The sequence below is a fragment of the Rhipicephalus microplus genome, unplaced genomic scaffold (assembly GCF_043290135.1).
Source record: "Rhipicephalus microplus isolate Deutch F79 unplaced genomic scaffold, USDA_Rmic scaffold_21, whole genome shotgun sequence".
NCBI lineage: Eukaryota > Metazoa > Arthropoda > Arachnida > Ixodida > Ixodidae > Rhipicephalus > Rhipicephalus microplus.
The window spans coordinates 6,126,424-7,179,951 of record NW_027464594.1 but is presented as its reverse complement, the minus strand read 5'-3'; the positions used below and the strand labels follow the sequence as shown (position 1 = coordinate 7,179,951).

Below are 1,053,528 nucleotides of genomic sequence, written 5' to 3'. Positions count from 1 at the left end.
GCTAGAAAAGCTGCCTTTTCAGAGATTTTTATAAACACTCATTGCGTAACTGCTGCACGCACACTTGTTGTGTACCCACTAGGCATTATTAGACCGTCATTCGCAATGCTATCCTTCGTCATCCTTCTGAGAAGTGTAGTATCCGCTTAACAATTTCAAGAAATTCGAGTTCGATCAAGAACCAGCTTTTGTAATTGGTTGGAGCATTGGACGACCCACTCGTTACGCTAATCGCATTGTGTGACGCCTGATTGTTAGTTCAGCGAACTGGGAGTGCAGGATTAAACGCAGACACAAAGCAAAGTAGAGGCACACAGCACGAGCGCTCAACTAACTAAACAGCTGAGCACAGTTGAGCACGATCGCTCAACTGTTAGTTGAGCGCTTGTGCTGTGTGCTGTTATGCCTGCAAGTCCACAGCGAACGTCCTTGCCTCTGTAAAGGACAATCTGTATCAAGGCCAGCACGCGAGCCCGCCTGACGCGGACAACTCAACGGCGTCATCACGCGGTGGTGCCTTGCTGCCGCGCACGCACAGTGAGTCACCTCAGCTAGCGAGCCCGTCGAAGCAATCGGCGCCTTCCTGACTGGCGAGTCTGACGCAATGCGTGGCGACGTCACTCATCCTTGGGTGCAGCCACCTGCAGCACAGCGGCTCCAGATTCGATGAGAATGACGCGGCGCAGCGGCGACCCCATTGGAGGATTCTGACCTCACGACCAGCGGCGCTTCTGGTTGGACATTTGATTACTCAAAGAATCTACCCGGTGCATATAAAAGAAGCCCTGCGGCGCGTCGCGAGCAGTAGACCTATGTGTGAGAGGAGAGAGCTCGGCTGTCCGAGTCTCTAAGCTGTCGGCCCCAGTGCCGAATTGGTAATGCCTCTGTATATATGCTGTACATAAAGCTTGTTTAACTCACCGTCGTCTCGTCCGCTCGTCTATCAGCTCTGCGCAGAAGCAGTCGCGAGCTGAGAAACCTACGCTACCAAACGGCTGGTGACCTTCCCGGCGGAGTTCGAAGCAGGGGCGCCTTCGGGACCGTGTTGGCGTCGCCGTCTTTCGTAACAGTGCCTCTTCTTTGCTTTGTGTCTGTGTGTAACCCCGCGCTCCCAGTTCGCTGAACCATCATGAATTACCAACTAGCCCACCTTTCAATTTTTGTGCCTGGTTGTTACTTTGCTGTTCTAAAATGCTTTACTACTAATAATAACGTGGTTCTTTTCCCGACATCAAGCCTGCCTAAGACAAGTTTGAGAACACGTCGCAAGCACCGGTGTAGCTCAGTGATAGAATACTGACCTGGTACGCAGCAAACCCAGGTTCGAGCCCCACTGTGGCCTTGGCACTCGGTTTTTTTTCTTATGAGTGCGGCGAGTTGGGCAGGTTGGTAACGATGCATGACTAAGAAATCTTAGCGCCACAGAACGGAAACAAAAGAAAGAAACGTAGACACCACGAGCGCTAACTTCAAACCAAGTTTATTAGGAAACACACATGAATATATACGAACTCAAATCACAGAAATCTCACGCCTACTTTTTTACACATATATTGTTATACAACGTCATACAAAAACAAAAAATGTAATATCAGGAAATAAACAGGTAAACGCGCATGTGTAAATGGAACCAAGAAAACTTAGAAAAACTTAACAGCCCCCCGAAAAACCCTACAAACGAAAAATGTAACACCAACTGCGCATGCTTACCTCGGTGAAACTATGAAAACGTGCTCATTAGGAATGAAAATTCTTTATCGTGAAGGAGTACAGACGGATGACTCACGCACTTCTCGCCACGTTTTCGGATGAAGCAGGCCTCAACTAATTCTCGGGTTAACTGCTCTCTGTGACGGAATAGCACAGCTGTTTGATCGAACATTGGAGTACAGCCACACTGACGGCAATGTAATGCCAAGTGGGATGTCGGTGTGCCTTTCAAAGAGCTGTGGTGCTCGCGTAGACGGATATTGAGACACCGCCCAGATTGGCCCACGTAAACGTGTCCGCACGAAAAGGGCGTCTCGTATACCACCCCTTTTACACAAGACACGAAACGAATGCCATGTCTCATTGTGCACTTACCTTTTTTACCACTTTTTTTATTTTCACGGTGCTGCAGTCTCGGGCAAATATCCTTCAGTTTACTTTTGGCTGAAAACACCACGTTGACGCCAAAGCGTGCCGCCACTCTCTTAAACCGGTGGGACACTCCGTGAATATAAGGGATTACCGAGAAAGGTCTGCTCCCTTTGCATCTTTCCGTCGCCGCCAGCTTACCACCTGCTCTTATGGTTTTAAGCAACCTTTCACTAACAGCGGCTATAACAGCATCAGGGTACCCTGCCTGCCGCAACTTAACTGCTTGTTCACACATGCTTTGTCGAATCAGGTGCGGGCATGACTTTGAGATGGCAGACCGGATACAGGAGCTGGCTATTCCATTCTTTACAAGTCTGGAGTGACCAGACTGGTAGTCAAGCAAGCCCTTTTGAGACCTTGGTTTATATCGCCAGCATAAACCATCAGGGCTAAATGCTAACTGGAGGTCTAAATACTGCAATGCATCGTTCCGGGGTACCTCACATGTGAACGTCAAACCGTGCCCTTGCTCCCTGAACACCTTCATTACATCAATCATTTTTCTGATAAAAACACACCTGTCCACGAAAACCAAGTAATCATCAACATAACGAAACACTTTGATTGCCAGATCAACAAGACTACCCTGTATAGCCCTGTCCACCTTTGCCAAAAATATTGTGCTCAGAATAGGCGCGACACACGAACCGATACATACGCCAGATTTCTGAGCAAATACTTTCCCATTCCAAGTGACGAGTGTCGCTTCCAGGTAACACCTCAGTACCTCGAGGAACCCCTCAACTGACACACCTGAACGAGAGGTGAACTCAAATTCGTCCTCTTGATTCCCAATACACTCCTTTACACTCTGCAGAAGAGGGGCTTGCGGTAAGGAGTAGTAAAGATCCTCGATGTCGAGGCTAAATGCCCTTAAGCCTCCCGAGTCGTTGTTCCTAAGAAAATCTACGAGTATATCCGAACTAGCCACTTGAAAAGGGTCAGCCACAACCAGAGATTCAAGGTTCTTTTGAAGATATCGGGACACTATTTGAAGCCAAGTGTTCCTTTCAGAAACTATTGTACGGAAGGGAATGTCAGGCTTATGAGTCTTAGCGGTAAAGAAAACATCTAGAGTATCACCCATTTCTTTCTTTACCTTATTGACCAGTTTATCTAAACTTAGGCTCCTGAGCAGTTCCACTGCTTGCTTTTTTATCTTGGAAGGGTTGTGCGACACTTCGCGAAAATTCTTAGCAATAGCCACGCTTCCTTTCTCGGAAAACAAACCACGAGTCAGAACCACGAAGAACCCTTCCTTGTCGGACACTACACAAGTGAGGCCAGAGGAATGCAAGAAATCAACAACCGAAGACATGACAATATCATGCACTCGCCTTGGTCTATGCTTAAGCAGAACATCGGTGCACTCCGCCACACAAGTAGTCCTGCTGTCCTCGGGCACTCTTCGAGCCACAGACCTTGAAACCGAAACCAGCTCTGCCGGGCGAAGGGCCGGTTCCACACAAAACTTGGGACCTTTACTCAACACATCCAAGTGCTTGACTGGCACATCACATTCACTCAAGTTAAGCACCTTGGCCTCCGAAGTTGCCTTAGTTCTTGTTCTTGCAGGAAGCGTGGGTCTGACCTGGTTCCATAGCCACTCAGTAACTTGGTTGCAAAGCTTCAGCCACAGATTATATTTGTAGTTCACTTGGGGCGGGCTTAAATCCTGTTGACACGTCACCCGCAAGCAATCCTTGAGGAAACGAACTTGATGCCACCATTCCGAGCACAGCAAACGGCACATCCTTCTGGAGTGTCCAGCCGACGGACGCAACACGCCAACGAGCACCTGAAGATCGGGGGGACACGTAGACGTCTTAGCATACCAAGACGCCGTCCGGGCTCGACATATATACACTGCGATCAGTGACGTGAGAAGGCTGGGATTAGAGAGCAAAACGTTAGAACAAATAACAGAGCCCTTCGTACTAGAAATAAGACTGATGAGTGCGGCGAGTTGGGCAGGTTGGTAACGATGCATGACTAAGAAATCTTAGCGCCACAGAACGGAAACAAAAGAAAGAAACGTAGACACCACGAGCGCTAACTTCAAACCAAGTTTATTAGGAAACACACATGAATATATACGAACTCAAATCACAGAAATCTCACGCCTACTTTTTTACACATATATTGTTATACAACGTCATACAAAAACAAAAAATGTAATATCAGGAAATAAACAGGTAAACGCGCATGTGTAAATGGAACCAAGAAAACTTAGAAAAACTTAACAGCCCCCCGAAAAACCCTACAAACGAAAAATGTAACACCAACTGCGCATGCTTACCTCGGTGAAACTATGAAAACGTGCTCATTAGGAATGAAAATTCTTTATCGTGAAGGAGTACAGACGGATGACTCACGCACTTCTCGCCACGTTTTCGGATGAAGCAGGCCTCAACTAATTCTCGGGTTAACTGCTCTCTGTGACGGAATAGCACAGCTGTTTGATCGAACATTGGAGTACAGCCACACTGACGGCAATGTAATGCCAAGTGGGATGTCGGTGTGCCTTTCAAAGAGCTGTGGTGCTCGCGTAGACGGATATTGAGACACCGCCCAGATTGGCCCACGTAAACGTGTCCGCACGAAAAGGGCGTCTCGTATACCACCCCTTTTACACAAGACACGAAACGAATGCCATGTCTCATTGTGCACTTACCTTTTTTACCACTTTTTTTATTTTCACGGTGCTGCAGTCTCGGGCAAATATCCTTCAGTTTACTTTTGGCTGAAAACACCACGTTGACGCCAAAGCGTGCCGCCACTCTCTTAAACCGGTGGGACACTCCGTGAATATAAGGGATTACCGAGAAAGGTCTGCTCCCTTTGCATCTTTCCGTCGCCGCCAGCTTACCACCTGCTCTTATGGTTTTAAGCAACCTTTCACTAACAGCGGCTATAACAGCATCAGGGTACCCTGCCTGCCGCAACGTAACTGCTTGTTCACACATGCTTTGTCGAATCAGGTGCGGGCATGACTTTGAGATGGCAGACCGGATACAGGAGCTGGCTATTCCATTCTTTACAAGTCTGGAGTGACCAGACTGGTAGTCAAGCAAGCCCTTTTGAGACCTTGGTTTATATCGCCAGCATAAACCATCAGGGCTAAATGCTAACTGGAGGTCTAAATACTGCAATGCATCGTTCCGGGGTACCTCACATGTGAACGTCAAACCGTGCCCTTGCTCCCTGAACACCTTCATTACATCAATCATTTTTCTGATAAAAACACACCTGTCCACGAAAACCAAGTAATCATCAACATAACGAAACACTTTGATTGCCAGATCAACAAGACTACCCTGTATAGCCCTGTCCACCTTTGCCAAAAATATTGTGCTCAGAATAGGCGCGACACACGAACCGATACATACGCCAGATTTCTGAGCAAATACTTTCCCATTCCAAGTGACGAGTGTCGCTTCCAGGTAACACCTCAGTACCTCGAGGAACCCCTCAACTGACACACCTGAACGAGAGGTGAACTCAAATTCGTCCTCTTGATTCCCAATACACTCCTTTACACTCTGCAGAAGAGGGGCTTGCGGTAAGGAGTAGTAAAGATCCTCGATGTCGAGGCTAAATGCCCTTAAGCCTCCCGAGTCGTTGTTCCTAAGAAAATCTACGAGTATATCCGAACTAGCCACTTGAAAAGGGTCAGCCACAACCAGAGATTCAAGGTTCTTTTGAAGATATCGGGACACTATTTGAAGCCAAGTGTTCCTTTCAGAAACTATTGTACGGAAGGGAATGTCAGGCTTATGAGTCTTAGCGGTAAAGAAAACATCTAGAGTATCACCCATTTCTTTCTTTACCTTATTGACCAGTTTATCTAAACTTAGGCTCCTGAGCAGTTCCACTGCTTGCTTTTTTATCTTGGAAGGGTTGTGCGACACTTCGCGAAAATTCTTAGCAATAGCCACGCTTCCTTTCTCGGAAAACAAACCACGAGTCAGAACCACGAAGAACCCTTCCTTGTCGGACACTACACAAGTGAGGCCAGAGGAATGCAAGAAATCAACAACCGAAGACATGACAATATCATGCACTCGCCTTGGTCTATGCTTAAGCAGAACATCGGTGCACTCCGCCACACAAGTAGTCCTGCTGTCCTCGGGCACTCTTCGAGCCACAGACCTTGAAACCGAAACCAGCTCTGCCGGGCGAAGGGCCGGTTCCACACAAAACTTGGGACCTTTACTCAACACATCCAAGTGCTTGACTGGCACATCACATTCACTCAAGTTAAGCACCTTGGCCTCCGAAGTTGCCTTAGTTCTTGTTCTTGCAGGAAGCGTGGGTCTGACCTGGTTCCATAGCCACTCAGTAACTTGGTTGCAAAGCTTCAGCCACAGATTATATTTGTAGTTCACTTGGGGCGGGCTTAAATCCTGTTGACACGTCACCCGCAAGCAATCCTTGAGGAAACGAACTTGATGCCACCATTCCGAGCACAGCAAACGGCACATCCTTCTGGAGTGTCCAGCCGACGGACGCAACACGCCAACGAGCACCTGAAGATCGGGGGGACACGTAGACGTCTTAGCATACCAAGACGCCGTCCGGGCTCGACATATATACACTGCGATCAGTGACGTGAGAAGGCTGGGATTAGAGAGCAAAACGTTAGAACAAATAACAGAGCCCTTCGTACTAGAAATAAGACTGATGAGTGCGGCGAGTTGGGCAGGTTGGTAACGATGCATGACTAAGAAATCTTAGCGCCACAGAACGGAAACAAAAGAAAGAAACGTAGACACCACGAGCGCTAACTTCAAACCAAGTTTATTAGGAAACACACATGAATATATACGAACTCAAATCACAGAAATCTCACGCCTACTTTTTTACACATATATTGTTATACAACGTCATACAAAAACAAAAAATGTAATATCAGGAAATAAACAGGTAAACGCGCATGTGTAAATGGAACCAAGAAAACTTAGAAAAACTTAACAGCCCCCCGAAAAACCCTACAAACGAAAAATGTAACACCAACTGCGCATGCTTACCTCGGTGAAACTATGAAAACGTGCTCATTAGGAATGAAAATTCTTTATCGTGAAGGAGTACAGACGGATGACTCACGCACTTCTCGCCACGTTTTCGGATGAAGCAGGCCTCAACTAATTCTCGGGTTAACTGCTCTCTGTGACGGAATAGCACAGCTGTTTGATCGAACATTGGAGTACAGCCACACTGACGGCAATGTAATGCCAAGTGGGATGTCGGTGTGCCTTTCAAAGAGCTGTGGTGCTCGCGTAGACGGATATTGAGACACCGCCCAGATTGGCCCACGTAAACGTGTCCGCACGAAAAGGGCGTCTCGTATACCACCCCTTTTACACAAGACACGAAACGAATGCCATGTCTCATTGTGCACTTACCTTTTTTACCACTTTTTTTATTTTCACGGTGCTGCAGTCTCGGGCAAATATCCTTCAGTTTACTTTTGGCTGAAAACACCACGTTGACGCCAAAGCGTGCCGCCACTCTCTTAAACCGGTGGGACACTCCGTGAATATAAGGGATTACCGAGAAAGGTCTGCTCCCTTTGCATCTTTCCGTCGCCGCCAGCTTACCACCTGCTCTTATGGTTTTAAGCAACCTTTCACTAACAGCGGCTATAACAGCATCAGGGTACCCTGCCTGCCGCAACTTAACTGCTTGTTCACACATGCTTTGTCGAATCAGGTGCGGGCATGACTTTGAGATGGCAGACCGGATACAGGAGCTGGCTATTCCATTCTTTACAAGTCTGGAGTGACCAGACTGGTAGTCAAGCAAGCCCTTTTGAGACCTTGGTTTATATCGCCAGCATAAACCATCAGGGCTAAATGCTAACTGGAGGTCTAACCAACCAACCTGCCCAACTCGCCGCACTCATCAGTCTTATTTCTAGTACGAAGGGCTCTGTTATTTGTTCTAACGTTTTGCTCTCTAATCCCAGCCTTCTCACGTCACTGATCGCAGTGTATATATGTCGAGCCCGGACGGCGTCTTGGTATGCTAAGACGTCTACGTGTCCCCCCGATCTTCAGGTGCTCGTTGGCGTGTTGCGTCCGTCGGCTGGACACTCCAGAAGGATGTGCCGTTTGCTGTGCTCGGAATGGTGGCATCAAGTTCGTTTCCTCAAGGATTGCTTGCGGGTGACGTGTCAACAGGATTTAAGCCCGCCCCAAGTGAACTACAAATATAATCTGTGGCTGAAGCTTTGCAACCAAGTTACTGAGTGGCTATGGAACCAGGTCAGACCCACGCTTCCTGCAAGAACAAGAACTAAGGCAACTTCGGAGGCCAAGGTGCTTAACTTGAGTGAATGTGATGTGCCAGTCAAGCACTTGGATGTGTTGAGTAAAGGTCCCAAGTTTTGTGTGGAACCGGCCCTTCGCCCGGCAGAGCTGGTTTCGGTTTCAAGGTCTGTGGCTCGAAGAGTGCCCGAGGACAGCAGGACTACTTGTGTGGCGGAGTGCACCGATGTTCTGCTTAAGCATAGACCAAGGCGAGTGCATGATATTGTCATGTCTTCGGTTGTTGATTTCTTGCATTCCTCTGGCCTCACTTGTGTAGTGTCCGACAAGGAAGGGTTCTTCGTGGTTCTGACTCGTGGTTTGTTTTCCGAGAAAGGAAGCGTGGCTATTGCTAAGAATTTTCGCGAAGTGTCGCACAACCCTTCCAAGATAAAAAAGCAAGCAGTGGAACTGCTCAGGAGCCTAAGTTTAGATAAACTGGTCAATAAGGTAAAGAAAGAAATGGGTGATACTCTAGATGTTTTCTTTACCGCTAAGACTCATAAGCCTGACATTCCCTTCCGTACAATAGTTTCTGAAAGGAACACTTGGCTTCAAATAGTGTCCCGATATCTTCAAAAGAACCTTGAATCTCTGGTTGTGGCTGACCCTTTTCAAGTGGCTAGTTCGGATATACTCGTAGATTTTCTTAGGAACAACGACTCGGGAGGCTTAAGGGCATTTAGCCTCGACATCGAGGATCTTTACTACTCCTTACCGCAAGCCCCTCTTCTGCAGAGTGTAAAGGAGTGTATTGGGAATCAAGAGGACGAATTTGAGTTCACCTCTCGTTCAGGTGTGTCAGTTGAGGGGTTCCTCGAGGTACTGAGGTGTTACCTGGAAGCGACACTCGTCACTTGGAATGGGAAAGTATTTGCTCAGAAATCTGGCGTATGTATCGGTTCGTGTGTCGCGCCTATTCTGAGCACAATATTTTTGGCAAAGGTGGACAGGGCTATACAGGGTAGTCTTGTTGATCTGGCAATCAAAGTGTTTCGTTATGTTGATGATTACTTGGTTTTCGTGGACAGGTGTGTTTTTATCAGAAAAATGATTGATGTAATGAAGGTGTTCAGGGAGCAAGGGCACGGTTTGACGTTCACATGTGAGGTACCCCGGAACGATGCATTGCAGTATTTAGACCTCCAGTTAGCATTTAGCCCTGATGGTTTATGCTGGCGATATAAACCAAGGTCTCAAAAGGGCTTGCTTGACTACCAGTCTGGTCACTCCAGACTTGTAAAGAATGGAATAGCCAGCTCCTGTATCCGGTCTGCCATCTCAAAGTCATGCCCGCACCTGATTCGACAAAGCATGTGTGAACAAGCAGTTAAGTTGCGGCAGGCAGGGTACCCTGATGCTGTTATAGCCGCTGTTAGTGAAAGGTTGCTTAAAACCATAAGAGCAGGTGGTAAGCTGGCGGCGACGGAAAGATGCAAAGGGAGCAGACCTTTCTCGGTAATCCCTTATATTCACGGAGTGTCCCACCGGTTTAAGAGAGTGGCGGCACGCTTTGGCGTCAACGTGGTGTTTTCAGCCAAAAGTAAACTGAAGGATATTTGCCCGAGACTGCAGCACCGTGAAAATAAAAAAAGTGGTAAAAAAGGTAAGTGCACAATGAGACATGGCATTCGTTTCGTGTCTTGTGTAAAAGGGGTGGTATACGAGACGCCCTTTTCGTGCGGACACGTTTACGTGGGCCAATCTGGGCGGTGTCTCAATATCCGTCTACGCGAGCACCACAGCTCTTTGAAAGGCACACCGACATCCCACTTGGCATTACATTGCCGTCAGTGTGGCTGTACTCCAATGTTCGATCAAACAGCTGTGCTATTCCGTCACAGAGAGCAGTTAACCCGAGAATTAGTTGAGGCCTGCTTCATCCGAAAACGTGGCGAGAAGTGCGTGAGTCATCCGTCTGTACTCCTTCACGATAAAGAATTTTCATTCCTAATGAGCACGTTTTCATAGTTTCACCGAGGTAAGCATGCGCAGTTGGTGTTACATTTTTCGTTTGTAGGGTTTTTCGGGGGGCTGTTAAGTTTTTCTAAGTTTTCTTGGTTCCATTTACACATGCGCGTTTACCTGTTTATTTCCTGATATTACATTTTTTGTTTTTGTATGACGTTGTATAACAATATATGTGTAAAAAAGTAGGCGTGAGATTTCTGTGATTTGAGTTCGTATATATTCATGTGTGTTTCCTAATAAACTTGGTTTGAAGTTAGCGCTCGTGGTGTCTACGTTTCTTTCTTTTGTTTCCGTTCTGTGGCGCTAAGATTTTTTTCTTATTTCGTGCGAAGTGGTTACGTACACCATCGGTGGAGGCGGATAAGTATGGTATCGTGAGTGACCCGACTTTTGATCTTGTAACATCTTTAGCTGTAAAAAAAAACCGCCAGGCCTGAGCGGAACGTGCAGCTCATTCGCAGGTGGGAAAAACGTCATTTCAGAGCCTTTTCTTAACACTATTTGGGTAACTGCTAGAAACGCACTTGCTGGTACCCCCTCCATAAATAATCATAATTTTCGGGTACCAAGCTTCCTTGCTATCCTTCGTCATTTTCCGTAGAAGCGTGGTATTCGCTACTCAGTCGCTAGAAATTTTGCGCAACTTTTCGCGCAGTGTATGACGACGATGAAGAATTATGACTGAAATGGGCATGCGCCACAGTTAATAGGGGTCCTTCGTATGCGAAATGTTAGGAAGCACTAAAATCATCGAACGCGTTGGCGCGCGAGCGGGCTTGTCACGTAGTATATGTGCATTTCGCGGGCATTTGCAGTTAGTAGGGAAACACTAAAACTTTGCAGATATAAAGCTCGAAATTTTCTAATCAGTCGCGTTGCAAACCGATGAACAACTTTTTCATAGGAATGTCTTGCCCATTTCGCTGCTTAAAAGTTAGTCAATAAAAGTGAGTTTATTAGGAAGATAATAAAACACAAAAATGGTCTTACCCAGTCTGGGCAACAGTCATAACAGGCGTTTGATCTCGTCGTCACTGCGTGTGTCGGTACATTTCTACGCTCTAGCTAAATACAACTGGGCACCCGGTATACCTTGCTCTTGAGGGTTAGTGGCAGAATACCATTCATGATTTGGGAAATGCTTGCCGAATGTGATCCACTCTTATGTAAATGCGATCCATCCACCCTTATGTGAATGTGATCCATCCTTATTCTTCTAGTTTTCTACCTCTCGTGGTTTGGCTCCACGGCTACTACCCAGCCTAAAAAAACATACTTTTTTCCACTTCTAACAGCTCTCCACTTAGAACAAAGCGCTGTATTCAGTCGAGGTGGTCGCACGTTACCTTTATTTTATGCATATTAACTTTGAGGCCTACTTTTCTGCATCGCGTGTCTAGTTCTGTAATCATCAGCTGTGATTCGTCAACGAAGCAAAAAAAAACAGTGTGTAACACAGGACAGGAACAGAAACGGACGAAACGCTGACACACAATGGGGGAGCGAAGAACGGGGTAAGATATAACAGAGCCCGATGTATTATCAATGAACTGTGCTTAGAAGTGCTTATTTGGGCGGGTTTTTACATGATCAACGAAGCGAAAAAAATGTCCTGTGTTACTAGCTGTTTTTTTTTTGCTTCGTTGATCATGTAACAAGCTGCCCAAATAAGCACATTAGTACTGTAATTCGTCCCCTGAGTTACTCATCAAAACAGTGACATCCGCGAATCGCAGGTTAATAATTTGCTCTCTATTAATTAACTCTTATCCCTAATTCTTTTCAGTTTTCTATAAACAAGCGGTGAACAGCTTTGGAGAGATCGTGTTTCCCTGCCTTACGCCCTTCTTTATTGCAATTCTGTCGCCTTCATTATGAAGGATTATGGTGGCTGTCAATCCACTGTAGACTTTTTCCAATATATTTATGTAAGGTTCGTCGATGTCCTGATTCCGTAATGCCTGCATCACTGCTCATGTCTTGACTAAGTCAAACGCTTTCTCGAAATATATGAAGGACATGTATAAGGGTTGGCTGTATTCTGTGCATTTTTCTACCTCCTGATTGATTGTATGAATATTGTTCATTGTGATGTAGCATGTACAAAATCATGCTTGGTGTTTTGGTTGATTGAATTCTAATCTCGTCCTAATACTGGGCTAGCATAAAAAGGTCCCATGTTTGATTGTGTACAAAAAGACGCATAATGCTGAATGGTCAGATGGGCATGTATTCGGTTCTTGCTTTTTACCTGAGAGAAGCTTGGTGACCCGTGTGTGCAAGAAAATCGAGAAGCCGAGACGAAATGTAGTAAGAATCGATGTAATGTTTGTTCATTGTTTTGTTGGCGTTGTGGTAAACATTCCCGTTTTTTGTGCGGCTTAATATATTGGCCAAAGAAGTGGTGTGATAATGACCACATTCGCGTGCGAACAAGCTCCACAAACAAGCTAAACATAGTCAGCGTCCTCAACATTTCAATCATTGAAATTACCAGCCATCTCTTCAAGGTTTCAGTTTTCTGTCAAAATACCATAATACCATGAGATAATGTTAACATCGCTAGGCCTCTGCTAATATTCTAACATTTCGAATAATCTAACAAATACTACTTTATTACAGATTTCTGCGATTCAAATTTAAATCATTCACTACTTCAGAGTATTCAAAACGAACGAATGGGTGTATATTAGTTCCAAACACCACCATGGTCCAAATAAAACCGTAGCCAACTGTAAAGGTAGTTTCACTACAGTAGAGGAGTGCTGAACCCTGAAAGCACTTATCGCAGAGAGAACCACCCTGCCACGAAGCCCATGTTTAAGTTTAAACGAACAACTTGGCTGCTGACCCGCAGGTCGCGTGATCGAATGCCGACTGCGGTGGTTGCATTTCTCATGGAGGTGAAAATGCTGCAGGCCCATGTGCTCAGATTAGGGTGCACGTCAAAAAACCCCAGGTGGTCGAAATTTCCGGACCTTTCCACTACAGCGTCTCTCATAATCATATAGTTGTTTTGGGACGCTAAACGCCACATATCGATCAAGGTTAAATGAACGTATTATCCTCATACAGATTAACCATTTTTTAAGTTTAAAAGCTTGTCATACAGGCTCATACGCCCCGAGTGCAGTTCATTTTAAAACGTAACATATTTAATGGGCCATTCATGGCTTCTATCGAAACTCATATCCGGCTAATTTTCAAAGATGTTTCCATTTTGAACAACAACAAAAAAAGGGCGTTTGCACAAGCCTTGTTTGAATTAAAAGTTATAGTGCAGCTTGATTGGGTCCTGACAAATGTGTCAATTTTCTTTACGTACATTACGCGATATATAATATTTTGGTGAGATTCAGAGTTATTAAACCAAAATCATTATTCACTTCAAAACTAAAATTTATAATTCGCACAACTCTAAACGTTCCTATTCTGTTGAGTGTTTTAATTGCCTCTACGTAGGCTCATCGTTTTTTTTTCTTTTCTGTTTCCTCGAGATTGTGGTTGAGCATATATACGTGTACTGGAGAGTAAAACAGATTTGATTGTTAGTCAGCACCGTGGTCTGTGTGTTTTCTTTGTGCTGCCTTTTCAGCGCAGTTTTTTTATATACTGGAAGCCATGAACGAACCAACCCAGGTGCGTACTTTGCTGACGTCATATTGTGACGTTTATGCGGAATTTTTAATATCACATGGTGCTGCACTGTCGGTCGTTTTTGCGTTTGGTGAGACATACAAAAAATAAATATTTCCGTTCAGTTACTGCTTTTGAAAACCAATTTATTTCACCACCACCACCTGCAGAGTGCAGTCGACGATATCATTGCACACGTGGTCGTTTGAAGCAGCGCTGCAGTAAAATCATCTTCTGCTTCAAAATCGAGCAGCAGTTACGCAAGGCTGCGTTGCAACCACGCGTAACTTTTTGTAAGGCTGGCACCTATTTCCTCAATTGCGACACGGAGCAAATATTGTTCACACAAGCGACAGATACACGGGCTACGGCGTCATCGTTGTAACGAACAGTGCGTTGAGCTTCCTCAGACGACGCTCCGGCGAGCTGGCCTGCCGGTGCAGCTGAACTGTCTGCGAATAAGCGTTAAGAGAAGTGTTTGGAGATGAGGATATGGTCGCGGCTTGACAACTCTGTCAACTAGCTGTAGTAAACAATACTACGACATGAGGGTGACACAAAAAAGCATATGTGGAAAGAATAATGGAGTATAAATTACAGCATGAATGTAAAAGCAGTCGGCGTTAACATCACAATGGGGCAAATGAAGTGTTAACCATTAACTGTACAATAGCAGTTTTGTCAGTTAGATACGTATCAACGTAGTACGTTACATAAAGGGGAAGTGGTTCTTTATATTAAGTACGTCAATAGGAAGCTGATTGCATTCCTCGGGTGTTTGAAAATAATTATGTTTGGACGGGTAGGAGTTTAAAATCTTTACAACATACGTCATGTGCGTCATAACGAAACTTGAAATAAATGTTCCAGGAAATACAAAGAGATAATAGTTTAATTGTGGTAATATATCAGAGTCCTTCAATACTTTTGCTGGTGATGAAGCTTCGGCGAAAGCTTGATATAGAGACAGGAGCAACCGCTAGGGGCGCCTTCGCCCACGGCGGGTCATAAAGGCGGCTGTGGCACTGCAATTGTACGGCACGCGCCGGAGCTGAGAAACGTTTCCAAATGAAGCCGTGGAGTTTTAATGCGTCATCAGAGTGATGTTTACCTAAAAGAAATTCGGGAAAGCTATAATACAGTGAAAATTAGCGTCGAATGAGGCCTTGAAGCTAGAAATTTGATGGCCTGCTAATTCCACTGTAAGATATGTTTCCGCTAGAGAAGCATGTTTATTCCTTTTTCCTGAAGCATCTAGTAAATATTTGTGTACAATACAGACTTTTTCAACAGCTCTGGTGGTTCCTAACACGTCACGTAAATGCAGTGCTTGCAACTTTTGACCGTGCATATACAACCGTCCAGGCTATATGTATGAAGATATATATCCTAAAATTCCCTTCCGCTTATCAAAGCAACGTCCACTTTGAATGAATCACTGCTTTCGATTTAGCAAGTGATGAGGATAAAGAAATACTTCATATGATGTTTTCATAGTTTTCATGCTTTGTTTTGCGTTAATTTATCACAACGATTCCGTAGCGCGTTTGAAGTTTGGTTGGCCATGCAATGTAGTTTCTCGGTTCTTCACTCGGCTGTGTAGCCTACTCATGCTGTGTCTTCCCTGTCATTATTTATTGTTTCTACTGTAAATGCGAAAACCTTACATGCCCCCTTAAAACTAAGAACTCACCGACTGCGTCTCGTGCCGTAGACATCAACATGTGCAGCAAAAAGTTATTTTCTCGTGCTCACGACGCATTGATATCGAAAATTATCTTTGCACGCTTTTACAGCTTGCGCAAGTTTTGTAAAGTATTGTGGTGCAACCACTCTTGCACCGTCACCCTAGCAAACATCTATGGGTAGCGCTGAGGTCTCTGTTGCTTGCCACGGATGTGTGCTTTAAGTCTTTCAGCCTGTGGCTCGAAAGCAATCACTGTCATTGATGCATTGCAAAACACATTTAACCGCTCATAACGCTGGTCCATGACCGTGCATGTGCAAGGCACAAAACGTCATTACTAAGCAAGGACTAGTAACCAATAATTGTGAAAGGCTTCAGTGCAGTGTCGAGTTGAACCCACTGCTAAATTTTGGAGCCACACGTTTCAGCTTTCGCTAGTTAACAATTGGCATGTAGTGCTTGGGTCGTAATTTTGTTTTTGGCTTGGCATAAGCAAAAATGGCACTCGACCCCATTGGCCTACCCAGCCTCCACTTCAGATCAAGGTGGTGCTTCCCCACCCCACCTTGGAAAAACTTTCTGCCTATGCCCCTGCCCCATCGTTTAGGGTGCTCCGAGGCAAAGAACACGAATATTAGGACTGACAAAGCGAGACACACATACTCATGTTTGCCGAATCCTAGAGCGCCAGTTTTACTTAATGAAGAGTCTACTGATACAGAGTGCTACTTCAATAGATAGCTGTGGAGTCGCTCCTGGTAAATAAATCTACCTTTACAGTGAAAGCTGTTATGAGATCACTTTTCGGGTCACGCGCAGTCATTGTTGTCGGCTACCGTCGATGTCCGTAACCACATCGCGCAAAAATAAAAAAAATCTTGCACCAATGACACTGTGGAGCTCGAACCCGGGTTCGCTGGGTGCCAGCCAAATATTCTACCACTGAGCTACACTGAACCTTGTGTCTTGCAGTCAAACGTGCCATAAGTAGGCTTGACGTAGGGGTTAATATGACTTCTAATGTATTTTGAAACAGCGAAAGAACAACCAGTCGTGGCACTATGTGAATATCATAACGGGCAGGCCGTCCAATGCTCCAAACCATCACAAAAGCTTGTTCGTGTTCCCCTATTAACTGTTGCGCATACCCACTGCAGCCATAATTCCTCATCGTCTTTACTCACTGCATGGACAATTGGCACAAAATTCCTTGGAAGTGTTGAGTGGATGCCAGGCTTCTCAGAAGAACGACGAAAAATAGCATAGCAAATGCCGGCCTGTTGTGTCAGTGGGCGGCGTCCACACGACGGCAAGGGGCCCGACGACTGGACGGGGAACTCGGCGCGCGCCGGCAAACTGGCCCACCGACACGAGTGAGTTAAGCAAACTCCACGCAAGCCCAACAACGACTCGGCTGACCAGCAGCCGTTTATTAAAACTACACCACGAAGCGACGCGTACACACGCAATTTGCTACTCACAACCACGTGTGCCTGTCTGCAATGACAACTATATATAAAGACCACAACAACACTACAAAGAATGCGCATCCTTCTCAAGGATGGCGCCACAACCCCACACGGTCTACTACCCAAAAGATTATTATTAATGCCCTAGTGGGTACCAAGCAAGTGTGCTTGCGTTAGCTATCCAATGAGTGTTTTGAAAAAACTCAGAAAGGCCGCTCTTCTAGCTTTCGCTGTGACTGTGCTGCACCTACCGCGTAGGCCTGGCGTTTATTTTTAAACGCGGAGCTGTTAAACTCGGCCGACAACCGTCCAACGTGAACGCGAATCTCTGCCCCGTGATCACGTCACCATGCTTTGGGTAGCAAGTAGTTGCACATTCTTCGTCTGCATCGCAAGGACATACACTGCTCTACCACAGCCCATTACAGCTCGGTCGAGTAAGAGATGACTCGATGGCGAACTGCACCTGCGCTCCTTCGTTCTGTAAAAAGCCGACATGTAGCGGTGGTGCCCTATGTAGACATGGTGAGAGGGATCAAGGTTCGCACCGCTGGTGAGGAAGCCACCTACCGGGAATGGCGGCGTGCTTGCAAGCGAGACTGCTGGACTGAACTTGTTTATATTTGCTCTAGACGTAGTACAGCTGAAGCGTCCAAAACATGCTGTACTGGAGTCGAGCGGCACTTGAAATCACTTGGAACTAGTTCGTATGACGTAGTATCGCTCACCATTGCTTCGGATGGCTTAGACCAGCTAGGCACCGATCAGCAACGCTGAGACTTTAGCCTTGCTCCACTAGCGCAAGATATACCGGGATTGTCAAAAAAATATGAATCGATCCCATACTCGCGCTATAATCGCGAGGTGGCTCTTTGCCCAAATGAAAGATGCGCGAGTTTTACAGTGAATGCTATTATGAGAGCACAACACGGTCAAGTGAGCCATAGTTGTCAAACGCCGCCGGTGTCCGTAACCTCTATCACATAAAAGAAGAAAAAACTCAGTGAAAAAGAAACACTTTCCCCCCTTTGTCCGTTCTGCGAAGAATCAGAAACTATTGAACATTATTTTGGCTCATGTCGTAACTATGCTATAATTAGGAAACGACTTTTAGATATTCCATTTGCGAAGCTAGGTTTAGATTTAACCACAGAAAATGTTCTAAGTTTTAGTGCCTCTGTTTTGGGAAATTGCCACAGAGATGCATTCGATGCGGTGTGTAATTTTATTCAAGACTCTAAACGTTTTTCAACATAAAGCCCACGTTAACAGATACTCAAAAAAAAACGGGTCGAGAAGTAATTTTCCATTCTGGATAAATCCGTCACATACTAAATTAATCGGGTTTGGCAAAACCATCTGTCTGGTCGGCTCCCAAAATCAAGTTGTAGCTATTAGTGTCTACTTTGTTGTTGATTCTTTTTTCCCACTATTTAAATCTTTGGTTTCTTTCTTTTTTTTAACATACTGTCTTCACTATACAACCCCCCCCCCTTTTGTTTTCGTTGTAAGCAACAATGCAGTTATCGTCCATAGACTATATGTTCTCTTGGCCAATCCCCCAGAGTGGGTACGAGCCATGGATTAGAGGGTACAAAGAAACAAACAAACAAACAAACAAAGAAACACCAAGAATACAATGCAATTCAAATCCGGGGCCCCTGCGTGCCAGCCCGGTATTCTACCACTGAGCCACGCCGGTGCTTCGAACTTCTTTACAAACTGGCATCAGTCAGGCTTGATGTCGGGAAAGGAATTGCGTTATATATTATGAGTATTCAAGCGTTTTGATGCAGCAAAAGAACAACCACGTGTCAACCAATAAGAATGGCGCAATGAGTGGGCCGTAGAATGCTCCAGCCCTTTGAAAAGCTTGGTCTTGTTCACTGATTAACTGTAGTGCGCATACCCCCTGGGGGGGGGGGGGGATTATGAGGCATTACAAACACTTCTGGCAAAATAGTTGATCGCCGTCAACCACCGCACATAAAATTGCAGAAATTGATAAAATATTTATTGACAACAGCTTTTTTAAAATTTTTTGGGGGTACTTCAGGCGAAGAGCTGTTCCAAACAGCTTGAGAGTGCCTGAAAGCCCTTTGTGGCAGCGCTATACGCAGCGTACAAGACAGTAACGTAAATAAGTGTACGTGAGTTGTAACAATAACAACACATTAATTAAAAAATTCGGCAGCTAGATCCCACGTAGATGGGAATCGACGTTATGCGAAGCATGTGGAGGGAAGGTGATGGTGTTGCATTTTTTTATTGAGCAACACGTCATCAAATGACGTTAAATATATCTATAAATGTTGCGCGCACAGACATATGTTGAAGAGTTGCAGATGGTTATATAACCAGTTGTTTGCCCTTGGGCAACGATGCCAGCTGCAACACTCGTATTAGAAACACCAGAAGCTGATATGAAGCACTGATGCTCGCGAGCATGCTGGCCCTGTACACTGCTACGAATATCAACTTCAGCGCATGGCAAATAACCACAATCGACGTGAACCCGACGTGACGGCTTTATCAATGGAGTACATACGTATTGTTTATGAAATTGGGTAGGCAGTACAGCAACCATCATTGACGTTTCACCAAGATTAGTGTCTATTTGAAAAGTAGTTCCGAAACCTGCCATAGTTCTGTGGTTAAATGCTTTATTGCCACGCAGAATGCTTGGGTTCGACTCCAGCTGGAACCCTGACATTTGTTATTTGCATTTGTCGAGTCGACACTACAGGTGTCGAGTATTTCTTAGCGCTCACACGTTGAAACTGCCTATGTGTGCTCTCGTCGTTTCTGGGTAGATACTGAGTGTATATCACGGGTGGCACAAACACACATACCAGTGGCACATAACCCTCCCGTGGGTATGTGCCACTGTCTGGCGAAAAGTTTTTGACGATGTACGCGGCGGCATTTTGAAATTTTTCATGTCTTGACCAGCGCGTCATATTCGTCAAAGCATCTTACCTTCCCATGCTAATTTTGGTTCTCGCCAAGGTAAGGGGGTGGCCACGAGAGTACCCAAACGTAAGCTGGTAGAAAGATAGATAGATACGCTCAAATTCGCCGAAGTTCACTAAGAAATGCTTCGCATTTAAAACATATAAAATTGAGTTTGTGTAGAACAGTGGTCACTTAAAGTTTTCGAAAAGCAAAAAGCAGCAAAACAATGCAACGTCATGCGTCCACATATTAAAGTTCCTTTCAAGTGTGCGGCGCGCACCACGCTTCTCGGAAGAATGACGAAGGATGGCGCAGTACATGGCTGCCTACTACATAATGATTCACAGCACAGTGGGTACCCTGCAAGTGGGCTTCCAGCAGGTACCGAAAGGCTGTTAAGAAATAAAAAAAACGCCAGAACAGCGCGGAATGCATAGGACTGTCACACCGAAAGCTGTAAGCGCGGCCTTTAAGGGCTTTTTATAATCATTCATTGGGTAACTGCTGCAAGTACACTTGCTGGGTACTCACTACGCCATATATAAGGAAGGAAGAAAAATAACCTTATTTTGGTCCTGCGTAAGACGAATCATAAATTTTGTGTGGTTGGCCAGCATTCACTGTATGTGCTGTCCTTCGACTTTCTTGGGATCGAGAAGCACAATATCCACTACGCCTGAAGTGGGTATGCGCCACCGTTATCAAGTGATCAAGAAGAAGCTTTTGTGATGGCTTGGAGTATTGGATGACCCACTGATTACGCAATCCGCAAGGTGTGATGCCTGGTTATTTGTTATTTTCATGTTATACAACGCTTTATTGCCCATATTAACGCGATTACTTTCCCGACATCAAGCCTGCCTAACGCCTGTTTGGAAACGAGTTGCAAGCTCTGGTATGGCTCAGGGGTAGAACACTGGGCTGACACGTAAGATACCATAGTTCAGGTTTCATTGACAGATTGGTGTTTTTTTATTTACTGAGTTGTTTTTTTTATTTCGTGCTATAGTGGTGACGGACCCCGGCGGCAAGCACGGCGGCAGCGGTGGACAACTATGGCACCGCACGTAAACCGTGTTGTGATCTCGTAACAGTTTTCGCTGTAAAAAGTCTGAGAAAGGCCATTCTCTCAGCTTTCGCTGTTACGTGCTGCGCATACTGCGCGCAGTCCTGGTGTTTTTTTCAAGAACATCGGTTTTTATATAGTGCGACCGGTATTGAAATGAAATGAATATACAAACAGGTGATTGTCATGGGAAGGTGGCGTAAATTTCGTCATCACCGAAAGTGCTGCTTCATCTGAATCACCCGCATTCAAATGTGTACTGAGGACGTGTAACAGCGCGCTGAAGGGAAATGAAGTATTTTCCCCAATTCAATTAGCAATACGGGATGTGACCACCTCTTTGTGTATTACTCCATTGTCTATCATCCTCTTCGCGCCTCTTAACTCTTACCATAAGTGTATAGCAGTTGGCTGAAAATGATAATAACATCGATGGTGATAATGATGCAATTGATATACTTCTTGTGGAACACCTACCATGAAGAATTATGCCAACAATGGCGAAAGCCATCAGGGTCACCGTCAGCTTCATTGTCCGGCTGCTGCAAAAGAAATACAATGCTGCGATTATAGCGAACAGTGGAAACTTGAACAGTAGCAGCCAGTTTTGTTTGCTTTTTTCTTGTAGCGAACTCATAAATAATGGAGTGTAAGATGGAGGAAGAACTACATGGCTGTGTGGGAGACGCATCAAAGGCATATCCTCAGCTTATAAACTGAAAAAAGCCGGCTTCTCAAAAGCCACAGCAGACTCTTGTGGGGCGTCTATCACAAATATTTAGCATTAAATTTCACTAGCGGTGATGATGCTTCCTAATGGGAGTTTTTCAATCAAGCTTGGTGTTTGGGCAGCGCCAACTGTGTTTGAAGTTATGGTTATCCGGAGTTACAGCAACGCAACATTGCTTACATTTTGCCATATAACCGCCCACGCTCAAATGTTATAGTTGTAAAAATTAGTTTTTAGGGGCGAAGCTCCTTATGGCGTGGGTCTGTCGCTCTTCCATATGTATGTATGTATGTATGTATGTATGTATACATACATACATACATACATACATACATACATACATACATACATACATACCTCTGTGGCACATACCCGCTCCAGAGCGGGTATGTGCCACAAGGGTTGCAAGATGGGAGATGGTGGTACTTGGAGTTTTCACTAGATGGACGCACGAAGGGACGGACGCATGGATGCACGGACTCACGGGCGAACGCACGGACAGACGGACGGATGCATGGATTGACGCATGGATGGTCACGCGGACGGACAGGAGCAAGAACGAACAGAAGGACGCTTCGCCCCACTCAACATCATTTACTCCGTAGATATGCAGCGATGTTTGCAAAAAAAAGTCTGTGGCAGTTCTCATGCCACAAAATTTCGAAATGTGGCCACTGAGCTGAGCCTCAAACCCACATCCTCGTGCGTAGTAGCGCCATACTAGACCTGCTCAACTACCACAGCGGGTAAGCTAGTTGTAAAGGACACGTAGCTCATTCTTTGCACAGGTACCAAATCGAGATAGGACAAATGCACGATAGTGACAATCAAGGTTTAAGGCCCCATTCGCTGTTTAGAGGCTGAGAGGGGGCCGACGCTAGCCAGGCTATAGAGAACGTTTATAAAGTGTGGCACTGCCCTTTTGAGCTGGTAAGCCAGCGTTGAAGCGTCCACATATTAAGCCCTTCCTATGACATCGTACGGGGAGTTATACCACGCAAGTGTAAATCAACGGCGTTGCGGCGCTCGCATTTTGATAGGGCTTGATCCCGACTGCGCCGGTTGCGTTTCGAAGGAGACCAAGTGTGAAGGGCCCAAAAACGTACACCTATAGGTGCACGTTGAAGACATTCATGGGTTCGAAATTGCCGGAGCACTTCAATAAGACGTGTCTCACCATCACGACGTAAGTTCGGCGCCTGAAGCCCCAGAAATTACTTGTTGGATTGTGTAATTGCCACGGCGCAAGACTTAATGCAATGCTGTGCCCGTTGGATGTCAGGTTAGCAGCTACGCAGCTGTACACGCGTCCCACGCGGCAATGAAAAATGGATTTCGAGGCTGCTGCTTTTGATAATTATAACGTTATAGCTGTTTGAAATTGATAGGTAGCGTGAATGCGCCTGCGTGTGTTGATCTGCTGTGTGTGATGTCTGGTTGAAATCCATGCATCTGCCATGCGTACGGATTCTTTGCGGCTCGAATGAAAGACTCCTACCCCCATGACTATTCATGATACTGTTGATGGTGTGATGTTTCGGAGGATGAGAGAGTCTGACAACTTGCCCACTGTTATTGGAAACGTTTAGAGTTTGTGCCGTGTTTAGGCCTTTTTAAAGCTCCAACCCGCCCCAAGCAAAACCACTTGTGTGACTGGCCGCAGTGTGGCCATGTGTGCCCTGGCGTAGCTGCACACCTACGTGCTGTGGCTAATGATGATGGAAATGACTTATTGATGAGCCGTTTTTAACGACCGGTCGACTGTAAAGTAGCACTTAGTTACGAAATTCACGTGGCCTTACGCCTGAGGTAATAAAACGTGTCTTCCCCGTAAATTTTGTCAGCTAACGTGACCCGACATGCAACAGTTTTTTTCTAAAGTTCTCTAAATGATATCTGTAGCTGCGTTGGGATTTGATAAATATGTGGGGTTTAACGTCACAAAACCACCATATGATTATGAGAGACGCCGTAGTCGAGAGCTACGGAAATCTCGACCACCTGGGGTTCATTACCGTGCACCCAAATCTGAGCACACGGGCTTACATTTCCACCTCCATCGGAAATGCAGCTGCCGCAGCCGGGATTCAAGTCCGCGACCTGCGGGTCAGCAGCCGAGTACCTTACCCACTAGACCACCGTGGCGGGGCGTGAATGCGTTGTAGATTGTACGAGTAAGTGCCACTCATAATACCTCGTTTTCTTATGCTAATCCTGCATTCAACAGTATATATATACTACACTGGCCATCTGTTCCCACTTCGGTAATGATACGTATAAGAAGTACTAGCAGAATACGCACCAGAACGGAGATTCCGTGCTAATAGGTAGATCGTCCGGAGTCGAGCGCTTTTTACGAGCAGCAGGTGTTCACGCCGGCAAGTCACCCCGTACGCAGACGTAGACGTGGTTGCACTTCGAATTTCCCTCTCCCTCGTACTCCTACATATTGACGCGCGTATGTGCCAGTGGTGAGGACAACGAAGGAGCGCGAGTGTCTTTCGCCGAGGGCAAAAGACGAAGAAGTCGTTGCAGTCTGTTTCCTGCGATCGATATATCGTATTTATTTGAGGCGCTTTGTGTGCTCGTCAATCTCGCGTCGTCACACTGGTGGAAGTGCTGGGTACGTCTTCATGCTTGGCACCCCTTCGCGGACCCGACATTCAAGCCCGGAATCACTACCACCCGTCGACACACCAGTCCACCGTTCCAGCCGCCGTCTGCGAGGCCTAGCTCCCGAGCTCAATCCCTTTCCAGAAACTGCCAGCGATCGCTTGCCTCCTTCAACCACCATGGTCACTGCAGCTACATCGCACATGACACTTCAGAATCCCATGATTCCTGACTGCTTTCATGGTGAGACCTATGAAGATGCACAAGACTGCCTGGACCAGTTCGAACGCTGCGCGAAGTACAACCAGTGGGCCACCCCAGAAGACAAGCTCGCGAATGTGTACTTCTACCTGAAAGACAACGCCCAGACGTGGTACATCAACAGGGTAAGAAGCATGGCTACGTGGGATGACTTCCGCAACCAGCTGATTGACACCTTTAGTAGTCTTGACAGAAAGGAAAATGCGCAACGTCTCTTGGAAGCTCGAATTCAAAAACCAAACTAAAGCGTCGCTATGTTCGCCGAGGACATGACCCGTGTTTTCGGCAGGGCGGATCCCGAGATGCCGGAAGACAGGAAGCTGCGGTATCTAATGCGAGGCGTGAAGGAGCAACTGTTTGCTGGGCTTGTGAGAAATCCGCCAACAGCAGTAGCTGAGTTCACGAAAGAAGCCACAGCTATTGAACGGGCCCTACAGCAACGGTACCGCCAGCAGAACCCGGTCAACGTTCGAGCGAGTAGCCCTGTTACGACTGCGGCGAGCCTCTGCGACAACGACAGGCCTCTGCGGGAAGTCATCCGGGAGATTTTGAGGGAGGAGCTTCGGCAGCTTGGTTTGATTCCAGCAACTGAACCGACGCCGGCATTGTCTTTTGTCGCTGATGTTGTCCGGGATAAGGTCCGCCATGCTCTCTCTTCATCCGGCTATAATGGTGTGCGACGACATTTTACTTATGCTGATGCAGTCCGACGCCCCGTCGTCGCTCCTTCAGCACAGCAGACCCCAATTACTGGACCACCACCAACCCCGCAAACACAGCCACTGTCAGCACCGACCACTTTCGCAACCTCACCGATTCCTCCGACAAGACGAATGCCGTATAACCAACATGCCCCACAACGTAGCCCCACAACGTGGCCCAATAGCGAGTCTCCACTTACCTGCCAGCGTCGGAAAACCGATTTGTGGCGTACCGCTGACCGTCGACCGGTATGCTTTCATTGTGGCGAAGCTGGGCACGTCTACCGAGTTTGCCGTTATCGCGACGCTCAGTACTCGAGATTTCGTCGCTACCCTGATTACATAGCGTACGACGATCAACGCATGTACAACTACGCCCATGTGAACACACCGCCGCAGAATCCAGTAATGCCCAGATCACGTTCTTCATCTCCTGCGTGGCCCAGTTAACCAAATCGTCGCAGTTTTGCCGACGTCACCAGGGGCAGGTCCCCTAGCCCACGACGGGGAAACTAGACACAGCGACCTCGGGGGGTGGGGTTGCCAATATTCGAAATTCCGAACAGCCCCCATTGCAGACAAGTGACAGCTCGAAGCCATCGATACCGAAGAAGACGACAGCAACGACTAATTTGACGAATGAGACAACTGCCGACGTAACCGACGTTATCAGCGCTGACCTCGTCGTTCAAATTGACGGCCACCAAGTGACGGCACTTGTGGACACTGGCTCCCACTTTTCTATAATGAGCCTACAGCTAGCCGAAAGACTAAGGAAGGATAAAATGCCATGGCAGGGACCCAATATAAGAACTGCAGGAGGTCAGTTGATGACACCGGTTGGAAAGTGCACGGCCCGACTCTTCATTGCTGATTCCACCTTTGTCGCCACCCTCGTCATTCTCTACGAATGCTGTAAACAGCTCATATTGGGAATGGATTTCTTGCGCGAATACGGGGCGGTGATTGACATCCGTGACAGAAGCGTAACGTTCACTGTAAGCTCGGAGACTGCTACAGATGAGGAACACCAGCCACCTCGCTTCCGTATTGCCGATGACGACGTCATACTGCCGCCACGAAGTTGTTCTCTCGTATCCGTGCACTGTGACAAATTACAAAATGGTACTGGCATCGCTGAACACATCAAGGAGCTCGCATTCACTAGCGGCATTTTTGTTGCCAGGGCTGTCATCACTGTTATTGACGGATGCGCTGAACTGCTATTGACAAATTTCAGTAGAGAACGCCGACACATAGTTAAAGGCACGGCTATTGCCTATTTTGACGAACTCTCGCAAACAGAAGATTGTCATTTAGTGGAGGAAGCAGCAGCATATATTATCGCTACACCGACACCTGTAGACGTTGGTCCAATGTTATTTCCCATTGAGCGAGACCGCCTTCTCACGCTGATCAACAAGTTCCACGGCTGCTTCTCATCCACATCAAGAGTTGGTCAAACGGCACTGACGAAACACCGCATCATCACGGATTCCGATGCCAGACCCATCCGGCAAAATCCTTATCGAGTCGCCCCAAAGGAGCGTGAGGTAATTAAAAAACAGGTGAAAACGATGCTAGAAGATGGTGTTATTCGGCCATCTAACAGTCCTTGGGCATCACCTGTAGTACTCGTCAAAAAGGACGGTAGCTTGCGTTTCTGCGTCGACTACCGTAAGCTTAATTAGATCACAAAGAAGGACGTCTACCCTCTGCCGCGTATTGATGATTCATTGGATAGACTACGAAACGCACGCTACTTTTCGTCTATGGACTTAAAAAGCGGCTACTGGCAAATTGAAGTGGATGAGAGAGATCGTGAGAAGACCGCCTTTGTTACGCCCGACGGACTTTATGAATTTCAGGTTCTTCCTTTCGGTTTATGTTCGGCGCCAGCAATATTCCAGCGTCTCATGGACACGGTTCTGTCGGGACTTAAGTGGCAAACCTGCTTGGTGTACCTCGATGACGTGATTGTCTTTTCGGCTACTTTCGAGGAACACTTACGAAGGCTCGAAGCAGTTTTGAAGCAATACGCTTGGCCGGTCTTACTCTAAAACCAGAAAAGTGCCACTTCGGCTTCCATGAACTTCGATTCCTCGGTCACGTCGTGAGCAGCCAAGGAATCCGACCCGACCCGGATAAAAATGCCGCCGTGGCAAACTTCCCGACGCCACTAGACAAAAAATCAGTGTGACGTTTTTTAGGACTCTGTGCCTATTACCGGCGGTTTATTGCTAATTTTTTGCGCATCGCATGGCCATTGACACAGCTCACTCGGGAAGATACCCCCTTCAGATGGGGCGAAGACCAACAGCAGGCATTTCACGAGCTTCGTCAGCGAATGCAAACACCCCCCGTGCTGGCCCACTTCGATGAAGACGCGCCGACAATACTTCATACAGACGCTAGTAATGTGGGTCTTGGAGCAGTGCTCGTACAGTCGAAGAACAACAACAAAAACGTGATCGCCTATGCCAGCAGGACGCTGTCCCGAGCTGAAGCTAATTACACTACGACGGAAAAAGAATGTCTTGTAATGGTATGGGCAGTCCTGAAGTTTCGTCCTTATTTGTACGACCGCCCATTCACCGTTATCAGCGATCACCCCTCTCTCTGTTGGTTAGTCAACTTGAAAGATCCGTCTGGCCGCCTTGCACGATGGAAACTTCGGCTCCAAGAATTTGACTTCACCGTTGCCTACAAGTCGGGAAAACGAAACACCGATGCCGACTGTCTTTCTCGGTCTCCTGTTGAGACGGCATCCCCGGACAACAACGATGACGACACGGCCTTTCTCGGAATTGTGGACACTGCCACCTTTTCTCAACAGCAGCGTGGCGATGCTGAGCTGCTACCACTTATAGATTACCTACAAGGACGAGCGAATAGCGTTCCGAAGTTATTTGCGAGAGGGCTGCCGTCGTACTGCTTGCGAAATGACGTTCTCTTTAGAAGGAACTTTTCACCCACCGGCAGCAGCTACTTGCTTGTCGTTCCTTCTTCGCTTCGCCGTGAGGTACTGCAAGCCTGTCACGACGAACCTACCGCTGGTCACTTGGGTTACGCAAGAACATTGGCGAGGATAAGGCAGAACTATTAATGGCCAAGACTTGCCGAAGTTGTCAAAACTTACGTGCAGGCATGTCTAGATTGCCAGCGCCGCAAGCCACCATCCATCAAACTAGCTGGCCTGCTGCAGCCTGTTCGAGTGCCGGCGACACCGTTTGCACAAATTGGCATGGATTTTCTGGGCCCCTTCCCAAAGTCTGCCACTGGAAACAGGTGGATAATCGTCGCCACGGATTACCTGACCCGATACGTGGAGACAGGTGCTCTGCCACGGGCAATGGCAGCTGAAGCGGCGCGATTTTTTATCGAAGCCATCGTCTTAAGACACGGTGCCCCCGCAATAGTCATCACCGACAGAAGTACTGCGTTCACGGCCGAGCTTTTGGACACCATTTTCTGACTAAGTGGTACAGCTCACAGGAAGACAACGGCGTATCATCCCCAGACCAACGGGCTCACCGAACGCCTCAACAAGACCCTGGCTGACATGATAAGCATGTACGTAGATGTAGAGCACAAGAACTGGGACATCATTTTGCCCTACGTCACGTTCGCGTACAACACGGCTCGTCAAGAGACCACTCGGAAGACACCCTTTAGTCTCCTTTACGGACGCGAGGTTACAACAACGTTAGACGCATTGCTCCCTCATGAAAATGATGGCAATGAGACAGACGCCGAAGAGTTCACCCAGCTAGCAGAAGAAGCCAGACAACTTGCCAGGTTGCGAATCACCAAACAGCAAGACGACGATGCCGAGTATTACAACCTCCAGCACAGACCCGTCATATACAACGTGGACGACAAAGTATGGGTCTGGACACCTGTTCGTCAGCGTGGGCTTTCCGAAAAGCTGTTGCGAAGATACTTCGGACCCTACAAGGTTCTGCGACGCATTAGTGACGTCAACTACGAGGTTGTTCCTGACGGCGTGCAGTGTTCAAAGCGGCGCAGACATTCACCAGAAATTGTCCACGTGCTTCGAATGAAGCCTTACTTTCAGTGACTAACTGTGCAGTTTTGGTTTCGCCTTGCTTCTCAAACGTTTAACATCGGGACGATGTTTTTTAAAGGGGGAATAATGACGCGCGTATGTGCCAGTGGTGAGGACAACGAAGCAGCGCGAGTGTCTTTGGCCGAGGGCAAAAGACGAAGAAGTCGTTGCAGTCTGTTTCCTGTGATCGATAAATCGTATTTGTTTGAGGCGCTTTGTGTGCTCTTCAATCTCGCGTCGTCACAATATTCCGTGAGCAGTCAGAAAACGTAGCGCAGTACGTTGCCCGTCTTCATTTAATAGCTTTACATGAGTCTCGACCAATGAGTGACATGCAGTGACATGTCTACGAAACATGAAGGTGAATTCTGACTACTCGCCCCTGTCACAACACCATAGTTATTGAGGATGTCCGTTGTTCGAACTGAAGAGCAGCTTTGTCTGGAGCGTTTCCGGCAGATGTGTAATGTCGCTACGGGCAGCCTAGCTGAAAGTTCATTATTAAAGTTCCATATGCATGCACGCTATATATATATATATATATATATATATATCACCACATGGTGGAATTGTAGTAATTGACCTATTTATTATTTTTTGGTAGGAACAGGCAGCAAGCCAAATTGACAAAGGTAAAATTCTTCCTGCGAAAAACAGACTGCTGCATTATATTTCGAAATAGTGGCCCCTTGGAGATATAGGAGTAATTAAAGTCAACCTCGTTCACCAGCGAAAGCCAAACACAAATGATTGCAGTTAGCAGAGGACCAAAATGTCATTCTTCGCTAAGGCGATTTCAGCAATTTTAATTTTACGCTGCTAATTGTAAGTGTGCTATGCCTTCTTTAATGCCAAGCGCAGCCCGCACACGAAAGAAGAAATGTCGTGTTATGTCAAGACGATTGCTTTGTATTCAGTATATAAAGCAGGAAAAAGGGCGAAAAGTTCATTTTCACGACCGCTTCATTGAGGATTAGTCTATACGCAAAACAAAGCCAACCCTCCATTGCGCCTCAGCTTGCACATGTAGTGATGAACCAGTACGGGCAGGTCAAATATTATGCAGGTCCTGAAGATCAACCTTCAGGTTGACGCAGGCGGCTCTGATCACTTGGTTACGCAATTCGCAGGGTCTTACGCCTGAGGAACAGTAAGGTTTAACCTTACCGCTCTATCTCGGGCTTCCTGTATAGTCTGTGGTTCATCTGAAGCAGCTCCACTGTGAAAGACTCTTTGCCACAAGTATTTTCTCTTTTTTCTTTCCTTGTCACAGTCTGTGGAAGCTAGAGTACAGCACATGGCTCAGAGTAATGATGCCATTATACTTGTCGCAATGGATTTGTAGCTCTCCCTTTTCATATAAGTGCTAATATATCTGGGTCTGCGTGCCACACAATAAAACGAACCTTTATGCTGAATCTTTTCCTTAATAGTTTAAGGAGTGAAATAAATTGGCCAGACCAACTGTGCACTTACAATGAAGACTTGCTTTCTTTTCCAAGCTGTGGCCCCCTGAATAAAGAATAAGTAAAGAAACAACAGAGTGGTAACACAAACTGAGCTTCAGCTGTACGAATTGCAGCTTTAATTAATGTGGCTGCCAAAAACTCTTCATCTAATAAAATGTCACAACAAGAGTAAATCATGAAGAATCCACTGTGCTTTTACTAGCGTCTCAAAAAAAAAAGAAGCTACGCCTGCAGCCGATGAAGTCAGTATATGTCGCAGCAGCGGCGCACTAATGCCATATTGGGAGAGTGACGGGAAGGCTTCTGGATGTTCTACTACGTCTGTTTTAAATGAGTTTTTTTAAATATTGAGAACGTTTCTTTCGGTAGCACATGTTACAAATAGGCATAGGATTAAGCGTCAAGAGCGACGTCACAGGCTGCCGTGCCAGGCCTACGCGCACTTGCACAAACGCATGACGTGAACGCACCTTGACTGATCACCCTATCAATGCGATTATGTCAAAATTTCGGCACCAGTCACCACTTCGGTGCAGCACTAATGGTGCTCAGCTGCTCAAACGAAAAACGTGGGTTCAATCTCAGTCACGGCGACTTCATTTCGATAAAGTAAAGTGCAGTCGGCCTGCGTACACGCGTAGTAGAAGCACGTTTTCAAGTATTCTATGAGGTCGAGATTATCTTAGACCCCTCCAGTATGTTGACCCTCACAATATAAACAATAGTCGTGGGGCTTAAAAGCCTGCAACGTACCAATAATTCTATGACGCCACTATACTTCTGAGCACCTAGTCTTGAAAGCGTGGCGCTCGAAACACTGCTTACCATGAGGGCACAGAGGTCTGTTTTTGGCTATTTCTGCGTTGAATATTTCAATTCTAAGATTGTGAAAATCCACAGATATGAAAAAAACACACTTACCAAATTCGGTATTATGGAACGTGAATGAATGACGAAGGTATGTGACTGGTGCAAACATGATAATCATGATATGCGTGTCATATAAAGCATGACTACCTGCTACGCTCATAGCGTGCTCGCGGTCGTTTCAGTAGTTTCATATATACGAAATTTGGTATTACGAGATGTGCATAGACGATGAAGGTAAATGACACGTTCAAACATGATAATCACGGAATGCGTGTCGTGTAAATTTTGACTACATGCTGCATTCATAGCACGCTCGTGGCCATTTCGCTATCTCTACATATACCAATTTTAATATCAGATTCGTTCATTCGTTTGCCAACGCTTCCGTCGTCTCTACATATACCGAATTTGATATCTGGAGACGCGAGTCGATGACGAAGGTAAACGACACGTCCAAACATGATAATCCTGACATGAAAGTCACGAAGTAATTTATTTCCGGCTCGTAACGTAGTGCTGATAGTAAAGTGACATATCAACGTTCGTCATTCATGATTCGCATATTATCAATTCCCACTGTATATATGATCTGCCATTTTTTTCTTCAATTGCCACAGGTTTTACAATCAACCTTTTTTTTTTTTTTAGCGGCGAAGCTCCCTAAGGCGTGAGTTGAGCGTCCCGTCATAATCGTATGTAGGCACCTCTCGTTAGTTCTCGAACCGGACGTAGAGGGCGGTACTTGTACATTTATTTAAATGCACATACGCTGAAAAATGCAAATGGCTCTATACTAGAGGACGCTACTTGTAGTGTGATAAAAAATAAAAATTATGGCATATCTATGCAGTGAATAATGATGACTGGCGCGAAGGTCCCGTCAGTCCATCCACGCTTCCGTCCATGCGTGCATTCGTTCATGCGTCCATTCATCCGTACTCTCGTGCATGCATTCGTACGTTCATCTCTGCATCCGTCCGTGCATCCGTGGGAGGTGTGGATAGAGGGACAGCGTTACACAGGCTAGCCAAGAGCTGCTTCACATCTAACAAATGGTTACAGTACAAATTCTTGTCTCGTCATTGATATGCGACGCTATGTAATCTCGGCTCAAGAAATGCATTCACATTTCCTCACCATTCTGTTCGGGGAGGTGGGGGCAATTTTTTCGCACAAACCACGGTATAAAAAATAAAGTTTAGGTGTGGATATTCTCTGCTGGCGACAACAGATCGCGCGTGCAGATATTGTTTGCCTTTCGTACATGATCCTGCCGTAGGTTTGTGTGAGGCGCTGTGACATGGGGCTTAAAACCCTAGCGCGATGAAGCGAACGTGTGTTTCGCTCATTGTTTTGTTCACTTTATACTGTTTTTTAATCGTGTACGCAAGCTACTACACCTGGAAACGCATACCGCATTTCTCGCGACCGAAAAACGCTCCTTGCGGTGAACTCCGCTATCGACTGCATGTGTCAGAAAAAAAAAGCATTAAACTTCTAACGCTGTTTTCTGGCGTGCGCAATGCCGTTACGAATGCTATGCACGCAGCTCGTCTTCTATAGTCACATGCGCTGGCCGCAGTTCCGTGGGGGCGCAGCAATATGGGGGCCTGGAGGAGGAAAGAGGCGAACATTATATGGATGCGCCGTCGGGCGTAGTGTTCACACCTAAATAATTAGATGTGAAGCAGCTCTTTGACAACCCGTGTAACGCTGCTCCTCCGTTCGAACTGCGCACACTTGACCGCAGGTGTTGGGACAGTGCCAAGTAGGTCACGCCTTCGCTCGCTGTGCACGCGCATTGAAGTTACTCGCTCCCTAACCTGTCGGCGCTCCCAACGTTCGAGTGCGCATATAGTGAACAGTCTTTCTGTGATGAAACTTGCTGGAAACCCAACCCGTCTTCAGTGTTTTCGCGTTTCAAACAAATGTTCACTCGAGTAAACGCTACACCCAGTTTCGTTTCAAACAGTTCTTGCAGCACACGGGTCAGCGCTGTGCGCACCGCTGATGCCTCGCCTTCCATCAGGGTTCCTTTTGGGGAGATGTTCCATAATTCTTTTTCTCACACCATTCTACGAGTCCAGGAACCTTAACCTATTATAAGGTTCACGTATTACCGCACAGGAGACACAGAAGGTTACTCCTAAACTCTCGAATGATCGTCAGGCAAGTTGTGCAAGAGTTTAGATGTCTGCTCTTTCCGAATTGTATATCGAATTAGGATTCATTTATTGAAACATGAGTGCGCAGCCGGCTTACCTGACGAAGGCCGGAGCGAAATGGTTCTTGTAGACTAGGCGCACGTATGGAAGAAAAGGCTACGCATTGAAATCAGAAAGTGGGCACGTCTTTCTATCGTTCAACAAAGCACAAATACGTGCGAAAAATAGCGCGTCATGGTGGCTATTGCCCATGGTTGGTATAATGGAGGTCACGGAATTACCATTTCTTGGGTCGCAACGTTTTACAAGACCACTAAACAAGCGCTAAGAGGAGGCTTGCAGAAGAGAAATGCAGGCATATAGAAACCCTATATTTGTTTGACGGAAAAGAAGTACTATTTAGGAGGTTCCTCACCAGATCTGCCAATTTTGAGCTGACAAGCAAAGTGCTTGCATTGCGTGCTCACTAACCTGTCTACCAAGAGTTCCGTCGCTAAGCACAGGGAAAAAAAAATCAGAAATTTCAAACTGAACGTCATCACCTTGTCCCCTTATAGTCGCCATTCTCCAAAATGAGAAAGTTACCTGTGACACTGAGTGCGTTGCGTCGTGTAGGGTGCCGCGCTGCGCACCAAAAGTATACGCATAAATTGCCGAGAAAGAAGGGCATGTATTGCCCACGCATCGTGAGTTTTGCGTGGCGTAGAAATGAGTGTGACTCACGTGATCCCCCTCACCGGTAAGGAAAAATAAAGCAAAAAAGGTTTGAGAAGGGCGTGCAGCACGCCTCCTCACATCATATTGATGCGCTGCAGTAAAATATTTCTTAAGCAAGTTTGAAAAAAATGCTTTGTCAGTCGCTCAACAATCTACAGTCATTAATAAAATTTGATTTGTTGTCTGGTGAGGAGCCCTTTAGCCCTGAAATATAGTTATATTTCAACAGTACTTACAGCAAACTGTTCCTACGACAACAGACTCAAACGAGAGATGTAAAGGCGCACCACGCTCGCCCTCCCATGTGCCTTGGCCCATTTCCTGTTGTCGCTTGTGAAAATAACTCTTACAAAGGCAAAAAAAAAGATATTCCTTCTTCTTAATAGATGCATAATATACATCGAACAGAAAGAAATGGTTTTACAACACAGCGCATGAGCTTCGTTTCCACAAAATGTAGACATGTAGATATTTCCTATGTGCATATTGGCATGTGCTATCGCCATCTTGCTTTATACCCCTTATGTTTCTCGCAGGCACTTTAAATGTGAGGTCACTGGCGGGCATCCAGTTCATCAATAAGATCAGGGGCTCCAGACTGGAGAAAGACGTTGCCTCTCAACTGGCTCGCATCGCCACCTCCTACAATTTTGACGGATGGCTCGTCAGCATTGCCTGCAAACTGGTGAGTGCGCATTCGGATTTAACGCCACACATTTTTTTTCGGGGAGGGGGGGTTGCATGTTTGTTAATTTCACACTACTAAGCGAGTAATACTAATAAAATCATCATCATCATCACCATCATCATCAGTCTCACTACATTTACTGCAGGACAAATGTTTCTTCCTTGTTCCGCCAGCTAACTCGGTCCTGTGCTTGCTGCTGTCATTATATACGCGCAAACTTCTTACTCATCTGTCCACCTAACCTTCTGTTTCCCCCTAACGCGCTTGCCTTCTCTGGGAATCCAGTTAGTTACACTTAATGACCAGCGGTTATCCTGTCTACGCGCTACATGCCCGGCCCATGTCCATTTCTTTTTCTTGATTTGAACTATCATATCCTAACCCCCGTTTGCTCCCTAATTCACTGTGCTCTCTTCTTATCTCTTAATGTTACACCTACCATTTTTCTTTCCATTGCTCGTTGTGTCGTCCCAAATTTAAGCTGAACCCTCTTTGCAAGTCTCCAGGTTTCTGCTTCGTAGCTAAGTAACGGCAAGATGCAACTGTTATATACCTTATTCTTGAGGGATTGTGGCAATCTACCTGTCATAATTTGAGAGTGCTTGCCAAATGTACTCCACCCCATTCTTAATCTTCTAGTTACTTCAATCTCGTGGTTCGGCTCCACGGTTATTACCTGCCCTAAGTATACATAGTCTTTTACAACTTGAAGTGTACTATTACCTATCTCGAAGTGCTGCTTTCTTCCGAGGTTGTTGTACGTTACTTCCGTTTTCTGTAGATTAATTTTAGGACCCACCTTTCTGCTCCCCTTGTCTAACTCCATAATCATGAGTTGCAATTCGTCCTCTGAGTTACTAAGCAATGCAATGTCATCGGCAAAGCACAGCTTACTAAGGTACTCTCCATTAACTCTTATCTCTAACTGTTCCCATTCTAGGCCTGTGAAAAGCTTATGTAAGCACGCGGTAAATAGCATTGGGGATATTGTGTCCTCCTACCTTACATCCTTCTTGATTTATATTCTGTTGCTTTCTTTGTGAAGCACTATGGTAGCAGTTGATCCCCTGTATGTTTCTTCCAGGATGTTTACATATGCTTCATCAACGCAATGATTCCGCAGTGTCTGCATGACTGCTGATATTTCGACTGAATCGAAAGCCTTCTCGTAATCAATGAAGGCTATGTATAGTGGTTGGCTTTATTTTGAGCATTTATCTATTATCTGATTGATAGTATGAATATGGTCGATTCTTGAGTAGCCTGTTCGAAGTCCTGCTTGTTCCTTTGGTTGATTCTGAAGTTTTCTTTACTCTGTTAGCAATTACCTTTGTAAGTAGCTTGTACACTACAGAGAGCAAGCTGATCGGCCTGTAATTCTTTTTTTTTCAAGTCCTTGTCATCTCCTTTCTTATGTATTAAGATTATGTTAACATTTTTTCAAGAATCTTGTACTCTTCCTGTCAGGAGACACCTAGTAAACAGGGTGGCTAGTTCTTCTAACACAATCTGTCCTCCATCTTTCAGCAGATCTGATGTCGCCTGATCCTCACAAGCAGCTTTGCCTCTTTGCATGCTCTCCAAAGCTTTTCTGACTTCTTCGCTCATTACTGGTGACGTGTCATCTGGGTTACTGCTAGTTCTTATAATATTGAGGTCGTGGTTGTCCCGGCTACTGTACAGATCTCTGTAAAACTCCTCCGCTATTTTAACTATCCTATCCATATTGGTAGTTATTTTGCCTTCTTTGTCCCTTAATGCATACATCTGATTTTAGCCTATCCGAAGTTTCCTCTTCACTGCTTTGGCGCTTCCTCCGTTTTTCAGAGCGTGTTCAATTCTCTCCATGTTATACCTTCTTACATCACATACCTTACGCCTATAAATCAACTTCGAAATCAATTACGTGTTAGCAATTACCTTTGTAAATAATGAATTACCTTTGTAGATATATAAATAAGTATGGTTTAATGTTCCATTTACGCGATAGGATTATGAAAGACGCCGTTGTGGAGGCCTCTAAAAACTTGCACCATCTGGTGTTCTTGAACGTACACTGACAGCGCTCTGTACACGGGTCTCTGCCATTTCGCTTTCATCCAAATGCGACTGACAGACGAATCTCCTTAGGTTAAGGGTTACGGCGAGCTGGTACCTAATGCAAAGAAGAGAAAAACAGTGCACAAATTGTTTACAAAGACACAGCAAGACGGAAGACAGCGCTTGCCACCCGTCTTCTTGTGTGTTTGTCGAGATATTTTAGCGCTGTTTTTTTTTTTGCTTTCTTACACATATTAAGCCGATTCCCCTACCTTTTTTGAACTTTTTAGAACTGTGACGTGAGTATATTGTCCAGAGCTTTAAATATGGTTGCCAAGGCACAAACATTCATTCTTTTAAAATGTTCTAAAATTTCAAATTTTCAGAAAAGAGGAATGTATTTTTTTCATTCGGTGGTGAAAAATAGCTTATTCAATTTCTTTAAACAGTTCGTAAACAGACCCTTAGAAAGCTGGAAAAAGATGATAAAGTGCATAACGCATTATTTTCTTTTCAACGACAATGCTGGCGTTCTGAGTGAAAGCTTTGCGAAGATATCGTTTTAGTTGGTTGATGTCAGAGCTATACAAAGATACAATTTTAGGTACCAATTTATAACTCCAGATTTCACGTTATCTTGTCAACAGAAAAAGCAACGAATCTGTCCATCGTGACGTAATCTTTGTGTCTCAGTAGTTGTAGCGATTCTTTCAGCTACTGGAAGTATCGGCTCTCAGCACATGACAGAGAAGCTACCTAGGCTTGTCAAAACACCGCTGTCATTCCGCATTGATTGGTTGAACGAGGAGGAGTCACATTGAGAAAGGGGAGCCCAGCCAAGCTAAGCCATGGCATGCAATGCCCAAAATGAGCATAGTGTACTGTTCGTAGCAAGCAGGTGCGAAAGGTGAGCGAGAGTGAGGATGATGGTTGTGAGGGTGAGGAGGAGAGAAAAGAAAAGAGCATAGCACAGCACAACCTTGTATAGCATAGTGTAGCAAAGCAAAAGAAAGCGAAGTAAGGATGACAGAAAGATCACCACTGATGTTTGTTTCACTGTCTTTCTTGGTCCGAATTCTCGCGTCTCTTTTCTGGAACTTGTATTTTTCAGCACACCCATAAATATTAAGCGTAGTATTTTGCAATGCATCTTGCATACATGTTACACCGATTAACGCAACCCTCTGTCTGGCATGACTGTATAGGATCGTTTTTGACTTCACTACATCACACTTCAATACGCTAAAGACCCCTTATTGGGGTACTACATAAAGGGTGGGAATGCATTACACCATAATTTTCATAGTACATAATTCATCAGCCACACTTCAAGCATGCCCGACTGTACTCGCTTGACCCTACGCTAAGTCTTCAAGTCCCGTCGAGGCTTTGCCGAGCAGACCAGACCCTGTTTTGTAGGCTGTAGTTGGGCGTTGCGTTTACAAACGCCTACGCTTTCTGCATTGGGATGGCCGACACCGCAGCCTGTGGCCACTGTGGCAAAGAGGAAACAATCAAACATATTCTTTGTGACTGCCTAGCGTATAGTAAACAACGACTATGCCTTCGCAAGGAACTCAACAAATTAGATGATAAACCTCTGTCGGAGCAGGGAATTCTGCAGTATCGTCAGAATGCGACTTCACAGAAGAAGGCCCTGAAAGCGCTACTACACTTTTTGCGATCGACCGGCCTTACTGAACGGTTGTAGCTAAGACGCCCTTCCTGTGCGTGTTTTCGTTTTTTTTTATGAGTGCGCGTATGTTTTTTTTCTCTTTCTACCCCCTCTTTCTTGCCCCTACTTCCCCGCCCCCAGCGCTGGGTAGCAAGCCAGATGCCAATATCTGGTTAACCTCCCGGCCTTTCCTTTCTTACTTTCTCTCTCTCTCTCTCTCTTAACATGAAAACAATAGAAAGAAAAAATTGTGAGCTGGAGCACCTAATTTTGCATATTGTGTAGGTTAACATGAAAAATAAAAATAAAAGTACATCAGCTGAGCGTTGCACATGCGTTTTCGAAGATTTTTCATACCTTGTCGTGGTGCACTAGCAGAATTCTGCACTGTCAAGTCAAGTGCTTTCTTCACATTTCTTCTCACAATAATGCTTATACACATATGTGGACCGATAGCCAGGGAAGGCTAGTATCCGGTCTAGTATTGATAATAAACATACAGGTCAGAGCAGTATTTTACAGCTAGGTATGAAGTTACCTATCTTAACAGACAATAAAAAAAACTATGGTTTTCACAATGTGCACTTGATTAGTTATTGCAGATATGTTAAAGGTCCTGGTTTGCAAGAAACAATTATTTTACTTCGCTGCTTAAAGTTATGCGCAGTTTTAAACTCTAAGGATAGAATACTGCAGGTCGTTCCACTGAATTTAATCACTTTTTCACCGTATGCATTATAACATTTTGGTATATTCAGATAGCCTTTTAGAACATGTCTGGTATTGCGCTTAAGAAAACAAAACACGTTACGAGGAACGGGAAAGTTAGAGCACTTAATGCTATTCACTGAAATATAAATCTGATGATTTGAAACGGGTTGTTGAACAAGCAGGGATTGACTCGGCGAAGGAGAGCTTTATTTAGCGCAAGGGCTAACTGAACGCAAGCCTGCGATCACAGCAAGTCTTCTTCCTTTTCTATACTCGAGCTCCATGCCCACTGCCCTCGTTACAATCACCCCCGGCAGATGAGGGAGCCATCCTGGCGACCTAAGGACAGGTGTACACAGAAGAGTCATGGTATGGCTTGAGCCGAGAGATGTGTACGATTTCTTTTCCCCGACGGCGCTTGTCTGGAGATGCATCCAGCGGCTCGACAAGGTAGTTGACAGGGGATGTTTGGCGTACAACTCGATAAGGGCCATGGTACCTGGACAAAAGCTTGTGGGAGAGTCCTGGAGGAGTAGAAGGAATCTATAACCACACCAGTGAGTTCGGAGCAAAGCTCATATGCGTGGTTGACGCGTCGTGGCGATGTTTATGGCGCGTCTGGTCATGTGACGTGAACGCACGAGCAAGCTTCCGACACTCTTCGGCGTGTGCTGCTGCTCGAGAAACGGTAGTCATCTCTGAAGGGTCTGGCCGATAAGGAAGAATAGTATCCATTGTTGATGATGGCTAGTGTCCATAAAGAAGGAAGAAAGGCGAAAATCCAGTGGTGCTTTGCGTTGCAGTGTTGTAAGCATATGTCACAAAAGGGAGTATGCTATCCCAATTTGACTGGTCGGATGAAGCGTACTTGGCCAGCATATCCCCAAGTGTACGATTAAAACGCTCTGTCATCCCATTAGTTTGCGGGTGATAGGCTGTGGTAGTGCGGTGTATGATGCGACACTCGCTCAACAACGCTTTGATGGCATCGGAGAGAAAAACGTGGCCACGGTCGCTTAGTAACTCCTGAGGTGCTCCATGCCTTAAAACCAGGCTTTGCAGTATAAAACACGCCACGTCTTTTGCGGTAGCAGAAGGTAACGCAGCTGTTTAAGCGTACCGCGTTAGGTGGTCGATAGCGACAATGACCCAGCGGCTGCTACTCGAAGTATAGGGAAGCGGACCGTAAAGGTCGATTTTGTCACGACCTAAAGCTCGTGCTGGACATGGCAACGGCTGCAAGGGACCTGTGGCATGTTGAGTGGGCATTTTGCGTCGCTGGCGCGTAAGACAAGACCTTACGTAACGGCGAACGAAACGGTACATACCGCGCCAGTAGCACCGCAGCTGCAAGCGAGTGTATGTTTTTAACACACCAGCGTGGCCACATTGCGGATCATCGTGGAACGTGGCACAGATGTCAGAGCGCAGATGTCGGGGGATGACGAGCAACCACTTACGGCCGATCGAGCTGTAGTTTCGGCGGTAAAGCAGGTTATCCCGAATAGAAAAGTGTCCTGCTTGACGGCAAAGCGTCCTGGAAACTGGAGCGGGCGTCCGGTTTGAAAGTCCAAAAGAGAAGAAATCCAAGCATCTTTGCGTTGCTCGGAAGGCATGTCCGAAATGCTGATGGCCAAGGCAGCACTAGTGGAGATAGGCGAGCCGACAGGCTCTGAAGCCAATGGCGAACGTGACAGGGCATCGGCATCGGAATGCTTCTGGCCAGAATGGTAGATAACACGGATATCGAACTCCTGTAACCACAATGCCCAACGAGCGAGCCGACCATTAGGATCTTTTAGTGAAGATAACTAGCAAAGCGCATGGTGGTCTGTTACAATATCAAACGGACGTCCATATAAATAAGGCCGAAATTTTCTCATTGCCCAAATAATGGTGAGGCACTCCTTTTCAGTTACACTGTAATTCTTCTCGGCTTTACTGAGGGTGCGGCTGGCATAGGCAACGACGTAATCGTCAAAGCCCTCCTTGCGTTGGGCCAGTATGGCCCCTAACCCGACACCACTAGCATCCGTATGAAGCTCCGTTGGAGCAGACGGATCGAAATGTCGGAGTATGGGAGGCGTGGTGAGGAGCTGTCGGAGTTCCTGAAATGCATCATCACACGCCTGCGACCACGCTGACAAATCAGAACTTCCAGCAAGAAGATTGGGCAAGGGGGCGATAATGGAGGCGAAATTGCGGACGTAGCGCCGGAAGTAAGAACATAGGTCGATGAAGCTTCGAAGCTCTTTGATGGTGGTTGGCTTTGGGAACGCCGCGACTGCATTAAGTTTCGTAGGGTCCGGGTGAATGCCGTCCTTAAAAACCACATGGCCGAGAATTACAAGCTTGCGAGCGCCAAAGTGGCATTTCTTCAAGTTAAGTTGAAGTCTCGCCGTGGAAAGGCACGTAAGAACTTGCTCGAAGCGGCTGAGGTGGGTCGCAAAGTCGCTTGAAAATACCACAATGTCATCCAAATAACAGAGGCACGTTTTTCATTTCAGACCTCGCAAGACGGTATCCATCATCCTTTCGAAAGTGGCAGGCGCATTGCAGAGGCCAAAGGGCATAACGACGAATTCATATAGTCCATCCGGTGTTACAAAGGCTGTCTTCGGGCGGTCACCCTCTGCCATGGGCACCTGCCAGTAGCCGGAGCGTAAATCTAACGAAGAAAAGAACTCTGCTCCTTGTAGGCAGTCCAAAGCATCATCGATGCGCGGCAGAGGGCATACGTCTTTGCACGTTATCTTGTTGAGTCGGCGGTAGTCAACGCAGAACCAGATGGATCCGTCTTTTTGCTTGACGAGAACAACCGGTGAAGCCCAGGGACTGTTGGAGGGCTCGATGATGCCACGTTTCAACATGTCGTCCACTTGTTCGTCGATGACACGGCGTTCAGCAGATGACACACGGTACGGACGCTGCCTTAGTGGGGCTTGTTGACCGGTGTCAATACGGTGAACGACCGCAGAGGTTAGGCTTAAGCCTGACTGGTCACGATCGAATGAAGAACGAAAGCGGAGAAGAAGATTTAGAATCTCTTCGCGCTGAGTTGCTGCGAGCTCAGAGTCGATGGCATCCGAGAATACGTCCAGAGCATCATTAGGCGCGTTGGTAGGAGTGACAGCACAAACTGGGAGCGAAACCATTGAATCGGGTATAGTAGCCGGAAGAATGCACTCGTAGGGTTCGTAGCTTCCCAGGCATTCTCCACGTAGTAGGGATGACGGGCTGTCCGAGGGATTGCACACATAAATGGCAGCGTGACCATTGCGAAAAATGACGACGGCAAACGGAAGCATGATATTTCGACGGCATATTTCGACGGCACGGCACAGATAACGCGAGTTCAGAACGAGCACAGTCGACCAAAGCAGAATTTGACGAAAGAAAGTCCCACCCAAGGATAACGTCATGCGAAGAACGGAATAAAACTACAAATGTGACGACGTACATCGCACCTTGAATGACGACTCGTGCAGTGCACAAAGCTGAAGGCTGAATATGATGGGACGTAGCTGTCTGCAAAGATAGGTCGGTAAGTTGTGTGCTCACTTTCTTCAAGTTTCGGCACAGTTTCTCGCTAATTACAGATACGGCAGCTCCAGTGTCAACAAGTCCGTGCGCCTTAATGCCATCAACATAGAGTTCGATTTCGTTCGGGGGACCGCAGTTAGGTCTTGAAATTTTCGCTGCCAACGCAGTTCTTGCCTCCGGAACTGTGCCCGTCAGTTTTCCCCTCGCGGTGGGCTGTTGCGACGTAGCATCGGAGAAATAGATCGACGACGAGGAGGAGGTGAACGGCTTGCGCCGGATGGTCGGTGACCGGGACGTACGTCTAGAGGTGGATCGGCAGGAACGGGATATCGCGGCTGAGTGGGCATGGTGGGCATGGAATGTGAGGCCCCTGCAATGCCGTGAGAAGGTATTCTGCGACGACGGCAGTGACGAGCTACGTGGCCTGGGATGCCACATGAAAAACATATCGGCCGATTATCCGGAGTGCACCACTGGCTGACGATAGGGGCACTGTTCGCTGATTAATGTACCGTAAATGGTCGTGCAGGCGGCGGCGTCATATAAACGTTCTGACCTGTTTTATACACAGCCGGAGACGGGATGGTCAGCGAGCGGGAAGGTGGCGTCGACGAATAAAAGTGGCGAGTAGCTTCGTAGATGGCCGGAGACGCTGGCGCACGTGGCCGAACAACTGCGGCTGCATACGTTAGTGGTGCGGTCACAGTTGATGGAGCCTGAACTGGCGGCAATGCTTCGGCAACTTGCAATTGAATGACCTGGCGAAGCGAAGGCAACAAGGGTGCCATCGGCTCGGTAGTTCTTGTGATTATAGATAGCTGCCGGGCGACCTCCTCGCGTATGAATTGCTTTATGACTGGCATCAACGCAGAGTGGTCGGCGGTGTCATGGCGATAGTCGAGGGATGAGATGTCCGTGGTGTCTTGAGCAGCGCAACGTGTAGAAGCGCGCTGCCTACGCAGCTAATCATAGCTTTGGCAGAGCTGAATCACCTCGGCGACCGTCTGGGGACTCTTCGCAGCCAGCATTTGAAATGAACCGTCGTCGATTCCTTTCATGATGTTCTTGATCTTGCCTGCCTCGTCCAGAGCCGAATCGACGAGCTTGCAGAGAAATAGCACATCTTCGATGTACCTCGTGAAAGTTTCATCTGCTCTCTGTACTCTGCCCCGCAAGCGCTATTCAGCACGAAGGCGGCGGACAGCAGAATGGCCAAAGACTTCCGCGAGGGTTTTCGCCAATTCCGACCAGGTACTGAAATCACTTTGATGATTTCTGTACCATAGTTTTGCCACGTCGGTCAGGTAAAAACTCACATTTGTGAGCTTATCGGCTGCGTTCCACTTATTGACGGCGCTCACCAGTTCATACTCGGCAATCCAGTTGTCCACTTCTTGGTCCTCTGTGCCACCAAATGGGGGGGGGGGGGGTCGCGCTGCCGGAGAGCGCCAGCGCAGAAGACAGGTACAGGTGCGAGATCTGGAGTAGCAGCATGAGATGGCCCCGGAGCAGTCATTGTAGGAGGTCGTTGGAGTGTGCGGGTGCGAAGTTCCAGGGTGAGGACCAGATGGACCCAGCACTTCCACCACTTGAAACGGGTTGTTGAACAAGCAGGAGTTGACTCGGCGAAGGAGAGCTTTATTTAGTGCAAGGGCTAACTGAACGCAAGCCTGCGATCACAGCAAGTCTTCTTCCTTTTCTAAACTCGAGCTCCATGCCCACTGCTCTCGTTACAGATTATACAGAGCCCTAAGCGATAACACTTGCTGTGTCCAGAAAATGTGAATTATATCACTGCTACTGTTAGGATTGGTGTCAGTGCCTTTTTCCATAATTTCAGTAAGAGTTGTAGGCATGTCTTCTAAGTCACGCCCCGTCATTCAAAACAAAAAAGTGATATGGTTATGGCAAGACGCATAATATGGTGATTTCAGCATTTCACGGGGAAATATTGCCTTGCTTTATTTAGGTGAGAACATCCGCACGTGATATCCTTGCACACGCTCTAAATATACGCACTTCTTAATGTATATGTAGGTCAAGAATGATGCCTAGATGTTCAAATGTGACAACTTCCTGTATAGGGCAATAGTTTGATCTAATACTCGTGGAACTAATGTCACTGTTATTTCTCCTGGAGCGAGCGACCACATATTTTGTTTTAGTTCGTTTTGAGCAAACCACGAAAAAATTCTTGCTAAATGATCTATCACATCTATTGTCAGTGCATAGAGTGTGTCACTAGTAAATAATAAAGCAGTGTCATCAGCGTACGTTAGAGCACGATAGAGATGTGAAGAGTATCAGGGCTGTTATTGATGTGTAATAAAAATAACACTGAACCTAGCACGAATCCTTGATAACCTGCAATAGTGACTGTTTTGAATGTTAATTAATAGTCGCCCATTACTACCATTTGTTTTTATGAGAATAAATAGCTCAAAAAAAGTTCAGGGATGCCGTTGGGGACACCTAAATTTGTAGTATTTGCAGTGATAAGGAAAGAGAAACTACGCTTTCTCAATATCTAAAAATATCCATACAACTAATTTTTTCATGAAGTGCTCAATTTATTATTTGGGTCAGTCTTAATAATGCAGTAGATGTCAATCTATTTGGTACAAAGCTGTGCTGCTGAACCCATACGACATTTTGTTTGTTTAAATATCATTTCTATCTCTGGAAAATCCATTTTTCAAAAACTGTCTTTATGACACTCAGAACCGACAGTGGCCTGAGATTCGTTGGCTGATTCGAATACCCATAGTTGTACACAGGAATGAGTTTGACTGTTTTTAGTATGTCAGGATATGAGCTCTTAACAGACTCTGGATTAAGTACTTGGCAAATTGAACTGCAGAAAGTTTCACCATTTCCTTTTAAAACTTTAGTGTGTATACTATCGTGACCAGCAGCTTTCCTAAAAGCCATTTTTTAACGTTGATATATATTCGTCATGGCTTATTTCTTCCAAATGAAAGCCGTTGTCAGCTATCCTAGGCAGGGCAGGGGTGAGCTTAAAGGATGAAAATTTGTTTTTCCAGGTCACTTCTTAGTCACTTGTAGCTAGGCCAGTTCCTAGCTAAGGTCACTTCTTAGCTAGGTCACTTCTATATACTTAAAATAGCGATGGAATTCCTTAACTACTTGCGTCAATGGTTCATCAGGTTGAATTCTCTGTATTTAGCCTTTGCCTATAATTTATTTTACCATTTCCCATATATTTTTTGTGCGTGTTTCCACTGTCGTTTATAATGAAGTTGGTGTATCACTGCCTTTTTTTAATTCTTATCATACTGACCGAGCTATCTCTGGAGTAGTTAAAGCTATCCTTATAATAAGAATTTCATTCATTGCACTTTTCTTTATGGTAAAAATAGTCTCTTTTCAATTAATGGACGACTGATATGTAGAGTTTAACGTTCACAACCACCCCATGATTATGAGAGACGCCGTAGTGGAGGGCTCCGGAAATTTCGACCACCTGTTTTTTTTTAACGTGCGCCAAAATTGGACCACATACCTTCCAGCATTTTCTGCTCCATCTAAAAGGCAGCCACCAAAGCGGGGATTCAATACCGTGACCTGTGGGCCAGCAGCCCAGTACTTTAGCCACTAGACCACTGCGGCAGGGCTTTCTGTTTATGCTTCCAGTATAGTGTCAGTTATCCAAGGACACATGAGATGTTTGTAATTGCGGCTGTTATACATTCTTGTAAAATCCTTAATGACATTGCTAATGCACTGGAGAACTGCTTCACATGGAGCATGCACATTAAGCGTGCACATTGAGCACGTTCAGAACATTACAAAGATTTGATTGTGCCCCGAACCCTGATTTTCAGTATTTGCACCAATTTTTTTCCTCTAAAAACCAACGTTGCCGACGCCACCACCGACGCCGACACCACGTCAACACCAAAACCGAAACCCCAATGTTGTAAACATCAAACCATTATTGCTATCACGTCAGGAGTCAGAGCAATGCGTAGTTTACGCTTTACCCGTGTATCAGAGAATGTTTCCCAGCAGGGTCGTAACCACTATATGATCATGAGAGACGCCGTAGCGGAGGGCTCCAGAAATTTCAACCACCCGGGTTTTTTTAACGTGCACTCAAATCTGAGCACACAAGCCTACTGCATTTTTGCCTCCATCAATAATGCAGCCATCGCAGCTGGGATTCGACCCCGCAACCTGTGGGTCAACAGCCGAGTACCTTAGCCACAAGAACACCGTGGTGGAGCGCATATTGTTTAATCTTTAAAATATGGAAACATCTATGTACGTGATCAGAAAAGCTGATTATCAATTTTCATGCGCATTGCACATTGCCAAATAACTATATTGCTGGGGTTCTCCAACTATTTTTGAGCATCGTTGGAGGAGGCTGCCGGCAGGTTGTCGAGGCTTCCGAGAACAGGCTAGCTAAACATTACAGCGCAGTACATGGTCTACTATTTCTAAATATTTCTTCAAATCAGATATATATCGCTCTGTTTTCTTGCGAAATGGTTCCGTATACCCCCAGCCACTTTGTCATAAAGCAAAAGCCATTGGCTACTGGCTGCTTTGAGAATCGTGAGTTGTATAACTACCGCAGCCACTGAGACGATCCGCGGGTGTGATCGTAATCACAGTTAAAGCACGCTGCGCGTTCAAAAAAAAAAAGGAAGTGCTCAAGGCTATGAGTAGCTCTTTGTAATTCACCTCTCGTCTCCCCCAAGATAGCTTGAAGCTAATTTGCTCGCGCGTAAGAGAAAAAGCGCCGAAAGTGCGCAACAAACTTATATCATTTAGCTCTTACCGCGGTGTTAGAATAGTTTAGGTGGAGCGACGGCGCATTGGAGTGAGGAGAAATCGGGGAGATCTTTCCCTTTCTTGCCGGAAGGAGGCGCGCGCGGGACGGAGGCCGCCTGGCTATACCCAGCGCATACCTGACGCTTCTAACATTCGGTGTTTTAGCGCGTTTAGCAATATCGCAAGGCCCTGTGAGGATTATGTGGCAGTGTAATATCATATGCTAAATATAAAGACTTCGTCGTGTTTTACGCCTGACGGTTCGGCATGCAGCGTGAAGCTCATAAACACCACATTCGGCCTCGGCAACACCGTGGGCTAGGCGATCGTTCCCGCATTTTCTCTACAAAAGTAAATATGCAGTTGTGTGGCGCGTGTTGAATTAACCCTTCATTTGCCCTCGGAGGAATAGCTGGTGTATTTGCGGTCAGATCATATAAAGAGCAGGTATCATGCGTAAGTTGCATTTCGCATATGAGATCAAATGACCCTACGAAATCTTTTACTACGAACCAATTATTGGCAAATTCCGTAAACATCTGCGAGAAAACGAATGCTTTAATGCAATGGAATAGAATAACTCTATTTAGGTCTTTCAAGGTGTGCAGTAGCACGTGACGCGCCACTCCCAGGTCGAAAATGCAGGATCAAAAGCGAATGCAATAAAGTGGGCGACAGCTTGTGACCGATGGCCGCTCTTTGATATATTCAAAATAAACAGACTGCAAGATATATGAGTTACGGTGCGCCAAGAGTTTTATCACAGTATTGGCACGATCTACGAATTTAACATATTTTTGCCTGAAAAAGCGGCTTTAGCTCGAGTACTGTGTGGTGCGGCTAAATGATACGAAACAATGTAGGATAGTACTCAAGGTGGTAGTAAAAAAAAAACACTTTATTCATTCGACAGTGTATCATCTGTACCAGCACAACATGCACTGACAGGATAAAAGTCACAACACACTACACAAGCTTCGAAAGCTTTCGTAGCTTCTGCGTCTTGTCTGCTTCAACCTTCCGCAGTTGCTTACAGTATTGCTTCACCTTGACTCCAACATAACGATGAAGCACTTTCGACATAATATCCACTTTTTGCTCATGACAGGGAAATGATAACATGGAATTTTCTACTACATAGTCTATTGTCATGTCATATGCGTGCTTTTTTCCAGCATGTTTGCAAAATATTGCTTCAACTTCCCTTAAGAACATAAGCAGGCAAGTGTTCGGGTGTACCAGTCCCCCTCGCGTGTTGCAGGCTACTAATGCAGCTTCAGGCTTCGACGCTGCATTACTTGTAGCTGCCAAGCCATTGCGGCATTGTTGACAAGTGGTGTTCTTCAATATCTTCCTGCACAAAAATCCTACCACATAATAAATTATAAAGTTGGTCACATTATCTGACGAGGATATATCAGAAAAGACATTCTCACACTCAGCTTCTTCTTCCACTAAGCCTACTAGTTTCTGTTTCAGTCCCTCCAGACGCGACTCTAGAGGAGCAGATTTCTGAAATGCTGACATAAGGTCAGAGAGGCTCGAAAGGCGTGGCTCTTCACTAATCTGTACTTGGCAGTTGTTAAATTTTGGCGGCTTCGCAAGGCTATATATTGAAAGCATATTATATAACTGCAAAAACGTAGGTAAGCAAGGGTGGTCATTCTGACCGTTTGCTTGGCGTATGACGCCACAGAATTTTTCAAGGACGTTTTGGTTGAATTTAGCTGTTAGCACATATTTAAAGCCACACTGTTCTAACAAATAATTTGAAAGCCGAATTGTAGAAAGTATTGTTACTCGGATACCTTCAGCAGTTGATTGAGACAGGAAGTTGTGAGGATATACTTTACCTAGCTTGGCATCTTTCTCCCAGTTGTTCAGCCATTGCAATGTTGATTCTAGGATGCTGAAATCTTTGCTTCCCTCTCTGAGACCTTCCTTCGGGTGCTTGCGGTTGAAGGCATCGAACAGGTTATTCGTCTTTACCGTAAAATCAACTGTCCCTTTTACATTGCATAAGCCAAGCGATCCCTTCTGTGAGTAAAATTCTAAACCGTTTGCCACACTGAGGCTGAACAGCTGCGTTGCAAGCTTCACGCGCATTTTTTCGGTGTTTCTTGGGTTTACATGTGAGAAAGAAAGTTTGGGGCAAACCTTCAACATGCCTTCGGCCTTGGTGTCAACTACGTAAAGTTTGTCCTATAGTGTGACCACATCACGCGGCTGCCGTTTAGAGAGAATGGCTTTTGCTTCAGAAGCCGGTTTCGCACGCACTTGATTAGATGTGGCGCATCTGAAAAAAACATAAACATTTCGTTCCTCACACACAGCATTACCAAAATAGTTCTTTGCAACATTTAAAGCACCAGTTACACCAAAGCGCTTTCACATGGATCGATTGGTCGTAGCACCGTCACACACAATCGCATCGACAAATGCGCCTGCATCTTCAAGAAGGAGTATTACCTTTAATACGAGCTGGGACAACACAGTTCCTTTTGTAGGGCAGTGGCTTGCAAAAATAGCCACGGGTTGGGAGTAGCTCTCACCAAAAGAACGGAATGCAAACACAAGTCCATGATCGGCTAGCTGCTTCGGCGCTTGAGCTTCATTTCCGAAGTCTGCATGTCCAGAATAAGTCATTGTTTTGGAGTTCACCCGCAATTCTTTGCGAACGTAAAATTTCAACAAACACCAGAATTCCATGTCTTCGAAAAGCGTCTTTTGTTGAGAGCTTTTTTTGAACGCACTAAAAAAACGAGTGTCAAAAGCACATTTCACACGCACCATGGAGAGGTATTTCCGCACTGTCGACACACACGGAAGGGGCAATACGTTGTTATCACGGAGAAAGGAATAGCCTGACGGGCTACGAATCTGCAAGAGCAGGCAAAGTAGGAGCCACTCTTCGCTGTAGCGCCGATTCTTCTTGCTGGTGCACTTCGCAGCTGCTAAACATTTTTTAATAACAGTCGCTTCACCTTCAGGAATGTTTAAACCTCTGAGTTTGTCATCAAGGGACTCTTCCGACATTGTCGACAGCTTTTCTTGGCAGGACTTCAGTTGGGATGTCAAAGAACCCACTTTCTTCTTAAGACGATCAACAGATTTCTTTAATGAATACTGCGCGCTTCTGAATGTCACCACATCAGTCTTTCGAATATTCGGCAATCGGAAATATCGCATAGGCCGCCTATGGTTCTCCTTGTCTAGTCTGCGCTTCTCGCGAAGACGAAGTGTGGTTTGAAGACTCTGACTTCTTTGGCATGAAGCTGCGTCCGACTGCAGCAGAAGGGCACATCGGTTGTGTCTCCAGCGGGTTGTTACATCAACATAAGCGCTGGAAGGCTGTGCGTTCGGATATTATTTAGAGTAAGGCCCTCCACTGCATAAACGAACGTTGTACACAACGAAAATCAGCGTCTCAATATCGGCTATGTTGCGGATATCTCCATGAAATCCGAGTTGTTCTTTTGCTATTCGCCTGCCCAAAAAAGCGATGTTGATATTCAGTGCCTCATCGAAGCTCACGACTTTTCTTGGATATATGTGATTAACAGGAGTGGCATAGTACTTGTATCCTTCGACTAGATGGATTGGTTGTTAAACGTACGTCAACCTTCATTACCACGCACCAGCCAGCGCGTGTAAACGTACGTTTACACGTGCCAAGCATAATCCGATATGGGGCATGCACAACGACAGCCCACGAGAGCAATTTCTAACCTACTAATGTCAAGAGTGTTCCTTCCTTCTAACAACCATCATTTAATGAAACGTCAGCCCCCCCTCCCCCGTTCTCCACACACACACACACACACAACAGCGCTTTCTTTTTCAGTGAATATCCTTTTCTATTTGACTAACCCAGTTCGGGTCCGCCACGGTGGATCAGTTGCTAAGGTGCTCGGCTGCTAACCCAGTGATTACTAAGCCAGTTCGTCATGGCGGCCTCACCCAATTTGCCACGGTAGAATTATTTGTGCATGAGCTAAAATATTTTTGAAATTCGTGTTCATCTGCACACTCATTATCACTGTTCGCAAAATCTATATTTTCTATGTGTTTCCATCTGTTGGCTACCGCCACTGAACTTTCTTGATGTTGTACATTTACTTTCAAATCAGAGTGATATGTGTGGTTACCCTGATAAAAAACGAACGGCCAGCAGTTGAAGAATTGTCGCAAATGCAGCTTTGTAAGCGACGCGGCCCCCGTTAAAGCGGCTGACCTGAAGATTCGATACACTCAGCGCTGCCTGTCGGAAAAAATGCGAAACGTATCTCCGTGTTCGGCGGGGAGGCTCCGCGGCGGAGGCCGAGCGTCGCTCCACCTAACCTATTTTAACACCGTGGCTCATACTTCACGATCTGAAGATTATTATAGCGAAAGCTGTTGTGACATCACAACAAGGCTCATGTGCGGCGCCACAGTTGTCCGTCGCCGGTGCAGCTGGTGTCTGTAACCACTATGACGCGAAATGAAAAAAAAGTTATAACAAATAAAAGCACCAAGGACGCAGAGAGATTCGAACCCGGGGCCCCTGCGGGCCAGCCAAGTATTCTACCGCAGAGAATCGCCGGCGCTTGAAAGTTCGCTGCAAACTTACCTTAGGCAGGATTGATGTTGGAGACGAATCACGTTAGTATGAATAATAAAGCTTTTTAGACCAGCAAAGGAACAACCAAACATCATGAACTGCAAATTGTCGAACGAGTGAGTCATCGAATACTCCAGACCAATACAAAAGCTTGTTCGTGATCACCTATTAACTGTGGCGCATACCCACTTGAGGCATTATTCTTTATCCTCTTCTGCCACTGCATGAAAAAGTTCGCACAAAATTCCTTGCAAATGTGAAGCGGATACCACACTTCTCCGAAGAATGACGAAGAATAGAATAGTTGATGCCGGCCTATAGCACAAAAATTATCATTATTTATGGCGTAGAGGGTACCCATCAAGTGTGCTTGCCGCAGTTACCCAGTGTTTAGAAATATCTCTGAAAGGCCGCTCTTCGAGTTTTCACTGTGACAATGCTGCGTGCTCCACGCAGGCCAGGCAGTTTTTCCGGCATTTGATTCGTGGGCAAGGAGCCTATATAGTGAAGTCAGTCGATGAGTACTCGGAAAATTGTAGCAGTACCCTATCTATCTATCTATCTATCTATCTATCTATCTATCTATCTATCTATCTATCTATCTATCTATCTATCTATCTATCTATCTATCTATCTATCTATCTATCTATCTATCTATCTATCTATCTATCTATCTATCTATCTATCTAATCTATGTGTGGGTGATCCCGTCATTGTATTCCCACCTCGGGCGTATACCCGCATACCACGGCCCGTGGTAAACGGGCATGCGCAAATAATTGAAACGAAGAGCGCAAATATAGGCATCTAAAGTGTTGTAAGATCATTCACATGGCCAAAACGGGAGAAGGAGTTTTTGGTAGCAGCCACGTGGTACATATTTCACATAAATGCACATCATGGTCACTAGAGGTGACGTTTCCGTGACTGTGGTGGTGGCGCTTGGAACGTTAGTATAATTGCAGCACTGACTATCCGTCGTTATAGCATTGTAATAAGTTTTACATATTGTGACGACGCGGCATCGATGATGAAACGGAGGATGACCGTCAAAGGGGCTTTATCAGACTCTGCAAAAAGGCAGCCACGACTTCCCCGCACTTGGTCTGACCAAGTGTTCTCGCTCTGCTTCTTCATCCTTGCCACTAGCACATACGCGCGGCAATATGGACTCCTATATGTCTCAGTTGGTGACAGCCGCGTGGTGTTCGTGCACGGACAAACAACCCAACTATATTTATATTGCGCACACCAGCAAACTGTGGCATTTTTAGTTTTAATGAAACTGACGTGCGAGTTGTAATGTGAGAGTTTAGATTCCGCCATACAATAAGCTTCTCTTTATACGCCAGTTTAGTCGAGGTGCGTGGTAAACCTACTATACACAAGGCCATCAACTGGCCTCTCACAAAGTTTGGCTGAAATCAAAACAATGCGGCATCGGCCTATGCTGCATTGTTTTAATTTAGGCGAAGTTTTGCCTGCACATGCAGCACACGGTGCCGGCGCGCTCATGGCTTCGCATGGAACCGATTCCCACAATGCGTTTGATTTGCCGAAACCATCCAACACGTTAGGTCCTTCGGCTTCTGTGTGTGGGCGCTGTTCTAGAAATAGAAAAAGCGTGAAATGAAGCTTCCAAGAAGGACAGGCTCTTGCTGATCGACACTTTATTTTCATTTCCTCTTTAACCCTACTCGCGTGTGCGGCTGCCGGCTTCTTGCGTGCTGTGTTGTGGAAGCACAGCATTTTGAGCTTGCGTTATGAGATATACGCTCACGATACAGAGAAAGCTGAGGAGTCGGTCGCACGAAATATAAAAGAGCGAAAGATGACGAGTTCTTTTTGGTGATTGCCATTTTTACCACGTCAATGTTTCGAGAAAGGGTATCCGTGGTTATTTAAGGATATGTTCTCATTTATCGGAGCATGGAGTTATCCGGATTTTTTTACTGTAACGTTGCCATGTTTGGTGTAACCTATAAGGCTTTATAGACGCTGAATGTGTATTTTGTATACATGAGTAGTAACTCACTGTCCCAGTTCAGCATCCCAGGTCCAAGCTAAAGTGCAGTTTTCCTTCTTTCATGTTTAACCAGTGCTTTTCATTTTATAACTGTTGGTGCTGCGGGAATCTTTTTTGCAACTGATAAGCATTAAGACACCGTCTGTTTACCACACATTACAGGAATAAATGAAGATAAATATATCCACACTAGCATTTCAATTCTAATGAATCTATCCCGACTTTCACAAGGAAACGTTCCAATTCATTACGACGAACTCCTTATCAACAAAACTGGCACTGTTGAATGTTAAAAAGACGGGTAAAAAGGAGAACAAATACGGCGGCCTTCTTATGAAATGTCTGCAGAAGCATAACAATAAGTCATTATTAGAATTCTTGATTGAGGCTGTTTATAAGGCTTTATTACTCACAATATTTGAACAACAAAGACCTGAATATACTTCATAAGTAACGCCGCCGCATTCGGCAAAAAAGCAACAACACCTCGCAGGATGCATTCACAGAAAGGGCATTGGACATATAATCACTGGCAAAGTGTCGACGACACATCTTCTAGAATTTAAGTCAGAGTTCAATGGCACATACTAATTGCGGGTAGTTAGCGGTAAAACATTGTGAGTGCAAAAGTCAACGCAAAAGAGCTTAAGTTGCTTAGCAAAACGCTGCTTTCTACATCACGTGAGCTTGGCTATAAGCAGATATATATTTATTATCTCCCGTGCGAGGTGCTATAAATGAGGCACACGATTGTAACGTGAAAAGTTTTGCTCGCATACGATTATGCGCCACACAAAATTGACAAACAACCCGTAAGCGCACACACTAGTGAAAAAGTGAAAATTGCCGGCTCTCCCATTTTCCGCAGCAAGTCTGAGCACTGAGCCTGAATGAAACAGTCATCCAGCGTGGCGCCATCTCTCGAATAAAGTGGCGCTAGGCCCACACCATGAAACTCGCAGACTGCCAACGTAGAACAATGGCTGCAATGCTTTACTAGAGCCTTGGAGTTATCTTTTATCTGCAGAGGGAGCACAGCACTTTTTTCACAACTCAGGTTGGTACACACAACCTTTTAGGTAACACTGAGGTCCAACAAGTCAATAATGTTTTCTGCATGATCATGAATCTCTTGATAATGATAGAGAATCAGGGCACATTCACTTCGGCGACACTGCAGCTTAAAGGAAAAATCTTTCATGCTTCACAAACACACGCGTCGTGTATACATGCTTCACAAAGCAACGCGAAATATAGCAACAAAAATTGGTGGTGCAAGCATACATTGCTACCGGGCGTCAGAACATCACAATGACTTCAATGTTTAAAGCCGGTCACCCACTACAAAAATGCACAGGTTACTGCGCCTGTTTCCTTAAAGTCACGTATAATGGTTGCATAGCAAACTCGAAGAGATTTCATGCACTAAGTGTTTAAAATACGCACTAAGAACAAAATGTCCCTATCACGTTCAATTCCTTAAGGTAAAGCTTGAGGGTCCCCTAATTTTTGGATAACTATTCAAAAATGTCCAGTAGTTCGAGTATGTGCTGTTCGATTCGAGTGCACTATCTATTTAAATGTTATTTGACTCATTATCAGACATTTTTCGAATTGTTATGCACCCCTACTCATAATAATGTTGGCCTGTCGAGAATACATACAATCCAGCTCAAAACCATGGTTTAGCGCCGCATTATTGACGAAACAAATGAGAACTTCCACATTCTTGGTACCCGCTTCCTGTTGTGATGCATTCTTTTAATTTAAATGCGCGAGCATAGACCGGCCATTCGATAAGCGCTCCATAACGGAACACAGCGTCTAAATGGAAGAAAATACTCACATTCCAGCAATGAATAGTCCTACGCAGCAGTCATAGTTCAGAGAACCGGACACTGGGACGGCATGAGGAACAAGCACTTAGAGACACGGGGTTTGATGCTTGCGCAATCAGGTTTTTTTTTATGAAATCAGAGACTCTATGCTTTCTGTTCTATGCAATTCGCGTTACCGCTTGATGTAGAAAATTTGTAACATGCATGCCATATTCCGTTATTCTCATCTGTATGTTATTAAATGTATTCAAGACAGGCGTGTTTACCAGGTATCGGTTACTCGTATTATCCAGCTGGCCTAGATGTAAATACTTCATAAGTTAGTGAACACAGGCCTTTAACCACATCATGAACACTCTCTCAAAGTGGCATGTCAGCTTTCAAGATTCTTTATGTCATATTTCTAATAAACTATATTGAATCTGTGCTTGGCAATGTATGATTTGTCAAACTTTGTTATACATTTCTAAGCATGATGGAGCAATCGCCTTCAAATTAGTGTTATAGGCTACAAGTCCAACTTCTTCGCGCCTTACGAAGTATGAAGGAAGAAAATTTGTGCGTATTTTCTTTTATTAAAGGCACCACTTGAGAACGGAAGCTTTGTACTGTAAGCAAACACTATCGGAGTTTGGGGTTTTTGCGGCTCATGACCTCTGAAAAATCTCTTGCGTTAAAAATTACTACCTCATGTAGGAGTAAAAGATGGTACATGACACAGTTTTACCACCACCTCTCAGGCAAGTAGTAAAAGGATGTCAAACTCCAGTTTTACCACGTAGGGAGTTTTTTATCACATGATTTTTAACCTGGGTTTCAGAGTTTATTACCACGTGACTGCAAGGTGCAGCTGCTTCGGTGGCTTTTGCCCCATACCCCCATCGTGACGCTCTCAGTGAATCCTAAAGGTACGCGAGGACCACAGATCTTTTTTTTTTTTTTGGCATCGACGCGCCTCAGGACTGACCTCGAGTCAACGCACTTTCACTGGAACTGGGGGCAGCATAAGCACAACAAGCGAGAACAGCATTCTTTAAACGAAAAAGAAAAAAAAGACAAGGGGATTTCAAAAGAAGAAAAAAAGAAAGAAAGAAAACCTGCTGTGGAAAGTTGTCCTGCATATTTTCGCAAATTGTTGGCTTTTGCTCGGCGGTAGTGCCTTGGAGACAGACGGTGCAAGAAGCTCGGTATCTGTGTGTCTGGTTGGGCTGGTGGATCTCACGGGTTTCCTACATCGTCAAACGACAGTGCGCTTCTGAGCGCCTCCGAACCTGCACGTCGCGAATATCTCGCTTCCGAGCCGAATCGCGAATATCTGCCAGTGGTAACAAAATCAATCTGGTGTCATCGTCCGTGCTTGCCTACTGGAGAAGCAATAAGCGAAACGCTTCACTCTGTCGTCGGCACCGAGCCGCGGCCGCCAGTGACCAGTGGGAGTGTGTCACCGGGGCAGGTGAAAGAAGCATCGCATATATTTTGTTCTACAGTAGGCGATGTCTGCGTGAGTAAAGTGCTGCCCGAATTGCCCACGTCATGCACCAACTGTTCTCAAACATGTAGCGCGAAGCCGATACGAGGCAGACGAAACCAGCAAGCGGCTGCCGGTGAGCACGAAGAAAACCCGGACGGTGGTCTTGCGTTGGAAGTATGCATACACCGCCCCATCCCCGTAAGATAGCGGTCACGTGTTCATTTGTGTCTGAAATGACGACGAAATTTGCACAAGATATGTGTTCTGTGATCGCCAGCTGTGTTTCATCGGATAGCCGTGCTCCTCGAAAAGGCCAAGTACGCCGTCGGTAAGAAGCTTGTGTGCAGGCGTGCACTGCTCCTCTATGCCTGTTGTGATGAGTACGTGCTGCTACGGTGTTTGTGCACCGCCACTCAATGAAAATCATTGAGCCACCATGTTTTGAGCGTACTTATGTATATCTTATGAACTTGTGGTTCAGCAGTGCTAACACGCGTGGGGCCATGAGCCCGGTGTGCTAAGTAATTATTGGATACTCAAAAAGGTGAGATTGGGTAAATTTATAATAAAAGGTCGGTGTGACATTTAGTTCCCTGCAGGCCACCTTAAGTTCACGCTTGCACCTTCAACCGTTGTTGTTAATCAATGCAAAAAAAGAGCTCTCCTACCGGTCCTACAGGGCCGGTCAAAAAGTCATGCCTATATATACCGAATCGTCAAAGTGTAGTTGAGCAACGCGTGCAGTCTGTTCGAGTGGTGTATTATTCTGCATTTGTTGTGTGTGCGTGTTTGTCTGTATGTAAATTTATGTGTCACCAATTCTGCCGTTTAATAAATTGAATCAATTCTGCTATTTAATAAATTAGTCGACTCTGGGCGAATGCACCCGTCAATTTTTATTTTATTTTTACCACCAGAAATAACTCCCAGAAATCACCTCAAAAACCTTGCGAAGGCAGTAAAAGTTTACTCTCTCTATACTTGTTCAAAACCTCACTGGGGTAAATAATTACTACTCTCCCTACGTTCAAAAACTCAGTTAGCACGAGAGTAAATTTGTACCTCGATAGTAGGTGGTAAAAAAAAAAACAGGAGAGGTAGTGCGCTAGAGGACAAATGGTTTACCCAGTTTTTGAGGTTATTTCAGGTCATTTTCGTTTAGTGTGATAGGAATGCTGTGAGTGGATGAACGAACGTCTTTGAGTATGGTAACGTAATCTTTACCTTTGGCGTCTCTGGCCATTCTTTCGCTAATTCAATTAGGAGAGCTTAGTTTCCTAAACACTTTTTTTCAGTGGATCTTTCTTGTTGCCTCTTTTTCGGGACGATTCTTCACAACATTCATTGTTAAGCATCAGTATATCTATTAGGACCTAAGCCTGAATGCGCAAACAGCAAACAAAGTATCGCAATAACTACGGCACTATTTGTGAAACTGTAAGGTTTATTGTTCTTTTTGTGTTGGAGTAGGCTCATTCATTCCCGTATACAGAATTAACGCACCCGAAGTGCAGACTTCCCTCTGTACGAAGGAAAAAGTGAACAACCAAATTCGTGGCAGTGTGCGGAGAACCCTCAATGTCAAGTCATGCTTGCACATGTACTTCAACCAGGCAATCAGACTTGTCGTAATCAGACATGGCTGGCGATATGGACACTCACAAATAGAACAAAATTCTTGCAGTTACTCTTCGACACCTATCTTCCCGTATGGTCATATATGTCATCTTCTTCATCGAAGTTCTCCATTGCAGTCAATGCGTAATTTCAAATTTTTTCATCCTTAAAACAAAAACTGTAATGAGCACATTTGCCTTACGGGAACATATATTTCTTTTCTTCAACTGATGTATACAGTGGATATTTATTCAGCGCACCATGTCGAATAACAACGCACACAAAAATGATCATTTTCTGAGGGTGTTTTTAGGAAAATGAAGAAACACAAGTGATTCGGAAGTATTATAAACGTGAACTATGCCTCCTGTTGGGTAACTTTTCATTTCTCAAATAATCACAAATAAAGAAACATTTGCGATAAAAATTCAATTATCTGGAGGCATGTATGACAGTGAAATTGCAGTAATATTGTGTGAATTCAACAAGACGGAAGAGGTCAAAGTGAGCTAAATTCTCAAAAGAATTGCGAAAGACGTCGACCACTTTCTTATTGGCAAGGAGGGTCTTGATTCTGTTGCCGATGCGATCTGGCACGGCCGAACGTTTAAGGCCCTCAAGTCTCGCTGCATCACTTTGTAGTTCGGACGCCTGTCCAAAGTCATGACGGTCGCCAATATCGATGTGTGCCAACACTCCTGGCCTGCCAACCTTTCTTGAACGATTCGCCTCATTGTACGCGAGGGACTTCGTTGCCACGTTTCTGTACCCGTGAACGCCTGAGAACCACCGTGCGATACACCGTCCACAGGCATTAATGCTGCGACTTTTGACGAGCGCAGCTATTCCAACGGCGGGCCTCAGTTGAGAGCCCCACTACTGACGTCATCTTATGTAAAGCTGCCTTATGGCCCCCGCAACTATAACGAACAGAACAGCCATCCACCTCCCGTTGTTTCTCGGTGGGAACAGAGCGCCACGTACCCTCAACATTCAGCAACGTTCGCTATGCCTCGTGAACTACATGTGCGTTGTTCGGGGACATATCGTCCGACTTTGTCCAATGCGACGTCGTCCACGTTCGTCATTTTCTCAGCGATTTGTTACATTTGCACGTCAAAGTCAACGGCCTTAGAATAGCTTATTTATTTTAGAGCACCTTAGACAGACACCTCTTCTAATATCTAAGCCGAATTTTCTATTCAAACAAAAAACGACAAGCAACGCTCAGACGATAATCTGCTAATTCGGGAGATTTCTATTGGGACAAAAAAGTTTCCATCCGGTATACTGCAGCAGTTTAGTGCTTTAAATTTATAACATCAGTATGTTTTTTTTTCAAGCCCGTTTGATGTGGTCACAGAAGTGACTGTGACGTTCCACGTGGAATCACCCACAAGGGAGCAGTTCATGGCGGCCTCATAAGTGAAAACATAGTCTGGGACCTAAATATGTGTGACCAAAAACACAGCACCACAAAATAGGCGATGCTCACGCAGGTCCTCTTCACAGCTCTGTGCAGTAGAGATAACGGCGTAGTCCGAAAATACGTGTGACAACGTCATTGCAGGTTTCCCTAGCAAAAGATAATAGTTGTCAAAAATAATCGAAACTTTGGCCTTGGTACCGATGAAAACGTAGCAACGCCATCTTTATGTAACGTAGGGCATGGTAAGATTTGACACGGGGTAAAACATGACATTTCTACTTTGCTGGTCTCTGTAGCTAATATGAAAACTACTTTTCTGTGTTTCTTTTTTCCAGTCATAGGTGCTGATCCTTGTCTACTTTGCATATGTCAGTTGATTGTTCGCAGCGTTGTCACTGGGAAAAATTACGCAACTTGTGTCAATTTTTTCGTGCCCCCGTAAGGGGCAAACTTTGACCGACCATATTTTCAGATTCGTGCACTAAGCTACTCTTGCATCAGTAAAGCAACGTCTTCATTTTGTTGCTTTAGACGACGAGCTGCACAACACCAGAAGTTCGCTTCATTTCGTGTCCGGGGACAAAGCAGATTTTTTAAAAATTTCGGCATGTGGCATGTGAGAGTGGCAAAACGTGACAACAACGGCATCCAACTTTTTTGGCGAGTGTCTTATTATTTGAACCGTCAACTTCACTCAATAGGTATTGTATTTCTGTTTTTAGTAAGGTTTCTACTTAAAAGAGAATACCATATAGAGTTCCCTCGGAGGAAAACGACAAGAAAATGCACTGATTGCCGTTAGTATGACTCCCTCCTTTCGCGCAGCAACAACGTTTTTGTATGTTCCCAAAGATGCCTCAACAGACGTATAAAAATAGCGGAATCTCCTATCCAAGTCCCTCGAAAACATATTTCGGGATTGAATTTTAACAACATTTCTGCAATACGCTCAGTGAAAAAAATGCAAGTGCTCAAAATTCTCAATCTAGCACAATATTAAATTCCTTGCCTCACAGAGCACGGTAGATGAAGTTGAAAGCCGTAAAACGCCACAGCACTTCGGCATATAAACAAAAAAAAAAGCAGATACGTTAAAACATATCTAGTCTCCAATTGTTGAATAGGCCAATAAGGTGCAAGTGTCAAGAAAAGACAGCACAAAAAAAAAAGACTGGTGGCGTTTTCTGTATACAGCAGCGCTTTCTGTATACATTCAATGCGTGTAGTCCAAGGACTAGGCTTCTTAAGACTGCGTAAGAGCCCACAGAGTGAGCTTCAAGTATTTCTACTGCAAAAGCGGAAGGAATGAACTTTTTTCGCACTGTCTTGCTTTGTCCCCCGCAGCGTGTCGTTTCGCCCCGCAGGTTGCGGCAAATTGAAATATCTGGAGCAGTTTTTATTAGTTTTAAAATGCTTTGAACGGTGGCAACTGGGCAACATTTTTGTAGCATATAACTTTCACCCAAGGCAAATTTTCTGTATTGATTTTTACTCGTGATAGGTGAAATAAAAATAAATATTTTCTATTTTAAAATTTTTCTCGCATTTTACCTTAACCTACCATATACATAAGATTTTTTGTAAAGAAACAGTGCTGTTGGAACAGCATCAGCCAGATGCAGCGTTTCCCTTCGAACCGCTTGTGCCGAGTTTTCGCATTAGTTGAAACGACAATGCATCGCCAAAGCAAACCGTACCGGGGCTATGCAGAACAATGGTGAAAGGTGGTCAGTCATGTGAGGGTAGTGGATGTCTCTCCATCATTCTGAGACGCAGACGACGTCGGCTACAGCAGGACTTACGCATATTATGTGAAAATTTGTCAGTAAGATGGGGCGTGAAAAAGGGGGATGTCGTGTTTCGGGCTCGTAGGTTTGCATGTAAAACACATCGGGGTTCGGTGGCAATTTCTCAATTGTCAGCTCCTGTGTGACTACCCCCGCTGAACAAATTAAGCTTAACTAAGCGTAGCAGTAACGCTGACAATTGTTAAGATACTACATAAAATTGGGATATTTCAGGGAAATCTTCCCTTCACGCGTTTCACAGTCTGCAGCTGAGTGACATTTAGTCGTTGTCGTAGCCCTATCAGCGACTCGAACACTAGGACAATACTAGACACACCCAATAGAGCACAAACGGTGAAATAAAAAAGAGGCGAACTCGCTAAATTTGAGGGGGCGTGTTTCCGAAATACCATTATCATCATACGCACGCAGATGTTCCATTTTGGCGAAGTCTTCGCGTAGGCGCAGTAGTGATGTTTCAAGTACTCTTCTGATGAACTTGTGCAAAGCATTTTTGCGAGCATAACTTTTGCAAACCAGTACAGACATAGGTAGTCTGCTCAACGTTTCTGAACATTCCACGAGCCCACGCTTATAGTACATCAGATACCAATGTGGCAGGGTATACGAAAAGCATATTCGGTTTGTGAGATGAGCACAGAGAAGGCAATCGGGAAAGTCACGAACCGTTAAACCCATAGCGTCGTTGTTCCGCACAAACGCGAGGTGCAGTTTTCGGTGAACGCTGTCCGCGGAGAAGCTGTCTAACAGGCGTTCGTGCAAGAACGTCTTTCCCACGACACATGGCGACACTCTCTCTTCGTCAAGCGCTCGTTCAAGTTTTTCAATGTTGTCAAGCTGCTCCGGAATCGTACGCGTGTTACCCTGGATGTCAGCTGTTCTCGAAAGTAGCTGGAAAACGGCTGAATTCCCATGAGCCACAGGCCACACTCGAAACCACACATAGAGGCGAAACGGCCTATTCTGGGAACGGTCGAGGACGTCGCGTAGAATGCGGCTAGGAGAAAAGAAAACGATACAGCGAGGGAATCGAACGACCACTCTCTAATACGATCCATGTCCGCTGCGACCAGTACGAAGAGTGTGAGCAACAGGGTCACCGCTACAAGTAGCAAGGCCACCTTTGATTCCTTTAGAACGACATAGAAAGACAACGGTAAGGGAGGCAGGCGTTTTGCATAAAAGCTTTCGTACCATGTTGCTATAATCGGCGGGATTGCAAAATTACGGTAACTTTCCGAGTTCACTGCGATAATGCTTCCGAACACGTCGACGTTGCCTTCGAACATTTGTTGGGTGATATCGATTCGACGTCGGTAGTACGTTTTCCTTACGGTCACGTTGAGCATTGCGAGATCTTCGAAAATGCTGTCGGCCTGCCAGGAATGACAGTCTGGCTTCGAGTCAACGTTTAGCGCCACATGATTGACGCACGCTACGTGAATCGCCGTGTTTCTCAGTGCTGTCGATTCCCTAGTGTGGTGCGCCCTTCCGAATTTCTGTACTTCATATGTATTGATGTGAGCGATTGGCAGACTGTATGTCTTCCGATATCCTTGGCCTGTGCACTGAATGGTTTTACGAAGAACTAGACCACCCAACGTCCGCTGAATTTCACCTTCGGCCTTGTGATTTATAGCCATCCAGTTTATCAAGTCGTAATATTTCCCAAAACGAAGTAGTGGGCAAATACATCTTGATGCATCTTGACCAAGCTTTGGTATCATGATGTTAGTTTTGATGTTGTCGTTCGTGTGTATTCTGAGGAATGATGCTAAATCTATGCTTCTGAAAGTCCACGTTGTCACGGCTCGCGAGAAGTTCTTTAACCATGCATAGTCCGTGGGCAGCCAGTATTCGCTACACGTTGCAAGCAAAACTTCTTCGTATATTTTTTCCTGTGAAACGAGAATATTTGCATTTCCATTTTCTTTTTTAACGACTGCTTGTTCCGCAGCGCAGTTTTCAAGCATTGCGTGCAGTAAAATGGTTAGTAGATTCCTGCAATAGGTCATGCTTCTTTTCTTCAGTGCCTCTACGACATGTGGGAGTTATAAGAAATTGTACACACAAATACGGTTTTGATTTTGTTTCTTGGGGTGTTCTTGCCAGACCGCACTATTGTAAAACAATTTATAGCCCAGGAGCGCTAGAACCAAGAGTCGGGGCACAGCAAGGAGTCAGAACACGGATGCTTTTCTTCCAGCAAACCGCAAGAGAGGCTGGCCTACTAGACACCGCTAGCGAGGAATCCTCTCCCGTTGCGCTCCCGTTTTTTGCTGCAGTACTCAGCCCTCGCATAGTCAATTGAGAGCCCACACGCGGCGATTTTCAGTGCAATCACAACGCTACTAATTTCACAGGGAACGCAGACCTGCGTTATGAATGGCCATAATTAGTTCAAATGAATCCGCCGGAGTCAGCTGCAGTAGGTATGGGGCTTAGCTTTTTGGTGTTTTGCGTAGATTCGATGCACTATAGGGTGACATCAGGTAATCAAGTAACATTACATTCAAAAATCAAAGAAAAATGAAGTTTGCAGCCCTCTCAATTTCGCACATAATATAAATTTACATACCAACTAAGTTAATGAACTGTACAGACCACGTTTCGTACAAGTTACGATTAGAGATAATGCACTTTGCAATATCAGCACACTCTTAACAAGGAAGGTACGAAAAACCCTTGTGCGGAATACAAAGCACTGATTTTACCACAATGCAACAGGAAGGCTGTGGCAGTTCTTCAAAATTGTGTAAAGTTTTCGCTCATTGGCTATGGTGTCACTCTAGGCAGTTCAAAGTGAAGATGCGTGCTTGAAGGAAAACTTTGAGAAAACGTTGAACAACGTCCACGCTACACACTTCCCCAAAAAGCAAGCTGATTTGTCGCCGCTGCACTTACGATGCATTAGACAATACCTCCCCAACTTCGAATATGAAATGGTTCGATGCGAGTATCACGACCTGTATTTCATCCGACGGTGCTTCAACTGATATTGAAGTCCCACTGCCCACTGAAGCAGAATTTCCAGAAGGTTGTTACAAGCCAAGGGAATTACAACATACCAAAAACGCGTCTACATTCTAAAGCTCGAAATTTCGTCGACTTATTAACTAAAGATCAATAAGCTCATTTAGAATCACCGTGCATAATTGTGCCCACGTAAGGAACAATATGCATCCCGAAAAACTTAAGTACTAATTGTCGCCGCAGCTTCGAAACAGGAACAATAGCAGCGCTTTCATTTTTTTGGTACTCAAAAGGGCATTTTCCAATGTGAAGCAGATGAATATTCCGTCCCGCTTTGTCAAACTTCTATCAAATTCTGTTAATAAAGAACTCTTAGCAGAGGCGCCGTACCGTTCGCCTATTTAACAGATTTATCTCCTGGCACCGCGACCAACGGGCTTCAGCAAAATTGATTATATTGCGAAGTAGCAATTATGCGACACTTTGCATCAGCCTCGATTGTCTAATTGTGTTTTACGAAAACACAGTATGACGTAAAACTGCGTGACATGTTCTCTGCTCAGCTAGTCCGGATGGTAGCTGTTGGGCCCTTTATACAAAACGTCTGACTGTCTTAGGAACGAAAAGCCAAAAAGACAACTCCCCCCTCCCCACCATTATACTGTCTAGCGCTCATTGAACACTGTTTTCTATAATGCACCGTAGTGTGTGATGGTTTGTGCCTGGCACCGGGGAAGATCCCTACATCGTCGATGACCTGAATAATCGCTTTATTGACAACCGGGCAGTGTGCGTTGTACTTAGGATGCTAATATCATTTTCTGGGGTTTACAAGCAATCATTAACATATGAATATAAAACAGGCCAATGTGAAGGGTTTCCGATATTTAGACCGCCTAGAGATCTTTGACGAGCACCGTTATCTAAGTATAAGGGCATCTTGCATTTGCGGTTTTATCGAAATTGCGACCGCCGCAACCGGGATCGATCCCGCCGTCTTTAGGTATAAGCAGCCAACCACCGTCACAACCGTGCCACTGTAGCATTTTTGAAGTGGCATAAAAAAAGCGTGCAGGAAGGTAATAAATATTTGGTTCGACTACGAATATTACCAGGTTATAAAATAAAATCACTCAGTGAAAAGCTGTGCAAGATATGTATGAAATTAATTGAAATCTTTCTTGCCGTTTCCGACTTGCCTGTTTTATCAGTTTCTATATCAGTTTCATAATAAGTAAACGTCCGTGCAAGAAAAAGAGTGCATCTGTGTTCCAATCAACAAGCCTGGCGCTCCCATGGCTTGGTTTGTGCGAACCGATAACTTTAGAACTGTTGCCAACATGAATCAACTAGGTATGTGAACGGAGCAGTCACGAATACTGCCACAGTTCGAGATTAGAAGAATACGCGTGCAACAGTTTGCGTTCGTAAATAGCCGCCACACAAGTGGCAACACAGCCGCGCCATGGAACGCCATTCTGCACGCGCCGCGATGGTATATAAACGCCACGGGACCGGCACGAGACTCGAGGGGTGAAGAAGAAAGCACCGACGAGGTTAATTAAGCCATCGATTTTTGGCCGATCCCCCTGAGTGGGTACGAGCCATGGCTGTGGAATCATCATCAACATCATCCTCATCATCATCATCATCATCATCATCATCATAAGTTCGAGATGGCGAGCAAAGAACATTTTGGCCGACCATTTAGTTTAGAGCTTACGGGCACAGGTTCGTCCCAAATAAATACTTTTTATAGTAGCAGGTGCTATATTTATTTGTAAAAATCGATTGGAATATTATTCGAATGTCTTTCAACTATTCGAGCAACAAATTTCAAGTCACGCCTGGAATGCTTTTTGTCGTAGTGAATATAGCATCGACGTTCTCTTAGAAGCTATAGGCTACATGCGCATAGATATTTTGGTGACTAAAAAAATGAAAATGGCCATCAGTTGTTACGAAGTTTTCTTGTTTTGTGGTGCTCCCATCGGTGCTGATTATTCGAAAGCTATTCAAAAAATATTAGGAATTTCTAATATGCACTACTCAATTCAGCAAATCTAATATAGTGATGTTCGATTCGTCATTTTCTAATATCCGCATTGCCCTAGGTTGTGGCTATACAAATCGACCATCGCAAACATTTATGAGGATCTGTCATGTCCGAACGGAATTAGATTCATCACGCGCCCCGATTTCTTTTTCTTTTCTCTGCTCCAGACTATTGCACTGGAGGCTAAGCAGAGAGGAATTGGCAGCGAAATTGAGCAGAGTCGCCACCTGGCGGCAAGTGGCCGAAACGGTGAAGTGTGGATTGCTCTTTGCGTCGTCTGCTAGCCACGTCGCGTTTCTATGTGTGCGTACGTCATGCACACTCTTAAAGTATGGTTTGTTGGTTATGTCAGTGCGAGCGTAATTTTTCTACGCATACCTGAAATGACTTACGAAAGCATTTGGTCTTGCTCGGCTACTAATGCACTGCAATAAGATCGGCAACTGCCGCTTTCCAGAGTGCTGCTCATTGTCTTGTATCCTTCATTCACCAGAATAATTTCAGAGTGGGTGCCGCTTTCTAGTTCAACCACATCACATAATGCTCTTGGCATGTGCCCAAACATGAAGACTATTAAATGCTGTGGGAATGCACCATTTTATAGCGACTCAGTTCTAAAGAAAAAATGCAGACTCTAGGTTGTGCACTAGCGCACTGTTGGTAAATGTGCAACTACAGCACTGTAGTTTATCGATTATGGGAGTAGCCTAAGTTGTGTTTATCTAGCCATGGCACCACTACATAGAAATAGTACTGTCAGATAAACTGATACACTTCGGTACTTGCACTGTACTTATAACAGAGTTACCATGCGGCGCAACCATGTGCTTAGATTTAAGAACGCTTTAATGAGCCCCGACGCTAATAATTCAGGCGGCATGCCTTATATATAATGTCGTATAATTTCACTGAAAATTTCACCTTTTTTACAATCTTTGCAGCCGCCGCAGCCAGAATTTGATCCCGCGACCCACAGGTGTCACAGAACGAGCGCTCAAAAAAGGGCGCGCCGCCAAAGTCTCGCGATGAAGCGCCAGAGTGACGCCGCGAGCTCAACGATAAAAAAAAAGAAAATGAAAACAAGCATCCAAAGACTCCCCGGGCACGCGTCCCTCTCCCCTCGGAAGCGTGGCTTCGCCGACGAACCTCCTCACCCCACATCGGCGGCCGAGCACGCACTCGAAATTTCTCGATGGAAAGAGGCGTGGCGATGCCGGGTTGAGTCATCCGTCGCGGACGGCCCTCGTATCGTCTCGACCTTTCCCCCAGCATTCTCTGCGCATCGCGCCGACGAAATGATGAGAACTTTCTGGAATCTCGCGCGGAAGGTATTTAATCGAGCAGCCGAGACGAAAGATCGGGAGAAGACGGAAGCTAGCGCCAGGGCGCGTAGGGATTCCGCCATGTAGTCGGCGAAGGTTTTGTCCGTAGAGACAAAGCAGGAGAAGAAGATGATTTCCACCTGAGGGGTGACGACTCGAGCTACAGGCAAGAGTGTGTGTTTACCGCTATCGAGCGAAGACGCGTAGCAACAGCTGCGTGTGTGAAGCCGACGTGTTTCCGGCGAAGTTTGAAGCTTGGAGAGTGGCCAATTGAAGACGCGAGGTTTCCTGGAAGAGAAACTTCGGGGGCAGCGGAACGACAACAACGCTGGACTTTGAGTGAGTGATTCTCGGAAGAGTATCATCCAGACTTTTCTTCCAAGAACTTTGGACTGAATAGTTTTTTAATCTCTTTAGTCTTTAAGTGTCTTGGTTGTTCAATGCATGCGACTGCATTGTAGTGCGTATTGTTGTCTGTGTCCGTTGTTTCGAGTGTGGCTGATTGCACTGTGTAGTACGTTGTTGATTGGTGTCATATTGTAGTGAACTATTGTGGAGTGTGAACTTGTGTATTGTTTTGATCTGCCATTATTGAGAATATAATTTTGTTTTGGTTATCAACTCTTGGCTCTGACTTGTTCTTTGGGCCACAGCCGGCGTCCGCTGGCGCGCCAGAAAGGACCACTTCTAAATTGTCCACGCTTTCGTGGTGCGGTTCGGGGGGCCGATACTTCGGCCCTTGGAATTAGCCCGCCGATCGCCTCTCTAATTAACGGGACCTGTGACAACAGGTCACGGGATTTAAATCGCGGCTGCATTTCTCATGGAGGTGGAAATGTTGTAGGCCCGTGTGCTCAGATTTGGGTGCGCGTTAAAGAACCCCAGGTGGTTAAAATTTCAGGAGCCCTCCACTACGCGTCTCTCATAATCATATGGTGGTTTTGGGAAATTAAGCCCCACATATCAACCAATCAAACAATTCTTTGCAGCGTTTTTGTAGAATCGTTAGTAACCTACGAAAGTCAGTCAAAATATTTTTGGTCTGAAAAAAAACACGCTTGCCCCATTAATCAGGCCCTTGTAGTAGCACCGTTATGCACGTAATCCATCAATGAAAACCTTCTGCTGTACTCTTATATAAGATTTTCACTGGTGAACATGTGCGTACATGTGCGTACACGTGGTAAACATGTGCGTACACGTGGTAAACGTAGCAGCCCAGAGTGCCGTCAGCCACCAAGCTTTCCTGACTAGGCTTATCAACTGTACCATATTTCATAGTGAATAGAGTGAGAGGAAAAAAAATCACATGCTTCTAAGGTGCGAACAGGGGTACTGAACGAAGCGTACAGATATGCGGGCTTTCTACGATCTTTATTTCTTTCATTTTTTGTGGTATACAGATGACAAAAATGTGAATCAGTAGTTAAGTCACGCTACAGCAGTGCGTAGCAGGTGGAACACAAGCTAACGCCGTACAAACAAGACAGCAAAGGCGCGGTTTAGTGCGAAAGTGTGAAGAGAGTCACCCAGGGCTAGTAAAGAGCATCCCTATGAAATGCAGGATGCTCTTTACTAGCGGGTAATATTAACGTTCAAAGGCGTCGTGTACCGATTCAGTAGAGAGGATGAATATTGTCGCGACGTCAAGACAGAAGTCATACTTGAAAACGCTGAGAAAACAGCAGTGGGTCGGTCTTTTTATTAACCGCGCGCGAGAGACAGTTCCTCGTCTTTCTCGTTGTTGCGTTCTGCATAAAAGCATGCAGAGTCGCGTATGTGCTGTCGCCTTCGTCTTTTTCGCGGGACGCACGTCACAGTATGTAGGGTTTAATGACCCAAAACGACAATATGAATAGTGCGAGAGACGCCGTAGTGTAGGGCTCCTGAAATTTCGACCACCTGGGGTTCTTCAGTAGAGAAGAGCAAGGATATTTACAGTGAACTGTCGTCAACGCATTTTATCCGCTGAAAATCAGCTCAGACCACACGCAACGAAGCACTGCTGCATGTATTTGTATACGCGCCGCCGACCACCTGTCCACACTGGCGAGGGACGGTGCCACCACCTATAGCCCGATCTCGCTGCGAATAGCATCTAGGGAAAAAATTGGCCCTGTAGCTGCATGTAATTTGTAAAGGTCATCGAAAGACGACAGTCTTGCGTGTGGAGAGTGTCAACAAAACATTTATATGATGTTCTGTGCAAGAAAATAGGTGAAAGGTTTTGTGAAGGCGCTGCGTTAGAGTGCCTCGAGCGTACAGCGGAGGCGAACGAGCGCATCAAGTCATGTCACACGTGAGACATGAGCGCCATCTGGCAGTTTTCTCGGAAAACGACGTGCGTGGCTCTGAGACGAGTGTGCGCGCCGGTCTCAGGGGCGATAAGGTGTAGAACGCAAGGCGATGAGTAGGTGCCACCACCGTCTTATCTTATCAAAGCGTTGGAAACACTCGCTTTTTCGTGGAAGCGTTGCATGGTCAGCGCACCCTGATAAGCGGTATGGTCGTTAAAATTACTTATGTATGTCTTTTCTAGTAAAAGATGCACATGCAGAATATATACGTGTTGTTATGGTGCCCAAGACATGCGCAATAATTGCTGGTTAATTGACAATTACACAAGTATGAACGCTAAACCTTGAGCAACATAGGTGGATGCTGCGAATGGGGTCGGCGGTTTCAAGTACCCGGTGCCAATAAGAGTGTACAAACAGACAAATGTACAGACATACAGACAAACAGACAAACATACAGACCAAAATTTTTGCGCTTAAGGTCCCTAAAAAGGCTATAATCTATAAAAATTGCGCCACGCACACGTCATGACCTTGAGAGCTTTGCTGTTGTTTTTTTTTCAACGCGGGGTAACCTCAAGTGAGATGGCAAGCGTGAACAGTGCACGTGGCGACCTCCCGCAGAAAACGCAGCAACGAGACGACCCACGATGCTTAAATCGGCCAGTGGCCGTGTATTCGGGTACATGGCGTGGTCATTCATTAATATGGCATCATTTTCAGATAAAAGAGGGATGTATATTTAGCTTAATTTCAGAGTTACTTCAGAATTTCTGCTCGAATGTTGCTGCTGTAATGTTTGGCTCGCATGTTAACGAGAGCCTTGACTGCCGATTGGGAGTGTTTCCTGGCAATGCTTAAACAGTTGTCCCTGAAAATACTGCTTAACATGGAGGCTTCATTACTCGGTAATTCTGTTCTATTGCGCTTTTTCAGCGTTAAATATATTTACTTTTGATAAATGCTGTATAAACTGTTGTCTTCTTTACTTGGCCTAAACATAAACGAGCCACAAGGATGTCTGTCACTCGGAAATGTCGCGCTTTCCCAAAGGTTTTTAGCGATGTAGTCCTAAACAATAGTCCTTACTTAGAAATATAAGGTATCGATTTAAGCGAACCTGAAATGCATGCAGGACATTTCCTGCATACCCTTCGTGAAAGACTTACTCCGCCTGTTGAAGAAAGAGATGCACAGCGCCGTTCCGGAGTCCATGGTGATCTGGTACGACGCCGTCACGCGAACGGGCAAGTGCGCCAGGCAGAGCGAGCTCAACCGCAAGAACATACCGTTCTTCGATTTGTGCGATGGTATCTTCCTCCACTTCAAGTGGACCGAAGAAATGCTGGAGGACTCAGCGAGGTTCACGGGGGACCGCAAAAAAAACGTCTACGTCGGCATCGATGTGTTCGCCCGAAAAACGCAGTACGCCGGAGGCTTTCAGACGTACAAGGTATGGTGCTCTAGGGCGAGCACCCTAGAGACATTCAACGCATGCACGCTTCTTGGCCATTATACGCGTACAAGCTGGGCAGTTTCTCATCGAGAGAGGAAAAGTGTGCTTACGCATGCGCGCGTTAGTTGTGGAGGGCTCTTTTGTTATTTTGTAAAGTTACATCATGTGGATAGTCCCGCTTTCTTTTTCAAACAGATGTCGGTTTAATTTAGAAACAGGGTTGCCCATAAAGCTCTTACATGCACGAGTAAGACGTACCGGCCACTATGTCATTGGTACTTTCTGTCAACCCCCAGATGCACCCCATGTATTACAATCAAGTTTTATTTACACTGCTCTAGTGGTGTCTATTTTCTGCTAGTGCAACGCCTCGTATTAATATCACACAATTAAAAATATTAGTAACATAGAATAAACCTATGTTTAATGAGAACGTAAAGGTGCGATCAAAAGTGCGCTGATATAAGATTGTGTGGCAGAATGCATCGCCGCGCCAGCTAGCGACGAGACACGACAAAACACCTGCTGCAGGGCGCATGGGCGTCCCGTCTATCACTTGTCTTCTCATGTCGCTCTGTGGGACGCGGTTACTGCGCTCATAGCGAAAACGACAAGTGGGTGTCGCCTTCTTTGCTTCATCGAATCTGTACTGTTCTTTTACGTAGCGGCTGCGATGGGGGTGATCAAGCGCCGGCTCACGTTGCTATCGACATCGGTTGATTAGGATAAGCAAGCAGAGCAAAGTGGATTAGGGAAAAAACGGAGGTTAAGGATATCTTAGTTAAAATTAAGAAGAGGAAGTGGACATGGGCCGGGCATGTAGCGCGTAGACAGGATAACCGCTGGTCATTAAGAGTTACTATCTGGATTTTCAGAGAAATCAAGTTGACTAGGGGCAGACAGAAGGTTAGGTGGGCAGATGAGATTAAGAAGTTTGCGGGTTTAAATTGGCAGCAGCAAGCACAGGACCGGGTTAACTGGCAGAACATGGGAGAGGCATTTGTCCTGCAGTGGACGTAGTTAGGATGATGATTATTATTATTATTATTATTATTATTATGATGAAGCATAGTGAGCATCACACAAACTGACGAAGCCAAATGCACAAAATTCAATTTTCACAGGTTAGCTGGCCTCTGACTGCCTAATCCAAATTGCACCTAATTGAGCTTTGTTAAGTCAAAGTTGGTGCAGCCGGAATTATTCAAATGTAGTTGAGCACTTCATGACCTAAATAAGTCAGGCGTAAGTAGAATTAGTTAAGCCCAGTCTAGCTTGCTGTTTTCACTAAGTTAGGCTTTGATGAGCCGCGATCAATCGCAATAAGTATAGCCAAATCTAATTAGACATAGTTGATCATGCTCATTCTTAACCTGGCTGTTCAAAATTAGCTTACATAAGGCAAGCCTTATCTCGGCCAATTAATATATGTCGACTTCCCCGTGAGCCCACAAGGGTCAAGGCCAGGAATATGTTGCAGGTCATAAGTGCAGGTCATAAAGTGCTCGACTACATTTGATTAATTTTGGCTACATTACCTTTCAACAACAGCAAACATCAGTAATTTCGAACTCAGTTAATTCTAGCTTACAGTTAATTCGAACTAGCACCCTGGTCCCGGCACAGCCATGTTTATTTTCATGGTGGAAAACTCCACATAATCTATTCACACTAGTTAATTCAAGCTCTGAGCCTCGTAGCTTTTTTAATATTATGACATATCATAAATTAGATTATAACAAAGCAAACTTTATGGAAACTAACAATCAGCTGGAATCTTTGAAGACTTCCAGCGGTCAGACTCTGTCCGTACAGCTGAGAAAAACTGGATACTTTACAAGGGCAATCTTTCGCCTCTTATGGATACCGATGTTTTTCTCGTGCGCATTCTTGGTGATGCTGGAAGGCCCTGGTAAGGCCCTTATACCAATAACTCTAGAATCTTATTTAGGAAAAAAAACGCATTTTCCGGGAACTCAAGCGAAGTAACGATCCGCTAAAATGGGTCAAATACTTTACGGTGCTGTGTGAATACACCGGCTTACTGAGGCACTTTAAGCGTAAATAATATCACGTGGACTTTATGCGCACTCTGCGAGACAACTCTCGCAAATTCTGGAATTCATTGTCACCAAAACGCACCTCACGTCATAGCATAGCGCTTATTAACTATGACAGGTCATCTGTTTCAGGGTATGAGTGTCCTGATGTCATGAACTCCTATTTTTGCTCAGTTTTCACTAATGAACCACATGACAATTATCATTCGTTGTCATATTGTAATTTTTCGTCAATTGGGCGGTCATTAATACTAATCAAGGAATCGCAAACTTAATCGACAACCTCAAACTTTTCATTGCACCAGGCACGGATGGCATAACTGCTAAAGCCCTAAAGGGCACTAAATTGCAACCTATCGCCCCTTCTTGCGATTGTTTTTCACTCAGTTCGTTGCGTCTTCTACTATTCCAAATGACTGGAAAATCAGCCATGTTGTGACCATACAGAAATCAGGCAGCCACTCCAATCCATGTAATCACCGCCTAATTTCTCTAACCTGCATTTCTTGTAAACTCCTAAAACATGTTCTGTATTCCAACATCGCGTCGCATCTAGACAAGCACTCTTTTTTCTTTACCAAGCAGCATATATTTCGACAGGGCTACACACGTGAACCACAACTCCGAGTTTACCACAGACCTTCAGGCTTAACCTTGATTCCTGTTTTTAGACTATTGCTATTAGCTTGACTTCTCTAATCGCCCATCGTCGTCTAATTTCAAAACTTGCTTGCCTCAGTCTTGATACCCATGTACTATCCTGGATTGAGTGTTTTCTCACGAACCGCTCACAACACACTGTCATTGATAACGTTCTGTCGTCAAGTGGCTCTGTCTTGTCAGGTGTACCACAAGGCTCAGTGCTTGGACCTCTCCTGTTCCTTGTCTTATACCAACATTTCTTCAACCATTCGACTACTCGCTGATGACTGCGTCTTCTATCGGCAGATATCCTACACCAATGCAAGCTTATCCTCCAGGAAGGCCTAAATAAAACTGTAAATTGGTGTTCCGTCTGGCTTATGTCCCTAACGTTTCCAAATGTAAGTTCATGTATGTTGCCCGCAAGCACACAATCCTGAATCACTGGGACTTTCTCAAATCTTCGGCCCTCACCCAAGTCGACTGTTACCGTTACCTTTGAATTAAAATCACCGATCAACTCACATAGACTGCACGCATAACTAACTTTATAAAAGACTGCTCCAAATCACTTGGCCTCCTCAAGCGATCACTCTTTCTATCCCCACTCCCTGTCCTCAAACTCGCTTACGAAACGTTCATTCGGACAAAACTTGAGAATGCCTCAGCGATTTGGAACCCTCACCAGACTTATCTTTATGACTCACTTAAAGCAGTACAAAATCTAGAGGTACGTTTTATTGCTTCAAACTATGACTGGCACACCGGTATCACATTCATCAAATCTTTCCTTAGCATACCTTGTCTATCTATTCGCCGTAAGATTTTACAGCGTTTCCTTTTCCACAAACTGTGTTAGAATTTCCCCAACCACAGAGACACTTCTGCTCTTCAACCCAACCGCGATTCTCACCGTATGTTTAATAACCTCAGTGTTCAACTCTTACATTGTACCACTCGAGCATTGAACGAATCCTACCTACCAACAGCTATTGAGCTATAGAACGCATTGCCTGAACAAATAACACATGAGCAAGACTCCAATAAATTTAGACACGCACTTTTATGTTTTATCGACCCTTAATCTGCCATTATCACTGCGTTATTTAATGTACTATTATTTTTGTAACGGAATGAATGCCATTTCTTCTGATATTGCACTGTCTTTGCCTCGTTTTTGAGAGGAAAATTATGTATTCTGTATTTGCGCAAACAATTATTTCTTCATTTTTTTCTAGTATTGCGTAATAATGATTATGATGTTATTGATGCTTTTGTTTTCCCTGATATAGTAACCATGCTGTTTTTGTTGCTTCCCCACCCCTCCTCACATGGATTACCCAGAAAAGGGCCTTTAAGTGTAAAACAAATGATGATGAAGGGGATGTTGGCACACAAGAAAGGCGCCGGCAATTCCTTAGTGCTTTAATGAATTTTTAGCATAAATTTTAAAGAAGGAAAAACAAGAAGCAGTACATTGATAATAAAACACACCCGGTTTTCATCGCTCCTCCCAGAAGTCGGCCCAAATGATCATAATGTGTTGTAAAACCAAACCCAATCGACTAATGATGCAAAACAACAAAGCAGCAGCATATAAGAATTCTGACTCTGTGCAGGAGCTTTTCGGCAGGTTGCAAATGAAGCGTACGATGTCGCGAGAAAAAGCACAAGCAAATGCAAACTACTGATCACTTTTAATCTTGATTGGTTTAACTCTTTCGTGTAAATGAACGTATTTTGGAGCGTATATTGTGACATGTATTTCAAAATTAAAGCTCACTGCTCTCATGAATGAATGTCCTTGCTCATTTCTGGCGTATCATTTGCTGATCGATTGGTTCTTTTCGCTGTAACAGCTCCATAAACTTAACTTACGATGTCACTTGCCGCGAACATGTATATCGCCTAATTGGCGATGGTGAGTTCAAGTGTGGCTTGTTCGGATTACTTACGCTAAGTTCGGCGCAATGCTCGTTCATTCTAGCGCGCATCCGCTACATTGAAGTCTCCTTATATGGAACAATGTTACAGTCGCATTCGAGTTATTAGCGACCTTTTACCTCATTTATTAACGAAAACAAATCAGGAGGTCATCTTCACTCTTGCTGCGGACTCCAAATGTCAGAACAAAAGCCCTGAATTTGTCTAATCGGGTGTGTTTTAAAGCTAACGTATACGAAAGCAGAGTCGAGCACCTGTGAAGGCAGCGATGCTGTATGTACGACAGTTACGATAGCTAGTAGAAACTACGATATCACCACAGTGCGATAGCTTGTTCGTTTGTCTGTTAAACACACAAGTACTTTAGAGGCCTCCGAAACAAGGTAGTGTGCTATTCAGCCCAGTTCGTGTGTCCAGACATCTCGGATGTCGTTCTTCATACCCTCGATGAACAGGCCGCGGCACACGAGCTAGTTTTTTCGCATGCGGGGTCGGATCCGCATGGCCAGGTAGCATAAAGCCACTTGTAGTATTATTGTGCGTCGTCATGCGGCAGTTATGCTTACAGCAGTCTCGCCTGTACATCACGACACGGTAAATTACGTCTTTTCAGGCTGTCGCTAAAGCTCTGAAGTATGGCCTGTCGGTGGGCATCTTCGCTGCAGGCTGGGTATATCAAACTCAAAACCGGGACAAGTTCGTGAAAAACCAGTGCCGGTAAGCTTTAGCTACGCTTTGCACAACGCAGCAGACTAATGACATAAATGTGCAATCTAGGTCGTAGAAATGACAATGACACACTTGCTACTCTATCCGAGGTCGTTTTATTACCTGAAATAAGGAAAAAAGGGAGGACACTTGTGCATCCAAGCACTTCTGTTAAGCTTCCCTATGATTCTCCTTTAATCGTCCCCTCGAGGCCGCTGTTTGAAGTTGGGAATAAATAATCTCATCGCATTCCCGCGCAAGGAACTGAAAGCAAAACAAAGTAGCCAGACAACTTGTTCACTCTCACAAGCAGAATGTCATGTTGGCCAATGAATACTTCAGAACGGATAATAAATTCATGTAGCCAAATCACTCGGTCAAAAGAAAAGTCCATCTTGGGTGCTTGTGGGTTGGCATTACAAATGGCACGCTCAAAGCATCCATAAAATCTTTTATTACTCGATTTCAGGGAAGTACTCCAAAAAAACAAAAGTTTCATACAAACTGCACGTTTTTGTGTTAAAACACAGAGCTATTGAAATCTTCCAGGTTTAGTCTTGCGTAAGAGCACGTATAGGGCCCTACGGCACAAATCACGTTCTCCAGGTAGTTATAGCGTCATGTGGAATAAATACATAAACATTTACGTCTTCTTCGTTTGTGCACTGCTTGTCAGGCCAGCACTGACATACTCGCCGAATCAACTATCATGGCCAAGAAACGGAAATGGAAGCATGGAAAGTAAACAGAAACATAAAAATGCACAAGCACTTGGGGCAACAGTCGCAATAAGTCAAATTACTGTTGGTAATGTGTAAGCATGTCGTGTGTGCAAAAAATCACCATGTATCTTGTTGTGGACGGTACCATAAGAGACAACATTGTTGAACTGTACTGTTCCATTGTTCTCCAGTGAAACTGTGTTTAAAAAGTTGTGTGGCGTGAATAGTTTGCGCACGTATTTAATTTTATCGCTTCACGTAATTGAATATATATAATGAGGAAGTTTTTGCAATGGGTCAAGCGTACTTGGGAAAAGAAGAAACACGACGTAGCGGTTGTCTTAATTTTATTAACAACAGTTTCTACCGGTAGACGGATCTTCGTAAAGGTTTGCGAAGAAGTATATATATATATATATATATATATATATATATATATATATATATATATATATCTTTGCTATAACAGTGCATGCGTCGATGCGTCGGAGGCGTTCATGAGAAAACTTATCATTCCTGGTGGAAATAATATGCTGGTGCTCGCACTCTAAGCTGATGTTTGCAAGTGTTGCGCTAATGCTAGAGCTTCATTTCGCAGTAACGGATGAAATATTAAGATATTTGAAATCTACCAAAGAAGCTTAGCAAGTCATAAGGCGTCTTTCCCTTTTCTCTCTTTGCTCGTAACCAATCGAACTGGCAGAGTACGTCCGAATACAGGGTATAATCGCATGACTGGAGAGACAAACAAAAGGTCAATGCCTACAAATGAATGTAAAAAAATTGGCCGCGTATCTACGTCCTTCGCTGCAAATGTCGTACGATGAATAGTGTTCGGCCAGTCAAACGGCCACTAGTGTAGCGCCTTGCATCATACAACGCCTCCTCTGTTTTAAATTGGCCGCATCTGGCTGGCATCAATAAAATAAAGGAGGTGCTCCGTGCGATCTTAGCGCCATCTCGCAACGCCTTCGAGAAACAGTGCTTTTTCGTATATAGCGTCGCATTTTCAGCGCAGCGTACGAAGCACTATGGGCTTAAGAATTAAGTATCGATGTATTTTCTAGTAAAGAAGCACATCCCCTTATACCTTTGTATGAATACCGTGCCTGATATATGCATAATATTTGCTTTTTCATCGACAAAGATCAGAAGTATGAACGAGACCATCAGTTCAAGGTTGCTTGGCATTCAGGAAGTGCCTAAACATTGAGCGGTGGCCGAATCGTGTGACAGACAGACAGACAAACAGACAGACAGACAGACAGACAGACAGACAGACAGACAGACAGACAGACAGACAGACAGTTTTCTGCATTCAAGTATCCAAAGAAAGACTATATTTTTTGATAAATCATTGTCTGGCCACATGCGGGACTCTGGATGAGCTGCGGTAGTTTGCAGCAAGAAAAAGTAGATAAGCAAAGAAAGCTGCCTTGGTATGTTTCGTTATTTAAAAGGGTGCTGCAAAATTTTTTGAGCATGCTCATGAAACGATGCCGATCGGTAGTAGAGGTTCCCGACAACACGCGAGCCAAATATTATAGTGCAGCACGCCACTTGGAATTCATATTAAATTATCAAAGTAGGCTAAACATTGCTTTTTTCTTCTCTCGGCAAATCCCGAAATATGCCCAAAGATCCCACGTCGCAAGCCTATCTACCAGCCATTGGCTGATTTGAACTTGGCGTGCTCCCTTGTTACAAAGATCACCACAGGAGGCCGCTACTTGTAAACACATGCACGTAGATCACACTCAGAAAGTCGCGCATTCGAAGAAAAAAAGTGCTCAAGGTCACAAGGCAGCCGTGATGTTTTTGTGTGGCCCTGTCATTCCTCCCTGCTTAGCTTCCAGCACTTTCGTCCGGACGAGAGGAGAGAGAATGCAATTGCAGCATGTGACAAACAGTGAATTCACTCCATGGTTACTTTAAAAAGTGTTTCAGGGCCCCTTAAAGCGGCATGCGTTTACACCTCATCCGGCGGATTTACGTGTCTGCACTCTTGCCTCGATGTTTTTCCTGTGCAGATTCTGGAAATTTCCCGACAAACTGTGCAACGACTGGCGTATAGTCACCCTGCCACTCACAACTAGTTTCTGTCAGGGATTCGGCGAAAGACTGTACAAGGATGGCAAGGTCAGTACATTGAGACTGATGCACATTTTCTGTGAAATATGCTCATTGGTATATGAAGCAGTATATTTATAACATCAGTAATATATTCGATTTAACGTCCCAAGAGCACAAGATGATTACGGCGAATGCCTAGTGGAGGGTTCCGAATATTTCACCCATCTGATGTTCTTTAACTTGCACCGACATCGCACTAGCCTTTACCAATTTGTCACTACCTAAAACTTGACCGCCGCGGCTGAAATCGAACTCGCGACGTTAAGCTCAGCAGCTGAGCACCCTCACCGCTACAGCACCAGGGCGGAAATATGAAGCATTCTTGAGAAGATGTTATTAAAATGTTCATCAACACTATTCTCATTTGTGCTGGGTAGGTTGCATCAAGACCACTCCATTGTAAAACAACACTGAATGACGTAGCAGCACCTATTTTCCTCAGCCCATCCACTTCGGTGTTGATGTACGTGTATATGTGGAGCGTGAAAGTGATGAAGGCGTAAAAATCGGGGGCGATATCCATGCGTGATACCATGCATGTTTGCGACCAGTCGTATCATGTCGTGCGTAAGGTTAGTACAGATTTGGTTCATATCCTTGCTGTGTTGCCGGGAGTCGTCGTCGGGAGATTCACACACACCACTAGGATTTGTCATGTGAACCAGTCGGGAACAAAACAGGTCCTTGCAAGAGCGCCACGTCCCCTAGCTAGTGGTCATTATTTCTTCATGCACTATCTCTGCTATTAGCCCTCAATTTTGAGACCGAGATGCTTATGTCCGTAAATGGGTGGTCTCTTTTTTGCTCTTACGTTCTCGTCCCTACTGCATAACGTAGTTGCACAGTTCCATATGCTCCTCACGAGTTATTCTTACACCGTGATGCAATAAAGACACCTCGTGTATGAAAGAAATTCCTATTAACACCTATTGCACACAAAATTAACAGTATCTGTGTGTCTTATTCCTTTCGCGTGTTATTGATAATAATATGGCCAGGCTGACGTCTTTTCAAACGAAGTCCAGTGGATACTCAGGGCTTTTTTGGGTTTTATATATTTTCCCTAATAGCGTCCTAGTCGAACTGCTTGAAATTCTCCACGACGACTGGTTGTGCAGGTGGTGTCACAAAGGCCATGGTACAATCTTGCCAAGCAGCAGCTGCAGCCTCGCGACCAAGGCACGGCACTGTGCAAAGGATGCGGCTCAGCAACTGTGGACTCAACCATTGCGTACAACGGAGGTGGATGCTCGCGTCTGCAATTCGATCCCAAGAAGGACGATGTCGAGCCTTACTTCAGGTCAGAAAGATATGACTTCTCTTAATACGGCAATTCTCACATGCGTAAGCCGTACCAGCAAAAATTTTAAATTGGGTTAGAACCAGGAAGACCACCTGCTCAGAAGGGTTGGAAGTTGTTCACATAAAAGCGTGGGGTTTGTTATGCAATTATGACACATCAATGTCCTTTTTGTAAACAGAGAGCACGTTCTTGCATTACAGGTTGTGATTAAGATGTTATCTGATTGTTGTGGGCCTGTCCTTTTGAGCATGTCTACACCTGTGTATTCATTGCACTAAATGTTATCTTTTTGGTGTGTATACCGTGCTTGCTGCGCATTCCTTTGTGTATAAATAGCGCTGTAGTACTTTTCGAATGAGCTGTTAAAGTTTGGCGCTCCCTGCTATTTCTTTGCGAAATAGCCACAACTTCGGCTTCTAATTGAGTTCTCTTCCACAGCTTGTGAAAAACAGGAAGAAAAAGCTGGCTCGTGATTATTCGTTATGTCGTTTCCGAGCTGTTAATTAGCGTGTGCCTTAACAACAAATTCAGGTGGTCACGCATTAGATATAAACAATAGTCGGCAAGGCATTACGCGGAAGAAAGCGTAATGTTCTTATGAAGTACATCGTCGTGGTGAGCATCACATTATTTTCTCACCCTAGAATTCCTTGACCTGCACCGGCACCATACGTGCAGTAAGTGAATGTCGAAGATTTCGCCCCCATAAAAATGCAACCACCGCGGCCAGGGTGAAAGATTCGACATTCTGATCAGCTGCCGAGCACCGTAACCAATAGGCCATCGGGCCGGTTGGGAACACGTGGAAACATATGCGGTGTCATAAGCAGAAAATGGAAAATAAAAAGTAGAACCCGGCAGGTGGACAGCAGCCCAAAGAATGTTCGACATCTTAGTTTGACAATTAAAGGGGGTTGAGCATCTACCCCTGAGTTTTTCAAAGTTTGTGTGTTAATGTATATATATGCCCGAACATGCATCAAAAGTTTTTCAACCCCCTCTCCTCTAGAACATTTCGCATAACACTCCCAGATAACTAGCCTATACATAGTCAGAAATGGTTTGAAATTACTATTAGAAAATAGAGCAATGTCTCAGCTTTCAAAGATCGTGAAAGAAAAAGATGTCAGGTTCAAAAGAACAATTTCTTTTATAGATGCCCTGGCCTTCCCATTTGGAAGACCAGAGTGTCTGCAAAAAAAACAGATCTTTTTCATGGAAGCGAGCTATGGATTCTGTGAAAATATGAAAGAAATGAGACAGATGTTTTTGAGCTATGGTGTTGGCGTTGTTGTTTTAGAGTGCCATGAACCATGAAATAGCTTGCTCATGCAAGATATCATTTATGAATGCTGTTTTGCACAAAATGTAATAAACCAGAACACCCTTATTTTGGTCATTCCATGCAAACCACGTGTTGAATGGAGCGGAATATAGTATCAGTGGAAGCCCAATGTAGGCAAAATGACGCCACCAATACCAAATGCCAGTTTTTTTTTCTCATTCTGAAGGGTGCAGTGAGAGGTTTAGAAGAGCGGAAGTTACTTGTGGTCAATGGCTGCCATATAGTTGTGCTTTTGCCATAATTAAGCAACGACTTGGCAGCAAGGTTGCCATGTGGAAAACCAAAGAAATGCCAGAAAGATGAAAAATTTACAGCATATTCACGGAGTGAATGATGATGTATGGGGCAATGCTTTGCTGGGCTCTCCACTCGGGATCGCTTGCCTTTGTGCACGTTTCGCAGCCGTTGCGAGAGCGCTTGACGGCGAGATCGCACTGCAGCGGCATTCTAAACCCTCCACTCCACCGCCTTGCGTTCGTAGCTCATTGTGAGGCGCAGAAGACCAGTGATAGTCGGCGGAAGAGGAAGCGCGCCAAGCACGCGTCTTCAATGCATCGGAGTAAAGCGAGCGCCCCCAATGCCATCTAATGAGCAATTCGAGTACCAGCTGAGTAAGCGCCGCTGTGCCATCTAGTGAGCCCTCAGCGTACTAGGGATGACTACAACGGCGAGGGTCTAGCATATGCCCTAAGAAGCTTCGGTCCTAAAAAAAACTTGCGAAAATCCAACTTGAGCCATTGGGTGTAAAAGTAGCCGAAAGAAGCCAAGTGTATGACGGCATAAACACTTGAGCATCAGAGTTGCTCAGATCTAAACAATGTTCATTCAACGATCATTTCTTGCAGGATGGCGAAGTTCTTGCGTTGTTGCAAAATGTGGCAGTCTCATCGCGTGTTTTGCGAAGGACTACAAGTAACGACAATAAAAATGAGCATACTGTACGGTTGCCATGCCTAGCAATTTATGCCCTTTGAGTTTCAAGGGTTGAAGCATAAACTCTAGTCATATTGCCAAATAATTTTCGCTTGTTTACAAAGGCCAATCAGTGAGTATTCTAGAGAGCGAATTCACACCTTTTAAAAAATCACGTAAACAGTTCTTGGGATGCTGCACTTCTGATGTAGACGAGTCCAGTGCATTTGTGATGCGCAGCCCCTACGGGTGATTTTCACTTTCCTTTGGAGGCTAAAGCCGCAATGAGCAATAGGTGGTGTTACGACCGTCATCAGTATTGAATTTCCTTCCATGGCTGTGAACCCGACGAAAAGTTTTGAACGCATTCCAAGCAAGGATGCGCCATAGAGACAGGCTGATTTCCTCTCTAGCAAGCGTGAACGAGGGTGTCCCAGGACCGTTTGAGCGCTAAGAAAGCGCACGAGCAAGAAAAGGTCATTGTGAACTAGATTCTATACGAGGCGTTTCAGGCAAAGAAGGAGGCTACTGCGCCATTTTTGGAACCACCATGGATTTGGAGAGACTTGAAGTAGCGTGGTACTTGCTGATTGGGCTGGAAGCTTGAACAAAACCGGTTGCAGCTGCACCTTTCGAGGAGAAGTGAAGTCCCAAGGTTTGCTCTTCCAGCAAACGACGAGGGCTTAGTCAACCTCTGCTCATTCCTACTCTCTCCACAGCATCGGCTAAATGGAATGAATGTTTGACAATAATCTGTCAGGTCACGACATTGTCCTACCCAAACACCGACAGGCAAGTTTTGTACGTGTGCCGAGAGCTGGGCTTTCCGAACATCACCCTATTTGCCGAGAAAATTCTTGGAACTTCGATCATCTAAGATCATCGAACGTGCGCAAAATTGTGGTGTCGGTTGCAAAACGTGGGTGTTGTGCGTTCGTGACCATGCTTGGACATTGTTTAGACTGTGCCATCTCCGTGCACGTGCATTTTGTCGTGTATTTGTCCGTCTTCGTGGTTAGACCACCTAGACCATCGAGCGCTGTGTTGGCTAAAGCGGTGGAAATGCGCCCAGGGTTGGCAAGGCAGCGCTATATAATTAGGCGGGAGACCTTTTGTTTCAGTTCTATTCAGTTCAGCAGTTTACTGTTTTCCAGTGACAATTTCGTCACTTGATCTCCGTCTTTCGATTTCTCAGTTACTGACCGTGTAAGTAAATCTTTGTTGTTCTTACGAGTGCTTCGTCTGACCTATTGGACGATGGGCCCTACGACAGGGGCCCACTACCAGAACCCACGGGACCCACGTGCTTTTCATAATGAGGCCCCATACAACAATTTTTCTCGTGTACCCGCCACGTACCCAAAGACCATTCCTTTTTTCGTGTAAAGCTAACTTGACTGGACGATTGTGAACACGCAGCCATTGTAGTATTTATGACGTGATTTCTACCACCGTCTTGTCCTTCCAGTTAGGCCATAAACTCATCATTTTGAGTTTAGATTCATTTTCTGGCTAATCAAAAAAAAAAGCCAAATTCATTTATAAGAACTATAGAAGTGCGAGTTGGTGACTACGTTTTACCCCATATAATCAAATTCTAGCAGCTGCAATGTCACAAATATTGTTGATTTCGCTCAAACGAATAATACAACAATGTCACCAAAGATTAGCCAAGTAGCCTACCCGTTTTTTTACCTGCATCGGCCTTAAAAAGCAACCTAACTGGCACAAGGTAGATAAACCTAGCAACGCTGCTTGACAGTAGCTAACAACATACGCACTCTCGCTCTCCTTCCACAGGCTTTTTGGATGCGACCTGCTTCTGGGTGCCCTTCGTGTTACGTATGCGATGCAGCAGCGCGGTGCTGATCACGTTGGGTGTGACGTCGCGATTGTGCTTATGGTGTGCCCTGCAGACGACGAAACCGAGAAAATCCGGCTCGGTCTCAACGTCACCGTGCCCGACGAGCAATGGTACGCAGTGGCGCGAGACCGTGCGTACAGTCTCGCGCAGCACACGTCCGAATCGGGGTGGGTCATCAGGTACGCATGAGCATCGTTATTTACTCAAACTTATAGTTCCAGTGAGTGCTCCACAGAAATGTCTGTTTACTGCATAGGCAAGCATCAATCAAGAAACGAGAAACGGTAAATTTATGTTTTCATTTTTAAGCTTTGTGGCCACATCAGTGAAGGCATCGCTGGCTATTCCGAGTTCATATTACCTGGCGAGGTGCGTCTGTATGTCTCCGGTACACGAGAATCATAGCCTTTACTGCTTCTTGTTTGTTGTATCAAGGGACACGTACACAGTTACACATGTAATTGAAGGTATAGACCTGAGACGCGTAGGAAGTTCAATAAAGTGAAAGTAAGGATCATGCAGCATGTAATGACTCTTATAATTACAGGCATAATACTAAAACATAACAAGAGGGCATGCAGAGTGAAATAGAGAATCATAAGGCGTAGGCGATACTGCACTTGACATTTATTTAAAGTGAATCGACCCTAATGAGTGAGGCCCAGGGCAGACATACTGGAGTGAAAGCATCACTTTCTAGAAAACGAGATGGGTGATGCAGAGTCGGAGGGTAGCGTGCTAGACAGGATGACATAATCAAGAATGTCGCACGATTAGAATGCAAATAGCTTGCACCGGTGTGGTTGAGTTTTAGTCCACTATAAAACCCTTTTGGCCGACACTGGGCACGCAGTAGGCTGAGAATAATCATCACAAAGACAGGAGTGCACCATAATACTATTATGTCTGCAAGCAGCACGTGCTAAGGAGGTTTGTGGACATTGAAGGCGAATGACGAGAAGCTTCAAAACACTCGTATATTTAGCGCCAACAGACCGCGCTCGGATTTTCGAACTAAGGAAGCGTCACACTGCGGCACACCAATTTTTTTTCTTCTCTACATTGTCATGTGTCTACAAGCAATATATTGAAACAAACGAAGGCATGGATGAGAGCTTGTTCATTCAGGTCGTCATGAAAGGCATCTTATTATTACGTACCTCTTTAGCACGACTTGTTGAGAAGCGTTTGTGGTAGCTGAAGTACATAATCCACTACTTTCTGTAAAAAACTGAAAAAAAGATAAAATTGGCGTGCCTTACAGGAGGTACACCATACGGGACCTCTTCGGTGAAGCGAAGCTGCAAGAGATCGGCGCCGAACTGGGGTCCAGCGCTGCCATCTGTTGCCTACTGGGTCAAATCGAGGTGAAGAGGCCGTCCGATGTCAAAGAAAACGTTGAAAAAGACATTGACGATGGCTCCGATATTGCGAGCGATTACGATGATTGGGAACCGAGTGCGAAGATGATGCGCTTGTGGAAACCTGCTTGCGTAGGCCGTTAAGCAGTGCAAGCTACCGACGAACAAAGCTCGCCTCGTCCTGATGTGTTAGATTCACCGCTGAAATTGACAATGTGCAGTCACTTCAAGACAAGCGGCATATACGCGTGAGCCGTTGTAATGAGCGAAATTGAATTAAACAAGGAAGTGCGACGATTGCATCGGCTGTCATCTTCCTTGAATTCTTTCATGTATGACCCATGACGTGCAGTAGAACGAAATTTCAGCCACCTACTAGAGAAAAAATTTGTTGTTTGTCTATACTTGCCATTGTAGGGATCGCCACTGCCTAGTGGTCACAGATGAAACTTGTCAGCTAATAATTATCAAAATGAAAAATCCACACAAGAACGAAGATCAAAAATATTAAGTGCTGCTGACGTATTCCACCTAACAGTGTGTTCATATGGCTGAATTTCAAGTAGTTTATAAAAGCTACGGGAGGCATATGTGGAGCCGCGGATGGCGTTAAACATAGCTTATTCACCGATTGTGGCGGTAAAGTATGCACAACAGCCAGCGACATGGACGGTGATTAGCAAATTGCACTATGTCGTAAACTAATGAATTTGTTAAACAAACAGTTACTAGAGGAGTGCTGGTAAATAGCCTTTAATTGAGACCACGTTTTCATTTAAAATGTATTCCAAACTGATTGTTGCTTGAACAAAATTATTTTGCGACACTTTACTGTAACGCTCAAGTTTAGCTTTTATTCCTGCTTGAATCAAGTAAAACGATCTTGCGGCTGGTCTGTATCAGTATTCTTGCTCTTGGTTCCGTTTCATTGTTGCACAGCGTAGCCATATTGAAGGGATATCTACTATCTGTTCAGTATGGACACCAATGTGTGCAGCTATCACATTCCCTTTAACAGTATCGACTGCATTTGTGTACGCAATATGTTCATGCTTTTCCCGGAAAATGCACTGAAAACGTGTACAAAGAGATAGCTTCAGTTTCTTCTTCCATGTTTATGCTTGTTGGGCCGACTTGTGAGCAAACGATAGCAAGAGTTTTCAGTGATTTGAACACTGTGCATAGTCAGCATGGCTTTACTTCACCTCAATGTGCTGCAGATGACTGTAATGAATCAATTTGTTGAAAACACCTTGATGTTGGACGAGGCATTCGACTTGCCGCGATACATCACCAACACCAAAAGATGTTATTTTTGTTTCCTTGAAATTATGCAACCAAAGAAAAACTAAGCACACATTTCAAGCCTTACAATTTTTTTTTGCGTAAAATGAAATATGACCTAATTCAGAATAACTCAGGGTGTAGTTGCCTGCGAATTACGATTATTTATTGATACTCACAGAAAATTAGGCATTTTAGCTTTTTTTTCTTGTAATATATTATTCAGTGCCTTGCTACGAGAATTCGACGGACTTGTAGGCTGTGCATCATAACTGACGCCTAGTGGAATGTTTCACTGAATACATTAGGCGAGCAGTAATGTCGAAAGCAAGGTGAGTTGGTGAAAGTTAATGATTACTTATGAAGTAGCGCAAGACGACAAGCACAAAATGAACGATAGGGATGCCGCTGCAATCTCAACTAGTTTATTACTCAGAAGAACATGGTTAATATTTTTATTACTCAGAAGAACATGGTTAATATACAACAAGACAGTATACCACGTGTTGCAATAACGTTCAGGATACAGTATATTGTTTGCCCTTGTCATGTGAAAATATGTACATCGCCCAAGCTGGCAGGTGCATAAATACAAGGCTGAAGGAGCACAAGAGTGCATTAGCTAATAATGCTTACCCACACATAAGGCAGCATTGCTTAGAGTGTGGCTGCTCTCCGCTGTTCTCTGAGACTGAAATAGTTCCCAGTCACAGGAATCAGGTGACCAGGGAAGTTATCGAAGCTTTCCACATCAATAAAAAAAGAGAAATGCATTATCCAAGTATTGATTAGTTAAAACAATTGCGAAGTGTACTTTTTCGTAAACATGCTGTAGCCTGAATGCCATTGTAACACGTGGCACACCATCTTGTCGTATAATAATCATGTTCTTCTGCGAAATAAACTAGTTGACAGTGCAGTGGTGTCTCTATCGTTCCTTTTGTGCTTGTCGTCGTGCGCTGTTTCATAAGTAACCATGAACATTGGGAGCGTTTTGACGTCTGGGTGGTATACGCGTATGACGCATTCTGCCTTTCGGCTTGATCCCGGCGCAGAAAACAAGACGGGAGCAATGTATGTACACCGCTGTTAGATGAGTGCGCTTGGGCTGATGAGAGCTTCATCGGTATCTCATAAGTGCTAGCGTAGCCTGCACTTGCGGGCAACTTAGGGTTAGTCGCTTTATCGAGCTAAATGACTTATATAATATAACTGGTTACGCGCAACAGTTTTTCCCGTAAAGACTAGAACAGTTTGTTCCGTTTTCTTTTAGGCTGCTTCATCTAGCCTTAGCCAAAATTTTCAATATGCTTCATGTTCAGCGTGCTTTTATAAAAAAGTGCTAATACTATCGCGAGTGATGTTCGGATTGAGGCGAGATGTATATTTATTCACATATGTGATCATCAGTCAAGCATTATAGCTGTTGAGCTGCACGCGCAAATGCTTCATGTTTACTCGTCATCTGCATCTTCGGCGAGCACTGAACTGGCTCATAACGACGTCGCACCGTAATGACATATTCACAATATGTGTTTATATGTTCTTTATTTAAATTACTAAAACACTTCAGGAGAGAATCAAGCTCCAATATTGCCAGAATTTTGCGACAAACCAAGGAAAATAGCATCTGGACTCATATTGCAGATCCTTTTCCCGTTGTCGTGGTCCAAGTAAAAACATAGCTTATATATGGTTGCATAGTATGCTTTGTTAGTAAGACATGCAGACAAAGTGTAGCTTTTCTTTTCTTTTCAAGGAAGAAAAATTTCCCATCTGAACAAGCACAAGATAACTGTCAGCTTGTGTTTGCCTCACTTTCACTGCGTAGCACGTCAGCACAAAATTTCAGCGTGGCTTTTCGGCAGTGAATAATGCATTCCATTCAAGTGCTTGTCGCTTGTTTAGGTAATACAGTATGTATAGAACGTCGAAAAAGCTTATAGTGCTAAAATTATAGAAGGATATTCTCCCCCTTACAACATCAAAGAGCAGGTTCTAAACAACCGCTTTGTAATACCAAGTGGCAAGATTATAATGTAGTCGATGGCCCGCAAGATAGTATGGCTTCTGATAAGTAATGCACATGACTGCACATGAGTAACGACGTATTTAAGACATTGTTTGCATATGGAGTTTGTCTTTGTTTTTCTTTTTACCTTTCACACATAGACTGATGCGTAATCACTTGCCACTGCTTTACATGATGCGATTTTTTATTCTATATGAACGCAATTTAGACATAGGGCCAATAAATGACACCTGATTTGTCAATTCTGGCTGCGATTTAAAAGCTTCGGTTGCGATGTAAAATATGAATGTATAATGAACGACCAGTCATGCTGGAATGACTCTTCGTTAAGTAGGGAACCGATAAGAAGCAACACATAATTGCAAGCAATACGCACAGATAAGATAATTGTTCTCGTGCAAGCTTACATTTATGCACTATACTGATACACAATGAAGTGCGTCCCTGCAGTCGTTTACAACTTTCGTCAAGTAGACAATGACGAATACTTTTGCTCGCACATATGACACTTATGAAGACATCTGTGCCTCCTAAGCACCTTCTACCACTTCGGCACCTACGCAAAGTAAAGAGTTGGCCAACATCGAGCACACAGCAATGCGTCCGCAAACAATTAAGTCTGCAGTACGAAACTGTGTGACCGTCAGCGAAAGCGTAATGTGCTATTTTACCACGAGAACTCCTTCACGGGAAGCCGCCGTGCATTGTAGACCCATCAGAGTTGACGTTATGCTTGCAATGTATGGAGTAATTCATTCCTTTATTAGGCACTGTTCTGGGTCAGACTTCCCGGTGAACATGCTTGGTCTTTCCTCCACGACATTGCTGAGACGGCACACGAACGCGAAGGCTGCAGAAACCTTTTTATTATATTATTATATTGTCACGAGAAATGGCTCTCGTGTTCCCAGTAGAAAGAAGATGCTTTCGTGCGTGCCAGCCGCTTGTTGTCTTGGCGCAACTGAGCAGTACGAGCTAAGGCCTTAGTACGAGCATGTGCTACGTCACGGCTCTGACTAGGCGAAACATTTTGCGAATTGTTTTATACTCTGCTTGCTTCGGGTGCAGTTTCACATGCGTTTGAAGCTTAGTGGGACTGTGGCCGGCTTCAAGACCTTAGCGTTGCATAAAGCAAATCAGTTATTTTCCACGGCATGTTACGTTAGTTGGGCAGGTGGTGAAAAAATCGCCATCGTTTATGAAAGTATAGTGTGACGTGCACTACATAGTTGGCAGCAATCAATCGTAGAAAGAGCAAATCTGCCTCTACACCGAGTTCAAAGATATTGGTAAGAACAAGAAGCTTTTATAGATTTTGTAGAAGAGAATCGGCCAGAAATAGTGAACACCATTTTTTTACATGTTTTCACCGTCATACGAAAAGTGGACCTGAAAAGGATGTGGCAAAAAGCACACGAATTCTCGCATTGTCCGTAAAGCTCGAGCATGAGATCGCGGTAACCCACTCTGCACATAAATTGACGCAGCCTCCACTTTGTCATCTTATAGCCCAACGGGACACGAGTACACGCTGAAGTATGTCACCGATAAGACGCACCGCCACCGCAACGTCACCCGAGGTGTGATCGCCGGTGGTGGCTGAAAGAACAGTGCCCGGCTTAGATGAATATGATAAGAAGATATTTAGGCTGAAGTTATCGCTGAAGCATGCCAATTTACACTAATTACTCTAAGTATCTCCCAAGATATGTTTGCTCTTTGTGTTTTCCTGAATATATTGACTTGCAAAAGCAAGACAACATAGCTGTTAGTCAGCGCTGTGTGTGTCTTCTCGTCTCCATCCTTTTCAAGCGCTGTTTATTTATTAAAGTCAGTATGTACCAACCAGCCCAAAAGACTCTAATGAGGTTTTCATGGCTTGTTTTTAGATGTCCTCCTTGATACTTCCATCGTCAAGTTTGCCGCTGTGGCTCAAGTAACGGTACCCATCGCGGTTCCACTTTCATATTTAGAGGATTCACCCCCCGAAAGAGAAATACGTTGCGTTCATAAGTTGGAGCAGTTCATTCATGCTGAAACTCTTCCGCTCGTTGTGGTTCTCAACTTTCACCGAGGCGGTTCGGGCAGCAGAGACCGCGAAGGATACACGCACATGTCTGAACAGAGAAATAACATCGAATGACAAGAGCCTCTCGTCACTGCCGATTGTCACCTTCGACGAACACTGAACAAAATGGGTGACGTTTCTTACATGTGTGGCCGTCTTCCTCAATAGTGGTCACATGGTCTTGTGTAGATGCTCAGACAGCATGCGAAGTGGAAACGTTCGATGAGGCGTAGCGGTAACATTGTTTTGTGGATCTTTGGAGCCTTCTCGAGATTCACAAACCAGAGATGCTGCTACGCCTGAAACAATTTATGTTTTACAGCATACGTAATTATGCCAGAAACATGAATCCGCACCCTATATTTAATCTTGGTATCGATTTACTGATTATTACCCCAATATCATTCATGCTACACATCAGCCCTTATCGGAAAACACTCAGATACTTTTGTCGGACGAGTATCTTTCAGATTACTGATTGGTGTCCTGTGGTAGGCAGGAAAACGTGTCACGCCATGGCTGATGCCGCAACAGCGACATTTTTTTTCGTTTCTTGCGTTATGCGGGGTCTGTTCAACAAGCGTGCGCCTAAGGTGAAGTTTGAAAGCACGGGATCATACGAGAGATCAGGTGAATGGCATACCATTGGTGTTCCGGTTTCTTATAATCTTGAGCAGGCTCATAGAAGATCGTGCAGCAGAGCGATGAAATGCGACAAGCCGACAGTCGTTCATGATTTCTTGTGGGGGTTCATATTACGAGACAAGTACAAAACACGGACCACAGGATAGTTGGCGCTCAAACGAACAACTGGTTCACATCTTGCGTAGTGTCAAGTATAAGATAACAATGACATATGATTGATAAAGAGAAAGCTGTAGCATATCAAAAGGGCTCGTAGAAAATCAAAGATAATGGAAGAACATTGCTTATGCAGGTCAGCCTATATCACTTCTAGATGGTTTGTTTCTGCCAACGTCAAGTCTGACGAGGGTGTTCCGAGATATTCCTCTGTTGCAGATGTTATGAAAATGGCATCATTTTATCTCTCCGGTGGCTTTGTCACCATCCCGCGATAGGTACCTGGTGTCCCGAAACTTCGGCGTGCATGTGCATTGTTTGCAATGTGCCACGAGGAGACCAATCATTCGCAAGCCTATCTCTGTTCCTGGACACGTTAAGTAATTTTTGTCGCCGCCCCACGAGCTTAAGAGGTCGTTTAAATCAGTGAACGATATCCGAGCGAAGAAAAAGTTGCCAACCAAGACTCCTTTGTACGATAGGTATTGGCCTTGAGGACGTACGTGGCGCCACCTACGTGATGACGTCACCCATTGGATGCCGGGTTGTGTTGTTTGCTAGAACACCACATTTCCTGCGCTTTTGCTGTGAGCCCAGTGCGTGTTTCCTTTTGTTTTGAAGCTCACTGTCTAAAGCAGCGGTAAGACCTGATAACACGGGCAAGCAAACTACGAATCTTTGCCCCAGTGGAACTCTCGTGTCTATTTGGTATGGTAACATCGTGACTAATAAACGGTGCAGTCATGGGGGATGATGCAAGTGGTATCGCAAAAGCAAAGATGTCCTATATTCCACAGCCACAATCTCATCTGTAACGTCAAAACGATCGCAAGGCTGGCCTCTCTAGTGGAGGCCCTCGCGGACAATAGAGAAGGCCTATCGAGGCTCCTGAAAGCCAGAAGTTGGCTACACAAAACGCCAGGGCCGTTGGCAAGGTCCTCAGAAGATTTTTCTCGAACAGCAGATCTCTGGCGGCCTAGCCCTTGACACAACCATTGGGCAAATAAAGTTTATTCAAGTCAACTTCCCCTACCTAGCAGTAAAATACATATGCAGACAGGACACTGTCATGAAAGCGTAACAAATGCGAAGAATTCCACAATTCCAAGCAACGTACAAAGTGGTGAAAGCTAGAAAATTGTTACTCAGTAAAAGAAAAATCCGCCTTTCAATAACGGATAAGCACATTTTTAGATTACAGCGTTTCACGGTCACTTTAGCGCGCTCTACAATGAATGAGAAACTTCTGTTCCGCTATAGAATGGTACCTTAGAATTTTAATACCTTGCCTGGCGATTTTAGCGCGGCTTTTTATTTATTCGTCCGTTTTAAGAGGACACCATACAATAAAATTTGCTGCTACAATTTTAATGAATGCTTCGGGTCACTGCAAAATGTCCCCCGTCAAACACTTGCCAAACGAAAACGGATTTCATGGAACGTGTGCAATTAGAAAGATACAGCCCTCTCATTTCTACCGCACCTGTCACCGAATCCAAGAACTCCCAACATAATCAAGTGCAAAGTAAAGAGTTGTGTTGCTGGCTTGTGCTTCGTACGTATGCGAGAACTTGGGCTCGGGCCATCTATGTCTGCATGACCTTGTCTCAAGTTCCGTAGTACATACTAAAGCAGTCAACGAATATGTGGACCTTCGGCCAAGGTCCTTACTGGCCAAGAGCCATTTCGCGGAACCTAGTGGGGAGGCGTAGCCTGGAAGATAAGTCCTCATTGAAAGACGTAAAAGGACCTTTATTCTCAAAAGTAGGGGCCTACATCAATTCGACAGACCTGAGTACGTAAGGAAGATCGGCGGTGCACTCTCGGAAGGCCTGCGCACAGCCTGCGATTCCCTCCGATCGGCCAGTCCTGGCTGCAGCAACGAACGCCGAGACGGCTCCGGTTGTGACACCCGCGTTGGTGTCGAAGAAATCCTTGGTCACGTTACCCAGCATGCCGAAGCGTGTTGTGCCGGCGGTGCTCTCGCAAACAATACGGGAGACACATCCCCGGTCGTTGAGCTCCTTCAAGAAGGCAAACAGCACGGCTATCTGCTCATTCCGATGGTCGTCGAAGCTGCAAGTGTAGAGTTCAAAGTAAATACCCTGACGCGCACGTGGAATTGCTCCATGTTAACCATAAATGCCACAACCGCTGATCGAAGGCCGATAGGTTAAAGCAATGTTTTGGTATTGCTGAGGTGCTCTGCAGGGAACCCTGGAGTAACTATCACTGCTTTGGTTTCCTTGGTGCGAGCGTGTGCAAGCACATTGCTGTCTCTGCATCTCACCCTCAGCTAAATGCCTCCACCATTAGCCTCTGTCAGACTAACGTCTTGAAAGCACATGCATAGTCGAGCCATCATGGTAACACAACGTGTCGAAAAGGGAGTTTACTGCCTTCTAAAATCAAACCTTTGGTGGATTTTCACTGTTTTTTTCAACAGCTACCGACTGAAATTACGCACAGTGACGCTGAAGTACGCTAACTGGCCCTTGGGCTACCAAAGTTATGACACAGGATGCGAATGACGCGCGGTGGGGAGCACTCTTAAGGTGAACACGCGAACGTGTGGCGGACGGCACTGTCAGTGCCCCGTTACGATCATCGCTGGAAACAATGCGCATGCGCATCATGCGTTCCACGAAACGGTCTTTCTTCCGCACGCACCTGCAAGTCGCATTTTGGTCGGCTTAGCCCCTTCAGCCTGCATTTTAATATTTCATCTTTAAACAGCCGCGCTTGAAGAGAACAGCTGCAAAAAAAACGCGTGTAACTATGGGGGCGTGTCCATTTGTTTCTTTCAGAATTGTTCCGAATGCAACGCCTCATATACAGCAATCAAGCATATTTCTCAGCCGTTCATTCCGTCACCGGATTATCTCATTGCAAAGGTTCCCCGACGATCAAAGGTGCTGTATTGTTGATCTTTACCTGATAGATTATTCCCAATAATATATTGGCGCCCTAGTTGATGGGCCTATGCAGACGTAGTAGAATAATTCAAGCATACAAGTCTTAAGGTCGCATTCATGGGGCTCCCCGGACGCCGCGTCCTAAAGCTACCACATATGATGAAGACACAACCTTATACTTGCAGCTGCTGTGAAAAATAATTTGACTGATGCAGCGGTTCAGGAAGACCGAGTTCGTGACGTTTGTGAGTGCAGGCCTTCGCCACGTTGCAACGTCGAAACCGGCTAGGGACACGCGACGGTGGTTTGCGGAGCTGTACGAATCGGGAACACCAGAAGAATAGGACAAGTTCGTGTTTCCACCGTGACAAGACCACATATTGCGTGTTTGGAGACTGCCAGGCACATGGTAAGGTAAACTTCTTGCTTTGAAAAGGTAGTGTTTTCTCTCATGTAACAATGCCAAGTAAGAACAGCCCGAACAACGTGCATCGCGTCACTGCTAGCAGGAAATCAAGTGTGAGCGTGTGGGGTGCTGATTCAAGATATGGTGTAAAGCCCCTGCAAAGTACACGGGGTTACTTGCCGTCGGTACAATGCTGCAATATGTTTTGCACACGCAAGCAGTACATTCTCCGACGGCAATTATCTGCCCTAACACGACCAGTCACCAATCCACACGGAACGAGTTATGAAGGTCTTGCAGAAGGAGTAGTACATATATACACCTTCCAGCGAAAGGGGGCGGACATGAGTTTGATCGCGAACATGTAGTGCCACCCTAAAGCTGCCTCAACAAGGAAGACGCACGATCCCGCTACTTCGGACTACTTGTGGGCGCAAGTCATCAACGAGTGCAAAGTCCGAGTTGATCGATAATATGTTCGATCACATTATGACCAGTCTCGGGCAGTAACTTTTTACTAGTAACGCGTTACCGGTAATACTGTTACTTTTTTGACTGAGTAACTGTCACGAAAATGCAGTTGCAGTTACTTATCTTTTTGTAAAAATTATCCATTAGCCACACGCGTGAAAGGCTGACGTTACAGGCTTTCCATTTTTTCGAACTTTATTCTTTACAATATCCTCTCCACATTTCGACTTTCCATGGCTTCCACCACAGAGGAAAACAGGTCGCGAAGAGGAATATCTTCCCTGCAGAAGACCGAGTACTTGTATGATACATGTCTAAAGGTAAACATATTTGACAAAGACCTGTCTGGCTGGTTTGAAGTAAAGTGTGCGTGGAGGGTATGTTTATTCGTAAAACTACATGTCGTAAATCAAGAATATGGCCACTGAACACCTTGCCAAGTTACCGTGCCCTGGCCCACCCCCTACCCCGGCTTTTTTTGTTCTTGTGGGGCGGAGGAATGGAAAGGAGGATATATATATATATATATACATATATTCTTTGTCACTTGCGCTTCTATTCTTTTTCTTGGTATGCCGGTTGAGCATTCCTCCGTCTGAGGCTGCCAGCAAATCGCGTTTTACAGGTGGCTAGAAAACAGCAGCATGAAACTGCTGAAATCCTGAAGCATTTAAAACGGGTGTGTAACTGATTGTGAAAGCTCTACTTCGAGTTAACACAACAATTACTAACAAAGTCCTCATGCCCTCCGATAAGCAGCGAGGCCAATGCCGACCCTGAATTCCATCTACAAGGAGGATGAATAAGACTCTCAATAAGTAAACAGACTCTCGATAAGTTGTTTGGCGATCAGAGTATAGTGAATGTGAGCGGCCCAAGCAGACACATCACTCGACTGTTTGAAAAACCGGAAAAACAAATCTGTTTTTGCTGCAACCCAGCAGCATAATTCTGGCCGTAGCGCAAAGAATCACCCGGACAATGAAAGATCAAGGCGGGAGTGCCAGAGCAAATAACGCTCGCCGAAGACACGCCTACATACATGGTTAGAAGAAGCCTCAATTAGATGTGGCTTGTCAGGTAATTGTATTTCCTGTAACTCTCATCCTATAGCATGCATGCTCAAAGTCGCTAGCGGCATCGCTGATGCTACTGCAAGGCTTAGCGCTTACTTGATTACGTGGTGCAGTGGTGACATAGGCGCATCGATGCCAGTCTTCTCGGTAGTTTTCATCATGTCAAAAAAGAGCCTACCACTCCGTTCGCCGAGATGTTCGAACGCAGAATCCACGAAGGCAGTACCGGCCTGAACGTTTGAAGTGCCGGTTACACTTTGGGTGAGCATGAACAACAAGGAAGTGGCCATGGAGATCTTGAACCCAACAATCCCATTCGTCGCAGACGCCAAGCCGCCAACAGGCAAGAACGAGCCGCCCATGGACGCGCTCTGCACGGCAAGAAGCGCGGCAATGAACTGGAGGTACATACCGGGTGACCTCATGACTACACGCTTAGAGAGGCAGCCTGCGACTAATCGGCGTTCGTACGCGTCTCAGTTCCTATATAGCTTCGGAATTTGCGCATGCCTTTCAGCTCCAGTGTCGTTGCGATTAGGCTGTCGGGAATCGCTTGCGCATGTAGATTAAGGAAATCACCACCTGAGAATATATAAGAAATTATAAGAGGATGGAATATCTATTTTTTTGCCTTTGTGTGAGTTATATTCACAAGCGACAACACGAAATCGGCCAAGGCACGTGGGAGGGCGAGCGTGGTGTGCATTTTCATCTCTCATTTCGGTATGTTGTCGTGGGAACAGTTTGCTGTAAGTACTGTTAAAGTATAACTATATTTCAGGCCGAACGGGCTCCTCACCAGACCACAAATCAAGTTTTATTAATTCACTGTACGCTGTTAAGCGTTTGATAAAGCATTTTTTTTAATTTGCTTAAGAAATATTTTACAGCGGCACACCACTATGATGTGAGGAGGCGTGCTTCACGCCCTTCTCAAGGCTTTTTTGCCTTCATTTTCCTTTACCGGCGAAGGGGGATCACGTGAGCCACACTCATTTCTACGCCACGAAAAAGTCACGTTGCGTGGGCAATACATGCCCTTCTTTCTCGGGAATTTATGCGTATACCTTTGGGGCGCAGCGTGGTGCCCTACACGACGCAACGCGCTCAGTGTCACATGTAATTGCCTCATTTTGGAGCATGGCGACTCTAAGGAGACAAGTTGATGACGTTAAGTTTAAAATTTCGGTTTTTTTCACTGTGCTTAGCGACGGAACTCTTGGCAGACAGGTTAGTGAGCACGCAATGCAAGCACTTTGCTTGTCAGCTCGAAATTCGCAGATCTGGTGAGGAACCTCCTAAATAGTACTTCTTTTCCGTCAAACGAATACAGGGTTTCCATATGCCTGCATTTCTCTTCTGCAAGCCTCCGCTGAGCGCTTGTTTAGTGGTCTTGTAAAACGTTGCGATCCAAGGAATGGTAATTCCGTGACCTCCATTATACCAACCATGGGCAATAGCCACCATGACGCGCTATTTTTCGCACGTATTTGTGCTTTGTTGAACGATAGAAAGACGTGCCCACTTTCTGATTTCAATGCGTAGCCTTTTCTTCCATGCGTTCGCCTAGTCTCCAAGAACCATTTTGCTCCGGCCTTCGTCAGGTAAGCCCGCTGCGCACTCAAGTTTCAATAAATGAATCCTAATTATATATACAATTAGGAAAGAGCTGACATCTAAACTCTTGCACAACCTGTCTGACGACCATTCGAGAGTTTAGGAATAACCTTCTGTGTCACCTGTGTGGAAATACCTGAACCTTATAATAGGTAAAGGTTCCTGGACTCGTAGAATGGTGCGAGAAAAATTAGTATAAAACATCTCCCCGAAAGAAACCCTGATGGAAGGTGAGGCATCAGCGGTGCGCACAGCGTTGACCCATGTGCTTCAAGAACGGTTTGAAACGAAACTGAGTGTAGCGTTTACTCGAGTGTAAGTTTGGTTGAAACGCGAAAACACTGAAGACGGGTTGGGTTTCCAGCAAGTTTCATCACAGAAAGACTGTTCACTATATGCGCACTCGAACGTTGCGAGCACCGACAGGTTAGGGAGAGAGTAACGTCAATGCGCGTGAACAGCGAGCGAAGGCGTGACCTACTTGGCAATGTCCCAACACCTGCGGTCAAGTGAGCGCAGTGCGAACGGAGGAACAGTGTTACACGGGTAGTCAAAGAGCTGCTTCACATCTAATATTTAGGTGCGGACACTACGCCCGACGGCGCATCCATATAATGTTCGCCTCTTTTCTCCTCCAGGCCCCCATATCGCAGCGCCCCCACGAAACTGCGGCCGGCGCATGTACTATAGAAGACGAGCTGCGTGCATAGCATTCGTAACGGCATTGCGCACGCCAGAAAGCAGCGTTAGAAGTTTAATGTTTTCTTTTTTTCTGACACCGTGCAGTCGATAGCGGAGTTCACCGCAAGGAGCGTTTTTCGGTCGCGAGAAATGCGGTATGCGTTTCCAGCTGTAGTAGCTTGCGTACACGGTTAAAAACACTATAAATTGAACAAAACAATGAGCGAAACACACGTTCGCTTCATCGCGCTAGGGTTTTACGCCCCATGTCGCAGCGCCCACACGAACCTGCGGCAGGATCATGTACGAAAGGCGAACAATATCTGCACGCGTGCTCCGTTGTGGCCAGCAGAGAATGTCCACACCTAAATTACATTTTTTATGTCGTGGTTCGTGCAAAAAATTGCCCCCACCTCCCCGAATAGAATGGCGAGGAAATGCGAATGCATTTCTTGAGGCGAGAGTACCTAGCGTCGTATATCAATGACGAGGCGAGAATTTGTACTGTAACCATTTGTTAGATGTGCAGCAGCTCTTGGCTAGCCTGTGTAACGCTGTCCCTCTATCCACACCTCCCACGGACGCACGGACGAACGCAGAGATGGACGCATGAATGAATGCACGAGAGGACGAATGAATGAACGCATGAACGAATGCACGCATGGACGGAAGCGTGGATGGACTCACGGGAGCTTCGCTCCACTCATCATTATTCACTGCATGGATATGCCGTAATTTTTATTATTTATCATACTACAAGTAACGACCTCTAGTATAGAACCATTTGCATTTTTTAGCGTATGTGCATTTAAATATATCTACAAGTACCGCCCTCTACGTCCAGTTCAAGAACTAACGAGAGGTGCCTACATACGATTATGACGGGACGCTCAACTCACGCCTTAGGGAGCTTCGCCGCTAAAAAAAAGGTTGATTGTCAAACCTGTGGCAATTGAAGAAAATTATGGCAGATCATATATACAGTGGGAATTGATAACATGCGAATCATGAATGACGAATGTTGATATGTCACTTTACTATCAGCACTACGTTACGAGCCGGAAGTAAATTACTTCGTGACTTTCATGTCAGGATTATCATGTTTGGACGTGTCGTTTACCTTCGTCATCGACTCGCGTCTACAGATATCAAATTCGGTATATGTAGAGACGACGGAAGCGTTGGCAAACGAATGAACGAATCTGATATTAAATTTGGTATATGTAGAGATAGCGAAATGGCCACGAGCGTGCTATGAATGCAGCATGTAGTCAAAATTTACACGACACGCATGCCGTGATTATCATGTTTGAACGTGTCATTTACCTTCATCGTCTATGCACATATCGTAATACCAAATTTCGTATATATGAAACTATTGAAACGACCGCGAGCACGCTATGAGCGTAGCAGGTAGTCATGCTTTATATGGCACGCATATCATGATTATCATGTTTGCACCAGTCACATACCTTCGTTATTCATTCACGTTTCATAATACTGAATTCGGTAAATGTGTTTTTTTCATATCTGTGGATTTTCACAATCTTAGAATTGAAATATTCAACGCAGAAATGCCCAAAAACAGACCTCTGTGCCCTCAAGGTAAGCAGTGTTTCGAGCGCCACGCTTTCAAGACTAGGTGCTCAGAAGTAAAGTGGCGTCATCGAATTATTGGTACGTTGCTGGGTTTTAAGCCTCACGTCCGTTGTTTATATTGTGAGGGTCAACATACTGGAGGGGTCTAAGATAATCTCGACCTCATAGAATTCTTGAAAGCGTGCTTGTATTAGGCGTATACGGAGGCCACTGCACTTTACTCTATCGAAATGCAGTCGCCCCCCACTGCGGGGGTCTAGTGGCTAAGGTACTCGGCTGCTGACCCGCAGGTCGCGGGTTCAAATCCCGGCTTCGGCGGCTGCATTTCCGATGGAGGCGGAAACGTTGTAGGCCCGTGTGCACGTTTGTCACAAAACGAGTGCTCAAAAAAGGGCGTGCCGCCAAATTCTCGCGACGAAACGCCGGAGTGGCGCCACGAGGTCAACAATAAAAAAAAGAAAACAAGCATCCAAAGACTCCCCGGGCGCGCGTCCTTCTCCCCTCGGAAGCGTAGGTTCGCCGATGAACCTCCTCACCCCACATCGGCGGCTGAGCAAGCCCTGGAATTTTCTCGATTGAAAGGGGCGTGGTGATGCCGGGTTGAGTCATCCGTCGCGGATGGCCCCCGTATCGTCTCGCCCTTTCCCCCTGCCTTCGCTGCGTATCGCGCCGACGAAATGATAACTTTCTGGAATCTCGCGTGGAAGGTATTTAATCGAGCAGCCGAGATGGGAGATCAGGATCAGACAAACGTTAGCGCCAAAGCGCGTAGGGTATTCCGCTGTGTAGTAAGCGAAGGTTTTGTCCGTAGTGACAAAGCAGGAGAAGAAAAGGATTTCCACCTGAGGGGTGAAGGCTTGAGCTACAGGCAAGAGTGTGTGTCTACCACTATCGAGCGAAGACGCGTGGCAACAGCTGCGAGTGTGAAGCCGACGTGTTTCCGGCGAAGAAGTTTGAAGCTTGGGGAGCGGCCAAGTGAAGATGCGAGGTTTCCTGGAAGAGAAACTTCGGGGGCAGCGGAACGACAACAACGCTTTACTTTGAGTGAGTGATTCTCGGAAGAGTATCATCCAGACTTTTGTTCCAAGAACTTTGGACTGAATAGGTTTTCTATCTCTTTAGTCTTAAAGTGTCTTGGTTGTTCAATGCATGCGACTGCATTGTAGTGCGTATTGTTGTCTGTGTCCATTGTTTCGAGTGTGGCTGATTGTACTGGGTAGTACGTTGTTTGATTGGTGACGTATTTTATGCAACTATTGTGGAGTGTGCATACTTGTGTATTGTTTTTTGATCTGCCTATATTGAGAATATAATTTTGTTTTGTTTATCAGCTCTTGGCTTTGACTTGTTCTTTGGGCCACAGCCGGCGTCCGCTGGCGCGCCAAAAAGGACCACTTCTAAATTGTCACGCTTTCGTGGTGCGGTTCGGGGGGCCGATACTTCGGCCCTTGGAATCATCCCGGCGATCGCCTCCCAAACTAACGGGACCTGTGACAATTATTCTGGCGTCCGCGACAGGTCCCTTTTGGTGCACAGTGTGTCCAAAGTAGTGAGAAAGAGCCTCGAGTTGTTGATAGTGCTATCGGAACAATTTTGTGTGTTGTTCAGTGTTCTCGTTAACGAGTGCAGGAGAATGTTTCGATAAACTGATTTAGGCAGATATTTTTTGCACGCGGCAAGGTTTTATTTGCGAGACTCAATGGATCTCGAAAAGTTAGTCGCTCTTGGTGAGAAGATGGTTCTTTCTGGCGCCGAACTACGGAAGCGGGTCACCCAGAAGGAAAAAGAAGAAAAAGAGAGGGCCAAAAAAGAAAAGGCAGCTGAGCTGGAAAAAGAAAGGTTGGCGGTCGAAAGAGCCCAAGCGGAAAAAGAAGCTGAGTTGGAGTGAGAAAAGCTGGCTGCTGAGAGGGCGAGAGAAGAAATAGAGGCAAAGGAGCGACAGCTGAAAGAAGAAAGAGAGGAAAGGGAACGGCAGCGACAGCACGAGATGGAACTCTAGCGGCTCCGTTTGCAACAGCGAAGTGAAACTGCGGTCCAAGCTAGAGTTGAAAGCAGCGAACGGGAGGACCACGGCTTCCGCTTGAACCCAGGCAAGCTGCTCGTAGCGTTTGATCAGAGGAAGGACGACCTTGACGCGTACCTTCACAGATTTGAGACGATTGCAAGAAGTCAGAATTGGCAGGAACATCAATGGGCACCTGCTTTGAGTATTTGCTTGAGTGGTGAAGCGCTCAGTGTGTACGGTATGCTGACGCCGACCGATGCAGCCAACTATGCAAAGGTGAAAGCTGCTTTGCTGAAGCGATTTAGATTTGCTGTTGAAGGATTCCGGGACCGATTTCGGATAGGAAAGCCAGCTGATGGTGAGACGGCTACGCAGTATGATACCAGCCGACTTTGCCATTATTTCGACAGATGGATTGATTTTTCAGGGACAGCGCAGGACTACGATGAACTTAGAGAGCTCCTAATTAGAGAACAATTTCTTACTAGTTGCCACCCAAGCCTGTCGCTGTACTTGAAAGAGAGGAGAGCTAAGTAACTTGAAGACATGCTTTAATTAGCTGATCAATTCTTGGAAGCGCAAGGTGGCACTAATTTGGCCAAGGTCAAGAAGGAGTGTCCTGAAGATTCGGAGAAATCGGGCACCGAAGAAAAGAAGCGTGCACCAGAGAGCATTCCGCGATGTTTTCTGTGTAACCGAGTGGGTCACCATGCTAACAACTGCCGAACTAACTTCACGAGCCCCACGGTTGTAAAATGTTTCAAATGTGGTCAGACTGGGCACAAGGCAGACGCATGTCGTAACGGAGTGAGCCAAACTCCCCAGGTATCCTGTGCACAAGTGGCACCAAAAACCGTTGATGACGTCACCGATGGATTCGTAGAGTTGAAAATGGGGAGAAAATCCCTATTGTGGGTGCTGTAATGACAAAACAGCCAACCGGTGTTATGAAGGGAATGCCAACGCTGCCTGGAAAAGTTGCGGGCAAGAAGCTTACGGTATTAAGAGACACCGGTAGCTCCACTGTTATCCTGCATAGAAATTTGGTATGAGAAAGTGAGTTAACAGGTAAAACTAAACCAGTTTGCCTTATTGACAGTACGGTTCGGATGCTTCCCGAAGCAGAGATTGAGGTTGAAACCCCGTACTTCAGTGAAAAGGTTACCGCTCTATGCATGACGACTCCCCTGTACGACCTCGTCATCGGAAACATCGGCGGGGCTCGAGGGCCGAATGATCCAGAATGTTTGGGCGAAGACCCTAAGATAAAGCCCTCGCCAACCCAGTGACCGCGAGATACAGTGGAGGAGCATCCCGTGACGGATCTCACTAGAGCCCAAGGTGAAGCCGCGGCGCAAGAGACAGCGAATGAGAAGACGATCGTGTTCATTGAGTTCACGTGCTGGGCAGCTGGACTTACATTCGCACGACCTCAACCGACCGACAGTGTAAAGGTGACGGAGTCCGCCAGCCAGGCCAAATGTCGTGACATGAACAAGCGGGTGAATAACCAGGCAGGATCGGTTGAGCGTCATGACCTGTTAACAGTGTCGGAAGTGACAACGATGGCATAGACGCCGCCTCAGATACCGTCGTTGGAAAGGGATCGCCGAAAGAGAACGAGGAAAAACAAGAAGAGATCGAGCGAGCACCGAAAAAAGGGCTCAAGCGCAGCTCGAAATACTCAGGATAGGTGCTGAGGTCAAATGGGAATGCGTTTGGCTGTGTTGTTAGTGTGTTATCCTGGGTCACAAGGGTCGAAGTGTTTGTGCTGTGACGTGATGTATAGTATTGTACAATTGTTGTAATCAGAGAACTTTGTACATTTGTATTATTTCGAATATGTGATGGAGTGTTGTACTCATGTACCTGCGGTTATATTTCACGTGTTGTGAGATTGAATTACAATGTACAATTGCATTGAGTGATCTATTTTGAATGTGACGTGTCATGAGTGACGGACTATGTTACAGTCTTTGAGAGTGTGGGGACTGTTCGCGCTCGTTTGTGTGGTTTTGAATATTATGAGATAATATTCTTAAATTGGGGGGCAGTGTCACAAAACGAGCACTCAAAAAAGGGCGTGCGGCCAAATTCTCGCGACGAAACGCCGAAGTGACGCCGCGAGGTAAACGATAAAAAAAAGAAAACAAGCATCCAAAGACTCCCCGGGCACGAGTCCTTCTCCCCTCGGAAGCGTAGGTTTGCCGACGAACCTCCATACCCAACATCGGCGGCCGAGCAAGCCTTGGAATTTTCTCGATGGAATTGGGCGTGGTGATGCCGGGTTGAGTCATCCGTCGCGGACGGCCCCCGTATCGTCTCACCCCTTCCACCAGCCTTCGCTGCGTATCGCACCGACGAAATGATGAGAACTTTCTGGAATCTCACATGGAAGGTATTTATTCGAGCAGCCGAGATGGAATATCAGGAGAAGACGGAAGTTAGCGCCAGAGCGCGTAGGTTATTCCGCCGTGTAGTCGGCGAAGGTTTTGTCCGTAGTGACAAAGCAGGAGAAGAAGAGGATTTCCACCTGAGGGGTGAAGGCTCGAGCTACAGGCAAGAGTGTGTGTCTACCGCTATCGAGCGAAAACGCGTGGCAACAACTGCGAGTGTGAAGCCGACGTGTTTCCGGCGAAGAAGTTTGAAGTTTGGAGAGCGGCCAAGTGAAGACGCAAGGTTTCCTGGAAGAGAAACTTCGGGGGCAGCGGAACGACAACAACGCTTTACTTTGAGTGAGTGATTCTTGGAAGAGTATCATCCAGACTTTTGTTCCAAGAACTGTGGACTGAATAGGTTTTCTATTTCTTTAGTCGTTAAGTGTCTTGGTTGTTCAATGCATGCGACTTCATTGTAGTGCGTATTGTTGTCTGTGTTCGTTGTTTCGAGTGTGGCTGATTGTACTGTGTAGTACGTTGTTTGATTGATGATGTATTGTATACAACTATTGTGGAGTGTGCATACTTGTGTATTGTTTTTTGATATGCCACTATTGAGAATATAATTTTGTTTTGTTTATCAACTCTCGGCTGTGACTTGTTCTTTGGGCCACAGCCGGCGTCCGCTGGTGCGCCAAAAAGGACCACTTCTAAATTGTCCACGCTTTCGTGGTGCGGTTCGGGGGGCCGATACTTCGGCCCTTGGAATTAGCCCGGCGATCGCCTCCCCAATTAACGGGACCTGTGACAACGTTAAAGAACCACAGGTCGTCAAAATTTCCGGAGTCCTCTACTACGGCGTCTCTCATAATCATATGTTGGTTTCGGGACGTTAAACCCCACAAATCATAATCATCATCAAATGCAGTCGCCGTGACTGGGATTGAACCCACGTTTTTCGTTTCAGCAGCTGAGCACCATTAGTGCTGCACCGAAGTGGTGACTGGTGCAGAAATTTTGACATAATCGCTTTGAAAGGGTGATCAGTCAAGGTGCGTTGACGTCACGCGTTTGTGGAAGTGCGCCTAGGCGTGGCACGGCAGCCTGTGACGTCGCGCTTGAAGCAAAATCCTCTGCCAATTTGGAACATGTGCTACTGAAAGAAACGTTCTCAACATTAAAAAAAACTGATTTGAAACAGACGTAGTAGAACATCAAGAAGCCTTCCTGTCACTCTCACAATATGGCATTAGTGCGCCACTGCTGCGACATATACTGACTTCATCGGCTGCAGGAGTAGCTTCTTTTTTTTAGAGACGCTAGTAAAAGCACAGTGGATGCTTCATGATTTACTTTTGTCGTGACATTTTATTAGATGAAGGGTTTTTGGCAGCCCCTATAATGAAAGCTGTAATTCGTACAGCTGAAGCTCAGTTCGTGTTACCACTCTGTTCATTCTTTACTTATTCTTTATTCAGGGGGGGGGGGGGCTACAGCTTGAAGAAGAAAGAAAGTCTTTATTGCAATGGCACCCTGGGTCACAAGACAATTGATTTCACTCCATACAGTATCAAGAAAAAGATTCAGCATAAAGGTTCGTTCATGTGTGGCACGGAGATCCATATATTATTAGCACGTATATTGAAAGGAAGAGCCACAAATCCATTGCGATAAGTGTAATGGCATCATTACTCTGAACCATGTCCTGTACTCTAGCTTCCACAGAGTGTGACAAGGAAAGAAAAAAGAGAAAATAATTGTGGCAAGGAGTCCTTCACAGTGGAGCTGCTTCTGATGAAGCACAGGCTAAATATACAGAAGGCCTGCGATAAAGCGGCAAGGTTAAACCTCACTGTTCCTCAGGCATAAGGCCAGGCGAATTGCGTAACTAAGTGGTCGGAGCCGCCTGCGTCAACCTGAAGGTCCATTTTCAGGACCTGCATAATATTTAAACTGTCCATACTGGTTCATTACTACATGTGCAAGCTGAGGCGCAGTGGAAGGTTGCCTTTGTTTTGCGTACAGACGAATCCTGAATGAAGCGGGCGTAAAAATAAACGTTTCGCCCTTTTTCCTGCTTTATATGCTCAATACAGAGCAATCGGCTTGACATAACACGACAGCTCTTCTTTCGTGTGCGGGCTGCGCTTAGCATTAAATAAGGCGTAGCACACGTACGCTTAGCAGTGTAAAATTAACCCTGCTGAAATCGCCCTTGTGAAGATCGTCGTTTTGGTCGTGTGGTAACTGCGCTAATTTGTGTTTCGCTTTCGCTGGTGAACCAAGTCGAATTTAATTACTTCTGAAGTACCAAGGGGCCGCTATTTCGGAATATATAGCGGCAGTTTGTTTTTCGCAGGAAGAATTTACTTTTCTAGTTGTGCCTTGCCGCCTGTTCCTACAAATAAATATCAAAAAGGTCAATTACTACGATTCCACCATGTGCTGCCAGGATAGATGTTTCTTTACAATTATATATATATCCCCTGATGAAGGGAGGACCCCTCCCAAAACTGTTGGGAAATAAATATATTTATCCTTGTTGACTACGCTCCCATTGTGTCATATCCCATACCTTCACGAGGACTAACTGGCCAATGGCCAATTGAATTATTACTCCCACTATATATATAAATATATATATATATATATATATATATATATATATATATATATATATATATATATATATATATATATAGGATTTTCTAATTCTGTGTGCGTGCATATGAAACTTGAATAGGCTGCCCGTAGCGGCATTACACATCTGCCGTAAATGCTTCAGACAATGCTGCTCTTCAGTTCAAACATAGGACATCCTCTGTAATTATGGTGTTGTGACAGGGACGAGTAGTCAATTCACCTTCACGTTTCGCTTTTCGTAGACAAGTCACTGCATATCACTCATTGGTCGAGACCCGTGCAAAAGCTGTTAAATGAGGGCGGGCAACGTACTGCACTACGTTTTCTGACTGCTCACGGAATATTAGGAGGACGAGGAAGAGGGAAATTCGAAGCACCACCACGTCGACGTCTGCGCGCGGATTGACTTGCCGACGTAAACACCTGCTGCCCTTGAAAAGCGCTCGACTCCGGACGATCTAGCTATTAGCACCGAATCTCCGTTCTGGTGCGTATTCTGTTAGTACTTCTTATACGTATCATTACCGAAGTGGGAACAGATGGCCAGTGTAGTATATACTGTTGAATGCAGAATTGCATTAAAAAAACGAGATATCATGAGTGGTACGTGCTCGTATAATCTACAACGCATCCACGCCCCGCCATGATGGTCTAGTGGCTAAGGTACTCAGCTGCTGACCCGCAGGTCGCGGGATCGTATCCCGGCTGCGGCAGCTGCATTTCCGATGGAGGCGGAAATGTAGGCCCGTGGTGCTCAGATTTAGGCGGACGTTAAAGAACCCCAGGTGGTCAAAATTTCGGGAGCCCTTCACTACGGCGTCTGTCATAACCATATGGTGGTTTTGGAACGTTAAACTCCACATATCATCAAATCCCAACTCAGCTACAGATATCATTCAAAGAACTTTAGAAAAATAACTGTCGCATGTCGGGTCACGTTAGCTGACGAAATTGGCGGGAAAGACACGTTTTATTGCCTCAGGCGGAAGGCTGCGTGAATTGCGTAACTGAGTGGTACTTTACAGTTGACCGGCCGTTCACCAATAAGTCATCTCCATCATCATTAGCTACACCACGTAGGTGTGCAGCTACGCAAGGGCACACATGGCCATACTGCAGCCAGTCACACCAGTGGCTTTGCTGGGGGCGGGTTGGAGCTTTAAAAGGGCGTAACCACGTCACAAACTTTAACAGAATGCGACAAAAGCTCTGTTCAAATTTCTACGTGACACGGTCTTGAACAAGCTGCTGTAACAGCAATGCCACACACCGCGAAAGACTAGACAGTACTATGACTGAGTGTGCGCGCGTGCGCTGCCAAATGTGCTGCGTTTATCGCTCTTCCCTCTCTGCTCTCTATCTTTCGTCTCCCACAATCTCCTCCCATGCTCAGGGTAGCAAACCGGCTGCCTATAGGCTGGTTAACCTCCGGGCCGCTCTTTTCTTCCTATTTTCCTTCCTTCCTTAAAAGTCTCCAACCACAATGGACCAGTTGTCAGACTCTCTCATCGTCCGAAACATCACACCATCAAAAGTATCATCAATAGTCATGAGGGTAGGAGTCATTCGAGCAGCAAAGAATCCGTACGCATGACAGACGCATGAGTTTCAACCAGGTGTCACACCAGGGCTCACGCCAGATTAACACGCGCAGGCGCATTCACGCTGCCCATCAATTGCAAACAGCTACGCTAGATTACGTTGTAATTATCAAAAGCAGCAGCCTCAAAAGCATTTTTTCATTGCCGCGTGGGACGCGTGTACAGCTGCGTAGCTGCTAACCTGACATCCAACGGGCACAGCATTGCATTAAGTCTTGCACCGTGGAAATTACACAATGCAACAAATAATTTCTGGGGCTTCACGCCACTAACTTACGTCGTGATGGTGAGGCACGTCTCATTGAAGTGCTCCGGCAATTTCGAACAAATGAAATGTCTTCAACGTGCACCTAAGTGTAAGTGTTCGGACCCCTCACACTTGGTCTACATCGAAACGCAACCGGTGCTGTCGGGATCAAGCCCTATCGGAATCCGAGTGCCGCAGCAGCGTTGACTTACATTTGCGTGGTATAACTCCCCGTATGATGTCATAGGAAGTGCTTAATATGTGGACGCTTCAACGCAGGTCTACCAGTACAAAAGGCAGTGCCACAGTTTATAATCGTTCTCTGATGCCCAGCAGGCGGCGGCCCTCTCTTAGCCTCTAAACAGCGAATAGGACCTTTAACCTTGTTTGTCACTGTCGTGTTTTTGTCTTATCTGAATTTGGTATTTATGCAAAGAAGAGCTACGCGTTCTTCACAACTAACTTACCCGCTTTGGTAGCTGAGTAGGTCAAGTATCGCGCTGCTACGCACGAAGACGTGGCTTTGATCCCCATCTCAGTGACCACATATCAAAATTTTGCGGCATTAGAGCTGCCACATACTTTTTATTCAGAAATCGCAGCATATCCACGGAGTGAATGATGATGAGTGGGGCGAAGCGTCCGTCAGCCCGTCCGTGCTTGCGTCCATCCGTTTGTTCTTGCTTCCGTCCGTCCACGCGACCATCCGTGCGTCTTTCCATGCGTCCATCCGTCTGTCCGCGCGTCCGTCCTTGCGTCCGCGCAACCGTCTGTCTGTCCCTTCGTGCGTCCATCCGTCCGTACGTCCGCACGTCCATCCATCTGTCCGTCCATCTGCTAGTATGTCTGTTCGTCCGCCCATACGTCCGTCCATGTGTCCATCCAGCTAACACTGCAAGTACCGCATTCTCCCATCTCGCATCCCCTGGGGCACATACACGCTCTAGAGCGGGTTTGGGCCACCTTTGGCTACATACATACATACATCAGGAGCTTGGAGCCTATCGACTAGCGGCACACACAAGATGAGAAAGAGCCCCACTGGCGCCACCTTGCAGTGCAGTGGTCATGACTCAATATTGGACGTTCACGTGGACCATGCATGCTCGTCCCCCTCACCTGTTGTGTGCATGTGATTGGCGTTCCTCTCAAAGAGGAGGAGCCCAACAGGGCTTAAAACGACGCCGAAGAGTGCTGGACGTTGCTCTGAACCATGGAACGGTTCAACCCCAACGCTCGTGGTTTGTGAAACCACTAACCTTTCTTTGCTCTAAATAAGTGTAAATAGTGTCATAAACCTGTTTGTTTTCGTATCCTCTTCTTGTCAGCATTCGTTTCCTCCACCGGGTTACACCACGCTACCACAAGAGACCGGTTAGACCCCCATTCGCAACAACTGGTGGCAGCGGTGGCACCACCGCTGCCACCAGTCCTTCGGTCACTGCCAAGCCAAACGCGCCATGGAACGCTGGCTGGAGGTGTCTCCACATCACGCGCTGGACAAGGAACGCTGGTCGTTTTTCGAGGAGCAGCTCGAGGCGAGACGCAGCAGAAGTTGACAAGGTTTTGACCAGTGAGCTCTCAACCTTTGTGTATTTAGTTGACGGGCACAAGTTCGCCATTAATAAATAGCTGTTTTAGCTTCCGGCACTGTATTTGTTCGTTACAAACTGGTGGAGGTGCGGGGTATGATTCCAAGCCCATCTCAGCATAGGGAACATAGCCCAGAACCCCGAAGGTTGGAGCCAGCGCTGTTGACTCCCGTACACCAACGAACGAGTCGTCGCCTACGAGGTGAGCAGCCCGAGTTTGGTGCCCTCTTCGATTCTTCGAGACCAGTGGAGAACGTAAGTTCCGGAGCCCCTGCAATGGCCACTCAAGCGAGTTCATTTTCATCGCATATCGTCATGGACCCACCCCACATACCAGAGGTATTTCATGGTGATATTTTCGAGGATTCCGAGGACTGGCTCGACGGTTTCGAACGCGTTGCCAGACTGAATGGTTGGAACGAAGACAGGAAACTTCGCTACGTCTACGTGGCACTGCAAGATTCTGCACGTACGTGGTTCGAAAACCACGAAGCGTCCTTATTATCGTGGGACGACTTTCGAAGAGAGTTTCTTGCTACGTACCCAAACACGGACCGCAAAGAAAAAGCAGAGGCCGCTCTTCAGACGCGAAACCAACGGAACAACGAGAGCTTCGCCATGTACATTGAAGACATGTCTCGACTGTTCCGCCGGGCCGACCCGAACATGGCTGAGGAAAAGAAGTTGCGGCACCTGATGCGTGGAGTGAAGGAGGAGCTTTTTGCAGGCCTGGTGCGTAATCCACCGCGCTCTCTTGCTGAGTTCAGATCAGAGGCGACCATATTAGAAAAGACCCTGCAGCAGCGCGCGCGCCAATACAACCGGGACGTAAGCGTCTCATCTGTTAGCGCGGCGTCGACGACCCTCACAAGTAACATTGATCTCTTGCGTGAAATGGTGAGGGCTGTCGTAAGGGAAGAACTCCAGAAAATACAAATGACTCAAGCTCATCCAGCGATGTCCTCACTTGCCGACGTTGTGCGCGAAGAAGTGCGGCAAGCGGTTCTACAACCACAACCTCAGGTTCTACAGCGCGCACAACCAGAGCCTCCGCCTCAGTTGTCGTACGCGCAAGCTTTACGACCGGACCTCGGACGCATGAATCGGACGGCTGCGACTGCTGTGGTGCCTCCGACGTTTTCTCCGAGTACGCCGCTACCAATGCCGGAAGCAAGACCACGTAAGAGCGATGTATGGCGCACTGTAGACCGGCGGCCCCTTTGCTATCACCGCGGAGAAGCAAGTCACCTTTACCGGGCGTGCCAGTATCGTCGAGCGGGACTGCGTGGTTTTCCAGTCAATGCACCATGCCCACGGAACGGTGAACGGCCCTACGAAATCGAAGAATACTTGTCTTCACGCTATTCCCCTCAAGACACGCAACAACGGGAGTCACGTTTGACAGCACCGATGCGCTATCGGTCGCCGAGTCCTCGTCCGTCATCAAATCTCCGAAGATCACGTTCACCTAGCCCGCGGTGGGAAAACTAAAGCCAGCGACCTCTGGAGGTGAGACCGCTGATATACTGACAACTGAAGACCCTCCATTGTTAGCCCGACAGGACGGTGGCAGTTACGCAACGACGGTCAAGTGCAGTAGTAGTGACGTTACCTCCGAGATATTAGTCACGATTGACGACGTCGAGGCCGTTGCGCTAATAGACATTGGTGCAGACTATTCCGTTGTCAGTAATGCTCTCGCAAAGAAGCTTAAGAAGGTGATGACTGAGTGGACCGGACCTCAGATACATACCGCTGGAGGGCACTTAGATAGCCCCAAGGGGTTATGCACCGCAAGGATAGAAATAAGAGGATTTGTGTATGTCGGCAGCTTTATTGTGCTTCCTGAGTGCTCCCGGAAACTGATTATAGGCATGGACTTTTTGCAAACAAACAATGCAGTCATTGACTTGCAAGAGTCCCAGGTTTCCTTTTCTACGGAGAATGTCATCGCCTTCTGTCATGCGGAGAAACCAATCGTTCTACCTCTCCGCATTGTGGACGAAGATGTAACCGTGCCGCCACGTTCCAGTGTGACCGTTCTTGTGAGAAGTGAAGTTCTTCGTGACTGTGACGGATTAGCTGACGGAAACATCGGACTGCTACTAGAAAAAGGACTATGCGTGGCAAGAGGCCTGGTGAGCCTTCGTGATGGGTGTGCGTATGTCCTATTAACTAACTTTCGAAATGAGCTGCAGCATGTTGCGAAGGGAACATCCGTAGCATCGCTGCATGAGTACGTGCAAGTCTCAGATGTGTACACTCTTGATAAAGCTTCAGAGACAGTAGATAACGTACTCCGGTCGGTAGACATTGACAGAGAGCTCTCGTCATCTCAGAAGCAACAGATTGCTGACCTCATCACAGAGTTCGCCGAGTGCTTCTCCACCTCGTCGAAAGTCGGACGTACTCCCGTCGCAAAGCACCGTATCGCGGTCGAAGAACACGTGAGACCTGTGCATCAGCGCCCATACCGAGTAGCGCCAAAAGAAAGGGAAGCCATCAAGAACCAAGTGCAGGAAATGCTCAACGATGATGTAATCCAGCCATCCAACAGTCCGTGGGCATCACCGGTAGTGCTAGTCAAAAAGAAGGACAACACTCTGCGGTTTTGCGTTGACTACAGAAAGCTGAACCAAATCACAAAGCGCGATGTTTACCCCCTTCCACGGATCGATGATGCCTTGGATAAGTTACGCAATGCTGATTTCTTTTCACTATTGGACTTAAAACGTGGATATTGGCAGATCGAGGTGGACGAACGAGATCGCAAGAAGACGGCGTTTGTGACCCCAGACGGACTATACGAGTTCAAAGTGCTCCCTTTCGGTTTGTGCTCTGCTCCCGCTACCTTCCAGAGGATGATGGACACTGTGCTCTCCGGACTCAAGTGGCAATCGTGTCTCGTCTACCTCGACGATGTAGTGGTTTTTTCTTCTACCTTCAAGCAGCACATCCACCGACTGAGAATGGTACTGGATGCCATTCGCGTGGCAGCACTGACCAACAAACCGCAAAAGTGTCACTTTGGATTTCGTCAGCTTCGGTTCTTCGGGCACATAGTTAGTGCGGAAGGCATACGCCCAGACCCGGAAAAGATTGCAGCAGTTGAAAAATTTCCGAAACCGCAAGACAAAAAGGCCGTCAGACGATTCCTTGGACTATGTGCCTACTACAGACGCTTTGTTGAAAACTTTGCTAAAATCGCTGAGCCTTTGACACGGCTAACGAAAGAAAGTGTACCATTCTCTTGGCGGGAGGAACAAGAAGCGGCTTTCTCAGAGTTGCGACGCCGTTTGGAGTCTCCTCCAATACTTGCACATTTTGACGAAGAGGCCGATACAGACATACGTACCGTTGCGAGTAACGTTGGCCTCGGTGCCATCCTCGTTCAGTGGCAGAATGGAGAAGAAAAGGTCATTGCTTACGCGAGCCGCTCTCTATCGAATGCCGAGTCTAATTACTCAGCGACAGAGAAAGAGTGTCTCGCAGTTATATGGGCCATCAGCAAGTTTCGCCCATACCACTACGGCAGACCGTTTCGAGCTATCAGTGATCATCATTCATTGTGTTGGCTGGCAAACATCAAGGACCCTTCAGGAAGACTTGCTAGATGGAGCCTGCGTCTGCAGGAACACGACATCACTGTGGTCTACAAGTCCGGCCTCAAGCACAATGACGCGGATTGCCTGTCTCGCGCACCTGTTAAGTCCCCATCATCTGACCAAGAACAAGACATCCCATTTCTTGGAGTTCTGAATGTGTCGGAAATCGCTCGTCTTCAGCGAGAGGACCCGGAACTACGCCCGCTTATCCTGTACTTGGAGGGTCACCAAATTGAGGTACCACGAGTTTTCGTCCGTGGTTGGACATTCTATGTCCTCCGGAACGACGTCCTATACAAGCGCAACTTCGTAAATACCGGTGAGACTGCTTCTTGTACCATCTTCACTGCGAGCAGAAATCTTAGAAGCGTGTCATGACGACCCATCGGCTAGCCATATGGGTAGTAGTCGCACTTTGGCCAGAATTCGCCGCAAGTATTATTGGCCGAAATTAAGGGATTCGGTGCACCATTATGTAAAGTCATGCCGCGATTGCCAGAGACGTAAAATACCACCATCAAAACCAGCGGGTCTGTTGCAACCAATATAGCCACCAAAAGGGCCATTTCAGCAAGTGGGAATGGATTTGCTTGGTCCATTTCCTCTCTCTTCATCGGGAAAGCGCTGGATTGTGGTAGCAACAGACTACATGACTCGATATGCTGAGACATCGCCTCTCGCGAAAGGAACGGCGAACGAAGTAGCCCAGTTTTTCGTCACTCAGATTGTACTTCGACATGGCGCACCACAGGTTGTCATTACAGACAAAGGAACAGCATTTACTGCCCGTTTGATGCAGTCTGTTATGAAGCTCACCCACACCGATCATAGAAGGACTACAGCATACCATCCGCAAACAAACGAATTAACCAAAAGGCTCAATAGAACTCTCGCCGACATGATCTCGATGTATGTGGACGTTGAGCACCTGACATGGGACAGTATTTTGCCTTATGCAACATTTGCGTATAATACCGCATTACAAGAAACGACACACTTCACGCCATTTCAACTTGTTTATGGTCGGACGGTCACAACAACCTTAGACGCGATGTTACCTGTCAACGATTCGAATGAGAGTGACCCACACATCAGTGACTACATAGAAAGGGCAGAAGAGGCACGGCAATTGGCAAGACATCGTATCATTCTGCAACAAGGCTCCCATGCAAGTCGCTATAATCTGAAGCGGAAAGACGTACAGTACAACCCCGGAAACAAAGTGTGGGTGTGGACGCCTATACGCGCACCTGGCCTATCGGAAAAACTGATGCGGCGCTATTTCGGCCCTTACAAAGTACTTCGCCAGTTAGGCACGCTAAACTACGAAGTAATTCCTGAAGGGCAAGTGTGCTCAACCCGACGCAGGAATCGCCCAGAAGTCGTACATGTAGTATGAATGAAACCGTACTACGAAAGGCACTGAACGAGGCAACTGATATATGTGCTCAAACATCAGATAAATACTCCTTTACAAAACTGTTCGACGTCAGCGTACGCATCGGGACGATGCGTTTCGGGAGAGGGACTAATGCCGCATGTTGTTAGGCACCTACCGAAGTCTTGCCCCGCTTCCTGCTCTTATGAATTCTGCCACACCAACTGACAAGCCGAACGCGCCAAGCTAAACGCGCCAAGCCAAACGCGCCATGCAACGCTGGCTGGAGGTGTCTCCAAATCACGCGCTGGACAAGGAACGCTGGTGGTTTTTCGAGGAGCAGCTCGAGGCGAGACGCAGCAGAAGTTGACGAGGTTTTGACCAGTGAGCTCTCAACCTTTGTGTATTTAGTTGACGGGCACAAGTTCGCCATTAATAAATAGCTGTTTTAGCTTCCGGCACTGTATTTGTTCGTTACAGTACATACATACATACATACATACGGAGGAGGAGGAGGAGCGACAGGCCCACGTCATAAGGAGCGTCGTCCCTAAAAACTATAGTGTTTGCAACTACAGCATTTAAGCGCGGGTGGTTACTGGGGCAAAATGTAACCAATGTTGCGTCGTTGTAACTGCGGATAACCACGATTTCAAAGGCAGTTGGCGCTGCCCAAACACGAAGCTCGAAAAAAAAAACTTCTATTAGGGAGTATCATCGCCACCAGTGAAATTTTGTACTAAATATTTGTGATAGACGTCACACAAGAGTCTGCTGCGGCCTTTGAGCAGCCTGCTTTTTCAGTTCACTAGCTTGCGATATGTCTTTGATGCGTCTCCCACACAGCCATGTGGTTCATCCTTCATACCCCACCGTGGTGATCTAGTGGCGAAGGTACTCGGCTGCTGACCCGCAGATTGCGTGATCGAATGCCGGCTGTGGTGGCTGCATTTCCGATGGAGGTGGAAATGCTGTAGGCACATGTGCCCAAATTTCAGCGCACGTTAATGAACCCCAGGTGGTCGAAATTTCCGGAGCCGTCCACTACTGCGTCTCTCATGAGCATATAGTGGTTTTGGGACGTTAAACCCCACATATAAGTAAAATTCTTCCTTCATCTTACGCTCTATTATTTATGTGTTTGCTACAAGGAAAGAGCAAACAAACCTGGCTGCTACCGTTGAAGTTTCCACAGTTCACTATAATCGCGGCATTGTCTTTTTTTGCAGCGCTGGACAATGAAGCTGATGGTGACCTTGATTGCTTTTGCCATTGTTGGCGTATTGCTTCATGGTAAGTGTTCCACAAGAAGTGTATAAATCGCATCACTATCATCATTATCACCATCGATGTTAATATAATTTTCAGCCAACCGCTACGCACATATGATAAGAGTTGAGAGGCGCGAAGAGGATGATAGACAATAGAGTTATACACTCAGAGGCAGTCACAACCCGCAATGCTAATTGATCTAGGGAAAATACTTAATTTCCTTTGAGCGTGCTGTTGCGCGTTCTCGGTACTCATTTGAATGCGGGTGATTCAGGTAAAGCAGCACTTTCGGTGATAACAAACTTCACACAATATTCCCTTGGCAATCGCCTGTCTGTATATTCATTTTGTTGCAACATCGGCTGCACTATATAAAAAGCAACGTTCTTGAAAAGAAAACATCAATACTGCGCGCAATATGCGCAGTATACTGTCACAGTGAAAGCTGGGAGACTTTTTCAGATAATTTTACAGCGAAAACTGTTACGAGATCACAACACGGCTTACGTGTGGTGCCAGTTCACCACTGCCACCACACCTACCGCCGGGGTCCGTCACAACTATTGCGCGAAATAAGAAAAACAACTCAGTAAATAAAAGCACCAATCACATAATGAAACCTGAACCCGGGTCTCTTACGTGCCAGCCCAGTGTTCTGCCTATGTGCCACACCAGAGCTTGCAACTCGTTTCCAAACTGGCCTTAGGCAGGCTTGATGTCGGGAAAGGAATCGCGTTATAATGGCTAATAAAGCGTTTTAGAACATGAAAGGAACAAATAACCAGGCGTCAAACTTTGCGGATTGCGTAATCATTGGGTCGTCCGATGTTGCAAGCTATTACAAAAGCTTACTCTTGATCACCTATTAACTGCGGCACATGCCCACTTCCAGCATGATAAGTGTGAAGCGGATACCATGCTTCTCGACCCAAAGAATGACGAAGGACAGCATATATAGAGAATGCTGGCCAACTACACAAAAATTATGATTCGCGTTCCGCAGGACCAAAATAAGGTTATATAATTTTCTTCTTTCCTTATATATGGCGTAGTGAGTGCCCAGCTAGTGTACTTGTAGCAGTTACCCAAATAATGATTATAAAAATCCCTGAAAGGCCACTCTGACAGCTTTCGCTATCACTGTGCTGTGCGTTCCATGCTGTTCCGGCGTTTTGTTTAACACTCTTTGGGTAGTTACTGCAAGCACACTTGTAGGGTACCCACTGTGCCATAAATTATTGTGTAGTAGGCAGTTATTCACTGTGCCATCCTTGGTCATTCTTCCGAGAAGCGTGGTACGCACTGCACACTTGCAAGTGACTTTATTATATGGACGCATGAAGTTGCATTGTTTTGCTACTTTTTGCTTTTTAAAAACTTTTGAGAAACCACTGTTCTACGCATACTCAATTCTTATATGTTTTTATTATCATGTAGGTATTATTACAACGCACGTACGTTTATTTACTTTGCTTTGTTGTACGCTGTGTATAGTGCCGCCATAAAGGGCTCTCAGGCACTCTCAAGCTGTTTGGAACAGCTTTTCGGCTGATGAACCCCCAACAAGTTTTGTAAAGCTGTTGTAAATAAATATTTTATGGGTTTGTGCAATTTTTGGGGGCTGTGGCTGACGACAATGAACTATTTTGCCAGAAGTGTTTGTAATTACTTATAAATCTCCCCCAGGAGATATGCGCGCCACAGTTAATCGGTGAACAAGATCAAGCTTTTCAAAAGGGCTGGGGCATTCCGCTTTTCACTCATTGCGCAATTGTTATTGCGTGACACGTGGTTGTTTTTTTTTGTTGTACCAAAACGCTTTATTACTCATAATATATAACTCGATTCCTTTCCCGACATCAAGCCTGACTAATGCCAGTTTGCAAAGCAGTTCAAAGCACCACCGTTGCTCAGTGGTATAGTACCGAGCTGGCACTCAGGAGACCCTGACTCCAATTGCATTGCGTTTTTTGGTGTTTCTTTTTCACTGAGTTTTTTCTTGTTTTATGTGATATTGGTTACAGACACCAGCGGTGGCGGACAACTAGTGCGCACGTGACCTTCCTTGTGCTCTCATATTAACATTCACTGTAAAACTGGCGCATCTGTCATTTGGACAAAGAGCTACCTCGTGACTGTAGCACGAGTATAAGATCAATTATTATTTTTAAAAAATCCTAGTATATCTTGCGCTAGTGGAGCAAGGCTAAAGTCTCAGCATGGCTGACCGGTGCCTATAGCTGGTCCAAGCCATTCGAAGCAGTGATGAGCGATACTACGTCATACGAAGTAGTGCCAAGTGATTTCAAGTGCCGCTTTACTCAAGTACAGCCGGTTTTCGACGCTTCAGCTGTAGTATGTCTAGGGCTACAATAAACAAGTCCAGTACAGCAGTCTCGCTTGGTAGCGTACCGCTATTCCCGGTAGGTGGCTTCCTCGTCAACGGTGCGAACCTTTATCCCTCTTCCCATGTCTGCATAGGGTGCCACCACTACATGACGGCTTTTTACAGAACGAAGGAGCGCAGGCGCAGTTCGCCGTCGCGTCACGTCTGGCTCGGCCGAGCTGTAGTGCGCTGTGGTAGAGCAGTGTATGTGCTAGCGATGCAGGCGAAGAATGTGCAACTGGTTGCTAGCCAAAGCATGGTGACGTGATAGCGGCGCTTGTTGGCCGAGTTCGACAGCTCCGCGTTTAAAAAGAAACGCCAGGCCTGCGTGGTAGGCGCAGCACAACCACAGCGAAAGCTTGAAGAGCGGTCTTTCTGAGCCTTTTCAAAACACTCATTGGGTAACTGCTGCACGCACACTTGCTTGGTACCCACAAAGGCATTAATAATAAACTTTTGGGCATTAGACCTGCATTCGCTATGCCATTTTTCTTCGTTCTTCTCAAAGTCTGGCATCCGTTCCACACTTCCAAGGAATTTTGTGCCAATCGTCCATGCGGTGGCTGACGACGATGAGGAATTATGGCTGCAGTGGGTATGCGCCAAAGTTAAAATGAGAACAAGAACAAGCTTTTGTGATGGTTGGGAGCATTGGACGGCCCGTTACGCCATTCGTTACGCTATTCGCATTTTGCGAAGACTGTTTGTTCTTTCACTGTTTTAAAACGTTTTATAAGTCGTGTTAACGCGATTGCTTTTCCGACATCAAGCTTGCCTAAGGCAAGTTTGACAACAAGTCACAAGCACCGGTGTAGCTCAGTAGTAGAATACTGGGCTGGCACCCAGCGGACCCGGGTTTGAGCCCCACAGTACCATTGGTGCTAGGTCGTGCATGCCTAAGGCAAGTTTAACAGCCTTGATCTGAAGTGGGGGCTGGGTAGGCCAACGTTTCCGAATGTCATTATTACTTATTCCACGTCAAAAACAATATCACCGCCCAAGCATACGTAAAAATGATTAACTAGCGAAAGCTGAAACGTGTGGCCCCGATATTTAGCCGCAGGTTCAACTCGACGCTGCACTGAAGCCTTTCACAATTATTGGTTACAAGTCCTTGCTTAGCAATGAGGTTTTACACACGTTTGACTTGGGTTTATTTTACATGCCGCATATTGTGCCTTGAATGATCATATGCATGGTCACGGACAAGCGCAATTAGCGGTAAAATGTGTTTCGCAATGCGTTAATCACAGTGATTGCTTGTGAACCACAGGTTGAATAAACTAAAGCACACATCCGTTGCTTGCAACAAAGACCTCAGCGCTACCAATAGATGTTTGCTATGATGACGGCGCAAGAATGGTTGCACCACAAAGCTTTACAAAAGTTGCGCAAGCTGTAAAAGCGTTCAAAGTTACTTTTCAATATCAATGCGTCCTAAGCACGAAAAAGTAACTTTTTGCTTCACATGTCGATGTCTCCGTCGTGGGACGCAGTCGGTCAGTTTTCACGTTTGAGGAGGCATGTAAGGTTTTCGCACTTACAGTAAAAACAATACAAAAGGAGAGGGAAAACACAGCATAAGTAAGCTACACAGCAGAGTTAAGAACCGAGAAACTACATTGCATGGCCAACCAAATTTCAAACGCGCTGCGGAACCGTTGTGATAAATAGACGCAAAACAAAACATTAGAACTAGGCAAACGTCATATAAAGTATTGCTTGATCCTCATTTCTTGCTAAATTGAAAGCAGTGATTCATTAAAAGTGGACGTTCGTTTGATAAGCGGGACACAATTGTAAGGTGTATACCTTCGTTCATATAGCCTGGATGGTTGTATACATGCGCTGTCAAAAGTTGCAACCACTGCATTTACGCGACGTGTTAAGAACCACCAGAGCCATTGAAGAACTCTAGATTAAACACAAATGTTCACGAGATGCTCCAGGAAAAAGAAATAAGCATGCTTTTCTAGCGGAAACAGATCTTATAGCGGAATCAGCATTACGTCGAATTTCTAGCTTCAATGCCTCATTCGACGCTAGTTTTCACTGTATTAGCGCTCTCCCGAATTTTCTTGAAGCATACATTACTCTGATGACGTATTCAACCTCCACGGCTGCATTTAGTAACGTTTCACAGCTCCGGCACGTGCCGTACAATTGCAGCGCCGCAGCCGCTCCGATGCCCCACCATTGGCGAAGGCGCCCCTAGCGGTTGCTCCTGTCTCTATATCAAACTTTCGCCGAAGCTTTATGACCAGTAAAAGTATTGAAGGACTATATTATTACTACCACAATCAAACTATTCGCTCTCTATTTTCACTCCAACATTTATTTCAAGTTTCTTTATGATGCACATGAAATATGTTGTAAAATGTTTAAACTGCTACTTGTCCAAACATAATTCATTTTGAAACTTGCGGAGAATGCAATCAGCTTCTTAATACTATACTTTGACAGATCACTACAACTTTAAGCAACCCATAACTTACCACGTTGCTAAGTATCTAAGTAATAAAACTGCTGTGCTTCACTTCATTAGGCTCATATTTATGTTATTGCCACCGGCATTACTTTACTGCTATAATTTGCTTGCGTTGTTCTTTCCACGTATGATTTTTGTCACGTTCATGTCATTGTATTGTTTACTACAGCTAGTTGACCAAGTTCTCAAGCCACGACCACATCCTCATCTCCAAACACTTCTCTTAACGCTTCTTCGCAGACAGTTCAGCTGCACCGGCAGGCCAGCTCGCCGGAGCGTCGTCTGAGGAAGCTGAACGCACCGTTCGTTACAACAATGACGCTGTAGCCCGTGTATCTGTCGCTTGTGCGAACAACATTTGCACCGTGTCGCAATTGAAGAAATAGGTGCCAGCCTTAAAAAAGTTACGCTTGGTTGCAACGCAGCCTTGCGTAACTGCTGCTCAATTTTTGAAGCGGAAGATGATTTTACTGCAGCGCTGCCTCAAACGACCATGTGTGCAATGAAATTGTCGACTGCACTCTGGTGGTGATAAAATAAATTGGTTTTCAAAAACTGTAAACAAACGGGAATATTTAGTTTTTGTATGTCTCACCAAACGCGAAAACGACCGACAGCGCAGCACCAGTGACGCTAAAAATAACATATACACGTTACATTATGATGTCAGCAGGGTACGCATCTGGGTTGGTTGGTTCATGGCTTCTAGCATATATAAAACAGCGCTACAAAGACAGCCCAAAGAAACGACACAGACCACAGTGCTGTCTAACAATCGAAAGTGTTTTACTCTTCCAGTACGTGTACATATGCTCTACCACAATGTCAAGTAACAGAAAAGAACAAAGAACCAATGAGCCTGCGTAGAGGCAATAAAAATACTCAAGAGACTAGGGACGTTTAGATTGTGCGAATAGTACATTTTAGGTTCCAAGCGAATAATGATTTTGAATGAATAATTCTGAATCAAATTAAAATATTATTTAGCGCATAATATGAAGAAAATTGACATACTTGTCAGGACGCGATCAACCTGCACTATAACTTTTATTTCAAACAGGACCTGCGCAAACGCCCTCCTTTTTGTTGTTGTTCAAAATGAAAACACCTTTGAAAATTAGCCGGATATGAGTTTCGATAGAAGCCATGAATGGCCCATTAAATATGTTACATTTTAAAACGAACTGCACTCGGGGCGTATGAGCCTGTATGACAAGCTTTTAAACTTTAAAAATGGTTAATCTGTGTGAGGATAATATGTTCATTTAACCTTGATTGATATGTGGGGTTTAACGTCCCAAAGCCACCATATGATGAGAGATACTGTAGTGGGAAACTCCGGAAATTTTGACCACCTGGGGTTCTTTGACGTGCGCCCTAATCAGAGCACATGGGCCTGCAGCATTTTCGCCCCCATGAGAAATGCAACCGCCGCAGTCAGCGTTAGATCACGCGACCGGCGGGTCAGCAGCCGAGTTGTTCGTTTAAGCTTAAACATCGGCTCAGTGGCAGTGTGGTTTTCTCTGCGACAAGTGCTTTCAGGGTTTTGCACTCCTCTACTTTAGTGAAACCACCTTTACAGTTGGCTACGGTTTTATTTGGAGCACGGTGGTAATTCGGACTAATATGCACCCATTCGTTCGTTTTGAATACTCTGAAGTAGTGAATAACTTAAATTTAAATCCCAGCGATCTGTAGTAGAGTAGTATTTGTTATAATATTCAAAACGTTAGAAAATTAGCAGAAGCCTAGTGATGTTAACACCATCAGAAGACAGAAATTCGAAAGGAGGCGCACACGTGTCTAGCAGCTCTTATATATGTAATACGCTTCAGAAATTATGGTATTTTGACAGAAAACTCAAATCTTGAAAAACTGGCTGGGGACTTCAATGACTACAATGATGAGGAAGCCCACTATCTTTAGCTTTTTTGTGGAGCTAGTTCCCACGCGAATGTGGTCAATATCACACCGCTTCTTTGGCTAATATATTAAGCCCCGCAAAAAGAGGAATTTTAACACAACACCAACACAACACTGAACAAACATCTCACTGATGTTTACAAAATTTCAGCTTGGCTTTCTCAATTTTCTTGCAAACACTGGCTACCAAGCTTCTCTCAAGTAAAAAAAAAACAAGAACCGAATGTCTGCCCATCAGAACATTTAGGATTATGTGTCACCTTGTACACAATCGAACCCGCATCCCTCTCATGCTAGCCCAGTATTAGGACGACATTAGAATTCAATCAACCAAAAGACCAAGCAGGATTTTGTACATGCTACTTCACAATGAACCATATTCATACAATCAATCAGGTGGTAGAGAAATGCGCAGAATACAACCAACCCCTATACATGGCCTTCGTAGATTACGAGAAAGCGTTTGACTTAATCGAGACATGAGCATTGAAGCAGGCATTACGGAGCCAGGGCATCGACAAACCCTACATAAATATATTGGAAGAAATCTACAGTGGATTGACAGCCCCCATAATTCTTCATAAAGAAGGCGACAAAATATCTATAAAGAAGGGTGTAAGAAAGGGAGATGCGACCTCCCATTGCTATTCACTGTGTGTTTATAGGACACTGGGAAGAGTTAGGGATGAGAGTTAACTAATAAAGAGCATCTCATTAACCTGCAAATTGCGGACGTCACTGCTTTGATGAGTAACTCACAGGACGAATTACAGTACTAAAGAGCTTACTTGGGCAGGTTGGTGCATGATCAACGAAGCGAAAAAAGCGGCGAGTAACACAGGACAGTGTTTTTCGCTTCGTTCGTAATGTACAAACCGGCCCAAATAAGCGCTTTAGTACAGTTCATTTCTAATACATCGGGCTCTGTTATATCAAACCCCGTTCTTCGCTCCCCCATTGTGTGTCAGCGCTTGGTCCGTCTCTGTTCCTGTCCTGTGTTACGCATTGTTTTTTCGCTTCGTTGACGAATTACAGCTCAGGATTACAGAACTAGACACGCGAAGCAGAAAAGTAGGCCTCAAAGGTAATATGCATAAAATAAAGGTAACGTGCGACCACCTCGCCTGAATACAGCGCTTTCTTATAAGTGGAGAGCTGTTAGAAGTGGAAAAGATGTCTTTTTAGGCTGGGTAGTAGCCGCGGAGCCGAACCATGAGAGTGAAAAAACTAGAAGAATAAGGATAGGGTGGATCACACTCTGCCAGAATTTCCAAATCATGAATGGTAATCTGCCTTTAACCCTTAAGAGGAAGGTATACCGGGTGCCCAGCTATATTTAGCTAGAGTTTAAAAATGTGCCGACACACGCAGTGACGACACGCGATCAAACCAAGGAGGATTAAAAAAATTGCTGGAGTGTAAATGATTTCGCAGAAGTGAAACCGTTCCTCTGGCAAGATGGCGGCTGTGACAGCTTGCTTACTAGGGGCATGATAAAGCATCCCCGTTCAGCGATTGAAAACGAAGCGTTTCTCTCGCACGCCCAACAAGTTTAATGTGGGAACTTTTTCGGGTCATACAGTGCTCGAAGTGCGTCTTACAGTTACTAGTTTTTCTTAGTGAGCCTCTAAATGGAGGCAAAGTTTTTTGAAGATTCAGTCATTCATACTCGTTTCTGCGTGTTATTTCGTCGGTAACAACTATCTTTTAATATATAACTAACGTAGCATTAACATAACATATCAAAGCCACTTCATCTTTAAGTGGGCATCATCAGAAAAGAGCATGTTTCTGCCATCTTGGCAGTGGCGAAAGGTGGCTTCATATCTGCTGGCAAGGCATTGCGGGAGCTTCCACTCAAGCAATTTTTCTCTAATCCACCTTGGATCAAACGTCTGTTGTTGACTGTTGCCCACACTGGGTAAGACAATTTTCTGTGTTTTTATTGTCTGCCTAATAGGCTCACTTTTATTGACTAACACTTTAAGCAGCGGAATGGGCAGGACATTCTCATGAAAAAGTTGTTCATCGGTTTGCAACGTGTCTGATTAGACAGTTTTGAGCTTGATATCAGCTAATTTTAGTGTCTTTCTACTAACTGCAAATGCCCGCGAAGTGCAAATATACCACGTGACAAGCCCGCTTGCGCGCCAGTGCGCACGATGATTTTAGTGCTTCCTAACGTTTCGCATACGAACAATCCCTAATAGCTGTGGCGCATGCCCACATCAGTCATAATTCTTCATCGTCGTCATACACTGCGCGAAAAGTTGCGCAAAATTTCTGGCGACTGAGTAGCGGATACCACAATTCTACGAAGAATGACGAAGGATAGCAAGGAAGCTTGGTACCCGAAAATTATGAGTATTTATGGAGTGGGTACCCAGCAAGTGCGTTTCTAGCAGTTACCCAAAGAGTGTTAAGAAAAGGCTCTGAAATGACGTTCTCCCCACATTTTGCAGCGAATGAGCTGCGCGTTCAGCTCAGGCCTCGCGGTTTTTTTTTTACAGCTAAAGATGTTACGAGATCAAAAGTCGGGTCACTCACGACACCGTACTTATCCAGCTCCACCGATGGTGTTCGTAACCACTTCGCACGAAATAAAGAAAAAAAACCGAATGATAAGGCCACAGTTGGGCTCGAACCCGGGTTTTCTGCGTACCAGGTCAGTATTCTACCACTCAGCTACACCGGTGCTTGTGACGTGTTCTCAATCTTGTCTTAGGCAGGCTTGATGTCGGGAAAAGAACCACGTTATTTTAGTAGTAAAGCAATTTAGAACAGCAAAGTAACAACCAGGAAATAAAATGGAAAGGTGGTCTAGTTGGTAATTCACGATGGTTCAGTGAACTGGGAGCGCGGGGGTAAACACAGACACAAAGCAAAGAAGACGCACTGTTGCGAAAGACGGCGACGCCAACACGGTCCCGAAGGCGCCACTGCTTCGAACTCCACCGGGAAGGTCACCAGCAGTTTGGTAGCGTAGGTTTCTCAGCTCGCGACTGCTTCTGCGCAGAGCTGATAGACGAGCGGACGAGACGACGGTGAGTTAAACAAGCTTTGTGCACAGCATATATACAGAGGCATTACCAATTCAGAACTGGGGCCGACAGCTTAGAGACTCGGACAGCCGAGCTCTCTCCTCTCACACATAGGTCTACTGCTCGTGACGCGCCGCAGGGCTTCTTTTATTTGCACCGGGTGGATTCTTTTAGTAACCAAATGTCCAACCAGAAGCGCCAGTGGTCGTGAGGTCAGAATCCTCCAATGGGGTCGCCGCTGGGCCGCGTCATTCTCATCGAATCTGGAGCCGCTGTGCGGCAGGTGGCTGCAGCCAAGGATGAGTGACGTCGCCACGCATTGCGTCAGACTCGCCAGACAGGAAGGCGCCGATTGCTTCGACGAGCTCGCTAGCTGAGGTGACTGACTGTGCGTGCGCGTGATGACGCCGTTGAGTTGTCCGCCTCAGGCGGGCTCGCGTGCTGGCCTTGACACAGATTGTCCTTTTCAGAGGCATGGACGTTTGCTGTGGACTCGCAGGCATAACAGCACCACCGCCGCCAGACAATGCGCCGGAAAGACGAGCTGCTTCCACGTGGCTCGGATGTCAGGCGTGCTCGTACGCCAGGTCCCACCAGGTCCACCTCCAGGGCCATGGGGAGAATGCAGCTCCAGACTCTGTTCCGGGAACACATCCCATTCTTGAGGACGGATCCCAGCTCGACTAGCTTGTCGCCACAATTTGTCGACCAGCTTAGCTCGGCTCACGATCTTTGGTTTCAGCACTTGTCGATTGTTCTGCACCTTGTCAAGAATGGTTCGACAGCAGACAACACACGACACAAGCAAGTGCCCTCGGTCACCCGACAGAACACCACACAAAGCATAGTACATCATATACCTAGCTACATGTCTATCGGAATTTCGTTCCCTCTACATCAAGAGGCACATGTGTGACACAAGACTCTTGAAATGACAACTCAAATTTTTACACGTACAATAACGTAACTAAATAGAATGGAACATAAAGTTGGCTCCTTGAGCTCACTCTGGACGAGAGCACTCAGCTAAGGCCATGATAAGGACAAAATTTTGCCCCGAATTGCCAGCGAGAAACCGAAAGGTGGAGAAGGTACTAACTAAACGCACGGCTCAATGCGTCTGCATTAGTGTTCAGCTTTCCTTTTTTTGTAGCGAACGTCAAAGTTGAGCTGTTGGAGTATCATGCTCCACCTCAGTAACCAGCCACTTTTAGGCGACGATACCTATACGGTACCAACAGCTGCTCATATTTCCGACGTTGCACAGGGTAACAACGATACGGCTCGCTAGGAATTGGCTCCTCACAAGTAAGCTCGATATCGTGTTCGATCACTGTCGTGTTTCCTGGACGGTCCGAAAACACGTCTTCAAACTCGGAAACAATCCTTCTCAGGTCCTCTTTCTGGACTTCACTTAACCTAGGCTCTAGGTTCAACTGCTCCAAGATTACCTCCGATCCTCTTTCGATTACATCACCAGAACTCAAAATGTCTGCACCCTCTTTCTCTGAAGCATTCAAAAGCAGATTTACGATTGCTTGACGTTGAACATATGGTTTCATCAAGTTACTGTGGTAAATTTTGTTCGGCCGCCTTCATAATTTCACTTCATAATTGGTATCAGAAAGCCTCGATATTACTTTGGCGGGCCCTTCCCAATGAACCTCAAGCTTGTTCTTTTTGGACAGCCGCAGCAGCATTACCTGACTACCAACTTCAAAAGCGCGCTTCTTCGCCGATTTGCCGTAGTACTCCTTCGACAACACTTGTGCAGCCTTCATGTGGCTTTCCACTAGATCTTTCGTTTTCCCAAGCCTCTGAAGAAGGTCTAGAATATATGCAACTACATTAGGGTCCTCATCAAATCCCTCCGAGGACTCGCGCAGCATCCGCAATGATGTTCTCAAACTCCTGCTATAGACAAGCTCTGCAGGGCTAAAACCAGTGCTCTCATGAGGAGCTGATCTCAAAGTGAACATAGCGGGAGGAATACACGCATTTGTGCCCAGTCGCATTTGTGCTCGTAGCGAAGAGCTCTCAGTATCCGTTTCAGAAGGGAATTCATATTCTCTACCGGATTAGATTGCGGGTGATGGATCGAGCTGTGCACTACTTTTATTCCGCATTTATTCATAAAGTAGAGGTAAAGCAGCTGGTAAAGACACTACCATTGTCGCATTGGTTTCAGAAGGAAATCCGACGCGGGCAAATATAGATAGCAGTGCATCCACGACATGAGGGGAATTGAGCTCCTTAAGGGGTATTGCTTCCGGAAATTTTGTGGCTACACAGAGAGCCGTCAGGATGTACCGACAACCTTGCCTTGACTCTGGCAGTGGCCTGACAATATAAACTACTAGGCGCCAAAAAGGTTCTGTGATAATTGGCACAAGCTTCATGGGTGCCTTCTATTTGTCCGTGGATTTCCCCGCTCTCCGACAAGTGTCGCATGAGCCTCAAAGTCTTCCGTACCCTTCCAGCATTTCGCCAATAAAACTCAAGGTAAACTCTATCCTTGGTCTTTTTTATGCCGAGATTCCCTGCCCATGCGTTTTCATGCGCCAGTTCCAATAGTTGGCGACAATATTTTTGTGGCACCAAGAGCTGCTCATACTTGCGACCTTGCGCATTTGTGTAGCTCCGATACAAAAGCCCTGCTTTCTCAAAAAAGAAACATTCTTTTTCTTTCTTCACAAGTTTACGCTTTCCATTAGAGCTTTTATCGAGAGGTCCTCACGCTACTCTCGATCGAGCGTTTCTCGATCAACCCTCGACAGCTCACTCCAACTTTGCGCTACAGGCGAGAGCGTTGCGCCCCTCTCGCTCTGACTTAATGGCGCAATGTCGTCTCCCCCTGCTACGGAAACCGCGCCGGTCACTTCGGCGACGGGCCGCTCGAGTGACTGCTCACATGACTCACACGAATAATTTCCTCTCTGAGGTTCCGTCAACTCGCCGCCAATGTCACTTGAAGTTTCACAGCATTGAACAAGATCAAGCACCTGCGAAAGCTTCCGCGCTTGCGATCGCATAAGGGCCATGTACGCTATGTTGGGGAAGAACGATTTACCCTGCTCTTTGAGAAGCTGCACTGAGTTGTTAGAGAAAAGATAAGAAAAACTATCGGGAAGCGTGACAGACACAGCCGCTTTGGTGCGAAGCTTACCAAACGGGCCTTCAATTACAACCGTAGCGATTGGTAAGCAAGCACTCTGCCCCTCGGTGACTTGCCTAATGCACGCGCATTCTCCTGTAAAGTCATCCGGAGACACCAATGAAGGATGGACAACGTCCATGGTAACCGCTCAGTCTCTAAGTGCTCGACACGTTTTCCCATTCACCCTAATTTGTTGGAGATACGGCTCTAACACCCGCATGATCTTTTCTGATTCTCGGAATGTTGCAAAAGCAAACTTTTGCTTACAGTTTATCGCGATGTGCCCTTCCTTTTTGCAGTTGTAGCAGATTTGTGGCTTCCGTGATTCAAACGCCCATGTCAGCGGCACTCGAGTTCGCACAGCTGAATTCTCCGGCAGCGTTTCACTCTCCGGCAGCGCCTCCTTCTCCGGCAGTTCTCCGTGCTTGCTCGGGAAACGCTGCACTGCGTTAACGTGGGCTCCGACTCTGAGAGCGTCCACTCGACGCGGTCGCCCATTGGTTCAACGAACATTCAAAAAACAAAAAAAGTGAGCCTTCGAGCCGAGACCGCATAGCGACGCATCGCCAGAGAGAGGCGAACGAGCCGACATTCGAGCCGGGACCGCAGAGCAACGCACCGCAGAGCGAGCCGAGACGCGAGTGGCGTCGGACGTAGCCGATCGAGCTCCTGCACCGAGTCCAGTTTCCTTATTCGTGTAACCTCTGCCGATTCACCTGTAACTTAGCACAATACAGTTTTTCTTAAAATTTGAACCTTGCCTTGACTACATTCATTCGGACATCGCTGACATGGCGCAGTCGACAGGATGTAAATCGACCGAGCTGCATGCGGAGGAGGAAACGACGCCACGAGAAGGAGCGACGCCATGCCGTACATCGTCTCGGGACTCCGAAACGACCATCGTCGAAAGCGTGTTCACGACCCTCGACCACAGCACGATGGCCAATGCAACGAAAAAGCAACTTGTCGACGAGCTGAGAGCACGAGGTCTACGGTGCTCCGGACGAAAGGACGAGCTCATCGCAAGAATCATCCGCGACAACATCACTTGCCAAGCCCTAGAGCCGACGGACTCGTCAACGAAGGACCAGGCTGCCTACGACGACGACAGGCAGGCGCACCTGGAGACACTGTCCGCCGACAACGCAAGGCTTTGCGCTGAACTGAGCAGCCTGCGAGCCCAGCTTAACCGTGCGACCACGAGCGAACGTGAGACATTGCACGAAGCTCATCAGAACGCTTCACTGCCAACGGAACGTGTGACGACTCCAACCCTCGGGCTGCACCATTCCGTCCCTGCTGACATAACGATGTCCTCGCGTTCGACGCGGCCACCATCACTGAACGACGGCACCAACCAAGACGCGGCACGCCCCGCCGCGCCGACCGTTTCAACGCACGAGGGAGAACCTTCCATGGCCCAGATCCTCGCCGCGCTCGTGAACACACAAGCCCTGCTCGCCAACACGCTGTCGAGAGGTCCACCGACGACGAGCCCGATCCAGATTCATTCCACAAGCGACACGTCATCCTCAATCCCCTTGTTCGATGGGACGCCGCAACAAAGTACTCACGAATGGATTACGCAAGTGGAGAGAATCGCAGTGCTCGCCCACTGGACGCCATTGCTGACGTTGGTGACAGCAGCAAGCCGCTTGACGGGATCTGCCAAGGATTGGCACAGCGCCTACGGCTCACAGTATGACACCTGGGAGCAATGGAAAGAAGCGCTCATTCTCCGATTCAAACGAAAGCTGACAATGCAGGAGTTCCTCGAACTGCAGACGAAGCGACGCCTTCAGAGCCACGAGACCATCTTCGAGTACATGTACTCGAAGAACGCCATTCTGAACAAGGCGCCGTTCCGTTTTGCAGAGGAAGAACGTATTTCCCTCATTCTCAGCGGCATCGAGGACGACACATGGGTCAACCTACTCGCAGCGCAGCTGTGTGGCACAGTAACCGAACTCATTGACAGAGCGGCTTTGCTCAACGCGAGGCGTCGCACGACCGTGTGTGCCGAGAACGACAAGAAACCGTCATCGTCTACAGCAAGCCGTGGTCAGGGTTCGAACCAGCGGGTGCCAGCCAGCAGCTCTGCCAACTTGCCGAAGGCCAACCCGCGCAGCGATTTCTCGGGAGCTCCATACCCGCGGCCCATCTGTGCTCGTTCGTGCTTCAACTGCGGCGACATCGGTCACCTGTCCCGTGATTGTAGGAAGCCGAAAACGCCAGCAACGATCAGAGCGGATGAGAAAAGAGCGAAGAGGGACAATAGCAGCCACGAAACAGAGACTACGTCACCTAGGCAAGCGAACTGTTTTCTGCATTCAACGGGCGGCACATTACCAATAGTGTCCAGTACTGCTAACAACCGACCCGTCCGCGTGTGCATTGACAGTGGCGCCAACTTATCCATCATGAGTGCCAATGCCTTGACGGACGACATTCCCACGCACGCATGGGTATCGCGCGAGAACATTGAAGTTCTCAACCGCAGCATATGCCCAACTCTCGCTGCAACGCTTGAGGTGACATTGGGCACCACGAATGTGCGACTCGAAGACGTCGTGGTAACGGAACTGCCTAGCGGCATCGACCTGATTCTGGGATTAGAGTGGCGACGAGTCGCAAACCTCGACGTAACGTTTCACACGTCAAACGATGTGACTATCGTTCCAGTCGAGCCCTCCGGAAAATTTTCATCGTCCGAAGTGCCAACCCCGAAACAAGGCACACCACACCGCACCGGGGAAACGCTTATTGCGACGTTCTGCCGGCAATCGGACGAGAGTGTTTCCGAAGACGAAGGGTACGTACGCCTCAACACGAAATGTCCCGCACCCGACGAAGACTTCACGAGTTTAGTCGAAGACGCCACACGGAAGATAACGAAGGATGCCACCGAGGCAGAGAGGGAACAACTTCGCGCAATTCTGTTAAGGCATCACCAAGCGTTCACTTCCAAAGGCGACACTTTGGGAGTGTGTCCTCACACCGAGCACAGCATCGAACTCAGAGACAATATACCAGTGTCATCGAGGCCGTACAGGTGCTCACCGGCTGATCGCAAGTTCATCCAAGAACAGGTGAATGACTACCTCTCCAAGGGCATCATAAGGCCGAGCGAAAGCGAGTACGGTGCTCCAACGAATGTCGTCGATCAACCGCACCACCCGACGACTCCACGAAGAATGGTACACGACTATCGCAAGCTCAACGAGAAAACTATCAACGCCCGCACGACACGGAATGAAGGTTGCCTCATCCCACGCGATATTTCTACTGAGCCAAATGCGGTGATATCCCTGGATCACATGGGTCCGCTAAACCAGAAGGGAGACCACATCCTCGTGTGTATCGACCACGCCACGAGATACATGGACGCCGTGACCGTACCAAGCACTTCGTCGACGCACTACCTTGACTTCATGACAAACCGGTGGATTCCGCGATTTGGAGTTCCCAGCGTCATTATTACGGACCAAGCCAAGGGATTCGTGAACAAGAAAACCAACCAATTCCATCGCAGACTGGGAATCGCTCATCAGAACTCCCCACCGTACTGGCCACAATCAAACGGACTGATCGAGCGAATGGTAGGAACATTGAAACAGGTGCTACGCAAAATGCTAAGCAACAAGGACAAATGGCAGAAGGAACTACCCCGAGCAACGCAAGCAATCAACGCCACTAAGCATCGTCACAGTGGCCACAGCCCATTTCGACTCATGCACGACTACGACCCAAAACTGCCAGGAGAGCTCAACCTCGCCTCAGTCGAGGGGGACATTGACGAGTCTCATAGACTACACGACTTGGCAAGGGGACGTGCGGAGACAAGAGAGAGGCTACTGCAGAGTCAGCGCAAAACAACGGTCCGATACGACAAGAAGCGGCGAACTCCGAGGTTCATAACGGGGGACCTCGTCCTGCTTGAGTTGAGCGCTCGAGGCACATTAGACCCTCGCTATGAAGGTACGTTCGAGATAACGGCCCTCGTCGGAGGAAACAGGGCCCAGATACAAAGAGTACCCCACACACCGGGCATGATCAACCAAAAAATCTTCAACGTGGAGCAGCTTCGTAGATATAAGGAGCCACTCCTAGAAGTTACGGAACCATCGCCATCTAACGACACGCACGCCTGAGGACAGGCGCAAATTTCGGGAGGGCCGTGTCAGCGGCACTCGAGTTTGCACAGCTGAATTCTCCGGCAGCGTTTCATTCTCCGGCAGCGCCTCCTTCTCCGGCAGTTCTCCGTGCTTGCTCGGGAAACGCTGCACTGCGTTAACGTGGACTCCGACTCTGAGAGCGTCCACTCGACGCGGTAGCCCATTGGTTCAACGAACATTCAAAAAACAAAAAAGTGAGCCTTCGAGCCGAGACCGCATAGCGACGCATCGCCAGAGAGAGGGAAACGAGCCAATATTCGAGCCAGGACCGCAGAGCAACGCACCGCAGAGCGAGCCGAGACGCGAGTGGCGTCGGACGTAGCCGATCGAGCTCCTGCACCGAGTCCAGTTTCCTTATTCGTGTAACCTCTGCCGATTCACCTGTAACTTAGCACAATACAGTTTTTCTTAAAATTTGAACCTTGCCTTGACTACATTCATTCGGACATCGCTGACAGCCCATGTGGTATGAGTGCGTTGTTTAGGAACCTCACTCGATTTCTCCGCTTCCGTTTGCCCTTCCCCTACAGTGTCCTTCGTAAGAGGAGGGTCCTTCTTGAATTTACGGTGCGGAGCGGGTTTCTGTTGATCAGGTTTCTTTAAAAAGCCTCTTTCCTTTCATCTTTTTCAACGCGCAGTGCCCTGCTATGCAACTTTCGGCGAGTATAATACTCCTCAGCTATCTCTGCTGCCCTGTTTAGCTGTACTTCACCAAGTTTGTCCTGCAGCCAAAGCTTGACATGCTCCTCAATGCAGCGGTAGAATTGCTCCAATGCAATGCATTCCACCATTTTATGGCGATCGTCATAAATACCTTCGCCCTTGAGCCATTCAATGAAATCGGCTTTAAGACGAAACACGAAGTCAACGTGTGACTCATTCCCCTTTTTAGCATACCGGAACCTTTGCTTGAAAGCCTTGGGTGTCAACTTATAACGCCTCAAGAGCACTTCCTTAACCTCGTCATAGCTCTCAAACGCTTCCCTCGACAAGCAAGTTATCGCGTCGGACAGTTCGCCGGGAAGAAGTGCTAACAGGTTCTGTGCCCAAAGAGACCGCTCTAAAGCATTTCGCTCACAGACGTGTTAAAACTTGACGAGATACTTCGTCATGTCCTCGCCTACTACGAACGGTGGTAGTTGGTCCAGAATTCTATAACCGCTGACCTGAATAGTCGGAGAAGCTACGCTAGGCGCCTGCGAACACTGTAGGATTGCCTATTCTATTCGTTTCAACTCGAGGCGCTCCTGTCTCTCGGCCTCCTCACGGCATTCTCGCCTTTCAGCTTCTTCACGTTCGCAAACTTCTACTTCTCGCCTTTCAGCCTCCTCGCGGCGTGCTTTGATATCCTCCCAGGCCTCATCGACTTCCTCAGCCGACACTTCTTCATCCCTCATGATCTCAAGGATCGCTTGTTTTCGTTTCGCACAGCCAAAAGTAATGCCGAGTTCCTCACAAATTTCGATGAGTTCCTTCACTTTAAGGTTCTCCATCATTCACACTAGCCTCTTGCTGTTTGCCCCTGTTAAGAATTTATTTGCCGTACCCACTATAAGTCAACTAGCAAGACGCGCAAGCAATTTTTAACACTCCCGTGTTTACCCCCTCCGTATTAACTTTCGTTTGAAGCTCACTCTAAGGCCGCGTTAACACTGAGCATTCCGGCCGCCGAAAGTGCTCCGAATCCGCGGTTCGGCGGCGGCGAGATCCGCCGAAAGGGCCCTCTCCGCGCCGATCGCTCTCGGACCGATTTTTGCGGCGTCTGCCGCCGAATCGGTCACCGCGGACCAATAGGAGCGCTAGTCAAGGAATTTTGAAAAATGGCGGCCAAGTCCTACTCACTTGTAATGCCGCAGTGCACGTAACTGAATGTTGAAACCAACGGGAGTTTAACCTACTCTGTGCCTACATCGCCTCCGTATTTCGTGAAAGAGGTGACCGAGCTTGCTGTTGGCGTGACCGAGCTTGTTGCAGTCTTGCAAAGCAAAACGAACCCACCAACGCCGCTGGCGTCGGTGGTTTTTCTGCTCTTCGTGCATTAGAAGATAGCCACTTGCCAGCAAAGTAAGCAGTACTGTCTTTTCTTGCTTCTTGCGTACAAAAATCGTCGAAGTGTACACCACCGGATATCGTAGTAGCGTTTGCGAGCTGCGACAACAACCGGGTGACAGCGCATCCATCCCGCGTTCGCCCCGAAGTAGATGGCATATTCGGCGGCGCGGAGCGCGTCCAGTGCGAACGACGCTGTGTTTCGGCGGCAGGGGAATTTCGGTCGCTGTAGAAAGCGGATGTTCCAGTGTGAAGTCCGCATAATGCTTCACACAGCCCTTCTCTAAACTACTATAACCTGTGCTAGAGTTATAGTAGGCGAAAACATCACTGAGCAAAACATCACTGAGGCGAAAACATCAGGCACTCACCGCATTGATGTCGCTGACGCCGGCCGATCCCGCCGCTGCCAACCACTGTTACGAAGCGCGCCTCCGACGACGTTACGAAGGGCGCCACGAATCCCACCGCTGCCACCACTGTTACGAAAGACGGCGACGCCAACACGGTCCCGAAGGCGCCACTGCTTCGAACTCCGCCGGGAAGGTCACCAGCCGTTTGGTAGCGTAGGTTTCTCAGCTCGCGACTGCTTGTGCGCCTGGCTGATAGACGAGCGGGTGAGACGACGGTGAGTTAAACAAGCTTTATGTACAGCATATATACAGAGGCATTACAAATTCGGCACTGGGGCCGACAGCTTATAGACTCGGACAGCCGAGTTCTCTCCTCTCACACATAGGTCTACTGCTCGTGACGCGCCGCAGGGCTTCTTTTATATGAACCAGGTGGATTCTTTGAGTAACCAAATGTCCAACCAGAAGCGCCGCTGGTCGTCAGGTCAGAATCCTCCAATGGGGTCGCCGCTTCGCCGCGTCATTCTCATCGAATCTGGAGCCGCTGCGCTGCAGGTGGCTGCAACCAAGGACGAGTGACGTCGCCACGCATTGCGTCAGACTCGCCAGACAGGAAGGCGCCGATTGCTTCGACGGGCTCGCTAGCTGAGGTGACTCACTGTGCGTGCGCGGCAGAAAGGCACCACCACGTGATGACGCCGTTGAGTTGTCTTCGTCAGGCGGGCTCGCGTGCTGGCCTTGACACACATTGCCTTTTTCAGAGGCATGGACGTTCGCTGTGGACTTGCAGGCATAACAGCACACAGCACGAGCGCTCAACTAACAGTTGAGCACTCGTGCTGTGTGCCTCTTCTTTGCTTTGTGTTCGTGTTTAACCCTGCACTCCCAGTTCGCTGAACTAAGAATTAGGCGTCACACAATGCGGTTAGCTTAACGGGTGGGTCGTCCAATGCTCCAACCCGTTACAAAAGCTGGTTCTTGATCGACCCCAAATGCCTTGCAATTGTTAAGTGGATGCCACACTTCTCAGAAGAATGACGAAGGATAGCATTGCGAATGACGGTCTAATAATGCCTAGTGGGTACAGTACAAGTGTGCGTGCAGCAGTTATGCAATGAGTGTTTATAAAAATCTCTGAAAAGGCAGCTTTTCTAGCTTTCGCTGTGACAGTGTTGCGCCTTCCGCGCAGGCCTGGCCTTTTTTTATTTGCCGAGTGTTTTTAATATTTCTTGGGACACTATAGTTGCAGAAACCGGCGGCAGCGGACAACTACGGCGCAGCATGTGACCCTTGTAATTGCAGCTCTCACTGTGAAACAGCATATGCGCGACTTTATTCATAACAAATACTGAAATCAGGGTCTCTGAGCTTTGGGTATACCATTTGTTGCGTAAAGTTGTTATGTAGCGAATAAATAACTAATTATAACTAACAAATATTTACAAAACAAGAATTTGAAGTGCGCAAGGCGGCTGTCAGCAACATGAAACTGATTTCACTCGGCTACTTCTAACATTGTATTTTTGACTCTTGGCTAAAGATAGTTGGGGAACCCGGTATCTGTGACACATGTGAAAGATAAGAAAATGGTATGCTTTTTTAAAGAGCTAAAGCTTATGTTGATTGCTAATAATTGTCCTCTCGTGATGACTCTTGCCACTGGTCACCGACAACCATGCCCAGATGCACACGAGTAGACAGTATCGTGACTAAAGATACTTTGAAAAACAATAAGATAACGTTCAGAAGCTAAAAGTTTTATCAAGCTTCGCTAAAAAAATGAAGGAAAAAATTAGGCTATTTCTGGATAAAGTAGCTTGCATTAGGATCTCTCATGACAACACAGGATTAAGAGCAACATGCCAAGGACTGCGCAATGTACAACATGCGGTAAAACGATGTCGTACAGAGAGAACAAGAGAAGTTGTCAACTGTAAGAATTATTTACAAGCGGGTAGATCTCTGAGAGAACGCCTAACTACTACCGTCCCATTGAAAACACCTTTAGGCCTGTCTTTAGAGTAAAGCTTCTCTGTCTTATAACTTTTTCCACGCTAATTTACATATTTCTGGAACGTCAGACAGCGTGCATAAACACAAATAATATTCTGTCGACTACTGTAAGGACACATCAACCGAAGAATGCGCATTTCTGTCTCGGGTTCATCTGCGACCCCACGGGACAGTGGAACGCCCGGGTGAAGGCCTCGAAATTGCGCATCGCCTTGTTGCAGTCTGCTGTGTAAGAACCCATTTCATCCGGGAGTGTGCACATCATATAGCACAGTGTCATGAAAAACACCTTGTCGCCCGAGAAGGCTCCAGGAATGCCTTGCGGACTACTGTCGCTGCCGTCGCTGACCGCACGCTGGTACGCTATGTAGGCCAGCTCTAGTGCGGGAATCTCGCGAAAGACGCTCTTACGTCTTCCCAATGCAGTCAGGTTGGTCTGTGCGCTTCCGTTGGAGCCATTTTGAGCGGCGCTCCGGCATGTGTCTCGCATTTCAAAGGCCCGTGCTGAAGTGCTGCAACATGAGCGAGAAGTTATGTCACATTACGGTGTATACAAATTCTCGCCTGTACTTAAGTTATTGTGAGTTGACATTGTAACGTACGGAAACATGATCCTACACCACAGTAAAGGATTTAGGTTTCAGCTGATTAGTCCACTAGGTTAAACGCTCTCTAGAACTATACGTAGCGAATTATGGACGCACTTGAAGATGACGAGCGTAAATCGCCCGACGACGAAGGCATGTTATGGCAGTCGTGCCATGACAGCCCCATCGGTACAACTTGGGACATGCCCGCACCATAGCCGTAGCTTGGGAATTCTTAGACTGAAACAGACGAAGCTCAGACGACAAAAGTGTCCTCTGAGCGTGCGCTTCCTGTGAAGCTTTTGTCCCGTCTTCTCGTAATTCACCTCGAAATGTACCTGCCTGTCCAGTTTGTCTTCATTTTGCCATCTCACGCACCTTTGTAAGTGTAGTTACTCCAATAGTTTTAACACACTACTCGCCCCTCCGAATTATTGTAGAAAACAGCGCATTACCTACAAATAAAATAGGACCATTATGACTAGTGTTATGCTGTTTAGAAGAGAAATGAGCAGTTTTTAAAAATCTGTAGTTAACCAACCTTCAACTGCTACATGGGATAGCAAGACCTATTTTTTCTCAAGTCATTCTCAAGTACCCTTGCTTCTATCATATATACTAAGTCAACATCAGTGCAAGCTATAGTGCTTGTGTCCCATAGCTGTTTTGTTAGTATTGTAAACAAACTGTTGGGCTTGATCCACAGCAACATCTCATACTTAACTGAAAATATGCAAATTATTTTTGATCGCGTACAACAACGCGCTTTGTGCCGTTCATATAATAAGCGCTACGACACGTACAAAAACACCCTCAAAATTTCTTTGTCACAAATATATAGGATACTTTAACAACGTTGCACAGGAAAATGCACATCACCGGGTAATGATGAAAATTCTGGTTACCCTCACTCACTTTGATAGAAAAGAACCGCCGAACGTGCCATCAGGATGCCATCTCAGTCCCTGGCTGCCCAGCGACGATACCAGTTGGAGCGCTATAGAGAATCCTAGTCCACCATAGAACATGGCCTTGGTGCCGCTGAGATAGTAGAGAGGCGCAGTTACTGCACCCACAGCCACCTTGACGGTGTTGCTTGAGGCGTCGTATAAGAAGTACGGCAGTGCATAATTAAGCATGTAGCTTTGAAGGTCCATGTTGGAACGCGGCTGATATGCTTCCGCGGCGCTGTGCATCGACTTGGCCCAGTAACCAGCAAATGAATCTTCAAAACTAGGGAAGGCTGCGTACATATTTCCGAGTATAAAGCTATCAATGTACTTCTCCGGAGGCCACAATTGAAGGCGCGCCGAAGACAACTTCGCGGAGGCGAGTTTTCTGCTCTCGACATCGAGCCATTCCGACGCGTTCAACCTGTCGACGGCGGCTGAGACGAGGCTGTCAAACCCATTGATTACAAATGCGCGCTCTTGCGGCGAAAACCGTGATGCCGAGTGGAGCGCGACCACCAGAAACTGGTAGGTAGTTTCAACGAGCCGTTCGCAGAAATAGGGCCGGTAGATTGTGATGCCTTGCTCGTACCGATTCTCTACGAGCCGGTAGTCCACCGCCGGTGACATGAGCTGCACGAATGACCAGGCGATCAAGGAGAGCAGCTCGGCGTCTTGGTACGAATTCATCACAACCGCCAACTCAAGAAAGAATCCCGCGTCGCCAAAAAAGACCTCATCTTTCAGTTCTACCTCAGGACCAAGCTTTGTCTCTTTGAATGCACGTAACCACTGCTCGGAGCTCAGCGACGTAGTGAAGAGTCCAGTCTCTGAGATGGGCATGAGCACCGGGTTGATTACCGGGGAACGCATGGCCGCCAGGAGCCGTTTGAAGACGTCGCCTTCTATCGCTTTTGTTTTGGCGATGATTGTTTTGTTCACTGCTGACTCGTTGTACCTGCCGCTCAAGATGTAGTAGAACGTTGCCCAGTACTTCTCGTATCCTCCCGAATTCTTGACTGTTACGTGGTGTTGATACATCAGATGTATAAGGGATCCAGGATTCATGTTGAAGCGCCAGTTTGGCGCTGACTTCAAGCGCAGAGCTCTCACATGAAAGAAGAGTGGAAACTGCCACTTGAACGCCAGCGTCTTTAGTACGCCTAATGCAGTGTTGTTGAGTGACTCTGGTTCCTCTGGCCAAGTGAGCCTGCATTCCTTGAGCATTTCCCAAAATATCTTCACGTTGGAGCCGTATACTGAGTGGTCAGCCATGCAAGATGAGTACATGGCTAGGGGTTTCAGGCCGACCCTGATTGTTTTCGAGCCAAGTGACAACATGTCGCTGAACGCGGGAAACCACAATTTTCGCACGTCGTTCATAGCCGAGTTGGAGTGCTCCAGGTAACCCTGCGGCGGCGACCAGGCGGAGCACACGTAGGCGCTGAAGTCCCCGCACGGGTCGAGGCTGTGGTTCAGTTGGCGAGAAGACGATATCTGTGCTGGAAACAGTCTTCAGTCTCGCAATATGGTTCTGTCGGCACTGTTTCTTTCCGTTGCGGCATAAGTACCACGATGACAACTGCCATTACTATCACAGCCATGACACTCACAGTCAGGATGGCGCGGAATTGCGTGAGCCGCATTCCGGCGACGTTGTATACGACCTCAGAACTGCGTCGCCCCTGAAAATAGAAATGAAATAAAAATGGTACTTCATCATCTATTGAATGTTTTGAAGTGCTATAACTTCGTCACCTACATAATGTGAGACAGGTAACGACTTGCATTTTCCGAATTTAGCGTTCTACCTTTGCCACCTGTCTCATCTGTGGTCTGTCTACGGACTGTTTGTTGATTTTGTACGCTTAGCATGATTTGTGCGTGTATGCAGATTCTCGACAATTCAGCTCACAACTGTGTCTTTGTGTGTACGCCGAAGTGCTTCCGCTGTAAGGTGAAATCACTATTTATTCATGTCAAACAAGCGGTGTTCAGAGACGTTCAATTTAATAAAGGGACCGAAGACTAATATTTTTCCACCCAGTTTTTTGTGGCATGACATGAAGCTTAGCCTTCGTAGCGTTTGTATATGCAGTAATTAATCGCAAAAGCACGCCTTTATTTTTAAGCAGTATTTTTCGATCTAAAGGACTCCAAACAAGGTTGTCGTTATTAATCCAACAACCCTGAGAATAGATATAGATGCCAGTAGTTCTTCTAGCTAGTTGTGCATGCTGTCGTTCTGCATGTGCAGGATTTCCTGTGGCTATACTTAACCACGTTTATTTTGAGCTTTACAACATTTTCTGAAAGTAAGCCGTTACAATGAGTTGATGTGGCTTAGTACAGCTTCCTTCTATTGGAACCACGGTGCGAGCGCCTGCGTCTAAGGTTGACGCGCCTGTGTCGTGGTTGGCTTGTCCCGTCATCGTTACTGTTTCGAAACACCGGCCAAGCCATGTTACCGAAAAAAAATAATGCACATATGCGCAACCATGCCGAGTAGTCATACACGTCATTTCTATGATAAAATTGAGGTAAAAAAACCACCATGTTCCACAATCTTAGACACCTCAGAACTATGTGCATGGGATCATCACGTCATGCTAAGGCAGTGCCACTTTATTGCATGCTACTAACTCAGGCCTGTATGTACATTTTTATATAGTAATATTGTTTACTATAAAGAAGCAAACACTATTTCAATACTAACAAGAAAAATCTTGCCCGCGCACACTATTTTACGGTCATGTGACAGGGTACATCGATTTATTAAAGTTTCTGCCATCAGATGTCGCCACAGTTTATTATTGCAATTTAATTTTCAATGAAGAAATGTAAATATAACTCCACTTCTCACGAGAAAAGCAGGTTGAGTTGAGTCACTATGAGGGACCATCTTTAATTATGTAGAACCATCTGATTTCATGTTCTGGTCAATTGTCGGTTCCTCTAAGGTCCCTTTTATCGTACCAGGACACTAGAAGATCACCAGGCGAAGGCACATCTGTACCTATAATGGAAACAAATCAATGAGTTCCGAGGGCACTAGCGCTTGCAAAATGTCGTGTGCAGTCGCAGCATGTTTGTAAATGTGTCATTATATTCTTGATTTCTACCCATATGTTGCACCGCAATACGTACGAAAGCAGCACCATCACCTTTTCATCTCCATTGGAAAGAGAACCCAATAGTGTCGTCCTCTTGCAAGCATACGAAAATATTTTACTAGGATGAAACCTAATCTAAATGCCCACTTTCATATTACTGTCCTGATGCTCACTAAGCTCAAGAATGATTCATCGGTATACTTTAAAAAATGGTCCACTGAATCAAATTGTTAAATTAAGAAAGACAAAGACCTGAAAGCTCTTCTAGTGGCCAGTTTTGAAAGCAATGCTTAAAAACAAGGAATAATTTAATGTGGACCACACATTTCTAAAGAGCTTCTTAGAAAAACTGGTTCATTGATTTACTTGTCCCAGGTGTTCGTAATAACGCGCCACAGATCGACTCTTTGCTGCCTCGAGGCAGAAGCTTTCCATTGCTAGCATCTGGTACTCTCTTTACGCGGCTGATATAGTTGGGCGCTTCTCGGCGAATCGCCTATTTGACACCTTTTTGCACTCTAACTTCTCGCCAAAAAAAGTATTCACGGTAAGTGTACCCAGGCGGACGCAAGCTCTGTGTCGGCGGATACCTCGTATAAGCAGCTTGGAAACTCAAAATAAACAAGAACAGTAAAGAACACAGATAGACAAGAGGGCGCTAAAACTCGCAACTAAGCTTTAACTTAGCGTGTAAGTGCCAAAGAACCAAACTAGGCTACTTGCCGAAGTGTTGAAGACGACGGGCGAGGACCTCTTTGTTCGATGATCGCTGCGCTCGTTGCTTATGACGTTCAGTCCTTGGAGGAAGGATGAAATAGTAGGTCGACGCTCAGAACTCCTCGAGTCTTCGCGCACGGACGACTTCCGCGAGGCGCTGCGTTTCGGTGACTGGTCAGTCGATTCGGGAACTGACGTCCTCACGGTTGAGCTTTTCCTCGAAGGTGTAGCGCTGCTCCTTGCGATCCCAACCTCAGATGATTTCACACCCAACTGCGAACCTTGGATCTTCGTTGCGTCGTTCCCCGTCATCGCCTGTGCAGAGGAGGGCTGCGGGATGGCTTCCGTTTTTCCCCTGATCGGCGTCAGCTGGGGCAATCCTTCGTAATCGCTTCGCGGGACGAGCATACGAGACGCATACCCGTTTGTCACCGCGCCGTCCTTCTCGTTTGATGATGGCGGTGCCGAAGTGTGTGCAGCCGGCTTATGCGAATCGTGACTTGTCGGGGCATCTACTTTCTTCGAAGGACCAGCGAAGGCGCTAGAATCGTCACGAAAATACCGCCTCCTCTTTCCTTTGGCATTTTTGCTGATGCCGGCGCTCGTACCACTGTCTTCGTCCTCGGTTTTTCGCTCCCTTGTGAGCAGTGACCCTTGAGTAACAGTCAAAGTCATTTCTTGAGCATTATCGATCGTACCCCTGCTGCGCCTACGCTTTTGTATTCCCGAGGTGATTCGAGGCAGCTCACCGGTGGCGGATTCCACGGACTTCCTTCGCGGTCACTCTCGCTTTTTGGTCTTCGACGCGCCTTTCGGAGGATCCATATTTCCTGGTTTCTTGCTGGGGCCAGCAGTCGTCGTTGTTGCTGGTCTTTGAGCAGTCTTAAAAGACGGCGCGCTCTTGAAAGCTTTCTTCTTCTCCTAGCTCGCGTGCAATCCGTCGCGCGCTCGAGCGAAGGTCCATTCAAGGTGGCCAATTGGAGGCGTTTCGACGCTCTGGCTCACCCATCTGTAAAAGAAGGTCCATGATTTTTGCCGAAATAAGCAAGAGAAACAAGAAAACTGAACCCAAATTTTTAGATAGTTAATAAAAAGTCACATGTTTAACGTCCCGATGCTCACAGGTCAGGTTAACAACTGTATAGTGTGCACATGAATATGGAATTCTTGCAGAATTTTGGTGCTATGCTAACTGCTTTTTCCTTTCCTTTCTAAATTATTTATTTTTACTTTGGCTGTTGTCGCTGTTGTGTCGTGGATTCGGCTCCAGTTTCATGTTTTCGCTGAACAAGACGCCGTCACATATTAACGAAGTTGCAATCAAAGGAAAAGGCTTGAGTGGGTAGAATTGGTTGATGCACTCCATGTTTTTTGTTTAGTTTTTCTCTGAACATCAGTAGTTCAGGTAGTCGCACAGATGCATGTCAATATATTGTTGCAATTGTATTTATAAGATACTTATTGAGCAAAATAGCCCGAGCACTGTGCCACTGCTACCACTGGGTTGTAGTGAGGGAAGAAGAGGAGGACAACGTGAGCTGGGGATACGCAACCACGATATAGACTGTCGGGCTATTTTACCCAGTAAATTTCATGTAAATACAATCGCAGCAATGTGAACATGAGCAACGATAAAACTTTATTTCTGCAGCCAGTCCCAATGCAGGAAGCAATTCGAACGATCGCATGTTTAAAGAAAAGCAGCGGTATAGATATAGACGAAATGCTAATAAAACGCGTGAAATTGGGTGCATACGTAATCGTACCAGTCATTGCTAACATGTTTGATATGTGTTTAACTATACATCAATATTTCTCTTGAAAATTCACACAGCCAAGATAGCGTTGCTTTTTAAATGACGGAATAGGAATGGGTTGGGTATTTACCGCCCAGTATATGTATTACCCTTTTTTATCAAAGCCTCACAAAAAATTCATTGTATGCTCTGTAATTTTGTTGGAAGCTCTGATATAGTACGTTATCAATTTAAGTTGTCGCGACGGGAAGACAGAGGTCGTTATGTTGTTTGTTTGTTTCCTCTATATTATGGCACATCCCCACTCAGAGCGTTCGGCCTAGAAATCATAACCTAACCTTTCAATTAATACTGTAATACTCCTTGTTAAAAACTAAAAAACCATAACACACAAAAATGCTAAAAAACCTAAAGAAAGAGAGAAAAGGAAAAGATCAGCCCAAAGTGAAATTCTGAAAATTTTAGCTGACCAGACAGGTGCGTTTGCTAAGAATTCGTGTATCAAAACAACTAATGATGCTACTTCAACAGCATTTATTATATTAGAGTTGATATTTAAAGTGGTATAACAGAACAAAATCGTAAACTTCATCGAATGAGTCCTCGTGACAATCTCGAAAAACAGAGGCAGCGAATTTCAGCACAGTATATGCCGTTCAACGTATATGCCGTTCAAGCTTCAAAAATGGAATAACTGAAAGCCTTTTTTTAAGTAAAAAGTATCGACGGCATGATAAAAAATATTGTTTGATAGTCCTAATCTGCGTAAATATAAGTTCAGTTGGTGCACACGGCATCGAAATCTAGTAAGCAGTAGTAATCTAGTAATCTAGTAACAGTAGGAGTATCCTACATACATCAGCATAGATATCGATTCCAGGAAGTGGGCAAGAAGTGCGGTATTGATGTGCTCTGCACTGCACAGGGTGAAATGATGCGGCTGTGTCCTGCTGTTCAAGAGACAAGAAGGCACGGATGCTCCAATAGACACATTAGCAGGTTCACTTTCTGTCTTGAAGGCATCGTCTACAGCATTATGCTGTACTGCGAAAAATGGTACCTCAGACAAACGGGGCGCTGTTCAAATGACCGCCTAAGAAAGCAGCGAATAGTGGTACCATCGCTTTCCGTGGGGGACCACTTGGCCGGTCATTGTAAGCAGTGTGGGTGTGCCCCGGCATTTGGTGCAACTCGGGTGCTGGGAAAGGGTCATGTCTAGATCTGGCTCGATATCTATGATGCCATGTATTCTGTCAGGCAGATAGATGTGTAAGTGTGTCCTGAATTTTCCTAATAAAGAAAAAGAAGTTGGCTTCTCGTAAGAATGCATGCGCGGTGCGTAGCTCGGCAATTTCAGCTTGCATTTACGGCAGAATGGTGAGGCTCATACCATTATAGATTTTTTTATTGATGTTCATCTTACATATCACCTGTCCAGATTGAGATTTTTTGTTAAAATCCTGAGTCCGCCCAGCACGCTTCTTTCTCTCTCCTTGTTTTGTTAGCGCTACATAATACATATTGTAGGTCAAAACCAAATGGCCCGAATTTCAGCTCTTACTATAACCCTACACTAGCCACGTTACACGTTCCCATGAAAACCATGTCGTTAAAGCGAGGCATGGACGCGGCTTTGGAGGGCAGCGTCTTCAGGAGTCCTAGCCGTGGCTCTGTTATCGCTTCTAGCTTTGAGCCCATGCAGCAAGCAAACTTGGCTGCATGATGGCTGTCTTCGCATAACTAGTGCGAAACTTTTCCTTATTTTTTCTGCGATCTCCGAAGCTTTTTTTACATGCGGTGTTGTTCGGCTTTTCAGCAAGATCCCAGCTCCTACTGAAAAGAGCAAATATTCGGCGCTTCGGGACAAGCCTAGGATCATCGACGAAGCTGCGGAAAGCAGGCATCTCACGTGGCTCTCTGTCTACAAGTCCACCATTGTAGACAGCCCACTGTATCTTAAAATACCAAGCTCGAGCCGTCTAACTGGTTCGAAGCAACATAAGAGAGAGCTAGAAGTTCTTCTTCTTTGAATAAGGAATGGTTATGTGAGGCAATTGGGGCGCGTATTTTCATATTTTTGAAACAACGAAATTCTCACAAGAACGAGCAAACATTTGTTCACCAGAGATTTCGTTATTCCGGGCTTTGAATGTGTTGGCGGTCAACTGTAGCTCGGCCGCCAAGAGCCAAACACGGAGCTGATGTAATAAATTATTAGCTGTACTTTCGGACACGCGTAGTGGCTACCTGAAAAAAAAACTTGTTTCTTCAGCCTGCAAACCTACTGTGTGGGGTAAGTGGTATGTTAACAATATCTTTTGCATATAAAATGAAGAACATAAGCTTACAATTGATCTTTCGAACACTCCATGTTACTTTCATTGGCGAATGAAACCCGTTTTAATATGTGCATTGTAACCTCGAGATGAAGTAAACTTGATTCATTTTGACAGCAACCATTCGAAGTAGTATGCTAGTTGAATGAGGATGATAATATGCTTGATCAAGTCAAGAGCATTTCTGATGATGATGATGATTCCGGGAATCATGGCACAACCCACCACTGGGGATCATCCACGAGGCTTGCGGCAGTGTAGAATTTGTGAAACAAATTCAAATAAAATACAGTATAATAATAAACAGGGGAAAAAGAAGAAAAAAGTAGAGGTGGAGAACATGCGAAAAAAGATCATCTAAATAGGGACACAAATATTCGTGATAATTTTGGTATCTTTCAAAGCAATGCTGCATAAAGAACAATGAATAACTTGTTTCTCAAATTACTCAGAATCTTTTTCTTCGACAACAAAGGCCACTTCAGCAAGTGAAAGACAAGCTGCTGATTTTTAGCGGCATTATTGTCGTCTAGGCATTCTTTCATGGGCACCAGCACGCTTGAGAAAAAAAAAACCAGGCCTGCGCGGAAGGTGCAGCAAAGCCACAGCGAAAGATAGAAGACAGGTCTTTCAGAGCCTCTTCTAAACACTCATTGGGTAACTGCTGCAAGCACACTTGTTTGATGTCCACTACGGCCCTGAAAATAAATGTTTAAGGGTAGTAGGCTGGCATTTGCTATGTTTTTTTTTCGTAATTCTTCTGAGAAGCGTGATATCCGCTAAACTATTGCGAGGAATTTTGTGCCAACTGTTCATGCAGTGGCTCGCCACAATGAGGAATTATGCCTGAAGTGTGTATGCGCCACAGTTATTAGCTGAACAAAACAACCTTTCGTAATGGGTTTGAGCATTGGATGACCTACTTATTACGCTATTCACAATGTGCGACGACTGCTTGTTCTTTCGATGTTTTAAAACGCTTTATAAGTCGTATTAACGCGATTGCCTTCCCGACATCAAGCCTGCCTAAGGCAAGTTTGCCAACAAGTACCAAACACTGGCGTGGCTCAGTAGTAGAATACTATGCTGTATTCTACTACTGGTTACGAGCCCCACAGTATCATGGGTACTAGATTTTCTTTTTCAACTTTAACGCGATGTTGTTATGGACACCGGCGGCGGCGGCGGACAACTACGGCGCTGCGCGAGACCAGAGTTTTGATCTCACTACAGCTTTTGTTTTAAAAAAAATGAAGTACCGCTATCTGCGTACAGTTATTTAGATGATTGAAGGGGACTCCTTTATACAATACAAGCATTTCAGCAATTTTCACACGAGGAGAAAATATCACTTTAGCTAAGGCAGTCTTGTAAAACTGGCAGTGCAGACGTTTGCGACAATGTTCGATCTGCAAGTATCATATTCGAAAGAAAGTGAAGAGCTACTTATTTGAACCGCCTCTCTTTGCATGTTGCCATGCACGCTTCGCGCGTGTGAAATTTTTTCGCTCTAATCAGGCACCGCCGGTATTGCAGCACGTCGGGGGATGAGCGGAGGCACCGCATGCGACCATCACTCATGGACCGGTCGGCAAAGAAGGCATACTTGATGCGGCTGATATCGCAAGCTACCACTCGGGGAGGAAGGCATTGTGAGTCCCGCTGTCTTCCACTTAAACTGCGGGACCTGCATTCGTGTGCCGTGCGGAAGAGGGCGCTGTCGTTGGCGGGACATCCACCCGACGGGAAGTTCCAAGAGACGCATTCCTGGTCCTCGAAGAACCACCAGCTGAACAAAACGTTCTGCCTGAAACGTAATACGCACATTGTTCATACTTCAGGTCAAACACGCATTGCATGTTAGCGGTGCCTTCAAGCCAAATTACACCGTTAGCGAGTAGCGCCGTGTATTAGATCGCGGAGGTTTACAGCTTGTTTTATCCGAGATAACGACCAGTGTACTCCGGCATTGTGACCCTCAGTAACATCCAGGTTGTGTGTCGGGAGGTTGCTTTCCAATAAAGGTTTCTACTCAGAGTGTGCTTAGAGCAAGAACTCGCTCTCGTATAAGGTACCTGGTACAGCTTGTCAGCAATGGCTTGCCGAAGCATTTTTTCGCCGCACCACTCCCCACACGATTACAGCTTTGACGGCAGTGGGCAAGCGAGGCGAACTTGTTGGTTCCTCGGTTGCACGAGAGCATACCGCCAGCGGCCGTCTCGACGCAGACATTCACCGAACACCTGTAGTGGAACTCGCGTTTGGTGCTCGAGCGGTAGACGGTGTAGTATACGTCGCCGCACCTGGGACGTACCTGGAAATGTTAGGGAGATATAAATAATGATAATGCTGACGCATTCACGCATGTACTCTAAGCAAGTTCCTTTCACTAACTGCATCATATGCCTGCAATTGGTTGTTGAAAAGTGCTAAGGCACATGACCATGATTTGGGGACATCTGTACGTAGCGCAATCTCTCGTCAACCAAAGGGGCAGCTGGCTGTAACTAAATGGCAAATAATCGAAAAAAACATATCTGACCAAATGAGCTAGTTGTCGAAAACGACTCCCGGTTCTATACATCAGGAACTTATATGAACAGTCTGACGAAGGTACAGTGTTGTGCAAACCCCGTGGCTTCCCAGAGTGCTTGGGATCCCATGTGCATCTACGGGCGCTGTTCAATTTGATTTGGGAAGCCATGTTGTTGGTAGTGTGATGCTGCAATTTTACCAAAATGTCGCACGCAAACGTTTGCGGTATCTGCATCGCCTGGAGGAGCGACGACAAACTGAATTGCTGAACCAGCTATACCGTCACACACCATGGTGTTTAGGCTATTAGACCATGGCCTCCACTTTTGGTTCCGGCAGTGGTGCGTCAGTGCAGCTAACCGTGGAAGACATCGCCGATAACCTCAATGTCATGCCGTTTGATAGCTATAGGCGGTGGAGCAAGGCAGTTTTCTAAAATTCACTTAGTGTGTTTCCATGTTCTCGTGTTTACATATACCTTCATCTAAGTTGTTTGCCGTATTGCAAGTAATGATATTATTCAGTCATTACCTTTTCATCAAGCACATAAAAGAGGACAAGCAGCTTGCCAGCTAATTTCCCCAAAAGTACACTTTGGAGAGTTTACAGCGATGCAGTGGGGGGTTAGTCAGTGCAGAGTTACATCAACATAGTGCAGCTTTCATAACAGGGTAAGTGAATAGCCTGAGAAGTGTAAAAGAAGTGACTCGATCAAAAAATAGCATCATCAGCCGCAATCCAACGTATATTCGTTGGAAATAAATTTAATACGATCAAATTGGGCAAATTTTTTATGCAAACTACGGCGCCGAATTTTAGAGCAATCGGTATTTATGACTTCATTTCACTTCACTTTATCATGAGACATACACTACGATATATATTCATCGAATTTACCCCCGAAACGTAAACTTCAAGAAACACCATCTGATTCCAATAAAAATAAAATCTGAAACCACGGAGCCCTCACTAAAACCTGTCAAAGTGGTCGTAATAACACATAAATCAGTGTGCGAAAATCTCTTTCTGTGAAATTGAGTGATGAATTATCTGTACGAAACGCCCACTTCAACCATGCACAGCGTAAATAGGTCCCATCGAACTCACGGGACGCCGGAAGGAAAAGGACTCCATGACCATGACATCTTCCCTGGCCTCTATGTTCTCGTTATCAACCGCAGCTAACTTACGTTCAGTCCATTTCGTAAATGTGGCATGAGCGTGTGCTTTCCCAAGGTCACCTCGGACACCTTATCTGTCGTTCGCTCAATTCTTTTTTCGATGTTTCGAGAACTCGTTGTCACGCTGAGCGATTTTGCGGGGCTACCGCTCACCAATGATGCTAGTGATGACCTAACGGGCAATGCCGAAGCTTGTGTGACTGCCCTGGGAGCAAAAAACGACATCACGACTTGCAGCTTCTGGCTTTTGACATTCGGGTGACCAGATGAAGAAATGGCGTCCATCGTAACATTCGAGCGAACCATAGCGGCGAGGGAGAGGAGCAGTAGGAGTGCCATCGTCAGTGTCAATATGACGACAAGCGCACACGGAGCCCAGGACACCCGTCGTTCGTGGCTCTTGTACGGCGGGGAGCACACGCTCTGGCGGGTGAGGAAGGTGCGGTGCTTGGGACGCCGACAGGTCCCCGATACACCACCAGTGGTCGCGTTGCGAGCGTACCGCGGCTTGCTGTGACCGGTACTGTTGTAATTACCGTTGCTGGTTGTTTCGGAGCTCGTCGTCGCACTGCTCGTCGATGGGTTGTTGCTGCCGCCTCGGTTCGCGCTGGTGCCAGCCCTCGCACCAGGCCGGACAGCGTTATGTGGTCCAACTTGCGCCTGATGATTAAGGTGCTTGCCAGGGGCTGGGGCTGGACGACGCACTCCGGACCATACTTGGCCACCAAGCGGACTACCCTGTTTCCGTGCAATCCACAAAGGCTTCCCGTTGCAAAGATCTGCATTAGGATGACAGTAACCCAGCGGCCGATTTCTTCCGTCGAAGGGTCTAGGCAAGTCACCGCCGTAGCTTCGTCCATACACGGGGTCACTGTAGTTTCGCGGTTCGGCGGCCAGCTGCTCTCCCGATATCACGTACGTGGCGTTGTCGAACGCCCGCTGCGGTGGCCGCTCTGCACCCCTCCGTGGCATGTGGTGCTTTCGTGGTAGTTGAGGAAGATAGGTGCCAAATGAAGAGCGCCGCCCTAAGCCAGAAAAGGCTAGCTCCACCGTTATATTAAGGGTTGACTTCGACACAAGCGCCACCAGCAGCGTTCCTATCTCGTGGTGATGATTATGAAGGCTCATTCAATAGTATAAAATCACTTCAAGTGGTACATTCCAAAAATAAGGTGGCGCCAACTATTAGTGAGGTTCGTTTTGTTGTGTTTGCAGTCTTTTTGCATTTATGAGGCTTCAGATATTCTGTGTGTGTTATTTATTCAACTTGCGAAGTCAAGTGTTAGTCTTGAATATCATAGCACATACTAGCTAGTTATTTTATAGCCATGCCTCGGGGTTAGTAAGGGATTGCGATAAAAGAAACAATGTCTCATGAATAGCGGCCGTGACTCGCCATTTCTGGTTTGTTCCAGAGCACCCACAGTCACCTGTACGCCCCTCCACCGTCATAGAATTATGAAAACAATGGTATTAGGCACTGTTACGAAGCGCGCCTCCGACGACGTTACGAAGGGTGCCACGAATCTCACCGCTGCAATTACTGTTTACGAAAGACGGCGACACCAACACGGTCCCGAAGGCTCCACTGCTTCGAACTCCACCGGGAAGGTCACCAGCCGTTTGCTAGCGTAGGTTTCTCAGCTGGTGACTGCTTCTGCGCAGAGCTGATAGACCTGCGTACGAGACGACGGTGAGTTAAACAAGGTTTAGGTACAGCATATTTACAGAGGCGTTACAAATTCGGCACTGGGGCCGACAGCTTAGAGACCCGAAGAGCCAAGCTCTTCTCTCTAAATCCTGACCGATTTTTGGGTCGCGCAACTGCAGTCGCAAAACAGTTTAACCAATCAGCGAAGACCAGAGGTGACGTCAGTCTTTGTTTACATCCGGGCTCCTCGTATGTTATTTTTTTTTCTCGTTGCGCTTGCCTACTGCCGCGAGGTATGTACGATACGTACGTTCCTCCATAGATTTTTCCTCGCATCAGGTGAATGCCACCACGGCCAGCTTTGAGTACTCGGCCGAGCTCCTCATCGACACAAATAAAATGTACCCATATCTGTATGACAAGCGGCACCCTTCTTTTAAAGATCGGACAAAGAAGGACCGGGCTTGCACAGAGATCGGAAGCATGTTCGGCATGTCGAGTATGTACCGAGATTTTTTGTTTGAGTAGCTCTATATCAAGAACAGGTGTGTACTGCATGGCTGGCGTTGCCAATGAATGAACAACGAAAAGATTAGTATTTGTACTGCAAGGTTACATGGTTGGTTTGCATTAGATGTATTGACTGTGATGTATGCGAGCGCAGTTGTGTGCACGTTTGTTCTCGCGACTTTCCGAGTTTAACATTAAAACCGACGTGACAGAACATTGTATAGCTGATAATAAAGCTCAGACGTTCGAAATACTGCTCGCAGTTGCCAACACACCTAGCGCATGCTCCTTGCTGTGCTTGTACGTCATCGTCTGGCCAAGGGAATGTGTGATTTTGTGAACGTGCGGCCTTTGCAATGCATAATATCTAGTGCGTGGTGAAGAAGGGAGGGGGGGTGTTACGCTTTAATTCTGCCTATGTATTGCAGTTGTGCTGTTTTAAAAAAGAATGCAAAGTAGCTTCTGCTTTAAGCGCATTTGGTGCGCTCTATAGAGGAGCGTGTAATTAAGACATACAAAACATGTTTAGCAGCACTCTCAAATGTCCGGATTTGGGAGTCAGACATGCTGTTGATGCCAAATGACATGCAATCGTAAAAAAAAAGATATGGTAGTGTTCTAGTAGCTGGGTGAACACTGAAGGAAAGCACAGATGGGGGAATTTATTCCTTTGTAATGTGGCCCATATCTAATCCTCATTTCTTCACAACTGTTCCTTTCCTCTCCTGTGTTTGTCTATTTATTGATGCCTATCTATTTCGATTACTCCTTTCTTCCCAGAGGTTATATCTCTCCGCTTCCAACTGCGCCTCGTTTTTGTTTGTTTTCTTTGTTCCTATATTTTAAAGTCAAGTTTTCATGTCTGCTACTACGTGTTGGTATGTATTGATGTTTTGGTCCCTTTATTTTCTTCTTATATTTTCCTTACTCTCGCTCTTCCTATGTTAAACATTGAGTCATATACTATGTTTGTTGCAATTCTTTCTCTCAAAAATTGTCATCTTGCTCTAGTTAGCTTCATCCTTCTTTTCAAGTTATTTAACATGATTGCTTTTGTTTGACAACAATCGCTCCCGCTGCACACGACAGTTGCGCTTGGCCGATACCAATGGTAAATACTCACCGTGGAGTTTTGCACAATGCAGTAATGCTTAGAAAGCTTCACTGTGAAGGTGATAAAGACATCATGTTCTGGTTCATGAAATAGACATTTTGCTAGTGAACTTCAATTTCGTACAGTATAAACAGCCTCTTTGTTACAATAGCTTGGCAGACATACTTACCTTCAAGAAACAGCGTACATAACTCTTTGCGCAACTAATCATTGCGTCAGCTGTGATGTCGTGCACAAGTAGGTGGACGGTCCAAAACCCTAGGTGGGTGGCATTTCTGGAACCCTCGGCTGCAGGTTCCCTCAATCATGTCGTGGTTTCGCAATGTTTAAGTCCCTACCAATACTTAAGTTTAGATAACATGCGATTCATTTTGATGCCCAATATTCAGATTTCTAGGGTGCTGCAACCGAAACGATCTGGGCAAAAAAAAAAAATAAAGACCGCTCCCAATTGTGCTGAAATAAAGTAAAAAAATTATCAGCGATACAGTATGCACAAGACATTCTTACAGCAAGGGCTTTGTTTTTAGGTGTCCTTGTTAAGAAACAATTTAAGAACCTGCCTGATATCTTCAAAAGGAAACAAGAAGACATACGTGAAAAACAAAGAAGTGGAGCCGGAGAGCCGACATTCCAACAATAAAATGGCCCCATTTTGAGGCCATGCTTGAAATAATGGAAGGAGAGTCTGAGCCTGTGGCGTAAGTTCAATATTAGCCGACTATTGAGTACTAAACAAAAAAGTTGATTTAAATCACATGACTGTTATACATACATATAAATACACACATATCAATACACATAAGCACACTGAACATAAACATAGAAGTCGCAAGAGGTAATTCACAGTGGGCATGCATGTGATCATGAACATGATGGCAATGGGCAGTTTTGATGTCGAATAATTGTGGCTACAGCTACGGAGAATAACTCTGTGCATCATTCTTTCAGGGTACTGTGCGACTTGAGTGTCATTGACCAATGGTAATGAATAATGCTTACCCTCAATTGAACAGAAAATGAAATGTTTTGGTTAGCATAGCACAATGCATCAGCACAACGCAAAAAATATAGCATACCGTACAAGTGATACGTGGACAGCTTCACAAAACAGAATATTGAATACAGAACAATAAGAATGAGATTGAGTGTACTTCTGTGTCATTCTCGGCTCTCAGTTACCTAAAGAAGGAAGGCTCAATACAAAATCTAAAGAGATCGCTTATTGCATGTGTCATGAGGCTATTAATAGGCAAGCATTGCACATATTCATTACAAGAATGCAGCATAAGTACTTATATTGTAGCAAAACAGTGAAAATGCTCTAAAGATGCACACAATAGCACTGACAGAATCACATATTGCATGTTCTCTTGCAGCAGCCACATCACAACAGAAGAGGCTAACGAGATGTGAGCATGCACAAAAATGTTTGGTACCATGTGCATGCACTTGAAGCTGTACATGCAAGGACTTGAACCTAGAAACATTATTTTTTATTACTAGGTGATTGTACTTTGCAAAGTTATGAAAAATACAAGCGTGCTTGAAAGGCGGTGTTCAGGTCGTTAGCTTGCCCAAACCACTGCATTTTTTAAAATACATTCAGCACTCAACACTGAACAGAAACACACAGGAATATATGAGGGCACAGGCATTGTTTCTGTGTGAATTTGGTTATTGTACAACGTCAAATATTTCTGAAAAAGCAAAGTATTCATCAGCGACAGACCACAATTAAGCCAACTAATGCATTATCTGCACACACTGGCAACACATTCATGTCAATTCGTTATGAACTAGTGCCCAGCGCTGATTGCAATACAAGTGAACTGAATAATGTGAAGCATTCACTCATTCGTAGCAGTAAAAGTATGCTGCAAAAGTCGTATGCAGCATGTGTTCAAGAAACATAATGACAGCAGGCACAGTTTCATCAGGTACATCGTTTGCACAGCCATTTAGGATTGACTGTATAAATTTCATTCACATAGCCAGTGAAATATTGTTACGGGGTTAGAGACTTTTGTACAAAATGCGTTTACAGGGGAAAACCCACAGGCAAGATTCACAATGGCTGATTAACACCTTCGCGTGCCTATCAGCTGCTTGAGTTCTTCCTCATCCTTTACTTCATCTCCGTGGCAATATCTCTTGTTCTCATTTAGATGCGCAGCCTACATAGCATTTTATTAACATAATAGGCACATTAAACTTCTGTATGCACACCTTCCATACAGCAGTGCTCAATCAAGAGGTAACGCAAGTGACTTCTTATGATAAATAAACCTCGTGTTGAGTGCAATCATAATGGCATTTTAACTCCCAAAGATTGCCTAAAACTGTTCATGTACTAGTGGCATCATCAAATAAAAAGAGACAAGTTTTCATCACTGGAGATCACCGCCTCTGCCAAGCCATTCAGCGGAACCGGAACGTACCCCTGATACGGCTCAGGAGACTGGTGTCGACACCTGCAGCAATGAGTAAAACCTTTATGAATCCACCTAAGTAATGACAAATGAAGGGCATGCATAGATAGCCAATCTATTAAATCTTAAAAAGATATTTTGTAACCTTCTTCATGTTCAAGCACATTTGGAGAATGTGCCTATTGTTTTCACACCAGATTCTGCTGCATGCAATTGTAACACTTTATAAAATGTATAATAATACTGCCAATTTCTGCAGTGATGCTTCAGCCACCACCTCAAGAGAGCAGCTACCATCAAAACGGTGTGTAAACGAAAAAATTATTTTAGGTACTCCTGGTAAGAGATCACAACCACAACTTTTCGAAAAGTATCTCTTTCTGTACATTTTAACATTTTGTATAGTTCATTGCAGGTCACTCTTGTCAAGAAGACAACGGTCCTGCGAGGGCGCTAGGTGAGATATACCGAAAGAGTTAGAGGATAAACTTGCAGATTTTTGCTAACAATCCTGCGCATGCTACAAAATACAAAACTTTATAAGGTTAACATTCAGTCAAGTTCGTACACAGACATAGTAACAAAAAAGAGTGTGAGAACGACAAGGTAGAAACATAAGAAACAGGACAGAGCACTGACTTTGAACTGATGTTTTTATTGTGGACAGATTTATACTAAGGCAGACAGAACCCATGTAACTACCGCAATATTTAGACGTTAATATTAGAACATCAGCACCCTGTCCCAAAGCACGATTGTCCGTTTCAAACATCAAATGCCCATTTATTTCTCACAGAGAGGTTGACGCTCTATTGACACATTTATCTTTTAAGTGTGCCATTTAATTTGCTTAGTTGCTCTATATTTTTTTTCTTTCTTAGTGCCAAAAATCACAAACATCAGTTGAAACTCAGTGCTCTGTCTTGCTTCTTCTGTTTCTACCTTGTCGTTCTCACACTGACACTGTTTTTTTTTTTTTTTGCTAAATGGTGCTTTATGAAGTAACAATGCAACCTTAAAGCATTCATATGCATGAATCGCAGATCACACTTGATTTACATGCAGAAGAGGGCACAAGCTATGAAGCTGTGGCGCAAGCGTGCATGGAGCACCTTGAACACATCAGAGCGAGCAGGGGGGTCATCAAAAAAGATAACATTGGTTTCTTCGCTCTACGTGCCGATGCACGCCCCAGAGAGCTACCAGTGCACATTGCACAAGATGTAATGCATGCAGTAGAACTTATGCTTTATGAAGCAGAGGCAAAATTGCGTCAGAGCAGTGAAGCAAATTGAAGTGTTTATATAATGTCAATGACACCCACTGTTTTTATCTTGTGTTCACTTTTCCAGTCCCAACTTAAAGGGGTCATGGCTGGTCACTCAACAATTGACGGTTGTCAGTAAAAAACAAAACTACAGAGTAAAATGTGCTAGTACACGTGTGAAAATGGTCTTAAGAGATTATTTTAGTCAAAAATATGCTGTAGAATTGCTCGGCTCCTAAAACTCAATCTACCACAATTGACCACCATTTTGTCATGGCGTGCGAGACGTCACAAACCTGAGGAGCAGTGGCAAATGGTATACGCATTGCACATTCACAGGACCCATTTTGACGCCCGAAATTATTTGCTGCAAGTACCAGCGCTACATTGCTGACGCAGTAGCCTTGTTCCGACCCCTGTAAGTCATTTAGCTTTAGTGGAGAGTTCAACAATGCGAAAAAATTTGATTGCAAGCGCAGTTGATGACGGAACACGACCGTCTGCCAGAATGCACACTGTGCAGCAGCTTGTTGAGCAAGCGGTTCGTGATACCATGGATAGTGAGTGCGTCAGTATTGCCCAACTGTCAGTCGACTAGCTCCTTTATAAAAATATGCGATTAAAAATTAACAGCTTGACCGAATCGCTCGAATTTCGCCAGCTTGTATGTGAACATACAAGAATCAGCCCATAGAACACACGTTATGGTTGAAAATTGGGTGTCATTACCCCTTTAAGGCAACTTATTTCTGTGATAATTGTAGTGATAACCGTGCAACAACTCAAATATTTTAACATGAACTAATTATTTTTGTGTTTTCATGGTTATATTTAGACATGACTGTTTTCCCTGTATTGTATTTGTTGTGTCACCGGTGATTTTTCTCTTGTTTGTTTAGCTTAAGAAGATGCTATGTACATAGGTTCAGCAAGCAATAAAATACATTTACAACTCACCTTCACCTTGTACGCCTCAAGTGCTGTTCACCACTTTGTCCTGCCAAGGCACCTGACCGTCTGTGACGAAGTAGTGCGCAAATTTATCTCGCACTTCCTTGGCATACCTACAACGCATAAGTGCATTGTGAAATTTCTGTCGGTATAGCCATGATGGAAGACACACACTGTAAAAGGAGCATGCTGAGCTTGAAAATCTGATGCATAGTTGCATTTCAGTGTCGCAGTCATGACGCTATATTGCCAAAGTGTTCCTCGTTTTTGATGTATTAATGAGCGCTACCTCTGCTGCCTATCTTCTACGGCATCATCACAGCTTGTGATAGAATGCATATTTACTGATTAACATTAGAAATTTTGATATGTCAAGTTCCATGACAGCCAACGTCAGCAACTGCTCCCATTTGGGCAAAAGCATTGTACACTTTTCAGAGAATGATTGCCCTGTACAGTTAAACATAATTAAATATAGCTTGGTCAGTTCAAAATCCATCATAATTGATGGACCCTTTCAATAGGCATCAGCAACGTGCTCAACACGAATATCGTTTTCTTTTGTTAAAACGTCACCTTACGCGGCACATGGCTGTGCCCATCAATTTGGAACAATGTTGACCTCTATGTTTTTTATTGCTCCTAGTTAACATATATTCAGCTACAATAGAAAGTTAAAGAATCAAGGACTCATTTCTGTTAAAACACAGTCGTAATTGGAACAAACAAAAAACTAGTGTAAATATATAGGACGCTGTTTGTATTTATTATGATATAAATGTGAAGAAACCAAATGGACGTAAAGATCGGCACTTCAAGGGACAAAACTTGTGCCCACAAATCTCCCATAAAGTGACCGGGGAGTTTGGGAGAAGCTACCTTGGTAGAACATAGAACGATATATTTGAAGGTCAGAAGTTCATTTCGCCCGCACCAAGGTATCCTTTCACTACACTTCTTTCATCATATTGTCATTGTGAATACTACTGAAATCCCCTACACATTCTCTTGTTTTGATGAGTGGTAGTACTGAAGAACTTTCACCAACTGGTGGTTATATTTCATAGTAAAAATTTACTAGCTCTTAAGCAACACAGACAATTTGAAATACACGTAGTGTTCATATCTTTACATGTTTTCTTTTACAACGTGCATTCTAAAAACTTCACTGCAGTGCAACATTTTTTACAATGTGTGTTTGTCGAATGCTTTAACACAAAACCTACTGTCTGAGCACTGTTTGAATGCCCATTACTAATGCAAAACACGTGTGCCTCTCGTTTCTGTCCTCGCTGCATTCTTCAGTTTTTGTCGGTCGCGCACAATATGTGCCACGGCACCTCATCAGTCATAAATTGAATAAAAGCATACCTCGCAGCATTGCAGCCGGTAGGCCTTGATGGTATGAGCGCTCCGCTGGCTGCTTCCTCATCCCTCCAGCTTCCAGGTGAAAGATGTCCTTCCCAATCCTCGCTGCTTGTGACACCAGGCGGGCAATGGGCAGTGGAGGATGCTGTGGACTCCTTAAGGAGAAAGTTATGTAGCACTATGCATGCTCCAATGTATGCCTTTATGTTGACTTCTTTCGCCTTAATGCGTCGGCGCAGCAACCTGCACCTTTGTGCCAGAATGCCAAAGGTATTCTCAATAGTGCAGCGTGCCCTGGACATCCTGTAATTGAATATGCGATGCTCGTACGACTTGTCATCGTCTTCGTGCAGTGCTGAAAAGGAAGACACTGAGCATTGTAACAAAATAACCTCACAAGCCTTATATAACATAACGCTATCATTGGTAATTACAAATAAAACATGCGGACCGCCGTGCACTGTCACAAAGGGCCAGCAAAGATGCTAAATTGCCATCACAGATGTTTCTGTAAGAAACCTTCAAAGGCCCCGATAAACTGTATAACTGCAATTGCCTGCATCCATGCTAGAAAAAAATCTCAAAATTCAAAAACGTCATCACACAAGGAAGCAGAGTGTGGGCTTAAAGAGTACGCCCTCGTTCTCCTCCTCGTTCTGAGTTTTGGTGGCTGTTCTCGCATTGCACCAACCGAACCAGTTTTGCATGCTTCTGAAGCACGATTTTCTACTCAAACACTTCCCTAGTGCATGTTGCTTTTACAAATCTCAGAGGTCATTTGTCGAGTCGTATAACGCCGGAATTTGTACTTCTCTCTCTTTTTTTCCAAATGTAAGTAGCGAGGTCCTGCTTTCACCCACGTTTGAGGCATAATTGGGACCACATATTGCTGGGGTGCAATGTGTTGTAATTGTACCAGTGCAAACACTTTTTTCCCACAACATTAAACTTGTGTCCAGTCGCGAGAGAGGTGCGCCAACATTTTCCCCTAAAATACATGCATAGTCTACATTTCTACAGACACGTCACGGTGCAACCATTCCTTAGTAAAAATAAGATGGCACGTAAGAGCTACAATACAACGGCTTGAGTCCTGAAATCTTATGCTGTTACTTAAAAAATGGTAAACACAAACAGGTAATGATGCCTTGATCCACCTATGTGATGACCAAAATCACAACAGGGTTCGCGGTAGCATACCTTCTCCACAGCATTTTTACATAAACTGAAAAGTACTAAGCCTTTCTTACATACATTCTTTACTTACTTCGTCTTGCGTATGGCCGCATCACGTACTCCTTCAGCGGGAAGGCCTCGTTGCTGACGAAGAAGTGAGGGAGGGGACCCTCGTTGCCCACGGTGCTCACTGGTGGCAAGCCCAGTGCTCCTTGCAAAATATATTTTTGGAGATTGCTGCGGGAGAAAATCCCACCGTCACTCTCACTTCCAGAGTGCCCGATTTCTACGTATATGAACCTGGGTGCAAAAGTACTGTGGCTATAAGACTTCACTTCAGGTATATCAGCAAAGGCCGGCCACCAATACTCAGTGCATGCCTTGAAACCCATTGTCTTTCTAAGAAAAATGTTTGTTGACCATGTTACAGTTACCCGCATACTATACTCATTGTTACATCAGTGGTGCACAAAATAACAAGACACCTATATTGTTTTGTGCAGCACTCATCTCTAATGAGTTACCAAGTGGCACAGCAGTCCGTCACTCTGGAGGATGGACTACTGTTTAGCTTTCTAAAGTTATGTGTACACGCATGTAGACATGGCAAAGGAAAACCATACACATCACTCAACCTCTTGAATATCACGTGTTACCTTGTGCATTAATGAAATTGTTAACACCTAGGCTCATAATGCTAACGCTACCTTGCTAGTGTGCACATTTAAATACAAGAACCCAGAATCACCTGTACTGGGCATCACACACAGCAAGCAGCGACTTGCTGAAGGAGCCCTTATATTTCAATTCCATAGACCCGGAGTTTGCAGGGCACTCTATGGTCACGTTCTTGCCATCTATAGCACCAAGGCAGTGAGGAATGTTCCACCTCTCGTGAAGTTCTTGTGAAATCTGCGGAAAAAAAATCCCACAAATGATCGCCTTCACACACGTTGCCAATGCTACGAAATGTACATCTGGCTGCTTCAAATACACAAAACTTTGTGTGGCCAAAAAGTATATGTAGCTAAAAATGTGCCTCTCCTTAAGGGACTCTTAAGTCAATATGACAGAGGTTATGACACTGATGCTATGCCGAACAGGTTGCCTACAGGTTTTTCTATGAACTCTGATAGGCAACCTGCATTTCCTAGTGAAATGAAATGTTTATTTCAATTATATGCAAGCTATTGAGTACTAATGAACATAAAGCCTGTGGTGTAATGCACTTTGCAAATGATTCTCCTCATGTGCTCCTCTGTGTTGAAAGGGTCAGCATTACGATGAGCTAAACATAAGCACATAATTCCCAGTTTAGTTCAACATTCATCTCTCCCTTCCAGTAAAGGTGTGTTTCAAGTGTGTTGCCACAATATATTTGCGTTGACATAGGCTGATCGTGCTTGCATTGTACTTCTCACATGCAAGCACATTCACTTTTTCAAGTCATTTCTCAGTTGAAACCAAACTCACACACAATAGCCATGAGCATTTTTGTGGAAAACGTTGCAATGGTACACACTCCTTTAATGACTGTGTTACCTTTACGTTGCGTTGCCAGTAAAGCTGCTGCTATTGAGTTGTGTGTCAACCGCCTTCACACTCTGAACACAGGATAACTTGTCGCACCAATGCCTACACAAATCTATCAAATAGCGAGTTTATGTCCTTGCCTGCCCTAATATATTGTGCAATGCCTGAATGGCAGTGTCCTGAAGTATGTGCTATTTTGCTATTGTCCTAGCTGCATTTCAATTACACCGCACAAAGCAGCACAAGCCAGCAATGTATCAATATCGTTGCTGCAAAAATGCAGAAAAACTAGCCTGTCATACCTTCATCCACTCATCTGATGTTGAAGGGTGCTAGAGGTACAGTGGCTGAAGTACAAGCCAAAGGGCCTCACTGACCTCCGACACTATGGAGGAAACGGTTGATCTCCCCGCTAGGAAGTTGAAGGCCACGTCTCTTTGGGTTTCGCCTGTCGCCAGAAACTTGGCAAGGCAATGAGATGCAGCAATAAAATAAATCAATACACTGAAATTAGCATGCATTAAGTACTCTACTCGGTCCTTATGATGGCAATCCTTTCAGATAGAGCTTTCTTTATTAATTAAGCATCTTCAATAACTACTTTACAAGTGACTGGACAGTTAACATTCAGAATCTCACTGCACTGCTTGTGAACTCTTCAAGCTGTCGAATATGCAGTGAATATTTATGTGCGTACACATTTTGCCGAATCATAAGCATGCATCAATCTTTTCATGGAAGAACGTATATGCTCATATCACTCAGGCTGAATATGGGCAACGTAAACGTACCTGTAGCAATTCGCTTAGCATGGATTTCTGAAAAGCTTGAAATTCAAGGTTAACCTATTTCACGAAAAATACATCCCTCAAATCTATTGCTTCAATTGCTTTCACACATTGCACTACCGTCCACAATATGTTTTGCCACTGCACTACTGTCCACATTGTATTGGGTCACTGTCAATTTAACAGAACATACGCATTATTGTAGCAAGGTGCAGGGGTTAAAATTTCGCATGTGTACTTGTGCAAACACACGCACACCATCGTGCATGCAGATACATAAAGTGTGGTTGGTTAAACCTCCTCCCTCCCCGATGCTGAAAAATGTTTTGGCATGAATACTCTTTGAGTGCCTCGAACAGCACATCAATTTGTCCTAACAATTTGTGCATAATTGTACATGCTAAGCATAGCATTGTGTTTCACTCATTTTATAACATCATTAATAATTGCGCTCTATATAGTATCTGTGCATCAGGAAAACAGAAAACTGGAACTGACACGTCCAAAATGTAATTTCAATGTGTAGTGCGTAATCCCATTTTCTGGGATCTTACAAGCGGAAACCACGTAGTTATTACGCAATAAGCCACAACAGATGGTTTTCAAAATTTCACCACCTGAGATTTTAACGTACGTGCGCAACAGACGCTCCAACTTAAATGCATTCCGCCTCCACCTAAAGGCGGACGATGCGGCCGTAATCAAATCCGTCACCTACGCGTAAACTGCCGACCGCAGTAACGGCTGCACCATCGAGCTCGCATACGTCAAAAATGCAATTAGTTCTACCCACCCAAGCAAAACTTCCTTACAAGCGATGCGCAGCTGCAAGCCACACCATATTAATCTTCAAACCTCTTACCTAATGGTCATGGCCAGGCGGTCGTGCGCCGAAATCGCCGGCAGGCAGTTTGTGTCCTGCTTGAATATTGCGGGGCGCAGCAGTTCGAGCAAAGTGTCGAACCTTCGTGGCGGCATCCGCATGAAGCTAACCACCAAAAAAAGAACGAGATAACAGGTTATGCACTATCTTATAAGCACGTAAAACAACCATAAACTTACTCTCGGAAATAGTCCTCGTCATGCGAGCGCAAGTCGGGAAGCAAACGACCTGCGTGGCCAGCCACCTCTCGCGAGCGAAGGGATGGTCGCACCCACCACTGCCTTTTTTGCTGTGAAGGTTTTCGTGCTGCCAGCGCTGACACATTAGCAGAGCACATCAGCACCGCCACAACCTCTTCTTCATCACTAGACTCGAAGTCCATGATGCTTCCGGGAGAACGCTACGCAAACACAGCCATCGGAAATAAGCGCGTCGCACACAGCGGGCTCCGATCGCCGCCGGTCACCAAAGTTCTCGTTGATAAAGAGATCTGTACGTGACTCTCCGGGTTTTCGACTTCCGGTCGCACGCATGCGGCTTTGCCAGTGTGAACGTTGCTCGCAATTCGGTCGCCAGTAGCAAATGCTCACGCGACCGCGGCTAGTCGCCGGTGTGCACCAGCCTTAACACATAGGTCTACCGCTCGCTTCGCGCCGCAGGGCTTTTTTTATATGCACCGGGAAGATTCTTTGAGTAATCAAATGTCCAACAAGAAGCGCCACTGGTCGTGAGGTCAGAATCCTCCAATGGGGTCACCACTGGGCCACGTCATTCTCATCGAATCTGGAGCCGCTGCGCTGCACGTGGCTGCACCCAAGGACGAGTGACGTCGCCACGCATTGCGTCAGACCCGCCAGACAGGAAGGCATAGATCGCTTGCTCAACGGACTCGCTGGCTGAGGTGACTCACTGTGCGTGCGCGGCAGAGAGGCACCACCGTGTGATGACGCCGTTGAGTTGTTCGCGTGAGGCGGGCTCGCGGGCTGGCCTTGACACAGTTTGCCTTTTTCAGAGTCATGCACGTTCGCTGTGAACTCGCAGGCGTAACAGCACACAGTTTTTTTTTTCAGGGGGCGCTGTCATTGCACCGCTTAGTACAAACAAGATTTATTGCACGAAATGATAATAACTCATACCGCACTATTAAGGATCTTTCAAAATATGTTCTGTAAAGTGTGCGCTGTCCCTGTTATAGCATTAATGCGTAAATGCGCCGCTGCACCACAAACATGCCAAGAACATAGACAAGAGTTTTAAATCTCTCCAACGACAGATGTCGGCGTCGGCACTTCTGTTCAAACCCTTGAATCAGCATTAAAACGCGTTTCGTAGGTGCCAAGTTCAGACGTGAAACTATAATTCGTTTATGGTAAGGAGAGTGGTGTGACTTGCTGTACATCAGCATTGAGGCGGCCTTAACTTGAAAGCCCCTTGAAAGAACTGGATACGGAGAGTCCAAGAAGCACCTGAAGCATACCGATAATGATAATTACCTTAAACGCAATGTTACTTTTACTTGAGTCACATTGAATTCTTGAGATGTTGTCACTTGCCAAGGACTAGTAATAATGGCCTCTGTTCCGGTGGCCTCAAAGATTCTGTCGCCATGCCTTGGTAGTTTCGGAATATACATGTGAGAATTTCCCGTTCCTCACGCTGTGTGCATCCCACCTAAAATGTGTTTAAAAATGAACGAAGTACTAAAGTTAATGTTGGCAGAAAAAGGCTCATATTCCCAAAGACCTATTATGCTAAAGACATTAGGGAAATAATATTTCGCGCAATTACGAAATAAACACATCATTAATGCAGCCTTGTGACCAATCAGAAAGCACTCCCCTGAAATTAAAGTTTTGTGAAATAAGCCCCAAATAATGCAATGCACAGTTGCTGTCTATTTATAGAAAGAAATAGAGAGATATTTGCCTGTAGGGGGTGTAGCTCAGTGGTAGAGCGCTCGCTTCGCATGCGAGAAATTTCGGGTTCAAACCGCGGCACCTCCATCTTATGTGGTTTTTCTTTTAGTTTTTTGTGATAGCGACCCAACATTTATCACGTACACACCCTCAACCTAGCTGTGTGAACACTATTGCGCACAGTGCCTGTTAGGACTTCACAGGAGGCATTTTGTTATTATTCATTTGTAACGAATGAGCACTTTATCTGCATGTGTACATACGTTGTTTATGTTGCTATTTATGTAGCCCCGCCACGGTGGTGTATTGGCTAAGGTACTCGGCTGCTGAGCCACATGTCGCGGGTTCGGATACCGACTGCGGCGGCTGCATTTTCAATGGAGGCGAAAATGCTGTAGGCCCGTGTGCTCAAATTTGGGTGGACGTTAAAGAACCCCAGTTGCTCGGAATCTCCGGAGCCCTCCTCTACGGCGTCTCTCATAATCAATGGTGGTGTTGGGACGTTAAACTCCAGATAGCAACTCTTACTATGTGTTGCTGAACACATGCAATGTAAAAAAATACAAAAAAGCTAACAGATTAGCCAAGATCTGATATTCCTGCACCCCTGCTGCATTGATACACAAGCTATCCACCCAACCGCATACGCCAGTTGTAGCCCGTGGTGTGGAAGACAGCCAGCACTTACTCACATTACATGAGAATGTGAGTGAAGGTCACCAAAAATGAACACGCCTGAGATTCCGTCATGAAAATTCAGGACGAAGCTATGGGAGACCTTGCCCACCGAAGAGAAAATGGAGGCCCAAGCGGCTATCCCGCACCAGGTGCGCAGGCTGCTGAGGCCAGTGTGCAGCTCAGGACTTCAGGCCCAACGGAACAGCTTATAAGCGTTCTTCATTTTTTTGCTTTAATAATAGCAGAGCTCGCAGCACTTCAAGGTGCAGTAAAGTACATTCTTCGCCAGCAACCTAACCAATGGGCCATCTTTTGCGACTCCAGGTCAGCCTTACAGTCACTACGGTTCCTTACGCAGCACAGTTTACATCAACAATCAGTATATCAGACAAGGCACGACTACCACGAAGCGCTCACGGAAGGTCACGATATTTTATTTCAGTGGTTGCCGAGTCATTGCGGAATCGTCGGCAATGACCGCGCGGATGAAGCTGCTCGATCGGCGCATGACCAAGCCCAACGCACGCCCATACCACTCTTGAGAACGGACGCTGCAAAGCTACTACAATCACTTCCTCGCCGTATATCTCTCCTACAATGGAATACGCAAGGTATCTCCAACACGCCCCAGTATTCGATCGACCCAAACTTGAAACTTCGTTTGCCATCCGGGCTCCCACGATGCGCTGAAACTTTACTGTGTCGCATGAGGTTGGGCATGGCATTTACAAATTCTTACTCTCGTGTCCTTGGAATGGCGAGCACTTCGGCATGCAACATCTGCGCCTGCGAGGAAACGCTTGAGCACATTCTATATCATTGCCCAGCATACCAGACCAAACGACGTATTATGGAAGCCAAGCTCTGTCAGCTGGATTCACGGCCGCTTACAGAAAAGACGATCCTGGGACCTTGGCCGACGGCTTCCCATACGCGCAAAGCCACGAAAGCTCTCTTGTACATTTTAAGGACCCCCAGACTTCACGACCGCTTGTGAAAGAACTGTGCGAGACCGTGCTGTGTATTCTCGAGCTGACTATTCATGCTTCTCTTTCTTACTCCTCTTCTTTTCTATCTCTTTCCGTTCTATTATTCTCCTTTCCCCCACCCCAAGTGTAGGGTAGCCAACCGAGCTAAGCTTGGTTAACCTCCCTGCCTTTCCTCTATTTATCACTCTCTTTCTTGTTTTAATAATCGTGTTTCCATCCATCCATCCACTCCACCTTGGCTCACAGATGTAAAGCCACGGCGGCGGCTGTGTAAAGCACGCGAAGAGCCTTTTTTCATTCTGTGGGGCGAAATCTTGGGAGAGTATCAGGCTCTGACGTGATCAGCCATACAACTAAGCCGCGCATTCTCCTGATACACCACTTCAGAGCATGAAACGGTTTCAAGGTTTCGGCTCGCAGAGCAAGAACCAGCTGCTCGAGCGCTCTACACAGACCTGGCCGCGGATGTACACTCGCCGACAACTTTTCTTTAACACACTTTGCAAGCTACAGAACAAAAGCGCATGCCTGCTGCTGCCACACCTGAAATATAGTACTTAGGTTAACTGATGCCTTTCTCGTTATCCTTGCTGAAATATGTACTGCTTGAGTTATTCGGAGACGGAAACAGGTGATAAAAGTTGTAGGCAAAATGCAGTTATTGTTCACCTAGCGAAAATGCGTTCTTTCTCTTTCCATTTTTTAATTAGCACATCCGTTTTCCAATAAATTATGGATTTCGCGACGTCTGTGTGTGACGGCAAACATGCTGTTCACTTAGCCAAGAAAAAATATGCTTATAATGGGACCTGAAACATACTCTGAACAGTAATTCAGTGTCTATATATATATATATATATATGTATATATATATATATATATATATAAATGAATAAATAATAGAATATATATATATATATATATATATATATATATATATATATATATATATATATATATATATATATATATATATATATATATATAGTGGCCGTAGCGTTGCATATAGTCCAGTAGATCCTCCTAGAGCGGTCACAACGTGGTTTATTTTGACGTTTCGGCCTAGAGTCTAGCCTTCATCAGGAATAAAGGTACAGTTTGTTGGTGCTCAACTTTATACAATCTCAAATCAGAGGGCAAGGAAAGAGGAAAAAAGACAGAAAAGATAAAAAGAAAAAAGAAAAAGGAAAGAAAAAGAAGAAAAAAGAGAAAAAGAAGAGAAAAATCATATACGGTGGACTCCCCTCGGGCGCCCCCCTTCCACTCTTCCTTCCACTTCCCCCTTCATCTCTCTCCCCCTTCTCCCTTTCACCTTTCTGATGTGAGCGGTCTGTGTATGTTTTTTTTCACTAGCGCATTCCTCCCGACCAGACGGCGCCTCCTGGTACTGGCGGTTCGGTGTGGGGCAAAAACGAGCTTTTTCAGGAAGTTCTAAGCCTTTAACTACTCGTAGTCCCGTCAACATTTCATCGTCGAAAGAGGGTTGCCGCGTATTGTGGCAGAGACTGGCAAGCGGGCATTTTAGGAAGTTCTAAGCCTTTACCTACTCGGCAGCCTGTCAACATTTCATCGTAAAAATAGGGGTGCCCCGTATTGCTGCAGAGGCTGGTAAGCGGGCGCAATGCGAATTCCTTGCCCGCTTCTGGATTACGCGTGTAGTGGGGGCCTCCCGGCTGTGCACAGGGTTGCTGTTGGGCATGTCATGCGTGGCACAATTGATTGGGTAGTAAAATAAAACACAAAACAGACGACAGCTCCACTTAGGAAGAGTAGTTACACTTGGAATTGTTTTGGGTTGTCCAGTGCCCTTTGCAGCTGCAGGGCCGTGAACTCAGTTAATATTTTCATTATTGCCGTTATTATTTTCTAATGCTTTAATTGCTGCAAGTGTATCAGGATTCTCATTTATTCCTCTATCGAGGGTGTTAAATCGGTGGATAAGGTATGACTCTCGTTGTTCACGTTCTCGATTTGATTTAAATTCCGTCTCTAAGAGCGTTACTGATAGTTTGCCGAATGCATGGTCGGGAAGATTGAGATGTTTTGATACAGGTAGACTTGGGGCTGATTTCGCATGGGCTCTGTGATAATTGAAGCGAATCCTAAATGGTGTTTCTGTTTGTCCGATGTACTGCATACCACACACGTTGCATTCGAGTAGGTATACCACATTAGAAGAATCGCATGTTAGGTTTCCTCGTATGTTAATCGAAAACTTGGATTGTGCGCTGGTTGCTTTGTCTGTTTCTCGCATCGCGTTATATACAAGACATCGTGGCTTTAAACAAGGTCGGTATGAATTATTGGGGGGTGATGTGTTAATTTGAGTGTGGACAAGGGTGTCTTTGAGGTTACGTCGTCGGTAAACGACGCCTGGAGTGGATGGGAATGTGCGCTTCAGACGTTCACTTTGTTCCAGAATGTTGTAATGTCGTTTAGGGATTTTGTTTACGTTGGGGAAGTCTGTGCTGTGTGTCAAGCACAGGTTTGTGCGTTGTGGGTCTTCTTGTGGTGGTCACTTCATAAGTAAGTCTTCACGCTTCAGTTTTCTCGCTTTTTGAACAGCGTCATTATTTACAAGGGGGGGGGGGTATTTGTTTTTCGAGCATAAGTTTTAGCCTCTGTGAGCTCGCGTCAAAGTCAGCGTCTCTAGAGCAGATTCGCTTAAACCGGTGAGCCTGGCTTCATGGAATACTGTTTTTACAGAGGCGTGGGTGATCGCTTTGGTAATGGAGGTATTGTTGTCGATCTGTTGGTTTGCGATATAGGGTTGTAGAGAGCTTCTCTTCTTCTATCGTTGTGGTAAAATCAAGAAAATTTACGGTTACGTGCGAGTATGTGTGTGTGAAGTGTATGTTCGGATGTACAGCATTGTAAGTGTCAATAAAGCTGAGCAGTTCATCCTCGTTGTTGGTCTAAATAAGAGAGATGTCATCTATGTATCTTCTGTATACAATTGGTTTCAAGGAACTTTGTGCAAGAAATTCAGATTTTAGTTTCCCATAAATATGTTGGCATAATTAGGTGCCATTCTGGTGCACATAGCTGTCCCGCTAATTTGTCGAAAATACTCTCAGTTAAACTCGAATGAATTTAATTTGAGGACCATCCTCGTCAAAGTTTCAATGGCAGAGAAATCCGGGGTGTTAGGTTGTCTATGGTTTGTGTACATGTTTTGTAATGCAGCCATGCCGTCATCGTGAGGAATATTTGTATATAATGAAGAGACATCAAGAGTAACGAAGTAAGAGTTTTTTGGCACACACAGACTTGCAATGTCTCGAAGAAAATGTGTGGTGTCTTTTATGTACGACGCGAGGGTGCATGGAATGTGGCTTATTAGTTTGTCCACGTACCCTGATATGGGTTCAGTTATTGTACCGATGCCTGATATGATTGGTCGACCTGGGTTACCGGGTTTATGAATTTTTGGGAGGATGTAAGAGGGTATGCTGCTCGCATCTATTTGTCGTCAGTGTTGGTTATCTTTTCTGCATCCAACAGTTTGTTTAGTTCTGTTGATACGATACGTTTGTATTCGTCTGTCGGATCACCTAGGAGGCGTTCGTAAAATCTTGAGTCGTCTAGTTGGCGGTATGCTTCTTGTAAGTAGTTGGTTGTATTAAGGACTACAATTGCTCCTCCTTTGTCAGCGGGTTTTATTGTTATGTCTGTCCTAGATGCCAAATTTTTCATACTTATTTTTCAGATTTTGTCAAGTTTTCTCGGTTTTCTTTTTGTCTGGGGTATTTGTGTAATATATCTTTCTGTACTGCGGTGATATAAAGGTCCAAGCACTTGTCTCGATTAATGTTCGTTGTCCAATCATTTGATTTAGGACAGTGAATTGTTTCGTGGTTAGAAGGCCTGTCCAAGAAATATTCGCGCAACCTTAAGCTTCGAATGAAGTTGTCGAGGTCTCGGAGCAAGTGGAATTCATCGAAAAATTTTGTGGTCGGGCAGAAGCTTAGTACCTTCGATAGCAGTTTTTCTTCGTCAGGTGACAGGCTTGTGTCCGATGAATTTACAACTAAAGTGTCACAGGGTGTGTTCCTAGATGGGTGCTCGTTTGTACCATTAGTGATTTCCTGGGTGGTAGTGTTGTAGTGATAAGGAACTATATCAGGGAACGCGGGTTTGGCCACATGGTCTCTTTTGAGGTTATCCATTTTTGTGGTCATGATGGCTTGGTTTTCATTCTGTTCAAATTCTGTTAGTCGGGTGATTTCTTCGTTCGATAAAGTGTTGTGGCGGAGAATGGTATCGGTCATAGCGACCAGTTTCTTTACCTGCTTATCACTGTGATTAAGAGCGATTTCTGTTCATTTAAGAGATGCCTCAAGGAGGACGTTTTTCCAGGTTATTTGGTCGTGTTCATCTAGGTTTGTAGTGGCTAGTGTGAGGGAGAGTTTCATACCCTTGGGGGCTATTCTAGCACGAAGGTACATTGGCAATGTTGATTTATGCATTTCATGTCTAATTCGTTTGTCAGCAAGTTTTCGTACTTTAAGGAAAGTGGCACTGCAACTGGGAAGCGATGAGCTGGACTTACATTTGAAAAGTCAATCTTCTTTTGGGTGCGGGGATGGCACTGATGAGGTGCGCAGGTTGTAGTTATGTCCGGCAGGCCTTCGTCATTGTAGGGAGGATTTTGGCGTTGGGCTCCCGGCGAACGTGTTCGTTGCCAGTTCTGGGATCTGCAATAGGGCGACGCGGTTTCGTAGTTCGGCAGGCTTCCCTTTGAGGAGTGGTGTAGTTGTGCTGTCGTGTAGTGCTTTCGGTCTCAACATCCACAATGAAGGGACGCGCGTTGGCTGTTCAGCAGACTTCCCCCCTAGTAGTGGTGCGCTGCTGATGATGGTGAGGGGGTGCTTGTGGCTCGCGGGAGTCACAGTTTCGCTGATCGTCGGGAACTCATCTGTGTTGTTGGGTGGGTGTGGGGCTCCTGGTGTATGTTGATATGCAGAGTTCTTGTCATGGGTGTCTTGTTGTGTTGAACGTATATTGACGGGAGCTGCTGGTTGAGTCGACCACCCCGTGGTAGCTTCGAAGTCTCCTCGACCGAGTGCACTCTTAAGGGTTTCGGCAATCAAAGCGACACCCATTTTTTTCGATGAATTCCGCTTGCTTCGAGACCTCGACAACTTCGCTCGAAGCTTAAGATTGCGCGAATATTTCTTGGACAGGCCTTCTAACCACGAAACAATTCACCGTCGTAAATGAAATGATTGGACACCGAACAGTAATCGAGACAAGTGCTTGGACCTTTATATCACCGCAGTACAGAAAGATATAGTACACGAATACCACAGACAGAAAGAAAACCGAGAAAACTTGACAAAATCTGAAAAAAAGTATGAAAAATTTGGCATCTAGGACAGACATAACAATAAAACCTGCTGACAAAGGAGGAGCAATTGTAGTCCTTAATACAACCAACTACTTACAAGAAGCATACCGCCAACTAGACGACCCAAGATTTTACGAACGCCTCCCAGGTGATCCGACAGACGAATACAAACGTATCGTATCAACAGAACTAAACAAACTGTTGGATGCAGAAAAGATAACCAACACTGACGACAAACTGATGCGAGCAGCATACCCTCGTACATCCTCCCAAAAATTCATAAACCCGGTAACCCAGGTCGACCAATCATATCAGGCATCGGTACAATAACTGAACCCATATCAGGGTACGTGTACAAACTAATAAGCCACATTCCATGCACCCTCGCGTCGTACATAAAAGACACCACACATTTTCTTCGAGACATTGCAGGTCTGTGTGTGCCAAAAAACTTTTACTTGTTTACTCTTCATGTCTCTTCATTATATACAAATAATCCTCAAGATGACGGCATACCTGCATTACAAAACATGTACACAAACCATTGACAATCTAACACCCCAAATTTCTTTGCCATTGCAACTTTGACGATGATGGTCCTCGAATAAAATTAATTCGAGTTTAACGAAGAGTATTTTTGACAAATCAGCGGGACCGCTATGGGCACCCAAATGGCACCTAATTATGCCAACATATTTATGGGAAAGGTAGAATCTGATTTCCTTGCACAAAGTTCCTTGAAACCAATGTTATACAGAAGATACATAGACGACATCTTTCTTATTTAAACCCACAGCGAGGACGAACTTCTCAGCTTTATCGACACTTACAATGCTATACATCCGACCATACATTTCACGCACACATATTCGCAAGTAACCGTAAATTTTCTTGATGTTACCATAACGATAGAAGAAGACAAACTCTCTACAACCCTGTATCGCAAACCAACGGATCAACAACAATACCTCCATTACCAAAGCGATCACCCATGCCACTGTAAAAACAGTATTCCATACAGCCAGGCTCACCGGTTTAAGCGAATCTGCTCTAGAGACGCTGACTTTGAACGAGCTCACAGAGGCTAAAACTTATGCTCGAGAAACAAAAATACCCCCCCTCCCCACATGTAATTAATGACGCTGTTCAAAAAGCGAGAAAACTAAAGCGTGAAGACTTACTTACGAAGCGACCACCACAAGAAGGCCCACAACGAACAAACCTCTGCTTGACTTACAGCACAAAGTTCACCAATGTAAACAAAATCCTTAAACGACATTACAACATTCTGGAACGAAGTGAACGTCTGAAACGCGCATTCCCATCCGCTCCAGGCGTCGTTTACCGACGACCGCGTAACCTCAAAGACACCCTTGTCCACTCTCAAATTAACACATCACCCCCCAATAATTCATGCCGTCCTTGTCTAAAGCCACGATGTCTTGTATGTAAGGCGATGCGAGAAACAGACAAAGCAACCAACACACAATCCAAGTTTTTGATTAACATACGAGGAAACCTAACATGTGATTTCTCTAATGTGGTATACCTACTCGAATGCAACGTGTGTGGTATGCAGTACATCGGACAAACAGAAACACCATTTAGGATTCGCTTCAATAATCACAGAGCCCATGCAAAATCAGCCCCAAGTCTACCTGTATCAAAACATCTCAATCTTCCCGACCATGCATTCGACAAACTATCAGTAACGCTCTTAGAGACGGGATTTAAATCAAATCGAGAACGTGAACAACGAGAGTCATACCTCATCCACCGATTTAACACCCGCGATAAAGGAATAAATGAGAATCCTGGTACACTTGCAGCAACTAAAGCATTAGAAAACAATAACGGCAATAATGAAAATAGTAACTGAGTTCACGGCACTGCAGCTGCGAAGGGCACTGGACAACCGAAAACAATTCCAAGTGTAACTACTGTTCCTAAGCGCAGCTGTCGTCTGTTTTCTGTTTTATTTTACTACCCAATCAAATGTGCCATGCATGACTTGCCCAACAGCAACCCTGTGCACAGCCGGGAGGCCCCCACTACACGCGTAATCCAGAAGCGGGCAAGGAATTCCCATTGCGCCCGCTTACCAGCCTCTGCCACAATACGTGGCACCCCTCTTTCTAAGACGAAATGTTGGCGGGACTCCGAGTAGTTGAACGCTTAGAACTTCCTAAAAAAGCTCTTTTTTGCCCCACACTGAACCGCCAGTGCCAGGAGGCGCCGTCTGGTCGGAAGGAATGCGTTAGTGAAACGAAGCATACACAGACCGCTGACATCAGAAAGGTGAAGGGGAGAAGGAGGAGAGAGATGAAGGGGGAAGTGGAAGAAAGAGTGGAAGGGGGGCGCCCGAGGGGGGTCCACCGTATATTATTTTTCTGTTCATTTTCTCTTTTTTTCTTTTTCTTTTCTTTTTCTTTTTTCTTTTTCTCTTTTTTTTCTGTTCTGTCTTTTTTCCTCATTCCTTGCCCTCTGATTTGTAATTGTATAGAGCTGAGCCCCAACAAACTGTACCTTTAATCCTGATGAAGGCCAGACTCTAGGCCGAAACGTCGAAGTAAACCACGTTGTGACCGCTCACGGAGGATCTACTGGACTATATATTGATACGCAACAGCCGGCACAGCCTGTCTGCAAGAAAGAGACAGACGACGTTGGTGGCTGGTTGTTGATGAACTGTCACCATCTTGTTCACCGAACACGGTGCATCGTATTTAATTTATTAAATAAGTTACCCGTAACATTATTGGTGGAGGTGGACGACTCCAGTACCTCTATGGAGTCGCGCAGCGGTCGCAACACCGGGGAGGGGACTCTTCGGCTACTTGAACTGCCAGTGCCTTATCCCCACCGGTCTCTCGATCCGAGTCGACAACCTACGTCACCCTGCCACCCCTGCGGAATCCTGGAACTTTCTCCGCTGACGGCACCATCGACGTTGACTCCTGGCTGCATCGGTACGAGCGAGTCAGTGCTACCCACCGCTGGGATCCCACGCTCATGCTCGCCATTGTTGTATTCTACCTCGACGGCACTCCGCGGACATGGTTCGAAACCAACGAAGCCGAAATCACAAGCTGGGATCTTTTCAAATTGAAGATTCGTGATCTTTTTGGCGATTCATCTGGTCGTCAGCTCGCTGCCAAGAAGACTCTCGCCACTCGCGCCCAGACGTCTACTGAATCGTACGTCTCATACATTCTTGACGTCTTGGCGCTTTGTAGGAAGGTCGACCAGCGCATGTCAGAAGAAGAAAAAGTTAATCACGTCCTCAAAGGGATTGCTGACGACGCCTTCAACCTGCTGGTTTTTAATAATGTCACGAGCATCGACAAGATCCTGACTGAATGCCGCCGTCTAGAACAGGCTAAAGCCCGCCGCGTCACCCACGGCATCAGGCGCCCGCCGAACACAGCTCCTACTTCCTCTTGTGATGACTCCGTGCGCCTAGTTCCCCAATGAGACAACCTCACCCGCATCATTCGTCGTGAGGTAGAGGCAGCCCAACCAGCAGCTACTCCATTTCCAACGCCTGAACCTTCACCGACCACTATCTCACTGATACAAGCCGTCGTTCGTCAAGAATTATCGAACGCCGGCCTACACCCCATTAAACCAGTTTACTCTGCCGAGCCTTTTTATCGTCGTCCCTCCGCTCCTCGATTCGGTTCCAACTACTCTCGACAGCGCAATTTGACCGAATGGCGCACATTGGACGACAAGCCCATATGCTTCAACTGCCGACGTGTTAGTCATATTGCTCGCCACTGCCGCAATCACTGGGCTCCGCCGGCACACTATGGGCCTCCTACCCAGGCCACTTCTGACCGCCAGTCGTCCTCAACATTTGATTTTGATTCCCCTATGCCGACCACATCCCCTGATTCTGCCGCACCTCTGACGAGACCTCGCTACGCCCGCTCACCATCCCCTGCTCGCCCTCAATCTCGTTCGCCCCCACAACGCCGTCCTGCCTCTTCAACCTTTTCGCAGCGCCCCCGACCGGAAAACTAGGCAGTGCAGCTTCTGGAGGTGAAGCTGCATTGACGACGACCTCTGCAAGAAATCCTCGCGTAACATTACCGACCACCCGGAATCTGTTGAACGTTACTTTAGACAATGTACCTGTGCGCGCGTTGATCGATACCGGCGCGCATGTGTCCATAATGAGTGCTGCTCTTCGTCACCGCCTAAAGAAAGCTGTCACACCCGCCTTGAACCGAGCCGTTCGAGTCGCCGACGGCAAAACTGCCACGATTATTGGCATGTGCTCTGCCCGTGTGACTATCGCCGATAGAAGCACTGCTGTTCTTTTCACCGTTATAGAAAATTGCCCTCATGAAGTAATTCTTGGCATGGATTTTCTAACCGCTCACTCGGCCCTTATAGATTGTTCAGCCGGCTGTCTTGACCTTGAAATGCCTCCACTTTCTCATCTGACCAACCCACCACAAAGTCGCCTTTGCTGCATTGATTTCGCACGCCTTCCACCTAACTGTGTCACACATATCGACCTCTTCTCTACACCACCTGTACCTGACGGCGATTACATGGTGGCACCAATTTATGCCGCAATGCTTACGCATGGCGTCGCTGTTCCGCACACCATTTTGACAATCGTTGAAAACCGCACATGCCTTTCAATTGTCAATTTTGCCCTCACTGCCAAAATTCTTCCAAGGGGTATCTCTGTGGCCGAAATTACTGCTCTACAAGACCATACGGTTGAACCCTTCAGAGTGGATGGTTGCTGCACCTCAGACCATGAACCAACTCTATCACGTTCATCGGGCGTCGACGTTGACCACATGGTACCATCAGACCTCACTCCTGATCAAGCGGAAGCTCTTCGGCACGTTCTGGAGTCCTATAGTGACATGTTCGACTTCGCCAGCACGGCTTTAAGCCGAACGAGTGTTGTTACCCATAGCATCATTACTGGTGACGCGAGTCCCATTCACCGACGTCCATACCGTGTTTCCGCGTCCGAGCGCACAATCATACAACAGGAAGTCGAAAAGAAGCTTGCAAAAGACATAATCGAACCCTCTTGTAGCACCTGGGCTTCTCCGGTCGTCCTGATCAGAAAGAAGGATGTAACATGGCGCTTTTGTGTAGATTATAGGCATGTCAACAAAATTACGAAGAAAGATGTTTATCCGTTGTCTAGAATCGACGATGCCTTAGACTACCTTTACGGTGCTACGTATTTTTCCACTATCGACCTTCGATCTGGCTATTGGCAGATCACTGTGGATGAGATGGACCGTGAGAATACCACATTCGTCACTCCTGACGGGCTTTATCACTTCAAATTTATACCCTTTGGTCTCTGTAATGCGCCGGCCACATTCGAAAGAATGATGGACTCATTGCTTCAAGGGTTTAAGTGGTCAACCTGCTTATGTTATTTAGACGACGCTATCGTTTTCTCGCCCACAGTCAACTCCCATCTCAAGCATTTATCGGCGATTCTTGAAGTTTTTTGTCGAGCCGGACTTCAACTGAACTCGTCGAAATGCCACTTTGCTCGTCATCAAATAACTGCACTTGGCCACATCGTCGATGCGGCAGGAGTCCGCCCGGATCCCGAGAAAATTTGTGCCGTCACGGACTTTCCTGTTCCGAAGTCAACAAAGGACGTTCGCAGTTTTGTGGGCTTGTGCTCCTACTTTCGACGGTTTGTGAAGGACTTCGCCATCATTGCACGCCCACTCACAAACCTCCTGAAGAAGGACACCCCGTTTTTCTGGGGCGCTGATCAAGCCTCATCTTTTTCCCAGCTCACAACGCTCCTTACAACACCGCCGATTTGAGCCCATTTCGAATCATCAGCTCCAACCGAGGTTCGCACTGACGCTAGTGAGCATGGCATCGGGGCAATGCTAATGCAACATCAACGCGGACATGACCGTGTTATAGCATATGCAAGCCGCCTGCTATATACAGCTGAGCGCAACTATTCAATCACGGATTGTGAGTGTCTCCCTCTTCTGTGGGCAGTCGCCAAGCTTCGCCCATACGTATACGGACGTCCATTCCGGGTAGTCACCGACCACCCCGCGCTCTGCTGGCTGGCCTCACTCAAGGATCCCACAGGACGCCTCGCTCGTCGGTCCCTACGATTGCAAGAATACACGTTCACCGTAACGTACAAAACAGGGCGGTCACACCAAGATGCTGATTGCTTATCACGCTACCCTGTGGCAGAGGCTGCCCATACTGACACCTTTCCAGACCTTCTGTCTGTGACGCAGCTACTAAACCTTGGCCACGAACAACGCCTGGATGCTTCCCTGCGAACCATCATTGGCAAGCTTGAATCAAGGCCTCGCGATTCATCTCTACAAATGTTCCTGGTAAAAGACGGCATCCTGTATTGCCGTAACCTCGATTCATATGGCCATGACTTCCTCCCCGTCATACCAGCACATCTTCGTGCGACTGTTCTCAACCAACTTCATGACACTTCTTTGGCGGGCCACTTGGGCGTCTCTCGCACATACGACCGTGTACGTCGTCGTTTCTTTTGGCCTGGTCTTGCCCACTCTGTTCGCCGCTACGTCGCCGCTTGTGAGCCCTGCCAGCGCCGCAAAAAGCCATCTTCCCTACCAGCTGGATTCCTTCAGCCGATCGACATTCCCATTGAGCCTTTTTTTCGAGTTGGCCTCGACCTGCTTGGCCCATTTCCGATCTTCAGCTCAGGCAACAAATGGATCGCTGTCGCCACTGACTATGCGCCATGGTACGCTATCACACGAGCACTTCCGACGAGTTGCGCAACCGATGTGGCAGACTTTCTGGTATATGATATTATTTTAGTACACGGAGCTCCACGCCAATTTCCCACTGACCGGGGCCGGACCTTCTTATCATCTGTCGTTGATGAAATCCTCTGCTCTTGCTCTACCAAGCACAAGTTTGCCACTTCGTACCATCCGCAAACGAACGGTCTTACGGGGCGCCTCAACCGCACCATAACTGACATGCTTTCTAAATACGTAGCAGCCGACCACCAGGACTGGGACGTTCATTGACCACTTGTGACGTTCGCATATAATTCGTCACGTCACGACACTGCCGGCTATTCACTATTATATCTTCTATACAGCCGAGAACCCGCCCTACCATTGGCACCTTGCTGCCCTCGGTCACTGGGTATGCCGGCGAAGCCATCGCGCGAGCCGACCACGCACGCCAACTCGCCCGCAGCCTGCAGTCTTCACAGGAGCACCAAAGACAGCTCTACGATTCCCATCATCGAAACGTGCACTTTTCACGGGGTTCCCTTGTCCTCCTCTGGTCGCCTACTCGGCGTGTAGGGCTTTCTGAAAAACTGCTGTCACGCTACACTGGACCATACCGCGTCGTTCGCCAGGTGACTGACGTTACATAGGAGATCGTTCCAGCCGATTCAACGTCATCATCGTCACCTTCGAGTGACATCGTGCACATAGCTCGACTCAAGCCTTATCACCCTCCTTCTACCGCATCCGAGTTGCTCAAGCACCGAGACGGTGCTTCTACCACCGGGGGGTTACGATACGCAACAGCCGGCACAGCCTGTCTGCAAGATAGAGAAAGACGACGCTGGTGGCTGGTTTTTGATGAACTGTCGCCATCTTGTTCGCCGAACACGGTGCATCGTATTTAATTTATCAAATAAGTTACACGTAACATTATATATATATATATATATATATACATATATATATATATATATATATATATATATATATATATATATATATATATATATATATATATATATATATATATATATGCTACGTGACGCTAAGAGGCTTATAAAGAGTTTGCCACACTCGTCGGCATGGCCACAGGTGGAGCTGACTGTAAGTGCCGTGTTTAATTTACATATATACCCAATCAAATAGATGGGGGGATAGACACCGTGGTAGCTCAGTGGTAGAGCAACTAATGCGTTGTTTGAAGGTCGCAGGTCCGGTTTCTCTTTTGTTTTTGTGGACAGTCTCGTAACAATCCGGTCTAATAACTTCCCCTATACTTTTCTTAGCCTTATATATATATATATATATATTTTATTAGGTTCTTCGTTTTTTGGGAAATCTTGCCAGTGTCCTGGAGGCCGGGTAGTTAGACAGGACACTGGCAAGCTTTCCCAAGAAACGAAGAACCTAATTAAGAAGCGTCAAATCATGAAAGTGTCAAGTAAAACAGACAAAATAGAACTGGCAGAGCTTTCGAAGTTGATTGATAGACGTAAGGTATGCGATGTAAGAAGGTATAACATGGAGAGAATTGAACACGCTCTGAAAAACAGAGGAAGTGTCAAAGCATTGAAGAGGACACTTGGGATAGGCAAAAGTCGGATGTATGCACTAAGGGACAAAGAAGGCAAAATAACTACCAATATGAATAGGATAGTTAAAATAGCGGAGGAGTTTTACAGAGATCTGTACAGTAGCCGAGACAACCACGACCTTAATACTATAAGAACTAGCAGTAACCCAGATTACACCCCACCAGTAATGATAGAAGAAGTCAGAAAAGCTTTGGAGAGCATGCAAAGAGGCAAAGCTGCTGGTGACGATCAGGTAACATCAGATTTGCTGAAAAATGGAGGACAGATTGTGTTAGAAAAACTAGCCACCCTGTTTACGGGGTGTCTCCTGACGGGAAGAGTACCAGAGTCTTGGAAGAACGCTAACATCATCTTAATACATAAGAAAGGAGATGACAAGGACTTGAAGAATTACAGGCCGATCAGCTTGCTCTCTGTAGTGTACAAGCTATTTACAAAGGTAATTGCTAACAGAGTAAAGAAAACATTAGAATTCAATCAACCAAAGGAACAAGCAGGATTTCGAACAGGCTACTCAACAATTGACCACATTCATACTATCAATCAGGTAATAGAGAAATGCTCAGAGTATAACCAACCACTATACATAGCCTTCATAGATTACGAGAAGGCGTTTGATTCAGTAGAAATATCAGCCGTCATGCAAACACTGCGGCATCAGGGCGTAGATGAAGTATATATAAACATTCTGGAAGAAATCTACAGGGGATCAACTGCTACCATAGTGCTTCATAAAGAAAGCAAGTGAATACCAATCAAGAAGGGTGTAAGGCAGGGGGACACAATTTCCCCAATGCTATTTACCGCGTGCTTACACGAGGTTTTCAGAAGCCTAGAATGGGAGCAGTTAGGAATAAGAGTCAATGGAGAATACCTTAGTAACCTGCGCTTCGCCGATGACATTGCATTGCTGAGTAACTCGGGGGACGAATTACAACTCATGATTACGGAGTTAGACAAGGAGAGCAGAAAGGTGGGTCTTAAAATTCATCTGCAGAAAACGAAAGTAATGTACAACAATCTTGGCAAGGAGCACCGCTTCGAGAAAGATAATAGTGCACTTGAAGTTGTAAAAGACTATGTCTACTTAGGGCAGGTAATAACCGCAGAGCCGAACCACGAGATTGAAGTAACTAGAAGAATAAGAATGGGGTGGAGCACATTCGGCAAGCACTCTCAAATTATGACAGGTAGATTGCCACTATCCCTCAAGAGGAAGGTATATAACAGCTGTATCTTGCCCGTACTTAGCTACGGAGCAGAAACCTGGAAACTTACAAAGAGGGTTCAGCTTAAATTGAGGACGACGCAGCGAGCAATGGAAAGAAAAATGGTAGGTGTAACATTAAGAGATAAGAAGAGAGCACAGTGGATTAGGGAACAAACGGGGGTTAAGGATATCATAGCTGAAATCAAGATGAAGAAATGGACATGGGCAGGGCATGTAGCGCGTAGACAGGATAACCGCTGGTCATTAAGGGTAACTGACTGGATTCCCAGAGAAGGGAAGCGGGTTAGGGGGAGACAGAAGGTTAGGTGGGCAGATGAGATTAAGAAGTTTGCGGGTATAAATTGGCAGCAGCAAGCACAGGACCGGGTTAACTGGCGAAACATGGGAGAGGCCTTTGTCCTGCAGTGGACGTAGTCAGGCTGATGATGATGATGATATATATATATATATATATATATATATATATATATATATATATATATATATATATATATATATATATATATATATATATATATATATATATATATATATTCGCAATAGCATGGATCACCATTTACCTCGAACACACGCCTTTTTAACTATTCCTCTGGCACTCAGAGCGGCACTCAGAGCAGACAGGGTAAGCACTAGCATGTTGACCCTCTCAAGCTCTCAAGTGACTTGAACGATATCTTGTTGCCTCTTGTTAAAGCAGCTTCACAAAGAGGAAAAAGGCCCTTTCTTTCTTCCCATCCTCCTGACTTCAGATCATTGGTCAGGTGGTGATTACGTATTTTGAAATGCATCAGTGATTCCAAGACAATGACAGCGTGAGCGCAATCACTGCTGAATGCAGTCGTCATGTGCCTGTTCAGAATAAATTGCCATGTTGTCGTGACGTTAACGAACGTAGCAGTGAATAGTTAACGAACGTAGCAGGAGTGAAGAATGCTTTGTTTGGCAAGCTTGAGTAGTTTTTTTCACAAGGTACGCACCCATGCCTGACAAACTAGCCAGAATTCTGGACAAGCCTCATGCTAAAAATGGCGCTGCATAAGTTCAACAGCCTCTTTAGCTGATCGGTCTTTTGGTACCACTGCACTGGCAGTATCATCACATTCATCGCTAAAAGGTTGATCCTCATCTTGCACTTCGGCCCTCATTTCCTCGACAGTCTCTTGATGACAGGTACGAATGTTTTCATAAATTGATTCGTAGTCATGCAGCGGTAAAGGGGCAGAGGGCACGACCTGACTGAATACTGTCTCAATGTCGGCATCAGCAGGGCTTTCTTCTTCATCAGGTACTGCTTTCTTGCGTTTGTTTTTATTTTTTTATCATATACTGCGAACCATTTAAGGTCCAAGCGGGAAAGGTACAGCAAGTTCAAAGGTAAAATAAAAGTACAACAAAGTTACAACAAAATTGATACTGGTATACACGAAATGTAAGAAAAACATAGCAATCACCATCAAATTATACTCGATTCCAGAGGGCTGAGTACACCCACTGCAACACAAATAAGTTTCACCATGCTGGCTTTCAGCCAGCATGGTGAAATCATCTGTGTATTGTTGTTGCCTTCACTATCTCCCAGGCAAAAGTCAAAATGTGGATGGCTGCCAATAAAGGTATCTCTAGAATTTCCCGCTGCCTGCTCTAAGCAGCATTTGATGGAGCAATTGTCTGCGGTAATGAACTTTATTGTTCTGAATACCCCCTTGATCCATCGGCTGGATCACTGTCGTTGCATTGGCTGGCAAGAACTCCAGAGTAATGGCTTGGAGTCCTTAAACCTGACCGTGGGCTGGGCTATTATCCACTATGAAGACAATCTTTCTGCCTTGCCTTGTAAATCTTGTGCCTTCCTTCCGAAGCCAGTTTTCGAAAATGGCTATGGTCATCCATGCTCTTCGATTCCCATGGCACGCAACGGGAAGGTGTCGAACGCATTTGAAACAAAGTGGGTGCCTTGGTTTTCCTATTATCAACAGCTTCAATTGCTGATCTCCGGCCATGTTTGCAGCCACCAGCACAGTGATGCTATGTTTACTGCGTTTTCCTACAGGCGTCCCCTTTGAAGGTGAGAGTTTTTGATAGAAACGCCTTATAAAGAAAGACCCATCTCGTCGACGGTGAAGACGTCTTGTGGCTCAAAGCTGATCAAAATTTCCTTAAGCCGCCCCTGTTGCCAGTCGGTCCAAATGTCCCTGTTGACTCCACCACTCTCACCTGAGATTGCTTTGAAGACTAAGCCTTGGCGTGTTATGAATCGGCTGAGCCATCCGTCATTTAATACAAAGTTCTTGACACCCATTTGCATGGTGATCTCTCGAACTTTTTGCTCGAGAATCGAACCGCTTATGGGCAAATCAGAACTCCGTGCACGCTTGAACCACAGAAAAAGAACTTTCTCTAGTTATTCAAAAGGCTTTGCCGCATCCATTTAGATACAAAGGTCCCGTTTTTTACAGCGCTTTCAATCTTTTCTCTGCCTTTGGAGATCCACGACAGCGCCAATTTCAGGGTCTATTTTTTCGCCACTTCCGTGTTGGGCAGGCGCTCCTGAAAAATGTTCAGATTTTTTTTTTTTAAGCGAGAGTGCATGGTGCGGTCGCTTCCTTTCCATTGGGCTGAAATAACACAGTGATCCACCCCACTTAGCCGCACAAATTGGCCTAACACGCAACTGACTCGCCGACTCAGCTATGGTGGCAAGAAGGGCCATAACTCGGCTAGAGTGTCCTAGAAGTGTCGAGTGGCGTGACCGCGCCTCGCCACCTGATTCTTTCCGCGTTGTCCATAGCGGCGGCGCTGCAGTCGAATAGTACTGAAAGAACGGTGCGCGGCGCGCAGGTACTGCTATGCGCTCCGGCATCTTCAAGGTGCTTTTTTGATGCAGATTTCTTCGTACCAGCCCATTATTCATGTCTAGCACATGATGTCTTAACCCTTGAAGTATGACACGCCAATCTAGTGAATTTGAGCTCCATAAAAGACCTTGTGAGAGATCCAAAATTATTTAAAAAGGGCGTGTCTTATTCTGATTTCTTCTCTCAACTCTTCATTGAGCAGGCGTCTACAATATTAGGAATAACTGAGTCAATTTATTGGAAGTTAGCTGCGCTCAGAAAGCTGTGGGATGAAAAAAAATACTGTGTGAAATGCACGCAAAACCAGGAGGCCGTAAGTAGAGGGGCGAGGAAGGGAATCTGAACCCCCTACACCACAAAATGTTTTCGTAATTTAACTTTTCAGGGTATACTAAAATATTTACACGTATTCACAGCGACCACCAATTGCCAAATTTAGTCGTTCTGCCGCACTCCCCTCCCCTCAAAAACAAAAAATCCTGGGTAGTCCTGCGCTGAATGTTTACAGTTGACAAAGCTGAATATAGCGTGCCTCTATACTAATGCGCAGCGTATATTTTACCGTTTCGACAGTATGAGATCCTAAAGCTAGTTCAAGTCTAACACAGTAGGAAAAAAATTGAACGGCGTAAAAATAGCCGCTCTTCTAAGGGGCAATGCATGGATATTGTTAAAGGGGTGGTGACGTGTTACTCAAATGCGCGTACTTGTATATATATATATATATACATATATATATATATATATATATATATATATATATATATATATATATATTGTTAAGGCGTTTAATAGCCGGTCCACAGCGAGCAAGCACAATGGCGACAGTAACGGCCAAGCACGGGCTCTCAGTGCGAGCGGCGTCCTTGTTGGGTAGCCCCACTAGAAGGTACTCAAGAGTTCGACCCATTTCATAGTTCGGAGGCTTCGCTACAATTACCCCGGGGTCGAAGAGGGAGCCGCCTGGCGACCTAACAGCTTGTTATTATGAGCGGGTCATAATAAGCCTTCAGGCGCTCCACGTTGACGATGTCTCGCCCACGGCGGCGCATGTCCGAAGATTGTTCAACGGGTTCGATCAGATAGTTGACGGGTGAGGTGCACTCGATGACACGGTAGGGGCCGTCGTATTTGGGACGTAGTTTGGAAGAGAGGCCAGCGGCAGAGGTCGGGATCGAGAGCCATACAAGCGCACCAGGAAGGAACGTGGGCTCAGAAGTGATGCTGGCATCACGGATACTCTTCTGCCGCTCTTGATCTTGCGTCGTAAAAGTCTTGGCAAGCTCGCGACACTCTTCAGCAAGCCTGGCTGTCTCGGAAATAGGTGTACAATCAGATAGATCCGGCGTGTACGGGAGTATTGTGTCCATGGTGTGCGACGGGTGCCTTCCGTACAGCAAGTAGAAAGGTGAAAAACCAGTCGTGCTCTGAGGGGCGGTGTTGTAGGCGTAGGTGACGAAGGGCAGTATATTATCCCAATTAGTGTGGTTGGTAGCGACGTACATAGAAAGCATGTCGCCGAGAGTGCGGTTAAAGCGTTCGGTGAGGCCATTCGTCTGTGGGTGGTAAGCAGCAGTTTTGCGGTGGACAGAATGGTACTCCGTCAGAATGGCTTTGACGACTTCCGACAAGAAGACACGGCCTCGATCGCTGAGAAGCTCTTGGGGTGGTCCGTGGCGCAGTATAAATCGATGCAGCAGGAAGGACGCAACATCGCGCGCAGCAGCCGCAGGGAGAGCGGCGGTTTCGGCGTATCGCGTTAAATGGTCAACGGCAACGATGGCCCAGCGGTTACCAGCCGACGTCAGAGGAAGTGGTCCATACAAATCGATACCTACGCGCCCAAAGAGCGTTCAGGGCAAGGTAACGGTTGTAGACTGGCGTGCGACATGTGAGCTGACGGTTTACGGCGTTGGCAAGTGAGGCAAGAGCGAACGAACTGCTGCACATAGCGGTACATCCCGCGCCAGAAGTAGCGTTGTCGAATGCGATGGTAGGTTTTGAATACCCCAGAGTGCGCGCATTGCGGATCAGAATGGAAGGATTCACATATCTCTGACCGCAGACTGCGGGGTATCACGAGTAACCACTGCCGGCCGTTGGCGTCGTAATTGTGTCGGTGTAGAAGGCCGTCACGAATGGCGAAATGGCGAGCTTGACGACGCAATGCACGCGTGGATGGCGTTGCGGATGGATCAGAGAGCAAGTCGATCAGCGGGCCGATCCAATTATCCTTTCGCTGTTCGGTAGCGATTATGTCAACGTCAATGGCAGAAACAGCAGCCGAGGATACTGAGCAGAGCACATCACCTTCAGGCAGAGGGGAGCGCGAGAGGGCGTCGGCATCAGCATGCTGGCGTCCATTGCGGTACAGCACGCGGATGTCGTAGTCTTGTAAACGAAGAGCCCAACGGGCGAGACGGCCTGAGGGATCCTTCAATGATGAAAGCCAGCATAGTGCATGATGGTCGGTGACGACATCGAATGGGCGACCATACAAATACGGTCGAAACTTTGTAAGAGCCCAGACGATCGCCAGGCACTCTTTCTCCGTGACGGTGTAGTTTGTCTCAGCTTTCGTGAGCGTACGGCTTGCATATGCTACGACATATTCAGGGAATCCGGGTTTGCGCTGCGCCAGGACAGCGCCGAGGCCTACACCGCTGGCGTCTGTGTGCACCTCCGTCGGGGCCGTAGGGTCGTAGTGGCGTAGAATGGGAGGAGATGTCAACACATGGCGGAGCTTCGCGAACGCGTCGTCGCACTCAGACGACCACGAATTGAGGGACCCGTTACTTCCAAGGAGCTTCGTCAGCGGTGATATGATCGTGGCAAAGTTTCGTATGAAGCGTCGGAAGTACGAGCACAGGCCCACGAAACTACGCAGTTCTTTGACGGACGCAGGTTTGGGGAATTCGGCCACGGCCCGAAGCTTGGCTGGGTCAGGAAGAATGCCATCCTTGGACACGACGTACCCAAGGATGGTGAGTTGCCGTGCTGCAAAGCGGCACTTCTTCAGATTTAGTTGCAAGCCGGCATTGCTGACACGTGCAAAAACATCTTTCAGACGTTGGAGGTGCGTAGAGAAATCTGGAGCGAACACAACAACGTCATCGAGGTAACACAAGCACGTGTGCCATTTCAAGTTGCGCAGAACGGTGTCCATCATGCGCTCAAAGGTCGCAGGTGCATTACATAGACCAAACGGCATGACGTTGAATTCGTACAAGCCGTCGGGTGTGATGAACGCAGTCTTCGGTCGAGCGTCATCAGCCATGGGTACTTGCCAGTACCCCGAGCGCAGATCGAGAGAAGAAAAAAATTCGGCTCCGTGAAGGCTGTCAGTTGCGTCATCGATGCGCGGCAGTGGGTAAACATCCTTGCGAGTGATCTTATTGAGCCGTCTGTAGTCTACACAGAACCGCGCAGAACCATCTTTCTTCGCAACAAGAACAACAGGAGACGCCCATGGACTGTCCGAGGGCCGAATAACGTCGCGTCTGAGCATATCATCAACCTGCTCGTTAATTTCCCGACGTTCAGCAGGCGACACGCGGTAGGGACGTTGCCGTAATGGTGGATGGGCACCAGTGTCGATACGATGCGTAACAGCGGACGCACGGCCGAGAGAACTTCGCCCGACATCGAAAGAAGAACGATATTCTCGCAACAGGTTCAGAAGCTGGGAACGCTGTACCGACGTGAGGTTGTCATCAATGCAAGGGCCAAATACATCAGGAGATGACGAATCAGAAGTGGAAACAGCACTGATGGTACGCAAATTGGGACAACGCGAGTCATCAGGTACGTCCAGGACTTGTGCGTTATCCACTGGTTCCACTCTGCCGAGACATTCCCCTCGAACCAAGGTAACAGTGTACGGGGATGGGTTGGTCACGAAAATAGAGGCGTTGCCCTGGGTGATTTGCACGGTCGCGAAAGGTACTAGCAACCCTTTCCTTCGGCAAGCACGGTCGGATGGCGAAACGAGTGCAATTGTGTCGGAGAGTCCAGCGCAGTAGACAGATACACCCATCGTGGAGCTTGGAGGCACTATGGTATCGTCTTTCACGAGAATCTTGCTCACTTTCGAAGAACTGTCTTCCGGCGTCAAATGCGAGAAGGGGGAGAGTTCAATTTCGGCGGCGGCACAATGGATGACGGCGTCGTTGCGGGAGAGAAAATCCCACCCCAGGATGACGTCATGAGAGCATGCGGGAATGATGATGAATTGGGCGACATACAGAATGTCCTGAACGACAACGCGAGCTGTGCACCCTGCTGTAGGATGGATACGATGCAAACCGGCGGTACGAAGGGACAATCCAGAAATTGGCGTCGTCACTTTACGAAGCAAGCGGCAAAATGTTTCGTCCATAACGGATACTGCAGCTCCTGTGTCAATAAGAGCAGATGCGTGAACACCGTCCACAAGCACGTCAATGACATTAGATGGGCGGCTCTGAGGGCTTTCACAATGCGATAGCATCGCAGTCCTTGCCTCGGGGACTGCGACGACTAGTTTTCCCGCTCGTGAGCAGCTGAACTTGGTCGCATGGGGGACGGGGAACGACGTCGTGGAGACGGTGACCCACGAGAAGATGAAGCTAGGCGAGTTGGCGGTGGCATAGACGGCGTTTCCTCGTGATAGGTACGCCTAATCTGGCCAGCAACAGGCGACGAGATATGGGGCGTCTGTACTCGAGTGCAATAACGTGCTACGTGGCCGGCGTAACCGCAGGCAAAGCAAATGGGCCGGCTGTCGGATGTGCGCCATCGGTTCGCCGGGGTAGGTCTTGTCCATGACGCAAGAGCCGATGGACGGAACGGTGGCTGGAAAGGTTGCAGGGGGTGCTGGAGCTGAGTCTGAGAGGTCACGTCAACATACGTAGCCGGCATACCCGCTGCAAAGGATGGAGGTCGTGCGGCAGCTTCGGCGTAAGTCAGTGGGGCGGGCGCTTGAACGACTGGAGGCGGCCTGGCGACCACTTGGGCGTAACTTGGGGGTACAGGAGCCGGAAGCTGTTGTGGGTGGTACGCAGGCATAACCTCCGCTATTTCCTGCTCAATCGCTCGGCGGATGGGGGGGAAAATGGTAGTGGCCGATTGTTGAGCAGCCGGTGGGTGGGCGAAGGGCAGGAGAGAGAACTGCCGTGCGATTTCCTCACGTATGAAGGACTTGAGGTCTGCCAGCAGTGCCACCTGGTCACAGCTCGCCTCCAAGCCTGCAAGCCCTGCATCTCGTGGTGTGGAGCGACGGGTCATCGAACGCTGCCGGCGGAGCTCCTCGTAGCTCTGGCACAGCGTGATGACCTCAGCTACTGTGCCTGGGTTTTTGGCCAGCAGCATCGTGAAGGCATCATCGGCAATGCCCTTCATGACGTTCCGGATCTTGTCTGATTCGGACATGCTGTCGTTGCATTTCTTGCATAGGTCCAAGACGTCTTCAATGTAGCTGGTGAATGATTCACCGGCCTGGTGAGCGCGTTCGCGTAAGCGCTGCTCGGCTTGCAGCTTACGAACGGCAGGGCGGCCAAAAACGTTGGTGATAGTGGTCTTAAAATCGGACCAGGTTGCGAAATCAGACGCGTGGTTGTTATACCACATGCCGGCCACACCCGCGAGGTAGAAAACCAGGTTGCCGAGTTTACCTGCCTCGTCCCAATGATTGGGGACGCTGACGCGTTCGTACATGACGAGCCAGTCCTCGACGTCGGTGCCATCCGCGCCGGTGAAGACAGGTGGGTCGCGGATGCGGGGGACACCGGAACATGGCGTCGGCGCAGGAGGAAGCGTTTGCTGGGCGGCGTCTTGTTGCATGGTTGAAGGCACGGTACGGGATCTAAGCTCCAAGGGCATCGAATGTGAACCGAAGATGTTTGAAGGGCACAGCACTCTCCACCAAAATGTTAAGGCGTTTAATAGCCGGTCCACAGCGAGCAAGCACAATGGCGACAGTAACGGCCAAGCACGGGCTCTCAGTGCGAGCGGCGTCCTTGTTGGGTAGCCCCACTAGAAGGTACTCAAGAGTTCGACCCATTTCATAGTTCGGAGGCTTCGCTACAATATATATTGTGAGGAACCAGTTTATTCAGCCAGGCTCGAGCTAAATCACGCTGGTGATGATATTTTCAGATGAAGAAGATGTACAGGTGATGATGATATCAAAGAGAATAAAGAGTCATTCGCTTGTCGCGCTCACAACGTATATATATATATATATATATATATATATATATATATATATATATAAGCCACTACCCCTTTAACAATATCTCCCCGCCGCGGTGGTCTAGTGGCTAAGGTACTCCCGGCTGCGTCGGCTGCATTTTTGATGAAGGTGGAAATGTTGTAGGCCCGTGTGCTCAGATTTGGGTGCACGTTAAAGAACCCCAGGTTGTCAAAATCTCTGGGGCCCTCCACTACGGCGTTTCTCATAATCATATGGTGGGTTTGGGACGTAAACACCACATATCAATCAATCAATCAATTTTTGGCGCACTCGCCGGCATGGCTACTGGTGGAGCTGACTGTCAGTGCCGTGTTTAGTTTACATATATACCCAATAAAAAAGAAGGGGGGATAGCCGCCGTGGTAGCTCAGTGGTACAGCATTGACTGCGTTGTTTGAAGGTCGCAGGTCCGGTTTCTCTGTTGTTTTTGTGGACAGTCTCATATCAAACTTCCCCTATACTTTCCTTGGCGTTATATATAATATTACATATATATATATCTATATATATATATTCGCAATAGCATGAAGCACCATTTACCTCGAACACACGCCTTTTTAACTATTCCTCTGGCACTGAGAGCAGAGAGGGTAAGCACTAGCATGTTGACCCTCTCAAGCTCTCAAGTGACTTGGACGATATCCTGTTGTCTCTTGTTAAAGCTGCTGTCACAAAGAGAAAAAAAAGGTCTTTTCTTTCTTCCCATCCTCCTGCCTTCAGATCATTGGTCAGGTGGTGATTACGTAATTTGAAATGCATCAGTGATGCCAAGACAATGACAGCGTGAGCGCAATCACTGCTGAATGCAGTCGTCATGTGCCTGTTCAGAATAAATTGCCATGTTGTCGTGACGTTAACGAACGTAGCAGTCGGCGCGTCAAAGATGAAACTCTTCATTTGCCCATACTTGTGGCCGGGAAAGTGAAACTGAAATCAGAGCAAGCTCTACGCTGATATCATCGAAGAAAGCGTCTTCGATCGAAGAACTTAGATGCGGTGATGCGCGCCGGCATTTATACATGTGCTGTCGAATATCCCAGTGTTATCACGAGCGATCGCGTAAGTTCCGAATGTAACTGTATTGTTCGCGCTGTGCGCGTTATTGCATAAAAAGCTTCTAAGATTACCTCAACGTTCCTTAGTCATTCTGCAGTATTTGCGCAAGGCAGCACTTACACGTGACGATAACAACATTTTAGAAAGGAGTTGTGGCAATATATAAGAAAGCGCTGCACACAAGCGTCCAGTTACTGCAGCCTGTCCTTTTAATCTTGCAGTTATGGGAATTTCCACTGCCTCCTTCTTGTTTATCGCAGCACTGCTGGTTGTGCAGAGCGCGTGTGTGGGCAGCCTGTTCCTGCCATTCGGTGGCGTCACATCCGCGGTGAGTGGCATTCTGGGCTACAAGATCTCTATGGCTGGTTCCTTGTTGTCCATGCTGAGCCAAGGATTCACCGGTACGTTCAACCTCAGGGCCGGCACTGACTTCACGGAATCTCCATTCCAAGAGCTCGAAAGACGTCGTGGTCTTCCAGGCCATGACGTGACGACGACAACAACCACCGAGAAGACGGAAATTAAGGTTCCTATATCGGCACTGCAAAACGTACTCAAGTAAGAGCTGAGCCTTGCTGTAGAGACAGCTATACCGTGAAGATAATTTTCGAATGTATATCTTATCTCTAAAGAAAAGGCGCCTGTGCAAGTTCCTTCACCTGACTAGCCACATTTTTCACGGTTTCTTCTGACAACACTAGTTGGGTGTGTGTGTGTGTGTGTGTGTGTGTGTGTGTTTTGGAAGAGCTTTGTTTACTCAAAAATATCTACAACTAGAGGCCTGATGTCCATAACCAAGCCAATGCTTGCACATCATTTACGCCAGCAGCACAATATACTGCATTGTTTTTGCAATGAAGGCTTTGTTTTGCAGCGTTCAGCGCAGTAATCACACTTGTGCCTCCGGTAATGGCAAAAGCAATCCAGTTTTCAGATGAACTGAAGCTGTCTAACGTTTGAATTACTTGATCGCTCATGTTCAAAAATCCGTTATGCTGATGGGAGGACGGGAAAGTTAGACGTCAAGCGTGCGCGCATGCACTCAAAGCATTAGGGCTTTTGCTTTTCCTTCTCGAGTTCGCGATGTGGGTTACGTCCTCGTGTGGGGGCGCCTAATGTTAGGCTGACACTGCGTGCCACATGAGTCTGTTCGGGCGCTTCATATTCGATAGTACACGGCATTCTATCACCTGGCATGCATTAGATATACAGATATTTGAGTGTGCTACAATTGGTACCGCCGATACGACCTGAGGTTCACGACTGCGGAGAGCACGTGCAATGCGTGGTGCGTGTAAGATCATGGTACACCAGTTAATACCTTTTTCACATCCCGTACCACAATTTCTGGAACTATACGGGTAAGTGTGAAGCATTCTGTGGTCACTGTGCAATATCTAAACCTATAGCTGCTAGAAACTAACAAGATATTTAGAGCTATAGAAGTGGGCTTATTTGCTTTCTTTAAACAACACGCTGCCCTTTCCGCACGACGGGTTATTTTCACAGCTCCGGCGCGTAGTTTCTGGACCTTGAAACCAGGTCCAATATCCACTCACGTCGTTGAAAAAAAGAGGTCATACTTAATCTTGTATCCCCTCTACAGAGCGCCACAATGGTATCGTCATTTTGCCATGTAAAAATCGAGCGGTATTTCTGACCATTTCGTTTTAGTAGCCTGCCACTGTGTCACTTTCAAGCTACGAGAATCCATATTTACTTTCATTTCTACACTTGCAGCATGAATGAGGAGCAGAAGCTCCAGATAGACTTGCTGTTTGCCTTCCTGAAGGAAATCGATGACCGAGGATGTGTGTCCCGCATGGTTTGCGAGAGCGCCGCCGACGCCTTACGCCTCGGTAAAGTGGGTACCGCGACAAAGTACTTCTTCGACACCAACGCGGGCGTGGGAACCAAAGCCGTCTCCGTGTTCGTCGCTGCCGCGAAGACTGGCCAATCGCGCGGCCTCGCCGGGTGTGCGCAGACCTTCCCAGAGTGTACCGCCAACCTCCCTCACGTCCTCACCGCAGCCGGACTGATGTAGTCCATGACTCATGACAATAAATATCTTTTCTTCGTGTCCAGGTTATACACCTCCAGGTGACTCTTCTTTGTTTGTTGGTTGGCTGGCTGCTCCAACATGTAATTTGGTACGAGGCCGCCTTGTTGGTATATTCCTTACGGTGCTTGGCTCCTCTCCCGAAGGCAACAGTCTCAATGCCGGCCGCGGCATCCACATTTCGGTGGAGCCAAGGAAATAGGGGCCTTGTGCTGTGCGATCTTACTGCACGTGAAGAAGCATCAGATTGTGAAAACTTCCGGAGCCCTCCATGACGGCGTGCTTCGTAATCAGATCTTGGTTTTAGCACGTATAATCGCAGATATTATTGGGGATAAAGTCGTGCAGGCGTGGTTTGTTCGTTTGAGAGCCAGCTTTCGGTGAAACATACAGTAGTTAGTGAAGCAATATCTTTCCATTCCCCATTAGTCTATCTGTGGCAACCTCTTTCAAATGGGCACAATCTGCAACGACTTGAATTCCTCTAATATTTCTCCTGCTCAAAATGCATAACACAGCAGAAGCATACTTAACTGATGCTGGTGTCTAGCTTAAATGTATGAAAAAAAATGCGTGCTATATCTTTCACGTACGCTTGTAGAAGTCCAGCCCTCTATGATATGACCCTCAGTAGCACTGCCACTTACTTTGCAAGGTGCAGTAATGTGGCTTAGAAGCATATTCACAGAAAATCTGTTTATTTTAAGAACATCTAGTGTCATTTTTTTTACCGCTCGGGCATTCTTATTTTCCCTACAGGCTTCAAGAAAGGATTACGATTTAAGAAAGGATTAAAGAGTTGGTGGGGATAGCAGCTTGTTCCTTGAATATCGAAAAGGAAATCTGTTTCTTCGAAAGGGCCATGCAGTTGAAGTGACGTCAGCATGTCTTAATGCTATTTATTTACAAATACGGGTCTTCCAGATATCGAGATATAGCAGGTGAAAACAAAATTGTTCAGCGCCTTCAAAAATACAAGTTAAGAAAATACATATTCACGCAAGTCTCTCTTTTATACCTCTAAACAGAGTCTGTGCAGGTAACCATCAAGCTGAATCCAAAAATCAACGTTCCGCAGGTGATCAATTAAACGATTCCTAATTGACCTAATGGGTACAATTCCGTAGAATCAAATCACCGGGTACGGTGTGCAAAAATAGAAACGAATGATAGGTATGCTAGGACAGTGTAACCAGTGTAAACCAAACTATTTACGCAGGAGGATGACAGGATTGCAAGTGCACCGATGTTCAAGAGGGGCTGCAGTGATAAAACGTATATTCGAAGTGTATACTATAAACGCTGGTCATAGCGACAAATTATAAACCTTACTGCTTTGTTAAACTGTCTCTCGCATAGCTACTTCATGCCGAAGCAGAATCACGAGTTGGGCAAGTTAGTGAATGTTCATCGAACAACATTTTACAGCCCAGCGGGTTAGAGACGGACAGAGAAGGGACACACACAGCACTGTCCGTCTCTAACCTGTTGCGCAGTGAAATATTCTACTATAGCTATATCATGTTTGCGGTCAGGTCATGAAACAACCAACGCTTATTTGAGTCCGGCCAAAAAGTTATGCGCTTTCAGTTCCCATTCTTTTGTCTAGTTGTTTAAGGTGTATCTGAAATACCAATGTTTTTGAAGATGTATTACTGTTGCAAAATATGGGGCCACAATAAATTTGATTGGAGAGTTACACAAAACAATTAAGGCTCAGTGACACGCAAAGTACTTACACCATCACTAGTATATGTAAAACGAAGAGGCTATTTCTTTATCAAAAGGTCGTGAATACAGTATTTTTGCAGTTAACAGACAATTTCAAATTCCCCTCCTGTTCGAAAACGACGAACAAAAACGGTAATCTGTGCATCGAGATCTTCAGTATTAGGCATGGTTTTAAAGATAACGCAGTCGTCTGCATATATTGTCGGTTTAATTTTGGTGTTACTTTTAATCTCGGCTACGTAATTTATATAAATAACAAACAAAAGAGGATAAAGCAACGAGCCTTGTGGCCTGTTTCTGACGTGTATGAACGTCAGATGACTTTGCTTGGATCCTTTCCTCTGTCAGTATTGATTCTCATGCCATTAGTACAATTGGTTATTGTTCGTTTATAGGTGTTAGTTTAGAAAGATAGGTGTATGAAGAAAGGCACGGAGGTTAAACGGAAAGGAAGCGGTTTTCTACCCTGCACCGGGGAAGGGGGAGTGGGAGACAGAAAATTAAGGAAAAGAGAATGAGAGGAAGAGAGTGGGAGGACAGCGAAAACACAAACACACACACACACACACGCACACACACATTAGAATGTCACAAACGTTCGATGAGGCGATGTCACAAACGGTCGATCGCAGAAATTTCCTTCATCGCTTTTCGGCGTGAAGCTCGATCTTTCCGACATCCCAAAATAATTTTTCGAAAAGCGGCTGGTCGTCGATGCGTGCAAACACTGCTGACATGAACTGCCTCTAACCCTTGTACTGGGCGCACTGACACAAAATATGTTCGATGGTTTCGTCAACGCCAAAATGGTCACACGCAGCACTGTCTGCCTATCCAATGCGGAAAGCAAAGGCGTTCGTGTAAGACAGCCCAAGCCACGTGCGGCAGGGAACGTTTGTCTCAGATCTGGATAACGCAAATGAAATGGAAAGTCATAGGCATAGATCCAGACGGTTAATACGGGTGTGTAGAAATTTAGGCGTGTTCCACAGACCTGACGACATCGTGCGTGAGCGTATAATTCTTTGCTGCTGCGTCGCTTCTTGATAGCGGAATGGGATCCATCATGCCATCTTTGTGAGCGTTCTTTGCCGCGTCGTCGGCCTGCTCGTTATCGGTGATTCCGCAGTGGCCTGGTAATTATTGAAAAGTTACATCATGTCCATCTGAAGCACAATATTGCTCCTGGTATTAGAATTTTATTAAAAGCCAAGTTCTATTTCAGCAAACCTATAATACTAGCTCTGAAATATTGTTTCATTTACAGTCGCCTGAAATACTGCATCCCGTCATTGGCTACCACATATCCAACACATGTAGCGCCGCTAGAACATTTACAAAATCAGGACATCCGTATACTAACGTTCACCTCATTCAGCTGCTATGTGTCCGACGTACTTCGTAATAACTGAACCATTTCACTAGAGAGCGTTGCGAATTACAATTCAACCTTAGCTTTATTTAAAATAATGAAGAACCCTCCTGCAGTTAACATGTTTCCAGAAGCTGCTCTAGTCAATACAAACCGAACAAGATTCGCAGCTAAGAACAATGATTTATTGCCATTAGTTCATACTAATGATGAAAAACACTCTGGTTGTTTCACGACGTTATCGACCAGGAACAGTCTTCCTTTTAACGTTAAGCAGTGTTCATCATTAGCTCTTTATAAAAACACGTTATTCTCATTTATTCTGGATACCTTAAAACTCTACGATGTGTAATTTATCTAGACCTGTTCATATTTATGTACTCTTAATTGTGCCGCAGCTATTCATTTTTTCTTGCTTTTTTCATTCCTTTGTACATTTAGTCAATGTTTTTGTTTTTATCTATCTTATAAATGTTTTAAGCAGTGTTTTTGTTGTACCAATGATCGCTAAAATTTGACTATTTTTAGTCTGCGTTACTTTTATTCATTTAACTTATTCCACGTCGTTAACAGAATTGCATTTTACTTGTACATATTCAACACAAGTTCTGACAGGAGGTCCCCTTTCAGTCAAAAGCTCCGGGACCTCCTTCTGTATACTTATGTAAGCATGTATGTTTTGCATGAAAGTAAATAAACTGAAACTGAAACGTAACGTATTTTGAGCGCGATCGCAAGTGATTTGCTATCCAATCAACCAGCTTGTTGTGTCCAAGTTTGTAAAAAGCTAGGAGGAGTAGGAAAGATTAAGCGGAAAGGCAGGGTGGTTAGCCAGTTTTCAGACTGGCTGGCTACCCGTTGCTAGGAAAGGGGTGAGGGGAATAAAATATGATGGAAGAAAATTGTTGCAAGGAGAGAAAGAAAATGAAAAATTTGCGAAAGAGGAACCGCCTAATGAGAGAAAATAAGACTCTAAAGTCTGTCTCTGAGGCCAGTTGTCCGCAAAAAGCATAACAAAGCTTTCAAAGCCTTCTGGGCTGAGGATGGACTCAGCCAATGACCATGAATTCTTTGTTTCGACAAAGGCCGATCATCTAGTCTATCCAGAGCTTCAGTAAGTTCTTGTCTTAGCGCGTTGAAATGTGTACACTCACATAGAAAGTGGGCGATGGTTTCTTCGCAGCTGCAGTAAGTGCAGGTAGAAGAGCTGGCCTAAAGTTTGGTATGGCAAACAATGTGAAAATCCTCAGAACAGTCAATAAATATGGCATAAATCTGTCTTCGGTTGTTAAAGAAAACAACATTGTCGCGCGTAAGTTCAAGCAACTCTGCAGCCATCGGGAGAATAGGTTGTCTGTGTTTAGGTACTCTGCATAGTATTTGTTGATTATATGCTCCAAACATGTGGAGCTGGTATGAAAAGCAAAGATATTGGTCAATGATTTGCTATTGTCTTGTTTCCAGACTCAGAAAAACAACGTTTGCTAACTTCCGCAGCTGGAGAACTGTTGCAGAGATTGATTTTTTTAAATATTACAGCGAAAAGCACGCCATACTGATTACCACTTTATAAATATATTTGGCATACCGTCTGGGCCAGAATGTATCGTAACTTCAAAACTATTATTATTAGGTTATGCCCTTCAGAGGAGCTCAATAAAAGATTAGGAAGAGTACGTAGTTTGCTGCACGAGAAATTCAAGGAGTGATGCCGTTATCGGTAGAAAAAGAAACAGATTTGAAGCATTTATTAAAAACATTTGCTATAGCTTCCGGATTTTATGAGAATTGACGATCAAGAATGAACATTGAGGGCATAGATTATGCAGGACTAATCGAGCTCTACCACCTGGGTGGCTTTTTTTCGCAAGTGTAGCGAAGACATTGCTAAAGTAGTACTTCTCAGCGCCTTGATTTTAGGTTCTATTTACTTTTCAATGCATTAACCCATGAAGCATCATCATTATACTTAGATGACGATTCTTACGTAAGAGCTTTATGCGACGAGCAAGATCGATTATATATTTCAGGTAGCATGGGTGTATTGGGTTCTATTTAATATATTCCCGTGGCACATACTTCGATAGACATTATAACAAAACTCAAGAAGGAATGCATATACAAAGCGAAATTTGCTGGAACATTCAAATCCCTCACAAGATAAGGCTAGAGTGCCCAGTACGTAAGTGTCATCAAGTTTAAGAAAGTTCAAAACAGGTTTTGGTCTCCGGTCTTTTAGGAGAACACGCTAAGCTTGAGACAACATAAACAGTATTATGGCCATAACACCCTTCTACGATTTCAGATTTTACACCGTCCGATAGGAGCTCGCAGTTCCATAATGAAGTTAGGCTGCAGCTAACTTTTTTTTTTCATTTGATCTTGTGATGCCGTAAAACGCTTATGTATGGAAGTACGGCTGCTCCCGAGAAAATAAGCGGAATTCGTAGTGATATCATAGCTTGTAGAAGGGTGAATGAGCCGTTCACTGATGCCCGCTGAAATATCGAACGCGATAGCGCGTGCTAGCACTGGCGACCACGCCCTTATATTCGAAGTTCACAGATGCGGATCGAGCCACACAGCCTCATGGCTGCATGAGTATCCCTTCATACTCCTTCGTCCAGCAAAAGACAGACAGGGCTTCCATTCCGATTGATTAGCAATCGACGGTAGGCGTCGCACGCGTTGTGATGTTATCGCAGGCGCCCTCCGTGTGGTGGAGATGGGCAGCTTGTTATATCAATGCTTCAGCAGTGTTCCTCACTATAGCGCTCGTGAGATTTAGTCCGCGGGAACAGCATACGGTGTGCGTTCACAAGTAACTTATTTGGACTTTATACGTAACATGACGGGGAGGTGAAAGCCTGTAGACAGTGTTAGTTCTTCTCGCAATAAAAAAATATGCAAAAATGTTGAAGTGGACTTTCATTGTTATGGAGAGCTGCATTTTCTTCGCTCTGAAGAGTTCATCCGTTGTGAGAATGAAATAATTGGGAGCTTTTTTCTGTGGTTTCGTTCTCGATTACACTGGATGACACTCTCTTTACTACACAATCCTTACAGGCTACTTGACATTTATGTCTTCATAAGGCATGTGTGCGATTTGAGCACTGAGCGCTTAGTCTATCAGGATTTCGAACTTGTCATCTACACTCTTCTTATTTCTCCATGCGGAATCGAAAACTCACAAAATGCAGCGAAATCACAAGTTCATCGCACAAGATAATCCTGCGAGACGCGAGAAAGAATGGGAATGGCGGGTGGACAAATGCGAGGCAAAGCAGGGTAGAAAACAATTTACAACTGATATTTCTCGTATATGCATCATTATAGAATATGTGCTCTGATTATACCACGTGAATCACTGTTCTGGCGTCACAAAGGGCACTGAAAGAACGGAAAATGCCAAGAGATAACAACATACTCGACTGTGTATCTTCAGAAGCTGTTTTAGGGCTCTACATAGAGAGCACATTCAAACACGGAAACAAAAGAGCAGTCATGACACCGCAAATGACACTCTCAGAAATCTTAAAGCTGCAGAAAAGCCGGTGAAGAGATACATTTAATGCCCAGATTCTATGCTCGGGTAAAAATAAGACAAACGGTGGCGGCGGCGCGGCCTCTCTCAGAAGATCAGCGGCAGCGCGAACGGCGTGGGCCATAACGGGTGCTGATGGCGGCACGGCGCTGCAGGGCACAGCTTTACTCCGAAGTTAGCCTAGCTCTGAGTAAGCGATGGTGTTATGAGATGACGTCGCCATGTATCACAATGATGTCACCAATTCTGGTGACACGTGACTTAACGGCGACATCTGATTTTCCCATCTCGTACGATTCATCAGTCTCGGATTCTCGTGTAGCGACATTCGATCTTTCGTACCATTCCTGTTTTCCTTAACAGCGGTCACTCTTACTGTTTCATGGGTCATCTCAGGCTCTCGCCTTCATGAGCAATGGTCACAGCTTAACCTCAGTTTAGGGTACAGGGGTGGTCAAAAGTTCTAAGGCCGCGATGCCGTACGATTGCATAGGATAGTGGCCTACGAACTTTTGAACAGCCCTCTAGCAACAGATTCAGGAGGACCTCGTGCCACAATTAACTCGACTTTGAAATTTGGATGTTACACATTTAATGCCTGAATTATAAAACCAAAAAAAGAACATTTTTTGGAGGGTGGGGATGGGCAGGGATTAATTTTTTCTCGTATTGCCCTACAAAACTGTTGGACTTTAGATAAAATTTATTTATTATTTCATTGATTTTCGAGTTTTTAATTAGGAACCATCAATTGATTTCGTAGTTGAACGATCGGAAATGACTAGAAGAAAAAGGAGAAGAACCGTCCTGGCGAGCGGCCTTCAGGGATTTGCATCAGCACTTTCGGTGTAACAGACCTCCACTCCAAGAGTGCAACGAACATGCCTCCTCACCCTTCTGAAGAAATGAGTGGGAAGCGGCGCGAGCAATCCGTTGTGTTAGCATGACCGCTTACATCACTTGTCTAATGTGTTTCCACCACAACCATCTCATTTTTGCCAATTTAAACCGCAGCCTCGATCCATGCCCATCCGTACATCAGCGGACTGCCTCTCTGTCTGGCGTGAATTCCGGAGAGCATGATGATGATATATGGTGTTTCTTGGCGCAAGGGCCACGTGATGTCTGAAGAGCACCAGTACATGCGACAAAAGATTTGGGCTATTGGTATGATGAGTGGCTGTAAAGGGGCGTAATATTTCTCACTCTAACGGTGGGTAAACATATAAGGAATAACTGTATGAGAGTGACATGAAATATGTAGAGTGAAAACTAGTGGTAAATGCTTCTGATGATAAAGCTATGAAGAGATTATAGAGCACGAATGGTCTCCAGTGTTCTTGTCTCCAAAGGCCACAAAACATGTGCTTTTTAATGTATGTACGGCAGCTACAACCTATTGTGATAAGTTGTTCTACAACTCACCAGGGTAGATCCCTTGGAAGTTGCGAACATCTTTTAAAATTGCGAGTAATCAATGATGTTTGAAAAGTGGATTCCTACCGACGAACATCGCTGGGTGAAGAGGCATTCGTTCTTGGTAGGGTGTTGGAAAACGCTTTATGCGAATAGGATCTAATTCACTGCACTGTATCAAAATATGTAGGACACTAAAGGGTTCACCACATTTCTCGCACATTGGTGGATCACCACCGTACAGAAGGTGTGAGTGCATACTATATGTGTGTCCGATACGTAACCGATAAAGTGTTACTTCTGTACGGCGTGTTTGTTATGTTTGAGGCCAGTCACTAAGGTAAGGCTTGATTAAATGTGATTTATTATGTACTTGTCCGTCCCACGTAAGCTGCCAAAAATCCTTCAGCTTTTTTCTCAAAAAGGGTTTCAAGTCCATTACGGGGACAGCTAAAAGTGACTGTGGAGTGTTCGCTTGGACTGATGTTGTGAGCTTATCCGCTAGTACGTTTTGCTCCATTTCACGGTTTCCTTGCACCCAGCATACTACTACATACTGTTTCGATGTGTAAATGGCAAACAGGAGAGAGTCTAGCGAAACAATGACTGGATTTTTGTACTTTCTGATGGTTTTTAAAGTTTTCACGATGCCTAATGAATTCATGTATATATATGACTGCATTATTTATTTCTGATTCTTTAATGTGTTTTGCTGCCGCCAATATTGCGTAAGCTTCGGCTGTAAAAATGCTTGTGTGAGTGTGGAGAATAACGACATGCGAAAAAGATGCGCCACCTGCTGCGTGGAACACACCCGCATAAATCTGATGCCAGAGAAAAAATCAGGATAGGTATATTTGTGTGCCGATTTGCAGAAGTACATCTGAATGTGTAGGGGTGGGGCATGATTTGTCACATTCATGAAAGACGTGCCGCAATTTATAGCCTGCCATTGCCATGGTGGGGCGGAAGTAGTAAAAGCCATTGCGCGGTGTTCGAGCAATGGGACGCCTGTGCCCCAGGTAGTGCTCGCACATGCAGCGAGAAGGTCTGTTTCAATGTGGGTCGATTTTGAAAGAGCTGGGAGCTGGATGTGTTGTTTACAGCAGGGTATGCGGGATGGTCGGCCCTTGTGGTTATCTTCAAAAAATACGTAAAAGACAGGTACAATCTTTGTATATGTAGCGACCATTCATCTGAGTCCACGTAAAGGCTTTCCACGGGGCTTGTACGAAAAGCTCCCGTAGAAAGGCGAATGCCTAGATGGTGGACAAAGTCGAGAATTTTCAATGCCGTCGGTGTTGCGGACTGGTACACTATCGCTCCATTGTCAAGACGCGTGCGGATAAGGCTTTTGTAGAAGCTCATCAGACATTTTCTGTCGCTGCCCCAACTTGTGTGGGACAGCACCTATAAGATGTTCATTGCTTTCACGCATTTTTCCTTAATGTACTCAATGTGTGGTACAAATGTGAGCTCCCTGTCTAGAATTATGCCTAAAGCTTTTTGTTCAGTCTTGACAGCTACGCGTTCACCCTGCAACTCAATATGGGAATCGGGGTAGAGGCCTCTCTTCCTAGAGAATAGAACACAGGAGCTCTTTAGTGGATTCAGACTGAAACCGTTCTCATCTGCCCATTTACAGGCTTTGTTAACACAGAGCTGAACCTGTCGCTCGCATGCCTAGAGATTACAGGATTTAAAACGTATCTGTAGATCATCAACGTATGCTGAATAAAAGATGTTACGCGGGATGCACGATCGCAGGAAGTTCATTTTGACTACAAAGAGAGTATAACTGAGGACACCACCCTCCATGCGGTACTTCCGTTTCTTCAACGAATGGTCGTGACAACGCATTGCCCACTCGAACACGAAATGTACGATTGGACAGTTGATTTTCGATTACACTTGGCATATAACCTCATTTACCTAAGTGTAAGAGGTCTCTCAATATTCCTAAACGCCACGTTGTACGCCACGCCTATGTCTTGTCCATGTCAAGGAAGAGAGATAGAAAAAACTTGTTATGAATAAAAGCTTCGCGTATTTGCGCCTCTATGTGGATGAGATCGTCCGTGGTGGACCGACCCTTTCGGTATCCACACTGATATTGGTCGAAGAGTTTGTTTGATTCCAGGAAATGTAATAATCGGCAGCTTATCATCTTTTCAAATAATTTCCAGAGGCAGCTAGTCCGAGCAATAGGTCCGTAACTCGATACGGAAGATGGATCCTTGCCCTGTTTAAGAATGGGTATTACTATGGCCTTTTTCCACGCAGAGGGAATCTCGCCAGAAGCCCATACGGAGTTATACAGACAGGGGATAGTTTTGTGTGTTTCATGAGGTGTTTCAGCATCTGATATATAATGCTGTTAGAGCCTGGGGTTGATTTGCTGCAGGAGTTTAGCGATGCCTGCAACTCAGCCGAGCGGAATGGTCTGTTGTATGGCTTAATTTTTCCCCATTTCTGTTCAAGTTTTTGTCTTTCTACTTTCTCTTTGTAGTGGTTGAATGCATCAGAATAATACGATGAGCTGGACACGTGTTCAAAGTATGCTTCTAGAGAGTCTGCTTGGTCCTCAAGGATGTTACCCTCTGTGTCTACTAGAGAGAGTGAGTGTGTCCGTCGGCTTCTTATCCTTGTCACTCAGTTCCAGACCTTAACTTCATCTGTATAAGAATTAATTCCTGACAAAAGCTTCTGCCAGCTTTCTCTCCTAGCCTGTTGGCGCGCCCTTCGCCCTTCAGACTTTATTTGTTTGAAATTGTTCCAATGCTCTGCAGTTGGATAGCCACGCAGTAGACCACACGCTTTGTTCTGCTTTACGAGCATTCCTGCAGTCATCGTTCCACCACGGCACACGAAGTCTGCAGGGACCACAACTTTTCGGGGGGATATATTTTAAGCAGCGTCAATAATAAAAGCGGTAACATACATAGCAGCATAGTCGATTCCTAGAGAGGAAATATCGGCCCACAATATAGTACTACGGCTCTGGCACATCTCCTAATCAGCTCTGTCTACCTTCCCAGTTCGAGTCTGAGGTGGAAATTCGTTTTCTTTCGGCGTCTTCAGTAACAAGAGAAAGTGATCACTCCCTTAGGGGTTTTTATTAACATTTCATTAAAATCATGTAAAAGGGTAGGAGAAGCGATGCTAAGATAAATGCAGGAATACGTTTTGTTCGCCAGGCTAAAAATTTTTGGTTCTTTCTTATTCGAAATGCATGCATGTGTGGAAAGAATAAAGTTCTTAATCAAGCGGCTTCACGTATCCCTCCTAGAGTCACCCCACGAAGGGCTGTGGGCATTAAAATCACCAAGGACGATATATGGTTCAGGTAGTTAATCTATAAAGACTGAAATTTTGTTTCTAGAGCTGATAAGGAGGAGAAATATGCACTGAGCAACTGGTAACTAGTTTCTTTAACACAGCAGAATGAATGGCCACTGCTTCGAGGGCCGTTTGTATCTGCTAACCTTGACACGCTATGCATTTGTCTAATATACTAGCAACGCCACCTCATGATGCGATTGCATCATCTCGATCTTTGCGGAAGATGATTTGGTCTCTAAGTAAATTCGGTTGTTTTGGTTTCAAGTGTGTTTCTTGTACACACCGCACTTTTGCCGAGTGTTTGTGTAAACTTTCTCGAACATCATCGAGGTTTCTAAGCAATGCTCTGGCGTTCCATTGTATAATTAGTATTTTCATCTTGGGTGTAAAGTAGTGCTGTGTCTATGTATTAGGAGTGACGTACTTTACAGAGCCTTTAGGGGGCCCTGTATATGGTGTTTTGTTGTTTTTTTTCTTTCTTGGAGTGGTCAAGGGACCCTCGCCGCTCCTTCGGTGCAGTCTGCGCGGTGTACCAGTGGTGTCCATCGCCTCTGGAGAGGCGCCAGACAGTCGTGTACGTGGGGTAGGCTTTGTCATGGCAGACGAAACCTTCGCCCTTACCGGGCCAGAGGTCAAGTGGACGTCTTTAGTTTGCGTGCTGCCCTGGCTGCTGCCAGGGTGCACAGGGGCCTTTGGTGAGGCACTGTTCAGAGAGGGCGGAGCAGCCAGGGCTACTTCTCCCTTAGGGTCTGCTGGCGGTTACCTCGGCCCGCCAGGCGTCGTCCGGGGCTTCGCCGAAAAGCGTAGTGGTGCTGAACCCCCTTGCACAACTTCGGCGAATGACTTCTATAGGAAAGTGTGCGTTGCGCACTGTCACGCTTCCTTGAAACCGACATTTTCTTGGAGTTTAATTGTGAGAATTTCTTTTTCTCTTTTTCAGGCTGGGCATGAACGAGAATTAGCGGGATCATCCCCATCACAGTTCGCGCAATGGCCCTCAGCCTGAGACTGACAGTCATCAGCAGAGTGCCCTTTGGTGGCGCAACTTGCGCACATGAACTGCCCTGATTTGTGGGGTTTAACGTCCCGAAACCACCATTTGATTATGAGAGACGTCGTAGTGGAGGGCTCCGGAAATTTTGACCACCTGGGGTTCTTTAACGTGCACCCAAATCTGAGTACACAGGCCTACAACATTTCCGCCTCCATCAGAAATGCAGCCGCCGCAGCCGGGAATCGAACCCGCGACCTGCGGGTCAGCATCCGAGTACCTTAGCCACACATGAGCTGGCCTCGACAGCTTTGGGAAGCATGGCCAAATCATTGGCACTTGAAACAACGCCTCAGCTTTGGTATATATGGTTGAACACGGAGCATCAGATAGTCTGTCAGGATGGTTTCTGGGAGTGTGTTTGCTTCAAGCGTCAGTGAGAAATTCTGCATTATTTCGCATGATTTGAATGTGCTGCACATGTATGACATTCTCGATTTTCCACCCACTCATAAAGTTCTTTGTCGGTAAGGTCTACAAGAGCTTCATCCGATACGACACCTTTCACTATGTCTAATTTCCGGTGAGTGGTAACGGCGAGAGGTTTGTCCCCAAATGCAACAAGGTTGCCTAGTTTCTGATACTGGATTTTGTCTTTGACTTCTATTAGCAGGCCCCCATTGGCCACCTTGGTGGCCTTGTAGCTAGCGCCGATGGTATCAGTAAGGCATCTCGAAACTAGAAACGGCGAATTGTCTGTTGCTTTTTTTTCTTGTGGTTTCACAATGTATGACATGTTATTTTTGGAACAACTTGATTCTTCCACTGTGATGATGATCATGATGACGACGACGACAACGATGATGATGATGATGATGATCATGATGATGATGATGATGATCATGATGATGGTGATGAGCGGTGTCGTGTGGCGTAAGGACCAAATAAAAACTGTGAGGCTGCTTCGGTGCGCCCCCTTTTGTGGGGTTGATCATTTAGGAAGAGGTTTGGTGATCCCATGAAAGAAAGTGTTTGTTCGGCAACGGCGCCCACCACCCACCATGGAGCCCAACTAGGGACGTGGTAGAGCATGTAAACACGTCTGCGCAACGCCAGCCGTACGCCGTCACTCTAACCTAATATGGTTTATTGTAGGTTGGATAAGCAAACTGGGTTATCCCTCACCGCCAGGAAAAGTAGAAGGAACTAAAAGAGAGGAGATGACAGGACAGACAAAATGTGTAAGAGAAAAAAATTAAGACGAAGATGAGAGGAGATAGAGACGACTGTTGGTGTTGGAAAAAACGACTGTTGGTTTCCCCTGGGTTCCGTCTACGTGAAGCCGGGGCCAAATGGGTGTGTTCCTCTGGTGGGGGGCCTTAAAGGTCCAATCACCCGGCGTCGGCTCAACGTCTAGGATCCTTTTCTCCCCGTGTACAGCTCAGCCACGCACGTCTAAGCGTGGGAGAAAATCTAACCACCCCCCCCCCCCCGTTAGCTCGGGTCCATGGTGTCACTACACAGCAAACGCCTGCTTGCGCAGACGCCCCTGTCTGTGGGTGACTCCGGGGAGCAGTTAGATAAAGTTGAGAGAGAGAACAAGTAGGTGGTGGCTCATGTGGCCCTGGGCTGAGCAAATTCACGTCCAGGTCCCGTCGAATGTCCCTGTGGTATCTTTTAATTGCGGAGCTCCTTGTGGTCCGGGCTGTCATCTCATGTCATCTGTTATTTGCTGTCGTCACTTGGCGTTATGCAGGCGAAGCCATGTATGGCATAGACATGTGTAGCCCGGGTATATACAGGGAGTTCGAAGCAATGTGTGCCTGTTATTATTTAAAAGTTAAGAATGAAAGGTTTCTACGTGCTACCTGCGGCATTACCTTCAGTGTGGAAGAGGGCACCTTAAGTTGCCTACGAATATTGTTCACGTCAGTAATTATATAAATGAAAACAATTAACTGTTTAACCAGTGCCGATATGCCGTCTAGTTGAATGGGTGTATTCAAGAACTTCCTTTTTACAGTCTACAGCCACTTTCTAATTTCTGAAAGGTGGCCACTGCTAATCACTGCAATGTGATTAGATCTGGCTAATTTTTCTGGCAAAACCGAAACCGACGCACCAAACAGACCATCTGTCATTCACATCGAAAACGCCCTTAATGACTACACTCTAACACCGATTATAACATCACTTGCTTTTGTACAAACACAGTAACTGTGCCTAAGTAGCACCGCGAAGGTCTCGATAAATCATAAAAAGAAATATTCCAATATTGGTTAGTCTTGCAACAGCGATGCATCATGACCCGTGTCTCGTATACCTCGTCAAGTGGCCGAGTAACTTCAACAATATATGCAAATCTACGTCATAAAAAAGTCACAGCTTTGCTGCAAAAGCGAAGCAGTGAACGCGATAACAATAAATTGAAAGGTCATGCGCAGCATGGCAAGCAGATCTAAACGTGTCGTGCGTTTCTCACGCACAAATGACGCACGAAACTTACTCACAGGTACAGATGAACGCAAATAAGCGTGTCAGTTGTTACTTTGTTGTGTCTGAAAAACGTGCTTTTTCGCAAATAGAGGCTGTGCAAAGATTGAGGCGACCTTTGTACGCCCGGTGACTACAATATAATTGTTGCGGTGAAACCCAAAAGCTAGCCAAGACGTACGACCCTCCCCACTGCCAGAAAAGGGCGCGCAATCGAGCGTACACCCCCTTATTCTCTACGCGGGCCCAAGTATGCGTGAGAGGTCAGAGCCGCCACGATATCACTGCGCAACCTTGGTGATAATACTGAAAACACTATAGTTACCCCCCCCCCCCCCCCGAGATGCCCGTTAAGAGCGGTAAGTGGTAGATATAAATAGTTTGCCGTTTCAACATTAAAGGTGGTATCTCTTAGTGGCTCAGAGGTTAACGCCTCGCATTCTCGATGTGGAGGTTTCATGTTCAATACCACGTGCCGGAGTCTTTTTTTCTTGTTTTTTCTTTATGGCGTTTTCATATATATAGATACGTGTACATATACGGAGCGTGACATCGAAGTCGACGCCGGCGGTGAACTACAGCCAAGAGTGTTCATACAATTTCTATCGCAATAAAACACATCTAGTAAGCAACGCCTCACCAGCCTCGTGCCCATGATATGAACTATCTTCTATACCAATCACTGAACAAACGGCTTCAATGAGTGAGCGGAGTGCTTATAGAACGGCCACATGCAACCACTGGAGTAACATACAACAAAATATTCATTTTTCAATTCATAACCTTTTTTGTTTCAGGAAATGCTTAGCAATTTTCTGACGCACTGCCGTTATTCTGTATCCTCCTCTACTGCAGAAACAGCGTGTTTCCAAGATCAAGCTCGCCGAAGCTGGAGTGCCGATAACCAAACGTCGTTTTCGTGGTTCTTATATCGCACTCGTGTTTATCGCCGTTCTTATCGTGTTCGTGCGAGACAAGCAGTCTTTCCCGCCACAGCCGTTCTGCCGTACCGATGACTGCTTCCACCATAGCTATCTCCTTTTCGCCCATTTGAACCGCAGCCTCGATCCTAGTGCCGACTTCAGTGCCTACGTCTGTTCGGCGGGCTTGCCTTCAGAGGGATACTTCCAGCACTAATAGTGAGCCATGGATGATGTTCGCAAGTACTGGTTCCCGAAGTTCAGTGACTTGCTACGCCATGGGTCGAGCACAATTCACGCCGGCGTCAAACCGCTAGTAATGTACGACGCCTCTTGCATACGCGCCTGCAAGGAGTACGGCTCCGACGTCGATATATTTTGTAGCTTCCTTCACGAGTGCAGACTCGCCTGGCCACAGCAACCAGAGCAGGGTGGCGCCGTTCCTCTCGATGTACTAATCACGCTCGCAATGAACTGGCAGGTTGCACTCTTCTGTGAAGTAAGGGCGATGCGCTTATCTTCGGCACCAAACTGGGGCATCATTTTGCGTCCTGGATCTTTCGTACCACTTATGTACCAACACCATGTGATGGTTAAGGATTCGGGAGGATACGGTAAATACTGGTCCACGTTCTACTTCGTCTTGAGCGAAAAACACGACGGATCTGCGATGAACAATACTCGTCGACTCGCTAGCTGCGAATGAGAGCGATGTGTTCAGGACACTTGTGACAAGCATGCGTCCTGCCGTCGTGTACCCATCGCCAGTGACGGTCACCGATATCGAAGTGCACACAGCACCGCTTAGGTCCAAGAAGTGGCTTCGTGCTTTTAGGCAGAATATGCTCGCACCTGAGGTACAACACAGCGACGAGGTTTACTTAAGCAACGTGGAATTTTTCTTCACGGTGGCAGGCGTGATGACATCGTACCAGGACGTCGAACTGCTCTCTTCGTGCACCTGGTCTTTCGTGCACCTCTTGTCCTGCGCAGTGGACTATAGGCTGCTCGAGAACCGCTACGACCGGGTAGTGACAATATATGTACCGTACTTTTGCGAGCGATTGTCGAGACTGCTTAGCGATTTCTTGTGACAGCGCGGAGCTCAGTGTCGCTCTTCGCACGAGCGGAGCGTGCAGCCGTGAGCAGCCGTTTCTACCTCCTCGTCTCGGCTGCCATCGACATGGTGAATTCCTCCGAATAGCTGGACGCCGAAGTTCTCGCGGCCCGAGTGCCCATGGCCGAGAATTCGTTGTCTACTCACCTGCACCTGTGGCCACCAAAGAAGTGCCTGGAGGATGACGTGTTCAGGCACATGTACGATGCGTTTCCCAGCACCGAGTCGTCGTTCACAAAGTACTGGGTCTCAAGTCCACTTGCTGTGCGGCTTAGACATACCGCCCGCGCTCCGACATCGTTGTTTTGAGCTACCCGTTAAACTATGCGCTACCTTAAAAGTTACGACGTCGCAAGTAGGTCCGTGAAGGTGGCCGTGGGCGCTGTGTCTGAGGCTCTTTGCTGACGGAACCAGGACCATGACGTACGGCGGGCTTGGTTTTTTTATGGCATTGCGGCTGATCGTGGCCTCGGACAGGCAAGGAATCCGATGGAACCCCAATGGCACGTTCGACGAGTCTTTTCTATCCAAGTAAGCGTGTTGAAATTTCTTAGGGATAGGTTTCCGTCTGACTGTAGAGTGTGATTAACCACAATGAATCTTGTAGTTGATATATACATCCTTCCATCCATACACACACACACATATATATATATATATATATATATATATATTGTGAGAATTAATTGTACGTCATCTTCCTCATCTATCAATAACCATCATCAGTCTTCGGCCCATTCCTCTTTATGATCGGCGCCATCTTCGCCATCTTGCCGTTGCTTCAATAAAGCGTCAGCTGCACCGCTGTATTTCAAGTGGTGGAAGGTGCTTCCCGATCTCTTCGACCTCTCTCCATCCAAAGCCAGCTCCTGGAGCTCCGTTCGGGACGTCGCTTGCGCCAGCAGAGCACCATGGCCCAAGAGCAAGCCCAACCGAACCACCCGCCGGTGCAACCACCAGCCGCCAACCCTACCCCGGTCAACAACCCCCCTCGGGAGCCTCCAATCTTCTCCGGTCTGCCTGGCGAAGATGTCGAAGACTGGCTCGACAACTATGACCGCGTAGGTGTCTACAACAACTGGAACGAGGCATCGAAATTAGCACGCGTCCAGTTCTACGTCTCTCAGGTTGCCAAGACGTGGTTCCTGAACCATGAGAGCGACTTCCGCGATTGGTCTTCCTTCAAAGACCAGCTCCGACGCATTTTCGGTACACCGACCGTCCGTTCAGAAGTTACTCGCAAGAAACTGGCAGAACGCGTTCAACATTGCGGTGAGTCCTACACTTCCTATATTGAAGATTTGCTTGCACTTTGCCGCCGTATCGACGACACCATGCCAGAAGGTGATCGTGTCTGGCACCTTCTGAAGAGTATCGGACCTACCGCTTTCAACGCCCTCGTCGCACACAACCCTTCGACGGTTTCCGACGTCGTCTCGGTATGCCAGCGGCTTGATACCTTGCAGTCAATCCGCCTACGACCCGACTTCTCTGAGAACCCCCTGGCAAACAGTATGGAGCTCCGATCCATCATTCGAGACATAATTCGTGAGGAATTGCAAGCCTACACTTTACCTCCTTCTAACAACGTTCCCGCTCAACCCGCCTCTAGCGATCTGCGTGGAATTATTAGGGAAGAAATATCAGCGTTCCAAAGCATTCACCGCGCTCCACCATGCGCCCAAACCCCTTCGTATGCACAGATCGCTGCAATGCAACCCTCGCCGTCTCAAGTACCACCACCTGTACCTGATCACGAACATCTCGCACCTCTAGTCGCCCGTCCACCGAACCCTACCTACCACTCTTCCTGGCGGGCCCCACGTCCTATTTGCTACTACTGTGGAATTCGAGGACACATTTCCCGGGTCTGTCGACGTCGGCAGCAAGATGAACGTCGTGGTTATGCCGCTTTTGAACGAGACGACACTTGTTCTCGAGGTTACTATCGTTATGCCGACAGTCCTTCCAACACCGATCACCGTCTCCTGTGCGCATTTACAACACGACCAACAATACACGTGCATCCCGACCACGCTCCCCTTCGCCACTCCGACGCTCTGTTTCACCACTTCGGCCTGTCTCTCAACTGGCTGCCCAGCGATCGGAAAACTAAACAGTGCAGTTTTTGGAGGGAAAACTGCATCGCGGCGAAATGACCCAAGTCCTCCTGAACGACCGTCAAACATGTTATTGGTAACTGTGGAAGGTGTGCGGGTGTCGGCTCTGGTGGACACGGGAGCAACTATTTCAGTTATGCGTTCCGACTTGTGTTCTCGATTGCGGAAAGTGAAGACACCCTACCTTTGGTCATCTTTGATTGGGGCCAATGGAGCAATAATTAGTCCATCGGCCCAATGTACAGCGCGTGTCTTCATTGATGGTATTCTCCATCACATCACCTTCGCTGTCTTAATTTCATGTGCTCATGCACTAATCTTAGGTTGGGACTTTCTCTCATCAGCATCTGCATTAATTTCTTGCCGCCAACGTGTAGTCGAAATAACCGAGACCGATCACTGCAGCGAACGCGTCGACGAAAAACCATTGCGTTTCTTCACAGCTTCCGAATCTATACTACTCCCGGGTCAAGAGCAACTCATCACCATCACTTCTCCGAATATTGCCAATGATGACGTCCTTATCACCCCTTCCAGCAGCTGTCTAGCTCGCGGCGTTGTAGTCCCCTCCAGCCTGGTGCGGTTCAAAGACAGTGCAGCGATAATCATTGGCCTGAACCCTACCCCAGAGCACGTCCTCCTACCCCAAGGTTCTGCAGTGTCATGTTATGTGGATAACCAACCGGTTTTTTTGGTCTCTCTTGACGCCTTGACAGCTCAGCCACAACAGGCCCAGTCTGTTACTTCCTCCTCCTTTGCTCCCGGGATAAATCCTGACCTTTCTGCTTCTCAGCGTGAGGCGTTGCTGAATTTGCTCAGGAAACACCAGGCCTCCTTCGACGCCAATGCTTCGGCACTAGGACAGACCACAGTTGCGCATCATCGCATCGACACTGAAGGTCAGACTGTTGTACGCCGTCGTCCCTGCCGAGTCTCCTTGGCCGAGCGCAAAATCATCGAGGAGAACGTGACCGATATGCTAAACAGAAACATCATACGACCCTCTACCAGTTCTTGGTCATCACCCGTTGTGTTGGTACAAAAGAAGGATGGATCGGTACGATTTTGTGTTGATTACCGCGCGCTCAACAAGATTACCCGAAAGGATGTATATCCGATGCCCCGTATAGATGATGCACTTGACTCATTGCAAGGCGCCCAATACTTCTCCACCCTTGACCTTCGGTCCGGGTATTGGCAAATACCAATGGACGAAGCAGACAAAGAAAAGACCGCTTTTTCTACGCCGGACGGTCTTTACGAGTTTAACGTAATGCCATTCGGTCTATGTAATGCTCCCGCCACATTTGAAAGGATGATCGACACTGTTCTTCGTGGCCTCAAGTGGAAAACTTGTCTATGCTACCTCGATGATATCGTCGTGTTTTCTTCCACTTTTGATGATCATCTGCAACGCCTAGATCAAGTGTTCACATGTCTCTCCAACGCTGGACTTCAACTAAACACAAGGAAGTGCCATTTTGGCAACACAGCTATAAAAGTTCTAGGTCATCTCGTTACTAAAGATGGCATCCAGCCCGATCCGGACAAAATTTCCGCAGTCCTCAACTTTCCGCGACCCTTTCGTTCCAAAGAACTACGCAGTTTCCTTGGACTCGCATCGTACTTTCGCCGCTTCATTCGCAACTTTGCCACTATTGCCGCTCCTCTCCACAAGCTCCTCTCTAGTACCGGTTCCTTCGATTGGAATGATCAATGCGAAGCCTCATTTCAAGAACTCAAGCAGGCACTGACATCCCCACCGGTGCTTTGTTATTTCAATGACAAGGCACCTACGATATTACACACTGACGCGAGTGGACAAGGAATCGGCGCCGTACTGCTCCAGCGCGACCATGCCTTTCGCGAGAGAGTTGTCGCGTATGCAAGCCGCACTCTGACCACTGCAGAGAAGAGGTACTCGATAACCGAACAAGAGTGCTTGGCTGTTGTCTGGGCCATCCAAAAATTTCGTCCATACCTACATGGTCGACATTTTACTGTTGTGACAGACCACCATGCTCTTTGCTGGTTGTCCACAATCAAAAACTTGTCGGGACGACTTGGCCGCTGGATTCTCCGATTACAGTCTTATGACTTTGACGTCATCTACAAGACTGGAAGACAACATCAAGATGCCGACGCTTTGTCACGATGCCCTTTGCCGCAGTTTTCGGTGCACGTCACATCCCCTTGTCAAATTGGCTATACGGAGGACGCCTCGTCGATATCATCCATTTCTTCCCTACCTTCACCCACCCGTCCATCAGCACTTGCTACTCACCAGCGAGCCGATTCTTATTGCACTGACATCATTGGTCGGCTTACCGGTGCTTCGTCTTCCCCTAATGCCAGGCTCCGGAGACAACTCCGACTATTCAAGTTGGAGGACGATGTGCTATATCGATACATTTTGCACCCGGAAGGCCACCGTTGGGTTCCCGTCGTACCACGCGCACTACGCACTGAAGTTCTGCGCGCTTCCCACGACGACCCGACGTCAGGACACATGGGTTACTACAAAACATACGAGCGCATCCGCAGTCGATTTTTCTGGCCAGGTCTTTCCACGACAGTAGCTAAATATATTGCCTCGTGCGCACTTTGCCAACACCGCAAGCGGCCCACTACTGCTCCAGTCGGGACCCTACAACCACTTCCTTGTCCATCAGAGCCGTTCTCTCTCGTCGGAATTGACCTCTTCGGGCCCCTCCCAACTACATCAGACGGCAAGAGGTGGATCGTCACCGCGGTTGATCACTTGACCCGGTACGCTGAGACGGCCTCAATCACTTCAGGAAGTGCTTCGGAAGTAGCAACTTTCTTCTTGAATGCTATTTATCTACGTCATGGAGCCCCTCGTGTCCTTTTGAGCGACCGGGGAAAGGCATTTCTTTCAAGCACGCTCAGTGAAGTTCTTCAAGCATCAAAAACAGTTCATAAAACAACATATAGTTATCGGGTGAAACCAATGGCTTAACGGAAAGATTTCATCGCACGCTGTGTGACATGCTGTCCATGTATATCCGACCGGACCATCGCAATTGGGATGCCATACTACCCTTTGTCACGTATGCATATAATACGTCAGTTCAACGAACCACAGGCTATTCTCCATTTTTCCTAGTATACGGACGCCAACCGACATCACCACTCGACGTTTCATTCTTTTCTGGCCCCGTCAACTCTTCACCATTCGTTTGCGACCAGTTTCTGTCCCACGTTGCTCGATGCCGTCGTCTTGCCCGCGTAAACACCGAAGCTAGCCAAGAAGATCGCAAACATCGTTACGATGCCACTCACCGCGTCGTTCTCTACCGCCCTGGCGACAAAGTACTTCTGTGGACTCCTGCGCGAACGCCTGGCTTATACGAAAAGTTTGAGACACGCTATCTTGGCCCTTACAAAGTTATCGAACAGACCTCACCGGTGAACTACCATGTCACACCTGTTCATGTCCGCACTGACCAACGCTGCCGCGGGACAGAGATTGTGCACGTTTCGCGTCTCAAGCCCTATCGTATGCGTTCCACAGCGTAATTCGCGGCCAGGCTGGCCGCTTCCGTCGACGGGGGAAATTAGTGTGAGAATTGATTGTACGTCATCTTCCTCATCTATCAATAACCATCATCAGTCTTCGGCCCATTCCTCTTTATGATCGGCGCCATCTTCGCCATCTTGCCGTTGCTTCAATAAAGCGTCAGCTGCACCGCTGTATTTCAATATATATATATATATATATATATATATATATATATATATATATATATATATATATATATATATATATATATATATATATATATATATATATATATATATATATATATATATATATATATATATATATATATATATACTGTGAGCGCTGGCTATGTACTTCATCGTCATCTGTATGTCCAAACCATAGTAGTGATCATCATCGTATCTCACGCGGGCTGGCTCTCTGGCTCGTGCGTCTGGATTAAAAAGATAACCTGGTTACTGCCGTACCGGACGTGGTCTCATAAGTGGTGGAGCGTGCTTCGGTTCCCACGTCCTCCTGCTCTACCCGTCACCTCTAGAGCTCCGGTCTGGTCGACGGTTGTGCCCTCAAGCAACAGCGATGGCAGAGCCCAACGCGTCCGCTGCTGCAACCGCTCTTTCTCAGCCACTTAGGCTTCACGACACCGTGAGTACTTCTCACCGAGACCCTCCGGTGAGAAGTACTCATATATATATATATATATATATATATATATATATATATATATATATATATATATATATATATTTGTGTGTGTGTGTGTGTGTATGTGTGTGTGTGAGTAAGTGTCATTCAAAAAGAAAAAAAAGAAAATTTGTAGCGAAGGATTGATATAAAGCGACTAAAGTCTGGGCGGCTATCCTTGGATCATGGTCATGTTACAGCGCGTGTTGACCACATGAGGTGTCTTACGAGAACAATTCTTTAGACCACGCCTGTGTAGCCAACAGGCGTACTTATCAAATATATATAAAAGCGGGACGAAAACAGTCAAGTGCGAGATGCGGGCCACATGTGGCCTATGTGTTTTGAGAGCCTGAGTTAGGTTATCGTCAAATCACAGAAAAGATTTTTTTCATTTCAGTGGAAGAGTCACTGCCAGCGCAGTCACGATGTTCTATAAAAAAACTGCAACTGTCTATTATTCCTTTTCTCTTAAGTCGTAATGACCAAATTTTAGATTCATTCACAAACAATGCCTTCATCTTTTCCTTGTGGTCATTTTTGGTTGGCTTCATATGCAAATAAAAGCTAATAATAAATATGCTTCTGGTGAGCCAGCTTTATAGCGACTACAGAGACCGTGGAAATAACGCTGATCGATTAGGTCATTTTGCAGTGCATCGGCAAAAACCTTCGAATTACGAGATGACTGCCTAGCCAGAATCCACAGGGAGAATGGTGGAGACACCAAGAATCTCCAGAGTGGCACCAAAAAATTGCTGAGCGTGTTCTCCGACATACCCGCTCTCCAGGTGGCTTACTCGACGTACCATCGCTCTTTCTCTGAAGGGGCGACGAGGTGCCAGGTGTATTCCTGGAGAGCTCTCGAGTGACCAGGTCTTCGTCATGACCGTGTGCTACATGAAGTGCACGCTGCCGGGGGCCGTCGGGCCGCAGACTGTGGGCTGCAACAGGGCCGTTAGCAGCTCAGAGGCTTTCGTTCGGACATTCCGCTGCCCTTGGGGGTCCCTCATGAACCCGAAAAAGAGGTGCACTTCTTTCACCAGATGAGCGCACCTTCGCGTCCCCGAAGGTCTGAAGTCGAGCCAAAGTTGTCTGTATGTAGTTATGCACAATACGACGAGCTGTTGTGGACCCACAAAATCTTTGTTCGTGCGCGCGTGTGCTATTCATTAGAGCCGCGATTATGATATCGATTTTCCGAAAATGACGTTCGAACACTTTGTTACATTGCGTGTTGTGTTCCACTATCATTGAGAATAGTTTCACTTTATTTCGTGTTTTATTCTACTGCTGTCATTTATTAGAAGATTAGTCTGTGCGTGTTTGTCACCGGTTCAAGTGACGACGGCATGCGTGCCGTTTTGAAATACAGTGGTGTGTTTTGGACACGTCACATAAAACACGTGTCATCATTTGAAAAGTATGTTTAAACATTATGTTGCATTCCTTCAATTGGTGTTCAGTAGCTGTTGTAGCCATTCCTGTGAACATCACTTACCTTCCATTTAATGTTCGGCAGTGAATACGGTGACGGGGCCCGTCAACGCAGTACTATGTTTAAAATGAGGGGACCCGTCACCGTAGTGAAGTCGTAACAATGGTGGTGCCAGTCATAATAGCGATGCAGCTATAGCAATGGACCTCATCACCGTAAACGAATGACAACGGTGAGGGGGGCCATCACCGTAGTGTAATGATAAAAATGAGGGGGGCGCGTTGCCATAAATTTGTAGTTGTTTTAAACGCCACCAACTACCTGCTCTGGTGGCGCAGTGGGTCGACGCGCAGTTTGGGATGCGGTCCTGCCGGAGGTTGTCAGTTCGAGGCCTGTTTTGTTAGTTTTTGTATTTATGCACCAATATTGACGTAACTGCTTTCAAGAAGTCGTAATTTTGCTTTCCAGCAAGAAGATCACGGCGCAGTTTGTGTCGGTTGTTAGCCCTGCCGCGTTGATTTTTCGAGGCGCAGTGGGTAAGTTGTTGGTGTGCCACATGATGTGCTGTTGGTTTGCGACTTCAGTTCGAGTCGCTCTGACCAACTGAACTTTTCTTTTTTTGTGCTTACAATATTGTTTTGCATAATGTTGCCTATATTAAAGTCAGCATGCTACAGTGGTGCGATGGGATGTGCCGCTCACCAGCGAGAAACTGGACAATCAGCTGATTCGAGGTTCTCGCTGACGGACCTGGTTCACTGAGAGTGGGAGTGGCTGCAGAGCCCTGGTATGAGCTAAATCGGAAATCAGTATCAATCAGAATGAGTATTAATTGGAAATTATCGGGAAAGATATTCATTTCACGTTGGACGTAAAAGAAAATGAATAGTTATAGCCCTGTTGAATGAACACGAATAAAGTTCAAAAACAAGTAACGATACTTGAAACAATACTGAGAGAAAAAAAATAAAAAGAGCGCGATTCATGCCGGTGTTCGACACCACTACACTGCACTATAAAATCAGCATGGTAGCACTAAGTAACAACCGCGGCAGACAGAGACATAACTTTCTGGCAGAATTACCTTGAAAAAAAAGAAAAAAATTAAAACACTCGGAAACTCGATCTGAAGACCTCCGTTACGACACGACTTCTTCCCCAACTGCGCGTCAAGCCACTACGGCACCAGAAAAGCTCGGCGGTGGCGTCCAAAATGACTACAAATTCACGGCACCGGACCACCTCATTTTTATCATTACACTACGGTGACGGGCCTCCTTACCATAGTCACTGCTTTATGTTGACAGAGCCCGTCGCTACAGCTGCATTGCTATTATGACGGGCCCCGTGACTGTTACGGTTTCACTACGGTGACGGGCCCCCTCAACTCTAATGATAGTACTACGTGGACGGGCCCCGTCACCATAGTCAATATCTTAAATATGACGAATGTATATGCGAACACAATTATTTCTATATTGAGTGAGCGTCAGAGGATATGGCTGAAACATTCCTGTAGCGTCATGCATAAAAGCATTGAGAGAGCACCGACACAGCGATTCTGTGCACAATTACACCGATAGATCCGTAACTTCATCCACTTCAGCTGCAGCCTTCGTGGTCCCTCAACTCGGTATTTCTCGACAGTACAAATTAGATCACAAGTCATCTTCAGCAGCTGCAGAATTGTTGCTGTACAGAAAGCCATAAAAATTGTGAACGACCAAGCACCGCGTAAATGGGCGATTCTGTCCGATGCAAAATCAGCGCTTCAAGCTATACATTCTTGCTCAAGAAGAGGCCAATTTTACGAGTTAGCGTTAGAAATCGTCCAAGCATTTGACCTCACACACAGAAGTGGTCACTTGATTAAAATACAATGGATTCCTGGACACTGCGGCCTGGTTGGCAACAAAACCGCCGATAGTGAAGCAAGAGCGGCAATATACAACGCTTCTATGTACGTCAATGTACCGTATTTGCGAAGGGACGTCAACACATTGTTGAGATCGCTCATGCGCGAAATCGCTGCCACTTACTGGTCGCTACCAGATCACCGGAACAAGCGTCTGCGGGAAACAGACCCCAGTATGACTTTTCGTCTTCCAGATAAAATCAGCCGTAGACATGCTAATATACTGCACCGGATTCACCTGGGCATCGCCTTCACTCGCCACTACACCCACCTAATCGGCCATGCGGACAGCCCGAATTGTGAGCGCTGCCAAGTGCACGAAACTTCAGCTCACATATTTGGTGACTGTGCATTATACGTGGCGCAAAGAAAAATACTAACTGCAACGATGGCAAGCATCGGACGAACGCCTTTAAGTGAAAGCCACATATTGTCAGCAATGAACGACCAAACAGTGTCAAAAACTGCTGCAAAGGCTGTCTTATACTTTATAAAAAGCACTGGACTAGATGCTAGACTGTAGGGTACTACGCTAAGTGGCTACTGTACATACGCACCACCTCTTCTTGTCCCCATCATCACCCTTCATTCCTCTTTCCGTCCCCTTCCCTTATTCCCTGTGTAGAGTAGCAGGCTAGAGCGAACTAACTCAGGCCGACCTCTCTGCCTTGTAATAAATTCTCACTCACTCATTGAGAGAGCCGCCCGTCCTCAAAGGGAGAGACCTAAGCGTTATCCTTGTCCTTTTAAAGATACTGGCACATCGTTGGCAACAGGTCCTCTTCCAAGCTGTAATTTTTCACTGATCTTTAATACTATGTTGCTTGTAAAGTATGCGAGATATATGTCGCACGAAAATTGCCTTCTAATGAAAGTGTTCTAAAACAAGTGCGCTTGTGTGCGTGCGTGCGTGCGTGCGTGTGTGTGTGTGTGTGTGTGTGTGTGCGTGCGTGCGTGCGTGCGTGTGCGTGTGCGTGTGCGTGCGTGTGTGTGTGTGTGTGTGTGTGTGTGTGTGTGTGTGTGTGTGTGTGTGTGTGTGTGTGTGTGTGTGATTTTCCTTCAGCTTGCACAGCAAGGTGGGTTTTCAGTGCGAATCAACGAGTATGTAAAGAAGTATTGACGCTTACGTATTTTGTGTCACACAGGCCGAAGGGACCCAGCATACGATACGACAATTCGAAGGGCTAGAGTTATATGATCAGTTACCTCCGTCATAAGAGCAATATTTTTAAAGGTCTGAACAAGTTTTCGTATGAGACAATACCAGACGAGAGGCTATAAATAGTTTCAGACGTCAAAGATTTGATTTCGTCCACAGTCAACACCTCCACATTCTTTAAAATCGATAGCATTGAGCTCGTTTCGCAGACATTTTGGTGTCGGCGTCGTTGGTTGCGAGCAAAAAATCATGTTGTGCGTGAAGGAAAAATTGAGGGAGACGCAAAATAAATTTTAATAGGGTAAGAGAGAGGATAAAAACCAGGCCGTTCGCAGGGCAATGAGGTGTTTTACCACACAGCCATGCGTTTGCTTATAAATACACTTAAAATACCTTTCCCTGCTTGAAAATGCAGTCAAGATATTATCCGTGCTCTACAAACGCACGCGTTCCATGTACGGGCTTCACAATGCAACATGTAATATCACAGTAATTTTCCACGGTGCAGGTGTACATTTCCATCGAACGTCAGAATATGTGGCTATTATAAAGACTTCCTAGCTTAAAGTCGGTCACCCATTGCAGAAGGCACACATGACTGCGCGTTCCTTAATGCGGCGTAGTTGGTGCATAGCAAGTTGAAAAAGATCTCACGCATATTGCATGCGCATAATTGCTCGTCGCTTCAATTATGCCACCGATTACACGAATGCAGCCATGCGCGAAAGCTTCACACACCAGTCGCGTTCAATTTCAACGACTACACTGCAGTAACCCACAATTTATAGGCTTTTTGAGTGATGTCATACAATAAAAAGTATGCGCCATGGGACATGATATCGCTCAAGGGTTTCTGAATTTATTATACCTCTTTTGAATGCAAAACATTTCTTAGCCAACTTCAGCGACTTTGCGCCTACCTATCTATCTATCTAGCCGCTTACGTTTGGGTGCTCTCGTGGTCACCCCCTTAGAAAGAAAAAGATGGGGCTAGAAAAATAATAGGCATTCAGAATTTTGATAATTTAGGCCACTTATAGTGAGGGCTTTCATTATCATGTGTATTGTGTGTAGGCATCATGTGTATAGATATCGTGCGTAGGTATCGTGTGTAGATATCGTGTATATATAGATATCATGGATAGATATCGCGTGTAGATATCGCGTGTAACAACAAAGGTTTAACAATTGTTCACGTCACCGGACCATACCCGTGTGCAGGATCTACTCGAATGTATACCTCGTTGGCTGCTACCTCGGTGATTTCTTTCATTTCGCCTCACCTTGCGTGTACCAAAGGCTCTGTACGGGGCATCGACTCCAAGTCTAGCATAGACTCGAGAGAGGATCTTTCAAGATGGCGTCATTTCTATTCATCGATGTAATCACCTAGTCAAACGAGAAAACCCTAACCTAAACTGTCACGCGATATTTTTGGGCACAACATGCCTGTCAGAAATAAAGTTATGGTCACTGATTTTTCGCGTAGAACCCCTCGATTTTCGTCTCTTGCAATGCAAAAACTTCTGGAGATTTGGCTACAGTGCGGGAAAATGATAATCGAAGCTTCCTCCCTGCCGCACCTGCAGATAGAGCCATTCTTCAAGCGAGTGTACTGAAACGGCAGAAAAGCGTCTCTGTGGAAGGAGTCACTCCACATACATCTCTGACTGTTCTGCTCGTTCTCAGAAGGTTCAAATTCTGGAAATAATTGACTGCCGCAGCTGTTCGCGAAGCGAAGACACTGCATCATTAGAGACAGGAATTTTAGATGTTCTGGCATTACGGCACACCACACTTCAAGTATAGATTCAAATATATCGGAGACTGTGGTTACTACTGAGGAAAAAACAGTTTCTAAGGCAATGGATAAGGTCATATACAACGTGTGTGACTATTTGACGCAAGTAGGATGGTGCAAGGAGTCCAGACAAGCACAGAATTTTAGTATCAGCCATTGACAGCGATGCCACTCAGCTGATTCCATCCTTTTAGGTTTCTCTTCGATATCGGTGGAGATAGGTGATCTGGTACGTTTATGAGCTCGCATATCGATTTCTATATCCATTGTAGCACTTTTGCTCGGCTGAGGCGTATGTCGGTCCAAGTGCACAAGTGGCACTGGCTTCAACTGCTCAGCTTTGCCTACAGATGCAAAAACTTCGTCCAACACTGCATTATAGTGGTAAGTGGCAACGCTGGTAATAACTGATACTAAAGATTCTGTGCTTGTCTGGACTCCTTGCACCATCTGAGGCATTGTCTCCCAACCAAAGAGTGTCTCTATCCGCAGTCGCGGCAGGGAAGGTTCGATTATCATTCTCCCGCACTGTGGCCAAATCTACAGCAGTTCTTGCATTGAACCGTTCGAGAATCTAGGGGCTCTACGCGAAAAATCAATGGTCATAACTTTATTTCTAACGGGCAAGTTGTGCCCACAAATATGGTGATGACAGTTTTGGTTAGGATCCTCTCGTTGTTTACTAGGTGATTACATCGGTAAATTGAAATGACAACTGCTCGACGGAGCCTGTTTGGGGTCTCAAATGAACTTGGAGTCGAAGCTCTGTACAAGGCCTTTGGTACATGCAAGGGTAGGCAGAATGGAAGCTGATGTGACCGAGGAGCGGGCTACAGGTGGAGACCTAGGCGCCGAGATAGGAGAAACCCTTAGGAAGCTTCTTCACGACACAATGACATAATTTACATATATACAGGAGTTCTATAGACCAGGCACCTGGACGTGCCATGACATGGGGCACCACAGGCCTAAGCGAATGACAGACAGAGAGCACTGAGTGAACACGCGACGCACATTTTATACCTTTGTCCATACACGCGCTTCTTGTCCGACGTCGACGTCGTGTCTCAGCGACACCAATGTGCGTTCAATGTGGCGCACACGGACGCCTCTCTCGTTGCTGCAGGATGCGGACCACGTCAGCAGGGCTCACCGATGACTGTCTCTTGCAGGGCTATGTCCTTGCTCTTTCAGTCATAACAAAGCGCTCACCAGGGTAGCGGCAAACGAGGTACCTTTGAGTAGACCCTGCACACAGGTCTGGTCCGGCGACCTACATGCGGTACCCCCTCATCCGAGGCACACACCTGTGATGGTCTAGAAATTATTCAATGTGGATTCAAGTCCCTTGTAGACCGCCTGAGGATTCGTAAGCCTGATGAAGCGTCCATTCGTAGGAACCAGTGCCGCTGGAATTCTGTTGACACCACTGCGGAAAAAATACTCCATTGGCAGTTCATTTGGCGGCAGAGACGCTGACCAGGCGAATCACGCCTGACCAAGAAATTTAATCAACATGAGCACCAACGTTAGGGATATATTCCGAAATATATAAACTATAGACTCGAAAGCAGAGACCACAAAGCTTAAACCTTTCAATATTGAACCAAGCACACCACAGAAGGCTGCGCATGGCGACCGGCTTGAAACCGAATGACCTCCTCTACGGAAGAAGAGGATTCTCACAGGGATGATTATTATATACTGGTGAAGAGGATGAAGGACAAACGCAGTGAATATTGTGCTTACCATGTATCTTGCAACTTATATGGATACGACTAAGAATACAAGAAGATTATTACACATGCAGGACAGGGTGCCATGTCAACGGTAATATTTCAGGTTAACAGCTTGACTGCTATATAAATTTCTTTGTATTCGACTTCGTGACGTCAATATAAATAATAATATACGTTTATTGCACTACCACAGCCGTCTTCATGCTTGTGAGTCTACCACAGCACCTTCCATAGAGCTTTTAAGATACATTGTAACAACACGGCGACACTGCACGCATCCGTAATATATTTCATAGGAGAAAGAAAACGCAAGACGGTGTTTATTTTCCAAGAACATGAAGAAAAAACACGCAAAGACTTACTCTATACGAATTCGTAGTTCACGTATAACGTCTTGTTAACTATGAAACCATTCCGTTCAATGTGCTTCGAATTTTCATAGTTAGAGCCCATACCAATGTTACAGTCACCATGAGCCGGGTTCTTGGTCATAAGATGTCCACTTGGAGTGACGGCCCGTCTGATGTCCTTTTCTCGGTTGCGTAGGTACGTGACGATCAGTGTGACCTCGAAAAGGGCCACTTGAAGTAATGGTTTCACTGACGATCACACAGTCCCAGTCAAAATCCGACAAAATGTTCACCAGAATCTCTTTTAGGCGTGCAGTGAACTTTGAACGCGTAACCACCCACCATGCCGTGAACAACAACACTCTCGTATTGAGGGTCTCTGGAGAGTAAGCCATGCTTCGCGTAGATGTCATAGAAGGCCAACATGGTGATGAACGCACCTGCCTTGGAAGCTGCGCGGTAAGGCCCCGGATGCATGGTTGATTTTTTTGGCAGCTTTTTGGTGACTTCTGTGAAAAGCTGAAGTCTCTTCAGCTGCTAACCCGACTACAAGAAGTGGTGCAGTTGGAGCGCACGTTGGAGCGTGACTGTGTATCCGGAGAGCGTGCGCTGTCCGACGTGCATAGGACGAAAAATATGGTTGCCTCTGGTAGTGCGCGAGCGCTGCGCTGCTTTCATTATCAGGGCCGCTTATCACCAAGCAGCCATTTCGACCATGCGGAACTTGCGCACCAATATGTAAAAGTAACGCCTACCTTACTCCTGCACTGAAGATAAGCAAGGCCGTTAGTCTTACGAGTGTTGATAATGTTGATCAAAAGTTAGCACCAACTTCATATCAACGGCGGCTGCTTTATCAACAACTGGGAGCGTTGAGATGAAAAAAAAATAATCGGGCAAACAAGGCGTGTATATCACAGCCATGACACCAATTATTATGTAACGTACCAACATTTATACACCCGTTCAGCGCAGCCCTTGTTCGAGTGATTGATGGCATGCACTAATATTTATTTCTCCAGCTCTCTAGAACAGCGGGGTTTAGTTCTAAATTCTGTAGCTTAGTTGTCAGCCGCTGTCTGTGGTGTGCGCCAATGCAATGAGTGACGCGATTCATTGTTGGAGCATAGTGGTGTCTAGGCCAATCGCGTTGTTATATTTTTACCTGTGTTTATTATCACCTTCATACGTAGTATACAAATTAAAGTACTGACTACAGGCAGTCCTGAGTGACCACCTGCCGACTGTGTGCGCTCCCCCGAATGTGCTCGTCATTGTGTGTACTTTCGCATCACTCTGCAACTTCTTTTCTCCCCTTCATCCCCTCCCCAGTGCAGGGTAGCAAACCGGATGTCCGTCTAGTCAACCTCCCTGCCTTTTTTTGCATCTTTACCTCTCCCCTTCCCCTAAAAGTACTGGCAAAAAAATCTACATTTATGTACTGCACATACACACCCATACTTATCATGCCGCAAGTGCTGTAGGCTTGTATTGTCGAGTTTGCAATGTAAAGTGATAAACATCAGAAAATTTCTTTTCCACTTGAACAAAAGTGGCTCTGATTAAACTTTGTGTGAACGAAGTTGCTATGATCCTCACTCTTATGTGCTTCTCAGCTGATTTCTTCTTCGACTACCTTAAGAATCTACAGACACCTCAACATAGGCCTAATGGGTGTTATTGTCAACTTCAAGATTTTATTTTAGAGCCTATGAACCGCACACAGCCAAAATAATAATAATAATAATATTATTATTATTATTATTATTATTATTATTATTATTATTATTATTATTATTATTATTATTATTATTATTATTATTATTATTATTATTATTATTATTATTATTATTATTATTATTATTATTATTAAGCTTTATGGAGAGCTTCAAACAACTAGTTGATGACTTTTATTAATTATCGTTTTTTGTACAAAAAATTTGCTAAAACTACAAATTACTGAGCTTTATGCATGCGCTAAGGAGTTGAAAACAGAAACCTAACATGAGGAACTCTTCTATCATAAAACCTAGCTGCTCGAAATATGCGAAAAAGCAGATGATGAGAGAATGCGCGAAATTTCTGTCTGAAGGAAATTTTGTTTTCATACCTTGTTTCTCAGCATTTTGGTATTTCAAATGGCGGTAATGTGTGCAGAATCATCTTACTGCTCGAAATATCTTGAGAAAATACTCTAAGACTAATGCTTATAAATGTGTATTTTGCTCAGACGTTTTGTACAGGAAGCGATTTTCGCCGACTGCTCTGCTTAGAAAAATTGGCATGGAACGACCCATTAAAAAAAGACACTGGTAAAAACTGACAAAAAATAAATATGCGTAAAAAAGACGAGGAAAAGTATAAATAAACAATGAAGGCCGCCCATTTTCTCTTCTTACTTGAGGTGTGGCACATCTAGTGGGAAGCTACCTTATTTAGGTCTTTTTTTTTGCAAGAGAGCTTATGTGCCCAAAACACCTGAATATTATATTGCTGACAAAGCCTACATAGGCTGCTATCACCGCTATTCAGGAATAAAATTGAGATTCCGTACTTACAGACTTGAACACATCTTTTCCTCCCAAATACTCGTGACACACGTCTAAAATTCTGCTAATCGAGAATTTGGGAGTACTTTGCGACGCAAATAACACAATGTTTGTGCTTCTCATGAAGCAGTCATTTGTTCAATGGGTGCAACGGCCATGGCATAGCTTGTAGAGTGAATGTTTCTTCCATGCAGCAGCTGCAGCGTTGAGGACTGTCTGGGAAATTTTCTCGTTTTTCGCATCTTTTTAAGGCCCTCAAAGAACGATGTAGCTATTTTTAGGGGCGAAACAAGGAAGTTTATTGCAAACTGGTAACAACATTTCAAGTGAGTACAACTGTCTGATGTAACAAAATCACTTCAGCGGCATGTACAAACAAGAGAACATAGACAGGATGTAACACACAGCACTTCCAATATTCTCACAGATCACGAATCACTCAAGAAAACAAAGAGAAAAGAAACGCAAAAAAGCAGTAAATTGGAACAGATTCACATATTACGTGCGACGAGAAGCAATTTTTCCCCGAGTAAAAACGGCAGTAAAGGAAGTTCATTATTCCCATTTCGAACTCCAAATAAACGTGTATGCCACCTTCTGATAAATGCTTCTTCACCCTGAGTTTCAATCAAATCAGTAAGGTATCGAACCATGATCATTCTAATCATCTGTAACGCTGGATATGCAGCTCGTTGGGGTCGTTGCCGTGCTTCGGCCATACAGCGGCGACGCCACAAGACGAACATTGTGACGTACAGGGTGAGTTGTTCAAATAAGCCCCTTCTGCGCTGTTGGCTCGAAGGAATTGACGACGCATGACGTGCCCCACGCCTTTGGCTGCTACGCATTCAAACATCGTGTGGCAGATTGTTTCTCTTTTCCCGCAGTTGGGGTAGTGGTCATTGGGAACGACGCCCCACTTTGACAGTCTCTGACGAGTGGGCAACGCGTCCCATCGCCGCAGCCAATCAAATTCTCTATTTCCGGTACGTGGTTGTTCCGCCATTTCTTCCACTTGCTGGGCCTCCATCTCTGTTTTTCGTCGTCAGTAATCGAGCCACTGATTAACAATTTGTTAATGCGTGCGGGTGCGAGCTTTGCAAAGCATTCTTTGGTGGCGCCGCCGTCAACCGAACGCTTGAGGCCCTCTGCTACCTTATAAAAGGCATGTGGGTGTTCTGCTTGAGGTCCCCGGTACCTTTGCGACGTGAATGCGGCTCCAAGAGTTCCGGTCCAATATAGCAATAAGCTACGACCATGATAGTCATTGTCCTGAAACAATTTTTGAACGGTTTTAGCTGCAAGTGCCTTTGTGAATGTCGCAACATCTGGCAGACATAGTCCTCCACAACTTTTTGGGACCTTCAGGAACGTTTGTTGAACTTTTGGTGTCTTCCCGTCCCATAGGAAGGCTCCAACTAATGACGCAAGGCGGCTCGCAAAAAGTGTGGGTATGAGTGCAATGTGCCCGATATAAAGCATATGCGTATGCTTTGGTGTTCACCACCATCACTGGCATCAAGTGACAAATTGAAGTCAGTGACATTCGTGAACACCTGCCTGGCTCGATGTACGGCGTCCTCCCAATTTCTTTTAGCCACCTCCCCGTCTTGAAAGTATACCCCGAGGACTTTTACGGCATCCACGTATTGAATACATCCCGGCAAAGAGCCGTGGAAGCTACCGATACGAAGGGCTTTGCTTTTCTCCGCATTCAGGAAAGCACCCGATAAACTGGCATACTCTTCGAACAGCTCCAAGAAAGTGCGGTAACTGGCTTGGCTTCGCACGAACACAGAGATGTCATCCGCATAAGCGGTGATGCTAACTGACTGCAGACCTGTCATTGGAAAGCCCTGAAGATTAGGGCACTTTGCCACGTTCCTAAAGACAGGATCTATGGAAAGAACAAAGAGCACCGGTGCGATTGGGCATCCCTGGCGATCACCTCTTGTTACTGAAAAGCTTGCTGTTTCCACGCCGTTGATGAGAAGTCGGCTGGTCATGTTGGTGTATTGAAGTTTTATACAGCGAACGTAGAGCTCAGGCAAACCAAACATTCTAAGTACGCAGTATAGGTAGTCATGTTCGACCCTGTCAAAGGCCTTAGCTTGATCCAATGACACGAAAGCACCGGTAACGTTTTTGGCGGTGGCATAGTAGAATAAATCTCTTATCAGAGTAAGTGTTTGAAAAATTGACTTACCCGGCACTGCACACGTTTGCGTCGGTGACACTGTATCAGGGAGAAAAGGTTTTAGCCTCAAGCCAAGGATCGTAGCTACAAGTTTGTAGTCCATGTTAAGGAGGGTAATCGGCCTCCATGACCGTGGATTGTCAGGATCCATGCCCTCCTTTGACAGCAAGACAACACGGCCCTCACTGAAAGACCTCGGCTTTTGCCCATCAACAATGAATTCGTTAACCATGTCAGTGAGTGCGTCACTTAGGACGTCGAAGAAAGTTATATAAAACCCCGTCAGTATTCCATCTCGACCTGGAGCCATGGTAGTGTTCATTTTCCTCAAGGTTCGCCAAACTTCATCTTTTGTCGCCTCAGCGCAAAGCATATCAGACGCCTCAGGACACAGCGCGGGCAAACCTTCGCAAAAGTCTGCGATTCGTTGATGCTGGTTGCTGTCTTTGTAGCAATGATCTGCATAGCAGAGCCTTTTGAAATGCGCTATAAAGACCTCCTCGATTGATTTGATATCTGTGACGATGCTCCCACACTCTGTTCGTGCTGCACCGATTATACTGGGCTGGTGTTTCCTTACCCCTACTCGCTGTGCGTACGCTAAGTTACCTAGTTCATCCGTAAGCAGGTGCAGTTCCTCTGAGCGTTTAAAAGCCCCGAACGTTGCCCTCAACAAGAGGTCGTATTTAGCCTTTTTGGTCCCAATGTACTCTTGAATTGCGCTGGTCAGATTACCTGCACGCTCAACGATTTTAATACGCCTCAATGTTTCAATCATTTGTGATGTTAGGCGTGCATGGCGCATTTTTCCTGCCTCCTGCGCAATCACACGCCATCTGGCCTTCAAGAGATCCCATGCTGTCGGCGTAAATTGCGGCGTGTCTTCGAAAAACGCGTAGATATTCATGCGCACTTCCGATACCGAAACTTTATCATTTAAAATTGATGAATCCGTTCGCAGCAACTTGGAGCAATGCCTTCCCAGCTGCGCCTTCAAGGTGAACAGCACTGGCATGTGGTCGCTGAGCTTGCGTTGCCCAGGTGCTAAAGAAATGACATCGCATGTCTCCAAACTTGCAACGAGCTCGTTAGGGATATAGACTCTGTCAATACAGCTCTGAGACGTACCCTCAACGCGCGTGGCTCCAAAGGTGTTCCATTGAAGCGTTGTCCATGCATCGACCAGCTTCAACTCTCTACATACTTTCTGCAACTCTTTCGAATGGTATGTGCTTTGTCTTTGACTAGGGCCTCGGACATCTCGAATTGAATCAAAAACACAGTTTAAATCCCCTAACAACACGCATGGTGCTGAATTTCGCAGAAATGACCTGGCACCTCTAAAAAATCATTGGCAAGAGACGTAAGACTACCACGGGCGCGTAAAATTTGGTGAATTGGATTTTCTGGTCGTTTATCCACATGTCCACCGCAATATTACGGCCTTCTGCATCGAAGAGGCAATGCGTACACCGCCTGAACCTCGGATTGAAAAACACGACACCGGTGCCACGCGACTGCCTCTGCATTAAGGAGAAGAAGGCTTCAACCAAAAACCTAGTACGGAAGGCTATGATGTCGTGCCGCGTTCAAAAGTTGGTCTTCTGCAGAAAAAGCACGTTGACCCCGAGCGAGCGCACAAGGTTCATTATCTCCTGTTTTTTTACAAGATCTTTGAAACTACGAACATTGAAAGTCATGAAAGATAGCTTATCCATTTAAAATAAATTTAAGGGGAAACGAAACAATCGTTTTTTTTTCTTTTTTAACAGTGATGGGTAAGGGGGCGACATGGCCGCTCCTGTGTCAAGCGGCAGTGGATGAAGGCAACGTTATGATACTCGAAGGACTGGCGCTGAGATTTACTCATGCGCACAGATAGAACGGACCCAGTAAGCAACACCAATAATAACAGAAGTAGTACACGCAGCATGCAACGTAACTCACTAGATACAATCACTATAACAGGGCATAGCCACTACAACATAGAGCTCACAAATTTGCACATGAAGGTTCCATCGTGAATGACAGTAACAAGTGGAATACTAAACAGTTTGCATGCATCAGAGACAATAAATGTATAGTGATTGTACGACTGGGACGCAAGCATTGCAACGGTACAGACAACAGGAAGTGGAAAGAATGGATGTGGACAGCACAAATTGAAAAAAACATTGAGTCCTCACTCGCATCAGGTGATGGATCTCGGATTGGCGAATCCAATCGGGGTTTTCGGATGTTCCGGAGGTGGTGAAATCACTGACACTGCTTGAACTACCAGGTTTGGTGCGACGCTGAGAGTTAGTGGCTCTAGACAACTTGTCGGGAGAACACGTATTTTCAGGAGACAAAGATACCGATCGTGAGGCCTGCGAAAATTTGTAACTCTATAATTTTCGCGATGGTGACCAGCTCCTACGATTTCTGGATGTCTTGTTGGGCGCTTCTTCTTGGGCCTGTACAGCGTGTGTGCGAGGCGTGTTAGGTTTCCTTGAAGACGTGGTATTCACTTCTTTCGTGGGCGTCGTCCTTACGCTATCTTCCAGGTCCACAGGTGGCCGTTCATGGAGCTCAGTCACTTGCACTTGTTGCCTCGGAAGGTCAGAGCGATTTTCCACGTTGGCCAGCGCTCTGAGATCCTTGAGACGCTTCCTCCGGCGGTGATGCGTTCGAGGATTGTTCGTTTGCTGTGGCCTTGAGTTCCTGTGATGAAGACGTAGCAGACGCACTCGGCGTCTCCACAGCGTTGCTGGGCTCCTCTGACGGGGTTGTGGGAGATGACAACGCTGCGGTGTCCCCAGTCAGAGCAGAAACGTCGTCGCTCGTTGTGCATGGCAACCCGGCATCAACACCGCTGGCGTCTTCTGTCTTGGAGTCATAAAATTCTGTGTCGGTTGCGCTGTCTTCATCCCAATAATCTGAAACTTTCCGTGGCTGTGGCTTAGTTTTGCGCTGCAAAACTTCCATGTGCCTGGAGGTTCAAATGTGGGTTGTTTTCATCGAAGCACTCTCTCCAAGTTTTGGGAATTCTTTCAGTGACTGTGAGGTGCTCTGCGCTGCGTCTGCGAAACGGAAGCAATCTTTCGTCGCGTGGTCCCCATCACAGCGCTTACACTTGGACACACAATCCTCAGATGTATGGCCGAAGGTGCCACATCGTTGACAGAAGGGTGTTGTGCAAGTAGCCGCAACATGACCTTCTCTGCTGCAGCGTGCGCATACTCTGCGCATACCACGTTACTCGAGCATCACCCGGTTACCTTGAATTGATAGGAAGTTAGGGGCGGGCTTTTGGCCATCTTAATTCAGATGATGCGGGTACCAGTGTAGGTTGATTGATGCCTTTGCAAGGTAACAAATGTGATACCCTTCACTTTTTTGTATGGTTGAAGAGCTGAAATAACTGTGTCATCTGACACGTACGGCGGGAGGCGGGACACACTGACTTGTACGCTTGGCCCTCGGACTGCTTCAACTTGTACCTTGGGACCTCGTAACTTGAATCCTCGGTTGACCATCAACTTGGTTGCTTGTGCAGCCGACCGAGCCGCAACTAGGAATTTCGAAGCTCCGAGGTCTTGCAGGAACAGCACCCCTTCACTCCCCATGACGTCTTCGAGGCCATCGATGATCTCGTCGGCGGACGCCGTACCCTCCGGGACAGTGAAGTTGAAGCAGTGCTCTTTGAGCGGGAGCGCCGCAGGCCTTGACGCCATCCTCGTTGGTCCCGGCAGGGGCCGCCGGCGATGGGATCACGCCTCAAAAAAAAACTGGCTGGCAAAGTCGCGAGTGGACACCCGGCAGCAACACCGCCGGAACGCTGACCACGCTGAAGACTGGAACGCCGAAGCTTTATATAGCAGCACCCGCTCGTCTCTCGTAGTCGTAGTAGTGGTGTAACCAGTCTTACATTTTGACCTCCAAGGTGGTGCCGGTGGGAGATTTCTTCTGTGCGTTGTTGAACAATAAAAAGTTCGCGGCGTGCGCGTTAACTAAAAGCCGGATGCTCCTGCCTCTCATTCCCCATTAGCAGCCATTGGCATGTATATAGAGCACTATCTGACAAGAAAGGGTTGCTACGCTATACTCGCTGGGTGTAACCTCCTTAGTTTTAGAAAGGTTGAGCGAGTGTTGGGCCGCAGGGCCATCAATACAGTGAACTAGTATATACCATGAGCTCGAGGTGGTTAAAGGCTGGAAGTAGACCCGAAGCGCAAGCCGTAAGAAAGTGTGCGTGTGCCAACTCTCGTTTAGTCCTTGAAATTTTCACTGGATGGCGGTGCTTCTATATGGGCAATAGGGAGCCTACGTGAACGGCCGTTTTTAACGTGGAGACATCTTAATAAGTGCCTTCAAGGAACTCAGCCAAAACCAGCGGGCAACGGGGCACACTGTTGCCAGCTTCCACCAAACTCAGCATAGTTTTCTGTGCACCGCCATTTTGGAGCCAGCCGTCGCTCCCTCCAGCACGTCAACATCGTGTCGACCACTCATCTGGCATCTGACTGCAGATGCATTTGCGACAAACAGCTAGAATTTAATTCAGCTGGACTATTCAGCATTATTGTAGGGAGGCGACCGAGCATGTATACCTACGTACGGCGTCGGTGCCCAGCCCTTGTAACAACACACAACACCTGGGCTTTTGACAGCGGCGGTTCTCAGGGTCGTGTAAGCGACCCAGTTCTCAAAGTGAGCGCACGAAGAAATTCGCAGCCCACACACAAACACTTCCGACATAATACTGAGGTTACGCTGACACGAACGCAAGCATGGCAACAGCTCAGACTAGCAAGCGCGTCTCCGTACGAACGCGCGGACGCGTCCCGTTTGTAGGCTTCCTACTCGCAATGCGTGGACGCAGCAACGACCAATTCGGTTATCTACTCATTCGTGAACACCGCGAAACACATATACGTGTGCTGCAGAAAAAAACAGTGAATGAAATACGCAGTACTCACAGAGCAAATACGAGACGCACTGGTGGGCTCCCAGCCATCTCGCTTCACTCGAGCCAGCCATAGTTGTCGTCGGCCAGGGCTTGCTGGGAAGCGGAACATTCGCACCCCCTTTCTGTTGGGGTTAGTGCAGAGCGGTACGCAGCATCCAGGCATTCTAAGGCTTCACCGGCAGCGTTTAACACGTTACGGCAACGTTCGACGCCGTATTATTGAGAACTAAACGCAACCGGGCGTAGACGCAGTGCGGGCACCAAGATGGGGCGACAGCGTGGCGTTGCTGTCTGGCAACATTGTGTTTTAACGGGCGGCGTTGCGTTGGCGGCATGTAGTGGGTCAAAGGCTGACATCACCCTAAAAACGGCCGTTCATGTAGGCTTCCTAATGAGCAATATATGATGAAAATATTCGAGATGGTGGTACTTGGAGTGTTCATTAGATGGACAAACGAACACACAGACAGCTGCATGGATGGACGCATGAACGGACGCAGGGGCGGATGCATGAACGAACACAGGTACGGACGCCTGAACAGACGCACGCACGGACGGTCGGATGGACAAATGGACGGTCACACAGACGGACGCATGGACGGACGGAAGCCAGAACGAGTGGACAGACGAATGCTTCGGCCCACTCTCCATCATTCACTCCGTGGATATGCTGCCAATTTTTTTAGGTCAGTGGATCTCAATGAAATTCACTGAGTACGCTATGCACTCTTGCGCCATTGATGCTAAATTGCGGTCTTGAGAGTTTCACAGTTTTTTTTTCACAAAAATTTTATAGCTTGCCTCGAAGTGCTCAGCTCTGTCAAAAGAATTGACGGCAACATTTTGTGTGTGACGTTGAGTTTTGCCTGGTGGAAATAATTAAACTGATGTGCCAGTACAGCATCTGCTTGGCTGCTGCGAATTATGTGGGTTCGGCACGCGCTTCCTTGGTTGAGTGCAATTTCCTTTTCTGTGTTGGCGGGCGTGAGGTAGGCGGCAAGTGGTGTTGCGTTGCGAGCCACACACGATTTGCCATATGGTCGCCATAACAACGTGGGCGTTTTAGCCGATCTTCGCGGACGGCGTAAACAGGTAGTGCCATCTGGCGGAAATTACGCATCATCAGGCAGGTTCGAACGAATGATTACGTCACACGTAGAAGCACATTTGGTTAGGTTTCGGTTTTTAAATTGGAGTTTTTCGGTAACTTAAAGTTATTGTCAAATTTTTTTAGCATTTCAGCTAACGACAACACCGGTAATAACATTGGAGATAGCGACAGGACGAGGAAGATGGAGTAGCTCGAGCGCCGATCTCGTGGTGCCTTACTCTTCGATGATGCTTGCTGTTCCCTTTTGTTGTCATCATTCCTTCATTATAATTGCCCCCGTCGAGAAAGATCAAGCCATCCTGGCGATCTAACAAGTGGGAACGAGCGGTTCGAAGTACGGCTTCAAGCGGTCCACGTGAACAATATCGTGTCCACGCCGGCGATGGTCACCGGGTGGCGTAAGCGGTTCAATGGCGTAATTGACGGGCGATGTGCGCTCTACCACGCGGTATGGGCCATGGTAATTTGAAAGTAGCTTGGTAGACAAACCAGGTGCACAGGGTGGTACATACAGCCATACAAGGGTTCCAGGGGCGAACTTGGCGGCAGGAGGGTGGTCGTCATCGCGGGCCTTTTTCTGGCGTTGCTGGTCAGCCGTAGTAAACTGCTTCGCTAGTTGGCGGCATTCTTCAGCGTGACGGGCGGCTTCAGACACGGTCGTGCACTCAGATACATCTGGTGCGTATGGCAGCAAAGTGTCAATTGTGTGCGATGGTTGACGTCCGTATAGAAGGTAGAATGGAGAAAAGCCGGTGGTGACTTGCGTAGTGGTGTTGTACGCGTAGGTCGCAAACGGAAGAACCAGGTCCCAGTTCGTTTGGTCAGATGCCACATGCGTCGCGAGCATGTCACCCAGGGTCCGATTAAACCGCTCAGTCAGGTCATTCGTCTGAGGGTGGTAAGCAGTACTCATCCGGTGTATATGGCACTGACGGAGAAGTGCTTGGATTACGTCGGATAGAAATACACGGCCCCGGTCACTGAGGAGCTCGCGAGGAGGGCCGTGACGCAACACAAACCGATGGAGGATGAAAGATGCGACGTCCTGAGCGGTCGCCGTAGGACGAGCAGCGGTTTCGGCGTACCGTATCAGGTGATCTACAGCAAAGATAGCCCACCGGTTACCTGCTGTGGTCAATGGCAGTGGTCCATAAAGGTCGATTCCGACGCAACCGAATGGGCGGTCAGGGCACGCAAGCGGCTGTAGTTTAGCAGCTCCTGCATTCGGTGGCTGTTTTCGTCGCTGACACTCGTGGCAGCCGTGAATAAACTGTCGAACAAAAATAAACATCCCACGCCAGTAGTACCGCTTCCTTAAACGCTCGTAGGTCTTGAAGACACCGGCGAGAGCACATTGTGGGTCGGAGTGAAATGATGCACAGATTGTAGAGCACAGCTTTCGGGGAATAACGAGCAGCCACTTCCTGCCGTCTGGTGAGTAATTGCGCCGGTACAAGAGGCCACCTCGAATGATGAAGTGCGAAGCCTGGCGTCGCATTGCTCGAGTGATGGGAAGTGTCGGTACCCCAGATAAGACGTCCAGAAGCGAAGTTATCCATGGATCGTCGCGCTGTGCAGAGGTCATTGTGTCGATGTCAAGAGCGGACAGCGCGTGTTCCATAGAAGATAGGGAGGCAGCCTCAGTCGACAGGGGTGATCGCGAGAGCGCATCAGCATCGGCATGTTGGCCGCCGGAACGGTACACGACGCGGATGTCCTACTCTTGAAGTCGCAGAGCCCAACGAGCAAAGCGACCTGATGGATCCTTCAGCGACGACAACCAACATAAGGCATGATAGTCTGTAACTACAGCAAAGGTGCGGCCATATAAGTATGGGCGAAATTTCACATTTGCTCAAAGTATGGCTAAGCACTCTTTTTCGGTAACACTGTAGTTTACCTCAGCCTTGTTGAGCTCTGCTGGCGTAGGCGACAACGTACTAGGGGGATCCAGGCTTGCGTTGAGCGAGAACTGCACCGACCCCGACACCACTGGCGTCTGTATGGATTTCAGTTGCAGCCGTGGGATCATAGTGGCGCAATATAGGCGGTGATGTCAGGAGACGGCAAAGAGTGGTAAATGCGTGATCACATTCGGAAGAACATGATGAGATGTCGTTGGCACTGCTTAAAAGTTGGATCAAAGGGGCAATTATGGAGGCAAAGTTGCGCACAAACCGACGAAAGTAGGAGCACAATCCTACGAAGCTGCGTAACTGTTTTACAGTCGTTAGTTTGGGGAATTCAGCAACAGCGCTTAGTTTAGCCGGGTCGGGAAGAACGCCATCCTTTGATGCGACGTGACCGAGAATGGTGAGCGTCCGAGCAGGGAAGTGGCATTTCTTGAGATTCAGTTGGAGCTGCGCATTCTTCAGACACGTGAGGACATGTTTCAGGCGTACCAGATGTGTTGCGAAATCGGGTGCAAAGACGACGATATCGTTGAGGTAGCAGAGGCATGTGTTCCATTTCAAACCCCGCAGAACCGAGTCCATCATGCGCTCGAATGTGGCCGGCGCATTGCAGAGGCCGAAGAGCATGACATTGAACTCATATAGCCCGTCCGGTGTCACGAATGCTGTTTTTGGACGATCACCATCTGCTAAGGGCACCTGCGAATACCCCGAACGCAAATCTAACGACGAAAAAAACTCGACACCTTGTAAGCAACCAACGGCGTCATCAATCCTGGGCAAAGGGTATACGTCTTTGCGAGTGATCTTATTTAAGCGCCTGTAATCAACGCAGAAGCGAATTGTACCATCCTTCTTCTTAACAAGAACGACAAGTGATGTCCATGGACTTTGGGAAGGTCGGATAACGTCGCGCTTGAGCATATCGTCAACGTGTTCGGTGATAACCTGACGTTCCGTGGCGGAAACACGGTATGGTCGCTGTCGTATTGGCGCGTTGGAACCTGTGTCGATGCAGTGGAAAAAACTGGGAGTTCGGCCAAGGGTAGGTTGAGCAACGTCAAAGAATTCACGAAACAGGTAGAGCAGCTGAAGGAGCTCAGAGCGTTCAGATGGCGATAGTCCGTCGGCAATTGATGAATCGAAAAGCTCGCAAGGTGGTATATTGGAAGGTTTGAGGGCACTGATGGCGTCGTAGTCACCGGAACAATCTGGCGGCATGATAAAAATTTGTTCTTTATCAATGGCATGCACGTGTCCCAGAGATTCACCTTGAAACAGTTCAACGGGCTACGGAAGGGGATTGATGAGGCAAAGAGCATTGTTTCCTTCAGAAATAGAGAGGGTTGAATAAGGCAGAAGAAGTGATCTTCGACTAAGGAAGAGGCTTGATGGCTCAAAGAATGCAGCTTCGTTCCTAATGCCGTCACAGAACACGGGGAGCAACACAGCTGCTGTCGGAGGAATTTCAGTGCCTTCTTTGACGACGAGTTTGTGTACGGCGGGCTGAATGCGGCTGGTTGGTTGGTCGTAAAATGGTAAAAGTTCAAGCTCCGATCATGCACAATCAATAACGGCATGGTTACGCGATAAAAAATCCCATCCAAGTATGATGTCGTGTGAGCATGACGAAAAGACAATAAACTCAACAGTGTAGTGGTCCTTCGCGATCATCAGTCGGACAGTACAGGCGGCTACAGGCTGAACCGGGTCCCCATTCGCTGTTTGCAAGGGCATCATATTAAGAGGCGTCGTCACTTTTCGGAGCTTGCGGCAAAGTTTAGGGTCTATCACGGAAACGGCAGCACCAGTATCCACTAGAGCATATGCTCGAGTACCTTCTACAAAAACTTCGACAATATTCGACGGCAATGTCCGAGGACTTGAGCATTTCGACAGCGCAGTTCTTGCCTCCTGAACTGCGGCGGTTAGTTTCCCTCGTGTTCAGGAGCTGGCCGACGACGCATGGGTGACAGGGAGCGACGACGGGGTGAAGGTGAGCGACCAGACATAGTACGCGGACATTCCCGTGAAGACGAGCTTGACGTAGGGTCAGAATTTTCCAGACGGGATAGATAAAGGTCCATGAAGCTGTTCCGTGTCCGGGCGTCTGTGTATTCCGGCACGCGACGACGGCAGTAACGGGTGATATGGCCAGGGCCGCCGCACGCAAAACAGATGGGCCGGTTATCGCGCGTTCTCCAAGTATTGGCGACGAGGGGACCAGTCCATGCGGCAGACGGGTGTGTCGAGGCTGTGGTGGCAATGGGAGGAACCCAGGCGGTGGACGGCTGAGTCGGGGCTGAGGTATACGGCAGTCCCTGGAACGACGGGGGGTGGTGTCGCTGCTGCCGCTTTAGTGCCTCAGCGTAAGTAAGAGGCGCGGTGACGGTGGGCTGCTGCAAGGGCACCGGCATAACCTCGGAAATATGCTCCTGGACCACATGTCGGAGCATGGGAGGCAATGGTGGTGGGTGTCGCAGTGGCTGTTGGTGCGAGACCTCCTGGCGTTGAGCAAAAGGCAGCAGAGAAAGCTGTCGAGCCACTTCCTCTCGCACGAAGTCTTTCATTTGTGCGAGAAGGTTTGTCTGGTCAGTCATAGCGTCCAGTGTGGTCACTAGTTGGATTGTCTGGAATGAGCGTCGCGTCTGAGCTCGTTGCCTCCGCAATTCATCATAGCTTTGGCACAAAGTCACTATTTCTGCCATAGTGCTAGGAGACTTCGCGAGAAGCATCTGGAAAACGTCATCGTCGACGCCCTTCATAATGTGCTGTATCTTCGCACTCTCGCTCATGGAAGCATCGACGCGCCGGCAGAGTTCGATCACATCTTCTATATATGATGTGAAAGTTTCACCTGGCTCCTGTGCCCGTGTGCCCAGACGTTGATCGGCGCGTAGCTTTCGTAAGGCAGGACGACCAAAAACGGCACATATTGCCTCCTTGAAGGCGGACCAATTCGCAAACTCGGTTTCGTGGTTCGTATACCACAGCTTGGCCACGTCGGTGAGATAAAAATTGACAGTGCCTAACTTAGCAGCGTCATCCCACCTGTTGGGTCCACTGACTTTCTCGTATGACGACAGCCAGTCCTCGACGTCCTAGTCTTCGGTGCCGGCAAAGATCGGGGGGTCTCGCTGATGAACCGGGCCGGGGCAAGTAGCGGCCGCGAGAGGCATTGTTTGTTGGGCAACGTCAACTTGCATGGTCGACGGCAGGGTGCGAGATCGGAGTTCCAGGTTGTAGGCAATGTGGTTACCCAGCACGATCCACATAATGCAAAGAGCTTTATTGGGCGAACCAAACGGGCAGGTGGGAGATTGGAGATAGCGACAGGACGAGGAAGATGGAGGAGCTCGAGCACCGATCTCGTGGTGCCTTACTCTGCGATGATGCTTGCTGTTCCCTTTTGTTGTCATCATTCCTTCATTATACAAGTAACTGATTACTCGGGGCATGTTACGCAGAACTCTAAGCTACAGTGATTCATAATTGTCTGTGCTCTGCAGCTCGCTGTGCATGCGCCATGGCTTCACATGTTCCGCGAAGGCAGCATCGCTTCGCGGCGTTAACTCCTTTTGAACTCGTTGAACAGAAGTTACAGAACGCGCAGCAAGAGTTACCAGTTGGTCCGTGTACAGCAGCGCTTCTATATAAAAATGTTGGTGTACCGGTACAACCGATGAGCGCAGCTCCTTATAAATGGGACGCAAACGAATATGCCCCAGCTATCGCTGCTGGCTTTCATGAAGGCAATAGGTTAGAGAACGGGTGGGGAGAGCGTCTGCTGCGTTCGTTGGTGGGATTTATTAAGCGAGTGAAAGTGCGGCGCAGCGCGGGCCATCCGCCGCCGTTCATGCGCTGCTCCTGCGCCGGAAGTGCGCATGCCCGGCACAGAGAGCTTCAACGACAATAGATAGCTATAGTTTAGCGTTAGCGTTATAGCGTAGGTTATTGGAATGGCGTTACCGTGCAGCAAACGTTCGCTGTGGGCGGCGTCTTTTAGTTCAACGGGATAGCGTATACGTAGTTTACGTGCCCAGCTCGGATGGTGGCGCCACCTATTATATGGTTAATACGTCAAACAGTGAGAATGAATGGGAAACGGGAATGTTTGCCTATGCCACCACACGAAGCATTGTTAGAAGTTTATTTTAGTGATAGTAAAAGTAAATAAATATGAACCACGCACCAAACGCGAAAACATCTACGTTGCCAATTTGCTTACATCCATCTTTTAGCCTGGGCACGTTCGAAACGGGATGCTATCTCAAAAACTACGCCAACTTATCCGTAATACTCGGTCATCGCAGCTAACTGAAGGAGAGCGAAGCCACTTTGAACAGTCGTTTGTGGCGGACAGGATGAATCTTTCAACAACTACGCCAAAATCACTTCGAAGCGGGCGTCCGAGAGCGCCGTCATGTTGACGTACACTACGTACACCTACGCTACCACGATAACGTGAAATCTGAAAAATACAGCGTGTACGGGAAGCGGTACGGGTGGCATACTTATCTGCGCATGCGCATTTCGATTCCGGTATCACGTTACACACGGTAACCCGGTAAACCCGCTATACTATAACTCTCTAATGCAAAGTCGCGACGGCGCGGTGCGGGCCTAAAGGCCCAACTGCTTGCACGTGATTTTGTAGCGACAAGCGACAGGAGTTGCTGTCACGGAGGCCCATTCGTCATCGTCATTTGTGGCATCGCGCGTTTCTGGAAAACTACAAAAGATCGCTTGTCACCCTGCGGCCAGCGTGACGGATATGACTGCGCTCCTAATCTTCGACTCGGTTGCAATTGACTCTCGATGCTTGTTTACCATGCGTATTTCAAGGAATGCAAGGAACCGACCACCCTTTAAGTGCGAAGCATTTCTTAGCGAACTTCGGTGACTCTGAGCGCATCTATCTATCTATCTATCTATCTATCTATCTATCTATCTATCTATCTATCTATCTATCTATCTATCTATCTATCTATCTATCTATCTATCTATCTATCTATCTATCTATCTATCTAACCATCTACGACTTTCAGCTCCCCTCGCTGTTTGGATAATGGTTTCAATACCAAACTTGGTATGGCATAACATAACTGTATGGCATAACATAACTGTATAACATATTTGACTAGTCATAAGATGAAAATCATGACATGTATGCCATGAATGTCAGGATTTACATTTCATGGTCCTGCTGCTCTTGCGGTGGTTTCGTTCACATGACATGTTGCAAAACTGGTACGGTATGCCATGATTGCATGGCGAACACAAGTGACAGACACTAACATGGAAATCATTATATGCGTGTCATGTAACAACATGACTACATGCCACGCTCAAGATGCACTCGTGGCCATTTCGTTAGCGTCACCTATACTAAATTTGGTACTACGGTACGTGAATGGACAACTTAGGTAAATGACACATCCAAACATGATAATCACGACATGCGTGCCATGTAACAACATAACTAGATGCCCCACTCATGAAGCGATAGTGGCCGTTTTGCTAGCTTCACACGTCCCAAATTTAGTATTAGGTGACGTCAATGGAGGATGAAGGTATGTGACTGGTGCAAACATGATGATCGTGAGATGTGTGTCATGTGACAACATGACCACATGCCCGAGTCAAGGCACCGATACACTTGGATGTGACACGGCGTGCGTGCGCGCCGGCGTTCGTTTCGTCGTGTCACGCCGGCGTTGCCACGCCAGTCGCCCGTCCTGTCATATACTCGCAGGCACGCGAAGCGCTGCGTTGCTTTGACCCATGCGCGTTTCAGAGCGTCCAGCGTCCTTCCGTCACGAAAAGAGGCTAACCCAGTGCTGTCCAGGTAACGTGGTGGCTGTGAAATGCAGCATGTCGCATTTCGCACTGGTGGGTGTCAGGCCGTGCCGACGGCACTGGTCGCGCCAGTCGCGAGTTCACACGTTTGCTAACGTATAGCGTCGCTGTGCCCAGCGAGCGCGCACGTCAACGCTACATGGGAGTATATTGGGCCCTTCATGATGCGCTCGTGGCCGTTTTGCTAGCTCCACATATACAAATTTGGTGTTACGTGACGTCAATGGATGACGAAGTATATTACTGGTGCAAACATGATAATTCTGACACGCGTGCCATGTAAGAACATGACAACATACCACGCTACTAGCGTGCTCGCGGCCGCTTCACTAGCTCCACATATACTGAATTCGGTATCACGTGACCTCAACAGTTGACGAAGGTCAACGACACATCCAAACATAATAATCATGACACGGAAGTCATGTACGGCATCATTTACCTCCACCTCGTAACGTTTTGCTTATTTTAAAGTGACATATCAACCTTTATCATTTGTGGTTCGCATATCATCGATTCACACTATGCGTGGGATCTGCCATATTTTTTTACATTTGCACCTCAAGCGGATACATAGCCTTCATAGATTATGAGAAGGCGTTTGATTCAGTAGAAATATCAGCCGTCATGCAGACACTGCGGAATCAGGGCGTAAATGAAGTATATATAAACATTCTGGAAGAAATCTACAGGGGATCAACTACTACCATAGTGCTTCATAAAGAAAGCAACAGAATACCAATCAAGAAGGGTGTAAGGCAGGGGGACACAATCTCCCCAATGCTATTTACCGCGTGCTTACAGGAGGTTTTCAGAAGCCTAGAATGGGAACAGTTAGGGATAAGAGTTAATGGAATATACCTTAGTAACCTGCGCTTAGCCGATGAAATTGCATTGCTGAGTAACTAAGGGGACGAATTGCAACTCATGATTACGGAGTTAGACAAGGAGAGCAAAAAGGTGGGTGTTAAAATTATTCTGCAGAAAACGAAAGTAATGTACAACAACCACGGAAAGGAGCAGCGCTTCGAGATAGGTCTTAGTGCACTTGAAGTTGTAAAAGACTATGTCTACTTAGGGCAGGTAATAACCGCAGAGCCTAACCACGAGATTCAAGTAACTAGAAGAATAAGAATGGGGTGGAGCACATTCGACAAGCACTCTCAAATTATGACAGGTAGATTGCCACTATCCCTCAAGAGGAAGCTATATAACAGCTGTATCTTGCCGGTACTTAGCTACGGAGCAGAAACCAGGAGACTTACAAAGAGGGTTCAGCCTAAATTGAGGACGACGCAGCGAGCAATGGAAAGAAAAATGGTAGGTGTAGCCTTAAGAGACAAGAAGAGAGCAGAGTGGATTAGGGGACAAACGGGGGTTAAGGATATCATAGTTGAAATAAAGAAGCGGAAATGGACATGGGCCGGGCATGTAGCGCGTAGGCAGGATAACCGCTGGTCATTAAGGGTGACTAACTGGATTCCCAGAGAAGGGAAGCGGGTTAGGGGGAGACAGAAGGTTAGGTGGGCAGATGAGATTAAGAAGTTTGCGGGTATAAATTGGCAGCAGCAAGCACAGGACAGGGTTAACTGGCGGAACATGGGAGAGGCCTTTGTCCTGCAGTGGACGTAGTCAGGCTGATGATGATGATGATGATGATGATGATGATCATGGAGAAAGAGCGGCCGTAGGCTATCTCAAATCTTGTTATCAAAGGTGTGTTTTGATGTTTCGACGGTAGCTTGTGCCAGCTATGGTCGCCTGCTGCAATGTGAAGTCGTCATGCGCAGTGCATCGTAGCCGTCTTGGCGTAAGCTACTAGACACCCCGCTGCGCTCAAATTAAATATTGTGAAAAAAGTAGGCTATCAAAGACTTCTGTGGCTTTTATGCCGCACAAGAAAGTAATAAGTTTTGCATGTTGTCATCTACTTACTTCAAACTTGTTTTCGCAATTTCTGGGTATGCACGTGATAGTGTTTAATGTAGCAACAATTACTGTTTGTCGCCGACATGCGGTTGCAGCCGTCGCGACCCGACGAAGCAAGTTTGCCACTGTCGCTTGTCGCTATCGCTCGCTAATCACATGCATGCTGTTGGGCATTAACAAGCTTCACTCCTAAACAAAGCGCCTCCCCAGTGAAGCATCACTGCTATTCGGCTACTTGGAGCGACGTACTTTTTTGTTACATTTATACTTGTTGTAAACATATAATCCTTTTCATATCGCAAAAAGAATGCTTGTACCAGTCGTGGTCTTTTCGCTTCTGCTAGAATCTATTCACACGTTCCGGAGAGTTGCCGAGGCAGCAACATGCAGCTACGGCATACGCCACAGCGGCCCCCACGCACTAAGCTTAAAGCCGTAACACTGTAAGGCAAGCAAAAGGATCCGTTGCTACATTGTCGTCGTGAAGCGCTAGCAGTCGGTGAGCACAGTGGCGTCTGCAAGGGCACCAAGAAGTGCCAAAATTAGACGGCGACATGCGACCATCACCTGAATGAATAAGGCAGAATTTGAAACGTGGGCAGTCTTTCATCGGTGAAATAATCTGTGTCCGCATGCATGCTAGCGCCACATGAAAACAAAGCCACCAAGCGTTAACTCACAAATGTCGTACTTCTGTTGCACGGGAAGCTATTTGGTCACATCTGAGAGCAATTAACCCTTTCGGCCCTTTTGACGAAAATTTCTCCTGGAATGTCAAAAAAACAAAATTAAACCCGCTCATTTCTGGAAAGTGTTTCTTTAGCTATCGATAGTGTTACCGACCACGCCGTTGTTTCGTTTTTGCGGAGTTTGGAGCCGTAAAGAAGAAGAAGCCGAACTGAAGTCATGTTTGACGATGAGGCGGAGAAGCAGAGGCGGGGAGGTAGCGTTCTCGTGATGATGTCCCCAATTTCTCAGCGCTAAGCTTGTTTGTGGTCTTTTGAGGCCCTAAATATTAGTAAAATAAGTACTGAAAATATCTCTGACAAAAATAAGTGTTCAAGGGCTTAAAGGTGAAATAAATGTTGCTTTTTTTCTATGCTGAAGCTTAACTGTTACTGATTTAAATTTTCTCGCGCTTGATTAACTTACATCCGTCTTTCTCGAGTTACAGTATCGACAAACACAAGTCCATTTGTCGAAACGTTGGCTCCAATTTCCACGTATCAATATGCGAATTTCTCATCACAAGCTTCCATCTGGAGCTCCCCACAACGGCGTCTCTCATATTAGTATGGTGGTTTAGGGACGTTAAACCCCGCAAATCATATCAGCTTCCATCTGCCCCTTTTTGCGTTTCTCTTATAAAATACGCCTCTAGTATTTTTTTACTCAGTTCACTTAACCTAACCACGTTGAAGCTCGGAAGATGGTGGGTGATTCATTTGCTGAGTAGCCACCTATCAATAAAGCTCTACTTTATACCGTTATTCCTTGATACTTAGGCCTTGAAAAGAATTCTTCACAAATGTGGAATGGTCGGTTTCGTTCCGGGCTTCAGTTACCTCGTTTTGTCAACTCCGCACGTGAACGTCGAGTTGTCGATCTTGGTGATAAGGGCAATATAGCAGTGGCTATTCAGTACAGCGGTGCACGATGGAATAAAAGTTGATTGATTGATATGTGGGGTTTAATGTGATGAAATAAAAGTATGAGTGCATGCTTGAAAAGCCGGGTATCACACCGTTGAAACGACGGTCGCCTCCGCTAGTCGTTCCTGCGACGTTGTAATCGGACGCTGCTCGGGCCGACCGAGCTTATGGTACCCTGTTATAACAACGGCCACTAGAGTTTCTGTAGCGGCCGTGCCACAACTCTGGCATGCCAACTGTCGATGGTGAAAGCCCCAAATGCCATCGCCTCCAACGTGCCGAAACGCCAACTTGCAAGACGTGCATTTAGAAGATTCGTGCAGTATTCTCAAGCTTTCGCCTGAGAAATTCAGAAGCGGTGTTGTGGCAAGTACGGCAATATTTCCTTACGGTGTTCTTATGCTTGAACTTCGTGCATCTCAACTGTACTCGCATTCGAATGCCAAGCTTGGTGCGCAATTTGAGAAAGGTTTGACAACGAATAACGAGCAAGTGGGCTTCAAAGTGTGACCCGAACGAGCTGCTGCGCCTAGCAATCATATTTTTGCGCAAGAATCCTCTCAACAAGTTGGAGTTCCTGAAGTTCTACGCATTGCAGTCATCTTCAAGGCGTTCTTGATTATGCGCAATGTCGCCATACTTGACGCCTCTACAATTCAGACGTCAATTTGTCGTAAGATATGAACTTGAATCTCCATACCATTGCTTTTATTCACCTACACGTCCTTGCAATCCCATGTAAAGCCTGGACAATGAAGCGGCTGTGGCTCTGCATGCCCCAAGGGGAACAAGGCAGCTCGCTTACTTCGCTACTGGTATCTGCAACCAGACCATGAGGTGAGCCTTGTATACTTGGTGTGGTGTCACCATTCATTCCAGTGAAAACTAACATGCACGAGTAGAGAAATCCTGTGTGAATGATAAACTGCAGCAGTTAGTTCACCGTGGTGTTATCTTAGACGGTTGCAACGCCATCGTGTCCTTTGGCTTGGTCGATGTCTTTTTTCGTGCACGCTGGCGATTTCATCGGATATTTTCTATTTTTTTTATTTTGACGGTCAAAAAACATTGTCTCATTTATTTATTTATTTATTTATTGACTGATTGATTGATTACCTGGTGTAAGGTAATCTCTTTCAAAGACGTGTCACTTAGGCATGCTTGTTCATGCGTTTTGAGTTTTTGTTGGTGTGATTATAACTGACTCTAAAGTGTTCAATAAATAAATAAATAAGGAAATAAATAAATAAATAAAACAGATATGCTTGTTTTCAGACTCAACGAGGCCGCATTAAAGGTGTTCAAGTTTGGCCCCGACATCTTCCAGTCCCGTTTCCGGCACACTAAATTCACCTGCCGAAATAGTATTTCTTTACACGCGACATCCTGGAATGGTTCTTTGGAATGGACGCAATTAGTTCCTTTTCACGACGCGCACTGCGCTCTTGCTAACATGATATGGCAGTAGCTTGGGAGCGTCGAAACTCGGTCGTTGTCGTAGCGTCGTATCTCTAGCGGTGTTCATTTCGTGGAATAGGTTTTACAAGAGGGGAGGAGGAAACGCTAAAGTGCCTGGGCACTCTCCCTTATTTCTCTTGTCGGAGTGAGTCCCCTGCGGTGAAGCAGTGCTCGGGGTCTGACCAGAAAGTTGCGAGTTCAATCCCGGCCATGACGGTCACATTTTGATGGAGGCGAACTAATGGACGCCTGCGTGCTGTGCGAAGTCGGCGCACAATAAAGATCACCAGATAGCTGAAATTCTCGGGCCTTTCATTACGGCGTCTTTCATAATGATATCGTGGTTTTCGGACGTAAAAGCCCGAGTAATGTTAACATCTCCTCGGAGACAACCAGTGTCAACCCGTCCCCTTCTTTTCTAGAATGTTCCCGCATTGCTTTCCTTTCTCTATTGTTTCCGCAGTGAAGAGTTCATGCAGTCTCTGGTTATGATGCCGCGACACTATTCTGGTTTCATTGAACTGGAGTCCACATCCACACCGCCTATAATGCGCAGTCATATACGATAGGACATCGCTCGTCATGCGGCGCCACATGTATAGGCCAGACAGGGAGGTGTGTAAGGATTAAAGAGCATGAATTGGGTGTACGTAGCAAAGGCCTATCACATACAGCTGCACATTGCAGGCGATAAGGACACGAACCCCATTCAAGGAAAGCAGAAGTGTCATGACGTCATAACCAGACAACTCGAGACGTTATCAAGGCTTGGTACATACAAAAAGGAAATAAATCACGCTTCAACATCCCGTCTATATGGCCTTGCAAAATACAGAAATCCTACTTTTGAACGGGCAAAGATTTTTTTGTATTTATGTATATTGTTGCTTTTCTGTAGCACACGTGGGTATACATTTGTTTTATGCATGTCAACATTTCAGCTAAGAGCATACATCGCTTGTACTTTGTCTTCCTTTCTTGGCATTTGTCTTACCATGTGGTGCCGTTTCAGTAGTAGGAAAGCTAACATCGGAGTTGCCCATCTGAGAACGAGCGATTGCGGATACATTAGCTTTGTTGATCGCGCATCACTGTATACAGCACAGGATACCGCACGCACGTTCACAAAACACTCGTCTTTCGTCGTCAAGCATGGTGAAGTTCAACTGTGTCGCACCTGACGTCGTCGGCAACGAGGTACCGTCGAACGTGTCTCCAGCAGTCCTCGTTGAGGTCGTCCAGTTGGACGCGGCCATCTTCGGCAGAATGACACATCACTCGCTCCTTCACGACCCCGACGAAGCTCATGAAGCCGTCCAGAGACTGTATTGCCATCAGCCGGTCCCTCACCAGAGCCGCGAGCTCTGATTGGTCGAGTTTAGCTCTTCTAGCAACCTCTTCAAGCAGGCCAGGGTATCGGGAGACGCGGTCCACAGCTCTCGTGACATACCTGCATGCATGCGCGTAATGCGGCATTGGCCTAATTGCTGTAAGCGGCACTTTGAAGTAAATGGTGGAGGAATGCGTTACAAGTCGGACATTATTTAGCTCGGGGAGTAGTCACATAACGCAGTGTTGTTAAATATAAGTCATAATGTTATGCGTAGGGTGGCGTAATTAAACTCGGCTAAAATAATGATTTCTTTTTCCCGAAGGTGGTATGTCCCTCGTAGCTCTGTACCATCTGCGCCACCGTGGTGGTCTAGTGGCTAAGGTATACACGGCTGCTAATCCGCAAGTCGCGTTATCGAATTCCGGCTGCGACGGTTGCATTTCCGATGGAGGTGGCAATGTTGTAGGCACGCGTTCTAATATTTGGGTGAACCTTAATTTTTTTTAAAGAGCCCCAGGTGGTTAAAATTTCCGGAGCCCTCCGCTACGGCGTCTTCCTTATACATATGGTGGTTTGGGGACGTTAAAATGCACATATCAGTCAATCAATCAATAAATTAATCAATCAATCGATAAATCCACGCTGCCTCATTGGAAAGCGATCGTACCATACTCGTACGGCCTCCAAACAGCATGTTCCACAAATCTAATCAATTTAAAGAACTTTGACAGCAGCACTTCGAAAACAGATATCTAATGAGCAGCTCTATGTCTGGTGGTCATAGGCGGCGGACGGCAGGTCGTGTAACGGTACTGGTACTAATGGAATGTGAACTTAGTTGAAAGCGGCGCGAAAGTATTGAGTATTATGATACGACGGATGCGGCCGGCATAGAACTGATAAGACTTAAGAAGCAAAAGTTAATGGTAGGTTTACGCCAGAAGAAATCTATTCACTTCTTACTAAGAAGCTGCAAAACTGTAAAAAAGAATTGTAAAACTAATTTTGCGGCATTGGTTTACTGAACTTATCCGAGGAGGCGTCCATTGAGCAAGAAACAACAAAAAGACTACCGCATGTGGACAAGGAGCGTGAAGAAAATCACATGATAATATTATAAATATAACAACAGAAATGTGCCATTTGCTACCAACACATCACCACAACTACGATGTCATTATAAGATACGCCTTAGTGGAGGGCTCAGAATAAAGATTGGCTTCCTCGGTTTCACTGCCTCAGAGGCGGCAGCCTGTGCGAAACTTTTCAAGTGACAGGGTTGCTTTGCGTGACGTTTTGTCGCTGGTGCCCAACGATTGATGCCACTACTTGGCCGTCATTCTTGCACACGAAACTTGAAACGCACTGAATGACTTCGAAGTGGCTTGGACGAAAGAAGGGAATTGTATCGGAAGGATGGCGCAAGGGATTCGATCACGGCTACTGTATATAACATTGTGAAAGACGCATCCGTATTACAGGTTCGAAAATGAGGCGGGCTTGACAAGTAAAAATGGTCAAACAATGTGCCTGGAATTGATGAGTATGCTGACTACACCTTTGCGAAGGCATGAAGCCGAATCACGGTTGAAGACTCTTCTTTAGGTAGTTAAAAAAAACAGCCTAAAGGGGCCCCTCAACACTACTCCAAGGTGTCATTCAATAAAAAAGCCTATTGCCTTACAACACGACTGGCGTAGAAAGTTTTAGAACTTCTAAGCATGAGCAGAGTTACAGGGATTCATTGATCGCTTCAACTGCTGTCTACTTTCGTTCTAGCAAGCACTCTGAAAACTGTGCAGGAAAGGGAAAGGGGGAGGTGACGAGGGGTCAAGATGGTCCGTTCATTTGTCAGTGCATGTCAACACTTTCCCGTTTTACGTTCGAACGCGGGTTTACGTCTATTGCGATCGCAAGCGTGCGTGCGCGGTTACGTGGCGGCATCCTGCGACGACCACGGTAACTATGCCAACGGCCGTGGCGTTTGGATAAATATGTGTCAGTAATATAGTTATAGGTCTTCACTGTTAGCTCCCGAAAAGAGAGATCTCTAATTTGATTAATTGTATCGCTGTCATACCTGCAGTGCCGTCTCATTACTATTCCCACAAGATATATAGATGTTTGGTTCGTAACGCGTTTCCGCACATTACAAATAGACACCAAGCCTTGGCCTACAACATTCCCACGACACTTAACACACACGATAGTACTATCAACTGCAAAAAGAAACATTTTTCCTCAATGACTTCTTAAAAATATGCATAACAAACTATTTTTACAGATTGTGTAATATTAAACACCATAATCTTTCTTGGGGACCTTCCACGGAAACATTTTGGTCTGTCTGTCTGTCTGTCTGTCTGTCTGTCTGTCTGTAGTTTTGTCTGTTTGTCCGCCCTAACGATACCTCAAACGGAACCAAACCGCCAACCCCATACGCAGCGCCCACCAATATTGCTCAAGGTTTAGCGTTAATAGTGGCGCGATTTTCAAACTAAAAGCAATTATTGCGCATATCTGCGCAATAATTGCGCAGAATAATTGCTCATATCTGCGCAACTATTGCGCGTACCTCATTGTGTACCTTTCTTATGTACCAAAGCGATGATACATACTCGGCGAATTACTGTGCTCAAGTGTTTATGAAATATTCCTTTTTGTTTGTATACCTTGGCCTGTCTTTTATTTTGTCTTCTGCTTATATTGTTTTCTGCTTTATAATATTTGTCTTTTTTTTCATTTTATTGCATTTCGTTGTCACCCTGTCAGTGCTGACATAGGGTGGACGGTGCTTAGTAAAGCTGCAATAACTGCAGCTTTTTTGCCGTCTCCCCATTTTCGCCATTGTATCTGTTTTGGTGAAAATAAATAAATAAATAAATAAAGTCACAACAACGCCTTGATGTTTTCTATGTCTGCCTTTATACTAGAAGAGGCAGACACAAGTAACTCTAAGGAATGTAGCGTTTAATCGCGCTGCGCTGACAGTGCAACGCGATGCTCAAAAAGGTGTTTCCAACGCTTTGCTACGACGTCACGGTGGTGGCACCAGCCCGTCGTATTTTTTCTCATAATTTAGTCTGGTGTAAATTACTTCTAACATGTTACATCTAGTATCATGTTACATCTTACGTTGTATTAGCGATATGAATATATGTGTGTTCACTTAAGTGTATATATGTGTCTTTTTAAAAGTTTATAAGTGCCAATGTGTCAGATAGCCTGCGCATGGCGTATTAGCTTTTTGGAATACGTGTTGTAAAATAATCAGTTAGGGAATGATTTTTGAATTAGTATGTATTGTTCACGGTTCATATTTTACTTGCATGTTATGTACTCGTGATCATGTACAGGTCACCAGGGTCATTGTCAGGCCGCTCTAACGGCTTTTAGCCTTGGTGCCCTGCAAGTTGTGTCTCGTAAATAAAAAATAAATTTGAAATCTAATTTTTTATAAATAAGAGGATACGGTTTCTAGTGGCAGCAAAGTGTAATTCGTAAATTCAAGGCCCCACGATGTGCTATTATTTTTTGCTCGCGTGTTTCCAGGAGCTTAGACTAGCGATGAGCAACATTGCAGAACATGCTGAAGAATTGCTCCAGGTTCCCTATAAGTGAATATTGGATTCATACGCCAACTTTGTGGGTTTTGATTAGTTACACCGCTTGCACTGTGGTCGAGCTGAGATACATCAGAGTCGGGCAAGCGATGCACTGCAAGTCGTGCAATGGCTCTGGCCGTTCTTTCGCCCACTACCAGGCATACTACTCTGCGCGTAAGCCCTATGGTGATCTATAATACTTCCTCATCTCAAGCGGGATGACCAGTATAGCCCTTTCACCTCTGGCTCACATTTATTTGTCGTTTCTGCTTTTCCAATGTCGCATCCACCTCATGCACATTTTTTAAAGAGCGAAGTGCCTTGCCCTGTCTATGACTTAGTCCCTCCGTCGTTGTTTGTCGTAGCCACCCCCGGCTGCTTTTAACTATGTTCACTAGGTGGCGCTGCGTTTTCCTTTTTTTTGTCTTTTTTCTCTGTTTGTTTTTTCTTATTGTACTATATGTAATTATCCTTGACTAGGGTGCCATAGGGTGCCCGTCCGCTACGAAGAAAATAGCTTCCCCACCACCATCACCATCATCATAATAATTAACGTGAATTCATCACTAGATGGAAGGGAGGCACGTGCTGCGTGTGCGGGTTAGTGTGATATAACGAACGTTCCCGACAGACAGACAGACAGACAGACAGACAGACAGACAGACAGACAGACAGACAGACAGACAGACAGACAGACAGACAGACAGACAGACGCATATAAAGTGTTACGCATGCAAGTTGAACATTTAAAGACGTTTAACGGGCTTTAAAAAACGTTATGAAGATTTCTTTAAATACCTGTCGGATTTTGAAGCTTGCTTTATGCGCGCCGCCCGTGGAACGAGACCAGAGTTTCTCCACGTCGTCTCCTCCACAGCAAGCCAATGACTGCCACAATCCGCGTCTAGGCCACCTTCGAACTTCAACGACGCTAGTGTGTAGTTTTCTTCAATCCCCTGTGAAAGCCGCCGAAAGAAAGCGGTATTGTTTGCCTTGGGTGTACACCCTAAGTACAACTCTGTTATGCACGTGTTGTGCTTGACTGAGTCAGCCAGGTCGTGGCTGTCTTGGATGCTCATGCCAGACACTGTGAGGTGCAGGTTTTTCACGGTTTTGCTTCGACCGATTGACTCAAGGATGATTTTCCACCATGGGTTTTGAGCATTTGCCTGTTGTGGACCATTGACTTTGATACGAAGATCAAGCGTATGCAATGCTGTTGCTGACCTCAGAAATTCGGCCAGTGCCAGTGATAGCCTCATATGGTCGCTACGGATGGGGATTCCCAGGACCCTCAGGCCCTGGAAGTTTGGCAGCTGACGCACAACCGCTAACAAATGGTCACCGGGCTGCACTGTCCAGAGATTTGCTCCCCAAATGGCCTTGCAGTGTAGCTCTTCGGTGCTTTGCCTGAAATCTGGATCATATCCGAGGTAGACTTTTTCTTCCGAGCCACTGTCCTTCAATTCGGCGCAAAGCCACCGTATTTGAGCATAGCTCGATGTATTCATAAGATTGACCATCTTCAGATTTTGTTTCGTTGGCAGGACCCGTAAGAAGTCTGACCACTTCGTTGTGTGCAGCATAGACACAGAAAGCGTCACTTCTACCAACACGTCATTTTGAATAAGAGGTTGGACCCAACAGTCGTACAGTGAGTGCTGCTCAAAAGGATCGTCGGATGACAAGATGGAGAGCGTGCGTATCGCACGCTTTTCCCTTATTATTCGTGACACGAGGGCCGTGTTCTCTTCTGTTCCTTTGAACCTGGAGAGTGAGAACTTCTCGATGCTCGTGTTTTCTAAAACGCCTTCAAGCACGGCCCTTTGCAGTGACCTGTTACTCGCGGACATAGTGAAGACCTTCAGGGCAGTGCTCGAGCTGAGATACTCCTTTAGAGCTTGTACATACGGGTTCCAGTCGAGTGTTATGTTTTCGAAACTTAGTTCTTCCAGAGTGGGTTTGTGTAGGAGGGTGTTAAGCAGTGTGCCAACCATCCGTTCATTAGTAATCCTGCCCCATAAGTGTAGGCCCTTCAGTGACGAGGACACCTGCAAAAGTTCACATAGTGGGCCAAAATATGCGTCCGGGTCGAGCGAATATGTCATTAAATGGAGGTTTTCGATATTCAACAGTGAAGGTAGAGTAGTAGTAAGAGTGACTATATCGGATGTGGTAATGTCAGCTAATGTTACAGTTTTAATGCCCTGATTTTTAGAGATGGAACGCAGGAGACACAAGCTGGTATTCTGAGTGGTGGAAAGCCTGATGAAGACACTGCCGACACAACGGTGTGTTGTGAGAAGCCAAAGAAGTTCTGAATATTGTAGAAGTCTTCTCGAATTGTGCTGTATGGGTGGTCGTTCAGATATGAAATTAGTTACGGCGAGTTGACCAGACACCTCGGCTTCCTCTTGAATTTCAAACATCGATCCCAGTAGCAGCTTTCGCCAGGCCACTAGCTTTGTCACAATCTGACACGTTTCGTTTTCGGACGCCGTGCAATGAACAATGTGATTTGTGACCATTGCTTCCATGGATTCCACTTTATATTCGTTTTTTTTGGAGAATGCGTTTCGTCGTCTGCCTTGAAACTCAACCTTTTGTCTTCCATGAAGCTGTCACGGCAGTCGCGCTTGTTGAAAGTGCACCTGCATAAACAATAATATTGTTCGGTGTAAAACAATTGCGATGTTAACAGTCCTTTACTAATGTTTAAGATTTGTTCTCTCTCGAATTCATTCGCAGAGTTTTGCGGTGTAAAGAAGGGATGTAGTCATGAGTGATGTGTCGTGTTCAGTTGGGACACTTGTCAGGCAACAAAGATACATGACTGCTTAACAAGGTGATCCGGGTAAGTACTTATGCTGTTGACTTGGCACGTTCCTTTTGTGTATGAAGCTCTACAGGGTGCTGACGTTGCACGCTTTCGCAGTGAAGCCTATCGATTGAAGTTACTGCTGCTCCTAGAACTAAACAGGAATGATCAGTTCTTCTCGACACATTTGAATGTCTGTACGAAATATGGTCGCTCTTGCCCGAACCTAGTGTGAAGTTTCACATATTACAGCGTTAATAACCTTCTTCCGCCGTCTCTGTTGGCGTTCCTGGAACTCGTAATTCAAAGTGAAGCAAGTATTCGTGATGAGGCAATCTGGCAGGTACCGTGGAGACTGTGAAGTATGAAACTATTTATCTCGTTGAACCTGTGATCGTAAAATAAAAATTCCGATGCATAATATGGGTTGTGTACTGATGGCGTCAAGAACAGTTGGTCATTGGCCGCCGAATAATTTGATTTTAGGTGAAAGAGTTGGCTTGCATATAACGCTAAGATTCTGGTGCTCTGTGCTGGGTAATCTTTGGTTAAGCTCGACTATTAGGGTCTTGCGCGTAATTGTTACAGAATGGTCTAATACAACCGAAAGCCCAAACAATGCTGTGTGGTCTTTGCCCAGCGTTTATATACTTTTGGTGCATAAAACCTCAACGCACAAATATAAAGCGAATCACCGCGTGTGCCTATATAAATTTGTTCTACAAATATATATGTTTGGCTACCATGATGGCCCGCAGAGAGCAGCTGAGACAAGCGCTGACACTGATTAACTACTGCTGTATACTTCTTGAGGCCACCCATATAAATGCCAGAACCACATAATCCTACATGCGAAAGTATGGGAAGAGCAGGTATTGAATGAGCAACAGGAGAAGTAAACAATGGGGATGCGCACGCGATCTTCATCCTCCCACGGGAGGAACATATTTGAAGTACCATTGTTACAGGCGTGTTCTTTCCTTCATTCGTTGCGCTTGCTAGGCAAGCCAGATATGTTCTTTCTTGCTTTTGCCAAAAATGAAGGCCTGGACTAATTAACAGGCATGATCTGTCGGCCAAGTGGTCAACGCTGTATGCTCCTTTGTCAATATATTTAGGCTTAGGACATGTTCCATAAGCATTTACAAAGCGGTGAGTTCAACCAATATGAATATTACCGTAATACAAAGCTATGACTTATTCCAGAGAGTATTTGCGATGAATGTGGTAGACTTCGTGCTTGAATCTAACCCCCCCGCCAGAAAGAGCATCCCGATCTAGCTTACTAAGCTTTACTCTGACACATGAGGTGACAGTAAGTGCATTACTTAAATAGTGCACTCTGTCAGCTGTATGACACGTAGGTGTGGCGCGGTGTATTGTTATACGTGTTTCGACTTCCCAAAATTATAACATGATAATTACGAACGCCTGAGTTGAGGGCTGTGGAAAACTTGACTATATTACAGTAAACGGGGCGCCACGATTTTCCTTTTGCTGAAAACTGACCACGGCAGCCCGGGATGATCTTCGGATGAGCAGCCGAACGCTGTAACCACGAATTCGCTGTGGCCAACTGTATGGCACATGCCATACCCTTGCCATTTGGTAAGAATTACTTCGCGCAAACTGGGCGCTGCATAAAGAAGTGACTTAAGCAGCATGTTAAAAAAGAAAGTGGTGTAAGGAAAGAAGCTCAGCTTGTTTTTTATTAACTCGTGCTGCAGTTATCCTACGAGATTCGGCAATACGTAGATTTTTGCCATTGAGAACAAGGCTCGCCTTGGAACTGTTGCACATGCAGAGGAATGGAGAATACGGTATCAGTGCTACTTCCGTTTTGTTTGTAACCATTAAAATAATAATTCATGCATGCCCATAATCGGTATTTTAATCTGGTGTTACGTACACACAATGTGGTCTTGCTACGCTTGAGCAGGAGATGCGATGTGGCTGTTCTAATAAATGCACATAAAGTCATTGTCGGTGCTCTTCTAAACTCTTAATTTGTGGTCTGTTTTGTTTTGTCCTGACGTTCTGACCTATACTTCTGTGTTCTAACTTGGCGCAACCAAAGTTTTATTGGTTCAGCAAGAAGTGCCTGACATTTAAAAATGAACTATTCAATAAATAGCCAATTAACACTATATAAAATTTATGTCACTCCAAAAAAAAATCTCATCTGTACAATAATAATATATGAGTTTACGCCCTAGAGCCACTATATTTGAAATTGAAGGAGGCCGTAGTGAGGGACACTGATATCTTTTATTATCTGATATTCGTTACCCTACTTCTAAATTTATGTGTCTAGGCCTTAAGCATTATGCGTCCATCGCACTATGGCCGCCACGGTCGACATTTAATCGCGCATCCTCCTGCCCTATAGTTAGGTACCATAAGCACCAGATTAGCGTGGCAGATTACAGCTGTGAATGTTTTAGATGCCACATAAAAGTTGACGTGAGTGCTCACGCTGTGGATATCGATGCGGGGGTGGAGGCAAGCCGGTAGGCGATGCCTTCCGACCATATCACTGAACAGGCCCAAGCCCAACAGGCACAGTAGTCCAGGCTAGGCAGCAGAGTGGCCTGACGTCCAACAGGCACGAGTTTCGCTAATCGTGACTCGAACCGTACCAAGTACACGAACGACCTGGCAGCCGAGGTGACTGGGCAGCAGCTACGTAGACTTGGAGCGATGAACCACCCAAGATCTAGCTGGCCCGACCTGACGAGCTTCTCTTTGCAGCATGATGTGATGCCGATGGTGATACCAATCATTCGCACCCACCCAGGAGTGAAATTCGACTTTTAATTGATGGCGATGATTCCAAGAGGAATGTCAAAACCTACGCCAGGAGATACGCCAGGAAACGTGCGGCAATCGAATTTGTGGGGAAAAAAAGCTAAAAAATCAGAAAGAGAGAAGGAAGGAGAAAGAGAGAAATATATGCAGAAAACATTATCTATGGAGAAGCTACAGTATTTGTGATACTTTTGGTGGTTTTAAGGCAGTGCTACATAGACTAGTTTTAGGCATTCAAAATAACCCCTATAAAGCAATAAAGAAAAGAATGGTATTTTATATGTACTGATAATATCATTATGGCCTTCTGTTAGTTTCCTTCGTATAATTAAATACAGCCTCAAGTGTGCCCCTGTCAAGGTGCCCTTGGGGCGACGTCCCCAAGTAGAGTAATGCCCTTGTGGGAAGCTCAAAACCACTTTTTTTGAAAAGGTCGTTTCAGATGTCTTTGCATATGCGATTCGCCCGCACCCAGTTAGGCAAGTTGGCGAAGAAATAGACACACTAACAAAAACGATCCAGAAAATTGTTGTATGACCTCTGTGAAATTTAGCAAACATTGATACAAATAATAATGGTAACATTGAATTTGGTATCCGAAAATATTAATTCATTAACAAACCTTTCATCAGTGGAGCAAACATCATGCTACTATTTACTGATGGTGAGGCTTCCAAATACATGGAGCTTGAAGACAAGCAGTCCAACTGTCAATCAAAATGAATTCATTTTGTATGTATTGTTGTTCCTTAGCTACTTAGTGAAACCCAACCAATGCAAATTTATTCTTCAAGAACTTCTTTTTGTCTTACCCCTTTTCATTTTACGTTGTTGTTTTTAACCCTAGCTTGCAACTATGAATGAGGCACTCGTCACAGAAGTTCGAAAATATCAGCGCTCAAGCACGCCTGTAAATGAAGGTGGGACAAGTGCCAAAAGTAGACGCTCAAGTTGGGTGGATGGATATACATATCTATGCAGGTGGCCATGCAATATGGGCCTTTGTCTCGCTCCCTATAGAGCCGATATGAGCTGGCATGTTAAGAAGCATGCCAGGACACTTGTAGAAAGATATTATTGCTTTATTTCTTTGCGTTTCTCACGCTATTTGTTCATAGAGTTGCATAACTCGGAACATATTTTCAATTAAACCTTTTTAAAGTTGTCAGCGATTACGGAGATAAAAAAAACGCTACATGGAAGCAAATACGTTCAAGCCCACGAGAAACAGGTAGTTGGAGTTAAGAAATACAAATGCAACTTACGAGGACGAACTACAAAGCGGCCATGAATCGGGAAGTGCATGCCGTTAGTGTTAGGATATAGGCGCGAGTGCAAAATAACGCTGCGTGAGTGCATACTTGAGGATATATTTCAAAAGTGAAGCTGCTTAAACTTGCCGCGATGTCGACACCACCGCAAAGCTATCATCATCATACACTGGTATTTGCCACCGAGTTTGGTCAGATCGCAATGCTCTCCACTATTGCATCGCCTGAAATAATTATGATTGCTAAAAAGAAAAACGACTAGAAAGAGAAAGAAAAATAAATATCCAGCCACGCAATATTAAATCAGGTGTAATATTCCTGTAGCGTTTAAAGTCATTTTTGGGATACTTAAACGCAGAAATTGTGGTCTCTGTCTGTCTGTCCGTCCGTTTGTTGGTCTGTCCATCCTACGATTAAGCCACCCGGTGAAATTTTCGGCCCGTGATGAACGCCCAGCTGTATTGATCTAATGGCTGCTTTAATACTTGTAAACACCGTCAACAAGAAAGCAAATAATCGGCGTTATCTAACGCGCAACATGAAAACATATCAATTACGTTGTGTTCTTTTAATGCATAGATGCTTGATTATAAAGACCGCAGCGTTTCTTATGTTGGGCTGACAATGCGACGCTATGAACAAAAAAAAGCGGGCGTTTCCTATATACGTTTCGCTAAGACGATGCGGTCGTGCAACATACTAGTGGCTCTGCCTTCTGCAAAAACTTAGGTTTCTCGACAATACTGCCACATGTCATAAATACCTAACTGAATGCCTCTACACACCAATCTACTCGCGCAGAAAATGTAATAAACGTGTCTATATCCCTCTCTCCACACGGCGAAGAAGACTATGGAGATTCAGAAAGAATCTCCCGGAGTGGGTATGTGCCATTTAAGAAGGAATCAAATCAAAACAAATCAAACGGATATTTCTGTCGCTCACTGGGTGTTTATGAAATCCTTCAGACAAAGCCATTGGTCCCAGACCAACGCAACTGCTATATGAAGAGCCATCACCAGCACTACAATCCGTGGATGCATCTTTTCTCGTCGCAGGTCACTTTAACGCCAACTTCTTCGCAAGGAACCTCAGATTTGAATGCGGATCGAAACTCGGCATATACCACGGAGGAAGTCGTCACGTACCTCACTGCCGATTATTGCGGCGTCAACTTCTAGCGCTCCCAGGCAAGGATACCAACCTGACTTCATGCAAGTTCCACAAGCCAGCGACCCTGCGTCCGTGCCGGGAACTTTCCCGCCCTATACAGACAGACTGGGTCCTCAAAAGGTTGCAGTTAAGTATTAGTAGTAGGCAGCCACGTTTCGTTTAGTCCTTGGTCCGCTAGATGGCGGTACTTGTATATGATGTCTATATGATAAAATTATGCAAGATGGTGGTACTTGGAATTTTCATTAGGTGAACGGACGGACGCATAGACAACCTGGCGGACGCTTCGCCTGGCTCATAATCATTCGCTCTATAGAAATACTGCCCTTTTTCATGTATAGTGAGGAATTACTCTTTCCTACTTTTTAAATATTTATTTTGCAAGTTATGTAATTCTTCTCCAATCTTCCAGGGTTTGTGTGAGCCAAAATTTTAAATTGTAGATATCTATCAACGACAACGTCCGGTGTGTACACAGAAAGCTTTTAACGAGTATGTCCCACAGACACAGCGAGAGCCCCACTACTCGCTACCGGTCCGCTATAGATGAAAAGTCGTCCACTGGTAAGAATGCATGCGCCACAGCTGGTGCAACAAAGTGTAGAGTTCAGTGGAGCAGTATGTGCTGCGCTGCAGAAATGGTTCGCCAGTAGCCAATTCGTACCCAGCCTGTCCTCCTTGGTGTTTACTATGGGTAGACCGTCACAGTAACAACTTGGTGCCCTTTATAAAATGGTGGCGGAATGCAGCTGAGAAGCAAATGCTTATTAGTAGCAGTGCGAGTTATTACGGATGGGCAGTGTGCGAAAAGTAAGAGCCGAAGAGTTGGCTTCAGTTCCCGGAGGTGACCCAAGCTTTTAGGCAAGCTAACACCGGAAAGGCCCACTTGACTAAAAGAGAGTGCGGCTGCACTTGAGGACTCGCATGTGCCTGCATCCAGACCCTGTACACTCACAAACATTCACAAGACAAGCTTCATCCGTGGTCACACACGAGTGTCGTACTGCACGTCATCGGGGACGAGATAGCGCCGCACATATCCCCAGCAGTCCTCGTTCAGGTCACTCAACTGCATACGGCCATCGTCGGAAGGGTGGCAGATCACTCTATCCTTGACAACTCCGACGACACGCATAAAACTATCTATGGATTGAATTCTCCTCAGGCGGTCTCGTACCAAGACCTCGAGCTCTGCACGGTCGAGTTTAGCTTTTCTAGCTACCTCATCCAGCAAGCCAGGGTATCGGGAGACGCGGTCCACCGCTGTGGTCACGTACCTGCACGGGATGTAATGCTGCAATTAGCTAGACGTGTTCTTGTATAGGCCACTGTGAAGTAATATACTTTGTGTTCACCAAGTCATGTGATCTTAAGATATGTTCAATTACTGTGAAGTAACCTTTGTAAAATTGTGAAATAGCTGTTACATCATAATGTGCAAAAAATGCCGTTATTCTGGAGAATAATTAAACTTTTAATTAGTGGTGCATGATGCTATCATTAGGAAAACATTGCAATTCAGTCAACCAAAGAAACAAGCAGGATTTCGAACAGGCTGCTCATCAATCGACCACATTAATACTTTCAATCAGGTAATAGAGAAATGTTCAAAATGCAGCCAACCACTATACATGGCCTTCATTGATTACGAGAAGGCGTTTGATTCAGTAGAAATATCAGCAACAATGAGGATACTGCGCAATCAGGGCGTCTATGAAGTATTTATAAACATCCTGGAATAAATCTTCAGGGGATCGACTGCTACCACATTGCTTCATAAAGAAAGCAACAGAATACCAATCAAGAAGGGTGTAAGGCGGGGGATACAATCTCCCTAATGTTATTTACCGCATGCTTACAGAAGCTTTTCAGAGACCTAGAATGGGAACAGTTAGGGATAAGAGTTAATGGAGAGTACCTTAGTACTCTTCGCCGATGACAATGCTTCGCCGGTGACATTGCATTGCTGAGTAACTCAGGGGACGAATTGCAACTTATGTATACGGAGTTAGACAAGGAGAGCAGGAAGGTAGGTCCTAAAATAATGTGCAGAAAACGAAAGTAATGTACAACCTCGGAAGATAGCAGTGCTTCGAGATAGGTAATAGTGCACTTCAAGCGGTAAAAGACTATGTCTACTTAGAACGCCCCACAGCGGTGGTCAAGTGGCAACGGTACTCGGCTGCTGACTCGCAGGTCGCGGGATCGAATCCCGGCTACGGCGGCTGCATTTCCGATGGAGGCGGAAATGTTGTAGGCCCGTGTGGTCATATTTGGGCGCACGTTAAAAAACCCCAGGTGGTCGAAATTTCCAGAGGCCTCCACTACGGCGTCTCTCATAATCATATGGTGGTTTTGGGACGCTAAAACTCACATATCAATCATGTCTACTTAGGACAGGTAATAACCGCGGAGCCGAACTACGAGATTGAAGTAACTAGAAGAATAAGACTTGGGTGGAACACATTTGGCAAGCACTCTCAAATTATGACAGGTAGATTGCCACTATCCCTCAAGAGGAAGGTATATAACAGCTGCATCTTGCCGGTACTTAGCTATGAGCAGAAACCTGGAGACTTACAAAGAGGGTTCAGCTTAACTTGAGGACCACGCATAGAGCAATGGAAAGAAAAATGGTAGGTGTAACTTCAAAAAGACAAGAAGAAAGCAGAGTCGATTAGAGGACAAACGGGGGTTACGGATATCATAGTTGAAATCAAGAAGAAGAAATGGGCATGGGCCGGGTGTGTAGCGCGTGGACAGGATAACCGCTGGGCATTAAGGGTAACTAACTAGATTCCCAGAGAAGGCAAGTGGGTTAGGGGGAGACAGAAGGTTAGGTGGGCAGATGAGATTAAGAAGTTTGCGGGCATAAATTGGCAGCAGCAAGCACAGGACAGAGTTGACTGGCGGAACGTTGAGAGGCTTTTGTCCTGCAGTGGACGTAGTCAGGCTGATGATGATAAATGATGATGGTATCATTAATAGGGGGTAAATGTAAACGCAGTTACTCGTGGTGGGAGCTCAAAAGTGTTGGCAAACTTGTCCTCGCCATTTAGTGAGTACAACGAATAGTGTAATTGAGATGGCACTAACAAAAGAGGGAATAGGTCGAAAGTCGCAGATTATTTCTTACTGTGGTATGAGAATCGTTGCCAGCCTATGATAGATAGGAATAAAAAAGAACAATATTTGAAAGCTTTCTCGCTATACGCCTTCGTCCAGCAAGGATAAAATAAGTCATTTACTTCACACAAGAGAGCTGCTAAACCATTAAAACAACCAAAGCTATTATATATGAAGCAGCTTTTTAACTAGCCTGTGTAACGCTGTCCGTCCATGTCTCCGTGCCAACGCACCACACCGCGCTTCCCTTTCCGCAGGTGTTGGGGCACTGCCAAGAAGGTCACGCCTTTCCTCGTAGTAGCGGTGACGTCAGTTTCTCTCTCCCCTGTTGCGTGCCCACCGCATGTCTTTACTCTCTCGCTTCACCCTCTCCTCAATTCACAACGTTCGGGCACACATTGAGTGAAGACGCTTTCGGCTCGTTTATCCGCGAAGGAAAGAACGCCGGATAGCGAATCCCCTTATCCCGCTGAAACATGCGCTGAAGCGCTGACCGAGCCCGGCAATCACTGGCGTAGCGAAGGTTAGCGGAGCCAATCGCGTTCGCGAATAGCGACGTCGCACCTGGAACACTGACGAGGCGTGAGCCAGAGAAGCTGAACGCAAGCGTCGGCAGTAAAAAACCCACAACACCAACGAGGTGCGAGTCAAGCACGCCGATCGCGTTCGAGAATGAACATGGCGTGCGGGTAACACAGACGAGATGCGAGCCAAAGAAACCGAGCGCAAGTGTCTTCAACACGTCGGCAATACCGGCTAGACGCAAGTCAAGGAAGACGAGTGCAAGAAAAACGTGCGCCAGCTTCGGTCCAGCGCCCGTGGTCACTGTGAGGAAGCGACAAGACGTACACCAGCCATCGCTTGAAACGATTATTCTAGCGCTCACCGCAGCATCTGTGTTAGCGCCGTTCTACGCGTCACGGCACCCGTGCGCCACACTGCTCCTTCGCATCCCATCAGGGTTCCCTTTGGAAAAACATTGTTAATTTTTTCTGCAAGATTGCTTTGCGTCGGCGTTCCTAGATGGCGGCAGTGCTTCGCACAGAGAACAGCGAGAGCGTTATCTCTTAGGGGAATAATGCACGGAGAAATTGACTTCATAATTAGGAATAATGTGACGAGAGAAAGATGCTGTGCGTTGCCAATAAAAAATATTACAATTGTGTATCTCATTTTGGGTGGTAACTGCACGTCTTGAAATTGGTTCTTGACGTATGCGGCATCGCGCGTAGAATATGTTTATGAGCCTCATTGAAATAATATCCTTGGGGCTTGTAATAGAAATTCCAAATATGCTCTTTCACAAATAGTGCACACACTACGAGTATATGGCACGTATTGTATGAACCATAGTATCTTCTTGGCTTTCGCATGCCCCATCTGCCATGTGCTTATGAGGCAAGCCTTAGCTTAGGCTTCTGGACAGATAGGTACAATTAGACCAGCTGGGGCTCCTAAGAACGAGCACAAATTTTGCGTTTGGCTTTTGTGGTTGCAGTAAGGAGTGATTCACCCGCTTATCACAGCTGGAAAGCTCCTTCGTTTGCGCACACTATAATTAACTACTTAGAGCGAATTTATGCCACTCAGTCGCAGCTTTCATTTCAGAGGGCCGTCAAAGGGGTGGGATCCATAGTGGTTTTCACGTACACATAGCTTGATACGTGAGTACACAAAAGCAGATGTACGTGAGCACCACGTTTACAACATTGTTTCATGAGGGCTTCCTGGGTGCTGCAATCGAAAACCAAGCTCAAATCTGGGTGCGACGCTCGCAGAGGCCATCTATGAGTTATTGGGGACAGATGCTGCCCGCGAAGGCGGTTGGTGACTGAATTTGGCAGCGTCGGTAGCAAGGACCGTTCGCGCATGCGCTTTGTCCCGGAGAACTTCTAGTCAGCAATAGTTACATCGTCACGTGTCGCGGATGCAATTCGTGAAGTTTGCACATGCACGAAAGCTGTGGCGGCAGTCTTGTGACGCGACGAGCAGCAGACGTGCAGTGGATATTCCCAGTTATGATACGAGCAGTGGCGGACCCGCACGTTGCTTTGGAAGTCTGTAATCCGCTCTTAGCCCTTGTAAATATGTGTGACGCCACAAACATACACTGCAGAGGAAAGGACGTTTCTCTTTGCACACGCGTGTAAGTCGGTGCTCACTTTCCATCGAAAGACATGCTAGGAAAGTGTGTTGGCAATTGTCGTGGCAGCCAATAACAACAAACTCAAGAAGCAGGTGGTGGTTGGTTGATCACGCAAAAAACAACCGCACGTTTCACTCGTGCAGAGTTGCCACAAGCACTTCGAAACCGAATGAAGATTAAGTACTAGAGAGGTTGCTGAATCCAACGCAGAGGTGCCAGGGAAAAAAACGGCTAAGAAGATGCATCCGCTCGTCGGCGCATTTCAGTTACTCCCGCAATTTTTATTTTTTTGCATTTCTTTGCCTGCGCTCAGAGCGATCGCGAGGGCACGCGCGGACATACAGCGACATCTCATGACGGCGGAGGCAGCTATGCAGCTGACCATGCTCTAACTAGGCAATGGCCGTGGATATTTGGGTGAATATAAGGTTATTTGGTTTATGTCATCAGTTGTGCAAGAAAAGTTTGTGACTTTTAGCTGATTTCGAAAATTCATTGTTAATTCCACGTTACAGTTATCACGCGGTAAGCGAAACTGTGTGTAGCAGAGGACGCAACATCAATTCTTTACTACTAGCAACCCAACCCCAAATTTCAGGGTTTGGCGAACGACGCACTATACAAGTCGTGCTAGGGCTCCGGCCTTTCCGTCACCTACCGCAAGCCGTATTTTGCAACAAATGCGCCCTACGATGACCTTCAACACCACCTGCTATAAAAGAGATTTACAGACAGCTATGCCTTGACCTCATTCATCATAATTATTTATCCCTTGAGCATCAAGTATGCTTCTTCCCATTCATTCATTTTGTTATCCTCTATGCTATCTGCTCCCACTGTGAGCCCTTTTTTACATTTCTATTTTTCTACCGGCATTCTAAACGTCTCTCTCTGATACGACCACTCCCTCCTTCGATACTAACAACCACACTGAAACTGAGATCGTCTGAAAAATGGAGACGTTCCAATGGTCATCTTGGATGTATGACCTGGAATTACATGACAATGTGTTTAGTGATTTGGGGCTTTTATACAGAATAGAAGCGTTCAGTAGTGAATAGTCATTCCAGCATCTTTTTGTCAGCTGACAGTTGGCTCTGGCTTGATGTAGAAAAATTTGGCCTCTTTAGTTCACATGCTGTTTTGCCTTCTGATTACTTCTTTAAAGCATATTGGTTATTTCTTCATCTCTTCCTTTCAGCAACCTCGCCTGCGAATTTACTAGCTTTTTCTGTTTCTATGAAAATTTAGGCAGTTTTTTACAACAGCCTGAATACATATTTGCACTTTACTGTACGCGGTATAAAAAAGTGAGTTTCCTTGATTTTCTATTCATTTCTTGTTCATATATTTTCGGTACCAGGTTGTGAAAACTGGCCACCTATTTCTTTTTAATATATTCTTTTTACTTTATTGCCAAGGAATAATGAGTGGCGCATCATTCATTGAATGAAATTTGAGCCTCGGTTGTTTTTTTTTTTACAATTCGTCACTTTTCATCAATTGAACGTCCAATATCTAGGAGTGTTAGTATTGACTAGTATCAATCTTGGTATACTGTATACAGCGTTGAAAACTTCTTTCCAGTAAGTAGTGTTGCACATACCTTACCAAAACAAAGTTTCCGTGAAAACAACGAATTTGGTTAAAATTGTCGGAATGTTAAGCTTCGCTTTCATCGTTAACCTCGATAGCGATATCGTGTTCCGAGCGCTTACTTCGAAGACTTATTGTATAAAATCTTTTCGAACTTGCTATGCACCCACTACGTGGATATAATGGTGCAGTAACGTCTGTCTTATTTGTAGTGGATGACTGACTTGAAACTATGAAGTCATATTGATAATGCCGTCTTCTGACGCCCCATGGCAATGTATGCTTTTACCACGCATTTTTACGGCAACAGTTCATGTTGTATTGGGGAGCATGTGAAGAGGACGCGCGTGTGTGTGAAGCATGAAAGGATATTTCACTGCATTTCCAAGCAGAGGAAGATATTTTCACTGTGCTCTCAAAGAGGCATGACTGTGTAATTGAACACAAGCTTGTCATTCAAACAACCCTGCTTCGATCCCCACTCAGATCCAAACGATCTGGGTTAGACTACCACTGGCACCCAAAATTTGGTTATTTGCCCATTTGTTTCGATTTTTCAATCACGCACAGATGGTCGTTTTATAGGTCTCACAAATATGATGGTTTTTGGCTCTCAGCCGCTGACGCCAACGCCAGAATTACGGCGAAAAAAGGTCATTAACGCTGTCGCGTTCAAATTTCGATGACTGTAGATGCAAGCAGTCGTTTTCTGTGCAGTGTTTATACCAGGATTCAGTATTCGACAATAGTCAAAGACAACAAGCACATCGAATCAGCAACTTCGCAGAAATGTGCTGTGGCGAAGATGGAAGAATTATATATGCGTGGTATTCGAAGCAAGGTTCTGAGACATTTCGCAGCGTAATAATAGTACGAAATGCCATGAGCACAAATTGAACGCCTAAAAACGCCTATCGGACTCAGACTATACCAGCAGTAATTTTTCGCAAGTACCTGTCGGATTGTGAAGCTTGTTTTATGCGTGCTGCCCGTGTAACGAGACCGGAGTTCCTCCATGTCGTCTCCTTCACAGCGAGCCAGTGGCTGACACCATCCTCTTCTACGCCACCGTCGAATGTCACAGATGCTATCGTGTAATTCTCTTGAATACCCTCTGAAAGGCGCCGAAAGAAGGCGGTATTGATAGCCTTAGGTGACTTCATGAAGCACAACTTCCGCACGCATTCGCTATGCTTGACCAAGTCGGCAAAGTCTTTGCTGTCTTGCATGCTCATGTCAGGCATTTCGAGGAACAGATATTTCGCGTTGCGACCTCGACAAATAGACTCGAGGATGATATTCCACCATAGATTTTGATCACGTGTGTCCAGTAGGCCAAAATATCGAATGCGAAGTCTTATTATACGTAACGCTGTAGCTGACTTCAGAAATTCGGCTAATGCTGATGCTAGCCTCATGTGGTCGTTCTGGATGTCGACGCTCAATGTTTTCAGGTGCTGGCAGTTCGGTAACAGACGCAGTGCAGCTATGAAGCGGTCATCGCACTCCCAGGGTTGGAACTCTACCATACTAATTGCCTTGCAATGTAACAATTCGGCTTCGAAAGTGAGATCTGCATCATAATCGAGGGAAACTTTTTCATCCGCTCCGCTGTCCTTAAGCTCGGTGCAGAGCGTCCACATGTCTGAACAGTCGCAGGTTGGAGAAACACGGACCGTTTTCAGACATTCTTTCGCGATAAGGGCCCGGAAGAATTCAGACCACCTCGTCGTACGCAGTATGCACGAACAGAGCATCAATCCTTCCAAGGTGTCGTTGTCAATCAGAGGAGTAACCCAGCAGTCGTAAACTGAGAGCAACTCAAAAGGCTCATCGTCCGATGTCACGATGGACAGCGAGCGCATAGCACGCTTTTCCTTTATGATTCGCGATACCAGGGCCACGCTCTCTTCAGTTGCTTTGAACATGAAGAGTGAGAGCTTTTCGATGCTGTGATTTTCCAAAACGCCTTCAAGCACGGCAATTTGCAGCGACCAGTTACTCGTGCATAGAGACAAGTTCTTTAGCACTGTTGTCGAGCTGAGATACTGCTTCCAAGTGTGAATATACGGGTCTGTCTCTAGTGCCAAGTCTTTGAAACTTAATTCTTCTAAGGTGGGCTTTCTCAAGATAGCATTAAGAAGTGCGCCAACCTTCTGCTCATTGGTAATCCTATCACGTATGTGCAGTCCTCTCAAAGATGATGACACCTGAAAAAGTGCGCACACTGGTTCTAAATAGTCGACCGGGTCGAGCCGGCTGCTCCTCAATTCAAGGTTTTCGATATTCGTCAGGCAAGGTAGAATATCAGCAACAGTTCTTATTGCCGACGAGGTAATGTCATCTATTGCTAAAGTTTTTATCCCCTTGTTTTTAGAGACGGAGTGCAAGAGACACAAACTAGTATACTCATCGGTGGAAAGCCTGATTATTACGCTGCCGATGCAGCAATGCGTTGTCAGCAACTAGTCAAGCATTTCGGCGCATTGCTGAAGGCGCCGTGAATCGCCGTTTTGCACGGCTTGTGGGTGGGAGGTGTAATTCGTTATTGAGAGTTGGTTCGCCATCTCAGCCTCCTCTTGTATTTCAAATGCGGACCCGAGTAGCAGCTTGTTCCATGTCTGTAGCTTCGTCACAATTCGACAGGTTGCATTTTTTGATGCTGTACAGGGAAGAAGGTATTCCGAGGCTCTTCCCTCGAAGAACTCCATGTCTTTCTCGTTCGTTTCGCGTATTATGTGGAGCACAACCCAGTGTCGGTCGGTCAGTACTGTCACAGCAGTCACGCACCTTCGGGAGATTCCTGCCTAACCTGCATAGATAGTAATATATTCTCTTAAAAAATCTTCGAGTAAACAATTATTACTTTTGCACGCTTGATTTAGGGTTTAGTGTTTTCCCTCTCAAATTTATGCGCAGAGATCCTATAGTACAATCATCATACGAACACAACCATCACGTGTTGTGCACAATCGGGACAATTTGTAAGCGAAAAACAGGCATGCTTAAGAGAGAACCTGCCGGTAAATTACAAATGCCGTGACTAGACATGGTCTTCAAGTAAACACCTATATATGTTGCTAGCATTCGAAGTTGTTGCGGTGCAGCTCGTCGCTTGAAACAGACCCGTTTCAAAAAACGTCACGGTATTGTCGCACAGGTGAACCAACGAATGCAATAGCAACGACTTCGAATGGAACGCTGAGAACGGCAAGCAATCCCGGCTGCGGCGGCTGCATTTCCGATGGAGGCGGAAATGTTGTAGGCCCGTGTGCTCAGATTTGGGTGCACGTTAAAGAACCCCAGGTGGTAGAAATTGCCGGAGCCCTCCACTACGGCGTCTCTCATAATCATATCGTGGTTTTGGGACGTTAAACCCCACATATCAATCGAGAACGGCAAGCAGATCGAAACGTGCAGCGCACTGCTCACACACAAATAAGGCACAAAAACAACACACACATCAATCACAAGAGCGAACTAACAACGTTTACCGTTGCTCGACACTTAACGCGTTGTTAACGCGTTGTTAACGATGCACGAAACGTAATCACAGGTACAGATAAGTGCAAACTTACAAGTTTCCCGGTTGTTCGCTGTATATGAAAAGTGCTCTTTTTGGGAAACGCAGCCTGTGCATTGAGTGAAGTGACCTTTGTGGACCTGGCAATTAACGCAAGCATTCCGGTGAAAGCCCCACACACCACAATTTTCTCTGCGAAGGATAAACACGTACCCAAAAGCATCCTACCCCCCTCTTCCCTCCCCCCATCCGCGGGACAAAGCACACGTGTAGGATAAGCGCGCGTCGGCACATCGCGACTAGCCAAGTGTAAAGCGCGTGCGGCTTTTTTTTTAAGACGATAGTGTTTCTTGGGGACCTTCGACGCGAAAATTTTGGTCTGTCTGTCTCTACATTTGTCTGTTTGTCCACTCGCTCCAGTCGCCCAAATAAACTAATGTATAAGGGAGCAAGTGAAAGGCGCCCGCGAGTTCAATTTCTTTAAAATGTTAGTTTCTTTGTTTGGTAACAGCGAACGCATATGGGAGCTCTTAAAATAAAAGTTAAACAGGCCATACGCTGAAAAGCGTAATCAGAAGCCAAGGATCAAAACTCATGTCACGTTAGAAAAAAACCACTTGGATTTTACGTTACATAGAATAAGCGCCAGTTTTCACGTCCGCCTCATAACGGTGGCTGCCTGTGCTGAGCAGCTGAGGGATAAAAAAAAGCGAAAAAAAAGATAATTACTGCCTTTTTTACAAAATGTGGCTAGGAAAGGTTAGAACACTCCCGACAAATATTTGGCGAAAGTTCAAGCAATTCACTTGAGCTTTATTTAGTTATGAAAGTACAAAAACTTTTTACATTGGCGTGGCCCAACATCTTAACAACCGTGGAAAACGGTACTTTCATAAGTGAGCCTTAAGTGTATTTTCTGAGACTTTGCCGAAATTTATCTCAAACTTGTACTTTTTGGCACTTATATCGGCAAAATATTCGCGAAACACGTTGCATTAATTAACGCGAGCCTTAGATTTCGGAGAACGGGTTACACCTAGCACCTTATAAACGACAGTTCATTGCGTTAAACTCTTCACTCTGCCCGCAGATGCTGGATAGAAATTGTGTAACAAAAGAATCACAGCAGTGGTTTCCAGATTAAAAGTTAGAGCTCACGAATTTGCTCACCCTTTGAATGTGGATGCGAGACTTGGGGTGAGTAGCAAGACGGTGGTTCACAACGATAGCGGGAGTTTACTCAGCCGGGACAGGAACGGTGACGCCAGGCACTCAGGCACCGCAGCAGGGTGCAGACAAGAAACCGGCATTCATCATGAAGACCGTGTCCAACGGAAGAAGGGTGACGTGCGCAAGATCACCAGATGCCAGCTACGTGGGCTTCAGGTGGGAGCCCAGGTACGTGATGATGATGTCTATTTCCTCGTGAGTTTCGTTCTTTATTTGCTAGAATCTCGCGGGGCGCGCGGTGCTGCAAGGCGTGTTTTGTTTGTCTATCTGTTTATTGGGGGATCACTCGTTAAGTGGCTCTTACCAACTACAGGTATGTGGCAGAAAAGCAATGGCTTAACGTAGCGTATTGCGAAATTGGGAACACGTGGGATTAGGAAAACAATAACTATTCCAAATTTGTTTACTTTAGACTATATAACATTAAAACATATTGTCGCGACGTGAAGAGACAGGTCGTATTTGAAGACGCTTAGAAAACAGCAGTGGGTCGGTCTTTTTATTAACCGCGTGCCAGAGAGTTCGTCGTCTTTCTCGTTGTTGCGTTCTGCATAAAAGCGTGCAGATGCGCGTATGCGCTGTAGCGTTCGTCTTTTTCGCGGGACGCACGTGACATTTGCCTCCCTTTAAAAATGGCATCGTCCCGATGCGCAGCCGAGGCGCTCTACTTATAAAAACGCACATATTCACCGGCACCCACAGGACAAACGAAAGTTAGCAGGACAAAAAGGGTTTCATCCAGATGACATGCACGATCTCGGGTGAGCGGTTTCGGCGTCTGGAACTGCAATCGCCGTCGGAAATAATGTCGTAGTTGATATCGTTCAATCGTCGGGTGACTCGATATGGGCCGAATATTGTCGTAATAGCTACTCTAAAAGTCCTCGTCGGCGTATTGGGATCCAGACCCATACCTTGTCGCCTGGTTTGTACGTTACCAATTTATCTCGTAGGTCGTATCGTTTCGCATCTTCGTGTTGCTGGTGACAAACACGCACGCGGGCTAGCTGTCGGGCTTCATCAGCGCGCTGACCAAATTCTTCGGCGTCAGCGGGAGTGTCGTTACACTCGTGCGGCAGCATAGCGTCCAACGTTGTAGTGACTTCACGCCCGTGTATTAAAATAAACGGCGTCATTCCGGTAGTTTCCTGCCGGCAGTATTATAGACGAAGGTCACATAAGGCAAGATTTCGTCCCAGTTCTTGTGTTCTGTGTCGACATACATGCAAAGCATATCTGCGAGGGTCGTATTAAGCCGCTCTGTTAGTCTGTTCGTTTGTGGGTGGTACGCCGTTGTTCTCCGGTGAGCTTTACCGCTGAGCCTGAGAACCGACTCCAAAAGCTCTGCCACGAACGCAGTTCCTCTATCCGTGATGAGAACTGTTGGAGCACCGTGCCGAAGAACGACGTTTTCTATAAGAAATGAGCCGCTTCTGCTGCTGTGGCCGCCGGCATGGCTTTAGTTTCTGCGTAGCGAGACAAGTAATCGGTGGTGACAATGATCCATCTGTTCCCTGTGATAGAAGTTGGGAATGGGCCCAGGAAATTCATTCCGATTTGGGCTAATGGCTTTGCCGGTACTTGGACGGAATGTAATAAGCCTGCCGGCCTGCCGGGTGGTGCTTTGCGTCTTTGACAGTCGGCGCATGTTTGGACGTGATGTTTCACAGCAGCAGGCAGGTTCGGCCAGTAGTAACTGTTTTGCAGACGGGACAATGTTCCAGTGTACTCAAGATGACTGGAGGTGAGTCCATCATGGCAGGCTTCCAGAATTTCTTTTCGCACTGATGCAGGGATGACGAGCAAGTATGGGTGGGGAAAAGTTTTTTTTTTGTATAAGACGTCGTTTCTTAAACAAAAAGATGACACTCCTCTTGCAAAAACTCGCGGCTCGTCTTAACGTCGTCCTTCTAAGAAGTCGATAAGCGGATGCAGGTCAGGGTCACTGCGCTGCTCTTGTGAAATAGTGGCCGCGTTGATGACCCCCAAGAATGTGGCATCCATAGACTCGTCATTATTAGCGGCAGGCTCGACGGGTGACTGCGAGAGACAGTCTGCGTCGGTGTGCTTCTTCCCTGATTTATAAATAATGATCATATCAAACTTCTAAAGCCGAAGGCTCCAGCGTGCTAAACGGCCGGATGGGTCTTTCAAGTCAGTGAGCCAGCAAAGCGAGTGGTGATCCCTGACGACCTTGAATGAGCAGCGGTACAGATACAGTCGAAATTTGTGAACCGCCCAAACGACGGCGAGGCACTCTTTCTCGGTGGTTGAGTAGTTCTTTTCCGTGCAAGAGAGAGCTCTGCTGGCATAGGCTATCACTTTGTCGGAGTTATCTTGCCAGTGTATCAGTACGGTGTCCAGGCCTACATTGCTTGCGTCGGTGTGAAGTGCTGCTGGCGCTTCCTGGTCAAAGTGCGCAAGAACCGGAGGCGTCCGGAGGCGTTGGCGTAGATCGTTGAATGCTGTTTGTTCCTTTTCGCCCCAAAGAAAGGGGACATCCCATGTGAGCCGCGTCAAAGGCGCCACAATAGACGAAAAGTTGGCGATGAATCGTCGTTAATAAAATAGAACCGACGAACATAAAAATTACTTACCCGGATTTTAAATATGCCGACGACACTAGCATACTAAATTATCTAATTATAAAGTTTCCGTCCTTCGAAGAATTGTCGAATGATAGTTCCACGACCATTGAAATATTATGGTCTCAGTTAAAAGAAATTATGCACCACTGTATTAATACCTTTGTACCTCTTAGAGTGAAAAAAATTAAGAAACACAACCCGTGGATAACACGTGAGGTAATACATGCGAAACGCAAAGTAAAGCGAATACGAAAGAGAATGAACCGAAAACCCGGAGCAGTAACAGTAGATAATTTGACTGCTGCTGTGAGTGACTTAAAAACAAAAATCAAAACAGCGAAGAGCAACTATTTCACTAAAACGTTGCCAAACTTTCTAAAAAATTCACCCAGCAAGTTTTGGAGCTACCTAAAGCCTGCAAAAAACAACAAAAGCAACACACCCCCGGAAAAAGATAACCCGATCACTGCAGACAAAATGAACAACTATTTCAAGTCTGTATTCACTGTCGATGACGGAAACATTCCAGACATCGACACTAGTGCGGAAGGTACCCTGGAACCGATTATTGTCAATGAGGCCGGTGTCATAAATCTCTTGTTAAACTTGGACACAAAAAAAGGAGCAGGGCCTGACAACATTCCTAACATCTTTCTTGTAAGATATGCAGAGGTGCTAGCTAAATATTTGTGCGTCATGTTTAACAAATCACTATCAACGTGCTCTTTACCTGTGGAGTGGAAAAAGGCCAAAGTTGTTCCTGTGCATAATGGAGGATGCGGAAATGATATATCTAACTTTAGACCTATATCCCTGACATGTACAATTGGTGAAATCTTGGAGCACATAATTCTTAAACAAATAACTGTTTTCCTAGAAGAAAAACGTATATTATCTCCCTATCAGCATGGCTTCCGCCGAGGTCTTTCAACCATAACTCAATTAGTGGAATTAACACATGAGGTATCCCAGAGTATTGACAACCAAAAACAAACTGATCTAATCTTCCTCGATTTTGCCAAAGCATTCGACAAGGTATCGCACAAGAAACTACTTCAAAAACTTGAGGCCACCTTAGGAAATTCTACTGTTCTTAACTGGATCAAAAATTATCTTACTGATCGTACACAGTATGTGGAATTTAACGATGAAACCTCTGCTACCACCACCGTCACATCTGGAGTTCCGCACGGCTGTGTGCTGGCGCCAATTTTGTTTCTTCTCTTTATTAATGATTTGCCTACAAATATTAAGGAAAAAATCAAATTATTCGCGGATGACTGCGTGCTATATCGAGAAATAAACTCAACGGAGGACCATGTAGCTTTAAATAGTGCTTTACAAGATGTTTCCTGCTGGTGCCGTAAATGGCAGATGTCACTAATTGCAAACAAGTGTACAATTTTATCAGTAAGTCGAAAAAAAACTAGGTCAAATTTTCTTTACACCATTAATGACATTCCCATAACTAGAGTAAGTCAGCATAAATATCTTGGAATTATTATAACTGAAGATCTAAGATGGGATGCACACATAAGTTACGTTACTTCAGCTGCACTACGCCGCTTGTTTACACTCAGATACCGGCTTCGCCAGGCCCCGCCTTCTCTAAAACTGCTTGCATACACTTCCCTTGTGCGATCATTACTGGAATACGGTAATATTATTTGGTCACCACTCACAAAACAGCAAATCACGAAACTGGAAGGAATACAAAGGAAAGCTTTGAGGTTCATCTACAACAAGTACAGACATACAGATTCTCCGACTGAACTAATGAAAAAAGCTGGATTACTTACTCTAATAAATAGAACAAGGTTAGCACGTGCAAAATTCATACATGAATTACTACATGGTCATTTAAACATTGATGTATCCGCCTATCTTACGTTTGATCAAACTAGAAAAACACGCCAGAAACACCCAATGAGACTTAACGAATACTCCTTCAACACAAACTGCTTTAGGTACTCATTCTTTCCGTTAGCCACTAATGAATGGAATAAACTGGATCCGAGTATCTCCAGCACTACCGAATTAGCAAAATTTCTAACCCTTGTCGAAATTGAACTTTGTATTATGCAAACGGAATCACCTGGTTGATTTTAATATAGATGTTCGTGTGAACAATGTACGAGCGAAGTATCATGTCATCATTTTTTTTTCTTTAAGCAATTTTTAGTACTGAATCCAGGTGAAGAGAAATCGCCCTGTTGATTCTTGAACATGTTTCTGTTTTTCAGTGTGTATAAATTTGCCCTTCCTTGAAATACTTTGCCATATTGTAGGGTAGTTTCTTATTGCTGTGATTTCTTGTTGTGTTTCTTGATGCATATGCCAATATGTCAACCAATGTGTCAACCAAGTCGCTGCATTTATTTCTTCTGACAACTTCTCTTTACACTAATGTTTTATGCCTTCTTTGATCTGAAATTGTTAAATGATCCGATTCTGTTAGTTTCATTCTGTACTTTATCGCGATGTATGTCTTTATTGTGTACCTATTCGAATTTTTATGTTCACGCCCTTCCTGCTAAAATCCCTGATGGGATTGGCAGTATGTCGAAATAAATAAATAAATAAATAAATAAATAAGCGCAGAGGCCTAAGAAGCATCTCACTTCTCTTTTGTCATGCGGTGTGGGAAACTTTGCGACAGCGTCGATTTTGCCCATGTCAGGCCGAACACCTTCCTGGCTGACCACGTGGCCTAAGAATCAAAGTTTGCTGAAACCGAAATGGCACTTCTCTGGTTTTAAAGTCAGGCCAGCCGAACGTATAGCTTGTAGAACTGCGAATAATCGACTGAGGTGTTCCTCTAATGTAGCTGAGAAGACGATAACGTCGTCTAGATAGACCAAGCATGTCTGCCACTTCCGTCCTGATAGCACAGTGTCCATTAAACGCTGAAAAGTGGCTGGCGCAGAGCATAACCCTAATGGAAGCACTTTAAATTCATAAAGACCGTCGGGCTTTACGAAAGCAGTTTTCTCACGGTCTGTCTCGTCGACCTCTATTTGCCAATAGCCACTTCACTGGTCCATCGATGAGAAATAGCCTGCATGCCGCAGCCGATCAAGAGAGTCATCTATGCGTGGCGTGGGTAGACCTCTTTCTTCGTTACTTGGTTTAACTTGCGGTAATCTATACAGAAACGCAAGCTGCCGTCTTTCTTTTTAACCAATACCACGGGGGATGCCCAGGGACTTTTGGAAGGCCGTATTACGTCATCTTCGAGCATCTTCTCAACTTGCTTTTGGGTCTCCTCACGTTCTTTCGGAGCCACACGGTGTGGGTTTTGACGGATCGGTGTCGTATTTTTTTCAACGATGATTCGGTGCCGGGTCAGTGGTGTTTGCTTGACTTTCGACAAGCACAAAAAACAATTTTTGAGCTGTTGTATTAGCTCTTGTAGGCACTGTTTATCGGTGGGTGACAGGGTTGAGCAAATGTTGACAGACAAAGGTGTCGAGGCTCGGATGGTCGCGTTGTCCGGTTGCAAAGCGAAGCAATCTCTGGCTTGGTCCACGTCGTCGTAGTGGGCAATCGTGGTGCCCTTCAGGATGTGCCGACGCTCGTTGCTGAAGGTGGTGATGAGCACTTCTGCCCGCCCATCAATTAGTGCCATAACGCCTATTGCTATTGAAACACCTTGCGTAAGCAATAGCGTGTCTATTCAATCCGCTATCACCTCGTTACGGCACGGTCGTTCACATAACACTGACACAAGGCAGCAAGATCTCGGCAGGAGCTACACATCATCGGCTACACGTAAACGTTGCAGTTGTTCTTCAGTGGTGGCGTCGACGTAAGGATGGGCGGAAAAGGTGACGATACGTTCTGGAATGGTGATGACAGCACCGTACTCTCGCAGAAAATCTATACCCAAAATCAACTCTTTACAACGGTCCGGTAAAATGACAAAAGTGGCGACGAAGCTCGAATCACCGATTACGAGCCGAGTGGTGTATTTTCCGGTTGGCGTCATTAGCTGTCCACCAGCACTCCTTATGCTCGGCCCACTCCACGGCGTCTTGACGTCCTTAAGGCGGTCGGCGAGCTGTTGTCTCATAATAGAGAAGTCAGCACCAGTGTCAACCAGCGCTGTTGCATAGTGTCCGTCTATAATATCGCTAAGGTCGGCACGTACAAATTCATTGGCATTAGTACTCGTGGTTGTCGTCATCTTCGTCATCTCCGTAGTCACGTCGTCTTTGTGTAGAGGCCAGGGGGTCTTTTTGGCGTCTCGGCGATTGGCAACCTTGCCCCAGGAGGTCGTGGCAGTTAGTTCCCCTGGCCTGGGCTTGGGGAGCGGTTTCTGACGGTGTCAGCGTATCTTTGGCGACTCGGGGAATTCTTACCTCGTGCAGGTGAGGGAGACCGCCAACGACGACTTGGTGAAGACGGTTGGTTGGTCGGCAGGTGATCTGCACCATGGTCACAAGAGTCTTCGAATTAAAATGAAGCGGACCGAGAAAAGTTTCCAAACCGGGCTTCTCGATGACAGCAGTAGCGCGAGATGTGTCCTGGTTCGCCGCAGTGGAAACAAAGGGGTCGACGGTCGGTAGTGCGCCACAGGTCGGTCCGACGTATTGGTGGTCGCCGCACAGGTTCCTGTGGTGTCGTGGCGCCACCTGTGAGTGGCGCGCGCACTGAGTACGCCCTAGTGTGTACTCTGTCAACAGATGTCGTCTGTAACGGCACACACGTGATTGCATGCAGCCTATCACGTGTGTCGGCGTGTCCGTTGTGTGTCGTGCAATAAACGGCCGCTGGCCGGCTCAGTCTTTGTTGGGCTTCCGCGGGCTCCGGTAAACTTACTTCTACTGCGCGTGTCGGGGGCGCGTGCCAGCGCACGTTGCGTCTCGCGTTCAGTCGTCGGGCCTTCGCCGTCGGACGCCGCTCGCCGACACACAACAACATGGCGACGAGGATGTTCTTCGCCTCGGTTCCTACCACGGCAGGAAGAACCCGTGAATTTCCTGTTACTCCCGCCTGTTTCTGTCCTGTCTGGCGCGTCTGGCGTCTGTGAGGCCTAGCGCTCTTTGTATGCACACTCTGGCAAGCTCTTGCCTAGGCCTTCGCCCTTGCTCCGCTCCACACCTCTCTGTACTACCTCTCCTGTCGGCATGACTCTCTTCGAGCACCTTCCTGTCTTCCTCCAGCTGCCGGGGCCACCCCCGGTTGCGTGGACTCATTGGAAAAAATGTTTCAGGCCCACCTCGAGGCGGCCGGCGGCAGCGACAGGAACGACGCGCGTCATGCGTCGGCGCTCGTCAGCCTGCTGGGACGGGAAGTCCAGCGGAGGTATTTCGCGGCAGCCGAACAGGAAGAAGCCCGACACGAGACGAGCAATGCGGCGTCTACTCCGAGCAACGCGGCGTCAACTACGCCGGCGTCCGACTAGATTCTTGGGCTCCGGCCGTTACAAAGTATGACAGTCTCGTCAAGCAGCTCGACCGGCTTTTCGCCGCGTCCACTAATCCGCTAGTTGAACGTCACGAGTTCACTAGTCGTCGTCAACTCTCCGGCGAGAGTTTCCTCGACTACGTGACAGTTCTGAAGGAAACAGCCGTACGATGCAAGTTTGGGCTCACGTACACGGAACGCGTCCACGATCAGATTATTCACGGCTCGTTCAACTTGCGGGTGAGAGAGAAGCTTGTCCTTGGCGAACCAAGCGTTTGTTCCCAGTCAACCTGAACATGTCGAAGCCGTTAGGCAAGGCGCCCAATATGGCGGCGCGAAGAGAAAGAATGGCCGCGCCACTCGGGGAGGCCGTGACGTCACGTCACCAGGTCCGGGAGGCCAAGATGGCGACTTTCAGCCGCAGTCGTCGTCGGGGTACCATGCTCGAGTCCCAAATGAGAAGTCTCAAGGCGACTTCCAACCTCAATTGTGTGACCGCTGCGGATGCAGACAGCACCACTCAAGTTTTCGAAATTGTCCAGCCCGAAGTCGACGTTGCAATACGTGCAACGCTTGGGGACATTTCACGTTGATGTGCCGCAAGACTGCCCCTGTACAGCGCATCTCTTCGAGGAGAGCTGTCGACGTCGTACCGGAGCAGCAGGCCTCCACTCAGTTGAACTCAACTTCAAGCTAATCAGTGTTCTCTTCGGATCGTCCTTTGTTGTCCGTGCTCACAGTTAGCACCTCATCTAGAAAAGACTTCTTCGTCCACGCTGTGGTCGATGGTGTTACCCTGCGACTACTGGTGGATACAGGAGCGTCTGCATCCTTGATGACTACAGAAGACTTTCAGCGTCATTTCAGCAAACAGCACAGCCTGTCCAAAGCTGTAGTCGACTTGCGAAACTTCTCCAAGGAGCGCATCGGGATCCTTGGCTCCTTCCAAGCTCCAGTCAATGTGTTGCAGCGGTCTGGCTCCGTGGTCTTCTACGTCACGATAAGGGCTTTTGGGCCTTGACGCCATTCAGCGACTGGGCATCCGAATTGACGGCGCGTCGTTGACGTGTCGACTCACATCATGTGAAGTGCAGTGTCCCTCCAACGTGCCTTCGGGCTTCGAGCAGCTCTTCAGCGACGAGTTGGGTCTCGACAAGGGTTTCATTCATCCCACTCAACGGCGGCCAGGTGTGACTCCGGTTGCATCCAAGCTGAGATGTCTCCCTCTGGCTCTTCGCGATCAGGTGGCGACCGAGTTGCGACGACTCGAGGACTCGGATGTCATCGAACGCGTCGACGCTTCCTAGTGGGTCTCGCCACTCGTCGTCGTCCGCAAGAAAAATGGAAGCATCCGGCTGTGTGTAGATCTCAGGGAACCGAATAAAGCAATTATCATCGATGGGTATCCTTTGCCGCACGTTGAAGAGTTGTTGCAGATGTTTCATGGAGCCACTTGTTTTTCTAAGCTAGACTTAGCGTCAGCTTATCACCAGCTGTTGTTAGAGGAGAGCAGTAGGGACTTAACGACGATCATCACGCATGATGGCTTGTTCAGGTTTAAGCGTGTCTGTTTCGGTCTGACGACCGCGCCTGCAGTTTTTCAAAAAATTATGTCCCAGATTTTAAAAGATTGCAAGAATGTAATTTGCTATCTGGATGATGTCCTTGTGTGGGGTAAGACTCAGTCTGAGCATGACGCGAGCCTAATTGAAATCTTGACTTGCATAGCCAACAGTGGCATGACGTTGAATGATAAATGTCTTTTTTCCGTGAAAGAACTTAGCTTCTTGGGACACCGGATTTCAGCTGATGGCATATCGCCGTTAGAAAGTAAAGGCTATAGTAAATGCCCCAGCTCCTACAGACCTTAGGTCTTTACAGTCATTTTTAGGTCTGGCAGGATACTATGCCAAGTTCATTGATCACTATGCAGACCTAGTTAAACCACTTCGTCTCATGCTCAGGCAGGGCCAAAAGTTTTGCTGGTCGGAGGATGCCTAACGCAGTTTTAACCAGTTGGAAACGCGCCTGACTTGTTCGCCTGTCATTAAGTTGTTTAATCCTGAGCTACCTGTGGTGGTTACAACCGATGCATCTGACGTGGACATCGGGGCTGTGTTACAGCAGCACTATGGTCCTAAGCTTGAAACAGTAGCCTTTGCGTCGAGAACCTTGTCAGATACTGAAAGAAAGTGCTCTGTGGGTGAACGCGAAGCGCTTGGCTGTCTATTCGCGTTTGAAAGGTGGCATATTTACCTCTGGGGTACACGTTTCACCCTTAGAACCGACCATCAGGCTGTAGTTGCTTTGTTAGCCACAGGTGATGCAGGCCGACGGCCTTTAAGGATTTCGCGGTGGTCAGCTAGACTTTTCTATTACAACTTTGACATACAATATTGCTAGGGGTCAGAAAATGTGGTCGCTGATTCCCTGTCTAGGCTGCCATTTCAGACATGTCCAGAACTTAGCAAGGATGAAGAAATAGTGTCTTTAGTGTCATCTGTAGTTGACAAAAAAAATCGTCCAACTTGCAACGACTGCAGATGTGACGTTGCAAAAAGTCTGTGAATGTGTATCCAAGGGCTGGTCTTTTAAGAAGCATATAAACAATGAGTTAATGGCTTACCTTCATGTTAGGAATGAACTCTCTTGTGTTGACGGATTACTCATGCGTGGTGACCGTGTAGTCATTCCTTGTGTTCTGGTACCTACTTTCCTCCAATTAGCAGATGAAAATCATCAAGGGATAGTGCGTACTAAGCAACTTCTCCGTGAAAGGTATTAGTGGCCCCAAATGGATCGTTCTGTAGAAGAACATGTCAAGCATTGCCACATCTGTCAGCTGACAGACAAGTCGGCCAAGCCGCGTGTAGCACCGTTGCAGCCCGTTGAATGGCCTGAAGGGCCGTGGCAAAAGTGGACATTGTCGGCCCGTTAAATGCATCTTTTCCCATGTATCTTGTTACCTTAGTCGACTACTATTCAAAATGGCCTGAGGTTCTTGACACGAATTCTATCTCCACAGAGGATGTCATTAAGCTGTTGGAAACGTCGTTTAGCCGGGAAGGGCTACCAGAGTTCTTAGTAACTGACAATGGTCCACAATTTGTTTCTGTACAATTTCAGGAATATATAAAGGAACAGGGCATCTGTCATATATTTTCGTCCAATTATTACCCCCAGGCCAACGGTCAAATAGAACGCCTTAACAGGGTTCTTAAGCAACATTTGCAGGTAGCCAGACTTGAAGGTAAAGATGCCTCGAGGAGCATCACACAATTTTTGAGTTCGTATAGGGTCACACCACATGCGGTGACTGGCCTGTCTCCAGCTTTTTTGCTGCATGGTCGACAACCTCGTTCCAAAGTAGACATAAGCAACTTTAGGATACGTCGGAGTATCGGAGTCACCCAATGGGTTGCCTCATGTCCGGAATCAGGTTGCAGCGAAACAGAATAAGAGCAAAGGGTAATTTGACAAAAGGAAAGGTGCGCAGCAAACCCGCATGAAGGTTGGCAATTTGGTTAAAGTAAGACTCCATAGGAAAGGCTTTTTCAAGTATAGTAGGCCTCTTACAGTGAAGGCTCAGGTTGCGCCGTCCACTTTTCTCCTCAGTGACGAAAAAGTGTGGAATGCATTCAAGTTAAAAGTAATTCCTAGGGATTCTTTCCAGAATGCCGCCCTTTCTACTACACCCAAAAAACTTATTTACTCTTATTCCAGTTTACATCTTCGAGGCAGTCAGTCACCTGGTGCACCTACGTTGCAGGGCTCCACCCCCTGTTTTCAGCCAGACTCTGATTCGTCAGAGATCTTTAATAGTGAAGAGTCTGAATCAGTTGTTCCCCAAGGAACGTTGGGAAGTCAGCAGGACTCGGTGCGAGTACCTTTTTCAAGTAATCCACTAAATTTCAACCCTAAGGAGGGGGAAAATGAAGGGGCTACAAGGCTTTCAAAGACGACCGAACCTGGTCGCACTTCAACAAGTTTTACTGAGACTTCTATGCGTCCGCGCCATCAGACAAAACGACCTGACTGGCTCAAAGATTTTGTCACTTAAGGTCAAAAGAGTTCTTCCTATAATGCCGTGGCTAGTGGGCCCAGCCACGACATTGCAGGAGACTTTCAGTTCTGTGTGTTTTTTTTTTGCAGTGTATTTCGTTTCCCAAGATGTGTGACGTATCTATTGTATTAGGCCAGTTGTGCCTGTGCGCGAACTATTCTTCTCCCCGCCGCTTGTGTGGCGTGAACATTCCTTAGTGGAGATCCTGGGACTTTCTCTAGTGTTACCCTGTGATAATGCTCATTTTCTCGACGGGAGGGAATGATGTGGTGTCGTGGGGCCACCTGTGAGTGGCGCGCGCACTGAGTGCGCCCTAGTGTGTACTCTGGCAACCGATGTCGTCTGTAACGGTACACATGTGATTGCATGCAGCCAATCACGTGTGTCCGCGTATCCGTTGTGTGTCGTTCAATAAATGGCCGCTGGCCGGCTCAGTCTTTGTTGGGCTTCCGCGGGCTCCAGTAAACTCACTTCTACTGCGTGTGTCGGGGGCGCGTGCCGGTGCACGTTGCGTCTCGCTTTTAGTCGTTGGGCCCTCGCCGTCGGACGCCGCTCGCCGACACAACAGTTCCCGCTGACACCACGGCAAGATAACGGGCTGAAATACGTGGTGCAAGGTTGACAAAGAGAAAGACAAAGAGAATTGTGTCAGAAGCCCTTGTATTCCTCACCATCCCCCACAGTGGGTATGTGCCCCAGTTTATAGGTGAACAAGATGGAGCTTTTGTAAAGGGTTGGAGCATTCGACTGCCCAATCGGTGCACCATCCGCATTATGTGACAGCTGGTTGTTCTTCTGCTGTTGTGAAAAGTTGCATAACTAATACTACAGTGATTATTTTTCCGACATACCACCTGCCTAAGGTCAGTTTGCGATGTAGTTGCAAGCACCGGTGCGGCTGAAAGGTTGGTTACAGAGGTGGCACGCAGGAGACCCGGGTTCTATTTCCATTGGGTTCTTGCTGCTTGTTGCGGATGCCAGGCTTCTCAGAAGAATTACGAAGGCTAGCAGAGTGAATGCTGGTTTACTACACAAAAATTTTGAATATGCGCTCGTCTTGCGACCTGTAGGTCGCAGGTTCAATTTTGGCAGCGGCGGTCACATTTATATGAATTCAAGATGCTGAATTACCGTGCACGCGTGATGTCAGTGAACGTTGAAGAGCTCCAGCTAGTCTAAACTTTTAGAACACTCCACTAGGGCGTTCTTCACAGTTATGTCGTGCCTTCGACGCGTAAAACATCACATGTACATCTTTCTCCTACATCAAGTGGAGTCGAAAGCCCAGCTATCCTCGTTTACAACCGAAGCGTCACTTCGCTCCACTCAACGCCCTTGGGCAAAGCTGTGCTCTGCTCAGTAGCATTCGTGAAGCGCTTTACTGCTTTGAGCATAGTTTAATTTTACCATTCCGATACTATCGTGAGCATGATAAAAGGGTACGTACAAGCGCGTGGCAGATAACCTCAAATATTATTTCAACCTATACCCTAATGCATGATGCTCTGGATGGCGCCGTTTAAGGGGGAATAGAAAGCAAAAACAACTAAAATTGACTTTTTTTCTTTCCTTTTCAATTTTTATGGTACAATATTCCAGCATTACTGACAAGTGTTTCCGCGAAGTGGCGTGTTTTTACGCACGGTGGAACGTACTGGAAATGGCCTGAAACGCGCTTGAACCCATGACTGCACCGCAGCAACTCGACTTTTATTAAAGTAACGTTTTCTCCGAACACCACTTTTCGTCAGAAAGGATATATCTTCTCTGTTATAAAATGTCAAAAAGGAACATTACTCTGATATAAAACGTAAACTTTACCGCTTCTTTCTGAATGCCATGCGTCCTTTCTGAAGCAAAAGAATGTTGTTGCCACCAGAATGATATTTTTGCGACAGTCTGCAGGGTCGTACAAAGCCCTGAAATTATGGTCATTAAGCATCTATATTCTTAATTAAAGAATGGCCATGCCTACAATTATTACTTTGGTTCGGAAGGATACCCTGGGAACATGTATAGCCCGAAGAAATTTCACCATTTTACGCGGATGAATAAACTTTATTGAAAGCTCAGCAGTTTCCTTCGCACGAGGTGGAGGGGACAGTAAATTAACCCCTGTCCTTTCCACCCTCCGTCGAAAATGATGGCAGTATCTCAGGTGACTGCTCAAAGTCCTCGGACCCGAGCGGCATCTTCAGCTTCCCGGACGGCCCAGAGATGGTCGACGCAGCCGGTGCGCAGCAGTGACCGCTGTCGCGCCGGCGGCCGACCCCTGCCTCACAACTATTCACCCGAGGCGAATTGTTGCTGCTACCATTTTACATCGAAACTGTTTTTTTCGCAAATGCTCCTTCAAAATTAAAAGTCAAATAATTTATTTCTTTATTGTTTTGATAACGCCTTCGTATTTTCTTGCTAAATTCATAAAACATGATAAGATTCCCATTCAACCAACTTGCGAAATTTACTAAAGTTTGATTTAAATAAAAATATCAGAGCGATGGTTAATACTAGTTGCAGACCTCTCCAAGCTATCCATCCTGCCTGAAAACAATTAGGCAAGGGCAATGTTTTACTGCGAACTCTTTTAGCTTTCTCTACGCCTTTTTTTAAGACATGCATGGCAGAGTGCTTGATGTTGCCGCCGACACGGGAAGCACACATCAGTGGTGTTCTTTCTGGTTTATTTTTCATATGTCTTCCACAGGAGTTTAAAGATAATGATGCTATTTCGGGCAGAGCTGTAGGCTGCCGATTTCCGTGCTCTGCGTTCTTCTCTCGCCATGTCATCGCGAGCGGCCAGTGTTGTGCAATGAGCTTCCACTATGTATCAATCGTATATCAACGGTAGCGAGGCTGCAATGCCAACAGGTTCGGTTACCAGTGCGGTCTGTCCACTTTATTTCCCATAGCGACCACCTTGAATCGCCTCCTGTCGGGTTCGCAGGCGTGAGTGACGCCGTCCCGTTATTCTGCTCATATTACTCTTATTAGTACACATTTACGTTGTTTTTCAATAAAAAATGCAAAAACTGTGGGGCCTATATACCTCTATAAAGGTATTTTACAATTGTGAAAACCTATCCACCAAGAAAGCTGCAGCTTTTCTTTGGCTTTGCGATTTCACTCAGTTCTGTTCCGAGTTCCAGTAAGTGACGCGAAATATCAGGGGAAAATTACACCATAAGTCTCTGACTTCACAGAATTTTGCACATTTATTAGCCATATTGATTGCGAATCTTTCGTCAGTTGCCCCAAGGCCTTCTTTGAGACGAGCTTCTTCTCTGGTCACAATTTATCGATCAGTTACGCGCCGCACATGATGTCGTCGGTTGCGAGGTACCGTCGAACGTGACTCCAACAGTCCTCATTGAGGTCGTCCAACTGCGTTCGGCCGTTGTCGGTAGGATGGCAGATCACTCGTTTTTTCACGACTCTGGCGACACGCATAAATCCATGAAGGGATCGTATTTGGCTCAGGCGGTCTCATACCAAGACCGCTAGTTCTACTTGGTTCAGTTTGGCGCTCCTGGCGAACTCGTCCAACAAGGCCGGGTATCGGGACACGTGGTCCACCGCTCTGGTGACATACCTGCACATAGATCAAGGTAATATTGAACAATGCCTTGTATGTACGTTGCCCTATCGTGTAAGCAGTGGAAGTGTGTTTGCGGGCTGTTATTTACCTCTATAAGCAAAATGTGTTAGCTGTCATTGAGCAACCTTTAGCAACATCAATACGCGCAGAAATACAGCTGCAGATGATTTGGCTTGGAATTGACGCTCCTTAACAGCTGCGACTAACACCCGTTACGCGACCGTCTGCGGCTGAAGAGCGAATGGTCACTCAAGCAGACCTGTGTTCACACATTATGGTGACTTACACTGGTCGCCGCAGAGAATCCATGTCTGCTAATAATCGGGTCGTACCATTAATGACCAACAACATCAGCTACATGCCTTCCTGTTCCTGTGGTCCTGATTGGTTCGACGATTCACACTGTGGTCACACGACAAAAACGCGCCCAAATAGGGGCTTAGCCAAAGCAGTCGCTTTATGACCAGTCATTTGCAGCCAGACATATTTTGGCCAACGCGTGGTCTGGCGACTGGTGTTAGTCGCTGCATGGTGTGCAAGATCGTTTACAGCGGCAAAGGTTTTGTGACCAAACTCGACGATTGCAGGGCCTGTTTACGTAACGATTAGAGGAAAGTACATCGGCGCGTATCTGTCCTACATTACTTACAGGTGTAAACTCTTATGCCTGGAGCGGTGGAGTGTGGCGCACGATACAGCACGACCGATATACGCGGCTTAAAACGTGGCCACATATGTGTAAGCGGGGTGAAAATTGTGTGCCTGCCCTGCTTTGTCCTTTTTTTTTTGCTGCAGCAGCAAAATTGCTTTGACCACCGTTATAGCATTGGATTCCCAGAAAAGGCAAGCGGGTTAGAGGGAGACAGAAACTTAGGCGGGCACATGAGATTAGGAAGTTTGCGGTTATAAAATGACAGCAGCAAGCACATGACCAAATTGACTGCCGGAACATAGGCGAGGCTTTTGTTCCACATTGGACGTAGTCAGGCTGATGATGATGATCGTGATGTTGTAGGGCTCTCAGTGGTATAGCGGTGACATAGAAGTCAAATCACCCAGATGAACGTCTACCATAGAGTGTCCTAAGTATACATCAGAGGGAACCCTGACGCTAGTGTCTCCAGGAGCTGCAACGCTTCAGCGAGCATGGGAATGATGGGTAGCACACGGATTTGTCTAATCTTCGTAACACAGGCTCTGTGTGTGTTAGTGTGGCTTGGAGCTGCTTTCTCACGAAACAAAAATCCCCAAATGTTCATTGGTTCCGCTTCACCACCATAATTTTTTAGGCTTACCATTTCAAATCGGGTCACGAAGTTAAAAAGGGTTTGTTCTATCCTTCGAAATAAAACCGAACCAGAACAAATAAACGAAGCCACAAGTGCGATTCTACCATCAGCGCTTATATTTATTTCAGCGTATCACCGGGTCAACCTCGCATCGCTCCCATTTGCATGGTGGTTTTGCGCGTACCTTCCACAATTTTTCTATTTGCTTATGAGTTGTTTACTGGCGTGACTTTTCAGAGCTGAACTATTGCTCACTAGATGTAGTGCAGATAACCGCTCTTGTGACTTCGGACAGCTTTCGCGGGCACATGGCCGACGTGCCTTCGTCTTTGGTGACGGTGAATGCGACACGCTAAGCAACGAGACACTGTACTATATGGTTGCCAAAGCGATATTGTCAAGGCTGCTCTTTTGCTGTAGTAATTTTTTTACGTTCGGGCAGCGGGAGTTTCCGAACTATTGTACGTTGGGGTCGTAGACAGTTGTGTCACAATTTCAACTGCAAAGTTCGCGGTGTATTCTGCAGGTACAAAATTTGTCTAATGAACCAATCTTGCTTCCCTAAAGTTTCTCGTTGGCCTTTCTTTTTTCTCGCGCACGCAATTGGCAAGCAATAAAGGCACGATATATTCGCGTATTTATAACGGCAAGTAAAAGGTCAGCAATTAGGAAAACTTACAGTTCGGTGCTAAGCAGGGCGCATGAACGACGTCACCACCGCTTTCGGCTGTGACGTCATAATTATTTAATTTCTTTAGCTGTTAGTGGTCCTTTCCACACGTAGATGGTGACCGAGGCAAGGAGCCACCAACTACTGAAAACATGGGCTTAGTAGGAAGTTACGCTACCTGTTTAAATATATACCTGCGTGATTCTATAATTGATGATAAATAAAAATTAAAAACGGCCCGCCGCGGTGGTCTAGTGGGTAAGGTACTCGGTTCGGAACCGCAGGTCACAGAATCGAATCCCGGCTGCAGCGGCTGCATATTCGACGGAGACGAAAATGCTGTAGGCCCGTGTGCTCAGATTTTGGTGCACGTGAAAGAACTCCAGGTGGTGAAAATTTTCGGAGCCCTTCACTACGGCGTCTCTCATATCGATATCCTGGTTCTGGGACGTTAAAACCCACATATCACGCAATCTACTTCAGCACACCTATTGTGGTGCTCTTTGACATAATTCCACAGCGTCTTTTTTTTCGTGTGCACCGCTTCTTAAAAGTCTTCCAAAATGCTAATGTTGGTGCCTTTGAATGTTTTTGCCATAACTGCAATCCTTTCATATTCTTTGTAGCTGCAAAATCTAGCTATTGGTGGGCGTTTTTTATTTGGATTAAATTTTTCTAGGTGACGTGCTTTATACCTGAGTGAATTTCGCACAACTCTGCCACTTTGGCTTCATATTTATTAGCCCTCTCATGTTCATCATTATCATTATGCCATGTATACCAGGTTGTTGCGCCCGCTCCTGTTTCCAATATTACAAAGCTTAGCGCTCAGACTGTCTATCCCGAACCACCTTTGCTCCATTCCTGTTGGACAGTTTGCAACTACTGCTTCCTGCTTTTCAAGTTTAACTATTGTGACTTCAAGGATACTTAAGTAGTTATTTCAGCTACAGTGACCTGCTGCTCGGCTTGATGGTTTTCTTTAGATAGTAATTTGTTTTTACATTGCTATTCTCCACTTATAGTTCTTTTAGTAGAGAATTCAGCTGAACCACACTGTAAAAACAATAATAAAATTATAAAAACTAAAACCACACTACAGTGTAACCTGAGGAGGCGCCCGGTTCTTCGAATGCGAAGAACAAACTTGTGCGAAAAGTGCAGGATGTGGACCCGGCAATGCAACAATGTTGTAAACGTGATAACATTTCTGAAAATTGACCTGTATTACAAATCAAACAGTCGACTGTTCAATGGCACCGCCATAGCAGAGCCGGTTCCACGCCCCAATGAACAACGGGTGTTCCACGGCTTTTGGAGATCGAAATCTTATCTGGAAAGGCAACTGTCGAAAGATGTCCAAAGAAAAAAGGTAATTAGCTCAGCAAGAGATTAACAGAAAAAAGATATATGCGTAATCGCATTGACGACTGCTCCTATGCCACGTATATGACTCTCGATTAGAAGAAGAGACGTTAACAGCTCTTGGGATCGCGTGACTCTCTAACGAGACTGTGGATTTCAAGTTGAGTTCGCTTGTCTCTTTATACAAATTCTTAACGTGGCTGGTTGCGGACTCACAGAAAATAGTCATATATGACTTTCTTTTTTCTGATGGTTTAGACGGTTTGAGCCCTTCGATCTAACATCTAGCAATCTTACAGCACTAAGACAAGTCATTTTCTACAAAAAAAGAAAACCTGTATATTGCCACAGGCATGGAACGAGGTTGAACTATGCCAATGCGAGTATGTGCCATTGTGTGAAAAAGAAAAGGACTGTTTGTTGTGCTCGTGGTCTAACGTTCGGTTCGGCTCGACGTCCAGTGATGCTGTTCCTGTGAACAGACTTTGTGGTCTTTCTGTTATCACGTGACATTTTCTGGTGAAGGTAATAGGTAGTGTGGTATGCACTGCAATGAGCACCTCCACCAGGAAATGTCACGTGGTTACAGAAAGACCACAACAAGAGGTGTTCTCTCGTGTGTCGTAGATGCTGGCCGTTCTCAGTAGCAACAATATAAGAGCATAGTGTACTTTCCGGGATCATGACGACTGCTGGTGCCCAGGTCTTGTTTGTTGTATCGTAAACCGATACTGTGGACCCACTGTGCACTTCCGGTAGATTCCGCGTTGATCTGTTGTAGAAGACGCGTTGTTTTCGCCGTATTTCGCCGAGCCGCTTTCGGACGACTTCGGTCGGCACGGTTTGGGGTTCGAGGTGGCAGTCTAGTACGGGCAGACTGGTCCTCGTCTGTCGACCCATGAGCCGTTGGACGGGTGACTTTAGGCGATCATCCCTTGGCATGTTTCTCCATTCAAGCAGGCCGCTGTAGAACTCCAGTGTTCCAAACCGGCACTGCTTCAGTAGTTTCTTTGCTTCTTGGACGGCCCTTTCAGCCATGCCGTTACCGCGAGGGTAATGCGGACTGGACGTCACGTGGGTGATGCCCAGCTGCGTTGAAAAAATACTGAAGCACGCGCTATTGAACGGGGGACCATTATCGCTGCATATCTTTGCTGGTATGCCGTGCGTGGAGAAGATTTGCGTGCACGCGTTTGTCACTGCTTTTGTCGTAGTTCGATGCATCTGCTTGATCTCGAAAAGAAAAGAATAGAAATCTACCACAACGAGGTACTCATCGCCGTCGTGGTAGAAAAGGTCGATTCCGACTATTTCCCACGGCAAAGTAGGTATATTGGGACTAAGCATTGGTAGTTTGGCGTTCCTGCTCTTGCACTTTTGACAAAGTTGACACGCCTTCGCTAGAGCTGAAATATCCGCCGACATGCCCGGCCAGTACATAACCACTTTGGCTCTTGCCTTCATCTTTTTTTCACCCTCGTGTGCCGCGTGAAGCAAACGAAGTACTTCTTGCCTTTTTGTCGGCGGAATGACCAACTTGTTGCTTCTTAGGAGAAGACCATCTTCGACGTGAAGTTCGTCGCGATAGTTCCAATACGCTCGTGCGATTTCAGACACCTCAAGCTTGCTCTCGGGCCATTCTGTGCTTGAATAGCTGCACAGATCGGTTATTGTTGCATCCTTGAGTACTTCTTCCCGGATTTCCTGCAGTTACCGATCAGAGACTGGAAGAGAAGAGAGAGCGTGCACACAAAAATTCAGTGATTCTTCTTTCAGCTCCTTCTGGTTAGGAAAACGCGAGAGTGCATCGGCTAGGAACAGTTCTTTTCCTGGTTTGTAAATCACTTTTATAGGAAACCTCTGAAGGGACAGTCTCATACGCTGCAATTGTAACGGGCACTCACATAGTGGTTTTCTAAATATTGACTTTAGAGGGCAGTGATCGGATTCGACGATTACCTCTGGCTGCCCTAGGATGTAGTCTTCAAACCTTGCGCACCCTTGAACAATGACTAGCAGCTCTTTCTCGATTTGGGCGTATTTCTTTTGTGCTTCGGTAAGCGAACGCGACGAGTAGGCGATTGGGCGTCCATTTTGCAAAATAACTGCCCCTACCCCTTTCTGGCTTGCATCCACGGACAACGTCAAGGGAACACTTTTCGCAAAATAGACGAGAACAGGTGCTTTTGTTAGGCAAGCGCGAAGTGTATTGATGCTTTCTTCGGTCTCTTGTGTCAAGACACAGGCCGTGTTCTTCTTCAATAGCTCCCGAAGGGGTGCAGATAGTGAAGACATGTTGGGGATGAAACGCGCCACAAAGTTCACCATTCCGAGAAAAACGTGCAGTTCCTTACAGTTTTGTGGTGGTGGCACTTGCGAGATGTCGTCTACTCTCCCGGGATCCAGGCAAAGTCCTTCTTGCGTGAGGATATGACCTATGTATCGAACTTGTGGCTGCAAAAAATGGCACTTTTTTTCATTCAGCTTTAGGATGTGCTCTCTGCAGCTTGCGAACAAAGCTGCTAGATTTTTGTCATGCTCTTCTCGACAGTTTCCCTATACGAGAATGTCATCCATTACAATGGCGACACCACTCAGGCCTTCAACTACCTGATGCATTGCCCGCTGAAAGACTTTTGGAGCCGAGGCAATTCCGAAGGGCATGCGCAGAAATTTGTAGCGGCCGTAGGTAGTGCTCATGGTACATAATAATGAACTTTCTTCGTCTAGCTTAATTTGCCAAAATCCTGAAGATGCATCTAGCGTTGAAAAGTACTTTGCCTCATGCAGGCACGGAACTACATCTAATGTCGGCATATGATAGTGCTCCCTCAGTATGGCCTTGTTTAAGTCCGAAGGATCTAAACAAATGCGCACTTTGTCATTCCTAACTATTGTGACCATGTGGCTTACCCAGGCAGTAGGTTTAGTTACCTTTGCAATGACGAGGTCACGCTCCATTTTATCGAGCTCTTGTTTCACGCGTTCTTGAAGAGCAACCGCAACTCGCCGAGCTGGCTTGATGCTGCCTCGTGCACCTGGCTTGAGCTCGATGTGGTACGAAACACCCTTCAGTTCCCCGAGGCTTTGAAATACATTTTCAAAACCGGCACTTGGGTCCTGGCTTGGCTGGGCATCGACCGCGCGTACGCGGGATATTAGTCTTAAGCGCTCTGCAACACTGCCACTCACTGTTACTGGCACGGACTGGGTTACGATGAAAAACTTCACTTCACAAGTCTGAGCCATGTACGAAGTCGGTAACCTGATTTTACTCAACGCTGTTTGCTTGTGGCCGAAAAAGGCGCGCAAGGTGGTCGAGCATGGCTGCGCCGACTGCGTAGTTAGTATCCTAAACGTCGCCTCAGGCATGACGCTGCATTTAGCTCCCGTGTCAATTTTGCATTCAACCGCTGAACCTGCGATAACAATTTCCGCCCACCAACGGTCCTCACTGGATATAGCATACGCTTCTAGGGCTTGTAGAAAATACTCGTCTTCAACTCCCAAAACGAACTGCTTTACTTGGTCGATCTAGGCGTTCGCTTTGGCTGAAGGCACACACGGGCGAAATGATTGCTTCTGCCGCAATTGTTGCAGCGTTTGTCCTGCACTGCACATTTCCCATATTGATGTTTTTCAAGACCGCAGCGCGTGCAAGGCGTTGTATTTTCTGTGACTGCGGCAATTGTCGGGTTGTCCGTTCTGGCTCTGATTCCTAGTAGCTGTACTTTTGCATGTTCCCTTGCGTGGCAAATTTGCACTACTTTTGAAAACGAGGGGTTTTCCGAGAGAAGCTTCTGCTAGAAATCCTTATCTTTGATGCCGAGAATTATTCTGCTCCGAATCAGCTGTTTCTAAGTGACCGAATTCGCATCTCCCCGCGAGGATTCGCAGCTCCTTAAGCCAGTCATCGAACGACTCCCCCTCTCGTTGGTCCCTGGAGCCAAATCGGAATTTGTCAAAGGTGAGGTTGTCAGACGGCCTGAAATTCGCCTCGAACTTTGCTGAAATAATTCCGAGGTCTTTTTTATCGCCTTCACTGTCGAACTTCAAAGTATAGAATGTTCTTCTCGCGTTTTCGCCTATTGTCATCAAAAGAAATGCGGCTTCAACATCCTTAGGCTGATGGCTCAGTCCCGTCGCCGTAGCAAAAAGGTCAAACTCACGTTTCCATGTGGTCCAGTTGATAAACATGTCCCCAGACAAGTCTAGTGGCCTCGGTGGCTGCAGCAGCGTTGACGCCATTCTCGCGACGGGCATTTGCGGCCGGTCGGTGGGTTCATTCATTGCCGACTTACGGTGGTATCAAACGAACCACTTCTGACACCATGTGGACAGTCCTTCATTGCAAAAGCCCTTTATTGCATGATGCCGGTGTATTTGTACAGAGGCAGGGCACGCTTGCGCATGCGTAGTCACTGCAATGCTTGATGACGTTGCACCTGGTCACAGATACCACATCTAATAAAACAGGTAAGATATTTTTTAAGAAAGTGACGTCAGTTTTCAAGTATTGCAAAGCCGACACTGCATTCGCTTGGGGCACCATGCGACTATGATGAAAGCGCCCATTTAGTGATGGATGTGGTTTGTCATGACAATTGTTATGGTTGAAAAGAAACAGGATTCATTGTGCTGCACTACTTGTGCAGCTTTCGCGCATATGATAAAAACGAAGCGATCTCAATAATTACACAGGGGTGGAAGAGGGTACATGAGTTTCTGTAGGAACCTGGGAGAAGGCGAAATAGCCTTTTGTAGCAGGCTTGCAGTATATAGAAATACAATTTGGAGCAGGCTTAGAGAAGGCAGAACGGCCGTCTATAAAAACTTTGAAGCAGTTACACAGAATAATTCACTTGTCGAAATGATGGATTGGGTGGGTTGGTGATTCGTGGTGGTTTTAAATGCAAGCGCGATAAATAAACAGTAATAGAAAAGTCACGGACAAGCGCATAATACCAACTGAGGTTTAGTTCGAAAGCCCCGCCGCACTGGTCTAGTGACTAAGGTACTCGGCTGCTGACCCGCGGAACGCGCAATCGCATCCCGGCTGCGGCGGCTGCATTTTAGATTGAGGCTAAAACACTGTAGGCCCGTGTGCTCAGATTTGGGTGGTCGAAATCTCTGGAGCACTCTACTACGGCGTCTCTCATAAACATATGGTGGTTTTGGAGCATCAAACGCCACATATCAATCATGTTTATTCAGAAAGCTGCGTTATATATTGTTAAGCCCCGTCGTAACAATATATTAAGAGATTAAACTTTTCGTCAATACATAAAATGATACCACACCGCAAAACAATCATAACAAAACCGATAAAACATGTGTGTAAATCACCTCCGCCTTGCCAACGCCCCCTTTGCCTTTCAGCGATTCCTTAACGCCCTTTCAATGTGTCACTGTCCGAAAACGCAAGCTCCTTATCGTACGTACTTAGGAAATGTTGTAACAGTCAGTATATGTCTCACTGCTTTCTGATTAAACTTTCAGTTCATGGTATGCACTTGTCAGCGTCTTTCCAGTCCCTGTCTACTTATCGCACCCGTATTTAAAACCATCAAGAACGTTCCCACCAGATGCAGTCATGTTTACCAGCCCCTGTGAAGGCAAAAATTTGTCCAGTGCCTTATTTTCACACATCAAGCTAAACTATGCAACAGCCTCATTATTGCAATAGTCATTATTATTAGGTTACTATCAGCATGTTGGCGCCCTCGGCGTAATGCCACGTGTAAAGTGAAAATTGACAAGATACCTCTGCTATTGTGTATTTTCATGTGACAACATACCTCTGCACAGTGCGAGGACCCTGCGCGAGAAAAGTTGCTCTCCCTGCCATGGCCATGTTCACTTAGAGCAGCATCTTGTAGAGTTAAGTGACATCGAATGAAAAATTGATGAGAACCTTACTACATACAACATTGCAATTTATTGCTATCGGACTGGTTGCCGATTCATTTCGGTGAAACTGTAAATTCTGTAGCTGTGTACACCGGCCGGAAATTTTTAACCTGAACGCGCAACCATAAATCGCTGAGTCCATAAACCTCAGCACAGTGTCTAACTGAACAATACGCACGTGCGAGTGATGAGCGGTCCGGTACAGCTGTCTTTACCAGGCTGTTTTAAGAGCCTGACGCCATAGCCGCCATCGTTTGTGTACCGTAACCATCATCCTTTTGTAGTTTTTCTAAACGCTGCCATTACGTTATACAATTTCTCCGAATTGGAGAAGCAATGAAAGGGATAACATCATACTGTTATACGAAAAACTACTGGCGTTGATCTGACGTTGTGTAACTCTACATACCGCTAGAGAGATTCTCTTCCAGCTCTCCCTAAACGTTGAGAGCGCTGCACGTTACAAGGGTTTGTGAGCCATTCAAGCCGATTCCTACAGATTTAGCGCGCGCGCCATCGATATCGACCTTACAAATGTCACAGCTGCTCCTCGAGTGATCACAGCCTTCATGAAACTGCTAGTGTAACTGCTTCGATGAAACTGAAAGTCCAACGTTTCAGTCACGTTTTCCGGCACAGTGGCACCTTTCGGCTGAATTGGAGTGCTGCCGCGTAATATGGCGCCGAGAAGCGAGTTAGGAGCAACAGGGATGGTTCGGCTCACGATGGAAACAGGTGAACCGGATCGGCGCACAATGAGGCAACTCTTCCAACTCTGATTATAGCTGTACTGGGTAGAGGCCCAGCTGCAGCAAGGTTCATCAAAACAACATTTGTGCAGAAACGTAGACAAGGGGCGCTAGTGCCATTCTTTTAGGGGCGAAGCTCCTTAAAGCGGCACCCATTCGTCCCTCGTAGTCGTGTGTAACAAGTGTGTAACAAGTGTGTAACATGTATCACATTTTGACCTGCAAGGTGGTGCCAGTGGGAGATTTCTCCTGTGCTTTGTTGAACAATAAAAAGTTCACGGCGTGCGCGTTAACTAAAAGCTGAATTTTTTCTCTCATTCCCCAATAGCAGCCATTGGCATCTACATTGAGCACTATCTGACAGGAAAGGTTGCTACGCTATACTCGCTGGGTGTAACCTCCTTTGTTTTAGAAAGGTTTAGCGAGCGTTGGGCCGCAGTGCCATGAATACAGTGAACTGGTATCTACCATGAACTCGAGGTGGTTAAAGGTGGGAAGTAGACCCGAAGCGCATGTCGTAAGAAAGGTGTGCGTCTGCCACCTCTCATTTAGTCCTCGGAATGTTCACTGGACGACAGTGCTTCTATATGGGGAATATATGATGAAAAGATGCAAGATGGTGGTACTTGGAGTGTTGCATAGATGGACGAACGGACACACAGACAGATGCATGGACGGATGCATGGAGGCTGCACAGGCGGATGGACGCATGGTCGGACGCAGGGGCGGATGCATGGACGAACGCAGGGAGGGACGCACAGATAGACATGCGGACGCACGAAGAGGCGCACGCGCAAACGGTCACACAGACGGATGTATCGACAAACGGAAGCAAGAACGAATGGACGGACGGATGCTTTGCCCCACTCTCCAAAATTCACTCCGTAGATATGCTGCAATTTTTGTGATAAGCATCAAAATCAAGACAAATTTTTTCCCTCTGTGCACCTGTCTGTGAAATCAGTGAAAAGATTGAACGCAGCTCTGTAAGTATTTAAGTTGCTACGCTGTTCCGTTTGCCGCTTGAAACGGAGCAGGATAAGAAATGAACTATATTCACAGGTTAAGAATGCAGACACAGACACAAACACACACACACACACACACACACACACATACACACAGCATAGCATAGTGTGTGTACCTTCTTTGTGTCCTCGTGTTTAGTGCGCTATTACCATTCCTAAACATGGAGCAGCAACGTGCCCAGATGTCCACCTTGATTTATTCACAGAAATCAGCAAGTTTATAGGTGGTCGGGCCTAGGCCTCCTAAGAGAGGACGTCAGTGGTTTGCTTCGACTGCACAAATATACATCTTCCCTGCATCATAATTAGCGAGACACTAAGTCACTGATACATTACCCGTTCCCATATACTCGAGATAAACTCCTCCACCGTGTTTCCGAAGACTGGAAGTAGCTCTTCATTGGCGCTAAATTTCCATTACTTTCTTTAGGCTAGTTTTGAAATTTACTTCTTCAAAGAGTAAGAGGCTACCAACGGGAAAGCAATCTTGTCTTCCAGAGAAAAGATTAAGGTTTTAGCTATCACAGGTGTTTCCAAGTTGACGCAATAATTTGGCCCATAAATTTATCGAAATGAAACCCCCTGTAAAATTTTCGCGCTCATGACGAATTGCAAATGAGGATAATCATGTCTGGAATTTACTTTCTTGATGTGATACACTTCTTCGGAGATGTGCACATATTCAGGAACAGCGGCGTCCAGACATTTCGACCGCCGGCGATATTATATGCAAATGCACGTACACAAGAATAGTTGGTGCTTGTGATGAGATGAGCTCTACAGGAACAAACAAAAGCACCATGAAGAAGGTTTAGAAGAGGTGAAGCTGCCAAACCTGTTCTACTGCTAAGCCCAAAAACGTTGCTCTGCAGAATTCCTGCCACAAGCTTCAGCCGTGTCATGCCAAATATGCGTTCATGCAATCGTAGAATGGTGCTTTTACGAGACAGTAAGACGGTGTAACTAGATAGAATGTGTTGCTGGGCGCCTTCATATTTATAGTTATTTTTATTTCTAGTGGGACTGTATTTTACACCTCTGTGAAAGCCCTCTCACTGGTCAGTGCAGTTAGCTAGTGGCTTCGTTTTAACGAAACCTATTTTATTCTGTCTCTTTGTAACTTATATTAATGTACTATACCCACTTTTTTATATTATCGTGACAAAAAACTACACCATTGTACGCTAAAGAGAACCATGTTTGGATGCGAAGCAGCGGGTACTAACGCTTACACTGGCGGCAAGTTGACGATAGCACTCAACGCGGCGTTGTGCAGAAGTGTTTCTAAACATGCCATCCCTGCTGATGAAGAATAAGAGACAGGAAACTCTCACTGGACACCGAGACTCGCGGTCCACATTTAGTTAACGCGCACGCTGCGAATTTTTATTCTTCAGCAACAGACGGAAGAAATCTCCCACCATCACTACCTCTGAGGCCAATGTCCAGTGATTTTATATACGGGGTGGCCAGTGAACTGGTTGTTGAGTGCGAGCAGCCATTTTGTTCTTTTGCTATAGCAATTATACGGACACAACACCACTCAACGTATATGTATGTATATACATAAATGAAAGCATAAATGAAAGAAACAATCCAGAAAAAGATTCCGGTGCGCGAAATTGAATGTGGGACCTCTGCTTCATGAATGCGAGGCGTTAGGCACTGAGCCACCGAGGAGCACTTGTTTCAACGTTCATACGGCAAGCTATTTATATCTCGCCCTTACCTCTGCTGACGGCTCTCGGAGAAAATTATCGTATTTCAGCATTATCAGCAAGATGGCGCAATGAGCACGCGTTGCCTAACAAGATGAAACAAGTTTTCGAGGTAGCGCCATTCATTGTTCTCGAACCGTCCTCCTCACTCTCACTTTTACCCATCTTTTTCTCTGCTATCCACGTCTTTGATTGGTGTATTCTTTTCCCGTGATCTTTCAAATGGCTGGTGCTGTTGTTCATTATTATGCGAGAGGCTCAAATAGTGTACGCATGCACATATGGCTGCAGCCCGATTCTCGCCGTGACCAAAGACGTAGTCGTAGCCAGGACATAAACTAACAAGAAGGAGCGTTTCAATTGGCACCAACTCGGCCAATATTGTTTCGCGGCTCGCTTTTAATGCAATATCCGAGATTTTCAACAAGGCTGGGTTGCCGTAAAACATCAAAAAACGATTTCGCTCTCTTCATCTTACGTTGTGCCATTCGAGTGAACCGCCGTGAAGTGTAGCTATGAAACATTTCACGCGAACGCTTTCGTGTAACTCTGTCGACGCGGATCTGTGAAGCAAATCTATCTATCTATCTATCTATCTATCTATCTATCTATCTATCTATCTATCTATCTATCTATCTATCTGTCTGTCTGTCTGTCTGTCTGTCTGTCTGTCTGTCTGTCTGTCTGTCTGTCTGTCTGTCTGTCTGTCTGTCTGTCTGTCTGTCTGTCTGTCTGTCTGTCTGTCTAGCCGCCTACGACTTTTAGCTTTCGTGTCCGTTTCGATAAGGGTATCGATACCAGACTTGGTATGGCATAATCTGACTATATGAAGGACATATTTGACTAGACATAACGTGAAAATCACCGTATGTCATGAATGTCATGATTTAGATTTCGTGGTCCTGCAGCTCTTGTGGTGGTTTCGTTCACGTGACATGTTGCAAAACTGGTATAGTATGGCATGATTGCATGGTGAATACAAGCGACAGACCTAACATGAATATTATGACATGCGTGTCATGTAACAACATGAGTACATGCCGCACTGATGATGCGCTCGGGGCCGTTTCGCTAGCTTCACATATGTCAAATTTGGTATTACGTGACGCCAATGAATGACCAACGTATGTGATTGGTGCAAACATCATAAACATGAGATGAATGTCACGTGAGAACATGACTACATGCCACAGTCAAAGTGCGAATACTTATAGACGTGACGGGGTGCGCGTGCTCGATGACGTTCATTTCGTCGCGTCACGCCGGCGTTGCCACTCCAGGCGCCGGGCCTGCCATATACTCGTAGGCGCGTGCTGCGCTGCGTTGCTTTGACGCATGCGCGTTTCCGCACGTCCGGCGTCCCTCCGTCACGAAAATAGGGTGGCGCAGTGCTGTCTTGGTAACGCATCGTTTCGAGCCGGTTACCGTCGGGCCGCGCCAACGGGCGCTGGTCGCGCCGGTCGCACCTGGCATCAGACTATGGAGTGCTCGCGTTTTGCTAACGTAACGTCGCTGTGCCCAGCGTGCGCGCGCGTCAACGCTACATTGGAGTGTATTGGACCCTTCATGATGCGCTCGTGGCCGTTTTGCTAGCTCCACATATACAAAATTTGGTGTTACGTGACGTCAATGGCTGACGAAATATATCACTGCTCCAAACATGATAATCCTGACACGCGTGTCGAGTAATAACATGACCACATACCACGCTCATAGCGTGCTCGCGGCCATTTCGCTAGCCCCGCGTATACTAATTTTGGTGTCACGTGACGGGAATAGATCAGGGGAAACGACACGTCCAAACATGATAAACAAAACACGGAAGTCATGTACGGCATCATTTACTTCCACTTCGTAACGTCCTGCTGATATTAAAGTAGTATATCAACATTTCTGATTTATGCTTCGCATATGATCGGTTCCCACTTCACGTGAGATCTGCCAATTTATATTGAAACACCAGGAGCCCGTCTGATGCACGTGTGGTGTATGCCAATGCGTGTCCATTGCATGCACAAATACTTGTGTTTATGCACGTATATACAGAGCAGCTGGAGGGTGTAATCAAATCACCTTCAGGAACATTTCACACATGACCAGTTCAAGCCACTATTTCTAGTAGGCGGTATAAAGGAGCCAAAACGCGCCGTTTCGAGACACCGCACCACTAGAACTCTCACTTTTCAGGAAGATCCACGCACCGCAACAAAATCACCTGGCATCAAGATGGTAAAAGTGGGCACTTTAAAAAAACATCATCGCAGTGCTGCTAGTCAAGTGTTCGCGCCACTCTGGCAGTGGTTTTTCCCTGCGTGTGCACAGGCCAGCTGTAGTCACTTGTCACAACGTCACGCCTTGTGATCACTGACAGGATCCAGCAAGAAGCGCGTTTACTGTGTCACAACACGAACAAACTACATTCGGGGAAATGGACGCGAGATGCCATGGCTAGAGGTGTAAAATACAGAACTGCACAACGTTGCTCGTTGAGTAACGCACATCTCGCTTGCTCTTGTGTCGTACCGTTTATGTTCAGAAAGGGAGCCGTTTATTTTACGACTAATTTTGCTCTATTTTGTTTCATTTGCATCTATTAACCGTAGCAACTGAAGCCAAACATTCGTTTTTTTAGGGGCGAAGCTCCTTAAAGTGGCATTCGTTCATTCCTCGTAGTAGTAGTAGTAGTCGTAGTGTGTAACCAGTCTTACATTTTGAACTCCAAGGTGGTGCCGGTGGGACATTTTTTCTGTGCGTTGTTGAACAATAAAAAATTCGCAGCGTGTGTGTTAACTAAAAGCCGAATGCTCCTGCCTCTTATTCCCCATAAGCAGCCATTGGCATCTACATTGAACACTATCTGACAAGAAATGGTTGCTATGTTATACTTGCTGGGCGTAACCTCCTTGATTTTAGAAAGCTTTAGCGAGCGTCGGGCCGCTGTGTCATGAATACAGTGCACTAGTATACACCATGAACTCGAGGTGGTTAAGGGTGGGAAGTAGACACGAAGCGCAAGCCGTAAGAAAGTGTGTGTGTGCCTCCTGTCGTCCAGTCCTTGGATTGTCCGCTGGATGGCGGTGCTTCTATATCAGGAATATAGAATGAAAAGTTGCGAGATGGTGGTACTTTGAGTGTTGAATAGGTGGACGAACGGACACACAGACAGATGCATGATCGGACGCAAGGGTGGCTGCACGGATGGATAGACGCATGGTCGAACGCAGGGACGGACGCACAGATGGACGTGCGGACGCACGAACAGACGCAAGCACGGATGGGCGGATGCGGATGGACGTACGGTGGCCACACAGATGCACGCATGGACGGACGGAAGCAAGAACGAATGGACGGACGGATGCTTCACCAAATTTCGTCATTACTGACCTCGCGGATCAGCCGTCAATTTTTTTTCTGCATTGTCCACTTGAAAATACGTAGCCAACCTCGCCGAAAAATCCCAAGCGTTTCCCCGAGGGTGAACATGGTTTAGTGCGAATACACGGGGTGATGCTATGAGGGGTATTTATTAATTCGCACTATTATATTTATTAATCACACTATGGTGCCTTTATGGTGTAAAGGTTCCTGGGAATCGCAATTTGATCACATAAGGGAGTTTACGTTAACTCACTGGCGAATGCCAACGGATTTTAACTTTACTCCCCCTCACGACCCGCTCTCGACGGGAGACTGAGAGAGAAGGCGGGCGCCCGAGAGAGAGGGATGCGTGCGCAGCTGCAGCGAGCGAGGGGAGCGGAGGAGCGAGTGAAGGGGGAGGGGGTATAAGGCGCGTTACTGACACCGATATCAGCGTGGCGTCCGTGGCTTATTCGGTAGAGCGTCGCGCTGCGGCCCGCCAAGTCCTCTTTCTTTTAAAGATAGAGAGAAGACTGCGGACGCCGCCGACGGCGGTGGATGGTTTGGGGTCGCTTATAAAGTGTATTCACACTTAAAAGCTGAAATAATATCCTCGAGCGTACGCACTTGAGGTACGATTTCGTACGCTTGCACGACCACTCGACGCGTCCGCGAACGAAACAGCCAACTGGCGCACGCCTCTTTGAGAACGATGCAAGGTGAGCTGCCGCGACGCTGACAGCTTAAGAAGCTCATGACTTTTTAGTACATGTAAGTCACTGCACAACACGACGCGAAATCACGCGAAAGTGATCGTGTCCCTAAAGGAGCTCAAGGATATATACCTGCTCAGCTATCATGTAGTGTACGTCGAAAACACGCGTTGACCAACTTACGTTTTTCTCTTAAGTTCATATATGCGTCGGTATCGGTACCACGAGTGCGCGTTGTATCTAAATAGGCTGTTCCATGACACGTTTTAGACCTGTTTTGGGGCTTGCCTGGGCCTGTTCTCCAGTATTCAGTGGCACCTATATGTACATCAGCCTTTATTCTACCTATTTGGTCATAAGCGGACATACAGCGCGGCATTTTCACGAAGATGTAAAAAAGACATAGTTGACAATGAAATAGGCAACGAAAGGATGCATACATTTCTGAATCCATCTCCGTTTTTTTTTTTTCTCGCGTCGTAACGTATATCATATCAGAAATGCTGGCCCATAGATCGAAGCTTCGCTCGCACGCCGTTTGCGACCGGCGAACATCACACACTTGAACACAACAGTCGCGATATAGGGCCTTCTATCACCATCAAAGATCGATCGAGTAGTCAAGTTCTAAGAGGTTCACGCACGCTAACATACGACGGAGCGAGCTAATTCAACCACAATCGTCTTCGCTAAGTGCACAGAAAGCAGGCACGCTTCCACAAATGACTACCACAAAAAAACAATAAGTCCAAAGCTGTCTGCATGCGTGCGTACGAACGTGTTGTACATAACTTTTAAAGGCATGTGCACGTAGAGGTGTGCGCCGCCGGCGACAGTTGTTGTTACGCCACCGCTGCCGCCGTGTTCTCTCGACGCGCCATTTAAATAGGATTTTTTCTTCGCTAACCTACGTGTATGTTGCACCATCTGTCACTAGTCTGGCCTTTCTTAATTCTGTCCACTTCGCAAACGCATCGAAATTGTTTGACTTGCCATTACAAGTTAAATAAGTGGACTATAAAAAAGGATGATATTAAAGTAGAAGCACATAAACCTGTGGCAAAATACGTTCTTCCCCACTATTCTCTTTGCTCGGCGATGCGAACACAGGCAAAACTGTTTCTAATGTTCCATGTCGGGGGACTGACCACTTGCTGTAGCCGCTGGGCGCAGGAGCTTGTGTGTGTCAGTGCGAGGTGGAAATGCTTCTCTAACCGCCAACAGGCGCCGGCGCGGCGGCGGCGATGGCGCCACCCGAGCTTCCCCTCACTCTAGAACTGCGCGAACGTCGGATTTCTTCGGCGCAAATCGCCGCGTCGGGACTAAGCGAGGCGCCGCCGATGCCTTGGTTATTTGGGCCCTCGCCGCCTTACTCATTTGGCTGGCTTTTCTTCTCTTCCTCTGTGGAACAGGAGGACACGCAGTTCATCGTATACTGGTGTACGGCCGCCTGCTGCGTTCGTGTGTCCAGTCCTTACGTGAGTGGGTATGTCTGTGTGTGAGAGAGAGAGGGAGATGTGGCTTAAATCTCCAGAGAAGCGCTTTTTTTAACATGCGTTTGAGCAGACACGCTACTCCTAGTCGCCTACGGTGTCAAAAACAGAGTGAAGTTTGGCGAGGCAGCATAATAGTTTCAGGGTCTTTAGAAAGCATGGGGCTGGGGCACCATAAAAGAAAAAAATGGCAGCATATCCACGGAGTGAATGATGGAGAGTGCGGCGATGCATCCGTCCGAGCATGCGTGCGTCTTGGTGGCCACTTATGCATCCACCCGCCCATCCATGCGTGCGTCTTTCGTGCGTCCGCACGTCCACCTGTGCGTCCGTCCCTGCGTTCGTCCATTCCATAGGGTTTCTTAATATACACTAGAGGGAACTCTGGCGCTAGTTCTACGGGAGCTGCAACATACGGCGCTTCAACCATCATGGGAGTGATGGGTACTACACACATTTGTCTAATTTTCGTACTTCTAGCCTGCATCTGGCTCCGTGTGTGTTCGTGTGGCTTGGAGCTGTTTTTTTTTCACGAAAACATAAATTAGCAAATGTTCACCGTTTGCGCTTCACAACCTTCTTCTTTTAGGCTTACCATTTCGAAGCAAGTCACTAAGTTCAAAAGGGCTCGTTCTTTCTTTCAAAACAAAACCGTAACCAGCAGTAAACGAAGCCGCAAGTACGATTTGCTGCCGACAAGTAGAAGACTAGGCAAATGTGTGTACTACCCATCATTCACATGGTCGCTGGACGATCGCAGCGCCAGAGTGCCCTCTAGTTATTTTTGGGAAACTCTATTGTCCATGCATCCGCTCCTGTGTCCGTTCATGCGTCCATTCGTCCTTGCAGGCACCAAATTGACGGCTGATCCGCGAGGTGAGTGATGACGAAATTTGGTGAAGCATCCGTCCATCCATTCGTTCTTGCTTCCATCCATCCATGCGTGCATTCGTGTGTCCGCCGTACGTCCATCCGCCCATCCGTGCTTGCGTCTGTTCGTTCGTCCGCACGTCCATCTGTGCGTCCGTCCCTGCGTTTGACCATGCGTCTATCCGTCCGTGCAGCCATCCGTGCGTCCGATCATGCATCTTTCTGTGTGTCCGTTCGTCCACCTATTCAACACTCCATGTACCACCATCTCGCATCTTTTCATCATATATTCGTCATATAGAAGCACCGCCATCCAGCGGACATTCCAAGGGCTGAACGAGAGGAGGCACACGAACACTTTCTTACGGCTTGAGCTTCGTGTCTACTTCCCACCTTTAACCACCTCGAGTTCATGATACACTAGTTCACTGTATTCATGGCCCTGAGGCCCAACGCTCGCTCAACCCTTTTAAAACCAAGGAGGTTTTTCCCAGCGAGTATAATATAGTATGACGACTCGGTTGTAACGAGGTTTATTCGTCGTGAACTCGGGAACGAACAAGCGCAATGGACCCGACAAAGAAGCGCACGTGCCAAGAAGATGATGATTGTCAGCCAGAACATATGATGATGATTGACTGCTGTTCAGATGAGGATGAAGCGCATAATAGATGCCTACACTGATCCCCCCCCCCCCTGTGGAAGCGGCCAGCCTGCCCGCTGTGGGCGGGTAGTCAAGGTGACGAGGAACGTCGTGTGAAAAGCTTCATGCAGGAAACGTGTACAATTTCGGGGCTGCGGCAACGGCGGTCAGTTGGCACGACAAGAGGCGTCACACGATAGTTGACAGGTGATGTCTGCTCTAAAACAACATATGGGCCGATGAATCGAGGCTGGAACTTGTCGCAGAGACCAGGTGTGCGAATTGGTGTCAATAGCAGCACCTCGTCACCCGGTCGGAATGATACCACACGATGACAGGTGTCGTAGACGGCCTTTTTTGCTTGTTGCGTAGCTTCCGTGTTCATACGAGCGCGCTGGCGGCACTGGGCAAGGCGAGAAATATATTCTTCGCAAGAAGATGGTGATGGAGGGCCATTGCTGTTGAAGAAGGAAACATCGATAAAGAAAGTAGGTGAACGTCCGTAAACGAGATAAAACGGTGAGTAGCCGGTTGTGCGTTGAACAGCGGTGTTGTAGGCGAAAGTGAGGAACGGTAGAAGTTTATCCCAGTTTCTGTGATCCGGTTGAATGTATACAGCGATCATGTCGGCAAGGGTTCGATGAAATCTCTCGGTCAGACCGTTTGTTTGAGGATGGTAGCTAGACGCCATCTTGTGTGTGGTACCAGAAACGCGAAGAACTTCACCTAAAAGCTGCGATAAAAACACTTTTCCACGGTCACTTAGAAGTACACGAGGAGCACCATGACGTAGTATTATGGCCTGAAGGACGAAGTCAGCAACTTCCGATGCTGAACCAGAAGCTACTGAAGTTGTCTCGGCGTAGCGTGTCATATGGTCTACGGTGGTGACTATCCATCTATTTCCAGCACTAGTAACAGGAAGGGGTCCATAAAGATCGACACCGTGTTGTTGGGCACGTCATTGGCTGTAACTGACCAGCTGGGGGAGATGTCGGAAGTTTGCGAAGTTGGCATGGAGAGCAGGAACCCACGTACTTTGCTACGCTGGTAGAAATCCCAGGCCAATAAAAGCGGCTTCGAATGCGGTCGTAGGTTTTGTGAAAGCCTAGGTGGCCAGCAGTCAAATCGTCATGAAAGGCGTTAAGTACATGATGTTGAAGAGCGCGTGGTAGAACAGGTACCCAGCGTTGGCCGTCAGGATGATATATGTGACGATACAGCACACCGTCCTGAAATTTGAAGTGCTCGAGTTGTCGACGAAGGCGTGCATTGGGTGGACGCGTAGCTCCTGAAAGGTGGTCTATAATGCGCCGACAATACAGGTCAGCCTGCTGGCGTGAACTGAAGGGTTGTTCATCGTCGATTGGCGGTTTGTACAGTGAGGCGAGCAAGGCAACAGAAGTGGGAGTCACGTCCGCACTGGTGTCGTTGAAGGTGGCAGCTGGAGTGTCGAACGACGCCGTAGGTAGTGGGCAACGAGAAAGAGTGTCGGCGTCTTGATGTTTTTTGCCCGATTTATAAATAATGTCAAACTGATACTGCTGTAGGCATAAAATCCAACGACCCAAGCGTCCGGACAAGTTCTTCATTGTAGAAATCCAGCATAAGGCGTGGTGGTCCGTTACGATGGTGAATTGACGGCCGCACAGATAAAGACGGAACTTTTGTATGGACCAAACCACAGCGAGGCACTCCTGCTCAGTGATGGTTTAGTTTTTTTCGGTAGAAGTTAGCACTCGGCTAGCATATGCGATGACCCTTTCCAGTCCAGAGTTATCGCGTTGGAGGAGAACAGCACCTATACCGCAACCGCTGGCGTCGGTATGCAGGAGTGTTGGGGCGGTGTCATCAAAATGGCAGAGTACAGGCTCTGACGTCAAAGCTTTCTTCAAGAGGTGAAACGCCGACTAACATTTCTCGGACCACACAAAGGGTGCATTAGATGCAAGTAGTTTGTGAAGTGGCGCAGCTATTGAAGCGAAATTTCGTATGAAGCGACAGAAATATGATGCGAGGCCAAGAAAACTTCGCAAATCTTCAAGTCTTGTGGAGCATGGAAATCGAAGGACGGCACCAATCTTTTCGGGGTCAGGGCGAATACCGTCCTAGCTGACGACATGACCGAGAACCTTGATGGATTTGGTGGCGAAACGGCACTTCTTAGTGTTGAGCTGCAGACCCGCACCGGCGAGGCATGTTAGGACGTCATCCAAGCGGCTCAGGTGCTGAAAAAACGTTGATGAAAAGATGATAATGTCATCAAGGCAGCAGAGACACGTCTTCCATTTCAGACCACGCAGGACGGTGTCGATCATGCGTTCAAACGTCGCGGGTGCATTGCAGAGCCCGAAAGGCGTTGCCAAGACATGGTTCTTGAACCATGAGATCGACCTCACCGACTGGCCTGCCTTCAAGCAGCAGCTTCGCCAAGTTTTCGGCACGCCAGCCGTTTGATCCGCTCTAGCGAGGAGGGCCCTAGATACTCGCCAACAACATCCCGGCGAGTCATACACATCTTATATCGAGGATGTCCTTGCGCTTTGCCGGCGCGTCAATTCTTCGATGTCAGAGTCGGACAAACTGCGCCACATCCTGAAGGGCATCGGAAGCGTTGCCTACAATGCCCTTGTTGCCCAGAATCCTTCTACTGTCACTGACGTCGTCTCTACATGTCAGCGTCTCGACGAACTTGATTCTGTTCGCCTTCAGTCGGGCAATAGTGAACACCGTACAGCAGACCGGGACCTGCGTGACATGATATGGGAGATCATACGAGAAGAACTTTAATCAATGGGCATCTCACAACCTTCTCCATGGGTCACACAGCCTTCAAGCATGGCACTCCGTGACATCGTAAGGGAGGAACTAACATCATTCACCGGTCCAGCCTACGTACAGCCACCTCCGTCTAGCCCTCCAACGTACGCGCAAGTTGCCGCCGCGCCTCCTCGACACGTAAACTCTACTTCACCGCTGCCATCATTCACGCCGGTTGCTGCTGCACCACCGGTCCACTTCCGGCCAATCCCACCCGACCCTCCGTCTGTCCACTTGAGTGCGCTATCTCCCGGTGCGCCGAACGCCCTCTACTACCCGCCTTGGCGCCCGTCTCGCCCAACATGCTTTTACTGTGGATATCGAGGCCATATATCGCGCTTCTGCCACAAGCGCCAGCAGGATGAGCGTCGCGGGTACGACATGCGCGAATGGGACTTTTTCAGAGGGGATTCATTCGCTCGGCGTTATTCATCTGGACAGCAGCGGTCTCCATCTCCACCCGCGTCGACTGAGACGCGGAACACTTACCGTTCAAGCCGACGCCGATCACCTTCGCCCTTCCGTCGCTCCTCCTCTCCTCTTCGGCCAGCCTCGTTTACTACTGACAACCGGTCAGAAAACTAAATGATGCAGTTTTCGGAGGAGAAACTGCATGTAACAGTAGGACTCATATTCCTCCAGCACGCCCGTTCAACATGGTTTCTGTTACGGTGGAAGGAGTTCTCGTGGACACTTTGGTGGACACCGGTGCTACAGTTTCTGTGATTAGGTATGATTTGTGCGAACGCCTGAAAAAAGTAATGACACCTTATAATGGACCCAATCTAGTCGAAGCCCAGGGGAAGCTATCCGCCCTTTTGCTCTTTGTACTGCTCGTGTGTTTATTGATGACATTTTGCATTAGATCGAGTTTACTGTGCTTGGTGCTCTCACCAGCTAATTCTAGGGTGTGACTTCCTATCTTCTTTTTCAGCCGCTATATGTTGTGGTGAACGAATTCTGCACCTAACTAATACGGACTCCATGTTCGACGAAGACGTCTACAAGCCTCTACGCCTGTTCGCTCACGAAGATCTCGAACTACCGCCACATCAAGAACAAATTGTAAGCCTGATCTCTAAGAACATCGACCACGGTGACGTGTTGGTGTCCCCTTCGTCGACTTGCGTCGCAAAAGGCGTAGCCCTTGCATCAGGTGTCGTACGCTTTCACCATGGCTCCGCGCTCGTGATTGCTACGAATGAAACGCCAGAGAAAGTTCGCCTGCCAGAGGGCACTGCAGTAGCCTGTGTTGTGGATGCTGAGCCTGTCAGCGTCACGCCACTTAACCCTGCCTCTACCAACGACCGTTCTATGAGTAAGCCTGCCTCATCCTCTCCCTTCACAGCTCTTATCAGTGATGACTTAACAGCTATGCAGGCGCAGCAGTTGCTTGCGTTATTACCGAAACACGCCGATTCTTTCGACACCTGCTCCTCAACGTTGGGCCGAACTACCACTGCAGCGCATAATAGATGCCTACAATAGCAACAATTTTCCTGTCAGATAATGGTCGATGTACATGTCAATGGCTGCTAAGGGGGAATGAGAGACAGGATAATTCGTCTCTTAGTTAACGTGCACGCTGCGAGTTTTTTATTGTTCAACAACGCGCAGAATAAATCTTCCACTGGCACCACCTTGAAGGTCAAAATGTAAGACTGGTTACGCACTACGACTGGGACGAGGGATGAACGGGTGCCGCTTTGAAAAGCTTCGCTTCCCCGCCCCCCCCCCCCCAAAAAAAAACAAAACACGAGGTTGGAGGTTGATTGGTGACGACAGATGCCAACAGCGTAGGAGATGGGTTGCGCGAACTGGAAAACATGGGAGTAGCACAGTCGACATGCAGATAGTAGTAGGCGCGTTGCTTATTATTGAAACGCACTTGTATTCAGCCAAGCCATTTTAAAAATATTGATTTATTTTTTAATCCGAGTCTGTGACTGGGAAGTTTGAAAAAACAGCGGGTTGACGAAAGCGTGCTTTGTTTTACGATACCAAAAGCCGCCTATTCGAAGAAAAAAAAAGAAAAAATGCTCAATGTCTCGAGGAACGCGTGACTTATTTTCTCTGCCCCTGCCATCCTTCCCTGCTCAGCTTCCAGCGCTTTCGTCGGGACGAGAGAAGATAGAACGCGATTGCAGCGTGCGACAAATCTTTGGAACTGTGCTGGTACTGGACGGATTCTTGAAGTTTTCACGGCGTTGAATTCATGAGGCAATAAGCTCTTTTTTTGAGTTCACTCCATAGTTACTTGAAAAAAAGTATTTCAAGGCACCATTAACAATAAATTTACTCTACGGAAAACCGAACACTTGGCTGAATGGTTAATTGTGTCATTTTTTTCGTCAAGTGCCATAAATGGGGGGCTTATCCAAGCAGCCTGCTACAAGGGTTTGTGTTTAGTTCAGCACACTGCAGGTGAGCCTTCCTTTTGCGCTCCCTCTCGCGCGGTAGTTTCGTGTGTACCTTCAGTATTTTCGATATTCTAAACTGTGCCTAAATAGCGGCAGAACTTACACATTGTATGAATCGATTTTCTTAGGAGCAGCCAGCCAACATCGGCTGCTCGCTTCTAGTCAAGAGTTACTGGGTGCACTGTCGTCTTAACGCACGTTCAGTAGCAGGGTGCCTATTAACACGCTTGTTTGATGACTCATTTTGATCTCTTCGTGTTTCACCCACAAAACAGTAATCAGCCGTCAGCCCTGACCACGCATAGTTGTTTGGGAAGCTTCACGATTGTTCGAGCTCCTTCTCTTAAGATTACATGCAGGACGTGAACTATCATGTTTTTCGGGCGATTACGCGAGAACGAGTGAAAAGTCTTGACTGTTCAATGTCACCCGCATGTTCGGCGGCCCACGCCCTAATCGCTGATGTTAGTGTACAGCGTGTATTGCTGTAGTTTTGACTTTGGTTTCCCGGACGCAGGACCACCCAAATTACGAGCTTGAACACGCCGATTACTGCATTACTTGAAGGGGCCCTGAAACAAGTTTTGAGTAGCCATGGAATTAATTCTCTGGAAAAGCGTATTGCTTCACAGAGCGAACACCGAAAAAATTTCAAAAAATCCGTCCAGTACGAGCGGAGTTACAAAGTTTTGTAAGACGCTGCACTCATATTCTCTCTTCTCTCGTCCCGACGAAAGCGTTGGAAGCTGAGCATAAAGGGATGGGAAGGGCAAACAAAAAGCGTCACTCGCTACTTGTGACTTTCAGGATTTTTTTCTTCGAATACGCGGCTTTTCAGTGCGATCGCGTGCACACGCGTGGACAAGTGATGGCCTCGCGCGGCGACCTTTGTAACAACCAAGCGTGCCATGATCAAATCAGTCAATGGCTGATAGAAGGATTTACTTGTGTGGCAGCTTGGGCTAGTTGGTAGGACATGACGATAGTTATAGCGTGAGAACAAAACGACAACAAAGAGACGAGAAGAACACGAAGGACACGAGCGTGAAGGACATATAGCGCTCGTGTCCTTCGTGTCCTTCTTGTCTCTTTGTCGTCGGGCTTACTACGTTTATTTTCCGTAGTTTGTCGAAAGAAAGCTATTTTTCGATGTATTTGATGATTTATTGCGAATTTCAGGCTGCGTGCTGTGCTCTAATCTTTGGCTCGCGTGCTGTCAGGAGCCTCTACTTCCAATCGACAGCGTTTTCTGACCATGCTCAAAAAGTGTTTCGGAGCCCCTTTAACGTCAAGACCAGTTGACTGTATCGTGGGCTTGCGAGGCATGTCAACAACAGTGCCATCTCAAAAGCAGCTCATAGACCGACGCATCCCAGTACACGCTATCCTGCAATGGTGTACAGTGTTGTGACTGGTGCCAGAGCTGTCGAGAGAGCGGCGCTCTTTGGATCCTCAAACAAGTAGCTGACCGGCCAGCTGCCTATGACCGCCAGGCATTGTCCCTCCTAGCCGAAGGGTGAGACGTCGTGTCACCACGACGCCGTAAGCAGTTCGAGAGAGGACAACAAATGCAGCATCTTCCTTGGAAGAGACCACGGTGGCCGCCGCAAATTACCCCGCTAATTAAGCGAGCAGTTGGGCGGACCCTTTGAAGTATGCTGTCTTCAGTTGGGACACCTCGACCAGCGGCTCACACGCCGAGGAAGAGCCACGCTGGCGCCACCTTGGAAAACAGTGATCACGCCTCAATATTGGACGTTCACGTGGGCCGTGCATGCTCGTCCCCCTGACCAGTTGTGTGTGATCTTTGATTGGACAGTAACTTATGCATGTGTTCCCAGATCTAGGGATCTGGGGCGCACATACACTTAATACTGAGCCACCCGGCTCATTCGAAGAAGCGCCATGTAGAAGAACGCCAGATTCGAAAGCTCGCCATGTACGAAAGAGCTGGTCATGTACGAGAGCTCACCTTGTATATAATGTAAATAAACCCTCTTTAAGTCTCTCTTCGTCCCGCCTCGACAACTTCATTCCGGACCTCCGGTGCCTGCAAACTCCGGTCAGCACAACAGGCGTCATTTTTATGAAAGAGAACACGCGATCGCATGGAAAATAGCTTCGAAATGTGCGTGTGCTGGCGAAATGTGCAACTGAAGGGAGAGAGCCATGCCACACCTATTGCCTGTAGCCCTTCTTGTAGTTTTCCTTTTTCTATAACCTTGAAGCCGTTGTGAGAGCAGCAGTCCCAAACTGTGACAGCGACTACCTTTATCGACAGCCGTCGTCTTCGCCGAAACGTCACCCAAAAGTGTGGATATCGAATAGAAAGCTTTAAATAGAGATAAGCATAATCTTTATGGGGGAATAGGGAGTATAAGGAACGACAGCATTATGTCGTTTTGGAGTGAGAAAGGTATACTATGCTAGAAAAACAGATCTTTCCTGGTATCTCTGGTCGATTGACTGATTGATTGAAAACGTAGTTGGAATATATATAGTGAGCGCTCACTGGTTGGTTTGAGCACCATGGTATAAAAAGAAGAAGAAAAAAAACGAAAAAGAAAGGCAGGTGCTTTTCAAACTGGTGAGCTTGTTATTGGTGGACAGGAAATGGCCGTCGTGTACAAGGCATCGCACGGCGTATTCAGCCTGACTTTGATGAGTGGATCTTCGAGTACCCTGTGGGCAGTCTCCTCCGTGTCTTGCTAGAGGTGAGGCAGCAGACGTTGGGCTTTTTCATAAAAACAGCTTGGCTTGATTCATGAATTGGGCGTGGCCAGAGGATATGCTCCGCCGTTGCTGGCGCATAGCAGTAGCGTCAGCTAGAGTCAGTGTCCCTTCTGAGATACATCTTGGAAAGCATCAGAATGGTCGTGAATCTTCGTGTGTGTAATCTGAGAGCGACCTCGTGGAGATGGGTCATGCTCTGTCCCTTTATTTTCAGATACTACCACTGCGCTGTCCCTCATTCGGGGCATGAGGCTATCTGCCACGCACTCGCGCGTTCCCTTTCATAAGACAGATAGCCACCCACGCGTAATACACAGTGGACTGCTTTTTTATTATTATTCTTGCGTGCACTGCCTTTCAGAAAGAATTAGCAACGATTGCGCAACAATCACTTCCGTTCTGTTCTTTGTTAATCTCGCTTACCCGCCACGGCACGTCGGCGCCGAACTCTCAATCTTGGCGATAACAGTGACCTTGCAGCGGCAATTCGCGATGACTGTGCACGAATGGAAGACAGGCTGAGCGCATGCTCGGACAGCGGCGTATCAGCGTTCAAGTGATGATCGACACCACGAACCCGCGCCGTGCCGTCGCAATCGTACATAATCGCAGCGCTCGCCGACCCCTCAAGCTCATACGTCGCACCACAGCTGTGGCCATCTATTGACAATTTTGAACGTCTCAGATTCCAATGCCTCTATCGCGCAAAACGCCAACTTCAAATCGGGATCTTCCAGCCACTGTGCAGGCTTCTCACGCTGAACGGCCTGGACGCCCACCAGCGTTATCAGACGTGCATCTTTATCGCCTCACGGTGCTCTTCAACTCCAACTCCGAGCATTTCACCGGACTTGCATGTACTACATGGCAGCCCTAGTAATGGCAGTGGCAGCCTTTCGCCCCCTACATGGCAGCCCTTCGCCCACTTGTAATGCCTGAGAGAATCGACACCGAAGCAAGTTGGCTGCAGGCAAGTGCTCAACTGAGATATAGGGTATCGTGACATATAATCCGTCGAATCGGTGGCACAATGAATATGGATTTCCTGGAATACAACGCCTGCATGACAGCCATTTCCGGGCGTTTTCGAGTGTGCTTCACTACGTCACGTACTACTTGCCCTTGTCGCGTTGCTGTGTCTTCAAGTTTCAACTCGTTTCTTTGCACCGTTGATTTTATTTTGTGATGGGACTTTCCAATCTTATGTCAATGAAGCCTGGACAAAGAAGCCACCGCCCGGAGATCAATGAAGCAGCCAGCTCTCTTTGCTACTAGCATCGTCAACTAAGTCAAGAGGTGAGTCCCTAACACATAGCGGGATGTGGTCTTAAGTTACTCTGATGCAAACTGATTGAAAGTGTTAAAAATATTGAAAGATCACTTCAAGCATTTACACTGTTAATTCGTTTCTTAGACTGATGCTACGACATCGTGTGCTTCAGATTATGGTGCGTGGCTTTGTGCAGATGGGTTATCGATAGATTGATGTCGCTGTGCCCTTTCGATTGTGTGGGAGGTCGCGTACGCCGCCTAAGCCGTAACACAAAATGAAGTACTAACTATATGTACAGGCGTGAGCCTAACTTGGCAGACCATGGGATTGCGTGGCTGAAGGCATAGACGCGCTATCTAGCGATGAGACGCCTGCTGCGGTGTGCATGCGTGACCCGAAGTATCAGTTGGCCTCTCATGTCACTCTCTTTCCCGCCCTCGAAGCCAGAACGACCACAGACTGTCACTGCCTTTGCTCCATCAAATTTGCACTTTTTTTTTTCTTTTACGTAGCGGCTGCGATGGCGCAGGTTCCAGCGCCGGGCTGGCGTCGTTATTTATACAGGTTTATAAGCATAACGAAGTGTGGCCAGCCTCGCAAAACCTGATGAAGCCAAGCACACAAAAAATTAAGTTTTCTCAGTCCAACTTGGTTTTGTTTTGTGAGGGAAAGTTTAACCTAAATGAGCCTAGTTATGATGAAACCAGCGCAATAAGTACACAAATTTAATTAAAAATTAGTTTTAAGTATTTCGATTTCATGTATTTTAATAAAACTAGACTCGGTGATTAGAAATCCGTATCTTTCTTAACTTGGACTCTCTGAGCTCATAAAAATTTACCCTAAATTACTTTATTTCTGTTTCATTTGAACCTGTTTGTTTAGGCGTAATTATATTCCGACTAGTTTGATGATGCCATGATCAACCACACTTGAATTTTTCTATGCATACCTCGGCGCCGTCTCATTAGATAACTTATGCATATTTAACCTAATTATGCCACGCTAATTTTGGCATGAGCCAAAATTAGCGTGGGAGGGTAAGATGGTTCAACGAAAATGGTGCGCTGGTAAAGACATGAATAATGTCACAATCCCGTCGCGTACGTCGTCAAATACTTCCCGCCAGACAGTCGTACATACCCACGGGCGAGTATGTGCCGCTGGTAAGTGGGTATCTGCCACAGGTCATTGACACTTTTATCTACCCAGGAACGACGAGAACACACATGGACATTTTTAATGCAAAAGCGTTAAGAAACACCCGACATCGGTAGCGTCAACCAGACAGATGCAAAAAAGAAATGTCAGGGTCCCAGCAGGAATGGAACCCAGCATTCTGCGTGGCGATGAACCATTTTACCACAGAGCTACCTCACGTCTCGAAAGTACAATTCAAATACACACTAACGTTCGTGAAACGTATAGTGGTTGCAGTGCTCACTACCCAATGTTATGAACATTACAAATGTACTCCTTTGATCCAGCTGTCACGTCGGGTTAACGTCCAATGTGGTTGGTTGCCATGCGTTGAAGTTCATTTATGTAGCAGAGTCCAGGGTCAGCATCCTCGCGAGCATCAGCGCTTCATATCAGCTATATAAGCATCTGCAACTCTTCAACATATGTATGTGCGTGCAACATTTGTACATATATTAGCGTCAATTCATGACATATCGCTCAATAAAAAATTTGAAACACGGTCACCTTCCTTCCACAAGCTTCGCATAACGTCGATTCCCAGGTACGTGGGATCTGCCGAACGTGTGCTTTGCAAGTGCCGAGTAGCAGGTTGTCAGGCCAAGCTGTCATATTTTCTTTTACAATAAACCTCTCTTTCTGTCTTTCGGAGAAGAACGTCCCGCTATGGGCGCATGCCAATGGTCTTAAACGATCATCATTCATTTATTATTTCTTGTTTCTTAAATAACCTGCTTCAATTTTTATACGAAACTATTTTGTCAACTTGTAATGTTTATTTTTTCCTTGATTCCTTTTGTCCTTTTAAAGGCCGTAAGCTATCAAAAAAGTATTTTATCTATAGAATACTGTGGACTAAAAGTCCAAGCAGGGTAAGCATAAATTAAACACTAAAAAACAGAATGAAACAAGGTTGCAAAGCGTTTTTTACACAATTTCTTTGCATATAAGACAGAGGGGTTATTACTTAAAAAAAAGTAACAATTGAACAACAAGGTGATAATACAATTCAAGGAAGTCATGGAAGTAGAGTATTTACACAAATGGTCAAGGGCATTGAGGAAATGCTTCGGTTAGTTTATTCCACTCATCTATTTCTTGCGGGAAGAAGGAGTACCGAAAAGTATCAGTCCTTGCGAAGATTGGCGTTAGAGAATGAGGATAGTGGTGTCGAGTGGGTCTGCTGAACAAGGGGGATACGTATGCTGCGGTGTCTAAGGGTAGCCTGTGGTTTACTATGTCTGAAAGAAACTGTAGCCGACTTTTTTTTCTTCGAATTTGTAATAGTTCTATACCATTTGCCGTTATTAATGCACTGGGGGAGTCGGTTGGCATAAATTTACTATATATAAATGGTACTGCTTTTCTGTGTATTCTTTCTAGGTTTTGAACGTTAATGTTTGTGTGGGGATCCCAAATTATGGAGGCGTACTCAAGTTTAGGCCTAATTAAGGAAAAGTAGGAAAGGAACACTAGGCGGAGTAGTCTTGAGCTTCTGGCGGAGAAGGCATGATTTACCGAAAGCGGCAGAGCAGATGTTATTTATGTGCAAATTCCAGGATAAGGTACTTGTTAACGTTAAGCCTAAGTATTTATAGGAGACTACTTTAAGTAAAGGTGCTTCAGCTAAACTGTATTTGTAGTCTAATGGGACTTTTTTGTGCGTTATGGGGAGATACACACATTTGTTTGGATTAAGAATCATTCCCCATTGTTCACATCATTTTGATACATTGCCTAAGTTATTATTAGGATCACATTGGTCACTAATGCAGGTTACATCTCTAAACAAAACACAATCCTCAGCAAATAAACGAATTTGTACCGGGGTGCTAATTACATTGACAATGTCATTAATGTAGACCAGAAACAGAAGGGGGCCTAGTACCCTCCCCTGCGGAACGCCAGAAGTCACGGGAAGGCAGCCCGATTGTTTTTCTCCTACCTGAACATATTGGTTGCGATGGAGTTGATAAGCTGAGATCCAGGAGAAAAATAATTCTGGTATGCCAACTAATCAAAGCTTTATAATTAATTTATCGTGTGGAACTGCGTCGAATGCTTTACTGTAGTCTAAGAATATTACATCAATTTGGCCATTAGCATCAAGACAAGCTGCGAAGGTATTAATGATAGTAACCAATTGTGTTGTAGTAGAAAATCCTTTTCGAAACCCATGTTGATGATTTGTTAAAATTGAGCGTTCTTCTAAAAATTCATTTAATTTATGAGTTATTATGTGTTCGATAAGCTTACAGCATGATGATGTTAAGGAGATCGGTCGATAATTTTGTAGTACTAGACGGTCACCTTTCTTGAATATAGGAACTATTCGTGCCGACTTTCAGTCATCTGGCAGTTCCGCTGACAACAGAGAGGCTCGAAAAATGACGAGTTAGTATTTTGCAACAGACTCTGCAAAGCAACGCAGAAATATGTTGGGGATATTGTCGGGACCGCAAGAAGTCTTAGTCTTTGAGTTTAACAACATAGCATCGACACCAGAATAAGAAATAAAGTTTACATATGCAGCATTGTCCGCAATTATGACAGATGGGGAAGCACTAGGAGTAGAAAATACACTATGAAAATACTCATTGAGGTGTTGAGCAATGGCAGCCTGATCAGATACCATTGAACCATTGACAAAAACCTGTGATATGGGTTTCTTTTTTCGCTAATATAGTTCCAGAACTTCTTTGGATCATTCTATATGAAGTTTGCGAGTGACGTATTGAAGTAGTATTCCTTCGAGGTGTGTACGGCTTGTGCAAGCTTATATAGAGCGTCAGCTATAACTTTGGGGTCAGCATGCTTTTTCTTTAATATTCTTCAAAACTACCTGGTTTTTTGCCGATCCCCCAACGTGGGTGTGTGCCGCAGTCTCCAGGCTCTTCTTTTTATTCATCTTAATCAAGATTCTTCTACCTAATTAAACTCTAGTTCTTTGTAATTAGCATTCATTTATTCTTTTTAATTATTAGTTATTTTCATACTTCATTCTTAAGTCACTTTTTAATTATTTACTGATATGTTCTCTAGATGACTGAGTAATAATTTTTCTATCAAAATGTGAAAATTTGTTTTTCCCCATTACAATAACCGTCGGTTTCATGGCCGATTCCCCACAGTGATTGATTGATATGTGGGGTTTAACGTCCCAAAACCACTATTCCCCACAGTGGGTACGAGCCAAGACAGATAGGAACAAGCAAGCAAGATCAGAACAATGTTCCATTCTAAGAATAAATTCGTTTCTTTATTGAAATATTGTATGCATTGAATCAAGCACCATACCTTTCTAGGTTATCGGTAATCTTTCTATTATATCTTCATTATTTCAAATCTGAACAATAATTTTTTGAAACCACTTGACTCTTGGTCAATTCCCCATAGTGGGTATGCGCCAGGATTGATAGGTGAACAAGAACAAGCAAGAGTTGAGCACAACCGATCATGGAACGCGAGGTACGCGCGGATCGAGTGCAAAGCCCATGGTCCTCATCGCCCCCGGCTCCAACGGAGCCCACGCCCCCACAACCAGCGTGGCGCCGCTGGTTACGACTGCTGGCCACGTTTCGGCCTCGGACCCACGAGCCCACAACGATGACGCTCAGCATGCCGGCAACGGTGGCCGCCGTCATGGACGGCTCGTCCGTACAGGTGAACCGCTCATCCTGTCCAGGCTATCAATTCATAAAGGAGATGCACTAAAAGCCGTAAACACCAGAAATATGAAACTCCGTAATTTTTGTAAGGTTCAGGTCCCTCATAGATAAATAACCCTGGAGCCGCTATGTCCACATATGTCAATGCAGCTTTTTTGTGAGTACATTTTTTTTTCAACTAGCCTCCTTGAAAGAGGAACACACATCATGCACAAGGTCAACTTAACTGTCTTCATATTCAATTGATCTTCATTTTAGAGGGCCCTGCACAAATTTTCTGGGTAATTATCAAGTGGTTTTATATAAGAAGCTTATTACCTCCCAAATCGACGGCCTCGAAATTTTTTTTGAATTCTTCAAGCTCTAGTGGAATTGCAAAGTTGCCCCACAGAGTAAATTCTGTCTCTTTTTTCGGGAAGGAGCTAAAGGGCAGGTATGTGGCAAGAAACATGCCACGGCGTACGGTAGCTGTGCCGAAGGCGTGATGTATGAAAGTCCCCTTTCTTGCGGCAACTCGTATAAAGCATTGGGCAGACGAGGCACTGTATAAGTTAATAAGCAATTAAGCATAAAATAAATCAAACGAGCCATGGATTGTGCGCGTTCGCCAACGCGCTGTAAACGCTGAAAGTGTCAACCTCGTCTTAAATGGATAACTATTGTAGGCAGAAGCAAGCATCAGAGTGTGCATGAGTTGATGGAAGCGTATCACGTGTTGTGTCAGAAGTGCGTGTGTTGCGTTGTGTCGCAAAAAAAGGTTGTTTCATCGCGGACAATTGTAAATTTGCAGTAAAAGTGCGCATGTACATTGTACATCTATTCCTGGGCTAGCGCCCAGAACCAAACAGGTGAAACTGCCGCTTGTCTTGTCATGGCATTTGTTCCTTTTGCGTCTTTTAATTCGCCGCTAAAATTTGCACTCGGGGTAGTTTGAAGTACCGCGTTTCAGGACCAATGCCAAAAGTACTATTTTTGATTCCTCGAAATCAACTCAGCCAAAAATGAACCTAATTCTGTTTGTGTAAAAATCAATCGTGAGTGTCTGAAAAATTATTAGTTTATTTACTTTTATCCTCAGGGCACATAAAAGCGTTACAGAATGGGGGCAGGTAGTACAAAAACAAAACGTCCAAAAAAACACAGTAGTATCACAATCTAGTGAGAACAGACGCTCAAACGCAGTTACTATAGGTTCAAGGCATAATGGGGTAATGCTGTCTTGAATGATGACGCGTCCTTGATGGAGAAGACGACAGAAGGAAAAGAGAGTCCTCTAGGCGCTTGTTTTTTGGCAGAAAAGAGCCTAAAAACAGGGCGGAAAAGAGAAAGTATTGTAATGATCATGACGTGGTGATATCATTGAACGTTTTGAGATGATTTCCTGCTCAAGTGAGATATTTTAGCACATGATTTCTTTTGAAAAAAAAAACACAAACGAGAAATAGTTCTTAGTTTGAAATCCATTATTCAAAGGTCCAATTTTATTAGTGGTGAGCTTCTTGCGCGGAAATAGCTCAAATTATTGAAACGCGCTGAAATACTTAATGGATTCATTGATAGTTGTTCATGACTTTTTTGCCGGGGTCCCATACAAAAGAAGCATATTGAAGTTTGGGTCTAATAAGTGTTTTGTAGAGTGAAAATTTTAAGTGGCATTGAGCTTTGTGAAAATTTCGGCATATGTACTCGACAGATCTGTTGGCATTGTTAGTGATGAATTTATTGTGCGCATGCTAAGGAAGGTCAGCTCAATTTCGAGATATTTATATATTCGAGTTTGACCTTCCTAACAGCATAGACAAAAGATGTGGATGAGTCAGAGTAACGCGAGAATTGCATGATTTTTCATTTAGTGCGATTCAAAAACATTTGTCATTGTGAGTACCAGTTGGATATGTTATCTAAGTCTTGACTAAACAATAAATTTATCATGGTGATTAGTTGTTTCGCTGTATAAAGCATTATCGTCAACAAAACTAAATATTTTGTTATACGTTAGCTTCAAATAACTAGTGCAACTGCACAAAAAAAGTTCGTCTTTTTTTTCTTACAATGTAACATCCTGTGCCTTCGAAATATCTTGCGCCGATCCGGCTCACTTTCAGACAGTCTTATGTTTTCAGAATGAAGGGTAGGGCTTCTTCTGTAAGAAATAGCACCGTCCGCACGGAAAAATCGCTTATGAAATGGTTGAGACGACGTTGGTGTGTATGCCACTGATAATGTGAGCTCAACGCAGAGCACAGCAGCGATTGGCTGGAGTTTGTAAATTAATATATCAGTTCCAAAAGCATAGTTTATTGTTTTGGTACAGAAGCTAGTTGGTCTGACCACTTTACCATGGTCGCGGTCTTCTGCAGACTAATACGACTTATTTCGGAAAGTTTGATTGCACTTCTACTACACTTACACAGCACTGACAGGTTCGCAACGAGATACGAAGCCTGCGTAACCACTGAGGTCACGTTTAGTCACATTTACGCGAAACTCCTGAAACCTTCACTTTTTTTTGCAGTGACGCTGCATATTAACTTAGTCTTCGCGAACACCAACCCAACAAACAGCAACCCGCTAGCGTATGCATGTGTGCCGGGCAAACCCCGAGACCACTGGCATGTCCCGAAAGAGAGAATGCAGCAAAAAGACACGGGCTGCTGAAATTACTCCTCTAAATTCTGCATGAATTTGCACAGGTTCCTGGTATAAATTCTCAAGATTCTGCACGAAACACCACAGGCTGCTTAAATGACCTATTAGATTCGGCATGAAATTTCGCACGTTCCAAGGTTTTTGAAATGATTCCTCGAGATTCTGCTCGAAACTCCACAAGCTGCTGATGTGACTCCTCAAAGTTCTACACTAAACTCCACACATTGTCGAAATCACTCCTCAAATTCTGCTATGTTGAAATGACTCCACGGCCTTCTGAAATAATATCTAAATATTCTTCACGAAACCCTAAGCGTATGCAGCAAGCGCGATAAGCATGGGGTTTAATGCTGGAAGCTTTTTCTGTCCTGTAGTAGAAGGAGACACCACGTTTCCTCAATTGAATTAAAGAAACTTCACAGCCCAACAGAGTGAGTGACGTTTTCTACAAATTTTGCGATTACTTCTGAGGGAGTGGTGATTTCTCTCTCTATGTGTGTGATAATATTCGATGTATAGCCTGCACCTATTTCACAGTGAAGTTGTAGCTACTGGTTTTTGAATAATAGACAAAGCGGCATGGTTACTCGCTATTTCCATTTATCGTAGCTTGTTTGTCATCGGCACTCTCTTTTTTCATCGCGACGCAGCGTGTCGTGCTGATGCTGGGCTCGAGCCTGATGTGGACCATGCTGGCGGTGCTAGGCCGTCGCAAGCACTCGCTGGAGTACACGGCGCGCCTGCTCTTCTACGTGAGCATGGGTGCCTTCGTGGGCGTGCTCAGCTGCACGTTGCGCATGACGCGTCCCCAGGGATCCTTCGCCGTCAACGCTTCCATTGTCCTGCGTGGCTTCACTATGGCCTTCGCGTTCGCAGCCAGGTAGGGTAGTGCGTTGTCCAGTTATCTTAACATATGGTTCAGCATGTTCAATGACTCTGGTTACACTATGGGCGTTCATATATTGTCACGCGGATTCGTTGCCGCACAAATTGTTCTAAATCGTAGATATTGTCGCTCTTGAAACTCCTTCCGTCATCTTTCATCGTGACGAGCACGCTGGAAGGTACACCACGATTACATGGAGAGTGGAAGGATGGCAAAGGTGTTCGGCGGGCATGCCGTGAATGTGTTTACACGATCCCGGCGTGGTTCCGGCACCCTCTAGGGTTTCAACTGCGTGATTTTATGACGTCATGGGCCACCATGGCATGATAAAATTGAAGAATACACGTTCGAACGTCTCCTTATAGTAGCTTCAGTCTACATCTTTCGTTTATGGACACTTAGACGACAGCTACAGTTTGATGAATTCCTCGATATTTTGTGAATTCTCGTATGCAATGCACACTGGAGCTCACAGGACGCTACAGCCGACCATGACGCTTCAAACACACGTGATTGCAGTACTGCACGAAACAAACCAAAAGCAAGAAAGCTTCTCAAATTTTCTCGCCTTGCTTAAGTCGCAACACCGCACGTATATACGTACTATTCCACTGCTTCAAGATAATGAGTGGAAGATTGCCGCGTTGTGAGCTCAATACCATCATGACTTTTCAAGACAATGTTCACACAATATAATTTTGTGCCAGTTATCTCATTATTCAGAAGTGCCAAGAAACCTCACGGAGCGAAGACAGTGCACTTTCACTAACGGATTAATAGTGAGTTGACATCTGGCCCGCCTAATGAAGCAATGAAGTGCCGCTTAGCTTGTCTGCATGATGTGTATCTATGAGGTACGGAGACTTTTTTGTTAGAGAGCTCGCGTCTTAAAATAAAATATTATGGCACACTTACGTCGATCATCGTGAAATTTTTTACTCCTGGCTGCTATTGTAACTGTGCTATGCGGCATTGCGTGTGCTTCATCTTGGCTATACCAACTATGTGTATGTCCTAAAGTGCAGATTTTGCTTATGAAGCACAGATGTCTTCAGATGTTTCATCTGTTTCTATACAAGTCTGTATAACTGTCATTATATTCCTGGCAAATCGCAATTGCCTGCACTGCACCGAAGTACCTCAGTGTGTATCAGTGAAAAGCCTAAACAAAAACTTGCGTGAGAACAGTCGGCTTATTTATATGCAGCAAGTACAAGTAAATACTTACACATGCTCCAACACTTGGAGAAAGTCTTGGAAGTGTTGCTTAGCGTGGGGAAACATTGAAGAATACGAGGACAGCAGCGAGGAATGCGACACTTTGTGGACTAAAAGAGAAGTTGTGGTGGTGGCAGCGAAAGAAGAGAAACAAGGAAGGAGCCATGAGCTTGAGTAGAGGCTGTGTAAAACACTGACGCTAAAAAGGTCATTCCATGGGTAACTGTAAAAACTGCTCGGCACTTTCCTGATGGGTCACGCTCATTTGGGCACTGCTGACGAAGGCGTTCGAGTCCCGAGTTCTATGCGGTACCTGGCCAGTTAATACGCGGTCTCATTTCTGCCTGTTTCACCACCATACGCTCCACCACCCCGCGCCTGGCTGCTGATCACTCCATGCCGTGTAGTCCCGCCCGTCTGCTGAGCCTGTCGGCCATCGGCCTGCTGTGCTGCTGACGTTAACGAAAACGTGAACCAGTCGTGAAGCAACGTGAACGCCTACTGTTAGACAAGTCACGTATTCCCTAGACTTCTTGCGTTAAGTGCAGCGTGTGCGGGGTCCCTGTAGATCGCCTATTTTTTATGTGGACTAACCATAGGTGTTATGCATGGCTCTTTTCACCGCAACGCATTTGAATGAAGGCCATGGTGCCCAGATTACTTACTACACATACTAATGGTTCGCTATTGAAAACCCCGCAAGTGCTGAACCAATTATTCTCTCTCTCTTTATATATATATATATATATATATATATATATATATATATATATATATATATATATATATATATATATATATATATATATATATAGATATATATATATATATAGGCAGGCATGGTGGTTGAGTGGCCGTAGCGTTGCATATGGTCCAGTAGATCTTATCCAGTATATATATATATATATATATATATATATATATATATATAGGCAGGCATGGTGGTGGCCGTAGCGTTGCGTATGGTCCAGTAGATCCTCCGTGAGCGGTCACAACGTGGTGTATTTCGACGTTTCGGCCTAGAGTCTGGCCTTCAGAGTCTGGCCTGATGAAGGCCAGACTCTAGGCCGGAACGTCGAAATAAACCGCGTTGTGACTGCTCACAGAGGATCTACTGGACTATATATATATATATATATATATATATATATATATATATATATATATATATATATATATATATATATATATATATATATATATATTGAATTAACTTGCAGATAGCACATAAGAAAAGGATCGTATTTACTAACGTTTCGGCCGTGGCACGGCCTTCGTCAGAGTAAGTAGGTATGATACAATGCAGCCACTTTTATAGGCTCACGTGATGAACTCTCGGTATAGCAGCTAGGACAGTCAAAGTAAAAAATGGTAATCGGTCAGAACCTTGTGTTGACATGACTGACATGCGACGGGTGCATGAATATACAAGTTTCAAATTTCCTTGCGCATCGACACGTGGGGCACAGTATGGTTGGCAGGACTTGTAAAAGAGCTCAGAAGTAAAGAAACCACGGTTGACTACTATACAATTTATTATACACTAAAATATTTTACTAATTTAAGAAGTCGTATTGTTATAGTGCGAGGCAGGCGAGCTTTCCTACGTTTTCATTGATACCTGAACGAATGGTGTTAAATTTGTGGATCAAGAAGGATTCCCTCACTTCCCTATCGTGATTTGTCTTGAAACCGGACTGAATAAACGTGGCCCTAATTTTGTCGAAACCATGGCCAGGCATACTGACGTGCTTCGACAGCGGTAGATTAGGGAGGCTTACGGCATATGCACGGTGATTATTAAAACGAATTCTGAAACTTGTCTCTGTTTCACCTATGTACTGAGCACCGCATGTTGAACACTCGAGAAGATAGATGACGTTGATACTATCACACGTGTAGTTCCCATTTATCTTTAAAGAAAAACTGGACGATGTACTTGAAACTGTTTTAGATGTCGTCATGTGCGCGCACACTTTGCAACGTGGTTTGTTGCAGGGATGACAGCCTTCATGATGTGAACACGTGGTTTTAGATGAGGTTAGTAGATCACGAAGGTTCCGCGATCGTCGGTAGACCACGCGTGGTTGTTCTGTAAAGATTCCTTTGAGCCGCTTGCTCTGTATTAAAATGTTAAAATGTTTCTTTAAGATATGGTTCACATTTGGAGCTGAGGCCGCATGTGTCAAAATTAGATTAGTCCGCGAACAATCTTTGGGTCTTTTGTTAGTACTCAGCAGGTCTGAACGGTCAAGCTCTTCTGCACGTTTGATGGCGTCTGTGATTATGCTGGCCGGATAGCTCTGTTTTTCGAGCGCGCTCCGAAGTTGTTCGCAGTGGCGGGAAAATTCGCTGCTATCAGAGCATATTCTTTTAAAACGGACTGCTTGGCTGTAGGGAATACTAGTTTTGTTGTGTTTCACGTGACTACTACTAAAGTGAAGATATTGCTGCCTATCCGTGGGTTTCCTGTAAAGATAAGTTATCAGCTTCTCGTTACGTAGAGTGACCATGACATCAAGGAAGCTTATGTTCACAGGTGAATATGAGTGCAAAAAAGAAATCGCCGCATGAGCGTTGTTAAGATCTGCTATGAAAGAAAGAAGTTGCGATTCACTATGGTGCCAGATTAGGAAAATGTCGTCGATGAACCGCTTATAGTAAAATCGCTTATATTCACAATTTGCAAGAAATTTGTTTTCAAGGAGCCCAATAAATATGTTTGCGTAGTTTGGTCCGATTCTTGTGCCCATAGATGTACCGCTAACTTGAACATAATGTGTCCCATCAAATTCGAAATTGTTAAGTTCAAGAATGAGCTTAAGCAACGTAGCTAACGTAGATGCGGAAACTGGTTTGTTGGCGTCGCAATCGTTGTACGCGCAGATAACTGCCTCGATGCCATCTGAGTGAGGGATATTAGTATATAGTGACGTGACATCTAACGTAACGAGAAACAAATTTTGAGGAACCTGTAGGTCAACAATATCTGATAGAAAGTGATTGGTATCTTTAATGTAAGAAGAAAAGCTGGACGGAATGGTGTTGATGGGGCTATCTACATAACGGGAAAGGTTCTCGGTCACTGTTCCAATTCCAGAAATTATCGGTCTACCGGGATTATCTCTCATGAATTTTGGGAAGAAGGTAAAACCTGCCAGCTACTGGGCTCAACGGTAACAGGGATTTCAGAGTGCCATAGCTCATTTCTTTATCATTAAAGAGCGCAGTCAAAGTATCATGAACAATATCTTTGAACTTGTTTGTTGGGTCATGATCTTGCCGCTTGTAATATGATGCATCACTGAGCTGCCTATGGTCTTCGCTGATATATTTGCTTCTGTCCATTACAACAATGGCGCCTCCTTTATCTGCAGGTTTTATAATTATGTCATTACGACCAGCGAGGGATTCAATTGCTTGCTGCTCTCTGTCAGTAAGGTTGCGGTGCAATGGTGTACGTTCGTTATAGGCCTGCATGACATCGCGTTGTACAGCTCTGATATAAAGGTCCAGGCATTTGTCTCTTTGGGAGGGGGGTGTCCAATGCTTGTAAGATGGCAATGATGAGCTATCGGTATTGTGAGCCGAGGACCGATCATAAAAGTACTCACGGAGGCGCATGTTACGTTCGAAATTGTGGAGATCCTTCACCAACTGAAATTCACTATAGCCTCCTGTTGCAGGGCAAAAATTAGGTCCTCGAGATAACACACTACGTTCCTCAATTGATAGATCATAACATGACAAATTTATAATGTTATCCTGTCCAGAAGATTTACTTTCCAGCTCAGGCTGGCGCATTTCAGCTGTAGTTAGAATGTTTCCTCGTCGGGAGCATTCCTTTTTTCCTAAGTTGTCACGCGCGACCTTTTTTGACTTTTTAGCATCCAGCTCGGCTAACTTCTGTGACCGATATAATTCGAGAGTTTTTAATTCTTCAGTCGTAAACTGAGAGGATTGCACAAGCTTTTTTTCCTGATTCCGCAGACCTTTTTTTGATGATTCATAATGGCTAATAAGTATGCTGGTTAGTTCAACAGACGCCCGATTTAAGGTGTTGTGCCACTTTGACAGGTTTTTCTTTGACATCTCTGATGTGGCCGGCTGCAGTTTTAGTTGTAAACCTTTAGGAGCACTTGTTGCCGCGACATACATTCTAAGCATAGAAATTTGCGATTCACAACGAGTCCGTTTTTCTATAACCTTCCTGGTCCTTAAAAAATTCATTGAGCCAACAGATAAAGTACTCTCACCCAGCTGGCGTTGTGTTAGTCAGTTGGTTCCTCTCGTGGTTGTGCCCCTGTTCCGGAGTCCGTAGCGTGGTTGAGACGGCGAAAGTGATGCAACGACCGCAGGCGGTGGTAGGCAAGACGTAGGCTGTGTAGATTGCGACTTGTTCATGTGGGCGCGCGATGCTTTCGAGGTGACGTTCTCTGCTACGGAAGGCTTTCTCGTCATGGTGAAGGTTTCTGTCGGCGCGGTGTTGTTTCTGGGGTTCGGCTGTGTTGTAGGATGACTGGGTGCTGAAGGTCGCCCAGCTCGATCCACTCGATGCGGAAAGTCGTCATTCGTTGATGAATCGCACCAGGCAGCTGATGTCGCATCCACCGGTCTCCTGAAGCACAGGCGGCGGATGTGGCTTGCAAGCAACGACACACCCTCGAAGCTCATGTGAAGGCCGTCTGCTGCGAGGACGCATGTGGGTGGTAACCATTCGATTTCATGATCGAGGTAGCAAACTAGCCGGGAATAGCGGCAAAAATTCCGAAGCATGTTGTTGAACACTGATGCTTCTCTGTTGCAGCGTCGGACGAATGTCAGGTTACAAATCCTTTGTCGATGGTTTCCACTTCTAGGCAGTATCAGCGTGGCGTAAATTCACCGAATTTCTGGGCGGTCTTTTGCAATGCTTTCAAGTAGATCGCGGTATTTTGCAAACGCCTCGTGTCCCGAACTCGAAGCCACATCGACCGTCCCAACATGAAGAATAAGACAGGATGCTGAGCGGGGCACTAGATCCAGTAAGTCACGCACATCACCGATTGTAGCACCACACTGCGAAATGAAGGCTGTTGTGCCATTGCAGAGGGGGTCGAAGTATTGATGTATATACTTTGTTTGTGAATCTCCCACAACTGCTGTGGTAGGAGTGTGCACAGGGTATTTCGAAATCATCCTTTTCTTCAGTGCTGTCCCAGGACCCATGGTTGAAGAAGAACTTGAAGGGAAGGCACGACAGGTCCGGGTATTTTCTATATTGAATTAACTTGCAGATAGCACATAAGAAAAGGATCGTATTTACTAACGTTTCGGCCGTGGCACGGCCTTCGTCAGAGTAAGTAGGTATGATACAATGCAGCCGCTTTTATAGGCTCACGTGATGAACTCTTGGTATAGCAGCTAGGACAGTCAAAGTAAAAAATGGTAATCTGTCAGAACCTTGTGTTGACATGACTGACATGCGACGGGTGCATGAATATACAAGTTACAAATTTCCTTGCGCATCGACACGTGGGGCACAGTATGGTTGGCAGGACATGTAAAAGAGCTCAGAAGTAAAGAAACCACGGTTGACTAATATACAATTTAATATACACTAAAATATTTTACTAATTTAAGAAGTCGTATTGTTATAGTGCGAGGCAGGCGAGCTTTCCTACGTTTTCATTGATACCTGAACGAATGGTGTTAAATTTGTGGATCAAGAAGGATTCCCTCACTTCCCTATCGTGATTTGTCTTGAAACCGGACTGAATAATAGTGGCCCTAATTTTGTCGAAACCATGGCCAGGCATACTGACGTGCTTCGACAGTGGTAGATTAGGGAGGCTTACGGCATGTGCACGGTGATTATTAAAACGAATTCTGAAACTTGTCTCTGTTTGACCTATGTACTGAGCACCGCATGTTGAACACTCGAGAAGATAGATGACGTTGATACTATCACACGTGTAGTTCCCATTTATCTTTAAAGAAAAACTGGACGATGTACTTGAAACTGTTTTAGATGTCGTCATGTGCGCGCACACTTTGCAACGTGGTTTGTTGCAGGGATGACAGCCTTCATGATGTGAACACGTGGTTTGAGATGAGGTTAGTAAATCACGAAGGTTCCGCGATCGTCGGTAGACCACGCGTGGTTGTTCTGTAAAGATTCCTTTGAGCCGCTCGCTCTGTATTAAAATGTTAAAATCTTTCTTTAAGATATGGTTCACATTTGGAGCTGAGGCCGCATGTGTCAAAATTAGATTAGTCCACGAACAATCTTTGGGTCTTTTGTTAGTACTCAGCAGGTCTGAACGGTCAAGCTCTTCTGCACGTTTGATGGCGTCTGTGATTATGCTGGCCGGATAGCTCTGTTTTTCGAGCGCGCTCCGAAGTTGTTCGCAGTGGTGGGAAAATTCGCTGCTATCAGAGCATATTCTTTTAAAATGGACTGCTTGGCTGTAGGGAATACTAGTTTTGTTGTGTTTCACGTGACTACTACTAAAGTGAAGATATTGCTGCCTATCCGTGGGTTTCCTGTAAAGATTAGTTATCAGCTTCCCGTTACGTAGAGTGACCATGACATCAAGGAAGCTTATGTTCACAGGTGAATATGAGTGCGAAAAAGAAATCGCCGGATGAGCGTTGTTAAGATCTGCTATGAAAGAAAGAAGTTGCGATTCACTATGGTGCCAGATTAGGAAAATGTCGTCGATGAACCGCTTATAGTAAAATGGCTTATATTCACAATTTGCAAGAAATTTGTTTTCAAGGAGCCCCATAAATATGTTTGCGTAGTTAGGTCCGATTCTTGTGCCCATAGATGTACCGCTAACTTGAACATAATGTGTCCCATCAAATTCGAAATTGTTAAGTTCAAGAATGAGCTTAAGGCGGCGGTCTCACTCCGGCGGCACGAACACATCGTTTTTGTCACTTTTCCAACTGACGTGGCGGCTGTTCTTCTTGTCTTATATAGTTGGTTTATGTGTCATTGAAAAGCTTAATTTTTGTACATTTTAAACATATCTATTAAAAATAAGTAAACATTTAGAATTTGCGTAGGGAGAGCCAAGAATAGGCGCTAGTTACATGGTTTGGTCTGACTGTGTGTCAGCAGTGACCATTTTCTGAAAAATCTGCTGCAGTTACAGCACTGTTCTTTGCGCAGAACATTTAAGACAAATTTACCTATTTCCTCAACGTAGCAAATTATTCTAGCGCTATTACTGTATTGCTGATTAGCTTTTGAAAAGAGCCAAATTTAGTAAATGTCGATGCGGACTATCCGGCACCCATTCGCTAGAGAAAATTCATTTTCCGGTATATAGAGGATGGCATTTTCCGTTTGAGTGCTCAATTTTATTTATGTACGCCCGCTCGCTTTTTAATTATATTGATCTAAATTGGGCAATATTCTCATTAGATAGACCTACCGTGGCCCATTTTTGCGGAGAACTACTGAAGTTCGTTAGCTGAATTTGCACGTGGATAAACTAGAACCCCTGATCTATTTCCTCAACGTAGCGTTTTTCAATAAAGCAAGCAGAAATGCGAAACAAAGCTCGCAAATTGCCTCAATTTATCGTGCCGTAAACATCAACAAAATCGTTGTTATCTTGAAATAGCGCTGAAATCTAAGCATGCATAGCCTAAAATACAACAGTTACGGTCTCCTGGTATACTTATGCACACGAATCGCACACAACACCTGCAGGAATATTGAGAAATCTACATTATTCCTATCACTACAACGAAAATCTTTCCCTAGTGCCACCTAAACAGAAATAAGGAAAGCGCTGAAATTGAAGGTTCCCTGTCTCCCCGAATGCGGCGTGCGAAAACATTTTGCCTTAGGAGGAAACGTCTTTTCTAACTTCAAACCATGCACCGTCATCTGTAAGCCTTCCTCCCCTCAGAGTCTCATAAGGCTGCGCGGTACCGCGGGAGAGCGTGAAAACAGGTGGGCAGTATCCTCCGAGAGGATGGGGTGAGCGCCTTCACGGGAAAAGAAAGGCTGAATTCTTGGAAAGTCCCTCTTTTATGTATGCACGTCTTTGTCGCCCTCCTCACCCCCCACGGACTATAGCGAAAAGCGAGGGCTGTGCGACGACAGTCAGAAGAAAGCAGAAAAACGAACGACAAACGCGAGCGATACGAGCGAACTGAGCAGACGTGCGTGGGTAAGGTATTTGTGAATATCTTTTTTTTACCGTGAAATATACGGAGCTTCAGACTTGCTGCGCTTGTTGGTATGAACCCATCACAACAAACAGCACAAACACGAAACGAGGCACACCTACAGGAATGAAATGAAGTCTGTTTTGTACTTTCTGCGTGTTTATTTCATTTATTTACTCTGGGGAAAACTACGGTGCGGCAGGAGTTGAGGACGCGTGTTCGCTTTCCGCCTTTATATACGACAAGCGCACATTTCCATAGCGCCGAAATGCGCGAACACCAATGTTCTGAAGTACCCCATGACGGCGTTCCTCACAATCACTGCAAACTCGCTCTAAGGGGACGCGGGCGCTTGCAAACTCTTCTCTCGGAGTCGCCCGTGAATATCCGTCATCGGTTTCAATAAACCACAAAATCGAGCAATATTTATTCCGTTGCTCACTGCATAAACTAGCTAAAATCATGCTACTGCCTGAAAATCTTGCAGATTTTTCAGCCAGTAACAACGAAGCGAAGTGGCATGAAATTTGCTGAATGCACACGTGGTGTAAAAAAGTACTTCGGTGCGGGGACAACAATGAGGCACCAGGGCTCTTTTTTTTCTGCTTTGAAGCACCCGCGGCAAGTGAGGTCCTTCAGGGAGGCAGAAAGGCGGATAACTTTTGACTACGCTCCCACTGAGCAGGTCTGGTGGGGGAGTGGCAGTGGTGAAGCCCATCTATATTTCCTATGCACTGAGGGTTTATGCCACTCAATCTAAGGATTGCAAGGTCGAGTAGGGTACTTGTTGGTTTTCTTCAGTGCCAGTGTACAACACCATGCGACAAGGCACCCTGCCGACGCTTTCACCTGAAGGAGAGAGAGAGAGAAAGGCAAAGGAAAGGCTTATATGCTACCCTACACGGGGAGGGGGAAGGGGAGAAAAAGAATAGAGAAAAATGTCAAGGGCATGCGGCACCTGCTGACAATTCGTCATTGGGAAGTCTGCCGTGCGGAGAACTGTCAATGCGTCAAGATAGCAGCTCCTTGACTCGTTAGCGTGAGTCATAAGGCTGACGAGTAGAAATAGCCGATCTTGGACTTACGCCTAGTAGCTCAAAAAGAACAGAAACGTTTCTGAAACGGATAAGTTTATAAGAAAGTGTGGTGACATCGGTGTGCATAAAACACGTTTACATGCGTGCGAAACATGCGCTTCGCATTCATGTAAGCAATGGAAGGCGCTTTGCACTAATGCGTAGGAAATGGGCAGTTTTGCGAGTGCCGGTCGATTCACGGGCCGTAAATCATGATGAGGGGAATGGTGACCCCCCGTTGTGCGAACTTCGTGCGTCCCTCTTTCGCTATAAGGAATTAATTAATATTAGCTCAAGAAAACAAAAACACTCGAGAAAGAAGTGGGACGAAGCAGAAATGTCGGGAGCTGAGATATTCCTGCCTCCTGCCACTCCTTTCTCAAGTCATTGTTATTTTGCTCGCGCTAATATGTACCTATTTATATAGTGGTTGATGACGCAGAAAATTGTGCGAATTTCTGTTTCCCATGCTCGAGGCACGACTAAGCTAATGAGTTATTTTTTTTAATTCTTTTACATAAACCAACTGGCCCAGCTACAAGTCGCTGTAATCCGATACTCGCTCGCTGTAATCCGACACCACATGGTAGCTGCGGCGTACAGAAGACGAGAGGTCCTGCAAACGGCGTCGCATCACCTTTCCGAAACGCGCTTGCAAAGTCGATGGGCTACCCTGGCATTCGTGTAAAATTGATTACAGCCTGACAGCTCGAGGCAACTGCCAGTCAGCCGGCTGCCAGCTGGGGCGACTAACTAACTTCATTCAACAAGAGGCCGGCACGCCGTCTCCACGGTTGTTGGGAGTGGGGTCCAGTTCGTCTTTCCTCGATAAGAAAGCACGTTTGCGTATAGCCGGGCGTCGACAGTTTGCCGTAAGCCCGCACGGCACGCACAGCGTTTATACGAATGCGACAACTGGCGCATCACGACCATGTAAACGGGGGTAATGCGCTAGAAAGACGTATCGCACAAATGCGCCAGGCAGGTCTGGATTTCGAGGGGTAAGTCGACCCAGAGTACTTTTCACGACAAAGCAACGCCGACCACTCGTCGTGTTGGCCTTGTGTTCACTTCTCGCACACTACAAGACAGCTGCGAGGACAGAAAGCAAGAGCTTCTCGAGACTAAAGTCCGCTAAATTTTTCTCTTTTACCTAAGTAACAACTGCCTTCTCTCCCGACCCTCTCTCACACACAGCCGGTGTCTGCCGCCATGTGCTTCCTAACTAGGAAGACTTCCAAAGCCACGTACGTATAAGTAAATTAGCCACGCGCCTATCAGTGAACAATGTGCGAACGCGACGCGCTTTTCTCCTCCAGCTAGTCCCCCGTCAATAGTGAGCGAGGAACGCGTTTTACCAGGTACCAAGAAGGGGTGCCCAAGGCGACACCACTAACACCTGAATAGTCTAGATGGCCTCGCATGAGGGCAGGAGATGTGGAATGACAGCCACTATGCTAGCCTGAAGGTGCGGGGCAGCATGACGAGGGGGGAGGCGGACTGAGTGAGGATGAGGACGGACACAAAAATGCGTGCTCAGCACGGAAGGCGACAGTGCTGTAGTAGCTGAAGGGGAGAAAAAAAAAGCCCCTGCTCAGTGCCTCATTTCTTCGAACCGTGTCAGCGTGATTTGCACCCCCTCGTCATGCAGTGTGGCGCGCCGGCACACGTGTGGCAGTTCACCTCCGAAATGATGGCCTTCCAGTCCTGACTTGGTGGCGCCATCTGGTGTTTTTTCTAGAACTACTCGCAATATGGCGACAGTAGGACCGCCACCTTAAGCAGCGTAGCTAACGTAGATGCGGAAACTGGTTTGTTGGCGTCGCAATCGTTGTACGCGCAGATAACTGCCTCGATGCCATCTGAGTGAGAGATATTAGTATATAGTGACGTGACATCTAACGTAACGAGAAACAAATTTTGAGGAACCTGTAGGTCAACAATATCTGATAGAAAGTGATTGGTATCTTTAATGTAAGAAGAAAAGCTGGACGGAATGGTGTTGATGAGGCTATCTACATAACGGGAAAGGTTCTCAGTCACTGTTCCAATTCCAGAAATTATCGGTCTACCGGGATTATCTCTCTTATGAATTTTGGGAAGAAGGTAAAACCTGCCAGCTACTGGGCTCAACGGTAACAGGGATTTCAGAGTGCCATAGCTCATTTCTTTATCATTAAAGAGCGCAGTCAAAGTATCACGAACAATATCTTTGAACTTGTTTGTTGGGTCATGATCTTGCCGCTTGTAATATGATGCATCACTGAGCTGCCTATGGCCTTCGCTGATATATTTGCTTCTGTCCATTACAACAATGGCGCCTCCTTTATCTGCAGGTTTTATAATTATGTCATTACGACCAGCGAGGGATTCAATTGCTTGTTGCTCTCTGTCAGTAAGGTTGCGGTGCAATGGTGTACGTTCGTTATATGCCTGCAAGACATCGCGTTGTACAGCTCTGATATAAAGGTCCAGACATTTGTCTCGTTGGGAGGGGGGTGTCCAATGCTTGTAAGATGGCAATGATGAGCTATCGGTATTGTGAGCCGAGGACCGATCATAAAAGTACTCACGGAGGCGCATGTTACGTTCGAAATTGTGGAGATCCTTCACCAACTGAAATTCACTATAGCCTCCTGTTGCAGGGCAAAAATTAAGTCCTCGAGATAACACACTACGTTCCTCAATTGATAGATCATAACATGACAAATTTATAATGTTATCCTGTCCAGAAGATTTACTTTCCAGCTCAGGCTGGCGCATTTCAGCTCTAGTTAGAATGTTTCCTCGTCGGGAGCATTCCATTTTTCCTAAGTTGTCACGCGCGACCTTCTTTGACTTTTTAGCATCCAGCTCGGCTAACTTCTGTGACCGATATAATTCGAGAGTTTTTAATTCTTCAGTCGTAAACTGAGAGGATTGCACAAGCTGTTTTTCCTGATTCCGCAGACCTTTTTCTGATTATTCATAATGGCTAATAAGTATGCTGGTTAGTTCAACAGACGCCCGATTTGAGGTGTTGTGCCACGTTGACAGATATTGTTGACCTACAGGTTCCTCAAAATTCGTTTCTCGTTACGTTAGATGTCACGTCACTATATACTAATATCCCTCACTCAGATGGCATCGAGGCAGTTATCTGCGCGTTCAACGATTGCGACGCCAACAAACCAGTTTCCGCATCTACGTTAGCTACGTTGCTTAAGCTAATTCTTGAACTTAACAATTTCGAATTTGATGGGACACATTATGTTCAAGTTAGCGGTACATCTATGGGCACAAGAATCGGACCAAACTACGCAAACATATTTATGAGGCTCCTTGAAAACAAATTTCTTGCAAATTGTGAATATAAGCCATTTTACTATAAGCGGTTCGTCGACGACATTTTCCTAATCTGGCACCATAGTGAATCGCAACTTCTTTCTTTCATAGCAGATCTTAACAACGCTCATCCGGCGATTTCTTTTTCGCACTCATATTCACCTGTGAACATAAGCTTCCTTGATGTCATGGTCACTCTACGTAACCGGAAGCTGATAAGTAATCTTTACAGGAAACCCACGGATAGGCAGCAATATTTTCACTTTAGTAGTAGTCACGTGAAACACAACAAAACTAGTATTCCCTACAGCCAAGCAGTCCGTTTTAAAAGAATATGCTCTGATAGCAGCGAATTTTCCCGCCACTGCGAACAACTTTGGAGCGCGCTCGAAAACCACAGCTATCCGGCCAGCATAATCACAGACGCCATCAAACGTGCAGAAGAGCTTGACCGTTCAGACCTGCTGAGTACTAACAAAAGACCCAAAGATTGTTCGCGGACTAATCTAATTTTGACGCATGCGGCCTCAGCTCCAAATGTGAACCATATCTTAAAGAAACATTTTAACATTTTAATACAGAGCGAGCGGCTCAAAGGAATCTTTACAGAACAACCACGCGTGGTCTACCGACGATCGCGGAACCTTCGTGATTTACTAACCTCATCTCAAACCACGTGTTCACATCATGAAGGCTGTCATCCCTGCAACAAACCACGTTGCAAAGTGTGCGCGCACATGACGACATCTAAAACAGTTTCAAGTACATCGTCCAGTTTTTCTTTAAAGATAAATGGGAACTACACGTGTGATAGTATCAACGTCATCTATCTTCTCGAGTGTTCAACATGCGGTGCTCAGTACATCGGTCAAACAGAGACAAGTTTAAGAATTCGTTTTAATAATCACCGTGCACATGCCGTAAGCCTCCCTAATCTACCGCTGTCGAAGCACGTCAGTATGCCTGGCCATGGTTTCGACAAAATTAGGGCCACTATTATTCAGTCCAGTTTCAAGACAAATCACGATAGGGAAGGGAGGGAATCCTTCTTGATCCACAAATTTAACACCATTCGTTCAGGTATCAATGAAAACGTAGGAAAGCTCGCCTGCCTCGCACTATACCAATACGACTTCTTAAATTAGTAAAATATTTTAGTGTATATTAAATTGTATATTAGTCAACCGTGGTTTCTTTACTTCTGAGCTCTTTTACATGTCCTGCCAACCATACTGTGCCCCACGTGTCGATGCGCAAGGAAATTTGAAACTTGTATATTCATGCACCCGTCGCATGTCAGTCATGTCAACACAAGGTTCTGACAGATTACCATTTTTTATTTTGACTGTCCTAGCTGCTATACCGAGAGTTCATCACGTGAGCCTATAAAAGCGGCTGCATTGTATCATACCTACTTACTCTGACGAAGGCCGTGCCGCGGCCGAAACGTTAGTAAATACGATCCTTTTCTTATGTGCTATTTGCAAGTTAATTCAATATAGAAAATACCCGGACCTGTCGTGCCTTCCCTTCAAGTTATATATATATATATATATATATATATATATATATATATATATATATATATATATATATATATATATATATATATATATATATATATATATATATATATGTGTGTGTGTGTGTGTGTGTGTGTGTGTCGGGAACGCACACCCTAACCAGAGAAGGATTGGCCACCTTGGTGCATTATCTGGCCACTACCTCCCACATGCATACGTCAAATAACTGACGGCCCTCAGTCCCCAGCAGCTGCGAAGCAACTGACCACGGCGGTGGTCAGATCTGCAACGCAGCAAAGGGTGCTAAGAATCTCTGGATCTGGACAGGCCGCCATTGGAACCTGAACTTGGCAACGTTTAACGCTAGAACCTTATCTAGTGAGGGAAGTCTACCTGTAATATTCGAGGAGCTAGAGGGTGTTAAATGGGATATAATAGGGCTCAGTGAGGTTGGGAGGACGAATGAGGCTTATACGGTGCTACAGAGTGGGCACGTCCTTTGCTGTAAGGGCTTGGCTGACAGAAGAGTACTGGGAGCGGGGTCCTTAATTCACAGAAACATAGCTGGCAACATAGAAGAATACTATAGCATTAATGAAAGGGTGGTAGGTATTGTGATTAAACTGAATAAAAGATACAAGATGAAGGTGGTACAGGCTAACGCACCTACATCCAGCCATGATGAAGCTTCAGTTGAAATCTTCTGTGAAATTGTGGAATCGGCAATGAGTAAGGTAAAAACACAGTATACTATACTGATGGGAGACTTTAATACAAAGGTAGGGAAGAAGCAGGCTCGAGGAGAATATGGCATCGGTAGTAGAAACACCAGAGGAAAGCTACTAGTGGAATTCGCAGAACGCAATAATTTACGGATTTTGAATACTTCTACCGAAAACGAGGAAACCGCAAGTGGACATGAAGGAGCCCTAATGGCTAAAATAAGAATGAAATACACTCTATAATGAGTGCACACCCAGGCATCGTGCAGGATGTGGAAGTGGTTGGCAAGGTACGATGCAGTGAGCATAGAATATTACGGTCTCGAATACGCCTAGACTTGAAGAAGGAACGACAGAAACTGATACGCAAGAAGCCAATCACTGGGCTAGCACTGAGAGGGAAAGTACAAGAATTCAGAGTTTCGCTTCAGAACAGGTACTCGTCTCTCAGTGAGAAAAAAACCCTTAGTGTAGATACAATGAATGATAATCTCACGAGTATCATTGCGGAGTGTGCAGTGGACGTCAGAGGCAGGGTAGTTAGACAAGACACTGGCAAGCTTTCCCAAGAAACAACGAATCTCATTAAGAAGCATCAAATCATGAAAGTCTCAAGTACAACAGACAAAATAGAACTGGCAGAGCTTTCGATGTTGATTAATAGGCGTAAGGTATCCGATGTAAGAATGTATAACATGGAGATAATTTAACAGGCTCTGAAAAAATGGAGGAAGCGTCCAAGCAGTAAAGAGGAAACTTGGGATAGGCCAAAATCTGATGTATGCACTAAGGGACAAAGAAGGCAAAATAACTATCAATATGGATAGGATAGTTGAAATTGTGGAGGAGTTTTACAGAGATATGTACAGTAGCCGGGACAACCACAACTTTTATATTATAAGAACTAGCGGTAACCCAGATGACACCCCACCAGTAATAATAGAATAAGTCAGAGAAGCTTTGGAGAGCATGCAATGAGGCAAAGCTGCTGATGAGGATCAGGTAACATCTGATCTGCTGAAAATGGAGGACAGATTGTGTTGGAAAAACTAGCCACCCTGTTTATGAGATGTCTCCTGACGGGAAGAGTACCAGAGTCTTGGAGGAACGCTAACATCATCTTAATACATAAGAAAGGAGATTACAAGTACTTGAAGAATTACAGGCTGATAAGCTTGCGCTGTGTAGTATACAAGTTATTTACAAAGGTAATTGCTAACAGAGTAAAGAAAACATTAGAATTTAATCAACCAAAGGAACAAGCAGGATTTCGAAAAGGCTACTCAACAATCGACCACATTCATACTATCAATCAGGTAATAGAGAAATGCTCAGAATATAACCAACCACTATACATAGCCTTCATAGATTACGAAAAGGCATTTGATTCAGTAGAAATATCAGCCGTCATGCAGACACTGCGAAATCAGGGCGTCGATGACGTATATATAAACATACTGAAAGAAATCTACAGAGGATCAACTGCTACCATAGTGCTTCATAAAGAAAGCAACACAATACCAATCAAGAAGGGTGTAAGGCACGGGGACACAATCCCCCCAAAGCTATTTACCGCGTGCTTACAGGAGGTTTTCAGAAGCCTAGAATGGGAACAGTTAGGGATAAGAGTTAATGGAGAGTACCTTAGTAACCCGTGCTTCGCCGATGACATTGCATTGCTGAGTAACTCAGGGGACGAATTGCAACTCATGATCACGGAGTTAGGAGAGCAGAAAGGTTGGTTCTAAAATAATTTGCAGAAAACTAAACTATTGTACAACAACCTCGGAAAAGAGCAGCGCTTCGAGATAGGTAATAGGGCACTTAAAAGACTATGTCTACTTAGGGCAGGTAATAACTGCGGAACCAAACCTCGAGATTCAAGTAACTAGAAGAATAAGACTGGGGGGGAGCACATTTGGCAAGCACTCTCAAATTATGACAGGTAGATTGCCACAATCCCTCAAGAATAAGGCATATAACAGTTGCATCTTGCCGTTACTTAGCTACGAAGCAGAAACCTGGAGACTTGCAAAGAGGGTTCAGCTTAAATTTGGGACGACACAACGAGCAATGGAAAGAAAAATGGTAGGTGTAACCTTAAGAGACAAGAAGAGAGCAGATAGGATTAGGGAACAAACGGGGGTTAAGGATATCATTGCTGAAATCAAGAAGAGGAAATATACATGGGCCGGGCATGTAGCGCGTAGACAAGATAACCGCTTGTTATTAAGGGTAACTGACTGGATTCCCAGAGAAGGCAAGCGGGTTAGGGGGGACAGAAGGTTAGGTGGGCAGATGAGATTAAGAAGGTTGCGGGTATAAATTGGCGGCAGCAAGCACAGGACCGTGTTAACTGGCGGAAGATTGGAGAGGCCTTTGTCCTGCAGTGGACGTAGTCAGGCTGATATATATATATATATATATATATATATATATATATATATATATATATATATATATATATATATATATATATATATATATATATATATATATCGAACAATTTTTTTCAATGGGCCAAACGTACTTGGGAAAAGAAAAAAAACAGAACTTAGCGGTTGTCATAATTTTATTACCAATGGTTTCGACTGGTGGACTGGTCTTCGTTGGGGTTTGCGAACAAGTGCGACGATATGCGAACATGCCGCATCGGCTATATATATATATATATATATATATATATATATATATATATATATATATATATATATATATATATATATATAAGGGAAAGAACTGTATACCTAAGGGCTCATTTTTCCGTGTTTTGACACAATATTAAGGAGATCTATCAGACAATAATGCCAAGGAATGTATAGGGGAAGTTAATAAAACCAATGTAATGTGAATAAGAAGAAAGAAAAGTGGATGAAAAAATAACCAGCCGTGAGCAGAAATCGAACCTACGACCTTCGAATAACGCGTTCGATGCTCTAACCACTGAGCTACCACAGCGGCCTTCCCTCCATCCACTTTTTTGGGTTTATATGTGAATTTAAAAGTAGCAGTGACAGTCAGCGCCATCTATAAGCCAAGTGACGAGTGTGAACCACTCTTTTATGCGCATGTTTGGCGTCACGTAGCACGTGAACTTATTACGAGCGGCCATTGGTTCTAATAACTTTCCCTGTACATTCCTTGGCATTACTGTCTGTTAGATCTCATATATATATATATATATATATATATATATATATATATATATATATATATATATATATATATATATATAGGACCAAATTTAGGAGGTAGTCCTAGCAAGCGGCGGCTGAAGCGAAGTGCCAGGTTTTCCTTCCTCCGAATTGTTGAAATGGTGGCTGAAGCATGAAGCGGCTTGAGTTAAAACTAGCGAATTGCGATTGTACCCAGCACCTCCACCAGTTTTTCACGGTAAAAAAATCAGTGCAACTAACAGTGTAGCAATCAGCAAAACAGCTTCAATCGAGCAGCGCGAGTTCGTCGTCGTCTTTCCAAATCCTTCGACACGCACAAGTAATGATGACACTAACCACGCAAAAGCCAGAAACCCACTACACGCTCGTGTAAATATATATATATATATATATATATACATATATATATTTATTTATTTATTATTTATTTAATTATTTATTTATTTATTTATTTATATGGCCTTTATCAGGACTGAGGTTACATTTTGTTGGTGGTCAGCTTTATACAATTATAATAAGAGGTGGAGACAGAAAGCAGGAAGAAGGAAAAAAACAATAAGAAGATAAGGTGGACCCCCCGGGTGCCCCATTTCACTCTTTATTCTCGTTCCCTCTCCCTCTTTCTCTCTTTTCCCCTTTTCACCTTTAATATCTGCGATCTGTGTATCCTTCCTTTCACTAACGTATTGTACACATTTGACTAACTATATATATATGTATATATATATATATATATATATATATATATGTATATATATATATATATATATATATATATATATATATATATATATATATATATAGGTTGTATACGAGGCACTATTGGTCAGCTGCCCGCTCGTAATAAGTTCACGTGCTACGTGACGCAAGTGTGTTCCACACTCGCCGCTTAGCTACAGATGGCGCTGACTGACACTCCCACGTTTGAATTCACATATAAACCCAAAAAATGTGGATGGGGGAAGGCCGACGTGATAGCTCAGTGGTTAGAGCATCGAACGCGTCATTAGAAGGTCGTAGGCTTGATTCCTGCTCACGGCAGGTTATTTTTTCACCCACTTTTCTTTGTTCTTATTTACATTACATTGGTTTTAATAACTTCCCCTATACATTCCTTGGCATTATTGTCTGGTAAATCTCCTTAATATTGTGTCAAAAACAAGGAAAAACGAGCCCTTAGATATACACTTCTTCTCCCTCCCATATATATATATATATATATATATATATATATATATATATATATATATATATATATATATATATATATATATATATATATATATATATATATATATATATATATATATATATTTCTTTTTATATTTATTCAATTATTTTTTTATTTATTTACAGGATTTCTGCTGGCTTCAAAGTGAAGCCATAAGCAGGAGTGGGTAACATAAATATACACGCTGAACATTTTCACAATATAATACGCACAGAGAATGTCGTGGACACACAGGTTTTAACGCGGTAAAAAGAAAAATATACAGTGCATGACAGGCGAGTGCGCATAGCATAATACCTGTATAAGTGCGTACTAACATCACTTGTAAACTAACAACGCAACGTCAAAAAACAAAGATTACAAATATGGCAGGGAGACATGCTAAGAATTTTTTAGCTCCGATAAGAATGACGCCACTGTCGCTGCCTCCACAACCTCACCAGGGAGGCGATTCCACTCGCGTACAGTTCGTGGGAAAAAAGAGCCCATGTACAAGTTCGTTCTGCGAGAAAATTCCTGTAATTTTTTTTTAGTGATCCGCCCGCGTGGGTCGTCGCACAACTTTTTCTATATATGCACTTGAATCAATGCCAAGCTTATCGTGGTAGAGCAGATACATATATTTTAGTCTTTCGCGATATCGCCGCAAATGTAATGCTTCCAAGTTCGCTGTCTGAAGCAAAGCAGTGACTGACGTAAGGCGATTGTATGAGCGAAAGATATATCGAGCAGATTTTCTTTGTAGGTTTTCTAGTTTATCAATATTTTTCTTTGTGTATGGGTCCCAGACCACGCAGGCATATTCCAAAAGGGGACGAATGTAGGTTTTATATGCTAATAGTTTTATTTCTTGCGTTGACTGTCGTAACGATCTTCTAAGATATCCAAGCTTTCTCATGGCTTTCTTTTCTAGAAAAGTGATATGTTCATTCCACCGGAGGTCTGAAGTGATTATTAAACCTAAGTATTTATAACAATTTACAGCACTAAGACAGCGAATATTTATTGAATACTGGAAAGTAAGTGGTGCCTTCTTTCTTGAAATTGTCATTGAGATGGTTTTTGTAGTATTGATGCACATCTGCCATTTTTCACACCAAATATGCTGTTTGTCCAGGGCACTACTTAATAATGCCTGGTCGGCAGGTGTGTTTACTTCCTGATAAAGGATGCAATCGTCCGCGAACAGTTTGATTTTGACAGATATATTGTTTACGATATCATTTATATAAACTAAAAAGAATGGTGGCCCGAGAACCGACCCTTGCGGAATGCCTGATTGCACGGGCGCCGGGCGTGAACACGAACACGAACTGATACGCATTGACTCCTAGACGATAAGTATGACTCTATCCATGAGAGAAGCGAGTTATTTTGTAATATGAGTTTTAATTTTAACAAAAGCTTATGGTGCGAGACGCGATCAAATGCCTTCTGGAAGTCCAAAAAAATTATATCGATTTGACTCTGTTTATCTAAGACTGAGGCAAACTCGTGTATTGTCTCAAGAAGTTGGGTACCGTCGACATTTCCTTACGGAAACCATGTTGGCGGCAATCAATCAATTTATTTTGTTGCAGAAAGTTTGACAAGTGCGTAAAAATAATATGTTCTAGCAATTTTGAGCAGGTACACAGTAAAGATATTGGTCTGTATGACGTAATTAGTGAAGGATCTTCCGCCTTAGGGTTCGGAACAACCTTCGCGCGCTTCCAATCTCTCGGGAGTTCTGCAGTGGACAATGTTTTTTTTTTTAATATAATAGATAAATACTTTGAACACCGTTCTGCATACCTTACTAGAAATGCGTTCGGTATGCAATCAATTTCTGGTGATTTCTTTATATTGATTTTAAGCAGCAGTGATAAGACATCCTCTTCAGTTATCATTAAGTCAAAAATTTTGGGTACGTCCTGAGAAATTGCAAAATTTTGTTTTTTCATCGTCATTTGTGTAGACTGAACAGAGGAACTTGTTAAACTATGACGGAAGGAGTGATTCATCAGTTACCAATTCTCCATTAATGAGGATTTTATATGCCTGTTGCTTCCTAGGTGACAAGTGTCGCCAGAACTTCGCAGGAGCATTAAGCAAGAAGTTTTTCAAAGATATGTTGAAAAAGTAGTCTTTTGCCTTTTTTATGGTTTCATTTAACTGCAAACGCATATTAGAAAATTTGATACATGAGAACATGAAGGGTTCTGGCGCAGTCTTTTGCGCATCTTCTTTAGTTTGCGTCCCGCTCGCACTACTTCCCTCGTCGTCCAAGGGCGAGCAGATTGTGTTCTGATAATCTTTGAGGGGACATGACTTGAGACGCATTTCATAACAAGATTCTTGAAGAAACCCCACAAATCTTCGACAGAGCAACTACTTGATTCATACATATCACCGAAATCTGAAAACGATATATCTAACAGGTCAAGCACGGCGACGTCATCAGCACGAGTGAAATTTGGCACTACGCGCTTTTCCTTCACTTCTTTCCTTACGTGAAGTGGAATGCTCAAAGATAACAATCGATGATCGGATACACCGTCATAGACGCACAAAGCAGGATTTCGACGAAGGATTCTGTCACTCACAAGAAACAGATCCAAAATAGATTGTGCGTCACTTTGAACACGGGTGGGTTGTTTTACTAACTGTGTTAAGTCATGAAAAAGAACAATGTCGACCAAGGGCTCAGCAGCACTAGAAAGCGGTTCCGGGAAGTCCGCGTCCCAATTAACTTGAGGAATATTAAAATCCCCAGCTAATAACATATTAGAAGTGCTTGTGTTGCAAGAACAAAGAATATCTATAATACCATCAAAAAACGCCTTCTCGGCATACGGAGGGCGTTAAAATGCACCCACAACCAGGTTCATTTCCTCAAGGTGTATCTTAATAATGACACCTTCAATGCCGTCTCTATCGGAAAGCCTAGTCACATTGAGGTAGTTTTTAAACAGGATGGCTACACCACCACCACCACGAGATGGTCTGTCTTTCCTATAAATGCCATATCTTGGGGGCGCTATTTCGTCGTCCTTAATATCTGAATGTAGCCAGGTTTCTGTTGTTACAATCAGATGGGGTGCATGCGCTATTGTGATACTTTCCAGGTCATCAAGTTTATTGATGATGCTGCGGGCGTTAAACTGAATGCAGCGAAGTGAATTGCCTGATTGTGCTTCGGTTCACTGCTGAGATTTCTTAACGACATTACCTGGAAGTGGCACTTTACGGTCTGCATTTCAAACGAACAGAACACCGTTAACTCGGATTTCGTCGTAGATTAATTTCACCTTTTTGCCTGCTCTTCGATTTTCCGCCGTGCTTTCCCAAAGTTTTTTTCTTTTGTGTCGTGTAGCTTCCGAGAAGTCCTCAGAAATCGAGAAACCTGTACCCTTTAGTTTGAAGCAATTTTTAAGCACAGCAACCTTGTCACGGTAATCAATAAACTTTAGAATTATAGGGCGAGGCTTACGTAGTTGTTTGCGCCCAATTCTGCGAATTCTTTCCGCAGACGACACTTGTATTGCCAGGATATCGGTAAACACACCCTTCAACACACTTTCGCTGAGTTCATCGAAACTTTCATTAGTTGTTTCCGGTACACCGAAGACAATCAAGTTTTTCCGCCTATTTCTATCTTCAAGGTCAGCTAGCTTGCTTTCCAAGCTTACGAGCCTTTTTTCCAACTTATACGCCATTGTTTTCACCTCATTTACAGCCGTAGCAACTTCTTCCACTTTTTTTAACTTCAGCTCAATGCCATCCAGCCTTTTCTGAATGCTTTTTTGACCATCCAAAAGCTCAGCAAGCAACTTTTGAACGTCAGGGCCAGGATTCGGCTCGACGTCGCCACACAATAAAAGCAAAGAGAGAAGCATTTCGCGTACACTAGAACAGATTCTGCTTAAGCTACATGGGCATGTCAGCTGGACAAAGAAAGGCTCGTCACATATGACGTCATATATATATATATATATAAATATATATATATATATATATATATATATATATATATATATATATATATATATATTATATATATATATATATATATATATATATATATTATATATGCGCCTAATATTGCAGATTCCTGTCTCTCATACATCTGCGCATCGTGGACTCGGCAGCGCTGACAAGTATGGCGCCCGTTTTGGCAGGCTTACCCTCCATGGCAAGGTCAACAATCCGTAGACCCGCATGGTTCGTGGTCTCACTGGTGAGGACGCCCATTCTTGCGTTTGCTTGCATCAATGCCATTTCTCTTGCTGAAATACCATGCCTCGGTTCATGCTTAAAACTCTTGGTAGTGCGCACGAAAGACGGAGTTATAGAAAAAGAAGGTGCCAATGAGCACTAACCTTTTTAGTGCACGCTATGAAAGTTTTTAAACATGAATTCATACCAATTTGCCCAGCTATCAGTTTAATTAGATATCTCGGGTCTGACACTAAAATTTCAACAAAAAACATATGGAAGACGACGTAGACAAGTTCTGCAATTTGACAATCAGAATCAATGGTCCATAGCAATAATGTACTCTAATAATTTAAACAATAGCCTCTTATAATTCTTGTTTACGTCACAGTGACCAGATTTCATACATTTGAAGAGATGGAGAATGAATAAGCAAAAATAAAATAAGATGTCCACGATTCTGGAAGCACAAGCAACGCAATTTGAACAGCAGCGTTCATCAACACTTGCAACTTTACGATTATATTGAGCTTGACACTGCGCAGGCATGCCTGGGAGCATCCACAGTTCTGCTGTTGTACCAGGTGGAAGAGATGCGTTCACAGAGGTTGCAGGGTTTTGGCTGGGCTTTTCTGTCAGCCTGCCTGGTCGCCGTCCAGCAGGTGTTCACGCAGACCACGAGAGATGTTCCCCAGGGCGTGCTGCTGCTGCATTCGTGCTTCACATCACTCATACTCTCAACCCTGTTCGTTGGCAACGTGCTTGAAAGTCCCAAGGAGCTCCTCACCAAGGTAGGCGCCATCAATATGGCGATAAGCATGGTTGGTGTGGCCTTTGTCGAAACGAAAAGAAAGAAACTAACAGGGCTTCTTATGCATTCTCTTTACCCGGGTCGAAGCTGGAAGCCAACTCGTTTTTTTCATCTCAATTTGTGTATGGATCCTCCCCTGCTGTGAGGATATATATTTGAGCACCAAACCTTGTTTTGTACTGCCTCCATTATTGGCTCACATATCATTGAGTCATGAGTCACGGGATGGCGTCATCATGTGACGTCAGATTAACGACCTAATGAGGTCATAGGTTTTATCATCTGATGTCGTCATGACGTCATATAGCAACGTGATCACGTAAATATGTGCACGTCACTCGTGTTGACGCTACTAGCGGTGAATTTTCGTGTTTGACGAAGCTTTCGAGGTTTTCGCCTTGAAAACAGTTCGAAGCTGTTGGGATAAATCATGGTGTGTTGCGGCCTTCTGCCCTATGAACTCAAGCTCCACGACAATCGGGTGCCACTTTAAAACTGTGAGAAAGACCCAGCCTAGATGTCTCAAGCATGGTAGCCGATCGCCTCAGCGACTAAGAATTGTTTCATTTATCTACAACGCAGTATTCTCTGTCAGGCGTATACGGCAGAATGAGCTATCAAGTGGAGCAAGACTAGGATGCGTAAAAAACAGCCTGCGACGTTTATTTTCTTTTGTAGTAAGACGGGAAAACGAACTAGATCGTACACATGCATAATTGAAAGTTCAACCGTGTACTGCAACACAGGCATTGAAGGGGACAAGGGACAAGTGAAGCATGTGCAGCTGGGCACATGCCTTGGGGCATACGCATTGGTTTTTACTCAAAAGCTCTCAGCTGTCAGTAAACACTGATGCCGTTCCCTCACTAGTCCTAATCCCAGTTCGTGTTTGAAATTCCCGTTCCGGTTTATTCACTTTCGTCGCAAGGGCTATATGTCACACTTTTTGCCAGAACACCCAGCTTTGTTAGTAACGCGTAAGTCAGAATATATCTTCATCAGTATCACGCATGAGAAAAGATTGCTCAAACCACCCATCGTAATAATCCTTGAAATGAAGATGCACAGTATGTTTTAAAACAATGCGCGAATGAGACAAGCAGTCCCCTATAACAAAACGAATTTGCCCCAGGGTGTGTATGCCGCTTAAATTAAGCAATTATCGTTCAACTTTTCGTAACTTCGTAACTGTAAATGAAGGATTTCATTGCATTCCAGCATGCGATAATATCTCTCAGTATTTTGCTAATAAAACTTATCCGACTGCCGAAGAAACATGGAGGAAAGTGACCACACAGACAAGTGCTTGTATGAGGCGTGCAGTCTTGTGGAACGGTGGGAATCAGCCACGCACCGTGGTATCGCCAGTATGCACGCCATAGTCAATGCTCAGACAAATTCTGGATTTTTTAATCATGCACGAGAACGTAAATTAGTATGTGATCGATATTGCCAGGAGGTGTTTACAGTACATTTGACAGTAAAGCACGTATGATATTGTCACGGGCTAAGTAGATGCCTGAGGATGACGACGACGAAGTGCTGAACGTGACAGTGCTCGAACTGCAGCAGCGTTGTACGCATTTGCTCGCCAGTATATTCGCCAGTACGCATTTGCTCGCCAGTGTATACTTTATACCCCGTAACGTCATTGGTGGAAGATGCGGGGTACCACTCGCTATACAGCCCAACGAGCTGGATCGTCGCAGCGGACGGCACATTGCAGCTACCACGATGACTGACCAGGCTACTCAATGTCAACAACATCCGTCAGCCCCGCAACCGATCGTTGTGGTGCAACCTAATGACCCAGGCCCATTCAACGGCACAAGTGGCATAGACGTCGATGACTGGCTGGTTCTATATGAGCGCGTCAGCAGCATCAACCATTGCGATCCAACGCCTATGTTGGCGAACATCATCTTCTACTTGCATGACACGGCAAAACTCTGGTACGAGACCCATCATAAGAGTTGACTAGCTACGCGTCTGTAAGCATAAATTGCGCTGTCTATTTGGGAAACCCATCGGGCGTCAAGTGGCCGCAAAAAAAGAGCTTGCGACTCGTGCCCAGACATCCACAGAGCCGTACATCACGTACATCCAGGACGTGTTGGCTTTGTGCCGCAAGGTCGACAAGGACATGCTCGACGAGGACAAAGTCGGACACATCCTGAAAGGAATTGCCGATGACACCTTCAATTTTCTCCTGTGCAAGGACTGCTCGATGGTGTAGTCGGTCATTGAAGCATGTCGTCGCTTCGAACAGGCAAAAAGTAGGCGCATAGTTCACCGATTTGACCGCCTTCCCAACACGGCGGCTACGTCCTCTTGCGAACATTTGCCCACACTACATCAACCACAAGCACCGGAAAACTACACCAGAATAGTCCGTCGGGAACTCGAGGCTATGGCACCCGCTATGTCTAGCGTCAGCGCGCCAGGACACAACCTCAATGCTGTTTCAATGATACAGGTCGTGGTTCGCCAAGAGATCGCGAATATGGACATTTCGCCACCTCTTCAGAATGCCCCTGCTACTTCCAGCTCGGCTCCAGTCGTTGCGGCTGCCACTCTGAACCGCATGTTTGCGCCACGACGAAACCCAGCTGAATGGTGCATTCACGATGATCGGCTCATATGTTTCACGTGCCATCGGATAGGACACATCGCTCGCCATTGCCGCAGCCGTTGGACCTCATCACCTCGACCGAGCTTCTATGATTTGGGGCCTCGCCCTGAACGTGCACCTTATGCCCCGTCCTACCGTGCTGAGAGAGGTGCAGAGCATAATCCAAAACGTCGGACCAGCCGCTCGCCATCGCCCGTGCGTCGTCAGTCCCGCTCGCCCCAACCCCACCGTTCTCGGTCTCCCTACGACCGTCGCTCGGAAAACTATCCGGCGCAGACCCGGAGGTGACGCTGCATACACGACTCGGACTGCAAATCCTCTGATTACTCCGGACCAGCGGTGCAACCTTACAATTCTCGTTGATGGTTTACCTGTAACTGCTCTTATTGATACAGGTGCACAAATATCTGTGATAAGCTCACACCTCCGCCGCCGCCTCCAAAAAGTTCTGACACCTGCGATTGCACCTACCATTCGTACAGCGGATGGGAGTACTCCTGCTGTGCTTGAAATGTGCACTGCGCGATTAACAATTTCTGAGCATCAAACTTCAGTTCTGTCCGCTGTACTGGAAAATTGCCCTGATGACCTCATCCTTAGTCTCGACTTTCTGACTTCACACGCTGCGCTCATTGACTGTTCCAAAGGTCTTCGGCTCGAACTACCATCCTTCTCAGAGACCGTCTCTACCAGCCCACCTCGTCTACGCTCTGTCGATTTCCTCAGACTTACGCCGCAAACCGCAGTCCAAGTCCAACTCTCGCCATATCATCCAGTACCCGATGGTGATTATGTTGCTGCCCCAATTTCTGACGTGGCCATGACACGTAATGTTGCACTCCCCAACACGGTGGTTACCGTTAAGGACAACCGAACTTCATTTCCCGTCCTCAATTTAGGCTTCTCAGTGCAAGTTATTCCTCGCGGCATGTCACTTCCCCATCCGACACCACTGGTCGACCACACAGTTTTCGCCCTATCCACCGATTCGCCACCCAATTTTTCATCAACGTCGCTCTCATCACGTTCCTGTTCCGACCTTTTCAAGCCAATGCTATCTGACAAGCTCACTTCTGAACAAGTCTCTGCTTTCTGTCGTGTGCTTGCTTCTTACCAGGATATCTTTGACTTCGGCGACCGTAATTTGGGCCAGACATCCGTGGGAACCCATCGCATCGACAACGGTGACGCTCGACCCATTTGCCGACGACCCTACCGTGTGTCAGCCCCGGAGCGTGCTATTATACAACGAGAAGTCGATAAAATGCTTCATAAGGGCATAATCGAACCCTCATCTAGTCCCTGGTCCTCACCCGTTGTACTTGTTGAAAAGAAGGACAATAGCTGAAGATTCTGTGTTGATTATCGCCATCTAAATCATATTACCAAGAAAGATGTCTATCCCCTACCGCGCATAGATGATGCACTCAATTGCTTGCACGGTGCCAAATATTTCTCTTCAATAGACCTTTGCTCAGGCTACTGGCAGATCGCTGTGGACGACAAAGACAGAGAGAAGACGGCCTTCGCGACTCCTGATGGACTTTATCAGTTCAAGATGATGCCTTTTGGATTATGCAATGCCCCCGCGACTTTTGAGCGCATGATGGACTCTCTCCTTCGAGGCATGAAGTGGACCATCTGCCTCTGCTATCTTGACGACGTTATTGTTTTTTCGACAACTTTCGACGACCATGTTACCCGTCTGTCCACAGTGCTTGATGTTTTCCGATGTGCCAACTTGCAACTTCACTCGACCAAATGCCGCTTTGGGCAACGCCAAATCTGCGTACTCGGCCATCTTGTTAACGATGTGGGCGTTCAACCAGACCCTGCGAACGTCCGAGCAGTTCGCGACTTCGTTTTGTCGAAAATTTTGCTGAAGTAGCCCGTCCTCTAACCTGCCTCCTCAAAACGGATGTCGCATTCACCTGGGGCCCACTGCAAGCAAACGCGTGCTTGTCGCTCGTTGACATTCTCACCAATCCACCAGTCCTAGCACACTTCGACCCATCTGCCGCCACGGAGCTTCGTACTGACGCCAGGGGCCACGGAATAGGTGCAGTGCTGGCGCAGCGGCAAAAAGGCATGCACCACGTCATCGCGTATGCAAGCTGACTGTTGTTGCACTCGAAACAAAATTATTTCATCGCAGAACGCGAGTGCTTAGCTCTCGTCTGGGCCATTGCGAAATTCCAACCGTACCTGTATGGCCGACCATTCTCAGTTATTACGGACCACCATGCGCTTTGCTGGCTCTCCTCACTCAAGGACCCTACGGGATGCCTTGGTCGCTGGGCGCTGCGCTTACAAGAGTACACTTTTTCCGTATCCTATAAATACGGACAACTTCACAGGGATGCCGACTGCTTGTACCGTTACCCAGTGCACCCCCCTGAAACGCAAGAAGATGGACAAGAGGCCCTCGTTCTTTCAATTACCGACTTCACCGACATAGCTGCTGAAAAACGCCACGACCCCTCTTTGCGTGCTATTATCAATGGTCTGCACTCTCCCCACCCTGACCACTCCTTACAACTGTTCGTTCTTCTCAACGACATCTTGCACCGCTACAACGCCCGCCCTGATGGTGCTGAGCTTTTATTCGTTGTTCCTGTGCATCTTCGCTCAGACGTTTTGGCCCAGCTCCATGATGCCCCCTCCGCTGGACACCTAGGGGTGTCACGCACGTATGACCGCATTCGCCGCCAGTTCTTTTGGCCTGGCCTCTACCGTTCTGTGCGACAGTACGTTGCGGCATGCGACCTCTGCTAGCGCCACAAGATACCTGCACTGGGACCTGCTGGTACCCTCCAGTCCATTGAAGTACCAGATGAGGCATTTTTCCGAGTTGGCCTCGATTTTCTAGGAACTTTTCCCGTGTCAGCCACCGGTAATAAATGGATTGCTATTGCTACCGACTACGCAACGCGGTATGCTGTTACACGCGCCCTCCCCACCAGCTGCGCTACTGATGTAGCCGATTTCCTTCTTTATGACATCATTCTGCGTCATGGTGCTCCTCGTCAGTTGATTACCGATCGCGGCAGCTGTTTTTTTTATCTAAAGTAGTCGACGAACTCCTGCGATCCTGCTCTACCCACCACAAGTTCACTGCAGCGAACTATCCACAAACCAGCGGCCTCACGGAACGCCTCAACCGTACCCTGACGAATATGTTAGCGATGTACGTCTCCAAGGATCACAAAGATTGGGACATTCACTTACCTTTCGTTAACTTCGCATACAACAGTTCACGTCATGATACAGCTGAATTTTCACCTTTTTACCTACTGTTTGGTTATTACCCGCCTTTGCCCATGGATACCATGCTCCAATCTGACGCCCCCTCATCGACTGCTTATGCTCGTGATGCCCTGGCCCGAGCTGACATCGCCCGCCAAGTCGCCCGGGATCGTTTATGTGCCTCGCAGCTGAACCAAAAGAGTGCTTACAATCGCTGGCACCGCGACGTACAGTAAGTACTCTCCGGGGTCGCTCGTTTTGCTGTGGTTACCATTACGTCCTGTTGGTCTCTGCGAAAAACTGATGTCCCGTTACGTTGGCCCCTACCGCGTCATACGCGAGGTCACCAGCGTGACCTATGATATAGCTCCACTCCATACCACGTCAGTACCAGCTTCAGTCCCGACCGATATAGTGCACGTCTCATGGCTTAAACCACACTACTCATGCCTCGAGAATTGATCGCACCGGGACGGTGCTTCTGCCGCCGGCGGGTAATGTCACGGGATAAGTATATGCCTGAGGATGACAACGACGAAGTGCTGAACGTGAACTTGCTCGGACTGCAGCAGCATTGTACGCATTTGCTCGCCAGTATATTCGCCAGTACGCATTCGCTCGCCAGTGTATACTTGATTCCCCGTAACAATATTAACATGACCACATAGCAAGGCATAAAGAACTATACAACATGAAAAAAGAGGCTTCAAAAAGACAAAAATTCGGTGGATCCCACGCATCATAAATCAGTTTCATGTGGATCAGTTGGTGAGCGATTGACCATGCTGCATTTTCAGGCATTGAGCCAAGTGCTAAGAGATGAGTCGATCTGCTTTTATAGGTGTAGTAGTACTGGGCTTACTATACAGTAACGTCGAGTACAGTGAAATTTAGAGAGTGACTCGCGCTCGGACGTAACGTCAGCGCTCACGTTATGGTACACACGTCAACATCGTCGAACCTAACTACACTTAACAGTGTGTTGACTTGAATACTATACGTAACTTTTGTTTGCGTATTCCTCCGGAGTCAAGCAACACGTCAATATAGCTTGCTGAGTCACAGGAACATGAGTGTACTGCTTATTAAACTGCTATAAAAGAGGAGCTAACAATGCAACCATAATTTACGTTAGCCCGACATGACAATTTTAGGGATGGTGCCCAACAAAAAAATTATTGGCAGATCCCACGTACAGTGGTAATCGATGATATGCGAAGCACGAATGAGAAATGTTATGTGACTTTAAATTCAGCACAACGTTACGAGGTGGAGGTAAATGATACCAGACATGATGCCGTGCCATGATTATTATGTTTGGATGTGTTGTTTACCTTCAACATCTATTCACGTCACGTGATACCAAATTTAGTGTATGTGCAGCTAGCGAAACTGCCGCGAGCACGCTATGAGTGTGGTATGTTGTCATGTTATTACATGACACGCGTGTGAGCATTATCATGTTTGCACCAGTCATATAGTTAGTCACCCATCGACGTCAAATAATACCAGATTTCATAAATGTGGAGCTAGCGGAACGGCCGCAAGCACATCATGAAGGGCCCAATATACTCCAAAGTAGCGTTGACACGCGCACACGCTGGGCAAAGTGACGCTACATTAGCAAATCGCGAGCACTCTATAGTGTGACGCTAGGCGCGACCAGCGTCCGTCGGCGCGGCCCGACAGCAACCAGCCCAAATCGCGACATGCTGCATTTCACCCCGATGCGCTGCCCAGACAACACTGCGTTTCCCTCTTTTTGTGACGCACGGACGCCGGAAGCCGGACGCGCTGAAACACGCATGCGTCAAAGCGACGCAGCGCTCGCGCGCCTGCGAATATTTGGCAGGACCAGCGCCTGGCGTGGCAACGCCAGCGTGACGCGAAGAAATGAACGCCAACGAGACGCGCACCACGTCACGTCGAAATGCATTGGTGCCTTGAGTGTGGCATGTAGTCTTGTTCTCACATGACACACATTTCCTGATTATGATGTTTCCACCAGTCACATACCTTTGTCATCCATTGACGTCACGTAATACTAGATTTGGCATATGTGAATCTAGAAAAACGGTCGCGAGTGCATCATCAGTGTGGCATGTAGTCATGTTATCACATAACACGCATGTCATATTATCATGTTTGAATGTGTCATTTACTTATGTCGTCCGTTCGCGTCCCGTAATACCGAGTTTGGTACATGGGAAGCTAGCGAAACGGCCACGAGCGCATCATGAGCGTATCATGTACTCATGTTGTTACATGAGACGCATCTCATGTTTATCATGTTTGCACTAGTATCATAGCTTCGTCATTCATTCACGTCCCGTAATACCAAATTTGGTACAAGTGAAGCTAGCAAAACAGCTGCCAGCGCATCATGTGCGTGGCATGTAGTCATGTTGTTACATGACACGCATCTCATGATTATCATGTTTGCACCAGCCACATACTTTCGTCATCCATTCATGTACTGTAATACCAAATTCGGTATATGTGACGCTAGCGAAACGGCGGTAAGCACATCATGAGCATGGCATGTAGTCATGCTGTTACATGACATGCCTGATTTGCGTGTTATGACTATTTGAATACGTTCTTCATACAGTCATGTTATGTCATACCAAGTTTGGTATCGATACCATTATTGAAATGGCCAGGAGAGCTAAAAGTCGTAGGCGGCTAGATAGATAAATACGCTCAAAGTCGCCAAAGTTCGCTAAGAAATGCTTCGCATTTTAAAAAATCTACACCATATTCACGGAATGATAAATGGGGTGAAGGTGTCCATCTGTGAGGCTGTCCATCCGTCCATCAGTCCGTCCATGCATGCGCCGGCCCGTTCATCTGTCCGTTCATCTGTCTGTCATCTGTTCATCGGCCCGTTCATCTGTCTGCTACGTCGGAGGGATGGACTGTAGACCATGAGGAGCTTGGCCCCTAATATATTTCGCACTAATTCTGATTTAACGAATGCAAACACCACCGCCGCTAGCACCGGCCTTATCGATAAGTAAGAACGCTACCGAATGCCGAATGCCCATAGTTTCCTATATGGGCGTGGATTGCAGCCTCGTGAAATGAAGTCAGGGCCATGACTAAGCTGCGTTTACTTTTGAACGCAATGGCGTTAGAATGCACACTTGACGAAAAGTGCGTATCTCTTAATGTTGGATGTGAATCTCAAGTTGTCAAGTTTTACCATGAATGTCTCTTATCTATGTCCAAAGCTAACACGTCGTAGATCTGTCTAACAAAAGAAATGTTATTTTCCGTTATTAACGTGCTTATAATTATTCAACTTTTCACAAAATTGAAAAACCGGTCGTCTCTATAATAATTTCCGTCCCGCAACACGGAGTAAAACACCGCCATGTTGAAAGATACTAACTGCACGTACGTTAAGCCTCGACGTTTCGTTCTTACTATGTTCACCATAGATATAACCTGTCATTTGTGATAGGCTCCACTATTGGTACTGTTCACAGAACCCTCGATAATTTCATGTCTCCTCCAGACAGAAGTCTTTCTGCATTTCATGTTAGTCTCACTCTGCTTTCGTAGAACACGTCCCTTGTCAGGTGGTTTACGCCAACGTGTCCTTTGCGATTGCATGCACCTTGGCCTCCAACAATCTGGTATATGGTGGTGGAAGACCACCAAAAGCGTTACTGGTGTTCACTGTGCGCCCAGGTGAACATGGGCGAGATGAGCGTGGCCAGCCAGACAGCGTTCGCGTACGTCTTCTTCGTGTCCAAGGCCCGGGAGAGTGACGAGGGACTGGCCAACATGTACAAGTACTCCCTGGACGTGCTCATGGCGTGTGCGCTCACGTGGACCTTCTTGCCCGACGATGTCGTACCGCTTGCGAGCTACGCAGCCGCCCTGCTCGTGCTGTGCGCCGTCGTGACGGCCGAGGTGCAGCGGCTCTCCAACAGGCCTCGACCCCCACCTGGCGATAAAGTCATAATGCGTTTCTTCATGTGAAACCTGCTGTTGCACTTCACTTGTTTCAAGTATACACAAATGATTATTTATAAATGTCTGTTCATTTTTCTAGCTCCTAGAAGTTTTGAGAAGCACACGGAATGCTGATCAATCGCTGTCAAGCACGCATGTGTACATATCTTATTCGACTTCATCTTACTCGATCAAGTACGTATGAAAAATGTTCAATGTGCCGAAAGGTCATTTCAGCGACATATTCATGGTTTTTTGAGAGGTACCATCAGTGCCGAGCACCTACAACCAAAGAAATTAAGAACAAGCAAAAGCGGTGAGCACCAGACAGACTTGATCCCAACAAAAGCTAGCTCAAGCTGGGTAGCTATATGATTGTTTTCGGGCTAGCTATGCGATCTCTGGCAATGTTCTATGTTCTTACAGTTACGACGCAGCCTAGTTGTCTTCTCACAACGATCGACCTGCCGCTTTATGGCCACATGAACAACAAGCGGTGTTGTACACATCGGGAAAAACCGAGAACATTGCACGTTTATTTTACAGAGCACTCCTTTTTTCCCCTTCTTGACTAAGCCAAGAAATAGCACCAGTCGCACAAACTTCCGCACTGTCCTTCCGCTTTCTTCACCTGTTCAGGACATCGAATCAACCGCAATGGACTCAGGAAGTGCACCGTGAAAGCCATATTACGTTCTGCACGACACGTCTAATATTTTCTTTTAAAGAGGTAGATTGGGAAGGATCCTGCAGTTGGCCCCATAAAAGTGAACCTAGTTTTTTCTGTACATAGACAACAGTTGTCTACAGATGACTTCGTGTTTGCATGCTTCCTTAAAAGGGTCATCTCAGACAAAATATTTCGTTTAGAATTGTCTCTCATCGGTGTGCTCGTTTACAGTATACTAGGTTTATAGTTTTGCAAATGGTATGCAACCATGCTGCATTACTCAGCAGAGGAGCTGCTGAATTCTTTAATATAAGTGTTGAAAGGATCAGGCATTTAGAATTAAGATTTGCAACGATTTGGTTTTTGTTTAGTTGTATTAGTAGGAAAACATGTTACGCAGCTTCCGGAGGGAAAGCGTTCTACGTTTCGGCAAACCACACTTATCCGGTCACGCGTGTGACTTTCGGCTCTAGCAGCTAATTGTGTAATAGTAATAACTTGGGTTTATATCCCACAACCATAATATAATTATGACAGACGCCGCATTGAAGGGCTGCAAAAATTACTACGCGCTCATCAGATTACAGTGTCGCGATAAGACACACTCATACTTCTCACCACGATTGAGCTGCCGCTTTACGGAGCAAGCCGCTTGTTCATTATTCATTTTACAGAGGCCACGTTACAACCACTAATGCGCGCCGGTCCGTCACCTCTACAGCACAAAAACGACGACTAATTCTTACCAAAACCGACCTCACTTACTCTACGTTGAAGTCAACTATTCTAGTATTGAACCACGCCTGTAAATGTTTTAATTTAATGACAGTCCTAGACAATATAAAGCATAACTTGGCACAAGAAAAAGGGACACAAATTATTTGACAACCCACAACAAAGCGATCAGTCTCGCCTTGACTCATCTCGGCATAACATTATTTCAAGGCTCTCAGAGGCTCTATTCTCTGGAGGCATTCGGGTACACACACCTCCACATTCATATTTTCAATGAAGTCCTACATACTTTGCCGTAAGTAAGTAGTCGCTGTCTTAGCTTCCGGGTAACAAAATAGATAGCCATCCCAGCCCATCATATACAGTGCAGGCCGTTCAGCATTATGAATTGAGATCCCTTTCGCAATTACATTTTATTTTTCGTTTTAGGATTTCTCACAAGTATGCCCCTTTCCAGTAGTGCAGGAAAACGTGTTCTATGGTTTCCGGTGTGCTGAAGATCAGGCAGTGTGAACATCATAGTACAAAGGAACCCTTTCCTTCCATGTAACTTCTTTATGACAACGTCCCAGTGTGTAGCTCAAAATAAGTTTTTACACACGTCAGAACCAGCATGTTTTTGATGCGCTTCAGTACATAATGTCCTAGCATCCGCTGTGCATGGTTCGGTACATCGGCGCAGGAAAAGCAAGATCACAGACTGATTTTTACACCTCTTTTCTTCCAACACAATTTGGATAGGCGAAGGGAACCTGGACCAATAAAAGTTGGCAGCATATCCGCGGAGTGAATGATGGAGAGTGGGGCGAAGCATTCGTCCGTTCATTCCTTCTTGCTTCCGTTCGTGCATGCGTCCGTCTGTGTGACCGTCTATGCGTCCATCCACCCGTCCATGTGTGCGTCTGTTCTTGCGTTCGTCTCTGCGTTCGTCCATGCATCCGCCCCTGCCTCCGTTCATGCGTCCATTCATGCATCTGTCTGTGTGTCCGTTCGTCCATCTATTCAACACTCCAAGTACCACCACCTCGCATCTTTTCATCATATATTTCCCATATGGAAGCCCCGCCATCCAGCGGATATTCCAAGGACTAAATGAGAGGTGGCACAAGCACACTTTCTTACGGCTTGCGCTTCGGGTCTACTTCCCACCTTTAACCACCTCGAGTTCATGGTATATACTAGTTCACTGTATTCATGGCACTGTGGCCCAACACTCGCTAAACCTTTCTAAAACCAAGGAGGTTACGCTTAGCGAGTATAACGTAGCAACCTCTTCCTGTCAGATAGTGCTCAATGTACATGTCAATGGCTGCTAATGGCAAATGAGAGACAGGAGAATTCGACTTTTACTTTCTTACGGCTTGCGCTTCGGGTCTACTTCCCACCTTTAACCACCTCGAGTTCATTCATGGTATCCATTGTATTCATGGCACTGCGGCTGAACGCTCGCTAAACCTTTCTAAAACTATGGAGGTTACACCCAGCGAGTATAACGTAGCAACCCTTTCTTGTCAGATAGTGCTCAATGTACATGCCAATGGCTGCTAATGGGTATCGCAGCGTGCGCGTTAACTAAAAGCCGAATGCTCCTGTCTCATTACCCATTAGCAGCCATTGGCATTTACATTGAGCACTATTTTTTATTGTTCAACAACGCACAGAAGAAATCTCTCACCGGCACCACCTTGGAAGTCAAAATGTATAAATACTTGTTACATACTACAACGGTTACGAGGGACGAACGAGTGCCGCTATAAGGAGCTTCGCCTCTATCTTTTTGTAACAACTTTTGGTGTGTCTGTGGATGTTGTGTTCTGTCACAATGTTCTGTTGGATTCTCCTTGAAAGCGCATTGGCTAACTACCGATAGATCCCATGCATTGCAGGAATCGCATTCATGCGAGGCATGCAGTCACTGAGTCACTGAGTAGTTGCTTATATTGCACTTAGCTTACGAAGTAGATGAACGTTTTTATGTGCCATCAGCGATTGTGTGCAATGTGGCTAGCTTACTACGTTGGCTACATACGCAGCTGGTGGAATTAGGGAGTGAGTTAGGCCCAATCATTCTCCGGCATGGTCTAGTCACACAACAAATACAATCGCAAAGATGAACAAACAATACCATCAGTCCCATTTGAACGGGTGTTATGAGAGTCAGCATGATTATGTGAGTGCACACGTTGTTAATACTACTTTGTACATTGTTAGGACAGGTGATAGATAAATTTGCAAGAAAACTCGGGCAGGGTCTAGTGGCAGATTACCTGGCTCTCAGCCAGGAGGCTCGGGTCTGATTCTCGGTGTGGGAAGTATTTTTACTGCTTTGTATCTCTTTATTTGCACACACAATACTATTTTTACACTGCTGTAAGAATAGAAAGGAAAGTTGCGTTATTCCTAATCATTCTCCGGCGTGATTAAGTTCTTCCCCCCGCCCCCGCCCCCAAAAAAAGCTCTAGGCTTCTCAAAGAAAGTGTCTACACGGATGAAAGCGGTATTTCAAGTAGATAATCGGCTTGTATGTTACCCCACCACGGTGGTCGAGTGGCTAAGGTTCTCGGCTGCTGACCCGCAGGTCGCGGGTTAGAATCCCGGCTGCGGCGGCTGCATTTCCGATGGAGGCGGAAATGTTGTGGGCCCGTGTGCTCAGATCTGGGTGCACGTTAAATAACCCCAGGTGGTCGAAATTTCCGGATCCCTCCACTACGACGTCTCTCATAATCATATGGTGGTTTTGGGACTATAAACTCCACATATTCAATTGAATGGAGGCATACGAGAAGTCCGTGTTATCCTCTTCCTTGAGAAAAAGTCACACAGTCTTTGTAGATAACGACCCTATAAAGGGGTATAACATGAGCTTAAGGCATGAATTCATTGTAAAAAAAACAGCGCGGGTATACGAGAGAAGAGAAAGACCATAGGACAGAGCACCCTGTCATGCGGTCTTTTTTTCTCGTATACTTTTGCTTTTTTTTTCGATGAAGACACCCATACACTTTTGTCGGTGCGGGAACATCACTCGATGTGTCTCACAGATACAGGTTACAAGATATACACAAAGGTTCTTGCACGCAGGCTACAAAATGTGATACAACAATTAACTGGAAGGATCACACCAGACGTGTGGCATAAGAAAACGCAATGGTTCATTGTTACAAATATGCATGTCACGAGAACAATACTAAATGCTTATGATGCATTTTCATGAAAAGTGGCTTTGTTGCAGTTGCCGTTTGTATGCGTGTACCTTTGTAAAGAGTGATGTTTACAGTAAGAGCGGGCGCAGATGTGTTGAAGCGTGTGAAGCGCATGCCGGGGTGGTCCGTGGTAAAAGCTTTCTTTTTTCAGATGCACTCATTGTCATACGCTCAGCTAGAAAGCGCTTCGTCGAGAGCATTTTTTTGCGAAATGCCGTCAATGTTAAACACCAGAAAACCGTGTGAGCAGCTCTATTGGATGAGCACCTCTGCATAAAAGAATTCTACCAAAGCAAGCCCGCAATGGTCAACTGACTACTAACAAGAGCACTGCAAATATCATTTTCATTCCATGTAATTTTCAGATGTTGCAAAAAGGCAATGAAGAAAAAAACGTGGCTAGGATACCTGGCTCTCACCCAGAAGGCCCAGGCTCGGTACCCGGTGTCGGAATAATTATTTGCTGCTGTTATCAAGCCTCCCATTTGCGCTCGTTAATATTAATAATTTTACACACTTTCACGAATAGCTAGGAATTGCGAAGCGCCCCACTTGTTTTACGGCATGGTCTAGTGTCTAGGATACCTGGCTCTCACCCAGATGGCCCGTGTTCGTTTCCCAGCGTCGGAAGTGTAGTTTTTTTATTTGCTCTCGTCAAGTCTTCTATTTGCGCACGTTAATTTTAATATTTTTACTGTTGACCGAATGGCTATAGGAGAAGCGCGGCGGCCCTACTCGTTCTCCGGTATGGTCATTCTGCTTCCGGCAGCCGAGCTGAACAGATAGCAGGGTCACGTGCTCCAGCGGAGTCATGTGCTCCAAGGTCATGTGCTCGCCCTGCCGTGGTAGTCTAGTAACTAAGGTGTTCGGCTGCTGACCTTCAGGTCACAGAATCGAATCCCGGCTGTGGCGGCTTCATTTCCAATGGAGGCGGAAATTTTGTAGGCCCATGTACTCAGATATGAGTGCTCGTTTAAGAACCTCAGGCGGTCGAAATTTCGGGAGCCGCAAAACAACTACTTGCGCTGAAAGAACTTCCGATGAAATGGTGGCGTTGCGTCGTCATCGACCCGGAGGATCAGCCGGTGAAGCTGAGGCCGCACTGGCTGCTTCACATTGTAAGTGATGAAGATGTAAGATTTGCTTTTGTGAACTTCCGAAAAGTGGTGTAAGTGTCCCCGGAATGGCCGATAAACGTTCCACAACAAGGACGGAGCTGTTCAAGCTCAAGAGCGGTTTCAAGGTTGAGGATCTCCCTCATCAAATCCGTGTCGACAGAGAGTTGGCCTTGGTCGTGGTGCCTGGCCGTCCAATGCAAGGCCCGCGTTGCCAAGGTACTGCCCACCTCCGCCGCGAGTGCATGGTCCACCGCTGCTCCCACTGTAGACGCTTCAGGCACATGGAGGCTGACTGCCTAATGATGTATGCCTCGGCAACTAGAACAGCGACGAACGAAGGGATGGCCCAGCACGTCATAAAAGCGGCCGAAACGGAGGAAGCCGCTGAAGGCACCGGCAACTCAGGGGCCCCTGCGGCGATCTGGCAGTCGGCGTCGGGTGATGAACACAAGGTGACCGAGACTCCTCGGCGATTGACGGCACCTGCCATCACACCGTCAGCGGACATGCCTAAACACGCCTTGAAGAAAGGGGTGCCCGGGGACATGGAGAGACGTCCTCGCTGTCCATGGAGGCCCATGGACAGCGAAGACATATGTGTCACCAGTGCCAAGCTAAAGCGTGTGCGCAACAAGACAAGTGAAAGTGGTGAGACGTCGACTGTCCACAGCGAGGAGCCCTTTGCAAAGACTCTCCAAGGAAGGCGGTGACGTTTAAAGCCTAGACCGGACATTTCTTCGGACGAGAGACTTCCGGACCAGGCAAACGAAAAGAAGCCGGAAAGCAGGACAGTCCTGGAGGCGGCTAGCCGGTGGATGGTCGTGGAAGGTAAGCACCATGCTCCGGGACTACTCCTTCAGCGTATAAGAGAACATGGCGCCGACCACGTCACTTATCTTAGCTACGCGGAACATCAGAGGGTTCGCGGCTAGGCGTAGGCAAAGCCAGCTCTTACGGTTGGTCACTGACCGAGACGTAGACGTCCTAACCGTCCAGGAAACTAAGGTTCGCGGAGAGGAGGATACCAGGAGCATGGTGCGCCGTTTCACTGAGAGATACTGTGCAGTCGTTTGCCATGTCATAAGTACGTCCGCAGATTGTGCCCTTTTCGTAAAAAAATGGCAGGACCTTTTGTTCAAAGTGTATTTTCGTGTCAGCCAGGAAGAATTCTTTATTGTGATTTTGTGTATTGCCACATTGAATTTCGTGTAATATGCGATACGCGCCAAATTGTGTAGAAGAGCATGTCCAATTTTTTTCGAACCTGTTTCAGTGGACGAATTGTATAAGCGGGTTATTTTGTTGGGGGATTTCAATAGTGCTTTAAATGCTCGTGATAGTCAGCAGTACTGGCATTCGATACAAAATCTCTAATGTGTTAAGAATATTAGTTTGTGAGAAAGACCTGCATGACGTACAATAATGTGTCCAAGGGGGCAAATCGCGAAATAAAGAACACGTGATTTCAAAGCCATGCATGCTTAGACCTCATGTACATGCTGTTTTCCACTTATGGAAAACCTCGGAACGCGTGGCATCGTGATGCGGCCAGCGCCGCAACCACGCGCCGTCAGCTGCTCGCGCGCGCGCAGATGATTCAGCAGGGTAGTTTTGAACCGCGTCGTCTGCTACGGCCGCTCATGCTTGCCGCATTGCTGGCGAGCGTGCGGATATATCATTGTTCTAAGAACGGAGCCGATAATCTGTACTAAACTTTGTGCGACATCTGTATGAGTTTGTGCACCTCATTTTTGCGTGTTTATATGTCCTTTATGTGCACTGCTTCATCATAAGGACATAGAATGACCCCTCGAATCCCCATACATGAATAAAATCGAAAATGTCTGGGGCTTCGTGGAAATGTCGCTGGCACGCTGTCTTCTACACGGGCTGTGCGAGGATCGGTTGTGGTCCGCCATTTACAGCACGTGGGACGTCCTGCGAATGCATACATCGTTCATCAAGACCCTGTACACCTCACTGCCGTCAAGAATGAGCGCCGTCATCGATGCTGCTAGTGACATGACAAGGTACTAAGTGGGATGCGTCCCGAGCTCGTCATGAGCTGGTTTGCTAGTCTTGTGGTAATGAAATGTCGTAGAGACACGTTCCCGCTTTGTACTCACCTAAAGCATTCCTGAATTTGTTCCAATTTGTTTTATCGTTTTAAGCCAGCGCATCAGGACCGCTCTTTCTGTTGAGTTCCTATTTTTAATTTATGTTCAATAAATACAACGCACATTGCTTGCTAGTGGTCGTGCATTCCTCGCCCCAGCGTACTGCGGTGCACACACAGCAAAGAAATGTTCATGAACGCACACATCACCATGGCGTTGATAGATAGATATATAAATATGTAGGGTTTAACGTCCCAAAACCACCATATGATTATGAGAGACGCCGTAGTGGAGAGCAACGGAAATTTCGACCAGCTGGGGTTCTTGGCAGGAGTATTGGTCGCACCAAACAAGAAAAACGAAAGAAAAGGTGGACGGGTGAAAATGCAGGAACCTCTCTGTTTTTACTAGAGTTACTGCGTGCAACACGTCTATTATCACGAAGTTGTGGTATGTGATCCAGATGCTGCATTCTTCGAGGATAAATGTGCAAAGGCTGCACGGATTGTTCACGGTAATTATATGGGGCCCGGAATGGGAAAGGTTCAGCCGAGTGAAGGACGGGGGTCTAGGTTTAGCCCACCTGTTTGTAAGACAGGCTGTGAATAGATTTTTGTTCTTCCGTGATGTCAGTGATCCCTTTCTGCGTACAGTATACCAACTCAGGTTAAGCAACGCCTTACCAGATCTCGTCGTCACCGATGATAATAGCATGCCGGGGACAATCCGCGGTTGTATCAAGGAAGTAGTAGACAGCGTACGTTTCTTACTTGTTCGTTTTTACTTTGATTATATATCTAGTGTTAGAAGAAAAAAACTGTACAAAGATATGTGTGGCGTTGTTTTTCCAATGCCATTGTGCCGGACCATATACAGTGTGAAACCGGGACAAAATGTTCTGAAGCAGGTGAAAAACATGCAGGTACCCAGCAGGCAGGTGAAAACCTTTTTCTCAAATGACACAGCGGAATTTTTCTCAAATGACACACCGCAATTTTTCTCAAATGACACACTGGAGTTTACGATGGACACACCGGAATGCTATCAGTAAAGACATTCACTGAGCCACAGGTTTGTTGTACACCATGGGATCAATCACATTGCTTAATTTGCAAGGTGCCTGAAACAATAGATCATCTTTTCCTTCACTGTTGGGAGGAGGTGTTCTTTTGGGACGTCTTGCAAGAACATTAAAGAAGGATTTCCCACTCGATCCACACGGGATCAGGTATGTGGCTGTGAAGAATGACGAGGGAATGCCATTCGATCCAGTGATGTTGACCGACCTCCGCCGTATATGGCGTGCACGAATGACTGACACCACTACGACCCGGATGCTAAGCCAGTAAGAATATATTTAGAGCAAAGTATGTCTCCTTACATTGTGATGATGAAATTTGCAAGAGTGCTTGCCAGGATAGCTGGCAAAATTAGATCCTCTGACAGTATTGACAGAATTTTATGAATTTACGCACGCAAAATTCAATATTTTACACTGTCCGCCGGATGCTTGTTGCTGTTTATTGTATATTTTGAGTGTCCAATGATTGTCCTGTACATTTTCCAAGCCAAGCAATAAAAAAAACTGTGGCATGGTCCAGTGGCTTGAATACCTGGCTCTCACCCAGAAGGCCCGGGCTCAATTCCTGGTGTCGGAAGCAATTTTCTTTTGTAGCGTTAGCTACACTGGCCTCGCTAAGCCAATTTCGCGTGGCACTGGTCTGCGCATGCGCAATGATACTCCACCGTCGCCGCGCGCGGCTCGCCGCCGGTGTGCGTGCAATTCGATGCGCTGCGCTGACGATCAGTGGTGTCACGCACAGGAGCTGGCACCTCCCTGGCACTCGGCCGCCGGTATGCGCTTTCCACAGGAGTGCCGTCATATCCTTGGTAGACACATGGACGCCGACGCACGCGCCTTCCCTGTGCAGTCGCATCTGACACTGCGCTGGAGCCGCTTGATAGCGCCTCTGACTGGCGTTTGCCACTGTGGTATAGCCATGGAGAAGAAGAGTGCAAATACTGCTCAACGGTGCAGTAGAGCGCAGAAGCTTAACTCATCGGATCCCGAAGTAGTTGCCCGTCAAAATAAATATAGATGTGCCCCATAATACGTATACCGTGTGTGTGTGTCATTGGAACAGCTGTAAGCATGATAATCAAGCCAATTCTAGACAATCAGGAAAGCTTTCCAGAGGAGTTACGTCATGACCTTGACAGACACATTGGCACCATTGCGGGCGCTGCAATGCTATCACAGAAAAACAGACAATTCTAAATACCGTGTTGGGGCCATAGAGACGGCAGCGTGTTACTTCACTGACCACCGAGCCGTCATTGTGGCGATAGAGAAGCTTCCTGGACGTTGAGCAGAAAATATACATGTTCCACATAATACGTATGCCATGTGTGCGTCATTGCAGCAACAGTTAGCATTATAATCAAGCTTATCCTAGACACTCTGGAAAGCTAAGAATTATCAGCTGAACCTTTGCTAGCGCTACGTATATCCTGGCATAGCTGAGCTAAGCCACTGCCATTTTTTATCTGCTAACATCAAATCTCCTACTTGCGCACGCTATATAACTTCATTATTTTTAACCCGACCCACTCCCCGCAGGGGCGTCTGCGTAAGTAGGCGTTTGGTACGTAGTGACAACACGGACCCGAGCTAACGGGGGAGTTCCGACTTCCTTCCATGCCAAGGCGTGCGTGGCTCTGCCGTGTCCGGGAAAAAGGGGATCCTGGTGGTTGAGCCGACGCCGGGTGATTGGACCTTTAAGGCCCCCCAGCAGAGGCAACACACCCTTTTGGCCCCATCTTCACGTAGACGGCACCCCTGAACTGACCCACCCAGGGGAAATTGGCAGTCACCTTTTCCTATCTCACTTTCCCTACATATTCGTCTTTATCACTCACTTTCTATTGGTCCTGTCTTCTACTCTCTTCCGTTTACTTCCAAATTTCTTGGTGGCAAGGGTTAATCTTGTGTGTATGCCCAGTCTTGGCTATTCTATATTAGGTTATAGCAGTGCTGTACAGCTAGAGTTGACAGGACTTGCTTAACACCTCCCGTCCCGTACCCTGGTTGGGCTCGGTGGTGGGAGGCTGGCACTGCTGCCGAATTTTATGGTTTATTTATGCAAATGCTTTCGCCCCCGCTCCTGATCGCTCCCTGAAAAGATGGCGCACCGAAGACACGTTCGTGCTCAATGCACCAAAACCAACCTTCCCAAAATACCATGTTATTCTTAGTCAGAATGAAAAGAAGACAGTACGTTCGATTGCACCTTTTCTCTTGTCGAAAACTCACCGAAGCAATAGGCCCAGGATATAAAGTGACAAAGATGGGAAGTGGCGATCTCCTTCTGGAGGTTCGCGACAAAGCTCAATACTACAATCTATCTAGAATTGTAACATTTGGGGACACTCCTGTTTCAGTGGGCCCACACAGGTCTATAAACACAGTCCGTGGGGTAATTTCTGATGATCATCTCATCAATCTGAGTGAAAGCGAACTGTTAGAAGGATGGCAAGACCAAAACGTTGTGAAGGCACTGAGAATAATAATCAAGCGTGACAACAAACAGACCCCTACAAAACATGTGATAATTACCTTCGGAACCAGTGACCTACCAGCATCAATTGAAACCGGCTATTGTAAGCTCCGCGTAAGACCATACATTTCCAATCCTCGTCGATGTTGCAAGTGTCGACGTTTCAGTCATAGATTGCAGAGTTGCAGAGAGCGCGCCACTTGTGCAAAGTGTGCATTGTTGGGGATCTCGACGCTGTTCACCAGTAGTCGCTCCGAATCCCAGCGCTGATCACCAGTTGTTGCGCACCGGGGTCTGCCCTGTCTCTTGTGGTAGCGTGGTGTAGCTTCGGGTGGAGGAAAGGAATGCTGGCAAGATGAGGATACGAAAAACAAACAGGTTTATGGCACTATTTAGAATTATTTACAGCATGAGGTTAGGAGTTCACAAACCACGAGCGCGGTGGTTGAACCGTTACATGGTTCAGAGCAACGTCCAGCACTCTGCGGCATCACTTTAAGCCCTGTCTGGCTCCTCCTGCTTGAGTAAAACACCAATCACACACACAAAACACCACCCACAAGTCATCAGTCAGCACCTCTTAACGCAATGCTCTGAGAAGAGGGGAAACGGGCGTCTCTCCCGGAACAATTTGGTGGTTGGGTTGCTTCTACCGCCTTTCCCTGGAAGGGCAGCCAAGGAGTAGATGTTTGAATCGTGGATAAATAACCTGTGCGGTCGGTCTGCTTCGCCGTCTCGCTAAACAAGCCGGCCCGGGGAAATTTCTTCTAGGGACATTGGCTCACCGACCGTCTTCTAATCTCTTTGTCGCTCCCTGCCACTGGATGCTGGTTCCGAGAGAACTGGGGTTCCAGGCGTGGGAGCGCTGCCCGGCTACGCTTCTCAGCGACAGCATGGCGCCTACTGACGACGGTCAGAACAGCATCCAGTCAACGCATATCCGACAACTGCACCTCAGAAACAACTAATTTTTTGAACTGTGAAGGAGATCACGCGGCCTACTCGCGATCATGCCCCGCATGGAAAAAAGAGAAACAAGTAGTAGAAATTAAGGTCAAATTTAATCTGTCATTCCAAGAAGCACGTCAACGGTTCGCACTACACAACCAGTCTTTTCTCTCCTACGCCGATGTGACGCGCCGGGGCACCGCGCCACACGTTTCGGCACCCGCGAATGTCACACAGAGTGTGGCCGTGGCCGTGCCACCAGCGCCCCCGGCTGGAGCAGCCTGTACTGCTCCGCCATCTGACATATACAAGGTCTGCAGACCTTCTGTCTGCTGGACCTCGGACCACAGCAAGCGCAGTTAGGTCCGAAAGTTCTGTGAACGTGCCTGCCGAGAAGGCATCATCCACCACCTCGCAAGAGGTGATGGATACAAGCGCCACGCTTCTGGCACCTCAGACGCCGAAGGATAGGCGCAATTCCTTGGAGCGCGCCAAAAAAAGAACAACCCCAAATCACATGGCCCCCAAAAGGCCCTGTAACCTAACGCAACACTTCTGTACACACAGCACCACAAAACAGTAAAATGACACAAATACTACAGAGGAACGTCAGAGGACTGTTGAGAAACTTCGACTATATCCAGGAACTTTTACACAAACACACACCTAAAGTGCTGTGTGTACAAGAGGCACACCTGAAACCTAAGCACACCAACTTTTAACGTCATTGCGTTAATTTTTGGAAGGACCGGAATGATGCCATCGTGCCATCCGGTGGTATTGCCATTATAGTCAATCAAGGGATTGCATGCACACACCTACCACTACAAACATCTCTTGAGGTGGTGGCTGTTCGAGCAGTCTTTTTAATACGCTCGTCACCATCTGCTCTCTTTACATACCTCCACAACACCGTCTTGAAAAGCATGAATTCGACTCTCTCATAGACGAACTTCCAGAACCTCATATACTCCTTTGAGATTTCAATGCACATAGCAACGTACAAGGTGACTCTCGCTGTGATGCTCGAGGTCGCCTGATTAAACAGTTCCTTTTTTCTTCCGGTGCGTGCCTGCTGAATCGAAAGGAGCCAACATACTACAACATCGCTAACAATACGTACTCAACAATAGACCTCAGCATAGCATCCCCCATCACTCCTGCCTCCACTTAAATGGGAAGTCATTAATAATCCGTATGGTAGTAAGCATTTTTCTATTGTTATCAGCACATCAATAACAAATACATGTCCTGCACAGGTTCCCAAATGGCTCACCTACAAAGCCGATTGGGGAAAGTTTCAAAAAATGACTTTATTATCATGGACGGACATGGCAGCGTTGAGCATAGAGGATGCTATTTTACAGCTTTCTTGTTTGATGCAGCAACGAAATGTATTCCCCAAACATGTGGACCGTCAAGCAAACGACGAGTCCCATGGTGGAATAATGAGTGCCGTGATGCTCGAAAAAAACAAAATAAGGCATGGAAGCTGCTTAGAGACTCGCCCACAGGCGAGAATCTTGTAAACTTTAAGAACGTCAAGTTGCAAGCAAGGAGGACGCGTCGACAGGCGAGAAGAGAAAGTTGGCACAAATTTTTATCAGGCGTTAATTCATACACAGATGAGTCGAGAGTCTGGAACATGGTTGGTAAGGGGACAGGACGAAAAGCACATTCACTTCCTCTAGTGAACACACAAGGGGAGAGCTTGGAAGATAAGGCATACACTCTCGGAGTGCACTTCGAACAGGTCTCCAGCTCATCACACTATAGTGAAGCGTTCAGTATTTACAAAACCAGAATAGAAAAACAGAGATTAGAGCGCAAACACACAACACATGAGGCATACAATGAACCTTTCTCTTTCACTGAACTACACGCCTCCCTTACCTGCTGCAATAAATATACCCTAGGCCCGGACCGTGTGGCATATGGATTGTTAAAACACCTGCCCCCTGAAACCCAAAAAGCTCTCCTCTCCCAATATAAAGTGATATGGTCTGCGGGCGAGCTACCCTCAGCCTGGAAGGAAGCTATCGTTATCGCAATTCTGAAACAAAGCAAGGACCCGGCCTCAGACTCCAGCTACAGGCCAATAGCATTAACGAGCTGTCTTTGCAAAGTCTTTGAAAAAAAATGATTAGCAGGCGCCTGATGCACTCCCTTGAAATTAATAGCCTACTTGGCCCATACCAGTGTGGGCTTCGAGAGGCTCGGCCTACCTCTGACCACCTCGTCCGTATCGAGGCACAAATTCACGACGCTTTTGTTTATAAGCAATTTTTTCTTTCTGTGTTCCTCGATCTGGAAAAGGCATATGACACTACATGGCACTTAGGCATATTGCGAGACCTGTCACATTTAGGTGTGAGGGGTAGAATGCTGTCCATCATCAAAAGCTACTTGTTTCACCGAACAATCTGTGTCCGAGTTGGCACTGCCTTATCTCGAATATTTGTTCAAGAAACAGGAGTGCCACAAGTAGGTGTATTGAGCTGCACACTTTTCATAGTTAAAATGAATTCCTTGCACCTGTCTCTCCCCCGTAATATTTTTATTGCATTTATGTCGATGATGTACAGATTGCTTTCAAATCGTGCAACATCTCAGTGTGCCAACGTCAAGTTCAACTCGGGTTGAACAGAGTATCTCAATGGGAAGATGAGAATGGTTTCAAGCTCAACGCGCAAAAGAGCACTTGTGTCTTGTTCAGCTGAAAGAGGGCCCTCCATCCTGACCTCGACATTGACCTGAATGGTCAACTTCTGTCAGTGAAGACCAAGCACAAGTTTCTGGGTCTAATATTAGACACCAAACTAACCTTCATCCCGCACACCAAGAATTTAAAGTACAGGTGCTTAAAAACAATGAACATTTTGAAAGTGTTGTCACGCATTACATGGGGTAGTGACACGAAATGTCTACTGAATTTATAAAAAAGCCTCACACGCATACGCCTAGATTACGGTGTCATAATCTATCAGTTGGCGACATCATCAGCCTTGAAGATTCTCGACCCTGTCCACCATCTAGGCATTCACCTCTCTACGGGTGTTTTCTGAACTAGCCCTGTGGAGAGCGTGTACGTGGATTCGAATGAATGGTCACCCCACCTACAATGATGTTTCCTATCCTTTTTGTACTACTTGAAGGTGAAGGCAGACAAGAAACACCCTTCCCATTTCACAATTAATGATTTGTCTTTTTCTGGCTTGTTCGAGAACCGTCCTTCGCTTAGGCAGCCATACGCGCTCCGTGTAAGGGACCTGGCCGAAGAAACATATGTGCCTCTTCTTGAACGCCGTTTGATGGCTCCTGCAACATATCAGCCACCGTGGCAGTGGCAACTTAAAGACTGTGATGTCTCTTTTGTTGAAGTCACAAAGCATGCCCCACTTGCACACATATATACATACTTACTAGAACTACAACGTAAATACACATGCCCTGAGTTCTTTACCGATGCGTCAAAGTCCAACACTTCTTTGTCATATGCAGCGGTAGGTCAATCTTTTTCCGAAGCCGGCGTTCTTCATCCTGGTGCAAGCATTTTCATAGGACAAGCTTACGCAATACTGGCGGTCGTAAAACACATCAAACAGATCAAATTACAAAAGGCGGCATTATACACAGATTTTCTAAGCGTGATCAAAGCCCTGAAAACTCCTCAAAAACACAAGAATCCCGTGCTGCTGTCACGTTACTCTTTTCTGTGCACACTGTACAGATCAAAACAGCATGTCGTCGTCTGCTGGTTTCCAGGGCACTGTGACATACAAGGGAACGTTTCGGCCGACAAGCTGGCTGCTTCCGCCACCGACACTATTTCCAATGCATCAATACCAATCCCAGCACTCGACTTGAAACTTTCTCTAAAACGAAAGCTCAAGAGGGTATTGGCAGAGCACGTGGGATGAACACACAGATAATAAACTCCAAGTAATTAAGCCGCAACTAGGTTATTGCCGCCACTATCAAAATCATGACTCACAGACGTAACACTAATCAGGCTTAGAACAGGATATACACACTCTACACAGTCATTTCTTCTATCTACGGGCAATCCACCATATTGTGAGAGATGTGGAGAACCACTTACAGTTCTCCCCATTATTGTCCAGTGCAATGAGCCAGATGCTCCAAGAAAAAAGCACTTTTTACTGCCCCACCGCCAGCAGCTCCCACTACTCCCTGGGATGCTTATCGGTAGGGATCCGCTTTTTAAACTTCAATCACTCTTCACGTTTTTAAAAGATGTTCATAGCTTTCAACCCCATATTTCGATGTTCTCCGTAGCACGACCTCTGTACCGTGGTCATGGCTGCGGTGACTATATATTTATCATCGTTTCATTATGTCATTTTGCCATCCACTTTCAGTGCACATATCTCAGGCCACTGTCATGATTTTATTACTTGCATGTTTTTACCCGCGTTAGCGCGAGGACTTTTAAGGCCCCTTTACAGTCACGCATCATATTGTAACGGGGAGTATTTAATAAATGAACGCCAGGTGGGCTAACACTGCACACAGTATGCAAGGATGCATGACAAGAGGGCAGTTCAGACACGGCCCCACAACAACATCGTCGTCTTCATTCCGTCTCCGTCATTTCTGCACCCGTGCCTGAGGTACCTTTCTATACCCGGGACATTACCCCGGGCGGCAAAGCACCGTCCAGGTGCCTGCTGTTATTAGACAGACGGGTCACTGTGATAGGACTTCGGGCGAGACGCATGAACAGTGTCACTTCTGGATGTAACAGTGGGGTTGCCAGTAGGAGAAATTTCATAGGTGACAGGTGTGACTTGGCGCAGAACTCGGTAAGGCCCAACGTATTGCGATAAAAGTTTCTCGCACAGGCCGACACGACGGGATGGCAGCCACAGTAGCCCAAGAGCCCGGAGAGAAATCGACATCCCTATGTCGGCTGTCGTAGAGCGACTTCTGTGTTCTCTGGGACGATGAGAACCTGGCACGGGCTACTGTACGTGCAATTAGATCGCGGGAGAAGGCATCTTGTGCGTACGAAGTGGGCGACGGAAGGTCATTCGCAAGCAGGGTATCGAAAAGTAGTAAGGAATCACGGCCAAAGAGAAGATAAAATGGTGAGTAGCCGGCAGTTTTATGACGGGACGAGTTGTAGGCGAAGGTTAAGAACGGAAGGGCAGTATCCCAAACGGTGTGGTCGTCAGAAACGTACATAGCAAGCATGTCCGTCAGTGTGCGGTTGAGGCGCTCAGTAAGTCCGTTGGTCTGAGGATGGTAAGAAGTCGTAAAGTTGTGCCACGTAGCACAGGATCTAAGGTGGTCGTCAAACACACGAGACAGGAAGCAGCGACCATGGTCCGTGAGTAGGTGAGAAGGAGCGCCATGCTGAAATATGATGTCATAGAGTAGAAAATCTGCGACGTCCGTTGCGCAGCTGGTCGGTTGCGCTCGAGTATTTGCATACCGAATGGCATAATTCGTAGCTACTGCTATCCATTTGTTTCCCATTGCCGATGTTGAGAACGAACCTAACAAATCCAAACCCACAAGAATAAACGGCTCGGCTGGGACCTTCAATTGGTTCAAGTTGACTGGCAGGGAGAGACATAGACTTCTTCCGACGCTGGCGCAGGTGACACGCTGTAACGCAGCGGCGAACGGAACGATAAAGGCCCTTCCAGAATACCCGTCGGCGGACGCGATCATAGGTTCTGGAGACACCTAAATGTCCGACAGTTGGGGCGTTGTGAAGTTCTTGCAAGATGCCCTTGCGCAGATGACGTGGGACGACGAGCAAAAGTTCCACGCCATCGGGCTGTACATTGTGGAGGTACAAAACGTTGTCTTGAAGAAAAATAGGTTCAGTGAAGGGTCCTAATGGCCGGATCGAAGACGGTCAATTATCAATAGCAGCGATGGATCTCGGCGTTGTTCGTCGGCTATTGGCAGAAAATCTGTAATGGCTAGGGTGTTGGCATCAATTTATAACTCAGAGAAGCCAGGTGGATCAACAGGGTGTCGAGATAAGCAGTCGGCACAGCTGTGAAGCTTACCAGACTGATACACTACAAAGAACGTGTACTCCTGCAATCGCAATGCTCATCGACCGAGTCTTCCTGTGGGATCCTCAAGGGTTGACAGCCAGCAGAGTGCATGGTGATCTGTGGTGACTGCTAACGTGCATCCATTGAGGTACAGACAAAATTTTGTGATAGCTGAGATGAGAGCCAGGCACTCTCGCTCAGTGATTGAATAGTTCCTTTTCGACGGAGAAAGTAGGCGGCTGGCGTACCCTATGACACGGTTTGTGCCATTCTGCATTTGTGAGAGTATTGCCCCTAAGCTATGGCCACTTGCGTCGGTGCATAGCTCCGATCGAGCGGCTGGGTCAAAATGAGTCAACACAAGTGAAGATGTGAGCACAAAAATCAACGCCGCGGAGGAATGTTCTTGGTCTTCACACCAGGAAAAAGCCACGTTCTTTTTGAGGAGATCCATGAGAGGCCGAGCAATTGCCGTGAAGTTGCTGACAAAGCGGTGTAAATACGAACAGAGTCTCAAAAATCTGCGGACTTCTTGCGTGGAACGTGGGACTGGAAACTCGCGCACCGTGAGGGCTTTATCAGAGTCGGGTCATACGCCAGCATTGTCAACAAGGTGGCCAAGTAGCTTTATCTGACGGTGCCCAAAGGTACACTTAGACGCTTTAAGCTGGAGGCCAGCACCGCGAAAAACGTCAAGGATGGCCGACAGACGTTGAAGATAGCTTTCGAATGTTGGCGAGAAAGCGATGACATCGTCTAGATAGCACAGGCACGTCGATCATTTAAAACCGCGGAGGAGAAAGTCCATCATGCTTTCAAAAGTTGCTGCCGCATTGCACAACCCATAAGGCATGACCTTAAGTTGATAAAGCCCGTCGGAGGTTATGAATGCCGCCTTCTCATGGTCGCGTTCATCGACTGAAATTTGCCAATATCCAGATCGTAGGTCCAGGGAAGAAAAATACTTGGCACCCTGAAGGCAGTCAGGCGCATCATCAATTCGAGGTAGAGGATAGACATCCTTCTTGGTTATTCGATTGAGATTGCGATAGTCGACGCAGAACCACCAGGTGTTGTCCTTCTTTTTAACAAGCACAACAGGTGAAGCCCAATGACTTGTTGAAGGCTCTATGACGTCTTTATCAAGCATTTTCTCTACCTCCTTCTGGATTATTTGGCGCTCTGAATGATACACACGGTAAGGACGCTTACGAAGGGGACTGGCGTCGCCAGTGTCGATATGGTGAGCTACGACGATCGTGCGGCCCAAGGAACGGTCGTCGATATCGAAACTTTCGACGTAAAAAAATAGAAGACCACAGGGCGCTTCAACTTGGGATGGCGACAGGTCGTTTGATATCATTTGGTCTAGGAAAGCTCTATTCTATGCAGCTGTGATAGGTTTGGCTACGGTCTTGATAACAGGAGTGAGAGATCAAATTGTACATTGCTCCAGAGTGGAGAGTTCTGCTAAGGCATTACCTTGAGGAATGCCCTGGGTGGACCCGGAGATGTTGAGGACAGGGAGAAGCGTCTTGTTGTCGCTAATCTTCACTAAAGTAGGGGCAAGTGTGATGTTCCGGGAAAGGGTCAGGTCTATGAATGGGGCTGCCAAGTAGTCGACATCAGGAACAGCTGGGAACGGCGACATAGAAAGGTACACAGCGGCCTGAGGCGGTAATCGTAGGCACTCCCCGGGCCATAGCTGTGTGCGAGCTGAAGGTGGGACATCAGAGTACAAAGGCAACTCTAGCTGTGAAGTGCCGGTTGAACAATTAATGAGGGCTGAATGCGCGGTCAAGAAGTCAATGCCGAGAATCAAGTCGTGTGGGCAAGCGTCTGAAACAGCGAAGAGGACTGAACTGTGAAGGCCGGCAACAGTGACGTGGGCAGTGCACATACCAAGAACTTATGTTCGGCTGCCGTCGGCTACTCGCACAGTCGAAGAAATGGCAGGGGTAAGAACTTTTTTTCAGACCAAATCAAAGACGTCAACTCATAACGAATATGTGGACACCATTGTCTATTAGAGCTGTACGTTCAGGCCATCGATAATAACACCAAGTAAATTTTGTCCTGAATTAGTGGTCGCTAGAGGTTTTTCGGTCCGAGTTGTCAATGCAGCGCCACCTCCAGGAGCTGCATCTGCTAGTTTCCCGAGAACGGCCCAGAATACGCCGGTGATGGGGAGCGACGGCATTGATAGGAGCGGGGCTGGTGACCCTGAGGTGACAGTGAGCGACTGGACCGGGTTTTCTGGGCGACTACATTGGCGTATGATGGTTGGGAGCGCTGCGTAGAACGGCTAGGTGGCAGGTTCTGGAGGTGGTCATCGGAAAAACGAGGTGGTGAATACTGCCCACGATTCTGCCGGTGGTCGCTAGAAAACGTTACCGGAAAGGCCATCTATTGCGGCAGTGGCCGGAAATGTGGCCAACGCGATGGCAAGAGAAGCATATTGGTCGATCATCTTGTGTGTGCTACTCAGATGGATTTCGGTAGCGTGATGAGAACCGTGGAACCAACGCGGCAGCAGTGACAAGTGGGGTGGCGTGGTAGTGAGCGTTAGGATTTATAGGCTGCAGTGTGTGGCTGGATTTTTAGGGAACTAAGACACCCATGTTGGCAAACTCTTGTCGCACAACAGCCTGAATAAGAGATATTGGGGCCGAGTTGTCAGGCACAGGGGGTTGATAAGCGGAAGAAGCCATGACTTCCAGCTCCTGGCGGACAACCCTCGTGATGTTTGTAGAACTCACAAGTGGACGTGGCGCCACAGGATCATCGCAGGAAGAAGTGGTAGCGGTGTTCGGGAGTCGGGAAAAACGTTGCGTGATTCTCCTGCTTTTGGCTTGTTCTAACCACTGACATTTACTGATAATTGAGTCAATGGTGGTACAGTTCTTGCATATCAGAATGTTGAAGGCATCGTCGCCTATGCCTTTCAACACATTGCTGACCTTGTCTATTTTGGTCATATCTTTGTCGGCCTTCCGACACAAGGCGAGCACGTCTTGGATATAGGTGACGTACGACTCGTTGGAAGATTAAACTCGTGACGCGAGTTCCTGCCTGGCTGCCATTTGTCGAGCAACTGACCATCCGAGCAAGTCACGGAGCTTCTGCTTGCACACGTCCCAACTCGTCAGGTCTTCCTCGTGCGTATCGTACCAGGCGCGTGCAGTACCTCGCAGATAAAAGATTATGTCGGCCAGCATAAGCGTATCATGCCACCTGTATTGCTTGCTGACGCGCTCGTATAAGGTGAGCCACTCGTCAACGTCTGTTGTGTCGTTGACGCAAAATGTACCTGGATCGAAAAGATAGGAAGGGATCACAGGTGACGGAGCGGGCGTAGACTGAACGGACGGGGCACTGCCTTCAGGCATTGTGGCTGGACGAAGCTGACATCCGCTACAAAGATCCAGAGTCGGAATGTTACCCAGCACTTCCACCAAAAATATGTAACGGGGAGTATTTAATAAGTGAACGCCGGGTGGGCTAACACTGCACACAGTATGCAAGGATGCAGGACAAGAGGGAAGTTCAGACACAGCTCTACAACAACACCGTCGTCTTCATTCCGTCTGCATCGTTTCTGCACCCGTGCCTGAGGTACCTTTCTATACCCGTGACAATATCATTGTTCACATATCTAGTCTTTCGAATTGGCGCTCTTAGGCCATCAATTGGCTCTTGTTCCATTAAAAACTACTCATCATCATCATGTTACCCCGTTGGCCGAACGGCTAAACGATCGTGGCGGCCCTACTCATTCTCCAGCTGATCTAGTGGCTAGCATACCTGGCTCTCACCCAGGAGGCCCAGGTTTGATTCCCGGTGTCAAAAGTATTTTCTTTTATCAGCTATCATCAAGTCTCCTATTTGCGCACGCTATATAACTTCAATATTTTCACCCTGTTGGCCGAATGGCTAAGCGATCGTGGCAGCCGTATTCGTCCTCCGGCATGGTCTAATAATTACACTTCCGGCCACCGCAGTGTTCGAATGTGTGCATCATGCGCTCTGTTTGGGGTGGTTACAGCGTCCCAGATGGGACGTGGAAACAGGATTGTTGCCGATGAAAAACAGGATTACGAAGTCGCGCTGCCGCTATTGCCCACAGATGCGTGTGTTCAGAATACTATTTTTCTACTCGGAGATATCAAGGCAAGACTTTATCGTGCTGAAGATGTACGCGAAGCTTTCGTCCACCTGGGTATGCTGCCTGCATGAGGTAATTCCCTTAGGCGCATCCCAAACGAATCACGTCTGGGCTGTGACTTTCAGTACAGCAGAAGCCACGAAGAACTTGTTAGCGCTTGGTGACGTAAAGAGGAAGGAAAAGCATTGCCTCGCCATTGACTCGAACAAACAGGATGTGTGGCTAAAGCTTTATTGCCTACTACATAATGTACCAGACGAAGACGTGCGCACTACGCTTGTAAACTATGGAAAAGTGACCGAAGTAACGAAAGAACGTTGGCACGTTCACTGAATCGCAGACAAAAGATCCTCGACCAGGATAGTAATCCTGCAGCTGAAAAATGGCGTGACCATCGAAGACTTGCCACATCAGCTCCGAGTGGGTGGCATAAACACGCTTTTGGTTGTGCCAGGACGGTTGCCACTTTGCTTACGGTGCCGACGAACGGGCCATATACGGCGGGACTGTCGCGTACCTCGCTGCGGCCAGTGCAAAGGGCATGGGCACCAAGACAGCGAATGTGTCCAGACCTACGTCAGTATGGATGGGCCTGTGGCTGGTGATCGTGTCGCGGAATATGTAATAGACGAAGTTGATGCAGAAGAAGTCGCTGGCAGCAAGACTCGGGGTCCAGTGTTCACGCCCCTCTCTAAGGGCTCCAAGGACGATGGATTCGAAGCAGCTCAGGGTAAGCAAACTGGTCATATCAGTCAACAGAGCAAGGACCTTAGCATCGTACCTTCAGACAAAAAGTGCGACGAGAAGAACGAAAGTACCTTGACGTCGAACGAACAGCCTGAAGTCATGGACGTCACTAGTTGGGGAGGGGGGATGTGCAAATCGTTCGCGTGAGGAGAGAACTAAAGAAGACGCAGAACAACAGAAAACGGTTAGAAGTGGGCTGGAAGCAAAACACCTGCACACAGGCGACTTCAGCTCCGGCTTCAAGCCGAACGTCGCGGCGGGAGCGCGTCCACCACCCAAGCCACCCTCGCAGCCACGGGGGACAGACTTTCAACGAGGGCGCAAAATCAGTAGGTGGAAAAGAATGTGCCAAAGATGGCTTAATCATTATGTAAAGCGTGTGGAGGAGGCACGACTTGTTCGAGTATACCCACAAATTCAACCGCGAAAGCCAGGGTTGTATCACGTGGTGAGGTAAGAACCATGCAGTCTCCACTAGCGTTCGCACGGCCTTCACAGCATGAAACAGAGTCACGTGTGGCTACTCTAATTGTGCGTGGCCTACGGTTTAGACAAAAGCAGTATCAGGCTAGTCACCTGTTTCTCGAGAACGACCTCGATATTGTAGCGGTACAGGAAACGAAGGTCGAAAGCCAAGAACAAGTGGACTCTATGGTCGAACCTTTTAGGCCCCGTTTTAATGTTTGTATTTGTCACTCTGTTGGTACCTTGGAGGTGGGGGGGGAATCTTCTTTTTGCGCAATTCTTTAGGGTTAGTTGAATAATGTGTTCATACTACCGATGATGGCCGTCTTGTTTCGTGTGATTTTGTGGGGTTTGGTGTGAAATGGCGTATTATTTGTGTATATGCACAAAACAACGCTACTGAGTGGTTACCCTTCTTTGCACGGTTCGAAAAGTATTTAAAATGGGAAAGAAATGTGATTATGCTGGACGATTTCAACTGCGTATGTTTTAGAGAAGATATGAGCAAAATAATAACCGCACGTGATCAAAGTGCCTTGTTGTCAGAGCCTAAGCAAGATAGGGGGTTGGAGGATGTAGGCAATGTTCTGCTAAATGGAAATAGCCTTAGGTAGACGCATTTCCAGCACGATTGCTGTGCCCCATTAGACAGAGCGTATGTATCACAAGCACTTATGCCACTATGTAACAGTTATAAGCATAAACCGGTAGCCTTCAGTGCTCATATCGCCGTAATGCTTACGATAGGTGTGAAAAAGAAAAGCCAATCTTTTCATGGAAGTTGTGGAAGCTGAACAATAAATTACTTAGCGATGAAGTCTTCGTGGACAAGGTTAATAATATACTTATCAATAAAATACCCTTCACTGAGCTAGGGCGATTGGTTGCTGCATGGGAAGAGTTCAAGCAAGAAGTTGAAATTGCTGCAATCGAAATATCATGCACGGTGCGTTACAAAGAAAAAATGAAAAGGAACTACAGGTCCAGCTTGAACTCTTGTTGTCACTTGAGAGCACGCGACCTTATCTAAGGAGATAAGGGAAGGAAAAAACCTGATCGAAAGAGCAGACTTACAAAAATACAGAGGAGCAGTTGCACGTGCAGAACACTTTTGGGTGGGCGAAACACCAACGAAACGCTCACTGTGCGAAAAAAAGCGTTACACGTGCCGTAATGAAATAAAACGCATAAAATATGGGGAGGTGGCCACCATGAACAAATAATTCATAAAACAAGCGTTTGTCGATTATTACAAATGATTGCTGGGCAGCAGCGGTAAAAGAGAAAAAGCCTAGGACGGCGAGTTCTTGTCAATATTGCCTATACTAAATAAGGAGACTACCGAACGCCTGGAGCAGCCAATTTCAGTTGGAGGAATAGAAAAGGCCAATGACGAATTGACTGAAGGTAAAATGCCCGGCCAAGATGGACTAGGTGCAGCTTTTTACAAAACATTCAAAGATGACCTGTCGGATGTACTTTGTCGCTTAGTTGCAGAGACCTATGAAGTAAAGATAATGCCGCCGTCCTATCGAAGGTCACATATCGTACGTACTTGTCCCCAAGAGTGATGACCCGGAAAAGCTCTTGTCGGTGAGCGCTTACCACCCCATAAGCCCCACTAAAACAGACTATAGGGTTTTTATGAAGGTGCTTGCCAAGAGATTACAAGGTGTGATAAAGGTATTAGTAGGACCACACGAAACACGTGGATTTAGGTGTCGAACAATTGGCACCAACGTCCACACCTCGAGGAGCATTCTTGAGTGCTGCGATGTATGGGACAGCCAAGTAGCGATGTTGCAACTAGACCTAGAAAAGGCTTTTGACCGTGTTGTGCATGTGGTACTATTTTCAATATTTGAACATGTAAATGTTGGAAGTGTTATGTTAGAAGGCGTTAAAATGTCGTATAGGAACTGCTTTACTAGCCTTGTTATCAACAAGGAAGTCACGGAAAAATTTTCAATTGCAAGGAGTGTTCGTCAGGGATGTCCAATTTTCCCATTGTTATTTGCCTTGTATTTGGAGCCCTTTTGTTAGAACATAGGTAGTAATGACAGAATACGCGACTTTCAGTTGATGACCACTGAGGTCAAAGTATTGTCAAACGCAGACGATATCGCTGTCTTTTGCATATACAGGGAAAACATTAGTGAAGCAGTTAGCGTAGCAGATAAGTACTGCAAGTGGTCAGTCAGTGCTTTAAATTGAGATAAGAGTGCAGGTTTTTTGCATGGAATCTGGGACGAAAAGCCTGACGTCTTCGAAAAGGAGAAGTGGAGCTCCGGGCCGACGAAGTACCTTGGTGTACAATTGCTGAGTTATAATGATCCCACGGAATATTGGAAAGACGAGACGGAAAACTTAAGAGAGAAAGTGAACAAGTGAGGAGGAAAAACGTCTCGACATTCGTGAGGTCAACGGTGTGCAATATATTCCTAGGGGCCAAAACTTGGTATGTACTTCAAGTACCATGCATGTACCGTTCAAGCATACAAAATGTACACAGAGTTTTTGCCACTTTTGTTTGGGCCTCCAAGTGATAACGCTGGAGCTGTACAAATCTTATCCGCTCAGTGAAGGCGGGTGGACTGGGACTATCGCCCACTTAATTCTCAAGCAAATAGTTTCAAGGTTCATTTTTTTGCGTGATCAGAGGCAACCTTTCTTGTGTACTACGCTTCAAATTAGATTCTGCTGTTATCTACCCTAATTTGTTGTATCTTGCTGTTGTGCTGGGCGCATAGGTATTCATGGTGATCTGCGCGAACTGGTGTCTGCTTTCAATATACTAAAAGTACGTTTTTCTTTACAGTATCTACGCGGGGTCACAAAAACACAACTATATAAGGACCTTACCGACGCAACGCTACCTGTGCCGAGTACCGTACGATGTACGGAAAAGGTCTTGGAACAACGTCCTGAAAAGGGCTAAACAATAGAGGTACGACCATCAGCAAAGACTTTTTTCTTTCAACTACACACCGGCACGCTTCCGATAAACCATGGTTTACGAAAAAAGGGTTTATTTAATCCATGGTCTGTTATTTGCCTTTTGTGTCACAAGCCAGAGAGCATTGATCACCTATTTGTAGATTGTTTGGACGTTACATTTTTTTGGGACATTCTGCAATGAACTGAAAAAAAACTACCTTCAACATCTTATGGAATCCGTTTTCCACCTGTTTATAGTGACAATGGCTTACCGTACTATATGTTTATGTTGTTAAGTGTGCACGCTATCTGGAAAGCATGCATGGCATATCGTCATCTTAATGTAGATGCACACTCTGCCAGAGAATATTGTTACACAATATTGGCAACGAAAGAGCATTACAGACGACGAAGACGATGAAAGCGACCGTGCTCGTGTTGTCGTTGCTGCTGTTCTTCCATCTTGGCTGCAGCTGCCTCTGACTCTCCCTCTATATTTTGTAAATATATTTATTTCATACATTATCTCACCCCCGTGACATTTGGTGGTGGTGCGGGGTACAACACGATATAACGGAGCTCCGCAGTGGCCGACGCTTAGATTTTTCCACCATGGCAAACCAGAGACCGGCTCCCGCCGAGGCGACTACAACAACAACTGTTGTCCTTCCGCAGCTAAAAGATCCTGGCACGTTCTGTGGCACGGATGATGTCGACATCGAAGAATGGTTGCCGTTCTACGAACGTACAAGTAAGAATTACCGCTGGGATGAAACTCTTATGTTAGCCAATATCCTGTTCTACTTAAATATAACAGCAAAAGTGTGGTTCGAGAACCACGAAGATGAAATTGAAAGCTGGGATACGTGCAAAGAAAAGATGCGCGCCCTTTTCGGCAAGTCTGTGTGTAGAAAGGCAGCGGCCAAGAAGGAGTTGGCATCTCGTGCGCAGACGTCATCAGAGTCCTACGTCACTTACATACAGGACGTGCTTGCCCTTTGCCGAAAAGCGGACAACGATATGGAAGAAACCTAAAAAGTAGCTCACATATTGAAAGGCATTGCAAATTATGCATTCAACCACCTCATGTGCAAGGACTGCAACACGGTCGATGTCATCATCAAAGAGTGCCTGCGTTTTGAGGCCGAAAAAAGTCGACGTATCGCCCATAATTTCACCCGACTACCGAACACAGCAGCAACCTGTTCGTGCGAAGACAGGCCTGCGCTACAGACGCCGTTAACTGCAGAGCACGTGACGAAGATCATCAGACGTGAACTTGAAGCTCTGTCTCCTGCGTCCACGTGCTCCCATGCCTGTGACTCTAGCCCACAGATGGTGCCACTGGTACATGCTATTGTGCGACCAGAGCTTTGCAATGCTGAACTGGCCTCTGAGTGCACTACAGCTCCCTCTCAGCCGATCAACCGTCGTCGACCCCCTGTTTCTTATGCCTTCCGGTGTGCCCTCCGGCGTGCCCTCGGCGTGCCCTCGCAATCCTTCCTGCCCTCGCAAAACCTTCCGGCGTGCCCTCGCAATCCAGCCGAGTGAAGAACTGCTGACGATCGCCCGATTTGTTTCAACTGCCACCGTATCGGACACGTGGCCCGCCATTGTAGCACTCGGTGGTATTGGCATCAGGCATCCTATGGGTACCCACATCGGCCAGAGAGGTATCATGGACGCTTTCAAACTTACCGTGACTCAACTCAGGCCACCAGTAAAGACGTTCCTTCTGTGCCGCCATATCGTCGTCGCTCTCCATCTCCGCATGCTCACCAGTCCCGTTCACCGCTCTCCCGTCGCCCATCGTCTCGATCGCCCCAATTTCGCCGACCAACGTGGCCGACTGACTACCTGCCGCGGGATAACTAGATGATGCAGCTCCCGGAGGTGATGCTGCATCGACCACTTGCCCGCCAAATCCTCTGACCATGCTGCCGACTCGACGCAACCTTATTGACGTTGAAGTAGATGACACACCCGTTGTCGCATTTGTGGACACAGGGGCTCTCATATCAGTGATGAATTCAGAACTTCGTTGCCGCCTTAGGAAAGCTTTAACGCCACCCACAGTGCCACTCATCCAGGTCGCCGACGGTGACACGTTTCCTGTGCTTGGAATGTGCTCCGCGCGTATAAGTGTGGCTGATCGCTCTACGACAGTGCTATTTGCTGTGCTCGAGAAATATTCCCATGAACGTATCCTCGGCATGGACTTTTTATCCACCCACTCTGCCCTTATTGATTGTGGAACCGGCATGCTTCAACTTGATTTACCACTATACCATGACGACCCAACACTAGCTCAACCCCGTCTATGTTCTGCAGATCATGTTCGCCTAGCACCTCAAGCCGTTACTTACGTGAACCTGAGATCTGTTCCTCCTGTTCCCAATGGTGACTACATGTTGACACCTATTTCTGACGTTCTTCTGGCCAAAAATGTTGCCGTGCCTCACACACTTTTGACAGTCACGGGAAATACAGCGTCTCTTCTGATCTTAAATATCAGCTGGTGCGCTCAAGTTATCCCAGATGGTATTACTTTGGCAAAAGTTTTTTCTATAGATGCTGCCATTTCAGCGTTCGTTGCCGAATCTTCTTCGTCCTCTGCTCCGTTTTCATCCTTGAAGAGCGCAGCGGATGCCATCATCGAGAAGATGATCGCTCCGGACCTTCTTCCAGCAAAGACAGCTGACATCCCGCACCTGCTGAAATACTACCGCGACATCTTTGATTTCGATGACCGCCCTTTGTGTCAGACATCCTTTGTAACTCATAAGATTAACACTGGAGACGCCAGCCCCATCAGACGAAGTCCTTATTGCGTGTTTAATGCTGAGCGACAAGTTATCCAACACGAAGTAGAAGAAATGCTCACAAAAGACGTCATCGAACTTTCCTGCAGGCCATGGGCATCGCCGGTCGTGCTAGTCAAGAAGAAGGATGGCCGCTGGCGCTTCTGCGTAGACTACCGTCACTTAAACAAAGTAACACGTGAGGACGTGTATCCACTGCCGCGGATCGACGATGCTCTCGACTGCCTACATGGTTCTTCCTACTTTTCATCTATCGGCTTTCGATCAGGATACTGGCAGATTTCTGTCGACCATCGAGGCCGTGTGAAAACCGCGTTCATCACACCAGATGAACTTTTCCAGTTCAAGGTTATGCCATTCGGATTGTGTAATGCGCCTGCTACATTTGAAAGGATGATGGACTTTCTCCTGCGTGGACACAAATCGACCACGTGCCAGTGCTATCTCGTTAACGTCATCGTATTTTCACCTACATTTGAAGGCCACCTTAGCCGCCTAACGGCTGTTTTTGAGGTTTTCCGGAAAGTAGGACATCAACTCAACTCTTCCAAATGTCGCTTTGGCCGTCGGGAAATCACTGCACTGGGCCACCTTGTCAGTGCCCGAGGCGTGCAACCTGATCCTGACAAAATTCGAGTTGTCAAAGATTTTCCCATACCACGTTCCGCAAATGATGTACGGAGTTTTATCGGCCTTTGTTCTTACTTTCAACGTTTCGTGAAGAATTTTGCTGACATTGCCCGACCACTTACGGAGCTACTGAAGAAGGACATGCATTTTTATTGGGGTACTGACCAAGCAACTGCCTTCAGCACCCTTACAACATTACTTACTTCCCTACCCATCTTGGCCAATTTTGACTCGTCAGCCCATACTGAAATTTGTACCGATGCCAGCGGACATGGAATTGGTGCTGTTCTCGCCCAGCGGCAACGAGGACAGGATCGCGTCATTGCTTATGCCAGTCACCTCCTTTCTCCTTCGGAGAGCAAGTTTTCCATAACAGAGCGTGAGTGCCTCGCACAAGACTGGGCAGTTGGAAAATTTCGTCCATACTTGTATGGCCGCACCTTTTCGGTAATTACAGATCACCATGCCTTGTGCTGGCTGTCGTCCCTTAAAGATCTAACAGGACGACTTGGCCATTGGGCCTTGAAACTACGAGAATACAGCTTCGACGTGGCATACAAATCTGGCCGAATGCACCAGGATGCCGACGGTCTATCCCGTCACCACGAGGACCCACCTGACCTTTCAGCACATGACTCTGACCCTTGTGTCTTCGCCATGTCGGCTTTCACCGACATACGCAAGGAGCAGCTCAGCGATGTCCACTTGCGGTCTATCATGCAGAGTCTACGCTTGCCCGTCGCTACACTTCTTCGTTCTACGCGATGGCATTCTTTACCGACGCAACACGAGTGTCGAAGGACCAGAGCTACTATTCGTAGTTCCTGCGACACTCCATTCCGCTGTGCTTGGAAATTTAATAGTAAGCTTCTCCGGGACGAAGAATTTACTTTATATGTAATGGAGGCAATTAGCGAGATAGACGCCAGCAAACACCTTTACATTTGGCAGCAGTGGAAGCTTTGCAAGGAAACTTTGAAATTAAAAGCCATTGACAGGGCCACGTGCATCCGACTTGAGGAGAAAAGAAAAGAGGCTAAATTGAATGCGCTTCTCGAAGAGCTAGTGAAGTATGAAGGCTCAGCCCCCGGTAAATGGATTGAAGACATAACAAAAAATTGAACAAAAGTTAGAATTGCTGGACGAACAGCGTTGTCGGGGCGCACTCGTGAGAACAAGGGCGGAAGATAACGTGGCGGGCGAAGAACCGTCTAGGCGCGCGCTTAGACTGGAAAAATCACGCGCTAAAAATAACAACATACGGGAGATAGAGTGGGGCGGTATCTTATCAACTGACACGGACGGTATAGCGACAGCTTTCGCGGAGCATTATCGCAAACTGTTCGCATTGCACGCGACCGACTGTGAAGCCTTCAAGGAAAATGTTTGCCTGTCATGCCCCGTCTTGACGATGATAGAAAAAAGTCTGGAAAGTGAAATAACCGCTGCCGAGGTAGAGGAAGCCATAAATAAATTAAACCCGGGAAAGTCGCCGGGACCAGACAGTTTCACTTCCGCTTTTTAGAAAGAGTTTAAAGACGAAATCAGTCCTCTTTTGACATTAATATATAATGAAGCGTATAAATACGTTGCTTCCATCATACAGGTCATCCCATACAGTCCTGATTCCAAAAACACAGGATGTTCATAAACTGAGATCTGTAACAGCATATCGACCAATAGCTCTGACAATTGCCGAGTACATAATTTATATGAATGCATTGGCCCGAAGATTGCAGACGGTCATGAAGGACATCGTCGGGCCGCACCAAACATGTGGCACAAAGGCCGCTTGATTGTCCTAAATATCCATAAGGGACGCAGTGTTTTCTAGTGTTGTGATTACTCTGATGAACGAGTCGCCATTTTACAAATAGATTTTGAAAAGGCATTTGACTGTGTGGATCATAGCTTATTGTTTGCTGTTTTGGACCATGCTAATGTCGGTTCTGGTATTTGTGATGGAGTGGCCCTGGCGTACCGAAACTGTACAACAAGATTGATTGTGAATAAGTCTTGGGTCCCCCATTAGTGTGCAACGTTCGGTGCGTCAAGGTTGTCCCCTCAGCCCCCTGTTATTTTGCTTGTATATTGAAACCCTCTGCTTAGCCATTCTTAATGACACGCGTATAAATGGCTTCTGGCTACAATCTTCAGAAGTCAAGCTGCTTGCTTGTGCTGACGATGTGGCCATTTTTTCAACAGACCAACGTAGTATTAAACAAGCGGTCGACACTGTTCGCGAGTTCAACCATGTCCCAGGAAGCGGAGTCAATTGGTCTAAGTGTCTCGGGCCCTGGCACGGCTCTTAGCACACGAAACCTGACCACTTTGTAAATGTGCCCTGGGCGACAGTCCCGGGCAAGTACTTGGGCGTCCCGCTCGATGCGTATCGATACAGTGCCCAATATTGGCAGAACCAAGGTAAAGATAGGCAGGAAAAAGCCGAGAAGTGGAGGAGGGCGAGTCTGTCAATCTTTGCCAGAGCCACCGTCTGCAACCTGTTCTTTATAAGCAAGTTTTGATACGTGCTGCAGGTGCTGCACTGCTCGCGAACTAATGAGTAAAGTTTCACCGGATATTCGCGGTCTTTGTATGGGCTTCCCAGTGGGAACGATGCAGCCGTACCGACTTGTTCAGACGGGTTAAAGACGGGGGCCTTGGCCTCGGTCACCTGTTTTTGCGGACATTGTGAACAGGTTTTTGTTTTTTAGAGACCTTACCGATCCATTCCTGCGTACCCTGTGTCAACTGCACCTCAGTAGAATTCTCCCTAGATATGTTGTGACTACAGAGGCCTGTGCAGGAGGAATTGGTGGGTTCTATCGATAAGTTGGGTCTAGTATAAAATCTGTGAGATTTTCAAACGAATACCTGTGGAGCGTAAAAAGAAAGAGCTTTCTTTCGCCTTGTGTGACATTTTGTTTCTAGTGCCGCTTTATCGGGCTATGCACAGTGGAGGACCAGGAAGCAATGTTTTAAAAAGGGTTAAAAAGATGCATGTACAGCCGGCAGGCAAAACATTCTTCTTTAAGCTGCACTCGGGCACATTGCCAGTGAAAGTGTTCTTGGAAGCAAAGGGATGTTTTCCCCTTGGGGATCCCATTGCATAATTTGCAAGGCACCAGAAACAATCAAGCACGTCTTCTTGCATTGTGAGGGGTGTGTATTTTTGGGACGTGCTGCAGAGAGCTATTAAGAAAGACCTTCCATTAGACCCGTATGGAATCCGGTTCCTGAATGTTGAAAACGAAGATGGGGTACCCTAAGCTGCAATTATGCTCCTGGGCCTCCACTTTTTGTGGAGAGCAAGAAATGCGGGTTACCATTTCGACAAAGATGCGCGGCCCACTCAAGCCTTTTTTCGTGAGAGTATAGACTGGTTTCTCTTTGTTCAGAAAGCTGTACACGAGCCACCTGACTGGCTGTCACGGGTAGACAATCTTGTGACTCTGCCCGAACTTTAACGCGACGACACCAGCAATATGCTGGTGCACTAGAGACACTACCTGTGTGCATTGTACAGTGCGCGATTTTATTGTCTGTGTCCTTTGAGTTACATGTAAGGTACCAGAACCAGGTAATAAAGAAAAAAAATGGTTTAGTGGCTAGGATACCTGGCTCTCACGCAGGAGGCCCGGCCTCAATTCCCGGTGTCGGAAGTATTTTCTTTTATCTGCTAACATCAAGTCTCCAATTTGCGCACGCTATGTAACTTCAATACTTTTACCCTGTTGGCCGAGTGGCTAAGAGATCGCTCCGTCCCTCTCCGTTCTCCGGCTTGGTCTAGTGGCTAGGACACCTAGCTCTCACCCAGGAGGCCCGGGTGCGATTCCCGGTGTCGGAAGTATTTTCTTTTATCTGCTATCATCCAGTCACCAATTTGTGCATGCTTTGTAAATTCAATACTTTTACCCTGTTGGTCGAATGGCTAAGCGATCGCTCCGTCCCTCTCCGTTCTCCGGCATGGTCTAGTGGCTAGATTCCACTTCCGGCTTTCGAGCGATACGGTCGCGGAATGTTCGGCTCCGACAGAGCGGTATCAGCGGCCCGAACGGACCGCGGTAACAGGGTTTTTGCGCCTAGCGCCGACGATTATCAGGTGACTCTGCCCAATCTACTTTCCGGACGCATCGCTGCGAATACCGTTTTTTTGCATGGTGATACGAGAGCCCGGCCTTACCGCGTCGAAGATTACCGGGACACTTTGGCCAAGCTTGGTGCGCTCGACGACGTTTTGGCGTTGGGGGCGTATCAAATGAACCACGTATGGGCTGTGACACTGACGAGTGCTGAGGCTGCTCGGAAGTTGCTCTCCGCCATCGATGTGAAGGTAAAGGATTGCCCATGTTTGCTTATTGACCCAAATAACCGCGAGCTTCGCTTTAAGCTTCACTGGTTGCTGCACGGCGTGACTGACGAAGATGTGCGTGTTGCCTTGACTCCCTATGGGAAAGTATTCGAAGTGAAACGGGAGAAGTGGCGAGCACCGGGCATCACAGAAAAGGGCATTGGGACTAAAGCTGCACTCCGACGTCAAGGTGGATGACATTCCGCACCAGCTCAAGATTGCCGGAGAGCTGACTCTCGTTGTCGTTCCGGGCCGTGCACCGTTGTGCCTACGGTGCAACAGGACACATACGTCGCGACTGCCGAGTACCCCGCTGCAGTCGTTGTCGCCGCTTCGGCCACGAAGACGACGACTGCGCGAAGACATATGCCAGTGTAACCGGACCAGCACAGGAAAATGATGCACTGGAGCACCTCATGGACGAAGCAGACTCGGAAGAAACAGCAGGAGTTAACCCAAACTCTGCTGTGGAAGATGGGTCGTCATGCCATCAAGAAAAGGGCCTGTGTGAAGCACCAAGTAAGCCCGACGCCGGGCTTCCATACGAAGGCGTAGGAGAAAGCAGTGAAAAGGTGGATGCAAGCAGCACCGGCGACACGTTTCATGGCTTAGCAGACGAGACCCCCTCCGAAGCTGAACCGATGACTGGGATTGAAAGCGACAGTGGCACTGTGACGGGGAAGCGTCCCCGTGACGAAGGGAAAAAAGACAAGGGCACCACTGCTGCCTCGCCGGACGAACCACCCGCCAAAACGACTCCCGCTCAGCGGCCTCTCATCCGGCCACGGCCAAACATTTCGTCGGAGCGCAAGACGGCGGAAACGCCGCCTTCGCCACCTTAAGGACTCTACTGGGTCGAGGCGTTCAGGGGGGAATTGCAGTTGTAAGGTAAGCGCCATGCCCCTGGGTTTTTCGTAGCCTTACAATGGTGCAAATAGAAAATTCAATCTGTGTGGCCACTTTAAATGTGCGTGGTTTGGCCTCACGGAGAAAACAATGTCAGCTTTATCGGATAGTAAGTGACCTCGACCTTAACATACTGGCAGTCCAAGAGACTAAAGTCTATGGCGACGATGAAACTGGGGCCATGGTGCGCTAATTCTTGCCGCGGTATTCTGTTATAGTAATCCATGCCATAGGGACTTCTTCCGGTTGCGTTTTGTTCGTCAGACAGTGTCTGGGTGCTAAAGTAGAAGCCTCAACGTCATGTCCGTCTGGTCGGCTCATTGTTTGTGATCTGTGTTTTCGGGATTGGAATGGCGCGTAATATGCTTGTACGCACCGACTGTCACTGACGAAAGACGCATATTTTTCGAACAACTAAAGCAGTATACCAAATGTAATAGGCTCCTAATCATTATTGGCGATTTCAACTGCGTCCTTTCAGCCAAAGACAAAACTAGCGAACGACATTACAGGGATGCAAGTACCGCTGTCTTAAGCGATACAGTAAGAGAACATTGTTTGGAGGATGTGGCTGAATGTCTCGGTGGTGACCGGACTATGCAGTACATCCACTTTCAGGCAGCCAGCCATGCCCGACTAGATCGGACTTACGTGAGTGTTGAATTGGTACCGCTTTGCAAGGCATACCGTGTTAACGCCGTTTCATTTAGTGACCACTGCTTGGTTAGCTTTGTAGTAGCTAGCACGAAAGAAATGAAAAGGGCTATCGAGTGACAACTATATAAATTGAATTCAAATCTGCTGAGTGATGAAAAATTTATGGAGGAAGTAATGACGGAAGTTGAAAAAAATGAAAGTTTGCAGTAAAAAGACGTTTAGAGAAAAATGGGAGAACTTCAAACAGGTCGTTAAATTGAAGGCTTTGGAACGCTCGAGCGCTATAAGCAGAGAAAAAGGAGCAGAAAAAAAGCTCATACGCAGAAACCTGGAAAAATTGCTCCGCGAATAATGTAGAATGCCCGGCATGTTTCTTGAAGATATTCGCGCATTGAAATGTAAAATTGAGCGGTTCGATGTCAAAAGATACCGCGGTGCTATGGTTCGGGAAAGAGCCGAGCGACTGATAATGGCAGAAGCACCGTCAAAAAGGGCGTTGGGCTCAGAAAAGTGGCATGCGTGACGTAATCAGATAACAGAAATCGAACACGAGGGTGAAGTCAGCGATGTCACAGATGTTATCGAGCGTGCTTTCTTTGAGCACTTCAATGGTTTATTCGCCGCCAGCTCAGTTGATGTCGATCGCTTTAAAAAAGATTTTTTACCGCTGATGCCAAAGCTTGACAATAATACAAAAGAAATATTAGAGGAACCCATTTCGGAAGAGGCAATTAACAGTGCTATTGAAAGTATGCATCCGGAGGAATCACCTGGCCCTGATAGTCTGACTTCCACCTTTTATAAGTGTTTCAAGTTAGAAATAACACCAGTCTTAGCCGACGTTTATACTGAGGCATTCAAGCTGAAAATATTGCCCCGGTCCTTTTCATCATCTCACACTGTTCTTATACCAAAATCGGAAGACTCCGTTGCACTGCGCAGAGTAAATTCTTACCGCCTAATCTGCCTCACTAATGGAGATTACAAGATATTCATGAAAATCTTAGCTAAAAGATTGCGAACAGTCATTACGGAGCTCGTGGGGCGCATCAGACGGGGGCATCAAAGGTCGAACTATCTTCAAATAATATACACGCAGCCCGGAGCATCCTTGAATGTTGCGACGCTATTAGTGCGCGAGTCGCAATGCTGCAAATCGACCTCGAGAAGGCTTTTGACAGGGTGCCTCATGAAATTCTGCTGTGCATCCTAGATTATGTGAATTTAGAGAAAATAATCAAAGAGGGAGTTGCCATGGCGTACCGAGACTGCTCAACGCGGCTAATTGTTAACAAGCTGGTGGGGAAGCGCATCCCAGTCAAGCGTTCGGTCCGTCAGGGTTGTCCTCTCTCACCACTATTGTTTTGTTTGTACATAGAGTCCTTTTGTTTGAGTATTATAGAGAATGACTGTGTCCGTGGGTTTAAGCTGCACGAGGTTGAAGTCCGGCTGTTGGCTTATGCGTACGATATCGCCATTTTTTGCGCGGACTCTGACAGCATAGCAGATGCTGTCGAATGCATTACCAACTTCTGTGCTGCAAGTGGCAGCGCTGTAAACTGGGGAAAATGCCTTGGCTTTTGGCACGGTGACTGGGCAGAAACCCCAGACAGTTTTGCCAGCATAAAGTTTGTTACGACAACGGTGAAATACTTGGGTGCCCCCCTCGAATGCTACAAAGACAGCGATTCGTACTGGAGGAGTCAAGTGGATAACCTGCGGGAAAGAGTGAACAACTGGAATGGCTGGAATTTGTCTGTTTTCTAAAGCCACAATTTGCAACCTATTCTTAGTGAGTAAAATTTGGTATATCTTACAAGTCTTACATTGTTCAAGGGTAAATATCCAAAAATTTCACCGTGTGTTCGCTGTCTTTGTGTGGGAATCGTCTTGGGAAAGATCGAGTTGGAACAATTTATTCCTTCGTTTGCGAATTGGAGGACTAGGCTTGTCGCATTTGTTTTTAAGACAGGTAGTCAATCGATTTTGTTTCTTTAGAGACGTCGACAACCCATTCCTTCGCACTGTCTGTCAACTTCCCCTGGGGCAACACTTGCCTAACATGGCTATATCAACCTGCAGCGTACCTGGTGGTGTTTATGGCTTTTTCCGCGAAGTTGTACTTTCTTGTAGGTTTCTGTCAGTGTGGTTTTCACTTCAATACTTGAGTCAAGTCCGACGTAGAAAGTTGTACAAGGACCTATGTGATGTTTTACCAGTGCCTTTGTATCGGTCCTTTTACAATGTATGCTATGGCCACACTGTACTAAAGCGCGTCAAGGCGATGAAAATATCGCCAGGTGCTAAGAATTTCTTTTTTAAGTTACATACCGGTACGCTGACCGTCAAAACCTTCATGGCTGCAAAGGGGTTTTACGTTCCTTGGGGCACGCATTGCATATTATGCAGAAAGGATGAGACAATTGAGCATGTATTCATTGAATGCTGGGATGCTATCTTTCTTTGGGACGGGCTCCAGTGCACGATCAAAAAAGATTTCCCCTTTGATGCACATGGCATCCGCTATTTGCAATTACAAAGTGACGACGGTACCCCATATGATATGATAATGCTTATGGCTCTTCATAGCATTTGGAAATCCAGGATGGCAGCCTTGCACTTTGATGTAGATGCACGAGCGCCGACCCAGTACTTCAAAGAATATATAAGAAATTTTGTGGATGAACAAAAGTGGCAGGAATTCACCCCAGAATGGTTGCCGCGCGTCGAATTACTATCGACGATAAAAACATTTTAACAGATGCGTGGCCACATCAATTGAGCCACGGTTTTTACAAGGTTTTAGATTTTTTTGTGTAATTATCTGTTAATATGTGTATTGTTTACGTGAGCCGAAGACAGGCAATAAAGAAAAAGAAGGCGTGGTCAAGTGGCTTGGATATCTGGCTCTCACCCAGGAGGCCCGGGTTCGATTCCCGGTGTCGAAAGTATTTTTTATCTGCTATCCTCAAGTCTCCAATTTGCGCACGCTATATAACTTCTATACTTTTACCTTGTTGGCCGAATGACTAAGCGATCGCTCTGCCCCTCTTCGGCATGGTCTAGTGGCTTGGATATCTGGCTCTCACCAAGTAGGCCCGGGTACGATTCCCGGGGTCGGAAGTGTTTTCTTTTTTCTGCTATCATCAAGTCTCCAATTTGCGCACGCTATGTAACTTCAAAACTTTTACCCTGTTGGCCGAATCGCTAAGCGATCACTCCGTCCCTCTCTGTTCTCCGGCAGGGTCAAAAAGGCTAGAATACCTGGCTCTCACCCAGGAAGCCCGGGTTCGATTCCCGGTGTCGGAAGTATTTTTTTATCTGCTATCTTCAATTCTCCAATTTGCGTACGCTATGTAACTTCAATAGTTTTACCCTGTTGGCCGTTGGCTAAGCGATCGCACGGTCCCGTTCCGTTCTCTGGCATGGTCTAGTGGCTAGGATACCTGGCTCTCACCGAGGAGGCCCGGGTGCGATTCCCGGTGTCGGAAGTAATTTCTTTTATCTGCTATCATCAAGTCTCCAATTTGCGCACGGTATGTAACTTCAATAGTCTTACCCTGTTGGCCGAATCGCTAAGCGATCGCTCCATCCCACTCTATTCTCTGGCATGGTCTAATGGCTAGAATACCTGGTTTTCACCCAGGAGGACCAGGTTTTATTCCCAGTGTCGGAAGTATTTTCTTGTATCTGCTATCATCAATTCTCCAATTTGCGCACGCTATGTAACTTCACTAGTTTTACCCTGTTGGCCGAATGGCTAAGCGATCGCCCTTTCCATCTCCGTTCTCCGACATGGTCTAGTGGCTAGGATACCTTGCTCTCACCCAGGAGGCCCGGCTTCGATTCCCAGTGTCGGAAGTATTTTGTTTTATCTGCTATCATAAAGGGTCCGATTTGCGCACGCTATGTAACTTCAACAGTTTTACCCTGTTGGCCGAATGGCTAAGCGATCGCTCTTTCCCTCTCCGTTCTCCGGCATGATCTAGTGGCTAGGATACCTGGCTCTCACCCAAGAGGCCCGGGTTCAATTGCCGGTGTCGGAAGTATTGTCTTTTATCTGCTATCATCAAGTCTCCAATTTGCACATGCTATGTAGCTTCAATATTTTACCCTGTTGGCCGAATCGCTAAGCGATCGCTCAGTCTCTCTCCATTCCCCGGCATGGTCTAGTGGCTAGGATACCTTTCTCTCACCCAGGAAGCCTGGGTGCGATTCCCGCTGTCGGAAGTATTTTCTTTTATTGGTTATCATCAAGTCTCCATTTCGCGCACGCTATGTAACTTCAGTAGTTTTACCCTGTTGGCCGAATGGCCGAGGGATCGCTCCGTCTCTCTCCGTTCTCCGGCATGGTCAAGTGGCTAGTTACGACACCAGTGAAATACTTATAGCGTATATACTTATATAATTATATAGCGTGCGCAAATTGGAGACTTGTTGACAGCAGATGAAAGAAAATACTTCCGACACCAGGAATCGAACCCGGGCCTCCTGGGGGGCCAGGTATTCTAGCCACTAGACCATGCCGGAGAACGGAGAGGGACGGAGCGATCGCTTAGCCATTCGGCCAACACGGTAAAAGTATTGAAGGTATATAGCATGCGCAAAATGGACACTTGATGACAGCAGATAAAAGAAAATACTTTACACACCGGGAATCGAACCCGGGCATCCTGGGTGAGAGCCAGGTATCCTAGCCACTAGACCATGCGGGAGAACAGAGAGGAACGGAGCGATCGCTTAGCCAATCGGCCAATAGGGTAAAAGTATTGAAGTTATATAGCGTGCGCAAATTGGAGACTTGGCGACAGCAGATAAAAGAAAATACTTCCGACACCGGGAAACAAACTCGGGCCTCCTGGGTGAGAGCCAAGTATCCTAGCCACTAGACCATCCCGAAGAACGGAGAGAGACGGAGCGATCGCTTAGCGATTCGGCATACAGGGTAAAACTATTGAAGAGACATACCGTGCGCGAATCGGAGACTTGATGACAGCAGATAAAAGAAAATACTTCCGACACCGGAAATCGCACCCGGGCCTCCTGGGGGGGCCAGGTATTCTAGCCACTAGACCATGCCGGAGAACGGAGAGGGACGGAGCGATCGCTTAGCCATTCGGCCAACACGGTAAAAGTATTGAAGGTATATAGCATGCGCAAAATGGACACTTGATGACAGCAGATAAAAGAAAATACCTTACACACCGGCAATCGAACCCGGCCATCCTGGGTGAGAGCCAGGTATCCTAGCCACTAGACTATGCGGGAGAACAGAGAGGAACGGAGCGATCGCTTAGCCAATCGGCCAATAGGGTAAAAGTATTGAAGTTATATAGCATGCGCAAATTGGAGACTTGATGACAGCAGATAAAAGAAAATACTTCCGACACCGGGAAACAAACTCGGGCCTCCTGGGTGAGAGCCAAGTATCCTAGCCACTAGACCATGCCGAAGAACGGAGAGAGACGGAGCGATCGCTTAGCGATTCGGCATACAGGGTAAAACTATTGAAGAGACATACCGTGCGCGAATCGGAGACTTGATGACAGCAGATAAAAGAAAATACTTCCGACACCGGAAATCGCACCTGGGCCTCCTGGGTGAGAGCCAGGTATTCTAGCCACTAGACCATGCCGGAGAACGGGGAGGGAAGGAGCGATCGCTTAGCCATTCGGCCAACAGGGTAAAACTATTGAAGAGACATACCGTGCGCGAATCGGAGACTTTATGACAGCAGATAAAAGAAAATACTTCCGACACCGGAAATCGAACCCGGGCCTCCTCGGTGAGAGCCAGGTATCCTAGCCACTAGACCATGCCGCAGAGGGGTGGAGCGATCGCTTAGTCATTCGGCCAACAAGGTAAAAGTATTGAAGTTATATAACATGCGCAAATTGGAGACTTGATGACAGCAGATAAAAGAAAATACTTTACACACCGGGAATCTAACCCGGGCCTCCTGGGTGAGAGCCAGGTATCCTAGCCACTAGACCATGCTGGAGAACAGAGAGGGACGGAGCAATCGCTTAGCCATTCGGCCAACAGGGTAAACGTATTGAAGTTATATAGCGTGCGCAAATTTGAGACTTGATGACAGCAGATAAAAGAAAATACTTCCGACACCGGGACTCTGGGCTGTCCAGCGTGCCGAGGAAGCCGCTTCGAGACAAGGTCTCGGAACCGCATCCGCGGTGGGTGCCCAGGCCCACTAAAAAACACCGGACTCGAATCACCTGGATTCGACAAATAAAGTTTATGTTCTTCTTCTTCCGACACCGGGAATCATACCCGGGCCTCCTGGGAGAGAACCAGGTATCCAAGCCACTAGACCATGCCGGAGAGGGGTGGAGTGATCGCTTAGTCATTCGGCAAACAAGGTAAAAGTATTGAAGTTATATAGCGTGCGCAAATTGTAGACTTGAAGATTGCCGATAAAAAATACTTCCGACACCCGGAATTGAACCCGGGTCTCCTGGGTGAGAGCTAGGTATCCTAGCCTCTAGACCATGCTGGAGAACGGAGAAGGACGGAGCGATCGCTTAGTGATTCGGCCAACAGGGTAAACGTATTGAAGTTACATAGCGTGCACAAATTGCAGACTTGATGATAGCAGATAAAAGAAACACTTCCGACACTGGGAATCGCACCCGGGCCTCCTGGGTGAGAGCCAGGTGGCTTAGCCACTAGACCATGCTGGAGAACGGAGAGGGACGGAGCGAACGCTTAGTCATTCGACCAACAAGGTAAAAGTATTGAAGGTATATAGCGTGCGCAAATTGGAGACTTGATGATAGCAGATAAAAGAAAATACTTCCGACGCCGGGAATAGAACCGGGCCTCCTGGGTGAGAGCCAGGTATCCTAGCTACTAGACCATGCCGGAGATAAGAGAGGGACGGAGCGATCGCTTAGTGCCTCGGCCAACAGGGTAAAAGTAATGAAGTTACATAGCGTGCACAATTTGCAGACTTGATGATAGCAGATAAAAGAAAACACTTCCGACACCGGGAAGCGTACCCGGGCCTCCTGGGTGAGAGCCAAGTATCCAAGCCACTACACCATGCCGGAGAGGGTGGAGCGATCACTTAGTCATTCGGCCAACAAGGTAAAAGTATTGAAGTTACATTGCGTGCGCAAATTGGAGACTTGATGATAGCCGATAAAAAATATTTCCGACACCGGGAATCAAACCCGGGCCTCCTGGGTGAGAGCCAGATATCCTAGCTATTAGACCACGCCGAGAACGGAGAGGGACGGAGCGATCGCTTAGCCATTCGGCCAACAGGGTAAAAATATTGAAGTTATATAGCGTGCGCAAATCGGAGACTTGAAGATAACAGATAAAAGAAAGTACTTCCGACACCGGGAATCGCATCCGGGCCTCCTGGGAGAGAGCCAGGTATCCTAGCCACTAGACCATGCCAGAGAACGGAAAGGAACAAAGCGATCGCTTAGCCATTCAGCCAACAGGGTAAAAGGATTGAAGGTATATAGCGTGCGCAAACTGGAGACTTGATGATAGCAGATAAAAGAAAATACTTCTGACACCAAGAATCGAACCCGGGCCTCCTGGCTGAGAGCCAGGTATGCTATCCGCTAGACCATGCTGGAGAACAGAGAAAGACGGAGCGATCGCTTAGCGATTCGGCCAACAGGGTAAAATAATTGAAGTTACATTGCGTGCGCGAATTGGAGACTTGATGATAGCAGATAAAAGAAAATACTTCCGACACCGGGAATCGTACCAGGGCCTCCTGGGTGAGAGCCAGGTATCCTAGACACTAGACCATGCCGGAGAACTGGGAGGGAAGGAGCGATCGCTTAGCCATTCGGCCAACAGGGTAAAACTATTGAAGAGACATACCGTGCGCGAATTGGAGACTTGATGACAGCAGATAAAAGAAAATACTTCCGACACCGGGAATCAAACCCGGGCCCCCTTGGTGAGAGCCAGGTATCCTAGCCAATAGACCATGCCACAGAGGGGTGGAGCGATCGCTTAGTCATTCGGCCAACAAGGAAAAAGTATTGAAGTTATAACCCATGCGCAAATTGGAGACTTGATGATAGCAGATAAAAGAAAATACTTCCGACGCCGGGAATCGCACCCGGGCCTCCTGGGTGAGAGCCAGGTATCCTAGCCACTAGACCATGCCAGAGAACGTAGAAGGACGGAGCGATCGCTTAGCCAATCGGCCAACAGGGTAAAAGTATTGAAGTTACATAGCGTGCGCAAATTGGAGACTTGATGGTAGTAGATAAAAGAAAATACTTCCAACACCGGGAAACAAACTCGGGTCTTCTGGGTGAGAGCCAGGTATCCACTAGACCACGTCAGAGAACGGAGAGGGACGGAGATATCGCTTAGCCATTCGGCCAACAGGGTTAATGTATTGGAGTTATATAGCGTGCGCAAACTGGAGACGATGATAGCAGATAAAAGAAAACACTTCCGACACCGGGAATGGCACCTGGGCCTCCTGTATGAGAGCCAGGTATTTTAGCCACTAGACCATGCAGGAGAACAGAGAGCAAAATAGCGATCGCTTAGCCATCTGGCCGACAGGGTAAAACTATTGAAGTTACATTGCGTGAGCGAATTGGAGACTTGATGACAGCAGATAAAAGAAAATACTTCCGACACCGGGAATCGAACCCGGGCCTCCAGGGTGAGAGCCAGGTATCCTAGCCACTAGACCATGCCGGAGAACTGAGAGGGACGGAGCCATCGCTTAGCCATTCGGCCAACAGGGTAAAACTATTGAAGTTATATACGTGCGCAAATTGGAGACTTGATGATACCAGATAAAAGAAAATACTTCCGACACCAGAAATCGCACCTGGGCCTCCTGGGTGAGAGCCAGGTATTCTAGCCACTAGACCATGCCGGAGAACGGGGAGGAAAGGAGCGATCGCTTAGCCATTCGGCCAACACGGTAAAAGTATTGAAGGTATATAGCATGCGCAAAATGGACACTTGATGACAGCAGATAAAAGAAAATACTTTACACACCGGGAATCGAACCCGGGCATCCTGGGTGAGAGCCAGGTATCCTAGCAACTAGACCAGGCGGGAGAACAGAGAGGAACGGAGCGATCGCTTAGCCAATCGGCCAATAGGGTAAAAGTATTGAAGTTATATAGCGTGCGCAAATTGGAGACTTGATGACAGCAGATAAAAGAAAATACTTCCGACACCGGGAAACAAACTCGGGCCTCCTGGGTGAGAGCCAAGTATCCTAGCCACTAGACCATGCCGAAGAACGGAGAGAGACGGAGCGATCGCTTAGCGATTCGGCATACAGGGTAAAACTATTGAAGAGACATACCGTGCGCGAATCGGAGACTTGATGACAGCAGATAAAAGAAAATACTTCCGACACCGGAAAACTAACCTGGGCCTCCTGGGTGAGAGCCAGGTATTCTAGCCACTAGACCATGCCGGAGAACGCGGAGGGAAGGAGCGATCGCTTAGCCATTCGGCCAACAGGGTAAAACTATTGAAGAGACATACCGTGCGCGAATCGGAGACTTGATGACAGCAGATAAAAGAAAATACTTCCGACACCGGAAATCGAACGCGGGCCTCCTCGGTGAGAGCCAGGTATCCTAGCCACTAGACCATGCCGCAGAGGGGTGGAGCGATTGCTTAGTCATTCGGCCAACAATGTAAAAGTATTGAAGTTATATAACATGCGCAAATTGGAGACTTGATGACAGCAGATAAAAGAAAATACTTTACACACCGGGAATCTAACCCGGGCCTCCTGGGTGAGAGCCAGGTATTTTATTTATTTATTTTATTTATACAATACTGCAGACCAATTTAATGGTCCAAGCAGGACGGGCAGAAAAAAAGAATGTTCATGCACATACAATGCAATGCAAAAAAAACAATGAAGCAACAAAACGCAGAATTCACTTAGAACTACAAAATAAACAAGCCACGGTGAAACCGACTTTTCGCACAAACATAGCAGGGTTTCCAATCCAAATAAAACTAGAAAATCACGCACAACTTCAAGTAACATTGCTAAAAACCCGATCGTCAGTAATTAAAAGTTTCTAAAAAGATCGTGTAGGGCTGTCATAAAATTTCCACTAAAAATTCTTTCTGGCAATTTATTCCAGTCATCTACCGTGCGTGGAAAATATGAAAACTTAAAGGTATTTGTTCGGGCAAAGAATGGGGATAAACTGTGGCTATGTGTGTGTCGTGTTTTCCTCGTGGTGGACGGACTAATGAATGGAGTGGGTGATAATCCAGTCTTACACTTAATTAGGGATTCCATAAAAGCTAAGCGGGCAATTTGGCGTCTAATGTGTAGTGGTTGGATTTTATTGAGTGTCATGATACCTGACGGAGAATCACTTCTTTTATATTTATTATAAATAAAACGGACAGCCCTCCTCTGAACCTTCTCCAATTCGTTAATGTTTTTGTTTGTGTACGGGTCCCAAACAACCGCTGCATACTCCAGTTTAGGCCTAATTATGGAATTATACGCTAAAAGCTTAACGTTACTAGGTGTACCTCGAAGTTTATGCCGTAAAAGACCAAGTTTTTTTAGCGCTGAAGAAGTTACCTGCTGAATGTGGTCGTTCCAATCTAATCTGGAGTTCAATACGATACCTAGGTATTTAAACTTACTAACCTCCTCGATTAAGGTGTTTTTAATTTTGTACCGGAAAGTTATGGGGTTTCGTTTCCTGGTTATACGTAAAAGAACTGTTTTTGTAGTGCTAATTTTCATGCCCCATTTGTCGCACCAAGATGATATGTCACATAAAGCCCTATCTAGCCGATGTTGATCAGAAGCAGACTGCACTTCAGTATAAATCATGATATCATCCGCGAACATTCCAATATTCACAGTATCGCCAACCACAGACACTAAATCATTAACATACAACAAAAAAAGCAGGGGCCCCAGCACACTTCCCTGGGGCACACCTGATGTCACTGTTAGAGAGGAGGAATAAGTACCATCGATGTCTACAAATTGCGTTCGATCTTTCAAATACAAATTAACCCAATTTACAAGTGTAGAAGGAATTCCTGCTTGTTTAAGTTTTAAAAGAAGGCTACCGTGAGGAACCCTGTCGAATGCCTTGCTTAAGTCTTAAAACAAAACATCAATTTGCCCGGAGTGATCTAAGATTGAACTAAAACTATGAACGGCGGTGACCAACTGCGTAACGGTAGAAAATCCCCTTCTAAAACCATGTTGGAAGGGACTCAATGTTTTATTTTTTTCCAGTACATTAAGAATATGGTTAGCTACAATATGTTCTATCATCTTGCAGCAACAGCATCTTGCAATCCAGCGCTTGTCCTGATTCCTTCTCTTGTGTGTTTCCTTTTGTGCGCTGCCCACTATGGAGCACGTTAAGGAAATTGGTCGATAATTGTCAACATGGAAACGGTCTCCTTTTTTAAAAACTGGAATTACCCTAGCCATAAGCCAATCATGGGGCAGCACGGACGTCCGAAAAGACTCACGAAAAATCACTGTCAAAAACCGAGCTAAAGATTCTGCATAGCGACGCAGAAAGGCGTTCGGGATTTCATCCGGGCCAGTAGTGCACTTAGGATCTAATCGCAGAAGCATTTCAAAAACTCCTTCAAAAGAAACAAGCTCGATCTGTTCCGAATGAGCCTCCATATAAAATTCATCACCTAGATCGTTTGAAAATACAGAATGAAAAAAGGAATTGAAAGCATTAGCAATGGAGAGACGAGATGTTTCCATCTTGCCATCAACCAATAATTGATCGACCGATTTACGTGCACTGCGGATGTGATTCCAGAACTTTCCTGGATCGTTTAAAATGAACTGAGGCAAACTTTCGCAAAAATACCGTTTCCTTGCGGATTTTACGCTGCTCGAAAGTTTGGAGACTAACCTATTTAAGACATCACAATCGGGACTGCGACTCTTCTTGATACGTTTAATTCGCCGTTTTAGGTATCCTAGCCACTAGACCATGCTGGAGAACAGAGAGGGACGGAGCGATCGCTTAGCCATTCGGCCAACAGGGTAAACGTATTGAAGTTATATAGCGTGCGCAAATTTGAGACTTGATGACAGCAGATAAAAGAAAATACTTCCGACACCGGGACTCTGGGCTGTCCAGCGTGCCGAGGAAGCCGCTTCGAGACAAGGTCTCGGAACCGCATCCGCGGTGGCTGCCCAGGCCCACTAAAAAACACCGGACTCGAATCGCCTGGATTCGACAAATAAAGTTTATGTTCTTCTTCTTCCGACACCGGGAATCATACCCGGGCCTCCTCGGAGAGAACCAGGTATCCAAGCCACTAGACCATGCCGGAGAGGGGTGGAGTGATCGCTTAGTCATTCGGCAAACAAGGTAAAAGTATTGAAGTTATATAGCGTGCGCAAATTGTAGACTTGAAGATTGCCGATAAAAAATACTTCCGACACCCGGAATCGAACCCGGGTCTCCTGGGTGAGAGCTAGGTATCCTAGCCTCTAGACCATGCTGGAGAACGGAGAAGGACGGAGCGATCGCTTAGTGATTCGGCCAACAGGGTAAACGTATTGAAGTTACATAGCGTGCACAAATTGCAGACTTGATGATAGCAGATAAAAGAAACACTTCCGACACTGGGAATCGCACCCGGGCCTCCTGGGTGAGAGCCAGGTGGCTTAGCCACTAGACCATGCTGGAGAACGGAGAGGGACGGAGCGAACGCTTAGTCATTCGACCAACAAGGTAAAAGTATTGAAGGTATATAGCGTGCGCAAATTGGAGACTTGATGATAGCAGATAAAAGAAAATACTTCCGACGCCGGGAATAGAACCGGGCCTCCTGGGTGAGAGCCAGGTATCCTAGCTACTAGACCATGCCGGAGATAAGAGAGGGACGGAGCGATCGCTTAGTGACTCGGCCAACAGGGTAAAAGTAATGAAGTTACATAGCGTGCACAATTTGCAGACTTGATGATAGCAGATAAAAGAAAACACTTCCGACAGCGGGAAGCGTACCCGGGCCTCGTGGGTGAGAGCCAAGTATCCAAGCCACTACACCATGCCGGAGAGGGTGGAGCGATCACTTAGTCATTCGGCCAACAAGGTAAAAGTATTGAAGTTACAATGCGTGCGCAAATTGGAGACTTGATGATAGCCGATAAAAAATATTTCCGACACCGGGAATCAAACCCGGGCCTCCTGGGTGAGAGCCAGATATCCTAGCTATTAGACCACGCCGAGAACGGAGAGGGACGGAGCGATCGCTTAGCCATTCGGCCAACAGGGTAAAAGTATTGAAGTTATATAGCGTGCGCAAATCGGAGACTTGAAGATAACAGATAAAAGAAAGTACTTCCGACACCGGGAATCGCATCCGGGCCTCCTGGGAGAGAGCCAGGTATCCTAGCCACTAGACCATGCCAGAGAACGGAAAGGAACAGAGCGATCGCTTAGCCATTCAGCCAACAGGGTAAAAGGATTGAAGGTATATAGCGTGCGCAAACTGGAGACTTGATGATAGCAGATAAAAGAAAATACTTCTGACACCAAGAATAGAACCCGGGCCTCCTGGCTGAGAGCCAGGTATGCTATCCGCTAGACCATGCTGGAGAACAGAGAAAGACGGAGCGATCGCTTAGCGATTCGGCCAACAGGGTAAAATACTTGAAGTTACATTGCGTGCGCGAATTGGAGACTTGATGATAGCAGATAAAAGAAAATACTTCCGACACCGGGAATCGTACCCGGGCCTCCTGGGTGAGAGCCAGGTATCCTAGACACTAGACCATACCGGAGAACTGGGAGGGAAGGAGCGATCGCTTAGCCATTCGGTCAACAGGGTAAAACCATTGAAGAGACATACCGTGCGCGAATTGGAGACTTGATGACAGCAGATAAAAGAAAATACTTCCGACACCGGGAATCAAACCCGGGCCTCCTTGGTGTGAGCCAGGTATCCTAGCCAATAGACCATGCCACAGAGGGGTGGAGCGATCGCTTAGTCATTCGGCCAACAAGGAAAAAGTATTGAAGTTATATAACATGCGCAAATTGGAGACTTGATAATAGCAGATTAAAGAAAATACTTCCGACGCCGGGAATCGCACCCGGGCCTCCTGTGTGAGAGCCAGGTATCCTAGCCACTAGACCATGCCAGAGAACGTAGAAGGACGGAGCGATCGCTTAGCCATTCGGCCAACAGGGTAAAAGTATTGAAGTTACATAGCGTGCGCAAATTGGAGACTTGATGGTAGTAGATAAAAGAAAATACTTCCAACACCGGGAAACAAACTCGGGTCTTCTGGGTGAGAGCCAGGTATCCACTAGACCACGCCAGAGAACGGAGAGGGACGGAGATATCGCTTAGCCATTCGGCCAACAGGGTAAATGTATTGGAGTTATATAGCGTGCGCAAACTGGAGACGATGATAGCAGATAAAAGAAAACACTTCCGACACCGGGAATGGCACCTGGGCCTCCTGTATGAGAGCCAGGTATTTTAGCCACTAGACCATGCAGGAGAACAGAGAGCAAAATAGCGATCGCTTAGCCATCTGGCCGACAGGGTAAAACTATTGAAGTTACATTGCGTGAGCGAATTGGAGACTTGATGACAGCAGATAAAAGAAAATACTTCCGACACCGGGAATCGAACCCGGGCCTCCAGGGTGAGAGCCAGGTATCCTAGCCACTAGACCATGCCGGAGAACTGAGAGGGACGGAGCCATCGCTTAGCCATTCGGCCAACAGGGTAAAACTATTGAAGTTATATAGCGTGCGCAAATTGGAGACTTGATGATACCAGATAAAGGAAAATACTTCCGACACCGGAAATCGCACCTGGGCCTCCTGGGTGAGAGCCAGGTATTCTAGCCACTAGACCATGCCGGAGAACAGGGAGGGAAGGAGCGATCGCTTAGCCATTCGGCCAACTCGGTAAAAGTATTGAAGGTATATAGCATGCGCAAAATGGACACTTGATGACAGCAGATAAAAGAAAATACTTTACACACCGGGAATCGAACCCGGGCATCCTGGGTGAGAGCCAGGTATCCTAGCCACTAGACCATGCGGGAGAACAGAGAGGAACGGAGCGATCGCTTAGCCAATCGGCCAATAGGGTAAAAGTATTGAAGTTATATAGCGTGCGCAAATTGGAGACTTGATGACAGCAGATAAAAGAAAATACTTCCGACACCGGGAAACAAACTCGGGCCTCCTGGGTGAGAGCCAAGTATCCTAGCCACTAGACCATGCCGAAGAACGGAGAGAGACGGAGCGATCGCTTAGCCATTCGGCCAACAGGGTAAAACTATTGAAGAGACATACCGTGCGCGAATCGGAGACTTGATGACAGCAGATAAAAGAAAATACTTCCGACACCGGAAATCGAACGCGGGCCTCCTCGGTGAGAGCCAGGTATCCTAGTCACTAGACCATGCCGCAGAGGAGTGAAGCGATCGCTTAGTCATTCGGCCAACAAGGTAAAAGTATTGAAGTATTATAACATGCGCAAATTGGAGACTTGATGACAGCAGATAAAAGAAAATACTTTACACACAAGGAATCTAACCCGGGCCTCCTGGGTGAGAGCCAGGTATCCTAGCCACTAGACCATGCTGGAGAACAGAAAGGGACGGAGCGATCGCTTAGCCATTCGGCCAACAGGGTAAACGTATTGAAGTTATATAGCGTGCGCAAATTTGAGACTTGATGACAGCAGATAAAAGAAAATACTTCCGACACCGGGACTCTGGGCTGTCCAGCGTGCCGAGGAAGCCGCTTCGAGACAAGGTCTCGGAACCGCATCCGCGGTGGGTGCCCAGGCCCACTAAAAAACACCGGACTCGAATCGCCTGGATTCGACAAATAAAGTTTATGTTCTTCTTCTTCCGACACCGGGAATCATACCCGGGCCTCCTGGGAGAGAACCAGGTATCCAAGCCACTAGACCATGCCGGAGAGGGGTGGAGTGATCGCTTAGTCATTCGGCAAACAAGGTAAAAGTATTGAAGTTATATAGCGTGCGCAAATTGTAGACTTGATGATAGCAGATAAAAGAAACACTTCCGACACTGGGAATCGCACCCGGGCCTCCTGGGTGAGAGCCAGGTGGCTTAGCCACTAGACCATGCTGGAGAACGGAGAGGGACGGAGCGAACGCTTAGTCATTCGACCAACAAGGTAAAAGTATTGAAGGTATATAGCGTGCGCAAATTGGAGACTTGATGATAGACGATAAAAGAAAATACTTCCGACGCCGGGAATAGAACCGGGCCTCCTGGGTGAGAGCCAGGTATCCTAGCTACTAGACCATGCCGGAGATAAGAGAGGGACGGAGCGATCGCTTAGTGACTCGGCCAACAGGGTAAAAGTAATGAAGTTACATAGCGTGCACAATTTGCAGACTTGATGATAGCAGATAAAAGAAAACACTTCCGACACCGGGAAGCGTACCCGGGCCTCCTGGGTTAGAGCCAAGTATCCAAGCCACTACACCATGCCGGAGAGGGTGGAGCGATCACTTAGTCATTCGGCCAACAAGGTAAAAGTATTGAAGTTACATTGCGTGCGCAAATTGGAGACTTGATGATAGCCGATAAAAAATATTTCCGACACCGGGAAGCAAACCCGGGCCTCCTGGGTGAGAGCCAGATATCCTAGCCATTAGACCACGCCGAGAACGGAGAGGGACGGAGCGATCGCTTAGCCATTCGGCCAACAGGGTAAAAGTATTGAAGTTATATAGCGTGCGCAAATCGGAGACTTGAAGATAACAGATAAAAAATACTTCCGACACCGGCAGTCGAATCCGGGTCTTCTGGGTCAGAGCCAGGTATCCACTAGACCACGCCGGAGAACGGAGATGGACGGAGATATCGCTTAGCCATTCGGCCAACAGGGTAAAAGTATTGAAGTTACATAGCGTGCGCAAATTGGAGACTTGATGGTAGTAGATAAAAAAATACTTCCAACACCGGGAAACAAACTCGGGCGTCCTGGGTGAGAGCCAGGTATCTTAGCCACTAGACCATGCCGGAGAACGGAGAGGGACGGAGCGATCGCTTAGCGATTCGGCATACAGGGTAAAACTATTGAAGTTACATTGCGTGAGCGAATTGGAGACTTGATGACAGCAGATAAAAGAAAATACTTCCGACACCGGGAATCGAACCCGGGCCTCCAGGGTGAGAGCCAGGTATCCTAGCCACTAGACCATGCCGGAGAACTGAGAGGGACGGAGCGATCGCTTAGCCATTCGGCCAACAGGGTAAAACTATTGAAGTTATATAGCGTGCGCAAATTGGAGACTTGATGATACCAGATAAAAGAAAATACTTCCGACACCGGAAATCGCATCTGGGCCTCCTGGGTGAGAGCCAGGTATTCTAGCCACTAGACCATGCCGGAGAACGGGGAGGGAAGGAGCGATCGCTTAGCCATTCGGCCAACAGGGTAAAAGTATTGAACTTATATAGCGTGCGCAAATAGGAGACTTGAAGATAGCAGATAAAAAATACTTCCGACACCGGCAGTCGAATCCGGGTCTTCTGGGTGAGAGCCAGGTATCCACTAGACCACGCCGGAGAACGGAGATGGACGGAGATATCGCTTAGCCATTTGGCCAACAGGGTAAAAGTATTGGAGTTATATAGCGTGCGCAAACTGGAGACTTGATGATAGCAGATAAAAGAAAACACTTCCAACACCGGGAATGGCACCTGGGCCTCCTGTATGAGAGCCAGGTATCCTAGCCACTAGACCATGCCGGAGAACGGAGAGGGACGGAGCGATCGCTTAGCCATTCGGCCAACACGGTAAAAGTATTGAAGGTATATAGCGTTCGCGAATTGGAGACTTGATGACAGCAGATAAAAGAATATACTTCCGACACCGAGGAACGAACCCGGGCCTCCTGGGTGAGAGCCAGGTATCTTAGCCACTAGACCATGCCGGAGAACGGAGAGGGACGGAGCGATCGCTTAGCAATTCGGCATACAGGGTAAAACTATTGAAGGTACATTGCGTGAGCGAATTGGAGACTTGATGATAGCAGATAAAAGAAAATACTTCCGACACCGGGAATCGAACCCAGGCCTCCTCGATGAGAGCCAGGTATCCAAGCCACTAGACCATGCTGGAGAACAGAGAGGGACGGAGCGATCGCTTAGCCATTCGGCCATCAGGGTAAAAGTATTGAAGTTATATAGCGTGTGCAAATTGGAGACTTGATGACAGCGGATGAAAGAAATTACTTCCGACACCGGGAATCGAACCCGGGCCTCCTGGGTGAGAGCCAGGTATCCTAGCCACTAGACCATGCTGGAGAACGTAGAAGGACGGAGCGATCGCTTAGCCAATCGGCCAACAGGGTAAAAGTATTGAAGTTACATAGCGTGCGCAAATTGGAGACTTGATGGGAGTAGATAAAAGAAAATACTTCCAACACCGGGAAACAAACTCGGGTCTTCTGGGTGAGAGCCAGGTATCCACTAGACCACGCCAGAGAACGGAGAGGGACGGAGATATCGCTTAGCCATTCGGCCAACAGGGTAAATGTATTGGATTTATATAGCGTGCGCAAACTGGAGACGATGATAGCAGATAAAAGAAAACACTTCCGACACCGGGAATGGCACCTGGGCGTCCTGTATGAGAGCCAGGTATTTTAGCCACTAGACCTTGCAGGAGAACACAGAGCAAAATAGCGATCGCTTAGCCATCTGGCCGACAGGGTAAAACTATTGAAGTTACATTGCGTGAGCGAATTGGAGACTTGATGACAGCAGATAAAAGAAAATACTTCCGACACCGGGAATCGAACCCGGGCCTCCAGGGTGAGAGCCAGGTATCCTAGCCACTAGACCATGCCGGAGAACTGAGAGGGACGGAGCCATCGCTTAGCCATTCGGCCAACAGGGTAAAACTATTGAAGTTATATACGTGCGCAAATTGGAGACTTGATGATACCAGATAAAAGAAAATACTTCCGACACCGGAAATCGCACCTGGGCCTCCTGGGTGAGAGCCAGGTATTCTAGCCACTAGACCATGCCGGAGAACGGGGAGGGAAGGAGCGATCGCTTAGCCATTCGGCCAACACGGTAAAAGTATTGAAGGTATATAGCATGCGCAAAATGGACACTTGATGACAGCAGATAAAAGAAAATACTTTACACACCGGGAATCGAACCCGGGCATCCTGGGTGAGAGCCAGGTATCCTAGCAACTAGACCATGCGGGAGAACAGAGAGGAACGGAGCGATCGCTTAGCCAATCGGCCAATAGGGTAAAAGTATTGAAGTTATATAGCGTGCGCAAATTGGAGACTTGATGACAGCAGATAAAAGAAAATACTTCCGACACCGGGAAACAAACTCGGGCCTCCTGGGTGAGAGCCAAGTATCCTAGCCACTAGACCATGCCGAAGAACGGAGAGAGACGGAGCGATCGCTTAGCGATTCGGCATACAGGGTAAAACTATTGAAGAGACATACCGTGCGCGAATCGGAGACTTGATGACAGCAGATAAAAGAAAATACTTCCGACACCGGAAATCGCACCTGGGCCTCCTGGGTGAGAGCCAGGTATTCTAGCCACTAGACCATGCCGGAGAACGCGGAGGGAAGGAGCGATCGCTTAGCCATTCGGCCAACAGGGTAAAACTATTGAAGAGACATACCATGCGCGAATCGGAGACTTGATGACAGCAGATAAAAGAAAATACTTCCGACACCGGAAATCGAACGCGGGCCTCCTCGGTGAGAGCCAGGTATCCTAGCCACTAGACCATGCCGCAGAGGGGTGGAGCGATCGCTTAGTCATTCGGCCAACAATGTAAAAGTATTGAAGTTATATAACATGCGCAAATTGGAGACTTGATGACAGCAGATAAAAGAAAATACTTTACACACCGGGAATCTAACCCGGGCCTCCTGGGTGAGAGCCAGGTATCCTAGCCACTAGACCATGCTGGAGAACAGAGAGGGACGGAGCGATCGCTTAGCCATTCGGCCAACAGGGTAAACGTATTGAAGTTATATAGCGTGCGCAAATTTGAGACTTGATGACAGCAGATAAAAGAAAATACTTCCGACACCGGGACTCTGGGCTGTCCAGCGTGCCGAGGAAGCCGCTTCGAGACAAGGTCTCGGAACCGCATCCGCGGTGGCTGCCCAGGCCCACTAAAAAACACCGCACTCGAATCGCCTGGATTCGACAAATAAAGTTTATGTTCTTCTCTTCCGACACCGGGAATCATACCCGGGCCTCCTGGGAGAGAACCAGGTATCCAAGCCACTAGACCATGCCGGAGAGGGGTGGAGTGATCGCTTAGTCATTCGGCAAACAAGGTAAAAGTATTGAAGTTATATAGCGTGTGCAAATCGTAGACTTGAAGATTGCCGATAAAAAATACTTCCGACACCCGGAATCGAACCCGGGTCTCCTGGGTGAGAGCTAGGTATCCTAGCCTCTAGACCATGCTGGAGAACGGAGAAGGACGGAGCGATCGCTTAGTGATTCGGCCAACAGGGTAAACGTATTGAAGTTACATAGCGTGCACAAATTGCAGACTTGATGATAGCAGATAAAAGAAACACTTCCGACACTGGGAATCGCACCCGGGCCTCCTGGGTGAGAGCCAGGTGGCTTAGCCACTAGACCATGCTGGAGAACGGAGAGGGACGGAGCGAACGCTTAGTCATTCGACCAACAAGGTAAAAGTATTGAAGGTATATAGCGTGCGCAAACTGGAGACTTGATGATAGCAGATAAAAGAAAATACTTCCGACGCCGGAAATAGAACCGGGCCTCCTGGGTGAGAGCCAAGTATCCTAGCTACTAGACCATGCCGGAGATAAGAGAGGGACGGAGCGATCGCTTAGTGGCTCGGCCAACAGGGTAAAAGTAATGAAGTTACATAGCGTGCACAATTTGCAGACTTGATGATAGCAGATAAAAGAAAACACTTCCGACACCGGGAAGCGTACCCGGGCCTCCTGGGTGAGAGCCAAGTATCCAAGCCACTACACCATGCCGGAGAGGGTGGAGCGATCACTTAATCATTCGGCCAACAAGGTAAAGGTATTGAAGTTACATTGCGTGCGCAAATTGGAGACTTGATGATAGCCGATAAAAAATATTTCCGACACCGGGAATCAAACCCGGGCCTCCTGGGTGAGAGCCAGATATCCTAGCTATTAGACCACGCCGAGAACGGAGAGGGACGGAGCGATCGCTTAGCCATTCGGCCAACAGGGTAAAAGTATTGAAGTTATATAGCGTGCGCAAATCGGAGACTTGAAGATAACAGATAAAAGAAAGTACTTCCGACACCGGGAATCGCATCCGGGCCTCCTGGGAGAGAGCCAGGTATCCTAGCCACTAGACCATGCCAGAGAACGTAGAAGGACGGAGCGATCGCTTAGCCATTCGGCCAACAGGGTAAAAGTATTGAAGTTACATAGCGTGCGCAAATTGGAGACTTGATGGTAGTAGATAAAATAAAATACTTCCAACACCGGGAAACAAACTCGGGTCTTCTGGGTGAGAGCCAGGTATCCACTAGACCACGCCAGAGAACGGAGAGGGACGGAGATATCGCTTAGCCATTCGGCCAACAGGGTAAATGTATTGGAGTTATATAGCGTGCGCAAACTGGAGACGATGATAGCAGATAAAAGAAAACACTTCCGACACCGGGAATGGCACCTGGGCCTCCTGTATGAGAGCCAGGTATTTTAGCCACTAGACCATGCAGGAGAACAGAGAGCAAAATAGCGATCGCTTTGCCATCTGGCCGACAGGGTAAAACTATTGAAGTTACATTGCGTGAGCGAATTGGAGACTTGATGACAGCAGATAAAAGAAAATACTTCCGACACCGGGAATCGAACCCGGGCCTCCAGGGTGAGAGCCAGGTATCCTAGCCACTAGACCATGCCGGAGAACTGAGAGGGACGGAGCCATCGCTTAGCCATTCGGCCAACAGGGTAAAACTATTGAAGTTATATAGCGTGCGCAAATTGGAGACTTGATGATACCAGATAAAAGAAAATACTTCCGACACCGGAAATCGCACCTGGGCCTCCTGGGTGAGAGCCAGGTACTCTAGCCACTAGACCATGCCGGAGAACGGGGAGGGAAGGAGCGATCGCTTAGCCATTCGGCCAACTCGGTAAAAGTATTGAAGGTATATAGCATGCGCAAAATGGACACTTGATGACAGCAGATAAAAGAAAATACTTTACACACCGGGAATCGAATCCGGGCATCCTGGGTGAGAGCCAGGTATCCTAGCCACTAGACCATGCGGGAGCACAGAGAGGAACGGAGCGATCGCTTAGCCAATCGGCCAATAGGGTAAAAGTATTGAAGTTATATAGCGTGCGCAAATTGGAGACTTGATGACAGCAGATAAAAGAAAATACTTCCGACACCGGGAAACAAACTCGGGCCTCCTGGGTGAGAGCCAAGTATCCTAGCCACTAGACCATGCCGAAGAACGGAGAGAGACGGAGCGATCACTTAGCGATTCGGCATACAGGGTAAAACTATTGAAGAGACATACCGTGCGCGAATCGGAGACTTGATGACAGCAGATAAAAGAAAATACTTCCGACACCGGAAATCGCACCTGGGCCTCCTGGGTGAGAGCCAGGTATTCTAGCCACTAGACCATGCCGGAGAACGCGGAGGGAAGGAGCGATCGCTTAGCCATTCGGCCAACAGGGTAAAACTATTGAAGAGACATACCGTGCGCGAATCGGAGACTTGATGACAGCAGATAAAAGAAAATACTTCCGACACCGGAAATCGAACGCGGGCCTCCTCGGTGAGAGCCAGGTATCCTAGCCACTAGACCATGCCGCAGAGGGGTGGAGCGATCGCTTAGTCATTCGGCCAACAAGGTAAAAGTATTGAAGTATTATAACATGCGCAAATTGGAGACTTGATGACAGCAGATAAAAGAAAATACTTTACACACCGGGAATCTAACCCGGGCCTCCTGGGTGAGAGCCAGGTATCCTAGCCACTAGACCATGCTGGAGAACAGAGAGGGACGGAGCGATCGCTTAGCCATTCGGCCAACAGGGTAAACGTATTGAAGTTATATAGCGTGCGCAAATTTGAGACTTGATGACAGCAGATAAAAGAAAATACTTGCGACACCGGGACTCTGGGCTGTCCAGCGTGCCGAGGAAGCCGCTTCGAGACAAGGTCTCGGAACCGCATCCGCGGTGGGTGCCCAGGCCCACTAAAAAACACCGGACTCGAATCGCCTGGATTCGACAAATAAAGTTTATGTTCTTCTTCTTCCGACACCGGGAATCATACCCGGGCCTCCTGGGAGAGAACCAGGTATCCAAGCCACTAGACCATTCCGGAGAGGGGTGGAGTGATCGCTTAGTCATTCGGCAAACAAGGTAAAAGTATTGAAGTTATATAGCGTGCGCAAATTGTAGACTTGATGATAGCAGATAAAAGAAACACTTCCGACACTGGGAATCGCACCCGGGCCTCCTGGGTGAGAGCCAGGTGGCTTAGCCACTAGACCATGCTGGAGAACGGAGAGGGACGGAGCGAACGCTTAGTCATTCGACCAACAAGGTAAAAGTATTGAAGGTATATAGCGTGCGCAAATTGGAGACTTGATGATAGCAGATAAAAGAAAATACTTCCGACGCCGGGAATAGAACCGGGCCTCCTGGGTGAGAGCCAGGTATCCTAGCTACTAGACCATGCCGGAGATAAGAGAGGGACGGAGCGATCGCTTAGTGACTCGGCCAACAGGGTAAAAGTAATGAAGTTACATAGCGTGCACAATTTGCAGACTTGATGATAGCAGATAAAAGAAAACACTTCCGACACCGGGAAGCGTACCCGGGCCTCCTGGGTTAGAGCCAAGTATCCAAGCCACTACACCATGCCGGAGAGGGTGGAGCGATCACTTAGTCATTCGGCCAACAAGGTAAAAGTATTGAAGTTACATTGCGTGCGCAAATTGGAGACTTGATGATAGCCGATAAAAAATATTTCCGACACCGGGAATCAAACCCGGGCCTCCTGGGTGAGAGCCAGATATCCTAGCTATTAGACCACGCCGAGAACGGAGAGGGACGGAGCGATCGCTTAGCCATTCGGCCAACAGGGTAAAAGTATTGAAGTTATATAGCGTGCGCAAATCGGAGACTTGAAGATAACAGATAAAAAATACTTCCGACACCGGCAGTCGAATCCGGGTCTTCTGGGTCAGAGCCAGGTATCCACTAGACCACGCCGGAGAACGGAGATGGACGGAGATATCGCTTAGCCATTCGGCCAACAGGGTAAAAGTATTGAAGTTACATAGCGTGCGCAAATTGGAGACTTGATGGTAGTAGATAAAAAAATACTTCCAACACCGGGAAACAAACTCGGGCCTCCTGGGTGAGAGCCAGGTATCTTAGCCACTAGACCATGCCGGAGAACGGAGAGGGACGGAGCGATCGCTTAGCGATTCGGCATACAGGGTAAAACTATTGAAGTTACATTGCGTGAGCGAATTTGAGACTTGATGACAGCAGATAAAAGAAAATACTTCCGACACCGGGAATCGAACCCGGGCCTCCAGGGTGAGAGCCAGGTATCCTAGCCACTAGACCATGCCGGAGAACTGAGAGGGACGGAGCGATCGCTTAGCCATTCGGCCAACAGGGTAAAACTATTGAAGTTATATAGCGTGCGCAAATTGGAGACTTGATGATACCAGATAAAAGAAAATACTTCCGACACCGGAAATCGCACCTGGGCCTCCTGGGTGAGAGCCAGGTATTCTAGCCACTAGACCATGCCGGAGAACGGGGAGGGAAGGAGCGATCGCTTAGCCATTCGGCCAACAGGGTAAAAGTATTGAACTTATATAGCGTGCGCAAATAGGAGACTTGAAGATAGCAGATAAAAAATACTTCCGACACCGGCAGTCGAATCCGGGTCTTCTGGGTGAGAGCCAGGTATCCACTAGACCACGCCGGAGAACGGAGATGGACGGAGATATCGCTTAGCCATTTGGCCAACAGGGTAAAAGTATTGGAGTTATATAGCGTGCGCAAACTGGAGACTTGATGATAGCAGATAAAAGAAAACACTTCCAACACCGGGAATGGCACCTGGGCCTCCTGTATGAGAGCCAGGTATCCTAGCCACTAGACCATGCCGGAGAACGGAGAGGGACGGAGCGATCGCTTAGCCATTCGGCCAACACGGTAAAAGTATTGAAGGTATATAGCGTTCGCGAATCGGAGACTTGATGACAGCAGATAAAAGAATATACTTCCGACACCGAGGAACGAACCCGGGCCTCCTGGGTGAGAGCCAGGTATCTTAGCCACTAGACCATGCCGGAGAACGGAGAGGGACGGAGCGATCGCTTAGCAATTCGGCATACAGGGTAAAACTATTGAAGTTACATTGCGTGAGCGAATTGGAGACTTGATGATAGCAGATAAAAGAAAATACTTCCGACACCGGGAATCGAACCCAGGCCTCCTGGATGAGAGCCAGGTATCCAAGCCACTAGACCATGCTGGAGAACAGAGAGGTACGGAGCGATCGCTTAGCCATTCGGCCATCAGGGTAAAAGTATTGAAGTTATATAGCGTGTGCAAATTGGAGACTTGATGACAGCGGATGAAAGAAATTACTTCCGACACCGGGAATCGAACCCGGGCCTCCAGGGTGAGAGCCAGGTATCCTAGCCACTAGACCATGCCGGAGAACTGAGAGGGACGGAGCGATCGCTTAGCCATTCGGCCAACAGGGTAAAACTATTGAAGTTATATAGCGTGCGCAAATTGGAGACTTGATGATACCAGATAAAAGAAAATACTTCCGACACCGGAAATCGCACCTGGGCCTCCTGGGTGAGAGCCAGGTATTCTAGCCACTAGACCATGCCGGAGAACGGGGAGGGAAGGAGCGATCGCTTAGCCATTCGGCCAACAGGGTAAAAGTATTGAACTTATATAGCGTGCGCAAATAGGAGACTTGAAGATAGCAGATAAAAAATACTTCCGACACCGGCAGTCGAATCCGGGTCTTCTGGGTGAGAGCCAGGTATCCACTAGACCACGCCGGAGAACGGAGATGGACGGAGATATCGCTTAGCCATTTGGCCAACAGGGTAAAAGTATTGGAGTTATATAGCGTGCGCAAACTGGAGACTTGATGATAGCAGATAAAAGAAAACACTTCCAACACCGGGAATGGCACCTGGGCCTCCTGTATGAGAGCCAGGTATCCTAGCCACTAGACCATGCCGGAGAACGGAGAGGGACGGAGCGATCGCTTAGCCATTCGGCCAACACGGTAAAAGTATTGAAGGTATATAGCGTTCGCGAATTGGAGACTTGATGACAGCAGATAAAAGAATATACTTCCGACACCGAGCAACGAACCCGGGCCTCCTGGGTGAGAGCCAGGTATCTTAGCCACTAGACCATGCCGGAGAACGGAGAGGGACGGAGCGATCGCTTAGCAATTCGGCATACAGGGTAAAACTATTGAAGTTACATTGCGTGAGCGAATTGGAGACTTGATGATAGCAGATAAAAGAAAATACTTCCGACACCGGGAATCGAACCCAGGCCTCCTGGATGAGAGCCAGGTATCCAAGCCACTAGACCATGCTGGAGAACAGAGAGGGACGTAGCGATCGCTTAGCCATTCGGCCATCAGGGTAAAAGTATTGAAGTTATATAGCGTGTGCAAATTGGAGACTTGATGACAGCGGATGAAACAAATTACTTCCGACAGCGGGAATCGAACCCGGGCCTCCTGGGTGAGAGCCAGGTATCCTAGCCACTAGACCATGCCGGAGAACAGAGAGGCAAGGAGTGATCGCTTAGCGATTCGGCCAACAGGGTAAAAGTATTGAAGTTATATTGTAACGATGTTGAAGGACTCGGGGTATAATAAAACGTATTTATTAAAGGGCGAACCTGTGCCCACAACTCAAAGGGACTATGGTCGTAGAACGTTACAGCAGAATGGCAAGATGTCTTCTTCTTCTACTTCTTCAAGAAGAGTCCCAAGCGCGTGGCACACATCAGCAGGGGCCAGCTGGGTTCTCGTGCTATCATCATCGTCTCTGCGCAACACTAGACGGCGCCTATGTATGTCTCTGTGCGCGTGGTGATGGGCGCGTTGTTTGAATGCAGGCACTATGTCGTGGCATAATCCCCCTCCTCACACGCATCGTCTCGATGCGTCAGGCAATGAATAGATTCGTGGTAGGCGTAGGCGTCACTGGTCTTCCGGTGATCTCTCATAGTACGGCTTCATCCGGACTACATGTACAACCTCTGTAGGGTTGCGGCGTTTTGAGCTCCCGTGTTTAGCGGATCTGACTTGGTAAGTTACATCGCTTACACGATGGAGTACTTCGTAAGGCCCGAAGTAGTGGCTAAAAAGTTTTTCAGAAATTCCGCGGCGACGCACTGGGGTCCATATCCATACTTTGTCACCTGGTTGAAAATGCGCTTCGGTACGACGCTGATTGTACCGATAGGAGTCGATACGTTGTTGGCGGCGTATTCTGTATCTCGCCATCTGTCGTGCTTCCTCAGCTCTTTGCAGGAAGTCGCCTAGGCCAGGTGGATTGCTGCTTTCATCATTCAGTGGTAACATGGCATCCAGTGGAGTGGTGACTCTTCGGCCGAATACAAGTTCAAATGGTGTCACTCGCGTTGTTTCTTCAACGGCTGTATTATATGCGAACGTGATGTAGGGCAATATTTCATCCCACAGTTTATCTTCGACGTCGATATACATTGAAAGCATATCAGTCAGAGTTCTGTTCAAGCGCTCCGTTGGGCCATTTGTTTGAGGATGGTATGCTGTAGTTCTTCTCTGGTCTGTGTGGGTCATTTGCATCAGACATTTCATTACATCTGCAGTAAAAGCTGGGCCACGACCTGTAATTACCCCGCTGGGTGCACCATGTCTGAGGACTATGTTGTTGTTGAAGAACTTGGCAACTTCAAGAGATGTTGCAGTGTACAGCGAGTCAGTCTCAGCATAGCGAGTGAGATAGTCTGTGGCTACGACTATCCACTTCTTGTGTGCAGTCGATGTCGGAAAGGGGCCTAGGAGATCCATACCAACTTGTTGGAATGGGGCATGCGGTGGTTCTATTGGCTGGAGGAGGCCTGCAGGTTTCACGGATGGAGTTTTGCGTCTTTGACACTCACGGCAAGTTTTCACATAGCGCTGAACTGATGATAACAGTTTTGGCCAGTAGTATTTTAGGTGAATTCTGGCGAATGTACGGCTGACACCCATGTGCCCAGATGTTGGCTCATCATGACATGCGTGCAGAATCTCGTTTCGTAAAGGTGCAGGTACAACAAGTAAAAACTTGTCACCATGAGGCTTGAAGTTCCTCTTGTAAAGGACCCCTTCCCGAAGACAGAACGAAGGGTCTCTCTAGATAAAGTGCGCGGACTTTAACGTTGAGTCCTTGGAGACGCTGTATAAGCGGCAGCAAATCGGGGTCATTTTGTTGTTGTTCAGCGATTTCTGATGCCTGGACGACGCCTAGAAACGGGAAGTCTTCTTCCTCCGGCTCACCTCGTCTCCACTGGTGCGCGTGACAGGCAGTCGGCATCGCTGTGCTTTTTCCCAGATTTGTATACCACAGTAACATCGTACTCTTGTAGCCTAAGGCTCCATCTTGCTAGTCGGCCAGAGGGATCCTTAAGATTCGCCAGCCAACACAGGCAATGGTGGTCACTTACTGCTCGGAATGGTCTACCGTAGAGGTACGGCCGAAATTTACTTATGGCCCAAATGACCGCGAGACACTATTTTTCGGTTGCAGAGTAATTTGTCTCAGCTTTCGAAAGCTTGCGGCTGGCATACGCTAGCACTTTTTCTTCGCCGTTTTGCCGCTGGACTAGAATGGCTCCGAGGCCGACGTTACTCGCATCAGTGTGAACTTCAGTTTCGGCAGTATCATCGAAGTGGGAGAGGATTGGAGAGGCTTGCAGGCGTGTTCTTAACTCATCAAATGCTTCCTGTTGTTCACTTTCCCACCTAAAGGGCACCTCGTCTTTTGTCAGATTAGTAAGTGGTTCAGCAATGTTCCAAAAATTTTCCACAAATCGCCGATAGTACGCGCATAAACCCAGGAAGCGACGTACTGACTTCTTGTCTTTGGGTGTCGGGAACTTCGCGACGGCAGCTGTCTTTTCGGGATCTGGCCGAACGCCGTCGGAGCTGACGACGTGTCCGAGGAATCGAAGCTCTTCAAAAGTGAAGTGGCATTTTTCTGACTTGATGGTCAAGTCTGCTGAACGAATGGCTTCTAATAATGTGTGGAGTCGCTCTAGATGTTGGTCGAATGTAGCGGAAAATACGACAACGTCATCCAAGTACACCAAGCAGGACGGCCATTTCAGTCCCGCGAGGACAGCGTCCATCATTCTCTGAAACGTAGCTGGCGCTGTGCACAGGCCGAATGGAAGCGCTTTAAATTCGTAGAGTCCGTCTGGGGTTATGAATACCGTCTTTTCACGGTCGCGCTCATCCACCTCAATTTGCCAATATCCGCTCTTGAGATCAAGGGAGGAGAAGTATTTCGCACTCCGTAGTCGATCGAGTGTATCATCGATACGCGGCAGAGTGTATACATCCCGTTTCGTTACGCTGTTCAGTTTCCGATAGTCGACGCAGAATCGAAGGCTGTTATCTTTCTTTTTAACAAGCACTACGGGAGACGCCCATGGACTGCTGGAAGGCTGGATCACGTCATCTGAAAGCATCTCCTCCACTTGTTTCTTGATGACGTCTCTTTCCTTTTGCGATACTCGATATGGGTGTTGGTAAATTGGTCTCGTGGCTTCTTCTGTTATAATCCTGTGTTTTGCAATAGCCGTTCGTCGCACCTTAGAGGACGTTGAAAAGCAGTCCGAAAACTCTTTTATAAGGGCAAACAATCGTTTCTTTTGATATTATGGGAGCCTATGGTTGACGTTAACTGATGCGTCGACGTTGCAGGTCTCTTGTGGAGTGGTTGGCGTTGTCGCTAAACTGCATAGTTCAGTCGTCATGCAGAACTCGTGGAAATAGGCGATAGCAATACCTTGCGCGATGTGCTGACATTCATTCCCAAAATTCGTAAGGAGGACAACTGAGTGGCCATTCGTTAAGTGAACAACACCCCTCGCCACGCAAATTCCTTTGTTTAAAAATAGCTCTACGTTTCCATCCGCTATTCCTTCGTGTTCACAAAATGCCTTATTTTCAACAAGCACCATTACACTACAGCGAGGTGGCACTGTGACGTCCTCATCAACACGGCGCAGAGCAGTAAGACGTCGCTTTTCCGATTCCTCCACCGACATAGCTTGTTCTGCCGAAAACGTTACACTGGATCTGCGCAGATTAATTATGGCTCCATTGGCTTGCAGAAAATCCATTCCTAGTATAAGCTCCCTTGAACAGTCCGGCAGCACGATGAAGTCAGCAACGTAAGTAAAGCCTCTTATTTCGAGCCTTGAGGTGCATCTGCCGAGCGGTGTAATAGTGTGGCCACCTGCCGTGCGTATCTGTGCCCCACTCCATTTTGTTACAACCTTTTTCAGTTTCTTTGCCAATTTGTGACTCATTACCGAATAATCAGCGCCGGTGTCAACTAAAGCATTCAGCTCGTATCCGTCTATTTTCAACCGCAAATCTGAAGTAATCTTCGCACTGCTGCGCTTATCCTCTGTAAACATAGCATCGTCAACTTGAAACCGCAATGGAGGATCTTCGCAACTGTCGTTATCAGCGGCCTCACCTCCACAGGTCGCTTGCTTCAGTTTTCCTGGTGTGGGCTTGTAGAACGGTGCCCAGACCGTGCGGAAGAAGCACGTGGGCTGGGTGATCGGTAACGCCTGGGCGACGGCGATCTTGGCTGATGTTGGAGTGGAGTGAGTGGGCTCTGGCGCGCGGACAAGTACTCTTCGATCTCGGTTGGCCGTTCACCGTTTCGAGGGCATGGTGCGTACAACGGAAAGCCCCTTAATCCTGCCTCTCGGTAAGGGCAGAACCTATACAGGTGACCTGCTTCCCCACAATGGAAACACAAAGGCCTGCGCTCATGGTCACGCCAGATGTCACTTTTCCGCGGCCTTTGATCCACGTAGCGAGCTACACCACGGGCTCGTGGCAGGTAGGTAGCCGTCGGTTCCAGTGGACGAGGTGCGCTGCGTACCGTTTGTGGGCAAGGAGAGGCCATTGTAACTGCTGCATTGGTGTGCGCCGCGGGTTGTCTGAGTACTTCAGAGTACGTTGGTATGCGTTGGATCGGCTGTGGCGCACGCTTCGGCTCACGTATCATCTGCCTCAGTTCATCTCGTACTACGTCGACTACAGACAGTGTTGCTGTAGTGTGAGGTGCTTGCAACTTGCTGAGCTCTTCCCTGATCACCGACCTGATGAGTTCTCGCAGAGCGTCCATGTCACTTCGCTGGCGTCCAGAGAAGACCTTGGCAGGTGCATAGTTTGTCTCGATTGTACTGTCGAGCCCGCTGTTCTAGCGTTTTCTCTATGGCTGTCGCTTACGTATGAAACTCCGCAACTGTTCGTGGTGGGTTCCGGACGAGAACAGCGAATAGCTCTTGCTTCACCCCACGCATGAGGTGGCGTAGCTTCTTGTCTTCGGTCATATGGGTATCTGCGCGCTTGAACAGGCGGATCATGTCCTCGATATACATTGCGACACTTTCGTTGGTGAGTTGGTTCCTGGATTCGAGCGCAGCCTGCGCCTTTTCTTTGCGATCCGCGCTGGCATAAGTCGCCAGAGCTTGTCGCCGAAATTCATCCCAGGTCGTAAAGGAGGTTTTATGGTTTTCATACCACGTCTTTGCGAAGTCCTCCAAAGCAAAGTATACGCGGCGGAGCTTCTCTCTCTCGTCCCAACCGTTCAAACGTGCCACTCTCTCAAAGAGATTCAGCCAATCTTCTACGTCTTCATACGAGTCGCCATGAAATACTGGTGGCTGGTGAGGCTGATTTATCACCACTTGGGCTGGTGTTACATGACTTGTCATGGTGGCGGCGTCCATTGACTGAGTTTCCCTTGGCGTAAAGTGGAGTGGGCTGAATTCTGGTGAATCACCTTGAAGACGGCGACTGGTCCTCTGATGCACAGGTGTCGGCTCCGCAGTATCAACTGGCTGGTGGTCGGGGCTACGCTGTCTTGCGTTCGTAGGGCTTTGATTCATTACCCAGCACGCTCACCAGAAATTAAACGATGTTGAAGGACTCGGGGTATAATAAAACGTATTTAATAAAGGGCGAACCTGTGCCCACAACTCAAAGGGACTATGGTCGTAGCACGTTACAGCAGAACGGCAAGATGTCTTCTTATTCTACTTCTTCAAGAAGAGTCCCGAGCGCGTGGCACACATCAGCAGCGGCCAGCTGGGTTCTCGTGCTATCATCATCGTCTCTGCGCAACACTAGACGGCGCCCATGTATGTCTCTGTGCGCGTGGTGATGGGCGCGTTGTTTGAATGCAGGCACTATGTCGTGGCAATATAGCGTGCGCAAATTGGAGACTTGATGATAGCAGATAAAAAAAAATACTTCCGACACCGGAAATCGCACCTGGGCCTCCTGGGTGAGAGCCAGGTATCGTAGCCACTAGACCATGCCGAAGAACGGAGAGGGACGGAGCGATCGCTTAGCCATTCGGCCAAACGGTAAAAGTATTGAAGGTATATAGCGTGCGCAATTTGGAGACTTGATGATAGCAGATAAAAGAAAATACTTCCGACACCGGGAATCATACCCGGGCCTCCTGGGTGAGAGCCAGGAATCCAAGCCACTAGACCAGGCCGGAGAGGGGTGGAGTGATTGCTTAGTCATTCGGCAATCAATGTAAAAGTATTGAAGTTATATAGCGTGCGCAAATTGTTGACTTGAAGATAGCCGATAAAAAATACTTCCGACACCGGGAATCAAACCCGAGCCCCCTGGGTGAGAGCCAGCTATCCTGGCCACTAGACCACGCCGAGAACGGAGAGGGACAGAGCGATCACTTAGGCATTCGGCCAACAGGGTAAAACTATTGAAGTTACATAGCGTGCGCGAATAGGAGACTTGATGATAGCAGATAAAAAATACTTCCGACACGGGGAATCGCACCCGGGCCTCCTGGGTCAGAGCCAGGACGCTTAGACACTAGACAATGCTGGAGAACGGAGAGGGACGGAGCGATCGCTTAGTCATTCGGCCAACAAGGTAAAAGTATTGAAGGTATATAGCGTGCACCTATTGCAGACTTGATGATGGCAGATAAAAGAAAACACTTCCGACACCGGGAATCGTACCCGGGCCTCCTGGGTGAGAGCCAGGTGTCCGAGCCACTTGGCCATGCCGGAGAGGGTGGAGCGTTCACTCAGTCATTCGGCCAACAAGGTAAAAGTATTGAAGTTACATTGCGTGCGCAAAGAGGAGACTTAAAGATAGCAGATAAAACAAAAAACGTTCGACACCGGGAATCGTACCCGGGCCTCCTGGGTGAGAGCCAGGTATGCTAGCCACTAGACACTAGACCATGCCGGAGAACGAAGAGGGACGGAGCGATCGCTTAGCCATTCGGCCAACAGGGTAAAACTATTGAAGTTACATAGCGTGCGCGAATAGGAGACTTGATGATAGCAGATAAAATAACATACTTCCGCCACTGGGAATCGAACCCGGGCCTCCTGGGAGAGAGCTAGGTATCCTAGCCACTAGACCATGCCGGAGATAAGAGAGGGATGGAGCGATCGCTTAGTGATTCGGCCAACAGGGTAAAAGTAATGAAGTTACATAGCGTGCACAATTTGCAGACTTGATGATAGCAGATAAAAGAAAACACTTCCGACACGGGGAATCGTGCCCGGGCCTCCTGGCTGAGAGCCAGGTATGCTAGCCACTAGACCATGCTGGAGAACAGAGGGACGGAGCGATCACTTAGCGATTCGGCCAACAGGGTAAAAGTATTGAAGTTACATTGCGTGCGAGAATTGGAGACTTGATGACAGCAGATAAAAGAAAATACTTCCGACACCGGGAATCGAACCTGGGCCTCCTGGATAAGAGACAAGTATCCTAGCCACTAGACCATGCCGGAGAACGGGGAGGCACGGAGCGATCGCTTAGCCATTCGGCCAACAGGGTAAAACTATTGAAGAGACATACCGTGCACGAAGTGGAGACTTGATGACAGCAGATAAAAGAAAATACTTCCGACACCGGGAATCGAACCCAGGCCTCCTTGGTGAGAGCCAGGTATCCTAGCCACTAGACCATGCCGCAAAGGGGTGGAGCAACCGCTTAGTCATTCGGCCAACAAGGTAAAAGTATTGAAGTTATATAACATGCGCAAATTGGAGACTTGATGATAGCAGATAAAAGAAAATACTTCCGACGCCGGGAATTGCACTCGGGCCTCCTGGGTGAGAGCCAGGTATCCTAGCCACTAGACCATGCCGGAGAACGTAGAGGGACGGAGCGATCGCTTAGCCATTCGGCCAACAGGGTAAAAGTATTGAAGTTACATAGCGTGCGCAAATCGGAGACTTGATGATAGTAGATAAAAGAAAATACTTCCGACACCGGGAAACGCACCCGGGCCTCCTGGGTGAGAGACAAGTATCCTAGCCACTAGACCATGCTGGAGAACAGAGAGGGACGGAGCGATTGCTTAGCGATTCGGCCCACAGGGTAAAAGTATTGAAGTTACATAGCGTGCGCAATTTGGAGACTTGATGATAGCAGATAAAAGAAAATACTTCCGACACCGGGAATCATACCCGGGCCTCCTGGGTGAGAGCCAGGAATCCAAGCCACTAGACCAGGCCGGAGAGGGGTGGAGTGATTGCTTAGTCATTCGGCAAACAATGTAAAAGTATTGAAGTTATATAGCGTGCGCAAATTGTTGACTTGAAGATAGCCGATAAAAAATACTTCCGACACCGGGAATCAAACCCGAGCCCCCTGGGTGAGATCCAGCTATCCTAGCCACTAGACCACGCCGAGAACGGAGAGGGACAGAGCGATCACTTAGGCATTCGGCCAACAGGGTAAAAGTATTGAAGTTACATTGCGTGCGAGAATTGGAGACTTAATGACAGCAGATAAAAGAAAATACTTCCGACACCGGGAATCGAACCTGGGCCTCCTGGATAAGAGACAAGTATCCTAGCCACTAGACCATGCCGGAGAACGGGGAGGCACGGAGCGATCGCTTAGCCATTCGGCCAACAGGGTAAAACTATTGAAGAGACATACCGTGCACGAAGTGGAGACTTGATGACAGCAGATAAAAGAAAATACTTCCGACACCGGGAATCGAACCCAGGCCTCCTGGGTGAGAGCCAGGTATCCTAGCCACTAGACCATGCCGCAAAGGGTTGGAGCAACCGCTTAGTCATTCGGCCAACAAGGTAAAAGTATTGAAGTTATATAACATGCGCAAATTGGAGAATTGATGATAGCAGATAAAAGAAAATACTTCCGACGCCGGGAATTGCACTCGGGCCTCCTGGGTGAGAGCCAGGTATCCTAGCCACTAGACCATGCCGGAGAACGTAGAGGGACGGAGCGATCGCTTAGCCATTCGGCCAACAGGGTAAAAGTATTGAAGTTACATAGCGTGCGCAAATCGGAGACTTGATGATAGTAGATAAAAGAAAATACTTCCGACACCGGGAAACGAACCCGGGCCTCCTGGGTGAGAGCCAGGTATCCTAGCCACTAGACCATGCTGGAGAAAAGAGAGGGACGGAGCGATCGCTTAGCCATTCGGCCAACAGGGTAAAAGTATTGAAGTTCTATAGCGCGCGCAAATTGGAGACTTGATGACAGCAGATAAAAGAAAATACTTCCGACACCGGGAATCGAACCTGGGCCTCCTGGATGAGAGACAAGTATCCTAGCCACTAGACCATGCCGGAGAACAGAGAGGGACGGAGCGATTGCTTAGCGATTCGGCCCACAGGGTAAAAGTATTGAAGTTACATAGCGTGCGCAATTTGGAGACTTGATGATAGCAGATAAAAGAAAATACTTCCGACACCGGGAATCATACCTGGGCCTCCTGGGTGAGAGCCAGGAATCCAAGCCACTAGACCAGGCCGGAGAGGGGTTGACTGATTGCTTAGTCATTCGGCAAACAATGTAAAAGTATTGAAGTTATATAGCGTGCGCAAATTGTTGACTTGAAGATAGCCGATAAAAAATACTTCCGACACCGGGAATCAAACCCGAGCCCCCTGGGTGAGAGCCAGCTATCCTAGCCACTAGACCACGCCGAGAACGGAGAGGGACAGAGCGATCACTTAGGCATTCGGCCAACAGGGTAAAACTATTGAAGTTACATAGCGTGCGCGAATAGGAGACTTGATGATAGCAGATAAAAAATACTTCCGACACCGGGAATCATACCCGGGCCTCTTGGGTGAGAGCCAGGTATCCTAGACACTAGACCATGCCGGAGAACGGGGAGGCACGGAGCGATCGCTTAGCCATTCGGCCAACAGGGTAAAACTATTGAAGAGACATACCGTGCACGAAGTGGAGACTTGATGACAGCAGATAAAAGAAAATACTTCCGACACCGGGAATCGAACCCAGGCCTCCTGGGTGAGAGCCAGGTATCCTAGCCACTAGACCATGCCGCAAAGGGTTGGAGCAACCGCTTAGTCATTCGGCCAACAAGGTAAAAGTATTGAAGTTATATAACATGCGCAAATTGGAGACTTGATGATAGCAGATAAAAGAAAATACTTCCGACGCCGGGAATTGCACTCGGGCCTCCTGGGTGAGAGCCAGGTATCCTAGCCACTAGACCATGCCGGAGAACGTAGAGGGACGGAGCGATCGCTTAGCCATTCGGCCAACAGGGTAAAAGTATTGAAGTTACATAGCGTGCGCAAATCGGAGACTTGATGATAGTAGATAAAAGAAAATACTTCCGACACCGGGAAACGCACCCGGGCCTCCTGGGTGAGAGCCGGGTATCCTAGCCACTAGACCATGCTGGAGAACAGAGAGGGACGGAGCGATCGCTTAGCCATTCGGCCAACAGGGTAAAAGTATTGAAGTTCTATAGCGCGCACAAATTGGAGACTTGATGACAGCAGATAAAAGAAAATACTTCCGACACCGGGAATCGAACCTGGGCCTCCTGGGTGAGAGCCAGGTGTCCGAGCCACTTGGCCATGCCGGAGAGGGTGGAGCGTTCACTCAGTCATTCGGCCAACAAGGTAAAAGTATTGAAGTTACATTGCGTGCGCAAAGAGGAGACTTAAAGATAGCAGATAAAACAAAAAATGTTCGACACCGGGAATCGTACCCGGGCCTCCTGGGTGAGAGCCAGGTATGCTAGCCACTAGACACTAGACCATGCCGGAGAACGAAGAGGGACGGAGCGATCGCTTAGCCATTCGGCCAACAGGGTAAAAGTATTGAAGAGACATACCATGCGCAAATTGGAGACTCGATGACAGCAGATAAAATAACATACTTCCGCCACTGGGAATCGAACCCGGGCCTCCTGGGAGAGAGCTAGGTATCCTAGCCACTAGACCATGCCGGAGATAAGAGAGGGATGGAGCGATCGCTTAGTGATTCGGCCAACAGGGTAAAAGTAATGAAGTTACATAGCGTGCACAATTTGCAGACTTGATGATAGCAGATAAAAGAAAACACTTCCGACACGGGGAATCGTGCCCGGGCCTCCTGGCTGAGAGCCAGGTATGCTAGCCACTAGACTATGCTGGAGAACAGAGGGACGGAGCGATCGCTTAGCGATTCGGCCAACAGGGTAAAAGTATTGAAGTTACATTGCGTGCGAGAATTGGAGACTTAATGACAGCAGATAAAAGAAAATACTTCCGACACCGGGAATCGAACCTGGGCCTCCTGGATAAGAGACAAGTATCCTAGCCACTAGACCATGCCGGAGAACGGGGAGGCACGGAGCGATCGCTTAGCCATTCGGCCAACAGGGTAAAACTATTGAAGAGACATACCGTGCACGAAGTGGAGACTTGATGACAGCAGATAAAAGAAAATACTTCCGACACCGGGAATCGAACCCAGGCCTCCTTGGTGAGAGCCAGGTATCCTAGCCACTAGCCCATGCCGCAAAGGGGTGGAGCAACCGCTTAGTCATTCGGCCAACAAGGTAAAAGTATTGAAGTTATATAACATGCGCAAATTGGAGACTTGATGATAGCAGATAAAAGAAAATACTTCCGACGCCGGGAATTGCACTCGGGCCTCCTGGGTGAGAGCCAGGTATCCTAGCCACTAGACCATGCCGGAGAACGTAGAGGGACGGAGCGATCGCTTAGCCATTCGGCCAACAGGGTAAAAGTATTGAAGTTACATAGCGTGCGCAAATCGGAGACTTGATGATAGTAGATAAAAGAAAATACTTCCGACACCGGGAAACGCACCCGGGCCTCCTGGGTGAGAGCCAGGTATCCTAGCCACTAGACCATGCTGGAGAACAGAGAGGGACGGAGCGATCGCTTAGCCATTCGGCCAACAGGATAAAAGTATTGAAGTTCTATAGCGCGCGCAAATTGGAGACTTGATGACAGCAGATAAAAGAAAATACTTCCGACACCGGGAATCGAACCTGGGCCTCCTGGATGAGAGACAAGTATCCTAGCCACTAGACCATGACGGAGAACAGAGAGGGACGGAGCGATCGCTTAGCCATTCGGCCAACACGTTAAAAGTATTGAAGGTATATAGCGTGCGCGAATTGGAGACTTGATGAGAGCAGATAAAAGAAAACGCTTCCGACACCGGGAATCATACCCGGGCCTCTTGGGTGAGAGCCAGGTATCCTAGACACTAGACCATGCCGGAGAACGGGGAGGCACGGAGCGATCACTTAGCCATTCGGCCAACAGGGTAAAACTATTGAAGAGACATACCGTGCACGAAGTGGAGACTTGATGACAGCAGATAAAAGAAAATACTTCCGACACCGGGAATCGAACCCAGGCCTCCTGGGTGAGAGCCAGGTATCCTAGCCACTAGACCATGCCGCAAAGGGGTGGAGCAACCGCTTAGTCATTCGGCCAACAAGGTAAAAGTATTGAAGTTATATAACATGCGCAAATTGGAGACTTGATGATAGCAGATAAAAGAAAATACTTCCGACGCCGGGAATTGCACTCGGGCCTCCTGGGTGAGAGCCAGGTATCCTAGCCACTAGACCATGCCAGAGAACGTAGAGGGACGGAGCGATCGCTTAGCCATTCGGCCAACAGGGTAAAAGTATTGAAGTTACATAGCGTGCGCAAATCGGAGACTTGATGATAGTAGATAAAAGAAAATACTTCCGACACCGGGAAACGCACCCGGGCCTCCTGGGTGAGAGCCAGGTATCCTAGCCACTAGACCATGCTGGAGAACAGAGAGGGACGGAGCGATCGCTTAGCCATTCGGCCAACAGGGTAAAAGTATTGAAGTTCTATAGCGCGCACAAATTGGAGACTTGATGACAGCAGATAAAAGAAAATACTTCCGACACCGGGAATCGAACCTGGGCCTCCTGGATGAGAGACAAGTATCCCAGCCACTAGACCATGCCGGAGAACAGAGAGGGACGGAGCGATCGCTTAGCCATTCGGCCAACACGTTAAAAGTATTGAAGGTATATAGCGTGCGCGAATTGGAGACTTGATGAGAGCAGATAAAAGAAAATACTTCCGACACCGGGAATCGAACCCGGGCCTCCTGGGTGAGAGCCAGGTATCATAGCCACTAGACCATGCAGGAGAGCAGAGAGGGAAGGAGTGATCGCTTAGCGATTCGGCCAACAGGGTAAAATTATTGAAGTTACGTAGCGTGCGCAAATTGGAGACTTGATGATAGCAGATAAAAAAAATACTTCCGACACCGGAAATCGCACCTGGGCCTCCTGGGTGAGAGCCAGGTATCGTAGCCACTAGACCATGCCGAAGAACGGAGAGGGACGGAGCGATCGCTTAGCCATTCGGCCAAACGGTAAAAGTATTGAAGGTATATAGCGTGCGCAATTTGGAGACTTGATGATAGCAGATAAAAGAAAATACTTCCGACACCGGGAATCATACCCGGGCCTCCTGGGTGAGAGCCAGGAATCCAAGCCACTAGACCAGGCCGGAGAGGGGTGGAGTGATTGCTTAGTCATTCGGCAAACAATGTAAAAGTATTGAAGTTATATAGCGTGCGCAAATTGTTGACTTGAAGATAGCCGATAAAAAATACTTCCGACACCGGGAATCAAACCCGAGCCCCCTGGGTGAGAGCCAGCTATCCTGGCCACTAGACCACGCCGAGAACGGAGAGGGACAGAGCGATCACTTAGGCATTCGGCCAACAGGGTAAAACTATTGAAGTTACATAGCGTGCGCGAATAGGAGACTTGATGATAGCAGATAAAAAATACTTCCGACACGGGGAATCGCACCCGGGCCTCCTGGGTGAGAGCCAGGTAGCTTAGACACTAGACAATGCTGGAGAACGGAGAGGGACGGAGCGATCGCTTAGTCATTCGGCCAACAAGGTAAAAGTATTGAAGGTATATAGCGTGCACCTATTGCAGACTTGATGATGGCAGATAAAAGAAAACACTTCCGACACCGGGAATCGTACCCGGGCCTCCTGGGTGAGAGCCAGGTGTCCGAGCCACTTGGCCATGCCGGGGAGGGTGGAGCGTTCACTCAGTCATTCGGCCAACAAGGTAAAAGTATTGAAGTTACATTGCGTGCGCAAAGAGGAGACTTAAAGATAGCAGATAAAACAAAAAACGTTCGACACCGGGAATCGTACCCGGGCCTCCTGGGTGAGAGCCAGGTATGCTAGCCACTAGACACTAGACCATGCCGGAGAACGAAGAGGGACGGAGCGATCGCTTAGCCATTCGGCCAACAGGGTAAAAGTATTGAAGAGACATACCATGCGCAAATTGGAGACTCGATGACAGCAGATAAAATAACATACTTCCGCCACTGGGAATCGAACCCGGGCCTCCTGGGAGAGAGCTAGGTATCCTAGCCACTAGACCATGCCGGAGATAAGAGAGGGATGGAGCGATCGCTTAGTGATTCGGCCAACAGGGTAAAAGTAATGAAGTTACATAGCGTGCACAATTTGCAGACTTGATGATAGCAGATAAAAGAAAACACTTCCGACACGGGGAATCGTGCCCGGGCCTCCTGGCGAGAGCCAGGTATGCTAGCCACTAGACCATGCTGGAGAACAGAGGGACGGAGCGATCGCTTAGCGATTCGGCCAACAGGGTAAAAGTATTGAAGTTACATTGCGTGCGAGAATTGGAGACTTGATGACAGCAGATAAAAGAAAATACTTCCGACACCGGGAATCGAACCTGGGCCTCCTGGATAAGAGACAAGTATCCTAGCCACTAGACCATGCCGGAGAACGGGGAGGCACGGAGCGATCGCTTAGCCATTCGGCCAACAGGGTAAAACTATTGAAGAGACATACCGTGCACGAAGTGGAGACTTGATGACAGCAGATAAAAGAAAATACTTCCGACACCGGGAATCGAACCCAGGCCTCCTGGGTGAGAGCCAGGTATCCTAGCCACCAGACCATGCCGCAAAGGGTTGGAGCAACCGCTTAGTCATTCGGCCAACAAGGTAAAAGTATTGAAGTTATATAACATGCGCAAATTGGAGAATTGATGATAGCAGATAAAAGAAAATACTTCCGACGCCGGGAATTGCACTCAAGCCTCCTGGGTGAGAGCCAGGTATCCTAGCCACTAGACCATGCCGGAGAACGTAGAGGGACGGAGCGATCGCTTAGCCATTCGGCCAACAGGGTAAAAGTATTGAAGTTTATAACATGCGCAAATTGGAGACTTCATGATAGCAGATAAAAGAAAATACTTCCGACGCCGGGAATTGCACTCGGGCCTCCAGGGTGAGAGCCAGGTATCCTAGCCACTAGACCATGCCGGAGAACGTAGAGGGACGGAGCGATCGCTTAGCCATTCGGCCAACAGGGTAAAAGTATTGAAGTTACATAGCGTGCGCAAATCGGAGACTTGATGATAGTAGATAAAAGAAAATACTTTCGACACCGGGAAACGCACCCGGGCCTCCTGGGTGAGAGACAAGTATCCTAGCCACTAGACCATGCCGGAGAACAGAGAGGGACGGAGCGATTGCTTAGCGATTCGGCCCACAGGGTAAAAGTATTGAAGTTACATAGCGTGCGCAATTTGGAGACTTGATGATAGCAGATAAAAGAAAATACTTCCGACACCGGGAATCATACCCGGGCCTCCTGGGTGAGAGCCAGGAATCCAAGCCACTAGACCAGGCCGGAGAGGGGTGGAGTGATTGCTTAGTCATTCGGCAAACAATGTAAAAGTATTGAAGTTATATAGCGTGCGCAAATTGTTGACTTGAAGATAGCCGATAAAAAATACTTCCGACACCGGGAATCAAACCCGAGCCCCCTGGGTGAGATCCAGCTATCCTAGCCACTAGACCACGCCGAGAACGGAGAGGGACAGAGCGATCACTTAGGCATTCGGCCAACAGGGTAAAAGTATTGAAGTTACATTGCGTGCGAGAATTGGAGACTTAATGACAGCAGATAAAAGAAAATACTTCCGACACCGGGAATCGAACCTGGGCCTCCTGGATAAGAGACAAGTATCCTAGCCACTAGACCATGCCGGAGAATGGGGAGGCACGGAGCGATCGCTTAGCCATTCGGCCAACAGGGTAAAACTATTGAAGAGACATACCGTGCACGAAGTGGAGACTTGATGACAGCAGATAAAAGAAAATACTTCCGACACCGGGAATCGAACCCAGGCCTCCTGGGCGAGAGCCAGGTATCCTAGCCACTAGACCATGCCGCAAAGGGTTGGAGCAACCGCTTAGTCATTCGGCCAACAAGGTAAAAGTATTGAAGTTATATAACATGCGCAAATTGGAGAATTGATGATAGCAGATAAAAGAAAATACTTCCGACGCCGGGAATTGCACTCGGGCCTCCTGGGTGAGAGCCAGGTATCCTAACCACTAGACCATGCCGGAGAACGTAGAGGGACGGAGCGATCGCTTAGCCATTCGGCCAACAGGGTAAAAGTATTGAAGTTACATAGCGTGCGCAAATCGGAGACTTGATGATAGTAGATAAAAGAAAATACTTCCGACACCGGGAAACGCACCCGGGCCTCCTGGGTGAGAGCCAGGTATCCTAGCCACTAGACCATGCTGGAGAACAGAGAGGGACGGAGCGATCGCTTAGCCATTCGGCCAACAGGGTAAAAGTATTGAAGTTCTATAGCGCGCGCAAATTGGAGACTCTATGACAGCAGATAAAAGAAAATACTTCCGACACCGGGAATCGAACCTGGGCCTCCTGGATGAGAGCCAGGAATCCAAGCCACTAGACCAGGCCGGAGAGGGGTGGAGTGATTGCTTAGTCATTCGGCAAACAATGTAAAATTATTGAAGTTATATAGCGTGCGCAAATTGTTGACTTGAAGATAGCCGATAAAAAATACTTCCGACACCGGGAATCAAACCCGAGCCCCCTGGGTGAGAGCCAGCTATCCTGGCCACTAGACCACGCCGAGAACGGAGAGGGACAGAGCGATCACTTAGGCATTCGGCCAACAGGGTAAAACTATTGAAGTTACATAGCGTGCGCGAATAGGAGACTTGATGATAGCAGATAAAAAATACTTCCGACACGGGGAATCGCACCCGGGCCTCCTGGGTGAGAGCCAGGTAGCTTAGACACTAGACAATGCTGGAGAACGGAGAGGGACGGAGCGATCGCTTAGTCATTCGGCCAACAAGGTAAAAGTATTGAAGGTATATAGCGTGCACCTATTGCAGACTTGATGATGGCAGATAAAAGAAAACACTTCCGACACCGGGAATCGTACCCGGGCCTCCTGGGTGAGAGCCAGGTGTCCGAGCCACTTGGCCATGCCGGAGAGGGTGGAGCGTTCACTCAGTCATTCGGCCAACAAGGTAAAAGTATTGAAGTTACATTGCGTGCGCAAAGAGGAGACTTAAAGATAGCAGATAAAACAAAAAACGTTCGACACCGGGAATCGTACCCGGGCCTCCTGGGTGAGAGCCAGGTATGCTAGCCACTAGACACTAGACCATGCCGGAGAACGAAGAGGGACGGAGCGATCGCTTAGCCATTCGGCCAACAGGGTAAAAGTATTGAAGAGACATACCATGCGCAAATTGGAGACTCGATGACAGCAGATAAAATAACATACTTCCGCCACTGGGAATCGAACCCGGGCCTCCTGGGAGAGAGCTAGGTATCCTAGCCACTAGACCATGCCGGAGATAAGAGAGGGATGGAGCGATCGCTTAGTGATTCGGCCAACAGGGTAAAAGTAATGAAGTTACATAGCGTGCACAATTTGCAGACTTGATGATAGCAGATAAAAGAAAACACTTCCGACACGGGGAATCGTGCCCGGGCCTCCTGGCTGAGAGCCAGGTATGCTAGCCACTAGACCATGCTGGAGAACAGAGGGACGGAGCGATCGCTTAGCGATTCGGCCAACAGGGTAAAAGTATTGAAGTTACATTGCGTGCGAGAATTGGAGACTTGATGACAGCAGATAAAAGAAAATACTTCCGACACCGGGAATCGAACCTGGGCCTCCTGGATAAGAGACAAGTATCCTAGCCACTAGACCATGCCGGAGAACGGGGAGGCACGGAGCGATCGCTTAGCCATTCGGCCAACAGGGTAAAACTATTGAAGAGACATACCGTGCACGAAGTTGAGACTTGATGACAGCAGATAAAAGAAAATACTTCCGACACCGGGAATCGAACCCAGGCCTCCTTGGTGAGAGCCAGGTATCCTAGCCACTAGACCATGCCGCAAAGGGGTGGAGCAACCGCTTAGTCATTCGGCCAACAAGGTAAAAGTATTGAAGTTATATAACATGCGCAAATTGGAGACTTGATGATAGCAGATAAAAGAAAATACTTCCGACGCCGGGAATTGCACTCGGGCCTTCTGGGTGAGAGCCAGGTATCCTAGCCACTAGACCATGCCGGAGAACGTAGAGGGACGGAGCGATCGCTTAGCCATTCGGCCAACAGGGTAAAAGTATTGAAGTTACATAGCGTGCGCAAATCGGAGACTTGATGATAGTAGATAAAAGAAAATACTTCCGACACCGGGAAACGCACCCGGGCCTCCTGGGTGAGAGCCAGGTATCCTAGCCACTAGACCATGCTGGAGAACAGAGAGGGACGGAGCGATCGCTTAGCCATTCGGCCAACAGGGTAAAAGTATTGAAGTTCTATAGCGCGCGCAAATTGGAGACTTGATGACAGCAGATAAAAGAAAATACTTCCGACACCGGGAATCATACCCGGGCCTCCTGGGTGAGAGCCAGGAATCCAAGCCACTAGACCAGGCCGGAGAGGGGTGGAGTGATTGCTTAGTCATTCGGCAAACAATGTAAAAGTATTGAAGTTATATAGCGTGCGCAAATTGTTGACTTGAAGATAGCCGATAAAAAATACTTCCGACACCGGGAATCAAACCCGAGCCCCCTGGGTGAGATCCAGCTATCCTAGCCACTAGACCACGCCGAGAACGGAGAGGGACAGAGCGATCACTTAGGCATTCGGCCAACAGGGTAAAACTATTGAAGTTACATAGCGTGCGCGAATAGGAGACTTGATGATAGCAGATAAAAAATACTTCCGACACCGGGAATCATACCCGGGCCTCTTGGGTGAGAGCCAGGTATCCTAGACACTAGACCATGCCGGAGAACGGGGAGGCACGGAGCGATCGCTTAGCCATTCGGCCAACAGGGTAAAACTATTGAAGAGACATACCGTGCACGAAGTGGAGACTTGATGACAGCAGATAAAAGAAAATACTTCCGACACCGGGAATCGAACCCAGGCCTCCTGGGTGAGAGCCAGGTATCCTAGCCACTAGACCATGCCGCAAAGGGTTGGAGCAACCGCTTAGTCATTCGGCCAACAAGGTAAAAGTATTGAAGTTATATAACATGCGCAAATTGGAGAATTGATGATAGCAGATAAAAGAAAATACTTCCGACGCCGGGAATTGCACTCGGGCCTCCTGGGTGAGAGCCAGGTATCCTAGCCACTAGACCATGCCGGAGAACGTAGAGGGACGGAGCGATCGCTTAGCCATTCGGCCAACAGGGTAAAAGTATTGAAGTTTATAACATGCGCAAATTGGAGACTTCATGATAGCAGATAAAAGAAAATACTTCCGACGCCGGGAATTGCACTCGGGCCTCCAGGGTGAGAGCCAGGTATCCTAGCCACTAGACCATGCCGGAGAACGTAGAGGGACGGAGCGATCGCTTAGCCATTCGGCCAACAGGGTAAAAGTATTGAAGTTACATAGCGTGCGCAAATCGGAGACTTGATGATAGTAGATAAAAGAAAATACTTCCGACACCGGGAAACGCACCCGGGCCTCCTGGGTGAGAGACAAGTATCCTAGCCACTAGACCATGCCGGAGAACAGAGAGGGACGGAGCGATTGCTTAGCGATTCTGCCCACAGGGTAAAAGTATTGAAGTTACATAGCGTGCGCAATTTGGAGACTTGATGATAGCAGATAAAAGAAAATACTTCCGACACCGGGAATCATACCCGGGCCTCCTGGGTGAGAGCCAGGAATCCAAGCCACTAGACCAGGCCGGAGAGGGGTGGAGTGATTGCTTAGTCATTCGGCAAACAATGTAAAAGTATTGAAGTTATATAGCGTGCGCAAATTGTTGACTTGAAGATAGCCGATAAAAAATACTTCCGACACCGGGAATCAAACCCGAGCCCCCTGGGTGAGATCCAGCTATCCTAGCCACTAGACCACGCCGAGAACGGAGAGGGACAGAGCGATCACTTAGGCATTCGGCCAACAGGGTAAAAGTATTGAAGTTACATTGCGTGCGAGAATTGGAGACTTAATGACAGCAGATAAAAGAAAATACTTCCGACACCGGGAATCGAACCTGGGCCTCCTGGATAAGAGACAAGTATCCTAGCCACTAGACCATGCCGGAGAACGGGGAGGCACGGAGCGATCGCTTAGCCATTCGGCCAACAGGGTAAAACTATTGAAGAGACATACCGTGCACGAAGTGGAGACTTGATGACAGCAGATAAAAGAAAATACTTCCGACACCGGGAATCGAACCCAGGCCTCCTGGGCGAGAGCCAGGTATCCTAGCCACTAGACCATGCCGCAAAGGGTTGGAGCAACCGCTTAGTCATTCGGCCAACAAGGTAAAAGTATTGAAGTTATATAACATGCGCAAATTGGAGAATTGATGATAGCAGATAAAAGAAAATACTTCCGACGCCGGGAATTGCACTCGGGCCTCCTGGGTGAGAGCCAGGTATCCTAGCCACTAGACCATGCCGGAGAACGTAGAGGGACGGAGCGATCGCTTAGCCATTCGGCCAACAGGGTAAAAGTATTGAAGTTACATAGCGTGCGCAAATCGGAGACTTGATGATAGTAGTTAAAAGAAAATACTTCCGACACCGGGAAACGCACCCGGGCCTCCTGGGTGAGAGCCAGGTATCCTAGCCACTAGACCATGCTGGAGAACAGAGAGGGACGGAGCGATCGCTTAGCCATTCGGCCAACAGGGTAAAAGTATTGAAGTTCTATAGCGCGCGCAAATTGGAGACTTGATGACAGCAGATAAAAGAAAATACTTCCGACACCGGGAATCGAACCTGGGCCTCCTGGATGAGAGACAAGTATCCTAGCCACTAGACCATGCCGGAGAACAGAGAGGGACGGAGCGATTGCTTAGCGATTCGGCCCACAGGGTAAAAGTATTGAAGTTACATAGCGTGCGCAATTTGGAGACTTGATGATAGCAGATAAAAGAAAATACTTCCGACACCGGGAATCATACCTGGGCCTCCTGGGTGAGAGCCAGGAATCCAAGCCACTAGACCAGGCCGGAGAGGGGTGGACTGATTGCTTAGTCATTCGGCAAACAATGTAAAAGTATTGAAGTTATATAGCGTGCGCAAATTGTTGACTTGAAGATAGCCGATAAAAAATACTTCCTACACCGGGAATCAAACCCGAGCCCCCTGGGTGAGAGCCAGCTATCCTAGCCACTAGACCACGCCGAGAACGGAGAGGGACAGAGCGATCACTTAGGCATTCGGCCAACAGGGTAAAACTATTGAAGTTACATAGCGTGCGCGAATAGGAGACTTGATGATAGCAGATAAAAAATACTTCCGACACCGGGAATCATACCCGGGCCTCTTGGGTGAGAGCCAGGTATCCTAGACACTAGACCATGCCGGAGAACGGGGAGGCACGGAGCGATCGCTTAGCCATTCGGCCAACAGGGTAAAACTATTGAAGAGACATACCGTGCACGAAGTGGAGACTTGATGACAGCAGATAAAAGAAAATACTTCCGACACCGGGAATCGAACCCAGGCCTCCTGGGTGAGAGCCAGGTATCCTAGCCACTAGACCATGCCGCAAAGGGTTGGAGCAACCGCTTAGTCATTCGGCCAACAAGGTAAAAGTATTGAAGTTATATAACATGCGCAAATTGGAGACTTGATGATAGCAGATAAAAAAAATACTTCCGACGCCGGGAATTGCACTCGGGCCTCCTGGGTGAGAGCCAGGTATCCTAGCCACTAGACCATGCCGGAGAACGTAGAGGGACGGAGCGATCGCTTAGCCATTCGGCCAACAGGGTAAAAGTATTGAAGTTACATAGCGTGCGCAAATCGGAGACTTGATGATAGTAGATAAAAGAAAATACTTCCGACACCGGGAAACGCACCCGGGCCTCCTGGGTGAGAGCCAGGTATCCTAGCCACTAGACCATGCTGGAGAACAGAGAGGGACGGAGCGATCGCTTAGCCATTCGGCCAACAGGGTAAAAGTATTGAAGTTCTATAGCGCGCAAATTGGAGACTTGATGACAGCAGATAAAAGAAAATACTTCCGACACCGGGAATCGAACCTGGGCCTCCTGGATGAGAGACAAGTATCCTAGCCACTAGACCATGCCGGAGAACAGAGAGGGACGGAGCGATCGCTTAGCCATTCGGCCAACACGTTAAAAGTATTGAAGGTATATAGCGTGCGCGAATTGGAGACTTGATGAGAGCAGATAAAAGAAAACGCTTCCGACACCGGGAATCATACCCGGGCCTCTTGGGTGAGAGCCAGGTATCCTAGACACTAGACCATGCCGGAGAACGGGGAGGCACGGAGCGATCACTTAGCCATTCGGCCAACAGGGTAAAACTATTGAAGAGACATACCGTGCACGAAGTGGAGACTTGATGACAGCAGATAAAAGAAAATACTTCCGACACCGGGAATCGAACCCAGGCCTCCTGGGTGAGAGCCAAGTATCCTAGCCACTAGACCATGCCGCAAAGGGGTGGAGCAACCGCTTAGTCATTCGGCCAACAAGGTAAAAGTATTGAAGTTATATAACATGCGCAAATTGGAGACTTGATGATAGCAGATAAAAGAAAATACTTCCGACGCCGGGAATTGCACTCGGGCCTCCTGGGTGAGAGCCAGGTATCCTAGCCACTAGACCATGCTGGAGAACAGAGAGGGACGGAGCGATCGCTTAGCCATTCGGCCAACAGGGTAAAAGTATTGAAGTTACATAGCGTGCGCAAATCGGAGACTTGATGATAGTAGATAAAAGAAAATACTTCCGACACCGGGAAACGCACCCGGGCCTCCTGGGTGAGAGCCAGGTATCCTAGCCACTAGACCATGCTGGAGAACAGAGAGGGACGGAGCGATCGCTTAGCCATTCGCCCAACAGGGTAAAAGTATTGAAGTTCTATAGCGCGCACAAATTGGAGACTTGATGACAGCAGATAAAAGAAAATACTTCCGACACCGGGAATCGAACCTGGGCCTCCTGGGTGAGAGCCAGGTGTCCGAGCCACTTGGCCATGCCGGAGAGGGTGGAGCGTTCACTCAGTCATTCGGCCAACAAGGTAAAAGTATTGAAGTTACGTTGCGTGCGCAAAGAGGAGACTTAAAGATAGCAGATAAAACAAAAAACGTTCGACACCGGGAATCGTACCCGGGCCTCCTGTGTGAGAGCCAGGTATGCTAGCCACTAGACACTAGACCATGCCGGAGAACGAAGAGGGACGGAGCGATCGCTTAGCCATTCGGCCAACAGGGTAAAAGTATTGAAGAGACATACCATGCGCAAATTGGAGACTCGATGACAGCAGATAAAATAACATACTTCCGCCACTGGGAATCGAACCCGGGCCTCCTGGGAGAGAGCTAGGTATCCTAGCCACTAGACCATGCCGGAGATAAGAGAGGGATGGAGCGATCGCTTAGTGATTCGGCCAACAGGGTAAAAGTAATGAAGTTACATAGCGTGCACAATTTGCAGACTTGATGATAGCAGATAAAAGAAAACACTTCCGACACGGGGAATCGTGCCCGGGCCTCCTGGCTGAGAGCCAGGTATGCTAGCCACTAGACTATGCTGGAGAACAGAGGGACGGAGCGATCGCTTAGCGATTCGGCCAACAGGGTAAAAGTATTGAAGTTACATTGCGTGCGAGAATTGGATACTTAATGACAGCAGATAAAAGAAAATACTTCCGACACCGGGAATCGAACCTGGGCCTCCTGGATAAGAGACAAGTATCCTAGCCACTAGACCATGCCGGAGAACGGGGAGGCACGGAGCGATCGCTTAGCCATTCGGCCAACAGGGTAAAACTATTGAACAGACATACCGTGCACGAAGTGGAGACTTGATGACAGCAGATAAAAGAAAATACTTCCGACACCGGGAATCGAACCCAGGCCTCCTTGGTGAGAGCCAGGTATCCTAGCCACTAGACCATGCCGCAAAGGGGTGGAGCAACCGCTTAGTCATTCGGCCAACAAGGTAAAAGTATTGAAGTTATATAACATGCGCAAATTGGAGACTTGATGATAGCAGATAAAAGAAAATACTTCCGACGCCGGGAATTGCACTCGGGCCTCCTGGGTGAGAGCCAGGTATCCTAGCCACTAGACCATGCCGGAGAACGTAGAGGGACGGAGCGATCGCTTAGCCATTCGGCCAACAGGGTAAAAGTATTGAAGTTACATAGCGTGCGCAAATCGGAGACTTGATGATAGTAGATAAAAGAAAATACTTCCGACACCGGGAAACGCACCCGGGCCTCCTGGGTGAGAGCCAGGTATCCTAGCCACTAGACCATGCTGGAGAACAGAGAGGGACGGAGCGATCGCTTAGCCATTCGGCCAACAGGGTAAAAGTATTGAAGTTCTATAGCGCGCGCAAATTGGAGACTTGATGACAGCAGATAAAAGAAAATACTTCCGACACCGGGAATCATACCCGGGCCTCCTGGGTGAGAGCCAGGAATCCAAGCCACTAGACCAGGCCGGAGAGGGGTGGAGTGATTGCTTAGTCATTCGGCAAACAATGTAAAAGTATTGAAGTTATATAGCGTGCGCAAATTGTTGACTTGAAGATAGCCGATAAAAAATACTTCCGACACCGGGAATCAAACCCGAGCCCCCTGGGTGAGATCCAGCTATCCTAGCCACTAGACCACGCCGAGAACGGAGAGGGACAGAGCGATCACTTAGGCATTCGGCCAACAGGGTAAAACTATTGAAGTTACATAGCGTGCGCGAATAGGAGACTTGATGATAGCAGATAAAAAATACTTCCGACACCGGGAATCATACCCGGGCCTCTTGGGTGAGAGCCAGGTATCCTAGACACTAGACCATGCCGGAGAACGGGGAGGCACGGAGCGATCGCTTAGCCATTCGGCCAACAGGGTAAAACTATTGAAGAGACATACCGTGCACGAAGTGGAGACTTGATGACAGCAGATAAAAGAAAATACTTCCGACACCGGGAATCGAACCCAGGCCTCCTGGGTGAGAGCCAGGTATCCTAGCCACTAGACCATGCCGCAAAGGGTTGGAGCAACCGCTTAGTCATTCGGCCAACAAGGTAAAAGTATTGAAGTTATATAACATGCGCAAATTGGAGAATTGATGATAGCAGATAAAAGAAAATACTTCCGACGCCGGGAATTGCACTCGGGCCTCCTGGGTGAGAGCCAGGTATCCTAGCCACTAGACCATGCCGGAGAACGTAGAGGGACGGAGCGATCGCTTAGCCATTCGGCCAACAGGGTAAAAGTATTGAAGTTTATAACATGCGCAAATTGGAGACTTCATGATAGCAGATAAAAGAAAATACTTCCGACGCCGGGAATTGCACTCGGGCCTCCAGGGTGAGAGCCAGGTATCCTAGCCACTAGACCATGCCGGAGAACGTAGAGGGACGGAGCGATCGCTTAGCCATTCGGCCAACAGGGTAAAAGTATTGAAGTTACATAGCGTGCGCAAATCGGAGACTTGATGATAGTAGATAAAAGAAAATACTTCCGACACCGGGAAACGCACCCGGGCCTCCTGGGTGAGAGACAAGTATCCTAGCCACTAGACCATGCCGGAGAACAGAGAGGGACGGAGCGATTGCTTAGCGATTCGGCCCACAGGGTAAAAGTATTGAAGTTACATAGCGTGCGCAATTTGGAGACTTGATGATAGCAGATAAAAGAAAATACTTCCGACACCGGGAATCATACCCGGGCCTCCTGGGTGAGAGCCAGGAATCCAAGCCACTAGACCAGGCCGGAGAGGGGTGGAGTGATTGCTTAGTCATTCGGCAAACAATGTAAAAGTATTGAAGTTATATAGCGTGCGCAAATTGTTGACTTGAAGATAGCCGATAAAAAATACTTCCGACACCGGGAATCAAACCCGAGCCCCCTGGGTGAGATCCAGCTATCCTAGCCACTAGACCACGCCGAGAACGGAGAGGGACAGAGCGATCACTTAGGCATTCGGCCAACAGGGTAAAAGTATTGAAGTTACATTGCGTGCGAGAATTGGAGACTTAATGACAGCAGATAAAAGAAAATACTTCCGACACCGGGAATCGAACCTGGGCCTCCTGGATAAGAGACAAGTATCCTAGCCACTAGACCATGCCGGAGAACGGGGAGGCACGGAGCGATCGCTTAGCCATTCGGCCAACAGGGTAAAACTATTGAAGAGACATACCGTGCACGAAGTGGAGACTTGATGACAGCAGATAAAAGAAAATACTTCCGACACCGGGAATCGAACCCAGGCCTCCTGGGCGAGAGCCAGGTATCCTAGCCACTAGACCATGCCGCAAAGGGTTGGAGCAACCGCTTAGTCATTCGGCCAACAAGGTAAAAGTATTGAAGTTATATAACATGCGCAAATTGGAGAATTGATGATAGCAGATAAAAGAAAATACTTCCGACGCCGGGAATTGCACTCGGGCCTCCTGGGTGAGAGCCAGGTATCCTAGCCACTAGACCATGCCGGAGAACGTAGAGGGACGGAGCGATCGCTTAGCCATTCGGCCAACAGGGTAAAAGTATTGAAGTTACATAGCGTGCGCAAATCGGAGACTTGATGATAGTAGATAAAAGAAAATACTTCCGACACCGGGAAACGCACCCGGGCCTCCTGGGTGAGAGCCAGGTATCCTAGCCACTAGACCATGCTGGAGAACAGAGAGGGACGGAGCGATCGCTTAGCCATTCGGCCAACAGGGTAAAAGTATTGAAGTTCTATAGCGCGCGCAAATTGGAGACTTGATGACAGCAGATAAAATAAAATACTTCCGACACCGGGAATCGAACCTGGGCCTCCTGGATGAGAGCCAGGAATCCAAGCCACTAGACCAGGCCGGAGAGGGGTGGAGTGATTGCTTAGTCATTCGGCAAACAATGTAAAAGTATTGAAGTTATATAGCGTGCGCAAATTGTTGACTTGAAGATAGCCGATAAAAAATACTTCCGACACCGGGAATCAAACCCGAGCCCCCTGGGTGAGAGCCAGCTATCCTGGCCACTAGACCACGCCGAGAACGGAGAGGGACAGAGCGATTACTTAGGCATTCGGCCAACAGGGTAAAACTATTGAAGTTACATAGCGTGCGCGAATAGGAGACTTGATGATAGCAGAGAAAAAATACTTCCGACACGGGGAATCGCACCCGGGCCTCCTGGGTGAGAGCCAGGTAGCTTAGACACTAGACAATGCTGGAGAACGGAGAGGGACGGAGCGATCGCTTAGTCATTCGGCCAACAAGGTAAAAGTATTGAAGGTATATAGCGTGCACCTATTGCAGACTTGATGATGGCAGATAAAAGAAAACACTTCCGACACCGGGAATCGTACCCGGGCCTCCTGGGTGAGAGCCAGGTGTCCGAGCCACTTGGCCATGCCGGAGAGGGTGGAGCGTTCACTCAGTCATTCGGCCAACAAGGTAAAAGTATTGAAGTTACATTGCGTGCGCAAAGAGGAGACTTAAAGATAGCAGATAAAACAAAAAACGTTCGACACCGGGAATCGTACCCGGGCCTCCTGGGTGAGAGCCAGGTATGCTAGCCACTAGACACTAGACCATGCCGGAGAACGAAGAGGGACAGAGCGATCACTTAGGCATTCGGCCAACAGGGTAAAACTATTGAAGTTACATAGCGTGCGCGAATAGGAGACTTGATGATAGCAGATAAAAAATACTTCCGACACCGGGAATCATACCCGGGCCTCTTGGGTGAGAGCCAGGTATCCTAGACACTAGACCATGCCGGAGAACGGGGAGGCACGGAGCGATCGCTTAGCCATTCGGCCAACAGGGTAAAACTATTGAAGAGACATACCGTGCACGAAGTGGAGACTTGATGACAGCAGATAAAAGAAAATACTTCCGACACCGGGAATCGAACCCAGGCCTCCTGGGTGAGAGCCAGGTATCCTAGCCACTAGACCATGCCGCAAAGGGTTGGAGCAACCGCTTAGTCATTCGGCCAACAAGGTAAAAGTATTGAAGTTATATAACATGCGCAAATTGGAGACTTGATGATAGCAGATAAAAGAAAATACTTCCGACGCCGGGAATTGCACTCGGGCCTCCTGGGTGAGAGCCAGGTATCCTAGCCACTAGACCATGCCGGAGAACGTAGAGGGACGGAGCGATCGCTTAGCCATTCGGCCAACAGGGTAAAAGTATTGAAGTTACATAGCGTGCGCAAATCGGAGACTTGATGATAGTAGATAAAAGAAAATACTTCCGACACCGGGAAACGCACCCGGGCCTCCTGGGTGAGAGCCGGGTATCCTAGCCACTAGACCATGCTGGAGAACAGAGAGGGACGGAGCGATCGCTTAGCCATTCGGCCAACAGGGTAAAAGTATTGAAGTTCTATAGCGCGCACAAATTGGAGACTTGATGACAGCAGATAAAAGAAAATACTTCCGACACCGGGAATCGAACCTGGGCCTCCTGGGTGAGAGCCAGGTGTCCGAGCCACTTGGCCATGCCGGAGAGGGTGGAGCGTTCACTCAGTCATTCGGCCAACAAGGTAAAAGTATTGAAGTTACATTGCGTGCGCAAAGAGGAGACTTAAAGATAGCAGATAAAACAAAAAATGTTCGACACCGGGAATCGTACCCGGGCCTCCTGGGTGAGAGCCAGGTATGCTAGCCACTAGACACTAGACCATGCCGGAGAACGAAGAGGGACGGAGCGATCGCTTAGCCATTCGGCCAACAGGGTAAAAGTATTGAAGAGACATACCATGCGCAAATTGGAGACTCGATGACAGCAGATAAAATAACATACTTCCGCCACTGGGAATCGAACCCGGGCCTCCTGGGAGAGAGCTAGGTATCCTAGCCACTAGACCATGCCGGAGATAAGAGAGGGATGGAGCGATCGCTTAGTGATTCGGCCAACAGGGTAAAAGTAATGAAGTTACATAGCGTGCACAATTTGCAGACTTGATGATAGCAGATAAAAGAAAACACTTCCGACACGGGGAATCGTGCCCGGGCCTCCTGGCTGAGAGCCAGGTATGCTAGCCACTAGACTATGCTGGAGAACAGAGGGACGGAGCGATCGCTTAGCGATTCGGCCAACAGGGTAAAAGTATTGAAGTTACATTGCGTGCGAGAATTGGAGACTTAATGACAGCAGATAAAAGAAAATACTTCCGACACCGGGAATCGAACCTGGGCCTCCTGGATAAGAGACAAGTATCCTAGCCACTAGACCATGCCGGAGAACGGGGAGGCACGGAGCGATCGCTTAGCCATTCGGCCAACAGGGTAAAACTATTGAAGAGACATACCGTGCACGAAGTGGAGACTTGATGACAGCAGATAAAAGAAAATACTTCCGACACCGGGAATCGAACCCAGGCCTCCTTGGTGAGAGCCAGGTATCCTAGCCACTAGCCCATGCCGGAGAACGTAGAGGGACGGAGCGATCGCTTAGCCATTCGGCCAACAGGGTAAAAGTATTGAAGTTACATAGCGTGCGCAAATCGGAGACTTGATGATAGTAGATAAAAGAAAATACTTCCGACACCGGGAAACGCACCCGGGCCTCCTGGGTGAGAGCCAGGTATCCTAGCCACTAGACCATGCTGGAGAACAGAGAGGGACGGAGCGATCGCTTAGCCATTCGGCCAACAGGATAAAAGTATTGAAGTTCTATAGCGCGCGCAAATTGGAGACTTGATGACAGCAGATAAAAGAAAATACTTCCGACACCGGGAATCGAACCTGGGCCTCCTGGATGAGAGACAAGTATCCTAGCCACTAGACCATGACGGAGAACAGAGAGGGACGGAGCGATCGCTTAGCCATTCGGCCAACACGTTAAAAGTATTGAAGGTATATAGCGTGCGCGAATTGGAGACTTGATGAGAGCAGATAAAAGAAAACGCTTCCGACACCGGGAATCATACCCGGGCCTCTTGGGTGAGAGCCAGGTATCCTAGACACTAGACCATGCCGGAGAACGGGGAGGCACGGAGCGATCACTTAGCCATTCGGCCAACAGGGTAAAACTATTGAAGAGACATACCGTGCACGAAGTGGAGACTTGATGACAGCAGATAAAAGAAAATACTTCCGACACCGGGAATCGAACCCAGGCCTCCTGGGTGAGAGCCAGGTATCCTAGCCACTAGACCATGCCGCAAAGGGGTGGAGCAACCGCTTAGTCATTCGGCCAACAAGGTAAAAGTATTGAAGTTATATAACATGCGCAAATTGGAGACTTGATGATAGCAGATAAAAGAAAATACTTCCGACGCCGGGAATTGCACTCGGGCCTCCTGGGTGAGAGCCAGGTATCCTAGCCACTAGACCATGCCAGAGAACGTAGAGGGACGGAGCGATCGCTTAGCCATTCGGCCAACAGGGTAAAAGTATTGAAGTTACATAGCGTGCGCAAATCGGAGACTTGATGATAGTAGATAAAAGAAAATACTTCCGACACCGGGAAACGCACCCGGGCCTCCTGGGTGAGAGCCAGGTATCCTAGCCACTAGACCATGCTGGAGAACAGAGAGGGACGGAGCGATCGCTTAGCCATTCGGCCAACAGGGTAAAAGTATTGAAGTTCTATAGCGCGCACAAATTGGAGACTTGATGACAGCAGATAAAAGAAAATACTTCCGACACCGGGAATCGAACCTGGGCCTCCTGGATGAGAGACAAGTATCCCAGCCACTAGACCATGCCGGAGAACAGAGAGGGACGGAGCGATCGCTTAGCCATTCGGCCAACACGTTAAAAGTATTGAAGGTATATAGCGTGCGCGAATTGGAGACTTGATGAGAGCAGATAAAAGAAAATACTTCCGACACCGGGAATCGAACCCGGGCCTCCTGGGTGAGAGCCAGGTATCATAGCCACTAGACCATGCAGGAGAGCAGAGAGGGAAGGAGTGATCGCTTAGCGATTCGGCCAACAGGGTAAAATTATTGAAGTTACGTAGCGTGCGCAAATTGGAGACTTGATGATAGCAGATAAAAAAAATACTTCCGACACCGGAAATCGCACCTGGGCCTCCTGGGTGAGAGCCAGGTATCGTAGCCACTAGACCATGCCGAAGAACGGAGAGGGACGGAGCGATCGCTTAGCCATTCGGCCAAACGGTAAAAGTATTGAAGGTATATAGCGTGCGCAATTTGGAGACTTGATGATAGCAGATAAAAGAAAATACTTCCGACACCGGGAATCATACCCGGGCCTCCTGGGTGAGAGCCAGGAATCCAAGCCACTAGACCAGGCCGGAGAGGGGTGGAGTGATTGCTTAGTCATTCGGCAAACAATGTAAAAGTATTGAAGTTATATAGCGTGCGCAAATTGTTGACTTGAAGATAGCCGATAAAAAATACTTCCGACACCGGGAATCAAACCCGAGCCCCCTGGGTGAGAGCCAGCTATCCTGGCCACTAGACCACGCCGAGAACGGAGAGGGACAGAGCGATCACTTAGGCATTCGGCCAACAGGGTAAAACTATTGAAGTTACATAGCGTGCGCGAATAGGAGACTTGATGATAGCAGATAAAAAATACTTCCGACACGGGGAATCGCACCCGGGCCTCCTGGGTGAGAGCCAGGTAGCTTAGACACTAGACAATGCTGGAGAACGGAGAGGGACGGAGCGATCGCTTAGTCATTCGGCCAACAAGGTAAAAGTATTGAAGGTATATAGCGTGCACCTATTGCAGACTTGATGATGGCAGATAAAAGAAAACACTTCCGACACCGGGAATCGTACCCGGGCCTCCTGGGTGAGAGCCAGGTGTCCGAGCCACTTGGCCATGCCGGGGAGGGTGGAGCGTTCACTCAGTCATTCGGCCAACAAGGTAAAAGTATTGAAGTTACATTGCGTGCGCAAAGAGGAGACTTAAAGATAGCAGATAAAACAAAAAACGTTCGACACCGGGAATCGTACCCGGGCCTCCTGGGTGAGAGCCAGGTATGCTAGCCACTAGACACTAGACCATGCCGGAGAACGAAGAGGGACGGAGCGATCGCTTAGCCATTCGGCCAACAGGGTAAAAGTATTGAAGAGACATACCATGCGCAAATTGGAGACTCGATGACAGCAGATAAAATAACATACTTCCGCCACTGGGAATCGAACCCGGGCCTCCTGGGAGAGAGCTAGGTATCCTAGCCACTAGACCATGCCGGAGATAAGAGAGGGATGGAGCGATCGCTTAGTGATTCGGCCAACAGGGTAAAAGTAATGAAGTTACATAGCGTGCACAATTTGCAGACTTGATGATAGCAGATAAAAGAAAACACTTCCGACACGGGGAATCGTGCCCGGGCCTCCTGGCTGAGAGCCAGGTATGCTAGCCACTAGACCATGCTGGAGAACAGAGGGACGGAGCGATCGCTTAGCGATTCGGCCAACAGGGTAAAAGTATTGAAGTTACATTGCGTGCGAGAATTGGAGACTTGATGACAGCAGATAAAAGAAAATACTTCCGACACCGGGAATCGAACCTGGGCCTCCTGGATAAGAGACAAGTATCCTAGCCACTAGACCATGCCGGAGAACGGGGAGGCACGGAGCGATCGCTTAGCCATTCGGCCAACAGGGTAAAACTATTGAAGAGACATACCGTGCACGAAGTGGAGACTTGATGACAGCAGATAAAAGAAAATACTTCCGACACCGGGAATCGAACCCAGGCCTCCTGGGTGAGAGCCAGGTATCCTAGCCACCAGACCATGCCGCAAAGGGTTGGAGCAACCGCTTAGTCATTCGGCCAACAAGGTAAAAGTATTGAAGTTATATAACATGCGCAAATTGGAGAATTGATGATAGCAGATAAAAGAAAATACTTCCGACGCCGGGAATTGCACTCAAGCCTCCTGGGTGAGAGCCAGGTATCCTAGCCACTAGACCATGCCGGAGAACGTAGAGGGACGGAGCGATCGCTTAGCCATTCGGCCAACAGGGTAAAAGTATTGAAGTTTATAACATGCGCAAATTGGAGACTTCATGATAGCAGATAAAAGAAAATACTTCCGACGCCGGGAATTGCACTCGGGCCTCCAGGGTGAGAGCCAGGTATCCTAGCCACTAGACCATGCCGGAGAACGTAGAGGGACGGAGCGATCGCTTAGCCATTCGGCCAACAGGGTAAAAGTATTGAAGTTACATAGCGTGCGCAAATCGGAGACTTGATGATAGTAGATAAAAGAAAATACTTTCGACACCGGGAAACGCACCCGGGCCTCCTGGGTGAGAGACAAGTATCCTAGCCACTAGACCATGCCGGAGAACAGAGAGGGACGGAGCGATTGCTTAGCGATTCGGCCCACAGGGTAAAAGTATTGAAGTTACATAGCGTGCGCAATTTGGAGACTTGATGATAGCAGATAAAAGAAAATACTTCCGACACCGGGAATCATACCCGGGCCTCCTGGGTGAGAGCCAGGAATCCAAGCCACTAGACCAGGCCGGAGAGGGGTGGAGTGATTGCTTAGTCATTCGGCAAACAATGTAAAAGTATTGAAGTTATATAGCGTGCGCAAATTGTTGACTTGAAGATAGCCGATAAAAAATACTTCCGACACCGGGAATCAAACCCGAGCCCCCTGGGTGAGATCCAGCTATCCTAGCCACTAGACCACGCCGAGAACGGAGAGGGACAGAGCGATCACTTAGGCATTCGGCCAACAGGGTAAAAGTATTGAAGTTACATTGCGTGCGAGAATTGGAGACTTAATGACAGCAGATAAAAGAAAATACTTCCGACACCGGGAATCGAACCTGGGCCTCCTGGATAAGAGACAAGTATCCTAGCCACTAGACCATGCCGGAGAATGGGGAGGCACGGAGCGATCGCTTAGCCATTCGGCCAACAGGGTAAAACTATTGAAGAGACATACCGTGCACGAAGTGGAGACTTGATGACAGCAGATAAAAGAAAATACTTCCGACACCGGGAATCGAACCCAGGCCTCCTGGGCGAGAGCCAAGTATCCTAGCCACTAGACCATGCCGCAAAGGGTTGGAGCAACCGCTTAGTCATTCGGCCAACAAGGTAAAAGTATTGAAGTTATATAACATGCGCAAATTGGAGAATTGATGATAGCAGATAAAAGAAAATACTTCCGACGCCGGGAATTGCACTCGGGCCTCCTGGGTGAGAGCCAGGTATCCTAACCACTAGACCATGCCGGAGAACGTAGAGGGACGGAGCGATCGCTTAGCCATTCGGCCAACAGGGTAAAAGTATTGAAGTTACATAGCGTGCGCAAATCGGAGACTTGATGATAGTAGATAAAAGAAAATACTTCCGACACCGGGAAACGCACCCGGGCCTCCTGGGTGAGAGCCAGGTATCCTAGCCACTAGACCATGCTGGAGAACAGAGAGGGACGGAGCGATCGCTTAGCCATTCGGCCAACAGGGTAAAAGTATTGAAGTTCTATAGCGCGCGCAAATTGGAGACTCTATGACAGCAGATAAAAGAAAATACTTCCGACACCGGGAATCGAACCTGGGCCTCCTGGATGAGAGCCAGGAATCCAAGCCACTAGACCAGGCCGGAGAGGGGTGGAGTGATTGCTTAGTCATTCGGCAAACAATGTAAAATTATTGAAGTTATATAGCGTGCGCAAATTGTTGACTTGAAGATAGCCGATAAAAAATACTTCCGACACCGGGAATCAAACCCGAGCCCCCTGGGTGAGAGCCAGCTATCCTGGCCACTAGACCACGCCGAGAACGGAGAGGGACAGAGCGATCACTTAGGCATTCGGCCAACAGGGTAAAACTATTGAAGTTACATAGCGTGCGCGAATAGGAGACTTGATGATAGCAGATAAAAAATACTTCCGACACGGGGAATCGCACCCGGGCCTCCTGGGTGAGAGCCAGGTAGCTTAGACACTAGACAATGCTGGAGAACGGAGAGGGACGGAGCGATCGCTTAGTCATTCGGCCAACAAGGTAAAAGTATTGAAGGTATATAGCGTGCACCTATTGCAGACTTGATGATGGCAGATAAAAGAAAACACTTCCGACACCGGGAATCGTACCCGGGCCTCCTGGGTGAGAGCCAGGTGTCCGAGCCACTTGGCCATGCCGGAGAGGGTGGAGCGTTCACTCAGTCATTCGGCCAACAAGGTAAAAGTATTGAAGTTACATTGCGTGCGCAAAGAGGAGACTTAAAGATAGCAGATAAAACAAAAAACGTTCGACACCGGGAATCGTACCCGGGCCTCCTGGGTGAGAGCCAGGTATGCTAGCCACTAGACACTAGACCATGCCGGAGAACGAAGAGGGACGGAGCGATCGCTTAGCCATTCGGCCAACAGGGTAAAAGTATTGAAGAGACATACCATGCGCAAATTGGAGACTCGATGACAGCAGATAAAATAACATACTTCCGCCACTGGGAATCGAACCCGGGCCTCCTGGGAGAGAGCTAGGTATCCTAGCCACTAGACCATGCCGGAGATAAGAGAGGGATGGAGCGATCGCTTAGTGATTCGGCCAACAGGGTAAAAGTAATGAAGTTACATAGCGTGCACAATTTGCAGACTTGATGATAGCAGATAAAAGAAAACACTTCCGACACGGGGAATCGTGCCCGGGCCTCCTGGCTGAGAGCCAGGTATGCTAGCCACTAGACCATGCTGGAGAACAGAGGGACGGAGCGATCGCTTAGCGATTCGGCCAACAGGGTAAAAGTATTGAAGTTACATTGCGTGCGAGAATTGGAGACTTGATGACAGCAGATAAAAGAAAATACTTCCGACACCGGGAATCGAACCTGGGCCTCCTGGATAAGAGACAAGTATCCTAGCCACTAGACCATGCCGGAGAACGGGGAGGCACGGAGCGATCGCTTAGCCATTCGGCCAACAGGGTAAAACTATTGAAGAGACATACCGTGCACGAAGTGGAGACTTGATGACAGCAGATAAAAGAAAATACTTCCGACACCGGGAATCGAACCCAGGCCTCCTTGGTGAGAGCCAGGTATCCTAGCCACTAGACCATGCCGCAAAGGGGTGGAGCAACCGCTTAGTCATTCGGCCAACAAGGTAAAAGTATTGAAGTTATATAACATGCGCAAATTGGAGACTTGATGATAGCAGATAAAAGAAAATACTTCCGACGCCGGGAATTGCACTCGGGCCTTCTGGGTGAGAGCCAGGTATCCTAGCCACTAGACCATGCCGGAGAACGTAGAGGGACGGAGCGATCGCTTAGCCATTCGGCCAACAGGGTAAAAGTATTGAAGTTACATAGCGTGCGCAAATCGGAGACTTGATGATAGTAGATAAAAGAAAATACTTCCGACACCGGGAAACGCACCCGGGCCTCCTGGGTGAGAGCCAGGTATCCTAGCCACTAGACCATGCTGGAGAACAGAGAGGGACGGAGCGATCGCTTAGCCATTCGGCCAACAGGGTAAAAGTATTGAAGTTCTATAGCGCGCGCAAATTGGAGACTTGATGACAGCAGATAAAAGAAAATACTTCCGACACCGGGAATCATACCCGGGCCTCCTGGGTGAGAGCCAGGAATCCAAGCCACTAGACCAGGCCGGAGAGGGGTGGAGTGATTGCTTAGTCATTCGGCAAACAATGTAAAAGTATTGAAGTTATATAGCGTGCGCAAATTGTTGACTTGAAGATAGCCGATAAAAAATACTTCCGACACCGGGAATCAAACCCGAGCCCCCTGGGTGAGATCCAGCTATCCTAGCCACTAGACCACGCCGAGAACGGAGAGGGACAGAGCGATCACTTAGGCATTCGGCCAACAGGGTAAAACTATTGAAGTTACATAGCGTGCGCGAATAGGAGACTTGATGATAGCAGATAAAAAATACTTCCGACACCGGGAATCATACCCGGGCCTCTTGGGTGAGAGCCAGGTATCCTAGACACTAGACCATGCCGGAGAACGGGGAGGCACGGAGCGATCGCTTAGCCATTCGGCCAACAGGGTAAAACTATTGAAGAGACATACCGTGCACGAAGTGGAGACTTGATGACAGCAGATAAAAGAAAATACTTCCGACACCGGGAATCGAACCCAGGCCTCCTGGGTGAGAGCCAGGTATCCTAGCCACTAGACCATGCCGCAAAGGGTTGGAGCAACCGCTTAGTCATTCGGCCAACAAGGTAAAAGTATTGAAGTTATATAACATGCGCAAATTGGAGAATTGATGATAGCAGATAAAAGAAAATACTTCCGACGCCGGGAATTGCACTCGGGCCTCCTGGGTGAGAGCCAGGTATCCTAGCCACTAGACCATGCCGGAGAACGTAGAGGGACGGAGCGATCGCTTAGCCATTCGGCCAACAGGGTAAAAGTATTGAAGTTTATAACATGCGCAAATTGGAGACTTCATGATAGCAGATAAAAGAAAATACTTCCGACGCCGGGAATTGCACTCGGGCCTCCAGGGTGAGAGCCAGGTATCCTAGCCACTAGACCATGCCGGAGAACGTAGAGGGACGGAGCGATCGCTTAGCCATTCGGCCAACAGGGTAAAAGTATTGAAGTTACATAGCGTGCGCAAATCGGAGACTTGATGATAGTAGATAAAAGAAAATACTTCCGACACCGGGAAACGCACCCGGGCCTCCTGGGTGAGAGACAAGTATCCTAGCCACTAGACCATGCCGGAGAACAGAGAGGGACGGAGCGATTGCTTAGCGATTCTGCCCACAGGGTAAAAGTATTGAAGTTACATAGCGTGCGCAATTTGGAGACTTGATGATAGCAGATAAAAGAAAATACTTCCGACACCGGGAATCATACCCGGGCCTCCTGGGTGAGAGCCAGGAATCCAAGCCACTAGACCAGGCCGGAGAGGGGTGGAGTGATTGCTTAGTCATTCGGCAAACAATGTAAAAGTATTGAAGTTATATAGCGTGCGCAAATTGTTGACTTGAAGATAGCCGATAAAAAATACTTCCGACACCGGGAATCAAACCCGAGCCCCCTGGGTGAGATCCAGCTATCCTAGCCACTAGACCACGCCGAGAACGGAGAGGGACAGAGCGATCACTTAGGCATTCGGCCAACAGGGTAAAAGTATTGAAGTTACATTGCGTGCGAGAATTGGAGACTTAATGACAGCAGATAAAAGAAAATACTTCCGACACCGGGAATCGAACCTGGGCCTCCTGGATAAGAGACAAGTATCCTAGCCACTAGACCATGCCGGAGAACGGGGAGGCACGGAGCGATCGCTTAGCCATTCGGCCAACAGGGTAAAACTATTGAAGAGACATACCGTGCACGAAGTGGAGACTTGATGACAGCAGATAAAAGAAAATACTTCCGACACCGGGAATCGAACCCAGGCCTCCTGGGCGAGAGCCAGGTATCCTAGCCACTAGACCATGCCGCAAAGGGTTGGAGCAACCGCTTAGTCATTCGGCCAACAAGGTAAAAGTATTGAAGTTATATAACATGCGCAAATTGGAGAATTGATGATAGCAGATAAAAGAAAATACTTCCGACGCCGGGAATTGCACTCGGGCCTCCTGGGTGAGAGCCAGGTATCCTAGCCACTAGACCATGCCGGAGAACGTAGAGGGACGGAGCGATCGCTTAGCCATTCGGCCAACAGGGTAAAAGTATTGAAGTTACATAGCGTGCGCAAATCGGAGACTTGATGATAGTAGTTAAAAGAAAATACTTCCGACACCGGGAAACGCACCCGGGCCTCCTGGGTGAGAGCCAGGTATCCTAGCCACTAGACCATGCTGGAGAACAGAGAGGGACGGAGCGATCGCTTAGCCATTCGGCCAACAGGGTAAAAGTATTGAAGTTCTATAGCGCGCGCAAATTGGAGACTTGATGACAGCAGATAAAAGAAAATACTTCCGACACCGGGAATCGAACCTGGGCCTCCTGGATGAGAGACAAGTATCCTAGCCACTAGACCATGCCGGAGAACAGAGAGGGACGGAGCGATTGCTTAGCGATTCGGCCCACAGGGTAAAAGTATTGAAGTTACATAGCGTGCGCAATTTGGAGACTTGATGATAGCAGATAAAAGAAAATACTTCCGACACCGGGAATCATACCTGGGCCTCCTGGGTGAGAGCCAGGAATCCAAGCCACTAGACCAGGCCGGAGAGGGGTGGACTGATTGCTTAGTCATTCGGCAAACAATGTAAAAGTATTGAAGTTATATAGCGTGCGCAAATTGTTGACTTGAAGATAGCCGATAAAAAATACTTCCTACACCGGGAATCAAACCCGAGCCCCCTGGGTGAGAGCCAGCTATCCTAGCCACTAGACCACGCCGAGAACGGAGAGGGACAGAGCGATCACTTAGGCATTCGGCCAACAGGGTAAAACTATTGAAGTTACATAGCGTGCGCGAATAGGAGACTTGATGATAGCAGATAAAAAATACTTCCGACACCGGGAATCATACCCGGGCCTCTTGGGTGAGAGCCAGGTATCCTAGACACTAGACCATGCCGGAGAACGGGGAGGCACGGAGCGATCGCTTAGCCATTCGGCCAACAGGGTAAAACTATTGAAGAGACATACCGTGCACGAAGTGGAGACTTGATGACAGCAGATAAAAGAAAATACTTCCGACACCGGGAATCGAACCCAGGCCTCCTGGGTGAGAGCCAGGTATCCTAGCCACTAGACCATGCCGCAAAGGGTTGGAGCAACCGCTTAGTCATTCGGCCAACAAGGTAAAAGTATTGAAGTTATATAACATGCGCAAATTGGAGACTTGATGATAGCAGATAAAAAAAATACTTCCGACGCCGGGAATTGCACTCGGGCCTCCTGGGTGAGAGCCAGGTATCCTAGCCACTAGACCATGCCGGAGAACGTAGAGGGACGGAGCGATCGCTTAGCCATTCGGCCAACAGGGTAAAAGTATTGAAGTTACATAGCGTGCGCAAATCGGAGACTTGATGATAGTAGATAAAAGAAAATACTTCCGACACCGGGAAACGCACCCGGGCCTCCTGGGTGAGAGCCAGGTATCCTAGCCACTAGACCATGCTGGAGAACAGAGAGGGACGGAGCGATCGCTTAGCCATTCGGCCAACAGGGTAAAAGTATTGAAGTTCTATAGCGCGCAAATTGGAGACTTGATGACAGCAGATAAAAGAAAATACTTCCGACACCGGGAATCGAACCTGGGCCTCCTGGATGAGAGACAAGTATCCTAGCCACTAGACCATGCCGGAGAACAGAGAGGGACGGAGCGATCGCTTAGCCATTCGGCCAACACGTTAAAAGTATTGAAGGTATATAGCGTGCGCGAATTGGAGACTTGATGAGAGCAGATAAAAGAAAACGCTTCCGACACCGGGAATCATACCCGGGCCTCTTGGGTGAGAGCCAGGTATCCTAGACACTAGACCATGCCGGAGAACGGGGAGGCACGGAGCGATCACTTAGCCATTCGGCCAACAGGGTAAAACTATTGAAGAGACATACCGTGCACGAAGTGGAGACTTGATGACAGCAGATAAAAGAAAATACTTCCGACACCGGGAATCGAACCCAGGCCTCCTGGGTGAGAGCCAAGTATCCTAGCCACTAGACCATGCCGCAAAGGGGTGGAGCAACCGCTTAGTCATTCGGCCAACAAGGTAAAAGTATTGAAGTTATATAACATGCGCAAATTGGAGACTTGATGATAGCAGATAAAAGAAAATACTTCCGACGCCGGGAATTGCACTCGGGCCTCCTGGGTGAGAGCCAGGTATCCTAGCCACTAGACCATGCTGGAGAACAGAGAGGGACGGAGCGATCGCTTAGCCATTCGGCCAACAGGGTAAAAGTATTGAAGTTACATAGCGTGCGCAAATCGGAGACTTGATGATAGTAGATAAAAGAAAATACTTCCGACACCGGGAAACGCACCCGGGCCTCCTGGGTGAGAGCCAGGTATCCTAGCCACTAGACCATGCTGGAGAACAGAGAGGGACGGAGCGATCGCTTAGCCATTCGCCCAACAGGGTAAAAGTATTGAAGTTCTATAGCGCGCACAAATTGGAGACTTGATGACAGCAGATAAAAGAAAATACTTCCGACACCGGGAATCGAACCTGGGCCTCCTGGGTGAGAGCCAGGTGTCCGAGCCACTTGGCCATGCCGGAGAGGGTGGAGCGTTCACTCAGTCATTCGGCCAACAAGGTAAAAGTATTGAAGTTACATTGCGTGCGCAAAGAGGAGACTTAAAGATAGCAGATAAAACAAAAAACGTTCGACACCGGGAATCGTACCCGGGCCTCCTGTGTGAGAGCCAGGTATGCTAGCCACTAGACACTAGACCATGCCGGAGAACGAAGAGGGACGGAGCGATCGCTTAGCCATTCGGCCAACAGGGTAAAAGTATTGAAGAGACATACCATGCGCAAATTGGAGACTCGATGACAGCAGATAAAATAACATACTTCCGCCACTGGGAATCGAACCCGGGCCTCCTGGGAGAGAGCTAGGTATCCTAGCCACTAGACCATGCCGGAGATAAGAGAGGGATGGAGCGATCGCTTAGTGATTCGGCCAACAGGGTAAAAGTAATGAAGTTACATAGCGTGCACAATTTGCAGACTTGATGATAGCAGATAAAAGAAAACACTTCCGACACGGGGAATCGTGCCCGGGCCTCCTGGCTGAGAGCCAGGTATGCTAGCCACTAGACTATGCTGGAGAACAGAGGGACGGAGCGATCGCTTAGCGATTCGGCCAACAGGGTAAAAGTATTGAAGTTACATTGCGTGCGAGAATTGGAGACTTAATGACAGCAGATAAAAGAAAATACTTCCGACACCGGGAATCGAACCTGGGCCTCCTGGATAAGAGACAAGTATCCTAGCCACTAGACCATGCCGGAGAACGGGGAGGCACGGAGCGATCGCTTAGCCATTCGGCCAACAGGGTAAAACTATTGAACAGACATACCGTGCACGAAGTGGAGACTTGATGACAGCAGATAAAAGAAAATACTTCCGACACCGGGAATCGAACCCAGGCCTCCTTGGTGAGAGCCAGGTATCCTAGCCACTAGACCATGCCGCAAAGGGGTGGAGCAACCGCTTAGTCATTCGGCCAACAAGGTAAAAGTATTGAAGTTATATAACATGCGCAAATTGGAGACTTGATGATAGCAGATAAAAGAAAATACTTCCGACGCCGGGAATTGCACTCGGGCCTCCTGGGTGAGAGCCAGGTATCCTAGCCACTAGACCATGCCGGAGAACGTAGAGGGACGGAGCGATCGCTTAGCCATTCGGCCAACAGGGTAAAAGTATTGAAGTTACATAGCGTGCGCAAATCGGAGACTTGATGATAGTAGATAAAAGAAAATACTTCCGACACCGGGAAACGCACCCGGGCCTCCTGGGTGAGAGCCAGGTATCCTAGCCACTAGACCATGCTGGAGAACAGAGAGGGACGGAGCGATCGCTTAGCCATTCGGCCAACAGGGTAAAAGTATTGAAGTTCTATAGCGCGCGCAAATTGGAGACTTGATGACAGCAGATAAAAGAAAATACTTCCGACACCGGGAATCATACCCGGGCCTCCTGGGTGAGAGCCAGGAATCCAAGCCACTAGACCAGGCCGGAGAGGGGTGGAGTGATTGCTTAGTCATTCGGCAAACAATGTAAAAGTATTGAAGTTATATAGCGTGCGCAAATTGTTGACTTGAAGATAGCCGATAAAAAATACTTCCGACACCGGGAATCAAACCCGAGCCCCCTGGGTGAGATCCAGCTATCCTAGCCACTAGACCACGCCGAGAACGGAGAGGGACAGAGCGATCACTTAGGCATTCGGCCAACAGGGTAAAACTATTGAAGTTACATAGCGTGCGCGAATAGGAGACTTGATGATAGCAGATAAAAAATACTTCCGACACCGGGAATCATACCCGGGCCTCTTGGGTGAGAGCCAGGTATCCTAGACACTAGACCATGCCGGAGAACGGGGAGGCACGGAGCGATCGCTTAGCCATTCGGCCAACAGGGTAAAACTATTGAAGAGACATACCGTGCACGAAGTGGAGACTTGATGACAGCAGATAAAAGAAAATACTTCCGACACCGGGAATCGAACCCAGGCCTCCTGGGTGAGAGCCAGGTATCCTAGCCACTAGACCATGCCGCAAAGGGTTGGAGCAACCGCTTAGTCATTCGGCCAACAAGGTAAAAGTATTGAAGTTATATAACATGCGCAAATTGGAGAATTGATGATAGCAGATAAAAGAAAATACTTCCGACGCCGGGAATTGCACTCGGGCCTCCTGGGTGAGAGCCAGGTATCCTAGCCACTAGACCATGCCGGAGAACGTAGAGGGACGGAGCGATCGCTTAGCCATTCGGCCAACAGGGTAAAAGTATTGAAGTTTATAACATGCGCAAATTGGAGACTTCATGATAGCAGATAAAAGAAAATACTTCCGACGCCGGGAATTGCACTCGGGCCTCCAGGGTGAGAGCCAGGTATCCTAGCCACTAGACCATGCCGGAGAACGTAGAGGGACGGAGCGATCGCTTAGCCATTCGGCCAACAGGGTAAAAGTATTGAAGTTACATAGCGTGCGCAAATCGGAGACTTGATGATAGTAGATAAAAGAAAATACTTCCGACACCGGGAAACGCACCCGGGCCTCCTGGGTGAGAGACAAGTATCCTAGCCACTAGACCATGCCGGAGAACAGAGAGGGACGGAGCGATTGCTTAGCGATTCGGCCCACAGGGTAAAAGTATTGAAGTTACATAGCGTGCGCAATTTGGAGACTTGATGATAGCAGATAAAAGAAAATACTTCCGACACCGGGAATCATACCCGGGCCTCCTGGGTGAGAGCCAGGAATCCAAGCCACTAGACCAGGCCGGAGAGGGGTGGAGTGATTGCTTAGTCATTCGGCAAACAATGTAAAAGTATTGAAGTTATATAGCGTGCGCAAATTGTTGACTTGAAGATAGCCGATAAAAAATACTTCCGACACCGGGAATCAAACCCGAGCCCCCTGGGTGAGATCCAGCTATCCTAGCCACTAGACCACGCCGAGAACGGAGAGGGACAGAGCGATCACTTAGGCATTCGGCCAACAGGGTAAAAGTATTGAAGTTACATTGCGTGCGAGAATTGGAGACTTAATGACAGCAGATAAAAGAAAATACTTCCGACACCGGGAATCGAACCTGGGCCTCCTGGATAAGAGACAAGTATCCTAGCCACTAGACCATGCCGGAGAACGGGGAGGCACGGAGCGATCGCTTAGCCATTCGGCCAACAGGGTAAAACTATTGAAGAGACATACCGTGCACGAAGTGGAGACTTGATGACAGCAGATAAAAGAAAATACTTCCGACACCGGGAATCGAACCCAGGCCTCCTGGGCGAGAGCCAGGTATCCTAGCCACTAGACCATGCCGCAAAGGGTTGGAGCAACCGCTTAGTCATTCGGCCAACAAGGTAAAAGTATTGAAGTTATATAACATGCGCAAATTGGAGAATTGATGATAGCAGATAAAAGAAAATACTTCCGACGCCGGGAATTGCACTCGGGCCTCCTGGGTGAGAGCCAGGTATCCTAGCCACTAGACCATGCCGGAGAACGTAGAGGGACGGAGCGATCGCTTAGCCATTCGGCCAACAGGGTAAAAGTATTGAAGTTACATAGCGTGCGCAAATCGGAGACTTGATGATAGTAGATAAAAGAAAATACTTCCGACACCGGGAAACGCACCCGGGCCTCCTGGGTGAGAGCCAGGTATCCTAGCCACTAGACCATGCTGGAGAACAGAGAGGGACGGAGCGATCGCTTAGCCATTCGGCCAACAGGGTAAAAGTATTGAAGTTCTATAGCGCGCGCAAATTGGAGACTTGATGACAGCAGATAAAATAAAATACTTCCGACACCGGGAATCGAACCTGGGCCTCCTGGATGAGAGCCAGGAATCCAAGCCACTAGACCAGGCCGGAGAGGGGTGGAGTGATTGCTTAGTCATTCGGCAAACAATGTAAAAGTATTGAAGTTATATAGCGTGCGCAAATTGTTGACTTGAAGATAGCCGATAAAAAATACTTCCGACACCGGGAATCAAACCCGAGCCCCCTGGGTGAGAGCCAGCTATCCTGGCCACTAGACCACGCCGAGAACGGAGAGGGACAGAGCGATTACTTAGGCATTCGGCCAACAGGGTAAAACTATTGAAGTTACATAGCGTGCGCGAATAGGAGACTTGATGATAGCAGATAAAAAATACTTCCGACACGGGGAATCGCACCCGGGCCTCCTGGGTGAGAGCCAGGTAGCTTAGACACTAGACAATGCTGGAGAACGGAGAGGGACGGAGCGATCGCTTAGTCATTCGGCCAACAAGGTAAAAGTATTGAAGGTATATAGCGTGCACCTATTGCAGACTTGATGATGGCAGATAAAAGAAAACACTTCCGACACCGGGAATCGTACCCGGGCCTCCTGGGTGAGAGCCAGGTGTCCGAGCCACTTGGCCATGCCGGAGAGGGTGGAGCGTTCACTCAGTCATTCGGCCAACAAGGTAAAAGTATTGAAGTTACATTGCGTGCGCAAAGAGGAGACTTAAAGATAGCAGATAAAACAAAAAACGTTCGACACCGGGAATCGTACCCGGGCCTCCTGGGTGAGAGCCAGGTATGCTAGCCACTAGACACTAGACCATGCCGGAGAACGAAGAGGGACGGAGCGATCGCTTAGCCATTCGGCCAACAGGGTAAAAGTATTGAAGAGACATACCATGCGCAAATTGGAGACTCGATGACAGCAGATAAAATAACATACTTCCGCCACTGGGAATCGAACCCGGGCCTCCTGGGAGAGAGCTAGGTATCCTAGCCACTAGACCATGCCGGAGATAAGAGAGGGATGGAGCGATCGCTTAGTGATTCGGCCAACAGGGTAAAAGTAATGAAGTTACATAGCGTGCACAATTTGCAGACTTGATGATAGCAGATAAAAGAAAACACTTCCGACACGGGGAATCGTGCCCGGGCCTCCTGGCTGAGAGCCAGGTATGCTAGCCACTAGACCATGCTGGAGAACAGAGGGACGGAGCGATCGCTTAGCGATTCGGCCAACAGGGTAAAAGTATTGAAGTTACATTGCGTGCGAGAATTGGAGACTTGATGACAGCAGATAAAAGAAAATACTTCCGACACCGGGAATCGAACCTGGGCCTCCTGGATAAGAGACAAGTATCCTAGCCACTAGACCATGCCGGAGAACGGGGAGGCACGGAGCGATCGCTTAGCCATTCGGCCAACAGGGTAAAACTATTGAAGAGACATACCGTGCACGAAGTGGAGACTTGATGACAGCAGATAAAAGAAAATACTTCCGACACCGGGAATCGAACCCAGGCCTCCTTGATGAGAGCCAGGTATCCTAGCCACTAGACCATGCCGCAAAGGGGTGGAGCAACCGCTTAGTCATTCGGCCAACAAGGTAAAAGTATTGAAGTTATATAACATGCGCAAATTGGAGACTTGATGATAGCAGATAAAAGAAAATACTTCCGACGCCGGGAATTGCACTCGGGCCTCCTGGGTGAGAGCCAGGTATCCTAGCCACTAGACCATGCCGGAGAACGTAGAGGGACGGAGCGATCGCTTAGCCATTCGGCCAACAGGGTAAAAGTATTGAAGTTACATAGCGTGCGCAAATCGGAGACTTGATGATAGTAGATAAAAGAAAATACTTCCGACACCGGGAAACGCACCCGGGCCTCCTGGGTGAGAGCCAGGTATCCTAGCCACTAGACCATGCTGGAGAACAGAGAGGGACGGAGCGATCGCTTAGCCATTCGGCCAACAGGGTAAAAGTATTGAAGTTCTATAGCGCGCGCAAATTGGAGACTTGATGACAGCAGATAAAAGAAAATACTTCCGACACCGGGAATCATACCCGGGCCTCCTGGGTGAGAGCCAGGAATCCAAGCCACTAGACCAGGCCGGAGAGGGGTGGAGTGATTGCTTAGTCATTCGGCAAACAATGTAAAAGTATTGAAGTTATATAGCGTGCGCAAATTGTTGACTTGAAGATAGCCGATAAAAAATACTTCCGACACCGGGAATCAAACCCGAGCCCCCTGGGTGAGATCCAGCTATCCTAGCCACTAGACCACGCCGAGAACGGAGAGGGACAGAGCGATCACTTAGGCATTCGGCCAACAGGGTAAAACTATTGAAGTTACATAGCGTGCGCGAATAGGAGACTTGATGATAGCAGATAAAAAATACTTCCGACACCGGGAATCATACCCGGGCCTCTTGGGTGAGAGCCAGGTATCCTAGACACCAGACCATGCCGGAGAACGTAGAGGGACGGAGCGATCGCTTAGCCATTCGGCCAACAGGGTAAAAGTATTGAAGTTACATAGCGTGCGCAAATCGGAGACTTGATGATAGTAGATAAAAGAAAATACTTCCGACACCGGGAAACGCACCCGGGCCTCCTGGGTGAGAGACAAGTATCCTAGCCACTAGACCATGCCGGAGAACAGAGAGGGACGGAGCGATTGCTTAGCGATTCGGCCCACAGGGTAAAAGTATTGAAGTTACATAGCGTGCGCAATTTGGAGACTTGATGATAGCAGATAAAAGAAAATACTTCCGACACCGGGAATCATACCCGGGCCTCCTGGGTGAGAGCCAGGAATCCAAGCCACTAGACCAGGCCGGAGAGGGGTGGAGTGATTGCTTAGTCATTCGGCAAACAATGTAAAAGTATTGAAGTTATATAGCGTGCGCAAATTGTTGACTTGAAGATAGCCGATAAAAAATACTTCCGACACCGGGAATCAAACCCGAGCCCCCTGGGTGAGATCCAGCTATCCTAGCCACTAGACCACGCCGAGAACGGAGAGGGACAGAGCGATCACTTAGGCATTCGGCCAACAGGGTAAAAGTATTGAAGTTACATTGCGTGCGAGAATTGGAGACTTAATGACAGCAGATAAAAGAAAATACTTCCGACACCGGGAATCGAACCTGGGCCTCCTGGATAAGAGACAAGTATCCTAGCCACTAGACCATGCCGGAGAACGGGGAGGCACGGAGCGATCGCTTAGCCATTCGGCCAACAGGGTAAAACTATTGAAGAGACATACCGTGCACGAAGTGGAGACTTGATGACAGCAGATAAAAGAAAATACTTCCGACACCGGGAATCGAACCCAGGCCTCCTGGGCGAGAGCCAGGTATCCTAGCCACTAGACCATGCCGCAAAGGGTTGGAGCAACCGCTTAGTCATTCGGCCAACAAGGTAAAAGTATTGAAGTTATATAACATGCGCAAATTGGAGAATTGATGATAGCAGATAAAAGAAAATACTTCCGACGCCGGGAATTGCACTCGGGCCTCCTGGGTGAGAGCCAGGTATCCTAGCCACTAGACCATGCCGGAGAACGTAGAGGGACGGAGCGATCGCTTAGCCATTCGGCCAACAGGGTAAAAGTATTGAAGTTACATAGCGTGTGCAAATCGGAGACTTGATGATAGTAGATAAAAGAAAATACTTCCGACACCGGGAAACGCACCCGGGCCTCCTGGGTGAGAGCCAGGTATCCTAGCCACTAGACCATGCTGGAGAACAGAGAGGGACGGAGCGATGGCTTAGCCATTCGGCCAACAGGGTAAAAGTATTGAAGTTCTATAGCGCGCGCAAATTGGAGACTTGATGACAGCAGATAAAAGAAAATACTTCCGACACCGGGAATCGAACCTGGGCCTCCTGGATGAGAGACAAGTATCCTAGCCACTAGACCATGCCGGAGAACAGAGAGGGACGGAGCGATCGCTTAGCCATTCGGCCAACACGTTAAAAGTATTGAAGGTATATAGCGTGCGCGAATTGGAGACTTGATGAGAGCAGATAAAAGAAAACGCTTCCGACACCGGGAATCATACCCGGGCCTCTTGGGTGAGAGCCAGGTATCCTAGACACTAGACCATGCCGGAGAACGGGGAGGCACGGAGCGATCACTTAGCCATTCGGCCAACAGGGTAAAACTATTGAAGAGACATACCGTGCACGAAGTGGAGACTTGATGACAGCAGATAAAAGAAAATACTTCCGACACCGGGAATCGAACCCAGGCCTCCTGGGTGAGAGCCAGGTATCCTAGCCACTAGACCATGCCGCAAAGGGGTGGAGCAACCGCTTAGTCATTCGGCCAACAAGGTAAAAGTATTGAAGTTATATAACATGCGCAAATTGGAGACTTGATGATAGCAGATAAAAGAAAATACTTCCGACGCCGGGAATTGCACTCGGGCCTCCTGGGTGAGAGCCAGGTATCCTAGCCACTAGACCATGCCGGAGAACGTAGAGGGACGGAGCGATCGCTTAGCCATTCGGCCAACAGGGTAAAAGTATTGAAGTTACATAGCGTGCGCAAATCGGAGACTTGATGATAGTAGATAAAAGAAAATACTTCCGACACCGGGAAACGCACCCGGGCCTCCTGGGTGAGAGCCAGGTATCCTAGCCACTAGACCATGCTGGAGAACAGAGAGGGACGGAGCGATCGCTTAGCCATTCGGCCAACAGGGTAAAAGTATTGAAGTTCTACAGCGCGCACAAATTGGAGACTTGATGACAGCAGATAAAAGAAAATACTTCCGACACCGGGAATCGAACCTGGGCCTCCTGGATGAGAGACAAGTATCCTAGCCACTAGACCATGCCGGAGAACAGAGAGGGACGGAGCGATCGCTTAGCCATTCGGCCAACACGTTAAAAGTATTGAAGGTATATAGCGTGCGCGAATTGGAGACTTGATGAGAGCAGATAAAAGAAAATACTTCCGACACCGGGAATCGAACCCGGGCCTCCTGGGTGAGAGCCAGGTATCATAGCCACTAGACCATGCAGGAGAGCAGAGAGGGAAGGAGTGATCGCTTAGCGATTCGGCCAACAGGGTAAAATTATTGAAGTTACGTAGCGTGCGCAAATTGGAGACTTGATGATAGCAGATAAAAAAAATACTTCCGACACCGGAAATCGCACCTGGGCCTCCTGGGTGAGAGCCAGGTATCGTAGCCACTAGACCATGCCGAAGAACGGAGAGGGACGGAGCGATCGCTTAGCCATTCGGCCAAACGGTAAAAGTATTGAAGGTATATAGCGTGTGCAATTTGGAGACTTGATGATAGCAGATAAAAGAAAATACTTCCGACACCGGGAATCATACCCGGGCCTCCTGGGTGAGAGCCAGGAATCCAAGCCACTAGACCAGGCCGGAGAGGGGTGGAGTGATTGCTTAGTCATTCGGCAAACAATGTAAAAGTATTGAAGTTATATAGCGTGCGCAAATTGTTGACTTGAAGATAGCCGATAAAAAATACTTCCGACACCGGAAATCAAACCCGAGCCCCCTGGGTGAGAGCCAGCTATCCTGGCCACTAGACCACGCCGAGAACGGAGAGGGACAGAGCGATCACTTAGGCATTCGGCCAACAGGGTAAAACTATTGAAGTTACATAGCGTGCGCGAATAGGAGACTTGATGATAGCAGATAAAAAATACTTCCGACACGGGGAATCGCACCCGGGCCTCCTGGGTGAGAGCCAGGTAGCTTAGACACTAGACAATGCTGGAGAACGGAGAGGGACGGAGCGATCGCTTAGTCATTCGGCCAACAAGGTAAAAGTATTGAAGGTATATAGCGTGCACCTATTGCAGACTTGATGATGGCAGATAAAAGAAAACACTTCCGACACCGGGAATCGTACCCGGGCCTCCTGGGTGAGAGCCAGGTGTCCGAGCCACTTGGCCATGCCGGAGAGGGTGGAGCGTTCACTCAGTCATTCGGCCAACAAGGTAAAAGTATTGAAGTTACATTGCGTGCGCAAAGAGGAGACTTAAAGATAGCAGATAAAACAAAAAACGTTCGACACCGGGAATCGTACCCGGGCCTCCTGGGTGAGAGCCAGGTATGCTAGCCACTAGACACTAGACCATGCCGGAGAACGAAGAGGGACGGAGCGATCGCTTAGCCATTCGGCCAACAGGGTAAAAGTATTGAAGAGACATACCATGCGCAAATTGGAGACTCGATGACAGCAGATAAAATAACATACTTCCGCCACTGGGAATCGAACCCGGGCCTCCTGGGAGAGAGCTAGGTATCCTAGCCACTAGACCATGCCGGAGATTAGAGAGGGATGGAGCGATCGCTTAGTGATTCGGCCAACAGGGTAAAAGTAATGAAGTTACATAGCGTGCACAATTTGCAGACTTGATGATAGCAGATAAAAGAAAACACTTCCGACACGGGGAATCGTGCCCGGGCCTCCTGGCTGAGAGCCAGGTATGCTAGCCACTAGACCATGCTGGAGAACAGAGGGACGGAGCGATCGCTTAGCGATTCGGCCAACAGGGTAAAAGTATTGAAGTTACATTGCGTGCGAGAATTGGAGACTTGATGACAGCAGATAAAAGAAAATACTTCCGACACCGGGAATCGAACCTTGCCTCCTGGATAAGAGACAAGTATCCTAGCCACTAGACCATGCCGGAGAACGGGGAGGCACGGAGCGATCGCTTAGCCATTCGGCCAACAGGGTAAAACTATTGAAGAGACATACCGTGCACTAAGTGGAGACTTGATGACAGCAGATAAAAGAAAATACTTCCGACACCGGGAATCGAACCCAGGCCTCCTTGGTGAGAGCCAGGTATCCTAGCCACTAGACCATGCCGCAAAGGGGTGGAGCAACCGCTTAGTCATTCGGCCAACAAGGTAAAAGTATTGAAGTTATATAACATGCGCAAATTGGAGACTTGATGATAGCAGATAAAAGAAAATACTTCCGACGCCGGGAATTGCACTCGGGCCTCCTGGGTGAGAGCCAGGTATCCTAGCCACTAGACCATGCCGGAGAACGTAGAGGGACGGAGCGATCGCTTAGCCATTCGGCCAACAGGGTAAAAGTATTGAAGTTACATAGCGTGCGCAAATCGGAGACTTGATGATAGTAGATAAAAGAAAATACTTCCGACACCGGGAAACGCACCCGGGCCTCCTGGGTGAGAGCCAGGTATCCTAGCCACTAGACCATGCTGGAGAACAGAGAGGGACGGAGCGATCGCTTAGCCATTCGGCCAACAGGGTAAAAGTATTGAAGTTCTATAGCGCGCACAAATTGGATACTTGATGACAGCAGATAAAAGAAAATACTTCCGACACCGGGAATCGAACCTGGGCCTCCTGGATGAGAGACAAGTATCCTAGCCACTAGACCATGCCGGAGAACAGAGACGGACGGAGCGATCGCTTAGCCATTCGGCCAACACGTTAAAAGTATTGAAGGTATATAGCGTGCGCGAATTGGAGACTTGATGAGAGCAGATAAAAGAAAATACTTCCGACACCGGGAATCGAACCCGGGCCTCCTGGGTGAGAGCCAGGTATCATAGCCACTAGACCATGCAGGAGAGCAGAGAGGGAAGGAGTGATCGCTTAGCGATTCGGCCAACAGGGTAAAATTATTGAAGTTACGTAGCGTGCGCAAATTGGAGACTTGATGATAGCAGATAAAAAAAATACTTCCGACACCGGAAATCGCACCTGGGCCTCCTGGGTGAGAGCCAGGTATCGTAGCCACTAGACCATGCCGAAGAACGGAGAGGGACGGAGCGATCGCTTAGCCATTCGGCCAAACGGTAAAAGTATTGAAGGTATATAGCGTGCGCAATTTGGAGACTTGATGATGGCAGATAAAAGAAAACACTTCCGACACCGGGAATCGTACCCGGGCCTCCTGGGTGAGAGCCAGGTGTCCGAGCCACTTGGCCATGCCGGAGAGGGTGGAGCGTTCACTCAGTCATTCGGCCAACAAGGTAAAAGTATTGAAGTTACATTGCGTGCGCAAAGAGGAGACTTAAAGATAGCAGATAAAACAAAAAACGTTCGACACCGGGAATCGTACCCGGGCCTCCTGGGTGAGAGCCAGGTATGCTAGCCACTAGACACTAGACCATGCCGGAGAACGAAGAGGGACGGAGCGATCGCTTAGCCATTCGGCCAACAGGGTAAAAGTATTGAAGAGACATACCATGCGCAAATTGGAGACTCGATGACAGCAGATAAAATAACATACTTCCGCCACTGGGAATCGAACCCGGGCCTCCTGGGAGAGAGCTAGGTATCCTAGTCACTAGACCATGCCGGAGATAAGAGAGGGATGGAGCGATCGCTTAGTGATTCGGCCAACAGGGTAAAAGTAATGAAGTTACATAGCGTGCACAATTTGCAGACTTGATGATAGCAGATAAAAGAAAACACTTCCGACACGGGGAATCGTGCCCGGGCATCCTGGCTGAGAGCCAGGTATGCTAGCCACTAGACCATGCTGGAGAACAGAGGGACGGAGCGATCGCTTAGCGATTCGGCCAACAGGGTAAAAGTATTGAAGTTACATTGCGTGCGAGAATTGGAGACTTGATGACAGCAGATAAAAGAAAATACTTCCGACACCGGGAATCGAACCTTGCCTCCTGGATAAGAGACAAGTATCCTAGCCACTAGACCATGCCGGAGAACGGGGAGGCACGGAGCGATCGCTTAGCCATTCGGCCAACAGGGTAAAACTATTGAAGAGACATACCGTGCACTAAGTGGAGACTTGATGACAGCAGATAAAAGAAAATACTTCCGACACCGGGAATCGAACCCAGGCCTCCTTGGTGAGAGCCAGGTATCCTAGCCACTAGACCATGCCGCAAAGGGGTGGAGCAACCGCTTAGTCATTCGGCCAACAAGGTAAAAGTATTGAAGTTATATAACATGCGCAAATTGGAGACTTGATGATAGCAGATAAAAGAAAATACTTTCGACGCCGGGAATTGCACTCGGGCCTCCTGGGTGAGAGCCAGGTATCCTAGCCACTAGACCATGCCGGAGAACGTAGAGGGACGGAGCGATCGCTTAGCCATTCGGCCAACAGGGTAAAAGTATTGAAGTTACATAGCGTGCGCAAATCGGAGACTTGATGATAGTAGATAAAAGAAAATACTTCCGACACCGGGAAACGCACCCGGGCCTCCTGGGTGAGAGCCAGGTATCCTAGCCACTAGACCATGCTGGAGAACAGAGAGGGACGGAGCGATCGCTTAGCCATTCGGCCAACAGGGTAAAAGTATTGAAGTTCTATAGCGCGCACAAATTGGAGACTTGATGACAGCAGATAAAAGAAAATACTTCCGACACCGGGAATCGAACCTGGGCCTCCTGGATGAGAGACAAGTATCCTAGCCACTAGACCATGCCGGAGAACAGAGACGGACGGAGCGATCGCTTAGCCATTCGGCCAACACGTTAAAAGTATTGAAGGTATATAGCGTGCGCGAATTGGAGACTTGATGAGAGCAGATAAAAGAAAATACTTCCGACACCGGGAATCGAACCCGGGCCTCCTGGGTGAGAGCCAGGTATCATAGCCACTAGACCATGCAGGAGAGCAGAGAGGGAAGGAGTGATCGCTTAGCGATTCGGCCAACAGGGTAAAATTATTGAAGTTACGTAGCGTGCGCAAATTGGAGACTTGATGATAGCAGATAAAAAAAATACTTCCGACACCGGAAATCGCACCTGGGCCTCCTGGGTGAGAGCCAGGTATCGTAGCCACTAGACCATGCCGAAGAACGGAGAGGGACGGAGCGATCGCTTAGCCATTCGGCCAAACGGTAAAAGTATTGAAGGTATATAGCGTGCGCAATTTGGAGACTTGATGATAGCAGATAAAAGAAAATACTTCCGACACCGGGAATCATACCCGGGCCTCCTGGGTGAGAGCCAGGAATCCAAGCCACTAGACCAGGCCGGAGAGGGGTGGAGTGATTGCTTAGTCATTCGGCAAACAATGTAAAAGTATTGAAGTTATATAGCGTGCACAAATTGTTGACTTGAATATAGCCGATAAAAAATACTTCCGACACCGGGAATCAAACCCGAGCCCCCTGGGTGAGAGCCAGCTATCCTGGCCACTAGACCACGCCGAGAACGGAGAGGGACAGAGCGATCACTTAGGCATTCGGCCAACAGGGTAAAACTATTGAAGTTACATAGCGTGCGCGAATAGGAGACTTGATGATAGCAGATAAAAAATACTTCCGACACGGGGAATCGCACCCGGGCCTCCTGGGTGAGAGCCAGGTAGCTTAGACACTAGACAATGCTGGAGAACGGAGAGGGACGGAGCGATCGCTTAGTCATTCGGCCAACAAGGTAAAAGTATTGAAGGTATATAGCGTGCACCTATTGCAGACTTGATGATGGCAGATAAAAGAAAACACTTCCGACACCGGGAATCGTACCCGGGCCTCCTGGGTGAGAGCCAGGTGTCCGAGCCACTTGGCCATGCCGGAGAGGGTGGAGCGTTCACTCAGTCATTCGGCCAACAAGGTAAAAGTATTGAAGTTACATTGCGTGCGCAAAGAGGAGACTTAAAGATAGCAGATAAAACAAAAAACGTTCGACACCGGGAATCGTACCCGGGCCTCCTGGGTGAGAGCCAGGTATGCTAGCCACTAGACACTAGACCATGCCGGAGAACGAAGAGGGACGGAGCGATCGCTTAGCCATTCGGCCAACAGGGTAAAAGTATTGAAGAGACATACCATGCGCAAATTGGAGACTCGATGACAGCAGATAAAATAACATACTTCCGCCACTGGGAATCGAACCCGGGCCTCCTGGGAGAGAGCTAGGTATCCTAGCCACTAGACCATGCCGGAGATAAGAGAGGGATGGAGCGATCGCTTAGTGATTCGGCCAACAGGGTAAAAGTAATGAAGTTACATAGCGTGCACAATTTGCAGACTTGATGATAGCAGATAAAAGAAAACACTTCCGACACGGGGAATCGTGCCCGGGCCTCCTGGCTGAGAGCCAGGTATGCTAGCCACTAGACCATGCTGGAGAACAGAGGGACGGAGCGATCGCTTAGCGATTCGGCCAACAGGGTAAAAGTATTGAAGTTACATTGCGTGCGAGAATTGGAGACTTGATGACAGCAGATAAAAGAAAATACTTCCGACACCGGGAATCGAACCTGGGCCTCCTGGATAAGAGACAAGTATCCAAGCCACTAGACCATGCCGGAGAACGGGGAGGCACGGAGCGATCGCTTAGCCATTCGGCCAACAGGGTAAAACTATTGAAGAGACATACCGTGCACGAAGTGGAGACTTGATGACAGCAGATAAAAGAAAATACTTCCGACACCGGGAATCGAACCCAGGCCTCCTTGGTGAGAGCCAGGTATCCTAGCCACTAGACCATGCCGCAAAGGGGTGGAGCAACCGCTTAGTCATTCGGCCAACAAGGTAAAAGTATTGAAGTTATATAACATGCGCAAATTGGAGACTTGATGATAGCAGATAAAAGAAAATACTTCCGACGCCGGGAATTGCACTCGGGCCTCCTGGGTGAGAGCCAGGTATCCTAGCCACTAGACCATGCCGGAGAACGTAGAGGGACGGAGCGATCGCTTAGCCATTCGGCCAACAGGGTAAAAGTATTGAAGTTACATTGCGTGCGCAAATCGGAGACTTGATGATAGTAGATAAAAGAAAATACTTCCGACACCGGGAAACGCACCCGGGCCTCCTGGGTGAAAGCCAGGTATCCTAGCCACTAGACCATGCTGGAGAACAGAGAGGGACGGAGCGATCGCTTAGCCATTCGGCCAACAGGGTAAAAGTATTGAAGTTCTATAGCGCGCGCAAATTGGAGACTTGATGACAGCAGATAAAAGAAAATACTTCCGACACCGGGAATCGAACCTGGGCCTCCTGGATGAGAGACAAGTATCCTAGCCACTAGACCATGCCAGAGAACAGAGAGGGACGGAGCGATTGCTTAGCGATTCGGCCCACAGGGTAAAAGTATTGAAGTTACATAGCGTGCGCAATTTGGAGACTTGATGATAGCAGATAAAAGAAAATACTTCCGACACCGGGAATCATACCCGGGCCTCCTGGGTGAGAGCCAGGAATCCAAGCCACTAGACCAGGCCGGAGAGGGGTGGAGTGATTGCTTAGTCATTCGGCAAACAATGTAAAAGTATTGAAGTTATATAGCGTGCGCAAATTGTTGACTTGAAGATAGCCGATAAAAAATACTTCCGACACCGGGAATCAAACCCGAGCCCCCTGGGTGAGATCCAGCTATCCTAGCCACTAGACCACGCAGAGAACGGAGAGGGACAGAGCGATCACTTAGGCATTCGGCCAACAGGGTAAAACTATTGAAGTTACATAGCGTGCGCGAATAGGAGACTTGATGATAGCAGATAAAAAATACTTCCGACACCGGGAATCATACCCGGGCCTCTTGGGTGAGAGCCAGGTATCCTAGACACTAGACCATGCCGGAGAACGGGGAGGCACGGAGCGATCGCTTAGCCATTCGGCCAACAGGGTAAAACTATTGAAGAGACATACCGTGCACGAAGTGGAGACTTGATGACAGCAGATAAAAGAAAATACTTCCGACACCGGGAATCGAACCCAGGCCTCCTGGGTGAGAGCCAGGTATCCTAGCCACTAGACCATGCCGCAAAGGGTTGGAGCAACCGCTTAGTCATTCGGCCAACAAGGTAAAAGTATTGAAGTTATATAACATGCGCAAATTGGAGAATTGATGATAGCAGATAAAAGAAAATACTTCCGACGCCGGGAATTGCACTCGGGCCTCCTGGGTGAGAGCCAGGTATCCTAGCCACTAGACCATGCCGGAGAACGTAGAGGGACGGAGCGATCGCTTAGCCATTCGGCCAACAGGGTAAAAGTATTGAAGTTACATAGCGTGCGCAAATCGGAGACTTGATGATAGTACATAAAAGAAAATACTTCCGACACCGGGAAACGCACCCGGGCCTCCTGGGTGAGAGCCAGGTATCCTAGCCACTAGACCATGCCGGAGAACAGAGTGGGACGGAGCGATCGCTTAGCCATTCGGCCAACACGTTAAAAGTATTGAAGGTATATAGCGTGCGCGAATTGGAGACTTGATGAGAGCAGATAAAAGAAAACGCTTCCGACACCGGGAATTGCACTCGGGCCTCCTGGGTGAGAGCCAGGTATCCTAGCCACTAGACCATGCCGGAGAACGTAGAGGGACGGAGCGATCGCTTAGCCATTCGGCCAACACGGTAAAAGTATTGAAGTTACATAGCGTGCGCAAATTGGAGACTTGATGATAGCAGATAAAATAAAATACTTCCGACACCGGGAATCGCACCCGGGCCTCCTGTGTGAGAGCCAGGCATCTTAGCTACTAGACCATGCAGGAGAACAAACAGCGAAATAGCGATCGCTTAGCCATTTGGCCGACAGGGTAAAACTATTGAAGTTACGTAGCGTGCGCAATTTAGAGACATGTTGACAGAAGATAAAAGAAAGTACTTCCGACACCGGGAATCGAACCCGGGCCTCCTAGGTGAGAGCCAGGTATCCTAGCCACTAGACCATGCCGAAGGACAGAGAGGGACGGAGCGATTGCTTAGCGATTCGGCCCACAGGGTAAAAGTATTGAAGTTACATAGCGTGCGCAATTTGGAGACTTGATGATAGCAGATAAAAGAAAATACTTCCGACACCGGGAATCATACCCGGGCCTCCTGGGTGAGAGCCAGGAATCCAAGCCACTAGACCAGGCCGGAGAGGGGTGGAGTGATTGCTTAGTCATTCGGCAAACAATGTAAAAGTATTGAAGTTATATAGCGTGCGCAAATTGTTGACTTGAAGATAGCCGATAAAAATACTTCCGACACCGGGAATCAAACCCGAGCCCCCTGGGTGAGAGCCAGCTATCCTGGCCACTAGACCACGCCGAGAACGGAGAGGGACAGAGCGATCACTTAGGCATTCGGCCAACAGGGTAAAACTATTGAAGTTACATAGCGTGCGCGAATAGGAGACTTGATGATAGCAGATAAAAAATACTTCCGACACGGGGAATCGCACCCGGGCCTCCTGGGTGAGAGCCAGGTAGCTTAGACACTAGACAATGCTGGAGAACGGAGAGGGACGGAGCGATCGCTTAGTCATTCGGCCAACAAGGTAAAAGTATTGAAGGTATATAGCGTGCACCTATTGCAGACTTGATGATGGCAGATAAAAGAAAACACTTCCGACACCGGGAATCGTACCCGGGCCTCCTGGGTGAGAGCCAGGTGTCCGAGCCACTTGGCCATGCCGGAGAGGGTGGAGCGTTCACTCAGTCATTCGGCCAACAAGGTAAAAGTATTGAAGTTACATTGCGTGCGCAAAGAGGAGACTTAAAGATAGCAGATAAAACAAAAAACGTTCGACACCGGGAATCGTACCCGGGCCTCCTGGGTGAGAGCCAGGTATGCTAGCCACTAGACACTAGACCATGCCGGAGAACGAAGAGGGACGGAGCGATCGCTTAGCCATTCGGCCAACAGGGTAAAAGTATTGAAGAGACATACCATGCGCAAATTGGAGACTCGATGACAGCAGATAAAATAACATACTTCCGCCACTGGGAATCGAACCCGGGCCTCCTGGGAGAGAGCTAGGTATCCTAGCCACTAGACCAGGCCGGAGATAAGAGAGGGATGGAGCGATCGCTTAGTGATTCGGCCAACAGGGTAAAAGTAATGAAGTTACATAGCGTGCACAATTTGCAGACTTGATGATAGCAGATAAAAGAAAACACTTCCGACACGGGGAATCGTGCCCGGGCCTCCTGGCTGAGAGCCAGGTATGCTAGCCACTAGACTATGCTGGAGAACAGAGGGACGGAGCGATCGCTTAGCGATTCGGCCAACAGGGTAAAAGTATTGAAGTTACATTGCGTGCGAGAATTGGAGACTTGATGACAGCAGATAAAAGAAAATACTTCCGACACCGGGAATCGAACCTGGGCCTCCTGGATAAGAGACAAGTATCCTAGCCACTAGACCATGCCGGAGAACGAGGAGGCACGGAGCGATCGCTTAGCCATTCGGCCAACAGGGTAAAACTATTGAAGAGACATACCGTGCACGAAGTGGAGACTTGATGACAGCAGATAAAAGAAAATACTTCCGACACCGGGAATCGAACCCAGGCCTCCTTGGTGAGAGCCAGGTATCCTAGCCACTAGACCATGCCGCAAAGGGGTGGAGCAACCGCTTAGTCATTCGGCCAACAAGGTAAAAGTATTGAAGTTATATAACATGCGCAAATTGGAGACTTGATGATAGCAGATAAAAGAAAATACTTCCGACGCCGGGAATTGCACTCGGGCCTCCTGGGTGAGAGCCAGGTATCCTAGCCACTAGACCATGCCGGAGAACGTAGAGGGACGGAGCGATCGCTTAGCCATTCGGCCAACAGGGTAAAAGTATTGAAGTTACATTGCGTGCGCAAATCGGAGACTTGATGATAGTAGATAAAAGAAAATACTTCCGACACCGGGAAACGCACCCGGGCCTCCTGGGTGAAAGCCAGGTATCCTAGCCACTAGACCATGCTGGAGAACAGAGAGGGACGGAGCGATCGCTTAGCCATTCGGCCAACAGGGTAAAAGTATTGAAGTTCTATAGCGCGCGCAAATTGGAGACTTGATGACAGCAGATAAAAGAAAATACTTCCGACACCGGGAATCGAACCTGGGCCTCCTGGATGAGAGACAAGTATCCTAGCCACTAGACCATGCCGGAGAACAGAGAGGGACGGAGCGATTGCTTAGCGATTCGGCCCACAGGGTAAAAGTATTGAAGTTACATAGCGTGCGCAATTTGGAGACTTGATGATAGCAGATAAAAGAAAATACTTCCGACACCGGGAATCATACCCGGGCCTCCTGGGTGAGAGCCAGGAATCCAAGCCACTAGACCAGGCCGGAGAGGGGTGGAGTGATTGCTTAGTCATTCGGCAAACAATGTAAAAGTATTGAAGTTATATAGCGTGCGCAAATTGTTGACTTGAAGATAGCCGATAAAAAATACTTCCGACACCGGGAATCAAACCCGAGCCCCCTGGGTGAGATCCAGCTATCCTAGCCACTAGACCACGCAGAGAACGGAGAGGGACAGAGCGATCACTTAGGCATTCGGCCAACAGGGTAAAACTATTGAAGTTACATAGCGTGCGCGAATAGGAGACTTGATGATAGCAGATAAAAAATACTTCCGACACCGGGAATCATACCCGGGCCTCTTGGGTGAGAGCCAGGTATCCTAGACACTAGACCATGCCGGAGAACGGGGAGGCACGGAGCGATCGCTTAGCCATTCGGCCAACAGGGTAAAACTATTGAAGAGACATACCGTGCACGAAGTGGAGACTTGATGACAGCAGATAAAAGAAAATACTTCCGACACCGGGAATCGAACCCAGGCCTCCTGGGTGAGAGCCAGGTATCATAGCCACTAGACCATGCCGCAAAGGGTTGGAGCAACCGCTTAGTCATTCGGCCAACAAGGTAAAAGTATTGAAGTTATATAACATGCGCAAATTGGAGAATTGATGATAGCAGATAAAAGAAAATACTTCCGACGCCGGGAATTGCACTCGGGCCTCCTGGGTGAGAGCCAGGTATCCTAGCCACTAGACCATGCCGGAGAACGTAGAGGGACGGAGCGATCGCTTAGCCATTCGGCCAACAGGGTAAAAGTATTGAAGTTACATAGCGTGCGCAAATCGGAGACTTGATGATAGTAGATAAAAGAAAATACTTCCGACACCGGGAAACGCACCCGGGCCTCCTGGGTGAGAGCCAGGTATCCTAGCCACTAGACCATGCCGGAGAACAGAGTGGGACGGAGCGATCGCTTAGCCATTCGGCCAACACGTTAAAAGTATTGAAGGTATATAGCGTGCGCGAATTGGAGACTTGATGAGAGCAGATAAAAGAAAACGCTTCCGACACCGGGAATTGCACTCGGGCCTCCTGGGTGAGAGCCAGGTATCCTAGCCACTAGACCATGCCGGAGAACGTAGAGGGACGGAGCGATCGCTTAGCCATTCGGCCAACAGGGTAAAAGTATTGAAGTTACATAGCGTGCGCAAATTGGAGACTTGATGATAGCAGATAAAATAAAATACTTCCGACACCGGGAATCGCACCCGGGCCTCCTGTGTGAGAGCCAGGCATCTTAGCTACTAGACCATGCAGGAGAACAAACAGCGAAATAGCGATCGCTTAGCCATTTGGCCGACAGGGTAAAACTATTGAAGTTACATAGCGTGCGCAATTTAGAGACATGTTGACAGAAGATAAAAGAAAGTACTTCCGACACCGGGAATCGAACCCGGGCCTCCTAGGTGAGAGCCAGGTATCCTAGCCACTAGACCATGCCGAAGGACAGAGAGGGACGGAGCGATTGCTTAGCGATTCGGCCCACAGGGTAAAAGTATTGAAGTTACATAGCGTGCGCAATTTGGAGACTTGATGATAGCAGATAAAAGAAAATACTTCCGACACCGGGAATCATACCCGGGCCTCCTGGGTGAGAGCCAGGAATCCAAGCCACTAGACCAGGCCGGAGAGGGGTGGAGTGATTGCTTAGTCATTCGGCAAACAATGTAAAAGTATTGAAGTTATATAGCGTGCGCAAATTGTTGACTTGAAGATAGCCGATAAAAATACTTCCGACACCGGGAATCAAACCCGAGCCCCCTGGGTGAGAGCCAGCTATCCTGGCCACTAGACCACGCCGAGAACGGAGAGGGACAGAGCGATCACTTAGGCATTCGGCCAACAGGGTAAAACTATTGAAGTTACATAGCGTGCGCGAATAGGAGACTTGATGATAGCAGATAAAAAATACTTCCGACACGGGGAATCGCACCCGGGCCTCCTGGGTGAGAGCCAGGTAGCTTAGACACTAGACAATGCTGGAGAACGGAGAGGGACGGAGCGATCGCTTAGTCATTCGGCCAACAAGGTAAAAGTATTGAAGGTATATAGCGTGCACCTATTGCAGACTTGATGATGGCAGATAAAAGAAAACACTTCCGACACCGGGAATCGTACCCGGGCCTCCTGGGTGAGAGCCAGGTGTCCGAGCCACTTGGCCATGCCGGAGAGGGTGGAGCGTTCACTCAGTCATTCGGCCAACAAGGTAAAAGTATTGAAGTTACATTGCGTGCGCAAAGAGGAGACTTAAAGATAGCAGATAAAACAAAAAACGTTCGACACCGGGAATCGTACCCGGGCCTCCTGGGTGAGAGCCAGGTATGCTAGCCACTAGACACTAGACCATGCCGGAGAACGAAGAGGGACGGAGCGATCGCTTAGCCATTCGGCCAACAGGGTAAAAGTATTGAAGAGACATACCATGCGCAAATTGGAGACTCGATGACAGCAGATAAAATAACATACTTCCGCCACTGGGAATCGAACCCGGGCCTCCTGGGAGAGAGCTAGGTATCCTAGCCACTAGACCAGGCCGGAGATAAGAGAGGGATGGAGCGATCGCTTAGTGATTCGGCCAACAGGGTAAAAGTAATGAAGTTACATAGCGTGCACAATTTGCAGACTTGATGATAGCAGATAAAAGAAAACACTTCCGACACGGGGAATCGTGCCCGGGCCTCCTGGCTGAGAGCCAGGTATGCTAGCCACTAGACTATGCTGGAGAACAGAGGGACGGAGCGATCGCTTAGCGATTCGGCCAACAGGGTAAAAGTATTGAAGTTACATTGCGTGCGAGAATTGGAGACTTGATGACAGCAGATAAAAGAAAATACTTCCGACACCGGGAATCGAACCTGGGCCTCCTGGATAAGAGACAAGTATCCTAGCCACTAGACCATGGCGGAGAACGGGGAGGCACGGAGCGATCGCTTAGCCATTCGGCCAACAGGGTAAAACTATTGAAGAGACATACCGTGCACGAAGTGGAGACTTGATGACAGCAGATAAAAGAAAATACTTCCGACACCGGGAATCGAACCCAGGCCTCCTTGGTGAGAGCCAGGTATCCTAGCCACTAGACCATGCCGCAAAGGGGTGGAGCAACCGCTTAGTCATTCGGCCAACAAGGTAAAAGTATTGAAGTTATATAACATGCGCAAATTGGAGACTTGATGATAGCAGATAAAAGAAAATACTTCCGACGCCGGGAATTGCACTCGGGCCTCCTGGGTGAGAGCCAGGTATCCTAGCCACTAGACCATGCCGGAGAACGTAGAGGGACGGAGCGATCGCTTAGCCATTCGGCCAACAGGGTAAAAGTATTGAAGTTACATAGCGTGCGCAAATCGGAGACTTGATGATAGTAGATAAAAGAAAATACTTCCGACACCGGGAAACGCACCCGGGCCTCCTGGGTGAGAGCCAGGTATCCTAGCCACTAGACCATGCTGGAGAACAGAGAGGGACGGAGCGATCGCTTAGCCATTCGGCCAACAGGGTAAAAGTATTGAAGTTCTATAGCGCGCGCAAATTGGAGACTTGATGACAGCAGATAAAAGAAAATACTTCCGACACCGGGAATCGAACCTGGGCCTCCTGGATGAGAGACAAGTATCCTAGCCACTAGACCATGCCGGAGAACAGAGAGGGACGGAGCGATTGCTTAGCGATTCGGCCCACAGGGTAAAAGTATTGAAGTTACATAGCGTGCGCAATTTGGAGACTTGATGATAGCAGATAAAAGAAAATACTTCCGACACCGGGAATCATACCCGGGCCTCCTGGGTGAGAGCCAGGAATCCAAGCCACTAGACCAGGCCGGAGAGGGGTGGAGTGATTGCTTAGTCATTCGGCAAACAATGTAAAAGTATTGAAGTTATATAGCGTGCGCAAATTGTTGACTTGAAGATAGCCGATAAAAAATACTTCCGACACCGGGAATCAAACCCGAGCCCCCTGGGTGAGAGCCAGCTATCCTAGCCACTAGACCACGCCGAGAACGGAGAGGGACAGAGCGATCACTTAGGCATTCGGCCAACAGGGTAAAACTATTGAAGTTACATAGCGTGCGCGAATAGGAGACTTGATGATAGCAGATAAAAAATACTTCCGACACCGGGAATCATACCCGGGCCTCTTGGGTGAGAGCCAGGTATCCTAGACACTAGACCATGCCGGAGAACGGGGAGGCACGGAGCGATCGCTTAGCCATTCGGCCAACAGGGTAAAACTATTGAAGAGACATACCGTGCACGAAGTGGAGACTTGATGACAGCAGATAAAAAAAAAACTTCCGACACCGGGAATCGAACCCAGGCCTCCTGGGTGAGAGCCAGGTATCCTAGCTACTAGACCATGCCGCAAAGGGTTGGAGCAACCGCTTAGTCATTCGGCCAACAAGGTAAAAGTATTGAAGTTATATAACATGCGCAAATTGGAGACTTGATGATAGCAGATAAAAGAAAATACTTCCGACGCCGGGAATTGCACTCGGGCCTCCTGGGTGAGAGCCAGGTATCCTAACCACTAGACCATGCCGGAGAACGTAGAGGGACGGAGCGATCGCTTAGCCATTCGGCCAACAGGGTAAAAGTATTGAAGTTACATAGCGTGCGCAAATCGGAGACTTGATGATAGTAGATAAAAGAAAATACTTCCGACACCGGGAAACGCACCCGGGCCTCCTGGGTGAGAGCCAGGTATCCTAGCCACTAGACCATGCTGGAGAACAGAGAGGGACGGAGCGATCGCTTAGCCATTCGGCCAACAGGGTAAAAGTATTGAAGTTCTATAGCGCGCGCAAATTGGAGACTTGATGACAGCAGATAAAAGAAAATACTTCCGACACCGGGAATCGAACCTGGGCCTCCTGGATGAGAGACAAGTATCCTAGCCACTAGACCATGCAGGAGAATGGAGAGGGACGGAGCGAACGCTTAGTCATTCGGCCAGCAAGGTAAAAGTATTGAAGGTATATAGCGTGCGCAAATTGGAGACTTGATGATAGCCAATAAAAAATACTTCCAACACCGGGAATCAAACCCGGGCCTCCTGGGTGAGAGCCAGATATCCTAGCCGCTAGACCACGCCGAGAAGGGAGAGGGACAGAGCGATCGCATAGCCATTCGGCCAACAGGGTAAAACTATTGAAGTCACATAGCGTGCGAAAATAGGAGACTTGATGATAGCAGATAAAAAAATACTTCCGACACGGGGAATCGCACCCAGGCATCCTGGGTGAGAGCCAGGTAGCTTAGCCACTAGACCATGCTGGAGAACGGAGAGGGACGGAGCGAACGCTTAGTCATTCGGCCAACAAGGTAAAAGTATTGAAGGTATATAGCATGCGCAAATTGGAGACTTGATGATAGCAGATAAAAGAAAATACTTACGACGCCGGGAATAGCACCCGGGCCTCCTCGGTGAGAGCCAGGTATCCTAGCCACTAGACCATGCCGGAGATAAGAGAGGGATGGAGTGATCGCTTAGCGATTCGGCCAACAGGGTAAAATTATTGAAGTTACGTAGCGTGCGCAAATTGGAGACTTGATGATAGCTGATAAAAGAAAATACTTACGACACCGGGAATCAAACCCGGGTCTCCTGGGTGAGAGCTAAGTATCCTGGCCTCTAGACCAGGCTGGAGAATGGAGAGGGACGGAGTGATCGCTTAGCGATTCGGCCAACAGGGTAAAATTATTGAAGTTACGTAGCGTGCGCAAATTGGAGACTTGATGATAGCTGATAAAAGAAAATACTTACGACACCGGGAATCAAACCCGGGTCTCCTGGGTGAGAGCTAAGTATCCTGGCCTCTAGACCAGGCTGGAGAATGGAGAGGGACGGAGTGATCGCTTAGTGATTCGGCCAACAGGGTAAAATATTGAAGTTACATAGCGTGCACATATTGCAGACTTGATGATAGCAGATAAAAAAAAACACTTCCGACACCGGGAATCGTACCCGGGCCTCCTGGGAGAGAGCCAGGTATCCGAGCCACTTGGCCATGCCGGAGAGGGTGGAGCGTTCGCTCAGTCATTCGGCCAACAAGGTAAAACTATTGAAGTTACATTGCGTGCGCAAAGAGGAGACTTAAAGATAGCAGATAAAACAAAAAACGTATGACACCGGGAATCGTACCCGGGCCTCCTGGGTGAGAGCCAGGAATGCTAGCCACTAGACCATGCTGGAGAACAGAGAGGGATGGAGCGATCGCTTAGCGATTCGGCCAACAGGGTAAAAGTATTGAAGTTACATTGCGTGCGCAAATTGGAGACTTGATGATAGCAGATAAAAGAAAATACTTCCGACACCGGGAATCGTACCCTTGCCTCCTGGGTGAGAGCCAGGTATCCTAGATCCTAGACACTAGATCATGCCGGAGAACGAAGAGGGACGGAGCGATCGCTTAGCAATTCGGCCAACAGGGTAAACGTATTGAAGAGACATATCGTGCGCACATTGGAGACTCGATGACAGCAGATTAAAGAAAATACTTCAGACACCGGGAATCGAACCCGGGCCTCCTGGGTGAGAGCCAGGTATCCGAGCCACTTGGCCATGCCGGAGAGGGTGGAGCGTTCACTCAGTCATTCGGCCAACAAGGTAAAAGTATTGAAGTTAGATTGCTTGCGCAAGGAGGAGACTTAAAGATAGCAGATAAAACAGAAAACGTCCGACACCGGGAATCGTACCCGGGCCTCCTGGGTGAGAGCCAGGTATGCTAGCCATTAGACCATGCTGGAGAACAGAGAGGGATGGAGCGATCGCTTAGCGATTCGGCCAACAGGGTAAAAGTATTGAAGTTTCATTGCGTGCGCAAATCGGAGACTTGATGATAGCAGATAAAAGAAAATACTTCCGACACCGGGAATCGTACCCGGGCCTCTTGGGTGAGAGCCAGATATCCTAGCCACTAGACCACGCCGAGAAGGGAGAGGGACAGGGCGAATGCTTAGCCATTCGGACAACAGGGTAAAACTATTGAAGGTACATAGCGTGCGCAAATAGGAGACTTGAAGATAGCAGATAAAAAAATACTTCCGACACGGGGAATCGTGCCCGGGCCTCCTGGCTGAGAGCCAGGTATGCTAGCCACTAGACCATGCTGGAGAACAGAGGGACGGAGCGATCGCTTAGCGATTCGGCCAACAGAGTAAAAGTATTGAAGTTACATTGCGTGCGAGAATTGGAGACTTGATGATAGCAGATAAAAGAAAATACTTCCGACACCGGGAATCATACCCGGGCCTCTTGGGTGAGAGCCAGGTATCCTAGACACTAGACCATGCCGGAGAACGGGGAGGCACGGAGCGATCGCTTAGCCATTCGGCCAACAGGGTAAAACTATTGAAGAGACATACCGTGCACGAAGTGGAGACTTGATGACAGCAGATAAAAGAAAATACTTCCGACACCGGGAATCGAACCCAGGCCTCCTGGGTGAGAGCCAGGTATCCTAGCCACTAGACCATGCCGCAAAGGGGTGGAGCAACCGCTTAGTCATTCGGCCAACAAGGTAAAAGTATTGAAGTTATATAACATGCGCAAATTGGAGACTTGATGATAGCAGATAAAAGAAAATACTTCCGACGCCGGGAATTGCACTCGGGCCTCCTGGGTGAGAGCCAGGTATCCTAGCCACTAGACCATGCCGGAGAACGTAGAGGGACGGAGCGATCGCTTAGCCATTCGGCCAACAGGGTAAAAGTATTGAAGTTCTATAGCGCGCGCAAATTGGAGACTTGATGACAGCACATAAAAGAAAATACTTCCGACACCGGGAATCGAACCTGGGCCTCCTGGACGAGAGACAAGTATCCTAGCCACTAGACCATGCCGGAGAACAGAGAGGGACGGAGCGATCGCTTAGCCATTCGGCCAACACGTTAAAAGTATTGAAGGTATATAGCGTGCGCGAATTGGAGACTTGATGAGAGCAGATAAAAGAAAATACTTCCGACACCGAAATCATACCCGGGCCTCTTGGGTGAGAGCCAGGTATCCTAGACACTAGACACTAGACCATGCCGGAGTACGAAGAGGGACGGAGCGATCGCTTAGCCATTCGGCCAACAGGGTAAAAGTATTGAAGAGACATACCATGCGCAAATTGGAGACTCGATGACTGCAGATAAAAGAAAATACTTCCGCCACTGGGAATCGAACCCGGGCCTCCTGGGAGAGAGCTAGGTATCCTCGCCACTAGACCATGCAGGAGAATGGAGAGGGACGGAGCGAACGCTTAGTCATTCGGCCAACAAGGTAAAAGTATTGAAGGTATATAGCGTGCGCAAATTGGAGACTTGATGATAGCCAATAAAAAATACTTCCAACACCGGGAATCAAACCCGGGCCTCCTGGGTGAGAGCCAGATATCCTAGCCACTAGACCACGCCGAGAAGGGAGAGGGACAGAGCGATCGCATAGCCATTCGGCCAACAGGGTAAAACTATTGAAGTCACATAGCGTGCGAAATAGGAGACTTGATGATAGCAGATAAAAGAAAATACTTCCGACGCCGGGAATTGCACTCGGGCCTCCTGGGTGAGAGCCAGGTATCCTAGCCACTAGACCATGCCGGAGAACGTAGAGGGACGGAGCGATCGCTTAGCCATTCGGCCAACAGGGTAAAAGTATTGAAGTTACAGCGTGCGCAAATCGGAGACTTGATGATAGTAGATAAAAGAAAATACTTCCGACACTGGGAAACGCACCCGGGCCTCCTGGGTGAGAGCCAGGTATCCTAGCCACTAGACCATGCTGGAGAACAGAGAGGGACGGAGCGATCGCTTAGCCATTCGGCCAACAGGGTAAAAGTATTGAAGTCCTATAGCGCGCGCAAATTGGAGACTTGATGATAGCAGATAAAAGAAAACACTTCCGACACGGGGAATCGTACCCGGGCCTCCTGGCTGAGAGCCAGGTATGCTAGCCACTAGACCATGCTGGAGAACAGAGGGACGGAGCGATCGCTTAGCGATTCGGCCAACAGGGTAAAAGTATTGAAGTTACATTGCGTGCGAGAATTGGAGACTTGATGATAGCAAATAAAAGAAAATACTTCCGACACCGGGAATCATACCCGGGCCTCCTGATTGAGAGCCAGGTATCCTAGACACTAGACCATGCCGGAGAACGGGGAGGGACGGAGCGATCGCTTAGCCATTCGGCCAACAGGATAAAATTATTGAAGAGACATATCGTGCACGAATTGGAGACTTAATGACAGCAGATAAAAGAAAATACTTCCGACACCGGGAATCGAACCCAGGCCTCCTGGGTGAGAGCCAGGTATCCTAGCCACTAGACCATGCTGGAGAACAGAGAGGGACGGAGTGATCGCTTAGTGATTCGGCCAACAGGGTAAAATATTGAAGTTACATAGCGTGCACATATTGCAGACTTGATGATAGCAGATAAAAGAAAACACTTCCGACACCGGGAATCGTACCCGGGCCTCCTGAGAGAGAGCCAGGTATCCGAGCCACTTGGCCATGCCGGAGAACAGAGAGGGACGGAGCGATCGCTTAGCCATTCGGCCAACACGTTAAAAGTATTGAAGGTATATAGTGTGCGCGAATTGGAGACTTGATGAGAGCAGATAAAAGAAAATACTTCCGACACCGGGAATCGAACCCGGGCCTCCTGGGTGAGAGCCAGGTATCATAGCCACTAGACCATGCAGGAGAACAGAGAGGGAAGGAGTGATCGCTTAGCGATTCGGCCAACAGGGTAAAATTATTGAAGTTACGTAGCGTGCGCAAATTGGAGACTTGATGATAGCTGATAAAAGAAAATACTTACGACACCAGGAATCAAACCCGGGTCTCCTGGGTGAGAGCTAGGTATCCTAGCCTCTAGACCAGGCTGGAGAATGGAGAGTGACGGAGCGATCGCTTAGTGATTCGGCCAACAGGGTAAAATATTGAAGTTACATAGCGTGCACATATTGCAGACTTGATGATAGCAGATAAAAGAAAACACTTCCGACACCGGGAACCGTACCCGGGCCTCCTGGGTGAGAGCCAGGTATCCGAGCCACTTGGGCATGCCGGAGAGGGTGGAGCGTTCGCTCAGTCATTCGGCCAACAAGGTAAAAGTATTGAAGTTACATTGCGTGCGCAAAGAGGAGACTTAAAGATAGCAGATAAAACAAAAAACGTTCGACACCGGGAATCGTACCCGGGTCTCCTGGGTGAGAGCCAGGTATGCTAGCCACTAGACCATGCTGGAGAACAGAGAGGGATGGAGCGATCGCTTAGCGATTCGGCCTACAGGGTAAAAGTATTGAAGTTTCATTGCGTGCGCAAATTGGAGACTTGATGATAGCAGATAAAAGAAAATACTTCCGACACCGGGAATCGTACCCGGGCCTTTTGGGTGAGAGCCAGATATCCTAGCCACTAGACCACGCCGAGAAGGGAGAGGGACAGGGCGAACGCTTAGCCATTCGGCCAACAGGGTAAAAGTATTGAAGGTATATAGCGTGCGCAAATTGGAGACTTGATGATAGCAGATAAAAGAAAATACTTACGATGCCCGGAATAGCACCCGGGCCTCCTGGGTGAGAGCCAGGTATACTAGCCACTAGACCATGCCGGAGATAAGAGAGGGACGGAGCGATCGCTTAGTGATTCGGCCAACAGGGTAAAAGTATTGAAGTTACATAGCGTGCGCAATTTGGAGACTTGATGATAGCAGATAAAAGAAAATACTTCCGACACCGGGAATCATACCCGGGCCTCCTGGGTGAGAGCCAGGAATCCAAGCCACTAGACCAGGCCGGAGAGGGGTGGAGTGATTGCTTAGTCATTCGGCAAACAATGTAAAAGTATTGAAGTTATATAGCGTGCGCAAATTGTTGACTTGAAGATAGCCGATAAAAAATACTTCCGACACCGGGAATCAAACCCGAGCCCCCTGGGTGAGAGCCAGCTATCCTAGCCACTAGACCACGCCGAGAACGGAGAGGGACAGAGCGATCACTTAGGCATTCGGCCAACAGGGTAAAACTATTGAAGTTACATAGCGTGCGCGAATAGGAGACTTGATGATAGCAGATAAAAAATACTTCCGACACCGGGAATCATACCCGGGCCTCTTGGGTGAGAGCCAGGTATCCTAGACACTAGACCATGCCGGAGAACGGGGAGGCACGGAGCGATCGCTTAGCCATTCGGCCAACAGGGTAAAACTATTGAAGAGACATACCGTGCACGAAGTGGAGACTTGATGACAGCAGATAAAAAAAAACTTCCGACACCGGGAATCGAACCCAGGCCTCCTGGGTGAGAGCCAGGTATCCTAGCTACTAGACCATGCCGCAAAGGGTTGGAGCAACCGCTTAGTCATTCGGCCAACAAGGTAAAAGTATTGAAGTTATATAACATGCGCAAATTGGAGACTTGATGATAGCAGATAAAAGAAAATACTTCCGACGCCGGGAATTGCACTCGGGCCTCCTGGGTGAGAGCCAGGTATCCTAACCACTAGACCATGCCGGAGAACGTAGAGGGACGGAGCGATCGCTTAGCCATTCGGCCAACAGGGTAAAAGTATTGAAGTTACATAGCGTGCGCAAATCGGAGACTTGATGATAGTAGATAAAAGAAAATACTTCCGACACCGGGAAACGCACCCGGGCCTCCTGGGTGAGAGCCAGGTATCCTAGCCACTAGACCATGCTGGAGAACAGAGAGGGACGGAGCGATCGCTTAGCCATTCGGCCAACAGGGTAACAGTATTGAAGTTCTATAGCGCGCGCAAATTGGAGACTTGATGACAGCAGATAAAAGAAAATACTTCCGACACCGGGAATCGAACCTGGGCCTCCTGGATGAGAGACAAGTATCCTAGCCACTAGACCATGCAGGAGAATGGAGAGGGACGGAGCGAACGCTTAGTCATTCGGCCAGCAAGGTAAAAGTATTGAAGGTATATAGCGTGCGCAAATTGGAGACTTGATGATAGCCAATAAAAAATACTTCCAACACCGGGAATCAAACCCGGGCCTCCTGGGTGAGAGCCAGATATCCTAGCCGCTAGACCACGCCGAGAAGGGAGAGGGACAGAGCGATCGCATAGCCATTCGGCCAACAGGGTAAAACTATTGAAGTCACATAGCGTGCGAAAATAGGAGACTTGATGATAGCAGATAAAAAAATACTTCCGACACGGGGAATCGCACCCAGGCATCCTGGGTGAGAGCCAGGTAGCTTAGCCACTAGACCATGCTGGAGAACGGAGAGGGACGGAGCGAACGCTTAGTCATTCGGCCAACAAGGTAAAAGTATTGAAGGTATATAGCATGCGCAAATTGGAGACTTGATGATAGCAGATAAAAGAAAATACTTACGACGCCGGGAATAGCACCCGGGCCTCCTCGGTGAGAGCCAGGTATCCTAGCCACTAGACCATGCCGGAGATAAGAGAGGGATGGAGTGATCGCTTAGCGATTCGGCCAACAGGGTAAAATTATTGAAGTTACGTAGCGTGCGCAAATTGGAGACTTGATGATAGCTGATAAAAGAAAATACTTACGACACCGGGAATCAAACCCGGGTCTCCTGGGTGAGAGCTAAGTATCCTGGCCTCTAGACCAGGCTGGAGAATGGAGAGGGACGGAGTGATCGCTTAGCGATTCGGCCAACAGGGTAAAATTATTGAAGTTACGTAGCGTGCGCAAATTGGAGACTTGATGATAGCTGATAAAAGAAAATACTTACGACACCGGGAATCAAACCCGGGTCTCCTGGGTGAGAGCTAAGTATCCTGGCCTCTAGACCAGGCTGGAGAATGGAGAGGGACGGAGTGATCGCTTAGTGATTCGGCCAACAGGGTAAAATATTGAAGTTACATAGCGTGCACATATTGCAGACTTGATGATAGCAGATAAAAAAAAAACACTTCCGACACCGGGAATCGTACCCGGGCCTCCTGGGAGAGAGCCAGGTATCCGAGCCACTTGGCCATGCCGGAGAGGGTGGAGCGTTCGCTCAGTCATTCGGCCAACAAGGTAAAACTATTGAAGTTACATTGCGTGCGCAAAGAGGAGACTTAAAGATAGCAGATAAAACAAAAAACGTATGACACCGGGAATCGTACCCGGGCCTCCTGGGTGAGAGCCAGGAATGCTAGCCACTAGACCATGCTGGAGAACAGAGAGGGATGGAGCGATCGCTTAGCGATTCGGCCAACAGGGTAAAAGTATTGAAGTTACATTGCGTGCGCAAATTGGAGACTTGATGATAGCAGATAAAAGAAAATACTTCCGACACCGGGAATCGTACCCTTGCCTCCTGGGTGAGAGCCAGGTATCCTAGATCCTAGACACTAGATCATGCCGGAGAACGAAGAGGGACGGAGCGATCGCTTAGCAATTCGGCCAACAGGGTAAACGTATTGAAGAGACATATCGTGCGCACATTGGAGACTCGATGACAGCAGATTAAAGAAAATACTTCCGACACCGGGAATCGAACCCGGGCCTCCTGGGTGAGAGCCAGGTATCCGAGCCACTTGGCCATGCCGGAGAGGGTGGAGCGTTCACTCAGTCATTCGGCCAACAAGGTAAAAGTATTGAAGTTAGATTGCTTGCGCAAGGAGGAGACTTAAAGATAGCAGATAAAACAGAAAACGTCCGACACCGGGAATCGTACCCGGGCCTCCTGGGTGAGAGCCAGGTATGCTAGCCATTAGACCATGCTGGAGAACAGAGAGGGATGGAGCGATCGCTTAGCGATTCGGCCAACAGGGTAAAAGTATTGAAGTTTCATTGCGTGCGCAAATCGGAGACTTGATGATAGCAGATAAAAGAAAATACTTCCGACACCGGGAATCGTACCCGGGCCTCTTGGGTGAGAGCCAGATATCCTAGCCACTAGACCACGCCGAGAAGGGAGAGGGACAGGGCGAATGCTTAGCCATTCGGACAACAGGGTAAAACTATTGAAGGTACATAGCGTGCGCAAATAGGAGACTTGAAGATAGCAGATAAAAAAATACTTCCGACACGGGGAATCGTGCCCGGGCCTCCTGGCTGAGAGCCAGGTATGCTAGCCACTAGACCATGCTGGAGAACAGAGGGACGGAGCGATCGCTTAGCGATTCGGCCAACAGAGTAAAAGTATTGAAGTTACATTGCGTGCGAGAATTGGAGACTTGATGATAGCAGATAAAAGAAAATACTTCCGACACCGGGAATCATACCCGGGCCTCTTGGGTGAGAGCCAGGTATCCTAGACACTAGACCATGCCGGAGAACGGGGAGGCACGGAGCGATCGCTTAGCCATTCGGCCAACAGGGTAAAACTATTGAAGAGACATACCGTGCACGAAGTGGAGACTTGATGACAGCAGATAAAAGAAAATACTTCCGACACCGGGAATCGAACCCAGGCCTCCTGGGTGAGAGCCAGGTATCCTAGCCACTAGACCATGCCGCAAAGGGGTGGAGCAACCGCTTAGTCATTCGGCCAACAAGGTAAAAGTATTGAAGTTATATAACATGCGCAAATTGGAGACTTGATGATAGCAGATAAAAGAAAATACTTCCGACGCCGGGAATTGCACTCGGGCCTCCTGGGTGAGAGCCAGGTATGCTAGCCACTAGACCATGCCGGAGAACGTAGAGGGACGGAGCGATCGCTTAGCCATTCGGCCAACAGGGTAAAAGTATTGAAGTTCTATAGCGCGCGCAAATTGGAGACTTGATGACAGCACATAAAAGAAAATACTTCCGACACCGGGAATCGAACCTGGGCCTCCTGGACGAGAGACAAGTATCCTAGCCACTAGACCATGCCGGAGAACAGAGAGGGACGGAGCGATCGCTTAGCCATTCGGCCAACACGTTAAAAGTATTGAAGGTATATAGCGTGCGCGAATTGGAGACTTGATGAGAGCAGATAAAAGAAAATACTTCCGACACCGAAATCATACCCGGGCCTCTTGGGTGAGAGCCAGGTATCCTAGACACTAGACACTAGACCATGCCGGAGTACGAAGAGGGACGGAGCGATCGCTTAGCCATTCGGCCAACAGGGTAAAAGTATTGAAGAGACATACCATGCGCAAATTGGAGACTCGATGACTGCAGATAAAAGAAAATACTTCCGCCACTGGGAATCGAACCCGGGCCTCCTGGTAGAGAGCTAGGTATCCTCGCCACTAGACCATGCAGGAGAATGGAGAGGGACGGAGCGAACGCTTAGTCATTCGGCCAACAAGGTAAAAGTATTGAAGGTATATAGCGTGCGCAAATTGGAGACTTGATGATAGCCAATAAAAAATACTTCCAACACCGGGAATCAAACCCGGGCCTCCTGGGTGAGAGCCAGATATCCTAGCCACTAGACCACGCCGAGAAGGGAGAGGGACAGAGCGATCGCATAGCCATTCGGCCAACAGGGTAAAACTATTGAAGTCACATAGCGTGCGAAATAGGAGACTTGATGATAGCAGATAAAAGAAAATACTTCCGACGCCGGGAATTGCACTCGGGCCTCCTGGGTGAGAGCCAGGTATCCTAGCCACTAGACCATGCCGGAGAACGTAGAGGGACGGAGCGATCGCTTAGCCATTCGGCCAACAGGGTAAAAGTATTGAAGTTACAGCGTGCGCAAATCGGAGACTTGATGATAGTAGATAAAAGAAAATACTTCCGACACTGGGAAACGCACCCGGGCCTCCTGGGTGAGAGCCAGGTATCCTAGCCACTAGACCATGCTGGAGAACAGAGAGGGACGGAGCGATCGCTTAGCCATTCGGCCAACAGGGTAAAAGTATAGAAGTCCTATAGCGCGCGCAAATTGGAGACTTGATGATAGCAGATAAAAGAAAACACTTCCGACACGGGGAATCGTACCCGGGCCTCCTGGCTGAGAGCCAGGTATGCTAGCCACTAGACCATGCTGGAGAACAGAGGGACGGAGCGATCGCTTAGCGATTCGGCCAACAGGGTAAAAGTATTGAAGTTACATTGCGTGCGAGAATTGGAGACTTGATGATAGCAAATAAAAGAAAATACTTCCGACACCGGGAATCATACCCGGGCCTCCTGATTGAGAGCCAGGTATCCTAGACACTAGACCATGCCGGAGAACGGGGAGGGACGGAGCGATCGCTTAGCCATTCGGCCAACAGGGTAAAATTATTGAAGAGACATATCGTGCACGAATTGGAGACTTAATGACAGCAGATAAAAGAAAATACTTCCGACACCGGGAATCGAACCCAGGCCTCCTGGGTGAGAGCCAGGTATCCTAGCCACTAGACCATGCTGGAGAACAGAGAGGGACGGAGTGATCGCTTAGTGATTCGGCCAACAGGGTAAAATATTGAAGTTACATAGCGTGCACATATTGCAGACTTGATGATAGCAGATAAAAGAAAACACTTCCGACACCGGGAATCGTACCCGGGCCTCCTGAGAGAGAGCCAGGTATCCGAGCCACTTGGCCTTGCCGGAGAACAGAGAGGGACGGAGCGATCGCTTAGCCATTCGGCCAACACGTTAAAAGTATTGAAGGTATATAGTGTGCGCGAATTGGAGACTTGATGAGAGCAGATAAAAGAAAATACTTCCGACACCGGGAATCGAACCCGGGCCTCCTGGGTGAGAGCCAGGTATCATAGCCACTAGACCATGCAGGAGAACAGAGAGGGAAGGAGTGATCGCTTAGCGATTCGGCCAACAGGGTAAAATTATTGAAGTTACGTAGCGTGCGCAAATTGGAGACTTGATGATAGCTGATAAAAGAAAATACTTACGACACCAGGAATCAAACCCGGGTCTCCTGGGTGAGAGCTAGGTATCCTAGCCTCTAGACCAGGCTGGAGAATGGAGAGTGACGGAGCGATCGCTTAGTGATTCGGCCAACAGGGTAAAATATTGAAGTTACATAGCGTGCACATATTGCAGACTTGATGATACCAGATAAAAGAAAACACTTCCGACACCGGGAACCGTACCCGGGCCTCCTGGGTGAGAGCCAGGTATCCGAGCCACTTGGGCATGCCGGAGAGGGTGGAGCGTTCGCTCAGTCATTCGGCCAACAAGGTAAAAGTATTGAAGTTACATTGCGTGCGCAAAGAGGAGACTTAAAGATAGCAGATAAAACAAAAAACGTTCGACACCGGGAATCGTACCCGGGCCTCCTGGGTGAGAGCCAGGTATGCTAGCCACTAGACCATGCTGGAGAACAGAGAGGGATGGAGCGATCGCTTAGCGATTCGGCCTACAGGGTAAAAGTATTGAAGTTTCATTGCGTGCGCAAATTGGAGACTTGATGATAGCAGATAAAAGAAAATACTTCCGACACCGGGAATCGTACCCGGGCCTTTTGGGTGAGAGCCAGATATCCTAGCCACTAGACCACGCCGAGAAGGGAGAGGGACAGGGCGAACGCTTAGCCATTCGGCCAACAGGGTAAAAGTATTGAAGGTATATAGCGTGCGCAAATTGGAGACTTGATGATAGCAGATAAAAGAAAATACTTACGATGCCCGGAATAGCACCCGGGCCTCCTGGGTGAGAGCCAGGTATACTAGCCACTAGACCATGCCGGAGATAAGAGAGGGACGGAGCGATCGCTTAGTGATTCGGCCAACAGGGTAAAAGTAATGAAGTTACATAGCGTGCACAATTTGCAGACTTGATGATAGCAGATAAAAGAAAACACTTCCGACACCGTGAATCGTACCCGGGCCTCCTGGCTGAGAGCCAGGTATGCTAGCCACTAGACCATGCTGGAAAACAGAGAGGGACGGAGTGATCGCTTAGCGATTCGGCCAACAGGGTAAAAGTATTAAAGTTATATAGCGTGCGCAATTTGGAGAATTGATGATAGCAGATAAAAGAAAATACTTCCGACACCGGGAATCATACCCGGGCCTCCTGGGTGAGAGCCAGGAATACAAGCCACTAGACCATGCCGGAGAGGGGTGGAGTGATTGCTTAGTCATTCGGCAAACAATGTAAAAGTATTGAAGTTATATAGCGTGCGCAAATTGTTGACTTGAAGATAGCCGATAAAAAATACTTCCGACACCGGGAATCAAACCCGAGCCCCCTGGGTGAGAGCCAGCTATCCTAGCCACTAGACCACGCCGAGAAGGGAGAGGGACAGAGCGATCGCATAGTGATTCGGCCAACAGGGTAAAATATTGAAGTTACATTGCGTGCACAAAGAGGAGACTTAAAGATAGCAGATAAAACAAAAAACGTTCGACACCGGGAATCGTACCCGGGCCTCCTGGGTGAGAGCCAGGTATGCTATCCACTAGACACTAGACCATGCCGGAGTACGAAGAGGGACGGAGCGATCGCTTAGCCATTCGGCCAACAGGGTAAAACTATTGAAGAGACATATCGTGCACGAATTGGAGACCTAATGACAGCAGATAAAAGAAAATACTTCCGACACCGGGAATCGAACCCAGGCCTCCTGGGTGAGAGCCAGGTATCCTAGCCACTTGACCATGCCGCAGAGGGGTGGAGCGCCCGCTTAGTCATTCGGCCAACAAGGTAAAAGTATTGAAGTTATATAACATGCGCAAATTGGAGACTTGATGATAGCAGATAAAAGAAAATACTTCCGACGCCGGGAATCGCACCCGGGCCTCCTGGGTGAGAGCCAGGTATCCTAGCCACTAGACCATGCAGGAGAGCAGAGAGGGAAGGAGTGATCGCTTAGCGATTCGGCCAACAGGGTAAAATTATTGAAGTTTCGTAGCGTGCGCAAATTGGAGACTTGATGATAGCTGATAAAAGAAAATACTTACGACACCGGGAATCAAACCCGGGTCTCCTGGGTGAGAGCTAGGTATCCTGGCCTCTAGACCAGGCTGGAGAATGGAGAGGGACGGAGTGATCGCTTAGTGATTCGGCCAACAGGGTAAAATATTGAAGTTACATAGCGTGCACATATTGCAGACTTTATGATAGCAGATAAAAGAAAACACTTCCGACACCGGGAATCGTACCCGCGCCTCCTGGGTGAGAGCCAGGTATCCGAGCCACTTGGCCATGCCGAAGAGGGTGGAGCGTTCGCTCAGTCATTCGGCCAAAAAGGTAAAAGTATTGAAGTTACATTGCGTGCGCAAAGAGGAGACTTAAAGATAGCAGATAAAACAAAAGACGTATGACACCGGGAATCGTACCCGGGCCTCCTGGGTGAGAGCCAGGAATGCTAGCCACTAGACCATGCTGGAGAACAGAGAGGGATGGAGCGATCGCTTAGTGATTCGGCCAACAGGGTAAAAGTATTGAAGTTACATTGCGTGCGCAAATTGGAGACTTGATGATAGCAGATAAAAGAAAATACTTCCGACACCGGGAATCGTACCCTTGCCTCCTGGGTGAGAGCCAGGTATCCTAGATCCTAGACACTAGATCATGCCGGAGAACGAAGAGGGACGGAGCGATCGCTTAGCCATTCGGCCAACAGGGTAAACGTATCGAAGAGACATATCGTGCGCAAATTGGAGACTCGATGACAGCAGATTAAAGAAAATACTTCCGAAACCGGGAATCGAACCCGGGCCTCCTGGGTGAGAGCCAGGTATCCGAGCCACTTGGCCATGCCGGAGAGGGTGGAGCGTTCACTCAGTCATTCGGCCAACAAGGTAAAAGTATTGAAGTTAGATTGCTTGCGCAAGGAGGAGACTTAAAGATAGCAGATAAAACAGAAAGCGTCCGACACCGGGAATCGTACCCGGGCCTCCTGGTTGAGAGCCAGGTATGCTAGCCACTAGACCATGCTGGAGAACAGAGAGGGATGGAGCGATCGCTTAGCGATTCGGCCAACAGGGTAAAAGTATTGAAGTTTCATTGCGTGCGCAAATCGGAGACTTGATGATAGCAGATAAAAGAAAATACTTCCGACACCGGGAATCGTACCCGGGCCTCTTGGGTGAGAGCCAGATATCCTAGCCACTAGACCACGCCGAGAAGGGAGAGGGACAGGGCGAATGCTTAGCCATTCGGCCAACAGGGTAAAACTATTGAAGTTACATAGCGTGCGCAAATAGGAGACTTGATGATAGCAGATAAAAAAATACTTCCGACACGGGGAATCGCACCCGGGCCTCCTTGGTGAGAGCCAGGTAGCTTAGCCACTAGACCATGCTGGAGAACGGAGAGGGACGGAGCGAACGCTTAGTCATTCGGCCAACAAGGTAAAAGTATTGAAGGTATATAGCGTGCGCAAATTGGAGACTTGATGATAGCAGATAAAAGAAAATACTTACGACGCCGGGAATAGCACGCGGGCCTCCTGGGTGAGAGCCAGGTATCCTAGCCACTAGACCATGCCGGAGATAAGAGAGGGACGGAGCGATCGCTTAGCGATTCGGCCAACAGGGTAAAAGTATTAAAGTTACATTGCGTGCGAGAATTGGAGACTTGATGATAGCAGATAAAAGAAAATACTTCCGACACCGGGAATCATACCCGGGCCTCCTGGGTGAGAGCCAGGTATCCTAGACACTAGACTATGCCAGAGAACGGGGAAGGACGGATCGATCGCTTAGCCATTCGGCCAACAGGGTAAAACTATTGAAAAGACATACCGTGCACGAATTGGAGACTTGATGATAGCAGATAAAAGAAAATAACTCCGACACCGGGAATCGAACGCAGGCCTCCTGGGTGAGAGCCAGGTATCCTAGCCACTAGACCATGCCGCAGAGGGGTGGAGCGACCGCTTAGTCATTCGGCCAACAAGGTAAAAGTATTGAAGTTATATAACATGCGCAAATTGGAGACTTGATGATAGCAGATAAAAGAAAATACTTCCGACGCCGGGAATCGCACCCGGGCCTCCTGGGTGAGAGCCAGGTATCCTAGCCACTAGACCATGCTGGAGAATGTAGAGGGACGGAGCGATCGCTTAGCCATTCTGCCAACAGGGTAAAAGTATTGAAGTTACATAGCGTGCGCAAATCGGAGACTTGATGATAGTAGATAAACGAAAATACTTCCAACACCGGGAAACAAACTCGGGTCTACTGGGTGAGAGCTAGGTATCCTAGCCACTAGACCGTGCCGGCGAACAGAGAGGGAGGGAGCGATCCCTTAGCCATTCGGCAAACAGTGTAAAAATATTTAATTTACATAACATGCGCAAATTGGAGACTTGATGATAGCAGATAAAAGAAAATAGTTCCGACGCCGGGAATCGCACCCGGGCCTCCTGGGTGAGAGCCAGGTATCCTAGCCACTAGACCATGCAGGAGAGCAGAGAGGGAAGGAGTGATCGCTTAGCGATTCGGCCAACAGGGTAAAATTATTGAAGTTTCGTAGCGTGCGCAAATTGGAGACTTGATGATAGCTGATAAAAGAAAATACTTACGACACCGGGAATCAAACCCGGGTCTCCTGGGTGAGAGCTAGGTATCCTGGCCTCTAGACCAGGCTGGAGAATGGAGAGGGACGGAGTGATCGCTTAGTGATTCGGCCAACAGGGTAAAATATTGAAGTTACATAGCGTGCACATATTGCAGACTTGATGATAGCAGATAAAAGAAAACACTTCCGACACCGGGAATCGTACCCGGGCCTCCTGGGTGAGAGCCAGGTATCCGAGCCACTTGGCCATGCCGAAGAGGGTGGAGCGTTCGCTCAGTCATTCGGCCAAAAAGGTAAAAGTATTGAAGTTACATTGCGTGCGCAAAGAGGAGACTTAAAGATAGCAGATAAAACAAAAAACGTATGACACCGGGAATCGTACCCGGGCCTCCTGGGTGAGAGCCAGGAATGCTAGCCACTAGACCATGCTGGAGAACAGAGAGGGATGGAGCGATCGCTTAGTGATTCGGCCAACAGGGTAAAAGTATTGAAGTTACATTGCGTGCGCAAATTGGAGACTTGATGATAGCAGATAAAAGAAAATACTTCCGACACCGGGAATCGTACCCTTGCCTCCTGGGTGAGAGCCAGGTATCCTAGATCCTAGACACTAGATCATGCCGGAGAACGAAGAGGGACGGAGCGATCGCTTAGCCATTCGGCCAACAGGGTAAACGTATCGAAGAGACATATCGTGCGCAAATTGGAGACTCGATGACAGCAGATTAAAGAAAATACTTCCGACACCGGGAATCGAACCCGGGCCTCCTGGGTGAGAGCCAGGTATCCGAGCCACTTGGCCATGCCGGAGAGGGTGGAGCGTTCACTCAGTCATTCGGCCAACAAGGTAAAAGTATTGAAGTTAGATTGCTTGCGCAAGGAGGAGACTTAAAGATAGCAGATAAAACAGAAAGCGTCCGACACCGGGAATCGTACCCGGGCCTCCTGGTTGAGAGCGAGGTATGCTAGCCACTAGACCATGCTGGAGAACAGAGAGGGATGGAGCGATCGCTTAGCGATTCGGCCAACAGGGTAAAAGTATTGAAGTTTCATTGCGTGCGCAAATCGGAGACTTGATGATAGCAGATAAAAGAAAATACTTCCGACACCGGGAATCGTACCCGGGCCTCTTGGGTGAGAGCCAGATATCCTAGCCACTAGACCACGCCGAGAAGGGAGAGGGACAGGGCGAATGCTTAGCCATTCGGCCAACAGGGTAAAACTATTGAAGTTACATAGCGTGCGCAAATAGGAGACTTGATGATAGCAGATAAAAAAATACTTCCGACACGGGGAATCGCACCCGGGCCTCCTTGGTGAGAGCCAGGTAGCTTAGCCACTAGACCATGCTGGAGAACGGAGAGGGACGGAGCGAACGCTTAGTCATTCGGCCAACAAGGTAAAAGTATTGAAGGTATATAGCGTGCGCAAATTGGAGACTTGATGATAGCAGATAAAAGAAAATACTTACGACGCCAGGAATAGCACGCGGGCCTCCTGGGTGAGAGCCAGGTATCCTAGCCACTAGACCATGCCGGAGATAAGAGAGGGACGGAGCGATCGCTTAGCGATTCGGCCAACAGGGTAAAAGTATTAAAGTTACATTGCGTGCGAGAATTGGAGACTTGATGATAGCAGATAAAAGAAAATACTTCCGACACCGGGAATCATACCCGGGCCTCCTGGGTGAGAGCCAGGTATCCTAGACACTAGACTATGCCAGAGAACGGGGAAGGACGGAGCGATCGCTTAGCCATTCGGCCAACAGGGTAAAACTATTGAAAAGACATACCGTGCACGAATTGGAGACTTGATGATAGCAGATAAAAGAAAATAACTCCGACACCGGGAATCGAACGCAGGCCTCCTGGGTGAGAGCCAGGTATCCTAGCCACTAGACCATGCCGCAGAGGGGTGGAGCGACCGCTTAGTCATTCGGCCAACAAGGTAAAAGTATTGAAGTTATATAACATACGCAAATTGGAGACTTGATGATAGCAGATAAAAGAAAATACTTCCGACGCCGGGAATCGCACCCGGGCCTCCTGGGTGAGAGCCAGGTATCCTAGCCACTAGACCATGCTGGAGAATGTAGAGGGACGGAGCGATCGCTTAGCCATTCTGCCAACAGGGTAAAAGTATTGAAGTTACATAGCGTCCGCAAATCGGAGACTTGATGATAGTAGATAAACGAAAATACTTCCAACACCGGGAAACAAACTCGGGTCTACTGGGTGAGAGCTAGGTACATAAGGTATGTAACTGCGCAAAAAACTGACGGAAACAAGAAGGAGAGAAAAAGGAAGAAAAGCGATCGCTCCTTCCCTCTCTGTTCTCCGGTATGGTCTAGTGGCTAGGATACCTGGCTCTCACCCAGGAGGCCCGGGTTTGATTCCCGGTGTCGGAAGTATTTTCTTTCATCCGCTGTCATCAAGTCTCCAATTTGCGAACGCTATATAACTTCAATACTTTTACCCTGTTGGCCGAATGGCTAAGCGATCGCTCCGCTCCACTCTGTTCTCTGGCATGGTCTAGTGGGTAGGACACCTAGCTCTCACCCAGGAAACCCGGGTTCGATTCCCGCTGTCGGAAGTATTTTCTTTAGCCGCTGTCATCAAGTCTCCAATTCGCGCACGCAATGTAACTTCAATAGTTTTACCCTGTTGGCCGAATCGCTAAGCGATCGCTCCGTCCCTCTCCAATCTTCGGAATGGTCTAGTGGCTAATATACCTGGCTCTCACCCAGGTGGCCCTAGTTTGTTTCCCGTTATCGGAAGTATTTTTTATCTGCTATCATCAAGTCTCCAATTTGCGCACGCTATACACCTTCAATACTTTTACCTTGTTGGCCGAACGACTAAGCGATCACTCCGTCCATCTCCGTTCTCCAGCATGGTCTAGTGGCTAAGCTACCTCTCTCTCACCCAGGAGGCCCGGATGCGATTCCCCGTGTTGGAAGTATTCTTTTATCTGCTATCATCAAGTCTCCTATTCGCGCACGCTATGTAACTTCAATAGTTTGTCCCTGTTGGCCGAATGGCTAAGCGATCGCTCCGTCCCTCTCCGTTCTTGGCGTGTTCTAGTGGCTAGGATATCTGGCTCTCACCCAGGCGGCCCGGGTTCGATTACCGGTGTCGGAAGTATTTTTATCGGCTATCATCAAGTCTCCGATTTGCGCACGCAATGTAACTTCAATACTTTTACCTTGTTGGCCGAATGACTAAGTGATCGCTCCATTCTCTCCAGCATGGTCTAGGGGCTTGGATACCTGGCTCTCACCCAGGAGGCCCGGGTACGATTCCCGGTGTCGGAAGTGTTTTCTTTTATCTGCTATCATCAAGTCTGCAAATTGTGCACGCTATGTAACTTCAATACTTTTACCCTGTTGGCCGAAAGGCTAAAGGATCGATCTTGTCTCTCTCCATTCTCCAGCATGGTGTAGTGGCTAGGATACGTAGCTCTCACCCAGGAGACCCGGGTTCGATTCCCGGTGTCGTAAGTATTTTTTTTATCTGCTATCATGAAGTCTCCAATTTGCCCAAGCTACGTAACTTCAATACTTTTACCCTTTTGGCCGCATCGCTAAGCGATCGCTCCTTCCCTCTCTGCTCTCCGGCATGGTCTAGTGGCTAGGATACCTGGCTCTCACCCAGGAGGCCCGGGTTTGATTCCCGGTGTCGAAACTATTTTCTTTTACCTGCTGTCATCAGGTCTCCAATTTGCGCACGTTATATACCTTCAATACTTTTACCGTGTTGGCCGAATGGCTAAGCTATTGCTCCGCCCCTCTTTGTTCTCCGGCATGGTCTTGTGGCTAGGATGCCTGGCTCTCACCCAGGAGGCCCGGGTTCGATTCCCGGTTTCGGAAATATTTTCTTTCATCTGCTGTCAACAAGTCTCAAATTTGCGCACGCTATGTACCTTCAATGGTTTTACCCTGTCCGCCAAATGGCTACGCGATCGCAATTTCCCTCTCTGTTCTCCTGCATGGTCTAGTAGCTAAGATGCCTGGCTTTCACACAGGAGGCCCGGGTGCGATTCCCGGTGTCGTAAGTATTTTCTTTTATCTGCTATCATCAAGTCTCCAATTTGCGCACGCTACGTACCTTCAATACTTTTACCCTGTTGGCCGAATCGCTAAGCGATCGCTCCTTCCCTCTCTGCTCTCCGGCATGGTCTAGTGGCTAGGATATCTGGCTCTCACCCAGGAGGCCCGAATTTGATTCCCGTTATCGGAAGTATTTTTTTATCTGCTATCATCAAGTCTCCAATTTGGGCACGCTATATAACTTCAATACTTTTACCCTGTTGGCCGAATGGCTAAGCGATCGCTCTGTTTCTTTCCGTTCTCTGGCATGGTATAGTGGCTAGGATACCTGGCTCTCTCCCAGGAGGCCCGGACGGGATTCCCGTTGTCGGAAGTATATTCTTTTAACGGTTATCTTCAAGTCTCCAATTTGCACACGCTATATAACTTCAATACTTTTACCCTGTTGGCCGAATGGCTAAGCGATCGCTCCGTCCCTCTCCGTTCTCGGCGTGGTCTAATAGCTAGGATATCTGGCTCTCACCCCGGAGGCTCGGGTTCGATTCCCGGTGTCGGAAGTATTTTTATCGGCTATCATCAAGTCTTCAATTTGCGCACGCAATGTACCTTCAATACTTTTACCTTGTTGGCCGAATGACTAAGTGATCGCTCCACTCTCTCCAGCATGGTCTAGTGGCTTGGATACCTGGCTCTCACTCAGGAGGCCCGGGTACGATTCCCGGTGTCGGAAGTGTTTTCTTTTATCTGCTATCATCAAGTCTGCAATTTGTGCACGCTATGTAACTTCAATACTTTTACCCTGTTGGCCGAATCACTAAGCGATCGCTCCGTCCCTCTCTTATGTCCGGCATCATCTAGTGGCTAGGATACCTGGCTCTAACCCAGGAGGCCCGGGTGCTATTCCCGGCGTCGGAAGTATTTTTTATCTGCTGTCATCAAGTCTCCTATTCGCGCACGCTATGTAACTTCAATAGTTTTACCCTGTCGGCCAAATGGCTAAGCGATCGCTATTTCCCTCTCTGTTCTCCTGCATGGTCTAGTGGCTAAGATACCTGGCTCTCACACAGGAGGCCCGGGTGCGATTCCCGGTGTCTGAAGTATTTTCTTTTATCTGCTATCATCAAGTCTCCAATTTGCGCACGCTATGTAACTTCAATACATTTACACTGTTGGCCGAATCGCTAAGCGATCGCTCCTTCCCTCTCTGTTCTCCGGCAAGGTCTTGTGGCTAGGATACCTGGCTCCCACCCAGGAGTCCCGGGTTCGATTCCCGGTGTCGGAAGTATTTTCTTTTATCTGCTGTCATCAAGTCTCCATATTTCGCACGCAAAATACCTTCAATACTTTTACCCTGTTGGCTGAATCGCTAAGCGATCGCTCCTTCCCTCTCTGTTCTCCGGTATGGTCTAGTGGCTAGGATACCTGGCTCTCACCCAGGAGGCCCGGGTTTGATTCCCGGTGTCGGAAGTATTTTCTTTCATCCGCTGTCATCAAGTCTCCAATTTGCGAACGCTATATAACTTCAATACTTTTACCCTGTTGGCCGAATGGCTAAGCGATCGCTCCGCTCCACTCTGTTCTCTGGCATGGTCTAGTGGGTAGGACACCTAGCTCTCACCCAGGAAACCCGGGTTCGATTCCCGCTGTCGGAAGTATTTTCTTCAGCCGCTGTCATCAAGTCTCCAATTTGCGCACGCAATGTAACTTCAATAGTTTTACCCTGTTGGCCGAATCGCTAAGCGATCGCTCCGTCCCTCTCCAATCTTCGGAATGGTCTAGTGGCTAATATACCTGGCTCTCACCCAGGTGGCCCGAGTTTGTTTCCCGTTATCGGAAGTATTTTTTATCTGCTATCATCAAGTCTCCAATTTGCGCACGCTATACACCTTCAATACTTTTACCTTGTTGGCCGAACGACTAAGCGATCACTCCGTCCATCTCCGTTCTCCAGCATGGTCTAGTGGCTAAGCTACCTCTCTCTCACCCAGGAGGCCCGGATGCGATTCCCCGTGTTGGAAGTATTCTTTTATCTGCTATCATCAAGTCTCCTATTCGCGCACGCTATGTAACTTCAATAGTTTGTCCCTGTTGGCCGAATGGCTAAGCGATCGCTCCGTCCCTCTCCGTTCTTGGCGTGTTCTAGTGGCTAGGATATCTGGCTCTCACCCAGGCGGCCCGGGTTCGATTCCCGGTGTCGGAAGTATTTTTATCAGCTATCATCAAGCCTCCGATTTGCGCACGCAATGTAACTTCAATACTTTTACCTTGTTGGCCGAATGACTAAGTGATCGCTCCATTCTCTCCAGCATGGTCTAGGGGCTTGGATACCTGGCTCTCACCCAGGAGGCCCGGGTACGATTCCCGGTGTCGGAAGTGTTTTCTTTTATCTGCTATCATCAAGTCTGCAAATTGTGCACGCTATGTAACTTCAATACTTTTACCCTGTTGGCCGAAAGGCTAAGGGATCGATCTTGTCTCCCTCCGTTCTCCAGCATGGTGTAGTGGCTAGGATACGTAGCTCTCACCCAGGAGACCCGGGTTCGATTCCCGGTGTCGTAAGTATTTTTTTTATCTGCTATCATGAAATCTCCAATTTGCCCAAGCTACGTCCCTTCAATACTTTTACCCTTTTGGCCGCATCGCTAAGCGATCGCTGCTTCCCTCTCTGCTCTCCGGCATGGTCTAGTGGCTAGGATACCTGGCTCTCACCCAGGAGGCCCGGGTTTGATTCCCGGTGTCGAAACTATTTTCTTTTATCTGCTGTCATCAAGTCTCCATATAGCGCACGCTTTATACCTTCAATACTTTTACCGTGTTGGCCGAATGCCTAAGCGATTGCTCCGTCCCTCTCCGTTCTCTGGCATATTCTAGTGGCAAGAAACCTGGCTCTCACCCAGGAGGCCCAGGTTCGATTCCCGGTGTCGGAAGTATTTTCTTTCATCTGCTGTCAACAAGTATCCAATTTGCGCAAGCTATGTAACTTCAATAGTTTTACCCTGTCGGCCAAATGGCTAAGCGATCGCTACTTCCCCCTCTGTTCTCCTGCATGGTCTAGTGGCTAAAATACCTGGCTCTCACACAGGAGGCCCGGGTGCGATTCCCGGTGTCTGAAGTATTTTCTTTTATCTGCTATCATCAAGTCTCCAAGTGGCGCACGCTATGTAACTTCAATACATTTACACTGTTGGCCGAATGGCTAAGGGACCGCTCCGTCCCTCTCCATTCTCCGGCATGGTCTTGTGGCTAGGATACCTTGCTCTCACCCAGGAGTCCCGGGTTCGATTCCCGGTGTCGGAAGTATTTTCTTTTATCCGGTGTCATCGAGTCTCCAATTTTCGCACGCTATATAACTTCAATACTTTTACACTGTTGGCCGAATCGCTAAGCGATCGCTCCGTCCCTCTCCAATCTTCGGAATGGTCTAGTGGCTAATATACCTGGCTCTCACCCAGGTGGCCCTAGTTTGTTTCCCGTTATCGGAAGTATTTTTTATCTGCTATCATCAAGTCTCCAATTTGCGCACGCTATACACCTTCAATACTTTTACCTTGTTGGCCGAACGACTAAGCGATCACTCCGTCCATCTCCGTTCTCCAGCATGGTCTAGTGGCTAAGCTGCCTCTCTCTCACCCAGGAGGCCCGGATGCGATTCCCCGTGTTGGAAGTATTCTTTTATCTGCTATCATCAAGTCTCCTATTCGCGCACGCTATGTAACTTCAATAGTTTGTCCCTGTTGGCCGAATGGCTAAGCGATCGCTCCGTCCCTCTCCGTTCTTGGCGTGTTCTAGTGGCTAGGATATCTGGCTCTCACCCAGGCGGCCCGGGTTCGATTACCGGTGTCGGAAGTATTTTTATCGGCTATCATCAAGTCTCCGATTTGCGCACGCAATGTAACTTCAATACTTTTACCTTGTTGGCCGAATGACTAAGTGATCGCTCCATTCTCTCCAGCATGGTCTAGGGGCTTGGATACCTGGCTCTCACCCAGGAGGCCCGGGTACGATTCCCGGTGTCGGAAGTGTTTTCTTTTATCTGCTATCATCAAGTCTGCAAATTGTGCACGCTATGTAACTTCAATACTTTTACCCTGTTGGCCGAAAGGCTAAAGGATCGATCTTGTCTCTCTCCATTCTCCAGCATGGTGTAGTGGCTAGGATACGTAGCTCTCACCCAGGAGACCCGGGTTCGATTCCCGGTGTCGTAAGTATTTTTTTTATCTGCTATCATGAAGTCTCCAATTTGCCCAAGCTACGTAACTTCAATACTTTTACCCTTTTGGCCGCATCGCTAAGCGATCGCTCCTTCCCTCTCTGCTCTCCGGCATGGTCTAGTGGCTAGGATACCTGGCTCTCACCCAGGAGGCCCGGGTTTGATTCCCGGTGTCGAAACTATTTTCTTTTACCTGCTGTCATCAGGTCTCCAATTTGCGCACGTTATATACCTTCAATACTTTTACCGTGTTGGCCGAATGGCTAAGCTATTGCTCCGCCCCTCTTTGTTCTCCGGCATGGTCTTGTGGCTAGGATGCCTGGCTCTCACCCAGGAGGCCCGGGTTCGATTCCCGGTTTCGGAAATATTTTCTTTCATCTGCTGTCAACAAGTCTCAAATTTGCGCACGCTATGTACCTTCAATGGTTTTACCCTGTCCGCCAAATGGCTACGCGATCGCAATTTCCCTCTCTGTTCTCCTGCATGGTCTAGTAGCTAAGATGCCTGGCTTTCACACAGGAGGCCCGGGTGCGATTCCCGGTGTCGTAAGTATTTTCTTTTATCTGCTATCATCAAGTCTCCAATTTGCGCACGCTACGTACCTTCAATACTTTTACCCTGTTGGCCGAATCGCTAAGCGATCGCTCCTTCCCTCTCTGCTCTCCGGCATGGTCTAGTGGCTAGGATATCTGGCTCTCACCCAGGAGGCCCGAATTTGATTCCCGTTATCGGAAGTATTTTTTTATCTGCTATCATCAAGTCTCCAATTTGGGCACGCTATATAACTTCAATACTTTTACCCTGTTGGCCGAATGGCTAAGCGATCGCTCTGTTTCTTTCCGTTCTCTGGCATGGTATAGTGGCTAGGATACCTGGCTCTCTCCCAGGAGGCCCGGACGCGATTCCCGTTGTCGGAAGTATATTCTTTTAACGGTTATCTTCAAGTCTCCAATTTGCACACGCTATATAACTTCAATACTTTTACCCTGTTGGCCGAATGGCTAAGCGATCGCTCCGTCCCTCTCCGTTCTCGGCGTGGTCTAATAGCTAGGATATCTGGCTCTCACCCCGGAGGCTCGGGTTCGATTCCCGGTGTCGGAAGTATTTTTATCGGCTATCATCAAGTCTTCAATTTGCGCACGCAATGTACCTTCAATACTTTTACCTTGTTGGCCGAATGACTAAGTGATCGCTCCACTCTCTCCAGCATGGTCTAGTGGCTTGGATACCTGGCTCTCACTCAGGAGGCCCGGGTACGATTCCCGGTGTCGGAAGTGTTTTCTTTTATCTGCTATCATCAAGTCTGCAATTTGTGCACGCTATGTAACTTCAATACTTTTACCCTGTTGGCCGAATCACTAAGCGATCGCTCCGTCCCTCTCTTATGTCCGGCATCATCTAGTGGCTAGGATACCTGGCTCTAACCCAGGAGGCCCGGGTGCTATTCCCGGCGTCGGAAGTATTTTTTATCTGCTGTCATCAAGTCTCCTATTCGCGCACGCTATGTAACTTCAATAGTTTTACCCTGTCGGCCAAATGGCTAAGCGATCGCTATTTCCCTCTCTGTTCTCCTGCATGGTCTAGTGGCTAAGATACCTGGCTCTCACACAGGAGGCCCGGGTGCGATTCCCGGTGTCTGAAGTATTTTCTTTTATCTGCTATCATCAAGTCTCCAATTTGCGCACGCTATGTAACTTCAATACATTTACACTGTTGGCCGAATCGCTAAGCGATCGCTCCTTCCCTCTCTGTTCTCCGGCAAGGTCTTGTGGCTAGGATACCTGGCTCCCACCCAGGAGTCCCGGGTTCGATTCCCGGTGTCGGAAGTATTTTCTTTTATCTGCTGTCATCAAGTCTCCATATTTCGCACGCAAAATACCTTCAATACTTTTACCCTGTTGGCCGAATCGCTAAGCGATCGCTCCTTCCCTCTCTGTTCTCCGGTATGGTCTAGTGGCTAGGATACCTGGCTCTCACCCAGGAGGCCCGGGTTTGATTCCCGGTGTCGGAAGTATTTTCTTTCATCCGCTGTCATCAAGTCTCCAATTTGCGAACGCTATATAACTTCAATACTTTTACCCTGTTGGCCGAATGGCTAAGCGATCGCTCCGCTCCACTCTGTTCTCTGGCATGGTCTAGTGGGTAGGACACCTAGCTCTCACCCAGGAAACCCGGGTTCGATTCCCGCTGTCGGAAGTATTTTCTTCAGCCGCTGTCATCAAGTCTCCAATTTGCGCACGCAATGTAACTTCAATAGTTTTACCCTGTTGGCCGAATCGCTAAGCGATCGCTCCGTCCCTCTCCAATCTTCGGAATGGTCTAGTGGCTAATATACCTGGCTCTCACCCAGGTGGCCCGAGTTTGTTTCCCGTTATCGGAAGTATTTTTTATCTGCTATCATCAAGTCTCCAATTTGCGCACGCTATACACCTTCAATACTTTTACCTTGTTGGCCGAACGACTAAGCGATCACTCCGTCCATCTCCGTTCTCCAGCATGGTCTAGTGGCTAAGCTACCTCTCTCTCACCCAGGAGGCCCGGATGCGATTCCCCGTGTTGGAAGTATTCTTTTATCTGCTATCATCAAGTCTCCTATTCGCGCACGCTATGTAACTTCAATAGTTTGTCCCTGTTGGCCGAATGGCTAAGCGATCGCTCCGTCCCTCTCCGTTCTTGGCGTGTTCTAGTGGCTAGGATATCTGGCTCTCACCCAGGCGGCCCGGGTTCGATTCCCGGTGTCGGAAGTATTTTTATCAGCTATCATCAAGCCTCCGATTTGCGCACGCAATGTAACTTCAATACTTTTACCTTGTTGGCCGAATGACTAAGTGATCGCTCCATTCTCTCCAGCATGGTCTAGGGGCTTGGATACCTGGCTCTCACCCAGGAGGCCCGGGTACGATTCCCGGTGTCGGAAGTGTTTTCTTTTATCTGCTATCATCAAGTCTGCAAATTGTGCACGCTATGTAACTTCAATACTTTTACCCTGTTGGCCGAAAGGCTAAGGGATCGATCTTGTCTCCCTCCGTTCTCCAGCATGGTGTAGTGGCTAGGATACGTAGCTCTCACCCAGGAGACCCGGGTTCGATTCCCGGTGTCGTAAGTATTTTTTTTATCTGCTATCATGAAATCTCCAATTTGCCCAAGCTACGTCCCTTCAATACTTTTACCCTTTTGGCCGCATCGCTAAGCGATCGCTGCTTCCCTCTCTGCTCTCCGGCATGGTCTAGTGGCTAGGATACCTGGCTCTCACCCAGGAGGCCCGGGTTTGATTCCCGGTGTCGAAACTATTTTCTTTTATCTGCTGTCATCAAGTCTCCATATAGCGCACGCTTTATACCTTCAATACTTTTACCGTGTTGGCCGAATGCCTAAGCGATTGCTCCGTCCCTCTCCGTTCTCTGGCATATTCTAGTGGCAAGAAACCTGGCTCTCACCCAGGAGGCCCAGGTTCGATTCCCGGTGTCGGAAGTATTTTCTTTCATCTGCTGTCAACAAGTATCCAATTTGCGCAAGCTATGTAACTTCAATAGTTTTACCCTGTCGGCCAAATGGCTAAGCGATCGCTACTTCCCCCTCTGTTCTCCTGCATGGTCTAGTGGCTAAAATACCTGGCTCTCACACAGGAGGCCCGGGTGCGATTCCCGGTGTCTGAAGTATTTTCTTTTATCTGCTATCATCAAGTCTCCAAGTTGCGCACGCTATGTAACTTCAATACATTTACACTGTTGGCCGAATGGCTAAGGGACCGCTCCGTCCCTCTCCATTCTCCGGCATGATCTTGTGGCTAGGATACCTTGCTCTCACCCAGGAGTCCCGGGTTCGATTCCCGGTGTCGGAAGTATTTTCTTTTATCCGGTGTCATCGAGTCTCCAATTTTCGCACGCTATATAACTTCAATACTTTTACACTGTTGGCCGAATCGCTAAGCGATCGCTCCGTCCCTCTCCAATCTTCGGAATGGTCTAGTGGCTAATATACCTGGCTCTCACCCAGGTGGCCCTAGTTTGTTTCCCGTTATCGGAAGTATTTTTTATCTGCTATCATCAAGTCTCCAATTTGCGCACGCTATACACCTTCAATACTTTTACCTTGTTGGCCGAACGACTAAGCGATCACTCCGTCCATCTCCGTTCTCCAGCATGGTCTAGTGGCTAAGCTACCTCTCTCTCACCCAGGAGGCCCGGATGCGATTCCCCGTGTTGGAAGTATTCTTTTATCTGCTATCATCAAGTCTCCTATTCGCGCACGCTATGTAACTTCAATAGTTTGTCCCTGTTGGCCGAATGGCTAAGCGATCGCTCCGTCCCTCTCCGTTCTTGGCGTGTTCTAGTGGCTAGGATATCTGGCTCTCACCCAGGCGGCCCGGGTTCGATTACCGGTGTCGGAAGTATTTTTATCGGCTATCATCAAGTCTCCGATTTGCGCACGCAATGTAACTTCAATACTTTTACCTTGTTGGCCGAATGACTAAGTGATCGCTCCATTCTCTCCAGCATGGTCTAGGGGCTTGGATACCTGGCTCTCACCCAGGAGGCCCGGGTACGATTCCCGGTGTCGGAAGTGTTTTCTTTTATCTGCTATCATCAAGTCTGCAAATTGTGCACGCTATGTAACTTCAATACTTTTACCCTGTTGGCCGAAAGGCTAAAGGATCGATCTTGTCTCTCTCCATTCTCCAGCATGGTGTAGTGGCTAGGATACGTAGCTCTCACCCAGGAGACCCGGGTTCGATTCCCGGTGTCGTAAGTATTTTTTTTATCTGCTATCATGAAGTCTCCAATTTGCCCAAGCTACGTAACTTCAATACTTTTACCCTTTTGGCCGCATCGCTAAGCGATCGCTCCTTCCCTCTCTGCTCTCCGGCATGGTCTAGTGGCTAGGATACCTGGCTCTCACCCAGGAGGCCCGGGTTTGATTCCCGGTGTCGAAACTATTTTCTTTTACCTGCTGTCATCAGGTCTCCAATTTGCGCACGTTATATACCTTCAATACTTTTACCGTGTTGGCCGAATGGCTAAGCTATTGCTCCGCCCCTCTTTGTTCTCCGGCATGGTCTTGTGGCTAGGATGCCTGGCTCTCACCCAGGAGGCCCGGGTTCGATTCCCGGTTTCGGAAATATTTTCTTTCATCTGCTGTCAACAAGTCTCAAATTTGCGCACGCTATGTACCTTCAATGGTTTTACCCTGTCCGCCAAATGGCTACGCGATCGCAATTTCCCTCTCTGTTCTCCTGCATGGTCTAGTAGCTAAGATGCCTGGCTTTCACACAGGAGGCCCGGGTGCGATTCCCGGTGTCGTAAGTATTTTCTTTTATCTGCTATCATCAAGTCTCCAATTTGCGCACGCTACGTACCTTCAATACTTTTACCCTGTTGGCCGAATCGCTAAGCGATCGCTCCTTCCCTCTCTGCTCTCCGGCATGGTCTAGTGGCTAGGATATCTGGCTCTCACCCAGGAGGCCCGAATTTGATTCCCGTTATCGGAAGTATTTTTTATCTGCTATCATCAAGTCTCCAATTTGGGCACGCTATATAACTTCAATACTTTTACCCTGTTGGCCGAATGGCTAAGCGATCGCTCTGTTTCTTTCCGTTCTCTGGCATGGTATAGTGGCTAGGATACCTGGCTCTCTCCCAGGAGGCCCGGACGCGATTCCCGTTGTCGGAAGTATATTCTTTTAACGGTTATCTTCAAGTCTCCAATTTGCACACGCTATATAACTTCAATACTTTTACCCTGTTGGCCGAATGGCTAAGCGATCGCTCCGTCCCTCTCCGTTCTCGGCGTGGTCTAATAGCTAGGATATCTGGCTCTCACCCCGGAGGCTCGGGTTCGATTCCCGGTGTCGGAAGTATTTTTATCGGCTATCATCAAGTCTTCAATTTGCGCACGCAATGTACCTTCAATACTTTTACCTTGTTGGCCGAATGACTAAGTGATCGCTCCACTCTCTCCAGCATGGTCTAGTGGCTTGGATACCTGGCTCTCACTCAGGAGGCCCGGGTACGATTCCCGGTGTCGGAAGTGTTTTCTTTTATCTGCTATCATCAAGTCTGCAATTTGTGCACGCTATGTAACTTCAATACTTTTACCCTGTTGGCCGAATCACTAAGCGATCGCTCCGTCCCTCTCTTATGTCCGGCATCATCTAGTGGCTAGGATACCTGGCTCTAACCCAGGAGGCCCGGGTGCTATTCCCGGCGTCGGAAGTATTTTTTATCTGCTGTCATCAAGTCTCCTATTCGCGCACGCTATGTAACTTCAATAGTTTTACCCTGTCGGCCAAATGGCTAAGCGATCGCTATTTCCCTCTCTGTTCTCCTGCATGGTCTAGTGGCTAAGATACCTGGCTCTCACACAGGAGGCCCGGGTGCGATTCCCGGTGTCTGAAGTATTTTCTTTTATCTGCTATCATCAAGTCTCCAATTTGCGCACGCTATGTAACTTCAATACATTTACACTGTTGGCCGAATCGCTAAGCGATCGCTCCTTCCCTCTCTGTTCTCCGGCAAGGTCTTGTGGCTAGGATACCTGGCTCCCACCCAGGAGTCCCGGGTTCGATTCCCGGTGTCGGAAGTATTTTCTTTTATCTGCTGTCATCAAGTCTCCATATTTCGCACGCAAAATACCTTCAATACTTTTACCCTGTTGGCCTAATCGCTAAGCGATCGCTCCTTCCCTCTCTGTTCTCCGGTATGGTCTAGTGGCTAGGATACCTGGCTCTCACCCAGGAGGCCCGGGTTTGATTCCCGGTGTCGGAAGTATTTTCTTTCATCCGCTGTCATCAAGTCTCCAATTTGCAAACGCTATATAACTTCAATACTTTTACCCTGTTGGCCGAATGGCTAAGCGATCGCTCCGCTCCACTCTGTTCTCTGGCATGGTCTAGTGGGTAGGACACCTAGCTCTCACCCAGGAAACCCGGGTTCGATTCCCGCTGTCGGAAGTATTTTCTTCAGCCGCTGTCATCAAGTCTCCAATTTGCGCACGCAATGTAACTTCAATAGTTTTACCCTGTTGGCCGAATCGCTAAGCGATCGCTCCGTCCCTCTCCAATCTTCGGAATGGTCTAGTGGCTAATATACCTGGCTCTCACCCAGGTGGCCCGAGTTTGTTTCCCGTTATCGGAAGTATTTTTTATCTGCTATCATCAAGTCTCCAATTTGCGCACGCTATACACCTTCAATACTTTTACCTTGTTGGCCGAACGACTAAGCGATCACTCCGTCCATCTCCGTTCTCCAGCATGGTCTAGTGGCTAAGCTACCTCTCTCTCACCCAGGAGGCCCGGATGCGATTCCCCGTGTTGGAAGTATTCTTTTATCTGCTATCATCAAGTCTCCTATTCGCGCACGCTATGTAACTTCAATAGTTTGTCCCTGTTGGCCGAATGGCTAAGCGATCGCTCCGTCCCTCTCCGTTCTTGGCGTGTTCTAGTGGCTAGGATATCTGGCTCTCACCCAGGCGGCCCGGGTTCGATTCCCGGTGTCGGAAGTATTTTTATCAGCTATCATCAAGCCTCCGATTTGCGCACGCAATGTAACTTCAATACTTTTACCTTGTTGGCCGAATGACTAAGTGATCGCTCCATTCTCTCCAGCATGGTCTAGGGGCTTGGATACTTGGCTCTCACCCAGGAGGCCCGGGTACGATTCCCGGTGTCGGAAGTGTTTTCTTTTATCTGCTATCATCAAGTCTGCAAATTGTGCACGCTATGTAACTTCAATACTTTTACCCTGTTGGCCGAAAGGCTAAGGGATCGATCTTGTCTCCCTCCGTTCTCCAGCATGGTGTAGTGGCTAGGATACGTAGCTCTCACCCAGGAGACCCGGGTTCGATTCCCGGTGTCGTAAGTATTTTTTTTATCTGCTATCATGAAATCTCCAATTTGCCCAAGCTACGTCCCTTCAATACTTTTACCCTTTTGGCCGCATCGCTAAGCGATCGCTGCTTCCCTCTCTGCTCTCCGGCATGGTCTAGTGGCTAGGATACCTGGCTCTCACCCAGGAGGCCCGGGTTTGATTCCCGGTGTCGAAACTATTTTCTTTTATCTGCTGTCATCAAGTCTCCATATAGCGCACGCTTTATACCTTCAATACTTTTACCGTGTTGGCCGAATGCCTAAGCGATTGCTCCGTCCCTCTCCGTTCTCTGGCATATTCTAGTGGCAAGAAACCTGGCTCTCACCCAGGAGGCCCAGGTTCGATTCCCGGTGTCGGAAGTATTTTCTTTCATCTGCTGTCAACAAGTATCCAATTTGCGCAAGCTATGTAACTTCAATAGTTTTACCCTGTCGGCCAAATGGCTAAGCGATCGCTACTTCCCCCTCTGTTCTCCTGCATGGTCTAGTGGCTAAAATACCTGGCTCTCACACAGGAGGCCCGGGTGCGATTCCCGGTGTCTGAAGTATTTTCTTTTATCTGCTATCATCAAGTCTCCAAGTTGCGCACGCTATGTAACTTCAATACATTTACACTGTTGGCCGAATGGCTAAGGGACCGCTCCGTCCCTCTCCATTCTCCGGCATGGTCTTGTGGCTAGGATACCTTGCTCTCACCCAGGAGTCCCGGGTTCGATTCCCGGTGTCGGAAGTATTTTCTTTTATCCGGTGTCATCGAGTCTCCAATTTTCGCACGCTATATAACTTCAATACTTTTACACTGTTGGCCGAATGGCTAAGCGATCGCTCCGTCCCTCTCTGTTCTCCGGCATGGTCTAGTGGCTAGGATACCTGGCTCTCACCCTGGAGGCCCGGGTTCAATTCTCGGTGTCGAAAGTATTTTCTTTTATCTGCTGTCATCAGGTCTCCAATTTGCGCACGTTATATACCTTCAATACTTTTACCGTGTTGGCCGAATGGCTAAGCTATTGCTCCACCCCTCTCCGTTATCCGGCATGGTCTTGTGGCTAGGATACCTGGCTCTCACCCAGGAGGCCCGGGTTCGATTCCCGGTGTCGGAAATATTTTCTTTCATCTGCTGTCAACAAGTCTCCAATTTGCGCACGCTATGTAACCTCAATAGTTTTACCCTGTCCGCCAAATGGCTACACGATCGCAATTTCCCTCTCTGTTCTCCTGCATGGTCTAGTAGCTAAGATGCCTGGCTTTCACACAGGAGGCCCGGGTGCGATTCCCGGTGTCGTAAGTATTTTCTTTTATCTGCTGTCATCAAGTCTCCAATTTGCGCACGCTACGTAACTTCAATACTTTTACCCTGTTATCCGAATGGCTAAGCGATCACTCTGTTCCTTTCCGTTCTCTGACATGGTCTAGTGGCTAGGATACCTGACTCTCTCCCAGGAGGCCCGGATGCGATTCCTGGTGTCGGAAGTACTTTCTCTTAACTGTTATCTTCAAGTCTCCAATTAGCACACGCAATGTAACTACAATAGTTTTACCCTGTTGGCCGAATCGCTAAGCGATCGCTCCTTTCCCCTCTGCTCTCCGGCATGGTCTAGTGGCTAGGATATCTGGCTCTCACCCAGGAGGCCCGAATTTGATTCCCGTTATCGGAAGTATTTTTTTATCTGCTATCATCAAGTCTCCAATTTGGGCACGCTATATAACTTCAATACTTTTACCCTGTTGGCCGAATGGCTAAGCGATCGCTCTGTTTCTTTCCGTTCTCTGGCATGGTATAGTGGCTAGGATACCTGGCTCTCTCCCAGGAGGCCCGGACGCGATTCCCGTTGTCGGAAGTATATTCTTTTAACGGTTATCTTCAAGTCTCCAATTTGCACACGCTATATAACTTCAATACTTTTACCCTGTTGGCCGAATGGCTAAGCGATCGCTCCGTCCCTCTCCGTTCTCGGCGTGGTCTAATAGCTAGGATATCTGGCTCTCACCCCGGAGGCTCGGGTTCGATTCCCGGTGTCGGAAGTATTTTTATCGGCTATCATCAAGTCTTCAATTTGCGCACGCAATGTACCTTCAATACTTTTACCTTGTTGGCCGAATGACTAAGTGATCGCTCCACTCTCTCCAGCATGGTCTAGTGGCTTGGATACCTGGCTCTCACTCAGGAGGCCCGGGTACGATTCCCGGTGTCGGAAGTGTTTTCTTTTATCTGCTATCATCAAGTCTGCAATTTGTGCACGCTATGTAACTTCAATACTTTTACCCTGTTGGCCGAATCACTAAGCGATCGCTCCGTCCCTCTCTTATGTCCGGCATCATCTAGTGGCTAGGATACCTGGCTCTAACCCAGGAGGCCCGGGTGCTATTCCCGGCGTCGGAAGTATTTTTTATCTGCTGTCATCAAGTCTCCTATTCGCGCACGCTATGTAACTTCAATAGTTTTACCCTGTCGGCCAAATGGCTAAGCGATCGCTATTTCCCTCTCTGTTCTCCTGCATGGTCTAGTGGCTAAGATACCTGGCTCTCACACAGGAGGCCCGGGTGCGATTCCCGGTGTCTGAAGTATTTTCTTTTATCTGCTATCATCAAGTCTCCAATTTGCGCACGCTATGTAACTTCAATACATTTACACTGTTGGCCGAATCGCTAAGCGATCGCTCCTTCCCTCTCTGTTCTCCGGCAAGGTCTTGTGGCTAGGATACCTGGCTCCCACCCAGGAGTCCCGGGTTCGATTCCCGGTGTCGGAAGTATTTTCTTTTATCTGCTGTCATCAAGTCTCCATATTTCGCACGCAAAATACCTTCAATACTTTTACCCTGTTGGCCTAATCGCTAAGCGATCGCTCCTTCCCTCTCTGTTCTCCGGTATGGTCTAGTGGCTAGGATACCTGGCTCTCACCCAGGAGGCCCGGGTTTGATTCCCGGTGTCGGAAGTATTTTCTTTCATCCGCTGTCATCAAGTCTCCAATTTGCAAACGCTATATAACTTCAATACTTTTACCCTGTTGGCCGAATGGCTAAGCGATCGCTCCGCTCCACTCTGTTCTCTGGCATGGTCTAGTGGGTAGGACACCTAGCTCTCACCCAGGAAACCCGGGTTCGATTCCCGCTGTCGGAAGTATTTTCTTCAGCCGCTGTCATCAAGTCTCCAATTTGCGCACGCAATGTAACTTCAATAGTTTTACCCTGTTGGCCGAATCGCTAAGCGATCGCTCCGTCCCTCTCCAATCTTCGGAATGGTCTAGTGGCTAATATACCTGGCTCTCACCCAGGTGGCCCGAGTTTGTTTCCCGTTATCGGAAGTATTTTTTATCTGCTATCATCAAGTCTCCAATTTGCGCACGCTATACACCTTCAATACTTTTACCTTGTTGGCCGAACGACTAAGCGATCACTCCGTCCATCTCCGTTCTCCAGCATGGTCTAGTGGCTAAGCTACCTCTCTCTCACCCAGGAGGCCCGGATGCGATTCCCCGTGTTGGAAGTATTCTTTTATCTGCTATCATCAAGTCTCCTATTCGCGCACGCTATGTAACTTCAATAGTTTGTCCCTGTTGGCCGAATGGCTAAGCGATCGCTCCGTCCCTCTCCGTTCTTGGCGTGTTCTAGTGGCTAGGATATCTGGCTCTCACCCAGGCGGCCCGGGTTCGATTCCCGGTGTCGGAAGTATTTTTATCAGCTATCATCAAGCCTCCGATTTGCGCACGCAATGTAACTTCAATACTTTTACCTTGTTGGCCGAATGACTAAGTGATCGCTCCATTCTCTCCAGCATGGTCTAGGGGCTTGGATACTTGGCTCTCACCCAGGAGGCCCGGGTACGATTCCCGGTGTCGGAAGTGTTTTCTTTTATCTGCTATCATCAAGTCTGCAAATTGTGCACGCTATGTAACTTCAATACTTTTACCCTGTTGGCCGAAAGGCTAAGGGATCGATCTTGTCTCCCTCCGTTCTCCAGCATGGTGTAGTGGCTAGGATACGTAGCTCTCACCCAGGAGACCCGGGTTCGATTCCCGGTGTCGTAAGTATTTTTTTTATCTGCTATCATGAAATCTCCAATTTGCCCAAGCTACGTCCCTTCAATACTTTTACCCTTTTGGCCGCATCGCTAAGCGATCGCTGCTTCCCTCTCTGCTCTCCGGCATGGTCTAGTGGCTAGGATACCTGGCTCTCACCCAGGAGGCCCGGGTTTGATTCCCGGTGTCGAAACTATTTTCTTTTATCTGCTGTCATCAAGTCTCCATATAGCGCACGCTTTATACCTTCAATACTTTTACCGTGTTGGCCGAATGCCTAAGCGATTGCTCCGTCCCTCTCCGTTCTCTGGCATATTCTAGTGGCAAGAAACCTGGCTCTCACCCAGGAGGCCCAGGTTCGATTCCCGGTGTCGGAAGTATTTTCTTTCATCTGCTGTCAACAAGTATCCAATTTGCGCAAGCTATGTAACTTCAATAGTTTTACCCTGTCGGCCAAATGGCTAAGCGATCGCTACTTCCCCCTCTGTTCTCCTGCATGGTCTAGTGGCTAAAATACCTGGCTCTCACACAGGAGGCCCGGGTGCGATTCCCGGTGTCTGAAGTATTTTCTTTTATCTGCTATCATCAAGTCTCCAAGTTGCGCACGCTATGTAACTTCAATACATTTACACTGTTGGCCGAATGGCTAAGGGACCGCTCCGTCCCTCTCCATTCTCCGGCATGGTCTTGTGGCTAGGATACCTTGCTCTCACCCAGGAGTCCCGGGTTCGATTCCCGGTGTCGGAAGTATTTTCTTTTATCCGGTGTCATCGAGTCTCCAATTTTCGCACGCTATATAACTTCAATACTTTTACACTGTTGGCCGAATGGCTAAGCGATCGCTCCGTCCCTCTCTGTTCTCCGGCATGGTCTAGTGGCTAGGATACCTGGCTCTCACCCTGGAGGCCCGGGTTCAATTCTCGGTGTCGAAAGTATTTTCTTTTATCTGCTGTCATCAGGTCTCCAATTTGCGCACGTTATATACCTTCAATACTTTTACCGTGTTGGCCGAATGGCTAAGCTATTGCTCCACCCCTCTCCGTTATCCGGCATGGTCTTGTGGCTAGGATACCTGGCTCTCACCCAGGAGGCCCGGGTTCGATTCCCGGTGTCGGAAATATTTTCTTTCATCTGCTGTCAACAAGTCTCCAATTTGCGCACGCTATGTAACCTCAATAGTTTTACCCTGTCCGCCAAATGGCTACACGATCGCAATTTCCCTCTCTGTTCTCCTGCATGGTCTAGTAGCTAAGATGCCTGGCTTTCACACAGGAGGCCCGGGTGCGATTCCCGGTGTCGTAAGTATTTTCTTTTATCTGCTGTCATCAAGTCTCCAATTTGCGCACGCTACGTAACTTCAATACTTTTACCCTGTTATCCGAATGGCTAAGCGATCACTCTGTTCCTTTCCGTTCTCTGACATGGTCTAGTGGCTAGGATACCTGACTCTCTCCCAGGAGGCCCGGATGCGATTCCTGGTGTCGGAAGTACTTTCTCTTAACTGTTATCTTCAAGTCTCCAATTAGCACACGCAATGTAACTACAATAGTTTTACCCTGTTGGCCGAATCGCTAAGCGATCGCTCCTTTCCCCTCTGCTCTCCGGCATGGTCTAGTGGCTAGGATACCTGGCTCTCACCGAGGAGGCCCAGGTTCTATTCCCGGTGTCGGAAGTATTTTCTTTTATCTGCTGTCATCAAGTCTCCACTTCGCGCACGCTATATACCTTCAATACTTTTACCGTGTTGGCCGAATGGCTAAGGGACCGCTCCGCCCCTCTCCGTTCTCCGACATGGTGTAGTGGCTAGGATACCTGGCTCTCACCCAGGAGGCCCGGGTTCAATTCCCGGTGTCGGAAATATTTTCTTTCATCTGCTGTCAACAATTCTCCAATTTTCTCACGCTATGTAACTTTAATAGTTTTACCCTGTCCGCCAAATGGCTACGCGATCGCAATTTCCCTCTCTGATCTCCTGCATGGTCTAGTAGCTAAGATGCCTGGCTTTCACACAGGAGGCCCGGGTGCGATTCCCGGGGTCGTAAGTATTTTCTTTTATCTGCTATCATCAAGTCTTCAATTTGCGCACGCTACGTAACTTCAATACTTTTACCCTGTTGGCCGAATGGCTAAGCGATCACTCTGTTCCTTTCCGTTCTCTGACATGGTCTAGTTGCTAGGATACCTGACTCTCTCCCTGGAGGCCCGGATGCGATTCACGGTGTCGGAAGTACTTTCTTTCAACTGTTATCGTCAAGTCTCTAATTTGCACACGCTATATAACTTCAATACTTTTACCCTGTTGGCCGAATGGCTAAGCGATCGCACCGTCCCTCTCCGTTCTCGGGGTGGTCTAATAGCTAGGATATCTGGCTCTCACCCTGGAGGCTCGGGTTCAATTCCCGGTTTCGGAAGTATTTTTTATCGGCTATCATTAAGTCTCCAATTTGCGTACGCAATGTAACTTCAATACTTTTACCTTGTTGGCCGAATGACTAAGTGATCGCTCCACTCTCTCCAGCATGGTCTAGTGGCTTGGATACCTGGCTCTCACCCAGGAGGCCCGGGTACGATTCCCGGTGTCGGAAGTGTTTTCTTTTATCTGCTATCATCAAGTCTGCAAATTGTGCACGCTATGTAACTTCAACTTTTACCCTGTTGGCCGAATTACTAAGCGATCGCTCCGTTCCTCTCTTATCTCCGGCATGGTCTAGTGGCTAGGATACCTGGCTCTCACCCAGGAGGCCCGGGTGCAATTCCCGGTGTCGGAAGTATTTTTTATCTGCTATCATCAAGTCTCCTATTCGCGCACGCTATGTAACTTCAATAGTTTTACCCTGTTGGCCGAATGGCTAAGGGATCGATCTTGTCTCTCTCCGTTGTCCAGCATGGTGTAGTGGCTAGGATACCTAGCTCTCACCCAGGAGACCCGGGTTCGATTCCCGGTGTCGTAAGTATTTTTTATCTGCTATCATGAAGTCTCCAATTTGCACACGCTACGTAACTTCAATACTTTTACCCTGTTGGCCGAATCGCTAAGCGATCGCTCCTTCCCTCTCTGCTCTCCGGCATGGTCTAGTGGCTAGGATACCTGGCTCTCACCCAGGAGGCCCGGGTTTGATTCCCGGTGTCGAAACTATTTTCTTTTATCATCTGTCATGAAGTCTCCATGTTGCGCACGCTATATACCTTCAATACTTTTACCGTGTTGGCCGAATGCCTAAGCGATCGCTCCGTCCCTCTCCGTTCTCCGGCATGGTCTAGTGGCAAGAAACCTGGCTCTCACCCAGGAGGCCCAGGTTCGATTCCCGGTGTCGAAAGTATTTTCTTTTATCTGCTGTCATCAGGTCTCCAATTTGCGCACGTTATATACCTTCAATACTTTTACCGTGTTGGCCGAATGGCTAAGCTATTGCTCCGCCCCTCTTTGTTCTCCGGCATGGTCTTGTGGCTAGGATGCCTGGCTCTCACCCAGGAGGCCCGGGTTCGATTCCCGGTTTCGGAAATATTTTCTTTCATCTGCTGTCAACAAGTCTCAAATTTGCGCACGCTATGTACCTTCAATGGTTTTACCCTGTCCGCCAAATGGCTACGCGATCGCAATTTCCCTCTCTGTTCTCCTGCATGGTCTAGTAGCTAAGATGCCTGGCTTTCACACAGGAGGCCCGGGTGCGATTCCCGGTGTCGTAAGTATTTTCTTTTATCTGCTATCATCAAGTCTCCAATTTGCGCACGCTACGTAACTTCAATACTTTTACCCTGTTGGCCGAATCGCTAAGCGATCGCTCCTTCCCTTTCTGCTCTCCGGCATGGTCTAGTGGCTAGGATATCTGGCTCTCACCCAGGAGGCCCGAATTTGATTCCCGTTATCGGAAGTATTTTTTTTATCTGCTATCATCAAGTCTCCAATTTGGGCACGCTATATAACTTCAATACTTTTACCCTGTTGGCCGAATGGCTAAGCGATCGCTCTGTTTCTTTCCGTTCTCTGGCATGGTATAGTGGCTAGGATACCTGGCTCTCTCCCAGGAGGCCCGGACGCGATTCCCGTTGTCAAAAGTATATTCTTTTAACGGTTATCTTAAGTCTCCAATTTGCACACGCTATATAACTGCAATACTTTTACCCTGTTGGCCGAATGGCTAAGCGATCGCTCCGTCCCTCTCCGTTCTCGGCGTGGTCTAATAGCTAGGATATCTGGCTCCCACCCCGGAGGCTCGGGTTCGATTCCCGGTGTCGGAAGTATTTTTATCGGCTATCATCAAGTCTCCAATTTGCGCACGCAATGTACCTTCAATACTTTTACCTTGTTGGCCGAATGACTAAGTGATCGCTCCACTCTCTCCAGCATGGTCTAGTGGCTTGGATACCTGGCTCTCACTCAGGAGGCCCGGGTACGATTCCCGGTGTCGGAAGTGTTTTCTTTTATCTGCTATCATCAAGTCTGCAATTTGTGCACGCTATGTAACTTCAATACTTTTACCCTGTTGGCCGAATCACTAAGCGATCGCTCCGTCCCTCTCTTATGTCCGGCATCATCTAGTGGCTAGGATACCTGGCTCTCACCCAGGAGGCCCGGGTGCTATTCCCGGCGTCGGAAGTATTTTTTATCTGCTGTCATCAAGTCTCCTATTCGCGCACGCTATGTAACTTCAATAGTTTTACCCTGTCGGCCAAATGGCTAAGCGATCGCTATTTCCCTCTCTGTTCTCCTGCATGGTCTAGTGGCTAAGATACCTGGCTCTCACACAGGAGGCCCGGGTGCGATTCCCAGTGTCTGAAGTATTTTCTTTTATCTGCTATCATCAAGTCTCCAATTTGTGCACGCTATGTAACTTCAATACATTTACACTGTTGGCCGAATCGCTAAGCGATCGCTCCTTCCCTCTCTGTTCTCCGGCAAGGTCTTGTGGCTAGGATACCTGGCTCCCACCCAGGAGTCCCGGGTTCGATTCCCGGTGTCGGAAGTATTTTCTTTTATCTGCTGTCATCAAGTCTCCATATTGCGCACGCAAAATACCTTCAATACTTTTACCCTGTTGGCCGAATCGCTAAGCGATCGCTCCTTCCCTCTCTGTTCTCCGGTATGGTCTAGTGGCTAGGATACCTGGCTCTCACCCAGGAGGCCCGGGTTTGATTCCCGGTGTCGGAAGTATTTTCTTTCATCCGCTGTCATCAAGTCTCCAATTTGCGAACGCTATATAACTTCAATACTTTTACCCTGTTGGCCGAATGGCTAAGCGATCGCTCCGCTCCACTCTGTTCTCTGGCATGGTCTAGTGGGTAGGACACCTAGCTCTCACCCAGGAAACCCGGGTTCGATTCCCGCTGTCGGAAGTATTTTCTTTAGCCGCTGTCATCAAGTCTCCAATTCGCGCACGCAATGTAACTTCAATAGTTTTACCCTGTTGGCCGAATCGCTAAGCAATCGCTCCGTCCCTCTCCAATCTTCGGAATGGTCTAGTGGCTAATATACCTGGCTCTCACCCAGGTGGCCCTAGTTTGTTTCCCGTTATCGGAAGTATTTTTTATCTGCTATCATCAAGTCTCCAATTTGCGCACGCTATACACCTTCAATACTTTTACCTTGTTGGCCGAACGACTAAGCGATCACTCCGTCCATCTCCGTTCTCCAGCATGGTCTAGTGGCTAAGCTACCTCTCTCTCACCCAGGAGGCCCGGATGCGATTCCCCGTGTTGGAAGTATTCTTTTATCTGCTATCATCAAGTCTCCTATTCGCGCACGCTATGTAACTTCAATAGTTTGTCCCTGTTGGCCGAATGGCTAAGCGATCGCTCCGTCCCTCTCCGTTCTTGGCGTGTTCTAGTGGCTAGGATATCTGGCTCTCACCCAGGCGGCCCGGGTTCGATTACCGGTGTCGGAAGTATTTTTATCGGCTATCATCAAGTCTCCGATTTGCGCACGCAATGTAACTTCAATACTTTTACCTTGTTGGCCGAATGACTAAGTGATCGCTCCATTCTCTCCAGCATGGTCTAGGGGCTTGGATACCTGGCTCTCACCCAGGAGGCCCGGGTACGATTCCCGGTGTCGGAAGTGTTTTCTTTTATCTGCTATCATCAAGTCTGCAAATTGTGCACGCTATGTAACTTCAATACTTTTACCCTGTTGGCCGAAAGGCTAAAGGATCGATCTTGTCTCTCTCCATTCTCCAGCATGGTGTAGTGGCTAGGATACGTAGCTCTCACCCAGGAGACCCGGGTTCGATTCCCGGTGTCGTAAGTATTTTTTTTATCTGCTATCATGAAGTCTCCAATTTGCCCAAGCTACGTCCCTTCAATACTTTTACCCTTTTGGCCGCATCGCTAAGCGATCGCTGCTTCCCTCTCTGCTCTCCGGCATGGTCTAGTGGCTAGGATACCTGGCTCTCACCCAGGAGGCCCGGGTTTGATTCCCGGTGTCGAAACTATTTTCTTTTATCTGCTGTCATCAAGTCTCCATATAGCGCACGCTTTATACCTTCAATACTTTTACCGTGTTGGCCGAATGCCTAAGCGATTGCTCCGTCCCTCTCCGTTCTCTGGCATTTTCTAGTGGCAAGAAACCTGGCTCTCACCCAGGAGGCCCAGGTTCGATTCCCGGTGTCGGAAGTATTTTCTTTCATCTGCTGTCAACAAGTATCCAATTTGCGCAAGCTATGTAACTTCAATAGTTTTACCCTGTCGGCCAAATGGCTAAGCGATCGCTACTTCCCCCTCTGTTCTCCTGCATGGTCTAGTGGCTAAAATACCTGGCTCTCACACAGGAGGCCCGGGTGCGATTCCCGGTGTCTGAAGTATTTTCTTTTATCTGCTATCATCAAGTCTCCAAGTTGCGCACGCTATGTAACTTCAATACATTTACACTGTTGGCCGAATGGCTAAGGGACCGCTCCGTCCCTCTCCATTCTCCGGCATGGTCTTGTGGCTAGGATACCTTGCTCTCACCCAGGAGTCCCGGGTTCGATTCCCGGTGTCGGAAGTATTTTCTTTTATCCGGTGTCATCGAGTCTCCAATTTTCGCACGCTATATAACTTCAATACTTTTACACTGTTGGCCGAATGGCTAAGCGATCGCTCCGTCCCTCTCTGTTCTCCGGCATGGTCTAGTGGCTAGGATACCTGGCTCTCACCCTGGAGGCCCGGGTTCAATTCTCGGTGTCGAAAGTATTTTCTTTTATCTGCTGTCATCAGGTCTCCAATTTGCGCACGTTATATACCTTCAATACTTTTACCGTGTTGGCCGAATGGCTAAGCTATTGCTCCACCCCTCTCCGTAATCCGGCATGGTCTTGTGGCCAGGATACCTGGCTCTCACCCAGGAGGCCCGGGTTCGATTCCCGGTGTCGGAAATATTTTCTTTCATCTGCTGTCAACAAGTCTCCAATTTGCGCACGCTATGTAACCTCAATAGTTTTACCCTGTCCGCCAAATGGCTACACGATCGCAATTTCCCTCTCTGTTCTCCTGCATGGTCTAGTAGCTAAGATGCCTGGCTTTCACACAGGAGGCCCGGGTGCGATTCCCGGTGTCGTAAGTATTTTCTTTTATCTGCTGTCATCAAGTCTCCAATTTGCGCACGCTACGTAACTTCAATACTTTTACCCTGTTATCCGAATGGCTAAGCGATCACTCTGTTCCTTTCCGTTCTCTGACTTGGTCTAGTGGCTAGGATACCTGACTCTCTCCCAGGAGGCCCGGATGCGATTCCTGGTGTCGGAAGTACTTTCTCTTAACTGTTATCTTCAAGTCTCCAATTAGCACACGCAATGTAACTACAATAGTTTTACCCTGTTGGCCGAATCGCTAAGCGATCGCTCCTTTCCCCTCTGCTCTCCGGCATGGTCTAGTGGCTAGGATACCTGGCTCTCACCGAGGAGGCCCAGGTTCTATTCCCGGTGTCGGAAGTATTTTCTTTTATCTGCTGTCATCAAGTCTCCACTTCGCGCACGCTATATACCTTCAATACTTTTACCGTGTTGGCCGAATGGCTAAGGGACCGCTCCGCCCCTCTCCGTTCTCCGACATGGTGTAGTGGCTAGGATACCTGGCTCTCACCCAGGAGGCCCGGGTTCAATTCCCGGTGTCGGAAATATTTTCTTTCATCTGCTGTCAACAATTCTCCAATTTTCTCACGCTATGTAACTTCAATAGTTTTACCCTGTCCGCCAAATGGCTACGCGATCGCAATTTCCCTCTCTGATCTCCTGCATGGTCTAGTAGCTAAGATGCCTGGCTTTCACACAGGAGGCCCGGGTGCGATTCCCGGGGTCGTAAGTATTTTCTTTTATCTGCTATCATCAAGTCTTCAATTTGCGCACGCTACGTAACTTCAATACTTTTACCCTGTTGGCCGAATGGCTAAGCGATCACTCTGTTCCTTTCCGTTCTCTGACATGGTCTAGTTGCTAGGATACCTGACTCTCTCCCTGGAGGCCCGGATGCGATTCACGGTGTCGGAAGTACTTTCTTTCAACTGTTATCGTCAAGTCTCTAATTTGCACACGCTATATAACTTCAATACTTTTACCCTGTTGGCCGAATGGCTAAGCGATCGCACCGTCCCTCTCCGTTCTCGGGGTGGTCTAATAGCTAGGATATCTGGCTCTCACCCTGGAGGCTCGGGTTCAATTCCCGGTTTCGGAAGTATTTTTTATCGGCTATCATTAAGTCTCCAATTTGCGTACGCAATGTAACTTCAATACTTTTACCTTGTTGGCCGAATGACTAAGTGATCGCTCCACTCTCTCCAGCATGGTCTAGTGGCTTGGATACCTGGCTCTCACCCAGGAGGCCCGGGTACGATTCCCGGTGTCGGAAGTGTTTTCTTTTATCTGCTATCATCAAGTCTGCAAATTGTGCACGCTATGTAACTTCAACTTTTACCCTGTTGGCCGAATTACTAAGCGATCGCTCCGTTCCTCTCTTATCTCCGGCATGGTCTAGTGGCTAGGATACCTGGCTCTCACCCAGGAGGCCCGGGTGCAATTCCCGGTGTCGGAAGTATTTTTTATCTGCTATCATCAAGTCTCCTATTCGCGCACGCTATGTAACTTCAATAGTTTTACCCTGTTGGCCGAATGGCTAAGGGATCGATCTTGTCTCTCTCCGTTGTCCAGCATGGTGTAGTGGCTAGGATACCTAGCTCTCACCCAGGAGACCCGGGTTCGATTCCCGGTGTCGTAAGTATTTTTTATCTGCTATCATGAAGTCTCCAATTTGCACACGCTACGTAACTTCAATACTTTTACCCTGTTGGCCGAATCGCTAAGCGATCGCTCCTTCCCTCTCTGCTCTCCGGCATGGTCTAGTGGCTAGGATACCTGGCTCTCACCCAGGAGGCCCGGGTTTGATTCCCGGTGTCGAAACTATTTTCTTTTATCATCTGTCATGAAGTCTCCATGTTGCGCACGCTATATACCTTCAATACTTTTACCGTGTTGGCCGAATCCCTAAGCGATCGCTCCGTCCCTCTCCGTTCTCCGGCATGGTCTAGTGGCAAGAAACCTGGCTCTCACCCAGGAGGCCCAGGTTCGATTCCCGGTGTCGGAAGTATTTTCTTTCATCTGCTGTCAACAAGTATCCAATTTGCGCACGCTATGTAACTTCAATAGTTTTACCCTGTCGGCCAAATGGCTAAGCGATCGCTATTTCCCTCTCTGTTCTCCTGCATGGTCTAGTGGCTAAGATACCTGGCTCTCACACAGGAGGCCCGGGTGCGATTCCCGGTGTCTGAAGTATTTTCTTTTATCTGCTATCATCAAGTCTCCAATTTGCGCACGCTATGTAACTTCAATACATTTACACTGTTGGCCGAATCGCTAAGCGATCGCTCCTTCCCTCTCTGTTCTCCGGCATGGTCTTGTGGCTAGGATATCTGGCTCTCACCCAGAAGGCCCGGGTTTGATTCCCGTTATCGGAAGTATTTTTTTATCTTCTATCATCAAGCCTCCAATTTGAGCACGCTATATAACTTCAATACTTTTACCCTGTTGGCCGAATGGCTAAGCGATCCCTCTGTTTCTTTCCGTTCTCTGGCATGGTATAGTGGCTAGGATACCTGGCTCTCTCCCAGGAGGCCCGGACGCGATTCCCGTTGTCGGAAGTACTTTCTTTTAACGGTTATCTTCAAGTCTCCACTTTGCACAAGCTTTTAACTTCAATACTTTTACCCTGTTGGCCGAATGGCTAAGCGATCGCTCCGTTCCTGTCCGTTCTCGGCGTGGTCTAATAGCTAGGATATCTGGCTCTCACCCAGGAGGCTCGGGTTCGATTCCCGGTGTCGGAAGTATTTTTTATCGGCTTTCATCAAGTCTCCAATTTGCGCACGCAATGTACCTTCAATACTTTTACCTTGTTGGCCGAATGACTAAGTGATCGCTCCACTCTCTCCAGCATGGTCTAGTGGCTTGGATACCTGGCTCTCACTTAGGAGGCCCGGGTACGATTCCCGGTGTCGGAAGTGTTTTCTTTTATCTGCTATCATCAAGTCTGCAATTTGTGCACGCTATGTAACTTCAATACTTTTACCCTGTTGGCCGAATCACTAAGCGATCGCTCCGTCCCTCTCTTATGTCCGGCATCGTCTAGTGGCTAGGATACCTGGCTCTCACCCAGGAGGCCCGGGTACGATTCCCGGTGTCGGAAGTGTTTTCTTTTTTCTGCTATCATCAAGTCTCCTATTCGCGCACGCTATGTAACTTCAATAGTTTTACCCTGTTGGCCGAATGGCTAAGGGATCGATCTTGTCTCTCTCCGTTCTCCAGCATGGTGTAGTGGCTAGGATACCTAGCTCTCACCCAGGAGACCCGGGTTCGATTCCCGGGGTCGTAAGTATTTTTTTATCTGCTATCATGAAGTCTCCAATTTGCCCACGCTACGTAACTTCAATACTTTTACCCTGTTGGCTGAATCGCTAAGCGATCGCTCCTTCCCTCTCTGCTCTCCGGCATGGTCTAGTGGCAGGATACCTGGCTCTCACCCAGGAGGCCCGGGTTTGATTCCCGGTGTCGAAACTATTTTCTTTTATCATCTGTCATGAAGTCTCCATATTGCGCACGCTATATACCTTCAATACTTTTACCGTGTTGGCCGAATGCCTAAGCGATTGCTCCTTCCCTCTCCGTTCTCCGGCATGGTCTAGTGGCAAGAAACCTGGCTCTCACCCAGGAGGCCCAGGTTCGATTCCCGGTGTCGGAAGTATTTTCTTTCATCTGCTGTCAACAAGTATCCAATTTGCGCACGCTATGTAACTTCAATAGTTTTACCCTGTCGGCCAAATGGCTAAGCGATCGCTATTTCCCTCTCTGTTCTCCTGCATGGTCTAGTGGCTAAGATACCTGGCTCTCACCCAGGAGGCCCGGGTACGATTCCCGGTGTCGGAAGTGTTTTCTTTTATCTGCTATCATCAAGTCTCCTATTCGCGCACGCTATGTAACTTCAATAGTTTTACCCTGTTGGCCGAATCGCTAAGCGATCGCTCCTTCCCTCTCTGTTCTCCGGCATGGTCTTGTTGCTAGGATACCTGGCTCTCACCCAGGAGTCCCGGGTTCGATTCCCGGTGTCGGAAGTATTTTCTTTTATCCGCTGTCATCAAGTCTCCAATTTGCGCACGCTATATAACTTCGATACTCTTACACTGTTGGCCGAATGGCTAAGCGATCACTCCGTCCCTCTCTGTTCTCCGGCATGGTCTTTTGGCAAGAAACCTGGCTCTCACCCAGGAGGCCCAGGTTCAATTCCCGGTGTCGGAAGTATTTTCTTTCATCTGCTGTCAACAAGTATCCAATTTGCGCACGCTATGTAACTTCAATAGTTTTACCCTGTCGGCCAAATGGCTAAGCGATCGCTATTTCCCTCTCTGTTCTCCTGCATGGTCTAGTGGCTAAGATACCTGGCTCTCACACAGGAGGCCCGGGTGCGATTCCCGGTGTCTGAAGTATTTTCTTTTATCTGCTATCATCAAGTCTCCAATTTGCGCACGCTATGTAACTTCAATACGTTTACACTGTTGGCCGAATCGCTAAGCGATCGCTCCTTCCCTCTCTGTTCTCCGGCATGGTCTTGTGGCTGGGATACCTGGCTCTCACCCAGGAGTCCCGGGTTCGATTCCCAGTGTCGGAAGTATTTTCTTTTATCCGCTGTCATCAAGTCTCCAATTTGCGCACGCTATATAACTTCGATACTTTTACACTGTTGGCAAAATGGCTAAGCGATCACTCCGTCCCTTTCTGTTCTCTGGCATGGACTAGTGGCTAGAATACCTGGCTCTCACCCAGGAGGCCCGGGTTCAATTCCCGGTGTCGGAAGTATTTTCTTTTACCCGCTGTCATAAAGTCTCCAATTTGTGCACGCTATATACCTTCAATACTTTTACCGTGTTGGCCGAATGGCTAAGCGATCGCTCCTTCCATCTCTGTGCTCCCTCATGGTCTAGTGGCTAGGATACCTGGCTCTCACCCAGGAGGCCCGGGTTCGATTCCCGGTGTTAGAAGTATTTTCTTTAACCCGCTGTCATTAAGTCTCCAAAATGCGCACGCAATGTAACTTCAATAGTTTTACCCTGTTGGCAGAATCGCTAAGCGATCGCTCCTTCCCTCTCCGTTCTCCGACATGGTGTAGTGGCTAGAATACCTGGCTCTCACCCAGGAGGCCCAGGTTCGATTCCCGGTGTCAAAAGTATTTTCTTTTATCTGCTGTCATCAAGTCTCCAATTTGCGCACGCTATATAACTTCAATACTTTTACCCTGTCCGCCAAATCGCTACGCGATCGCAATTTCCCTCTCTGTTCTCCTGCATGGTCTAGTAGCTAAGATGCCTGGCTTTCACACAGGAGGCCCGGGTTTGATTCCCGTTCTCAGAAGTATTTTTTATCTGCTATCATCAAGTCTCCAATTTGGGCACGCTATATAACTTCAATACTTTTACCCTGTTGGCCGAATGGCTAAGCGATCGCGCTGTTTCTTTCCGTTCTCTGGCATGGTATAGTGGCTAGGATACCTGGCTCTCTCGCAGGAGGCCCGGACGCGATTCCCGTTGTCGGAAGTACTTTCTTTTAACGGTTATCTTCAAGTCCCCAATTTGCACACGCTTTATAACTTCAATACTTTTACCCTGTTGGCCGAATGGCTAAGCGATCGCTCCGTCCCTCTCCGTTCTCGGCGTGGTCTAATAGCTAGGATATCTGGCTCTCACCCAGGAGGCTCGGGTTCGATTCCCGGTGTCGGAAGTATTTTTTATCGGCTATCATCAAGTCTCCAATTTGCGCACACAATGTACCTTCAATACTTTTACCTTGTTGGCCGAATGACTAAGTGATCGCTCCACTCTCTCCAGCATGGTCTAGTGGCTTGGATACCTGGCTCTCAGTCAGGAGGCCCGGGTACGATTCCCGGTGTCGGAAGTGTTTTCTTTTATCTGCTATCATCAAGTCTGCAATTTGTGCACGCTATGTAACTCAATACTTTTACCCTGTTGGCCGAATCACTAAGCGATCGCTCCGTCCCTCTCTTATGTCCGGCATCGTCAAGTGGCTAGGATACCTGGCTCTCACCCAGGAGGCCCGGGTGCTATTCCCGGCGTCGGAAGTATTTTTTATCTGCTGTCATCAAGTCTCCTATTCGCGCACGCTATGTAACTTCAATAGTTTTACCCTGTAGGCCAAATGGCTAAGCGATCGCTATTTCCCTCTCTGTTCTCCTGCATGGTCTATTGGCTAAGATACCTGGCTCTCACACAGGAGGCCCGGGTGCGATTCCCGGTGTCTGAAGTATTTTCTTTTATCTGCTATCATCAAGTCTCCAATTTGCGCACGCTATGTAACTTCAATACGTTTACACCGTTGGCCGAATCGCTAAGCGATCGCTCCTGTCCTCTCTGTTCTCCGGCATGGTCTTGTGGCTAGGATACCTGGCTCTCACCCAGGAGTCCCGGGTTCGATTCCCGGTGTCGGAAGTATTTTCTTTTATCCGCTGTCATCAAGTCCCCAATTTGCGCACGCTATATAACTTCAATACTTTTACACTGTTGGCCGAATGGCTAAGCGATCGCTTCGTCCCTCTCTGTCCTCCGGCATGGACTAGTGGCTAGGATACCTGGCTCTCACCCAGGAGGCCCGGGTTCAATTCCTGGTGTCGGAAGTATTTTCTTTTTTCTGCTGTCATCAAGTCTCCAATTCGCGCACGCTATATACCTTCAATACTTTTACCGTGTTGGCCAAATGGCTAAGGGACCGCTCCGTCCCTCTTCGTTCTCCGACATGGTATAGTGGCTAGGATACCTGGCTCTCACCCAGGAGGCCCAGGTTCGATTCCCGGTGTCAAAAGTATTTTCTTTTATCTGCTGTCATCAAGTCTCCACTTTGCGTACGCTATATAACTTCAATACTTTTACCCTGTTGGCATAATGGCTAAGCGATCGCTCTGTCCCTCTCCGTTCTCCGGCATGGTCTAGTGGCTAAGATACCTGGCTCTCACACAGGGGGCCTGGGTGCGATTCCCGTTATCGGAAGTATTTTCTTTTATCTGCTATCATCAAATCTCCAATTTGCGCACGCTATGTAACTTCAATACATTTACACTGTTGGCCGAATGGCTAAGCAATCGCTCCGTCCCTCTCTGTTCTCTGGCATGGTCTAGTGGCTAGGATACCTGGCTCTCACCCAGGAGGCCCGGGTTCGATTCCCGGTGTCGGAAATATTTTCTTTCGTCTGCTGTCACCAAGTCTCCAATTTGCGCACGCTATGTAACTTCAATAGTTTTACCCTGTCCGCCAAATGGCTACGCGATCGCAATTTTCCTCTCTGTTCTCCTGCATGGTCTAGTGGCTAAGATACCTGGCTCTCACACAGGGGGCCCGGGTGCGATTCCCGTTATCGGAAGTATTTTCTATTATCTGCTATCATCAAGTCTCCAATTTGCGCACGCTATGTAACTCCAATACATTTACACTGTTGGCCAAATCTCTAAGCGATCGCTCCTTCCCTCTCTGCTCTCCGGCATGGTCTAGTGGCTAGGATACCTGGCTCTCACCGAGTAGGCCCGGGTTCCATTCCCGGTGTCGGAAGTATTTTCTTTTATCTGCTGTCATCAAGTCTCCCATTCGCGCACGCTATATACCTTCAATACTTTTACCGTGTTGGCCGAATGGCTAAGCGACCACTCCGTCCCTCTCCGTTCTCCGACATGGTGTAGTGGCTAGGATACCTGGCTCTCACCCAGGAGACCCAGGTTCCATTCCCGGTGTCAAAAGTATTTTCTTTTATCTGCTGTCATCAAGTCTCCAATTTGCGCACGCTATATAACTTCAATACTTTTACCCTGTTGGCATAATGGCTAAGCGATCGCTCCGTCCCTCTCTGTTCTCCGGCATGGTCTAGTGGCTAGGATACCTGGCTCTCACCCGGGAGGCCCGGGTCCGATTCCCGGTGTCGAAAGTATTTTCTTTTATCTGCTGTCATCAAGTCTCCAATTTGCGCACGTAATATACCTTCAATACTTTTACCGTGTTGGCCGAATGGCTAAGCGATTCCTCCTGCCCTCTCCGTTCTCCGGCATGGTCTTGTGGCTAGGATACCTGGCTATCCCCCAGGAGGCCCGCGTTCGATTCCCGGTGTCGGAAATATTTTCTTTCATCTGCTGTCAACAAGTCTCCAATCTCCGCACGCTATGTAACTTCAATAGTTTTACCCTGTCCGCCAAATGGCTACGCGATCGCAATTTCCCTCTATGTTCTCCTGCATGGTCTAGTAGCTAGGATGCCTGGCTTTCACACAGGAGGCTCGGGTGCGAATCCCGGTGTCGGAAGTATTTTCTTTTATCTGCTATCATCAAGTCTCCAATTTGCGCACGCTATGTCACTTCAATACATTTACACTGTTGGCGGAATGGCTAAGGGATCGCTCTTGTCCCTCTCCGTTCTCCAGCATGGTCTAGTGGCTAGGATTTCTAGCTCTCACCTAGGAGACCCGGGTTCGATTCCCGGTGTCGTAAGTATTTTCTTTTATCTGCTATCATCAAGTCTCCAATTTGCACACGCTACGTAACTTCAATACTTTTACCCTGTTGGCCGAATCGCTAAGCGATCGCTCCTTCCCTCTCTGCTCTCCGGCATGGTCTAGTGGCTAGGATACCTGGCTCTCACCCAGGAGTCCCGGGTTTCATTCCCGGTGTCGGAAGTATTTTCTTTTATCTGCTGTCATCAAGTCTCCAATTCGCGCACGCTATATACCTTTATTACTTTTACCGTGTTGGTCGAATGGCTAAGTGATCCCTCCGTCCCTCTCCATTCTCCGGCATGGTCTAGTGGCTAAGATATCTGGCTCTCACCCAGGAGGCCCAGGTTCGATTCCCGGTGTCGGAAGTAATTTCTTTGATTTGCTGTCATCAAGTCTCTAATTTGCGCACGCTATATAACTTCAATACTTTTACCCTGTTGGCCGAATGGCTAAGCGATTGCTCCGGCCCTCTCCGTTCTCCGGCATGGTCTTGTGGCTAGGATACCTGGCTATCCCCCAGGAGGCCCGGGTTCGATTCCCGGTGTCGGAAATAATTTCTTTCATCTGTTGTCAACAAGTCTCCAATTTGCGCACGCTATGTAACTTCAATAGTTTTACCCTGTCCGCCAAATGGCTACGCGATCGCAATTTCCCTCTATGTTCTCCTGCATGGTCTAGTAGCTAGGATGCCTGGCTTTCACACAGGAGGCCCGGGTGCGATTCCCGGTGTCGGAAGTATTTTCTTTTATCTGCTATCATCAAGTCTCCAATTTGCGCACGCTATGTAACTTCAATACATTTAAACTGTTGACCGAATGGCTAAGGGATCGCTCTTGTCCCTCTCCTTTCTCCAGCATGGTCTAGTGGCTAGGATTTCTAGCTCTCACCTAGGAGACCCGGGTTCGATTCCCGGTGTCGTAAGTATTTTCTTTTATCTGCTATCATCAAGTCTCCAATTTGCGCACGCTACGTAACTTCAATACTTTTACCCTGTTGGCCGAATCGCTAAGCGATCGCTCCTTCCCTCTCTGCTCTCCGGCATGGTCTAGTGGCTAGGATAGCTGGCTCTCACCCAGGAGGCCCGGGTTTAATTCCCGTTCTCGGAAGTATTTTCTTTTATCTGCTGTCATCAAGTCTCCAATTCGCGCACGCTATATACCTTCAGTACTTTTACCGTGTTGGTCGAATGGCTAAGTGATCCCTCCGTCCCTCTCCATTCTCCGGCATGGTCTAGTGGCTAAGATATCTGGCTCTCACCCAGGAGGCCCAGGTTCGATTCCCGGTGTCGGAAGTAACTTCTTTTATCTGCTGTCATCAAGTCTCCAATTTGCGCACGCTATATAACTTCAATACTTTTACCCTGTTGGCCGAATGGCTAAGTGATCCCTCCGTCCCTCTCCATTCTCCGGCATGGTCTAGTGGCTAAGATATCTGGCTCTCACCGAGGAGGCCCGGGTTCGATTCCCGGTGTCGGAAATATTTTCTTTCATCTGCTGTCAACAAGTCTCCAATTTGCGCACGCTATGTAACTTCAATAGTTTCACCCTGTTGGCCAAATGGCTACGCGATCGCAATTTTCCTCTCCGTTCTCCTGCTTGGTCTTGTGCCGTGATACCTGGCTCTCACACAGGGGGCCCGGGTGCGATTCCCGGTATCGGAAGTAATTTCTTTTATCTGCTATCATCAAGTCTCCAATTTGCGCACGCTATGTAACTTCAATACACTTACACTGTTGGCCGAATGGCTAAGGGATGGCCCTGTCCCTCTCCGTTCTCCAGCATGGTCTAGAGGCTAGGATACCTAGCTGTCACCCAGGAGACCCGAGTTCAATTCCCGGTGTCGGAAGTATTTTCTATTATCTGCTATCATCAAGTCTCCAATTTTCGCACGCTACGTAACTTCAATACTTTTACCCTGTTGGCCGAATCGCTCCTTCCCTCTCTGTTCTCCGGCATGGTCTAGTGGCTAGGATACCTGGCTCTCACCCAGGAGGCCCGGGTTCGATTCCCGGTGTCGGAAGTATTTTTTTTTATCTGCTATCATCAAGTCTCCAATTTGGGCACGCTATATAACTTCAATACTTTTACCCTGTTGGTCGAATGGCTAAGCGATCGCTCTGTTCTTTTCCGTTCTCTGGCATGGTATAGTGGCTAGGATACCTGGCTCTCTCCCAGGAGGCCCGGACGCGATTCCCGTTGTCGGAAGTACTTTTTTTAACGGTTATCTTCAAGTCTCCAATTTGCACACGCTATATAACTTCAATACTTTTACCCTGTTGGCCGAATGGCTAAGCGATCGCTCCGTCCCTCTCTGTTCTCGGCGTGGTCTAATAGCTAGGATATCTGGCTCTCACCCAGGAGGCTCGGGTTCGATTCCCGGTGTCGGAAGTATTTTTTATCGGCGATCATCAAGTCTCCAATTTGCGCACGCAATGTACCTTCAATACTTTTACCTTGTTGGCCGAATGACTAAGTGATCGCTCCACTCTCTCCAGCATGGTTTAGTGGCTTGGATACCTGGCTCTCACTCAGGATGCCCGGGTACGATTCCCGGTGTCGGAAGTGTTTTCTTTTATCTGCTATCATCAAGTCTGCAATTTGTGCACGCTATGTAACTTCAATACTTTTACCCTGTTGGCCAAATCACTAAGCGATCGCTCCGTCCCTCTCTTATCTCCGGCATCGTCTAGTGGCTAGGATACCTGGCTCTCACCCAGGAGGACCGGGTGCTATTCCCGGCGCTGGAAGTATTTTTTATCTGCTGTCATCAAGTCTCCTATTCGCGCACGCTATGTAACTTCAATAGTTTTACCCTGTTGGCCGAATGGCTAAGGGATCGCTCTTGTCCCTCTCCGTTCTCCAGCATGGTTTAGTGGCTAGGATACCTAGCTTTCACCCAGGAGAGCCAGGTTCGATTCCCGTTGTCGTAAGTATTTTCTTTTATCTGCTATCATCAAGTCTCCAATTTGCGCACGCTACGTAACTTCAATACTTTTACCCGTTTGGCCGAATCGCTAAGCGATCCCTCTTTTCCTCTCTGCTCTCCGGCATGGTCTAGTGGCTAGGATACCTGGCTCTCACCCAGGAGGCCCGGGTTCGATTCCCGGTGTCGGAAGTATATTCTTTTATCTGCTGTCATCAAGTCTCCAATTCGCGCACGCTATATACCTTCAATACTTTTACCGTGTTGGCCGAATGGCTAAGCGATCGCTCCGTCCCTCTCTGTTTTCCGGCATGGTCTAGTGGCTAGGATACCTGGCGCTCACCCAGGAGGCCCGGGTTCGATTCCCGGTATCGGAAGTATTTTCCTTTATCTGCTATCATCAAGTCTCCAATTTGCGCACGCTATGTAACTTCAATACAATTACACTGTTGGCCGAATGGCTAAGGGATCGCCCTGTCCCTCTCCATTCTCCAGCATGGTCTAGAGGCTAGGATACCTAGCTGTCACCCAGGAGACCCGAGTTCGATTCCCGGTGTCGGAAGTATTTTCAATAATCTGCTATCATCAAGTCTCCAATTTTCGCACGCTACGTAACTTCAATACTTTTACACTGTTGGCTGAATCGCTAAGCGATCGCTCCGTCCCTCTCTTATCTCCGGTATGGTCTAGTGGCTAGGATACCTGGCTCTCACCCACGAGGCCCGGGTTCGATTCCCGGTGTCGGAAGTATTTTCTTTTATCCGCTATCATCAAGTCTCCTATTCGCGCACGCTATGTAACTTCAATAGTTTTACCCTGTTGGCCGAATGGCTAAGCGATCGCCCTGTCCCTCTCCGTTCTCCAGCACGCTCTAGAGGCTAGGATACCTAGCTGTCACCCAGGAGACCCGAGTTCGATCCCGGTGTCGGAAGTATTTTCTATTATCTGCTATCATCAAGTCTCCAATTTTCGCAGGCTACGTAACTTCAATACTTTTACCCTGTTGGCCGAATCGCTAAGCGATCGCTCCTTCCCTCTCTGTTCTCCGGCATGGTCTTGTGGCTAGGATACCTGGCTCTCACCCAGGAGGCCCGGGTTCGATTCTCGGTGTCGGAAGTATTTTCCTTTATCCGCTGTCATCAAGTCTCCAATTTGCGCGCGCTATATAACTTCAATACTTTTACACTGTTGGCCGAATGGCTAAGCGATCACTCCGTCCCTCTCTGTTCTCCGGCATGGACTAGTGGCTAGGATACCTGGCTCTCACCCAGGAGGCCCGGGTTCGATTCCCGGTTTCGGAAGTATTTTCTTTTACCCGCTGTCATCAAGTCTCCAATTTGCGCACAATATATACCTTCAATACTTTTACCGTGTTGGCCGAATGGCTAAGCGATTGCTCCTTCCATCTCTGTTCTCTCTCATGGTCTAGTGGCTAGGATACCTGGCTCTCACCCAGGAGGCCCGGGTTCGATTCCCTGTGTCGGAAGTAGTTTCTTTTACCCGCTGTCATTAGGTCTCCAATTTGCGCACGATATGTAACTTCAATAGTTTTACCCTGTTGGCCGAATCTCTAAGCGATCGCTCCTTCCCTCTCTGCTCTCCGGCATGATCTAGTGGCTAGGATACCTGGCTCTCACCCAGGAGACCCAAGTTCGATTCCCGGTGTCAAAAGTATTTTCTTTTATCTGCTGTCATCAAGTCTCCAATTTGCGCACGCTATATAACTTCAATATTTTTACCCTGTTGGCATAATGGCTAAGCGATCGCTCCGTCCCTCTCTGTTTTCCGGCATGGTCTAGTGGCTAGGATACCTGGCTCTCACCCTGGAGGCCCGGGTTCGATTCCTGGTGTCGAAAATATTTTCTTCTGTCTGCTGTCATCAAGTCTCCATATTGCGCACGCTATATACCTTCAATACTTTTACCGTGTTGGCTGATTGACTAAGCGATCCCTCCGTCCCTCTCCATTCTCCGGCATGGTCTAGTGGCTAGGATACATGGCTCCCACCCAGGAGGCCCAGGTTCGATTCCCGGTGTCGGAAGTAATTTCTTTTATCTGCTGTCATCAAGTCTCCAATTTGCGCACGCTATATAACTTCAATACTTTTACCCTGTTGGCCGAATGGCTAAGCGATCGCTCCGTCCCTCTCTGTTCTCTGGCATGGTCTAAAGGCTAGGATACCTGGCTCTCACCCAGGAGGCCCGGGTTCGATACCCGGTGTCGAAAGTATTTTCTTTTATCTGCTGTCATCAAGTCTCCAATTTGCGCACGCTATATACCTTCAATACTTTTACCGTGTTTGCCGAATGGCTAAGCGATTGCTCTGCCCCTCTCCGTTCTCCGGCATGGTCTACTGGCTAGGATACCTGGCTCTCACCCAGGAGGCCCGGGTTCGATTCCCGGTGTCGGAAATATTTTCTTTCATCTGCTGTCAACAAGTCTCCAATTTGCGCACGCTATGTAACTTCAATATTTTTACCCTGTCCGCCAAATGGCTACGCGATCGCAATTTTCCTCTCTGTTCTCCTGCATGGTCTAGTGGCTAAGATACCTGGCTCTCACACAGGGGGCCCGGGTGCGATTCCCGTTATCGGAAGTATTTTCTTTTATCTGCTATCATCAAGTCTCCAATTTGCGCACGCTATGTAACTTCAATACATTTACACTGTTGGCCGAATGGCTAAGGGATCGCCCTGTCCCTCTCCGTTCTCCAGCATGGTCTAGTGGCTAGGATACCTAGCTGTCACCCAGGAGACCCGAGTTCGATCCCGGTGTCGGAAGTATTTTCTATTATCTGCTATCATCAAGTCTCCAATTTTCGCACGCTACGTAACTTCAATACTTTTACCCTGTTGGCCGAATCGCTAAGCGATCGCTCCTTCCCTCTCTGTTCTCCGGCATGATCTAGTGGCTAGGATACCTGGCTCTCACCCAGGAGGCCCGGGTTTGATTCCCGGTGTCGGAAGTATTTTCTTTTATCCGCTGTCATCAAGTCTCCAATTTGCGCACGCTATATAACTTCAATACTTTTACACTGTTGGCCGAATGGCTAAGCGATCGCTCCGCCCCTCTCTGTTCTCCGGCTTGGACTAGTGGCTAGGATACCTGGCTCTCACCCAGGAGGCCCGGGTTCGATTCCCGGTTTCGGAAGTATTTTCTTTTACCCGCTGTCATCAAGTCTCCAATTTGCGCACACTATATACCTTCAATACTTTTACCGTGTTGGCCGAATGGCTAAGCGATGGCTCCTTCCATCTCTGTTCTCCCTCATGGTCTAGTGGCTAGGATACCTGGCTCTCACCCAGGAGGCCCGGGTTCGATTCGCTGTCTCGGAAGTATTTGCTCTTACCCGCTGTCATCAAGTCTCCTATTTGCGCACGCAATGTAACTTCAATAGTTTTACCCTGTTGGCCGAATCTCTAAGCGATCGCTCCTTCCCTCTCTGCTCTCCGGCATGGTCTAGTGGCTAGGATACCTGGCTCTCACCGAGGAGGCCCGGGTTCCATTCCCGGTGTCGGAAGTATTTTCTTTTATCTGCTGTCATCAAGTCTCCAATTCGCGCACGCTATATACTTTCAATACTTTTACCGTGTTGGCCGAATGGCTAAGCGACCACTCCGTCCCTCTCCGTTCTCCGACATGGTGTAGTGGCTAGGATACCTGGCTCTCACCCAGGAGACCCAGGTTCCATTCCCGGTGTCAAAAGTATTTTCTTTTATCTGCTGTCATCAAGTCTCCAATTTGCGCACGCTATATAACTTCAATACTTTTACCCTATTGGCATAATCGCTAAGCGATCGCTCCGTCCCTCTCTGTTCTCTGGCATGGTCTAGTGGCTAGGATACCTGGCTCTCACCCTGGAGGCCCGGGTTCGATTCCCGGTGTCGAAAGTATTTTCTTTTATCTGCTGTCATCAAGTCTCCAATTTGCGCACGTAATATACCTTCTATACTTCTACCGTGTTGGCCGAATGGCTAAGCGATTGCTCCGCCTCTCTCCGTTCTCCGGCATGGTCTTGTGGCTAGGATACCTGGCTCTCACCCAGGAGGCCCGGGTGCGATTCCCGGTGTCGGAAGTATTTTCTTTTATCTGCTATCATCAAGTCTCCAATTTGCGCACGCTATGTAACTTCAATACATTTACACTGTTGGCCGAATGGCTAAGCGATCGCTCTGTCCCTCTCTGTTCTCTGGCATGGTCTAGTGGCTAGAATACCTGGCTCTCACCGAGGAGGCCCGGGTTCGATTCCCGGTGTCGGAAATATTTTCTTTCATCTGCTGTCAACAAGTCTCCAATTTGCGCACGCTATGTAACTTCAATAGTTTTACCCTGTTGGCCAAATGGCTACGCGATCGCAATTTTCCTCTTCGTTCTCCTGCATGGTCTTGTGCCGTGATACCTGGCTCCCACACAGGGGGCCCGGGTGCGATTCCCGGTATCGGAAGTATTTTCTTTTATCTGCTATCATCAAGTCTCCAATTTGCGCACGCTATGTAACTTCAATACACTTACACTGTTGGCCGAATGGCTAAGGGATGGCCCTGACCCTCTCCGTTCTCCAGCATGGTCTAGAGGCTAGGATACCTAGCTGTCACCCAGGAGACCCGAGTTCAATTCCCGGTGTCGGAAGTATTTTCTATTATCTGCTATCATCAAGTCTCCAATTTTCGCACGCTACGTAACTTCAATACTTTTACCCTGTTGGCCGAATCGCTAAGCGATCGCTCCTTCCCTCTCTGTTCTCCGGCATGGTCTAGTGGCTAGGATACCTGGTTCTCACCCAGGATGCCCGGGTTTGATTCCCGGTGTCGGAAGTATTTTTTTTATCTGCTATCATCAAGTCTCCAATTTGGGCACGCTATATAACTTCAATACTTTTACCCTGTTGGCCGAATGGCTAAGCGATCGCTGTGTTTCTTTCCGTTCTCTGGCATGGTATAGTGGCTAGGATACCTGGCTCTCTCCCAGGAGGCCCGGACGCGATTCCCGTTGTCGGAAGTACTTTTTTAACGGTTATCTTCAAGTCTCCAATTTGCACACGCTATATAACTTCAATACTTTTACCCTGTTGGCCGAATGGCTAAGCGATCGCTCCGTCCCTCTCTGTTCTCGGCGTGGTCTAGTAGCTAGGATATCTGGCTCTCACCCAGGAGGCTCGGGTTCGATTCCCGGTGTCGGAAGTATTTTTTATCGGCTATCATCAAGTCTCCAATTCGCGCACGCTATATACTTTCAATACTTTTACCGTGTTGGCCGAATGGCTAAGCGACCACTCCGTCCCTCTCCGTTCTCCGACATGGTGTAGTGGCTCGGATACCTGGCTCTCACCCAGGAGACCCAGGTTCCGTTCCCGGTGTCAAAAGTATTTTCTTTTATCTGCTGTCATCAAGTCTCCAATTTGCGCACGCTATATAACTTCAATACTTTTACCCTATTGGCATAATCGCTAAGCGATCGCTCCATCCCTCTCTGTTCTCCGGCATGGTCTAGTGGCTAGGATACCTGGCTCTCACCCTGGAGGCCCGGGTTCGATTCCCGGTGTCGAAAGTATTTTCTTTTATCTGCTGTCATCAAGTCTCCAATTTGCGCACGTAATATACCTTCAATACTTCTACCGTGTTGGCCGAATGGCTAAGCGATTGCTCCGCCTCTCTCCGTTCTCCGGCATGGTCTTGTGGCTAGGATACCTGGCTCTCACCCAGGAGGCCCGGGTGCGATTCCCGGTGTCGGAAGTATTTTCTTTTATCTGCTATCATCAAGTCTCCAATTTGCGCACGCTATGTAACTTCAATACATTTACACTGTTGGCCGAATGGCTAAGCGATCGCTCTGTCCCTCTCTGTTCTGTGGCATGGTCTAGTGGCTAGAATACCTGGCTCTCACCGAGGAGGCCCGGGTTCGATTCCCGGTGTCGGAAATATTTTCTTTCATCTGCTGTCAACAAGTCTCCAATTTGCGCACGCTATGTAACTTCAATAGTTTTACCCTGTTGGCCAAATGGCTACGCGATCGCAATTTTCCTCTTCGTTCTCCTGCATGGTCTTGTGCCGTGATACCTGGCTCTCACACAGGGGGCCCGGGTGCGATTCCCGGTATCGGAAGTATTTTCTTTTATCTGCTATCATCAAGTCTCCTATTCGCGCACGCTATGTAACTTCAATAGTTTTACCCTGTTGGCCGAATGGCTAAGGGATCGCTCTTGTCCCTCTCCGTTCTCCAGCATGGTTTAGTGGCTAGGATACCTAGCTTTCACCCAGGAGAGCCAGGTTCGATTCCCGTTGTCGTAAGTATTTTCTTTTATCTGCTATCATCAAGTCTCCAATTTGCGCACGCTACGTAACTCCAATACTTTTACCCATTTGGCCGAATCGCTAAGCGATCCCTCCTTTCCTCTCTGCTCTCCCTCATGGTCTAGTGGCTAGGATACCTGGCTCTCACCCAGGAGGCCCGGGTTCGATTCCCTGTGTCGGAAGTATTTGCTCTTACCCGCTGTCATTAAGTCTCCTATTTGCGCACGCAATGTAACTTCAATAGTTTTACCCTGTTGGCCGAATCTCTAAGCGATCGCTCCTTCCCTCTCTGCTCTCCGGCATGGTCTAGTGGCTAGGATACCTGGCTCTCACCGAGGAGGCCCGGGTTCCATTCCCGGTGTCGGAAGTATTTTCTTTTATCTGCTGTCATCAAGTCTCAAATTCGCGCACGCTATATACTTTCAATACTTTTACCGTGTTGGCCGAATGGCTAAGCGACCACTCCGTCCCTCTCCGTTCTCCGACATGGTGTAGTGGCTAGGATACCTGGCTCTCACCCAGGAGACCCAGGTTCTATTCCCGGTGTCAAAAGTATTTTCTTTTATCTGCTGTCATCAAGTCTCCAATTTGTGCACGCTACGTAACTTCAATACTTTTACCATGTTGGCATAATCGCTAAGCGATCGCTCCATCCCTCTCTGCTCTCCGGCATGGTCTAGTCTCTAGGATACCTGGCTCTCACCCAGGAGACCCGGGTTCGATTCCCGGTGTCGGAAGTATTTTCTTTTATCTGCTGTCATCAATTCTCCAATTCGCGCACGCTATATACCTTCAATACTTTTACCGTGTTGGCCGAATGGCTAAGCGATTGCTCCGTCCCTCTCCGTTCTCCGGCATGGTCTAGTGGCTAGAAAACCTGGCTCTCACCCAGGAGGCCCGGGTTCGATTCCCGGTGTCGGAAGTATTTTTTTTACCCGCTCTCATCAAATCTCCAATTTGCGCACACTATATACCTTCAATACTTTTACCGTGTTGGCCGAATGGCTAAGCGATCCCTCCGTCCCTGTCCATTCTCCGGCATGGTCTAGTGTCTAGGATACCTGGCTCTCACCCAGGAGGCCCGGGTGCTATTCCCGGCGTCGGAAGTATTTTTTATCTGCTGTCATCAAGTCTCCTATTCGCGCACGCTATGTAACTTCAATAATTTTACCCTGTTGGCCGAATGGCTAAGGGATCGCTTTTGTCCCTCTCCGTTCTCCAGCATGGTTTAGTGGCTAGGATACCTAGCTTTCACCCAGGAGAGCCGGGTTCGATTGCCGGTGTCGTAAGTATTTTCTTTTATCTGCTATCATCAAGTCTCCAATTTGCGCACGCTACGTAACTTCAATACTTTTACCCTGTTGGCCGAATCGCTAAGCGATCGCTCCTTCCCTCTCTGCTCTCCGGCATGGTCTAGTGGCTAGGATACCTGGCTCTCACCCGGGAGGCCCGGGTTCGATTCCCAGTCGGAAGTATTTTCTTTTATCTGCTGTCATCAAGTCTACTATTCGCGCACGCTATATACCTTCAATATTTTTACCGTGTTGGCCGAATGGCTAAGCGATCGCTCCGTCCCTCTCTGTTTTCGGGCATGGTCTAGTGGCTAGGATACCTGGCTCTCACCCAGGAGGCCCGGGTTTGATTCCCGGTGTCGAAAATATTTTCTTTCATCTGCTGTCAACAAGTATCCAATTTGCGCACGCTATGTAACTTCAATAGTTTTACCCTGTCGGCCAAATGGCTAAGCGATCGCTATTTCCCTCTCTGTTCTCCTGCATGGTCTAGTGGCTAAGATACCTGGCTCTCACACAGGAGGCCCGGGTGCGATTCCCGGTGTCGGAAGTAATTTCTTTTATCTCCTGTCATCAAGTCTCCAATTTGTGCACGCTATATAACTTCAATACTTTTACCCTGTTGGCCGAATGGCTAAGCAATCGCTCCGTCCCTCTCTGTTCTCTGGCATGGTCTAGTGGCTAGGATACCTGGCTCTCACCCAGGAGTCCCGGGTTCGATTCCCGGTGTCGGAAGTATTTTCTTTTATCTGCTATAATCAAGTCTGCAATTTGTGCACGCTATGTAACTTCAATACTTTTACCCTGTTGGCCGAATCACTAAGTGATCGCTCCGTCCCTCTCTTATCTCCGGCATCGTCTAGTGGCTAGGATACCTGGCTCTCACCCAGGAGGCCCGGGTGCTATTCCCGGCGTCGGAAGTATTTTTTATCTGCTGTCATCAAGTCTCCTATTTGCGCACGCTATGTAACTTCAATAGTTTTACCCTGTTGGCCAAATGGCTAAGGGATCGCTCTTGTCCCTCTCCGTTCTCCAGCATGATTTAGTGGCTAGGATACCTAGCCTTTACCCAGGAGAGCCGGGTTCGATTCCCGGTGTCGTAAGTATTTACTTTTATCTGCTATCATCAAGTCTCCAATTTGCGCACGCTACGTAACTTCAATACTTTTACCCTGTTGGCCGAATCGCTAAGCGATCGCTTCTTCCCTCTCTGCTCTCCGGCATGGTCTAGTGGCTAGGATACCTGGCTCTCACCCAGGAGGCCCGGGTTCGATTCCCAGTGTCGGAAGTATTTTCTTTTATCTGCTGTCATCAAGTCTCCTATTCGCGCACGCTATATACCTTCAATAATTTTACCGTGTTGGCCGAATGGCTAAGCGATCGCTCCGTCCCTCTCTGTTTTCGGGCATGTTCTAATGGCTAGGATACCTGGCTCTCACCCAGGAGGCCCGGGTTTGATTCCCGGTGTCGAAAATATTTTCTTTCATCTGCTGTCAACAAGTATCCAATTTGCGCACGCTATGTAACTTCAATAGTTTTACCCTGTCGGCCAAATGGCTAAGCGATCACTATTTCCCTCTTTGTTCTCCTGCATGGTCTAGTGGCTAAGATACCTGGCTCTCACACAGGAGGCCCGGGTGCGATTCCCGGTGTCGGAAATATTTTCTTTCATCTGCTGTCAACAAGTCTCCAATTTGCGCACGCTATGTAACTTCAGTAGTTTTACCCTGTCCGCCAAATGGCTACGCGATCGCAATTTTCCTCTCGGTTCTCCTGCATGGTCTAGTGGCTAGGATACCTGGCTTTCACCCAGAAGGCCCGGGTGCTATTCCCGGCGTCGGAAGTATTTTTTATCTGCTGTCATCAAGTCTCCTATTCGCGCACGCTATGTAACTTCAATAGTTTTACCCTGTTGGCCGAATCGCTAAGCGATCGCTTCTTCCCTCTCTGCTCTCCGGCATGGTCTAGTGGCTAGGATACTTGGCTCTCACCCAGGAGGCCCGGGTTCAATTCCCGGTGTCGAAAATATTTTCTTTTATCTGCTGCCATCAAGTCTCCATATTGCGCACGCTATATACCTTCAATACTTTTACCGTGTTGGCCAATGCCTAAGCAATTGCTCCGTCCCTCTCCGTTCTCCGGCATGGTCTATTGGCTAGGAGACCTGGCTCTCACCCAGGAGGCCCAGGTTCGATTCCCTGTGTCGGAAGTATTTTCTTTCATGTGTTGTCAACAAGTATCCAATTTGCGCACGCTATGTAACTTCAATAGTTTTACCCTGTCGGCCAAATGGCTAAGCGATCGCTATTTCCCTCTCTGTTCTCCTGCATGGTCTAGTGGCTAAGATACCTGGCTCTCACACAGGAGGCCCGGGTGCGAATCCCGGTGTCTGAAGTATTTTCTTTTATCCGCTATCATCAAGTCTCCAATTTGCGCACGCTATGTAACTTCAATACTTTTACACTGTTGGCCGAATGGCTAAGCGATCGCTCCGTCCCTCTCTGTTCTCCAGCATGGACTAGTGGCTAGGATACCTGGCTCTCATCCAGGAGGCCCGGGTTCGATTCCCGGTGTCGGAAGTATTTTCTTTTACCCGCTGTCATCAAGTCTCCGATTTGCGCACACTATATACCTTCAATAATTTTACCGTGTTGGCCGAATGGCTAAGCGATCCCTCCGTCCCTCTCCATTCTCCGGCATGGTCTAGTGGCTAGGATACCTGGCTCTCACCCAGGAGGCCCAGCTTCGATTCCCGGTGTCGGAAGTAATTTATTTTATCTGCTGTCATCAAGTCTCCAATTTGCGCACGCTATATAACTTCAATACTTTTACCCTGTTGGCCAAATGGCTAAGCGACCACTCCGTCCCTCTCCGTTCTCCGACATGGTGTAGTGGCTAGGATACCTGGCTCTCACCCAGGAGACCCAGGTTCCATTCCCGGTGTCAAAAGTATTTTCTTTTATCTGCTGTCATCAAGTCTCCAATTTGCGCACGCTATATAACTTCAATACTTTTACCCTATTGGCATAATCGCTAAGCGATCGCTCTGTCCCTCTCTGTTCTGTGGCATGGTCTAGTGGCTAGAATACCTGGCTCTCACCGAGGAGGCCCGGGTTCGATTCCCGGTGTCGGAAATATTTTCTTTCATCTGCTGTCAACAAGTCTCCAATTTGCGCACGCTATGTAACTTCAATAGTTTTACCCTGTTGGCCAAATGGCTACGCGATCGCAATTTTCCTCTTCGTTCTCCTGCATGGTCTTGTGCCGTGATACCTGGCTCTCACACAGGGGGCCCGGGTGCGATTCCCGGTATCGGAAGTATTTTCTTTTATCTGCTATCATCAAGTCTCCTATTCGCGCACGCTATGTAACTTCAATAGTTTTACCCTGTTGGCCGAATGGCTAAGGGATCGCTCTTGTCCCTCTCCGTTCTCCAGCATGGTTTAGTGGCTAGGATACCTAGCTTTCACCCAGGAGAGCCAGGTTCGATTCCCGTTGTCGTAAGTATTTTCTTTTATCTGCTATCATCAAGTCTCCAATTTGCGCACGCTACGTAACTTCAATACTTTTACCCATTTGGCCGAATCGCTAAGCGATCCCTCCTTTCCTCTCTGCTCTCCGGCATGGTCTAGTGGCTAGGATACCTGGCTCTCACCCAGGAGGCCCGGGTTCGATTCCCGGTGTCGGAAGTATATTCTTTTATCTGCTGTCATCAAGTCTCCAATTCGCGCACGCTATATACCTTCAATACTTTTACCGTGTTGGCCGAATGGCTAAGCGATCGCTCCGTCCCTCTCTGTTTTCCGGCATGGTCTAGTGGTTAGGATACCTGGCGCTCACCCAGGAGGCCCGGGTTCGATTCCCGGTGTCGAAAATATTTTCTTTTATCTGCTGTCAAGTCTCCATATTGCGCACGCTATATACCTTCAATACTTTTACCGTGTTGGCCGAATGCCTAAGCGATTGCTCCGTCCTTCTCCGTTCTCCGGCATGGTCTAGTGGCTAGGAAATCTGGCTCTCACCCAGGAGGCCCGGGTTCGATTCTCGGTGTCAGAAGTATTTTCTTTCATCTGCTGTCAACAAGTATCTAATTTGCACACGCTATGTAACTTCAATAGTTTTACCCTGTCCGCCAAATGGCTACGCGATCACAATTTTCCTCTCTGTTCTCCTGCATGGTCTAGTAGCTAAGATACCTGGCTCTCGACCAGGGGGCCCGGGTGCGATTCCCGGTATCGGAAGTATTTTCCTTTATCTGCTATCATCAAGTCTCCAATTTGCGCACGCTATGTAACTTCAATACAATTACACTGTTGGCCGAATGGCTAAGGGATCGCCCTGTCCCTCTCCGTTCTCCAGCATGGTCTAGAGGCTAGGATACCTAGCTGTCACCCAGGAGACCCGAGTTCGATTCCCGGTGTCGGAAGTATTTTCAATTATCTGCTATCATCAAGTCTCCAATTTTCGCACGCTACGTAACTTAAATACTTTTACCCTGTTGGCCGAATCGCTAAGCAATCGCTCCGTCTCTCTCTTATCTCCGGTATGGTCTAGTGGCTAGGATACCTGGCTCTCACCCAGGAGGCCCGGGTTCGATTCCTGGTGTCGGAAGTATTTTCTTTTATCCGCTATCATCAAGTCTCCAATTTGCGCACACTATATACCTTCAATACTTTTACCGTGTTGGCCGAATGGCTAAGCGATTGCTCCTTCCATCTCTGTTCTCTCTCATGGTCTAGTGGCTAGGATACCTGGCTCTCACCCAGGAGGCCTGGGTTCGATTCCCTGTGTCGGAAGTATTCTCTTTTACCCGCTGTCATTAAGTCTCTAATTTGCGCACGATATGTAACTTCAATAGTTTTACCCTGTTGGCCGAATCTCTAAGCGATCGCTCCTTCCCTCTCTGCTCTCCGGCATGGTCTAGTGGGTAGGATACCTGGCTCTCACCCAGGAGACCCAAGTTCGATTCCCGGTGTCAAAAGTATTTTCTTTTATCTGCTGTCATCAAGTCTCCAATTTTCGCACGCTACGTAACTTCAATACTTTTACCCTGTTGGCCGAATCGCTAAGCGATCGCTCCGTCTCTCTCTTATCTCCGGTATGGTCTAGTGGCTAGGATACCTGGCTCTCACCCAGGAGGCCCGGGTTCGATTCCCGTTATTGGAAGTATTTTCTTTTATCTGCTATCATCAAGTCTCCAATTTGCGCACGCTATGTAACTTCAACACATTTACACTGTTGGCCGAATGGCTAAGGGATCGCCCTGTCCCTCTCCATTCTCCAGCATGGTCTAGTGGCTAGGATACCTAGCTGTCACCCAGGAGACCCGAGTTCGATTCCGGTGTCGGAAGTATTTTCTATTATCTGCTATCATCAAGTCTCCAATTTTCGCACGGTACGTAACTTCAATACTTTTACCCTGTTGGCCGAATCGCTAAGCGATCGCTCCTTCCCTCTCTGTTCTCCGGCATGGTCTAGTGGCTAGGATACCTGGCTCTCACCCAGGAGGCCCGGGTTCGATTCCCGGTGTCGGAAGTATTTTCTTTTATCCGCTGTCATCAAGTCTCCAATTTGCGCACGCTATATAACTTCAATACTTTTACACTGTTGGCCGAATGGCTGAGCGATCGCTCCACCCCTCTCTGTTCTCCGGCTTGGACTAGTGGCTAGGATACCTGGCTCTCACCCAGGAGGCCCGGGTTCGATTCCCGGTTTCGGAAGTATTTTCTTTTACCCGCTGTCATCAAGTCTCCAATTTGCGCACACTATATACCTTCAATACTTTTACCGTGTTGGCCGAATGGCAAAGCGATTGCTCCTTCCATCTCTGTTCTCCCTCATGGTCTAGTGGCTAGGATACCTGGCTCTCACCCAGGAGGCCCGGGTTCGATTCCCTGTGTCGGAAGTATTTGCTCTTACCCGCTGTCATTAAGTCTCCTATTTGCGCACGCAATGTAACTTCAATAGTTTTACCCTGTTGGCCGAATCTCTAAGCGATCGCTCCTTCCCTCTCTGCTCTCCGGCATGGTCTAGTGGCTAGGATACCTGGCTCTCACCGAGGAGGCCCGGGTTCCATTCCCGGTGTCGGAAGTATTTTCTTTTATCTGCTGTCATCAAGTCTCAAATTCGCGCACGCTATATACTTTCAATACTTTTACCGTGTTGGCCGAATGGCTAAGCGACCACTCCGTCCCTCTCCGTTCTCCGACATGGTGTAGTGGCTAGGATACCTGGCTCTCACCCAGGAGACCCAGGTTCTATTCCCGGTGTCAAAAGTATTTTCTTTTATCTGCTGTCATCAAGTCTCCAATTTGTGCACGCTACGTAACTTCAATACTTTTACCATGTTGGCATAATCGCTAAGCGATCGCTCCATCCCTCTCTGCTCTCCGGCATGGTCTAGTCTCTAGGATACCTGGCTCTCACCCAGGAGACCCGGGTTCGATTCCCGGTGTCGGAAGTATTTTCTTTTATCTGCTGTCATCAATTCTCCAATTCGCGCACGCTATATACCTTCAATACTTTTACCGTGTTGGCCGAATGGCTAAGCGATTGCTCCGTCCCTCTCCGTTCTCCGGCATGGTCTAGTGGCTAGAAAACCTGGCTCTCACCCAGGAGGCCCGGGTTCGATTCCCGGTGTCGGAAGTATTTTTTTTACCCGCTCTCATCAAATCTCCAATTTGCGCACACTATATACCTTCAATACTTTTACCGTGTTGGCCGAATGGCTAAGCGATCCCTCCGTCCCTGTCCATTCTCCGGCATGGTCTAGTGTCTAGGATACCTGGCTCTCACCCAGGAGACCCGGGTGCTATTCCCGGCGTCGGAAGTATTTTTTATCTGCTGTCATCAAGTCTCCTATTCGCGCACGCTATGTAACTTCAATAATTTTACCCTGTTGGCCGAATGGCTAAGGGATCGCTTTTGTCCCTCTCCGTTCTCCAGCATGGTTTAGTGGCTAGGATACCTAGCTTTCACCCAGGAGAGCCGGGTTCGATTGCCGGTGTCGTAAGTATTTTCTTTTATCTGCTGTCATCAAGTCTCCAATTTGCGCACGCTACGTAACTTCAATTTTTTTACCCTGTTGGCCGAATCGCTAAGCGATCGCTCCTTCCCTCTCTGCTCTCCGGCATGGTCTAGTGGCTAGGATACCTGGCTCTCACCCAGGAGGCCCGGGTTCGATTCCCAGTCGGAAGTATTTTCTTTTATCTGCTGTCATCAAGTCTACTATTCGCGCACGCTATATACCTTCAATATTTTTACCGTGTTGGCCGAATGGCTAAGCGATCGCTCCGTCCCTCTCTGTTTTCGGGCATGGTCTAGTGGCTAGGATACCTGGCTCTCACCCAGGAGGCCCGGGTTTGATTCCCGGTGTCGAAAATATTTTCTTTCATCTGCTGTCAACAAGTATCCAATTTGCGCACGCTATGTAACTTCAATAGTTTTACCCTGTCGGCCAAATGGCTAAGCGATCGCTATTTCCCTCTCTGTTCTCCTGCATGGTCTAGTGGCTAAGATACCTGGCTCTCACACAGGAGGCCCGGGTGCGATTCCCGGTGTCGGAAGTAATTTCTTTTATCTCCTGTCATCAAGTCTCCAATTTGTGCACGCTATATAACTTCAATACTTTTACCCTGTTGGCCGAATGGCTAAGCAATCGCTCCGTCCCTCTCTGTTCTCTGGCATGGTCTAGTGGCTAGGATACCTGGCTCTCACCCAGGAGTCCCGGGTTCGATTCCCGGTGTCGGAAGTATTTTCTTTTATCTGCTATAATCAAGTCTGCAATTTGTGCACGCTATGTAACTTCAATACTTTTACCCTGTTGGCCGAATCACTAAGCGATCGCTCCGTCCCTCTCTTATCTCCGGCATCGTCTAGTGGCTAGGATACCTGGCTCTCACCCAGGAGGCCCGGGTGCTATTCCCGGCGTCGGAAGTATTTTTTATCTGCTGTCATCAAGTCTCCTATTTGCGCACGCTATGTAACTTCAATAGTTTTACCCTGTTGGCCAAATGGCTAAGGGATCGCTCTTGTCCCTCTCCGTTCTCCAGCATGGTTTAGTGGCTAGGATACCTAGCTTTTACCCAGGAGAGCCGGGTTCGATTCCCGGTGTCGTAAGTATTTACTTTTATCTGCTATCATCAAGTCTCCAATTTGCGCACGCTACGTAACTTCAATACTTTTACCCTGTTGGCCGAATCGCTAAGCGATCGCTTCTTCCCTCTCTGCTCTCCGGCATGGTCTAGTGGCTAGGATACCTGGCTCTCACCCAGGAGGCCCGGGTTCGATTCCCAGTGTCGGAAGTATTTTCTTTTATCTGCTGTCATCAAGTCTCCTATTCGCGCACGCTATATACCTTCAATAATTTTACCGTGTTGGCCGAATGGCTAAGCGATCGCTCCGTCCCTCTCTGTTTTCGGGCATGTTCTAATGGCCAGGATACCTGGCTCTCACCCAGGAGTCCCGGGTTCGATTCCCGGTGTCGGAAGTATTTTCTTTTATCTGCTATAATCAAGTCTGCAATTTGTGCACGCTATGTAACTTCAATACTTTTACCCTGTTGGCCGAATCACTAAGCGATCGCTCCGTCCCTCTCTTATCTCCGGCATCGTCTAGTGGCTAGGATACCTGGCTCTCACCCACGAGGCCCGGGTGCTATTCCCGGCGTCGGAAGAATTTTTTATCTGCTGTCATCAAGTCTCCTATTTGCGCACGCTATGTAACTTCAATAGTTTTACCCTGTTGGCCAAATGGCTAAGGGATCGCTCTTGTCCCTCTCCGTTCTCCAGCATGGTTTAGTGGCTAGGATACCTAGCTTTTACCCAGGAGAGCCGGGTTCGATTCCCGGTGTCGTAAGTATTTACTTTTATCTGCTATCATCAAGTCTCCAATTTGCGCACGCTACGTAACTTCAATACTTTTACCCTGTTGGCCAAATCGCTAAGCGATCGCTTCTTCCCTCTCTGCTCTCCGGCATGGTCTAGTGGCTAGGATACCTGGCTCTCACCCAGGAGGCCCGGGTTCGATTCCCAGTGTCGGAAGTATTTTCTTTTATCTGCTGTCATCAAGTCTCCTATTCGCGCACGCTATATACCTTCAATAATTTTACCGTGTTGGCCGAATGGCTAAGCGATCGCTCCGTCCCTCTCTGTTTTCGGGCATGTTCTAATGGCTAGGATACCTGGCTCTCACCCAGGAGGCCCGGGTTTGATTCCCGGTGTCGAAAATATTTTCTTTCATCTGCTGTCAACAAGTATCCAATTTGCGCACGCTATGTAACTTCAATAGTTTTACCCTGTCGGCCAAATGGCTAAGCGATCGCTATTTCCCTCTTTGTTCTCCTGCATGGTCTAGTGGCTAAGATACCTGGCTCTCACACAGGAGGCCCGGGTGCGATTCCCGGTGTCGGAAATATTTTCTTTCATCTGCTGTCAACAAGTCTCCAATTTGCGCACGCTATGTAACTTCAGTAGTTTTACCCTGTCCGCCAAATGGCTACGCGATCGCAATTTTCCTCTCGGTTCTCCTGCATGGTCTAGTGGCTAGGATACCTGGCTTTCACCCAGAAGGCCCGGGTGCTATTCCCGGCGTCGGAAGTATTTTTTATCTGCTGTCATCAAGTCTCCTATTCGCGCACGCTATGTAACTTCAATAGTTTTACCCTGTTGGCCGAATCGCTAAGCGATCGCTTCTTCCCTCTCTGCTCTCCGGCATGGTCTAGTGGCTAGGATACTTGGCTCTCACCCAGGAGGCCCGGGTTCGATTCCCGGTGTCGTAAGTATTTTATTTTATCTGCTATCATCAAGTCTCCAGTTTGCGCACGCTACGTAACTTCAATACTTTTACCCTGTTGGCCGAATCGCTAAGCGATCGCTCCTTCCCTCTCTGCTCTCCGGCATGGTCTAGTGGCTAGAATACCTGGCTCTCACCCAGGAGGCCCGGGTTCAATTCCCGGTGTCGGAAGTATTTTCTTTTATCTGCTGTCATCAAGTCTCCAATTCGCGCACGCTATATACCTTCAATACTTTTACCGTGTTGGCCGAATGGCTAAGCGATCGCTCCATCCCTCTCTGTTTTCCGGCATGGTCTAGTGGCTAGGATACCTGGCTCTCACTCAGGAGGCCCGGGTTCAATTCCCGGTGTCGAAAATATTTTCTTTTATCTGCTGCCATCAAGTCTCCATATTGCGCACGCTATATACCTTCAATACTTTTACCGTGTTGGCCAATGCCTAAGCAATTGCTCCGTCCCTCTCCGTTCTCCGGCATGGTCTAGTGGCTAGGAGACCTGGCTCTCACCCAGGAGGCCCAGGTTCGATTCCCTGTGTCGGAAGTATTTTCTTTCATCTGTTGTCAACAAGTATCCAATTTGCGCACGCTATGTAACTTCAATAGTTTTACCCTGTCGGCCAAATGGCTAAGCGATCGCTATTTCCCTCTCTGTTCTCCTGCATGGTCTGGTGGCTAAGATACCTGGCTCTCACACAGGAGGCCCGGGTGCGAATCCCGGTGTCTGAAGTATTTTCTTTTATCCGCTATCATCAAGTCTCCAATTTGCGCACGCTATGTAACTTCAATACTTTTACACTGTTGGCCGAATGGCTAAGCGATCGCTCCGTCCCTCTCTGTTCTCCAGCATGGACTAGTGGCTAGGATACCTGGCTCTCATCCAGGAGGCCCGGGTTCGATTCCCGGTGTCGGAAGTATTTTCTTTTACCCGCTGTCATCAAGTCTCCAATTTGCGCACACTATATACCTTCAATAATTTTACCGTGTTGGCCGAATGGCTAAGCGATCCCTCCGTCCCTCTCCATTCTCCGGCATGGTCTAGTGGCTAGGATACCTGGCTCTCACCCAGGAGGCCCAGGTTCGATTCCCGGTGTCGGAAGTAATTTATTTTATCTGCTGTCATCAAGTCTCCAATTTGCGCACGCTATATAACTTCAATACTTTTACGCTGTTGGCCGAATGGCTAAGCGATCGCTCCGTCCCTCTCTGTTCTCTGGCATGGTCTAAAGGCTAGGATACCTGGCTCTCACCCAGGAGGCCCGGGTTCGATACCCGGTGTCGAAAGTATTTTCTTTTATCTGGTGTCATCAAGTCTCCAATTTGCGCACGCTATATACCTTCAATACTTTTACCGTGTTGGCCGAATGGCTAAGCGATTGCTCTGCCCCTCTCCGTTCTCCGGCATGGTCTACTGGCTAGGATACCTGGCTCTCACCCAGGAAGCCCGGGTTCGATTCCCGGTGTCGGAAATATTTTCTTTCATCTGCTGTCAACAAGTCTCCAATTTGCGCACGCTATGTAACTTCAATAGTTTTACCCTGTCCGCCAAATGGCTACGCGATCGCAATTTTCCTCTCTGTTCTCCTGCATGGTCTAGTGGCTAAGATACCTGGCTCTCACACAGGGGGCCCGGGTGCGATTCCCGTTATCGGAAGTATTTTCTTTTATCTGCTATCATCAAGTCTCCAGTTTGCGCACGCTATGTAACTTCAACACATTTACACTGTTGGCCGAATGGCTAAGGGATCGCCCTGTCCCTCTCCGTTCTCCAGCATGGTCTAGTGGCTAGGATACCTAGCTGTCACCCAGGAGACCCGAGTTCGATCCCGGTGTCGGAAGTATTTTCTATTATCTGCTGTCATCAAGTCTCCAATTTGCGCACGCTATATAACTTCAATACTTTTACCCTGTTGGCATAATGGCTAAGCGATCGCTCCGTCCCTCTCTGTTTTCCGGCATGGTCTAGTGGCTAGGATACCTGGCTCTCACCCTGGAGGCCCGGGTGCGATTCCCGGTATCGGAAGTATTTTCTTTTATCTGCTATCATCAAGTCTCCTATTCGCGCACGCTATGTAACTTCAATAGTTTTACCCTGTTGGCCGAATGGCTAAGGGATCGCTCTTGTCCCTCTCCGTTCTCCAGCATGGTTTAGTGGCTAGGATACCTAGCTTTCACCCAGGAGAGCCAGGTTCGATTCCCGTTGTCGTAAGTATTTTCTTTTATCTGCTATCATCAAGTCTCCAATTCGCGCACGCTACGTAACTTCAATACTTTTACCCGTTTGGCCGAATCGCTAAGCGATCCCTCCTTTCCTCTCTGCTCTCCGGCATGGTCTAGTGGCTAGGATACCTGGCTCTCACCCAGGAGGCCCGGGTTCGATTCCCGGTGTCGGAAGTATATTCTTTTATCTGCTGTCATCAAGTCTCCAATTCGCGCACGCTATATACCTTCAATACTTTTACCGTGTTGGCCGAATGGCTAAGCGATCGCTCCGTCCCTCTCTGTTTTCCGGCATGGTCTAGTGGCTAGGATACCTGGCGCTCACCCAGGAGGCCCGGGTTCGATTCCCGGTGTCGAAAATATTTTCTTTTATCTGCTGTCAAGTCTCCATATTGCGCACGCTATATACCTTCAATACTTTTACCGTGTTGGCCGAATGCCTAAGCGATTGCTCCGTCCTTCTCCGTTCTCCGGCAGGGTCTAGTGGCTAGGAAATCTGGCTCTCACCCAGGAGGCCCGGGTTCGATTCCCGGTGTCAGAAGTATTTTCTTTCATCTGCTGTCAACAAGTATCCAATTTGCACACGCTATGTAACTTCAATAGTTTTACCCTGTCCGCCAAATGGCTACGCGACCACAATTTTCCTCTCTGTTCTCCTGCATGGTCTAGTAGCTAAGATACCTGGCTCTCGACCAGGAGGCCCGGGTTCGATTCCCGGTTTCGGAAGTATTTTCTTTTACCCGCCGTCATCAAGTCTCCAATTTGCGCACACTATATACCTTCAATACTTTTACCGTGTTGGCCGAATGGCAAAGCGATTGCTCCTTCCATCTCTGTTCTCCCTCATGGTCTAGTGGCTAGGATACCTGGCTCTCACCCAGAAGGCCCGGGTTCGATTCCCTGTGTCGGAAGTATTTGCTCTTACCCGCTGTCATTAGGTCTCCTATTTGCGCACGCAATGTAACTTCAATAGTTTTACCCTGTTGGCCGAATCTCTAAGCGATCGCTCCTTCCCTCTCTGCTCTCCGGCATGGTCTAGTGGCTAGGATACCTGGCTCTCACCGAGGAGGCCCGGGTTCCATTCCCGGTGTCGGAAGTATTTTCTTTTATCTGCTGTCATCATGTCTCAAATTCGCGCACGCTATATACTTTCAATACTTTTACCGTGTTGGCCGAATGGCTAAGCGACCACTCCGTCCCTCTCCGTTCTCCGACATGGAGTAGTGGCTAGGATACCTGGCTCTCACCCAGGAGACCCAGGTTCTATTCCCGGTGTCAAAAGTATTTTCTTTTATCTGCTGTCATCAAGTCTCCAATTTGTGCACGCTATATAACTTCAATACTTTTACCCTATTGGCATAATGGCTAAGCGATCGCTCCGTCCCTCTCTGTTCTCCGGCATGGTCTAGTGGCTAGGATACCTGGCTCTCACCCTGGAGGCCCGGGTTCGATTCCCGGTGTCGAAAGTATTTTCTTTTATCTGCTGTCATCAAGTCTCCAATTTGCGCACGTAATATACCTTCAATACTTTTACCGTGTTGGCCGAATGGCTAAGCGATTGCTCCACCTCTCTCCGTTCTCCGGCATGGTCTTGTGGCTAGGATACCTGGCTCTCACCCAGGAGGCCCGGGGGCGATTCCCGGTGTCGGAAGTATTTTCTTTTATCTGCTATCATGAAGTCTCCAATTCTCGCACGCTATGTAACTTCAATACATTTACACTGTTGGCCGAATGGCTAAGGGATCGCTCTTGTCCCTCTCCGTTCTCCAGCGTGGTCTAGTGGCAAGGATTCCTAGCTCTCACCTAGGAAACCCGGGTTCGATTCCCGGTGTCGTAAGTATTTTCTTTTATCTGCTATCATCAAGTCTCCAAATTGCGCACGCTACGTAACTTCAATACTTTTACCATGTTGGCATAATCGCTAAGCGATCGCTCCATCCCTCTCTGCTCTCCGGCATGGTCTAGTCTCTAGGATACCTGGCTCTCACCCAGGAGACCCGGGTTCGATTCCCGGTGTCGGAAGTATTTTCTTTTATCTGCTGTCATCAATTCTCCAATTCGCGCACGCTATATACCTTCAATACTTTTACCGTGTTGGCCGAATGGCTAAGCGATTGCTCCGTCCCTCTCCGTTCTCCGGCATGGTCTAGTGGCTAGAAAACCTGGCTCTCACCCAGGAGGCCCGGGTTCGATTCCCGGTGTCGGAAGTATTTTTTTTTACCCGCTCTCATCAAATCTCCAATTTGCGCACACTATATACCTTCAATACTTTTACCGTGTTGGCCGAATGGCTAAGCGATCCCTCCGTCCCTGTCCATTCTCCGGCATGGTCTAGTATCTAGGATACCTGGCTCTCACCCAGGAGGCCCAGGTTCAGTTCCCGGTGTCGAAAGTAATTTCTTTTATCTCCTGTCATCAAGTCTCCAATTTGTGCGCGCTATATAACTTATATACTTTTACCCTGTTGGCCGAATGGCTAAGCAATCGCTCCGTCCCTCTCTGTTCTCTGGCATGGTCTAGTGGCTAGGATACCTGGCTCTCACCCAGGAGTCCCGGGTTCGATTCCCGGTGTCGGAAGTATTTTCTTTTATCTGCTATAATCAAGTCTGCAATTTGTGCACGCTATGTAACTTCAATGCTTTTACCCTGTTGGCCGAATCACTAAGCGATCGCTCCGTCCCTCTCTTATCTCCGGCATCGTCTAGTGGCTAGGATACCTGGCTCTCACCCAGGAGGCCCGGGTTCGATTCCCGGTGTCGAAAATATTTTCTTCTGTCTGCTGTCATCAAGTCTCCATATTGCGCACTCTATATACCTTCAATACTTTTACCGTGTTGGCTGAATGACTAAGCGATCCCTCCGTCCCTTTCCATTCTCCGGCATGGTCTAGTGGCTAGGATACCTGGCTCCCACCCAGGAGGCCCAGGTTCGATTCCCGGTGTCGGAAGTAATTTCTTTTATCTGCTGTCATCAAGTCTCCAATTTGCGCACGCTATATAACTTCAATACTTTTACGCTGTTGGCCGAATGGCTAAGCGATCGCTCCGTCCCTCTCTGTTCTCTGGCATGGTCTAAAGGCTAGGATACCTGGCTCTCACCCAGGAGGCCCGGGTTCGATACCCGGTGTCGAAAGTATTTTCTTTTATCTGCTGTCATCAAGTCTCCTATTCGCGCACGCTATATACCTTCAATAATTTTACCGTGTTGGCCGAATGGCTAAGCGATCGCTCCGTCCCTCTCTGTTTTCGGGCATGGTCTAGTGGCTAGGATACCTGGCTCTCACCCAGGAGGCCCGGGTTTGATTCCCGGTGTCGAAAATATTTTCTTTCATCTGCTGTCAACAAGTATCCAATTTGCGCACGCTATGTAACTTCAATAGTTTTACCCTGTCGGCCAAATGGCTAAGCGATCGCTATTTCCCTCTCTGTTCTCCTGCATGGTCTAGTGGCTAAGATACCTGGCTCTCACACAGGAGGCCCGGGTGCGATTCCCGGTGTCGGAAATATTTTCTTTCATCTGCTGTCAACAAGTCTCCAATTTGCGCACGCTATGTAACTTCAGTAGTTTTACCCTGTCCGCCAAATGGCTACGCGATCGCAATTTTCCTCTCTGTTCTCCTGCATGGTCTAGTGGCTAGGATACCTGGCTCTCACCCAGAAGGCCCGGGTGCTATTCCCGGCGTCGGAAGTATTTTTTATCTGCTGTCATCAAGTCTCCTATTCGCGCACGCTATGTAACTTCAATAGTTTTACCCTGTTGGCCGAATCGCTAAGCGATCGCTTCTTCCCTCTCTGCTCTCCGGCTTGGTCTAGTGGCTAGGATACCTGGTTCTCACCCAGGAGGCCCGGGTTCGATTCCCGGTGTCGTAAGTATTTTATTTTATCTGCTATCATCAAGTCTCCAGTTTGCGCACGCGACGTAACTTCAATACTTTTACCCTGTTGGCCGAATCGCTAAGCGATCGCTCCTTCCCTCTCTGCTCTCCGGCATGGTCTAGTGGCTAGAATACCTGGCTCTCACCCAGGAGGCCCGGGTTCGATTCCCGGTGTCGGAAGTATTTTCTTTTATCTGCTGTCATCAAGTCTCCAATTCGCGCACGCTATATACCTTCAATACTTTTACCGTGTTGGCCGAATGGCTAAGCGATCGCTCCATCCCTCTCTGTTTTCCGGCATGGTCTAGTGGCTAGGATACCTGGCTCTCACTCAGGAGGCCCGGGTTCAATTCCCGGTGTCGAAAATATTTTCTTTTATCTGCTGCCATCAAGTCTCCATATTGCGCACGCTATATACCTTCAATACTTTTACCGTGTTGGCCAATGCCTAAGCAATTGCTCCGTCCCTCTCCGTTCTCCGGCATGGTCTAGTGGCTAGGAAACCTGGCTCTCACCCAGGAGGCCCAGGTTCGATTCCCTGTGTCGGAAGTATTTTCTTTCATCTGTTGTCAACAAGTATCCAATTTGCGCACGCTATGTGACTTCAATAGTTTTACCCTGTCGGCCAAATGGCTAAGCGATCGCTATTTCCCTCTCTGTTCTCCTGCATGGTCTAGTGGCTAAGATACCTGGCTCTCACACAGGATGCCCGGGTGCGAATCCCGGTGTCTGAAGTATTTTCTTTTATCCGCTATCATCAAGTCTCCAATTTGCGCACGCTATGTAACTTCAATACTTTTACACTGTTGGCCGAATGGCTAAGCGATCGCTCCGTCCCTCTCTGTTCTCCAGCATGGACTAGTGGCTAGGATACCTGGCTCTCATCCAGGAGGCCCGGGTTCGATTCCCGGTGTCGGAAGTATTTTCTTTTACCCGCTGTCATCAAGTCTCCAATTTGCGCACACTATATACCTTCAATAATTTTACCGTGTTGGCCGAATGGCTAAGCGATCCCTCCGTCCCTCTCCATTCTCCTGCATGGTCTAGTGGCTAGGATACCTGGCTCTCACCCAGGCGGCCCAGGTTCGATTCCCGGTGTCGGAAGTAATTTATTTTATCTGCTGTCATCAAGTCTCCAATTTGCGCACGCTATATAACTTCAATACTTTTACCCTGTTGGCCAAATGGCTAAGTGATCGCTCCTTCCCTCTCTGTTCTCCGGCATGGTGTTGTGACTAGGATACCTGGCTCTCTCCCAGGAGTCCCGGGTTCGATTCCCGGTGTCGGAAGTATTTTCTTTTATCCGCTGTCATCAAGTCTCCAATTTGCGCACGCTATATAACTTCAATGCTTTTACACTGTTGGCCGAATGGCTAAGCGATCGCTCCGTCCCTCTCTGTTCTCCGGCATGGACTAGTGGCTAGGATACCTGGCTCTCACCCAGGAGGCCCGGGTTCGATTCCCGGTGTCGGAAGTAATTTATTTTATCTGCTGTCATCAAGTCTCCAATTTGCGCACGCTATATAACTTCAATAATTTTACCCTGTTGGCCAAATGGCTAAGCGATCGCTCCGTCCCTCTCTGTTCTCTGGTATGGTCTAGTGGCTAGGATACCTGGCTCTCACCCAGGAGGCCCGGTTTCGATACCCGGTGTCCAAAGTATTTTCTTTTATCTGCTGTCATCAAGTCTCCAATTTGCGCACGCTATATACTTTGTGAAGAAGAAGATGTGCCTGCAGCGAGCAGCATCGCCAAGGCCTGGCTCTCTCGGCTCGTGCTTCGGTTCGTTGCTGTGCCGATCGCTGGACGGTTCTTGACACTGTCTCGTCGCTGTCTTTCACGGCTAATAAACCTCCTCACATTTGGTGGAAGGTGCTGTTAATCCCCGTTGCTACACCCTGGAGCTGCGAAGCCGCACGCTACCACCTGTCATGACTGCCAACGCCACTACATCGACGCCTTCGCTCCAGTTCAACTGCCCTGGCCATCCTAAACTACGGGAGCCGAAGGTCTTCAGCGGTGCGGATGGGACCGACGTCGAAGACTGGCTCGAGCACTATGAACTGGTGAGCGCCAACAATAAGTGGGATGAAGCCGACAAGCTGGGCCACGTGATATTTTATCTCACTGGCGTCGCCGAATTGTGGTTTAATAACCACAAACACAACATCCCCACATGGAGAGTCTTCAAGACGTCATGTGCTGAAGTGTTCGGTCGGCCGGCTGTCCGCAAGCGGAGGGCAGAGCAGCGCTTGCGCGTCCGCTCTCAGCAGACTGGCGAGACCTTTACCAGTTATATTGAGGGCGTCGTCGACCTTTGTCGACGTGTGAATGACACCATGCCCGAATCTGTCAAGGTCAAAAACATACTGAAGGGCATCGACGACGGCGCATTTCAAATGCTTTTGGCAAGGAATCCAAGCACGGTTTCTGAAGTCGTCAGCTTGTGTCAGAGCTACGACGAGTTGAAAAAGCAACGCACTCTGACTAGGCAGTCTCAGCCTGGTGGTGAGTCGCTGTCCAGCTTCGACTCCATGCCCAACAATTCACCATTGCTTCAGCAAGTCCGAGTCTTCGTCCGTGAGGAAGTCGCCCGCCAACTTTCCCTAGTGCCCTTTACTCACGAGACCACCACCCGTCTACCTGCCCCGCTTCGCACGGCTATATCGGAAGAGGTTGCACAAGCTGTTCCTCGTGCACACTACGAGCCACCTCTATCAAGCCGTGGTCACTGCCCGGGTGTCGCACAGCCGGTAGGCGCTCCTGTCGCCTGTCCGCCAGCCGTTCAGCCTGTGGCCGTGCCCCTAACCTATGCAACGCAGCCTGTGGCTCCGCCTGTCGCCTTTTCGCAAGAGATGCAGCCCGTAGCCGCGCCGCTCACATATGCAGACGCTGTACGTAGGCTCCCGCAACCACACTACACCACGCGATCACAGCCCGCACACCCGGCTGCTTATACTGCACCTTGGGCGGCAGCACCATTCGCCAATTCCTGGAGAACGCCCGATAACCGACCGATTTGCTACGCTTGCTTCACTCCCGGACACGTTGCTCGCTACTGCCGCCGTCGACCTCAGACGTTCGGCAACTATGCCCGGTCGTCGCATCCCGGCAGCCAACCCTTCGTCCAATACGGGCCGGTCTCGCCACCTCGCTATGCGCCTACTGACCACCTAGACTTTCAGCCGCAACGCGCACCCTCTCCTCGTCGGCGATCGCCCTCCCCCATGCGTCGCCGACCCGGACCCTCCGACCAGGAAAACTAAGCAACGCAGTTCAACAGGCAAGAACTGCGCCGTTTTCGAACTGTCTAAGCCCTCGCTCCTCTCCTGCTAACGTGGTCGCAGTAACTGTTGAAGGTTATTGTACTTTCGCCCTTGTGGACACTGGCGCCGCTGTTTCTGTTATTGCCGCTAATCTCTGCCGTTTATTACGCAAAGTAACGACGCCGCTTTCGGGACTGTCGCTTCACACCGCAAGCGCACAGCAAGTAACGCCTCTCGCAGCCTGCACTGCAAGAGTCTCCATCGAAGGCATTCTTTACATCGTGGAGTTTATTGTTCTTCCTGTCTGTTCGCATGACGTCATCCTCGGGTGGGACTTCCTATCCCGCCATAATGCCGTCATTGACTGCGCACGCGCCGAAGTTGAGTTTTCGCCCTTGTGTGATGTCCCATTACTGGACGCTCCTCATCAGCCGCCGAAGTTGCTCGTTCTTGAAGATACCGATATTCCACCTGGAAATTTCGCCCTTGTTCCCGTTTCATGCAACGCCTACACTGACGCTACAGTTCTTTTTATGCCTTCCGATATCTTCAAATGTCTTCGACCTTTGCCGCTGCCTTTCGCAACAATTGACCTTGCCGCCGGAAGAAGCAACATGTTCGTAAGCAATCCGCTTTCCACACTTGTCACATTGCTTGCGGGGGAATGTCTCGGCCGCGTGCAGGATCTCGACCCTTCGTTTTTGTTTGATGTCCCGGACGACTACTGCGACCACCGAAAAGCACTGTCAGCACTTGGGGAGTCGTCCAATGATACGTTTTCCAGCGCCATCGCCGACACTCTCACTCCCACCGAACATGCCGACCTGCTGGATCTTCTCCATGAGTTCAGGAGTTCGTTCGATGTGTCGCAACCTCAACTGGGCCGCACATCACAAGTCAAACATCATGTTGACACCGGCCTACACCAGCCACTGCGTCAAAGACCATACCGTGTCTCCGCTGAAGAGCGCCGCGTCATCAACGATCAAGTCGAAGATGTGCTTCGTAGGGACGTCATTCGACCATCTCACAGTCCCTGGGCGTCTCCCGTCGTCCTGGTGCGTAAGAAAGACGGATCTATCCGATTTTGCGTGGACTATCGTCGTTTGAATAAGATAACCCGCAAGGACGTCTATCCTTTGCCGCGCATTGATGACGCCATTGACACCCTTCACGGAGCGGAATTTTTCTCGTCGCTAGATTTGCGGTCTGGCTACTGGCAGGTCCCAACGGCAGAAGCCGATCGCCAAAAAACGGCACTTATTACACCAGACGGACTATATGAATTTAACGTCATGCCCATTGGGCATTGTAACGCGCCTGCCACGTTTGAACGTCTTATGGATAATACGCTACGTGGCCTCAAATGGAATATGTGCCTGTGTTACCTCGACGATGTCGTGGTTTTCTCCCATGACTTTCCTACGCACCTCCTTCGCCTCAGGCACGTTTTGAGTTGTCTGACCAACGCTGGTCTGCAGCTTAACCTAAAAAAATGCCGCTTCACTGCACGCGAGCTTGTCATCCTAGGCCACATCGTGTCCAAGCACGGCGTATTACCAGACCCAGCAAAACTTCGAGCAGTCGCAGAATTTCCCAAGCCGACGACCATGAAAGAACTTCGCAGTTTTGTAGACCTATGCTCCTATTTCCGGCGCTTTGTTCGCAATTTTGCATCTATCATGTCACCGTTAATGCAGCTTCTTCGCGGTGACGTGAACCTAACCTCCTGGTCCCCTGCATGTGACGTTGCCTTCGCTACTCTGCGCCGTCTGCTTACTTCCCCACCTATTCTTCGCCACTTCGACCCGACGGCTCCTACCGAAGTGCACACCGACGCCAGCGGCGTCGGGCTAGGCGCGGTCCTCGCTCAACGAAAGCCCGGCTATTCAGAATACGTTGTAGCCTACGCTAGCCGCACTCTGACGAAAGCTGAAACTAATTACAGCGTGACAGAAAAAGAGTGTTTGGCTCTGGTGTGGGCGCTTGGAAAGTTCCGGCCGTACTTATACGACCGCCCGTTCGATCTAGTAACTGATCACCACGCGCTTTGCTGGCTCTCCACATTGAAAGACCCTTCTGGCCGCCTAGCGCGATGGGCACTCCGCATCCAGGAGTACGACATTCGCGTCGTATACCGCTGCGGACGCAAACACTCTGACGCTGACGCCCTGTCCCGCTCACCTTTGCCACCAGATCCGACGTGCGGAAACACGTGCCTCCAGTACTTGTCATCGTTAAATCTTGAATCAATTGCCACCGAACAACGTCGTGACCCGTGGATCGCCTCTCTTATCGAATATTTATCTGGCACGCCCAACCTTCCAGTATCTCGATCCCTTCGACGTCAAGCTCTCCATTTCGCCATCCGCGATCAACTTCTTCATCGACGCAACTACGCTCCCGATGGCCGCCGGTGGTTGCTGGTCATTCCACGCACTTTACGATCGCAAGTATGCGCCTCCCTTCACGACGATCCGCAATGTGGCCACGCCGGAGTGTTCAAAACATATGAACGCCTTCGCCATCGCTATTACTGGCGCGGCATGTACAATTTTGTACGTAAATTCGTGCAGTGCTGTCCTGACTGCCAGCGACGTAAATCAACACTGCCACGTGCGACTGGCGCATTGCAGCCACTTCCATGCCCTGCCAAGCCATTTGATCGCGTCGGCGTTGACCTCTACGGTCCCCTTCCATTGACACCAGATGGTAATCGGTGGATTATAGTGGCGGTCGACCACCTGACACGCTACGCCGAAACAGCCGCTTCGCCGAGCGCTACAGCTCAGGATGTCGCCTCTTTCATTTTGCAACGCTTTATCCTTCGACATGGTGCACCTCGAGAGCTCCTTAGTGACAGAGGCCGCGCTTTTCTTTCCGAGGTCGTCAAAACTCTGCTTTCGGAATGCCACGTCATTCATCGGAAAGCGACAGCATACCACCCGCAGACTAACGGACTAACGGAACGGTTCAACCGCACGCTAGGTGATATGCTCTCAATGTACGTGGCATCTGATCACAGCAACTGGGACCGTGTTCTCCCATACGTCACGTTCGCATATAACACCGCAATACAATCCACCACGGGATTCTCACCTTTCTTTCTTCTTTACGGACGTGAGCCTTCCCACACAATTGATACCCTACTTCCTTACCGTCCTGATGCTTCCGAGTGTCCACCTATCTCCGATGCTGCTAGACAAGCCGAAGAGTGCCGCCAGCTCGCCCGTGTGTTCACCTCGGAAGAACAACAACGCCAGAAAGAAACTTGTAGCACCTCTCTTCCGGATCCCAACTATGCCCCAGGGTCTCTTGTGTGGCTTGCCATCCCATACCAAACACCGGGACTCTCCTCGAAACTTGTCCCGCGGTACGAGGGGCCTTACACCGTTTTGGAGAAAACCTCTCCGGTTAATTTCCTAATTGAACCAGTTTCCCGATAGGACGACATGCGCTGGCGTGCACGTGACATCGTCCATGTTTCCCGACTGAAACCGAACCATGAGCTTTTGCCTGAAACTTCTTAAGTCGCCAGGATGGCTCCTTTTTCAGCGGGGGCGATTGTGAAGAAGAAGATGTGCCTGCAGCGAGCAGCATCGCCAACACCTGGCTCTCTCGGCTCGTGCTTCGGTTCGTTGCAGTGCCGATCGCTGGACGGTTCTTGACGCTGTCTCGTCGCTGTCTTTCACGGCTAATAAACCTCCTCACACCTTCAATACTTTTACCGTGTTGGCCGAATGGCTAAGCAATTGCTCTGTCCCTCTCCGTTCTCCAGCATGGTCTAGAGGCTAGGATACCTAGCAGTCACCCAGGAGACCCGAGTTCGATCCCGGTGTCGGAAGTATTTTCTATTATCTGCTATCATCAAGTCTCCAATTTTCGCACGCTACGTAACTTCAATACTTTTACCCTGTTGGCCGAATCGCTGTGCGATCGCTCCTTCCCTCTCTGTTCTCCGGCATGGTCTTGTGGCTAGGATACCTGGCTCTCACCCAGGAGGCCCGGGTTCGATTCTCGGTGTCGGAAGTATTTTCTTTTATCCGCTGTCATCAAGTCTCCAATTTGCGCGCGCTATATAACTTCAATACTTTTACACTGTTGGCCGAATGGCTAAGCGATCGCTCCGTCCCTCTCTGTTCTCCGGCATGGACTAGTGGCTAGGATACCTGGCTCTCACCCAGGAGGCCCGGGTTCGATTCCCGGTTTCGGAAGTATTTTCTTTTACCCGTTGTCATCAAGTCTCCAATTTGCGCACCCTATATACCTTCAATACTTTTACCGTGTTGGCCGCATGGCTAAGCGATTGCTCCTTCCATCTCTGTTCTCTCTCATGGTCTAGTGGCTAGGATACCTGGCTCTCACCCAGGAGGCCCGGGTTCGATTCCCTGTGTCGGAAGTATTTTCTTTTACCCGCTGTCATTAAGTCTCCAATTTGCGCACGATATGTAACTTCAATAGATTTACCCTGTTGGCCGAATCACTAAGCGATCGCTCCTTCCCTCTCTGCTCTCCGGCATGGTCTAGTGGCTAGGATACCTGGCTCTCACCCAGGAGACCCAAGTTCGATTCCCGGTGTCAAAAGTATTTTCTTTTATCTGCTGTCATCAAGTCTCCAATTTGCGCACGCTATATAACTTCCATACTTTTACCCTGTTGGCATAATGGCTAAGCGATCGCTCCGTCCCTCTCTGTTTTCCGGCATGGTCTAGTGGCTAGGATACCTGGCTCTCACCCTGGAGGCCCGGGTTCGATTCCCGGTGTCGAAAATATTTTCTTCTATCTGCTGTCATCAAGTCTCCATATTGCGCACGCTATATACCTTCAATACTTTTACCGTGTTGGCTGAATGACTAAGCGATCCCTCCGTCCCTCTCCATTCTCCAGCATGGTCTAGTGGCTAGGATACCTGGCTCCCACCCAGGAGGCCCAGATTCGATTCCCGGTGTCGGAAGTAATTTCTTTTATCTGCTGTCATCAAGTCTCCAATTTGCGCACGCTATATAACTTCAATACTTTTACCCTGTTGGCCGAATGGCTAAGCGATCGCTCCGTCCCTCTCTGTTCTCTGGCATGGTCTAGTGGCTAGGATACCTGGCTCTCACCCAGGAGGCCCGGGTTCGATACCCGGTGTCGAAAGTATTTTCTTTTATCTGCTGTCATCAAGTCTCCAATTTGCGCACGCTCTATACCTTCAATACTTTTACCGTGTTGGCCGAATGGCTAAGCGATTGCTCTGCCCCTCTCCGTTCTCCGGCATGGTCTACTGGCTAGGATACCTGGCTCTCACCCAGGAGGCCCGGGTTCGATTCCCGGTGTCGGAAATATTTTCTTTCATCTGCTGTCAACAAGTCTCCAATTTGCGCACGCTATGTAACTTCAATAGTTTTACCCTGTCCGCCAAATGGCTACGCGATCGCAATTTTCCTCTCTGTTCTCCTGCATGGTCTAGTGGCTAAGATACCTGGCTCTCACACAGGGTGCCCGGGTGCGATTCCCGTTATCGGAAGTATTTTCTTTTATCTGCTATCATCAAGTCCCCAATTTGCGCACGCTATGTAACTTCAATACATTTACACTGTTGGCCGAATGGCTAAGGGATCGCCCTGTCCCTCTCCGTTCTCCAGCATGGTCTAGTGGCTAGGATACCTAGCTGTCACCCAGGAGACCCGAGTTCGATCCCGGTGTCGGAAGTATTTTCTATTATCTGCTATCATCAAGTCTCCAATTTTCGCACGCTACGTAACTTCAATACTTTTACCCTGTTGGCCGAATCGCTAAGCGATCGCTCCTTCCCTCTCTGTTCTCCGGCATCGTCTAGTGGCTAGGATACCTGGCTCTCACCCAGGAGGCCCGGGTGCTATTCCCGGCGTCGGAAGTATTTTTTATCTGCTGTCATCAAGTCTCCTATTCGCGCACGCTATGTAACTTTAATAGTTTTACCCTGTTGGCCGACTGGCTAAGGGATCGCTCTTGTCCCTCTTCGTTCTCCAGCATGGTTTAGTGGCTAGGATACCTAGCTTTCACCCAGGAGAGCCGGGTTCGATTCCCGGTGTCGTAAGTATTTTCTTTTATCTGCTATCATCAAGTCTACAATTTGCGCACGCTACGTAACTTCAATACTTTTACCCTGTTGGCCGAACCGCTAAGCGATCGCTCCTTCCCTCTCTGCTCTCCGGCATGGTTTAGTGGCTAGGATACCTGGCTCTCACCCAGGAGGCCCGGGTTCGATTCCCGGTGTCGGAAGTATTTTCTTTTATCTGCTGTCATCAAGTATCCAATTCGCGCACGCTATATACCTCCAATACTTTTACCGTCTTGGCCGAATGGCTAAGTGATCGCTCCGTCCCTCTCCGTTCTCCAGCATGGTTTAGTGGCTAGGATACCTAGCTTTCACCCAGGAGAGCCGGGTTCCATTCCCGGTGTCGTAAGTATTTTCTTTTATCTGCTATCATCAAGTCTCCAATTTCCGCACGCTACGTAACTTCAATACTTTTACACTGTTGGCCGAATGGCTAAGCGATCGCTCCGATTCCACTTCCGGTCACCGTAGTGTACGGACGTGGCGGCATGAGCTCCGGCGATATCGGAGCGGCATCAACGGCCCAGCTCGGTCGTGGTACCAGGAACATGGACGAATCGTCACAGGATTATCAGATTATTTTGCCCCGACTGCCATCAAACGATTCAACGCTGCATACTGTCTTTTTGCACGCCGATATCAAGGCGCGGCCGTATCGCGTTGAGGATTTCAGGGACGCTCTTATTCGTTTGGCTTTGCTTCCCGAGGTTGCTGCCTTGGGGGCGTACCAAATGAATCATGTTTGGGCCATCACTTTCAAGGACGAGGAGGGCAAGAAGAGAATACTCGCTGCTGGGGACATTGTGGTGAAGAACCAGCGCTGTATCACTATCGACCCTAACCACCAGGATACGAAGCTGAAGATACACTGGCTATTGTTTAACGTTCCTGACGACGAGGTGAGGGCAGCGTTGGCTCCTTATGGCAAGGTGAACGAAATAGTGCGAGAGCGCTGGCGCGTGTATGGATGCACGGACAAAGGCTCTTCGACGCGAGTGGTGAGCATCAGGCTTAAAGCTGGCCTCACGGTGGATGACCTCCCACATCAGTTGCGGATTGCCGGAGACCTCACGCTAGTTGTCGTCGCGGGAAGAGCACCGCTATGCCTGCGTTGCCGCGGAACAGGTCATATTAGGAGGGATTGCCGAGCCCCACGTTGTACAGTGTGTCGGCGTTTTGGGCATAATGAGAGCGGCTGTATGAGAACATATGCAAGTGTAGCAGGGCCCGCGGGGGGCGAAGAACTTTCCGAGCATCACATGGACGAGGCTGAAGCAGAAGAGCTGATAGGGGCGCGTCGGGAGGAACCGAAACCCAAGTTGACGCCCCTTACGCCACGCCCCACAGGTGCTGAGACGACGCTTAACAAAGACAAGGGTTCTACAAAAGACGTGCAATCCACGAGGAACACACAAGATATAACGGCGCTTGCAGCACAGGAAGAAATGTCGGAAAACATGGACACGTCAAATACATGTAAAAGGCCCAGGGAAGACGCGGAAGGCGAGAAGGCTACTACAATGAAAGAAGTGGAACAACCACCGGCCAAGGCGATGAACGTGCGCCGTAGACCGGCACCTAACATCCTCAGCGAACGTCGAATAGCCGAGAACCTCCCACCAACCCAGGTGCAACAGACACAACCCCCGCAGCAGCAACCAGTGCCGAATCAGCAGACATTGCATCAGCGACTGACAGATCATCAACAGAAGGGGCCTTCAGCGGGGCCCCCTTCAGATCAAAAGCCCCCGTAAGGTGGGGGTCTGGATTAAGTGACACAAGTATTGACCCGGCGGAAGCACCAACAAATGGAGCGCAGTGGTGAAGTGTGCATAATGTGCTGCGTGAAACGTGCGCGGCGCTCTACTTTTGTGATCAAAAGAAAGGGGACCTATCAGACCATATCGAACCTTGGACCTGATGGTGATAAAGGAGCATCAGAGGTGAGAACCATGTGGCCGGGACGGCCATTCACGTCCTAATGGCTATGAGCGTCGAAGCAGAATTGAGAGTTGCGACACTCAATGTCAGGGGACTTGCCGCTCGACGAAGGCAGTATCAATTAAGTCGTTTGATGCTTGAACGTGATCTCGATGTTATTGCCATTCAGGAAACAAAAGTTGAAGGGCAAGATCAGACTGACCGAATGGGGTCCCCTTTTAGAGCCCGGTATGATGTGTGTGTGTCTCATGCCGTTGGAATGTCGGCGGGTTGTGCACTGTTCCTTAAAAATTCTATTGGTATAGTTGAGGAGAATGTAACTGTGTCTAGTACTGGGAGATTCATAGTTTGCGATTTTACATATAATAATAAAAAATGGCGAGTTGTCTGTGTTTACGCACCGAACAAAGAAGTTGAACGTAAATTATTGTTTGAGAATTTACAGACTTTTCTTAGCTGTGGCAGGATTGTCATTATGCTCGGCGACTTTAATTGTGTTTGCAACCCTCAGGACAGAGCAAAAAAAGCAGCCATAAAAGACCAAAGTGCAGCGCTACTCTGCACTATTGTACAAGATTGTCATCTCGAAGATGTTGGTGATGTGCTCTCTGCAGAAGAGCACTTCACACACTTTCAGAACGAAAGCCATGCGAGGCTAGACAGAGCCTATGTGTCAGTAGAGTTAATGCGAGTATGTTCGAATTATGAAGTAAAAAGTGTGTCTTTCAGTGACCACAGTTTAGTAATGTTCACTATAGGGTATAAAAAGAAGAAGACACGCTTTAACTGGGACGTGTGGAAATTAAACGACTTATTATTAAAAGATGAATTGTTCGTTGAAGCTGTGCAGGATTCCATTAACAAAATGTTAGCTGAGCCTCAAGCGAACGTGATTGAAGCCTGGGAGCGTTTTAAGGAGGTAACAAAGATGAAAGCCATAGAAAGATCCGGTGTGTTACATAGAGCCAAAAAGGAAAAAGAAAAAGATTTGCAATGTCAGTTAGACTTTGCGTTGAGTCTAGAAAGTAAAATGCCAGGAAAGTACACAAAAGAAATAAGGCAGTTAAAAAACCAATTGGAGGCAATTGACATTGAAAAATATAGAGGTGCGGTGATAAGGGCACGTGCGGAAAAATTATCTCTCGGCGAAACACCAACAAAGCGTGCACTTGGGGATGAAAAAAGATACGCCAAGCGAAATGAAATCAAAGCGATTGCAACTGATAGCGGTATTGTACGTGAAGCGACAGCAATTGAGCAAGTATTTGTTGAATATTTCCGAGGCTTACTTGGCCGAAAAGTGAAGGCAGAGGAAGGGTTTGAGGATCAGTTTCTGCATTTGATACCAAAGCTCTCTGATAACGAGAGAGAGCAGCTGGAGATAGCGATTGAAGTGTCCGAAATAGAAAAAGCTATTGACGACCTAGCGGCTGGCAAAGCACCGGGACCTGATGGATTTGGTGCCGCATTGTACAAGACTTTTAAAGGTGTTATTTCTGTTGCCTTACATCGTGTCTTCACGGAGGCTATAAGATTAAAGGTTCTGCCCGGCTCATTTAAAAAGACGCACGTAATACTCATACCGAAAACTGACGACCCCAAAAAATTATTGTCCGTCAAGTCGTACCGACCAATCAGTTTAGCCAACACAGACTATAAAGTGTTTATGAAGGTTCTTGCAGGCAGGTTGCAAAGGATGATGAAAATACTAGTTGGACCACACCAGACTTGTGGTATAAAAGGACGCACAATAAATACAAATGTTCATGTAGCGAGAAGCGTGCTGGAGAGTTGCGATGTGTTTGGTAGCAAGGTTGCAATGTTGCAATTAGATCTGGAAAAAGCCTTTGACCGTGTAAATCATGATATCCTTTTTTTGATACTAGAATATGTTAATGTAGGGTCTGTCATTTTGGAAGGGGTAAAAATGGCCTATAGAGAGTGCTTTACGAGTCTTGTAATTAATGGGCGACTTACTGAAAGCTTTCAAGTGACAAACGGTGTGCGGCAAGGTGATCCCATTTCGGCTTTATTATTTGCAATATATATGGAACCTTTCTGCATGAAGATTATTAGCAATGAAACAATAAAAGGGTATCAGCTAATGAACAGTGAAGTTAAAATGCTAACATATGCCGACGATATTGCCGTGTTTTGTAGCGATAAGGAAAGTGTCAGTGAAGTGATACGTCATGTGGCCTATTTTTGCAAGATGACAGGCAGTGCAGTAAACTGGGACAAATGCCTAGGCTTGTGGCATGGTTCTTGGGAGACCACCCCACAAAACTTTGCAAATATGAACTGGTCACTTGTACCGACGAAGTATCTCGGAGTACCCCTCCAGCATTACAAAAACACGGATGATTACTGGAAAGAGATATGTGAGAGCACTCGTGAGAAGACAAGAAACTGGGGTGGTAGGGAACTTTCTATGTTTTCTAGAGCGACTGCATGCAATTGGTTCATTGTTTGCAAAGTATGGTATGTTCTGCAGTTCCTATTTATGTCAAGAGCAAATGTGCAGAAATTGCATCGAGTCTTAGCTGTGTTTGTTTGGGGGTCGGTTTGGGAGCGTACGAGTCGAACAAACTTATTTCATTCACTAAGAAATGGTGGTTTAGGATTGGCTCACCTCTTCCTCAAGCAAATTGTGTCTAGATATATTTTTTTACGCGACCAATGTAACCCGTTTGTGAGAACATTTCTACAAATTGTACTTTCTAATAAGATTCCTGATTATGTGGTATCAAGTATGTCTGTGAAATGTAACCTACGTGGATATTTAAGAGAAGTTATAATGGCATATGAAATACTGAAAGTGAGATTTTCAATGGAATATTTATCTGTTGTAAAGAGAAAACGTCTTTACAGAGATCTACGTGACGTAATGCTGCCTCAGCCTATCTACAGATCAGTATACCAGGTTGGTGCTGAACGTGACGTATTGAAGAGAGTGAAAATGATGACCGTACGCGCAAGTGCAAAGACATTTTTTTTTCAGCTGCACAGCGGAACATTGCCCGTAAAACCATGGTTGCAAGAAAAGGGCTTCTTTGTTCCGTGGTCGATGGACTGCCTTATCTGTAAGAAACCCGAGACTGTCAACCACATTTTTCTTGATTGCTGGGATGCTGTTTTTCTGTGGGACATTCTGCAGCGTACTTTGAAAAAGGACTTGCCTATCACACCACACGGTATTAGATTCTTGGCTGTAGAAAATGAGGATGGTGTGCCTTATGATATGTTTATGTTGCTTGTGCTTCACAGCGTGTGGCGAACTAGAATGGCAGTAAGACACGTAGATAAAGATGCCCGATGTGCGCATGAATACTTCACGGAAAGTATTGTATACATAAGAGACGTGTTATCTTCCAGAGAAGAAAGACCTGAATGGGTGTCGTTGTTGAATGTGTTGGCTACAATGAAGCAGTTTTAAATGAAACCAGTCAAAGCCAGGCTGGTGTTTTTTTTAAACTTGTTTAAAAGTGATCGTAAATTGTATTTCTTTTGTGCGAAGCCGGCAATAAAGAAAAAAAAAAAAAAAGCTAAGCGATCGCTCCGTCCCTCTCTGTTCTCCGGCATGGACTAGTGGCTAGGATACCTGGCTCTCACCCAGGAGGCCCGGGTTCGATTCCCGGTTTCGGAAGTATTTTCTTTTACCCGCTGTCATCAAGTCTCCAATTTGTGCACACTATATACCTTCAATACTTTTACCGTGTTGGCCGCATGGCTAAGCGATTGCTCCTTCCATCTCTGTTCTCTCTCATGGTCTAGTGGCTAGGATACCTGGCTCTCACCCAGGAGGCCCGGGTTCGATTCCCTGTGTCGGAAGTATTTTCTTTTACCCGCTGTCATTAAGTCTCCAATTTGCGCACGATATGTAACTTCAATAGATTTACCCTGTTGGCCGAATCACTAAGCGATCGCTCCTTCCCTCTCTGCTCTCCGGCATGGTCTAGTGGCTAGGATACCTGGCTCTCACCCAGGAGACCCAAGTTCGATTCCCGGTGTCAAAAGAATTTCTTTTATCTGCTGTCATCAAGTCTCCAATTTGCGCACGCTATATAACTTCAATTCTTTTACCCTGTTGGCATAATGGCTAAGCGATCGCTCCGTCCCTCTCTGTTTTCCGGCATGGTCTAGTGGCTAGGATACCTGGCTCTCACCCTGGAGGCCCGGGTTTGATTCCCGGTGTCGAAAATATTTTCTTCTATCTGCTGTCATCAAGTCTCCATATTGCGCACGCTATATACCTTCAATACTTTTACCGTGTTGGCTGAATGACTAAGCGATCCCTCCGTCCCTCTCCATTCTCCAGCATGGTCTAGTGGCTAGGATACCTGGCTCCCACCCAGGAGGCCCAGGTTCGATTCCCGGTGTCGGAAGTAATTTCTTTTATCTGCTGTCATCAAGTCTCCAATTGGCGCACGCTATATAACTTCAATACTTTTACCCTGTTGGCCGAATGGCTAAGCGATCGCTCCGTCCCTCTCTGTTCTCTGGCATGGTCTAGTGGCTAGGATACCTGGCTCTCACCCAGGAGGCCCGGGTTCGATACCCGGTGTCGAAAGTATTTTCTTTTATCTCCTGTCATCAAGTCTCCAATTTGCGCACGCTATATACCTTCAATACTTTTACCGTGTTGGCCGAATGGCTAAGCGATTGCTCTGCCCCTCTCCGTTCTCCGGCATGGTCTACTGGCTAGGATACCTGGCTCTCACCCAGGAGGCCCGGGTTCGATTCCCAGTGTCGGAAATATTTTCTTTCATCTGCTGTCAACAAGTCTCCAATTTGCGCACGCTATGTAACTTCAATAGTTTTACCCTGTCCGCCAAATGGCTACGCGATCGCAATTTTCGTCTCTGTTCTCCTGCATGGTCTAGTGGCTAAGATACCTGGCTCTCACACAGGGTGCCCGGGTGCGATTCCCGTTATCGGAAGTATTTTCTTTTATCTGCTATCATCAAGTCCCCAATTTGCGCACGCTATGTAACTTCAATACATTTACACTGTTGGCCGAATGGCTAAGGGATCGCCCTGTCCCTCTCCGTTCTCCAGCATGGTCTAGTGGCTAGGATACCTAGCTGTCACCCAGGAGACCCGAGTTCGATCCCGGTGTCGGAAGTATTTTCTATTATCTGCTATCATCAAGTCTCCAATTTTCGCACGCTACGTAACTTCAATACTTTTACCCTGTTGGCCGAATCGCTAAGCGATCGCTCCTTCCCTCTCTGTTCTCCGGCATGGTCTGGTGGCTAGGATACCTGGCTCTTACCCAGGAGGCCCGGGTTCGATTCCCGGTGTCGGAAGTATTTTCTTTTATCCGCTGTCATCAAGTCTCCGATTTGCGCACGCTATATAACTTCAATACTTTTACACTGTTGGCCGAATGGCTAAGCGATCGCTCCTTCCATCTCTGTTCTCCCTCATGGTCTAGTGGCTAGGATACCTGGCTCTCACCCAGGAGGCCCGGGTTCGATTCCCTGTGTCGGAAGTATTTGCTTTTACCCGCTGTCATTAAGTCTCCAATTTGCGCACGCAATGTCACTTCAATAGTTTTACCCTGTTGGCCGAATCTCTAAGCGATCGCTCCTTGCCTCTCTGCTCTCCGGCATGGTGTAGTGGCTAGGATACCTGGCTCTCACCGAGGAGGCCCGGCTTCCATTCCCGGTGTCGGAAGTATTTTCTTTTATCTGCTGTCATCAAGTCTCCAATTCGCGCACGCTATATACCTTCAATACTTTTACCGTGTTCGCCGAATGGCTAAGCGATCCCTCCGTCCCTCTCCATTCTCCGGCATGGTCTAGTGGCTAGGATACCTGGCTCTCACCCAGGAGGCCCAGGCTCGATTCCCGGTGTCGGAAGTAATTTATTTTATCTGCTGTCATCAAGTCTCCAACTTGCGCACGTAATATACCTTCAATACTTTTACCGTGTTGGCTGAATGGCTAAGCGATTGCTCCGCCTCTCTCCGTTCTCCGGCATGGTCTTGTGGCTTGGATACCTGGCTCTCACCCAGGAGGCCCGGGTGCGATTCCCGGTGTCGGAAGTATTTTCTTTTATCTGCTATCATCAAGTCTCCAATTTGCGCACGCTACGTAACTTCAATACTTTTACCATGTTGGCATAATCGCTAAGCGATCGCTCCTTCCCTCTCTGCTCTCCGGCATGGTCTAGTCGCTAGGATACCTGGCTCTCACCCAGGAGGCCCGGGTTCGATTCCCGGTGTCGGAAGTATTTTCTTTTATCTGCTGTCAACAAGTCTCCAATTCGCGCACGCTATATACCTTCAATACTTTTACCGTGTTGGCCGAATGGCTAAGCGATTGCTCCGTCCCTCTCCGTTCTCCGGCATGGTCTAGTGGCTAGAAAACCTGGCTCTCACCCAGGAGACCCAGGTTCAATTCCCGGTGTCGGAAGTATTTTCTTTCATCTGCTGTCAACAAGTATCCAATTTGCGCACGCTATGTAACTTCAAAAGTTTTACCCTGTCGGCCAAATGGCTAAGCGATCGCTATTTCCCTCTCTGTTCTCCTGCATGGTCTAGTGGCTAAGATACCTGGCTCTCACACAGGAGGCCCGGGTGCGATTCCGGTGTCTGAAGTATTTTCTTTTATCTGCTATCATCAAGTCTCCAATTTGCAAACGCTACGTAACTTCAATACTTTTACCATGTTGGCATAATCGCCAAGCGATCGCTCCTTCCCTCTCTGCTCTCCGGCATGGTCTAGTCGCTAGGATACCTGGCTCTCACCCAGGAGGCCCGGGTTCGATTCCCGGTGTCGGAAGTATTTTCTTTTATCTGCTATAATCAAGTCTGCAATTTGTGCACGCTATGTAACTTCAATACTTTTACCCTGTTGGCCGAATCACTAAGCGATCGCTCCGTCCCTCTCTTATCTCCAGCATCGTCTAGTGGCTAGAATACCTGGCTCTCACCCAGGAGGCCCGGGTGCTATTCCCGGCGTCGGAAGTATTTTTTATCTGCTGTCATCAAGTCTCCTATTCGCGCACGCTATGTAACTTCAATAGTTTTACCCTGTTGGCCGAATGGCTAAGGGATCGCTCTTGTCCCTCTCCGTCCTCCAGCATGGTTTAGTGGCTAGGATACCTAGCTTTCACCCAGGAGAGCCGGGTTCGATTCCCGGTGTCGTAAGTATTTTCTTTTATCTGCTATCATCAAGTCTCCAATTTGCGCACGCTACGTAACTTCAATACTTTTACCCTGTTGGCCGAATCGCTAAGCGATCGCTCCTTCCCTCTCTGCTCTCCGGCATGGTCTAGTGGCTAGAATACCTGGCTCTCACCCAGGAGGCCCGGGTTCGATTCCCAGTCGGAAGTATTTTCTTTTATCTGCTGTCATCAAGTCTCCTATTCGCGCACGCTATATACCTTCAATATTTTTACCGTGTTGGCCGAATGGCTAAGCGATCGCTCCGTCCCTCTCTGTTTTCGGGCATGGTCTAGTCGCTAGGATACCTGGCTCTCACCCAGGAGGCCCGGGTTCGATTCCCGGTGTCGGAAGTATTTTCTTTTATCTGCTGTCATCAAGTCTCCAATTCGCGCACGCTATATACCTTCAATACTTTTACCGTGTTGGCCGAATGGCTAAGCGATTGCTCCGTCCCTCTCCGTTCTCCGGCATGGTCTAGTGGCTAGAAAACCTGGCTCTCACCCAGGAGACCCAGGTTCAATTCCCGGTGTCGGAAGTATTTTCTTTCATCTGCTGTCAACAAGTATCCAATTTGCGCACGCTATGTAACTTCAAAAGTTTTACCCTGTCGGCCAAATGGCTAAGCGATCGCTATTTCCCTCTCTGTTCTCCTGCATGGTCTAGTGGCTAAGATACCTGGCTCTCACACAGGAGGCCCGGGTGCGATTCCGGTGTCTGAAGTATTTTCTTTTATCTGCTATCGTCAAGTCTCCAATTTGCAAACACTATGTAACTTCAATACATTTTGTACTGTTGGTCAAATCGCTAAGTGATCGCTCCTTCCCTCTCTGTTCTCCGCCATGGTCTTGTGGCTAGGATACCTGGCTCTCACCCAGGAGTCCCGGGTTCGATTCCCGGTGTCGGAAGTATTTTCTTTTATCCGCTGTCATCAAGTCTCCAATTTGCGCACGCTATGTAACTTCAATACTTTTACACTGTTGGCTGAATGGCTAAGCGATCGCTCCGTCCCTCTCTGTTCTCCGGCATGGACTAGTGGCTAGGATACCTGGCTCTCACCCATGAGGCCCGGGTTCGATTCCCGGTGTCGGAAGTATTTTTTTTACCCGCTCTCATCAAATCTCCAATTTGCGCACACTATATACCTTCAATACTTTTACCGTGTTGGCCGAATGGCTAAGCGATCCCTCCGTCCCTTTCCATTCTCCTTGCATGGTCTAGTGTCTAGAATACCTGGCACTCACCCAGGAGGCCCAGGTTCGATTCCCGGTGTCGGAAGTAATTTCTTTTATCTCCTGTCATCAAGTCTCCAAATTGTACACGCTATATACCTTAAATACTTTTACCCTGTTGGCCGAATGGCTAAGCAATCGCTCCGTCCCTCTCTGTTCTCTGGCATGGTCTAGTGGCTAGGATATCTGGCTCTCACCCAGGAGTCCCGGGTTCGATTCCCGGTGTCGGAAGTATTTTCTTTTATCTGCTATAATCAAGTCTGCAATTTGTGCACGCTATGTAACTTCAATACTTTTACCCTGTTGGCCGAATCACTAAGCGATCGCTCCGTCCCTCTCTTATCTCCGTCATCGTCTAGTGGCTAGGATACCTGGCTCTCACCCAGGAGGCCCGGGTGCTATTCCCGGCGTCGGAAGTATTTTTTATCTGCTGTCATCAAGTCTCCTATTCGCGCACGCTATGTAACTTCAATAATTTTACCCTGTTGGCCGAATGGCTAAGGGATCGCTCTTGTCCCTCTCCGTTCTCCAGCATGGTTTAGTGGCTAGGATACCTAGCTTTCACCAAGGAGAGCCGGGTTCGATTCCCGGTGTCGTAAGTATTTTCTTTTATCTGCTATCATCAAGTCTCCAATTTGCGCACGCTACGTAACTTCAATACTTTTACCCTGTTGGCCGAATCGCTAAGCGATCGCTCCTTCCCTCTCTGCTCTCCGGCATGGTCTAGTGGCTAGAATACCTGGCTCTCACCCAGGAGGCCCGGGTTTGAATCCCAGTCGGAAGTATTTTCTTTTATCTGCTGTCATCAAGTCTCCTATTCGCGCACGCTATATACCTTCAATATTTTTACCGTGTTGGTCGAATGGCTAAGCGTTCGCTCCGTCCCTCTCTGTTTTCGGGCACGGTCTAGTGGCTAGGATACCTGGCTCTCACCCAGGAGGCCCGGGTTTGATCTCGGTGTCGAAAAATTTTCTTTCATCTGCTGTCAACAAGTATCCAATTTGCGCACGCTATGTAACTTCAATAGTTTTACCCTGTCGGCCAAATGGCTAAGCGATCGCTATTTTCCTCTCTGTTCTCCTGCATGGTCTAGTGGCTAAGATACCTGGCTCTCACACAGGAGGCCCGGGTGCGATTCCCGGTGTCGGAAATATTTTCTTTCATCTGCTGTCAACAAGTCTCCAATTTGCGCACGCTATGTAACTTCAGTAGTTTTACCCTGTCCGTTAAATGGCTACGTGATCGCAATTTTCCTCTCTGTTCTCCTGCATGGTCTAGTGGCTAGGATACCTGGCTCTCACCCAGAAGGCCCGGGTGCTATTCCCGGCGTCGGAAGTATTTTTTATCTGCTGTCATCAAGTCTCCTATTCACGCACGCTATGTAACTTCAATAGTTTTACCCTGTTTGCCGAATGGCTAAGGGATCGCTCTTGTCCCTCTCCGTTCTCCAGCATGGTTCAGTGGCTAGGATACCTAGCTTTCACCCAGGAGAGCCGGGTTCGATTCCCGGTGTCGTAAGTATTTTCTTTTATCTGCTATCATCAAGTCTCCAATTTGCGCACGCCACGTAACTCAATACTTTTACCCTGTTGGCCGAATCGCTAAGCGATCGCTCCTTCCCTCTCTGCTCTCCGGCATGGTCTAGTGGCTAGAATACCTGGCTCTCACCCAGGAGGCCCGGGTTCGATTCCCGGTGTCGGAAGTATTTTCTTTTATCTGCTGTCATCAAGTCTCCAATTCGCGCACGCTATATACCTTCAATACTTTTACCGTGTTTACCGAATGGCTAAGCGATCGCTCCATCCCTCTCTGTTTCCGGCATGGTCTAGTGGCTACGATACCTGGCTCTCACTCAGGAGGCCCGGGTTCATTTCCCGGTGTCGAAAATATTTTCTTTTATCTGCTGCCATCAAGTCTCCATATTGCGCACGCTATATACCTTCAATACTTTTACCGTGTTGGCGAATGCCTAAGCGATTGCTTCGTCCCTCTCCGTTCTCCGGCATGGTCTAGTGGCTAGGAAACCTGGCTCTCACCCAGGAGGCCCAGGTTCGATTCCCTGTGTCGGAAGTATTTTCTTTCATCTGTTGTCAACAAGTATCCAATTTGCGCACGCTATGTAACTTCAATAGTTTTACCCTGTCGGCCAAATGGCTAAGCGATCGCTATTTCGCTCTCTGTTCTCCTGCATGGTCTAGTGGCTAAGATACCTGGCTCTCACACAGGAGGCCCGGGTGCGAATCCCGGTGTCTGAAGTATTTTCTTTTATCCGCTATCATCAAGTCTCAAATTTGCGCACGCCATGTAACTTCAATACTTTACACTGTTGGCCGAATGGCTAAGCGATCGCTCCGTCCCTCTCTGTTCTCCAGCATGGACTAGTGGCTAGGATACCTGGCTCTCACCCAGGAGGCCCGGGTTCGATTCCCGGTATCGGAAGTATTTTCTTTTACCCGCTGTCATCAAGTCTCCAATTTGCGCACACTATATACCTTCAATAATTTTACCGTGTTGGCCGAATGGCTAAGCGATCCCTCCGTCCCTCTCCATTCTCCGGCATGGTCTAGTGGCTAGGATACCTGGCTTTCACCCAGGAGGCCCAGGTTCGATTCCCGGTGTCGGAAGTAATTTATTTTATCTGCTGTCATCAAGTCTCCAATTTGCGCACGCTATAACTTCAATACTTCTTCTCTGTTGGCCAAATGGCTAAGTGATCGCTCCTTCCCTCTCTGTTCTCCGGCATGGTCTTGTGACTAGGATACCTGGCTCTCACCCAGGAGTCCCGGGTTCGATTCCCGGTGTCGGAAGTATTTTTTTTATCCGCTGTCATCAAGTCTCCAATTTGCGCACACTATATACCTTCAATACTTTTACCGTGTTGGCCGAATGGCTAAGCGATCCCTCCGTCCCTCTCCATTCTCCGGCATGGTCTAGTGGCTAGGATACCTGGCTCTCACCCAGGAGGCCCAGGCTCGATTCCCGGTGTCGGAAGGCATTTATTTTATCTGCTGTCATCAAGTCTCCAATTTGCGCACGCTATATAACTTCAATAATTTTACCCTGTTGGCCAAATGGCTAAGCGATCGCTCCGTCCCTCTCTGTTCTCTGGCATGGTCTAGTGGCTAGGATACCTGGCTCTCACCCAGGAGGCCCGGGTTCGATACCCGGTGTCCAAAGTATTTTCTTTTATCTGCTGTCATCATGCTCCAATTTGCGCACGCTACATACCTTTGTGAAGAAGAAGATGTGCCTGCAGCGAGCAGCATCGCCAAGGCCTGGCTCTCTCGGCTCGTGCTTCGGTTCGTTACTGTGCCGATCGCTGGACGGTTCTTGACGCTGTCTCGTCGCTGTCTTTCACGGCTAATAAACCTCCTCACATTTGGTGGAAGGTGCTGTTAATCCCCGTTGCTACACCCTGGAGCTGCGAAGCCGCACGCTACCACCTGTCATGACTGCCAACGCCACTACATCGACGCCTTCGCTCCAGTTCAACTGCCCTGGCCATCCTAAACTACGGGAGCCGAAGGTCTTCAGCGGTGCGGATGGGACCGACGTCGAAGTCTGGCTCGAGCACTATGAACTGGTGAGTGCCAACAATAAGTGGGATGAAGCCGACAAGCTGGGCCACGTGATATTTTATCTCACTGGCGTCGCCGAATTGTGGTTTAATAACCACAAACACAACATCCCCACATGGAGCGTCTTCAAGATGTCATGTGCTGAAGTGTTCGGTCGGCCGGCTGTCCGCAAGCAGAGGGCAGAACAGAGCTTGCGCGTCCGCTCTCAGCAGACTGGCGAGACCTTTACCAGTTATATTGAGGACGTCGTCGACCTTTGTCGACGTGTGAATGACACCATGCCCGAATCTGACAAGGTCAAAAACATACTGAAGGACATCGACGACGGCGCATTTCAAATGCTTTTGGCAAGGAATCCAAGCACAGTTTCTGAAGTCGTCAGCTTGTGTCAGAGCTACGACGAGTTGAAAAAGCAACGCACTCTGACTAGGCAGCCTCAGCCTGGTGGTGAGTCGCTGTCCAGCTTCGACTCCATGCCCAACAATTCACCATTGCTTCAGCAAGTCCGAGTCTTTGTCCGTGAGGAAGTCGCCCGCCAACTTTCCCTAGCGCCCTTTACTCACGAGACCAATACCCGTCTACCTGCCCCGCTTCGCACGGCTATATCGGAAGAGGTTGCACAAGCTGTTCCTCGTGCGCACTACGAGCCACCTCTATCAAGCCGTGGTCACTGCCCGGGTGTCGCACAGCCGGTAGGCGCTCCTGTCGCCTGTCCGCCAGCCGTTCAGCCTGTGGCCGTGCCCCTAACCTATGCAACGCAGCCTGTGGCTCCGCCTGTCGCCTTTTCGCAAGAGATGCAGCCCGTAGCCGCGCCGCTCACATATGCAGACGCTGTACGTAGGCTCCCGCAACCACCCTACACCACGCGATCACAGCCCGCACACCCGGCTGCTTATACTGCACCTTGGGCGGCAGCACCAGTCGCCAATTCCTGGAGAACGCCCGATAACCGACCGATTTGCTACGCTTGCTTCACTCCCGGACACGTTGCTCGCTACTGCCGCCGTCGACCTCAGACGTTCGGCAACTATGCCCGGTCGTCGCATCCCGGCAGCCAACTCTTCGTCCAATACGGGCCGGTCTCGCCACCTCGCTACGCGCCTACTGACCACCTAGACTTTCAGCTGCAACGCGCACCCTCTTCTCGTCGGCGATCGCCCTCCCCCATGCGTCGCCGACCCGGACCCTCCGACCAGGAAAACTAAGCAACGCAGTTCAACAGGCAAGAACTGCGCCGTTTTCGAACTGTCTAAGCCCTCACTCCTCTCCTGCTAACGTGGTCGCAGTAACTGTTGAAGGTTATTGTACTTTCGCCCTTGTGGACACTGGCGCCGCTGTTTCTGTTATTGCCGCTAATCTCTGCCGTTTATTACGCAAAGTAACGACGCCGCTTTCGGGACTGTCGCTTCACACCGCAAGCGCACAGCAAGTAACGCCTCTCGCAGCCGGCACTGCAAGAGTCTCCATCGAAGGCATTCTTTACATCGTGGAGTTCATTGTTCTTCCTGTCTGTTCGCATGACGTCATCCTCGGGTGGGACTTCCTATCCCGCCATAATGCCGTCATTGACTGCGCACGCGCCAAAGTTGAGTTTTCGCCCTTGTGTGATGTCCCATTACTGGACGCTCCTCATCAGCCGCCGAAGTTGCTCGTTCTTGAAGATACCGATATTCCACCTGGAAATTTCGCCCTTGTTCCCGTTTCATGCAACGCCTACACTGACGCTACAGTTCTTTTTATGCCTTCCGATATCTTCAAATGTCGTCGAGCTTTGCCGCTGCCTTTCGCAACAATTGACCTTGCCGCCGGAAGAAGCAACATGTTCGTAAGCAATCCGCTTTCCACACTTGTCACATTGCTTGCGGGGGAATGTCTCGGCCGCGTGCAGGATCTCGACCCTTCGTTTTTGTTTGATGTCCCGGACGACTACTGCGACTACCCAAAAGCACTGTCAGCACTTGGGGAGTCGTCCAATGATACGTTTTCCAGCGCCATCGCCGACACTCTCACTCCCACCGAACATGCCGACCTGCTGGATCTTCTCCATGAGTTCAGGAGTTCGTTCGATGTGTCGCAACCTCAACTGGGCCGCACATCACAAGTCAAACATCATGTTGACACCGGCCTACACCAGCCACTGCGTCAAAGACCATACCGTGTCTCCGCTGAAGAGCGCCGCGTCATCAACGATCAAGTCGAAGATGTGCTTCGTAGGGACGTCATTCGACCATCTCACAGTCCCTGGGCGTCTCCCGTCGTCCTGGTGCGTAAGAAAGACGGATCTATCCGATTTTGCGTGGACTATCGTCATTTGAATAAGATAACCCGCAAGGACGTCTATCCTTTGCCGCGCATTGATGACGCCATTGACACCCTTCACGGAGCGGAATTTTTCTCGTCGCTAGATTTGCGGTCTGGCTACTGGCAGGTCCCAACGGCAGAAGCCGATCGCCAAAAAACGGCACTTATTACACCAGACGGACTATATGAATTTAACGTCATGCCCTTTGGGCCTTGTAACGCGCCTGCCACGTTTGAACGTCTTATGGATAATACGCTACGTGGCCTCAAATGGAATATGTGCCTGTGTTACCTCGACGATGTCGTGGTTTTCTCCCATGACTTTCCTACGCACCTCCTTCGCCTCAGGCACGTTTTGAGTTGTCTGACCAACGCTGGTCTGCAGCTTAACCTAAAAAAATGCCGCTTCACTGCACGCGAGCTCGTCATCCTAGGCCACATCGTGTCCAAGCACGGCGTATTACCAGACCCAGCAAAACTTCGAGCAGTCGCAGAATTTCCCAAGCCGACGACCATGAAAGAACTTCGCAGTTTTGTAGGCCTATGCTCCTATTTCCGGCGCTTTGTTCGCAATTTTGCATCTATCATGTCACCGTTAACGCAGCTTCTTCGCGGTGACGTGAACCTCACCTCCTGGTCCCCTGCATGTGACGTTGCCTTCGCTACTCTGCGCCGTCTGCTTACTTCCCCACCTATTCTTCGCCACTTCGACCCGACGGCTCCTACCGAAGTGCACACCGACGCCAGCGGCGTCGGGCTAGGCGCGGTCCTCGCTCAACGAAAGCCCGGCTATTCAGAATACGTTGTAGCCTACGCTAGCCGCACTCTGACGAAAGCCGAAACTAATTACAGCGTGACAGAAAAAGAGTGTTTGGCTCTGGTGTGGGCGCTTGGAAAGTTCCGGCCGTACTTATACGGCCGCCCATTCGATCTAGTAACTGATCACCACGCGCTTTGCTGGCTCTCCACATTGAAAGACCCTTCTGGCCGCCTTGCGCGATGGGCACTCCGCATCCAGGAGTACGACATTCGCGTCGTATACCGCTGCGGACGCAAACACTCTGACGCTGACGCCCTGTCCCGCTCACCTTTGCCACCAGATCCGACGTGCGGAAACACGTGCCTCCAGTACTTGTCATCGTTAAATCTTGAATCAATTGTCACCGAACAACGTCGTGACCCGTGGATTGCCTCTCTTATCGAATATTTATCTGGCACGCCCAACCTTCCAGTATCTCGATCCCTTCGACGTCAAGCTCTCCATTTCGCCATCCGCGATCAACTTCTTCATCGACGCAACTACGCTCCCGATGGCCGCCGGTGGTTGCTGGTCTATCCACGCACTTTACGATCGCAAGTATGCGCCTCCCTTCACGATGATCCGCAATGTGGCCAAGCCGGAGTGTTCAAAACATATGAACGCCTTCGCCATCGCTATTACTGGCGCGGCATGTACAATTTTGTACGTAAATTCGTGCAGTGCTGTCCTGACTGCCAGCGACGTAAATCAACACTGCCACGTGCGACTGGCGCATTGCAGCCACTTCCATGCCCTGCCAAGCCATTTGATCGCGTCGGCGTTGACCTCTACGGTCCCCTTCCATTGACACCAGATGGTAATCGGTGAATTATAGTGGCGGTCGACCACCTGACGCGCTACGCCGAAACAGCCGCTTCGCCGAGCGCTACAGCTCAGGATGTCGCCTCTTTCATTTTTCAACGCTTTATCCTTCGACATGGTGCACCTCGAGAGCTCCTTAGTGACAGAGGCCGCGCTTTTCTTTCCGAGCTCGTCAAAACTCTGCTTTCGGAATGCCACGTCATTCATCGGAAAGCGACAGCATACCACCCGCAGACTAACGGACTAACGGAACGGTTCAACCGCACGCTAGGTGATATGCTCTCAATGTACGTGGCATCTGATCACAGCAACTGGGACCGTGTTCTCCCATACGTCACGTTCGCATATAACACCGCAATACAATCCACCACGGGATTCTCACCTTTCTTTCTTCTTTACGGACGTGAGCCTTCCCACACAATTGATACCCTACTTCCTTACCGTCCTGATGCTTCCGAGTGTCCACCTATCTCCGATGCTGCTGGACAAGCCGAAGAGTGCCGCCAGCTCGCCCGTGCGTTCACCTCGGAAGAACAACAACGCCAGAAAGAAACTTGTAGCACCTCTCTTCCGGATCCCAACTATGCCCCAGGGTCTCTTGTGTGGCTTGCCATCCCATACCAAACACCGGGACTCTCCTCGAAACTTGTCCCGCGGTACGAGGGGCCTTACACCGTTTTGGAGAAAACCTCTCCGGTTAATTTCCTAATTGAACCACTTTCCCGATCGGACGACATGCGCTGGCGTGAACGTGATATCGTCCATGTTTCCCGACTGAAACCGAACCATGAGCTTTTGCCTGAAACTTCTTAAGTCGCCAGGATGGCTCCTTTTTCAGCGGGGGCGATTGTGAAGAAGAAGGTGTGCCTGCAGTGAGCAGCATCGCCAACGCCTGGCTCTCTCGGCTCGTGCTTCGGTTCGTTGCTGTCCCGATCGCTGGACGGTTCTTGACGCTGTCTCGTCGCTGTCTTTCACGGCTAATAAACCTCCTGACACCTTCAATACTTTTACCGTGTTGGCCGAATGGCTAAGCAATTGCTCTGTCCCTCTCCGTTCTCCGGCATGCTCTAGTGGCTAGGATACCTGGCTCTCACCCAGGAGGCCTGGATTCGATTCCCGGTGTCGGAAATATTTTCTTTCATTGCTGTCAACAAAACTCCAATTTGCGCACGCTATGTAACTTCAATACATTTACACTGTTGGCCGAATGGCTAAGGGATCGCCTTGTCCCTCTCCGTTCTCCAGCATGGTCTCGAGGCTAGGATACCTAGCTGTCACCCAGGAGACCCGAGTTCGATTCTCGGTGTCGGAAGTATTTTCTTTTATCTGCTATCATCAAGTCTCCAATTTGGGCACGCTATATAACTTCAATACTTTTACCCTGTAGGCCGAATGGCTAAGCGATCGCTCTGTTTCTTTCCGTTCTCTGGCATGGTTTAGTGGCTAGGATACCTGGCTCTCTCCCAGAAGGCCCGGACGTGATTTCCGTTGTCGGAAGTACTTTCTTTTAACAGTTATCTTCAAGTCTCCAATTTGCACACGCTATATAACTTCAATACTTTTACCCTGTTGGCCGAATGGCTAAGCGATCGCTCCTTCCCTCTCCGTTCTCGCCGTGGTCTAATAGCTAGGATATCTGGCTCTCACCCAGGAGGCTGGGGTTCGATTCCCGGTGTCGGAAGTATTTTTATCGGCTATTATCAAGTCTCCAATTTGCGCACGCAATGTACCTTCAATACTTTTACCTTGTTGGCCGAATGACTAAGTGATCGCTCAACTCTCTCCAGCATGGTCTAGTGGCTTGGATACCTGGCTCTCACTCAGGAGGCCCGGGTACGATTCCCGGTGTCAGAAGTGTTTTCTTTTATCTGCTATCATCAAGTCTGCAATTTGTGCACGCTATGTAAATTCAATACTTTTACCCTGTTGGCCGAATCACTAAGCAATCGATCCATCCCTCTCTTATCTCCGGCATCGTCTAGTGGCTAGGATACCTGGCTCTCACCCAGGAGGCCCGGGTGCTATTCCCGGCGTCGGAAGTATTTTTCATCTGCTGTCATCAAGTCTCCTATTCGCGCACGCTATGTAACTTCAATAGTTTTACCCTGTTGGCCGAATGGCTAAGGGATCGCTCTTGTCCCTCTCCGTTCTCCAGCATGGTTTAGTGGCTAGGATACCTAGCTTTCACCCTGGAAAGCCGGGTTCGATTCCCGGTGTCGTAAGTATTTTCTTTTATCTGCTATCATCAAGTCTCCAATTTGCGCACGCTACGTAACTTTAATACTTTTACCCTGTTGGCCGAACCGCTAAGCGATCGCTCCTTCCCTCTCTGCTCTCCGGCATGGTCTAGTGGCTAGGATACCTGGCTCTCACCCAAGAGGCCCGGGTTCGATTCCCGGTGTCGGAAGTATTTTCTTTTATCTGCTGTCATCAAGTCTCCAATTCACGCACGCTATATACCTCCAATACTTTTACCGTCTTGGCCGAATGGCTAAGCGATCGCTCCGTCCCTCTCCGTTCTCCAGCATGGTTTAGGGGCTAGGATACCTAGCTTTCACCCAGGAGAGCCGGGTTCGATTCCCGGTGTCGTAAGTATTTTCTTTTATCTGCTATCATCAAGTCTCCAATTTGCGCACGCTACGTAACTTCAATACTTTTACCCTGTTGGCCGAACCGCTAAGCGATCGCTCCTTTCCTCTCTGCTCTCCGGCATGGTCTAGTGGCTAGGATACCTGGCTCTCACCCAGGAGGCCCGGGTTCGATTCCCGGTGTCGGAAGTATTTTCTTTTATCTGCTGTCATCAAGTCTCCAATTCGCGCACGCTATATACCTCCAATACTTTTACCGTGTTGGCTGAATGGCTAAGCGATCGCTCCGTCCCTCTCCGTTCTCCGGCATGGTCTAGTGGCTAGAAGACCTGGCTCTCACCCAGGAGGCCCAGGTTTGATTCCCGGTGTCGGAAGTATTTTCTTTCATCTGCTGTCAACAAGTATCCAATTTGCGCACGCTATGTAACTTCAATAGTTTAACCCTGTCGGCCAAATGGCTAAGCGATCGCTATTTCCCTCTCTGTTCTCCTGCATGGTCTAGTGGCTAAGATACCTGGCTCTCACACAGGAAGCCCGGGTGCGATTCCCGGTGTCTGAAGTATTTTCTTTTATCTGCTATCATCAAGTCTCCAAATTGCGCACGCTATGTAACCTCAATACATTTACACTGTTGGCCGAATCGCTAAGGGATCGCTCTTGTCCCTCTCCGTTCTCCAGCATGGTTTAGTGGCTAGGATACCTAGCTTTCACCCTGGAAAGCCGGGTTCGATTCCCGGTGTCGTAAGTATTTCCTTTTATCTGCTATCATCAAGTCTCCAATTTGCGCACGCTACGTAACTTCAATACTTTTACCCTGTTGGCCGAACCGCTAAGCGATCGCTCCTTCCCTCTCTGCTCTCCGGCATGGTCTAGTGGCTAGGATACCTGGCTCTCACCCAAGAGGCCCGGGTTCGATTCCCGGTGTCGGAAGTATTTTCTTTTATCTGCTGTCATCAAGTCTCCAATTCACGCACGCTATATACCTCCAATACTTTTACCGTCTTGGCCGAATGGCTAAGCGATCGCTCCGTCCCTCTCCGTTCTCCAGCATGGTTTAGGGGCTAGGATACCTAGCTTTCACCCAGGAGAGCCGGGTTCGATTCCCGGTGTCGTAAGTATTTTCTTTTATCTGCTATCATCAAGTCTCCAATTTGCGCACGCTACGTAACTTCAATACTTTTACCCTGTTGGCCGAACCGCTAAGCGATCGCTCCTTTCCTCTCTGCTCTCCGGCATGGTCTAGTGGCTAGGATACCTGGCTCTCACCCAGGAGGCCCGGGTTCGATTCCCGGTGTCGGAAGTATTTTCTTTTATCTGCTGTCATCAAGTCTCCAATTCGCGCACGCTATATACCTCCAATACTTTTACCGTGTTGGCTGAATGGCTAAGCGATCGCTCCGTCCCTCTCCGTTCTCCGGCATGGTCTAGTGGCTAGAAGACCTGGCTCTCACCCAGGAGGCCCAGGTTTGATTCCCGGTGTCGGAAGTATTTTCTTTCATCTGCTGTCAACAAGTATCCAATTTGCGCACGCTATGTAACTTCAATAGTTTAACCCTGTCGGCCAAATGGCTAAGCGATCGCTATTTCCCTCTCTGTTCTCCTGCATGGTCTAGTGGCTAAGATACCTGGCTCTCACACAGGAAGCCCGGGTGCGATTCCCGGTGTCTGAATTATTTTCTTTTATCTGCTATCATCAAGTCTCCAAATTGCGCACGCCATGTAACTTCAATACATTTACACTGTTGGCCGAATCGCTAAGGGATCGCTCTTGTCCCTCTCCGTTCTCCAGCATGGTTTAGTGGCTAGGATACCTAGCTTTCACCCTGGAAAGCCGGGTTCGATTCCCGGTGTCGTAAGTATTTCCTTTTATCTGCTATCATCAAGTCTCCAATTTGCGCACGCTACGTAACTTCAATACTTTTACCCTGTTGGCCGAACCGCTAAGCGATCGCTCCTTCCCTCTCTGCTCTCCGGCATGGTCTAGTGGCTAGGATACCTGGCTCTCACCCAAGAGGCCCGGGTTCGATTCCCGGTGTCGGAAGTATTTTCTTTTATCTGCTGTCATCAAGTCTCCAATTCACGCACGCTATATACCTCCAATACTTTTACCGTCTTGGCCGAATGGCTAAGCGATCGCTCCGTCCCTCTCCGTTCTCCAGCATGGTTTAGGGGCTAGGATACCTAGCTTTCACCCAGGAGAGCCGGGTTCGATTCCCGGTGTCGTAAGTATTTTCTTTTATCTGCTATCATCAAGTCTCCAATTTGCGCACGCTACGTAACTTCAATACTTTTACCCTGTTGGCCGAACCGCTAAGCGATCGCTCCTTTCCTCTCTGCTCTCCGGCATGGTCTAGTGGCTAGGATACCTGGCTCTCACCCAGGAGGCCCGGGTTCGATTCCCGGTGTCGGAAGTATTTTCTTTTATCTGCTGTCATCAAGTCTCCAATTCGCGCACGCTATATACCTCCAATACGTTTACCGTGTTGGCTGAATGGCTAAGCGATCGCTCCGTCCCTCTCCGTTCTCCGGCATGGTCTGGTGGCTAGAAGACCTGGCTCTCACCCAGGAGGCCCAGGTTTGATTCCCGGTGTCGGAAGTATTTTCTTTCATCTGCTGTCAACAAGTATCCAATTTGCGCACGCTATGTAACTTCAATAGTTTAACCCTGTCGGCCAAATGGCTAAGCGATCGCTATTTCCCTCTCTGTTCTCCTGCATGGTCTAGTGGCTAAGATACCTGGCTCTCACACAGGAGGCCCGGGTGCGATTCCCGGTGTCTGAAGTATTTTCTTTTATCTGCTATCATCAAGTCTCCAAATTGCGCACGCTATGTAACTTCAATACATTTACACTGTTGGCCGAATCGCTAAGCGATCGCTCCTTCCCTCTCTGTTCTCCGGCATGGTCTTGTGGCTAGAATACCTGGCTCTCACCCAGGAGTCCCGGGTTCGATTCCCGGTGTCGGAAATATTTTCTTTTATCTGCTGTCATCAAGTCTCCAATTTGCGCACGCTATATAACTTCAATACTTTTACACTGTTGGCCGAATGGCTAAGTGATCGCTCCGTCCCTCTCTGTTCTCCGGCATGGACTAGTGGCTGGGACACCTGGCTCTCACCCAGGAGGCCCGGGTTCGATTCCCGGTGTCGGAAGTATTTTCTTTTACCCGCTGTCATCAAGTCTCCAATTTGCGCACACTATATACCTAGACTTTATAATGAGTGCACACCCTGGAATCGTGCAGGATGTGGAAGTGATTGGCAAGGTACGATGCAGTGACCATAGAATGGTACGGTCTCGAATTCGCCTAGACTTGAAGAAGGAACGACAGAACTTGATACGCAAGAAGCCAATCAATCAGCGAGCACTGAGAGGGAAAGTACAGGAATTCAGAGTGTCACTGCAGAACAGGTACTCGGCTCTCAGTGAGGAAACCAACCTTAGCGTAGATACAATGAATGATAATCTGACGATTATCATTACGGAGTGTGCAGTGGAAGTTGGAGGCAGGGTAGTTAGACAGGACACTGGCAAGCTTTCACAGGAAACGAAGAACCTAATTAAGAAGCGTCAAATCATGAAGTTATCGAGTACAACAGACAAAATAGAACTGGCAGAGCTTTCGAAGTTGATTAATAGACGTAAAGTATGCGATGTAAGAAGGTATAACATGGAGAGAATTGAACACGCTCTGAAAAACGGAGGAAGTGTCAAAGCATTGAAGAGGAAACTTGGGATAGGCAAAAGTCGGATGTATGCACTAAGGGACAAAGAAGGCAAGATAACTACCAATATGGATAGGATAGTTAAGATAGCGGAGGAGTTTTACAGGGATCTGTACAGTAGCCGAGACAACCACGACCTTAATACTATAAGAACTAGCAGTAACCCAGATTACACCCCACCAGTAATGATAGAAGAAGTCAGAAAAGCTTTGGAGAGCATGCAAAGGGGCAAAGCTGCTGGTGAGGATCAGGTAACATCAGATCTGCTGAAAGATGGAGGACAGATTGTGTTAGAAAAACTAGCCACCCTGTTTACGAGGTGTCTCCTGGCGGGAAGAGTACCAGAGTCTTGGAAGAACGCTAACATCATCTTAATACATAAGAAAGGAGATGACAAGGACTTGAAGAATTACAGGCCGATCAGCTTGCTCTCTGTAGTATAAAAGCTATTTACAAAGGTAATTGCTTACAGAGTAAAGAAAACATTAGAATTCAATCAACCAAAGGAACAAGCAGGATTTCGAACAGGCTACTCAACAATTGACCACATTCATACTATCAATCAGGTATTAGAGAAATGCTCAGAGTATAACCAAGCACTATACACAGCCTTCATAGATTACGAGAAGGCGTTTGATTCAGTAGAAATATCAGCCGTCATGCAAGCACTGCGGAATCAGGGCGTAGATGAAGTATATATAAACATTCTGGAAGAAATCTACAGGGGATCAACTGCTACCATAGTGCTTCATAGAGAAAGCAACAGAATACCAATCAAGAAGGGTGTAAGGCAGGGGGACACAATTTCCCCAATGTTGTTTACCGCGTGCTTACAGGAGGTTTTCAGAAGCCTAGAATGGGAACAGTTAGGGATAAGAGTCAATGGAGAATACCTTAGTAACCTGCGCTTCGCCGATGACATTGCATTGCTGAGTAACTCGGGGGACGAATTGCAACTCATGATTATGGAGTTAGACAAGGAGAGCAGAAAAGTGGGTCTTAAAATTAATCTGCAGAAAACGAAAGTAATGTACAACAACCTCGGCAAAGAGCAGCGCTTCGAGATAGGTAATAGTGCACTTGAAGTTGTAAAAAACTATTGTTGAATTCCAATGGCGGAGTCGAAGCAAGTTTTTCTGCTCCTTTCAGAGCAAGTGTGTTCCAATGACAGAGTGAGAGCGAGAGTCAAATGTTCCAATGAGAGAGCCGGAGTGGATTCAGAGCGGGAGTCCCTCCGTGGAGCAGGAAAAACTGCTCCGCCGAAATCGGTGGAGTGGACCGGAACTCAGCGTGACGCATTTCCTTTAACACGTTTGCCTGCTTGGGGGCGCGGCTGGCGCGGCGCGAGTTGTGTTGATAATGGCGGACGGCATGGACGGCTCGGCTACCTCGGCAAAGCGCGCGGCAATGCTTCTGCTACTCGATAGCGACAGCTCTGAGTCGGAAAGCTCAAGTACTGACACGAGTGATTCGTCGGACAGTGACAGCGACGCTAAAGCTTGCGCTTACGAGCGGGAATTCAACAGGTTGTTCCGCATTCCCGCGAAGAGGCCCAAAGTCGTCGGTTTCATCGAGGACGTCGTTCGGCAGTACTCGGACCACGAGGTAAAGAAATAGAAAAAAAGAAGGAAAGCATTATGCTCAAGGTTTAACACGTTGTGGTGTTTTCGTTTGTTTCTTTTCTTGAGCAGTTCCGGAGGCACTTTAGGCTGGCTCGACCTGTGGCCGAAAAGTTGGTCGCGGAGTTTGCTGTCTCGACAATGTGCCCTTCGAGCACACACGGAGGAGTTCAAGCGAAATCGGCGGAAACGCATGTCTTGACATTTATCTGGTTAGTTACACCTCCCCACCTTCACCCCCCCCCCTTTCTTTTTCTTTGTACGATGCCTGCACAAGAACGCATTTGACTATGAGCCTGTTGCTTACAGTGCAGTGTGATCTCAAGCTGTTTTTTTTTCTTTCGGGTACCTGTAATCCCCCTGCGCAGGTACGCGGCCAACAAAACCTGCATGCGAGACGTGGCAAGCCGTTTCGACATGTCAGAAAGCACCGTGTACAGAGTTCTTCAGAGAGTAGCACAGTTCCTGATGACGCTGGGACCATCGGGGATCAAGTTTCCCGCAGACTTGGAGAACCTCACTAGCAGTTTTGAGAAGGTTTGCTTTGATTTTATTTATTGTGAGGACCAATAATATTGGCCGGCCAAGCTATGTTGATCATATCACAAACACGAGTGCACATTTTATTGTGGGTTATTTCAAGCTCAATTTTACGCTGAGGTGGGACTTTAAGAAAAATGTAATAGGTCGTGATGATAACACCGAGCTTCATCCAGTTGTGTTCGAAACATTCAACTTATGTCTCTCCTGCAGTCACAGTCGATTCCTTGCATGCGGATGATGCTGCATGCTTTGTCATTTCTGTTCAGATGTACGATACAATATGGATGAGGTTTGGTTTTAAATTTAAGAATTAAATTGCAATTACGTACTTCAACTCCCTTTAGGAAAAAACATATGCAATCTTTACCAAAAATTGCATATGTTTTGAATCTTTACCATAAAATATATTGTGCTGAGTCATGAAGCGTATGCTGCGATTGTGAGTTAATTTGCTTGATCACCAGTATTTCCTGTTAAAACTCCTCGCAAATGCTCATTTCTTGCTCAGGCATGGATGATATCACTCATTAGAAGAGTACAACTTGCTTGCAGGTGTCTGGAATGCCTGCTGTTATTGGCTGTATAGATGGATCATATGTCAAGATACAGTGCCCAGCCAACAAGGTTGCCTCCACATACTGCAACAGGCACCATTACCTTTCACTAACGCTGCAAGCCGTCTGTGACCACAAGAGGCGCTTCCTCGATGCGTTCACTGGAACCTCCAGCAAAATGCATGATTCTCATGTGTTTAGCTTATCGCCTCTTTCAAAGAACATAGCTTCAGTATGTCAGGGCCGTTATCATATATTAGGGGACGCAGCATATCCGCTGCGGGAGTACCTGTTGACACCATACAGGGATTACGGTGCAATGAATAAGCAACAAAAAAGCTTCAATTTTAAGTTTTCAGGCACACGAGTGCTAATTGAAAATGCATTCAGCACACTCAAGAAGCGCTTCAGGCAGCTCATGTACCTGGAGTTGCACACTATCCACTGGCTCAATAAGTTTATTATAAGCTGCTGTATCCTTCATAACTTGTGCATCGATTACGGTGATGAAGAGCCAGATGATGATAATGATGATGATGGAGCACCCAATGCTATTCAGTGGGAGAACTGCACAGATAACCACAGTGATAAAACTGATGAGGAGCGAGCTTTGCACAAGCTTGGCGAAATTAAGCGTGCAAAGGTATTGACCAAGCTCCTGCAAAGTGATTGTGGGAAATAACACCATAATTCTCTGTTTTGTCTGAGCTGGCCCTTTAGTTCCCCACAGTAGTTTGGAGGCTGTGTGTGTGCACCAATGCGCAGCCCCCTTTATATACACAAACACATGTTTTGCACTGCACATTTTATTTCAACTAGCTAATAGTATTTTAGGCCACTGAAATTATTCATTGTCTAGGCCAAGAAAGCGGCTCAAAAGCTTCATTTTTTCTTCGTGCTGTTTTGCTTTTTCTTGCCGAATGCGCTCCTTCTGCTCTTGCCTCTCTTGATGACGCTTCCTTCTTCCATTCTCGCGTTCAGTTCGTTTTTTTTTTCTTTTTCTTCCTGAATTTTCCTCATTTCATCAAAGAAGTGATTCATTTCCAGTAATCTAGAAGCCGAGGGTTTCGGCTTTTTGGCATCAGGCTCCTTCGTTGTGCTGGTAGAATCCTGGCTAGTTGAACCTTGGCTTGTCAGCTCCTGGCTCCCCGATGCTTGGCTCGTCGACGCTTGTCTGGGTGGTCTTTTTATGGAGACTATTCCAGAGCTGTCCCTGAGCTCTTCTGGCTGAAGGCTCTCATCTAGCCAACGTATTTTGGTAATGTCATCTTCAAAAGGAACGTCGCAAGGAGAGTTCCCCGATTTGCTGTTATGTGCTGCAGCGCTTCTTTTTCGTCGCATGACTGTTTTGTAGCGGCTGCAGCACTGGTCACCTGTTTTAGGGACCCCGACCGCCTCTGTAATGTCGGCCGCTATTTTGGCAAACATTGCCTTTTTATTTTTAAATTTATTCATCGGCCCTATTTGGGGAAAATACTGCTGGTAGTACTCGAGCAACAGCTTTGTTTCTCCCGCCGTCCACTCACAGCCTGTACCTGAAAAAAAAAGTGCTTGAGACATTTGTACAGACGTTACCAGTTGCACGTCACCCGACACAGTTGTTAGAGCGTTGTGGTATTCTGCTGTGTTGGTATTAATGTAGAGCTTATAGGCATATATAAGCACCAACCTGTTTTAGTTTGTCTTGATATCGATTTTTCTACTTTAATTTTTGTCGTTACAGTGCTTGGTGTTCTTTGCACTGATCTAACTGTATATATCATGTATAATTCATTACTTGAATGCATTTGTATCCTCTCCTGCTAGGGCCTCTAAATGGGCCTGCAGTTTTCTCTAAATAAATAAATAAATGGACTCACTGCGTTGCTCGCTCATTTGGCTGTGTTCTGGCACTGTGAATAGAAAAACCAAATGCATTGTTATTCGTACAGCTGGTATACATGAAGCGACATAACGACCGATTTGTGTTCTGTGACACAAATTGCTGTACATTGAAGCACCATGTGAATTTCATGCAACTATGTATGCACTTAAGCTAAGCCATGTGAGGCTTCCTAACACAGCTTCACAAAACAGTAACTCTATGTTTGCTATGCTATCTCATCACGACACAAAATTTGGAATAACAATTTCACGTAAGCATACATGGTGGCATGCAAGTTCTTCAACAATAGCTCAACACATTGTGCACATTCTTGATTGAATTACACACTCTCATCATGATGCACAGAGTTTCTGATCAGCTGACTGTTCATCAAAATGAAGCAGGATCTTTCAGGCCTGAAACAGGCAGTGACACTCCAGGAAAAGCAACGTAATTTCTGCGGACTGAGACCGATTCCTAATTTGGATGTGCTCAATGTCCCGAACTTGGTAATATTGCCAACCCATTAGATAGCAGAACATGCACACACGCTGCTACCTTTCCAGCTAAAATTTCCTGGGGGTTACTTTGGAGGTATCTCGCCGCAAATGAGTACCTGCCAACCTAGAGACTTCTGAAATCGGGAGATTCGCCGCGGGAGCGGAGTAGGGGGCAGAAAACAATTGTTTTGGACGATCGGTCCAATTGCCCTTATACCAAACACGCTTGTCACTAACGCGGTTCGTTTCTATTCGTGTGGCTACATTCTAAAGTGATAGGAAGTCGCTTCTTACTAATGACGCCGTTCCGTGCAAGAACAGCGGCGTCACGCGCACGTTTACTTTTTGCTGTATATTTACAGCGGTGTTTGTGCAATCAATGCGGTGAAGGTTTTCGTTCTCTACGGACACAGGCAAACGAACAACGGTATGACGCATGCGATGCATTTCAGTGACATGATCGCATCAGCAGTAGAGCAACGTTGCAACATGAACATAGCGCGTGCAGAAAATCGCTCCACCCAACACGTGTGTTGCATTCAACTTACAATTACAGCACAGTGTTGACATTGAGGAGACACTTACCATGTTGCTCCGCATACTGTGTGGTCACCATCGCAGACATCGTGGACAATAGCTGCTGCACGCTTGGCGTGATATCCATTTCACACAGGTGAATAGCGCTGAACAAGCAAACGAACGATGCGGTGATGCTGGTAAGCCACGTGGTAAACAGACAGCGGAAAATACCACGCGCAAGGTATCCTGGGTAACGCAGCAGCTTCCGCCTTGCTCCAGCAGGGCGGGTTGTGTTCCGATGGCGGATTTGGAGGATTTGCTCTACGCCAGAGTCGAGTGCTCGCTCGCGGAGTCGGTCGGCTGCACCCACTCCTCTATTGGAATTCAACATATGTCTACTTAGGGCAGGTAATAACCGCAGAGCCGAACCACGAGATTGAAGTAACTAGAAGAATAAGAATGGGGTGGAGCACATTCGGCAAGCACTCTCAAATTATGACAGGTAGATTGCCACTATCCCTCAAGAGGAAGGTATATAACAGCTGTATCTTGCCGGTACTTAGCTACGGAGCAGAAACCTGGAGACTTACAAAGAGGGTTCAGCTTAAATTGAGGACGACGCAGCGAGCAATGAAAAGAAAAATGGTAGGTGTAACCTTAAGAGACAAGAAGAGAGCAGAGTGGATTAGGGAACAAACAGAGGTTAAGGATATCATAGCTGAAATCAAGAAGAAGAAATGGGCATGGGCAGGGCATGTAGCGCGTAGACAGGATAACCGCTGGTCATTAAGGGTAACTGACTGGATTCCCAGAGAAGGGAAGCGGGTTAGGGGGAGACAGAAGGTTAGGTGGGCAGATGAGATTAAGAAGTTTGCGGGTATAAATTGGAAGCAGCAAGCACAGGACCGGGTTAACTGGCGTAACATGGGAGAGGCCTTTGTCCTGCAGTGGACGTAGTCAGGCTGATGATGATGATGATATACCTTCAATACTTTTACCGTGTTGGCCGAATGGCTAAGCGATTGCTCCTTCAATCTCTGTTCTCCCTCATGATCTAGTGGCTAGGTTACCTGGCTCTCACCCAGGAGGCCCGAGTTTGATTCCCTGTGTCGGAAGTATTTTCTTTTACCCGCTGTCATTCAGTCTCCAATTTGCGCACGCAATGTAACTTCAATAGTTTTACCCTGTTCGCCGAATCGCTAAGCGATCGCTCCTTCCCTCTTTGCTCTCCGGCATGGTCAAGTGGCTAGGACACCCTGCTCTCACCGAGGAGGCCCGGGTTCTATTCCCGGTGTCGGAAGTATTTTCTTTTATCTGCTGTCATCAAGTCTCCAATTCGCGCACGCTATATACCTTCAATACTTTTACCCTGTTGGCATAATGGCTAAGCGATCGCTCCGTCCCTCTCTAGTCTCTGGCATGGTCTAGTGGCTAGGATACCTGGCTCTCACCCAGGAGGCCCGGGTTTGATTCCCGGTGTCAGAAGTATTTTCTGTTATCTGCTGTCATCAAGTCTCCCATTCGCGCACGCTATATACCTTCAATACTTTTACCGTCTTGGCCGAATGGCTAAGCGATTGCTCCATCCCTCTCCGTTCTCCGGCATGGTCTAGTGGCTAGGAAACCTGGCTCTCACCCCGGAGACCCAGGTTCGATTCCCGGTGTCGGAAGTATTTTCTTTTATCTGCTGTCAACAAGTATCCAATTTGCGCACGCTATGTAACTTCAAAAGTTTTACCCTGTCGGCCAAATGGCTAAGCGATTGCTATTTCCCTCTCTGTTCTCCTGCATGGTCTAGTGGCTAAGATACCTGGCTCTCACACAGGAGGCCCGGGTGCGATTCCGGTGTCTGAAGTTTTTTCTTTTATCTGCTATCATCAAGTCTCCAATTTGCACACGCTATGTAACTTCAATACATTTATACTGTTGGCCGAATCGCTAAGCGATCGCTCCTTCCCTCTCTGTTCTCCGTCATGGTCTTGTGGCTAGGATACCTGGCTCTCACCCAGGAGTCCCGGGTACAATTCCCGGTGTCGGAAGTGTTTTCTTCTATCTGCTATCATCAAGTCTGCAATTTGTGCACGCTATGTAACTTCAATACTTTTACCCTGTTGGCCGAATCACTAAGCGATCGCTCCGTCCCTCTCTTATCTCCGGCATCGTCTAGTGGCTAGGATACTTGGCTCTCACCCAGGAGGCCCGGGTGCTATTCCCGGCGTCGGAAGTATTTTTTATCTGCTGTCATCATGTCTCCTATTCGCGCACGCTATGTAACTTCAATAGTTTTACCCTGTTGTCCGAATGGCTAAGAGATCGCTCTTGTCCCTCTCCGTTCTCCAGCATGGTTTGGTGGCTAGGATACCTAGCTTTCACCCAGGAGAGCCGGGTTCGATTCCCTGTGTCGGAAGTATTTTCTTTTACCCGCTGTCATTAAGTCTCCAATTTGCGCCCGCAATGTAACTTCAATTGTTTTACCCTGTTGGCCGAATCGCTAAGCGATCGCTCCTTCCCTCTCTGCTCTCCGGCATGGTCTAGTGGCTAGAATACCTTGCTCTCACCGAGGAGGCCCGGGTTCTATTCCCGGTGTCGGAAGTATTTTCTTTTATCTGCTGTCATCAAGTCTCCAATTCGCGCACGCTATATACCTTCAATACTTTTACCGTGTTGGCCGAATGGCTAAGCAACCGCTCCGTCCCTCTCCGTTTTCCGACATGGTGTAGTGGCTAGGATACCTGGCTCTCACCCAGGAGACCCAGGTTCGATTCCCGGTGTCAAAAGTATTTTCTTTTATCTGCTGTCATCAAGTCTCCAATTTGCGCACGCTATATAACTTCAATACTTTTACCCTGTTGGCATAATGGCTAAGCGATCGCTCCGTCCCTCTCTGTTCTCTGGCATGGTCTAGTGGCTAGGATACCTGGCTCTCACCCTGGACGCCCGGGTTCGATTCCCGGTGTCGAAAGTATTTTCTTTTATCTGCTGTCATCAAGTCTCCAATTTGCGCACGTTATATACCTTCAATACTTTTACCGTGTTGGCCGAATGGCTAAGCGATTCCTCCGACCCTCTCCGTTCTCCGGCATGGTCTTGTGGCTAGGATACCTGGCTCTCACCCAGGAGGCCCGGGTTTGATTCCCGGTGTCATAAGTATTTTCTTTTATCTGCTATCATCAAGTCTCAAATTTGCGCACGCTACGTAACTTCAATACTTTTACCCTGTTGGCCGAATGGCTAAGCGATCGCTCCGTCCTTCTCTGTTCTCTGGCATGGTCTAGTGGCTAGGATACCTGGCTCTCACCCAGGAGGCCCGGGTTCGATACCCGGTGTCGAAAGTATTTTCTTTTATATGCTGTCATCAAGTCTCCAATTTGCGCACGCTATATACCTTCAATACTTTTACCCTGTTGGCATAATGCCTAAGCGATCGCTCCGTCCCTCTCTGTTCTCCGGCATGGTCTAGTGGCTAGGATACCTTGCTCTCACCCAGGAGGCCCGGGTTCGATTCCCGGTGTCGAAAGTATTTTCTTTTATCTGCTGTCATCAAGTCTCCAATTTGCGCACGCTATATACCTTCAATACTTTTACCGTGTTGGCCAAAAGGCTAAGCGATTGCTCCGTCCCTCTCCGTTCTCCGGCATGATCTAGTGGCTAGGATACCTGGCTCTCACACAGGAGGCCCAGGTTCGATTCCCGGTGTCGGAAATATTTTCTTTCATCTGCTGTCAACAAGTCTCCAATTTGCGCACGCTATGTAACTTCAATAGTTTCACCCTGTCCGCCAAATGGCTACGCGATCGCAATTTCCCTCTCCGTTCTCCGGCATGGTCTTGTGGCTAGGATACCTGGCTCTCACCCAGGAGGCCCGGGTTCGATTCCAGGTGTCGGAAATATTTTCTTTCATCTGCTGTCAACAAGTCTCCAATTTGCGCACGCTATATAACTTCAATACTTTTACCCTGTTGGCATAATGGCTAAGCGATCGCTCCGTCCCTCTCTGTTCACCGGTATGGTCTAGTGGCTAGGATACCTTGCTCTTACCCAGGAGGCCCGGGTTCGATTCCCGGTGTCGAAAGTATTTTCTTTTACCCGCTGTCATCAAGTCTCCAATTTGCGCACACTATATACCTAGACTTTATAATGTGTGCACACCCTGGAATCGTGCAGGATGTGGAAGTGATTGGCAAGGTACGATGCAGTGACCATAGAATGGTACGGTCTCGAATTCGCCTAGACTTGAAGAAGGAACGACAGAACTTGATACGCAAGAAGCCAATCAATCAGCGAGCACTGAGAGGGAAAGTACAGGAATTCAGAGTGTCACTGCAGAACAGGTACTCGGCTCTCAGTGAGGAAACCAACCTTAGCGTAGATACAATGAATGATAATCTGACGATTATCATTACGGAGTGTGCAGTGGAAGTTGGAGGCAGGGTAGTTAGACAGGACACTGGCAAGCTTTCACAGGAAACGAAGAACCTAATTAAGAAGCGTCAAATCATGAAGTTATCGAGTACAACAGACAAAAAGAACTGGCAGAGCTTTCGAAGTTGATTAATAGACGTAAAGTATGCGATGTAAGAAGGTATAACATGGAGAGAATTTAACACGCTCTGAAAAACGGAGGAAGTGTCAAAGCATTGAAGAGGAAACTTGGGATAGGCAAAAGTCGGATGTATGCACTAAGGGACAAAGAAGGCAAGATAACTACCAATATGGATAGGATAGTTAAGATAGCGGAGGAGTTTTACAGGGATCTGTACAGTAGCCGAGACAACCACGACCTTAATACTATAAGAACTAGCAGTAACCCAGATTACACCCCACCAGTAATGATAGAAGAAGTCAGAAAAGCTTTGGAGAGCATGCAAAGGGGCAAAGCTGCTGGTGAGGATCAGGTAACATCAGATCTGCTGAAAGATGGAGGACAGATTGTGTTAGAAAAACTAGCCACCCTGTTTACGAGGTGTCTCCTGGCGGGAAGAGTACCAGAGTCTTGGAAGAACGCTAACATCATCTTAATACATAAGAAAGGAGATGACAAGGACTTGAAGAATTACAGGCCGATCAGCTTGCTCTCTGTAGTATAAAAGCTATTTACAAAGGTAATTGCTTACAGAGTAAAGAAAACATTAGAATTCAATCAACCAAAGGAACAAGCAGGATTTCGAACAGGCTACTCAACAATTGACCACATTCATACTATCAATCAGGTATTAGAGAAATGCTCAGAGTATAACCAAGCACTATACACAGCCTTCATAGATTACGAGAAGGCGTTTGATTCAGTAGAAATATCAGCCGTCATGCAAGCACTGCGGAATCAGGGCGTAGATGAAGTATATATAAACATTCTGGAAGAAATCTACAGGGGATCAACTGCTACCATAGTGCTTCATAGAGAAAGCAACAGAATACCAATCAAGAAGGGTGTAAGGCAGGGGGACACAATTTCCCCAATGTTGTTTACCGCGTGCTTACAGGAGGTTTTCAGAAGCCTAGAATGGGAACAGTTAGGGATAAGAGTCAATGGAGAATACCTTAGTAACCTGCGCTTCGCCGATGACATTGCATTGCTGAGTAACTCGGGGGACGAATTGCAACTCATGATTATGGAGTTAGACAAGGAGAGCAGAAAAGTGGGTCTTAAAATTAATCTGCAGAAAACGAAAGTAATGTACAACAACCTCGGCAAAGAGCAGCGCTTCGAGATAGGTAATAGTGCACTTGAAGTTGTAAAAAACTATTGTTGAATTCCAATGGCGGAGTCGGAGCAAGTTTTTCTGCTCCTTTCAGAGCAAGTGTGTTCCAATGACAGAGTGAGAGCGAGAGTCAAATGTTCCAATGAGAGAGCCGGAGTGGATTCAGAGCGGGAGTCCCTCCGTGGAGCAGGAAAAACTGCTCCGCCGAAATCGGTGGAGTGGACCGGAACTCAGCGTGACGCATTTCCTTTAACACGTTTGCCTGCTTGGGGGCGCGGCTGGCGCGGCGCGAGTTGTGTTGATAATGGCGGACGGCATGGACGGCTCGGCTACCTCGGCAAAGCGCGCGGCAATGCTTCTGCTACTCGATAGCGACAGCTCTGAGTCGGAAAGCTCAAGTACTGACACGAGTGATTCGTCGGACAGTGACAGCGACGCTAAAGCTTGCGCTTACGAGCGGGAATTCAACAGGTTGTTCCGCATTCCCGCGAAGAGGCCCAAAGTCGTCGGTTTCATCGAGGACGTCGTTCGGCAGTACTCGGACCACGAGGTAAAGAAATAGAAAAAAAGAAGGAAAGCATTATGCTCAAGGTTTAACACGTTGTGGTGTTTTCGTTTGTTTCTTTTCTTGAGCAGTTCCGGAGGCACTTTAGGCTGGCTCGACCTGTGGCCGAAAAGTTGGTCGCGGAGTTTGCTGTCTCGACAATGTGCCCTTCGAGCACACACGGAGGAGTTCAAGCGAAATCGGCGGAAACGCATGTCTTGATATTTATCTGGTTAGTTACACCTCCCCACCTTCACCCCCCCCCTTTCTTTTTCTTTGTACGATGCCTGCACAAGAACGCATTTGACTATGAGCCTGTTGCTTACAGTGCAGTGTGATCTCAAGCTGTTTTTTTTTCTTTCGGGTACCTGTAATCCCCCTGCGCAGGTACGCGGCCAACAAAACCTGCATGCGAGACGTGGCAAGCCGTTTCGACATGTCAGAAAGCACCGTGTACAGAGTTCTTCAGAGAGTAGCACAGTTCCTGATGACGCTGGGACCATCGGGGATCAAGTTTCCCGCAGACTTGGAGAACCTCACTAGCAGTTTTGAGAAGGTTTGCTTTGATTTTATTTATTGTGAGGACCAATAATATTGGCCGGCCAAGCTATGTTGATCATATCACAAACACGAGTGCACATTTTATTGTGGGTTATTTCAAGCTCAATTTTACGCTGAGGTGGGACTTTAAGAAAAATGTAATAGGTCGTGATGATAACACCGAGCTTCATCCAGTTGTGTTCGAAACATTCAACTTATGTCTCTCCTGCAGTCACAGTCGATTCCTTGCATGCGGATGATGCTGCATGCTTTGTCATTTCTGTTCAGATGTACGATAGAATATGGATGAGGTTTGGTTTTAAATTTAAGAATTAAATTGCAATTACGTACTTCAACTCCCTTTAGGAAAAAACATATGCAATCTTTACCAAAAATTGCATATGTTTTGAATCTTTACCATAAAATATATTGTGCTGAGTCATGAAGCGTATGCTGCGATTGTGAGTTAATTTGCTTGATCACCAGTATTTCCTGTTAAAACTCCTCGCAAATGCTCATTTCTTGCTCAGGCATGGATGATATCACTCATTAGAAGAGTACAACTTGCTTGCAGGTGTCTGGAATGCCTGCTGTTATTGGCTGTATAGATGGATCATATGTCAAGATACAGTGCCCAGCCAACAAGGTTGCCTCCACATACTGCAACAGGCACCATTACCTTTCACTAACGCTGCAAGCCGTCTGTGACCACAAGAGGCGCTTCCTCGATGCGTTCACTGGAACCTCCAGCAAAATGCATGATTCTCATGTGTTTAGCTTATCGCCTCTTTCAAAGAACATAGCTTCAGTATGTCAGGGCCGTTATCATATATTAGGGGACGCAGCATATCCGCTGCGGGAGTACCTGTTGACACCATACAGGGATTACGGTGCAATGAATAAGCAACAAAAAAGCTTCAATTTTAAGTTTTCAGGCACACGAGTGCTAATTGAAAATGCATTCAGCACACTCAAGAAGCGCTTCAGGCAGCTCATGTACCTGGAGTTGCACACTATCCACTGGCTCAATAAGTTTATTATAAGCTGCTGTATCCTTCATAACTTGTGCATCGATTACGGTGATGAAGAGCCAGATGATGATAATGATGATGATGGAGCACCCAATGCTATTCAGTGGGAGAACTGCACAGATAACCACAGTGATAAAACTGATGAGGAGCGAGCTTTGCACAAGCTTGGCGAAATTAAGCGTGCAAAGGTATTGACCAAGCTCCTGCAAAGTGATTGTGGGAAATAACACCATAATTCTCTGTTTTGTCTGAGCTGGCCCTTTAGTTCCCCACAGTAGTTTGGAGGCTGTGTGTGTGCACCAATGCGCAGCCCCCTTTATATACACAAACACATGTTTTGCACTGCACATTTTATTTCAACTAGCTAATAGTATTTTAGGCCACTGAAATTATTCATTGTCTAGGCCAAGAAAGCGGCTCAAAAGCTTCATTTTTTCTTCGTGCTGTTTTGCTTTTTCTTGCCGAATGCGCTCCTTCTGCTCTTGCCTCTCTTGATGACGCTTCCTTCTTTCATTCTCGCGTTCAGTTCGTTTTTTTTCTTTTTCTTCCTGAATTTTCCTCATTTCATCAAAGAAGTGATTCATTTCCAGTAATCTAGAAGCCGAGGGTTTCGGCTTTTTGGCATCAGGCTCCTTCGTTGTGCTGGTAGAATCCTGGCTAGTTGAACCTTGGCTTGTCAGCTCCTGGCTCCCCGATGCTTGGCTCGTCGACGCTTGTCTGGGTGGTCTTTTTATGGAGACTATTCCAGAGCTGTCCCTGAGCTCTTCTGGCTGAAGGCTCTCATCTAGCCAACGTATTTTGGTAATGTCATCTTCAAAAGGAACGTCGCAAGGAGAGTTCCCCGATTTGCTGTTATGTGCTGCAGCGCTTCTTTTTCGTCGCATGACTGTTTTGTAGCGGCTGCAGCACTGGTCACCTGTTTTAGGGACCCCGACCGCCTCTGTAATGTCGGCCGCTATTTTGGCAAACATTGCCTTTTTATTTTTAAATTTATTCATCGGCCCTATTTGGGGAAAATACTGCTGGTAGTACTCGAGCAACAGCTTTGTTTCTCCCGCCGTCCACTCACAGCCTGTACCTGAAAAAAAAAGTGCTTGAGACATTTGTACAGACGTTACCAGTTGCACGTCACCCGACACAGTTGTTAGAGCGTTGTGGTATTCTGCTGTGTTGGTATTAATGTAGAGCTTATAGGCATATATAAGCACCAACCTGTTTTAGTTTGTCTTGATATCGATTTTTCTACTTTGATTTTTGTCGTTACAGTGCTTGGTGTTCTTTGCACTGATCTAACTGTATATATCATGTATAATTCATTACTTGAATGCATTTGTATCCTCTCCTGCTAGGGCCTCTAAATGGGCCTGCAGTTTTCTCTAAATAAATAAATAAATGGACTCACTGCGTTGCTCGCTCATTTGGCTGTGTTCTGGCACTGTGAATAGAAAAACCAAATGCATTGTTATTCGTACAGCTGGTATACATGAAGCGACATAACGACCGATTTGTGTTCTGTGACACAAATTGCTGTACATTGAAGCACCATGTGAATTTCATGCAACTATGTATGCACTTAAGCTAAGCCATGTGAGGCTTCCTAACACAGCTTCACAAAACAGTAACTCTATGTTTGCTATGCTATCTCATCACGACACAAAATTTGGAATAACAATTTCACGTAAGCATACATGGTGGCATGCAAGTTCTTCAACAATAGCTCAACACATTGTGCACATTCTTGATTGAATTACACACTCTCATCATGATGCACAGAGTTTCTGATCAGCTGACTGTTCATCAAAATGAAGCAGGATCTTTCAGGCCTGAAACAGGCAGTGACACTCCAGGAAAAGCAACGTAATTTCTGCGGACTGAGACCGATTCCTAATTTGGATGTGCTCAATGTCCCGAACTTGGTAATATTGCCAACCCATTAGATAGCAGAACATGCACACACGCTGCTACCTTTGCAGCTAAAATTTCCTGGGGGTTACTTTGGAGGTATCTCGCCGCAAATGAGTACCTGCCAACCTAGAGACTTCTGAAATCGGGAGATTCGCCGCGGGAGCGGAGTAGGGGGCAGAAAACAATTGTTTTGGACGATCGGTCCAATTGCCCTTATACCAAACACGCTTGTCACTAACGCGGTTCGTTTCTATTCGTGTGGCTACATTCTAAAGTGATAGGAAGTCGCTTCTTACTAATGACGCCGTTCCGTGCAAGAACAGCGGCGTCACGCGCACGTTTACTTTTTGCTGTATATTTACAGCGGTGTTTGTGCAATCAATGCGGTGAAGGTTTTCGTTCTCTACGGACACAGGCAAACGAACAACGGTATGACGCATGCGATGCATTTCAGTGACATGATCGCATCAGCAGTAGAGCAACGTTGCAACATGAACATAGCGCGTGCAGAAAATCGCTCCACCCAACACGTGTGTTGCATTCAACTTACAATTACAGCACAGTGTTGAAATTGAGGAGACACTTACCATGTTGCTCCGCATACTGTGTGGTCACCATCGCAGACATCGTGGACAATAGCTGCTGCACGCTTGGCGTGATATCCATTTCACACAGGTGAATAGCGCTGAACAAGCAAACGAACGATGCGGTGATGCTGGTAAGCCACGTGGTAAACAGACAGCGGAAAATACCACGCGCAAGGTATCCTGGGTAACGCAGCAGCTTCCGCCTTGCTCCAGCAGGGCGGGTTGTGTTCCGATGGCGGATTTGGAGGATTTGCTCTACGCCAGAGTCGAGTGCTCGCTCGCGGAGTCGGTCGGCTGCACCCACTCCTCTATTGGAATTCAACATATGTCTACTTAGGGCAGGTAATAACCGCAGAGCCGAACCACGAGATTGAAGTAACTAGAAGAATAAGAATGGGGTGGAGCACATTCGGCAAGCACTCTCAAATTATGACAGGTAGATTGCCACTATCCCTCAAGAGGAAGGTATATAACAGCTGTATCTTGCCGGTACTTAGCTACGGAGCAGAAACCTGGAGACTTACAAAGAGGGTTCAGCTTAAATTGAGGACGACGCAGCGAGCAATGAAAAGAAAAATGGTAGGTGTAACCTTAAGAGACAAGAAGAGAGCAGAGTGGATTAGGGAACAAACAGAGGTTAAGGATATCATAGCTGAAATCAAGAAGAAGAAATGGGCATGGGCAGGGCATGTAGCGCGTAGACAGGATAACCGCTGGTCATTAAGGGTAACTGACTGGATTCCCAGAGAAGGGAAGCGGGTTAGGGGGAGACAGAAGGTTAGGTGGGCAGATGAGATTAAGAAGTTTGCGGGTATAAATTGGAAGCAGCAAGCACAGGACCGGGTTAACTGGCGTAACATGGGAGAGGCCTTTGTCCTGCAGTGGACGTAGTCAGGCTGATGATGATGATGATATACCTTCAATACTTTTACCGTGTTGGCCGAATGGCTAAGCGATTGCTCCTTCAATCTCTGTTCTCCCTCATGATCTAGTGGCTAGGTTACCTGGCTCTCACCCAGGAGGCCCGAGTTTGATTCCCTGTGTCGGAAGTATTTTCTTTTACCCGCTGTCATTCAGTCTCCAATTTGCGCACGCAATGTAACTTCAATAGTTTTACCCTGTTCGCCGAATCGCTAAGCGATCGCTCCTTCCCTCTTTGCTCTCCGGCATGGTCAAGTGGCTAGGACACTCTGCTCTCACCGAGGAGGCCCGGGTTCTATTCCCGGTGTCGGAAGTATTTTCTTTTATCTGCTGTCATCAAGTCTCCAATTCGCGCACGCTATATACCTTCAATACTTTTACCCTGTTGGCATAATGGCTAAGCGATCGCTCCGTCCCTCTCTAGTCTCTGGCATGGTCTAGTGGCTAGGATACCTGGCTCTCACCCTGGAGGCCCGGGTTCGATTCCCGGTGTCGAAAGTATTTTCTTTTATCTGCTGTCATCAAGTCTCCAATTTGCGCAAGTTATATACCTTCAATACTTTTACCGTGTTGGCCGAATGGCTAAGCGATTGCTCCGCCCCTCTCCGTTCTCCGGCATGGTCTTGTGGCTAGGATACCTGGCTCTCACCCAGGAGGCCCGGGTTCGATTCCCGGTGTCGGAAATATATTCTTTCATCTGCTGTCAACAAGTCTCCAATTTGCGCACGCTATGTAACTTCAATAGTTTTACCCTGTCCGCCAAATGGCTACGCGATCGCAATTTCCCTCTCTGTTCTCCTGCATGGTCTAGTAGCTAAGATGCTTGGCTTTCACACAGGAGGCCCGGGTGCGATTCCCGGTGTCGGAAGTATTTTCTTTTATTTGCTATCATCAAGTCTCCAATTTGCGCGCGCTATGTAACTTCAATACATTTACACTGTTGGCCGAATGGCTAAGGGATCGCTCTTGTCCCTCTCCGTTCTCCAGCATGGTCTAGTGGCTAGGATTCCTAGCTCTCACCCAGGAGACCCGGGTTCGATTCCCGGTGTCGTAAGTATTTTCTTTTATCTGCTATCATCAAGTCTCCAATTTGCGCACGCTACGTAACATCAATACTTTTACCCTGTTGGCCGAATCGCTAAGCGATCGCTCCTTCCCTCTCTGCTCTCCGGCATGGTCTAGTGGCTAGGATACCTGGCTCTCACCCAGGAGGCCCGGGTTTGATTCCCGGTGTCAGAAGTATTTTCTGTTATCTGCTGTCATCAAGTCTCCCATTCGCGCACGCTATATACCTTCAATACTTTTACCGTCTTGGCCGAATGGCTAAGCGATTGCTCCATCCCTCTCCGTTCTCCGGCATGGTCTAGTGGCTAGGAAACCTGGCTCTCACCCAGGAGACCCAGGTTCGATTCCCGGTGTCGGAAGTATTTTCTTTTATCTGCTGTCAACAAGTATCCAATTTGCGCACGCTATGTAACTTCAAAAGTTTTACCCTGTCGGCCAAATGGCTAAGCGATTGCTATTTCCCTCTCTGTTCTCCTGCATGGTCTAGTGGCTAAGATACCTGGCTCTCACACAGGAGGCCCGGGTGCGATTCCGGTGTCTGAAGTTTTTTCTTTTATCTGCTATCATCAAGTCTCCAATTTGCACACGCTATGTAACTTCAATACATTTATACTGTTGGCCGAATCGCTAAGCGATCGCTCCTTCCCTCTCTGTTCTCCGTCATGGTCTTGTGGCTAGGATACCTGGCTCTCACCCAGGAGTCCCGGGTAAAATTCCCGGTGTCGGAAGTGTTTTCTTCTATCTGCTATCATCAAGTCTGCAATTTGTGCACGCTATGTAACTTCAATACTTTTACCCTGTTGGCCGAATCACTAAGCGATCGCTCCGTCCCTCTCTTATCTCCGGCATCGTCTAGTGGCTAGGATACTTGGCTCTCACCCAGGAGGCCCGGGTGCTATTCCCGGCGTCGGAAGTATTTTTTATCTGCTGTCATCATGTCTCCTATTCGCGCACGCTATGTAACTTCAATAGTTTTACCCTGTTGTCCGAATGGCTAAGAGATCGCTCTTGTCCCTCTCCGTTCTCCAGCATGGTTTGGTGGCTAGGATACCTAGCTTTCACCCAGGAGAGCCGGGTTCGATTCCCTGTGTCGGAAGTATTTTGTTTTACCCGCTGTCATTAAGTCTCCAATTTGCGCCCGCAATGTAACTTCAATTGTTTTACCCTGTTGGCCGAATCGCTAAGCGATCGCTCCTTCCCTCTCTGCTCTCCGGCATGGTCTAGTGGCTAGAATACCTTGCTCTCACCGAGGAGGCCCGGGTTCTATTCCCGGTGTCGGAAGTATTTTCTTTTATCTGCTGTCATCAAGTCTCCAATTCGCGCACGCTATATACCTTCAATACTTTTACCGTGTTGGCCGAATGGCTAAGCAACCGCTCCGTCCCTCTCCGTTTTCCGACATGGTGTAGTGGCTAGGATACCTGGCTCTCACCCAGGAGACCCAGGTTCGATTCCCGGTGTCAAAAGTATTTTCTTTTATCTGCTGTCATCAAGTCTCCAATTTGCGCACGCTATATAACTTCAATACTTTTACCCTGTTGGCATAATGGCTAAGCGATCGCTCCGTCCCTCTCTGTTCTCTGGCATGGTCTAGTGGCTAGGATACCTGGCTCTCACCCTGGACGCCCGGGTTCGATTCCCGGTGTCGAAAGTATTTTCTTTTATCTGCTGTCATCAAGTCTCCAATTTGCGCACGTTATATACCTTCAATACTTTTACCGTGTTGGCCGAATGGCTAAGCGATTGCTCCGACCCTCTCCGTTCTCCGGCATGGTCTTGTGGCTAGGATACCTGGCTCTCACCCAGGAGGCCCGGGTTTGATTCCCGGTGTCATAAGTATTTTCTTTTATCTGCTATCATCAAGTCTCAAATTTGCGCACGCTACGTAACTTCAATACTTTTACCCTGTTGGCCGAATGGCTAAGCGATCGCTCCGTCCTTCTCTGTTCTCTGGCATGGTCTAGTGGCTAGGATACCTGGCTCTCACCCAGGAGGCCCGGGTTCGATACCCGGTGTCGAAAGTATTTTCTTTTATATGCTGTCATCAAGTCTCCAATTTGCGCACGCTATATACCTTCAATACTTTTACCCTGTTGGCATAATGCCTAAGCGATCGCTCCGTCCCTCTCTGTTCTCCGGCATGGTCTAGTGGCTAGGATACCTTGCTCTCACCCAGGAGGCCCGGGTTCGATTCCCGGTGTCGAAAGTATTTTCTTTTATCTGCTGTCATCAAGTCTCCAATTTGCGCACGCTATATACCTTCAATACTTTTACCGTGTTGGCCAAAAGGCTAAGCGATTGCTCCGTCCCTCTCCGTTCTCCGGCATGATCTAGTGGCTAGGATACCTGGCTCTCACACAGGAGGCCCAGGTTCGATTCCCGGTGTCGGAAATATTTTCTTTCATCTGCTGTCAACAAGTCTCCAATTTGCGCACGCTATGTAACTTCAATAGTTTCACCCTGTCCGCCAAATGGCTACGCGATCGCAATTTCCCTCTCTGTTCTCCGGCATGGTCTAGTGGCTAGGATACCTTGCTCTCACCCAGGAGGCCCGGGTTCGATTCCCGGTGTCGAAAGTATTTTCTTTTATCTGCTGTCATCAAGTCTCCAATTTGCGCACGCTATATACCTTCAATACTTTTACCGTGTTGGCCGAATGGCTAAGCGATTGCTCCGCTCCTCTCCGTTCTCCGGCATGGTCTTGTGGCTAGGATACCTGGCTCTCACCCAGGAGGCCCGGGTTCGATTCCAGGTGTCGGAAATATTTTCTTTCATCTGCTGTCAACAAGTCTCCAATTTGCGCACGCTATATAACTTCAATACTTTTACCCTGTTGGCATAATGGCTAAGCGATCGCTCCGTCCCTCTCTGTTCACCGGTATGGTCTAGTGGCTAGGATACCTTGCTCTTACCCAGGAGGCCCGGGTTCGATTCCCGGTGTCGAAAGTATTTTCTTTTATCTGCTGTCATCAAGTCTCCAATTTGCGCACGCTATATACCTTCAATACTTTTACCGTGTTGGCCGAATGGCTAAGCGATTGCTCCGTCCCTCTCCGTTCTCCGACATGGTGTAGTGGGTAGGATACCTGGCTCTCACCCAGGAGACCCAGGTTCGGTTCCCGGTGTCAAAAGTATTTTCTTTTATCTGCTGTCATCGAGTCTCCAATTTGCGCACGCTATATAACTTCAATACTTTTACCCTGTTGGCATAATGGCTAAGCGATCACTCCGTCCCTCTCTAGTCTCTGGCATGGTCTAGTGGCTAGGATACCTGGCTCTCACCCTGGAGGCCCGGGTTCGATTCCCGGTGTCGAAAATATTTTCTTTTATCTGCTGTCATCAAGTCTCCAATTTGCGCACGTTATATACCTTCAATACTTTTACCGTGTTGGCCGAATGGCTAAGAGATTGCTCCGCCCCTCTCCGTTCTCCGGCATGGTCTTGTGGCTAGGATACCTGGCTCTCACCCAGGAGGCCCGGGCTCGATTCCCGGTGTCGGAAATATATTCTTTCATCTGCTGTCAACAAGTCTCAAATTTGCGCACGCTATGCAACTTCAATAGTTTTACCCTGTCCGCCAAATGGCTACGCGATCGCAATTTCCCTCTCTGTTCTCCTGCATGGTCTAGTAGCTAAGATGCTTGGCTTTCACACAGGAGGCCCGGGTGCGATTCCCGGTGTCGGAAGTATTTTCTTTTATCTGCTGTCATTAAGTCTCTAATTTGCGCCCGCAATGTAACTTCAATAGTTTTACCCTGTTGGCCGAATCGCTAAGCGATCGCTCCTTCCCTCTCTGCTCTCCGGCATGGTCTAGTGGCTAGAATACCTTGCTCTCACCGAGGAGGCCCGGGCTCTATTCCCGGTGTCGGAAGTATTTTCTTTTATCTGCTGTCATCAAGTCTCCAATTCGCGCACGCTATATACCTTCAATACTTTTACCGTGTTGGCCGAATGGCTAAGCGATCCCTCCGTCCCTCTCCATTCTCCGGCATGGTCTAGTAGCTAGGATACCTGGCTCTCACCCAGGAGGCCCAGGTTCGATTCTCGGTGTCAGAAGTAATTTCTTTTATCTGCTGTCATCAAGTCTCCAATTAGCGCACGCAATATAACTTCAATACTTTTACCCTGTTGGCCGAATGGCTAAGCGATCGCTCCGTCCCTCTCTGTTCTCTGGCATGGTCTAGTGGCTAGGATACCTGGCTCTCACCTTGGAGGCCCGGGTTCGATTCACGGTGTCGAAAATATTTTCTTTTATCTGCTGTCATCAAGTCTCCAATTTGCGCACGTTATATACCTTCAATACTTTTACCGTGTTGGCCGAATGGCTAAGAGATTGCTCCGCCCCTCTCCGTTCTCCGGCATGGTCTTGTGGCTAGGATACCTGGGTCTCACCCAGGAGACCCAGGTTCGATTCCCGGTGTCAAAAGTATTTTCTTTTATCTGCTGTCATCAAGTCTCCAATTTGCGCACGCTATATAACTTCAATACTTTTACCCTGTTGGCATAATGGCTAAGCGATCGCTCCGTCCCTCTCTGTTCTCTGGCATGGTCTAGTGGCTAGGATACCTGGCTCTCACCCTGGACGCCCGGGTTCGATTCCCGGTGTCGAAAGTATTTTCTTTTATCTGCTGTCATCAAGTCTCCAATTTGCGCACGTTATATACCTTCAATACTTTTACCGTGTTGGCCGAATGGCTAAGCGATTGCTCCGACCCTCTCCGTTCTCCGGCATGGTCTTGTGGCTAGGATACCTGGCTCTCACCCAGGAGGCCCGGGTTTGATTCCCGGTGTCATTAGTATTTTCTTTTATCTGCTATCATCAAGTCTCCAATTTGCGCACGCTACGTAACTTCAATACTTTTACCCTGTTGGCCGAATGGCTAAGCGATCGCTCCGTCCTTCTCTGTTCTCTGGCATGGTCTAGTGGCTAGGATACCTGGCTCTCACCCAGGAGGCCCGGGTTCGATACCCGGTGTCGAAAGTATTTTCTTTTATCTGCTGTCATCAAGTCTCTAATTTGCGCACGCTATATACCTTCAATACTTTTACCCTGTTGGCATAATGGCTAAGCGATCGCTCCGTCCCTCTCTGTTCTCCGGCATGGTCTAGTAGCTAGGATACCTTGCTCTCACCCAGGAGGCCCGGGTTCGATTCCCGGTGTCGAAAGTATTTTCTTTTATCTGCTGTCATCAAGTCTCCAATTTGCGCACGCTATATACCTTCAATACTTTTACCGTGTTGGCCAAAAGGCTAAGCGATTGCTCCGTCCCTCTCCGTTCTCCGGCATGATCTAGTGGCTAGGATATCTGGCTCTCACACAGGAGGTCCAGGTTCGATTCCCGGTGTCGGAAATATTTTCTTTCATCTGCTGTCAACAAGTCTCCAATTTGCGCACGCTATGTAACTTCAATAGTTTCACCCTGTCCGCCAAATGGCTACGCGATCGCAATTTCCCTGTCTGTTCTCCGGCATGGTCTAGTGGCTAGGATACCTTGCTCTCACCCAGGAGGCCCGGGTTCGATTCCCGGTGTCGAAAGTATTTTCTTTTATCTGCTGTCATCAAGTCTCCAATTTGCGCACGCTATATACCTTCAATAGTTTTACCGTGTTGGCCGAATGGCTAAGCGATTGCTCCGTCCCTCTCCGTTCTCCGACATGGTGTAGTGGCTAGGATACCTGGCTCTCACCCAGGAGACCCAGGTTCGATTCCCGGTGTCAAAAGTATTTTCTTTTATCTGCTGTCATCAAGTCTCCAATTTGCGCACGCTATATAACTTCAATACTTTTACCCTGTTGGCATAATGGCTAAGCGATCGCTCCGTCACTCTCTAGTCTCTGGCATGGTCTAGTGGCTAGGATACCTGGCTCTCACCCTGGAGGCCCGGGTTCGATTCCCGGTGTCGAAAGTATTTTCTTTTATCTGCTGTCATCAAGTCTCCAATTTGCGCACGTTATATACCTTCAATACTTTTACCGTGTTGGCCGAATGGCTAAGAGATTGCTCCGCCCCTCGTCGTTCTCCGGCATGGTCTTGTGGCTAGGATACCTGGCTCTCACCCAGGAGGCCCGGGTTCGATTCCCGGTGTCGGAAATATATTCTTTCATCTGCTGTCAACAAGTCTCCAATTTGCGCACGCTATGCAACTTCAATAGTTTTACCCTGTCCGCCAAATGGCTACGCGATCGCAATTTCCCTCTCTGTTCTCCTGCATGGTCTAGTAGCTAAGATGCTTGGCTTTCACACAGGAGGCCCGGGTGCGATTCCCGGTGTCGGAAGTATTTTCTTTTATCTGCTATCATCAAGTCTCTAATTTGCACGCGCTATGTAACTTCAATACATTTACACTGTTGGCCGAATGGCCAAGGGATCGCTCTTGTCCCTCTCCGTTCTCCAGCATGGTCTAGTGGCTAGGACTCCTAGCTCTCACCCAGGAGACCCGAGTTCGATTCCCGGTGTCGTAAGTATTTTCTTTTATCTGCTATCATCAAGTCTCCAATTTGCGCACGCTACGTAACTTCAATACTTTTACCCTGTTGGCCGAATCGCTAAGCGATCGCTCCTTCCCTCTCTGCTCTCCGGCATGGTCTAGTGGCTAGGATACCTGGCTCTCACCCAGGAGACCCGGGTTTGATTCCCGGTGTCGGAAGTATTTTCTTTTATCTGCTATCATCAAGTCTCCAATTCGCGCACGCTATATACCTTCAATACTTTTACCGTCTTGGCCGAATGGCTAAGCGATTGCTCCATCCCTCTCCGTTCTCTGGCATGGTCTAGTGGCTAGGAAACCTGGCTCTCACCCAGGAGACCCAGGTTCGATTCCCGGTGTCGGAAGTATTTTCTTTCATCTGCTGTCAACAAGTATCCAATTTGCGCACGCTATGTAACTTCAAAAGTTTTACCCTGTTGGCCGAATCGCTAAGCGATCGCTCCTTCCCTCTCTGCTCTCCGGCATGGTCTAGTGGCTAGGATACCTGGCTCTCACACAGGAGGCCCGGGTGCGATTCCGGTGTCTCAAGTTTTTTCTTTTATCTGCTATCATCAAGTCTCCAATTTGCACACGCTATGTAACTTCAATACATTTATACTGTTGGCCGAATCGCTAAGCGATCGCTCCTTCCCTCTCTGTTCTCCGGCATGGTCTTGTGGCTAGGATACCTGGCTCTCACCCAGGAGTCCCGGGTACAATTCCCGGTGTCGGAAGTGTTTTCTTCTATCTGCTATCATCAAGTCTGCAATTTGTGCACGCTATGTAACTTCAATACTTTTACCCTGTTGGCCGAATCACTAAGCGATCGCTCCGTCCCTCTCTTATCTCCGGCATCGTCTAGTGGCTAGGATACTTGGCTCTCACCCAGGAGGCCCGGGTGCTATTCCCGGCGTCGGAAGTATTTTTTATCTGCTGTCATCAAGTCTCCTATTCGCGCACGCTATGTAACTTCAATAGTTTCACCCTGTCCGCCAAATGGCTACGCGATCGCAATTTCCCTCTCTGTTCTCCGGCATGGTCTAGTGGCTAGGATACCTTGCTCTCACCCAGGAGGCCCGGGTTCGATTCCCGGTGTCGAAAGTATTTTCTTTTACCTGCTGTCATCAAGTCTCCAATTTGCGCACGCTATATACCTTCAATACTTTACCGTGTTGGCCGAATGGCTAAGCGATTGCTCCGCCCCTCTCCGTTCTCCGGCATGGTCTTGTGGCTAGGATACCTGGCTCTCACCCAGGAGGCCCGGGTTCGATTCCAGGTGTCGGAAATATTTTCTTTCATCTGCTGTCAACAAGCCTCCAATTTGCGCACGCTATATAACTTCAATACTTTTACCCTGTTGGCATAATGGCTAAGCGATCGCTCCGTCCCTCTCTGTTCACCGGTATGGTCTAGTGGCTTGGATACCTTGCTCTCACCCAGGAGGCCCGGGTTCGATTCCCGGTGTCGAAAGTATTTTCTTTTATCTGCTGTCATCAAGTCTCCAATTTGCGCACGCTATATACCTTCAATACTTTTACCGTGTTGGCCGAATGGCTAAGCGATTGCTTCGCCCCTCTCCGTTCTCCGGCATGGTCTTGTGGCTAGGATACCTGGCTCTCACCCAGGAGGCCCGGGTTCGATTCCCGGTGTCGGAAATATATTCTTTCATATGCTGTCAACAAGTCTCCAATTTGCGCACGCTATACACCTTCAATACTTTTACCGTCGTGCCGAATGGCTAAGCGATTGCTCTGTCCCTCACCGTTCTCCGGCATGGTCTAGTGGCTAGAATACCTTGCTCTCACAGAGGAGGCCCGGGTTCTATTCCCGGTGTCGGAAGTATTTTCTTTTATCTGCTGTCATCAAGTCTCCAATTCGCGCACGCTATATACCTTCAATACTTTTACCGTGTTGGCCGAATGGCTAAGCGACCGCTCCGTCCCTCTCCGTTTTCCGACATGGTGTAGTGGCTAGGATACCTGGCTCTCACTCAGGAGACCCAGGTTCGATTCCCGGTGTCAAAAGTATTTTCTTTTATCTGCTGTCATCAAGTCTCCAATTTGCGCACGCTATATAACTTCAATACTTTTACCCTGTTGGCATAATGGCTAAGCGATCGCTCCGTCCGTCTCTGTTCTCTGGCATGGTCAAGTAGCTAGGATACCTGGCTCTCACCCTGGATGCCCGGGTTCGATTCCCGGTGTCGAAAGTATTTTCTTTTATCTGCTGTCATCAAGTCTCCAATTTGCGCACGTTATATACCTTCAATACTTTTACCGTGTTGGCCGAATGGCTAAGCGATTGCTCCGACCCTCTCCGTTCTCCGGCATGGTCTTGTTGTTAAGATACCTGGCTCTCACCCAGGACGCCCGGGTTTGATTCCCGGTGTCATAAGTATTTTCTTTTATCTGCTATCATCAAGTCTCCAATTTGCGCACGCTACGTAACTTCAATACTTTTACCCTGTTGGCCGAATGGCTAAGCGATCGCTCCGTCCTTCTCTGTTCTCTGGCATGGTCTAGTGGCTAGGATACCTGGCTCTCACCCAGGAGGCCCGGGTTCGATACCCGGTGTCGAAAGTATTTTCTTTTATCTGCTGTCATCAAGTCTCCAATTTGCGCACGCTATATACTTTCAATACTTTTACCCTGTTGGCATAATGGCTAAGCGATCGCTCCGTCCCTCTCTGTTCTCCGGCATGGTCTAGTGGCTAGGATACCTTGCTCTCACCCAGGAGGCCCGGGTTCGATTCCCGGTGTCGAAAGTATTTTCTTTTATCTGCTGTCATCAAGTCTCCAATTTGCGCACGCTATATACCTTCAATACTTTTACCGTGTTGGCCAAAAGGCTAAGCGATTGCTCCGTCCCTCTCCGTTCTCCGGCATGATCTAGTGGCTAGGATACCTGGCTCTCACACAGGAGGCCCAGGTTCGATTCCAGGTGTCGGAAATATTTTCTTTCATCTGCTGTCAACAAGTCTCCAATTTGCGCAAGCTATGTAACTTCAATAGTTTCACCCTGTCCGCCAAATGGCTACGCGATCGCAATTTCCCTCTGTGTTCTCCGGCATGGTCTAGTGGCTAGGATACCTTGCTCTCACCCAGGAGGCCCGGGTTTGATTCCCGGTGTCGAAAGTATTTTCTTTTATCTGCTGTCATCAAGTCTCCAATTTGCGCACGCTATATACCTTCAATACTTTTACCGTGTTGGCCGAATGGCTAAGCGATTGCTCCGCCCCTCTCCGTTCTCCGGCATGGTCTTGTGGCTAGGATACCTGGCTCTCACCCAGGAGGCCCGGGTTCGATTCCAGGTGTCGGAAATATTTTCTTTCATCTGCTGTCAACAAGTCTCCAATTTGCGCACGCTATATAACTTCAATACTTTTACCCTGTTGGCATAATGGCTAAGCGATCGCTCCGTCCCTCTCTGTTCACCGGTATGGTCTAGTGGCTAGGATACCTTGCTCTCACCCAGGAGGCCCGGGTTCGATTCCCGGTGTCGAAAGTATTTTCTTTTATCTGCTGTCATCAAGTCTCCAATTTGCGCACGCTATATACCTTCAATACTTTTACCGTGTTGGCCGAATGGCTAAGCGATCGCTCCGTCCTTCTCTGTTCTCTGGCATGGTCTAGTGGCTAGGATACCTGGCTCTCACCCAGGAGGCCCGGGTTCGATACCCGGTGTCGAAAGTATTTTCTTTTATCTGCTGTCATCAAGTCTCCAATTTGCGCACGCTATATACTTTCAATACTTTTACCCTGTTGGCATAATGGCTAAGCGATCGCTCCGTCCCTCTCTGTTCTCCGGCATGGTCTAGTGGCTAGGATACCTTGCTCTCACCCAGGAGGCCCGGGTTCGATTCCCGGTGTCGAAAGTATTTTCTTTTATCTGCTGTCATCAAGTCTCCAATTTGCGCACGCTATATACCTTCAATACTTTTACCGTGTTGGCCAAAAGGCTAAGCGATTGCTCCGTCCCTCTCCGTTCTCCGGCATGATCTAGTGGCTAGGATACCTGGCTCTCACACAGGAGGCCCAGGTTCGATTCCAGGTGTCGGAAATATTTTCTTTCATCTGCTGTCAACAAGTCTCCAATTTGCGCAAGCTATGTAACTTCAATAGTTTCACCCTGTCCGCCAAATGGCTACGCGATCGCAATTTCCCTCTGTGTTCTCCGGCATGGTCTAGTGGCTAGGATACCTTGCTCTCACCCAGGAGGCCCGGGTTCGATTCCCGGTGTCGAAAGTATTTTCTTTTATCTGCAGTCATCAAGTCTCCAATTTGCGCACGCTATATACCTTCAATACTTTTACCGTGTTGGCCGAATGGCTAAGCGATTGCTCCGCCCCTCTCCGTTCTCCGGCATGGTCTTGTGGCTAGGATACCTGGCTCTCACCCAGGAGGCCCGGGTTCGATTCCAGGTGTCGGAAATATTTTCTTTCATCTGCTGTCAACAAGTCTCCAATTTGCGCACGCTATATAACTTCAATACTTTTACCCTGTTGGCATAATGGCTAAGCGATCGCTCCGTCCCTCTCTGTTCACCGGTATGGTCTAGTGGCTAGGATACCTTGCTCTCACCCAGGAGGCCCGGGTTCGATTCCCGGTGTCGAAAGTATTTTCTTTTATCTGCTGTCATCAAGTCTCCAATTTGCGCACGCTATATACCTTCAATACTTTTACCGTGTTGGCCGAATGGCTAAGCAATTGCTTCGCCCCTCTCCGTTCTCCGGCATGGTCTTGTGGCTAGGACACCTGGCTCTCACCCAGGAGGCCCGGGTTCGATTCCCGGTGTCGGAAATATATTCTTTCATATGCTGTCAACAAGTCTCCAATTTGCGCACGCTATACACCTTCAATACTTTTACCGTCGTGCCGAATGGCTAAGCGATTGCTCTGTCCCTCACCGTTCTCCTGCATGGTCTAGTGGCTAGGATACCTGGCTCTCACACAGGGGGCCCGGGTGCGATTCCCAATATCGGAAGTTTTTTCTTTTATCTGCTATCATCAAGTCTCCAATTTGCGCACGCTATATACCTTCAATACTTTTACCGTGTTGGCCGAAAGGCTAAGCGATTGCTCCGTCCCTCTCCGTTCTCCGGCATGATCTAGTGGCTAGGATACCTGGCTCTCACCCAGGAGGCCCAGGTTCGATTCCCGCTGTCGGAAATATTTTCTTTCATCTGCTGTCAACAAGTCTCCAATTTGCGCACGCTATGTACCTTCAATAGTTTCACCCTGTCCGCCAAATGGCTACGCGATCGCACTTTCCCTCTCTGTTCTCCTGCAAGGTGTAGTAGCTAAGATGCCTGGCTTTCACACAGGAGGCCCGGGTGCGATTCCCGGTGTCGGAAGTATTTTCTTTTATTTCCTATCATCAAGTCTCCAATTTGCGCACGCTATGTAACTTCAATACATTTACACTGTCGGCCAAATGGCTAAGGAATCGCTCTTGTCCCTCTCCGTTCTGCAGCATGGTCTAGTGGCTGGAATTGCTAGCTCTCACCCAGGAACCCGGGTTCGATTCCCGGAGTCGTAAGTACTTTCTCTTAACGGTTGTCTTCAAGTCTCCCATTTGCACACGCTATATAACTTCAATACTTTTACCCTGTTGGCCGAATGGCTAAGCGATCGCTCCGTCCCTCTCCGTTCTCGGCGTGGTCTAATAGCTAGGATATCTGGCTCTCACCCAGGAGGCTCGGGTTCGATTCCCGGTGTCGGAAGTATTTTTTATCGGCTATCATCAAGTCTCCAATTTCCGCACGCAATGTACCTTCAATACTTTTACCTTGTTGACCGAATGACTAAGTGATCGCTCCACTCTCTCCAGCATGGTCTAGTGGCTTGGATACCTGGCTTTCACTCAGGAGGCCCGGGTACGATTCCCGGAGTCAGAAGTGTTTTCTTTTATCTGCTATCATCAAGTCCGCAATTTGTGCACGCTATGTAACTTCAATACGTTTACCCTGTTGGCCGAATCACTAAGCGATCGCTCCGTCCCTCTCTTATCTGCGGCATCGTCTAGTGGCTAGGATACCTGGCTCTCACCCAGGAGGCCCGGGTGCTATTCCCGGCGTCGGAAGTATTTTTTATCTGCTGTCATGAAGTCTCCTATTCGCGCACGCTATGTAACTTCAATAGTTTTACCCTGTTGGCATAATGGCTAAGCGATCGCTCCGTCCCTCTCTGTTCTCTGGCATGGTCTAGTAGCTAGGATACCTGGCTCTCACCCTGGAGGCCCGGGTTCGATTCCCGGTGTCGAAAGTATTTTCTTTTATCTGCTGTCATCAAGTCTCCAATTTGCGCACGTTATATACCTTCAATACTTTTACCGTGTTGGCCGAATGGCTAAGCGATTGCTCCGCCCCTCTCCGTTCTCCGGCATGGTCTTGTGGCTAGGATACCTGGCTGTCACCCAGGAGGCCCGGGTTCGATTCCCGGTGTCGGAAATATATTCTTTCATCTGCTGTCAACAAGTCTCCAATTTGCGCACGCTATGTAACTTCAATAGTTTTACCCTGTCCTCCAAATGGCTACGCGATCGCAATTTCCCTCTCTGTTCTCCTGCATGGTCTAGTAGCTAAGATGCCTGGCTTTCACACAGGAGGCCCGGGTGCGATTCCCGGTGTCGGAAGTATTTTCTTTTATCTGATATCATCAAGTCTCCAATTTGCGCGCGCTATGTAACTTCAATACATTTACACTGTTGGTCGAATGGCTAAGGGATCGCTCTTGTCCCTCTCCGTTCTCCAGCATGGTCTAGTGGCTAGGATTCCTAGCTCTCACCCAGGAGACCCGGGTTCGATTCCCGGTGTCGTAAGTATTTTCTTTTATCTGCTATCATCAAGTCTCCAATTTGCGCACGCTACGTAACCTCAATACTTTTACCCTGTTGGCCGAATCGCTAAGCGATCGCTCCTTCCCTCTCTGCTCTCCGGCATGGTCTAGTGGCTAGGATACCTGGCTCTCACCCAGGAGGCCCGGGTTTGATTCCCGGTGTGGGAAGTATTTTCTTTTATCTGCTGTCATCAAGTCTCCCATTCGCGCACGCTATATAACTTCAATACTTTTACCCTATTGGCCGAATGGCTAAGCGATGGCTCGGTCCCTCTCTGTTCTCTGGCATGTCTAGCGGCTAGGATACCTGGCTCTCACCCAGGAGGCCCGGGTTCGATTCCCGGTGTCGGAAGTATTTTTTATCGGCTATCATCAAGTCTCCAATTTGCGCACGCAATGTACCTTCAATACTTTTACCTTGTTGGCCGAATGACTAAGTGATCGCTCCACTCTCTCCAGCATGGTTTAGTGGCTTGGATACCTGGCTCTCACTCAGGATGCCCGGGTACGATTCCCGGTGTCGGAAGTGTTTTCTTTTATCTGCTATCATCAGGTCTGCAATTGTGCACGCTATATAACTTCAATACTTTTACCCTGTTGGCCGAATCACTAAGCGATCGCTCCGTCCCTCTCTTATCTCCGGCATCGTCTAGTGGCTAGGATACCTGGCTCTCACCCAGGAGGCCCGGGTGCTATTCCCGGCGCTGGAAGTATTTTTTATCTGCTGTCATCAAGTCTCCTATTCGCGCACGCTATGTAACTTCAATAGTTTTACCCTGTTGGCCGAATGGCTAAGGGATCGCTCTTGTCCCTCTCCGTTCTCCAGCATGGTTTAGTGGCTAGGATACCTAGCTTTCACCCAGGAGAGCCGGGTTCGATTCCCGGTGTCGTAAGTATTTTCTTTTATCTGCTATCATCAAGTCTCCAATTTGCGCATGCTACGTAACTTCAATACTTTTACCCTGTTGGCCGAATCGCTAAGCGATCGCTCCTTCCCTCTCTGCTCTCCAGCATGGTCTAGTGGCTAGGATACCTGGCTCTCACCCAGGAGGCCCGGGTTCGATTCCCGGTGTCGGAAGTATTTTCTTTCATCTGCTGTCAACAAGTATCCAATTTGCGAACGCTATGTAACTTCAAAAGTTTTACCCTGTCGGCCAAATGGCTAAGCGATTGCTATTTCCCTCTCTGTTCTCCTGCATGGTCTAGTGGCTAAGATACCTGGCTCTCACACAGGAGGCCCGGGTGCGATTCCGGTGTCTGAAGTTTTTTCTTTTATCTGCTATCATCAAGTCTCCAATTTGCACACGCTATGTAACTTCAATACATTTATACTGTTGGCCGAATCGCTAAGCGATCGCTCCTTCCCTCTCTGTTCTCCGGCATGGTCTTGTGGCTAGGATACCTGGCTCTCACCCAGGAGTCCCGGGTACAATTCCCGGTGTCGGAAGTGTTTTCTTCTATCTGCTATCATCAAGTCTGCAATTTGTGCACGCTATGTAACTTCAATACTTTTACCCTGTTGGCCGAATCACTAAGCGATCACTCCGTCCCTGTCTTATCTCCGGCATCGTTAGTGGCTAGGATACTTGGCTCTCACCCAGGAGGCCCGGGTGCTATTCCCGGCGTCGGAAGTATTTTTTATCTGCTGTCATCAAGTCTCCTATTCGCGCACGCTATGTAACTTCATTAGTTTTACCCTGTTGTCCGAATGGCTAAGAGATCGCTCTTGTCCCTCTCCGTTCTCCAGCATGGTTTAGTGGCTAGGATACCTAGCTTTCACCCAGGAGAGCCGGGTTCGATTCCCTGTGTCGGAAGTATTTTCTTTTACCCGCTGTCATTAAGTCTCCAATTTGCGCCCGCAATGTAACTTCAATAGTTTTACCCTGTTGGCCGAATCGCTAAGCGATCGCTCCTTCCCTCTCTGCTCTCCGGCATGGTCTAGTGGCTAGAATACTTTGCTCTCACCGAGGAGGCCCGGGTTCTATTCCCGGTGTCGGAAGTATTTTCTTTTATCTGCTGTCATCAAGTCTCCAATTCGCGCACGCTATATACCTTCAATACTTTTACCGTGTTGGCCGAATGGCTAAGCGACCGCTCCGTCCCTCTCCGTTTTCCGACATGGTGTAGTGGCTAGGATACCTGGCTCTCACTCAGGAGACCCAGGTTCGATTCCCGGTGTCAAAAGTATTTCCTTTTATCTGCTGTCATCAAGTCTCCAATTTGCGCACGCTATATAACTTCAATACTTTTACCCTGTTGGCATAATGGCTAAGCGATCGCTCCGTCCCTCTCTGTTCTCTGGCATGGTCTAGTGGCTAGGATACCTGGCTCTCACCCTGGACGCCCGGGTTCGATTCCCGGTGTCGAAAGTATTTTCTTTTATCTGCTGTCATCAAGTCTCCAATTTGCGCACGTTATATACCTTCAATACTTTTACCGTGTTGGCCGAATGGCTAAGCGATTGCTCCGACCCTCTCCGTTCTCCGGCATGGTCTTGTGGTTAAGATACCTGGCTCTCACCCAGGACGCCCGGGTTTGATTCCCGGTGTCATAAGTATTTTCTTTTATCTGCTATCATCAAGTCTCCAATTTGCGCACGCTACGTAACTTCAATACTTTTACCCTGTTGGCCGAATGGCTAAGCGATCGCTCCGTCCTTCTCTGTTCTCTGGCATGGTCTAGTGGCTAGGATACCTGGCTCTCACCCAGGAGGCCCGGGTTCGATACCCGGTGTCGAAAGTATTTTCTTTTATCTGCTGTCATCAAGTCTCCAATTTGCGCACGCTATATACTTTCAATACTTTTACCCTGTTGGCATAATGGCTAAGCGATCGCTCCGTCCCTCTCTGTTCTCCGGCATGGTCTAGTGGCTAGGATACCTTGCTCTCACCCAGGAGGCCCGGGTTCGATTCCCGGTGTCGAAAGTATTTTCTTTTATCTGCTGTCATCAAGTCTCCAATTTGCGCACGCTATATACCTTCAATACTTTTACCGTGTTGGCCAAAAGGCTAAGCGATTGCTCCGTCCCTCTCCGTTCTCCGGCATGATCTAGTGGCTAGGATACCTGGCTCTCACACAGGAGGCCCAGGTTCGATTCCAGGTGTCGGAAATATTTTCTTTCATCTGCTGTCAACAAGTCTCCAATTTGCGCAAGCTATGTAACTTCAATAGTTTCACCCTGTCCGCCAAATGGCTACGCGATCGCAATTTCCCTCTGTGTTCTCCGGCATGGTCTAGTGGCTAGGATACCTTGCTCTCACCCAGGAGGCCCGGGTTCGATTCCCGGTGTCGAAAGTATTTTCTTTTATCTGCTGTCATCAAGTCTCCAATTTGCGCACGCTATATACCTTCAATACTTTTACCGTGTTGGCCGAATGGCTAAGCGATTGCTCCGCCCCTCTCCGTTCTCCGGCATGGTCTTGTGGCTAGGATACCTGGCTCTCACCCAGGAGGCCCGGGTTCGATTCCAGGTGTCGGAAATATTTTCTTTCATCTGCTGTCAACAAGTCTCCAATTTGCGCACGCTATGCAACTTCAATAGTTTTACCCTGTCCTCCAAATGGCTACGCGATCGCAATTTCCCTCTCTGTTCTCCTGCATGGTCTAGTAGCTAAGATGCCTGGCTTTCACACAGGAGGCCCGGGTGCGATTCCCGGTGTCGGAAGTATTTTCTTTTATATGATATCATCAAGTCTCCAATTTGCGCGCGCTATGTAAATTCAATACATTTACACTGTTGGCCGAATGGCTAAGGGATCGCTCTTGTCCCTCTCCGTTCTCCAGCATGGTCTAGTGGCTAGGATTCCTAGCTCTCACCCAGGAGACCCGGGTTCAATTCCCGGTGTCGTAAGTATTTTCTTTTATCTGCTATCATCAAGTCTCCAATTTGCGCACGCTACGTAACCTCAATACTTTTACCCTGTTGGCCGAATCGCTAAGCGATCGCTCCTTCCCTCTCTGCTCTCCGGCATGGTCTAGTGGCTAGGATACCTGGCTCTCACCCAGGAGGCCCGGGTTTGATTCCCGGTGTCGGAAGTATTTTCTTTTATCTGCTGTCATCAAGTCTCCCATTCGCGCACGCTATATAACTTCAATACTTTTACCCTATTGGCCGAATGGCTAAGCGATCGCTCCGTCCCTCTCTGTTCTCTGGCATGTCTAGCGGCTAGGATACCTGGCTCTCACCCAGGAGGCCCGGGTTCGATTCCCGGTGTCGGAAGTATTTTTTATCGGCTATCATCAAGTCTCCAATTTGCGCACGCAATGTACCTTCAATACTTTTACCTTGTTGGCCGAATGACTAAGTGATCGCTTCACTCTCTCCAGCATGGTTTAGTGGCTAGGATACCTAGCTTTCACCCAAGGGAGCCGGGTTCGATTCCCTGTGTCGGAAGTATTTTCTTTTACCCGCTGTCATTAAGTCTCCAATTTGTGCCCGCAATGTAACTTCAATAGTTTTACCCTGTTGGCCGAATCGCTAAGCTATCGCTCCTTCCCTCTCTGCTCTCCGGCATGGTCTAGTGGCTAGGATACCCTGCTCTCACCGAGGAGGCCCGGGTTCTATTTCCGGTGTCGGAAGTATTTTCTTTTATCTGCTGTCATCAAGTCTCCAATTCGCGCACGCTATATACCTTCAATACTTTTACCGTGTTGGCAGAATGGCTAAGGAATCGCTCTTGTCCCTCTCCGTTCTGCAGCATGGTCTAGTGGCTAGAATTCCTAGCTCTCACCCAGGAACCCGGGTTCGATTCCCGGTGTCGTAAGTACTTTCTCTTAACGGTTATCTTCAAGTCTCCAATTTGCACACGCTATATAACTTCAATACTTTTACCCTGTTGGCCGAATGGCTAAGCGATCGCTCCGTCCCTCTCCGTTCTCGGCGTGGTCTAATAGCTAGGATATCTGGCTCTCACCCAGGAGGCTCGGGTTCGATTCCCGGTGTCGGAAGTATTTTTTATCGGCTATCATCAAGTCTCCAATTTTCGCACGCAATGTACCTTCAATACTTTTACCTTGTTGGCCGAATGACTAAGTGATCGCTCCACTCTCTCCAGCATGGTCTAGTGGCTTGGATACCTCGCTTTCACTCAGGAGGCCCGGGTACGATTCCCGGTGTCAGAAGTGTTTTCTTTTATCTGCTATCATCAAGTCTGCAATTTGTGCACGCTATGTAACTTCAATACGTTTACCCTGTTGGCCGAATCACTAAGCGATCGCTCCGTCCCTCTCTTATCTCCGGCATCGTCTAGTGGCTAGGATACCTGGCTCTCACCCAGGAGGCCCGGGTGCTATTCCAGGCGTCGGAAGTATTTTTTATCTGCTGTCATGAAGTCTCCTATTCGCGCACGCTATGTAACTTCAATAGTTTTACCCTGTTGGCATAATGGCTAAGCGATCGCTCCGTCCCTCTCTGTTCTCTGGCATGGTCTAGTGGCTAGGATACCTGGCTTTCACCCTGGAGGCCCGGGTTCGATTCCCGGTGTCGAAAGTATTTTCTTTTATCTGCTGTCATCAAGTCTCCAATTTGCGCACGTTATATACCTTCAATACTTTTACCGTGTTGGCCGAATGGCTAAGCGATTGCTCCGTTGTCCGGCATGGTCTTGGGGCTAGGATACCTGGCTCTCACCCAGGAGGCCCGGGTTCGATTCCCGGTGTCGGAAATATATTCTTTTATCTGCTGTCAACAAGTCTCCAATTTGCGCACGCTATGTAACTTCAATAGTTTTACCCTGTCCGCCAAATGGCTACGCGATCGCAATTTCCCTCTCTGTTCTCCTGCATGGTCTAGTAGCTAAGATGCATGGCTTCCACACATGAGGCCCGGGTGCGATTCCCGGTGTCGGAAGTATTTTCTTTTATCTGCTATCATCAAGTCTCCAATTTGCGCGCGCTATGTAACTTCAATACATTTACACTGTTGGCATAATGGCTAAGCGATCGCTCCGTCCCTCTCTGTTCTCCGGCATGGTCTAGTGGCTAGGATACCTTGCTCTCTCCCAGGAGGCCCGGGTTCGATTCCCGGTGTCGAAAGTATTTTCTTTTATCTGCTGTCATCAAGTCTCCAATTTGCGCACGCTATATACCTTCAATACTTTTACCGTGTTGGCCGAAAGGCTAAGCGATTGCTCCGTCCCTCTCCGTTCTCCGGAATGATCTAGTGGCTAGGATACCTGGCTCTCAACCAGGAGGCCCAGGTTCGATTCCCGGTGTCGGAAATATTTTCTTTTATCTGCTGTCAACAAGTCTCCAATTTGCGCACGCTATGTAACTTCAATAGTTTCACCCTGTCCGCCAAATGGCTACGCGATCGCAATTTCCCTCTCTGTTCTCCTGCAAGATCTAGTAGCTAAGATGCCTGGCTTTCACACAGGAGGCCCGGGTGCGATTCCCGGTGTCGGAAGTATTTTCTTTTATTTCCTATCATCAAGTCTCCAATTTGCGCACGCTATGTAACTTCAATACATTTACACTGTTGGCCAAATGGCTAAGAATTCGCTCTTGTCCCTCTCCGTTCTGCAGCATGGTCTAGTGGCTAGAATTCCTAGCTCTCACCCAGAAACCCGGGTTCGATTCCCGGTGTCGTAAGTACTTTCTCTTAACGGTTATCTTCAAGTCTCCAATTTGCACACGCTATATAACTTCAATACTTTTACCCTGTTGGCCGAATGGCTAAGCGATCGCTCCGTCCCTCTCCGTTCTCGGCGTGGTCTAATAGCCAGGATATCTGGCTCTCACCCAGGAGGCTCGGGTTCGATTCCCGGTGTCGGAAGTATTTTTTATCGGCTATCATCAAGTCTCCAATTTTCGCACGCAACGTACCTTCAATACTTTTACCTTCTTGCCCGAATGACTAAGTGATCGCTCCACTCTCTCCAGCATGGTCTAGTGGCTTGGATACCTGGCTTTCACTCAGGAGGCCCGGGTACGATTCCCGGTGTCGGAAGTGTTTTCTTTTATCTGCTATCATCAAGTCTGCAATTTGTGCACGCTATGTAACTTCAATACGTTTACCCTGTTGGCCGAATCACTAAGCGATCGCTCCGTCCCTCTCTTATCTCCGGCATCGTCTAGTGGCTAGGATACCTGGCTCTCACCCAGGAGGCCCGGGTGCTATTCCCGCCGTCGGAAGTATTTTTTATCTGCTGTCATCAAGTCTCCTATTCGCGCACGCTATGTAACTTCAATAGTTTTACCCTGTTGGCATAATGGCTAAGCGATCGCTCCGTCCCTCGCTGTTCTCTGGCATGGTCTAGTGGCTAGGATACCTGGCTCTCACCCTGGAGGCCCGGGTTCGATTCCCGGTCTCGAAAGTATTTTCTTTTATCTGCTGTCATCAAGTCTCCAATTTACGCACGTTATATACCTTCAATACTTTTACCGTGTTGGTCGAATGGCTAAGCGATTGCTCCGCCCCTCTCCGTTCTCCGGCATGGTCTTGTGGCTAGGATACCTGGCTCTCACCCAGGAGGCCCGGGTTCAATTCCCGGTGTCGGAAATATATTCTTTCATCTGCTGTCAACAAGTCTCCAATTTGCGCACGCTATGTAACTTCAATAGTTTTACCCTGTCCACCAAATGGCTACGCGATCGCAATTTCCCTCTCTGTTCTCCTGCATGGTCTAGTAGCTAAGATGCCTGGCTTTCACACAGGAGGCCCGGGTGCGATTCCCGGTGTCGGAAGTATTTTTTTTTATCTGCTATCATCAAGTCTCCAATTTGCGCGCGCTATGTAACTTCAATACATTTGCACTGTTGGCCGAATGGCTAAGGGATCGCTCTTGTCCCTCTCCATTCTCCAGCATGGTCTAGTGGCTAGGATTCCTAGCTCTCACCCAGGAGACCCGGGTTCGATTCCCGGTGTCGTAAGTATTTTCTTTTATCTGCTATCATCAAGTCTCCAATTTGCGCACGCTACGTAACCTCAATACTTTTACCCTTTTGGCCGAATCGCTAAGCGATCGCTCCTTCCCTCTCTGCTCTCCGGCATGGTCTAGTGGCTAGGATACCTGGCTCTCAGCCAGGAGGCCCGGGTTTGATTCCCGGTGTCGGAAGTATTTTCTTTTATCTGCTGTCATCAAGTCTCCCATTCGCGCACGCTATATAACTTCAATACTTTTACCCTATTGGCCGAATGGCTAAGCGATCGCTCCGTCCCTCTCTGTTCTCTGGCATGTCTAGCGGCTAGGATACCTGGCTCTAACCCAGGAGGCCCGGGTTCGATTCCCGGTGTCGGAAGTATTTTTATCGGCTATCATCAAGTCTCCAATTTGCGAACGCAATGTACCTTCAATACTTTTACCTTGTTGGCCGAATGACTAAGTGATCGCTCCACTCTCTCCAGCATGGTTTAGTGGCTTGGATACCTGGCTCTCACTCAGGATGCCCGGGTACGATTCCCGGTGTCGGAAGTGTTTTCTTTTATCTGCTATCATCAAGTCTGCAATTTGTGCACGCTATATAACTTCAATACTTTTACCCTGTTGGCCGAATCACTAAGCGATCGCTCCGTCCCTCTCTTATCTCTGGCATCGTCTAGTGGCTAGGATACCTGGCTCTCACCCAGGAGGCCCGGGTGGTATTCCCGGCGCTGGAAGTATTTTTATCTGCTGTCATCAAGTCTCCTATTCGCGCACGCTATGTAACTTCAATATTTTTACCCTGTTGGCCGAATGGCTAAGGGATCGCTTTTGTCCCTCTCCGTTCTCCAGCATGGTTTAGTGGCTAGGATACCTAGCTTTCACCCAGGAGAGCCGGGTTCGATTCCCGGTGTCGTAAGTATTTTCTTTTATCTGCTATCATCAAGTCTCCAATTTGCGCATGCTACGTGACTTCAATACTTTTACCCTGTTGGCCGAATCGCTAAGCGATCGCTCCTTCCCTCTCTGCTCTCCAGCATGGTCTAGAGCTAGGATACCTGGCTCTCACCCAGGAGGCCCGGGTTCGATTCCCGGTGTCGGAAGTATTTTCTTTTATCTGCTGTCATCAAGTCTCCAATTCGCGCACACTATATACCTTCAATACTTTTACCGTGTTGGCCGAATGGCTAAGCGATTGCTCCATCCCTCTCCGTTCTCCGGCATGGTCTAGTGGCTAGGAAACCTGGCTCTCACCCAGGAGACCCAGGTTCGATTCCCGGTGTCGGAAGTATTTTCTTTCATCTGCTGTCAACAAGTATCCAATTTGCGCACGCTATGTAACTTCAAAAGTTTTACCCTGTCGGCCAAATGGCTAAGCGATCGCTATTTCCCTCTCTGTTCTCCTGCATGGTCTAGTGGCTAAGATACCTGGCTCTCACACAGGAGGCCCGGGTGCGATTCCGGTGTCTGAAGTATTTTCTTTTATCTGCTATCATCAAGTCTCCAATTTGCGCACGCTACGTAACTTCAATACTTTTACCCTGTTGGCCGAATGGCTAAGCGATCGCTCCGTCCTTCTCTGTTCTCTGGCATGGTCTAGTGGCTAGGATACCTGGCTCTCACCCAGGAGGCCCGGGTTCGATACCCGGTGTCGAAAGTATTTTCTTTTATCTGCTGTCATCAAGTCTCCAATTTGCGCACGCTATATACTTTCAATACTTTTACCCTGTTGGCATAATGGCTAAGCGATCGCTCCGTCCCTCTCTGTTCTCCGGCATGGTCTAGTGGCTAGGATACCTTGCTCTCACCCAGGAGGCCCGGGTTCGATTCCCGGTGTCGAAAGTATTTTCTTTTATCTGCTGTCATCAAGTCTCCAATTTGCGCACGCTATATACCTTCAATACTTTTACCGTGTTGGCCAAAAGGCTAAGCGATTGCTCCGTCCCTCTCCGTTCTCCGGCATGATCTAGTGGCTAGGATACCTGGCTCTCACACAGGAGGCCCAGGTTCGATTCCAGGTGTCGGAAATATTTTCTTTCATCTGCTGTCAACAAGTCTCCAATTTGCGCAAGCTATGTAACTTCAATAGTTTCACCCTGTCCGCCAAATGGCTACGCGATCGCAATTTCCCTCTGTGTTCTCCGGCATGGTCTAGTGGCTAGGATACCTTGCTCTCACCCAGGAGGCCCGGGTTTGATTCCCGGTGTCGAAAGTATTTTCTTTTATCTGCTGTCATCAAGTCTCCAATTTGCGCACGCTATATACCTTCAATACTTTTACCGTGTTGGCCGAATGGCTAAGCGATTGCTCCGCCCCTCTCCGTTCTCCGGCATGGTCTTGTGGCTAGGATACCTGGCTCTCACCCAGGAGGCCCGGGTTCGATTCCAGGTGTCGGAAATATTTTCTTTCATCTGCTGTCAACAAGTCTCCAATTTGCGCACGCTATATAACTTCAATACTTTTACCCTGTTGGCATAATGGCTAAGCGATCGCTCCGTCCCTCTCTGTTCACCGGTATGGTCTAGTGGCTAGGATACCTTGCTCTCACCCAGGAGGCCCGGGTTCGATTCCCGGTGTCGAAAGTATTTTCTTTTATCTGCTGTCATCAAGTCTCCAATTTGCGCACGCTATATACCTTCAATACTTTTACCGTGTTGGCCGAATGGCTAAGCGATCGCTCCGTCCTTCTCTGTTCTCTGGCATGGTCTAGTGGCTAGGATACCTGGCTCTCACCCAGGAGGCCCGGGTTCGATTCCCGGTGTCGAAAGTATTTTCTTTTATCTGCTGTCATCAAGTCTCCAATTTGCGCACGCTATATACCTTCAATACTTTTACCGTGTTGGCCGAATGGCTAAGCAATTGCTTCGCCCCTCTCCGTTCTCCGGCATGGTCTTGTGGCTAGGACACCTGGCTCTCACCCATGAGGCCCGGGTTCGATTCCCGGTGTCGGAAATATATTCTTTCATATGCTGTCAACAAGTCTCCAATTTGCGCACGCTATACACCTTCAATACTTTTACCGTCGTGCCGAATGGCTAAGCGATTGCTCTGTCCCTCACCGTTCTCCTGCATGGTCTAGTGGCTAGGATACCTGGCTCTCACACAGGGGGCCCGGGTGCGATTCCCAATATCGGAAGTTTTTTCTTTTATCTGCTATCATCAAGTCTCCAATTTGCGCACGCTATATACCTTCAATACTTTTACCGTGTTGGCCGAAAGGCTAAGCGATTGCTCCGTCCCTCTCCGTTCTCCGGCATGATCTAGTGGCTAGGATACCTGGCTCTCACCCAGGAGGCCCAGGTTCGATTCCCGCTGTCGGAAATATTTTCTTTCATCTGCTGTCAACAAGTCTCCAATTTGCGCACGCTATGTACCTTCAATAGTTTCACCCTGTCCGCCAAATGGCTACGCGATCGCACTTTCCCTCTCTGTTCTCCTGCAAGGTGTAGTAGCTAAGATGCCTGGCTTTCACACAGGAGGCCCGGGTGCGATTCCCGGTGTCGGAAGTATTTTCTTTTATTTCCTATCATCAAGTCTCCAATTTGCGCACGCTATGTAACTTCAATACATTTACACTGTCGGCCAAATGGCTAAGGAATCGCTCTTGTCCCTCTCCGTTCTGCAGCATGGTCTAGTGGCTAGAATTGCTAGCTCTCACCCAGGAACCCGGGTTCGATTCCCGGTGTCGTAAGTACTTTCTCTTAACGGTTGTCTTCAAGTCTCCAATTTGCACACGCTATATAACTTCAATACTTTTACCCTGTTGGCCGAATGGCTAAGCGATCGCTCCGTCCCTCTCCGTTCTCGGCGTGGTCTAATAGCTAGGATATCTGGCTCTCACCCAGGAGGCTCGGGTTCGATTCCCGGTGTCGGAAGTATTTTTTATCGGCTATCATCAAGTCTCCAATTTCCGCACGCAATGTACCTTCAATACTTTTACCTTGTTGGCCGAATGACTAAGTGATCGCTCCACTCTCTCCAGCATGGTCTAGTGGCTTGGATACCTGGCTTTCACTCAGGAGGCCCGGGTACGATTCCCGGAGTCAGAAGTGTTTTCTTTTATCTGCTATCATCAAGTCCGCAATTTGTGCACGCTATGTAACTTCAATACGTTTACCCTGTTGGCCGAATCACTAAGCGATCGCTCCGTCCCTCTCTTATCTCCGGCATCGTCTAGTGGCTAGGATACCTGGCTCTCACCCAGGAGGCCCGGGTGCTATTCCCGGCGTCGGAAGTATTTTTTATCTGCTGTCATGAAGTCTCCTATTCGCGCACGCTATGTAACTTCAATAGTTTTACCCTGTTGGCATAATGGCTAAGCGATCGCTCCGTCCCTCTCTGTTCTCTGGCATGGTCTAGTGGCTAGGATACCTGGCTCTCACCCTGGAGGCCCGGGTTCGATTCCCGGTGTCGAAAGTATTTTCTTTTATCTGCTGTCATCAAGTCTCCAATTTGCGCACGTTATATACCTTCAATACTTTTACCGTGTTGGCCGAATGGCTAAGCGATTGCTCCGCCCCTCTCCGTTCTCCGGCATGGTCTTGTGGCTAGGATACCTGGCTGTCACCCAGGAGGCCCGGGTTCGATTCCCGGTGTCGGAAATATATTCTTTCATCTGCTGTCAACAAGTCTCCAATTTGCGCACGCTATGTAACTTCAATAGTTTTACCCTGTCCTCCAAATGGCTACGCGATCGCAATTTCCCTCTCTGTTCTCCTGCATGGTCTAGTAGCTAAGATGCCTGGCTTTCACACAGGAGGCCCGGGTGCGATTCCCGGTGTCGGAAGTATTTTCTTTTATCTGATATCATCAAGTCTCCAATTTGCGCGCGCTATGTAACTTCAATACATTTACACTGTTGGTCGAATGGCTAAGGGATCGCTCTTGTCCCATCCGTTCTCCAGCATGGTCTAGTGGCTAGGATTCCTAGCTCTCACCCAGGAGACCCGGGTTCGATTCCCGGTGTCGTAAGTATTTTCTTTTATCTGCTATCATCAAGTCTCCAATTTGCGCACGCTACATAACCTCAATACTTTTACCCTGTTGGCCGAATCGCTAAGCGATCGCTCATTCCCTCTCTGCTCTCCGGCATGGTCTAGTGGCTAGGATACCTGGCTCTCACCCAGGAGGCCCGGGTTTGATTCCCGGTGTGGGAAGTATTTTCTTTTATCTGCTGTCATCAAGTCTCCCATTCGCGCACGCTATATAACTTCAATACTTTTACCCTATTGGCCGAATGGCTAAGCGATGGCTCCGTCCCTCTCTGTTCTCTGGCATGTCTAGCAGCTAGGATACCTGGCTCTCACCCAGGAGGCCCGGGTTCGATTCCCGGTGTCGGAAGTATTTTTTATCGGCTATCATCAAGTCTCCAATTTGCGCACGCAATGTACCTTCAATACTTTTACCTTGTTGGCCGAATGACTAAGTGATCGCTCCACTCTCTCCAGCATGGTTTAGTGGCTTGGATACCTGGCTCTCACTCAGGATGCCCGGGTACGATTCCCGGTGTCGGAAGTGTTTTCTTTTATCTGCTATCATCAGGTCTGCAATTGTGCACGCTATATAACTTCAATACTTTTACCCTGTTGGCCGAATCACTAAGCGATCGCTCCGTCCCTCTCTTATCTCCGGCATCGTCTAGTGGCTAGGATACCTGGCTCTCACCCAGGAGGCCCGGGTGCTATTCCCGGCGCTGGAAGTATTTTTTATCTGCTGTCATCAAGTCTCCTATTCGCGCACGCTATGTAACTTCAATAGTTTTACCCTGTTGGCCGAATGGCTAAGGGATCGCTCTTGTCCCTCTCCGTTCTCCAGCATGGTTTAGTGGCTAGGATACCTAGCTTTCACCCAGGAGAGCCGGGTTCGATTCCCGGTGTCGTAAGTATTTTCTTTTATCTGCTATCATCAAGTCTCCAATTTGCGCATGCTACGTAACTTCAATACTTTTACCCTGTTGGCCGAATCGCTAAGCGATCGCTCCTTCCCTCTCTGCTCTCCAGCATGGTCTAGTGGCTAGGATACCTGGCTCTCACCCAGGAGGCCCGGGTTCGATTCCCGGTGTCGGAAGTATTTTCTTTCATCTGCTGTCAACAAGTATCCAATTTGCGAACGCTATGTAAGTTCAAAAGTTTTACCCTGTCGGCCAAATGGCTAAGCGATTGCTATTTCCCTCTCTGTTCTCCTGCATGGTCTAGTGGCTAAGATACCTGGCTCTCACACAGGAGGCCCGGGTGCGATTCCGGTGTCTGAAGTTTTTTCGTTTATCTGCTATCATCAAGTCTCCAATTTGCACACGCTATGTAACTTCAATACATTTATACTGTTGGCCGAATCGCTAAGCGATCGCTCCTTCCCTCTCTGTTCTCCGGCATGGTCTTGTGGCTAGGATACCTGGCTCTCACCCAGGAGTCCCGGGTACAATTCCCGGTGTCGGAAGTGTTTTCTTCTATCTGCTATCATCAAGTCTGCAATTTGTGCACGCTATGTAACTTCAATACTTTTACCCTGTTGGCCGAATCACTAAGCGATCACTCCGTCCCTGTCTTATCTCCGGCATCGTTAGTGGCTAGGATACTTGGCTCTCACCCAGGAGGCCCGGGTGCTATTCCCGGCGTCGGAAGTATTTTTTATCTGCTGTCATCAAGTCTCCTATTCGCGCACGCTATGTAACTTCATTAGTTTTACCCTGTTGTCCGAATGGCTAAGAGATCGCTCTTGTCCCTCTCCGTTCTCCAGCATGGTTTAGTGGCTAGGATACCTAGCTTTCACCCAGGAGAGCCGGGTTCGATTCCCTGTGTCGGAAGTATTTTCTTTTACCCGCTGTCATTAAGTCTCCAATTTGCGCCCGCAATGTAACTTCAATAGTTTTACCCTGTTGGCCGAATCGCTAAGCGATCGCTCCTTCCCTCTCTGCTCTCCGGCATGGTCTAGTGGCTAGAATACCTTGCTCTCACCGAGGAGGCCCGGGTTCTATTCCCGGTGTCGGAAGTATTTTCTTTTATCTGCTGTCATCAAGTCTCCAATTCGCGCACGCTATATACCTTCAATACTTTTACCGTGTTGGCCGAATGGCTAAGCGACCGCTCCGTCCCTCTCCGTTTTCCGACATGGTGTAGTGGCTAGGATACCTGGCTCTCACTCAGGAGACCCAGGTTCGATTCCCGGTGTCAAAAGTATTTCCTTTTATCTGCTGTCATCAAGTCTCCAATTTGCGCACGCTATATAACTTCAATACTTTTACCCTGTTGGCATAATGGCTAAGCGATCGCTCCGTCCCTCTCTGTTCTCTGGCATGGTCTAGTGGCTAGGATACCTGGCTCTCACCCTGGACGCCCGGGTTCGATTCCCGGTGTCGAAAGTATTTTCTTTTATCTGCTGTCATCAAGTCTCCAATTTGCGCACGTTATATACCTTCAATACTTTTACCGTGTTGGCCGAATGGCTAAGCGATTGCTCCGACCCTCTCCGTTCTCCGGCATGGTCTTGTGGTTAAGATACCTGGCTCTCACCCAGGACGCCCGGGTTTGATTCCCGGTGTCATAAGTATTTTCTTTTATCTGCTATCATCAAGTCTCCAATTTGCGCACGCTACGTAACTTCAATACTTTTACCCTGTTGGCCGAATGGCTAAGCGATCGCTCCGTCCTTCTCTGTTCTCTGGCATGGTCTAGTGGCTAGGATACCTGGCTCTCACCCAGGAGGCCCGGGTTCGATACCCGGTGTCGAAAGTATTTTCTTTTATCTGCTGTCATCAAGTCTCCAATTTGCGCACGCTATATACTTTCAATACTTTTACCCTGTTGGCATAATGGCTAAGCGATCGCTCCGTCCCTCTCTGTTCTCCGGCATGCTCTAGTGGCTAGGATACCTTGCTCTCACCCAGGAGGCCCGGGTTCGATTCCCGGTGTCGAAAGTATTTTCTTTTATCTGCTGTCATCAAGTCTCCAATTTGCGCACGCTATATACCTTCAATACTTTTACCGTGTTGGCCAAAAGGCTAAGCGATTGCTCCGTCCCTCTCCGTTCTCCGGCATGATCTAGTGGCTAGGATACCTGGCTCTCACACAGGAGGCCCAGGTTCGATTCCAGGTGTCGGAAATATTTTCTTTCATCTGCTGTCAACAAGTCTCCAATTTGCGCAAGCTATGTAACTTCAATAGTTTCACCCTGTCCGCCAAATGGCTACGCGATCGCAATTTCCCTCTGTGTTCTCCGGCATGGTCTAGTGGCTAGGATACCTTGCTCTCACCCAGGAGGCCCGGGTTCGATTCCCGGTGTCGAAAGTATTTTCTTTTATCTGCTGTCATCAAGTCTCCAATTTGCGCACGCTATATACCTTCAATACTTTTACCGTGTTGGCCGAATGGCTAAGCGATTGCTCCGCCCCTCTCCGTTCTCCGGCATGGTCTTGTGGCTAGGATACCTGGCTCTCACCCAGGAGGCCCGGGTTCGATTCCAGGTGTCGGAAATATTTTCTTTCATCTGCTGTCAACAAGTCTCCAATTTGCGCACGCTATATAACTTCAATACTTTTACCCTGTTGGCATAATGGCTAAGCGATCGCTCCGTCCCTCTCTGTTCACCGGTATGGTCTAGTGGCTAGGATACCTTGCTCTCACCCAGGAGGCCCGGGTTCGATTCCCGGTGTCGAAAGTATTTTCTTTTATCTGCTGTCATCAAGTCTCCAATTTGCGCACGCTATATACCTTCAATACTTTTACCGTGTTGGCCGAATGGCTAAGCAATTGCTTCGCCCCTCTCCGTTCTCCGGCATGGTCTTGTGGCTAGGACACCTGGCTCTCACCCAGGAGGCCCGGGTTCGATTCCCGGTGTCGGAGATATATTCTTTCATATGCTGTCAACAAGTCTCCAATTTGCGCACGCTATATACCTTCAATACTTTTACCGTCGTGCCGAATGGCTAAGCGATTGCTCTGTCCCTCACCGTTCTCCTGCATGGTCTAGTGGCTAGGATACCTGGCTCTCACACAGGGGCCCCGGGTGCGATTCCCAATATCGGAAGTTTTTTTCTTTTATCTGCTATCATCAAGTCTCCAATTTGCGCACGCTATATACCTTCAATACTTTTACCGTGTTGGCCGAAAGGCTAAGCGATTGCTCCGTCCCTCTCTGTTCTCCGGCATGATCTAGTGGCTAGGATACCTGGCTCTCACCCAGGAGGCCCAGGTTCGATTCCCGCTGTCGGAAATATTTTCTTTCATCTGCTGTCAACAAGTCTCCAATTTGCGCACGCTATATACCTTCAAAAGTTTCACCTTGTCCGCCAAATGGCTACGCGATCGCAATTTCCCTCTCTGTTCTCCTGCAAGGTGTAGTAGCTAAGATGCCTGGCTTTCACACAGGAGGCCCGGGTGCGATTCCCGGTGTCGGAAGTATTTTCTTTTATTTCCTATCATCAAGTCTCCAATTTGCGCACGCTATGTAACTTCAATACATTTACACTGTCGGCCAAATGGCTAAGGAATCGCTCTTGTCCCTCTCCGTTCTGCAGCATGGTCTAGTGGCTAGAATTCCTAGCTCTCACCCAGGAACCCGGGTTCGATTCCCGGTGTCGTAAGTACTTTCTTTTAACGGTTATCTTCAAGTCTCCAATTTGCACACGATATATAACTTCAATACTTTTACCCTGTTGGCCGAATGGCTAAGCGATCGCTCCGTCCCTCTCCGTTCTCGGCGTGGTTTAATAGCTAGGATATCTGGCTCTCACCCAGGAGGCTCGGGTTCGATTCCCGGTGTCGGAAGTATTTTTTATCGGCTATCATCAAGTCTCCAATTTTCGCACGCAATGTACCTTCAATACTTTTACCCTGTTGGCCGAATCACTAAGCGATCACTCCGTCCCTGTCTTATCTCCGGCATCGTTAGTGGCTAGGATACTTGGCTCTCACCCAGGAGGCCCGGGTGCTATTCCCGGCGTCGGAAGTATTTTTTATCTGCTGTCATCAAGTCTCCTATTCGCGCACGCTATGTAACTTCATTAGTTTTACCCTGTTGTCCGAATGGCTAAGAGATCGCTCTTGTCCCTCTCCGTTCTCCAGCATGGTTTAGTGGCTAGGATACCTAGCTTTCACCCAGGAGAGCCGGGTTCGATTCCCTGTGTCGGAAGTATTTTCTTTTACCCGCTGTCATTAAGTCTCCAATTTGCGCCCGCAATGTAACTTCAATAGTTTTACCCTGTTGGCCGAATCGCTAAGCGATCGCTCCTTCCCTCTCTGCTCTCCGGCATGGTCTAGTGGCTAGAATACCTTGCTCTCACCGAGGAGGCCCGGGTTCTATTCCCGGTGTCGGAAGTATTTTCTTTTATCTGCTGTCATCAAGTCTCCAATTCGCGCACGCTATATACCTTCAATACTTTTACCGTGTTGGCCGAATGGCTAAGCGACCGCTCCGTCCCTCTCCGTTTTCCGACATGGTGTAGTGGCTAGGATACCTGGCTCTCACTCAGGAGACCCAGGTTCGATTCCCGGTGTCAAAAGTATTTCCTTTTATCTGCTGTCATCAAGTCTCCAATTTGCGCACGCTATATAACTTCAATACTTTTACCCTGTTGGCATAATGGCTAAGCGATCGCTCCGTCCCTCTCTGTTCTCTGGCATGGTCTAGTGGCTAGGATACCTGGCTCTCACCCTGGACGCCCGGGTTCGATTCCCGGTGTCGAAAGTATTTTCTTTTATCTGCTGTCATCAAGTCTCCAATTTGCGCACGTTATATACCTTCAATACTTTTACCGTGTTGGCCGAATGGCTAAGCGATTGCTCCGACCCTCTCCGTTCTCCGGCATGGTCTTGTGGTTAAGATACCTGGCTCTCACCCAGGACGCCCGGGTTTGATTCCCGGTGTCATAAGTATTTTCTTTTATCTGCTATCATCAAGTCTCCAATTTGCGCACGCTACGTAACTTCAATACTTTTACCCTGTTGGCCGAATGGCTAAGCGATCGCTCCGTCCTTCTCTGTTCTCTGGCATGGTCTAGTGGCTAGGATACCTGGCTCTCACCCAGGAGGCCCGGGTTCGATACCCGGTGTCGAAAGTATTTTCTTTTATCTGCTGTCATCAAGTCTCCAATTTGCGCACGCTATATACTTTCAATACTTTTACCCTGTTGGCATAATGGCTAAGCGATCGCTCCGTCCCTCTCTGTTCTCCGGCATGGTCTAGTGGCTAGGATACCTTGCTCTCACCCAGGAGGCCCGGGTTCGATTCCCGGTGTCGAAAGTATTTTCTTTTATCTGCTGTCATCAAGTCTCCAATTTGCGCACGCTATATACCTTCAATACTTTTACCGTGTTGGCCAAAAGGCTAAGCGATTGCTCCGTCCCTCTCCGTTCTCCGGCATGATCTAGTGGCTAGGATACCTGGCTCTCACACAGGAGGCCCAGGTTCGATTCCAGGTGTCGGAAATATTTTCTTTCATCTGCTGTCAACAAGTCTCCAATTTGCGCAAGCTATGTAACTTCAATAGTTTCACCCTGTCCGCCAAATGGCTACGCGATCGCAATTTCCCTCTGTGTTCTCCGGCATGGTCTAGTGGCTAGGATACCTTGCTCTCACCCAGGAGGCCCGGGTTCGATTCCCGGTGTCGAAAGTATTTTCTTTTATCTGCTGTCATCAAGTCTCCAATTTGCGCACGCTATATACCTTCAATACTTTTACCGTGTTGGCCGAATGGCTAAGCGATTGCTCCGCCCCTCTCCGTTCTCCGGCATGGTCTTGTGGCTAGGATACCTGGCTCTCACCTAGGAGGCCCGGGTTCGATTCCAGGTGTCGGAAATATTTTCTTTCATCTGCTGTCAACAAGTCTCCAATTTGCGCACGCTATGTAACTTCAATACTTTTACCCTGTTGGCATAATGGCTAAGCGATCGCTCCGTCCCTCTCTGTTCACCGGTATGGTCTAGTGGCTAGGATACCTTGCTCTCACCCAGGAGGCCCGGGTTCGATTCCCGGTGTCGAAAGTATTTTCTTTTATCTGCTGTCATCAAGTCTCCAATTTGCGCACGCTATATACCTTCAATACTTTTACCATGTTGGCCGAATGGCTAAGCAATTGCTTCGCCCCTCTCCGTTCTCCGGCATGGTCTTGTGGCTAGGACACCTGGCTCTCACCCAGGAGGCCCGGGTTCGATTCCCGGTGTCGGAAATATATTCTTTCATATGCTGTCAACAAGTCTCCAATTTGCGCACGCTATATACCTTCAATACTTTTACCGTCGTGCCGAATGGCTAAGCGATTGCTCTGTCCCTCACCGTTCTCCTGCATGGTCTAGTGGCTAGGATACCTGGCTCTCACACAGGGGCCCCGGGTGCGATTCCCAATATCGGAAGTTTTTTTCTTTTATCTGCTATCATCAAGTCTCCAATTTGCGCACGCTATATACCTTCAATACTTTTACCGTGTTGGCCGAAAGGCTAAGCGATTGCTCCGTCCCTCTCTGTTCTCCGGCATGATCTAGTGGCTAGGATACCTGGCTCTCACCCAGGAGGCCCAGGTTCGATTCCCGCTGTCGGAAATATTTTCTTTCATCTGCTGTCAACAAGTCTCCAATTTGCGCACGCTATATACCTTCAAAAGTTTCACCTTGTCCGCCAAATGGCTACGCGATCGCAATTTCCCTCTCTGTTCTCCTGCAAGGTGTAGTAGCTAAGATGCCTGGCTTTCACACAGGAGGCCCGGGTGCGATTCCCGGTGTCGGAAGTATTTTCTTTTATTTCCTATCATCAAGTCTCCAATTTGCGCACGCTATGTAACTTCAATACATTTACACTGTCGGCCAAATGGCTAAGGAATCGCTCTTGTCCCTCTCCGTTCTGCAGCATGGTCTAGTGGCTAGAATTCCTAGCTCTCACCCAGGAACCCGGGTTCGATTCCCGGTGTCGTAAGTACTTTCTTTTAACGGTTATCTTCAAGTCTCCAATTTGCACACGATATATAACTTCAATACTTTTACCCTGTTGGCCGAATGGCTAAGCGATCGCTCCGTCCCTCTCCGTTCTCGGCGTGGTCTAATAGCTAGGATATCTGGCTCTCACCCAGGAGGCTCGGGTTCGATTCCCGGTGTCGGAAGTATTTTTTATCGGCTATCATCAAGTCTCCAATTTTCGCACGCAATGTACCTTCAATACTTTTACCTTGTTGGCCGAATGACTAAGTGATCGCTCCACTCTCTCCAGCATAGTCTAGTGGCTTGGGTACCTGGCTTTCACTCAGGAGGCCCGGGTACGAATCCCGGTGTCAGAAGTGTTTTCTTTTATCTGCTATCATCAAGTCCGCAATTTGTGCACGCTATGTAACTTCAATACGTTTACCCTGTTGGCCGAATCACTAAGCGATCGCTCCGTCCCTCTCTTATCTCCGGCATCGTCTAGTGGCTAGGATACCTGGCTCTCACCCAGGAGGCCCGGGTGCTATTCCCGGCGTCGGAAGTATTTTTTATCTGCTGTCATGAAGTCTCCTATTTGCGCACGCTATGTAACTTCAATAGTTTTACCCTGTTGGCATAATGGCTAAGCGATCGCTCCGTCCCTCTCTGTTCTCTGGCATGGTCTAGTGGCTAGGATACCTGGCTCTCACCCTGGAGGCCCGGGTTCGATTCCCGGTGTCGAAAGTATTTTCTTTTATCTGCTGTCATCAAGTCTCCAATTTGCGCACGTTATATACCTTCAATACTTTTACCGTGTTGGCCGAATGGCTAAGCGATTGCTCCGCCCCTCTCCGTTCTCCGGCATGGTCTTGTGGCTAGGATACCTGGCTCTCACCCAGGAGGCCCGGGTTCGATTCCCGGTGTCGGAAATATATTCTTTCATCTGCTGTCAACAAGTCTCCAATTTGCGCACGCTATGCAACTTCAATAGTTTTACCCTGTCCTCCAAATGGCTACGCGATCGCAATTTCCCTCTCTGTTCTCCTGCATGGTCTAGTAGCTAAGATGCCTGGCTTTCACACAGGAGGCCCGGGTGCGATTCCCGGTGTCGGAAGTATTTTCTTTTATCTGATATCATCAAGTCTCCAATTTGCGCGCGCTATGTAAATTCAATACATTTACACTGTTGGCCGAATGGCTAAGGGATCGCTCTTGTCCCTCTCCGTTCTCCAGCATGGTCTAGTGGCTAGGATTCCTAGCTCTCACCCAGGAGACCCGGGTTCAATTCCCGGTGTCGTAAGTATTTTCTTTTATCTGCTATCATCAAGTCTCCAATTTGCGCACGCTACGTAACCTCAATACTTTTACCCTGTTGGCCGAATCGCTAAGCGATCGCTCCTTCCCTCTCTGCTCTCCGGCATGGTCTAGTGGCTAGGATACCTGGCTCTCACCCAGGAGGCCCGGGTTTGATTCCCGGTGTCGGAAGTATTTTCTTTTATCTGCTGTCATCAAGTCTCCCATTCGCGCACGCTATATAACTTCAATACTTTTACCCTATTGGCCGAATGGCTAAGCGATCGCTCCGTCCCTCTCTGTTCTCTGGCATGTCTAGCGGCTAGGATACCTGGCTCTCACCCAGGAGGCCCGGGTTCGATTCCCGGTGTCGGAAGTATTTTTTATCGGCTATCATCAAGTCTCCAATTTGCGCACGCAATGTACCTTCAATACTTTTACCTTGTTGGCCGAATGACTAAGTGATCGCTTCACTCTCTCCAGCATGGTTTAGTGGCTAGGATACCTAGCTTTCACCCAAGGGAGCCGGGTTCGATTCCCTGTGTCGGAAGTATTTTCTTTTACCCGCTGTCATTAAGTCTCCAATTTGTGCCCGCAATGTAACTTCAATAGTTTTACCCTGTTGGCCGAATCGCTAAGCTATCGCTCCTTCCCTCTCTGCTCTCCGGCATGGTCTAGTGGCTAGGATACCCTGCTCTCACCGAGGAGGCCCGGGTTCTATTTCCGGTGTCGGAAGTATTTTCTTTTATCTGCTGTCATCAAGTCTCCAATTCGCGCACGCTATATACCTTCAATACTTTTACCGTGTTGGCAGAATGGCTAAGGAATCGCTCTTGTCCCTCTCCGTTCTGCAGCATGGTCTAGTGGCTAGAATTCCTAGCTCTCACCCAGGAACCCGGGTTCGATTCCCGGTGTCGTAAGTACTTTCTCTTAACGGTTATCTTCAAGTCTCCAATTTGCACACGCTATATAACTTCAATACTTTTACCCTGTTGGCCGAATGGCTAAGCGATCGCTCCGTCCCTCTCCGTTCTCGGCGTGGTCTAATAGCTAGGATATCTGGCTCTCACCCAGGAGGCTCGGGTTCGATTCCCGGTGTCGGAAGTATTTTTTATCGGCTATCATCAAGTCTCCAATTTTCGCACGCAATGTACCTTCAATACTTTTACCTTGTTGGCCGAATGACTAAGTGATCGCTCCACTCTCTCCAGCATGGTCTAGTGGCTTGGATACCTCGCTTTCACTCAGGAGGCCCGGGTACGATTCCCGGTGTCAGAAGTGTTTTCTTTTATCTGCTATCATCAAGTCTGCAATTTGTGCACGCTATGTAACTTCAATACGTTTACCCTGTTGGCCGAATCACTAAGCGATCGCTCCGTCCCTCTCTTATCTCCGGCATCGTCTAGTGGCTAGGATACCTGGCTCTCACCCAGGAGGCCCGGGTGCTATTCCAGGCGTCGGAAGTATTTTTTATCTGCTGTCATGAAGTCTCCTATTCGCGCACGCTATGTAACTTCAATAGTTTTACCCTGTTGGCATAATGGCTAAGCGATCGCTCCGTCCCTCTCTGTTCTCTGGCATGGTCTAGTGGCTAGGATACCTGGCTTTCACCCTGGAGGCCCGGGTTCGATTCCCGGTGTCGAAAGTATTTTCTTTTATCTGCTGTCATCAAGTCTCCAATTTGCGCACGTTATATACCTTCAATACTTTTACCGTGTTGGCCGAATGGCTAAGCGATTGCTCCGTTGTCCGGCATGGTCTTGGGGCTAGGATACCTGGCTCTCACCCAGGAGGCCCGGGTTCGATTCCCGGTGTCGGAAATATATTCTTTTATCTGCTGTCAACAAGTCTCCAATTTGCGCACGCTATGTAACTTCAATAGTTTTACCCTGTCCGCCAAATGGCTACGCGATCGCAATTTCCCTTTCTGTTCTCCTGCATGGTCTAGTAGCTAAGATGCATGGCTTCCACACATGAGGCCCGGGTGCGATTCCCGGTGTCGGAAGTATTTTCTTTTATCTGCTATCATCAAGTCTCCAATTTGCGTGCGCTATGTAACTTCAATACATTTACACTGTTGGCATAATGGCTAAGCGATCGCTCCGTCCCTCTCTGTTCTCCGGCATGGTCTAGTGGCTAGGATACCTTGCTCTCTCCCAGGAGGCCCGGGTTCGATTCCCGGTGTCGAAAGTATTTTCTTTTATCTGCTGTCATCAAGTCTCCAATTTGCGCACGCTATATACCTTCAATACTTTTACCGTGTTGGCCGAAAGGCTAAGCGATTGCTCCGTCCCTTTCCGTTCTCCGGAATGATCTAGTGGCTAGGATACCTGGCTCTCAACCAGGAGGCCCAGGTTCGATTCCCGGTGTCGGAAATATTTTCTTTTATCTGCTGTCAACAAGTCTCCAATTTGCGCACGCTATGTAACTTCAATAGTTTCACCCTGTCCGCCAAATGGCTACGCGATCGCAATTTCCCTCTCTGTTCTCCTGCAAGATCTAGTAGCTAAGATGCCTGGCTTTCACACAGGAGGCCCGGGTGCGATTCCCGGTGTCGGAAGTATTTTCTTTTATTTCCTATCATCAAGTCTCCAATTTGCGCACGCTATGTAACTTCAATACATTTACACTGTTGGCCAAATGGCTAAGGATTCGCTCTTGTCCCTCTCCGTTCTGCAGCATGGTCTAGTGGCTAGAATTCCTAGCTCTCACCCAGAAACCCGGGTTCGATTCCCGGTGTCGTAAGTACTTTCTCTTAACGGTTATCTTCAAGTCTCCAATTTGCACACGCTATATAACTTCAATACTTTTACCCTGTTGGCCGAATGGCTAAGCGATCGCTCCGTCCCTCTCCGTTCTCGGCGTGGTCTAATAGCCAGGATATCTGGCTCTCACCCAGGAGGCTCGGGTTCGATTCCCGGTGTCGGAAGTATTTTTTATCGGCTATCATCAAGTCTCCAATTTTCGCACGCAACATACCTTCAATACTTTTACCTTGTTGCCCGAATGACTAAGTGATCGCTCCACTCTCTCCAGCATGGTCTAGTGGCTTGGATACCTGGCTTTCACTCAGGAGGCCCGGGTACGATTCCCGGTGTCGGAAGTGTTTTCTTTTATCTGCTATCATCAAGTCTGCAATTTGTGCACGCTATGTAACTTCAATACGTTTACCCTGTTGGCCGAATCACTAAGCGATCGCTCCGTCCCTCTCTTATCTCCGGCATCGTCTAGTGGCTAGGATACCTGGCTCTCACCCAGGAGGCCCGGGTGCTATTCCCGCCGTCGGAAGTATTTTTTATCTGCTGTCATCAAGTCTCCTATTCGCGCACGCTATGTAACTTCAATAGTTTTACCCTGTTGGCATAATGGCTAAGCGATCGCTCCGTCCCTCGCTGTTCTCTGGCATGGTCTAGTGGCTAGGATACCTGGCTCTCACCCTGGAGGCCCGGGTTCGATTCCCGGTGTCGAAAGTATTTTCTTTTATCTGCTGTCATCAAGTCTCCAATTTACGCACGTTATATACCTTCAATACTTTTACCGTGTTGGCCGAATGGCTAAGCGATTGCTCCGCCCCTCTCCGTTCTCCGGCATGGTCTTGTGGCTAGGATACCTGGCTCTCACCCAGGAGGCCCGGGTTCGATTCCCGGTGTCGGAAATATATTCTTTCATCTGCTGTCAACAAGTCTCCAATTTGCGCACGCTATGTAACTTCAATAGTTTTACCCTGTCCACCAAATGGCTACGCGATCGCAATTTCCCTCTCTGTTCTCCTGCATGGTCTAGTAGCTAAGATGCCTGGCTTTCACACAGGAGGCCCGGGTGCGATTCCCGGTGTCGGAAGTATTTTTTTTTATCTGCTATCATCAAGTCTCCAATTTGCGCGCGCTATGTAACTTCAATACATTTGCACTGTTGGCCGAATGGCTAAGGGATCGCTCTTGTCCCTCTCCATTCTCCAGCATGGTCTAGTGGCTAGGATTCCTAGCTCTCACCCAGGAGACCCGGGTTCGATTCCCGGTGTCGTAAGTATTTTCTTTTATCTGCTATCATCAAGTCTCCAATTTGCGCACGCTACGTAACCTCAATACTTTTACCCTTTTGGCCGAATCGCTAAGCGATCGCTCCTTCCCTCTCTGCTCTCCGGCATGGTCTAGTGGCTAGGATACCTGGCTCTCAGCCAGGAGGCCCGGGTTTGATTCCCGGTGTCGGAAGTATTTTCTTTTATCTGCTGTCATCAAGTCTCCCATTCGCGCACGCTATATAACTTCAATACTTTTACCCTATTGGCCGAATGGCTAAGCGATCGCTCCGTCCCTCTCTGTTCTCTGGCATGTCTAGCGGCTAGGATACCTGGCTCTAACCCAGGAGGCCCGGGTTCGATTCCCGGTGTCGGAAGTATTTTTATCGGCTATCATCAAGTCTCCAATTTGCGCACGCAATGTACCTTCAATACTTTTACCTTGTTGGCCGAATGACTAAGTGATCGCTCCACTCTCTCCAGCATGGTTTAGTGGCTTGGATACCTGGCTCTCACTCAGGATGCCCGGGTACGATTCCCGGTGTCGGAAGTGTTTTCTTTTATCTGCTATCATCAAGTCTGCAATTTGTGCACGCTATATAACTTCAATACTTTTACCCTGTTGGCCGAATCACTAAGCGATCGCTCCGTCCTTCTCTTATCTCTGGCATCGTCTAGTGGCTAGGATACCTGGCTCTCACCCAGGAGGCCCGGGTGGTATTCCCGGCGCTGGAAGTATTTTTATCTGCTGTCATCAAGTCTCCTATTCGCGCACGCTATGTAACTTCAATATTTTTACCCTGTTGGCCGAATGGCTAAGGGATCGCTTTTGTCCCTCTCCGTTCTCCAGCATGGTTTAGTGGCTAGGATACCTAGCTTTCACCCAGGAGAGCCGGGTTCGATTCCCGGTGTCGTAAGTATTTTCTTTTATCTGCTATCATCAAGTCTCCAATTTGCGCATGCTACGTGACTTCAATACTTTTACCCTGTTGGCCGAATCGCTAAGCGATCGCTCCTTCCCTCTCTGCTCTCCAGCATGGTCTAGAGCTAGGATACCTGGCTCTCACCCAGGAGGCCCGGGTTCGATTCCCGGTGTCGGAAGTATTTTCTTTTATCTGCTGTCATCAAGTCTCCAATTCGCGCACACTATATACCTTCAATACTTTTACCGTGTTGGCCGAATGGCTAAGCGATTGCTCCATCCCTCTCCGTTCTCCGGCATGGTCTAGTGGCTAGGAAACCTGGCTCTCACCCAGGAGACCCAGGTTCGATTCCCGGTGTCGGAAGTATTTTCTTTCATCTGCTGTCAACAAGTATCCAATTTGCGCACGCTATGTAACTTCAAAAGTTTTACCCTGTCGGCCAAATGGCTAAGCGATCGCTATTTCCCTCTCTGTTCTCCTGCATGGTCTAGTGGCTAAGATACCTGGCTCTCACACAGGAGGCCCGGGTGCGATTCCGGTGTCTGAAGTATTTTCTTTTATCTGCTATCATCAAGTCTCCAATTTGCACACGCTATGTAACTTCAATACATTTATACTGTTGGCCGAATCGCTAAGCGATCGCTCCTTCCCTCTCTGTTCTCCGGCATGGTCTTGTGGCTAGGATACCTGGCTCTCACCCAGGAGTCCCGGGTACGATTCCCGGTGTCGGAAGTGTTTTCTTTTATCTGCTATCATCAAGTCTGCAATTTGTGCACGCTATGTAACTTCAATACTTTTACCCTGTTGGCCGAATCACTAAGCGATCGCTCCGTCCCTCTCTTATCTCCGGCATCGTCTAGTGGCTAGGATACTTGGCTCTCACCCAGGAGGCCCGGGTGCTATTCCCGGCGTCGGAAGTATTTTTTATCTGCTGTCATCAAGTCTCCTATTCGCGCACGCTATGTAACTTCAATAGTTTTACCCTGTTGGCTGAATGGCTAAGGGATCGCTCTTGTCCCTCTCCGTTCTCCAGCATGGTTTAGTGGCTAGGATACCTAGCTTTCACCCAGGAGAGCCGGGTTCGATTCCCTGTGTCGGAAGTATTTCCTTTTACCCGCTGTCATTAAGTCTCCAATTTGCGCCCGCAATGTAACTTCAATAGTTTTACCCTGTTGGCCGAATCGCTAAGCGATCGCTCCTTCCCTCTCTGCTCTCCGGCATGGTCTAGTGGCTAGGATACCCTGCTCTCACCGAGGAGGCCCGGGTTCTATTTCCGGCGTCGGAAGTATTTTCTTTTATCTGCTGTCATCAAGTCTCCAATTCGCGCACGCTATATACCTTCAATACTTTTACAGTGTTGGCAGAATGGCTAAGCGACCGCTCCGTCCCTGTCCGTTCTCCGACATGGTGTAGTGGCTAGGATACCTGGCTCTCACCCAGGAGACCTAGGTTCGATTCCCGGTGTCAAAAGTATTTTCTTTTATCTGCTGTCATCAAGTCTCCAATTTGCGCATGCTATATAACTTCAATACTTTTACCCTGTTGGCCGAATGGCTAAGCGATTGCTCCGCCCCTCTCCGTTCTCCGGCATGGTCTTGTGGCTAGAATACCTGGCTCTCACCCAGGAGGCCCGGGTTCAATTCTCGGTGTCGGAAATATATTCTTTCATCTGCTGTCAACAAGTCTCCAATTTGCGCACGCTATGTAACTTCAATAGTTTTACCCTGTTGGCCGAATCGCTAAGCGATCGCTCCTTCCCTCTCTGCTCTCCGGCATGGTCTAGTGGCTAGGATACCTGGCTCTCACCCAGGAGGCCCGGGTTTGATTTCCGGTGTCGGAAGTATTTTCTTTTATCTGCTGTCATTAAGTCTCCAATTCGCGCACGCTATATACCTTCAATACTTTTACCGTGTTGTCCGAATGGCTAAGCGATCCCTCCGTCCCTCTCCATTCTCCGGCATGGTCTAGTAGCTAGGATACCTGGCTCTCACCCAGGAGGCCCAGGTTCGATTCCCGGTGTCGGACGTAATTTCTTTTATCTGCTGTCATCAAGTCTCCAATTTGCGCACGCTATATAACTTCAATACTTTTACCCTGTGGCCGAATGGCTAAGCGATCGCTCCGTCCCTCTCTGTTCTCTGGCATGGTCTAGTGGCTAGGATACCTGGCTCTCACCCAGGAGGCCCGGGTTCGATACACGGTGTCGAAAGTATTTTCTTTTATCTGCTGTCATCAAGTCTTCAGTTTGCGCACACTATATACCTTCAATACGTTTACCGTCATGCCGAATGGCTATGCGATTGCTCTGTCCCTCACCGTTCTCCGGCATGGTCTAGTGGCTAGGATACCTGGCTCTCACCCAGGAGGCCCGTGTTCAATTCCCGGTGTCGGAAATATTTTCTTCCATCTGCTGTTAACAAGTCTCCAATTTGCGCACGCTATATAACTTCAATACTTTTACCCTGTTGGCATAATGCCTAAGCGATCACTCCGTCCCTCTCTGTTCTCCGGCATGGTCTAGTGGCTAGGATACCTTGCTCTCACCCAGGAGGCCCGGGTTCGATTCCCGGTGTCGAAAATATTTTCTTTTATCTGCTGTCATCAAGTCTCCAATTTGCGCACGCTATATACCTTCAATACTTTTACCGTGTTGGCCGAAAGGCTAAGAGATTGCTCCGTCCCTCTCTGTTCTCCGGCATGATCTAGTGGCTAGGATACCTGGCTCTCACCCAGGAGGCCCAGGTTCGATTCCCGGTGTCGGAAATATTTTCTTTCATCTGCTGTCAACAAGTCTCCAATTTGCGCACGCTATGTAACTTCAATAGTTTCACCCTGTCCGCCAAATGCTACGCGATCGCAATTTCCCTCTCTGTTCTCCTGCATGGTCTAGTGGCTAGGATACCTTGCTCTCACCCAGGAGGCCCGGGTTTGATTCCCGGTGTCGAAAGTATTTTCTTTTATCTGCTGTCATCAAGTCTCCAATTCGCGCACGCTATATACCTTCAATACTTTTACCGTGTTGGCCGAATCACTAAACGATCGCTCCGTCCCTCTCTTATCTCCGGCATCGTCTAGTGGCTAGGATACCTGGCTCTCACCCAGGAGGCCCGGGTGCTATTCCCGGCGTCGGAAGTAATTTTTATCTGCTGTCATCAAGTCTCCTATTCGCGCACGCTATGTAACTTCAATAGTTTTACCCTGTTGGCATAATGGCTAAGCGATCGCTCCGTCCCTCTCTGTTCTCTGGCATGGTCTAGTGGCTAGGATACCTGGCTCTCACCCTGGAGGCCCGGGTTCGATTCCCGGTGTCGAAAGTATTTTCTTTTATCTGCTGTCATCAAGTCTCCAATTTGCGCACGTTATATACCTTCAATACTTTTACCGTGTTGGCCGAATGGCTAAGCGATTGCTCCGCCCCTCTCCGTTCTCCGGCATGGTCTTGTGGCTAGGATACCTGGCTCTCACCCAGGAGGCCCGGGTTCGATTCCCGGTGTCGGAAATATATTCTTTCATCTGCTGTCAACAAGTCTCCAATTTGCGCGCGCTATGTAACTTCAATAGTTTTACCCTGTCCGCCAAAAGGCTACGCGATCGCAATTTCCCTCTCTGTTCTCCTGCATGGTCTAGTAGCTAAGATGCCTGGCTTTCACACAGGAGGCCCGGGTGCGATTCCCGGTGTCGGAAGTATTTTCTTTTATCTGCTTTCATCAAGTCTCCAATTTGCGCGCGCTATGTAACTTCAATACATTTACACTGTTGGCCGAATGGCTAAGGGATCGCTCTTGTCCCTCTCCATTCTCCAGCATGGTCTAGTGGCTAGGATTCCTAGCTCTCACCCAGGAGACCCGGGTTCGATTCCCGGTGTGGTAAGTATTTTCTTTTATCTGCTATCATCAAGTCTCCAATTTGCGCACGCTACGTAACCTCAATACTTTTACCCTTTTGGCCGAATCGCTAAGCGATCGCTCCTTCCCTCTCTGCTCTCCGGCATGGTCTAGTGGCTAGGATACCTGGCTCTCACCCAGGAGGCCCGGGTTTGATTCCCGGTGTCGGAAGTATTTTCTTTTATCTGCGGTCATCAAGTCTCCCATTCGCGCACGCTATATAACTTCAATACTTTTACCCTATTGGCCGAATGGCTAAGCGATCGCTCCGTCCCACTCTGTTCTCTGGCATGTCTAGCGGCTAGGATACCTGGCTCTCACCCAGGAGGCCCGGGTTCGATTCCCGGTGTTGGAAGTATTTTTTATCGGCTATCATTAGGTCTCCAATTTGCGCACGCAATGTACCTTCAATATTTTTACCTTGTTGGCCGAATGACTAAGTGATCGCTCCACTCTCTCCAGCATGGTTTAGTGGCTTGGATACCTGGCTCTCACTCAGGATGCCCGGGTACGATTCCCGGTGTCGGAAGTGTTTTCTTTTATCTGCTATCATCAAGTCTGCAATTTGTGCACGCTATATAACTTCAATACTTTTAGCCTGTTGGCCGAATCACTAAGCGATCGCTCCGTCCCTCTCTTATCTCCGGCATCGTCTAGTGGCTAGGATACCTGGCTCTCACCCAGGAGGCCCGGGTGCTATTCCCGGCGCTGGAAGTATTTTTTATCTGCTGTCATCAAGTCTCCTATTCGCGCACGCTATGTAACTTCAATAGTTTTACCCTGTTGGCCGAATGGCTAAGGGATCGCTCTTGTCCCTCTCCGTTCTCCAGCATGGTTTAGTGGCTAGGATACCTAGCTTTCACCCAGGAGAGCCGGGTTCGATTCCCGGTGTCGTAAGTATTTTCTTTTATCTGCTATCATCAAGTCTCCAATTTGCGCATGCTACGTGACTTATATACTTTTACCCTGTTGGCCGAATCGCTAAGCGATCGCTCCTTCCCTCTCTGCTCTCCAGCATGGTCTAGAGCTAGGATACCTGGCTCTCACCCAGGAGGCCCGGGTTCGATTCCCGGTGTCGGAAGTATTTTCTTTTATCTGGTGTCATCAAGTCTCCAATTCGCGCACACTATATACCTTCAATACTTTTACCGTGTTGGCCGAATGGCTAAGCGATTGCTCCATCCCTCTCCGTTCTCCTGCATGGTCTAGTGGCTAGGAAACCTGGCTCTCACCCAGGAGACCCAGGTTCGATTCCCGGTGTCGGAAGTATTTTCTTTCATCTGCTGTCAACAAGTATCCAATTTGCGCACGCTATGTAACTTCAAAAGTTTTACCCTGTCGGCCAAATGGCTAAGCGATCGCTATTTCCCTCTCTGTTCTCCTGCATGGTCTAGTGGCTAAGATACCTGGCTCTCACACAGGAGGCCCGGGTGCGATTCCGGTGTCTGAAGTATTTTCTTTTATCTGCTATCATCAAGTCTCCAATTTGCACACGCTATGTAACTTCAATACATTTATACTGTTGGCCGAATCGCTAAGCGATCGCTCCTTCCCTCTCTGTTCTCCGGCATGGTCTTGTGGCTAGGATACCTAGCTTTCACCCAGGAGAGCCGGGTTCGATTCCCTGTGTCGGAAGTATTTTCTTTTACTTGCTGTCATTAAGTCTCCAATTTGCGCCCGCAATGTAACTTCAATAGTTTTACCCTGTTGGCCGAATCGCTAAGCGATCGCTCCTTCCCTCTCTGCTCTCCGGCATGGTCTAGTGGCTAGGATACCCTGCTCTCACCGAGGAGGCCCGGGTTCTATTTCCGGTGTCGGAAGTATTTTCTTTTATCTGCTGTCATCAAGTCTCCAATTTGCGCACGCTATATACCTTCAATACTTATACCGTGTTGGCAGAATGGCTAAGCGACCGCTCCGTCCCTCTCCGTTCTCCGACATGGTGTAGTGGCTAGGATACCTGGCTCTCACCCAGGAGACCCAGGTTCGATTCCCGGTGTCAAAAGTATTTTCTTTTATCTGCTGTCATCAAGTCTCCAATTTGCGCATGCTATATAACTTCAATACTTTTACCCTGTTGGCCCAATGGCTAAGCGATTGCTCCGCCCCTCTCCGTTCTCTGGCATGGTCTTGTGGCTAGGATACCTGGCTCTCACCCAGGAGGCCCGGGTTCGATTCCCGGTGTCGGAAATATATTCTTTCATCTGCTGTCAACAAGTCTCCAATTTGCGCACGCTATGTAACTTCAATAGTTTTACCCTGTTGGCCGAATCGCTAAGCGATCGCTCCTTCCCTCTCTGCTCTCCGGCATGGTCTAGTGGCTAGGATACCTGGCTCTCACCCAGGAGGCCCGGGTTTGATTCCCGGTGTCGGAAGTATTTTCTTTTATCTGCTGTCATTAAGTCTCCAATTCGCGCACGCTATATACCTTCAATACTTTTACCCTGTGGCCGAATGGCTAACCGATCGCTCCGTCCCTCTCTGTTCTCTGGCATGGTCTAGTGGCTAGGATACCTGGCTCTCACCCAGGAGGCCCGGGTTCGATACCCGGTGTCGAAAGTATTTTCTTTTATCTGCTGTCATCAAGTCTTCAATTTGCGCACGCTATATACCTTCAATACTTTTACCGTCATGCCGAATGGCTATGCGATTGCTCTGTCCCTCACCGTTCTCCGGCATGGTCTAGTGGCTAGGATACCTGGCTCTCACCCAGGAGGCCCGGGTTCGATTCCCGGTGTCGGAAATATTTTCTTTCATCTGCTGTTAACAAGTCTCCAATTTTCGCACGCTATATAACTTCAATACTTTTACCCTGTTGGCATAATGGCTAAGCGATCACTCCGTCCCTCTCTGTTCTCCGGCATGGTCTAGTGGCTAGGATACCTTGCTCTCACCCAGGAGGCCCGGGTTCGATTCCCGGTGTCGAAAGTATTTTCTTTTATCTGCTGTCATCAAGTCTCCGATTTGCGCACGCTATATACCTTCAATACTTTTACCGTGTTGGCCGAAAGGCTAAGAGATTGCTCCGTCCCTCTCCGTTCTCCGGCATGATCTAGTGGCTAGGATACCTGGCTCTCACCCAGGAGGCCCAGGTTCGATTCCCGGTGTCGGAAATATTTTCTTTCATCTGCTGTCAACAAGTCTCTAATTTGCGCACGCTATGTAACTTCAATAGTTTCACCCTGTCCGCCAAATGGCTACGCGATCGCAATTTCCCTCTCTGTTCTCCGGCATGGTCTAGTGGCTAGGATACCTTGCTCTCACCCAGGAGGCCCGGGTTTGATTCCCGGTGTCGAAAGTATTTTCTTTTATCTGCTGTCATCAAGTCTCCAATTTGCGCACGCTATATACCTTCAATACTTTTACCGTGTTGGCCGAATGGCTAAGCAATTGCTCCGCCCCTCTCCGTTCTCCGGCATGGTCTTGAGGCTAGGATACCTGGCTCTCACCCAGGAGGCCCGGGTTCGATTCCCGGTGTCGGAAGTATTTTCTTTTATCTGCTGTCATCAAGTCTCCAATTTGCGCACGCTATATAACTTCAATACTTTTACACTGTTGGCATAATGGCTAAGCGATCGCTCCGACCCTCTCTGTTCTCCGGCATGGTCTAGTGGCTAGGATACCTTGCTCTCACCCAGGAGGCCCGGGTTCGATTCCTGGTGTCGAAAGTATTTTCTTTTATCTGCTGTCATCAAGTCTCCAATATGCGCACGCTATATACCTTCAATACTTTTACCGTGTTGGCCGAATGGCTAAGCGATTGCTCCGTCCCTCTCAGTTCTCCGGCATGGTCTAGGGGCTAGGATACCTGGCTCTCACCCAGGAGGCCCAGGTTCGATTCCCGGTGTCGGAAATATTTTCTTTCATCTGCTGTCAACAAGTCTCCAATTCGCGCACGCTATGTAACTTCAATAGTTTCACCCTGTCCGCCAAATGGCTACGCGATCGCAATTTCCCTCTCTTTTCTCCTGCAAGGTCTAGTAGCTAAGATGCCTGGCTTTCCCACAGGAGGCCCAGGTGCGATTCCCGGTGTCGGAAGTATTTTCTTTTATTTCCTATCATCAAGTCTCCAATTTGCGCACGCTATGTAACTTCAATACATTTACACTGTTGGCCGAATGGCTGAGGAATCGCTCTTGTCCCTCTCCGTTCTGCCGCATGGTCTAGTGGCTAGAATTCCTAGCTCTCACCGAGGAATCCGGGTTCGATTCCCGGTGTCGTAAGTACTTTCTCCTAACGGTTATCTTCAAGTCTCCAATTTGCACACGCTATATAACTTCAATACTTTTACCCTGTTGGCCGAGTGGCTAAGCGATCGCTCCGTCCCTCTCCGTTCTCGGCGTGGTCTAATAGCTAGGATATTTGGCTCTCACCCAGGAGGCTCGGGTTCGATTCCCGGTGTCGGAAGTATTTTTATCGGCTATCATCAAGTCTCCAATTTGTGCACGCAATGTACCTTCAATACTTTTACCTTGTTGGCCGAATGACTAAGTGATCGCTCCACTCTCTTCAGCATGGTCTAGTGGCTTGGATACCTGGCTCTCACTCAGGAGGCCCGGGTACGATTCCCGGTGTCGGAAGTGTTTTCTTTTATCTGCTATCATCGAGTCTGCAATTTGTGCACGCTATGTAACTTCAATACGTTTACCCTGTTGGCCGAATCACTAAACGATCGCTCCGTCCCTCTCTTATCTCCGGCATCGTCTAGTGGCTAGGATACCTGGCTCTCACCCAGGAGGCCCGGGTGCAATTCCCGGCGTCGGAAGTAATTTTTATATGCTGTCATCAAGTCTCCTATTCGCGCACGCTATGTAACTTCAATGGTTTTACCCTGTTGGCCGAATGGCTAAGGCATCGCTCTTGTCCCTCTCCGTTCTCCAGCATGGTTTAGTGGCTAGGATACGTAGCTTTCACCCAGGAGAGCCGGGTTCGATTCCCGGTGTCGTAAGTATTTTCTTTTATCTGCTATCATCAAGTCTCCAATTTGCGCACGCTACGTAACTTCAATACTTTTACCCTGTTGGCCGAACCGCTAAGCGATCGCTCCTTCCCTCTCTGCTCTCCGGCATGGTCTAGTGGCTAGGATACCTGGCTCTCACCCACGAGGCCCGGGTTTGATTCCCGGTGTCGGAAGTATTTTTTTTATCTGCTGTCATCAAGTCTCATATTCGCGCACGCTATATACCTCCAATACTTTTACCGTGTTGGCCGAATGGCTGAGCGATCGCTCCGTCCCTCTCTGTTCTACGGCATGGTCTACTGGCCAGAAAACCTGGCTCTCACCCAGGAGGCCCAGGTTCGATTCCCGGTGTCGGAAGTATTTTCTTTCATCTGCTGTCAACAAGTATCCAATTTGCGCACGCTATGTACCTTCAATAGTTTTACCCTGTCGGCCAAATGGTTAAGCGATCGCTATTTCCCTCTCTGTTCTCCTGCATGGTCTAGTGGCTAAGATACCTGGCTCTCACACAGGAGGCCCGGGTGCGATTCCCGGTGTCTGAAGTATTTTCTTTTATCTGCTATCATCAAGTCTCCAATTTGCGCACGCTATGTAACTTCAATACATTTACACTGTTGGCCGAATCGCTAAGCGATCGCTCCTTCCCTCTCTGTTCTCCGGCATGGTCTTGTGGCTAGGATACCTGGCTCTCACCCAGGAGTCCCGGGTTCGATTCCCGGTGTCGGAAATATTTTCTTTTATCCGCTGTCATCAAGTCTCCAATTTGCGCACGCTATATCACTTCAATACTTTTACACTGTTGGCCGAATGGCTAAGCGATCGCTCCGTCCCTCTCTGTTCTCCGGCATGGACTAGTGGCTAGGATATCTGGCTGTCACCCAAGAGGCCTGGGTTTGATTCCCGGTGTCGGAAGTATTTTTATTGGCTATCTTCAAGTCTACAATTTGCGCACGCTATATAACTTCAATACTTTTACGTTGTTTGCCGAATGACTAAGCGATCGCTCCTTCCCTCTGTGTTCTCCGGCATTGTCTAGTGGCTAGGATACCTGGCTTTCACCAAGGAGGCCCGGGTTCGATTCCTGGTGCCGGAAGTACTTTCTTTTACCCGCTGTCATCAAGTCTCAAATTTGCGCACGCAATGTAACTTCAATACTTTTACGCTGTTGGCCGAATCGCTAAGCGATCGCTCCTTCCCTCTCTGCTCTCCGGCATGGTCTAGTGGCTAGGATACCTGGCTCTCACCCAGGAGGCCCGGGTTCGATTCCCGGTGTCGGAAGTGTTTTCTTTTATCTGCTGTCATCAAGTCTCCAATTCGCGCACGCTATATACTTTTACGCTGTTGGCCGAGTCGCTAAGCGATCGCTCCTTCCCTCTCTGCTCTCCGGCATGGTCTAGTGTCTAGGATACCTGGCTTTCACCAAGGAGGCCCGGGTTCGATTCCTGGTGCCGGAAGTACTTTCTTTTACCCGCTGTCATCAAGTCTCAAATTTGCGCACGCAATGTAACTTCAATACTTTTACCGTGTTGGCCGAATGGCTAAGCGATCGCTCCGTCCCTCTCCGTTCTCCGGCATGGTCTAGTGTCTAGGATACCTGGCTCTCACCCAGGAGGGCCGGGCTTGATTCCCAGTGTCGGAAGTATTTTTTGTATCTGCTATCATCAAGTCTCCAATTTGCGCACGCTATGTAACTTCAATAGTTTTACCCCGTCGGCCAAATGGCTAAGCGATCGCTATTTCCCTCTCTGTTCTCCTGCATGGTCTAGTGGCTAAAATACCTGGCTCTCACACATGAGGCCCGTGTGCGATTCCCAGTGTCGGAAGTATTTTCTTTTATCTGCTATCATCAAGTCTCCAATTTTCGCACGCTATGTAACTTCAATACATTTACACTGTTGGCTGAACGGCTAAGGGATCGCTCTTTCCCTCTCCGTTCTCCAGCATGGTCTAGTGGATAGGATACCTAGCTCTCACCCAGGAGACCCGGGTTCGATTCCTGGTGTCGGAAGTATTTTCTTTCATCTGCTGTCAACAAGTATCCAATTTGCGCACGCTATGTACCTTCGATAGTTTTACCCTGTCGGCCAAATGGTTAAGTGATCGCTATTTCCCTCTCTGTTCTCCTGCATGGTCTAGTGGCTAAGATACCTGGCTCTCACACAGGAGGCCCGGGTGCGATTCCCGGTGTCTGAAGTATTTTCTTTTATCTGCTATCATCAAGTCTCCAATTTGCGCACGCTATGTAACTTCAATACATTTACACTGTTGGCCGAATCGCTAAGCGATCGCTCCTTCCCTCTCTGTTCTCCAGCATGGTCTTGTGGCTAGGATACCTGGCTCTCACCCAGGAGTCCCGGGTTCGATTCCCGGTGTCGGAAATATTTTCTTTTATCCGCTGTCATCAAGTCTCCAATTTGCGCACGCTATATCACTTCAATACTTTTACACTGTTGGCCGAATGGCTAAGCGATCGCTCCGTCCCTCTCTGTTCTCCGGCATGGACTAGTGGCTAGGATACCTGGCTCTCACCCAGGAGGCCCGGGTTCAATTCCCGGTGTCGGAAGTATTTTCTTTTACCCGCTGTCATCAAGTCTCCAATTTGCGCACACTATATACCTTCAATACTTTTACCGTGTTGGCCGAATGGCTAAGCGATTGCTCCTTCCATCTCTGTTCTCCCTCATGGTCTAGTGGCTAGGATACCTGGCTCTCACCCAGGATGCCCGAGTTTGATTCCCTGTGTCGGAAGTATTTTCTTTTACCCGCTGTCATTAAGTCTCCAATTTGCGCACACAATGTAACTTCAATAGTTTTACCCTGTTGGCCGAATCGCTAAGTGATCGCTCCTTCCCTCTCTGCTCTCCTGCATGGTCTAGTGGCTAGGATACCCTGCTCTCACCGAGGAGGCCCGGGTTCTATTCCCGGTGCCGGAAGTATTTTCTTTTATCTGCTGTCATCAAGTCTCCAATTCGCGCACGCTATATACCTTCAATACTTATACCGTGTTGGCCGAATGGCTAAGCGACCGCTCCGTCCCTCTCCATTTTCCGACATGGTGTAAAGGCTAGGATACCTGGTTCTCACCCAGGAGACCCAGGTTCGATTCCCGGTGTCGGAAATATTTTCTTTCATCTGCTGTCAACAAGGCTCCAATTTGCGCACGCTATATACCTTCAATACTTTTACCGTGTTGGCCGAATGGCTTAGCGATCTCTCCGTCCCTCTCCGTTCTCCGGCATGGTCTAGTGTCTAGGATACCTGGCTCTCACCCAGGAGGGCCGGGCTTGATTCCCAGTGTCGGAAGTATTTTTTGTATCTGCTATGATCAAGTCTCCAATTTGCGCACGCTATGTAACTTCAATAGTTTTACCCCGTCGGCCAAATGGCTAAGCGATCGCTATTTCCCTCTCTGTTCTCCTGCATGGTCTAGTGGCTAAGATACCTGGCTCTCACACAGGAGGCCCGTGTGCGATTCCCGGTGTCGGAAGTATTTTCTTTTATCTGCTATCATCAAGTCTCCAATTTGCGCACGCTATGTAACTTCAATACAATTACACTGTTGGCTGAAGGGCTAAGGGATCGCTCTGTCCCTCTCCGTTCTCCAGCATGGTCTAGTGGATAGGATACCTAGCTCTCACCCAGGAGACCCGGGTTCGATTCCCGGTGTCGGAAGTATTTTCTTTGATCTGCTATCATCAAGTCTCCAATTTGCGCACGGTATGTCAATTCAATACTTTTACCCTGTAGGCCGAATCGCTAAGCGATCGCTCCTTCCTTCTCTGTTCTCCTGCATGGTCTAGTGGCTAAGATACCTGGCTCTCACCCAGGAGGCCCGAGTTCGACTCCCGGTGTCGGAAGTATTTTCTTTTATCTCCTGTCATCAAGTCTCCAATTTGTGCACCCTATATACCTTATACCGTGTTGGCCGAATGGCTAAGCGATCGCTCCGTCCCTCTCCGTTCTCCGGCATTGTCTAGTGGCTAGGGTACCTGGCTCTCTCCCAGGAGGCCCGGGCTTGATTCCCAGTGTCGGATGTATTTTTTGTATCTGCTATCATCAAGTCTCCAATTTGCGCACGCTATGTAACTTCAATAGTTTTACCCTGTCGGCCAAATGGCTAAGCGATCGCTATTTCCCTCTCTGTTCTCCTGCATGGTCTAGTGGCTAAGATACCTGGCTCTCACACAGGAGGCCCGGGTTCGATTCCGGTGTCGGAAGTATTTTTTTTTATCTGCTATTCTCAAGTCTCCAATTTTCGCACGGTATGTCAATTCAATACTTTTACCCTGTAGGCCGAATCGCTAAGCGATCGCTCCTTCCCTCTCTGTTCTCCTGCATGGTCTAGTGGCTAAGATACCTGGCTCTCACCCAGGAGGCCCGGGCTTGATTCCCAGTGTCGGAAGTATTTTTTGTATCTGCTATCATCAAGTCTCCAATTCGCGCACGCTATGTAACTTCAATACATTTACACTGTTGGCTGAATGGCTAAGGGATCGCTCTGTCCCTCTCCATTCTCCAGCGTGATCTAGTGGATAGGACACCTAGCTCTCACCCAGGAGACCTGGGTTCGATTCCCGGTGTCGGAAGTTTTTTCTTTTATCTGCTATCATCAAGTCTCCAATTTGCGCACGCTGTGTCAATTCAATACTTTTACCCTGTAGGCCGAATCGCTAAGCGATCGCTCCTTCCCTCTCGGTTCTCCGGCATGGTCTAGTGGCTAAGATACCTGGCTCTCACCCAGGAGGCCCGGGTTTGATTCCCGGTGTCGGAAGTATTTTCTTTTATCTGCTATCATCAAGTCTCCAATTTGTGCACCCTATATACCTTATACCGTGTTGGCCGAATGGCTAAGCGATCGCTCTGTCCCTCTCCGTTTTCCGGCATGGTCTAGTGGCTAGGATACCTGGCTCTCACCCAGGAGGCCCGGGTTCGAATCCCGGTGTCGGAAGTATTTTCTTTTATCTGCTATCATCAAGTCTCCAATTTGCGCACGCTATGTAACTTCAATACTTTCACCCTTTCGGCCGAATGGCTAAGCGATCGCTTCGTCCCTCTCCGTTCTCCTGCATGGTCTAGTGGCTAGGATACCTGGATCTAACCCAGGAGGCCCGGGTTCAATTCCCGGTGTCGGAAGTATTTTCTTTTATCCGCTGTCATCAAGTCTCAATTTGCGCACGCAATGTATCTTCAATAGTTTTACCCTGTTGGCCGAATCGCTAAGCGATCGCTCCATCCCTCTCTCATCTCCAGCATGGTCTAGTGACTAACATACCTGGCTCTCACCCAGGAGGCCCGAGTTTGTTTCCCGGTGTCTGAAGTATTTTCTTTTATCTGCTATCATAAAGTCTCCTATTCGCGCACGCTACGTAACTTCAATAGTTTTACCCTGTTGGCCGAATGGCTAAGCAATCGCTCCGTCCCTCTCCGTTCTCGGCATGGTTTAGTGGCTAGGATATCTGGCTGTCACCCAAGAGGCCTGGGTTTGATTCCCGGTGTCGGAAGTATTTTTATCGGCTATCTTCAAGTCTACAATTTGCGCACGCTATATAACTTCAATACTTTTACGTTGTTTGCCGAATGACTAAGCGATCGCTCCTTCCCTCTTTGTTCTCCGGCATGGTCTAGTGGCTAGGATACCTGGCTTTCACCAAGGAGGCCCGGGTTCGATTCCTGGTACCGGAAGTACTTTCTTTTACCCGCTGTCATCAAGTCTCAAATTTGCGCACGCAATGTAACTTCAATACTTTTACGCTGTTGGCCGAATCGCTAAGCGATCGCTCCTTCCCTCTCTGCTCTCCGGCATGGTCTAGTGGCTAGGATACCTGGCTCTCACCCAGGAGGCCCGGGTTCGATTCCCGGTGTCGGAAGTGTTTTCTTTTTTCTGCTGTCATCAAGTCTCCAATTCGCGCACGCTATATACCTTTAATACTTTTACCGTGTTGGCCGAATGGCTAAGCGATCGCTCCGTCCCTCTCCGTTCTCCGGCATGGTCTAGTGTCTAGGATACCTGGCTCTCACCCAGGAGGGCCAGGCTTGATTCCCAGTGTCGGAAGTATTTTTTGTATCTGCTATCATCAAGTCTCCAATTTGCGCACGCTATGTAACTTCAATAGTTTTACCCCGTCGGCCAAATGGCTAAGCGATCGCTATTTCCCTCTCTGTTCTCCTGCATGGTCTAGTGGCTAAAATACCTGGCTCTCACACATGAGACCCGTGTGCGATTCCCAGTGTCGGAAGTATTTTCTTTTATCTGCTATCATCAAGTCTCCAATTTTCGCACGCTATGTAACTTCAATACATTTACACTGTTGGCTGAAGGGCTAAGGGATCGCTCTGTCCCTCTCCGTTCTCCAGCATGGTCTAGTGGATAGGATACCCTGCTCTCACCCAGGAGACCCGGGTTCGATTCCTGGTGTCGGAAGTATTTTCTTTTATCTGCTATCATCAAGTCTCCAATTAGCGCACGCTATGTAACTTCAATAATTTCACCCTGTTGGCCGAATGGCTAAGCGATCGCTTCGTCCCTCTCCGTTCTCCTGCATGGTCTAGTGGCTAGGACACCTGGATCTAACCCAGGAGGCCCGGGTTCAATTCGCGGTGTCGGAAGTATTTTCTTTTATCCGCTGTCATCAAGTCTCAATTTGCGCACGCATTGTATCTTCAATAGTTTTTCCCTGTTGGCCGAATCGTTAAGCGATCGCTCCATCCCTCTCCGATCTCCAGCATGGTCTAGTGGCTAACATACCTGGCTCTCACCCAGGAGGCCCGAGTTTGTTTCCCGGTGTCGGAAGTATTTTCTTTTATCTGCTATCATCAAGTCTCCAATTCGCGCACGCTATGTAACTTCAATACTTTTACCTTGTTGGCCGAATGACTAAGTGATCGCTCCACCCTCTCTGGCATGGTCTAGTGTCTTGATACCTGGCTCTCACACAGAAGGCCCGGGTACGATTCCCGGTGTCAGAAGTGTTTTCTTTTATCTGCTATCATCAAGTCTGCCATTTGCGCACGCTATGTAACTTCAATACTTTTACCCTGTTGGCCGAATCACTAAGCGATCACTCCGTCCCTCTCTTATCTCTGGCATGGTCTAGTAGCTAGGATATTTGGCTCTCACCCTGGAGGCCGGGGTACAATTCCCGGCGTCGGAAGTATTTTTTTATCTGCTATCATAAAGTCTCCTATTCGCGCACGCTATGTAACTTGAATAGTTTTACCCTGTTGGCCGAATGGCTAAGCAATCGCTCCGTCCCTCTCCGTTCTCGGCGTGGTTTAGTGGCTAGGATATCTGGCTGTCACCCAAGAGGCCTGGGTTTGATTCCCGGTGTCGAAAGTATCTTTATCGGCTATCTTCAAGTCTACAATTTGCGCACGCTATATAACTTCAATACTTTTACCTTGTTTGCCGAATGACTAAGGCATCACTCCTTCCCTCTCTGTTCTCCGGCATGGTTTAGTGGCTAGGATACCTGGCTTTCACCAAGGAGGCCCGGGTTCGATTGCCGGTGTCGGAAGTACTTTCTTTTACCCGCAGTCATCAAGTCTCAAATTTGCGCACGCAATGTAACTTCAATAGTTTTACCCTGTTGGCCGAATCGGTAAGCGATCGCTCCTTCCCTCTCTGCTCTCCAGCATGGTCTAGTGGATAGGATACCTAGCTCTCAGCCAGGAGACCCGGGTTCGATTCCCGGTGTCGGAAGTATTTTCTTTGATCTGCTATCATCAAGTCTCCAATTTGCGCACGCTATGTCAATTCAATACTTTTACCCTGTAGGCCGAATCGCTAAGTGATCGCTCCTTCCCTCTCGGTTCTCCGGCATGGTCTAGTGGCTAGAATACCTGGCTCTCACCCAGGAGGCCCGGGTTCGATTCCCGGTGTCGGAAGTATTTTCTTTTATCTGCTGTCATCAAGTCTCCAATTTGTGCACCCTATATACCTTATACCGTGTTGGCCGAATGGCTAAGCGATCGATCCGTCCCTCTCCGTTCTCCGGCATGGTCTAGTGCCTAGAATACCTGGCTCTCACCCAGGAGGCCCGGGCTTGATTCCCAGTGTCGGAAGTATTTTTTGTATCTGCTATCATCAAGTCTCCAATTTGCGCACGCTATGTAACTTCAATAGTTTTACCCTGTCGGCCAAATGGCTAAGCGATCGCTATTTCCCTCTCTGTTCTCCTGCATGGTCTAGTGGATAGGATACCTAGCTCTCAGCCAGGAGACCCGGGTTCGATTCCCGGTGTCGGAAGTATTTTCTTTAATCTGCTATCACCAAGTCTCCAATTTGCGCACGCTATGTCAATTCAATACTTTTACCCTGTAGGCCGAATCGCTAAGCGATCGCTCCTTCCCTCTCGGTTCTCCGGCATGGTCTAGTGGCTAGGATACCTGGCTCTCACCCAGGAGGCCCGGGTTCGATTCCCGGTGTCGGAAGTATTTTCTTTTATCTGCTGTCATCAAGTCTCCAATTTGTGCACCCTATATACCTTATACCGTGTTGGCCGAATGGCTAAGCGATCGCTCCGTCCCTCTCCGTTCTCCGGCATGGTCTAGTGCCTAGGATACCTGGCTCTCACCCAGGAGGCCCGGGCTTGATTCCCAGTGTCGGAAGTATTTTTTGTATCTGCTATCATCAAGTCTCCAATTTGCGCACGCTATGTAACTTCAATAGTTTTACCCTGTCGGCCAAATGGTTAAGCGATCGCTATTTCCCTCTCTGTTCTCCTGCATGGTCTAGTGGCTAAGATACCTGGCTCTCACACAGGAGGCCCGGGTGCGATTCCCGGTGTCTGAAGTATTTTCTTTTATCTGCTATCATCAAGTCTCCAATTTGCGCACGCTATGTAACTTCAATACATTTACACTGTTGGCCGAATCGCTAAGCGATCGCTCCTTCCCTCTCTGTTCTCCGGCATGGTCTTGTGGCTAGGATACCTGGCTCTCACCCAGGAGTCCCGGGTTCGATTCCCGGTGTCGGAAATATTTTCTTTTATCCGCTGTCATCAAGTCTCCAATTTGCGCACGCTATATCACTTCAATACTTTTACACTGTTGGCCGAATGGCTAAGCGATCGCTCCGTCCCTCTCTGTTCTCCGGCATGGACTAGTGGCTAGGATATCTGGCTGTCACCCAAGAGGCCTGGGTTTGATTCCCGGTGTCGGAAGTATTTTTATTGGCTATCTTCAAGTCTACAATTTGCGCACGCTATATAACTTCAATACTTTTACGTTGTTTGCCGAATGACTAAGCGATCGCTCCTTCCCTCTGTGTTCTCCGGCATTGTCTAGTGGCTAGGATACCTGGCTTTCACCAAGGAGGCCCGGGTTCGATTCCTGGTGCCGGAAGTACTTTCTTTTACCCGCTGTCATCAAGTCTCAAATTTGCGCACGCAATGTAACTTCAATACTTTTACGCTGTTGGCCGAATCGCTAAGCGATCGCTCCTTCCCTCTCTGCTCTCCGGCATGGTCTAGTGTCTAGGATACCTGGCTTTCACCAAGGAGGCCCGGGTTCGATTCCTGGTGCCGGAAGTACTTTCTTTTACCCGCTGTCATCAAGTCTCAAATTTGCGCACGCAATGTAACTTCAATACTTTTACCGTGTTGGCCGAATGGCTAAGCGATCGCTCCGTCCCTCTCCGTTCTCCGGCATGGTCTAGTGTCTAGGATACCTGGCTCTCACCCAGGAGGGCCGGGCTTGATTCCCAGTGTCGGAAGTATTTTTTGTATCTGCTATCATCAAGTCTCCAATTTGCGCACGCTATGTAACTTCAATAGTTTTACCCCGTCGGCCAAATGGCTAAGCGATCGCTATTTCCCTCTCTGTTCTCCTGCATGGTCTAGTGGCTAAAATACCTGGCTCTCACACATGAGGCCCGTGTGCGATTCCCAGTGTCGGAAGTATTTTCTTTTATCTGCTATCATCAAGTCTCCAATTTTCGCACGCTATGTAACTTCAATACATTTACATTGTTGGCTGAACGGCTAAGGGATCGCTCTGTCCCTCTCCGTTCTCCAGCATGGTCTAGTGGATAGGATACCTAGCTCTCACCCAGGAGACCCGGGTTCGATTCCTGGTGTCGGAAGTATTTTCTTTCATCTGCTGTCAACAAGTATCCAATTTGCGCACGCTATGTACCTTCGATAGTTTTACCCTGTCGGCCAAATGGTTAAGTGATCGCTATTTCCCTCTCTGTTCTCCTGCATGGTCTAGTGGCTAAGATACCTGGCTCTCACACAGGAGGCCCGGGTGCGATTCCCGGTGTCTGAAGTATTTTCTTTTATCTGCTATCATCAAGTCTCCAATTTGCGCACGCTATATCACTTCAATACTTTTACACTGTTGGCCGAATGGCTAAGCGATCGCTCCGTCCCTCTCTGTTCTCCGGCATGGACTAGTGGCTAGGATACCTGGCTCTCACCCAGGAGGCCCGGGTTCAATTCCCGGTGTCGGAAGTATTTTCTTTTACCCGCTGTCATCAAGTCTCCAATTTGCGCACACTATATACCTTCAATACTTTTACCGTGTTGGCCGAATGGCTAAGCGATTGCTCCTTCCATCTCTGTTCTCCCTCATGGTCTAGTGGCTAGGATACCTGGCTCTCACCCAGGATGCCCGAGTTTGATTCCCTGTGTCGGAAGTATTTTCTTTTACCCGCTGTCATTAAGTCTCCAATTTGCGCACACAATGTAACTTCAATAGTTTTACCCTGTTGGCCGAATCGCTAAGTGATCGCTCCTTCCCTCTCTGCTCTCCTGCATGGTCTAGTGGCTAGGATACCCTGCTCTCACCGAGGAGGCCCGGGTTCTATTCCCGGTGCCGGAAGTATTTTCTTTTATCTGCTGTCATCAAGTCTCCAATTCGCGCACGCTATATACCTTCAATACTTATACCGTGTTGGCCGAATGGCTAAGCGACCGCTCCGTCCCTCTCCATTTTCCGACATGGTGTAAAGGCTAGGATACCTGGTTCTCACCCAGGAGACCCAGGTTCGATTCCCGGTGTCGGAAATATTTTCTTTCATCTGCTGTCAACAAGGCTCCAATTTGCGCACGCTATATACCTTCAATACTTTTACCGTGTTGGCCGAATGGCTTAGCGATCTCTCCGTCCCTCTCCGTTCTCCGGCATGGTCTAGTGTCTAGGATACCTGGCTCTCACCCAGGAGGGCCGGGCTTGATTCCCAGTGTCGGAAGTATTTTTTGTATCTGCTATCATCAAGTCTCCAATTTGCGCACGCTATGTAACTTCAATAGTTTTACCCCGTCGGCCAAATGGCTAAGCGATCGCTATTTCCCTCTCTGTTCTCCTGCATGGTCTAGTGGCTAAGATACCTGGCTCTCACACAGGAGGCCCGTGTGCGATTCCCGGTGTCGGAAGTATTTTCTTTTATCTGCTATCATCAAGTCTCCAATTTGCGCACGCTATGTAACTTCAATACAATTACACTGTTGGCTGAAGGGCTAAGGGATCGCTCTGTCCCTCTCCGTTCTCCAGCATGGTCTAGTGGATAGGATACCTAGCTCTCACCCAGGAGACCCGGGTTCGATTCCCGGTGTCGGAAGTATTTTCTTTGATCTGCTATCATCAAGTCTCCAATTTGCGCACGGTATGTCAATTCAATACTTTTACCCTGTAGGCCGAATCGCTAAGCGATCGCTCCTTCCTTCTCTGTTCTCCTGCATGGTCTAGTGGCTAAGATACCTGGCTCTCACCCAGGAGGCCCGAGTTCGACTCCCGGTGTCGGAAGTATTTTCTTTTATCTCCTGTCATCAAGTCTCCAATTTGTGCACCCTATATACCTTATACCGTGTTGGCCGAATGGCTAAGCGATCGCTCCGTCCCTCTCCGTTCTCCGGCATTGTCTAGTGGCTAGGGTACCTGGCTCTCTCCCAGGAGGCCCGGGCTTGATTCCCAGTGTCGGATGTATTTTTTGTATCTGCTATCATCAAGTCTCCAATTTGCGCACGCTATGTAACTTCAATAGTTTTACCCTGTCGGCCAAATGGCTAAGCGATCGCTATTTCCCTCTCTGTTCTCCTGCATGGTCTAGTGGCTAAGATACCTGGCTCTCACACAGGAGGCCCGGGTTCGATTCCGGTGTCGGAAGTATTTTTTTTTTATCTGCTATTCTCAAGTCTCCAATTTTCGCACGGTATGTCAATTCAATACTTTTACCCTGTAGGCCGAATCGCTAAGCGATCGCTCCTTCCCTCTCTGTTCTCCTGCATGGTCTAGTGGCTAAGATACCTGGCTCTCACCCAGGAGGCCCGGGCTTGATTCCCAGTGTCGGAAGTATTTTTTGTATCTGCTATCATCAAGTCTCCAATTCGCGCACGCTATGTAACTTCAATACATTTACACTGTTGGCTGAATGGCTAAGGGATCGCTCTGTCCCTCTCCATTCTCCAGCGTGATCTAGTGGATAGGACACCTAGCTCTCACCCAGGAGACCTGGGTTCGATTCCCGGTGTCGGAAGTTTTTTCTTTTATCTGCTATCATCAAGTCTCCAATTTGCGCACGCTGTGTCAATTCAATACTTTTACCCTGTAGGCCGAATCGCTAAGCGATCGCTCCTTCCCTCTCGGTTCTCCGGCATGGTCTAGTGGCTAAGATACCTGGCTCTCACCCAGGAGGCCCGGGTTTGATTCCCGGTGTCGGAAGTATTTTCTTTTATCTGCTATCATCAAGTCTCCAATTTGTGCACCCTATATACCTTATACCGTGTTGGCCGAATGGCTAAGCGATCGCTCTGTCCCTCTCCATTTTCCGGCATGGTCTAGTGGCTAGGATACCTGGCTCTCACCCAGGAGGCCCGGGTTCGAATCCCGGTGTCGGAAGTATTTTCTTTTATCTGCTATCATCAAGTCTCCAATTTGCGCACGCTATGTAACTTCAATACTTTCACCCTTTCGGCCGAATGGCTAAGCGATCGCTTCGTCCCTCTCCGTTCTCCTGCATGGTCTAGTGGCTAGGATACCTGGATCTAACCCAGGAGGCCCGGGTTCAATTCCCGGTGTCGGAAGTATTTTCTTTTATCCGCTGTCATCAAGTCTCAATTTGCGCACGCAATGTATCTTCAATAGTTTTACCCTGTTGGCCGAATCGCTAAGCGATCGCTCGATCCCTCTCTCATCTCCAGCATGGTCTAGTGACTAACATACCTGGCTCTCACCCAGGAGGCCCGAGTTTGTTTCCCGGTGTCTGAAGTATTTTCTTTTATCTGCTATCATAAAGTCTCCTATTCGCGCACGCTACGTAACTTCAATAGTTTTACCCTGTTGGCCGAATGGCTAAGCAATCGCTCCGTCCCTCTCCGTTCTCGGCATGGTTTAGTGGCTAGGATATCTGGCTGTCACCCAAGAGGCCTGGGTTTGATTCCCGGTGTCGGAAGTATTTTTATCGGCTATCTTCAAGTCTACAATTTGCGCACGCTATATAACTTCAATACTTTTACGTTGTTTGCCGAATGACTAAGCGATCGCTCCTTCCCTCTTTGTTCTCCGGCATGGTCTAGTGGCTAGGATACCTGGCTTTCACCAAGGAGGCCCGGGTTCGATTCCTGGTACCGGAAGTACTTTCTTTTACCCGCTGTCATCAAGTCTCAAATTTGCGCACGCAATGTAACTTCAATACTTTTACGCTGTTGGCCGAATCGCTAAGCGATCGCTCCTTCCCTCTCTGCTCTCCGGCATGGTCTAGTGGCTAGGATACCTGGCTCTCACCCAGGAGGCCCGGGTTCGATTCCCGGTGTCGGAAGTGTTTTCTTTTATCTGCTGTCATCAAGTCTCCAATTCGCGCACGCTATATACCTTTAATACTTTTACCGTGTTGGCCGAATGGCTAAGCGATCGCTCCGTCCCTCTCCGTTCTCCGGCATGGTCTAGTGTCTAGGATACCTGGCTCTCACCCAGGAGGGCCAGGCTTGATTCCCAGTGTCGGAAGTATTTTTTGTATCTGCTATCATCAAGTCTCCAATTTGCGCACGCTATGTAACTTCAATAGTTTTACCCCGTCGGCCAAATGGCTAAGCGATCGCTATTTCCCTCTCTGTTCTCCTGCATGGTCTAGTGGCTAAAATACCTGGCTCTCACACATGAGACCCGTGTGCGATTCCCAGTGTCGGAAGTATTTTCTTTTATCTGCTATCATCAAGTCTCCAATTTTCGCACGCTATGTAACTTCAATACATTTACACTGTTGGCTGAAGGGCTAAGGGATCGCTCTGTCCCTCTCCGTTCTCCAGCATGGTCTAGTGGATAGGATACCCTGCTCTCACCCAGGAGACCCGGGTTCGATTCCTGGTGTCGGAAGTATTTTCTTTTATCTGCTATCATCAAGTCTCCAATTAGCGCACGCTATGTAACTTCAATAATTTCACCCTGTTGGCCGAATGGCTAAGCGATCGCTTCGTCCCTCTCCGTTCTCCTGCATGGTCTAGTGGCTAGGACACCTGGATCTAACCCAGGAGGCCCGGGTTCAATTCGCGGTGTCGGAAGTATTTTCTTTTATCCGCTGTCATCAAGTCTCAATTTGCGCACGCATTGTATCTTCAATAGTTTTTCCCTGTTGGCCGAATCGTTAAGCGATCGCTCCATCCCTCTCCGATCTCCAGCATGGTCTAGTGGCTAACATACCTGGCTCTCACCCAGGAGGCCCGAGTTTGTTTCCCGGTGTCGGAAGTATTTTCTTTTATCTGCTATCATCAAGTCTCCAATTCGCGCACGCTATGTAACTTCAATACTTTTACCTTGTTGGCCGAATGACTAAGTGATCGCTCCACCCTCTCTGGCATGGTCTAGTGTCTTGATACCTGGCTCTCACACAGAAGGCCCGGGTACGATTCCCGGTGTCAGAAGTGTTTTCTTTTATCTGCTATCATCAAGTCTGCCATTTGCGCACGCTATGTAACTTCAATACTTTTACCCTGTTGGCCGAATCACTAAGCGATCACTCCGTCCCTCTCTTATCTCTGGCATGGTCTAGTAGCTAGGATATCTGGCTCTCACCCTGGAGGCCGGGGTACAATTCCCGGCGTCGGAAGTATTTTTTTTATCTGCTATCATAAAGTCTCCTATTCGCGCACGCTATGTAACTTGAATAGTTTTACCCTGTTGGCCGAATGGCTAAGCAATCGCTCCGTCCCTCTCCGTTCTCGGCGTGGTTTAGTGGCTAGGATATCTGGCTGTCACCCAAGAGGCCTGGGTTTGATTCCCGGTGTCGAAAGTATCTTTATCGGCTATCTTCAAGTCTACAATTTGCGCACGCTATATAACTTCAATACTTTTACCTTGTTTGCCGAATGACTAAGGCATCACTCCTTCCCTCTCTGTTCTCCGGCATGGTTTAGTGGCTAGGATACCTGGCTTTCACCAAGGAGGCCCGGGTTCGATTGCCGGTGTCGGAAGTACTTTCTTTTACCCGCAGTCATCAAGTCTCAAATTTGCGCACGCAATGTAACTTCAATAGTTTTACCCTGTTGGCCGAATCGGTAAGCGATCGCTCCTTCCCTCTCTGCTCTCCAGCATGGTCTAGTGGATAGGATACCTAGCTCTCAGCCAGGAGACCCGGGTTCGATTCCCGGTGTCGGAAGTATTTTCTTTGATCTGCTATCATCAAGTCTCCAATTTGCGCACGCTATGTCAATTCAATACTTTTACCCTGTAGGCCGAATCGCTAAGTGATCGCTCCTTCCCTCTCGGTTCTCCGGCATGGTCTAGTGGCTAGAATACCTGGCTCTCACCCAGTAGGCCCGGGTTCGATTCCCGGTGTCGGAAGTATTTTCTTTTATCTGCTGTCATCAAGTCTCCAATTTGTGCACCCTATATACCTTATACCGTGTTGGCCGAATGGCTAAGCGATCGATCCGTCCCTCTCCGTTCTCCGGCATGGTCTAGTGCCTAGAATACCTGGCTCTCACCCAGGAGGCCCGGGCTTGATTCCCAGTGTCGGAAGTATTTTTTGTATCTGCTATCATCAAGTCTCCAATTTGCGCACGCTATGTAACTTCAATAGTTTTACCCTGTCGGCCAAATGGCTAAGCGATCGCTATTTCCCTCTCTGTTCTCCTGCATGGTCTAGTGGATAGGATACCTAGCTCTCAGCCAGGAGACCCGGGTTCGATTCCCGGTGTCGGAAGTATTTTCTTTAATCTGCTATCACCAAGTCTCCAATTTGCGCACGCTATGTCAATTCAATACTTTTACCCTGTAGGCCGAATCGCTAAGCGATCGCTCCTTCCCTCTCGGTTCTCCGGCATGGTCTAGTGGCTAGGATACCTGGCTCTCACCCAGGAGGCCCGGGTTCGATTCCCGGTGTCGGAAGTATTTTCTTTTATCTGCTGTCATCAAGTCTCCAATTTGTGCACCCTATATACCTTATACCGTGTTGGCCGAATGGCTAAGCGATCGCTCCGTCCCTCTCCGTTCTCCGGCATGGTCTAGTGCCTAGGATACCTGGCTCTCACCCAGGAGGCCCGGGCTTGATTCCCAGTGTCGGAAGTATTTTTTGTATCTGCTATCATCAAGTCTCCAATTTGCGCACGCTATGTAACTTCAATAGTTTTACCCCGTCGGCCAAATGGCTAAGCGATCGCTATTTCCCTCTCTGTTCTCCTGCATGGTCTAGTGGCTAAAATACCTGGCTCTCACACATGAGGCCCGTGTGCGATTCCCGGTGTCGGAAGTATTTTCTTTTATCTGCTATCATCAAGTCTCCAATTTGCGCACGCTATGTAACTTCAATACATTTACACTGTTGGCTGAAGGGCTAAGGGATCGCTCTGTCCCTCTCCGTTCTCCAGCATGGTATAGTGGATAGGATACCTAGCTCTCACCCAGGAGACCCGGGTTCGATTCCCGGTGTCGGAAGTATTTTCTTTTATCTGCTATCATCAAGTCTCCAATTAGCGCACGATATGTAACTTCAATAATTTCACCCTGTTGGCCGAATGGCTAAGCGATCGCTTCGTCCCTCTCCGTTCTCCTGCATGGTCTAGTGGCTAGGATACCTGGATCTAACCCAGGAGGCCCGGGTTCAATTCGCGGTGTCGGAAGTATTTTCTTTTATCCGCTGTCATCAAGTCTCAATTTGCGCACGCAATGTATCTTCAATAGTTTTTCTCTGTTGGCCGAATCGTTAAGCGATCGCTCCATCCCTCTCCGATCTCCAGCATGGTCTAGTGGCTAACATACCTGGCTCTCACCCAAAAGGCCCGAGTTTGTTTCCCGGTGTCAGAAGTATTTTCTTTTATCTGCTATCATCAAGTCTCCAATTCGCGCACGCTATGTAACTTCAATACTTTTACCTTGTTGGCCGAATGACTAAGTGATCGCTCCACCCTCTTTGGCATGGTCTAGTGGCTTGGATACCTGGCTCTCACACAGAAGGCCCGGGTACGATTCCCGGTGTCAGAAGTGTTTTCTTTTTTCTGCTATCATCAAGTCTGCCATTTGCGCACGCTATGTAACTTCAATACTTTTACCCTGTTGGCCGAATTACTAAGCGATCGCTCTTCCCTCTCTGTTCTCCGGCATGGTCTAGTGGCTAGGATACCTGGCTTTCACCAAGGAGGCCCGGGTTCGATTCCTGGTGCCGGAAGTACTTTCTTTTACCCGCTGTCATCAAGTCTCAAATTTGCACACGCAATGTAACTTCAATAGTTTTACGCTGTTGGCCGAATCGCTAAGCGATCGCTCCTTCCCTCTCTGCTCTCCGGCATGGTCTAGTGGCTAGGATACCTGGCTCTCACCCAGGAGGCCCGGGTTCGATTCCCGGTGTCGGAAGTGTTTTCTTTTATCTGCTGTCATCAAGTCTCCAATTCGCGCACGCTATATACCTTTAATACTTTTACCGTGTTGGCCGAATGGCTAAGCGATCGCTCCGTCCCTCTCCGTTCTCTGGCATGGTCTAGTGGCTAAGATACCTGGCTCTCACACAGGAGGCCCGTGTGCGATTCCCGGTGTCGGAAGTATTTTCTTTTATCTGCTATTATCAAGTCTGCCATTTGCGCACGCTATGTAAATTCAATACTTTTACCCTGTTTGCCGAATCACTAAGCGATCACTCAGTCCCTCTCTTATCTCTGGCATGGTCTAGTGGCTAGGATATCTCGCTCTCACCCAGGAGGCCCGGGTTCGATTCCCGGTGTCGGAAGTGTTTTCTTTTATCTGCTGTCATCAAGTCTCCAATTCGCGCACGCTATATACCTTTAATACTTTTACCGTGTTGGCCGAATGGCTAAGCGATCGCTCCGTCCCTCTCCGTTCTCCGGCATGGTCTAGTGTCTAGGATACCTGGCTCTCACACATGAGGCCCGTGTGCGATTCCCGGTGTCGGAAGTATTTTCTTTTATCTGCTATCATCAAGTCTCCAATTTGCGCACGCTATGTAACTTCAATACATTTACACTGTTGGCTGAAGGGCTAAGGGATCGCTCTGTCCCTCTCCGTTCTCCAGCATGGTCTAGTGGATAGGATACCTAGCTCTCACCCAGGAGACCCGGGTTCGATTCCCGGTGTCGGAAGTATTTTCTTTTATCTGCTATCATCAAGTCTCCAATTAGCGCACGCTATGTAACTTCAATAATTTCACCCTGTTGGCCGAATGGCTAAGCGATCGCTTCGTCCCTCTCCGTTCTCCTGCATGGTCTAGTGGCTAGGATACCTGGATCTAACCCAGGAGGCCCGGGTTCAATTCGTGGTGTCGGAAGTATTTTCTTTTATCCGCTGTCATCAAGTCTCAATTTCCGCACGCAATGTATCTTCAATAGTTTTTCCCTGTTGGCCGAATCGTTAAGCGATCGCTCCATCCCTCTTCGATCTCCAGCATGGTCTAGTGGCTAACATACCTGGCTCTCACCCAGGAGGCCCGAGTTTGTTTCCCGGTGTCGGAAGTATTTTCTTTTATCTGCTATCATCAATCTCCAATTCGCGCACGCTATGTAACTTCAATACTTTTACCTTGTTGGCCGAATGACTAAGTGATCGCTCCACCCTCTCTGGCATGGTCTAGTGGCTTGGATACCTGGCTCTCACACAGAAGGCCCGGGTACGATTCCCGGTGTCAGAAGTGTTTTCTTTTATCTGCTATCATCAAGTCTGCCATTTGCGCACGCTATGTAACCTCAATACTTTTACCCTGTTGGCCGAATCACTAAGCGATCACTCCGTCCCTCTCTTATCTCTGGCATGGTCTAGTGGCTAGGATATCTGGCTCTCACCCTGGAGGCCGGGGTGCAATTCCCGGCGTCGGAAGTATTTTTTTATCTGCTATCATAAAGTCTCCTATTCGCGCACGCTATGTAACTTCAATAGTTTTACCCTGTTGGCCGAATGGCTAAGCAATCGCTCCGTCCCTCTCCGTTCTCGGCGTGGTTTAGTGGCTAAGATATCTGGCTCACACCCAAGAGGCCTGGGTTCGATTCCCGGTGTCGGAAGTATTTTTATCGGCTATCTTCAAGTCTACAAATTGCGCACGCTATATAACTTCAATACTTTTACCCTGTTTGCCGAATGACTAAGCGATCGTTCCTTCCCTCTCTGTTCTCCGGCATGGTCTAGTGGCTAGGATACCTGGCTTTCATCCAGGAGGCCCGGGTTCGATTCCCAGTGTCGGAAGTACTTTCTTTTACCCGCTGTCATCAAGTCTCAAATTTGCGCACGCAATGTAACTTCAATAGTTTTACGCTGTTGGCCGAATCGCTAAGCGATCGCTCCTTCCCTCTCTGCTCTCCGGCATGGTCTAGTGGCTAGGATACCTGGCTCTCACCCAGGAGGCCCAGGTTCGATTCCCGGTGTCGGAAGTGTTTTCTTTTATCTGCTGTCATCAAGTCTCCAATTCGCGCACGCTATATACCTTTAATACTTTTACCGTGTTGGCCGAATGGCTAAGCGATCGCTCCGTCCCTCTCCGTTCTCCGGCATGGTCTAGTGTCTAGGATACCTGGCTCTCACCCAGGAGGGCCGGGCTTGATTCCCAGTGTCGGAAGTATTTTTTGTATCTGCTATCATCAAGTCTCCAATTTGCGCACGCTATGTAACTTCAATAGTTTTACCCCGTCGGCCAAATGGCTAAGCGATCGCTATTTCCCTCTCTGTTCTCCTGCATGGTCTAGTGGCTAAAATACCTGGCTCTCACACATGAGGCCCGTGTGCGATTCCCGGTGTCGGAAGTATTTTCTTTTATCTGCTATCATCAAGTCTCCAATTTTCGCACGCTATGTAACTTCAATACATTTACACTGTTGGCTGAAGGGCTAAGGGACCGCTCTGTCCCTCTCCGTTCTCCGGCATGGTCTAGTGTCTAGGATACCTGGCTCTCACCCAGGAGGGCCGGGCTTGATTCCCAGTGTCGGAAGTATTTTTTGTATCTGCTATCATCAAGTCTCCAATTAGCGCACGCTATGTAACTTCAAAAATTTCACCCTGTTGGCCGAATGGCTAAGCGATCGCTTCGTCCCTCTCCGTTCTCCTGCATGGTCTAATGGCTAGGATACCTGGATCTAACCCAGGAGGCCCGGGTTCTATTCGCGGTGTCGGAAGTATTTTCTTTTATCCGCTGTCATCAAGTCTCAATTTGCGCACGCAATGTATCTTCAATAGTTTTTCCCTGTTGGCCGAATCGTTAAGCGATCGCTCCATCCCTCTCCGATCTTCAGCATGGTCTAGTGGCTAAAATACTTGGCTCTCACCCAGGAGGCCCGAGTTTGTTTCCCGGTGTCGGAAGTATTTTCTTTTATCTGCTATCATCAAGTCTGCCATTTGCGCACGCTATGTAACTTCAATACTTTTACCCTGTTGGCCGAATCACAAAGCGATCACTCCGTCCCTCTCTTATCTCTGGCATGGTCTAGTGGCGAGGATATCTGGCTCTCACCCTGGAGGCCGGGGTGCAATTCCAGGTGTGGGAAGTATTTTTTATCTGCTATCATAAAGTCTCCTATTCGCGCACGCTATGTAACTTCAATAGTTTTACCCTGTTGGCCGAATGGCTAAGCAATCGCTCCGTCCCTCTCCGTTCTCAGCGTGGTTTAGTGGCTAGGATATCTGGCTCTCACGCAAGAGGCCTGGGTTCGATTCCCGGTGTCGGAAGTATTTTTATCGGCTATCTTCAAGTCTACAAATTGCGCACGCTGTATAACTTCAATACTTTTACCCTGTTTGCCGAATGACTAAGCGATCGTTCCTTCCCTCTCTTTTTTCCGGCATGGTCTAGTGGCTAGGATACCTGGCTTTCACCCAGGAGGCCCGGGTTCGATTGCCGGTGTCGGAAGTACTTTCTTTTACCCGCTGTCATCAAGTCTCAAATTTGCGCACGCAATGTAACTTCAATAGTTTTACCCTGTTGGCCGAATCGCTAAGCGATCGCCCCTTCCCTCTCTGCTCTCCGGCATGATCTAGTGGCTAGGATACCTGGCTCTCACCCAGGAGGCCCGGGTTCGATTCCCGGTGTTGGAAGTATTTTCTTTTATCTGCTGTCATCAAGTCTCCAATTCGCGCACGCTATATACCTTCAATACTTTTACCGAGTTGGCCGAATGGCTAAGCGATCGCTCCGTCCCTCTTCGTTCTCCGGCATGGTCTAGTGTCTAGGATACCTGGCTCTCACCCCGGAGGGCTGGGCTTGATTCCCAGTGTCAGAAGTATTTTCTTTTATCTGCTATCATCAAGTCTCCAATTTGCGCACGCTCTATAACTTCAATACATTTACACTGTTGGCTGAATGGCTAAGGGATCGCTCTGTCCCTCTCCGTTCTCCAGCATGGTCTAGTGGATAGGATACCTAGCTCTCAGCCAGGAGACCTGGGTTCGATTCCCGGTGTCGGAAGTTTTTTCTTTTATCTGCTATCATCAAGTCTCCAATTTGCGCACGCTGTGTCAATTCAATACTTTTACCCTGTAGGCCGAATCGCTAAGCGATCGCTCCTTCCCTCTCGGTTCTCCGGCATGGTCTAGTGGCTAGGATACCTGGCTCTCACTCAGGAGGCCCGGGTTCGATTCCCGGTGTCGGAAGTATTTTCTTTTATCTGCTATCATAAAGTCTCCTATTCGCGCACGCTATGTAACTTGAATAGTTTTACCCTGTTGGCCGAATGGCTAAGCAATCGCTCCGTCCCTCTCCGTTCTCGGCGTGGTTTAGTGGCTAGGATATCTGGCTGTCACCCAAGAGGCCTGGGTTTGATTCCCGGTGTCGGAAGTATCTTTATCGGCTATCTTCAAGTCTACAATTTGCGCACGCTATGTAACTTCAATACTTTTACCTTGTTTGCCGAATGACTAAGCGATCGCTCCTTCCCTCTCTGTTCTCCGGCATGGTTTAGTGGCTAGGATACCTGGCTTTCACCAAGGAGGCCCGGGTTCGATTGCCGGTGTCGGAAGTACTTTCTTTCACCCGCTGTCATCAAGTCTCAAATTTGCGCACGCAATGTAACTTCAATTGTTTTACCCTGTTGGCCGAATCGGTAAGCGATCGCTCCTTCCCTCTCTGCACTCCAGCATGGTCTAGTGTCTAGGATACCTGGCTCTCACCCAGGAGGCCCGGGTTCGATTCCCGGTGTCGGAAGTATTTTCTTTTATCTGCTGTCATCAAGTCTACAATTTGTGCACCCTATATACCTTATACCGTGTTGGCCGAATGGCTAAGCGATCGCTCCGTCCCTCTTCGTTCTCCGGCATGGTCTAGTGCCTAGGATACCTGGCTCTCACACATGAGGCCCGTGTGCGATTCCCGGTGTCGGAAGTATTTTCTTTTATCTGCTATCATCAAGTCTCCAATTCTCGCACGCTATGTAACTTCAATACATTTACACTGTTGGCTGAAGGGCTAAGGGATCGCTCTGTCCCTCTCCGTTCTCCAGCATGGTCTAGTGGATAGGATACCTAGCTCTCACCCCAGAGACCCGGGTTCGATTCCCGGTGTCGGAAGTATTTTCTTTTATCTGCTATCATCAAGTCTCCAATTAGCGCACGATATGTAACTTCAATAATTTCACCCTGTTGGCCGAATGGCTAAGCGATCGCTTCGTCCCTCTCCGTTCTCCTGCATGGTCTAGTGGCTAGGATACCTGGATCTAACCCAGGAGGCCCGGGTTCAATTCGCGGTGTCGGAAGTATTTTCTTTTATCCGCTGTCATCAAGTCTCAATTTGCGCACGCAATGTATCTTCAATGATTTTTCCCTGTTGGCCGAATCGTTAAGCGATCGCTCCATCCCTCTCCGATCTCCAGCATGGTCTAGTGGCTAACATGCCTGGCTCTCACCCAGGAGGCCCGAGTTTGTTTCCCGGTGTCGGAAGTATTTTCTTTTATCTGCTATCATCAAGTCTCCAATTCGCGCACTCTATGTAACTTCAATACTTTTACCTTCTTGGCCGAATGACTAAGTGATCGCTCCACCCTCTCTGGCATGGTCTAGTGGCTTGGATACCTGGCTCTCACACAGAAGGCCCGGGTACGATTCCCGGTGTCAGAAGTGTTTTCTTTTATCTGCTATCATCAAGTCTGCCATTTGAGCACGCTATGTAACTTCAATACTTTTACCCTGTTGGCCGAATCACTAAGCGATCACTCCGTCCCTCTCTTATCTCTGGCATGGTCTAGTGGCTAGGATATCTGGCTCTCACCCTGGAGGCCGGGGTGCAATTCCCGGCGTCGGAAGTATTTTTTTATCTGCTATCATAAAGTCTCCTATTCGCGCACGCTATGTAACTTCAATAGTTTTACCCTGTTGGCCGAATGGCTAAGCAATCGCTCCGTCCCTCTCCGTTCTCGGCGTGGTTTAGTGGCTAGGATATCTGGCTCTCACCCAAGAGGCCTGGGTTCGATTCCCGGTGTCGGAAGTATTTTTATCGGCTATCTTCAAGTCTACAAATTGCGCACGCAATGTAACTTCAATAGTTTTACCCTGTTGGCCGAATCGCTAAGCGATCGCCCCTTCCCTCTCTGCTCTCCGGCATGATCTAGTGGCTAGGATACCTGGCTCTCACCCAGGAGGCCCGGGTTCGATTCCCGGTGTTGGAAGTATTTTCTTTTATCTGCTGTCATCAAGTCTCCAATTCGCGCACGCTATATACCTTCAATACTTTTACCGTGTTGGCCGAATGGCTAAGCGATCGCTCCGTCCCTCTTCGTTCTCCGGCATGGTCTAGTGTCTAGGATACCTGGCTCTCACCCCGGAGGGCTGGGCTTGATTCCCAGTGTCAGAAGTATTTTCTTTTAGCTGCTATCATCAAGTCTCCAATTTGCGCACGCTCTATAACTTCAATACATTTACACTGTTGGCTGAATGGCTAAGGGATCGCTCTGTTCCTCTCCGTTCTCCAGCATGGTCTAGTGGATAGGATACCTAGCTCTCAGCCAGGAGACCCGGGTTCGATTCCCACTGTCGCAAGTTTTTTCTTTTATCTGCTATCATCAAGTCTCCAATTTGCGCATGCTGTGTCAATTCAATACTTTTACCCTGTAGGCCGAATCACTAAGCGATCGCTCCTTACCTCTCGGTTCTCCGGCATGGTCTAGTGGCTAGGATACCTGGCTCTCACTCAGGAGGCCCGGGTTCGATTCCCGGTGTCGGAAGTATTTTCCTTTATCTGCTATCATAAAGTCTCCTATTCGCGCACGCTATGTAACTTGAATAGTTTTACCCTGTTGGCCGAATGGCTAAGCAATCGCTCCGTCCCTCTCCGTTCTCGGCGTGGTTTAGTGGCTAGGATATCTGGCTGTCACCCAAGAGGCCTGGGTTTTATTCCCGGTGTCGGAAGTATCTTTATCGGCTATCTTCAAGTCTACAATTTGCGCACGCTATATAACTTCAATACTTTTACTTTGTTTGCCGAATGACTAAGCGATCGCTCCTTCCCTCTCTGTTCTCCGGCATGGTTTAGTGGCTAGGATACCTGGCTTTAACCAAGGAGGCCCGGGTTCGATTGCCAGTGTCGGAAGTACTTTCTTTTACCCGCTGTCATCAAGTCTCAAATTTGCGCACGCTATATACCTTCAATACTTTTACCGTGTTGGCCGAATGGCTAAGCGATCGCTCCGTCCCTCTCCGTTCTCTGGCATGGTCTAGTGGCTAAGATACCTGGCTCTCACACAGGAGGCCCGTGTGCGATTCCCGGTGTCGGAAGTATTTTCTTTTATCTGCTATTATCAAGTCTCCAATTTGCGCACGCTATGTAACTTCAATACATTTACACTGTTGGCTGAAGGGCTAAGGAATGGCTCTGTCCCTCTCCATTTTCCAGCATGGTCTAGTGAATAGGATACCTAGCTCTCAGCCAGGAGACCCGGGTTCGATTCCCGGTGTCGGAAGTATTTTCTTTGATCTGCTATCATCAAGTCTCCAATTTGCGCACGCTATGTCAATTCAATACTTTTACCTTGTAGGCCGAATCGCTAAGCGATCGCTCCTTCCCTCTCGGTTCTCCGGCATGGTCTAGTGGCTAGGATACCTGGCTCTCACCCAGGAGGCCCGGGTTCGATTTCCGGTGTCGGAAGTATTTTTTTTATCTGCTGTCATCAAGTCTCCAATTTGTGCACCCTATATACCTTATACCGTGTTGGCCGAATGGCTAAGCGATCGCTCCGTCCCTCTCCGTTCTCCGGCATGGTCTAGTGCCTAAGATACCTGGCTCTCACCCAGGAGGCCCGTGCTTGATTCCCAGTGTCGAAAGTATTTTTTGTATCTGCTATCATCAAGTCTCCAATTTGCGCACGCTATGTAACTTCAATAGTTTTACCCTGTCGGCCAAATGGCTAAGCGATCGCTATTTCCCTCTCTGTTCTCCTGCATGGTCTAGTGGATAGGATACCTAGCTCTCAGCCAGGAGACCCGGGTTCGATTCCCGGTGTCGCAAGTATTTTCTTTGATCTGCTATCACCAAGTCTCCAATTTGCGCACGCTATGTCAATTCAATACTTTTACCCTGTAGGCCGAATCGCTAAGCGATCGCTCCTTCCCTCTCAGTTCTCCGGCATGGTCTAGTGGCTAGGATACCTGGCTCTCACCCAGGAGGGGTGGGTTCGATTCGCGGTGTCGGAAGTATTTTCTTTTATCTGCTGTCATCAAGTCTCCAATTTGTGCACCCTATATACCTTATACCGTGTCGGCCGAATGGCTAACCGATCGCTCCGTCCCTCTCCGTTCTCCGGCATGGTCTAGTGCCTAGGATACCTGGCTCTCACCCAGGAGGCCCGGGCTTGATTCCCAGTGTCGGAAGTATTTTTTGTATCTGCTATCATCAAGTCTCCAATTCGCGCACGCTATGTAACTTCAATAGTTTTACCCCGTCGGCCAAATGGCTAAGCGATCGCTATTTCCCTCTCTGTTCTCCTGCATGGTCTAGTGGCTAAAATACCTGGCTCTCACACATGAGGCCCGTGTGCGATTCCCGGTGTCGGAAGTATTTTCTTTTATCTGCTATCATCAAGTCTCCAATTTGCGCACGCTATGTAACTTCAATACATTTACACTGTTGGCTGAAGGGCTAAGGGATCGCTCTGTCCCTCTCCGTTCTCCAGCATGGTATAGTAGATAGGATACCTAGCTCTCACCCAGGAGACCCGGGTACGATTCCCGGTGTCGTAAGTATTTTCTTTTATCTGCTATCATCAAGTCTCCAATTAGCGCACGATATGTAACTTCAATAATTTCACCCTGTTGGCCGAATGGCTAAGCGATCGCTTCGTCCCTCTCCGTTCTCCTGCATGGTCTAGTGGCTAGGATACCTGAATCTAACCCAGGAGGCCCGGGTTCAATTCGCGGTGTCGGAAGTATTTTCTTTTATCCGCTGTCATCAAGTCTCAATTTGCGCACGCAATGTATCTTCAATAGTTTTTCCCTGTTGGCCGAATCGTTAAGCGATCGCTCCATCCCTCTCCGATCTCCAGCAAGGTCTAGTGGCTAACATACCTGGCTCTCACCCAGGAGGCCCGAGTTTGTTTCCCGGTGTCAGAAGTATTTTCTTTTATCTGCTATCATCAAGTCTCCAATTCGCGCACGCTATGTAACTTCAATACTTTTACCTTGTTGGCCGAATGACTAAGTGATCGCTCCACCCTCTCTGGCATGGTCTAGTGGCTTGGATACGTGGCTCTCACACAGAAGGCCCGGGTACGATTCCCGGTGTCAGAAGTGTTTTCTTTTTTCTGCTATCATCAAGTCTGCCATTTGCGCACGCTATGTAACTTCAATACTTTTACCCTGTTGGCCGAATCACTAAGCGATCGCTCTTCCCTCTCTGTTCTCCGGCATGGTCTAGTGGCTAGGATATCTCGCTCTCACCCAGGAGGCCCGGGTTCGATTCCCGGTGTCGGAAGTGTTTTCTTTTATCTGCTGTCATCAAGTCTCCAATTCGCGCACGCTATATACCTTTAATACTTTTACCGTGTTGGCCGAATGGCTAAGCGATCGCTCCGTCCCTCTCCGTTCTCCGGCATGGTCTAGTGTCTAGGATACCTGGCTCTCACACATGAGGCCCGTGTGCGATTCCCGGTGTCGGAAGTATTTTCTTTTATCTGCTATCATCAAGTCTCCAATTTGCGCACGCTATGTAACTTCAATACATTTACACTGTTGGCTGAAGGGCTAAGGGATCGCTCTGTCCCTCTCCGTTCTCCAGCATGGTCTAGTGGATAGGATACCTAGCTCTCATCCAGGAGACCCGGGTTCGATTCCCGGTGTCGGAAGTATTTTCTTTTATCTGCTATCATCAAGTCTCCAATTAGCGCACGCTATGTAACTTCAATAATTTCACCCTGTTGGCCGAATGGCTAAGCGATCGCTTCGTCCCTCTCCGTTCTCCTGCATGGTCTAGTGGCTAGGATACCTGGATCTAACCCAGGAGGCCCGGGTTCAATTCGTGGTGTCGGAAGTATTTTCTTTTATCCGCTGTCATCAAGTCTCAATTTCCGCACGCAATGTATCTTCAATAGTTTTTCCCTGTTGGCCGAATCGTTAAGCGATCGCTCCATCCCTCTCCGATCTCCAGCATGGTCTAGTGGCTAACATACCTGGCTCTCGCACAGGAGGCCCGAGTTTGTTTCCCGGTGTCGGAAGTATTTTCTTTTATCTGCTATCATCAAGTCTCCAATTTGCGCAAGCTATGTAAATTCAATACTTTTACCTTGTTGGCCGAATGACTAAGTGATCGCTCCACCCTCTCTGGCATGGTCTAGTGGCTTGGATACGTGGCTCTCACACAGAAGGCCCGGGTACGATTCCCGGTGTCAGAAGTGTTTTCTTTTTTCTGCTATCATCAAGTCTGCCATTTGCGCACGCTATGTAAATTCAATACTTTTACCCTGTTTGCCGAATCACTAAGCGATCACTCAGTCCCTCTCTTATCTCTGGCATGGTCTAGTGGCTAGGATATCTCGCTCTCACCCAGGAGGCCCGGGTTCGATTCCCGGTGTCGGAAGTGTTTTCTTTTATCTGCTGTCATCAAGTCTCCAATTCGCGCACGCTATATACCTTTAATACTTTTACCGTGTTGGCCGAATGGCTAAGCGATCGCTCCGTCCCTCTCCGTTCTCCGGCATGGTCTAGTGTCTAGGATACCTGGCTCTCACACACGAGGCCCGTGTGCGATTCCCGGTGTCGGAAGTATTTTCTTTTATCTGCTATCATCAAGTCTCCAATTTGCGCAAGCTATGTAACTTCAATACACTTACACTGTTGGCTGAAGGGCTAAGGGATCGCTCTGTCCCTCTCCGTTCTCCAGCATGGTCTAGTGGATAGGATACCTAGCTCTCACCCAGGAAACCCGGGTTCGATTCCCGGTGTCGGAAGTATTTTCTTTTATCTGCTATCATCAAGTCTCCAATTAGCGCACGCTATGTAACTTCAATAATTTCACCCTGTTGGCCGAATGGCTAAGCGATCGCTTCGTCCCTCTCCGTTCTCCTGCATGGTCTAGTGGCTAGGATACCTGGATCTAACCCAGGAGGCCCGGGTTCAATTCGTGGTGTCGGAAGTGTTTTCCTTTATCTGCTGTCATCAAGTCTCCAATTCGCGCACGCTATATACCTTTAATACTTTTACCGTGTTGGCCGAATGGCTAAGCGATCGCTCCGTCCCTCTCCGTTCTCCGGCATGGTCTAGTGTCTAGGATACCTGGCTCTCACCCAGGAGGGCCGGGCTTGATTCCCAGTGTCGGAAGTATTTTTTGTATCTGCTATCATCAAGTCTCCAATTTGCGCACGCTATGTAACTTCAATAGTTTTACCCCGTCGGCCGAATGGCTAAGCGATCGCTCCGTCCCTCTCCGTTCTCCGGCATGGTCTAGTGTCTAGGATACCTGGCTCTCACACATGAGGCCCGTGTGCGATTCCCGGTGTCGGAAGTATTTTCTTTTATCTGCTATCATCAAGTCTCCAATTTTCGCACGCTATGTAACTTCAATACATTTACACTGTTGGCTGAAGGGCTAAGGGGCCGCTCTGTCCCTCTCCGTTCTCCAGCATGGTCTAGTGGATAGGATACCTAGCTCTCAGCCAGGAGACCCGGGTTCGATTCCCGGTGTCGGAAGTTTTTTCTTTTATCTGCTATCATCAAGTCTCCAATTTGCGCATGCTGTGTCAATTCAATACTTTTACCTTGTAGGCCGAATCACTAAGCGATCGCTCTTTACCTCTCGGTTCTCCGGCATGGTCTAGTGGCTAGGATACCTGGCTCTCACTCAGGAGGCCCGGGTTCGATTCCCGGTGTCGGAAGTATTTTTCTTTATCTGCTATCATAAAGTCTCCTATTCGCGCACGCTATGTAACTTGAATAGTTTTACCCTGTTGGCCGAATGGCTAAGCAATCGCTCCGTCCCTCTCCGTTCTCGGCGTGGTTTAGTGGCTAGGATATCTGGCTGTCACCCAAGAGGCCTGGGTTTTATTCCCGGTGTCGGAAGTATCTTTATCGGCTATCTTCAAGTCTACAATTTGCGCACGCTATATAACTTCAATACTTTTACTTTGTTTGCCGAATGACTAAGCGATCGCTCCTTTCCTCTCTGTTCTCCGGCATGGTTTAGTGGCTAGGATACCTGGCTTTCACCAAGGAGGCCCGGGTTCGATTGCCAGTGTCGGAAGTACTTTCTTTTACCCGCTGTCATCAAGTCTCAAATTTGCGCACGCAATGTAACTTCAATAGTTTTACCCTGTTGGCCGAATCGGTAAGCGATCGCTCCTTCCCTCTCTGCTCTCCAGCATGGTCTAGTGTCTAGGATACCTGGCTCTCACCCAGGAGGCCCGGGTTCGATTCCCGGTGTCGGAAGTATTTTCTTTTATCTGCTGTCATCAAGTCTCCAATTCGCGCACGCTATATACCTTCAATACTTTTACCGTGTTGGCCGAATGGCTAAGCGATCGCTCCGTCCCTCTCCGTTCTCTGGCATGGTCTAGTGGCTAAGATACCTGGCTCTCACACAGGAGGCCCGTGTGCGATTCCCGGTGTCGGAAGTATTTTCTTTTATCTGCTATTATCAAGTCTCCAATTTGCGCACGCTATGTAACTTCAATACATTTACACTGTTGGCTGAAGGGCTAAGGAATGGCTCTGTCCCTCTCAGTTTTCCAGCATGGTCTAGTGGATAGGATACCTAGCTCTCAGCCAGGAGACCCGGGTTCGATTCCCGGTGTCGGAAGTATTTTCTTTGATCTGCTATCATCAAGTCTCCAATTCGCGCACGCTATGTCAATTCAATACTTTTACCTTGTAGGCCGAATCGCTAAGCGATCGCTCCTTCCCTCTCGGTTCTCCGGCATGGTCTAGTGGCTAGGATACCTGGCTCTCACCCAGGAGGCCCGGGTTCGATTCCCGGTGTCGGAAGTGTTTTCTTTTATCTGCTGTCATCAAGTCTCCAATTCGCGCACGCTATATACCTTTAATACTTTTACCGTGTTGGCCGAATGGCTAAGCGATCGCTCCGTCCCTCTCCGTTCTCCGGCATGGTCTAGTGTCTAGGATACCTGGCTCTCACCCAGGAAGGCCGGGCTTGATTCCCAGTGTCGGAAGTATTTTTTGTATCTGCTATCATCAAGTCTCCAATTTGCGCACGCTATGTAACTTCAATAGTTTTACCCCGTCGGCCAAATGGCTAAGCGATCGCTATTTCCCTCTCTGTTCTCCTGCATGGTCTAGTGGCTAAAATACCTGGCTCTCACACATGAGGCCCGTGTGCGATTCCCGGTGTCGGAAGTATTTTCTTTTATCTGCTATTATCAAGTCTCCAATTTTCGCACGCTATGTAACTTCAATACATTTACACTGTTGGCTGAAGGGCTAAGGGACCGCTCTGTCCCTCTCCGTTCTCCAGCATGGTCTAGTGGATAGGATACCTAGCTCTCACCCAGGAGACCCGGGTTCGATTCCCGGTGTCGGAAGTATTTTCTTTTATCTGCTATCATCAAGTCTCCAATTAGCGCACGCTATGTAACTTCAAAAATTTCACCCTGTTGGCCGAATGGCTAAGCGATCGCTTCGTCCCTCTCCGTTCTCCTGCATGGTCTAGCGGCTAGGATACCTGGATCTAACCCAGGAGGCTCGGGTTCAATTCGCGGTGTCGGAAGTATTTTCTTTTATCCGCTGTCATCAAGTCTCAATTTGCGCACGCAATGTATCTTCAATAGTTTTTCCCTGTTGGCCGAATCGTTAAGCGATCGCTCCATCCCTCTCCGATCTCCAGCATGGTCTAGTGGCTAAAATACTTGGCTCTCACCCAGGAGGCCCGAGTTTGTTTCCCGGTGTCGGAAGTATTTTCTTTTATCTGCTATCATCAAGTCTGCCATTTGCGCACGCTATGTAACTTCAATACTTTTACCCTGTTGGCCGAATCACAAAGCGATCACTCCGTCCCTCTCTTATCTCTGGCATGGTCTAGTGGCGAGGATATCTGGCTCTCACCCTGGAGGCCGGGGTGCAATTCCAGGTGTGGGAAGTATTTTTTATCTGCTATCATAAAGTCTCCTATTCGCGCACGCTATGTAACTTCAATAGTTTTACCCTGTTGGCCGAATGGCTAAGCAATCGCTCCGTCCCTCTCCGTTCTCAGCGTGGTTTAGTGGCTAGGATATCTGGCTCTCACCCAAGAGGCCTGGGTTCGATTCCCGGTGTCGGAAGTATTTTTATCGGCTATCTTCAAGTCTACAAATTGCGCACGCTGTATAACTTCAATACTTTTACCCTGTTTGCCGAATGACTAAGCGATCGTTCCTTCCCTCTCTTTTTTCCGGCATGGTCTAGTGGCTAGGATACCTGGCTTTCACCCAGGAGGCCCGGGTTCGATTGCCGGTGTCGGAAGTACTTTCTTTTACCCGCTGTCATCAAGTCTCAAATTTGCGCACGCAATGTAACTTCAATAGTTTTACCCTGTTGGCCGAATCGCTAAGCGATCGCCCCTTCCCTCTCTGCTCTCCGGCATGATCTAGTGGCTAGGATACCTGGCTCTCACCCAGGAGGCCCGGGTTCGATTCCCGGTGTTGGAAGTATTTTCTTTTATCTGCTGTCATCAAGTCTCCAATTCGCGCACGCTATATACCTTCAATACTTTTACCGAGTTGGCCGAATGGCTAAGCGATCGCTCCGTCCCTCTTCGTTCTCCGGCATGGTCTAGTGTCTAGGATACCTGGCTCTCACCCCGGAGGGCTGGGCTTGATTCCCAGTGTCAGAAGTATTTTCTTTTATCTGCTATCATCAAGTCTCCAATTTGCGCACGCTCTATAACTTCAATACATTTACACTGTTGGCTGAATGGCTAAGGGATCGCTCTGTCCCTCTCCGTTCTCCAGCATGGTCTAGTGGATAGGATACCTAGCTCTCAGCCAGGAGACCTGGGTTCGATTCCCGGTGTCGGAAGTTTTTTCTTTTATCTGCTATCATCAAGTCTCCAATTTGCGCACGCTGTGTCAATTCAATACTTTTACCCTGTAGGCCGAATCGCTAAGCGATCGCTCCTTCCCTCTCGGTTCTCCGGCATGGTCTAGTGGCTAGGATACCTGGCTCTCACTCAGGAGGCCCGGGTTCGATTCCCGGTGTCGGAAGTATTTTCTTTTATCTGCTATCATAAAGTCTCCTATTCGCGCACGCTATGTAACTTGAATAGTTTTACCCTGTTGGCCGAATGGCTAAGCAATCGCTCCGTCCCTCTCCGTTCTCGGCGTGGTTTAGTGGCTAGGATATCTGGCTGTCACCCAAGAGGCCTGGGTTTGATTCCCGGTGTCGGAAGTATCTTTATCGGCTATCTTCAAGTCTACAATTTGCGCACGCTATATAACTTCAATACTTTTACCTTGTTTGCCGAATGACTAAGCGATCGCTCCTTCCCTCTCTGTTCTCCGGCATGGTTTAGTGGCTAGGATACCTGGCTTTCACCAAGGAGGCCCGGGTTCGATTGCCGGTGTCGGAAGTACTTTCTTTCACCCGCTGTCATCAAGTCTCAAATTTGCGCACGCAATGTAACTTCAATTGTTTTACCCTGTTGGCCGAATCGGTAAGCGATCGCTCCTTCCCTCTCTGCACTCCAGCATGGTCTAGTGTCTAGGATACCTGGCTCTCACCCAGGAGGCCCGGGTTCGATTCCCGGTGTCGGAAGTATTTTCTTTTATCTGCTGTCATCAAGTCTACAATTTGTGCACCCTATATACCTTATACCGTGTTGGCCGAATGGCTAAGCGATCGCTCCGTCCCTCTTCGTTCTCCGGCATGGTCTAGTGCCTAGGATACCTGGCTCTCACACATGAGGCCCGTGTGCGATTCCCGGTGTCGGAAGTATTTTCTTTTATCTGCTATCATCAAGTCTCCAATTCTCGCACGCTATGTAACTTCAATACATTTACACTGTTGGCTGAAGGGCTAAGGGATCGCTCTGTCCCTCTCCGTTCTCCAGCATGGTCTAGTGGATAGGATACCTAGCTCTCACCCCAGAGACCCGGGTTCGATTCCCGGTGTCGGAAGTATTTTCTTTTATCTGCTATCATCAAGTCTCCAATTAGCGCACGATATGTAACTTCAATAATTTCACCCTGTTGGCCGAATGGCTAAGCGATCGCTTCGTCCCTCTCCGTTCTCCTGCATGGTCTAGTGGCTAGGATACCTGGATCTAACCCAGGAGGCCCGGGTTCAATTCGCGGTGTCGGAAGTATTTTCTTTTATCCGCTGTCATCAAGTCTCAATTTGCGCACGCAATGTATCTTCAATGATTTTTCCCTGTTGGCCGAATCGTTAAGCGATCGCTCCATCCCTCTCCGATCTCCAGCATGGTCTAGTGGCTAACATGCCTGGCTCTCACCCAGGAGGCCCGAGTTTGTTTCCCGGTGTCGGAAGTATTTTCTTTTATCTGCTATCATCAAGTCTCCAATTCGCGCACTCTATGTAACTTCAATACTTTTACCTTCTTGGCCGAATGACTAAGTGATCGCTCCACCCTCTCTGGCATGGTCTAGTGGCTTGGATACCTGGCTCTCACACAGAAGGCCCGGGTACGATTCCCGGTGTCAGAAGTGTTTTCTTTTATCTGCTATCATCAAGTCTGCCATTTGAGCACGCTATGTAACTTCAATACTTTTACCCTGTTGGCCGAATCACTAAGCGATCACTCCGTCCCTCTCTTATCTCTGGCATGGTCTAGTGGCTAGGATATCTGGCTCTCACCCTGGAGGCCGGGGTGCAATTCCCGGCGTCGGAAGTATTTTTTTATCTGCTATCATAAAGTCTCCTATTCGCGCACGCTATGTAACTTCAATAGTTTTACCCTGTTGGCCGAATGGCTAAGCAATCGCTCCGTCCCTCTCCGTTCTCGGCGTGGTTTAGTGGCTAGGATATCTGGCTCTCACCCAAGAGGCCTGGGTTCGATTCCCGGTGTCGGAAGTATTTTTATCGGCTATCTTCAAGTCTACAAATTGCGCACGCCATGTAACTTCAATAGTTTTACCCTGTTGGCCGAATCGCTAAGCGATCGCCCCTTCCCTCTCTGCTCTCCGGCATGATCTAGTGGCTAGGATACCTGGCTCTCACCCAGGAGGCCCGGGTTCGATTCCCGGTGTTGGAAGTATTTTCTTTTATCTGCTGTCATCAAGTCTCCAATTCGCGCACGCTATATACCTTCAATACTTTTACCGTGTTGGCCGAATGGCTAAGCGATCGCTCCGTCCCTCTTCGTTCTCCGGCATGGTCTAGTGTCTAGGATACCTGGCTCTCACCCCGGAGGGCTGGGCTTGATTCCCAGTGTCAGAAGTATTTTCTTTTAGCTGCTATCATCAAGTCTCCAATTTGCGCACGCTCTATAACTTCAATACATTTACACTGTTGGCTGAATGGCTAAGGGATCGCTCTGTTCCTCTCCGTTCTCCAGCATGGTCTAGTGGATAGGATACCTAGCTCTCAGCCAGGAGACCCGGGTTCGATTCCCACTGTCGCAAGTTTTTTCTTTTATCTGCTATCATCAAGTCTCCAATTTGCGCATGCTGTGTCAATTCAATACTTTTACCCTGTAGGCCGAATCACTAAGCGATCGCTCCTTACCTCTCGGTTCTCCGGCATGGTCTAGTGGCTAGGATACCTGGCTCTCACTCAGGAGGCCCGGGTTCGATTCCCGGTGTCGGAAGTATTTTCCTTTATCTGCTATCATAAAGTCTCCTATTCGCGCACGCTATGTAACTTGAATAGTTTTACCCTGTTGGCCGAATGGCTAAGCAATCGCTCCGTCCCTCTCCGTTCTCGGCGTGGTTTAGTGGCTAGGATATCTGGCTGTCACCCAAGAGGCCTGGGTTTTATTCCCGGTGTCGGAAGTATCTTTATCGGCTATCTTCAAGTCTCCAATTTGCGCACGCTATATAACTTCAATACTTTTACTTTGTTTGCCGAATGACTAAGCGATCGCTCCTTCCCTCTCTGTTCTCCGGCATGGTTTAGTGGCTAGGATACCTGGCTTTCACCAAGGAGGCCCGGGTTCGATTGCCAGTGTCGGAAGTACTTTCTTTTACCCGCTGTCATCAAGTCTCAAATTTGCGCACGCTATATACCTTCAATACTTTTACCGTGTTGGCCGAATGGCTAAGCGATCGCTCCGTCCCTCTCCGTTCTCTGGCATGATCTAGTGGCTAGGATACCTGGCTCTCACCCAGGAGGCCCGGGTTCGATTCCCGGTGTTGGAAGTATTTTCTTTTATCTGCTGTCATCAAGTCTCCAATTCGCGCACGCTATATACCTTCAATACTTTTACCGTGTTGGCCGAATGGCTAAGCGATCGCTCCGTCCCTCTTCGTTCTCCGGCATGGTCTAGTGTCTAGGATACCTGGCTCTCACCCCGGAGGGCCGGGCTTGATTCCCAGTGTCAGAAGTATTTTCTTTTAGCTGCTATCATCAAGTCTCCAATTTGCGCACGCTATGTAACTTCAATACATTTACACTGTTGGCTGAAGGGCTAAGGAATGGCTCTGTCCCTCTCCATTTTCCAGCATGGTCTAGTGAATAGGATACCTAGCTCTCAGCCAGGAGACCCGGGTTCGATTCCCGGTGTCGGAAGTATTTTCTTTGATCTGCTATCATCAAGTCTCCAATTTGCGCACGCTATGTCAATTCAATACTTTTACCTTGTAGGCCGAATCGCTAAGCGATCGCTCCTTCCCTCTCGGTTCTCCGGCATGGTCTAGTGGCTAGGATACCTGGCTCTCACCCAGGAGGCCCGGGTTCGATTTCCGGTGTCGGAAGTATTTTTTTTATCTGCTGTCATCAAGTCTCCAATTTGTGCACCCTATATACCTTATACCGTGTTGGCCGAATGGCTAAGCGATCGCTCCGTCCCTCTCCGTTCTCCGGCATGGTCTAGTGCCTAGGATACCTGGCTCTCACCCAGGAGGCCCGTGCTTGATTCCCAGTGTCGAAAGTATTTTTTGTATCTGCTATCATCAAGTCTCCAATTTGCGCACGCTATGTAACTTCAATAGTTTTACCCTGTCGGCCAAATGGCTAAGCGATCGCTATTTCCCTCTCTGTTCTCCTGCATGGTCTAGTGGATAGGATACCTAGCTCTCAGCCAGGAGACCCGGGTTCGATTCCCGGTGTCGCAAGTATTTTCTTTGATCTGCTATCACCAAGTCTCCAATTTGCGCACGCTATGTCAATTCAATACTTTTACCCTGTAGGCCGAATCGCTAAGCGATCGCTCCTTCCCTCTCAGTTCTCCGGCATGGTCTAGTGGCTAGGATACCTGGCTCTCACCCAGGAGGGGTGGGTTCGATTCGCGGTGTCGGAAGTATTTTCTTTTATCTGCTGTCATCAAGTCTCCAATTTGTGCACCCTATATACCTTATACCGTGTCGGCCGAATGGCTAACCGATCGCTCCGTCCCTCTCCGTTCTCCGGCATGGTCTAGTGCCTAGGATACCTGGCTCTCACCCAGGAGGCCCGGGCTTGATTCCCAGTGTCGGAAGTATTTTTTGTATCTGCTATCATCAAGTCTCCAATTCGCGCACGCTATGTAACTTCAATAGTTTTACCCCGTCGGCCAAATGGCTAAGCGATCGCTATTTCCCTCTCTGTTCTCCTGCATGGTCTAGTGGCTAAAATACCTGGCTCTCACACATGAGGCCCGTGTGCGATTCCCGGTGTCGGAAGTATTTTCTTTTATCTGCTATCATCAAGTCTCCAATTTGCGCACGCTATGTAACTTCAATACATTTACACTGTTGGCTGAAGGGCTAAGGGATCGCTCTGTCCCTCTCCGTTCTCCAGCATGGTATAGTAGATAGGATACCTAGCTCTCACCCAGGAGACCCGGGTACGATTCCCGGTGTCGTAAGTATTTTCTTTTATCTGCTATCATCAAGTCTCCAATTAGCGCACGATATGTAACTTCAATAATTTCACCCTGTTGGCCGAATGGCTAAGCGATCGCTTCGTCCCTCTCCGTTCTCCTGCATGGTCTAGTGGCTAGGATACCTGAATCTAACCCAGGAGGCCCGGGTTCAATTCGCGGTGTCGGAAGTATTTTCTTTTATCCGCTGTCATCAAGTCTCAATTTGCGCACGCAATGTATCTTCAATAGTTTTTCCCTGTTGGCCGAATCGTTAAGCGATCGCTCCATCCCTCTCCGATCTCCAGCAAGGTCTAGTGGCTAACATACCTGGCTCTCACCCAGGAGGCCCGAGTTTGTTTCCCGGTGTCAGAAGTATTTTCTTTTATCTGCTATCATCAAGTCTCCAATTCGCGCACGCTATGTAACTTCAATACTTTTACCTTGTTGGCCGAATGACTAAGTGATCGCTCCACCCTCTCTGGCATGGTCTAGTGGCTTGGATACGTGGCTCTCACACAGAAGGCCCGGGTACGATTCCCGGTGTCAGAAGTGTTTTCTTTTTTCTGCTATCATCAAGTCTGCCATTTGCGCACGCTATGTAACTTCAATACTTTTACCCTGTTGGCCGAATCACTAAGCGATCGCTCTTCCCTCTCTGTTCTCCGGCATGGTCTAGTGGCTAGGATATCTCGCTCTCACCCAGGAGGCCCGGGTTCGATTCCCGGTGTCGGAAGTGTTTTCTTTTATCTGCTGTCATCAAGTCTCCAATTCGCGCACGCTATATACCTTTAATACTTTTACCGTGTTGGCCGAATGGCTAAGCGATCGCTCCGTCCCTCTCCGTTCTCCGGCATGGTCTAGTGTCTAGGATACCTGGCTCTCACACATGAGGCCCGTGTGCGATTCCCGGTGTCGGAAGTATTTTCTTTTATCTGCTATCATCAAGTCTCCAATTTGCGCACGCTATGTAACTTCAATACATTTACACTGTTGGCTGAAGGGCTAAGGGATCGCTCTGTCCCTCTCCGTTCTCCAGCATGGTCTAGTGGATAGGATACCTAGCTCTCACCCAGGAGACCCGGGTTCGATTCCCGGTGTCGGAAGTATTTTCTTTTATCTGCTATCATCAAGTCTCCAATTAGCGCACGCTATGTAACTTCAATAATTTCACCCTGTTGGCCGAATGGCTAAGCGATCGCTTCGTCCCTCTCCGTTCTCCTGCATGGTCTAGTGGCTAGGATACCTGGATCTAACCCAGGAGGCCCGGGTTCAATTCGTGGTGTCGGAAGTATTTTCTTTTATCCGCTGTCATCAAGTCTCAATTTCCGCACGCAATGTATCTTCAATAGTTTTTCCCTGTTGGCCGAATCGTTAAGCGATCGCTCCATCCCTCTCCGATCTCCAGCATGGTCTAGTGGCTAACATACCTGGCTCTCGCACAGGAGGCCCGAGTTTGTTTCCCGGTGTCGGAAGTATTTTCTTTTATCTGCTATCATCAAGTCTCCAATTTGCGCAAGCTATGTAAATTCAATACTTTTACCTTGTTGGCCGAATGACTAAGTGATCGCTCCACCCTCTCTGGCATGGTCTAGTGGCTTGGATACGTGGCTCTCACACAGAAGGCCCGGGTACGATTCCCGGTGTCAGAAGTGTTTTCTTTTTTCTGCTATCATCAAGTCTGCCATTTGCGCACGCTATGTAAATTCAATACTTTTACCCTGTTTGCCGAATCACTAAGCGATCACTCAGTCCCTCTCTTATCTCTGGCATGGTCTAGTGGCTAGGATATCTCGCTCTCACCCAGGAGGCCCGGGTTCGATTCCCGGTGTCGGAAGTGTTTTCTTTTATCTGCTGTCATCAAGTCTCCAATTCGCGCACGCTATATACCTTTAATACTTTTACCGTGTTGGCCGAATGGCTAAGCGATCGCTCCGTCCCTCTCCGTTCTCCGGCATGGTCTAGTGTCTAGGATACCTGGCTCTCACACACGAGGCCCGTGTGCGATTCCCGGTGTCGGAAGTATTTTCTTTTATCTGCTATCATCAAGTCTCCAATTTGCGCAAGCTATGTAACTTCAATACACTTACACTGTTGGCTGAAGGGCTAAGGGATCGCTCTGTCCCTCTCCGTTCTCCAGCATGGTCTAGTGGATAGGATACCTAGCTCTCACCCAGGAAACCCGGGTTCGATTCCCGGTGTCGGAAGTATTTTCTTTTATCTGCTATCATCAAGTCTCCAATTAGCGCACGCTATGTAACTTCAATAATTTCACCCTGTTGGCCGAATGGCTAAGCGATCGCTTCGTCCCTCTCCGTTCTCCTGCATGGTCTAGTGGCTAGGATACCTGGATCTAACCCAGGAGGCCCGGGTTCAATTCGTGGTGTCGGAAGTGTTTTCCTTTATCTGCTGTCATCAAGTCTCCAATTCGCGCACGCTATATACCTTTAATACTTTTACCGTGTTGGCCGAATGGCTAAGCGATCGCTCCGTCCCTCTCCGTTCTCCGGCATGGTCTAGTGTCTAGGATACCTGGCTCTCACCCAGGAGGGCCGGGCTTGATTCCCAGTGTCGGAAGTATTTTTTGTATCTGCTATCATCAAGTCTCCAATTTGCGCACGCTATGTAACTTCAATAGTTTTACCCCGTCGGCCGAATGGCTAAGCGATCGCTCCGTCCCTCTCCGTTCTCCGGCATGGTCTAGTGTCTAGGATACCTGGCTCTCACACATGAGGCCCGTGTGCGATTCCCGGTGTCGGAAGTATTTTCTTTTATCTGCTATCATCAAGTCTCCAATTTTCGCACGCTATGTAACTTCAATACATTTACACTGTTGGCTGAAGGGCTAAGGGGCCGCTCTGTCCCTCTCCGTTCTCCAGCATGGTCTAGTGGATAGGATACCTAGCTCTCAGCCAGGAGACCCGGGTTCGATTCCCGGTGTCGGAAGTTTTTTCTTTTATCTGCTATCATCAAGTCTCCAATTTGCGCATGCTGTGTCAATTCAATACTTTTACCTTGTAGGCCGAATCACTAAGCGATCGCTCTTTACCTCTCGGTTCTCCGGCATGGTCTAGTGGCTAGGATACCTGGCTCTCACTCAGGAGGCCCGGGTTCGATTCCCGGTGTCGGAAGTATTTTTCTTTATCTGCTATCATAAAGTCTCCTATTCGCGCACGCTATGTAACTTGAATAGTTTTACCCTGTTGGCCGAATGGCTAAGCAATCGCTCCGTCCCTCTCCGTTCTCGGCGTGGTTTAGTGGCTAGGATATCTGGCTGTCACCCAAGAGGCCTGGGTTTTATTCCCGGTGTCGGAAGTATCTTTATCGGCTATCTTCAAGTCTACAATTTGCGCACGCTATATAACTTCAATACTTTTACTTTGTTTGCCGAATGACTAAGCGATCGCTCCTTTCCTCTCTGTTCTCCGGCATGGTTTAGTGGCTAGGATACCTGGCTTTCACCAAGGAGGCCCGGGTTCGATTGCCAGTGTCGGAAGTACTTTCTTTTACCCGCTGTCATCAAGTCTCAAATTTGCGCACGCAATGTAACTTCAATAGTTTTACCCTGTTGGCCGAATCGGTAAGCGATCGCTCCTTCCCTCTCTGCTCTCCAGCATGGTCTAGTGTCTAGGATACCTGGCTCTCACCCAGGAGGCCCGGGTTCGATTCCCGGTGTCGGAAGTATTTTCTTTTATCTGCTGTCATCAAGTCTCCAATTCGCGCACGCTATATACCTTCAATACTTTTACCGTGTTGGCCGAATGGCTAAGCGATCGCTCCGTCCCTCTCCGTTCTCTGGCATGGTCTAGTGGCTAAGATACCTGGCTCTCACACAGGAGGCCCGTGTGCGATTCCCGGTGTCGGAAGTATTTTCTTTTATCTGCTATTATCAAGTCTCCAATTTGCGCACGCTATGTAACTTCAATACATTTACACTGTTGGCTGAAGGGCTAAGGAATGGCTCTGTCCCTCTCCGTTTTCCAGCATGGTCTAGTGGATAGGATACCTAGCTCTCAGCCAGGAGACCCGGGTTCGATTCCCGGTGTCGGAAGTATTTTCTTTGATCTGCTATCATCAAGTCTCCAATTCGCGCACGCTATGTCAATTCAATACTTTTACCTTGTAGGCCGAATCGCTAAGCGATCGCTCCTTCCCTCTCGGTTCTCCGGCATGGTCTAGTGGCTAGGATACCTGGCTCTCACCCAGGAGGCCCGGGTTCGATTCCCGGTGTCGGAAGTATTTTTTTTATCTGCTGTCATCAAGTCTCCAATTTGTGCACCCTATATACCTTATACCGTGTTGGCCGAATGGCTAAGCGATCGCTCCGTCCCTCTCCGTTCTCCGGCATGGTCTAGTGCCTAGGATACCTGGCTCTCACCCAGGAGGCCCGGGCTTGATTCCCAGTGTCGGAAGTATTTTTTGTATTTGCTATGATCAAGTCTCCAATTTGCGCACGCTATGTAACTTCAATAGTTTTACCCCGTCGGCCAAATGGCTAAGCGATCGCTATTTCCCTCTCTGTTCTCCTTCATGGTCTAGTGGCTAAAATACCTGGCTCTCACACATGAGGCCCGTGTGCGATTTTCGGTGTCGGAAGTATTTTCTTTTATCTGCTATGATCAAGTCTCCAATTTGCGCACGCTATGTAACTTCAATACATTTACACTGTTGGCTGAAGGGCTAAGGGATCGCTCTGTCCCTCTCCGTTCTCCAGCATGGTCTAGTGGATAGGATACCTAGCTCTCACCCAGGAGACCCGGGTTCGATTCCCGGTGTCGGAAGTATTTTCTTTTATCTGCTATCATCAAGTCTCCAATTAGCGCACGCTATGTAACTTCAATAATTTCACCCTGTTGGCCGAATGGCTAAGCGATCGCTTCGTCCCTCTCCGTTCTCCTGCATGGTCTAGTGGCTAGGATACCTGGATCTAACCCAGGAGGCCCGGGTTCAATTCGTGGTGTCGGAAGTAATTTCTTTTATCCGCTGTCATCAAGTCTCAATTTCCGCACGCAATGTATCTTCAATAGTTTTTCCCTGTTGGCCGAATCGTTAAGCGATCGCTCCATCCCTCTCCGATCTCCAGCATGGTCTAGTGGCTAACATACCTGGCTCTCACCCAGGAGGCCCGAGTTTGTTTCCCGGTGTCGGAAGTATTTTCTTTTATCTGCTATCATCAAGTCTTCAATTCGCGCACGCTATGTAACTTCAATACTTTTACCTTGTTGGCCGAATGACCAAGTGATCGCTCCACCCTCTCTGGCATGGTCTAGTGGCTTGGATACCTGGCTCTCACACAGAAGGCCCGGGTACGATTCCCGGTGTCAGAAGTGTTTTCTTTTATCTGCTATCATCAAGTCTGCCATTTGCGCACGCTATGTAACTTCAATACTTTTACCCTGTTGGCCGAATCACTAAGCGATCACTCCGTCCCTCTCTTATCTCTGGGATGGTCTAGTGGCTAGGATATCTGGCTCTCACCCTGGAGGCCGGGGTGCAATTCCCGGCGTCGGAAGTATTTTTTTATCTGCTATCATAAAGTCTCCTATTCGCGCACGCTATGTAACTTCAATAGTTTTACCCTGTTGGCCGAATGGCTAAGCAATCGCTCCGTCCCTCTCCGTTCTCGGCGTGGTTTAGTGGCTAGGATATCTGGCTCTCACCCAAGAGGCCTGGGTTCGATTCCCGGTGTCGGAAGTATTTTTATCGGCTATCTTCAAGTCTACAAATTGCGCACGCTATATAACTTCAATACTTTTACCCTGTTTGCCGAATGACTAAGCGATCGTTCCTTCCCTCTCTGTTCTCCGGCATGGTCTAGTGGCTAGGATACCTGGCTTTCACCCAGGAGGCCCGGGTTCGATTCCCGGTGTTGGAAGTACTTTCTTTTACCCGCTTTCATCAAGTCTCAAATTTGCGCACGCAATGTAACTTCAATAGTTTTACGCTGTTGGCCGAATCGCTAAGCGATCGCTCCTTCCCTCTCTGCTCTCCGGCATGGTCTAGTGGCTAGGATACCTGGCTCTCACCCAGGAGGCCCGGGTTCGATTCCCGGTGTCGGAAGTGTTTTCTTTTATCTGCTGTCATCAAGTCTCCAATTCGCGCACGCTATATACCTTTAATACTTTTACCGTGTTGGCCGAATGGCTAAGCGATCGCTCCGTCCCTCTCCGTTCTCCGGCATGGTCTAGTGTCTAGGATACCTGGCTCTCACCCAGGAAGGCCGGGCTTGATTCCCAGTGTCGGAAGTATTTTTTGTATCTGCTATCATCAAGTCTCCAATTTGCGCACGCTATGTAACTTCAATAGTTTTACCCCGTCGGCCAAATGGCTAAGCGATCGCTATTTCCCTCTCTGTTCTCCTGCATGGTCTAGTGGCTAAAATACCTGGCTCTCACACATGAGGCCCGTGTGCGATTCCCGGTGTCGGAAGTATTTTCTTTTATCTGCTATTATCAAGTCTCCAATTTTCGCACGCTATGTAACTTCAATACATTTACACTGTTGGCTGAAGGGCTAAGGGACCGCTCTGTCCCTCTCCGTTCTCCAGCATGGTCTAGTGGATAGGATACCTGGCTCTCACACAGGAGGCCCGTGTGCGATTCCCGGTGTCGGAAGTATTTTCTTTTATCTGCTATTATCAAGTCTCCAATTTGCGCACGCTATGTAACTTCAATACATTTACACTGTTGGCTGAAGGGCTAAGGAATGGCTCTGTCCCTCTCCGTTTTCCAGCATGGTCTAGTGGATAGGATACCTAGCTCTCAGCCAGGAGACCCGGGTTCGATTCCCGGTGTCGGAAGTATTTTCTTTGATCTGCTATCATCAAGTCTCCAATTCGCGCACGCTATGTCAATTCAATACTTTTACCTTGTAGGCCGAATCGCTAAGCGATCGCTCCTTCCCTCTCGGTTCTCCGGCATGGTCTAGTGGCTAGGATACCTGGCTCTCACCCAGGAGGCCCGGGTTCGATTCCCGGTGTCGGAAGTATTTTTTTTATCTGCTGTCATCAAGTCTCCAATTTGTGCACCCTATATACCTTATACCGTGTTGGCCGAATGGCTAAGCGATCGCTCCGTCCCTCTCCGTTCTCCGGCATGGTCTAGTGCCTAGGATACCTGGCTCTCACCCAGGAGGCCCGGGCTTGATTCCCAGTGTCGGAAGTATTTTTTGTATTTGCTATGATCAAGTCTCCAATTTGCGCACGCTATGTAACTTCAATAGTTTTACCCCGTCGGCCAAATGGCTAAGCGATCGCTATTTCCCTCTCTGTTCTCCTTCATGGTCTAGTGGCTAAAATACCTGGCTCTCACACATGAGGCCCGTGTGCGATTTTCGGTGTCGGAAGTATTTTCTTTTATCTGCTATGATCAAGTCTCCAATTTGCGCACGCTATGTAACTTCAATACATTTACACTGTTGGCTGAAGGGCTAAGGGATCGCTCTGTCCCTCTCCGTTCTCCAGCATGGTCTAGTGGATAGGATACCTAGCTCTCACCCAGGAGACCCGGGTTCGATTCCCGGTGTCGGAAGTATTTTCTTTTATCTGCTATCATCAAGTCTCCAATTAGCGCACGCTATGTAACTTCAATAATTTCACCCTGTTGGCCGAATGGCTAAGCGATCGCTTCGTCCCTCTCCGTTCTCCTGCATGGTCTAGTGGCTAGGATACCTGGATCTAACCCAGGAGGCCCGGGTTCAATTCGTGGTGTCGGAAGTATTTTCTTTTATCCGCTGTCATCAAGTCTCAATTTCCGCACGCAATGTATCTTCAATAGTTTTTCCCTGTTGGCCGAATCGTTAAGCGATCGCTCCATCCCTCTCCGATCTCCAGCATGGTCTAGTGGCTAACATACCTGGCTCTCACCCAGGAGGCCCGAGTTTGTTTCCCGGTGTCGGAAGTATTTTCTTTTATCTGCTATCATCAAGTCTCCAATTCGCGCACGCTATGTAACTTCAATACTTTTACCTTGTTGGCCGAATGACCAAGTGATCGCTCCACCCTCTCTGGCATGGTCTAGTGGCTTGGATACCTGGCTCTCACACAGAAGGCCCGGGTACGATTCCCGGTGTCAGAAGTGTTTTCTTTTATCTGCTATCATCAAGTCTGCCATTTGCGCACGCTATGTAACTTCAATACTTTTACCCTGTTGGCCGAATCACTAAGCGATCACTCCGTCCCTCTCTTATCTCTGGCATGGTCTAGTGGCTAGGATATCTGGCTCTCACCCTGGAGGCCGGGGTGCAATTCCCGGCGTCGGAAGTATTTTTTTATCTGCTATCATAAAGTCTCCTATTAGCGCACGCTATGTAACTTCAATAGTTTTACCCTGTTGGCCGAATGGCTAAGCAATCGCTCCGTCCCTCTCCGTTCTCGGCGTGGTTTAGTGGCTAGGATATCTGGCTCTCACCCAAGAGGCCTGGGTTCGATTCCCGGTGTCGGAAGTATTTTTATCGGCTATCTTCAAGTCTACAAATTGCGCACGCTATATAACTTCAATACTTTTACCCTGTTTGCCGAATGACTAAGCGATCGTTCCTTCCCTCTCTGTTCTCCGGCATGGTCTAGTGGCTAGGATACCTGGCTTTCACCCAGGAGGCCCGGGTTCGATTCCCGGTGTTGGAAGTACTTTCTTTTACCCGCTTTCATCAAGTCTCAAATTTGCGCACGCAATGTAACTTCAATAGTTTTACGCTGTTGGCCGAATCGCTAAGCGATCGCTCCTTCCCTCTCTGCTCTCCGGCATGGTCTAGTGGCTAGGATACCTGGCTCTCACCCAGGAGGCCCGGGTTCGATTCCCGGTGTCGGAAGTGTTTTCTTTTATCTGCTGTCATCAAGTCTCCAATTCGCGCACGCTATATACCTTTAATACTTTTACCGTGTTGGCCGAATGGCTAAGCGATCGCTCCGTCCCTCTCCGTTCTCCGGCATGGTCTAGTGTCTAGGATACCTGGCTCTCACCCAGGAAGGCCGGGCTTGATTCCCAGTGTCGGAAGTATTTTTTGTATCTGCTATCATCAAGTCTCCAATTTGCGCACGCTATGTAACTTCAATAGTTTTACCCCGTCGGCCAAATGGCTAAGCGATCGCTATTTCCCTCTCTGTTCTCCTGCATGGTCTAGTGGCTAAAATACCTGGCTCTCACACATGAGGCCCGTGTGCGATTCCCGGTGTCGGAAGTATTTTCTTTTATCTGCTATTATCAAGTCTCCAATTTTCGCACGCTATGTAACTTCAATACATTTACACTGTTGGCTGAAGGGCTAAGGGACCGCTCTGTCCCTCTCCGTTCTCCAGCATGGTCTAGTGGATAGGATACCTAGCTCTCACCCAGGAGACCCGGGTTCGATTCCCGGTGTCGGAAGTATTTTCTTTTATCTGCTATCATCAAGTCTCCAATTAGCGCACGCTATGTAACTTCAAAAATTTCACCCTGTTGGCCGAATGGCTAAGCGATCGCTTCGTCCCTCTCCGTTCTCCTGCATGGTCTAGCGGCTAGGATACCTGGATCTAACCCAGGAGGCTCGGGTTCAATTCGCGGTGTCGGAAGTATTTTCTTTTATCCGCTGTCATCAAGTCTCAATTTGCGCACGCAATGTATCTTCAATAGTTTTTCCCTGTTGGCCGAATCGTTAAGCGATCGCTCCATCCCTCTCCGATCTCCAGCATGGTCTAGTGGCTAAAATACTTGGCTCTCACCCAGGAGGCCCGAGTTTGTTTCCCGGTGTCGGAAGTATTTTCTTTTATCTGCTATCATCAAGTCTGCCATTTGCGCACGCTATGTAACTTCAATACTTTTACCCTGTTGGCCGAATCACAAAGCGATCACTCCGTCCCTCTCTTATCTCTGGCATGGTCTAGTGGCGAGGATATCTGGCTCTCACCCTGGAGGCCGGGGTGCAATTCCAGGTGTGGGAAGTATTTTTTATCTGCTATCATAAAGTCTCCTATTCGCGCACGCTATGTAACTTCAATAGTTTTACCCTGTTGGCCGAATGGCTAAGCAATCGCTCCGTCCCTCTCCGTTCTCGGCGTGGTTTAGTGGCTAGGATATCTGGCTCTCACCCAAGAGGCCTGGGTTCGATTCCCGGTGTCGGAAGTATTTTTATCGGCTATCTTCAAGTCTACAAATTGCGCACGCTGTATAACTTCAATACTTTTACCCTGTTTGCCGAATGACTAAGCGATCGTTCCTTCCCTCTCTTTTTTCCGGCATGGTCTAGTGGCTAGGATACCTGGCTTTCACCCAGGAGGCCCGGGTTCGATTCCCGGTGTCGGAAGTACTTTCTTTTACCCGCTGTCATCAAGTCTCAAATTTGCGCACGCAATGTAACTTCAATAGTTTTACCCTGTTGGCCGAATCGCTAAGTGATCGCCCCTTCCCTCTCTGCTCTCCGGCATGATCTAGTGGCTAGGATACCTGGCTCTCACCCAGGAGGCCCGGGTTCGATTCCCGGTGTTGGAAGTATTTTCTTTTATTTGCTGTCATCAAGTCTCCAATTCGCGCACGCTATATACCTTCAATACTTTTACCGTGTTGGCCGAATGGCTAAGCGATCGCTCCGTCCCTCTTCGTTCTCCGGCATGGTCTAGTGTCTAGGATACCTGGCTCTCACCCCGGAGGGCTGGGCTTGATTCCCAGTGTCAGAAGTATTTTCTTTTATCTGCTATCATCAAGTCTCCAATTTGCGCACGCTCTATATCTTCAATACATTTACACTGTTGGCTGAATGGCTAAGGGATCGCTCTGTCCCTCTCCGTTCTCCAGCATGGTCTAGTGGATAGGATACCTAGCTCTCAGCCAGGAGACCTGGGTTCGATTCCCGGTGTCGGAAGTTTTTTCTTTTATCTGCTATCATCAAGTCTCCAATTTGCGCACGCTGTGTCAATTCAATACTTTTACCCTGTAGGCCGAATCGCTAAGCGATCGCTCCTTCCCTCTCGGTTCTCCGGCATGGTCTAGTGGCTAGGATACCTGGCTCTCACTCAGGAGGCCCGGGTTCGATTCCCGGTGTCGGAAGTATTTTCTTTTATCTGCTATCATAAAGTCTCCTATTCGCGCACGCTATGTAACTTGAATAGTTTTACCCTGTTGGCCGAATGGCTAAGCAATCGCTCCGTCCCTCTCCGTTCTCGGCGTGGTTTAGTGGCTAGGATATCTGGCTGTCCCCAAGAGGCCTGGGTTTGATTCCCGGTGTCGGAAGTATCTTTATCGGCTATCTTCAAGTCTACAATTTGCGCACGCTATATAACTTCAATACTTTTACCTTGTTTGCCGAATGACTAAGCGATCGCTCCTTCCCTCTCTGTTCTCCGGCATGGTTTAGTGGCTAGGATACCTGGCTTTCACCAAGGAGGCCCGGGTTCGATTGCCGGTGTCGGAAGTACTTTCTTTTACCCGCTGTCATCAAGTCTCAAATTTGCGCACGCAATGTAACTTCAATTGTTTTACCCTGTTGGCCGAATCGGTAAGCGATCGCTCCTTCCCTCTCTGCTCTCCAGCATGGTCTAGTGTCTAGGATACCTGGCTCTCACCCAGGAGGCCCGGGTTCGATTCCCGGTGTCGGAAGTATTTTCTTTTATCTGCTGTCATCAAGTCTCCAATTTGTGCACCCTATATACCTTATACCGTGTTGGCCGAATGGCTAAGCGATCGCTCCGTCCCTCTTCGTTCTCCGGCATGGTCTAGTGCCTAGGATACCTGGCTCTCACACATGAGGCCCGTGTGCGATTCCCGCTGTCGGAAGTATTTTCTTTTATCTGCTATCATCAAGTCTCCAATTCTCGCACGCTATGTAACTTCAATACATTTACACTGTTGGCTGAAGGGCTAAGGGATCGCTCTGTCCCTCTCCGTTCTCCAGCATGGTCTAGTGGATAGGATACCTAGCTCTCACCCAAGAGACCCGGGTTCGATTCCCGGTGTCGGAAGTATTTTCTTTTATCTGCTATCATCAAGTCTCCAATTAGCGCACGATATGTAACTTCAATAATTTCACCCTGTTGGCCGAATGGCTAAGCGATCGCTTCGTCCCTCTCCGTTCTCCTGCATGGTCTAGTGGCTAGGATACCTGGATCTAACCCAGGAGGCCCGGGTTCAATTCGCGGTGTCGGAAGTATTTTCTTTTATCCGCTGTCATCAAGTCTCAATTTGCGCACGCAATGTATCTTCAATGATTTTTCCCTGTTGGCCGAATCGTTAAGCGATCGCTCCATCCCTCTCCGATCTCCAGCATGGTCTAGTGGCTAACATGCCTGGCTCTCACCCAGGAGGCCCGAGTTTGTTTCCCGGTGTCGGAAGTATTTTCTTTTATCTGCTATCATCAAGTCTCCAATTCGCGCACGCTATATACCTTCAATACTTTTACCGTGTTGGCCGAATGGCTAAGCGATCGCTCCGTCCCTCTTCGTTCTCCGGCATGGTCTAGTGTCTAGGATACCTGGCTCTCACCCCGGAGGGCTGGGCTTGATTCCCAGTGTCAGAAGTATTTTCTTTTAGCTGCTATCATCAAGTCTCCAATTTGCGCACGCTCTATAACTTCAATACATTTACACTGTTGGCTGAATGGCTAAGGGATCGCTCTGTTCCTCTCCGTTCTCCAGCATGGTCTAGTGGATAGGATACCTAGCTCTCAGCCAGGAGACCCGGGTTCGATTCCCGCTGTCGGAAGTTTTTTCTTTTATCTGCTATCATCAAGTCTCCAATTTGCGCATGCTGTGTCAATTCAATACTTTTACCCTGTAGGCCGAATCACTAAGCGATCGCTCCTTACCTCTCGGTTCTCCGGCATGGTCTAGTGGCTAGGATACCTGGCTCTCACTCAGGAGGCCCGGGTTCGATTCCCGGTGGCGGAAGTATTTTCCTTTATCTGCTATCATAAAGTCTCCTATTCGCGCACGCTATGTAACTTGAATAGTTTTACCCTGTTGGCCGAATGGCTAAGCAATCGCTCCGTCCCTCTCCGTTCTCGGCGTGGTTTAGTGGCTAGGATATCTGGCTGTCACCCAAGAGGCCTGGGTTTTATTCCCGGTGTCGGAAGTATCTTTATCGGCTATCATCAAGTCTCCAATTCTCGCACGCTATGTAACTTCAATACATTTACACTGTTGGCTGAAGGGCTAAGGGATCGCTCTGTCCCTCTCCGTTCTCCAGCATGGTCTAGTGGATAGGATACCTAGCTCTCACCCAAGAGACCCGGGTTCGATTCCCGGTGTCGGAAGTATTTTCTTTTATCTGCTATCATCAAGTCTCCAATTAGCGCACGATATGTAACTTCAATAATTTCACCCTGTTGGCCGAATGGCTAAGCGATCGCTTCGTCCCTCTCCGTTCTCCTGCATGGTCTAGTGGCTAGGATACCTGGATCTAACCCAGGAGGCCCGGGTTCAATTCGCGGTGTCGGAAGTATTTTCTTTTATCCGCTGTCATCAAGTCTCAATTTGCGCACGCAATGTATCTTCAATGATTTTTCCCTGTTGGCCGAATCGTTAAGCGATCGCTCCATCCCTCTCCGATCTCCAGCATGGTCTAGTGGCTAACATGCCTGGCTCTCACCCAGGAGGCCCGAGTTTGTTTCCCGGTGTCGGAAGTATTTTCTTTTATCTGCTATCATCAAGTCTCCAATTCGCGCACGCTATGTAACTTCAATACTTTTACCTTCTTGGCCGAATGACTAAGTGATCGCTCCACCCTCTCTGGCATGGTCTAGTGGCTTGGATACCTGGCTCTCACACAGAAGGCCCGGGTACGATTCCCGGTGTCAGAAGTGTTTTCTTTTATCTGCTATCATCAAGTCTGCCCTTTGAGCACGCTATGTAACTTCAATACTTTTACCCTGTTGGCCGAATCACTAAGCGATCACTCCGTCCCTCTCTTATCTCTGGCATGGTCTAGTGGCTAGGATATCTGGCTCTCACCCTGGAGGCCGGGGTGCAATTCCCGGCGTCGGAAGTATTTTTTTATCTGCTATCATAAAGTCTCCTATTCGCGCACGCTATGTAACTTCAATAGTTTTACCCTGTTGGCCGAATGGCTAAGCAATCGCTCCGTCCCTCTCCGTTCTCGGCGTGGTTTAGTGGCTAGGATATCTGGCTCTCACCCAAGAGGCCTGGGTTCGATTCCCGGTGTTGGAAGTATTTTAATCGGCTATCTTCAAGTCTACAAATTGCGCACGCAATGTAACTTCAATAGTTTTACCCTGTTGGCCGAATCGCTAAGCGATCGCCCCTTCCCTCTCTGCTCTCCGGCATGATCTAGTGGCTAGGATACCTGGCTCTCACCCAGGAGGCCCGGGTTCGATTCCCGGTGTTGGAAGTATTTTCTTTTATCTGCTGTCATCAAGTCTCCAATTCGCGCACGCTATATACCTTCAATACTTTTACCGTGTTGGCCGAATGGCTAAGCGATCGCTCCGTCCCTCTTCGTTCTCCGGCATGGTCTAGTGTCTAGGATACCTGGCTCTCACCCCGGAGGGCTGGGCTTGATTCCCAGTGTCAGAAGTATTTTCTTTTAGCTGCTATCATCAAGTCTCCAATTTGCGCACGCTCTATAACTTCAATACATTTACACTGTTGGCTGAATGGCTAAGGGATCGCTCTGTTCCTCTCCGTTCTCCAGCATGGTCTAGTGGATAGGATACCTAGCTCTCAGCCAGGAGACCCGGGTTCGATTCCCGCTGTCGGAAGTTTTTTCTTTTATCTGCTATCATCAAGTCTCCAATTTGCGCATGCTGTGTCAATTCAATACTTTTACCCTGTAGGCCGAATCACTAAGCGATCGCTCCTTACCTCTCGGTTCTCCGGCATGGTCTAGTGGCTAGGATACCTGGCTCTCACTCAGGAGGCCCGGGTTCGATTCCCGGTGGCGGAAGTATTTTCCTTTATCTGCTATCATAAAGTCTCCTATTCGCGCACGCTATGTAACTTGAATAGTTTTACCCTGTTGGCCGAATGGCTAAGCAATCGCTCCGTCCCTCTCCGTTCTCGGCGTGGTTTAGTGGCTAGGATATCTGGCTGTCACCCAAGAGGCCTGGGTTTTATTCCCGGTGTCGGAAGTATCTTTATCGGCTATCTTCAAGTCTACAATTTGCGCACGCTATATAACTTCAATACTTTTACTTTGTTTGCCGAATGACTAAGCGATCGCTCCTTCCCTCTCTGTTCTCCGGCATGGTTTAGTGGCTAGGATACCTGGCTTTCACCAAGGAGGCCCGGGTTCGATTGCCAGTGTCGGAAGTACTTTCTTTTACCCGCTGTCATCAAGTCTCAAATTTGCGCACGCTATATACCTTCAATACTTTTACCGTGTTGGCCGAATGGCTAAGCGATCGCTCCGTCCCTCTCCGTTCTCTGGCATGGTCTAGTGGCTAAGATACCTGGCTCTCACACAGGAGGCCCGTGTGCGATTCCCGGTGTCGGAAGTATTTTCTTTTATCTGCTATTATCAAGTCTCCAATTTGCGCACGCTATGTAACTTCAATACATTTACACTGTTGGCTGAAGGGCTAAGGAATGGCTCTGTCCCTCTCCGTTTTCCAGCATGGTCTAGTGAATAGGATACCTAGCTCTCAGCCAGGAGACCCGGGTTCGATTCCCGGTGTCGGAAGTATTTTCTTTGATCTGCTATCATCAAGTCTCCAATTTGCGCACGCTATGTCAATTCAATACTTTTACCTTGTAGGCCGAATCGCTAAGCGATCGCTCCTTCCCTCTCGGTTCTCCGGCATGGTCTAGTGGCTAGGATACCTGGCTCTCACCCAGGAGGCCCGGGTTCGATTTCCGGTGTCGGAAGTATTTTTTTTATCTGCTGTCATCAAGTCTCCAATTTGTGCACCCTATATACCTTATACCGTGTTGGCCGAATGGCTAAGCGATCGCTCCGTCCCTCTCCGTTCTCCGGCATGGTCTAGTGCATAGGATACCTGGCTCTCACCCAGGAGGCCCGGGCTTGATTCCCAGTGTCGAAAGTATTTTTTGTATCTGCTATCATCAAGTCTCCAATTTGCGCACGCTATGTAACTTCAATAGTTTTACCCTGTCGGCCAAATGGCTAAGCGATCGCTATTTCCCTCTCTGTTCTCCTGCATGGTCTAGTGGATAGGATACCTAGCTCTCAGCCAGGAGACCCGGGTTCGATTCCCGGTGTCGGAAGTATTTTCTTTGATCTGCTATCACCAAGTCTCCAATTTGCGCACGCTATGTCAATTCAATACTTTTACCCTATAGGCCGAATCGCTAAGCGATCGCTCCTTCCCTCTCGGTTCTCCGGCATGGTCTAGTGGCTAGGATACCTGGCTCTCACCCAGGAGGGGTGGGTTCGATTCCCGGTGTCGGAAGTATTTTCTTTTATCTGCTGTCATCAAGTCTCCAATTTGTGCACCCTATATACCTTATACCGTGTTGGCCGAATGGCTAAGCGATCGCTCCGTCCCTCTCCGTTCTCCGGCATGGTCTAGTGCCTAGGATACCTGGCTCTCACCCAGGAGGCTCGGGCTTGATTCCCAGTGTCGGAAGTATTTTTTGTATCTGCTATCATCAAGTCTCCAATTTGCGCACGCTATGTAACTTCAATAGTTTTACCCCGTCGGCCAAATGGCTAAGCGATCGCTATTTCCCTCTCTGTTCTCCTGCATGGTCTAGTGGCTAAAATACCTGGCTCTCACACATGAGGCCCGTGTGCGATTCCCGGTGTCGAAAGTATTTTCTTTTATCTGCTATCATCAAGTCTCCAATTTGCGCACGCTATGTAACATCAATACATTTACACTGTTGGCTGAAGGGCTAAGGGATCGCTCTGTCCCTCTCCGTTCTCCAGCATGGTATAGTAGATAGGATACCTAGCTCTCACCCAGGAGACCCGGGTTCGATTCCCGGTGTCGTAAGTATTTTCTTTTATCTGCTATCATCAAGTCTCCAATTAGCGCACGATATGTAACTTCAATAATTTCACCCTGTTGGCCGAATGGCTAAGCGATCGCTTCGTCCCTCTCCGTTCTCCTGCATGGTCTAGTGGCTAGGATACCTGGATCTAACCCAGGAGGCCCGGGTTCAATTCGCAATGTCGGAAGTATTTTCTTTTATCCGCTGTCATCAAGTCTCAATTTGCGCACGCAATGTATCTTCAATAGTTTTTCCCTGTTGGCCGAATCGTTAAGCGATCGCTCCATCCCTCTCCGATCTCCAGCAAGGTCTAGTGGCTAACATACCTGGCTCTCACCCAGGAGGCCCGAGTTTGTTTCCCGGTGTCAGAAGTATTTTCTTTTATCAGCTATCATCAAGTCTCCAATTCGCGCACGCTATGTAACTTCAATACTTTTACCTTGTTGGCCGAATGACTAAGTGATCGCTCCACCCTCTCTGGCATGGTCTAGTGGCTTGGATACCTGGCTCTCACACAGAAGGCCCGGGTACGATTCCCGGTGTCAGAAGTGTTTTCTTTTTTCTGCTATCATCAAGTCTGCCATTTGCGCACGCTATGTAACTTCAATACTTTTACCCTGTTGGCGGAATCACTAAGCGATCGCTCTTCCCTCTCTGTTCTCCGGCATGGTCTAGTGGCTAGGATATCTCGCTCTCACCCAGGAGGCCCGGGTTCGATTCCCGGTGTCGGAAGTGTTTTCTTTTATCTGCTGTCATCAAGTCTCCAATTCGCGCACGCTATATACCTTTAATACTTTTACCGTGTTGGCCGAATGGCTAAGCGATCGCTCCGTCCCTCTCCGTTCTCCGGCATGGTCTAGTGTCTAGGATACCTGGCTCTCACACATGAGGCCCGTGTGCGATTCCCGGTGTCGGAAGTATTTTCTTTTATCTGCTATCATCAAGTCTCCAATTTGCGCACGCTATGTAACTTCAATACATTTACACTGTTGGCTGAAGGGCTAAGGGATCGCTCTGTCCTTCTCCGTTCTCCAGCATGGTCTAGTGGATAGGATACCTAGCTCTCACCCAGGAGACCCGGGTTCGATTCCCGGTGTCGGAAGTATTTTCTTTTATCTGCTATCATCAAGTCTCCAATTAGCGCACGCTATGTAACTTCAATAATTTCACCCTGTTGGCCGAATGGCTAAGCGATCGCTTCGTCCCTCTCCGTTCTCCTGCATGGTCTAGTGGCTAGGATACCTGGATCTAACCCAGGAGGCCCGGGTTCAATTCGTGGTGTCGGAACTATTTTCTTTTATCCGCTGTCATCAAGTCTCAATTTCCGCACGCAATGTATCTTCAATAGTTTTTCCCTGTTGGCCGAATCGTTAAGCGATCGCTCCATCCCTCTCCGATCTCCAGCATGGTCTAGTGGCTAACATACCTGGCTCTCACACAGGAGGCCCGAGTTTGTTTCCCGGTGTCGGAAGTATTTTCTTTTATATGCTATTATCAAGTCTGCCATTTGCGCACGCTATGTAAATTCAATACTTTTACCCTGTTTGCCGAATCACTAAGCGATCACTCAGTCACTCTCTTATCTCTGGCATGGTCTAGTGGCTAGGATATCTCGCTCTCACCCAGGAGGCCCGGGTTCGATTCCCGGTGTCGGAAGTGTTTTCTTTTATCTGCTGTCATCAAGTCTCCAATTCGCGCACGCTATATACCTTTAATACTTTTACCGTGTTGGCCGAATGGCTAAGCGATCGCTCCGTCCCTCTCCGTTCTCCGGCATGGTCTAGTGTCTAGGATACCTGGCTCTCACACATGAGGCCCGTGTGCAATTCCCGGTGCCGGAAGTATTTTCTTTTATCTGCTATCATCAAGTCTCCAATTTGCGCACGCTATGTAACTTCAATACATTTACACTGTTGGCTGAAGGGCTAAGGGATCGCTCTGTCCCTCTCCGTTCTCCAGCATGGTCTAGTGGATAGGATACCTAGCTCTCACCCAGGAAACCCAGGTTCGATTCCCGGTGTCGGAAGTATTTTCTTTTATCTGCTATCATCAAGTCTCCAATTAGCGCACGCTATGTAACTTCAATAATTTCACCCTGTTGGCCGAATGGCTAAGCGATCGCTTCGTCCCTCTCCGTTCTCCTGCATGGTCTAGTGGCTAGGATACCTGGATCTAACCCAGGAGGCCCGGGTTCAATTCGTGGTGTCGGAAGTATTTTCTTTTATCCGCTGTCATGAAGTCTCAATTTCCGCACGCAATGTATCTTCAATAGTTTTTCCCTGTTGGCCGAATCGTTAAGGGATCGCTCCATCCCTCTCCGATCTCCAGCATGGTCTAGTGGCTAACATACCTGGCTCTCACCCAGGAGGCCCGAGTTTGTTTCCCGGTGTCGGAAGTATTTTCTTTTATCTGCTATCATCAAGTCTCCAATGCGCACGCTATGTAACTTCAATACTTTTACCTTGTTGGCCGAATGACTAAGTGATCGCTCCACCCTCTCTGGCATGGTCTAGTGGCTTGGATACCTGGCTCTCACACAGAAGACCCGGGTACGATTCCCGGTGTCAGAAGTGTTTTCTTTTATCTGCTATCATCAAGTCTGCCATTTGCGCACGCTATGTAACTTCAATACTTTTACCCTGTTGGCCGAATCACTAAGCGATCACTCCGTCCCTCTCTTATCTCTGGCATGGTCTAGTGGCTAGGATATCTGGCTCTCACCCTGGAGGCCGGGGTGCAATTCCCGGCGTCGGAAGTATTTTTTTATCTGCTATCATAAAGTCTCCTATTCGCGCACGCTATGTAACTTCAATAGTTTTACCCTGTTGGCCGAATGGCTAAGCAATCGCTCCGTCCCTCTCCGTTCTCGGCGTGGTTTAGTGGCTAGGATATCTGGCTCTCACCCAAGAGGCCTGGGTTCGATTCCCGGTGTCGGAAGTATTTTTATCGGCTATCTTCAAGTCTACAAATTGCGCACGCTATATAACTTCAATACTTTTACCCTGTTTGCCGAATGACTAACGATCGTTCCTTCCCTCTCTGTTCTCCGGCATGGTCTAGTGGCTAGGATACCTGGCTCTCACCTAGGATGCCCGGGTTCGATTCCCGGTGTCGGAAGTGTTTTCCTTTATCTGCTGTCATCAAGTCTCCAATTCGCGCACGCTATATACCTTTAATACTTTTACCGTGTTGGCCGAATGGCTAAGCGAGCGCTCCGTCCCTCTCCGTTCTCCGGCATGGTCTAGTGTCTAGGATACCTGGCTCTCACCCAGGAGGGCCGGGCTTGATTCCCAGTGTCGGAAGTATTTTTTGTATCTGCTATCATCAAGTCACCAATTTGCGCACGCTATGTAACTTCAATAGTTTTACCCCGTCGGCCAAATGGCTAAGCGATCGCTATTTCCCTCTCTGTTCTCCTGCATGGTCTAGTGGCTAAAATACCTGGCTCTCACACATGAGGCCCGTGTGCGATTCCCGGTGTCGGAAGTATTTTCTTTTATCTGCTATCATCAAGTCTCCAATTTTCGCACGCTATTTAACTTCAATACATTTACACTGTTGGCTGAAGGGCTAAGGGACCGCTCTGTCCCTCTCCGTTCTCCAGCATGGTCTAGTGGATAGGATACCTAGCTCTCAGCCAGGAGACCCGGGTTCGATTCCCGGTGTCGGAAGTTTTTTCTTTTATCTGCTATCATCAAGTCTCCAATTTGCGCATGCTGTGTCAATTCAATACTTTTACCCTGTAGGCCGAATCACTAAGCGATCGCTCCTTACCTCTCGGTTCTCCGGCATGGTCTAGTGGCTAGGATACCTGGCTCTCACTCAGGAGGCCCGGGTTCGATTCCCGGTGTCGGAAGTATTTTTCTTTATCTGCTATCATAGTCTCCTATTCGCGCACGCTATGTAACTTGAATAGTTTTACCCTGTTGGCCGAATGGCTAAGCAATCGCTCCGTCCCTCTCCGTTCTCGGCGTGGTTTAGTGGCTAGGATATCTGGCTGTCACCCAAGAGGCCTGGGTTTTATTCCCGGTGTCGGAAGTATCTTTATCGGCTATCTTCAAGTCTACAATTTGCGCACGCTATATAACTTCAATACTTTTACTTTGTTTGCCGAATGACTAAGCGATCGCTCCTTTCCTCTCTGTTCTCCGGCATGGTTTAGTGGCTAGGATACCTGGCTTTCACCAAGGAGGCCCGGGTTCGATTGCCAGTGTCGGAAGTACTTTCTTTTACCCGCTGTCATCAAGTCTCAAATTTGCGCACGCAATGTAACTTCAATAGTTTTACCCTGTTGGCCGAATCGGTAAGCGATCGCTCCTTCCCTCTCTGCTCTCCAGCATGGTCTAGTGTCTAGGATACCTGGCTCTCACCCAGGAGGCCCGGGTTCGATTCCCGGTGTCGGAAGTATTTTCTTTTATCTGCTGTCATCAAGTCTCCAATTCGCGCACGCTATATACCTTCAATACTTTTACCGTGTTGGCCGAATGGCTAAGCGATCGCTCCGTCCCTCTCCGTTCTCTGGCATGGTCTAGTGGCTAAGATACCTGGCTCTCACACAGGAGGCCCGTTTGCGATTCCCGGTGTCGGAAGTATTTTCTTTTATCTGCTATTATCAAGTCTCCAATTTGCGCACGCTATGTAACTTCAATACATTTACACTGTTGGCTGAAGTGCTAAGGAATGGCTCTGTCCCTCTCCGTTTTCCAGCATGGTCTAGTGGATAGGATACCTAGCTCTCAGCCAGGAGACCCGGGTTCGATTCCCGGTGTCGGAAGTATTTTCTTTGATCTGCTATCATCAAGTCTCCAATTTGCGCACGCTATGTCAATTCAATACTTTTACCTTGTAGGCCGAATCGCTAAGCGATCGCTCCTTCCCTCTCGGTTCTCCGGCATGGTCTAGTGGCTAGGATACCTGGCTCTCACCCAGGAGGCCCGGGTTCGATTCCCGGTGTCGGAAGTATTTTTTTTATCTGCTGTCATCAAGTCTCCAATTTGTGCACCCTATATACCTTATACCGTGTTGGCCGAATGGCTAAGCGATCGCTCCGTCCCTCTCCGTTCTCCGGCATGGTCTAGTGCCTAGGATACCTGGCTCTCACCCAGGAGGCCCGGGCTTGATTCCCAGTGTCGGAAGTATTTTTTGTATCTGCTACCATCAAGTCTCCAATTTGCGCACGCTATGTAACTTCAATAGTTTTACCCTGTCGGCCAAATGGCTAAGCGATCGCTATTTCCCTCTCTGTTCTCCTGCATGGTCTAGTGGCTAAGATACCTGGCTCTCACACAGGAGGCCCGGGTTCGATTCCCGGTGTCGGAAGTATTTTCTTTTATCTGCTATCATCAAGTCTCCAATTTGCGCACGCTATGTAACTTCAATAGTTTTACCCTGTCGGCCAAAGGGCTAAGCGATCGCTATTTCCCTCTCTGTTCTCCTGCATGGTCTAGTGGATAGGATACCTAGCTCTCAGCCAGGAGACCCGGGTTCGATTCCCGGTGTCGGAAGTATTTTCTTTGATCTGCTATCATCAAGTCTCCAATTTGCGCACGCTATGTCAAATCAATACTTTTACCCTGTAGGCCGAATCGCTAAGCGATCGCTCCTTCCCTCTCGGTTCTCCGGCATGGTCTAGTGGCTAGGATACCTGGCTCTCACCCAGGATGCCCGGGTTCGATTCCCGGTGTCGGAAGTATTTTCTTTTATCTGCTGTCATCAAGTCTCCAATTTGTGCACCCTATATACCTTATACCGTGTTGGCCGAATGGCTAAGCGATCGCTCCGTCCCTCTCCGTTCTCCGGCATGGTCTAGTGCCTAGGATACCTGGCTCTCACCCAGGAGGCCCGGGCTTGATTCCCAGTGTCGGAAGTATTTTTTGTATCTGCTATCATCAAGTCTCCAATTTGCGCACGCTATGTAACTTCAATAGTTTTACCCCGTCGGCCAAATGGCTAAGCGATCGCTATTTCCCTCTCTGTTCTCCTTCATTGTCTAGTGGCTAGGATATCTCGCTCTCACCCAGGAGGCCCGGGTTCGATTCCCGGTGTCGGAAGTGTTTTCTTTTATCTGCTGTCATCAAGTCTCCAATTCGCGCACGCTATATACCTTTAATACTTTTACCGTGTTGGCCGAATGGCTAAGCGATCGCTCCGTCCCTCTCCGTTCTCCGGCATGGTCTAGTGTCTAGGATACCTGGCTCTCACACATGAGGCCCGTGTGCGATTCCCGGTGTCGGAAGTATTTTCTTTTATCTGCTATGATCAAGTCTCCAATTTGCGCACGCTATGTAACTTCAATACATTTACACTGTTGGCTGAAGGGCTAAGGGATCGCTCTGTCCCTCTCCGTTCTCCAGCATGGTCTAGTGGATAGGATACCTAGCTCTCACCCAGGAGACCCGGGTTCGATTCCCGGTGTCGGAAGTATTTTCTTTTATCTGCTATCATCAAGTCTCCAATTAGCGCACGCTATGTAACTTCAATAATTTCACCCTGTTGGCCGAATGGCTAAGCGATCGCTTCGTCCCTCTCCGTTCTCCTGCATGGTCTAGTGGCTAGGATACCTGGATCTAACCCAGGAGGCCCGGGTTCAATTCGTGGTGTCGGAAGTATTTTCTTTTATCCGCTGTCATCAAGTCTCAATTTCCGCACGCAATGTATCTTCAATAGTTTTTCCCTGTTGGCCGAATCGTTAAGCGATCGCTCCATCCCTCTCCGATCTCCAGCATGGTCTAGTGGCTAACATACCTGGCTCTCACCCAGGAGGCCCGAGTTTGTTTCCCGGTGTCGGAAGTATTTTCTTTTATCTGCTATCATCAAGTCTCCAATTCGCGCACGCTATGTAACTTCAATACTTTTACCTTGTTGGCCGAATGACTAAGTGATCGCTCCACCCTCTCTGGCATGGTCTAGTGGCTTGGATACCTGGCTCTCACACAGAAGGCCCGGGTACGATTCCCGGTGTCAGAAGTGTTTTCTTTTATCTGCTATCATCAAGTCTGCCATTTGCGCACGCTATGTAACTTCAATACTTTTACCCTGTTGGCCGAATCACTAAGCGATCACTCCGTCCCTCTCTTATCTCTGGCATGGTCTAGTGGCTAGGATACCTGGCTCTCACTCAGGAGGCCCGGGTTCGATTCCCGGTGTCGGAAGTATTTTCCTTTATCTGCTATCATAAAGTCTCCTATTCGCACACGCTATGTAACGTGAATAGTTTTACCCTTTTGGCCGAATGGCTAAGCAATGGCTCCGTCCCTCTCCGTTCTCGGCGTGGTTTAGTGGCTAGGAGATCTGGCTGTCACCCAAGAGGCCTGGGTTTTATTCCCGGTGTCGGAAGTATCTTTATCGGCTATCTTCAAGTCTACAATTTGCGCACGCTATATAACTTCAATACTTTTACTTTGTTTGCCGAATGACTAAGCGATCGCTCCTTCCCTCTCTGTTCTCCGGCATGGTTTAGTGGCTAGGATACCTGGCTTTCACCAAGGAGGCCCGGGTTCGATTGCCAGTGTCGGAAGTACTTTCTTTTACCCGCTGTCATCAAGTCTCAAATTTGCGCACGCAATGTAACTTCAATAGTTTTACCCTGTTGGCCGAATCGGTAAGCGATCGCTCCTTCCCTCTCTGCTCTCCAGCATGGTCTAGTGTCTAGGATACCTGGCTCTCACCCAGGAGGCCCGGGTTCGATTCCCGGTGTCGGAAGTGTTTTCTTTTATCTGCTGTCATCAAGTCTCCAATTCGCGCACGCTATATACCTTCAATACTTTTACCGTGTTGGCCGAATGGCTAAGCGATCGCTCCGTCCCTCTCCGTTCTCTGGCATGGTCTAGTGGCTAAGATACCTGGCTCTCACACAGGAGGCCCGTTTGCGATTCCCGGTGTCGGAAGTATTTTCTTTTATCTGCTATTATCAAGTCTCCAATTTGCGCACGCTATGTAACTTGAATACATTTACACTGTTGGCTGAAGGGCTAAGGAATGGCTCTGTCCCTCTCCGTTTTCCAGCATGGTCTAGTGGATAGGATACCTAGCTCTCAGCCAGGAGACCCGGGTTCGATTCCCGGTGTCGGAAGTATTTTCTTTGATCTGCTATCATCAAGTCTCCAATTTGCGCACGCTATGTCAATTCAATACTTTTACCTTGTAGGCCGAATCGCTAAGCGATCGCTCCTTCCCTCTCGGTTCTCCGGCATGGTCTAGTGGCTAGGATACCTGGCTCTCACCCAGGAGGCCCGGGTTCGATTCCCGCTGTCGGAAGTATTTTTTTTATCTGCTGTCATCAAGTCTCCAATTTGTGCACCCTATATACCTTATACCGTGTTGGCCGAATGGCTAAGCGATCGCTCCGTCCCTCTCCGTTCTCCGGCATGGTCTAGTGCCTAGGATACCTGGCTCTCACCCAGGAGGCCCGGGCTTGATTCCCAGTGTCGGAAGTATTTTTTGTATCTGCTACCATCAAGTCTCCAATTTGCGCACGCTATGTAACTTCAATAGTGTTGCGAACTGAACTCTCCTACTTCTACGTCCCCCCCTTTCCCCCCTTCGTGTTTCTGTCGATGGCTGAAGCGATAGCCATTCCCGCCCCCCTTTTCCCCCTCTCCCTGCTTCGTAGATGAAGCTACAAAAGAAGCTTGCGCGAAACAATAAACGTTCACTCGTTGCCCTAGTCTGCGGTTGTCTGCGTATGCTTGCCGTGGCTGCCCGGCTAGCTATGTAACAGTGGCGACGAAGTCGGTTTTCGCTACCCACGGTACCTGACGGACTACGAGTCCTGGCGTCAGACGAACGAGGACCGACCACGATGGCCTCCCTGCAGTTGCCGGATTACGACGAAACGAAAGATAAGTGGAAGCCTTACCTCGTCAGAGCAGAAGCGTATTTCGAGGCGAACAGTGTAACGGACCCGGCTAAGAAGCGAGCACTACTAGTTTCGGCGTTGTCTAGTAAGACGGTCGAGGTGCTAGCCGGCAGAGTAGCCCCGCGTGCACCAAATGAACTGACATACAAGGAAGTCGTTCAGAGCTTGAATGAGTATTATGACCCTAAGAAGCACGAGATAACGGAAAGCTACAAGTTCTTCAATCGCTCACAACTTCCAGGCGAAAGCGTTAGCGCATTTCTCGTTGCTATTCGCCGAATAGCAGACAACTGCAATTTCGGCACGTCTCTTGACCGCATGCTTCGGGATCGCATTGTCTGCGGCGTACGCTCCGTGGCACTGAGGAAACAGATGTTGGCAAAAAAGGATTTAACGCTAGAAGAAGCCGAAGCATTGGCACTGTCTGTCGAAGCAGCTGAAAATGGTGCCGAAAGCATGACCTCAGAAGCTACGCCCTTGCTTAAGCTACGCGCGTCCGAGGCCAACACTGTTAAAACATCTCCGACTCGGCACGCGGCACAGCATTGTGATAGATGCGGAAGCAGCAAACACGACGGCAACAGCTGTCGTTGGATTAGAGCAAGGTGTTATCGCTGCGGACGTCATGGGCATCTCGCAAAGATGTGCCGCACAACCGCCAGTAAGAGCCGCGTCGCAACGCATGCAGTGGAGGGAAGAGCTTTGACTCTCGAAGAAGCCGTAACTGAAGACGACGATAAGGACGAGACACATATATGGACCTTACTTTCTGCACGAAAAAGCCGCCTCGAGCCGCCGATAAGGCGCAGTTTTTCATGGAATGGCGTACAACTTACAATGGAAGTAGATACTGGCTCGCCTGTCTGCGTAATTTCCAAAAACGTGTTTGACAAGCATCGCGAACAGTGGCCAGCGCTTAAACCTTCTCAGGTGAAGTTGTCATGCTACGTTGGACCACTCCCAGTGATGGGGGAATTGCAACTTTGTGTGCAATACAGGGCCGTCTCAGTTTACTGCCGTCTTATTGTACTGAACTGCTCGGGACCTAACCTGTGTGGCCGGGATCTGATTTCCTTGCTCCACAGAGCGGGGGTTCCAGTTTTGCAGCCGTCGGCACAAGACTTGCTACACTCAACGCCAGAACCCGCTGGGGCAGTTCACAACATTGTCGACGACTACCACGACGTCTTCTCCAAGGATCTTGGCCTGATCAAGGGGCCTCCAGCCACATTGCAGCTGAAAGAGGGAGCGGTGCCGAAATTCTGTAAGGCAAGATCCATACCTTACGCTCTAAGGGACAGGGTGACGCAAGAACTGGACAGGCTGGTAGCCATCGGTGTACTTTCACCAGTCCAACATTCCGATTGGGCCACTCCCATCGTGCCGGTACTTAAGAAAGACGGAACTGTTAGAATTTGTGGTGACTTCAAAGCCACCCTAAATCCAGCCTGTACAGTTGAGCAGTACCCTCTCCCAGTGATTGAAGACATGTTTGCATCTCTAAACGGCGGGGAGTATTTTAGCATTCTTGATTTGCGAGATGCCTATAATCAAGTTCCTTTGGATGAAGCCGCAAGGAAGCTCTGCGTCATTAACACGCACAGAGGCTTGTTTTCGTATAATAGGCTTCCCTTCGGAATATCCTCTGCTCCGGCTATTTTTCAAAGAAAAATGGATGCAATACTGTCAGGTTTGCCAGGGGTTCAGGCTTACCTTGATGATGTACTGGTTTCGGAGGCTCGTGGCGATGGGAGTGAACGCCTGAAGAGTGTGTTGCAACGGTTCCGTGAACACGGAGTTAAGCTAAGGTCTGATAAGTGCAGCTTTAGACAGCCTTCTGTCACATATCTCGGCCATCGGATAGACAGAGAGGGTCTTCATCCCACAGAGAAAAATTTGGAAGCGATCGCTCAGGCACCTCGCCCACAGAACGTGGCGGAGCTGCGTTCCTTTTTAGGAATGCTGACGTTTTATGCCAAATTTCTTCCAAATATGTCCACTCTACTTTCTCCGCTCAACAAACTTTTGGAGAAGGGCACAGTATGGCAGTGGGGGCGGCAACAAGAAGCTGCCTTTGAGAAAGCAAAAGACAGCCTAATGCAAGCTCAGGTTCTTGTTCAATTTGACCCGTTGAAAGAGTTGAAGCTCGAATGTGATGCTTCCCCTTACGGTGTGGGCGCGGCGCTTTTTCACACGAGTAACGGCATGCCAAAACCCATTGGGTTCCGGTCCCGTACACTGACGGCCGCCGAGAAAAATTACTCTCAGCTGGAAAGAGAGGCCCTGGCTTTAGTGTTTGGCGTCACTAAGTTTCGTGATTACCTTTTAGGTCGCCAATTCACTCTCGTGACGGACCACCAGCCCCTCTTGAGCTTGTTGCAATCCGACCGCCCGACGCCACCCCTGGCTGCAGCACGTATCCAGCGCTGGGCACTGTACTTGGGTGGCTACCGCTACAAGCTGCAATACACGCCGGGAAAACAGTTGCTCAACGCGGACGCCCTGAGCAGGCTGCCACTGCGGTCTACGGAGGCTGATGACGTGGGTGAGCCACCGGAATATGTCCTCGCTCTGGATAATTTTGACGATGGCGTTATCACAACACGGGAGCTACAGCAGCTATCGGCCACAGACCCCGCAGTAACGGCGGTAAAGAATTGTATATTACATGGCTGGCCCAAAAGTGCAAAACAGCTGGAGGAAACGATGCGGCCGTTTTTCGACCGCAAACTAGAACTGTCCGTAGCCCATGGTCTAGTGTATTGGGGGCATCGCGTAGTGATACCGGAAAAAGCGCGGGACCGTCTTTTGAAACTGTTGCACGAGACCCACCAAGGCTCGTCAGGAATGAAAGCAGTGGCAAGGTCAAAATTTTGGTGGCCCCGACTAGACCGCGATATTGAAGCGCTTTCAGCCGGCTGCACGAACTGTGCCCAAAACATGCCAATGCCGGCAGCGGCACCACCAGTAAACTGGCCGAAAACCAATGAAAAATGGTCGCGGCTACATGTCGATTTTGCCGGACCCATAGCAGGCAAGATGATTCTAGTTGCAGTAGATGCCCATACCAAGTGGATAGAAGCCGTGCCAGTAAAGCATGCCACCACAACAAGCACAATCACCTGTCTGCGCGCCATGTTCAGTCGATTCGGCGTCCCGCGAACCATTGTTTCGGATAATGGGACACAGTTTTCTAGCCAGGATTTTGCTACGTTCGTGGCAAAGAACAACATAATGCATCTGAAAACGGCGCCCTTTCATCCACAGTCTAATGGAGCGGCAGAACGAGCAGTGCGTACAATAAAGGATGGACTTCGGAAGATGAGGGAGGGTAATTTGGAGGACAACCTTGTGCGGCTCCTGTTCAACTACAGGAGAACACCACAGAAGACGGGAAAATCTCCGTCAGAATTGCTGCTAGGGTTCCAGTTACGTTCACGATTGGATGCGTGTTTTCCCTCAACTGTTGCAGACTCGCCGCCGGCATCAGATGACTGGGTGGTCCCCATAGAAAGCAACGTGTACGTGCGGAACTACGGTGTCGGAGAAAAGTGGACACCAGGGCGTGTGCAGTCCACTGCAGGATCCCGAATGGTGACCGTCCAAACTCCTCATTCTGTAGTCAGACGCCACGTTGACCAAGTGCGCCCTCGACAAGCATCGCAGCCCCCATCGCCGGGCTCTGCATCCTTATCAGAGTCTAATATGTCCATGCTGCCGAAACGATCGCCGGGGCCCCCAACTACAAGCTCCACCGTGCTGCCTCCAGAAGCGCTCACTACCGCAAGCCCCCACGACCATCCAGTGCCAACCATGCCACAGGCCGGTCCTACACAAGCGGCGACCCCAAGCGCGGAACCAGTGCTTCGGCGTTCTACCAGACAACGCAAGCCAGTACAACGGTTCCATTTTTAAGAAGAGAGAAGTGTTGCGAACTGAACTCTCCTACTTCTACGTCCCCCCCTTTCCCCCCTTCGTGTTTCTGTCGATGGCTGAAGCGATAGCCATTCCCGCCCCCCTTTTCCCCCTCTCCCTGCTTCGTAGATGAAGCTACAAAAGAAGCTTGCGCGAAACAATAAACGTTCACTCGTTGCCCTAGTCTGCGGTTGTCTGCGTATGCTTGCCGTGGCTGCCCGGCTAGCTATGTAACAAATAGTTTTTTCCTGTCGGCCAAATGGCTAAGCGATCGCTATTTCCCTCTCTGTTCTCCTGCATGGTCTAGTGGCTAAGATACCTGGCTCTCACACAGGAGGCCCGGGTTCGATTCCCGGTGTCGGAAGTATTTTCTTTTATCTGCTATCATCAAGTCTCCAATTTGCGCACGCTATGTAACTTCAATAGTTTTACCCTGTCGGCCAAAGGGCTAAGCGATCGCTATTTCCCTCTCTGTTCTCCTGCATGGTCTAGTGGATAGGATACCTAGCTCTCAGCCAGGAGATCCGGGTTCGATTCCCGGTGTCGGAAGTATTTTCTTTGATCTGCTATCATCAAGTCTCCAATTTGCGCACGCTATGTCAATTCAATACTTTTACCCTGTAGGCCGAATCGCTAAGCGATCGCTCCTTCCCTCTCGGTTCTCCGGCATGGTCTAGTGGCTAGGATACCTGGCTCTCACCCAGGATGCCCGGGTTCGATTCCCGGTGTCGGAAGTATTTTCTTTTATCTGCTGTCATCAAGTCTCCAATTTGTGCACCCTATATACCTTATACCGTGTTGGCCGAATGGCTAAGCGATCGCTCCGTCCCTCTCTGTTCTCCGGCATGGTCTAGTGCCTAGGATACCTGGCTCTCACCCAGGAGGCCCGGGCTTGATTCCCAGTAACGGAAGTATTTTTGTATCTGCTATCATCAAGTCTCCAATTTGCGCACGCTATGTAACTTCAATAGTTTTACCCCGTCGGCCAAATGGCTAAGCGATCGCTATTTCCCTCTCTGTTCTCCTTCATGGTCTAGTGGCTAAAATACCTGGCTCTCACACATGAGGCCCGTGTGCGATTCCCGGTGTCGGAAGTATTTTCTTTTATCTGCTATCATCAAGTCTCCAATTTGCGCACGCTATGTAACTTCAATACATTTACACTGTTGGCTGAAGGGCTAAGGGATCGCTCTGTCCCTCTCCGTTCTCCAACATGGTCTAGTGGATAGGATACCTAGCTCTCACCCAGGAGACCCGGGTTCGATTCCCGGTGTCGGAAGTATTTTCTTTTATCTGCTATCATCAAGTCTCCAATTAGCGCACGCTATGTAACTTCAATAATTTCACCCTGTTGGCCGAATGGCTAAGCGATCGCTTCGTCCCTCTCCGTTCTCCTGCATGGTCTAGTGGCTAGGATACCTGGATCTAACCCAGGAGGCCCGGGTTCAATTCGTGGTGTCGGAAGTATTTTCTTTTATCCGCTGTCATCAAGTCTCAATTTCCGCACGCAATGTATCTTCAATAGTTTTTCCCTGTTGGCCGAATCATTAAGCGATCGCTCCATCCCTCTCCGATCTCCAGCATGGTCTAGTGGCTAACATACCTGGCTCTCACCCAGGAGGCCCGAGTTTGTTTCCCGGTGTCGGAAGTATTTTCTTTTATCTGCTATCATCAAGTCTCCAATTCGCGCACCCTATGTAACTTCAATACTTTTACCTTGTTGGCCGAATGACTAAGTGATCGCTCCACCCTCTCTGGCATGGTCTAGTGGCTTGGATACCTGGCTCTCACACAGAAGGCCCGGGTACGATTCCCGGTGTCAGAAGTGTTTTCTTTTATCTGCTATCATCAAGTCTGCCATTTGCGCACGCTATGTAACTTCAATACTTTTACCCTGTTGGCCGAATCACTAAGCGATCACTCCGTCCCTCTCTTATCTCTGGCATGGTCTAGTGGCTAGGATATCTGGCTCTCACCCTGGAGGCCGGGGTGCAATTCCCGGCGTCGGAAGTATTTTTTTATCTGCTATCATAAAGTCTCCTATTCGCGCACGCTATGTAACTTCAATAGTTTTACCCTGTTGGCCGAATGGCTAAGCAATCGCTCCGTCCCTCTCCGTTCTCGGCGTGGTTTAGTGGCTAGGATATCCGGCTCTCACCCAAGAGGCCTGGGTTCGATTCCCGCTGTCGGAAGTATTTTTATCGGCTATCTTCAAGTCTACAAATTGCGCACGCTATATAACTTCAATACTTTTACCCTGTTTGCCGAATGACTAAGCGATCGTTCCTTCTCTCTCTGTTCTCCGGCATGGTCTAGTGGCTAGGATACCTGGCTTTCACCCAGGAGGCCCGGGTTCGATTCCCGGTGTCGGAAGTACTTTCTTTTACCCGCTTTCATCAAGTCTCAAATTTGCGCACGCAATGTAATTTCAATAGTTTTACGCTGTTGGCCGAATCGCTAAGCGATCGCTCCTTCCCTCTCTGCTCTCCGGCATGGTCTTGTGGCTAGGATACCTGGCTCTCACCCAGGAGGCCCGAGTTTGTTTCCCGGTGTCGGAAGTATTTTCTTTTATCTGCTATCATCAAGTCTGCCATTTGCGCACGCTATGTAACTTCAATACTTTTACCCTGTTGGCCGAATCACTAAGCGATCACTCCGTCCCTCTCTTATCTCTGGCATGGTCTAGTGGCGACGATATCTGGCTCTCACCCTGGAGGCCGGGGTGCAATTCCAGGTGTCGGAAGTATTTTTCTATCTGCTATCATAAAGTCTCCTATTCGCGCACGCTATGTAACTTCAATAGTTTTACCCTGTTGGCCGAATGGCTAAGCAATCGCTCCGTCCCTCTCCGTTCTCGGCGTGGTTTAGTGACTAGGATATCTGGCTCTTACCCAAGAGGCCTGGGTTCGATTCCCGGTGTCCGAAGTATTTTTATCGGCTATCTTCAAGTCTACAAATTGCGCACGCTGTATAACTTCAATACTTTTACCCTGTTTGCCGAATGACTAAGCGATCGTTCCTTCCCTCTCTTTTCTCCGGCATGGTCTAGTGGCTAGGATACCTGGCTTTCACCCAGGAGGCCCGGGTTCGATTCCCGGTGTCGGAAGTACTTTCTTTTACCCGCTGTCATCAAGTCTCCAATTTGTGCACCCTATATACCTTATACCGTGTTGGCCGAATGGCTAAGCGATCGCTCCGTCCCTCTCCGTTCTCCGGCATGGTCTAGTGCCTAGGATACCTGGCTCTCACCCAGGAGGCCCGGGCTTGATTCCCAGTGTCGGAAGTATTTTCTTTTATCTGCTATCATCAAGTCTCCAATTTGCGCACGCTCTATAACTTCAATACATTTACACTGTTGGCTGAATGGCTAAGGGATCGCTCTGTCCCTCTCTGTTCTCCAGCATGGTCTAGTGGATAGGATACCTAGCTCTCAGCCAGAAGACCTGGGTTCGATTCCCGGTGTCGGAAGTTTTTTCTTTTATCTGCTATCATCAAGTCTCCAATTTGCGCACGCTCTACAACTTCAATACATTTACACTGTTGGCTGAATGGCTAAGGGATCGCTCCTTCCCTCTCTGTTCTCCGGCATGGTTTAGTGGCTAGGATACCTGGCTTTCACCAAGGAGGCCCGGGTTCAATTGCCAGTGTCGGAAGTACTTTCTTTTACCCGCTGTCATCAAGTCTCAAATTTGCGCACGCAATGTAACTTCAATAGTTTTACCCTGTTGGCCGAATCGGCAAGCGATCGCTCCTTCCCTCTCTGCTCTCCAGCATGGTCTAGTGTCTAGGATACTTGGCTCTCACCCAGGAGGCCCGGGTTCGATTCCCGGTGTCGGAAGTATTTTCTTTTATCTGCTGTCATCAAGTCTCCAATTCGCGCACGCTATATACCTTCAATAATTTTACCGTGTTGGCCGAATGGCTAAGCGATCGCTCCGTCCCTCTCCGTTCTCTGGCATGGTCTAGTGGCTAAGATACCTGGCTCTCACACAGGAGGCCCGTGTGCGATTCTCGGTGTCGGCAAGTATTTTCTTTTATCTGCTATTATCAAGTCTCCAATTTGCGCACGCTATGTAACTTCAATACATTTACACTGTTGGCTGAAGGGCTAAGGAATGGCTCTGTCCCTTTCCGTTTTCCAGCATGGTCTAGTGGATAGGATACCTAGCTCTCAGCCAGGAGACCCGGGTTCGATTCCCGGTGTCGGAAGTATTTTCTTTGATCTGCTATCATCAAGTCTCCAATTTGCGCACGCTATGTCAATTCAATACTTTTACCTTGTAGGCCGAATCGCTAAGCGATCGCTCCTTCCCTCTCGGTTCTCCGGCATGGTCTAGTGGCTAGGATACCTGGCTCTCACCCAGGAGGCCCGGGTTCGATTCCCGGAGTCGGAAGTATTTTTTTTTATCTGCTGTCATCAAGTCTCCAATTTGTGCACCCTATATACCTTATACCGTGTTGGCCGAATGGCTAAGCGATCGCTCCGTCCCTCTCCGTTCTCCGGCATGGTCTAGTGCCTAGGATACCTGGCTCTCACCCAGGAGGCCCGGGCTTGATTCCCAGTGTCGGAAGTATTTTCTTTTATCTGCTATCATCAAGTCTCCAATTTGCGCACGCTCTATAACTTCAATACATTTACACTGTTGGCTGAATGGCTAAGGGATCGCTCTGTCCCTCTCTGTTCTCCAGCATGGTCTAGTGGATAGGATACCTAGCTCTCAGCCAGGAGACCTGGGTTCGATTCCCGGTGTCGGAAGTTTTTTCTTTTATCTGCTATCATCAAGTCTCCAATTTGCGCACGCTCTACAACTTCAATACATTTACACTGTTGGCTGAATGGCTAAGGGATCGCTCCTTCCCTCTCTGTTCTCCGGCATGGTTTAGTGGCTAGGATACCTGGCTTTCACCAAGGAGGCCCGGGTTCAATTGCCAGTGTCGGAAGTACTTTCCTTTACCCGCTGTCATCAAGTCTCAAATTTGCGCACGCAATGTAACTTCAATAGTTTTACCCTGTTGGCCGAATCGGCAAGCGATCGCTCCTTCCCTCTCTGCTCTCCAGCATGGTCTAGTGTCTAGGATACTTGGCTCTCACCCAGGAGGCCCGGGTTCGATTCCCGGTGTCGGAAGTGTTTTCTTTTATCTGCTGTCATCAAGTCTCCAATTCGCGCACGCTATATACCTTCAATAATTTTACCGTGTTGGCCGAATGGCTAAGCGATCGCTCCGTCCCTCTCCGTTCTCTGGCATGGTCTAGTGGCTAAGATACCTGGCTCTCACACCGGAGGCCCGTGTGCGATTCTCGGTGTCGGCAAGTATTTTCTTTTATCTGCTATTATCAAGTCTCCAATTTGCGCACGCTATGTAACTTCAATAGTTTTACCCTGTCGGCCAAATGGCTAAGCGATCGCTATTTCCCTCTCTGTTCTCCTGCATGGTCTAGTGGCTAAGATACCTGGCTCTCACACAGGAGGCCCGGGTTCGATTCCCGGTGTCGGAAGTATTTTCTTTTATCTGCTGTCATCAAGTCTCCAATTTGTGCCCCCTATATACCTTATACCGTGTTGGCCGAATGGCTAAGCGATCGCTCCTTCCCTCTCCGATCTCCAGCATGGTCTAGGGGCTAACATACCTTGCTCTCACCCAGGAGGCCCGAGTTTGTTTCCCGGTGTCGGAAGTATTTTCTTTTATCTGCTATCATCAAGTCTCCAATTCGCGCACGCTATGTAACTTCAATACTTTTACCTTGTTGGCCGAATGACTGAGTGATCGCTCCACCCTCTCTGGCATGGTCTAGTGGCTTGGATACCTGGCTCTCACACAGAAGGCCCGGGTACGATTCCCGGTGTCAGAAGTGTTTTCTTTTATCTGCTATCATCAAGCCTGCCATTTGCGCACGCTATGTAACTTCAATACTTTTACCCTGTTGGCCGAATCACTAAGCGATCGCTCCTTCCCTCTCGGTTCTCCGGCATGGTCTAGTGGCTAGGATACCTGGCTCTCACCCAGGAGGCCCGGGTTCGATTCCCGGTGTCGGAAGTATTTTTTTTTATCTGCTGTCATCAAGTCTCCAATTTGTGCACCCTATATACCTTATACCGTGTTGGCCGAATGGCTAAGCGATCGCTCCGTCCCTCTCCGTTCTCCGGCATGGTCCTCTGCCTAGGATACCTGGCTCTCACCCAGGAGGCCCGGGCTTGATTCCCAGTGTCGGAAGTATTTTTTGTATCTGCTACCATCAAGTCTCCAATTTGCGCACGCTATGTAACTTCAATAGTTTTACCCTGTCGGCCAAATGGCTAAGCGATCGCTATTTCCCTCTCTGTTCTCCTGCATGGTCTAGTGGATAGGATACCTAGCTCTCAGCCAGGAGACCCGGGTTCGATTCCCGGTGTCGGAAGTATTTTCTTTGATCTGCTATCATCAAGTCTCCAATTTGCGCACGCTATGTCAATTCAATACTTTTACCCTGTAGGCCGAATCGCTAAGCGATCGCTCCTTCCCTCTCGGTTCTCCGGCATGGTCTAGTGGCTAGGATACCTGGCTCTCACCCAGGATGCCCGGGTTCGATTCCCGGTGTCGGAAGTATTTTCTTTTATCTGCTGTCATCAAGTCTCCAATTTGTGCACCCTATATACCTTATACCGTGTTGGCCGAATGGCTAAGCGATCGCTCCGTCCCTCTCCGTTCTCCGGCATGGTCTAGTGCCTAGGATACCTGGCTCTCACCCAGGAGGCCCGGGCTTGATTCCCAGTGTCGGAAGTATTTTTGTATCTGCTATCATCAAGTCTCCAATTTGCGCACGCTATGTAACTTCAATAGTTTTACCCCGTCGGCCAAATGGCTAAGCGATCGCTATTTCCCTCTCTGTTCTCCTTCATGGTCTAGTGGCTAAAATACCTGGCTCTCACACATGAGGCCCGTGTGCGATTCCCGGTGTCGGAAGTATTTTCTTTTATCTGCTATCATCAAGTCTCCAATTTGCGCACGCTATGTAACTTCAATACATTTACACTGTTGGCTGAAGGGCTAAGGGATCGCTCTGTCCCTCTCCGTTCTCCAGCATGGTCTAGTGGATAGGATACCTAGCTCTCACCCAGGAGACCCGGGTTCGATTCCCGGTGTCGGAAGTATTTTCTTTTATCTGCTATCATCAAGTCTCCAATTAGCGCACGCTATGTAACTTCAATAATTTCACCCTGTTGGCCGAATGGCTAAGCGATCGCTTCGTCCCTCTCCGTTCTCCTGCATGGTCTAGTGGCTAGGATACCTGGATCTAACCCCGGAGGCCCGGGTTCAATTCGTGGTGTCGGAAGTATTTTCTTTTATCCGCTGTCATCAAGTCTCAATTTCCTCACGCAATGTATCTTCAATAGTTTTTCCCTGTTGGCCGAATCGTTAAGCGATCGCTCCATCCCTCTCCGATCTCCAGCATGGTCTAGTGGCTAACATACCTGGCTCTCACCCAGGAGGCCCGAGTTTGTTTCCCGGTGTCGGAAGTATTTTCTTTTATCTGCTATCATCAAGTCTCCAATTCGCGCACGCTATGTAACTTCAATACTTTTACCTTGTTGGCCGAATGACTAAGTGATCGCTCCACCCTCTCTGGCATGGTCTAGTGGCTTGGATACCTGGCTCTCACACAGAAGGCCCGGGTACGATTCCCGGTGTCAGAAGTGTTTTCTTTTATCTGCTATCATCAAGTCTGCCATTTGCGCACGCTATGTAACTTCAATACTTTTACCCTGTTGGCCGAATCACTAAGCGATCACTCCGTCCCTCTCTTATCTCTGGCATGGTCTAGTGGCTAGGATATCTGGCTCCCACCCTGGAGGCCGGGGTGCAATTCCCGGCGTCGGAAGTATTTTTTTATCTGCTATCATAAAGTCTCCTATTCGCGCACGCTATGTAACTTCAATAGTTTTACCCTGTTGGCCGAATGGCTAAGCAATCGCTCCGTCCCTCTCCGTTCTCGGCGTGGTTTAGTGGCTAGGATATCTGGCTCTCACCCAAGAGGCCTGGGTTCGATTCCCGGTGTCGGAAGTATTTTTATCGGCTATCTTCAAGTCTACAAATTGCGCACGCTATATAACTTCAATACTTTTACCCTGTTTGCCGAATGACTAAGCGATCGTTCCTTCCCTCTCTGTTCTCTGGCATGGTCTAGTGGCTAGGATACCTGGCTTTCACCCAGGAGGCCCGGGTTCGATTCCCGGTGTCGGAAGTACTTTCTTTTACCCGCTTTCATCAAGTCTCAAATTTGCGCACGCAATGTAACTTCAATAGTTTTACGCTGTTGGCCGAATCGCTAAGCGATCGCTCCTTCCCTCTCTGCTCTCCGGCATGGTCTTGTGGCTAGGATACCTGGCTCTCACCCAGGAGGCCCGGGTTCGATTCCCGGTGTCGGAAGTGTTTTCTTTTATCTGCTGTCATCAAGTCTCCAATTCGCGCACGCTATATACCTTTAATACTTTTACCGTGTTGGCCGAATGGCTAAGCGATCGCTCCGTCCCTCTCCGTTCTCCGGCATGGTCTAGTGTCTAGGATACCTGGCTCTCACCCAGGAGGGCCGGGCTTGATTCCCAGTGTCGGAAGTATTTTTTGTATCTGCTATCATCAAGTCTCCAATTTGCGCACGCTATGTAACTTCAATAGTTTTACCCCGTCGGCCAAATGGCTAAGCGATCGCTATTTCCCTCTCTGTTCTCCTGCATGGTCTAGTGGCTAAAATACCTGGCTCTCACACATGAGGCCCGTGTGCGATTCCCGGTGTCGGAAGTATTTTCTTTTATCTGCTATCATCAAGTCTCCAATTTTCGCACGCTATGTAACTTCAATACATTTACACTGTTGGCTGAAGGGCTTAGGGACCGCTCTGTCCCTCTCCGTTATCCAGCATGGTCTAGTGGATAGGATACCTAGCTCTCACCCAGGAGACCCGGGTTCGATTCCCGGTGTCGGAAGTATTTTCTTTTATCTGCTATCATCAAGTCTCCAATTAGCGCACGCTATGTAACTTCAATAATTTCACCCTGTTGGCCGAATGGCTAAGCGATCGCTTCGTCCCTCTCCGTTCTCCTGCATGGTCTAGTGGCTAGGATACCTGGATCTAACCCAGGAGGCTCGGGTTCAATTCGCGGTGTCGGAAGTATTTTTTTTATCCGCTGTCATCAAGTCTCAATTTGCGCGCGCAATGTATCTTCAATAGTTTTCCCCTGTTGGGCGAATCGTTAAGCGATCGCTCCATCCCTCTCCGATCTCCAGCATGGTCTAGTGGCTAAAATACCTGGCTCTCACCCAGGAGGCCCGAGTTTGTTTCCCGGTGTCGGAAGTATTTTCTTTTATCTGCTATCATCAAGTCTACAATTTGCGCACGCTATGTAACTTCAATAATTTCACCCTGTTGGCCGAATGGCTAAGCGATCGCTTCGTCCCTCTCCGTTCTCCTGCATGGTCTAGTGGCTAGGATACCTGGATCTAACCCAGGAGGCTCGGGTTCAATTCGCGGTGTCGGAAGTATTTCTTTTACCCGCTTTCATCAAGTCTCAAATTTGCGCACGCAATGTAACTTCAATAGTTTTACGCTGTTGGCCGAATCGCTAAGCGATCGCTCCTTCCCTCTCTGCTCTCCGGCATGGTCTTGTGGCTAGGATACCTGGCTTTCACCCAGGAGGCCCGGGTTCGATTCCCGGTGTCGGAAGTACTTTCTTTTACCCGCTTTCATCAAGTCTCAAATTTGCGCACGTAATGTAACTTCAATAGTTTTACCCTGTTGGCCGAATCGCTAAGCGATCGCCCCTTCCCTCTCTGCTCTCCGGCATGATCTAGTGGCTAGGATACCTGGCTCTCACCCAGGAGGCCCGGGTTCGATTCCCGGTGTTGGAAGTATTTTCTTTTATCTGCTGTCATCAAGTCTCCAATTCGCGCACGCTATATACCTTCAATACTTTTACCGTGTTGGCCGAATGGCTAAGCGATCGCTCCGTCCCTCTTCGTTCTCCGGCATGGTCTAGTGTCTAGGATACCTGGCTCTCACCCCGGAGGGCTGGGCTTGATTCCCAGTGTCAGAAGTATTTTCTTTTAGCTGCTATCATCAAGTCTCCAATTTGCGCACGCTCTATAACTTCAATACATTTACACTGTTGGCTGAATGGCTAAGGGATCGCTCTGTCCCTCTCCGTTCTCCAGCATGGTCTAGTGGATAGGATACCTAGCTCTCAGCCAGGAGACCCGGGTTCGATTCCCGGTGTCGGAAGTTTTTTCTTTTATCTGCTATCATCAAGTCTCCAATTTGCGCATGCTGTGTCAATTCAATACTTTTACCCTGTAGGCCGAATCACTAAGCGATCGCTCCTTACGTCTCGGTTCTCCGGCATGGTCTAGTGGCTAGGATACCTGGCTCTCACTCAGGAGGCCCGGGTTCGATTCCCGGTGTCGGAAGTATTTTCCTTTATCTGCTATCATAAAGTCTCCTATTCGCGCACGCTATGTAACTTGGATAGTTTTACCCTGTTGGCCGAATGGCTAAGCAATCGCTCCGTCCCTCTCCGTTCTCGATGTGGTTTAGTGGCTAGGATATCTGGCTGTCACCCAAGAGGCCTGGGTTTTATTCCCGGTGTCGGAAGTATCTTTATCGGCTATCTTCAAGTCTACAATTTGCGCACGCTATATAACTTCAATACTTTTACTTTGTTTGCCGAATGACTAAGCGATCGCTCCTTCCCTCTCTGTTCTCCGGCATGGTTTAGTGGCTAGGATACCTGGCTTTCACCAAGGAGGCCCGGGTTCGATTGCCGGTGTCGGAAGTACTTTCTTTTACCCGCTGTCATCAAGTCTCAAATTTGCGCACGCAATGTAACTTCAATAGTTTTACCCTGTTGGCCGAATCGGTAAGCGATCGCTCCTCCCCTCTCTGCTCTCCAGCATGGTCTAGTGTCTAGGATACCTGGCTCTCACCCAGGAGGCCCGGGTTCGATTCCCGGTGTCGGAAGTATTTTCTTTTATCTGCTGTCATCAAGTCTCCAATTTGTGCACCCTATATACCTTATACCGTGTTGGCCGAATGGCTAAGCGATCGCTCCGTCCCTCTTCGTTCTCCGGCATGGTCTAGTGCCTAGGATACCTGGCTCTCACACATGAGGCCCGTGTGCAATTCCCGGTGTCGGAAGTATTTTCTTTTATCTGCTATCATCAAGTCTCCAATTATCGCACGCTATGTAACTTCAATACATTTACACTGTTGGCTTAAGGGCTAAGGGATCGCTCTGTCCCTCTCCGTTCTCCAGCATGGTCTAGTGGATAGGATACCTAGCTCTCAGCCAGGAGACCTGGGTACGATTCCCGGTGTCGGAAGTTTTTTCTTTTATCTGCTATCATCAAGTCTCCAATTTGCGCACGCTGTGTCAATTCAATACTTTTACCCTGTAGGCCGAATCACTAAGCGATCGCTCCTTCCCTCTCGGTTCTCCGGCATGGTCTAGTGGCTAGGATACCTGGCTCTCACTCAGGAGGCCCGGGTTCGATTCCCGGTGTCGGAAGTATTTCTTTTATCTACTATCATAAAGTCTCCTATTCGCGCACGCTATGTAACTTGAATAGTTTTACCCTGTTGGCCGAATGGCTAAGCAATCGCTCCGTCCCTCTCCGTTCTCGGCGTGGTTTAGTGGCTAGGATATCTGGCTGTCAACCAAGAGGCCTGGGTTTGATTCCCGGTGTTGGAAGTATCTTTATCGGCTATCTTCAAGTCTACAATTTGCGCACGCTATATAACTTCAATACTTTTACCCTGTTTGCCGAATGACTAAGCGATCGTTCCTTCCCTCTCTGTTCTCCGGCATGGTCTAGTGGCTAGGATACCTGGCTTTCACCCAGGAGGCCCGGGTTCGATTCCCGGTGTCGGAAGTACTTTCTTTTACCCGCTGACATCAAGTCTCAAATTTGCGCACGCAATGTAACTTCAATAGTTTTACCCTGTTGGCCGAATCGCTAAGCGATCGCCCCTTCCCTCTCTGCTCTCCGGCATGATCTAGTGGCTAGGATACCTGGCTCTCACCCAGGAGGCCCGGGTTCGATTCCCGGTGTTGGAAGTATTATCTTTTATCTGCTGTCATCAAGTCTCCAATTCGCGCACGCTATATACCTTCAATACTTTTACCGTGTTGGCCGAATAGCTAAGCGATCGCTCCGTCCCTCTTCGTTCTCCGGCATGGTCTAGTGTCTAGGATACCTGGCTCTCACCCCGGGGGGCTGGGCTTGATTCCCAGTGTCAGAAGTATTTTCTTTTATCTGCTATCATCAAGTCTCCAATTTGCGCACGCTCTATAACTTCAATACATTTACACTGTTGGCTGAATGGCTAAGGGATCGCTCTGTCCCTCTCCGTTCTCCAGCATGGTCTAGTGGATAGGATACCTAGCTCTCACCCAGGAGACCCGGGTTCGATTCCCGGTGTCGGAAGTATTTTCTTTTATCTGCTATCATCAAGTCTCCAATTAGTGCACGATATGTAACTTCAATAATTTCACCCTGTTGGCCGAATGGCTAAGCGATCGCTTCGTCCCTCTCCGTTCTCCTGCATGGTCTAGTGGCTAGGATACCTGGATCTAACCCAGGAGGCCCGGGTTCAATTCGCGGTGTCGGAAGTATTTTCTTTTATCCGCTGTCATCAAGTCTCAATTTGCGCACGCAATGTATCTTCAATAGTTTTTCCCTGTTGGCCGAATCGTTAAGCGATCGCTCCATCCCTCTCCGATCTCCAGCATGGTCTAGTGGCTAACATGCCTGGCTCTAACCCAAGAGGCCTGTGTTCGATTCCCGGTGTCGGAAGTATTTTTATCGGCTATCTTCAAGTCTACAAATTGCGCACGCTATATAACTTCAATACTTTTACCCTGTTTGCCGAATGTCTAAGCGATCGTTTCTTCCCTCTCTGTTCTCCGGCATGGTCTACTGGCTAGGATACCTGGCTTTCACCCAGGAGGCCCGGGTTCGATTCCCGGTGTCGGAAGTACTTTCTTTTACCCGCTGTCATCAAGTCTCAAATTTGCGCACGCAATGTAACTTCAATAGTTTTACCCTGTTGGCCGAATCGCTAAGCGATCGCCCCTTCCCTCTCTGCTCTCCGGCATGATCTAGTGGCTAGGATACCTGGCTCTCACCCAGGAGGCCCGGGTTCGATTCCCGGTGTTGGAAGTATTTTCTTTTATCTGCTGTCATCAAGTCTCCAATTCGCGCACGCTATATACCTTCAATACTTTTACCGTGTTGGCCGAATGGCTAAGCGATCGCTCCATCCCTCTTCGTTCTCCGGCATGGTCTAGTGTCTAGGATACCTGGCTCTCACCCCGGAGGGATGGGTTCGATTCCCGGTGTCGGAAGTATTTTCTTTTATCTGCTATCATCAAACCTCCAATTAGCGCACGCTATGTAACTTCAATAATTTCACCCTGTTGGCCGAATGGCTAAGCGATCGCTTCGTCCCTCTCCGTTCTCCTGCATGGTCTAGTGGCTAGGATACCTGGATCTAACCCAGGAGGCCCGGGCTCAATTCGCGGTGTCGGAAGTATTTTCTTTTATCCGCTGTCATCAAGTCTCAATTTTCGCACGCAATGTATCTTCAATAGTTTTTCCCTGTTGGCCGAATCGTTAAGCGATCGCTCCATCCCTCTCCGATCTCCAGCATGGTCTAGTGGCTAACATACGTGGCTCTCACCCAGGAGGCCCGAGTTTGTTTCCCGGTGTCGGAAGTATTTTCTTTTATCTGCTGTCATCAAGTCTCCAATTCGCGCACGCTATATACCTTCAATACTTTTACCGTGTTGGCCTAATGGCTAAGCGATCGCTCCGTCCCTCTTCGTTCTCCGGCATGGTCTAGTGTCTAGGATACCTGGCTCTCACCCTGGAGGGCTGGGCTTGATTCCCAGTGTCAGAAGTATTTTCTTTTATCTGCTATCATCAAGTCTCCAATTTGCGCACGCTCTATAACTTCAATACATTTACACTGTTGGCTGAATGGCTAAGGGATCGCTCTGTCCCTCTCCGTTCTCCAGCATGGTCTAGTGGATAGGATACCTAGCTCTCACCCAGGAGACCCGGGTTCGATTCCCGGTGTCGGAAGTATTTTCTTTTATCTGCTATCATCAAGTCTCCAATTAGCGCACGATATGTAACTTCAATAATTTCACCCTGTTGGCCGAATCGCTAAGCGATCGCCCCTTCCCTCTCTGCTCTCCGGCATGATCTAGTGGCTAGGATACCTGGCTCTCACCCAGGAGGCCCGGGTTCGATTCCCGGTGTTGGAAGTATTTTCTTTTATCTGCTGTCATCAAGTCTCCGATTCGCGCACGCTATATACCTTCAATACTTTTACCGTGTTGGCCGAATGGCTAAGCGATCGCTCCGTCCCTCTTCGTTCTCCGGCATGGTCTAGTGGCTAGGATACCTGGCTCTCACCCAGGAGGCCCGGGTTCGATTCCCGGTGTCGGAAGTATTTTCTTTTATCTGCTGTCATCAAGTCTCCAATTTGTGCACCCTATATACCTTATACCGTGTTGGCCGAATGGCTAAGCGATCGCTCCGTCCCTCTCCGTTCTCCGGCATGGTCTAGTGCCTAGGATACCTGGCTCTCACCCAGGAGGCCCGGGTTCGATTCCCGGTGTCGGAAGTATTTTCTTTTATCTGCTATCATCAAGTCTCCAATTTGCGCACGCTATGTAACTTCAATACATTTACACTGTTGGCTGAAGGGCTAAGGGATCGCTCTGTCCCTCTCCGTTCTCCAGCATGGTCTAGTGGATAGGATACCTAGCTCTCACCCAGGAGACCCGGGTTCGATTCCCGGTGTCGGAAGTTTTTTCTTTTATCCGCTATCATCAAGTCTCCAATTTGCGCACGCTGTGTCAATTCAATACTTTTACCCTGTAGGCCGAATCGCTAAGCGATCGCTCCTTCCCTCTCGGTTCTCCGGCATGGTCTAGTGGCTAGGATACCTGGCTCTCACTCAGGAGGCCCGGGTTCGATTCCCGGTGTCGGAAGTATTTTCTTTTATCTGCTATCATAAAGTCTCCTATTCGCGCACGCTATGTAACTTGAATAGTTTTACCCTGTTGGCCGAATGGCTAAGCGATCGCTCCATCCCTCTCCGATCTCCAGCATGGTCTAGTGGCTAACATACGTGGCTCTCACCCAGGAGGCCCGAGTTTGTTTCCCGGTGTCGGAAGTATTTTCTTTTATCTGCTATCATCAAGTCTCCAATTCGCGCACGCTATGTAACTTCAATACTTTTACCTTGTTGGCCGAATGACTAAGTGATCGCTCCACCCTCTCTGGCATGGTCTAGTGGCTTGGATACCTGGCTCTCACACAGAAGGCCCGGGTACGATTCCCGTTGTCAGAAGTGTTTTCTTTTATCTGCTATCATCAAGTCTGCCATTTGCGCACGCTATGTAACTTCAATACTTTTACCCTGTTGGCCGAATCACTAAGCGATCACTCCGTCCCTCTCTTATCTCTGGCATGGTCTAGTGGCTAGGATATCTGGCTCTCACCCTGGAGGCCGGGGTGCAATTCCCGGCGTCGGAAATATTTTTTTATCTGCTATCATAAAGTCTCCTATTCGCGCACGCTATGTAACTTCAATAGTTTTACCCTGTTGGCCGAATGGCTAAGCAATCGCTCCGTCCCTCTCCGTTCTCGGCGTGGTTTAGTGGCTAGGATATCTGGCTCTCACCCAAGAGGCCTGGGTTCGATTCCCGGTGTCGGAAGTATATTTATCGGCTATCTTCAAGTCTACAAATTGCGCACGCTATATAACTTCAATATTTTTACCCTGTTTGCCGAATGACTAAGCGATCGTTCCTTCCCTCTCTGTTCTCCGGCATGGTCTAGTGGCTAGGATACCTGGCTTTCACCCAGGAGGCCCAGGTTCGATTCCCGGTGTCGGAAGTACTTTCTTTTACCCGCTGACATCAAGTCTCAAATTTGCGCACGCAATGTAACTTCAATAGTTTTACCCTGTTTGCCGAATCGCTAAGCGATCGCCCCTTCCCTCTCTGCTCTCCGGCATGATCTAGTGGCTAGGATACCTGGCTCTCACCCAGGAGGCCCGGGTTCGATTCCCGGTGTTGGAAGTATTTTCTTTTATCTGCTGTCATCAAGTCTCCAATTCGCGCACGCTATATACCTTCAATACTTTTACCGTGTTGGCCGAATGGCTAAGCGATCGCTCCGTCCCTCTTCCTTCTCCGGCATGGTCTAGTGTCTAGAATACCTGGCTCTCACCCCGGAGGGCTGGGCTTGATTCCCAGTGTCAGAAGTATTTTCTTTTATCTGCTATCATCAAGTCTCCAATTTGCGCACGCTCTATAACTTCAATACATTTACACTGTTGGCTGAATGGCTAAGGGATCGCTCTGTCCCTCTCCGTTCTCCAGCATGGTCTAGTGGATAGGATACCTAGCTCTCAGCCAGGAGACCTGGGTTCGATTCCCGGTGTCGGAAGTTTTTTCTTTTATCTGCTATCATCAAGTCTCCAATTTGCGCACGCTGTGTCAATTCAATACTTTTACCCTGTAGGCCGAATCGCTAAGCGATCGCTCCTTCCCTCTCGGTTCTCCGGCATGGTCTAGTGGCTAGGATACCTGGCTCTCACTCAGGAGGCCCGGGTCCGATTCCCGGTGTCGGAAGTATTTTCCTTTATCTGCCATCATAAAGTCTCCTATTCGCGCACGCTATGTAACTTGAATAGTTTTACCCGTTTGGCCGAATGGCTAAGCAATCGCTCCGTCCCTCTCCGTTCTCGGCGTGTTTTAGTGGCTAGGATATGTGGCTGTCACCCAAGAGGCCTGGGTTTGATTCCCGGTGTCGGAAGTATCTTTATCGGCTATCTTCAAGTCTACAATTTGCGCACGCTATATAACTTCAATACTTTTACCTTGTTTGCCGAATGACTAAGCGATCGCTCCTTCCCTCTCTGTTCTCTGGCATGGTTTAGTGGCTAGGATACCTGGCTTTCACCAAGGAGGCCCGGGTTCGATTGCCGGTGTCGCAAGTACTTTCTTTTACCCGCTGTCATCAAGTCTCAAATTTGCGCACGCAATGTAACTTCAATAGTTTTACCCTGTTGGCCGAATCGGTAAGCGATCGCTCCTTCCCTCTCTGCTCTCCAGCATGGTCTAGTGTCTAGGATACCTGGCTCTCACCCAGGAGGCCCGGGTTCGATTCCCGGTGTCGGAGGTATTTTCTTTTATCTGCTGTCATCAAGTCTCCAATTCGCGCACGCTATATACCTTCAATACTTTTACCGTGTTGGCCGAATGGCTAAGCGATCGCTCCGTCCCTCTCCGTTCTCTGGCATGGTCTAGTGGCAAAGATACCTGGCTCTCACACAGGAGGCCCGTGTGCGATTCCCGGTGTCGGAAGTATTTTCTTTTATCTGCTATTATCAAGTCTCCAATTTGCGCACGCTATGTAACTTCAATACATTTACACTGTTGGCTGAAGGGCTAAGGAATGGCTCTGTCCCTCTCCGTTTTCCAGCATGGTCTAGTGGATAGGATACCTAGCTCTCAGCCAGGAGACCCGGGTTCGATTCCCGGTGTCGGAAGTATTTTCTTTGATCTGCTATCATCAAGTCTCCAATTTGCACACGCTATGTCAATTCAATACTTTTACCCTGTAGGCCGAATCGCTAAGCGATCGCTCCTTCCCTCTCGGTTCTCCGGCATGGTCTAGTGGCTAGGATACCTGGCTCTCACACAGGAGGCCCGGGTTCGATTCCCGGTGTCGGAAGTATTTTCTTTTATCTGCTGTCATCAAGCCTCCAATTTGTGCACCCTATATACCTTATACCGTGTTGGCCGAATGGCTAAGCGATCGCTCCGTCCCTCTCCGTTCTCCGGCATGGTCTAGTGCCTAGGATACCTGGCTCTCACCCAGGAGACCCGGGCTTGATTCCCAGTGTCGGAAGTAATTTTTGTATCTGCTATCAAGTCTCCAATTTGCGCACGCTATGTAACTTCAATAGTTTTACCCTGTCGGCCAAATGGCTAAGCGATCGCTATTTCCCTCTCTGTTCTCCTGCATGGTCTAGTGGCTAAGATACCTGGCTTTCACACAGGAGGCCCGGGTTCGATTCCCGGTGTCGGAAGTATTTTCTTTTATCTGCTGTCATCAAGTCTCCAGTTTGTGCCCCCTACATACCTTATACCGTGTTGGCCGAATGGCTAAGCGATCGCTCCGTCCCTCTCCGTTTTCCGGCATGGTCTAGTGGCTAGGATACCTGGCTCTCACCCAGGAGGCCCGGGTTCGATTCCCGGTGTCGGAAGTATTTTCTTTTATCTGCTATCATCAAGTCTCCAATTTGCGCACGCTATGTAGCTTCAATACTTTCACCCTGTTGGCCGAATGGCTAAGCGATCGCTTCGTCCCACTCCGTTCTCCTGCATGGTCTAGTGGCTAGGATACCTGTATCTAACCCAGGAGGCCCGGGTTCAATTCCCGGTGTCGGAAGTATTTTCTTTTATCCGCTGTCATCAAGTCTCAATTTGCGCACGCAATGTATCTTCCATAGTTTTACCCTGTTGGCCGAATCGTTAAGCGATCGCTCCATCCCTCTCCGATCTCCAGCATAGTCTAGTGGCTAACATACCTGGCTCTCACCCAGGAGCCCCGAGTTTGCTTCCCGGTGTTGGAAGTATTTTCTTTCATCTGCTATCATCAAGTCTCCAATTCGCGCACGCTATGTAACTTCAATATTTTTACCTTGTTGGCCGAACGACTAAGTGATCACTCCACCCTCTCTGGCATGGTCTAGTGGCTTGGATACCTGGCTCTCACCCAGAAGGCCCGGGTACGATTCCCGGTGTCAGAAGCGTTTTCTTTTATCTGCTATCATCAAGTCTCCAATTTGCGCACGCTATGTAACTTCAATAGTTTTACCCTGTCGGCCAAATGGCTAAGCGATCGCTATTTCCCTCTCTGTTCTCCTGCATGGTCTAGTGGCTAAGATACCTGGCTCTCACACAGGATTCCCGGGTTCGATTCCCGGTGTCGGAAGTATTTTCTTTTATCTGCTGTCATCAAGTCTCCAGTTTTTGCCCCCTACATACCTTATACCGTGTTGGCCGAATGGCTAAGCGATCGCTCCATCCCTCTCCGATCTCCAGCATGGTCTAGTGGCTAACATACGTGGCTCTCACCCAGGAGGCCCGAGTTTGTTTCCCGGTGTCGGAAGTATTTTCTTTTATCTGCTATCATCAAGTCTCCAATTCGCGCACGCTATGTAACTTCAATACTTTTACCTTGTTGGCCGAATGACTAAGTGATCGCTCCACTCTCTCTGGCATGGTCTAGTGGCTTGGATACCTGGCTCTCACACAGAAGGCCCGGGTACGATTCCCGTTGTCAGAAGTGTTTTCTTTTATCTGCTATCATCAAGTCTGCCATTTGCGCACGCTATGTAACTTCAATACTTTTACCCTGTTGGCCGAATCACTAAGCGATCACTCCGTCCCTCTCTTATCTCTGGCATGGTCTAGTGGCTAGGATATCTGGCTCTCACCCTGGAGGCCGGGGTGCAATTCCCGGAGTCGGAAATATTTTTTTATCTGCTATCATAAAGTCTCCTATTCGCGCACGCTATGTAACTTCAATAGTTTTACCCTGTTGGCCGAATGGCTAAGCAATCGCTCCGTCCCTCTCCGTTCTCGGCGTGGTTTAGTGGCTAGGATATCTGGCTCTCACCCAAGAGGCCTGGGTTCGATTTCCGGTGTCGGAAGTATATTTATCGGCTATCTTCAAGTCTACAAATTGCGCACGCTATATAACTTCAATATTTTTACCCTGTTTGCCGAATGACTAAGCGATCGTTCCTTCCCTCTCTGTTCTCCGGCATGGTCTAGTGGCTAGGATACCTGGCTTTCACCCAGGAGGCCCAGGTTCGATTCCCGGTGTCGGAAGTTCTTTCTTTTACCCGCTGACATCAAGTCTCAAATTTGCGCACGCAATGTAACTTCAATAGTTTTACCCTGTTGGCCGAATCGCTAAGCGATCGCCCCTTCCCTCTCTGCTCTCCGGCATGATCTAGTGGCTAGGATACCTGGCTCTCACCCAGGAGGCCCGGGTTCGATTCCCGGTGTTGGAAGTATTTTCTTTTATCTGCTGTCATCAAGTCTCCAATTCGCGCACGCTATATACCTTCAATACTTTTACCGTGTTGGCCGAATGGCTAAGCGATCGCTCCGTCCCTCTTCCTTCTCCGGCATGGTCTAGTGTCTAGAATACCTGGCTCTCACCCCGGAAGGCTGGGCTTGATTCCCAGTGTCAGAAGTATTTTCTTTTATCTGCTATCATCAAGTCTACAATTTGCGCACGCTCTATAACTTCAATACATTTACACTGTTGGCTGAATGGCTAAGGGATCGCTCTGTCCCTCTCCGTTCTCCTGCATGGTCTAGTGGATAGGATACCTAGCTCTCAGCCAGGAGACCTGGGTTCGATTCCCGGTGTCGGAAGTTTTTTCTTTTATCTGCTATCATCAAGTCTCCAATTTGCGCACGCTGTGTCAATTCAATACTTTTACCCTGTAGGCCGAATCGCTAAGCGATCGCTCCTTCCCTCTCGGTTCTCCGGCATGGTCTAGTGGCTAGGATACCTGGCTCTCACTCAGGAGGCCCGGGTCCGATTCCCGGTGTCGGAAGTATTTTCCTTTATCTGCCATCATAAAGTCTCCTATTCGCGCACGCTATGTAACTTGAATAGTTTTACCCGTTTGGCCGAATGGCTAAGCAATCGCTCCGTCCCTCTCCGTTCTCGGCGTGGTTTAGTGGCTAGGATATGTGGCTGTCACCCAAGAGGCCTGGGTTTGATTCCCGGTGTCGGAAGTATCTTTATCGGCTATCTTCAAGTCTACAATTTGCGCACGCTATATAACTTCAATACTTTTACCTTGTTTGCCGAATAACTAAGCGATCGCTCCTTCCCTCTCTGTTCTCTGGCATGGTTTAGTGGCTAGGATACCTGGCTTTCACCAAGGAGGCCCGGGTTCGATTGCCGGTGTCGCAAGTACTTTCTTTTACCCGCTGTCATCAAGTCTCAAATTTGCGCACGCAATGTAACTTCAATAGTTTTACCCTGTTGGCCGAATCGGTAAGCGTTCGCTCCTTCCCTCTCTGCTCTCCAGCATGGTCTAGTGTCTAGGATACCTGGCTCTCACCCAGGAGGCCCGGGTTCGATTTCCGGTGTCGGAAGTATTTTCTTTTATCTGCTGTCATCAAGTCTCCAATTCGCGCACGCTATATACCTTCAATACTTTTACCGTGTTGGCCGAATGGCTAAGCGATCGCTCCGTCCCTCTCCGTTCTCTGGCATGGTCTAGTGGCAAAGATACCTGGCTCTCACACAGGAGGCCCGTGTGCGATTCCCGGTGTCGGAAGTATTTTCTTTTATCTGCTATTATCAAGTCTCCAATTTGCGCACGCTATGTAACTTCAATACATTTACACTGTTGGCTGAAGGGCTAAGGGACCGCTCTGTCCCTCTCCGTTCTCCAGCATGGTCTAGTGGATAGGATACCTAGCTCTCACCCAGGAGACCCGGGTTCGATTCCCGGTGACGGAAGTATTTTCTTTTATCTGCTATCATCAAGTCTCCAATTAGCGCACGCTATGTAACTTCAATAATTTCACCCTGTTTGCCGAATGACTAAGCGATCGTTCCTTCCCTCTCTTTTCTCCGGCATGGTCTAGTGGCTAGGATACCTGGCTTTCACCCAGGAGGCCCGGGTTCGATTCCCGGTGTCGGAAGTACTTTCTTTTACCCGCTGTCATCAAGTCTCAAATTTGCGCACGCAATGTAACTTCAATAGTTTTACCCTGTTGGCCGAATCGCTAAGCGATCGCCCCTTCCCTCTCTGCTCTCCGGCATGATCTAGTGGCTAGGATACCTGGCTCTCACCCAGGAGGCCCGGGTTCGATTCCCGGTGTTGGAAGTATTTTCTTTTATCTGCTGTCATCAAGTCTCCAATTCGCGCACGCTATATACCTTCAATACTTTTACCGTGTTGGCCGAATGGCTAAGCGATCACTCCGTCCCTCTTCGTTCTCCGGCATGTTCTAGTGTCTAGGATACCTGGCTGTCACCCCGGAGGGCTGGGCTTGATTCCCAGTGTCAGAAGTATTTTATTTTATCTGCTATCATCAAGTCTCCAATTTGCGCACGCTCTATAACTTCAATACATTTACACTGTTGGCTGAATGGCTAAGGGATCGCTCTGTCTCTCTCCGTTCTCCAGCATGGTCTAGTGGATAGGATACCTAGCTCTCAGCCAGGAGACCTGGGTTCGATTCCCGGTGTCGGAAGTTTTTTCTTTTATCTGCTATCATCAAGTCTCCGATTTGCGCACGCTGTGTCAATTCAATACTTTTACCCTGTAGGCCGAATCGCTAAGCGATCGCTCCTTCCCTCTCGGTTCTCCGGCATGGTCTAGTGGCTAGGATACCTGGCTCTCACTCAGGAGGCCCGGGTTCGATTCCCGGTGTCGGAAGTATTTCTTTTATCTGTTATCATAAAGTCTCCTATTCGCGCACGCTATGTAACTTGAATAGTTTTACCCTGTTGGCCGAATGGCTAAGCAATCGCTCCGTCCCTCTCCGTTCTCGGCGTGGTTTAGTGGCTAGGATATCTGGCTGTCAACCAAGAGGCCTGGGTTTGATTCCCGGTGTCGGAAGTATCTTTATCGGCTATCAAGTCTACAATTTGCGCACGCTATATAACTTCAATACTTTTACCCTGTTTGCCGAATGACTAAGCGATCGTTCCTTCCCTCTCTGTTCTCCGGCATGGTCTAGTGGCTAGGATACCTGGCTTTCACCCAGGAGGCCCGGGTTCGATTCCCGGTGTCGAAAGTACTTTCTTTTACCCGCTGACATCAAGTCTCAAATTTGCGCACGCAATGTAACTTCAATAGTTTTACCCTGTTGGCCGAATCGCTAAGCGATCGCCCCTTCCCTCTCTGCTCTCCGGCATGATCTAGTGGCTAGGATACCTGGCTCTCACCCAGGAGGCCCGGGTTCGATTCCCGGTGTTGGAAGTATTTTCTTTTATCTGCTGTCATCAAGTCTCCAATTCGCGCACGCTATATACCTTCAATACTTTTACCGTGTTGGCCGAATGGCTAAGCGATCGCTCCGTCCCTCTTCGTTCTCCGGCATGGTCTAGTGTCTAGGATACCTGGCTCTCACCCCGGAGGGCTGGGCTTGATTCCCAGTGTTAGAAGTATTTTCTTTTATCTGCTATCATCAAGTCTCCAATTTGCGCACGCTCTATAACTTCAATACATTTACACTGTTGGCTGAATGGCTAAGGGATCGCTCTGTCCCTCTCTGTTCTCCAGCATGGTCTAGTGGATAGGATACCTAGCTCTCACCCAGGAGACCCGGGTTCGATTCCCGGTGTCGGAAGTATTTTCTTTTATCTGCTATCATCAAGTCTCCAATTAGCGCACGATATGTAACTTCAATAATTTCACCCTGTTGGCCGAATGGCTAAGCGATCGCCCCTTCCCTCTCTGCTCTCCGGCATGATCTAGTGGCTAGGATACCTGGCTCTCACCCAGGAGGCCCGGGTTCGATTCCCGGTGTTGGAAGTATTTTCTTTTATCTGCTGTCATCAAGTCTCCGATTCGCGCACGCTATATACCTTCAATACTTTTACCGTGTTGGCCGAATGGCTAAGCGATCGCTCCGTCCCTCTTCGTTCTCCGGCATGGTCTAGTGGCTAGGATACCTAGCTCTCACCCAGGAGGCCCGGGTTCGATTCCCGGTGTCGGAAGTATTTTCTTTTATCTGCTGTCATCAAGTCTCCAATTTGTGCACCCTATATACCTTATACCGTGTTGGCCGAATGGCTAAGGGATCGCTCTGTCCCTCTCCGTTCTCCAGCATGGTCTAGTGGATAGGATACCTAGCTCTCACCCAGGAGACCCGGGTTCGATTCCCGGTGTCGGAAGTATTTTCTTTTATCTGCTATCATCAAGTCTCCAATTAGCGCACGCTATGTAACTTCAATAATTTCACCCTGTTGGCCGAATGGCTAAGCGATCGCTTCGTCCCTCCCCGTTCTCCTGCATGGTCTAGTGGCTAGGATACCTGGATCTAACCCAGGAGGCCCGGGTTCAATTCGCGGTGTCGGAAGTATTTTCTTTTATCCGCTGTCATCAAGTCTCAATTTGCGCACGCAATGTATCTTCAATAGTTTTTCCCTGTTGGCCGAATCGTTAAGCGATCGCTCCATCCCTCTCCGATCTCCAGCATGGTCTAGTGGCTAACATACGTGGCTCTCACCCAGGAGGCCCGAGTTTGTTTCCCGGTGTCGGAAGTATTTTCTTTTATCTGCTATCATCAAGTCTCCAATTCGCGCACGCTATGTAACTTCAATACTTTTACCTTGTTGGCCGAATGACTAAGTGATCGCTCCACCCTCTCTGGCATGGTCTAGTGGCTTGGATACCTGGCTCTCACACAGAAGGCCCGGGTACGATTCCCGTTGTCAGAAGTGTTTTCTTTTATCTGCTATCATCAAGTCTGCCATTTGCGCACGCTATGTAACTTCAATACTTTTACCCTGTTGGCCGAATCACTAAGCGATCACTCCGTCCCTCTCTTATCTCTGGCATGGTCTAGTGGCTAGGATATCTGGCTCTCACCCTGGAGGCCGGGGTGCAATTCCCGGCGTCGGAAATATTTTTTTATCTGCTATCATAAAGTCTCCTATTCGCGCACGCTATGTAACTTCAATAGTTTTACCCTGTTGGCCGAATGGCTAAGCAATCGCTCCGTCCCTCTCCGTTCTCGGCGTGGTTTAGTGGCTAGGATATCTGGCTCTCACCCAAGAGGCCTGGGTTCGATTCCCGGTGTCGGAAGTATATTTATCGGCTATCTTCAAGTCTACAAATTGCGCACGCTATATAACTTCAATATTTTTACCCTGTTTGCCGAATGACTAAGCGATCGTTCCTTCCCTCTCTGTTCTCCGGCATGGTCTAGTGGCTAGGATACCTGGCTTTCACCCAGGAGGCCCAGGTTCGATTCCCGGTGTCGGAAGTACTTTCTTTTACCCGCTGACATCAAGTCTCAAATTTGCGCACGCAATGTAACTTCAATAGTTTTACCCTGTTGGCCGAATCGCTAAGCGATCGCCCCTTCCCTCTCTGCTCTCCGGCATGATCTAGTGGCTAGGATACCTGGCTCTCACCCAGGAGGCCCGGGTTCGATTCCCGGTGTTGGAAATATTTTCTTTTATCTGCTGTCATCAAGTCTCCAATTCGCGCACGCTATATACCTTCAATACTTTTACCGTGTTGGCCGAATGGCTAAGCGATCGCTCCGTCCCTCTTCCTTCTCCGGCATGGTCTAGTGTCTAGAATACCTGGCTCTCACCCCGGAGGGCTGGGCTTGATTCCCAGTGTCAGAAGTATTTTCTTTTATCTGCTATCATCAAGTCTCCAATTTGCGCACGCTCTATAACTTCAATACATTTACACTGTTGGCTGAATGGCTAAGGGATCGCTCTGTCCCTCTCCGTTCTCCAGCATGGTCTAGTGGATAGGATACCTAGCTCTCAGCCAGGAGACCTGGGTTCGATTCCCGGTGTCGGAAGTTTTTTCTTTTATCTGCTATCATCAAGTCTCCAATTTGCGCACGCTGTGTCAATTCAATACTTTTACCCTGTAGGCCGAATCGCTAAGCGATCGCTCCTTCCCTCTCGGTTCTCCGGCATGGTCTAGTGGCTAGGATACCTGGCTCTCACTCAGGAGGCCCGGGTCCGATTCCCGGTGTCGGAAGTATTTTCCTTTATCTGCCATCATAAAGTCTCCTATTCGCGCACGCTATGTAACTTGAATAGTATTACCCGTTTGGCCGAATGGCTAAGCAATCGCTCCGTCCCTCTCCGTTCTCGGCGTGGTTTAGTGGCTAGGATATGTGGCTGTCACCCAAGAGGCCTAGGTTTGATTCCCGGTGTCGGAAGTATCTTTATCGGCTATCTTCAAGTCTACAATTTGCGCACGCTATATAACTTCAATACTTTTACCTTGTTTGCCGAATGACTAAGCGATCGCTCCTTCCCTCTCTGTTCTCTGGCATGGTTTAGTGGCTAGGATACCTGGCTTTCACCAAGGAGGCCCGGGTTCGATTGCCGGTGTCGCAAGTACTTTCTTTTACCCGCTGTCATCAAGTCTCAAATTTGCGCACGCAATGTAACTTCAATAGTTTTACCCTGTTGGCCGAATCGGTAAGCGATCGCTCCTTCCCTCTCTGCTCTCCAGCATGGTCTAGTGTCTAGGATACCTGGCTCTCACCCAGGAGGCCCGGGTTCGATTCCCGGTGTCGGAAGTATTTTCTTTTATCTGCTGTCATCAAGTCTCCAATTCGCGCACGCTATATACCTTCAATACTTTTACCGTGTTGGCCGAATGGCTAAGCGATCGCTCCGTCCCTCTCCGTTCTCTGGCATGGTCTAGTGGCAAAGATACCTGGCTCTCACACAGGAGGCCCGTGTGCGATTCCCGGTGTCGGAAGTATTTTCTTTTATCTGCTATTATCAAGTCTCCAATTTGCGCACGCTATGTAACTTCAATACATTTACACTGTTGGCTGAAGGGCTAAGGAATGGCTCTGTCCCTCTCCGTTTTCCAGCATGGTCTAGTGGATAGGATACCTAGCTCTCAGCCAGGAGACCCGGGTTCGATTCCCGGTGTCGGAAGTATTTTCTTTGATCTGCTATCATCAAGTCTCCAATTTGCACACGCTATGTCAATTCAATACTTTTACCCTGTAGGCCGAATCGCTAAGCGATCGCTCCTTCCCTCTCGGTTCTCCGGCATGGTCTAGTGGCTAGGATACCTGGCTCTCACACAGGAGGCCCGGGTTCGATTCCCGGTGTCGGAAGTATTTTCTTTTATCTGCTGTCATCAAGCCTCCAATTTGTGCACCCTATATACCTTATACCGTGTTGGCCGAATGGCTAAGCGATCGCTCCGTCCCTCTCCGTTCTCCGGCATGGTCTAGTGCCTAGGATACCTGGCTCTCACCCAGGAGACCCGGGCTTGATTCCCAGTGTCGGAAGTAATTTTTGTATCTGCTATCAAGTCTCCAATTTGCGCACGCTATGTAACTTCAATAGTTTTACCCTGTCGGCCAAATGGCTAAGCGATCGCAATTTCCCTCTCTGTTCTCCTGCATGGTCTAGTGGCTAAGATACCTGGCTTTCACACAGGAGGCCCGGGTTCGAGTCCCGGTGTCGGAAGTATTTTCTTTTATCTGCTGTCATCAAGTCTCCAGTTTGTGCCCCCTACATACCTTATACCGTGTTGGCCGAATGGCTAAGCGATCGCTCCGCCCCTCTCCGTTTTCCGGCATGGTCTAGTGGCTAGGATACCTGGCTCTCACCCAGGAGGCCCGGGTTCGATTCCCGGTGTCGGAAGTATTTTCTTTTATCTGCTATCATCAAGTCTCCAATTAGCGCACGCTATGTAACTTCAATAATTTCACCCTGTTGGCCGAATGGCTAAGCGATCGCTTCGTCCCTCTCCGTTCTCCTGCATGGTCTAGTGGCTAGGATACCTGGATCTAACCCAGGAGGCCCGGGTTCAATTCGCGGTGTCGGAAGTATTTTCTTTTATCCGCTGTCATCAAGTCTCAATTTGCGCACGCAATGTATCTTCAATAGTTTTTCCCTGTTGGCCGAATCGTTAAGCGATCGCTCCATCCCTCTCCGATCTCCAGCATGGTCTAGTGGCTAACATACGTGGCTCTCACCCAGGAGGCCCGAGTTTGTTTCCCGGTGTCGGAAGTATTTTCTTTTATCTGCTGTCATCAAGTCTCCAATTCGCGCACGCTATATACCTTCAATACTTTTACCGTGTTGGCCGAATGGCTAAGCGATCGCTCCGTCCCTCTTCGTTCTCCGGCATGGTCTAGTGTCTAGGATACCTGGCTCTCACCCCGGAGGGCTGGGCTTGATTCCCAGTGTCAGAAGTATTTTCTTTTATCTGCTATCATCAAGTCTCCAATTTGCGCACGCTCTATAACTTCAATACATTTACACTGTTGGCTGAATGGCTAAGGGATCGCTCTGTCCCTCTCCGTTCTCCAGCATGGTCTAGTGGATAGGATACCTAGCTCTCACCCAGGAGACCCGGGTTCGATTCCCGGTGTCGGAAGTATTTTCTTTTATCTGCTATCATCAAGTCTCCAATTAGCGCACGATATGTAACTTCAATAATTTCACCCTGTTGGCCGAATGGCTAAGCGATCGCCCCTTCCCTCTCTGCTCTCCGGCATGATCTAGTGGCTAGGATACCTGGCTCTCACCCAGGAGGCCCGGGTTCGATTCCCGGTGTTGGAAGTATTTTCTTTTATCTGCTGTCATCAAGTCTCCGATTCGCGCACGCTATATACCTTCAATACTTTTACCGTGTTGGCCGAATGGCTAAGCGATCGCTCCGTCCCTCTTCGTTCTCTGGCATGGTCTAGTGGCTAGGATACCTAGCTCTCACCCAGGAGGCCCGGGTTCGATTCCCGGTGTCGGAAGTATTTTCTTTTATCTGCTGTCATCAAGTCTCCAATTTGTGCACCCTATATACCTTATACCGTGTTGGCCGAATGGCTAAGCGATCGCTCCGTCCCTCTCCGTTCTCCGGCATGGTCTAGTGCCTAGGATACCTGGCTCTCACCCAGGAGGCCCGGGTTCGATCCCCGGTTCGGAAGTATTTTCTTTTATCTGCTATCATCAAGTCTCCAATTTGCGCACGCTATGTAACTTCAATACATTTACACTGTTGGCTGAAGGGCTAAGGGATCGCTCTGTCCCTCTCCGTTCTCCAGCATGGTCTAGTGGATAGGATACCTAGCTCTCACCCAGGAGACCCGGGTTCGATTCCCGGTGTCGGAAGTATTTTCTTTTATCTGCTATCATCAAGTCTCCAATTAGCGCACGCTATGTAACTTCAATAATTTCACCCTGTTGGCCGAATGGCTAAGCGATCGCTTCGTCCCTCCCCGTTCTCCTGCATGGTCTAGTGGCTAGGATACCTGGATCTAACCCAGGAGGCCCGGGTTCAATTCGCGGTGTCGGAAGTATTTTCTTTTATCCGCTGTCATTAAGTCTCAATTTGCGCACGCAATGTATCTTCAATAGTTTTTCCCTGTTGGCCAAATCGTTAAGCGATCGCTCCATCCCTCTCCGATCTCCAGCATGGTCTAGTGGCTAACATACGTGGCTCTCACCCAGGAGGCCCGAGTTTGTTTCCCGGTGTCGGAAGTATTTTCTTTTATCTGCTATCATCAAGTCTCCAATTCGCGCACGCTATGTAACTTCAATACTTTTACCTTGTTGGCCGAATGACTAAGTGATCGCTCCACCCTCTCTGGCATGGTCTAGTGGCTTGGATACCTGGCTCTCACACAGAAGGCCCGGGTACGATTCCCGTTGTCAGAAGTGTTTTCTTTTATCTGCTATCATCAAGTCTGCCATTTGCGCACGCTATGTAACTTCAATACTTTTACCCTGTTGGCCGAATCACTAAGCGATCACTCCGTCCCTCTCTTATCTCTGGCATGGTCTAGTGGCTAGGATATCTGGCTCTCACCCTGGAGGCCGGGGTGCAATTCCCGGCGTCGGAAATATTTTTTTATCTGCTATCATAAAGTCTCCTATTCGCGCACGCTATGTAACTTGAATAGTTTTACCCGTTTGGCCGAATGGCTAAGCAATCGCTCCGTCCCTCTCCGTTCTCGGCGTGGTTTAGTGGCTAGGATATGTGGCTGTCACCCAAGAGGCCTGGGTTTGATTCCCGGTGTCGGAAGTATCTTTATCGGCTATCTTCAAGTCTACAATTTGCGCACGCTATATAACTTCAATACTTTTACCTTGTTTGCCGAATGACTAAGCGATCGCTCCTTCCCTCTCTGTTCTCTGGCATGGTTTAGTGGCTAGGATACCTGGCTTTCACCAAGGAGGCCCGGGTTCGATTGCCGGTGTCGCAAGTACTTTCTTTTACCCGCTGTCATCAAGTCTCAAATTTGCGCACGCAATGTAACTTCAATAGTTTTACCCTGTTGGCCGAATCGGTAAGCGATCGCTCCTTCCCTCTCTGCTCTCCAGCATGGTCTAGTGTCTAGGATACCTGGCTCTCACCCAGGAGGCCCGGGTTCGATTCCCGGTGTCGGAAGTATTTTCTTTTATCTGCTGTCATCAAGTCTCCAATTCGCGCACGCTATATACCTTCAATACTTTTACCGTGTTGGCCGAATGGCTAAGCGATCGCTCCGTCCCTCTCCGTTCTCTGGCATGGTCTAGTGGCAAAGATACCTGGCTCTCACACAGGAGGCCCGTGTGCGATTCCCGGTGTCGGAAGTATTTTCTTTTATCTGCTATTATCAAGTCTCCAATTTGCGCACGCTATGTAACTTCAATACATTTACACTGTTGGCTGAAGGGCTAAGGAATGGCTCTGTCCCTCTCCGTTTTCCAGCATGGTCTAGTGGATAGGATACCTAGCTCTCAGCCAGGAGACCCGGGTTCGATTCCCGGTGTCGGAAGTATTTTCTTTGATCTGCTATCATCAAGTCTCCAATTTGCACACGCTATGTCAATTCAATACTTTTACCCTGTAGGCCGAATCGCTAAGCGATCGCTCCTTCCCTCTCGGTTCTCCGGCATGGTCTAGTGGCTAGGATACCTGGCTCTCACACAGGAGGCCCGGGTTCGATTCCCGGTGTCGGAAGTATTTTCTTTTATCTGCTGTCATCAAGCCTCCAATTTGTGCACCCTATATACCTTATACCGTGTTGGCCGAATGGCTAAGCGATCGCTCCGTCCCTCTCCGTTCTCCGGCATGGTCTAGTGCCTAGGATACCTGGCTCTCACCCAGGAGACCCGGGCTTGATTCCCAGTGTCGGAAGTAATTTTTGTATCTGCTATCAAGTCTCCAATTTGCGCACGCTATGTAACTTCAATAGTTTTACCCTGTCGGCCAAATGGCTAAGCGATCGCAATTTCCCTCTCTGTTCTCCTGCATGGTCTAGTGGCTAAGATACCTGGCTTTCACACAGGAGGCCCGGGTTCGATTCCTGGTGTCGGAAGTATTTTCTTTTATCTGCTGTCATCAAGTCTCCAGTTTGTGCCCCCTACATACCTTATACCGTGTTGGCCGAATGGCTAAGCGATCGCTCCGTCCCTCTCTGTTTTCCGGCATGGTCTAGTGGCTAGGATACCTGGCTCTCACCCAGGAGGCCCGGGTTCGATTCCCGGTGTCGGAAGTATTTTCTTTTATCTGCTATCATCAAGTCTCCAATTTGCGCACGCTATGTAGCTTCAATACTTTCACCCTGTTGGCCGAATGGCTAAGCGATCGCTTCGTCCCACTCCGTTCTCCTGCATGGTCTAGTGGCTAGGATACCTGTATCTAACCCAGGAGGCCCGGGTTCAATTCCCGGTGTCGGAAGTATTTTCTTTTATCCGCTATCATCAAGTCTCAATTTGCGCACGCAATGTATCTTCAATAGTTTTACCCTGTTGGCCGAATCGTTAAGCGATCGCTCCATCCCTCTCCGATCTCCAGCATAGTCTAGTGGCTAACATACCTGGCTCTCACCCAGGAGCCCCGAGTTTGCTTCCCGGTGTTGGAAGTATTTTCTTTCATCTGCTATCATCAAGTCTCCAATTCGCGCACGCTATGTAACGTCAATATTTTTACCTTGTTGGCCGAACGACTAAGTGATCGCTCCACCCTCTCTGGCATTGTCTAGTGGCTTGGATACCTGGCTCTCACCCAGAAGGCCCGGGTACGATTCCCGGTGTCAGAAGCGTTTTCTTTTATCTGCTATCATCAAGTCTCCAATTTGCGCACGCTATGTAACTTCAATAGTTTTACCCTGTCGGCCAAATGGCTAAGCGATCGCTATTTCCCTCTCTGTTCTCCTGCATGGTCTAGTGGCTAAGATACCTGGCTCTCACACAGGATTCCCGGGTTCGATTCCCGGTGTCGGAAGTATTTTCTTTTATCTGCTGTCATCAAGTCTCCAGTTTGTGCCCCCTACATACCTTATACCGTGTTGGCCGAATGGCTAAGCGATCGCTCCGTCCCTCTCCGTTTTCCGGCATGGTCTAGTGGCTAGGATACCTGGCTCTCACCCAGGAGGCCCGGGTTCGATTCCCGGTGTCGGAAGTATTTTCTTTTATCTGCTATCATCAAGTCTCCAATTTGCGCACGCTATGTAGCTTCAATACTTTCACTCTGTTGGCCGAATGGCTAAGCGATCGCTTCGTCCCACTCCGTTCTCCTGCATGGTCTAGTGGCTAGGATACCTGTATCTAACCCAGGAGGCCCGGGTTCAATTCCCGGTGTCGGAAGTATTTTCTTTTATCCGCTGTCATCAAGTCTCAATTTGCGCACGCAATGTATCTTCAATAGTTTTACCCTGTTGGCCGAATCGTTAAGCGATCGCTCCATCCCTCTCCGATCTCCAGCATAGTCTAGTGGCTAACATACCTGGCTCTCACCCAGGAGCCCCGAGTTTGCTTCCCGGTGTTGGAAGTATTTTCTTTCATCTGCTATCATCAAGTCTCCAATTCGCGCACGCTATGTAACTTCAATATTTTTACCTTGTTGGCCGAACGACTAAGTGATCGCTCCACCCTCTCTGGCATGGTCTAGTGGCTTGGATACCTGGCTCTCACCCAGAAGGCCCGGGTACGATTCCCGGTGTCAGAAGCGTTTTCTTTTATCTGCTATCATCAAGTCTCCAATTTGCGCACGCTATGTAACTTCAATAGTTTTACCCTGTCGGCCAAATGGCTAAGCGATCGCTATTTCCCTCTCTGTTCTCCTGCATGGTCTAGTGGCTAAGATACCTGGCTCTCACACAGGATTCCCGGGTTCGATTCCCGGTGTCGGAAGTATTTTCTTTTATCTGCTGTCATCAAGTCTCCAATTTGTGCACCCTATATACCTTATGCCGTGTTGGCCGAATGGCTAAGCGATCGCTCCGTCTCTCTCCGTTCTCCGGCATGGTCTAGTGGCTAGGATACCTGGCTCTCACCCAGGAGGCCCGGGTTCGATTCCTGGTGTCAGAAGTATTTTCTTTTATCTGCTATCATCAAGTCTCCAATTTGCGCACGCTATGTAACTTCAATACATTTACACTGTTGGCTGAATGGCTAAGGGATCGCTCTGTCCCTCTCCATTCTCCAGTATGGTCTAGTTGATAGGATACCTAGCTCTCACCCTGGAGGCCGGGGTGCAATTCCCGGCGTCGGAAATATTTTTTTATCTGCTATCATAAAGTCTCCTATTCGCGCACGCTATGTAACTTCAATAGTTTTACCCTGTTGGCCGAATGGCTAAGCAATCGCTCCGTCCCTCTCCGTTCTCGGCGTGGTTTAGCGGCTAGGATATCTGGCTCTCACCCAAGAGGCCTGGGTTCGATTCCCGGTGTCGGAAGTATATTTATCGGCTATCTTCAAGTCTACAAATTGCGCACGCTATATAACTTCAATATTTTTACCCTGTTTGCCGAATGACTAAGCGATCGTTCCTTCCCTCTCTGTTCTCCGGCATGGTCTAGTGGCTAGGATACCTGGCTTTCACCCAGGAGGCCCAGGTTCGATTCCCGGTGTCGGAAGTACTTTCTTTTACCCGCTGACATCAAGTCTCAAATTTGCGCACGCAATGTAACTTCAATAGTTTTACCCTGTTGGCCGAATCGGTAAGCGATCGCTCCTTCCCTCTCTGCTCTCCAGCATGGTCTAGTGTCTAGGATACCTGGCTCTCACCCAGGAGGCCCGGGTTCGATTCCCGGTGTCGGAAGTATTTTCTTTTATCTGCTGTCATCAAGTCTCCTATTCGCGCACGCTATATACCTTCAATACTTTTACCGTGTTGGCCGAATGGCTAAGCGATCGCTCCGTCCCTCTCCGTTCTCTGGCATGGTCTAGTGGCAAAGATACCTGGCTCTCACACAGGAGGCCCGTGTGCGATTCCCGGTGTCGGAAGTATTTTCTTTTATCTGCTATTATCAAGTCTCCAATTTGCGCACGCTATGTAACTTCAATACATTTACACTGTTGGCTGAAGGGCTAAGGAATGGCTCTGTCCCTCTCCGTTTTCCAGCATGGTCTAGTGGATAGGATACCTAGCTCTCAGCCAGGAGACCCGGGTTCGATTCCCGGTGTCGGAAGTATTTTCTTTGATCTGCTATCATCAAGTCTCCAATTTGCACACGCTATGTCAATTCAATACTTTTACCCTGTAGGCCGAATCGCTAAGCGATCGCTCCTTCCCTCTCGGTTCTCCGGCATGGTCTAGTGGCTAGGATACCTGGCTCTCACACAGGAGGCCCGGGTTCGATTCCCGGTGTCGGAAGTATTTTCTTTTATCTGCTGTCATCAAGCCTCCAATTTGTGCACCCTATATACCTTATACCGTGTTGGCCGAATGGCTAAGCGATCGCTCCGTCCCTCTCCGTTCTCCGGCATGGTCTAGTGCCTAGGATACCTGGCTCTCACCCAGGAGACCCGGGCTTGATTCCCAGTGTCGGAAGTAATTTTTGTATCTGCTATCAAGTCTCCAATTTGCGCACGCTATGTAACTTCAATAGTTTTACCCTGTCGGCCAAATGGCTAAGCGATCGCAATTTCCCTCTCTGTTCTCCTGCATGGTCTAGTGGCTAAGATACCTGGCTTTCACACAGGAGGCCCGGGTTCGATTCCTGGTGTCGGAAGTATTTTCTTTTATCTGCTGTCATCAAGTCTCCAGTTTGTGCCCCCTACATACCTTATACCGTGTTGGCCGAATGGCTAAGCGATCGCTCCGTCCCTCTCTGTTTTCCGGCATGGTCTAGTGGCTAGGATACCTGGCTCTCACCCAGGAGGCCCGGGTTCGATTCCCGGTGTCGGAAGTATTTTCTTTTATCTGCTATCATCAAGTCTCCAATTTGCGCACGCTATGTAGCTTCAATACTTTCACCCTGTTGGCCGAATGGCTAAGCGATCGCTTCGTCCCACTCCGTTCTCCTGCATGGTCTAGTGGCTAGGATACCTGTATCTAACCCAGGAGGCCCGGGTTCAATTCCCGGTGTCGGAAGTATTTTCTTTTATCCGCTATCATCAAGTCTCAATTTGCGCACGCAATGTATCTTCAATAGTTTTACCCTGTTGGCCGAATCGTTAAGCGATCGCTCCATCCCTCTCCGATCTCCAGCATAGTCTAGTGGCTAACATACCTGGCTCTCACCCAGGAGCCCCGAGTTTGCTTCCCGGTGTTGGAAGTATTTTCTTTCATCTGCTATCATCAAGTCTCCAATTCGCGCACGCTATGTAACTTCAATATTTTTACCTTGTTGGCCGAACGACTAAGTGATCGCTCCACCCTCTCTGGCATGGTCTAGTGGCTTGGATACCTGGCTCTCACCCAGAAGGCCCGGGTACGATTCCCGGTGTCAGAAGCGTTTTCTTTTATCTGCTATCATCAAGTCTCCAATTTGCGCACGCTATGTAACTTCAATAGTTTTACCCTGTCGGCCAAATGGCTAAGCGATCGCTATTTCCCTCTCTGTTCTCCTGCATGGTCTAGTGGCTAAGATACCTGGCTCTCACACAGGATTCCCGGGTTCGATTCCCGGTGTCGGAAGTATTTTCTTTTATCTGCTGTCATCAAGTCTCCAGTTTGTGCCCCCTACATACCTTATACCGTGTTGGCCGAATGGCTAAGCGATCGCTCCGTCCCTCTCCGTTTTCCGGCATGGTCTAGTGGCTAGGATACCTGGCTCTCACCCAGGAGGCCCGGGTTCGATTCCCGGTGTCGGAAGTATTTTCTTTTATCTGCTATCATCAAGTCTCCAATTTGCGCACGCTATGTAGCTTCAATACTTTCACTCTGTTGGCCGAATGGCTAAGCGATCGCTTCGTCCCACTCCGTTCTCCTGCATGGTCTAGTGGCTAGGATACCTGTATCTAACCCAGGAGGCCCGGGTTCAATTCCCGGTGTCGGAAGTATTTTCATTTATCCGCTGTCATCAAGTCTCAATTTGCGCACGCAATGTATCTTCAATAGTTTTACCCTGTTGGCCGAATCGTTAAGCGATCGCTCCATCCCTCTCCGATCTCCAGCATAGTCTAGTGGCTAACATACCTGGCTCTCACCCAGGAGCCCCGAGTTTGCTTCCCGGTGTTGGAAGTATTTTCTTTCATCTGCTATCATCAAGTCTCCAATTCGCGCACGCTATGTAACTTCAATATTTTTACCTTGTTGGCCGAACGACTAAGTGATCGCTCCACCCTCTCTGGCATGGTCTAGTGGCTTGGATACCTGGCTCTCACCCAGAAGGCCCGGGTACGATTCCCGGTGTCAGAAGCGTTTTCTTTTATCTGCTATCATCAAGTCTCCAATTTGCGCACGCTATGTAACTTCAATAGTTTTACCCTGTCGGCCAAATGGCTAAGTGATCGCTATTTCCCTCTCTGTTCTCCTGCATGGTCTAGTGGCTAAGATACCTGGCTCTCACACAGGATTCCCGGGTTCGATTCCCGGTGTCGGAAGTATTTTCTTTTATCTGCTGTCATCAAGTCTCCAATTTGTGCACCCTATATACCTTATGCCGTGTTGGCCGAATGGCTAAGCGATCGCTCCGTCTCTCTCCGTTCTCCGGCATGGTCTAGTGGCTAGGATACCTGGCTCTCACCCAGGAGGCCCGGGTTCAATTCCTGGTGTCAGAAGTATTTTCTTTTATCTGCTATCATCAAGTCTCCAATTTGCGCACGCTATGTAACTTCAATACATTTACACTGTTGGCTGAATGGCTAAGGGATCGCTCTGTCCCTCTCCATTCTCCAGTATGGTCTAGTTGATAGGATACCTAGCTCTCACCCTGGAGGCCGGGGTGCAATTCCCGGCGTCGGAAATATTTTTTTATCTGCTATCATAAAGTCTCCTATTCGCGCACGCTATGTAACTTCAATAGTTTTACCCTGTTGGCCGAATGGCTAAGCAATCGCTCCGTCCCTCTCCGTTCTCGGCGTGGTTTAGTGGCTAGGATATCTGGCTCTCACCCAAGAGGCCTGGGTTCGATTCCCGGTGTCGGAAGTATATTTATCGGCTATCTTCAAGTCTACAAATTGCGCACGCTATATAACTTCAATATTTTTACCCTGTTTGCCGAATGACTAAGCGATCGTTCCTTCCCTCTCTGTTCTCCGGCATGGTCTAGTGGCTAGGATACCTGGCTTTCACCCAGGAGGCCCAGGTTCGATTCCCGGTGTCGGAAGTACTTTCTTTTACCCGCTGACATCAAGTCTCAAATTTGCGCGCGCAATGTAACTTCAATAGTTTTACCCTGTTGGCCGAATCGCTAAGCGATCGCCCCTTCCCTCTCTGCTCTCCGGCATGATCTAGTGGCTAGGATACCTGGCTCTCACCCAGGAGGCCCGGGTTCGATTCCCGGTGTTGGAAGTATTTTCTTTTATCTGCTGTCATCAAGTCTCCAATTCGCGCACGCTATATACCTTCAATACTTTTACCGTGTTGGCCGAATGGCTAAGCGATCGCTCCGTCCCTCTTCCTTCTCCGGCATGGTCTAGTGTCTAGAATACCTGGCTCTCACCCCGGAGGGCTGGGCTTGATTCCCAGTGTCAGAAGTATTTTCTTTTATCTGCTATCATCAAGTCTCCAATTTGCGCACGCTCTATAACTTCAATACATTTACACTGTTGGCTGAATGGCTATGGGATCGCTCTGTCCCTCTCCGTTCTCCAGCATGGTCTAGTGGATAGGATACCTAGCTCTCAGCCAGGAGACCTGGGTTCGATTCCCGGTGTCGGAAGTTTTTTCTTTTATCTGCTATCATCAAGTCTCCAATTTGCGCACGCTGTGTCAATTCAATACTTTTACCCTGTAGGCCGAATCGCTAAGCGATCGCTCCTTCCCTCTCGGTTCTCCGGCATGGTCTAGTGGCTAGGATACCTGGCTCTCACTCAGGAGGCCCGGGTCCGATTCCTGGTGTCGGAAGTATTTTCCTTTATCTGCCATCATAAAGTCTCCTATTCGCGCACGCTATGTAACTTGAATAGTTTTACCCGTTTGGCCGAATGGCTAAGCAATCGCTCCGTCCCTCTCCGTTCTCGGCGTGGTTTAGTGGCTAGGATATGTGGCTGTCACCCAAGAGGCCTGGGTTTGATTCCCGGTGTCGGAAGTATCTTTATCGGCTATCTTCAAGTCTACAATTTGCGCACGCTATATAACTTCAATACTTTTACCTTGTTTGCCGAATGACTAAGCGATCGCTCCTTCCCTCTCTGTTCTCTGGCATGGTTTAGTGGCTAGGATACCTGGCTTTCACCAAGGAGGCCCGGGTTCGATTGCCGGTGTCGCAAGTACTTTCTTTTACCCGCTGTCATCAAGTCTCAAATTTGCGCACGCAATGTAACTTCAATAGTTTTACCCTGTTGGCCGAATCGGTAAGCGATCGCTCCTTCCCTCTCTGCTCTCAAGCATGGTCTAGTGTCTAGGATACCTGGCTCTCACCCAGGAGGCCCGGGTTCGATTCCCGGTGTCGGAAGTATTTTCTTTTATCTGCTGTCATCAAGTCTCCAATTCGCGCACGCTATATACCTTCAATACTTTTACCGTGTTGGCCGAATGGCTAAGCGATCGCTCCGTCCCTCTCCGTTCTCTGGCATGGTCTAGTGGCAAAGATACCTGGCTCTCACACAGGAGGCCCGTGTGCGATTCCCGGTGTCGGAAGTATTTTCTTTTATCTGCTATTATCAAGTCTCCAATTTGCGCACGCTATGTAACTTCAATACATTTACACTGTTGGCTGAAGGGCTAAGGAATGGCTCTGTCCCTCTCCGTTTTCCAGCATGGTCTAGTGGATAGGATACCTAGCTCTCAGCCAGGAGACCCGGGTTCGATTCCCGGTGTCGGAAGTATTTTCTTTGATCTGCTATCATCAAGTCTCCAATTTGCACACGCTATGTCAATTCAATACTTTTACCCTGTAGGCCGAATCGCTAAGCGATCGCTCCTTTCCTCTCGGTTCTCCTGCATGGTCTAGTGGCTAGGATACCTGGCTCTCACACAGGAGGCCCGGGTTCGATTCCCGGTGTCGGAAGTATTTTCTTTTATCTGCTGTCATCAAGTCTCCAATTTGTGCACCCTATATACCTTATACCGTGTTGGCCGAATGGCTAAGCGATCGCTCCGTCCCTCTCCGGTCTCCGGCATGGTCTAGTGCCTAGGATACCTGGCTCTCACCCAGGAGACCCGGGCTTGATTCCCAGTGTCGGAAGTAATTTTTGTATCTGCTATCAAGTCTCCAATTTGCGCACGCTATGTAACTTCAATAGTTTTACCCTGTCGGCCAAATGGCTAAGCGATCGCTATTTCCCTCTCTGTTCTCCTGCATGTTCTAGTGGCTAAGATACCTGGCTTTCACACAGGAGGCCCGGGTTCGATTCCCGGTGTCGGAAGTATTTTCTTTTATCTGCTGTCATCAAGTCTCCAGTTTGTGCCCCCTACATACCTTATACCGTGTTGGCCGAATGGCTAAGCGATCGCTCCGTCCCTCTCCGTTTTCCGGCATGGTCTAGTGGCTAGGATACCTGGCTCTCACCCAGGAGGCCCGGGTTCGATTCCCGGTGTCGGAAGTATTATCTTTTATCTGATATCATCAAGTCTCCAATTTGCGCACGCTATGTAGCTTCAATACTTTCACCCTGTTGGCCGAATGGCTAAGCGATCGCTTCGTCCCACTCCGTTCTCCTGCATGGTCTAGTGGCTAGGATACCTGTATCTAACCCAGGAGGCCCGGGTTCAATTCCCGGTGTCGGAAGTATTTTCTTTTATCCGCTGTCATCAAGTCTCAATTTGCGCACGCAATGTATCTTCAATAGTTTTACCCTGTTGGCCGAATCGTTAAGCGATCGCTCCATCCCTCTCCGATCTCCAGCATAGTCTAGTGGCTAACATACCTGGCTCTCACCCAGGAGCTCCGAGTTTGCTTCCCGGTGTTGGAAGTATTTTCTTTCATCTGCTATCATCAAGTCTCCAATTCGCGCACGCTATGTAACTTCAATATTTTTACCTTGTTGGCCGAACGACTAAGTGATCGCTCCACCCTCTCTGGCATGGTCTAGTGGCTTGGATACCTGGCTCTCACCCAGAAGGCCCGGGTACGATTCCCGGTGTCAGAAGCGTTTTCTTTTATCTGCTATCATCAAGTCTCCAATTTGCGCACGCTATGTAACTTCAATAGTTTTACCCTGTCGGCCAAATGGCTAAGCGATCGCTATTTCCCTCTCTGTTCTCCTGCATGGTCTAGTGGCTAAGATACCTGGCTCTCACACAGGATTCCCGGGTTCGATTCCCGGTGTCGGAAGTATTTTCTTTTATCTGCTGTCATCAAGTCTCCAATTTGTGCACCCTATATACCTTTTGCCGTGTTGGCCGAATGGCTAAGCGATCGCTCCGTCTCTCTCCGTTCTCCGGCATGGTCTAGTGGCTAGGATACCTGGCTCTCACCCAGGAGGCCCGGGTTCGATTCCTGGTGTCAGAAGTATTTTCTTTTATCTGCTATCATCAAGTCTCCAATTTGCGCACGCTATGTAACTTCAATACATTTACACTGTTGGCTGAATGGCTAAGGGATCGCTCTGTCCCTCTCCATTCTCCAGTATGGTCTAGTGGATAGGATACCTAGCTCTCACCCAGAAGACCTGGGTTCGATTCCCGGTGTCGGAAGTTTTTTCTTTTATCTGCTATCATCAAGTCTCCAATTTGCGCACGCTGTGTCAATTCAATACTTTTACCCTGTAGGCCGAATCGCTAAGCGATCGCTCCTTCCCTCTCGGTTCTCTGGCATGGTCTAGTGGCTAGGATACCTGGCTCTCACTCAGGAGGCCCGGGTTCGATTCCCGGTGTCGGAAGTATTTTCTTTTATCTGCTGTAATCAAGTCTCCAATTTGTGCACCCTATATACCTTATGCCGTGTTGGCCCAATGGCTAAGCGATCGCTCCGTCTCTCTCCGTTCTCCGGCATGGTCTAGTGGCTAGGATACCTGGCTCTCACCCAGGAGGCCCGGGTTCGATTCCTGGTGTCAGAAGTATTTTCTTTTATCTGCTATCATCAAGTCTCCAATTTGCGCACGCTATGTAACTTCAATACATTTACACTGTTGGCTGAATGGCTAAGAATCGCTCTGTCCCTCTCCATTCTCCAGTATGGTCTAGTGGATAGGATACCTAGCTCTCACCCAGAAGACCTGGGTTCGATTCCCGGTGTCGGAAGTATTTTCATTGATCTGCTATCATCAAGTCTCCAATTTGCGCACGCTATGTAACTTCAAAACTTTCACCCTGTTGGCCGAATGGCGAAGCGATCGCTTCGTCCCTCTCCGTTCTCCTGCATGGTCTAGTGGCTAGGATACCTGGATCTAACCCAGGAGGCCCGGGTTCAATTCCCGGTGTCGGAAGTATTTTCTTTTATCGGCTGTCATCAAGTCTCAATTTGCGCACGCAATGTATCTTCAATAGTTTTGCCCTGTTGGCCGAATCGCTAAGCGATCGCTCCATCCCTCTCCGATCTCCAGCATGGTCTAGTGACTAACATACCTGGCTCTCACCCAGGAGGCCCGAGTTTATTTCCCGGTGTCGGAAGTATTTTCTTTTATCTGCTATCATAAAGTCTCCTATTCGCGCACGCTATGTAACTTCAATAGTTTTACCCTGTTGGCCGAATGGCTAAGCAATCGCTCCGTCCCTCTCCGTTCTCGGCATGGTTTAGTGGCTAGGATATCTGGCTGTCACCCAAGAGGCCTGGGTTTGATTCCCGGTGTCGGAAGTATTTTTATCGGCTATCTTCATGTCTACAATTTGCGCACGCTATATAACTTCAATACTTTTACCTTGTTTGCCGAATGACTAAGCGATCGATCCTTCCCTCTCTGTTCTCCGGCATGGTCTAGGGGCTAGGATACCTGGCGTTAGCCAAGGAGGCCCGGGTTCGATTCCTGGTGCCGGAAGTACTTTCTTTTACCCGCTGTCATCAAGTCTCAAATTTGCGCACGCAATGTAACTTCAATAGTTTTACGCTGTTGGCCGAATCCCTAAGCGATCGCTCCTTCCCTCTCTGCTCTCCGGCATGGTCTAGTGGCTAGAATACCTGGCTCTCACCCAGGAGGCCCGGGTTCGATTCCCGGTGTCGGAAGTATTTTCTTTTATCTGCTGTCATCAAGTCTCCAATTCGTGCACGCTATATACCTTTAATACTTTTACCGTGTTGGCCGAATGGCTAAGCGATCGCTCCGTCCCTCTCCGTTCTCCGGCATGGTCTAGTGCCTAGGATACCTGGCTCTCACCCAGGAGGGCCGGGCTTGATTCCCAGTGTCGGAAGTATTTTTTGTATCTGCTATCATCAAGTCTCCAATTTGCGCACGCTATGTAACTTCAATAGTTTTACCCCGTCGGCCAAATGACTAAGCGATCGCTATTTCCCTCTCTGTTCTCCTGCATGGTCTAGTGGCTAAGATACCTGGCTCTCACACAGGAGGCCCGTGTGCGATTCCCGGTGTCGGGAGTATTTTCTTTTATCTGCTGTCATCAAGTCTCCAATTTGTGCCCTCTATATACCTTATACCGTGTTGGCCGAATGGCTAAGCGATCGCTCCGTCCCTCTCCGTTTTCCGGCATGGTCTAGTGGCTAGGATACCTGGCTCTCACCCAGGAGGCCCGGGTTCGATTCCCGGTGTCGGAAGTATTTTCTTTTATCTGCTGTCATCAAGTCTCCAATTTGTGCACCCATATACCTTATACCATGTTGGCCGAATGGCTAAGCGATCGCTCCGTCCCTCTCCGTTCTCCGGCATGGTCTAGTGGCTAGGATACCTGGCTCTCACCCAGGAGGCCCGGGCTTGATTCCCAGTGTCGGAAGTATTTTTTTTGTATCTGCTATCATCAAGTCTCCAATTGGCGCACGCTATGTAACTTCAATAGTTTTACCCTGTCGGCCAAATGGCTAAGCGATCGCTATTTCCCTCTCTGTTCTCCTGCATGGTCTAGTGGCTAAGATACCTGGCTCTCACACAGGAGGCCCGGGTTCGATTCCCGGTGTCGGAAGTATTTTCTTTTATCTGCTGTCATCAAGTCTCCAATGTGTGCCCCCTATATACCTTATACCGTGTTGGCCGAATGGCTAAGCGATCGCTCCGACCCTCTCCATTTTCCGGCATATTCTAGTGGCTAGGATATCTGGCTCTCACCCAGGAGGCCCGGGTTCGATTCCCGGTGTCGGAAGTATTTTCTTTTATCTGCTATCATCAAGTCTCCAATTTGCGCACGCTATGTAACTTCAATACTTTCACCCTGTTGGCCGAATGGCTAAGCGATCGCTTCGTCCCTCTCCGTTCTCCTGCATGGTCCAGTGGCTAGGTTACCTCGATGTAACCCAGGAGGCCCGGGTTCAATTCCCGGTGTCGGAAGTATTTTCTTTTATCCGCTGTCAACAAGTCTCAATTTGCGCACGCAATGTATCTTCAATAGTTTTACCCTGTTGGCCGAATCGTTAAGCGATCGCTCCATCCCTCTCCGATCTCCAGCATGGTCTAGTGGCTAACATACCTGGCTCTCACCCAGGAGCCCCGAGTTTGTTTCCCGGTGTTGGAAGTATTTTCTTTTATCTGCTATCATCAAGTCTCTAATTCGCGCACGCTAAGTAACTTCAATACTTTTACCTTGTTGGCCGAATGACTAAGTGATCGCTCCACCCTCTCTTGCATGGTCTAGTGGCTTGGATACCTGGCTCTCACCCAGAAGGCCCGGGTACGATTCCCGGTGTCAGAAGTGTTTTCTTTTATCTGCTATCATCAAGTCTCCAATTTCCGCACGCTATGTAACTTCAATAGTTTTACCCTGTCGGCCAAATGGCTAAGCGATCGCTATTTCCCTCTCTGTTCTCCTGCATGGTCTAGTGGCTAAGATACCTGTCTCTCACACAGGAGGCCCAAGTTCGATTCCCGGTGTCGGAAGTATTTTCTTTTATCTGCTATCATCAAGTCTCCAATTTGCGCACGCTCTATAACTTCAATACCTTTACACTGTTGGCTGAATGGCTAAGGGATCGCTCTGTCCCTCTCCGTTCTCCAGCATGGTCTAGTAGATAGGATACCTAGCTCTCAGCCAGGAGACCTGGGTTCGATTCCCGGTGTCGGAAGTTTTTGCTTTTATCTGCTATCATCAAGTCTCCAATTTGCGCACGCTGTGTCAATTCAATACTTTTACCCTGTAGGCCGAATCGCTAAGCGATCGCTCCTTCCCTCTCGGTTCTCCGGCATGGTCTAGTGGCTAGGATACCTGGCTCTCACTCAGGAGGCCCGGGTTCGATTCCCGGTGTCGGAAGTATTTTCTTTTATCTGCTGTCATCAAGTCTCCAATTTGTGCACCCTATATACCTTATACCGTGTTGGCCGAATGGCTAAGCGATCGCTCCGTCCCTGTCCGTTCTCCGGCATGGTCTAGTGGCTAGGATACCTGGCTCTCACCCAGGAGGCCCAGGTTCCATTCGCGGTGTCGGAAGTATTTTCTTTTATCTGCTGTCATCAAGTCTCCCATTTGCGCACGCTATATAACTTCAATACTTTTACCCTGTTGGCCAAATGGCTAAGTGATCGCTTCGTCCCTCTCCGTTCTCCTGCATGGTCTAGTGGATAGGATACCTAGCTCTCACCCAGAAGACCTGGGTTCGATTCCCGGTGTCGGAAGTATTTTCATTGATCTGCTATCATCAAGTCTCCAATTTGCGCACGCTATGTAACTTCAAAACTTTCACCCTGTTGGCCGAATGGCGAAGCGATCGCTTCGTCCCTCTCCGTTCTCCTGCATGGTCTAGTGGCTAGGATACCTGGATCTAACCCAGGAGGCCCGGGTTCAATTCCCGGTGTCGGAAGTATTTTCTTTTATCGGCTGTCATCAAGTCTCAATTTGCGCACGCAATGTATCTTCAATAGTTTTACCCTGTTGGCCGAATCGCTAAGCGATCGCTCCATCCCTCTCCGATCTCCAGCATGGTCTAGTGACTAACATACCTGGCTCTCACCCAGGAGGCCCGAGTTTGTTTCCCGGTGTCGGAAGAATTTTCTTTTATCTGCTATCATAAAGTCTCCTATTCGCGCACGCTATGTAACTTCAATAGTTTTACCCTGTTGGCCGAATGGCTAAGCAATCGCTCCGTCCCTCTCCGTTCTCGGCATGGTTTAGTGGCTAGGATATCTGGCTGTCACCCAAGAGGCCTGGGTTTGATTCCCGGTGTCGGAAGTATTTTTTTCGGCTATCTTCAAGTCTACAATTTGCGCACGCTATATAACTTCAATACTTTTACCTTGTTTGCCGAATGACTAAGCGATCGATCCTTCCCTCTCTGTTCTCCGGCATGGTCTAGGGGCTAGGATACCTGGCGTTAGCCAAGGAGGCCCGGGTTCGATTCCTGGTGCCGGAAGTACTTTCTTTTACCCGCTGTCATCAAGTCTCAAATTTGCGCACGCAATGTAACTTCAATAGTTTTACGCTGTTGGCCGAATCCCTAAGCGATCGCTCCTTCCCTCTCTGCTCTCCGGCATGGTCTAGTGGCTAGGATACCTGGCTCTCACCCAGGAGGCCCGGGTTCGATTCCCGGTGTCGGAAGTATTTTCTTTTATCTGCTGTCATCAAGTCTCCAATTCGCGCACGCTATATACCTTTAATACTTTTACCGTGTTGGCCGAATGGCTAAGCGATCGCTCCGTCCCTCTCCGTTCTCCGGCATGGTCTAGTGCCTAGGATACCTGGCTCTCACCCAGGAGGGCCGGGCTTGATTCCCAGTGTCGGAAGTATTTTTTGTATCTGCTATCATCAAGTCTCCAATTTGCGCACGCTATGTAACTTCAATAGTTTTACCCCGTCGGCCAAATGACTAAGCGATCGCTATTTCCCTCTCTGTTCTCCTGCATGGTCTAGTGGCTAAGATACCTGGCTCTCACACAGGAGGCCCGTGTGCGATTCCCGGTGTCGGGAGTATTTTCTTTTATCTGCTGTCATCAAGTCTCCAATTTGTGCCCTCTATATACCTTATACCGTGTTGGCCGAATGGCTAAGCGATCGCTCCGTCCCTCTCCGTTTTCCGGCATGGTCTAGTGGCTAGGATACCTGGCTCTCACCCAGGAGGCCCGGGTTCGATTCCCGGTGTCGGAAGTATTTTCTTTTATCTGCTGTCATCAAGTCTCCAATTTGTGCACCCATATACCTTATACCATGTTGGCCGAATGGCTAAGCGATCGCTCCGTCCCTCTCCGTTCTCCTGCATGGTCTAGTGGCTAGGATACCTGGCTCTCACCCAGGAGGCCCGGGCTTGATTCCCAGTGTCGGAAGTATTTTTTTTGTATCTGCTATCATCAAGTCTCCAATTGGCGCACGCTATGTAACTTCAATAGTTTTACCCTGTCGGCCAAATGGCTAAGCGATCGCTATTTCCCTCTCTGTTCTCCTGCATGGTCTAGTGGCTAAGATACCTGGCTCTCACACAGGAGGCCCGGGTTCGATTCCCGGTGTCGGAAGTATTTTCTTTTATCTGCTGTCATCAAGTCTCCAATGTGTGCCCCCTATATACCTTATACCGTGTTGGCCGAATGGCTAAGCGATCGCTCCGACCCTCTCCATTTTCCGGCATATTCTAGTGGCTAGGATATCTGGCTCTCACCCAGGAGGCCCGGGTTCGATTCCCGGTGTCGGAAGTATTTTCTTTTATCTGCTATCATCAAGTCTCCAATTTGCGCACGCTATGTAACTTCAATACTTTCACCCTGTTGGCCGAATGGCTAAGCGATCGCTTCGTCCCTCTCCGTTCTCCTGCATGGTCCAGTGGCTAGGTTACCTCGATGTAACCCAGGAGGCCCGGGTTCAATTCCCGGTGTCGGAAGTATTTTCTTTTATCCGCTGTCATCAAGTCTCAATTTGCGCACGCAATGTATCTTCAATAGTTTTACCCTGTTGGCCGAATCGTTAAGCGATCGCTCCATCCCTCTCCGATCTCCAGCATGGTCTAGTGGCTAACATACCTGGCTCTCACCCAGGAGCCCCGAGTTTGTTTCCCGGTGTTGGAAGTATTTTCTTTTATCTGCTATCATCAAGCCTCCAATTCGCGCACGCTAAGTAACTTCAATACTTTTACCTTGTTGGCCGAATGACTAAGTGATCGCTCCACCCTCTCTTGCATGGTCTAGTGGCTTGGATACCTGGCTCTCACCCAGAAGGCCCGGGTACGATTCCCGGTGTCAGAAGTGTTTTCTTTTATCTGCTATCATCAAGTCTCCAATTTCCGCACGCTATGTAACTTCAATAGTTTTACCCTGTCGGCCAAATGGCTAAGCGATCGCTATTTCCCTCTCTGTTCTCCTGCATGGTCTAGTGGCTAAGATACCTGTCTCTCACACAGGAGGCCCAAGTTCGATTCCCGGTGTCGGAAGTATTTTCTTTTATCTGCTCTCATCAAGTCTCCAATTTGTGCACCCTATATACCTTATACCGTGTTGGCCGAATGGCTAAGCGATCGCTCCGTCTCTCTCCGTTCTCCGGCATGGTCTAGTGGCTAGAATACCTGGCTCTCACCCAGGAGGCACGGGTTCGATTCCCGGTGTCGGAAGTATTTTCTTTTATCTGCTATCATCAAGTCTCCAATTTGCGCACGCTCTATAACTTCAATACCTTTACACTGTTGGCTGAATGGCTAAGGGATCGCTCTGTCCCTCTCCGTTCTCCAGCATGGTCTAGTGGATAGGATACCTAGCTCTCAGCCAGGAGACCTGGGTTCGATTCCCGGTGTCGGAAGTTTTTGCTTTTATCTGCTATCATCAAGTCTCCAATTTGCGCACGCCGTGTCAATTCAATACTTTTACCCTGTAGGCCGAATCGCTAAGCGATCGCTCCTTCCCTCTCGGTTCTCCGGCATGGTCTAGTGGCTAGGATACCTGGCTCTCACTCAGGAGGCCCGGGTTCGATTCCCGGTGTCGGAAGTATTTTCTTTTATCTGCTGTCATCAAGTCTCCAATTTGTGCACCCTATATACCTTATACCGTGTTGGCCGAATGGCTAAGCGATCGCTCCGTCCCTCTCCGTTCTCCGGCATGGTCTAGTGGCTAGGATACCTGGCTCTCACCCAGGAGGCCCAGGTTCCATTCGCGGTGTCGGAAGTATTTTCTTTTATCTGCTGTCATCAAGTCTCCCATTTGCGCACGCTATATAACTTCAATACTTTTACCCTGTTGGCCAAATGGCTAAGTGATCGCTTCGTCCCTCTCCGTTCTCCTGCATGGTCTAGTGGCTAGGCTACCTGGATCTAACCCAGGAGGCCCGGGTTCAATTCCCGGTGTCGGAAGTATTTTCTTTTATCCGCTGTCATCAAGTCTCAATTTGCGCACGCAATGTATCTTCAATAGTTTTACCCTGTTGGCCGAATCACTAAGCGATCGCTCCATCCCTCTCCGATCTCCAGCCTGGTCTAGTGGCTAACATACCTAGATCTCACCCAGGAGGCCCGAGTTTGTTTCCCGATGTCGGAAGTATTTTCTTTTATCTGCTATCATAAAGTCTCCTATTCGCGCACGCTATGTAACTTCAATACATTTACACTGTTGGCTGAAGGGCTAAGGGATCGCTCTGTCCCTCTCCGTTCTCCAGCATGGTCTAGTGGATAGGATACCTAGCTCTCACCCAGGAGACCCGGGTTCGATTCCCGGTGTCGGAAGTATTTTCTTTGATCTGCTATCATCAAGTCTCCAATATTCGCACGCTATGTAACTTCAATATTTTTACCCTGTCGGCCAAGTGGCTAAGCGATCGCTATTTCCCTCTCTGTTCTCCTGCATGGTCTAGTGGCTAAGATACCTGGCTCTCACACAGGAGGCACGTGTGCGATTCCCGGTGTCGGGAGTATTTTCTTTTATCTGCTGTCATCAAGTCTCCAATTTGTGCCCCCTATATACCTTATACCGTGTTGGCCGAATGGCTAAGCGATCGCTCCGTCCCTCTCCGTTCTCCGGCATGGTCTAGTGGCTAGGATACCTGGCTCTCACCCAGGAGGCCCGGGCTTGATTCCCAGTGTCGGAAGTATTTTTTTTGTATCTGCTATCATCAAGTCTCCAATTTGCGCACGCTATGTAACTTCAATAGTTTTACCCTGTCGGCCAAATGGCTAAGCGATCGCTATTTCCCTCTCTGTTCTCCTGCATGGTCTAGTGGCTAAGATACCTGGCTCTCACACAGGAGGCCCGGGTTCGATTCCCGGTGTCGGAAGTATTTTCTTTTATCTGCTGTCATCAAGTCTCCAATTTGTGCCCCCTATATACCTTATACCGTGTTGGCCGAATGGCTAAGCGATCGCTCCGACCCTCTCCGTTTTCCGGCATGGTCTAGTGGCTAGGATATCTGGCTCTCACCCAGGAGGCCCGGGTTCGATTCCCGGTGTCGGAAGTATTTTCTTTTATCTGCTATCATCAAGTCTCCAACTTGCGCACGCTATGTAAGTTCAATACTTTCACCCTGTTGGCCGAATGGCTAAGCGATCGCTTTGTCCCTCTCCGTTCTCCTGCATGGTCCAGTGGCTAGGTTACCTCGATCTAACCCAGGAGGCCCGGGTTCAATTCCCGGTGTCGGAAGTATTTTCTTTTATCCGCTGTCATCAAGTCTCAATTTGCGCACGCAATGTATCTTCAATATTGTTGCGGGTTCGCGGCTATGCAGCTATGCGGGCGGTGCGAAGAAGAAGACGACGACGTTTTTGGGCTGTTCGAAATACACAACGGCTGCCATCTTGACTGCTGGAGTACTTTTCTACTCTAAAGTAGTAAATACATTCGCAACATTTTGGTGGAGGTGCTGGGTACGACGCAAGACGGAACTTCGAAGCGGACGTGTTCTCGACTGCCCGACCATGGCAACAGAAACCAATTCTGCCGCTCCTGTTTCAGCCGCGACTCCGGCGCAGCCTGTACAGCCGGTCGTATTGACGCAACCGCGCGACCCTGGCAACTTCTGCGGCACCGACCATGTTGACGTTGACGACTGGATTCCGAAGTTCGAGCGGTTTGCAGCAGTGTACCGGTGGGACCCTACGATGATGCTCGCCAACGTTGGCTTCTATCTCTGCGGAACAGCTGGCGCGTGGTTCGAGGCTCATGAAGCGGACATAACCAGCTGGGATACTTGCAAACAGAAGCTTCGTGACCTGTTTGGTAAGGCCGTCGGACGCCAGCGGGCCGCTTCTAAAGAACTCTCTGGTCGGGCACAAACTACGACCGAATCATATGTCACCTATATCCTTGACGTTCTCGCCCTTTGCCATCGTGCCGACCCCAACATGTCCGAGGAAGACAAAGTAAGCCATTTACTTAAAGGCATTGCAGATGATGCTTTTAACATACTGGTTTCCAAAGACTGTTCCACCATTGATGACATCATCAAAGAGTGCCGCCGATTCGAAGAGCTGAAGAGTCGCCGGGTCGCCAAGAATTTCTTGCGACTTCCGAACACGGCCGCTACGTCATCTTGCGAGGACCTTCAGCCGCCATGCAGTCAACCACATAACAACGAAAGTGTGGTTCGCATCGTTCGTAGAGAAATCGAGGCCGCGTCTCCGTCTTTTCTGACCCGCCCATCTGATGATCGACCAACGATCTCGTTGATCCAACAGGTCGTGAGAGAGGAGCTGGCAAACGTTGGGCTGCAGCCTGTGTGTTCGTTGACGGAACCTCGGGTCAGTACCATAGCGCCTTCTCCTGCACCAGAAAGATTCCGCCGCTATCGTGATCCTGCTCAGTGGAGGACACAGGACGACAAGCCTATATGTTTTCATTGTCATGGTGTAGGACACATCTCCCGCTACTGTCGTTTCCGCACGTATCCACCTCGGTCGTTTCCTGGCTATCGACGTGACGACAACCACCGGCCCCTGCAGTACAGCGCTCGTGACGATGGACCGTACAATGGCACTCCTGCGACACCAGTCCGCCGGTCCAGCCGTTCGCCGTCCCCGCATGACCGTCGCTCCAGGTCACCTCAGCACCGCCGCTATTCGTCGCCCCACCCTAGTGGACGCCCTTCTTCGGAAAACTGAGCAATGCAGCTCCCGGAGGTGACGCTGCATTGGACTCCCGACCTGAAAACCCTCTGCTGACCTTGACTACGGACAAGAACCTGCTTGATGTAGAAGTGGATGGCCTTCCTGTTACTGCCCTTATTGACACCGGCGCACATATTTCAATTCTGAGCTCTGACCTCCGTGCACGATTAAACAAGGTCCTTACGCCGCCAGAGTCCCTATTTGTACGTGTCGCTAGTGGAGCGACCCCGGCTGTGCTCGGAATGTGCACCGCGCGTGTGAGATTCGCCGACCGCCAGACGTCCGTTCTATTCCATGTTCTCGCTCACTGTCCACATGACGTCATCCTTGGACTCGATTTTTTGTCCGACCACTCCGCTGTAATTGACTGCTCAGCCGGCGTCGTGCAACTTGACTTGCCTGCGGCCACCGAAGAGTCGAAGATGGTACAGAACAAGCTTTCGTGCGCTGAGTTTGTTCGCCTCCCACCCCAAGCCCTAACTTGTGTCACAGTTGAACCGTATCCCAGTGTTCCGGATGGGGATTACGTGGTCTTTCCCTCTCCCGGTGTTTTATTGGCCCGCAACGTTTCCTCCCCGTACACCATATTAACTGTCACAGCGAACAAGACGTGCCTTCCTCTTCTGAACTTCGGACTCAGCCCTCAAATCCTACCACAAGGCATTGTTCTCGCCACTCTTTCACCGTCACACGAGTGCCAGATCTCATCAGTGTCACGTGAACTGGCCACAGTCGCCTCGCCGAACCCGCATAGCACCGACGCAGCCAAATCTACACGGCTCAACAATGTAACTAAGATGATTGCCTCAGACCTCTTGCCGTCTCAGGTCAAAGACCTCACTGATCTTCTCACGAGCTATTCGGACATATTTGACTTTGACGGTAGGCCCATAAGTCAAACATCGCAAGTCAAACATCGCATTAATACCGGTGATGCAGCTCCAATTCACAGGCGTCCCTATCGAGTGTCACCATCAGAACGCCAAGTTATCCAACAGGAGGTGAATAAGATGCTCACAAAAGGCATCATAGAGCCCTCATCGAGTCCGTGGGCGTCCCCTGTAGTCTTAGTTAAAAAGAAGGACAATACCTGGCGTTTCTGCGTGGACTATCGGCATTTAAACAAGGTCACCAAAAGGGATGTCTACCCGCTTCCTCGTATTGATGATGCCCTGGACTGCCTTCATGGCGCAACCTATTTTTCTTCGATAGACTTACGCTCCGGTTACTGGCAGATCGCCGTGGACGACCTCGACCGGGAGAAGACCGCCTTTGTAACGCCTGACGGTCTCTACCAATTCAAGGTAATGCCGTTTGGCTTGTGCAATGCGCCGGCAACGTTCGAGCGGATGATGGACACGCTTTTGCGCAGCTTTAAATGGTCTATCTGCCTGTGTTATCTGGACGACGTGATTGTGTTTGCCCCAACCTTTAAGTCTCACCTCGAGCGCCTTTCCTCAATTCTTTCAGTATTTCGAGAGGCTGGGCTCCAACTTAATTCCTCGAAATGCCATTTTGGGCATCGCCAAGTTACTATTCTAGGGCATCTCGTTGACTCCTCCGGCATCCGCCCCGATCCCGACAAAGTCCGAGCTGTCCTGGATTTTCCTGTACCGACTTGTGTCAAGGACGTTCGAAGTTTTGTGGGCCTATGCTCATATTTCCGACGATTTGTCAGAAACTTCGCAGAGGTCGCACGCCCCCTCACTGATCTTTTGAAGAAAGATGTACCATTTGAGTGGGGTCCTGATCAAGGCACGGCCTTTTCCCAGCTCATAACACTTCTGACCACGCCACCGATTCTCGCCCACTTCGACCCGTCTGCTCCAACCGAGGTCCGCACTGATGCTAGTGGCTACGGTATTGGCGCGGTTTTAGCCCAGCGTCAATCCGGTCACGATCGAGTTCTTGCGTATGCCAGCCGGCTCCTTTCTCCTGCCGAACGCAATTACTCTATTACGGAACGCGAGTGCCTGGCGCTTGTATGGGCAGTTGGTAAATTCCGCCCCTATTTATATGGCCGGCCTTTCACAGTTACCACTGACCATCACGCTCTATGCTGGCTTTCAGCCCTCAAAGATCCAACGGGGCGCCTTGCTCGTTGGGCTCTGCGCCTCCAGGAATTCACATACACAGTGGTTTACAAGTCTGGCCGTTTACACCAAGACGCCGACTGCCTCTCTCGGTACCCCGTTGACGCTCCAGATCTAGTAACCGACGACGCGTCCATCTGTATTTCCTCGCTCTCTGCTTTCGGCAACATGGGATGTGAGCAACGGCGTGACGCGTCCCTACGCGAGCTAATCGACCGCCTGAACACAGGCTGTACAGACAGTTCGCTTCGCATGTTCGTTGTCATAGACGGCATTTTATACCGCCGCAACATGCACCATGTGGGAAACGAACTACTACTCGTAATACCCACTCATTTGCACTCGACCGTACTTCAGCAACTACATGATGTACCAACGGCTGGCCACCTTGGTGTTGCCAGAACGTACGACCGTGTCCGCCGACGCTTTTTCTGGCCCGGCCTCTACCGTTCTGTACAACGTTATGTTAGGTCTTGTGAGTCGTGCCAACGCCGCAAAAGGCCAGCGGTACACCCCGCCGGGCTCCTTCAACCGATCGACGTACCTGCCGAGCCTTTCTATCGTGTCGGCCTCGACCTGCTGGGCCCTTTCCCTCTTTCTACCGACGGTAACAGGTGGGTCGCCGTCGCCATAGATTACTCGACCCGTTTCGCAATTACGAGACCTCTTCCAAGCAGCTGCGTTACAGATGTCGCCGACTTTTTGATTCAAGACGTCATCTTACATCATGGTGCTCCTCGTCAACTGGTCACCGATCGCGGTCGCTACTTTTTATCTAAGGTAATTGACGATCTACTTCGTTCTTGTGCAACCAAGCACAAGCTTACGACGGCCTACCATCCTCAAACAAACGGCCTCACAGAACGTCTGAATCGCACACTCACTGACATGCTCGCCATGTACGTGTCGACGGATCATCGTGACTGGGACATTGCGCTACCCTTTGTCACTTTCGCTTACAATAGCTCACGCCACGACACTGCTGGATATTCTCCCTTTTACCTTTTGTATGGAAGAGACCCGACATTGCCGTTCGACACGCTTGTACCCAACCCTACCGACCTGTCCACAGCATATGCTCGCCGCGCTATTAGCACCGCGGAGAAAGCCCGTCAGATTGCCCACCAGCGCCTTTCGGACTCGCAGCTCCGTCAGAAACGTAGCTATGACAGCCACCATCGGGACGTCCACTTTAGTCCAGGTGACCTCGTTCTTCTGTGGACTCCGTCGCGACATGTTGGTCTGGCTGAAAAGCTTCTACCCAAGTATTCCGGACCTTATCGTGTGCTACGGCAGGTAACTGATGTTACCTATGAAATAGCACCTCTAAACCCTTCGATACCTTCCACATCTTCCGACATCGTCCACGTCGCTCGCCTCAAGCCGTACATCTCGTCCAACACCTGCTAACAAGCGCCGGGTCGGCGCTTTTCGCCGCCGGAGGTCGATGTTGCGGGTTCGCGGCTATGCAGCTATGCGGGCGGTGCGAAGAAGAAGACGACGACGTTTTTGGGCTGTTCGAAATACACAACGGCTGCCATCTTGACTGCTGGAGTACTTTTCTACTCTAAAGTAGTAAATACATTCGCAACAATATTTTTACCCTGTTGGCCGAATCGTTAAGCGATCGCTCCATCCCTCTCCGATCTCCAGCATGGTCTACTGGCTAACATACCTGGCTCTCACCCAGGAGCGCCGAGTTTGTTTCCCGGTGTTGGAAGTATTTTCTTTTATCTGCTATCATCAAGTCTCCAATTCGCGCACGCTAAGTAACTTCAATACTTTTACCTTGTTGGCCGAATGACTAAGTGATCGCTCCACCCTCTCTTGCATGGTCTAGTGGCTTGGATACCTGGCTCTCACCCAGAAGGCCCGGGTACGATTATCGGTGTCAGAAGTGTTTTCTTTTATCTGCTATCATCAAGTCTCTAATTTGCGCACGCTATGTAACTTCAATAGTTTTACCCTGTCGGCCAAATGGCTAAGCGATCGCTATTTCCCTCTCTGTTCTCCTGCATGGTCTAGTGGCTAAGATACCTGGCTCTCACACAGGAGGCCCAAGTTCGATTCCCGGTGTCGGAAGTATTTTCTTTTATCTGCTGTCATCAAATCTCCAATTTGTGCACCCTATATACCTTATACCGCGTTGGCCGAATGGCCAAGCGATCGCTCCTTCCCTCTCTGCTCTCCGGCTATGTCTAGTGGCTAGGATACCTGTCTCTCACCCAGGACGCCCGGGTTCAATTCCTGGTGTCGGAAGTATTTTCTTTTATCTGCTGTCATCAAGTCTCCAATTTGTGCACCCTATATACCTTATACCGTGTTGGCCGAATGGCTAAGCGATCGCTCCGTCCCTCTCCGTTCTCCGGCATGGTCTAGTGTCTAGGATACCTGGCTCTCACCCAGGAGGCCCGTGTGCGATTCGCGGTGTCGGAAGTATTTTCTTTTATCTGCTATCATCAAGTCTCCAATTTGCGCACGCTATGTAACTTCAATACATTTACACTGTTGGCTGAAGGGCTAAGGGATCGCTCTGTCCCTCTCCGTTCTCCAGCATGGTCTAGTGGATAGAATACCTAGCTCTCACCCAGGAGACCCGGGTTCGATTCCCGGTGTTTGAAGTATTTTCTTTGATCTGCTATCATCAAGTCTCCAATTTGCACACGCTATGTCAATTCAATACTTTCACCCCTTAGGCCGAATCGCTAAGCGATCGCTCCTTCCCACTCGAATCTCCGGCATGGTCTAGTGGCTAGGATACCTGGCTCTCACTCAGGAGGCCCGGGTTCGATTCCCGGTGTCGGAAGTATTTTCTTTTATCTGCTGTCATCAATTCTCCAATTTGTGCACCCTATATACCTTATACCGTGTTGGCCGAATGGCTAAGTGATCGCTCCGTCCCTCTCCGTTCTCCGGCATGGTCTAGTGTCTAGGATACCTGGCTCTCACCCAGGCGCCCCAGGTTTGATTCCCGGTGTCGGAAGTATTTTCTTTTATCTGCTGTCATCAAGTCTCCCATTTGCGCACGCTATATAACTTCAATACTTTTACCCTGTTGGCCGAATGGCTAAGCGATCGCTCCGTCCCTCTCCGTTTTCGGCGTGGTCTAGTGGATAGGATACCTAGCTCTCAGCCAGGAGACCTGGGTTCGATTCCCGGTGGCGGAAGTTTTTTCTTTTATCTGCTATCATCAAGTCGCCAATTTGCGCACGCTGTGTCAATTCAATACTTTTACCCTGTAGGCCGAATCGCTAAGCGATCGCTCCTTCCCTCTCGGTTCTCCGGCATGGTCTAGTGGCTAGGATACCTGGCTCTCACTCAGGAGGCCCGGGTTCGATTCCCGGTGTCGGAAGTATTTTCTTTTATCTGCTGTCATCAAGTCTCCAATTTGTGCACCCTATATACCTTATACCGTGTTGGCCGAATGGCTAAGCGATCGCTCCGTCCCTCTCCGTTCTCCGGCATGGTCTAGTGGCTAGGATTCCTGGCTCTCACCCAGGAGGCCCAGGTTCCGTTCGCGGTGTCGGAAGTATTTTCTTTTATCTGCTATCATCAAGTCTCCAATTTGCACACGCTATGTCAATTCAATACTTTTACCCCTTAGGCCGAATCGCTAAGCGATCGCTCCTTCCCACTCGAATCTCCGGCATGGTCTAGTGGCAAGGATACCTGGCTCTCACTCAGGAGGCCCGGGTTCGATTCCCGGTGTCGGAAGTATTTTCTTTTATCTGCTGTCATCAATTCTCCAATTTGTGCACCCTATATACCTTATACCATGTTGGCCGAATGGCTAAGTGATCGCTCCGTCCCTCTCCGTTCTCCGGCATGGTCTAGTGTCTAGGATACCTGGCTCTCACCCAGGAGGCCCGGGTTCAATTCCCGGTGTCGGAAGTATTTTCTTTTATCCGCTGTCATCAAGTCTCAATTTGCGCACGCAATGTATCTTCAATAGTTTTACCCTGTTGGCCGAATCACTAAGCAATCGCTCCATCCCTCTCCGATCTCCAGCCTGGTCTAGTGGCTAACATACTTAGATCTCACCCAGGAGGCCCGAGTTTGTTTCCCGGTGTCGGAAGTATTTTCTTTTATCTGCTATCATAAAGTCTCCTATTCCCGCACGCTATGTAACTTCAATAGTTCTACCCTGTTGGCCGAATGGCTATGCAATCGCTCCGTCCCTCTCCTGTTCTCGGCATGGTTTAGTGGCTAGGATATCTGGCTGTCACCCAAGAGGCCTGGGTTTGATTCCCGGTGTCGGAAGTATTTCTATCGGCTATCTTCAAGTCTACAATTTGCGCACGCTATATAACTTCAATACTTTTACCTTGTTTGCCGAATGACTAAGCGATCGCTCCTTCCCTCTCTGATCTCCGGCATGGTCTAGTGGCTAGGATACCTGGCTTTCACCATGGAGGCCCGGGTTCGATTCCCGGTGCCGGAAGTACTTTCTTTCACCCGCTGTCATCAAGTCTCAAATTCGCGCACGCAATGTAACTTCAATAGTTTTACGCTGTTGGCCGAATCGCCAAGCGATCGCTCCTTCCCTCTCTGCTCTCCGGCTATGTCTAGTGGCTAGGATACCTGTCTCTCACCCAGGACGCCCCGGTTCAATTCCCGGTGTCGGAAGTATTTTCTTTTATCTGCTGTCATCAAGTCTCCAATTCGCGCACGCTATATACCTTTAATACTTTTACCGTGTTGGCCGAATGGCTAAGCGACCGCTCCGTCCCTCTCCGTTCTCCGGCATGGTCTAGTGTCTAGGATACCTGGCTCTCACCCAGGAGGCCCGTGTGCGATTCGCGGTGTCGGAAGTATTTTCTTTTATCTGCTATCATCAAGTCTCCAATTTGCGCACGCTATGTAACTTCAATACATTTACACTGTTGGCTGAAGGGCTAAGGGATCGCTCTGTCCCTCTCCGTTCTCCAGCATGGTCTAGTGGATAGGATACCTAGCTCTCACCCAGGAGACCCGGGTTCGATTCCCGGTGTTTGAAGTATTTTCTTTGATCTGCTATCATCAAGTCTCCAATTTGCACACGCTATGTCAATTCAATACTTTTACCCCTTAGGCCGAATCGCTAAGCGATCGCTCCTTCCCACTCGAATCTCCGGCATGGTCTCGTGGCTAGGATACCTGGCTCTCACTCAGGAGGCCCGGGTTCGATTCCCGGTGTCGGAAGTATTTTCTTTTATCTGCTGTCATCAATTCTCCAATTTGTGCACCCTATATACCTTATACCATGTTGGCCGAATGGCTAAGTGATCGCTCCGTCCCTCTCCGTTCTCCGGCATGGTCTAGTGTCTAGGATACCTGGCTCTCACCCAGGCGCCCCAGGTTTGATTCCCGGTGTCGGAAGTATTTTCTTTTATCTGCTGTCATCAAGTCTCCCATTTGCGCACGCTATATAACTTCAATACTTTTACCCTGTTGGCCGAATGGCTAAGCGATCGCTCCGTCCCTCTCCGTTCTCGGCGTGGTCTAATAGCTAGGATATGTGGCTTTCACCCAGGAGGCCCGGGTTCGATTCCTGGTGTCAGAAGTATTTTCTTTTATCTGTTATCATCAAGTCTCCAATTTGCGCATGCTATGTAACTTCAATACTGTTACCCTGTTGGCCGAATCGCTAAGCGATTGCTCCGTCCCTCTCTGTTTTCTGGCATGGTCTTGTGGCTTGGATACCTGGCTCTCACCCAGGAGGCCCGGGTTTGATTGCCGGTGTCGGAAGTATTTTTATCGGCTATCTTCAAGTCTACAATTAGCGCACGCTATATATCTTCAATACTTTTACCTTGTTGGCCGAATGACTAAGTGATAGCTCCACCCCTCTCTGTTCTTGGCGTGGTCTAGCTGCTAGGATACCTGACTCTCACCCAGAAGGGCCGGGTTCGATTTCCGGTGTCGGAAGTATTTTTTATCTGCTATATTCCACTCTCCAATTTGCGCACGCTATATAACTTCAATACTTTTACCCTGTTGGCCGAATGTCTAAGCGATCGCTCTGTCCTTTTCCGTTCTCTGGCATGGTCCTGTGGCTGGGATACCTGGCTCTCACCCAGGAGGCCCGGGCTTGATTCCCAGTGTCGGAAGTATTTTTTTTTGTATCTGCTATCATCAAGTCTCCAATTTGCGCACGCTATATAACTTCAATAGTTTTACCCTGTCGGCCAAATGGCTAAGCGATCGCTATTTCCCTCTCTGTTCTCCTGCATGGTCTAGTGGCTAAGATACCTGGCTCTCACACAGGAGGCCCGGGTTCGATTCCCGGTGTCGGAAGTATTTTCTTTTATCTGCTGTCATCAAGTCTCCAATTTGTGCCCCCTATATACCTTATACCGTGTTGGCCGAATGGCTAAGCGATCGCTCCGACCCTCTCCGTTTTCCGGCATGGTCTAGTGGCTAGGATATCTGGCTCTCACCCAGGAGGCCCGGGTTCGATTCCCGGTGTCGGAAGTATTTTCTTTTATCTGCTATCATCAAGTCTCCAATTTGCGCACGCTATGTAACTTCAATACTTTCACCCTGTTGGCCGAATGGCTAAGCGATCGCTTCGTCGCTCTCCGTTCTCCTGCATGGTCCAGTGGCTAGGTTACCTCGATCTAACCCAGGAGGCCCGGGTTCGATTCCCGGTGTCGGAAGTATTTTCTTTTATCCGCTGTCATCAAGTCTCAATTTGCGCACGCAATGTATCTTCAATAGTTTTACCCTGTTGGCCGAATCGTTAAGCGATCGCTCCATCCCTCTCCGATCTCCAGCATGGTCTAGTGGCTAACATACCTGGCTCTCACCCAGGAGCCCCGAGTTTGTTTCCCGGTGTTAGAAGTATTTTCTTTTATCTGCTATCATCAAGTCTCCAATTCGCGCACGCTAAGTAACTTCAATACTTTTACCTTGTTGGCCGAATGACTAAGTGATCGCTCCACCCTCTCTTGCATGGTCTAGTGGCTTGGATACCTGAATCTCACCCAGAAGGCCCGGGTACGATTCCCGGTGTCAGAAGTGTTTTCTTTTATCTGCTATCATCATGTCTCCAATTTGCGCACGCTATGTAACTTCAATAGTTTTACCCTGTCGGCCAAATGGCTAAGCGATCGCTATTTCCCTCTCTGTTCTCCTGCATGGTCTAGTGGCTAAGATACCTGGCTCTCACACAGGAGGCCCAAGTTCGATTCCCGGTGTCGGAAGTATTTTCTTTTATCTGCTGGAAGTCTCCAATTTGTGCACCCTATATACCTTATACCGTGTTGGCCGAATGGCTAAGCGATCGCTCCGTCTCTCTCCGTTCTCCGGCATGGTCTAGTGGCTAGAATACCTGGCTCTCACCCAGGTGGCACGGGTTCGATTCCCGGTGTCGGAAGTATTTTCTTTTATCTGCTATCATCAAGTCTCCAATTTGCGCACGCTCTATAACTTCAATACATTTACACTGTTGGCTGAATGGCTAAGGGATCGCTCTGTCCCTCTCCGTTCTCCAGCATGGTCTAGTGGATAGGATACCTAGCTCTCAGCCAGGAGACCTGGGTTCGATTCCCGGTGTCGGAAGTTTTTTCTTTTATCTGCTATCATCAAGTCTCCAATTTGCGCACGCTGTGTGAATTCAATACTTTTACCCTGTAGGCCGAATCGCTAAGCGATCGCTCCTTCCCTCTCGGTTCTCCGGCATGGTCTAGTGGCTAGGATACCTGGCTCTCACTCAGGAGGCCCGGGTTCGATTCCCGGTGTCGGAAGTATTTTCTTTTATCTTCTGTCATCAAGTCTCCAATTTGTGCACCCTATATACCTTATACCGTGTTGGCCGAATGGCTAAGCGATCGCTCCGTCCCTCTCCGTTCTCCGGCATGGTCTAGTGGCTAGGATACCTGGCTCTCACCCAGGAGGCCCAGGTTCCATTCGCGGTGTCGGAAGTATTTTCTTTTATCTGCTGTCATCAAGTCTCCCATTTGCGCACGCTATATAACTTCAATACTTTTACCCTGTTGGCCAAATGGCTAAGTGATCGCTTCGTCCCTCTCCGTTCTCCTGCATGGTCTAGTGGCTAGGATACCTGGATCTAACCCAGGAGGCCCGGGTTCAATTCCCGGTGTCGGAAGTATTTTCTTTTATCCGCTGTCATCAAGTCTCAATTTGCGCACGCAATGTATCTTCAATAGTTTTACCCTGTTGGCCGAATCACTAAGCAATCGCTCCATCCCTCTCCGATCTCCAGCCTGGTCTAGTGGCTAACATACCTAGATCTCACCCAGGAGGCCCGAGTTTGTTTCCCGGTGTCGGAAGTATTTTCTTTTATCTGCTATCATAAAGTCTCCTATTCGCGCACGCTATGTCACTTCAATAGTTTTACCCTGTTGGCCGAATGGCTAGGCAATCGCTCCGTCCCTCTCCGTTTTCGGCATGGTTTAGTGGCTAGGATATCTGGCTGTCACCCAAGAGGCCTGGGTTTGATTCCCGGTGTCGGAAGTATTTCTATCGGCTATCTTCAAGTCTACAATTTGCGCACGCTATATAACTTCAATACTTTTACCTTGTTTGCCGAATGACTAAGCGATCGCTCCTTCCCTCTCTGTTCTCCGGCATGGTCTAGTGGCTAGGATACCTGGCTTTCACCAAGGAGGCCCGGGTTCGATTCCCGGTGCCGGAAGTACTTTCTTTTACCCGCTGTCATCAAGTCTCAAATTCGCGCACGCAATGTACCTTCAATAGTTTTACGCTGTTGGCCGAATCGCTAAGCGATCGCTCCTTCCCTCTCTGCTCTCCGGCATGGTCTAGTGGCTAGGACACCTGTCTCTCACCCAGGACGCCCGGGTTCGATTCCCGGTGTCGGAAGTATTTTCTTTCATCTGCTGTCATCAAGTCTCCAATTTGCGCACGCTATGTAACTTCAATACATTTACACTGTTTGCCGAATGACTAAGCGATCGCTCCTTCCCTCTCTGTTCTCCAGCATGGTCTAGTGGATAGGATACCTAGCTCTCACCCAGGAGACCCGGGTTCGATTCCCGGTGTGGGAAGTATTTTCTTTGATCTGCTATCATCAAGTCTCCAATTTGCGCACGCTATGTCAATTCAATACTTTTACCCCTTAGGCCGAATCGCTAAGCGATCGCTCCTTCCCACTCGGTTCTCCGGCATGGTCTAGTGGCTAGGATACCTGGCTCTCACTCAGGAGGCCCGGGTTCGATTCCCGGTGTCGGAAGTATTTTCTTTTATCTGCTGTCATCAATTCTCCAATTTGTGCACCCTATATACCTTATACCGTGTTGGCCGAATGGCAAAGTGATCGCTCCGTCCCTCTCCGTTCTCCGGCATGGTCTAGTGTCTAGGATACCTGTCTCTCACCCAGGCGCCCCAGGTTTGATTCCCGGTGTCGGAAGTATTTTCTTTTATAGTCTGTCATCAAGTCTCCCATTTGCGCACGCTATATAACTTCAATACTTTTACCCTGTTGGCCGAATGGCTAAGCGATCACTCCGTTCCTCTCCGTTCTCGGCGTGGTCTAATAGCTAGGATATGTGGCTTTCACCCAGGAGGCCGGGGTTCGATTCCTGGTGTCAGAAGTATTTTCTTTTATCTGTTATTATCAAGTCTCCAATTTGCGCATGCTATGTAACTTCAATACTGTTACCCTGTTGGCCGAATCGCTAAGCGATTGCTCCGTCCCTCTCTGTTTTCTGGCATGGTCTTGTGGCTTGGATACCTGGCTCTCACCCAGGAGGCCCGGGTTTGATTGCCGGTGTCGGAAGTATTTTTATCGGCTATCTTCAAGTCTACATTTAGCGCACGCTATATAACTTCAATACTTTTACCTTGTTGGCCGAATGACTAAGTGATAGCTCCACCCCTCTCTGTTCTTGGCGTGGTCTAGCTGCTAGGATACCTGACTCTCACCCAGAAGGGCCGGGTTCGATTTCCGGTGTCGGAAGTATTTTTTATCTGCTATATTCCACTCTCCAATTTGCGCACGCTATATAAGTTCAATACTTTTACCCTGTTGGCCGAATGTCTAAGCGATCGCTCTGTCCTTTTCCGTTCTCTGGCATGGTCCTGTGGCTGGGATACCTGGCTCTCACCCAGGAGGCCCGGGTGCGATTCCCCGTGTCGGAAGTATTTTCTTTTATCTGCTATCATGAAGTCTCTGATTCGCGCACGCTATGTAACTTCAATAGTTCTACCCTGTTAGCCGAATGGCTAAGCGTTTGCCCCGTCCCTCTCCGTTCTCCAGCATGGTGTAGTGGCTAGGATCCTGGCTCTAACCCAGGAGGCCCAGGTTCGATTCCCGGTGTCGGAAGTATTTTCTTTTATCTGCTATCATCAAGTCTCCTATTCGCGCACGCTATGTAACTTCAATACTTTTACCTTGTTGGCCGAATGACTAAGTGATCGCTCCACCCTCTCTGGCATGGTCTAGTGGCTTGGATACCTGGCTCTCACACAGAAGGCCCGGGTACGATTCCCGTTGTCAGAAGTGTTTTCTTTTATCTGCTATCATCAAGTCTGCCATTTGCGCACGCTATGTAACTTCAATACTTTTACCCTGTTGGCCGAATCACTAAGCGATCACTCCGTCCCTCTCTTATCTCTGGCATGGTCTAGTGGCTAGGATATCTAGCTCTCACCCTGGAGGCCGGGGTGCAATTCCCGGCGTCGGAAATATTTTTTTATCTGCTATCATAAAGTCTCCTATTCGCGCACGCTATGTAACTTCAATAGTTTTACCCTGTTGGCCGAATGGCTAAGCAATCGCTCCGTCCCTCTCCGTTCTCGGCGTGGTTTAGTGGCTAGGATATCTGGCTCTCACCCAAGAGGCCTGGGTTCGATTCCCGGTGTCGGAAGTATTTTTATCGGCTATCTTCAAGTCTACAAATTGCGCACGCTATAGAACTTCAATACTTTTACCCTGTTTGCCGAATGACTAAGCGATCGTTCCTTCCCTCTCTGTTCTCCGGCATGGTCTAGTGGCTGGGATACCTGGCTTTCACCCAGGAGGCCCGGGTTCGATTCCCGGTGTCGGAAGTACTTTCTTTTACCCGCTGACATCAAGTCTCAAATTTGCGCACGCAATGTAACTTCAATAGTTTTACCCTGTTGGCCGAATCGCTAAGCGATCGCCCCTTCCCTGTCTGCTCTCCGGCATGATCTAGTGGCTAGGATACCTGGCTCTCACCCAGGAGGCCCGGGTTCGATTCCCGGTGTTGGAAGTATTTTCTTTTATCTGCTGTCATCAAGTCTCCAATTCGCGCACGCTATATACCTTCGATACTTTTACCGTGTTGGCCAAATGGCTAAGCGATCGCTCCGTCCCTCTTCGTTCTCCGGCATGGTCTAGTGTCTAGGATACCTGGCTCTCACCCCGGAGGGCTGGGCTTGATTCCCAGTGTCAGAAGTATTTTCTTTTATCTGCTATCATCAAGTCTCCAATTTGCGCACGCTCTATAACCTCAATACATTTACACTGTTGGCTGAATGGCTAAGGGATCGCTCTGTCCCTCTCCGTACTCCAGCATGGTCTAGTGGATAGGATACCTAGCTCTCAGCCAGGAGACCTGGGTACGATTCCCGGTGTCGGAAGTTTTTTCTTTTATCTGCTATCATCAAGTCTCCAATTTGCGCACGCTGTGTCAATTCAATACTTTTACCCTGTAGGCCGAATCGCTAAGCGATCGCTCCTTCCCTCTCGGTTCTCCGGCATGGTCTAGTGGCTAGGATACCTGGCTCTCACTCAGGAGGCCCGGGTTCGATTCCCGGTGTCGGAAGTATTTTCTTTTATCTGCAATCATAAAGTCTCCTATTCGCGCACGCTATGTAACTTGAATAGTTTTACCCTGTTGGCCGAATGGCTAAGCAATCGCTCCGTCCCTCTCCGTTCTCGGCGTGGTTTAGTGGCTAGGATATCTGGCTGTCACCCAAGAGGCCTGGGTTTGATTCCCGGTGTCGGAAGTATCTTTATCGGCTATCTTCAAGTGTACAATTTGCGCACGCTATATAACTTCAATACTTTTACCTTGTTTGCCGAATGACTAAGCGATCGCTCCTTCCCTCTCTGTTCTCCGGCATGGTTTAGTGGCTAGGATACCTGGCTTTCACCAAGGAGGCCCGGGTTCGATTGCCGGTGTCGGAAGTACTTTCTTTTACCCGCTGTCATCAAGTCTCAAATTTGCGCACGCAATGTAACTTCAATAGTTTTACCCTGTTGGCCGAATCGGTAAGCGATCGCTCCTTCCCTCTCTGCTCTCCAGCATGGTCTAGTGTCTAGGATACCTGGCTCTCACCCAGGAGGCCCGGGTTCGATTCCCGGTGTCGGAAGTATTTTCTTTTATCTGCTGTCATCAAGTCTCCAATTTGTGCACCCTATATACCTTATACCGTGTTGGCCGAATGGCTAAGCGATCGCTCCGTCCCTCTTCGTTCTCCGGCATGGTCTAGTGCCTAGGATACCTGGCTCTCACACATGAGGCCCGTGTGCGATTCCCGGTATCGGAAGTATTTTCTTTTATTTGCTATCATCAAGTCTCCAATTTGCGCACGCTCTATAACTTCAATACTTTTACCCTGTAGGCCGAATCGCTAAGCGATCGCTCCTTCCCTCTCGGTTCTCCGGCATGGTCTAGTGGCTAGGATACCTGGCTCTCACTCAGGAGGCCCGGGTTCGATTCCCGGTGTCGGAAGTATTTTCTTTTATCTGCTATCATAAAGTCTCCTATTCGCGCACGCTATGTAACTTGAATAGTTTTACCCTGTTGGCCGAATGGCTAAGCAATCGCTCCGTCCCTCTCCGTTCTCGGCGTGGTTTAGTGGCTAGGATATCTGGCTGTCACCCAAGAGGCCCTGGTTTGATTCCCGGTGTCGGAAGTATCTTTATCGGCTATCTTCAAGTCTACAATTTGCGCACGCTATATAACTTCAATACTTTTACCTTGTTTGCCGAATGACTAAGCGATCGCTCCTTCCCTCTCTGTTCTCCGGCATGGTTTAGTGGCTAGGATACCTGTCTTTCACCAAGGAGGCCCGGGTTCGATTGCCTGTGTCGGAAGTACTTTCTTTTACCCGCTGTCATCAAGTCTCAAATTTTCGCACGCAATGTAACTTCAATACATTTACACTGTTGGCTGAAGGGCTAAGGAATGGCTCTGTCCCTCTCCGTTTTCCAGCATGGTCTAGTGGATAGGATACCTAGCTCTCAGCCAGGAGACCCGGGTTCGATTCCCGGTGTCGGAAGTATTTTCTTTGATCTGCTATCATCAAGTCTCCAATTTGCGCACGCTATGTCAATTCAATACTTTTACCCTGTAGGCCGAATCGCTAAGCGATCGCTCCTTCCCTCTCGGTTCTCCGGCATGGTCTAGTGGCTAGGATACCTGGCTCTCACCCAGGAGGCCCGGGTTCGATTCCCGGTGTCGGAAGTATTTTCTTTTATCTGCTGTCATCAAGTCTCCAATTTGTGCACCCTATATACCTTATACCGTGTTGGCCGAATGGCTAAGCGATCGCCCCGTCCCTCTCCGTTCTCCGGCATGGTCTAGTGCCTAGGATACCTGGCTCTCACCCAGGAGGCCCGGGCTTGATTCCCAGTGTCGGAAGTATTTTTTGTATCTGCTATCATCAAGTCTCCAATTTGCGCACGCTATGTAACTTCAATAGTTTTACCCTGTCGGCCAAATGGCTAAGCGATCGCTATTTCCCTCTCTGTTCTCCTGCATGGTCTAGTGGCTAAGATACCTGGCTCTCACACAGGAGGCCCGGGTTCGATTCCCGGTGCCGGAAGTATTTTCTTTTATCTGCTGTCATCAAGTCTCCAATTTGTGCCCCCTATATACCTTATACCGTGTTGGCCGAATGGCTAAGCGATCGCTCCGTCCCTCTCCGTTTTCCGGCATGGTCTAGTGGCTAGGATACCTGGCTCTCACCCCGGAGGGCTGGGCTTGATTCCCAGTGTCAGAAGTATTTTCTTTTATCTGCTATCATCAAGTCTCCAATTTGTGAACCCTATATACCTTATACCGTGTTGGCCGAATGGCTAAGCGATCGCTCCGTCCCTCTTCGTTCTCCGGTTGTCTAGTGCCTAGGATACCTGGCTCTCACACATGAGGCCCGTGTGCAATTCCCGGTGTCGGAAGTATTTTTTTTTATCTGCTATCATCAAGTCTCCAATTTTCGCACGCTATGTAACTTCAATACATTTACACTGTTGGCTGAAGGGCTAAGGAATGGCTCTGTCCCTCTCCGTTTTCCAGCATGGTCTAGTGGATAGGATACCTAGCTCTCAGCCAGGAGACCCGGGTTCGATTCCCGGTGTCGGAAGTATTTTCTTTGATCTGCTATCATCAAGTCTCCAATTTGCGCACGCTATGTCAATTCAATACTTTTACCCTGTAGGCCGAATCGCTAAGCGATCGCTCCTTCCCTCTCGGTTCTCCGGCATCGTCTAGTGGCTAGGATACCTGGCTCTCACCCAGGAGGCCCGGGTTCGATTCCCGGTGTCGGAAGTATTTTCTTTTATCTGCTGTCATCAAGTCTCCAATTTGTGCACCCTATATACCTTATACCGTGTTGGCCGAATGGCTAAGCGATCGCTCCGTCCCTCTCCGTTCTCCGGCATGGTCTAGTGCCTAGGATACCTGGCTCTCACCCAGGAGGCCCGGGCTTGATTCCCAGTGTCGGAAGTATTTTTTGTATCTGCTATCATCAAGTCTCCAATTTGCGCACGCTATGTAACTTCAATAGTTTTACCCTGTCGGCCAAATGGCTAAGCGATCGCTATTTCCCTCTCTGTTCTCCTGCATGGTCTAGTGGCTAAGATACCTGGCTCTCACACAGGAGGCCCGGGTTCGATTCCCGGTGCCGGAAGTATTTTCTTTTATCTGCTGTCATCAAGTCTCCAATTTGTGCCCCCTATATACCTTATACCGTGTTGGCCGAATGGCTAAGCGATCGCTCCGTCCCTCTCCGTTTTCCGGCATGGTCTAGTGGCTAGGATACCTGGCTCTCACCCCGGAGGGCTGGGCTTGATTCCCAGTGTCAGAAGTATTTTCTTTTATCTGCTATCATCAAGTCTCCAATTTGCGCACGCTCTATATCTTCAATACATTTACACTGTTGGCTGAATGGCTAAGGGATCGCTCTGTCCCTCTCCGTTCTCCAGCATGGTCTAGTGGATAGGATACCTAGCTCTCAGCCAGGAGACCTGGGTTCGATTCCCGGTGTCGGAAGTTTTTTCTTTTATCTGCTATCATCAAGTCTCCAATTTGCGCACGCTGTGTCAATTCAATACTTTTACCCTGTAGGCCGAATCGCTAAGCGATCGCTCCTTCCCTCTCGGTTCTCCGGCATGGTCTAGTGGCTAGGATACCTGGCTCTCACTCAGGAGGCCCGGGTTCGATTCCCGGTGTCGGAAGTATTTTCTTTTATCTGCTATCATAAAGTCTCCTATTCGCGCACGCTATGTAACTTGAATAGTTTTACCCTGTTGGCCGAATGGCTAAGCAATCGCTCCGTCCCTCTCCGTTCTCGGCGTGGTTTAGTGGCTAGGATATCTGGCTGTCACCCAAGAGGCCCTGGTTTGATTCCCGGTGTCGGAAGTATCTTTATCGGCTATCTTCAAGTCTACAATTTGCGCACGCTATATAACTTCAATACTTTTACCTTGTTTGCCGAATGACTAAGCGATCGCTCCTTCCCTCTCTGTTCTCCGGCATGGTTTAGTGGCTAGGATACCTGTCTTTCACCAAGGAGGCCCGGGTTCGATTGCCTGTGTCGGAAGTACTTTCTTTTACCCGCTGTCATCAAGTCTCAAATTTTCGCACGCAATGTAACTTCAATAGTTTTACCCTGTTGGCCAAATCGCTAAGCGGTCGCCCCTTCCCTCTCTGCTCTCCGGCAGGATCTAGTGGCTAGGATACCTGGCTCTCACCCAGGAGGCCCGGGTTCGATTCCCGGTGTCGGAAGTATTTTCTTTTATCTGCTGTCATCAAGTCTCCAATTTGTGAACCCTATATACCTTATACCGTGTTGGCCGAATGGCTAAGCGATCGCTCCGTCCCTCTTCGTTCTCCGGTTGTCTAGTGCCTAGGATACCTGGCTCTCACACATGAGGCCCGTGTGCGATTCCCGGTGTCGGAAGTATTTTTTTTTATCTGCTATCATCAAGTCTCCAATTTTCGCACGCTATGTAACTTCAATACATTTACACTGTTGGCTGAAGGGCTAAGGGATCGCTCTGTCCCTCTCCGTTCTCCAGCATGGTCTAGTGGATAGGATACCTAGCTCTCACCCAGGAGACCCGGGTTCGATTCCCGGTGTCGGAAGTATTTTCTTTTATCTGCTATCATCAAGTCTCCAATTAGCGCACGATATGTAACTTCAATAATTTCACCCTGTTGGCCGAATGGCTAAGCGATCGCTTCGTCCCTCTCCGTTCTCCTGCATGGTCTAGTGGCTAGGATACCTGGATCTAACCCAGGAGGTCCGGGTTCAATTCGCGGTGTCGGAAGTATTTTCTTTTATCCGCTGTCATCAAGTCTCAATTTGCGCACGCAATGTATCTTCAATAATTTTTCCCTGTTGGCCGAATCGTTAAGCCATCGCTCCATCCCTCTCCGATCTCCAGCATGGTCTAGTGGCTAACACGCCAGGCTCTCACCCAGGAGGCCCGAGTTTGTTTCCCGGTGTCGGAAGTATTTTCTTTTATCTGCTATCATCAAGTCTCCAATTCGCGCACGCTATGTAACTTCAATACTTTTACCTTCTTGGCCGAATGACTAAGTGATCGCTCCACCCTCTCTGGCATGGTCTAGTGGCTTGGATACCTGGCTCTCACACAGAAGGCCCGGGTACGATTCCCGGTGTCAGAAGTGTTTTCTTTTATCTGCTATCATCAAGTCTGCCATTTGAGCACGCTATGTAACTTCAATACTTTTACCCTGTTGGCCGAATCACTAAGCGATCACTCCGTCCCTCTCTTATCTCTGGCATGGTCTAGTGGCTAGGATATCTCGCTCTCACCCTGGAGGCCGGGGTGCAATTCCCGGCGTCGGAAGTATTTTTTATCTGCTATCATAAAGTCTCCTATTCGCGCACGCTATGTAACTTCAATAGTTTTACCCTGTTGGCCGAATGGCTAAGCAATCGCTCCGTCCCTCTCCGTTCTCGGCGTGGTTTAGTGGCTAGGATATCTGGCTCTCACCCAAAAGGCCTGGGTTCGATTCCCGGTGTCGGAAGTATTTTTATCGGCTATCTTCAAGTCTACAAATTGCGCACGCTATATAACTTCAATACTTTTACCCTGTTTGCCGAATGTCTAAGCGATCGTTCCTTCCCTCTCTGTTCTCCGGCATGGTCTACTGGCTAGGATACCTGGCTTTCACCCAGGAGGCCCGGGTTCGATTCCCGGTGTCGGAAGTACTTTCTTTTACCCGCTGTCATCAAGTCTCAAATTTGCGCACGCAATGTAACTTCAATAGTTTTACCCTGTTGGCCGAATCTCTAAGCGATCGCCCCTTCCCTCTCTGCTCTCCGGCATGATCTAGTGTCTAGGATACCTGGCTCTCACCCCGGAGGGCTGGGCTTGATTCCCAGTGTCAGAAGTATTTTCTTTTAGCTGCTATCATCAAGTCTCCAATTTGCGCACGCTCTATAACTTCAATACATTTACACTGTTGGCTGAATGGCTAAGGGATCGCTCTGTCCCTCTCCGTTCTCCAGCATGGTCTAGTGGATAGGATACCTAGCTCTCAGCCAGGAGACCCGGGTTCGATTCCCGGTGTCGGAAGTTTTTTCTTTTATCTGCTATCATCAAGTCTCCAATTTGCGCAGGCTGTGTCAATTCAATACTTTTACCCTGTAGGCCGAATCACTAAGCGATCGCTCCTTACCTCTCGGTTCTCCGGCATGGTCTAGTGGCTAGGATACCTGGCTCTCACTCAGGAGGCCCGGGTTCGATTCCCGGTGTCGGAAGTATTTTCCTTTATCTGCTATCATAAAGTCTCCTATTCGCGCACGCTATGTAACTTGAATAGTTTTACCCTGTTGGCCGAATGGCTAAGCAATCGCTCCGTCCCTCTCCGTTCTCGATGTGGTTTAGTGGCTAGGATATCTGGCTGTCACCCAAGAGGCCCGGGTTTTGTTCCCGGTGTCGGAAGTATCTTTATCGGCTATCTTCAAGTCTACAATTTGCGCACGCTACATAACTTCAATACTTTTACTTTGTTTGCCGAATGACTAAGCGATCGCTCCTTCCCTCTCTGTTCTCCGGCATGGTTTAGTGGCTAGGATACCTGGCTTTCACCAAGGAGGCCCGGGTTCGATTGCCAGTGTCGGAAGTACTTTCTTTTACCCGCTGTCATCAAGTCTCAAATTTGCGCACGCAATGTAACTTCAATAGTTTTACCCTGTTGGCCGAATCGGTAAGCGATCGCTCCTTCCCTCTCTGCTCTCCAGCATGGTCTAGTGTCTAGGATACCTGGCTCTCACCCAGAAGGCCCGGGTTCGATTCCCGGTGTCGGAAGTATTTTCTTTTATCTTCTGTCATCAAGTCTCCAATTCGCGCACGCTATATACCTTCAATACTTTTACCGTGTTGGCCGAATGGCTAAGCGATCGCTCCGTCCCTCTCCGTTCTCTGGCATGGTCTAGTGGCTAAGATACCTGGCTCTCACACAGGAGGCCCGTGTGCGATTCCCGGTGTCGGAAGTATTTTCTTTTATCTGCTATTATCAAGTCTCCAATTTGCGCACGCTTTGTAACTTCAATACATTTACACTGTTGGCTGAAGGGCTAAGGAATGGATCTGTCCCTCTCCGTTTTCCAGCATGGTCTAGTGGATAGGATACCTAGCTCTCAGCCAGGAGACCCGGGTTCGATTCCCGGTGTCGGAAGTATTTTCTTTGATCTGCTATCATCAGGTCTCCAATTTGCGCACGCTATGTCAATTCAATACTTTTACCCTGTAGGCCGAATCGCTAAGCGATCGCTCCTTCCCTCTCGGTTCTCCGGCATGGTCTAGTGGCTAGGATACCTGGCTCTCACCCAGGAGGCCCGGGTTCGATTCCCGATGTCGGAAGTATTTTCTTTTATCTGCTGTCATCAAGTCTCCAATTTGTGCACCCTATATACCTTATACCGTGTTGGCCGAATGGCTAAGCGATCGCTCCGTCCCTCTCCGTTCTCCGGCATGGTCTAGTGCCTAGGATACCTGGCTCTCACCCAGGAGGCCCGGGCTTGATTCCCAGTGTCGGAAGTATTTTTTGTATCTGCTATCATCAAGTCTCCAATTTGTGCACGCTATGTAACTTCAATAGTTTTACCCTGTCGGCCAAATGGCTAAGCGATCGCTATTTCCCTCTCTGTTCTCCTGCATGGTCTAGTGGCTAAGATACCTGGCTCTCACCCAGGAGGCCCGGGTTCGATTCCCGGTGTCGGAAGTATTTTCTTTTATCCGATGTCATCAAGTCTCCAATTTGTGCCCCCTATATACCTTATACCGTGTTGGCCGAATGGCTAAGCGATCGCTCCGTCCCTCTCCGTTTTCCGGCATGGTGTAGTGGCTAGGATACCTGGCTCTCACCCCGGAGGGCTGGGCTTGATTCCCAGTGTCAGAAGTATTTTCTTTTATCTGCTATCATCAAGTCTCCAATTTGCGCACGCTCTATAACTTCAATACATTTACACTGTTGGCTGAATGGCTAAGGGATCGCTCTGTCCCTCTCCGTTCTCCAGCATGGTCTAGTGGATAGGATACCTAGCTCTCAGCCAGGAGACCTGGGTTCGATTCCCGGTGTCGGAAGTTTTTTCTTTTATCTGCTATCATCAAGTCTCCAATTTGCGCACGCTGTGTCAATTCAATACTTTTACCCTGTAGGCCGAATCGCTAAGCGATCGCTCCTTCCCTCTCGGTTCTCCGGCATGGTCTAGTGGCTAGGATACCTGGCTCTCACTCAGGAGGCCCGGGTTCGATTCCCGGTGTCGGAAGTATTTTCTTTTATCTGCTATCATAAAGTCTCCTATTCGCGCACGCTATATAACTTGAATAGTTTTACCCTGTTGGCCGAATGGCTAAGCAATCGCTCCGTCCCTCTCCGTTCTCGGCGTGGTTTAGTGGCTAGGATATCTGGCTGTCACCCAAGAGGCCCTGGTTTGATTCCCGGTGTCGGAAGTATCTTTATCGGCTATCTTCAAGTCTACAATTTGCGCACGCTATATAACTTCAATACTTTTACCTTGTTTGCCGAATGACTAAGCGATCGCTCCTTCCCTCTCTGTTCTCCGGCATGGTTTAGTGGCTAGGATACCTGGCTTTCACCAAGGAGGCCCGGGTTCGATTGCCTGTGTCGGAAGTACTTTCTTTTACCCGCTGTCATCAAGTCTCAAATTTTCGCACGCAATGTAACTTCAATAGTTTTACCCTTTTGGCCGAATCGGTAAGCGATCGCTCCTTCCCTCTCTGCTCTCCAGCATGGTCTAGTGTCTAGGATACCTGGCTCTCACCCAGGAGGCCCGGGTTCGATTACCGGTGTCGGAAGTATTTTCTTTTATCTGCTGTCATCAAGTCTCCAATTCGTGCACCCTATATACTTTATACCGTGTTGGCCGAATGGCTAAGCGATCGCTCCGTCCCTCTTCGTTCTCCGGTTGTCTAGTGCCTAGGATACCTGGCTCTCACACATGAGGCCCGTGTGCGATTCCCGGTGTCGGAAGTATTTTTTTTATCTGCTATCATCAAGTCTCCAATTTTCGCACGCTATGTAACTTCAATACATTTACACTGTTGGCTGAAGGGCTAAGGGATCACTCCGTTCCTCTCCGTTCTCGGCGTGGTCTAATAGCTAGGATATGTGGCTTTCACCCAGGAGGCCGGGGTTCGATTCCTGGTGTCAGAAGTATTTTCTTTTATCTGTTATCATCAAGTCTCCAATTTGCGCATGCTATGTAACTTCAATACTGTTACCCTGTTGGCCGAATCGCTAAGCGATTGCTCCGTCCCTCTCTGTTTTCTGGCATGGTCTTGTGGCTTGGATACCTGGCTCTCACCCAGGAGGCCCGGGTTTGATTGCCGGTGTCGGAAGTATTTTTATCGGCTATCTTCAAGTCTACATTTAGCGCACGCTATATAACTTCAATACTTTTACCTTGTTGGCCGAATGACTAAGTGATAGCTCCACCCCTCTGTTCTTGGCGTGGTCTAGCTGCTAGGATACCTGACTCTCACCCAGAAGGGCCGGGTTCGATTTCCGGTGTCGGAAATATTTTTTATCTGCTATATTCCACTCTCCAATTTGCGCACGCTATATAAGTTCAATACTTTTACCCTGTTGGCCGAATGTCTAAGCGATCGCTCTGTCCTTTTCCGTTCTCTGGCATGGTCCTGTGGCTGGGATACCTGGCTCTCACCCAGGAGGCCCGGGTGCGATTCCCCGTGTCGGAAGTATTTTCTTTTATCTGCTATCATGAAGTCTCTGATTCGCGCACGCTATGTAACTTCAATAGTTCTACCCTGTTAGCCGAATGGCTAAGCGTTTGCCCCGTCCCTCTCCGTTCTCCAGCATGGTGTAGTGGCTAGGATCCTGGCTCTAACCCAGGAGGCCCAGGTTCGATTCCCGGTGTCGGAAGTATTTTCTTTTATCTGCTATCATCAAGTCTCCAATTCGCGCACGCTATGTAACTTCAATACTTTTACCTTGTTGGCCGAATGACTAAGTGATCGCTCCACCCTCTCTGGCATGGTCTAGTGGCTTGGATACCTGGCTCTCACACAGAAGGCCCGGGTACGATTCCCGTTGTCAGAAGTGTTTTCTTTTATCTGCTATCATCAAGTCTGCCATTTGCGCACGCTATGTAACTTCAATACTTTTACCCTGTTGGCCGAATCACTAAGCGATCACTCCGTCCCTCTCTTATCTCTGGCATGGTCTAGTGGCTAGGATATCTAGCTCTCACCCTGGAGGCCGGGGTGCAATTCCCGGCGTCGGAAATATTTTTTTATCTGCTATCATAAAGTCTCCTATTCGCGCACGCTATGTAACTTCAATAGTTTTACCCTGTTGGCCGAATGGCTAAGCAATCGCTCCGTCCCTCTCCGTTCTCGACGTGGTTTAGTGGCTAGGATATCTGGCTCTCACCCAAGAGGCCTGGGTTCGATTCCCGGTGTCGGAAGTATTTTTATCGGCTATCTTCAAGTCTACAAATTGCGCACGCTATAGAACTTCAATACTTTTACCCTGTTTGCCGAATGACTAAGCGATCGTTCCTTCCCTCTCTGTTCTCCGGCATGGTCTAGTGGCTGGGATACCTGGCTTTCACCCAGGAGGCCCGGGTTCGATTCCCGGTGTCGGAAGTACTTTCTTTTACCCGCTGACATCAAGTCTCAAATTTGCGCACGCAATGTAACTTCAATAGTTTTACCCTGTTGGCCGAATCGCTAAGCGATCGCCCCTTCCCTGTCTGCTCTCCGGCATGATCTAGTGGCTAGGATACCTAGCTCTCACCCAGGAGGCCCGGGTTCGATTCCCGGTGTTGGAAGTATTTTCTTTTATCTGCTGTCATCAAGTCTCCAATTCGCGCACGCTATATACCTTCAATACTTTTACCGTGTTGGCCGAATGGCTAAGCGATCGCTCCGTCCCTCTTCGTTCTCCGGCATGGTCTAGTGTCTACGATACCTGGCTCTCACCCCGGAGGGCTGGGCTTGATTCCCAGTGTCAGAAGTATTTTCTTTTATCTGCTATCATCAAGTCTCCAATTTGCGCACGCTCTATAACTTCAATACATTTACACTGTTGGCTGAATGGCTAAGGGATCGCTCTGTCCCTCTCCGTACTCCAGCATGGTCTAGTGGATAGGATAACTAGCTCTCAGCCAGGAGACCTGGGTACGATTCCCGGTGTCGGAAGTTTTTTCTTTTATCTGCTATCATCAAGTCTCCAATTTGCGCACGCTGTGTCAATTCAATACTTTTACCCTGTAGGCCGAATCGCTAAGCGATCGCTCCTTCCCTCTCGGTTCTCCGGCATGGTCTAGTGGCTAGGATACCTGGCTCTCACTCAGGAGGCCCGGGTTCGATTCCCGGTGTCGGAAGTATTTTCTTTTATCTGCAATCATAAAGTCTCCTATTCGCGCACGCTATGTAACTTGAATAGTTTTACCCTGTTGGCCGAATGGCTAAGCAATCGCTCCGTCCCTCTCCGTTCTCGGCGTGGTTTAGTGGCTAGGATATCTGGCTGTCACCCAAGAGGCCTGGGTTTGATTCCCGGTGTCGGAAGTATCTTTATCGGCTATCTTCAAGTGTACAATTTGCGCACGCTATATAACTTCAATACTTTTACCTTGTTTGCCGAATGACTAAGCGATCGCTCCTTCCCTCTCTGTTCTCCGGCATGGTTTAGTGGCTAGGATACCTGGCTTTCACCAAGGAGGCCCGGGTTCGATTGCCGGTGTCGGAAGTACTTTCTTTTACCCGCTGTCATCAAGTCTCAAATTTGCGCACGCAATGTAACTTCAATAGTTTTACCCTGTTGGCCGAATCGGTAAGCGATCGCTCCTTCCCTCTCTGCTCTCCAGCATGGTCTAGTGTCTAGGATACCTGGCTCTCACCCAGGAGGCCCGGGTTCGATTCCCGGTGTCGGAAGTATTTTCTTTTATCTGCTGTCATCAAGTCTCCAATTTGTGCACCCTATATACCTTATACCGTGTTGGCCGAATGGCTAAGCGATCGCTCCGTCCCTCTTCGTTCTCCGGCATGGTCTAGTGCCTAGGATACCTGGCTCTCACACATGAGGCCCGTGTGCGATTCCCGGTATCGGAAGTATTTTCTTTTATCTGCTATCATCAAGTTTCCAATTTTCGCACGCTATGTAACTTCAATACATTTACACTGTTGGCTTAAGGGCTAAGGGATCGCTCTGTCCCTCTCCGTTCTCCAGCATGGTCTAGTGGATAGGACACCTAGCTCTCAGCCAGGAGACCTGGGTTCGATTCCCGGTGTTGGAAGTATTTTCTTTTTTCTGCTGTCATCAAGTCTCCAATTCGCGCACGCTATATACCTTCAATACTTTTACCGTGTTGGCCGAATGGCTAAGCGATCGCTCCGTCCCTCTTCGTTCTCCGGCATGGTCTAGTGTCTAGGATACCTGGCTCTCACCCCGGAGGGCTGGGCTTGATTCCCAGTGTCAGAAGTATTTTCTTTTATCTGCTATCATCAAGTCTCCAATTTGCGCACGCTCTATAACTTCAATACATTTACACTGTTGGCTGAATGGCTTAGGGATCGCTCTGTCCCTCTCCGTTCTCCAGCATGGTCTAGTGGATAGGATACCTAGCTCTCACCCAGGAGACCCGGGTTCGATTCCCGGTGTCGGAAGTATTTTCTTTTATCTGCTATCATCACGTCTCCAATTTGCGCATGCTGTGTCAATTCAATACTTTTACCCTGTAGGCCGAATCACTAAGCGATCGCTCCTTACCTCTCGGTTCTCCGGCATGGTCTAGTGGCTAGGACACCTGGCTCTCACTCAGGAGGCCCGGGTTCGATTCCCGGTGTCGGAAGTATTTTCCTTTATCTGCTATCATAAAGTCTCCTATTCGCGCACGCTATGTAACTTGAATAGTTTTACCCTGTTGGCCGAATGGCTAAGCAATCGCTCCGTCCCTCTCCGTTCTCGGCGTGGTTTAGTGGCTAGGATATCTGGCTGTCACCCAAGAGGCCTGGGTTTGATTCCCGGTGTCGGAAGTATCTTTATCGGCTATCTTCAAGTCTACAATTTGCGCACGCTATATACCTTCAATACTTTTACCCTGTTTGCCGAATGACTAAGCGATCGCTCCTTCCCTCTCTGTTCTCCGGCATGGTTTAGTGGCTAGGATACCTGGCTTTCACCAAGGAGGCCCGGGTTCGATTGCCAGTCTCGGAAGTACTTTCTTTTACCCGCTGTCATCAAGTCTCAAATTTGCGCACGCAATGTAACTTCAATAGTTTTACCCTGTTGGCCGAATCGGTAAGCGATCGCTCCTTCCCTCTCTGCTCTCCAGCATGGTCTAGTGTCTAGGATACCTGGCTCTCACCCAGGAGGCCCGGGTTCGATTCCCGGTGTCGGAAGTATTTTCTTTTATCTTCTGTCATCAAGTCTCCAATTCGCGCACGCTATATACCTTCAATACTTTTACCGTGTTGGCCGAATGGCTAGGCGATCGCTCCGTCCCTCTCCGTTCTCTGGCATGGTCTAGTGGCTAAGATACCTGGCTCTCACACAGGAGGCCCGTGTGCGATTCCCGGTGTCGGAAGTATTTTCTTTTATCTGCTATTATCAAGTCTCCAATTTGCGCACGCTTTGTAACTTCAATACATTTACACTGTTGGCTGAAGGGCTAAGGAATGGCTCTGTCCCTCTCCGTTTTCCAGCATGGTCTAGTGGATAGGATACCTAGCTCTCAGCCAGGAGACCCGGGTTCGATTCCCGGTGTCGGAAGTATTTTCTTTGATCTGCTATCATCAGGTCTCCAATTTGCGCACGCTATGTCAATTCAATACTTTTACCCTGTAGGCCGAATCGCTAAGCGATCGCTCCTTCCCTCTCGGTTCTCCGGCATGGTCTAGTGGCTAGGATACCTGGCTCTCACCCAGGAGGCCCGGGTTCGATTCCCGATGTCGGAAGTATTTTCTTTTATCTGCTGTCATCAAGTCTCCAATTTGTGCACCCTATATACCTTATACCGTGTTGGCCGAATGGCTAAGCGATCGCTCCGTCCCTCTCCGTTCTCCGGCATGGTCTAGTGCCTAGGATACCTGGCTCTCACCCAGGAGGCCCGGGCTTGATTCCCAGTGTCGGAAGTATTTTTTGTATCTGCTATCATCAAGTCTCCAATTTGTGCACGCTATGTAACTTCAATAGTTTTACCCTGTCGGCCAAATGGCTAAGCGATCGCTATTTCCCTCTCTGTTCTCCTGCATGGTCTAGTGGCTAAGATACCTGGCTCTCACCCAGGAGGCCCGGGTTCGATTCCCGGTGTCGGAAGTATTTTCTTTTATCCGATGTCATCAAGTCTCCAATTTGTGCCCCCTATATACCTTATACCGTGTTGGCCGAATGGCTAAGCGATCGCTCCGTCCCTCTCCGTTTTCCGGCATGGTCTAGTGGCTAGGATACCTGGCTCTCACCCCGGAGACCTGGGTTCGATTCCCGGTGTCGGAAGTTTTTTCTTTTATCTGCTATCATCAAGTCTCCAATTTGCGCACGCTGTGTCAATTCAATACTTTTACCCTGTAGGCCGAATCGCTAAGCGATCGCTCCTTCCCTCTCGGTTCTCCGGCATGGTCTAGTGGCTAGGATACCTGGCTCTCACTCAGGAGGCCCGGGTTCGATTCCCGGTGTCGGAAGTATTTTCTTTTATCTGCTATCATAAAGTCTCCTATTCGCGCACGCTATGTAACTTGAATAGTTTTACCCTGTTGGCCGAATGGCTAAGCAATCGCTCCGTCCCTCTCCGTTCTCGGCGTGGTTTAGTGGCTAGGATATCTGGCTGTCACCCAAGAGGCCCTGGTTTGATTCCCGGTGTCGGAAGTATCTTTATCGGCTATCTTCAAGTCTACAATTTGCGCACGCTATATAACTTCAATACTTTTACCTTGTTTGCCGAATGACTAAGCGATCGCTCCTTCCCTCTCTGTTCTCCGGCATGGTTTAGTGGCTAGGATACCTGGCTTTCACCAAGGAGGCCCGAGTTCGATTGCCTGTGTCGGAAGTACTTTCTTTTACCCGCTGTCATCAAGTCTCAAATTTTCGCACGCAATGTAACTTCAATAGTTTTACCCTTTTGGCCGAATCGGTAAGCGATCGCTCCTTCCCTCTCTGCTCTCCAGCATGGTCTAGTGTCTAGGATACCTGGCTCTCACCCAGGAGGCCCGGGTTCGATTACCGGTGTCGGAAGTATTTTCTTTTATCTGCTGTCATCAAGTCTCCAATTTGTGCACCCTATATACTTTATACCGTGTTGGCCGAATGGCTAAGCGATCGCTCCGTCCCTCTTCGTTCTCCGGTTGTCTAGTGCCTAGGATACCTGGCTCTCACACATGAGGCCCGTGTGCGATTCCCGGTGTCGGAAGTATTTTTTTTTATCTGCTATCATCAAGTCTCCAATTTTCGCACGCTATGTAACTTCAAGACATTTACACTGTTGGCTGAAGGGCTAAGGGATCGCTCTGTCCCTCTCCGTTCTCCAGCATGGTCTAGTGGATAGGATACCTAGCTCTCACCCAGGAGACCCGGGTTCGATTCCCGGTGTCGGAAGTATTTTCTTTTATCTGCTATCATCAAGTCTCCAATTAGCGCACGATATGTAACTTCAATAATTTCACCCTGTTGGCCGAATGGCTAAGCGATCGCTTCGGTCTAGTGGCTAGGATACCTGGATCTAACCCAGGAGGCCCGGGTTCAATTCGCGGTGTCGGAAGTATTTTCTTTTATCCGCTGTCATCAAGTCTCAATTTGCGCACGCAATGTATCTTCAATAATTTTTCCCTGTTGGCCGAATCGTTAAGCGATCGCTCCATCCCTCTCCGATCTCCAGCATGGTCTAGTGGCTAACATGCCAGGCTCTCACCCAGGAGGCCGGGGTTTGTTTCCCGGTGTCGGAAGTATTTTCTTTTATCTGCTATCATCAAGTCTCCAATTCGCGCACGCTATGTAACTTCAATACTTTTACCATCTTGGCCGAATGACTAAGTGATCGCTCCACCCTCTCTGGCATGGTCTAGTGGCTTGGATACCTGGCTCTCACACAGAAGGCCCGGGTACGATTCCCGGTGTCAGAAGTGTTTTCTTTTATCTGCTATCATCAAGTCTGCCATTTGAGCACGCTATGTAACTTCAATACTTTTACCCTGTTGGCCGAATCACTAAGCGATCACTCCGTCCCTCTCTTATCTCTGGCATGGTCTAGTGGCTAGGATATCTGGCTCTCACCCTGGAGGCCGGGGTGCAATTCCCGGCGTCGGAAGTATTTTTTTATCTGCTATCATAAAGTCTCCTATTCGCGCACGCTATGTAACTTCAATAGTTTTACCCTGTTGGCCGAATGGCTAAGCAATCGCTCCGTCCCTCTCCGTTCTCGGCGTGGTTTAGTGGCTAGGATATCTGGCTCTCACCCAAAAGGCCTGGGTTCGATTCCCGGTGTCGGAAGTATTTTTATCGGCTATCTTCAAGTCTACAAATTGCGCACGCTATATAACTTCAATACTTTTACCCTGTTTGCCGAATGTCTAAGCGATCGTTCCTTCCCTCTCTGTTCTCCGGCATGGTCTACTGGCTAGGATACCTGGCTTTCACCCTGGAGGCCCGGGTTCGATTCCCGGTGTCGGAAGTACTTTCTTTTACCCGCTGTCATCAAGTCTCAAATTTGCGCACGCAATGTAACTTCAATAGTTTTACCCTGTTGGCCGAATCTCTAAGCGATCGCCCCTTCCCTCTCTGCTCTCCGGCATGATCTAGTGTCTAGGATACCTGGCTCTCACCCCGGAGGGCTGGGCTTGATTCCCAGTGTCAGAAGTATTTTCTTTTAGCTGCTATCATCAAGTCTCCAATTTGCGCACGCTCTATAACTTCAATACATTTACACTGTTGGCTGAATGGCTAAGGGATCGCTCTGTCCCTCTCCGTTCTCCAGCATGGTCTAGTGGATAGGATACCTAGCTCTCAGCCAGGAGACCCGGGTTCGATTCCCGGTGTCGGAAGTTTTTTCTTTTATCTGCTATCATCAAGTCTCCAATTTGCGCATGCTGTGTCAATTCAATACTTTTACCCTGTAGGCCGAATCACTAAGCGATCGCTCCTTACCTCTCGGTTCTCCGGCATGGTCTAGTGGCTAGGATACCTGGCTCTCACTCAGGAGGCCCGGGTTCAATTCCCGGTGTCGGAAGTATTTTCCTTTATCTGCTATCATAAAGTCTCCTATTCGCGCACGCTATGTAACTTGAATAGTTTTACCCTGTTGGCCGAATGGCTAAGCAATCGCTCCGTCCCTCTCCGTTCTCGGCGTGGTTTAGTGGCTAGGATATGTGGCTGTCACCCAAGAGGCCTGGGTTTTGTTCCCGGTGTCGGAAGTATCTTTATCGGCTATCTTCAAGTCTACAATTTGCGCACGCTACATAACTTCAATACTTTTACTTTGTTTGCCGAATGACTAAGCGATCGCTCCTTCCCTCTCTGTTCTCCGGCATGGTTTAGTGGCTAGGATACCTGGCTTTCACCAAGGAGGCCCGGGTTCGATTGCCAGTGCCGGAAGTACTTTCTTTTACCCGCTGTCATCAAGTCTCAAATTTGCGCACGCAATGTAACTTCAATAGTTTTACCCTGTTGGCCGAATCGGTAAGCGATCGCTCCTTCCCTCTCTGCTCTCCAGCATGGTCTAGTGTCTAGGATACCTGGCTCTCACCCAGGAGGCCCGGGCTCGATTCCCGGTGTCGGAAGTATTTTCTTTTATCTGCTGTCATCAAGTCTCCAATTCGCGCACGCTATATACCTTCAATACTTTTACCGTGTTGGCCGAATGGCTAAGCGATCGCTCCGTCCCTCTCCGTTCTCTGGCATGGTCTCGTGGCTAAGATACCTGGCTCTCACACAGAAGGCCCGTGTGCGATTCCCGGTGTCGGAAGTATTTTCTTTTATCTGCTATTATCAAGTCTCCAATTTGCGCACGCTTTGTAACTTCAATACATTTACACTGTTGGCTGAAGGGCTAAGGAATGGCTCTGTCCCTCTCCGTTTTCCAGCATGGTCTAGTGGATAGGATACCTAGCTCTCAGCCAGGAGACCCGGGTTCGATTCCCGGTGTCGGAAGTATTTTCTTTGATCTGCTATCATCAGGTCTCCAATTTGCGCACGCTATGTCAATTCAATACTTTTACCCTGTAGGCCGAATCGCTAAGCGATCGCTCCTTCCCTCTCGGTTCTCCGGCATGGTCTAGTGGCTAGGATACCTGGCTCTCACCCAGGAGGCCCGGGTTCGATTCCCGATGTCGGAAGTATTTTCTTTTATCTGCTGTCATCAAGTCTCCAATTTGTGCACCCTATATACCTTATACCGTGTTGGCCGAATGGCTAAGCGATCGCTCCGTCCCTCTCCGTTCTCCGGCATGGTCTAGTGCCTAGGATACCTGGCTCTCACCCAGGAGGCCCGGGCTTGATTCCCAGTGTCGGAAGTATTTTTTGTATCTGCTATCATCAAGTCTCCAATTTGTGCACGCTATGTAACTTCAATAGTTTTACCCTGTCGGCCAAATGGCTAAGCGATCGTTATTTCCCTCTCTGTTCTCCTGCATGGTCTAGTGGCTAGGATACCTGGCTCTCACTCAGGAGGCCCGGGTTCGATTCCCGGTGTCGGAAGTATTTTCTTTTATCTGCTATCATAAAGTCTCCTATTCGCGCACGCTATGTAACTTGAATAGTTTTACCCTGTTGGCCGAATGGCTAAGCAATCCCTCCGTCCCTCTCCGTTCTCGGCGTGGTTTAGTGGCTAGGATATCTGGCTGTCACCCAAGAGGCCTGGGTTTGATTCCCGGTGTCGGAAGTATCTTTATCGGCTATCTTCAAGTCTACAATTTGCGCACGCTATATAACTTCAATACTTTTACCCTGTTTCCGAATGACTAAGCGATCGTTCCTTCCCTCTCTGTTCTCCGGCATGGTCTAGTGGCTAGGATACCTGGCTTTCACCCAGGAGGCCCGGGTTCGATTCCCGGTGTCGGAAGTACTTTCTTTTACCCGCTGACATCAAGTCTCAAATTTGCGCACGCAATGTAACTTCAATAGTTTTACCCTGTTGGCCGAATCGCTAAGCGGTCGCCCCTTCCCTCTCTGCTCTCCGGCATGATCTAGTGGCTAGGATACCTGGCTCTCACCCAGGAGGCCCGGGTTCGATTCCCGGTGTTGGAAGTATTTTCTTTTATCTGCTGTCATCAAGTCTCCCATTCGCGCACGCTATATACCTTCAATACTTTTACCGTGTTGGCCGAATGGCTAAGCGATCGCTCCGTCCCTCTTCGTTCTCCGGCATGGCCTAGTGTCTAGGATACCTGGCTCTCACCCCGGAGGGCTGGGCTTGATTCCCAGTGTCAGAAGTATTTTCTTTTATCTGCTATCATCAAGTCTCCAATTTGCGCACGCTCTATAACTTCAATACATTTACACTGTTGGCTGAATGGCTAAGGGATCGCTCTGTCCCTCTCCGTTCTCCAGCATGGTCTAGTGGATAGGATACCTAGCTCTCACCCAGGAGACCCGGGTTCGATTCCCGGTGTCGGAAGTATTTTCTTTTATCTGCTATCATCACGTCTCCAATTTGCGCATGCTGTGTCAATTCAATACTTTTACCCTGTAGGCCGAATCACTAAGTGATCGCTCCTTACCTCTCGGTTCTCCGGCATGGTCTAGTGGCTAGGATACCTGGCTCTCACTCTGGAGGCCCGGGTTCCATTCCCGGTGTCGGAAGTATTTTCCTTTATCTGCTATCATAAAGTCTCCTATTCGCGCACGCTATGTAACTTGAATAGTTTTACCCTGTTGGCCGAATGGCTAAGCAATCGCTCCGTCCCTCTCCGTTCTCGGCGTGGTTTAGTGGCTAGGATATCTGGCTGTCACCCAAGAGGCCTGGGTTTGATTCCCGGTGTCGGAAGTATCTTTATCGGCTATCTTCAAGTCTACAATTTGCGCACGCTATATACCTTCAATACTTTTACCCTGTTTGCCGAATGACTAAGCGATCGTTCCTTCCCTCTCTGTTCTCCGGCATGGTCTAGTGGCTAGGATACCTGGCTTTCACCCAGGAGGCCCGGGTTCGATTCCCGGTGTCGGAAGTACTTTCTTTTACCCGCTGACATCAAGTCTCAAATTTGCGCACGCAATGTAACTTCAATAGTTTTACCCTGTTGGCCGAATCGCTAAGCGGGCGCCCCTTCCCTCTCTGCTCTCCGGCATGATCTAGTGGCTAGGATACCTGACTCTCACCCAGGAGGCCCGGGTTCGATTCCCGGTGTCGGAAGTATTTTCTTTTATCTGCTGTCATCAAGTCTCCAATTCGCGCACGCTATATACCTTCAATACTTTTACCGTGTTGGCCGAATGGCTAAGCGATCGCTCCGTCCCTCTCCGTTCTCTGGCATGGTCTAGTGGCTAAGATACCTGGCTCTCACACAGGAGGCCCGTGTGCGATTCCCGGTGTCGGTACTATTTTCTTTTATCTGCTATTATCAAGTCTCCAATTTGCGCACGCTATGTAACTTCAATACATTTACACTGTTGGCTGAAGGGCTAAGGAATGGCTCTGTCCCTCTCCGTTTTCCAGCATGGTCTAGTGGATAGGATACCTAGCTCTCAGCCAGGAGACCCGGGTTCGATTCCCGGTGTCGGAAGTATTTTCTTTGATCTGCTATCATCAAGTCTCCAATTTGCGCACGCTATGTCAATTCAATACTTTTACCCTGTAGGCCGAATCGCTAAGCGATCGCTCCTTCCCTCTCGGTTCTCCGGCATGGTCTAGTGGCTAGGATACCTGGCTCTCACTCAGGAGGCCCGGGTTCGATTCCCGGTGTCGGAAGTATTTTCCTTTATCTGCTATCGTAAAGTCTCCTATTCGCGCACGCTATGTAACTTGAATAGTTTTACCCTGTTGGCCGAATGGCTAAGCAATCGCTCCGTCCCTCTCCGTTCTCGGCGTGGTTTAGTGGCTAGGATATCTGGCTGTCACCCAAGAGGCCTGGGTTTGATTCCCGGTGTCGGAAGTATCTTTATCGGCTATCTTCAAGTCTACAATTTGCGCACGCTATATACCTTCAATACTTTTACCCTGTTTGCCGAATGACTAAGCGATCGTTCCTTCCCTCTCTGTTCTCCGGCATGGTCTAGTGGCTAGGATACCTGGCTTTCACCCAGGAGGCCCGGGTTCGATTCCCGGTGTCGGAAGTACTTTCTTTTACCCGCTGACATCAAGTCTCAAATTTGCGCACGCAATGTAACTTCAATAGTTTTACCCTGTTGGCCGAATCGCTAAGCGGTCGCCCCTTCCCTCTCTGCTCTCCGGCATGATCTAGTGGCTAGGATACCTGGCTCTCACCCAGGAGGCCCGGGTTCGATTCCCGGTGTCGGAAGTATTTTCTTTTATCTGCTGTCATCAAGTCTCCAATTCGCGCACGCTATATACCTTCAATACTTTTACCGTGTTGGCCGAATGGCTAAGCGATCGCTCCGTCCCTCTCCGTTCTCTGGCATGGTCTAGTGGCTAAGATACCTGGCTCTCACACAGGAGGCCCGTGTGCGATTCCCGGTGTCGGAAGTATTTTCTTTTAACTGCTATTATCAAGTCTCCAATTTGCGCACGCTATGTAACTTCAATACATTTACACTGTTGGCTGAAGGGCTAAGGAATGGCTCTGTCCCTCTCCGTTTTCCAGCATGGTCTAGTGGATAGGATACCTAGCTCTCAGCCAGGAGACCCGGGTTCGATTCCCGGTGTCGGAAGTATTTTCTTTGATCTGCTATCATCAAGTCTCCAATTTGCGCACGCTATGTCAATTCAATACTTTTACCCTGTAGGCCGAATCGCTAAGCGATCGCTCCTTCCCTCTCGGTTCTCCGGCATGGTCTAGTGGCTAGGATACCTGGCTCTCACCCAGGAGGCCCGGGTTCGATTCCCGGTGTCGGAAGTATTTTCTTTTATCTGCTGTCATCAAGTCTCCAATTTGTTCACCCTATATACCTTATACCGTGTTGGCCGAATGGCTAAGCGATCGCTCCGTCCCTCTCCGTTTTCTGGCATGGTCTAGTGCCTAGGATACCTGGCTCTCACCCAGGAGGCCCGGGCTTGATTCCCAGTGTCGGAAGTATTTTTTGTATCTGCTATCATCAAGTCTCCAGTTTGCGCACGCTATGTAACTTCAATAGTTTTACCCTGTCGGCCAAATGGCTAAGCGATCGCTATTTCCCTCTCTGTTCTCCTGCATGGTCTAGTGGCTAAGATACCTGGCTCTCACACAGGAGGCCCGGGTTCGATTCCCGGTGCCGGAAGTATTTTCTTTTATCTGCTGTCATCAAGTCTCCAGTTTGTGCCCCCTATATTCCTTATACCGTGTTGGCCGAATGGCTAAGCGATCGCTCCGTCCCTCTCCGTTTTCCAGCATGGTCTAGTGGCTAGGATACCTGGCTCTCACCCAGGAGGCCCGGGTTCGATTCCCGGTGTCGGAAGTATTTTGTTTTATCTGCTATCATCAAGTCTCCAATTTGCGCACGCTATGTAACTTCAATACATTTACACTGTTGGCTGAAGGGCTAAGGGATCGCTCTGTCCCTCTCCGTTCTCCAGCATGGTCTAGTGGATAGGATACCTAGCTCTCACCCAGGAGACCCGGGTTCGATTCCCGGTGTCGGAAGTATTTTCTTTTATCTGCTATCACCAAGTCTCCAATTAGCGCACGCTATGTAACTTCAATAATTTCACCCTGTTGGCCGAATGGCTAAGCGATCGCTTCGTCCCTCTCCGTTCTCCTGCATGGTCTAGTGGCTAGGATACCTGGATCTAACCCAGGAGGCCCGGGTTCAATTCGCGGTGTCGGAAGTATTTTCTTTTATCCGCTGTCATCAAGTCTCAATTTGCGCACGCAATGTATCTTCAATAGTTTTTCCCTGTTGGCCGAATCGTTAAGCGATCGCTCCATTCTCTCCGATCTCCAGCATGGTCTAGTGGCTAACATACCTGGCTCTCACCCAGGAGGCCCGAGTTTGTTTCCCGGTGTCGGAAGTATTTTCTTTTATCTGCTATCATCAAGTCTCCAATTCGCGCACGCTATGTAACTTCAATACTTTTACCTTGTTGGCCGAATGACTAAGTGATCGCTCCACCCTCTCTGGCATGGTCTAGTGGCTTGGATACCTGGCTCTCACACAGAAGGCCCGGGTACGATTCCCGTTGTCAGAAGTGTTTTCTTTTATCTGCTATCATCAAGTCTGCCATTTGCGCACGCTATGTAACTTCAATACTTTTACCCTGTTGGCCGAATCACTAAGCGATCACTCCGTCCCTCTCTTATCTCTGGCATGGTCTAGTGGCTAGGATATCTGGCTCTCTCCCTGGAGGCCGGGGTGCAATTCCCGGCGTCGGAAATATTTTTTATCTGCTATCATAAAGAGTCCTATTCGCGCACGCTATGTAACTTCAATAGTTTTACCCTGTTGGCCGAATGGCTAAGCAATCGCTCCGTCCCTCTCCGTTCTCGGCGTGGTTTAGTGGCTAGGATATCTGGCTCTCACCCAAGAGGCCTGGGTTCGATTCCCGGTGTCGGAAGTATATTTATCGGCTATCTTCAAGTCTACAAATTGCGCACGCTATATAACTTCAATACTTTTACCCTGTTTGCCGAATAACTAAGCGATCGTTCCTTCCCTCTCTGTTCTCCGGCATGGTCTAGTGGCTAGGATACCTGGCTTTCACCCAGGAGGCCCGGGTTCGATTCCCGGTGTCGGAAGTACTTTCTTTTACCCGCTGACATCAAGTCTCAAATTTGCGCACGCAATGTAACTTCAATAGTTTTACCCTGTTGGCCGAATCGCTAAGCGATCGCCCCTTCCCTCTCTGCTCTCCGGCATGATCTAGTGGCTAGGATACCTGGCTCTCACGCCGGAGGCCCGGGTTCGATTCCCGGTGTTGGAAGTATTTTCTTTTATTTGCTGTCATCAAGTCTCCAATTCGCGCACGCTATATACCTTCAATACTTTTACCGTGTTGGCCGAATGGCTAAGCGATCGCTCTGTCCCTCTTCGTTCTCCGGCATGGTCTAGTGTCTAGAATACCTGGCTCTCACCCCGGAGGGCTGGGCTTGATTCCCAGTGTCAGAAGTGTTTTCTTTTATCTGCTATCATCAAGTCTCCAATTTGCGCACGCTCTATAACTTCAATACATTTACACTGTTGGCTGAATGGCTAAGGGATCGCTCTGTCCCTCTCCGTTCTCCAGCATGGTCTAGTGGATAGGATACCTAGCTCTCAGCCAGGAGACCTGGGTTCAATTCCCGGTGTCGGAAGTTTTTTCTTTTATCTGCTATCATCAAGTCTCCAATTTGCGCACGCTGTGTCAATTCAATACTTTTACCCTGTAGGCCGAATCGCTAAGCGATCGCTCCTTCCCTCTCGGTTCTCCGGCATGGTCTAGTGGCTAGGATACCTGGCTCTCACTCAGGAGGCCCGGGTCCGATTCCCGGTGTCGGAAGTATTTTCCTTTATCTGCTATCCTAAAGTCTCCTATTCACGCACGCTATGTAACTTGAATAGTTTTACCCGTTTGGCCGAATGGCTAAGCAATCGCTCCGTCCCTCTCCGTTCTCGGCGTGGTTTAGTGGCTAGGATATCTGGCTGTCACCCAAGAGGCCTGGGTTTGATTCCCGGTGTCGGAAGTATCTTTATCGGCTATCTTCAAGTCTACAATTTGCGCACGCTATATAACTTCAATACTTTTACCTTGTTTGCCGAATGACTAAGCGATCGCTCCTTCCCTCTCTGTTCTCCTGCATGGTCTAGTGGCTAGGATACCTGGCTCTCACCCAGGAGGCCCGGGTTCGATTCCCGGTGTCGGAAGTATTTTCTTTTATCTGCTGTCATCAAGTCTCCAATTTGCGCACGCTATGTAACTTCAATAGTTTTACCCTGTCGGCCAAATGGCTAAGCGATCGCTATTTCCCTCTCTGTTCTCCTGCATGGTCTAGTGGCTAAGATACCTGGCTCTCACACAGGAGGCCCGGGTTCGATTCCCGGTGCCGGAAGTATTTTCTTTTATCTGCTATCATCAAGTCTCCAATTTGCGCACGCTCTATAACTTCAATACATTTACACTGTTGGCTGAAGGGCTAAGGAATGGCTCTGTCCCTCTCCGTTTTCCAGCATGGTCTAGTGGATAGGATACCTAGCTCTCAGCCAGGAGACCCGGGTTCGATTCCCGGTGTCGGAAGTATTTTCTTTGATCTGCTATCATCAAGTCTCCAATTTGCGCACGCTATGTCAATTCAATACTTTTACCCTGTAGGCCGAATCGCTAAGCGATCGCTCCTTCCCTCTCGGTTCTCCGGCATGGTCTAGTGGCTAGGATACCTGGCTCTCACCCAGGAGGCCCGGGTTCGATTCCCGGTGTCGGAAGTATTTTCTTTTATCTGCTGTCATCAAGTCTCCAATTTGTGCACCCTATATACCTTATACCGTGTTGGCCGAATGGCTAAGCGATCGCTCCGTCCCTCTCCGTTCTCTGGCATGGTCTAGTGCCTAGGATACCTGGCTCTCACCCAGGAGGCCCGGGCTTGATTCCCAGTGTCGGAAGTATTTTTTGTATCTGCTATCATCAAGTCTCCAGTTTGCGCACGCTATGTAACTTCAAAAGTTTTACCCTGTCGGCCAAATGGCTAAGCGATCGCTATTTCCCTCTCTGTTCTCCTGCATGGTCTAGTGGCTAAGATACCTGGCTCTCACACAGGAGGCCCGGGTTCGATTCCCGGTGCCGGAAGTATTTTCTTTTATCTGCTGTCATCAAGTCTCCAATTTGTGCCCCCTATATACCTTATACCGTGTTGGCCGAATGGCTAAGTGATCGCTCCGTCCCTCTCCGTTTTCCGGCATGGTCTAGTGGCTAGGATACCTGGCTCTCACCCAGGAGGCCCGGGTTCGATTCCCGGTGTCGGAAGTATTTTCTTTTATCTGCTATCATCAAGTCTCCAATTTGCGCACGCTATGTAACTTCAATACATTTACACTGTTGGCTGAAGGGCTAAGGGATCGCTCTGTCCCTCTCCGTTCTCCAGCATGGTCTAGTGGATAGGATACCTAGCTCTCACCCAGGAGACCCGGGTTCGATTCCCGGTGTCGGAAGTATTTTCTTTTATCTGCTATCACCAAGTCTCCAATTAGCGCACGCTATGTAACTTCAATAATTTCACCCTGTTGGCCGAATGGCTAAGCGATCGCTTCGTCCCTCTCCGTTCTCCTGCATGGTCTAGTGGCTAGGATACCTGGATCTAACCCAGGAGGCCCGGGTTCAGTTCGCGGTGTCGGAAGTATTTTCTTTTATCCGCTGTCATCAAGTCTCAATTTGCGCACGCAATGTATCTTCAATAGTTTTTCCCTGTTGGCCGAATCGTTAAGCGATCGCTCCATTCTCTCCGATCTCCAGCATGGTCTAGTGGCTAACATACCTGGCTCTCACCCAGGAGGCCCGAGTTTGTTTCCCGGTGTCGGAAGTATTTTCTTTTATCTGCTATCATCAAGTCTCCAATTCGCGCACGCTATGTAACTTCAATACTTTTACCTTGTTGGCCGAATGACTAAGTGATCGCTCCTCCCTCTCTGGCATGGTCTAGTGGCTTGGATACCTGGCTCTCACACAGAAGGCCCGGGTACGATTCCCGTTGTCAGAAGTGTTTTCTTTTATCTGCTATCATCAAGTCTGCCATTTGCGCACGCTATGTAACTTCAATACTTTTACCCTGTTGGCCGAATCACTAAGCGATCACTCCGTCCCTCTCTTATCTCTGGCATGGTCTAGTGGCTAGGATATCTGGCTCTCACCCTGGAGGCCGGGGTGCAATTCCCGGCGTCGGAAATATTTTTTTATCTGCTATCATAAAGTCTCCTATTCGCGCACGCTATGTAACTTGAATAGTTTTACCCTGTTGGCCGAATGGCTAAGCAATCGCTCCGTCCCTCTCCGTTCTCGGCGTGGTTTAGTGGCTAGGATATCTGGCTGTCACCCAAGAGGCCTGGGTTTGATTCCCGGTGTCGGAAGTATCTTTATCGGCTATCTTCAAGTCTACAATTTGCGCACGCTATATACCTTCAATACTTTTACCCTGTTTGCCGAATGACTAAGCGATCGTTCCTTCCCTCTCTGTTCTCCGGCATGGTCTAGTGGCTAGGATACCTGGCTTTCACCCAGGAGGCCCGGGTTCGATTCCCGGTGTCGGAAGTACTTTCTTTTACCCGCTGACATCAAGTCTCAAAATTGCGCACGCAATGTAACTTCAATAGTTTTACCCTGTTGGCCGAATCGCTAAGCGGTCGCCCCTTCCCTCTCTGCTCTCCGGCATGATCTAGTGGCTAGGATACCTGGCTCTCACCCAGGAGGCCCGGGTTCGATTCCCGGTGTCGGAAGTATTTTCTTTTATCTGCTGTCATCAAGTCTCCAATTCGCGCACGCTATATACCTTCAATACTTTTACCGTGTTGGCCGAATGGCTAAGCGATCGCTCCGTCCCTCTCCGTTCTCTGGCATGGTCTAGTGGCTAACATACCTGGCTCTCACACAGGAGGCCCGTGTGCGATTCCCGGTGTCGGAAGTATTTTCTTTTAACTGCTATTATCAAGTCTCCAATTTGCGCACGCTATGTAACTTCAATACATTTACACTGTTGGCTGAAGGGCTAAGGGATCGCTCTGTCCCTCTCCGTTCTCCAGCATGGTCTAGTGGATAGGATACCTAGCTCTCACCCAGGAGACCCGGGTTCGATTCCCGGTGTCGGAAGTATTTTCTTTTATCTGCTATCACCAAGTCTCCAATTAGCGCACGCTATGTAACTTCAATAATTTCACCCTGTTGGCCGAATGGCTAAGCGATCGCTTCGTCCCTCTCCGTTCTCCTGCATGGTCTAGTGGCTAGGATACCTGGATCTAACCCAGGAGGCCCGGGTTCAATTCGCGGTGTCGGAAGTATTTTCTTTTATCCGCTGTCATCAAGTCTCAATTTGCGCACGCATTGTATCTTCAATAGTTTTTCCCTGTTGGCCGAATCGTTAAGCGATCGCTCCATTCTCTCCGATCTCCAGCATGGTCTAGTGGCTAACATACCTGGCTCTCACCCAGGAGGCCCGAGTTTGTTTCCCGGTGTCGGAAGTATTTTCTTTTATCTGCTATCATCAAGTCTCCAATTCGCGCACGCTATGTAACTTCAATACTTTTACCTTGTTGGCCGAATGACTAAGTGATCGCTCCACCCTCTCTGGCATGGTCTAGTGGCTTGGATACCTGGCTCTCACACAGAAGGCCCGGGTACGATTCCCGTTGTCAGAAGTGTTTTCTTTTATCTGCTATCATCAAGTCTGCCATTTGCGCACGCTATGTAACTTCAATACTTTTACCCTGTTGGCCGAATCACTAAGCGATCACTCCGTCCCTCTCTTATCTCTGGCATGGTCTAGTGGCTAGGATATCTGGCTCTCTCCCTGGAGGCCGGGGTGCAATTCCCGGCGTCGGAAATATTTTTTATCTGCTATCATAAAGAGTCCTATTCGCGCACGCTATGTAACTTCAATAGTTTTACCCTGTTGGCCGAATGGCTAAGCAATCGCTCCGTCCCTCTCCGTTCTCGGCGTGGTTTAGTGGCTAGGATATCTGGCTCTCACCCAAGAGGCCTGGGTTCGATTCCCGGTGTCGGAAGTATATTTATCGGCTATCTTCAAGTCTACAAATTGCGCACGCTATATAACTTCAATACTTTTACCCTGTTTGCCGAATAACTAAGCGATCGTTCCTTCCCTCTCTGTTCTCCGGCATGGTCTAGTGGCTAGGATACCTGGCTTTCACCCAGGAGGCCCGGGTTCGATTCCCGGTGTCGGAAGTACTTTCTTTTACCCGCTGACATCAAGTCTCAAATTTGCGCACGCAATGTAACTTCAATAGTTTTACCCTGTTGGCCGAATCGCTAAGCGATCGCCCCTTCCCTCTCTGCTCTCCGGCATGATCTAGTGGCTAGGTTACCTGGCTCTCACGCCGGAGGCCCGGGTTCGATTCCCGGTGTTGGAAGTATTTTCTTTTATTTGCTGTCATCAAGTCTCCAATTCGCGCACGCTATATACCTTCAATACTTTTACCGTGTTGGCCGAATGGCTAAGCGATCGCTCTGTCCCTCTTCGTTCTCCGGCATGGTCTAGTGTCTAGAATACCTGGCTCTCACCCCGGAGGGCTGGGCTTGATTCCCAGTGTCAGAAGTGTTTTCTTTTATCTGCTATCATCAAGTCTCCAATTTGCGCACGCTCTATAACTTCAATACATTTACACTGTTGGCTGAATGGCTAAGGGATCGCTCTGTCCCTCTCCGTTCTCCAGCATGGTCTAGTGGATAGGATACCTAGCTCTCAGCCAGGAGACCTGGGTTCGATTCCCGGTGTCGGAAGTTTTTTCTTTTATCTGCTATCATCAAGTCTCCAATTTGCGCACGCTGTGTCAATTCAATACTTTTACCCTGTAGGCCGAATCGCTAAGCGATCGCTCCTTCCCTCTCGGTTCTCCGGCATGGTCTAGTGGCTAGGATACCTGGCTCTCACTCAGGAGGCCCGGGTCCGATTCCCGGTGTCGGAAGTATTTTCCTTTATCTGCTATCCTAAAGTCTCCTATTCGCGCACGCTATGTAACTTGAATAGTTTTACCCGTTTGGCCGAATGGCTAAGCAATCGCTCCGTCCCTCTCCGTTCTCGGCGTGGTTTAGTGGCTAGGATATCTGGCTGTCACCCAAGAGGCCTGGGTTTGATTCCCGGTGTCGGAAGTATCTTTATCGGCTATCTTCAAGTCTACAATTTGCGCACGCTATATAACTTCAATACTTTTACCTTGTTTGCCGAATGACTAAGCGATCGCTCCTTCCCTCTCTGTTCTCTGGCATGGTTTAGTGGCTAGGATACCTGGCTTTCACCAAGGAGGCCCGGGTTCGATTGCCGGTGTCGCAAGTACTTTCTTTTACCCGCTGTCATCAAGTCTCAAATTTGCGCACGCAATGTAACTTCAATAGTTTTACCCTGTTGGCCGAATCGGTAAGCGATCGCTCCTTCCCTCTCTGCTCTCCAGCATGGTCTAGTGTCTAGGATACCTGGCTCTCACCCAGGAGGCCCGGGTTCGATTCCCGGTGTCGGAAGTATTTTCTTTTATCTGCTGTCATCAAGTCTCCAATTCGCGCACGCTATATACCTTCAATACTTTTACCGTGTTGGCCGAATGGCTAAGCGATCGCTCCGTCCCTCTCCGTTCTCTGGCATGGTCTAGTGGCTAAGATACCTGGCTCTCACACAGGAGGCCCGTGTGCGATTCCCGGTGTCGGAAGTATTTTCTTTTATCTGCTATTATCAAGTCTCCAATTTGCGCACGCTATGTAACTTCAATACATTTACACTGTTGGCTGAAGGGCTAAGGAATGGCTCTGTCCCTCTCCGTTTTCCAGCATGGTCTAGTGGATAGGATACCTAGCTCTCAGCCAGGAGACCCGGGTTCGATTCCCGGTGTCGGAAGTATTTTCTTTGATCTGCTATCATCAAGTCTCCAATTTTCACACGCTATGTCAATTCAATACTTTTACCCTGTAGGCCGAATCGCTAAGCGATCGCTCCTTCCCTCTCGGTTCTCCGGCATGGTCTAGTGGCTAGGATACCTGGCTCTCACACAGGAGGCCCGGGTTCGATTCCCGGTGTCGGAAGTATTTTCTTTTATCTGCTGTCATCAAGTCTCCAATTTGTGCACCCTATATACCTTATACCGTGTTGGCCGAATGGCTAAGCGATCGCTCCGTCCCTCTCCGTTCTCCGGCATGGTCTAGTGCCTAGGATACCTGGCTCTCACCCAGGAGACCCGGGCTTGATTCCCAGTGTCGGAAGTAATTTTTGTATCTGCTATCAAGTCTCCAATTTGCGCACGCTATGTAACTTCAATAGTTTTACCCTGTCGGCCAAATGGCTAAGCGATCGCTATTTCCCTCTCTGTTCTCCTGCATGGTCTAGTGGCTAAGATACCTGGCTCTCACCCAGGAGGCCCGGGTTCGATTCCCGGTGTCGGAAGTATTTTCTTTTATCTGCTGTCATCAAGTCTCCAATATGTGCACCCTATATACCTTATACCGTGTTGGCCGAATGGCTAAGCGATCGCTCCTTCCCTCTCTGTTCTCCTGCATGGTCTAGTGGCTAAGATACCTGGCTCTCACCCAGGAGGCCCGGGTTCGATTCCCGGTGTCGGAAGTATTTTCTTTTATCTGCTATCATCAAGTCTCCAATTTGCGCACGCTATGTAACTTCAATACTTTCACCCTGTTGGCCGAATGGCGAAGCGATCGCTTTGTCCCTCTCCGTTCTCCTGCATGGTCTAGTGGCTAGGATACCTGGATCTAACCCAGGAGGCCCGGGTTCAATTCCCGGTGTCGGAAGTATTTTCTTTTATCGGCTGTCATCAAGTCTCAATTTGCGCACGCAATGTATCTTCAATAGTTTTACCCTGTTGGCCGAATCGCTAAGCGATCGCTCCATCCCTCTCCGATCTCCAGCATGGTCTAGTGACTAACATACCAGGCTCTCACCCAGGAGGCCCGAGTTTGTTTCCCGGTGTCGGAAGTATTTTCTTTTATCGGCTATCATAAAGTCTCCTATTTGCGCACGCTATGTAACTTCAATAGTTTTACCCTGTTGGCCGAATGGCTAAGCAATCGCTCCGTCCCTCTCCGTTCTCGGCATGGTTTAGTGGCTAGGATATCTGGCTGTCACCCAAGAGGCCTGGGTTTGATTCCCGGTGTCGGAAGTATTTTTATCGGCTATCTTCAAGTCTACAATTTGCGCACGCTATATAACTTCAATACTTTTACCTTGTTTGCCGAATGACTAAGCGATCGATCCTTCCCTCTCTGTTCTCCGGCATGGTCTAGTGGCTAGGATACCTGGCGTTCACCAAGGAGGCCCGGGTTCGATTCCTGGTGCCGGAAGTACTTTCTTTTACCCGCTGTCATCAAGTCTCAAATTTGCGCACGCAATGTAACTTCAATAGTTTTACGCTGTTGGCCGAATCCCTAAGCGATCGCTCCTTCCCTCTCTGCTCTCCGGCATGGTCTAGTGGCTAGGATACCTGGCTCTCACCCAGGAGGCCCGGGTTCGATTCCCGGTGTCGGAAGTATTTTCTTTTATCTGCTGTCATCAAGTCTCCAATTTGCGCACGCTATGTAACTTCAATAGTTTTACCCTGTCGGCCAAATGGCTAAGCGATCGCTATTTCCCTCTCTGTTCTCCTGCATGGTCTAGTGGCTAAGATACCTGGCTCTCACACAGGAGGCCCGGGTTCGATTCCCGGTGCCGGAAGTATTTTCTTTTATCTGCTATCATCAAGTCTCCAATTTGCGCACGCTCTATAACTTCAATACATTTACACTGTTGGCTGAATGGCTAAGGGATCGCTCTGTCCCTCTCCGTTCTCCAGCATGGTCTAGTGGATAGGATACCTAGCTCTCACCCAGGAGACCCGGGTTCGATTCCCGGTGTCGGAAGTATTTTCTTTTATCTGCTATCATCACGTCTCCAATTTGCGCATGCTGTGTCAATTCAATACTTTTACCCTGTAGGCCGAATCACTAAGCGATCGCTATTTCCCTCTCTGTTCTCCTGCATGGTCTAGTGGCTAAGATACCTGGCTCTCACACAGGAGGCCCGGGTTCGATTCCCGGTGCCGGAAGTATTTTCTTTTATCTGCTGTCATCAAGTCTCCAATTTGTGCCCCCTATATACCTTATACCGTGTTGGCCGAATGGCTAAGCGATCGCTCCGTCCCTCTCCGTTTTCGGGCATGGTCTAGTGGCTAGGATACCTGGCTCTCACCCAGGAGGCCCGGGTTCGATTGTCGGTGTCGGAAGTATTTTCTTTTATCTGCTATCATCAAGTCTCCAATTTGCGCACGCTATGTAACTTCAATACATTTACACTGTTGGCTGAAGGGCTAAGGGATCGCTCTGTCCCTCTCCGTTCTCCAGCATGGTCTAGTGGATAGGATACCTAGCTCTCACCCAGGAGACCCGGGTTCGATTCCCGGTGTCGGAAGTATTTTCTTTTATCTGCTATCACCAAGTCTCCAATTAGCGCACGCTATGTAACTTCAATAATTTCACCCTGTTGGCCGAATGGCTAAGCGATCGCTTCGTCCCTCTCCGTTCTCCTGCATGGTCTAGTGGCTAGGATACCTGGATCTAACCCAGGAGGCCCGGGTTCAGTTCGCGGTGTCGGAAGTATTTTCTTTTATCCGCTGTCATCAAGTCTCAATTTGCGCACGCAATGTATCTTCAATAGTTTTTCCCTGTTGGCCGAATCGTTAAGCGATCGCTCCATTCTCTCCGATCTCCAGCATGGTCTAGTGGCTAACATACCTGGCTCTCACCCAGGAGGCCCGAGTTTGTTTCCCGGTGTCGGAAGTATTTTCTTTTATCTGCTATCATCAAGTCTCCAATTCGCGCACGCTATGTAACTTCAATACTTTTACCTTGTTGGCCGAATGACTAAGTGATCGCTCCACCCTCTCTGGCATGGTCTAGTGGCTTGGATACCTGGCTCTCACACAGAAGGCCCGGGTACGATTCCCGTTGTCAGAAGTGTTTTCTTTTATCTGCTATCATCAAGTCTGCCATTTGCGCACGCTATGTAACTTCAATACTTTTACCCTGTTGGCCGAATCACTAAGCGATCACTCCGTCCCTCTCTTATCTCTGGCATGGTCTAGTGGCTAGGATATCTGGCTCTCACCCTGGAGGCCGGGGTGCAATTCCCGGCGTCGGAAATATTTTTTTATCTGCTATCATAAAGTCTCCTATTCGCGCACGCTATGTAACTTCAATAGTTTTACCCTGTTGGCCGAATGGCTAAGCAATCGCTCCGTCCCTCTCCGTTCTCGGCGTGGTTTAGTGGCTAGGATATCTGGCTCTCACCCAAGAGGCCTGGGTTCGATTCCCGGTGTCGGAAGTATATTTATCGGCTATCTTCAAGTCTACAAATTGCGCACGCTATATAACTTCAATACTTTTACCCTGTTTGCCGAATAACTAAGCGATCGTTCCTTCCCTCTCTGTTCTCCGGCATGGTCTAGTGGCTAGGATACCTGGCTTTCACCCAGGAGGCCCGGGTTCGATTCCCGGTGTCGGAAGTACTTTCTTTTACCCGCTGACATCAAGTCTCAAATTTGCGCACGCAATGTAACTTCAATAGTTTTACCCTGTTGGCCGAATCGCTAAGCGATCGCCCCTTCCCTCTCTGCTCTCCGGCATGATCTAGTGGCTAGGATACCTGGCTCTCACCCAGGAGGCCCGGGTTCGATTCCCGGTGTCGGAAGTATTTTCTTTTATCTGCTGTCATCAAGTCTCCAATTCGCGCACGCTATATACCTTCAATACTTTTACCGTGTTGGCCGAATGGCTAAGCGATCGCTCCGTCCCTCTTCGTTCTCCGGCATGGTCTAGTGTCTAGAATACCTGGCTCTCACCCCGGAGGGCTGGGCTTGATTCCCAGTGTCAGAAGTGTTTTCTTTTATCTGCTATCATCAAGTCTCCAATTTGCGCACGCTCTATAACTTCAATACATTTACACTGTTGGCTGAATGGCTAAGGGATCGCTCTGTCCCTCTCCGTTCTCCAGCATGGTCTAGTGGATAGGATACCTAGCTCTCAGCCAGGAGACCTGGGTTCGATTCCCGGTGTCGGAAGTTTTTTCTTTTATCTGCTATCATCAAGTCTCCAATTTGCGCACGCTGTGTCAATTCAATACTTTTACCCTGTAGGCCGAATCGCTAAGCGATCGCTCCTTCCCTCTCGGTTCTCCGGCATGGTCTAGTGGCTAGGATACCTGGCTCTCACTCAGGAGGCCCGGGTCCGATTCCCGGTGTCGGAAGTATTTTCCTTTATCTGCTATCCTAAAGTCTCCTATTCGCGCACGCTATGTAACTTGAATAGTTTTACCCGTTTGGCCGAATGGCTAAGCAATCGCTCCGTCCCTCTCCGTTCTCGGCGTGGTTTAGTGGCTAGGATATCTGGCTGTCACCCAAGAGGCCTGGGTTTGATTCCCGGTGTCGGAAGTATCTTTATCGGCTATCTTCAAGTCTACAATTTGCGCACGCTATATAACTTCAATACTTTTACCTTGTTTGCCGAATGACTAAGCGATCGCTCCTTCCCTCTCTGTTCTCTGGCATGGTTTAGTGGCTAGGATACCTGGCTTTCACCAAGGAGGCCCGGGTTCGATTGCCGGTGTCGCAAGTACTTTCTTTTACCCGCTGTCATCAAGTCTCAAATTTGCGCACGCAATGTAACTTCAATAGTTTTACCCTGTTGGCCGAATCGGTAAGCGATCGCTCCTTCCCTCTCTGCTCTCCAGCATGGTCTAGTGTCTAGGATACCTGGCTCTCACCCAGGAGGCCCGGGTTCGATTCCCGGTGTCGGAAGTATTTTCTTTTATCTGCTGTCATCAAGTCTCCAATTCGCGCACGCTATATACCTTCAATACTTTTACCGTGTTGGCCGAATGGCTAAGCGATCGCTCCGTCCCTCTCCGTTCTCTGGCATGGTCTAGTGGCTAAGATACCTGGCTCTCACACAGGAGGCCCGTGTGCGATTCCCGGTGTCGGAAGTATTTTCTTTTATCTGCTATTATCAAGTCTCCAATTTGCGCACGCTATGTAACTTCAATACATTTACACTGTTGGCTGAAGGGCTAAGGAATGGCTCTGTCCCTCTCCGTTTTCCAGCATGGTCTAGTGGATAGGATACCTAGCTCTCAGCCAGGAGACCCGGGTTCGATTCCCGGTGTCGGAAGTATTTTCTTTGATCTGCTATCATCAAGTCTCCAATTTGCACACGCTATGTCAATTCAATACTTTTACCCTGTAGGCCGAATCGCAAAGCGATCGCTCCTTCCCTCTCGGTTCTCCGGCATGGTCTAGTGGCTAGGATACCTGGCTCTCACACAGGAGGCCCGGGTTCGATTCCCGGTGTCGGAAGTATTTTCTTTTATCTGCTGTCATCAAGTCTCCAATTTGTGCACCCTATATACCTTATACCGTGTTGGCCGAATGGCTAAGCGATCGCTCCGTCCCTCTCCGTTCTCCGGCATGGTCTAGTGCCTAGGATACCTGGCTCTCACCCAGGAGACCCGGGCTTGATTCCCAGTGTCGGAAGTAATTTTTGTATCTGCTATCAAGTCTCCAATTTGCGCACGCTATGTAACTTCAATAGTTTTACCCTGTCGGCCAAATGGCTAAGCGATCGCTATTTCCCTCTCTGTTCTCCTGCATGGTCTAGTGGCTAAGATACCTGGCTCTCACCCAGGAGGCCCGGGTTCGATTCCCGGTGTCGGAAGTATTTTCTTTTATCTGCTGTCATCAAGTCTCCAATTTGTGCACCCTATATACCTTATACCGTGTTGGCCGAATGGCTAAGCGATCGCTCCTTCCCTCTCTGTTCTCCTGCATGGTCTAGTGGCTAAGATACCTGGCTCTCACCCAGGAGGCCCGGGTTCGATTCCCGGTGTCGGAAGTATTTTCTTTTATCTGCTATCATCAAGTCTCCAATTTGCGCACGCTATGTAACTTCAATACTTTCACCCTGTTGGCCGAATGGCGAAGCGATCGCTTTGTCCCTCTCCGTTCTCCTGCATGGTCTAGTGGCTAGGATACCTGGATCTAACCCAGGAGGCCCGGGTTCAATTCCCGGTGTCGGAAGTATTTTCTTTTATCGGCTGTCATCAAGTCTCAATTTGCGCACGCAATGTATCTTCAATAGTTTTACCCTGTTGGCCGAATCGCTAAGCGATCGCTCCATCCCTCTCCGATCTCCAGCATGGTCTAGTGACTAACATACCTGGCTCTCACCCAGGAGGCCCGAGTTTGTTTCCCGGTGTCGGAAGTATTTTCTTTTATCTGCTATCATAAAGTCTCCTATTCGCGCACGCTATGTAACTTCAATAGTTTTACCCTGTTGGCCGAATGGCTAAGCAATCGCTCCGTCCCTCTCTGTTCTCGGCGTGGTTTAGTGGCTAGGATATCTGGCTCTCACCCAAGAGGCCTGGGTTCGATTCCCGGTGTCGGAAGTATTTTTATCGGCTATCTTCAAGTCTACAAATTGCGCACGCTATATAACTTCAATACTTTTACCTTGTTTGCCGAATGACTAAGCGATCGCCCCTTCCCTCTCTGCTCTCCGGCATGGTCTAGTGGCTAGGATACCTGGCTTTCACCCAGGACGCCCGGGTTCGATTCCCGGTGTCGGAAGTATTTTCTTTTATCTGCTGTCATCAAGTCTCTAATTCGCGCACGCTATATACCTTCAATACTTTTACCGTGTTGGCCGAATGGCTAAGCGATCGCTCCGTCCCTCTTCGTTCTCCGGCATGGTCTAGTGTCTAGGATACCTGGCTCTCACACCGGAGGGCTGGGCTTGATTCCCAGTGTCAGAAGTATTTTTTGTATCTGTTATCATCAAGTCTCCAATTTGCGCACGCTATGTAACTTCAATAGTTTTACCCTGTCGGCCAAATGGCTAAGCGATCGCTATTTCCCTCTCTGTTCTCCTGCATGGTCTAGTGGCTAAGATACCTGGCTTTCACACAGGAGGCCCGGGTTCGATTCCCGGTGTCGGAAGTATTTTCTTTTATCTGCTGTCATCAAGTCTCCAGTTTGTGCCCCCTATATACCTTATACCGTGTTGGCCGAATGGCTAAGCGATCGCTCCGTCCCTCTCCGTTTTCCGGCATGGTCTAGTGGCTAGGATACCCTGCTCTCACCCAGGAGGCCCGGGTTCGATTCCCGGTGACGGAAGTATTTTCTTTTATCTGCTATCATCAAGTCTCCAATTTGCGCACGCTATGTAGCTTCAATACTTTCACCCTGTTGGCCGAATGGCTAAGCGATCGCTTCGTCCCACTCCGTTCTCCTGCATGGTCTAGTGGCTAGGATACCTGTATCTAACCCAGGAGGCCCGGGTTCAATTCCCGGTGTCGGAAGTATTTTCTTTTATCCGCTGTCATCAAGTCTCAATTTGCGCACGCAATGTATCTTCAATAGTTTTACCCTGTTGGCCGAATCGTTAAGCGATCGCTCCATCCCTCTCCGATCTCCAGCATAGTCTAGTGGCTAACATACCTGGCTCTCACCCAGAAGGCCCGGGTACGATTCCCGGTGTCAGAAGCGTTTTCTTTTATCTGCTATCATCAAGTCTCCAATTTGCGCACGCTATGTAACTTCAATAGTTTTACCCTGTCGGCCAAATGGCTAAGCGATCGCTATTTCCCTCTCTGTTCTCCTGCATGGTCTAGTGGCTAAGATACCTGGCTCTCACACAGGATTCCCGGGTTCGATTCCCGGTGTCGGTAGTATATTCTTTTATCTGCTGTCATCAAGTCTCCAATTTGTGCACCCTATATACCTTATACCGTGTTGGCCGAATGGCTAAGCGATCGCTCCGTCTCTCTCCGTTCTCCGGCATGGTCTAGTGGCTAGGATACCTGGCTCTCACCCAGGAGGCCCGGGTTCGATTCCTGGTGTCGGAAGTATTTTCTTTTATCTGCTATCATCAAGTCTCCAATTTGCGCACGCTATGTAACTTCAATACATTTACACTGTTGGCTGAATGGCTAAGGGATCACTCTGTCCCTCTCCATTCTCCAGTATGGTCTAGTGGATAGGATACCTAGCTCTCACCCAGGAGACCTGGGTTCGATTCCCGGTGTCGGAAGTTTTTTCTTTTATCTGCTATCACCAAGTCTCCAATTTGCGCACGCTGTGTCAATTCAATACTTTTACCCTGTAGGCCGAATCGCTAAGCGATCGCTCCTTCCCTCTCGGTTCTCCGGCATGGTCTAGTGGCTAGGATACCTGGCTCTCACTCAGGAGGCCCGGGTTCGATTCCCGGTGTCGGAAGTATTTTCTTTTATCTGCTGTCATCAAGTCTCCAATTTGTGCACCCTATATACCTTATACCGTGTTGGCCGAATGGCTAAGCGATCGCTCCGTCCCTCTCCGTTATCTGGCATGGTCTAGTGGCTAGGATACCTGGCTCTCACCCAGGAAGCCCGGGCTTGATTCCCAGTGTCGGAAGTATTTTTTGTATCTGCTATCATCAAGTCTCCAATTTGCGCACGCTATGTAACTTCAATAGTTTTACCCTGTCGGCCAAATGGCTAAGCGATCGCTATTTCCCTCTCTGTTCTCCTGCATGGTCTAGTGGCTAAGATACCTGGCTCTCACCCAGGAGGCCCGGGTTCGATTCCCGGTGTCGGAAGTATTTTCTTTTATCTGCTGTCATCAAGTCTCCAATTTGTGCACCCTATATACCTTATACCGTAATGGCCGAATGGCTAAGCGATCGCTCCTTCCCTCTCTGTTCTCCTGCATGGTCTAGTGGCTAGGATACCTGGCTCTCACTCAGGAGGCCCGGGTCCGATTCCCGGTGTCGGAAGTATTTTCCTTTATCTGCTATCCTAAAGTCTCCTATTCGCGCACGCTATGTAACTTGAATAGTTTTACCCGTTTGGCCGAATGGCTAAGCAATCGCTCCGTCCCTCTCCGTTCTCGGCGTGGTTTAGTGGCTAGGATATCTGGCTGTCACCCAAGAGGCCTGGGTTTGATTCCCGGTGTCGGAAGTATCTTTATCGGCTATCTTCAAGTCTACAATTTGCGCACGCTATATAACTTCAATACTTTTACCTTGTTTGCCGAATGACTAAGCGATCGCTCCTTCCCTCTCTGTTCTCTGGCATGGTTTAGTGGCTAGGATACCTGGCTTTCACCAAGGAGGCCCGGGTTCGATTGCCGGTGTCGCAAGTACTTTCTTTTACCCGCTGTCATCAAGTCTCAAATTTGCGCACGCAATGTAACTTCAATAGTTTTACCCTGTTGGCCGAATCGGTAAGCGATCGCTCCTTCCCTCTCTTCTCTCCAGCATGGTCTAGTGACTAACATACCAGGCTCTCACCCAGAAGGCCCGAGTTTGTTTCCCGGTGTCGGAAGTATTTTCTTTTATCGGCTATCATAAAGTCTCCTATTTGCGCACGCTATGTAACTTCAATAGTTTTACCCTGTTGGCCGAATGGCTAAGCAATCGCTCCGTCCCTCTCTGTTCTCCGGCATGGTCTAGTGGCTAGGATACCTGGCGTTCACCAAGGAGGCCCGGGTTCGATTCCTGGTGCCGGAAGTACTTTCTTTTACCCGCTGTCGTCAAGTCTCAAATTTGCGCACGCAATGTAACTTCAATAGTTTTACGCTGTTGGCCGAATCCCTAAGCGATCGCTCCTTCCCTCTCTGCTCTCCGGCATGGTCTAGTGGCTAGGATACCTGGCTCTCACCCAGGAGGCCCGGGTTCGATTCCCGGTGTCGGAAGTATTTTCTTTTATCTGCTGTCATCAAGTCTCCAATTTGCGCACGCTATGTAACTTCAATAGTTTTACCCTGTCGGCCAAATGGCTAAGCGATCGCTATTTCCCTCTCTGTTCTCCTGCATGGTCTAGTGGCTAAGATACCTGGCTCTCACACAGGAGGCCCGGGTTCGATTCCCGGTGCCGGAAGTATTTTCTTTTATCTGCTATCATCAAGTCTCCAATTTGCGCACGCTCTATAACTTCAATACATTTACACTGTTGGCTGAATGGCTAAGGGATCGCTCTGTCCCTCTCCGTTCTCCAGCATGGTCTAGTGGATAGGATACCTAGCTCTCACCCAGGAGACCCGGGTTCGATTCCCGGTGTCGGAAGTATTTTCTTTTATCTGCTATCATCACGTCTCCAATTTGCGCATGCTGTGTCAATTCAATACTTTTACCCTGTAGGCCGAATCACTAAGCGATCGCTATTTCCCTCTCTGTTCTCCTGCATGGTCTAGTGGCTAAGATACCTGGCTCTCACACAGGAGGCCCGGGTTCGATTCCCGGTGCCGGAAGTATTTTCTTTTATCTGCTGTCATCAAGTCTCCAATTTGTGCCCCCTATATACCTTATACCGTGTTGGCCGAATGGCTAAGCGATCGCTCCGTCCCTCGCCGTTTTCGGGCATGGTCTAGTGGCTAGGATACCTGGCTCTCACCCAGGAGGCCCGGGTTCGATTGTCGGTGTCGGAAGTATTTTCTTTTATCTGCTATCATCAAGTCTCCAATTTGCGCACGCTATGTAACTTCAATACATTTACACTGTTGGCTGAAGGGCTAAGGGATCGCTCTGTCCCTCTCCGTTCTCCAGCATGGTCTAGTGGATAGGATACCTGGCTCTCACCCAGGAGGCCCGAGTTTGTTTCCCGGTGTCGGAAGTATTTTCTTTTATCTGCTATCATCAAGTCTCCAATTCGCGCACGCTATGTAACTTCAATACTTTTTCCTTGTTGGCCGAATGACTAAGTGATCGCTCCACCCTCTCTGGCATGGTCTAGTGGCTTGGATACCTGGCTCTCACACAGAAGGCCCGGGTACGATTCCCGTTGTCAGAAGTGTTTTCTTTTATCTGCTATCATCAAGTCTGCCATTTGCGCACGCTATGTAACTTCAATACTTTTACCCTGTTGGCCGAATCACTAAGCGATCACTCCGTCCCTCTCTTATCTCTGGCATGGTCTAGTGGCTAGGATATCTGGCTCTCACCCTGGAGGCCGGGGTGCAATTCCCGGCGTCGGAAATATTTTTTTATCTGCTATCATAAAGTCTCCTATTCGCGCACGCTATGTAACTTCAATAGTTTTACCCTGTTGGCCGAATGGCTAAGCAATCGCTCCGTCCCTCTCCGTTCTCGGCGTGGTTTAGTGGCTAGGATATCTGGCTCTCACCCAAGAGGCCTGGGTTCAATTCCCGGTGTCGGAAGTATATTTATCGGCTATCTTCAAGTCTACAAATTGCGCACGCTATATAACTTCAATACTTTTACCCTGTTTGCCTAATAACTAAGCGATCGTTCCTTCCCTCTCTGTTCTCCGGCATGGTCTAGTGGCTAGGATACCTGGCTTTCACCCAGGAGGCCCGGGTTCGATTCCCGGTGTCGGAAGTACTTTCTTTTACCCGCTGACATCAAGTCTCAAATTTGCGCACGCAATGTAACTTCAATAGTTTTACCCTGTTGGCCGAATCGCTAAGCGATCGCCCCTTCCCTCTCTGCTCTCCGGCATGATCTAGTGGCTAGGATACCTGGCTCTCACCCAGGAGGCCCGGGTTCGATTCCCGGTGTCGGAAGTATTTTCTTTTATCTGCTGTCATCAAGTCTCCAATTCGCGCACGCTATATACCTTCAATACTTTTACCGTGTTGGCCGAATGGCTAAGCGATCGCTCCGTCCCTCTTCGTTCTCCGGCATGGTCTAGTGTCTAGAATACCTGGCTCTCACCCCGGAGGGCTGGGCTTGATTCCCAGTGTCAGAAGTGTTTTCTTTTATCTGCTATCATCAAGTCTCCAATTTGCGCACGCTCTATAACTTCAATACATTTACACTGTTGGCTGAATGGCTAAGGGATCGCTCTGTCCCTCTCCGTTCTCCAGCATGGTCTAGTGGCTAGGATACCTGGCTCTCACTCAGGAGGCCCGGGTCCGATTCCCGGTGTCGGAAGTATTTTCCTTTATCTGCTATCCTAAAGTCTCCTATTCGCGCACGCTATGTAACTTGAATAGTTTTACCCGTTTGGCCGAATGGCTAAGCAATCGCTCCGTCCCTCTCCGTTCTCGGCGTGGTTTAGTGGCTAGGATATCTGGCTGTCACCCAAGAGGCCTGGGTTTGATTCCCGGTGTCGGAAGTATCTTTATCGGCTATCTTCAAGTCTACAATTTGCGCACGCTATATAACTTCAATACTTTTACCTTGTTTGCCGAATGACTAAGCGATCGCTCCTTCCCTCTCTGTTCTCTGGCATGGTTTAGTGGCTAGGATACCTGGCTTTCACCAAGGAGGCCCGGGTTCGATTGCCGGTGTCGCAAGTACTTTCTTTTACCCGCTGTCATCAAGTCTCAAATTTGCGCACGCAATGTAACTTCAATAGTTTTACCCTGTTGGCCGAATCGGTAAGCGATCGCTCCTTCCCTCTCTGCTCTCCAGCATGGTCTAGTGTCTAGGATACCTGGCTCTCACCCAGGAGGCCCGGGTTCGATTCCCGGTGTCGGAAGTATTTTCTTTTATCTGCTGTCATCAAGTCTCCAATTCGCGCACGCTATATACCTTCAATACTTTTACCGTGTTGGCCGAATGGCTAAGCGATCGCTCCGTCCCTCTCCGTTCTCTGGCATGGTCTAGTGGCTAAGATACCTGGCTCTCACACAGGAGGCCCGTGTGCGATTCCCGGTGTCGGAAGTATTTTCTTTTATCTGCTATTATCAAGTCTCCAATTTGCGCACGCTATGTAACTTCAATACATTTACACTGTTGGCTGAAGGGCTAAGGAATGGCTCTGTCCCTCTCCGTTTTCCAGCATGGTCTAGTGGATAGGATACCTAGCTCTCAGCCAGGAGACCCGGGTTCGATTCCCGGTGTCGGAAGTATTTTCTTTGATCTGCTATCATCAAGTCTCCAATTTGCACACGCTATGTCAATTCAATACTTTTACCCTGTAGGCCGAATCGCAAAGCGATCGCTCCTTCCCTCTCGGTTCTCCGGCATGGTCTAGTGGCTAGGATACCTGGCTCTCACACAGGAGGCCCGGGTTCGATTCCCGGTGTCGGAAGTATTTTCTTTTATCTGCTGTCATCAAGTCTCCAATTTGTGCACCCTATATACCTTATACCGTGTTGGCCGAATGGCTAAGCGATCGCTCCGTCCCTCTCCGTTCTCCGGCATGGTCTAGTGCCTAGGATACCTGGCTCTCACCCAGGAGACCCGGGCTTGATTCGCAGTGTCGGAAGTAATTTTTGTATCTGCTATCAAGTCTCCAATTTGCGCACGCTATGTAACTTCAATAGTTTTACCCTGTCGGCCAAATGGCTAAGCGATCGCTATTTCCCTCTCTGTTCTCCTGCATGGTCTAGTGGCTAAGATACCTGGCTCTCACCCAGGATGCCCGGGTTCGATTCCTGGTGTCGGAAGTATTTTCTTTTATCTGCTGTCATCAAGTCTCCAATTTGTGCACCCTATATACCTTATACCGTGTTGGCCGAATGGCTAAGCGATCGCTCCTTCCCTCTCTGTTCTCCTGCATGGTCTAGTGGCTAAGATACCTGGCTCTCACCCAGGAGGCCCGGGTTCGATTCCCGGTGTCGGAAGTATTTTCTTTTATCTGCTATCATCAAGTCTCCAATTTGCGCACGCTATGTAACTTCAATACTTTCACCCTGTTGGCCGAATGGCGAAGCGATCGCTTTGTCCCTCTCCGTTCTCCTGCATGGTCTAGTGGCTAGGATACCTGGATCTAACCCAGGAGGCCCGGGTTCAATTCCCGGTGTCGGAAGTATTTTCTTTTATCGGCTGTCATCAAGTCTCAATTTGCGCACGCAATGTATCTTCAATAGTTTTACCCTGTTGGCCGAATCGCTAAGCGATCGCTCCATCCCTCTCCGATCTCCAGCATGGTCTAGTGACTAACATACCTGGCTCTCACCCAGGAGGCCCGAGTTTGTTTCCCGGTGTCGGAAGTATTTTCTTTTATCTGCTATCATAAAGTCTCCTATTCGCGCACGCTATGTAACTTCAATAGTTTTACCCTGTTGGCCGAATGGCTAAGCAATCGCTCCGTCCCTCTCTGTTCTCGGCGTGGTTTAGTGGCTAGGATATCTGGCTCTCACCCAAGAGGCCTGGGTTCGATTCCCGGTGTCGGAAGTATTTTTATCGGCTATCTTCAAGTCTACAAATTGCGCACGCTATATAACTTCAATACTTTTACCTTGTTTGCCGAATGACTAAGCGATCGCCCCTTCCCTCTCTGCTCTCCGGCATGGTCTAGTGGCTAGGATACCTGGCTTTCACCCAGGACGCCCGGGTTCGATTCCCGGTGTCGGAAGTATTTTCTTTTATCTGCTGTCATCAAGTCTCTAATTCGCGCACGCTATATACCTTCAATACTTTTACCGTGTTGGCCGAATGGCTAAGCGATCGCTCCGTCCCTCTTCGTTCTCCGGCATGGTCTAGTGTCTAGGATACCTGGCTCTCACACCGGAGGGCTGGGCTTGATTCCCAGTGTCAGAAGTATTTTTTGTATCTGTTATCATCAAGTCTCCAATTTGCGCACGCTATGTAACTTCAATAGTTTTACCCTGTCGGCCAAATGGCTAAGCGATCGCTATTTCCCTCTCTGTTCTCCTGCATGGTCTAGTGGCTAAGATACCTGGCTTTCACACAGGAGGCCCGGGTTCGATTCCCGGTGTCGGAAGTATTTTCTTTTATCTGCTGTCATCAAGTCTCCAGTTTGTGCCCCCTATATACCTTATACCGTGTTGGCCGAATGGCTAAGCGATCGCTCCGTCCCTCTCCGTTTTCCGGCATGGTCTAGTGGCTAGGATACCCTGCTCTCACCCAGGAGGCCCGGGTTCGATTCCCGGTGACGGAAGTATTTTCTTTTATCTGCTATCATCAAGTCTCCAATTTGCGCACGCTATGTAGCTTCAATACTTTCACCCTGTTGGCCGAATGGCTAAGCGATCGCTTCGTCCCACTCCGTTCTCCTGCATGGTCTAGTGGCTAGGATACCTGTATCTAACCCAGGAGGCCCGGGTTCAATTCCCGGTGTCGGAAGTATTTTCTTTTATCCGCTGTCATCAAGTCTCAATTTGCGCACGCAATGTATCTTCAATAGTTTTACCCTGTTGGCCGAATCGTTAAGCGATCGCTCCATCCCTCTCCGATCTCCAGCATAGTCTAGTGGCTAACATACCTGGCTCTCACCCAGAAGGCCCGGGTACGATTCCCGGTGTCAGAAGCGTTTTCTTTTATCTGCTATCATCAAGTCTCCAATTTGCGCACGCTATGTAACTTCAATAGTTTTACCCTGTCGGCCAAATGGCTAAGCGATCGCTATTTCCCTCTCTGTTCTCCTGCATGGTCTAGTGGCTAAGATACCTGGCTCTCACACAGGATTCCCGGGTTCGATTCCCGGTGTCGGAAGTATATTCTTTTATCTGCTGTCATCAAGTCTCCAATTTGTGCACCCTATATACCTTATACCGTGTTGGCCGAATGGCTAAGCGATCGCTCCGTCTCTCTCCGTTCTCCGGCATGGTCTAGTGGCTAGGATACCTGGCTCTCACCCAGGAGGCCCGGGTTCGATTCCTGGTGTCGGAAGTATTTTCTTTTATCTGCTATCATCAAGTCTCCAATTTGCGCACGCTATGTAACTTCAATACATTTACACTGTTGGCTGAATGGCTAAGGGATCACTCTGTCCCTCTCCATTCTCCAGTATGGTCTAGTGGATAGGATACCTAGCTCTCACCCAGGAGACCTGGGTTCGATTCCCGGTGTCGGAAGTTTTTTCTTTTATCTGCTATCACAAAGTCTCCAATTTGCGCACGCTGTGTCAATTCAATACTTTTACCCTGTAGGCCGAATCGCTAAGCGATCGCTCCTTCCCTCTCGGTTCTCCGGCATGGTCTAGTGGCTAGGATACCTGGCTCTCACTCAGGAGGCCCGGGTTCGATTCCCGGTGTCGGAAGTATTTTCTTTTATCTGCTGTCATCAAGTCTCCAATTTGTGCACCCTATATACCTTATACCGTGTTGGCCGAATGGCTAAGCGATCGCTCCGTCCCTCTCCGTTATCTGGCATGGTCTAGTGGCTAGGATACCTGGCTCTCACCCAGGAAGCCCGGGCTTGATTCCCAGTGTCGGAAGTATTTTTTGTATCTGCTATCATCAAGTCTCCAATTTGCGCACGCTATGTAACTTCAATAGTTTTACCCTGTCGGCCAAATGGCTAAGCGATCGCTATTTCCCTCTCTGTTCTCCTGCATTGTCTAGTGGCTAAGATACCTGGCTCTCACACAGGAGGCCCGGGTTCGATTCCCGGTGTCGGAAGTATTTTCTTTGATCTGCTATCATCAAGTCTCCAATTTGCGCACGCTATGTAACTTCAAAACTTTCACCCTGTTGGCCGAATGGCGAAGCGATCGCTTCGTCCCTCTCCGTTCTCCTGCATGGTCTAGTGGCTAGGATACCTGGATCTAACCCAGGAGGCCCGGGTTCAATTCCCGGTGTCGGAAGTATTTTCTTTTATCTGCTATTATCAAGTCTCCAATTTGCGCACGCTATGTAACTTCAATACATTTACACTGTTGGCTGAAGGGCTAAGGAATGGCTCTGTCCCTCTCCGTTTTCCAGCATGGTCTAGTGGATAGGATACCTAGCTCTCAGCCAGGAGACCCGGGTTCGATTCCCGGTGTCGGAAGTATTTTCTTTGATCTGCTATCATCAAGTCTCCAATTTTCACACGCTATGTCAATTCAATACTTTTACCCTGTAGGCCGAATCGCTAAGCGATCGCTCCTTCCCTCTCGGTTCTCCGGCATGGTCTAGTGGCTAGGATACCTGGCTCTCACACAGGAGGCCCGGGTTCGATTCCCGGTGTCGGAAGTATTTTCTTTTATCTGCTGTCATCAAGTCTCCAATTTGTGCACCCTATATACCTTATACCGTGTTGGCCGAATGGCTAAGCGATCGCTCCGTCCCTCTCCGTTCTCCGGCATGGTCTAGTGCCTAGGATACCTGGCTCTCACCCAGGAGACCCGGGCTTGATTCCCAGTGTCGGAAGTAATTTTTGTATCTGCTATCAAGTCTCCAATTTGCGCACGCTATGTAACTTCAATAGTTTTACCCTGTCGGCCAAATGGCTAAGCGATCGCTATTTCCCTCTCTGTTCTCCTGCATGGTCTAGTGGCTAAGATACCTGGCTCTCACCCAGGAGGCCCGGGTTCGATTCCCGGTGTCGGAAGTATTTTCTTTTATCTGCTGTCATCAAGTCTCCAAAATGTGCACCCTATATACCTTATACCGTAATGGCCGAATGGCTAAGCGATCGCTCCTTCCCTCTCTGTTCTCCTGCATGGTCTAGTGGCTAGGATACCTGGCTCTCACTCAGGAGGCCCGGGTCCGATTCCCGGTGTCGGAAGTATTTTCCTTTATCTGCTATCCTAAAGTCTCCTATTCGCGCACGCTATGTAACTTGAATAGTTTTACCCGTTTGGCCGAATGGCTAAGCAATCGCTCCGTCCCTCTCCGTTCTCGGCGTGGTTTAGTGGCTAGGATATCTGGCTGTCACCCAAGAGGCCTGGGTTTGATTCCCGGTGTCGGAAGTATCTTTATCGGCTATCTTCAAGTCTACAATTTGCGCACGCTATATAACTTCAATACTTTTACCTTGTTTGCCGAATGACTAAGCGATCGCTCCTTCCCTCTCTGTTCTCTGGCATGGTTTAGTGGCTAGGATACCTGGCTTTCACCAAGGAGGCCCGGGTTCGATTGCCGGTGTCGCAAGTACTTTCTTTTACCCGCTGTCATCAAGTCTCAAATTTGCGCACGCAATGTAACTTCAATAGTTTTACCCTGTTGGCCGAATCGGTAAGCGATCGCTCCTTCCCTCTCTTCTCTCCAGCATGGTCTAGTGTCTAGGATACCTGGCTCTCACCCAGGAGGCCCGGGTTCGATTCCCGGTGTCGGAAGTATTTTCTTTTATCTGCTGTCATCAAGTCTCCAATTCGCGCACGCTATATACCTTCAATACTTTTACCGTGTTGGCCGAATGGCTAAGCGATCGCTCCGTCCCTCTCCGTTCTCTGGCATGGTCTAGTGGCTAAGATACCTGGCTCTCACACAGGAGGCCCGTGTGCCATTCCCGGTGTCGGAAGTATTTTCTTTTATCTGCTATTATCAAGTCTCCAATTTGCGCACGCTATGTAACTTCAATACATTTACACTGTTGGCTGAAGGGCTAAGGAATGGCTCTGTCCCTCTCCGTTTTCCAGCATGGTCTAGTGGATAGGATAACTAGCTCTCAGCCAGGAGACCCGGGTTCGATTCCCGGTGTCGGAAGTATTTTCTTTGATCTGCTATCATCAAGTCTCCAATTTGCACACGCTATGTCAATTCAATACTTTTACCCTGTAGGCCGAATCGCAAAGCGATCGCTCCTTCCCTCTCGGTTCTCCGGCATGGTCTAGTGGCTAGGATACCTGGCTCTCACACAGGAGGCCCGGGTTCGATTCCCGGTGTCGGAAGTATTTTCTTTTATCTGCTGTCATCAAGTCTCCAATTTGTGCACCCTATATACCTTATACCGTGTTGGCCGAATGGCTAAGCGATCGCTCCGTCCCTCTCCGTTCTCCGGCATGGTCTAGTGCCTAGGATACCTGGCTCTCACCCAGGAGACCCGGGCTTGATTCCCAGTGTCGGAAGTAATTTTTGTATCTGCTATCAAGTCTCCAATTTGCGCACGCTATGTAACTTCAATAGTTTTACCCTGTCGGCCAAATGGCTAAGCGATCGCTATTTCCCTCTCTGTTCTCCTGCATGGTCTAGTGGCTAAGATACCTGGCTCTCACCCAGGAGGCCCGGGTTCGATTCCCGGTGTCGGAAGTATTTTCTTTTATCTGCTGTCATCAAGTCTCCAATTTGTGCACCCTATATACCTTATACCGTGTTGGCCGAATGGCTAAGCGATCGCTCCTTCCCTCTCTGTTCTCCTGCATGGTCTAGTGGCTAAGATACCTGGCTCTCACCCAGGAGGCCCGGGTTCGATTCCCGGTGTCGGAAGTATTTTCTTTTATCTGCTATCATCAAGTCTCCAATTTGCGCACGCTATGTAACTTCAATACTTTCACCCTGTTGGCCGAATGGCGAAGCGATCGCTTTGTCCCTCTCCGTTCTCCTGCATGGTCTAGTGGCTAGGATACCTGGATCTAACCCAGGAGGCCCGGGTTCAATTCCCGGTGTCGGAAGTATTTTCTTTTATCGGCTGTCATCAAGTCTCAATTTGCGCACGCAATGTATCTTCAATAGTTTTACCCTGTTGGCCGAATCGCTAAGCGATCGCTCCATCCCTCTCCGATCTCCAGCATGGTCTAGTGACTAACATACCTGGCTCTCACCCAGGAGGCCCGAGTTTGTTTCCCGGTGTCGGAAGTATTTTCTTTTATCTGCTATCATAAAGTCTCCTATTCGCGCACGCTATGTAACTTCAATAGTTTTACCCTGTTGGCCGAATGGCTAAGCAATCGCTCCGTCCCTCTCTGTTCTCGGCGTGGTTTAGTGGCTAGGATATCTGGCTCTCACCCAAGAGGCCTGGGTTCGATTCCCGGTGTCGGAAGTATTTTTATCGGCTATCTTCAAGTCTACAAATTGCGCACGCTATATAACTTCAATACTTTTACCTTGTTTGCCGAATGACTAAGCGATCGCCCCTTCCCTCTCTGCTCTCCGGCATGGTCTAGTGGCTAGGATACCTGGCTTTCACCCAGGACGCCCGGGTTCGATTCCCGGTGTCGGAAGTATTTTCTTTTATCTGCTGTCATCAAGTCTCTAATTCGCGCACGCTATATACCTTCAATACTTTTACCGTGTTGGCCGAATGGCTAAGCGATCGCTCCGTCCCTCTTCGTTCTCCGGCATGGTCTAGTGTCTAGGATACCTGGCTCTCACACCGGAGGGCTGGGCTTGATTCCCAGTGTCAGAAGTATTTTTTGTATCTGTTATCATCAAGTCTCCAATTTGCGCACGCTATGTAACTTCAATAGTTTTACCCTGTCGGCCAAATGGCTAAGCGATCGCTATTTCCCTCTCTGTTCTCCTGCATGGTCTAGTGGCTAAGATACCTGGCTTTCACACAGGAGGCCCGGGTTCGATTCCCGGTGTCGGAAGTATTTTCTTTTATCTGCTGTCATCAAGTCTCCAGTTTGTGCCCCCTATATACCTTATACCGTGTTGGCCGAATGGCTAAGCGATCGCTCCGTCCCTCTCCGTTTTCCGGCATGGTCTAGTGGCTAGGATACCCTGCTCTCACCCAGGAGGCCCGGGTTCGATTCCCGGTGACGGAAGTATTTTCTTTTATCTGCTATCATCAAGTCTCCAATTTGCGCACGCTATGTAGCTTCAATACTTTCACCCTGTTGGCCGAATGGCTAAGCGATCGCTTCGTCCCACTCCGTTCTCCTGCATGGTCTAGTGGCTAGGATACCTGTATCTAACCCAGGAGGCCCGGGTTCAATTCCCGGTGTCGGAAGTATTTTCTTTTATCCGCTGTCATCAAGTCTCAATTTGCGCACGCAATGTATCTTCAATAGTTTTACCCTGTTGGCCGAATCGTTAAGCGATCGCTCCATCCCTCTCCGATCTCCAGCATAGTCTAGTGGCTAACATACCTGGCTCTCACCCAGAAGGCCCGGGTACGATTCCCGGTGTCAGAAGCGTTTTCTTTTATCTGCTATCATCAAGTCTCCAATTTGCGCACGCTATGTAACTTCAATAGTTTTACCCTGTCGGCCAAATGGCTAAGCGATCGCTATTTCCCTCTCTGTTCTCCTGCATGGTCTAGTGGCTAAGATACCTGGCTCTCACACAGGATTCCCGGGTTCGATTCCCGGTGTCGGAAGTATATTCTTTTATCTGCTGTCATCAAGTCTCCAATTTGTGCACCCTATATACCTTATACCGTGTTGGCCGAATGGCTAAGCGATCGCTCCGTCTCTCTCCGTTCTCCGGCATGGTCTAGTGGCTAGGATACCTGGCTCTCACCCAGGAGGCCCGGGTTCGATTCCTGGTGTCGGAAGTATTTTCTTTTATCTGCTATCATCAAGTCTCCAATTTGCGCACGCTATGTAACTTCAATACATTTACACTGTTGGCTGAATGGCTAAGGGATCACTCTGTCCCTCTCCATTCTCCAGTATGGTCTAGTGGATAGGATACCTAGCTCTCACCCAGGAGACCTGGGTTCGATTCCCGGTGTCGGAAGTTTTTTCTTTTATCTGCTATCACCAAGTCTCCAATTTGCGCACGCTGTGTCAATTCAATACTTTTACCCTGTAGGCCGAATCGCTAAGCGATCGCTCCTTCCCTCTCGGTTCTCCGGCATGGTCTAGTGGCTAGGATACCTGGCTCTCACTCAGGAGGCCCGGGTTCGATTCCCGGTGTCGGAAGTATTTTCTTTTATCTGCTGTCATCAAGTCTCCAATTTGTGCACCCTATATACCTTATACCGTGTTGGCCGAATGGCTAAGCGATCGCTCCGTCCCTCTCCGTTATCTGGCATGGTCTAGTGGCTAGGATACCTGGCTCTCACCCAGGAAGCCCGGGCTTGATTCCCAGTGTCGGAAGTATTTTTTGTATCTGCTATCATCAAGTCTCCAATTTGTGCACGCTATGTAACTTCAATAGTTTTACCCTGTCGGCCAAATGGCTAAGCGATCGCTATTTCCCTCTCTGTTCTCCTGCATTGTCTAGTGGCTAAGATACCTGGCTCTCACACAGGAGGCCCGGGTTCGATTCCCGGTGTCGGAAGTATTTTCTTTGATCTGCTATCATCAAGTCTCCAATTTGCGCACGCTATGTAACTTCAAAACTTTCACCCTGTTGGCCGAATGGCGAAGCGATCGCTTCGTCCCTCTCCGTTCTCCTGCATGGTCTAGTGGCTAGGATACCTGGATCTAACCCAGGAGGCCCGGGTTCAATTCCCGGTGTCGGAAGTATTTTCTTTTATCTGCTATTATCAAGTCTCCAATTTGCGCACGCTATGTAACTTCAATACATTTACACTGTTGGCTGAAGGGCTAAGGAATGGCTCTGTCCCTCTCCGTTTTCCAGCATGGTCTAGTGGATAGGATACCTAGCTCTCAGCCAGGAGACCCGGGTTCGATTCCCGGTGTCGGAAGTATTTTCTTTGATCTGCTATCATCAAGTCTCCAATTTTCACACGCTATGTCAATTCAATACTTTTACCCTGTAGGCCGAATCGCTAAGCGATCGCTCCTTCCCTCTCGGTTCTCCGGCATGGTCTAGTGGCTAGGATACCTGGCTCTCACACAGGAGGCCCGGGTTCGATTCCCGGTGTCGGAAGTATTTTCTTTTATCTGCTGTCATCAAGTCTCCAATTTGTGCACCCTATATACCTTATACCGTGTTGGCCGAATGGCTAAGCGATCGCTCCGTCCCTCTCCGTTCTCCGGCATGGTCTAGTGCCTAGGATACCTGGCTCTCACCCAGGAGACCCGGGCTTGATTCCCAGTGTCGGAAGTAATTTTTGTATCTGCTATCAAGTCTCCAATTTGCGCACGCTATGTAACTTCAATAGTTTTACCCTGTCGGCCAAATGGCTAAGCGATCGCTATTTCCCTCTCTGTTCTCCTGCATGGTCTAGTGGCTAAGATACCTGGCTCTCACCCAGGAGGCCCGGGTTCGATTCCCGGTGTCGGAAGTATTTTCTTTTATCTGCTGTCATCAAGTCTCCAATTTGTGCACCCTATATACCTTATACCGTAATGGCCGAATGGCTAAGCGATCGCTCCTTCCCTCTCTGTTCTCCTGCATGGTCTAGTGGCTAAGATACCTGGCTCTCACCCAGGAGGCCCGGGTTCGATTCCCGGTGTCGGAAGTATTTTCTTTTATCTGCTATCATCAAGTCTCCAATTTGCGCACGCTATGTAACTTCAATACTTTCACCCTGTTGGCCGAATGGCGAAGCGATCGCTTTGTCCCTCTCCGTTCTCCTGCATGGTCTAGTGGCTAGGATACCTGGATCTAACCCAGGAGGCCCGGGTTCAATTCCCGGTGTCGGAAGTATTTTCTTTTATCGGCTGTCATCAAGTCTCAATTTGCGCACGCAATGTATCTTCAATAGTTTTACCCTGTTGGCCGAATCGCTAAGCGATCGCTCCATCCCTCTCCGATCTCCAGCATGGTCTAGTGACTAACATACCAGGCTCTCACCCAGGAGGCCCGAGTTTGTTTCCCGGTGTCGGAAGTATTTTCTTTTATCGGCTATCATAAAGTCTCCTATTTGCGCACGCTATGTAACTTCAATAGTTTTACCCTGTTGGCCGAATGGCTAAGCAATCGCTCCGTCCCTCTCTGTTCTCCGGCATGGTCTAGTGGCTAGGATACCTGGCGTTCACCAAGGAGGCCCGGGTTCGATTCCTGGTGCCGGAAGTACTTTCTTTTACCCGCTGTCATCAAGTCTCAAATTTGCGCACGCAATGTAACTTCAATAGTTTTACGCTGTTGGCCGAATCCCTAAGCGATCGCTCCTTCCCTCTCTGCTCTCCGGCATGGTCTAGTGGCTAGGATACCTGGCTCTCACCCAGGAGGCCCGGGTTCGATTCCCGGTGTCGGAAGTATTTTCTTTTATCTGCTGTCATCAAGTCTCCAATTTGCGCACGCTATGTAACTTCAATAGTTTTACCCTGTCGGCCAAATGGCTAAGCGATCGCTATTTCCCTCTCTGTTCTCCTGCATGGTCTAGTGGCTAAGATACCTGGCTCTCACACAGGAGGCCCGGGTTCGATTCCCGGTGCCGGAAGTATTTTCTTTTATCTGCTATCATCAAGTCTCCAATTTGCGCACGCTCTATAACTTCAATACATTTACACTGTTGGCTGAATGGCTAAGGGATCGCTCTGTCCCTCTCCGTTCTCCAGCATGGTCTAGTGGATAGGATACCTAGCTCTCACCCAGGAGACCCGGGTTCGATTCCCGGTGTTGGAAGTATTTTCTTTTATCTGCTATCATCACGTCTCCAATTTGCGCATGCTGTGTCAATTCAATACTTTTACCCTGTAGGCCGAATCACTAAGCGATCGCTATTTCCCTCTCTGTTCTCCTGCATGGTCTAGTGGCTAAGATACCTGGCTCTCACACAGGAGGCCCGGGATCGATTCTCGGTGCCGGAAGTATTTTCTTTTATCTGCTGTCATCAAGTCTCCAATTTGTGCCCCCTATATACCTTATACCGTGTTGGCCGAATGGCTAAGCGATCGCTCCGTCCCTCTCCGTTTTCGGGCATGGTCTAGTGGCTAGGATACCTGGCTCTCACCCAGGAGGCCCGGGTTCGATTGTCGGTGTGTGAAGTATTTTCTTTTATCTGCTATCATCAAGTCTCCAATTTGCGCACGCTATGTAACTTCAATACATTTACACTGATGGCTGAAGGGCTAAGGGATCGCTTTGTCCCTCTCCGTTCTCCAGCATGGTCTAGTGGATAGGATACCTAGCTCTCACCCAGGAGACCCGGGTTCGATTCCCGGTGTCGGAAGTATTTTCTTTTATCTGCTATCACCAAGTCTCCAATTAGCGCACGCTATGTAACTTCAATAATTTCACCCTGTTGGCCGAATGGCTAAGCGATCGCTTCGTCCCTCTCCGTTCTCCTGCATGGTCTAGTGGCTAGGATACCTGGATCTAACCCAGGAGGCCCGGGTTCAGTTCGCGGTGTCGGAAGTATTTTCTTTTATCCGCTGTCATCAAGTCTCAATTTGCGCACGCAATGTATCTTCAATAGTTTTTCCCTGTTGGCCGAATCGTTAAGCGATCGCTCCATTCTCTCCGATCTCCAGCATGGTCTAGTGGCTAACATACCTGGCTCTCACCCAGGAGGCCCGAGTTTGTTTCCCGGTGTCGGAAGTATTTTCTTTTATCTGCTATCATCAAGTCTCCAATTCGCGCACGCTATGTAACTTCAATACTTTTTCCTTGTTGGCCGAATGACTAAGTGATCGCTCCACCCTCTCTGGCATGGTCTAGTGGCTTGGATACCTGGCTCTCGCACAGAAGGCCCGGGTACGATTCCCGTTGTCAGAAGTGTTTTCTTTTATCTGCTATCATCAAGTCTGCCATTTGCGCACGCTATGTAACTTCAATACTTTTACCCTGTTGGCCGAATCACTAAGCGATCACTCCGTCCCTCTCTTATCTCTGGCATGGTCTAGTGGCTAGGATATCTGGCTCTCACCCTGGAGGCCGGGGTGCAATTCCCGGCGTCGGAAATATTTTTTTATCTGCTATCATAAAGTCTCCTATTCGCGCACGCTATGTAACTTCAATAGTTTTACCCTGTTGGCCGAATGGCTAAGCAATCGCTCCGTCCCTCTCCGTTCTCGGCGTGGTTTAGTGGCTAGGATATCTGGCTCTCACCCAAGAGGCCTGGGTTCGATTCCCGGTGTCGGAAGTATATTTATCGGCTATCTTCAAGTCTACAAATTGCGCACGCTATATAACTTCAATACTTTTACCCTGTTTGCCGAATAACTAAGCGATCGTTCCTTCCCTCTCTGTTCTCCGGCATGGTCTAGTGGCTAGGATAACTGGCTTTCACCCAGGAGGCCCGGGTTCGATTCCCGGTGTCGGAAGTACTTTCTTTTACCCGCTGACATCAAGTCTCAAATTTGCGCACGCAATGTAACTTCAATAGTTTTACCCTGTTGGCCGAATCGCTAAGCGATCGCCCCTTCCCTCTCTGCTCTCCGGCATGATCTAGTGGCTAGGATACCTGGCTCTCACCCAGGAGGCCCGGGTTCGATTCCCGGTGTCGGAAGTATTTTCTTTTATCTGCTGTCATCAAGTCTCCAATTCGCGCACGCTATATACCTTCAATACTTTTACCGTGTTGGCCGAATGGCTAAGCGATCGCTCCGTCCCTCTTCGTTCTCCGGCATGGTCTAGTGTCTAGAATACCTGGCTCTCACCCCGGAGGGCTGGGCTTGATTCCCAGTGTCAGAAGTGTTTTCTTTTATCTGCTATCATCAAGTCTCCAATTTGCGCACGCTCTATAACTTCAATACATTTACACTGTTGGCTGAATGGCTAAGGGATCGCTCTGTCCCTCTCCGTTCTCCAGCATGGTCTAGTGGATAGGATACCTAGCTCTCAGCCAGGAGACCTGGGTTCGATTCCCGGTGTCGGAAGTTTTTTCTTTTATCTGCTATCATCAAGTCTCCAATTTGCGCACGCTGTGTCAATTCAATACTTTTACCCTGTAGGCCGAATCGCTAAGCGATCGCTCCTTCCCTCTCGGTTCTCCGGCATGGTCTAGTGGCTAGGATACCTGGCTCTCACTCAGGAGGCCCGGGTCCGATTCCCGGTGTCGGAAGTATTTTCCTTTATCTGCTATCCTAAAGTCTCCTATTCGCGCACGCTATGTAACTTGAATAGTTTTACCCGTTTGGCCGAATGGCTAAGCAATCGCTCCGTCCCTCTCCGTTCTCGGCGTGGTTTAGTGGCTAGGATATCTGGCTGTCACCCAAGAGGCCTGGGTTTGATTCCCGGTGTCGGAAGTATCTTTATCGGCTATCTTCAAGTCTACAATTTGCGCACGCTATATAACTTCAATACTTTTACCTTGTTTGCCGAATGACTAAGCGATCGCTCCTTCCCTCTCTGTTCTCTGGCATGGTTTAGTGGCTAGGATACCTGGCTTTCACCAAGGAGGCCCGGGTTCGATTGCCGGTGTCGCAAGTACTTTCTTTTACCCGCTGTCATCAAGTCTCAAATTTGCGCACGCAATGTAACTTCAATAGTTTTACCCTGTTGGCCGAATCGGTAAGCGATCGCTCCTTCCCTCTCTGCTCTCCAGCATGGTCTAGTGTCTAGGATACCTGGCTCTCACCCAGGAGGCCCGGGTTCGATTCCCGGTGTCGGAAGTATTTTCTTTTATCTGCTGTCATCAAGTCTCCAATTCGCGCACGCTATATACCTTCAATACTTTTACCGTGTTGGCCGAATGGCTAAGCGATCGCTCCGTCCCTCTCCGTTCTCTGGCATGGTCTAGTGGCTAAGATACCTGGCTCTCACACAGGAGGCCCGTGTGCGATTCCCGGTGTCGGAAGTATTTTCTTTTATCTGCTATTATCAAGTCTCCAATTTGCGCACGCTATGTAACTTCAATACATTTACACTGTTGGCTGCAGGGCTAAGGAATGGCTCTGTCCCTCTCCGTTTTCCAGCATGGTCTAGTGGATAGGATACATAGCTCTCAGCCAGCAGACCCGGTTTCGATTCCCGGTGTCGGAAGTATTTTCTTTGATCTGCTATCATCAAGTCTCCAATTTGCACACGCTATGTCAATTCAATACTTTTACCCTGTAGGCCGAATCGCAAAGCGATCGCTCCTTCCCTCTCGGTTCTCCGGCATGGTCTAGTGGCTAGGATACCTGGCTCTCACACAGGAGGCCCGGGTTCGATTCCCGGTGTCGGAAGTATTTTCTTTTATCTGCTGTCATCAAGTCTCCAATTTGTGCACCCTATATACCTTATACCGTGTTGGCCGAATGGCTAAGCGATCGCTCCGTCCCTCTCCGTTCTCCGGCATGGTCTAGTGCCTAGGATACCTGGCTCTCACCCAGGAGACCCGGGCTTGATTCCCAGTGTCGGAAGTAATTTTTGTATCTGCTATCAAGTCTCCAATTTGCGCACGCTATGTAACTTCAATAGTTTTACCCTGTCGGCCAAATGGCTAAGCGATCGCTATTTCCCTCTCTGTTCTCCTGCATGGTCTAGTGGCTAAGATACCTGGCTCTCACCCAGGAGGCCCGGGTTCGATTCCCGGTGTCGGAAGTATTTTCTTTTATCTGCTGTCATCAAGTCTCCAATTTGTGCACCCTATATACCTTATACCGTGTTGGCCGAATGGCTAAGCGATCGCTCCTTCCCTCTCTGTTCTCCTGCATGGTCTAGTGGCTAAGATACCTGGCTCTCACCCAGGAGGCCCGGGTTCGATTCCCGGTGTCGGAAGTATTTTCTTTTATCTGCTATCATCAAGTCTCCAATTTGCGCACGCTATGTAACTTCAATACTTTCACCCTGTTGGCCGAATGGCGAAGCGATCGCTTTGTCCCTCTCCGTTCTCCTGCATGGTCTAGTGGCTAGGATACCTGGATCTAACCCAGGAGGCCCGGGTTCAATTCCCGGTGTCGGAAGTATTTTCTTTTATCGGCTGTCATCAAGTCTCAATTTGCGCACGCAATGTATCTTCAATAGTTTTACCCTGTTGGCCGAATCGCTAAGCGATCGCTCCATCCCTCTCCGATCTCCAGCATGGTCTAGTGACTAACATACCTGGCTCTCACCCAGGAGGCCCGAGTTTGTTTCCCGGTGTCGGAAGTATTTTCTTTTATCTGCTATCATAAAGTCTCCTATTCGCGCACGCTATGTAACTTCAATAGTTTTACCCTGTTGGCCGAATGGCTAAGCAATCGCTCCGTCCCTCTCTGTTCTCGGCGTGGTTTAGTGGCTAGGATATCTGGCTCTCACCCAAGAGGCCTGGGTTCGATTCCCGGTGTCGGAAGTATTTTTATCGGCTATCTTCAAGTCTACAAATTGCGCACGCTATATAACTTCAATACTTTTACCTTGTTTGCCGAATGACTAAGCGATCGCCCCTTCCCTCTCTGCTCTCCGGCATGGTCTAGTGGCTAGGATACCTGGCTTTCACCCAGGACGCCCGGGTTCGATTCCCGGTGTCGGAAGTATTTTCTTTTATCTGCTGTCATCAAGTCTCTAATTCGCGCACGCTATATACCTTCAATACTTTTACCGTGTTGGCCGAATGGCTAAGCGATCGCTCCGTCCCTCTTCGTTCTCCGGCATGGTCTAGTGTCTAGGATACCTGGCTCTCACACCGGAGGGCTGGGCTTGATTCCCAGTGTCAGAAGTATTTTTTGTATCTGTTATCATCAAGTCTCCAATTTGCGCACGCTATGTAACTTCAATAGTTTTACCCTGTCGGCCAAATGGCTAAGCGATCGCTATTTCCCTCTCTGTTCTCCTGCATGGTCTAGTGGCTAAGATACCTGGCTTTCACACAGGAGGCCCGGGTTCGATTCCCGGTGTCGGAAGTATTTTCTTTTATCTGCTGTCATCAAGTCTCCAGTTTGTGCCCCCTATATACCTTATACCGTGTTGGCCGAATGGCTAAGCGATCGCTCCGTCCCTCTCCGTTTTCCGGCATGGTCTAGTGGCTAGGATACCCTGCTCTCACCCAGGAGGCCCGGGTTCGATTCCCGGTGACGGAAGTATTTTCTTTTATCTGCTATCATCAAGTCTCCAATTTGCGCACGCTATGTAGCTTCAATACTTTCACCCTGTTGGCCGAATGGCTAAGCGATCGCTTCGTCCCACTCCGTTCTCCTGCATGGTCTAGTGGCTAGGATACCTGTATCTAACCCAGGAGGCCCGGGTTCAATTCCCGGTGTCGGAAGTATTTTCTTTTATCCGCTGTCATCAAGTCTCAATTTGCGCACGCAATGTATCTTCAATAGTTTTACCCTGTTGGCCGAATCGTTAAGCGATCGCTCCATCCCTCTCCGATCTCCAGCATAGTCTAGTGGCTAACATACCTGGCTCTCACCCAGAAGGCCCGGGTACGATTCCCGGTGTCAGAAGCGTTTTCTTTTATCTGCTATCATCAAGTCTCCAATTTGCGCACGCTATGTAACTTCAAAAGTTTTACCCTGTCGGCCAAATGGCTAAGCGATCGCTATTTCCCTCTCTGTTCTCCTGCATGGTCTAGTGGCTAAGATACCTGGCTCTCACACAGGATTCCCGGGTTCGATTCCCGGTGTCGGAAGTATATTCTTTTATCTGCTGTCATCAAGTCTCCAATTTGTGCACCCTATATACCTTATACCGTGTTGGCCGAATGGCTAAGTGATCGCTCCGTCTCTCTCCGTTCTCCGGCATGGTCTGGTGGCTAGGATACCTGGCTCTCACCCAGGAGGCCCGGGTTCGATTCCTGGTGTCGGAAGTATTTTCTTTTATCTGCTATCATCAAGTCTCCAATTTGCGCACGCTATGTAACTTCAATACATTTACACTGTTGGCTGAATGGCTAAGGGATCACTCTGTCCCTCTCCATTCTCCAGTATGGTCTAGTGGATAGGATACCTAGCTCTCACCCAGGAGACCTGGGTTCGATTCCCGGTGTCGGAAGTTTTTTCTTTTATCTGCTATCATCAAGTCTCCAATTTGCGCACGCTGTGTCAATTCAATACTTTTACCCTGTAGGCCGAATCGCTAAGCGATCGCTCCTTCCCTCTCGGTTCTCCGGCATGGTCTAGTGGCTAGGATACCTGGCTCTCACTCAGGAGGCCCGGGTTCGATTCCCGGTGTCGGAAGTATTTTCTTTTATCTGCTGTCATCAAGTCTCCAATTTGTGCACCCTATATACCTTATACCGTGTTGGCCGAATGGCTAAGCGATCGCTCCGTCCCTCTCCGTTATCTGGCATGGTCTAGTGGCTAGGATACCTGGCTCTCACCCAGGAAGCCCGGGCTTGATTCCCAGTGTCGGAAGTATTTTTTGTATCTGCTATCATCAAGTCTCCAATTTGCGCACGCTATGTAACTTCAATAGTTTTACCCTGTCGGCCAAATGGCTAAGCGATCGCTATTTCCCTCTCTGTTCTCCTGCATTGTCTAGTGGCTAAGATACCTGGCTCTCACACAGGAGGCCCGGGTTCGATTCCCGGTGTCGGAAGTATTTTCTTTGATCTGCTATCATCAAGTCTCCAATTTGCGCACGCTATGTAACTTCAAAACTTTCACCCTGTTGGCCGAATGGCGAAGCGATCGCTTCGTCCCTCTCCGTTCTCCTGCATGGTCTAGTGGCTAGGATACCTGGATCTAACCCAGGAGGCCCGGGTTCAATTCCCGGTGTCGGAAGTATTTTCTTTTATAGGCTGTAATCAAGTCTCAATTTGCGCACGCAATGTATCTTGAATAGTTTTACCCTGTTGGCCGAATCGCTAAGCGATCGCTCCATCCCTCTCCGATCTCCAGCATGGTCTAGTGACTAACATACCTGGCTCTCACCCAGGAGGCCCGAGTTTGTTTCCCGGTGTCGGAAGTATTTTCTTTTATCTGCTATCATAAAGTCTCCTATTCGCGCACGCTATGTAACTTCAATAGTTTTACCCTGTTGGCCGAATGGCTAAGCAATCGCTCCGTCCCTCTCCGTTCTCGGCATGGTTTAGTGGCTAGGATATCTGGCTGTCACCCAAGAGGCCTGGGTTTGATTCCCGGTGTCGGAAGTATTTTTATCGGCTATCTTCAAGTCTACAATTTGCGCACGCTATATAACTTCAATACTTTTACCTTGTTTGCCGAATGACTAAGCGATCGATCCTTCCCTCTCTGTTCTCCGGCATGGTCTAGTGGCTAGGATACCTGGCGTTAGCCAAGGAGGCCCGGGTTCGATTCCTGGTGCCGGAAGTACTTTCTTTTACCCGCTGTCATCAAGTCTCAAATTTGCGCACGCAATGTAACTTCAATAGTTTTACGCTGTTGGCCGAATCCCTAAGCGATCGCTCCTTCCCTCTCTGCTCTCCCGCATGGTCTAGTGGCTAGGATACCTGGCTCTCACCCAGGAGGCCCGGGTTCGATTCCCGGTGTCGGAAGTATTTTCTTTTATCTGCTGTCATCAAGTCTCCAATTCGCGCACACTATATACCTTTAATACTTTTACCGTGTTGGCCGAATGGCTAAGCGATCGCTCCGTCCCTCTCCGTTCTCCGGCATGGTCTAGTGCCTAGGATACCTGGCTCTCACCCAGGAGGGCCGGGCTTGATTCCCAGTGTCGGAAGTATTTTTTGTATCTGCTATCATCAAGTCTCCAATTTGCGCACGCTATGTAACTTCAATAGTTTTACCCCGTCGGCCAAATGACTAAGCGATCGCTATTTCCCTCTCTGTTCTCCTGCATGGTCTAGTGGCTAAAATACCTGGCTCTCACACAGGAGGCCCTTGTGCGATTCCCGGTGTCGGAAGTATTTTCTTTTATCTGCTATCATCAAGTCTCCAATTCGCGCACGCCAAGTAACTTCAATACATTTACACTGTTGGCTGAAGGGCTAAGGGATCGCTCTGTCCCTCTCCGTTCTCCAGCATGGTCTAGTGGATAGGATACCTAGCTCTCACCCAGGAGACCCGGGTTCGATTCCCGGTGTCGGAAGTATTTTCTTTTATCTGCTATCATCAAGTCTCCAAATAGCGCACGCTATGTAACTTCAATAATTTCACCCTGTTGGCCGAATGGCTAAGCGATCGCTTCGTCCCTCTCCGTTCTCCTGCATGGTCTAGTGGCTAGGATACCTGGATCTAACCCAGGAGGCCCGGGTACAATTCGCGGTGTCGGAAGTATTTTCTTTTATCCGCTGTCATCAAGTCTCAATTTGCGCACGCAATGTATCTTCAATAGTTTTTCCCTGTTGGCCGAATCGTTAAGCGATCGCTCCATCCCTCTCCGATCTCCAGCATGGTCTAGTGTCTAACATACCTGGCTCTCACCCAGGAGGCCCGAGTTTGTTTCCCGGTGTCGGAAGTATTTTCTTTTATCTGCTATCATCAAGTCTCCAATTCGCGCACGCTATGTAACTTCAATACTTTTACCCTGTTGCCGAATCACTAAGCGATCACTCCGTCCCTCTCTTATCTCTGGCATGGTCTAGTGGCTAGGATATCTGACTCTCACCTTGGAGGCCGGGGTGCAATTCCCGGCGTCGGAAGTATTTTTTTATCTGCTATCATAAAGTGTCCTATTCGCGCACGCTATGTAACTTCAATAGTTTTACCCTGTTGGCCGAATGGCTAAGCAATCGCTCCGTCCCTCTCCGTTCTCGGCGTGGTTTAGTGGCTAGGATATCTGGCTCTCACCCAAGAGGCCTGGGTTCGATTCCCGGTGTCGGAAGTATTTTTATCGGCTATCTTCAAGTCTACAAATTGCGCACGCTATATAACTTCAATACTTTTACCTTGTTTGCAGAATGACTAAGCGATCGCCCCTTCCCTCTCTGCTCTCCGGCATGGTCTAGTGGCTAGGATACCTGGATTTCACCCAGGACGCCCGGGTTCGATTCCCGGTGTCGGAAGTATTTTCTTTTATCTGCTGTCATCAAGTCTCTAATTCGCGCACGCTATATACCTTCAATACTTTTACCGTGTTGGCCGAATGGCTAAGCGATAGCTCCGTCCCTCTTCGTTCTCCGGCATGGTCTAGTGTCTAGGATACCTGGCTCTCACACCGGAGGGCTGGGCTTGATTCCCAGTGTCAGAAGTATTTTTTGTATCTGTTATCATCAAGTCTCCAATTTGCGCACGCTATGTAACTTCAATATTTTTACCCTGTCGGCCAAATGGCTAAGCGATCGCTATTTCCCTCTCTGTTCTCCTGCATGGTCTAGTGGCTAAGATACCTGGCTCTCACACAGGAGGCCCGTGTGCGATTCCCGGTGTCGGGAGTATTTTTTTTATCTGCTGTCATCAAGTCTCCAATTTGTGCCCCCTATATACCTTATACCGTGTTGGCCGAATGGCTAAGCTATCGCTCCGTCCCTCTCCGTTTTCCGGCATGGTCTAGTGGCTAGGATACCTGGCTCTCACCCAGGAGGCCCAAGTTCCATTCCCGGTGTCGGAAGTATTTTCTTTTATCTGCTGTCATCAAGTCTCCAATTTGTGCACCCTATATACCTTATACCGTGTTGGCCGAATGCTAAGCGATCGCTCCGTCCCTCTCCGTTCTCCGGCATGGTCTAGTGGCTAGGATACCTGGCTCTCACCCAGGAGGCCCGGGCTTGATTCCCAGTGTCGGAAGTATTTTTTTTGTATCCGCTATCATCAAGTCTCCAATTTGCGCACGCTATGTAACTTCAATAGTTTTACCCTGTCGGCCAAATGGCTAAGCGATCGCTATTTCCCTCTCTGTTCTCCTGCATGGTCTAGTGGCTAAGATACCTGGCTCTCACACAGGAGGCCCGGGTTCGATTCCCGGTGTCGGAAGTATTTTCTTTTATCTGCTGTCATCAAGTCTCCAATTTGTGCCCCCTATATACCTTATACCGTGTTGGCCGAATGGCTAAACGATCGCTCTGACCCTCTCCGTTTTCCGGCATGGTCTAGTGGCTAGGATATCTGGCTCTCACCCAGGGGGCCCGGGTTCGATTCCCGGTGTCGGAAGTATTTTCTTTTATCTGCTATCATCAAGTCTCCAATTTGCGCACGCTATGTAACTTCAATACTTTCACCCTGTTGGCCGAATGGCTAAGCGATCGCTTCGTCCCTCTCCGTTCTCCTGCATGGTCTAGTGGCTAGGTTACCTCGATCTAACCCAGGAGGCCCGGGTTCAATTCCCGGTGTCGGAAGTATTTTCTTTTATCCGCTGTCATCAAGTCTCAATTTGCGCACGCAATGTATCTTCAATAGTTTTACCCTGTTGGCCGAATCGTTAAGCGATCGCTCCATCCCTCTCCGATCTCCAGCATGGTCTAGTGGCTAACATACCTGGCTCTCACCCAGTAGCCCCGAGTTTGTTTCCCGGTGTTGGAAGTATTTTCTTTTATCTGCTATCATCAAGTCTCCAATTCGCGCACGCTAAGTAACTTCAATACTTTTACATTGTTGGCCGAATGACTAAGTGATCGCTCCACCCTCTCTTGCATGGTCTAGTGGCTTGGATACCTGGCTCTCACCCAGAAGGCCCGGGTACGATTCCCGGTGTCAGAAGTGTTTTCTTTTATCTGCTATCATCAAGTCTCCAATTTGCGCACGCTATGTACCTTATACCGTGTTGGCCGAATGGCTAAGCGATCGCTCCGTCTCTCTCCGTTCTCCGGCATGGTCTAGTGGCTAGAATACCTGGCTCTCACCCAGGAGGCACGGGTTCGATTCCCGGTGTCGGAAGTATTTTCTTTTATCTGCTATCATCAAGTCTTTAATTTGCGCACGCTCTATAACTTCAATACATTTACACTGTTGGCTGAATGGCTAAGGGATTGCTCTGTCCCTCTCCGTTCTCCAGCATGGTCTATTGGATAGGATACCTAGCTCTCAGCCAGGAGACCTGGGTTCGTTTCCCGGTGTCGAAAGTTTTTTCTTTTATCTGCTATCATCAAGTCTCCAATTTGCGCACGCTGTGTCAATTCAATACTTTTACCCTGTAGGCCGAATCGCTAAGCGATCGCTCCTTCCCTCTCGGTTCTCCGGCATGGTCTAGTGGCTCTCACTCAGGAGGCCCGGGCTCTCACTCAGGAGGCCCGGGTTCGATTCCCGGTGTCGGAAGTATTTTCTTTTATCTGCTGTCATCAAGTCTCCAATTTGTGCACCCTATATACCTTATACCGTGTTGGCCGAATGGCTAAGCGATCGTTATTTCCCTCTCTGTTCTCCTGCATGGTCTAGTGGCTAAGATACCTGGCTCTCACACAGGAGGCCCAAAATCGATTCCCGGTGTTGGAAGTATTTTCTTTTATCTGCTGTCATCAAGTCTCCAATTTGTGCACCCTATATACCTTATACCGTGTTGGCCGAATGGCTAAGCGATCGCTCCGTCTCTCTCGGTTCTCCGGCATGGTCTAGTGGCTAGAATACCTGACTCTCACCCAGGAGGCACGGGTTCGATTCCCGGTGTCGGAAGTATTTTCTTTTATCTGCTATCATCAAGTCTCCAATTTGCGCACGCTCTATAACTTCAATACATTTACACTGTTGGCTGAATGGCTAAGGGATTGCTCTGTCCCTCTCCGTTCTCCAGCATGGTCTATTGACTTCCGGTCACCGTAGTGTACGGACGTGGCGGCATGAGCTCCGGCGATATCGGAGCGGCATCAACGGCCCAGCTCGGTCGTGGTACCAGGAACATGGACGAATCGTCACAGGATTATCAGATTATTTTGCCCCGACTGCCATCAAACGATTCAACGCTGCATACTGTCTTTTTGCACGCCGATATCAAGGCGCGGCCGTATCGCGTTGAGGATTTCAGGGACGCTCTTATTCGTTTGGCGTTGCTTCCCGAGGTTGCTGCCTTGGGGGCGTACCAAATGAATCATGTTTGGGCCATCACTTTCAAGGACGAGGAGGGCAAGAAGAGAATACTCGCTGCTGGGGACATTGTGGTGAAGAACCAGCGCTGTATCACTATCGACCCTAACCACCAGGATACGAAGCTGAAGATACACTGGCTATTGTTTAACGTTCCTGACGACGAGGTGAGGGCAGCGTTGGCTCCTTATGGCAAGGTGAACGAAATAGTGCGAGAGCGCTGGCGCGTGTATGGATGCACGGACAAAGGCTCTTCGACGCGAGTGGTGAGCATCAGGCTTAAAGCTGGCCTCACGGTGGATGACCTCCCACATCAGTTGCGGATTGCCGGAGACCTCACGCTAGTTGTCGTCGCGGGAAGAGCACCGCTATGCCTGCGTTGCCGCGGAACAGGTCATATTAGGAGGGATTGCCGAGCCCCACGTTGTACAGTGTGTCGGCGTTTTGGGCATAATGAGAGCGGCTGTATGAGAACATATGCAAGTGTAGCAGGGCCCGCGGGGGGCGAAGAACTTTCCGAGCATCACATGGACGAGGCTGAAGCAGAAGAGCTGATAGGGGCGCGTCGGGAGGAACCGAAACCCAAGTTGACGCCCCTTACGCCACGCCCCACAGGTGCTGAGACGACGCTTAACAAAGACAAGGGTTCTACAAAAGACGTGCAATCCACGAGGAACACACAAGATATAACGGCGCTTGCAGCACAGGAAGAAATGTCGGAAAACATGGACACGTCAAATACATGTAAAAGGCCCAGGGAAGACGCGGAAGGCGAGAAGGCTGCTACAATGAAAGAAGTGGAACAACCACCGGCCAAGGCGATGAACGTGCGCCGTAGACCGGCACCTAACATCCTCAGCGAACGTCGAATAGCCGAGAACCTCCCACCAACCCAGGTGCAACAGACACAACCGCCGCAGCAGCAACCAGTGCCGAATCAGCAGACATTGCATCAGCGACTGACAGATCATCAACAGAAGGGGCCTTCAGCGGGGCCCCCTTCAGATCAAAAGCCCCCGTAAGGTGGGGGTCTGGATTAAGTGACACAAGTATTGACCCGGCGGAAGCACCAACAAATGGAGCGCAGTGGTGAAGTGTGCATAATGTGCTGCGTGAAACGTGCGCGGCGCTCTACTTTTGTGATCAAAAGAAAGGGGACCTATCAGACCATATCGAACCTTGGACCTGATGGTGATAAAGGAGCATCAGAGGTGAGAACCATGTGGCCGGGACGGCCATTCACGTCCTAATGGCTATGAGCGTCGAAGCAGAATTGAGAGTTGCGACACTCAATGTCAGGGGACTTGCCGCTCGACGAAGGCAGTATCAATTAAGTCGTTTGATGCTTGAACGTGATCTCGATGTTATTGCCATTCAGGAAACAAAAGTTGAAGGGCAAGATCAGACTGACCGAATGGTGTCCCCTTTTAGAGCCCGGTATGATGTGTGTGTGTCTCATGCCGTTGGAATGTCGGCGGGTTGTGCACTGTTCCTTAAAAATTCTATTGGTATAGTTGAGGAGACTGTAACTGTGTCTAGTACTGGGAGATTCATAGTTTGCGATTTTACATATAATAATAAAAAATGGCGAGTTGTCTGTGTTTACGCACCGAACAAAGAAGTTGAACGTAAATTATTGTTTGAGAATTTACAGACTTTTCTTAGCTGTGGCAGGATTGTCATTATGCTCGGCGACTTTAATTGTGGTTGCAACCCTCAGGACAGAGCAAAAAAAGCAGCCATAAAAGACCAAAGTGCAGCGCTACTCTGCACTATTGTACAAGATTGTCATCTCGAAGATGTTGGTGATGTGCTCTCTGCAGAAGAGCACTTCACACACTTTCAGAACGAAAGCCATGCGAGGCTAGACAGAGCCTATGTGTCAGTAGAGTTAATGCGAGTATGTTCGAATTATGAAGTAAAAAGTGTGTCTTTCAGTGACCACAGTTTAGTAATGTTCACTATAGGGTATAAAAAGAAGAAGACACGCTTTAACTGGGACGTGTGGAAATTAAACGACTTATTATTAAAAGATGAATTGTTCGTTGAAGCTGTGCAGGATTCCATTAACAAAATGTTAGCTGAGCCTCAAGCGAACGTGATTGAAGCCTGGGAGCGTTTTAAGGAGGTAACAAAGATGAAAGCCATAGAAAGATCCGGTGTGTTACATAGAGCCAAAAAGGAAAAAGAAAAAGATTTGCAATGTCAGTTAGACTTTGCGTTGAGTCTAGAAAGTAAAATGCCAGGAAAGTACACAAAAGAAATAAGGCAGTTAAAAAACCAATTGGAGGCAATTGACATTGAAAAATATAGAGGTGCGGTGATAAGGGCACGTGCGGAAAAATTATCTCTCGGCGAAACACCAACAAAGCGTGCACTTGGGGATGAAAAAAGATACGCCAAGCGAAATGAAATCAAAGCGATTGCAACTGATAGCGGTATTGTACGTGAAGCGACAGCAATTGAGCAAGTATTTGTTGAATATTTCCGAGGCTTACTTGGCCGAAAAGTGAAGGCAGAGGAAGGGTTTGAGGATCAGTTTCTGCATTTGATACCAAAGCTCTCTGATAACGAGAGAGAGCAGCTGGAGATAGCGATTGAAGTGTCCGAAATAGAAAAAGCTATTGACGACCTAGCGGCTGGCAAAGCACCGGGACCTGATGGATTTGGTGCCGCATTGTACAAGACTTTTAAAGGTGTTATTTCTGTTGCCTTACATCGTGTCTTCACGGAGGCTATAAGATTAAAGGTTCTGCCCGGCTCATTTAAAAAGACGCACGTAATACTCATACCGAAAACTGACGACCCCAAAAAATTATTGTCCGTCAAGTCGTACCGACCAATCAGTTTAGCCAACACAGACTATAAAGTGTTTATGAAGGTTCTTGCAGGCAGGTTGCAAAGGATGATGAAAATACTAGTTGGACCACACCAGACTTGTGGTATAAAAGGACGCACAATAAATACAAATGTTCATGTAGCGAGAAGCGTGCTGGAGAGTTGCGATGTGTTTGGTAGCAAGGTTGCAATGTTGCAATTAGATCTGGAAAAAGCCTTTGACCGTGTAAATCATGATATCCTTTTTTTGATACTAGAATATGTTAATGTAGGGTCTGTCATTTTGGAAGGGGTAAAAATGGCCTATAGAGAGTGCTTTACGAGTCTTGTAATTAATGGGCGACTTACTGAAAGCTTTCAAGTGACAAACGGTGTGCGGCAAGGTGATCCCATTTCGGCTTTATTATTTGCAATATATATGGAACCTTTCTGCATGAAGATTATTAGCAATGAAACAATAAAAGGGTATCAGCTAATGAACAGTGAAGTTAAAATGCTAACATATGCCGACGATATTGCCGTGTTTTGTAGCGATAAGGAAAGTGTCAGTGAAGTGATACGTCATGTGGCCTATTTTTGCAAGATGACAGGCAGTGCAGTAAACTGGGACAAATGCCTAGGCTTGTGGCATGGTTCTTGGGAGACCACCCCACAAAACTTTGCAAATATGAACTGGTCACTTGTACCGACGAAGTATCTCGGAGTACCCCTCCAGCATTACAAAAACACGGATGATTACTGGAAAGAGATATGTGAGAGCACTCGTGAGAAGACAAGAAACTGGGGTGGTAGGGAACTTTCTATGTTTTCTAGAGCGACTGCATGCAATTGGTTCATTGTTTGCAAAGTATGGTATGTTCTGCAGTTCCTATTTATGTCAAGAGCAAATGTGCAGAAATTGCATCGAGTCTTAGCTGTGTTTGTTTGGGGGTCGGTTTGGGAGCGTACGAGTCGAACAAACTTATTTCATTCACTAAGAAATGGTGGTTTAGGATTGGCTCATCTCTTCCTCAAGCAAATTGTGTCTAGATATATTTTTTTACGCGACCAATGTAACCCGTTTGTGAGAACATTTCTACAAATTGTACTTTCTAATAAGATTCCTGATTATGTGGTATCAAGTATGTCTGTGAAATGTAACCTACGTGGATATTTAAGAGAAGTTATAATGGCATATGAAATACTGAAAGTGAGATTTTCAATGGAATATTTATCTGTTGTAAAGAGAAAACGTCTTTACAGAGATTTACGTGACGTAATGCTGCCTCAGCCTATCTACAGATCAGTATACCAGGTTGGTGCTGAACGTGACGTATTGAAGAGAGTGAAAATGATGACCGTACGCGCAAGTGCAAAGACATTTTTTTTTCAGCTGCACAGCGGAACATTGCCCGTAAAACCATGGTTGCAAGAAAAGGGCTTCTTTGTTCCGTGGTCGATGGACTGCCTTATCTGTAAGAAACCCGAGACTGTCAACCACATTTTTCTTGATTGCTGGGATGCTGTTTTTCTGTGGGACATTCTGCAGCGTACTTTGAAAAAGGACTTGCCTATCACACCACACGGTATTAGATTCTTGGCTGTAGAAAATGAGGATGGTGTGCCTTATGATATGTTTATGTTGCTTGTGCTTCACAGCGTGTGGCGAACTAGAATGGCAGTAAGACACGTAGATAAAGATGCCCGATGTGCGCATGAATACTTCACGGAAAGTATTGTATACATAAGAGACGTGTTATCTTCCAGAGAAGAAAGACCTGAATGGGTGTCGTTGTTGAATGTGTTGGCTACAATGAAGCAGTTTTAAATGAAACCAGTCACAGCCAGGCTGGTGTTTTTTTAAACTTGTTTAAAAGTGATCGTAAATTGTATTTCTTTTGTGCGAAGCCGGCAATAAAGAAAAAAAAAAAAAAAAACCAGCATGGTCTATTGGATAGGATACCTAGCTCTCAGCCAGGAGACCTGGGTTCGATTCCCGGTGTCGGAAGTTTTTTCTTTTATCTGCTATCATCAAGTCTCCAATTTGCGCACGCTGTGTCAATTCAATACTTTTACCCTGTAGGCCGAATCGCTAAGCGATCGCTCCTTCCCTCTCAGTTCTCCTGCATGGTCTAGTGGCTCTCACTCAGGAGGCCCAGGCTCTCACTCAGGAGGCCCGGGTTCGATTCCCGGTGTCGGAAGTATTTTCTTTTATCTGCTGTCATCAAGTCTCCAATTTGTGCACCCTATATACCTTATACCGTGTTGGCCGAATGGCTAAGCGATCGCTCCGTCCCTCTCCGTTCTCCGGCATGGTCTAGTGGCTAGGATACCTGGTTCTCACCCAGGAGGCCCAGGTTCCATTCGCGGTGTCGGAAGTATTTTCTTTTATCTGCTGTCATCAAGTCTCCCATTTGCGCACGCTATATAACTTCAATACTTTTACCCTGTTGGCCAAATGGCTAAGTGATCGCTTCGTCCCTCTCCGTTATCCTGCATGGTCTAGTGGCTAGGATACCTGGACCTAACCCAGGAGGCCCGGGTTCAATTCCCGGTGTCGGAAGTATTTTCTTTTATCCACTGTCATCAAGTCTCAATTTGCGCACGCAATATATCTTCAATAGTTATACCCTGTTGGCCGAATCACTAAGCGATCGCTCCTTCCCTCTCCGATCTCCAGCATGGTCTAGTGGCTAACATACCTAGATCTCACCCAGGAGGCCCGAGTTTGTTTCACGGTGTCGGAAGTATTTTCTTTTATCTGCTATCATAAAGTCTCCTATTGGCGCACGCTATGTAACTTCAATAGTTTTACCCTGTTGGCCGAATGGCTAGGCAATCGCTCCGTCCCTCTCCGTTCTCGGCATGGTTTAGTGGCTAGGATATCTGGCTGTCACCCAAGAGGCCTGGGTTTGATTCCCGGTGTCGGAAGTATTTCTATCGGCTATCTTCAAGTCTACAATTTGCGCACGCTATATAACTTCAATACTTTTACCTTGTTTGCCGAATGACTAAGCGATCGCTCCTTCCCTCTCTGTTCTCCGTCATGGTCTAGTGGCTAGGATACCTGGCTTTCACCAAGGAGGCCCGGGTTCGATTCCCGGTGCCGGAAGTACTTTCTTTTACCCGCTGTCATCAAGTCTCAAATTCGCGCACGCAATGTAACTTCAATAATTTTACGCTGTTGGCCGAATCGCTAAGCGATCGCTCTTTCCCTCTCTGCTCTCCGGTATGGTCTAGTGGCTAGCATACCTGTCTCTCACCCAGGAGGCCCGGGTTTGATTCCCGGTGTCGGAAGCATTTTCTTTTATCTGCTGTCATCAAGTCTCCGATTCGCGCACGCTATATACCTTTAATACTTTTACCGTGTTGGCCGAATGGCTAAGCGACCGCTCCGTCCCTCTCCGTTCTCCGGCATGGTATAGTGTCTAGGATACCTGGCTCTCACCCAGGAGGCCCGTGTGCGATTCCCGGTGTCGGAAGTATTTTCTTTTATCTGCTATCATCTAGTCTCCAATTTGCGCACGCTATGTAACTTCAATACATTTACACTGTTGGCTGAAGGGCTAAGGGATCGCTCTGTCCCTCTCCGTTCTCCAGCATGGTCTAGTGGATAGGATACCTAGCTCTCACCCAGGAGACCCGGGTTCGATTCCCGGTGTCGGAAGTATTTTCTTTGATCTGCTATCATCAAGTCTCCAATTTGCGCACGCTATGTCAATTCAATACTTTTACCCTGTAGGCCGAATCGCTAAGCGATCGCTCCTTCCCACTCGGTTCTCCGGCATGGTCTAGTGGCTAGGATACCTGGCTCTCACTCAGGAGGCCCGGGTTCGATTCCCGGTGTCGGAAGTATTTTCTTTGATCTGCTGTCATCAATTCTCCAATTTGTGCACCCTATATACCTTATACCGTGTTGGCCGAATGGCTAAGTGATCGCTCCGTCCCTCTCTGTTCTCCGGCATGGTCTAGTGTCTAGGATACCTGGCTCTCACCCAGGCACCCCAGGTTTGATTCCCGGTGTCGGAAGTATTTTCTTTTATCTGCTGTCATCAAGTCTCCCATTTGCGCACGCTATATAACTTCAATACTTTTACCCTGTTGGCCGAATGGCTAAACGATCGCTCTGTCCTTTTCCGTTCTCTGGCATGGTCCTGTAGCTAGGATACCTGGTTCTCACCCAGGATGCCCGGGTACGATTCCTCCTGTCGGAAGTATTTTCTTTATTCTGCTATCATGAAGTCTCCGATTCGCGCACGCTATGCAACTTGAATAGTTCTACCCTGTTGGCCGAATGGCTAAGCGATCGCTCCGTCCTTCACCGTTCTTGGCGTGGTCTAATAGCTAGGATATCTGGCTTTCACCCAGGATACCCGGGTTCGATTCTCGGTGTCAGAAGTATTTTTATCGGCTATTTTCAAGTCTACAATGAGCGCACGCTATATATCTTCAATACTTTTACCTTGTTGGCCGAATGACTAAGTGATTGCTCCACCCCTCTCCGGCATGGTCTAGTGGCTTGGATACCTGGCTCTCACCCAGGAGGCCCAGGTACGATTCCCGGTGTCGGAAGTGTTTTCTTTCATCTGCTTTCATCAAGTCTCCAATTTGCGCACGCTATGTAACTTCAATACTTTGACCCTGTTGGTCGAATCGCTAAGCGATCGCTCCGTCCGTCTCCGTTCTCCAGCATGGTCTAGTGGCTAAGATACTTGGCTCTCACCCAGGAGGCCCGGGTTCGGTTCCCGGTGTCGGACGTAGTTTTTATCTGCTGTCATCAAGTCTCCAATTTGCGCACGCAATGTAACTAATATATTTACCTTGTTGGCCGAATGACTAAGTGATCGCTCCACCCCTCTCCGGCATGGTCTAGTGGCTTGGATACCTGGCTCTCACCCAGGAGGCCCGGGTATGATTCCCGGTGTCGGAAGTATTTCCTTCATCTGCTGTCATCAAGTCTCCAATTTGCGCACGCTATATAACTTCAATACTTTTACCCTGTTGGCCGAATGGCTAAGCGATCGCTACGTCCCTCTCCGTTCTCCGGCATGGTCTAGTGTCTAGGATACCTGGCTCTCACCCCGGAGGGCTGGGCTTGATTCCCAGTGTCAGAAGTATTTTTTGTATCTGTTATCATCAAGTCTCCAATTTGCGCACGCTACGTAACTTCAATATTTTTACCCTGTCGGCCAAATGGCTAAGCGATCGCTATTTCCCTCTCTGTTCTCCTGCATGGTCTAGTGGCTAAGATACCTGGCTCTCACACAGGAGGCCCGTGTGCGATTCCCGGTGTCGGGAGCATTTTCTTTTATCTGCTGTCATCAAGTCTCCAATTTGCGCACGCAATGTATCTTCAATAGTTTTACCCTGTTGGCCGAATCGTTAAGCGATCGCTCCATCCCTCTCCGATCTCCAGCATGGTCTAGTGGCTAACATACCTGGCTCTCACCCAGGAGCCCCGAGTTTGTTTCCCGGTGTTGGAAGTATTTTCTTTTATCTGCTATCATCAAGTCTCCAATTCGCGCACGCTAAGTAACTTCAATACTTTTACCTTGTTGGCCGAATGACTAAGTGATCGCTCCACCCTCTCTTGCATGGTCTAGTGGCTTGGATACCTGGCTCTCACCCAGAAGGCCCGGGTACGATTCCCGGTGTCAGAAGTGTTTTCTTTTATCTGCTATCATCAAGTCTCCAATTTCCGCACGCTATGTAACTTCAATAGTTTTACCCTGTCGGTCAAATGGCTAAGCGATCGCTACGTCCCTCTCCGTTCTCCGGCATGGTCTAGTGTCTAGGATACCTGGCTCTCACCCCGGAGGGCTGGGCTTGATTCCCAGTGTCAGAAGTATTTTTTGTATCTGTTATCATCAAGTCTCCAATTTGCGCACGCTACGTAACTTCAATATTTTTACCCTGTCGGCCAAATGGCTAAGCGATCGCTATTTCCCTCTCTGTTCTCCTGCATGGTCTAGTGGCTAAGATACCTGGCTCTCACACAGGAGGCCCGTGTGCGATTCCCGGTGTCGGGAGTATTTTCTTTTATCTGCTGTCATCAAGTCTCCAATTTGTGCCCCCTATATACCTTATACCGTGTTGGCCGAATGGCTAAGCGATCGCTCCGTCCCTCTCCGTTTTCCGGCATGGTCTAGTGGCTAGGATACCTGGCTCTCACCCAGGAGGCCCGGGTTCGATTCCCGGTGTCGGAAGTATTTTCTTTTATCTGTTGTCATCAAGTCTCCAATTTGTGCACCCATATACCTTATACCATGTTGGCCGAATGGCTAAGCGATCGCTCCGTCCCTCTCCGTTCTCCGGCATGGTCTAGTGGCTAGGGGACCTGGCTCTCACCCAGGAGGCCCGGGCTTGATTCCCAGTGTCGGAAGTATTTTTTTTGTATCTGCTATCATCAAGTCTCCAATTTGCGCACGCTATGTAACTTCAATAGTTTTACCCTGTCGGCCAAATGGCTAAGCGATCGCTATTTCCCTCTCTGTTCTCCTGCATGGTCTAGTGGCTAAGATACCTGGCTCTCACACAGGAGGCCCGGGTTCGATTCCCGGTGTCGGAAGTATTTTCTTTTATCTGCTGTCATCAAGTCTCCAATTTGTGCACCCATATACCTTATACCATGTTGGCCGAATGGCTAAGCGATCGCTCCGTCCCTCTCCGTTCTCCGGCATGGTCTAGTGGCTAGGGGACCTGGCTCTCACCCAGGAGGCCCGGGCTTGATTCCCTGTGTCGGAAGTATTTTTTTTGTATCTGCTATCATCAAGTCTCCAATTTGCGCACGCTATGTAACTTCAATAGTTTTACCCTGTCGGCCAAATGGCTAAGCGATCGCTATTTCCCTCTCTGTTCTCCTGCATGGTCTAGTGGCTAAGATACCTGGCTCTCACACAGGAGGCCCGGGTTCGATTCCCGGTGTCGGAAGTATTTTCTTTTATCTGCTGTCATCAAGTCTCCAATGTGTGCCCCCTATATACCTTATACCGTGTTGGCCGAATGGCTAAGCGATCGCTCCGACCCTCTCCATTTTCCGGCATATTCTAGTGGCTAGGATATGTGGCTTTCACCGAGGAGGCCCGGGTTCGATTCCTGGTGTCAGAAGTATTTTCTTTTATCTGTTATCATCAAGTCTCCAATTTGCGCATGCTATGTAACTTCAATACTGTTACCCTGTTGGCCGAATCGCTAAGCGATTGCTCCGTCCCTCTCTGTTTTCTGGCATGGTCTTGTGGCTTGGATACCTGGCTCTCACCCAGGAGGCCCGGGTTTGATTGCCGGTGTCGGAAGTATTTTTATCGGCTATCTTCAAGTCTACAATTAGCGCACGCTATATATCTTCAATACTTTTACCTTGTTGGCCGAATGACTAAGTGATAGCTCCACCCCTCTCTGTTCTTGGCGTGGTCTAGCTGCTAGGATACCTGACTCTCACCCAGAAGGGCCGGGTTCGATTTCCGGTGTCGGAAGTATTTTTTATCTGCTATATTCCACTCTCCAATTTGCGCACGCTATATAACTTCAATACTTTTACCCTGTTGGCCGAATGTCTAAGCGATCGCTCTGTCCTTTTCCGTTCTCTGGCATGGTCCTGTGGCTGGGATACGTGGCTCTCACCCAGGAGGCCCGGGCTTGATTCCCAGTGTCGGAAGTATTTTTTTGTATCTGCTATCATCAAGTCTCCAATTTGCGCACGCTATGTAACTTCAATAGTTTTACCCTGTCGGCCAAATGGCTAAGCGATCGCTATTTCCCTCTCTGTTCTCCTGCATGGTCTAGTGGCTAAGATACCTGGCTCTCACACAGGAGGCCCGGGTTCGATTCCCGGTGTCGGAAGTATTTTCTTTTATCTGCTGTCATCAAGTCTCCAATTTGTGCCCCCTATATACATTATACCGTGTTGGCCGAATGGCTAAGCGATCGCTCCGACCCTCTCCGTTTTCCGGCATGGTCTAGTGGCTAGGATATCTGGCTCTCACCCAGGAGGCCCGGGTTCGATTCCCGGTGTCGGAAGTATTTTCTTTTATCTGCTATCATCAAGTCTCCAATTTGCGCACGCTATGTAACTTCAATACTTTCACCCTGTTGGCCGAATGGCTAAGCGATCGCTTCGTCGCTCTCCGTTCTCCTGCATGGTCCAGTGGCTAGGTTACCTCGATCTAACCCAGGAGGCCCGGGTTCAATTCCCGGTGTCGGAAGTATTTTCTTTTATCCGCTGTCATCAAGTCTCAATTTGCGCACGCAATGTATCTTCAATAGTTTTACCCTGTTGGCCGAATCGTTAAGCGATCGCTCCATCCCTCTCCGATCTCCAGCATGGTCTAGTGGCTAACATACCTGGCTCTCACCCAGGAGCCCCGAGTTTGTTTCCCGGTGTTGGAAGTATTTTCTTTTATCTGCTATCATCAAGTCTCCAATTCGCGCACGCTAAGTAACTTCAATACTTTTACCTTGTTGGCCGAATGACTAAGTGATCGCTCCACCCTCTCTTGCATGGTCTAGTGGCTTGGATACCTGACTCTCACCCAGAAGGCCCGGGTACGATTCCCGGTGTCAGAAGTGTTTTCTTTTATCTGCTATCATCATGTCTCCAATTTGCGCACGCTATGTAACTTCAATAGTTTTACCCTGTCGGCCAAATGGCTAAGCGATCGCTATTTCCCTCTCTGTTCTCCTGCATGGTCTAGTGGCTAAGATACCTGGCTCTCACACAGGAGGCCCAAGTTCGATTCCCGGTGTCGGAAGTATTTTCTTTTATCTGCTGGAAGTCTCCAATTTGTGCACCCTATATACCTTATACCGTGTTGGCCGAATGGCTAAGCGATCGCTCCGTCTCTCTCCGTTCTCCGGCATGGTCTAGTGGCTAGAATACCTGGCTCTCACCCAGGAGGCACGGGTTCGATTCCCGGTGTCGGAAGTATTTTCTTTTATCTGCTATCATCAAGTCTCCAATTTGCGCACGCTCTATAACTTCAATACATTTACACTGTTGGCTGAATGGCTAAGGGATCGCTCTGTCCCTCTCCGTTCTCCAGCATGGTCTAGTGGATAGGATACCTAGCTCTCAGCCAGGAGACCTGGGTTCGATTCCCGGTGTCGGAAGTTTTTTCTTTTATCTGCTATCATCAAGTCTCCAATTTGCGCACGCTGTGTCAATTCAATATTTTTACCCTGTAGGCCGAATCGCTAAGCGATCGCTCCTTCCCTCTCGGTTCTCCGGCATGGTCTAGTGGCTAGGATACCTGGCTCTCACTCAGGAGGCCCGGGTTCGATTCCCGGTGTCGGAAGTATTTTCTTTTATCTTCTGTCATCAAGTCTCCAATTTGTGCACCCTATATACCTTATACCGTGTTGGCCGAATGGCTAAGCGATCGCTCCGTCCCTCTCCGTTCTCCGGCATGGTCTAGTGGCTAGGATACCTGGCTCTCACCCAGGAGGCCCAGGTTCCATTCGCGGTGTCGGAAGTATTTTCTTTTATCTGCTGTCATCAAGTCTCCCATTTGCGCACGCTATATAACTTCAATACTTTTACCCTGTTGGCCAAATGGCTAAGTGATCGCTTCGTCCCTCTCCGTTCTCCTGCATGGTCTAGTGGCTAGGATACCTGGATCTAACCCAGGAGGCCCGGGTTCAATTCCCGGTGTCGGAAGTATTTTGTTTTATCCGCTGTCATCAAGTCTCAATTTGCGCACGCAATGTATCTTCAATAGTTTTACCCTGTTGGCCGAATCACTAAGCAATCGCTCCATCCCTCTCCGATCTCCAGCCTGGTCTAGTGGCTAACATACCTAGATCTCACCCAGGAGGCCCGAGTTTGTTTCCCGGTGTCGGAAGTATTTTCTTTTATCTGCTATCATAAAGTCTCCTATTCGCGCACGCTATGTCACTTCAATAGTTTTACCCTGTTGGCCGAATGGCTAGGCAATCGCTCCGTCCCTCTCCGTTCTCGGCATGGTTTAGTGGCTAGGATATCTGGCTGTCACCCAAGAGGCCTGGGTTTGATTCCCGGTGTCGGAAGTATTTCTATCGGCCATCTTCAAGTCTACAATTTGCGCACGCTATATAACTTCAATACTTTTACCTTGTTTGCCGAATGACTAAGCGATCGCTCCTTCCCTCTCTGTTCTCCGGCATGGTCTAGTGGCTAGGATACCTGGCTTTTACCAAGGAGGCCCGGGTTCGATTCCCGGTGCCGGAAGTACTTTCTTTTACCCGCTGTCATCAAGTCTCAAATTCGCGCACGCAATGTACCTTCAATAGTTTTACGCTGTTGGCCGAATCGCTAAGCGATCGCTCCTTCCCTCTCTGCTCTCCGGCATGGTCTAGTGGCTAGGACACCTGTCTCTCACCCAGGACGCCCGGGTTCGATTCCCGGTGTCGGAAGTATTTTCTTTTATCTGCTGTCATCAAGTCTCCAATTCGCGCACGCTAAATACCTTTAATACTTTTACCGTGTTGGCCGAATGGCTAAGCGACCGCTCCGTCCCTCTCCGTTCTCCGGCATGGTCTAGTGTCTAGGGTACCTGGCTCTCACCCAGGAGGCCCGTGTGCGATTCCCGGTGTCGGAAGTATTTTCTTTTATCTGCTATCATCAAGTCTCCAATTTGCGCACGCTATGTAACTTCAATACATTTACACTGTTTGCCGAATGACTAAGCGATCGCTCCTTCCCTCTCTGTTCTCCAGCATGGTCTAGTGGATAGGATACCTAGCTCTCACCCAGGAGACCCGGGTTCGATTCCCGGTGTGGGAAGTATTTTCTTTGATCTGCTATCATCAAGTCTCCAATTTGCGCACGCTATGTCAATTCAATACTTTTACCCCTTAGGCCGAATCGCTAAGCGATCGCTCCTTCCCACTCGGTTCTCCGGCATGGTCTAGTGGCTAGGATACCTGGCTCTCACTCAGGAGGCCCGGGTTCGATTCCCGGTGTCGGAAGTATTTTCTTTTATCTGCTGTCATCAATTCTCCAATTTGTGCACCCTATATACCTTATACCGTGTTGGCCGAATGGCTAAGTGATCGCTCCGTCCCTCTCCGTTCTCCGGCATGGTCTAGTGTCTAGGATACCTGTCTCTCACCCAGGCGCCCCAGGTTTGATTCCCGGTGTCGGAAGTATTTTCTTTTATCTGCTGTCATCAAGTCTCCCATTTGCGCACGCTATATAACTTCAATACTTTTACCCTGTTGGCCGAATGGCTAAGCGATCACTCCGTTCCTCTCCGTTCTCGGCGTGGTCTAATAGCTAGGATATGTGGCTTTCACCCAGGAGGCCCGGGTTCGATTCCTGGTGTCAGAAGTATTTTCTTTTATCTGTTATCATCAAGTCTCCAATTTGCGCATGCTATGTAACTTCAATACTGTTACCCTGTTGGCCGAATCGCTAAGCGATTGCTCCGTCCCTCTCTGTTTTCTGGCATGGTCTTGTGGCTTGGATACCTGGCTCTCACCCAGGAGGCCCGGGTTTGATTGCCGGTGTCGGAAGTATTTTTATCGGCTATCTTCAACTCTACATTTAGCGCACGCTATATAACTTCAATACTTTTACCTTGTTGGCCGAATGACTAAGTGATAGCTCCACCCCTCTCTGTTCTTGGCGTGGTCTAGCTGCTAGGATACCTGACTCTCACCCAGAAGGGCCGGGTTCGATTTCCGGTGTCGGAAGTATTTTTTATCTGCTATATTCCACTCTCCAATTTGCGCACGCTATATAAGTTCAATACTTTTACCCTGTTGGCCGAATGTCTAAGCGATCGCTCTGTCCTTTTCCGTTCTCTGGCATGGTCCTGTGGCTGGGATACCTGGCTCTCACCCAGGAGGCCCGGGTGCGATTCCCCGTGTCGGAAGTATTTTCTTTTATCTGCTATCATGAAGTCTCTGATTCGCGCACGCTATGTAACTTCAATAGTTCTACCCTGTTAGCCGAATGGCTAAGCGTTTGCCCCGTCCCTCTCCGTTCTCCAGCATGGTGTAGTGGCTAGGATCCTGGCTCTAACCCAGGAGGCCCAGGTTCGATTCCCGGTGTCGGAAGTATTTTCTTTTATCTGCTGTCATCAAGTCTCCAATTTGCGTACGCAATGTAACTTCAATAGTTTTACCTTGTTGGCCGAATGACTAAGTGATCGCTCCGTCCCTCTCCCTTCTCCGGCATGGTCTAGTGGCGAAGATACCTGGCTCCCACCCAGGAGACCCGGGTGCGATTCCCCGTGTCGGAAGTATTTTTTATCTGCTATCATCAAGTCTCCTATTCGCGCACGCTATGTAACTTCAATAGTTTTAGCTTGTTGGCCGAATGGCTAGGCGATCGCTCCGTCCCTCCCCGTTCTTGGTGTGCTCTAGTGGCTAGGATACCTGGCTCTCACCCAGAAGGGCCGGGTTCGATTTCCGGTGTCGGAAGTATTTTTTATCTGCTATATTCAAGTCTCCAATTTGCGCACGCTATATAACTTCAATACTTTTACCCTGTTGGCCGAATGGCTAAACGATCGCTCTGTCCTTTTCCGTTCTCTGGCATGGTCCTGTAGCTAGGATACCTGGTTCTCACCCAGGATGCCCGGGTGCGATTCCTCGTGTCGGAAGTATTTTCTTTAATCTGCTATCATGAAGTCTTCGATTCGCGCACGCTATGCAACTTGAATAGTTCTACCCTGTTGGCCGAATGGCTAAGCGATCGCTCCGTCCTTCACCGTTCTTGGCGTGGTCTAATAGCTAGGATATCTGGCTTTCACCCAGGATACCTGGGTTCGATTCTCGGTGTCAGAAGTATTTTTATCGCCTATTTTCAAGTCTACAATGAGCGCACGCTATATATCTTCAATACTTTTACCTTGTTGGCCGAATGACTAAGTGATTGCTCCACCCCTCTCCGGCATGGTCTAGTGGCTTGGATACCTGGCTCTCACCCAGGAGGCCCAGGTACGATTCCCGGTGTCGGAAGTGTTTTCTTTCATCTGCTTTCATCAAGTCTCCAATTTGCGCACGCTATGTAACTTCAATACTTTGACCCTGTTGGTCGAATCGCTAAGCGATCGCTCCGTCCGTCTCCGTTCTCCAGCATGGTCTAGTGGCTAAGATACCTGGCTCTCACCCAGGAGGCCCGGGTTCGATTCCCGGTGTCGGACGTATTTTTTATCTGCTGTCATCAAGTCTCCAATTTGCGCACGCTCTATAACTTCAATACATTTACACTGTTGGCTGAATGGCTAAGGGATCGCTCTGTCCCTCTCCGTTCTCCAGCATGGTCTAGTGGATAGGATACCTAGCTCTCAGCCAGGAGACCTGGGTTCGATTCCCGGTGTCGGAAGTTTTTTCTTTTATCTGCTATCATCAAGTCTCCAATTTGCGCACGCTGTGTCAATTCAATATTTTTACCCTGTAGGCCGAATCGCTAAGCGATCGCTCCTTCCCTCTCGGTTCTCCGGCATGGTCTAGTGGCTAGGATACCTGGCTCTCACTCAGGAGGCCCGGGTTCGATTCCCGGTGTCGGAAGTATTTTCTTTTATCTTCTGTCATCAAGTCTCCAATTTGTGCACCCTATATACCTTATACCGTGTTGGCCGAATGGCTAAGCGATCGCTCCGTCCCTCTCCGTTCTCCGGCATGGTCTAGTGGCTAGGATACCTGGCTCTCACCCAGGAGGCCCAGGTTCCATTCGCGGTGTCGGAAGTATTTTCTTTTATCTGCTGTCATCAAGTCTCCCATTTGCGCACGCTATATAACTTCAATACTTTTACCCTGTTGGCCAAATGGCTAAGTGATCGCTTCGTCCCTCTCCGTTCTCCTGCATGGTCTAGTGGCTAGGATACCTGGATCTAACCCAGGAGGCCCGGGTTCAATTCCCGGTGTCGGAAGTATTTTGTTTTATCCGCTGTCATCAAGTCTCAATTTGCGCACGCAATGTATCTTCAATAGTTTTACCCTGTTGGCCGAATCACTAAGCAATCGCTCCATCCCTCTCCGATCTCCAGCCTGGTCTAGTGGCTAACATACCTAGATCTCACCCAGGAGGCCCGAGTTTGTTTCCCGGTGTCGGAAGTATTTTCTTTTATCTGCTATCATAAAGTCTCCTATTCGCGCACGCTATGTCACTTCAATAGTTTTACCCTGTTGGCCGAATGGCTAGGCAATCGCTCCGTCCCTCTCCGTTCTCGGCATGGTTTAGTGGCTAGGATATCTGGCTGTCACCCAAGAGGCCTGGGTTTGATTCCCGGTGTCGGAAGTATTTCTATCGGCCATCTTCAAGTCTACAATTTGCGCACGCTATATAACTTCAATACTTTTACCTTGTTTGCCGAATGACTAAGCGATCGCTCCTTCCCTCTCTGTTCTCCGGCATGGTCTAGTGGCTAGGATACCTGGCTTTTACCAAGGAGGCCCGGGTTCGATTCCCGGTGCCGGAAGTACTTTCTTTTACCCGCTGTCATCAAGTCTCAAATTCGCGCACGCAATGTACCTTCAATAGTTTTACGCTGTTGGCCGAATCGCTAAGCGATCGCTCCTTCCCTCTCTGCTCTCCGGCATGGTCTAGTGGCTAGGACACCTGTCTCTCACCCAGGACGCCCGGGTTCGATTCCCGGTGTCGGAAGTATTTTCTTTTATCTGCTGTCATCAAGTCTCCAATTCGCGCACGCTAAATACCTTTAATACTTTTACCGTGTTGGCCGAATGGCTAAGCGACCGCTCCGTCCCTCTCCGTTCTCCGGCATGGTCTAGTGTCTAGGATACCTGGCTCTCACCCAGGAGGCCCGTGTGCGATTCCCGGTGTCGGAAGTATTTTCTTTTATCTGCTATCATCAAGTCTCCAATTTGCGCACGCTATGTAACTTCAATACATTTACACTGTTTGCCGAATGACTAAGCGATCGCTCCTTCCCTCTCTGTTCTCCAGCATGGTCTAGTGGATAGGATACCTAGCTCTCACCCAGGAGACCCGGGTTCGATTCCCGGTGTGGGAAGTATTTTCTTTGATCTGCTATCATCAAGTCTCCAATTTGCGCACGCTATGTCAATTCAATACTTTTACCCCTTAGGCCGAATCGCTAAGCGATCGCTCCTTCCCACTCGGTTCTCCGGCATGGTCTAGTGGCTAGGATACCTGGCTCTCACTCAGGAGGCCCGGGTTCGATTCCCGGTGTCGGAAGTATTTTCTTTTATCTGCTGTCATCAATTCTCCAATTTGTGCACCCTATATACCTTATACCGTGTTGGCCGAATGGCTAAGTGATCGCTCCGTCCCTCTCCGTTCTCGGCGTGGTCTAATAGCTAGGATATGTGGCTTTCACCCAGGAGGCCCGGGTTCGATTCCTGGTGTCAGAAGTATTTTCTTTTATCTGTTATCATCAAGTCTCCAATTTGCGCATGCTATGTAACTTCAATACTGTTACCCTGTTGGCCGAATCGCTAAGCGATTGCTCCGTCCCTCTCTGTTTTCTGGCATGGTCTTGTGGCTTGGATACCTGGCTCTCACCCAGGAGGCCCGGGTTTGATTGCCGGTGTCGGAAGTATTTTTATCGGCTATCTTCAAGTCTACATTTAGCGCACGCTATATAACTTCAATACTTTTACCTTGTTGGCCGAATGACTAAGTGATAGCTCCACCCCTCTCTGTTCTTGGCGTGGTCTAGCTGCTAGGATACCTGACTCTCACCCAGAAGGGCCGGGTTCGATTTCCGGTGTCGGAAGTATTTTTTATCTGCTATATTCCACTCTCCAATTTGCGCACGCTATATAAGTTCAATACTTTTACCCTGTTGGCCGAATGTCTAAGCGATCGCTCTGTCCTTTTCCGTTCTCTGGCATGGTCCTGTGGCTGGGATACCTGGCTCTCACCCAGGAGGCCCGGGCTTGATTCCCCGTGTCGGAAGTATTTTCTTTTATCTGCTATCATCAAGTCTCCAATTTGCGCACGCTATGTAACTTCAATAGTTTTACCCTGTCGGCCAAATGGCTAAGCGATCGCTATTTCCCTCTCTGTTCTCCTGCATGGTCTAGTGGCTAAGATACCTGGCTCTCACACAGGAGGCCCGGGTTCGATTCCCGGTGTCGGAAGTATTTTCTTTTATCTGCTGTCATCAAGTCTCCAATTTGTGCCCCCTATATACATTATACCGTGTTGGCCGAATGGCTAAGCGATCGCTCCGACCCTCTCCGTTTTCCGGCATGGTCTAGTGGCTAGGATATCTGGCTCTCACCCAGGAGGCCCGGGTTCGATTCCCGGTGTCGGAAGTATTTTCTTTTATCTGCTATCATCAAGTCTCCAATTTGCGCACGCTATGTAACTTCAATACTTTCACCCTGTTGGCCGAACGGCTAAGCGATCGCTTCGTCGCTCTCCGTTCTCCTGCATGGTCCAGTGGCTAGGTTACCTCGATCTAACCCAGGAGGCCCGGGTTCAATTCCCGGTGTCGGAAGTATTTTCTTTTATCCGCTGTCATCAAGTCTCAATTTGCGCACGCAATGTATCTTCAATAGTTTTACCCTGTTGGCCGAATCGTTAAGCGATCGCTCCATCCCTCTCCGATCTCCAGCATGGTCTAGTGGCTAACATACCTGGCTCTCACCCAGGAGCCCCGAGTTTGTTTCCCGGTGTTGGAAGTATTTTCTTTTATCTGCTATCATCAAGTCTCCAATTCGCGCACGCTAAGTAACTTCAATACTTTTACCTTGTTGGCCGAATGACTAAGTGATCGCTCCACCCTCTCTTGCATGGTCTAGTGGCTTGGATACCTGACTCTCACCCAGAAGGCCCGGGTACGATTCCCGGTGTCAGAAGTGTTTTCTTTTATCTGCTATCATCATGTCTCCAATTTGCGCACGCTATGTAACTTCAATAGTTTTACCCTGTCGGCCAAATGGCTAAGCGATCGCTATTTCCCTCTCTGTTCTCCTGCATGGTCTAGTGGCTAAGATACCTGGCTCTCACACAGGAGGCCCAAGTTCGATTCCCGGTGTCGGAAGTATTTTCTTTTATCTGCTGGAAGTCTCCAATTTGTGCACCCTATATACCTTATACCGTGTTGGCCGAATGGCTAAGCGATCGCTCCGTCTCTCTCCGTTCTCCGGCATGGTCTAGTGGCTAGAATACCTGGCTCTCACCCAGGAGGCACGGGTTCGATTCCCGGTGTCGGAAGTATTTTCTTTTATCTGCTATCATCAAGTCTCCAATTTGCGCACGCTCTATAACTTCAATACATTTACACTGTTGGCTGAATGGCTAAGGGATCGCTCTGACCCTCTCCGTTCTCCAGCATGGTCTAGTGGATAGGATACCTAGCTCTCAGCCAGGAGACCTGGGTTCGATTCTCGGTGTCGGAAGTTTTTCCTTTTATCTGCTATCATCAAGTCTCCAATTTGCGCACGCTGTGTCAATTCAATACTTTTACCCTGTAGGCCGAATCGCTAAGCGATCGCTCCTTCCCTCTCGGTTCTCCGGCATGGTCTAGTGGCTAGGATACCTGGCTCTCACTCAGGAGGCCCGGGTTCGATTCCCGGTGTCGGAAGTATTTTCTTTTATCTTCTGTCATCAAGTCTCCAATTTGTGCACCCTATATACCTTATACCGTGTTGGCCGAATGGCTAAGCGATCGCTCCGTCCCTCTCCGTTCTCCGGCATGGTCTAGTGGCTAGGATACCTGGCTCTCACCCAGGAGGCCCAGGTTCCATTCGCGGTGTCGGAAGTATTTTCTTTTATCTGCTGTCATCAAGTCTCCCATTTGCGCACGCTATATAACTTCAATACTTTTACCCTGTTGGCCAAATGGCTAAGTGATCGCTTCGTCCCTCTCCGTTCTCCTGCATGGTCTAGTGGCTAGGATACCTGGATCTAACCCAGGAGGCCCGGGTTCAATTCCCGGTGTCGGAAGTATTTTGTTTTATCCGCTGTCATCAAGTCTCAATTTGCGCACGCAATGTATCTTCAATAGTTTTACCCTGTTGGCCGAATCACTAAGCAATCGCTCCATCCCTCTCCGATCTCCAGCCTGGTCTAGTGGCTAACATACCTTGATCTCACCCAGGAGGCCCGAGTTTGTTTCCCGGTGTCGGAAGTATTTTCTTTTATCTGCTATCATAAAGTCTCCTATTCGCGCACGCTATGTCACTTCAATAGTTTTACCCTGTTGGCCGAATGGCTAGGCAATCGCTCCGTCCCTCTCCGTTCTCGGCATGGTTTAGTGGCTAGGATATCTGGCTGTCACCCAAGAGGCCTGGGTTTGATTCCCGGTGTCGGAAGTATTTCTATCGGCTATCTTCAAGTCTACAATTTGCGCACGCTATATAACTTCAATACTTTTACCTTGTTTGCCGAATGACTAAGCGATCACTCCTTCCCTCTCTGTTCTCCGGCATGGTCTAGTGGCTAGGATACCTGGCTTTTACCAAGGAGGCCCGGGTTCGATTCCCGGTGCCGGAAGTACTTTCTTTTACCCGCTGTCATCAAGTCTCAAATTCGCGCACGCAATGTACCTTCAATAGTTTTACGCTGTTGGCCGAATCGCTAAGCGATCGCTCCTTCCCTCTCTGCTCTCCGGCATGGTCTAGTGGCTAGGACACCTGTCTCTCACCCAGGACGCCCGGGTTCGATTCCCGGTGTCGGAAGTATTTTCTTTTATCTGCTGTCATCAAGTCTCCAATTCGCGCACGCTAAATACCTTTAATACTTTTACCGTGTTGGCCGAATGGCTAAGCGACCGCTCCGTCCCTCTCCGTTCTCCGGCATGGTCTAGTGTCTAGGATACCTGTCTCTCACCCAGGCGCCCCAGGTTTGATTCCCGGTGTCGGAAGTATTTTCTTTTATCTGCTGTCATCAAGTCTCCCATTTGCGCACGCTATATAACTTCAATACTTTTACCCTGTTGGCCGAATGGCTAAGCGATCACTCCGTTCCTCTCCGTTCTCGGCGTGGTCTAATAGCTAGGATATGTGGCTTTCACCCAGGAGGCCCGGGTTCGATTCCTGGTGTCAGAAGTATTTTCTTTTATCTGTTATCATCAAGTCTCCAATTTGCGCATGCTATGTAACTTCAATACTGTTACCCTGTTGGCCGAATCGCTAAGCGATTGCTCCGTCCCTCTCTGTTTTCTGGCATGGTCTTGTGGCTTGGATACCTGGCTCTCACCCAGGAGGCCCGGGTTTGATTGCCGGTGTCGGAAGTATTTTTATCGGCTATCTTCAACTCTACATTTAGCGCACGCTATATAACTTCAATACTTTTACCTTGTTGGCCGAATGACTAAGTGATAGCTCCACCCCTCTCTGTTCTTGGCGTGGTCTAGCTGCTAGGATACCTGACTCTCACCCAGAAGGGCCGGGTTCGATTTCCGGTGTCGGAAGTATTTTTTATCTGCTATATTCCACTCTCCAATTTGCGCACGCTATATAAGTTCAATACTTTTACCCTGTTGGCCGAATGTCTAAGCGATCGCTCTGTCCTTTTCCGTTCTCTGGCATGGTCCTGTGGCTGGGATACCTGGCTCTCACCCAGGAGGCCCGGGTGCGATTCCCCGTGTCGGAAGTATTTTCTTTTATCTGCTATCATGAAGTCTCTGATTCGCGCACGCTATGTAACTTCAATAGTTCTACCCTGTTAGCCGAATGGCTAAGCGTTTGCCCCGTCCCTCTCCGTTCTCCAGCATGGTGTAGTGGCTAGGATCCTGGCTCTAACCCAGGAGGCCCAGGTTCGATTCCCGGTGTCGGAAGTATTTTCTTTTATCTGCTGTCATCAAGTCTCCAATTTGCGCACGCAATGTAACTAATATATTTACCTTGTTGGCCGAATGACTAAGTGATCGCTCCACCCCTCTCCGGCATGGTCTAGTGGCTTGGATACCTGGCTCTCACCCAGGAGGCCCGGATATGATTCCCGGTGTCGGAAGTATTTCCTTTATCTGCTGTCATCAAGTCTCCAATTTGCGCACGCTATATAACTTCAATACTTTTACCCTGTTGGCCGAATGGCTAAGCGATCGCTACGTCCCTATCCGTTCTCCAACATGGTCTAGTGGCTAGGATACCTGGCTCTCACCAAGGAGGCCCATGTTCGATTCCCGGTGTCGGAAGTATTTTCTTTTATCTGCTGTCATCAAGTCTCCAATTCGCGCACGCATTGTAACTTCAATAGTTTTACCCTGTTGGCCGAATTGCTAAGCGATCGCTCCGTCCCTCTCCGTTCTCCGCCATGGCCTAGTGGCTAAGATACCTGGCTCTAGCCCAGGAGGCCCGAGTTTGTTTCCCGGCGTCGGAAGTATTTTCTGTTATCTGCTATCATCAAGTCTCCTATTTGCGTACGCTCTGTAACTTCCATACTTTTACCCTGTTGCCGAATCGCTAAGCGATCGCTCCGTCCGTCCTCGTTCTCCAGCATGGTCTAGTGGCTAAGATACCTGGCTGTCACCCAGGAGGCCCGGGTGCGATTCCCCGTGTCGGAAGTATTTTCTTTTATCTGATATCATGAAGTCTCCAATTCGCGCACGCTATGTAACTTCAATAGTTCTACCCTGTTGGCCGAATGGCGAAGCGAACGCTCCGTCCCTCTCCGTTCTCGGCGTGGTCTAATAGCTAGGATATGTGGCTTTCACCCAGGAGGCCCGGGTTCGATTCCTGGTGTCGGATGTATTTTTATCGGCTATCTTCAAGTCTACAATTAGCAAACGCTATATAACTTCAATATTTTTACCTTGTTGGCGGAATGACTAAGTGATAGCTCCAACCCTCTCTGGCATGGTCTAGTGGCTAGGATACCTGGCTCTAACCCAGGAGGCCCGGGTACGATTCCCGGTGTCGGAATTGTTTTCTTTTATCTGCTTTCTTCAAGTCTCCAATTTGCGCACGCTATGTAACTTCAATACTTTTACCCTGTTGGCCAAATCGCTAAGTGATCGCTCCGTCCCTATCCCTTCTCCAGCATGGTCTAGTGGCTAAGATACCTGGCTCTCACCCAGGAGGCCCGGGAGCGATTCCCCGAGTCGGAAGTATTTTTTTATCTCCTATCATCAAGTCTCTTATTCGCACACGCTATGTAACTTCAATAGTTTTACCCTGTTGGCCGAATGACTAAGAGATTGCTCCGCCCCTCCCTGTTCTTGGCGTGGTCTAGCTGCTAGGATACCTGACTCTCACTCAGAAGGGCCGGGTTCGATTTCCGGTGTCGGAAGTATTTTTATCTGCTATATTCCAGTCTCCAATTTGCACACGCTATATAACTTCAATACTTTTACCCTGTTGGCCGAATGGCTAAGCGATCGCTCTGTCCTTTTCCGTTCTCTGGCATGGTCCTGTGGCTAGGATACCTGGCTCTCACCCAGGAGGCCCAGGTGCCATTCCCCGTGTCGGAAGTATTTTCTTTTATCTGCTATCATGAAGTCTCCGATTCGCGCACGCTATGGAACTTCAATAGTTCTACCTTGTTAGCCGAATGGCTAAGCGATCGCTCCGTCCCTCTCCCTTCTCCAGCATGGTCTAGTGGCTAAAATGCCTGGCTTTCACCCAGGAAGCCCAGGTTCGATTCTCGGTGTCGGTAGTACTTTCTTTAACCCGCTGTCATCAAGTCTCAAATTCGCGCACGCAATGTAACTTCAATAGTTTTACGCTGTTGGCCGAATCGCTAAGCGATCGCTCCTTCCCTCTCTGCTCTCCGGCATGGTCTAGTGGCTAGGATACCTGGCTCTCATCCAGGAGGCCCGGGTTCTATTCCCGGTGTCGGAAGTATTTTCTTTTATCTGCTGTCATCAAGTCTCCAATTCGCGCACGCTATATACCTTTAACTTTTACCGTGTTGGCCGAATGGTTAAGCGACCGCTCCGTCCCTCTCCGTTCTCCGGCATGGTCTAGTGTCTAGGATACTTGGCTCTCACCCAGGAGGGCCGGGCTTGATTCCTTGTGTCGGAAGTATTTTTTGTATCTGCTATCATCAAGTCTCCAATTTGCGCACGCTATGTAACTTCAATAGTTTTACTCCGTCGGCCAAATGGCTAAGCGATCACTATTTCCCTCTCTGTTCTCCTGCATGGTCTAGTGGCTAAGATACCTGGCTCTCACACAGGAGGCCCGCGTGCGATTCCCGGTGTCGGAAGTATTTTTTTTTATCTGCTATCATCAAGTCTCCAATTTGCGCACGCTATGTAAGTTCAATACATTTACACTGTTGGCTGAAGGGCTAAGGGATCGCTCTGTCCCTCTCCGTTCTCCAGCATGGTCTAGTGGATAGGATACCTAGCTCTCACCCAGGAGACCCGGGTTCGATTCCCGTTGTCGGAAGTATTTTCTTTGATCTGCTATCATCAAGTCTCCAATTTGCGCACGGTATGTCAATTCAATACTTTTACCCTGTAGGCCGAATCGCTAAGCGATCGCTCCTTCCCACTCGGTTCTCCGGCATGGTCTAGTGGCTAGGATAACTGGCTCTCACTCAGGAGGCCCGGGTTCGATTCCCGGTGTCGGAAGTATTTTCTTTTATCTGCTGTCATCAATTCTCCAATTTGTGCACCCTATATACCTTATACCGTGTTGGCCGAATGGCTAAGTGATCGATCCGTCCCTCTCCGTTCTCCGGCATGGTCTAGTGTCTAGGATACCTGGCTCTCACCCAGGCGCCCCAGGTTTGATTCCCGGTGTCGGAAGTATTTTCTTTTATCTGCTGTCATCAAGTCTCCCATTTGCGCACGCTATATAACTTCAATACTGTTACCCTGTTGGCCAAATCGCTAAGCGATTGCTCCGTCCCTCTCTTCGTTCAGCGAACTGGGAGCGCAGAGAAAACACAAAGGACGAAGCGAGGAACCACACAACACGAGCGCTCGTGTTGTGTGGTTCCTCGCTTCGTCCTTTGTGTTTTCTCTGCGCTCCCAGTTCGCTGAACGAAGAAAATGAATTACCAACTGGCCCACATTTTGATCCTTTTGCAATGTCCGTCCCTCTCTGTTTTCTGGCATGGTCTTGTGGCTTGGATACCTGGCTCTCACCCAGGAGGCCCGGGTTTGATTGCCGGTATCGGAAGTATTTTTATCGGCTATCTTCAAGTCTACAATTAGCGCACGCTATATAACTTCAATACTTTTACCTTGTTGGCCGAATGACTAAGTGATAGCTCCATCCCTCTCTGTTCTTGGCGTGGTCTAGCTGCTAGGATACCTGACTCTCACCCAGAAGGGCCGGGTTCGATTTCCGGTGTCGGAAGTATTTTTTATCTGCTATATTCCAGTCTCCAATTTGCGCACGCTATATAACTTCAATACTTTTACCCTGTTGGCCGAATGTCTAAGCGATCGCTCTGTCCTTTTCCGTTCTCTGGCATGGTCCTGTGGCTAGGATACCTGGCTCTCACCCAGGAGGCCCGGGTGCGATTCCCCGTGTCGGAAGTATTTTCTTTTATCTGCTATCATGAAGTCTCTGATTCGCGCACGCTATGTAACTTCAATAGTTCTACCCTGTTAGCCGAATGGCTAAGCGATCGCCCCGTCCCTCTCCGTTCTCCAGCATGGTGTAGTGGCTAAGATCCTGGCTCTCACCCAGGAGGCCCAGGTTCGATTCCCGGTGTCGGAAGTATTTTCTTTTATGTGCTGTCATCAAGTCTCCAATTTGCGTACGCAATGTAACTTCAATAGTTTTACCTTGTTGGCCGAATGACTAAGTGATCGCTCCGTCCCTCTCCCTTCTCCGGCACGGTCTAGTGGCGAAGATACCTGGCTCTCACCCAGGAGGCCCGGGTGCGATTCCCCGTGTCGGAAGTATTTTTTATCTACTATCATCAAGTCTCCTATTCGCGCACGCTATGTAACTTCAATAGTTTTACCCTGTTGGCCGAATGGCTAAGCAATCGCTCCGTCCCTCCCCGTTCTTGGCGTGCTCTAGTGGCTAGGATACCTGGCTCTCACCCAGAAGGACCGGGTTCGATTTCCGGTGTCGGAAGTATTTTTTATCTGCTATATTCAAGTCTCCAATTTGCGCACGCAATATAACTTCAATACTTTTACCGTGTTGGCCGAATGGCTAAACGATCGCTCTGTCCTTTTCCGTTCTCTGGCATGGTCCTGTAGCTAGGATACCTGGTTCTCACCCAGGAGGCCCGGGTGCGATTCCCCGTGTCGGAAGTATTTTCTTTAATCTGCTATCATGAAGTCTCCTATTCGCGCACGCTATGACACTTGAATAGTTCTACCCTGTTGGCCGAATGGCTAAGCGATCACTCCGTCCTTCACCGTTCTTGGCGTGGTCTAATAGCTAGGATATCTTGCTTTCACCCAGGATACCCGGGTTCGATTCTCGGTGTCAGAAGTATTTTTATCGGCTATTTTCAAGTCTACAATGAGCGCACGCTATATATCTTCAATACTTTTACCTTGTTGGCCGAATAACTAAGTGATCGCTCCACCCCTCTCCGGCATGGTCTTGTGGCTTGGACACCTGGCTCTCACCCAGGAGGCCCAGGTACGATTCCCGGTGTCAGAAGTGTTTTCTTTCATCTGCTTTCATCAAGTCTCCAATTTGCGCACGCTATGTAACTTCAATACTTTGACCCTGTTGGTCGAATCGCTAAGCGATCGCTCCGTCCGTCTCCGTTCTCCAGCATGGTCTAGTGGCTAGGATATCTGACTTTCTCTCAGGAGGCCCGGGTTCGATACCCGGTGTCGGAAGTATTTTTTATCGGCTATCTTCAAGTCAACAATTTGCGCACGATATATAACTTCAATACTTTTACCTTGTTTGCCGAATGACTAAACGGGCACTCCACCCCTCTCCGGCATGGTCTAGTGGCTTGGATACCTGGCTCTCAACCAGGAGGCCCGGGTACAATTCGCGGTTTCGGAAGTATTTTCTTTTATCTGTTATCATCAAGTCTCCAATTTGCGCACGCTATGCAACTTCAATACATTTACCCTGAAGGCCGAATCGCTAAGCGATCGCTCCGTCCCTCTCTGTTCTCTGGCATGGTCAAGAGGCTAGGATACCTGGCTCTCATCAAGGAGGCCCGGGTACGATTCCCTGTGTCGGAAGTTTTTTGTTTTATCTGCTATCATCAAGTCTCCCATTTGCGCACGCAATGTAACTTCAATACTTTTACCCTCTTGGCCGAATGGCTAAGCGATTGCTCCATCCCTCTCCGTTCTTGGCGTGTTCTAGTGGCTAGGATACCTGGCTCTCACCCAGAAGGTTCAAGTTCGATTTCTGGTGTCGGAAGTATTTTTTATCTGCTATATTCAAGTCTCCAATTTGCGCACGCTATATAACTTCAATACATTTACCCTGTTGGCCAAATGGCTAAGCGATTGCTCTGTCCTCTTCTGTTCTCTGGCATTGTCCTGTGGCTAGAATACCTGGCTCTCACCACGGAGGCCCGGGTTCGATTCCCGGTGTCGGAAGTATTTTCCTTTATCTGCTGTCATCAAGTCTCCAATTTGCGCACGCTATATAACTTCAATACTTTTACCCTGTTGGCCAAATGGCTAAGCGATCGCTCCGTCCCTTTCTGTTCTCTGGCAGTCTAGTGGCTAGGATACCTGGCTCTCACCCAGGAGGCCCACGTTCGATTCCCGGTGTCGGAAGTATTTTCTTTTATCTGCTGTCTTCAAGTCTCAATTTGCGAACGCAATGTAACTTCAGTAGTTTTATCCTTTTGGCTGCATTGCTAAGCGGTCGCTCCGTCCCTCTCCGTTCTCCGGCATGGTCTAGTGGCTAAGATACCAGGCTCTCACCCAGGAGGCCCGAGTTTGTTTCCCGGTGTCGGAAGTATTTTCTTCTATCTGCTGTCATCAAGTCTCCAATTCGCGTACGCTATGTAACTTCAATACCTTTACCCTATTGGCCGAATCGCTAAGCGATTGCTCCATTCCTCTCCGTTCTTAGTGTGGCCTAGTGGCTAGGATACCTGGCTCTCACCCAGAAGGGCCGAGTTCAATTTTCGGTGTCGGGAGTATTTTTATCTGCTATATTCAAGTCTCCAATTTGCGAACGCTATGTAACTTCAATACTTTTACCCTGTTGGCCGAATGGCTAAGCGATCGCTCTGTCCTTTTCCGTTCTCTGGCATGGTCCTGTGGCTAGGATACCTGGCTCTCACCCGGGAGGCCCGGGAGCCATTCCCGGCGTCGGAAGTAGTTTTTTTATCTGCTATATTCAAGTCTCCAATTTGCGCACGCTATATAACTTCAGTACTTTTACCTTGTTGGCCGTGACTAAGTGACCGCTCCACCCCTCACCGGCATGGTCTAGTAGCTAAGATACCTGGCTGTAACCGAGGAGGCCCGGGTGCGATTCCCCGTGTCGGAAGTATTTTCTTTTATCTGATATCATGAAGTCTCCAATTCGCGCACGCTATGTAACTTCAATAGTTCTACCCTGTTGGCCGAATGGCGAAGCGAACGCTCCGTCCCTCTCCGTTCTCGGCGTGGTCTAATAGCTAGGATATGTGGCTTTCACCCAGGAGGCCCGGGTTCGATTGCTGGTGTCGGATGTATTTTTATCGGCTATCTTCAAGCCTACAATTCGCGCACGCTATATAACTTCAATATTTTTACCTTGTTGGCCGAATGACTAAGTGATAGCTCCACCCCTCTCTGGCATGGTCTAGTGGCTAGGATACCTGGCTCTAACCCAGGAGGCCCGGGTACGATTCCCGGTGTCGGAATTGTTTTCTTTTATCTGCTTTCTTCAAGTCTCCAATTTGCGCACGCTATGTAACTTCAATACTTTTACCCTGTTGGCCAAATCGCTAAGCGATCGCTCCGTCCCTCTCCCTTCTCCAGCATGGTCTAGTGGCTAAGATACCTGGCTCTCACCCAGGAGGCCCGGGAGCGATTCCACGTGTCGGAAGTATTTTTTATCTCCTATCATCAAGTCTCCTATTCACACACGCTATGTAACTTCAATAGTTTTACACTGTTGGCCGAATGACTAAGTGATCGCTCCGTCCCTCCCTGTTCTTGGCGTGGTCTAGCTGCTAGGATACCTGACTCTCACCCAGAAGGGCCGGGTTCGATTTCCGGTGTCGGAAGTATTTTTATCTGCTATATTCCAGTCTCCAATTTGCACACGCTATATAACTTCAATACTTTTACCTTGTTGGCCGAATGGCTAAGCGATCGCTCTGTCCTTTTCCGTTCTCTGGCATGGTCCTGTGGCTAGGATACCTGGCTCTCACCCAGGAGGCCCAGGTGCGATTCCCCGTTTCGGAAGTATTTTCTTTTATCTGCTATCATGAAGTCTCCGATTCGCGCACGCTATGGAACTTCAATAGTTCTACCCTGTTAGCCGAATGGCTAAGCGATCGCTCCGTCCCTCTGCCTTCTCCAGCATGGTCTAGTGGCTAAAATGCCTGGCTTTCACCCAGGAAGCCCAGGTTCGATTCTCGGTGTCGGTAGTAGTTTCTTTTATCTGCTGTCATCAAGACTCCAATTTGCACACGCAATGTAACTTCAATAGTTTTACCTTGTTGGCCGAATGACTAAGTGTTCGCTCCGTCCCTCTCCGTTCTCCGGCATGGTCTAGTGGCTAAGATACTTGGCTCTCACCAAGGAGGCCCGGGTGCGATTCCCCGTGTCGGAAGTATTTTTTTTATCTGCTTTCATCAAGTCTCCTATTCGCGCACGCTATGTAACTTCAATAGTTTTACCCTGTTGGCCGAATGGCTAAGCGATCGCTCCATCCCTCCCCGTTCTTGGCGTGCTCTAGTGGCTAGGATACCTGGCTCTCATCCAGAAGGGCCGGGTTCGATTTCCGGTGTCGGAAGTATTTTTTATCTGCTATATTCAAGTCTCCAATTTGCGCACGCTATATAACTTCAATACTTTTACCCTGTTGGCTGAATGGCTAAGCGATCGCTCTGTCCATTTCCGTTTTCTGGCATGGTCCTGTGGCTAGGATACCTGGCTCTCACCCAGGAGGCCCGGGTGCGATTCCCCGTGTCAGAAGTATTTTCTTTAATCTGCTATCATGAAGTCTCCGATTCGCGCACGCTATGCAACTTGAATAGTTCTACCCTGTTGGCCGAATGGCTAAGCGATCGCACCGTTCCTCTCCGTTCTTGGCGTGGTCTAATAGCTCGGATATCTGGCTTTCACCCACGATACCCGGGTTTGATTCTAGGTGTCGGAAGTATTTTTATCGGCTATTTTCACGTCTACAATTAGCGCACGCTATATAACTTCAATACTTTTACCTTGTTGGCCGAATGACTAAGTGATAGCTCCACCCCTCTCCGGCATGGTCTAGTGGCTAGCATACCTGGCTCTCACCCAGGAGGCCCGGGTACCATTCCCGGTGTCGGAAGTGTTTTCTTTTATCTGCTTTCATCAAGTCTCCAATTTGCGCACGCTATGTAACTTCAATACTTTCACCCTGTTGGCCAAATCGCTAAGCGATCGCTCCGTCCTTCTCCGTTCTCCAGCATGGTCTAGTGGCTAAGATACCTGGCTCTCACCCAGGAGGCCCGGGTGCGATTCCCCGTGTCGGGAGTATTTTTTTTATTTGCTATCATCAAGTCTCCAACTTGCGCACGCAATGTAACTTCAATACTTTTAGACTATCTGCCGAATGGCTAAGCGATTGATCCGTCCCTCTCCGTTCTCTGCGTGATCTAGTGGCTACGATACCTGGCTCTCACCCATAGGGGCCGGGTTCGATTTTCGGTGTCGGAAGTATTTTTTATCTGCTATATTCAAGTCTCCAATTTGCGCACGCTATATAACTTCAATACTTTTACCCTGCTGGCCGAATGGCTAAGCGATCGCTCTGTCCTTTTCCGTTCTCTGGCATGGTCCTGTGGCTAGGATACCTGGCTCTCACCCGAAGGCCCGGGTTCGATTCCCGGTGTCGGAAGTATTTTCCTTTATCTGCTGTCATCAAGTCTCCAATTTGCGCACGCTATACAACTTCAATACTTTTACCCTGTTGGCCGAATGGCTAAGCGATCGCTCCGTCCCTCTTCGTTCTCCGGCATGGTCTAGTGGCTAGGATACCAGGCTCTCACCCAGGAGGCCCAGGAGCCCATGCGTCGTGATAATATATTCAAGCCAGTTAGTGAGACTGGGTTAGGACTAAAACACCTTCTATGGCAAATAGTGTCACGATTCTTCTTTTTTTCGAGACAATTCCCATCCTCTAATCCGTTCCTTCTTGCAGGTTACGCTTGTTGATTGCTTACCAGATTTGATTGTTTCATCAAACTTCTTCGAACGCCCATGCTTGTGATTGATTGATATGTGGGGTTTAACGTCCCAAAACCACCATATGATTATGAGAGACGCTGTAGTGGAGGGCTCCGGAAATTTCGACCACCCGGGGTTCTTTAACGTGCACCCAGTCTGATCATACGGGCCTACAACATTTCCGCCTCCATCGGAAATGCAGCCGCCGCAGCCGGGATTTGAACCCGCGACCTACGGGTCAGCAGCCGAGTACCTTAGCCACTAGACCACGACGGCGGGGCATCCGTGCTTGTGGGGATTCATGTAGGAAAGTTACCTCGCAGTTCAGTTCTTTAAAGCTCGCTTTTCTGTAGAATACCTGTAAACAGTATCGTGTAAGGTGCTGTATAAGGATCTACTGAGTACACTCTTCCCACCTCCGTTGTACCGCTCACTGTACTCCAATCTTTCAGGCCGCGATGTGTTGAAGCGAGTGCGCAAAACGTACATTCCACCGAATTCAAAAACTTCTTCTATAAACTCCACTCTGAAACATTGGCGGTAAACACATGGTTAAAAAGAAAGGGGATTTTGCTTCCGTCTGTTAACTGCCGTCTATGTGATGTGCCGGAAACGATTGAGCATTGCTTTGTTAGCTGCAAAGATGCCATACTGTTTTGAAATGTCTTTCAGCAAGTACTAAAAAAACGTTTTGTCATTAATTCTCACACAATACGTTATCTTCTACCAGCAGCGCTTGCTGAAGTACAATATGATTTTTTTTTTTTGATGGGTATGCACAGCTTGTGGAAGACACGAATGCAAGACTGCAATGAAGATCCCGCCACCTCTTCAAGCACACACTTCATTCAAATGGCTATCCACCTCAAAAACATTTACGACGAGCTAGACTTTAGACCGGACTGGTACTCCATCTTAGAGAACTGTTTGATCTCGGTGTGCCCTTTTATGTTTGCATAACCCGATGTGAAAAACTCTCCATGTGAGGAACTCGCGCAGTGTTAGCCATTGAGTGTTTATGAGTAACGCTTGAGCGCTTATTTTCGCGATTTGATTGTACTTTTATTCGCTTGATTTTGTTTTTATTGCGCAAATGCTTTATTATATACCAGGACAAAAAAAACTCCGGCATGGTTTAGTGGCTAGGATACTTGGCTCTCACCCAGGAGGCCCGGGTTCGATTCCCAGTGGCTAAGTATTCTTATAAAGACGATAGTCTCTCTTGGGGTACTTATACAAAAAAAATTTGGTCAGTCTCTCTGTAGATTTGCCTGTTTGTCCGCTGTAAGAATAAATGAAACAGCGCCAAACGATTCTTCAAACGGCCAAATCCATCCGCAGCGCCCAGCAATATTGATCAAGTCTTGGCATTCGTACTTGTGCGAATGTCAATTAAAAAGCTTGATTGATTTGTGGGGTATAACGTCCCAAAACCACCATTTGATTCTGAGAGACGCCGTAGTGGAGGACTCCGGAAATTTCGACGCTATGCGATGCTCAAAAAAGTGTTTCCAATGCTTTACTAAGACGACATGGTGGTTGCGCCTGCCCATCGCTTTGCGTTTTACACCTTATCACCTTCGAGACAGGCGCGCATGCCTTCCTTCGTTTTCAAAGATAACTGCCAGATAGCGCTCGTGTCTAACGTTCCTCGATGCACTCGTTCACCTTCGCTGCACAGGTCGAGACCGCAGCGCCTCCAAAATACAATTGACCAATTTTCTCACGCGAAACACCAAATAAACGTGTTGTTGTCTCCAGACGCAAGACTACAGTCTTTCAACGACATTTGCAATGAAACATGCAAGTATGGGGCAATTTTTTATCTGCTATCCAATTAAAAAGCAATCAATGCGTATATCTGAGGCACCATAACAACGCGTCAATATTTTTTATGTGTACCATTATAGTGGATAAGGCATACGTAAGTAATTCTAAGGACCATAGCGTTGATCACGCTGCACTGACAATGCTATGCGATGCTCAAAAAAGTGTTTCCAATGCTTTGCTAAGACGACATGGTGGTTGCGCCTGCCCATCGCTTTGCGTTTTACACCTTATCACCTTCGAGACAGGCGCGCATGCCTTCCTTCGTTTTCAAAGATAACTGCCAGATAGCGCTCGTGTCTAACGTTCCTCGATGCACTCGTTCACCTTCGCTGCACAGGTCGAGACCGCAGCGCCTCCAAAATACAATTGACCAATTTTCTCACGCGAAACACCAAATAAACGTGTTGTTGTCTCCAGACGCAAGACTACAGTCTTTCAACGACATTTGCAATGAAACATGCAAGTATGGGGCCAATTTTTTATCTGCTATCATCAAGTCCCCTATTTGCGCACACCAACTTCAGTATTTTTACCCTGTTGGCCGCATGGCTAGGTAGATCGCGGCGGCCCCACTTGTTCTCCGGCATTGTCTAGTCGCTATAGGATACCTGGCTTTCACACAGGAGGCCCGTGTTCGATTCCCGGTGTCGGAAGTATTTTCTTTTGTCTGCTATCATCAAGTCCCCTATTTGCGCACACCAACTTCCGTATTTTCACCCTGGTGGCCACACGGCTAGGTGGGTGGCGGTGGCCCCACTTGTTTTCTGGCATGATCTTGTGGCTATAGGATACCTAGCTTTCTCCCAGGAGGCCCGGGTTTTATTTCCGGTGTCGGAAGTATTTTCTTTTGTCTGCTATCATCAAGTCCCCTATTTGCGCACACCAACTTCCGTATTTTCACCCTGGTGGCCACACGGCCAGGTGGGTGGTGGTGGCCCCACTTGTTTTCTGGCATGATCTTGTGGCTATAAGATACCTAGCTTTCTCCCAGGAGTCCCGGGTTCGATTCCCGGTGGCGGAAGTATTTGGTTTTATCTGCTATCATCGAGTCCCCTATTTGCACCCGCAAACTTCAATCTTTTTACCCTGTTGGCAACATGGCTAGGTGGGTGGCAGCGGCCCCACTTGTTCTCCGGCATGGTCTAGTCGCTATAGGATACCTGGCTTTCACCCAGGAGGCCCGTGTTCGATTCCCGGTGTCGGAAGTATTTTCTTTTGTCTGCTATCATCAAGTCCCCTTTTTGCGCACACCAACTTTCGTATTTTCACCCTGGTGGCCACACGGCTAGGTGGGTGGCGGTGGCCCCACTTGTTTTCTGGCGTGATCTTGTGGCTATAAAATACCTAGCTTTCTCCCAGGAGGCCCGGGTTCGATTCCCGGTGTCGGAAATATTTTCTTTTGTCTGCTATCATCAAGTCCCCTATTTGCGCACACCAACTTCCGTATTTCCACCCTGGTGGCCACACGGCTAGGTGGGTGGCGGTGGCCCCACTTGTTTTCTGGCATGATCTTGTGGCTATAGGATACCTAGCTTTCTCCCAGGAGGCCCGGGTTCGATTCCCGGTGGCGGAAGTATTTGGTTTTATCTGCTATCATCAAGTCCCCTATTTGCACCCGCAAACTGCAATCTTTTTACCCTGTTGGCAACATGGCTAGGTGGGTGGCAGCGGCCCCACTTGTTCTCCAGCATGGTTTAGTGGCTAGGATACCTGGCTTTCACCCATGAGGCCCAGGTTCGATTCCCGGTTTCGGAAGTGTTTTAAAAGGTGTAGCACCTTAAGCCGTCTGTACATGCACGTCTCTCTTGGTATGTGACCGCCAAGTTATATGACTCATTCAGCAGGTGCGGACGTCCGGACAGACGGACGGATGGAGGATTCACAGTTTACCGAAAAAACCCTCCGAAGCTTCGCCCCACTCATCATCATGCACTCCGTGGATGTGCTTTAATTTGTTTTTATGCTATGAAGTCTCCTGTTTGCACGAAATGATGAGCATTTTCAATATGTTGGAAGAATGGTTAGGAGGCGTGTGCTGGTTCAATTATCTTGTGCGGAACTCCTCCATCCTTATCCGGTGGCAAAACACTGTTCAAAGATTGGATCCAGGCAATCAATGGGAGTGCGAAATAGAGCCATGGAACGTCAATGTTTTTTTTTTCATTTAGCCAAGGTTTTACGGATAGCGTGCTTGTATACAGCTTAAGAAAAACATTTTTTTAGCAGGTCTAATCCCCATTCACAGGACCGAGTTGACTGGCGGAACATGGGAGAGGCCTTTGTCATGCAGTGGACGTAGTCAGGCTGATGATGATGATCACGATTAATCCCATTATTTTTTAACTGTTTCAATGCATAATCTCTCTGGCCTGCGGAGTAACAATACAAAGGCATTTGTACCAGCCAGAGAAATCTCTAGTTTCAAATCTTCAGAAACAGAGGACAAATCTTCAATAATGCAAAGTCGACTGTGCAAAAAACCAAAAGATTCAGCCGCTTCACATCAAATGCCCCTTGCACTTAATTCCTTCCGTCATATTTGTGGTAGTTAAAATAAAATGCAGCAGCACTTTCCTCAATTGCACTGTGCACAGAAAATCATTTGTCTGCTTGCACACGAAAAGAAAACTGAACGAAATTTCTCTGATAAGGAGATGTGACAGACCTAGCCCGCCATTGCAGACCGAACGAAACTTTGTTCTGCTTACTCTCTGCCACCTGAACAGCCCATATGAATACGGCAAAAACAGTGCATTCACGGTGCTTCAGCAACCATCGCTACTCAGTGCACGCAGCTAACAGCCATAGGTGTGCGCGTGGTGCGGGGGTGCTAATCACTCAAAAAAAAAAAGGGCGAAGTCTGTCTCATACACTGACCCAATAGGAAGCAGGGGCGCTTCGATGACGCTTCGCTTCTTCCCCCCCTTTAAGCTAAACACTGCGCATGCTAATGCTGACAGCCTTACCGTTACGAGGCACACACATCAGTAATGTGAGTTGAATTGATTCATGTTGGCATGGCGAAGTGATTACACATTGCCATGCCAACACATTGACTTTGTAGTTTTTCCATAGCGGCTCCATACCCTAAGCGCATCACCATTAACACACACATTGTGTCAGGAGTGGATCCAGACACTCATTTTAGGGGGGCGGTCGCTTGAAGTAACACCGGAGAGGGGGGTGTGGTCATCACCTTTTTGTTTTCACTAGTACAAGAACTCTATCATAGCATAAATTTTGTTAATGTGTGCTCAAAATGGTTCCACTCATTTCTCCTGATTGCTGGTTGCAAGTGGACAGCAAGCGCTGAAGCGAGAGGGAGAAGTGCTGACAGAATTGGGGGGGGGGGGGGAGAGAATCGCCCCTACCGCCCATCCCCTGGATCCGCAGCTGCATCGTGTGCCTCCGGCATGCCAGAAAACACGGTTTTACACAATCAAGTGCAACAAGAATACTTTTCTTTGCACAAAAAACACTTCATTGTATTCGTTGCTTGCACATACACAAACACAGCTTTTCTTTTCCATTGCTAGAAGCAGAAAGCGGGAGCCGAACCACAATTGCGCATTGCATAGCTACGCCTTCCGGCAATAAATAAATGTGCTACAAATCCACCTGCCACAATCTGTACAGTATATGCATTGAGCTGCCCTGCCAGAACAATCTTACCATTAGCATACTGCGAATTCAAAAAACATGAGCCACAGTTCTGCTATTTCTATTTACATAGTATCGTAATCATCGGTAAATATTTTTAAAATAAGACCTGAAAATACTAAATTATTTCATAATAGCATATATATATATATATATATATATATATATATATATATATATATATATATATATATATATATATATATATATATACAGCACAAAGGAAAATTATGAAATTATGCCCTAATTGTAGGAAATGCAGGAAAAATAATGCAACTATTCAGACCGCAAGGAATGCAGAGCAATTTTGATTTTTTTTCTCGCATGGCTCATCACATTAAGATAATTCATAGTGCTCTCAAACGTTTTGTCAGTTTTCACCAGACCTTTACGTTTACCCATTTACATGTGACCATTCATTATAATTGTTTTTACATATTCAAAAAAGGAGTCAGGCAAAAATGACACCTTGCGATGAAAGATTTGTAAACAGGGTTGTGCTGCAGCCAATGTTTCGACTATTGAATTTTTTTTCTACAAGGCTGAACAAATTTTTCATTGACTACATACAGTAGACTCCCATTATACGAAACCTGAAGCAACCAGGAAAGTGTGTTTGGTTTAACAGGAGTTTCTTTACTGAGAGATAAAAAGGGTGCAGAATTCAAGTACTAATCTTATTAGAGGCAGTTGTTCTATTCAAGCAGCATTTTGTTACAGATAGTTTCGCTTAATGAGAGTCTACTGTACTATTCATATTACACTATGACACCACCTGGGCCAGGGAACAAAATGCTAGCATGTACATTATATCTAGTCATTACAATAAGGATTTAATATCAAGCCATGTACAGAATGCAAAATTCAATTACAAAAACAAACCTATTAGGGGCAGTTGTTCTATTTAAGCAACAATTTCATTTCAGAGAGTTTCATTTAATGAGAGTCTACTGTACTATTCACATTTTACTACGGCACCGCCTAGGCCTGACCACAAAATGCTAGTATGTATACTATATCTAAATCATTACGATAAGAATTCAATATCAAGCCATGTATGTTACTATACTTTTATTAAAATTGGCCTTTTTGTGAAGGTTCCCACTTCTTTCAGGTCCAAGTCACTGGGTGGTTGGTGTATGGTCTAATTGATAGAAAGTGTGGCTGTGGTCAAACAGACACCCACAATTGCGTAGTCTTCACAAGATAGGTATTTCCCAGGAAACACAGTGACAAACATCTCTGAAAAAACTAAGAGAAAATGCAGCCAAGAAATGTATAGGGGGCATTCATAGTCTTCAAGAGTAGTGCAGTATAATTATCACATTATTATAATGTACAGGAACTGGTTGTGTGGAGGTGTGACTCTCCCAACTGGTCTAAGGAAGCCAGTAGGCGACCTTTGACCTGACCTGGTGGTCCTCAAGAGCCGGTGAGGACCTGGACAAGGGGCATCACTCACAGCAACCAAGCGAAAAATTGGAGAGCCCTTAAGCTTTGCCTTTAAGAGCTCAACACGATAGCGATATCCTGTCCGTAGTGCAAATGAGTTCAAAGTGGCTTATGTCAGTGAAGCTTTAACATATGACTGCATTCTCTGTAATGGGTAGCATGCTTTGAACCACCAGACATTTCGAGCATGAAATCTTGTCTAACTCGCTATGCGCCCACTACGTGGCCTCAAGGGAAAAGGCACAGTAACCTATGTGCCTCTTGTAGAGGGTGGCCCGCTTTAAACCATGCACTCATGATAATTGCATTTCCTGAATCTCAATTCTAATGTACGTTTATACCACGCATTATTACTGCAATATTACATGTTGCATTGTGAAGCATGTATACAGGACGCATGTGTTTGTAAAGCATGCAAGTCAGGTTCACTGATTTTCCAAGCAGAGCAAGTTATTTTCACTGTATTTCCAGGAAGACACCTGGCTCAGTGGTAGAACACCTGCCACGCAAACAACCCGGGTTCAATCCTCACTCGGAACCAGAATTTTTCATTATTTATTTCATTTGCATCTTTTTCGATTTTTCGGTCACGCACAAGATGATTTTTTGTTCAACACCAAGGACGCCGACACCGAAATTTCTGTGAAACGAGCTCTTTATCACTATCATGTTAAAATTGTTTCCTTAAGGTTGTTTCTTTCTCATTACTATCCAAGTGTCCCTATGAGGAACAGAAAACAAAGCAACCATAGGAATCTTGTGCACACAGCATTCATGGGAAGGTGTACACCTAACATGCAGAAACAGGGCAACGCTACGTAGGGTAATAGAAATGTTTAATTACAAAAAGCCCTACAACGTGAACAAAGGCCACAGTATTCTTGGATGGTGTCACTTGTAAATAGTTTCCTCTGCATTTTCATGGTGCGAGCAGACCCGTGCAGCTACGAACAGGTAGTCACTCAACCTGTGAACAGTGTCGATAAAAAAAAAACAGTTCTCACACCCACATGGCAATAGAAAGATACAAGAGACCAGAGTTGATCACTATCACAAACTGATGGCTAGCAATTTTATTTCTTAAACGAAAGTTAAAAAGAGTCAATTTAGCACTTCTTTAATGCAGTACAAACACACTCATGCACAGTCTGCAAGCTCAATAGAATTCTCTTGTATGGGGTACCTATGACGCCCCCCATGGTTTTAAAAGCCCCATTTATTATTGCCTACCAGTACAGTCTTCAGCTATATGGCCGACTGTTTTTGTCACTCTAAAGCATTAGTTCTACTCATGCTTTCCCTCATCATGTAGCAAACAAGCAAGTGTCATTTGTTAGGAGTGCTTTTGTCTGGGCAAGTTGGTGCGACATTTGAGAAATAAATCAGCAAAAACGACGGCACGAAAGACGCAGTACAACAGCACCAGCGCTGGACTACAAACTGAGCTCTATTTGATTGAAAGTGCCTTTTTTTATTGTCACATGTCACCACCACCATGAGGCCACACACATAAAAAGCCAATTGCAGTTAAACCCCTTTATAAGAGGCATGCTCCGGGCAGCAATTTCTCTCTTTCATATGAGATGTCTCTTATAAGCAGGGTACCACGTATGCATTTTCTCATCAACCTGTATTCTACTGTAGGCACACTAGTGTCCCTTATACCCATTTTTCTCTTATATCAGTGTCTCTTACAGAGAGGTTAGACTGTAATAGCAACGACCATGAACGTACCTCTTAACAAAACCAGAATCAATGTACACTTGATTAAACAGAAGCACATGGCAATATAGTTGGATCACTCTTAAACACACATTATCAGTTTGACATGTTGCTGCGCACATCCAACTCTCTTTAAAACATGGCATTGCACATGTTCCTCCCCATCAGCACAAAAAACAAGATATTAAAGCGACAAAAACTTGGCAGCTGGTTAAAGACGATCAATCCACAGCAAAACCAGAAGGACGAGGGTGCTCTGTCATACAGAAGATGATCAACAAACAAAACTCAGCCTTGTCTAATTAAAACCTAATACCTAAAGATTACTCATACATGGCCTTTCAAGAACGCTATCTCGTCTTTAAAGAGAAATATGGAAGGTTCACTAACAGACTGATCGCCAGTTTTATTGATGAGTAACGCCCCCATTACTTTTCCCTTCAGTTTGTTGCTCGCTCTTTTTAAAAATCTGCTCCTCTGAAACTCTGGTGCATACCCCCACCTGCGGCAGTGCTCTGCCAGGTGTCCTCCTCCAATTATTCTGCACATTCAGCCTGTGTTCTGGTGCCCTATCATTAAAGCATCGGCCCGTTGCAGACAGAAGTACAATGACCAAATGGGCCGATTTATTTTTGCCTTGTAACTCATATTTAACTTCTCATCAGACATTCATACATCTGTTTCCGTCTTAACGATGTACCAACCAGCCCAATTAGGTGCGCTACTGCACTTCTCATCAGACAATAAAGCGTAACTTGTCATGTTACTTTTCAAACTCTATTTCATTAATGATTAATATATTTCATGAAGCAGGTACTTACCTATTTATATATTTCATCACAACTTCGTCCACCTCTTTTTCTAAGAAAAGTGAGGTCACCCTAGAAATATAAGGCATCCTGTCTCAATAACTCTGGAGTGTCTTTCCCAATGAGCCATGAATAACTATTACATAACAAATAAGGAGTTTAACATCATAAAACTGCATAGTGCACCGCACGTCTTCTATATTTTTGTAGAATGGGACCACCACATCAAATGGTACGCATGCAAGTAAAAACAGGGTAAGTGCTGTGGAGAAGGAGAGGGCATTTCCACAACAACAAAAAAAAGTAATTGCAGTTTCGCCACAAGAGCCAAGCTTTGAAAACATAGCAACAAACTGGAATGTTTCAAGAACTAAGGCTCACAACCAACACTTTTAGATTCAATACTGCATAACTCAAAAAAATTCAAGCGAAGAGGGCCGCACCATGGAGCAAAGTGGCTTTTTTACTGCTGTCGTTTCAACGTGAAGCAAGCAGTGAGAGCACAGTCGGCATACAAGCTGTTCACAGATGTCTGTCAAGACAGCGCATGAGTCAGCGCTCGCTATTACACCATTCTGATCAAATTTCACAGCTGTTGCCTGAGCGACACAACCCACCCCACCTCCGTGCTCCTTCCCCTGACGAAAGACGGGTGGGTCACTTCCTCTCTTCTTGAGAAGCCATCAACGGCAGGCCTCAAGTGCAGGGCAATGTTATCACATGAACCCTTAGTGAGATGGAAATAACAGCTTGTTTTGTCTTTGCTTCAGACGAGTTTGTCCCCAGTGTTCACATGTTTTTACTAACAGAGTTTTTACTAGCAGAGATTTACTAGCAGAGTCAGAACTGCACTTGTTACTAGATTTAAAACCTTGCAACAGACATGACTTCTTCTGCCTCCATGACATTTTTGATGCAAGGTTTGACCGTGTATGCAAAGAAGCCGCCTATAGTTTCACGAAATTCTTGCATCCCTTAGCATGCAGAAATACAAGGGTGTAATGCAGTGTGCATCTAACGGTGCTAAGCAATGACATAAGAACATGTGATAAAGGTATAAGAGCATGGGGCTGCAGTAAGCCACACTGTGAGTGGTCTGAAGAAGTGAAATAATTTTTGCTCCTATACACCTTGATCAGACGCATTTGGCACAGGAATGAAATGCAGCCGAATACCTTCGTTCAGCACGCCGGCAGACAGAGCGGGCTATGTGGAGGGCAGCACCAGCTGGACTTCCAGACTTGAAACAGAAGAGGGCAGTCTACTCAGTTCATCTTTCTAGAGTATATCCCTCTATTCAGCTCATTCAGCCATGTTCAGCCATAACTCATTCAGCCATGTTCACTCATGACTCTTATGGCACAAAGTTCATTGGACATGTACCGCATGGTCAAGAGATGACAGAGAATGAAAACCTGAAACTGAGGTTAGTGTTCCCTAAATATACAAACTGGATACACTTGGTATAGAGCATGTCGTGTCATTTTTGCGGTACCCAACTGTGCAAGAACTAAGGGTATAGAGTACCTCTTATACAATTAACTGATTATGCTAATTATACCAACAGACACTGAAAGACACAATTTTTCATACAATCACACATTAAATGGTCAGATTATTGTTTGCGCACACTAAAATATTTTTACTGACTAGACTAATATTTACCAGCAAGCTTCGTTGCACAAATCAAGGGTTGATGTTTCTGCGCTGTTTGTGATGTTCACATCAAGACTAAATGCTAACAGACCATTAAAAAATAATCATGCTGCAGCGTCATCTATACATGAGACATACTATGAAGCATGGGGCTACATTCTAATGCGTTATCATCATGACAATACTCTGTTATTGTAACGAAAATGTCTTTGTCTTTTCTTTAATTTTAGTGTTTGGGGAATAACACTTAAGCAATGATGGTATTTTACCTATAGATCAAAACAGTGCTATATTCAAATAAAATGACAACAAAATTGCTTGTATCATGGGTCCTAGCTTTGTACACGTTGTGTAGCAGAGCAACGTTATTCATGCCCGTTTCTTCCAAGGATAGTTGCTCTTGACGAACCACCTGTGCTTACTGTCATAAAATCCTATTCATATGTTTGATACAGAAGTATAAAAACACACCAGGCTGAACACCTGTGAAGAAGGGTCATTATACAAAGAGATAAAAGCCGCAACAAAAGGTAAAGGTTGCAAAAAAAACTTGAGCTAGGTGATTAAACACTGAGTAACATAACTCATTATTAGTTTGATAAAATCCAATACACAGTCTCATGTAGACCAACTAACAGAGCTTAGTAAATCACTAATTGAATCATTAGATTGTCTTCACTCTTCCTGTCTTCTTCTATTCTGGTTTCTTGTCTTCAGCACAGTTTTAGTTCTCTAGCAACAACTCACCGACCAGCAGCTCAATGTACACTCCTTGAATGACTATATCACAAACAATTTTGAGTGCAATATGTAATTGAAGTAGTTATAAGGACTAGCCAGAGTGCTAGCAGTGGTCTGTCCCAAAGAAGTCGAAAGAGAGCTGCAGTTTCCCTGTTCGCAACCTTATAGACTGAATGTAATAAGACTTTAGACATTTACTGCAAGGACGACAAATGACTCTTGACACCAAGCAACGCTCACCATAACAGAAAGCGAGACATTTGCTGCGCATGTGAACGAACTTAAAGCTCACCTGCTAACGTGCACACATTATTGCAATACAGTTGAGCCTCACTAATACAGTCAACTGCCGATTTTTCGGACACCTGAATTTTCGCACATGCCCGATAACTCAGACATCTTCGCGGCACCGCCACGAGCCCCATAAAATCAATGTATAAGGAAGTCTAAAATTTCGGACGCTCGAACACCCCGGAGTGCGATTTTCCATACTTTTTCACGCGACGGAAAGTCGGAAACCACCTCCGACCTCCAGTGGAAACCACCACAACTGTGTCACACGCGATTACGATCGCACAAATGAGCGCGCCGGTCTACTGTGGCGGCATCTGTTGCTTGGACTCGTTGATCGTTAGCGGAGAAACACTCACGGCCTCTGAGATTCCTAACACTGGCCGTGTTTATCATGCAAGGGTGCTTCGCTGACAATCGAAACTATCCACCCGGAAATTTTTTGGCGCCAATAAATTTCCTTTCGCTTTAGCGCTTGTGCTCGTGCGTGCCACTTTGGCTTCCCGCGCAGCGCTTTCGCTAAGCGTTTCACCACTTCGAACTAGAACTAACCATCACACACCGATTTGGTCTGGCCATGCTGGCTATCTTGAATGTTTACCAGCGCCACCTCCGGAGTACCTGAGGCACCATCGCCTGTCGTCGCGCCATTTTGTTTACGCAGCCCACATGGTGTTTGGCTAGCCTAGTGCGTGGTTGTGCGATCGTGTGAAGTGTGCTCTGCAACGCTAAGCCTAGGTGCTTCGACGCTCGTCAGCAAACTCCTTTGTTCACATCGTGAGGATTTCGCTTGCCTGCGATGGCCCCCACTCCGCCTTCGTCGTCCTCACCGATGGCATCAAAGCGCGAAAAACTGTACCGTCGGTTAACGATGGAGAAGAAAGCCGCCATTATTAAGTTAGTGAAGAGTGGCCAATCGCAGGCTGACATGAGCAAGGAGTTCGGCATTTCCAAGCAAACAGTTTCCGATTTCCTGAGGAACAAAGACAAGATCTTGGTAGCGGCCGAAAAATCGTCTGGTGCCCAAAAGATGAATGCAAGCCAAGGTGTTCATCAAAAGCTTGAGGACGCTCTCGTCGTTTTTTAACGGCTCTTTTCAGAGCCACCCCACTGATGCTTTGGCAGAGTTCCGAAAATCTGGTACTTCAACCTTGACCCTCTTGATCCGAGAAATATCAATGAAATGGTGCGTTTTTTGCTTGCATTGAGAAATACTAGCAAAATGGTTCACTTTTTTTTCTTGGATTGAAAATTATCAGTAAAATAATGCATTTTTTTTGCTTGCATTCATTTTTTCGGACTGCCCGAATTTTCGCACGGTTTTTCGCTCCCTAGAGGGTCCGAAAAATCGGCAGTTGACTGTACGTCCCAATTTTATACCATATCCTCGTGTGAAAGTTCAACATTTTATGTGAAACTGCATGATGTATTAATAGATTTGGATGGTACGTCCTGCCGAATAGCATGCGTCTCCTTTGTTCAATTTTTTTTATTTTACAATGTATGACCGAGGTTTCACATTATTTATCACGTGGCTGCTCAGAAACAGGCAGCTACATCCCACTTATAGACCACATCAAACAAGAAATAGGAAGAGTAAAAAAGTTGTCTTACGGGAAGGATAAAATTCTTGAGCGGTGGCAAGTTCTCGGAATGTGCATCGATCCACTGTTCCAGCTCCTTAATGTGCTCAGCCGGAAATTCAGTCTTGGCTGTAAGGTTAAATAAAATGAAATACTAAGTAACATGGGGACAAGCAAATTGGAAAAATACATTTCTCTTCCTTTGCACTTTCAGAATAAAGTGTACCATAATTAAAGAACTTTCTTGGTAAACTTCGCACTTCTGAATAATAATAATAATAATAATAATAATAATAATAATAATAATAATAATAATAATAATAATAATAACAGTAAAAACTGGGGGACCCTTAAGCTTCGCCTTTAAGAGTTGAACGCGATAGTGTAATCTGTCCCCTAGTGCACCTTCCAACCGCTAAGTGCATACTTATTAATATGTTTTGTTACATACACACACACGCACACAAACATGCACACAGTAGATCGGACCAGCACACGCTCTGAATGGGCTCGTTTTCGTCGTGACACCTGTCGAACAAAATGCGTCAAAGTGGCCCTGAAACACTTTTTCAAGTAAACGTGGAATGAATTCACTACAAGAGCTTATTGCCTCACGAATGCAACGCCGCAAAAATTTTAAGAATTTGTCCAGTGCGAGTGGAGTTACAAAGGTTTGTCGCATGCTGCAATTGCATTCTCTCTTCTCTCATCCCGATGAAAGCGCTGGAAGCTAAGCAGGGAAGGATAGCAGGGCAAATAAACTACCACACCTCGTGACATTGAGCACTTTTTTTTCTTCGAATGCGTGGCTTTTTCAGTGTGATCGTACGCGCAAGCGTGGACAAGTAGCGGCCTCTCGCGGCTATCTCGGTAACTTGATTTTTCGGTCACAGATGCACAGACGATTTTTCGCTCACAACCAAAGGGGCCGACGCCGGCGGCGGTTTTTCTGCAACCCAAGCTCTCTAATGCTATCGTGTTAATAATAATAATAATAATAATAATAATAATAATAATAATAATGATGATGATGATGATGATGATGATGTACTTCTGCCCAAACCCCTTTTCTTCATATGTACAGCGTGTTTATAATGGCATGTTTAAGTAACACCCATTGAGAATTTGGCTTCTTAAATAAAACAATTTTTTATCTTCAGTAATACCATCAGAGCCCTCTGCAACATGCAATGAACTCAACAGCCCGATAAACTTTGTAACTAGTAGCTTTAGATGCCCTGCTTCAAATTAAAAACTGAAGCAAACTGCATGTGCATGCAGCACTGAAATTAGCAAGGCTCCAAAAGCTCTCGAAAGTGTAGCTCAACAAATTACAGTTTTCTGTGTGCACACAGACACTTACTGAGGCAGATATCAACGTACCAAGTTTTAATACATTAATATGTTAACACATGTTAAAGGACACAGGTGAGGCAATGTTACTTTTCTATGACATGGACTGCAAAATAGCAGCTAATGTGCCATATGCTGCCTAAATGGGACATCTACACTACTGACATCTACAATCATTAACACCTGCAGTACACACCCAACAAAGGCTTTAGCTTATAGTTAAAGAAAAATTTTAGCATAACCTTGGTTTTTTTAGTCAACACTGCAACTTTTCAGTGAAACTGCAGGATTGTGACCACAAATGACTATTTAACATTTACAGGCCAAGTTGGCTTATTCAGATCACTACATCAGAATGCTGCAGTACATTATAATTTCTCAACCAATCTATATTTTTATCTTGTGTGTACACTAAAGAACTAAAATAGGCAGTCAGAAATTGTCTTTTTAGGAGTTGAGCAATCCTTTTAGCTCTGTTCACACAAAGGGCCCAATCGCGATTCAAGCCTGTGGATTGCATACTACGTCAACGTGCATGACTCGTTCCCTCAGTCCCCCTTTCGTCTGCGCAGAGCAATTAGTGAAACAACGTAGGCCCAAATAGCAGTAGGGATCCTCAACGAGAAATCCTAAAAATTATTCCTTGTAACGTGACTTCTCTCCTCTCGTCTAAATCCTGGCTGTGGAGCAATCCATATCATGTTACATGTCACATGACTGATTAGTCCGCAATCGCGTCCTTCACATGAAAACAGTTTCAAATGCGATGCTCTGGAAATACGCAGAAACTTACCTCTCTGTCCCTCAGATGCTGATGACAATGGTGTTGCGATAGAAGCCTGGAGGTCTTGGAGCAAGCACTGAACCTGCAATTACCAACGAGCACCGCGAATTGAGATGTGACCCCAGACAGAAAGAAAGTATGGTGTGTGCTATAACTAGGCTTGTACGAATAATCGAATGCTCCAAATATTTCGACAAATATTACACTATTTCAATTTGCTTCAATTTGAATTTACGTTATTGAACATTTCAAAGTATTCCAAATGAACAAATAGGTTATAAGTCCTTCGTCCTTCGGGTGCTTGTCTTATTTTCCTTTCTTAGATTATAAGCCCGCTTGCAAGTCTCTGTAAAGGTGGTTTCACTGCAGTGAAACTTCCTAAGCCGTGAAAGCACCTATTTCAATGAGTATTAGTCTGCATGCAAGCCCCTGCAAAAGTAATTTCACTGCAGTAAAGAGACAACAAGCCGTGAAAACACCTATCCAAAACAAGTCCGCATTGCCGCGAAGCCCAACATCCAGGTTAAATGAGCATCTTAGCCTTACATCGATTCATCATTTTTTTCAGGTTTAACATATTTTACTAGTTATCACTTGCATTCTACCGAAAGTGAAATCCTGCTATTATTCAAAACTTCCTTTAAACAACAAAAAAAATGCATTAAAACAGGTCTTGTTTCGAATGTAAAAAAATATTGTGCACGCTAGGCCATGACAAGCATGCCCATGACAAGTATTCGAAATCATTCGACTAAAAGCATTATTCGCTTCCAATTTGCTTCCAACCTAAAATTCACAACTCGCACAAGCCTAGTATTAGCACAAACATACTGCTGTTACTAGTACTGCCTGCTTTGCTGTAAATGTAAAATGAGGCTAATCAGATAAAGAGATGTTTGCATTTTGCAAAAGTGCATCCCCCCCCCTAGTCTTCTACATATACACCTCTGATGTCAATGTACAAACCTGGCAGAACAGTGCCCGTGTAATGATATTGTGCTGGAGGCATGAGGACCTATATTTAACAAGCAGAAAGTTGCATGTCAACAGCATTGGGACTGCTCTCAATCGAGGCAAACTTTGTAATGAGCAACACTGCCTGCTACTACACCGAAGACCTCCATGACTGGGCTTAACAAGTTTCCAGCCAACTGCGCTGCTGGTGTGTCGTCTTTCTTCCCATCAGGACCATTGACTAGAAGCCCTTCTCACCATGCTCAGGCAAGCACAATTGCAAATAAGTTTGTCTCTATGTACCTGCTCAAGTCCCATGATACATGGTTTACTTCTGACAAATTTTTAGAGAAAGAAAAATAGATAAGGCTGTTGACTGTCCACTTTTAACTGTGCTGAACATGACACAGAGAGCACAACGAACATAGCAATTGTATGGCCAGCTCAGTGGATGTAAATCCAGAATCAATTTGACAGAGTATACGCCAGATGCAAGGTGGTATTGTAAAAGGTGACTTTTTCGATGAGCCCGCTAAAAATAAAGGGACAACATTCTTTCCCCTCATTGTTTACAGCATAGAGCCCTGAAGTGCAAGAGAAATTCTGGCACCTCTCTGCAAGAAATTAACTTACAAAGGCCCTCACCCATTTGAGCTGGTCGCTGACCTCTGGATGCTTCAGGACAGAGCGGACATAGCCAATGTGCGAGTTGAGCTCGTCTGTGGCACCCAGGGCCTCGAAGACTGTGTCGTCCTTGCGCCGCCGCTGACCCGTGTATGTTGCAGATGTCCCTGACACAGACGGTTCACACATTATGTAGCACATGCCATGAACTACTATGATTGTTGTCATTAAATGTGCGACATTTCGACAACTTGTCATTGGCGACTCTGTGTTCTGTGCACATACGCTGATACTAGTAGAACCATTTGGTCTGACATGCAGCACCTTGAATAAAACAAAGTTTATACATAAATATAGTTTCACAGTACTTATATATGTATCGCTCTGGCATGCTTTTGAAAACGTATTACTAATGACGGTAGCGCCTCAGAAATTTGCTAATTGGTAGAAAGGCATATACAATTGATCAGACTTACAAACAAGCATAAATTTTGAGACTGTATGTTACACATTAGGAAAATACTGATAGTTTGCATCCGTAGCTTTTAGATTAACTGTACAGCGCTTTTACGTAACCATTTGATAACTACCTTCGACGGGGTCTGTTGGATCTGCATTTGTTCACTTTCCTGTCATTCGTCTAGAGTATTTTAAATAATACTGCACCCTACAGCACGCATTGTCCAGGTGAAAAAAATGAGTGGGAATACCGCCGTTTTCAACTGAGAATAACTGCTTGTGGATCAACGCCTGCAGTAACAGAACAACTGGGAAACCGACCCCAGAGCTACAAGCGGATTCGTAGGTGACGTACTGGTTTCTGCTAGTAAGTTTGAATCACCATGAATTGTACTGGAATTCATGCAACTAACTGACCCAGTAACTAAGGTTCAACAAATTTGAACTTCAGCTCTACTATAAGCAAGTAGTTCCTGTTGTATTCCATCTGTGCGTGCGATTTTCTCTTCTGTACAGAGCAGTCGCATTGCATGGAATACAAGGAGCGGTATTTATCGTAAGTAAAGAGAAAAGAAAGCGGCGCTATCTCCTGCAGCTTATAACGGAGCACTGCGCTGGTCGCAGGCACAGGAACAGTAATTCCATGCGGCGAAGGCGCCCACAAACCTGCGATCACACGCTTACCTTTGTCACCCGTGCGAGTGTAAATCTTGGTAAGTCGGGGGCTGCCAGAACTGCACGGAGAAACAAACACGGCAGTAATCGGCACATCACCAATGACCCAGTCACGTTAACGAAAATTACCATATATGTTTGAAATGTCACCTTATGAGGCGCGAGTTGCAAATCCGTGAGGCTACGATAGATCGAACGATGCATCGCAACGTAGACATTTCTCCCAGCAGTAATTCAATACGGGCAAAAGTGAAACAATTTCCTGCTGAAGCGGCTAAAGCTCACAGCAGACATCAAAAACGCGCGTAGGCTTGGATTGATTTGGTACAGGCTACAAAGCGTCAAGGTCTAAATTTGACTCAGAGATTGGCATCGCAATCATGATAACCGTGATCAGCATCGCCTGAAGGAAGTCACGGTACATTACATGCAAACAATGTGTGCTTATCAATGTAGTTTAGTTACAATTGAAACATGCATTCAGGGTTAATCAAAAGGTCTCATTGGCTTTTGCGGTGCTAAATGTCAAGAGAACGCGCAAGCGTCATGGCGTACGCCTCGTCTGCTAGACTTCAGACATGCCGGAACATTCGACGTGTTTGCGCTTTCAGAAAACAATAGCGCGTAGACTTCCCGAGGAAGTCTCGCGCACTTCGTAAAGTCGATCGCGTAAAGCGCTTTAATCTCGAGCCATCCATCGCGGCTCGCCGCGCAGCGTACTCACAGCGCCATGAAGAGAGATGTGTTGACGATGCACGAACGGAGCGTGTTCCGTACGCCGCCGGACTTCACGGTGCTCGCCGAGAAGTACTTCGATTTCTCGCAGCACGTCACCTACAACACCTTGGGCAAGGCGAAGCTCGACTTCAAGGATTCCGACTCGCAGCGGGCGCTGTCCAAGACGCTGCTCAAGCACTTCTTCGAGCTGGACGTGCGGTTGCCGCAGGGTCGACTGGTGCCGGCTGTGCCGCAGCGTCTCAACTACCTGCTCTGGGTCCAAGATCTGGTCGAGAAGGCCTTGGAAAGGAAGGAAAACGTCGTGGCGCTCGATGTCGGTGAGTGATGCGGATACGATCGTCCCAGCTTTGGCCGGTCACCTGCTGATGATGCTGTTGACACGTACGCTTCTGTGAAGGAAATAGTCCGCCGTTATCAAATGCTGCTTTCTCGTCTTTTGGTCCGTAACTCGGGGCTTTTAAAGCCAATTTTCTCTCTGTTTCGCTAACTTTGTCTGCTGTCGATTATGATGTTACGATGCCCGGAGAGGCAACGCGACTGCGCCGTATGCGATATTCTATGTCGTTCTACTTGCATGACGTAATGCAACCAGAGCCCTGGCGGTTCACCTACCTCCTTAAGTCTGAGGACAATAAGGTGGTGTTCTCTCTCTCTCTCTCTGAAGGCTGCAGCAGAACGGGGATTGTTCAGACAGAATGCAGTTCCTCTTCCAACGCTGTTTCCAGCAGAGCAGTGTTTTAGCTTTTCTGTGGAACCCGACAGAGAAGCGAACCCGCAACCAAGTGACCGATAGCGCGATCGCTTCCTGCGCTTGCCTTCTGGACTTGAAAAAAAAAAACAGATTTATAAAAAAGGGGTGTCTTTTTTTACTACATGAACTTCGAAGAGTGCCCGAAATATCTTCTGCACCAAGTGCAACTAGCAGAAATAGCATATTTCTTTGTTTGCACAGTCAGTCTGTTAAAGGCGCAAAGAGCAGAGGGTGCTTTTGCATGCGGTGTTTTACATCTTTGCAGTGCTATATAGACGTCAGACTCTGCCCTGGCAGCGCTGCGAAAAACGCCGCCATCAGCGCCCTCATCGCCGCGCTGGGCATAACTGGATAGTGCAAGGAGAGCCATCCGCTTGTGAACGTGCATAAGCTCTACTCTTTCATTGCAGTTGAGGCGTGGGTTCCTAAAAATCAAGGACCTGTGAAGCTTCTTCCGTCAATCCAACCTCGCTTCAGAAAAGTAGGAAGCTCATTAAAGCAAACTGAAGGCACGATGCAAAAGGTGTTTACATTATTTCGACGTGCTGCAACTCGCAGTTTAAGTGCAAGCGAGCATCGCATGACAACAAGTTTGAGGCAAGCGCTCTGACGAGTGTTTTGTAATGCCTAAATGCATTAAATTTGGGCATACACACGATGCCAAAGGCATTAAGTGCATACATGAGCAACGTATCTTACAATCAGTGGTACGAAGTTCGCTCTATCTGCGGCACGAATAGCCCCGGTGATTTGCACCTTTTCAGTTGCATTGTTAATCTATCTCTCGCTTCCTGTGCATTGAACTGTTTTATTACGAATCTTAGAATGTTATGTTGATGGTTGTCTTCTGTTTATATATACCGCAAATGGGGATACTTGCATCTCCACTTTTACGATGTACGAAAGGCAAGACCAAGGCCTCTGAGATAACTCCGGCAATTGCGGAGACCAATGTCAAGAAAAACCTTATTGTGGTCACGACTAACATTTTGCGATTTACCTGTTTGACATACATGTTACCTGTTGCCATATTAAAGCCAGAACTTAGAGCCTTCAAAGCATACGTGTGCAATACTGCGTGATGGCGACGACTTCAGGTTATCGGTCGCGGCATGTCGCGACCGATAGCCGCGGCATGTGCGATGTTTATCGCACGTGCTACAGTCTAGTGTTGCATGGCGCCACCATGGTCAGAGGCTCTATCGAGCTTCATAATGAACGTTGCCACGGTTCTCCGTCAAGGCTACTAAAAACAATAACAGGATACCTAGGTTATCACACTTTCTCATCATGCGACCAGCTGTAAGGAACATGAGTAATTCGCTTATGCAACATGTTCGCAACATCCCGTATCCAGCTCTTTTGCCGTTTTGCTTCGCAAAAGCTATGGAAATCGGTAAATCTGAAGTCCTTTGCATCTGTGGCAATTCACAATGCATAGCGTCAACTGCATTTTTTTTTTTTTTTTTCGTATAAATCGAGCAGCTGTTGCGTCTGCTCTTGTTTTCATCGTAGTTTTGGCAAGTGAATCAGCAAGCACTTCATGGGGGTTCAGTGACATGTCCGAATAGCCGAGAGAAATCTTTTTTTTTGGTGTTAAATGGGCAAACACAGCGAAGATTTCGCTCAATCGTTCTTGCGCACGCGCTAGTTTCACCTGGTTGCGCAGCTAACTGTGCATGGGAGTCGGGGTTTGCACTACCCAACACTGCGCCGAACGGTGGCACTTCGTGTCTGCAGAACTCCAGAGTCTGGTGTTTATACATGCGACAGTTACATAAGCTTGCATATATCAAATGTGATTATTTTGGATCAAAATGTGTGTGACACTGCAGTTGCTGCTTGTAATAATAGGCCCGCATTGGTTCTACTGCTGGATGAATGGTATTTAGCTGTACTTTTTCACGGGTTTCGCCATTGCAAGCAGCAATCAAATTTGTGACAAGCTTTTATTGAGCCTTGGATCAGTTCGTCATGTAGCACACGTGTATTTTGATAGTGAGAAGAGTAAAAAAAAGCATGTGTTTTTTTTTTTTTTTCAGTTTATACTGCTTCGTATGTCCATACGCACTGATTTTCGTCCACCTGGGGTGGAAGAGAGAAAGACAATTTAACAAGCACTAAATTAAAAAACATCACTCAATCTGTCTCAATAAATCACCCTCACACAATGCCATAAAAGAATCTGCATTCATGAGCAGAGGCTTGCTAAGGTACAGAAGAATCGGGAACAAAAGTGGCACTGCTGCCATGAATCTTTCCCACTGCCTCACCACGACATCTAAAATTTTGATGACGTCTTCCCAGCCTTTGTCTTTATCAGTTAAAATAGTGATGTTTCAACACTGTAGTTGCAGTGCACAATCTGAAATGACGAAATTTTAATCACCATTCTCCCCTCGAATAACCAATTTGTTTGCATGAAATTGAAGAACCAAGAATTTTAAACAAAATTTTTTTGTTAGTCTAGACAAATTTGTGCTTTTCTGTGTTGTCCACTAAGGAGAGGCAGGGGCGGGGTAAAAAAGAAAAAAAGAAGCAAGATTATTATTTTTTAGTCTGTACAAATGAAACAAAGACAGTGTTCTAACCAGCTAGAGCTTTGTAATTAATTAATCTGATATCATGGGAGAATAAGGAAAAGAAAGTTCTTGCACTAATTGTAAAAAGAAAGCAAGTGTTGGCAATAGCTTTCCAGTTCGTCGTTATCCCATCTCTTTGTTCATTACAAAATTGCCTCTCCCAGGTATTTTTGGTTCCTCCTGTATTTTGGTGGTTGAGTGGTGGTTGTGCTCGTGGGCTTATTTTTTTATTTTATTTTTTCCAAGTTTTGCAGCACTTCAGAGGCACAGGCTGTCGTACGCTGCCATCTGTAGCGTATTGAGTGTGTGTGTGCACCAAGGAAAAGTCTTCTTCCTCTTGTTCTTTGAGCACTTTGATGATGATATTACATGCTGAGCACTGCCATTGCTTGGCCTAGTTCAGGCAAAATTGCGTATCAGAATATACAAAGCATGGCTGATCTTAGAAACTAGTATAACACAAAAGTGATACCTGTCTTTATAGCAGTAATGCTTATTATGTACAAATATATGAGAGCTTGTGTGATTTCTATGGGAGTTTCGGAGCTATAGCATCATTTGATGTAGACACAGCTATGCTGACACCTAGTGGCACATCGCACGTTAAAGAACCCCAGGTGGTCAAAATCTCCGGAGCCCTCCACTACGGCGTCTCTCATAATCATATGGTGGTTTTGGGACGTTAAACCCCACATATCAATCAACCTAGTGGCACGTCTTCATTGCGACTTCTATCACCTATAATCATCGTTTAACCCTTGTGGTAACTGAAGATTTTAACATGGACCTGAACACAGTGTATCGTTAGTTATGCACAAAAATGACATTAACAAGCACACACAAAATACTTCTAGTCAATATCTGCATCTTCAACAATCTTCAGTTGATCAAAGAAACAGCACGATGTGCGTTCCTGAAACCTACGCCAGCGCTCACTCGTATCGCACGCTTCAGCAACGTGGGATGCAGAGGTTTGTAGCTTGAGCCGTGAACAGGTGCTGGCGTTCCACGTCCTGCTGGTCTCAGTTTCACTCCACTGAGGCACGACATTGGAGAATCTGCGTTGTCACCTTGCTGCAGTGCTTACCGCAGAAGTTTTAATAAATAAGTCTGTGCTATCACACTCGATGTAGTCAGCAGTGAAACATCGTTGGTGCATGTGGAAGCTGCAAAACCTCAATAATAAGCTGACACGCGCTAACACGAAGCGAAAGACAAAGAACATAACTGTGTCGGCGACTCTCCGATTTTCGCTTGGTCAGAGATTTTCACTGCTGTCGAGAAGCTTTAACTATGGCCTCCAAGACTACGCGCCAGCATGCAATCTCAGACACCATGCTTTAACTGCGTCATGCTACATTATTTCTGTTGAGCACTCACAGACGGCGGCACCGTCCCACTTCGCCAACAGAGAGCGTGGCGGAGAGGAAATGTGTGAAAGATATAAGGCGTATTCATAATGAGCCCAACAAATGTTTCAATAGCTCAGTCGCTAAAGCATTGGGCGCTTTTCCTCGTTTCTCAAGGAATCAGAGGTTCAACGCTCGGCGAATAAACTTTTTTTGGTGTTTTTCTTTCTCATTAGGTCGTATAAATTTTATGACGTCATATCCGTGATGGAAATACATCGCTCAAGTCTTGGTAGACCCTGGCATAAAATACTTTTGTGTTTAAAGAGAGGAAGCAAGTGAGAAACATGAAATGAGAAATAAGTGGAAAAAATGGGAAGCAAGCAGAAATAAATGGAGAAAAAAAGAGCAAGATAGAGAGGAGAAACGAAAGCGAGAACTCAAGAGAACCAAGGAAGGCTGCTCAGCTCCGAACTTCCTTCACACGAAGCTGCCATAATTTTTTTTTAATTTCACCAAGGGAGTTAATTATCTTTCCTTTTTTTAAATCTATTTCATTGCTCTTAGAAGCTATCACTCACCTGCATGACCCCCGCGTTACATGCCGCGTTACGTGCCATGACCCCCGCATTACAGGCCATGTGTTTTTTTTTTTTTTTATTTCACCACAGGAGTTCATTCTCTTTCTTTTTTTTTTTTTTGTATCTATCTCATCGCTCTAAGAAGCTATCACTCACCTGCATGACCCCCCGCGTTACGTGCCATGCCCCATCCCACTTTGTCCTCTTCATGCCAGCTAGAGTATTGGCTAACCAGGTTCTTGATTTGGTTCTAGGTAACTGTTTGTCACTAGAGAATGACTACGTCATATTCTTGGCCACAATTACAGCCTGAAAATGAATGCACACTTCACCCACAAAACCATCACTTGCTTATCCATCGCCTGTGTAAGTGAATAATACCAAATGGTTTTGTTTCAAGTCCAAGTTATTTCTCACTTATAATGTAAATACTAGGTATATTAGAATATATTGGTACGTATTTTCTGACTGCATTTTCTTTGGCTGAGTGCTCACGTCAGGATCTTCAATAAACTCTATCAGGAGGCTACACGCGGGAGTGCTTGACAGTAAGGGAGTGCACAGTAGACCCTCATGAAACGAATCATGAAGGGGCTTGGAGAATGTTCCATTTGTCAGGAGTTTCGTCTACCGAGAGATGAACTGTGGTGGAGAATACTAGTGCTAGACCAATTATACAAGATACAGTTGTTCTATTTAAGCAGCTACCTTGTTTATTATATTTCCTTTTACAGAGAATCTACTGCAATTGGCCGAACCATCTATGAAAATAGTTTATGGACGGGCAACGACGGTTCTAGGCAAACTTTAGATCATATCTTGGGTTGTAGTCAATGATAGTAAGACACTGTACAGTGATTCAAGCCATCCATAGCTCTTCTGGAGATGGCTAGCGTATTAACGTGGCCTGACTGGCACATTTTGCCTACAGGAACGGGAGCATCGTGCGTGTTGGCGCTGCTGGGCCACAAGCAGTGTGGATGGGATTTCGTGGGTACGGAGACGGATTCCGCCGCCGCCACTTCGGCCGCAGAAAATGTCACCCGCAACAGCCTCGAGGAGCACATCAAAGGTGAGCACATGCTGATGATCCTTCTTTGCATGCGCCGCTGTACATTCTGCCGTGAAAAGCAGTTGAGATCTCAGAAATAAGCTTATTGCATTTGTTTCTCATATTTTCGTTAAGGTACAGCAGTGGCGTAACTTTCAGATCAAACGACTGGGAGAGAGAAAATAGACGGGAGTGGTTGTACAAAAAAATTTGTGAGACGAACTATTGTAATGAATGGGTAAAGGAGTAATTATTCATTCATTTTAATTTGTTACTTTCCTTTCGTGCTGAAGGGATAACGATTAAATCCACAAAAACCTACTACATCCTGCAGACTCGTAGGGTGGCTTCACCTACAAAATCGCAGTAATAAATAGTTGGTGGCAAAACGAAGTGTTTATTATTAAATGTGAAAGATTTTTTTTGCGAACCAAAAGGCACTTTTGCAGTTTATATTTCGGTACCTGTTTTATCTATCCAGCCGCCTATGTCTGGGAACTCTCTTGGCCATCTCCTGTAATTGTTGTGCTCTAGAATTAGCATAGAAGGACCTGAGCATATGAGAAATGCAATTTACAGATCTTGACATGAATAACGTGATGTTACTGTTGCATATGTCATGAAATCATTGCCTCCAGCCATATGTGAGACATTTCATATTGCTGCCCGTGGTATGCAGGCATGCGCGACCAAGACTTTTGAAATCTTCATACGACAGCATTAAAAAGTGTGTGTCGTCAAAAATCAGGTGCCTCCATTGGTGGCAATTTGAAAGATCCTTATAGAAGCAAAAAAATAAAAATCCTAGCTCAAGTCAGAATTGAACTTTGACATTGTGCATGGCAGTCAAGTTTTCTGCCCCAGACCTATGCCAGTGTTTCAGACTGCTTAAGAAAGAGATCCAATACAAGCATCATGTCAGGAGAAAGCCAATTGTGCTGCAGTGCTGTATGTCCACTTCAATATCAATGTGGTAAACATTACATGAGTACAGCCATGATTCTGTAAGGTACAATCAAGCGTTGCGTGTAGATTCCTAGGGCCACTACTCATGATATGAACATCACACCGTATCGTGCACTACATGGCAATAAAACTGATGTATCTGCTCTAACGTGAGTGCCGTTGTTACGTCGAAACAAAGATGATCCTCACATCAGGACAAGAATAACGCGTAGCTGCCACTACAACTGAAATATTTTACAAGTAAACTTCACAAAAGTTTTGTCGTTCAGTGTTGCAGGTTGTTTTAGCTTCAATTCTATAGCAGGGGGCCACTTTGCTGCATCACAGCTTGACAAAATCTGTTGTGTTTAATAAAATTAGGATGTGGTATTTTACAGTTCACTTTTAATAAATGGAAATCTCTTAAAATGGAACTGAGACTTAAATGGAACAACTGACTCTTATTCGATTGCTTTTGTACTTGCATTATCTCTCAGTGAACAGAACTCTTGTTAAATGGAAGACACCTTCATGGTCCCTTCAAGTTTCGTTTATTGAGAGTCTACTGTTCATGCCAAAACCATAATAGGACAATGATGCCTCTTGTAGCGAGGGACTCAATGGTAATTTTGACTTGCTGGGTTTAACGTGCATCTCAAAATACTTGGAGAGTGTCCTTGCATTTTGCTTCCATCTAAATGAGGTTATCAGAATCAGGATTAAACCAGGGCATTATCATGAGTTCATCATCACAGCACCCTGGGCTGATAGGCCACAGGGACTCTAGTTGTGCTGAATTAACGGTCAACATCTTGAGTAACTAATGTGCCTAGCATTTTCCGACAAAATTCAGTCGTTGCAGCTCATGACTATTCAAATTTTTCAGTTGACAGGTCTGTCGTCGTACATTTCCTGCAGAATTGCAATGTATTCACAATAGGCTTACTTCGTTTACGACGACGCAGTGTTGGAGGTTGACTCACTCGTTGAGGCCGTGGAAAAGACAGAGTCCCACAAGTTTGACGTGTGCGTCTGCAACCCGCCCTTTTTCACATCGAACGAGGAAGCAGATGCCAAAACGAAGGCCAAGGAGCAAGGGCGCACTTCTCCGCCTTCCGACATGGGAGGCGTTGAGTCGGAAAAGGTACACCCATGCCGGGAAACAAGCTTGTGATTGTCATAAAGCTTGGATTTACAAAGTCGTACTAGAGCTATGTACTCTCACACCTTATTATAACAGTCATACCTGCTACGAAAATACTTTGCTATATACAAAAATTCATTATACACATATATATGTAGCACTGCATCTATGACGGAGCTATCTTTAATTTACTTTGTTATAACCAATAATTCGTTATATCTTAGTTTGTTATATGAAGGCATAAGTTGTCATGACTTCAAGAACCTTGTGTGGGCTTTCTCCTTATCTTTGCTAAATTTATTCAGCACTTCAAATTAAATTATAGTTGATACAAATCAAGAAAAACTCAATACAGTTAAACCTGCTTTAACCAACCTTCATATAACAAATTTCTCGCTATATTGAAGTTTTTCGGTTCTCCGCCCTTACTACATAGAAGCACGTGATCTTGCCGCTCCTATGTAACAATATACTAGCAAGAGACATCTTTAATATGACGAATTTTCGCCACAGAGAAACTAGGAATGTTGCCCCGGATTTCGTCATTTGGCACAAGCATGCATCTTCTATGGTTGCCCCGCCGCTGTCGAAGCAAGTAGTGACTGCGGCGGCGTGCCCGGCGCGCTTGTGGCCCTGGCGACTTCCAGGCGAGAGCGAGCGCTCATTATTGCACGTGGGTGTGCTCAAAATAGGCAGGCGGGCTTGCGGCCCACGAGCCGGTGTTGCCGCTGTTCTTGCCACGCCGCGGAAGCATCGATGTGCCCTCCCCCTCTCTCCAAACCAAAAACAAAATAAGAAAGCTACTTTTGCATTGGCAGTGGGCCACACTCTTAGTTAGTGTCACATATGTGGAGCTGGGCTGCATATGGAGGGTACATTACCGAATAGTTTTCCATAGTATCCGCATCGTTCGCTATTCGTTTTTAACGTTGTGCGCGCGTGCATGCTTTCCCTGCACGCGCATGGTGTGGCCCCCAACAACGTTAAGCTTCGCTTCTTTTTTTTTTTAATGCGAACAACTGTGTCGTCACTACTGAGGGTATAACAGATTAGGCACAGATCGCTTCGAAACCACGGAGACCATGACGGATCTCTGGAGGTCGACTCATCTCGCAATTCCGTCTTTCACCACGCCGGGAGTTTGTGGGAATGTAGCCTTTGCAGTTAGCCGATTAGTTCTGCCAACGACACGATGGCGCGTTGAATGTAATGCAATGAATGCGACAGCAACAAATTGTAATGCTATACGAAGTAAGGCTGGCACTAACTCCTTTAGATCCCATATCGCGGAACTCCTACAAAACGCCGTTGTATAATACGGCCGCTCCAAGGGAGAAGTGCTCTTTTCACACAGTCTCTTTGCGTTGAAAGCGCACTGATGCTTGCCGAGATCGACACGCACCAGCGATCGCGGCCATGCCCTAAAAATCAATGTTCACTATTGCTACTCAAGCTACCCCCCTCATTTTTTCATGCTCGTTCAGGATGGGTGTTTTTTTTTTTTTTTTTTTCATTTGAGCATTTGACGGCAGTTGTAACACGTAGGGGGTTTTATCGTATTGTGACGATGCGGGATCGACGAGCACACAAAGCGCCTCAAACAAATGTGCCTTATCGATCGCAGGAAAAAGACTGCAACGACTTTGTCTTTTGCACTCGGTCAAGGACACTCACGCTGCTTCGTTCTCCCCACCACTGGCACATACGCGCGGCATTATTCCCCCGTTGAAAAAATAAACATCGCCCCGATGTTAAACGTTCGAGAAGCAAGGTGAAACCAAAACTGCACAGTTAGTCACTGAAAATAAGGTTTCATCCGAAGCACATGGATAATTTCTGGTGAATGTCTGCGGTGTTTCGAACACTGCACGTCGTCCGGAACAACCTCGTAGTTGGCATCACTGATGCGTCGCAGGACCTTATAGGGTCCGAAGTATCTTCGCAACAGCTTTTCAGAGAGCCCACGCTGATGCATTGGTGTCCAGACCCATACTTTGTCGTCCATGTTGTATATGACGGGTCTGTGCCTGAGGTTGTAATGTTTGGCATCGTCATCTTGTTGTTTGGTGATTCGCAACCTGGCAAGTTGTCTGGCTTCTTCTGCTAGCTGGGTGAACTCTTCGGCGTTCGTCTCATTGCCATCATTTTCATGAGGGAGGATTGCGTCTAATGTTGTCGTAACCTCGCGTCCGTAAAGGAGACTGAAGGGTGTCTTCCGAGTGGTCTCCTGACGAGCCGTGTTGTACGCGAACGTGACGTAGGGCAAAATGACGTCCCAGTTCTTGTGCCCTACATCTATGTACATGGTTATCATGTCAGCCAGGGTCTTGTTGAGGCGTTCAGTGAGACCGTTGGTCTGGGGATGATACGCCGTTGTCTTTCTGTGAGCTGTACCACTTAGTCGGAAAATGGTGTCCAAAAGCTCGGCCATGAACACAGTACCTCTGTCGGTGATGACGATTGCGGGAGCACCATGTCTTAAGACGATGGCTTTGATGAAAAATTGCGCTGCTTCAGCTGCCGTTGCCTGTGGCACAGCGCCTGTCTCCGCGTATCGGGTCAGGTAATCCGTGGCGACAATCATCCGCCTGTTTCTAGTGGCACACTTTGGGAAAGGGCCCAGAAAATCCATGCCAATTTGTGCGAACGGTGTCGCCGCCACTTGGACAGGCTGCAGCAGGCCAGCTGTTTGATGGATGGTGGCTTGCGATGCTGCCAATCTAGACATGCCTGCACGTAAGTTTTGACAACTTCGGAAAGTCTTGGCCAGTAATAGTTCTGCCTTATTCTCGCCAATATTCTTGCGTAACCCAAGTGACCAGCGGTAGGTTCGTCGTGGCAGGCTTGTAGTACCTCACGGCAAAACGAAGAAGGAACCACAAGCAAGTAGCTGCTGCCGGCGGTCGAAAAGTTTCTCTTATAAAGAACGCCATTTCGCAAGCAGTACGACGGCAGCCCTCTCGCAAATAACTTCGGCACGCTATTCGTTCGCCCTTGCAGGGTATTTATGAGTGGTAGCAGTTCAGCATCGTCACGCTGCTGTTGAGAAAAGGCGGAAGTGTCCACTATTCCCAGAAAGACCGTATCATCATCGTCGTTGTCTGGGGATGCCATCTCAACAGGCGACCGAGAAAGACAGTCAGCATCGTTGTGTTGTTTTCCCGACTTGTAAGCAACAGTAAAGTCAAATTCTTGGAGCCGAAGACTCCATCGTGCAAGACGGCCAGACGGATCTTTCAAGTTGACTAACCAACAGAGAGTGGTGATCGCTGATAACGGTGAATGGGCGGCCATACAAATAAAGACGAAACTTCAGGACTGCCCATACCATTGCAAGACATTCTTTCTCCGTCGTAGTGTAGTTAGCTTCCACTCGGGACAGCGTCCTGCTGGCGTAGGCGATCACCCTTTCGTTGTTGTCCTTCGACTGTACGAGCACTGCTCCAAGACCCACATTACTAGCGTCTGTATGAAGTATTGCTGGCGCGTCTTCATCAAAGCGGGCCAGCACAGGGGGTGTTTGCATGTGCTGACGAAGCTCGTGAATTGCCTACTGTTGGTCTTCGCCCCATCTGAAAGGGGTATCTTCCCGAGTAAGCTGTGTCAATGGCCATGCGATACGCGAAAAATTAGCAATAAACCGCCGCTAATAGGCACAGAGTCCCAAAAAACATAGCACTGATTTTTTGTCTGATGGCGTCGGGAAGTTCGCCACGGCGGCAATTTTATTTGGGTCGGGTCGAATCTCTTGACTGCTCACGACGTGACCGAGGAATTGAAGTTCGTGGAAGCCGAAGTGACACTTTTCAGGTTTTAGAGTAAGACCGGCGAAGTGTATTGCTTCAAAAACTGCTTCGAGCCTTCGTAAGTGTTCCTCGAAAGTCGCCGAAAAGACAATCACGTCGTCGAGGTACACCAAGCAGGTTTGCCACTTAAGTCTCGACAGAACCGTGTCCATGAGACGCTGGAATGTTGCTGGCGCCGAACACAAACCGAAAGGGAGTACCTGAAATTCATAAAGTCCATCGGGCGTAACAAAGGCGGTCTTCTCACGATCTCTCTCATCCACTTCAATTTGTCAGTAACCGCTTTTCAGGTCCATGGACAAAAAGTAGCGTGCCCTTCGTAGTCTATCCAATGAATCATCAATACGCGGCAGAGGGTAGAGGGCCTTCTTTGTGATCTGATTGAGCTTCCGGTAGTCAATGCAGAAACGCAGGCTGCCGTCCTTCTTTTTAACGAGTAATACAGGTGATGCCCAAGGACTGTTAGATGGCCGAATAACTCCATCTTCTAGCATCGTTTTCACCTGTTTTTGAATTGCCTCACGCTCCTTTGGGGCGACTCGGTAAGGATTTCGTCGGATGGGTCTGGCGTCAGAATCCGTGATGATGCGGTGTTTCGTCAGTGCCGTTTCACCAACTCTTGATGTGGATGAGAAGCAGCCGTGGAACTTGTTGATCAGCAAAGAAGGCGGTCTCGCTCAATGAAAAATAACATTGGACCAACGTGGACAGGTGTCGGTGTAGTAATAGTAGGCGCAGCTTCTTCCTCCACTAAATGACAATCTTCTGTTTGAGAGAGTTCGTCAAAATAAGCAATACCTGTGCCTTTAACTATGTGTCGGCATTCTCTACTGAAATTTGTCAATAAGAGTTCAGCGCATCCGTCAATAACAGTGATGACAGCCCTGGCAACAGAAATGCCGCTAGTGAATGCGAGCTCCTTGACGTGTTCAGCGATGCCAGTACCGTTTCGTAAGATGTCACAGTGCATGGATACGAAGGAACAACTTCGGGGCGGCAGTATGACGTCGTCATCGGCAATACAAAAGCAAGGTGGCTGGTGTTCCTCATCTGTAGCAGTCTCCGAGCTTGTAGCAAACGTTACGCTTATGTCACGGATATCAATCACAGCCCCGTATTCGCGCAAGAAATCCATGCCCAATATGAGCTGTTTACAGCACTCTTGAAGAATGACGAGGGTGGCGACAAAGGTGGAACCAGCGATGCAGAGTCGGGCCGTGCACTTTCCGACCGGTGTCATCAATTGACCTTTTGCAGTTCTTATATTGGGTCCGTGCCATGGCATCTTCACCTTCCTTAGTCTGTCGGCTAGCTGCAGGCTTATTATAGAAAAGTGGGAGCCGGTGTCGACAAGAGCCGTCACTTGGTGGCCGTCAATGTGAACGACCAGGTCAGCGCTTATAACGTCGGTTACGTCGGCAGTTGTTTCATTCGTCGGATTAGTCGTTGCTGTCGTCGTCTTCGGCGTCGGTAGCTTCGAGCTGTCATATATCTGCTGCAATGGAGGCTGTCCGGAAGTTCGATTATTGGCAACCCCATCCCCTGAGGTCGCTGTGTCTAGTTTCCCCGTCCGGGGCTAGGGGACCTGCCCCTGTTGACGTCGGCAAAACTGCGACGATTAGGTGAAGTGCCCCGTGCAGGAAATGGAGAACGTGACCCGGGCCTCATTGGATTCTGCGGCGGTGCGTTCATAGGAGTGTCGTACGTGTGTCGATCGTCGTACGTAGGGTAATCATGGTAGCAAGGGAACATCGAGTACTGAGCGTCGCGATAACGGCAAACTCTGTAAACGTGTCCAGCTTCGCCACAATGAAAGCATACCGGTCGACGGTCAACGGTACGCCACAAATCGGTTTTCCAACGCTGGTAGGTAAGCGGGAACCCACTATTGAACCACGTTGCGGGCTTCACATTTTGGCTTAACGGCATTCGTCTTGTCGGCGAGATCAGTGCTGTTGGGAAAGTCGTCGATGCTGAAAGCGGCTGTGTTTGCAGGGTTGGTAGCGGTCCAGTCATTGGAGTCCACTGTACCGAAGGCGGCTTTAAACAGATAAATCGAGAAACCATACGACGAACAAACACGGTATCTCAAAAGAGTGAACAACATGTGACTAATAGTCTTTTCTCAAGCAGCAGGAATAATAGAGAACAAAGGTCAACCCGTGGAGCCGGCGAGAAGAAGGAGAAGGAAGATCCACACACAAGACCCGAGAAACGCAAGAAGAAGAATTGTTAGTCAAGATACAAGGCACGAGAGCAAAATTATTGTAAACCCACATATCATAATGAAAAATGAAAATAAATCCCGCAGATTAAGTCGGCCTGTTCCCGTGGCCGGGTTGGCGCTGGATAGTATTTCACTTTTTCCTTTTTTTTTTCTTCATCCCCTTTTCCCCCTTCCCTTCCTCCCCTCTTATCTCCTTTCTATCCTCCAAATCAACCCTTTGGCGCAAGCCCTATTCATTTTATTTCCATCGAATTAAGCCTGTTATACCTCGGTGGTGCAGGCTGAGGCATTTAATTTATGTTGTTTTTTAAGCCCCAATATACGTTCTGTTCTGTACCGAAGAGGCGATGACGGGGCGTCGGACTGCATCAGCATAAGTCAAATGTCGTCGCACATCATCATAGCCGGGTGAAGAGAGAGCCTGACGGACTTCATGCCGGATAACATCAGTGACAAAGGACAATGCCGGCGTCGGTTCGGTTGCTGAAATTAAACCAAGCTGCCGAAGCTCCTCCCTCAAAATCTCCCGGACGACTTCCCGCAGAGGCCTGTCGTTGTTGCAGAGGCTCCCCGCAGTCGTAACGGGACTACTCGCTCGAAAGTTCTGCTGGGTTCTGCTGGCAGTACCGTTGCTGTAGGGCTCGTTCAATAGCTGTGGCGTCTTTCGTGAACTCAGCTACTGTGGTCGGCGGATTTCTCACTAGCCCAGCAAACAGTTGCTCCTTCACGCCTCGCATTAGATACCGCAGCTTCCTGTCTTCCGGCATCTCGGGATCTGCCCTGCCGAAAAGACGTGTCATGTCCTCAGCGAACATAGCAACACTCTCATTTGGTTTTCGAATTCGAGCTTCCAAGAGACGTTGCGCGTTCTCCTTCCTGTTGAGACTAGTAAAGGTGTCAATCAGCTGGTTGTGAAAGTCGTCCCACGTAGCCGTGCTTCTTTCCCTGTTGATGTATCACGTCTGGGCGTTATCTTTAAGGTAGAAGTACACATTCGCGAGCTTGTCTTCTGGGGTGGCCCACTGGTTATACTTCGCGCAGTGTTCGAACTGGTCCAGCCATTATTGTGCATCTTCATAGGTCTCACCATGAAAGCAGTCAGGAATCATGGGATTCTGAAGGGTCATGTGCGATGGTGCTGTAGTAGCCATGGTGGCTGAAGGCGGCAAGCGATTGCTGGCAGTTTCTGGCAAGGGATTGAGCTCGGGAGCCAGGCCTCGCAGACGGCGACTGAAACGGTGGACTGGTGTGTCGACGGGTGGTAGCGATTCCGGGCTCAAATGTCGGGTCCACGAAGGGGTGCCAAGCATGAAGACGTACTTAGCACCTCCACCAGTGTGACGACGTGGGATCGACAAGCACACGAAGCGCCTCAAACAAATATGCTTTATCAAAAAGACTGCAATGACTTCGTCTTTTGCACTCGGTCAAGGACACTTGCGCTGCTTCGTTCTGGCCACCACTGGCACATACGCGCGGCAGTATGTCGCCCTCCAAGCGATAGATATGGGCCGGCTCATTTGATCTTTGCTTCAACAGCACTCACGCACCTTTACCCGCTCGTAAAAGTTACGCGCGGGGGCATGTTATCAATTTGGATTTGCTGTGGAACATAGCGGCGACGGCGAAAATTCACGGAGTGTATCCATATAGTAATTGCTATCGCAATAATAACGCAGTGTTTTACCGCTAAATAAGTGTTTTGGGTTATCTCTGCTCCAAGTTCTCTTTTTTTTTTAATTTGTGCATTTATTTTTTGAATTTTGGTACCAAACCTGCCTATAACGAGATTATCTTTATAACGAATTTTTCTAGGCATATTTCACTTTGGCTATATCCAGGTTTAACTGTACAAGTGTTGTGCAACACAAACTCTATGGAACTACTGTATTTTCTCACGTATAGTACACACAAGATAAGCAGAACATTCGAAACTAAAGTAATGGTGAGAGTTATATGCAAATATTAGTATTTGCATATAACTCTCACCTGGCTGGCTTCATAGCACTGCTTCACAGTCATGCAAGAAAAGCATTTTCACAGCTGTTCACGGGAATTTTTCTAGTATTTATTTTCCCTCATCTCTATATGTTCGTGCGGGTTATGTGCGAGCTAATCCAGTATGATAGAACTGCATGTATACAGCTTTAGCTCAGGCCTCGTGTCTCATATTTGAATCAATAATGATATTGCTTTTATGTGTGCCCCCTTCATTTACAGGTATGGGCTAATTCGGGTGAGACAGGCTTCTTCAAGGACGTGCTCTTGCGGGACAGCCTCATACTACGGGACAAGATTGGGTACGGACCATAACGCTACTACCGAAAATTACAACGCTATGTGAAATCATCTTAATTTATAAGCTTCAGAAGACTTGTCACTGCAGTTGATCAAGTCTTTGTGGTCACGAAAGGCTTTATCGTGCTTTACACTTGAATTAAGCCGTACTGAGCTAAGCTTTTGCCCTTAGTGCCATGTAAACAGCATTTATCCTATTCTACTAACATAGCATCATAGAGCACAATACGAATGAAACCCTTTCCTGGCTTCTTCTAGGATACTTCACTTTCGTTTCTCTGGCGTATACCCTAAAAGCAGTTTTTTTTTTTTTTGCTGACATCTGTGTGTAAGCCTAGAAGAAACATTAAATACGTGTATATTTTGTGTATTCACCGTGCTTCAACTGCGCCACCTAAATTCTGTCTGCTTTGATTGAAGCTTGACTCTTCCATCTGGTTGAAAATGCACTGATACACATAATTTAGTTCTTGTTCTTTCTGTTGTAGTTAATACTTAACAACCCTCTTATCAAGGCGGGAAACGTTGTTCACTGAATGGCCCCATGGTTAATTAGCTTCAGACAGTTTTATAGTGCCTGGTCACAGTTTTGGTTTCAGAGAGCGCCAAGTCGAGAGGGCCTAGAATATTTTTCAGGTGAACACAGCTTTCTACGTGAGCAAACAAAACCATGTTAACATGAACACCACATTGACGGAATTCTTCGGTGAAGACCTCCCTGGGTGCTGGTGTAATCTCCACTGAAATGTTGTAAATAGGCCTGTCCCCGCCCACAAAAAAATATGCGCTGCTGGGGCAAGCATATCAGCCTTCGCACTGCTGTGCCGTCGCGGTGGTCTAGTGGCTAAGGTACTCAGCTGCTGACCCGCAGACCGCGGAATCGAATCCCGGCTGCGGTGGCTGCATTTTCGATGAAGGCGAAAATGCTGTTGGGCCGTGTGCTCAGATTTGGGTTGAAGAACTCCAGGTGGTCGAAATTTCCGGAGCCCTCCACTATATGGTGTCTCTCATGATCATATGATGGTTTTGGGACGTTCAACCTCACATATCGATCAATCAAGCCTTTGTTCTGCCATGTGAGTTCATAAAGGAGGTGCTCTCTCATTCATTGAAAAAGTCTTCTAGGAGAGTGTGCTTGCAATGATTGTGGCTGCCATCACACACTCATGAGGCTGTTGGTTCTTTGCTTTAAAGAGTACGTGGTGTTCATGTGGGACGTTTCGTGCACATTCCTGAAATGTGCACTTCGTCACTGAATTGGAATAAGTTCTAAACTATATTAGCTGCTATTATTTTCTAGATTGTGCATGCGTGTCAATGCAATTTATTTACAGAAGTTGACTTGTCATGTAAATTTATTTACAGGAGTTGTCTTTTTGTGTGCTACAGTTAATGTCGCACCTACCATTTCTGATTCCTTTGTCTGATGCTATCATTGTCAAACTATTCGTTTCGACATTTTATTAGGTAATTTGCTGAATGTCCGTAGTTATGTAAATTCATTCGCATTGCAGTGAAATCTAAAGAAAAACAAACCTTTGAGGGTACCGGCTACTATTCTGTGGCTTTCGTGGTGTGCAGTTGAGCTGTGACAGAAATTTTTGTACTTGTGTGCTCTTTTCAACCATGAATCATTAAGAACAGACGTACATATCCCTGAAAAGGATGGTGCACAGGGCAACCCCCTCGCTCTCTTCTCTTGACCCCCCAGTGTCACATCTGTGAAATTAAATGATTAGTTTTAGTGTTCATAAGCTGTCAGGTATGCTACAGTGCCAGCACTGTTGTTCTGACATATAAGTTACAAAAGAGAGCCGAAAGTTTTGTATTCCAGATGATTGTGAAATTTTGTTCTGCCAAATTAACGTGAACAATTTCTTCGCACTGTGCCCCACCAGGCTGAGAAACCCCAGCTCTTCTTTTAAAATGTCCATTCAAACAGCTAAAGCACTAAATTTTTCTACATTCTTTGTGCAGCCTGTACACCTGTATGCTGGGCAAGAACGGCAGCGTCAAGGAAGTGCTCGGTGCGCTGCAAAACAAGGTAAGCTTCTCTGCAGGACAGTGGAGAGTGGTTGCAAAAGCAGTAGCGCGCTAGAGAACTGTATCAGTCGTCTCATTGCTTTCAAAGCAGCGTTTGCATGTTTGGCTTTCAGCATGTCAAAAACGAGGCTCTTGCTCACAAGTCATTTGCTCCCAAACATGCTCTCCTGTGCCATTGTTCTGGACACACCAGCCATTTTTGTGTAATATTTTGTAAGACCACCGTCACCTGTGCATGTGTCTTGGAGGCCCGGTGAGCAACTTTGAGACAGACATGGGCAGTTTCTTGTGTAGTTGTAGAGTTAATAGTTTTCAAGATGTGTAGAGTCAAGTTCTTAAGATGCGTCGGCAGCAGGGACCTGCTGCCAATGCAGGAGTTTGCTGACCTTCAGGTCGTGTTTACTTTGCAGGTCAAGTCCTTTCGAGTCGCAGAGTTTCACCAGGGAAAGACAACTCGCTATGCCGTCGCATGGACGTTTCTCAACGTCAATCTACAAAAGGTACAAGGATTTCTTCCTCTTCATTACATCATATCGCTCAAGATGGGTTGTGGAGCAACCCATTTAGTGTTTTATAGACATGCAGTGGGGTAAATGTGAGTCGAAATTTTGAGGAGATAAATGCACGTAGAATCTTCGTTATCTAATCACGTTTCACATATTTTTTGCATGGAGCTGTTGATGCTAGCAAATTCACAATGCAGTAAGTAGCCAGGGGGTTTTATGAACATAACGACAGTAGTATTTCAAAAATTTACATATTCCAAAATGGGTATTAGTTTTACTCATTAAATTTTTCAAATAAAGAATAGCCACAGATTGTCATTTGTATAAATAAAACTGTGTATTTAGAGTCAAACCTTCTAAAAAAGTCACATTTCAAATAAACAATTGGCACTTCATCATATGTTATATATGTTACCAACTTATGTAAATCTATGTCTGTTACAATGTAATATAGCAACAAAATTATTTTTCATCAACTTCCAGTTTTAAGAACTTCGTTATTTCTAATTGCTTGTTATAATCTGTGTACATCACATCAAAGTACAGTGAAACCTACGTATATTAAAGCTACGTTATAACGAACTATTTTGAGGGGTAAAACAGCTGTGCCATTTGTGCCGTTGTGCACCAAACTTGTTAACCGACGCCATCTTGCAATGAACCACCCTCGTGATGCCAGTGTTGCTCATCAGTGCCACAGCACCTGAATATAGCCACAAGGTGCGACAACCGTCTAGCCCCATGCTGGAAAACATGGTTGAAGCATTGCGTTTTTGGACTCATTTAAACGATGATGCTTACGCAGTCATCAAGGCTGTGATTGACTTTGGCAACTTTTTACACTGTCATATTGACTTTGACTTTTCGTTGACTTTTTACGATTTCATCAAGGCTGCAATTGACAAGTTTATCCCATCTTAAGGAAATGGGGCTGCAAGAAAGAATGTATAGAAACCCATACGTGGTAGGTACCAGTTAAGCCCACCTCAGGATAGCATCTTGATGGAGGTTGCCATAGCGAATGTTAAAGGGACACTAAAGTAAAATAGCAATTTACGTCAGAGTGAAATGCTCAATGTATGACAACATCTAAAACGACAATATTATCAACAACAGTGCCCTACTTACTGAGAAATTAAGGTAAATGCACAAGAACACAAGTGCCGCAGTAAGACATTTTCAAAATGATCCCTTTGACATCAGACGGACCGCCTACAAATAATTACTGGTGATCAATCTAACCACACTAAATAAAGAACCGCCTGACGTTACTACGGGGAATCGCGCGAGTGGTTCAAAAATTCAATTTTCGCAGTTACACGAGACAGGTAGTGCCATCTAGCGGGGGGGGCAGTTGAAACAAAAGTGTCTGCGATCTCGAAGCCAATGGTGGGAAATTGATCGATGGCCGTTGTTGCTGCTGTGGCTCCTGCTGCTTTCGGTCTGCTGCTACTAGCGCAGTAAAGCCGGGCAATGTTATGCATGGCAACAGTGACGTGAGTCGGTTCGGTCGGTCTGCTTCTTGAGGCGGGTAATTTGAAGTGTGCTAAGCTGATGCAGAGCACTAAAACGAGATTTCATTTCAAAATAGGCCCTTCCTTGGCACGAAAGAAACACTACAAGGTTTCTTGGCTGCCATTTTAACAATCAACTTCGACTTAAAAGTTGACTTAAGTGCCCTTTTAAAGGCCACAGAAGAAGGGAAACAAAAAAAAGAACATATAGGAGGCATTATTTGACCAGCCTTGGCAATGGAACATTTGCTGGTACTTTCCCTCCAGCTGTTCAAGCCTTTATTTCCTACACGCTCCTGGTTGTTGGCCACGTGAGCAGTGCCTCCCAATTACGATTTTTTTTTTTTTTCCAGTATCATCATGTAATTCCCTTCTCTTCGGCTAGAGTGGCTACCTTGGCACTACACGCATTCTCGGAGTTCTTGATGCGGCATTTTCACCGTTTTTCTTTGTTTGTCGGCAACGGTTGCTGTGTCACAACTAAGGCAATGAAAGTGTTTAGTTTATTGGAGGTGAAAAACGATCCTAGCTTTGTGGACCGTGACTTTCGGTAGCTACGTTTATTGAAAAAACATTTCAAGCTCTTCGCCCGTGCTTGTTAATTGGGTTTGCATTTGTAGCGATATAATTATGGATTTTCGCCTGTGATCTCGAGGTTTATCTTTGCTTATGTGGAGGATAGATTACTAGTTATGCCTTTCAACATGCGCTTTTTGCATCATCTGCATAAGTAGAGCATGTCAAGACATGTTCATTGATTGTAGCAAATGTGAGAATGGCAAACACAAACCTATGCTTTGCTGTGCCCTCATTGAAACCCCTGCTCAATAGAAAAAAATATATATGCATCTCCATGAAGTGAATCATGATGAGTATGCAAAGCAATGGGTGTGGGTAAGTTACTCTTGATATTGCCCACTCACACATGTAAATGAGTGACAACGCCTGTGTACAGTATGTACAATGTGTTTTCACTTTGCTTATTCTTCATTGTCATTAGCCACAGCACAAAGTGCACATGATGCCTTACAGATGTGTAGTGCATACCTCACTTATCAGCAGAATGACGAGTGGCATAGTATGTGCTACCCTACCTCATGAACGTTACGGTGGGCCACGTATAGTGTGTATCTTGCGTGTGCTGTGCCAGACAACAGACAACACACAACAGACTAGCCTAGACCCTCAGGTGCTTCACCCCTAAAAATACTTCTAAACGGCACACTTGTCTTACTGGAAGAAGATATGGGCGTATTTTTACAGCTGTCATACTACCAGCACGAATGCAGCTAATGAGAGACACACTATATAAAACAGAATGAAAAAAACAACTGAACGTGCGTATAGATACATACCTAAATAAGGCTATTGTGCAATTTAGCTTAGTGTTTGCTAAATGCCACATTGGACAAATTATATTTTGACAAGAACTGTGAAATGGGGTTACATCTGCTTCGAATAACTTTTCTGACTGCTCCAAACTTGTTTGGACAATGCCTCTGTTAACATACTCATGTTTATTAAAAAATCAAACTGCAGTCAGTCATCAAATCAGTGGTGGTCGTTTTGTGACTGTGCAGCTTCCATACTCCAAGGTGCGACAGCAGAAGCAGCAGACCAAGATTGAGCTGGTACTTCCGCAATCGCAAGTACCGCTCACTCTGCGGGTTCACTACGTCTGGCGGGAACTGATCAATGCCCTGAACTCTATCGAGGTAATCGCCTTGGCACACTGTATTCACGGGCACTTTCTCTTCTCTGAGAGTGGTACTCTAGTGAAGTCCGGTCTCGTTTTAATGAAATCGAGCCTCAACCATGAATACTCGTGCCAAATCATGCAGATAAACACTCCTCATTTGTAGTGAAACAACTTATTTACGGCAAATGAAAAGTGCTATAATATAACATCCCTAGAAAGTGAACGTTTAAACATGAAGCTGCGTTAGATTGGCACTTGTCTATGTTTTTTCGCACTATTCCGGTTGTGGTGGCACTGGTGTATTTTTAAATAAATCAGGAGAAAGTGTTACTATATAGCAAAATCAGCCTTCATGGGCTAGCTCTCTATGAATCCAATCCCTTCGCTGTTTCCGTGAAGTATCAGTCCTATATGTACGTGACCTCCAATATTGGCTGAGGCAGTTTCTTTGGCTTCACTGCACGTGCAATCCGGCACACTTTTTTTTTTTTTTTTTTTTTTTTGCTGTTTGCTCCATTTGTCTTGCGCTATGGTCACTCCGGATATTTCTCCTCTTTCCTGGCTTTTCCTGTTGCTCTAATTGGATGCCATTGTGAAAATGCATTCTGATGCAAAATGCACGATGCAATCCACCAACGGTGCATGTTCAGCCCTTTGAGATGCCCCAGTTCCACTTGTACTGGAAGCACTTGGTGGATAGCGTGGAGGTGCCAGCGCTCGCTCCCGGCGCGTGCGCTGGTGTGAGAGGGGACCGTTCGGGGCGCTGCGACGCCCCTAGAGCTATAAAAACGCTCACTTCCGCCGCTGCCTCTTTCTTTCGACGGCTCGCTGCACAGCAACGCAATGCAAATTTTCGGGCTCGCAGAGCGGCTGCTGCACGGCAATGCAGACAAACGGATCCAGATTTGCGGGTGCACAAAGCATTCTCATCGACCACTTAACCTTGCGGTTCTCATTTGCATGCTCGAGTAAGCAGTGTACGGGTTACCCGAATGATCCCCAGAAGCTTCCCCCGCTCATCATCATTTACTTCATGGATATGCTGCGAATTTTTTTGTGTGGCTCACAAGAAGCAGTGTGCCAAACGATTCGTCGAATATGACAGTGCCTTTAGCAAAGTGATCATATGCAGCAGTGCGTATGACCACTTTGAAATAGAGTTAAATAGAGACGCATTAACTATGTGGGAGGCTCATTCCATTCAAATCTCATTATTTCTTGCTCTTTTTTAGCCCCTAGTCGACACAAGCAGTGAAAACAACAAGTGGTGTACACGATTGTGAAAAGGCAGTTTGTGAAAGATGCATTCGTTTGCCTTGGCAGGTCCCCTACGAGATCATCAACGAGGGCCAGAACATGTGCCACCTGTGGGTCAAGGCCAAGGAGAACACGTGGACGCATCTAAGGCGGAGGCGCCGAGAGCTGGAGCGCCGACGCCGCGCGCAGGAGGAGGCCAAGAAAGCCGAAGAGGCCAAGAAGCCCAAGGACGGCTCTATGGATATCCAGCAGGCACAGGACGCACCAAAGCAAGGTCGGCTGGGACGATGTCAGTAGTCTTGCGAGTTTATTCGAGTCATGGCCTTAAAGCGGCCCTATTACACTTTTGAAGCAGCTTTTTTTATATGTGGTTTGCGTAGACTGATGGCCAAGAATAATCTTAGCATAGGTCTAAGCACCAATATGAAATGATTTGCATACTAGTGATGCAATGAATTCGCTACATCTCTGCAGACCAATCGGCGCTCTCCAAAACCGTGGTGGGCGGAAATAATGACGCAGGGTGCAGGCCCATCATTGGATAGATGTAATGTCGGAGTCAATCGTGACATGGCATTGAAATTGAGATCACTAGTGTGTTTCATTTTTCTTTTCTGTGCTTTTTAATTGAACTCGAAACAGATGCTAGCACAAAAAATATATATATATATGTTCAACTATAAACCACAACAGAGGTACTGCTACCATTTCGCCTCTGTATTTTTTTGCTTGTACTGGTCTATTGGCTCACAGTTGTTGGAGAAGCGGTGCAAGCAATTCTCTTCATTGAATGTATATGTCGCTGCATCCGCGTAGTTCGTTGGAGGAGCTCATCAAACAGCCCGTGAGGGGACAACAGCACTTCACCGCCCTGGTCGTTTCACTAATTCTCTTCTCAGATCGAGAAGGTGGAGTGGCTAGGAATGTGTATCTGAGGAACAGCAGTCAGTACCTACCTCGCTTCAAAACAGTAGTGTGCGCTCACGTTCTGACAAGTCAGGTGTCAGGCACCACATTTGTTGCTATGGTAACTACGTCAGCAATGCAGTTGAAAGGACAAGCAGCAATTGCATGCGAGCTCCTTCTGTCGGAGCTTCCAGCTCATTTCATTGGGGATTCCTCAAGCATCACAGGGAAAGCGCAGTGTGGTCCTGTGACCCCGCAAAAATTATGTTGAGGGTAAGTTTTTTGTATTTTTTTTATTTTCTAGATCGAATATCTTCGGACTACATGCCACTATAGCTGCCCTTTTCACTGCAATACTCTGTGCGTACTTCAGTCCACGGAACCCGCGATTAAAAAAAATGGAGAGGTTGAATAGTGTTGGAAGGCCCGTTCAAATTATGTAGGGTTAACAAGTGTTCGACACTCACCATGGGGGCTACGAGCGGCCCTAACTAACACTCCCCGCTTTAGATGCTCAAAAATACCTGATAAAATAGATGAGAGGATCACTGCCACTGTAGCTCTGTTGGTGGAGCATTGGTCGTGCTATGTGGAGTTTGTGGGTTCATTCTGTATTGGAAGCAGGTGGTGTGTGCACTTTAATTTATTTACATCTGTATCTTAATTGCTACCCTACAGTTGTAGAAGATTACAAGTCCCCAATACCTTCCTTGGCCTCATTGTTTGGCGGTTTGTAAGTTGTACATAAAAAATACAATTTCCTCTTCGTTCACTCAGTGACAAACTCAGTCAGCATGACTGCATGTTCACTTACAGTACATATGAAACAAACTAAATATTTAGGTTGTGTTGTGTCATCCTTCCTCAATTTCTAACTTTTTTCTCACGTACAATGCAGAAGCACGTGTGTGCTTTTCAGGAACATTGTTATGTGCGAGTTGTCAAGGCAAAAATGCTTTACCTTGTAAATACGTCACTAAATCATGGTTAATTGGGTAAATCTCTTCGGTTGCTTAGAGAGATGATGGAAACTGCTCCGTTCACCCCAGCGTAGATGTACGTCGTTGAATGAGAAAGAACTCCACAAGGCATTTTCACTCTGACAAGCGCACAATGGTCATTTCAAATGAAATTTCTCACTCCTAAGTGCCCACACCTTAACCAAGTGCCAAAGCCTGGCGTGCTGCCAATCTCCCCAACAATGCACGTCACAGAAGTCAAGCGCTTTGGGTTTAACGATTTTCAAGCTTGTGGCACGTGCACGTCCTCTTTCTAGAGCTGGGATAAATCGGCAGCAACTGCGTTGACTGATTTGAGCAGAGAAAGCGATATTTTTTACATGTGCTAGTGCATCCTCCTGAACACCAAAAATAGGAAAGCACAGTAGTGTGGCACACTAATAGGCTTTTTGAAAGCACAGTTCTTGCGTGAAATCTGTCAGTCTTTTTTTTCTCTTACTTGCAATATATAGTGATTTTCGTAATCTAAAAAAAATGGTTGTCTAATGACTTCACATTAAGGAAACTAATGGAATGGTAGTCCAGAGGCAATGTAACTTTTGAACCTCCCACGTAGTTTTCAAGAGAGGCTGTTTGTGTCTGACTCTTGCTTTTGAGACCATTTTCAAGACTTTTTTTGCCTCGGTGGCTGTTTCTCAAAGAGAAGTTGTCCCTAAGATGAGAGTTCACGCAGCGCCACCTAGGCCAGGAAGATGCGTTCTTGAATAGTCAAGTCCATATGTGTGCCCACCATCTTGTGCAAGCTTACAATACACTGCAGTAAACTTCAACGATACAAGATTGAGTAATGACGTTACACGTACATGCTACATCGGGCTACTGCTGCAGCGTCTCACTGGAGTTCACGTCTTACGTTCACCTTAATATGCAAGTCACTAGGAAGCTGTTAGTAGTTGATATTTTAGATGTATTCAAGCATTATTCTGTCTCTGTAGCCTGAACTGTTATTTGCTTTTAGTGCTCCTTTAACTGCTTCCAGTGAAAATAAATAACCACCACACGAAAGAATGCACTTTCGCACTTCAGTTGTGTTCGTTTTGAGAAACCAACACTTGAACATAATTTTAGCGCGGCTCTCTACAATGTCCTCTGTAAAGCTGTCGTTCCCTCACTTTTTTTTTTCTTTTTTTAATATTTTAGAGGCCTCTATCTCAGAGGCACCTGTCAGTAAAGAAACATCTGATTCTCAATCCACAGAGAAGCCATCAAAGTTAGACGGGACCGCGGCTAAGCCGGCTGGAACTTCGGACGAACTTGGTAAAACAGAGGTTGCTGAACAAGAGCCTACCGAATCTGCAAGCGAACTGGTCGAGGAAGAAAATCCTGCATTGGAGCTATGCGAGCTGCCGGCCGCCCTCTCTGAGAGCTCCACTAATGGGCCCTCGTCAGAAGCTGAGCCAGGTGAATCCAGCGACGTGCCAGCCGAGGAACAGGAGTTAGCGTCAGAGTCTTCCTCTGTTGCCTCAAAAGTGTGGGATCCTTCTGCAGCGGCCGCACCCTCAAATCACGGGCCAGGGCAGTCAGATCTCGAACCACTGCCCGAGCAGTTTCCTAGTTGGTTGACCCCGGAAGAGGCCATGGAAGGAGACCTTGCCTACGATACTGGTGGCTGCGAAGGGGGCAGTGTGAAAAGGAAAATGGGAGACGAGAATGCCCCGGACGAGCCACCAAGCAAGGTTCAACGCCAGGGTCCCAGCGACAAATCCTCTGAGGAAAGCATGGTAAGTGCGCATATACATAGATTCCATGTTTCTTAAAGCTCTGCTCTGCTGACATGGGGCACTTGTAGAAAATTTCAAACAAGGCTTGAGCCTGCAGCCAACAAAATCCACCTTCTCCCGCTGTCATAAATTATTTACATTACACTCGGTATCAAGCGATGGTGAGTTTTTTTTTTTATAATATGTAATACTGAAGTAAAGCATACATTGCTTTCTTTTGCAAAGGAGAAAGGCAGCACCTATTAGCACTACAAAATCAGCTGGCAGGTAATACGTAATTTGGAAGTACATAGAGCTCTGTATTAATACAGAACAAAAGACATTGTTCTGTTTATTCTTTCTCATAAATATGTTTAGCTGTGCCTAGTTTTGAGAAAGCCTAAAAAAAAAATCAGGGAACCAGCATTTGCGATATGAGAATCTTCTAAAGCAGAGCACATATTTATGCATCCTGATCCCATGTGAAGTCGAGCCAACCACAAATGATTTGCCATGGGGCTGCAGTCTTCACCCGACACTTAACAAAGCATTCACCACAATTGGGCATGGTCCCTGCAAGATTGTCATTAGGGTGCATTTAAAAAAACATATAACTTAAATGTAACACAAACGTATTAGTAAACTATCATTTTAGAGCATAAAAAAAAAGCTCCTTCCACGAGTCTGTACCATGTGCCAACAAAGGTGTCAAAGCAAGCTAAGTGGCAACATCGCTTTGAACTTCCTGCGCCAACTCATTGCAATAGTATGGATTTTCACTGCAACTTGTCCGTGCTTTGTTAAATCTTTTTATCAGCACTGATACGTTGCGTTGTATGCCAAAGGACCTGATCAAAGTAGTTGGCAAGTTCTTATAACTTGTGCTACGCCAGTGTGGGGCTTAAAGGGACATTAAAGAGAGAAATGATTTTTGCGTATTAATTAAGTGCAATTTTGCAACCCCAAAAACACCATTCTTACCAGGATACAATGCTTAGTAATCGAGACAACGTGCGAAAATTAAATTCAGGTGGAGACGCCACCTGCGGTTCCCGCACCAAACACAGTGACATCATGATTGGAGGCACCTACTGGGTCCTACATAGCTTTTAATCGATTTGACTGAAGTACATTGTCATCTGTGGGTGCTATAGACTTAGCATACTAAGTTTCGAAAACTTTCATCGAGCCAATGTCATGAAAATATGAAAAACACTTTTTGAAACTTCTGATATCACATGTCGTGAATTCAACGCAAAATTAAAAAATGAAACTTTAACCTTAACTTCAATGGTAATATTGAACTTATGATCGTGAAACCTTTGGCATTAGAGTTCTCAGAGTGCAGTTTGTCAATCTAAACCAAGTCATTGTTAATATGACGTGAAGTTTTAAATCATTTACATCACAATGGTGTGTAACTTTCAGTGCAAAACTCATTGGCTGTCCAACTTTCGTTTTCTGTTCAGTAGCCTACCTCTTGCAATGACATCGGTCAAAGTATTCTTTTTTAGCAATACCTAATGCATCTAAGCTAATTTGGGTTTCTTTTTCATTTCCATTTTCTTTTTTATCATTTTCATTCGAATTAGTCTATATGGTGTAGAAAAAAAACTTGGAAGCCCTTGCCCTTTCGGGAAAATGGGGGCAAGCAGAGTTGGCGTGTGCGCGTCGCGTCATATCGATTTTCTTCTTTTCAACTACTGAAATGCAACCTCTTGTTTTCTTCCTCCACACTGTGAATACGATCTTAATTAATGTGCCTAGTGGCACAACTCTTCAATTGCTACAAGCAGCGACGACAGACGAGGTTTCGTTGCCAGACAACCCAAAATGGCAGGGTGTCTCGATAAAAGATCAGATTGCCGTGTCACAAACAGTTAATTGCTGACAAGCCCCGGACAGAGGGAGCGCTGGTTATTGAAAAATGGCGCATACAAATGCGCATGGAACGGGTTCACTTTCGAAGGCCACATTTACAGGCATGCGCGAATATTTGAGCACTTGTGATATTCAAACGAAAGTTGCAGTATTTCAATTTGTTTTGAAATTAATAAAATTATTTGAAATGAATAAATAAACACATAGTTTAAACCGTTTCCCATAAACCGCGTGAAACCTTTTGTAAAGGTGGTTTCACCGCAGGAAAAAGGTGCTATGCCGTGAGTTTACACATTCAGGAAAAACCGCACTGCCGCGAAGCCCCACTTCAGCGTTTAAAAACATATTGCCACACATTGATTTTAATTATTTTTATTTTGAAAGCTTGTAGCATCAGTTTATATGCTACAAGTATAGTAAATTTTAAAATGTAATGCATTTTACAGGTAATCACTTGCATTATACTGTGTGGACGTCTCGAATTGGCGAGCGACGCATTCTTGGAGTGAACGAACACAGCAGACGCGGTCAAAGCAAACCAAACAACTTGCATACATTTATTTAACTATTTTAAGAATGACGATATCGTCTGCCGAATTATTATAACATCAATCGTGATCAACACGCTAGGACATCCTTACACAAAAGTAAACAATACTCAACAACATGACAAACAAGGCGGTGCCGCTAATGCCTGACTCACTACTCGGGCCCACCGCAGACAGCCTGCGGTGCCGTTCACGGCAGACCCACTGCTGGAGGCAACCGTCCGCACTACCGCCCCACGCCAAAAAAAGCAACTCTCTCGCCCGCCACCAAGGCTTGCCTTCCGCCAGGGGTCACTGCCGACGCTACCGCTCTACCAACCATGATAATGACAGTGGTGATCACCGCTCACGAAACCAGCGCCACTTATCGCTCAATAGTTGTCACTCCCAAAATACGGCTTCTGTGCGAGATACATGCGCCATGCGGCCCAAACGACTTTACAGGGGGTGTCAGCACCTCTACATGCTTTCAATCTTCATCATCATCATCATCAGCCTGACTACGTCCACTGCAGGACAAAGGCCTCTCCCATGTTCCGCCAGTTAACCCGGTCCTGTGCTTGCTGCTGCCAATTTATACCTGCAAACTTCTTAATCTCATCTGCCCACCTAACCTTCTGTCTCCCCCTAACCCGCTTCCCTTCTCTGGGAATCCAGTCAGTTACCCTTAATGACCAGCGGTTATCCTGTCTACGCGCTACATGCCCTGCCCATGTCCATTTCTTCTTCTTGATTTCAGCTATGATATCCTTAACCCCCGTTTGTTCCCTAATCCACTCTGCTCTCTTCTTGTCTCTTAAGGTTACACCTACCATTTTTCTTTCCATTGCTCGCAATGGAGCTTTCAATCTTAATTGAATCTATATCCCGAAAAACAAAGAAATTAGCTACACAAGCTCTAACAAATCATGACAACACATGCCCCTACATAATGTCCGTGCACGACGACACCACCACCGATCGACACTGCTGCACTGTCCGGCTCGACGACTTCACCTCAGTACCGGTCCCGCAACAGCAACATTGCCGTCGGCGTGACGAACCGTCACTCGCTTTGACAAGTCTTCTGGTTGTGACCAGCACTCACGAGGGCGCCGGACTGCAGGCAGTTGCGCAGGTCCGAGGCAACTCTATCGCCCGACCTCAGGACTGCATTCCTGGCCAGCAGCGCTGACGATGTGCAGAAGACAGCCAGCCGCGGGTCACACCACTCCCGCTGCGTACATTCCAAAACACTCTAAAGAAGAAGGCAGTTGGGCAAAAGGAAGGGAGCTTCAAGCTCCTGCCCACGTGGTACGATGGTCAGTACTGCTAGCTAATACATCGGCGGCGGCCGAGACGCCCATCAAAATAAAACAAACATCGCGTTTCCTGACTCGTGCGTCGCAAAATAAAAGTGATGGAAGCAAAGTGAAACATTTCAACGCCAAGATCCACCTAGTTGTGCAACGTGCGACAGGCGGCTACGCAGAGCCTTAGGCCTAATGAGTCGCTTGACAACAACCGGCATCCACCTAGCACCCAGCCTCTGCATAGAAGAGACAGCCGCAAGGAGATATCCGCTCTGTAAGGTGGCTCTATCGCTCACCCGACACAGCAGCTTATCGAGCGATTGGCGCCCACTGTCCCGGACAGTGTCACGGCGTCGAGCCGCAATATCAGACAGCAACGACGCCCGGCTCCCTGAGTCCAAAAGAGAAGAAGCTATTTACAGAAAATTGGGCCACCTACGAGGCTTCTATACTCACTCGCTTCGAGCCTGGCCTACAATCCACGTGCTCTAAGCCTTGCTCACTCCAGGATTCAGACCACATGGTTCTCGTACTCAACTGAACAACGTTCTTAAAAACCAATCACTACAACAACAAAAGCACTTGCGAGCAGAAAAAAAATACAACTAAATGTGCCAACAAGTTCAAACATGCCGCAACAACCGATCTCGTTCTCAACAAAGCACACCGCCGACGCTAGCAATGAGAAGTCCCCCTAGGCCTACTCTACCCCGGCTCTAACAAAAACTTGTACCGAACCACAAAAATTGTCGGCCGATGCTTCAAAAGCTCCACGTTGGGCAGCCAGTGTGTGCGTCTCGAATTAGCGTGTGACAGGCTCTTGGAGTGAACGAACACAGCAAACGCGGTCGGAACAAACCAAACAACTCACATACACTTATTTAACTATTCAAAAACGACAATATCGTCCGCCAAATTACTATAACATCAATCCTGATCAACACTCTAGGACATGCTTACACAATAGTAAACAACACTCAAAAACATGACAAACAAGGCAGTGTCGCTAACGCCTGACTCACCACGTGGGCCCACCGCAGACGGTCCGCAGTGCCGTCCACGGGAGACCCACCGCTGGAGGCAACCGTCCGTGCCACCGTCCCACGCGAAAAAAAAAAGAGACTCGCTCAACTCTCTCGCCCACCACCAAGGCTTGCCTTCCACAAGAGGTCACCGCCAGCGCTACCACTCTACCAACCATGATGATGATAGTGGTGATCATCGCTCGCGAAACTAACGCCACCTGTCGCTCAATAGTTGTCACCCCCAAAATACGGCTTTTGTGCGAGACACGTACGCCACGCAGTACAAACAACTTTACAGGGGGTGTCAGCACCTCAACAATTGAAAGTCAAATTCTGCGACAATTATAAATTGCTTCCACATTCCTTTCAACTAAAAAGAATGGCATACCTTGCTTCACTTTCAAAAAATATTGTGCAGGTTAGTTGGGTCGGGATAAAGATGCTCATTTCTCTTTATAATGTGTGATAGATACTCTTCGAATTCACTTCAAACCTGAAATTTATGACTTGCACATCCCTTCTTGTCATTTCTTTATTGTTGCGGGCGCCAAATTTTTTGTGATAACAGCTGTGACACACGACATTTGCGAGGTGCTTCAAGCTTCAGTTGAACAGTCATTATTTCACTATGCGAGCCCTGGCTTTCTTGTGTAGTGTTACAACCATCGTGCGGCTTTGCAGGATGACATGGCAGCCGACGAAGGTGTCAGAGGGTCCAATCCTGAACCGGACGACGCCCCATTGCTTCTGAGCACCGACATAAGAGTGCGGCGCTTCTACGCCGACATAGTCATTCACATGACCATCCGCAGCGGCCAATCAGACGTTGCGCACCAGTTGCTGCAGTACATCAAGAACTGCCTTTGGGGAGTGTAACTTCCCCTGCCAACTTGTTTGACGCTGAAGTCCTCGATGGCTGCATTTGTCTTTTTTTTTTTATTCACACTTTCGGAAACTGTTATTTCGTGTGTCACTTCATCTGGGTTGTGTGAATGTGCTGGTGCGAAGAACTGCTGCGAGAGAGGGGTGTGTGCATGGTGTGGTGTGAATGTTTCATTTGGTCGCAGTGCACATTGAATTATATCAAATGAAAAAAATTATGTTTGCACGTTTTCAGGCATACTTTTTTCCCTCATTGCAATAAAATTCCGTACATTCTATAAAGCATGCTTCTTCTTGTATTGTGTCATTATGCGTTTTTATTTTTTCTTGCTGCAAATCAAATTAGTCCCTAGTGATTGTAAAAAATTGCTCTTCTGTTGCAAACAGTTGGATTTCTTGAGGCTTCTTTCTGTCTCAGTCACAAAAAATAAACATTCTGTGGTTCACAATCGAGAATGCTACGTCACAATAATGTCACCTGTGCTGTTTGCAACCTACAAGTATAGACTATTTTACGTAAGACATATGAGCGCCGCCACCATGGCTTTCTAAATGAATGTTTCTTATTTTTGTATGCCGTGCCTGAATTGATCAGGTCAGGAAACATCGAATGCAGTAACCCAACTGTTCTCATGTGTGTTCATTCACTATAGCACTGTTCATTTAGTTGTTCAAAGTATAAAACGATAATGTTAACAGCCCGACATGGCAGCACCAAAACCCACTCATAACATACCGTATAAACCAGAATATAAGTCGAGATATTTTCAATAAAACAAGGAGCTGAAGTCGCCCCTTGTCTTATATAGCGGTGTCTAGCCGACAGTGCACCGCTGTCTGGCAACATGTGGCTTGCATGTGCATGAGAAGCTGGACACTGCCATATTCGCATTCAAATGAATAGCAAGTTGTCTTTTTTTCTCTCGTCTGTTTTTTTTTGTGCTCGTGATTTGCCTCCGATCTCTTCTAAGTTATCGCTCCGCTTGACATTGTGTTTTATTTTTAGTGGTCTTTTTTTCGTTCGCTGAATATGAGTAGCTGTGGGAGAAGGTAGTACTCAGCTGCGTTTAAACTAGAGATTGTTGAGTTCGCAGAAGCGAATGGGAATATGGCTGCTCAGCGCCGTTTTGGTGTATCAGAAAAAAGCGTTCGCTATTGGAGGGTGCAGAAAGGAAAGCTGCAGATGTGCAATCCTCGGAAAATGTCATTTCGGGGGCGAAGTGCAGTTCATCCGCAGCTGGAGAGTACGCTAGGAAACTTGGTGTGGGAAGTTCATGCGTGCTCTCTGCCAGTGACCGTAGATGCCATCCGCAAGAAAGCTGTGGAACTCGCTCGAGAAGCTGGGCTCACGAGAGAAGAGTTTTGTGCACCAAACTCTTGGGTGCGTTGATTCATGAGACGCAAAGGATTTTCTTTCCGGTGGCGCACATCCATCCGTCAAAAGTTTCTAGACGAGTTCGAGGACAAGCTTATAAACTTTCAGGGCTTCGTGAACCGGCTTCGGGAGCAGAACAACTACATGATGGGGCAGATTGACAATGCTCATGAGACCCCCATGTGGTTTAACATGCCTTCATCGACCATGATCATGCAGCGTGGCGCCAAGGATATGAAGCTGTTGTCCACTGGCAACGAGCACCCGTGCTTCACCGTCATGCTGGCATGCATGGCAGATGGTGAAAAGCTTCCGCCCTTCATCATTTTTAAACGTAAGACAATGCCGAAGGAAGTATTCCCGCTCAGTGTTGTCGTTCATGTCAACAAAAAGGGATACATGGACGAGGCCATGATGCTCGAATGGATACGAGTAGTCTGGAACCGTCAGCCAGGTGCACTGCTGCGTCTTTGCAGCATGCTGGTGTTAGATGGGTTTTGTAGTCACTTAACAGAAGCCGTGAAGCACGCACTGGGCGATTAAAGAACGGACCTCGCCGTGATACCAGGTGGTATGACCTCTACTCTCCAACCGATCGACGTTGTGCTAAACAAGCCATTCAAGGACCGAGTGCGGCTGGAGTACCAAAAGTGGATGGCCGGCGACAACACAGACACCGAAGGGCTGCCTACAGAGGCCTCCGCTTGCGACTCTTTGTGGCTGGGTACTTTCCGCCTGGCGTTTCTTGCCAGATTTCATGGTGGAAAACGCTTTTAAGAAATGTTCTATCAGCAACGTATTGTCGGAGGCGGCCAGCGACAAACTCTCGTCTTCAGAAGATAGTGGTGCTTCGTGTGACGAATAGGAACAGTTGCGATGGTGGTTGAGGGGAGCTCCGACGATAGGGGTACGGTGCGCCCAATTCGCAAACAAATGTTTGGCAATTTCGGGTTGTTTTCCTTTTTTTTCGGTAATCTGAACTTGGGGGGTCGACCTATATTCCCACTCGACCTATAGTCCGGTTTATACCGTAGCGTACTCCCTCGATTTGTGTGCTCTTTATCTAGGTAGGAAGCAGTTTAAGATATCTGTGATGAGTGAAGAAAACGACAACGCCGGAAGTGCGGGGCAAGGCGCTTGTAATGTGCGCGTGAGTGTCAGCGAATGAGCTGATGACCTGTGGTGGCCCATAGAGGTGGCGTGCCACGATTGGGCCACGGGCGACCATCACGTGGCAGTGGGCTTTGTGGCTGGGGACGAGCCGAAGCAGCGGCAGACGGGAGACAGCGGGCCGAAGCGTCGGACGCAGGTGATCCAGGTTCCGGCCAGGGAACGCGGCCGTCCACGCTGCTGCCGTCCAGCTACCAGCTGGGGCGGCGTTGCCGGCACGAGTACTGCATCTCGGGGCGCGGCCTGGCCTGCTGTTCTCTTCCTTGCCGAGGGCATCGCGGATCTCGGCGAGGCGTCTCCACGGTCAGCCGTTCGACACAGCGATGAACGTGGCCTGGCTAATGGTCACGGATGCGTCGAGCATCGCGTCTCGGCGCACGCTCTTCGCTGGACGGGCTGGCCATGCCCCGCATGGAGCATCGCGTCTCCGATGCGGGTTGACTGCTCCGTGGCCGCACCCATGCCATCAAGCGCCGGTGTCACGAGAGCGTCGCACTTCGGCAAGGGACGAGCGAGATGTTCTGCCGGGCGAGACGCGGGAGTGCGCACAGAGGAGCACGGAGCCGGGTGAGGATTCAGGGTGGCCGAGGATTCAGATGCCAGGGGAGAGACTGGCTGAATCTAGGATCGCCGAGCGGTGCCGAGCGACGGGCCAGACTCGGACGTGGGCCACGAGCTGATGAGCTGCAGGGTGCACCCGAGGGTACCTGGCGGTGCCCTGGCCAAGAAGGAACGTGCGGAGAAGAGAGCTCGAGCGTGGAGGCCTCGAAGGCAGACGAAGCAGTGCGCCGCTCGAGAGGAGGAGTTCCTGGGAGCGTTCCTGAGCCGGGCGTGGGACCCGTACGTGTCGGCCAGGTCGAGCTCCGGCGTGTTCGTTCGGGGTCGAGTCCGCCGGCTTGTACAAGGTGCAAGGACGGGGCCTGCTGAACGGCTCCTGCCTGGGTGCAGTGGCCGGGAGCAGGTTCGTGGGCGAGGCCTACCGGGCGTGGTCCTCGTGAGCCGGGGCGTGACCCTGAACCTCAGGAGTTGCGACCCTGACTGCTGGCCGCGACGTCCGACTCAACGGTGCTGCACACGGTAGCGTATCCGTGCGCCGTCAGCCGTTCCACCCATGCCATGAAATGAAAAGTTCATGTTAATCCTTTCTCGTCCGCTATCAACAAACATAGTGACGAACGTCCCTTAACCATCACAATAAATGGCGAGCCTGCCAGGATTAAGCTCTCGCGTTACATCTGAGAGCCTCACGTTGTTTGTGTGTGGCGGACGAGAATGGACGACAAGAGAAAGCTAGTTGAGCTAGGGAAGGAGATGGGGCTGAGTGGAGAGGCTTTGCTGGCATGGTGAGCGCGAAGGAAAAAGAAATGAGGGACCAGAGAGCTCGGAAACGAGGCCCGAGGCCGCGCTGGTCCAGGCATCTCCGCCACCACTGCTCGAGAGTCGTGAGTCCACGGGACTGTTCTTCCTCATCACTGTGTATTGTGAGAAAAGTTGTTTGACTGAAACAACTTTCTTGTGCGGGGGGTTATTGTGATGAGTGAAGAAAACGACAACGCCGGAAGTGCGGGGCAAGGCGCTTGTAATGTGCGCGTGAGTGTCAGCGAATGAGCTGATGACCTGTGGTGGCCCATAGAGGTGGCGTGCCACGATTGGGCCACGGGCGACCATCACGTGGCAGTGGGCTTTGTGGCTGGGGACGAGCCGAAGCAGCGGCAGACGGGAGACAGCGGGCCGAAGCGTCGGACGCAGGTGATCCAGGTTCCGGCCAGGGAACGCGGCCGTCCACGCTGCTGCCGTCCAGCTACCAGCTGGGGCGGCGTTGCCGGCACGAGTACTGCATCTCGGGGCGCGGCCTGGCCTGCTGTTCTCTTCCTTGCCGAGGGCATCGCGGATCTCGGCGAGGCGTCTCCACGGTCAGCCGTTCGACACAGCGATGAACGTGGCCTGGCTAATGGTCACGGATGCGTCGAGCATCGCGTCTCGGCGCACGCTCTTCGCTGGACGGGCTGGCCATGCCCCGCATGGAGCATCGCGTCTCCGATGCGGGTTGACTGCTCCGTGGCCGCACCCATGCCATCAAGCGCCGGTGTCACGAGAGCGTCGCACTTCGGCAAGGGACGAGCGAGATGTTCTGCCGGGCGAGACGCGGGAGTGCGCACAGAAGAGCACGGAGCCGGGTGAGGATTCAGGGTGGCCGAGGATTCAGATGCCAGGGGAGAGACTGGCTGAATCTAGGATCGCCGAGCGGTGCCGAGCGACGGGCCAGACTCGGACGTGGGCCACGAGCTGATGAGCTGCAGGGTGCACCCGAGGGTACCTGGCGGTGCCCTGGCCAAGAAGGAACGTGCGGAGAAGAGAGCTCGAGCGTGGAGGCCTCGAAGGCAGACGAAGCAGTGCGCCGCTCGAGAGGAGGAGTTCCTGGGAGCGTTCCTGAGCCGGGCGTGGGACCCGTACGTGTCGGCCAGGTCGAGCTCCGGCGTGTTCGTTCGGGGTCGAGTCCGCCGGCTTGTACAAGGTGCAAGGACGGGGCCTGCTGAACGGCTCCTGCCTGGGTGCAGTGGCCGGGAGCAGGTTCGTGGGCGAGGCCTACCGGGCGTGGTCCTCGTGAGCCGGGGCCTGACCCTGAACCTCAGGAGTTGCGACCCTGACTGCTGGCCGCGACGTCCGACTCAACGGCGCTGCACACGGTAGCGTATCCGTGTGTCGTCAGCCGTTCCACCCATGCCATGAAATAAAAAGTTCATGTTAATGCTTTCTCGTCCGCTATCAACAAACATAGTGACGAACGTCCGTTTAACCATCACAATATCATTCCAGCTCAGTGCACACAGGTTTGAAAGGCAAGCAATGGCCAGAAAAATGGAAAAACGAAAAGAGGGCACTTCAGCTTTGCCTTCAAGAGTAGAATGCATTAGCGGAATCGAGCCCCTTTTGCATTGCCTTCTCACTCGCTAGCCTTGTTTCACTGTTCAATAGACACATAAACCATGCTGCAAAGAGAATAATGGCAATGCTAATTACATTGACCATATGTAACTGCCCTGGAATATGTACAAGTACAGTTGCAAAATGGCCACTATGCTATAATTCTTCGCCTTTCAAATTAGAAAACTACCACTCGCATCCGCAAGACGATGAAATATACATACGCGGTAGTAAAGTTTTCGCTGATAATGGGTATTGAATTTCTTAGCGCTTTGTAATAGGCAGCAGTGGGTGGCTCTTTAAATCACCCATTCATTTTGCAGTTCGCACTTCGACACGTGGCGTGATTCTATGCTTGTGCCATAATACGTTACACCCATCAAGGAGACTAGTCACACTAGTTGACACTCGGAATGTATCATTTTTTTTTTTCTACAGAAATAGTTCTGATCAATGCAGGACTTTGGTACAATACCTGCTTTCATCCAAAAGGCCTGGTTTTTATCCTCACTGGAACCAGGGATTTTAATTTTTTTTTGCATAGAAGAAAATGCCAATTTTTCGCTGAGCCAATCAATCAATGTAGCCATTGAAATTACTGTGTAAGAAGCTCTTTAATGCTATGGCATCACGAAGTAGCCACAAGTGTGAAAACAGCTTTTTTTAATAAGTAACTGCTAAAGCCTTTTGGTAAAGATATCAATAAGTACAGTCTTTCCAAATTAAAAGTGCTGAGATCAAACATACATTTCTTGCTTTAGTGGTCATTTTGAGCAGTGCACTGTTGCAAAATTGACACCGTCAAATCATTTTGCGTGACATTGCATAGAATTAGTAGTCTTGTGGTGACAATGAAAAGTGAGTATGGCAAGGTTGACGCATAAATTATATTCATTTTCTCAACCATTTTCTAGTGATGCCAAAGTGCGAACAGTCTATAGTTATGAGTTGTAGTTTGTACCTAATATCAAGAAATGGCACAAGTAGTTAGTCCGATACTTGATTTCTAATGTCAATTGTTTGACATATGCAAATATGTTTGTGATATACAAATTGTTTTCAATTTTTCTGTTCACATACAATTACGACTAAAACTCCTTAAGCGATATAGGTGGTCTGAAAATGTCGACAATTTATGCTCCAAATCTCACGACCGTGATATTGAGCACACTCATGTAATTCTCATTTTTGTGTAATGCAAGCGCCAAATTAAATTTTAGAAGCTGAAAACACTCATTGGTTGCGATGTTATGAGATCGCAACCAATGCATATACTCGAACGCGAGTGACTGCAACATTTTCAGATGCTAATAATTTGGCACAAATCAAGAACAAAAAAGGAACCTAGGCATCTTTTTTTTTTCCTCTACCCACAGTCCATAAAGTATAGCTTGAGATTCTGGTGGCACTTGGTATTGCAGTGCCATGGTGGCCTTGAAATGTAAACAATTGACGTGAATGTAACACTTGCGTGTTGTCAATGTTTCCATGAAATTTACTTACATGGTTTAGTAGTTCCATACTCCACAATTGGCAGCTCAGTGACTGCATTCTGTTGAATCAGACTAAATTTCACTCGTTTGTTAGGCCAAGAGCGTTTTGGTAGCTATGTGGGCAAGTGACTTTTGTGAGATATGTAAACATATTCATAAACATGCAGCTTTTGTTGAGGTTGACAAGCCACTATATTGTACCGTGCCAAATGTGCTGGCCTCACGCTCTTAACATGATCAAGGCCTTAATTCATGCTAATTGGCTGTGCATGGATTGCATGAATGTTGTAAATCAGAAAGGTACGAGTTATGCAAAGAGAATCTGGCATGTGCAGTGCATTAAGTAACACTTTTCTATACTTTAATTAATCTTTAAAAGCCTGAATTTTTTTCTTGCCGAAGAAAAAAAAATTTAATTGCTTAGTTGTGCTGGCATGCGAGCTAAGGATGCATCTAAATTAAGGTACATGAGGAATTTCAGTATGCCAGACGAAATTTGTAAACTACATTTTAAAAGACCGAGTTGAACTGGTCTCTTGTTTCATTCATTATATCCAGAACATTAGATATACTGCAAAGGTGGGTTTTAATTTACATACCTGAATATACCATATACAGTATGTTTCACTGGCATAGCGAACACTCCTATAAACAGCATCAATATTGCTGGCCCTCCAACAGCAAGTAAATAATGTAAAAATGTCCATGCACATGATTAATATGTCAAGAGGAGTCAGAACTAAGCCACTATACTTCTCTAAAGTAGAGAAACCTAGACACGCTGTAAATGCAGATGTTAACTTTAACTCTGGATGCGTATGTACATTGCATATTAACCAATTATTAGTTCAGGATTTCAAACAAATGCTTCACACTACATTTGTTACCTTTGTACATTCTTTTGTCGGTCAGGCCATTGCTCCACGCGATGATCACTGTGAAAGGCAGCATCTGCATGCTATATTTGTGGTCGTTCAAAAAGAGCAAGCCAGTACAGCTGGTCGCTTTTTGCGTGCCATCTCTGTATCTCCAATTATGCTGCTCCCTCTGTCTCTAGAAAGCGGGAAGTAATTAGTGCTACCAGTTGGTTCACTTCTTTTTGCAGAAGCATTGTGACAGCAGGTGCTAGCTGCTAGTCATAGGGTGTAATGAGTTCCTGCTTATTCCTAATGCACACACATGCCATGTTCAGTAATTTAATTAGTATACAAATGTTTATAAAGACAAAGGTGCACTAGTTCAATGTTGCAAACACTGATGCATAGCTGCATTCAAGGATTCATTCTGAATCTGGGAGATTAATGCAACGGATAACGGATGGGGGGAGGGGGCTTCGCGATGGATTTTTTCCCCCCATTTTTTTTGCACTAAAAGAACAAGAAACATGGAAGAGGGAAGGCGAGTCCCAATCGCCAGCATAAACATCAGTGTTATGGTATTATAATGGTTTGGAGAGACCGAACACACGAGGGTTTCCACTCATGTGAGAATCAAAGGGGGAGCGCAAATACTCCAGAAATTTCACCTGATCAAAACAACTAGCAAAATCTATTTCCGTCAAAAAAAAAAATTCCCACATATCGACGAAGTGAATGATGATGAACGGAGCTTGCTCCAGAGGTTAAATCCAGTAAACCGTGAACCCTCTGTACATATGCTCAATCATCATCATATAAAAACGTGACACGAAAGGGTTGTTTTTTTTTGTTTTTTTTTTAGAGCCTCGCTACACGCCCTGGTGCCAGCCCACAAGCATACCATCCCGTCGTGGACAGCCATTCCTCTATGCATCTGCCGTCTTGTTGCCATTTGATAGTGGGCTGTACCATTTATATGTACAATGCGCGACTCGTCGTCTGTATAGAACATAAATTGGGCTGTCGGCACACAAGAAGCTGCAACGCGCGATGCCTGGAGCAGCGTCGACCATGCCGTTCGCACCATTTCTACCACCAGCATTTCGAACGCGCGTCTTTTCCTTGCTAGCTGCTCATAGCGATGGTCAGTCATTGTGGTCCTCGCCTGCTGCGTGGAGCCACTACGGAGCCTCGCCCGCTTCGCTCAGTTGAGCGAGCGTCGCTGGAGGGGCGGCACGCCATCTCGCGAGCACTCTTGAAACGAAGAGCACAGCTGCATCTCTAGCGGGATCAATGAGCACTAGCGTGCAAAATGGCGTTACGACGAGAGACAGCCACCCAGCAAAAGGAGCAAGCTCCTAAAACTCGTGTAGGTCTCCGTGGGTCACACGAGAACAGATGGGAGGGTGCAGCTGGCTGCCGCAAAAGCGCGGACTAAGGCTATGCTTGCTGCTAAATTCTTTGGACAAGAACCCCAAAATGCTTTCAGCTTTTTTTTTTACACGTCTTAACTGCCTTAATCCACCGCTGCATTAGCTGCATGCCCTCGGAGCTCGTAGATCGCTATCACGCCGCCGCGACCGCGCTTTTGTGCGCGGCGATTGCAGCAAACGGCAGTTCTGTTTCCACTCTACGCGTGCTGGCTGCGCAATGCCTTCAATCAAAACTAAGTCGTTTCATTAGGATAGCAATTATATGGACACTCCTGGCTGAATTTTGCCGTCGACGTCTACGTCAATATATATATATATATATATATATATATATATATATATATATATATATATATATATATATATATATATATATATATATATATATATATAAAATCGTATACTTATCTATATATGTGAAAAAAACAAGAAAGAAAAATAATCCAGAAAAAGACTCGGACACGCGGATTAAAACATACGATCTCTCGCTTGTGAGTGCGAGGCGTTAGCCACTAAGCCACGAAGGATACCTCCTTCAAAGTTGAAACGGCAAGCTATTTATATCTACCACTTACTGCTGGCGGTGACCATCTCGGGTGGATTGGATTGGATAAACTTTTATTTGGTCCTCCAAAACACAGATCACTGTGTTGCGGGCAGCTCCCACGTGGGGACTGAGATGCCAAGCTCCTCAGCCGCCTCGCGGGCTTGGTGGACAGCCCAGAGCATCTCGGGTGAACTATCATGTTTTCAGCATTACCAGAGAAATAGCGCATTGAGTGCGCGTCGCCAAATCGTCATGACACGGCGGCGCGCCCTGTCATCTCCCACGCGTACTTCGCCAAGCGGAGAGGAAAGGCGGGTGGACGCTCACCCGTGCTTATCGCTTGGTGTGGATAATATTACACCTTGGGCTTTCATCAGAATGATTTTGTTGTAGTCACCGGGCGCACAAAGGTCACTGCACTCGCTGCGCAGTCTTCGTTTTCGACAAGAGCATGCTTTTCAGATGCAGCGAAGTAACAACTGAGATGTTTATTCACGTGAACAATGCAGGGCAGGTTTCGGTATGCTTTCCATTCTTCGTGCGACATTCCAATTTGTTGCTATGGCATTCATTGCTTTGCCTTTGTAGCAAAGCTGTGATTTTTATGCTATTTATTATCGCATCTGCTCTGGTCTTTTCAGAAGAATCTTGTTGACTGGTCTAGCATTGAACACGCGCACGCTTTCGGAGTTCTTTCAGTTACGTCATCGCCAGATCGTGTCAAGAATGACCGCACTTTCGTCCACAGCGGTTGTGGCAACGACAACCACACGCACTGCAGAAGACAGTGCGTGCAATGGCGGTGCGTACTTCTGAAGCTTTGAGCAGGCTGCTCACAGCAATTCATTCAACGGTTTCGGTACTGAAGTTCATATCAATCACCGCGATTAGGAAAAGTGTTCAGAACATTCGAATTTTGGCCAGTGGGGTACAGTGTACTATAGCTAGGGCATTTCACAAATTCATATCTGCCGCGATTTCGCATCGCTGAGATTCAACTGTACGTTTAGATGAAGTTAAAGGCATGCGTCCTAAATTTGTTTACAATAAATTAGATAGGTTCGCAAAAACCCTGGAGCCGATTCGCCTGCATTTTTGTCAATGCAGCCAGATCACGCACAGAAATTTCGATTTTCAGGATATTTCCACGACAACCACACAAACAGAAGAAAAGGTCCAAATCCGGCAGTCTCCCGGAGACTTGGCAGATATGCAAATGCCAGCCAAAGTTAGAATGCAAGTGAAATTGCGAGCGCTTACATGCCAGACAGACGGCACACTTCCAGCCACATCATTAGACACAGGGTGATAATGGTGTTTATAGAGTAAGGATAACAAGCAAACTAATTATACCTAATAAAAAAGTTATGGAGTTTCGAGCATATGCTCAAAATCGCGTGCTTAGAACCTCGCGCTGACGCGACGTTTCAGAGTATCACATCAAATAAACGGCACAATTGCTATTTCTTAGTTTTTTCTGACTAAAAAAAATGGCACAACTTGCACTAAACTGCGCGAGGCTGGATCACAGCAGAGCTGGTTGGCACGTAGATCGTCCTACTTGGTTAGGCTTTTAACCTCTCTCCTGTCTCTTTCCCACCCCTTGCTATACTACACATAACTCCAGTCTGTCTGTCTATCTCAATCTATGCCTATAGGTGAACCTCGACCTATGCTGTAGAACTACAGCGCGTGTATGCCACAGAAATTGGGCAAATCCCGCAATTCGCTGATTCACTAAAAATTTAAAAAGTGCAAGGGAGTTTAATAGCGACGCCAGGTAGTAGGCAGGCAGCCAGTACGGACAGAAATGCTTGAGCAGTCCAGCGTCTACAGCTCGTGCACACACTCGCGCTTCGCACTCAGAGATGGCCCCACTAGTCAGTGCCTTGCGAATTCCCCACTACAATACCCCGGCGACGAAGACGAGCCATCCTGGTGACTTAAGGTAACGAGAGAACAGGAGGGTCGTAGCAGGGCTTGAGGCGACTGACGTGGACCGTCTCACGACCAAGGCGGCGCTTGTTCGTGGACGCCTTGAGCGGTTCAATCACATAGGTGACAGAAGAAGGGTGCTGTATGATGCGGTAAGGGCCAGTATACTTCGGTGCGAACTTGGGAGTCAGTCCAGAAGAGTGGAAAGGCAGTCGGAGCCACACGAGAGAACCGACGGGGAAAGTGTCCTGAACAAGATCACGGTCGTGGGGATCTTTTTGGAGGGCTTGATTATCGGCTATGAAAGACCGTGCAAGCTGACGACACTCTTCGGCATGTTCGGTCAATTCAGAAACTGGGCTGAACTCGGAGGCATCAGGATTGTATGGCAGAATTGTGTCGAGTGTGCTGCATGGGTCACGACCATAAAAAAAAATGGAGAAAAGCCCGTTGTTGATTAAATCGCCGTATTGTAGGCATAAGTCACAAAAGGAAGAACAACGTCCCAATTGGAGTGGTAGGAATCAATATACATAGCGAGCATGTCTCCGAGGTTTCTATTGAAACGTTCCGTTAGACCGTTTGTCTGAGGGTGGTAGGCTGTTGATGTGCGGTGTACCGTACAGCATGAATGTAAGAGCTGCTGCAGAACTTCGGACAGAAATACACGGCCCCTGTCACTCAGGAGCTTCCGTGGTGCACCATGATGAAGAACAAACCGATGCAAGATAAAGGTTGCAACGTCACGAGCACCAGCCGAAGGTAGTGCTGCCGTTTCAGCGTACCTTGTCAGATGGTCAGTAGCCACAATCACCCATCGATTACCACCAACAGAGCACGGTAGCGAGCCGTATAGGTAAATCTCAACACGGTCAAATGGGCGTGCAGAACATGGTAAAGGCTGCAGTTGACCGGGTGAATGAGGAAATGTCTTGCGCTGCTGACACACGGAACATGAGCGAATGTGTTTGCGTACAAACCTGTACATACCCCGTCAGTAGTAACATTGGCGGATTCGCTCATACGTCTGTAGCGCACCAGCGTGTGCGTGTTACTGCTCAGCATGAAAATATTCGCAGATATGGGACTGCATATGGCTGGGTATGACTAGCAGCCATTTACGACCCACCACTTGATAGTTGCGATGATATAACAGGCCATTCCGTATGGCGAAATGCGTTGCTTGGCGGCGAAGAGCACACGGGTAACCGGAAGTTGATGCGTCAGAAAGCATATTCAAGAGCGAGTCAATCCAAGGGTCTTTCCGCTGCTCGGATGACATGTCTGTGACACTGACGACAGAGAGGGTAAGGTCAAGGGCTGATATTTTCGTATCATCAGATTTCACGGGTGATCGTGAAGGCGCATCTGTGTCAGAGTGCTTTCGGCCCGATCGGTAGACGACGCATATGGCCAGAAGGATCTTTCAGTGAAGCCAACCAACAGAGTGCGTGATGGTCAGTTACCACATCAAAAGTTTGGCCGTACAAATAGGGGCAAAACTTGTTTAACGGCCACGCAATCGCCAGGCACTCTTTTTTCGTAACAGAATAATTGGCTTCTGCCTTAGTGAGGGCGCGGCTGGCATAGGCGACAACATACTCCGTAAAACCTGGTTTGCGTTGCGCGAGTACTGCACCAAGGCCGACGCCACTTGCATCCGTGTGTACTTCGGTTGGCGCAGTAGGGTCGTAATGGCGCAGTACGGGTGGTGAGGTAAGGAGTTGGCGGAGTGTTGCGAAGGATTCGTCACAGGCTGCTGTCCAATTCGAAAGATCTGCAGGGCCAGTAAGGAGTTTGGTGAGTGAAGCGATGATGGAGGCAAAGTTCCGGACAAACTGACGAAAATAGGAGCACAGGCCCACAAAGCTCCGTAGTTCTTTAACTGTAGTCGGCTTAGGAAATTCGGCAACAGCACGAAGCTTGTCAGGGTCGGGAAGGATGCCGGCTTTCGAGACGACATGACCAAGTATGGCGAGTTGTTTAGCCCGGAAGTGACATTTCTTCAGGTTAAGCTGAAGCCTGGCGTTTGTAAGGCACTGTAGAATCTTACGCAGACGTGTGAGATGCGAAGTGAAATCGGGTGAAAAAACCACAACGTTATCAATATAGCACAAGCATATGTTCCATTTGAGACCGCGTAAAATGCTGTCCATCATTCGCTCGAATGTGGCAGGCGCATTGCAGAGTCCGAATGGCATTACGGTAAATTCATAGAGGCCATCCGGTGTGACAAACGCCGTTTTTGGACGATCAGACTCAGCCATTAAGACCTGCCAATAACCCGAGCAAAGGTTAAACGAGGAAAAGATTTCTGCACCTTGGAGACAATCGAGAGCGTCGTCATGCGGGGAAGAGGGTAAACATCTTTCCTAGTAATGTTGTTTAGGCGCCTGTAGTCTACGCAGAACCGGATTGAACCATCCTTTTTTTGACGAGTACAACTGGGGAAGACCAAGGACTACAAGAAGGCTTGATGACTCCACGCTGTAGTATGTCGTCTACTTGTTCTGCAATTACGCGATGCTCCGCCGGTGACACACGATAAGGGCGCTGGCGCAGAGGAGTACTCTTTCCTGTGTCAATTGTATGCACAACGGTGTTCGTTCTCCCTAGCACCGCTTGGGGAAAGTCAAACGAACGCTTGAATTCATGCAGCAGGGTAACAAGCTGCTCTCGTTGAGCCGGGGCGAAATGGCTGTCAATAGAACGGTGAAATGCATCGGTAGACACACTGTTCGAGGCAGAGTGAGGAACCAACGCGTTCAGCTCTATATTCGGCTTAGTGTCGAAGAAATCGGCAGGCACGATAGTACCTTCATCGATAAGCTGAATGTGGCCGAGCGTCTCGTTGCAGCGCAAACTGAGGGGGCACGAGTTGGGATTGGAAATAAATATCCTGGTAGTGTCTTGACAAAGCTCAAGAACGGCGAATGGCAGCGATGTGTGGTGGCGGCTACCGAAGATGTCAGATGGCGTGAATAGGACGGTAGCGTCAGAAAGTGAAGCACAGCAGGCAAACTGGGCGCTGAAAGACAAACTGGGCGCTGAAAGAAGGAAGGTTTATTTCCGTCGCGGCGACAAGTTTAGGCACATTAGATATGGCCGCATCAACAGCAGGCGCATCACGAAACGGTAACAGCTCCACTTCGGCCCGAGCGCAGTCCACCACGGCGTGATGACGTGATAAGAAATCCCATCCTAGGATGACATCGGGGGAACATGAAGCCAACACGTGAAATTCAATGATGTACAACACGTCTCGATCAACCACTTTTGCTGTACATGCCGCGACGGGCTCAATTTGATGGGCGCTCGTAGTGCTAAGAGAAACTACGGGAGAAAGCATCGTCGCTTTACGAAGAGAGCGGCAGAGTCTTTGACTAATCACAGATATCGCGGCACCGGTATCGATGAGTGCAAGTGTTCGTACACCTTCGACGATTACATCGATAAGATTGGCGGGAGACAGGCGAGGACTTAAACGATTAGACGATGACGCAGCTTGTGCCTCCGGAGATGCGGCAGTTAGTTTTCCATCTCAATGGAGGTGGGTCGTCGACGCATAGGCGACACTGAACGACGACTTGTTGAAAAGGAACGCAAGCGGGAAGTAGACCGTCGAGAAGCGGAGGTTCAGCTGCCGGAAGGAGCTTGCGCATCGCGTTCGTGAACTTCAGGTGGCACGTGAGGCACGTGGTATGGAGGCCGAAACGAGTAGTCAGGGTATCTTGGTGCATTAACTGCGAAGTGCCGACGACATAGACATGCAACGTGACCTGGAATCCCGCAAAAGTAACATATCGGCCGGTTGTCAGCAGTGCGCCAAAGATTTCCGGCGTGCTGCTGTGTAGCTGGAAACGGCGCGGTGGAAGGTCGCACAGGTTATGGCGTATAGAATGGCAGTCGAGGCGGAGGCGTTGCCGCGACGGCCACGTAAGTCAGTGGCACAACCTCAGGTGTTGGTGGAGAGGCAGGCGGAGGTAATGGAAACGCCTCGGAGATCTGCTCCTGAATAGCCTGTCTGATTGTCGGCATTAGGCGGTTCGTTGGTGCTTTAGTGGTCGGCAGATACCAGAGACACGAAAGCTGTCGTGCGACCTCTTCGCGTACATATTCTTTTATCTGCTCCAGCAGGGTGCTATCACCACCGACGGCCAGGGCAGCGAGAGAGTCGTCTGCTGTCGTCGACCTCCAAACTGATGCACGTTGTTTGCGAATCTCTTCCAAGCTCTGGCACAAGGTCACAAGTTCAGATACGGTACTTGGGCGCTTTGCCAGCAACATTTGAAAGGCATCATCGTCTATTCCTTTCAAGATATGCCTGATCTTGTCTTGTTCGGTCATCTCAGGGTTAAAGCTCCGGCATAAATCGATAACATCTTCAATATAGCTAGTGAAGCTTTCGCACTGCCTTTGTGCTCGTCCGCGTAGGCACTGTTCAGCACGCAGCTTGCGCACTGCAGGACGATCGAACACAGCTGCAAGGGTGGTCTTGAAAGCGGCCCAAGTGGTAAATTCAGTACGGTGGTTTGTGAACCACAGGCTGGCAACGTCTTTGAGATAAAATGGGACATACTCCAATTTCGAGGGGTCGTCCCACTTGTTAGAGGCGCTCACCTTTTCAAACAGCTGCAACCAGTCTTCCACATCTTGGTCCTCGGTGCCGCTGAAGAAGGGGGATCCCGTTGGCGCAGGGTGGTAGGTACGATGACCAGTTGAGTTTGGGCCGTGCTTTGCAGGGTGGTGCCTAGCTCGGTCGTCTGATCAGGCATTGCTGATGCAGCGGGCAGCTTCCGGCTTCGAAGTTCCAGGTTTGCGTACTCAGCACACTTCCACAGCTTTGCAAGGGAGTTTAATAGCAACGCCAGGTAGTAAGTAGGCAGGCAGCCGGCACGGACAGAAATTCTCGAGCAGTCCAGCGTCTACAGCTTGTGCACACACTCGCGCTTCGCAGTCAGAGATGGTGCACTAGTCAGTGCCTTGCGAATTCCTCACTACAAAAGAAACACACTGGTGGTGAACCCTGATGGGGCTGCACGTTGCAGATTTTCTTCTTAACCATCTGTGCCACTTGCTCGGGCGGGGAGTGAGTGCACACTGGCTTCCGATAATTTTATCTACAATACATGACAAGCCTCAACCCTGACGGCTTTCTCATAAAAGGTGTAGCATGCTTTTGCAGCGAAAGCTGCTATGAGATCGCAACAAAGGTCGGGTGCGCCATAGTTATCCCCCACCGCCAGTGTCCATAACTACATAATCCTTGATCCTCATCAGCCACAGCCTTACCACCAGACATGCGCGGAATGTGCAGCATAGTCGCAGTGAAAGCTCGAAAAGCGGCCTTTCTGGGGCGAAGCTGCTCAAGCGGTGGGTCTGTCCATGCACGTCTCTCTGTGACTGGTTCGTAACCACCTAGTTGTATGACTCACTCAGCTGGTGGCGCTAGTGTGAGTGACAGACAGATGGACACACGGATGGACAAAGGCACGAGCGGACGGAAGCATGAACACTGGACGGAAGCATGAACTCACAAAAGCGTGGTCGAACAGACAGATGCACGATTGGAAGCAGGAATGAACGTATGGATGGACAAATGAACCGACGCTTCGCCTACTCATCATCGTTCACTCCGTAGATATTCTATAATTTTTTTACTCTTTGAGTGACTGCTACAAGCACACTTGTAGGGTACCCACTACGCCAATCATAATTTTTGTGTAGTAGGAAGGCATTCACTATCATCATTCATTATTCTTCGGACAAGTGTGGTACCCGATACACACTTCTGAGGAATTTTGTGTAATTTTTTATGTGGCTGACTATCAAGAATTGTGTCTGAAGCTTTTGTGATGGGTTGGAGCATGCTACGACCCACTCATTATGCAATTTGCATTGTGTGATGCTTGGTTGTTCCTTTGCTGTTCTAAAACGCTTACTCATATAACGAGATTTCTTTCCCCACACCAAGCTTGCTTAAGGTCACTATGAAATTAAGTTTCAAGCACCAGCGTAGCTTTGTGGTATAATACTGGGCTGGCACTCAAGGGACCCGGGTTTGAATCCCATTGTGTCCTTGGCGTTTCTATTTTTTTTTCTTATTTAGCGCGAAAAAGGTTACGGACACTGGCGGCAGCGGACAACTACGGCGCACGCAGCCTTTGTTGTGATCTCGTAACAGCTCTCGCTGTAAAAATTGCATAAAATTCCTTGCAAGTGTGTAGCGAGTACCAAGCTTCCCCAAAGAATGGCATAGTGAATGTCACTCTACTTCATAAAAATTATGACTTATGGCATAGTGGGAACCCGAGTGTGTTGTGGTAGTTACCCAGAGTTTAAAATAAGGCTCTGAAAGGTTGCTCTTTCAGCTTTCGCTGTGACTCTGCTGCTCGTTCCACGCTGGCCTGGAGTTTCTTTTTTTAGACGCGAAGCAACTCTTTGACAAGCCTGTGTAATGCTGCCCCTCTGTACATACGCGCCGCAGATGTTGGCATGGTGCCACGTAGGTCACGCCACTACTGCACGTTGACGTCGCGTTCCCCTTGCAGTGCGCGCCGATGTCACTCTCTTTCTCGCCTGCCGCCTTGTAAAACCCCTCAAACTTCGTAAGGTGGCAACACTCTCCTCCTACGCTTTCGTTTCTCCTCTCCTTTACACTTTCCTTTTGAACGTGGCGCCACCTGCCTTGCTCCTGCGTAGCAGACGCTGTTTCGCGACGAGAGCATTTACGCCAGCCGTGTAACTCACCCTAAAATTACCTTAACGAGCGTAACGCTGGCCCATGACAGCTCTGTTTAGTGCCACGCGCAACACATGCCTTGATCGAGTTGCTCGGCATTGCAGTGACCAGATGCCAACTTTGTGCGCATCACTCTTCAGTATGTAAAACGTAGAAATGTGATCGTTAGTGAGAACCCCCATTTTTTCTTGGCCTATAGTTTGGCGCATCTCCGAGCAAGTTTTACAGTGTAAATAGCATCGCTCAAACGTTCATGTTTGGCTGCTGCAGTGGCTTACATTTCTATTAGCTGGCGCAACAGTGCCTGAAGGGACAGTGCGACTGTCTTTTCTTACTCAGCGCATGGGTGATGCAAGCTTCCCCGTATATAGGGGAAGCTTGCATCACCCATGCGCTGAGTAAGAAAAGACTATGTGCACTATATACACAGACTATATACACTATGTGCAGCGAACATTCGCAGTGACTGTCATGCAGTGGACACGTCACCTACGGCAAATTTTCATCTAAGTCTTTAATAATGCGTCGGAAGGCGCTCATCATGTATAGTTTATACATTCGAACAGCTGTGGTTGTTTCATGAAGTGTTTAGGCGCACCAATCATATTTGGGAAATGCACCTTATGAGTGTACCTCACACATGAACCATATCGCTGAAAGAATGAGCTAGCGCATGAATGAACTAACGTGGCACCATAGGATATTACTTCGCGAGAGTTCCACTCGCGGATATAAACGTTCACACAAAATAGCAAATAAGCTATCACGCGAATGGCACATATGTATGAGATTCTTAAACGATGCATGCACCCAATGACTCGAAGGCATGCACGCTTTTGCATAAGTGCCCTTGCATAGCGAGTTCCCCGGCTGATCAGTCGACGTTAACAAGCCAATTCGCTCTGAAATATACGAACAGGCAACAAAAACCAACAGAGTACCAACCTTAATGTGAGTTGCTGCACTCCAGTCTTGTGTATTCAAAATAGCAGCATGGAATCTCTGAAGTTTCGCAATCACAATTTCCATCGTCTTGCCGCGTGCATGCTAAGCGCACAAACCAATGCTGCGAACTCAAACCAGTCGGCGCATAATGGCAAGCAGAACACGTAAACACGTACATTCCCCCCCCCCCCCCCCCAAAAAGCCCCCGCAGAAGCGTCAAGCGTCACCCGAGGGAGAGTCGCGACGTCCTACACAATTAGATGCGACTTGCCGATGGCGTTAGAGCAGGCATTGAATTGATGCAACATCAAACCATGCTCTTCATGAGAGACGTGCAACTTATTTCGCAAAGTGGATTAGAAAACGTTGGCCTGAAGTTTTCACTTCCGATTCTATGTAACCATGTCTTTTGTCGCAACTTGTAAAGAGCTCTCGGCCTTTACTAGAGTCAAACCCTGCTACAACGAAACTGACTGGGCGTAGAAAAAAATTTCGTTGTAGTGAAATCGAAAAATATAGCCAATCTGAGCTAGAAAAAAAAAGAAACATTTATTCTCAAAATTTAAAGTGTCCGCTGCTTCCTATTCTTTCCCAGTAGCATCACAATGCGATTCTCACTCATGCATAGCGATGCTACGATGAAAAGCATGCTGAAACAATGCCTACAACCTCTTTCATGAAACAAACAGTTGCATTAATATGTTATCACCAGCAGCTGTTTGTCGTCAAAGTATATCCGACAACGACAAAATGGAGGCAGGGTATTGTGGAGTAGTGACGTTTGCCTTAATCTATGCCATTCTTATCATCCATCACTCCTGGCTGGCTGATTTTGTTGATAATGCGGTCAAACAGTCGCTCTGATTAGGTACCGCAATGGCTAAGCGCGAATAAAATTACAAGCATTGGCATCGGAAAAGACATCGTTCAGCGGAGACACCCTACAGCTGCCCGAAAGCAACCATGAACTGAGCGACTGAGTTTCAGCTTAAAATGGTCAGCAGCTCAAAAGTCAGCGAGTGACTAAAGCAGGGCAGTCTCATTGCCATCTGTATCGAGCAATGGCAGCGCCCATGCTTGCCGAGCAGTGGTGGTTTTTGGTGGTGCCAACACGTGTAGACTTTGTTGACATATTTTCAGGTTCTCGAAATGCATCAAAATGTTAAAGATTGGGTTTACTGTATAGTATTAAATATCTGAGCCTCGAATTGCATCATGAAATTTCATTAAAGCGGGATGACAGAAGAAAAAGTGTTCGTTGTGGCGACAATATTTATGCATTGACACCTATGGACTGGTGACCGGAAACCGCGAATTCTTCGTTGTAGGGGATACTTCGTTGAAGCGTAATTCATTTTAGCAGGGTTCGACTGTAGACTTGTTTTGCCATCAAAAGCTACAACAACCACTCACAGCAACGAACAGCGACGTCATTCTTGGATGAAACGTATTTGACAGCACAGTGCGCACGAAAGGACAAGTTCGTATCCGTCAAAACAGATGCACTCTGCCCCAAGGAGTCTGCGCCTCGAGAGCAAAAATGGTTGTCGTGAGCAACTAAAATAATGAACACTGGGAACTGTCCCATGCAACAGCATCTGGTCAACATCATCGACCTCGGGAGAGGTCGGAGGAGGGGGAAAAAAGGTGCACGAATAACCATGTGTCGCTACTTTGCGAAGATTTAGGTGCTTTGCCATTTCGTCCCTTAGCCCGCATCACCTGCTGCACGCTTAACGTACACATTGAAACATGTCTGTATGTGTCACCTACAAGACCTACACCAGCCATCACATCAATCGAATCTTCCAGCGCTCACCGCAGCACCCGCTTTAGAGCTGTTCAAACCATGACTCAAACCATGGGCAACGCTGCTGCTTCGCATCATCAGGGTTCCTTCCGAGGAGATGGTCTTTCTTTTTTTTTGGCAAAGCACAACTGTAAAAGCAGCCACACATTTGGTCGAGCGACTGCTTTAGAGAGCACACAGCAGTGGCGTCAGTGCATCTTAATTTGTTTATTCAGCTTTCCTACATCCAGCGGTACAGCAGCGACATTCAATGGTACGAAGACGAGGCAGGCGGTGCAATAGAGAAGCCAATGAACGACACCCGCCGCCACGCTTTGTCCAAGAAAAATAAGGGAGGCGAATTGCACTTAATATGAAGAAGGGCATCACAAAAAACCTCACAACAGAGTGTCGACATGAGGAAACCAGAAAAAGAACACTAGGTCAACATAGCCACATGTACACATATATAAGTACTGTACAAGAAAAGAGTGGCACAATAAAAAAACTCTTAATGGCAAAACAAAGGCACCATGAGAAAGGATTCTAAAATATATAACAAAGGTGTCCAATGGCTCTCAAAATAGCAGAGCAGAACTTTCTATGTATACTGGGCATTGTATAACTGTCTGTAATTGCCCAAACGGTGACCGTGACTTTTTTGATTTTTAGATGTAAAGCTTAGCTGGCAGCCACCAGATGCGTTCTAATGACATAAGAAAGACGAGAGCCAATGTTCTCAACTCACGCGACCACATCTCAGAGGGCAGCAGCGTTCCACAAACACAGATGAACAAACTGGAATGCCTCACAAACAGTTATACAATTAACCCGCATGCCTTCGCTCACGAGCATCCCTATAAATATATATCTGGAGGCGTATGTAGTATACACATAGGATTCGGCAGCACACACACGCACACACACTCCTACTGTGTCCTAAAGTGAAGGGCTGAACACTAGCCCATGCAGCAGCCGTATTGGCCAGTTTGCCACAGCCAGAGACTGAAAGCAATAAAAGCAGTTCAGAAACCCCTCAAGTCTCAAGATGACTGGTTCTGTATATAGAGGGTTCCAAGAAGACAGTGCCACTATGGAAATGAAAAAATACGGTATGTCAAAAGTTAAAACTTTGCAAGTCACTAGACGGAAGCGCCCAGTGCAAATGTGAGTTTACAGTAAGACTATGCATCTCACGGCAAATGTCAAACAAGCGAAGGGCACAGACTCTTGCCCACCCTACAGTGTCACTTTTGTTTTCATTTTTTTTTTGTGCCGCACATAATGGCCGCAGGGTTCAAAAAGCGCCACTTTGCACTAAAAGCTGTATCGTCACGCTTGCCACAACATTCGAAGGAGCATTTCGTGTGAGAGGTCCCCGCACACAAAAGCTGAGAGCGCAACATCCAGCCAATGTCGCCAACTTTGAAAAGTCGCCGTAACTATATTTGCCCGCCTGAATGAGCATTGAAGTTCCGTGCATAACAGTGTACGCTCATTTAAATTGTCGGAGCACCTCTCGAAAAAAGCCGCGAATGTGTTTCCATCCTCTGATCAGGATCAGCAAGCTCCATTAACGCTGCACCGTTTGCTACGAACCCCCTTTTCTGCCCCAGCAAGCCCACGAAACCACCAGTGGCTGCAAACAGATTAAAAACACCTTTCTTTTCAATCATTGCATGCATTAGAACAGCGGCAAGCACATCTGATGAAATAAAAAACAGCCCATGAAGTAAATCAATGGTGCTCAAACGTCAATTCACGGCACTACAATACAGCTTCAGAAAACCCGATGAACATTCCTCACACTCTCATTACGATGGCACCACTAAAATATATAAGATGCAATAGAAACCACAGGCTGACTTTACTTCAACCTTGTATCGCAGCAGTAACTGGCTAGACCTGTTACCTTTTGCAAAAGTCTTCGCAGTTGAACAATTGAAAAAAAAAAGAGAATAAAACGCGCATTAGCTTAAGTGCTCGCATAAACGCAGTTTTCTTTGAGAACATTCACAGGGAGGAATAATGCAGGACGCAAGGAGCATGCACACAAATAGCGGACCACATCGTTTATTACATTCCCTTTCTGCTGGGGCTCAAAGAAAACAAAAGAAACATGTATTTACAATTCTTCAAAAGCTATGGATTAAAAACAAGACGCGCCCACCTAGCCCCAATCAGTTCAGTGGAGAGAACAACGGATGCATTTTTTTATAGCAGAGCTGAAAAAAAAAAATCAGAATAGAGTGTACTGAAATGTGGATTCAATTGGGGTCACTTGAGGCAATTAAAAAGAAACAGTACTGAAAAAAAAAACAGCCAAAAACAACGCCTATCCTCTGCACACCACAGAAGAAAACCTGTTCTGCAAGAAGGTCACCTAGCGAAAAAATCTATATTGGTTGTCACTAATAATGTGTAGCAATACATCCATACCCCCTCATTCTGCGCATATTCATAAAAAGAGGACTGAATCAGACACTTAGCATTTCACTAAATAGTGTCCATCAATTTCTTTTTTTAAACTTCCCTTTCCAATTTGTGAGAAGGGTCCACAGCCTAATTCACTGGGTTTTCTTCGCAGTTTGGTACTGATTTTTTCAATCAAGCTCTATAAACCTTAACAGCCAACACCATGCAATATGTATAGCCTTTGGTGCTTCCTTAACAGCCAGAAGCACTACATCTTTTTCAAACCAGCCTGTCGCATTGGCAATGATACGAACTCCTCCGCATTGAGAGATTTTATTGTAGCACAAACATCGCTTCATCAAGCACCCTGGAAATTTTTCGCATGGCTGGCACGTGCCACGGGCTGAATCAATAGCCACAAGCTTTATCTCACTGCTCAGTCAGCCGCACTACGAGCAGCCAGTGACAATCGCACAACCAAACAAAACAAACATGTGGTCTCTTTCCACCAGAAACATGTGGTCTCTTTCCATATTACCCCAAAAGAGTACAGCAATGTTTTGGAAATCCTCCAAACTGTGCACTGAAGTTTCACCGAGGTGGTGATGTCTAACCCTTTTTGCCGCTATCCACCCTTTCGGTCACCAAAGACATCACAACACCAAACAGTCTGGGTCACCCTTCCCACAAAAAGTTCCCAGGATGCCTACAACTTAGGAAATTAACATACATAGGCACATGTGCTCTCGGGTTGGCAAAATTGGTAAAAAAAAAAAAAAAAGTTCCAGACAGGCACCACCCTATGCACCAAACATGGCGTCCACTTGAAACGTAGGCAAGAATCCTGCATTCCTGAGCCACTTGGTGGTGCATCGGGCAGTGGCTCGTATGTAAACAATGCAGCGTTGCGGCAGCGGTAGCGGGAGCAGCAACAGTGCAGCCGGTGCACAACGATCCGCAGCAAGAACTGTCAAGGAGTGGGGTTGTGTTGGTAGCAGCGGCAGCGATGGCAGCAGGACTGTTGAAGTCAACGTGGGGGCAACAAAAAAAAAATTTGTCTGGATGCAGTGCAGCAGTTGGAGAGACTCTGGAAGCATGAGCTGAGTCACTGCCAAGGCTTTGTCTGCAGGAGGGACTGCTGCTGCTGCGGTCGTCGGTCCTCGGCCAGCAGGGCGCCACCGTGAATGCTCGCAGCGGTCAGTGGCGTCTAGCGGCACTCCCACACCTTGACTGACTGGTCGACGCTGCCCGTCACTACGTACGGCGCTGTGCGGTGGAAATCTGCGCCAAGACATGTGCTCACCGTCACGAACGGTTGGTAAAAGGTGCCTGGAAGGAACTTTGCCCCACTATGCAGCAAATAATAAACATTTAAATGGAACATATGCAATGCAATTGGAATTGAGACTACAAGGCTATTACCATATACTATTGCAGATTATAAGTCTACGTTTTTCCAATAAAACAGCCTTTCAAAGGTAGTCAACCCATACAGGGAATCGTAAAGTCGACTTGGAATCGACTTTTCTGAAAGGTCCGACGAACGGTCGTCGTTCTAGAATTTACTGCTATTCGACACATCGATAAAGTCAGCCGCAGAGGCAATGGAGTCGTGGAAACTGATCGCGAAACCACAGTATAGCTATGTTGGCTAGAGGAGGAGGTGTCAGCAACAGCGCATTGAAGATGCATCATTTTTTCGAGACGCGTCACTGCTGGCATCACTGTATCAATGGTAGTGCCACCGTATCGGCGTGTCTGTCGGGCAAGATCAGCAACAACACCAGCACTCGCCGCATGACGGTGCACTCGGCTAGCAAAAAAACGTGACACGCGTTTATCGCTCACTAACAACGCGACAGACATCTATCTGTTGCAAAAAACTTGACATGGGCCTCTCTCTCGCAAAAAATGTGATGTTTACCGTTCGCGAGAGACGTGACACGTGTCCTTCACTTTAGTGGACAGGGTGCCCTAACCGCACTTGCTCACTAGGCAATTACAAAATTCAGATTTCCCGCTAAGCACCATGGGCATTCCTCGGAAAAGCTGGCAGCGACGTGTGGGCTGCAACACTTCGCAGAGAACTACCATAAAAGTTAAAATATAGGTCGAATATAGAAAAAAGCAATGAAAAGTCAACTCTCATCTTATATACCAATCATTGGCAGAAAAAAATGTAGAAGTCTCGCAACAATGGGCAGATGAAGTCGAAAGCCTCCATTGCCATCATGAGCAACAGCAGCAGCACCACTTGGCAAGGTTACGCAAGGCCTACATTGTTTTAGCAACGCCATTTTGCTTTGGTTATTTACTGCCAGTCCCCTGTTTTCTTCTGTCTTTTTCCTTCAGAAATGAGTGGTAGTCGACAGCAGTTTACGATAGACTTTCAGATAGAAGTTATTGAGTATGCAGAAGTGCACGGCGATCTGGCGGCACAACAGGAATTCGATGCATGAAAGAAAACTGGAGGAGCCAATAAAAGCAGCACATCACACCCTGCAGTAACAAAAAAAAAGCATCGCTTCAAAGACGGACTGCAGTGCACCCCGAACTGGAAACACTACTCATTCAATTCATCCAGGAGCTGTGTGCAAGGTCGCTACCCATAACAGCAGAGTGCAGCCGCGTGAAAGCTCTTGAGAGCGCGTGCGACTCTGGGCTCACAAAGGTGCAATTCGAGGGATCACCATCGTGGGTGCGGCGATCTATGAAACGGAATGGCTGGCATATTTCAATCTTTCAACAAATGTTACATCAGCAATGCATTGGATGGACCGGAGGACGATGCACCCTGGGACGTTACTAGTAAAAAACAGACGTCGCCGGACTCAAGTTCGGCAGTATGAGCGACAGCATTTTGTGGCCTTCTGGCGTTTAACTACGCAAGATTAGTGTCAAATAAAAAGAAATGTCATCGCAGTGCAGTTGGTTGTGTCGCGTATTTATCGAGGTAAGGGTGCGCCGCGATACTTTGAGATTTTTAAAATTTTCTTTTACAGAGATGCAACCTTTGGGGGGTCAACCTACACTATGGTTTTGACGGTAATCCACATGTCCAGCCACATGCACCCACAAGCGTCTTCACGTCTTTTTGCACTCACCGCTGTTCGCCTGTGTTCACCATTTTTGCATTTTGCTCGCTTGCGAACAGTGTTGTGTGTCATTTGCAAAGCTGCTCAACGTACGCCAAGGTGTCACCGCTACACGAGCAACAGTACAGCGCTGCTTTCAAGCGTCAAGCAATCCTCTGTGCACAGCCGGAAAGCAACAATAAAGCTGGGTGCAAGTTCGATGTGCGCAAAACGTGCGTGAGGGGATAAAGAAAACAAAGGACCTAAATCTTCGCATGCACCGTGACACACCGTTTGTATCGCCGACCTATGTGGAGGCTTATTCAAGAGTGGGTTCACAACCAGAGAAGCTAAAGCCTGAGAGATAGCTACGATCATTTTTAAGAAAAAGCGTGTACCATCGCGAAGAATATGAGCATCCCGCTAACCGCGTTCAAACCGAAGCGAAGTGGTGAGCGATATAGATTGTGGGAATCGAGGCTAGCCCCCTGCCTTTGCGCGGGCTTTGCTGCCTCTTTCTGCGTTCTGATGTCCTGACATGACTCTCCCCTCCTCTGCGGTCTTTTGTGCTGGGAGAGCGGGGAGTGACGTTTAACCCCTCTCACCGGGTAGCGGATGACTGTGGCGCCACGGGCAGTCTGTCAGAACGTTTTGCGCATGCGCGTCGGAAGTGAGAGAGAACCTCTCCGGGACGACAAGGAGTAAGCACGCATTTCTTTTCCGTCCGTCGGCTCTCCATTTGTTTGGGGCTCATTCGGACTTCACCAACGCCTTGCACCTGCAGCGAACGCTTACCTGTTGTCGCCCCCCCTTCCGAACGCTAGGCCGAAGGACAGTGCGGTGCCCTAGTGAGTGGCCAGGCTATGCCAACCCGTATCTCTTCGAAGCCAACGCGAGCGCCTTTGCCCTCGCTCGAGCAACCGGGCCTTTTGTTCCGGTGTCCCCGTGAATCACCTTTGCCTATGGAGACATGCTCGCGACACCCCTGTGTAGTACTTCTCCGTGGCGTGGATAAGCCCATTTGCTTTCCAACTGTGCCTTTGCAACAGGCTCTGTACTGAGCTTTTGGTGTTGCTGCAGGCAATAAAGTGTTGCGACCTTGAGCAGTACAGTGTTCTCGCCAGAGCGATGATTAACACGTGCTCTGCAGCTCGCTAAGACCGGACCCACGCTAGTGGCCGTACTCCTTCGGGATACATGTACACTACAGGATTGATGATGCCCAATATGGACTGCCGACATGGTCCATGCGGTGTTTTCCACATGCGGCATCTCTGTACCACCAGCACCCCTTCCAATAGCGAGCAGCAGCAGTGGCTCACACGATGGGCAATGACTGACCGCCACATCCTTCTCTCAAGCGACGAGTATAAGCGATGTTTCACGGGCAAATAGATGTGAAGACTTACTGGTGTGCTATGGCCACAGCATGAGGCTGCACTTTGAGTCAATTTTTTTTGCCTAAAAAGGGGTTGCAAATTTGGGATCGATTTATATTGGGCAATACACAGTATTCAACATTGTTCCCACTTTTTCTGGTAAAGAAAAAAAGGACACATGCAAGGCCTTGTTTCAATTTTTAAGAATTAGTTAGGTCATGTCAAATATGCCCATTTTTCTTTTTAATATGTGATATTTAGTATTGGAATTCAATTTGAAAATTATTTGACCAAAATCACTATTCGCTTCAAACTTGCAGTTTTCTTTTTCGTCATTTACGATAAGAAATTGATTGATTTTGTGGGGTTTAACATCCCAAAACCACCATATCATTATGAGAGACGCTCACGATAATAAAGGACCAACAGCTGCACTAACAATAAACTGATCTGCCCCTCAGACAAACCTGACGAGCAGTTTCCACAGGACCTTGCTCTTCAAGTGTCGCCCCCTCGCAAATATTTATGGCCATCGTCATCGATCACATCCGAGGTTTTATGTCCCAAATCCTCACGTGATTATCAGAAACGCCGTAGTGGAGAGCTCCAAAAAGCTTGACCATCTGTTTTTCTTTAAGGGGGGACGCGGCACTTCGGGACCGAAAATCAGCCAAAAAATCGAGTTTTCGCGGACCTTCTTTTCGCGTTCCCGACATCATTGCGCACCTATTTACAAAATTTCATAGCCGAATACCATCAACTTTTATCGTTATTCAACTTTCAAAAACCGAAAACGGGCGTCCTGCCCTTTAAATTGAGGGCGAATAGCGCAGGTTTCGGCTCTACGATACGCAGGAACTACGCGCTCGATTGGCGCCATTTTGGTCTTGTTTGAAAGAACGCGTTTTCAGCTGTTTTTTTTTATTCAGTAAGCAACATTGAGCGTTTCCCCGGCTCGAAAAACGGGGCCTCAAAGACGAAGAGCCGCGCTCACTGCCATTGGCTAAACGGCGCACGTGACTGAAATGGCGCTTTCCGGTTGGCTGGAAGCTCGCGGCTTGCGCCTGCATACGCGACCCGACGCCATTTTGAAAGGGTTACCGCTGTGACGCCTCGAAATCGGCAGAGCACTCTGAAGCTTCTGATCGTATCGCCATGCCTGGAAACGCAAAAAAGTATCGGACCGTGCACGCATTTGGTCGCAGGAAACGCAAAGGTCGTGGGAGAAAGTCTACGAAGTCATCAGAGCCCTTGGTTGACTCCGACGAACGATGTGTCGACGCTCCGCGGCCGTTCAGCGATGGTGCGACCGAGCGCGTTGCCTCCGACGACGATGACGGTGAAGCGAACTCCGGACGACTACGAATCGACGCCAAGGTGGTGACAAACGGCGAAGTTGAAGAAAATCATGCCCGGGAGAAAGCGACGCTCGACCGGCTTTCATCGGCGCCAGCAACTGCACGGAAAATTGACTTTTTCACCGTGAGTTGTAGCGAGGCAACCGCACAGGACTCGGACCACGCTGCTCCTTATCTGCTTATGCATCTAGATATCCTAAACGCGATAATGGGTGCCTTGTGTTGCAAAGCCTGCCACGGACCGGCTACGATCGTCAGAGGGAATCGGGACTACGGACTTGCCGTGAAAGTGCTAGTGCAGTGTGAAAGGTGCGGCGAGATCGCGAATGAATGGACTTCGCCCCGCGCGAACGGCACGAAAACGTGCAATCCGTTTGAAGTAAATCTTCTCGCTTCGAGGGCGATGGTGGCTACCGGCAACGGCCAAACGAAAATGAACGATATTTTTGCAACAATGGGCATCTCACACCGCGGTATGCACCACAAGACGTTTCAGCGGCATTTGAAGAACACGCTGGCACCCGCTGCAACGCGAGCGGCTGAGTCCGCTATGAGCGAATGTGCGGAAAAGGTTAGAACAATTTATGATGACTTGTGCTTCGGCCACCGGGGCAATATTGCCGTTAGCTACGACGGCACGTGGAAGACGCGAGGCCATTCTTCCCACATCGGCGTGGGCACAGTTATCGAATTATTTAGTGGCTTTGTGTTGGACTACGTCGTTCTTTCCAACTTTTGCCTAGGCTGCGAGGTGGGCCCAAAGCCTAGTAGTGAGGGCTATCAAGAATGGAAGGCTAACCACAAATGCCAAAAAAATACGAACAGCAAAGCGGGGCAAATGGAAGTGGAGGCGGCTCTAATTCTATTTCAGAGGTCGCTTGAACGCCATGGCCTGCGCTACACAACTATGCTGTCTGATGGAGACTCTAGGACATTTTGCGCCATACAAGACACCAAGGTGTATGGTTACATTGACGTGCAGAAGGAAGACTGTATTAATCATGTACAGAAACGGATGGGCACCGCATTGAGAAACCTGATGCAGAAACAAAAGTGCGATGGGAAAAGAGGCCTTGGTGGGAAAGGCAGGCTCACAGGTGAGCTGATCACCAGGCTGAGCACATATTATGGCCGGGCTCTGAAATCGCATGAAGGTGACGTGGGCGAGATGCAAAAGGCTGTGATGGCCACATACCGCCACGTCACCTCCACTGATGAATGCTCGGACCACAGTCTGTGCCCAGCTGGTGAAACTTCATGGTGTCGGCACAATGCCGCAAAAGCAAAGGGTGAGCCCGACCCCAGGCATGCCTACAATCTACCAAAAGACGTGGCAGAGGCATTACTACCGGTTTATACCCGGCTTTCGGAAAGAGCCCTGCTTCACAGGTGCGAACGCGGCAAAACGCAGAACTCCAACGAGAGCCTACATTCGGTAATCTGGAGTTTGGCCCCCAAGGAGCACCATGCGTCCCTGTTCGCTGTTGAAGCAGCTGTTGCAGAAGCAGTGCTGCGCTTCAACACGGGCAATTTGAATTCTGCAACGGCAATCTTAGGTGAAATGGACATGAATGCGACAAGTACTGGTGCCAGGAGAGCGAGAGAAAAAGACCACCGTCGCAGCATTGTCTCCAACAAGAAAAGAACAGCCTCATTGGAACTCCGGAAGCTAGTGAAGAGGAGGCATGAGCACAGAATGCATTCAGACTATGCTTCTGGTGCGTTTTGAGGTTGTCTTGTTGCATCTTCTGCAATAAAAATGTGTGCCCACGTTTTTTCTCGATTTCTCAAAACGACAATTTTCATGTGCTTCCCATTATGCCGGAGCAATATCTCTTATTCTATCTGGGTTATCATTACGATTTCTTTTTTGTTTCGAAGATAAATGCAGGGGATGTGTCGTAAAGTAAGTTTTATTGTAATAATTTTTGGAGAAAATTCTCTAAATGGATCTTTTGTTTCAAGTGTAGATGGGGAAATTTTTCATGTCATATTCAACATCCCACAACTTTGCTTCGAAATAGCCCAGAACAATGATTTATACTTTATTGCACACTGTGAACATACCGAATTGGTTCTATAGGTTGCACATCAATATCTAAGTTACAGTTAATTAGCTAATTAGGCCTTAATTGAAAAAGTAGCAGTTCATTATATCTTTAAAACTAATTGTCACAGCAAAAAAAGAATTAGATTTTTGAAATCAGCAGTAAAATCTACATAGGCTCTCCAAATTTGACTGAGATACTCGCAAAAATAAAAGAGTTTTTGGAAGGTGTAGCATCCCCCCTTAACGTGCACCGACATCACACCAGTAGGCCATCGTCATCGAGTACAGCTGCAATGGTCACAAAATGAAAGCCCAGTAGCCTCGCTTACAGGAGCGAAGTCCCACTGCCACAGAGATGGTGTCACGCATAGCGTTAGAAAGACGAGCAAAGGCTGCTCACCCAGCGATGTGCAGAAGTGCGAGTGGGCCTCCAGGGTCTTGCAGCATCGCTGGTGTGCCAGCTCCCAGACACGCAACGTCTTGTCGTCTGAGCAGCTCAGCAGGTATTTGCCACCGGGGTGGAACTTGACACCACGCACCCAGTTGTCGTGGCCCACCTGAAATTCACAAGAGATACAGTGGAGCCCCGATTATACGACTTTCACAAGACCCCACAAAATTGTAGCGTAATCCGGGCATCATATAATTGAAAAACTAGAAATATAGGCAGTGATACTCAGTCTTACCAAATAAAAAAGGGGGGACAGACCGCCTAAAGCCAACAGCACTATCTTGCGCTTGTTCAAGGAAGGTAGATTAATTATCTTCGAAAATGAAAGCTAACGACGGCATTGTTTAGTTGAAGCAGCCGTAAGCAAATCTTCATTCTCAAACTTAGAATGTCTAATCCATTCATTTTATTTTCCAGAGAGAAGAGTAAAAAATTGCCTGTGCATGCAAAGGAAATCAAAACCACATTGGCAACAACCTTCCGTCCGAAGAGTGACACAGTGAGATTCCCAACACATAATTGCCACAGACCGTGGGTGTGCGTAGAAGCCTTCATGCGCGACTGAGCAGTGCGCTTTGTAATTTGTTGCCTTGAAGTGTAGCTGGTGATGTCCCACTGTTATTACGAATGTTTACATCTAACCAAAGTTATTTTTCAGCGTGAAAATTGCTGCATTGAGTCCTTTTGCATACTCAAGGCCTGTGACAGTGAGTGCCACAAACAAAGGCAGGAGATCAGCAGTATGTCGTCCAGGAAACGTTGCCATGGACCAAAAAAGTAAATGATCTTTCCATCAAGCTGGAGCTACTCCATGTGGATACAGCTTGTGTAGGTAACGACCCTAGACACACAAGCTATCGAGGCATGTAAGCAGAAGCGCCGAAGTGCCAGGAGAATAAATTTTTCACTCTACGACTTACTGTCTCAACTCACTGGACTTTTCTAATAGTCAATGAAAGAGAACACAGGTTCTTACCTAGCACTTGCGCATATTTGGTGGTTGCCATTCAATACGAGTAAAGAGTTTTTATTGCGATAGCAATTATATGGACACTCTCAGCTGGTTTTTGACGCCGGCATCAGCTGTCATTCACCGAATAGGTACACGTATCTATGTATATGAACACACAAGAAGGAAAAATAATCCAGAAAAAGACTCCCGCACGCAGAATCAAATGTCTGACCTTTCGTTCTTGAGTGCGCAGCGTTAGCTACTGAGCCACATAGAAGCACCTCCTTCAACATTGAAACGGCAAGCTATTTATATCTACCACTCAGCGCTGGCAGAGCCTATCTCAAGGGGACACAGCGCGTTTTCAGCATTACCAGCGAGATGGTGCGATGAGCGCGCTCGGCACTCATCTTGTCACGATGCGCCGATGCGTGCTCATGTCCCATGCGTGCTTTGCGCCGCGGAAGGGGAGGGGGCTTATCCGCGTGCTCATCCTGTGGTGAGAGAGAATCATGCGTCTTCGGCTTTCACTGGAACGATTGCGTTTAGTTGCCGGGTGCACAAAGGTCACTCACTGCACAAGCCCCATTTGCGAAAATAGCACGCTTTTCAAACACAGAGAAGTAACAACTGGGACGCTCGTTAGTTCATCACTCATACCTGTACCTGTGATTACGTTTAAACCGTCATTTTTGTTCCAGCACGTTAAGCGTCGAGCTGTAAACGTTGTTAGTTCGCTCTTGTCCTAAGTGTTGTTCTGCGTATTTATGAGTGAGCTGAGCGCTGCAGGTTTCTATCTGCTTTCCGTTCTCAGCGTTACATTCTAAGTTGTTGCTATCGCGTTTGTTGCTTTGCCCTTGTGGCGAAACTGACGGTTTTTTTCCCTCTTCGCCAGAATTGGAAAGTCGTCAGCATAAAATTGCCTCGTATAGCCATTGTGTTTAATACATTACTTCCATGGGGATTTCGCTGTGACCAAACAGATTCGTCGTAAAATGAGAGTCGTAAGGAAAGCGGGAGCCGTATAATCAAAGTTTCACTGTATAGCAAGCTTGGACAGTGCATGTGCAATGCAATGACTGTTTTGCGTGTCACTTGCTTCCATTACTTTCGGAATTCGGTGCATGACACTTAGCAGTGAAAAAGTGGCAATGCCTTCGAAATGGCAACCGCTTACATCACACTTATTGTCTCTTTGTACTGCCTTGCACTAGAACTCCACATACACTAAATGTAGCTGCTGCTCTTGCTTAGAGCCATCCGACTTTGGCAATTGCCTATGGTATTTTTCTGCGTTCCCTGCACTTCTATGCAATGTTATAGTACTTTTTCAAGCGACACTAAAGCTCTTTTGATTGACTTTCTAGGCATGCAGGACATTATCGCAAGCACATTTGGCTACAACAGAACTTATGAAGTCTTGACATGAACTTTTAATGCTTTCTTTTTGACCATACAGTCTCCTGGTTATTTAAAACAAGTTTTGATGCAAAGTGAATGCATTCCAAAGCTTGTGTCATTGATGACTGAAAAATAAGATCAGTCTCTGTTGGTTAAGTGCGAAATAATTATGGAAAAAGCATACGTGACTGCTTCGACAACAGCAATGCCGAGGATAAACTGCATAGCTAGCTTGGGCTTTCTTTCAATGGTGAAATTTCTATAGCCACCTTTCAGACTCCGCCACAACCGCGAATTAGACTCAAGACCACATAGAGATGATACATGTGACAAATGTGGTGGGGGCTCAATTAATGCTGCTTTAGACCTGAAATTTTGGCAGGAAATCCGAAAAAAACGGAAGCCGACGGTTTTTAGGATTCAAACTTTCAAATTATTTTGTACGTTGACGTCTACAGGGCAAATTTATAACTTAACTTGAAGGGAGCACAACTTTGTCTGCAAAATCAATTGGGCTACCACAAAAGTTGAAAGAGGAGGAGAGGCTGAGAAAACAGCGTCTTCGCCTTTCACATGTAAAGTGTTGTTTTATAGGCAACACTTTAGATGCACCAAAATGAACAGCTGCGGCCACGTCTGTACAAAGCGCGCGAGCAGCGAGTTTTCGCACAGCGGGTTGACACTTTGCGGCAGGTTCGGGCTCTGACGTGGTCAGACTGACTATTAGGCCACGCATGCATTCGACCCGTGTCAGTAACAGAGACTACCGCAAGGTGTCCCCCCGCAGAGCAATAACCGGCTGCTCGCGCTGTACACTGTACACAGACATGGCCGCAGCTGTACATAAGTACGGTTCAGCCTCTGGATAGCTTCATAAGATCTTGATAGGACAACTCTGAAAAACCACCCCGCCGGCGCTTCATCAATCTAGCAAAAAAAAAACACTTTCGTGTTGCTATCTCATAGGAATATGCTTAGGAATTCTCTCCAACTTTGATTTCTGCAATTTCGCTTCAATGTATTTGAAAAATACTTTAGAAATATTCAAGAAATATCCTAATCAATTCACAGTTAGGCAGTCAGACTTAAATATTTTAATTTGTTTTGCACACAAAATTTCGCTATTCGCACAGCATTACTAATAAAGCATCAGGTCATGGTGGCAGCAATAAATCCTTTAGATGTATTGAAGTTCGCGAGGAGCTTTGCATTACCATGCATACTTAATTTAAAGTGCTGCAATAACATTTTCACCTAATAAAATGATTATGTTTCCTTTCAGGAACTTCAAACACTTCAACTTGTAAATGTTCCATGCCAATTGAATCCAATATAGCAAACACTATGTGAAAAACAATCGAAAGTTTGAATATTCACATGCCCTGGACGAAGACTAGTCTTGAAATGCCAGTTTGCTTTCCACACAGAACGCTTTGAATTGCGATAAGTGCCAGCACCACCCACCAGGGTGAAGACGGCCAGGCCCGTGCTGACGTCCCACAGCTTGATGGTTTTGTCCCGCGAGCCCGAGGCCAGGAAGGGTCCAGTGCCCTGGGCCCGGCCTGCGCCACTGCCAGCTGGCCGCCGGTTGCTGTCTCCGCTGCCGTTGCCCCCCAGGTGCGGATGGGCGCTCTCGGGTGCCCACGCGATGCACTCCACCACGTGGTCGTGCTCCCGAAGCTCCAGCTTGCACTCCTTGGTGCCTACCACCCACACACGAACCGTCTGCACAAAACAACACAAGGATCAGTGAACACTTGGCTAAAACAAAGGCTTGGGTGAGTCGGCTCAAACTTGGGAAGTTATAATATTTTGATTATCACGTCCCGAAACTGCAGTAGATTATAAGATGCTGTAGTGAAGGGTTCAAGAAATTTCAACCATCCAGTGTTCTTTGACAGCCACTGATCATCGCACAGCACACAGACCTCTCCAATTTTGCCTCTTCTGAAATGTAACTGCCACAACCAGGATCGAAACTGCGACTTTCGGGTCTGCAGCCACGCATACTTGGGAAAAATTAAGCAGCCCAAAAAAGATATGGAGCATGCAGAAAGACACACAAGTACATCCCTAAACTCAACTACTTTATTGCTTAAAACGCAAGGCTTTCTCAAAGCATGCATCAGAGCAACGCATGAAATGTTCATGTGATGATACTACATGCTAAAAAGTTGAACAGGATAATCAAGGAATAGTGGCATTTAACGCAATAACATAGCTATGTTCAGTCCTGTACCTGTATGTCCTTCTGTTTCTGTGTGTTCTGTCTTTTTTGCACTGTTGCATACTTCGAGAGGATCAGTGTTCAACCGATTCCTTACAATGCTAAATCTGCACTGCTGAAAGCAACCCTCGAAGTACCGGCTGCAAATATCAATACAGTGGAACCCCAATTATATGACTTTCAGGGGACCATAAAAAAACATTCTTATAATCCTGGCATTGTATAATTGCAAAACTATGATTACAATGCAGGGAAACACTTACGAAAATGCCATATATCGCACTTATGTAAGTTATATGTGGCAACTTAAAGCATATATGTCAGCATAAGTGGCTTCCGTTTACCATATATAGATGTATATCTGGCAGGGTCGGTTCATATATGGGGTTATATACAGCGGTATATAGAGCGGTTGGCCCATATAGGGAGTCAAATCCGGCCTTACAAGGCACCACCACACCATATATAACATATAAAGTGGATCCTTATATGTGGAAGTGCTATATATATATATATATATATATATATATATATATATATATATATATATATATATATATATATATAGCACCATGATCGCAACCTTAAGCGATCCAAAAGCACAAACATCACGGAAATAATAAGCTTCACTTTTTATCTTCGTCATCTACACACCCAGTTGTGAAAGTTTCAGGAAATTCCGTGGACCAAAATCCAACCCGGAAGTCAGGAGGATATATAACGATTCGTACACAAAGATGACCTGCTTACTTTCTACAAGAGTATTAAATATATTGTTTCTGCCATGCAAAAACAAAATTTTAGGTCAGCTTGTGTACGTGATAGTTGCAACTATGCATGCATTCGTGTAGTTTGTACAAATTTACCATAGAATTTAGGTTTGAAACAATAAGTTGCAATTAATACAACGCAAATAATGTATATGAGAGAAGACATGTTTTACAAGGAAGGAATCGTGTCAGGTCACAAAACATATTGAAGCTCCCGAACCTCGCTATTATTATAGAGCAATCTCATATAGTATTATGTAAAAACGATATGCACACAACTTATATTGTTCCCATTAATGCATTGCTTGGAGCGGCAGCAAGAAATAGTTACTTCAATGCATTTTTAGCTTCCACATTGGTGGACAAAATTGCTGATTATTTGAAGACTTTGATGGCTATATGCTCCCTTCATATAACAAGATTTCAGTTAACACTGTTCACCCCCCCATCTGCGATTAGTGTGTTTTTAGGCGCCGTTAAAGCCTAGCGAGTGGAATGGGTGCCCAAAGGACGATGGAGCCCGCGTGAGTTGTGCTCATTTTATCGACTTCAATGGCCGCCGCTTGTGGGCTCAACAGCCAGCGCGTCTCTGCAGACCGGCCAGACGCCAGTTGCACCGCCACCTTGGATTCATTAGCTGGCCATTTACCATCATTGCATGCACAGTGCGATGTTTAAGGGAGTATCTTCAAAAACAAAAAATGAACCTATGTGAATGCAACTTGCAGAAGATATGAATAAATTATATAATAATATGAATAAATTATATAGATATGAATAGTACAACTTCCATCTTGAATAAATTCAAGATGGAAGTTGTACTATTTCATTGCAAAAATACATCTTGCGTTTCCTTTGGCTATGTATAACGTTCTTGGCTGTGCAGATAGTAAGTTTATAAAAAATTTTATGATTGCACAAGTAAACAATTTCGTGTAATGTTTACAAGCGTCAAATAAATCTCACATCATACACAAATACGTTAAGAAGAGTGCAACTAACTCACACGTGATACACATTTAATAAACCATGTATTGAAATGCTGAAGCCTTATAGCAACATTTAACGTAGGCTGCCGAAATCACAAAACTTCTATTTTGTGTGAGTGTGTCATTACTTGGTCGAGGTCACTAATGCACATGTGCCATCATCAGGATAGCTTAAACATTACCTTGTGAATACAATTATTATGACACATTTTTGCGAATAAGGGCTGGCGTGATGCCTAAGACAAACTCTACATTATGTAAACAGCCCCTCGCTGTGCAGGAGCATAATAATTAAAACTGCTTACGAACATAACCTTTCAACACTAAAACTGTGGTGCATTTACCTATAAAATATGTATGTCAGTACATACCCACCAAAATGTGCTATTACACACTCGCGTAAAGAGATTTACCATATTTACTCGCGTGATGATCGCACTCGCATAATGATCACACCCCCGAATTTTCTCGTCTAAATTCGACTTTTTTTTTTTTCGCATAATGATTGCACCCTGAACTTGCCGCATCGACATGTCATGTGCCAAGTCTAGCTGAACGCGTCCATTATTGTTTCTGTGATATGAAAGCGGGCATCACTATACTAATGCTGTAAATTTACCGCTTTAAATGAAGCCATTCCTTATTTAGATGGAAGAAACTGTTGTGATGCGCGTGACGTACTCACAACCTCCATAAGTGACACAAAGGAGAAACAAAATGCGGTGGCTTCGCTCCATGGAGAGCTTCGCTCCGTCAGCCGCCATGTTTGCTTTGATATCACGCACTATTACAGCGGCGGCCTCCTGTTGGTCAACCTCTGTTCATCCCACAGCAATGTTTTCGTTTTCCTGAGACCACTTCTTTTTTGGTGTGCTTTGTGATCGTCTGTTGAAGCGCCGTTTCACCATGGGGCGGTATGCGAGCTTTACTGCCGCGTTCAAGATGAAGGCGCTTGACTATGCGCTAGAGCACGGCAATCGCGCTGCCGGCAGACATTTCGGCGTCAACGAAATCTGGATCCAATATTGGAAAAAACAGCGCGACATGCTCATGGCTACTAACAGCACGCGATGGGCTTTCCGTGGACCCAAATCTGGCAAGTTCCCGTACATTGAAAAGGCAGTCCTCGAATACGTAAAGGACATGCGCAAGGACGGTTATGCAGTGTCATTAGACATGATACGCACGCAGGCGTGCACAGTTTCCCGGAAGCTGGGAATAGCCACAAAGGACTTTCGCGCTAGTTCTGGCTGGACAACAGCTTCATGCGGCGAAATGGACTGTCGCTCGCATTTTCAACGCGCTCGACGGAACGGAAGATGACCCCCTGTGGGACAGTGAAGACACTGCCGGTTCCGACAGAGAATCGTGCGGCGACGACACTGACGCCAGTAATGCTTCAAAGTCTGAATAAACGTTAGGGGGGTCAGAGAGATAAAAAATAAAAGGGCAGTGTGCGATGCATGTAGCTCTTGCGTAATGCGTGCATTTTATTACAAAGGTAAGCCTTAATTTACTTTTATTTTTGGTTATGTTCATGATAGCTACCGTAAGAATTCTGATTAGCGACTTTTTTTTGTTTCCGGTGCTCAGAATATTTGTTCACGGAAAATTTACTCCGCATAATGATCGCATCCCGAAGTTGGAGTCAATTTTTTTGAAAAAAAAAAAAAGTGCGATCATTATGGGAGTATATACGGTATGGGCACCAGGACACTAGCATTTCCTTCAATTTAGCCAGATATTTTAGGCCATGTGAGAATGATATGAGTGTATTATTATTAATATTACTATATTTACGTGTGTTTTGATAAGGACATGTAGTGAAAATTTTTTTTTGCTAGTTTGGTTCTTCAAAGCAAGGTGCGATGCTCACGAATCGAAATGGAAAAACTTAGGAACAGCCCATAATTTGGTTTCCACCATCCACAATTCGGGTGATATAATTGTAAATTTGACTGGAATGCATACATCACAGGCAACAATATCGTTACAGATGTCGCAACATCGCGTGGTTATCTTGAGGAACTGCACATACCCGCATACATAATAACACAAAATAATGTGATGTCACATTTTAATCCGTGAGCACTGTAGATAGTTTTACGCAAGCCGATAAATGAACTGGTCTGATGCATTAGGGCTTGCGCGTGATTATCTTGAGGAACTGCACATACCCGCATACATAATAACACAAAATAATGTGATGTCACACTTTAATCCGTGAGCACTGTAGATAGTTTTACGCAAGCCGATAAATGAACTGGTCTGATGCATTAGGGCTTGCTACTGTGTGAAAAAACTGGGTGACCATTAAGCTCCGTTTTTCAGAGTTAAACGGGATAGCAATATCCTGTTTCTTGTGCGTGATTCAACCACTCAGTGTGTACTTTTCATTGTATGATGCTACTTGAACAATTTTAATTGTGGAATAGTACTGTGTAATTGGGAAAGTTGAGTGTCTTGTCTCAATGAAGGTTTCGCACATGGCTGCCTTTTGTATAAAAAAAAAGGTTAGTATAGTTTAAAACACAAGCAATATTACGTTATTACTGAGTTGCGTTAAAAAATTGAAATACAACACCTGGACAACGCACACTGACAACTGAAACTTTGTTGGAAAAAACAGACCTATATATGTGGTTACGAGACCATGTGCAGTGAAAAAAAATTATCAGATGAGCTGACAGATTGTATTAGTGATGCGCTTCCAGAAAAGCTACCTCAGTGGCAAGCAACATAAGCGATTGTTACAGGACACATGAACCACCAGCTTTGTTTATGAGATACGCCTTTTCAATTTCCCGCACTACCGTATCCCTGAATCTAGCTTTAACTACTGTATCATCAAACAAGGGCGCGCAGCCGCACTCTCTACAATGTGATGATTGGTTAGAGCATGGTTCTCCCTTTAAAGAAGCTTCGCGATTCACAATTAGTTTATTGAATCCTAAATAATACTTCCCGCACAACAGCGCAGTGTTGTACATTGCACAATGTCCACCCGGTGAAAGAAAATGATTAGATGTCTGCTCATCTAATAATTTTTTTCCACATCACGTGTTCTTGTAACGGCATACATATGTCTATTTTCTCCAATAAAGTTTCAGTTGTTGGTGTGCGCTGTGTCCAGGTGTCTTCCTTTTGAACTTCAAATTTTTTCGCGCAACTCAGTTAAGATGGATTACCAACTCGCCCAGCAGACCGTGCTTCTCAATGTTGCATGTGTAAAATGTTTTAGAACTTTATGCACCCACTAGCAGTCGTGAGAGAATACGCGCAGTAACGTTTGTGCCTTTTTTAATGGTTGAGTGTTTTCAGACCGCTATGTTACGTTGGTAATGACGTGTTGTGATGCCTGATGACAGTGCACGCTTTTATCATGCAATATTGCTGCTATATTAAATGTTGTGCTGTGAAACCTGTATACAGGATGCGTGTATTTGTTAAGCATGACAGAGGAAGTTATTCACGCTTTATTTCCAAGCAGACGCTTAGCTGTCAGGTACAGCACTCGCTGCTTGCCATGCAAATAGCCTGCGTGATTTTTATCATCACTCAGAGCCGAAAATTTATATTTGTTTTATTTGCATTCTGTCAATTTTCGGTCATGGACAAGACGATTTTTCACTCTGAGCCACCGACACCTACACCGGAATTTCTGCAGAACAAGCTGTTTACCGCTGTTGCGTTAATTATGCATTATTGGCAGAACGGAAAGTGGATTAGGTTTACAAAAGACATTCGTAGTCACAATACTCGTACATGACAAGCTTGCATACCAATCACTTTTTACCGAACTCCATAAAGGTTGATTATCAACTCATTTAAGTTATTCAATGCACACACAGTTCATACGGTCAGTAGCAAGTCAATATTTCATTTTGACTCACTTTGGATGCTCCATTGGCACGCCAGAAAAGTTTTAAGTAAAAGAACTGTGGAAAATTTGTTTACGAAACTCAATTTGGTTTCTTTTATGCTCTTTATTTTAAAGTCGAAATCAATAAAGCGAAATATTTACTTGCACCATACTATGTCGTTGACCATAGGTTCAAGATAAGAAAAATCGCATGCAAGACTGACGTATTTCAAAATAATTTTTTACCAAAAGAATTACAGAACGGAACCAACTGCCTTCTAGCATCGCCTATACTATCTCAATTTATTCGTTTTATTCCATGTTAGAATTAGTGTGTTGCATTTTTCTTGGGTGTGTTACATATTTATTAATATATGTATTTGTGTTGCAGATTGTGATTGAAGAGACTGATTGCAGTGAAAGCTCGTTAATTTGAACTTCAATAATTCGAATTTATGGATAATTCGAACTGTAAGTTATGGTCCGGTCAAGCTCCATACAAGCCTATGAATAAAAAAGCTCGTTAATTCGAACGCCACTAGGTTCCGCCGCGGATAATTCGAACTATGCACCACAGCGCCGACGGTTTGGCTAGTCACTCGATAGTGCGGCTGCCAAGTTACGAGGCGGTATTGACAGGGAGCGGAGTGAAAAACGAAAAAACTGGCACGGAGGCCAGAGTGCAAAAAATAGCGCCACCTACTCTTCGCCCCCCTCCCCTCACAATCTTTCTCTGCGGCTGCCTGCTCTCCGTCCTAAGCAACCTCCAAGATTTGTTTTTTTTTTTTAATCACCAATCTCGGAGCCTTTGAAAATCCTGCGAGGTTGTCGCTGTTGGACGACAGATGACATGACCAGCACACAGCAAAGCGCGTGCGTCGTAGTTTCGCCCAGCCTTTTATGCAATCTCTGTCTCGGACATGCGTCGTACACCTCGGTTATTGGTGCTGGGAGTAGCTTCCGACTGTCGTGATTCTTTGTGTTGGCGTCAGGCCTCGGCTAACGTTGTTGTGGTAGCACCGGTAGTAGTTTGCCTTCTGTCGCGATTCTGCTGTTCCGACCTAATGGCGTGTGCCTGCGGCAAATACCGTGCCAAAACACTTCCTTCCAGCACGCACTACAAGCTGGCCTTCCTTCCAGCAAACACAACAGCGGTACTGTAGCCCATGGACCAGGGTATAATTAGAAATTGAGGTCATTTTATTGGCGTCATATATTGGAATGAATTATTTTGTGCAATAACTACCAAGTGACGCTCCTAAATGCACAACACATGCTTGTGCGTGCTTGAGAGCAAGTGACAGCACTTACGATATCAAATTGCTTTCGCCACTGTGGCTTCAGCACCGAAGCTCTGCAAGCTGATGAGCCAAGAGTGCTTGAACACGGCGTCACCGCCCCCATGGCGGACGTTTCGAAAGACGTCTGCTTTGCGGACTACGTCGATGTGGACTCAAGTGCAGTGGTGTGTGGTGCACTCACGGATGGCGACATAATATGTCGGGTAAAAAGTGCAGAACCTGTCGCTACCAGTGATGATGACGAAGAGGAGGACGAAGCACCAGTGCGGCCCTCTGCTGCGGAAGTCATGGCCGGATTGAATGCCGCCCGTCTTTTCTTAAGTTTTGAAGAAGGTGGAGAAGAAGCCTTTTGCCAAATTCGGTCGTTAGAGCAAAAAGTGCTGGCTGTCGCCTTCAAGGAAAGAAGGCAAACTGCGATCACAGATTTTTTTCAAAAAATAAATTGTTATGCCCTACTCGCAGTGTACTATTGTTGTTCTTCCCTTTTGTTAGTTCGATGTTTCGTTAATTTGAACTGAGGCAGCTTCCCCTTACGGTTTGAATTAACAAGCATTTACTGTATTTGTTTGGCTGACTATGCATCTTTTTTGTGTTCTTTTTTAAACGCTCCCCACTGTAATGCCGATTGGTGCCGTGGGTAATGAAATAAATAGATAAATAAATAAAGTGTCGATAAATAAGCAATAAGTTTAGGCACAAAGAATGTATCTTTTCATGGAAAGTGGACTAACAGTGACATGTGCCCACCACAAACTTTAAATATGTTGCCTAGTTACACTATTTAGCAATAATTTCTTGAGAATAACCCAAGATATAATGAGGAAAACTTTAACAAGAATGTTGAGGGGATATGTACTGCCTTTGTTTTGGAAACGATGGCGACTGCATGCAGACCTTAAAAAACAGCTATATTTCTAGCTGAAGAATGATTTGTGGGGCTATAATTTATGCCGGTCACACAAGCTGAACTCGTATAGATGTATCATCTGAATAGCTATATATAAAGGTATCCATATAAGGCCATGTTTAACCTTATATAGATATTTCTATATAGAGCCATATATAGATTATTGCCATATATGGCCATATACAGCAACACCCATATGTGGGTATATAAGGGATTAGGTATATCAGGTTGTATAAGGCCCATATATGGCTACATGGAGAATTAGGCATATACAGTTATATAAAGCCCATATATGGGGGTTCCATATAAAGCCTGATATGCCCAATTCCTGATGTAGCCGTATATCGGGATTTTTACACAAGTCCATATATAGGATTTTTGTAAGGGCACTCAGCGTTGCCTGGAAAACAGGTACAGACCGCCTGAATAAGCCCAGGGCACGACCTTGTGCCTCTGTAAGGAAGGTTGATCATCTAATGGCAGTGTTACTTGGTTGAGGGAGGTGTGAGCGAAACTTATTCTCAACCCTAAAAAAAAATCGAATCCAACGGACATCTTTCTACCAAAATATATATAGTCTGAAAATTGTTTTGGCATAAAAACGATACCGAAACCGTGTTAGCAACAGCCCCATACCAGCAGAGTGAGACAGTGTGAACGCTATTACATAATGGTGATGGACCACAAGTTTGCATAGAATGCCTTGGTGCACAACAGAGTTGTGCTGATTGTAATTTGTTGCCTTGTGAAGTACAACTAGTGGTGTCGCGCTGTTATTATGAACCTTGACGTCAAGTGAAGTAATTTTGCACTCAGCTGTGTTGCACCCCTATGCGAGCGCAAGCCTGTGACTGCGAGTGCCACAAAGGGAGAAGATCAGCTCTACGTCGACCATGAAAAGTTTCCACAGACTCAAAATGTGAAAATATCAGCTTTTCGACCGGCTGAAGCTACTCCATGTAAACAGAGCTTGACCTGGCAACAAGGCCGGATATGTATGCACGCGATCGAGGCGTATGTAAAAAAAGCACGAACCGAAGAAAACATCCTGTCCCACTCTCTACTTGTCCAATTGTCAACTTAGGGACGCAAGTTCATATTGTGCCCTCGTGACGTTTGACTCAAGTAAAGGTGTTTTTTTTTTTTCAGACAAAATCTGGAAGTCATAATATGAGACGTCGGCATAGAACTCCGACGCATAACCAAGGTTTCTAATACATTATTTGTATGGGGATTATGCCAGGACCAAACCAATTCGTTGCAAAATGCAGGTTGTTGCAAAAGTGGGGGATGTATAATTGGAGTTCCACTGTAACAGCTTTGTATACTAGTAGACACATGAGCTACCCCACAAACATTTACAAAGCATTGTCACATTTGCACATGCTTTAATCTAAAGAAGCCCAAGCCGAAAATTGCTTTCACCTTGTTTTCACACATAAAACTGACAAGATGGTCCTGCACTGACAAATGTGCGAGTTTCACCAACGATATGTGGCCATAAGCACCTTCAGCAGTCAGCTTGGCAGAGTACGTGGTGCATGCCATTGTAATGTGCACAACACAATTTCGATCAGCAACAACAGTCATACACCAATCGTGCTGCTGAGCCGATCACTGAAGACGCTCAGAGACGAGTTGTACCGGTGCATTTGATACCGGCCACAATCACGCCATAAAGCATTTACCCACCACCATGGTCTAGTGGTCACGGTGCTCGGCTGCTGCGTCGAGGGTCAGTGGTCAGCAGTCAAGCTCCACACCACACCACGCAAGCAATCGCTCGTCATCGCATTCACCTCTTGCCCTTCTACTGCTGGGCATCCCATCATGCAGTTAGACAAACTTCTGAGATTACCACAATTTTAAAAACCATGCTTCGACCAAGCGTAGCTGCTGCAGTCTCTGAAGCCATCCTCCGACCACATCTAGCTGCACCAGCCTGGACATGCCACAGCGAAAGTGGGGGATGGGCTGGGATCGCGAAAGTATAGTATAGAATAACGCGGCAGTTCCATTGGTTACATGAGGCAACACACGTGCAGCAGCTAATTAAGGAGAGTTTTGAACCCCCTTAACATTAAGAAGCTGCGGCGATGGCGTAGTGGTTAGAGCATCCGCCTCGCATGCAAGAGGTCCGTGGTTCAAATCCCGGTACCACGCAGTTCCCAACCGGATTAAAAAAAAAAAAAATCCGCATGTTGATGGAATTGCATTAAAGAGGCCTGGGGTGCGGCCTCACCGGCAAACACTGCCGAGAACGCACTCCCTCACCAGAGAAGGATTGGCCACCCTGGTGCAGTATCTGGCCACTATCTCCCACATGCTTACGTCAAATAACTCACGGCCCTCAGTCCCCAGCAGCTGCGAAGCAAGTGACCACGGCGGCGGTCAGATCTGCAACGCAGCAGAGGGTGCTAAGAATGTCTGGATCCGGACAGGCCGCCATTGGAACCTGAACTTGGCAACGTTTAACGCTAGAACCTTATCTAGTGAGGGAAGTCTAGCTGTACTATTCGAGGAGCTAGAGGGTGTTAAATGGGATATAATAGGGCTCAGTGAGGTTAGGAGGACAGATGAGGCCTATACGGTGCTACAGAATGGGCACGTCCTTTGCTACAGGGGCTTGGCAGACAGAAGAGAACTGGGGGTGGGGTTCCTAATTCACAGAAACATAGCTGGCAACATAGAGGAATACTATAGCATTAATGAAAGGGTGGTAGGTATCGTAATTAAACTGAATAAAAGATACAAGATGAAGGTAGTACAGGCTTACGCGCCTACATCCAGCCATGATGACGCTTCAGTTGAAAGCTTCTATGAAGACGTGGAATCGACAATGAGTAAGGTAAAAACACAGTATACTATAGTGATGGGCGACTTTAATGCAAAGGTAGGGAAGAAGCAGGCTGGAGACCAGGCAGTAGGAGATTATGGCATCGGTACTAGAAACGCCAGAGGAGAGCTACTAGTAGAATTCGCAGAACGGAATAATTTACAGATTTTGAATACCTTCTACCGAAAACGAGAAAACCGCAAGTGGACATGGAGGGGCCCTAATGGCGAAAATAAGAACGAAATAGACTTTATAATGAGTGCACACCCTGGAATCGTGCAGGATGTGGAAGTGATTGGCAAGGTACGATGCAGTGACCATAGAATGGTACGGTCTCGAATTCGCCTAGACTTGAAGAAGGAACGACAGAAACTGATACGCAAGAAGCCAATCAATCAGCTAGCACTCAGAGGGAAAGTACAGGAATTCAGAGTGTCGCTGCAGAACAGGTACTCGGCTCTTAGTGAGGAAACCAACCTTAGCGTAGATACAATGAATGATAATCTGACGAGTATCATTACGGAGTGTGCAGTGGAAGTTGGAGGCAGGGTAGTTAGACAGGACACTGGCAAGCTTTCCCAGGAAACGAAGAACCTAATTAAGAAGCGTCAAATCATGAAAGTGTCAAGTACAACAGACAAAATAGAGCTGGCAGAGCTTTCGAAGTTGATTAATAGACGTAAGGTATGCGATGTAAGAAGGTATAACATGGAGAGACTTGAACACGCTCTGAAAAACGGAGGAAGTGTCAAAGCATTGAAGAGGAAACTTGGGATAGGCAAAAGTCGGATGTATGCACTAAGGGACAAAGAAGGCGAAATAACTACCAATATGGATAGGATAGTTAAAATAGCGGAAGAGTTTTACAGAGATCTGTACAGTAGCCGAGACAACCACGACCTTAATACTATAAGAACTAGCAGTAACCCAGATTACACCCCACCAGTAATGATAGAAGAAGTCAGAAAAGCTTTGGAGAGCATGCAAAGGGGCAAAGCTGCTGGTGAGGATCAGGTAACATCAGATCTGCTGAAAGATGGAGGACAGATTGTGTTAGAAAAACTAGCCACCCTGTTTACGAGGTGTCTCCTGGCGGGAAGAGTACCAGAGTCTTGGAAGAACGCTAACATCATCTTAATACATAAGAAAGGAGATGACAAGGACTTGAAGAATTACAGGCCGATCAGCTTGCTCTCTGTAGTATACAAGCTATATACAAAGGTAATTGCTTACAGAGTAAAGAAAACATTAGAATTCAATCAACCAAAGGAACAAGCAGGATTTCGAACAGGCTACTCAACAATTGACCACATTCATACTATCAATCAGGTAATAGAGAAATGCTCAGAGTATAACCAACCACTATACATAGCCTTCATAGATTACGAGAAGGCGTTTGATTCAGTAGAAATATCAGCCGTCATGCAAACACTGCGGAATCAGGGCGTAGACGAAGTATATATAAACATTCTGGAAGAAATCTACAGGGGATCAACTGCTACCATAGTGCTTCATAAAGAAAGCAACAGAATACCAATCAAGAAGGGTGTAAGGCAGGGGGACACAATTTCCCCAATGCTATTTACTGCGTGCTTACAGGTTTTCAGAAGCCTAGAATGGGAACAGTTAGGGATAAGAGTCAATGGAGAATACCTTAGTAACCTGCGCTTCGCCGATGACATTGCATTGTTGAGTAACTCGGGGGCCGAATTGCAACTCATGATTACGGAGTTAGACAAGGAGAGCAGAAAGGTGGGTCTTAAAATTAATCTGCAGAAAACGAAAGTAATGTACAACAACCTCGGCAAGGAGCAGCGCTTCGAGATAGGTAATAGTGCACTTGAAGTTGTAAAAGACTATGTCTACTTAGGGCAGGTAATAACCGCAGAGCCGAACCACGAGATTGAAGTAACTAGAAGAATAAGAATGGGGTGGAGCACATTTGGCAAGCACTCTCAAATTATGACAGGTAGATTGCCACTATCCCTCAAGAGGAAGGTATATAACAGCTGTATCTTGCCGGTACTTAGCTACGGAGCAGAAACCTGGAGACTTACAAAGAGGGTTTAGCTTAAATTGCGGACGACGCAGCGAGCAATGGAAAGAAAAATGGTAGGTGTAACCTTAAGAGACAAGAAGAGAGCAGAGTGGATTAGGGGACAAACGGGGGTTAAGGATATCATAGTTGAAATAAAGAAGAGGAAATGGACATGGGCCGGGCATGTAGCGCGTAGACAGGATAACCGCTGGTCATAAAGGGTAACTAACTGGATTCCCAGAGAAGGGAAGCGGGTTAGGGGGAGACAGAAGGTTAGGTGGGCAGACGAGATTAAGAAGTTTGCGGGTATAAATTGGCAGCAGCAAGCACAGGACCGGGTTAACTGGCAGAACATGGGAGAGGCCTTTGTCCTGCAGTGGACGTAGTCAGGCTGATGATGATGATGATGATGAACATTAAGAAAAGCTGTAGATACAAGGTATACGCCCCACATTGGTCAATCTCCTAATTTCGACCTGCAACGAACTACATAGTAGAAATAGCTGATCTGTGAACTTCACCCCTTTGCGACATGGTGTCTTCATTTGAAGACCCCACCAACTTTTGCTGTTGTACAATATTAATAACGGCAAGGAAGAGACCACCCACATTGAACTAATAGTAATTAGTCATTCTCCTTAATATCACTTTGATATGTGGGGTTCAACGTCCCAAAACCACCATATGATTATGAGAGACGCCGTAGTGAAGGGCTTCAGAAGTTTTCACCACCTGAAGTTCTTTAAAATGCGCCCAACTCTGAACACACGGGCCTACAGCATTTTCACCTCCATCGAAAATGCAGCCCCCACAATTTAATATCACTTTTGGTTGAGATATCTAGACACACAGGATCGCTTTGTTGAAAGAAGCACTATGTTTAATGAGCTGTTAAGAATGGGACAATTTGGTAGGAATGTAAAAAATGTTTAACTTATTAGGAATGCTCACTATAAGCAGATAACATACCACTGTAATTTGAGTGGGTCGTTGCATTCGGTTTATGAATAAAGCCCAACTTACTCACTACAATGAATAGATTTTTTGCACTAATTATATTTAATTGCTATAAGACATGCTACACCTCCACTCACACTAAATTTGGTCTCCATAACCTCGACATCAAATGACATCAAATCATACAAATTTCACGTACATTTAGACAGTGAACCATAATGCATGTCGCAAAGAGTTTAATTCTGGAGTGAAAAAGATGGCAAATGCTTGACAGACCTGGTCATTAGAACAACTGGCCAAGAGGGAGCCATCGGAGTTGACTCTGACCATGCGCACCCACTCCCGATGGCCTGTGAACGTCTTGACACAGTACCTGCACACATACAACAGATCCACGTTTGGTTAGGAGACTGAAAGCGCACAAAAGACGCGGACAGTTTAGAAATGATTCAACAGCAAAAGATTCGAGCACTGGCACCTCAGGTCTGCCAATATTAAAAAACATTAGGTTACCGACTACTGGGAGGATGTTTAGACAAATAATAAAACGTACTTTCTAAACAGAACTTGTTGCACCTCAGACAAAATGACCGATATCACAATAATCCTCAAGGTAACCCCTCGACTAGTGGCAACAAGGCCATGTTACACAATTTCAGCATTTCTCCAGATGAGTGATTGCTTCACTGGCCAATACACAGTCATCGAGGCCAACTTCTGAGCTGTTTGCGATATAAGCTATGAAAGCTTTATAAGCAAGAAGCCTCATCATACCAGGGTATGCACCAACAAAGCATGCAAAAAACTCGAGAAGTCGGAGTTCAGGTTAATGGTGTCCACTGACACTTGGGGATGAAATTTTTAAGACTGCCAGCTGATGAAGTGGAGGACTCTCAACAATTCCACTTTACTTTACAATGACGATGCAACCGAGGTAGTACCCACTTTAGTGGAATCGCAAATTACGAACGCCTTTGGCACACAGTTCAAAGCGAGGGCCCGACCCCAAATGTGAAAGCCACATTGCATTGCAGCTCGACAGCAAATCCAAACAAGCTGAGATTACAACTTTTTCAAAATACTCTCTCACCACTTGACCTGGTTACCTTTGTAACTTTAGGATATTTACCTTCGCAGCTACAAAATTTCTGAAGCCCCAGTCAATTTCGTTGTACCTGGGTTCAGACTGAAGCTGCAGTATGGTGGCATTTACGTCAACAAACAGTATGCTTGACACAGCCTCGGCCCATGCAATTATGAACAGACACCACTGAAACAACGGGAGCCGTTGTTTTCTTGCAGGAAGAGGCACTCCTCAACGAGCTCACTCACCCCGTGGATACCTCCCACATCTTGATGGTCTTGTCTCTCGAGCAGGACACCACGTGGTCCCCGCTCGGCAGGAAGGACACTGACGACACGTTGTGGTCGTGTCCTGAGACAAGAGTGGAGGAGAGGAAACGAAGTCATGAATTGAGAAAACACTTTCTACGAATAAATGGCTTTTAACTTTACAGCATTCCAGTATGCAGAAATCACTCACAAAGTAACAAACATTGGTTGCTTCAATTACACAGTAACAACCTCGATATTACACTTTTCACAACCATAAAGCACTCTTATCAATGTGCCTCCACGAAGATCCTATGACAACTTGCCGAAAAGAAAACAAAAACATGCATCTTGAATGCCTAAAAGCTGAAACTCACGTGCCATTTGTTTCTGTGATGGGTGCCACGAGCACCCATACAGAATTGGCCCAGGCCCTCGCAAGTGTGTAGCGAGACAACCATTCATCCTATGCTAAAGTCCTACAATGAAGATGCAATAGGCTCCCCTCATAAGCCGTGTGTACTTGACGCTAAAGCAAGTGTTAAAGGGACACTAAAAAGAATGATTTTTAAGACATTACGCTTGCTGCAAGAGGATTTTTGGTAAGCGAGAAAATGCGCGAAGTCATAATGTGGCTGGTGGCACCATCTTCAAGTCGCTGTGATGTCATCGATTTTGGCAGTGCCTACTATATCCTGCGTAGTTCCTAATCGGTAGAAATGAAGCGTCTCCCACGAGAGCAGGACTTATATTTATCAGTCCTTAATTAACGTTTATTTTGGGTATGTCAGCATGCTGCAAGTGAAAGAAGCAAACAAACTAGCAAGTGAGAAAGGCAAATTCTTGATGTTTGTGCCCGTAGAATAGCCTTTTAAATGAAACTCAACAACTAAAACAAAAAACTCACCGTGCATTGTACGAATACACTCGTATGTCTGGAAATCCCACAATTTGATGGTCATGTCTGCTGAACAGGACACTGAAAAAAGAAAAAGAAGAACGTTACTGTGGGCGGTGCGGCTTCAGTGCCCATCTACAACAAGTCTTTTTAATGTGATTACAGTGCACTCTCAGTGAACGAAGATCTGTTAAGGGGAGACGCGGCCCTCGAAAACCGAAAAATCGCGAAAAAGTCGGTTGTTGAAAAACCACATTTTTGAGTTGTATGTCTCATAAACTACCTATTCTGTAATTATCAGCACCTAATTCAACCGCAAAGTGCAAAAAAAATACTATTTTCGAGGCCGCCACGGCCAAAACGGGCGCAAATCTTGAAATCAAACCAAACTTCGCGCGCGCGCCATTCCCGGACCATGCGGTCGTCCCGCGCCATCTTGGTGTTGTTTTGACCGTGAATTCTTTCTCTCTCGTTCGCCGCCTTGCAAAATGGCGTCGGAAGCACAGTTAAGACGCTATTGGCGTTTTCCCGCGATGCGATGCGGAGCGCTGATTGGCTGGAGCAGCGCATTCATATCTCGCGGGAGAAAGCGTGCCCGCCATTGGCTGCTGTGCAGCAGCGGGGGCGGTCGCTCCTCTCAATGGCGCGGTCCAGCGCGCTCGCTTCGTTGTTGCTCTCTGCTCCGTCCGCCTCGACAGACGCCTGCTTACGAGCCGCTCTGCGCCTTGTGCTATCTTTTCGATCATTTTCTCTCGTTTTTTTTTTCTTTTTGCACTAGTTCTGTGCCTTTCGTCTTTGTTGTTGCGGGCGATGCCGGCAACGAAGCCGAAGTCAGTGCGGAAGTCCGGTGCGCGGAGGCGCGCTATGCGGCTTGTACGATCATCGAAATTACGCTATTCTGCTGCGGGTGCCAACTGCGTAGACGCTTGCAGCGACGGAACTGTGTTGTCGGCTGTCGCCAGTCGAGAATCCGACACATCGAGTGTGGCTGGAGCCGCAAATGCACCGAGTGTTTCAGAGATCGCCGGGCTCGACACGTGCTCCGAATCGATGCCATCCAGTGTGACACCGAGTGCTTCTGATATCGCCGGACCCAGCACTTCGTCTGAATCGGTGCCATCGAGCGTGACACCGAGTGCTTCCGATATCGCCGGACCCAGCACTTCGTCTGAATCGGTGCCGCCATCGAGCGTGAGTGGACCGTCGCTTCATCTGCGGACGCGTTTCCTAATGAAGGAAGAAATCGATGCGAATGCGAAACGTCGTGACGCCGTTCGCGCTGAACTCGAGTCTACGCCGGCGACGCAGAAGAAATTTCAACTGATGCAGCCGGCTCTTGCACCTGCAGTGACAAGTGAGGGCGAACATTTTTCGCTCGGTCAAATGAACATCTTTAACGCCGTGCTCAGCCGCACAGTGTGCAAAGAATGTTTGAAAGGTGCTATGACTGTCCGAGAGAGCACCAAGATTGGACTTGCAACAAAACTTGAAGTCGTGTGCGCCTCTTGTGGCACCGTCGATAAATTATGGACATCACCCCGCAAAAAGGACACGCAGGCCTTCGATGTAAATGTTCGCGCCATAATGGCTATAAAGCAAATAGGCAAGGGGCAAACAGCTCTTAATAACTTTTGGGCTGCCATGAACGTCTCTTACAGAGGTCTTCACCACAAGACGTTTCAAAAGCACTTGAAAGAGACGTTCAGGAAGCCAGAGGCCACCGCTTTGGAGAAGTTTTACGCTGATTCTGCTACAGCAGTGATCAAAACATATAAAGAAATGAACCCCAGCTTCTGCAAGGACATCACCGTAGTGTACGATGGCACATGGCATAAGCGGGGTCACACATCACACATCGGAATGGGATCGGTAATTGACTTCTTTACAGGTCTCATCTTGGATGCTATAGTTCTTTCAAACCACTGCCTTGGATGCCAAACAGGGCCCAAACCTGGAGATGCAGCATACGAAAGCTGGCAGAAGCACCACATTCGCCAGAAAAACACAGACGCAAAATCGGGAAGCATGGAAGTGGAGGCAGGCTTGACTCTCTTTGGGCGGTCTGTATCCAAGCATGGCCTGCGGTACACCACTCTTGTGTCCGATGGAGACAGCCGTACCTTTGCTGCCCTCACAGAAGAGAATGTGTACGGGCTAGTGCCAATTGTAAAAGAAGAATGTCTGAACCATGTTCAGAAAAGGATTGGAAGTGCTCTTCGAAACATTGTGCAGAAAAGTGATAAGCCACTGAGTGGGAAGGCGAAGCTGACTAAAGCCCTCATTGAAAAGCTGACAGGATATTAAGGTTGGGCCCTGAAAAACAATTCAACTGACCTAACAGCCATGCAGCGTGCAGTGATGGCAACATATCACCACGTCACATCGACTGACCAGGACCCTCACCATGAAATTTGCCCAGAGGGGGCAACAATCGTGGTGCCGCCATAGAGCTGCAGAGGCAAAGCGTGAGCCACAGCCAAAACATAAACACAGCCTACCGGACTATGTCGCTGCAGCTATGCTGCCCATCTACGAAAGACTGTCACAAAAGTCGCTTCTTCAGCGCTGCCTGGGAGCAAAGACGCAAAATGCATCAGAATCATTCCACTCCTTTCTGTGGTCTCTGATGCCGAAGGAACAACACTCATCCTTGATCGCGGTAGAAACAGCACTGCATGAAGCAGTGCTGCGCTACAATGCCGGCTGCTGCAAAGCAACCCAAGTGATATCGGACTCCATTGGACTTCAACCAGGTCATCTGGCCATCCAGCAAGCTCGTGAAAAAGACGCTTTATGCCTAAAAAAGAATTCTAAAAGACACCAAGAGAAGATGGAGGCCAGGCAAAAGAAGAAAAGAGTGCGCCAGGACACTTCTAGCTACTGTGCTGGAGCTTTTTGAAGAAAACACGTGTTTTGAACTTTCTCGCCCTGTTTTCTCGGAACGGATTTTTTTGCTAGTTGCGGTGCTGAGGGAAGCAAGAACTTGAAAACCGTTCATCAGATTTGTGTGCCGTTTTTTTTTATTCTGTTCCTGAATGACCTTGCAAGGGCGTAACAAGCTTCTTTTTTTGAAAATTGGTGCTGTTAATTTATAATAAACAATTAATTTTTGATGAATCTGGTCATTACTGGTTACATCAAATTCAAAGTTGCGTGAAAATTTGGGGGGGGGGGATTAAAAAAAAACGGCTTTTTAGCGCCCTGGGATAGCTATCAAGGAATGACCACAAATAATTTCAGCTTTCTACTATGTCCTGGGATTTCTCACGACTCTTCCTCAGGCACCCATGTGAAGCACTCAGTTAAACCTCAATAACTCTGGAACTAAGAGACACAGCTTCGTGAAACTTAGCAGTTGTGCTAGTTTTATTGTAGTGAACAACCTCTGAAAGTTTCATCCAGATATCTTAAAAAATAAAAAAGTTCCGTCTCCAGGGTAGCCTCCCCTCTTAAATGGAACTGCTGCTTAAATGGAACAGCTGCCTCTATCACAATTGGTTTCGTACCTGAGTTCTGCACCCCTGTATCTGAATTCTGCACCCAATAAATGGAACTCCTGTTAAACTAAACATTTTCCTGTCCCCTTCAGGTTCCGTTTAACGAGAGTCTGCCGTACTTCTATACTGTTTTAGGTCAACATAACGATTACATTCTTCTGGAAACCTGTGGCTCCATTCTCTGTCAATCAGTACGATGTTCCCCACAGATTGAATGGAGCAACATTTTGCAAACGACACATCAGTGGCTCGCAAAATGGACAAGCATCTGCATGAAAGTGATGTCCCAAGTTAGGCATTTATACTGTTCTCAAAAGCAATCAGAAAAAATGGTTATGTCCGATCTGTTTTGCAACAGTAGCTGAAACTACCCACATACCTAAAAAATTTGATTGTGTCATGGCTAGACAAGAAGTCAAATTTTTTGTTGTGTTTGTGCAGTGTACACTGTCTGCACATAAACCTTAAACATAATGCTCTCACACTGCCTTTAGAGCTAACTACTACTACGACTACTTATGCCAAGGCCGCTATAACTTCTAATACCAGTGGAATAAATAAAGGCTTTCAGTACGTGAAGGTACAGTACGCGCACAATTTTCAAGATCTCAATCTCGAAACGTTTCCTGCCCACAAGATCGGAAATACCGATCAATGTTGTTGCTTAGAAATTCCAGCAACATAACACCATGTACTTGGAGAAAAAAGAATGACAACACGTCTATTATCGACTATATGCACTTGCACATGTTGGTATCATCAGTGATTTGCTTTCTGCTTCTTATGAAGAGTGATGGCACGCAAAAAGCAGCTAACAGAGCTTCAGGTGACTCCGGCCCTCTCCAATTTTCATTTCCTTTGGCTGGCAGTGTACTAAGTGCTCTACAGGCACAATACTGCATTTAACACAGTGTTTGATGTGCTGCTATCATAGCAATAGCAAACAAACAAGTAGTTCTGTTTCTAATAATGCCTGCAGCCAACAGTGAACTGATGCACATGCTCTGAACTGCCGATTTTATTACAGTCCGTCCCGGATATATCAAACTCTGATCCACTCAAAGCTCGACATAACAAAGTTGCATCTAACTCGAAAATAAGTTTGTATACAAAAATTTATTCCCAATACTATAGCTATTGAAAGGCTATATTTCATTTACTTCGTTTTCAACAATACTTCGCTATATAGAGATTCGTTATATCAAGATATGAGTGCATATTGAATTACTGGCTATATCGAAATCCCATTGAGACATACAGAATGAAATGAAACGAGAGAAAAGGCAGCGAGATCGATCAAATCTGTAAAGCCCGGTTTTCTACATTGAACACCCCATTCGAAACTATAAGGCTGGTATACAGGTATTACGAGTTAATGCACGCCAAAAGCCTGTTTATACACGCACGTGTGTATTATATATACATGTCGTATTTACCCATTCCAAACGCACACCTTTTTTTGTGAAAAATAGATCTTAATATCGTACGCACGTTAGATTCTGGCACAGATGTTTCAACTGGCCCATAGCTGTACTTTTTGTTTTCGGGTCACGTAAGTTAGGCCCGCATTGGAATTGGGAAGATGCAGTATATATACATATGTATACACACACACACAGTAGACTCTTGTTAATGAAACCTGAAGAGACCAGGAAAATATGTTAAATTTAGCAAGAGTTCCGTTTACTGAGTGGTGAACATGGGTACAGAATACCTGCCTGAAATCAAACACAGCAGAAGCAATTCTGTTTAGGCAGTAGTTGCGTTTAACAGATTTCCGTTATGTGAGAGTCTACTGCGTGTGTGCGTGTTCCTATATATATATATATATATATATATACAAACTGAAGAAGTTTTTCCAATGGGCCAAGTGTACTTAGAGAAGAGACACAACTTTGCGGTTTTGTCTTATATTTCCAACGGTTTCTACCAATGAACTGGTCTTCCTCAGGATTAGTGAATATATATATATATATATATATATATATATATATATATATATAAAAGAAAGACGCGTATGTATATATATATAAAAGAAAAAAGTGTATACTTAAGGGCTCATTTTTTTCGTGTTTTCAGACTATATTAATGAAATCTAACAGACAATATTACCAAGGAAAGTATAGGGTAGGTTGTTAGACCGAATTGTAAGGTAAATGTGAAGAAAGAAAAGTGTGTGAAAAGATAACTTGCCGTAGGCAGGTTCAGTTCCTGCCCACGGCAAGTTTTATTTCACCCACTTTTCTGTCTTCACATTTACCTTACAATTCGGTCTAACAACCTACCCTATACTTTCCTGGGCATTATTGTCTGTTATATTTCATATATATAAATACAGAGAAAGAAGCGTATACTTAAGGGCTCGTTTTTCCGTGTTTAGCAAAATATCAAGATTTCGCGCGCGTGCGTGTGTGTGTATATACAGCCGAGCCTACATATAACGGCCCCACTTAAGACGAACTTTCCCTTAAAATGAACAATATCGGCGTGACCGTCAAAATATACATTGGTTCAATGGCACAAAATCGCACTTACAACGAACGTCTCGAGCGCCACTGATCGGTTACAGCGAACGGAGTCAGCGATTTGCAGACTTCCCGGGAAACCAATTTCGACCACCGATCAGGCATCGGCGACGTGCCCATACATTCTTATTGTTAAACGCCGATTCTCCCTCCGCGCCCCTCTAGTTGCTGCTCTCCCCGATTGCTTTTTATTACGCACCCCTCCGTCCTTTGTCCCCCAGCTACTCTGAGCAACCTGCATTACCAGACGCGGCCCGTGTTTTCACACTGCCACTGATCTTTCGAAAACCGGTCGGCCACGTATCCTGTTTTTGATCGCTGGTACTGTCGTTGGCGTCACCGGCCTGGAGTGACCAGACCATTTGCCAACATCGTCGGCCACCGACTGTATCCGAAGTCTGCGTCTAGTGCACGTGCATACGTTACCCCACCGACTCTGATAATTTGCGATCCGTTTCGTGTTTAAGACTTGTTCTCGCTCACTTCGCACTTAACTCAGCATGCCTTGCGCGCGCATGCGGAAGCGCGAAAACGGCTGTTAATTTGTGCGGAACGAATTGCAAAATATCAAAGTTCGCGAGGCCACGCAAACCCGCCGGCGGAACAAAACGATTTCTTGATCACTGCCGCCGATTCCAACTGGAAACGCGCCCAGAGCTGTTCAACGCGTGCGCGCGTAATGCTCGCTCTTGGTGTGTATGTGTGGTCATGATGGCCGACGGGAGGACTAGCACGCTTTTTCGTGTCGCTCAAAAAAAATGTCAGAAGTGTGACCGCTTGGCTTGAGCGTAATCCGCGTGTTAGGTGCCGCATTGCGGAGCGTTCGCTCATAGCTGCTGACCACCTGGCAGCCAACTTGCCACTTCGGGCGTCCCGGTATTCAGCTGTGAAGATGGTGAATATTTCGTGGGTGGCGGTGACGGCTACATGTGCGCGAAGCCGACTTCGTCGATCGTCGGGCCCGATGCTGAGCCTGAAGCTTCCGAACAGGACCACTGCGGCGGCGATTTGTGGCAGCGCGTCGTCGACTCCGACCTGGGAGAGCGAGTGGGATATCTGTTGCGATGATTTAATTACGGCCGATGATGATGCCGACACTGCGGAACCGTTCACGGGTTGGGGCATTGTGAAGGAAGTACATGGCGAGAGCGATTTGGAGGAATCGGATTGCGAGAACGACGAAGCTTTGGAGCCAGCGCCTCATGCAGCTTATGCCATGGGCCTCGGCGAACGAGCAGCCTGCCGTTTTAAATGAACTCGAGACCGCCCTTATCGTTTCTGCTCTTCGAAACACGTGCATTACGGACTTTTTGGGGCAAAAAAAGTTACTGTTTTCACTCGCAACTTTTTTTTAAAAGCTGTGTTACATTTACTACGAACTTCGGGATACAGCGAACGGATGCCGCGTCCCGCTCAGGTTCGTTATAAGCGGGCTGGACTGTGTGTGTATGTATATATATATATATATATATATATATATATATATATATATATCAAATAGCCATAGCAACTGCACACTTTCTTTTGATGGCAGCACACTTATCAGAGCTTCTGAAGCGCACGCTATAAGAACTAGCTACACACATCCGTGCAAAAAAGAAGCAGGCAGATAAGGCCAAGGCAACCCAAAGACCTCCCACTTGCCAGCTGTGTAAACTGAAGGATCACGAACAAACACACGCTACAAAAAGAGAAACTGAGAAGCCCCTTCCCTGACCCGCATTTCCAATTCTGGCCTGCTGTACATCTATGGGGGCTCAGCCACTGGGATAGGAAAAGGCAGTTACAGCCTCTTAAGGTTCTTCATAGTCAAGCACAATTTTCTTTTTTTGACAATTTATCCTTTAGCTCCTACTTGTTTACTAACTCACCTGAAATCTGATAATTGTTTGGGTTCCTCAAATTTTTGAAGCCAGTAGAACGTGCTCACTTAACATCAAGCATGCAGAACAAATGCTTCATCATTAACCTAAAACAAAAGTAAAAATAAGCAGTGTGGCCTTGCTTCTCTAGAAATTGACAATCAGTGCCTTAGCATTAACAAGATTTATTTGTGGAAGTACTGCATATTATACACTTAAGTTGAGAATAATAATCGAGCTTTGTGTCTCATCTTCCAAGATTAATTTCCAAGGCTGGTAAGTGGTAATTGATCTTAGACATTGTAACAAGTGCAAAGGAGCACTAACACTAGAGACACAGATTTCGTTTCCCTTGCACTTGTCAAAGTTTCCATAGCCAACCAACCTCCTTTTAAGGGCAAAGCTTCTTATGGCGTGGCTCGTGCACCCCCATTGTAGTGCGTGACCTGTGGCACATACCTGCCCTCGGGCACATATCTGCATGTCCACATGTTAACGTAGCATGGTGTCGTTATTACGGTCTCTGCGTTAACGAAGCGCTGACAGCAGAAATGTGGTGCATACTCTCGTTTAGTCCTTAGATTGTTTGGTGGATGGCGGTACTTGAAGTGTTCACTAGATGGACGGATGGACGCACGGATGGACAGGCTGACAAGCAGACAAACACATGGATGGACGGACAGATGCATGCACAGACAGGCGCATGAACGATGAACTGATGCACAGACGGATGGATGCACGAACGGCACATGTACGGACGGACGCAAGCACGGATGGATTGACGGATGCTTAACCCCACTTATCCATTCATTTTGTGGATATGCTGCGATTTTTTTTCAATGCGACCTTCACAGTGGAAAAGCAGTCACTAATTGCAAATAATACCCCATACAAAAAGGTTTAATTAAACGTTCCTCTATCACTGACCAGTTGATTCATCACTGATGTGTGCCCACACAGACTGAATAAATGTAACAATCCCACATTTTTTGAAGGTCTCTGGAAAACACCACATAATTTTCTTGATTACCTGTAATATAAAAAGGGGCTAATTAAACAAGCCTTATCAGGCAGCATGAATGCAAGAACTGCTACAATGTAAGGCAGCGCAGAACACAGTTGTGCAACAAAATGATCAAAGCGAGAATCACCAACAAAATGTCAAGACTCCACGGTTTAATGGCATCCTTCCAGCCTTGCTGCAAAAATGTTGTACAAAATCAGTTGTCTTAGTGGAGAAACTTTGATGAAGCAAATCCACCTTGCATTTACAGATGATAATCGGTTCATATTACATTCTGTTGGCGAAGCTTACCCTTGGCAGCTCCTCAAACACTGAAAACCGGCCTGTTTTGTTCTGCCCTTGGCACCGTTTGTTTTCTAAGCTAACACCCACTTGAAAGTTTCTGCTTTGTCATCTGTTCCCACACTTTGGCAACTGTTGCCTCACAGATAGAAATCAATGCCTGGAGTTTTACGTGCCACAACCGCGACCCGATTATAAGGCATGCTGCAGTGGAGGGCTCCAGAAATTTTTGACTCAAATATGTTCTTTTGTGAGCACTGACATCACACAACTTACCGACCTCTAGCACCGCACCTCCACTGAAATGCAACTACTGCCACTGGAATTCTAAACCACAACTTTCGGGTCAGCAGTCAAGCACTTACTACAGTATCACTGCAACTAACCCCACCAACAAGTCATACAATGCACACATGGCAACAAACTTTTGCTGTGCACAAAAAAAAAAAAAAAGGAACCAGTTCCCAACCCTACCTAGAAACTTCCCAGTGTGGTCAAACCCCAAGTCTTGCACAGAGTCCGTGTGGCCCTTTAGCGTTCGTTCGAAGTCTCCAGTCTCGTAATCCCAGACCTAGGCAAATCAGGTGAGAAAAGAAAGGTCAAGCACCATGGGCGCACTACATCGACCTGTCACTGAAATGCCAGAAGCAAAGGTAGGCAACAACAAAAAGCATCAACAGTTCCAAATCATTCTGCACCAAAAGCAGTTTACCAAAACCACAGCAAAATATGGGAACAAGAAATCACTACTGCTGCTTTTCACGCAACCGGTGTCCTGCAATTTGCTGTATTGCAGGCATGCAATTTCTAAGGTGCCAGCTGTTGCCAGTCCCAGGCAGAGTTAAGGCACCACAAGGTAAATGAAGATAGAAAAAAACATCTCAAGGGCATCAAAATACTCTAAAATGACGTCATTCAGCTTGGTTAATACTTAAACCGACCGCAGTGCAAGTAAACGAAATCACACGACTACTGGGTGCCAAGATTTTCCCATGGTACCTGGGTATAGTGTCCCGCCTTTTGCGTATTTGCACTGCAATCACTTCGTTGCAACAAAAGTGCTGAAGTATCCTTTCTTCAAAGAGAACGGTGACACTTATGAATTACATGAAGCAGCTTGCAATACCTCGAATGTAATTTATTAGCATGCTTAGGATATTTCGTGGGAATATTAAGCACCGATAAAGACAAAGATACATGCATAAGACATTGCATTAAAAAAAACTTCCAAAATGACATCTTTGTTTCAACTTTAAGAGCCTCACCAGCAGGTTAGTTTTAGCCACAGATTAAGGATTTCTTGACATGACAACGCTGACAACTTCAGAACTTCTAACTTCTACTATCAGAATGGCTTCCCATTTGAAGTGGAGACTGTACTTGGCGGTAATGTATGTTCCTTATTCCAAAAAGAGCACACAAACACAACTGTCTAATTAAAAAATTGGCATTGTACACCACTAGAACCATCAGTCCAATTGCCACCAACTGCAGGATTGCCCAGACAGCAGCCGCAGAGAAGTTGAGGTTTCTGATGGACTATAATTCGGATGTGCAGGCACACATAACAGAGAAGTTTGGGCTTGTAACGGATTAGGATTGTGGCATTCGTGCACATGTTGCTAACAAGAATAGCAAAACGACCGAAAGGGAATGCTTATATTCGACTAAATGCGAGGGCCGAGCAGAACAAATCTTTGGATAAAAAGTCACATTAAAGTAGAGTAAGTATAATAATTCACTAAGGTACGTGGGTTTGAGGACAATATATATCCTTATTGATGTGATAGAGCACTAGCGCTGACAACCTCTCCGTTTTGTACTTCATGAACACAAAAATTATGGCTTCCATTCTAGCCTTACAAACATGAACTCATTTCGTAGTTCATGGTTTGTGTGTGTGCCCTTCCTCATTATGCCACCCACATGGCCCAAAAACAATGTTCAGCAAACATGTAGGAACTGCAAATATCTTTAGTTTTCTCCCCTCGACAGAAAATTATCCTAGAGTAAGTGCACCAAATGGGGCTGCAGATTGGCAATGAGGGTGGCGATTTGGGCTTGTTGGTATGGTTGCATGATGATGGATGGTAGCGCAGACAACGAACACGGACAAGAGAAGGCACATAGACACAACACAGCGCTAACTTTCAACAACAGTTTATTACACGCAGATCTCCGTGGTGTATGCGATCCACCACGCCAACGTCGCACGTGCGTAGCTCTAAAAACCATCAAATATAACCAACGCGCGTGTTCCAATACTTTACAATTTTATATTTTTCAATCTTTTTTTACTTTTTCTTTCTTCCTTTTATCCCATGTTACCACAAACCCTATCGCGAATACATGTAATCAAGTTCCTTATCTGTCAACACCACTGATGGGCTGCTCACACACGTGTCACCTAGCTCTGCAATTCTGCCGGCCTCCAATACCAACCGCGTCATCTCGTGCCTACTTCTATTGATTATAACCGTTTCCTTGAATTTCGGTGTGCACTTACATCTCTGGCAATGAAGGGAAAGAAAACCATCAGGAACAACACTATTTACTTTGTTATTGTGCTCGCGCAAGCGATCGTTTATGCATCTACTGGTCTGACCGATATAACACTTTCCACAAGTAAGTGGAATGAGGTATACAACACACATGATGCACTCCACAAATAGGTTTCTATGTTTCTTTTGGCATACATTTGATTTTCCCTTGTCTGGTCTTGTGCTTCTGCAAAGACTCACCAACTTATTGGGTGCCGAGAAAACTACGTTAGTGCCACATTTTTCCGCAATCTTTTTTATCCTGTGAGAAACCTTATGCATGTATGGAATTACGGCAAAACTTTCCTTTCTTGAGCTCACCCTATCCATCCCTTCACATCTTTTCTCCAGCACTTTTCTGAAGGATTGCTGAAGGATTGCACAGAAAAGTGCTGGAGAAAAGATGTGAAGGGATGGATAGGGTGAGCTCAAGAAAGGAAAGTTTTGCCGTAATTCCATACATGCATAAGGTTTCTCACAGGATAAAAAAGATTGCGGAAAAATGTGGCACTAACGTAGTTTTCTCGGCACCCAATAAGTTGGTGAGTCTTTGCAGAAGCACAAGACCAGACAAGGGAAAATCAAATGTATGCCAAAAGAAACATAGAAACCTATTTGTGGAGTGCATCATGTGTGTTGTATACCTCATTCCACTTACTTGTGGAAAGTGTTATATCGGTCAGACCAGTAGATGCATAAACGATCGCTTGCGCGAGCACAATAACAAAGTAAATAGTGTTGTTCCTGATGGTTTTCTTTCCCTTCATTGCCAGAGATGTAAGTGCACACCGAAATTCAAGGAAACGGTTATAATCAATAGAAGTAGGCACGAGATGACGCGGTTGGTATTGGAGGCCGGCAGAATTGCAGAGCTAGGTGACACGTGTGTGAGCAGCCCATCAGTGGTGTTGACAGATAAGGAACTTGATTACATGTATTCGCGATAGGGTTTGTGGTAACATGGGATAAAAGGAAGAAAGAAAAAGTAAAAAAAGATTGAAAAATATAAAATTGTAAAGTATTGGAACACGCGCGTTGGTTATATTTGATGGTTTTTAGAGCTACGCACGTGCGACGTTGGCGTGGTGGATCGCATACACCACGGAGATCTGCGTGTAATAAACTGTTGTTGAAAGTTAGCGCTGTGTTGTGTCTATGTGCCTTCTCTTGTCCGTGTTCGTTGTCTGCGCTACCATCCATCATCATGCAGATTGGCAGTCTCAATCCGTAATCTGTCTGAATGGGGCAGGAATGGAGGACCGACCTTGATAGAGGCGTCTTCTGAGGCGGAGACAACCACACTGTAGACAGGGTGGAAGGCCACCCGAGTGACTGGTGACCGGTGGCCCGTGAGGGCATGCCGCTCGGGAGGCCTGGGAATCCATTCTGTAGGGGACCGCTTTTCCCGTGTGGGTGCGCCCGAAATGTACTCTTTCTCGGCCTCTGCCAGTCTACTCTCCAGTTCCATCACCTGCACAGCGCAATGACAAGCACGCTACGGGAAACCAACTACAGCAGCAGCACAATGCGAGAGAAAAGCAGAAAAAGTTTCTTTACAGACATATGCATCTGCATTTATGACAAAGTTAAATATTGGTAATTCATACAGCCTGGACTTTACAACGGCCATTTCAGGCTACTTTCATGGTCATATTGGCATCCACCAATAATGACTGCTGTAACTGTTGTGAGCACGGACCTTGTGTAGTTCACATATTTGACTAAATTATGACAGTACAGTTAGCGACCACTTTAGACTACTTTCCCCAATTAAAAAATCCTTTCGCCCGTCATCACTGCAAGTTCAAAACATCAACCTTAAATTTAACTGGAACAAATCCTTTGAAGTAGTCCAACAGCCCTTAAATGTGTGAAGAACGCTATTGCTCAAGAAAGAATCAAGAAAAAAACCTACCTTCTTCTGCAACCTGATTACAGACGTCCATTTCTTTTCGAGAAGGCCAGCGTACTTCTTGTCTATGTCGCCAGGCTGTATAGCGAGGAGGAGAGAAGAAAATGAATGAGCAAACATTCAAAGCCGCAGCAAAAGCAACACCCCCCCCCCCCCCCCCCCAAGTCAACCCCGACAAATCATGCTGCTCTGCTTATGATATGCAACAATACGTAATGCTTCCTTAAAAAATGAGAGCAGCCCCGACTAACTTCATGTACAAAACAAAGTGTAGGAGGCAAAATCTTATCTAACTGAACCTAAGGAAGTAAAAGAAATAGGTTCAACTTAAGGAGTCTTCTTTCATTAGGTTCAAATGTCATTTAGAGCAACGAATGCCACTTGACACATGGTGGTGCTACACAGGAAAAAGTGTCAATCATTCACGATATTGATGCTGATAATTAGAAAAAAACTGGCCAGAAAAGTTGAGCAAGGTACATCTAGAGTGACAGAAAAGTGAAGTTATTCATTTTAAAAGGCATGCTGGAAGTTGCTCCACTAAATAAATATTCACAGAAATGGTGTATTGTGAATACATGGCCAGCATAAGCCTATACAATATGCTTAGCCAGTAGCCACAGCCGATAGAATGAACACAGGCCCCATGACATGCACGACATGACGAGAAAAAAAAATGGTTAAAGAAACATAGGGGTCTACTCAGGTTTTCTAGAGTGCAAAGTAACAGATGTCCACATAGCATAGTTTGTGGCGCGACCACACACTTAGAAACCTAAAGCGTTCAGTGTTAGTCCACTTTATAGCACAGTCTCGCATGCGTCCATGTAGGCAAACAGCTTGCGACAGATTTGCCGTAGCCCTACGAGAGCAAACGTCTCTGCCTGGGTTCATTGCACTCACGCAGCTGATGCCATTGCTGCACATACACGCATACACCAACACAGAGGCATCTGTTTGTCCACATCATGGCCGACAGGGCCAGTGCAGAGACGCCACTGAGATGAAGAGTAAAGAGATTTTTACAACAGCTTTGCATACTCCTGTCTTCGTTCAAATGATAGATGCTTAAAAAAAACAGTGCTAATAGCGTGTTTCTATAGATGCGGGTCAAATTGATAATGCCTCTTTTTAAGTGGTCTCTGGGGTAGAGTATGCATTCGGTTCAACTGTGATAGCGAATATGTTTCTCAACTCATTCGATTGCTTAAGTCATTTAATTCTAATGACATTTTATATCGACGTGTTGCCGCCGTGAAATGTCATTAGATGCGAATGTCATTTCATTCAAATGACATTAAAATGTCCAGTGTGACAGGGGTATAACACTGTTGTCATAAGTGCTAGGCACCATAAGTGAATACAGCAGTTTTTTTGTGTTCAACACAATTTGGCCGAAAATTATCTGATCTGTTTTTCAACTCCTATCTCATCTCTAGAACTAAAATTTTGTTCCTGTTGCATTTCAAATGATGGCCTTGCAATAAAATGACTTGAGTGTGCACCTTAGAATGTAGTGTCTATTCAAACCGTAGAATTTTTCCGTCGATGCACAAAAGCAATACCTGGCTCCCTAATGCATAAGCTTCCGTTGATGCAGTAAAATAGCAAGAGAAAGTACAGCATTTTTTTTTTTCCATAATTAGTGTATGTGAGTGAAATAAACTGTGTGTGAATGAAACAAGTGCTGTAAAGATATTGCAGAGGTTAAGTTTGACAATGATGCTTAAAAGCTGTCGGTTTTTAATCCTGTGTGCTAGCGGTTTGTAAGCGTTGTGTGCTAATATTGTGGTAGAAATGGCAGATTCGTTTCATGAAATAGATGGGCAATGTAACTGCACTGAGAAATTTAACAACTGCATCAACAGAAGCTTGCGCATTAGTGAGCCAGGTATTGCTTTTGTGCATGTACAAAAAATTCTATGATTTGAACAGACACTATATTCTAATGATGATGATATATGTTGTTTAATGGCGCAAGGGCCATTGATGGCTAAAGAGCGCCAGGAAATGATATCGGATGAGAGCAATGGTTATGATAAATGGCTGTAAAAGGGCCTAAAGTTCTGCGCTCTAAAGATGCGTAAGACATATATTTATTAAAATCATGAAAGTGAAGTGAAGCATGCCTGGTGAGAATGGGTCTTTAGTTGTCATGACATCATAAAATAGAAGTGTTATATTAACACCGATTTCTCGCCAGCGCCCTTGGTCCCAATAGCCGGAAGACAGGTGCTCTTTTGGATGTAGCATCCACAGCAGCAGCCTCCTTTCGGAGGCCGTGCTACCGATCACTCGAGTAGATAACATGGAAAGTATTTACTTCCTTTAAGAATGCATTCAATGCATTACACTTAAAAAGAGGTTCGCGACCAATAAACATAGCTGGGTGAAGGGGTATGTGTTCCTTGTACGCTAGTGTAAAATGTTTTTTCCTGTAAGCCTCTAGCTCAGAGCATTCAAGGAGTATGTGAAGTACGATAAGTGGACGGCCACATCTGTGACAGCTGGGTGGGTCACCACCAGACAAAAGGTGTGTGTGCGTGCTGTGTGTGTGTCCTATTGCCGACAGAGACTGACCTCTGTGCGGCGTGTTTTCGACGTGGGTGGCCAGTTACCGAGGTATGGTTTAATCAAGTGTAACTTGTTACGAGTTTGTTGATCCCATAACTTCTGCCAGTAAGCCCTGCGCTTTTTTCGTATGTTTGGTTTTAGGTCCATTATAGGGACAGTAACTGAAGAGTTGGCGGAGCTTCTGTTAATTGACGTGGCGAGCTGGTCGGCCAACACATTTCCTTCGATCTCGCGATGTCCTGGCACCCAGCACACGACGATATGTTGCTTGGAAGTATAGGCCGCGCAGAGTACTGAATAGAGGGATATAATTACAGGTTTTTTGTGTTTTTTAAGATTTTTCAACGCTTTTACGACACTGAGAGAGTCTGTGTATATAACTACCCTTGGCGTATTCAATTCTTTGATGTGTTTAACGGCTACGAATAACGCATAAGCCTCGGCTGTAAAAATGCTTGCGCTGTGCTGGTGGACAGAACGCCGGCATCCGAGAAGGATGGGCCAACCGCCGCATAGGACACGCGAGTATGGGATTTGGATGCATCAGTATAATATTCTGGACAGTCATATTTATGTTGCAGCTCTAAGAAATACATCCGAATGTGTATGGGGGAGGCATGCTTTGTGACAGCTACGAAAGATGTATCACAGTTTATAACCTGCCACTGCCATGGCGGGAGCCGCAGAGCGGGGGGGCTGAGGTGGTATTCAAGCAGTGGGACATCTGTTTCTTCAGCTAGGTCTCTAACACGCAGCGAGAAAGGGCGTGCCATTGCGGGTCGATTGTAAAAAAGTTGAGAGCTGGACAGGTCGTTGATGGTGGAATATGCAGGTTGCTCACTGTTCGCATTTACTTTAAGGAAATATATGAAGGAAGAATATGTTCTCTGCAGATGGAGTGACCAATCGTCCGACTCTACATAAAGGCTTTCAACTGGGCTTGTTCTAAAGGCTCCTGTGGACAGACGGATGCCTTGATGATGAACAGGGTCCAACATTTTCAGAGCGCTTGGCGTGGCAGAGTGATAGACTATTGCCCCATACTCAAGACGTGAGCGTATAAGGCTTCTATACAGATTCATGAGGCACTTTCTGTCGCTGCCCCACGTTGTTCGTGACAGCACCTTTAGGATATTCATTGTTTTCAAGCATTTATTTTTAAGATGTTTTATGTGCGGTACAAAGGTTAACTTTGCATCTAAAATTATACCTAGGAACTTATGTTCTGTGTTTACGGGTAGACGCTCACCCTTAAGGACCAGTTCAGGATCAGGGTGCAAGCCTCTTTTTCGTGAAAAAAGGACACAGGTGCTTTTCTGTGGGTTCAGTTTGAACCCGTTTTCATCAGCCCATTTGGATATCTTATTAAGGGCGAGCTGAACCTGTCGCTCACAGATCCCAAGAGAACACGATTGAAAACCTATCTGCACATCGTCGACATATGTTGTATAAAAGATATTTCGTGGGATGTACAGAAGGAGAGAATTCATTTTTATAATAAAGAGCGTACAGCTGAGCACCCCACCCTGTGGCACTCCGGTTTCCTGTACAAATGTTCGGGACAGAACATTGCTCACTCTAACGCGGAAGGTACGATCAGACAGCTTTCAATGACACTGAACATATTACCGTGTATACCTATGTGTGAGAGGTCTCTCAATATTCCAAACCTCCACGTAGTATCGTAGGCCTTCTCCATGTCGAGAAACACAGATAAGAAAAACTGATTATGAACAAAAGCCTCACGTATGTGTGCCTCGATACGTATAAGATGGTCGGTGGTAGATCGGCCCTCTCTAAACCTGCACTGGTATGGGTCGAGCAATTTGTTTCTAAGTAGTGGAGTAAGCGGCAATTGATCATTTTTTCAAATAGTTTGCAGAGGCAGCTTGTTAATGCTATAGGTCTGTAACTTGATACAGTAGAGGGATCCTTTCCCTGCTTCAAAATTGGAATTATAATAGCCTCCTTCCAGGAGGAGGGGATCACACCTGAAAACCATATGCGATTATAAAGACAGAGGAGGGTTTCTTTAGTTTCGGAGGGTAGTTCCTTCAGCATCGCGTACATTACATTGTCAGAACCTGGGGTAGATGTATTACAGCAGCCGAGTGCTGTTCGCAGTTCTGCTAAGCAGAATGGTTGATTATATGCCTCATTTCTTGTGGATTTTCTTTCTAACTTTTGTTTTTCTATTCGTGCCCTGTGATTCTGAAAGGATTCGGAGTAGCGTGAGGAGCTCGATATCTGTTCGAAATGTGTGCCAAGAAAGTTGGCTTGATCCTCCAAGCTTTCCCCAAGGCTATTTACTAGTGGAAGGCAATACGTTTGTTGGCCCTTAATTTTCTTTACCTTATTCCACACTTTTCCCTCATCTGTGTACGAGTTGATACTCGATATAAACTTTGTCCAGCTCTCTCGTCTAGCTTGTCGACGCGTTCTCCTTTCCTGCGATTTGACCCGCTTGAAATTTTCCAGGTTTTCTGCTGTAGGGGAATCGCGAAGCAACGCCCAAGCTTTGTTCTGAGTGGTCCGTGCTTTCCTGCATGCGTCGTTCCACCATGGGACTCGCCGTTTAGAAGACATGCCGCTCGTTTTGGCAATACATTTAGATGCGGCATCAAGTATAAAAGCTGCAAAATACGTGACAGCGCATCTATGGTCAGGGCAGACAGCTCAGTCCATGTCATGTGTGTAAGAGTTCTAAACCCTTCCCAATCAGCTGAGTTCAATCTTCCATCGAGGAACCTGCGGGGGTAGTTGATCTTTGTTCGGCGCACTCAGGATGATTGGGAAGTGGTCACTACCATAAGGGTTTTTAAGAACTTTCCACTTAAAAACAGGTAAAAGGGACAGTGATGAAAAGCTAAGATTTATGGAGGAGTACGTGTTGTTTGCAAGGCTAAAATACGTAGGCTCCTTTATATTTAAAAGACATAAACTAGAAGAGAAAAGGAGCTGCTCAATGAGACGCCCTCGCGCATCACAGTGAGCATCGCCCCACAGGACATTGTGTGCATTAAAATCGCCTAGAACCAGAAACAGCTCTGGGAGTTCTAATAATGACTCTAGATCCTGTCTGTGTAGCTGTTGATGCGGTGGTATGTACACAGACCATATGGTAATGAGTTTGTTAAAAAGTACAGCTCGAATGGCCACTGCCTCAAGGGCTGTTTGGAGCTTCAAATGCTGGCATGCTATACTACGATCAGCTATAATGGCTACACCGCCAGATAGTACGACAGCATCCTCCCGGTCTTTTCGGAAAATAATATATTGTCGTAGGAAGTCCTTGTGCTTAGGAGTTAAGTGCGTTTCTTGCACACATAGCACTTTCGCGTTAAACTTACTCAGAAGTTCCTGGACGTCATCTAAATTTCTAAGTATTCCCCTAACGTTCCACTGTACGATTTTGTCCATAGTGGGAAAAAAAAAGGAAAAAAGTGCTGTGTGCAGAAAAGACGGAGATTAGCTCATTTTACAGGGCCTTTGTCAGGCCCTGTAATCGGTGTTCTGTCTTTTTTGGGGCGGTCGAGAGAAGCTCGCCGCTCCTTCTGCGCTTCCTGCGCCGTTTGGCTTGAACTGGTGTCCATAGCCTCTTGCGAAGCACTGGACGCCCGCTCTACAGAGCGATCTGTGCGTCGCTTAGACTTCGCCTCGATCGACGAAGTCTTTGTCCCCACCGAGCTGGGGGTCGATAAAGCCCCCTTGGCCTCGTGATTGCCCTGGCTGCTGTTAGAGCTTGTCGAGGTCACTAGTGTGGACAGGCTGAATCTGGGCAGGGCAGCGCTAGCTGCTCCCGCCGTAGGGGCTTGTGGCATTGGCCTCGGCACGCTAGGCGAGGTCCGGGCAAATGCCAAGGGCCTTTGCGGTGCCGCCCCTCGTTGCACCACTTCGGCGAAAGGTGTTTTTAGTGCCAATGTTAGTGAGACCCGTTGTCTTGCTTCCCTGAATGTGATATTTTCCTTTACTTTTATAGTTATTATTTCTTTTTCTTTTTTCCAGGCTGGGCACGCTCTGGAGTATGCGGGGTGACTACCTTCGCAGTTAGCACAGAGGGCCTCATCATGACTACAATCATCAGCACTGTGGCCGGTTGTGCCACACTTAGCACAGATCAGCTGCCCTCGGCAGCTCTGGGATGCATGACCAAATCGCTGGTATTTGAAACAACGCCTCGGGTTCGGAATGAAGGGTCGGACATGGAGTTTTATATAGCCAGTTTCGAGAGTCTCAGGTAGGGTGGTTGAGTTGAAGGTGAGTATTAAGTGCTTTGTTGCTATTTCGTTGTTGTTGCGTCTGATTATGATGCGCAGGACATGTATTACACCTTGGTCCTTCCATCCATCAAGAAGCTCTTCTTCACTCAGTGTCATCAAATCTTCGTCCGATACCACGCCCTTCACTGTATTCATTGTTCGATGTGCACTCACAGAGACGGGGATGTTACCAAAGGCTACGAGGTGCGAGAGTTTATTGTACTGTTCCTTGTCTTTTAATTCGAGAAGCAGATCTCCACTTGCCATCTTCGTGGCCTTATAACCGGTTCCAATGGTCTCTCTCAAGCACTTGGCCACAAGGAAGGGTGAGATTGCTCTAGCTTTTGTAGATGATTGTTCGCAGTGGAGGACATGGTATTTTGGGAAAGTTTCACTGTTTTTCGACCAAAGTAGTGAAGTTGCGTCGGTGCGTACCCTTTTCGAGGCACGATCAATTAGAGAGGGGGTCGAGGATCCCATGGGAAAATGTGTATTTTTCGGTAACGGCGCCTACCACCCACCATGGAGTCCAACAAGGGGACGTGGCAGAGCATGTGGGCATGTCTGCGCAACGCCAGCAGTACGCAGTTACTATAGCCCAATATGGTTTACCCTAGTTTGGATAGCCACACAAGGTTAACCCTTGCCGCCAGGAAAAACAGAAGTAAATTGAAGAGAGGAGAGATCAGGAAAGATTGAAAGTAAGAGGGAAAGACGAAGATGAAGAGAGGCAGAGACAGGAAAAGGCGACTGCCGATTTCCCCTGAGTGGGTCAGCCCAGGGGTGCCGTCTACGTGAAGCCGGGGCCAAAGGGGTGTGTTGCCTCTGCCGGGGGGCCTTAAAGGTCCAATCACCCAGCCTCGGCTCAACCCCCAGGATCCCCTTTTCCCCGGACACGGCAAAGCCACGCACAGCTAGGCGTGGGAGGGAGTAGAAACTCCCCCGTTAGCTCGGGTCCGTGGTGTCGCTACACACCAAACGCCTACTTGCGCAGGTGCCCCTGCGGGACACTTTATTCTAATAGTTAGTTAGGTGCACACTCAAGTCATTTGATTGCAAGGCCATCATTTGACATGCAACAGGAACAAAATTTTAGTTCCAGAGATAGCAGTTGAAAAACAAATCAGATGATTTTCGGCTAAATTGTGTTGAAGTGCGAAAGCACTGCCGTATTCACTTCATGGAGCCTAGCACTTATTGCAACAGTGTTATAACCCCTGTCACATTGGACATTTTGTTGAGAGCGAAGAGATCATTTTTTGTGGCACGCTTGAACTTGTCGACACATTGAGTTGGTCTTTTTTTTTTCTTCTCGCAAGTGGTTTTTCGTAGTACTTGATTTTCAAGAATGTTGTTGAGTTGGGACGGGAACCATGCGGTCAGCATCCTAGGGCGAGCAAAGCTTAGAGCTCGTGGTTTGTGGGCCAGGCCCGAAGCGAGTAAGGAAGACTCATGGGTGGACCAATTTTCTGTAAATAGCTTCTCTTTTGGGCTCAGGGAGCCGGGCATCGTTGCTGTTTAGTATTGCGGCTTGACGCCCGGGCGTCGTGACACCATCCAGGACGGTGGACGCCGATCGCTTGGTAAGCTGCTGTGTGCGGCGAGCGATAAGGCCACCTTACAGAGTGGATGTCTCCTTGGGGCTGCCTCTTTTACGCCTGGGCTGGGTGGATGCCGCTTTATGTCAAGCGATTCATTAGGCCTAAGGCTCTGCGCAGCCACCTGTCGCACGTGGCAAAACTAGGTAGACCATGGCGTTGAGGTGTTGCACTCTGCTCCCCTCACCTTTTTTTTTATCTTGCAGTGCATGAGTTAAGAAAAGTGACCTTTTTTTGTTGTTTGAGCTGGCGTCTCGGCCGTTGCCGATGCATTAGCTAGCAGTAGTGACGATCGTATCATGTGGGCGAGGAGCCCGAAGCTCTCTTTGCCCTAGTGCATTGTTCTTTCTAGTGTTTTGAATGAACGCAACGGGAGTGATGTAACCCGCAATAACTTGCAATAAACATGGCACAACTAGGTAGATTTGTGGCGTTGAGGTGTTGCACTCTGCTTCCCTCACCACCGACACTAGCAAAGAAGTCCCCCTAGACCTACTCTACCCCGGCTCTAACAAAAGCTTGTACCGAACTGCGAAAACTGTCGTCCGATGCTCCAAGAGCCCCACGTTGGGCAGCCCGAGGGGTCTCGAGTTGGAGAGTGCCACGCCACGCTCTTGGAGTCAACGGACACAGTAGACACGTTCGAAACAAACCAAACAACAACACACATTTATTTAGCTACTTTTTGATTGACAATATCCTCAGCCGAATTATTAGAACAACAATCGTGATCGACACGCTAAGACATCCTTACACAATATTAAACAACACTCGACAACACAACAAGCACAAGAACACACTCCAGGCAGCGTCGCCGGCACTTGACTTACCACAAGGGCCCCCGGTGCCGCCCACCGGGGACCCACGCGAGAGAGAACCATTCGCGTCAACCAGCACCCGCCTATGAGGAAACCAGCTTATTCCTTGCACACCGCCACCAAGGCTTCCCGCCAGGCATCGCCGCTGGCGTTAACGCTCTAGTAACCATGATGATGATGGTGGCGATAAATGCTCACGAGCACAACGCCATCTACCGCCTAGTAGTTGTAACCCGAAATGAGACTTCTGTGCGAGACACATGCACCACGCGGCGCAAACAACTTTACAGGGAATGTCAGCACCTCACCACAGTACAACTGAAATTACACAAATTCATTATTCTATTTACTGCATGACTATATCCAATATGCTGTTACTCAACTCGCATCTTGTATGATTATCAATTTATTTTTCTTTCTCAAGTTTTTTTTTTGTTTCCATTTTATAATTCATTGTGTGTTGAATGTACACAGACATATGCACAGTATAATCTTGTATTTCTTGCAGTGTTGTGCAGCCTCAAGGCCTTGTTTCACATGTATAAGGGAGTCGTTACAATCATTTCTTCCTTCAAGTTTGAACTTTTCATTTGATTTTTTCACTCTGCTTTCACAGATTTGTGCTATGGTACTAAGATTGCTAGCTCAACTTTTTACTGAAATAAAAATGTTGCCTTGCTTCCAACTTGAGAGGGATAACGATTCTAGCAAAGCCCATCGGAGGCTTTTTGACCCTCAGCATAGCGAATGCTGGAAATGAAAAAAGTTTCAAAGTTTCGTGCATGAAAGTTCCTTGGTGAAGGTTGTCAAGATTTTTTATGCCTTCATGTTCGCATATATATCACAAGTTTCTTCCATTGAACTTTCACTTGTTAGACAGCGCTTGTGTCATGCACTTTCCTGTGTTTTTTTGTGCGCTGATTGTGATGAGTATCTTTCAACTAGCCCAATTACTAAAGTTCCTTGGTCTAGTGAACACAATGCCTTTGTACATTGATTCTTCCCCATTCATACAACCATCACACTTTTTTTTTTGCTTCGTCACTGTAACGGGGAATAGCTCAGATGCTTCCCACTGAAAGCATTCATCCGGCTGTTGCGTGGAATTAACATACATAAATACTACCATTGAAGCTTCCCTGTTGGTGAACTGTTCATAAATGAAAGCTTAGACATGTTTTAGCAGTCGACCAAGACTCTTCAAGTACGCATGCGAAATATTGCCATCCCTGCAATCCACTTCCCTATAGACCAGATAGCACAGCACTCGAGGTACTCCCGAGACATCCGGTTCCTTCACTTTGCAATGATGGAATCCTTGCAACAGCCAGTGTAACGATAAAGGGATGCGACATGTAAAACAAGTGCAATGAAAAATGAATCAGTTTTTCCGAAAACAAGCATATGTTGTGCCAAGCAGTTTCGAAGCAGTCACTTTTTCCGATGTTTCGTAATGACTCTGCATGCAATGCCTTATTGGCCACAATTTGAGGGGCTTTTTTAGAACAAAATTTTGTCATGTCATCAATTTTGACTTCAGGTGTACCTCAAAAGCATATATTCCGCACAGCACTGTCTAAAGTGTTTACACCTTTGCTTCGAGTTTCGCCTCGGCTCAAAGAACAAAGCAACATCGCCAAGAAAGAGCATTGACTATCTTCTACAGTGTATCTTTTTCAATGCAACAATAACGCCAGTCTCCCACTGGCTTTTGCATTTCAAGATATGTCAGACATAGGCTTCTCTCACCATGTCTGTCTCCTTCTTGAAGGCTTCAAGGGCTTCCATGAACCCATTGGATGCCATATAATCGGCAATCGCCTTGTTGCTGCACACACAAACAGAAACACGCATTGAGAAATGACCACTACAATATTATTGTGCACTCTTCGGCACAACAGCGAATAATTCTTCTGCCACTTAAACTCAGATAATGACATTTATTTCCTAGATATTATAAGACTTACTGCTGTTTGTGCCGTGCCACACAAGGAAAACAAATAGCATTTGTGTTAATGCCCTTTATCACTTGATGTCTGCCAGAAGTCATTCAAACGAGCAATGGGTAATCTCGATGCCAAAGCTGGCTCAGTGCAGTACATGAAACATACGTAATAGTGTCTATCACGTGAAATATGCTTTATATGTAGCTTCTGGTAAGTCTCATGCTCTCCTTTAGTTGCATTATAGAAGAATTCAACTCAAAATTGTAATTGCTTCAACTTGGCAGCCACCATATTTGCTCCAGGGCTTTGTATTCTATGTGCGATTTAAGGTCATTTGCAATGTTGTAAACAACACCAACAAACCCACCCCGATGGCAATATAACACATCTATATGTATATTTTACTAGCCTAGAACAGAAATCAAACTTCTGAAATCTTTTGCTACAGTTTTTTCACAAGACGCATTATAAAATTTGCTTATTTGCCCAAGTGTTTGGACCGGGTCACAACAATCAGATATTTTACTTTAGTGCTAATATTCCCTTTCAGATGATGGACTGCAATAACATCAGGGCACACTATATTGGGCAAAGTTCGTTGCGTAGCATTACGGCTATAACTTTCCATGATGATCATTAAGAAATGGACAAACACTTCATACGGTGTGTCAGGTGTGATAAATACAGGAGCCGTCAACATATCATTATTTCGAGAGACTTCTGGCATTTACCTCCTGTGTATTTAAGAACTGATGAGTACAGATGTGCTAGAATATTAAGGTGCCCTGATGATTGCGAGAAAAGTTATGCTTCACATGTAGAAACCATCATACAGTGATGAAGCCCACCATAGAGGAGGATTAGACAGTAACTTAAACAACCTGGGATTCACAGACGTGCACCTGCACAGTCAGCAAGTACTTTTCTTGCCCTTTATAAAGTGTTAAGATCACTTAATGTAAACAAAAATAAATCCCAAACCGAAATCTTCCAGAGTACCTTTCAAGTTAGAACACGATAAATGCGAGAACTCTGGACTTGATCTTATGATCAAGTCCAGCATTCCTAAAGCTTTCTTGTACTCATAGATTACACGGACTGGATTTGTTATCGAAACTGTCTCGGCTCTAGGAAGCGGTGTGGCAGGCGCAAAAATCTTATATACTGCAGAAATTTTGTTGCACAAGAAAATTTAGGTGAATGCAAGCCCTGGCAGCTAGTGAAACTACAAAAAAAAAATAATATAGCAACTGCGCACCCCTACCCCGCAATACCCTGGTGCTGTGTGTCGGGGCACGGCCACACTTCGTCACACGACATTTAAGCAGTTGCGAATTTCACCTATTTATCTTAGTACTCGCTAAGCTATGTGAATGTGTTCGCCAAAAAGAGCAGGGATGTGCCAACAAAAGCTTGAGAAGTCAGAAACAAGTGCCTGTTATATTTAGCGTGCAATTATTCCGCTATAACCAGAAAGATTGTGCACCATGCTTCAAAGAAGCACATCAATTAAATGTCATTAACCAGTGGGTGACCTGCAGTTCCTGTAACACTGAATGAAACTAGCTGGTACACAACACAGCATTCGAAAATAAATGTCAAAATTAGACTTCCACAATTTAAACCGCATTCAAGTAACCCGCCAACGTATAACATTTAGTGCTGATGTCTTCTTCCTTGTCTGTACAGGCAGTGGGCACTAATTGTATACCAGGTTAAAGAGCAATAGTTTTTAACAAGCAAAACTTCAAGCCGTTTCACTGACACAGCACGCACAACTGAAATGAAGATCCATCAGCAGTGACAGTCAACTGATTGCCCCGGTTAGACGACCTCCAAAGAATGTTGCTGCATATGAAACAGTCTGCTTTGAATCGCAACTTCAGGTAAGTTCGCACAACACACCAATGACGCAATTTAGTACCACTCATGTATTTCTCCATATGCTCCGCACATGTGCCAGGCAACTAAAATGCAAGTGGTCTACAACAGGACATGAGTACTGCCTATGGCAAAACATTAGACACAAGCACCTTGACTGTATAACCTCCCCTGTGGCTATGCTAAGGCTTCATAACTTTTTCAATAGCTAGGAAATGGTACGCAGTGTAATTCGCACATTGCTGACAATGATTTAGAAGCCAGTGTCATGTCTCTTAGAAATGAAAATGACATGTCTCACAAAGAAGCAAATATAATAAAATGACACATCACCACATCCTTTCACATAACACCCACTCCATTAACCTTATGAGTGGAATATGGATGAAAATGGTAGTGCTAGCACACTGCCCAAGTGACACTTGCTCAGGTGTATAGCATCCCGCTAAAATGTGACGAGGCGTACACATAAGGCAAACGGTCGCTGTGGTAGTACTCACGTGCAGTAATTTGCTGATCATTTACCCACGGGCGTGGGCAACAACCTCTTACTTGTGGGCAGTATGCCACTTGTGGGAAATGGGAAGCAGCAGCGGTAATGATGTTTCATCGAAGCGAGTCACTTTTGTAAACTTACAAAGAAAACCGCACAAGCACTCTGTTGTTTGCGACTTAGAAACATTCCTTCAATGGTGGCAATGTGCATAGGTAATGTAACCTTTCTGCATGCTCCATACAAAATTTAGAAGCAGTCCTTCAATGATAAAGTTTGGTTGTTAGTCCAGAAATATTTCAGGTGCTCTGGATGTTTACGACTTTCTTTCCTATTTACTCGCATACTCCAAGCATAACCACGTAAAAACTCGCCCAACACGCAACTTCTTTCGTTGTATGCAAGTTGTCTGCTCCTCGAAATGATGAAATTCAAACAATGAAACATTTTCTTTTCAGCTAGACAGCACAGCATGCCTTCTACATTTTGCAGCAAAAATGGCCATAAAAATATTAGTTATTTTCATGCACATGGCAGCAATTTAGGCAATGCAAACTGGACTAGAGTGCTGAATTTCCAATTTGTAGAGAGATCAATTATAGAATAAAAGTAACCTTATGTACAACTTGCATGGGTATAGGACATCCCTGCAAAGCCCTCCTCAGCCAGTAAAGCATTCTTTTTTTTACGTTGCATTTTACAAGCTCCACTGTGTTTGTACAGTGATAAAGAGCAACCAGCCACACGGTGTAAGCAGGAAGCATGCAGCATATCACCACAGTGCTGTAATGCAGAGGACCCCCCCCCTTGAGATGAATCACTACTAAAATATCGCCAGCAAACTGGTACGTACAAAGGGTGTGAAAACTCGCTCATAAGGCTTTCCTGCCATCACTATAACATCCCTGTACTACATCTTGTGCTGGTAGCAGTACTGCATGCTCATGCAAATGTTACTGAGCGCTTAGAGCATTAGCTGAAAAAATGCTTACAGCATCAATATTTGAGCATATACACAATACAATGCATTTCATTTTTGTAGTTGTATTGAAATCCTAGGCCTCAAAATGGGACATTGCCAAGTCTGCTCTAATATCAAGCTGTCACGTTTGAATGCTAACGGGAAAAGCAACAACAAAAAAATGCTGAAGCTCTCCTCACTGCAATGAACCGTTTGGTTATTTAGCCCAGTGCAGGCATAACAGAGACGCAATGCACAGTTTTTTAGTTGTTATTTGGATACTTTTATGATTATATTGGGTTACTTTTATCGTTATTTGATACATTCTGCTTATGCATGCACATTTTTTTTTTTCTCTGGCAAATAAGCTAAATGTACGACACTCCACACCTGAAATAAAATGGATGAAACATGAAGAAATAAAATAACAGTACCATATTATCCTGCCCCCTTTCTGCAACTCTCAAAAGCTCATGAAATTCCTTTGCTTGATCCATATGTGAAAAATATTTGTCAAAATTAAACGCTTGTTTAAAGGCTGCCCATAGAAAGCATTTATTTGGCTTATACAATGATAAAATTTTGGCATTCTAGAATTCCAAAGCCAAGAACTTGCAAGTGCTCGCAGCACAGCATCCCTGAAAAGCCGGATCTGCTCAGTCGATTCAAAAAGCAAGCCACCAACACATGAGAAGCAACCATTTCCACCTACCACATGGCCGCTGCCGCAAGATTTACAGCTCGTTCATGAGCCCACATGAACGACACAGGATGCGGGCGTGGTGACTCACGCAAAAAGGCAATGAACCCCGGCTAACTCTCCCACAAACTGTGATAGTGGCAGCTGCTTTTCAAAACACTATCATCGCACACAACAGGCACCGGCAACAGCTATTCACGGTCGTTTGGCCTACATTTTGTTAAGAAGTTCCCATATAGCTGCACATGTCAATTTTATGGCAAGCTTGTCACCCCCCCCCCCCCCCATGCTGTACATAAGTTAACTTTCGACCCAACCCTCCAATTCCTAAGGCTGGCACATCTCATTCACTGTTGCTTTTGTGTCACAATTTTGCCGATTCCATCAAGAAAGCAGTGGTAGTCAGCGAACTTTGCAAGGCGTAAGATGCAAAAGGCAAAATGGTGTCTCGATAAAAAAGCCGGAAAGATTGAATGAAGAACTCTTGTTTATACTATTCCCAATGCTTCTCTGTTGTTTATATAAAACCTAATAGATATGCAGGAATGGCACTAGAAAAGAATATTGAAAGTATTTAAGCCCTATATAAAACTAATGCCCAGAATCTAAACTCTAAATTCTAAACTCTGAGCAAAAAGATTTTTTTACTGTACGACATCAAGAGTCTATGACAGACTTTTAGTTCATAGAAAAAAGGAATAAAAGCAGCTCCAAATGCCCAGATTGCAATACATATTATCCACACAAATCATATAAGCTTGCTATCAGACCTTAAGAGATTACACTACTTGCATTATAAACTTACCAAAATGAGGTTTTCAAGACATTCAGCTAAGTGTTGTTGAACCTGAATGAGGCACCTAACTTTGTTTAATGCTACAATTACTTATGTAGAAAATGTGAAGGCACGCTTCATGCACACATTTCACACACAGTTTGGAAAACATTTCGTGCTCCTCTTGCTGGTTATCCTCATTGATCTTAATCAGTGCACATGAAATTACAAGCTATCCATGCACTGATTAACATAAATGTGGATAACCAGCAAGAGGAGCACTAAATGTTTCACAAACTGTTCTGTAGTGAGGCAGCCCTGAGGAAGCAGTAGCTACACAAAAACATTTGGCCAACGCAACAGTCAAAAAAGAAATTGCCTAGCGACCCCCCACCCCAATCCTATTGTGAAGCGCTACCTGCTCTCTGGATAGAGAGATAGGCAGCAGTGAATGGTGGGGAATTAGAGAAGGGGGTATAACCTGAGGTGTTTGAACCTAAGCACCTCTGAGCACTTTGCCATTGTCCACCAGTAAAGAGGAAAAAAAAAAAGCAGCGAACAATTTTCCACTCACTCTGGGAAGAGCCAAGACCACCCACAACAAGCAAAGCAAAAAACCTAAGGAAATGTGCTATGGAGAGATTAAAGGGAGATTCACCAGGAGACACTGCAGGGAGCCCAAATTGTGTCACGACACAATGGCAGTGGAAGAAAAATGAGCCAAGTGCTTCTGTTGGAGGGGCTCAACTGGCTTGCAACCATTTAGAAGCAAACTGCACCCTCTGCTCCCATCGCCTTCCGCAAGGTGAAAGACCGGCCTGTCCAAACATCGAGCCATCTAAATTCACACAAGTGGCTAGGAAAGAATGAAGCGTCTACGCATCCACCATGAAGGCCACCATTGAACCAAGAGGGTATACTTTGTTACATACAACCACAAAAAATATGATGCCTAATAATTTGCACAAATGCTCCATCCAATAGAGTTTACTCACACTTGTGATGTCAAGCACTTTCCATGTGTTTCAGATAGTTGACTTTTCAGTACAAATACATTTTGTGTCCATTTTTTAATCGGAAATGTGAACATCTTAAAACTAAAATTTTACCAGTTATTCTGACATAGCTGCCACTGCCAAATGCAATGTTTTAAGTAGTAACAACCTATCTTTAACGCTTAATGTGCATTGCATTGACAATAGCTGAAAAAAAGTACTTGCAGTTCGAGCAGAAATAAGCAAGCCCAACCATCTTTCACAGGTGAATGGTATGCATGCCGTGATTTTGAGGGCGAAGCCTACATTCCTCCTTAGGTTGGATCTGAGTACAGTGAAGAAGACATCTAGTGCTACCACCCAACCCCAAGAAGAAAGGAAGCTGACCCACACTGCGTGTCACATCAGTGCATGAATTGCTTCTCAAAGGATGTTAAAATTGGAGTGTTTTACCAATGCTTCCGAACACAGAAAAGGTCAGCATAGCCGGTCATAAAGGGTCGAAAAACCCCAAAACAAAAGTAAATAAAAAGGAGGCTGTGGCTTTTCAAACCTCACTAGCTCATCTGATTCGCATTTTCCAATCACCAATTCAAGACCATTCATTGCTACTGAGGAACAAAAATTTGCCCTTTGAATGTCTTCGTATGCATAAAAGCCATTTAAACATGGTTGCGAATGCAAAATCAATGTCTGCCATATTATATCCCAGCTGGTAACCTCGATTTTTCAAATGAATGAGTAGACGAGAGAGTTTCCTAGCGAGAACTGCTTCCCAAGTCAACCCCCCAAAGTCTTTTGCCACTGAAGGCTACAAAGGCAGTCAACATGGCACAGGTTCTCAGCTTTACACTGCATGTGTTGATAATTTAACCATTTTTGATTAATGCAAGCAAAATGTAGAGAAGGCAAAAGAAGGATTGAATAATGCTTCACCCTTTCCATCAAGCTACAAAATAATCCTTTATGACAAAAAAAGAGCATCGCCTTCCACTGGCAAGTGTGATGACCCAACTAGCATGCAAGACCTTAAGAGCCACCTCTCCATTATGCATGAAACATGATTCATCACCAACATTAGATAATCAGCACATTCTATTTTAAAAAATCAGAAGGACCGACTTCTCCCAGTGCACGACTCCACAGGTGAAAGAGCAGTGATTGACACCAGGGTAAACAGTTCTCTGTTGGCATAGTGAGCCTACAGTACTTTGAAGAAATTCAGGAGGGTTTGACCTTGGGCTTATTGGTGAATCATCTTGCTTAAAAGTGATGTGCTCAAAATACAGGACACATGAAGGAACACATATAGACAGACGAAGCGCACACTAACAGAACGACTGTAGGAAGGCTGCACATATCACACTTATTTTCTGTTGACATGTCAAGTTGGTAGAATTTCATAGCCGCTACAAGGCAATCCAAGTACTTGTGAGATTTCTACAGGTCATTTTTTCCCGTTAAATTCTGCCACACATGACCACGAAAATTGCTGTAAAAGTACTAACAGCCCTCAGAGTACCCTGCATATAATTTACTGTGTTACTTGTTCTTATGTACTTTAAACTTCCGCATGCAGACCATAGAGATGCATCATGTAATCACAACACACCAGTCCCTGCAACTGCTGCTGCAGCCACTGGAAATGAGTGTCGCACACAAGTTTGGCTCATCCACTGCGTCACTTGGCGATGATTTTGATGGCATTTCAAGACCAGATTTCATTTTCAAATTAGAATGTACCAGAATTGATTTCCTGCCAACGTACTTGGCAAACTAGGCCACTTATGCGAGAAACAAGCCGTTAAAACCACCATAACCTCGGAAATGCGTCTCAGTTTTCCTTTATGCGTCGACCGCACTTAACGACACTGAACTGGCCCAGGCGCCTGCTAGTGCTGAGATACCACTGTTTTTTGTTCGCAAGCCGCAACATGGATGTCCTTAAAAAAAGTGCACAGCCTTGCCCCTAGACACCTCTCGACCAAAAGGTAAAATAAAAACAAAAAAAAAAGCCTGGCGCACAAAGCTTTCTCCCCCCCCCCCCCCCAGAAGCAATAATGCGCGTTCGAGAGAATCGACCCTCGCTCGGGGAACACGGAACAATAACCTTGGAGAGGGCAACCACACGGAGTATATATTCACCGTGCAACCGCTAGGAACCACAAATTTTTCGCGTTTTCTTATTTCTTGTCCCGTCTCTCCCTCTCAAACACAGGCAGGTTTACCGCACGCCTGAAAGCATCGTTCACGCGTGAGCGATCACAATTTTTTTTAACGAGGCGTCCAGTCTAGAGGGGAAAGAATGCTGCGATGTCCCCACCAGCACACTGCCGAAAAAAAAAAAATTCATTCGGCCCGTTCGTTAATCCTTCCTTCCCCCTTCGGTAACCGGTTCAGGACGATAGTTTATCCTTTCTTTTATTTTTTTATTGCTATAATCTTGTAAGAGTTTGTCGTGCGAGATTATAGTAATCTTTGAGTTATCCGAGCAAGAAAACACCTGTGGACAATACATTTTAAAGTAAGAAGGCAGTAAGAAGGCAGCCAGAAGCGCTGCAAAGGTCACTTGCCCCCGGTGAGGAACAAAAAAAAAGAAAAAAAACCGCGAGATCCACACATATACACACTCGGGAAGCTGTCAAGTCAAGCGCGACGGCACACACCACAGAGTCATCGCGCTCTTGAGAGAAGCAGACTACGCTCGAACGCATCGCCACAGGGGATCCATAGGCGCTGGAGAGATGCCCAGCGGACGCAAAAACAACCCGAGACCGACATCGCGGTCAGAAAAAAAAAAAAACACGGAACAAGCAGAGGCGTCTTAAACAGCGAAGAACACGAGAGGTACTCACAGCTCTTCCCTCTGCCTTTGGGACAACACCATTTTCATAGTCCGGGAAGGTAATTGGCGCTGCACGTAATCCGGCGGTTTGTTTCGCTTCTTCCTGTCAACCTGACGAGCGGCCTCGACGAGTCGGGAGGACGGTCCGGCTCAAGGCTCTTGTTGCCCCCACCTTGGAGCACCAGAGAGGACGACACACTCAGCCGGCGACTCGATTCCAAGCGACACTTCTAGCTGGCGCACGCCTACCGCGCGCCATACACGCACACACACACGGCCGTCACCAATTAGGCGTAGAACCATGCCGAGCACTCAAACTACGGCCACGGGTTGGCAGGCCCCCCACCTCCCACACGAGACGGTATTTTTTACCCTGACAAGATGACCCATACTCGAGGGACGACCGTTCAGTTACGCAAGTGTTATTGCTCGTCGTCTCCACGCCACCGCCAACAGCTGCTCTATAACGAATCTCGGTGACGTCAAGAGCGAACGCCGCCCCGAGAAGGCTGCCGCTCCGTCCGTCCCGTAGTGTATCTCGATTTCTTTCCCCCACGACCTCAGCTCGCGACTGTGCTTCCGTAACGTTTGCGCGGTGAGAACCACACGCGCAGTGCGGTACGCTCTGTCAGCGGCGGCGGTGTCGAGAAAACGAGCACACCGCGAGACGTTCGCTGGCCGAGAAAAACCGATTGTTCGCACGCGGGGGGCTCAGAATCAGCAAGAAAAAACAATTCCTGTTTGCGTAGGTTGGCCTGGGCTGCACGGCAACTCTCCTTTCTCGCGAAGCACTACCCGTCGACAACGAAACCGCCACCTAGACTCGCTGACAGGCGCGGCGTGGCAAGCACGCTGAACTCGAACGGCCCGTCATTTCGAGCGACAACGACGCGCCTTCGCGCACTACAAACTGACACGGGTACGGCCCCGAGATGCTCTTCGACAGCGAGCCCGTTGCCCGGGTGCCTGTCTTTAGGCTTAGGGGCACAGACGGGCAGTCCAGCGAACGGGTCTCGGTCGGGAACCGAAACATCGCGACCCCGTTGTCTGACGACCACTGAACTCTCGAGAGCGCTAATGGCGGTCAAACGTCTCCGGATTCCACTCACCTGGCTGTGCTTAGTAATTCATTCATTCCCAAAAACAGCGAGTTTCAAAGACGAACACACTCGTTTGTCACCACCACACTTCCCACAATTCCGCGCTCCGCGACCAGTAGCAGCGCCAGCGGCGCCAGCCAGCGGTGCCAGCAAAAACAAGCCAGCGTGCAAAATCTCGTCTGCTCCCGTCTGCCGAGATCAAGAGCGAGACTCCACAAAAATCAATCGAAACTGACGCGCCGTCTCGAAACTGTCTCAGGGTGTGCTGATAGCGTGTACGTTGAATTTCATTTTTTTTTTCATTGCGAGAACAGCATTTGCAAAACAGCGAAGTCGGACCGCAACTTGGCTTTTTTAAATTTCTTCATTTTGATATGTTGTGTGCTCAACCGTGTCGCGCGCTCTGCGCAACCGTTTCAAACGTGCATCAGTACGTGTTTTGGCGAACTAGGACAATTTTTATAAGTATTTAACCTTCAGCTGTGCCCAAGGGTTTTGTGACAAGCTTTTATAGGCTGCGAGAAACAGTGCATGCATTTGTACTTCCTGTGGGCCAGTGCATGACCTTGTAATTTGTGAAAGAATGAGAGCTAGCTGCTCGACACATATCCCATTAGTTGGCGCGCCCTGTTTGTACAGTGTCTAGAAATATACTGGCACAGAACACCCATACACTTATCTGGCTAGTGTGCCGAGCGCACGCAATCCGTAGGAGAGAGGGTGGCTCCGCATGTGATCACTGCGTTCATATGCCACAAGCGGCGCTGCGTGTCGAGTGGGGAACTTTACTATTTAAAGGGGAAAAAAGATAAATCTAGTGGTTAGTTCACTATTAGGGCTAGGTGGCGTTAGCCGCCGCTCGATCTAAAGGGTACAGCCACATACATCCATCCAGTCATTCATGCACGAACGCGCGAAATTCCTTTCGTCCTGTTGCTGCCGGATCAGTGTGTCACACTGATCCGGCAAATCAGTGTGTGACAGCTAACATCTGTGTTACTGTGAAGTTCGACGACGCCATATGTAGGCTGCGACATCCTGAGATGTTAAAAGCTAAGTGGAAATGCAAAGAAAGGACGTGTTTCGTGCCGCTGTGTCGAAGAAGTTATTGGTCGAACAAGGAAAAGGTGTCTTGTTCCCCGCACCAACAGATCAAACACGGTTTCCTGAATGGAAAAGTAGGATCAAGATTCAGCAGACAGAAGGCTGACGCCGAAGGCTGTCGTGTGAGAAAGGTATTTTGAGAGTGACTCCATCGAACTATCTTTTCAAATTTGAGTAAACGGTGTCGGGAACGAAATCGCCGTTTAGGCATAATTTCAAATATCAAGATTTATCTGAAAATACCGTTTCAAAATTCAGACACACTTTTTTCCCCATTTCAACGTCGGACTACCTTTGCAACAACGTATTGAGTATCATATGTTTCGAGTGTCAGATTGCCCATTGGCATGTTATCATTCTTTGTTTTCACTCGAATCCTAGTGGAATACAGGCTACAAGGTAAATGTTTTTGGGTCTCCTGTGATAATTATTATTCTCAAAAACAAAGCACATTTTGAAAATAACTCTGGTGGTTATACTGTCAATGGTCTTTAAAATTAATTTCTTTGCGTACTGCAAACACTTTGAGCATCTGTCTGTCAAATCGCCTACGCCTGGGTACCCACACGATACCCTTCTTCATATATCATATAAAGATTAGAGGTAGCAAGTGCCTTAGTGAACCATCCGTCACACTGCATGAAAAAGAATTAAGTTATTTAGGCCAATCTTGTTTATTGCCATGAGTGTGACAACGCTACCTCGGTGCATCTCGTATTCTGCGCATGATGTGATGTAGCCTGCGAGTACCTATATATATATATATATATATATATATATATATATATATATATATATATATATATATATATATATATATATATATATATATATATATATATATATATATATACTTTTCACCCCGTTTTTTCCAATAAACAATTGTTGTGAGTCAGCACCGTCTTTTCTTTCTCTTTCTCTCCTTCCCTGTCCTGTATTTTTCTGGTGTTGCGCTGTAAGTAAGTTCATGATGTACCCCCCTTAACTTAGGGTACACCAAAGTTAGTGTGGACGGGTAAGATGGTTTGATGAATATGAATCGCTGGTACTGACATGAATAATTTCACAATCCCGTCACGTGCGCCATCAAACCCTTCACGCCACGTCTTTTTTTTTTTACAATGCGTGAGCATTAAGAAAAAGGTGGCATTGGCAACGTTGACCCTACGAATGCAAATAATAAACGTTTTTGTCCCAGCAGAGGAATTGTAACCAAGCAATCTGCGTGGAAATCAAGTATTCTACTACAGAGCCACGCCAGGTCTCCGAAATATTTTGAAAAAGGGACTAATAATCGCGAAACGGATATTCTGCTTCCAATGTTGGCTATTCAAAATTTTGCATATATTTAGCGCCACTTCCTAATTTTTCGCTTAATAAAAATTACAACAGTCACTTTCCATCAGCATGCTGTGCACAACATTGATTCCCAAGTTACGTGGGATCTGCCATTTTGTTTTCTTTTCTTTAGCAGGTGGTAGCGGATGGCGAAAAGTATGTCACGAAATGATCTTCATTCGGTATTGCAAAGTTCCAATACTGTGAAAGCAATCGAGTGATTCTTATACAACAAAGCTTTTTTTAAAGAACACTCCAAAAATACAAAAGAATAAAAGTAGGCCTCGTGCGGCTCGGCCTCCTGCAGGCTTCGCAGCGCTTGCGGAGCGCAAGGATTGAAGGCAAATGCACCCACTTGCGCAGCAGCGCACCATGCGGGAGCCGCCGGCAGTCATCAGCTGCGGGGCCATCTCCTAGCCCGCGCTCAGCACACGAGCCAGTACATGGAGGAAGTAAAACTGAGGAGGGGCCCTCGCTATCCAAGCGACAAAGAAAGAAGTGTGGCAGAAGTTACGTGCTTTTTTGAAATGGTTGCTATGGCAATGTGGGCTCGCCGTCCATGCCCCGTCGGCAAAACACACCTTTAATCGGCTTGTTTGTGAATCTGCATCTTTATGAAATCGTTGTGTTCGCGGATGACGAAAGGTTTTAGAAGTTCATCCTACAGTGAGTGTATGTCGTCATGGTTCATTTCATTTCACTTTATTTTCAATTCCAAAATGATAGATAAAAAAACTGTTTGGACCCATAGTCAAAGGCTAGAATAGGGTCCAATGATGCGATACAAAATGGCACAGTATCCAAACGATAGCACAAGGCAACAATAGCACATGTAGCAAAACAATAGAACAAGACATTGAACCAGGATACGAGATGCTAAACATTGCGGATATAGTAAGGAAGGTTAGGCATTGTTCAGACATATATATTCAGATACTCGAACTTGGGTAAGACAACTGAAACATGTAATTTTTATACACAAACAAAAGAAAGGCAATGAGTAATGACAACTACGCAGTAAACTTTCACAGGACGTAGTGGTACTTATATACAAGGATTGAACGATTTTGTTACTATTAAGGGGGTTACAGAGACACATCAAGGATTGCAAGGAAGTGTTTTTTTTTTTTTTCAGAGATGGCACGCTGAATGCTGCGTGCGCAGCATTCAGCGTGCCATCGCGAGGGGTTTTCGAAGCCCACGAGAGCTTCCCCGAGAAGGCTTCTAGTCGCAACATCGCTGTTTGCTTTCGACACCGGGCTGCTGAACTCCTCCGCGATGAAAGGATACACTTCCGAGAAGAGAACGACACCTCTGGTGACTTTTGATGTTGGAGACTGTGGTGAGCCGTTTCCGTGCGGGATGGTAACGATTGGAAAGCATTGGTCCGGTGCTCTCGCTGAAGGCTGCATCGTCAACCCAATTGTGTTGAATCAAAAGAAGAGAAAAGTGAGCCCCATAACTGTCTCTCAGTGGGAGGACACCTCAGCAGTAGCTCACGAGGGAAGGGGGGGGGGGGTAGAGAAGGGAAAAAATAATAGGATTACAAGGTAGAGAGAGAGGGAGGCGCCGGGACAGGGAGCGACGGAATTGAGGAGAAGACAGCTAGGAAAGATGGACACGGTTGGAGGAGTCCGAGGACGGGGTACCATTGGCGAGAGCTCTTGTCGGCGACAGGAGATGGCTTAGGGCTAATCCAGTCGGCCAGAGCTCCGATGTCGTCATCGTAGGGGAATGGCGGCAGGAGGTGGCGTAGGACCAATCCAGTCGGCCACAGCTACGCTGTCGTAGGAGATCGCGAGGACACAACCGGTCAACACCGACACTCCATATGGTGATGTCGTCCGCGTAGATCGCGAACTTGATGCCTTCTTGGTTTGAGAGCTTTTCAACAAGGCCGCACATTGCAATGTTAAAAAGCAGTGGGGAGACGACTGAGCCCTGCGGGGTGCCGAAGGAACCGAGATCGTAGGGCTCAGACTTGAGATCCCCAAGCTGTATAGTGGCTTTTCTATTCCTGAGAAACGAGCTGGTGAACTTGTGAAAGTTGGCTCCTAAGTTGAGAGAAGAGATGGAGGCAAATATGTGTGAGTGCGAGACATTGTCAAAGGCGTTTTCAAGATCCAGACAGAGAATAGCTCTAACGTCTTTTGTCTCCTGATCTATGATGTGATGCTTCAGCATTTTCATGACATCCTGAGTAGATAGGTGTGGTCTAAAACCTACCGTGTTGTACGAGAATAGGTTAGTCTTCTCTATGTGCTTTGATATTCGATCAACAGTGATGTTCAAAAAAATTGCCTTGACGTTGAGGATTTTTCACTGGACGTATGGTTGTCAACGCGCTGAGAGTGACAGCGACGATGAGCTACTATCTCACGAGCAGCGAGTTGCACTTCCCGTCCTCTTTCGAGTTCATGTTTTCTTTTTTTCACGCCCGTAAGTCACTTTGATTGTAATTATTGTATAATATGCTTCAGCGAACTCAAAATAAAAAAATAGTTTTCTTGTGCATTGCATGTAGCCCAATCACAGTGAATATTACAAAACACCGCATGCCGCCAATATGCTAGAACTTGATCGACCAGCGAAGCGAAATGGTTAGAACAATGAGATGTGCAGTTACGACTGCAGTCCATGTTAACTTCTCCTGCACTTCACCGGTGCCGTCCGAACGATGTTGTTGTTTTACGAATTCTCACAATTTTGTCGCTGCGGAAAGAGCACGCATGTATTCGTTTCGATATCCTTGTTTCGATCGCGCTGATGGAACCTGCAACATCCAAGTGCAGGGAATTGCGCACTGTTGGAGTCTGATCATGGCTGTGTCACAAGCGCTTCTTAATGGGAAGTTAAATGCTTGTGTTCCGTTGAAGAAGCAGCTGCATGGTGCTTACAGCGCTAGTAATGACGATGGCGTAATATGTTTGCAAAACATCGCTACGTTAGACATTCGGTCCTGTGCAGACGCAACGGCGCGCTACTATATAGTGGCCTACTATACTGCGGCAAATGCCGCCAGACAGGTTCGGCACTAATGATGTCGGAGTGCCGTTCGTTTCATGCGTGAATTTCAGTTCGCACTGTTTTCTGTACCACGTACGTACAGGATTACGTAAAGCATCGTTGATACACGGACGATCAGCTGACACCAACACCCTTCGCACTGCGGCAAGAAATGAGGTATAGCGAACATTCAGCAGTTCTTATAGTTTGGGAAAGTACTTTAGTTCGATATACATTCAATTGACGATCCAGAGTTCACCCGGTGAAGGCGGCACGGGGAGTACGTCTGCGCGTCCCATATTTTCCTATGCGAGTTCACGGATTGATCATCCCTCCGCAGCGATCTTAGATTGCACGGAGCGCCACCTATAGACTCCGTGCACTGAGACTGGCGGCGCGCCAGAGAAGACAAACGTTGAGAGCCCGAGCAAAACGAAACACTCCCCTAACGCTCGCTAGCACGTAGTTTATCTGAATCATGAACTGCTGCGTAGTCAATTTTATCAACAGGTACACGCCTTGTCCTGTGAGAACGAAGTTTCAGAGTTTCTCTACTTGTTCCTGATTTATTGGGCAGCAAAATAAGTGGATCACGGCTGTGGGACGTAAAAAGTGTTTAGTTCTCATTTCCTCTGCCGATGCGTGCTTGAATTGGTCTGAGACTCCTTCTGCAGGTGCGATGATCTTGCGTGATGTTCTTGCTGCCATAGAGCTGGTGAGAAAAGAAACGCATGCAAGAAGTTTTATTTCAGATCAAGGCTGATCTGACATTTTAGTGAACCTTAATAATTACTACGTTGCCGTGTACCGTTCACAGTTCTGAGGAATGCAATGCGAGGTCAGTTAGTGATTTCCTGAGTCGATAGGTCCATCAGTGAAGGGGCGAACTGAGTTACGTAACATTTTACCGTAAACTCAAGTAGCCACCCAGCAGCGTATGTGCACTCGATAGGATCAAGCTAGCACGTCAGTTGGTTGGTTGGTTGGTCCTTATTAAACAGGCGCAATGCACCATGGGAGATCGGCCATGAAATGAACAGTGCCTTGTTATATAAATGACTGTTATATAAATGAATAAATCTCAAGATATTTAGCAATAGATCATTTTCTAAATAAGTAATTAGCTTAATTCACGAAAAAAACGTAATTTCGCTGAAGAATAAGTTTCACTTACATGACCTTAAAATTCATTTCGTTTCATCTCGCCTAGCAAATCGCATATGACATCACAAACGCTCCTTTGTCTAAAACTAAGTGCTCTAGCTTCAAAGGAAATAACCGCCGGAAGAAATAAATTGAATTCCATCTTTCGGATTCGGTTCATTCAAAAGCCTTTTTCTTTGACGGTTAGACAATCTGCTTGTTAGGAAGAACTGATGCAGGGCGTAGAGTATAGCAGAACTATATACGGTAAGAAACGATCGATGCTTTGCAAATGCAGTGGCGACGGACGTGCATGTCGGTGTTTGTTTCGGAAAGCAACATAAACAACGCAAGAGGTTATATTGAATGAGAGACACGTGACGATGGACGAAGTAACCGTGCCGTCGTCGTCAGCACTCTGCAGGGTGAAGCGAAAGACGGAACGGGGCATGCGCCGTCCTCTCTGGAGTAATCTCGCGTTTTATTTCTCGCCCGCGCATCAAGCTCTTAGCATGAGCTGCGCGAGCGGCGAGGTAAAGACTATGATTATGATGAGCGACGATGATGCCGCGACAATTTCAAGCAACGCACTTCGCGAGACTCGGTGGCTGAAAATCGCCGTTGCACGACGCCGAAACAAATGAGCAAGTCAGTTTCCAAGACGCGTGGCCGTGAAGCCATCGATATTTCTAAACGCTCCGAGTATTTTGCTAGTACGTGGGCAGTGGGCAAGCACTGATAATAATCTAAGTTTGAAAGAATGTCAGCTTGCCGCGATAGTTGTGCAGCAATTAAGCCTCATGCATTA

General features: G+C 47.7%; 10 protein-coding genes, 3 long non-coding RNA genes and 827 other non-coding genes across 842 annotated transcripts; 716 read left to right on the top strand and 124 right to left on the bottom strand.

Annotated features, from left to right (window-relative positions):
• Positions 1-96,092: 96,092 nt before the first annotated feature.
• Positions 96,093-99,755, bottom strand: LOC142785343 (uncharacterized). The gene is made up of 2 exons (XM_075883824.1): positions 99,326-99,755; positions 96,093-96,437 (listed from the first exon to the last, which is right to left on the bottom strand). Exons 1-2 carry the CDS (start codon positions 99,652-99,654, stop codon positions 96,134-96,136), a joined length of 633 nt encoding a protein of 210 aa, XP_075739939.1. The 5' UTR covers positions 99,655-99,755; the 3' UTR covers positions 96,093-96,133.
• Positions 99,756-170,215: 70,460 nt separating this feature from the next.
• TRNAA-CGC (transfer RNA alanine (anticodon CGC)) lies at positions 170,216-170,287 on the top strand. The gene has a single exon. It is a non-coding gene; the product is annotated as a tRNA-Ala (tRNA).
• A 26,868-nt stretch (positions 170,288-197,155) lies between these two features.
• LOC119185590 (uncharacterized) lies at positions 197,156-199,036 on the top strand. Its single transcript, XM_037434557.2, has 2 exons — positions 197,156-197,505; positions 198,688-199,036. Exons 1-2 carry the CDS (start codon positions 197,171-197,173, stop codon positions 198,989-198,991), a joined length of 639 nt encoding a protein of 212 aa, XP_037290454.2. The 5' UTR covers positions 197,156-197,170; the 3' UTR covers positions 198,992-199,036.
• A 56,156-nt stretch (positions 199,037-255,192) lies between these two features.
• Positions 255,193-264,781, bottom strand: LOC142785362 (uncharacterized). Its single transcript, XM_075883838.1, has 3 exons — positions 264,515-264,781; positions 260,020-261,872; positions 255,193-255,733 (listed from the first exon to the last, which is right to left on the bottom strand). Exons 2-3 carry the CDS (start codon positions 261,756-261,758, stop codon positions 255,430-255,432), a joined length of 2,043 nt encoding a protein of 680 aa, XP_075739953.1. The 5' UTR covers positions 261,759-261,872; positions 264,515-264,781; the 3' UTR covers positions 255,193-255,429.
• Positions 264,782-294,162: 29,381 nt separating this feature from the next.
• Positions 294,163-302,232, bottom strand: LOC142785412 (uncharacterized). The gene is made up of 2 exons (XR_012888952.1): positions 302,064-302,232; positions 294,163-294,564 (listed from the first exon to the last, which is right to left on the bottom strand). It is a non-coding gene; the product is annotated as an uncharacterized LOC142785412 (long non-coding RNA).
• Positions 302,233-322,979: 20,747 nt separating this feature from the next.
• Positions 322,980-369,486, top strand: LOC119185106 (uncharacterized). The gene is made up of 6 exons (XM_075883825.1): positions 322,980-323,644; positions 328,218-328,484; positions 331,789-332,018; positions 356,553-356,682; positions 357,206-357,451; positions 367,046-369,486. Exons 2-6 carry the CDS (start codon positions 328,278-328,280, stop codon positions 367,337-367,339), a joined length of 1,107 nt encoding a protein of 368 aa, XP_075739940.1. The 5' UTR covers positions 322,980-323,644; positions 328,218-328,277; the 3' UTR covers positions 367,340-369,486.
• A 37,866-nt stretch (positions 369,487-407,352) lies between these two features.
• Positions 407,353-407,424, top strand: TRNAE-CUC (transfer RNA glutamic acid (anticodon CUC)). Its single transcript has one exon. It is a non-coding gene; the product is annotated as a tRNA-Glu (tRNA).
• Positions 407,425-408,021: 597 nt separating this feature from the next.
• Positions 408,022-408,093, bottom strand: TRNAE-CUC (transfer RNA glutamic acid (anticodon CUC)). The gene has a single exon. It is a non-coding gene; the product is annotated as a tRNA-Glu (tRNA).
• A 3,371-nt stretch (positions 408,094-411,464) lies between these two features.
• Positions 411,465-411,536, bottom strand: TRNAE-CUC (transfer RNA glutamic acid (anticodon CUC)). The gene has a single exon. It is a non-coding gene; the product is annotated as a tRNA-Glu (tRNA).
• Positions 411,537-412,012: 476 nt separating this feature from the next.
• On the bottom strand, positions 412,013-412,084 carry TRNAE-CUC (transfer RNA glutamic acid (anticodon CUC)). Its single transcript has one exon. It is a non-coding gene; the product is annotated as a tRNA-Glu (tRNA).
• Positions 412,085-417,095: 5,011 nt separating this feature from the next.
• Positions 417,096-417,167, bottom strand: TRNAE-CUC (transfer RNA glutamic acid (anticodon CUC)). Its single transcript has one exon. It is a non-coding gene; the product is annotated as a tRNA-Glu (tRNA).
• Positions 417,168-418,006: 839 nt separating this feature from the next.
• Positions 418,007-418,078, bottom strand: TRNAE-CUC (transfer RNA glutamic acid (anticodon CUC)). The gene has a single exon. It is a non-coding gene; the product is annotated as a tRNA-Glu (tRNA).
• A 298-nt stretch (positions 418,079-418,376) lies between these two features.
• TRNAE-CUC (transfer RNA glutamic acid (anticodon CUC)) lies at positions 418,377-418,448 on the bottom strand. Its single transcript has one exon. It is a non-coding gene; the product is annotated as a tRNA-Glu (tRNA).
• Positions 418,449-420,526: 2,078 nt separating this feature from the next.
• On the bottom strand, positions 420,527-420,598 carry TRNAE-CUC (transfer RNA glutamic acid (anticodon CUC)). The gene has a single exon. It is a non-coding gene; the product is annotated as a tRNA-Glu (tRNA).
• A 660-nt stretch (positions 420,599-421,258) lies between these two features.
• Positions 421,259-421,330, bottom strand: TRNAE-CUC (transfer RNA glutamic acid (anticodon CUC)). The gene has a single exon. It is a non-coding gene; the product is annotated as a tRNA-Glu (tRNA).
• A 113-nt stretch (positions 421,331-421,443) lies between these two features.
• Positions 421,444-421,515, bottom strand: TRNAE-CUC (transfer RNA glutamic acid (anticodon CUC)). The gene has a single exon. It is a non-coding gene; the product is annotated as a tRNA-Glu (tRNA).
• A 113-nt stretch (positions 421,516-421,628) lies between these two features.
• On the bottom strand, positions 421,629-421,700 carry TRNAE-CUC (transfer RNA glutamic acid (anticodon CUC)). Its single transcript has one exon. It is a non-coding gene; the product is annotated as a tRNA-Glu (tRNA).
• Positions 421,701-422,176: 476 nt separating this feature from the next.
• TRNAE-CUC (transfer RNA glutamic acid (anticodon CUC)) lies at positions 422,177-422,248 on the bottom strand. The gene has a single exon. It is a non-coding gene; the product is annotated as a tRNA-Glu (tRNA).
• A 3,001-nt stretch (positions 422,249-425,249) lies between these two features.
• On the bottom strand, positions 425,250-425,321 carry TRNAE-CUC (transfer RNA glutamic acid (anticodon CUC)). Its single transcript has one exon. It is a non-coding gene; the product is annotated as a tRNA-Glu (tRNA).
• A 2,633-nt stretch (positions 425,322-427,954) lies between these two features.
• TRNAE-CUC (transfer RNA glutamic acid (anticodon CUC)) lies at positions 427,955-428,026 on the bottom strand. Its single transcript has one exon. It is a non-coding gene; the product is annotated as a tRNA-Glu (tRNA).
• Positions 428,027-428,686: 660 nt separating this feature from the next.
• On the bottom strand, positions 428,687-428,758 carry TRNAE-CUC (transfer RNA glutamic acid (anticodon CUC)). The gene has a single exon. It is a non-coding gene; the product is annotated as a tRNA-Glu (tRNA).
• A 113-nt stretch (positions 428,759-428,871) lies between these two features.
• Positions 428,872-428,943, bottom strand: TRNAE-CUC (transfer RNA glutamic acid (anticodon CUC)). The gene has a single exon. It is a non-coding gene; the product is annotated as a tRNA-Glu (tRNA).
• Positions 428,944-429,056: 113 nt separating this feature from the next.
• Positions 429,057-429,128, bottom strand: TRNAE-CUC (transfer RNA glutamic acid (anticodon CUC)). Its single transcript has one exon. It is a non-coding gene; the product is annotated as a tRNA-Glu (tRNA).
• An 845-nt stretch (positions 429,129-429,973) lies between these two features.
• Positions 429,974-430,045, bottom strand: TRNAE-CUC (transfer RNA glutamic acid (anticodon CUC)). Its single transcript has one exon. It is a non-coding gene; the product is annotated as a tRNA-Glu (tRNA).
• A 113-nt stretch (positions 430,046-430,158) lies between these two features.
• Positions 430,159-430,230, bottom strand: TRNAE-CUC (transfer RNA glutamic acid (anticodon CUC)). Its single transcript has one exon. It is a non-coding gene; the product is annotated as a tRNA-Glu (tRNA).
• Positions 430,231-437,634: 7,404 nt separating this feature from the next.
• On the bottom strand, positions 437,635-437,706 carry TRNAE-CUC (transfer RNA glutamic acid (anticodon CUC)). Its single transcript has one exon. It is a non-coding gene; the product is annotated as a tRNA-Glu (tRNA).
• Positions 437,707-438,726: 1,020 nt separating this feature from the next.
• Positions 438,727-438,798, bottom strand: TRNAE-CUC (transfer RNA glutamic acid (anticodon CUC)). The gene has a single exon. It is a non-coding gene; the product is annotated as a tRNA-Glu (tRNA).
• Positions 438,799-439,089: 291 nt separating this feature from the next.
• TRNAE-CUC (transfer RNA glutamic acid (anticodon CUC)) lies at positions 439,090-439,161 on the bottom strand. Its single transcript has one exon. It is a non-coding gene; the product is annotated as a tRNA-Glu (tRNA).
• Positions 439,162-440,000: 839 nt separating this feature from the next.
• On the bottom strand, positions 440,001-440,072 carry TRNAE-CUC (transfer RNA glutamic acid (anticodon CUC)). The gene has a single exon. It is a non-coding gene; the product is annotated as a tRNA-Glu (tRNA).
• A 1,761-nt stretch (positions 440,073-441,833) lies between these two features.
• On the bottom strand, positions 441,834-441,905 carry TRNAE-CUC (transfer RNA glutamic acid (anticodon CUC)). The gene has a single exon. It is a non-coding gene; the product is annotated as a tRNA-Glu (tRNA).
• Positions 441,906-442,388: 483 nt separating this feature from the next.
• Positions 442,389-442,460, bottom strand: TRNAE-CUC (transfer RNA glutamic acid (anticodon CUC)). The gene has a single exon. It is a non-coding gene; the product is annotated as a tRNA-Glu (tRNA).
• Positions 442,461-442,751: 291 nt separating this feature from the next.
• TRNAE-CUC (transfer RNA glutamic acid (anticodon CUC)) lies at positions 442,752-442,823 on the bottom strand. Its single transcript has one exon. It is a non-coding gene; the product is annotated as a tRNA-Glu (tRNA).
• A 298-nt stretch (positions 442,824-443,121) lies between these two features.
• On the bottom strand, positions 443,122-443,193 carry TRNAE-CUC (transfer RNA glutamic acid (anticodon CUC)). The gene has a single exon. It is a non-coding gene; the product is annotated as a tRNA-Glu (tRNA).
• Positions 443,194-444,951: 1,758 nt separating this feature from the next.
• Positions 444,952-445,023, bottom strand: TRNAE-CUC (transfer RNA glutamic acid (anticodon CUC)). The gene has a single exon. It is a non-coding gene; the product is annotated as a tRNA-Glu (tRNA).
• A 1,204-nt stretch (positions 445,024-446,227) lies between these two features.
• TRNAE-CUC (transfer RNA glutamic acid (anticodon CUC)) lies at positions 446,228-446,299 on the bottom strand. The gene has a single exon. It is a non-coding gene; the product is annotated as a tRNA-Glu (tRNA).
• A 106-nt stretch (positions 446,300-446,405) lies between these two features.
• On the bottom strand, positions 446,406-446,477 carry TRNAE-CUC (transfer RNA glutamic acid (anticodon CUC)). The gene has a single exon. It is a non-coding gene; the product is annotated as a tRNA-Glu (tRNA).
• Positions 446,478-446,590: 113 nt separating this feature from the next.
• Positions 446,591-446,662, bottom strand: TRNAE-CUC (transfer RNA glutamic acid (anticodon CUC)). Its single transcript has one exon. It is a non-coding gene; the product is annotated as a tRNA-Glu (tRNA).
• A 113-nt stretch (positions 446,663-446,775) lies between these two features.
• On the bottom strand, positions 446,776-446,847 carry TRNAE-CUC (transfer RNA glutamic acid (anticodon CUC)). The gene has a single exon. It is a non-coding gene; the product is annotated as a tRNA-Glu (tRNA).
• A 1,391-nt stretch (positions 446,848-448,238) lies between these two features.
• TRNAE-CUC (transfer RNA glutamic acid (anticodon CUC)) lies at positions 448,239-448,310 on the bottom strand. Its single transcript has one exon. It is a non-coding gene; the product is annotated as a tRNA-Glu (tRNA).
• A 291-nt stretch (positions 448,311-448,601) lies between these two features.
• On the bottom strand, positions 448,602-448,673 carry TRNAE-CUC (transfer RNA glutamic acid (anticodon CUC)). The gene has a single exon. It is a non-coding gene; the product is annotated as a tRNA-Glu (tRNA).
• A 654-nt stretch (positions 448,674-449,327) lies between these two features.
• TRNAE-CUC (transfer RNA glutamic acid (anticodon CUC)) lies at positions 449,328-449,399 on the bottom strand. Its single transcript has one exon. It is a non-coding gene; the product is annotated as a tRNA-Glu (tRNA).
• A 1,204-nt stretch (positions 449,400-450,603) lies between these two features.
• On the bottom strand, positions 450,604-450,675 carry TRNAE-CUC (transfer RNA glutamic acid (anticodon CUC)). The gene has a single exon. It is a non-coding gene; the product is annotated as a tRNA-Glu (tRNA).
• A 291-nt stretch (positions 450,676-450,966) lies between these two features.
• Positions 450,967-451,038, bottom strand: TRNAE-CUC (transfer RNA glutamic acid (anticodon CUC)). The gene has a single exon. It is a non-coding gene; the product is annotated as a tRNA-Glu (tRNA).
• Positions 451,039-451,877: 839 nt separating this feature from the next.
• On the bottom strand, positions 451,878-451,949 carry TRNAE-CUC (transfer RNA glutamic acid (anticodon CUC)). Its single transcript has one exon. It is a non-coding gene; the product is annotated as a tRNA-Glu (tRNA).
• A 290-nt stretch (positions 451,950-452,239) lies between these two features.
• TRNAE-CUC (transfer RNA glutamic acid (anticodon CUC)) lies at positions 452,240-452,311 on the bottom strand. Its single transcript has one exon. It is a non-coding gene; the product is annotated as a tRNA-Glu (tRNA).
• A 481-nt stretch (positions 452,312-452,792) lies between these two features.
• On the bottom strand, positions 452,793-452,864 carry TRNAE-CUC (transfer RNA glutamic acid (anticodon CUC)). Its single transcript has one exon. It is a non-coding gene; the product is annotated as a tRNA-Glu (tRNA).
• Positions 452,865-453,155: 291 nt separating this feature from the next.
• Positions 453,156-453,227, bottom strand: TRNAE-CUC (transfer RNA glutamic acid (anticodon CUC)). Its single transcript has one exon. It is a non-coding gene; the product is annotated as a tRNA-Glu (tRNA).
• Positions 453,228-454,262: 1,035 nt separating this feature from the next.
• TRNAE-CUC (transfer RNA glutamic acid (anticodon CUC)) lies at positions 454,263-454,334 on the bottom strand. Its single transcript has one exon. It is a non-coding gene; the product is annotated as a tRNA-Glu (tRNA).
• A 291-nt stretch (positions 454,335-454,625) lies between these two features.
• TRNAE-CUC (transfer RNA glutamic acid (anticodon CUC)) lies at positions 454,626-454,697 on the bottom strand. The gene has a single exon. It is a non-coding gene; the product is annotated as a tRNA-Glu (tRNA).
• Positions 454,698-455,351: 654 nt separating this feature from the next.
• TRNAE-CUC (transfer RNA glutamic acid (anticodon CUC)) lies at positions 455,352-455,423 on the bottom strand. Its single transcript has one exon. It is a non-coding gene; the product is annotated as a tRNA-Glu (tRNA).
• A 1,204-nt stretch (positions 455,424-456,627) lies between these two features.
• On the bottom strand, positions 456,628-456,699 carry TRNAE-CUC (transfer RNA glutamic acid (anticodon CUC)). Its single transcript has one exon. It is a non-coding gene; the product is annotated as a tRNA-Glu (tRNA).
• Positions 456,700-456,990: 291 nt separating this feature from the next.
• TRNAE-CUC (transfer RNA glutamic acid (anticodon CUC)) lies at positions 456,991-457,062 on the bottom strand. Its single transcript has one exon. It is a non-coding gene; the product is annotated as a tRNA-Glu (tRNA).
• Positions 457,063-457,175: 113 nt separating this feature from the next.
• Positions 457,176-457,247, bottom strand: TRNAE-CUC (transfer RNA glutamic acid (anticodon CUC)). Its single transcript has one exon. It is a non-coding gene; the product is annotated as a tRNA-Glu (tRNA).
• A 1,020-nt stretch (positions 457,248-458,267) lies between these two features.
• Positions 458,268-458,339, bottom strand: TRNAE-CUC (transfer RNA glutamic acid (anticodon CUC)). Its single transcript has one exon. It is a non-coding gene; the product is annotated as a tRNA-Glu (tRNA).
• Positions 458,340-459,922: 1,583 nt separating this feature from the next.
• Positions 459,923-459,994, bottom strand: TRNAE-CUC (transfer RNA glutamic acid (anticodon CUC)). Its single transcript has one exon. It is a non-coding gene; the product is annotated as a tRNA-Glu (tRNA).
• A 483-nt stretch (positions 459,995-460,477) lies between these two features.
• TRNAE-CUC (transfer RNA glutamic acid (anticodon CUC)) lies at positions 460,478-460,549 on the bottom strand. Its single transcript has one exon. It is a non-coding gene; the product is annotated as a tRNA-Glu (tRNA).
• Positions 460,550-460,840: 291 nt separating this feature from the next.
• Positions 460,841-460,912, bottom strand: TRNAE-CUC (transfer RNA glutamic acid (anticodon CUC)). The gene has a single exon. It is a non-coding gene; the product is annotated as a tRNA-Glu (tRNA).
• A 298-nt stretch (positions 460,913-461,210) lies between these two features.
• Positions 461,211-461,282, bottom strand: TRNAE-CUC (transfer RNA glutamic acid (anticodon CUC)). Its single transcript has one exon. It is a non-coding gene; the product is annotated as a tRNA-Glu (tRNA).
• Positions 461,283-463,041: 1,759 nt separating this feature from the next.
• TRNAE-CUC (transfer RNA glutamic acid (anticodon CUC)) lies at positions 463,042-463,113 on the bottom strand. The gene has a single exon. It is a non-coding gene; the product is annotated as a tRNA-Glu (tRNA).
• Positions 463,114-464,317: 1,204 nt separating this feature from the next.
• On the bottom strand, positions 464,318-464,389 carry TRNAE-CUC (transfer RNA glutamic acid (anticodon CUC)). Its single transcript has one exon. It is a non-coding gene; the product is annotated as a tRNA-Glu (tRNA).
• A 106-nt stretch (positions 464,390-464,495) lies between these two features.
• On the bottom strand, positions 464,496-464,567 carry TRNAE-CUC (transfer RNA glutamic acid (anticodon CUC)). The gene has a single exon. It is a non-coding gene; the product is annotated as a tRNA-Glu (tRNA).
• Positions 464,568-464,680: 113 nt separating this feature from the next.
• Positions 464,681-464,752, bottom strand: TRNAE-CUC (transfer RNA glutamic acid (anticodon CUC)). Its single transcript has one exon. It is a non-coding gene; the product is annotated as a tRNA-Glu (tRNA).
• Positions 464,753-464,865: 113 nt separating this feature from the next.
• On the bottom strand, positions 464,866-464,937 carry TRNAE-CUC (transfer RNA glutamic acid (anticodon CUC)). The gene has a single exon. It is a non-coding gene; the product is annotated as a tRNA-Glu (tRNA).
• A 1,391-nt stretch (positions 464,938-466,328) lies between these two features.
• On the bottom strand, positions 466,329-466,400 carry TRNAE-CUC (transfer RNA glutamic acid (anticodon CUC)). The gene has a single exon. It is a non-coding gene; the product is annotated as a tRNA-Glu (tRNA).
• A 291-nt stretch (positions 466,401-466,691) lies between these two features.
• TRNAE-CUC (transfer RNA glutamic acid (anticodon CUC)) lies at positions 466,692-466,763 on the bottom strand. The gene has a single exon. It is a non-coding gene; the product is annotated as a tRNA-Glu (tRNA).
• A 654-nt stretch (positions 466,764-467,417) lies between these two features.
• Positions 467,418-467,489, bottom strand: TRNAE-CUC (transfer RNA glutamic acid (anticodon CUC)). The gene has a single exon. It is a non-coding gene; the product is annotated as a tRNA-Glu (tRNA).
• Positions 467,490-468,693: 1,204 nt separating this feature from the next.
• TRNAE-CUC (transfer RNA glutamic acid (anticodon CUC)) lies at positions 468,694-468,765 on the bottom strand. The gene has a single exon. It is a non-coding gene; the product is annotated as a tRNA-Glu (tRNA).
• Positions 468,766-469,056: 291 nt separating this feature from the next.
• TRNAE-CUC (transfer RNA glutamic acid (anticodon CUC)) lies at positions 469,057-469,128 on the bottom strand. The gene has a single exon. It is a non-coding gene; the product is annotated as a tRNA-Glu (tRNA).
• Positions 469,129-469,967: 839 nt separating this feature from the next.
• TRNAE-CUC (transfer RNA glutamic acid (anticodon CUC)) lies at positions 469,968-470,039 on the bottom strand. Its single transcript has one exon. It is a non-coding gene; the product is annotated as a tRNA-Glu (tRNA).
• A 290-nt stretch (positions 470,040-470,329) lies between these two features.
• Positions 470,330-470,401, bottom strand: TRNAE-CUC (transfer RNA glutamic acid (anticodon CUC)). The gene has a single exon. It is a non-coding gene; the product is annotated as a tRNA-Glu (tRNA).
• Positions 470,402-470,882: 481 nt separating this feature from the next.
• Positions 470,883-470,954, bottom strand: TRNAE-CUC (transfer RNA glutamic acid (anticodon CUC)). Its single transcript has one exon. It is a non-coding gene; the product is annotated as a tRNA-Glu (tRNA).
• Positions 470,955-471,245: 291 nt separating this feature from the next.
• On the bottom strand, positions 471,246-471,317 carry TRNAE-CUC (transfer RNA glutamic acid (anticodon CUC)). The gene has a single exon. It is a non-coding gene; the product is annotated as a tRNA-Glu (tRNA).
• A 1,035-nt stretch (positions 471,318-472,352) lies between these two features.
• On the bottom strand, positions 472,353-472,424 carry TRNAE-CUC (transfer RNA glutamic acid (anticodon CUC)). The gene has a single exon. It is a non-coding gene; the product is annotated as a tRNA-Glu (tRNA).
• A 291-nt stretch (positions 472,425-472,715) lies between these two features.
• On the bottom strand, positions 472,716-472,787 carry TRNAE-CUC (transfer RNA glutamic acid (anticodon CUC)). The gene has a single exon. It is a non-coding gene; the product is annotated as a tRNA-Glu (tRNA).
• A 654-nt stretch (positions 472,788-473,441) lies between these two features.
• Positions 473,442-473,513, bottom strand: TRNAE-CUC (transfer RNA glutamic acid (anticodon CUC)). Its single transcript has one exon. It is a non-coding gene; the product is annotated as a tRNA-Glu (tRNA).
• Positions 473,514-474,717: 1,204 nt separating this feature from the next.
• On the bottom strand, positions 474,718-474,789 carry TRNAE-CUC (transfer RNA glutamic acid (anticodon CUC)). Its single transcript has one exon. It is a non-coding gene; the product is annotated as a tRNA-Glu (tRNA).
• A 291-nt stretch (positions 474,790-475,080) lies between these two features.
• TRNAE-CUC (transfer RNA glutamic acid (anticodon CUC)) lies at positions 475,081-475,152 on the bottom strand. Its single transcript has one exon. It is a non-coding gene; the product is annotated as a tRNA-Glu (tRNA).
• Positions 475,153-475,265: 113 nt separating this feature from the next.
• TRNAE-CUC (transfer RNA glutamic acid (anticodon CUC)) lies at positions 475,266-475,337 on the bottom strand. The gene has a single exon. It is a non-coding gene; the product is annotated as a tRNA-Glu (tRNA).
• A 1,391-nt stretch (positions 475,338-476,728) lies between these two features.
• Positions 476,729-476,800, bottom strand: TRNAE-CUC (transfer RNA glutamic acid (anticodon CUC)). The gene has a single exon. It is a non-coding gene; the product is annotated as a tRNA-Glu (tRNA).
• Positions 476,801-477,091: 291 nt separating this feature from the next.
• TRNAE-CUC (transfer RNA glutamic acid (anticodon CUC)) lies at positions 477,092-477,163 on the bottom strand. The gene has a single exon. It is a non-coding gene; the product is annotated as a tRNA-Glu (tRNA).
• A 1,383-nt stretch (positions 477,164-478,546) lies between these two features.
• TRNAE-CUC (transfer RNA glutamic acid (anticodon CUC)) lies at positions 478,547-478,618 on the bottom strand. The gene has a single exon. It is a non-coding gene; the product is annotated as a tRNA-Glu (tRNA).
• Positions 478,619-478,909: 291 nt separating this feature from the next.
• On the bottom strand, positions 478,910-478,981 carry TRNAE-CUC (transfer RNA glutamic acid (anticodon CUC)). Its single transcript has one exon. It is a non-coding gene; the product is annotated as a tRNA-Glu (tRNA).
• A 483-nt stretch (positions 478,982-479,464) lies between these two features.
• Positions 479,465-479,536, bottom strand: TRNAE-CUC (transfer RNA glutamic acid (anticodon CUC)). Its single transcript has one exon. It is a non-coding gene; the product is annotated as a tRNA-Glu (tRNA).
• Positions 479,537-479,827: 291 nt separating this feature from the next.
• Positions 479,828-479,899, bottom strand: TRNAE-CUC (transfer RNA glutamic acid (anticodon CUC)). Its single transcript has one exon. It is a non-coding gene; the product is annotated as a tRNA-Glu (tRNA).
• A 298-nt stretch (positions 479,900-480,197) lies between these two features.
• Positions 480,198-480,269, bottom strand: TRNAE-CUC (transfer RNA glutamic acid (anticodon CUC)). The gene has a single exon. It is a non-coding gene; the product is annotated as a tRNA-Glu (tRNA).
• Positions 480,270-482,027: 1,758 nt separating this feature from the next.
• Positions 482,028-482,099, bottom strand: TRNAE-CUC (transfer RNA glutamic acid (anticodon CUC)). The gene has a single exon. It is a non-coding gene; the product is annotated as a tRNA-Glu (tRNA).
• A 291-nt stretch (positions 482,100-482,390) lies between these two features.
• Positions 482,391-482,462, bottom strand: TRNAE-CUC (transfer RNA glutamic acid (anticodon CUC)). The gene has a single exon. It is a non-coding gene; the product is annotated as a tRNA-Glu (tRNA).
• Positions 482,463-482,760: 298 nt separating this feature from the next.
• On the bottom strand, positions 482,761-482,832 carry TRNAE-CUC (transfer RNA glutamic acid (anticodon CUC)). The gene has a single exon. It is a non-coding gene; the product is annotated as a tRNA-Glu (tRNA).
• A 1,217-nt stretch (positions 482,833-484,049) lies between these two features.
• TRNAE-CUC (transfer RNA glutamic acid (anticodon CUC)) lies at positions 484,050-484,121 on the bottom strand. The gene has a single exon. It is a non-coding gene; the product is annotated as a tRNA-Glu (tRNA).
• A 291-nt stretch (positions 484,122-484,412) lies between these two features.
• TRNAE-CUC (transfer RNA glutamic acid (anticodon CUC)) lies at positions 484,413-484,484 on the bottom strand. The gene has a single exon. It is a non-coding gene; the product is annotated as a tRNA-Glu (tRNA).
• Positions 484,485-484,782: 298 nt separating this feature from the next.
• On the bottom strand, positions 484,783-484,854 carry TRNAE-CUC (transfer RNA glutamic acid (anticodon CUC)). The gene has a single exon. It is a non-coding gene; the product is annotated as a tRNA-Glu (tRNA).
• A 1,759-nt stretch (positions 484,855-486,613) lies between these two features.
• TRNAE-CUC (transfer RNA glutamic acid (anticodon CUC)) lies at positions 486,614-486,685 on the bottom strand. Its single transcript has one exon. It is a non-coding gene; the product is annotated as a tRNA-Glu (tRNA).
• A 291-nt stretch (positions 486,686-486,976) lies between these two features.
• On the bottom strand, positions 486,977-487,048 carry TRNAE-UUC (transfer RNA glutamic acid (anticodon UUC)). The gene has a single exon. It is a non-coding gene; the product is annotated as a tRNA-Glu (tRNA).
• Positions 487,049-487,887: 839 nt separating this feature from the next.
• TRNAE-CUC (transfer RNA glutamic acid (anticodon CUC)) lies at positions 487,888-487,959 on the bottom strand. Its single transcript has one exon. It is a non-coding gene; the product is annotated as a tRNA-Glu (tRNA).
• Positions 487,960-488,250: 291 nt separating this feature from the next.
• TRNAE-CUC (transfer RNA glutamic acid (anticodon CUC)) lies at positions 488,251-488,322 on the bottom strand. Its single transcript has one exon. It is a non-coding gene; the product is annotated as a tRNA-Glu (tRNA).
• A 113-nt stretch (positions 488,323-488,435) lies between these two features.
• On the bottom strand, positions 488,436-488,507 carry TRNAE-CUC (transfer RNA glutamic acid (anticodon CUC)). Its single transcript has one exon. It is a non-coding gene; the product is annotated as a tRNA-Glu (tRNA).
• A 298-nt stretch (positions 488,508-488,805) lies between these two features.
• Positions 488,806-488,877, bottom strand: TRNAE-CUC (transfer RNA glutamic acid (anticodon CUC)). The gene has a single exon. It is a non-coding gene; the product is annotated as a tRNA-Glu (tRNA).
• Positions 488,878-490,452: 1,575 nt separating this feature from the next.
• Positions 490,453-490,524, bottom strand: TRNAE-CUC (transfer RNA glutamic acid (anticodon CUC)). The gene has a single exon. It is a non-coding gene; the product is annotated as a tRNA-Glu (tRNA).
• A 291-nt stretch (positions 490,525-490,815) lies between these two features.
• TRNAE-UUC (transfer RNA glutamic acid (anticodon UUC)) lies at positions 490,816-490,887 on the bottom strand. Its single transcript has one exon. It is a non-coding gene; the product is annotated as a tRNA-Glu (tRNA).
• Positions 490,888-491,726: 839 nt separating this feature from the next.
• On the bottom strand, positions 491,727-491,798 carry TRNAE-CUC (transfer RNA glutamic acid (anticodon CUC)). Its single transcript has one exon. It is a non-coding gene; the product is annotated as a tRNA-Glu (tRNA).
• Positions 491,799-492,089: 291 nt separating this feature from the next.
• On the bottom strand, positions 492,090-492,161 carry TRNAE-CUC (transfer RNA glutamic acid (anticodon CUC)). Its single transcript has one exon. It is a non-coding gene; the product is annotated as a tRNA-Glu (tRNA).
• Positions 492,162-492,274: 113 nt separating this feature from the next.
• On the bottom strand, positions 492,275-492,346 carry TRNAE-CUC (transfer RNA glutamic acid (anticodon CUC)). The gene has a single exon. It is a non-coding gene; the product is annotated as a tRNA-Glu (tRNA).
• Positions 492,347-492,644: 298 nt separating this feature from the next.
• Positions 492,645-492,716, bottom strand: TRNAE-CUC (transfer RNA glutamic acid (anticodon CUC)). The gene has a single exon. It is a non-coding gene; the product is annotated as a tRNA-Glu (tRNA).
• Positions 492,717-494,291: 1,575 nt separating this feature from the next.
• On the bottom strand, positions 494,292-494,363 carry TRNAE-CUC (transfer RNA glutamic acid (anticodon CUC)). The gene has a single exon. It is a non-coding gene; the product is annotated as a tRNA-Glu (tRNA).
• A 291-nt stretch (positions 494,364-494,654) lies between these two features.
• TRNAE-CUC (transfer RNA glutamic acid (anticodon CUC)) lies at positions 494,655-494,726 on the bottom strand. The gene has a single exon. It is a non-coding gene; the product is annotated as a tRNA-Glu (tRNA).
• Positions 494,727-495,564: 838 nt separating this feature from the next.
• On the bottom strand, positions 495,565-495,636 carry TRNAE-CUC (transfer RNA glutamic acid (anticodon CUC)). Its single transcript has one exon. It is a non-coding gene; the product is annotated as a tRNA-Glu (tRNA).
• A 106-nt stretch (positions 495,637-495,742) lies between these two features.
• Positions 495,743-495,814, bottom strand: TRNAE-CUC (transfer RNA glutamic acid (anticodon CUC)). The gene has a single exon. It is a non-coding gene; the product is annotated as a tRNA-Glu (tRNA).
• Positions 495,815-495,927: 113 nt separating this feature from the next.
• Positions 495,928-495,999, bottom strand: TRNAE-CUC (transfer RNA glutamic acid (anticodon CUC)). Its single transcript has one exon. It is a non-coding gene; the product is annotated as a tRNA-Glu (tRNA).
• A 2,682-nt stretch (positions 496,000-498,681) lies between these two features.
• On the bottom strand, positions 498,682-498,753 carry TRNAE-CUC (transfer RNA glutamic acid (anticodon CUC)). Its single transcript has one exon. It is a non-coding gene; the product is annotated as a tRNA-Glu (tRNA).
• An 849-nt stretch (positions 498,754-499,602) lies between these two features.
• Positions 499,603-499,675, bottom strand: TRNAE-CUC (transfer RNA glutamic acid (anticodon CUC)). Its single transcript has one exon. It is a non-coding gene; the product is annotated as a tRNA-Glu (tRNA).
• Positions 499,676-500,521: 846 nt separating this feature from the next.
• TRNAE-CUC (transfer RNA glutamic acid (anticodon CUC)) lies at positions 500,522-500,593 on the bottom strand. The gene has a single exon. It is a non-coding gene; the product is annotated as a tRNA-Glu (tRNA).
• A 297-nt stretch (positions 500,594-500,890) lies between these two features.
• On the bottom strand, positions 500,891-500,962 carry TRNAE-CUC (transfer RNA glutamic acid (anticodon CUC)). The gene has a single exon. It is a non-coding gene; the product is annotated as a tRNA-Glu (tRNA).
• Positions 500,963-502,529: 1,567 nt separating this feature from the next.
• TRNAE-CUC (transfer RNA glutamic acid (anticodon CUC)) lies at positions 502,530-502,601 on the bottom strand. Its single transcript has one exon. It is a non-coding gene; the product is annotated as a tRNA-Glu (tRNA).
• A 106-nt stretch (positions 502,602-502,707) lies between these two features.
• On the bottom strand, positions 502,708-502,779 carry TRNAE-CUC (transfer RNA glutamic acid (anticodon CUC)). Its single transcript has one exon. It is a non-coding gene; the product is annotated as a tRNA-Glu (tRNA).
• A 113-nt stretch (positions 502,780-502,892) lies between these two features.
• On the bottom strand, positions 502,893-502,964 carry TRNAE-CUC (transfer RNA glutamic acid (anticodon CUC)). Its single transcript has one exon. It is a non-coding gene; the product is annotated as a tRNA-Glu (tRNA).
• Positions 502,965-504,735: 1,771 nt separating this feature from the next.
• TRNAE-CUC (transfer RNA glutamic acid (anticodon CUC)) lies at positions 504,736-504,807 on the bottom strand. Its single transcript has one exon. It is a non-coding gene; the product is annotated as a tRNA-Glu (tRNA).
• An 840-nt stretch (positions 504,808-505,647) lies between these two features.
• On the bottom strand, positions 505,648-505,719 carry TRNAE-CUC (transfer RNA glutamic acid (anticodon CUC)). Its single transcript has one exon. It is a non-coding gene; the product is annotated as a tRNA-Glu (tRNA).
• Positions 505,720-506,568: 849 nt separating this feature from the next.
• On the bottom strand, positions 506,569-506,641 carry TRNAE-CUC (transfer RNA glutamic acid (anticodon CUC)). Its single transcript has one exon. It is a non-coding gene; the product is annotated as a tRNA-Glu (tRNA).
• Positions 506,642-507,487: 846 nt separating this feature from the next.
• TRNAE-CUC (transfer RNA glutamic acid (anticodon CUC)) lies at positions 507,488-507,559 on the bottom strand. Its single transcript has one exon. It is a non-coding gene; the product is annotated as a tRNA-Glu (tRNA).
• A 297-nt stretch (positions 507,560-507,856) lies between these two features.
• On the bottom strand, positions 507,857-507,928 carry TRNAE-CUC (transfer RNA glutamic acid (anticodon CUC)). Its single transcript has one exon. It is a non-coding gene; the product is annotated as a tRNA-Glu (tRNA).
• A 1,763-nt stretch (positions 507,929-509,691) lies between these two features.
• On the bottom strand, positions 509,692-509,763 carry TRNAE-CUC (transfer RNA glutamic acid (anticodon CUC)). The gene has a single exon. It is a non-coding gene; the product is annotated as a tRNA-Glu (tRNA).
• Positions 509,764-512,069: 2,306 nt separating this feature from the next.
• Positions 512,070-512,141, bottom strand: TRNAE-CUC (transfer RNA glutamic acid (anticodon CUC)). Its single transcript has one exon. It is a non-coding gene; the product is annotated as a tRNA-Glu (tRNA).
• A 1,221-nt stretch (positions 512,142-513,362) lies between these two features.
• TRNAE-CUC (transfer RNA glutamic acid (anticodon CUC)) lies at positions 513,363-513,434 on the bottom strand. Its single transcript has one exon. It is a non-coding gene; the product is annotated as a tRNA-Glu (tRNA).
• A 1,205-nt stretch (positions 513,435-514,639) lies between these two features.
• On the bottom strand, positions 514,640-514,711 carry TRNAE-CUC (transfer RNA glutamic acid (anticodon CUC)). Its single transcript has one exon. It is a non-coding gene; the product is annotated as a tRNA-Glu (tRNA).
• A 248-nt stretch (positions 514,712-514,959) lies between these two features.
• On the top strand, positions 514,960-515,031 carry TRNAE-CUC (transfer RNA glutamic acid (anticodon CUC)). Its single transcript has one exon. It is a non-coding gene; the product is annotated as a tRNA-Glu (tRNA).
• Positions 515,032-515,144: 113 nt separating this feature from the next.
• On the top strand, positions 515,145-515,216 carry TRNAE-CUC (transfer RNA glutamic acid (anticodon CUC)). The gene has a single exon. It is a non-coding gene; the product is annotated as a tRNA-Glu (tRNA).
• Positions 515,217-516,235: 1,019 nt separating this feature from the next.
• Positions 516,236-516,307, top strand: TRNAE-CUC (transfer RNA glutamic acid (anticodon CUC)). Its single transcript has one exon. It is a non-coding gene; the product is annotated as a tRNA-Glu (tRNA).
• Positions 516,308-516,420: 113 nt separating this feature from the next.
• TRNAE-CUC (transfer RNA glutamic acid (anticodon CUC)) lies at positions 516,421-516,492 on the top strand. Its single transcript has one exon. It is a non-coding gene; the product is annotated as a tRNA-Glu (tRNA).
• Positions 516,493-517,882: 1,390 nt separating this feature from the next.
• Positions 517,883-517,954, top strand: TRNAG-CCC (transfer RNA glycine (anticodon CCC)). The gene has a single exon. It is a non-coding gene; the product is annotated as a tRNA-Gly (tRNA).
• Positions 517,955-518,067: 113 nt separating this feature from the next.
• On the top strand, positions 518,068-518,139 carry TRNAE-CUC (transfer RNA glutamic acid (anticodon CUC)). The gene has a single exon. It is a non-coding gene; the product is annotated as a tRNA-Glu (tRNA).
• Positions 518,140-518,252: 113 nt separating this feature from the next.
• Positions 518,253-518,324, top strand: TRNAE-CUC (transfer RNA glutamic acid (anticodon CUC)). Its single transcript has one exon. It is a non-coding gene; the product is annotated as a tRNA-Glu (tRNA).
• A 1,019-nt stretch (positions 518,325-519,343) lies between these two features.
• TRNAE-CUC (transfer RNA glutamic acid (anticodon CUC)) lies at positions 519,344-519,415 on the top strand. Its single transcript has one exon. It is a non-coding gene; the product is annotated as a tRNA-Glu (tRNA).
• Positions 519,416-519,528: 113 nt separating this feature from the next.
• On the top strand, positions 519,529-519,599 carry TRNAE-CUC (transfer RNA glutamic acid (anticodon CUC)). Its single transcript has one exon. It is a non-coding gene; the product is annotated as a tRNA-Glu (tRNA).
• A 1,390-nt stretch (positions 519,600-520,989) lies between these two features.
• Positions 520,990-521,061, top strand: TRNAE-CUC (transfer RNA glutamic acid (anticodon CUC)). Its single transcript has one exon. It is a non-coding gene; the product is annotated as a tRNA-Glu (tRNA).
• Positions 521,062-521,174: 113 nt separating this feature from the next.
• Positions 521,175-521,246, top strand: TRNAE-CUC (transfer RNA glutamic acid (anticodon CUC)). Its single transcript has one exon. It is a non-coding gene; the product is annotated as a tRNA-Glu (tRNA).
• Positions 521,247-522,636: 1,390 nt separating this feature from the next.
• On the top strand, positions 522,637-522,708 carry TRNAG-CCC (transfer RNA glycine (anticodon CCC)). Its single transcript has one exon. It is a non-coding gene; the product is annotated as a tRNA-Gly (tRNA).
• Positions 522,709-522,821: 113 nt separating this feature from the next.
• Positions 522,822-522,893, top strand: TRNAE-CUC (transfer RNA glutamic acid (anticodon CUC)). The gene has a single exon. It is a non-coding gene; the product is annotated as a tRNA-Glu (tRNA).
• Positions 522,894-523,006: 113 nt separating this feature from the next.
• Positions 523,007-523,078, top strand: TRNAE-CUC (transfer RNA glutamic acid (anticodon CUC)). Its single transcript has one exon. It is a non-coding gene; the product is annotated as a tRNA-Glu (tRNA).
• Positions 523,079-524,097: 1,019 nt separating this feature from the next.
• TRNAE-CUC (transfer RNA glutamic acid (anticodon CUC)) lies at positions 524,098-524,169 on the top strand. The gene has a single exon. It is a non-coding gene; the product is annotated as a tRNA-Glu (tRNA).
• A 113-nt stretch (positions 524,170-524,282) lies between these two features.
• Positions 524,283-524,353, top strand: TRNAE-CUC (transfer RNA glutamic acid (anticodon CUC)). Its single transcript has one exon. It is a non-coding gene; the product is annotated as a tRNA-Glu (tRNA).
• Positions 524,354-525,743: 1,390 nt separating this feature from the next.
• Positions 525,744-525,815, top strand: TRNAE-CUC (transfer RNA glutamic acid (anticodon CUC)). Its single transcript has one exon. It is a non-coding gene; the product is annotated as a tRNA-Glu (tRNA).
• Positions 525,816-525,928: 113 nt separating this feature from the next.
• On the top strand, positions 525,929-526,000 carry TRNAE-CUC (transfer RNA glutamic acid (anticodon CUC)). Its single transcript has one exon. It is a non-coding gene; the product is annotated as a tRNA-Glu (tRNA).
• Positions 526,001-527,389: 1,389 nt separating this feature from the next.
• TRNAG-CCC (transfer RNA glycine (anticodon CCC)) lies at positions 527,390-527,461 on the top strand. Its single transcript has one exon. It is a non-coding gene; the product is annotated as a tRNA-Gly (tRNA).
• Positions 527,462-527,574: 113 nt separating this feature from the next.
• On the top strand, positions 527,575-527,646 carry TRNAE-CUC (transfer RNA glutamic acid (anticodon CUC)). The gene has a single exon. It is a non-coding gene; the product is annotated as a tRNA-Glu (tRNA).
• A 113-nt stretch (positions 527,647-527,759) lies between these two features.
• Positions 527,760-527,831, top strand: TRNAE-CUC (transfer RNA glutamic acid (anticodon CUC)). The gene has a single exon. It is a non-coding gene; the product is annotated as a tRNA-Glu (tRNA).
• Positions 527,832-528,850: 1,019 nt separating this feature from the next.
• TRNAE-CUC (transfer RNA glutamic acid (anticodon CUC)) lies at positions 528,851-528,922 on the top strand. The gene has a single exon. It is a non-coding gene; the product is annotated as a tRNA-Glu (tRNA).
• Positions 528,923-529,035: 113 nt separating this feature from the next.
• On the top strand, positions 529,036-529,106 carry TRNAE-CUC (transfer RNA glutamic acid (anticodon CUC)). The gene has a single exon. It is a non-coding gene; the product is annotated as a tRNA-Glu (tRNA).
• Positions 529,107-529,589: 483 nt separating this feature from the next.
• On the top strand, positions 529,590-529,661 carry TRNAE-CUC (transfer RNA glutamic acid (anticodon CUC)). The gene has a single exon. It is a non-coding gene; the product is annotated as a tRNA-Glu (tRNA).
• Positions 529,662-529,774: 113 nt separating this feature from the next.
• Positions 529,775-529,846, top strand: TRNAE-CUC (transfer RNA glutamic acid (anticodon CUC)). The gene has a single exon. It is a non-coding gene; the product is annotated as a tRNA-Glu (tRNA).
• Positions 529,847-531,421: 1,575 nt separating this feature from the next.
• On the top strand, positions 531,422-531,493 carry TRNAG-CCC (transfer RNA glycine (anticodon CCC)). The gene has a single exon. It is a non-coding gene; the product is annotated as a tRNA-Gly (tRNA).
• A 113-nt stretch (positions 531,494-531,606) lies between these two features.
• On the top strand, positions 531,607-531,678 carry TRNAE-CUC (transfer RNA glutamic acid (anticodon CUC)). Its single transcript has one exon. It is a non-coding gene; the product is annotated as a tRNA-Glu (tRNA).
• A 113-nt stretch (positions 531,679-531,791) lies between these two features.
• TRNAE-CUC (transfer RNA glutamic acid (anticodon CUC)) lies at positions 531,792-531,863 on the top strand. Its single transcript has one exon. It is a non-coding gene; the product is annotated as a tRNA-Glu (tRNA).
• A 1,019-nt stretch (positions 531,864-532,882) lies between these two features.
• Positions 532,883-532,954, top strand: TRNAE-CUC (transfer RNA glutamic acid (anticodon CUC)). The gene has a single exon. It is a non-coding gene; the product is annotated as a tRNA-Glu (tRNA).
• A 113-nt stretch (positions 532,955-533,067) lies between these two features.
• Positions 533,068-533,138, top strand: TRNAE-CUC (transfer RNA glutamic acid (anticodon CUC)). Its single transcript has one exon. It is a non-coding gene; the product is annotated as a tRNA-Glu (tRNA).
• Positions 533,139-533,621: 483 nt separating this feature from the next.
• TRNAE-CUC (transfer RNA glutamic acid (anticodon CUC)) lies at positions 533,622-533,693 on the top strand. Its single transcript has one exon. It is a non-coding gene; the product is annotated as a tRNA-Glu (tRNA).
• Positions 533,694-533,806: 113 nt separating this feature from the next.
• Positions 533,807-533,878, top strand: TRNAE-CUC (transfer RNA glutamic acid (anticodon CUC)). Its single transcript has one exon. It is a non-coding gene; the product is annotated as a tRNA-Glu (tRNA).
• A 668-nt stretch (positions 533,879-534,546) lies between these two features.
• TRNAE-CUC (transfer RNA glutamic acid (anticodon CUC)) lies at positions 534,547-534,618 on the top strand. Its single transcript has one exon. It is a non-coding gene; the product is annotated as a tRNA-Glu (tRNA).
• A 656-nt stretch (positions 534,619-535,274) lies between these two features.
• Positions 535,275-535,346, top strand: TRNAE-CUC (transfer RNA glutamic acid (anticodon CUC)). The gene has a single exon. It is a non-coding gene; the product is annotated as a tRNA-Glu (tRNA).
• Positions 535,347-535,457: 111 nt separating this feature from the next.
• On the top strand, positions 535,458-535,529 carry TRNAE-CUC (transfer RNA glutamic acid (anticodon CUC)). The gene has a single exon. It is a non-coding gene; the product is annotated as a tRNA-Glu (tRNA).
• A 293-nt stretch (positions 535,530-535,822) lies between these two features.
• On the top strand, positions 535,823-535,894 carry TRNAE-CUC (transfer RNA glutamic acid (anticodon CUC)). Its single transcript has one exon. It is a non-coding gene; the product is annotated as a tRNA-Glu (tRNA).
• Positions 535,895-536,007: 113 nt separating this feature from the next.
• Positions 536,008-536,078, top strand: TRNAE-CUC (transfer RNA glutamic acid (anticodon CUC)). The gene has a single exon. It is a non-coding gene; the product is annotated as a tRNA-Glu (tRNA).
• Positions 536,079-536,191: 113 nt separating this feature from the next.
• TRNAE-CUC (transfer RNA glutamic acid (anticodon CUC)) lies at positions 536,192-536,263 on the top strand. Its single transcript has one exon. It is a non-coding gene; the product is annotated as a tRNA-Glu (tRNA).
• A 1,390-nt stretch (positions 536,264-537,653) lies between these two features.
• Positions 537,654-537,725, top strand: TRNAG-CCC (transfer RNA glycine (anticodon CCC)). Its single transcript has one exon. It is a non-coding gene; the product is annotated as a tRNA-Gly (tRNA).
• Positions 537,726-537,838: 113 nt separating this feature from the next.
• Positions 537,839-537,910, top strand: TRNAE-CUC (transfer RNA glutamic acid (anticodon CUC)). The gene has a single exon. It is a non-coding gene; the product is annotated as a tRNA-Glu (tRNA).
• A 113-nt stretch (positions 537,911-538,023) lies between these two features.
• On the top strand, positions 538,024-538,095 carry TRNAE-CUC (transfer RNA glutamic acid (anticodon CUC)). The gene has a single exon. It is a non-coding gene; the product is annotated as a tRNA-Glu (tRNA).
• Positions 538,096-539,114: 1,019 nt separating this feature from the next.
• TRNAE-CUC (transfer RNA glutamic acid (anticodon CUC)) lies at positions 539,115-539,186 on the top strand. Its single transcript has one exon. It is a non-coding gene; the product is annotated as a tRNA-Glu (tRNA).
• A 667-nt stretch (positions 539,187-539,853) lies between these two features.
• Positions 539,854-539,925, top strand: TRNAE-CUC (transfer RNA glutamic acid (anticodon CUC)). The gene has a single exon. It is a non-coding gene; the product is annotated as a tRNA-Glu (tRNA).
• Positions 539,926-540,038: 113 nt separating this feature from the next.
• Positions 540,039-540,110, top strand: TRNAE-CUC (transfer RNA glutamic acid (anticodon CUC)). The gene has a single exon. It is a non-coding gene; the product is annotated as a tRNA-Glu (tRNA).
• A 668-nt stretch (positions 540,111-540,778) lies between these two features.
• Positions 540,779-540,850, top strand: TRNAE-CUC (transfer RNA glutamic acid (anticodon CUC)). The gene has a single exon. It is a non-coding gene; the product is annotated as a tRNA-Glu (tRNA).
• A 656-nt stretch (positions 540,851-541,506) lies between these two features.
• On the top strand, positions 541,507-541,578 carry TRNAE-CUC (transfer RNA glutamic acid (anticodon CUC)). Its single transcript has one exon. It is a non-coding gene; the product is annotated as a tRNA-Glu (tRNA).
• A 111-nt stretch (positions 541,579-541,689) lies between these two features.
• On the top strand, positions 541,690-541,761 carry TRNAE-CUC (transfer RNA glutamic acid (anticodon CUC)). Its single transcript has one exon. It is a non-coding gene; the product is annotated as a tRNA-Glu (tRNA).
• Positions 541,762-542,054: 293 nt separating this feature from the next.
• TRNAE-CUC (transfer RNA glutamic acid (anticodon CUC)) lies at positions 542,055-542,126 on the top strand. The gene has a single exon. It is a non-coding gene; the product is annotated as a tRNA-Glu (tRNA).
• Positions 542,127-542,239: 113 nt separating this feature from the next.
• Positions 542,240-542,310, top strand: TRNAE-CUC (transfer RNA glutamic acid (anticodon CUC)). The gene has a single exon. It is a non-coding gene; the product is annotated as a tRNA-Glu (tRNA).
• A 1,023-nt stretch (positions 542,311-543,333) lies between these two features.
• On the top strand, positions 543,334-543,405 carry TRNAE-CUC (transfer RNA glutamic acid (anticodon CUC)). Its single transcript has one exon. It is a non-coding gene; the product is annotated as a tRNA-Glu (tRNA).
• Positions 543,406-543,702: 297 nt separating this feature from the next.
• Positions 543,703-543,773, top strand: TRNAE-CUC (transfer RNA glutamic acid (anticodon CUC)). The gene has a single exon. It is a non-coding gene; the product is annotated as a tRNA-Glu (tRNA).
• A 113-nt stretch (positions 543,774-543,886) lies between these two features.
• On the top strand, positions 543,887-543,957 carry TRNAE-CUC (transfer RNA glutamic acid (anticodon CUC)). The gene has a single exon. It is a non-coding gene; the product is annotated as a tRNA-Glu (tRNA).
• Positions 543,958-544,070: 113 nt separating this feature from the next.
• TRNAE-CUC (transfer RNA glutamic acid (anticodon CUC)) lies at positions 544,071-544,142 on the top strand. Its single transcript has one exon. It is a non-coding gene; the product is annotated as a tRNA-Glu (tRNA).
• Positions 544,143-544,255: 113 nt separating this feature from the next.
• On the top strand, positions 544,256-544,327 carry TRNAE-CUC (transfer RNA glutamic acid (anticodon CUC)). Its single transcript has one exon. It is a non-coding gene; the product is annotated as a tRNA-Glu (tRNA).
• An 852-nt stretch (positions 544,328-545,179) lies between these two features.
• TRNAE-CUC (transfer RNA glutamic acid (anticodon CUC)) lies at positions 545,180-545,251 on the top strand. Its single transcript has one exon. It is a non-coding gene; the product is annotated as a tRNA-Glu (tRNA).
• Positions 545,252-546,640: 1,389 nt separating this feature from the next.
• On the top strand, positions 546,641-546,712 carry TRNAE-CUC (transfer RNA glutamic acid (anticodon CUC)). The gene has a single exon. It is a non-coding gene; the product is annotated as a tRNA-Glu (tRNA).
• Positions 546,713-546,825: 113 nt separating this feature from the next.
• TRNAE-CUC (transfer RNA glutamic acid (anticodon CUC)) lies at positions 546,826-546,897 on the top strand. Its single transcript has one exon. It is a non-coding gene; the product is annotated as a tRNA-Glu (tRNA).
• Positions 546,898-547,380: 483 nt separating this feature from the next.
• TRNAE-CUC (transfer RNA glutamic acid (anticodon CUC)) lies at positions 547,381-547,452 on the top strand. Its single transcript has one exon. It is a non-coding gene; the product is annotated as a tRNA-Glu (tRNA).
• Positions 547,453-548,120: 668 nt separating this feature from the next.
• On the top strand, positions 548,121-548,192 carry TRNAE-CUC (transfer RNA glutamic acid (anticodon CUC)). The gene has a single exon. It is a non-coding gene; the product is annotated as a tRNA-Glu (tRNA).
• A 669-nt stretch (positions 548,193-548,861) lies between these two features.
• TRNAE-CUC (transfer RNA glutamic acid (anticodon CUC)) lies at positions 548,862-548,933 on the top strand. Its single transcript has one exon. It is a non-coding gene; the product is annotated as a tRNA-Glu (tRNA).
• Positions 548,934-549,046: 113 nt separating this feature from the next.
• TRNAE-CUC (transfer RNA glutamic acid (anticodon CUC)) lies at positions 549,047-549,118 on the top strand. Its single transcript has one exon. It is a non-coding gene; the product is annotated as a tRNA-Glu (tRNA).
• Positions 549,119-549,231: 113 nt separating this feature from the next.
• TRNAD-AUC (transfer RNA aspartic acid (anticodon AUC)) lies at positions 549,232-549,303 on the top strand. The gene has a single exon. It is a non-coding gene; the product is annotated as a tRNA-Asp (tRNA).
• Positions 549,304-549,972: 669 nt separating this feature from the next.
• Positions 549,973-550,044, top strand: TRNAE-CUC (transfer RNA glutamic acid (anticodon CUC)). Its single transcript has one exon. It is a non-coding gene; the product is annotated as a tRNA-Glu (tRNA).
• Positions 550,045-550,157: 113 nt separating this feature from the next.
• On the top strand, positions 550,158-550,229 carry TRNAE-CUC (transfer RNA glutamic acid (anticodon CUC)). The gene has a single exon. It is a non-coding gene; the product is annotated as a tRNA-Glu (tRNA).
• Positions 550,230-550,700: 471 nt separating this feature from the next.
• Positions 550,701-550,772, top strand: TRNAE-CUC (transfer RNA glutamic acid (anticodon CUC)). The gene has a single exon. It is a non-coding gene; the product is annotated as a tRNA-Glu (tRNA).
• A 1,023-nt stretch (positions 550,773-551,795) lies between these two features.
• On the top strand, positions 551,796-551,867 carry TRNAE-CUC (transfer RNA glutamic acid (anticodon CUC)). The gene has a single exon. It is a non-coding gene; the product is annotated as a tRNA-Glu (tRNA).
• Positions 551,868-551,980: 113 nt separating this feature from the next.
• Positions 551,981-552,052, top strand: TRNAE-CUC (transfer RNA glutamic acid (anticodon CUC)). Its single transcript has one exon. It is a non-coding gene; the product is annotated as a tRNA-Glu (tRNA).
• Positions 552,053-552,350: 298 nt separating this feature from the next.
• On the top strand, positions 552,351-552,422 carry TRNAE-CUC (transfer RNA glutamic acid (anticodon CUC)). Its single transcript has one exon. It is a non-coding gene; the product is annotated as a tRNA-Glu (tRNA).
• Positions 552,423-552,719: 297 nt separating this feature from the next.
• Positions 552,720-552,791, top strand: TRNAE-CUC (transfer RNA glutamic acid (anticodon CUC)). The gene has a single exon. It is a non-coding gene; the product is annotated as a tRNA-Glu (tRNA).
• Positions 552,792-552,904: 113 nt separating this feature from the next.
• TRNAE-CUC (transfer RNA glutamic acid (anticodon CUC)) lies at positions 552,905-552,976 on the top strand. Its single transcript has one exon. It is a non-coding gene; the product is annotated as a tRNA-Glu (tRNA).
• Positions 552,977-553,459: 483 nt separating this feature from the next.
• Positions 553,460-553,531, top strand: TRNAE-CUC (transfer RNA glutamic acid (anticodon CUC)). Its single transcript has one exon. It is a non-coding gene; the product is annotated as a tRNA-Glu (tRNA).
• A 113-nt stretch (positions 553,532-553,644) lies between these two features.
• Positions 553,645-553,716, top strand: TRNAG-CCC (transfer RNA glycine (anticodon CCC)). Its single transcript has one exon. It is a non-coding gene; the product is annotated as a tRNA-Gly (tRNA).
• A 113-nt stretch (positions 553,717-553,829) lies between these two features.
• Positions 553,830-553,901, top strand: TRNAE-CUC (transfer RNA glutamic acid (anticodon CUC)). Its single transcript has one exon. It is a non-coding gene; the product is annotated as a tRNA-Glu (tRNA).
• A 113-nt stretch (positions 553,902-554,014) lies between these two features.
• TRNAE-CUC (transfer RNA glutamic acid (anticodon CUC)) lies at positions 554,015-554,086 on the top strand. Its single transcript has one exon. It is a non-coding gene; the product is annotated as a tRNA-Glu (tRNA).
• A 482-nt stretch (positions 554,087-554,568) lies between these two features.
• On the top strand, positions 554,569-554,640 carry TRNAE-CUC (transfer RNA glutamic acid (anticodon CUC)). The gene has a single exon. It is a non-coding gene; the product is annotated as a tRNA-Glu (tRNA).
• Positions 554,641-555,123: 483 nt separating this feature from the next.
• TRNAE-CUC (transfer RNA glutamic acid (anticodon CUC)) lies at positions 555,124-555,195 on the top strand. Its single transcript has one exon. It is a non-coding gene; the product is annotated as a tRNA-Glu (tRNA).
• Positions 555,196-555,493: 298 nt separating this feature from the next.
• TRNAE-CUC (transfer RNA glutamic acid (anticodon CUC)) lies at positions 555,494-555,565 on the top strand. The gene has a single exon. It is a non-coding gene; the product is annotated as a tRNA-Glu (tRNA).
• A 113-nt stretch (positions 555,566-555,678) lies between these two features.
• On the top strand, positions 555,679-555,750 carry TRNAE-CUC (transfer RNA glutamic acid (anticodon CUC)). The gene has a single exon. It is a non-coding gene; the product is annotated as a tRNA-Glu (tRNA).
• A 113-nt stretch (positions 555,751-555,863) lies between these two features.
• Positions 555,864-555,935, top strand: TRNAE-CUC (transfer RNA glutamic acid (anticodon CUC)). Its single transcript has one exon. It is a non-coding gene; the product is annotated as a tRNA-Glu (tRNA).
• Positions 555,936-556,417: 482 nt separating this feature from the next.
• Positions 556,418-556,489, top strand: TRNAE-CUC (transfer RNA glutamic acid (anticodon CUC)). Its single transcript has one exon. It is a non-coding gene; the product is annotated as a tRNA-Glu (tRNA).
• A 661-nt stretch (positions 556,490-557,150) lies between these two features.
• TRNAE-CUC (transfer RNA glutamic acid (anticodon CUC)) lies at positions 557,151-557,222 on the top strand. Its single transcript has one exon. It is a non-coding gene; the product is annotated as a tRNA-Glu (tRNA).
• A 113-nt stretch (positions 557,223-557,335) lies between these two features.
• TRNAE-CUC (transfer RNA glutamic acid (anticodon CUC)) lies at positions 557,336-557,407 on the top strand. Its single transcript has one exon. It is a non-coding gene; the product is annotated as a tRNA-Glu (tRNA).
• Positions 557,408-558,075: 668 nt separating this feature from the next.
• TRNAE-CUC (transfer RNA glutamic acid (anticodon CUC)) lies at positions 558,076-558,147 on the top strand. The gene has a single exon. It is a non-coding gene; the product is annotated as a tRNA-Glu (tRNA).
• Positions 558,148-558,260: 113 nt separating this feature from the next.
• Positions 558,261-558,332, top strand: TRNAE-CUC (transfer RNA glutamic acid (anticodon CUC)). The gene has a single exon. It is a non-coding gene; the product is annotated as a tRNA-Glu (tRNA).
• A 298-nt stretch (positions 558,333-558,630) lies between these two features.
• Positions 558,631-558,702, top strand: TRNAE-CUC (transfer RNA glutamic acid (anticodon CUC)). The gene has a single exon. It is a non-coding gene; the product is annotated as a tRNA-Glu (tRNA).
• A 113-nt stretch (positions 558,703-558,815) lies between these two features.
• On the top strand, positions 558,816-558,887 carry TRNAE-CUC (transfer RNA glutamic acid (anticodon CUC)). Its single transcript has one exon. It is a non-coding gene; the product is annotated as a tRNA-Glu (tRNA).
• Positions 558,888-559,549: 662 nt separating this feature from the next.
• On the top strand, positions 559,550-559,622 carry TRNAE-CUC (transfer RNA glutamic acid (anticodon CUC)). Its single transcript has one exon. It is a non-coding gene; the product is annotated as a tRNA-Glu (tRNA).
• A 298-nt stretch (positions 559,623-559,920) lies between these two features.
• TRNAE-CUC (transfer RNA glutamic acid (anticodon CUC)) lies at positions 559,921-559,992 on the top strand. The gene has a single exon. It is a non-coding gene; the product is annotated as a tRNA-Glu (tRNA).
• A 481-nt stretch (positions 559,993-560,473) lies between these two features.
• On the top strand, positions 560,474-560,545 carry TRNAE-CUC (transfer RNA glutamic acid (anticodon CUC)). The gene has a single exon. It is a non-coding gene; the product is annotated as a tRNA-Glu (tRNA).
• A 665-nt stretch (positions 560,546-561,210) lies between these two features.
• TRNAE-CUC (transfer RNA glutamic acid (anticodon CUC)) lies at positions 561,211-561,282 on the top strand. The gene has a single exon. It is a non-coding gene; the product is annotated as a tRNA-Glu (tRNA).
• A 482-nt stretch (positions 561,283-561,764) lies between these two features.
• On the top strand, positions 561,765-561,836 carry TRNAE-CUC (transfer RNA glutamic acid (anticodon CUC)). The gene has a single exon. It is a non-coding gene; the product is annotated as a tRNA-Glu (tRNA).
• A 113-nt stretch (positions 561,837-561,949) lies between these two features.
• Positions 561,950-562,021, top strand: TRNAE-CUC (transfer RNA glutamic acid (anticodon CUC)). Its single transcript has one exon. It is a non-coding gene; the product is annotated as a tRNA-Glu (tRNA).
• Positions 562,022-562,874: 853 nt separating this feature from the next.
• Positions 562,875-562,946, top strand: TRNAE-CUC (transfer RNA glutamic acid (anticodon CUC)). Its single transcript has one exon. It is a non-coding gene; the product is annotated as a tRNA-Glu (tRNA).
• A 113-nt stretch (positions 562,947-563,059) lies between these two features.
• TRNAE-CUC (transfer RNA glutamic acid (anticodon CUC)) lies at positions 563,060-563,131 on the top strand. Its single transcript has one exon. It is a non-coding gene; the product is annotated as a tRNA-Glu (tRNA).
• Positions 563,132-563,796: 665 nt separating this feature from the next.
• On the top strand, positions 563,797-563,868 carry TRNAE-CUC (transfer RNA glutamic acid (anticodon CUC)). The gene has a single exon. It is a non-coding gene; the product is annotated as a tRNA-Glu (tRNA).
• Positions 563,869-564,351: 483 nt separating this feature from the next.
• TRNAE-CUC (transfer RNA glutamic acid (anticodon CUC)) lies at positions 564,352-564,423 on the top strand. The gene has a single exon. It is a non-coding gene; the product is annotated as a tRNA-Glu (tRNA).
• A 297-nt stretch (positions 564,424-564,720) lies between these two features.
• TRNAE-CUC (transfer RNA glutamic acid (anticodon CUC)) lies at positions 564,721-564,792 on the top strand. The gene has a single exon. It is a non-coding gene; the product is annotated as a tRNA-Glu (tRNA).
• A 298-nt stretch (positions 564,793-565,090) lies between these two features.
• TRNAE-CUC (transfer RNA glutamic acid (anticodon CUC)) lies at positions 565,091-565,162 on the top strand. The gene has a single exon. It is a non-coding gene; the product is annotated as a tRNA-Glu (tRNA).
• Positions 565,163-565,275: 113 nt separating this feature from the next.
• Positions 565,276-565,347, top strand: TRNAE-CUC (transfer RNA glutamic acid (anticodon CUC)). The gene has a single exon. It is a non-coding gene; the product is annotated as a tRNA-Glu (tRNA).
• A 298-nt stretch (positions 565,348-565,645) lies between these two features.
• TRNAE-CUC (transfer RNA glutamic acid (anticodon CUC)) lies at positions 565,646-565,717 on the top strand. Its single transcript has one exon. It is a non-coding gene; the product is annotated as a tRNA-Glu (tRNA).
• Positions 565,718-565,830: 113 nt separating this feature from the next.
• Positions 565,831-565,902, top strand: TRNAE-CUC (transfer RNA glutamic acid (anticodon CUC)). The gene has a single exon. It is a non-coding gene; the product is annotated as a tRNA-Glu (tRNA).
• Positions 565,903-566,564: 662 nt separating this feature from the next.
• Positions 566,565-566,637, top strand: TRNAE-CUC (transfer RNA glutamic acid (anticodon CUC)). Its single transcript has one exon. It is a non-coding gene; the product is annotated as a tRNA-Glu (tRNA).
• Positions 566,638-566,935: 298 nt separating this feature from the next.
• Positions 566,936-567,007, top strand: TRNAE-CUC (transfer RNA glutamic acid (anticodon CUC)). The gene has a single exon. It is a non-coding gene; the product is annotated as a tRNA-Glu (tRNA).
• A 481-nt stretch (positions 567,008-567,488) lies between these two features.
• TRNAE-CUC (transfer RNA glutamic acid (anticodon CUC)) lies at positions 567,489-567,560 on the top strand. Its single transcript has one exon. It is a non-coding gene; the product is annotated as a tRNA-Glu (tRNA).
• A 113-nt stretch (positions 567,561-567,673) lies between these two features.
• Positions 567,674-567,745, top strand: TRNAE-CUC (transfer RNA glutamic acid (anticodon CUC)). Its single transcript has one exon. It is a non-coding gene; the product is annotated as a tRNA-Glu (tRNA).
• A 481-nt stretch (positions 567,746-568,226) lies between these two features.
• TRNAE-CUC (transfer RNA glutamic acid (anticodon CUC)) lies at positions 568,227-568,298 on the top strand. The gene has a single exon. It is a non-coding gene; the product is annotated as a tRNA-Glu (tRNA).
• A 665-nt stretch (positions 568,299-568,963) lies between these two features.
• On the top strand, positions 568,964-569,035 carry TRNAE-CUC (transfer RNA glutamic acid (anticodon CUC)). Its single transcript has one exon. It is a non-coding gene; the product is annotated as a tRNA-Glu (tRNA).
• Positions 569,036-569,148: 113 nt separating this feature from the next.
• TRNAE-CUC (transfer RNA glutamic acid (anticodon CUC)) lies at positions 569,149-569,220 on the top strand. The gene has a single exon. It is a non-coding gene; the product is annotated as a tRNA-Glu (tRNA).
• Positions 569,221-569,333: 113 nt separating this feature from the next.
• TRNAE-CUC (transfer RNA glutamic acid (anticodon CUC)) lies at positions 569,334-569,405 on the top strand. The gene has a single exon. It is a non-coding gene; the product is annotated as a tRNA-Glu (tRNA).
• Positions 569,406-569,887: 482 nt separating this feature from the next.
• TRNAE-CUC (transfer RNA glutamic acid (anticodon CUC)) lies at positions 569,888-569,959 on the top strand. The gene has a single exon. It is a non-coding gene; the product is annotated as a tRNA-Glu (tRNA).
• Positions 569,960-570,072: 113 nt separating this feature from the next.
• TRNAE-CUC (transfer RNA glutamic acid (anticodon CUC)) lies at positions 570,073-570,144 on the top strand. Its single transcript has one exon. It is a non-coding gene; the product is annotated as a tRNA-Glu (tRNA).
• Positions 570,145-570,257: 113 nt separating this feature from the next.
• TRNAE-CUC (transfer RNA glutamic acid (anticodon CUC)) lies at positions 570,258-570,329 on the top strand. Its single transcript has one exon. It is a non-coding gene; the product is annotated as a tRNA-Glu (tRNA).
• A 113-nt stretch (positions 570,330-570,442) lies between these two features.
• TRNAE-CUC (transfer RNA glutamic acid (anticodon CUC)) lies at positions 570,443-570,514 on the top strand. The gene has a single exon. It is a non-coding gene; the product is annotated as a tRNA-Glu (tRNA).
• Positions 570,515-571,367: 853 nt separating this feature from the next.
• TRNAE-CUC (transfer RNA glutamic acid (anticodon CUC)) lies at positions 571,368-571,439 on the top strand. Its single transcript has one exon. It is a non-coding gene; the product is annotated as a tRNA-Glu (tRNA).
• A 113-nt stretch (positions 571,440-571,552) lies between these two features.
• On the top strand, positions 571,553-571,624 carry TRNAE-CUC (transfer RNA glutamic acid (anticodon CUC)). The gene has a single exon. It is a non-coding gene; the product is annotated as a tRNA-Glu (tRNA).
• Positions 571,625-572,289: 665 nt separating this feature from the next.
• On the top strand, positions 572,290-572,361 carry TRNAE-CUC (transfer RNA glutamic acid (anticodon CUC)). Its single transcript has one exon. It is a non-coding gene; the product is annotated as a tRNA-Glu (tRNA).
• A 298-nt stretch (positions 572,362-572,659) lies between these two features.
• TRNAE-CUC (transfer RNA glutamic acid (anticodon CUC)) lies at positions 572,660-572,731 on the top strand. Its single transcript has one exon. It is a non-coding gene; the product is annotated as a tRNA-Glu (tRNA).
• A 484-nt stretch (positions 572,732-573,215) lies between these two features.
• Positions 573,216-573,287, top strand: TRNAE-CUC (transfer RNA glutamic acid (anticodon CUC)). Its single transcript has one exon. It is a non-coding gene; the product is annotated as a tRNA-Glu (tRNA).
• A 113-nt stretch (positions 573,288-573,400) lies between these two features.
• On the top strand, positions 573,401-573,472 carry TRNAE-CUC (transfer RNA glutamic acid (anticodon CUC)). The gene has a single exon. It is a non-coding gene; the product is annotated as a tRNA-Glu (tRNA).
• Positions 573,473-573,770: 298 nt separating this feature from the next.
• Positions 573,771-573,842, top strand: TRNAE-CUC (transfer RNA glutamic acid (anticodon CUC)). The gene has a single exon. It is a non-coding gene; the product is annotated as a tRNA-Glu (tRNA).
• Positions 573,843-573,955: 113 nt separating this feature from the next.
• Positions 573,956-574,027, top strand: TRNAE-CUC (transfer RNA glutamic acid (anticodon CUC)). Its single transcript has one exon. It is a non-coding gene; the product is annotated as a tRNA-Glu (tRNA).
• A 113-nt stretch (positions 574,028-574,140) lies between these two features.
• TRNAG-CCC (transfer RNA glycine (anticodon CCC)) lies at positions 574,141-574,212 on the top strand. The gene has a single exon. It is a non-coding gene; the product is annotated as a tRNA-Gly (tRNA).
• A 113-nt stretch (positions 574,213-574,325) lies between these two features.
• TRNAE-CUC (transfer RNA glutamic acid (anticodon CUC)) lies at positions 574,326-574,397 on the top strand. Its single transcript has one exon. It is a non-coding gene; the product is annotated as a tRNA-Glu (tRNA).
• A 112-nt stretch (positions 574,398-574,509) lies between these two features.
• TRNAE-CUC (transfer RNA glutamic acid (anticodon CUC)) lies at positions 574,510-574,582 on the top strand. Its single transcript has one exon. It is a non-coding gene; the product is annotated as a tRNA-Glu (tRNA).
• A 480-nt stretch (positions 574,583-575,062) lies between these two features.
• On the top strand, positions 575,063-575,134 carry TRNAE-CUC (transfer RNA glutamic acid (anticodon CUC)). The gene has a single exon. It is a non-coding gene; the product is annotated as a tRNA-Glu (tRNA).
• Positions 575,135-575,247: 113 nt separating this feature from the next.
• Positions 575,248-575,319, top strand: TRNAE-CUC (transfer RNA glutamic acid (anticodon CUC)). Its single transcript has one exon. It is a non-coding gene; the product is annotated as a tRNA-Glu (tRNA).
• Positions 575,320-575,432: 113 nt separating this feature from the next.
• Positions 575,433-575,504, top strand: TRNAE-CUC (transfer RNA glutamic acid (anticodon CUC)). Its single transcript has one exon. It is a non-coding gene; the product is annotated as a tRNA-Glu (tRNA).
• Positions 575,505-575,986: 482 nt separating this feature from the next.
• TRNAE-CUC (transfer RNA glutamic acid (anticodon CUC)) lies at positions 575,987-576,058 on the top strand. Its single transcript has one exon. It is a non-coding gene; the product is annotated as a tRNA-Glu (tRNA).
• A 113-nt stretch (positions 576,059-576,171) lies between these two features.
• Positions 576,172-576,243, top strand: TRNAE-CUC (transfer RNA glutamic acid (anticodon CUC)). The gene has a single exon. It is a non-coding gene; the product is annotated as a tRNA-Glu (tRNA).
• A 298-nt stretch (positions 576,244-576,541) lies between these two features.
• Positions 576,542-576,613, top strand: TRNAE-CUC (transfer RNA glutamic acid (anticodon CUC)). The gene has a single exon. It is a non-coding gene; the product is annotated as a tRNA-Glu (tRNA).
• A 5,749-nt stretch (positions 576,614-582,362) lies between these two features.
• TRNAE-CUC (transfer RNA glutamic acid (anticodon CUC)) lies at positions 582,363-582,434 on the top strand. The gene has a single exon. It is a non-coding gene; the product is annotated as a tRNA-Glu (tRNA).
• Positions 582,435-582,547: 113 nt separating this feature from the next.
• TRNAE-CUC (transfer RNA glutamic acid (anticodon CUC)) lies at positions 582,548-582,619 on the top strand. The gene has a single exon. It is a non-coding gene; the product is annotated as a tRNA-Glu (tRNA).
• Positions 582,620-583,102: 483 nt separating this feature from the next.
• Positions 583,103-583,174, top strand: TRNAE-CUC (transfer RNA glutamic acid (anticodon CUC)). Its single transcript has one exon. It is a non-coding gene; the product is annotated as a tRNA-Glu (tRNA).
• Positions 583,175-583,287: 113 nt separating this feature from the next.
• Positions 583,288-583,359, top strand: TRNAG-CCC (transfer RNA glycine (anticodon CCC)). Its single transcript has one exon. It is a non-coding gene; the product is annotated as a tRNA-Gly (tRNA).
• A 113-nt stretch (positions 583,360-583,472) lies between these two features.
• TRNAE-CUC (transfer RNA glutamic acid (anticodon CUC)) lies at positions 583,473-583,544 on the top strand. The gene has a single exon. It is a non-coding gene; the product is annotated as a tRNA-Glu (tRNA).
• Positions 583,545-583,657: 113 nt separating this feature from the next.
• On the top strand, positions 583,658-583,729 carry TRNAE-CUC (transfer RNA glutamic acid (anticodon CUC)). Its single transcript has one exon. It is a non-coding gene; the product is annotated as a tRNA-Glu (tRNA).
• Positions 583,730-584,579: 850 nt separating this feature from the next.
• On the top strand, positions 584,580-584,651 carry TRNAE-CUC (transfer RNA glutamic acid (anticodon CUC)). Its single transcript has one exon. It is a non-coding gene; the product is annotated as a tRNA-Glu (tRNA).
• Positions 584,652-584,958: 307 nt separating this feature from the next.
• On the top strand, positions 584,959-586,605 carry LOC142785369 (uncharacterized). The gene has a single exon (XM_075883844.1). It carries the CDS (start codon positions 584,976-584,978, stop codon positions 586,239-586,241), a length of 1,266 nt encoding a protein of 421 aa, XP_075739959.1. The 5' UTR covers positions 584,959-584,975; the 3' UTR covers positions 586,242-586,605.
• Positions 586,606-590,002: 3,397 nt separating this feature from the next.
• TRNAE-CUC (transfer RNA glutamic acid (anticodon CUC)) lies at positions 590,003-590,074 on the top strand. Its single transcript has one exon. It is a non-coding gene; the product is annotated as a tRNA-Glu (tRNA).
• A 482-nt stretch (positions 590,075-590,556) lies between these two features.
• On the top strand, positions 590,557-590,628 carry TRNAE-CUC (transfer RNA glutamic acid (anticodon CUC)). Its single transcript has one exon. It is a non-coding gene; the product is annotated as a tRNA-Glu (tRNA).
• A 113-nt stretch (positions 590,629-590,741) lies between these two features.
• On the top strand, positions 590,742-590,813 carry TRNAG-CCC (transfer RNA glycine (anticodon CCC)). Its single transcript has one exon. It is a non-coding gene; the product is annotated as a tRNA-Gly (tRNA).
• Positions 590,814-590,926: 113 nt separating this feature from the next.
• Positions 590,927-590,998, top strand: TRNAE-CUC (transfer RNA glutamic acid (anticodon CUC)). Its single transcript has one exon. It is a non-coding gene; the product is annotated as a tRNA-Glu (tRNA).
• Positions 590,999-591,111: 113 nt separating this feature from the next.
• TRNAE-CUC (transfer RNA glutamic acid (anticodon CUC)) lies at positions 591,112-591,183 on the top strand. The gene has a single exon. It is a non-coding gene; the product is annotated as a tRNA-Glu (tRNA).
• Positions 591,184-591,665: 482 nt separating this feature from the next.
• TRNAK-CUU (transfer RNA lysine (anticodon CUU)) lies at positions 591,666-591,737 on the top strand. The gene has a single exon. It is a non-coding gene; the product is annotated as a tRNA-Lys (tRNA).
• A 113-nt stretch (positions 591,738-591,850) lies between these two features.
• TRNAE-CUC (transfer RNA glutamic acid (anticodon CUC)) lies at positions 591,851-591,922 on the top strand. Its single transcript has one exon. It is a non-coding gene; the product is annotated as a tRNA-Glu (tRNA).
• A 298-nt stretch (positions 591,923-592,220) lies between these two features.
• On the top strand, positions 592,221-592,292 carry TRNAE-CUC (transfer RNA glutamic acid (anticodon CUC)). The gene has a single exon. It is a non-coding gene; the product is annotated as a tRNA-Glu (tRNA).
• A 298-nt stretch (positions 592,293-592,590) lies between these two features.
• On the top strand, positions 592,591-592,662 carry TRNAE-CUC (transfer RNA glutamic acid (anticodon CUC)). The gene has a single exon. It is a non-coding gene; the product is annotated as a tRNA-Glu (tRNA).
• Positions 592,663-593,144: 482 nt separating this feature from the next.
• On the top strand, positions 593,145-593,216 carry TRNAE-CUC (transfer RNA glutamic acid (anticodon CUC)). Its single transcript has one exon. It is a non-coding gene; the product is annotated as a tRNA-Glu (tRNA).
• Positions 593,217-593,880: 664 nt separating this feature from the next.
• TRNAE-CUC (transfer RNA glutamic acid (anticodon CUC)) lies at positions 593,881-593,952 on the top strand. The gene has a single exon. It is a non-coding gene; the product is annotated as a tRNA-Glu (tRNA).
• A 483-nt stretch (positions 593,953-594,435) lies between these two features.
• Positions 594,436-594,507, top strand: TRNAE-CUC (transfer RNA glutamic acid (anticodon CUC)). The gene has a single exon. It is a non-coding gene; the product is annotated as a tRNA-Glu (tRNA).
• A 113-nt stretch (positions 594,508-594,620) lies between these two features.
• Positions 594,621-594,692, top strand: TRNAE-CUC (transfer RNA glutamic acid (anticodon CUC)). The gene has a single exon. It is a non-coding gene; the product is annotated as a tRNA-Glu (tRNA).
• A 298-nt stretch (positions 594,693-594,990) lies between these two features.
• Positions 594,991-595,062, top strand: TRNAE-CUC (transfer RNA glutamic acid (anticodon CUC)). The gene has a single exon. It is a non-coding gene; the product is annotated as a tRNA-Glu (tRNA).
• Positions 595,063-596,461: 1,399 nt separating this feature from the next.
• On the top strand, positions 596,462-596,533 carry TRNAE-CUC (transfer RNA glutamic acid (anticodon CUC)). The gene has a single exon. It is a non-coding gene; the product is annotated as a tRNA-Glu (tRNA).
• Positions 596,534-597,383: 850 nt separating this feature from the next.
• Positions 597,384-597,455, top strand: TRNAE-UUC (transfer RNA glutamic acid (anticodon UUC)). The gene has a single exon. It is a non-coding gene; the product is annotated as a tRNA-Glu (tRNA).
• Positions 597,456-597,566: 111 nt separating this feature from the next.
• Positions 597,567-597,638, top strand: TRNAE-CUC (transfer RNA glutamic acid (anticodon CUC)). Its single transcript has one exon. It is a non-coding gene; the product is annotated as a tRNA-Glu (tRNA).
• A 112-nt stretch (positions 597,639-597,750) lies between these two features.
• On the top strand, positions 597,751-597,822 carry TRNAE-CUC (transfer RNA glutamic acid (anticodon CUC)). Its single transcript has one exon. It is a non-coding gene; the product is annotated as a tRNA-Glu (tRNA).
• Positions 597,823-597,935: 113 nt separating this feature from the next.
• TRNAE-CUC (transfer RNA glutamic acid (anticodon CUC)) lies at positions 597,936-598,008 on the top strand. Its single transcript has one exon. It is a non-coding gene; the product is annotated as a tRNA-Glu (tRNA).
• Positions 598,009-603,387: 5,379 nt separating this feature from the next.
• On the top strand, positions 603,388-603,459 carry TRNAE-CUC (transfer RNA glutamic acid (anticodon CUC)). Its single transcript has one exon. It is a non-coding gene; the product is annotated as a tRNA-Glu (tRNA).
• A 1,207-nt stretch (positions 603,460-604,666) lies between these two features.
• Positions 604,667-604,738, top strand: TRNAE-CUC (transfer RNA glutamic acid (anticodon CUC)). Its single transcript has one exon. It is a non-coding gene; the product is annotated as a tRNA-Glu (tRNA).
• A 298-nt stretch (positions 604,739-605,036) lies between these two features.
• On the top strand, positions 605,037-605,108 carry TRNAE-CUC (transfer RNA glutamic acid (anticodon CUC)). Its single transcript has one exon. It is a non-coding gene; the product is annotated as a tRNA-Glu (tRNA).
• Positions 605,109-605,777: 669 nt separating this feature from the next.
• TRNAE-CUC (transfer RNA glutamic acid (anticodon CUC)) lies at positions 605,778-605,849 on the top strand. The gene has a single exon. It is a non-coding gene; the product is annotated as a tRNA-Glu (tRNA).
• A 298-nt stretch (positions 605,850-606,147) lies between these two features.
• Positions 606,148-606,219, top strand: TRNAE-CUC (transfer RNA glutamic acid (anticodon CUC)). Its single transcript has one exon. It is a non-coding gene; the product is annotated as a tRNA-Glu (tRNA).
• Positions 606,220-606,888: 669 nt separating this feature from the next.
• Positions 606,889-606,960, top strand: TRNAE-CUC (transfer RNA glutamic acid (anticodon CUC)). The gene has a single exon. It is a non-coding gene; the product is annotated as a tRNA-Glu (tRNA).
• Positions 606,961-607,258: 298 nt separating this feature from the next.
• TRNAE-CUC (transfer RNA glutamic acid (anticodon CUC)) lies at positions 607,259-607,330 on the top strand. The gene has a single exon. It is a non-coding gene; the product is annotated as a tRNA-Glu (tRNA).
• A 483-nt stretch (positions 607,331-607,813) lies between these two features.
• TRNAE-CUC (transfer RNA glutamic acid (anticodon CUC)) lies at positions 607,814-607,885 on the top strand. Its single transcript has one exon. It is a non-coding gene; the product is annotated as a tRNA-Glu (tRNA).
• Positions 607,886-607,998: 113 nt separating this feature from the next.
• On the top strand, positions 607,999-608,070 carry TRNAE-CUC (transfer RNA glutamic acid (anticodon CUC)). The gene has a single exon. It is a non-coding gene; the product is annotated as a tRNA-Glu (tRNA).
• A 1,728-nt stretch (positions 608,071-609,798) lies between these two features.
• LOC142785373 (uncharacterized) lies at positions 609,799-610,900 on the top strand. The gene is made up of 3 exons (XM_075883847.1): positions 609,799-610,248; positions 610,335-610,474; positions 610,631-610,900. Exons 1-3 carry the CDS (start codon positions 610,003-610,005, stop codon positions 610,833-610,835), a joined length of 591 nt encoding a protein of 196 aa, XP_075739962.1. The 5' UTR covers positions 609,799-610,002; the 3' UTR covers positions 610,836-610,900.
• A 1,940-nt stretch (positions 610,901-612,840) lies between these two features.
• LOC142785413 (uncharacterized) lies at positions 612,841-614,425 on the bottom strand. The gene is made up of 3 exons (XR_012888953.1): positions 614,309-614,425; positions 613,219-613,251; positions 612,841-612,894 (listed from the first exon to the last, which is right to left on the bottom strand). It is a non-coding gene; the product is annotated as an uncharacterized LOC142785413 (long non-coding RNA).
• A 1,230-nt stretch (positions 614,426-615,655) lies between these two features.
• TRNAE-CUC (transfer RNA glutamic acid (anticodon CUC)) lies at positions 615,656-615,727 on the top strand. Its single transcript has one exon. It is a non-coding gene; the product is annotated as a tRNA-Glu (tRNA).
• Positions 615,728-616,762: 1,035 nt separating this feature from the next.
• On the top strand, positions 616,763-616,834 carry TRNAE-CUC (transfer RNA glutamic acid (anticodon CUC)). The gene has a single exon. It is a non-coding gene; the product is annotated as a tRNA-Glu (tRNA).
• Positions 616,835-617,132: 298 nt separating this feature from the next.
• On the top strand, positions 617,133-617,204 carry TRNAE-CUC (transfer RNA glutamic acid (anticodon CUC)). The gene has a single exon. It is a non-coding gene; the product is annotated as a tRNA-Glu (tRNA).
• Positions 617,205-617,502: 298 nt separating this feature from the next.
• On the top strand, positions 617,503-617,574 carry TRNAE-CUC (transfer RNA glutamic acid (anticodon CUC)). Its single transcript has one exon. It is a non-coding gene; the product is annotated as a tRNA-Glu (tRNA).
• A 113-nt stretch (positions 617,575-617,687) lies between these two features.
• Positions 617,688-617,759, top strand: TRNAE-CUC (transfer RNA glutamic acid (anticodon CUC)). Its single transcript has one exon. It is a non-coding gene; the product is annotated as a tRNA-Glu (tRNA).
• A 113-nt stretch (positions 617,760-617,872) lies between these two features.
• Positions 617,873-617,944, top strand: TRNAE-CUC (transfer RNA glutamic acid (anticodon CUC)). The gene has a single exon. It is a non-coding gene; the product is annotated as a tRNA-Glu (tRNA).
• Positions 617,945-618,057: 113 nt separating this feature from the next.
• Positions 618,058-618,129, top strand: TRNAE-CUC (transfer RNA glutamic acid (anticodon CUC)). The gene has a single exon. It is a non-coding gene; the product is annotated as a tRNA-Glu (tRNA).
• Positions 618,130-623,080: 4,951 nt separating this feature from the next.
• Positions 623,081-624,665, bottom strand: LOC142785380 (uncharacterized). The gene is made up of 3 exons (XR_012888948.1): positions 624,549-624,665; positions 623,459-623,491; positions 623,081-623,134 (listed from the first exon to the last, which is right to left on the bottom strand). It is a non-coding gene; the product is annotated as an uncharacterized LOC142785380 (long non-coding RNA).
• A 1,230-nt stretch (positions 624,666-625,895) lies between these two features.
• TRNAE-CUC (transfer RNA glutamic acid (anticodon CUC)) lies at positions 625,896-625,967 on the top strand. The gene has a single exon. It is a non-coding gene; the product is annotated as a tRNA-Glu (tRNA).
• A 113-nt stretch (positions 625,968-626,080) lies between these two features.
• Positions 626,081-626,152, top strand: TRNAE-CUC (transfer RNA glutamic acid (anticodon CUC)). Its single transcript has one exon. It is a non-coding gene; the product is annotated as a tRNA-Glu (tRNA).
• A 484-nt stretch (positions 626,153-626,636) lies between these two features.
• Positions 626,637-626,708, top strand: TRNAE-CUC (transfer RNA glutamic acid (anticodon CUC)). The gene has a single exon. It is a non-coding gene; the product is annotated as a tRNA-Glu (tRNA).
• A 113-nt stretch (positions 626,709-626,821) lies between these two features.
• TRNAE-CUC (transfer RNA glutamic acid (anticodon CUC)) lies at positions 626,822-626,893 on the top strand. The gene has a single exon. It is a non-coding gene; the product is annotated as a tRNA-Glu (tRNA).
• An 850-nt stretch (positions 626,894-627,743) lies between these two features.
• On the top strand, positions 627,744-627,815 carry TRNAE-CUC (transfer RNA glutamic acid (anticodon CUC)). The gene has a single exon. It is a non-coding gene; the product is annotated as a tRNA-Glu (tRNA).
• Positions 627,816-628,113: 298 nt separating this feature from the next.
• TRNAE-CUC (transfer RNA glutamic acid (anticodon CUC)) lies at positions 628,114-628,185 on the top strand. The gene has a single exon. It is a non-coding gene; the product is annotated as a tRNA-Glu (tRNA).
• A 298-nt stretch (positions 628,186-628,483) lies between these two features.
• On the top strand, positions 628,484-628,555 carry TRNAE-CUC (transfer RNA glutamic acid (anticodon CUC)). The gene has a single exon. It is a non-coding gene; the product is annotated as a tRNA-Glu (tRNA).
• Positions 628,556-628,668: 113 nt separating this feature from the next.
• On the top strand, positions 628,669-628,740 carry TRNAE-CUC (transfer RNA glutamic acid (anticodon CUC)). Its single transcript has one exon. It is a non-coding gene; the product is annotated as a tRNA-Glu (tRNA).
• Positions 628,741-628,853: 113 nt separating this feature from the next.
• TRNAE-CUC (transfer RNA glutamic acid (anticodon CUC)) lies at positions 628,854-628,925 on the top strand. Its single transcript has one exon. It is a non-coding gene; the product is annotated as a tRNA-Glu (tRNA).
• A 113-nt stretch (positions 628,926-629,038) lies between these two features.
• TRNAE-CUC (transfer RNA glutamic acid (anticodon CUC)) lies at positions 629,039-629,110 on the top strand. The gene has a single exon. It is a non-coding gene; the product is annotated as a tRNA-Glu (tRNA).
• A 113-nt stretch (positions 629,111-629,223) lies between these two features.
• On the top strand, positions 629,224-629,295 carry TRNAE-CUC (transfer RNA glutamic acid (anticodon CUC)). Its single transcript has one exon. It is a non-coding gene; the product is annotated as a tRNA-Glu (tRNA).
• Positions 629,296-629,778: 483 nt separating this feature from the next.
• TRNAE-CUC (transfer RNA glutamic acid (anticodon CUC)) lies at positions 629,779-629,850 on the top strand. The gene has a single exon. It is a non-coding gene; the product is annotated as a tRNA-Glu (tRNA).
• A 113-nt stretch (positions 629,851-629,963) lies between these two features.
• Positions 629,964-630,035, top strand: TRNAE-CUC (transfer RNA glutamic acid (anticodon CUC)). Its single transcript has one exon. It is a non-coding gene; the product is annotated as a tRNA-Glu (tRNA).
• Positions 630,036-631,073: 1,038 nt separating this feature from the next.
• TRNAE-CUC (transfer RNA glutamic acid (anticodon CUC)) lies at positions 631,074-631,145 on the top strand. Its single transcript has one exon. It is a non-coding gene; the product is annotated as a tRNA-Glu (tRNA).
• Positions 631,146-631,443: 298 nt separating this feature from the next.
• TRNAE-CUC (transfer RNA glutamic acid (anticodon CUC)) lies at positions 631,444-631,515 on the top strand. Its single transcript has one exon. It is a non-coding gene; the product is annotated as a tRNA-Glu (tRNA).
• Positions 631,516-631,998: 483 nt separating this feature from the next.
• On the top strand, positions 631,999-632,070 carry TRNAE-CUC (transfer RNA glutamic acid (anticodon CUC)). The gene has a single exon. It is a non-coding gene; the product is annotated as a tRNA-Glu (tRNA).
• A 298-nt stretch (positions 632,071-632,368) lies between these two features.
• On the top strand, positions 632,369-632,440 carry TRNAE-CUC (transfer RNA glutamic acid (anticodon CUC)). The gene has a single exon. It is a non-coding gene; the product is annotated as a tRNA-Glu (tRNA).
• Positions 632,441-632,553: 113 nt separating this feature from the next.
• Positions 632,554-632,625, top strand: TRNAE-CUC (transfer RNA glutamic acid (anticodon CUC)). Its single transcript has one exon. It is a non-coding gene; the product is annotated as a tRNA-Glu (tRNA).
• A 484-nt stretch (positions 632,626-633,109) lies between these two features.
• Positions 633,110-633,181, top strand: TRNAE-CUC (transfer RNA glutamic acid (anticodon CUC)). Its single transcript has one exon. It is a non-coding gene; the product is annotated as a tRNA-Glu (tRNA).
• A 113-nt stretch (positions 633,182-633,294) lies between these two features.
• On the top strand, positions 633,295-633,366 carry TRNAE-CUC (transfer RNA glutamic acid (anticodon CUC)). Its single transcript has one exon. It is a non-coding gene; the product is annotated as a tRNA-Glu (tRNA).
• A 664-nt stretch (positions 633,367-634,030) lies between these two features.
• Positions 634,031-634,102, top strand: TRNAE-CUC (transfer RNA glutamic acid (anticodon CUC)). The gene has a single exon. It is a non-coding gene; the product is annotated as a tRNA-Glu (tRNA).
• Positions 634,103-634,214: 112 nt separating this feature from the next.
• TRNAE-CUC (transfer RNA glutamic acid (anticodon CUC)) lies at positions 634,215-634,286 on the top strand. Its single transcript has one exon. It is a non-coding gene; the product is annotated as a tRNA-Glu (tRNA).
• A 298-nt stretch (positions 634,287-634,584) lies between these two features.
• On the top strand, positions 634,585-634,656 carry TRNAE-CUC (transfer RNA glutamic acid (anticodon CUC)). Its single transcript has one exon. It is a non-coding gene; the product is annotated as a tRNA-Glu (tRNA).
• An 852-nt stretch (positions 634,657-635,508) lies between these two features.
• On the top strand, positions 635,509-635,580 carry TRNAE-CUC (transfer RNA glutamic acid (anticodon CUC)). The gene has a single exon. It is a non-coding gene; the product is annotated as a tRNA-Glu (tRNA).
• A 113-nt stretch (positions 635,581-635,693) lies between these two features.
• TRNAE-CUC (transfer RNA glutamic acid (anticodon CUC)) lies at positions 635,694-635,765 on the top strand. Its single transcript has one exon. It is a non-coding gene; the product is annotated as a tRNA-Glu (tRNA).
• Positions 635,766-636,063: 298 nt separating this feature from the next.
• Positions 636,064-636,135, top strand: TRNAE-CUC (transfer RNA glutamic acid (anticodon CUC)). Its single transcript has one exon. It is a non-coding gene; the product is annotated as a tRNA-Glu (tRNA).
• A 113-nt stretch (positions 636,136-636,248) lies between these two features.
• TRNAE-CUC (transfer RNA glutamic acid (anticodon CUC)) lies at positions 636,249-636,320 on the top strand. The gene has a single exon. It is a non-coding gene; the product is annotated as a tRNA-Glu (tRNA).
• A 298-nt stretch (positions 636,321-636,618) lies between these two features.
• Positions 636,619-636,690, top strand: TRNAE-CUC (transfer RNA glutamic acid (anticodon CUC)). The gene has a single exon. It is a non-coding gene; the product is annotated as a tRNA-Glu (tRNA).
• Positions 636,691-636,803: 113 nt separating this feature from the next.
• On the top strand, positions 636,804-636,875 carry TRNAE-CUC (transfer RNA glutamic acid (anticodon CUC)). Its single transcript has one exon. It is a non-coding gene; the product is annotated as a tRNA-Glu (tRNA).
• Positions 636,876-637,173: 298 nt separating this feature from the next.
• On the top strand, positions 637,174-637,245 carry TRNAE-CUC (transfer RNA glutamic acid (anticodon CUC)). The gene has a single exon. It is a non-coding gene; the product is annotated as a tRNA-Glu (tRNA).
• Positions 637,246-637,358: 113 nt separating this feature from the next.
• On the top strand, positions 637,359-637,430 carry TRNAE-CUC (transfer RNA glutamic acid (anticodon CUC)). The gene has a single exon. It is a non-coding gene; the product is annotated as a tRNA-Glu (tRNA).
• A 298-nt stretch (positions 637,431-637,728) lies between these two features.
• On the top strand, positions 637,729-637,800 carry TRNAE-CUC (transfer RNA glutamic acid (anticodon CUC)). The gene has a single exon. It is a non-coding gene; the product is annotated as a tRNA-Glu (tRNA).
• A 297-nt stretch (positions 637,801-638,097) lies between these two features.
• Positions 638,098-638,169, top strand: TRNAE-CUC (transfer RNA glutamic acid (anticodon CUC)). The gene has a single exon. It is a non-coding gene; the product is annotated as a tRNA-Glu (tRNA).
• Positions 638,170-639,192: 1,023 nt separating this feature from the next.
• On the top strand, positions 639,193-639,264 carry TRNAE-CUC (transfer RNA glutamic acid (anticodon CUC)). Its single transcript has one exon. It is a non-coding gene; the product is annotated as a tRNA-Glu (tRNA).
• A 113-nt stretch (positions 639,265-639,377) lies between these two features.
• Positions 639,378-639,449, top strand: TRNAD-GUC (transfer RNA aspartic acid (anticodon GUC)). The gene has a single exon. It is a non-coding gene; the product is annotated as a tRNA-Asp (tRNA).
• Positions 639,450-639,933: 484 nt separating this feature from the next.
• Positions 639,934-640,005, top strand: TRNAE-CUC (transfer RNA glutamic acid (anticodon CUC)). Its single transcript has one exon. It is a non-coding gene; the product is annotated as a tRNA-Glu (tRNA).
• Positions 640,006-640,843: 838 nt separating this feature from the next.
• On the top strand, positions 640,844-640,915 carry TRNAE-CUC (transfer RNA glutamic acid (anticodon CUC)). Its single transcript has one exon. It is a non-coding gene; the product is annotated as a tRNA-Glu (tRNA).
• Positions 640,916-642,134: 1,219 nt separating this feature from the next.
• On the top strand, positions 642,135-642,206 carry TRNAE-CUC (transfer RNA glutamic acid (anticodon CUC)). The gene has a single exon. It is a non-coding gene; the product is annotated as a tRNA-Glu (tRNA).
• A 298-nt stretch (positions 642,207-642,504) lies between these two features.
• On the top strand, positions 642,505-642,576 carry TRNAE-CUC (transfer RNA glutamic acid (anticodon CUC)). The gene has a single exon. It is a non-coding gene; the product is annotated as a tRNA-Glu (tRNA).
• A 113-nt stretch (positions 642,577-642,689) lies between these two features.
• Positions 642,690-642,761, top strand: TRNAE-CUC (transfer RNA glutamic acid (anticodon CUC)). Its single transcript has one exon. It is a non-coding gene; the product is annotated as a tRNA-Glu (tRNA).
• Positions 642,762-643,059: 298 nt separating this feature from the next.
• Positions 643,060-643,131, top strand: TRNAE-CUC (transfer RNA glutamic acid (anticodon CUC)). Its single transcript has one exon. It is a non-coding gene; the product is annotated as a tRNA-Glu (tRNA).
• Positions 643,132-643,244: 113 nt separating this feature from the next.
• On the top strand, positions 643,245-643,316 carry TRNAE-CUC (transfer RNA glutamic acid (anticodon CUC)). Its single transcript has one exon. It is a non-coding gene; the product is annotated as a tRNA-Glu (tRNA).
• A 484-nt stretch (positions 643,317-643,800) lies between these two features.
• TRNAE-CUC (transfer RNA glutamic acid (anticodon CUC)) lies at positions 643,801-643,872 on the top strand. The gene has a single exon. It is a non-coding gene; the product is annotated as a tRNA-Glu (tRNA).
• A 1,381-nt stretch (positions 643,873-645,253) lies between these two features.
• On the top strand, positions 645,254-645,325 carry TRNAE-UUC (transfer RNA glutamic acid (anticodon UUC)). The gene has a single exon. It is a non-coding gene; the product is annotated as a tRNA-Glu (tRNA).
• A 103-nt stretch (positions 645,326-645,428) lies between these two features.
• TRNAE-CUC (transfer RNA glutamic acid (anticodon CUC)) lies at positions 645,429-645,500 on the top strand. The gene has a single exon. It is a non-coding gene; the product is annotated as a tRNA-Glu (tRNA).
• Positions 645,501-645,983: 483 nt separating this feature from the next.
• On the top strand, positions 645,984-646,055 carry TRNAE-CUC (transfer RNA glutamic acid (anticodon CUC)). The gene has a single exon. It is a non-coding gene; the product is annotated as a tRNA-Glu (tRNA).
• A 1,208-nt stretch (positions 646,056-647,263) lies between these two features.
• Positions 647,264-647,335, top strand: TRNAE-CUC (transfer RNA glutamic acid (anticodon CUC)). The gene has a single exon. It is a non-coding gene; the product is annotated as a tRNA-Glu (tRNA).
• Positions 647,336-647,819: 484 nt separating this feature from the next.
• On the top strand, positions 647,820-647,891 carry TRNAE-CUC (transfer RNA glutamic acid (anticodon CUC)). The gene has a single exon. It is a non-coding gene; the product is annotated as a tRNA-Glu (tRNA).
• Positions 647,892-648,728: 837 nt separating this feature from the next.
• Positions 648,729-648,799, top strand: TRNAE-CUC (transfer RNA glutamic acid (anticodon CUC)). The gene has a single exon. It is a non-coding gene; the product is annotated as a tRNA-Glu (tRNA).
• A 113-nt stretch (positions 648,800-648,912) lies between these two features.
• Positions 648,913-648,984, top strand: TRNAE-CUC (transfer RNA glutamic acid (anticodon CUC)). Its single transcript has one exon. It is a non-coding gene; the product is annotated as a tRNA-Glu (tRNA).
• A 297-nt stretch (positions 648,985-649,281) lies between these two features.
• TRNAE-CUC (transfer RNA glutamic acid (anticodon CUC)) lies at positions 649,282-649,353 on the top strand. The gene has a single exon. It is a non-coding gene; the product is annotated as a tRNA-Glu (tRNA).
• A 113-nt stretch (positions 649,354-649,466) lies between these two features.
• On the top strand, positions 649,467-649,538 carry TRNAE-CUC (transfer RNA glutamic acid (anticodon CUC)). The gene has a single exon. It is a non-coding gene; the product is annotated as a tRNA-Glu (tRNA).
• Positions 649,539-649,836: 298 nt separating this feature from the next.
• Positions 649,837-649,908, top strand: TRNAE-CUC (transfer RNA glutamic acid (anticodon CUC)). Its single transcript has one exon. It is a non-coding gene; the product is annotated as a tRNA-Glu (tRNA).
• A 113-nt stretch (positions 649,909-650,021) lies between these two features.
• TRNAE-CUC (transfer RNA glutamic acid (anticodon CUC)) lies at positions 650,022-650,093 on the top strand. The gene has a single exon. It is a non-coding gene; the product is annotated as a tRNA-Glu (tRNA).
• Positions 650,094-650,391: 298 nt separating this feature from the next.
• TRNAE-CUC (transfer RNA glutamic acid (anticodon CUC)) lies at positions 650,392-650,463 on the top strand. The gene has a single exon. It is a non-coding gene; the product is annotated as a tRNA-Glu (tRNA).
• Positions 650,464-650,576: 113 nt separating this feature from the next.
• Positions 650,577-650,648, top strand: TRNAE-CUC (transfer RNA glutamic acid (anticodon CUC)). Its single transcript has one exon. It is a non-coding gene; the product is annotated as a tRNA-Glu (tRNA).
• Positions 650,649-650,945: 297 nt separating this feature from the next.
• Positions 650,946-651,017, top strand: TRNAE-CUC (transfer RNA glutamic acid (anticodon CUC)). Its single transcript has one exon. It is a non-coding gene; the product is annotated as a tRNA-Glu (tRNA).
• Positions 651,018-652,040: 1,023 nt separating this feature from the next.
• TRNAE-CUC (transfer RNA glutamic acid (anticodon CUC)) lies at positions 652,041-652,112 on the top strand. Its single transcript has one exon. It is a non-coding gene; the product is annotated as a tRNA-Glu (tRNA).
• A 113-nt stretch (positions 652,113-652,225) lies between these two features.
• Positions 652,226-652,297, top strand: TRNAD-GUC (transfer RNA aspartic acid (anticodon GUC)). Its single transcript has one exon. It is a non-coding gene; the product is annotated as a tRNA-Asp (tRNA).
• A 483-nt stretch (positions 652,298-652,780) lies between these two features.
• Positions 652,781-652,852, top strand: TRNAE-CUC (transfer RNA glutamic acid (anticodon CUC)). Its single transcript has one exon. It is a non-coding gene; the product is annotated as a tRNA-Glu (tRNA).
• Positions 652,853-653,690: 838 nt separating this feature from the next.
• TRNAE-CUC (transfer RNA glutamic acid (anticodon CUC)) lies at positions 653,691-653,762 on the top strand. Its single transcript has one exon. It is a non-coding gene; the product is annotated as a tRNA-Glu (tRNA).
• An 849-nt stretch (positions 653,763-654,611) lies between these two features.
• Positions 654,612-654,683, top strand: TRNAE-CUC (transfer RNA glutamic acid (anticodon CUC)). The gene has a single exon. It is a non-coding gene; the product is annotated as a tRNA-Glu (tRNA).
• A 298-nt stretch (positions 654,684-654,981) lies between these two features.
• On the top strand, positions 654,982-655,053 carry TRNAE-CUC (transfer RNA glutamic acid (anticodon CUC)). The gene has a single exon. It is a non-coding gene; the product is annotated as a tRNA-Glu (tRNA).
• A 298-nt stretch (positions 655,054-655,351) lies between these two features.
• TRNAE-CUC (transfer RNA glutamic acid (anticodon CUC)) lies at positions 655,352-655,423 on the top strand. Its single transcript has one exon. It is a non-coding gene; the product is annotated as a tRNA-Glu (tRNA).
• A 483-nt stretch (positions 655,424-655,906) lies between these two features.
• On the top strand, positions 655,907-655,978 carry TRNAE-CUC (transfer RNA glutamic acid (anticodon CUC)). The gene has a single exon. It is a non-coding gene; the product is annotated as a tRNA-Glu (tRNA).
• Positions 655,979-656,091: 113 nt separating this feature from the next.
• TRNAE-CUC (transfer RNA glutamic acid (anticodon CUC)) lies at positions 656,092-656,163 on the top strand. Its single transcript has one exon. It is a non-coding gene; the product is annotated as a tRNA-Glu (tRNA).
• Positions 656,164-656,461: 298 nt separating this feature from the next.
• TRNAE-CUC (transfer RNA glutamic acid (anticodon CUC)) lies at positions 656,462-656,533 on the top strand. The gene has a single exon. It is a non-coding gene; the product is annotated as a tRNA-Glu (tRNA).
• Positions 656,534-656,831: 298 nt separating this feature from the next.
• Positions 656,832-656,903, top strand: TRNAE-CUC (transfer RNA glutamic acid (anticodon CUC)). The gene has a single exon. It is a non-coding gene; the product is annotated as a tRNA-Glu (tRNA).
• Positions 656,904-657,934: 1,031 nt separating this feature from the next.
• On the top strand, positions 657,935-658,006 carry TRNAE-CUC (transfer RNA glutamic acid (anticodon CUC)). The gene has a single exon. It is a non-coding gene; the product is annotated as a tRNA-Glu (tRNA).
• A 298-nt stretch (positions 658,007-658,304) lies between these two features.
• On the top strand, positions 658,305-658,376 carry TRNAE-CUC (transfer RNA glutamic acid (anticodon CUC)). Its single transcript has one exon. It is a non-coding gene; the product is annotated as a tRNA-Glu (tRNA).
• A 298-nt stretch (positions 658,377-658,674) lies between these two features.
• Positions 658,675-658,746, top strand: TRNAE-CUC (transfer RNA glutamic acid (anticodon CUC)). Its single transcript has one exon. It is a non-coding gene; the product is annotated as a tRNA-Glu (tRNA).
• A 113-nt stretch (positions 658,747-658,859) lies between these two features.
• On the top strand, positions 658,860-658,931 carry TRNAE-CUC (transfer RNA glutamic acid (anticodon CUC)). The gene has a single exon. It is a non-coding gene; the product is annotated as a tRNA-Glu (tRNA).
• A 298-nt stretch (positions 658,932-659,229) lies between these two features.
• TRNAE-CUC (transfer RNA glutamic acid (anticodon CUC)) lies at positions 659,230-659,301 on the top strand. Its single transcript has one exon. It is a non-coding gene; the product is annotated as a tRNA-Glu (tRNA).
• A 483-nt stretch (positions 659,302-659,784) lies between these two features.
• TRNAE-CUC (transfer RNA glutamic acid (anticodon CUC)) lies at positions 659,785-659,856 on the top strand. Its single transcript has one exon. It is a non-coding gene; the product is annotated as a tRNA-Glu (tRNA).
• A 298-nt stretch (positions 659,857-660,154) lies between these two features.
• Positions 660,155-660,226, top strand: TRNAE-CUC (transfer RNA glutamic acid (anticodon CUC)). The gene has a single exon. It is a non-coding gene; the product is annotated as a tRNA-Glu (tRNA).
• Positions 660,227-661,249: 1,023 nt separating this feature from the next.
• Positions 661,250-661,321, top strand: TRNAE-CUC (transfer RNA glutamic acid (anticodon CUC)). The gene has a single exon. It is a non-coding gene; the product is annotated as a tRNA-Glu (tRNA).
• A 113-nt stretch (positions 661,322-661,434) lies between these two features.
• On the top strand, positions 661,435-661,506 carry TRNAE-CUC (transfer RNA glutamic acid (anticodon CUC)). Its single transcript has one exon. It is a non-coding gene; the product is annotated as a tRNA-Glu (tRNA).
• Positions 661,507-661,990: 484 nt separating this feature from the next.
• TRNAE-CUC (transfer RNA glutamic acid (anticodon CUC)) lies at positions 661,991-662,062 on the top strand. The gene has a single exon. It is a non-coding gene; the product is annotated as a tRNA-Glu (tRNA).
• A 1,381-nt stretch (positions 662,063-663,443) lies between these two features.
• TRNAE-UUC (transfer RNA glutamic acid (anticodon UUC)) lies at positions 663,444-663,515 on the top strand. Its single transcript has one exon. It is a non-coding gene; the product is annotated as a tRNA-Glu (tRNA).
• A 103-nt stretch (positions 663,516-663,618) lies between these two features.
• On the top strand, positions 663,619-663,690 carry TRNAE-CUC (transfer RNA glutamic acid (anticodon CUC)). The gene has a single exon. It is a non-coding gene; the product is annotated as a tRNA-Glu (tRNA).
• Positions 663,691-664,173: 483 nt separating this feature from the next.
• Positions 664,174-664,245, top strand: TRNAE-CUC (transfer RNA glutamic acid (anticodon CUC)). The gene has a single exon. It is a non-coding gene; the product is annotated as a tRNA-Glu (tRNA).
• Positions 664,246-665,268: 1,023 nt separating this feature from the next.
• On the top strand, positions 665,269-665,340 carry TRNAE-CUC (transfer RNA glutamic acid (anticodon CUC)). The gene has a single exon. It is a non-coding gene; the product is annotated as a tRNA-Glu (tRNA).
• A 113-nt stretch (positions 665,341-665,453) lies between these two features.
• TRNAE-CUC (transfer RNA glutamic acid (anticodon CUC)) lies at positions 665,454-665,525 on the top strand. The gene has a single exon. It is a non-coding gene; the product is annotated as a tRNA-Glu (tRNA).
• Positions 665,526-666,009: 484 nt separating this feature from the next.
• TRNAE-CUC (transfer RNA glutamic acid (anticodon CUC)) lies at positions 666,010-666,081 on the top strand. Its single transcript has one exon. It is a non-coding gene; the product is annotated as a tRNA-Glu (tRNA).
• Positions 666,082-666,918: 837 nt separating this feature from the next.
• TRNAE-CUC (transfer RNA glutamic acid (anticodon CUC)) lies at positions 666,919-666,989 on the top strand. Its single transcript has one exon. It is a non-coding gene; the product is annotated as a tRNA-Glu (tRNA).
• Positions 666,990-667,102: 113 nt separating this feature from the next.
• On the top strand, positions 667,103-667,174 carry TRNAE-CUC (transfer RNA glutamic acid (anticodon CUC)). The gene has a single exon. It is a non-coding gene; the product is annotated as a tRNA-Glu (tRNA).
• Positions 667,175-667,471: 297 nt separating this feature from the next.
• TRNAE-CUC (transfer RNA glutamic acid (anticodon CUC)) lies at positions 667,472-667,543 on the top strand. The gene has a single exon. It is a non-coding gene; the product is annotated as a tRNA-Glu (tRNA).
• Positions 667,544-668,579: 1,036 nt separating this feature from the next.
• On the top strand, positions 668,580-668,651 carry TRNAE-CUC (transfer RNA glutamic acid (anticodon CUC)). Its single transcript has one exon. It is a non-coding gene; the product is annotated as a tRNA-Glu (tRNA).
• A 113-nt stretch (positions 668,652-668,764) lies between these two features.
• TRNAE-CUC (transfer RNA glutamic acid (anticodon CUC)) lies at positions 668,765-668,836 on the top strand. The gene has a single exon. It is a non-coding gene; the product is annotated as a tRNA-Glu (tRNA).
• A 112-nt stretch (positions 668,837-668,948) lies between these two features.
• Positions 668,949-669,020, top strand: TRNAE-CUC (transfer RNA glutamic acid (anticodon CUC)). The gene has a single exon. It is a non-coding gene; the product is annotated as a tRNA-Glu (tRNA).
• A 112-nt stretch (positions 669,021-669,132) lies between these two features.
• TRNAE-CUC (transfer RNA glutamic acid (anticodon CUC)) lies at positions 669,133-669,204 on the top strand. The gene has a single exon. It is a non-coding gene; the product is annotated as a tRNA-Glu (tRNA).
• Positions 669,205-669,317: 113 nt separating this feature from the next.
• On the top strand, positions 669,318-669,389 carry TRNAE-CUC (transfer RNA glutamic acid (anticodon CUC)). Its single transcript has one exon. It is a non-coding gene; the product is annotated as a tRNA-Glu (tRNA).
• A 113-nt stretch (positions 669,390-669,502) lies between these two features.
• TRNAE-CUC (transfer RNA glutamic acid (anticodon CUC)) lies at positions 669,503-669,574 on the top strand. The gene has a single exon. It is a non-coding gene; the product is annotated as a tRNA-Glu (tRNA).
• A 479-nt stretch (positions 669,575-670,053) lies between these two features.
• TRNAE-CUC (transfer RNA glutamic acid (anticodon CUC)) lies at positions 670,054-670,125 on the top strand. The gene has a single exon. It is a non-coding gene; the product is annotated as a tRNA-Glu (tRNA).
• A 113-nt stretch (positions 670,126-670,238) lies between these two features.
• TRNAE-CUC (transfer RNA glutamic acid (anticodon CUC)) lies at positions 670,239-670,310 on the top strand. Its single transcript has one exon. It is a non-coding gene; the product is annotated as a tRNA-Glu (tRNA).
• A 484-nt stretch (positions 670,311-670,794) lies between these two features.
• Positions 670,795-670,866, top strand: TRNAE-CUC (transfer RNA glutamic acid (anticodon CUC)). Its single transcript has one exon. It is a non-coding gene; the product is annotated as a tRNA-Glu (tRNA).
• An 839-nt stretch (positions 670,867-671,705) lies between these two features.
• Positions 671,706-671,776, top strand: TRNAE-CUC (transfer RNA glutamic acid (anticodon CUC)). The gene has a single exon. It is a non-coding gene; the product is annotated as a tRNA-Glu (tRNA).
• Positions 671,777-672,813: 1,037 nt separating this feature from the next.
• TRNAE-CUC (transfer RNA glutamic acid (anticodon CUC)) lies at positions 672,814-672,885 on the top strand. Its single transcript has one exon. It is a non-coding gene; the product is annotated as a tRNA-Glu (tRNA).
• Positions 672,886-672,998: 113 nt separating this feature from the next.
• On the top strand, positions 672,999-673,070 carry TRNAE-CUC (transfer RNA glutamic acid (anticodon CUC)). The gene has a single exon. It is a non-coding gene; the product is annotated as a tRNA-Glu (tRNA).
• A 112-nt stretch (positions 673,071-673,182) lies between these two features.
• On the top strand, positions 673,183-673,254 carry TRNAE-CUC (transfer RNA glutamic acid (anticodon CUC)). Its single transcript has one exon. It is a non-coding gene; the product is annotated as a tRNA-Glu (tRNA).
• A 112-nt stretch (positions 673,255-673,366) lies between these two features.
• On the top strand, positions 673,367-673,438 carry TRNAE-CUC (transfer RNA glutamic acid (anticodon CUC)). Its single transcript has one exon. It is a non-coding gene; the product is annotated as a tRNA-Glu (tRNA).
• A 113-nt stretch (positions 673,439-673,551) lies between these two features.
• TRNAE-CUC (transfer RNA glutamic acid (anticodon CUC)) lies at positions 673,552-673,623 on the top strand. The gene has a single exon. It is a non-coding gene; the product is annotated as a tRNA-Glu (tRNA).
• A 113-nt stretch (positions 673,624-673,736) lies between these two features.
• On the top strand, positions 673,737-673,808 carry TRNAE-CUC (transfer RNA glutamic acid (anticodon CUC)). Its single transcript has one exon. It is a non-coding gene; the product is annotated as a tRNA-Glu (tRNA).
• Positions 673,809-673,921: 113 nt separating this feature from the next.
• TRNAE-CUC (transfer RNA glutamic acid (anticodon CUC)) lies at positions 673,922-673,993 on the top strand. The gene has a single exon. It is a non-coding gene; the product is annotated as a tRNA-Glu (tRNA).
• Positions 673,994-674,106: 113 nt separating this feature from the next.
• Positions 674,107-674,178, top strand: TRNAE-CUC (transfer RNA glutamic acid (anticodon CUC)). Its single transcript has one exon. It is a non-coding gene; the product is annotated as a tRNA-Glu (tRNA).
• A 113-nt stretch (positions 674,179-674,291) lies between these two features.
• Positions 674,292-674,363, top strand: TRNAE-CUC (transfer RNA glutamic acid (anticodon CUC)). Its single transcript has one exon. It is a non-coding gene; the product is annotated as a tRNA-Glu (tRNA).
• Positions 674,364-674,476: 113 nt separating this feature from the next.
• Positions 674,477-674,548, top strand: TRNAE-CUC (transfer RNA glutamic acid (anticodon CUC)). The gene has a single exon. It is a non-coding gene; the product is annotated as a tRNA-Glu (tRNA).
• Positions 674,549-675,756: 1,208 nt separating this feature from the next.
• On the top strand, positions 675,757-675,828 carry TRNAE-CUC (transfer RNA glutamic acid (anticodon CUC)). The gene has a single exon. It is a non-coding gene; the product is annotated as a tRNA-Glu (tRNA).
• A 482-nt stretch (positions 675,829-676,310) lies between these two features.
• TRNAE-CUC (transfer RNA glutamic acid (anticodon CUC)) lies at positions 676,311-676,382 on the top strand. The gene has a single exon. It is a non-coding gene; the product is annotated as a tRNA-Glu (tRNA).
• Positions 676,383-676,861: 479 nt separating this feature from the next.
• TRNAE-CUC (transfer RNA glutamic acid (anticodon CUC)) lies at positions 676,862-676,933 on the top strand. Its single transcript has one exon. It is a non-coding gene; the product is annotated as a tRNA-Glu (tRNA).
• A 658-nt stretch (positions 676,934-677,591) lies between these two features.
• TRNAE-CUC (transfer RNA glutamic acid (anticodon CUC)) lies at positions 677,592-677,663 on the top strand. Its single transcript has one exon. It is a non-coding gene; the product is annotated as a tRNA-Glu (tRNA).
• A 298-nt stretch (positions 677,664-677,961) lies between these two features.
• On the top strand, positions 677,962-678,033 carry TRNAE-CUC (transfer RNA glutamic acid (anticodon CUC)). Its single transcript has one exon. It is a non-coding gene; the product is annotated as a tRNA-Glu (tRNA).
• Positions 678,034-678,146: 113 nt separating this feature from the next.
• On the top strand, positions 678,147-678,218 carry TRNAE-CUC (transfer RNA glutamic acid (anticodon CUC)). The gene has a single exon. It is a non-coding gene; the product is annotated as a tRNA-Glu (tRNA).
• A 1,037-nt stretch (positions 678,219-679,255) lies between these two features.
• On the top strand, positions 679,256-679,327 carry TRNAE-CUC (transfer RNA glutamic acid (anticodon CUC)). The gene has a single exon. It is a non-coding gene; the product is annotated as a tRNA-Glu (tRNA).
• Positions 679,328-679,440: 113 nt separating this feature from the next.
• TRNAE-CUC (transfer RNA glutamic acid (anticodon CUC)) lies at positions 679,441-679,512 on the top strand. The gene has a single exon. It is a non-coding gene; the product is annotated as a tRNA-Glu (tRNA).
• Positions 679,513-680,354: 842 nt separating this feature from the next.
• On the top strand, positions 680,355-680,426 carry TRNAE-CUC (transfer RNA glutamic acid (anticodon CUC)). Its single transcript has one exon. It is a non-coding gene; the product is annotated as a tRNA-Glu (tRNA).
• A 105-nt stretch (positions 680,427-680,531) lies between these two features.
• TRNAE-CUC (transfer RNA glutamic acid (anticodon CUC)) lies at positions 680,532-680,603 on the top strand. The gene has a single exon. It is a non-coding gene; the product is annotated as a tRNA-Glu (tRNA).
• Positions 680,604-681,450: 847 nt separating this feature from the next.
• On the top strand, positions 681,451-681,522 carry TRNAE-CUC (transfer RNA glutamic acid (anticodon CUC)). Its single transcript has one exon. It is a non-coding gene; the product is annotated as a tRNA-Glu (tRNA).
• Positions 681,523-683,282: 1,760 nt separating this feature from the next.
• Positions 683,283-683,354, top strand: TRNAE-CUC (transfer RNA glutamic acid (anticodon CUC)). The gene has a single exon. It is a non-coding gene; the product is annotated as a tRNA-Glu (tRNA).
• A 113-nt stretch (positions 683,355-683,467) lies between these two features.
• Positions 683,468-683,539, top strand: TRNAE-CUC (transfer RNA glutamic acid (anticodon CUC)). The gene has a single exon. It is a non-coding gene; the product is annotated as a tRNA-Glu (tRNA).
• Positions 683,540-684,013: 474 nt separating this feature from the next.
• TRNAE-CUC (transfer RNA glutamic acid (anticodon CUC)) lies at positions 684,014-684,085 on the top strand. The gene has a single exon. It is a non-coding gene; the product is annotated as a tRNA-Glu (tRNA).
• Positions 684,086-684,559: 474 nt separating this feature from the next.
• TRNAE-CUC (transfer RNA glutamic acid (anticodon CUC)) lies at positions 684,560-684,631 on the top strand. The gene has a single exon. It is a non-coding gene; the product is annotated as a tRNA-Glu (tRNA).
• A 1,033-nt stretch (positions 684,632-685,664) lies between these two features.
• On the top strand, positions 685,665-685,736 carry TRNAE-CUC (transfer RNA glutamic acid (anticodon CUC)). Its single transcript has one exon. It is a non-coding gene; the product is annotated as a tRNA-Glu (tRNA).
• A 298-nt stretch (positions 685,737-686,034) lies between these two features.
• TRNAE-CUC (transfer RNA glutamic acid (anticodon CUC)) lies at positions 686,035-686,106 on the top strand. The gene has a single exon. It is a non-coding gene; the product is annotated as a tRNA-Glu (tRNA).
• Positions 686,107-687,143: 1,037 nt separating this feature from the next.
• Positions 687,144-687,215, top strand: TRNAE-CUC (transfer RNA glutamic acid (anticodon CUC)). The gene has a single exon. It is a non-coding gene; the product is annotated as a tRNA-Glu (tRNA).
• Positions 687,216-687,328: 113 nt separating this feature from the next.
• On the top strand, positions 687,329-687,400 carry TRNAE-CUC (transfer RNA glutamic acid (anticodon CUC)). Its single transcript has one exon. It is a non-coding gene; the product is annotated as a tRNA-Glu (tRNA).
• Positions 687,401-688,243: 843 nt separating this feature from the next.
• Positions 688,244-688,315, top strand: TRNAE-CUC (transfer RNA glutamic acid (anticodon CUC)). Its single transcript has one exon. It is a non-coding gene; the product is annotated as a tRNA-Glu (tRNA).
• Positions 688,316-688,420: 105 nt separating this feature from the next.
• Positions 688,421-688,492, top strand: TRNAE-CUC (transfer RNA glutamic acid (anticodon CUC)). The gene has a single exon. It is a non-coding gene; the product is annotated as a tRNA-Glu (tRNA).
• An 847-nt stretch (positions 688,493-689,339) lies between these two features.
• On the top strand, positions 689,340-689,411 carry TRNAE-CUC (transfer RNA glutamic acid (anticodon CUC)). The gene has a single exon. It is a non-coding gene; the product is annotated as a tRNA-Glu (tRNA).
• A 1,761-nt stretch (positions 689,412-691,172) lies between these two features.
• Positions 691,173-691,244, top strand: TRNAE-CUC (transfer RNA glutamic acid (anticodon CUC)). Its single transcript has one exon. It is a non-coding gene; the product is annotated as a tRNA-Glu (tRNA).
• A 113-nt stretch (positions 691,245-691,357) lies between these two features.
• On the top strand, positions 691,358-691,429 carry TRNAE-CUC (transfer RNA glutamic acid (anticodon CUC)). Its single transcript has one exon. It is a non-coding gene; the product is annotated as a tRNA-Glu (tRNA).
• A 474-nt stretch (positions 691,430-691,903) lies between these two features.
• On the top strand, positions 691,904-691,975 carry TRNAE-CUC (transfer RNA glutamic acid (anticodon CUC)). Its single transcript has one exon. It is a non-coding gene; the product is annotated as a tRNA-Glu (tRNA).
• A 474-nt stretch (positions 691,976-692,449) lies between these two features.
• TRNAE-CUC (transfer RNA glutamic acid (anticodon CUC)) lies at positions 692,450-692,521 on the top strand. The gene has a single exon. It is a non-coding gene; the product is annotated as a tRNA-Glu (tRNA).
• Positions 692,522-693,179: 658 nt separating this feature from the next.
• Positions 693,180-693,251, top strand: TRNAE-UUC (transfer RNA glutamic acid (anticodon UUC)). The gene has a single exon. It is a non-coding gene; the product is annotated as a tRNA-Glu (tRNA).
• A 113-nt stretch (positions 693,252-693,364) lies between these two features.
• Positions 693,365-693,436, top strand: TRNAE-CUC (transfer RNA glutamic acid (anticodon CUC)). Its single transcript has one exon. It is a non-coding gene; the product is annotated as a tRNA-Glu (tRNA).
• A 298-nt stretch (positions 693,437-693,734) lies between these two features.
• TRNAE-CUC (transfer RNA glutamic acid (anticodon CUC)) lies at positions 693,735-693,806 on the top strand. The gene has a single exon. It is a non-coding gene; the product is annotated as a tRNA-Glu (tRNA).
• Positions 693,807-694,104: 298 nt separating this feature from the next.
• On the top strand, positions 694,105-694,176 carry TRNAE-CUC (transfer RNA glutamic acid (anticodon CUC)). The gene has a single exon. It is a non-coding gene; the product is annotated as a tRNA-Glu (tRNA).
• A 1,021-nt stretch (positions 694,177-695,197) lies between these two features.
• On the top strand, positions 695,198-695,269 carry TRNAE-UUC (transfer RNA glutamic acid (anticodon UUC)). The gene has a single exon. It is a non-coding gene; the product is annotated as a tRNA-Glu (tRNA).
• A 113-nt stretch (positions 695,270-695,382) lies between these two features.
• On the top strand, positions 695,383-695,454 carry TRNAE-CUC (transfer RNA glutamic acid (anticodon CUC)). Its single transcript has one exon. It is a non-coding gene; the product is annotated as a tRNA-Glu (tRNA).
• Positions 695,455-696,851: 1,397 nt separating this feature from the next.
• Positions 696,852-696,923, top strand: TRNAE-UUC (transfer RNA glutamic acid (anticodon UUC)). Its single transcript has one exon. It is a non-coding gene; the product is annotated as a tRNA-Glu (tRNA).
• Positions 696,924-697,036: 113 nt separating this feature from the next.
• Positions 697,037-697,108, top strand: TRNAE-CUC (transfer RNA glutamic acid (anticodon CUC)). The gene has a single exon. It is a non-coding gene; the product is annotated as a tRNA-Glu (tRNA).
• A 298-nt stretch (positions 697,109-697,406) lies between these two features.
• TRNAE-CUC (transfer RNA glutamic acid (anticodon CUC)) lies at positions 697,407-697,478 on the top strand. The gene has a single exon. It is a non-coding gene; the product is annotated as a tRNA-Glu (tRNA).
• Positions 697,479-697,591: 113 nt separating this feature from the next.
• TRNAE-CUC (transfer RNA glutamic acid (anticodon CUC)) lies at positions 697,592-697,663 on the top strand. Its single transcript has one exon. It is a non-coding gene; the product is annotated as a tRNA-Glu (tRNA).
• A 478-nt stretch (positions 697,664-698,141) lies between these two features.
• On the top strand, positions 698,142-698,213 carry TRNAE-CUC (transfer RNA glutamic acid (anticodon CUC)). The gene has a single exon. It is a non-coding gene; the product is annotated as a tRNA-Glu (tRNA).
• A 1,384-nt stretch (positions 698,214-699,597) lies between these two features.
• TRNAE-CUC (transfer RNA glutamic acid (anticodon CUC)) lies at positions 699,598-699,669 on the top strand. The gene has a single exon. It is a non-coding gene; the product is annotated as a tRNA-Glu (tRNA).
• Positions 699,670-700,152: 483 nt separating this feature from the next.
• TRNAE-CUC (transfer RNA glutamic acid (anticodon CUC)) lies at positions 700,153-700,224 on the top strand. The gene has a single exon. It is a non-coding gene; the product is annotated as a tRNA-Glu (tRNA).
• An 848-nt stretch (positions 700,225-701,072) lies between these two features.
• On the top strand, positions 701,073-701,144 carry TRNAE-CUC (transfer RNA glutamic acid (anticodon CUC)). Its single transcript has one exon. It is a non-coding gene; the product is annotated as a tRNA-Glu (tRNA).
• Positions 701,145-702,893: 1,749 nt separating this feature from the next.
• On the top strand, positions 702,894-702,965 carry TRNAE-CUC (transfer RNA glutamic acid (anticodon CUC)). The gene has a single exon. It is a non-coding gene; the product is annotated as a tRNA-Glu (tRNA).
• Positions 702,966-703,263: 298 nt separating this feature from the next.
• On the top strand, positions 703,264-703,335 carry TRNAE-CUC (transfer RNA glutamic acid (anticodon CUC)). Its single transcript has one exon. It is a non-coding gene; the product is annotated as a tRNA-Glu (tRNA).
• A 659-nt stretch (positions 703,336-703,994) lies between these two features.
• TRNAE-CUC (transfer RNA glutamic acid (anticodon CUC)) lies at positions 703,995-704,066 on the top strand. The gene has a single exon. It is a non-coding gene; the product is annotated as a tRNA-Glu (tRNA).
• A 298-nt stretch (positions 704,067-704,364) lies between these two features.
• Positions 704,365-704,436, top strand: TRNAE-CUC (transfer RNA glutamic acid (anticodon CUC)). Its single transcript has one exon. It is a non-coding gene; the product is annotated as a tRNA-Glu (tRNA).
• Positions 704,437-705,103: 667 nt separating this feature from the next.
• On the top strand, positions 705,104-705,175 carry TRNAE-CUC (transfer RNA glutamic acid (anticodon CUC)). The gene has a single exon. It is a non-coding gene; the product is annotated as a tRNA-Glu (tRNA).
• Positions 705,176-705,288: 113 nt separating this feature from the next.
• Positions 705,289-705,360, top strand: TRNAE-CUC (transfer RNA glutamic acid (anticodon CUC)). Its single transcript has one exon. It is a non-coding gene; the product is annotated as a tRNA-Glu (tRNA).
• Positions 705,361-705,838: 478 nt separating this feature from the next.
• On the top strand, positions 705,839-705,910 carry TRNAE-CUC (transfer RNA glutamic acid (anticodon CUC)). Its single transcript has one exon. It is a non-coding gene; the product is annotated as a tRNA-Glu (tRNA).
• A 298-nt stretch (positions 705,911-706,208) lies between these two features.
• On the top strand, positions 706,209-706,280 carry TRNAE-CUC (transfer RNA glutamic acid (anticodon CUC)). The gene has a single exon. It is a non-coding gene; the product is annotated as a tRNA-Glu (tRNA).
• A 113-nt stretch (positions 706,281-706,393) lies between these two features.
• TRNAE-CUC (transfer RNA glutamic acid (anticodon CUC)) lies at positions 706,394-706,465 on the top strand. Its single transcript has one exon. It is a non-coding gene; the product is annotated as a tRNA-Glu (tRNA).
• Positions 706,466-706,947: 482 nt separating this feature from the next.
• Positions 706,948-707,019, top strand: TRNAE-CUC (transfer RNA glutamic acid (anticodon CUC)). The gene has a single exon. It is a non-coding gene; the product is annotated as a tRNA-Glu (tRNA).
• Positions 707,020-707,863: 844 nt separating this feature from the next.
• On the top strand, positions 707,864-707,935 carry TRNAE-UUC (transfer RNA glutamic acid (anticodon UUC)). The gene has a single exon. It is a non-coding gene; the product is annotated as a tRNA-Glu (tRNA).
• Positions 707,936-708,048: 113 nt separating this feature from the next.
• Positions 708,049-708,120, top strand: TRNAE-CUC (transfer RNA glutamic acid (anticodon CUC)). Its single transcript has one exon. It is a non-coding gene; the product is annotated as a tRNA-Glu (tRNA).
• Positions 708,121-708,418: 298 nt separating this feature from the next.
• On the top strand, positions 708,419-708,490 carry TRNAE-CUC (transfer RNA glutamic acid (anticodon CUC)). Its single transcript has one exon. It is a non-coding gene; the product is annotated as a tRNA-Glu (tRNA).
• Positions 708,491-708,603: 113 nt separating this feature from the next.
• TRNAE-CUC (transfer RNA glutamic acid (anticodon CUC)) lies at positions 708,604-708,675 on the top strand. Its single transcript has one exon. It is a non-coding gene; the product is annotated as a tRNA-Glu (tRNA).
• Positions 708,676-709,153: 478 nt separating this feature from the next.
• TRNAE-CUC (transfer RNA glutamic acid (anticodon CUC)) lies at positions 709,154-709,225 on the top strand. The gene has a single exon. It is a non-coding gene; the product is annotated as a tRNA-Glu (tRNA).
• A 1,384-nt stretch (positions 709,226-710,609) lies between these two features.
• On the top strand, positions 710,610-710,681 carry TRNAE-CUC (transfer RNA glutamic acid (anticodon CUC)). Its single transcript has one exon. It is a non-coding gene; the product is annotated as a tRNA-Glu (tRNA).
• Positions 710,682-711,164: 483 nt separating this feature from the next.
• On the top strand, positions 711,165-711,236 carry TRNAE-CUC (transfer RNA glutamic acid (anticodon CUC)). The gene has a single exon. It is a non-coding gene; the product is annotated as a tRNA-Glu (tRNA).
• A 478-nt stretch (positions 711,237-711,714) lies between these two features.
• Positions 711,715-711,786, top strand: TRNAE-CUC (transfer RNA glutamic acid (anticodon CUC)). Its single transcript has one exon. It is a non-coding gene; the product is annotated as a tRNA-Glu (tRNA).
• Positions 711,787-712,269: 483 nt separating this feature from the next.
• Positions 712,270-712,341, top strand: TRNAE-CUC (transfer RNA glutamic acid (anticodon CUC)). The gene has a single exon. It is a non-coding gene; the product is annotated as a tRNA-Glu (tRNA).
• A 1,749-nt stretch (positions 712,342-714,090) lies between these two features.
• TRNAE-CUC (transfer RNA glutamic acid (anticodon CUC)) lies at positions 714,091-714,162 on the top strand. The gene has a single exon. It is a non-coding gene; the product is annotated as a tRNA-Glu (tRNA).
• A 298-nt stretch (positions 714,163-714,460) lies between these two features.
• On the top strand, positions 714,461-714,532 carry TRNAE-CUC (transfer RNA glutamic acid (anticodon CUC)). Its single transcript has one exon. It is a non-coding gene; the product is annotated as a tRNA-Glu (tRNA).
• A 659-nt stretch (positions 714,533-715,191) lies between these two features.
• On the top strand, positions 715,192-715,263 carry TRNAE-CUC (transfer RNA glutamic acid (anticodon CUC)). The gene has a single exon. It is a non-coding gene; the product is annotated as a tRNA-Glu (tRNA).
• Positions 715,264-715,561: 298 nt separating this feature from the next.
• On the top strand, positions 715,562-715,633 carry TRNAE-CUC (transfer RNA glutamic acid (anticodon CUC)). The gene has a single exon. It is a non-coding gene; the product is annotated as a tRNA-Glu (tRNA).
• A 667-nt stretch (positions 715,634-716,300) lies between these two features.
• TRNAE-CUC (transfer RNA glutamic acid (anticodon CUC)) lies at positions 716,301-716,372 on the top strand. Its single transcript has one exon. It is a non-coding gene; the product is annotated as a tRNA-Glu (tRNA).
• A 113-nt stretch (positions 716,373-716,485) lies between these two features.
• TRNAE-CUC (transfer RNA glutamic acid (anticodon CUC)) lies at positions 716,486-716,557 on the top strand. The gene has a single exon. It is a non-coding gene; the product is annotated as a tRNA-Glu (tRNA).
• A 478-nt stretch (positions 716,558-717,035) lies between these two features.
• On the top strand, positions 717,036-717,107 carry TRNAE-CUC (transfer RNA glutamic acid (anticodon CUC)). Its single transcript has one exon. It is a non-coding gene; the product is annotated as a tRNA-Glu (tRNA).
• A 298-nt stretch (positions 717,108-717,405) lies between these two features.
• TRNAE-CUC (transfer RNA glutamic acid (anticodon CUC)) lies at positions 717,406-717,477 on the top strand. The gene has a single exon. It is a non-coding gene; the product is annotated as a tRNA-Glu (tRNA).
• A 113-nt stretch (positions 717,478-717,590) lies between these two features.
• On the top strand, positions 717,591-717,662 carry TRNAE-CUC (transfer RNA glutamic acid (anticodon CUC)). The gene has a single exon. It is a non-coding gene; the product is annotated as a tRNA-Glu (tRNA).
• A 473-nt stretch (positions 717,663-718,135) lies between these two features.
• On the top strand, positions 718,136-718,207 carry TRNAE-CUC (transfer RNA glutamic acid (anticodon CUC)). Its single transcript has one exon. It is a non-coding gene; the product is annotated as a tRNA-Glu (tRNA).
• Positions 718,208-719,229: 1,022 nt separating this feature from the next.
• On the top strand, positions 719,230-719,301 carry TRNAE-UUC (transfer RNA glutamic acid (anticodon UUC)). Its single transcript has one exon. It is a non-coding gene; the product is annotated as a tRNA-Glu (tRNA).
• Positions 719,302-719,414: 113 nt separating this feature from the next.
• On the top strand, positions 719,415-719,486 carry TRNAE-CUC (transfer RNA glutamic acid (anticodon CUC)). The gene has a single exon. It is a non-coding gene; the product is annotated as a tRNA-Glu (tRNA).
• Positions 719,487-720,153: 667 nt separating this feature from the next.
• Positions 720,154-720,225, top strand: TRNAE-CUC (transfer RNA glutamic acid (anticodon CUC)). The gene has a single exon. It is a non-coding gene; the product is annotated as a tRNA-Glu (tRNA).
• A 113-nt stretch (positions 720,226-720,338) lies between these two features.
• On the top strand, positions 720,339-720,410 carry TRNAE-CUC (transfer RNA glutamic acid (anticodon CUC)). Its single transcript has one exon. It is a non-coding gene; the product is annotated as a tRNA-Glu (tRNA).
• A 473-nt stretch (positions 720,411-720,883) lies between these two features.
• Positions 720,884-720,955, top strand: TRNAE-CUC (transfer RNA glutamic acid (anticodon CUC)). The gene has a single exon. It is a non-coding gene; the product is annotated as a tRNA-Glu (tRNA).
• A 1,022-nt stretch (positions 720,956-721,977) lies between these two features.
• On the top strand, positions 721,978-722,049 carry TRNAE-UUC (transfer RNA glutamic acid (anticodon UUC)). The gene has a single exon. It is a non-coding gene; the product is annotated as a tRNA-Glu (tRNA).
• Positions 722,050-722,162: 113 nt separating this feature from the next.
• On the top strand, positions 722,163-722,234 carry TRNAE-CUC (transfer RNA glutamic acid (anticodon CUC)). The gene has a single exon. It is a non-coding gene; the product is annotated as a tRNA-Glu (tRNA).
• Positions 722,235-722,716: 482 nt separating this feature from the next.
• Positions 722,717-722,788, top strand: TRNAE-CUC (transfer RNA glutamic acid (anticodon CUC)). The gene has a single exon. It is a non-coding gene; the product is annotated as a tRNA-Glu (tRNA).
• Positions 722,789-723,632: 844 nt separating this feature from the next.
• TRNAE-UUC (transfer RNA glutamic acid (anticodon UUC)) lies at positions 723,633-723,704 on the top strand. The gene has a single exon. It is a non-coding gene; the product is annotated as a tRNA-Glu (tRNA).
• A 113-nt stretch (positions 723,705-723,817) lies between these two features.
• Positions 723,818-723,889, top strand: TRNAE-CUC (transfer RNA glutamic acid (anticodon CUC)). Its single transcript has one exon. It is a non-coding gene; the product is annotated as a tRNA-Glu (tRNA).
• A 298-nt stretch (positions 723,890-724,187) lies between these two features.
• On the top strand, positions 724,188-724,259 carry TRNAE-CUC (transfer RNA glutamic acid (anticodon CUC)). Its single transcript has one exon. It is a non-coding gene; the product is annotated as a tRNA-Glu (tRNA).
• Positions 724,260-724,372: 113 nt separating this feature from the next.
• TRNAE-CUC (transfer RNA glutamic acid (anticodon CUC)) lies at positions 724,373-724,444 on the top strand. The gene has a single exon. It is a non-coding gene; the product is annotated as a tRNA-Glu (tRNA).
• A 477-nt stretch (positions 724,445-724,921) lies between these two features.
• On the top strand, positions 724,922-724,993 carry TRNAE-CUC (transfer RNA glutamic acid (anticodon CUC)). Its single transcript has one exon. It is a non-coding gene; the product is annotated as a tRNA-Glu (tRNA).
• Positions 724,994-725,283: 290 nt separating this feature from the next.
• Positions 725,284-725,355, top strand: TRNAE-CUC (transfer RNA glutamic acid (anticodon CUC)). Its single transcript has one exon. It is a non-coding gene; the product is annotated as a tRNA-Glu (tRNA).
• An 852-nt stretch (positions 725,356-726,207) lies between these two features.
• TRNAE-CUC (transfer RNA glutamic acid (anticodon CUC)) lies at positions 726,208-726,279 on the top strand. Its single transcript has one exon. It is a non-coding gene; the product is annotated as a tRNA-Glu (tRNA).
• A 293-nt stretch (positions 726,280-726,572) lies between these two features.
• Positions 726,573-726,644, top strand: TRNAE-CUC (transfer RNA glutamic acid (anticodon CUC)). Its single transcript has one exon. It is a non-coding gene; the product is annotated as a tRNA-Glu (tRNA).
• A 1,022-nt stretch (positions 726,645-727,666) lies between these two features.
• TRNAE-CUC (transfer RNA glutamic acid (anticodon CUC)) lies at positions 727,667-727,738 on the top strand. Its single transcript has one exon. It is a non-coding gene; the product is annotated as a tRNA-Glu (tRNA).
• A 483-nt stretch (positions 727,739-728,221) lies between these two features.
• On the top strand, positions 728,222-728,293 carry TRNAE-CUC (transfer RNA glutamic acid (anticodon CUC)). Its single transcript has one exon. It is a non-coding gene; the product is annotated as a tRNA-Glu (tRNA).
• An 848-nt stretch (positions 728,294-729,141) lies between these two features.
• On the top strand, positions 729,142-729,213 carry TRNAE-CUC (transfer RNA glutamic acid (anticodon CUC)). The gene has a single exon. It is a non-coding gene; the product is annotated as a tRNA-Glu (tRNA).
• A 473-nt stretch (positions 729,214-729,686) lies between these two features.
• On the top strand, positions 729,687-729,758 carry TRNAE-CUC (transfer RNA glutamic acid (anticodon CUC)). Its single transcript has one exon. It is a non-coding gene; the product is annotated as a tRNA-Glu (tRNA).
• A 1,204-nt stretch (positions 729,759-730,962) lies between these two features.
• On the top strand, positions 730,963-731,034 carry TRNAE-CUC (transfer RNA glutamic acid (anticodon CUC)). Its single transcript has one exon. It is a non-coding gene; the product is annotated as a tRNA-Glu (tRNA).
• A 298-nt stretch (positions 731,035-731,332) lies between these two features.
• Positions 731,333-731,404, top strand: TRNAE-CUC (transfer RNA glutamic acid (anticodon CUC)). Its single transcript has one exon. It is a non-coding gene; the product is annotated as a tRNA-Glu (tRNA).
• A 482-nt stretch (positions 731,405-731,886) lies between these two features.
• Positions 731,887-731,958, top strand: TRNAE-CUC (transfer RNA glutamic acid (anticodon CUC)). The gene has a single exon. It is a non-coding gene; the product is annotated as a tRNA-Glu (tRNA).
• Positions 731,959-733,347: 1,389 nt separating this feature from the next.
• Positions 733,348-733,419, top strand: TRNAE-CUC (transfer RNA glutamic acid (anticodon CUC)). The gene has a single exon. It is a non-coding gene; the product is annotated as a tRNA-Glu (tRNA).
• Positions 733,420-733,901: 482 nt separating this feature from the next.
• Positions 733,902-733,973, top strand: TRNAE-CUC (transfer RNA glutamic acid (anticodon CUC)). The gene has a single exon. It is a non-coding gene; the product is annotated as a tRNA-Glu (tRNA).
• A 113-nt stretch (positions 733,974-734,086) lies between these two features.
• On the top strand, positions 734,087-734,158 carry TRNAE-CUC (transfer RNA glutamic acid (anticodon CUC)). The gene has a single exon. It is a non-coding gene; the product is annotated as a tRNA-Glu (tRNA).
• A 476-nt stretch (positions 734,159-734,634) lies between these two features.
• Positions 734,635-734,706, top strand: TRNAE-CUC (transfer RNA glutamic acid (anticodon CUC)). Its single transcript has one exon. It is a non-coding gene; the product is annotated as a tRNA-Glu (tRNA).
• A 298-nt stretch (positions 734,707-735,004) lies between these two features.
• Positions 735,005-735,076, top strand: TRNAE-CUC (transfer RNA glutamic acid (anticodon CUC)). The gene has a single exon. It is a non-coding gene; the product is annotated as a tRNA-Glu (tRNA).
• A 113-nt stretch (positions 735,077-735,189) lies between these two features.
• Positions 735,190-735,261, top strand: TRNAE-CUC (transfer RNA glutamic acid (anticodon CUC)). Its single transcript has one exon. It is a non-coding gene; the product is annotated as a tRNA-Glu (tRNA).
• A 288-nt stretch (positions 735,262-735,549) lies between these two features.
• TRNAE-CUC (transfer RNA glutamic acid (anticodon CUC)) lies at positions 735,550-735,621 on the top strand. The gene has a single exon. It is a non-coding gene; the product is annotated as a tRNA-Glu (tRNA).
• Positions 735,622-735,919: 298 nt separating this feature from the next.
• Positions 735,920-735,991, top strand: TRNAE-CUC (transfer RNA glutamic acid (anticodon CUC)). Its single transcript has one exon. It is a non-coding gene; the product is annotated as a tRNA-Glu (tRNA).
• A 659-nt stretch (positions 735,992-736,650) lies between these two features.
• On the top strand, positions 736,651-736,722 carry TRNAE-CUC (transfer RNA glutamic acid (anticodon CUC)). Its single transcript has one exon. It is a non-coding gene; the product is annotated as a tRNA-Glu (tRNA).
• Positions 736,723-737,381: 659 nt separating this feature from the next.
• Positions 737,382-737,453, top strand: TRNAE-CUC (transfer RNA glutamic acid (anticodon CUC)). The gene has a single exon. It is a non-coding gene; the product is annotated as a tRNA-Glu (tRNA).
• Positions 737,454-737,931: 478 nt separating this feature from the next.
• On the top strand, positions 737,932-738,003 carry TRNAE-CUC (transfer RNA glutamic acid (anticodon CUC)). The gene has a single exon. It is a non-coding gene; the product is annotated as a tRNA-Glu (tRNA).
• A 298-nt stretch (positions 738,004-738,301) lies between these two features.
• TRNAE-CUC (transfer RNA glutamic acid (anticodon CUC)) lies at positions 738,302-738,373 on the top strand. The gene has a single exon. It is a non-coding gene; the product is annotated as a tRNA-Glu (tRNA).
• A 113-nt stretch (positions 738,374-738,486) lies between these two features.
• Positions 738,487-738,558, top strand: TRNAE-CUC (transfer RNA glutamic acid (anticodon CUC)). The gene has a single exon. It is a non-coding gene; the product is annotated as a tRNA-Glu (tRNA).
• A 4,808-nt stretch (positions 738,559-743,366) lies between these two features.
• TRNAE-CUC (transfer RNA glutamic acid (anticodon CUC)) lies at positions 743,367-743,438 on the top strand. Its single transcript has one exon. It is a non-coding gene; the product is annotated as a tRNA-Glu (tRNA).
• Positions 743,439-743,736: 298 nt separating this feature from the next.
• Positions 743,737-743,808, top strand: TRNAE-CUC (transfer RNA glutamic acid (anticodon CUC)). Its single transcript has one exon. It is a non-coding gene; the product is annotated as a tRNA-Glu (tRNA).
• A 473-nt stretch (positions 743,809-744,281) lies between these two features.
• On the top strand, positions 744,282-744,353 carry TRNAE-CUC (transfer RNA glutamic acid (anticodon CUC)). The gene has a single exon. It is a non-coding gene; the product is annotated as a tRNA-Glu (tRNA).
• Positions 744,354-745,375: 1,022 nt separating this feature from the next.
• On the top strand, positions 745,376-745,447 carry TRNAE-UUC (transfer RNA glutamic acid (anticodon UUC)). Its single transcript has one exon. It is a non-coding gene; the product is annotated as a tRNA-Glu (tRNA).
• A 661-nt stretch (positions 745,448-746,108) lies between these two features.
• TRNAE-UUC (transfer RNA glutamic acid (anticodon UUC)) lies at positions 746,109-746,180 on the top strand. The gene has a single exon. It is a non-coding gene; the product is annotated as a tRNA-Glu (tRNA).
• A 660-nt stretch (positions 746,181-746,840) lies between these two features.
• On the top strand, positions 746,841-746,912 carry TRNAE-CUC (transfer RNA glutamic acid (anticodon CUC)). The gene has a single exon. It is a non-coding gene; the product is annotated as a tRNA-Glu (tRNA).
• Positions 746,913-747,211: 299 nt separating this feature from the next.
• On the top strand, positions 747,212-747,283 carry TRNAE-CUC (transfer RNA glutamic acid (anticodon CUC)). Its single transcript has one exon. It is a non-coding gene; the product is annotated as a tRNA-Glu (tRNA).
• A 113-nt stretch (positions 747,284-747,396) lies between these two features.
• Positions 747,397-747,468, top strand: TRNAE-CUC (transfer RNA glutamic acid (anticodon CUC)). The gene has a single exon. It is a non-coding gene; the product is annotated as a tRNA-Glu (tRNA).
• Positions 747,469-747,758: 290 nt separating this feature from the next.
• TRNAE-CUC (transfer RNA glutamic acid (anticodon CUC)) lies at positions 747,759-747,830 on the top strand. Its single transcript has one exon. It is a non-coding gene; the product is annotated as a tRNA-Glu (tRNA).
• Positions 747,831-748,128: 298 nt separating this feature from the next.
• Positions 748,129-748,200, top strand: TRNAE-CUC (transfer RNA glutamic acid (anticodon CUC)). Its single transcript has one exon. It is a non-coding gene; the product is annotated as a tRNA-Glu (tRNA).
• A 299-nt stretch (positions 748,201-748,499) lies between these two features.
• Positions 748,500-748,571, top strand: TRNAE-CUC (transfer RNA glutamic acid (anticodon CUC)). Its single transcript has one exon. It is a non-coding gene; the product is annotated as a tRNA-Glu (tRNA).
• Positions 748,572-749,038: 467 nt separating this feature from the next.
• On the top strand, positions 749,039-749,110 carry TRNAE-CUC (transfer RNA glutamic acid (anticodon CUC)). The gene has a single exon. It is a non-coding gene; the product is annotated as a tRNA-Glu (tRNA).
• A 474-nt stretch (positions 749,111-749,584) lies between these two features.
• On the top strand, positions 749,585-749,656 carry TRNAE-CUC (transfer RNA glutamic acid (anticodon CUC)). The gene has a single exon. It is a non-coding gene; the product is annotated as a tRNA-Glu (tRNA).
• Positions 749,657-750,129: 473 nt separating this feature from the next.
• Positions 750,130-750,201, top strand: TRNAE-CUC (transfer RNA glutamic acid (anticodon CUC)). Its single transcript has one exon. It is a non-coding gene; the product is annotated as a tRNA-Glu (tRNA).
• A 1,022-nt stretch (positions 750,202-751,223) lies between these two features.
• TRNAE-UUC (transfer RNA glutamic acid (anticodon UUC)) lies at positions 751,224-751,295 on the top strand. The gene has a single exon. It is a non-coding gene; the product is annotated as a tRNA-Glu (tRNA).
• Positions 751,296-751,408: 113 nt separating this feature from the next.
• Positions 751,409-751,480, top strand: TRNAE-CUC (transfer RNA glutamic acid (anticodon CUC)). Its single transcript has one exon. It is a non-coding gene; the product is annotated as a tRNA-Glu (tRNA).
• A 482-nt stretch (positions 751,481-751,962) lies between these two features.
• TRNAE-CUC (transfer RNA glutamic acid (anticodon CUC)) lies at positions 751,963-752,034 on the top strand. The gene has a single exon. It is a non-coding gene; the product is annotated as a tRNA-Glu (tRNA).
• Positions 752,035-752,699: 665 nt separating this feature from the next.
• On the top strand, positions 752,700-752,771 carry TRNAE-UUC (transfer RNA glutamic acid (anticodon UUC)). Its single transcript has one exon. It is a non-coding gene; the product is annotated as a tRNA-Glu (tRNA).
• A 113-nt stretch (positions 752,772-752,884) lies between these two features.
• On the top strand, positions 752,885-752,956 carry TRNAE-CUC (transfer RNA glutamic acid (anticodon CUC)). Its single transcript has one exon. It is a non-coding gene; the product is annotated as a tRNA-Glu (tRNA).
• A 298-nt stretch (positions 752,957-753,254) lies between these two features.
• On the top strand, positions 753,255-753,326 carry TRNAE-CUC (transfer RNA glutamic acid (anticodon CUC)). The gene has a single exon. It is a non-coding gene; the product is annotated as a tRNA-Glu (tRNA).
• Positions 753,327-753,439: 113 nt separating this feature from the next.
• On the top strand, positions 753,440-753,511 carry TRNAE-CUC (transfer RNA glutamic acid (anticodon CUC)). The gene has a single exon. It is a non-coding gene; the product is annotated as a tRNA-Glu (tRNA).
• A 478-nt stretch (positions 753,512-753,989) lies between these two features.
• Positions 753,990-754,061, top strand: TRNAE-CUC (transfer RNA glutamic acid (anticodon CUC)). Its single transcript has one exon. It is a non-coding gene; the product is annotated as a tRNA-Glu (tRNA).
• A 475-nt stretch (positions 754,062-754,536) lies between these two features.
• TRNAE-CUC (transfer RNA glutamic acid (anticodon CUC)) lies at positions 754,537-754,608 on the top strand. The gene has a single exon. It is a non-coding gene; the product is annotated as a tRNA-Glu (tRNA).
• A 292-nt stretch (positions 754,609-754,900) lies between these two features.
• Positions 754,901-754,972, top strand: TRNAE-UUC (transfer RNA glutamic acid (anticodon UUC)). Its single transcript has one exon. It is a non-coding gene; the product is annotated as a tRNA-Glu (tRNA).
• Positions 754,973-755,085: 113 nt separating this feature from the next.
• TRNAE-CUC (transfer RNA glutamic acid (anticodon CUC)) lies at positions 755,086-755,157 on the top strand. The gene has a single exon. It is a non-coding gene; the product is annotated as a tRNA-Glu (tRNA).
• A 298-nt stretch (positions 755,158-755,455) lies between these two features.
• On the top strand, positions 755,456-755,527 carry TRNAE-CUC (transfer RNA glutamic acid (anticodon CUC)). The gene has a single exon. It is a non-coding gene; the product is annotated as a tRNA-Glu (tRNA).
• Positions 755,528-756,005: 478 nt separating this feature from the next.
• TRNAE-UUC (transfer RNA glutamic acid (anticodon UUC)) lies at positions 756,006-756,077 on the top strand. Its single transcript has one exon. It is a non-coding gene; the product is annotated as a tRNA-Glu (tRNA).
• A 113-nt stretch (positions 756,078-756,190) lies between these two features.
• Positions 756,191-756,262, top strand: TRNAE-CUC (transfer RNA glutamic acid (anticodon CUC)). Its single transcript has one exon. It is a non-coding gene; the product is annotated as a tRNA-Glu (tRNA).
• Positions 756,263-757,114: 852 nt separating this feature from the next.
• TRNAE-CUC (transfer RNA glutamic acid (anticodon CUC)) lies at positions 757,115-757,186 on the top strand. The gene has a single exon. It is a non-coding gene; the product is annotated as a tRNA-Glu (tRNA).
• A 113-nt stretch (positions 757,187-757,299) lies between these two features.
• On the top strand, positions 757,300-757,371 carry TRNAE-CUC (transfer RNA glutamic acid (anticodon CUC)). The gene has a single exon. It is a non-coding gene; the product is annotated as a tRNA-Glu (tRNA).
• A 113-nt stretch (positions 757,372-757,484) lies between these two features.
• On the top strand, positions 757,485-757,556 carry TRNAE-CUC (transfer RNA glutamic acid (anticodon CUC)). Its single transcript has one exon. It is a non-coding gene; the product is annotated as a tRNA-Glu (tRNA).
• A 105-nt stretch (positions 757,557-757,661) lies between these two features.
• On the top strand, positions 757,662-757,733 carry TRNAE-CUC (transfer RNA glutamic acid (anticodon CUC)). The gene has a single exon. It is a non-coding gene; the product is annotated as a tRNA-Glu (tRNA).
• A 113-nt stretch (positions 757,734-757,846) lies between these two features.
• Positions 757,847-757,918, top strand: TRNAE-CUC (transfer RNA glutamic acid (anticodon CUC)). The gene has a single exon. It is a non-coding gene; the product is annotated as a tRNA-Glu (tRNA).
• A 113-nt stretch (positions 757,919-758,031) lies between these two features.
• Positions 758,032-758,103, top strand: TRNAE-CUC (transfer RNA glutamic acid (anticodon CUC)). Its single transcript has one exon. It is a non-coding gene; the product is annotated as a tRNA-Glu (tRNA).
• Positions 758,104-758,941: 838 nt separating this feature from the next.
• Positions 758,942-759,013, top strand: TRNAE-UUC (transfer RNA glutamic acid (anticodon UUC)). The gene has a single exon. It is a non-coding gene; the product is annotated as a tRNA-Glu (tRNA).
• A 113-nt stretch (positions 759,014-759,126) lies between these two features.
• TRNAE-CUC (transfer RNA glutamic acid (anticodon CUC)) lies at positions 759,127-759,198 on the top strand. The gene has a single exon. It is a non-coding gene; the product is annotated as a tRNA-Glu (tRNA).
• A 298-nt stretch (positions 759,199-759,496) lies between these two features.
• Positions 759,497-759,568, top strand: TRNAE-CUC (transfer RNA glutamic acid (anticodon CUC)). The gene has a single exon. It is a non-coding gene; the product is annotated as a tRNA-Glu (tRNA).
• A 113-nt stretch (positions 759,569-759,681) lies between these two features.
• On the top strand, positions 759,682-759,753 carry TRNAE-CUC (transfer RNA glutamic acid (anticodon CUC)). The gene has a single exon. It is a non-coding gene; the product is annotated as a tRNA-Glu (tRNA).
• A 478-nt stretch (positions 759,754-760,231) lies between these two features.
• On the top strand, positions 760,232-760,303 carry TRNAE-CUC (transfer RNA glutamic acid (anticodon CUC)). Its single transcript has one exon. It is a non-coding gene; the product is annotated as a tRNA-Glu (tRNA).
• Positions 760,304-760,601: 298 nt separating this feature from the next.
• Positions 760,602-760,673, top strand: TRNAE-CUC (transfer RNA glutamic acid (anticodon CUC)). The gene has a single exon. It is a non-coding gene; the product is annotated as a tRNA-Glu (tRNA).
• A 113-nt stretch (positions 760,674-760,786) lies between these two features.
• On the top strand, positions 760,787-760,858 carry TRNAE-CUC (transfer RNA glutamic acid (anticodon CUC)). The gene has a single exon. It is a non-coding gene; the product is annotated as a tRNA-Glu (tRNA).
• A 286-nt stretch (positions 760,859-761,144) lies between these two features.
• TRNAE-UUC (transfer RNA glutamic acid (anticodon UUC)) lies at positions 761,145-761,216 on the top strand. The gene has a single exon. It is a non-coding gene; the product is annotated as a tRNA-Glu (tRNA).
• A 105-nt stretch (positions 761,217-761,321) lies between these two features.
• Positions 761,322-761,393, top strand: TRNAE-CUC (transfer RNA glutamic acid (anticodon CUC)). Its single transcript has one exon. It is a non-coding gene; the product is annotated as a tRNA-Glu (tRNA).
• A 474-nt stretch (positions 761,394-761,867) lies between these two features.
• TRNAE-CUC (transfer RNA glutamic acid (anticodon CUC)) lies at positions 761,868-761,939 on the top strand. The gene has a single exon. It is a non-coding gene; the product is annotated as a tRNA-Glu (tRNA).
• Positions 761,940-762,954: 1,015 nt separating this feature from the next.
• On the top strand, positions 762,955-763,026 carry TRNAE-UUC (transfer RNA glutamic acid (anticodon UUC)). The gene has a single exon. It is a non-coding gene; the product is annotated as a tRNA-Glu (tRNA).
• Positions 763,027-763,139: 113 nt separating this feature from the next.
• TRNAE-CUC (transfer RNA glutamic acid (anticodon CUC)) lies at positions 763,140-763,211 on the top strand. The gene has a single exon. It is a non-coding gene; the product is annotated as a tRNA-Glu (tRNA).
• A 483-nt stretch (positions 763,212-763,694) lies between these two features.
• Positions 763,695-763,766, top strand: TRNAE-CUC (transfer RNA glutamic acid (anticodon CUC)). The gene has a single exon. It is a non-coding gene; the product is annotated as a tRNA-Glu (tRNA).
• A 478-nt stretch (positions 763,767-764,244) lies between these two features.
• On the top strand, positions 764,245-764,316 carry TRNAE-CUC (transfer RNA glutamic acid (anticodon CUC)). Its single transcript has one exon. It is a non-coding gene; the product is annotated as a tRNA-Glu (tRNA).
• A 298-nt stretch (positions 764,317-764,614) lies between these two features.
• TRNAE-CUC (transfer RNA glutamic acid (anticodon CUC)) lies at positions 764,615-764,686 on the top strand. Its single transcript has one exon. It is a non-coding gene; the product is annotated as a tRNA-Glu (tRNA).
• Positions 764,687-764,799: 113 nt separating this feature from the next.
• Positions 764,800-764,871, top strand: TRNAE-UUC (transfer RNA glutamic acid (anticodon UUC)). Its single transcript has one exon. It is a non-coding gene; the product is annotated as a tRNA-Glu (tRNA).
• Positions 764,872-764,984: 113 nt separating this feature from the next.
• On the top strand, positions 764,985-765,056 carry TRNAE-CUC (transfer RNA glutamic acid (anticodon CUC)). Its single transcript has one exon. It is a non-coding gene; the product is annotated as a tRNA-Glu (tRNA).
• Positions 765,057-765,354: 298 nt separating this feature from the next.
• Positions 765,355-765,426, top strand: TRNAE-CUC (transfer RNA glutamic acid (anticodon CUC)). The gene has a single exon. It is a non-coding gene; the product is annotated as a tRNA-Glu (tRNA).
• A 113-nt stretch (positions 765,427-765,539) lies between these two features.
• Positions 765,540-765,611, top strand: TRNAE-CUC (transfer RNA glutamic acid (anticodon CUC)). The gene has a single exon. It is a non-coding gene; the product is annotated as a tRNA-Glu (tRNA).
• A 289-nt stretch (positions 765,612-765,900) lies between these two features.
• TRNAE-UUC (transfer RNA glutamic acid (anticodon UUC)) lies at positions 765,901-765,972 on the top strand. The gene has a single exon. It is a non-coding gene; the product is annotated as a tRNA-Glu (tRNA).
• Positions 765,973-766,085: 113 nt separating this feature from the next.
• TRNAE-CUC (transfer RNA glutamic acid (anticodon CUC)) lies at positions 766,086-766,157 on the top strand. Its single transcript has one exon. It is a non-coding gene; the product is annotated as a tRNA-Glu (tRNA).
• Positions 766,158-766,455: 298 nt separating this feature from the next.
• Positions 766,456-766,527, top strand: TRNAE-CUC (transfer RNA glutamic acid (anticodon CUC)). The gene has a single exon. It is a non-coding gene; the product is annotated as a tRNA-Glu (tRNA).
• A 113-nt stretch (positions 766,528-766,640) lies between these two features.
• On the top strand, positions 766,641-766,712 carry TRNAE-CUC (transfer RNA glutamic acid (anticodon CUC)). Its single transcript has one exon. It is a non-coding gene; the product is annotated as a tRNA-Glu (tRNA).
• Positions 766,713-766,825: 113 nt separating this feature from the next.
• Positions 766,826-766,897, top strand: TRNAE-CUC (transfer RNA glutamic acid (anticodon CUC)). Its single transcript has one exon. It is a non-coding gene; the product is annotated as a tRNA-Glu (tRNA).
• A 105-nt stretch (positions 766,898-767,002) lies between these two features.
• TRNAE-CUC (transfer RNA glutamic acid (anticodon CUC)) lies at positions 767,003-767,074 on the top strand. Its single transcript has one exon. It is a non-coding gene; the product is annotated as a tRNA-Glu (tRNA).
• A 1,022-nt stretch (positions 767,075-768,096) lies between these two features.
• TRNAE-UUC (transfer RNA glutamic acid (anticodon UUC)) lies at positions 768,097-768,168 on the top strand. The gene has a single exon. It is a non-coding gene; the product is annotated as a tRNA-Glu (tRNA).
• A 113-nt stretch (positions 768,169-768,281) lies between these two features.
• TRNAE-CUC (transfer RNA glutamic acid (anticodon CUC)) lies at positions 768,282-768,353 on the top strand. The gene has a single exon. It is a non-coding gene; the product is annotated as a tRNA-Glu (tRNA).
• A 298-nt stretch (positions 768,354-768,651) lies between these two features.
• TRNAE-CUC (transfer RNA glutamic acid (anticodon CUC)) lies at positions 768,652-768,723 on the top strand. The gene has a single exon. It is a non-coding gene; the product is annotated as a tRNA-Glu (tRNA).
• A 113-nt stretch (positions 768,724-768,836) lies between these two features.
• Positions 768,837-768,908, top strand: TRNAE-CUC (transfer RNA glutamic acid (anticodon CUC)). Its single transcript has one exon. It is a non-coding gene; the product is annotated as a tRNA-Glu (tRNA).
• A 478-nt stretch (positions 768,909-769,386) lies between these two features.
• On the top strand, positions 769,387-769,458 carry TRNAE-CUC (transfer RNA glutamic acid (anticodon CUC)). Its single transcript has one exon. It is a non-coding gene; the product is annotated as a tRNA-Glu (tRNA).
• Positions 769,459-769,756: 298 nt separating this feature from the next.
• TRNAE-CUC (transfer RNA glutamic acid (anticodon CUC)) lies at positions 769,757-769,828 on the top strand. The gene has a single exon. It is a non-coding gene; the product is annotated as a tRNA-Glu (tRNA).
• A 113-nt stretch (positions 769,829-769,941) lies between these two features.
• On the top strand, positions 769,942-770,013 carry TRNAE-CUC (transfer RNA glutamic acid (anticodon CUC)). The gene has a single exon. It is a non-coding gene; the product is annotated as a tRNA-Glu (tRNA).
• Positions 770,014-770,476: 463 nt separating this feature from the next.
• TRNAE-CUC (transfer RNA glutamic acid (anticodon CUC)) lies at positions 770,477-770,548 on the top strand. The gene has a single exon. It is a non-coding gene; the product is annotated as a tRNA-Glu (tRNA).
• A 667-nt stretch (positions 770,549-771,215) lies between these two features.
• On the top strand, positions 771,216-771,287 carry TRNAE-CUC (transfer RNA glutamic acid (anticodon CUC)). Its single transcript has one exon. It is a non-coding gene; the product is annotated as a tRNA-Glu (tRNA).
• A 113-nt stretch (positions 771,288-771,400) lies between these two features.
• TRNAE-CUC (transfer RNA glutamic acid (anticodon CUC)) lies at positions 771,401-771,472 on the top strand. Its single transcript has one exon. It is a non-coding gene; the product is annotated as a tRNA-Glu (tRNA).
• A 113-nt stretch (positions 771,473-771,585) lies between these two features.
• TRNAE-CUC (transfer RNA glutamic acid (anticodon CUC)) lies at positions 771,586-771,657 on the top strand. The gene has a single exon. It is a non-coding gene; the product is annotated as a tRNA-Glu (tRNA).
• Positions 771,658-771,946: 289 nt separating this feature from the next.
• TRNAE-CUC (transfer RNA glutamic acid (anticodon CUC)) lies at positions 771,947-772,018 on the top strand. Its single transcript has one exon. It is a non-coding gene; the product is annotated as a tRNA-Glu (tRNA).
• Positions 772,019-773,225: 1,207 nt separating this feature from the next.
• Positions 773,226-773,297, top strand: TRNAE-CUC (transfer RNA glutamic acid (anticodon CUC)). The gene has a single exon. It is a non-coding gene; the product is annotated as a tRNA-Glu (tRNA).
• Positions 773,298-773,595: 298 nt separating this feature from the next.
• On the top strand, positions 773,596-773,667 carry TRNAE-CUC (transfer RNA glutamic acid (anticodon CUC)). Its single transcript has one exon. It is a non-coding gene; the product is annotated as a tRNA-Glu (tRNA).
• A 113-nt stretch (positions 773,668-773,780) lies between these two features.
• On the top strand, positions 773,781-773,852 carry TRNAE-CUC (transfer RNA glutamic acid (anticodon CUC)). Its single transcript has one exon. It is a non-coding gene; the product is annotated as a tRNA-Glu (tRNA).
• Positions 773,853-774,315: 463 nt separating this feature from the next.
• TRNAE-CUC (transfer RNA glutamic acid (anticodon CUC)) lies at positions 774,316-774,387 on the top strand. Its single transcript has one exon. It is a non-coding gene; the product is annotated as a tRNA-Glu (tRNA).
• Positions 774,388-775,223: 836 nt separating this feature from the next.
• On the top strand, positions 775,224-775,295 carry TRNAE-CUC (transfer RNA glutamic acid (anticodon CUC)). Its single transcript has one exon. It is a non-coding gene; the product is annotated as a tRNA-Glu (tRNA).
• Positions 775,296-775,769: 474 nt separating this feature from the next.
• TRNAE-CUC (transfer RNA glutamic acid (anticodon CUC)) lies at positions 775,770-775,841 on the top strand. Its single transcript has one exon. It is a non-coding gene; the product is annotated as a tRNA-Glu (tRNA).
• Positions 775,842-776,131: 290 nt separating this feature from the next.
• Positions 776,132-776,203, top strand: TRNAE-CUC (transfer RNA glutamic acid (anticodon CUC)). The gene has a single exon. It is a non-coding gene; the product is annotated as a tRNA-Glu (tRNA).
• Positions 776,204-776,679: 476 nt separating this feature from the next.
• On the top strand, positions 776,680-776,751 carry TRNAE-UUC (transfer RNA glutamic acid (anticodon UUC)). The gene has a single exon. It is a non-coding gene; the product is annotated as a tRNA-Glu (tRNA).
• A 113-nt stretch (positions 776,752-776,864) lies between these two features.
• Positions 776,865-776,936, top strand: TRNAE-CUC (transfer RNA glutamic acid (anticodon CUC)). The gene has a single exon. It is a non-coding gene; the product is annotated as a tRNA-Glu (tRNA).
• A 298-nt stretch (positions 776,937-777,234) lies between these two features.
• On the top strand, positions 777,235-777,306 carry TRNAE-CUC (transfer RNA glutamic acid (anticodon CUC)). The gene has a single exon. It is a non-coding gene; the product is annotated as a tRNA-Glu (tRNA).
• Positions 777,307-777,419: 113 nt separating this feature from the next.
• Positions 777,420-777,491, top strand: TRNAE-CUC (transfer RNA glutamic acid (anticodon CUC)). Its single transcript has one exon. It is a non-coding gene; the product is annotated as a tRNA-Glu (tRNA).
• Positions 777,492-777,954: 463 nt separating this feature from the next.
• Positions 777,955-778,026, top strand: TRNAE-CUC (transfer RNA glutamic acid (anticodon CUC)). Its single transcript has one exon. It is a non-coding gene; the product is annotated as a tRNA-Glu (tRNA).
• A 474-nt stretch (positions 778,027-778,500) lies between these two features.
• TRNAE-CUC (transfer RNA glutamic acid (anticodon CUC)) lies at positions 778,501-778,572 on the top strand. The gene has a single exon. It is a non-coding gene; the product is annotated as a tRNA-Glu (tRNA).
• A 290-nt stretch (positions 778,573-778,862) lies between these two features.
• On the top strand, positions 778,863-778,934 carry TRNAE-CUC (transfer RNA glutamic acid (anticodon CUC)). Its single transcript has one exon. It is a non-coding gene; the product is annotated as a tRNA-Glu (tRNA).
• Positions 778,935-779,408: 474 nt separating this feature from the next.
• On the top strand, positions 779,409-779,480 carry TRNAE-CUC (transfer RNA glutamic acid (anticodon CUC)). Its single transcript has one exon. It is a non-coding gene; the product is annotated as a tRNA-Glu (tRNA).
• A 290-nt stretch (positions 779,481-779,770) lies between these two features.
• On the top strand, positions 779,771-779,842 carry TRNAE-CUC (transfer RNA glutamic acid (anticodon CUC)). The gene has a single exon. It is a non-coding gene; the product is annotated as a tRNA-Glu (tRNA).
• Positions 779,843-780,318: 476 nt separating this feature from the next.
• On the top strand, positions 780,319-780,390 carry TRNAE-UUC (transfer RNA glutamic acid (anticodon UUC)). Its single transcript has one exon. It is a non-coding gene; the product is annotated as a tRNA-Glu (tRNA).
• A 113-nt stretch (positions 780,391-780,503) lies between these two features.
• TRNAE-CUC (transfer RNA glutamic acid (anticodon CUC)) lies at positions 780,504-780,575 on the top strand. Its single transcript has one exon. It is a non-coding gene; the product is annotated as a tRNA-Glu (tRNA).
• A 298-nt stretch (positions 780,576-780,873) lies between these two features.
• On the top strand, positions 780,874-780,945 carry TRNAE-CUC (transfer RNA glutamic acid (anticodon CUC)). Its single transcript has one exon. It is a non-coding gene; the product is annotated as a tRNA-Glu (tRNA).
• A 113-nt stretch (positions 780,946-781,058) lies between these two features.
• On the top strand, positions 781,059-781,130 carry TRNAE-CUC (transfer RNA glutamic acid (anticodon CUC)). The gene has a single exon. It is a non-coding gene; the product is annotated as a tRNA-Glu (tRNA).
• A 478-nt stretch (positions 781,131-781,608) lies between these two features.
• On the top strand, positions 781,609-781,680 carry TRNAE-CUC (transfer RNA glutamic acid (anticodon CUC)). The gene has a single exon. It is a non-coding gene; the product is annotated as a tRNA-Glu (tRNA).
• A 298-nt stretch (positions 781,681-781,978) lies between these two features.
• Positions 781,979-782,050, top strand: TRNAE-CUC (transfer RNA glutamic acid (anticodon CUC)). Its single transcript has one exon. It is a non-coding gene; the product is annotated as a tRNA-Glu (tRNA).
• Positions 782,051-782,163: 113 nt separating this feature from the next.
• On the top strand, positions 782,164-782,235 carry TRNAE-CUC (transfer RNA glutamic acid (anticodon CUC)). The gene has a single exon. It is a non-coding gene; the product is annotated as a tRNA-Glu (tRNA).
• A 463-nt stretch (positions 782,236-782,698) lies between these two features.
• Positions 782,699-782,770, top strand: TRNAE-CUC (transfer RNA glutamic acid (anticodon CUC)). Its single transcript has one exon. It is a non-coding gene; the product is annotated as a tRNA-Glu (tRNA).
• A 474-nt stretch (positions 782,771-783,244) lies between these two features.
• On the top strand, positions 783,245-783,316 carry TRNAE-CUC (transfer RNA glutamic acid (anticodon CUC)). Its single transcript has one exon. It is a non-coding gene; the product is annotated as a tRNA-Glu (tRNA).
• Positions 783,317-783,606: 290 nt separating this feature from the next.
• TRNAE-CUC (transfer RNA glutamic acid (anticodon CUC)) lies at positions 783,607-783,678 on the top strand. The gene has a single exon. It is a non-coding gene; the product is annotated as a tRNA-Glu (tRNA).
• Positions 783,679-783,976: 298 nt separating this feature from the next.
• TRNAE-CUC (transfer RNA glutamic acid (anticodon CUC)) lies at positions 783,977-784,048 on the top strand. The gene has a single exon. It is a non-coding gene; the product is annotated as a tRNA-Glu (tRNA).
• Positions 784,049-784,153: 105 nt separating this feature from the next.
• On the top strand, positions 784,154-784,225 carry TRNAE-CUC (transfer RNA glutamic acid (anticodon CUC)). The gene has a single exon. It is a non-coding gene; the product is annotated as a tRNA-Glu (tRNA).
• Positions 784,226-785,256: 1,031 nt separating this feature from the next.
• On the top strand, positions 785,257-785,328 carry TRNAE-CUC (transfer RNA glutamic acid (anticodon CUC)). The gene has a single exon. It is a non-coding gene; the product is annotated as a tRNA-Glu (tRNA).
• A 474-nt stretch (positions 785,329-785,802) lies between these two features.
• TRNAE-CUC (transfer RNA glutamic acid (anticodon CUC)) lies at positions 785,803-785,874 on the top strand. The gene has a single exon. It is a non-coding gene; the product is annotated as a tRNA-Glu (tRNA).
• A 290-nt stretch (positions 785,875-786,164) lies between these two features.
• On the top strand, positions 786,165-786,236 carry TRNAE-CUC (transfer RNA glutamic acid (anticodon CUC)). The gene has a single exon. It is a non-coding gene; the product is annotated as a tRNA-Glu (tRNA).
• A 105-nt stretch (positions 786,237-786,341) lies between these two features.
• Positions 786,342-786,413, top strand: TRNAE-CUC (transfer RNA glutamic acid (anticodon CUC)). Its single transcript has one exon. It is a non-coding gene; the product is annotated as a tRNA-Glu (tRNA).
• A 1,029-nt stretch (positions 786,414-787,442) lies between these two features.
• TRNAE-CUC (transfer RNA glutamic acid (anticodon CUC)) lies at positions 787,443-787,514 on the top strand. The gene has a single exon. It is a non-coding gene; the product is annotated as a tRNA-Glu (tRNA).
• A 1,209-nt stretch (positions 787,515-788,723) lies between these two features.
• TRNAE-CUC (transfer RNA glutamic acid (anticodon CUC)) lies at positions 788,724-788,795 on the top strand. The gene has a single exon. It is a non-coding gene; the product is annotated as a tRNA-Glu (tRNA).
• Positions 788,796-789,269: 474 nt separating this feature from the next.
• TRNAE-CUC (transfer RNA glutamic acid (anticodon CUC)) lies at positions 789,270-789,341 on the top strand. Its single transcript has one exon. It is a non-coding gene; the product is annotated as a tRNA-Glu (tRNA).
• A 290-nt stretch (positions 789,342-789,631) lies between these two features.
• On the top strand, positions 789,632-789,703 carry TRNAE-CUC (transfer RNA glutamic acid (anticodon CUC)). Its single transcript has one exon. It is a non-coding gene; the product is annotated as a tRNA-Glu (tRNA).
• A 105-nt stretch (positions 789,704-789,808) lies between these two features.
• On the top strand, positions 789,809-789,880 carry TRNAE-CUC (transfer RNA glutamic acid (anticodon CUC)). The gene has a single exon. It is a non-coding gene; the product is annotated as a tRNA-Glu (tRNA).
• Positions 789,881-790,716: 836 nt separating this feature from the next.
• TRNAE-CUC (transfer RNA glutamic acid (anticodon CUC)) lies at positions 790,717-790,788 on the top strand. Its single transcript has one exon. It is a non-coding gene; the product is annotated as a tRNA-Glu (tRNA).
• Positions 790,789-790,901: 113 nt separating this feature from the next.
• Positions 790,902-790,973, top strand: TRNAE-CUC (transfer RNA glutamic acid (anticodon CUC)). Its single transcript has one exon. It is a non-coding gene; the product is annotated as a tRNA-Glu (tRNA).
• A 113-nt stretch (positions 790,974-791,086) lies between these two features.
• Positions 791,087-791,158, top strand: TRNAE-CUC (transfer RNA glutamic acid (anticodon CUC)). Its single transcript has one exon. It is a non-coding gene; the product is annotated as a tRNA-Glu (tRNA).
• A 659-nt stretch (positions 791,159-791,817) lies between these two features.
• Positions 791,818-791,889, top strand: TRNAE-CUC (transfer RNA glutamic acid (anticodon CUC)). Its single transcript has one exon. It is a non-coding gene; the product is annotated as a tRNA-Glu (tRNA).
• A 476-nt stretch (positions 791,890-792,365) lies between these two features.
• Positions 792,366-792,437, top strand: TRNAE-CUC (transfer RNA glutamic acid (anticodon CUC)). The gene has a single exon. It is a non-coding gene; the product is annotated as a tRNA-Glu (tRNA).
• A 105-nt stretch (positions 792,438-792,542) lies between these two features.
• Positions 792,543-792,614, top strand: TRNAE-CUC (transfer RNA glutamic acid (anticodon CUC)). The gene has a single exon. It is a non-coding gene; the product is annotated as a tRNA-Glu (tRNA).
• Positions 792,615-799,089: 6,475 nt separating this feature from the next.
• Positions 799,090-799,161, top strand: TRNAE-CUC (transfer RNA glutamic acid (anticodon CUC)). Its single transcript has one exon. It is a non-coding gene; the product is annotated as a tRNA-Glu (tRNA).
• A 474-nt stretch (positions 799,162-799,635) lies between these two features.
• TRNAE-CUC (transfer RNA glutamic acid (anticodon CUC)) lies at positions 799,636-799,707 on the top strand. The gene has a single exon. It is a non-coding gene; the product is annotated as a tRNA-Glu (tRNA).
• Positions 799,708-799,997: 290 nt separating this feature from the next.
• On the top strand, positions 799,998-800,069 carry TRNAE-CUC (transfer RNA glutamic acid (anticodon CUC)). Its single transcript has one exon. It is a non-coding gene; the product is annotated as a tRNA-Glu (tRNA).
• Positions 800,070-800,174: 105 nt separating this feature from the next.
• Positions 800,175-800,246, top strand: TRNAE-CUC (transfer RNA glutamic acid (anticodon CUC)). The gene has a single exon. It is a non-coding gene; the product is annotated as a tRNA-Glu (tRNA).
• Positions 800,247-800,724: 478 nt separating this feature from the next.
• TRNAE-UUC (transfer RNA glutamic acid (anticodon UUC)) lies at positions 800,725-800,796 on the top strand. The gene has a single exon. It is a non-coding gene; the product is annotated as a tRNA-Glu (tRNA).
• A 483-nt stretch (positions 800,797-801,279) lies between these two features.
• TRNAE-CUC (transfer RNA glutamic acid (anticodon CUC)) lies at positions 801,280-801,351 on the top strand. Its single transcript has one exon. It is a non-coding gene; the product is annotated as a tRNA-Glu (tRNA).
• A 113-nt stretch (positions 801,352-801,464) lies between these two features.
• On the top strand, positions 801,465-801,536 carry TRNAE-CUC (transfer RNA glutamic acid (anticodon CUC)). The gene has a single exon. It is a non-coding gene; the product is annotated as a tRNA-Glu (tRNA).
• A 1,023-nt stretch (positions 801,537-802,559) lies between these two features.
• On the top strand, positions 802,560-802,631 carry TRNAE-CUC (transfer RNA glutamic acid (anticodon CUC)). The gene has a single exon. It is a non-coding gene; the product is annotated as a tRNA-Glu (tRNA).
• A 105-nt stretch (positions 802,632-802,736) lies between these two features.
• TRNAE-CUC (transfer RNA glutamic acid (anticodon CUC)) lies at positions 802,737-802,808 on the top strand. The gene has a single exon. It is a non-coding gene; the product is annotated as a tRNA-Glu (tRNA).
• An 832-nt stretch (positions 802,809-803,640) lies between these two features.
• On the top strand, positions 803,641-803,712 carry TRNAE-CUC (transfer RNA glutamic acid (anticodon CUC)). The gene has a single exon. It is a non-coding gene; the product is annotated as a tRNA-Glu (tRNA).
• Positions 803,713-803,825: 113 nt separating this feature from the next.
• TRNAE-CUC (transfer RNA glutamic acid (anticodon CUC)) lies at positions 803,826-803,897 on the top strand. The gene has a single exon. It is a non-coding gene; the product is annotated as a tRNA-Glu (tRNA).
• A 113-nt stretch (positions 803,898-804,010) lies between these two features.
• TRNAE-CUC (transfer RNA glutamic acid (anticodon CUC)) lies at positions 804,011-804,082 on the top strand. The gene has a single exon. It is a non-coding gene; the product is annotated as a tRNA-Glu (tRNA).
• Positions 804,083-804,921: 839 nt separating this feature from the next.
• TRNAE-UUC (transfer RNA glutamic acid (anticodon UUC)) lies at positions 804,922-804,993 on the top strand. Its single transcript has one exon. It is a non-coding gene; the product is annotated as a tRNA-Glu (tRNA).
• Positions 804,994-805,106: 113 nt separating this feature from the next.
• On the top strand, positions 805,107-805,178 carry TRNAE-CUC (transfer RNA glutamic acid (anticodon CUC)). The gene has a single exon. It is a non-coding gene; the product is annotated as a tRNA-Glu (tRNA).
• Positions 805,179-805,291: 113 nt separating this feature from the next.
• Positions 805,292-805,363, top strand: TRNAE-CUC (transfer RNA glutamic acid (anticodon CUC)). Its single transcript has one exon. It is a non-coding gene; the product is annotated as a tRNA-Glu (tRNA).
• A 113-nt stretch (positions 805,364-805,476) lies between these two features.
• On the top strand, positions 805,477-805,548 carry TRNAE-CUC (transfer RNA glutamic acid (anticodon CUC)). The gene has a single exon. It is a non-coding gene; the product is annotated as a tRNA-Glu (tRNA).
• A 1,745-nt stretch (positions 805,549-807,293) lies between these two features.
• Positions 807,294-807,365, top strand: TRNAE-UUC (transfer RNA glutamic acid (anticodon UUC)). The gene has a single exon. It is a non-coding gene; the product is annotated as a tRNA-Glu (tRNA).
• A 113-nt stretch (positions 807,366-807,478) lies between these two features.
• On the top strand, positions 807,479-807,550 carry TRNAE-CUC (transfer RNA glutamic acid (anticodon CUC)). Its single transcript has one exon. It is a non-coding gene; the product is annotated as a tRNA-Glu (tRNA).
• Positions 807,551-808,033: 483 nt separating this feature from the next.
• On the top strand, positions 808,034-808,105 carry TRNAE-CUC (transfer RNA glutamic acid (anticodon CUC)). The gene has a single exon. It is a non-coding gene; the product is annotated as a tRNA-Glu (tRNA).
• A 478-nt stretch (positions 808,106-808,583) lies between these two features.
• On the top strand, positions 808,584-808,655 carry TRNAE-CUC (transfer RNA glutamic acid (anticodon CUC)). The gene has a single exon. It is a non-coding gene; the product is annotated as a tRNA-Glu (tRNA).
• Positions 808,656-808,945: 290 nt separating this feature from the next.
• On the top strand, positions 808,946-809,017 carry TRNAE-CUC (transfer RNA glutamic acid (anticodon CUC)). Its single transcript has one exon. It is a non-coding gene; the product is annotated as a tRNA-Glu (tRNA).
• Positions 809,018-809,495: 478 nt separating this feature from the next.
• Positions 809,496-809,567, top strand: TRNAE-CUC (transfer RNA glutamic acid (anticodon CUC)). Its single transcript has one exon. It is a non-coding gene; the product is annotated as a tRNA-Glu (tRNA).
• Positions 809,568-809,680: 113 nt separating this feature from the next.
• On the top strand, positions 809,681-809,752 carry TRNAE-CUC (transfer RNA glutamic acid (anticodon CUC)). The gene has a single exon. It is a non-coding gene; the product is annotated as a tRNA-Glu (tRNA).
• Positions 809,753-810,041: 289 nt separating this feature from the next.
• TRNAE-CUC (transfer RNA glutamic acid (anticodon CUC)) lies at positions 810,042-810,113 on the top strand. The gene has a single exon. It is a non-coding gene; the product is annotated as a tRNA-Glu (tRNA).
• A 465-nt stretch (positions 810,114-810,578) lies between these two features.
• TRNAE-CUC (transfer RNA glutamic acid (anticodon CUC)) lies at positions 810,579-810,650 on the top strand. The gene has a single exon. It is a non-coding gene; the product is annotated as a tRNA-Glu (tRNA).
• Positions 810,651-810,763: 113 nt separating this feature from the next.
• TRNAE-CUC (transfer RNA glutamic acid (anticodon CUC)) lies at positions 810,764-810,835 on the top strand. The gene has a single exon. It is a non-coding gene; the product is annotated as a tRNA-Glu (tRNA).
• Positions 810,836-811,124: 289 nt separating this feature from the next.
• Positions 811,125-811,196, top strand: TRNAE-CUC (transfer RNA glutamic acid (anticodon CUC)). The gene has a single exon. It is a non-coding gene; the product is annotated as a tRNA-Glu (tRNA).
• Positions 811,197-811,486: 290 nt separating this feature from the next.
• TRNAE-CUC (transfer RNA glutamic acid (anticodon CUC)) lies at positions 811,487-811,558 on the top strand. The gene has a single exon. It is a non-coding gene; the product is annotated as a tRNA-Glu (tRNA).
• Positions 811,559-811,671: 113 nt separating this feature from the next.
• On the top strand, positions 811,672-811,743 carry TRNAE-CUC (transfer RNA glutamic acid (anticodon CUC)). The gene has a single exon. It is a non-coding gene; the product is annotated as a tRNA-Glu (tRNA).
• Positions 811,744-812,221: 478 nt separating this feature from the next.
• TRNAE-CUC (transfer RNA glutamic acid (anticodon CUC)) lies at positions 812,222-812,293 on the top strand. Its single transcript has one exon. It is a non-coding gene; the product is annotated as a tRNA-Glu (tRNA).
• A 288-nt stretch (positions 812,294-812,581) lies between these two features.
• TRNAE-CUC (transfer RNA glutamic acid (anticodon CUC)) lies at positions 812,582-812,653 on the top strand. The gene has a single exon. It is a non-coding gene; the product is annotated as a tRNA-Glu (tRNA).
• A 1,021-nt stretch (positions 812,654-813,674) lies between these two features.
• Positions 813,675-813,746, top strand: TRNAE-UUC (transfer RNA glutamic acid (anticodon UUC)). Its single transcript has one exon. It is a non-coding gene; the product is annotated as a tRNA-Glu (tRNA).
• Positions 813,747-814,044: 298 nt separating this feature from the next.
• On the top strand, positions 814,045-814,116 carry TRNAE-CUC (transfer RNA glutamic acid (anticodon CUC)). The gene has a single exon. It is a non-coding gene; the product is annotated as a tRNA-Glu (tRNA).
• Positions 814,117-814,229: 113 nt separating this feature from the next.
• On the top strand, positions 814,230-814,301 carry TRNAE-CUC (transfer RNA glutamic acid (anticodon CUC)). Its single transcript has one exon. It is a non-coding gene; the product is annotated as a tRNA-Glu (tRNA).
• Positions 814,302-814,779: 478 nt separating this feature from the next.
• On the top strand, positions 814,780-814,851 carry TRNAE-CUC (transfer RNA glutamic acid (anticodon CUC)). Its single transcript has one exon. It is a non-coding gene; the product is annotated as a tRNA-Glu (tRNA).
• Positions 814,852-815,149: 298 nt separating this feature from the next.
• On the top strand, positions 815,150-815,221 carry TRNAE-CUC (transfer RNA glutamic acid (anticodon CUC)). Its single transcript has one exon. It is a non-coding gene; the product is annotated as a tRNA-Glu (tRNA).
• A 113-nt stretch (positions 815,222-815,334) lies between these two features.
• Positions 815,335-815,406, top strand: TRNAE-CUC (transfer RNA glutamic acid (anticodon CUC)). Its single transcript has one exon. It is a non-coding gene; the product is annotated as a tRNA-Glu (tRNA).
• A 289-nt stretch (positions 815,407-815,695) lies between these two features.
• TRNAE-CUC (transfer RNA glutamic acid (anticodon CUC)) lies at positions 815,696-815,767 on the top strand. Its single transcript has one exon. It is a non-coding gene; the product is annotated as a tRNA-Glu (tRNA).
• Positions 815,768-816,057: 290 nt separating this feature from the next.
• Positions 816,058-816,129, top strand: TRNAE-CUC (transfer RNA glutamic acid (anticodon CUC)). The gene has a single exon. It is a non-coding gene; the product is annotated as a tRNA-Glu (tRNA).
• Positions 816,130-816,242: 113 nt separating this feature from the next.
• On the top strand, positions 816,243-816,314 carry TRNAE-CUC (transfer RNA glutamic acid (anticodon CUC)). Its single transcript has one exon. It is a non-coding gene; the product is annotated as a tRNA-Glu (tRNA).
• Positions 816,315-818,604: 2,290 nt separating this feature from the next.
• On the top strand, positions 818,605-818,676 carry TRNAE-UUC (transfer RNA glutamic acid (anticodon UUC)). Its single transcript has one exon. It is a non-coding gene; the product is annotated as a tRNA-Glu (tRNA).
• Positions 818,677-818,789: 113 nt separating this feature from the next.
• Positions 818,790-818,861, top strand: TRNAE-CUC (transfer RNA glutamic acid (anticodon CUC)). The gene has a single exon. It is a non-coding gene; the product is annotated as a tRNA-Glu (tRNA).
• A 483-nt stretch (positions 818,862-819,344) lies between these two features.
• Positions 819,345-819,416, top strand: TRNAE-CUC (transfer RNA glutamic acid (anticodon CUC)). The gene has a single exon. It is a non-coding gene; the product is annotated as a tRNA-Glu (tRNA).
• Positions 819,417-819,894: 478 nt separating this feature from the next.
• Positions 819,895-819,966, top strand: TRNAE-CUC (transfer RNA glutamic acid (anticodon CUC)). The gene has a single exon. It is a non-coding gene; the product is annotated as a tRNA-Glu (tRNA).
• A 290-nt stretch (positions 819,967-820,256) lies between these two features.
• TRNAE-CUC (transfer RNA glutamic acid (anticodon CUC)) lies at positions 820,257-820,328 on the top strand. The gene has a single exon. It is a non-coding gene; the product is annotated as a tRNA-Glu (tRNA).
• A 298-nt stretch (positions 820,329-820,626) lies between these two features.
• Positions 820,627-820,698, top strand: TRNAE-CUC (transfer RNA glutamic acid (anticodon CUC)). Its single transcript has one exon. It is a non-coding gene; the product is annotated as a tRNA-Glu (tRNA).
• A 113-nt stretch (positions 820,699-820,811) lies between these two features.
• On the top strand, positions 820,812-820,883 carry TRNAE-CUC (transfer RNA glutamic acid (anticodon CUC)). Its single transcript has one exon. It is a non-coding gene; the product is annotated as a tRNA-Glu (tRNA).
• A 478-nt stretch (positions 820,884-821,361) lies between these two features.
• Positions 821,362-821,433, top strand: TRNAE-CUC (transfer RNA glutamic acid (anticodon CUC)). Its single transcript has one exon. It is a non-coding gene; the product is annotated as a tRNA-Glu (tRNA).
• Positions 821,434-821,731: 298 nt separating this feature from the next.
• Positions 821,732-821,803, top strand: TRNAE-CUC (transfer RNA glutamic acid (anticodon CUC)). Its single transcript has one exon. It is a non-coding gene; the product is annotated as a tRNA-Glu (tRNA).
• Positions 821,804-821,916: 113 nt separating this feature from the next.
• Positions 821,917-821,988, top strand: TRNAE-CUC (transfer RNA glutamic acid (anticodon CUC)). Its single transcript has one exon. It is a non-coding gene; the product is annotated as a tRNA-Glu (tRNA).
• Positions 821,989-822,277: 289 nt separating this feature from the next.
• On the top strand, positions 822,278-822,349 carry TRNAE-CUC (transfer RNA glutamic acid (anticodon CUC)). Its single transcript has one exon. It is a non-coding gene; the product is annotated as a tRNA-Glu (tRNA).
• Positions 822,350-822,454: 105 nt separating this feature from the next.
• TRNAE-CUC (transfer RNA glutamic acid (anticodon CUC)) lies at positions 822,455-822,526 on the top strand. Its single transcript has one exon. It is a non-coding gene; the product is annotated as a tRNA-Glu (tRNA).
• Positions 822,527-822,639: 113 nt separating this feature from the next.
• On the top strand, positions 822,640-822,711 carry TRNAE-CUC (transfer RNA glutamic acid (anticodon CUC)). Its single transcript has one exon. It is a non-coding gene; the product is annotated as a tRNA-Glu (tRNA).
• Positions 822,712-823,549: 838 nt separating this feature from the next.
• On the top strand, positions 823,550-823,621 carry TRNAE-CUC (transfer RNA glutamic acid (anticodon CUC)). The gene has a single exon. It is a non-coding gene; the product is annotated as a tRNA-Glu (tRNA).
• Positions 823,622-824,621: 1,000 nt separating this feature from the next.
• Positions 824,622-824,693, top strand: TRNAE-UUC (transfer RNA glutamic acid (anticodon UUC)). The gene has a single exon. It is a non-coding gene; the product is annotated as a tRNA-Glu (tRNA).
• A 298-nt stretch (positions 824,694-824,991) lies between these two features.
• TRNAE-CUC (transfer RNA glutamic acid (anticodon CUC)) lies at positions 824,992-825,063 on the top strand. The gene has a single exon. It is a non-coding gene; the product is annotated as a tRNA-Glu (tRNA).
• A 113-nt stretch (positions 825,064-825,176) lies between these two features.
• On the top strand, positions 825,177-825,248 carry TRNAE-CUC (transfer RNA glutamic acid (anticodon CUC)). The gene has a single exon. It is a non-coding gene; the product is annotated as a tRNA-Glu (tRNA).
• A 478-nt stretch (positions 825,249-825,726) lies between these two features.
• TRNAE-CUC (transfer RNA glutamic acid (anticodon CUC)) lies at positions 825,727-825,798 on the top strand. The gene has a single exon. It is a non-coding gene; the product is annotated as a tRNA-Glu (tRNA).
• A 298-nt stretch (positions 825,799-826,096) lies between these two features.
• On the top strand, positions 826,097-826,168 carry TRNAE-CUC (transfer RNA glutamic acid (anticodon CUC)). Its single transcript has one exon. It is a non-coding gene; the product is annotated as a tRNA-Glu (tRNA).
• Positions 826,169-826,281: 113 nt separating this feature from the next.
• TRNAE-CUC (transfer RNA glutamic acid (anticodon CUC)) lies at positions 826,282-826,353 on the top strand. Its single transcript has one exon. It is a non-coding gene; the product is annotated as a tRNA-Glu (tRNA).
• Positions 826,354-826,642: 289 nt separating this feature from the next.
• Positions 826,643-826,714, top strand: TRNAE-CUC (transfer RNA glutamic acid (anticodon CUC)). The gene has a single exon. It is a non-coding gene; the product is annotated as a tRNA-Glu (tRNA).
• A 292-nt stretch (positions 826,715-827,006) lies between these two features.
• TRNAE-UUC (transfer RNA glutamic acid (anticodon UUC)) lies at positions 827,007-827,078 on the top strand. The gene has a single exon. It is a non-coding gene; the product is annotated as a tRNA-Glu (tRNA).
• Positions 827,079-827,191: 113 nt separating this feature from the next.
• On the top strand, positions 827,192-827,263 carry TRNAE-CUC (transfer RNA glutamic acid (anticodon CUC)). Its single transcript has one exon. It is a non-coding gene; the product is annotated as a tRNA-Glu (tRNA).
• Positions 827,264-827,561: 298 nt separating this feature from the next.
• Positions 827,562-827,633, top strand: TRNAE-CUC (transfer RNA glutamic acid (anticodon CUC)). Its single transcript has one exon. It is a non-coding gene; the product is annotated as a tRNA-Glu (tRNA).
• A 113-nt stretch (positions 827,634-827,746) lies between these two features.
• On the top strand, positions 827,747-827,818 carry TRNAE-CUC (transfer RNA glutamic acid (anticodon CUC)). Its single transcript has one exon. It is a non-coding gene; the product is annotated as a tRNA-Glu (tRNA).
• Positions 827,819-828,111: 293 nt separating this feature from the next.
• Positions 828,112-828,183, top strand: TRNAE-UUC (transfer RNA glutamic acid (anticodon UUC)). The gene has a single exon. It is a non-coding gene; the product is annotated as a tRNA-Glu (tRNA).
• A 113-nt stretch (positions 828,184-828,296) lies between these two features.
• On the top strand, positions 828,297-828,368 carry TRNAE-CUC (transfer RNA glutamic acid (anticodon CUC)). The gene has a single exon. It is a non-coding gene; the product is annotated as a tRNA-Glu (tRNA).
• A 298-nt stretch (positions 828,369-828,666) lies between these two features.
• Positions 828,667-828,738, top strand: TRNAE-CUC (transfer RNA glutamic acid (anticodon CUC)). The gene has a single exon. It is a non-coding gene; the product is annotated as a tRNA-Glu (tRNA).
• Positions 828,739-828,851: 113 nt separating this feature from the next.
• On the top strand, positions 828,852-828,923 carry TRNAE-CUC (transfer RNA glutamic acid (anticodon CUC)). Its single transcript has one exon. It is a non-coding gene; the product is annotated as a tRNA-Glu (tRNA).
• Positions 828,924-829,216: 293 nt separating this feature from the next.
• Positions 829,217-829,288, top strand: TRNAE-UUC (transfer RNA glutamic acid (anticodon UUC)). Its single transcript has one exon. It is a non-coding gene; the product is annotated as a tRNA-Glu (tRNA).
• Positions 829,289-829,401: 113 nt separating this feature from the next.
• TRNAE-CUC (transfer RNA glutamic acid (anticodon CUC)) lies at positions 829,402-829,473 on the top strand. The gene has a single exon. It is a non-coding gene; the product is annotated as a tRNA-Glu (tRNA).
• Positions 829,474-829,771: 298 nt separating this feature from the next.
• On the top strand, positions 829,772-829,843 carry TRNAE-CUC (transfer RNA glutamic acid (anticodon CUC)). The gene has a single exon. It is a non-coding gene; the product is annotated as a tRNA-Glu (tRNA).
• Positions 829,844-829,956: 113 nt separating this feature from the next.
• TRNAE-CUC (transfer RNA glutamic acid (anticodon CUC)) lies at positions 829,957-830,028 on the top strand. The gene has a single exon. It is a non-coding gene; the product is annotated as a tRNA-Glu (tRNA).
• Positions 830,029-830,317: 289 nt separating this feature from the next.
• On the top strand, positions 830,318-830,389 carry TRNAE-CUC (transfer RNA glutamic acid (anticodon CUC)). The gene has a single exon. It is a non-coding gene; the product is annotated as a tRNA-Glu (tRNA).
• A 105-nt stretch (positions 830,390-830,494) lies between these two features.
• TRNAE-CUC (transfer RNA glutamic acid (anticodon CUC)) lies at positions 830,495-830,566 on the top strand. Its single transcript has one exon. It is a non-coding gene; the product is annotated as a tRNA-Glu (tRNA).
• A 113-nt stretch (positions 830,567-830,679) lies between these two features.
• TRNAE-CUC (transfer RNA glutamic acid (anticodon CUC)) lies at positions 830,680-830,751 on the top strand. Its single transcript has one exon. It is a non-coding gene; the product is annotated as a tRNA-Glu (tRNA).
• A 1,020-nt stretch (positions 830,752-831,771) lies between these two features.
• TRNAE-UUC (transfer RNA glutamic acid (anticodon UUC)) lies at positions 831,772-831,843 on the top strand. The gene has a single exon. It is a non-coding gene; the product is annotated as a tRNA-Glu (tRNA).
• Positions 831,844-832,326: 483 nt separating this feature from the next.
• Positions 832,327-832,398, top strand: TRNAE-CUC (transfer RNA glutamic acid (anticodon CUC)). Its single transcript has one exon. It is a non-coding gene; the product is annotated as a tRNA-Glu (tRNA).
• A 113-nt stretch (positions 832,399-832,511) lies between these two features.
• TRNAE-CUC (transfer RNA glutamic acid (anticodon CUC)) lies at positions 832,512-832,583 on the top strand. Its single transcript has one exon. It is a non-coding gene; the product is annotated as a tRNA-Glu (tRNA).
• A 293-nt stretch (positions 832,584-832,876) lies between these two features.
• Positions 832,877-832,948, top strand: TRNAE-CUC (transfer RNA glutamic acid (anticodon CUC)). The gene has a single exon. It is a non-coding gene; the product is annotated as a tRNA-Glu (tRNA).
• Positions 832,949-833,061: 113 nt separating this feature from the next.
• TRNAE-CUC (transfer RNA glutamic acid (anticodon CUC)) lies at positions 833,062-833,133 on the top strand. The gene has a single exon. It is a non-coding gene; the product is annotated as a tRNA-Glu (tRNA).
• Positions 833,134-833,246: 113 nt separating this feature from the next.
• TRNAE-CUC (transfer RNA glutamic acid (anticodon CUC)) lies at positions 833,247-833,318 on the top strand. Its single transcript has one exon. It is a non-coding gene; the product is annotated as a tRNA-Glu (tRNA).
• Positions 833,319-833,431: 113 nt separating this feature from the next.
• Positions 833,432-833,503, top strand: TRNAE-CUC (transfer RNA glutamic acid (anticodon CUC)). Its single transcript has one exon. It is a non-coding gene; the product is annotated as a tRNA-Glu (tRNA).
• Positions 833,504-833,792: 289 nt separating this feature from the next.
• On the top strand, positions 833,793-833,864 carry TRNAE-CUC (transfer RNA glutamic acid (anticodon CUC)). The gene has a single exon. It is a non-coding gene; the product is annotated as a tRNA-Glu (tRNA).
• A 105-nt stretch (positions 833,865-833,969) lies between these two features.
• On the top strand, positions 833,970-834,041 carry TRNAE-CUC (transfer RNA glutamic acid (anticodon CUC)). Its single transcript has one exon. It is a non-coding gene; the product is annotated as a tRNA-Glu (tRNA).
• Positions 834,042-834,154: 113 nt separating this feature from the next.
• TRNAE-CUC (transfer RNA glutamic acid (anticodon CUC)) lies at positions 834,155-834,226 on the top strand. Its single transcript has one exon. It is a non-coding gene; the product is annotated as a tRNA-Glu (tRNA).
• Positions 834,227-835,247: 1,021 nt separating this feature from the next.
• On the top strand, positions 835,248-835,319 carry TRNAE-UUC (transfer RNA glutamic acid (anticodon UUC)). Its single transcript has one exon. It is a non-coding gene; the product is annotated as a tRNA-Glu (tRNA).
• A 113-nt stretch (positions 835,320-835,432) lies between these two features.
• TRNAE-CUC (transfer RNA glutamic acid (anticodon CUC)) lies at positions 835,433-835,504 on the top strand. Its single transcript has one exon. It is a non-coding gene; the product is annotated as a tRNA-Glu (tRNA).
• Positions 835,505-835,802: 298 nt separating this feature from the next.
• On the top strand, positions 835,803-835,874 carry TRNAE-CUC (transfer RNA glutamic acid (anticodon CUC)). The gene has a single exon. It is a non-coding gene; the product is annotated as a tRNA-Glu (tRNA).
• A 1,020-nt stretch (positions 835,875-836,894) lies between these two features.
• On the top strand, positions 836,895-836,966 carry TRNAE-UUC (transfer RNA glutamic acid (anticodon UUC)). Its single transcript has one exon. It is a non-coding gene; the product is annotated as a tRNA-Glu (tRNA).
• Positions 836,967-837,449: 483 nt separating this feature from the next.
• Positions 837,450-837,521, top strand: TRNAE-CUC (transfer RNA glutamic acid (anticodon CUC)). The gene has a single exon. It is a non-coding gene; the product is annotated as a tRNA-Glu (tRNA).
• Positions 837,522-837,634: 113 nt separating this feature from the next.
• TRNAE-CUC (transfer RNA glutamic acid (anticodon CUC)) lies at positions 837,635-837,706 on the top strand. The gene has a single exon. It is a non-coding gene; the product is annotated as a tRNA-Glu (tRNA).
• Positions 837,707-838,184: 478 nt separating this feature from the next.
• On the top strand, positions 838,185-838,256 carry TRNAE-CUC (transfer RNA glutamic acid (anticodon CUC)). Its single transcript has one exon. It is a non-coding gene; the product is annotated as a tRNA-Glu (tRNA).
• A 298-nt stretch (positions 838,257-838,554) lies between these two features.
• On the top strand, positions 838,555-838,626 carry TRNAE-CUC (transfer RNA glutamic acid (anticodon CUC)). The gene has a single exon. It is a non-coding gene; the product is annotated as a tRNA-Glu (tRNA).
• Positions 838,627-838,739: 113 nt separating this feature from the next.
• TRNAE-CUC (transfer RNA glutamic acid (anticodon CUC)) lies at positions 838,740-838,811 on the top strand. Its single transcript has one exon. It is a non-coding gene; the product is annotated as a tRNA-Glu (tRNA).
• Positions 838,812-839,097: 286 nt separating this feature from the next.
• Positions 839,098-839,169, top strand: TRNAE-CUC (transfer RNA glutamic acid (anticodon CUC)). Its single transcript has one exon. It is a non-coding gene; the product is annotated as a tRNA-Glu (tRNA).
• Positions 839,170-839,274: 105 nt separating this feature from the next.
• TRNAE-CUC (transfer RNA glutamic acid (anticodon CUC)) lies at positions 839,275-839,346 on the top strand. The gene has a single exon. It is a non-coding gene; the product is annotated as a tRNA-Glu (tRNA).
• An 847-nt stretch (positions 839,347-840,193) lies between these two features.
• On the top strand, positions 840,194-840,265 carry TRNAE-CUC (transfer RNA glutamic acid (anticodon CUC)). Its single transcript has one exon. It is a non-coding gene; the product is annotated as a tRNA-Glu (tRNA).
• A 113-nt stretch (positions 840,266-840,378) lies between these two features.
• On the top strand, positions 840,379-840,450 carry TRNAE-CUC (transfer RNA glutamic acid (anticodon CUC)). The gene has a single exon. It is a non-coding gene; the product is annotated as a tRNA-Glu (tRNA).
• Positions 840,451-840,563: 113 nt separating this feature from the next.
• Positions 840,564-840,635, top strand: TRNAE-CUC (transfer RNA glutamic acid (anticodon CUC)). Its single transcript has one exon. It is a non-coding gene; the product is annotated as a tRNA-Glu (tRNA).
• Positions 840,636-840,748: 113 nt separating this feature from the next.
• Positions 840,749-840,820, top strand: TRNAE-CUC (transfer RNA glutamic acid (anticodon CUC)). The gene has a single exon. It is a non-coding gene; the product is annotated as a tRNA-Glu (tRNA).
• Positions 840,821-841,110: 290 nt separating this feature from the next.
• TRNAE-CUC (transfer RNA glutamic acid (anticodon CUC)) lies at positions 841,111-841,182 on the top strand. Its single transcript has one exon. It is a non-coding gene; the product is annotated as a tRNA-Glu (tRNA).
• A 1,021-nt stretch (positions 841,183-842,203) lies between these two features.
• TRNAE-UUC (transfer RNA glutamic acid (anticodon UUC)) lies at positions 842,204-842,275 on the top strand. The gene has a single exon. It is a non-coding gene; the product is annotated as a tRNA-Glu (tRNA).
• Positions 842,276-842,388: 113 nt separating this feature from the next.
• On the top strand, positions 842,389-842,460 carry TRNAE-CUC (transfer RNA glutamic acid (anticodon CUC)). Its single transcript has one exon. It is a non-coding gene; the product is annotated as a tRNA-Glu (tRNA).
• A 298-nt stretch (positions 842,461-842,758) lies between these two features.
• On the top strand, positions 842,759-842,830 carry TRNAE-CUC (transfer RNA glutamic acid (anticodon CUC)). Its single transcript has one exon. It is a non-coding gene; the product is annotated as a tRNA-Glu (tRNA).
• Positions 842,831-842,943: 113 nt separating this feature from the next.
• TRNAE-CUC (transfer RNA glutamic acid (anticodon CUC)) lies at positions 842,944-843,015 on the top strand. Its single transcript has one exon. It is a non-coding gene; the product is annotated as a tRNA-Glu (tRNA).
• A 478-nt stretch (positions 843,016-843,493) lies between these two features.
• Positions 843,494-843,565, top strand: TRNAE-CUC (transfer RNA glutamic acid (anticodon CUC)). Its single transcript has one exon. It is a non-coding gene; the product is annotated as a tRNA-Glu (tRNA).
• Positions 843,566-843,863: 298 nt separating this feature from the next.
• TRNAE-CUC (transfer RNA glutamic acid (anticodon CUC)) lies at positions 843,864-843,935 on the top strand. The gene has a single exon. It is a non-coding gene; the product is annotated as a tRNA-Glu (tRNA).
• A 113-nt stretch (positions 843,936-844,048) lies between these two features.
• Positions 844,049-844,120, top strand: TRNAE-CUC (transfer RNA glutamic acid (anticodon CUC)). The gene has a single exon. It is a non-coding gene; the product is annotated as a tRNA-Glu (tRNA).
• Positions 844,121-844,406: 286 nt separating this feature from the next.
• TRNAE-CUC (transfer RNA glutamic acid (anticodon CUC)) lies at positions 844,407-844,478 on the top strand. Its single transcript has one exon. It is a non-coding gene; the product is annotated as a tRNA-Glu (tRNA).
• A 105-nt stretch (positions 844,479-844,583) lies between these two features.
• On the top strand, positions 844,584-844,655 carry TRNAE-CUC (transfer RNA glutamic acid (anticodon CUC)). The gene has a single exon. It is a non-coding gene; the product is annotated as a tRNA-Glu (tRNA).
• A 662-nt stretch (positions 844,656-845,317) lies between these two features.
• TRNAE-UUC (transfer RNA glutamic acid (anticodon UUC)) lies at positions 845,318-845,389 on the top strand. The gene has a single exon. It is a non-coding gene; the product is annotated as a tRNA-Glu (tRNA).
• Positions 845,390-845,686: 297 nt separating this feature from the next.
• TRNAE-UUC (transfer RNA glutamic acid (anticodon UUC)) lies at positions 845,687-845,758 on the top strand. Its single transcript has one exon. It is a non-coding gene; the product is annotated as a tRNA-Glu (tRNA).
• Positions 845,759-846,594: 836 nt separating this feature from the next.
• On the top strand, positions 846,595-846,666 carry TRNAE-CUC (transfer RNA glutamic acid (anticodon CUC)). The gene has a single exon. It is a non-coding gene; the product is annotated as a tRNA-Glu (tRNA).
• A 113-nt stretch (positions 846,667-846,779) lies between these two features.
• On the top strand, positions 846,780-846,851 carry TRNAE-CUC (transfer RNA glutamic acid (anticodon CUC)). Its single transcript has one exon. It is a non-coding gene; the product is annotated as a tRNA-Glu (tRNA).
• Positions 846,852-846,964: 113 nt separating this feature from the next.
• On the top strand, positions 846,965-847,036 carry TRNAE-CUC (transfer RNA glutamic acid (anticodon CUC)). Its single transcript has one exon. It is a non-coding gene; the product is annotated as a tRNA-Glu (tRNA).
• A 289-nt stretch (positions 847,037-847,325) lies between these two features.
• TRNAE-CUC (transfer RNA glutamic acid (anticodon CUC)) lies at positions 847,326-847,397 on the top strand. Its single transcript has one exon. It is a non-coding gene; the product is annotated as a tRNA-Glu (tRNA).
• Positions 847,398-848,422: 1,025 nt separating this feature from the next.
• Positions 848,423-848,494, top strand: TRNAE-CUC (transfer RNA glutamic acid (anticodon CUC)). Its single transcript has one exon. It is a non-coding gene; the product is annotated as a tRNA-Glu (tRNA).
• Positions 848,495-848,607: 113 nt separating this feature from the next.
• On the top strand, positions 848,608-848,679 carry TRNAE-CUC (transfer RNA glutamic acid (anticodon CUC)). The gene has a single exon. It is a non-coding gene; the product is annotated as a tRNA-Glu (tRNA).
• A 113-nt stretch (positions 848,680-848,792) lies between these two features.
• Positions 848,793-848,864, top strand: TRNAE-CUC (transfer RNA glutamic acid (anticodon CUC)). Its single transcript has one exon. It is a non-coding gene; the product is annotated as a tRNA-Glu (tRNA).
• A 113-nt stretch (positions 848,865-848,977) lies between these two features.
• Positions 848,978-849,049, top strand: TRNAE-CUC (transfer RNA glutamic acid (anticodon CUC)). Its single transcript has one exon. It is a non-coding gene; the product is annotated as a tRNA-Glu (tRNA).
• A 1,015-nt stretch (positions 849,050-850,064) lies between these two features.
• On the top strand, positions 850,065-850,136 carry TRNAE-UUC (transfer RNA glutamic acid (anticodon UUC)). The gene has a single exon. It is a non-coding gene; the product is annotated as a tRNA-Glu (tRNA).
• A 113-nt stretch (positions 850,137-850,249) lies between these two features.
• On the top strand, positions 850,250-850,321 carry TRNAE-CUC (transfer RNA glutamic acid (anticodon CUC)). The gene has a single exon. It is a non-coding gene; the product is annotated as a tRNA-Glu (tRNA).
• Positions 850,322-850,619: 298 nt separating this feature from the next.
• Positions 850,620-850,691, top strand: TRNAE-CUC (transfer RNA glutamic acid (anticodon CUC)). Its single transcript has one exon. It is a non-coding gene; the product is annotated as a tRNA-Glu (tRNA).
• A 478-nt stretch (positions 850,692-851,169) lies between these two features.
• Positions 851,170-851,241, top strand: TRNAE-CUC (transfer RNA glutamic acid (anticodon CUC)). Its single transcript has one exon. It is a non-coding gene; the product is annotated as a tRNA-Glu (tRNA).
• Positions 851,242-851,539: 298 nt separating this feature from the next.
• On the top strand, positions 851,540-851,611 carry TRNAE-CUC (transfer RNA glutamic acid (anticodon CUC)). Its single transcript has one exon. It is a non-coding gene; the product is annotated as a tRNA-Glu (tRNA).
• A 113-nt stretch (positions 851,612-851,724) lies between these two features.
• Positions 851,725-851,796, top strand: TRNAE-CUC (transfer RNA glutamic acid (anticodon CUC)). The gene has a single exon. It is a non-coding gene; the product is annotated as a tRNA-Glu (tRNA).
• Positions 851,797-852,082: 286 nt separating this feature from the next.
• On the top strand, positions 852,083-852,154 carry TRNAE-CUC (transfer RNA glutamic acid (anticodon CUC)). Its single transcript has one exon. It is a non-coding gene; the product is annotated as a tRNA-Glu (tRNA).
• Positions 852,155-852,259: 105 nt separating this feature from the next.
• Positions 852,260-852,331, top strand: TRNAE-CUC (transfer RNA glutamic acid (anticodon CUC)). Its single transcript has one exon. It is a non-coding gene; the product is annotated as a tRNA-Glu (tRNA).
• Positions 852,332-852,993: 662 nt separating this feature from the next.
• TRNAE-UUC (transfer RNA glutamic acid (anticodon UUC)) lies at positions 852,994-853,065 on the top strand. Its single transcript has one exon. It is a non-coding gene; the product is annotated as a tRNA-Glu (tRNA).
• A 297-nt stretch (positions 853,066-853,362) lies between these two features.
• On the top strand, positions 853,363-853,434 carry TRNAE-UUC (transfer RNA glutamic acid (anticodon UUC)). The gene has a single exon. It is a non-coding gene; the product is annotated as a tRNA-Glu (tRNA).
• Positions 853,435-854,270: 836 nt separating this feature from the next.
• On the top strand, positions 854,271-854,342 carry TRNAE-CUC (transfer RNA glutamic acid (anticodon CUC)). Its single transcript has one exon. It is a non-coding gene; the product is annotated as a tRNA-Glu (tRNA).
• Positions 854,343-854,455: 113 nt separating this feature from the next.
• On the top strand, positions 854,456-854,527 carry TRNAE-CUC (transfer RNA glutamic acid (anticodon CUC)). Its single transcript has one exon. It is a non-coding gene; the product is annotated as a tRNA-Glu (tRNA).
• A 113-nt stretch (positions 854,528-854,640) lies between these two features.
• On the top strand, positions 854,641-854,712 carry TRNAE-CUC (transfer RNA glutamic acid (anticodon CUC)). Its single transcript has one exon. It is a non-coding gene; the product is annotated as a tRNA-Glu (tRNA).
• A 659-nt stretch (positions 854,713-855,371) lies between these two features.
• Positions 855,372-855,443, top strand: TRNAE-CUC (transfer RNA glutamic acid (anticodon CUC)). The gene has a single exon. It is a non-coding gene; the product is annotated as a tRNA-Glu (tRNA).
• Positions 855,444-855,556: 113 nt separating this feature from the next.
• Positions 855,557-855,628, top strand: TRNAE-CUC (transfer RNA glutamic acid (anticodon CUC)). The gene has a single exon. It is a non-coding gene; the product is annotated as a tRNA-Glu (tRNA).
• Positions 855,629-855,914: 286 nt separating this feature from the next.
• TRNAE-CUC (transfer RNA glutamic acid (anticodon CUC)) lies at positions 855,915-855,986 on the top strand. Its single transcript has one exon. It is a non-coding gene; the product is annotated as a tRNA-Glu (tRNA).
• A 655-nt stretch (positions 855,987-856,641) lies between these two features.
• On the top strand, positions 856,642-856,713 carry TRNAE-CUC (transfer RNA glutamic acid (anticodon CUC)). The gene has a single exon. It is a non-coding gene; the product is annotated as a tRNA-Glu (tRNA).
• Positions 856,714-857,011: 298 nt separating this feature from the next.
• TRNAE-CUC (transfer RNA glutamic acid (anticodon CUC)) lies at positions 857,012-857,083 on the top strand. The gene has a single exon. It is a non-coding gene; the product is annotated as a tRNA-Glu (tRNA).
• Positions 857,084-857,196: 113 nt separating this feature from the next.
• Positions 857,197-857,268, top strand: TRNAE-CUC (transfer RNA glutamic acid (anticodon CUC)). The gene has a single exon. It is a non-coding gene; the product is annotated as a tRNA-Glu (tRNA).
• A 286-nt stretch (positions 857,269-857,554) lies between these two features.
• Positions 857,555-857,626, top strand: TRNAE-CUC (transfer RNA glutamic acid (anticodon CUC)). Its single transcript has one exon. It is a non-coding gene; the product is annotated as a tRNA-Glu (tRNA).
• A 105-nt stretch (positions 857,627-857,731) lies between these two features.
• On the top strand, positions 857,732-857,803 carry TRNAE-CUC (transfer RNA glutamic acid (anticodon CUC)). Its single transcript has one exon. It is a non-coding gene; the product is annotated as a tRNA-Glu (tRNA).
• Positions 857,804-858,465: 662 nt separating this feature from the next.
• Positions 858,466-858,537, top strand: TRNAE-UUC (transfer RNA glutamic acid (anticodon UUC)). Its single transcript has one exon. It is a non-coding gene; the product is annotated as a tRNA-Glu (tRNA).
• A 297-nt stretch (positions 858,538-858,834) lies between these two features.
• TRNAE-UUC (transfer RNA glutamic acid (anticodon UUC)) lies at positions 858,835-858,906 on the top strand. Its single transcript has one exon. It is a non-coding gene; the product is annotated as a tRNA-Glu (tRNA).
• An 836-nt stretch (positions 858,907-859,742) lies between these two features.
• On the top strand, positions 859,743-859,814 carry TRNAE-CUC (transfer RNA glutamic acid (anticodon CUC)). Its single transcript has one exon. It is a non-coding gene; the product is annotated as a tRNA-Glu (tRNA).
• Positions 859,815-859,927: 113 nt separating this feature from the next.
• On the top strand, positions 859,928-859,999 carry TRNAE-CUC (transfer RNA glutamic acid (anticodon CUC)). The gene has a single exon. It is a non-coding gene; the product is annotated as a tRNA-Glu (tRNA).
• Positions 860,000-860,112: 113 nt separating this feature from the next.
• Positions 860,113-860,184, top strand: TRNAE-CUC (transfer RNA glutamic acid (anticodon CUC)). Its single transcript has one exon. It is a non-coding gene; the product is annotated as a tRNA-Glu (tRNA).
• Positions 860,185-860,843: 659 nt separating this feature from the next.
• Positions 860,844-860,915, top strand: TRNAE-CUC (transfer RNA glutamic acid (anticodon CUC)). The gene has a single exon. It is a non-coding gene; the product is annotated as a tRNA-Glu (tRNA).
• A 113-nt stretch (positions 860,916-861,028) lies between these two features.
• On the top strand, positions 861,029-861,100 carry TRNAE-CUC (transfer RNA glutamic acid (anticodon CUC)). Its single transcript has one exon. It is a non-coding gene; the product is annotated as a tRNA-Glu (tRNA).
• A 286-nt stretch (positions 861,101-861,386) lies between these two features.
• TRNAE-CUC (transfer RNA glutamic acid (anticodon CUC)) lies at positions 861,387-861,458 on the top strand. The gene has a single exon. It is a non-coding gene; the product is annotated as a tRNA-Glu (tRNA).
• Positions 861,459-861,563: 105 nt separating this feature from the next.
• Positions 861,564-861,635, top strand: TRNAE-CUC (transfer RNA glutamic acid (anticodon CUC)). The gene has a single exon. It is a non-coding gene; the product is annotated as a tRNA-Glu (tRNA).
• Positions 861,636-862,302: 667 nt separating this feature from the next.
• Positions 862,303-862,374, top strand: TRNAE-CUC (transfer RNA glutamic acid (anticodon CUC)). The gene has a single exon. It is a non-coding gene; the product is annotated as a tRNA-Glu (tRNA).
• Positions 862,375-862,487: 113 nt separating this feature from the next.
• Positions 862,488-862,559, top strand: TRNAE-CUC (transfer RNA glutamic acid (anticodon CUC)). Its single transcript has one exon. It is a non-coding gene; the product is annotated as a tRNA-Glu (tRNA).
• Positions 862,560-862,672: 113 nt separating this feature from the next.
• TRNAE-CUC (transfer RNA glutamic acid (anticodon CUC)) lies at positions 862,673-862,744 on the top strand. Its single transcript has one exon. It is a non-coding gene; the product is annotated as a tRNA-Glu (tRNA).
• A 475-nt stretch (positions 862,745-863,219) lies between these two features.
• On the top strand, positions 863,220-863,291 carry TRNAE-CUC (transfer RNA glutamic acid (anticodon CUC)). Its single transcript has one exon. It is a non-coding gene; the product is annotated as a tRNA-Glu (tRNA).
• Positions 863,292-864,312: 1,021 nt separating this feature from the next.
• On the top strand, positions 864,313-864,384 carry TRNAE-UUC (transfer RNA glutamic acid (anticodon UUC)). Its single transcript has one exon. It is a non-coding gene; the product is annotated as a tRNA-Glu (tRNA).
• Positions 864,385-864,497: 113 nt separating this feature from the next.
• Positions 864,498-864,569, top strand: TRNAE-CUC (transfer RNA glutamic acid (anticodon CUC)). Its single transcript has one exon. It is a non-coding gene; the product is annotated as a tRNA-Glu (tRNA).
• Positions 864,570-864,867: 298 nt separating this feature from the next.
• TRNAE-CUC (transfer RNA glutamic acid (anticodon CUC)) lies at positions 864,868-864,939 on the top strand. The gene has a single exon. It is a non-coding gene; the product is annotated as a tRNA-Glu (tRNA).
• A 113-nt stretch (positions 864,940-865,052) lies between these two features.
• TRNAE-CUC (transfer RNA glutamic acid (anticodon CUC)) lies at positions 865,053-865,124 on the top strand. The gene has a single exon. It is a non-coding gene; the product is annotated as a tRNA-Glu (tRNA).
• A 478-nt stretch (positions 865,125-865,602) lies between these two features.
• TRNAE-CUC (transfer RNA glutamic acid (anticodon CUC)) lies at positions 865,603-865,674 on the top strand. Its single transcript has one exon. It is a non-coding gene; the product is annotated as a tRNA-Glu (tRNA).
• Positions 865,675-866,157: 483 nt separating this feature from the next.
• Positions 866,158-866,229, top strand: TRNAE-CUC (transfer RNA glutamic acid (anticodon CUC)). The gene has a single exon. It is a non-coding gene; the product is annotated as a tRNA-Glu (tRNA).
• A 286-nt stretch (positions 866,230-866,515) lies between these two features.
• On the top strand, positions 866,516-866,587 carry TRNAE-CUC (transfer RNA glutamic acid (anticodon CUC)). Its single transcript has one exon. It is a non-coding gene; the product is annotated as a tRNA-Glu (tRNA).
• A 105-nt stretch (positions 866,588-866,692) lies between these two features.
• On the top strand, positions 866,693-866,764 carry TRNAE-CUC (transfer RNA glutamic acid (anticodon CUC)). Its single transcript has one exon. It is a non-coding gene; the product is annotated as a tRNA-Glu (tRNA).
• Positions 866,765-867,426: 662 nt separating this feature from the next.
• TRNAE-UUC (transfer RNA glutamic acid (anticodon UUC)) lies at positions 867,427-867,498 on the top strand. Its single transcript has one exon. It is a non-coding gene; the product is annotated as a tRNA-Glu (tRNA).
• A 297-nt stretch (positions 867,499-867,795) lies between these two features.
• Positions 867,796-867,867, top strand: TRNAE-UUC (transfer RNA glutamic acid (anticodon UUC)). Its single transcript has one exon. It is a non-coding gene; the product is annotated as a tRNA-Glu (tRNA).
• An 836-nt stretch (positions 867,868-868,703) lies between these two features.
• On the top strand, positions 868,704-868,775 carry TRNAE-CUC (transfer RNA glutamic acid (anticodon CUC)). Its single transcript has one exon. It is a non-coding gene; the product is annotated as a tRNA-Glu (tRNA).
• A 113-nt stretch (positions 868,776-868,888) lies between these two features.
• Positions 868,889-868,960, top strand: TRNAE-CUC (transfer RNA glutamic acid (anticodon CUC)). The gene has a single exon. It is a non-coding gene; the product is annotated as a tRNA-Glu (tRNA).
• Positions 868,961-869,073: 113 nt separating this feature from the next.
• Positions 869,074-869,145, top strand: TRNAE-CUC (transfer RNA glutamic acid (anticodon CUC)). Its single transcript has one exon. It is a non-coding gene; the product is annotated as a tRNA-Glu (tRNA).
• Positions 869,146-870,353: 1,208 nt separating this feature from the next.
• Positions 870,354-870,425, top strand: TRNAE-CUC (transfer RNA glutamic acid (anticodon CUC)). The gene has a single exon. It is a non-coding gene; the product is annotated as a tRNA-Glu (tRNA).
• Positions 870,426-870,907: 482 nt separating this feature from the next.
• Positions 870,908-870,979, top strand: TRNAE-CUC (transfer RNA glutamic acid (anticodon CUC)). Its single transcript has one exon. It is a non-coding gene; the product is annotated as a tRNA-Glu (tRNA).
• Positions 870,980-871,823: 844 nt separating this feature from the next.
• Positions 871,824-871,895, top strand: TRNAE-UUC (transfer RNA glutamic acid (anticodon UUC)). Its single transcript has one exon. It is a non-coding gene; the product is annotated as a tRNA-Glu (tRNA).
• Positions 871,896-872,730: 835 nt separating this feature from the next.
• TRNAE-CUC (transfer RNA glutamic acid (anticodon CUC)) lies at positions 872,731-872,802 on the top strand. The gene has a single exon. It is a non-coding gene; the product is annotated as a tRNA-Glu (tRNA).
• Positions 872,803-872,907: 105 nt separating this feature from the next.
• TRNAE-CUC (transfer RNA glutamic acid (anticodon CUC)) lies at positions 872,908-872,979 on the top strand. Its single transcript has one exon. It is a non-coding gene; the product is annotated as a tRNA-Glu (tRNA).
• A 651-nt stretch (positions 872,980-873,630) lies between these two features.
• Positions 873,631-873,702, top strand: TRNAE-CUC (transfer RNA glutamic acid (anticodon CUC)). Its single transcript has one exon. It is a non-coding gene; the product is annotated as a tRNA-Glu (tRNA).
• A 660-nt stretch (positions 873,703-874,362) lies between these two features.
• Positions 874,363-874,434, top strand: TRNAE-CUC (transfer RNA glutamic acid (anticodon CUC)). Its single transcript has one exon. It is a non-coding gene; the product is annotated as a tRNA-Glu (tRNA).
• LOC142785363 (uncharacterized) lies at positions 874,420-876,433 on the top strand. Its single transcript, XM_075883839.1, has one exon. It carries the CDS (start codon positions 874,599-874,601, stop codon positions 875,862-875,864), a length of 1,266 nt encoding a protein of 421 aa, XP_075739954.1. The 5' UTR covers positions 874,420-874,598; the 3' UTR covers positions 875,865-876,433.
• A 4,266-nt stretch (positions 876,434-880,699) lies between these two features.
• Positions 880,700-880,771, top strand: TRNAE-UUC (transfer RNA glutamic acid (anticodon UUC)). The gene has a single exon. It is a non-coding gene; the product is annotated as a tRNA-Glu (tRNA).
• A 483-nt stretch (positions 880,772-881,254) lies between these two features.
• TRNAE-CUC (transfer RNA glutamic acid (anticodon CUC)) lies at positions 881,255-881,326 on the top strand. The gene has a single exon. It is a non-coding gene; the product is annotated as a tRNA-Glu (tRNA).
• A 113-nt stretch (positions 881,327-881,439) lies between these two features.
• TRNAE-CUC (transfer RNA glutamic acid (anticodon CUC)) lies at positions 881,440-881,511 on the top strand. The gene has a single exon. It is a non-coding gene; the product is annotated as a tRNA-Glu (tRNA).
• An 833-nt stretch (positions 881,512-882,344) lies between these two features.
• On the top strand, positions 882,345-882,416 carry TRNAE-CUC (transfer RNA glutamic acid (anticodon CUC)). Its single transcript has one exon. It is a non-coding gene; the product is annotated as a tRNA-Glu (tRNA).
• A 101-nt stretch (positions 882,417-882,517) lies between these two features.
• On the top strand, positions 882,518-882,589 carry TRNAE-CUC (transfer RNA glutamic acid (anticodon CUC)). Its single transcript has one exon. It is a non-coding gene; the product is annotated as a tRNA-Glu (tRNA).
• Positions 882,590-883,793: 1,204 nt separating this feature from the next.
• TRNAE-CUC (transfer RNA glutamic acid (anticodon CUC)) lies at positions 883,794-883,865 on the top strand. The gene has a single exon. It is a non-coding gene; the product is annotated as a tRNA-Glu (tRNA).
• A 290-nt stretch (positions 883,866-884,155) lies between these two features.
• On the top strand, positions 884,156-884,227 carry TRNAE-CUC (transfer RNA glutamic acid (anticodon CUC)). The gene has a single exon. It is a non-coding gene; the product is annotated as a tRNA-Glu (tRNA).
• Positions 884,228-884,517: 290 nt separating this feature from the next.
• TRNAE-CUC (transfer RNA glutamic acid (anticodon CUC)) lies at positions 884,518-884,589 on the top strand. Its single transcript has one exon. It is a non-coding gene; the product is annotated as a tRNA-Glu (tRNA).
• An 837-nt stretch (positions 884,590-885,426) lies between these two features.
• Positions 885,427-885,498, top strand: TRNAE-CUC (transfer RNA glutamic acid (anticodon CUC)). Its single transcript has one exon. It is a non-coding gene; the product is annotated as a tRNA-Glu (tRNA).
• Positions 885,499-885,603: 105 nt separating this feature from the next.
• On the top strand, positions 885,604-885,675 carry TRNAE-CUC (transfer RNA glutamic acid (anticodon CUC)). The gene has a single exon. It is a non-coding gene; the product is annotated as a tRNA-Glu (tRNA).
• Positions 885,676-886,507: 832 nt separating this feature from the next.
• On the top strand, positions 886,508-886,579 carry TRNAE-CUC (transfer RNA glutamic acid (anticodon CUC)). The gene has a single exon. It is a non-coding gene; the product is annotated as a tRNA-Glu (tRNA).
• A 113-nt stretch (positions 886,580-886,692) lies between these two features.
• On the top strand, positions 886,693-886,764 carry TRNAE-CUC (transfer RNA glutamic acid (anticodon CUC)). The gene has a single exon. It is a non-coding gene; the product is annotated as a tRNA-Glu (tRNA).
• A 113-nt stretch (positions 886,765-886,877) lies between these two features.
• Positions 886,878-886,949, top strand: TRNAE-CUC (transfer RNA glutamic acid (anticodon CUC)). The gene has a single exon. It is a non-coding gene; the product is annotated as a tRNA-Glu (tRNA).
• Positions 886,950-887,788: 839 nt separating this feature from the next.
• On the top strand, positions 887,789-887,860 carry TRNAK-UUU (transfer RNA lysine (anticodon UUU)). The gene has a single exon. It is a non-coding gene; the product is annotated as a tRNA-Lys (tRNA).
• Positions 887,861-887,973: 113 nt separating this feature from the next.
• TRNAE-CUC (transfer RNA glutamic acid (anticodon CUC)) lies at positions 887,974-888,045 on the top strand. Its single transcript has one exon. It is a non-coding gene; the product is annotated as a tRNA-Glu (tRNA).
• Positions 888,046-888,343: 298 nt separating this feature from the next.
• TRNAE-CUC (transfer RNA glutamic acid (anticodon CUC)) lies at positions 888,344-888,415 on the top strand. The gene has a single exon. It is a non-coding gene; the product is annotated as a tRNA-Glu (tRNA).
• Positions 888,416-888,528: 113 nt separating this feature from the next.
• Positions 888,529-888,600, top strand: TRNAE-CUC (transfer RNA glutamic acid (anticodon CUC)). Its single transcript has one exon. It is a non-coding gene; the product is annotated as a tRNA-Glu (tRNA).
• Positions 888,601-890,711: 2,111 nt separating this feature from the next.
• TRNAE-CUC (transfer RNA glutamic acid (anticodon CUC)) lies at positions 890,712-890,783 on the top strand. Its single transcript has one exon. It is a non-coding gene; the product is annotated as a tRNA-Glu (tRNA).
• Positions 890,784-890,893: 110 nt separating this feature from the next.
• On the top strand, positions 890,894-890,965 carry TRNAE-CUC (transfer RNA glutamic acid (anticodon CUC)). The gene has a single exon. It is a non-coding gene; the product is annotated as a tRNA-Glu (tRNA).
• Positions 890,966-891,078: 113 nt separating this feature from the next.
• TRNAE-CUC (transfer RNA glutamic acid (anticodon CUC)) lies at positions 891,079-891,150 on the top strand. The gene has a single exon. It is a non-coding gene; the product is annotated as a tRNA-Glu (tRNA).
• An 839-nt stretch (positions 891,151-891,989) lies between these two features.
• Positions 891,990-892,061, top strand: TRNAK-UUU (transfer RNA lysine (anticodon UUU)). Its single transcript has one exon. It is a non-coding gene; the product is annotated as a tRNA-Lys (tRNA).
• A 113-nt stretch (positions 892,062-892,174) lies between these two features.
• On the top strand, positions 892,175-892,246 carry TRNAE-CUC (transfer RNA glutamic acid (anticodon CUC)). The gene has a single exon. It is a non-coding gene; the product is annotated as a tRNA-Glu (tRNA).
• Positions 892,247-892,544: 298 nt separating this feature from the next.
• Positions 892,545-892,616, top strand: TRNAE-CUC (transfer RNA glutamic acid (anticodon CUC)). The gene has a single exon. It is a non-coding gene; the product is annotated as a tRNA-Glu (tRNA).
• A 113-nt stretch (positions 892,617-892,729) lies between these two features.
• On the top strand, positions 892,730-892,801 carry TRNAE-CUC (transfer RNA glutamic acid (anticodon CUC)). Its single transcript has one exon. It is a non-coding gene; the product is annotated as a tRNA-Glu (tRNA).
• An 836-nt stretch (positions 892,802-893,637) lies between these two features.
• TRNAE-CUC (transfer RNA glutamic acid (anticodon CUC)) lies at positions 893,638-893,709 on the top strand. The gene has a single exon. It is a non-coding gene; the product is annotated as a tRNA-Glu (tRNA).
• Positions 893,710-893,814: 105 nt separating this feature from the next.
• TRNAE-CUC (transfer RNA glutamic acid (anticodon CUC)) lies at positions 893,815-893,886 on the top strand. Its single transcript has one exon. It is a non-coding gene; the product is annotated as a tRNA-Glu (tRNA).
• Positions 893,887-894,718: 832 nt separating this feature from the next.
• TRNAE-CUC (transfer RNA glutamic acid (anticodon CUC)) lies at positions 894,719-894,790 on the top strand. The gene has a single exon. It is a non-coding gene; the product is annotated as a tRNA-Glu (tRNA).
• A 298-nt stretch (positions 894,791-895,088) lies between these two features.
• Positions 895,089-895,160, top strand: TRNAE-CUC (transfer RNA glutamic acid (anticodon CUC)). The gene has a single exon. It is a non-coding gene; the product is annotated as a tRNA-Glu (tRNA).
• An 839-nt stretch (positions 895,161-895,999) lies between these two features.
• TRNAK-UUU (transfer RNA lysine (anticodon UUU)) lies at positions 896,000-896,071 on the top strand. The gene has a single exon. It is a non-coding gene; the product is annotated as a tRNA-Lys (tRNA).
• A 113-nt stretch (positions 896,072-896,184) lies between these two features.
• TRNAE-CUC (transfer RNA glutamic acid (anticodon CUC)) lies at positions 896,185-896,256 on the top strand. The gene has a single exon. It is a non-coding gene; the product is annotated as a tRNA-Glu (tRNA).
• A 3,033-nt stretch (positions 896,257-899,289) lies between these two features.
• TRNAE-CUC (transfer RNA glutamic acid (anticodon CUC)) lies at positions 899,290-899,361 on the top strand. The gene has a single exon. It is a non-coding gene; the product is annotated as a tRNA-Glu (tRNA).
• A 480-nt stretch (positions 899,362-899,841) lies between these two features.
• TRNAE-CUC (transfer RNA glutamic acid (anticodon CUC)) lies at positions 899,842-899,913 on the top strand. Its single transcript has one exon. It is a non-coding gene; the product is annotated as a tRNA-Glu (tRNA).
• Positions 899,914-900,026: 113 nt separating this feature from the next.
• TRNAE-CUC (transfer RNA glutamic acid (anticodon CUC)) lies at positions 900,027-900,098 on the top strand. Its single transcript has one exon. It is a non-coding gene; the product is annotated as a tRNA-Glu (tRNA).
• Positions 900,099-902,216: 2,118 nt separating this feature from the next.
• TRNAE-UUC (transfer RNA glutamic acid (anticodon UUC)) lies at positions 902,217-902,288 on the top strand. The gene has a single exon. It is a non-coding gene; the product is annotated as a tRNA-Glu (tRNA).
• A 7,470-nt stretch (positions 902,289-909,758) lies between these two features.
• On the top strand, positions 909,759-909,832 carry TRNAE-UUC (transfer RNA glutamic acid (anticodon UUC)). The gene has a single exon. It is a non-coding gene; the product is annotated as a tRNA-Glu (tRNA).
• A 4,726-nt stretch (positions 909,833-914,558) lies between these two features.
• Positions 914,559-926,255, bottom strand: LOC119170022 (corrinoid adenosyltransferase MMAB). Of its 3 annotated transcripts, none has more exons than XM_037421048.2 (8): positions 926,115-926,255; positions 925,400-925,449; positions 924,278-924,423; positions 922,688-922,760; positions 920,573-920,670; positions 917,446-917,510; positions 916,283-916,342; positions 914,559-914,706 (listed from the first exon to the last, which is right to left on the bottom strand). In XM_037421048.2, exons 1-8 carry the CDS (start codon positions 926,120-926,122, stop codon positions 914,631-914,633), a joined length of 576 nt encoding a protein of 191 aa, XP_037276945.1. In that variant the 5' UTR covers positions 926,123-926,255; the 3' UTR covers positions 914,559-914,630. The 3 variants fall into 3 exon arrangements, with proteins under 3 accessions (XP_037276945.1, XP_037276936.1, XP_037276954.1); XM_037421039.2 differs by lacking the exon at positions 926,115-926,255 and adding an exon at positions 925,541-925,715; XM_037421057.2 differs by lacking the exons at positions 917,446-917,510; positions 926,115-926,255 and adding an exon at positions 925,541-925,719.
• Positions 925,699-959,416, top strand: LOC119170013 (RNA N(6)-adenosine-methyltransferase mettl16). The gene is made up of 10 exons (XM_037421031.2): positions 925,699-926,445; positions 932,323-932,463; positions 934,353-934,531; positions 942,785-942,864; positions 944,840-944,906; positions 945,316-945,405; positions 948,506-948,640; positions 949,948-950,155; positions 953,004-953,527; positions 958,934-959,416. The coding sequence occupies exons 1-10, from the start codon at positions 926,121-926,123 to the stop codon at positions 959,126-959,128; spliced, it is 1,944 nt and encodes a 647-aa protein (XP_037276928.2). The 5' UTR covers positions 925,699-926,120; the 3' UTR covers positions 959,129-959,416.
• A 24,350-nt stretch (positions 959,417-983,766) lies between these two features.
• On the bottom strand, positions 983,767-1,046,274 carry LOC142785388 (lissencephaly-1 homolog). The gene is made up of 12 exons (XM_075883868.1): positions 1,046,139-1,046,274; positions 1,045,040-1,045,201; positions 1,036,183-1,036,261; positions 1,025,188-1,025,262; positions 1,024,537-1,024,743; positions 1,021,207-1,021,303; positions 1,011,552-1,011,623; positions 1,010,645-1,010,747; positions 1,009,589-1,009,685; positions 994,890-995,150; positions 991,022-991,178; positions 983,767-984,041 (listed from the first exon to the last, which is right to left on the bottom strand). Exons 2-12 carry the CDS (start codon positions 1,045,075-1,045,077, stop codon positions 983,968-983,970), a joined length of 1,260 nt encoding a protein of 419 aa, XP_075739983.1. The 5' UTR covers positions 1,045,078-1,045,201; positions 1,046,139-1,046,274; the 3' UTR covers positions 983,767-983,967.
• Positions 1,046,275-1,053,528: the final 7,254 nt, after the last annotated feature.

Coding starts and splice junctions, on each gene's coding strand:
- LOC142785343 (XM_075883824.1), bottom strand. CDS start 99,654: ATGAGGTCACCCGGTATGTACCTCCAGTTCATTGCCGCGCTTCTTGCC. Junction 96,438..99,325: donor CCACTGCACCACGTAATCAA/GTAAGCGCTAAG, acceptor CTACACTTGCAG/CTTCGACGACCATCGGAATG.
- LOC119185590 (XM_037434557.2), top strand. CDS start 197,171: ATGGGAATTTCCACTGCCTCCTTCTTGTTTATCGCAGCACTGCTGGTT. Junction 197,506..198,687: donor GCACTGCAAAACGTACTCAA/GTAAGAGCTGAG, acceptor CTACACTTGCAG/CATGAATGAGGAGCAGAAGC.
- LOC142785362 (XM_075883838.1), bottom strand. CDS start 261,758: ATGGAAGCAATGGTCACAAATCACATTGTTCATTGCACGGCGTCCGAA. Junction 255,734..260,019: donor CAAGCTTCAAAATCCGACAG/GTATTTAAAGAA, acceptor GCATGCATGCAG/GTATGTCACGAGAGCTGTGG.
- LOC119185106 (XM_075883825.1), top strand. CDS start 328,278: ATGGAACGCGAGGTACGCGCGGATCGAGTGCAAAGCCCATGGTCCTCA. Junction 332,019..356,552: donor GCCTTCGCGTTCGCAGCCAG/GTAGGGTAGTGC, acceptor CTAATATTGCAG/ATTCCTGTCTCTCATACATC. Junction 356,683..357,205: donor CATGGTTCGTGGTCTCACTG/GTGAGGACGCCC, acceptor GACACTGCGCAG/GCATGCCTGGGAGCATCCAC.
- LOC142785369 (XM_075883844.1), top strand. CDS start 584,976: ATGAGCTCCGGCGATATCGGAGCGGCATCAACGGCCCAGCTCGGTCGT.
- LOC142785373 (XM_075883847.1), top strand. CDS start 610,003: ATGGCGGACGGCATGGACGGCTCGGCTACCTCGGCAAAGCGCGCGGCA. Junction 610,249..610,334: donor GGCAGTACTCGGACCACGAG/GTAAAGAAATAG, acceptor TTTCTTGAGCAG/TTCCGGAGGCACTTTAGGCT. Junction 610,475..610,630: donor CATGTCTTGACATTTATCTG/GTTAGTTACACC, acceptor CCCCCTGCGCAG/GTACGCGGCCAACAAAACCT.
- LOC142785363 (XM_075883839.1), top strand. CDS start 874,599: ATGAGCTCCGGCGATATCGGAGCGGCATCAACGGCCCAGCTCGGTCGT.
- LOC119170022 (XM_037421039.2), bottom strand. CDS start 925,608: ATGTCTACGTTGCGATGCATCGTTCGATCTATCGTAGCCTCACGGATT. Junction 924,424..925,399: donor CACTCGCACGGGTGACAAAG/GTAAGCGTGTGA, acceptor CGTCTGTGTCAG/GGACATCTGCAACATACACG. Junction 922,761..924,277: donor TCAGCGACCAGCTCAAATGG/GTGAGGGCCTTT, acceptor TGGTAATTGCAG/GTTCAGTGCTTGCTCCAAGA.
- LOC119170013 (XM_037421031.2), top strand. CDS start 926,121: ATGAAGAGAGATGTGTTGACGATGCACGAACGGAGCGTGTTCCGTACG. Junction 944,907..945,315: donor TCGGTGCGCTGCAAAACAAG/GTAAGCTTCTCT, acceptor TTTACTTTGCAG/GTCAAGTCCTTTCGAGTCGC. Junction 950,156..953,003: donor ACAGGACGCACCAAAGCAAG/GTCGGCTGGGAC, acceptor CTCAATCCACAG/AGAAGCCATCAAAGTTAGAC.
- LOC142785388 (XM_075883868.1), bottom strand. CDS start 1,045,077: ATGAAAATGGTGTTGTCCCAAAGGCAGAGGGAAGAGCT. Junction 1,025,263..1,036,182: donor TCAAGAAGGAGACAGACATG/GTGAGAGAAGCC, acceptor CTCGCTATACAG/CCTGGCGACATAGACAAGAA. Junction 1,021,304..1,024,536: donor CAGAAGACGCCTCTATCAAG/GTCGGTCCTCCA, acceptor TGATTTGCCTAG/GTCTGGGATTACGAGACTGG.